Source organism: Lepisma saccharinum, chromosome 28 (assembly GCF_977018435.1).
Source record: "Lepisma saccharinum chromosome 28, izLepSacc3.1, whole genome shotgun sequence".
NCBI lineage: Eukaryota > Metazoa > Arthropoda > Insecta > Zygentoma > Lepismatidae > Lepisma > Lepisma saccharinum.
The window spans coordinates 43,625,019-44,778,451 of NC_139256.1; the positions used below are offsets into that span (position 1 = coordinate 43,625,019).

The window sequence follows — 1,153,433 nt, forward strand, 5'->3', positions numbered from 1 at the left end:
GCATAATAATTGTTTTGATTTTGTGATTATATTAAGACTCACGTTATATTAAATAACATGTTTTATTCTGCAGTACTTACGTACAGCTACGAGCTAAATAAGTAAATAGGTTAGGCAGGTTTTCTTTATTTCTGTACTTGGTTAGGTTAGGCAGGTCAGGTTTGGTGCTTTTAGCAATTATCTCCAGGTTGCTACAGCTGTCCCTAGCCGCTTGTGATTCAGAATATACGTAGAATTATGAACATTTGTGTCGAGCATTCTCTTCACTGCAAAATCATTTTTTTCCATTATGTTAATTGGAGTAGGTGGATAATAATTTGAAAAGTTCGAAAGAACAATTCCCTACTACTTTGAAAGATTGCGGCTACATTGTGTAATGTCACAGATTTATTTTACATTATATGAGAGTACAGGACGTGTATTGCCTATTTCTAGGACAGTTGCTTAATTTTAATTTTATCTCTTCTGACATTTTTCGGTTTAAAAAACAACATCAAATTGGAATGGTAGTTATAAGCAGACATAAGCATAAACACAACAAACCACGACTTTATCCACTTTCTATGTGATCCACTGGAAAACGGCGTGGACGACGACACCGAATATTTGGGTGAATAACTTTACCATATACAAATTGAAATATGTAAATGGAGGTTAAATTATGTTAAAAAGTCATGCGATATTTTGTGTTTATTGTTACAGTTACATGCGTTTTAAAAATATCAAGTTCGTATAATTAACTATAAGCATAAAGCATATATTTTTGGCTCGACAGGCAAAATTAATAAAATTTGAATAATGTGTGATGATCACGATGCCATTATTGACAAAACTTTAAAAAGTACATTGATACAATATTTCTCATTTAACTTACATGTGATTTCTGATGATAAATTCAGCCGTCCTCCATGCACAGCACGCTACGACGCCAGGGGTTCCGGGTTCGAATCCAGGCCTGGGCAAGAGTGTTCTTTGTAAGTTTTCCTTCAACTCATCTTCAACGTCACGATTAGACAAGAGTCAGAGAAAAGTGATGGAAAATAATTTATTTCAGTCAGTCTATGAAATATCTTCACTTTTAAATTAAAATCCTTGTACACCTAATGTGTAGAACATATTTACATTTCTGTTAACATAATAAGGAACTGCGTGAATTTCATGTACATGCACGAGACAAAGGATAACTTACTAGATAATGTTCCTGGGAAGGAAAAACATACTTGAGTACAAAAAAGTGTTCCAAATTAATTAGCGAAGCATACTAGAGTATCAACCATCCTTTGTTTAACCAATTATTTCACATAAAAAAATTAAGTATTATATTTTGTACTGAACTTTTAATCATCATAGCTAACATTTTTATGTACATGGTACAAAAATGTCATGGCAAAAATATCATTATTTTCCATATTTTATTTACACTTACAAGTCATTGTGAAGCACACTCAGGACGAAATAACAGAAGACTAAGCACAGAACAGTTATTTGCGATGCCCAGAACTGATAACAGACAGTATTATATAGGCTACAGTTGGTTACAAGATGTATTCAAATACAGATCAACATGTTATTAAAAAAATGAGCTTTCACTTTTCCCTTATTCCAAGATTATTCATACAATGGAATTTTCGCATCTAATATTTCCTGTAACATTACTGAAAACAATTTTTAAATACTTTTTTAAAATATGATCAAAAATTTTCGAAATAAATTTGATTTTTACATCTCTGTATACACACATAAAAAAATATAAACCATCTGATTTTATACACTTCTCTTTCTGTTAAGGCAATTTAGATATTAGTAGCCATAGTTCGACCTATGGTGCTGTACAATTATTTTACTTCGAATAAGTACATACAGAATATACACAAAACTATTATTTGTTCAGTTACTTCAGTGTCCAACCAACTGTAAATAAATACAACATAACAATTGATTTTTTATATAAAGTACGAAGTGTGTGGTGCATGACTCAAAAATAACAGTAAGGTGGTAATAAAGATTGGGTATACTTTTGTTTAAGCGTACGTACATACACTAACAAAAATATTATGTCGGTTATATTAAAGAATATATTTTATTTTGCTGTCTTCTCTTCTTTTGATGAAATATTGCGTAACTTAATACCATATTTTCATGACATTTTAATCTTAACTTTATAAATTCAATCAAACTGTAATTGGATATCTTTGCAGCACTTTCATAAAACATGTGTGCTTATATACAAGGGTTTAACAGTTGATTGACAAATGCATATAATACATAAATTTACAGTTTTCAAGAAAAAATGAATACAATTAAACATAAAAGAAAAATACACCTGTCTTAAAACAGTACTTATTTCATTAACTCACTCCTCGTCTATTTTACAACTATTGTTTTGCAATATGTTTGATGGACTTCAAAAAAATTACCTGGAACTTCTCACGTTTATAGCGTGTATATTTTCTTTACAACATTTACTGATATTATCTGAAATTTCAACCTGTCTAATTGCTATAGTAAGAAATGTCAAATCCTAACTACTTCACACTAATTTACGAACGTTCATTACTTGTGACAATGGTTAAGTGTCTATCACAGACTCATGATATGTTCTTAAGTTCCAATTTCTATAACTGTACACAGTACGATATGTCAATGACTGTAAGTTCTTGTCCTCTACAACCATTGTTGCAGATATTTAGAAAATGTATAATCATCTTTGCAAACAAAGTGAGAGTAGAATGATCACTGATCCCTACCGAGCTTCGTTTTATTATAATTTTCAATGCGTTCAGCAATATCCAAGTGGTTATTGTATTTTGCTAAATCTAATGCTGTTTTATTTTCACCATTTTTGATGTCAGTAACTGCATTATTTCCTAGCAAGGCTTCAACAGCTTTCAAGTGACCACTCTCTGCAGCTAAGTGAAGTGGTGTGTTACCTTTCGAAGTTTGAGTGTTAGTGTTAGTAGGCCGTAACAGTGTTAGAACTACTTTTTCGTGGCCAGTTTGTGCTGCTAAGTGCAGTGGAGTAAAGTGACCATTATCCACAGCTTGAATATCTGCATTTTTCTCCAGTAGACATTTCACAGTCTGCAAATGACCTTCCTTTGATGCTAAGTGAAGAGGTGTGAACATGAACTCCGTCGTATCATCAACAAGAATTCCGTCAGTTTTCAAAAGGAGATCTACAACTTCCAAGTGTCCATTCTGAGCAGCTAAATGCAACGGTGTAAATCCATGTGCAGTTCTAACATTCACGTCGACATTTCTCTTCAACAGTTCTTTGACGACATCAGAATGTCCATTCTGAGCCGCAAAGTGCAATGCTGTAAATTTATATTCGGAACTTGTTACGGCATTGATATCGATTTTATTGGTCTTAAGCAAATCTTCAACAATTTCTAAATAACCATATTTTGCAGCTGTATGTAAAGGTGTGTTGTAAATTCCGTCACGTACATTTACATTGACTTTTTCTTTTAGTAGCAATTTCGCTGTTTCTTCTTTACGTCCTTGAAGTGCATAACACAAAGGCGTTTTTTTATCATTCCCTCTGTTGATTACCTTATGGCGGATTTTCTTATCATCTAACTTACGCAATATGGCTTCAACTATTTCAGAGTCGCAGCTCCTACAAATCAAGGGAAAATATCTCCATTTAGCATCAATATTCTCAACAATGAACTCCCTAACTAATTCACCATACTTGCTTGCACTATTCCAAACTGACACAATGTGAGGCGCGTAATATTCTGCACTATTTCTATCTACAAGTTGCATCTTCAAGATTTGAAGAGCTTCTCTTAAAACCTGTTCTTCCTTCGCTTCCTGCGCTTGGAGTTTAATCTTTATAACTTGTTGCATTAGTCCGTGAATACTTTTGGTACCATCATGATCATCCTTGATTATAGAATATGCTTTGAGTAATCGCATGACGGATCCAAGCAGGCTTTTATTTCCACCAACAAGATTTAGAAACATTTTTGGAGGTATTCGATTAGTAGCCAAAAAGGTCATTATGTTTAAAATTTCCACTGCTTTTGATCCACATTGTTCATTGCTTACTATTTTGCCTAGTGTCATGAGAAAAGTTGTGAAAGTAGTTTTCTGATCGTTATTCTGAATGTTGTACTTCAATAGTTCCTCACTTTTGTTCTCATAATCAGTTATGTAATCAGCAACCGTATATTGGTATTGGGGGTCTGCATTATGTACGTTCTCATGCTCCTCCACTATGTATGCAGTAGCCTGCTGCAATGCAAGTGGAAATCTGTGAAGTATCCTTACCAATTCTGATATGTCTTTATCTTGGGAGTTATCGCTCTTCTCTATGGAAATGGATACTTTTACAAATTCTTTTGCTTCATCTTCTTTAAAGTTTCCTAAATGCTGTACGTTTATCCATTTCTTATTCCAATCACACTCAGAGGTGATTAAGATATGAGGCTTCTTAACCCCTGGAGGCATGCTAAATGGCAACAATCCTTTCACAGCCTCATACTTTTCTACATTGTCGAGTATGAAGAGGCTTTTCCAGTTAGAAAAATGTCTGTAAACGTCGTTTACTATATACACTATGTCCCTATCCTCTCCGTACATATCTTTGACTTTTATACCCTTTTCTTTGGCTAATCTGTAGAAAGAATTTCTTCCCTGTTCCTCATCACTGAAGTCAATGCACATTACATGATCATATCCTTTGTTTTCATATTGATCGCACCCGTACTTCAGAGCTAATTCGCTTTTACCAACACCTGATAAACCTGTGATAAGATGTATTCCTTTCGCAATACCCGTAGCAATGTCATCCAAATGTTTTCGTCTTCCAGTAAAATGACTTCTTTCTCTGACCCCAAACCAAGTTCGCTCCTCTTCTTTTTCGTTGCCCTGCCCTGTCGTTACGAGATTTTGAATGTCTTCCAATTTCTGCTTGATTTCTTCATTACTTTGTTGAGTTGCCTCCATCATTTCAACAAACAATTCTCTAACTTCAGCCTGATTCTCTTTTATACAGTCCATCAGTTCATCAAAATTATCCTGTATGAACATTTCTAAGTTCTCAAAAGCTGCCCGTGCCTCTTCTTTTATTTGCATAATTTCATCGTGAAAGACTTTTTGTAACACCTCCATTTTACTCTCTGATTGGTTTTCAATAACATCTAATAAATATGACTTTAACTGCTGTTGTGTTTTTTCGTCTCCTTTCAACGTGTATGTATACTTTCTCTCGGGAGGGTTGTCCTGTCGGTACTCGGTTTTTAGTGAAACTTCATCTTCAAACTCGAACATTCGACGATAACCATATTTACCAGTTCTACTACCTCTACATTTTATTTTCTTGTAGTACAATTCTGGACTTCCATCCTCATTTACCGTAACAATTCCTACTTTCTCGAACATGCTTGCAGTGTTCCATGAAACAGAATTCTGACCTAGTAATGAATGTCCAGTTTTAATATGGGGAAAGCCAAAGGATGCGTGTGTGTATCTCTTTGACTTTCCGAAGAGAACACCCTTGATGTTTAACGAAGTTGAAAATTCTTCCTCGTTGTTTTCTCTGAGATAACCAATCACTCTGTTCACAGCGTCGTGAGCCAGCTTGAACATCGCCCGCTCCCAGCTGCCATCTGCAGTCACACGAACAAACTGATCCTCAAAAGATGTGAAAATGTCTACAGCTGCTTTCCCTAGCACTTCTACCATTCCATCTTGATCCTTTTTAAACTGATACAAGAACTTAATCAGTTTCTTGAGTTTGATTCTATTATGTTTATTGCCTGCACCTGACACAACATTCTGAAGAACGGAGAAAGAAACTTTGACAGGTATGAGTGAATCGCCTGAAGCGGCTTTTCCCGTCTTCAAAATTTCATTAACTAGATTTGCAAAATTTCCAGATTTCTTGGTTTGGTTTTGTAGCCTATCGTAATAATCTGAGAAGAACATCCCAAAGAGGGAGACATAATTTAATACAAAATCTATTAGTCTCTTTCCCACTTCTCCTTCCAAAGAAAACGTGTTATCTCCTGTGTACTTTGTATTATCATTTGGCATCATATCAACCCCCTTTGGCTGCTGGTGAGTTCCACAATCCTTCTCCATCTTATACGTTTGAATGAGTCTTCTTTCAGAAGTTTCAATGTTTAGTTTTATCAATTAACTGAATAACAATTGAAGCTGATTCTTCTGAACTCTGAAATGATAAGGAAAAATTGTTACTGCAGTAAATATTCAAACAAATTGCATTGCTCCAGTCATTACAATAAAATATTAATCAAGAAATTATATTCATCCATTCAAAACAGAAAAACAGACATAGGCGTAACTTCCCTCCAAAATTTTCAGGTTTGTTAAAATTTACAAGTTAAGGAAACTTTTGTTAACATCGTAAGACCTAAGGAGCTAAGTAAAAAATAATAATATTTCTGATTTCACAAATGTAACAGTTATTTATCAAATAATCCTCGACCCAATTTTTATGGAATTAAAAACTTTTCGACTCTGCCCCCCAAAAGTTAAGCCTGAATTTCCTACCTACCCCCCCGCCCCCCCCCCCCAAGTTAAGTCCAAAGTTCCGCCCATACACACAGACACACACAAATTGCTTCTGGCTTATCCTGGACTTCCTCATCGTATCATGAGGGTCCCCGTTTCAAAACAGCAAAATTATTTAAAACGTTACCACTGTTATCCTTTATAGTGGTATGTTCTAGTATCGTGATATATTAGGTTAAAATAATTTTATTTTGAACACCAATACTACAACGTGGAAAGATGGCTGAAACCATAGGTGGATCTGGACTTTTTATGGAGGGGGCAAGATAAACTTCTAATTGCGAACAGTCCTAATTGCGAACAGTCCAAATTGCGAACACTTGCTGCTTCAACAGGAATACACTCGAAGAAATATGTCCTAATCGCGAACACATTTATCTGCCTTGGGACCTACAACTTTCTCTCACACTTCCCGAGTCCCGGGTTCGATACCCGGTGGAGGCACATCGTGGTTCGGATCCCACTTTAAACTGTAGGTCCAGTCCCGATTAGCATTGCTGGGCATCAAGTGGACATAAAACATCAACTCAAACCAAACTTTCCGAGTCTATTTAACGATTTTTTTCTAAAAGGGACTCAGTTCCAGACTTGAGACTAGTCAGTGTTTTGTTGGATCATAGAAAATTCTACATGATTAAAGTTGTAGCGAAAGTTAATATAATTTAACAGTAAAAGTGTGTCCTATTTTTATAGGAATACGTACTGCACACTTCTTAACTGAAAAGAGCTTCGTCATTTAATACTGTAATACAATTATTAAATTTATCTTAATTTCAAATTCAAATTTCAAAACATATGACACTGTTCTTAAAAATTTAGGAAAGTCACAAATCTTCATATACTTCCTAGTTCTCCTCGCCAAAAACAAATAACATTTTTTCTTCCCTTTTACATCTTCTAGGCTCATTTCTATCGCAAGAATCATGCCGTTAGACTTTTCTACCTCAGCCTTTAAGCTAATCCCTCCACTACATTTTTTGTCCGGTGCTTTCTGTTGAAGTAGTTTTACATCACTTAAGGCACCAAGGAGTTTTCCAGTCATTAACACACGAATTAAAGTCAGATTACGTTGACAGACTGAAAGGGTGAAATGACCTTGGAAAGATTTACAATAGCAGAAGACCATGATAAGTCAATCAGGTAATAGCAGAAGACCATGATAAGTCAATCAGGTAATAGCAGAAGACCACGATAAGTCAATCAGGTTGGTTATCGTTGTTACTCAAACCAGCTGAGTAGAGTAAATATGTACTTCTGACCACAACTTTGATTTCTTGACCAAACGACTACAAAAAGTTGAAAAACTCACTTTCTCTCCCCGTTCCGCGCCTCATTTAGTGCGCTGACGATGTTTCACGGGCGCAAAAAGGCAGTGATGAGTGAAAGATGAGCTCTCATTCTCTCATCCTTCTCATCTTTCTCATTGTTCTCTCATTCTCTTTTTATTCTCCTCTCATCCTCTCATCTTTTTTTTATTCTCTCATTTTTTTATTCTCTTATTTTCTTATTTTTTGAAAGATGAGTGCACCTTATCGTAATTTTCCAAGTCTGGGACCAAATGTTTATATATCGTGACCTACGTAAACCTCTCCTCTCATTCTCTCATTCTCTCATTCTCTTATTTTTTGAAAGATGAGTGTACTTTATCGTAATTTTCCAAATTTGGGACCAAATGTTTATATATTGTGACCTACGTAAACCTCTTCTCTTATCCTCTTATTCTCTCAATCTCTCAATCTCTCAATCTCTCAATCTCTCATTCTTTTTTTACCTTTAGAATATTGTCGTCAACATTAGAGATGAAGTTGGAGTGCTGGAATCAACGGGGCCAAATGTTTATATATATCGTGATCTTCGTAAACCTCTCCTCCCATCTTCTCATCCTCTTATTCTATCATTTTCTAATCTTTTGAAAGATGAGTGCATCTTATCGTAATTTTCCAAGTCCGGGACCCAAATGTTTATATATATCGTGACCTTCGTAAACCTCTTCTCTCGGGGAGGGAACGATGTACCATACACACACACACACACACACACACACACACACACACACACACACACACACACACACACACACACACACACACACACACACACACACACACACGCGCGCGCGCGCGTATGTATTGTGACGCAAACAAACAAACAAACAAAATAATAATTGCTGTTTTTTAGAATACCTGGCCCCTAACCCGCCAGGGTGCGTGGTGCCCAACCCAAAAAGGTTCTAACGGCGAAATCATCACGAGTTTAGATTTGTACTGCGAATGTTGTCAAAAATTTAATCAATGTTGTTTATTCTCGATGCTAGAATCTTACATAGATTATTCTCTAAAACAAAATCGATAATCCTATGCCAAGCCCCCAAGCTATTCAGGCAATTTCTAATGTTCGCGTGGATAGCGACGCTCGGTAGAATTTTTCCTGTCCCTGTGGAGAAATTGTGTTTCATCGCTCAATATAACATTTTCATCACGGACCAAACTATCCACAACAACCCCTCCCCGAACCCATTCACCTTACATCCTTTTTCGCCCGAAGAGATTCTATTTTTTTTCAGCTTTCCCACGGTTCTGAATAAAGAATCTATTACACCCCCGATAACAATAGAATCAGAAGCGAATGCGGCGGAAGCAAACACAGCAGCATCTTCCGCTTTTTGAGTTTTGTGCTGGGAATCGTTTGTTTCACACACCACACCCTGACGGGGCGTGGAATAGAGGCCGAGGGGGGGGGGAAATAAACGACAATACATGCATGGGTGGAACTGTCAACGCCCCGTTTATTGTTATTTGTCCCTACAGAATATTGTGCACATCACAAAAATCTTTTGTTGAAAAAAATATGGCATGAATGAATTAGTTAACAAGGGTTTTATTTGCTAGGATATTGACCATAGCCCTTATTGTGTTTTCACCAAAGAGAGTCGCGTGGAGTAGGGAGGAGAGAAGGAGAAAAAAAGAGGAGTTCCTATATAACGTAGTAGTTTCTTCTTTGTACATCATTATCATAGTGAACGTCAATCGTGGCAGTTCAGTATTTTTTAATTTGTTTATCTGGCAGTATACATATATATCATCGTGGAAGTTTTAGTGAGCTACAAGTTTTATTTTGAAGTTTTTCTATCTCTCTTGAAGGGTGAACGTCAATCGTGGGAGTTCAGTATTCTTAATTGTTTGTCTGGCAGTATACATATATATCATCGTGGAAGTTTTAGTGAGCTACAAGTTTTTATTTTGAAGTTTCTCTCCATCTCTGTTGAAAGGTAAGTTTTTATTTTCATGATATATTAATATTTTTGTTTTGCGTCTGACACACACATATTCAGAGGAGCCATAAAAAATTGACACACACTTACATGTCCCATATTTTTTAACCTCCTACAACAGTGCACACACACACACACACATACATACATACATACAAACATACATACATACATACATACATACATACTGTTTGCGTCTAATATATATGTGGAAGGAAAAAATATCTAGCATTTTTTAACTTTTTTTTCCTTCTGTTTCAGTGCACTTTCCACTACCATCACCACAACCCCCCCCAAAAATTTCTCTGTGTATATATATAAATAACAGAAGGAAAAAATGGAACCGCAACCAGGTCCCTCCGGTCTTGTGGCATGTCGCAACTGTCGAAAGTTGATTTCTAAACCTAATATTGCTAGGCATTTTAAAAAATGTCGTCTACCAGATCATGATGTCGTAGCCCCGCCGGCAAAGAAATCTCGCACTGATGGGGATGAGGAGGGTGCTTTGAATAAAAGTGCACGCATCATGACTTATAAATCTGGAAGCGATGAAAAGTGTGACTCGAGCATCTTCCTCAACAATGTGAAATCTCTGGTAGTCGATAAATTACGTGATTGCCTCGTCAATGTTGCAATTAAAATTCATCTCGTCTTGACCCTGCTGTATGAGAAAGTTGTCTCGTCCGAGTCAAGCACTTTCAGCTTTTACGTAGGGTGTGAAAGCTTACACGATGACAATAACTAGAATCTTGACGAGATAGTGACACGGCTATTTGAGCACTTGACACAAAAACAAGAAGAGTTTGAAGGTAGAGGAAGTGGATGGAGTCTTTGCGGTCACAACCACATGTTAGAACTTCGAGTCTGCAATTTCAAACCATTACGCAGCACTCAAAAAAAAACAAAAAAACAAAAAAAGCAAAATGCAGTGTTGAACATACAAAGTAATGATCAGAAGAGTTTCCTATGGTCTGTCATCGCCGCATTACACCCGGCTAATAATAATAACCCCCAACGTCTGTCCAATTACAGAGGATACGAGGGAAGATACGAGAATATGATGAGAGGAATTTCCTATCCTGTGCCCCTGAATAAGATCAATCAATTTGAAAAAAACTATAGAGAGGAAAAAGGAGAATATATCGATATTTCTGTGTTTGGGGTTGACGATTGCGACAACATTCGTGTGTTAAGACCTGCGAGAAGCCAGAATAATGTAATTCGACTCTTGCTTGTAGATGGTCGTTATAGTTTGATACGAAATTTCTCAGGATTAGTAGGAAGACAGATCAGCAGGCATCACGATAAGATCGAAATTTGCGATCGGTGTTTGAGAATTTTTCGCGGAGGTAAGAAGATGAGAGAACAGCACAAGTGTTTTGGCTCCGTGAATGCAGAACCCGAAGATGTCATGCCGGAACCCGGAACCAAGATGAAATTTCAGAAACACCAGGCTCTTCTCCGCCATCCCGTCGTCCTTTATGCCGACTTTGAAAGCTTCCAAGTTCCCATGACGTCTTGCGACCCTGATCCCTCTACCTCAAGCACGACCCAAATTTTTCACCACGAGCCTTGCAGTTTCTCCATCTACGGAGAAAAATTGAATGATGTCATCTTGTATTGCGGACCTGATGCGGCAAAACATTTTGTTGAGAAGATAGCGGAATGCGCGAGAGAACTTGCACCCAGCCTGAAAGGCTCTTACGTTTCTCCACCTGCTCTCACAACAGAACAACAACAGAGACATGACGCGGCGACAAGATGCGAGGAGTGTAACCAGGCTTTCATCGCCGAAAATTACAAGGTCGTCCACCATAACCACCAGAATGGATTATTTCTAAGCACCATCTGTAATTCGTGCAATCTTAAAATTAAGGAGTCGCATTTTGTTGCCGTGTTTCTGCACTACACGGAGAAGTACGACACACATCTCTTCGTCAAAGAACTCCACAACATAACTTCTCGAATCAGCATCATCCCGAGAACGAGCGAGAAATATATTGTGGTGAGAGTGTGGATCCCTCTCCAAGAAGGAGGAAGCGTGGAAGTGCGAATCCTGGACTCTTACAATTTCCTGTCCTCCAGCCTCGCAAGCCTTGCATCTCAACTTGGCGACGAAGATCTTGTGGCCACCAAGCAAAAATGTTTTTCGGGGAGAGATGAGAATTTGAATCTGTTGCGTCGCAAGGGTGTCTACCCCTACGAGTACGTCAACAATTTCGACAAATTTGACGAGACGGAACTTCCACCCCGGGAGGTATTTTATTCTTCTCTCACGGAGGACGTCTGTTCCGAAGAGGACTACGAACACGCTCGTAGTGTGTGGACGGCATTCAATTGCCAAACTTTTCGCGATTATCACGATCTCTATCTGAAATTGGACGTGACACTTCTGATGGATATTTTCGAATCGTTTCGTAAGAGATGCATCGCGATATACAAGTTGGATCCTGCGTATTTCTTCACCACGCCGGGATTGACTTGGGAATCGATGATGAAATACACCAACGTGGAACTGGGCCTCATCGCAGAGAAGGAACAGTATGCTTTCATGGAGAGTGCGATACGGGGTGGCATCGTCCAATGTCCCCGACGCCATGCTCAAGCAAACAATCCTCATACGCCTGGTTACGATGCATCGAAGCCCAACACCTATATTGTCTACTGGGATGTCAACAACCTGTACGGCCACTCCATGTCCCAGTGTCTTCCCATCAGCGACTACGGGTGGATGACCGAAGAGGAACTCTCCTGCGAAGATTTTCTTAACTGGAGCGAAGATAATGAATGGGGCTGTTTCTTGGAAGTGGATCTCGATTATCCCGAAACGCTTCACAAGAAACATCACGGATTGGCCCTGGCCCCCACCAAGGAGAAGCCACCTGGAGGATCGGAGCCAAAACTCATACTAAGCATGGAGAACAAGCGGAATTACGTTCTGCACTACCGACTCCTCCAATTTTACATAAGTCACGGCTTGCAGTTGAAGAAAGTTCATAGAGGATTGAAGTTCCGACAGAGCAAATGGCTCGAACCGTACATAGCCGAGAACACGCGCCGCAGAGCACAATCGACATCGCCTGCAGACAAGGATCTGTACAAACTGTTCAATAACGCCATCTACGGCAAGACGATGGAGAACGTGCGTAATTACATCGACGCAACGTTGGTCACGGACGAAAAGAAATTTGAGAAGATCGTCGCGTCACCCTACTTCAAAAACTTCACTATTTTCGACGAGAATCTAGTATTTGTTGAGAGGAACAAGAAGCAAGTGATGCTCAACAAGCCGATTGCCATAGGTGCCACTGTTCTTGAACTATCAAAATTGTACATGTACCAATCGTACTACGATCAGTTTCAACCTTTTTATGGAGATAACATCCAAATATGTTACATTGACACGGATAGCTTCATTTTTCTAATCCAAACACCAAGCCTCGAACATGATCTGACTAAGATGAAGCATCTGTTTGATTTTAGCAACTTACCATCAGGCCATCACTTACATTCGGCAGAAAACAAAATGACGATTGGAAAGTTCAAAGATGAAGCGGCTGGTAATTACAGCAGGGAATTTGCGGGGCTTCGTGCCAAAATGTACTGTGTAAAGATTACAGAAGAAAAAGAGATCAAGAAGGCGAAGGGGGTAGGAAAAATAAGTACCAGCAAATTTAGCATGCAAGACTACAAAGAATGCCTTTTTCATGGTAAAAGGCAACTTAGCACCGATCATCGCATTGCAAGTAAATTGCATGATTTGTACACGACGCGCGTAACCAAGGTCGCATTGGATGGCAGAGACAACAAGTTACGCGTTCTCGATTGTCAAATCCACACGCGAGAGTGGGGGCACTACAATAAAAGCGATAAATGTGACGTGTGTTAACCGTAACCCCATAGTCATGAAGTTCGCTGTGTTTTTGAAGAAGAATGGCAGACGGAGGAAAAGAATGAAAGAGGGAGCCCTCGGGCGATGAAAAATAAGAGTTGAATTTAATGAGCCTCGATTTGGAGCGGGCTTAACAACATAATAACAGGTTGCAACTTTTCATCGCCCGAGGGCTCTCCCTTTCATTCTTTTCCTTTGTATGTTTTGAAGAATAGCAAAAAGCACGATGTGTTAAATAACTAACAAGAACAATGAATCTCTTTGGTTTTCGCAAACAAAGCAACATGGACACTGCATCACCAAATTTCAATAACCTCTTACCTTCCGTGTTATCTAAACTCAACGGTTTGTTAATCATTCACCTCAACAGCATTTGGACGGAAATAAATAACGATGTGGGCAAGATGTTTTATGTTTTTAATAACAATTTACATTTCTATGAAATTCCGATCGACGGGAAACTTCAAATCACCGTAAATCCGGAGAACGCAGGCGAAATCAAAATTTCTGCCGGCAAGAACATTTTTCGAATCAAGCACGACAAGATACTTTCTAACATGTCGTACGATGTGTCTGCAGGAGATTATCTTTACGTGGAACTCCTCGGAGACTACGACAAACTTATTCCTCTCTTCGTAGAATTACGAATCGTCTATCCTATTATAAATAACCGTTAACCAAAAATGCCTAACGATATTTTCGGCAACACCAAGCGTGTAGACCATGCAGAAGAGATTCTCATGTTGGACGTTCGTGTTAAGAAGTTGAGGACTGATTTGATCGCTTTGCAGGAGACCTTAAACAAAAGTTTAGAGTCTGAGATCGCTACGCTCCAAACGCAATGTCTCGATCCCATTCTGAAAATCGATTCCGAACTGAAAACACTGATAAAAAATTATGTCGAGGTACCTTCTTACGACAACATTCAAAATATACAGTTGAGCATGGATTCGCTTCAAAATGATTTGGCCAAATTACAGCAATTTCAATCGAAAAATGAAGATTTGGAAAAATTGAAACTCGAAATCGAAGAGCGAACTTCCGCAATAGAAAAGAATTTCTCTGAACTTCAAACTGTCGTGAATGATATTGATATAGAACGATTGCAGGTTGTTGTTTCTAAATTACAAGAAGAATTCACCGGTACGTTGGAAGAAATCAAATCCAAGTTGCAGACTTTGGAAGATACAATGACGAACCTACCATCGTCGGACGAACTGCAGGTCATCGGTAAAAGCGTCGCGAACATAAAAATTCAACTGGAGGCCTATCAAGATTTCGAACACATTCAAACCACCATCGCTACGCTTCAGGCGTCCTTGGAATTGATCAACGAAGAAATTAAAAATATTCACGCTGAAGCGAGAGCGTTGACGAGCATTCAAGACACGTTGAGCACGGTTCAGCAGAAGATCGAATATTTAGAAAATTTGAACGTCGAAACGAATCTCGCTCATTTTCATCACGTACTGGACAACATACAGGGTGACTTGGAATCGTTACGAACGAGCGTGCCTTCAAGTGAAGATTTGGAAAAATTGAAAACGGCGGTGACGGCACTATCCGATTCGAGTGACATCAAAAGTTCATTGAGCGATCTCGAGAGTAAAGTGGCCAATCTCCCCACCTCCAAAGAATTACACGCCTTGAAAAGGAACATATCACGTATGCTGAAACGACTGGAAACGGAAACAGCGAACGTGGAACAGATTCGAGACGAACTTGCTTCGCTGGTGTCGACGCTGCCCACTTCGCAGAGCGTCGCCGACCTTCACACGCAGTTTACAGAGATGCGAATCATCGTGAACGATCTTACCGAGAAGAGCTCGAAATTGAATCAAATCGAGAACCTTCAGAACATTGTCGTCAACATCAGAGATCAAGTTGGAGTGCTGGAATCCACGCAGGAATCGACGCTGGCTTCTTTCGGTGCCAAGTTGCAAGAACTCAACGAAAGCTACAAGCAGTTGAACGTGGAAGTGAAAATCAAACCGTCATTTTCTACCGTAACGGATACCATAGTCGAGCATTTGGTGCCCGTACAAAACACACTGGGTTAGCTTCACAGCAACCTCGTTAGCATCGATACTAAATTCGCTAAACTGCATTCTCTGCAAGCCATCGAAATCAACAGCGTTCCCAATCAACAGAGAATCTCCACCTTCGTCGAAGGTAACAAACTGTACATGCTACATCCTTATCATCCGTACTACAAGTTTCTCCTCGATGGCACGATTCAGATAAACGAATTTTCGTACTGGTCTCACGGCAGAAAAGCTAGCGTTCCCACCATGACTTTGATATCGAATCGTGGTGTCCAGAAAGCAGGAAATATTCCTCTGGCACGTTGGAACGAAACGCGCAACATATATGAAATACACAAAGACGAAGATCTCACCGTTTTCGACGTGAGTGCCGGCGATAAGCTGATCATTCAAAACACGAGTGAAGTGCCACCCTCTTTGAATCCCATCACGCTTGTGCTTCTCTTGAAACGTAATCTCTAAAAATAATAAAAAATGTCTAGGCAAGCCATCGTCCAAGAATTGCATAGACCTGCACGCCGCAACTACGAACGTTTGGCTGTGGTAACCAAGGGAATCGACGACCTCTGGGAAAGCGACCTCGTCGAAATGAGTAGCGGCAAGTTAAAAAACGTGCATAAATTGAACAAGGGCAACAAGTACCTCCTCACCGTCATAGACACATTTTCAAAATTCGCATGGGATCTACCTTTGAAGGCGAAAACAGGGACGTGCGTCACGGAAGCATTCAAGACAATTTTTCGCGAAAGCGGCGGCAGACGACCTCGGTTTCTGCACACGGACAAAGGGAAGGAATTTTACAATGCCGTATTCCAAAAGTTTATTCGGAAACACAACGTTCATCATTACTCGACCTTCAGTGACGTCAAGGCCAGCATTGTGGAAAGATTCAATCGTACTCTGAAATCGCGCATGTGGTCACGCTTCACGCTTCAGGGAAGCTACAAGTGGGTCACTATTCTCCCGGAACTTGTTAACGACTATAATCACACACGGCACGCAACGATAGGCATGAAGCCAGCTGACGTTACCAGGTCTGACGAGCAACGTTTAATTTCTAGCGTTTACTGTCCAAAGTACATGCCCACGACAAAAAAAGCTAAATACAAAATTGGAGAACAGGTGAGGGTTAGTAAATTGAAGCGAACGTTTGACAGGGGTTTCACACGAAACTGGAGCACTGAACTTTTTACCGTGGTTCGAGTTCTACCCGGGAACCGTCACACGTATATAATAAAAGACAGTGGCGGTGAAATTTTATTGGGGCGCTTCTACGAGGAGGAACTCTCTAAAACTAAATACCCCGACACGTACCTTATCGAAAAAGTTTTGCGCAAGAGAGGCAACAAACTTTTGGTGAAATGGCTGGGACTTCCGGAAACAAGTTGGATCGATTCAAACGAAGTGATTCTATGAGTACGTGGAACGTGGTAAAGCGTCTACCTGATTCGGAAAGTGGAAGGAAGAAAAAAAACGGTGAATTGCTCCCCGACAGCATCCGCTGTCTGATCGTAGGACCTTCGGGGTGTGGAAAAACGACACTGCTCGTGGACAATTTTCTCCTCGCACCAAATTGGTTAGATTGGAAGAACAGGCACCTGTACGTGTTCTCGAAAAGTTTAGAGCAATCCAAATACCAGCAACTGATGAAACTGTACGATGGTCTGGACATTGCAACGTTCGCCTCGGAAATAAAACCACTCGACGATTGTCGTGAAAATTCAGTTGTTGTGTTCGACGATGCCATCCTGGAAAATCAAAATGAAATTCGCAACTTTTTCACGCAAGGTCGTCACAAAGGAATGGATTGCTTCTACCTAGCTCAAACGTTTTCCAAAATTCCAAAACAGTTAGTACGCGACAACGCTAATTTCATATGTTTGTTTCGTCAAGATCACACCAACCTCAAGCATGCGTACGATGACTACGTAGGCGGAGACATGAACTACAATCAATTTTCGGAAGGCTGCTGCTCTACTTGCTGGAACGGTGACGATTTCGGATTCGCTACGATCGACATGACGAGGAAACCCAACGACGGAAAATACAGAAACAAAATCAACGACTTTCTAAACGTTGCAACGTTGTGAGAAACGACGTATATAAATAACGTCATGACGAAACGAAAAATCGAAGACGAAAATCTTAAGCTTCGCGATTACCTCGCAAAACGCTTCAAAGGTTGGAAATCCGAAAATCGCGGATTCTACGAAGAGAAGAAACGTCAGGATCAACCTGTGATCGATGCCATCAGCGGTCTAGGTAAAGAAATTAAAAGTGTTACGGAACAAAATAAAAATTTGATTAACGAACTCGTACCGCTCGCAGCTAAAAGTTACGCTGTACCCACGCCTATTTCAAGCATTCCTTCGACGCCGTTCGAACTGAAGGATGCACCGGCACGACGTCGAGCTATTGGTAGCACGTCCTCGTCTTCGGATAAAATTGAGTTGGGGCCTTTGGCACGAGACTACCTGAGTACGGGGAAATTCGACAAGGATGAAGTGTTCGGATTGTATCCCAGTATGGAAACCAGCGAAGGCGGCGGTGTGGTGTGGAAGATTGGGAAATCGAAGGTGACCTTCGAAGGCAACGACATTAAAGTCAATTTAGGCGACAAGGATAGTTGGAACAGGTATCCGGGTACGGTGGGACTGTGGGAACTCGTTGCCAAAAAGCAGCCGAAAGATTACACCGACGAAGATTACCAGAGTTACAAGGAAATTCTAATCATGACGGATGCCTTGTACCAAAACAACGACGCCTCGCAGAATAGGGTGAAATCGAGCAGCGGCGAGAAGTACAGGAATCTCATCAAACCGATTTGGAACCAGGTCAAAACAGGCAGCGGGGTCAAACGCTACAACACGTTACCCAAAGAATTCGTTTGGGTGGACGACGTGAGGAAACTCGTGGACCGATTGTTGGTGATAGCCGGCGAAGAGAATGCAGGCAACCGTAATTTCTACAACGAGAAGGTTGGCATCGTGGACATGATCAGCACGAAACTTTCCAACTTCATCGTGAACGACGACAAGGGCATAGGTTACCTCATCAAAATCATCAACACGCTGCCTCCGAAATTCTGGAACGTGGCCGAAGGAAGGGGACTCGTAAACGACATCATCAACAAGTTACCTTTCGAGATGCATCTACCCGGCTACCAGTACTGCGGACCGGGTACCAAACTCGAGAAAAGATTGGAGAGAGGAGACAAGGGTGTGAATCCGTTGGACGCGGCATGCAAAGATCACGACATCGCCTACAACACCACGCAGACGGATCTGGATGCACGTCACGAAGCAGACAGAAAGTTAGAGCACGCAGCTTTCGAAAGATTCGTGAGTAGAGACGCATCGTTGGGTGAACGGGTCGCCGCACTAGGCACCACCATCGCCATGAACACGAAACAAAAATTGGGGTGGGGTATATAAATAACATACAGTAAAAAAACAACATGGCTTGCATAACTAATTTGCCACCCGAGCTACTATCTAAAATATTCAAAAAGATAGTTAACGGAGATGTTAATAAACTTGTAAACATAGCAAGAACAATGCCGGAATTTCGCATCCCTTGTGAAATGGTTCTCAAGGACCATCTTCGGGAGATCAGCGGCCTGAGGTGCAGTGATCTCAACATTCTGCTTTTGGCTGCAGGGCAAAAATTGGACGATAGGTCGGACGAACTGTACGAGGCGATGCAGGGAAGAAGACAGTATACTGATGATTGGTACAAGTCTATGCAGGAGAGGAAAGATATCACTACGCACATCATCGCGTTTTCCGAAGCACGAACTTTCTTCCTCTGTTAAAAAATAATAATATATATACGTGTCCAAAAAAAACTTGATATATAAATAACACACATCGTGAAAAATATAATCTTCGGTATATATAAATAACACACATGGTGAAAAAAAAACAATTAAATTTCTCTAACACGCACACTGAAAATTTCTCTTCTTCGATATGACAACTGAAAAAATAAGTGAGCTCCAAGCATTAAAACAAATGCTAAATTTGTCATTTGAGTATGTAAAAATTCGGGAATTGGAAGTCGACAAATCTTACACGATAACTTCCGGTTCAATCGTTTCTACCCAGTATGGTCCCAAGGTACGCCTGTTGCTCAACGCACAATACAGTTTATTTTTACCAGATCGATACGCTAACATGTTATCGGACGAGAAGCTATCTATTTTAATCGAGAACAAAACAAAAATCGTGTACAAGGGGACAAAAGAACTTCTTGGCAAGAAAACAAAGCACGTAATAGAATTTGTGTAGCGACTGCGAGGCCTTGAAAATATATAAATAACATACCGTAAAAAACTACACAAGAAAAAATCTCAGAATATATATAAATAACATACTGCGAAAATAACGCATAGAGCATCAACATGAAGCCCAAGGGTGTCGTGTACCAGATACCATACTCCAATCTTAAAAATCTAGGTGCCCTCGATGGGTTACTCACCAAGAAACAACGCGAGAAGAAACGTTCTTGCTTGTCGAAAGGACATGGAATGAAATTGCTGCTCAGCACACCTCAATTGAAAAGATTGCAGCGTTCGCGTAAACAGCAAAAGATCGGAGGTTTCATATTCAGCATCCCGGCCATCCTAGCAGCATTGGGGGCCGTTGGAAGTTTGGCTGGCGGAAGTGCCGCCATCGCGAAAACCGTCATCGACTCGAAGAAGAACAAAGCCGAGTTGGAAGAACAGAAACGTCACAACCTGGCCATGGAGAAGAAGGGGAAGGGCGTGATGAAGAAGTTTAAAAAAAAGAAACAGAAGCACTCACCAACCGAGACATTGAATCTCTGATCGAACCGTTACGAATCAAATACTTCAGAGGAGTTTTCATGTCCGACTCGTTACCTTCAAGCGTTAAAAGAAGAGAATGCGGAGTAGTCAACTTGGACGGTCAAGAAAATCCAGGCACGCATTGGATATGTTACCACAAAAACGACAATGATAAAGCATTCGTTTTCGATTCTTTCGGAGGTGTTCCACCTACAAATTTAGTTCATTATCTGAAAACAAACAAAACCTCTATATACTACAACGACGAACGCATTCAAGATTTCGGAGACGTGAACTGCGGTCATCTCTGCCTCTCCGTGCTCGCGTTTCTCTCTAAAATAAATAACCCTACGATCGAGGATTTCCAGAAAGCATTGTGGAACCTCAAACAGCATCACTAGGATGGGCGTGTTCCATCTCACGAGTGAATCTTCAATCTTGAAACTCACGCTGCACGACGACATTGTCTATCCTAAATCCGTGGCTCTGCGTGCATTCTACAGCATGTACCTCATACCTAATGTTACGCAGCACAACAACAAAATTAGCGTCGGAAGCGAACACATCGTCGTCACGCCAGGACAATACAATCTTTCCACTTTGCAAGCTCAATTACCCAAAGGCACGTACCTTTCTCAAAATTCGGTCACGCACAGAGTGGAAATCCTATCCGCGACGGAGACCGTGGACCTGGGCACCATAGGAGAACTTTTAGGTTTCGAGAACAACACAAAACTCGAAGCTGGCATCAAGCACGTGGCAACAAACATTCCTAAATTTTTGGCCATAGAGACTCTGAACGTACACTGCAACGTGGCGGAAGGTATGATCACGAAATCTTCGGACGGATTGTTAGGAAGTCACAAGCAGACGGGAATCATAGCCACTTTCAAACCAAGTTCCGAGTTCATGGAACCGATCATCTACACGCCCTCTTCGCCGATCTATTTTCCAGTATGTCGCAACCGCATAGACGACATAGAGTTGGTGGTGACGAACGAGAAAGGAGACGTGGTGGATTTCGCAGGTGCAACAACTACTGCCATCGTGGAGATCAACGTATAATAAATAACCATACATATAAAATGGAGCAAATCGAAAGTTACGAATTGCAATCTTTCCCTCCCAACCGTCGCACGTTTGCCAATCTCAACGAGGCAAACAGGGAGGTCGAATACGACGTTGACGTAGGCGACGGGTTCGTTCATCCTCACAGAGCAGACCTCTACCTTCAATTCGACGTGGTGAAGAAAGAAAGCGGAGACACGTTTCCCGCAGCAGCAAACTTGATACTCGTAGACAACTTCGTGCCTCACCTGTTCTCGCAGGTGGAGGTGAGGAAACACAACACCGTCATTGACAGAATAGATTATCCAGGCATCACGTCGACGGCAGTGGGAACGTTGAAATTATCCAAAACGGACGCAGCATACTATCAGGCGGGAGGATTCGAAGCGGGGACCAAAATATCGACAACAAGTCACACGGTGCTCTTTCCCATGCGTCTGCTGCCTGGTTTCTTCTCCGATTACAAGGAGATCATGTGGAAGGGAGGACTGAGAGTCACGTTTCGAAGAGCGGCCAACGATAACAACGCAATAATGCGATACACCAACTTGAATGCCGACGGCACACCAATAGCCAACACTTTACCCGAAGCAGCCAAGTGCATCATCCGGAGCATGGAATTGAGAATGCCGGTGGTGGAATACGAGACAAACTATGCCCTCAAGTACAAAGCGGAGATCTTGAAAAGTCCGCAGGTACCGATTCACTTTCACGGTTACCAGTGCGTGCAGAAGATGGCGACGGGAAGTCACATGGAATTCGACGTGACGACGCAGTTCAACAACATACAGTTCGACATGCCAGATTTCGTCGTAGTGCTTTTTCAGACCGGGAGGGACAAGAATCAGGAAAAAGATTCCAGCAAATTCGACGACTGCAAGATCAAGAACGTTTATCTCAAAAATGGACGCAACGAAGTGTTCCCGCGCGAGAATTACAACCTCGACATGACCAAAAACGATTATCTCAAACTTTACGAAGCGTTTTCGGCTTACAAACGCGTGACCGAGGGAAGTGTGGACATGTACTACACGCCCAGCGAGTTCAAAACACGGAGACCCATGACCGTCATCAACACATCTAAGAGAAAGAAGGTTGTGGTCAACGATCGAACCAACATCAAGGTCGTCTGCGAGTTCCACGATGCCTTGCCCGAGGATACCCTATGCAGTGTCATCCTGATTGCAGAGAAGTCCTTCGCCTACGACGTGAAGAATGAGAGGGTCACAGAGCAGTTTTAACAAGTTTTTATCATCTATTTTCTTGCACAATAAGAAATTTTTAGTGCTAGCACAATCAGTTACAATGGCACAATACGAATTTCACTAGTTCAGATCAGTTACAAATGTCAATTTCACTAGTTATAAGTTACAATATCTTTTTTGCACTATAGCACGAGAGACAATCAGAAAATTTGCACAAAAAAATTTGTTGTTGTTTTTACACGTGAAAATTAACAATAAAATTTCTTTTTTATCGTTTCAGATGCTGTCGAAACATCAAAAACACATACACACACACTAGAAAAAAAAAAAGCATGCAACTTTATTTGTAACACGCACATATTCTCCATCTTCATCAAGAAAATATTATAATAAACATAATTATTTTTATCTATCTCACAATAAAACTCTATATCCAAAAATATCACAACATCAAATAACACTAGAGTCGTTAGTACACGTTGCATGCATTACGGAGGTCCTCTGTAGGGTTTCATGGAAGTTTGGGGGAAAAAAAAAAACACGTGAAACCCTACAGAGGTACGGTTATCTAGAGCCGTAGCCGTTAGAACCTTTTTGGGTTGGGCACCACGCACCCTGGCGGGTTAGGGGCCAGGTATTCTAAAAAACAGCAATTATTATTTTGTTTGTTTGTTTGTTTGCGTCACAATACATACGCGCGCGCGCGCGTGTGTGTGTGTGTGTGTGTGTGTGTGTGTGTGTGTGTGTGTGTGTGTGTGTGTGTGTGTGTGTGTGTGTGTGTGTGTGTGTGTGTGTGTGTGTGTGTGTGTGTGTGTGTGTGTGTGTGTGTATGGTACATCGTTCCCTCCCCGAGAGAAGAGGTTTACGAAGGTCACGATATATATAAACATTTGGGTCCCGGACTTGGAAAATTACGATAAGATGCACTCATCTTTCAAAAGATTAGAAAATGATAGAATAAGAGGATGAGAAGATGGGAGGAGAGGTTTACGAAGATCACGATATATATAAACATTTGGCCCCGTTGATTCCAGCACTCCAACTTCATCTCTAATGTTGACGACAATATTCTAAAGGTAAAAAAAGAATGAGAGATTGAGAGATTGAGAGATTGAGAGATTGAGAGAATAAGAGGATAAGAGAAGAGGTTTACGTAGGTCACAATATATAAACATTTGGTCCCAAATTTGGAAAATTACGATAAAGTACACTCATCTTTCAAAAAATAAGAGAATGAGAGAATGAGAGAATGAGAGGAGAGGTTTACGTAGGTCACGATATATAAACATTTGGTCCCAGACTTGGAAAATTACGATAAGGTGCACTCATCTTTCAAAAAATAAGAAAATAAGAGAATAAAAAAATGAGAGAATAAAAAAAAGATGAGAGGATGAGAGGAGAATAAAAAGAGAATGAGAGAACAATGAGAAAGATGAGAAGGATGAGAGAATGAGAGCTCATCTTTCACTCATCACTGCCTTTTTGCGCCCGTGAAACATCGTCAGCGCACTAAATGAGGCGCGGAACGGGGAGAGAAAGTGAGTTTTTCAACTTTTTGTAGTCGTTTGGTCAAGAAATCAAAGTTGTGGTCAGAAGTACATATTTACTCTACTCAGCTGTCTCTCTGCGTCGCTACCTTATCTGGTTTTGAAAACAGGTTCTTCATTTTCATATGTTAGCAATTAGGACTCGAAATAATTTCTCACTTTTGTGCTCGCAATTAGGACTATTTAGGCATTGTTCGCAATTGGGACACAACCGTTACCGCCAGTACATCATCTAAAACTTTCGCAATAGGCAGGGTCTATCAACTTTTCCTAATAACGTTTGGCTCTTTTTGATGATGTGAATCCTCGAAGAATTTCATTTTGCTATGTGTGTGCAACCACGAGGTACAAACATTTATTATTCCTGTCGGAAAGTGACCAAATGTATAATACGATACGGACGAAAAAGGCAAGGCTCATCTCTGGAATGTGAATATCACAAAAACTTACGCATTTTTCTTTCGTTCAAAAGCATTAAATTCGTTAAGCAACATGACTGTATACAGGGATAAATAGACAATTTGAAGGAAAATTGTAAGATCAGTGACTTCACCCTGACAACGTCTCTACTGGCATTTTATTGTTTCCACAGCATTTCATGGCTTTTAGAAGCTTATCGGACAAGAAAAATAAAACGTCAGTGGCGACTAACTACATGGGGTTACATACATACATAGAATCCTGAAACGTCGTTTTTCGACGACTTTGTGCGCCAAAACGGGCAAACCGTTACTAAGAAAAATTGTTCACCTTGATGTCCTCTACTTGCTGTGAAAGTTGTCACTGTCGTACGGACATTTGAATTTAAAATCTCCCAACGTCTCTACAATAATTGAGCGAGTTGGTATACTTATCAATCTTCCATTACTTTATGATAATTTCATTTTCAGTCGTTAACTAGCAACTTCAATTCGAATATAGTAACTCATTCTCGATGAGGCGGTTCATGAACGAAAGGGAATGACAATTGCCCACACAATATAATCACACACTCACAGTGACGTGCACTGAGGAGTAGCTAGTCTAGCAGAGATAGATCAATCAATCTCACACGCTAATTATTTTCAAATGACAATATTTATTGTCTTGTTAAAGCCACAGTTCATATGCAACACTTCTTTTTCACGCGCTTCTTCTCCCTCGGTGCGATCCGCGCGGGCAAAGCTGGCCCAGCTCGCTCTTTCTCCGCCTCACCAGTTCCAGGTAGAAACGACAGCGTGAAGGGAAAGGTAAGATTTCTGCCTCTACATCCCTTGCCCCCCACTGCAATGGTTGAAAGCCCGTGCTTTCATGTCCCCTAGTCTATCTCCTACAGGTCAGATAGGGGATTGATTGGTTTCCCTTCGATTTCTTTGTAAATCAAAGAACTCAGGGGGAAATTATCTGCAGTACTTATGTTCTCTGTATTTGCACCACAACTCTTTACACGTTTTATACAATATATAATATGGGATGTAGTTTTATCATTTATGAGATGGAAACGTATTATGTGCAGACAATAATGTTATGCTTTTTTTTCCAAATATGGAATATATAATGATTAAATAACAAATACTTGCTCAGGTTCCCTCTCGCAATGTATCCCAGAACTAAAAAAACCCAAATGAATATTATTGAAGAAACTACAAAAAGTGTGTTTTGTTACCGTTGCCACTTCTCATCACTTTTTCTAGCTGTATAGATTTAATCGCAATAAGTAGCTAATGAGCTTAAGGAAGTCATGAGGGGCAATCGTAAACAGAGAACTCTAGACTCCTGATTTCACAGTGTCCTGCAGATGCACTTGGAGGGATTTTTTTTTTTTAAAAAAAAAAACCGCGTTGCTCTTCCATCACTGCCGTGACGATGAACGTTGATTACATTAAACAGGTGAAGGGTGGATACAAAGAAACACTCATGCAGAGGCCTGGGTTTGAGCCCGGATCCTTCAGTAGCGAGATCGTGGGACGGAGAAATTAGTGAAATCGAGCAATGCAAAATATTTGGAAAAAAAACAAAACGTTAATCATATACAAAGATGATGTTTCAAAAATCCAATTGAAAATTACCACTGAGGTGAAATGCAGTTTGTTTTACCGATACCTACGTATTTCCACTCATCTTTGTAGTCGGTCGACCTAGTGGGTGAGTGCAAGTGGTCCCGGATCAATATCCGGTGGAGGCACATATTGGTTTGGATCCCACTTTAAACTGTATGTTCAGTTCCGATTAGCCTTTCTGTGCATAAAATAGACTTAAAACACCAAATCGACAAACAAATCAACCAACCGTGGGGGAGTGTTTATCACAGCGCGCTACGACACCAGTAGTTCCGGGTTCGAACCCCGACCTGAGCATATATTATATTTGTGTTTGTCCCTTCATTAATTTTATCGTATCATCTTCGCAATTAACGAAATGTGAGAAAAAAGCGACGGTAAGTAACAAAAATCATATCAAATCATTGATTGATTGCTTGATTAGGTTTATTTTACTCCGCTTTTCCGCCACTTTTGGATATTCGCGAATATGATATGATAAAATTGATGAAGGGACACACACACACAAACACAAAGAACACCTATGGCTAAGTCGAGATTCGAACCCGGGATCTCTGGCTTAGTAGTCACATCAAATCATTATTCCTTTTCGAAACGGGGTGGGAGTTTGTGTAATTTTTTTAGTACTCATTAATCATTTTGCAATCTTTTCCTGTTTTTGACGTTCTTTTTTTTCTTTTTAGGAATACCGGACCCTAAAGGGGGAGGGGTATGACCTACACCAACCTTCCTGGGCACGACACTGATTGCTACCCCAAGTGTGGACGTCACCTCATGTCACTGCACACCCCCCACCCCACACACATACATATATATATATATATATATATATATATATATATATATATACATACATACATACATACATACATACACACACATATATATATATATACAGAGTAAGTAAGGCATTCAATGTCAAAATGCCCCTGAATCTCAATTTTAAAAATTAAATGCAATGTTGTGACTTTATCCTACCTTGTGAGTGAACAATCTAAAATTGTAATTTGGATAAAAATTCAAGAATTATACTTAATAAGTTATAAGGTGGAAAGAAGGTATTTTACATATTGCATATTTATATTTTTTATTTCCTTTTGCTTCATATTGTGTTCCACTCGTGAAATAAAAAAAAACAATTAATTTGTCCTTTAACTGTTATATTTCCCCCCAAACTTTACTACAATATTCAAAGGTCAATTACCTTCTCTCTTTGTTTTAAATAATTTACTTTTCATCATTTGACAGTTCATAGAAATTAAAATAAATTTCTTATTAAGAGACGTCTGTACCACCTGTCACGTGCCAGTTTCGATGACACAATGAAGGTTGCAAGGAGGAATGGTTCTCGGAATCGACGAGAGATGGCAGCACGCTATATAAAGAGGAGAAAAGGAAATTATAAAAAACTAAGAGCGGAGAAGAGCTATTATATATATTATAGTAAATTGAGAAATATATAAAAGAAGAGTTCAAATACTATAAAAGAAATAAACAGAATGTTGTATATAGCAAATTAAAATAATTAAGAATATGGCCGCATATGAAACGTTTAGGAAAGTTATTAAGTAAGCGAACGAATTCAGAAATCTACTCTCTTTTTGATTCTATGGCGAGGAGAACGTCGCTATGTTTTGGTTGTTTGTCCCCGGTGGCGCTGTTGTCAAATTAGACGCCCCGAAGCACTTTACGGTTGCGCTCCTTTTTTAGTCGCACTGGGCCATCGGCAGCGCTTGTTATTAGCGATCCTGGTTATCTCCCTTGGTTGTTGTTTTAGGAGGAGGCGCTATTGTCAGATTAGATGCTCCTAAAAATCCTCTATAGCTTTGGTTCAATTCTCTACAAGGAATGCAGCATAATGATTTGTCTATATATTATTAAGAAGAGATATGGTAAAGAGAAATATTTGCGATAAATGAGAGAAATAAGACTTTTCCCAGTGGCAAAGAAGAATAGAAAAATAAGAATTTGCTTTGGAAAGAATAAATAGAAGAATTTATCGAGAATATAAGAATATCTCGGCAGAATATAGAAGATAATAAGAATTGCTGCTGAAAGAAGAAATAAGAATTGATATGAATAGAGGAAATAAGAACAGGGATGAATAAAAGGGGATGACTATCTTTTGTGAATAGAAGAAAGAGATTGCCATAAAGGGTAGAAGAAAGAAAAATAAGATTATCCTTTTACCAAAGAAATGAAGTGGAAATTGAAGAAAGAAGAAGCCTATTCTATAATCAAAGAAGAAAAGAAGAAGAAGCCTTTTCCAGAATCAAAGAAGAAAAAGCCTATTCTATAATCAAAGAATAAAAGAAGAAGAAGCCTTTTCCATATTAAAAGAAGAAGAAGCCTTTTTGATAATAAAAGAAGAAGAAGCCTTTTCCATATTAAAAGAAGAAGCCTTTTTGATAATAAAAGAAGAAGAAGTATTACGATAATCAAAGAAGAAGAAGCCTTGTTGATAGTCAAAGAAGAAGAAGCCTTTTTGATAACCAAAGGAGAAGAAGCCTTTTCGTTAAGATATCTGTAGCCGTGGTAAATAACATCTGAGTACATACCCACAGGGGCGTAGCACACCCGTGACACAAAATTGTTCACTTATAGCTGTACATCTGGGAAAGTGTTTAAAGGGTAGTTATGTTTAACCAACAGTGTTAAGTTTCATATTTCATTGCACACATTGTAAGGAAAATGTTGCTTAACTGTTAGTAGAATACATACTTTAATACAAAAACTTAGTCCCCGTGACCCGCCCACGCATATATATATATATATATATATATATATATATATATATATATATATATTAATTGTTATATGCAAATTACAGTACATACAATCTCACGCAAATCCAATGTGTGAACATGGAAAAGTAAAACTGTTATATGTCTTCTTACTGCAATTTCTTGACACTTTGCTTCCAAATGGAAGGTGGAACAGTTTCAAAGCGAGAGAGTTAACATCTGAGCATCTGATGCAACTAAAGACTGAGCTGTACATTGGCAGACACATATCGACCATTTTACGACAAATGCATTATTATATGTATAAATAATAGTGCATATAATAGTGCGGTCGCTTTAGACGATTTTTTCGACATAAAAAAACTAATTCATAACAAGCTGAAATTTGGTAGGTATCATCTTTAGAGCATTAATAACAACATACCATGTTGGTCATCGACGTCTTCACCATTGTCTTCTCTGGAAACACTGAAAACAAGAATGGACCTCGTACAGGAAACACCTTGACAAGGGAGGGACATCTGAAGCCTGCTTGCATTTAGGCCGTCAGTGTCGCCAGGGGATAGCTTTACAGGGACGCTTGCCTTCACTAACTCTGAAGAAAGGTGAATAATAAATATGGATTTGTTTCTATTATTTCTTAGAAATGGCATTTGACTGGCGAGAAAATCTAACCTTTGATACCACTTGTTTCAAACGATATACTGAATTTAATTTCATGAGGATCTACCAAAAACTGTGATGGAGAATGTAGTTGCATGCAAGCAGGCTTCAGATGTCCCTTGGAAAGGTGTTTCCTGTACGAGGTCCATTCTTGTTTTCAGTGTTTCCAGAGAAGACAATGATGAAGACGTCGATGACCAACATGACAACGATGAAAGCAACGAACTCTCTGAATCAGATATGTCTTTGTGGTGTGCATTACCTACAGGTGTGCATTATGATAGTGACAATCTGATCTAGTTTGTGGAGACACGTGAAAACAATAGCCCGCCTGATGAGACGGCAAATATTACAGAATGTTGTCGTACCTTACATACCAAACACATTTGCAAAATCACATTCTGTTACAAGTCAATTCCATTCTCATGCAAAATATTGAAATTATCCGCCGTGGTTCCAATATGGCGCCGTTACCTACCGTATCAATGATCTGCAGAAAACTTAACATGTTGTAATTGATGTTACTAGTGTTATAAGAAAGATATGTATCAATCAGCAAGTTATTGTCAATTAGTTTCTTTATTTACTGAAAACTTGAATTTATCCGCCATTTTTCAATATGGCGGACTTAGCGGCAGGGTGATCACCTGGGACTTTTGATATGTTATTACTAATGTTATAAGGAAGCTATGCTCCAAATTTCAGCTTGTTATGAATTATAGTTCTCTTATTTCGTGAAAAGTTTTATTGTCCGCCATTTTGAAAAATGGCGGACTTAGCGTACGGGTGATCGTCGGCGACTTTTGGTATGTTGTTGTTAAAGCTATAAAGACGCTATATACCAAATTTCAGCTTGTTTTGAATTAGTTCCTTTATTTTTCCTATTTTGACTGCACTAATAACAGATAAAATACATAGCCTACAGTATATTTGAGGAACAATGTTTGAAAGTGTATGAAACGGATATGGGGAAGGCAGGGAGAGAGGGCTTTAGAGTACTGTTATTGTTTTCCAAACATTTTATTTCCTCTTATTCTTTTCTTAAAAAAATAACTTGTGTCCATATTGTCCTCTGGTTGAAGATGAATCAATTACGAATAATAACTTAGAAGGGAGAAATCTTTGCCTGGAAGCATGTAATTGATCTAATTTTGATTTGGTTGTTTGGGGTTAAACCCTTCTGACAGCCCAGTGTGTTTCAAGGCTAGAAAGAGTCGGTAAGAAAGAGCTGAAATGAAATTAAGCTGAGGGAGTCCCCAACCTCGTCCTATCCAATGCTGGTGATATATTTATTATAGAAATGGCATGTCGGAAATTTTATGGTAGAATTGCAGTGAAATTTCTGAACTAAAGTCGTGTGATGTCAAAAATTGGCTGATATACAGTTTCCCTTTTTATGGATCTCTCTGCGAATTATCTTACCATTCCCGGAAACTGAAAGTGATTTCAGTGTAAGCAAGCAAGAAAAAAAGAAATGCTCGATTTTACTTATCATATTTGATTATTTTGTAAAGTTTAACCCACACTTTAACTTGAATGTGATTGATAAATTTGTAATAAAAAAGAAACTCCACTTACATTCTTAGTACCCACTGGATTTCTTCCTTATACCCCTGGTTGTGGTGGATCTTTGTTTCACTCCGTCATTACTAGCACATCTGGAAGGAAGAACATATTTGTTATTGCTTTTACTATCAAGGGTGTGTCTGGCATCTCACCTTGTCACAGATTATTTAAAAGAACAGAAAAGAGGGTAAGACACGGATTTGAGGGCTTGTTCAGGAACGGGGGTTTTTGGGAGTTATTTCGTCTCCTATTCTTAACACATGGTCTGCAGACCTGCAGCGGCTCCAAAAAGCCTTGAAGAAATGCAACGAGCTTTTATATTTGTCCTGAAATTTCGAGAAAAACAGGCTGCCAATTGTTATATGAAGAAGAGATTATAAAATTAAATATACTCCACAGTTTCATAGAGGTAAATGTTGATACGCACCCATTTAATGTATCAAATTCAGTGTTTAATATGTTAAATGTCTATGACGTCATCATTGGTTTTGTTCAATTTGGTAATCTGTTACAATGGTTATGGACTAACTTAAGACATTTGAGTGTGGGTTGCTAGGTGAGATATATTATGAATGTAAAAGGTTGATGTAAGTGATTTTGAAAAGTAAACATGTTAATTTGTGTACTCGAAGAACAATTTTGATCCTAATACAGTTTTCTTTGTAACAAGAGGTTTAATTTCGAATTCAAGTGTGGGATATTAACATCAAATGACATTTACAGGTATTTTAGTGTGTGAGAGTTAGAAAATTTTACGTAAACATACCCGTACTTGTTTCCCTCATCCTGATGGCTTCATAGTAGGCTGATTAGTCTCATGTTCGCCGTAGTGGATTAATAGTAAGTAGATCCACTGAGTATAAAAAGGGAACGTAACAATGTGGAACAATATATACAGGATTTTCATTAAGTCCTGGTACCATTACAAATGTAAGGTACATTGTAATGGTACGGGGACTTTATGAACACCCTGTATATTTAAAATTTTTAGTAACATTTAGAGATTTTTTTATATATAAAACCTCGTAATACTAAACCCACTATTATAAGATGGTGAAATATGGCCGGCCTCGTTAAGTGGGAACCTCGCCGCAAGGTAACACATTGACACACATATTTTGACTCCAATAACACATTAAGTGCATAAACTGCAAATGATGCACTTTTTGGTGTGTCAAAATACACACAGAAATGTATAATAGGGTAGGCTACTTTTATCAGCTGGTCTTCAGTGTGATGCACAGAAATGCACAATAGGGTACTTTTATCAGCTGGTGTTCGGTGTGATGCACTAAAAAGATCAGATAAGATCATTTCAAAGATTTAAAAAAATCACTTTTAATGCATCAATTGACTCAGGTTTGCCCCCCTTCTCTGCAGCTATGCGCGGCCTTGCTGCACATATTCCGGGGACAAGAGTGTAGTTCGCACTGTGAACAGACATGTGTCACCCTTCGTGTACTCAGTCTACTATCTGATTCCCAGACAGAAGTTTTTTCATCATTTGGAAAACCCCGACCACGACTAGTTAGAATCAGTCAAATGTGTGGACTATAAACGTCTCAAAATGTGCGTGCTTACTACAAGGGATGACCGGAAAAGAAGATACAAAGCCTGTAAATACCAGTAGGTATTAATTAGAAAATATACAAGCGGGCTCTAGCCTGCCACCATGGCGGAGTGGTTAGCCCATCGCGCTACGACGCCTGTGGTCCCGCGTTCGAATCCCGGCCTGAGCATGGATGTTTGTGTCATCAATTTCAACGTATCATCACTCATTCCCATCTTCGCAATTAGCCAAAAGTGGTGCAAAAGCTAAGTAAAATAAAGCAAAAAGTCAAATCAAATACAAACGGACTCATGTGAAAGGATGCTTCACACACTACTTCTCAACACAGTCTCCTCTCCGGTTCAGGTGTTTATCCCACGGTGTACGAAGTTCATAATGTCTGGCTTAGTACGTTCCACGTTAAGCGCCATGTGCATATATGTGATACACAAATTAAGTTTACCACCAGGCCGCGTGCATCAAAATGATACACGGTGTAAGTCCGTTTTCCAGGCCCTGTGTATCACTTATATGCACAAATAATAGGGATATGAATGCAGATTTAATTTCATCTGGCCCTGCAGAAAGGATATACAACAATGGTCCGGTGATTTTCTATACAGGTGGCAGAAGTGCATGCTGGGAATCTCAGCATTTTGTTTATTTGTTTAGCATTGTGTAGCTGGTCGTGACGTTTTGCCTTTGCTGTTTTGTAGCTAGAAGTTTGTTTTTTGAAGAAAAATGGCAAATTCCGATGACATACGACGATGGATCGAGACTGAAGAAAACTCAAGCAGTGAGCCTAGTGTTCTGGGTGCTCTTAGTGAAAAAGACACAAATATGGCCTCAAGTCATTCAAACTTTGTGTAAAGGATGGTTACACGTGGCACGTCAAAGTATATAGTGGGAAACAAACAGACCCTAAATATGAAGAGATGTCTGCAAGAGTAGTTATGGAGATAATGGCTCCATTATTGTATAGTGGTAGAACATTGTATACTGACAATTTTTATACTAGTGTTTCGCAAAGAGAAACGTATCTTGTTGAAACATTGAAAAAGTCCAGAAAAAGAAATTCGAAGCAGTTGTGCAAGCAGAATTGAGAAAGGGTTAAATGACAGCTTTGTAAAGCAACACACAAATTGTTGTTGGGAAATGGAGAGACAAAACATACGTGTTTTCCCTTACAAATAAAGATGTTCCAAAAATGATGGAGGTGGCCAAACAAACGAGGAATAACCAGAAAACCATCAACAATTTTGGAATATAATGCAGCAAAATCGTTTATTGATGTATCACATCAGATGGCATCTTAAGCAACAACAATAAGAAAGGGTGTGAAGTGGTATAGGAAAGTTGTATTTGAACTACTAACCAACACAGCGGTTGTAAATGTACACATCATTTTCAAGAAGATAACAGGAAGTGTTGAACAAATAATAGACTTCGGTGAAAATTTGGCACTTTCGTTGATTTATGGAGTCCCACAAAACCAAAACAATGATCTGAGAAGTTCTCCTGGACGTACACGTGCATTGAAGGAAGCTGGAAGTAAAATAGGACGCTGTTCTGCATGCTACAAGATGTTTGCTGAAAGTAATGGACGAGCATATGCAGCACTTACAAATAAAATCAAACAAACAATTAAACAATCCAATGTATAACTAAACAAATCCTGCTATAGAATGTGTAACTACAGAGCAGTTGACACCGCGCGTGATTGTTACAGTTTTTACCGTCGACGACTGATTCAGCGAAGGATCCATCACACTCCATCCACCCCTTCCATCACACGTGTAAGCTGAAGAATGCGATGGATTTTAGGAACTGTGAGCAATTGTAGTCTGCTACAATGGCATCTAACATCAGAATGATCTAGGTTGTGCGATTTTGTGACCTTTTGCATGGAGGATATGAATGTTCTATCATGTGTCAGGATGGTCGAAACACACCCGTTGGAGACGGATGGTCGACATTTCCACAATCAGCGTGCGGCAGCAATGAATGCATCATTTCCTGAAAACTACACATGGTATTTCAGTTCTCCTTTTTTATCTTTAGTATGCATGTGAAGGTATGACATACTCGAATTACAAAACAATACATCGATTTTTACTATTATTAACAAGCGCCGTTTGAAAAATCCCTTGTTTCTCTTTCGTTACTATGGGAAAAATTGAAGATAAAAGGCTGGTTATTCTCAACCACTGCAACTTTTTGAACAATTTGAATTCTACATGTAAGAATTAGTAAAAAATAACATTTTAAGTAACATCCGACAATTAAGGGTGAAGGGGAATAGAGGGCCAAGGCCGAAAGTTTGAAATTTTCCGTAATTATGCAAAAATTTCCGAACGCCGTATAATGTTATTACTTTTTATTCTCAAGAAGTATCGGTCTGATTTCAACCAAACTTTGCACAGTTGTAGGAATGTACTATGGATACATACTACATTTTTTTCTTTCACTTCGCTGCATTGAGGAGGGCACAGGGGCGTGCTTTACGTAGTTTTTTTTTTTAATTCAACTTACATTATTGGGAGGAACAATGTATATATTTTTCCTTCGCTAAAAGCTCTCTCTTTAAGAAAGACAATAATTATTCATTTCTCTACGACAATTAGTTCTCGAGTTACGATTTGTTTTACACTTGGTGTCAAGTTTCAAAAGTGCGCTCTTGAAAAGGCGCCGGGTGAAGTTGGAATACACGCGCGCGAGGGGGTCGCCTGAACAACTGCGAAAGGGATTAAGCGCGAAAGTGAAATGTTTGCGCTTAATCAGTTTCACGGTTGTTCCTTTCGCGCTTATTCAGTTCGCGTTTAATTCGTTTCGCGCTTTATCATTTCGCTCTTATTCCTTCGCTCCTATTCCGTTCGCGCTTAGTTCGTTTCGCTCTAATTCGTTTCGCTGTAATTACTTTCGCGCTTAACCCGTATCGCGGTTGTTTCTCTCGCGCTTATTCCGGTGTTCAATTTTGGTTTCGCGATTAATCCCTTTCGCAGCTGTTCCTATCGCGATTATTCCGGTGTTCAGTTTTGGTTTCGCGATTAATCCGTTCCGCGCAGGCCCGTACCCAAGATTTTTTTGAAAGGGGGGGGGGGCAAGCCCGAAACCTTGTTTATATATATATATAATTGTCATGAAATATATGCCAATTATTAAATTAATTAATATCATTAATTAATCTATTTATCTATATATATTTATAAACATATAACAGGTGGTTATAATTAAAGTGACGGTGTTCAGAGTGGTACAGCACGGGCTGTAATGAGAGTAGCAGTCTGAAACTTCGTAGATATGCTAATGAAGCAATGCGCTCGCGAATTATGAAAAAAAAAAAAAAAGAAGTTCCAATTCTCGCCACCAGGGTAAAAAATGGCGCTGTAAGCAGTCAAAACTTGGTATAGTTACAGGAAAAACACTATAAATCGCAGAAAACAATACTCTTTGTAATAAAATATCGCTACAATTTCACTATTCGAATTACATGAACATTACTAAAGGAAAAAAGCAACAAGCGTCACCAACAACAACCAGGGAGTTCACACAATGGTTAGGCAATGTCACCGACTTTGACGTCAGAGTTACGAAAAATTCCACGTTTTGACTGCTTACAGCGCCATTTTTTACCCTGGTGGCGAGAATTGGAACTTCTTTTTTTTTCACAATTTGCGAGCGCATTGCTTCATTAGCATATCTACGAAGTTTCAGACTGCTACTCTCATTACAGCCCGTGCTGTACCACTCTGAACACCGTCACTTTAATTATAACCACCTGGTATAAACAAATTAATTTGTTGCATTTATAAACTAGCAAATTAATTCCTTTAACGACTGGTTCAAAATGTCAAGAAATTAGAAGATATGTGAAATGTTTTTAATAAGTGTTAGATATTGTTTAATTATTGCTTTTTATTAAAAATTATAATTAAATTTTCATACTTTTATTGTGTTATGTTTTTTAATGGTGTAAATACAGGGTGACTGGTATTTAGATGTATTCCCTGAAAGGGGTTAAAGTAGAGACAATTTGCAATAAATTTGACCATATGATACCCCGTCCGAAAATTAGTAGTTTTCGAGATAATCGAATTTCAATTGTTTTTTTAAAAATATGACAATTTTCCACATAAAAAGATGAATTGAGAAAAAACTGCTCATTGTATGGAACTTATTTCAGCGTTTTCTGATAGCTAACGAATAAGTGGTTCGTTGAAAAAAATGTTTTTCCCAAATAACAATCACATGTAAGTACCGGGTGGGTCTAAACTTACAAGTGATGATAAAAAAATGCACTCTTAGTTTACTTGGCAACGTATTAATAACAAAAATGGTATGACACGAAGCGTACAAATTACTTAAATTACTTCCTTGTGTCATCTGCTATCCAACAAGGTACAAATGTTGCTAACATTCACATTTGTGTACAAGAAATAATACTTCATTCATCTTCATGTGAATGGAATCAATGAACAATACAATTAAAGAACATTACACGTCTTGCTCAAAGTAGGCACCTCCGTTACGAATGCAGGCACGCAGGTTTTTACGGACATTTGGTCTCTTAACTCGTGATGTGATGGTGTCCTTGATGTGTTGACCAGCTGTTAAGATCCTCTCCCTGAGCTCTTCTTGTTGACTGGCTTGTGAGGCTGACATCATTCTTTGTTATTCCTTCTTTCTATGTGTTTATGGTGTTATTCTTAGTAAAGTATGTTTGAAGTCCAAACTAAAGCCCCTATCACACGGAACTGGATTTCTAATAGGAATGCCCTAGTTGGCGCTGAACTAACTTTCTAGGTAGCAATCATGGCCGCCTAGCTGACTGCTTGACTGGTTTGGAGGAATAGGACATGTTCTAATTGCTACTTGCTTTCCTCGACTGGATTCTGTGGTACAGCCAATCAGAGCAAAGTTTCGCCATGTGAAGATAATCTGTGAGTGTGCAAAGGAGCGTTTTTGTCTGTGGTTTCCGAGTGTTACTCCAGCAATGTATAACGTATACAGCATGAAAGGCGCGTTGAGTTACACCATCTATGCTGAGTGCACGGTGTTTACATTTGAAACAACTAAAATATTCTTGCATATATTCTTGGTGTACAGTAAACGTAAAGTATGTATTTAAACAGCGCCATTGTTTAGTACCAAATACCGTTTTATATGAAACGTTATTCCTCTCGGTTGAATAGTTATCGGCTTTTAAAAATGTGAAGTGATACATTGTTTACATCTCACGCGGCCGCCATTACAACTTCTCTCGTATGGGAACAAAAGTCTATCGACAAGTACGCTGATAAGTTTCGTGTGAGGCGAAAACTAGCAAATTGGTAGCCAGTCCAGCACCAACTAGGGCATACCTACTGGAAATCCAGTTCCGTGTGATGCGGGCTTTAAACAATATTTGATGGTATAAGACAAACTCTTACCCTCGAAAAATTTTAATGGGGAAAAAAATTAATATGCGAACAAGATCGTTGGTGGGAAGGTGGGAGATCCCCCTTCCGCCATGGAAATTCGTACACTCAATGTGACCACCAACGCTATGGAATTATCCTTATAATGAAGAACATGTCTGAATGTGAATTAATCACAAGAAGAGGTGGTAAACTGTCCCGAGCTGCCTCTCTCCAGAGACAAGCCATTTATTTATACAAGAAGAAAATTTAAATTCTTGCAAAATCTTACAAATTATCTGTTATTTTTGTAGGTTTGCATCAAAACATTTCATGGCTCGAGGGGGGGGGGGGCATGGCCCCCTGGGTACCGGCCTGTTCCGCGGTTGTTCATTTCGCTCTTATTACATTTCGCAATTAACCTTTTCGCGCTTATTCCTTCGTGTATATTCCGTTTCGCGGTTAAAATTTTCGCGCTTGTTTCTTCGCGTGTATTCCGTTTCTTATTCTTTTCGCGTCTAATCCTGTGTTACGTTTCGCGGTTGTGCTCTTTCGCGCTTAGGCCGTTCGCAGTTATTCCACCGCTCCGCGCCAGGCTCCGAAGACTACTGTCATCTTTAATGTTGCGATTGGCTTTTTATAAATGTAAAAGAGCAGTGGCACTAACAACACGTTAGGTTTTTTTTTTGTGATCAATCTATTATGCACTTCTTCAGTTTCCATCTATTTCTGTTACCAAAGTTAACAATAATTTGAGGATGAGACAGAAAAGCAATGGAAAAATGTGATATAAATATTACTTCCGAAGAGTAGTCATTCCCTCTGAAGGCGATAAAACTCCTAATCTTTTGCTTGTGTTTACGTAACCTGTCGCTCGAGGCACGTAGCAGAAGCTATGAGCAACGCTTCCTGCGGCACGGGAAAGCACACTCTTTGACTTTCGCTTCCATTTTGAAACGAGACATCGATTAAAAAACATCCGGCAATGATGCGACACGCGATGACGTCAAAGTGATGCTTTCATCACCGAAATGCGACGAAATTACTAATGCTTGTCGTGGTAGTAGGATACTATTAATAGGATAGAATCGTGGAGGCCGGTGTGAAGTCAGCTGTTGAGCAAGAGATGATTTCATCATTTATCAGAATATCAGTGTCTTTGAGTAATCTGTGAACAAGATGGCGGCACCGAGTGGACCAGATTTCTGAAAACAATGACTAGGCGCTTATCATTGAGAACAAAGCAAAACGTTTCTCACCATAAGTGACTCAAAATTTATTTTTCACGCATTTGCACAACTTTCCAAAACTAAGGTGTACATTTGGAATAAACAACACTTTCATTACAATAACAAAAAGCAAAAAATGTTATTAGCTTACGTTACTTGAATTTTCTCTTTAATTACGTCGTCAATTACAAATACTTCTTCATTAGCCGCCATCTTTATAATTTTTTGCTCGTGTTACACTTTGCCTCACTAGATCGACAAACCTAGGATGACCAGATATTTGTTGACCAAAAATAGTATAGTCTATAGGTTGAAGGTGCGCATGCACAAAACATAAAAAGAAAACCAAAATAAGTGTGGCTATTTGTTATTGCTTCTATTATAGCCCCTATAATATAGGCCTACACTCTACAGATTCAAATTACTTATGGGTCTAATGTAATTAGCTAATTATAAATACTTACTCACCAATGGGCACCATTATTTATACTTCTGGGATGATTTTGCTTTCTTGAGTATGTTTAAGTCGTCCTTTATTGCCAGTCCAAACTCTTCACAGGTCATTGAATTTCACTTTCATTACTTGTTCGAGTGTTGACACCAGGAGTGTACTTTTTATCTCTCGCCAATAAGTTTTAATAACACAAAATCAACATTTGTACCAGGCAAAGTAAACAAAAGTTTTATAAGAGGCACAATTACTTTTAAAATTGACCCAGCCTGTACTAAATCTTTGTACACTGACCTCCACTTACCCATCATTGTTTCTTTTCTTTCTATGGATTTTAACGCATTTTTACGCGTAAAATAATGAATGAAATTAAATTGCAAGGAAAAAAGTATATTTGGGGATTTTTGCAAATTGAAAAGAGTATAGAGTATATGAACCTCTAAAAGAGTATGTCTGGTCACCCTACTCAAACTTGTGGCGAGCAACGCTCAAGTTCGCTCAGCGAGCAAGTGAGCAGCGCTGATTTGGCCGTCAAGTAGCTGTGCGATCAAGTTGCTTGCTGGGGGAGTGGAGACATGGGTGGGATACGACTTCGTGACGCCTGACGCGATCCCGTGGGGATCTCGATGCCATTTCCTAGTATCTTAACGAAGCTTTCATGAACAGTAAATACATTAAAACTCATTACAATTTGAAAATTTGCATGTAATTTTTCGCTCCAGTATTTACACCAGAAAAAAAAAACAGCAGTATTTCCTTGGCGCAATTTAAAAAAGATGTTGCCAGCTCAAAACACCAGATCTGATGTAAACAGCACCAAATGGACATTTCCACTGCAAGTTCTCGCGTTTCTCTGCGTTCAGTTTAAGGCAAAAACAAGACTTCCAAAGTTGCGAGGTAAGCATTGGGCTCAAAACACGCCCCGCCATGTTAATACGTCATTTTTTAGAGCTCGTTTGTCGTCTGCTCTTCGGGAGTTCAATGTACTGGTGTAGCCCGCGGAGAGCCAACGTGTGCAGCAGTCTTACAAATCTGTACAGCTTTAAATGATGGAAAAAGGAGCGATAGTGGAAGGGAAAATTATGGTTTGTAATTATAATTCTTCTATTAAATATCCCTGCTGCCCACGTGTAAGATATATGAAAGGGTTCCGCTGCGTGCGTGTTCTCAGGTCATGCGAAAAATATTGCGTGTAAAATTGATTACTGACCAAATTTGCAAAAATATATTTTAAACTTATATTTATCGAAATTGTCCATAACCTATGTAGTGAAAAATACCTGGTTGAGAGCACACTCGACGCGCCCCATGCGTTCACGCAAACACAGCTTTCGGGAGGTTCTAGAGCTTCAAGTGTGTTTGAGAATGAAGGAGTTTACACTGGGTATAAAAAGCAAATATAAAAGCACTAAACACGCATTGTTCACAGGTTCCTTATCTGTCCTCTGTAAGAACAAAGTCAATGTAAAGAAAAACACGTGACTTCTGAGAAATTCTATTGGTTGTTCGAATGGAAGCTGTGCAGAAATCTTGCGCGTAGGAAGCCATACGACTCAATGTAGCTACGCTGGAAGTTAATATACTGGTCGCATTTCCAGCTGGCGGCTGGGAAACAACGAATCAGCTATGAGCTGACTTCTCTTCGACTGACATCAGGCATTTTCGTATCACAAGGGACCGAAAGTTGCTGGCCGGACGAAACAAACGGGCGTCGGATACACAGCATGATGCCAAACGTACTGTAAACGAAAGAGAGAGAGAGAGAGAGAGAGAGAGATTTGATCAGCGCCGTTACTGGATAAAAGTTGTACAAAAGTTGCACGGAAAATTACTATATACACAACACCAAAACACTGTACAAATAAGCTCATAAACACAACTGACAAACACAGAAGTGCACTTGGCAACATGGCTCCGGGAGAGCGATGTTACCCCTACAGCCTTTAATTTGCAACCGAGTTGTTGACAAAATCAAAATTCTTGCAAACTCTCAAAAATCGTCAATGATATTTTCGTAGGTTTTCGTAGGTTCACGTTTTCATTCTCTTCACCAGCGGAAATTTCATTCGCCACTTCGAAGTCCTATAAAGCTTTGACGCCCACTGAGACGCGGAGAAACGCGGTAACAGAACGCAACAGATCTGTTTCCGACGTCTCATTAGGCGATAACCTAGACTTCTGGCACGAAAATTCCGCACTTCAGTTCCACGCGTTTTCCTGTAGTGGGCGTTACACCATTTGATTTCAATACAAGCAGACAACAGGAGATCTGTTGCTTCGTTTCTCCGCGTCTTTAGTCATATCTGTTGCTTTTTCTTAGATTACATTCTGCTTCTTCTATCTTAGCCTGCGGGGAACACGCCAACAGGAAAACACAAATACGGGACTTTCCCTTCTCGATACATTGACTCAGCTGGTCTCAAGGTCAGGAACAAGCTTCCGACACAACACAGCCACAATTTCGCAATCAAAACTTCAGTTGCTATGCTGAGGGAGCACTAAGAACATGCAAGTTTATCTTTCAGGGTGCCAAAACACGCCGACGCCAAGGAAAGTGTTCGCACTGACCAGAAGTTCGCCAAAACGTGGCAAGACAGTCAATTCCTTCTCCTTGCTTGTCAGTGGCGTCAACTTGTATGGGCTCGAGGACACCAAATAATTTGTAATTTTATTTATTTTACTTCGCTTTTGTTCCCACTTTTGGCTAATCGCGAGGATGATGATCACAAACGCCCAGACCTGGTATCGAACCCGGGACCTCCAACGTCGTAGCGCGCTATGCTAACCCCTCCGACACGGAGGCCGGCACCCAATAATTTGCCTTCTTTTTATTTTACATAAAACTAAAGCCCTTACAAAAAGAAATATTTCTTCATTATACACTCAAAGAATTCTCCATGAATTTTGAACATTTTTTTGTTATTGCTGATTGCGGGGACGTACTGGATACCCGGCGCCAACGCCCCATTGCTCCCCCTCTGGTATCGTCATTGATCCCTCAGAGTAAACAATTGATTTCGCACGATACAAGTTTATACATATTTTTATTGTATTTGTGAATCACACCCATTAACCCTACGCAGGCCCGTACCCAGGGGGGAGGGCCAAGGGAGCCATGACCCCCCCCCCTCGAGCTACGAAAAATTTTGATGAAAACCTACAAAAATAACATGGATAATTTTTAAGATTTTGCAAGAATTTAGATTTTCTTCTTGTATAAATACATGGGTTGTCTCTGGAGAGAGGGAGACTCCCGAAGTCTGCAGTCTACTATATTTAGTAATTTTAGTTTTATAACCATGTATGCGAAGCTAATAAATGTTCCAATTTGGTCGGGACAGTTCACCATATTAAATCGCTGTTTTGACTTTTTTCGAACTGCAGTCTTGATGAGAAAATATCCTCTTTTTGTGGTTAATTCACATTCAGACATGTTCGTCATTATAAGGATAATTCCATAGCGTTGGTGGTCACACTCAGGGTACGAATTCTCATGGCGGAAGGGGAACTCCCAGCTTCCCACCAACGATCTTGTTCTATTAAAATTTTTACCCCATTAAAATTTTCCGAGGGTAAGAGTTTGTGTTATAACAACGAACATAAGCAACTCGTTTGGACTTCGAACATACTTTACTATGATGGGGCAAAAACGTACTTCTACAGACATAGATAAGATTTTAAAATTATATCAAATTGAGCTAGTAAGAAATGGACCCGTAGATGCGAAGGTCTCTGCAACATAGAAATTAGACCAACCTGTTATTTCTCCTCCATTTCTCACCTCCTCTCGTCAGGAATAAAACATAGCACTTACGTGTTAATTTAATAGGAAACTAATGTCTTCTTAAAGTTTCTCATTTCTTGTCCCTCCACCTAGTTATCTTTAATTTGCAATCGATTTTCCAGATGTGAACAATAACACACACTGCTTAATTGTGTGGGATGCACAACGGACTGTCCTTTTAATACTTTTATTAGCCACATTTCTTGAACGCTAAGTTTTCCTTTCATCGGATTCAACGGAAAAGAGTAAGTATACATAAAATTTCTACAATGTCTAAGTATGTCAGCTACATCTAGGTAAGGAGGGTGCATATTCGGTGCAGGAGGTGCGAAAATCATACTCGTCCTGGGTAATGAAATCTCTAATAGCTACAACTCTGATGAGGAAATATTTCCTTTCGAGAGACCATTAACAGATTTACACCATTAAAAAACATAACACAATAAAAGTATGAAAATTTAATTATAATTTTTAATAAAAAGCAATAATTAAATAATATCTAACATTTATTAAAAGCATTTCACATATCTTCTAATTTCTTGACATTTTGAACCAGTCGTTAGAGGAATTAGTTTGCTAGTTTATAAATGTAGCAAATTAATTTGTTTATAAATGTTTATAAATATAGGTATAAATAAATAAATTGATTAATTAATTAATTAATGATATTAATTGATTATTTTGATTATTTAATAATTGACATATATTTCATGAAATTATATATATATATATCCAATGTTTCGGGCTAGGCCTCCCCTAAAAAAAAAATCCTGTGCATGGGCCTGACGCTAGGTACCCCCAGGAGAAATTAAAAAAAAAAGCGTGATTGATGGGGATTATGTTTTCCATTCTTTTTAGCTAGCGGAAATGTACTATAGTGGAGTAATGAAAGTTTTTTGGTTGTACCAGTGGCGGTGATTAGGGGTGGGGCAGTTACCCCCGCACTATGCTAAACTTTATTTACCAAAGGAAATTCACCCCCCCCCATCCCCGTTTTGGAACCAAATCGCCGCCACTGGGTGGTACTATTGACCACGCCAGTTTCATTATCGCCATCTCCCTGTGGTATGAACTAAATCTATGGAATTATGTTTGTGTGTGTTTTTACATGAAGGTATTGGGTTTGAAAGTCATGACTTGGATGGCGTATATTGTTTGTTTCAGTTAGTGTTTTAAGTCCACTTTATGCACAGTAAGGCTAATCGGGACTGGACTTACAGTTTAAAGTGGGATCGAACCCGGGACCCCTTGATTACAAGGCGACGATGCTATCAACTCGCCATAGGGGAGTTGAATGGCATATAGATGTGAACATAATTTGTCATATTGTTACGTTTTGTTTGCAGTTTGTATTTTGAAGCGGCAATAGATATATCGCCGATGAAGGTTGGCAACCCTGGTGTTACGTCAGAGGGGGTGATAGATTTACTGCAGACCGATATTTCGGTGCTGTTACGGGTAGATTCATCGCACCACAGTTAAACACCTTTTTGCCAAGCGCCGTATTTCATCTTTTGACCTAAGCACGTAGTTAGGTCCGTAGTCAGAATTCTATTTCCGGTGGGGGGGGGGGGGGCATCCGTTTTCAGCAGCCACCGCCTTTCAAGGGCGGAAAAGTGGGGGAATAAAAGCCCTGAAAATGAATTTCTCAGTCAGTATATTACAACTTATTATTATACAAGATGTTTAATCCTGCTAAGGAAGTACAAGTATATACTATTTAAAAATTAGATATTTGTAGGATTTAAAAGGGGGCTTAACCCCCAGAGCCCTCCTCCTGGCTACGTACATACGCAGAATGCTTTCTTAGTTAGGTTAGCCTTGTTTAGGTTTAAATCCCTCAGCATAAATACACCAAATCTAGCCGAATAATAACGAAAGCATTTAGCCTGACGTCAGAAGACAAACTACTACCTAAGCTTGCTTGACCTTGATCATGAAGATATTCGAGTTTGGTGCGATACGTGAGATACTCGAGGGCGGTAGCCAGGCAGGAGCCAGGGGGCTCAGCTCCCTTGGCATTGCTGTCAGCCCCTCTGAAGATTGGTAAAACTACTTTGCAAAATTTGTTTGCAGTGACGAGTGAAACGGTAGACAGCATAGTCTATATTATTTTGCTCAAAAATCGATAAAGGTTAATTTCACAGAATACAAAGAACAGATATAACATCCGTTCATCTGATTTACAAGGCGAAGTCAAAGAAGAAGGATGTAATTAAAATATATTATCTTGGCGTCAGCTATGAGTAGGAAGAAGAGTGTGTGTGCAAGGTATTCAAAATAAACTGTGTATTTGAACGATATTTCTGGATTTTATGTGTCCTATATTACCTTTAAGAAACCCACCCCAACAGACATGATTTACCTTCATATAATTAAACTTTTGAAAATGGTTTATATAGCCTGACAACCCATGAGCCTCTCCCGGAGATCAATTCTGGCTACGAGCCTGAGATACTTATGCCACATGGAACTTCATTTTTGTTTGGAAGATGAGCGTGCGTCTGTAGTAAGTGTGCTTGTGGACCAAAGTGAATATTAAGCAGTGTGCCGATATATTCAGCATTATCGCATTTTTCGGCCGGGAGCCTGAAATTTATTTCCGTAAGTTCCAGGAGAAGGGTTTTTTACATCGAGAGCAAGAAATGTGTCAAGTGTAGCAGGCAATATCGAAGGAATGTATGAATGAAGTTGGAAACACGGCAGGAGCAGAGAGTGGATTGGTGGAATTCTTATTTAGTTGTTCCAAATGTAAGTTGGATTGCCCCGCTCTCAGAGGAACATTTCTTGAAAAAGGGGGGGAGGGGGGATTCTCTAGTTTTACGGAATATCCCTTTGTCCCGTCTCCGGTAAGAACTTTCAAAAATTATATATTTTTGTTCATTCTGGAAATAGCTTTTAGGTTATGAGAGTTAAGTTTGGTGGCGATAGTAATTCGACGTAAGAATGTTACTTTGGCTGCATTTCCCATTACGGGAAAAAAGAAGTCAAAATGGAAAATAGGAGTTTGACGTACGCGTGCGATACTCTGCGATGAAATATCTCCGTTATTTGTGTTTTCCACACTCTGGAACCACTCTTATATTACGTCACAGGTAAAACATTGAAATCTATCGATTAAGAAAATCGACCTAATTCTCTAGGGAGGTACAGTGGGCCAACGGCTCCAGCGTCGCTTTTCGATCTTTTGTGAGCCTGACAAAGAACTCCCATGCCAGGATGTGAACCCAGGACCTATAGCGTCTTAGTGCGCTGTGCTAACCACTCTGCCACGGAGGCTGGTCGTACACTATAGCTAGGCACCAAAAGAAATAGAAAATGTCCTTACCTTATCTATGCAACAAGTGAAGAGGCGCTGACCAGCAGGATCCGTTGTTCTGTCACTACATTTCCTTTCATTTAGTCACTGTTCCTCTTGGTTTCGCACATTGGGATGTTTCTTGTCCACTTTTACGCTCTCTGACGTTCGTAAAACACAACGAGACGACAGAAGATATTGTCACTGGACTTGACACACTCACTTTCCTTGATCTCAGCTGAGAAAGTAACGTACTCGTGGTGAAGTCCGGAGTGGAATTGGCGAGCAAAAACTCGTGCCTAAGGCACGGAAGACGAAACTTTTACGTCAGCATCCTGGCGCTGAGGGTGAGATCATGTTGTGCAATTTGGTCATATCATAGTTGCCAACTCCATAGACTAATTCTCCCTACAGCAACAACATATTTGGACAGTGCTTGTAATAAAAACATTTTTGAGTCCACTTTATGGACAGGCTAATCGGCACAGTATTATCTACGTACTTGTAACATCCCATTACAACCCTGGATATTAACACTCAGATTGTTTTCTAACTCCAAAACTTTTAATTCTATATAATATTCTTCGAACTTTTTATGTCGCATTAGATATTAAACGTAAGAGCAACTACTATGAAGATTTATTCAATATAAAAAAAAGGGTGTTAGATCCAACTGACGAAAAGTCAAGTACCTGATTAATATTTTATGCATAAGTAGTATAGCGTGCATACATTTTTGGTACTCTCCTAAGCACTATAACCCCAATATAATTCATGCCTTCCAATAAATTCGGTGGAAATATACAACAAATGCTAAATAAGTATATTTAAATTATATAATTTCAGTACTTGGTAAGTCTTTCGGGGATAGAGGCGTAACTAGGTTGGGACAGCCTGGGCGGTGTTTCTGGGCCCCAGAAGTAAAGGGGCCCCGAAAGACCGGAATACTGTAATGGATTTTCCTGACTTATGTAAGGAGTTACGTGTACTTTGTTCAGCATTCAGCCCTCATTTTGCAATCTTTTCCTGCATTTGACATTCTTTTTGTAAGGAATACTTGGCCAGGGGAGGGGGCTTATGACCCCCACCAACACCCTCCACACTGTAACATTCTATTTGTCGAGATCTATAGACAATAAACCTGACAAAACACAGAGAGGCAATTATTGCCCCTTCGATTTCAAATTTTATGCAATGAAAAATACGTTCCGTAATTATTTTTTTATTATTATTTTTTTTTTTTTTTGCTCTCTTCGCTCGCATTCTCTGCTTTTCTTAGTCTCGTCAAGTTCAGAGCCTTAGCTAGGGGGCGGCAGAAGTCGGACCTGGGCACCGCACGATCTAAATGAAAAACTTTGTAAAGGAGAGAGTGCCATGGTGCCCCATGAAATTGTTTGCTCCCTATTAATTCAATATTGTTTTAAGTTTTCAAAAATTTAATATGAAAATTTTCTTGCTCGCTTCGCTCACAATGTCATTATTTTCTGTAATGTAAATTACTAGAGACAGAAGTAACACGAAATATGTACTTCAGACAAGGGGCGCCGACTTGTCAAAATTATTGGGGAGGCTCTGATCACTGAAAAAATTAATGAATGACTCACTCTCTCCCTTTTTTAAGTTTTGGTCTCAGTGTTCGGAATCTCATAAAAGCCCACGAATTCCTCTAAAACATCAAAATTTTTATTCACAATTCGAATGCAGAATATTTATTAATTGTCCACGGATGGATATGTCACAAGTTTCGTCAACCATAATAGCAAAATATTCCCAACTTTTAATATCTGCTACCATGGAGCGCAACACAGATCTCCCTAATATATCAATGATCTCGTTCTGAATGTCATGTGAGAGGCATTTGTAGCCCGAACGTCCCATCCACTACCCTAGTTCATGTACATCGTCTTTTGAAACTCTTTTTTAGTAAAAATTTTAACAATACTCATAATTACATACTTAGTATAGTAATAAATTACGTGTGTTGCTGTCTCTGGTCATAACCCTCCCAAAGTTGATGGTTTAGCGGTCTCAGCCCCCCAAAGTTGATGGTCTATAACATTTCAAATGTGTATTTAAAGTTAAGTTCATGTGGCACAATTCAGAGTAAACTTTACAAGAGAAGCAAAATAATACATTTGATCGTCTTAAGCAAAATTATTTTACGGCTCTGCCCCCACACCGTTAACATTGGGTGGGCTCGAGTCCCCCAAGCCCCATGGAATCGGCGCCTATGCTTCAGACTGTTGTTGCTAAACAGTTTGGTTTTAAATGTATGAACAATCGTTTTGAGGAAAAGGAGCACACACATGTGAGAGACAGTTTATATCATTTTTGCTGTTGGTTTGTTATGAGGTGGTTGAATTGATTATGTAATGTATATCAATAATATACTTATGTGTATTAAAGAAACATTGAATACGTGCACAATTTTGTGTTAAAATGTTTCATATGTATTTTCTTATTTTACGTCGCTCCGTTGCATATATGTAAAACATATGTTATACATGAAAGTTACAAAAGGAATTATATTCGTCATTTTTTCTTTCAAAAATACAGTTTGTGTGCTTGTTTTCCATTCTTAGCTAATGTGAAATTTAACGTGCTGAAAAAATACCAACAACAATAATAATAAATATTACTAAAAATAATAATACTATTATTATTATTATTATTGGCACGTTTAACCATGCTCAAGGTCCCGGGTTCGACCCCCGGCCGGTTCAAATCCGGGAACTTTTCTAACGGTGAAAGCGGCCCCGGCGCCCACCCAGCGTCGAATAACATGGGTACCTGGGGGAAACCCTGGGGGGTAAAGGCGGTCAGGGGCGTGATGCTGATCACATCACCCCCACTCACGACCGGATCAAGAAAGTGTGGGGCGTTACCCTCACACCCCCTATACGCCTTCATTGCGTGGTGCTATGCACAGGGGAACACTTTACTTTACTTTTTTACGTTTATCCTCCTGGTACGTGCCCCCAGCCCCAGACAAAAATTCGTGGTTGAGCCTCTGTCGTCGTCGCCTTGTAATCAAGGGGTTCTGGGTTGATACCCGGTGGAGGTACATAGTAATTCAGATCCTACTTTAAACTGTAGGTCCAGTCCCCATTAGTCTTAGTGCGCATCATAAAGTAGACTTAAAACACTACTCAATCAATCAAAATCAATTAATCAATGAATCATGTGAAAGAACTTGATCATCTCCTTGTGATATAACATAGTTCATTAACTTCCAGTTATCCTGATGTGCGCACGGCTTGTGTCACGTACACTCACCGGCAATAAATAGGCCACTTAGATCTCGAAATACTCGAGTCCCAGTAATGTGTTATGCGTGTTTCCCATTTCTATGGCGATCAGCCGACTTCAATAGCAACTTTTTTAATAACGTTTGAAAACACTGAAAGCACTATGACGAGTCATCAAGGAACAGAAACGTTGACCGTGTGCGCCAGTCTGTTAGTGAGGAGAGTGATCGAAAACTTTAGTTCAAGAATAATTGAATGTGAAAACATGAACGGTCACCATGTGTCCAATACTCTTTTCCACAAATAAAAATTTAATGTTTAAGCTTTCTTTGGGTAATACATTTACCTTGATACAAAAATTTAAGTATTTATTTTAATAGTTTTAAAAACGAAAATATTTCTGAGACACCCCTTATTTCACACATATACTTTCATTTCAGCCACAAGAATATGTCTTAATTTTTGCATGAACATGATAAATTCAAATTGAAGCAATGTTTTTGAGGGGACAACACTATTATGGGAGGAAATGTGTCTTGTTTGCCCCTTTTGAAAAAAAAAAATACCTTGCTTACAAAAGTCCTGCGGACGCCCATAGAGTTGGTATGTTTAAAACAAAAGTGTTTCAAACAACTTGTTTAAAACACATGGCTTTGTTTTTTCACATGTTTTTTTTTTTAAGACTTGTTTAAAACACATTTTGATACTTGATGTTTGATAGTTTGTGGTTATTTTTGAGTCTTGCAACTATGCCTTTTCATTCAATGCATGCCATTCTGTTTATTGTGCATAGAAATCTGTTCAGTGGCTGAAAATGTAGAATTAACAAGGAAACATATCGTGATGAATACACGTGGGTCACGTTTAAAACACCTGGCTATGTTTTTTTATAGGTGTTAAAATATTTTTTTAATTGAATACTACATGGATGAAGCCGTTTCCTCACTTAACAGACTGCAAAATGTGCACATTGATATTAATGTCAATATTTAGTTACATTCGCGACAAAATTAGTATTAAAAAAAAGAGAGTGTAGCTACCACGTGGACTGAATGGGACCTGGGAACTGTGCATTAGTTGAAGCTTCTCGAACAGCCTACATGCAACATATAAACAACAAAAATATGTAACTTTTAGAAGTTAGTCAAGCGTGTACAATAGGAACACAGTCAATCCTGGGATGATTAATAGTTTGCTTATTAATAATTATTCTTAGAAAATAATAAGTCTTCTTGGCATTATGATTTAAACGTTTTATTTGTTTAAAATATGTTTTTATCGGTTCTTGTTTAAACACGGTTTAAAACATGCGTAAAGAAAGAAAACTGTTTGTTTTGGCAACCCAGCTAGAGTAGTCTTCCCCGGGGCATCCACGAGTCTCATTACGCCCCTGTTCTGGGTGAAGGGGTCCATACCTGACCACCCCTAAATATGTCCTTGCGTGTGCCCTATTAATCTGAATCACTGTAAGTACACTAAATTGTTACTACTATTCGTTTTACACCCTCAACGTTTCCACTCTATCCTGCTCTCGTCTTCTCCTCCCCTTGCGTCGTATTACAGAGTTGCCTTTGAAAGTGTATGGACAGAAACGTCCATCAGCTTCACACACTCACAGGTAGGATACGCAGAGTGGATGATCTAACGTCAGAATTTTTCCGCCCTTATCCCTGCATAAGGCAGCTCTGGGGTTCACCCAGCCCGGGGGTGAAGGCGACTGGAGCGTGGCAGTGTTGCCACAATCTGAGGGCACTATTTCCCTTTCCAAGGGCAAAATTTCCCATTTTGGACCATTTTTTCCCTTCACCTGAACAAATATAATAATTATTATTATTATTAGCAGTGGTAGTAGTAGTAGCAGCAGCAGTAGTAGTAGTAACATTTCCGTTGGTCCATGATCGTGTGAATAAAAAATATTGCACAATTTTTTAACATAGAAGTAAGCTTAATCGCTTTCTGTCAGATGTCCCAGGTTTAAATCATGCTCAGGAATCCATTAAATCGTTACAATTAACCGAAGATACAGAAAACCGACGTACAATAATCTTAAGAGAAATACTATAATTAGATACAGGCTTATATTCAAGGGAGCAGAAATAAGAAGGATCAGAAAATAATAAAAATGTGAATATGAAACTGGAACGTAACATAAACTTAATAATGCAGAGTCAGAAGTCATAAAAGTTCCCTGAAATTGTGACAATTATCATCGAAATTCCCTTTTCCCTTTTGGCTAATATTTCGGTCCGAATATCCCTGCAAAAGGGAAATTTCCCTTCATGTGGCAACACTGGAGCGGGGTGTTAATCATATCATCTACAAATAATGGCCGAGATCGAGAATGTGTCGCCATGTACCTTCATGGCACGGTTCATTGTGCACGGATAACTTTACCTTACCGGTCCTAATGAGCCGGGTTAAATGAAGTGGACACAGACGAATAGACACAGGCATATAGTACTTCAGACCCCACTGTAAATTGTAGGTCCACTCCCGATTAGCCTTGCTGTGCATAAAGTGAACATAAAACAAGAACTAAAAAAAAAACTCATTTTATTTAATGTTGAAATCAAAATAAATAAATTTCATTATTGAGTTTGGGAGTAACTTCCATGATGTTTGTTTCCCTATGATTTCTTTGTGTTCTAAAGAAATATGTATTTTCTTAGTTCAAATTACGAGACATTTAAATTTATGATTTGTTTTTCAAATTCATTCCCCACAAAGAAGATAAGGTTAAAATGTAGGGCATGTCCGAAAAGAAGAGGACGTCTGGCAATCCTATTTCCCCTCCCTTCTATCTGCAGAAGAAACGGGAGAGACTTGTTCAACATTCGCTGACAGTGTTGCCACAATCTTCGAGCAAAATTTTCCTTTGCTAGGAGCAAAATTTCCCTTCTCTCTCCAATTTTCCCTTCATCTAACAATTAATAATAATAATAATAGGTAGATTTAGTAGCAGCAGCAGTGGTAGTATTAACGCTGGCGCATATTCGAATACATGAAAAATGTTTAACACATTAATCAAATGTGATTATAGTCTTCTAGCTACCGAGACAGAAGTTCCATGTTCGAACCCTGGTCAGACATGAACGTACTCATTTCGTAAGTTCATCATTCATCCTCATTGGCGTTTTTAACCGAAGATTTATATAGAAAGGCAAGGTAAGATAAAAAAGTAAAGTGATCCCCTGTGCTTTGCACCACGCCATGAAGGCGTATAGGGGCTCCACACTTTCTTGATCACGGCAGAAGGTAAGGGTGATGTGATCAGCACCACGCCCCTGGCCATCTTCCCCCCCCTAGAGTTTCCCACTATACGACGTTGGGTGGGCGCCGGAGCAGTTCGAATAGGTGGAGAAAATCTCGGTCCCCCCCCCCCCCCGCCGTCGGGGATCGAACCCGGGTCTCTCGCATGGTGGTCAGACGACGTACGATAAACAAAATGGAAATATAAACAGACATTAGGCTTATACCCAAAAGAAGTAGAAATAAGTAACAGCAAATAATTATGGACATGAAATAAACACGTAACATAATATTTAATACCATCTGTACTGATATTAGTTTGATGCCTTCAAATTTCCCTTAAACCCTAGCATTTTCATCAAGTTTCCATTTTTCCTTAAAATTAGGTCCAAATTTTCCCTCAAAAAGGGAAATTTCCCTTCGTGTGGCAACACTGCTAGCGCAGAGCGTTTATGAGTTCTTCGACACTTGGAACTCCGTGCATGGACGGAGGATGACGTCACAAGGAAGTCTGATCTAAAATCTCCTGATGCTGCTGACGCATGTGCGACTGTCTCATGTGGAGCAAACTGCTACATAAACAGTTGGTCAAGGCCAGACAGCGACGTCTCTTCTGAAAGTTGATTCACGCAAGTGTGTCCAACTGCAAAGACACAACCCTACGAATAGTGATTTTTTTTTAAAAAATAAAATTTGCCAATCTATAGGGACGGGGCCGCCGATAGCCTGGGCGGTGGCGGCAGATACCGTTCCCTTTCGAACGCCCCCCCCCCCTTTCCGCAATTACACAGCAACGGGAAATTGAAAATCAATATATTCCTAAGTAAAACATCAAACTATAAAATAAATTATGAGACATGTTACGCTATTGCAATACTATTAAACACAAAATGATATCTCTCTCGACCACAGTTAAACTTTATAAAAAATGCGACACTAATTTTATATTATTATTATATTTTGTGAAAACTATCTCTCTCTCTCTCTCTTAAACGTATCTTTATTGTAACAAGTATTAGCAAAGAAATGAAGGCTTGACTTCATATGTTTACCGTTGTAGGTCTGTGATATATGATTGGATTTTTAAATTGTAATATTCCCGGATCTCCCGCGTTGCTGGTCTAAGTTCGGAATTCTTTCCTGATTTCTTCCCGCATAAACCGGCTCTAAGGTTCACCCAGCCTCAAATTAATGGGTACCTGGGGTCAACCGTGGGAGGTAAAGGCGGCCAGAGAGTGGTGCTGATAACCTCACCTCCAAAATGGCCGAGATCGAGAATGTGTGTAGCCCTAACCCCCACATCCCCTATTAGTAGAGAAAATATACGGTTTCACCCGGAAATAATTGCAACATAAATGTTTTTATGCGGAATGGTATAGTGATTAATATATTAAAAATCCGCCACCCAAATGTTTGAGGAACATCCGCCATCTTGGAAATTGGCGCCAAAAATTCAACTTACAAATTAACAAAAATTAATATCTCGAAAACGGTGCATTGTACACAATAAGTGAAGATAACCAAAATGAAAGAACAGAAAATTTGCTAAATTATGGTTTTTGTTTGATAGTGCTACCATAAATCTTAATTGAATTAGAAAGATTCAAATTTCTCCTTAATTTTTAGAATTAGCGTAAAAGATTATTTCTGACACAAAAAACAGCAAATATGTAAGAAACTATGTAATTTACGTCCTAAAGTTACTGATCCAAATTCATAGCTTATGATTTTCTCTAGAGATTGGTTTTTGTATACTGCCCTTAGAGTCAGGGGTTGAGGAGATAGGTAGTTTAATGCAGAGTCATGTGTTTCCCTACATTCACGTGTTCCATTCAGAGGGCTGCATATCGGTCAGATTCGCTTACTAGGCCCGCCTGGCTGGTCGGGCGGGCGAGTAAAACTATATACCTGAGTTTTGACCCGTCAAGCATCGAAAGCCCACGAACTGGAAGGCCTTGCAAAACGAAGCTCGCTTATCTTCAGCGTATGCTCATTCCGGTTTTGCTCCGTCTCCAGATACATGAGTCACGCAGTCACCGTTGCCAACTTTTAGATTCTAAACTGTTCTAGGAGCACTTAAAATGTTCATCACTTTTATCAATTTGAAATTGCAGACATTTATTCCTTGCTAGAAAACATTTGTATCACTCACACCCAGTGGCGGCGATTGGGTTCCAAAACTAAGGGGTCAAGGTGAAAAAGTGGGGGGGGGGGGCAAGGACAGTTTAATTTCCCTTGGTACATGAGGTTAGCGTGGTGCAATAGTTTCAAAAAGTCGGGGGGGGGGGGCAACTACACTCTCTCGGCCCCGCCCCTAATTGCCGCCACTGCTGACACCTGTAAAGGAGTACGAACCAAGTTTTGTAAAAAGTGCCATCGTAAATATTTTGGACTTTGTGTTACTGGTGGTTATTCTACATTATACTTTTGCGGGGGGTGGTGCTCCCCTATAGCGCAGTGGTAGTGTCGTCGCCTTGTAATCAAGGGGTACCGGGTTCGATACCCGGTGGAGGCACATGGTGGTTCGGATCCCACTTTAAACTGTAGGTCCAGTCCCGATTAGCCTTACTGTGCATAAATTGACCAAATCAATCAATCAATCTATCAATCAAACAGATTTTCTCTCTGTTGTAATTTTGGCAATTCTGATATCTACAAATTTCTTGTGTACATTATTCTGTAATTTTATTTAAAGTGATTTCAATAAGTGATTTTTTTAAAAATTGAATTCCCCAATTTAAATTTTGATTTAAATCAAACCACCTTGCTTAACAGAAAGCTGGCTTCTGGGCAGCGAATGATACTTTTACATTAGATCTTGCCCTTTCTCGTTCAAAATTGAGATTACTGAGTCCGGTAAATTTGGGCTGAATCATGCCATTCGAAACTACAAGCTTCCAGAAGTTTTTCCTAAGTTTCAATTTTGAGAAATATAGTTATTTTTTCGTGTTTGTTAGTAGGAAGAGTAGGAAACAAAGGCGGTACAGGATACAGAGAACACTGGAAGCTAGTGAAGAGCTATCAAGGAGTAGAAACTTTGCCAAAGCACTTGATTTCAGATTTAAGCACATTCCTGAAACGTAAAACTTTATCAGGATATTCTGAAGATGAATCATCTTCGTGCCCGTTACAGAGGGCAATAGCTGCATCTGAAGTTGTAGGAACGAAGGAAGAACTGCTAATATTATCCATACCCTTCAGTTTAAAACACCGGAAGCATTTAAATGCCCCATACTTTGCTCCGTGGCAGTTTGAGGTGCTTTATCATTAACATATTAAAATCGTGTAGGCTATGCAAGGTCACGAGACAGAAGAAAAGCCAAGACAAAGCGCTTTCTACTCAAGAAAATAATAATTGGATAAAATTGTCCAAGCAATTTTTGCGTTAATGTTTCACATGAGAAATGAGAATTGTTTTGACTTGTTTGGGACCCCTTAGGCTTAGAGCTCCCGCCCGCCTCTGTTTTGACGTATTCATTCAAATTATAACGTTAAACTAGAATATAAGATGGTGGTGAGGGGATTGAAAACAGTCATTACGAAGGAACGGACATAAAATTACCAATCTTAGCAATTTGAACTCATTAAACGCTCTCCTTCGTTACAGTACTGCACTACATCACTACTTAACATAATTGTATATCTTTTTTTAGTATATCGAAATCAAATAATCAATATTTTAGGTGTCAGTGAAGAACAAACAATACATAACTTAAATAACATAACATTTTGCATCCTGAATACATATATGTGATTTGTGAATTAATCATGATGTGTGTGTTAACACAACATATGAACAATAACTAAAAATAAACGTTTTAGCTTTAAATCCTGGAAATCTCCAACTTCTAAGGGGAAATATGCGCAGAAGGGACGTCCCTCAAGTGTGCATCGGATTCATTTTTTAAATATTCTAATATCAACGGTATCTGTTCAGCAAACAAAAAAAAAAAAAAAAGAGGAGAGGGTGGGATTTGAACCCGCGACCTTTCACGCCTGATGAAAAATAAGGATAGCAGCGCCTAACCAACTGCTCTACGTTAACTTAATGACGTTATACCCTTAAAAACATGTTGACGTTTATGAAGACTTCCACCTTCCTGTGTTTCAAGCACATTTTCTCGACAAGTCGTGTAAAATGTTTTAATTTTATTGCCCAAAAAAATTAGCCTTTTCTATCTTTCTCACTTCTATTTATTACGTTTTTCGTATCAACCTCATAGGACGCGAGGCCCCTATATGCGCGAGGCCCAGGGTGGTCGCCCACTTCGCTCACCCCTTGCTACGCCAATAGTTATATTACAACCTCAAGGCACCTGCGCCTAGCAGAAATTCAAATATTTCCATGCGTAGTGAAATATAATGGCCGTTGGCAACACTGACAGCAGTGCTCGCGTCTACTTGCAAGAACTACATCGAGTCTCACGGGTCTTCTTAAGACCCGGGTAATAGAAAAGCCTGCCAGGCATCGATGCCTGTGCACAACTGTGACGTGAAGCTCGCTTGCGCGATTTCCAACACCTGGGCTTGACTTGCGTGTTGCATATTATTGTAGGCGCGCCTCCTCGCAGACGGGTTTTTTCCGGGTCTTGTGCAGGTCTCTAGTTCCATTTCCTATGATATTGGTTGATTATTGATTGATTAGCTTTAATTTACTTCACTTTTGTGCCACTTTTGGCTAATTTGCGAAGATGGGAATGAGTGATGATGATATGATGAAATTGATGAATGAACACTCACAAACATCCATGCCCAGGCCGGGATTCGAATCAGAGACGACTGGCGTCGTAGCGTGATTATGATATTGATGAGAACGTAATGCGCGTACATTGTTTTATACAGTGTTTCGTTCACGAGGCCTTTGTTACGAGTACTTACATGTTGTTTTTGTTGTGTAAGAATGTATGCAGACAGTGGTGGCGATTAGGTGTCTTAGGTGAGCAGGGGAGTAGTGTAAAAGTACCTATAACCAGGACGAGAAATGATGAACCCCCCTCAGGCAGATTTGGCTACACTTAAAACTGGCTCAACATGCCCATATGAGCTTTTTGCTCAAGTGTGGTACTCCGTCTAATCCAAGATTTTTGTAAAAATGCCCTCGGGAAGTTCCTGTGAAATGATGAGCCCCCGAGATTGATTTGTCCACACTTGCAAAAGCCACATCTGTGAGATTGTTGTCCATAAGCTTGTCAAAAATATGCCCTTCTTGATATTTTTTTGCCCACACCTAAAACTAAGCCACACACACCCACACCCACACCCACACCCACACCCACCCACACCCACACACACACACACACCCACATACACACACACCCACATACACACACACCCACACCCACCCACATTGACCTTGACCTTGAACTTGCCCTTGACCTTGACCTTGACCTTGAGATGACCTTGACCTTGACCACACCCACCTGCATACACACCCACACCCACCCACATACACACCCACACACACCCACCCACACATATTTACTTCCGGTCCACTTGTGGCCTATTTCTGGTTTATTTATATTGCATCATGTTTTGCAACAAATTATTACCCAATATTATGCAATAAATTATTAGACATGTGTTGTTTTCTGATTGGTTGGTTATGACATAATGTGATGATGTGTTATATTCTGATTGGCTTATTGTTTCAGATGTTTTCAATGCGGTCTGTATATAAAGAGATTTTGCATTGCATATCAGCCAGTATTGTGAGAGTTGTTGAAGAGTAAGGGTGTGTTGTTGCAGTGCTGCTCATATTTTTAAACACAAAAATATTGCAGATTTGTATAAATTGAATTACAAATCTATTTGATTTAATATACAGAATTTTTGACAACCTGTCATAGGTTTATTAAGTATAGAGTTTTGATTTGAACCCCAAGAAATTTTATATAAATACCAAAGCCAAAAATATTAACACACACACACACACACACACACACACACACACACACACACACACACACACACACACACACACACACACACACACACACACACACACACACACACAAATCACACTACTGAACCCAACTGATATTTTTTATTAAGTATAAAGTTTTGATTTGAACCCCAGGAAATCTTATATAATAAACAACAACAAAAATGCCAAATCAAAAATATTGTAATCAATGCAATAAGAATATAACCAGCCCCAATTGGGCCAGGCACCAAAAGAATTGTAATCCAGACAAATGCAGAACTCCCACAAAAATATGCCCTAAATGCCATAGAAAATATAATCTGGAATATTTCACATATAAACATAAAGGTACTTGTTCTGCACAGTCATCAACATTGCCCCCACAACCATCTACATCTGGTCTGAAAAGGAAGCATGAAACACCTGTTAATGCTGGACCAGCAAAGCAGCCACGCTATGAACTCATCCATAGCAGTTTTAATGGCCAACTTAGGGATCACCGGTTTGTATCAGAGCCAAAATGTGACATTAAGAATTTTTTGAACAGTATAAAACCAGATGTGCAGGCAATTCTAAATGCACAAAATGGCTCTTATAAGCTATCCCTCAAATTGTTTACACAATATAAGAAGCCAAATGGCACAAAATTTACACAGCCCCACATAACAGAAACTGTACCGGTATATTCAAATGCAAATTCAGACAAAATAATAAGCAGTTTGATAGATCAATTGAATATTAAACACTCTGAATTTCCTGGAAAAGAGTCTGGATGGAGCCTATGCGGATCTCCACACAAGCTCTATGTTAATGTTTCTGAATTCAGCCCATTACAAGGTTCCACTTATGTGCCATTAGCTGCCAATATTAAAAACAAAACAGCCGTGGTTAATATAAAAAATAATGATGAGAAATGCTTTTTGTGGTGTATTTTAGCTGCTTTGTATCCAGTTTCAAGGCATCCTGAGCGAATAAGTTATTATAAACAACATGAAAATGATTTTGATGAAGCAATGGAGGGTTTAGAATATCCAATGTCTGTTCAGAATATTGATAAATTTGAAAAAAAGGCCAGGAATATCAATGGTAAACAATTATCTATTAATGTATTTATTTGTTCTACTGGCCGTGGCAATTGCTTGATAGAACCTCTCAGAATCAGTACATTTGATGATGATTCTGCTGTTCCGATTGATCTGCTCTTAATTGAAGGGGATGATACACACCATTATACTCTGATACATAATCTTGAAGCTTTAGTGAGAACACAACTAGACAAATCCAATACAATATTCAAGTTGTGTAGAAGATGTTTAATTGTATTTGATGGTAAAAAAATAATAAATGGGGTTCGTGAAAAAAATGCAGAAATTGCTAAAAACAAGTTAATTGAGCATCTGAAATACTGTGGCAACCATAAACCTGTTCATATGGTGATGCCTAATCCAAGTGAAAATGCCAAATTCAAAAAATTTGAAGCCTTGTTGGAACACCCAGCATATATAGTCTGTGATTTTGAATCAAACCTCAAACCCCTTGCATTCTGCAGTCCAGATCCTGAGGAATCTTCAATTACACCATACCAGCTACATGAACCTTCTAGTTTTTATTATGTGGTTGTACAGGATGGGGTTGTTAGTAAAGAAGATTTATACATGGGACCAGATGCCATCAAAAAATTTGCAGATAGAATAGAAAATGAGTGCCATGACATAGCATCTAATGTCTTATTAAAATCAAAACCTATGTTGCCTTTAACAGAGAAACAGATTGAAGATTTCAACAATGCAGAAAAATGCCCGGTATGTGATTCTGAATTTTCAGATACAAATATCAAGGTTCATCACCATTCTCATACAGATGGTAAATTCTTAATGGCCCTGTGTAATAGCTGTAATATTAAGATCCAGAGACCAAAATTTGTCCCTATATTTTGCCATGGTGCATCCAATTATGATTTTCATCATTTGATCAGGTACGAGGGGTTTGACAAGCAGAATTTAAATATTTTAGCTGAAAATAATGAGAAATATATTGCCATTAGCAAAATAATTAAAGTTAATGGTGTTCCTATTCACTTAAGATTTCTTGATTCATACAGAATTCTGTCTGCTAGCCTGGCTACACTGGCCACTCAATTATCTGATGATCAATTCAAAATCACATGTGCTTTGTTTCCAAATCAGGACCTGAAATTAATTAGGCGGAAGGGTGTATATCCATATGATTATGTTACAGATTTTTCTAAATTTGATGAGTGTTCTCTGTCACCACAACAAGAGTTTTACAGCAAAATCAGAGGATCTGGAATCACTGATGAAGATTATCACCATGCCCAATTGATGTGGAACAATTTATAATGCCAGACATTTGGTGATTATCACAAGGCTTATTTAAAACTTGATGTGACCCTCTTAGCTGATATACTGCAGGCATTCAGAAAATCTTCCATGGAAAATTATAAGCTGGATCCAATGTATTTTTACAGTGCTCCGGGCCTAGCATGGTCTGCAATGTTTTTAAACACTAAAATGCAATTGGATCTGATCCAGGATCAAGATATGTATCTGTTTATGGAACAATGTATAAGAGAAGGCATGGTGCAATGTTCTCAGAGATATGCCAGAGCAAATAACAAATATATTCCTGATTATGATCCAGCACTGCCATCAAATTATATACTGTATGTAGATGCAAACAGCCTCTATGGTTATGCTATGATGAAAAAACTGCCATATGCAGGGCTTGAGTGGGTTGAAGATTTCAATATTGAAGATCTTAAGGATTTTGATGACAGTAACTATGGCCTGTTCTTAGAGGTTGATCTGACAATTCCTGATAATTTACACAACACATTTTCTGATCTGCCCCCAATTCCTGAGGTTAAGTGTTCACCTGGCTCTAAACAGAAGAAATTGATGATGACTCTAGAGCCGAAACAGAATTATGTCTTATATTACAAAAACCTCCAGTTCCTGATGCATCATGGTGTCCAAGTGACCAAAGTTGGAAAAGTTTTGAGGTTCAGACACTCAAGATGGTTGAAGCCATATATTGATACAAACACAGAGCTTCGAACATCTGCAATGAGCCAATTTGATAAGACCTTGTTTAAATTGATGGTCAATTCTGTGTATGGCAAAACAATAGAAAATGTCAGAAAACATATTGATGTTAAAATAATTACTGACCCCAGCCGGAGCAAAAAAATTGATAGCAAAGCCCAACTTCAATTACAGAAGAATTTATGATGAGAATATGGCACTTTTCAACATGAAAAAAACAAAGATTAAGTTTGATAAGCCTATTTATGTAGGGGCTGTGATATTGGAATTGGCCAAATTACACATGTTAAAATTGTTTTATAATGTGTTGAAGCCTTTTTATAAGGATCGTGTAAAACTGATGTACATGGACACAGATAGTTTTGTTATTGATATTCAAACAGAAGATGTTTATCAAGATATAGCACAGCCTGAATTGTTTAAATATTTTGATACCACTGAACATTCAAAAATTAAACACCACAACAAAAAGGTGACTGGCAAGTTAAAAGATGAGACACTTGGTGATGTTATTGTGGCATTTGCTGGGTTAAGGGCCAAGATGTACAGTTTTGAAACATGTAGTGGCGCTGTTGCCAAAAAGGCCAAGGGCATTGGCAGAGTGACTGTAGACAAAGAGCTTGAATTTGAAGATTACAAAAATTGCCTCAAATTATGTAGCACAATCAGAACATCAGAATCCAGAATTCAGAGTGTGGATCACTTGTTGACTACAAATATTGTAAGAAAAGTGGCTCTGGACCCACATGATGATAAGAGATGCATTTTATCATGTGGCATACATACTCTACCATGGGGTCATTGTGATTTGAAAAGTGGTAATCAATGCCCAATTACAGAGCATGATTTGAAATAAATAAACATGCCTATGAACTTATTTGGGTTCAAAAAACAGGCTATTATGGACCTGCCAACACCACAACCCTCTTCTGATATAATATCTAAACTAAGTGCTTTGTTAATTATTCATCTGAACAGCATTCTTACAGACGTTGATGATGAAACAGGTAAAACATTGTACGTATTTAACAATAATTTAAATCATTACCAATTACCTGTAGGTGGTCAATTGCAATTTATTACAACCCCTGAGGGTAATGTCAAGATTTCAGTAGGGAGAAATATTTATAGAATTAAGCACTCAAACATGATTTCTGGCACTGTATATACTGTTTCTGCTGGTGACTGCTTATATATTGAGGTCCCTGGATCCTATGACAAGCTTATACCTTTTTTTTATAGAATTAAGAATTAGATATTCAATAATAAATAACCACTAAAACAAAAATGCCTAATGATATATTTGGCCATACAAGGCATGAAGATCACAGTGATGAGATTCTGATGCTTGATGTCAGAGTCAAGAAATTAAGAAGTGATTTGCAAGCTCTACAAACCACACTGAATGCCAGTCTTCAACTAGAAATTACAAATTTGCAATCACAATGCATGGATCCTCTTCTTAAAATTGACTCAGAACTCAAATTATTGCTTCAGAAATATACTGATTTGGCCACATTGGATAATTTTCAAAGTTTAGAAGAGGCTGTACCAGCTCTTCAAGCCAAATTTAAGACCCAGGCTACCAACTCTGAGCAATTGAAACAGCAATTGGAAGAGCAGATAAATAATGTCCAGACACAGCTCCAAACAATTGTCAAAAGCATAAAATCACAAGAAGATTTTGATCTAGTGATTTCCACTCTAAAGGAACAGATTCAATCACTCCAGATACCTAATCTGGACACCTTGAACAATGCCATAGCCGAGGTTAAAGAAAAAATTGAGACACTTGAAAATTTTATGAACAACTTGCCATCTTCTGATGCTTTGAGTGCAATAACTCGGAGTGTTGCCAACATTAAGCTGCAACTTGAAACATATGAAGATTTTGGAAAAATTCAAAGTACCATAACCCATCTTGAAGGTACAATAGCAGCAGTGCAAAGTGATTTGACAAATGTACAAGAATCTCTAGAATCCCGCCTGCCTGGTATTGTAGACACACTTGTCAGTGTCCAGCAACAGATCACAAAGCTTGAAAACCTCAACACTGAATCTGAGCTATCTCATTTTCATCACTTGATCGATGATATCCAAACAAAACTTGAAATTTTACAACAATCAACACTCACTCAGGCAGATATAGCCCTGCTCCAAAATGCTATGAAAAATGTGGCTGATGCATCTGAATTAAATAATGTGAAATTGGCACTTGAATCTTTGCAAAATACTGTAACAAATCTGCCTACATCACAGGAACTTAAAAATATTAAGAGAGCAGTGAATCGCATATTGAAATCAGAAGATATCAAGAATATCCAGACAGAGATCAAACAACTTACTCAGACAGTGGCCACTCTACCAACTAATCAACATATTAATGAACTGCATGCCCTGTTTGAGGATATCAGAAGACAGGTCCATGATCTTACTGCTCAAAATTCAAAATTGGCAGTTATTGAAAATTTGCAACAAATTGTAGCTAATATCAAGCAACAGCTAGGGACCATGGAATCCAATCAAGCAAATGCTCTGTCTGTTTTTGCCACCCAGCTTCAAGAGATTGTGCAACAATACAAGAAACTTGTTGTGGACATAAAAATCAAGCCAGGCCATGATGATGTTGTTAGGACTATCAATGAGCACCTTGAATCTGTAACAAGTAGATTGCTTACAGTAGAAAAAGAAATAACCGGCATAATTGAGAATCCAAAACATACAGTAATTCTTGAATTGTACAGCATCCCCAACCAAGAATATGATTCACCATTTACACCAGGTGGTAAAATATATATGCTGTCCCCAGCACAATTTTATTACCAGTTTTTTGTTGGGGGCACACTGAGACCAATCAAGATCAAATATTGGCTACAACCACAGGCACACCACTACCCTACCTTATCAATAACAAATGCTGACAACAAACCAAAAATCACCAGTGTAGAGTTAGAGGATTTTACAGATCCCAATACATTAGAAACATCTTATGCTGAAGATGATGGCTCTCTGGAATTTCATATACAAATAGGAGACAAATTATATTTAGAAAATCCTGTAGTATCAGCTGCTGAACACCCCATAGTTGCAATATTCTTGTTTTCATATTATGTCTAGACAAATTATTGTTGATGAATTACACAGACAAGCCAGACATAATTATAAGACACTGCCAGTAGTCACAAAAGGCATAGATGATTTATGGCAGAGCGACTTGATTGAGATGGCAAGTGGACAGCTGAAAAACTTAGACAAAATCAACAAGGACTACAACAAGCTAATCTTTATTACAATAATGCCCGTGTTCAAAATTTCAAAGATGTTAATTGTGGACATTTGTGTTTATCTGTTCTTAGATATATATCTCAAATAAATAAACCATCAATTGAAAATTTTCAAAAGGCCCTGTGGTATTTAAAACATCATGGGGGTATTCCATCTCACCAGCCAAAATTCAATATTGAAACCCAAATTACATGATGATATAGTGTATCCCAAAACAATAGCTCTCAGAGCATTTTATGGCATGTACTTGATCCCTAATATTACACACCACAACAACAAAATTGCAGTCGGGGATCAAAAAATTGTCATCACTCCAGGGCAATATAATCTGTCCACTCTAAATGCTCAATTACCCAGATGTATAGTATTAACTCAAAATTCTGTCACTCACAGAGTAGAGATTGTATCTGCTACAGAAACAGTGGATCTGGGTACTATAGGAGAGCTGTTAGGCTTTGAGAACAACACAAAACTTGAACCGGCCATCAAACACACTGCTATTAATATACCTAAATTCTTAGCCATAGAGACTCTGAATATTCACTGTAATGTGGCCGTGGGTATGATCACCAAATCAAATGGCATAGGCACTCACAAACAAACTGGCATCATTGCAACATTTAAACCTAATTCTGAATTTATGGAGCCAAACATCTACACTCCATCCCCAACATTATATTTTCCTGTGTGCCATAATAGAATAGATTATATTGAGTTGATGGTCACTAATGAAAAATGAAGAATTAGTTGATTTTGCTGGAGCCACAACAACTGCTATCATAGAAATTAATATTTAAATAAAAATACATACAAAAAAATGGAAAATATTGAGAGTTATGAGCTACAATCATTCCCCCCAAACAGGAGGACATTTGCAAATTTAAATCAACCCAACACAGAAATTGAGGTTGATCTTGATGTAGGGGATGGCTTTATACACCCCCACAGAGCAGATCTATACATCAAATTTGATGTTGTAAAGCTCGATGGAACAGATTATCCGGCAAATTCAAATATAAGATTGGTAGACAATTTTGTGCCGCATCTGTTCTCTGAAATTGAGATCAGAAAACATGGTGTTGTTATAAACAGAGTAGATTATCCCGGCATTACCTCCACAGCTTTGGCCACACTAAAATTATCCAAAACCGAGGCTTCTTACTACAAAATAGGTGGATTTGAGGCTGGTGATAAAATTATATCTAAGAGCCACACAGTGCTGTTCCCTATGCGCCTGTTGCCAGGATTCTTCTCAGATTACAAAGATATTATGTGGAAGGGTGGTTTAAGAATCACATTTAGAAGAGCTGCCAATGATAATAATGCTTTGATGAGGTACAGTGCAATAAACTCTACAGGGGAAGCTCTGCTTAATACCCTACCTGATGAGGGCAAGTGCATTATTCAGACTATGGAGCTAAGAATCCCGGTTGTTGAATATGAAGCCAGTTATGCTCTTAAATACAAAGCAGATATAATAAAAAATCCACAGATTCCTTTACAATTTTATACATATCAATGTGTGCAGAAGCCTGCCGCTGGTACTTATTATGAGTTTGATGCTACAAATTCATTCTACAGTATACAATATGACATGCCGGATTTTGTGGTGGTACTGTTTCAGACTGGAAGACACAATAATCAGGAAAAAAATTCAAGTAAATTTGATAACTGCAACATCAAGAACATATATCTTAAAAATGGCAGAAATGAGGTGTTCCCCAGAGAAAATTATAATTTAGACATGTCCAAGGATGATTTCCTTAAATTATATGAAGCATTTACAGCATACAAAAGGGTCACTACTGGCAATACTGACATGTATTACACACCAGATGAATTCAAAACACAGAGACCCATGTTTGTCATCAACACTTCAAAAAGGAAACAAGTTATGATAAATGACAGGACAAACATTAAAATTATCTGTGAATTCCACGATACACTCCCTGATGACACCATATGTAGTGTTATTCTTATAGGGGAAAAATCATATATTTATGATGTAAGAAATGAGAGAGTCACAGAGCAATTCTAGAAAGTCTCTGCATATTGCACAAGTTGGGCCTGGCGTCCAATTAAACTTAAACCGGAAGTAAATATGAGTGGGTGTGGGTGGGTGTGGGTGTATGTGGGTATAGATGTAGCTAATAAGATTACATTTTACAGGGTATTACACTAAAAGCAATAAGCTCATATGAGCATCTTGGCTTAGTTTTAGGTGAGGGCAAAAAAAATATCAAGAAGGGCATATTTTTGACAAGCTTATGGACAACAATCTCACAGATGTGGCTTTTGCAAGTGTGGACAAATCAATCTCGGGGGGCTCATCATTTCACAGGAACTTCCCGAGGGCACTTTTACAAAAATCTTGGATTAGACGGAGTACCACACTTGAGCAAAAAGCTCATATGGGCATGTTGAGCCAGTTTTAAGTGTAGCCAAATCTGCCTGAGGGGGGTTCATCATTTCTCGTCCTGGTTATAGGTACTTTTACACTACTCAGGGGGGAGGGGGCAAGAATAGTTTACTTTCTACTGACTGCAATTAGAGAGAAGCGTATTGAAAATGGAATTCGGGCAGATGATTTTGGGTCAAATCTACTGGTAGACAAGGCTTACCATTAAGAGACCATAGTGCGGGGACAAAAGGTGTGTGTATATAGGGGGGAGACTGCTCCCCATGCCCCCAACATCCCTAATCGCCGCCACTGCCAATACGTTGTAAGTCCACTTTATGCACAGTAAGGTTAATCGGGATTGGACCTACAGTTTAAAGTGGGATCCGAACCACTGTGCAATGTGCCTCCACCATAGGTATAGAACCCGGGATCCCATGATTATAAGGCCACAACACTACCACCGCGTCAATCACGAAGATAAGGATGAATGAATGAATGGACAATCACAAACATATATGGACGACACAACACGAGTCCTTCTGTAGCAGGTCCTGCGGCAGTAAACGAAAAAGGTGATCATCCAGGGAAACCAGAGATTTCTTTATTTCCAGATATGCATTCAATCCACATTGCACCGTATTTGTGGGCAATCAAAGAGGTAAATCACACAAACAGCATCACATTTGATCAACCAGTATTTCTGAAAGCACTCTATATCGTAGCCAAGGAGAACTCGGATAGTCCTCTGAAGTAACCCGTACTAAGGCTGGGTGGTCTTCATGTCAAGATGAGTTTCCTGAGATGTGGTGTTTATCTATTGGCAGATTCAGGTCTTCAACAACTCATTGAAATCATTTACGGACGTAATACTGTTAAACCTATGATCACAGGAAAAGCGCCTCACTTCCAAGCAGTACACCTTAGACTGCATTTTGAAGACTAGCGAGACTCCGAGGTCTGGATTCACAGTCAGTATAATCCTCTGTGGGGCTCGTGGTGTCGTCCATATAGTCCCTTCATCCATATCACCAAATTATCATCAGTCCTCGTCTTCGCAATCAGCCAGAAGTGGCAGAAAAGAGACGTAATATAAACTAAAACGAATCAAATTAATCCGAAAAAGCCATAGCCAGAGGCACAAGGGGTTATTTCATAGTTTATGCAGCACTCTTCACGCTACTTAAAGAAGCAAAGTGCATTGCAAATGAGTATATTTAAGAGATACGTTCAATAAATCGTTGGTCTGTTCAATTCAGAAGTAGACTCTAATGTAAGTTCAAGCTCTGAGGTGCTGAAAAATCTTTATCTACTCGTACATTTGGTTCAACTCTGAAATATAACAAGACACTGCTGCTCTGTGACTGCTATGCATTACTATATTCGTCGGAATTTAATTAAAGACTAAGGTATTGGAAAGTGGGGTTTAAATCTTCAATCATTTACGCAAATGTTCTCCGTGACACGCACCTTCTGCCTTTAGGGCTTTATGTTAGACGGTTACAACCCTTTTATCGGACTTCTCAAGGGCTTCTAAGGGTTAGTAGGACCAAGCCCTTGCGAGGTCTGTGGTGCAGGATTTATTTTTCATTATTACCTATATAGGTTTGAAATAAAAGAACATTAAGATCTTTTACTCGAAGATTTATTTGAACATGATATACAAACACTTTTCAAACAGACAATTCACCCGATGCAACTTGTAGGCCTAAACCTATTAGTTGTACCGAAGTTTGTAACCCTGGTCTTTTTGATGATGCAGGTGAACGCCTTATTCAGAGTTGGGTTTGTGGAATATCTGCCAAATGGAGTAAAAGTACACCAGCCAATCCGAATATTGAAGCAAGATATTACCCAACGTCCCCTGAACCATCAGCCTTTCGGCAACCAGGAGAATGTCCCCTAGACTTACAAAAGTCTAGCTCTTTTATATCATAATTGTGTTTACAATTTACCATGGTTACTACATAGTTGTTTTATATTTCCATAGTTTCAGCATTTTTTCCTGATTTAAGTTAAACAATTCATTATCTATTGTAACATTACCAATAACACATTTTTAAAGAAAAGATTCCAACATAGATTAATACAATACAGATTGAATAGTTTTGTGCTTGAAAAGGCACGTGTTGACAGGGGCGACACACCCCTATTTGCATCAGGGGCAACACCCGTGCTACAAATGCACGTCTGTATGTAGAGGAAATGATGAAATTTAACATGTTAGTACCAGGTATTTACGAAAAATTCTGCAATGGACTCTAAGGCAAATTGACCGGTTTAGATCAGTATTTTACCATATCATATTAGTTCAACGTATTGACAGTGACGGGAATTAGGGATATGGGGGGGCATGTGGAGCAGTCTCCCCCCTATATACACACACCTTTTGTCCCCGCACTATGGTCTCTTAATGGTAAGCCTTGTCTACCAGTAGATTTGACCCAAAATCATCTGCCCGAATTCCATTTTCAATACGCTTCTCTCTAATTGCAGTCAGTAGAAAGTAAACTATTCTTGCCCCCTCCCCCCTGCTCACTTAAAACATCTAATCGCCGCCACTGTGTGCATACATTCTTAATAAACCAAAACAACATGTAAGTACTCGTAACAAGGGCCTCGTGAAAGAAACACTGCATAAAACAATGTACGCGCATTACGTTCTCACCAATATCATAATCGCGCTACGACGCCAGGGGCCTCTGATTCGAATCTCGGCCTGGGCATGGATGTTTGTGAGTGTCCATTCATCAATTTCATCATATCATCATCACTCATTCCCATCTTCGCAAATTAGCCAAAAGTGGCACAAAAGTGAATTAAAGCTAATGAATCAATAATCAACCAATATCATAGGAAATGGAACACGTGAATGTAGGGAAACACATGACTCTACATTAAACTACCTATCTCCTCAACCCCTGATTCTAAGGGCACGAAACAAAGACCAATCTCTAGAGGAAATCATAAGCTTTGAATTTGGTTCAGTAACTTTAGTCCGTAAATTACATAGTTTCTTACATATTTGTCAGAAATCAACTTTTACGCTTATTCTAAAAATTAAGGAAAACATTTGAATCTTTCTAATTCAATTAAGATTTATGGTAGCTCTATCAAACAAAAACCATAATTTTATCAAATTTTTTGTTCTTTCATTTTGGTTATCTTCACTTTTTGTGTACAATGCACCGTTTTCAATATATTATTTTTTTTAATTTGTAAGTTGAATTTTTGGCGCCATTTTTCAAAATGGCGGATTTTCCCCAAGCCCTTTTTTTTCGTTCGTTTTTTCTGCTATAAATGTGCCTTCATGACATGGTGCTATATATGCACAGGGAACTTTACCTTTGCACGTAATATTATTTTTCGTATTATGCTATCTTGCATAAATTAGAAACAAGGGTGTTTCAGACATGATTAACCGAAGATAGTATTTTTATTTACCTTAATTTCCAAAAAAAAAAAATAATAATAATAATTGTTCGCCACTTGCCATGGTTACCGACAAAGTTAATAAATTCGAAGTTGTACGTTCACATTAGGTGCAAAATCTTGACCCTTTATCTGTTTAACTTTTCCTTTCGTGTAATTATTTTATTATAGCTGAAAGCAAATTTAGTTCATCTTTTAATTCAGTAGCCTTAATGTGTTAACATTCCGGCAAGCTTTCTACACTTTTCAGACAAAAGATCAGATGGCATGTCTTTATGCTTACTAATATCATAAAAGAAATTGAAAGATTCACTATGATGTTTAAGCTGCTCAAATCTTTCTTTTACAGCTAAAATAATTGTCTAGAACCTGGTAATGAAAATCAACTTTGCACCGTTTTTGTGGATCTTGAAGAGTTTCATCATACTTAAACTGCTTCATCTTTAGATTTCGGCCCTGTACAGGGTTGCCTATCTTTGGATCATCTATATCTAAATTCGATGCCAATTCTTTCTCATCAACCGGAACTCACAGGTAGCCGCCCCCCGACGCCTCCACGAATGGAGGAAGGGGGGCTGCCAGGCTGCCAGGCTGCCAAGTGGCGTCTAAGAAAGTTTGAAATGTTTCATCACTCCTGCTTTTTTCGAAGCGCTGATATGTTTGCAAGAAATCATCTAGCAGCATCTAACAAATCGTAGATTAATGTTTTGAAGAAATTTGCTCATTACATTACGTGGAGTAAAAAGTCATAGCAGATAACGTAACATCCAATTATACAATTCAATACATTCAATAAAGATACACAACACAATATAATATAAAATAATGAACATATAAAAATGAAAGAAGTGCATGGATATAAATTGATTATTATATATATTATTATATATTATTATTATAACAAACAATTTCTCAACATATTACGTCTACTGACTTAAATCATGAAATGTATTGAGTATGTTTAATCGGAATTCCTTTAGGTGCATAGAAAATATTGATTTTTTTGTTCCTAGCTACTAAACTGTCATATTGCTCAAATGTAGGATATACTTTCTCTATTTTGAATTTTATGTACTGAAGAACTTAGCTCGCTATTTTATTGTTTTCTCTAATGCATTGTAAATTACACATAAATTGTGCGTTTTTTTCTTTTTTTTTCTTTTTTTTCTTTTGTAGTGGTTGTTATATGTTTGTGTGTCTTGTGCAGCAGTTGTGCTGTGTAGTGTGAGAGTTTGTCTTGTGTAGTAGCTGTGATGTCTAGTGTGTTTGTGTTTGTCTTGTGTAGTAGTTGTGGTGTGCTTGTAACAGTTATGTTGGTTTGTCTTGTGTAGTAGGTGTGCTGTCTAGTGTGGTTGGGATTGTCTTGTGTAGTAGTTGTGCTGTCTAGTGTGGTTGGGATTGTCTTGTGTAGTAGTTGTGCTGTCTAGTGTGTTTGTGTTTATCTTATGTAGTAGTTATGTTGTCTAATGTATTTCTGTTTGTCTTGTGTAGTATCGGTGATATGTATGTATATGTCTTGTGTTGTAGTTGTGCTGTCTAGTATGTTTGTGTAGTAGTTGTACTGTCTAGTATGTTTGTTTAGTCTTGCGTAGTAGTTGTGCTGTCTAATTTGTTTGTGTTTGTCTTGTGTAGTAGTTGTGGTGTGTAGTTTGTTTATGTTTATATTGTGTAGTAGTTGTGTTGTGTTTGTGTTTATATATTGTGTTATAGTTCTGATGTGTTTGTGTGTGTCTTGTGTAGTAGTTGTGCTGTCTAATGTGTTTGTGTTCATCCTGTGTAGTAATTGTGCTGTCTAATGTGTTTGTCTTGTGTAGTAGTTCCTCCATTCATATTGGGGGTTAGGCGTAGAGCTGACAACTCTGCACTGTAAAAAAAAATGTCAAGAAACAGCAATATAAGGCCATGGATGTTCCCAAGGTAAAATATTCCGGAGGTAAAATAGTCCCCCGTTCGGATCTCCGGGTGGGGACTACTTTGGGAGGTCCCTGGACTAAGGATAAGATCTACATTAGGAATAAGGATATTAAATTAGGCACCTGGAATGTTCTGAGCCTTTACCGGCCTGGGGCATTTCAGTGTACAGTTAATGAGATAGTGAAGTATAAATTAGATGTAGTAGCTGTCCAGGAAGTTAGGTGGCCAGGAGAAGGGAATTGTAAAACTAAAAATTATACTTTTTTCTATGGTGGTACTGAAAATCATAATTTTGGAACAGGCTTTTTCATAAATAATAGAATTATCTCGGCTCTTAAAACAGTAGAATTTATTAATGATAGGATATCATATGCAGTTTTACAGGGTAGGTGGTGTAAAATTATTTTAATAAACATACATGCACCAACGGAAGATAAAGATGATAATACAAAAGATGATTTTTATACAGAGTTAGAACAGATCTTTGATACATTTTCTCAGTATGATATGAAAATTCTGTTAGGTGATTGTAATGCACAGATTGGCAAAGAAGAGACATTTAAACCCACGATTGGTAAAGAAAGTCTTCATGAATTAAGTAATGATAATGGTATAAGATTGATTACTTTTGCAACCTCAAAGAATTTAATTGTGAAAAGTACCACTTTTAAACATAAAGATATCCATAAATATACCTGGTCTTCTCCAGATGGTAAAACTCATAATCAGATAGATCATATTCTCATTGATAAGAGAAGGCATACTAGTATAATTGACGTTCGTACACATAGAGGTGCTGACTGTGCCAGTGACCATTATTTAGTAATTGCTAAATTAAGAGAAAGACTCTCAGTGATAAATCATAAGCAACAAAATCTAAAAGTTATAAAATTTGATACAGGAAAGTTTACTGATGAAAGAATTAAGAAAGATTACCAAATTAAACTGTCAAATAGATTTGATGTTTTGCAGGATTTAAATGATGATAAAAATATAAATGAAACAGACGTAAATAAGAATTGGGAGCACATACGTAATGCAATAGAATCAGCAGCTAAAGAAAGTATAGGATACCATAAACCAAGAAAAAGTAAGCCATGGTTTGATAATGAATGTCATAATCTAATAGAAATAAGAAATCAGGCTAGACTTAGGTGGTTAAATAACTCTGATGATAAAAATCTAAACAATTATAATAGAATAAAGCGAGAAGTTAACCGCACGTTTAGAAGTAAAAAAAGAGATTACTTGAAAAGCAAAATTAACGAAATTGAAACCAACAGCAAAAATAAAAATATCAGAGATTTATATAAAGGTGTAAATGAGTTTAGAAAGGGGTGGCAACCTAAAGTAAACTTGATAAAAGATAAAGACGGTGATTTTCTAGCTGACCCAAACGATATTCTAAATAGATGGAAGAACTACTTTAATGACCTTTTAAATGTCCATATAGGAGATAAATCAGAAGTAAATGAAGTCCACACAGCAGAACCTTTAGTTCCAGAACCTAACTTGATTGAAGTTAAGGATGCTATTAAAAGGCTAAAGAATAACAAAGCACCTGGCATTGATTTAATACCAGCTGAGTTAATTAAATATGATGGAAATTCATTAATATGTCAAATTCATAAATTAATTTGTTTAATATGGAATAAAGAAGAAATCCCTCAACAGTGGAAAGAATCCATAATTGTTCCTGTGTTTAAATAAGGTGATAAAATGAACTGCAATAATTACCGTGGAATTTCTCTACTCTCAACAACATATAAAATATTATCTAACATTCTTTTAACAAGACTAACCCCATATGCTAATGAAATTATAGGTGATTATCAATGTGGATTTAAACGTAACAGATCAACTACAGATCAATTTTTTCACATCAGACAGACACTTGAAAAAAAGTGGGAATATAATCAAAATGTCCATCAGCTATTCATTGATTTCAAAAAAGCATATGATTCGGTCAAAAGAGAGAAATTATATAATATATTAGTAGAGTTTGGAATACCTAAGAAGCTTGTTAGTATGATAAAAATATGCACCAGTGAAACAGAAAGTAAAATTCGTGTGGGTATTAATATGTCTGACAAATTTACAATTCATGATGGGTTAAAACAAGGAGATGCATTATCTCCTTTGCTATTTAATTTTGCCTTAGAATATGCTGTTAGGAAGGTAAAAGAAACTAAAGAAGGACTGAAATTAAATGGTGACTCAGTTGTTAGCATATGCAGATGATGTCGACTTACTGGGGGATGATGTGAATACAATTAAGAATAATGCTAAAATATTTTTCAAAACTGCTAAAGAGATAAGTTTGGAAGTTAACAAAGAGAAAACTAAATATATGCTTACAGGCCGAAACCAAGTGTTAGGTAATAATCAAAATCTAATTATTGATAACAACTTGTTTGAACCAGTTTCCAAATTCAAATACTTAGCAGTAATATTAACAAATGAAAATTATATTAAAGAGGAAATAAAAAGTAGGCTTAATTCAGGAAATGCATGTTACTTCTCTCTTCATAAACTTTTGTCTTCTCGTTTAATATCTAAGAAACTAAAAGTTAAAATATACAAAACAGTAATTTTGCCTGTAGTATTATATGGATGTGAAACTTGGTCCCTTACATTGAAAGAGGAACATAAATTGAGAGTATTTGAAAATAAGATCCTTAGGAAAATATTTGGACCTAAAAGGGATGAGGAGACAGGTGAGTGGAGAAGGTTACATAATTTAGAACTACATAATTTGTATTGATGTCCAGATATTATTAGAATAATTAAATCAAGAAGACTTAGGTGGGGTGGGCAGGCCATGTGGCACGAATGGGAGAGGAAAGAGGAGTTTACAGGATTCTTGTTGGGAAACCTGATGGTAAGAGACCTGTAGGAAGACCAAGACGAAGATGGAGGGACAACATTGAGGTATACCTAAAGGAAATCGGTAGGGATGGAAAAGAGTATATAGAACTTGCTCAAGATAGGGAAAGATGGAAGGCCTGTGTTGCTGCAGCCATGAACCTTCGGGTTTAAGAAGGCTAGGGAGTTAGTTAGTTAGATAACTAGTGACCAAAGGAATGTAAACCACACAACTGGTTTCCAATACACTGAGCCTCATGTGCGACCATTTGGACAGAATTTTTTGTCGCCAATTATTTGAAGGAGCGCAGCAAAGACCATTCCCACTTGATATCTCCCACCTTGTGGCACTCAATGGTTTTAAAGTGAGACTACTGATATGTTCCTTCAAAACGGTGGGTTATCATATATTAACTTCCATGTTATATAATATAATATAATATAATATAATATAATATAATATAATATAATATAATATAATATAACTTTCAAGTTTTCTATAGGCTTATTTGTTTCTTCTCTTCAAATTTTGACGCCCTGAAAATTTGCCGCTCTAGGCGGTGGCACGGTTCGCCCCCCCCCTTTCCGCCGGCCCTGATAGGGACAATCTGTTTCTGTAAAAGTCAAAACGGAAACAGTTTTATAATATCAAGAAAATACTCGTCCAATTCATAGCTACAAATTTTATCCGTTGAGATTTTCAGGGGAAAGCGATTAAAACTTGAGCCTAAAGAACGATCAAATGAATCACGAACAAGTCATTGAATTGAACGGAATTGAAAGTCGTTGAACAGTGTTCCTATTGGAAATCTTGAATGGTCTGAAATTGCACATGTACACGATTAAAGAAAATTGGACAAGTTCACATTTGACCGAAACGTGGCATTGTGTACGGCATGAAAATAACTAAATAGTCTAGCGATTAGCCGTAACAAGGATAATTATTTTATTTCCAAAGGAGAAAGCAGGGCATATTAGAAAGTGATGCATTTTCTAGATATTAATAGTCTAAATGTAATCCGAGATACCAAAAAAACAATGTTAATACAACAACACAATTCTATAAAAAATCAACAAACACGTGTTTACACTTTGATGCTTTCTCTTCACCACAAAATAGAAATAAATAACATTCTGCACCTCCAAGCTTCTTTTCGAGAATCGATTTCAATAGCATGTGCTCGAAAATCAGGCTTTGATGGCGTTATTTAGAACCGTTCCTAATTAGAAATTCTTTGTCCTGACCTTGCATCCAATGAGAAAAATGACGTGGTCTCTGACGTCATTTCCGTTTAAGCGTTCAATTCAACGACTTGTTCGTGATTCATTTGATCGTGTACAAGGCGCTTAAGGAAGTTGAAGCTTGGGTAAAGAATGGATGGTTTCACTGCTGACACATATGAGTCAGCTAGAGTACAACCACGGGCAACTTTTATTGTGAACTAGTCTTCGGAATGTTCGTGTTGCTACATTACATATACACACATTTTTTGTTTCTATTATGGGAAGAGTGCCTCCTCGATGGCGCAGTGGTTGTGTCGTCGCCTTGTAATCAAGAGGTTCCGGGTCCGATTCCCAGTGGGAGCATATAGTTGTTCGGATCCTACTTTAAACTGTAGGTCCAGTCCCGATTAGCCTTACTATGCATAAAGTGGACTTAAAACACCAACTGGAAGAGTTAGAGTTTCACACCGGTTGTGCATTTATTTTAATATCGACTGAATGGGCACTGCTACTTTTTCTTTTAAAGGCGTACGGCAGTGTTTGAATTTCTCTCCATGTCGCAAGTGGAAGTGTTTCTTTTTATGTTGATTATTAAGTTAGACACGATGTTTCAAAAATATGATGAATAAGAATTTTCAGAACCCCATGTATTCATTATGGGGAATCAACTTCAAGTTACGGCTAATCAAATGTAAGTTTTGACTTTTCCACCTGTCGACCTGTCAATTAGAGTATATCTTCAATCTGTCCTCCTTCCGTTGATATATTTTTCTATGGAACCACCAAGAGGCTCTCATCTCATTTGGGGGCATGGAGGAGAGAGGTAGAGCGGAGCACGTGGAACTCCACTCAGCCATGAAAAGTCTTGTTTGAATTGTGAAATTGTGAAATTATTTCAAACGCTACTCAAATGTGCTAATAATATTGATTGATTGATTGATTGAGTTGGTGTTTTAAGTCCACTTTGTGCACAGTAAGGCTAATCGGGACTGGACCTACAGTTTAAAGTGGGATCCGAACCACTATGTGCCTCCACCGGGTATCGAAACCAGGACACCTTGATTATAAGGCGACGACGCTACCACTGCGCCATCGGGGAGGCCCAATAATAATAATAATAATAATAATAATAATAATTATTATTATTATTATTTAATTACTATTATTATATTATAAATATTAGATTACATTACATTTCTATTATTACATCTATATTTCTATTTTGGTTATTTTACATCTCTTTGTGCCTCTACGATAAGGATGAATGAGGAACTGATGAAATGACTTATGAGATGGCACAAACACAATGTCACGTTCATACGTCCTTCATCCGCTACTATCAGATCATTCGTTCTTTAGCCGATCTTCTGGTTTCCCAAGGAACAAAGCAACAATCTCCCGATTTTTCAAGTCTGACCTAGAAACACTGCAACGAAGCCCCGAGAATGGTAGGGAAGATACGCGAACGTTCACAGTCTGGCTCGAGCAGTGGTTTGAGACGGTTGTGTTTGCGCGTCTCTCTAATAGCTCGAAGTCACGTAGCGCGTATTACTCGCGAGTCCGGTTGAAGTGAACCACGGCGACGCTGCCAACATGGTAATCAACAGATTGAATACACTAAAACTGAACTTCAGTCAAGTGCGAAGGAAACCAACTTCGACGGAAATACACAATTGGATCAGCAAGACCATGAAATTGAAACCGGAACAAGTCGTAAGTATTGAAGTAGACAATTATAGACGTTGTATCTTTCTGAAACTACTATCGAAAGTAGTGTGTGAACAGTTGTTGCTGCAGTCGAACGGAGAATATAAATATAGTGACGAAGACGGGGATTGTCCAGTGCTTGTTACGTGGGCGGATGCAAATTACGTGATAGTTAGAGTGCACGTTGTACCGAGTGAACTGTCCGATGCTGAGTACGTACGGGCAGATAATATCCCTGGACGATGAACGGTATTCCAGTGATCACATTTATCCGGTAAGAACTGGCCGTAAAATCGCCAAAATGAATCTAACTCGTGCGATTCCATCGTACGTCACAATCAGTGGCGGACGATACTGGGTGACATATAGCGGGCAAGACCGTACTTGCAGTTACTGTGACCTTAGTGACCACTTTTACGTTACCTGTCCGTCCCGACGTCGTCAAATGGAGAAATCCGAAGATACGTCCTATGCCGGGGCGGCGCGTCCTGTCCCGAGGAATGTGCCGGCTGCTGAGAAAATGATGACCCCGACACCCACTATACTACCTGTGCATCTGAAACGCTCCGGAGACCAGGAAAATGAGGACAACGTACAAGCTTCACTACAGGGTGTACCTAAAAATACCGTACCAGATTCCACTTTACCACCCAGTGTAGAAAACAAGACAACAGCAGACGTTCCTAACCCCGTCAGTGTGGACCAAGTTAATGTCAACCAAGCAGCCCACGTAGCAGAGAAGAATGGGGAAGAAACAATGGACGTTACCCTCGAGGTGCCCAATAGTCCGATGCAGCAGGCAGATGATGACCATGCAGGTGAAGGTGGGAACTCCGACACGGCGTCCTCCGCATCAGGCACTCTTCCGAAAACAACGAAGGAACCAAAAAAGAAGAAGAAACGCAGTCTCCCTACGAACGATACGGCGTCGACACGGCGGCAAGATGGCCCTCATCGTTCGGTGTCTCCAGTGTCTCGGCGACTGCGTAGAACGATGAGTGCGACAAGAGAACAAAGTGCGAAATCTAGTGGCGGCTCTGATTGGTCGCTTGACGTCAATGTGTGATATATGTCTACCATATCCTAGTTATGAAGTATGTTGTCCGCGTTATAATGGTATTAGGGTTATGTTTGTCGCATGTCGTAGTGAACTTGAAAAAGGTAAATAGTTTGACGTCAGTAAATGCACATAACATTCCCACCGGGTACACTAGTACAGAATCCCACATGACGACCCCCATATATCATTTTGCAACAATAAACATTAACAAGATGAAATCTAGTGTCAAGCATCATGCATTCTTAGATTATATTAAGCAAAGTCACCTGGATGTAATTTTCCTGCAAGAAGTCGGGACCGATGATTTCTGTCTGGGCAGTGAATATACCGTGTATAACAATTTTACTCACAATTCTCTAGGAACCGCCATAGTTGTGAAATCGGGCCTCCATATAACGGAAGTTTACCATCACCCGTCTGGTCGTATCACATGTATCCAAATAGGAAACATATGGTTTTGTAATGTTTATGCACCATCAGGTACCAACGCTAGAAATACTCGGAACATATTTTACGCTACAGACGTGGCGAAGGCATTAGGTGGCTCCCGTCAAAACATTGTGCTGGTGGGTGATTTTAATTGTACTCTAAGAAGACAGGACCAATATCCAGGATTCCATACATCACCTAGCTTGCAGGCGCTGGTTGAAGGGTTTAAACTGCACGATGTTTGGGTGGCTAAAGGTCCGAATATAGACGGCTACACATACATACGTGCCGACACAGCGAGTCGGCTTGATCGTTTTTACGTTAGTGCACACATGATTAGCAAAGTATCTGCGATTCGAATTTTCCCAACCTGCTTTAGTGATCATTTAAGTGTCCAACTCGACATGAGTTTGGATGTACCTTCAGTTGGACGAGGGCAGGGATTTTGGAAGTTCAATGTACGGTTATTGGAAGATGAACAATTTCGTACCGAATTTAAACAAAAATGGAAGAAGTGGGAAGAAATGAGCGTACGTCAAACTGACATTATTATGTGGTGGGACACTTTTCTAAAACCCTCCATTAAATATTTCTGTTTAGCATATAGTCGTGACAAATACTCAGATTTCAATAAGAAATATAACTTTTACTACAGAGTGCTTCACGAACTAACAACACAGCTAATACAAGGGAAGCCAGTGCGTCAAGAAGTGAAACGAGTGCAAGCAGTGCTGCTGAGCATGCACAGAGAGCGTATGCAAGGTTACAATGTTAGGAGTCGTCTTCCTATGTTTGATGCACAAGAAGAAGCCTCGTTGGTGCAGGTGTTAGCAGAGAGACGCAGTGCACAGCGAAAGAGAATCACGTGTCTCGATACAGCCACGGGGAGACTAACCGAACCCAAGTTAATACGAAAGTACTTACGGGACTTTTATGCAGATCAGTTTAAAGAGAAGGAAGATCGAAGCTCCCGTCGCACTCCACTGCAAGGGATGGACCTTCCCATGTTAACGGAAGATGACCGTCGCTATTTAGAACAGCCATTCTCAAAGAAAGAAGTGTACGAGTCTGTTCACAGTGGAAAAAGAGGTAAAGCTCCGGGAATCGATGGTGTCCCGATAGAATTGTTCCAAACCTTTTGGACAACGGTGGCTCCACTGTTCACACGCTGGCTCAATGCGGTATTTACGAAGAAACGCCTTGGACGAACGAGTCTTACGGGTGTTATGGTTTTGATTCCCAAAATATCTCAGCCCAGAAAGCCAGAAGACTTCCGGCCAATCACATTACTATGTGCTGATTATAAAATCTTTGCACGTTTGATCACCCGAAGGTTGCAACGATTTGCGGATACTTTATTAGGGCCGTATCAATATGTATATGGTACAAGTGGTAAAATATTTCACATTCTAACTAGTGTACGTGACATCGTCACTTCTATGCAAGATATTGAAGGTTCTCAAGCTGCTTTAGTGGCGTTAGATTTCAAAAGTGCCTTTGACTCCCTCAGACATGACTACCTTTTCCAATACTTTGGTAAAGTGGGATGTGGTGATTTCTTTGTACAATCTATACAGAGCTTATACAGAGAAGCTCGAGTTCAGTTATCTGTCGATGGTTTTCTGTTGCAAGCCTTTTCTATTCAGCGCTCTGTTCGTCAAGGATGTCCATTTTCCTTATTTGCATTCTGCGCAGCTCTGGCTCCATTTTTACGACTGATGCATGAAAAACTTCAGGGACTCCGGCTTCTTGGGAGAGACCACAAAATATGTGCGTACGCAGATGATGTGACCGTAATCGTGAAAGATCGGCTAGACTTGACTCGTATGGAGGCCGTACTTGAAACGTTACGAAAGCAGACGGGACTTAGTTTGAACCAGAAGAAATCTAAAATCCTACCCCTAGGGTGTAACCCCACTCTGTGGACTGAATCTGTATCTATACCCATTGTTGATAAAGTGACAATTTTGGGAATAAACTTCACTACGACCATCACAGAGACTGCCTCCAGAACCTTTACAACTATTCTCCCAAAAATCCAGGCAGTGTTGAACATGAATCGTTACAGACAATTATCCTTACGCTCTAGAATACAGTATGTGAACATGTTTGCATTATCGAAGTTGTGGTATGCTGCGCAAGTTTTGCCTGTTACTGCGAAAGACGCGGCGCAAGTACGAAAGATGATAACGCGCTTCATATGGCATGCACATTTGTTTCATGTCGCACATGAAACGTTATGCCTCCCAGCAAGTAAAGGAGGACTGAACTTGCGCCAAGTGGAGAGACAAGCCTCAGCCTTGTTTCTACAACGGAACATTGAGTTGCTTCTGCAATACCCTGATAGTTTAACAGCAAGATTACTACATACTCTGATAGATGAAGTGGAACTGCGAACACCCATTTATCCAGGGAAGATCCCTTCCCACTACAACTATTTGAGGACAACTCTTGTCGAGTTTTGCTATCTCCTAATCGGTTCACCTCACATGGATGTCGATGGCATGACAGTGAAATTTTTCTATAACCAATTGACTTGCAGGTTACACCACCAGCCATGAATTATGCTTCTCCGAACTAATGTAGTGTGGTCAAACGTATGGAGAAATATATCTGCCTCTCATCTTTCTAACCGCGTTCGATCTTTGTGGTACCTAGTAGTTCACGATGCCATTGCGACTGGTGCTCGAAAGTGGCGATACCAAATGACTGAGAGTGCTGTATGTTCCAATTGTCATCAAGCTGAAGACACTTTACGACATCGCCTCGTAACATGTCCCGCAACGGTAGATCAATGGAAGTATTTGTGTAAATGCCTTGGTACTATATGTAGAACATCGCCCGATACATTTACTGTAGATCATTTACTGTTCCCAGACTTTGTGTTCTTCCCTCTTACTAAAGTAAGAGCGGTCCAGTTTTTAGTAGCTCAATATATTTATTATATTTTAGGACATAATTCAGTGTCAATGCAAATTTCGCTGCAATATCACTACAGTGAGCATTATTACCAGATGGACCAAGCCAACCGCAAAACACTCTATGCAAATTTTTTGCAGGCCCTTTTCTTGTAAATACACCTAATTATGTAAGATAGATCTGATATATGTGTAATGTTATCATAGGATCATGTAAGTAGTCCCTACTGCACAAAATAAAGAATAGTAAAAAAGAAAAAAAAACGCTTTGGACCGAAGGTTCTTTTCCTTTATTCGACTCGATTTGGTTTATAACAAAACTACACATTTAGCTGCTTCAATTTATGCATTAAAAGTGAAATTTTGTTATCTTTGAAATTATCATATCTGATCTTCCCAATTGATGCATTTTTCATGCATCACAAGGAACATCAGCTGATAGAAGTACCCATTCTATGCATTTACGTGAGTATTTTGACACCAAAAAGTGCATCATTTGCAGTTTGTGAACGTTAATGTATTATTGGAGTCAACATATATGCGTCAATGGATGATATTCAATGTGACGTCAGCGGCGCAGAGCATGATGGGAAAATGTTTATTTACTCTTTATTTATTTATTTACTCAGAGTTTCAGATACAGTCTTATTTGGCCATTTTACACTGAAACAACATAAAGTAGAAACAAATAATAACAAAAGATAAAAAACAATAACAAGATGGGATAGATTTACATGTTCTTCGTCAGTAATATACAAAAGTTACGTTCTGGAAGGAATATATCTACATTCAGGGGAAGTTTGTTGTAGATTTCTGGGAGCCTGTAAAACAAGGAGCGTTGTAGAAGGGATAGCCTAGTGGTTGGGTTGTGGAAGAGTTGCAGGTTGCGCGTTAGCTTTTGGGGTACCCTAAGTGAGAATTCACTGATTAGGAGATCTGTTCTGATTTTGCCATTTATTATTTTGTATAAAAATTTCATGTCAGCTAGATCACGACGAAAGGATGGAGTGTGAATATTCAGAGCAGCCATGGTGTCTGATTTGGATACATGTCGAAAGGAAGGTATTCTATGGCGAACAATTGCAAGAAAGAAACTGAGAACAGAATCTATTCTGGTGAGATTGGTTTTTGAGGCCATTGCCCAAATTGGGGAACAGTATTCAAGGATGGGCGAGATGAAAGATTTAAAGAATAAAGCAAGAGATGATGGGTTTTGAATTTCGCTAAATCTGTATAGAAGACCGAGAAGGCGCATGGCTTTTTTAGTGGTAGCAATAATATGATAATTAAAAGTGAGTTTTTCATCCATGATAATACCTAGGTCCTTTTGGGTGGAAACGTTTTGGATTGGTTTGTTTTCAATAGTATAAGTAGACACCACTTTGTTCTTTTTTAGGGAATAAGTAAGGAAAGAGCATTTCTGAGGGTTTTGTTCTAAATTCCACTGACGACACCACTTAACAAGTTCTGTGAGAGCATTTTGAAGAATCATCATGTCATGATGCGATGAGATCTCCTTAAAGAGTTTACAATCATCCGCAAACAAAAGTATATTGATAGGGAGGGAGGACAGTTTTTCAGGGAGGTCATCCATGTACAGAAGGAATAGGAGCGGCCCTAAGACACTCCCCTGGGGAACTCCAGACAAAACGGGAAGAAAGTTAGAAGAGGTACCTGAAAGAACAACACGTTGTTCACGCTCATGGAGGTAGTCCTGGAGTAAAGAGAGAAATTTGCCATGGATGTTAAATCTGGATGATAATTTATGAAGGAGAAATTTATGATTAATTTTGTCAAAGGCTTTCGAAATGTCCAAATATATAGTGTCAAGTTGGGAGTTATTATCAATAGCTCTGGCAGCATGCGAAAGTAAGACGGAAAGATTTGTTAGGCAAGAGCTGCCTGGAAGAAAACCATGTTGTGCTGTGTTGATATATGGTGACGTAAACTGAAGTAACCTGTTTTTGATGATTTTTTCACAAATAATTGATAGTGGCGATAGAAGCGAGATTGGTCTATAGGATTTTACACATTTTTTATCTCCAGTTTTGTGAATGGGCACAATGTTGGCCCGTTTGAAGTTTTTAGGAAACACACCCTTAGAGAAACATTTGTTGAGTAAGGCAGACAGAGGAAGAGCCAAGGAGTTGGCAGTTTTACGTAGGAATATTGTGGGGATTTCATCTGGACCTAGGGACCGGTGGAGGGGCAATGAAGCGAGAAGGTATTTTACTTCCTCGGGGGATGTTTTGATTGAAGATAGTGTGTGAGGACAGACAGCATTTAAGTGGGGGAGAGGGTCGGAAAGTGAGGGAGGTGAGAAGTTCTGATGAAAAAAAACATTAAAAAGTTCGGCTCTTTCTTCTCCACTAGCAATATCAGTATTATGAACAATTTCTTTAGGTATAACTGGGCTTTGTTTTCTTGAATTTAGTAAAGTGAAGAATCTCTTAGGGTTTGTAGTACATTCGGTTGTTATGTTATTTATATGTTCACTATATTTTTTTCTGAGTAGGTATTTTGAATGACGTCTGATGTCACAATAGGTACCGTGAGTGTGAACATTAGGGTGCTGCTTCCATAGGTACCAAGCCTGTTTTTTATTTTTTAACACAAAGAGAACTTCTCTGTCGAACCAGACGGGGTATTTGGTAGATCTCGGTCTCGCAGTGTGCACGAAGTCCTTTATCGTGGCATGCAGAATTTCGACAAAGTTCTCAACGGCTTCGTTCACTTCTTCTTCCATCAGCAAAAACCAAGGGTAGACATTGAGCGCCCGCTGGATGGCATTCCATGGAGCTTTTCGCCATAGGTGGTGGGGGCGTTGGTTCTGCTTGACGGATTCCTTGTCTTTCTTCGTGGTAGGCAGGTGAATTGTGGCCAAATCCGCACGTGGTGCGGCATGAGTCCGGCAAAACATAGCAAACTTCTTAACGACAAATTGGATTCTTCCTCTCTGCTTTCAAAAATAGCTTTCTATGTCCCCCATCCAAAGTTGCGATCAAGAAAGCAACTCTTTGCAATTTCCCGCACCCGTACAAAATCCGCAGAAATTGCTCCCCTGCGAAGAATGTGTAGCTTGTATAATGAATGGTTAGAGAGGGGCATACACTTGGACATATTTGCCAAATTTTCTAAGTATAACAGCTATTTAATGGACAACATTCTTACTTAATTTTCTATTATTTTTTTATTATTATTATTACTATTATTATTATTTTTACCTTCTTTATGTGGGTATATATATATATATATATATATATATATATATATATATATATATATATAATGAATGTAATTGTGTAAGGTTTGATTCATTTCTTATCCACGGTAATGTTTAAGGACGATATATATAACCTCTATATGTATTTCTTTTTATATCTGAAATGTGTATAAATATTATTTTGATGTGTATAAATCCTATGTAAGACATTTACTGTGCACTGTAAAAGGGCAGATGCCTGTTGTGCGCAGGATAATAAATAAATAAATAAATAAATAAAAGGGTGAAGCGAAGCATATGCTGCGTGCATGAAAATGACCCGATGTTTAACATTTTTAATTGTATTATTGTAGATTTTCAAATGAAGTTTCCTCTTGGTGAATTAATGCTTTGTGTATGTGTGTGTGCCATTGTTTATGTATTAATTGTGAGAGAACATCAAACATTCAGACAGTTTCGTCGGTGGTTAAGAAGGCCTGATTTTTCCAATCCGGGTGAAATATGAATCATATTTGAAAGGCAAGTACCGTGTTTATGGCTAGCGTTATATGCCTTTTATGCTACTCTTTACATCCGTATGCTTTGCAACGCGTGTGGTTGTTGTACGATCTATAATAAGGTTCACAAAAATATAATAATAAAAAACAAACGAAATGCTGCTTATTATTCAGCGGATGCGTAAATTTGTATATACCTTTCAACATATCTTCTATACCTGTCTCAATATAGATATGAAAAGTAACAATGATATGAGGCGTTGCGGATACGAAAGGCGAACTCAACAAACGTGCATTGTGAGGGAAATTCGTTTCAAGTAGTCAGGCACAGTGCGAACTCCACAAAAAAACTTTGGAAATCACGCATGAAACATTCCGATCTACTGTTACCACGTTTTTGTGGAGTTCGCACTGTGTCTGACCACTTGAAACGCATTTCCTTCACAATGTTCGTTTGTTGAGTTCGCCCTTCGTATCCGCAACGCCTCATATGTTACGGCCTTAAAAAATATAGTACGCAAATTTTGTACCACGGAAGATTTATGTAAATTATCATTTTCACGAGACAAAGTTTGTCTCTAATTCACGCTTTTTTTTAATCCCATCCACCGGGAATCTAATTTTCGATCCTTCGATTACTAGGGGATAGCATTAGCCACTGAACTATCTGATAGGCCCGATTGATTCCATGAGAAACAGGCTCCATAGTCCTGTATTTTTTCGCATGTTACGTAGCTTCATTCAATGTTGTTTTGTGGCAAATAGCATTTGATACTCTGGTCATTGTTACGAGTCTTAGCAAAATGTGAAAGACTACATTTGTCATATAATCGTTATATTTGTACCTTGAATCACTGCTACAAAAGCTGTGATCGCAATACTTATGAAACGGGTTACCAACACGCCCCGAAACATTTACCGGAATCATGGCAGCTGGCGCATTACCTTCTCTATCTGAAAGCCTGATGGCTTGCTCCATGCACGTGACTAAGCGTCATCAACTGGAGGCGAGATAGCCGCCATGTTTGATTTCCTTCTTCGGAATCAATGTTGGACCTTTTTAGTGAATATGGAATTGTAATGCAAATTTAAGAACTGTAATCGAGTTTACATGACGTATAAATATGCTTAAATGTGCAAGACGTATGGTGTATAAGTCTTGTGTGCTCAATTGCAGAGGCAATTATGATGAAAAAGGTAAGAGTAACGTTCACATTTCTTCAAGATGTTGCTGAAAATGAGAAATGTTTAGGGCAAGTCCATGTGATTTGGTTCCTACGAAAAGATACAAGTTAAGTAACAAAGGTTTTATACTCATAAATAAATAAGAGTAATAGTTCATGATGTAAACATTTCATGTGTCCGGAATGGGCATCTAATATACCTACTCTTAAATGTAGTCATGTTTTTTCTCTTGTCAACAATTTTTTTTAGAAATATCAAATAATTTACCCTGAATTACAAACATTGGTTAACGTTAAGATTATTGCTTATGCTTGCAAATTAATTTGTTTCAAGATTTAGTCAACGTTTAAAATATTAGCTACGTTCGTGTCTACCAAAGCAGTTTGTTGCTGCACATTTTATGCAAGCAATCGATAAAATATACATATTAATTACACAAATTTTCAGTTTCAAAATATGCTTAATGAAAGAAAGCTATACAACGGGGCAAAGTTGATACATGTGTACATTTACATTCTTATTTTATCCCGCTTTATGCTTCTTTATGCTAATCGGAGGCTAATTGAAGATATGTTGTGCATTCAAATACAAGGATGCGACGTGTAACAAGAACTTCGATCAAATATTCGTGTGTAAAACTATCCACGAACATATTACTTATGTTTCAAATACAAATATTTTCACACAGAAAGCATTTTGTTACCTGGCTATGTTAATATGAACTACAAATGTATTAAATTTTATAAAACTGTTTCATATGAACTGCTTTTTATTTTTTGTGTTTGTGAAGCTTCAATGTTCGTAACTTTGATTATTAAATCAGTGATAATGTTTATTGTTTCATAATTTATTAACGTTCTTCACGATTTTATTAACAGTGTAAAAACAGTGTAAAGAAATATTCCAAATGTTTATTTTCCAAGTGAACCCTAAGATCGAAATATTAATCTGCTTTTTTTTTAATGAAAATGTTGAAACTCATAAGTTATTGTCACAGATCTTACTATCAACAATAAAAAGATTGAATTTGTTTATTATCTTCGTTTAATAAAGTCAATAGGATCGAAATTACAACGTGACAAATGATTTAGGTTTAGTCTTTATTCACAGATATGTAACATTGCCCTTGTACCAATTTTTTTCACTTTTGCTGAAAGGTTATAGAAATTAAGTTTTTGTATTGAGATTGTATAGCTACGCAGAATATCTGCATATCTGGTTGATTAATTTTGGGTAAAGTTAAAGACAATTTAATTGATTAGGTAACTTGGAAAGTTTACGGTCAACCTAACATGGGGGGTTCTAATTTAATCAATTGATTTTACATACAAAAGTTCATACAAAAGCGGTTACGAGTTTTACTGTAGCTGACAAATATTCCCGATAATATTTTTCAAAGATATACAATGTTTAATTTTTTCCGCCAGGAAGTTTCTAACTGTTTTCAACTCTTTCTTTGTGCTATGGTAGGAATTTTTGTGGTGACCATAGTTACTTCCTGAATGAAAATTGTGGTGTAAATATTCAATATTATACTTTTTTCTTCTAACTATATTTGTCTGGAGGGTAAATGCCAAAATTGAACTTCATAAAAGAAATAAATATAACTTAATTCTCTACGGTAAAATTACGACAAGGGGTTTACAGCGTTAAGACGATCGCCTCCAGATGATGGATGACGTCTTGACTGAGCGCTGTGGTCTGAACCTCAAGATGGTCTTGGCTGGCGTCCTTTCGCGCAATGAATTGTGGGGGAAGGTGTTCGCTGAATATCATCCATTAATACATTTTGCATTCTGTGTGTAGTATATTATTTGTGTTCGATTTTAATTTTCAATGTTTGCTTCCTTTAGGAATTAGAAAATTTGTTTCTTTTATTTAATTGTAATTTGCCGTGACTGATCCAATTTATTCTCTGTTTCTCCTTAGTATGGCAATTACAAAATAAATAAACTTGCCGTATAAAATAAAATGCTTTCGTTCTTCTCAGAAATCAGTATGTTCGTTTAATGAATTTGCCCCTCTAAAGATGGCAACATAGTTAGTTTGTTTTACATACGAAAACATTCCCAACCAATATACGTAGCTATTTTGTGCACCAATGAACGATGTTTTACTATTCCAATATAGGCTATAACAATTTTATAATTCGTACTTATTACTAATAATAGCATAACAGATATGCGTCTGAATAAATGTAAAAATTGTGCGAACATGTTTACCTGTGTTTACCTTGTTCCTCTGTTCTTCCTAATTCTGTTGAATCCTTAAGCTGTTCCCAGAGGTATGGCTTCTTATTTATTTTTTACACACACATCTAATGTATAGAAATTACACACTACAATTATTAATTGCGCAGATTATAATGAAACATGACACACTCAAACCGCAACTTCCACCGGAATTTCGCTTTTACTAGAGACAAGATAATACATATAATACGTACCTTGTCTGTGCTTTCACTTCACCTCCTGCCCCTTCCGTTGCCTAGCAAACAAGATTAGGATCCCTCAATGACCTTCTATGTTCTCCCATTATCTGTCTCCCTTCTATACGTCGATTTATTTCTTCTGTACTCTCTCCTTCGGTTGTATTACTTTCTTTGCCTGTATTCTCTATTTCTCTCTTAATTTCGCTTCTTTTCTTTATCTCCTCTCTAGTTCTTTGATCAGGGTTGTTAAAAAGTCCAGGAATTTGAAATAAACTCAATTCCGGTCGAGGAGAGAAAATAAGCATTTGTTAATGCGTTAATACTTTCTTTTTGTTTAAAAGTATTTAAATTCGGTCCAGGAACCTTTAATGCGGATGAATTTAAATACGAACCAGGAACCTTTTTTTGTGATCAACTTAAATACAGTTTAGGAAACTTTTTTCAATGAAACAAAACGTAACTTGGATCGTATTCAAATTGTGCGAGAAAAGAAGTATCCGGCCCTGTTGCGGAACCCGATAGAGCCCATTAGAATTTTGGGTTTCTGACCTTTAACAACTCTGTCTTTGATTTCTTCTTTGCCCTTGTATCTGACTTATTTTTCTTCCGTACTCTCATTCTCTTCAGCTCCTTTCATACATCTTTTCTCCTCTCTCCCTTAAAACATTTCTTTCTTTTGTTGCCATTCAAACATTTGATTCGTCACTGTATACTACTTAAACTTAACTTTCCGATTTCGAAACCCACTCCCCTTCAAAAGTTTCGGGGTGCGCTCATGGGCAATTTAACTTTTTTCTTTGTTTGACTGCGCGAAGGGGGGATGTAGCTAACCATTTTACATCCGCTCAGCTCTTTGACATCACCAATGCTTAATTATGACACCATTAAGCCTTGTTTCCATGATTATGAAAAACTAAGTATGCTGACCAAGGCAGTAATTTATTTTATTATAAACATAAACTAAACGTAACGTTTCAACCTTCTAGCAAGGTCTTCATCAGACTCTGTATCAAGTACAAAAGTAACAAGAAAGAAAAAGAGGGGAGAAGGTTTGGAATAAGGAGTATGGGGAAGACCACAGAAAAGATATGCAAAGTGCTTAGGAAAGCGGGAATTAAAACTTACAGGAAGGGAGGGAGAAGCATCTTAGGAATAGCGAAGAATGCAAGCAAGAAAAAGAAAAACAGAGAAGAGGAAGGGATTATCTACGAAGTGAAATGTAAAGAATGTCAGAGTGTGTACAAAGGAGAAACGAAAAAGAGGCTGAAAGACAGGTTGAAACAACATAGGGATGATGTACGACTTAAGAGAGAGAGAAATGCAATATTTAAACACACGAGAGAAACAGGACATGACATAGAGCTAAGCAAATAGGAAGAGAGAAGAGAATACTAGTGAGAAAATGGAAGGAGGCCAAGGAAATAGAGAAGAAAGGTGAAGAAGACACAATGAACTGGAATGGGGGACTGAAGTTAAACAAAGAATGGAAGAAGGTGTTAGAAAGAGTGGAAAGGACAGGAGAGAAAGAGGAGAGGAGAAGGGAGAAAAATGAAGGAAAAAGAGCGTGAAATAAAAAGTCTAACCACATTCTATATGAAAGTAATTATGTTTAGATTTTTAGGTGAAAGTACAGTTGGCAAGTGAAAGCCACCTGCTAGAAAGTTCCTTACAACTTTCTAATAGTCTGGAGGGAGCAATGTTTGTGTGTATATAATGCCCTTTTTGTGTATCTTGTTACTTTTGTACTTGATACAGAGTCTGATGAAGACCTTGCTACCGAAACGTTACGTTTAGTTTATGTTTTTAATAAAATAAATTACTGCCTTGGTCAGCATACTTAGTTTTTCACCAATGCTTGTATTGAGTTGTGCTATTCTGATTTTTCCCACTAAGGGCCTCGCATATTTTAACTGCAGGGAGGCCACACAACACTGTGCTACGCCACTGACGTAAAAGTCGTGTTTTATGTCGTCTCCGTAGGTGACATCAGGGACGCCGAAACTGGGGGAGGTGTGAAAGTTCATTTGGACCCCCCCTCCTTATGAGGGGACCAATATATAACTTTCATTACTCTCAAATAATTGCATGTGTGACGAAAATTTCATAAATTAATTAAGGATTTTGTGTAAGAAAATTTTAGATCCTTATCTCCTCACATTTCTAATTCGATTTTTTTCTTTTATTTGAAATCATAAAAACTTTTGCACACAGGAATTTTGCATACGAAGATACGTTAAATTACGCAGGATTCTCTTCTGAAATGGACGGACATATCAACTCAATGTGGAGGATATTACCACAGATAAAGATATAAGAATAAGGATATCTTTATTTGGGATATTACCCAGTTGAGGCAGGCGGTCCGGATATGGATACCGGCCTGTGCATGAGTGTGCCTTCATCAATTTCATCATTTAGTCACTCATCCTCATCGTCGCGATTAATCAAAAGCGCAGCAAAGCAACTCTAAATAACCAATATTAAATCAAAATCAAAAAAGCATATGATTCGGTCAAAAGAGATAAATTATATAATATATTAGTAGAGTTTGGAATACCTAAGAAGCTTGTTAGTATGATAAAAATATGCACCAGTGAAACAGAAAGTAAAATTCGTGTGGGTATTAATATGTCTGACAAATTTACAATTCATGATGGGTTAAAACAAGGAGATGCATTATCTCCATTGCTCTTTAATTTTGCCTTAGAATATGCTGTAAGGAAGGTAAAAGAAACTAAAGAAGGACTAAAATTAAATGGTGTGACTCAGTTGTTAGCATATGCAGATGATGTAGACTTACTGGGGGATGATGTGAATACAATTAAGAATAATGCTAAAATATTTTTCAAAACTGCTAAAGAGATAGGTTTGGAAGTTAACAAAGATAAAACTAAATATATGCTTACAGGCCGAAACTAAGTGTTAGGTAGTAATCAAAATCTAATTATTGATAACAACTCGTTTGAACCAGTTTTCAAATTCAAATACTTAGGAGTAATATTAATAAAAGTAGGTTTAATTCAGGAAATGCATGTTACTTCTCTCTTCATAAACTTTTGTCTTCTCGTTTAATATCTAAGAAACTAAAAGTTAAAATATACAAAACAGTAATTTTGCCTGTAGTATTATATGGATGTGAAACTTGGTCCCTTACATTGAAAGAGGAACATAAATTGAGATAATTTGAAAATAAGATCCTTAGGAAAATCTTTGGACCTAAAAGGGATGAGGAGACAGGTGAGTGGAGAAGGTTACATAATTTAGAACTACATAATTTGTATTCATGTCCAGATATTATTAGAATAATTAAATCAAGAAGACTTAGGTGGGTGGGCAGGCCATGTGGCACGAATGGGAGAGGAAAGAGGAGTTTACAGGATTCTTGTTGGGAAACCTGATGGTAAGAGACCTGTAGGAAGGCCAAGACGAAGATGGAGGGACAACGTTGAGATGGACCTAAGGGAAATCGGTAGGGATGGAAAAGAGTATATGGAACTTGCTCAAGATAGGGAAAGATGGAAGGTCTGTGTTGCTGCAGCCATGAACCTTCGGGTTTAAGAAGGCTAGGGAGTTAGTTAGTTAGTTAGTAAATCAAAATCACAATAAATTCCAATAAAGGATATTTGTGAGTAAGTGTTATAAACAGAACGTGATAATCAAATTCTCAATGAAAATTTACATGTAAAGTATTATGTTGTATAATTATATAATCAAGACATAGTGATTTTTTTAGCTAATAATGTTCGATGTACCCTGATTTATATGTGTTTTCAGAGCTAACTAATTGTAATTACAAGTTTTCAAATGTTTTTCACAAGTGTTTTCCCTTTGATCCGCATTACCAGACCCGCCCCCACAAACGGAAAGAAGTCGGTATATGCTTTGCTTCGATTTGCCCCCCCCCCGAAAAAAAATGTCGGAAGAAATCGGCGCCTACGGGTGACATGACAGTGAAATGAAATGGATCATGTTTTTAACTGCATGTCAGTTCCGATTAGTCGATCAGCAGCAAGTCATCATTATTCATGCAATAAAATCAGCACATCACAGATCTTCATTCGCTTTGTTCTCAAGTAGCGTCTGTTATTTTTGTTCATTGTTAAAACTAGACATTCCTCTGCCTCTTGATGGTTGTGTTGTGTCGATTGCGAACATTCAAGGTCTTGTTTGCATCCTGTCCAAGTGATAAGCAAGTGGCAGATGCTGGCTGCGAGGCCTCGGAAATGGTTTCTCACTAGCCAGGACTGCATTGCGCGGCACGTCACGGCACGGCAGCTTCTGAGAAGACTTATACAGATTTATACAGGGTTGGCAGTGTTCTCTATGTGCTCCTGAAATTTTATAAAATCCCATGAAGTCAACAGATAGTGTCGCTCATAAAAAGTTTAAAAAATAGATTTACGAAACAGATGTGGGTCACCAATGTTATAATTTGAACTCAGGATTCCTTCAGATGAGTCTGAATATAGAGTTTCCATCTTTTTTTTTCTTTCTTGTCGTAAATGCGTATCAATAGAGTTATCTGTATTGTACGAGTCAACGGACACCACTAATAACTTAACTACTTAGTGTTTTATTCATGGGCGTAGTTGGGTAGGTCCTAGCGGGGCTAAGCCCTCCCAGAACCAGACATTAGCCACCCTAACACATGCGACATATGCACAATATTATTTTGGAGAGAGAGGGTGCAATTTGTAGGGGCGATGTCCCTCCTCTGCCTTGAAACCATCCCACCACAGTGGTTTTGAATGACACACATCCCTAATCCTTGTCGGCGAATTTTCACTGGTGGCTTGACAAGAGTTGTCCGTTACCAGAAATACAACTTTGTTATTATGCAATTTTTCTTTTCACAATAATTATGTTTTCCTTCCTTCTATTCGAGTGCAATCGCGTTTGCACAAAATATGAGCAAATAACTAATTTGGAAGCGCGAGGGCCTGTGCAGTGGCACGCATGGCACACCCCTAACGGCGGCCTTGCAATAAGACATAGGCTGTTTGAGAAACTGAGTCATAACTGTACTGCACTACACTACGATTACGACAAACTGCGTAGCTATAAAGATATGAGGTGAAAGAATGTTTCTATCGATTACAATCTATGAGCAAGTAAGTTAATTCTGCACTTCGGAGGTGACCCATATGTCAAGTTGTCCGGGCCCCCTGGCTGAATCAATACGCCACTGCTTATTATCGCATACGTCGTCACATTATGTATGTTACTGGGACTGTTTTGTAAATCCACTTTTAAAAATAATCGACACTATCTGTTGAATTTCTTGGATTACATAAAATTTCAGAAGTACAGAGAGAGAACATGTGGGCCCCTACACCTCGGGGACCCCCGCATTGCGGGGGTTGCGGGGGCGGCCACTACGTCACTGGTAAGCAACGATAACAGTGAAGATTGATTTTGTTTTCCCCATAATTCAAATGAATGATGTTAAATATCCAGTTATAATATTGTGAGTTTTCAACTGGAAAGTGTTCAGTGAACAATGTATATAATTAGTGTTTTTTATATTCTTTGAACAATGTATATAATTAGTGTTTTTTTTTAATATTCTTTCTCTTTGTGTACATTCATCAAATGTAAGTGATTTTATATTATGGGTAAAATCAGACATATGTGAAGTGTGTGGGAACCTCATGCAGCCGCAGACTTTGAGAACGGGATCTTATACACACAAGTGAAATTCGGGAATGTCCCGAGAGCTGAGTCAGCAGGCTCTTTGCTTGGGAATTCCCAACAGTGTTGCCAGGTGTACTGATTTCGCAGGAGATTTCCTGATTTTCAGCACGATCTACTGATCTCCTGACAAGTTTCAGGAAAATGTGGAAATCTCCTAATTTTTTGCTTCCTTAAATATTTATACGAGGGTCACTATTTATATTTTGAGCCTAACAATGAAAAAACAGGAATTTGGCATTGAAAACTGCTTTATTGTTTTTCGAAGTATTCTCCTTTATGGTCAATACACTTTTGCATTCGTTCGAACCATTTGTCAAAGCAGTTTTTCCAATCTTCTTGAGACACCTCCATAATATGGTTTTTGAACGCATCAACTGCGTCTTCCGCCGACGAAAATCGTTGTCCACGCAATTTAATCTTGACATTCGGGAACAAGAAGAAGTCATTGGGTGCCAAATCAGGACTGTACGGCGGATGACCCATCAATTCGATTTTTTGACTGTTCATAAAGTCGGTTGTTAGGCGAGATGTGTGACAACTGTCATTGTCTTGATGAAGAATGATCCGACGGCGTTTGTTTGTTTTCCGTATTTCAACGAAGACCTCTGGCAAACAAATTGTTGTGTACCATTCAGAGTTGACCGTTCTACGTTCCTCTAAAGGCACAGTTGCCACATGACCAGTTTTCCTGAAAAAACAGGCAACCATTTGTTTCGATGTGCTTCGAGCGCGAACAACTTTTGTTGGATTGGGTTCATCTTGAAACACCCATACAGTCGACTGCTGTTTACGTTCCGGCATATATCATGATTCGTCACCTGTTACAATCTTATATACGTCTTTTGAAGCACCACGATCGTATTTATTGAGCATTTGTTTGCACCAATTGACGCGAGCGTCTTTTTGAGTTTTTGTCAAATTGTGTGGGATCCAACGAGAACATACCTCTCTCACAGCTAAATGATCATGTAATATTTTATATATGCTGGTGGAACTAATGCCTATGGTTGCCTCAATCTCACAGTATGTCACATGACGATCTTGCAGTATTAGGTTTTGCACAGCGTCAATGTTTTCTTGAACAACAACTGATTTTGGACGACCTTCGCGAATCTCGTCGGTGAGCGAATGGCGGCCACGATGAAATTCGTTATACCAGCGTTTCACAGTGGCAAAGGATGGGGCTTCATCGCCAAATGTGGAAGTAAGTTGATCGATGCACTCTTGTCTTAATAATCCACGTCGAAAATCGTAAAAAATCATCGCACGAAAATGTTCACGAGTTAATTCCATTTTATTGTTGTCGCGCAATCTCCAAGGCAACATAAACAACACAAATGAAGCTATTGACAAAACATTTGAAGTACGTTATGGTCAATAATGCCAGACGATTCCGTGCAAACGTCAAATCGCGCCTAACTTCAATCAGTGTTGCCAAGGCTCAAAATATAAATAGTGACCCTCGTAATGAACAATTATTTAAGAAATCGAAAGTTGATTTAAACTTTACATATTTAGCTGGTGGAATGCAAACACCCACAAATATTCCGCTTCCGCAGAGAGAGAGAGAGAGAGAGAGAGAGAGAGAGAGAGGAGGAGGAGGATCATAATAGGCTTCATAACATTGGGAAAGACGCGCGGCTTTTTGAGACCTTTGTGCATTGGGAAGAGGAACTCCAAGAAGGGTGTCCTAGCTTTGGTGCGGTTTTGGTCAATAGAGAGGCAACTGGAAACTGGTTACAATAACAATGTTGCCACTCACACATAGGAACAAGTATTCAGTTTTATGGTAGTGTATTTTGCAAATGCTAGATACAGGTTCAGGCTTTTAACTCTGATAAAAAAGGGAGTCCACATTACGAATGCAGGCAAAGGTTATGGTTACCCAAGCTCTTACTAACAAGGGAGGTTATCTAAGTGTCCCTCTCCGATTTCCATGAAACTTGTGCAGGTGTATAGAGGGGCCCAAAGGAAGAAATACCTGTTTTTTTTTGTTTTTTTTTGCTAAAAACCGGTTTTAGGGAGCAAAACCTACCCTCTAATGTCAAGATGAGGACAAATTGAAGTGGGGACCTGACCCCTGTGTCCCCTCCGATTTCCATGAAACTTGGAAGGTGTATAGAAGGGGCCCAAAGGAAGAATACATATTTTTTTGTTTCGGCTAAAAAATGTTTTAGGGGGCAAAACCTCCCTTCAAATGTCAAGATGAGGACAAATTGAAGTGGGGATCTGACCCCTGTGTCCCCCTCCGATTTCCATGAAACTTGGCAGATGTATAGAGGGTCTCAAAGGAAGAAATACGTGTTTTTTGTTTCGGCTAAAAACTATTTTAGGGGGCAAAACCCCCCTCAAATGTCAAGATGAGGACAGATTGAAGTGGGGATTTGCCCACCAAAAACAGTTTTTTAGCCGAAACAAAAAAACACGTATTTCTTCCTTTGGACCCTTCTATACACCTGCCATGTTTAATTGAAATCGGAGGGGACACAGGGGTCTGATCCCAACTTCAATTTGTCCTCATCTTGACATAAGAGGGCGGGTTTTGCCTCCTAAAACCGTTTTCTAGCCGAAACAAAAAGAAAACACAGATTTCTTCCTCTGGGCCCCTCTATACACCTGCTAAGTTTCATGGAAATCGGAGTTGGAAACCAGGGGCAGATCCCCACTTCATTTTGACATTTGAGGGAGGGTTTTGCCCCCTAAAACCGTTTTTTGGCCGAAACAAAAAAACACATATTTCTTCCTTTGGACCCCTCTATACACCTTCCAAGTTTTATGGAAATCGGAGGGGGACACAAGGGTCAGATCCCCACTTCAATTTGTCCTCATCTTGACATTAGAGGGGAGGTTTTGCCCCCTAAAACAGTTTTTTAGCCGAAACAAAAAACACATATTTCTTCCTTTGGGCCCCTCTATATACCTGCCAAGTTTCATGGAAATCGGAGGGGGGCACTTAGATAACCTCCCTTGTAAGTGTTGATTGATTGATTTCAATGGCGTAGCGGCAACCCCCGCAATGCATGGGGGACCCCGAGGTGTAGGGGCCCCGCATTGTTCTCTGTGCTCCTGAAATTGTACATAATCGCAAGAATTCAACAGATAGTGTCGCTTATTTTAAAAAATGGATTTGCGATTCAGAAATCTGGTTCCCAGTAACATATCATATGCTGACGTCTGCGATAATAAGCAGTGGCGTATTGCCTCAGCCAGAGGGGCCCGGGCAAATTGACTTAATTATGGGTCTCCTCCGAAATGCAGAATTAACGTACTTGCTCACAGATGGCAATCGATAGTACAGTTATGAATCCAGTAGTGAGATTCAGTTGCTCAACCAGTCGATGCCTTATTGCTACACAATACCTAAACAACCAAACTTGATAATTCATGACCTTTTTTTACCAGTAATATTAGTGTTACACATGAAATTTAAAATGTAACTTCCCAGAAAATATTTTCAGGCCTCAGTATGAAATTGAAATAATATCTGATATAAATTTCCCACATTGTCCACGCCTGTTACGATTTACTTTAAAGGGGCCCAAAACCCAGGAGGTGGAGCCCAGGGACAAATATCCCTTTGCCTTTAAGGTTCAGTAGGCCCCTATTCAGGGTATACAGCGTATACAGTGCTCGAAGTAAAAATTCCTAGCTGCAAATTTCCTTGTTCGAGTTTGGGGATAGAAGGAATGGTACTTATATGGATCAATGTGAAGACAATGCAGTAGGTGGAGGAGCATGATTATGCAAATTATCCTAGATAGGGGGATGCTTCATTATTTTTTTTTAGCTGGGCGGATAGCATCCCCCGTGTCCCATACACTCCCCCGCCCCCTCACACACACTCTTCGAGGACTGATGATCTATTAACAAAATGGTTCTTGTTTAATTAAAAAGTCTTTTAAGAAATATCAGTGGTCTATCGAAAAGAAATGGCATGGTTAAAATTATGAATTATAATATTGAGGTCCACTAACACCAAAATGTCCTCCTCCGTGACCGTGCGGTCTAAGGCACCTTACTTTGGACGGCGACTGCGGGACGGCATGGGTTTGATCCCGGGTTCAGTCTCGGGAAATTTCAACCTGTGTATAGGTCCGGTGGCAACCCACCATCGTGAGGAAATTGGGGAGCTTCGAATGAGTAAGCGTAATCCGGTCGCGAAAAGCTACTATATCGGCTGGGGATACGTTGGGCTGACCACCCGACTATTCCAATACTGGTTGAAGATCTCCACGCTTAGAGGTGACGAGAGAAAGCGTGGGAGGGAGACCGGTAGTCGGTAGGTAAGCCAAGGCCCTTCATGGGCTGTAGCGCAAAGGATTATTTTATTTTTACTAACACCAAAATTAAATAGTGCCCGTGCGACAACTTTTTTTTTGGGGGGGGGGAGGAAAGGGGGTTCAGTCTCTCCAATCAGAATTTCAATGGGTGACACATTTTCAGTGAATAAAGTCCCGTCGCCGCTTTATTATCTTCTCTCAAGACCGGAGTCCGCTGCTATTTCTTTGTAGCACATTGAAATTTACCTCTTGATAAGTCACTCTCCATCGACAATCTACAGGTCCAGTTTAATCACCATGACTGAAATGCTAAGTTTCTTTCAGCTCGTATAACTCACTATTAGTATTAGAAGGCTAATGTGAGTTGCTCTTACAATGAATCTTGGCCTGGCGTAGCATAGCAAGGGATGGCTTTTGAGGCTGAAGGCGCATACACCAAAAGAGGAGTGTTTAGTATCCTTTAAACAATTTCCCCAAACAGCATTTTTTTTAATGTATGTATTAGGTAACCTAATTTTTAAAAATGTTTCGAACAAAGAATACAAAGGATCACGACAAAATATTTGGCTGTGTGAAGCCTCTCCCCTCCTCAAAAAAAAAAAAGAGAAGAATCCTAGCTATGCCACTGCGTTGAAGTAAGAAAAAATATTTTTAATTTCTTCCTCCAGTTATTTATCAGAGATTCAGATCATCCTGATTTAGTTTGGAGAAACTACGACACTGATATATCGTAAGTCGATGACAAAAAATGGGAAGGCAGAGTATTGCGGTAAAAGTTAATTTATTTTACATCTGAGGAGAGGGGGGGTAGCTAACTATTGTGGTCCGTTCCACTCTGGCATCTTCTCGACATTTTTTTTTCACTAAGGGGGTCCCCAATATTTTACTTGCAGGGGGGCCCAGAGAACTGCGCTACGCCACTGATTGATTTGTTTTATTTTATTTCGCATTTCTGCCACTTTTGGCTAATCGCGAAGACGAGGATGAGTGATGGTATGATGAAATTGATGAAGCGACAACCATAACCATGCCCAGACCGGGATTCGAACCCGAGACGCGATCCCTGGTGTCATAGCGCTCTGCTAACCACTCAGCCACGGAGACCTGTTAGAAAACTGTTGTTGCAGGCTTATACATCGCAGTTTTATTTTTTCCTACTCATCTCTTAATTTAGAAAGAATTGTTCATGTTTTTATAGCGTTCTTTTCTTTTTCATTTAGCAATTTCTGAGTGTAACTGCTTCTACAATTGGTCTTATCTCCCATTACACAATCAATATTGTGTATAAATTTCCCGATGTTATATCAGGTAATCGTCGAATGCAAAAAGCTGATTTAATTAACATTTACTTTGTGTGGAGTACTGAGGAAAAAATGAAGAAAAAAACCCTGCAACCTGTCTGTTACTAGGCCCCAGGTTCGAATCTCGGACTGTGTATGGGTGCTCTTTGTGACTGTCCCTTCATCAATTTCATATCTTCATCATATCTTCACGATTAGCCAAAAGTGGCAGAACCGAAGTAAATTAATTAAATGAATCAATCTCTCTGTCTAATACTGCTTGGTTACCTTCCGTTATCGAAAAAGAAAAGTCTTAGTTCAAGGATATTTTGGGTGGTCCAGGCATAATAGCCCTTCTTCATTACCATTAAAGCAAATATGTTTTAAATGTGTTGTCAAAAAAAAAAAGAAAGAAAGATGTGGGCTTTCTTTCATCCCGTAAACTTTGGCAATATTTAAAAAAAAAGCAAGATAAGGTGTAATCAGGTAGAGTATCCCGAATGCGTAGGGGCTGAAGCTCCAGTCTCAGTTTAACACAAAAATCACGAACCCTTTGAAGTGCAAATTCATAATAAAATTTTTATTAACATAAGAGTATAAATTAATTTTATATTTTGACATCTAAAATTAATAATTAATGTTGAATAAAGATAGTGGAAAGTTTTTCCCACTCTACCCCTCTCAGAACGTTGTTAATCCGCTATAAATATTTCTGTTTTTTTAAGCAGATCTCCTTGCTTTTCAGGGAACGATCACCCGATTTTTAAAAAATCTGACCTGGCAACACTGCCTCAGAGTGACAAGTTGAAGGGAAGTGTGTTTTGTCGATGGTTGAAGGTTGAAGCTCACCATACCAGAACAGCTTTGTTGAGTGTATCCTGGCGCTGGCGTGCCGTGTTCGACAGTAGACATAGAGACCGGCGTTCCAAGGTAAGTTTTCACTATTTTAACACGTTTTTCTGTATATGTGTTCAGATTGTCGTGTCCGAAAGACGAGTATACCAAAAAATAATGACAGTGGGGTGGCTGCTTATATATATTAGTATAGCAGTATGACCGCGTTGAAAATCCCAGATTCTCTGTAGCTTAGCCGTGACGAAAGTCCTCATGCGAAGATTGCGCTCTTTTATGGCGTCTATAACGTAATTCTCCTGCTCGTTTGGTTTGGAACAACGTCGATTTGCTCGCAAGGTTCCTAAAGTAGGCTCTAAAAATTCTTAAATTAGGCTCAAAATTCATGAAAAATACTGATTAGGTTAAATTTCTTGTATCGGACAAACGGATTTCTTCAAATTTACAGAAGAAATTACTTACCGAACGCAGTTTCTTTATACTTGTGGAAGTGTTTTCTCGCATTGTTCATTGAATTTTGCCGGTAAATCATCTATTTTTCGATATAAATGTGTGACCGATGCACAAAAGCTCTTGCATCCAATTAGTTCCAGGTGGATGTAGCCTGTGTGTGATTACGTAATCCCGGTCAGTGTTTCCAAACACGTGTTTTTGTAACTGAAGAAGGTAAGTTTCCGCAAATGGTTCGTGGGGCTGTGTGTCAATGGTTCATGGGGCTGTGTGTCAATGGTTCATGGGGCTATGCGAGAATGGTGTGTGGGGCTACGCATATTTTTTTCGAAACCAATTTTTAACTATTGTAACCTATACGTGACCCTACCTAACCTAACCTTACCGGAAATGGTTCGTGGGGCTACGTAGGTATTTTTGGGTGCAGTGGGGTGGAAACACTGCATGCCGAGTACGGTAGTGAAACTGTGACCGCCAATTTGCGTGTTACCGAAGGCAATAAGAAATGAAGAAAACCTACTCGTTATGTCGCAAATAGAGCTTATTTCCTTGAAAAAAGTGAAATGCCACCTTCAGCAATGTTTCTCCATGCAGAATACGTAAGTACAAATATTCAAATTAAATTAACTAGCAAATTTCAGCCGTTTGTCCGATACGAGAAATTTACCCTGTTGTGTGTGTGTGTGTGTGTGTGTGTGTGTGTGGTGAGAGGCGGTAGGTAATACGTAAGGTTGAAATAGAGAAAATATCTGCCTGTACCATTGCATTTTTGAAAATATCTCCTTGAAAACCAGGAATTAAAGTTTAATTTTATCATGGTTCTAGTGTGACCACCCTGAACACTTAACAATTTTTTCATGTTATCCACAGTCAAACTCCGCGTTTTGTCTGTGAGGATCACTCTACGTATTTAACATGATATTTCAACAAAAAGTCGGTGTTGAGTGTTTCAAATTTGAATGTCGAAACGTTATTTTGCAAGACATGAATGCCTCAAAAGCACTGAACGATCGTGCAGGTAACAGTTGTGCCAGACATTTTGCTTTGTTTAGAGCAGGGGTTGATTCCCAAACTTTTTGTTTCACGGCGCACTTAGTGTTTCAAAATCTTTCCGTGGCGCCCAAGTCAGAATATTGCTTGTCTTAACACTTTCAGCGACCAGTTTGTGTAGTTAGGTTGCTAGCCTTAAGTTAAAAATTAAACACATACTTCAAATGCAGATATATTTTATTTGTGAAGGTATATATACACACACACACATAACGAATAAATAAATGAATTGTCTCTGACATGTGGCACGCTCCTCCAAACAATCATGTTCATACATTTAAGACAAAACTGTTTAAGCAGCAAGAGTAGTAGTAGTTATAACTTCTCTATGTGGTAATTTACAATTCATTACAGAAAATAATAAAATTGGGGCCGAAGCGAGCAAGAACATTTTTAGATCCAAATTTTTGCAAAATCTGAAAACAATATTGATTTAATATGGCACAACAAATATCATGGGGCGCCATGGAATTCTCTTGACATTTTTTTTTTCCGTTTAGATAGTTCGGCGTTCAGGGCCAACTCCCATCGCCCCCTAGCTCTGAACTACTGCTCTGAACTTGACAAGACTGTAAGAAATGCATATATTGCGAGCAAAAAAATTTGTATAAAATTTTATATCTAGGGGGCAATTGCCCCTCTGTGACCCCCTGCAGGTGCTCTTGGCCGTCTGGAAGAAATAATGCAAGAAAGTCGTGAAAACAAATTCCATCTTTAGTATCCTTTTGTCCTGCTGCTCTTAGATTCTACTAGTCTTGCTTTCTTTTACCTCAATGTTTGCCCCCTTGCGTTCCTAGAATTGATTTCCGTCCAAGGTTGGTTAAGGGCCATGCCCATTGCCCCCCCCCCTACACTCCCTTCCCCCGTTGATTTTAACTTTAATCGCCTTGAAAACACTTTTCTTTAAGAGTATAATATCGTTTAATACGGCGATAAGATTCCTCTACACTAAATTTCTAGGTGAAAGTATAATAATAATGTAGAAGTGAGTGAGTTGGTGTTTTAAGTCCACTTTATGCACAGTAGGGCTAATCGGGACTGGACCTACAGTTTAAAGTGGGATCCGAACCACTATGTGCCTCCACCGGGAATCGAACCCGGTACCTCTTGATGACAAGTCGACGACACTACCACGGCGCCATCGCAGTAGGCACATGGACCTCTGGATGGGGGGGGGGGCAAGGATGGCCATACCTCCCCCCTTAGAAATCGAATGTCACCCTAAATAGTATATATTTCACACGTATAATTTGATTGTAGACCTCTTTGTAAAGTGAAAAAGAAGTTGTCAGTTGTGAGAAATAAATGAACGCAAATGAGTGAAGTAATAATATTATTTACCATTCTCATGATTCCAGGTTGACAGAATTAACTGTTACGAAAACTACAAATCCTGTACAAATTGCTTCCCCCGGTTTCGTATGCAAGCACGCAGCCTGCGGCCTACTTCAGATACAGTCACTCGGGTTGACACTCTGTCTCTTATGTATTGGGCGCCTGCCACAATTTTCTCTCTCTTAGCTCTTCTTGGGAGTATGTGCACTGATGTACTGTAGACTAACTCTCTCATGTGACCCCAAATGTAAAAGTCGCATGGCGTCAAATCCGTATTCCTTGCCGGCCAGGGGGTCTGGCCGCCTCGACCAATCCATCTCATGGGATAATTGTCATCCAGCCACTGTCGCACACCCCCGAAATAGTGAGCTGGGCAGCCATCATGTTGGTAAATCACAGTCCTTCTTGTGGCGAGCGGCACATCCTCCAACAGCGTCGTCAATTCTTCCCTTAGTTTTCGTAGGTAATGCCGTTTAGGTTTTGTGGCAGATAGAATGGCCCGATCACATGATTGTGGATGATTCCCATTTAGCGAGAATTTTCTCTGGTGAGCCATTTTGTTTAGATTTTCTGCGGTTATGACGCTTAGGGGACCAAAAATGAGAATTATGAAAATTCGTAATACCATCGCGGTCGAATTTGGATTCGTTACAGTTGACAACATTTGTATCATTTTGGAGAGCTTATGAAACGAGGAAGTTTTTTCCGTAATTTCTACGCTAAGTGTGTTACCATTTTTTGAGTAATCCTCTTCGATTTAAACGATAATTTCCAAATTTCTTCATGACGTGTGCTCCAATGACTGTTTCTTTCTGTGGGTATGGGAATTTTGGGCATGATTTTTTTTCCCAGTAGTCACTTATTCGTCAGCTGTTAGCAACATGTCGATTAAGTGCCCAGGGTGTAGTAGTTTTTTGACAATTAGTAGTTTTTTGGTCGCTAGTCGGAATATGTCACGAGAATCTACAAACTCCAATAACTCGAAACCCATTGATTTCCGACCCCCTGTGCATAGGGCTAAATTTGTTGCAAATGTGCTCTAGTATTACCCTGTATGTATTAAATACACTGTGAATACGTACACAAATTAGTGTTATCATATTGCATATGTATTTTCTTATTTTTTTACGTTTGTTCAACACAGATGCTTTAGCACCGACTTCTCCCTTTTTTGCGTGATTTACGAGGATAATACGTCTTTAATACTATTACTACTGTTCTACTGTTACTGTTATTATTATTATTGGCACGTTTATCCTAGTACTTGCCCCCCTCCAGACAAAAATTCGTGGTTGCGCCTCTGCTAAAACATACATATTTAATGCTTTCTTTATTATCAACATCGAACCCCCTAAATTTTATTCCGCACCCCCAGATGATTAATCATGGCGCCGCCACTGGGATACAGAGGGTCAAGGGTACCATTCATTCATGAACTTTTACCGCTTTACTACTTATTTTATGTGTGGTATTTAAAATGTTACTTCTCACGAAATATATTCAACGGGACCCGAAGACATATTCAAATAAGACCCAAGATAAATTTTCCATTATGTTATTCCATTACACGTTACAGACTTTTAGCTGTACTGCGAGAAGGTAATCAATTTTTCATGTTAAACACCTTAAAAGGGCCCAAAACACTTATGGGGCCCATTGCACTAAGGGCCAATACCCTGTGAAAATAAGTATTGTATTTTATGTCCCTCTTCCGTGTCACAGGGTACCGTAACGCAACTCCCATGCTGCGTTTGGGATCGAACCTAGAACCTCTAGATCTAATTGGGTGATGTAGTTATTTGTTATTCATCTCTCAGATGGTTTCACTCGCTTGGCCTAAATGTGACAAATGCAAGAGGTTACCTTTTAAAGGAATGGCGATAGAAATTAACTTAGATTAGATATGGGTTTTATACTCTCCGTGACTGAACCGATATGGATTGGTTAAGGAAAGGATATTACTTGCCTTACAAATATATGGAGATTGTTCCTAGCTTGTCCTCTCAACTATCACTTGTCTCTTGTCACACACCATCGTCCAATAGTCGTTCCCCACTTTGCTCCTCTCTCACAATCCGTAGTCCTTACTCTCTCTCCTATTTTCGCCAACTGATCACACTTCCTGACAATCCCAACACTCACCTCACGTTTGCCTAATTGCTTATTCTGCATTCCTTTCTCTGCTTCCTGCTATCCTAAGACTTTATACTTCTTACCCAATACCTTGGGTACGATACGCTCCTCTACCCCCTAATGAAAATCTTTTGATTTTCACCTAAAGATGAAAAATTTAAAGTTGTAATCCATATCGATCCTTTCTATGGAGAGATTTTTTTTATTACAAAATATTGTCCCAAAATTATTGAATTAACATACCATAACCGAAAATATGAAATTTGAATAATATTGTTCTTGAAAAAGGAAAAGGAATGGAGAAAAATAAACAATAAATAAACAAAATAAATAAACAATACTTGTCAGCGTTTAAAAGGTGAACACTGACATGTGAGTTTGTTATGCTGACTCATGTATGCAATGATTGAGAGTTTTACGTCACACACGTTGACGTTATGATTGTCTATGCATAAAATATGTAAACACACAACACGTAACACAATTATAAGGTTATTGTTCCATCCGTATTGACCTAGTTAAAAGGTGTGTGGCACAGTAACACACTAATGAGGTAATATGTCATCAATCCTGTAAACACTGACACTGCACAACACTATTAAATATTTTGAAGTTAATTATTTACAAAATCGGCAAAGTTTGTGATACTCATCCGAGTTACACTTGCACACATATGTCATATTATCGATGTAAATTTCACCGTCTCTTACTTTAGTGTATCATGTAAATATCGCTGTCGTTTTTATTTATAATATATGTCAATTATCACAGTAAATATTTAATTAAAAAAATTTGAAGTTAATCAAAATATATACACTGTATCAGTAACTGTCCTTGAGTAATAATATATGTACATGAATTTATGTATTTGAAGATAAGAATATAATAGTGTTCGATAGATAAAATCACAGCACTAACATTTGTCCATAAAATAATCCTTGAGTTATCCTGATTCTCACAAAGAGTTCAATTAAAATACCATAATTTTACTCTTGTTATCATCACTTAATAGTCTCTGCGTATAGCAATGAAGTTTCTTCTTGAACCAAACCATGTATATATATGTATATAGTCAATTCCTTGTGGCCGTGAAAAATGTTTTTCACTGTGATGCATTAACTTTGCAGCTACAAATATTGTCATTGAAGAAAAACGTACAGTAGAGAACTGCATATCGTCGAATTCTGAATGTGAAGTATTTAGTTGTATGTAAATATTCCTTCAAATCGATGTATGTATTATCAGCGTTGAAGATTAGCTTATCAACTGATTTCGATGAACTGCGTAATTAAAATTGATGAAAGGTCTAATTGTAATTCCTGTTTCCACGTGTCGAAAAAATAAAAGAAAAATCTCAGAAATAAAAATCTTGAGAAATTCTCAAAAAAAATCGTAGGACAAATAATTCCTCTGCGTCTTTCAGGTGTAAATCGTGTTGATTTCTTATTTCTCCAAGGTTTTAGCTGGTGACCATCTCTAGACGTTGACATCTGTGAAAAAGTTGAACTGAGGACTGTTAATATGGTTTCATAATATTGTTAAAATGTTCATTTCACCGTTAAAATTTGAATTATCTGTGAGGCAATTCAGGTAGGTTTTGGAAAGGAAATTTGCTTCATATACCGAACAGGCATTTCCTCCTGATCGTTAGTGTAATGTTGTTTGTGAGAGAACTTAATATGTCGGTATGTGTAGAGGTTTTGTTGAGACAAGGGCGCCTCTAAGTCACCCTTATTTAAAAAAATAGTGCTTGTAAATATTACAAGTATGAAAAATCTTGTACTTGAGGGTTGTTATATTTGAGGAAATGGAATTTGAAAAGGAGTACCGATTCAGTCATAACATTTACTCTTACTATAAATTACCCAAATTCTGATTAATGCCATCCTTTACACACCAAATATAATTACAATCTGGAGAAGAGAAAATAAATAAATATAACTACTAATAATTACTAAAAGCAAATTGAACTTTACATATGAATGGAATGTAATGCTGTAAATACTCTTGAAGATTTTATGAGTGTATAGTGTATACTATAGCAAAATTTTAAATTATAATTGATTTCTGAAAATATATGAATGCTTAAATTGACTGAAAATATTTATAAATAACAATTGAATTGAATGAAATACGTTAAATATTACTAAAAAATAATGTGTCGAACGATCGCCCTTCTATTAGTATAATTGTTAAAAATAACGTCATTAATAAAGATTAATTGTAAAATACACAACTTGCTAATATTGTCCACATAAATTGAAATACATCAGATAATATTCTAAGAATCCGAAATTTCGTTGTCCATTATAGACTCTTTCTCTCCTAATGATATTGCAATCAGCCTAAAAATACAAAAAAAATATGGAGAGAAAAAAAATGAAAGTTGACAATTGGTAGTGTGTAACTATATGCATATGCATCTAACATTAAATAACATAAAAATAAAACTTAATTGCAATTTATATTCCAAATGTTGCCAGATGAAGAAATATCGTTCTGAACAGACATACAATTCCATGTTCCCTTGTATCTTTCGATCTGATAACCTGAGTTGAAAGAATGCTCTGTCGGCAGTTTATTCAGTTCCCCGGCTAATGTGAAATGTAAGATATCTGCTGTTTAATTTGCAACGTGTTGGTTACTTCATGTTAAGAGAGAATTTTGCTCCTGTCGATGTAAATAGATATCGTTGCCGGAAGGAACGAATAGAATGCCTCACTTGCATATTTCTTCAGTTGTTCTGTCTTCCTGAATGTCACTCCAGTTTCCCCATTGCTTAAAGAGGAAGGAATTTTCCCGGTGCATCCGAGTTGAACTTTATCCTTTTGCTGACGAAACACATTTTACCATGAAGGCAGTTGAAATTGACTTTGGATATCGCTTCGAGAAGTATGAAATACATGTGAGGGAAATTTTAAGTGGGAATTTTACAAGATGGGAAATTTCTACCATGCGGAAAAAAATTAGAAAGTACTCTAAGTAACTTGATTATAACATTCAATAAACTAATTGAGTCGTATTTGGAATTAGGTATCCCAAATTAGATTGATCAATGTAATGTCTACATGTTTAATGAAATATATTTTACTTCTTCAAAACTGTCGTAATTCATCTCATGACTGTGCCGTTAAATTGTTAATAAAATGTGACAAGTGGCTGCTGATAACTCATGATCGTAACTGTATGTGTAAAATACTACTTATTTCTTCTATGCTCTTAATTGACTTATTACTCTTCATATTAGATTTCAAATCTAGCTTTTATGTAAAGTTATGTAAGAAAAATATACAAAATAATTAAATCTCAAATGTAAAATGCGTATAATTATAAAGGTAATCTTAATATTTATATTATTTCCATGTGATACATTTTATTTAAGCTTTATAAATATCAAAGAACTCAATATGTTTACTATTCTCTTCGTTATTATTATTATCTATATTATAATTCTTATTATCGCAATTCTTATTTAGTTATTATTGATCTGTAGCTCGTTTAATTGAATAATTTACTGGCTGTATGCCTAGTCAGCTCTTATTATAACTGTTCTCTTTATTTAACGTTATTTAAAACTTATAAAACTGATAATCTCATATTTCTGTCATTTATTTAGTTATTAAAATTATAAATGTAATTAACTTAAATTTAACAATTGAAATATTAAAATGTGTACTTGTTTAAACCCTATTTTGACTAACCACGCTAAATCATAGAGAATTTTAATTCTCATTTTTCCTTACCGAATGTGTTTAACACATTTTATTCATAAAAAAATACTAAAGTCTATTATCGACTTACACTATTTATCTTTTGTAGTTCACAAAAGATTATTTCCATCAGTTCTCTGCAGGCCTACAGAAATCTGAGGAAAATTCCTTGCGCGCAATTTATATTCATCAACATTCCCTTTGTTCACTATCCGTGAATACAATAATATTAATTATTATTATTATTGCTCGTTACTGTACTTGTTGTTCATTATTATGAAACCTCGATGTCTACGTGTTATAACTAATGATTTTAGTGTGGTAATAACTAGTTTTACACTTCCGTGCAATTATTAAGGGCTAAACAATAATATTTCACATAATTTTAGTGTTTGTTAGTTTAAAAAAAAATATTTGCAAGACGTAAAATTTATTTAGTGCATAAGAGTACTGAAAAGGAAGTTACGTACAGGGTAAAAGGTATGTTCTCACTCATTCACTCCTGACTGTTCCTGTTCTTCAGTCTCATCATCACCATTTACATTGTCATCGCCGCTACCGTATTCCGAAGCATAGTATTTCTTCAATCTCTGGACCGAAATTGAGTCCACGACTGTCTGTCCTCGTTTTTTCTTATATTCCACTTTGTAAACATTGGTTTGTAAACTTTTGCTATAATTTTACAAGGTCCTTTATATACTCCCGAAAAGCATTTAGCGGTGTGTACACGATGACTGCCATGGTATACTAGAACCAATTCTCCTGGTGTAAATTCAATGGACTGATGACGTTTATCGTAGTACTTCTTTGCTTGTCGGTGGCGTTTCTGTAGACTCTCATAAGCTGCTTCTCGTGCTTTTTCGAGAATCTTGAATCTCATCTCGTTGTTTACATTCACACTGGGCGTTAAATGTAGTCCGCTCTCCCAGACTAATCTAGGCGTAAATCCATGAAGAAGAAAAAATGGACTGTTCTTCAAATTCTCCTGGTAATTAACATTGTACGACCACACTGCCGATTGCAAGTATAAAAGCCAGTCTGTGTGTTTTGAGTTCACGAAGTTTTTCATAAGTCCCTGTAAAATAGCATGTGATCGTTCCAATAATCCAATTAAATTGTGATTAGCTGCTGGAGCGAATTTCAGATGGATTCCACATTTCTCCGATAGTTCTTTAAATAAACTAGCTGTGAATGAAGTACCTCTGTCCGTATCTATACGAGAAGGACATCCAAAGCGTAGAATTACATTTTCAAAAAGGAAGTTAGCTGCTGTCTCACTTGAAGTATCTGCTACTGATTGAGCAATTAAAAATCGAGTACCATGATCGATTGCACTTAGTATATATTTATGGCGGAGCAAACCACTTGGTGGATACGGTCCGCTAAAATCTAAAGCGATTCTATCGAATGGTTTCTGTGAGTTGAACGTTAATAGTTCTCCATATGGTGCTCCTTTTATGCGCTTATTCTGCTGACAAATTACACACTCCTTGACCATTTTCTGAATATGGTTCTTCATAAATGGAAAGTAAATCCTATCTAGTGCATTTTTGTATGTTTTAGTGAAGCCATAATGTGCTCCTCCAGCTGGTAAACTATGCAATGTCTCAATGACAGTGTTGCGAAGTGACTTCGGTATGCATAATAATTTCTTAGTCGTAGCCCCCAGTTTATGTTGTCTATAAAGAAGTCCATTTTCCATAACATAATAGCAAGCTTGCCTCTGCAGGGAGGGGTTGGGTGGGTTGTTGCCCCCCTCGTCTTCTTTTCCTTCCAAAATATTGACGATATGTCCAAAAAAAGAATCCTCTCGTTGGTGTATAGCAACATCAATTGTCTCATCTAACAATAACAATGTACGTGGCTCTGGAAGCTCCTCATCTTCATCCTTTGGATCATGTTCTGTTTCTCTGCTGATAGCATCCGCCATATTTTGTGTAGTTTTGCAGTGAATTGGCGTAAAATCGAACTCGGCCATCAACGTGTACCATCTAAATAATTTGTTTGAAAGTTGCGTTGAGGAGCGAATGAATGTGATTGCTTGGTTGTCGGTAAATAATTCGAAATGTCTCCCAAGTAAAAAGAATCTGAATGACTTAAATGCGTATATGATTGCCAACAATTCTTGCTCGATGGTTGAAAGTCGAGTTTCATGGTCTTTTAAAACTCTACTGCAGTAGGAAATAGGCTGAAAATCACCGTTCGCATTCGGTTGTAAAATCACCGCGCCAATAGCCTTACTGCTTGCATCCGTATATACCCTTACTTCTTTGGATGGATCATATGCCATTAATACAGGAGCTGTAAGTAAAGCCTCTTTTAACCTCTCAAACGCAGTTTGCTGTTCTTCCCCCCAGAGAAATTTCTTCTTTTTTCCTATCAATTTTTGCAAGGGAAGTGCCATCTCGGAATATGATTTTAAAAACTTCCTGACATAAGATGTTAATCCGAGAAATGTGCGAACTTGTTTCACAGTTGTCGGTGTCTTATATTTCTTGATAGAATCAATGATTTTGTCATTGATCCGATAGCCAAATTTTGAAATTTTATGTCCTAAAGCAATGATCTCAGTGTATCCGAAGTGACATTTTTCTATTGCAAGTTTCAATCCCGCGGCCTGTAAACATTGTAACATTTTTTCCAGAGTTACGAGCATTTCTTCAAAGGTATTTCCAAAGCAAAACAAATCGTCCACATAATGGGCAAAGTGATTGGGATCCAAATTTGAGCAAGCAAGGTGAATGCAACGAGTCATCGCACTTGATGAACTGACGTGGCCCTGTGGCACGACGTTCATTTGATACTGTGACATTCCTGGTATTGTAAATGCTGTATATTTCTTACTGTCCTCGGTGAGAGGAATATTAAAGAATCCGCTCTTCAAGTCTGCCGTACAGTAGTATTTCTTGCCCCCCATATTGTATAATATTTCATTGATGTTATTCACACCCAGAGCGTCAAATACAGACGAAACATTCAATCTGCGATAATCCTGGCATAATCTATAACCCCCCTTTGCCTTCTTTACAAGGATAACTGGAGAGTTAAAGGGTGATTTTGTAGGAGAAATAACACCTTGCTTTAATAAAGTCTCAATCTGATCTTTAATTTCATCACGAAGGTGGACTGGAATCGGGTAGGATTTTAAGTGAAATTCTGTGTCATCTTTTAGTTGAATTCTATGTTTATAATTCGTGGCTTTACCTATATCATCCTTTGACCACGCAAAAACATGTGGATATTTCATTAAAACAGCCAAAAGTTGCTCCTTTTGCTGGGGTTCTAAATTCGGATTCACATCAAACCGACTAGGGTCCGCCCGTGCGTCACTGACGTTCCCTGACTCTTCCGTCGCGAAAACCTGTGCCTGTTCACCAATTTCATCCTTATTCTCATCATTAGTGTTACTCATGATTGGCCTATCCCATGTTTCAGCTTTCCCGATAATAGTGCCTTTCTTAATTGTAACATTATAATTTAAAGGATTTGTGATCCAAATGAGATTCGAATCCGGATTAATAATTGCTCTGGCAACCATCAATCCCGTTTTCTCTTGAAACTGTAGGTCCGGTTCCAAGAGTGTCCTATCTTTGTCATATGAATTAGCCAATTTCAGTGGAATGCACAAATGTGTCCTGGGTTTCACTTTTATCTTTTTAGCAGCTACAAATTCTGGTTGCAAAACATGATGTAACAAATGGGAAACTTTGATTGACACGTCAAAAGCTTTCTTATTCTCATTTTTAATTTGGTTTCTTGGAGGTGTGCCGAATCTATGCAATGTAAGCTTATTCTCCTCAAAATCTAACTTAGCCTTTTGTCCCTTCAAGAAATCATTTCCTAATATGGTAACTTGATTAAAATCCTTAACGATTCTAAATGGATGAACAAATGTTTGGTTATGTATAGAAAATGGTAGTAACACAATTTCCTTAACCGTCAGTTGACTATTGGTGACCCCTCTAATCGCAGTATTTATATTAAATCGCTTGGCATTGACTGGTATGTTCTTATCTCCCGTTACCGAAATTTGACTTCCACTATCCAGGATAAACTGTCGAATTTCCCCATCTACTTTCACATTGATGTAAATCAGATCTTCAGAAGGAAAAGTAGAGACCGTTAGAGTTTTTCCCGAAGGTCCTACACCTAGGTCCCCGTCATATGCAGGTCTTACTCTTTTAAAATTGCTTCTGTTCTGACGAAAAGTAGAATGATTTGTATGTACAACCTGATTAGTATGATTATTTGGATCTTCGCGTCCCTGTTGTTGCTCCAAAAATGTTCGCGGCGATGAAGATGAAAAATGCGAACGCTGAAATCGAGGGTTACCGCCATTGCGGCATCGCCCCCTATGCGATCTTTGCGACTGTGTGTCGAGATTATCATTGTGGTTATTATGCCATGTATTTCTATTCTGCGCTCTATGATTACTATTATGATAATAGGTTCTCCTATTGTTTCTATCTCTATGTTCATTTTCTCTAACTGTATATGAGAATGATGACTCAGTGAATGAATGTTTTTTCCGATGTTCTGCAAGTGCATTTACTTTAGCCTCAAGATTCTGAAATTGCAAAACTAAATCTGACTCATGAGACTGGAGTCCCGCGTTCGACTGTAATTGATCAAGGTCTTGTTGTAGTGCATTTAATCTTTCCTCGATCTCCCGATTAGCCTGAGAATAACTTATGTCAACATGATCATTGACCGTGCGCTGCAACGTGATAGCTTGCTGAGTCGGCATGTATGCTCGACTCGATTCAGAAAATGAGAGAGCTTTCATTGTCTCACATTCAGTTTCTAGAATTTTACGTCTTTTCACAAGATATTTGAATTGTTCAACATGTTTCAGGTCTCGTAACATTTCATGCACTGAATCATATTCCCTGTTATAAACTTCTTTCATAAAGTTAGGTTGTAAACCCCCGCTTATTTGCTTAATTTGCTCACAAATGTCCATGGCAGGATCTAATTTTAATAACAATAACTGTTTTTCTCTCACATATTTTGAAACAGGTTCATTTTCCTGATGGAAGCGTAATCTGATTTGTTCTTCTAATTGAAAAGTGTCCCCCGGTTCCGTAAATTCTTCCACAATTTTAGTTTTTAAAGTTACAAAATCTATATCCTGTGCTTCCTGAGTTCGACTCCAAGTATTGAACCATTCCAATGCTGAATCAGCCAAAAATGCCGGTAGCATTTGCCTTTTCTTTGAGTCATTCCACTCATTAAGAATAGCTAAACTTTCAAATTTGTCAATGAATTTTAATACATCCTCGTGAATGTTACCTTGAAACTGGATAGTTTCGAGAATGTCGGGGTGGATAAATCTAGATTGCGCCATGATTCTATGATTAGCCTATGCGCAGGAAAAATGCTTGATTAGCTTAAAATTAGCACTAAGTTGCTTGTTTACATTTCTCATCCCCCCGTGGCTTTGACAGGACATTATCAGCAATCCAATTGTTTACTCTCCCGGAAATTTGATAAGTTAGTTCAACAATCGCGTAACAGAGTGACGACAGTACCGAACACATCTTTAAAATATTTAACCAACCTTTATGCAACATCCTAGTGTTAATTCTCATCTTTTCACAAGCCAATAGCCGAATAACCTAGTTACAACTCTACTCTTATTTATTTGTGCCTTACCGCGTAGCATATTGCTAGGCCTATCTTTTGCTTTCTTTTCTTGATCTTTGGTACCAATTGATAATTAACAAAACGTGAAGCGCTAACAAGTGAAAATTCCGGCGCCATATCTCACGTAAGTAATTTGAAAAGCTAGAAGGCTCTATTATTTTCATCATATTTCGGGATGAAATAGATGAAAATCGCAGTATTTCACGTACTGCAGTGTTTTCTCATCACATTTGCAAAAATGGATGAGAAGCCCTAAGCAGACTCCACCACGTAACGCAACTCCCATGCTGCGTTTGGGATCGAACCTAGAACCTCTAGATCTAATTGGGTGATGTAGTTATTTGTTATTCATCTCTCAGATGGTTTCACTCGCTTGGCCTAAATGTGACAAATGCAAGAGGTTACCTTTTAAAGGAATGGCGATAGAAATTAACTTAGATTAGATATGGGTTTTATACTCTCCGTGACTGAACCGATATGGATTGGTTAAGGAAAGGATATTACTTGCCTTACAAATATATGGAGATTGTTCCTAGCTTGTCCTCTCAACTATCACTTGTCTCTTGTCACACACCATCGTCCAATAGTCGTTCCCCACTTTGCTCCTCTCTCACAATCCGTAGTCCTTACTCTCTCTCCTATTTTCGCCAACTGATCACACTTCCTGACAATCCCAACACTCACCTCACGTTTGCCTAATTGCTTATTCTGCATTCCTTTCTCTGCTTCCTGCTATCCTAAGACTTTATACTTCTTACCCAATACCTTGGGTACGATACGGTACCGTGTACGTGTTAAATCCCGTCAATATTTTGAGGGTTTTGTGAAGTTCATCCTCCGTAATGACGTGTTATGGACATTTTTGTCGAACGAGTTCCGAGTGTTTTGATTTTATATATAATATTTGAAAGTCTTGTTTCATGAAAAAAAATTTAAAAATGTATATTCTGTGGTAAAAGGGGAGAAATCGCAGCGTTTGAATTTGTATTGCACTTTCCATAAAGACAACACTGCGACCGGTAGCCAGGAAATTTGGGTTGGACAAAACGTTTTCAGGATGGCCCTACTGCAGCGGCGGCTGGTGGTTCTGAATTGGGGGAAGGACTATTAGGGAAAATAGAGAAAATTTGATAACAGACTAATAAAACACACATTAAATTTTGTGTGTCTTTTGTTATGAACCCCATTTCATAATGCGAATGTGTAACTATTGATCTAATTTTCTCTATTACCCAATTTTTCCTAATAGCTCTTTTCCCAATTCAGAGCCACCAGCTGCTGCAGTTATCATGACTACTTTTTCTCCACCTTTCGTTGTTGTTGTTTTTGTTGATTTACTGGATGCGTCAGTACTTAGGATATTTGCAGTACTTAGGATATTTGCACCAGTCACATTACACAAGAACCAGTCCCTTATCTTTACTAAGATCATTCAACAGTCTCCGAAGATTAAAATCTCGTTGCCCTAGTTAAAAACTGATATTGTAAAGGACACTCTGCACATACAAGGACTAAACACAGCACAGAGGATTATACTGGCTGTAGATCAGGATGCCGGAGCCTCATTGGCCTGCAACTTTGCAGATACCGGGGTGTAATACGTGGATGTGAGGTGCGTTCTCAAAAGTTCTCCCCTTACACCAGGGTAGCCAGGGGGTGGGCTCTGGGGGCTGAAACCCAACCGAAATCCCACAAATGTTTAGTTTGAAATAGTCTGTAGTGGTAATTTAATTTACTTCATTAGCAGGATTGTAATGTACTCGGAAAGTCGTCTTCACGGCTTCTACGGTCTACTTTTTCGCCTTTCAATGGCGGTTGCTGATAAGGGATGACCCCTAACCTCGAAATAAAATTCTGGCTAAGGGCCTGCATTACATCCCTGCCTGTTCCTCTTCTTCAATCTCTATTCTCTTTTCGTTTCTATTCTTCCTCTTCCTTTGATCGATTTCCTTTCTTCTACGTTTCTTCACATTTTCCTTTCACTTTTTTTCCCCTTCTGCATCTCTCTCACTTAGGAGACCGTTCTGACTTCGACTGACGCGTTTGTTTATTTTCATGTTTCTAAAGTTGAAAAGTAATTGGTTGTACTCAATCCACATTTTTTTATAATTATTGAGGGAACACACCCGAGTAAATCTGTGATAGATTTTTAAGTAACCAAAATAAAGCAGTGGGATATTGAGAGTGGTAAAGTTAATTTGTATTGGAAATCTTAAACAAAAATGTTTTAGCGTAGCTTTTGTAAGAGATCATAAAATATATTTACCTGCTGTTGCTTAAACGCATTTGTTCAATTATAGTCTACTGGGTGTAAATCATGATTTTTCGAAGGAGAAAAGGCACTTTGTGGACAAGGGCAATGACCTCAGCCAGTGTTTCATGTAATTACAAGTGCTTCACAATAGCTCAAATTACTGTGCCTGAAATGAAACTGAAGTGCATGAAATATGTAATATTACTTTGACATTCTTTTTGGGGGGCAACGGTCCCCTACGTCCCTCCAGACGCTTATGTTCGTGAGGTTTTCTATGCTGTGCGTCCAGAGTATTTTATAATCTTCTGTTTTGGTGGATTCTAAACATGAAGAATTTAAGTTCAGAAAAATCGTAAAATTTTGAGAATCAGTTGGAAATATACGTACTTTGTGGTATTTCCATTTCATATTTGTTCAAATAAATAGGGTTATATAACACAAAACTGTACGCATTATTTTAATTTTTGCAATTCCTTTTCAGGAAACTGCTTGGCATGGATGGCCGTGAATGTGGAAAACGCCCAGATACATTGCTTAAGTTCCAGCCCCTTTGAGCATTTCGCCACCCTTCGTTGGGAGGAGTTTCTGGAGGATCCTGAGTGAGGCTTTCTACAGATATACAGTGTAAGTAGAGTAGCACATATCTAATTCAGTTAATTTTTTTTTGTTATTTAACTTCGCTTTTCTGCCAATTTTGGCTAATCGCGACTGTTAGTGTGAGTGATGATGAGACTGAAGAAGGGACACTCACCATGACCAGAACTGTATTCGAACCCGGGACCACTGACGTTTTGTTCACTTTATCTATGGATTTTATGAAGTTTAAGCTGTATAAACTTGAAATGGCAGAATTATCTCGGTGAAGTATGCTTATTTCTTGGGATCGGAGATGGGAGGACCACTCCATATTCTCAAGGGTGGGTATTGGACTTTAAAAGTGCAATGGATACATGCATATTTACATACAACTTGAAATATAAAGGGGCGGGTGATTGTTTTATAGCTTCCGCCACCCCAATTTAGAAGGGAGTGTTTGCCACTGGGGAGGACAGTACTAATAGCTACGTGTAATAAGTGGGTTGGAGATGTAATAGTGGCACGTGTAATACGTGGGTTGGAGATGTAATAGTGGCACATATTTATTTACAAATGATACAAAAGAGATACCTCTGTGAAAACGTTTACAGTCCTTTGATGTAGTCACTAGCATCTAGTCGCTCGCATCGTGTTGGACAAAAATGCCCCGGAACAAGACCCATAATTGTGAAGTTCACGAGCTACAGATCACGGTCGGCAGTCTTCAGGCAGAAAAGCAAACTGAAGAACTCCGGCATTGCAATCAGGCAGGACCTATGAATGGCTTGACTGCAACTACTACGTCGAGCCATCCAAAAGTTCGATACTAAGAATGTGTACACCCAAGATTGAAAAATTGTGATCGTCGTGAATGGCAAGAAGAACTATATCACGAGGCACAGCTTCGGGGATTCTACAATAGGAATGAGCATTCAAAACCCAGTGCATAAGTTGTCCTCCCCCGAACTACAGTGTGTTGTTAGAAATATAGGACCAGACATAGACTAGGACGCGATATGCATTATTGATACTTAACCTGGGACACAAGTATCCTCATTTTATTTAATATATTTAATTTCATTCTTTTTTAAGTTTTTTTATATTATTTTTTTTACTATTATTTTTCTTTATTTTTTAATCTTTATGAAATGCATATCACAGTTGATATTTTTCTGTTAAATGCAATCAACTTTATAGATTTTGTGGAAAATATGTGCACAGGTAAAGATTTTATTTTGCTTCTGGTCGTCAGAATTCACAGGGTATATTAATATGTTTAACTTTCAAATGTTGCCACTCCTGGGTAAACCTCCTCTAACGCTTCAGTGCATTCCATCGCCCTCAACCCCTATTGCAGTGGCAAACTGCAAGAAAATCGCCGTTGGCCAACGCTACCACTGCTGCCTCCCCCCCCCCCCGCCCTCCTCTTTCACTATCCAACATGTAAACAGCAGTGTTGCCAGGTCTACTGATTTTGCAGGAGATTTCCTGATTTTCAGCTCTATCTACTGATCTCCTTACAAGTTTCGGGAAAATGTGGAAATTTCCTGATTTTTTGCTTCCTTAAATATTTATAATGAACAATTATTTATTTATTCAGCTGGTGGGATGCAAAGATCCACGAATATTCCGGAGAGAGAGAGAGAGAGAGAGAGAGAGAGAGAGAGAGAGAGAGAGAGAGAGAGAGAGAGATAGAGATAGAGATAGAGATAGATAGAGAGTGAGAGTGTGTTGGGGGGGGGGGAGGGCAACCACTGTTGCCACCCACACATACGAAAAAGTATTCAGTTTTATGGTAGTGTTTATTGCAAATGCTAGATACAGGTTCAGGTTTTTAACTCTGATGAAAAAGGGAGTCCACATTACGAATGTACACAAGCTCTTCGTAAGTGTTGATTGACTGATTTATTCTATTTTACTTCGCATTTCTGCCACTTTTGGCTGATCGCGAAGACAAGGATGAGTGATGGGATGATGAAATTGATAAAGGGACAAGACAAGCATGCCCAGACCGGGATTCGAACCCTGGTGTCAATGCGCTCTGATAACCACTCAGCCACGGAGGCGAAAGCGTAACAACTTTTCTCCTGAGATTTAGGCCTGCGTGTGGGACCTGTTGACACCTGTCGTGGTGAGGAAACTGGGCAGCTACGAGGGAGTAGCGTAACCCGGTTACGGAAACTTCCGATGAAAAGGGGTTCGTCGTGATGGCCACGCGTAACCCCATAACTGTTTGGATGATCTCCGACCTCAGCAGGTGGTGGTACTATGGCCGGCAGTCGGTACGTAGGCCTTGATTCTCACGTCCTGTTGCGCCACGAGTTATTACATTGAATTGAAATGTTGGTTTTAAGTCTACTTTATGCACAAAAAGGCAAATTGGGATCCGAATCACTATGTGCCTCCGCCTGGTATCGAAACCGGGACCTCTTGATTACAAGGCTACGAAGCTACTGATGCGCCATCTGGGAGGCACGAGTTATTAAATTTATTATTATTATATCTCGCAGCAACAACGAATCTTCATGTAGTGGGGAAACTTATATGAATGCTGTAATATGTAGTAGTATTGAGAGTGGCCTGGAGTTTCGCATGAAAATAGATTCTTGGCTTGATGCGATACCAGAGACCCCTAGCGATACATCAGTAAACTAGGAATTCTTAGTTGTCCTAAACCAGAGGCCAGAGGGTCTTACTCCCTTCACCACCCCATCCCCTCTACCGTGACTCCCGCAGTGAGGTTTCCATCCAGGAAAAGGGCACCCACCTATTTCTTTTCGTTCTGGTATGGTAAAAAGATTTCTCCAGTGGCAAAGCAATTCACTGCTTGCTGGCTGGCCCTTGCATGGAGGGAGAAGAGTGGCCACGGTGGCAGGTTCCCCCCGAGACAGAACCTTCATCACTAAAGTTTTGATTGAATAAATTTGGGTGTTTACAGTGGCTACTATAACTATGTTGAATTTTCTTGTTGAGGTTGGAATTATCAATTTACAGTAAAGAAGGAGGTAGAACTTATCAGTTGAAAGTAACAAGGAGGAAGTAGGGATAAATAATAGAAAGTACACTGTGGCTGGATAGTTTTCCTGAATGAAAACTATAGCACAGTGGTCAGAGGGAAGGAGGGATTTGCCATTCCTAGCGGCCGCAAGTTTAGGGCGGGGAGGGACACTGAAGGGGCAGAAGTGACAAGGACCATCGATTAAAAATCCTTAATGATTGATTGATTGAGTTGGTGTCTTAAGTCCACTTTATGCACAGTAAGGCCAATCGGGACTGGACCTACAATTTAATGTGGGATCCGAATCACTATGTGTCTCCATCGGGTATCGAAACCGGGACCCCTTGATTACAAGGCGACGACGCTGCCATTGCGCCATAGGGGTAAAAATCCTTAATATTGTGATGATAATAAAAATAATAATAATAACAGCAGCAACATGAACAACAACCTGTGGCGTAACAGCCCGGGAGTACTTACCGACTGCCATCCTCACTCAGACGCCTCAGCAGAGGTGGGCGATCATCCAACCAGTTACAGGGTGACGTGTGGTCAGCATGACGAACCCCCAGTCGTTGTTGTAGGTTTCCATGAACGGACGCTCCTCATTCGTTGTTCCCCAACGGTGGGTGGCCACCGTTCCCATACACAGGCCTAAATCTCAGGAGAAAGGTTACGCTTCCCCCAGGAGACTTGAATCTACGCGAGTCACGCAGACCGCACGGCACAGTCCGGGACAATGATAATCGTGGTAATAGCAAACTAAAATAACGTGTAATGTCCTTTTACTAGCTTACTTCAAGAAATAAGATAGAATGGAGTTTCTGGTGTTTAAATCACTTCTTATATCAAATCCCAATTTTCACTACTGGGTCTTGACCGGAGTGCAAGTCTGAAGCTGCGCGAGATCAAGTAGCTAATAGTGCTCGAATATAAACAACTGTTCCTCGAAGACACGAATGTAAACATTTTGAATGCTAACTATTGAAAGTCAAGTGGAGGGATATTGACTGTTGAAATCAACGTCCTTGTTTGTAAGTTCGCGGCCAGTGCGGCTACCGCTATGTAGTGTAGGTAGTGCAATTTCAAGAATTTTTAAAGGATTTTCACTTGACAGAAATAAAGTATGAAATTAATTCGGCTGGTAACTATTTAAAACGTATTCGCGAGAAACATTTAATTGAGCTTTTCCCAAATCTTGACATTCCTCTCAGAAATTTTGTATTTTACAATTAAATGCCAGTGGAGAGCGGTCGATCAAAAGCAGACTTTCTAGCATCATTCACAGCGAATGCTGATGTCCTGCAAGAAATTGACCTTGAGTCTCTCATTAATCAGTTTAATCATAAAAGTCAGGAGGAAACCGTTTTAGGTGAGTGTTCTCTTGTTAAATCAAAATGTATTGTTTTATCGAAGTTGAATGGATAACTTTTAATCAGATGTGTCTATACTTAAAAATTTACAAGTATTGTTAGTACAGAGCATGACATTGGTAGAAGTGAATTACCATAACAAAACTGTTAATAATAATAATAATGATAATTGTAATAATAAATGTTGGCAGGACCCAAAACAAAATTTAGCCTAGGGGGCCAAATTTGATAAATCCAGCGGTAACTAGGCAGAGGCATGTGCGTCGCCACTTTTTTTGAAGAGTGTGTTTCTTATACAAAATCGATATATAATAATAATAATAAGGCAACAATTAGTAACAATTATTATTTCAACTATTAAGAAATAGAGTATCGATAATAATTAAAGAGGGACGGGAGCGAGACTACCTGTAATTAAAAAGGAGACTCGGACATGGGTAAATAACATATGGAAAAACTGAAAAGGAGAAAGACGGACAAAACAAGGTAACAAAATGTACAGTTGTAACAATGATGTCAGGAAACAAATTGTTTAATATTGAACTTACACTTTGATGGAGTAGTTTTCTTTGCTATGATCTCTAAGTCCCTTTGCACAGTTCTCATCGTTGGAGTTCACAGCAGCTTTGATTGATTGATTTTGTTGATTTTACTTGACTTTTCTGCCACTCTTGGCTAATGATGATATTATGAAAACGATGAAGAGACGCTAAGAAAGGACAGGTATGCCCAGACCGGGATTCGAACCCGGGACCGCTGGCGTCGTATCGCGATGAGATAACCAGTCTGCCACGGAGGCCGGCAAATCGGCCAAGGGTGGGGACAAACTCTCAGTGGTGATGTGAATCCCCTGTGGAAACATATGACCAGTTGAATTTAACAAGTTCCTGCATCACATTAGTTGCTCTCTTCTATTGTGATTTTTCCCAATCTTCATTGATTGCTTCCCGAGTGAAATTTCAGTCCAAATAATGATAGTATGATCTTCAAGATCAGCACTATACATGTTACAAAGTACTCTTAAAAAATCCCAGTGAATTGGCCAAAATGAAGTGACAGAATTTCGAGGAGAGGCCTTGGACCCACAGATGGCTACGCCAATATATGAAAGTAAATCAGTGGGGCTACAGTCCGTGAGGGCCAAGGCCTGCCTACCGACTGCTGGCCTCACTTCTACTCTAACTAGTTATGTGTGGTCAGCACGACGAACCCCAAACCTACCAGGTGTATAAGCTTAAATCTGCTGTTTTGTAGTCAGAAAAACACATGGTTTGTTCATAGAAAGCAACAAGAAATTTATTCAAAGTACTTGCCCTCGCGAGCTACACATTTTGCCCACCTCTCGGGCAATTTGTGGATACCACGCCAAAAACAGTCCTCCTCTTTCGAGGCAAACCACTCATCAAGCCATGTTCGGACGTCTGCATACGAATCGAAGTGCTGCTCAGCGAGGGCGTGGCCCATCGACGAAAACAGATGGTAGTCGGAAGGGGCCAGGTCTGGTGAATAGGCGGGATGGGGTAGCACCTCCCAGTTGCGTGTCCCCAAACAGTTTTGGACCAGTCTTGACGTGTGCGATGTCTTCCCTGGTTTCGCAAACCCTGCATCTTACGTTCTACATTCCATTGAAAATTTCTTCTTAGTTTCAGATATATTTTGCCTCCTCTATAGTGTAATGTAATGGTAAAGGTGACCCTCGTAATGTCAAAATGTCCCGAGTTTGGTACCCGGTAGACGCCCAATACTTCAATCCCACTATAAATGTAGATCCAGTCCCGATTAGTCTATCTGTATATAAAGTAGACTTAAAACAGAAACTCAAACGACCAACATAGGGTTGGCGGCGGCTGGTGCAGTGAGAGAGCACCAGTTTACCAACTTTGACAACTTTTCTCTTCTTTAAAAACTACACAAGGAAAGAAGTTGAAAACGTGAATTCGACAACGTTCCTTCACTACAACTGATTTTTAAAAGACCATGTCTTAGAGATTCTCTGAAGGGAATTCGATTCTTAAAACGCCAAACAGAATAAGGGATCAGCACTTATGTATATTTTGTCCCGCAGGCACGTAGCCGAGGGGGCCGGGAGGCTGAAGACCATTCCGAAATCCTACAAATATGTAATTAAAATAGGGTACGGCGGTGATTTATTTTACTTACATTAAACATCTTGTACAATAACTTGTAATATACTGAGAAATTCATATTCAGGGGTTCTATTCCCCATTTTTTGCCCTTAGATGGCAGCTGCTGATAAGGGATGAGCCTTCCCCGCCGAAATAAAATTCTGGCTACAGGCCTGCTGTCCTGCTTCGTGACTCTACAGTGTAAGGCAGAGATTTCCAAACTCACCGAGCCATTGAGCTACTTCCCACATTTGAAAATTCATAACGAGCTACTAAGTGTCGATGCAATTTTTTACGATCCTTTGTTGGTTCGTAAAAAACTTTAAGATACGTAATATTTTCTTACAGCACTAAGACGCCAGGGGCTTCGGGTTCGAATTCCGGCATAAGCATATGTTTTCTTTTCGAGTGTCCTTTAATCAATTTCATCATCACTCATCCTCATCCCTATTAGCCAAAAGTTGCAGAAAAGGGACGCTAAATAAGAAATGTCCAATCAAACCACATCACATTATTTTTCTTTTAATTTCTATGCGACATACTGAAGTTGTCATTTCATGAAGAGAGATACTTTTCTTACAAACACAATAAAATTGTAAAAACTTGCTCCGTAATCATTATCATACTGCTTCTTACAATGTTAATAAGGATGATATTTATTTTCATCCCCGATATTTGTTAGGTTGGGTAATAGATTGTCACAAATATTGAAATCAATTGTCCAGATGTTCATCTGCCGGCAAAAGTAGATCTTTCTGCCACTCAAATATTGACGGTCTTATATACAGTCTATTCTAGCTAAACCCTCTTACAAGCTACTGGAAATGAAGCCGCGAGCTACGTAACTCGCGATCGACAATTTGGCGACCCCTGGTCTAAGGCGTCATCATTCTTTGGGCTCGTCTACATGTTTGAGTCTCTTGGGGGAAACGTAACAACTTTTCTCCCGAGATTTCAGCCTGTGTATAGAGCCGGTTGCCACTCACCATGGTGAGGAGATTGGGAAGCTACGAATGAGTAGCGTAACCCGGTCACGGAAACCTAAAACATACCAGGTGTATAAGCTTAAATCTGCTGTTTGCTCATAGATGGCGTTAGTGAGCGTATGAAGCTACCATGGGCACACCATACCTGGTGTTTGTATGAGTTGGACATCTGTCAACACGAATCAGTGCACATCGTCAGCACGTGCAGACAACAACAGACAGTGTTCCTGTGGTAAGCATGTCTAGTTTTGTGCCAGAAAAAGAGCATATGCGGGAAGCTCTGCTTTTCTGCTTCCATTTGAAGAAATCGGCTGCCGAATCGCATCGAATGCTTGTGGAGGCCTACGGTGACAGTGCTGTATCGGAAACAACGTGCAGCGATTGGTTTCGTCGGTTCAAAGACGGCAATTTTGACCTGAGCGACAAGAAGCGTGAAAATCGGCCCAGGAAGGTTGAGGACAATCAATTGCAGGCTCTTTTGGACGAGGACGATACCCAAACGCAAAAGATGCTTGCCGAGCAATTGGGTGTTACCCAAGCAGCTATTTCCATGCATCTACGTGCCATGGGAAAGGTTCAAAAGATCGAAAAATGGGTGCCGCATGAATTGACCGATCGGCAGCTGGAGAGACGCCAAAACACATGCGAAATCTTGCTTGCCAGACAAAAAAGAAAGTCTTTCCTGCATCGGATTGTGACTGGCGATGAAAAGTGGATATATTTCGAGAATCCTAAACGCAAGAAATCGTGGGTTGATACCGGCCAACCATCAACATCTTCCTCGAGACCAAATTGCTTCGGCTGGAAGACGATGCTGTGTGTTTGGTGGGATCAACAGGGTATCGTCTACTTTGAGCTGTTGTAACCTGGTGAAACTGTCACTGCCCACAGCTACCACCAACAACTGATCAAATTGCACCTTGCTCTGTGTGACAAAAGGCCGGATTATCAACAAAGACATGAAAACGTTATATTCCACAAAAAGTAAAAAGGCCATGTTAAATTTAAGTGCTTTTCACGGCGACCTTCGCCAAACTCCAGCGCCCTCTTAACAATTACTTTACACTGAAGTATCTTAAAAAAAAGAAAACGGAACAGTTCTTGGCATTTCTGATGAGACTGAGCAGGAAAGTTGCGGTCCATTTCGAGCACTCAATATTGTACATACTTCACAGGAATATGTTAATCAAATTTACAGTGAAATATTTCTTACAGATTGCAGTACTATTGTTAATACAATTATGTCTCCATAGAGGTGCTATTTTATTCGTAATCATTCTTATTGCTTTGAATGACTCTCAAAACATAGTTTCTATTTCTTTCATTTCAGATCAACGGCTTCCGGCTTCTTTACATTTCTCATCTCAGGATTGTAGAACGTGTTAAAGAAGACCTACCAATAGTTAGAAAAAGTAAACATTAGAAAAGAGTTATCTCCAGTCAGAAGCCATACTGTGAAGATCGTATTGAGATAATTTCTCAGGAGCTCCATTTCATGCATACAAGGTTTTGCGTCAGGCCGTGACTATAGCTAGGGAGAATGCCAACAGCAGCCTACAAGACCTGTTCCTTTTGTGGGAAAGAAGTGGAGGAGGAAGAATTAGAAAGTCATCAGTTAATCTGCAGAATTGAAGAAGTTGAATGTGGGAATGAGTGTGGGTTTAAACTTCCACGTCAAATGCTGCTCCAACATGTGAAGGAGAGCTGCAGAAAACGAAAAGTCGTGTGTGATCTGTGTAGGGAGATATTTTTACAAGAGGAAATAGAAGAGCACAAGGGTCAGTGTTCACAACAGGTTGCGGCATGCATACTGGAGAGTGGTGAACAAATCGATAACTCTAGTTTGTCCAAACACATGGACCAAGATGGTTCCAAAGCATCATCAACGTACAACAAACATGAGATGAAATCTGAAATGTTCGTCCATTCCTGCGACATGTCTCTGAAGGAAGTGAAACCAGAGAACATAGATATTTGCCTGAAAGAGGAATGCAATATGTCTGAAGTGGAGTGCGTGTTTTGCGATTCGTTCGTGCCGAAGGATTCGTTTGTTAATCACTACGGCACCTGCGAATCAGCACTTGTACGGTGTGGAAATGAATGTGGAGAAAAGAAGGCGAGGAAGGAACTTAGTGAACACTATCGAAACGAGTGCCCCAAAGCACTGGTACCTTGTGAGCATTGTGATAAGAAAGTCGAGAGACAGTTATTGGAGGATCACCACAAGGAATGTGTAAAGTTCCCGATTCCTTGTCCTCAAAGTTGTGGTGTTGAAATTGCAAGAGATGACGTGGAACGACATTTGGGTGAAGAATGTCAGAAGCTCTTTCTTGCGTGTGCTTACAACAAAATGCAGTGCAGCTATGAAGGTTTTCCTGCAGGAATAATGCAACATGTAAAGGTAGAGATGCCGTTTCACATGAGCCTAATTAAAATGACAGTCGAAAATCTTCAAATGGAATTAGCGAGTGAGAGGAAAAGAAACGAAGAAATTAAAGGGCGAGTTGGAAATCTTGAAAAGAAATTAGAGAGCGAAAGGAAAAGAGACGAAGAAATTAAAGAGAGAGTTGGAAATCTTGAAAAGAAATTAGAGAGCGAGATGAAAAGAAACGAAGAATTTCAGAGGGAGATAAAGGAACTAAGAAAGTTCAGTTTCTTGTGGAAAGTGGAAGCCATAGCTGATAAGATGGAAGAAGCTAAGAACGATAGCAATCTCAGGATTTATAGTCAGACCTTTTACAGCAGTAAGCACGGGTACAAATTAAGAATGATGATGTTCCCTGATGGTGATGGTTCTAACAACAAGGGCCATTTAGGAGTTTACATTGTGATAATGCCAGGACACTATGATTCTCTTTTGAAATGGCCCTTCACGAAACTTGTAAAGTTTAGACTAGTTGACCAAAAAACGAAAGGTGAGGATATTGTTCAGAGTTCTCGCGAATTTTATAGTGAGAACTTGATAAAACCCAAGGATGGGAAATGTAATGAGAAGGGATGTGGTGTTGCTAAATTTGTATCTCACAAAGTACTCAAGAGCAGAAGTTACATTGTGAACAATGCGATTTTTCTTGAAGTATCTGTAGAAGAATTATATTAATGCTGAAAAATATAATGTAATGAGCACCACGAGTTATGCAGTTTGTCCCCCTAGCTTTTAAGGGAAAAGAACTAACACCTTGCTTGAAGAAAATTCCTGCTTTGTAACACTCAAGAAAGTTGAGAAATAAATTGAATTAAGAGTAATGGGAAATTTTGAAGAACAAGGAATTTAATACATATAAAAACACTGCAATCAATCACTGTTTAATGGGTTTCTTCTTTTTGTACAATACTGAAAATTGTTCATACACTAAGGAATGCAAATTTTGTTTCCCATTTCTTAGGCTGTTTCATGTCTAGACAAGATGGTACACTAACCTCTATGGGTGTAAGTTAAGGTAACGAAGATACAACAGTTGCTACAATCAATCTATCCAGGACGGCCTAAGGGTAAGACGGCTGGGATTGCGCCACATCGGGAGGTCCCTCTTGATTAATGCCAAAACTTTACATCTGATTACGTAATCGTGCCTCTTTGTTTAAGTCCACCTTATGCACAGAAAGGCTAATCGGGACTACAGTTTAAAGTGGGACGAACCACTGTGTGCCTTCACTGGGTTCGTGGCTGTTTGTTTTAAAAAAAGAGGTGGATTTATCGTTGACTTGAATTAATTGAAAGTTACTGCTGTATAGCAAGTATATTGCAAAATCATGTAGCACTTTAAGCTATTACTGTCATGATATCATTATGTAGATATTGAGTATACACATAGCCTACCTACCACTGTGCGAATTAAACTTTTTGCTTTGGGGAATTTTTTTAGGAGGGGCAGGGATAGTAAGATTTCACATTTGACTAGTGTTATTGTTGTTTTTGTTTTTATTATTGCTATATTATAATTATAATTATCATTTTCAACATGGCGCCTGCCTCTGATCACTGTGCAATTTGCTCCAAAGGAATTTATGGAAAGCTACATGCTGTCTGTGTAATACAAGGTTTCATGTTAAACCATGTTTGAAACTTTCTAAATATGAAGTTGAATTTTTTATGGTGAACATGTGACTGTTTTCAAATTGTAAAATGTATAATCACTTCTTGTGTAAAAGAAAAATAAAGAAATGTTATAGCATACTGTTTTGTTGCATAGCAACCAGTTGAAAAAAACAAGTGAAAGGAGATAACAAGAACGTTTTGCATATAGTTCGAATCATAGTAATTGGTGCATAATTTAATGTATTTATTCAGAGAACAGTGTTTTGATTTTGAATATATACATTATTGTTATTTCATAATTTGCTATGAAGTAGAACAGTGATTTACTGAGTTAATGTAAAATGCTCAAGCCTCTACGACACTAGCAAAAAGTGGCGACCTTGACAAAACTCTGAAGTAGTTTTTCGGATAAATGATGTGAAATATAATCTCAGTAGGTCTGGTATTGAAGCGAATTCTAGCTGCATTTGATTGATGTTCAAGTATTTAAGTGTGTGTAAGTTTTTTTGTTTTTTTTTTGCGTTAATGAAAAATGTCTTCCAGAGATTCATCTAAATCTCGTAGCAGAATGAAGACTGCTATGCAATAGGAGGGCACATCTAGCAACGTTTTCAAACATTCAAGGTCAAGAAGTTAATTCTGACGATAAGACTGATACCAGTACTCGCAAGGTGGAATGTTGTGGTGATACGAAAGCTGATATCAGATTTGTTCAGTGCTATAAATGTCTTTCATGGTTTCACTTTTCTTGTCTTACGTTGTCAGTTGTTCATTGGTCTATTTATTCTACTACGGTAGAGAATTACTTTTGTAAATCTTGTGAACCTAGTTATAACCCATGTGAATTGTCATCTTACAAAGAGAGTATTAGTCTTAATTTTAACGGTCTGCTAGAAACAATCAAGAGCATTCAGTTCGTGGTAGTTAATTCTAGTAAAGAATTAAAATCTCATCTTGAAGATTCCAACAAAGAATTAAAATCTCAGCTTGAAGATTCCAACAAAGAATTAAAATTTCAGCTTGAAGATTCTAACATAGAATTAAAATCTCAGGTTGAAGCTTCCAATAGAGAATTGAAATCTTCCAGCGAGGAATTAAAATCTCAGCTTGAAGCTTCCAACGAAGAGTTAAAATCCAAAATTGAAGCTTCCAATGTCGAATTACAGTCTAAAATTGAATCTATGAATTTTGATTTTAAGCAGGTTAATAACCATATAGACTTGTTGGCTTCTGATGTAGTAATAAGAATCGAATCTTTAGCAGAAACGTGTGTAAGTTCAAATGAAGAATTAAACCAGAAGTTACAAGAAAGCATTCGAAATTATGACTGTAAAATATCAGACATTCTTAGTACACAAGATCTTCGTGAGAAACAAATAAATGAAATTGAAGGTTCTTTGCGAGGTGCAAAAGACAATATAGGTAAACTCAAATGTGGACTTGATGATTGTTGTTCGCAAGTTGAAACATTCAATTGTAAGGTTTCACAGTGTTTTGAAATTGTTAATCAGTACGATAATAATTTAAACAGCTTGCATTGCGTGTTGATGTCATTGAAAATAATATGCAGAAACCAGTTAATGTAAATTATGGTGGTGCTGATTGTACTGTTACAGGTACTTCTCATAACAAATATTCTAATACGAACACTCAAGTTCATGGTATTGATAATGTTGCAAATCGCCAATCGAGAAGATTAAATGTAAGGCGTGATTCTGGAACTGGTCATAATCATGATTCTGGTTTGAGTGATTCAGATGGAAGTTCTAATAACTCTACGGATACTACTAAAGTAAAGACGTTTTATGTAAGGGAACCGCATCTTAAACATGTAAGTTGGAAGCAAAATCGCAAACAATCTAGTTTAGATAATGCTAGAAAGACTCAAGAAAATTCTAATTGCTCTTGTATGAATAGATCTAGTTGTATTTTAAACGAACACAGAGTACAAACTGAGAATAACATTGATGTTTCCTCGAATAACGCATTTCCTGAAACAACATCAAATATGTTAGGTAGGCCAGAGGACTTCCGCAGTTATGGAGGATATTGTAATTTGAATTACACAAACTATCCTTGCACTTGGTGTTCCGGTTCTACTAATTATACTCAAATTCATCCGGACAGGTCTGGTAACACAGCTTTAAGAATGAATAATACACAGAGAGCATTTAATTCTCATAATGATAACGATGAGTCTAGAATGAAACTGTTTAATCGTTCTTACCCTTGCACATATTTTGCTGGTAATCAACAGTCACCAAACAGTCATGATAGTGCATTTGTGAATGGAATAGAAAATTGTAATGATACACATAATTTTCAAGAAGATTGTAATGCAAGCCCGAATTCTGATTCTTTGCCCTTGTACATGAGGTAAGATAGACATTTGAAGTTAAATGAATTGTCTTTATTACCAAAATTCTCAGTTCGAGTTGAAACGCAATCTGCAAGAGAATACTTGGAACAATTAAACTCAACGTTAGATCTGATAGGAGTGCCTGCTGATAAACGATTGCAGAGCATTCAGAATTGTTTTACAAATCGAGCAGCTTATTGGTTTAGAACACACAAAAGATATTTCTGTTCTTATACTGATTTCGAAAGTAAGTTTATTCAACAGTTTGCTTTGCCTGAAATGTTACAGTCACAGTTAGCTGTTTTAATGAATCAAAAATACGACCAAATGCACATGGAAGTTTAGAAACCTTTGCACTAAAAACACATTCCACATATTGTAATTTAGTGAACAATCCAAATGATGTTGATGTTATACAATTGATAATGAGCCAGTTGCCTGATAATGTTGCTAACAATATCGCTTGTCATAGTGTTCAGACGATGGATCAGCTTACAAATATGCTTCGTAAATTAGATGTTATTAAAACTAGTAGGAAAGGACTTATGTATTTACCTAAAGATTTAGATTGCGAAAAGGCTAACAAAGGTCTTAAGAAGAATGAACATCAAAGATTAAATGTACGACAAGTAAATATTCGACAAACAAGAAGTACTAGTTCTTTTTCTACTCAAACTCTGCCTTCTGATAATTTGGGTGCTTCTGTTGGAAATAGTTCAGACAATGTAAATCAATCTATGAGTTCAAGATATAATGCAAGTAATGCCACTAATTTTGGAAATTTCCGACGAAATAGAAATCAGATGTTTCCTAGGAATTTTTACAATACTGGCAGGTTTTACCGTAATAATAATAATAATAGAAATATCCCGAATGAGAATTCCATACAAGATAATGGTCTTAATTTTAGGCAGCCTAATTACAGATTTTCTAGGAATGGTTACTTTAATAGTAACAGATCTTTGTTTCCCTCTGTTTACGAAAACTGTCCACCACAAAATCGAGATGTGCCAGTGGTGAGTGATACAATGAGGAATCAGCTCAGCAATATGCAAAGTAATATAATGACGAGTACATCTAATACTGGTGTAAATCCTAATTTGACTCAAAAGCCAACTTCTGGTGTTCAGTCTGTACAATTTAATGATGCTAGGCAACAACAGTTGGAAAGGCAGTCTACTTTAAATTAAAGTGGCAGTCGGAAGAGCCTCTTTCCCTCGGCACTACCTACAAGAGGCACAAGGAAAAGTCAAATGATTTAATGTTTGTGATGCTATGCAATTTTTGAATGAAAATGCATTAAGTACCTTGCAAATTAATTTTTTGTTAGAATGGTTTGAGGATGAACTCGACTGGGTTATTAACGATGAAGATATTCCTGTACCTTTAAAAGAAGTTCCAATTGTACATGGAATTATATGTCAATTGCCTATCATTTGTATAATAGATTGTGGTAGCCAAGCAAATGTTATGAATTATGAGGTTTGGTGTAAGATATCATCATGTATTTGTAATCTTACTTTGGGCAAGGTGGATGACATAGATTATCTGGATTTGTTGGAAATAAAAAGTGCAAAATTGTCGGTTGTAAGACTATAAATATTCAGATTGACTGCGAATACTTTCCAATGGAATTTTTCATTTTAAAAGAACTTAATGCAGACATTATTTTAGGTGTTCCTTTCTTACGAAAGTACAAAGCAATTGTGGATTTTAGGAATCAGAATGCAAGTTTAATAACTTCATCAGGAAAGCAAGTGTGTACATTAGATAACAAGGATTCTAGTAGGATAAGTGTTGAATCTGACAAGCTTGTATCTGATGTGAAGCATGATACTAATATAACTGAGAATTAATTCCAGTCATGTAGGATGTTAAAATATGTACATATGTTAGATATTGAAACAAATTATATGCCTTCCCAGAGGGATATTCACGAGAAAGTATTTGCAATTGAAGATATCGGTGATTCACAGAAACGTGATTTATTTTCACTTATGGAATTATCACGAACAATTTTCTGACAAACCAAGACATGCCAAGGTAGAACCATATAAGATACAGTTAGACAGTGACGTACCTATTGCCACGGCACCTTATCGTGTACCAGGAGAAATAATTTAGAAGAAGAACTCGCCAAATGGGAAAGTTGGGGTATCATATATCAAGAATCTTCCCCATATTTAAATCCTCTACACATTGTGACAAAACAAGGTGGTTTATGGAGACCAGTAGTGTATTTTAGAAATTTGAATAAGCATGTCATCAGTCCTCAAGTTAGAGTTGAACCAATTCATGAAATGTTACAACGATTTTTGGGATCAAAATATTTCTCTTCTATTGATTTATCGTGTGGCTATTTCCAGATCCCATTAACTCCAGAATCACATCTTTATGCTGCTTTCTCATATTGTGGTAGACAGTATTTATTTCGATATCTTCCCTACGGCATACGATCTGCTGTGTCCATTTTTCAAGACAGGATGAACAAAATTTTCACGAGAAAATTCAACAAGTTTGTTGTTTGCTATTTAGACGATCTCTTGATCTTTAGTAAAACTTGGCAGGAGCATTTAACACACTGGAAGCTGTTCTGCAAAAACTGAAAGATGTTAATATGTCCATCAGGTTTTCAAAGTGCAAATTTGCTTCTAGAGAAATTGCTTTTCTTGGACATATTGTTTCTGGAAATGAAATTAAGGTAGATAGTAACAAGAATTCTGCTATAATAAATTTTCCAACATCAAATAACAAAAGGTTACTTCGAAAATTCTTGGGTTAAGTTAACTGGAGAAGAAAATTCGTGAATAAATTTGCAGAAGTTGCCCATCCACTTTATGAACGTCTAAAGTCGAATATTCTCTGGACGTGGAAGGAAGTGCATGTAGAAGCTTTTGAAATGTTACATGATTTGGTTATATCTCCAGTAGCTTTAGCACAGCCGAATTTTTCTAAACCTTTTAATATAAATGTAGATGGTTCAAAGAAAGGTATTGGAGGTGTTTTATGGCAAAATGGAGAGACACCAGAAGATAATGTTTTATGGCAAAATGGAGAGACACCAGAAGATAATCCCAGGATTATTCAATGTGTAAGTAGAGTTCTTCGTGGTAATGAGTTATCTTACAGTACACATAAAATCGAATGTTTAGCAATTATTTTTGCTTTTGAGAAATTTTATATTTATGTAGCCGGAACTAAAATTAATTTGTTCACAGATCACAAATCTCTTTCTTGGCTGGAGTCAGCAAGAACTTTAAATCCACGTTTAAATAGATGGTGTTTAAAACTGTAACGTTTCGATTATGATATCCACCATGTTTCGGGAGTAAACAATCAAGCGGCTGACACATTAAGTCGATATCCCGATACTACTACAGGAAATATTTCTTTATCCGAGTTGTTTATTAATAACTTAAAATTGGATATTATTGAACAAGATACTTTGGAATTCTGGAAGGAGTATCAACATCGTGACACATATTGTAGTGCTTTAATTCAGAAGATTGAGAACGGAAATCTTTCCAAGTCTTGTAAGACTCAGTATGCTTTCCAAGATAGCATTTTATGTTTAAAATGTGTTTCTGAAGATAATTGGAGATTAGTTGTGCCAGTTTCATTAATACCGAAAATCTTATATAAACTGCATGATTTGCAAGAACATTTTGGATATAGAAAGGTTTTCAGTAAATTTAAGAAATTATATTATTGGCCAAAGATGAACTTCAGTATTAAACAGTATTTGAATAATTGTTTAACTTGTACCAGAACTAAACAAGCTATTTTGAAAAATGAAAAGGATGATTTACACGTTTATTCTACCAGTCCACATTATTTGATTTCAGTTGATTTGATAGGACCACTTCTGAAATCTCAAGGTTACACATTTATATTGACTGTAATAGATGTAATGTCTAAGTTTCTTATGGCTTATCCTTTAAGGAAAGCAACATCTAGAGAAGTAATTAATAAATTTAAACTGCAATATTTTTATCATTATCCTGTATGTCATAGTCTACTGTCTGTTAATGGTTCGCAATTCAAGTCACAAGAATGGAAAACTTTTGTGGAATATTTTAAAATGAGGCATATCACAACTTCAGTTTATTCTCCGTTTGCCAATCCTATTGAACGATACAACAAGGAGTTAATTAGATTATTAAGACCGTACATAAGCAAAAATCATGAAAATTGGTCAAAATATTTAAGTTTTGTTTTAGGACTATTAAATAACTCCGTATCTGAAGTAACGGGATACACACCAAATGAATTATTTTTACATTATGAAATAAGAGATCCTGTTTTAAACCAAATTACTTTGGCCTGAGACATTGAAACCAGTTCCTTGGAAATATAAATGTTTATTTGCCAAATCTCGTTTGAAGGAAAAATATAAAATCAAACCTAAGGAAACAGTGATAGATACACAAGGATAGAGACAAACGATATAGTATTAGTCAAAAACCATGGACAAAGCAATGCTGAGTGTAAACGAATACACAAATTTATGGACTTGTGGCTTGGTCCATATTTAGTTAAAGAAGCCAATGGTAACTTGTGAACTGTTATCGTTGGATGGAAAGGGAACTGTACAAACACAATGTATCCAATTTAAAGAAATTCAACTGTAGTCAGGAAAGAAAGGACAAATTATGCAAACTCAAGTAATTTCAAAAGATTTTAACAGCCTTTTATTAAGAAATGTTAATATGTTGCAAACAATTATATGTTTTAAATATTTTCTGTGTTAATTAATGACAATATGTATGTCATGAGAAAGTTTGTTTTCTTGGTAATTTTTCATGTTAGAAAAACAAGAGGAGGTTAACTAAAAATTTTAATACTATTGTTCTAAATTTTTTCTCCGAAGGAGGGAGAATGTTGTGACTGTTTTCAAATTGTAAAATGTATAATCACTTCTTGTGTAAAAGAAAGAAATGTTACAGCATATTGTTTTGTTGCGTAGCAACCAGTTGTGAGAAACAAGTGAAAGGAGATAACAAGAACGTTTTGCATATAGTTCGAATCATAGTAAGTGGTGCATAATTTAATGTATTTATTCAGTGCAAACAATAAGTATACTCATCAGAGAACAGTGTTGTGATTTGAACTATATACATTATTGTTATTTCATAATTTGCTGTGAAGTAGAACAGTGATTTACTGAGTTAATATAAAATGCTCAAGCCTCTACGACGCTAGCAAACGACATATCTACCTATAAATGTACGAAATGTTTACAACAGCGTAGCGATGGAACTCCAGTGAGGCCACGCCCCGTTCCGGTGAATCGTGTAGCTGCGCGCGAAAGTTCCAATGAAAACATGAACATAAATATTGAAAATAATGAAGAAATGGCAATTCATAGTGATAATAGTGATGAAGATGATATTGATCAAGAACATCAACTTGGAGGACAAAAGCCAGGTAATGTAAACTGTTTCACTTGCTGCCATGTTAAAGACACTATGTCAACATTTATCTCGACAGTGCAGAATTTAAGTGATCAGATTCAATCTCTTAAAGCCGAAGTCATTGTATTGAAAGAACAGAATGAAGAACTAATGAAAACCAAAGAAAAAAGGATTCTACAAAACAATCATGCACACGTAATTCAAATGAATCTTCCAAAAGAATAACAAAACACAATCGGAATGCCCTGCAGTACTCTGTGTTTACCTTTATCTACAGTAGCTGACAAAACTCGCACAGATAAGGGATCTGATAAGTTTCTAGGTCAATCAGTGCAGTCGATAGAAAACAACCAAGTTTGAAATACACCTGGTTCCAAAAACACTCGTCAAGCAAGCTTCGACTTTGAAAAATGTAAACAAACAGGTGAACGTGAAAAAATCAGTGCAAGGTCAGAATCCATCTACTAGGTTAGCAGTGCAATGCAATCCTTTTCCTCTATTTGTGACTCGACTTCATCCTGAAGTTTCAAATACTGACCTTCAGCAATACATTGCTGAAACTTCTTCCGTAAAGAAAATGGTATGTACAAGGCTGAAAACTATATATGTAGCTGTTTCCCAGGATGACTATGATGTACTATTCGATGAAAATACCTGGCCTAAAGGGGTATTAGTAACAAGGTTTTATGGCGAATTGAAAAGTGACAATATAGTTGCCAACAATGACAAAAGTGTATCTGATACAAATAGTAACAGTAAGTCTGGAGAAAATTTCAACATCAAAAAACTAAGTGGTTCTTCCGTTAGTAATAATATGATTAAATGTTTTTTATCAGAATGTTAGAGGAATGAACACCAAATTTGAAACATTAGTAAACAATATAAATATTGAAAATTATATAATTTTTTTACAGAAAGTTGTTGTAAACAAGATAGAGATTATTTTTATAGATTTAGATCCAATGTACAGGGTGCTAAGAAAATATAGAAATCTGGATTTAAACAAACAGAAATCTGGTGGTGGTGGTTGTCTTTTATTTATTAAAAACAAGGTTCAGTTTATGATTTTGGAATCACCTTTTACAGAATTGGATGTAATTTGGGTAAAATTATTGTCGTCTAATAATTCTGATCCAACCATAATAGGATTGCATTACTTGCCACCTGATTTAAACTGTGTCTTGTTTGCAAACTACTTTGATTGGGTAGTTCAAGAGATGTTAATGACACACAATAAAATAATTTTAGTTGGAGATTTTAATGCTGGTGGAATTGACGGAGCTACTGGAAATTTGTATTGCTCTAATTATTATGTTAAAAGGAAGGCTGAAAAAATTGTTGAAATCGCAACACTTTCAAATCTAATTCAGCACAATGTATCGTATGACCATTCACTGCCTTTTAATGTTTCAGATCTTCTACTCACTAACATTTCCACTTGTAACATTACTTTTAATGAACATCCTTTATCTAAAATTGACAAGTTTCATCCACCGTTCTCATTTTATTTTGAATTGGATAGGTCTAAAACGACAAAACAGATACAAGGGAAAATAATATTTATAGATGTCATAATTTCGCCAGAGGTGATTATGTGAATGTTTATAATGAATTGTTACATTTATATCTAATGATGTACAGCAATATGTTATGGAACTGACTAGAAATGTGTATGCAATATTAAAGAACAATATTCCTTCAAAAGTTAAAAGAACAAACAATCAACTGCCTTGGATGACAAGGAAACTGAAGAGAACGATCAATAAAAAGAGAAGGTATCATGATAGATTTAAACTTACAAAAAAGTGTGAATATTACAGTACTTATTCCCTCCTCCTTAGAAAACAATGTTAATGTTCACAAGAATGCTTTTTGGTTTCACTTTAATAGAAAGGAGAAAATACTATCACTGAAATTATTTATGATAATGATGTACTGTTCAATGAATATGATATTGCTAATGCTTTTAGTGAGCTTTTTCACAAGTCTTTCTCAAAAAGAAGTCATGTAAATTTTAAAAATATTAATCTTCATTGATACACCAACTTAATTGATGTGTCTGTTATCTTGGAAAAGGATGTAAATGATACAATTAACAAACTAAAAGGCAGGTCTTCAATAGGTCCTGATGGCATACCTAATTTTATTTTGAAAGCAAACAAAGTTGTTTTTGTACCATTGTTAACTAAAATTTACATGTCTCTTACTTCTGGAATATTTCCAGATATCTGGAAAAAAATGTTTATTGTACCTGTAACTAAAAACAAAGATGGAAAAGCCAATGATGTTAATAATTATAGACCAATTACTATATTAAATTCCAAGGCAAAGGTTTTCAACACATAATTTCTGACTATTTGTCTTTTTCTTTTAAACAATATATGGATAGAAATCAGCATGTTCTTTTTAGAAAAAAGTCTACTATCACAAATTTATTGGTTTTAATAGACACTCTTAAATCTAACATTATGAAGCAATCCCAGACCGATATTTTATTTATTGACTTGGCTAAAGCCTTTGATAGTGTCAGCCGTCAGCTATTAATTTACAAACTCGACCAAATGGGATTATCAGTACGATTTCTGAAATGGTTTTCCAACTTTTTAGTAAATAGAAGTTTCTCTGTTAAGATTGGTGAAACAACTTCTAAAAAAGAAATGCTTTGTGGAGTACCTGAAGGGTCGCCACTTGGCCCAATTCTGTTCACTGCTTTTATCAATGATTTTACATTATGTTTTAAATCTAGCACATGTTTACTATATGCAGATGATATAATCATTTTTAAGAGTATTTTAACAAATAATGATGTCGCTCAACTTCAGGTTGATCTCGATAGAATGACATATTAGTCAAGATTAATGAAATTGAAATTAACTTGAAAAAGTGTAAAGTTTTAAGATCTACTAAGAAAGTTCATTATATAGTCTCCAACTATTTTATTTATCAAAAGAAAATCCAAGTGTGCGACAGTAAAAAGGACTTAGGAATATTAATAGACTCCTTTCTCATATTCGCTGAGCACATTTCAGAAATTTGCAAAAGAGCAAAGAGAATGCTTGGTTATATATTTTTCTCATGGAAAGTTTTTTTTAAAAAAGATACCTTTTTATTTCTGTATAAAACGATAGTTCGTCCTATTCCTGAATATGCAAATGAATTATGGTTTCTGACTGCAACCAGTCACCTTCAAAAAGTTGAATCAGTTCAAAAACTTTTTATCAGGTTATTATGCACAGTGTTTAAAAAAAAATACTTTGACCAATTCTTACCTTAGAAGAAAGAAGAAAAATGAAAAGGATAAATTTTGTAGAGAAGATATTAACTTTCCAAGTTGATAGTGAATACTTTTTGAATAATATAGCTTATAAAATTCCCAGATATTCCCATAGTATATCTCAATTCTCACATGTCTAAACAAGGCCGGGGGTTAGGAGCTGATCTTGTTGAAACCTACAATTTGAATTTATGTTGATGTATAAGATTGTACGATACACTGTTTTTATTATATAATTATGTATTCAATGTTTTAATTTTGTGTAACCAATTTTGACATAGTGATATACCTGGTTGTTTAATAGTTATCATCACTTAAATAAATATTATTATTATTATAACAATATACGGTTAATTGCACAATATCATATAACAATAAACAATTATTAGTATCAGAGATATATATAATAGATTTCGTTGAAAACTGTAACTTGAAGTGTAAATATGCTAACTTGTTATGTTATTCTACAGCTTATGTATTTTATTCGTGTAACTTGGCACTTTTGTATTGGACTTAGTGCTGTATTTGGTTTCATACTGTGCTCAACACTTAAAATAAACGATTATTATTATTATTGGTACGTGTATCCTGGTATTTGCCCGCCCAGACAAAAGCTCTCTGTTATTGCGAGTAAAAGCGAGCCTAACAACGAAAGTATTTTGCCTGATGTGAGAAGGTAAAGAGCCGTTATTGATCGAACAAAATGGTGTTTCAGACGTGTGCGATAAGTCTGTCGAGAAACCGTGGCTCGTGAATGGTTAGCTACACGCTGAAGGTGCTGATTTCAACACCCACGGTAGGCGACGGACACCTCAGTCAGTATTTCGAGCAGTGGCGCAACCACAAGGGGGCAGGGGGCCATTGCTCCCCAACCTTTGACGGGAGTCAATTCTAGGGAGGGCAAACATTGACGGCCAAGGGCACCTGCAGGGGGGTCACAGAGGAGCAATTACCCCTTCTCGATTTGAAATTTTATGCAAATAAAAATACATTTCGTAAAATTTTCTTGCTCTCTTCGCTCGCAATGCCTTCTTTTATCAGTTCCGTCAAGTTCAGAGCCTTAGCTAGGGAGCGTCGGGAGTCGGCCATAGATACCGAGCGATCTAAATGAAAATAAAGTTGTAAAAGATAGAATGCCATGGAGTCCAATGAAATTATTTGCGCCCTATTAAATCAGTATTGTATTCAATTGCTTAAAATAGATCTAAAAATTTTCTATTTTTTCTTATTTTCTAGTCGCGACTCCGAAACACCAAAAACTTGCCTCCTTAACCTACCCAAATACATTTTAAGCACTTTATTGTCCTCTACTTTTAGGTGTTATTGTTAAAACGGAAACTCACGTTATTTGTGATGTGAATGTGAATATGGCAGTTTGTAAAATTCCAATATATACAAATTCGGAAGAAAAGTTTTTAGAGCCTTTTTTCTTTTTTTGTTTTCTGTCCAAGCCAACTTCCATACCTAGCACTTAACATCGCAAAAAAAATCTTAATTTTTAGGTTTGTTTCTAGTTTTTTAACCCTTTCGAGGCGGATGACGAAATATTCGTGATCCATGGAAATTCCCCAAGGACCGGGCTCATTTTAAGCAAAATGTAACATATTGGAAAATGTTTTTTTTTTAAAAACAATTGTAATAAAACGATAAATGCCAATGAGGGCTCGTTTTATTCAGAATTTCCAAGGCTTTCGTTCGGTAAGGCAAACATGTCGATGTGTACCCATTTTTGGAAGCAACAGACAGAGGAATTTCATTTTTTCTTTCTTCTTCTTCAAAGTTTGGCTAGCTCCCATCCGGTTCCACTCATCGATCTGGGCAAACCACTACTTGTTGCTGATTGCCTCAAGTTATATAAAGACGAATACGACAGCACAACAATCAGCCTGGCGACGTGAGAATGACGTCAGAGTCTACTCGGCAATGACGGCAGATGTGAGGTGAAAGCTTGGAGATTACACCCAAAAATATTCCGTGTGTTTTTTTAATTCGGTTTCCTGTTTATTAAATTTTTATTGCCAAAATATTTGTTTGACGAAATATTCGTCATCCGTCCTTGAGTTACTTCTGACATCTATAAGCCCCACCCCGAAAGGGTTAACGTACTTTACGTTCTATACACATTTCACGCGTCGTGTAGAAAACAATTTTTTACGAGTAATTGCACAACCCTGCCCCTGGTATAGTTTTCGTACTGAATAATATTTTGTAAGTAAGGAGAAGTAACTTCAGAAGCACAAAACTTTTTTTACAATCTATGCGAACGTTATTTCCTCTGGAAAGTAACTTGAAAGAGGCAATGTAACCCATGTCGATTTTGTTTAGATGAAATCTGAATGTATTATCAGAACTAAATAACCAGTGTACAATTCATTATCGCCGTGAAATATTTTGCAATCAAGAAGTAGTACTTTTGCATGCAAATTCATTACAAATATACGGGAGATTTCACATCGAAGTGACAAGCGACATGTGACATTCGATACGCTGTAAGAGACACGTGTTGCTTGGAAGCGAATGCAAGGTAATCAATTGAACCTTTCGAACCGAAGCAACACGACAAACTGCACGTACCGCTTGTCGCTTGAGTGTCACTCGGACTGAGCCGTTTTCTCAATACCGTGCACCGTGACGCGTCAGTTAGCTGTTCGCAGTACGGGGCGGGGTGGGGGGGGGGGGGGCTTACAGCATATTTAAACCTATAATTTGTTGATATAATAAAGTATCGATGTGTACAATGTTTTAAGATTTAAACACAACGCTCTTTCGGCTTTATCGAGTTTGTTGTTGAGGCAGTTATTCAGTTATTGCCTTCAGCATCGTGAAAAGAGCCCGTGTTTTGGCCATTTAACACTTTTGTGTGAAACAGCAAACGCATGGAGACACGATACTCCAAAATAGATCAGTCAACCTTGCTATTTACTCTAGGTGTAATGTTTCTCAACCGCTGGGCCACGGCCCGGAAGCGGGCCCTCGTATCAACTGTACTGAGCTGCGATAGGTTATACTGGAAGTGGTTAACAAATAGCAAAATCCTAATTTCATAGTTGAGCTGTGAGTTTTTGTTTTTAAGTCCATTTTACGCACAAATAGAGTAATCAAGGCTGGACCTACATTTTAAAGTGGGATCCGCACTACTATTCATATGTGCTTCCACCGGATATCGTTTTATTACATGGAGACGATGTTACCGCTTCGTAATTTTCTTATTGCAATTTTTGGTTGCGTTTGTAAATATTAGGATTACATATATATGTTGCTAAATTTTTACTCTATTTTTTGTAATATGTATGAATTGTTTTTATTCCTTTATGAAAAATAATATTTGTTAACCATTAGTCAATATATGGCAAGTATTTCGTAAATGCTCACCCCTGATACTCCTACCAGACAGCGAATCTCTGTTCAGTTTCTCTTCTCATTATCATTTTTAACATGTGAAGTGAATATTCTACAAACGTCGTTAAGTAGAATTCTAAGTGTGATGATTGGCTAAAATATAGTGACGACCTTATATGAATATTTAAATACAATAATTATCCTAATGACTTGGTCTGGAAAATTTTGCTTCTTGGTTTGAAAAACCTGGAAAAGTCAGGGAATTTTGTTTGCTTGAAATGGTAGACACTCTGACATATATAAAGCTCCATGTATCAACCTACTTATCAACATTCATTTGTTCCTTTTGACATATTCAAAATTATCTTGTAAAACGTAGTTCTACATTAGCAGTAATGAACTAATAATTATACATCCCGTTAATCCATATTCGTAAAAGAAAGCCAATTAAAATTAATAACAAGGAAAGTTATTTCAACCATGCTCACCTACACTTTCATGCCCTTCCTTCGGAAGAGAAAAAATTACTGCCCGTGTGATCCGGGTCTCATCGATGTACTTAGTTTGCGAACTTGCATGTGACACAAAAGTAAACAGTAAGTAACAAATCAAACAATTAAATATCTTTGGCTCAGTCGCACCACCTGACCTGTACATGAGCATATCGCCATAACATAAGTGTGACTTTGTTCAACTGATACAGGGTATTTATAATTTGCAAGTAAATAGGTAACATTAAAAACCAAGGCAAAAAATGTCAAGTACATATTCTTAACTTATGTTAAACTCAGATTTCAAAGTAATATATTCGAAGTGGAATTTGAACGAATGATAAAGAAAGTATACATTTTCATTATTCTCTTCTACTGTACAGATTATGTGGGTGCATTATGTAGGTCCAGACCCTCCGAAATAAAAATAGAGTTAGATTTCAAATTACGATCTCCTACAATTAAAATCTTCTCTGTTAGGAATTTACAACTGAGTTAATGACAAGCCAATGCAAAAAGGATGCAGTGTCAATTTTTATTTACTCAGCTACCGGGTTAACAATGGCTAGAAAACAACTTGCAAACAGAACAAATATGTCAATCAAAATTTCATCAAAAGATGTCTGTAATGTGTGAATGCAGTTGGATACAACTTTGAACAACTCTTATAACACAGGTTAGAACTCGTAATGAAATGTAAATATAACTGTCACATTCAACTTCTTCTTCTCTGCAGATTAACTGATGGTTTCCTAATCCTTCCTCCTCCACCTCTTTGCACAAAAGGAAAAGGTCTTGTATATTATATCTGTGATATTACTGTGGATATTCTCTTTGCCTATTCTCACAGACCAAACACAGAAACGTATAATTTGACAATGGTGTCAAAGGAAAAGGTCTTGTATATTATATCTGTGATATTACTGTGGATATTCTCTTTGCCTATTCTCACAGACCAAACAGAAACTTATAATTTGACAATGGTGTCAAAAGGAAAAGGTCTTGTATATTATATCTGTGATATTACTGTGGATATTCTCTTTACCTATTCTCACAGACGAAACACAGAAACGTATAATTTGACAATGGTGTCAAAGGAAAAGGTCTTGTATATTATATCTGTGATATTACTGTGGATATTCTCTTTGCCTATTCTCACAGACCAAACACAGAAACTTATAATTTGACAATGGTGTCAAAGGAAAAGGTCTTGTATATTATATCTGTGATATTACTGTGGATATTCTCTTTGCCTATTCTCACAGACCAAACACAGAAACTTATAATTTGACAATGGTGTTAGTTCTGGTCATCTGAAAAACTCTCGCTACTATAAGATCTTCATGTTGTAACTTCTTCTGACTTGTCTAGTGGAGAAATAAGACAAATTATGTGAGATATCAACCAATATCTGGTCTCGAGGGCCAGAAGGAGAGAGGACCGTGAAGTGGTTAACTGTTTACCGGGCTTTTTGAAATATGCTCTAAAATGAAAATTAGATCATGAACTAAGGTTAGTAGAGGGAGACGTGTGACGAGTTTCAAGATGGCTTAAATTTCGTACACTGACTCCGAACAGTTCGAATTCTGATTAAACAAAGTTTGTTGCCTTACGTAATTGAAAATATAATCTTTCTATTTTTTTAATACCTATAGAAATTAAAACTAAATACCGCCCCTCTCCTCAAATATCGTGGAGGTCTACTTATCCTGTGCGATAAAAATATCACTGGAAATAAAGTTGATGTCTTACAAGTACGTATTTCCGTTATATAAGCTGATGAAAAACTTACGTAAACGCGCCTTATCTTCAGCGATAACGATAAAATATGGATGGCGTAACATTTTCAAGTGTGCATAGAAAAATCGATTTCTGATTAGATAATACAAACGATGTAGCACCATTACTAAATATCATGTCCCCCGAAGTTCAGTCTTGAGAGAGTGATTGCTTAGTGCAGTAACTGGCGACTGTATTTACTAATAATGCCAACCACAACGTTCAAAACATGTTCCTATTGCTTGAAGGAAGTGGACGAGGAGAAACTGGATGAACACCGTTCAAGCTGCGGAGTTGAAGAAGTCGAGTGTGGAAATGGCTGCGATCAGAAGATGCCTCGCTACATGCACCAACTGCATAAGGAAGAGAGCTGCAAGAAACGGAAGGTTCAGTGCCATTACTGTTCAGCCATGATTTTGCTAATCGAAACAGAAGATCACAAACAGCAGTGTTCCATGGAAATTATCGAGTGTCACTTAATGTGTGGTTTTCAGGGTGAGCGTTTCACTGTACCTAATCACATGTCAGAAAATTGCCCCAGATCCCTGGAAGCGTGCCCTTATTGTACCCAGGCAGTAAGGAAGTCTGATATGGATGAACACGTTGCAAAATGCAAAGAGGCAATGTTCTGCTGTGATGAGTGTGGAAAGAATGTTGCGAGAGAGAACATGGACGTTCACTTGAAGGAATATTGCTCAAAGCGTGATAAAGAGTGCACATTTTGCGGAACATCGATTGTGGCGAACACAATGCATGAGCACTACAAGGATTGTGAATTGCTCGAGACTCACCAAATACAGTGTTCCAAAGTTATGATTTCCAGCAGTGATAAATCTCTCGCAGAGAAGTGCGAGATACGTGAGGTTCAGTGCGTGTTCTGTGACTCGTTTGTACGGGAGGCCTTGTTGGCCAAACATTACGACACCTGCGAGACAGCACTTGTACGCTGTAGCAATCAATGTGGTATTAAAATATCGAGGAAAGATATTAGTGAACACTATCGAAACGAGTGCCCGAAAGTACTGGTACCGTGTGAGCATTGTGAGAAGAAAGTCGAGAGACAGTTATTGGAGGATCACCAAGCAGAATGTGTGAAGTACCCGATTCCTTGTCCTGAGAGTTGTGGCGTCGAAGTTGCAAGAGAAGACATGGAACGACATTTGGGTGAAGAATGCCAGAAGCTCTTTGCTGCGTGTGCTTACAAGGAGATGCAGTGCAGCTATGAAGGTTTTCCTGCAGGGATTACGCAACACATGAAGAAAGAGATGCAGCATCACTTGGAACTAACGAAAAGTGCCTTCGATAAGCTCTGTTGCAAAGTTGAAAATTTGGAAATGAAATTGGAGAGTGAGAAGAAGAGAAATGAAGAAGCAAAAGACATAGTGGAAAATATTCAAATGAAATTAGAGAGCGAGAGGAAAAGAAACGAAGAATTGCAGACGAAGATAATGGTACTAAGACATGGGAGTTTCTTGTGGAAAGTGGAAAACATAGCTGAGGAGATAGAAAAAGCTAAGAAAGGAAAAGGTCTGGGAATATCCAGTCCCCCTTTCTACAGCGGTAAACACGAGTACAAACTGAGAGTGATCTTCTATCCTGATGGTTCTTTTGATAAAAACAAAGGCTATTTTTCACTTTACATTCAACCATTGCCAGGAGAATATGATTCTCTTTTGAAATGGCCTTTCACAAAACTTGTAAAGATTCGATTAGCTGAACAAAGAACGCAAGGCGAGGACATTGTTGATAGTAATCGCGGATGTGATAATTCCTTGACTAAACCACAGGAAAATACATTTTATACTTCCCACAGGTTTCCTGAATTTGTCTCTCACGAAGTACTCAATAGCAAAAGTTACATTGTAGACAATGCGATTTTTCTGGAAGTATCTGTGGAATAGTGTTATTAAGACCGAAAAACATGTTGTAATAAGCATGGTGCTGCAGATTGTAGAGCTCCATATAGTTTTCTGTGTAGGAAATGTATAGTGTTTCAGAGGCTGGACAACACTAACGTTGATTGCTTATAACACGTAAAGAAGATATATTATTCACACCAGGTTTTCTGCATTCTGGAGCCTCATAAAGTGAAATATATTTTAGTACTTTTGATTGCCAATTCATTCAATATAGGAAATTCTAGAAATGCATTAATAGCTCAATTCGGAGTGATTTCTTCCAGATTGTAATTTCGGAAGACTATGACTATATCATAGGCCATAAGTCACTTTCTAGTGAGTGGTGATGCTAATTTGTGGTTTGTGTCGAGTGGAGTTCATGTAGTACATCATTTGATGGGTTTGGAAATATTGCGTTTGTGGTCCAAGTCGAAAAGTAAGAATTTTACATTCGATTGCACTGTAAACACTAAGTACATATTGGAATCTGCTAACAAAACTCGCTCAACTAAGATAGCGTTCCAACATTTTCAGGTGCCTGAAGAATGGCTTGCAAATAGACAGCTCTAAATTTATGGGATATAACGCGGCAAGAAATACCATGTTTTCCCCCACTCCTCCTAATGTTTCAAAGAGTTTAATGTAACTGTATTTTCCATAAGACTACTGTGAGTTGCATTTCATAAACTCAAAAAAGGACACTATAATAGGCACTATAATAAGAAAAAACATATCATAAGGGACATACTTCCAACAGTAAAAATGAAATTTTTTAAATTTAATTAATTTGATGTACTTTATGTTTTAAACACGCGCAGACACATGCATACTGTATATACACACACATTGGTTATGAAAACAGAGGGAAAAAGTTCTAACAAATCTTTGTTATAATCTTTAGTGTTGCACAGTTTTGACCATGAATACATTATTTTGCTTCCTCTCAACCTGAGTGTCCGTTTAGGCGGCACTGACGAGGGGACATTAATTATTATTTATTATTTGAGCAACATTAAAAGTTAAAATTTTACCGCAAATATGGATAATATGTGTATATGTGTATTGACACCAGACGCACAACCACGAAATTTTGTCTAGGTGGGGGGGGGGGGCAAGTACCAGGATAAACGTGTGAATTATAATCATATTAATAATAATAATAGTAGTAGTAGTAGTAGTAGTAGTAGTATCAAATACGTTATTATCCACGTAAATCATGCAAAAAGTGGGTAGAAGTCGTTGATAAAGCATTTGAGTAGTGTAATTGGGCCGTTTCAACGCAGTACTTTGTAGGTATATCTTTTTTTTATCAATTGAATATCAGTTTTTGACATATTTTGACAATTTTTTGTCGATGTTTTAGCGTTCAGCGATGTTTTAGTACAAATTTTCACTGCACTATTTTATTCCCACTCGTACTTGGTAGGTATATCACGATCTTACGTGATATAACTTAACCTATCTTTTTTTCCTTACGATTTTTTAATTTTTTTTTACGATCCTAAGTGATATAACTTAACCTATCATTTTTTTTATTTACGATCTTTTACGCACCGAACTAACCTACAAGGGACTCTGTTTGTTTTAATATTTCAGTATTTTAAGGTTTTCACAAATTTTGTATAACCTAAAATGTGTTGGATGTTGATTTTTTTTTTTTAGTATGTGGCAATTTTTTTATGAATTTTAAAACTGCTCCGTGATCCTCTCGTTCTTCACGTCGTACGCGAAGGACTTCTCTGCAATCAGGATGACGCTGCACACGGTATCCTCGGGCAATGGATTGTGGAACTTACAAACGATCTTGATGTTAGTTCGATCGTTGACCACGACCTGCTTCCTCTTTGTTGTATTGATGACGAACATGGGTCTGTGGGTTTTGAATTCGCTGGGTGTGTAGTACATGTCCACGTTTCCCTCTGTTACTCTCTTGTAAGCGGTTGTACGCTTCGTAAAGTTTGAGATAATCATCTTTGGTCATGTCGAGGTTGTAATTCTCGCGCGGGAACACTTCGTTGCGTCCATTCTTGAGATAAACATTTTTGATCTTGGAGTCGTCGAATTTAATGGAATCTTTTTCCTGATTGTTATCGCGTCCGGTCTGAAAGAGCACTACGACGAAATCTGGCATGTCGAACTGTATGTTGTTGAACTGCGTCGTCACGTCGAATTCAATGTGACTTCCGGACGCTATCTTCTGCACGCACTGGTAACCGTGAAAGTGAATCGGTACCTGCGGACTTTTAAAGATCTCCGCTTTGTACTTGAGGGCGTAGTTCGTTTCGTATTCCACGATCGGCATTCTCAACTCCATGCTCCGGATGACACACTTGGCTGCTTCGGGTAAAGTGTTGGCTATCGGGGTGCCGTCGGAGTTCAAGTTGGTGTATCGCATCAGTGCGTCGTTGTCGTTGGCCGCTCTTCGAAATGTGACTCTCACTCCTCCCTTCCACATGATCTCCTTGTAGTCCGTGAAGAATCCCGGAAGCAGACGCATGGGAAAGAGCACCGTGTGACTTCTCGTCGATATTTTCGTTCCCGATTCTAATCCTCCCGCTTGATAGTATGCTGCGTCCGTTTTGGTAATTTCAATGTTCCCACTGCCGTCGACGTGATGCCTGGATAATCGATTCTGTCGATGACGGTGTTGTGTTTCCTCACCTCCACCTGCGAGAACAGGTGAGGCACGAAGTTGTCCACGAGTTTCAAATTGGCATTGGGCGGAAACGCTTCTCCGCTTTCCTTCTTCACCACGTCGAATTGAAGGTAAAGGTCCGCTCTGTGAGGATGAACGAACCCATCGCCTACGTCCACGTCATATTCGATCTCCCGGTTCGCTTCGTTGAGATTGGCGAACGTGCGACGGTTGGGAGGGAAAGATTGCAATTCGTAATTTTCGATTTGCTCCATTTCCACTATGTGTGTTATTTATTATACGTTGATCTCCACGACGGCATTGGTCGTTGCACCTGCGAAATCCACCACCTCTCCTTGTCGTTCGTCACCACCAACTCTATGTCGTCTATGCGGTTGCGACATACTGGAAAATAGATCGGCGAAGAGGGTGTGTAGATGATCGGTTCCATGAACTCGGAACTTGGTTTGAAAGTGGCGATGATTCCCGTCTGCTTGTGACTTCCCAGCAACCCCCCGTCGGATTTCGTGATCATGCCTTCCGCCACGTTACAGTGAATGTTCAGAGTCTCTATGGCTAAGAATTTAGGAATGTTTGCTCCCGTGTGTTTGATGCCAGCTTCGAGTTTGGTGTTCTCGAAACCTAGAAGTTCTCTCATGGTGCCCAGGTCCACGGTCTCCGTCGCCGATACGATTTCCAATCTGTGCGTGACCGAATTTTGAGAAAGGTACGTGCCTTTAGGTAACTGAGCTTGCAAAGTAGAAAGATTGTATTGACCTGGCGTGACGACGATATGTTCGCTTCCGACGCTAATTTTGTTGTTGTGCTGCGTGACGTTAGGTATGAGGTACATGCTGTAGAATGCACGCAGAACTACGGATTTAGGATAGACGATGTCGTCGTGCAGCGTGAGTTTCAAGATCGAAGATTCGCTCGTGAGATGGAACACGCCCATCGTGATGCTGTTTGAGGTTCCACAATGCTTTCTGGAAATCTTCCACCTGCGGCTTATTTATTTTGGAGAGAAACGCGAGCACGGAGAGGCAGAGATGACCGCAGTTCACGTCTCCGAAATTTTGAATGCGTTCGTCGTTGTAGTATATAGGATTGTTCGTTTTCAGATAATGAACTAAATTTGTAGGTGGAACACCTCCGAAAGAATCGAAAATGAATGCTTTGTCATTTTTGTGGTAACATATGCAATGCGTGCCTGGATTTTCTTGACGGTCCAAGTTGACTACTCCGCATTCTCTTTTTTTAACGGTTGAAGGTAACGAGTCGGACATGAAAACTCCTCTGAAGTGTGTGATTTGTAATGGTTTGATCAGAGATTCAATGTCTCGGTTGGTGAGTGCTGTTTCTTTTTTTTAAACTTCCTCATCACGCCCTTCCCCCCTTTCTTCTCCATGGCCAGGTTGTGACGTTTCTGTTCTTCCAATTCCGCCTTTTTCTTCTTCGAGTCGATGACGGTTTTCGCGATGGCGGCGCTACCCCCAGCCAAACTTCCAAGGCCCCCAATGCTGCCAGGATGGCCGGAATGCTGAATATGAAACCTCCGATCTTTTGCTGTTTCCGCGAACGCTGCAACCGTCTCAATTGTGGAGTGCTGAGCAGCAATTTCATTCCGTGTCCTTTCGTCAAGCAAGAACATTTCTTCTCGCGTTGTTTCTTGGTGAGTAACCCATCCAGGGCACCTAGATTTTTTAGATTGGAGTATGGTATTTGGTACACGACACCCTTGGGCTTCATGTTGATGCTCTATATGTTATTTTCACGGTATGTTATTTACATATATGTTCTGAGATTTTTTTTGTTTCGTGTAATTTTTTTTTCAAGGTATGTTATTTTATATACTCCGCGCAGCCCGTTACACAAATTCTATTACGTGCTTTGTTTTCTTACCAAGAAGTTCCTTTGTTCCCTTGTACACGATTCGAGTTTTGTTCTCGATTAAAATAGCTAGCTTTTCGTCGGATAACATGATAGCGTATCGATCTGGTAAAAATAGACTGTATTGTCCGTTGAGCAACAGACGCACCTTGGGACCATACTGGGTAGAAACAATTGAACCGGAAGTTATCGTGTAAGGTTTGTCGACTTCCAGTTCCTGAATTTTTACATACTCGACTGAGAAATTTAGCATTTGTTTTAATGCTTGGAGGTCAGTCATTTTTTCAGTCATATCGAAGAAATTCAGGGTGTGTTAGAGAAATTTAATTTTTCACAATGTGTTATTTATATACCGAAGAATTTTTTTTGATCTCGTAGATTTTTCCATGATGTGTGTTATTTATATATCAAGTTTTTTTGTTTTTTTTGACTTGTACATTTTTTTTGGCACGAACATTTTTTTGTCTTGTACAATTTTTTTGACACGTATATTTTTTTGACACGTATATATTTTTTGACACGTACATTTTTTGTCTCGTATATTTTTTTTGACACGTACGTTTTTTTTGTGGCGTATATTTTTTTAACGTACATTTTTTTGACATACATTTATTGTCATATTTTTTTTGGACAGGTACATTTTTTTTGACATGTACTCTTTTTGTTGTTGCACATTTTTTGACAACTTTTTTATTGACGAGACAATTTTTTTGACGGTAGAATTTTTTTATGATAAGGCAACTTTTTTTCTGACGATGATAATTTTTCCACGTCAACTTTTTTTTGACGAGACAATTTTTTTTGACGATAAAAATTTTTTACGATAAGGCAACTTTTTTTCTGACGATAATTTTTCCACGTCAACTTTTTTTTTGACGAGACAAATTTATTTTTGACGATAACAATTTTTTACGATAAGGCAACTTTTTTCTGACGATGATAATTTTTCCACGTCAACTTTTTTTTTGACGAGACATTTTTTTGACGATAAAAAATTTTTACGATAAGGCAACTTTTTTTTCTGACGAAAATTTTTCCGTCAACTTTTTTTTTCACGACAAATTTTTTTGACGATAAAAATTTTTTACGATAAGGCAACTTTTTTTTCTGACGATGCCACGTCAACTTTTTTTTTGTCGAGACAATTTTTTTTCTGACGATGCCACGTCAACTTTTTTTTACGAGAAATTTTTTTACGATAAGGCAACTTTTTTCTGACGATGTCCATGGCAACTTTTTTTGACATGTACATTTTTTTGACATTACATTTTTTTTGTCATTTTTTTGACACGTATATTATTATTTTTTTCACAGTGTGTGTTAGAGGAAGAAAGCTCGTGCTTCGGAAAACGCGATGATGTGCGTTATAATATCTTCCGTCTTCTGTTTAGACTTGCACCAATCATCCGTGTATCGTCTTCTCCCCTGCCTCTCCTCGTGAAGTTCGTCCATCCTATCGTTTAATTTTTCCCCTGCGGCCGAAAGAAGAATGTCGAGATCACCGCACCTCAGGCCGCTGATCTCCCGAAGATGGTCCTTGACAACCATTTCACAAGGGATACGAAATTCCGGAGTTGTTTTTGCTATGATTACAAGTTTCCCTACATCCTCACAATCTCCGTTTACTGCGTGTTTTAATATTTTACATAGCAGTTCGTGCGGTAAGTCGGTTATACAAGAAATGTTTTTTTTTACTGTATGTTATTTATTTATACACCCCACCCAAATTTTTGTTTCGTGTTCATGGCGATGGTGGTGCCTAGTGCTGCAACTCTTTCACCCAGCGATGCGTCTCTGCTGACGAATCTTTCGAAAGCGGCATGCTCCAATTTCTTGTCTGCTTCGTGACGTGCATCCAGATCGGTGCGAGTGTTGTTGTAAGCGATGTCGTGATCTTTGCATGCAGCGTCCAACGGATTCACACCCTTGTCTCCTCTCTCCAATCTTTTCTCGAGTTTGGTACCCGGTCCGCAGTACTGGTAGCCAGGTAAATGCATCTCGAAAGGTAACTTGTTGATGATGTCGTTCACGAGTCCCTTTCCTTCGGCCACGTTCCAGAATCTCGGAGGCAGCGTGTTGATGATTTTGATCAGGTAACCGATGCCCTTGTCGTCGTTCACGATGAAGTTGGAAAGTTTCGTGCTGATCATGTCCACGATGCCAACCTTCTCGTTGTAGAAATTACGATTGCCTGCATTCTCTTCGCCGGCTATCACTAACAATCGGTCGATGAGTTTCCTCACGTCGTCCACCCAAACGAATTCTTTGGGTAACGTGTTGTAGCGTTTGATGCCGCTTCCACTCTTCACCTCGTTCCATATCGGTTTGATCAGATTCCTGTACTTCTCGCCGCTGCTCGATTTCACCCTATTCTGCGAGGCGTCGTTGTTCTGGTACATGGCATGCGTCATGATTAGAATTTCCCTGTAACTCTGGTAATCTTCGTCGGTGTAATCTTTCGGCTGCTTTTTGGCAACGAGTTCCCACAGTCCCACCGTACCCGGATACCTGATCCAACTATTCTTATCGCCTAAATTAACTTTAATGTCGTTGCCTTCGAAGGTGACTTTCGATTTCCCAATCTTCCAAATCACACCCTCGTTGGTTTCCATGCTCGGATACAATCCGAACACTTCATCCTTGTCGAACTTCCCCGTGCTCAGGTAGTCTCGTGCCAACGGTCCCAACTCGATTTTATCCGAAGGCGTGCTGCTCGACGTCGTGGTACGTCCTTCAGTTCGAACGGCGTCGAAGGAATGCTCGAAATGGGCGTGGGTACAATGTAACTTTTAGCTGCAAGTGGTACGAGTTCGTTGATCAAATTTTTATTTTGTTCCGTGACACCTTTAATTTCTTTACCTAGATCGCTGATGGCATCGATCACAGGTTGATCTTGACGTTTCTTCTCTTCGTAGGATCCGCGATTCTCGGATTTCCAACCTTTGAAGCGTTTCGCGAGGTAATCGAGAAGCTTAAGATTTTCGTCTTCGATTTTTCGTTTCGTCATAACGTTATTTATACACGTCGTTTCTCACAACGTTCTCACAACGTTTAGAAAGTCGTTGATTTTGTTTCTGTATTTTTCGTCGTTGGGTTTCCTCGTCATGTCGATCGTCGCGAATCCGAAATCGTCACTGTTCCAGCAAGAAGAGCAGCGAAGAGCAGCGAAAATTGATTGTAGTTCATGTCTCCGCCTACGTAGTCATCGTACGCGTGCTTGAGGTTGGTGTGATCTTGACGAAACAAACAATCCATTCCTTTGTGACGACCTTGCGCGAAAAAGTTGCGAATTTCATTTTGATTTTCCAGGATGACATCGTCGAACACAACGACTGAATTTTCACGACAATCGTCGAGTGATTTTATTTCCGAAGCGAACGTTGCAATGTCCAGACCATCGTACAGTTTCATCAGTTGCTGGTATTTGGATTGCTCCAAACTTTTCGAGAACACGTACAGGTGCCTGTTCTTCCAATCTAACCAATTCGGTGCGAGGAGAAAATTGTCCACGAGCAGTGTCGTTTTCCCACAGCCTGAAGGACCTACGATTAGACAGCGGATGCTGTCGGGAAGCAACTCGCCGTTCTTTTTTTTTTTCCGTTTGACTTTCCGAATCCGGTAGACGCTTCACCACGTTCCACGTACTCACAAGATCACTTCGTTTGCGTCGATCCAACTCTTTTCCGGAAGTCCCAGCCATTTGACAAACAGTTTGTCACGTTTCCTACGCAATACTTTCTCGATGAGGTACGTGTCGGGGTGTTTCGTTTTAGAGAGTTCCTCTTCGTAAAATCTGCCTTTCAAAATCTCGCCGCTACTATCTTTTATTATATACGTGTGTCGGTTTCCGGGTAAACTCGAACCACCGTAAAAAGTTCCGTGCTCCAATTTTTTGTGAATCCCTTCTCGAAGGTGCGTTTGAATTTGCTGATTCTCACCTGGTCTCCAATTTTGAATTTTGATTTCTTGGTAGTCGGAGTGTACTTTGGACAGTAAACTGTAGAAATTAAACGCTGCTCGTCAGATTTCGTAACGTCAGCTGGCTTCATGCCTATCGTTCTGTGTACCGTATCATTATAGGTGTCGACGAGTTCCGGCAGGATGTCGACCCATTTGTAATTTCCCCGAAGCGTGAATCGTTTCCACATGTGCGTTTTCAAGGTTCGATTAAATCTTTCCACGATGCTGGCTTTGATGTGACTGAAGGTCGAATAATGTCGAATGTCATGTTTTTGAATAAACTTTTGGAATACGGCGTTGTAAAATTCTTTACCGTTGTCCGTGTGCAGAAACCGAGGTCGTCTGTTGCTTTCGCGAAAAATTAATTTGAATGCTTCCGTGACGCATGTTCCTGTTTTCGTCTTCAAAGGTAGAGCCCATGCGAATTTCGAAAATGTGTCAGTAGGTGAAACCCAACGTTCTGGAGCGGTCTTTTGACCTACTTTTCGCCTTACGACATTTTACTATAAGGCTGTCTCCCCTTACGATATTTTTCTGTAAGGCTAGACCGGTCCTTTGACCTACTTTTCGCCTTACGACATTTTACTATAAGGCTGTCTCCCCTTACGATATTTTTCTGTAAGCTCAGTTCTAGAGCGGTTCTTTGACCTACTTTTCGTGTAGACCCAAATGGAGAATTCAACGCCCGAAAATGGAGCTCGGTGGAGCTCGCCTTAATGGTTTGCTCTTGTAAGGCATGAGCTCCATTTTCTCGCAGTGTTACCAACTCCTCACTCGAAAAAATCACCAGGGTTTTTGTTTTTGGGTATAACCTAACCTAAAGCAAGGAGGTGGCAACCTTGCTTGAGGTATTTTCTCGCAGTGTTGCCAACTCCTCACTCGAAAAAAATCACCAAGGTTTTTTTTCTTGGTCTAACGTAACCTAAAGCAAGGAGGTGGCAATTTTGCTTGAGGCTTGCCTTACAGTGCATAAAGCAAGGTTGCCAACCCACTGGTACTTTTGCCATAGCCTTTTACAAGAAAAAAAAAGAGAAAGGGAAGAGTTAAACAACCGACAGCTTACCCACAGCCTTTTTTGCTCTAACCTAACCTAAAGCAAGGAGCTGGCAACTTTGCTTGTCCAATCAACCCGGTCGACCGCCCTCAAGTGGAGATAAGCGTTGCCAACTCCTCACTCGAAAAAAAAAATCACCAAGGTTTTTTTGGTCTAACCTAACCTAAAGCAAGGAGGTGGCAATTTTGCTTGTGCAATCAACCCGGTTGACCGCCCTCAAGTAAAGATCAGCGTTGCCAACCTACATATACTAAACAAGGAGAGCCGGCACTGCCGTAAAAGAGAGAGAGAGATGGGTGGATGGTAATATAGTATGTGTGTGCGTGTGTGCGTATAATATGTAGCATTATTAACTAGAGTGTGTTGGCAATTTACTTGCAACTAAAAAAATAGAGATGCCAACGTTGGTGTAAGATGAAGAGAGAGAGAGAGAGAGAGAGAGAGAGATTTATGGCTGGCAACAGTAACGAGCGAATGCGCCATATCGTAATTTTCCAACTCCGTATATCGTGATTTTTGTAAACCTCTCTCTCGGGGGAAACACGATGTGTTATACACACGCGCGCGCGCGCCTGTATTGTGACGCAAACAAACAAACAAAATAATAAATGTTGTCTTTTAGGATACCTGGCCCCCCTATAACCTCGCGAGGGTGCGTGGTGCCCAACGCAGTTCTAATGGCCGCGGCTAACAAAGCCATGCCTTTGTAGAGTTTCATGGGTTCTTTTTTAACCCCCCCCCATAACTCCCTACAGAGGACCTCCGTGTGTAATGTGTGTGTTTTATGATTGAAGAGAAGAAAAATATTTTGGTTAAGAATAGAAAGTGTAAGAAGTAAAAAAGTTTCCGTAGGGTGCTGCATCTGAAAGAAAAAAAAATATCCTCAAAATAGTGTACATAATATGATAGAAAAATATAAAAAAAATGTAAATGCAAAAATTAGTGTGAATGATTGTTTTTTTTAAAAAAAAAACGATAGAAAAATATAAAAAAAAGTGTGAATGATTATTTTTCTTTAAAAAAAATGATAGAAAAATATAAAAAAAAGTGTGAATGCAAAAATTAGTCTGAATGATTGTTTTTTTTTAAAAAAAGTGGTGCAAGAAATAATACGTACTTTTTTGATGCAGAAGTCTAATGGTGCGAGCAGGTTTCTTCCTCGTCATGACATCCCCATTCTCGGGTGTGGATGTTGCAGTCGAGTAGTATCAATTTGGTGTCGTGGGGATCAAGCGCCACTTTGTTGATCGTGGATGTATGCAACTGGTCGATGGTGCTCGTGATCCGATGTTCGGTCATGCGTTTGATTTTTTTGTCGAACAAGCACGACTTGTAATCTTCTACGGTCAGTTTGTTTGTGCTCGAACGCCCCACCCCTTTTGCTTTTTTTATTTCGGTCTCGTCCTGGATTTTCACGGCATACATTTTCGCTCGAAGACCCGCAAACTCTGTGATGATGCGGCCGTTGACTTCATCCTTCATCTTCCCGATCGTCATTTTCTGGCTGTCGTCGAAGAGCGCGTGATCTTTTGGATAGTTCGAGAAGTCGAAATGGTGGCTTATGCTTTTTAGATCTTCGTATAGATCATTGGTGTGGATGTTGTACACGAAGCTGTCCGTGTCGGTGTACGCCACCTCGATTGCCTCTCCATAGCGCGGTTTCATGATGTCGTAGTGAAACTTGTACATGGCCAGCTTTGACAACTCGAGGATTGCGACTCCCACGGCGATTGGTTTGTCGAATGTTATGTGGCGGAGAGCACGTTCGATCAATACCAACGTGTCGCTCAGTATCGTGAAGTTCTTGTACGTGGGCTGAGCGACGAGCTTGTTTATTTTCTTCGGGTCGGAGACCAAGTTGATATTTCTTCTTTTCCTCGCATCTTCCATGCTCTTGCCGTAGATGCTGTTATTCATCAACTTGTATAGGTCTTTGTCTGCGGAAGAAGAAGCTGATGCTCGACGTTGAGTGTTGCCGTCGATATAGGGTGCTAGCCACCTGGTCTGTCTAAACTTCAATCCCGAGTGCACGCGCTTCAAAACCAATCCATGCTGGAGGTAGAATTGTAGGAGGCGATAATGCACCACGTAATTCTCTTTGCTCTTGAAGGTGAGCATCAGCTTCTTCTCCGGAGTCGATTCCATCACAGGTGCCATCGCAAATCCATGGTGTTCTCGATGAAGCGATGCAGGATATTCCAAATCTACTTTCAGGAAACATCCATTTTTATGATCTTCACTCCATTCCAAACAATCTTGAAGTTCCTGCTCGCTCATCCATTCGTATTCTCCGATAGGCAGAGTCTCGGACATGGCATAACCATACAGATTGTTCATGTCCCAGTATGCCAAGAAGTTTGTCGGTTTCCCTGCATCGAAATCGGCAACATATGGATTGTTGGCCTTGACGTATCGAAGGGGACACTGGACGATTCCACCACGTTTTGCCTCTTCGACAAACAAAAGTTGATTGACGTTTTTGATGAGTTCTATCTTCACCTTCGTGGATTTTAACATCGCCTGCCAAGAATAACCCGGTGTGGTGTAGCTGAAAGCGGGGTCCAAACCATATGCTGCCATTCCTCTCGAGCGATGGAGATGAAAACGGTCGCTCAATAGCGTAACATCCAGCTTCAGATACAGATCGTGATAGTCACCCATGGTTTGACAAGAGAATGTAGACCACACGAGGTGAGCATGATGGTAGTCCTCTTCGCTGCAACAGGTGTCGCTAAGACGACTGTAGAATGCTTCTCTTGGTGGTAATGATGTTTCTGAGAATTTGGAAGCATCCGTCATGTATTCGTACGGGTAAACACCCTTGCGTCTCAACAGTGCTAAATGTTGGTCGCCGAAACATTTCCTGGTGGCGATCAAATCATCGTCGGTGAGTTGAGACGCGAGTGTCGCCAAACTCGAAGACAGAAAGTTGTAGGAGTCCAAGAAGCGAATTTCTACGCGATTGCCATTTCCAACGTCCACCTTCTTGCTGAATGAAATGAATTTCTCGTTGGTGCGAGCTATGACGCTAATGGGTTGAGCGTCGCATCCCATCTCCTTTATGAAGATTTTGGCGTCGTAGCCCTCCAAATTGTGAATGAATACTGGAATAAAATTCGGTTTTTTGATTTGTAGATTACAGTTGTTACACAGGGGGGCCACATATTTTCCCGTGTGATGATTGTGGTGGCGAACTTTGACATTTTCGAGGGTGAAGTTACTTTCGCACACATCACACTGAGAGGCAAGGTCGTATGCTTTCTTCTCTTCCTGGGTAAGAGGCTCCATTGCTTTGTCTTCTCTTAGTGGAGGAGCGAATTGTATGGCCATCTGCTTCAAGGTTTGAAGGAATATTTGTGGAGCATCATTGCCACGATGTAAAATAACATCGCCTGTGTTGTTGACCATCAATCCAAAAGCGCAGGCTTCGTGATGTAGAATTTCGGTGGTGCTCGATACGCTGGGATTCGGTTCGCATGTGGCGAGTGGAAGTTGGAAACTTTCAAAGTCGGCGCATATCACCACGGGATGCCAGAGTAATGCGGTGTAGTTGGAAAATGTCATGTCTCGAGAAGGCATTTTGATAGTCGTAGCCGAATGTTTACTACACATTTCATGATGATCTTTGAGTTCTTCATCAGCATTCTTTTTTCCTTGACCGTAGAATATACTCAGGCATCTGTCGCATACTCCAATTTTATGGTGATCTGTGGTAATTTGACTTCTTGTTAATTTTGGAAGATTCTGAATTAGACAGTAATGATAATTATCATCATCTTCGATCAGGAGTAATCTGATGACACGATTACTTTTAATGTTGCTGTGTCTGAGAACGTAGATGGTGTTGTTTTTGTCTAATCCGAAGATGTGTACTGCTATATTTTCGTTTTTATCTGTCTTGTACTGTGCCTCAAATTTACTAATGTCTCGTAGATTTACGGGGTAATTAATGCCAGCCATAGGTTTTTCAAATTCTGAGAGATATTCCGGCTTGTTGTAGTGGTATAAACAATGTTTGTCATCATTGGCTGGGTGATGATCGGCAATGATGCACCACAAAAAGCATCTGTTATCCTCATTTTGAATGTTGATGATGGCTTTCTTACTGGCTATTTCCGGGGGCAAATTGATGTAGCTGGATGCTCCCATCGGGTTGTATCGTGCCACCTTCAAAGTTAAAGTGTGAGACGAACCGCAAAGTGTCCAACCCGATCCACGTTTTTGGAAAGTCTCGTGCTTGTTCAACAAAGCGTCAATCATCTGGTTGCAAATGGCATCCACCTCATCGACGTCGGCGGCGTGGAGGCTCTTTACACCAGTGTAATGATGGAAAGTTTCTCGCTCTTTTTTTACGTTTTCGTAAATGGCGGAAACGATGAGGTGGATTTTCAACGAGCATTGCAACAAAGCTTCGGTGATAGACGAAATTAACTTGCTTTTGACCGAGCGAAAAAAGTTGTTTAGATCAGATGTTTCTTCAGATCGGAAAGTCTCCTCGGTTAAAATATTTCGAATACTTTCGCCGGCACTCTTCTGCTTCTTTCGTGGCGCTTGATCGTCAACATCGAGCTCTCTCTTACTTGATTCTTTGCCATGCACATCCTTCCGATGTCTTCTCAAGTTAGAAATGGATATATATTTCCCACATTGGTCGCATGCACGTTTTGCTTCCTTCTTCTCCATTCTTTTGCTAAGAAAAAAAGATGGTTACTAAATTGCACACATTTTTTTTTGTGGTGTTATTTATATTAGATACGTTCTCAATTTTTTCTTAAATAACCAACATGAATCTCTTTGGTTTCCGAAAGCAAACAATGGAGACTGTACACCGCACGACGACAGATCATGAATTTCTACCTTCCGTATTAACTAAACTCAACGGTCTGTTGATCATTCACCTCAACAGCATTTGGACGAAATTGGATGAGGACGTGGGCAAGATGTTTTATGTTTTTAATAACAATTTACATTTCTACGAAATTCCGATCGACGGGAAACTTCATATCACCGTGAATCCGGAAAACGCAGGCGAAATCAAAATTTCTACCGGCAAGAACATTTTTCGAATCAAGCACGACAAGATGCTTTCTAACATTACGTACGATGTGTCTGCAGGAGATTATCTTTACGTTCAACTCCTCGGAGATTACGATAAACTTATTCCTCTCTTCGTAGAATTACGAATCGTCTATCCTATTATAAATAACCGTTAACCAAAAATGCCTAACGACATTTTCGGCAACACCAAGCGTGTAGACCACGCAGAAGAGATTCTTATGTTGGACATTCGAGTTAAGAAGTTGAGGACCGATTTGATTGCTTTGCAGGAAACCTTAAACAAAAGTTTAGAGTCGGAAATCGCTACGCTCCAAACGCAATGTCTCGACCCCATTCTGAAAATCGATTCCGAACTGAAAACGCTGATAAAAAATTATGTCGACGTACCTTCTTACGACAACGTTCAAAATATACAGTTGAGCGTGGATTCGCTTCAAAATGATTTGGCCAAATTACAGCAATTTCAAGCGAAAAATGAAGATTTGGAAAAATTGAAACTCGAAATCGAAGAACGAACTTCCGCAATAGAAAAGAATTTCTCTGAACTTCAAACCGTCGTGAACGATATTGATGTAGAACGCTTGCACGTCGTCGTTTCCAAATTACAAGAAGAATTCACCAGCACGTTGGAAGAAATTAAATCCAAGTTGCAGACTTTGGAAGATACAATGACGAACCTACCATCGTCGGACGAACTGCAGGTCATCGGTAAAAGCGTCGCGAACATAAAAATTCAATTGGAGGCCTATCAAGATTTCGAACACATTCAAACCACCATCGCCACGCTTCAGGCGTCCTTGGAATTGATCAACGAAGAAATTAAAAATATTCACGCTGAAGCGAGAGCGTTGACGAGCATTCAAGACACGTTAAGCACGGTTCAGCAGAAGATCGAATATTTAGAAAATTTAAACGTCGAAACGAATCTCGCTCATTTTCATCACGTACTGGACAACATACAGGGTGACTTGGAATCGTTACGAACGAGCGTGCCTTCGAGCGAAGATTTGGAAAAATTGAAAACGGCGGTGACGGCACTATCAGATTCGAGTGACATCAAAAGTTTGTTGAGCGATCTCGAGAGTAAAGTGGGCAATCTCCCTACCTCCAAAGAATTACACGCTTTGAAAAGGAACATATCACGCATGCTGAAACGACTGGAAACGGAAACGGCGAACGTGGAACAGATTCGAGACGAACTTGCCTCGCTGGTGTCGACGCTGCCCACTTCGCAGAGCGTCGCCGACCTTCACATGCAGTTTACAGACATGCGAATCATCGTGAACGATCTTACCGAGAAGAGCTCGAAATTGAATCAAATCGAGAACCTTCAGAACATTGTCGTCAACATCAGAGATCAAGTTGGAGTGCTGGAATCAACACAGGAATCGACGCTGGCCTCTTTCGGTGCCAAGTTGCAAGAACTCAACGAAAGCTACAAGCAGTTGAACGTGGAAGTGAAAATCAAACCGTCGTTTTCTACCGTAACGGATACCATAGTCGAACATTTGTTGCCCATACAAAACACACTGGGTCAGCTTCACAGCAACCTCGTTAGCGTCGACACTAAATTCGCTAAACTGCATTCTCTGCAAGCCATCGAAATCAACAGCGTACCCAATCAACAGAGAATCTCCACCTTCGTCGAAGGTAACAAACTGTACATGCTACATCCTTATCATCCGTACTACAAGTTTCTCCTCGATGGCACGATTCAGATAAACGAATTTTCGTACTGGTCTCACGGCAGAAAAGCTAGCGTTCCCACCATGACTTTGATATCGAATCGTGGTGTCCAGAAAGCAGGAAATATTCCTCTGGCGCGTTGGAACGAAACGCGCAACATATATGAAATACACGAAGACGAAGATCTTACTGTTTTCGACGTGAGTGCCGGCGATAAGCTGATCGTTCAAAACACGAGCGAAGTGCCACCCTCTTTGAATCCCATCACGCTTGTGCTTATCTTGAAACGTAATCTCTAAGAAAAAATGTCAAGGCAAGCCATCGTCCAAGAATTGCATAAACCTGCACGCCGTAACTACGAACGTTTGGCCGTGGTAACCAAGGGCATCGACGACCTCTGGCAAAGTGACCTCGTGGAGATGAGTAGCGGCAATTTGAAAAACGTGCATAAATTGAACAAGGGCAACAAGTACCTCCTCACCGTCATAGACACGTTTTCGAAATTCGCATGGGCTCTACCTTTGAAGGCAAAAACAGGAACGTGCGTCACGGAAGCATTCAAGACAATTTTTCGCGAAAGCGGCGGCAGACGACCACGGTTTCTGCAAACGGACAACGGTAAAGAATTTTACAACGCCGTATTCCAAAAGTTTATTCAAAAACACAAGATTCGACATTATTCGAGCTTCAGTCACATCAAAGCCAGCATCGTGGAAAGATTCAATCGAACCTTGAAAACACACATGTGGAAACGATTCACGCTTCGGGGAAATTACAAATGGGTCGACATCCTGCCGGAACTCGTCGACACCTATAATGATACGGTACACAGAACGATAGGCATGAAGCCAGCCGACGTTACCAAGTCCGACGAGCAGCGTTTAATTTCTACCGTTTACTGTCCAAAGTACACACCCACTACAAAAAAAGCTAAATACAAAATTGGAGACCAGGTGAGGATCAGCAAATTCAAACGCACCTTCGAGAAGGGATTCACAAAAAATTGGAGCACGGAACTTTTTACGGTGGTTCGAGTTCTACCCGGAAACCGACACACGTATATAATAAAAGATAGTAGCGGCGAGATTTTGAAAGGAAGATTTTACGAAGAGGAACTCTCTAAAACGAAACACCCCGACACGTACCTCATCGAGAAAGTATTGCGTAGGAAAAGTGACAAACTGTTTGTCAAATGGCTGGGACTTCCAGAAAAGAGTTGGATCGACGCGAACGAAGTGATCTTGTGAGTACGTGGAACGTGGTGAAGCGTCTACCGGATCCGGAAAGTCAAACGAAGAAAAAGAACGGCAAGTTGCTTCCCGACAGCATCCGCTGTCTGATCGTAGGTCCTTCGGGGTGTGGGAAAACGACACTGCTCGTGGACAATTTTCTCCTCGCACCGAATTGGTTAGATTGGAAGAACAGGCACCTGTACGTGTTCTCGAAAAGTTTGGAGCAATCCAAATACCAGCAACTGATGAAACTGTACGATGGTCTGGACATTGCAACGTTCGCCTCGGAAATAAAACCACTCGACGATTGTCGTGAAAATTCAGTCGTCGTGTTCGACGACGCCATCCTGGAAAATCAAAATGAAATTCGCAACTTTTTCACGCAAGGTCGTCACAAAGGAATGGATTGCTTCTACCTAGCTCAAACGTTTTCCAAAATTCCAAAACAGTTAGTGCGCGACAACGCTAATTTCATATGTTTGTTTCGTCAAGATCACACCAACCTCAAGCATGCGTACGATGACTACGTAGGCGGAGACATGAACTACAATCAATTTTCGGAAGGCTGCTGCTCTACTTGCTGGAACGGTGACGATTTCGGATTCGCGACGATCGACATGACGAGGAAACCCAACGATGGAAAATACAGAAACAAAATCAACAACTTTCTAAACGTTGCAAAGTTGTGAGAAACGACGTATATAAATAACGTCATGACGAAACGAAAAATCGAAGACGAAAATCTCAAAATTCGCGATTACCTCGCGAAACGCTTCAAAGGTTGGAAATCCGAGAATCGCGGATTCTACGAAGAGAAGAAACGTCAGGATCAACCCGTGATCGATGCCATCAGCGGTCTAGGTAAAGAAATTAAAAGTGTCACGGAACAAAATAAAAATTTGATTAATGAACTCGTACCGCTCGCAGCTAAAAGTTACACCGTACCCACGCCCATTTCGAGCATTCCTTCGACGCCGTTCGAACTGAAGGATGCACCTGCACGACGTCGAGCCATAGGCAGCACGTCGTCGTCTTCGGATAAGATCGAGTTGGGACCTTTGGCACGAGACTACCTGAGCACGGGGAAATTCGACAAGGATGAAGTGTTCGGATTGTATCCCAGCATGGAAACCAGCGAAGGCGGCGGTGTGGTGTGGAAGATTGGGAAATCGAAGGTGACCTTCGAAGGCAACGACATTAAAGTCAATTTAGGCGACAAGGATAGTTGGAACAGGTATCCGGGTACGGTTGGACTGTGGGAACTCGTCGCCAAAAAGCAGCCGAAAGATTACACCGACGAAGATTACCAGAGTTACAAGGAAATTCTGATCATGACGGATGCCTTGTACCGGAACAACGACGCCTCGCAGAATAGGGTGAAATCGAGCAGCGGCGAGAAGTACAGGAATCTCATCAAACCGATTTGGAACCAGGTCAAAACAGGCAGCGGCGTCAAACGCTACAACACGTTACCCAAAGAATTCGTTTGGGTGGACGACGTTAGGAAACTCGTGGACCGATTGTTGGTGATAGCCGGCGAAGAGAATGCAGGCAACCGTAATTTCTACAACGAGAAGGTTGGCATCGTGGACATGATCAGCACGAAACTTTCCAACTTCATCGTGAACGACGACAAGGGCATAGGTTACCTGATCAAAATCATCAACACGCTGCCTCCGAAATTCTGGAACGTTGCCGAAGGAAAGGGACTCGTGAACGACATCATCAACAAGTTACCTTTCGAGATGCATTTACCTGGCTACCAGTACTGCGGACCGGGTACCAAACTCGAGAAAAGATTGGAGAGAGGAGACAAGGGTGTGAATCCGTTGGACGCCGCATGCAAAGATCACGACATCGCCTACAACACCACGCAGACGGATCTGGATGCACGTCACGAAGCAGACAGAAAGTTAGAGCACGCAGCTTTCGAAAGATTCGTGAGTAGAGACGCATCGTTGGGTGAACGGGTCGCCGCACTAGGCACCACCATCGCCATGAACACGAAACAAAAATTGGGGTGGGGTATATAAATAACATACAGTAAAAAAACAACATGGATTGCATAACTAATTTGCCACCCGAGCTACTATCTAAAATATTCAAAAAGGTAGTTAACGGAGATGTTAATAAACTTGTAAACATAGCAAGAACAATGCCGGAATTTCGCATCCCTTGTGAAATGGTTCTCAAGGACCTTCTTCGGGAGATCAGCGGCCTGAGGTGCGGTGATCTCAACATTCTGCTTTTGGCTGCAGGGCAAAAATTGGACGATAGGTCGGACGAACTGTACGAGGCAAGGCAGGGAAGAAGACAGTATACTGATGATTGGTACAAGTCTATGCAGGAGACGGAAGATATCACTACGCACATCCTCGCGTTTTCCGAAGCACGAACTTTCTTCCTCTGTTAAAAAATAATAATATATATACGTGTCAAAAAAAAACTTGATATATAAATAACACACATCGTGAAAAAAAAATAATCTTCGGTATATATAAATAACACACATCGTGAAAAACAATTAAATTTCTCTCTAACACTTTGAAATTTTTCTTTGATATGACGACCGAAAAAATAAGTGATCTCCAAGCATTAAAACAAATGCTAAATTTGTCAGTCGAGTATGTAAAAATTCAGGAATTGGAAGTCGACAAACCTTACACGATAACTTCCGGTTCAATTGTTTCTACCCAGTATGGTCCCAAGGTACGCCTGTTGCTCAACGCACAATACAGTCTATTTTTACCAGATCGATACGCTAACATGTTATCCGACGAGAAGCTATCTATTTTAATCGAGAACAAAACTCGAATCGTGTACAAGGGGACAAAGGAACTTCTTGGCAAGAAAACGAAGCACGTAATAGAATTTGTGTAACGACAGCGAGGCCTTGAAAATATATAAATAACATACCGTAAAAAACTACACAAGAAAAAATCTCAGAATATATATATAAATAACATACCGTGAAAATAACACATAGAGCATCAACATGAAGCCCAAGGGTGTCGTGTACCAGATACCATACTCCAATCTAAAAAATCTAGGTGCTCTCGATGGGTTACTCACCAAGAAACAACGCGAGAAGAAACGTTCTTGCTTGTCAAAAGGACACGGAATGAAATTGCTGCTCAGCACACCTCAATTGAAAAGATTGCAACGTTCGCGGAAACAGCAAAAGATCGGAGGTTTCATATTCAGCATCCCGGCCATCCTGGCAGCATTGGGGGCCGTGGGAAGTTTGGCCGGCGGAAGTGCCGCCATCGCGAAAACCGTCATCGACTCGAAGAAGAACAAGGCGGAATTGGAAGAACAGAAACGTCACAACCTGGCCATGGAGAAGAAGGGGAAGGGCGTGATGAAAAAGTTTAAAAAAAAGAAACAGAAGCACTCACCAACCGAGACATTGAATCTCTGATCGAACCGTTACAAATCAAACACTTCAGAGGAGTTTTCATGTCCGACTCGTTACCTTCAACCGTCAAAAGAAGAGAATGCGGAGTAGTCAACTTGGACGGTCAAGAAAATCCAGGCACGCATTGGATATGTTACCACAAAAATGATGATAAAGCATTCGTTTTCGATTCTTTCGGAGGTGTTCCACCTACAAATTTAATTCATTATCTGAAAACGAACAAAACCTCCATATACTACAACGACGAACGCATTCAAAATTTCGGAGACGTGAACTGCGGTCATCTCTGCCTCTCCGTGCTCGCGTTTCTCTCTAAAATAAATAACCCTACGATCGAGGATTTCCAGAAAGCATTGTGGAACCTCAAACAGCATCACTAGGATGGGTGTGTTCCATCTCACGAGCGAATCTTCAATCTTGAAACTCACGCTGCACGACGACATCGTCTATCCTAAATCCGTGGCTCTGCGTGCATTCTACAGCATGTACCTCATACCTAACGTCACCCAGCACAACAACAAAATTAGCGTCGGAAGCGAACACATCGTCGTCACGCCAGGCCAATACAATCTTTCCACTTTGCAAGCTCAATTACCCAAAGGCACATACCTTTCTCAAAATTCGGTCACGCACAGAGTGGAAATCCTATCCGCGACGGAGACCGTGGACCTGGGCACCATGGGAGAACTTTTAGGTTTCGAGAACGACACCAAACTCGAAGCTGGTATCAAGCACGTAGCAACCAACATTCCTAAATTCTTGGCCATAGAGACTCTGAACGTACACTCTAACGTGGCCGAAGGTATGATCACGAAATCTTCGGACGGATTGTTAGGAAGTCACAAGCAGACGGGAATCATAGCCACTTTCAAACCAAGTTCCGAGTTCATGGAACCGATCATCTACACGCCCTCTTCGCCGATCTATTTTCCGGTATGTCGCAACCGCATAGACGACATAGAGTTGGTGGTGACGAACGAGAAAGGAGACGTGGTGGATTTCGCAGGTGCCACTACGACTGCCATCGTGGAGATCAACGTATAATAAATAACCATACATGTAAAATGGAGCAAATCGAAAGTTACGAATTGCAATCTTTCCCTCCCAACCGTCGCACGTTTGCCAATCTGAACGAGGCGAACAGGGAGATCGAATACGACGTGGACGTAGGCGACGGGTTCATTCATCCTCACAGAGCGGACCTCTACCTTCAATTCGACGTGGTGAAGAAAGAAAGCGGAGACGCGTTTCCTGCAGCAGCAAACTTGATACTCGTGGACAACTTCGTGCCTCACCTGTTCTCGCAGGTGGAGGTGAGGAAACACAACACCGTCATCGACAGAATAGACTATCCAGGCATCACGTCGACGGCAGTGGGAACGTTGAAATTATCCAAAACGGACGCAGCGTACTATCAAGCGGGAGGATTCGAAGCCGGGACCAAAATATCGACGAAAAGTCACACGGTGCTCTTTCCCATGCGTCTGCTGCCTGGTTTCTTCTCCGATTACAAGGAGATCATGTGGAAGGGAGGACTGCGCGTTACGTTTCGAAGAGCGGCCAACGACAACGACGCACTAATGCGATACGCTACTTTGGGTCCGGACGGCACCACGCCGATAGCCAACACTCTACCCGAAGCAGCGAAATGCGTCATCCGGAGCATGGAATTGAGAATGCCGGTGGTGGAATACGAAACAAACTACGCCCTCAAGTACAAAGCGGAGATCTTGAAAAGTCCGCAGGTGGCGATTCACTTTCACAGTTACCAGTGCGTACAGAAGGTGGCATCGGGAAGTCACATGGAATTCGACGTGACGACGCAGTTCAACAACATACAGTTCGACATTCCAGATTTCGTCGTAGTGCTCTTTCAGACCGGGCGCAATAACAATCAGGAAAAAGATTCCAGTAAATTCGACGACTGCAAGATCAAGAATGTTTATCTCAAAAATGGACGCAACGAAGTGTTCCCGCGCGAGAATTACAACCTCGACGTGACCAAAAACGATTACCTCAAACTTTACGAAGCGTTTTCGGCTTACAAACGCGTGACCGAGGGGAGCGTGGACATGTACTACACGCCCAGCGAGTTCAAAGCACGGAGACCCATGACCGTCATCAACACATCTAAGAGAAAGAAGGTTGTGGTCAACGATCGAACCAACATCAAGGTCGTCTGCGAGTTCCACGATGCCTTGCCCGAGGATACCCTATGCAGTGTCATCCTGATTGCAGAAGTCCTTCGCCTACGATGTGAAAAACGAGAGGGTCACAGAGCAGTTTTAAAAAATATCGCCAAAAGCAAGAATAGCTTTTCTACATTCCCCAATTACAAAATTTTTAATCTAAAAACACATCCAAAGCACTCCAATAGGATGCAGAGTGTTTTTTAGGATCAAATCGAATTTCTTAAACAAATTGAGGGGGTGGGAGGAAAAAAAAAAGAACCCATGAAACTCTACAAAGGCATGGCTTTGTTAGCCGCGGCCATTAGAACTGCGTTGGGCACCACGCACCCTCGCGAGGTTATAGGGGGCCAGGTATCCTAAAAGACAACATTTATTATTTTGTTTGTTTGTTTGCGTCACAATACAGGCGCGCGCGCGCGTGTGTATAACACATCGTGTTTCCCCCGAGAGAGAGGTTTACAAAAATCACGATATACGGAGTTGGAAAATTACGATATGGCGCATTCGCTCGTTACTGTTGCCAGCCATAAATCTCTCTCTCTCTCTCTCTCTCTCTTCATCTTACACCAACGTTGGCATCTCTATTTTTTTAGTTGCAAGTAAATTGCCAACACACTCTAGTTAATAATGCTACATATTATACGCACACACGCACACACATACTATATTACCATCCACCCATCTCTCTCTCTCTTTTACGGCAGTGCCGGCTCTCCTTGTTTAGTATATGTAGGTTGGCAACGCTGATCTTTACTTGAGGGCGGTCAACCGGGTTGATTGCACAAGCAAAATTGCCACCTCCTTGCTTTAGGTTAGGTTAGACCAAAAAAACCTTGGTGATTTTTTTTTTCGAGTGAGGAGTTGGCAACGCTTATCTCCACTTGAGGGCGGTCGACCGGGTTGATTGCACAAGCAAAGTTGCCAGCTCCTTGCTTTAGGTTAGGTTAGAGCAAAAAAGGCTGTGGGTAAGCTGTCGGTTGTTTAACTCTTCCCTTTCTCTTTTTTTTTCTTGTAAAAGGCTATGGCAAAAGTACCAGTGGGTTGGCAACCTTGCTTTATGCACTGTAAGGCAAGCCTCAAGCAAAATTGCCACCTCCTTGCTTTAGGTTACGTTAGACCAAGAAAAAAAACCTTGGTGATTTTTTTCGAGTGAGGAGTTGGCAACACTGCGAGAAAATACCTCAAGCAAGGTTGCCACCTCCTTGCTTTAGGTTAGGTTATACCCAAAAACAAAAACCCTGGTGATTTTTTCGAGTGAGGAGTTGGTAACACTGCGAGAAAATGGAGCTCATGCCTTACAAGAGCAAACCATTAAGGCGAGCTCCACCGAGCTCCATTTTCGGGCGTTGAATTCTCCATTTGGGTCTACACGAAAAGTAGGTCAAAGAACCGCTCTAGAACTGAGCTTACAGAAAAATATCGTAAGGGGAGACAGCCTTATAGTAAAATGTCGTAAGGCGAAAAGTAGGTCAAAGGACCGGTCTAGCCTTACAGAAAAATATCGTAAGGGGAGACAGCCTTATAGTAAAATGTCGTAAGGCAAAAAGTAGGTCAAAAGACCGCTCCAGAACGTTGGGTTTCACCTACTTGTGTCTATGACGGTGAGGAGGGACTTGTTGCCCTTGTTCAATTTATGTACATTTTTTAACTTGCCGCTGCTCATCTCCACGAGGTCACTTTGCCAGAGGTCATCGATTCCCTTTGTTACCACCGCTAAACGTTCGTAGTTGCGGCGTGCAGGTTTATGCAATTCTTCGACGATGGCTTGCCTAGACATTTTTTTTTAGAGATTACGTTTGAAGAGAAGCACCAGCGTGATGGGATTCAAAGAGGGTGGCACCTCGCTCGTGTTTTGAATGATCAGCTTATCGCCGGCACTCACGTCGAAAACGGTAAGATCTTCGTCTTCGTGTATTTCATATATGTTGCGCGTTTCGTTCCAACGTGCCAGAGGAATGTTTCCTGCTTTCTGGACACCACGATTCGATATCAAGGTAATGGTGGGAACGCTAGCTTTTCTACCGTGAGACCAGTACGAAAATTCGTTTATCTGAATCGTACCATCGAGGAGAAACTTGTAATACGGATGATAAGGATTTAACATGTACAGTTTGTTACCTTCGACGAACGTGGAGATTCTCTGTTGATTGGGTACGCTGTTGATTTCGATGGCATCCAGAGAATGCAATTTGGCGATTTTAGTATCGACGCTGAGCAAATTACTGTGAAGCTGACCCAGTGTGTTTTCTAAAGGTATGAGTTGTTCTGCAACGTGATCCGTTATGGCAGAAAATGACGGTTTGATTTTCACTTCCACGTTCAACTGCTTGTAGTTTTCGTTCAGTTCTTGCAACTTGGCACCGAAAGAGGCCAGCGTCGATTCCTGCGTGGATTCCAGCACTCCAACTTGATCTCTGATGTTGACGACAATGTTCTGAAGGTTCTCAACTTGATTCAATTTCGAGCTTTTCTCGGTAAGATCGTTCACGATGCTTCGCATCTCTGTGAACTGCGTGTGAAGATCCGTGACGCTCTGCGAAGTGGGCAGCGTCAACACCAGCGAACTAATTTCATCTCGAATCTGTTCGACGTTTGCCGTTTCCGTTTCCAGTCGTTTCAGCATTCGAGATATGTTCCTTTTCAAAGCGTGTAATTCTTTGGAGGTGGGGAGATTGACCACCGAACTTTGGAGATCGCTCAATGAATTTTTGATGTCGCTCGATTCGGATAATGCCGTCACCGCCGTTTTCAATTTTTCCAAATCTTCTTTCGAAGGCACGCTCGTCCGTAACGATTCCAAGTCACCCTGTATGTTGTCCAGTACGTGATGAAAATGAGCAAGGTTCGATTCGACGTTCAAATTTTCTAAATATTCGATCTTTTGCTGAACTGTGCTTAACGTGTCTTGAATGCTCGTCAACGCGTTCGCTTGAACGAGAATATTTTTAATTTCTTCGTTGATCAACTCCAAAGATGCCTGAAGCGTAGCGATGGTGGTTTGAATGTGTTCGAAATCTTGATAAGCCTCCAATTGAATTTTTATGTTCGCAACGCTTTTACCGATGACCTGCAGTTCGTCTGACGATGGTAGGTTTGTCATTGTATCTTCCAAAGTCTGTAACTTGGATTTAATTTCTTCCAACGTGCTGGTGAATTCTTCTTGTAATTTGGAAACGACGACATGCAAGCGTTCTACGTCGATATCATTCACGACGGTTTGAAGTTCAGAGAAATTCTTTCCAATTGCGGAAGTTCGTTCTTCGATTTCGAGTTTCAATTTCTCCAAATCTTTCGATTGAAATTGCTGTAATTTGGCCAAATCATTTTGAAGCGAATCCACGCTCAACTGTATATTTTGAACGTTGTCGTAAGAAGGTACGTCAACATAATTTTTTATGAGCATTTTCAGTTCGGAATCGATTTTCAGAATAGGATCGAGACATTGCGTTTGGAGCTTAGCGATTTCCGACTCTAAACTTTTGTTTAAGGTCTCCTGCAAAGCGATCAAATCGCTCCTCAACTTCTTAACACGAATATCCAGCATGAGAATCTCTTCTGCGTGGTCTACACGCTTGGTGTGGCCGAAAATGTCGTTAGGCATTTTTGTTAACGGTTATTTATAATAGGATAGACGATTCGTAATTCTACGAAGAGAGGAATGAGTTTGTCGTAATCTCCGAGGAGTTGAACGTAAACATAATCTCCTGCGGAAACATCGTACGTAATGTTAGAAAGCATCTTGTCGTGCTTGATTCGAAAAATGTTCTCGCCGGTAGATATTTTGATTTCGCCTACATTTTCCGGATTCACGGTGATTTGAAGTTTCCCACCGATCGGAATTTCGTAAAAATGTAAATTGTTGTTGAAGATGTAAAATGTTTTGCCGACGTCTTCATCCAATTTCGTCCAAATGCTGTTGAGGTGAATGATCAACAGACCGTTGAGTTTAGGTAACACGGAAGGTAAGACTTCATGATCTGGTATGGACGGTGCAGTTTCCATGATGATCTGTTTTTGAAACCGAACAAGTTCATAGGCATGCTGGATATTTAAGGATACGGTCAAAGTTTTATTTTGTAATGACAGTCAAAGTGTTTTTTTTTACTGAGTAACAAAATGTTTTTTTTGAGTTAGTGAAAATTGTTGTGTGTGGTGGTGAGTGCTAATTATTTGCACTGTGCGCAATTCTTATTTATTTCTAAACGACGATGTCCCCAAGGCAATGTGTGAATACCACACTCGAGAACGCACCTCTTATCGTCATCGGGATCCAGCGCAATTTTTCTAACTTTGTTTGTGGTGATGATATGGTCGACGCTCTGGATTCTTTGTTCTATACTTAGTATCGTCGATTGTGAGTAAAGGCAATCGATGTAATCGTGGAAGGTGAGTTTGTTCTCCACCGTATTTTTGCCCACACCTTTTGCTTTCTTCGTGACGCTACTCTCTGTTCTCATGGCATACATCTTCGAAAGCAAACCCGCGAACTCGACAATAATATCACCGTTACATTCATCTTTCAGTTTACCTAGGACTTTTTTGTTACGAGATGGAATTCCAAATCTGTTGGGTTGAGGATACGCAGAAGTATCGAAATACTCAAGCATGGAAGGATTTTTTATGTCTTCGTATAGGTTAGGTGTTTATATGCTGTAAATAAAGCTGTCGGTGTCCGTGTTCAATAGTGATATTTTATCATTGTAGAAGGGTTTCATCACGTCATAATGAAATTGGAACATGTAAAGTTTCGACAAGTCGAGAACCATTGCGCCAACGTAAATTGGTTTTCTGAATTTCATCAATTTTATATCTAGATTGAAAAGTGCCAAATTCTCGTTGTAAATTTTTCTCGACTTGAATCTAGGATCGGCTATCCACTTCCGACATTTATTCTTATCGGAAATTAATTTCACGTCTACGTGGTTTCTAACATTCTCCATGGTCTTTCCGTACACCGCATTGTTCATTAATTTAAAAAAGTCCTTGTCTAAATCGGAAGTGGTAGCTGTTTTATGTTGTGTGTTAGTTTCTATGTAAGGTCTTAACCACGTGGAATGTTTAAACTTTAGTATTCTTCTAACATTTACTATCTGAACACCCTTCCCAATCAAAAACCGGAGATTCTTGTAGTGGACGACGTATCTCTGTTTAGGGTCCAATGTTAACAAAAGCTTGTCTTGAACCGAGTCGGGTGGACATTTGATTTCGGGAGTCGGAGGCAAATCCGAAAACGTGTCGTGCAGGTGGTCGGAGAATTGGAGATCTACCTCTGCGAAGAAACCACACTCGCTATCGTCGAAATGAATAATGTCTATCGAAGTGGGATCTAACCATTCGAATCCCCCGTAAGGAAGTTTCTGAACCATGGCATGTCCGTAGAGATTATGAACGTCGGCGTAGAAGATGTAATTCGATGCTCGATTTGAATCGTAATCTTCTTTCATGTGTACGTTATTAGCTTTTGCATGTCTCTGTACGCATTGCACCATTCCACCTCGTATCCCTCTTTCGATAAATAGCAACATGTCAACGTCCGATATCAGTTCCAGCTTGACCTTTGTCTGGAATAACATTGCCGACCACGCTAATCCCGGTAGACTGTACAAATACGCTGGATCTAATTTATAAATATTCGTTGTCGTTTTCCTGAACGCTTGAAAAACATCCGCGAGTATCGTCACGTCTAATTTTAAGTATGCGTCGTGGTAGTCTCCGAGTGTCCTACATTCTAATTTCTCCCACATGAGTTGGTATTCTTCGTCCGTGATTCCTTTCTCTCTGAGTCTGCTATAAAATTCTCTTGGAAGTGGAAGAGCGTCGTCGTTAAATTTAGAACCATCACTAACATATTCGTAAGGATAAACCCCTTTACGTCTAACGAGTTCTATGTCTACGTTGGGAAAACTAGCTCTAGTTATTTTAAATTGATCGTCGGTGAGTTTGTTCGCTAAAGCATCCAGACTTGCAGAGAGAAATCTATACGAATCCAGGAAGCGCATCTCGATTGTATTTTTCGTTCCCGGAATCGACACTTGTTGCTGAGACTAATGTAGCGTTCTTCATTCTCGGCCAAGACACCTATACGTTTCGGATCGTAGCCAAGATGTCTCACCAGGTGGTGAAAATCATATCCGCTTCCGTTGTGAAAGAATATGGGGATGAATTTAGGTTTCTGGATTTTAAGATTGCACGTGTTGCAAATTCCACCTATGTAGTTTCCGCTGAAATGATCGTGGTGGAATATTTTTTTTGTTCTCATCAGTGAAACTTTGATCACATACCGGACACACCTCAGTGGAATTGTAATTTTGAAGTTCATTTTCAGTTAAAGGTGCTATCGGTTTTGATGTAAGCAGTACGCTACCAATTACCACAACCTCCTCCACCATTTTTTCCAGGAAGTGTTCGATTACATTTGGCCCGCGGTATATATATGCTTCATTTATTTTATCACGTCGCACAACAACATAGCCGAAACTATTAGGTTGATGAAGCTGGTACGGCGTTGTGGAGGAAATTTCAGGATCCGGTTCGCAGTAGGAGAGTGGTTTCAGGAAAGACTCGAAATCTGCGACGATGATTGCGGGATGTTCCAACAATGCCTTGTGCATTTTGAATTCTTCGACTTCGTTCGTTTCGGGCATCAACATTCTAGCCGGTCTGTTGTCACCGCAATAAATTTTATGTTCGGCAAGTTTCTCGATAGCAATTTGACGAGTATGAAGATTTTGATGATCACATCTGTCACGATCGTCGAACGTGGTTAGGCATCTCGGGCAAACTTCGATGCAATGTTCATGCTTGGTTGTTTGGCTTCCTAGTAATCGAGACATTGAACGAATTAGCGTGTAATGATAGACATCCTCGTTGGAAATGAGAAGGAGATTTATTACACAAGCATCGTCATCGTCGATATCGCTTATCCTGACGGGATGCACGAGATATTTATCTGACGTGAAGGAATATACATTAATAGCGATGCGTTTTCCTGCACGATTTTAGAACTTTGTTATATCCGACAATGTCACCGGGTATTCAATGTCAGACATTACACTTTGAAAGTCGGTCTCGTATTGTTTGTAATTAGAAACCTGTTCTGGATGATTTGACCAATGAACAGGATGCAGTGCAGCCAATATACACCAAAGGAAACACTTTTTATCGCTGTTCTGTATATTTAACACAGCGCTCTTGTGTTGAATGTTCGGTGGAATAGCTGGAAGCGCGAAGAGGCGAGAATTGGTTCACGTAAACAGTTAACGTGTGAGGACTTCCATATAGGGACCATCCCGACCCTTTAGCCTCGAAATCGTCATGTTTCTTAACCAGCTCGTTGGAAACTTTATTATAGATGTTGTCCAAATTTTCGACGTCAGCAAAAAAAGTGTCTGGTTTTTTGTACGAAGATAAAAAATACTCGTTGTGCCATCAACTTTCTCGTATTCAGAAAACAGAACAACGTATACTTTTATAGAGTTGTTTTCAAGTTTATCTTTCAAAATATTTAGTACAGATGTTTTTGTTTCGTCCAAGAAACTTAGAATGTCACGGCCTGGTTCTGACTTAAATGATAAATCCTGGAGTTGGTCGTTGAATGCAGATCTAATTGGTTTGCGTTCATTAGATAATTTAATTTGCTTGGAAGTGGAAGCTTCCGTTTCTGAATCGTCGATTTTCCTTTCCGATGCTTGTCCGGTCGATGGTTTGCAAATTTTGAGGTGTTTACTTAAATTTGTAATTCTAATCATCTTTCCGCATCGAGCACAAGACTTAGAAGGTAACGAACGATTAATTCTCGAACCTGTTTCGTTACATCTTGCCCTGTGTACCGATAAATTCTTCCTTGAGATTAGTTTCCCACAAGTAACACATTCAGTTTTATCATTTTTACGATTGAAACTGGTGGTGGATGCCATTATGCTTTCTCCAAAATCACAGAATTCAAAAAGTCTAGTATATAGCGATACAATTTTCAGGTATGTTATTTTATATAGAATTTCTTGGGTGCGAATACAAAACTCAAGAATTCAATCTACTGTGAATACAATTTTCAGGTATGTTATATTATATAGAATTTCTTGGGGTGATTACAAAAATCAAAATTCAATCTACTGTGAATATAATTTCCAGGTATGTTATTTTATATAGAATTTCTCGGGGTGATTACAAAAATCAAAATTCAACTTAACGTGAATATAATTTTCAGGTATGTTATTTTATATAGAATTTCTCGGGGTGATTACAAAAATCAAAATTCAACTTAACGTGAATATAATTTTCAGGTATGTTATTTTATATAGAATTTCTCTGGGTGATTACAAAAATCAAAATTCAACTTAACGTGAATATAATTTTCAGGTATGTTGTTTTATATAGAATTTTCTCGGGGCGAATACAAAACTCAAAATCCGAGACAGTTCACTTTTAACGTGTTCATATTTGAAAAATAAAAATAAAAAAAATGCAAAATACCCCGACAACGTTTCAGCTACTAGGACCTTATTACCATGAGCCTAATCCTAGTAAGCCACATACACACCTGTTCTTCGTATCGCATATGCTAGTAAGTCAGATGACATACTGGGAGAATCACATTTCCCCCAATGATCCCACCACAACAAACGTCGCACATGCTAGAAGAAACAGGATCAGGATATTTTATGCTAAATTTACGGCTGCCTGTATGCAGTTATAGGCAAATCATTAAAAGAGCGCTCTAATATACAATGATTTCTCCTACCATGTACCCTAACATACAATTTAACATAACAAGTAAAATTTCGATTCGTCTATATATACCCAACAAAACTCAGAAATTGTCATACGCGAGAGCTAATAATTTGCAACAACTATAATTACCCAACACTAGCAACAAGAACAAAAAATTATATCAATTATCTGTATAATATTAATTAGTAACTTTAGATAATATTAATTATTAGTTTTCAGTTGTAATTAATTTTAAAAAACAATTAATAACATGTTAGGTGATGATAACCAAGTGTAAAAAGCATTGCATTTTTTTTACACACAAACAAAGCACCACTTAGTTCATCGAGTCTCGGTGTCCTCTCTCCTCCCATACCAGGTCGTCATGGAACCAATTTTTTTTTTCATCAATCGAAAATTTTCTAAGTTCACAGCGTTAAAAAAAATCTTAAATTGCAAATATCTCGAAAATGGTAAGAGTTATCGAAAAAATATATCGAAAAACACCCCCATACGGTATCGTTAGATACCCCCTGTCGATTTTGGAGGTGTAGAATACGTGTACCAAGTTTTGGTGGTCCTGGGGTCAAGGAGTAAGAAGTTAGCCCACCCCCTCCCAAAAACTTTGTTCACTCGTAACTTTTGAACGAATAGTCGTAGAGAGGTCGGGTTTAGTGCGTCGGTCGAGTCTCGGTGTCCTCTGTCCACCCACACCAAAATAAACATAGGTCGTCATGGAACAATTTTTTTTCATCAATCGAAAATTTTTTCGAAGTCCTGCGTTAAAAAAAAAATCATAGGACAAAAAAAACAACCTACAAAGACAGAGACATGGACATTACATATAGACATAGACATTACACATAGACATAGACATCTTAACCTAACTTAACCTAACTTACCCGGGAACACGAGCCCGGGGACAGGGATAGGACCCCGGGGACAGGGGTCCAGGGACAGGGGGGGACCCCCGGGGACAGGGGTAGTCACTCCTCCGCAGCAGTGGTTGAACGCAGCTAATGATCGAATATTGTTTCCAATGTGCTTCGGATACATACATGAACACTATATATATATATATATATATATATATATATATATATATCAAGAACAACATATACATTATACCAGCCCGTTCAGAATCCGTAGACTCAACACAGACAAGTAAATATACACACTGTTCAAGACTCCTAGACACACTGAAAAACTTTCGACCACGACCGGGTTCGAACCTATAGGCCACACGTAGAACGAACAATGACAAGAACGAGTGAACACCTTGACACGCACGGCTACGGAGGAGAACCGAAAAAGGTTGTGTATAATTGTTCTTTTATGGATCCACGCAGTGTTGCCACATGAAGGGAAATTCGGACCGAGATTTTTAGCCAAAAGGGAAAAAGGAAATTTCGATTAAAAATACCACAATACAGCAACTGCACCACCGCTAATAATGCTGCTTTTACTACCACAACTAATTATTATTCTATTATGTCATTTGCTTAGGTGAAGGGAAAAAATGGTCCAAAAAGGGAAATTTTGCCCCTTGGGAAGGGAAATTGTGCCGTCATAGTGTGACAACACTGCGTCCACATCGCCGGTGGCGACATCTAGTAGCAAACACTAGAACTATTTCCTCAGGTATCGTCTTCATGTTCTCTATTTTTCTCGACTGAAATATTAAAACAAACAGACTCCCTTGTAGGTTAGTTCGGTGCGTAAAAGATCGTAAATAAAAAAAAAATGATAGGTTAAGTTATATCACTTAGGATCGTAAAAAAAATAAAAAATCGTAAGAAAAAAAGATAGGTTAAGTTATATCACGTAAGATCGTGATATACCTACCAAGTACGAGTGGGAAAAAAATAGTGCAGTGAAAATTTGTACTAAAACATCGCTGAACGCTAAAACATCGACAAAAAATTGTCAAAATATGTCAAAAACTGATATTCAATTGATAAAAAAAGAGATACCTACAAAGTACTGCGTTGAAACGGCCCAATTACACTACTCATTTGTGTTGGAATAAACGATTTCAAATATTTTTCCAACACGTTCAATTTCACATAACCTAATGATGGAAAGAAGCATACAAATTGTATTTTTGAAAGACAGAAAATCCGTGACGAATACAATTCTTTTGTACATATGACATGTATAACTTTCGTGTAAGGCATAATATGCTTTACACATATGCAACATGGAGCGACGTAAAATAAGAAAATATGCAAGATGTTAACACTAAATCGTGTACGTATTCAAAGTTTCTTTAATACACACAGACGCGCGCACGCACCCACACACATATGTGTGTGTGTGTGTGTGTGTATATATATATATATATATATATATATATATATATATATATATATATATGTGTGTGTGTGTGTGTGTGTGTGTGTGTATTTAACATATTATTTAAATATATTACTTGATCAATTTATCCGCCTCATAACAAACCAACAGCAAAAATGGTACAATTTGTGTGTGAAATGCGCGCGCTTAATTTCCTTAAAACATTTGTTAATTCGTTTATGACAAAACTATTTAGCAACAACAGTGTGATATAGTTGGTCCTATTCTCTCAGGTAATTTACAGTGCATTACAATGCATTGCGAGCGAAGCGATCAAGAAAATTTTTAGATCCAGATTTTTGCTAACTGAAAACAATATTGATTTATTATTGCGCGATGGCATTCTCTTTTATTTTTCTTTCACTTAGATCCTTCGGCTCCCAGGGCCAACTACCGCCGCCCCTAGCTACGGCTCTGAACTTGACGAAACTCTAACATAAGCAGATATTGCGAGCGAGACGAGCAGGAATATTTTACAAAATGTAATTTTATTTTATAAAATTTGAAATCGACCCTTTCTGTGCCGCCTTGCAAATCTGGTATTCGTTAAACAATCGGTAAGTGACAATTAAAAAGTAATATGTATAAATTCTGCTGTAGTCTGCTGTGGAGCTACAAAATTGTTACTATCTATGTTTTCTCAAACCGGAAAGAATGAGTTTAACAGGTCGCAAACACTTCCAAAATATTATTAACTTTTAACATTGTGCCAATACTAGTAACTCTAACAAACCTAAAAACGTACGAGCGTACCGAGAAAAAACAAATGATAAAATTTTAGGTATAAATTGATCATTTAGACCGACTTATTAATGTAAATTTTGAATTCGACGTGGGAGGGGGGGATTTACCATTCTTTGCCCTCCCTGTGAATGCCCTTGGGGGAATGAGTTAGTGTCTGTAGGTGCGGATAAAAACCAGTAAGCATACATGCACAATTCTATTTATAGGAAAGAAATGTAATGAAAAATCAAGAATTGCCTACCAGAAAACAAAATAAGTAAATTTGAAGTCTTTGTATGGAAGTACAATCATGTACAGTCTCAGACACTTCTGCGTTGTAGCTATTCCATTGAAAGTAAATTAGGCCATTACAGCCCAGATGTTTCCGTGACTGTACTACGACACAGTGGCGGCTCGTCGTCTGGCTCTATGGTTGTGAACTTCAGTGTATCGTCCAGAAGTGTTATACCACCCCTGTGAAATACTCACATCCGTTTTTGCGTACGTAATGAAGCTTAATATGTTGGCAACCCAAGTTTTGATCACCTTTCACTGAAAATGGGATTATGACTGAGTTATACGTATTTCATGATTCTTTTTCACACGTATTTTTTTACAAATTTCAAATATTTCGGAAATTATCCAGCCAAACACGAGAAGAGCGATGATATTGTGCAGTATGTAATTCAGGATTCGATAACCTGACAAAATCACTCAAAGCATAGAAATACCGATCTACAATATCAATACTGTCGTCGATTTGCAAAATATTTCGTAAGAACTTTCTTCCCCGCTCTGCTGATATTAATGAACAAGGAGAATAATAACAATGGCGTACACCAAAGAAGTCGATCCAACTGCCACATGGAGGAAATCAGTTGTAATCAAGATAATAATAAATGTTAAAGCAAATAATAGTACTCACTAAGTTCACACTACCCTGCTTCATAATCGTACTTCAGAATTTTCCTTCTCTTCCGCCGTATCCATATATTACTGCAGTTGCCACAGGCTTTGTAGTTAACTTCCCTCCAAAAATTCAATAACGTAAAGTCTGCTATCGCTATGTACAGTTTCCCATGAAATCAAACACTTTGCACTGAAACAGGAACGACCTTTCGACAGCGTTAAATAATTTTGTAACGCACTAACAGCCACACAATACAAAACAGGTGACTATTTGATGCACGCTCCCTCCCCGCGGGTTGGCTACTGCGCCACAGAAACCGTTTATTTTGAAGGTGCTTAAAACACCCGTTTTGGTTTCAGTTGCCCTCTCCTCCTTTTCTTCCCCTGTTATGCTCGGGACAATATACCATCGAAATTTCCCTTTCATAAAAAAAAAAAAAAAAATCCCTCAATTTGCGATGATGTATGGGTTGCATCGACTCCGTCACACGATCTCCAATGAAATGGGTTTGCAACACTACATTTGCTAACACACCGATCGCTGTGTTCCCGGCCTTCCTAAATGATGCAACCTCCCCTCACACGGCGCTCAAGCCAAAACACCCAATCAGCGTCCTCTACGCTACTGCTGCAACAGCGTCATAGCGAGCGAAACTACCATTGTGTTCCAGCCCCGATTGCGGCCTGGTCTACGCGGGTTGATATCACGGATCGCAGACTTCTCCACCATCTCTCATGGTGGAGCGGCGTGGGAACACTTGATGTTTCGAAGGAGATGGAGTTCAATAAATAAGTATAATGATAATGATTTACATTACAGATTTATTTGGGTGTGCACGTGCGAATAGGCAGAAGCCGCTGCTGCTACCACACACTTAGAAATTACATATGAAATAGTAGATATCACATATACTTAAAAGCGATGAAGAGGAAGAAAAAATGTTTTGTAAAAAATTGGAAGTTTGTTCATGCATGAGTTTGTCTTCCGTCAGTGACTCTTACAAATCACGTAGCAATGTAGTCGCATGAAAGAGACAGTCGATTCTGCGTCACTTTTCCCTAAAACTATTTATATCTTGAATATCGTCTTTCGTCAGACTACTCTTAGATTTTGTTATTCCTACTACTTACTTTAATGTTTGCCCCCCTCTTGCCTGTTTTCCCTGTAATTTATTTCCGTCTAAGGGGGCAATACCCCCTTACCGCACCATGGTTGCGTCACTACAGTGAACCATACTTTGCAATAAGCTGTATATTTTAGTCCGCCGAATGTCATATTTTTGTTCATATTATTATTTGTATTTCACTAAAGAATCATTTGTAGGAAATTCGTAGGACGGCATTTACAAATGCAATGCATTCAAGAATATTGTTCATCAAGGTCACGATATCTGCGCACATTTTGAAAAGCATATCAAGCAACTCATTCAAAGAAAAAGGTCACATTTTTTTAAAAAATATCACAACGCCAAGTGTTACCACTATGCTTTAACATTACGGGCAACTGGGACCAACGCGCCAGGAAGTTGGCCGCCGCTGCAGATCTAGGGTTGCCAGACATTCCTCTTTTATCTTCAACTTCGCTCCTTCTAATTGAAGTAATATTCAGCATTAAACCATCTCGTTTGTGAACTTAATAAGTAGTTAGTTTACACATTTAAACTGAAATCCGTTTTGTTATACCTCCCGTGAAGCATTGTTGAAACAACACGGGAGTCGATTCTCTTGGGCCGGACTCTGTGGCCGAGTGGTTAGCACATCGCGCTGCGACTCCAAGGTTCCCGGGTTCGAATCCCGCTCGGGCTTGTTTGTTTGTGAATGTCCATTCATCAATTTCATCACTCATCCCCATCTTCGCAAATTAGCCAAGAGGCACAAAACGCGAAGTAAAATAAACTAAATCAATCAATCAATCGATTCTCTTGGTTCTCTTCTGACTGCGGTAAACATAAGAGTCAGACGCAGTGGCAACCATGCCAGCGTAAGTTTCGGCCGGCTGGGGACAGAAATTTTCCCAAACTGGCTCTCTGTATGCGCTCCGTGGTTTAGTTAGGCGTCGGGAGAGCTTACGAAGCGACACAACTGTCTGAAACTCACATTTCAGGCGCAATTGTTGTTGCTCGCTTATTATGTTCGTCTGAGGGTCCAATGTAATTTCTCTCTGTTTTTTAGGGTCCACTACAAATAATAAATTGCCTTTAAAACAAAGTATATGAAAATCCCCGCACTGTAGATGAACTGAAAGACAATATAAGAACAGAACGTACAAGAATTACAGAAGAGGAACTTAGCGTGTTAATCAAAATGTCATCAAAAGATTCCGGGAATGAGTGAATGCAGTTGGCCACCACTTTGAACAACTCTTATAACACAGTTAGTACTCGTTATGCAATATAAATAGCTATAATAATTGTCTTCGTGCTAAGGATATGTGCGTAAAAATAAGAGGGGCGTTACGGGAAGAAAATGTCGGCATCTGCGTCATGCATCGCCGTCCTGCAATCACGCGCTATCTCGGCCTAGAGCCAAACTGAACGCACTGTTGAGACAGTTTCGCCTAAGCTTGAATTCTCAAGCTCATTACTATATCTAATTGAAGACTAAAATTGGTAAACGCTGTGAGTGCCACAATAATTCAAACACCGTTTTCCACGTTAAACTGTGAAATGTGCCATGCTTGATAATGTGGTAAACGTGAAAAGTGACTGATAGCTCTCTAATTAGTTCAAAGGGCTTGAAAGGGGTCACTAGCGTGAACGTTCTTACGTGCTGATGTGCGGAACGATGCGATTTCCCAACACTTTCGCTTTTGGCACTTACAACGTTTACCACTTTTAGTCCTCAATTACTGTTAAGAGAAAGAAACAACGTACTGGTGGAGGTACATTGCACAGTGATTCGGATTCCATATTGAGGGTACAGTTCCGATTAGTTTGTGACCACAAATTGGTGCTAAAATAGAACCCTTGTAATTGTCTCGGCGTGAATCCACTTTATGCACAGACTAGGCTAATCGCGATTGAACCTGCAGTTTAAAATGGGAACCCAACCACTATGTGCCTCCACTAGGTATCGAACGAATGACTCTTGAAGAGAAGGTGACGGCGTTTCCGTTATGCCGTCGTGGAGGCGATGTGTATTGTTGGTTGTTTTTGACATCTAGAAAAGTCTTCACATTACATTTCCAATGTTACATTTTACATGCTTGGAGTATATTGTGTCCCCCTCACAGAAAAAAATATAGATCCGGCTTTGGGATTCACAATGGTTAGGCTAATACCCTTTCGCTAAGCATTCAAGAGAGTTAGAGGGGGGAAAAACATGACAATAGAAATTATATTTTATATTTTCATCCTGTCATCTGAGGCGATGTACATTGTCTGGATAAACGGCCAAATTAAATAAAGAATATATTGGCACGTATAGTTAGGTACAGGACTCCCACGTAAGCAAATAGTTAGCGCTCTCATCTTTGAACATCTCACACTCTCAAAAATGTCGGTGTTGAACCAGCATCGCATCGTGATGACAATTGGGATGTTGCTATTTGAAGAGAAGATGCAGCGGGCTCCGTCTCGAAAGCCATAAAACAGCGGCGATGGGACTCGTTGCAGTGACCAAGCGTCAATCAAAGTACAGCCACTCTCCAGGCCTTGGCTCTCAAAGGCTGACAGGGATCGCCAAACCGTGGATCGCTACCTGTCATTTCAGTTAGCTCGCAAGTTTAGATTCAAATCGCGATTGCAGTTATCTGATGTTACATGCGACGAGAAATTTTGGAACTAGTTTGCTTTGCCATGTGGACGCAAATGGGGAAAAAAGTATAGAGCACATTGATTGTTGAGCAAGTGATTTTGTCCAGAGATATCTAAAACTAACGACAACGACACAAAGCCTTCCCTTCACATTTCTGTGATTCGTATGTTGTCCTCATAGGAATTATTTTTAAAAGCTTTATACTTTGCAATTAACTTTTCTCGATTTTAATCTTTGAGATAGTCTTTTTTGATTACATTGTAATCAAGAGGTCCCTATTTCGATACCATGTGGAGTCACGTAGATGTTCTGGTCCCACTTGAAATACTGTAGTAGGCATGGTCTCGATTAGCCTATCTGTGCATAAAGTGTACTTCAAACAAAAAGTAAGAAAATAATCTTAATTAATTGCAATGTTGGAAGCACTACGACACAGAACACTCCACAAAATGCATCTTTCTCAAACCGGTTATTATTTGTAAAGCAGTTGCACACAATGTAGTTTACAGAACTTCAAACGGTATCCGTCATCAGGAGGAGCAATAATTTCTCAGCTCTTACCAGCTTACATAAGTAAGAACGGCATGTTTCATGCTTCTAGTTATGATTAGGGATCATGAAGGACTCGTAGCAACAAACATAAAAGCTTTCCCCAATTTGCATTAATCACCACCAAGTACGCATGAAAAGTTGTGGTGAAAATTGCGAACATAGTGAGGACACGTGCTTTACTAACACGTTTGTTCCAAGTGCTGACTGTGTTTTGTCAATACGGTGACCTACTCCTTCAAAATAGGATACATACATTTCCTTCAACACCAAAGGTCAAATTGCACTTGCACTTGAGGCGAGAAATTTCAATAACAAATCTCTTTGAAAAGTTATGAGCTCCATTTTCACTGCAGAATCTTCTTCAATATTACAGAAGTTGAAAATTCCACGGTATCTGTAAAATCTCAACGAAAAGTTGTTTGCCTTGATTTCTTCTACAGCCCATAAAAGTCTGTCGGGTTTGTATGCAGGACACGCTACACACACACACACAGAGAGAGAGAGAGAGAGAGAGAGAGAGAGAAGGGGACACACACACATCTTTCAAATATCTTTACACTGCAATCACATTCAATACCACTACCATTCCGTAGCTTAAACTAACAACTGGCTCAATATTTATTTCATAATATCTCAATGTTGTATTCTGTAATCATTTTGGTGTAGTTTCTGTTTTGCACGCCTCTAGAATTATCCTCCCAACTCTCAAATTGAGAAATCATTAAAAACAATCGACTTAGTCAAGCAATAGACATTCTGGCATGACCATGCTGTGGCATATCAATATTCGAGTAACTACTACGTCATGAAATAAACACCATTTGTCTGCTACCGTGGCAACATAACAAGTAACGATGGATAATGTCTATGTCTGCAGAATGATCAATAACAACATGCTATATTCAGGGTACTCAAAACCAAATCTGAAGGATGGCGTTATGGGAAATATCGACCACTGATATCACTATAACTATTATAGAGAGAAAATGAAATTTTGTAGAAAGGTGGACCTACCAAACATCACATTATTCATGGTCCGGCAATATATATATCTACGTACCTACCACTTTTAAAGGTTGTTTTTCCATACGGCCCCGCAGTAGGGATGAAACAGAGCGTTTTCTTTTATAGGTAAGAGCACGAGGGAAGCCATTTCTGTTACTCTCTGTAGCAATGCAGCGTTGGACCGCTGAACACCTTGCTTTTGTGGAAGAGGCGTATCTTATTGTATGGTAGCTGAGGGCGTAAATTTCGACGCCAATTTAACATTGGGACCAGAACGACACGCATTACGGAGGTGGGTAGTTGATGTGATTTTCAGAAAATAAGACTAGTTAACAGTATTGTGTTATTAGGTTACAAAGGCATTATGTTGTCTATCAATTACCACAATCTTGCTTTACATTAGATATATTTTGTTACTATTGTAAATATATTAAAATGGTAAATGTACAGTCGGACCCTATATATATATATATATATATATATATATAAACACACACACACACACATACACCATTTTGCGAATTTTCCATTTCCTAAGTATATGTACAGTCATTTATCATTTTTACCATTTACCATTACCACATATACTTTCAATAGGATCATTTAATTAAAATCCAAGTCCAAAGTGCGCATGACTGTACTGTACGTTAGACAAAATCAAAATCTATATTAATGAAATCTGCATTTAAATTATATATTTTGCAATTGTATTATTTCTATTTTATGAAAGTTTCCCACTTCTATAGACGATTTGCGGCTACATGAACCTTATAAAGTTATTTCCACAAAGAAACACCCATGACAGGACTCGAACCCTCAACACGCTGGGACACCGATTCGGCAAGAAAATATTTTAAATAATAATGCTATAATATTTATGACGTTTAGTGAAAGCAGCTGCATGTATTATAATTAGCCTTATAAATTGGCAGACTATATACGCGCATCTTTGTGCACCGATGGCGTAGTGGTAATATCGTCGCTTTATAACCAAGGGGTTTCGGGTTCTATACTCGGTGGAGGCTAGTGTTGTCCACGGGACGAGACGGGACAGGCTTTTAAAAATTCGAGACGAGACGAGATTGATCATTGTCGAGATGAGACAGCATTTCCACGTGACAAGACAGGCCAAAGTCTCGTCTCGTCGGCAACACTAGTGAAGGCACACAATGGTTCGGATCCCACTTTAAACTTTAGGTCCAGTCCCGACTAGCCTTTCTGTACATAAAAAGGACGACTTAAAACAAAAGCTCAGACTAAAAACTCAAACTATTTATTTGCACAGTAGACAAAAAAATATATAACATTTTGTTGAACACGTTTAAGTTAATAAATGTGTCTTTTTATAACTTTCAGATGTCATTTTCCAAATGTGCATTTGGAATTATTTTATATTATTTAGTCATTTATAATATATTATGATTTAGTATACAATTTTTCGTATACAGGCAGTTGATAACACAGCACTTAATAACTGATTTTAAATTATAATGATTGATGTGATTCTTAAATAAATAGTTGCACTATATGTGGAGCGACCAATAACATTTTTATAAGCACAGTGCCAATACTTTCATTAGAGAGAGGGGGTGGGGCTCTTAGTGGAGGAAACGAACGGGGGAAAAATGGCCAAACATGGAAATAATCTGCAACACAAATGGTTTTTGTACTAGATTTTGCGGAATGGTATGGTATTAAAAATCCGCCATCCAAATGTTTGGGGAAAATTCGCCTTCTTGGAAAATGGTGGCAAAGGTAAAATTTTTCATTAATTATTGGAAACGGTCTACATGACCCAAAAATGAAAGCGTATGGTTTTTTGCGCTAGATTGTATGAAATGTTTATTTCTTTTGCTGCTCTATTCTTGATATTGTATTTATCTAATGCGCAGTGGAGTCGCCGCATCAATCGGTGTCCATTCACAGCGTAGAACGGTTATTTTGACAAAATCCTGTTTCCCTGCTGGCTGCTTCGGGGAGGAGCCCAAGCGGTAGGACTACACTCTGTCCCTATAATCTCTGGAGCAGGCGACCGAAAGCAAGTGTCTGCGCAAGTAGACGGCTCCACCAACGGACCCGTGAGAGGAACGGGATTGCGTGGAAGGGGAGGAGCGACTGCAGTTACCAGCCTTCGAGCAGCGTTTAAAGCTTTTGCCCTGGCCACTAGATCCCCCCCCCCCGCTTTTCGTTTGACGCTAGGCGCGGTCTGGCTCCAGAGATAGATGGGACAGGGTATAATTGGTTGCTTGCTTGACTGCGAGTTCCTTCGTAGGTAAACACGGCAACAGAGGGTCTCTGCCATAGGGACGGTCCCCGCTCAGGCTGAAACGGCGGCTTCACTATACACACACTATTTATGGAACTGATCCTTTGAATATAGCCCAAAAATTTTGTGGGTACGTCCCTGTTCCATAGTCATCACTTCGACTTTCGCCCTGGTAATGACGTCACTTGGCTTGTAGCTTGCGTGGTTTGTTGTTATTGATCAGAAGAACTTTAATGTTGCCTTACAAAGGTCAAGGCCACATGACGTTTGCTGCTCGATCAATCTTGAAACGAGGCAACAAATTACATGAAGTAATATTTAAACTAACATGACACCGGTTATAACACACACACTCTGGCGTACGCAGTAGGGAGCTGATGGAGCTAGAGCCCCTTCCGAAATTTTGAGAGAATGAACATTTTCAAATGAACTCGGGAAAACCAATGATGTAAATGCAGACCCGCTGTAAAATGAACCCAATGGATGATATTCAGCAAGCAACTTCCCCCACAATTCATTGTGCGAAAACACACCCGCCGCCATGATTCCGGCAAACGTTTCGGAGCGTGTTGGAAACACGTTTGATAAATATTGAGCTCACAGCTTTTGGTTTTGAGGCAGTGATTCAAGGTACAAATATAACGATTATATGCCAAATGTAGTCTTTCACATTTTGCTAAGACTCGTAACAATGACCAGAGTATCTAAAAAGATGCTATTTGCCACAAACAACGTTGATTGATAAGCAGTATTTCAGATTTTCTGTGAACATTACTAGAGATCGTACAATAACCACACGCGTTGCAAAGCATGCGGATGTAAAGAGTAACATAAAAGTCATATAACGCAAGCCGTAAACACGGCACTTGCCTTTCAAATACGATTCATATTTCACCCCGCATTGGAAAAATCACGCCATCCACCGAAGAACTGTATGAAGGTGTGATGTTCTCACAATTAATACATAAAGAATGGCACACGCACACGTACACCCCCCCCACACACACACCCATACGCAACGCATTAGCACCAAACGGAAACTTCATTTGAATATATATAATAATACAACTAAGAATGTTATAAATCGGGTCATTTTCATGCACGCAGCATTTGCCTCGCTTCACGCTTGCTATGGTTTACCGGACTGAGTGCCGGACCATGCTGTTTTGGCAGATTTCCCATTATGCTCTGCGTAGCTGACGTCACAAGGAATATCATCCATTACCATGTCTGTCTTTGAAAAACTTTTTAAACTAATGTTAAAACTGGTATTTAGTTACGATATATTTTATAGTGTGCAACGTCCATTCCCCAAATCGCAGCTATGTAAACTACCTACATTTACAATTGCAGACCGTCAGAAAAATCTTGCATACGCTAGTGCGGACGCAGCCCCACCCTTTCGCACACACCAACCATCACCCACATATGCACGCAGGGTGTCGCCGTTCATCAACAATCTAGCAGAGCTTGTAGAGTACATCAAAACGTCACGACTTTTCGTGGTAACATTTTGCTCGTTGAAGCGTCGTTTGGACGCTGCGAGTCCTCGAAAACCAACATTTCCTATCGTGTATGTACGCACCCGTGCGGTACAGGTATACATGAATCATGAGTCTGAACTTGTATACAACGTCAAAGCATTTTTAATCCAAATTGAATTTTATGATTTGTAAAGTATTATTATTAGTAGTAAAATTAGAGTGCGGATTTTTGCCTATTGGCCATTTTTAGTCCTTTGTAGTAAAACGTAGGCTTTAATGTTTAGAATTCGTTTCATTTTGTTTCTAGACCGAAAACGTATTTTTATAGTGCCAATAAATGCCTATTTTGAGTAATTGTGCCTAAAATACCTATTCTGCCATTTTTTGTTACTTCAAATTTGTTAACTCGCCTTTGGCTTTCCCTACATTCAAGAATGTAAGCCTTTGTTGATGTTGAACTGACTGAAATCTGGTTTTCGCGAGATTTGAGGGTCTCAAGGAAGTACCAAATTTCCCTTAATCAGAGCAAGCAAACTGTGGGTGACTCACACTTGGATAAAAGACGCCAACCCACCCCTTCCTTTTCTACATGAAAGCTTGAAGGAGTCAATCAGTTCTCATTTGCTTTGTTGTGTGTGTGAAAGGAAGTAGGTGTTTTCCGCGAAGATATGGTATTCATTTGTTTAAAATAGCCAAAGCAGAAGGCTGCCACTGACGGGAAATTTGATTTTTGTTATTTAGCGTCGCTTTTCTCTTCTTTTGGCTAATCGCAACGATGAGAATGAGTGATGATGAAATTGATGAAGGTACACTCACAAAGAACACCCATGCCTATTCAAACCCTGAATCCTCCTTGGCGGAGTGGTTAGCATATCGTGCTACGACGCCAGGGGTACCGGGTTCGAATCCCGGCCTGAGCATGGATGTTTGTGAGTGTCCATTCATCAATTTCATTACATCATCACCCATCCTCATCTTTGGAAATGAGCCAAAAGTGGCACAAGAAGTGAAATAAAATAAATCAAATCATTAATTCAAAGCCTGGATCCCAGATTACAGTGGCGGAGATTAGGGGGCGTTGGGGCAGTTGTCTCCGCCCCCTTCTTGCCACTTTTGCCACCGCACTATAGTCTCTTAATGCTAAGCTTTGTCTATCGCTGCTGTAGTGGTCGTCCGCTTTGGAACCTCACTTTACTTCAAAGAAAGTTCTGAATGATCAGTTTTCCCTCTAAGAAACACGTGTCAAGTCCACGTGAGTCCATTCCTACCAATAGTGTCCGTTCAAGAAATGATAGTACTTGTCAATTTTACGTGATCTGAATGAGATGTTGCTAATTCAGTTCCTTTAGAGATTTCTGAACGTGAGGTTGCGGTTGGTCATCTTTTCTAGGTTGTGTCATTGGGTTGTGCTATTTTCTTATACAATATAAAGACCTTGGTAGTACGACGTTGCAATGCCTAAACACTGCAGGTACAATTTAGACAAGAGCTCTTCTCAGAAAAACAGGTGCTGGCTCGATACCAGATACGCGTCTGGTCGGCTTCCTCTGGGGTTGTGTCAAAGAAACCGAACTGGCGCTGCGTACAAGACTTGAGTTGTGCTGTACTAACCACTCTGCCACGGAGGTTGGCCGCACTGACAGTGACAGAACAGTAATTGTTTTACTGTTAAATTCCTCCATTGTTAAATTGCTTCACAAATATATATTCCTTTCCCACATGGAGAATACTACAATGTAACATGTATAGTTCTATATAATGGCCTTGTTCAAAACTATCAGCTGCTGACGTAATTTCCGATTCGTTCGATATCCAGTGGACGGACATAGTGGTTTAGTCCCGATTGCTCTTTCTGTGCATAAAGTGGACCTAGAGTAATTTCCATCTCCTCTGATAATGTTTTTGTACCTCTAGCGTTATTCGAAACAACGGTAAATAGTGAACAATGCGATGCGCACTCTGTCGAGCCATGATCTTACATTACCTCAGTTCTGAACAATATAATGCTAACTTATGTGGCCACTATGCTCAACCTTATGTCCCAAGGAAAAGTAAATTGTCCTTGTCCCCAAGTCTTGGAAACCAATCGCCGCCACCTGCAGCCCTCATCAATGGTGATGTAACTAAAATAACCAAATATTGCAGAGTTCTGGAGTCTACCACTCTTCACAAATAACCAATTAATTTATGGAAGGAGAAAAAAATCTTCCAAATCTTACAAATCGTCAGTTATTTTCGTAGGTTCTTATAGGTTCATGTTAAAAATATTTAGTTCAAGGAGGGAATGGCATTGCCCCCCCCCTTCCCTTTTAGGTACGGGCCTGATTATATCACAGAACATATAAAATTTCATGCATTGAAAGAAGTATGAAATGTTAGTACAAAAAGATATTTAAACTTGTCTGCCAGTGAGATAGAAAAAAATAGCTAACAATCGCATTATATCTGCCAATTCTTATCAAAGAAACAATTACAAGACCCTGGATTCAATTAGTTAAAACACTATTTAAGTTATTTATTGTATTTAAATTTAGGATTATATGTCCTTTGTAACATTATATTAGACGCTTATTTACAATTATCTAGAGTACTTAAAATAAGTTATGTAAAAGTTATAATACCTTCTAGAAAACGTTACGTTGAAAATATGGACAGTTGAAGTATGTGACACTTTTTCTGAACACGAGTGTACAAATACAGGGGCATCATTGATTTTATGGAAGTTACTATTACCCATACCCTCGTCAGGACTCTAATCTGGACCCCAAATAGCAACAGCATTACACAACAGTTCATCACCAAGTCCGTGCGGTTTTCCTTTGAAGCACTTTTTATTTCAAAATCCATCAGGAAGAGTCTATTATTTTTGGTGATGTTAGAATATAAATTATATATTGTGGAGTTCTTTATCCAAATCTGGATATTGAGGAAGGTACTGTAAATGCAAAGACAAGATTTTGAATAATGGAAAAATACTAATCAATTACTCTAATTTATTATGATACAAACTTCATTACAGATTATTTCAACGAACTGCTAATAAAGACTAACCTTGAGATATGCCAGTGTTTTTATTCATTGTACGTATCTCAATTACACAGTGAACTCAGCTCGAACGAACGCTATTATGCTTTATATGTTTATATTATACATATTTATTTATGAATATATATTTATATTCATATGTTGGGGAGGTTAAGCATGGGACCTGAAATTATTGCCCCTCTTATAGGGCTGTTTCTGTAACAGAATTTAAGTATTACAGTATATCACAATATTATTATGAAAGGGAGGGGTTATGTATATTGTTTTTATTAGTGAGTCCTCATTTTGCCACCTTTTCCTGTCTTTAATGTTCTATTTTTATGAATACTGGGCCAGAGGGGGTGTTATGATCCCCACCAACCCATCCTGGGCACGCCACTGTGACCTTTCGTGGCTACCAATGGAATGGCATGCCTGGAACAAGCCTCAGGCAGTAGATGGGTCAAGTTGGAGGTCGCTTCGCCATCCCAGAACAGCTTTGTCGCCAGAGTAGGGAAGTACTCAAGTCGATTGTCGAATGCGAAATTCTTTGGCCTGTACCAAAATGTGTTTTAGATTTGGCAATAATGAAAGTGCATGGGGAGGGGTTGCTGTTTATATTATAATATCAGTATGACGGCGTTGAAAGTCCCAGATTCTCTGTGGCTTAGCCGTTGCGAAAGTGATTTTCTTATGGTGTCGCTAAAATTATTATCTTGCCGTTTGGACCAACGTCGATTTACTCGCAAAAGAGAGTAAACTAGAAACAAGTCTGGTGCGGACAGTGGCGAACCCAGAATTTTCCAAAGGGAGAAGTTACGTCAGCCCTCATTTTGCCATCTTTTCCTACCATTGATGGTCTTCTTTTTAGGAAAAGGGAGTATTGGGCGGGGGGAGAGTTCGGACTCCGCCAGGAAGGTTTACCAAGCACTATAATTAAATGTTGAAAATATTATTTCTTAACATTTGTTGTTTAGTCGATTTGCTATTTCCGGCGAACCTATTGGAAAGCAAGGATTATAATTTTGAATGACAGAACCAAAGAAGATTTATGCACCCTACTATGTCAACTGGATCTAACATTCTTTTTATTATTCAATAAATATTCAATTCTTTATGTATTTTACATCAATTTCCTTAATTTTGGCTATCTAAACTCCTCCTCCGTAGCCGGCGTTCACTCGTCTTAAGATCGTTCGCTGCGGGATACGGCTGGGGATACGTCGGGCTGACCCCCCGACTATTCCAATACTGGTTGAAGATCTCCACGCTTAGAGGTGACGATAGAAAGTGTGGGAGGGAGACCGGCAGTCGGTAGGTATGCCTAGGCCCTTCATGGGCTGTTGCGCAACGGATTATTATTATTATTATTATAAACTACATGTAAGCTAGATAATGAAAAAGTGCTGATTTATTTTTATACCGTCTTTTTACCTACACATGTAATAAAATACAATATTAATTAATAAGCATATTTAATTAATTTAATATAATTAAATTAATTTACACAAATATTATGATTATGAAACACTTGGTTCAGACAGACCCCCCCGAAATATGTTTCTAGATACGTGCCTGCATGTGTATTATTACTGTCGGATTAAAAATTATAGATCCTTAATTTTGAACTCCATTTGAAAATTAACCAGTACGCCTACGTAAAAATGGGTTACATCAAATTTTAGCTTTTTCAATTCTGCGTTAATCTATGCTTGCTAATCAATTTTTTTTCGAGTATGACTTCTATTTGTTATTGTCGTGAGAACAAAAAAAAGTGCGGGTTCTTTTAGTTTTGCAAACGATCGTTCTCTTTGAAATTCTATAAATAAAAGAACGGGTGGTCCGATAGTAGTAAAATTTTAAAATGGTGCAGGCAGAAAGGTTTTAAATACAATTAATTTTTAGATTTTCAAAATTGGTAAAAAACCGCTCTGATCAATTATATGAATCAACTTTTTGTTTGGATTGAACAGTTCTACAAATACGATCTTGGTATTGTTTTGAAGCTCTTTGCATCTGTTTTTAAAATCCATTATCAGTGTTAATTCACATGGAATGTGGCAACATCGCACACAATGATATTGCTCGCTGAGCCTTCAGATACTTGACGCGCCCTTGAATAAGAAATCGAATAAAGAAAAAGTTTCACATATGTTGGCAATGCTGCGCACAGAGAGGCGTTCCTGAAGTGATAGGACCCTTGAAGAGCCTCCAGCAAACTTTCCTGAATAGCACAACTTTAGAACCGAAGGTCTGACTACACGTCCATTGGCAACTTTCGCTAGCAAGTTGTCTGTTTGAATATGAATCAAGTGTTCACATTTTTTTTTTCAAAAATATTTCTGATAGTGCCGTAATCTTGTAATTATTTGTATTTCTTCTTATTTTGCTTTGCACTTATGTCACTTTTGTAATTAATCGCAACTATGAGGATGGATGATGATGACAACACGAACATACCAGGACTCGGAACCTAAAGTGGAGAAGTTTAGATAGACCGACCGTAACGGTCTGTGCCATAACTCTCAGTACTCAGTACACTTACTTTCTGAGTGACATTAGATTTAAAATTCATTCTGCGTGGACTTGGTTGATGATCCCTGTTTCTTTGTGGGAAGGGGGACTTATTGTTCACATCTCAGAAACAATCATGGCCCATACTTGAAGTGCGACGTTCTAAACACTACATACGGTGATCATCTGAACAAGATCTGTGAAGACCAGTGGCGTGCCGTGACTTTTTCAAAAGTGTTACCGGCTATCAGTACGACAATTATGCCTGCTAGACTTTATCACCCCCCCCCCCCCGATAAAAGAAAAAATGTCTTCGAGCTAGATATTTGTTCATTTCGTTCTTATTTTGCAATCAGCACAGTGATTTAGCCACAAACACTCCTACAAAGAACTAGCACTCATGAGACAGTTACCACGAAAATCTAATGAATAGTGGTAGACCCTTGTCAATTCTTCATCTGTCTCTGTTTCTTTGCAATGAGCTGCGAAGGGGAAGAAAAAGAAACACACTTTTCTCGGGTGAGTTTGACGTTTGTGTGGTGAGCACCGAGCAGACGACAAAACTCCGCTCCTTTGTGGAAGGGCAGCCCAGTTGTACGTACTACTGTTGCCAACTTAGTATTTTGGAGCAAGGTTTGTCCAAATCACGAATCACACCAAGGAACGATATTTTCGTCTATTACCTAACTGGTCTCAGTTGTAGTTCAATCCAGCCTTGGCTCTGCAGTCTACCTCTAGTTGTTTCACAGAAATGTTATTCCTATTTTAGGTAGGATTTAGCTCTTTTCTGTCAATCCGATGTGACAACACTGGCTGATCCGGTAGTCTGAACGGCAACAGGGCCAAAATCCTTCCCCGCTCTTTCCTTGCATTGGCGCCCTCTTCTCCCTTGCTGCCTCCTCAGGTTAGCGGAACGGCCTCCCTCTTCGCTTCTGTCGGCTGCAGAATGTGTATGTGTATGTACATATCCATTATCTATTCTTTACACTTCTTAAAAAGAAACAGAAATCTACTTCGAAATATATCATTAATCTTGCAATTCCTTCTCGGTGCCATAATGAACTAAGCTTGTATCTCACAATATAGAAACTTTGTTTGAGAACTGCGGACTGGACAGTGCAGGCACCCAAGCACTGACTGTTTACAGTAAACAGATTACTATGCAATGGAGGAGATTTGGAACTGAAATTCAGTGCTGCTAGCAGACTGCGGCACTATCGTGAAGTCAAATGTCTTTGCAGCATCTTCTTGTAATATAATTAAGCCTTGTATCCATATTCGTCTTCCTCAGACGAAGAACTAAACTAAAAAGATGAAATACACACCCAGAAAGATTACATACACATAGCAGGATGAGTAGCCACACAACGACAAATCATGTTGACAGTCCTTATCTTGGACTTCGTCTGAGGAAGACCCTGATACAGGGTTCAAACGTTACTTGTTAAGTGTTTTTATATCTTAATAAACTGCCTTGGTCACCAACTTAGTGCTTTTAGCATCTTCTTGTAACTCGATAACTCTTGTATTATCAAGAGGGAGCGGTCCAATGTACAGTTAGATTGTTTAGTAAAATGAGTATTTTAGTATTATGCATTTAAATATAAATAATGTTGTGGAAAGTATAGTGCTAATCATTTCATCTTTCCCACCCGATTCCAGGACATTTGTGCATACCAAAGAAACTATTCGGGACACCAGGCTAAATTATATCATTCCGGGATTGTCCCGGAAAATCTGGGACGTATAGCAGGCCTAGGTATTATCAGGATATCAACATCCAATCTATCAACCAGGCCATCCAACATTTTGACACACTGTTCCAGTGAATGAGAGATAGCCATTTCATATTTTTGGAATATGTTGCAATTTATTTATTTATTGTATTTATTTAATAGAAGATTCCAAATACAGCGTTAGCCATTTTACATTGGAACGAATTTATAGAACAAAAGGACAGAAATAATAACATATAACAACAAAAATAATAACATAGATAAATTACATGAGGTTAAGAGACTTACATACTTTTAGTTAACTTTCTTCTAAAACGGTCCAGATTTTCAAAATTGTCTATTTGGTTTCCAAGATTATTATATTCGCTGGGCAGTGTATGGAACAGAGAGCGCTGGATGAGGCACAATCTCGGCTTCTGAGAAGCAAAAAGTTGAGTGCTTCTTGTTGAGCGGGCAGGCACACGAAAGTGAATGTCCTGAAGATGGCGGTCACTTCTGATGTTGTCATTCAAAATTTTATGTAGAAATATATGGCCAGCCAGTCTATGCCTCTCTTGAGGAGTTTGGATATTTAACATTTGCAGGAGGATGGACTTTTGCAAGTGCTTTGTAAACGGAATTCGGTGTCGAACAATAGCCAGGAAGAAATTTAGGACGGAATTTAGTCTATCTGAATTTGAGGGGTATGCCATAGACCAGATCGGAGAACTGTATTCAATTTTAGGTGACACAAAAGATTTGTAAAAGGTGCTGAGGGCAGTCAAGTTGTTTATTTCGGTGAAACGATAGAGAAGACCCAGCATACGCATTGAACCCTTTGTGACTGCAGAGATGTGCTCAGAAAAGGAAAGTTTCTCGTCAAATATGACGCCCAGGTCCTTTTGTGCGGCAACTCTTTGAACACAATTATTTTTTATGAAATATTTAGTATTAAATGTGTTTTTCTTTAACGAGAAGGTCATCATGATAAATTTTTGAGGGTTGAGTTTTAAGTTCCATAATTCACACCACTTTATTAGAGAATCTAAATTCTTTTGCAAAAGTGTCATGTCACTGAAATTTCATACCGTTAGTGGTCATATTCAGGGATCTCGCACCTTCCCACCAACGATCTTGTTTTATTAAAAATTTTCCCTCAGTAAAATTTTTCGAGGGTAAGAGTTTGTGTTATAACAACAAAGATAAGCAATTAGTTTGGACTTCAAACATACTTTACTAAGAAGAATAACATCATAAACACAAAGAAGGAATAACAAATAATGATGTCAGCCTGTGTGTGAATGTTGCATACATCTCTCTCTCTCTCTCTCTCTCTATGGCTGGTAACAGCATGGGGTAGTAAAAACATACTTCTACAGGCATAGATAAGATTTTAAAATTATATCAAATTGGGCTATAAAGAAATGGAACCGTAGCTGCGAAGGTGGTTGTCTGACCCGGCATTTCCCGTGAAGATCTGTTGCCAAATCTCACTGGGAAACTTTACCTTAGTCCAGAGACCGAAGTCCCCTTTCTAGATGCCAAGCTAACGGTTCGATTCCAGGGTACATGTGACCGGATCGGACCCTCATCCGGTATGTAACATGTTCCTCCACTAATTGGCCTCCCAAGTGGAACTTCCCGTCACCAACTGCACAAAAGTCGCTCAAACAGTGAAAGATTTATCACAGCACATTGTTAGTTCCCAGCTCCTCTGACCGAATGGGGGAAAAATCGACAAAAGCAGAGAAACACAAAAGGTTCAGAAACGTGGTGTTTTTCTACCCAAGCTTCAAGAGGATACGAAGTTACAGAAAAATATAAAATAATGAAAACCTAGGATATAGAATAATAAAAAAGTAGGTGACAAAACTAATTGTCATAGTTGTCATTGTCACCCTAAGCCCCTGGAACATAGAAATTAGACCGACCTGTTATTTCTCCTCCCATTTCCCACCTCCTTTTGCTGGGAATGAAATATAGCACTTACATGTTAATTTAATAGGAAACTAATGTCTTCTTAAAGTTTCTCATTTCTTGTCCCTCCACCTAGTTATCTTTAATTTGCAATCGATTTTGCAGATGTGAACAAAAACACACACACAATGTGGGATGCACAACAGACTGTCCTTTTATAATTTTTATTAGCCACATTTCTTGAATACTAAGTTTTCTTTTCATCGGATTCAATGTAAAAGAGTAAGTACATACAATTTCTACAATGTCTAAGTATGCCAGCTACATCTAGGTAGGGTGGTGCAAATTCGGTGCAGGGGGTGCGAAAGTAATTCTCATCCTGGGCGCTGAAATCTCTAGCTACAACTCTGATAAGAAAATATTTCCTTTCTAGAGCCCATTAATAAATGTACACCATTATAAAAACATAATACAATACAATTATGAAAATGCAATTATCATTTTTAATAAAAAGCAATAATTAAAAAATATCTAAAACTTATTAAAAACATTTCACCTATCTTCAAATTTCTTGATATTTTGAACCAGCCGTTAAAGGAATTAATTTGCTACTTTATAAATGTAGCAAATTAATTTGTTTATATATGTTTATAAATATATATAAATAAATAAATGAATGAATTTTAATTAATTATTTAATAATTGACATATATTTCATGACATTTTATATATATATATATATATATATATATATATATATATATATATATATATATGGGCTTGGCCCCCCTCAAAAAAATCCTGGATACGGGCCTGTCTTGTAATATTATTTTGCGGTCTCAGCTGGTTCATTATTCCCTCAGATTTGACATCTTGACATCAATTGAACAGTTTTGGAGCATACTAATTTTTTTGATAAGCTCAGAATGCATTGCATTCTGTTATTCTCTCTATGTTTTCTAATTATAATTCATTCTTAAAATCATTAACATAAACAGGTAAAGAAAGAAACTTAGATGAAAACATCGCAAGACAATGGTATTCCTGTTCGTAGTAAATACACTACTGTTTGTGAAAATTCCAACACCAGGAAGGAATTATGCTAAACGCTTAAAACGTACAGGAAATGAAAACCCGGGTAATGCATGCAAATGATTAGAATTACATAGTGATTGCGCATGTGTGAGCACAGTAGTACCTTCTTAACTGTCACTCTAGGCCCATGAAGAGAAGGCTGTTGAGGAGCCAGACCAAGGGCCAGACAAGTAGTGTATCGTGGTGAAACTTTCCTCCACGAGTCACTATATCTCGTCAACGTCAAACGATGCAATACCAACGGCAGCGTTCGAATGGGGACGAATGGTAGACCTGGGAGAAGGTGATTTGTGCATCACGGCATTGTTCCTCGTACGAGGTTTAAAGCTACGATAGCGATTTGTGTTTGAAAGTAGTGGACTGAAGAGAAAATCTGGCAGTGGACCACAATAAGTATTAGAACAACAGTGGTGGAGCACTGCAACTGGTTTAACATGATCTGCTTCCACAATTTGGTTTTGTTGCTTCCCAAGTTCGTCGGCGTCTACTTCGCAAATGACCGACTTCACGCATTCCTTCGCGGCGGGTTGCCTTGAACAATTGACGTCTCAGGCTACAATAGTATTTTTGCATATGTTTTTTTTTAAATTTATTTTACTTCGTTTTTCTGCCACTACGGCTAATCGCAAAGATGATGAGGAGTGATGATTGAAATCGATGAAGGGAAACTCAAAAGGAACACCCATGCACAGGCCGGGATTCAAAACTGTGACCTCTGGCGTCGTAGCGCGCAATGCTAACAGGCAACAATGGGTTCGTGAATGAAGACGATGACGTGCGAATTGGCAACTGTTTTCGGACTAGTCCCGTTTTAATTGGACTACAATGATGGCAGCATATGCAGTATATGATATCGTGGTGAGTGTATCTTCCAGTATGCATTGTCCAGCGTTATACCAACCTAACAACAGGTGTGATGATATGGGGTGTCATTGGGTATATTCGTGATTTCGCCTGGTAAGAATTGAGGGTACTCTCAACAGCAACCGCTACATCGGGCAAGTAGTAGAGACAGAAGTCATACCTCTCCTTCAGCGCCCTCGTGGCGCTATATTCCAGCATGACAATGCCCGTCCACATGTTGCCTCAGCGTTCACACCTTAACATCACGACAGATACAGCTTCTTCCCTGGTCTGCAAGGTCGCCAGATGAGGAAGCTTTTGAACATGTTTGGGATGTACGCACTAGGTAACTAGTCCGTCAAAGCCCTCCATCTGCCAATATCGACGAACTTTGGACTCACAATCAAGCAGCCTCTCAGGCAAGTCACCAGGAAAATATCCAAAACCTGTTGGATTCGATGCCACGCAGCTTGCGGAGGCTTTACAATCTACGTAGTACTATTATATTTTTTTAATGTAATATTGTTGTATTGGTTCGATACTTCGATCATTTATACATGCCATTATTAGAAATATATGGAATAAATTTAATTCCATTGACATGATTCCTTCATGGTGTTGCAATTTCCACAAACAGTAGTGTACATTCAGCAAATAAATGTATGCATTTAGAATTTTTTTATTTACTTTACATGTTTATTTTAATGAAGCGGTGTTACTATTATATTTATGATATGCAGAAGCATTTGGGTTGTTGTTCTTGTTGAGTTGCTCCACAGATAAGGGTACATTTATGTGTGGTTGCTGTTCCACGTCCACTTTATGCACAGATAAGCTAAGTGGGACTGGTGTGAACTTCGGTCAAATACAGAGCATAATAACTTTATATATCAAATATGTGAAGCATAATTCTTAATACGCCTATCCGAACTCTGGGCTAATTTAATCGACAAACAGAACATTTACTGTTTTCATATATTGTACTTCATCGGAATATATTAACAAATTTAAGGTTAAAGTATTTATTACAAGGGCCTCTCCGATGGCGCAGTTGTAGTGTCGTCGTCTTGAAATCAAGGGGTCCAGGGTTAGACACCCGGTGGAAGCTCATAGTGGTTCGGATGCACTTTAAACTGTAGATCCAGTCCCAATTAGCCTTACTGTGCATAAAGTGGACTTAAAACACCAACTCAATCAATCAATCAATCAATCAATCAATATTTCTTACAAATTACAGTACTACTGTGTGTACATTTTTGTCACTGTAGTGGTATTACGTATTTTATTGTCGTTCTGAGGGCTTTGAAAGAGCTTCGAAATATATTTTCTATTTCTTTCATTTCAGATCAACTACTTCTTTACATATCTTGCCCAGGGTTATACCACGAGTCATCCCAAGAGATTAGACAAAGTGAACGTTAGATAGACTTATTTCCAGCTAGCAGTCATACTGTGAAGATCGTACATAGGGATTTTCTCAGTACTTCTTTACAAGCAAATAAGGCTTTGCGTCGGGCTGTTAGTGTAGCTAATAAAAATGCCAACAGCAGTCTACAAGACCTGTTCCTTTTGTGGTAAAGAGGTGGAGGAAGAAGAATTAGAAAATCATCAGTTAATCTGCAGAGTTGAAGAAGTTGAATGTGAAAATGGATGTGGGTTTGAACTTCAACGTGAAATGATGAGTCAACACGTGAAGGAGAGCTGCAGGAAACGAAAAGTCCTATGTGATCTGTGTAAGGAGACATTTTCACAAGAAGACGTCGAGGATCACAAGGTTCAGTGTTCACAACAGGTTGTGGAATGTGAACTGAAGTGCGGTGTACAAACGGAGCGCTCTAATTTGTCCAAACACATGGCCGAGAACTGTTCCAAATCACTAATAACCTGCTACTACTGTGGCCAGGAGGTGAAGAAAAGCAACATCAATGATCATGCCAAGAAGTGTGACGGGTCTAAGTGCTTGTGCGATAAGTGTGGAAAGATGGTCCACGAAGAGTACATGGAATTTCATTTGAAGGAAAGGTGCGCGAAACGCATAATCCAGTGCGTGTTTTGCGACGCTAGTTCAATGGCAGACCTTTTACCGGAACATTTCGAAACCTGTGAAGATGTCCCTGTCCCTTGTGAGAGAAGCTGCGGAATCAAGTTACCCAGGAAGAAGATTGGTGACCACTTACAAGAATGCCCGAAGAGAATGGTAGAATGTGGTTATTGTGAGAAAGAAGTCGAGGCACAGTTTTCAGAGGATCACCACGCAGAATGCCAGAAGTTCCCAATTCCTTGTCCTGAGAGTTGTGGTGCTGAAGTAGCAAGAGAATACGTGGAAAGACATTTGGATGAAGAATGCCAGGAGCTCTTTGCTGTCTGTGCTTACAAGGAGATGCAGTGCAGCTATGAAGGTTTTCCTGCACGGATGATGCAACACATGAAGCAAGAGGTGCAGCATCACGTGAACTTATTAAAAGACAAAGTCGAAAATCTTGAATTGAAATTGGAGGGTGAGAAGAAAAGAAATGAAGAAATGCAGAGGGAGATATATAGATTAAGACATGGGAGCTTCTTGTGGAAAGTGGAAGACATAGGTGAGAAGATAGAAGAAGCTCAGAATGATGGAATTACCAGGATTTATAGTCCATCCTTTTACAGCAGTAAGCACGGGTACAAATTAAGAATGATGTTGTTCCCTGATGGTGATGGTTCTAATAACAAGGGCCATTTAGGAGTTTACATTCAAGTAATGGCAGGAGAGTATGATTCTATTTTAGAATGGCCTTTCACGAAACTTGTAAAGTTTAGATTAGTTGACGAAGAAGCGAAAGGTAAGGACATTGTTAAAAGTTTTCGCGGATTTGATGCTAAGACCTTTATTAAACCCAAGGACAAAAAATGTAATGTGGGGGGATGGGGTATTCCTAATTTTGTCTCTCACGAAAAACTCAATAGCGGAAGTTACATTGTAGACAATGCCATTTTTCTGGAAATATCTGTGGAAGAATGATATTAATGCTGAAAAATATGAAGTATGAGCAGGACGATACTGTAGTTTGTGATTCTAGATATAGTTCTCTGTGTTAGGAAATATTTTTGTATGATTTAACACATAATTTAAAGAAAAATTCATGTTGGTTTCTAATATACAAGAAAGTTGAGCAAATTCAGTTCATTAATATTCATGGGAAATTTTGAGCTATTTGAAGTACAAGAGATTTAATACAATTAAATAAATGCTACAACCAAACCATGCTTTTGTATTTCTGAAAATTGTTTATACATGAAGGAATGCAAATTTATTTCTCATTTGTTACACTCAGTTTGATATCTACATTAACCTGTTACATCAACTCCTATAGGCTCTAACGTACACAGGATTTATTTTCGAAGGCGGCTGGAATTGTAAAGGATGATGTTACATAGCTACATTCTGAGGAAAGGAGGGGAGATACAGAACAAAATATTTCGTAATGGTCGTTTCTAACCTTTGTTTTAAAAGTTGTTCAAAGACAAGAATGGTAAAGGGTGGTCAGTTAACAGCAGTTTGCATTTACCACTTTAGGTTTTCCCAAGGTATTTACTGCTGTTATTTGAAAATTTTGGATTTCTCAAAATTTCAGGAAGAGCTGTAGCCCCGAGAGACATCCTTCGTACGCCAGTGACCATAGGAGTAAGACATGGTAACGAAGATAGGATTTTAGATTGTAGTCGCCATAGTCAATACATGAAAGCATATATTATGTTTTATCTATTATGACGACAGTGGTCGCGGTTTCGAATCCCGGACTGAGCATGGGTATTCTTTGTGAATGTCCCTTTTGTCTCGAACAAAATTTGCATTTGGAGGGGGGTAAAGCAAAGTGTGGGTGCAAATGGGAAAAAAGCAAAGTGTGGATGCAAATGGGATAAAAGCGAAGTTTGGGATCCGAGCGATATTTTCCGGCCGTGCCTGCCACACGCCTTTTTATTTTCTCCATAAGAATAACACGCCTGGAATGTAAGCATACCTGCCGAACGTACGTTATGGCCTTCAAAGAGTCTGATGACTATTATATATATATATATATATATATATATATATATATATATATATATATATATATATATATATATATATATATATTTGGGCTCAAAGGTATGCAGAAGATCATGAGCACTGAATACAAATTCATTTCAGACGTAGATTTGAAAGCAGTGGTTAAGTTGATTGAAATCTAGCATTTCTTCAGGGAGCAGGCTTAATTTGTCTCCTACACTGACTTCCTGCGTAATTTTCTTTAGAATGACGTTACTCGTCACCATAGGCGTAACTTGACGGGGACAATATTTGGCAATTGACCCCCCTCCAAACAAAATCATGTTTATGAAAATTTATCAGTTAATGTTACATTTGTTAACTTCCTGCAGCTCGAGGAGCAAAGTAATGTGTAATTTGATGATTTCACAAATGAAACGAGTAGTATAAATTTGTGCATCTGAGACCAACTCTGATTTTTTGACCAAACGACCACAAAAAGTTGAAAAACTCACTTTCTCTCCCTGTTCCGTGCCTCATTTATTACGCTGACGACGTTTCACGGGCGCAAAAAGGCAGTGATGAGTGAAAGATGAGCTCTCATCTCCTCATCCTTCTCATCTTTCTCATTCTCTTTTTATTCTCTCATCTTCCTCTCATCCTCCTCTCATCCTCCCATCTTTCTCTTATCCTCTCATTTTTTTATTTTCTTATTTTCTTATTTTTTGAAAGATGAGTGCATCTTATCGTAATTTTCCAAGTCTGGGACCAAATGTTTATATATCACGACCTACGTAAACCTTTTTTCTCATTCTCTCATTCTCTCATTCTCTTATTTTTTGAAGGATGAGTGCACTTTATCGTAATTTTCCAAGTTTGGGACCAAATGTTTATATATCGTGATCTTCGTAAACCTCTCTTCTCATCCTCTTATTCTCTCATCCTCTCATTCTCTCATTCTCTCATTCTCTCTACCTTTAGAATATTGTCGTCAACATTAGAGATGAAGTTGGAGTGCTGGAATCAACGGGGGCCAAATGTTTATATATAGTGACCTTCGTAAACCTCTCTCTCGGGGGGAACGATGTGGCATATACACACGCGCGCGCTCTCATCTTCTCATTTTCTTATTCTCTTATTCTCTTATTTTTGAAAGATGAGTGTATTTTATCGTAATTTTCCAAGTCCGGGACCAAATGTTTATATATTGCGACCTACGTAAACCTCTCCTCTCATCTTCTCATCTTCTCATTTTTGAAAAATGAGTGCACCTTATCGTAATTTTCCAAGTCCGGAGCCAAATGTTTATATATATCGTGACCTTCGTAAACCTCTCCTCTCATCCTCTTATTTTTGAAAGATGAGTGTATTTTATCGTAATTTTCCAAGTCCGGGACCAAATGTTTATATATTGCGACCTACGTAAACCTCTCTCTCGGGGAGGGAACGATGTGCCACACACATACGTGCGCGCGTTTATGTATTGTAACACAAACAAACAAACAAATAATAATTGTTGTTTTTTAGGATGCCTGGCCCCTATAACCTCGCCAGGGTGCGTGGTGCCCAACCAAAAATGTAAAAGTTTTCTAATGGCTGCGGTTATAGATTACCGCACCTCTGTAGAGTTTCACGTGTTTTTTTTTTCCCCCAAACTTCCATGAAACCCTACAGAGGACCTCCGTAATGCATGCAACGTGTACTAACGACTCTAGTGTTATTTGATGTTGTGATATTTTTTGGATATAGAGTTTTATTATGAGATAGATAAAAATAATTATGTTTATTATAATATTTTCTTGATGAAGATGGAGAATGTATGTGTGTGTTACAAATAAAGTTGCATGCTTTTTTTCTAGTGTGTGTGTATGTGTTTTTGATGTTTCGACAGCATCTGAAACGATAAAAAAGAAATTTTATTGTTAATTTTCACGTGTAAAAAACAACAACAAATTTTTTTTGTGCAAATTCTGATTGTCTCGTGCTATAGTGCAAAAAAGATATTGTAAGTGATAACTAATGAAATTGACATTTGTAACTGATCTGAACTAGTGAAATTCGTATTGTGCCATTGTAACTGATTGTGCTAGTCCAAAAAATTACTTATTGTGCAAGAAAAGATGTTAAAAACTTGTTAAAACTGCTCTGTGACCCTCTCGTTCTTCACGTCGTAGGCGAAGGACTTCTCTGCAATCAGGATGACACTGCATAGGGTATCCTCGGGCAAGGCATCGTGGAACTCGCAGACGACCTTGATGTTGGTTCGATCGTTGACCACCACCTGCTTTCTCTTAGATGTGTTGATGACGGTCATGGGTCTCCGTGCTTTGAATTCGCTGGGCGTGTAGTACATGTCCACACTTCCCTCGGTCACGCGTTTGTAAGCCGAAAACGCTTCGTAAAGTTTGAGGTAATCGTTTTTGGTCACGTCAAGATTGTAATTCTCGCGCGGGAACACTTCATTGCGTCCATTCTTCAGATAAACGTTCTTGATCTTGCAGTCGTCGAATTTGCTGGAATCTTTTTCCTGATTCTTGTCCCTCCCGGTCTGAAAGAGCACTACGACGAAATCTGGCATGTCGAACTGTATGTTGTTGAACTGCGTCGTCACGTCGAATTCCATGTGACTTCCCGACGCCATCTTCTGCACGCACTGGTAACCGTGAAAGTGAATCGGCACCTGCGGACTTTTCAAGATCTCCGCTTTGTACTTGAGGGCGTAGTTTGTTTCGTATTCCACCACCGGCATTCTCAATTCCATGCTTTGGATGACGCATTTCGCTGCTTCGGGTAAAGTGTTGGCTATCGGCGTGGTGCCGTCCGGGCCCAAAGTAGCGTATCGCATCAGTGCGTCGTTGTCGTTGGCCGCTCTTCGAAACGTGACTCTCAGTCCTCCCTTCCACATGATCTCCTTGTAATCGGAGAAGAATCCTGGAAGCAGACGCATGGGAAAGAGCACCGTGTGACTTCTCGTCGATATTTTGGTCCCGGCTTCGAATCCTCCCGCTTGATAGTACGCTGCGTCCGTTTTGGATAATTTCAACGTTCCCACTGCCGTCGACGTGATGCCTGGATAATCTATTCTGTCGATGACGGTGTTGTGTTTCCTCACCTCCACCTGTGAGAACAGGTGAGGCACGAAGTTGTCCACGAGTATCAAGTTTGCTGCTGCGGGAAACGCGTCTCCGCTTTCTTTCTTCACCACGTCGAATTGAAGGTAGAGGTCTGCTCTGTGAGGATGAATGAACCCATCGCCTACGTCCACGTCGTATTCGATCTCCCTGTTCGCTTCGTTCAGATTGGCGAACGTGCGACGGTTGGGAGGGAAAGATTGCAATTCGTAACTTTCGATTTGCTCCATTTTACATGTATGGTTATTTATTATACGTTGATCTCCACGATGGCCGTCGTAGTGGCACCTGCGAAATCCACCACGTCTCCTTTCTCGTTCGTCACCACCAACTCTATGTCGTCTATGCGGTTGCGACATACTGGAAAATAGATCGGCGAAGAAGGCGTGTAGATGATCGGTTCCATGAACTCGGAACTTGGTTTGAAAGTGGCTATGATTCCCGTCTGCTTGTGACTTCCTAATAATCCGTCCGAGGATTTCGTGATCATTCCTTCCGCCACGTTACAGTGTACGTTCAAAGTCTCTATGGCCAAGAATTTAGGAATGTTGGTTGCTACGTGCTTGATGCCAGCTTCGAGTTTGGTGTCGTTCTCGAAACCTAAAAGTTCTCCTATGGTGCCCAGGTCCACGGTCTCCGTCGCGGATAGGATTTCCACTCTGTGCGTGACCGAATTTTGAGAAAGATATGTCCCTTTGGGTAATTGAGCTTGCAAAGTGGAAAGATTGTATTGTCCTGGTGTGACGACGATGTGTTCGCTTCCGACGCTAATTTTGTTGTTGTGCTGCGTAACATTGGGTATGAGGTACATGCTGTAGAATGCACGCAGAGCCACGGATTTAGGATAGACGATGTCGTCGTGCAGCGTGAGTTTCAAAATTGAAGATTCGCTCGTGAGATGGAACACACCCATCCTAGTGATGCTGTTTGAGGTTCCACAATGCTTTCTGGAAATCCTCGATCGTAGGGTTATTTATTTTAGAGAGAAACGCGAGCACGGAGAGGCAGAGATGACCGCAGTTCACGTCTCCGAAATCTTGAATGCGTTCGTCGTTGTAGTATATGGAGGTTTTGCTTGTTTTCAGATAATGAACTAAATTTGTAGGTGGAATACCTCCGAAAGAATCGAAAACGAATGCTTTATCATTATCGTTTTTGTGGTAACATATCCAATGCGTGCCTGGATTTTCTTGGCCGTCCAAGTTGACTACTCCGCATTCTCTTCTTTTGACGCTTGAAGGTAACGAGTCGGACATGAAAACTCCTCTGAAGTGTTTGATTTGTAACGGTTCGATCAGAGATTCAATGTCTCGGTTGGTGAGTGCTTCTGTTTCTTTTTTTTATATTTCTTCAAAGCATCGAGGTTGCTTTTTTGTTTTTTGGTTATACCTTTCCCCTTCTTCTCCATGGCCAGGTTGTGACGTTTCTGTTCTTCCAATTCCGCCTTGTTCTTCTTCGAGTCGATGACGGTTTTCGCAATGGCGGCACTTCCGCCGGCCAAACTTCCAACGGCCCCCAATGCTGCCAGGATGGCCGGGATGCTAAATATGAAACCTCCGATCTTTTGCTGTTTCCGCGAACGCTGCAACCTTTTCAATTGAGGTGTGCTGAGCAGCAATTTCATTCCATGTCCTTTCGACAAGCAAGAACGTTTCTTCTCGCGTTGTTTCTTGGTGAGTAACCCATCGAGGGTACCTAGATTTTTTAGATTCGAATATGGTATCTGGTACACGACACCCTTGGGCTTCATGTTGATGCTCTATGTGTTATTTTCACGGTATGTTATTTATATATATTCTGAGATTTTTTCTTGTGTAGTTTTTACGGTATGTTATTTATATATAAATATTCTGAGATTTTTTTTCACGGCCCCGCAGTCGCTACACAAATTCTATTACGTGCTTTGTTTTCTTGCCAAGAAGTTCCTTTGTCCCCTTGTACACGATTCGAGTTTTGTTCTCGATTAAAATAGATAGCTTCTCATCCGATAACATGTTAGCGTATCGATCTGGTAAAAATAGACTGTATTGTGCGTTGAGCAACAGACGTACCTTGGGACCATACTGGGTAGAAACGATTGAACCGGAAGTTATCGTGTAAGATTTGTCGACTTCCAATTCCCGAATTTTTACATACTCAAATGACAAATTTAGCATTTGTTTTAATGCTTGGAGCTCACTTATTTTTTCAGTCGTCATATCAAAAAAATTTCAGAGTGTTAGAGAGAAATTTAATTGTTTTTTTCACGATGTGTGTTATTTATATATACCGAAGATTATTTTTTTTCACGATGTGTGTTATTTATATATCAAGTTTTTTTGACACGTATATATATATTATTATTTTTTAACAGAGGAAGAAAGTCCGTGCTTCGGAAAACGCGATGATGTGCGTAATGATATCTTCCGTCTCCTGCATAGACTTGTACCAATCTACTGTGTACCATCTTCTTCCCTGCCTTGCCTCGTCCAGTTCGTCCGACCTTTCGTTCAATTTTTCCCCTGCAGCCGAAAGCAGAATGTTGAGATCACTGCACCTCAGGCCGCTGATCTCCCGAAGATGGTCCTTGAGAACCATTTCACAAGGGATGCGAAATTCCGGCGTTGTTCTTGCTATGATTAGAAGTTTATTAACATCTCCGTTTACTATCTTTTTGAATATTTTAGATAGTAGCTCGGGTGGCAAATCAGTTATACGAGACATGTTTATTTTTTACGGTATGTTATTTATATACCCCACCCCAATTTTTGTTTCGTGTTCATGGCGATGGTGGTGCCTAGTGCGGCGACCCGTTCACCCAGCGATGCGTCTCTGCTCACGAACCTTTCGAAAGCTACATGTTCCAATTTTCTGTCTGCTTCGTGACGTGCATCCAGATCCGTCTGCGTGGTGTTGTAGGCGATGTCGTGATCTTTGCATGCCGCGTCCAACGGATTCACACCCTTGTCTCCTCTCTCCAATCTTTTCTCGAGTTTGGTACCCGGCCCGCAGTACTGGTAGCCAGGTAAATGCATCTCGAAAGGTAACTTGTTGATGATGTCGTTCACGAGTCCCTTTCCTTCGGCCACGTTCCAAAATTTCGGAGGCAGCGTGTTGATGATTTTGATCAGGTAACCTATGCCCTTGTCATCGTTCACGATGAAGTTGGAAAGTTTCGTGCTGATCATGTCTACGATGCCAACCTTCTCGTTGTAGAAATTACGGTTGCCTGCATTCTCTTCGCCGGCTATCACCAACAATCGGTCCACGAGTTTCCTAACGTCGTCCACCCAAACGAATTCTTTGGGTAACGTGTTGTAGCGTTTGACGCCGCTGCCTGTTTTGACCTGGTTCCAAATCGGTTTGATGAGATTCCTGTACTTCTCGCCGCTGCTTGATTTCACCCTATTCTGCGAGGCGTCGTTGTTCTGGTACAAGGCATCCGTCATGATCAGAATTTCCTTGTAACTTTGGTAATCTTCGTCGGTGTAATCTTTCGGCTGCTTTTTGGCGACGAGTTCCCACAGTCCCACCGTACCCGGATACCTGTTCCAACTATCCTTGTCGCCTAAATTGACTTTAATGTCGTTGCCTTCGAAGGTCACCTTCGATTTCCCAATCTTCCACACCACACCGCCGCCTTCGCTGGTTTCCATGCTGGGATACAATCCGAACACTTCATCCTTGTCGAATTTCCCCGTGCTCAGGTAGTCTCGTGCCAAAGGTCCCAACTCGATTTTATCCGAAGACGACGACGTGCTACCAATGGCTCGACGTCGTACCGGTGCATCCTTCAGTTCGAACGGTGTCGAAGGAATGCTCGAAATGGGCGTGGGTACAGCATAACTTTTAGCTGCGAGCGGTACGAGTTCATTGATCAAATTTTTATTTTGTTCCGTGACACTTTTAATTTCTTTACCTAGACCGCTGATGGCATCGATCACAGGTTGATCCTGACGTTTCTTCTCTTCGTAGAATCCGCGATTCTCGGATTTCCAACCTTTGAAGCGTTTCGCGAGGTAATCGCGAAGCTTGAGATTTTCGTCTTCAATTTTTCGTTTCCTCATGACGTTATTTATATACGTCGTTTCTCACAACGTTGCAACGTTTAGAAAGTCGTTGATTTTGTTTCTGTATTTTCCGTCGTTGGGTTTCCTCGTCATGTCGATCGTCACGAATCCGAAATCGTCAGCGTTCCAGCAAGAAGAGCAGCCTTCCGAAAATTGATTGTAGTTCATGTCTCCGCCTACGTAGTCATCGTACGCATGCTTGAGGTTGGTGTGATCTTGACGAAACAAACATATGAAATTGGCGTTGTCGCGTACTAACTGTTTTGGAATTTTGGAAAACGTTTGAGCCAGGTAAAAACAATCCATTCCTTTGTGACGACCTTGCGTGAAAAAGTTGCGAATTTCATTTTGATTTTCCAGGATGGCGTCGTCGAACACAACAACTGAATTTTCACGACAATCGTCGAGTGGTTTTATTTCCGAGGCGAACGTTGCAATGTCCAGACCATCGTACAGTTTCATCAGTTGCTGGTATTTGGATTGCTCTAAACTTTTCGAGAACACGTACAGGTGCCTGTTCTTCCAATCTAACCAATTCGGTGCGAGGAGAAAATTGTCCACAAGCAGTGTCGTTTTTCCACACCCCGAAGGTCCTACGATCAGACAGCGGATGCTGTCGGGGAGCAATTCACCGTTTTTTTTCTTCGTTTGACTTTCCGAATTAGGTAAACGTTTCACAACATTCCACGTACTCATAGAATCACTTCGTTTGAATCGATCCAACTTGTTTCCGGAAGTCCCAGCCATTTGACAAACAGTTTGTCACCTTTCCTACGCAATACTTTCTCGATGAGGTACGTGTCGGGGTGTTTTGTTTTAGAGAGTTCCTCTTCGTAAAATCTTCCTTTCAAAATCTCGCCGCTACTATCTTTTATTATATACGTGTGTCGGTTTCCGGGTAGAACTCGAACCACGGTAAAAAGTTCTGTGCTCCAATTTTTTGTGAATCCCTTCTCGAAGGTGCGTTTGAATTTGCTGATCCTCACCTGGTCTCCAATTTTGTATTTAGCTTTTTTTGTCGTGGGTGTGTACTTTGGACAGTAAACTGTAGAAATTAAACGCTGCTCGTCGGACTTGGTAACGTCGGCTGGCTTCATGCCTATCGTTCTGTGTACCGTATCATTATAGGTGTCGACGAGTTCCGGCAGGATGTCGACCCATTTGTAATTTCCCCGAAGCGTGAATCGTTTCCACATGTGTGTTTTCAAGGTTCGATTGAATCTTTCCACGATGCTGGCTTTGATGTGACTGAAGCTCGAATAATGTCGAATCTTGTGTTTTTGAATAAATTTTTGGAATACGGCGTTGTAAAATTCTTTACCGTTGTCCGTTTGCAGAAACCGTGGTCGTCTGCCGCCGCTTTCGCGAAAAATTAATTTGAATGCTTCCGTGACGCACGTTCCCGTTTTCGCCTTCAAAGGTAGAGCCCATGCGAATTTCGAAAATGTGTCTATGACGGTGAGGAGGTACTTGTTGCCCTTGTTCAATTTATGTACGTTTTTCAAATTGCCGCTACTCATCTCCACGAGGTCGCTTTGCCAGAGGTCGTCGATGCCCTTGGTTACCACAGCCAAACGTTCGTAGTTGCGGCGTGCAGGTTTATGCAATTCTTCGACGATGGCTTGCCTAGACATTTTTTAGAGATTACGTTTCAAGAGAAGCACAAGCGTGATGGGATTCAAAGAGGGTGGCACTTCGCTCGTGTTTTGAATGATCAGCTTATCGCCGGCACTCACGTCGAAAACGGTGAGATCTTCGTCTTCGTGTATTTCATATATGTTGCGCGTTTCGTTCCAACGTGCCAGAGGAATGTTTCCTGCTTTCTGGACACCACGATTCGATATCAAAGTCATGGTGGGAACGCTAGCTTTTCTACCGTGAGACCAGTACGAAAATTCGTTTATCTGAATCGTACCATCGAGGAGAAACTTGTAGTACGGATGATAAGGATGTAGCATGTACAGTTTGTTACCTTCGACGAATGTGGAGATTCTCTGTTGATTGGGTACGCTGTTGATTTCGATGGCTTGCAGAGAATGCAGTTTAGCGAATTTAGTGTCGACGCTAACGAGGTTGCTGTGAAGCTGACCCAGCGTGTTTTGTACGGGCAACAAATGTTCGACTATGGTATCCGTTACGGTAGAAAATGACGGTTTGATTTTCACTTCCACATTCAACTGCTTGTAGCTTTCGTTGAGTTCTTGCAACTTAGCACCGAAAGAGGTCAGCGTTGATTCCTGCGTTGATTCCAGCACTCCAACTTGATCTCTGATGTTGACGACGATGTTCTGAAGGTTCTCGACTTGATTCAATTTCGAGCTTTTCTCGGTAAGATCGTTCACGATGATTCGCATCTCTGTAAACTGCGTGTGAAGGTCGGCGACGCTCTGCGAAGTGGGCAGCATCGACACCAGCGAAGCAAGTTCGTCTCGAATCTGTTCCACGTTCGCCGTTTCCGTTTCCAGTCGTTTCAGCATACGTGATATGTTCCTTTTCAAAGCGTGTAATTCTTTGGAGGTGGGGAGATTGGCCACTTTACTCTCGAGATCGCTCAACGAACTTTTGATGTCACTCGAATCGGATAGTGCCGTCACCGCCGTTTTCAATTTTTCCAAATCTTCGCTCGAAGGCACGCTCGTTCGTAACGATTCCAAGTCACCCTGTATGTTGTCCAGTACGTGATGAAAATGAGTAAGATTGGATTCGACGTTCAAGTTTTCCAAATATTGGATCTTCTGCTGAACCGTGCTTAACGTGTCCTGAATACTCGTCAACACACTTGCTTCAGCATGAATATTTTTAATTTCTTCGTTGATCAATTCCAAGGACGCCTGAAGCGTAGCGATGGTGGTTTGAATGTGTTCGAAATCTTGATAAGCCTCCAGTTGAATTTTTATGTTCGCGACGCTTTTACCGATGACCTGCAGTTCGTCCGACGATGGTAGGTTCGTCATTGTATCTTCCAAAGTCTGCAACTTGGATTTGATTTCTTCCAACGTGCCGGTGAATTCTTCTTGTAATTTAGAAACAACAACCTGCAAGCGTTCTACATCAATATTGTTCACCACGGTTTGAAGTTCGGAGAAATTCTTTTCTATTGCGGAAGTTCGTTCTTCGATTTCGAGTTTCAATTTTTCCAAATCTTCATTTTTCGCTTGAAATTGCTGTAATTTGGCCAAATCATTTTGAAGCGAATCCACGCTCAACTGTATATTTTGAACGTTGTCGTAAGAAGGTACGTCGACATAATTTTTTATGAGCGTTTTCAGTTCGGAATCGATTTTCAGAATAGGGTCGAGACATTGCGTTTGGAGCGTAGCGATCTCCGACTCTAAACTTTTGTTTAAGGTCTCCTGCAAAGCGATCAAATCGGTCCTCAACTTCTTAACTCGAATGTCCAACATGAGAATCTCTTCTGCGTGGTCTACACGCTTCGTGTTGCCGAAAATGTCGTTAGGCATTTTTGGTTAACGGTTATTTATAATAGGATAGACGATTCGTAATTCTACGAAGAGAGGAATAAGTTTGTCGTAGTCTCCGAGGAGTTCCACGTACAGGTAATCTCCTGCAGACACATCGTACGTAATGTTAGAAAGTATCTTGTCGTGCTTCATTCGAAAAATGTTCTTGCCGCTAGAAATTTTGATTTCGCCTGCGTTATCCGGATTCACGGTGATTTGAAGTTTCCCGTCGATCGGAATTTCATAGAAATGTAAATTGTTATTAAAAACATAAAACATCTTGCCCACATCGTTATTTATTTCCGTCCATATACTATTAAGATGTACAATTAGTAGACCATTGAGTTTAGATAACACGGAAGGTAAGAGGTTATTGGAATTCGGTGATGCAGTGTCCATGTTGCGTTGTTTGCGAAAACCAAAGAGATTCATTGTCCTTGTTAGTTATTTAACACATTGTGCTTTTTGCTATTCTTCAAAAGCAGACGGAGGAAAAGAATGAAAGAGGGAGCCCTCGGGCGATGAAAAGTTGCAACCTGTTATTATGTTGTTAAGCCCGCTCCAAACCGAGGCTCATTAAATTCAACTCTTATTTTTCATCGCCCGAGGGCTCCCTCTTTCATTCTTTTCCTCCGTCTGCTTTTGAAGAGGAAAAGACACAGCGGACTTCATGGCTATGAGGTTACGGTTAACACACGTCACATTTATCGCTTTTATTGTAGTGCCCCCACTCTCGCGTGTGGATTTGGCAATCGAGAACACGTAACTTGTTGTCCGTTGCATCCAATGCTACTTTGGTTACGCACGTCGTGTACAAATCATGCAATTTACTTGCAATGCGATGATCGGTGCTGAGTTGCCTTTTACCATGAAAAAGGCATTCTTTGTAGTCTTGCATGCTAAATTTGCTGGTACTTATTTTTCCCACCCCCTTCGCCTTCTTGATCTCTTTTTCTTCTGTAATCTTTACACAGTACATTTTGGCACGAAGCCCCGCAAATTCCCTGCTGTAATTACCAGCCGCTTCATCTTTGAACTTTCCAATCGTCATTTTGTTTTCTGTCGAATGCAAGTGATGGCCTGATGGTAAGTTGCTAAAATCAAACAGATGCTTCATCTTAGTCAGATCATGTTCGAGGCTTGGTGTTTGGATTAGAAAAATGAAGCTATCCGTATCAATGTAGCATATTTGGATGTTATCTCCATAAAAGGGTTGAAACTGATCGTAGTACGATTGGTACATGTGCAATTTTGATAGTTCAAGAACGGTGGCACCTATGGCAATCGGCTTGTTGAGCATCACCTTCTTCTTGTTCCTCTCAACGAATACTAGATTCTCGTCGAAAATGGTGAAGTTTTTGAAGTAGGGTGACGCGACGATCTTCTCAAATTTCTTTTCGTCCGTGACCAACATTGCATCGATGTAATTACGCACGTTCTCCATCGTCTTGCCGTAGATGGCGTTATTGAACAGTTTGTACAGATCCTTGTCTGCAGGCGATGTCGATTGCGCTCTGCGTCGCGTGTTCTCGGCTATGTACGGTTCGAGCCACTTGCTCTGTCGGAACTTCAATCCTCTATGAACTTTCTTCAACTGCAAGCCATGACTTATGTAAAATTGGAGGAGTCGGTAGTGCAGAACGTAATTCCGCTTGTTCTCCATGCTTAGTATTAGTTTTGGCTCCGATCCTCCAGGTGGCTTCTCCTTGGTGGGGGCCAGGGCCAATCCGTGATGTTTCTCGTGAAGCGTTTCGGGATAATCGAGATCCACTTCCAAGAAACAACCCCATTCATTATCTTCCCTCCAGTTGAGAAAATCTTCGCAGGAGAGTTCCTCTTCGGTCATCCACCCGTAGTCGCTAATGGGAAGACACTGGGACATGGAGTGGCCGTACAGGTTGTTGACATCCCAGTAGACGATGTAGGTGTTGGGCTTCGATGCGTCGTAACCAGGCGTATGAGGATTGTTTGCCTGAGCATAGCGTCGGGGACATTGGACGATGCCACCGCGTATCGCACTCTCCATGAAAGCATACTGTTTCTTCTCTGCAATAAGTCCCAGTTCCACGTTGGTGTATTTCATCATCGATTCCCAAGTCAATCCCGGCGTGGTGAAGAAATACGCAGGATCCAACTTGTATATCGCGATGCATCTCTTACGAAACGATTCGAAAATGTCCATGAGGAGAGTCACGTCCAATTTGAGATAGAGATCGTGATAATCCCGAAAAGTTTGGCAATTGAATGCCGTCCATACACTACGAGCGTGTTCGTAGTCCTCTTCGGAACAGACGTCCTCTGTGAGATGAGAATAAAATGCCTTCCGGGGTGGAAGTTCCGTCTCATCAAATTTCTCGAAATCGTTGACGTACTCGTAGGGGTAGACGCCCTTGCGACGCAACAGATTCAAATTCTCATCTCTCCCCGAAAAACATTTTTGCTTGGTGGCCACAAGATCTTCGTCGTCAAGTTGAGATGCAAGGCTTGCGAGGCTGGAGGACAGGAAATTGTACGAGTCCAGGATTCGCACTTCCACACTTCCTCCTTCTTGGAGAGGGATCCACACTCTCACCGCGATGTACTTCTCGCTCGTTCTCGGAATGATGCTGATTCGAGAAGTTATGTTGTGGAGCTCTTTGACGAAGAGATGTGTGTCGTACTTCTCCGTGTAGTGCAGAAACACGGCAACAAAATGCGACTCCTTAATTTTAAGATTGCACGAATTACAGATGGTGCTTAGAAATAATCCATTCTGGTGGTTATGGTGGACGACCTTGTAATTTTCGGGGGTGAAAGCCTGGTTACACTCCTCGCATCTTGTCGCCGCGTCATGTCTCTGTTGTTGTTCTGTTGTGAGAGCAGGTGGAGAAACGTAAGAGCCTTTCAGGCTGGGTGCAAGTTCTCTCGCGCATTCCGCTATCTTCTCAACAAAATGTTTTGCCGCATCGGGTCCGCAATACAAGATGACATCATTCAATTTTTCTCCGTAGATGGAGAAACTGCAAGGCTCGTGGTGAAAAATTTGGGTCGTGCTTGAGGTAGAGGGATCAGGGTTGCAAGACGTCATGGGAACTTGGAAGCTTTCAAAGTCGGCATAAAGGACGACGGGATGGTGGAGAAGAGCCTGGTGTTTCTGAAATTTCATCTTGGTTCCGGGTTCCGGCATGACATCTTCGGGTTCTGCATTCACAGAGCCAAAACACTTGTGCTGTTCTTTCATCTTCTTACCCCCGCGAAAAATTCTCAAACACCGATCGCAAATTTCGATCTTATCGTGATTCTTGCTGATCTGTCTTCCTACTAATCCTGAGAAATTCCGTATCAAACTGTAACGGCCATCTACAAGCAAGAGTCGAATTACATTATTCTGGCTTCTAGCAGGTCTTAACACACGAATATTGCCGGAATCGTCAACCCCAAACACAGAAATATCGATATCTTCTCCTTTTTCCTCTCTATAGTTTTTTAAAAATTGATTGATCTTATTCAGGGGCACAGGATAGGAAATTCCTCTCATCATATTCTCGTATCTCCCCTCATATCCTCTGTAATTGGACAGACGTTCGGGGTTAACATTATTAGCTGGGTGTAATGCGGCGATGACAGACCATAGGAAACTCTTCTGATCATTACTTTGTATGTTCAACACTGCATTTTGCTTTTTTTGTTTTTTTGTTTTTTTTTGAGCGCTGCGTAATGGTTTGAAATTGCAGACTCGAAGTTCTAACATGTGGCTGCGACCGCAAAGACTCCATCCACTTCCTCTACCTTCAAACTCTTCTTGTTTTTGTGTCAAGTGCTCAAATAGCCGTGTCACTATCTCGTCAAGATCCTCGTTATTGTCATCGTGTAAGCCTTCACACCCTACGTAAAAGCTAAAAGTGCTTGACTCGGACGAGACAACTTTCTCATACAGCAGGGTCAAGACAAGATGAATTTTAATTGCAACATTGACGAGGCAATCACGTAATTTATCGACTACCAGAGATTTCACATTGTCGAGGAAGATGCTCGAGTCACATTTTTCGTCGCTTCCAGATTTATACGTCATGATGCGTGCACTTTTATTCAAAGCACCGTCTTCATGCACATCAATGCGAGATTTTTTTGCCGGCGGGGCTACAACATCATGATCCGGTCGACGACATTTTTTCAAATGCCTAGCAATATTAGGTTTAGAAATTAATATTCCGCAGTTGCGACATGCCACTTTCCCGCAAAGACCGGAGGGACCTGGTTGCGATTCCATTTTTTTCTCTGTTATTTATATATATATATATACAGAGAAATTTTTTGGGGGGGTTGTGGTGATGGTGGTGGTGGTAGGGGAAAGCGCACTGAAACAGAAGAAAAAAAATTGAAAAAATGTCTAGCATTTTTTCCTTCCACATATATATATTAGACGCGAACAGTATGTATGTATGTATGTGTGTGTGCACTGTTGTAGGAGGTTAAAAATATGCGACATGTAAGTGTGTGTCAATTTTTATGACTCCTCTGAATATGTGTGTGTCAGAGGCAAAACAAAAATATTAATATATCATGAAAATAAAAACTTACCTTTCAAGAGAGATAGAGAGAGACTCCAAAATAAAAAACTTGTAGCTCACTAAAACTTCCACGATGATATATATGTATACTGTCAGACAAACAATTAAGAATACTAAACTGCCACAATTGACGTTCACCTTTCAAGAGAGATAGAGAGACTTCAAAATAAAACTTGTAGCTCACTAAAACTTCCGCGATGATATATATGTATACTGCCAGACAAACAAATAAGAATACTAAACTGGCACGATTGACGTTCACTATGATAATGATGTACAAAAAAGAAACTGGTACGTTATATAGGAACTCCTCTCCTTTTTCTCCTTCCCTCCTTCCTACTCCACACGACTCTCTTTGGTGAAAACACAATGAGCGCTATAGTCAATGTCCTAGCAAATAAAACCCTTGTTGACTATAGCGCTCATGCTATATTTTTTTTCAACAAAAACTTTGTGATGTGCACAATATCCTGTGGGGGACAAATAACAATAAACGGGACGTTGACAGTTCCATATTGTATGCATGTATTGTCGATCATTTCCTCTCGGCCTCTATTCCACGCCCCCGTCAGGGTGTGGTGTGTGAAACGGACGATCCCCCCAGCACAAAACTCAAAAGCGGAAGATGCTGCTGTGTTTGCTTTCGCCGCATCCGCTTCTGATTCTATTGTTATCAGGGATGTGATGGGTTTTTATTCAGGACCGTGGGAAAGCTAAAAAAAAAAAAAATAGAATCTTTTCAGGCGAAAGAGGATGCAAGGTGAATGGGTTCGGGGAGGGGTTGCTGTGGATAGTTTGGTCCATGATGAAAATGTTACATTGAGCGACGAAACACAATTTCTCCACAGGAACAGGAAAAATTCTACCGAGCGTGGCTATCCACGCGAACATTAGAAATTGCCTGAATGCCTTGGGGGCTTGGCATAGGATTATCGATTTTCGTTTTTAGAGAATAATTTATGTAAGATTCTAGCGTCGAGAATAAACAATATTGATTAAATTTTTGACAACATTCACAGTACAAATCTAAACTCGTGATGATTTCGTCGCCACCATGCACCCCCGGCGAGGTTATATAGGGGCCAGGGATCCTAAAAAAACAACAATTATTATTTTGTTTGCTTGCGTCACAATACGGAAAATAATAAGAGGCATACGCACGCGCGCACGTATGTGTGTGGCACATCGTTCCCTCCCCGAGAGAGAGGTTTACGTAGGTCGCAATATATAAACATTTGGTCCCGGACTTGGAAAATTACGATAAAATACACTCATCTTTCAAAAATAAGAGGATGAGAGAAGAGGTTTACGAAGGTCACGATATATATAAACATTTGGCTCCGGACTTGGAAAATTACGATAAGGTGCACTCATTTTTCAAAAATGAGAAGATGAGAAGATGAGAGGAGAGGTTTACGTAGGTCGCAATATATAAACATTTGGTCCCGGACTTGGAAAATTACGATAAAATACACTCATCTTTCAAAAATAAGAGAATAAGAGAATAAGAAAATGAGAGAATGAGAGCGCGCGCGTGTGTATATGCCACATCGTTCCCCCGAGAGAGAGGTTTACGAAGGTCACTATATATAAACATTTGGCCCCGTTGATTCCAGCACTCCAACTTCATCTCTAATGTTGACGACAATGTTCTAAAGGTAGAGAGGATGAGAGAATGAGAGAATGAGAGGATGAGAGAATAAGAGGATGAGAAGATGAGAGGATGAGAAGATGAGAGGTTTACAAAGGTCACGATCTACAAACATTTGGTCCTTGAAGAATAAGAAGATGAGAGGATGAGAAAATAAGAGGATGAGAGGATGAGAAGATGAGAAGATGAGAGGTTTACAAAAATCACAATCTACAAACATTTGGTCCTTGAAGGATGAGAAGATGAGAGGATGAGAAAATGAGAGAATGAGAGGATGAGAAGATGAGAAGATGAGAAGATGAGAGGATGAGAGAATGAGAGGATGAGAGAAGAATGAGAGGGATGAGAGGGATGAGGAGATGAGAGCTCATCTTTCACTCATCACTGCCTTTTTGCGCCCGTGAAACATCGTCAGCGTAATAAATGAGGCACGGAACAGGGAGAGAAAGTGAGTTTTTCAACTTTTTGTGGTCGTTTGGTCAAGAAATCAGAGTTGCAGTCAGATGCACAAATTTATACTACTGAAACGGCAAAATAGTCTCGATTCTGCCTCCCCCAAAAAATTTAAGCCCCAAGTTCCACTCTTTCCCCCAAAGTTAGGTCCCAAGTTTCGTCCATGCTTGTCACTATTGCTTCTCTTCTTTTCTCGTCCTGCCATCCAAAGAAAATACTGCTAGTTTTCTGATATATATAGAAGCATATGGCAGAGACAACAGCAAGGAGTGAACAACGTTTCCCGTTTTAGTGAATTTCAGTGCCAATTTTCATTATGATTCTAAATCGTCGTTTACCACATAATGTTTCTTTAATGAATATGTATTCAGTAACTCTTTCATGACCTTCTCATTCTTTGAGCTAAATTTTTTCTAAAAAATAAAGTGATCAGACCCTTTAAGGGTCATAGATAACTTTCTGCGGAGATGCATACATTCTAGGCGTGTTATCCTTGTGGGAAAAATAACGCGTGGGGCAAGACCGGAAAACGTCGCTTGGGTCCCAAACTTCGCGTTGGGTGTTTTTAGGACCATTGGGCGCCTCCAGGATCACTCAACATGGTAGCAAATGTTGACCTGCTACGTCACACAGTTTTATGGCCTTTCCTGGATGCAGAGTTGAAAGTAGCGACGTTCCAGCCGATAACAATCGAAAATCGCATTGCGTTGCCTTGTGGCGTCTGCAGCGAAAATGGCAGGACGTATTGAATGGATGATGACATATATATCGGATGCTATTTTCCAAATGAACGTGTGTGGTTAATCTCGAAGTAAAACATGAGTACATCTAGATCTGTGACTAGAGATACAATTGGGGGGAAATTTGATATTCCTGATTTGAGAACTTTGGTTAACTACAACAGATTCTCTGTGGTTACAATTTTCTTTCTCCGACCAAAATAATACGTAATGGCCATGGAGGAGTGACGTTGAGTGTAGAAAGATTGTGGCCAATTTTATTTAAGGATATATAAGTATGTTTAAATTAAAGATTTATTTTCGCATAGGAGCGCAAGTTCGACACAATACTCTGCTTTTTTTGTGTGCGTGTGACCTTATTGGTTGTAAACCTTTGTTAAAACACCTTATAACATACGCTACACTATAAGTGAAAGAAAGATTAATTTCGAGAATGTGCTTTTAAATGAGATCATTATTCCTTAAATAGCTTCATACCATTGCTAATAGGCCCCCGTGGTGGGCATGAATGTTTGTGAGTGTCCTTTCATCAATTTCATCATATCATCATCACTCATTCCCATCTTTGCAAATTAACCAAAACTGGCACGAAAGCGAAGTAAAATAAAACATATCAATCAATCTGCCATTGTTAATAGGACAATAATAAATATGATTTAAGAACAGTAGTTTTGTTTTTTATCGTCGCTTTTCTGTCACTTTTGGCTAATCGCGAAGAGAGGACGAGTGATGATATGATGAAATTGATGAAAGGACACTCACAAAGAACGCCCAGGCTGGGATTCAAACCTGTGACCCTGGCGTGGTAGCCACGGAGGTAGGCTTACGAACAGAAATGTTAAACAGTGAGTATAAGTTGCAAAATGTGTGCAAAATTGTATAACGATGTTGTGTCCATAAGGAATCACGTTGTTTTCACGCAATAATGTTTGATATAGTTTAAATTATGAATTACTGATTATGCTTTCGTAGCTGCAAAAGAAAATGTAAATTAAAGCAATATAAATAAACAGGTACGAACTGGCGTTTATACATGAATATGCCACAATATGTTTAGTTGTAATGGTGATTAACTTTACATGATCATCGTTTAAGTCATTGTAATGCCACCGCGGTGGCTCAGTCGGTAACGCGTCTGACTACCATGCTAAAGGTCCCGGGTTCGATCCCCGGCCGGTTCAAATCCGGGAACTTTTCTAACGTTGGAAGCGGCCCCGGCGCCCATCCAGCGTCCAATAACATGGGTACCTGGGGGAAACCCTGGGGGGTAAAGGCGGTCAGGTGCGTGATGCTCATCACATCACCCCAACCACGACCGGATCAAGAAAGTGTGGGGCGTCACCCCCACACCCCCTATACGCCTTCATGGCTTGGTGCTATGCACAGGGGAGCACTTTACTTTTTTTTCACTTTTAACACCACCCTCCTTCCAATGGATTTTCAAATATCACACTTCCTAAACGATGCATTTCTTGATATCACGCTTCCTTAAAAAGTATATATGTTTCACGTAGGAAATAGCCTCGGTACTTGTTGCCAATTTTTCTTGCAAAAAGAAGCTGGACACGTACTCGACATTCACAAATAACATCCCGGAGTGATTAACACATCGCGCTACGACGCCAGGGGTCCGATTCGAATCCCGGCCTGGGCATGCTGTTCCTTGTGAGTGTTCCTTCGCCATACCATCACTCATCCTCATCTTCGCGATTAGCCAAAAGTGGCAAAAATGCAAAGCAAAATGAATTAAATCAATCAAATAACATCCATGTTTATACCGGAACTCGAATCCTGAACTTAGGTAGCGATATAAAAGGTGCTCTCGACTACAAGCTGGACACGTGTTTGCAAGAGCATGCTCATCCGTTTTGCCAAAAAAACTTAATGTTCATTACTTGGGTTCATTACTTTTTTTTAACTGCGTTATTCGGTTGGAATTTTTAAATATACCTCAGGTGAAGCCAGTGCATAATTATCCGTTGACAGATGACTCATTCTCCGAGAATATAGTGGCGAAATAGTTATTACTATTTAAATCTATCGGATGCGCGATCTAGAGGTGCACTTGGGTTACATAATCAAACTTGCAAGTATATACTTTTCACTCCACGCATCTGAGTTCCACCGAGCCATGTTGCAAAGCAGACTACCACAGACTTGCAGACGACAGTTCACCGCAGGCAGCGAGAGAATTTTATGTTGAGTGAAGCCGCGGTCGCTCCTTCTCAACAACCAGGTAGCAAGCGCCTCCAGGGTTCTTGCTACTCAACAATGTTGGGTTGCTGAGTGATCCTGGAGGCGCCCATTGACTCCCAACTAGGGGGTGACATAATTCTCGCCTTCTTGGAATTTTGGACCCGTGACGTGTCCTGTTATCAATTTCATCACATCATATATCATCCTCAACTTCGCTATTAGCCAAAAGTGGCAGAAAAGGAAAGCAAAATAAATCAACTCAATCTATCGTTTTCTAAGATGATTGACTTTTGAGTGTCCTTTGAAACGTTAAACTCCACTTGCTTTTTTAACGATTGTATTATGCCACGTTTTCATTGTCCGATTTCTTTCATTACAATATATTCATTATAACTCCTATACATACCATGGGAGAATTATAAAAATGTATTGGATGTGCAGTGTTAAGTTTAAACGGTATTATAATCACTAGGGCTCGGAAGTTTATGACCCAAACAATGACCTTAAAATTACACTGGTCAACAAATTTTAACCTTTTTTTTGCGACATGGATGAAAATTCACTTTTCTTTATCAATCCATTATGCTGAACACGAAACTGACAATGAAAATGCCACTCGACTTCCGGTTTAAGAATTATACGAGGTATTGTCGAAAAGTCGGGTTTCCCAATGTTCTAACGTGGTGGAATGACGTATGCTTGGTGTTCATGTGACTTTACGCTTGAACTGTATTATGCGAACCGTACAAAACGTGGGTACATTTCCATCTGCCTTTCCAAGTAAATTCATGAATCATAGTTTTTACATTAATCAGAAAATAAATATTTTCTGCTATACTACTGTATGGTGTGTTCTTTACTACTTACGTGGGATTAAATCCGCTTCCTCTTTGCTTCCCTCTTGTAGTGAAGTTCAGGATCATCCCTGGTTACTGTCCTGCAATAGTCGGCAAGCATTCCTCTACTCCATTTCCCTTGGTATCTTTTCTCCATTACAGATATTTGTTGGTGGAAATGCTCACTGTGTTCATCACTTACCTCCCCACAACTTTTCGGGAAGAAATTGAGATGAGAGTAGAAAATGCAATTTAAGGAACATATTGCAACCCATTTTTTGATACGATGAAACCAAATTATTTACAAGTTTTTCATAGTCTTCAGCACGTTTGTTTCCCAAAAAATTGTTGGAGACTTCTCCGAAAGAACTCCATGTACGTTTCTCAACATCACTTAGCAGGTGTTCGAAGATCTCGTCGTGGTGAAGTTGACGAATTTGAGGGCCCACAAAAATTCCTTCCTTGATCTTCTGTTCACTGATTTTTGGAAATTTGTTAAGTAGATATTTGAATACCAAAGAGTATCGATCCAACTTTTTGACAAAGTTTTTGATGAGTCCAAGCTTTATATGAAGTGCAGGAAGTATAATATTTTCAGATCCAACGAGAGGTTCATTATGTATATTCATATTTCCAGTTTCCATACTTTGACGTAATGGCCAATCCTTTTTAATAAAATGAGAAGCTCTGTCTCTGCTATTCCATTCGCAGAGGAAACAGCAATATTTGGTATAGCCTTGTTGGAGTTCAGTTAAAATAGCAATGACTTTCAAATCTGCGCATATTTTCCATAGGTATGTACCTAGTTATTGTATTTAATTGATTGAAGGAGGAATTTTAGGCTATCATACGATTCTTTCTTTTACACAGAATAACCAATAAGGATTGACGTCAATTGATTGCTGTTATGAAGCAGTACAGCTTTTAGACTTTATACCGATGCATCTATGAACAACCGCCACTCTTCGCAGATGTGCTTAATGCCCATAGCCCCCAATAAACCATTAATATCACTGCAGTATATCAGATCTCCTTCGGTAGAAAAGTATTCTTCCAACATTTTTTGACCGTCACGATAAAATGACACCTTCACATTACTAGCCAGAAAATTCCATTGTTGAACTCTGGAGGCTAATAGCTCTGCCTTGGCTAATCTTGTGCTGTTCTGTAAGTTTAACATCACCTGCAAAGTGCGGATCTGTAGATGTGGAAGGTTGTGGATCGTATAGTTCGTCTTGTGAGTCTACGGAATAAGATTCAGGGGGTGTTGGAACAGGTAGTTCATTACTATGCGCCACAGGACGAGAAGCAGAACGAATATTTGGAAATACAATTGTCTTCTTTTTATGTAGTATTGGACATACGTTGTATTAATGGGACCATACAAAAAATAAACAATCGTCTGTATGATTAGTGGGCTCCAGCCGAATCATGGGAATAGCAAATGACATCAATGGTCTTCTGTGATTCATCCAGTCCAGCAGATTCGTGTAGCAGATCTTAGAACGGAAATGTTGAGCCCAAGTCTTATCTTCATCTCCCAATTTGCAGTATTTACCGAAATATAGATCGTAGGCTGTTCTTACAGCAGGGGTAATATTTCTCCGCTGTCCAGAAAACACAATTTGACCACAAACATAACAGACATTGTTAGCATTGATAATGCATTTACGTGGCATTTTTTAACACCACTCAGCAATTTAATTAAATGTCAACCTTACCAGAAACAGACCACGTAATGCGCAAACATGATCTTCGATAAATGCACACACTCTACCTAGTTTTATAAAGCCACAATCACGTCTGCACAAATTAACACCTCACAAAACAATGAATAAAGAGGTTTTGTGGCTGATCTTGAACAGTTTCCCCTTTCCTTACAACAAATAAAAAAATAAGAAAATAAAAACTCAACATTTACTTCTTACAGCTATGCAATACCACATATATATATAGGGAACTTCTCCAAATCAAAAATGCCCTGTAACTCAATTATAATTAGTCAATTGCGATTTTTAACTACAGTTTCGTATTTAGGAGACCAATATTGACTAGAAATTGTATATATCACTCATGTCGCATTTTGGCTGTTGACCAGTGTTATTAAAGAAATACCTAAAATTTCAAAAATGATCTAAAAATAATTTCCACCCTTAAAATGAAAGCTTGATTTTTTTTATACATAAATTACAAGAGACTAGTTGAATAATTTCATAAAATCTGTTGTTTGGTGGTTTAAACTTTTTAAGCAAATGGGAGAGAGCAATTTAGTGCTAATGTAGTTTTCTATATTTTTACTTCAAAGTCACATAAAGTACTCCGCAAGGTTTTTCTGTACAACTCATTCACCTCCTTTCAGAGAGGGCTCAGCACAATACAGTAGTCGGTCAGCATCTGAAAATACAGTTTTGTTTCGTTTTCATCAGATTATATATTTTTTAATGTTGTGTCATAAGTTTACTTTAAAATCAAAGATTAATGCGATAATAGTGGCCAGCGAGGGGAACTCAAAGTCGGCTTCACTCAAAGTACAGATTGTATTTTCAGTTTGCTGGAATGAAAAGTATATTTACCACAGTTTATTCAAAGAAATCCAGTGCCAAGATTTGAGTTTAAAAATTATATTGTCCTTTTGCATTGACCATATTTACAATTAATGGCGTACTTGCTAAAATGACAATCTAAGGGAATTTAAATATGTAAGTTATGCTAGCATAGTAATTTAAAATATTCTAAAAGTGAAAAAGGCCGGAAAATGAAAAGAAAAGGCAAGATATAAACAATGTTTTCTGCTTCTAACTGAAGTGAAACAGACTGCTATGAGATTTAGCATTGTCTTCAAAGCCCAGAGGAGAAGATGATTAGTCATCAACTTCCTGGCCCAAATAATAACAGTGTAGACTAAAATTGATGCAGGAAAATTAAAAACGAAATAACCATAGTCATTATAAAAACATTTTTACCGCGATTCAACCGCTTCAAATGTATTTTTCATAGTTTTTGTGTCTGAAGTCCGCCAATTTGGTAACATTTGACAGATGTCACTAAAATGGAAGACTAGATGAGACATTGGGCGTATTGAGTTGCTGTGTTATGTCGTTTATATTGCTTATTTTGAACCCACTCTCCTTATAAACAATTGGGAATAAATACATTTTTAAAGAAAAACCTATAGCTTGAGCTGTGCGTTAAGAAAAAGTTTATGCTTCTGAATCTCAAACCATGTGATGTCGACAGCAATTTGAAAACATCAGAATCGGTTTTCTGTGGCGGAGTTATCAGTGTCACGAGCTGCGAAGGCAAAGAAAAGGCCAAGAGATGTTATGCTACGCACCACGTGAAAGCAAGGTTGACTTGGCCTGCAATTAACGCCACGGACTCAAACCCCTCGGACAGCCATTCTGACTTCGATTTGCCTCGGTAACTCTAGGCAAATACTGTACAGAGTGATCACAAAGTCCCATTACCCCCTATCGCGTGTCCACATCGTCATAGATGGTCGCATTGTATTAATGTTAGATCATGGGAGAATACAACTCGGAGGTAGTGTGACTATTCGTTATGATTTAGTCCAGAGTGTCTGTGTGTACACCATCGTTTTCATAACAGAGTAGGATTCTCCGCCATGTACGATGGGAAATTCTCCTCAACATTTCTGGCGTGATGGCAGTAAATGCACGTCGGACAGCATCCTTAAGTTCGTCAACTGTCTCGTAACGTGTGGCAGTAACCTTCTGTTTAATGAACCTCCATAATGCATTGTCGCAAGATGACAGATGAGGACTTCGGGGTGGCCATCCCAAAGGCGCAGGCAAATGGACAGAACCACGTCCAATGCTTGTATCAGGAAATACCTCATTCAGATATTCCCTCACGGTAATAACATAATGGGCTGGTGCTCCATCTTGCTGGAACCATACACGACCGAGCAGTCCCTGTTCTTGCAGATGTGGAATAAACCAATCACGTAACATGGTGAGATACGACATTTGATTCACAGCACCGTCAAAGAAATATGGACCCACCAAGTGGGTTGCAGACATTTGTGGCCGTACAGGCTAGCTCTTTCCCCCCTGCGCCGCTTTGGTTGAAGCCGAACAATAGGTGGTTGGGGACCAAGCCGTCCAGGGTTCGATGCCCGGCTGTACCTGCGCGGTGCACATAAACAAATAGAAAATATTATTGAGATGGGAGAAAAGGATTGGGGTTGCATATGAAATTATAGCGATTTGATTGATGGACTGTGATATGTGAATATGTATTATGTTAAGAATCTCTACATGATATGAGAATTGAGAGATATGAGATATGAGAAGTCCACATCTTAATTTCAATTCCGGTCACACTTCCAGTGATGTCCTGGCGCTGTGTATTGATGTCTCCATTGTCTGTCGTTAGGGAACCTGGTTGTCCCAACAGTCCGTGGTGTCAATCACACTGCCCTCCGGTGACGATTCCTACATATATATCAGGCCGCTGAAGCACAAGTCACAGTTCACATCTGTGTTCTGTACACTGACCAGTTACATATATACTTTTATATGCAAAAGTTATATGTCTCTTTCGTAGCGAAAACTGTCCCGTTCATCGTAGAGCAAGTGTTAAAAGCTATGCTCTGAGCATTGACGGACACTGACTTCTAGACACAAAATATTCAGTATAACCCTTGTAACACCGACTCTCGGCGCAACCTCTTGACAAAGACTTTCGGTACAACTTCTAGACACACACTTCTCACCTAAATTCTCAACACAGACTTCCAGTGCAACCTCTCAATGACGGACTTTTCGGTACAACCTTTAGACACATACGTGTCACTTGAATTCTCAACACCGACTCGTCACTTGAATTCTCAACATCGACTCTTCTGTCTAGCTTATAGACGCACACTGAGCCGCCAAAATTCACCGTTGGGTTAGGGTTTTTTGTCCATGTCCAGTTTCTATTGGCTGACGTGGAGGAGGGGGTTGGTTGCAGGGAAGAATGGAAATATTTCACGTTGGGGAGACAAAGGGGCTTCTGGGAGAGAAAGCGTAAATATAACCGTCGCCTTTTGTGGGCAAGGCAAATGACCTTTGCTTGGCTTCTCTGAAACTGACGGGGATTTGGAGACGTGCTGAATGTTCGATAATAATAAATGTAGAAGAAAAATGATATATGTATATATTGATAATAGTGTGCAAGTATGGAAATACGGGTACACATTGCAGCCTAGATCATGGCATGTGGTGGGTTGTGTTCAAGTTCTTCATAAAAATGTGAGTTTTCTTTACTCCAGAAATAAATGTTTCTCGCTTTTGCACTGCGATATATCGCACACTCGTCCGAGAAAAACACTTTACCCCTTGAAGGAAGGGTTGTAAAGACATCGAGCATTCGCCCACAAGCCTGATGACGTTTTTGCATGTCATTATCACTCAATTCGTTTACAAACGAAGGTTTAGATGCCTTTAACTTCAAATCCTTCTTCATATGTTTTTGTAATGTCGAGTATGGAACTCCCAATTCCTGTGACCGCTTACGAATGGACTTTTTTTGGCGAACGTTCGACAGACGCTGCAGCCTCCACACACGTTTCCAGTCGTGTTGATGGTCGTTCTGGGAGGGGCTTATCTTTTATGCAACCAGTTGCAAAGAGCTTTTTCTCCCACCGTAAAATTGTTGGTTTTTGTGGGGAAGGTTTCTGAAACCTTACAGTGAAATCATGCTGAATATATCTAATTGATTTTCCTGTATGGGGTCGTTCTTGAGCCCACGTGCTCATGACGATCCGTTCCTCCATGGTGTAAGTGGACTCATCCGCCATGATTTAGATGTAGATCCTGCAACAATAAGAAACAACAATTCATTAACATCTATGTAATACACAGGGGGTAATGGGACTTTGTGATCACTCTGTACTTCCAGATTTAGTACTTTCCTGATGTTAATCGTCGCTTTTCTGCAAATTGTGGTTAATCGTGATGCTATCTGGGAACGACGTTTGAATGGAATTGATGAAGGGACTCTCACAAGGCCGCCTCAAGGGGTGGGGGAGTGGCTTTTGCCACACCTGAGATTTCTGGAAAGCGTTAATGCAATTCGAATGGTGAAATTGTAGCGATATTTTGTAACAAAAACATTGCTTTCTGTGACTTGCAACTATTATTATTATCATTGTTATTATTTTACAGTACCCTTCGGCAAGTAAAAATCATTGATATGTGTACCATGAAGGACAGTAGATAAAGTGGTCTCTGGCTCTGATTAATATCTGTGACATTGTGAAACAGTAGAAAAAGGCAAAAACTGTTCTTCAATCAAGTGATAGATGTTTATTGAAAGGCAGCAAGGCGAATTCAGTTTCTCTCTAGATAGTAGAATCGAGTCTGAAGTTGTATTTTCAATTCAATTTAAACTTTATGATTTGTAAAGTAGTAGTAAGTTCTTAGTAATAATAATAATAGCAATAATTACAGTAATAATTGCAACAACAACAATAATAATATAAGTTTCTATGGTTCTGCCCCTTGAGAAAATATCCTGTGGCGCCCTTCGACACTCACACTGAGGTCGGTGGTGATATGAGTCATTTTTTTTCTATTCGTAATTTGTTTACATCGCCCGTTTGCTAATTCTGTATAATCACAAAGACAACTCATTCTTGCCTTACTCAGAGCAGGAGCGTGCCAAGGGAGGAGAATTTTGGGTACGAATACCCTCCAGAAATATTTTTCGTAATGGTGGTACTAAAATTAGTCCATAAAGCGTGTAAATTTATCTTCAATTGTTCACTCCTTTTATATCGCAATGTTATCAATTCCTAGCAGCACCGTCGTCGTTTTGTGATCAAGTGGTTTCGGGTTCGATATGCGGTGAAGGGACATAGTGCTACGGATCCCACTTTAAACTGTAGGTTCAGTCCCTATTAACCTATCTGGTCAAAAAGTGGAATTAAAACAAGGATTCAATATTATTCTTCACACAGATGGAGTTGGACTCTTATGAAAACAATTGACTGTACCAGATTTCACGCACGTAGAAATTGTCACAATAAAATTCAAGGGAATGAGGTATCCGAAAATTCTTCTGTGTGATCGAAAAAAAAAAATTCCTGTCCTTATCCACATTTCGGTAAATCATTTCATGATTTTTCGGGATGCCAAACATGGTCTTCTGGAATAGTAGGTAAGTGTAGGAAATTACTTGGTTACAGAAATAAAGAAAATAATAAGTTCAGGGAGCGCTAGTGCTTAGAATTATAACATATACCATGTGTAATACATATCCAAGATACAGGATATACTCTTCATCTTTTGAATACAACATCCCGCAGATGGTCACCACCTGGAGGAGAACATTCTTGGGCTCTCGAAGTCATATATTTGGCGTAGCAAATCAGCCAGAGTGGCCTCTATATTTCCCTTGAGTTTAGCAGTTCTTTGGGTCTCTTGTGGGGTACACCTTTTCCTTCGGTAACCCAATAGAAAGTAGTCCTGTGGGGCTACATCTGGTGACCTGGATGGCCAATTAATATCACCGAATCTGGAAATGAGGTGACCAGGGAAATGGTCTCGAAGGGTTCTCATTGGTATTAATCCTAAATGACTGGCGACACCTTCTTGTCGCATTTGTGTAAGACCGAACCGCCTCATTTAGAGAACGAAAAAACGTTTAACATGTCGTTGTAGCGCTCAGCAGTGACTGTTACGGTTGGGATTTTGCTGAACTGTATTCTTGAGGCGTAAAATGATCTCTACACTAGGAGACGTTCGAGGTCGACCAGGTGAAGGTTTCTTGTCGGAATTAGCTGTCTCACGTATGTTTTCACAGCACGAAGAATTATCTTCCGAGATGGTGATTTACACTTCTTGAAATGTTTTCTGAATCGCTTTTTTATGCAATGATAAAGCTTCCACTAGTGAGGAACGCTTCCACATAAGAAATTTCAATCTGAGTTCACAGCACCATAATTTATCAGAACAACAAAAATAAGACTAAATTAATATAAACTCTCAAGCTCAGGTTTCCGAGGACCATGCATTTGAAAAATGTTAGAATATTCCTACTGTCCGAAAATACAAAATGAAATGTGTACCATCAATATGGACTACCCTGTATATTTTCGTTATTTTACAATGTGTTTTCACCACTTTGGTTAATTAGGTTATGCCGATGAGTGAAGATTTAAAATGAAGTGGAAAACACCCATGCTCACATCGAGACCTGGAACTTGTGGGGCGAGTAAAGAAAGTAGACCAGTTAACGCGTTCAGCCACCGAGGCGGCATATCTATCTTATCAATTGTAATGTAACATTTATGAAAATTATGACCTCGTCAATACCGAAACTGTTCTGGGAAATCCCCTGCTCCATAACCATCAGTCCTACGATCGTCCCCCTTTCAACGTTCTTTTGCCTGTAGCTTTTTGGTTCAAAATTATTGATCTTGCTGCTTTTAGGGGTGGACATTATCGAAAATAATGTTTTTTGGATTTCGAAAGTGACATTTTTCGTTTTTCGAAGAAAAAAAATCGATTTTTGAATTTTTCGAAATCAAAATGGCCATCTCTAGTTTATTTTGAAAGGCCAATGCCACATGCTCTACTTGCTACTCGAACGAAGCATCATATTGCATGAAGGAAGGTTTAAACAAACATGACATCGGTTGACTTAAAAGAAGACACACAGACTGGCGTACGCAGGGAGAGCTGATTGGGCTACAGTCTGCTCAGAAATTTTGAATTAATTTTCAAATCGAAGCAGTAAAAAACTTTGTAAGAACCAAAGTGGTGAATGCAAATACACCTTAAAATGACCCCGATAACCATTTTAGTCTTTGAATAACTTTTAAAAGCAAGGTTAAAAATATTGATTGAATATTTTATAGTGTGCAACGTGTGTTACAATTCCAAATTCCTCCGAGAAATCCACCGTACACTAGTGCACACACACACACACACCACTTTCAAATTTCTTTTCACTGCAACCACTACCACTCTGTAACCTAAACTAACAACTGGCTGTACTTTTTTTCGTAATAGCTCAATTTTGTAATCATTTTGGTGTAGTTTTTCTTCTGCACGTCTCTAGAAATATCCTCCCAACTCTCAAATTGAAAAATCATCAAGACAATCGACCTTGAGTTAAGCAACAGACATTCTGTGGCATATCAATATTCGAGTAACTATTACGTCAAGAAATAAACACCATTTGTCGGTTACCGTGGCAACATAACAAGTAACGATGGATCAATGTCTATGTCTGCAGAATGATCAATAACAACATGCTGTAGTCACCAGTGATCGAATTGAGACGGTATAGCATACCGGTAAGTAGTAAATTGAGATGGAGAAGAGAATACTGGCAGTAATTTTATTAAAAATTGGCACTTACTTATTGGAGTTGATTGCACAAGTAACTACACAATGGCCAACAATGTACTCGCTCATCTCTCTCTGTCTCTCTCTTGCACGTTTAAGTTGTACCGTACAGCACTCTGCACTCTTCCCCCACGCCGCCGACCACAGTCGAGCGCTTCTTGTCGATCATACGTCGTGAGAAACGCAACAATAGCACCGAGAAAATGCTAAAAGATTTAAATTGAGCCAAAAAGGGGAATCAATTAACATACTCAATCAACCATTTGCGTGTTCAGAATTGCATATGATATTGGTAAGAAAGGATGGATTTACCACATGCCATAACTTACAATAAATTAAACAATGTATCAGTTGACAGGATAAATCACAGTGATCATGCATGTTCATTTTGTGGCTGATTTTCTTGGTCTTAGGAACTTCTGCAGAAGTGAGTGGTTTAATGTCTAATACATTATTAGTTATTACAATTCATGCATGGCACAAATAAAAAATGGAGAGAATGAGCATCGATGTATTATTTAAGAAATCACACACACAGACACATAAAGAATTGTATAAAAAGACAGGTATGTGCATACGAACATAGCGGCATTCCAATTATGCCACTGATAGTAACGTTACTGAAAAGCAAATCTGAAGGATAGCGTTATGGGCAATATAAACTACTGATATCCCCACAAATGTCTAAAATATATCTATTGGATATCCCTTGGATATTCGGGTCGGAAGTTCTGGATATCCAATAGATATACTAGAATATCTAATAGACATCCATTCGATGTCCGCCGGATATCAATTTGTCCGCATACGTGATATCTAGGAGATATCCTGAAATGGATATATTATACGTGTACCAGGTTTGGTTGAAATTGCTCCAGGCGTTCGAGCGTTATGTCGGAACAAACACACACATATATACAAATACATACATTTATATATATATAGAGAGATTTGAATGGCAACTAAAATTTATGTAGTAGAAGAAGTAGAAGACAAGAATCGGTTAAAACCCTCTATTTCCTTTGTATGCCGTCGTATCCTCTCTTTGATGGAATCAGCAGTAGCCACTCATCATGTTGTTCCATCTGCAGAAGGTATTGATGAAATGGTTCTCCTTGTTCATCACTCGCCTCACTCAGGTTTCCAGGGAAAAAATGGGAATGCCAGAAGTGAATTTTGAGACACATCCTGCATCCCAAATTCTTGTAATTTTGAAGAAGGTTACGTACTAGTTCCAGGCCCGTAGCCAGGAATTCTTAGTGGGGGGGGGGGCGAAGTTAATTCTAGAGGGGGCAATTTTTAATGTATTGTATTGCAGGGTACAAAGGGGCACTTGCCCCCTCCCCCTAAAGTGTTAAGTAAGAGGAAAGGGATGATATCTTGAAACTCGAATGAACAAAAGAAGTTCGAGAAACATCAAATAACAATATTTCGATAATGACCTTTCGAACTACCAAAGAATAAAAAAGGTAAAGTATAACGCAAATAGGCTAATCGAGGCTGTATCTATCTACTCTATATTTACAGGTCAATAATGTTAATATAGGAATAATATGTACCAACAGCTTTGGGCTTCTCTGCAGAGCTGATTAACGGAGTCCTTTATAAACGATGCTTCATAATGTTTCCCTCTAGTTTCCAGTATGCAAGATTTGTACGCACAAAGGAATCTAACGAGAATCCAACACCATTGTGTTTAGTGTTGCCCACGAGACGAGACTTTGGCCTGTCTCGTCTCGTAGAAATGCTGTGAAATGCTGTCTCGTCTCGAAAATATTAGTTTGTCAAAGGGACACATGATCAATCTCGTCTCGTCTCGAATTTTTAAAAGCCTGTCCCGTCTTGTCCCGTGGGCAACACTAATTGTGTTGTGTTATGCAAGAAAAATCGAATTAATTAAATAATAATGGTTACATATTATCTACACTTTGATGGATTGTGTAAAAATTTTAATACATTTCTTGTACTTCCTTAAACATTAAAACATGGGTCCCTTAGTCCACCACGGATTCTATTTGCTTCGAATGGGAAGATCCTTGCATCACTACAGACAATGTTTGCCTACTGGTTACATTAACCATTTTTGCAAAATATTGTGTGAATTGTATTATTCTATTGTTGAAACACATGTGTTTGACACCCAACAATCAAATAGGCATCCCTTGATTTATCGATGACTTCTTTGATTACAGTGTCATCTTTAATATTTCATATTAAGTTTCAAAGAGGGAAATTTTGAATCATCTTTACATTTGAAAAATACCTTCCTTAATGACTATGGTACGAAACCAAATGATATAAGGGGCCTCCTTCGCCATACCCCATCCCCGCGGCACGAGGTCTCTGGGCCGCTTATCGGCACCACTTTTGAGCAGAAGCGTATAACCCCCAAATATCAGTCTTTTTTATGCTGATACGGATTTCTGCCAATCACAGAATGGCTTAAGATTTAGGAGAATCCACTCCATAGCAGAAGAGTTGACATAATTATTTACCAAAAAATTAGTTTGTTCCTGAGGTACTTTAACAGACAACGTCTGCTACATACACAATGTAATATTATAAATATAAGAAAATAAATAGAATATAATTGAGAGATTTTCAATCGTATTTATTTCACTGTAGCCTTTTTCTACTTGTCATTTTCTTGAACCTATATTCATAGGGTGTCACCACCGACAACTTTCACAGTGTGTACAGGACATCAAGGCAAGCAACTTTTCTCAGTCACTATTTGCTTGTCTAATTCTTCTTTCGCTGTTACAAGCAATCGAAATATAGCATTTTCTGCCCTTAATGTATGCAATCCCATTGTAAGCTCCGCAGTTGCAAATGTCATTTATTTTTACTGCCGTTTAAAATTGTGAGAGCAATTATAACATGCTATGGAAACTATATAATGCAAGCAGAGTTAAAACTTAACTTTTCCTTTATAAAATGGATATCATCTATGTTGCTTATCATATTTGATGAGTTTGCATAGAGAAATTATTCATAAGATTTGAAATTGATACCTAGGTATCAACCCGTAGTGTAACCCGTATCAAACTACAAATTTTATCGCTTTCCAACCGAAATAATAAATGTGAAACACTATCACATTTTCATCGTGTTTGATAATTATTTGAGCCAGTAAGCTGTCCTACATCTTTCACAAACCGACCCCCATGGTGGAATGGTTACATAACACAATACGAAGCCAGGGGTTCCAGGTTCGAGCCTGGGCATGAGTGTTCTTTGTGAGCAGAGGCGAAACAACAAATTTTTATCTGGAGAGGGGGGGTCAAGTACCAGGACAAAGGTGCCAATAATAATAATAGTAATATAGTGGTGGTAGTGGTATAGTAATAATAGTAGCATTAAAATACGTTATTATCGTCGTAAATCATGCAAAAGGGGGTAGAAGTTGGTGCTAAAGCATTTGTGTTTGAACAAATGATTTGAAATATTTTTTCAACACGTTCAATTTCATAGTAGCTAATAATGTAAACAAGCAAACAAACTGTATTTTTGAAAGACAGAATATGCATGACGAACATTATTCTTTTTGTACATATGACATGTATAACTTTCATGTACAACATATATTTTACACATATGCAACATCGAGCGACGTAAAATAAGAAAATGCATATGCAACATATTAAATGGGGCCTCCCCCATGGCGCAGTGGTAGCGTCATTGCCTTGTATTCAAGGGGTCCCGGGTTCGATACCCGGTGGAGATACAAGTGGTTCGGATCCCACTTTAAACTGTAGGTCCAGTCCCGATTAGCCTTACTGTGCACAAAGTGGACTTAAAAAACAGCAGCAACTCAAACAGCAACATATTAAAGATAAATTGTGTACATATTCAAAGTTTCTTTAATATATATATATATATATATATATATATACTATATATAAAATTTAAATACATTACATGATCAATTCATCCGCCAAATTGTCTCTCAAATGTGCGCGCTCCTATTCCTGCATTTAAGCAGCAACAATCTGAAGTATATATCTAGCCTTACTTATCTCTCAGGCAATTTTGAATGCATTACAGAAAAGAATCATATTGGGATGGAAGCGAGCAGGAAGATCTTTAGATCAAAATATTTGGAAACTGAAAACAATATCGATTTAATAGGGCGCAAATAATTTCATGGGGCGCCATGGCATTCTGTTTAACATTTATTTTTATTTAGATTGTTTTGGCTCGCAGGGCTGACTCCCACCGCCTCTTAGCTATGGCTCTGAACTTGGACTATAAGAATAGCAGATATTTTACGAAATATACTTTTTTTTGCATAAAGTTTTAAATCGAGAGGGCAGTTGCCCCTGTGCCCTTTGCAAGTGCCCTAAGCCGCCTGGGAGTAAAATAAAAGAAACACTTGAAAACTATTCCATCCTGAGTATCCATTTGTCCTACTATTCTTAGATTCTGCTACAGTAGTCATATTTCTTTACTTCAATGTTTGCCTCCCCTAGATTGGACTTCCGTCCAAGATTAGGGGGACAATGCCCCTGCACCCCTGTGGTTGCAGCACTGTTTGTGTGTGCCTCTTCATCAATTTCACGTCATCACTCATTGTCACGATTAGCTAGATGTGGCAGAAAAGCAACGCTAAGTAACAAAAATGAAATATCCACTCCCTGTCTCTATCACATGAATTGCTATTACCAAAAGGTAGATTTGGGAAACAAAAAATTATGCAGTTCAAACTTCATAGGAACACATTAGGCACCTTTAATACAAGACTACTCAAAATGCCACAACTATTCTAGATACTGAAAATTGCGAAATCATTTCCCGAAGTCTGAATTTCGAAGGAAAATTTTCTCCCCAATCCTGATAAGACATTATAAGGAATGTCACACACCTTCATAAGTCACAAAATCAATAAGTATCTTTGTTATGTTGCTAGAGTAATACAGGATATAATTGTAAAGATTAATGAGAATTCCAGGTAGGAATGTGTTCTGTATTTTTCACAGGGGGGGGGGGGCAAAGCAGGCTCTCAGGGGGTCAGTTGCCCTCCCTGCCCCCCTCTATCTACGGGCCTGACTAGTTCTGCACTATTTTCTTCATTCTTATAACAAAGGAATCCATTCACAACAAGCTCGTTTGGAGTTAATGTTTATATAAAAAACACTGGTCATTCATCACTTTTCTTATCTGAGGTTCAATGAATATTTCTTCTTTTAGTTTAGCATCATTCAAACCAGGGAAAATTGTTCGTAGATATTTGAAACCCTCACCCGATTTGTCCATACCTTTCACAAAGTTCTTCATAAGTCACAATTCAATGTACATAGGAGAAACAAATACATTTCGAGAAACATTATATTGCCCTGGAGTGAATTACTTTCTTCCCGGCCATTCTGCCACTTTGTAATGTTGTTGAGTATCACGGCTGACCAATAGGCACAGAAACAACGATATTTAGTGAATCCACTCTGCATACTAAGTAAGAGACCAATTACTTTAAGGTCTCCACAAATATGCCAACTACAGTTTTCATATCTACAGAATGTGCTACAGGTATAGAGGGAAATTCATTGCCATTGTGTAACAAAACAGTCTTTAAACTCATTTTAGAAGCATCAATAAATAATCGCCACTCTTCAGTATTATGTGTGATACCTAATTTTGACATCAGCCCATTTACATCATTGCATGCACAAACACTAGAATCTGTGACTGAAATATGGCAACAAAACATTATTTCTGTTTCTAAACACTGAAACCTTTGTAGCTTGATTCAACAACTTCCATTAATAAACAAATTAGATAAGACAAGTGAGGAGCCAGTATGTGTAATGCATGTAAACCTAAGAAGTATTGACTGTAGTCAATCTATATGAATAGCTTTTAATAAAATATAAGAACATTAAAGTACTCAGAAAACAGACGTGTTGGACAAAATCTGATTGCATATTCGTAAGCAGCGTAAAAATCGTGGTAATAATCATCATTCTGTTTGTCTGTACACAAAACTGTGTTGATATGTGTTATATATCATAATATATAAAAAAATGGTAAAGTGCTCCCCTGTGCTTAGCACCACGCCATGAACGCGTATAGGGGGTGTGGGGGTAACGCCCCACACTTTCTTGATCCGGTCGTGAGTGGGGGTGATGTGATCAGCATCACGCCCCTGACCGTCTTTACCCCCCAGGGTTTCCCCTTTGGTACCCTTGTCATTCGATGCTGGGTGGGGCCGCTTCCAACGTTAGAAAAGTTCCCGGATTTGAACCGGCCGGGGATCGAACCCGGGACCTTTAGCATGGTAGTCAGAAGCGTTACCGACTGAGCCACCGCGGCCATATCATAATATGTATAATATATTACATGATAGTCATAATTCGCATGTTAATGATTGGCGCCATGATAAACTGTGGTTGGTCACTAATGGAGCGCATGTGCGGCATTTGATGGGTTTATATAGGATCGGGACACTGAGGGACGAGGTCCTCCAGTCTCCTCTCGCCACTCACACTACGCAACCCTCTCTCTTGGTATACTTTTGCGTAGATTGATTATCATAGCTGTTATTTCGCCAAGAGCGGTAGTGTCCCGTTTAGGATTGGAATATGGAAGAGGATTCGAGTATTTGTAGGGAGAGGTTTCTGACCTTGGTGCCTATTAATAAAACCAAGGTGTGTGTATATATGTTTGTGTTTTCTAAGATTATTGTACTTTTGTACTTGAGGAATAAATATAATAAAAGGTAAGTATATACAGAATAAATATAAAATATAACAAACAAAATCATATATATGTTTGACCAGTGTTCCCAAAATTTCTAAATTGACTTGTATATGTTAAGGATTTGTTTGGTGCTGATATTCAGCTTGAAAATCTTACGGAAATTTATAATGATAAATATAATGAAATACTAACTTGGAATATATGATATTATCTAGTAAATTTATTGAGTAATATAGGTCCTTAGATCTTAAGCCTCCCAAAGGAACAGGTGTTACAAGTGTAGAAGTAGGACGTTCCAAAGGCTTCTTATTTTGCTCTCAAGAAATTTAGGCTATCTTCTTCACTAAGAGTAAATAATGAATAAGTAATGAAAGAGAAATTTTATATATATTGAATAATTAGAACATACCAAATTATAAGTCCTTAGACCTTGAGCCTCATAAAAGAATCAAATGAAATGGACTTCCAGAAGAGAAGGAAGTTCCAAGGGCTTCTTCTTCATTCCATAAGGTTGTGGTCATCTTCTTCATTCTTCTTAATGATTCTCATCATATCAAAGTTCACACTATACCAGTAACTACCGATTTTTGTGGTAGAAGTGGAGAAGTGACATTTCAGTGGCTTAAAGTCTTAATAGCAATAAGAGCCCAGAAAACTTGTCAGCAGATGCAGTCAACATGTTCCTACGCACTGTTCATACAGTCTCATGAAAATCATAATTATAATTTTAACATGAAGCTGTAATTTGGAAGGATTCTTGGTGACACTTCGCTTCTCTCTCTCGTGACTTTCCAATTCTCCATACCAGCTGTACTGGCCAATCACGTTGCTCACATATGGCTCGGCCATATAATGTAAATAATATTGCCAGGCATCGCACGATTCACTGTCAAGATAAAATTTTACAAGAAAATTGTACCCTGTAAACACTTCGGAACATATTTGCATCTGTTAACAAAATTAGCTCAACTACAGATAAGGCACAAGTGAGGTAACATAGGGAACAAGAGATACTATACATTTGTCAGTTGACCATCCATTAAAGGTTACCAAATTATCAAATTTTAATAAGAAATTGCGAACGCTTTCATTGCGTCTTGCGTCGAATGACGGGGAAATGAAAGAGCTGGAGGTGGTCGCCATATTTTCTTAGTTTTGCGGATGTGCTTAAATTATGATGGTTGGAAGGTGGATTCTTATCACATATGTTTCGCTCTGAAGCTTGTAGGTAATTATTACACCTCTGTGCACTTGTTAAGACTCTGTTTGAAATAACAGTCGAGGCAATGGCCAAGGTTTCCAAGTAGTGTAAAATACAATAATATAAACCCGAGAAAGTATGAGCCCCCCTCAGGCAGATTTGGCTACACTTAAACCTAGCTCAAGATGTGCATATGAGCTTATTGGTCAAGTGTGGTACTCTGTCTAACCCAAGATTTTTGTAAAAATGCCCTCGGGAATTTCCCGGGAAAGTATGAGCCCCCTCAGATTGATTTGCCTACACTTACAAAAGTTACATCTGTGAGATTGTTGTCCATAAGCTTGTTAAAAATATGGCTCTTTTTGATATTGTTTTTGCTACACTTAAAACTAAGCCAAAAAGCTACCCACATACACCCACACCCACACATATTTACTTCTGGTTTAAGTTCAATTGAACACCAGCCTCAACTTGCATATCTAGTACTAAGACAATGTAATATGCAGAGGCCTTCTAGAATTGCTCTGTGACTCTCTCATTTCTTACATCATAAATATATGATTTTTCACCTATAAGAATAACACTACATATGGTGTCATCAGGGAGTGCATCATGGAATTCACAAATAATTTTAATGTTTGTCCTGTCATTAACCACAACTTGTTTCCTTTTTGAGGTGTTAATGACAAACATGGGTCTCTGTGCTTTGAATTCATCTGGTGTGTAATACATGTCAGTATTGCCAGTAGTGACCCTTTTGTATGCTGTAAATGCCTCATATAATTTAAGGAAATCATCCTTGGACATGTCTAAATTATAATTTTCTCTAGGAAACACCTCATTTCTGCCATTTTTAAGATATATGTTCTTGATGTTGCAGCTATCAAATTTACTTGAATTTTTTTCCTGATTATTGTGTCTTCCAGTCTGAAACAGTACCACCACAAAATCTGGCATGTCATATTGTATACTGGAGAATGAATTTGTAGCATCAAACTCATAATAGGTACCAGTGGCAGGTTTCTGTACACATTGATATGTATGAAATTGTAAAGGTACCTGTGGATTTTTTATTATATCTGCTTTGTATTTAAGAGCATAACTGGCTTCATATTCAACTACTGGAATTCTTAGCTCCATAGTCTGAATAATGCATTTGCCCTCATCAGGTAGGGTATTAGGCAGAGCTTCCCCTGTCTAGTTTAATGTACTGTACCTCATCAAAGCATTATTATCATTGGCAGCTCTTCTAGATGTGATTCTTAAACCACCCTTCCACATAATATCTTTGTAATCTGAAAATAATCCTGGCAACAGGCGCATGGAGAACAATACTGTGTGGCTCTTGGATAATATTTTATCACCAGCCTCAAATCCACCTATTTTGTAGTAAGAAGCCTCGGTTTTGGATAATTTTAGTGTGGCCAAAGCTGTAGAGGTAATGCCAGGGTAATCTACTCTGTTTATAACAACACCATGTTTTCTGATATCAATTTCAGAGAACAGATGTGGCACAAAATTGTCTATCAATCTTATATTTGAATTTGCAGGATAATCTGTACCAACGAGCTTTACAACATCAAACTTGATGTATAGATCTGCTCTGTGGGGGTGTATAAAGCCATCCCCACATCAAGATCAACCTCAATCTCTGTGTTGGGTTGATTTAAATTTGCAAAGGTCCTCCTGTTTGGGGGGAATGATTGTAGCTCATAACTCTCAATATTTTCCATTTTTTTTGTATGTATTTTTATTTAAATATTAATTTCTATGATTGCAGTTGTTGTGGCTCCAGCAAAATCAACTAATTCTTCTTTTTCATTAGTGACCATCAACTCAATGTAATCTATTCTGTTATGGCACACAGGAAAATATAATGTTGGTGATGGAGTGTAGATGATGGGCTCCATAAATTCAGAGTTAGGTTTGAATGTTGCAATGATGCCAGTTTGTTTGTGAGTGCCTATGCCATTTGATTTGGTGATCATACCCTCGGCCACATTACAATGAATATTCAGAGTCTCTATGGCTAAGAATTTAGGTATATTAATAGCAGTGTGTTTAATGGCTGGTTCAATTTTTGTGTTGTTCTCAAAGCCTAACAGCTCTCCTATAGTACCCAGATCCACTGTTTCTGTAGCAGACACAATCTCTACTCTGTGAGTGACAGAATTTTGAGTTAACACTATACCTCTGGGTAACTGAGCATTTAGAGTAGATAGATTATATTGCCCTGGAGTGATGACAATTTTTTGACCACCAACTGCAATTGTGTTGTTGTGGTGTGTAATATTAGGGATCAAGTACATGCCATAAAATGCTCTGAGAGCTATTGTTTTGGGATACACTATATCATCATGTAATCTAAGTTTCAATATTGAATTTTGGCTGGTGAGATGGAATACCCCCATGATGTTTTAAATACCACAAGGCTTTTTGAAAATCTTCAATTGATGGTTTATTTATTTGAGACAGATATCTAAGAACAGATAAACACAGATGTCCACAATTAACATCTTTGAAATTTTGAACACGGGCATTATTGTAATAAAGATTAGTTGATTTTAGATATTTTACTAAATTTTCAGGTGGAACACCTCCAAATGAATCAAACACAAATGCCTCATTGTTTAAATATTTAAGATAACAAATCCAGTGAGTGCCCTGATTTTTGTACTTATCCAAATTAACAATGCCACACTCTTTGTTGAGTGGTTGTTCTGGTAAAGAATCAGACATGTACACACCTCTAAAATTTTTGATGCCCAGTGGCTTGATTAAAGCTTCAATATCTTGGTTTGTAAGCGGCTCTTGTTTTTTTAAACTTATTCATGGCTCTCTCAACACATTTGCCTTGTTTCTCCATAGCCAGATTATGGCGCTTCAATTCATCTAATTCTGCCTTATTCTTCTTGGCATCTATTACTGTTTTTGCTATAGGAGCTGATCCCCCAGCCAAGCTCCCAACAGCCCCCAAAGCTGCTAAGATGGCCGGGATAGTAAATATGAAGCCACCTGTATGCAATTTTTTCCTGGATTGCTGTAATTTTTTTAATTGAGGGGTGCTAAGCAACAATTTCATACCATGGCCCTTGGCAAGACAAGAATTTTTTTTCTTGCGCTGCTTTTTGGTTAAAAGACTATCAATAGTTTTAAGAGATTTAAGACCTGCATAAGGTATCTGATACATAACACCCTTGGCCTTCATCCTAGGTTTATTATATACATATTCACAACCCCCACCCCAGTTTTTGTTTGGTGTTCATAGCTATGGTGGTCCCCAATGCTGCTATTTTTTTCACTTAAAGAAGCATCTTTGCTTACAAATCTACCAAATGCAGCCTCTTCTAATTTTTTGTCTGCAACATGTCTCTTCTCAAGATCAGAATGTGTGTTGTATGCTATGTCATGGTCTCTACAAGGAGCATCTAGGGGATTAACACCAGGATCACCTCTGTTTAATCTATGATCTAGTTTTGTGCCTGGACCACAATATTGATAGCCTGGAATGTGTAGTTCAAATGGCAGCTTGTTTATGATGCCATTAACCAGCCCCCGACCCTCAGAGATATTCCAAAATTTAGGTGGTAGAGTATTAATAATTTTTATAAGATATCCAATCCCCTTAGTGTCAATCACTATAAAATTAGACAATTTGGTGCTTATCATGTCCATAATTCCAACCTTTTCATTGTAAAAATTGTGGTTGCCAGCATTTTCCTCCCCAGCTATCACCAGCAACCTATCTACAAGTTTCCTGACATCATCAACCCACACAAATTCTTTAGGAAGGGTATTGTATTGTTTAATCCCACTACCTGTCTTGATCTGTGTCCATATGGGTTTGATTAAGTTGTTGTATTTTGCTCCACTGCTAGACTTGACTCTTTTTTGTGTGGGATCATTGTTCTGGTATAGAGCATCTGATTTTATTAATATTTCTTTGTAATGCTCATAGTCTTGATCTGTATAGTTGCCAGGCCTCTTCCTAGTCATCAGTTCCCACAATCCAGGTGTGCCAGGATACTTAACAAAAGCACCTCTTTCTCCAAGATGATATTCTGAATATACAATTAGATCATCTCCCATAAATGTTACTCTGAAATTGCCAATTCTATGTATGATGCTACCATCACGATCTGTGTCAGCATATAAGCCACAGACCTCATCTTTGTTGTCTTTAGGTGTGCTTAAATATTTTTGAGCAAGAAGACCCAATTCAATAGGATCCTGAGTAGATTCAATTCTTCGAGGAGCAACAGGACTAGGTGTATGAATACTAGAAAGTGGGGTGATTGGATAATCTAATATGTTCCTAACAGCTACAGGTACAAGCTCTGTGATCAAATTTTGATTTTGCTCTGTAACAGTTTTGATATTTTTACCTAATTCACTAATAGCTTCAATAATAGGTTCCTCTGTTTGCTTGTGTTGTTCATAGATTCCTCGGTTCTCTGATTTCCATCCCTTAAATCTTTTTACAAGATAATCTCTTAATTTAAGATCATCAATAATTGGCCTTTTCATGGTTATTTATATATGTTTCAATGTCTAGAAAATTGTTGATTTTATTTCTGTATTTGCCACTATTGGGTTTCCTTGTCATATCAATTGTGACAAGACCCATAACTGTCTTGATTCCAGCACCTACTGCAAAACTTGGAAAAATCATTGTAGCTCAAGTCCCCACCTACATATTCATCATGTATGTGTTTGAGGTTGGTATGATCTTGATGAAACACACATATAAAATTGCTGTTGTCTCGGATCAGCTGCTTCGGTATTTTAGAAAAAGTCTGTGCCAGGTAGAAGCAATCAATGTTTTTGTGTCGGCCCTGTGTAAAAAAATTTCTAACCTTGTTTTGATTATCCAGTATAATATCATCAAACACAACAACAGAATTATCGAGACATTCATGGAGTGGCTTAACATCTGGTTCAAAAGTGGCTATATCCAGTCCATCATATAGCTTCATCAGCTGCTGATATTTTAATTGTTCCAAGCTCTTAGAAAAGACATACAAATGCCTATTTTTCCAGTCTAACCAGTTGGGTGCCAATAAAAAATTATCAATCATTAGTGTAGTTTTACCGCAAGCCGATGGCCCAACAATAAGACATCTAATAATATTAGGCAGCAGCTTTACATTTCTCTTAATCTGCTGTTCAGGCTCTGGCAGTCTCTTTATAACATCCCAGGTGTTCATAGTATCACTTTGTCTGCCTCGATCCAGCTGTGTTCTGGAAGTCCTAGCCATTTGACAAGTATCTTGTTGCCTTTTCTGCGGGTGATTTTTTCTATGAGATATGTGTCAGGCTGCTTAGTTTTGCTGAGTTCTTCTTCATAGAACCTGCCTTTGAGAATTTCTCCTCGGTGATCTTTTATTATATATGTGTTAAGTGTCCCAGGTTTAACTTGAACCACTGTAAATAATTCAGTGCTCCAGTTTCTTGTAAAGCCTCTTTTGAATAAGTGCTTATATTTGCTGATTCTTACTTGATCACCCACCTTGTATTTGGCTTTTCTTGTTGTTGGCTGGTATCTAGGATAATAAACAGTGCTGATCAATTTTTGCTCATCAGATGAAGTTACCTCAGAGGGTTTCATGTTGATTGTGGAATGGACCGAGTTGTTATTTTTATGTAAAAGTTCTGGTAGGATTGTAAGCCATTTATAATTACCCTGCAGGGTAAATTGTTTATACATATGATTTTTTTAGGGTTTTGTTGAATCTTTCAACAATAGAGGCCTTGAGATCACTGTAACTCGAGTAATGTTGTATTGACTGGCTTTTAATAAATTGTTGGAACACAGAATTATAGAATTCTTTGCCATTATCTGTTTGCAAATAGCGCGGTGATCTTCCACTCTGATTGATGATTGTCCTGAAGGCTTCTGTAACACATTTTCCAGTCTTGGATTTGAGTGGCACAGCCCAGGCAAGTTTTGAAAATGTATCTATGACAGTGAGTAGATACTTGTAGCCCTTGTTGATGTTGTCTAAGTTTTTCAGCTGTCCACTTGCCATCTCAACCAAGTCACACTGCCATAAATCATCTATGCCTTCTGTAACCACTGGCAGTCTCTTATAATTATGTCTGGCTTGTCTGTGTAATTCATCAACAATAATTTGTCTAGACATAGTATGTAAACAAGAATATTGCAACTATAGGGTGTTCAGCAGCTGATACTACAGGATTTTCTAAATACAGTTTGTCTCCTATTTGTATATTAAATTCCAGAGAACCATCATCTTCAGCATAAGATGTTTCTAATGTATTGGGATCTGTAAAATCCTCTAACTCTACACTGGTGATTTTTGCTTTGTTATCAGCATTTGTTATTGATAAGGTAGGGTAGTGGTGTGCCTGTGGTTGAAGCCAATATTTGATGTTGATTGGTCTAAGTGTGCCCCCAACAAAAAACTGGTAATAAAATTGTGCAGGGGACAGCATATATATTTTGCCACCTGGTGTAAATGGTGAATCATATTCTTTGTTGGGGATACTGTACAATTCAAGAATTACTGTATGTTTAGGATTCTCGATTATGCCAGTTATTTCTTTTTCTGCTGTAAGCAATCTACTTGTTACAGATTCAAGGTGCTCATTGATAGTCCTAACAACATCATCATGGCCTAGCTTGATTTTTATGTCCACAACAAGTTTTTTGTATTGTTGCACAATCTCTTGTAGCTGGGTGGCAAAAACAGACAGAGCATTTTCTTGGTTGGATTCCATGGTCCCTAGCTGTTGCTTGATATTAGCTACAATTTGCTGTAAATTTTCAACAACTGCCAATTTTGAATTTTGAGCAGTAAGATCATGGACTTGTCTTCTGATATCCTCAAACAGGGCATGCAGTTCATTAATATGTTGATTAGTTGGTAGAGTGGCCACTGTCTGAGTAAGTTGTTTGATCTCTCTGGATATTCTTGATATCTTCTGATTTCAATATGCGATTCACTGCTCTCTTTATATTTTTAAGTTCCTGTGATGTAGGCACATTTGATACAGTATTCTGCAAAGATTCAAGTGCCAATTTCACATCATTTAATTCAGAAGCATCAACCACACCACGCATAGCATCTTGGAGCAGGGTTATGTCTGCCTGAGTGGGTGTTGATTGTTGTAAAATTTCAAGCTTTGTTTGGATATCATCGATCAAGTGATGAAAATGAGATAGCTCAGATTCAGTGTTGAGGTTTTCAAGTTTTGTGATCTGTTGCTGGACACTGACAAGGGTGTCTATAATACCAAGCAATCGGGATTCTAGAGATTCTTGTACATTTGTCAAATCACTTTGCACTGCTGCTATTGTACCCTCAAGATGGGTTATGGTACTTTGAATTTTTCCAAAATCTTCATATGTTTCAAGTTGCAGCTTAATGTTGGCAACACTCCGAGTTATTGCACTCAAAGCATCAGAAGATGGCAAGTTGTTCATAAAATTTTCAAGTGTCTCAATTTTTTCTTTAACCTCGTCTATGGCATTGTTTAGGGGGCCCAGATTAGGAATCTCCAGTGATTGAATTTGTTCTTTTAGAGTGGAAATCACTAGATCAAAATCTTCTTGTGATTTTATGCTTTTGACAATTGTTTGGAGCTGTGTCTGGACATTATTTATCTGCTCTTCCAATTGTTGTTTCAATTGCTCAGAGTTGGTGGCCTGGGTCTTAAATTTGGCTTGAAGAGCTGCTACAGCCTCCTCTAAACTTTGAAAATTATCCAATGTAGCCAAATCAGTATATTTCTGAAGCAGCACTTTGAGTTCAGAATCAATTTTAAGAAGAGGGTCCATGCATTGTGATTGTATATTTGTAATTTCTAGTTGAAGACTGGCATTGAGTGTGGTTTGTAAAGCTTGTAAATCACTTCTTAATTTTTTGACTCTGACATCAAGCATCAGAATCTCATCACTGTGATCTTCATGTCTTGTATGGCCAAATATATCATTAGGCATTTTGATTTAGTGGTTATTTATTATTGAATATCTAATTCTTAATTCTATAAAAAAAGGTATAAGCTTGTCATAGGATCCCGGGACCTCAATATATAAGCAATCACCAGCAGAAACAGTATATACAGTGCCAGAAACCATGTTTGAGTGCTTAATTCTATAAATATTTCTCCCTATTGAAATCTTGACATTACCCTCGGGAGTTGTAATAAATTGTAATTGACCACCTACAGGTAATTGGTAATGATTTAAATTATTGTTAAATATGTACAATATTTTACCTGTTTCATCATCAACATCTGTAAGTATGCTGTTCAGATGAATAATTAACAAAGCACTTAGTTTAGATATTATATCAGAAGAGGGTGCTGGTGTTGGCAGGTCCATAATAGCCTGTTTTTTGAACCCAAATAAGTTCATAGGCATGTTTATTTATTTCAAATCATGCTCTGTAATTGGGCATTGATTACCACTTTTCAAATCACAATGCCCCCATGGTAGAGTATGTATGCCACATGATAAAATGCATCTCTTATCATCATGTGGGTCCAGAGCCACTTTCCTTACAACATTTGTAGTCAACAAGTGATCCTCACTCTGAATTCTGCATTCTGATGTTCTGATTGTGTTACATGATTTGAGACAATTTTTGTAATCTTTAAATTGGAACTCTTTGTCTACAGTTACTCTGCCAATGCCCTTGGCTTTTTTTGCAACAGCACCACTACATGTTTCAAAGCTGTACATCTTGGCCCTTAACCCAGCAAATGCCACAATAACATCACCAAGTGTCTCATCTTTTAACTTGCCAGGCACCTTTTTGTTGTGGGGTTGAATCTTTGTATGTTCACTGGTATCAAAATATTCAAGCAATTCAGGCTGTGATATATCTTGATAAACATCTTCTGTCTGAATATCAAGAATAAAACTATCTCTGTCCATGTACATCAGTTTTACACAATCACCATAAATAGGCTTCAACACATTATAATACAATTTTAACATGTGTAATTTGGCAAATTCCAATATCACAGCCCCTACATAAATAGGCTTATCAAACTTAATCTTTGTTTTTTTCATATTAAAAAGTGCCATATGTTCATCATAAATTCTTCTGTAGTTGAAATTAGGCTTTGCTATCAATTTTTTGCTCAGGCTGGGGTCAGTAATTAATTTAACATCAGTATGTTTTCTGACATTTTCTATGGTTTTGCCATACACTGAATTTACCATCAATTTAAACAAAGTCTTATCAAATTGGCTCATTGCAGAATTTCGAAGCTCTGTGTTTGTATCAATATATGGCTTCAACCATCTTGAGTAACTGAACCTCAAAACTTTGCCAACTTTGGTCACTTGAACACCATGATTCATTAGGAACTGGAGGTTTTTGTAATATATGAAATAACCCTGTTTTGGCTCTAGAGTCATCATTAGCTTCTTCTGTTTAGAGCCAGGTGAACACTTAACCTCAGGAATTGGGGGCAGATCAGAAAATGTGTTGTGTAAATCATCAGGAATTGTCAGATCAACTTCTAAGAACAGGCCATAGTCACTGTCATCAAAATCCTGAAGATCTTCAATATTGAAATCTTCAACCCACTCAAGCCCTGCATATGGCAATTTATCCATCATAGCATAACCATACAGGCTGTTGGCATCTACATACAGTATATAATTTGATGGCAGTGCTGGATCATAATCAGGAATATACTTGTTATTAGCTCTGGCATATCTCTGAGAATATTGCACCATGCCTCCTCTTATACATTTATCCATAAACAGATACATATCTTGATCTTGGAACAGATCCAATTGCATTTTAGTGTTTAAAAACATTGCAGACCATGCTAGGCCTGGAGCACTGTAGAAATACATTGGATCCAGTTTATAATTTTCCATGGAAGATTTTCTAAATGCCTGAAGTATATCAGCTAAGAGAGTGACATCAAGTTTTAAATATGCCTTGTGATAATCACCAAATGTCTGGCATTTTAAATTGTTCCACATCAACTGGGCATGGTGATAATCTTCATCAGTGATTCCAGATGCTCTGATTTTGCTGTAGAACTCTTGTTGTGGTGGCAGAGAACACTCATCAAATTTAGAAAAACCTGTAACATAATCATATGGATATACACCCTTCCGCCTAATTAATTTCAGGTCCTGATTTGGAAACATAGCACATGTGATTTTGAATTGATCATCAGATAATTGCTTGGCCAGTCTAGCCAGGCTATCAGACAGAATTCTGTAGGAATCAAGAAATCTTAAGTGAATGGGAACACCATTAACTTTAATTATTTTGCTAATAGCTATATATTTCTCATTATTTTCTGCTAAAATATTTAAATTCTGCTTGTCAAACCCCTCGTACCTGATCAGATGATGAAAATCATAATTGGATGCACCATGGCAAAATATAGGGACAAATTTTGGTCTCTGGATCTTAATATTACAGTTATTACACAGTGCCATTAAAAATTTACCATTTGTATGGGAATGGTGTTTCACCTTGATATTTGTATCTGAAAATTCACAATCACATACCGGGCATTTTTCTGCATTGTTGAAATCTTCAATCTGATCCTCTGTTAAAGGAAACATAGGTTTTGATATTAATAAGATATTAGATGCTATATTATGGCACTCATTTTCTATTCTATGTGCAAATTCTTTGATGGCATCTGGTCCCATGTATAAATATTCTTCACTAACAACACCATCCTGTACAACAACATAATAAAAACTAGAAGCTTCATGTAACTGGTATGATGTAATTGAAGATTCATCAGGATCTGGGCTGCAGAATGCAAGGGGTTTGAGGTTTGATTCAAAATCACAGACTATATATGCTGGGTGTTCCAACAAGGCTTCAAATTTTTTGAATTTGGCATTTTCACTTGGGTTAGGCATCACCATATGAACAGGTTTATGGTTGCCACAGTATTTTAAATGTTCAATTAACTTGTTTTTAGCAATTTCTGTATTCACTTCACGAACCACATTTATTATTTTTGACCATCAAATACAGTTAAACATCTTCTACACAACTTGAATATTGTCTTAGATTTGTCTAGTTGTGTTCTAACTAAAGCTTCAAGGTTATGTGTCAGAGTGTAATAGTGTGTGTCATCCTCTTCAATTAAGAGCAGATCGATCGGAACAGCAGAATCATCATCAAGTGTACTGATTCTGAGAGGTGCTATCAAGCAATTGCCACGGCCAGTGGAACAAATAAATACATTAATAGATAATTGTTTACCATTGATATCCCTGGCCTTTTTTTCAAATTTATCAATATTCTGAACAGACATTGGATATTCTAAGCCCTCCATTGCATCATCAAAATCATGTTCATGTTGTTTATATTAAGTTATTCTCTCAGGATGCCTTAAAACTGGAAACAAAGCAGCTAAAATACACCACAAAAAGCATTTCTCATCATTATTTTCTATGTTAACCACGGCTCTTTTGTTTTTAATATTGGCTGGTAATGGCAGATATGTAGATCCTTGTAATGGGCTGAATTCAGAAATATTAACATAGAGCTTGTGTGGAGATCCACATAGGCTCCATCCTGACTCTTTTGCTGCAAATTCAGAGTGTTTAATATTCAATTGATCTATCAAACTGCTTATTATTTTGTCTGAATTTGCATTTGAATATACAGGTACAGTTTCTGTTATGTGGGGCTGTGTAAATTTTGTGCCATTTGGCTTCTTATATTGTGTATACAATTTGAGGGACAGCTTATAAGAGCCATTTTGTGCATTTAGAATTGCCTGCACATCAGGATTTTTACTGTTCAAAAAATTCTTAATGTCACATCTTGGCTCTGATACAAAACGGTAATCCCTAAGTTGGCCAGCAAAACTGCTATGGATGGGTTCATAGCGTGGCTGCTTTGCTGCTCTAGCATTAACAGGTGCTTCATGCTTCTTTTTCAGACCAGATGTAGATGGTTGTGGGGGCAATGTTGATGACTGCGCAGAACAAGTATCTATATGTTTATATGTGAAATATTCCATGCTATATTTTCTATGGCATTTAGGACATATTTTAGTGGGAGTTCTGCATTTGTCTGGATTACAATTCTTTTGATGCTTAGCCCAATTGGGGCTGGATATATTCTTATTGCATTGATTACAATGTTTTTGATTTGGCATTTTTATTATTGGTTTATTATATAAAATTTCTTGGGGTTCAAATCAAAATGTTATACTTAATAAAAAATATCAGTTGGGTTCAGCAGTGTGCTTTGTATATTTAGTGTGTGTGTGTGTATGTGTGTTAATATTTTTGGCTTTGGTATTTATATAAAATTTCTTGGGGTTCAAATCAAAACTCTATACTTAATAAACCTATGACAGGTTGTATAAAGCTGATAGCCTACATGCACAAAGGTAGAATAAGTACAGAAGCACTGCCCTAGCAAAATGCATGTTTACACAGGCATGTCCTAGAAAAACAATAACCTAATACCATGTGTCATGTATAACAAACTGGGGCAGATATAAAACCTTTGTTCAATATATTACAAATATGTTTGATATGAATAATAAAAAATTCTGTATATTAAATCAAATAGATTTGTAATTCAATTTATATAAATTTGCAATATTTTTGTGTTTTTAAAAAAATATGAGGAGCACTGCAACAACATACCCTTACTCTTCAACAACTCTCACAATACTGGCTGATATGCAATGCAAAATCTCTTTATATAGCCTAAGCACGGACCGCATTGAAAACATCTGAAACAATAAGCCAATCAGAATATAACACATCATCACATTATGTCATAACCAACCAATCAGAAAACAACACATGCCTAATAATTTATTGCATAATATTGGGTAATAATTTGTTGCAAAACATGATGCAATAGAAATAAACCAGAAATAGGCCACAACTGGGCCACAAGTGGGCCACAAGTGGACCGGAAGTGGGTAAACCGGAAGTGGACCGGAAGTGGACCGGAAGTAAATATGTGTGGGTGTAGGTGTATGTGGGTAGCTCTTATGAGCATTTTTGGCTTAGTTTTAAGTGTAGCAAAAACAATATCAAGAAGAGCCATATTTTTAACAAGCTTATGGACAACAATCTCACAGATGTAGCTTTTGTAAGTGTAGGCAAATCAATCTGAGGGGGCTCATACTTTCCCGGGAAATTCCCGAGGGCATTTTTACAAAAATCTTGGGTTAGACAGAGTACCACACTTGACCAATAAGCTCATATGCACATCTTGAGCTAGGTTTAAGTGTAGCCAAATCTGCCTGAGGGGGGCTCATACTTTCTCGGGTTTATGTTATTGTATTTTACACTACTTTTCCAGTTCTTCCAAGGTATTTTGCAATTCATCGGCGAGTGTTCGAGTTATCGGCATTTATTGACAAAATATAAAAAAATTAAAACATTGTGGGAGGGGTTGATCGATTACGCCTCCACCATGCACAGAGCCTCTTGGGGCGGTCTAAAAGAGAAATACCGTGATGTTCGGGAACCATCCCCGAGCGACTCTGTGTCAAATTATGCAATTAATGGTAAAGTGAAGGTGAAAGATAGAGAATGACACTGCATTGATGCTCTATTTAATAGTGAAATTGGACCCCTGCCGCTAATGGTGCAAGGTCGCCTCCACGGTAGCTCGCACTCATTTGGGATGGCGGGTTGAAGTGATGTAACTGTCATTAAAAATATATACCTCATAAATAAAACATGGAAATGTACACTGTCAGTAAGGAAAGGATTTCAAGGATTTCATTCTTATTTGCATAAATAAGAGGCCCATATTGTGAAATATTACGTAGGCCTATATACGAGACTAAAAATAAAATTTCAACCTACCTATTTGCATGATTTTAAGTTCGGGTACTCCTTGTTGGCGCAGTGGTAACGTCGTTGCCTCGAAACTAAGGGATCCTGGGTTTGATACATGGTAGTTTAGATACCACTTTAACTGTAGGTCCGATCCCCATTAGCTTATCTGTTGTGGACATACAAGTATAATCCACAACGATTTGGAGCTTATCGTCATTCGTAAGCCGAATAGACAGCATGTTAATTGTGTCCCTCATTTCAGTTCACTACACAACACATCACATATCATTGACGAAAATACAATACACACTACTGTATTCACACGCTGCCTCTAAATAAATTCGACGCGATCTAGACTAGAACTGGTCCTTGTCATTTCGGTAATTTTTAGATGCACTCATAAATCATTCACGCTCAGCCAACAATTTTCTACTGCCCACTGTATCTCTAGTTGTTTGAAGGTCAACGACATGTTTTTCAACTCCTCTGCAAGCGTTCAATGATGTTCTTGTCCCTGCCAGATGACACACTTCCCCCTTGCATGAGATAATTTGGCTCCACAATTCCCCAATCCTGGGGAAATTAAATTCTGGGAAAAGTTGGTTTGCAACATTGATCGGGGCCCTGTCAAGCTCGCCCGTCACCCCCGTGGAGTTGCCCGCCGGTGCTTGGCCAGCCGTCTCGCGAATTAAAAGAAAGCGGGCAATGTTTCGAACTCCTCTAAGAAATCAGGTTCATCTTCTTACTGAAATGAACAATTTTATGCACATTTTCTGATAGATATTTTTTCCTGTATTTTATTCACTGAGTCTGGGCTTCGCAGATAGCCTAGATAGCCCCGAATATACGCCTCTGTGGAAGGCAATCATTAGGATTGAGATCATACGGCTTTGAAAGACATAAAGGATTTATTTAGGGCGTCTGGACCCCCTTCCCCAAACGAAAATATTACCAAGTAATAAAATAATAACAATACTCGTTTAGCATTTGTGAACTTATTGGAAGGCAAGGATTATATTGGGATCGTACGGCTTTTAATGATATTACAAAGAAGGTTTATGCATACTACAACTCATAACAATATGTATACAATATTAATCAGAAACTTCACTGTATCTAACATTTATTTCGTTATGCAATAGTATTCAATTCTTCTTCTATTTGTCATTAATTTAATTGCCAGGCACTTGTTCTTATGTAAACCTTTCTACTTTTAACTACACGTAAGCTACATAATGAATATACACTGTTTGCCTCTTTACATAGTCACGTAATAGTAATATATTAATTTATATATTGAAATTAGTATTACTTTAATTCAATTAAAAATCATTAAAATTATTATTATTATTATTACTATTATTATTATTCGTATGACATTTCGTTCAAATCACCCCAGAAACATTTCTGGATACGCCACTGATTGTGCAGAATTTTCTTTGTTCCACTTCGAAACGGTTTATTACTAGGTGTAAGTGCTATCACAAATTACGAACACAACACAGCGAGCGAAAATAAAACCACACAAGCAAATGCACACAGATGAAAATATCACAGCATTGTTTACAGCGTGTTTCTACCTGCTTCCCTTCTCGCGTTTGGAATAGTCCTTCCAGATGGTTTTGTCTCCCGTTGCCAGACTGTAACTGCTACTGAAGTGTCGTGTGCGTTTTACCTTTTAGTGGAGTTTGCAACATGAAGCCGAATATAATTGTGGAGGGCGTTAAACGAAGTTTGGAGTTGTACTGTGTGAAGTTTGCTACTCTTGTGGCTGATGGGGATTCCAGCGTGTATGCAAAAATTCCAGAAGTCAGACCTTACACCGATGTCACAGTGGAAAAAATAGAGTGTACTAATCACTTACTGCGGAACTATTGTAAGAAACTGAGACTCATAAGCACTAATAGTAAACTGAAGTATGTTCACCTGAGAAAACGAATCGGATCCAGCATTCTGAGATTAGGAGGAGGAGTGACAAAGGCCGTGAAACATCGTATTAGTCAGGATGGTTTGACACCTGCTTGTCGACATACAGATTTGTATAAAGATATTATCAACGGGCCAAGCCATGTGTTCGGTGAACATTTGCATTGCGTTGAGCGTGGCTACTTCTGCTCTGGAAAATCTGCAGAAGACATTAATATTGTTCCCGACCTTCAGGCAGACAGTCTGTACCCGCTCATCATGAAAGCACTGGGTCAACTTGCAATTCACTGCAGAAGTCTCCTCAAGAACTTAGACAACAACCCTGTGGAACAGTTCAACTCCATAATAGCAAAGTTTCTTGGTGGAAAACGAGTGAACTATGGGTTGAAGAGGTCTTACGGGGCTAGATGCTCTGCTGCTCCGGTTTCTCATAACACACACACTCCATTGTACAGCCTACACAAAGAAATGTGCGCCGAGAACAGCCCAGTATTTTTCATGAAGTTGCTAGAGTCAAGGCGAAAGCGTCGACTGAGCCTCTCCAAGAACCGGCAGCATACCAGAAGCAGAAAGAGGTTGCGACTTGAGCCTACGTCTGTTTGTAATACGCATAACAAGGATTACGGTTCAAATGCCCAAAAACCAGACCTTTCGCCTGATATGCTACAACAAAGATGTCAAAAGTTTCTGCAGTCGTTATCACGCACAGAACAGGAACGCCAAGAGCTCGAAAGGAGTACTGTAATGCAGAGGAACTGCGGGCTTTGGAAGCAAGAGAGGCGTAAGTTACTCACAGCATCCCATTTCGGGGTAGTGTGCAAGAGAAAGCCCTACACTGGCTGCGAGAAACTAGTAAAAACTCTACTCTACAGTGACTGGGACTGTGAAGCAATGCGGTACGGTAGGGAAAAAGAACTCACTGTAATTGAACATGTGGAAAAGAGGTAAACGTGACGGTAACACCATGCGGCCTGTTTGTTGACCCCACCATTCCCTATTTAGGAGCGTCCCCGGACGGCCTGGTAGGTGGGGATGGCATTATCGAAATTAAGTGTCCCTTTTCTGTCAAACATGTAACATCTGCACATACCATCAAGACGAAGAAAGTAGCTTTTTGGAAATTTGACGAAGAGTTTAACGCCAGTATCGTGAACACCACACATAATTACTATTACCAAGTGTAGGGGGCAACTCCACATTACACGGAGAAGGTACTGTATCTTTGGTCTGTGGATACAGAAAGGTGTTAAAATAGAATACATCCAGAGAGATGATCAATTATGGAAGAAGAATATGGAAACGTAGCTACAACAATTCTATGTTGAGTGTCTGCTACCAGAACTTGTCTATCCACGGCACACACGCTCAATGCAGATCCGAAATCCCACGAGAATAATCCAAGCCCAAAACAGAAGGAAGGTGAAGACGTCAGATGGGAAGCAAAAAATTCACCATTCACCGGCAAACTGATCAAGAAGGAGAATCTTTCTAAACGAGGTAACCTTTGTACAACCTTGGTGACAATGAAGTTCGACCAGAAAGGAATACGTGATTAAATGCACAGAGGCACAGGCGGTGGAATGGGTGTCCCGCAGAAGTGACGCATGTGTGTAAGAGGAGGCGTATGAGCAGGCAAGAATCGTGATCCCAGCATGTTGCACCCAAGGTCACGTAAAGAACGAAAACGGGGAAATATACGCGTGACATTGAACTTCGACCAGGCACCAGACCCATACGGAAAAATTCCAGATAGTGGCGCATTCGACGGAAGCATGACGTCACGGACACGATAAGGGAGTCCGCCGTATATAAGCGCGTGCTGTGCACCGAGGAACTACAGTGCATCATCACCATGGCCAGGGGCAAACCTATTGACAACACCGTGAGGAGAAAAGTGGTGGAGTTGCAACGGGATGGACTCAGTGAACGGGAAATAGGGCGCCAACTGAACTTACCCAAGTCAACCGTCCACTGCATCATCAAACACCATCAAAATACGGGTACTAGAGAGCCAGGTAAGGCCCCCGGTCGAAAACGCCTGCTGAGCGTGCGTGACCTACGGATATTTAGGCGCTATATCCAGACCAACAATCATGTTTATGTGGCCGAATTACGACTGTGGACTCGAGAACGCTTTCACATTGAAGTGTCAACCAGAACCATTCGCCGTTACCTACAGCGATGCGGTTACCGAGTGTACAAGGCGAAACGTAAACCCTTCCTTTCCATGTTGAAGAAAGGCAATCGACTACGGTGGGCACGAATGTACCAGGGATGGACATTTCGGCAGTGGAACAGGGTTTTGTGGACGGACGAATCCATTTTCAATGTTGTGTACGGGAAATACGGAAAACAGTCATTTGTCGGAAGGAGGAACAGAATGAAGCAAAATGTTATGCACGTCGGGTACAGAAACCTGCGTCAGTGATTGTATGGGGATGCATGACGGCATCTGGGGTTGGCCCACTACACGTCTGTGAGAGCATTGTGAATGCACACGCCTATACACGCATACTGGAGCGGCATCTTCCCACAGTGCGAAGGCACCTGTTCCACAGGCGGCGTCTCATCTTTCAACACGACAATGCCAGGCCTCATACAGCGCGGCGACAAGAGAATGGTTGACTCGCCATCACCTGCGAACTCTGCCATGGCCACCATCGAGTCCCGACCTCTCGCCCATTGAGAATGTGTGGCGTGTTCTTAAGCAACGTGTGCAACAGAGGGGACCCACGACAGTGGCTGCTCTTATCGCCTGCCTGCAGGAGGAATGGCACCGCATCGATGTGGAATACCTTGAACGACTCGTCCGCAGCATGCCCCGACGCATTGCCACAGTTATTCGCCGACGGGGCGGCGTCACACCATGGTAAACAGGATCCCCTCTAACAGTGGTCGAACTTCAATGTCACGTGTAGATGGACGAAAATGTTTTATTTTGTGTGGACACCATACATTGCTGCGTTGCAGCGGAAATTTATGTTTTCCTTTGTTCCATGTAGCCTGCTGAATAAAATATGTTCAGCATATGCATGTGTTCTCCTTCTTTCACAACGCACTCCTATATTTGTGACTGGTCGAACTTCATTGTCACTAAGGTTGTATGTATCATATGAACTGTTTGTGGCATAGTTGGAAGTGGTTATTTCTGGGAGGCCTTCGCATAACGTACAGCAAAAAAAATTACTTTTGTAAGTATTTAGAGGCTAATTTCTTCATGAATTTGATCTTATTTATGTATTGCAGTGCACAGGAGGCGTTTTGTATAGCAACAGAGAATATGTTTACCTTTGAGACTGATTTTGTCATATAAATTATTCGTAAAGTATTATTAGCTTATGTAACGTAATATACAGAAACACAGGGCGCTTTCCAGTTATTGTGAGAGTTTCGTTGTCATGTATTTGTTCTTATCGTATTACATAGTGTATCTACGTGCACTACTGTTCATGAATTTTTAAGAAGCTAATTGTTTGTGTCCGTGTATTATTTTTTTGTAGCCCAGTAATTTTTTACCTGTTTGTCAGAATTTTTTTCTTTTCTTCTTATTTGTACTTCAAATAAGCAAAAATTGGAATAGTATACAGGGTGGGCCAGACTCAATTGGGCAGTTTTCGAACATTAGTAACCAATAAATCCAACAGCACACGGAAAAATTGGAAAGTACATTTTGTTGTCGATAGATGGCTGTATCATACGGTATGCTGTGAACGAGGTTGATCGCTGGATTGGCCGTCGAGGGCCTGTGGAGTGGCCATCCCGATCACCCGACATCAACCCATCAGACTTTTTCCTTTGGGGTTCCCATTGACAGTGAGCAACATATGCGTGAGGTGATTGTTCAGGAGTAAGGCGTGTGAAAATGTTGCTTTGCGTCTACAAGCCTGTGTTGACTTAGATGGTGCCCAGGTCGACCACTATCTTGAAAGTCAATGCCTTATGTGTGTGTGATTACATTTTTGTAACCATTTTGTAGCCATTAGAATTGTTAACATTTGTCAATAAAAATAAAATAAATAAAAAATAAAAATAACATCTAATCAAAAGCTGCCTAATTTAGTCTGGCCCACCCGGTATCTCTACATAAGAAACTGTTACTTAAGCAAGAAAAATAAATGTACCTCAAGAAAAACCAGTCTACTCCGTTCCCTGCGGTGTAGATGGCAGTGTCTGTTCTCATCATCCCATTCATTACTCTTCACGAAAATAATACAGAAAGACTACTAATTCAGTAACGCACAACTTTACTCTTCCAGTGTGAGCGTTGTCCGTTGTAAAAGCAAAGTTGTAAAACTACAATTTTAGCATACGTGTAGTTAATTGTGCATGATCAGAATGATATGTGTATATCTTATGGAACACTGTTCATTCAATGAACCTGTTGTGATCACTGATTAGTGTCACATCCAGCGAAAAAATAAACAGTTCATATTATTAGATTACTATTGTTAATAAATGTTGTAATAAAAACAATGTATTGTTATTATTACTATAAATACTAAAATCTAAACAAACTTGAAACACCTCGCGACAAAATTCTGCGTAATCCAATTATAGTTACAAAAATTGTAATTTCTATGTAGGATCTGTAAGTACAAAATAGGAACAGTTTTCGGTTTTCCCTTCATTGCTCTTTATGGAAGATTAAAAAGAGAGAGAGAGAGAGAAAGTGCCTTTTCCTCTCCTCTCCTCTCCCACATAATGATATATCCAAGATTCAAGACATGAAAGCGCGGCTGTGTTTACTATCTTCCATTTCATAAATGTTTGAGAATATTTTGTCATCAAATTACGGTTTTACTATCCATGAAAAATTCGTTACGTGTTAAGGCGAGGAGGGACAATTACGCACCAGGCATACATTTATTCCAATATCGTCGGAATGAGCAATGCTACTAAAAAGATCCCAGACAGAATTCAAGAGTATGAATTTCTCCCCATGTGGGAAGTGGAAGCGGTTTCCTAAGTTGATTATTAAGCCTTATACGATGTTTAAAAAATATGATGAATTAGTATTTACAGAATCCCATGTATTCCTTATGGAGGATCAACTTTAAATTCAAGTTACGGCTAAACCAAAGGGAATTTTTACTTTTCCTAGGACAAATGTCATCTTTGATGGATCCTCTACCCCATCATATGTTTGTTCCGCAGTCGGAAGTTTGATATTCCTAAGAGAACGAATAAAGTATTTCTCCCATATGCGTAATGTAAAATTTCTGCCTGTTTCCTACAGTCATCCCTACACAGGCTTCAACCCTCAGCAGCTCGCCGCGGAGGGTAGTGGGGGAGGGGTGAGAAGAGGTCTATCTACAGTTGGGAGCTGAGAAGACTGCCAGCGCGGGGTGAGGTTCGGGGGTGAACGGGGAGGAAGTGTGGGGAGGGAAGCTTCGACTTGGTGTTCAATTTTTCAGTGTTGCCAGACATGCAGAAGTCCCTGTAGGAAAGGGTGAGAATCTGATAATGGAATCTGGACTTACAGTGTGAGGTGCAGTCTGGCGTTCGGAAAAGTAAATATACCAAAATGTAAATATAAACGAGGGAGAAAATGTACTACCCTGCATAAGTTAAAATTAATTGATCCATGTCCAGGAAAGAAGCATTAACAAGACGCTAGGAAATACACAAAAAGCACGCACACACCCTTACTTTCTTAGTCACGTTGGAAACAGATTGCTTTGATTTGTGAAGTTTTATTCCATTATTAGTATTGCTTTCATTTGTTACTATGTAATATGTTCCATTCATTTGCAATGCGTTTTCGTACCATGCCTTTTTTTATTTATGCCGCTGCCACCCTGAAAGGAAGACGAGCTGGCTGCACACGGCGACAACAGGCAGGTCAGTTTCGCATTCCTCAGGCTCGCAGTCTTCTCAGCTCCGAACTGTACTGGTCACCGAACGAGAAACACATGTTCGTTTTAGAGGGAAAATATTTCTGGAGTGTCCTCCAGAGTAAACAAGCTTGCAGGATGGGATTCGCGAGCCAAGGTATGTTAGTCAAGAAGGTCCTGGAAGCTCTGGAAAGCTCTGGGAATAGATTTCAGGTAGAAAAGCAGTAAACATAATATACAGTTTCTTGTAATATGCAGTAACGTACTTGAACAGGCCTGGAAAATTACGGGCAGAATGCAGGAGAGGCATAATTAAGTAATTCGTCATGGATTTGGTCTCAATGTATATGTAACCGAACAAATACATATTTACTAGGGCTGAGCCGATACGGATGCCTATGTATCGGTAGATACCACTGGTATCGGTTTCGGAAAGTATCGGTTGGAATTTATTAACCGATACCGGCCGATACTCTTGCGGGATTTAGTCTTCCACGGGCTCCGCAGAAGTGTTGAGACACACTTTCGCGGACTCGAAATATCCTGTAAATTATGCCAAATTTGAATTTTCCTTGTGTTTTCTGTGAAATATAACTGAATTTTGGATAACGTAACCAACGACGTATTTAGGGGGGTCCGGAATCCCCCCGAAAGTTTTATCAAGTAGGTACTACAATTAAATAATGAAAAATATATTCGTTAAACCATTGTTGTATAATTTCCTCGGAACTTATTGGAAGACAAGGATTGTATTAGGATCATACGGCTTTGAATGACATTACGAAGAAGATTTATGTACACTACTACTCAAAATACCATATGCATAAAATTTCAGAAACTTACTTTTCTCCAACTACATGTAACATAATTTTTGTTATTCGATAAATATTTAATTATTCACCTATTTGACATTAATTTCATTCCTAGGGCACTTGTTTTTATATAATTATTCCGATCTTAACTACAGGTAAGCTAGGCAATGAATATGCGCTGTTATCTCTTTATCTATTCGTGTAATAATAATATAATACTAATTTATGTATTGTAATTTGTATTAATTTGATTTAATATAATTATTTTAATTTAAACATTATTATTATTCCTGAGACACTTGGTTCGGACCCCCCCAAAAAATATTTTTTAGATACTTGTCTGAACATAAAGTGGAATTTAATAATGTCGTGGTAACGTCGTCGCCTTGTAATCAAGAAGTCCCTGGTTGAATACCTGTGCAGGCATATTTCACTGTGGTTCGGATCCCACTTTAAACTGTAGGTCCAGTCCCGATTAGCAAGGCAATAATTTAGTTCAAACAATCAATATTCACAATTAATTCTTGAATATTTTAAAGCAAAAATTTTGGTAAATTAAAGCTCATAATTAAAGTGGAATACTTACACATTAATATTACTCAATATTTTGAACAACTTTTAATTATTACAATTTTCAAGCATCGGTGTCGGCATCGGTATCGGTTGAAAGTGGTATCGGCTCAACCCTAATATTTACGTTATATCCATATTAATTTGGTTTACCATTGTTTAACTATTATGTTTTACTGTAACTTGTATTTCTCCTCATTGCAATTTTTAGTTTCCGTACAATATATATATATATTAAACTTTGGGACATCTCTGCTTCCAGAACGATGATTTATTAGTGTTAGGACGTGTTATTTTGTTGACAGGGCTTTTTTAAAACTGCCTGAACAAATTGTTCGGATAATTTTGGGATGCTCTCTGATTTCGGACGATATATAGACAGGTTTTTGTCTATTGAATGTTTATTTTGCTATTACTGAATGTGAATTTCACACTGAATATATGTTTAAAACGTAAAAAAAAGAAAAAATTACATTTTCTATTTATACCGCTATTTCGCAGAATTTACTTTCCATCATTGAAATACCTTGCAAATTATCAGAATACCATCGAATACTATGTTTATTTTTTCTCCGTACCAGGGAACAATTTCACACTCAGATTGATACAGCGACCCACAAATATATACATTTTGTCCGAATTTTTCGCGTATTTTACATGGTTCGATTTCTTCTGGAGGCACATGACACAGTGCTTTCGATCCTTTTTCAAGCTATAGTTCTAGTCCCAATTTGCGAACCTGAGCATAAAGTAGATTTAAATTGCACTTTGAAAAACATTCCTTCGCAGTTCATTTTTTATGCATGTATGTATGCATGTATGTGCGTGTGTTCACACCAATCCTCTTTTTTAAAATATCCTGTTTCATTGCGTCATTTCGTCAATAACTCGTCATCTGCGAATAATGGGTAAATTATCCAGGCATTCTCTAGATCCAGACATCCATCTTTACACTGATGGATGATACATATCATTATTTTGTTTCCTAATTTCGGTCACTGTAACAAAAGATAACCTTCAGCGATCAGTTTTCAATTTCCCATGTGTTTCTTTAAAAATAATTACTTAATTAATCCCAAATCTGTAAGCGGCCGTGCGGTCTAAGGCAGGGTTGTTAAACGTCCAGGAATTTTTAATAAATTAAATTCCTGTCCAGGAGAGACAACAGCAAGCGTAAATGGGTTCTGGACCGTAAAAAACCTTTGAATCTGTATAGTATTTCAATTCGGTACAGATCAGTTTCAACTCTGTGGAGGAACCTCTTTCCGGCTCAATTTCAATACGGTCCAGGAACCTTTTTTCAATGAGACAAAACGCAACTTGGATGGAATTTAAATTGTGAGAGAAAACAGGTCCCCTTCCTACAACGGAACCCAATAAAACACATTAGAATTTATGTGTTCCTAAACCTTTAACAACCCTGGTCTAACGCGCAAAGCTTTGGACTCCGACTGTGGGACGGAGGTTCGAGTCCGTCTAGGTTCAGTCTCTGTGTAGTATAGGACCGGTGGCAACCCACCATCGTGAGCTACAAGTGAGCTACGAGTAATTCGGTAGTTATGAAACGATAGCTTACAGGTTGAGTGAAGCATAGGCGTGCGCAGACCCTCTGATTAGGGGGTGGGGCAAAAGCCTTGTTGAAAGTTCAATCGAAAAAAAAAAAGAAAAACCTCATTCCGTCTCACTGTTTTATTGTACTGATGTATACTGAACAGGGGCGCACATAGACTGTGTCCGAACTGGCTGAAAATAACTCTATTACGTAGAACTCCAACTTCCGTGCCACCAATTTTCCTTGTTCCCCCCTTCATTTCCTCCTCTATGTGGTTCATAAACTAATTTTACATGTAAACATGGTTTCGTACAGCATATTCAAAACAACTACACATAATTTGTTCATTTCCAACAGTGACGGTCATTAGTGGGGGCGTGGGGAGCAGATGTCCCCCACTTTTTGTCACTTGCTTCTAAATGCTAAGCCCCTACTTTTTTCACCCAATCGCTGCTACTGGTTTCCAATGTGTAGACAACACATAGATTTAACACAACCAACGAATCAGTGGCGGATCTATGAGCTGCAAAACCCCGCAGTGAGGGGGAGAGGGGGCGGATACAAGTAAGCCTTTAAGGAGTTCTCAGCCAATGACATAGTAGAGGGTTCCCATATGCGTATGTAAAAAATAAACTTAGTTACTCACGGGTACAGAAGCGAATACAATATATACAGATAAAGGTAAAGCTAAAGCTCCCTGTGCATATATGACCGTGCCATGAAGGCACATTTAGGATATGTGGGAGTAGGGTCCCACATATTTTCGATGTCCACCATCTTGGAAGTAATGTTATCAGCACAAGCTGCGGACGCCTTAGCCCCCCATCCCATGAGTACCACTTTATTTGAGGCTGTGTGGTCCCTATAGCAGGTGACAAAACCGGAAAAATTCCAACCTTAGTTCACCCACCCCGGGTTTCGCGCATGGCAGTCAGACTAGAATTTCACGAGAAATGCAGTGGTGACGGTTTCTTCAACCTATTTTTAATCAGGAAAAGTTATGACTGCATGATTGTAACAAATGTATCATTTTCTAGGTGTAAGAAAACAGTGTCATATATATATATAACATCACCCCCTTCCAATTTAAAATTTTTGAGTTGAATTCAATATGGCGGGCACTAACATGGCGGACGTCCGCTTGAAACACATCAATGTAGTTCCCCCTAAGCCTAACCTGTTTCTATCATGATCAATTGTACACAGCCTAACTTCTTTACTTCTTAAAGGGGGTGTTAAGGGACTTTTGAATCACCCGTTAGGCCCTTATATGTGACTTTGTCAACATGAGATCATGAGGGTTCCGGATTCGATTCCTTGTGGAAGCACATAGTGGTTCGGATCCCACTTTAAACTGTAGGTCCAGTTCCGATTAGCCCTATCTGTGCATAAAGTGGACTTAAAACAACAAATCAATCAATGAGATCATGAGTTACACACATACAAAAGTAGGTAGTTAGAGGGAGGCCTTTGGTTATATTTTGAGGGGGGCCTTTGGTTACATGTTGAGGGGGCAAGATTTGTAGATCCGGCACAGCAACGAATAAAGTGTGTGAAAGTGTTAATAACAAGAAATTTGCTAGAGAACGAAGTTGGATAGTTCAATTTTATTGGAAATAATGCTCCTTCTTCCTCCTTCGAAGTTACTTGGAACTTACGTCAGCTTCAAAATACTTTTTTTAAGAGCATAATATTGTCTAATAACGGTCATAAGATTCCTCTACAGTGAATTTCCTATTGAGAATATTAGGAGAGGCAACTGCACCTCCTTGCCCCCCGTGCGCACGCCTATGGACTGAAGAACAGGTTTTGGAGACTAGGCGATCAAGACTGAGATGGTTGTTTGAAAATCGATACCAAATATTTAAGACTAGTCTGTGGTTTAGTCTAAGTTCCTCGGTGGACGCCGTTCGTGTTGGACGTGCTGATATCGTTCTCTGGTAGTGCGTCAACTACGTCTGAAAAATTGGACTTGTAAAATAAGAGACAAATCGATAAAGCAGTAAGTACTATAGTGGCAAGTAAGAATAACGAAATGAATAGGTAAAATACGATAAAGATGAGCTTTCCAGTGAATGCTCCTAAACCGAGGGCAACGGATATACATGAATTTATTCACGGACAATTCCGTCTGCATGTTGACGAATTGATGGGAATACAACTCCCGACAATTTTGCGTTGTGTGTATATTAAATTTGTGAGAGAAGCGACAATGAGAAAACTATTAGAACAACATGGGCCTGACATGGAGTTTCGTTACGCTGATGGCAATAGTGTGAAAGTGTCATTAGAAGATGCGGGAAGGGAAGTGAAATTTGTGCGTGTCTTTAATCTCCCATTGGAAATGGACGATGATAGCGTGAAAGAGAAACTGCGAAAATTTGGAACTGTCGATAGTGTAGACAAAGAACAATGGTCGGGGAACTTTCGATACCCCGTGTATAATGGAGTGCGAGTGGCAAGAATGGAAGTCAGAAAACCAATACCTTCGTTTCTAGTAATCCGCTCGTTTCAGTGTCACGTTAACTATGATGGACAGCAACGGACGTGCCAGATTTGTCACCGGCCTGGTCACGAACGTAGGATGTGCGACCTTCGTCAACCCACTGTCCTGAGAGTTCCGCTCAGACAAGGACGAAACTACAGTCAAGTGGCGCAACAACGAGAAGGTGTCGTAGGAACCTCGGTACCATATCACGAAGTTCCATGCAGTGAAACACCTTCTACTAGCCTTGAGAACCAGCTGGAATCAACTGAAATACCTACAGAAAGTCACCCTCACCCCCAGAAGGACGGAACTCTTACCAACCCCGTAGAAGACACGACGAAGGAAGCAGAATTGGCAGTTGCGGTTTCGAAGACCCCAGAGGAAGATGGTACACAATCTTTGGTAATTGAGGAAGAAAACTCCAACCCGGAATCAGTGAGAGAAGTGATCACAGAGGATGGCGTGGTATGCACCAATGCCATTAAGGATCAGAAGACAGCGGAAAGACAGGAAGAACAACAAGACGCAACGGGGGAAGACATGGATAGTGAGTTGATTACCGATGAAGATAGTGAGAGTAGTAGTGTAAATATGAAACTTGTAGTGGAAAATGTAACTGAAACAAAAAAAGGACTAAAAATGCGGGGACAGTGAGCGACATGAACTTACCGAAAAGAAGATCTAGGCACAGGGTAGGTGAGTTAAGTAAATCAAAACAATTGATTTAACAAATAGTTTGGCCTTGATAATCGGTGTGAAATATTGCATACATAGCCAGAGTATAACATATAGCTATTTTTTTCCTTTTAAGAATCCTTGTGTGTAAGGTAGACCAAAAACAGTAAAACAATGTATATATTTAACAGTATTGTAAAAGCAAGTGTTTACATATCCATAGTGATGCTTACCACCATTAGACTTGCTAGTATAAACATAAACAAAAAAAGGTAAAGTGTTCCCCTGTGCATAGCACCACGCCATGAAGGCATATAGGGGGTGTGGGGGTAACGCCCCACACTTTCTTGATCCGGTCGTGAGTGGGGCTGGTGTGATCAGCATCACGCCCCTGACCGCCTTTACCCCCCAGGGTTTCCCCCAAGTACCCATGTTATTCGACGCTGGGTGGGCGCCGGGGCCGCTTCCATCGTTAGAAAAGTTCCCGGATTTGAACCGGCCGGGGATCGAACCCGGGACCTTTAGCATGGTAGTCAGACGCGTTACCGACTGAGCCACCGCGGCCACCCAGTATAAACATAAACAAACTACAAAACAAAACAAAACAAAGTTCATTGGGGGACTTTCTAATTCAGTCAGCTATAGATTTTGCTCTCATTCAAGAAGTAGCAATTACTTATTATGAGTTACCCTCTAGTTATATTGTCTATAATAATTCCACATATTCAGCGCAAGGAACAGCTGTATTAGTTCGAGACAATATACCTGTATCAAATGTAGAATACCATCCGAGTGGTAGAATTACAACTGTACAAGTGGAAAACCTGTGGATATGTAATCTGTATGCGCCTTCTGGTAGTAATCAAAGGCAGCAACGTAATGAATTTTTCGCACCTGAAGTAGCGACGGAACTTCAAAGTAATAAGCAACATATTATTTGTGGAGGCGATTTTAATTGTGTTTTGTTGCCAAAAGATCAGCGCCCTGGATTTAATACAGCCAATGCGCTGCAACAGTTGGTAACTGGGTTTCAATGGAAAGAAGCATGGGACACTTTGCACCCAACAAGTGCAGGCTTCACATATGTAAAGGATGGGGGTTCTTCACGGTTAGATAGATTTTATGTTTCACAATAAATTATCCCTAATATCACTAATGGTAATATGGTGCCAACTTGCTTCTCAGATCATAGTGCAATTATAATGGCGGTAAAAAATGCAACTGCCAAATATACAATATGGGTATGGATATTGGAAAATGAATATATATTTGATGATCCACTTTTTGCTGACAAATTACAAGAGAAATGGAAGTATTGGGAACGATTAAGGGCGAAACAAATAAACATAATTAAGTGGTGGGATGAATATCTAAAGCCAGCTATCACACGATTTTGTAGACAATATAGTAGGGAACGGAACCAGGATTGGAATAATAAATACAATTTTTACTATAAAGTGTTGCGAGAGCTAACTGATGAAGGGGTAAGAGGGGGGAAAGTGCAACAGAACATTAAACAAGTACAGGAAATATTGTTGCAATTACACGCGCAAAAAAGAAGTGGGTGCAAAATACGTAGTAAACTTTTACCTTTTGAACCTCTTGAAATTTCCAACATTAGTCATGTTCTACATGAACGTAATCGTGGAAAACGCCAAACGATTCATAAGATAATAGACGAAGATAATTCTGAACATAGTAATGCGACTGAAATAAAGGAAATATTTTACCGCTCTTATTACTCTAGATTTCAAGGAACAAGTTATGATCCAGCTCAGGTACAAATAGTTTTACAAGTTCCGGAATTTTTTTCTGTTAATGATAACTTGCGTATTGAAAAGACCTTTATAGCTGCTGAGGTGTACGAAGCGGTTCTAGGAATGAAGAATAACTCATCGCCAGGAATAGATGGTATTCCCATAGAATTTTATAAAAGATTTTGGTCACTTGTAGGTAATATTGTGACAGACTGGATAATTGCAGTATATAATCAACACTGCTTTGGAAGGACGAGCAATACAGGTGTAATCGTCGTGGTTCCCAAAGTTCCTAACCCTACGCTAGTAAAACACTATAGACCTATATCCTTGTTGTGCACGGATTATAAAATTTTTGCACGATGTTTACTTCTTCGTCTTTTGCCTTATATGGAAATAATGATAGGTGTCCATCAATACTGTTATGGTAATAATAATCGATCTTTACTGTTTTACAAACAATTCGTGATGTCATAACTAGTTATAGACATACGACCATACAAGGTCACCATGGTATAGTGGCGTTGGATTTTCAAAATGCTTTTGATACCTTACAGCACGAATTTTTATATGCTGTATTCCTAAGGATGTGTTGTAGTCCAAAATTGGTAAATGCGATTAAGAGTTTATATACTGATGCCAAATTATGTGTAAAAATCAATGGTTTTTTAATAAGACGTTTCCTATACAAAGGGGTGTAAGACAAGGTGATCCCATGTCTATGATAAGTTTTTGTGTAGCGTTAATGTCATTTTTAAATGTACTAGCAATGCAATTGCAGGGGTTAAATATTCACTCAACAACGATAAAATTATTAGGTTATGCTGATGATGTCACTGTGTTGGTGAAATTGCCGACAGATATGAAAATACTTGAAAATGTGATAGAAAAATACAGCTCATTGGATGCACTTAGATGCTACAAACCACTCGTATCAAAACGATAAAATTCAAAAAGTAAATGCACTGAAAATACTTGGAATAATTTTTACCCACTCTTTACAAGAAATGATTGCTCAAAATTATTCAACATGTATTGCTAGCCTGAAAAGTGTGCTTAAACAAAACAAACTTCGTGCCCTTAGCTTGGTTGCCAGGGTATCATTTGTAAATATTTATGCGAGTTCAAAGCTCTGGTTTGTGGCACGAGTGCTTGCGATGAGGAAGCTGCGTGTGAGTCGCGAGAATGTGTGTCTACCGGTACGGTGCGGAGGACTTGGCCTGACTTACGTGGAGTTATAGAGCCAAGCTCTCCGCGTAAAAGCAGATATGTCAATGTTAGTAAACTTCTCGGAAGCGGCTGTGATACTTAAGCAGATTTTGGACACCATACCACTGCAGTCTCTGATCGCTATAGCCACGGTGCCACCGCATTACAAATATTTACAAGAATCAGTGCTAAAAATTTGTCATATACTACGTGCAGCGAAAACTCTTGAAATACCAAAAGTATCGCAATTATACAAGTTACGTTGTTTGGCAACACTGCCTAGCTGCAAGATAATGATTAAACAACCAACCCATCCCTGGCATAAGATATGGAACAATGTTCAAGCACCACATTTATCGCCCTTGGTAAAATCTGCGTGGTACTGTGTGGTACAGGATATAGTGGTGACGGAAGAGAAATTACATAAATTAAAACTGTTACAAGACCCACTATGTGGTAGGTGTAAACAAAATGGTTCAATTTCACACTGGCTAAGTGAATGCATACGGACGCGTGAAACATGGAAATATCTATGTGTGTTATTAGGAAAAATTTGTCGCACCCATCCCAATGAGTTTTCTGTGCATAACATAATGTTACCTACGTTTTCGTATGTTCCTTGTACCAAATTGCGTAGTGTGCAATGGCTGGTTGGTCAATATATATTGTTTGTCTGCATATATAAAGGTATAGATTTTCATGATCAATTTTTAATACATGTTAAACAGGAATATCATAAAGCGTCTCAAGGTAAAAGAAAAATATTATTCGCACATTTCTTAAAGGTGCTGATTGAATGATAAAGTAGAAAGAACTATTGATATCCAAAAACTGTAAAATTTCTGTATGAAATAAAAATTGTAACAAAAATAAAAGTCGGTATGGTATCTGACTGCCACTTGGGATACCCGGGTTCGATTCCCGGGGTGGGTGATCTAAGGTCGGATTTTTTTCGGCCTTGTTCCCAATTAAAACGGCTCCGGTTTTCACCCAGCCTCAAATCATTGTTTACCTGGAGGAAACTGTGGGAGGTGAAAGCGGGCGGGGCGTGGTGCTGATAACATCACCTCCAAAGTGGCCTAGATCGACAATATGTGGGGCCTTACCCCCCCATCCCCTAAATGTGCCTTCATGGCGCGGTGCTACATGCACGGGAACTTTACTTTTGTCTTGACTTTCAAGACGAGACCAAGGAAGAGAGGAGACATGCTTCTCTAAAGACTGAAAACACCGAGACTTACTGTTCGACACTCTCGTCTGGTTGGATAGTTGGTCAATCAGAATGTGTGGCCTTTGAAAAATTAACCTAAACCAAAATCGCACGAGACCTGAGAACTCGATGGGATTGGTACAAGTTTGTCACATCTCAAAATTCAAAATTAGAACGAGAAAACTCGTGGAAGACAGCCGAGAACAAGACAAACTTTGCAAAGTCGAGACGAGACAGAGACTTACTGTTCGAGAATGTTGCCCCGTTGGAGACTTTGGTAAACTGTAATGTAGGACATGGTGTTTGAAAAATACCCAAAACCATAAATACATCATTATTTGATTTATCACATAAAAATGGGAGTAAAGTTAATTCATTTCATTCCTGTGACATCCTAGGGCGGCCGAAGGATTTTTCTCCACAGGAAGGAGAGGCAGAGTAAGATTCCATGTCTTGATATTCAGTCATTAGGAAAATATATAAAGTATTACCTATATTAATATCTATTTATTTATTTATTTATTAACCAGTCAGCTTAACAGAGCGCATGCTCCAATTACAATAGGCATTACAATTTGCTATATACAATATAATTTACATAAATATATAATACATGATACAAACACGTAGTAATTATTACACAAAACCTTAGATAAATACGAATACAAAAAGTTATACAAATACAAAAGTTACACAAATACAAAAAAATACAAACATATATTACAAATTTTGAACAGAGGAGAAAACTAAAGGACAGAAGAAACAAAACATAAACAAGTAACAAACTATAAAAGCTTGAGAATAATAAAGAAATTATACGAATACCACTATTTAAATAAGAAACAGGAATATCAATACAAAGCAAAAGTTCAAATTTGAATTCGTTTATATGTATACAAAATTTAAAAAGCTATAAATTGTATGTGAGCCTATAAATATATCACTCAAGAATTGGATTTGTTTTATTTGTATATTATATCTAATATGCTATTTAAACTATATAGAAAGTTTTTAATATTAAAAGCAAAATTCAAATCAATTCCATTCGAGACAATATTATCATGTTTACTTAATAATCTAATGATTGGAGAATTCTGATGGAATTTTGTGTTTGATTTATTGCAGTAAAATGGTTGTCTTACTCTTAATACCTTATAATTGACGTTAAAGTTTATCAACTGTAAAAGATTTTCACACTCAAGTATACCATTGATAAGTTTGTATAGGAATATATGGTCAGCCGTTTCGCGTCTTCGTTGAAGTGTATCACATGAAAATTCATTTAGTAATTTAACATAAAAGATGCGATTTGCATATGAAGATCTCTTGTACTTTTTGTAGTAAATATGTCGTAAAAATTTATTCTGAACTTTTTCAATTTTATTGATATGGCACGAGATGTATGGGTTCCATACCGTACTCCCGTATTCTAATCTTGCTCGTACAAGATTATTAAATTGATATAATATAGAGTTGTAAGAGTTTCTTAAAACAAAGCCAAGTATTTTATAAGAGTCGTTAGCTACTTTTTCATTATGAGTATCAGAGGTGAGTTTGTTGTTTAACCATATTTCTAAATCCTTGGTAATGATTTTTCTACTTAAAGAATTACTGTTAATTATATATTTGTGAGTATATCTTATATGTTGTCGAGCAAAAGAAAGTACAAAGCATTTATTGACATTAAAAGAAAGCTTATTTGTTTGTGACCAAACGTAACAATTATTTAAATCGGATTGGAGAGCTACTCAGTCAGTCTCATGATTTACTCTCTTGTATATTTTTACATCGTCGGCAAACAATAAGCACTTGGAGTATTCAATTGTTCGTGGTAAGTCATTAATATATAATAGAAAAAATAAAGGGCCCGAATTTGAACCCTGTGGTACGCCTGACTGCACAATAAACGGAAAAGAGGTTACCTGACCTTATATGTTACAAATTGGGTTCGATTACTTAAATAGGAAGCTACTAGTTTTAATAAACTTATGGAAAAGCCAAAGTTTGATAATTTCTGAAGCAAAATTAAGTGGTCTAATTTGTCGAAAGCTTTGGCAAAATCAATATATATTACATCTACTGGGGATCCCTCATTAAATGAGTCAAAAACAAATCGGGTTAATGTGATCAAGTTAGTTGTAGTACTTCTGTTCGGGTAAAACCCATGTTGCTTTGTAGTTACAAATGGTTTGACATGGTTAAATATTTTTTTATAAATAATTTGTTCAAATATCTTAGACGGAACGGAAATGAGAGATATAGGTCGATAGTTTTTTACATCACAAGCATTACCAGATTTAAAAATGGGGACTACTTTACTAATTTTCCAAATATCGGGAAATATTTGGGTTTTTAATATCTGATTAAATATATGACAAAGTGGTATGCGTAATACGTCAGTGCAAGCTTTAAATATATAAGTAGGAATTTGATCCACACCACTAGATTTACTCGATTTTAATTCTTTTACAGATTCGTTATAATCATCATTAGTTACTGAGTGAATGTTAAGACAATGAGTTGCCTCAGTACAGGAAGGTTCAGGAATTAAATATGATGACGGAGAAGAGGAATACACACTGTTAAAATACTTAGCATAGGAATCGGCAATTTCCTTGCTGGACTCAAGATTTTGGGCTTCATAAGTCATTTCTTTCTGTTTACTTAAATTTCTCTTTTTGTTTTTAATGAAATTCCAGAACATCTTTGAGTTATCAGTGATATTTTCTTCAACATTTCTCAAATAAGACTTGTGTGCTTTACTTATCATACTCTTTAAATTCCTACGTGTCTCTATAAACATAATGTTGTTATAATAGGATAAGTTCTTCCTTTTCCTATAATATTCTTTGTTCTTTAAAGTTCTTATTATTTCATGTATGAACCAGCTTGGATATCATATTTTATATATTTTCCTTTTAGGGACATACCTACTTATAACTGCGTCTAGTAATGACTAGAATTGTGATAATGCAATATTTGGATTATGGTGTTTAATTATTTGATCCCAATTTACTTTCTCCAGGTCCTTATATAGGCCAAGAAAATTCGCTTTTGAATAATTATAAGTGGGTACGCCACTGATCTTTTCTATGAATTTTATAAAAGAATTTAGAATTTCGACAATCAATGCAGGGTGATGGTAATCTTCAAGTACAATCGTATCAGTAGATCTAATGACATTAATATTAGTTAAATTAGTTAACACTAAATCTAAAGTTCTTCCATTGCCATTCCTAATACTATTGAAAGAATAGAGATTAAAAATAGAAAGAAAATTTGCTAATGCTAAACTAATACGATTACCTTCCAATAGATCATAATCTGGACCAGTTGCAAGAGGTAGATTAAAATCACCAATAAGTATAATATTATAAAGGTTGAAATTAATGACATCTTCAAATTTTACAAAGAAATCATGATATGTTTCAAGTTTTGAATTTGGTGGAAAATATACTGAGACAATAATGTAAACATTTCCGTCTATTACAACCTTAATACAAACCACTTGTACATTGTCAATGTTAAATTCAATTTGTTGAGCACGGAAGCAATTTAAGATGGCTATTAATGAACCACCCCCATTTTTATAATTTCTGTCTTGACGAAAGACAGGGCATCTATCATCTATAAATTCGCTGTCAAAAATACTATTATTTAACCAAGTTTCAGTTAACAATATAAAGTCTTAATTGGCGACTAATATACTCCTGTATACTTCATCTAATTTAGTTCTAATTCCTCTTAAATTTTGATAATATATTGAAAAATAGTTGTCGGTTTGGGTCATATTTTTACTTCAAGTTGAGAACATCATTTATTGAGTTTAATATATAAACCACCGAATCATTTGTTTTCTTTCTTAACTTAACATTACCAGACCAATCAATCCACAGATTCATAACCTTTTTCCCTTTTAACTTTCCGTGCTTCACTGAAGGCGATTTTCCTTTGCATTGTGAGAGTTTGATTTACATAAATAGGCCCACCTATGGTGAGACCAATGTCTTTACAGTTTAGATTACGTTTAACCTTTCTCCTTTGAACAAATTTATCTTTATCAGTTCTCCTTACAAATTTAACAACAATATTGGACGCACTTTGACCTGGATGTTTTTTGAGCCTGTGACAGGTATCGATCATACCGTCATTAATTTCGATGTCGAGAGCACGACCTACATTTTTAACTGTTGCAAAAATATTTTCATTTGGAACCTCTGGTAAACTTCGAGCGTATTCCTCCTGCTGTATTGATCAAGTTCATCAACCTGAGTATGAAGTTTGTCAATTTGCTTTTGTAATCTCGCGTTATCACTTTTGAAGTTCTCAATTGTGGTCATACAAGTTTTTAACAACTCACTTTGATTTTTCAGGACGTTAGAATTTTCGTCCAATTTCTCGTGAGATAAATTTATTGATTTACCTAGCTCATCCTGGGTTTGTTTATTAGACTTTTTCAAGTTATACAAATCATCTTTAACACTTAACAACAACTGATAAACTTCGAGTAGTGTAGGACATTGAGTTTGAACTTCCAAAGGTGTATCGCTGGTTATACTACAGCGACGCTCTTGGTTACAGTCGTTACAATTGCCGATTCCTATGCTAAGTATTTTAACAGTGTGTATTCCTCTTCTCCCTCATCATATTCAATTCCTGAACCTTCCTATACTGAGGTAACTCATTGTCTTAACATTCACTCAGTAACTAATGATGATTATAACGAATCTGTAAAAGAATTAAAATCGAGTAAATCTTGTGGTGTGGATCAAATTCCTACTTATATATTTAAAGCTTGCACTGACGTATTACGCATACCACTTTGTCATATATTTAATCAGATATTAAAAACCCAAATATTTCCCGATATTTGGAAAATTAGTAAAGTAGTCCCCATTTTTAAATCTGGTAATGCTTGTGATGTAAAAAACCATCGACCTATATCTCTCATTTCCATTCCGTCTAAGATATTTGAACAAATTATTTATAAAAAGATATTTAACCACGTCAAACCATTTATAACTACAGAGCAACATGGGTTTTACCCGAACAGATGTACTACAACTAACTTGATCACATTAACCCGATTTATTTTTGATTCATTTAATGAGGGATCCCCAGTAGATGTAATATATATTGATTTTGCCAAAGCTTTTGACACTCAATTTTGCTTCAGAAATGATCAAACTTTGGCTTTTCCATAAGTTTATTAAAACTAGTAGCTTCCTATTTAAGTAATCGAACCCAATTTGTAACATATAAGGTCAGGTAACCTCTTTTCCGTTTATTGTGCACTCAGGCGTACCACAGGGTTCAACTTCGGGTCCTTTATTTTTGTATTATATATTAATGACTTACCACGAACAATTAAATACTCCAAGTGCTTATTGTTTGCCGATGATGTAAAAATATACAAGAGAGTAAATCATGAGACTGACTGTCTAGCTCTCCAATCCAATTTAAATAATTGTTACGTTTGGTCACAAACAAATAAGCTTTCTTTTAATGTCAATAAATGCTTTGTACTTTCTTTTGCTCGACAACATATAAGATACACTCACAAATATATAATTAACAGTAATTATTTAAGTAGAAAAAGCATTACCAAGGATTTAGGAATATGGTTAAACAACAAACTCACATTTGATACTCATATTGAAAAAGTAGTTAACGACTCTTATAAAATACTTGGCTTTGTTTTAAGAAACTCCAAAGATTTATTTAATATCAACTCTTTAGTATATTTAATAATCTTGTACGAGCAAAATTAGAATACGGGACTACTGTATGGAACATAGACACCTTACATACACGCTCAATAGTGCTCAATATGCATACACTTCACATGCAATCCCATGAAAAAGGCATATAGCAGACTCTCAGCTCAGTTCTCATCTGAACTTCGACACCAAAAAAACAGCACTTTGGGATTACTAATACTCATAAATACTACATTGCCTGCCCTTGTTTGAATAGCGACGGTGCAAACTTCATAGTAAAATATTGAAAAACGTCAGATGTATGTTCGTATAAGTGTGTAAGTGTGTGTGTGTGTGTGTGTGTGTGTGTATAAAAGAGAGTATGTTTGTATTTACCAGAGTGTGCTCTTACATAAATTGATAAAAACAGCTATATTGAACCTGATAGAATAGGAAATAGTAAAAAATAAAGTTTTTAACATGTCAAAGTAATTAGTTTAGTTTGTTAATTATAAGAAACATAAGTTAATTACAAGAAATATAAATTAAATGCCCTAATTAAGTACAATTGTTTGGTTTGAAGGTAGTGAATATATAGAAAATTGTGAAAAAATTTGCATTATAAGCAGTAAATTAATCAAAGTTTGCCTTAGAATAGACAAAATAGCATACTTATTAGATTAATAACAAACTTTCTAATGCAGTAAAGTATTGACTAGGGCTGAATGATTCAATTACTGTAAAATATTAGTCTCTGATTGAAGTAAATAAAGTGTAAACAATACCTTTTGTTTGGAAAGTATGGTTGTTAATTTCTCTGATAGCAGAAATATCAACTTTATACTTCTTCGTACATTTTAAATAGCCTAACTTGGACACATAATTTAGTATTAAGTCTTAAAAATTAAGTTAAACTGTAAAAGAAATTACCTTGGTTCTTCAAAATAAGCATAAAATAATAAAAAATAATGAAAGATTTTTCCTTTATTCGTTATCAAAAGGATGCTAGATAGTGTAAATCAGTTGTTTTATTACTAATTTAATTAATTGTTAATCATGTATAGAGCTTAAAAAGTGACTAAATAACATAAAAAACATGACATTTAAAGGAAGTAACAAGATATATTTTTTAAAAAAATACTGTTTTTACCTAACTTTGTTGATTAATTCCTAGTACCTTTGTCAAGTTATAAATAAAATATACTTATTTCTTTGGTACTTTTGCTATAGTCAAATAAAATGTTATTAAAATTAGCTAGTAGTTGGAGCGTACACAGTAAATTTGAGAGTTTTAGCAATATTTGTCCTGAAATGGATATAAGTGTAACTTGTTAAGCGTGCCAAACACAAAATATTTAAGAAACAGTACAGTATAATCTCAATTTTGAAAGCTAACAGTACTCTAGTGTTTATACATAGGCGTCAGTAGTGCTAAAATACATCCAGTCCTTAAGATATTTGTCCTTCCATTCATCCTCAGCGTCGCGATTAGTCACAAAAGCAAAAAGCAAAATCTTGTGATTGTTATAATTTCTACTTTTCATGCAATCACCTACACTATAGTACTATGTTTAGTGAATTTTGCAGTCTTCCTGATTGGTCTGTTGAAGTTAGTAATCAATAAAAATATACTTACATAGAAAAATCCTGATATAGTTGGATTCTCAAAAGTATGTACAATCAGTGTTCTTGCTACATTTAGCACCTAATATAGTATACATTGAAGTCTAGTTAGTGTTGGGCTGTAAAATGTTCTGGTACATGTAGTTACTTGAAATAGCAAATATTGGCTGTGTAACTGGCAACCTTATAGTAAAGCTCTCAAAAAATGAACTTCGTTTCCTCGTATTACTCCCTGAAAGTGCTTCTTGCACGCTAATAAGGCTCTGGCGTGTGTTCCTATGCCTCCTACAAGCCTCTGTAAAGTTCATATTGACCTGTGATTAAAAATTCAACATGCTATAGAGCCTAAGCTTTAAGCTTCAGTCAGTGGAACTTAGTCCTGATTGTAGTAAAAATAAGACTCGAATGATATAACAGATACAAATAACCCCTGATATTAAGTCTATTACTAAAAAAAATCAGTAATACTTGAATATTACCCACAATAAAAGGCTATAAGGGTAAATATTTCTTCTAGCATGGTAAAAAAAAAGTTTGGCAGATGGACTTAAAAGTCACGTAGTCATATGCTAACATCGTCTTGTCCTGTGATTTGTCATTATTTTGTTATACTTAAAGGGAAAAATAAACAATATTAATAAACATCCAGTTATAATCCTCTTGGTAAATGGATATCAGTCCTCATAGACACATAATAATTTTAGTTACAGTAAAAGTTTGGCCTCGTATAAGTGCAAAGTGTACAAATATTAAACAATTCGTATAGATTATCTAGTAAGCAATTGCTAAAAACACAACAATAGCGTAACATACTTAAAAATTAAGCAAGCAGTGATATTCCTGTGGCACATAATAAGTCTAAAATATACTCGAAAATACTCTGACATATGGTTGAGGGTTATCTGACATCAATTTTTCAGCTCGTGCATAAAGTGGCTCTAGAAATCACTAAGCCTCAATAAAATGGAAACATGCAGTAAAGGCACTTGGAGAGTTGTGCTGATCACATCATATGAAAAACATGCAAGAACAAGAATATATGGAACCCTACTCATATATTTAGGAAACTTTACCTACCCTAACAGTAAAAAAATACCGAGGAAACTCTGAAATAAACAAACTTTCCTACGAAGCAAACTAAAAATAGCTTAGTGGAAGTAAATAAACCCTAACAACAACAACAACATTCAACAACTACATAAAAAAATATAATAATAATAATAATAATAGTAATAATAAAGTTTGTGGCTAAAGTTTTAGTTAAAAGTACTTCTTCCTTAGTGAATAGAGAAATTATTTAAATAAAACTCAGTTAAAAATTAATAAATATAAGATACAAAAGGCAATAAATAGAAAAATTAATAAAAGAAGTTGAAAAAATATCTTTGCGAGTCTAAACTGCAATACAAATGTAGCCTGAATAAATGAAATTGCGTTATTAGAGTAAAACATAAGCCTAAACTTGTAAATAATAAGTTAAGAATTGAAAAAAATCTCTTTGTAAGTGCAAAATGTAATAAACACTCCTGCCTGAATAGCTTAAATTGTGTTATTTGAGTAAAACATGGAAATAAACTTTTAAAATAATAAGTTAAAAGTTGAAAAAATGTCTATGTGAGTCCAAAATTTAATAAAAAATGTTGCCTGAATAGTATAAATAGCGTTATTTTGGTAAAAATAAACCTAAACTTCAGCTAAAGTTGAAGAAACACGGTTTGTGTGTCTAAATTGCAATACAAACTCTTGCTTGAATCGTTCAAATAGCGTTTTCTGAGTAAAAATACGCGAAAATGGCCCTAAAAGTCAAAATCTGGCCAATCTTACGTAACAAATAGACATTAACAAACATCACGTAGCTTATAAAACAATAATCAAAGTGTCCGTGGTTCGAAACCTAGAAGTAAGGGCAAATAGTGGATCGCATCTACTATAATCTGTAGATACTGGACCTGATTGTTCTTAGTTCAGCCAAATTCCTTACGCTCTAGGTCAAATAGTATTTACAATGTTACGATAGGAGGAAGAATACCCGCCTAAATTACTTCCACAAAACAAAATTGGAACCTCAAAAAAATCAATACATACGTGTTAAAATATTTGGCGGCACATGACTTCCATTACAAATTATTATCCCATGCAGTTTTGCTAGGGGGACCGCGGGAACTGACAATGGAGACCCTTTCTCCCACTTCGACCGGAGGCGACCCCTCGCGGTTTGGGGTGCCGATGGGGAAAATATTCTTCTTTTCTGGTGCGAATTTCGTCCGCAACCTTGTAGAGGGTTCTTGCGGTCAACGTATTCTTCCCTTTTTTAAGAGCAATTATTATTAATAACATGCATTCTGCCCGTATACTTCGTTTTCAAATAGACTACATCGTTCAATTTATTCGCCTTTAAAGCGAACATAGGCTAACGCCGTATATTGTGTTATAATATCTTCTACCACAGATCCCTTCGGGGCCGGTTGAATCCGGATAAATCCAGATCCTTAATTATACCTAATATGATCCAGTACCGATGTCAAAATGGCCACTCATGACGTCATCGACGCCTGCAAACCTCGACTGACACCATCAATTGGCTTAGAATAGGCTGTAACCGTCTCCTCGTTAGTGAATAAAACGCATTAATTCCAAGTTCCCCGACTGCATGAATCAGCCTTGGCTCATATCCGGGCGTATAAGAAAAGCATAAACTGCGTTAGAATAGGCCGGAACTGGGTTCCTTGGGTTAGAATAGGCCGGCACCGGATTCCATAATAGTATCTATTATGCACCAAAGGAATGCCCTTAAAACCAAGCTCCACGTCTGTATAAATCATCCGTGACTCTTATCCGGCTGAAACACATATAAGAAAAGCATAAATGGGAGATGCAAAAGGCGAAAACGGGATACATAATAGTATCTTTTGTGCACTAATAGAAAACCATTAATTCTAAGTTCCCTCGTCGGCATATCCGGCTGTAATGCGTAAATAAAGTACAACAATAGTGTTAGGTTAGGGTAAAAACTGACTCCATAATAGTATCTTTGTACATTAATGGAAAACCATTAATTCCAAACTCCCACGTGTGCATGAGGCACCCATGACTCATATCCGGCTGTAACGCATATATAAAGAACAACAATAGGGTTAGGTTAGGGTAAAAACGGGATACATAATAGTATTTTTGTGCACTAATAGAAAACCATTAATTCCAAACTCACACGTGCACATGAGTCATCGATGACTTATCTCCTCCCCCACCCCTATACTCTCCGCTTAATTAATTAACAATAGCGTCACCCCTCGATACTGAATAAAAAAGCCATTAATATAAATTAAAAATGATAGAATAACAATAGCCGGGCGTCGTTATGAATAAATTAATGTCCACTATCTCGGATTTCTCCTACTATGGGTGAAACGTTTTCAGGTTGACCCTGCTGCAGCGGCGGGTGTTGGCTGTGAATTGGGGGAAGGGCTATTAGGGAAAATGAGGCAATAGAGAAAATTAGATCAACAGTTACACATACTTATTAGAAAATGGGGTTTCTAATAAAACACACATTACATTTTAGTGTGTGCTTTGTTATGAACCCCATTTTATAATGCGTATGTGTAACTATTGATCTAATTTTCTGTATCACCCCATTTCTCCTAATAGTCCTCCCCCCAATTCAGAGTCACCAGCTTCAAGTTATGGCTACTTTTGTCCTGCTTTCTTTCTATCTTTTGTGGTTGTTGATTTACTGGGTACGTCAGTACTTACGATATTAGCACCAGTAAAATTAAACAGGAACTAAGTAGTTCCTTATCGCAACTAAAATCAACAGTCTCCGAAGATTAAAATCTCTTTGCCCTGTTTAAAAGCCGAGGCTGTAAATGGGCACTGGGCACACACAAGGACTAAATACAGCACAGAGGATTATACTGGCTGTAGGTCAGGAAGCCAGACCTTCGTTGGCCTGCAACATTTCAGTTACCGGAGTGTAATACGTTGAATATTGGGTGCGTTCTCACAAATATACCCCTTATACCAGGCACGTAGCCAGGGTGTGGGCTCTGGTGGTTGGAGCCCCATTCAAAATCCCACAAATGTTTCGTTGGAAATAGTCCATAGTGGTAATTAATTTTACTTTCTTAGCAAGATTTAATATCTTGTGTAATAAATTGAAATGTACGCGGAAATGCATCTTCACGCTTCTATCGCCTACTTTTTCGCCTTCAGATGGCGGCTGCTGATAAGGAATGAGGCCCCCAGAAATAAAATTTTGGCTACGGGCCTGCCTTACACCCCTATCTGTTTCTCTTCTTCAATCTCTCTTCTACTTTAGTTTATATTCTTCTCTCATTTTTCTCTAGTTCCATCCTTCTATGTTTCCTTCCCACATTCTTTTCACTTTTCTTTCCTCTGCTTCTCTTTCTCTGCCTCTCACTTTTACTTTAGGAGGATGTTACTCAGTGGCGTGTTTATGATTTCATTTGTGAAGGTAGATTTTTTGGGGGTATGCAAATTTGTATATGTTACCAGCCAGTAAAATAAACTAAGGGGTGATGAAAATATACCTGGTAGGGGTAAAAAATGCTTTAATTTGCCAGGGATAAAATTCTTTGTGGACGGAAACCGCACCCCTCCCCACCCCCTTAGTTCGCACACTGATGTCACTTACGAGACGCTTTTGAGTGCTACTGAAGATTTCGTTGGTGTTCGGTGTTCCTAAAGTCGAACACAATCCATAACCCATGGCTCGATCGCCATCGCGAAAAAAAAATGTTTAATATTTCCCATTAAAATTAACGTTACCTCCCTCAATATCTCGATGCTTTATTTTTGTTGTATTACTTAAAAATCTATCACAGATCTGCTCGGGTGTGTACCCTCAGTCAATAGTGCAAGAAAAGACAGATTGTGGATTCTGTTCAGTCCTCCTCCGTGGCCGTGCGTTCTAAGGCGCTGTGCTTTGGGCTCAGACTGTTCAGTCTCTGGATTCTCGGCCTGTGTATAGGGCCGGTGAGGAAATTTGGGAGGTACGAGTGAGTAGCATAACCCGGTTACGGATATCTCCTATAACGGCCGGGGGATTCGACGTGGTGACCCCACGTCACCCCATTACCGGTTGAAGAATTCCACACCTCTAGGTAGGAGCTTTTGTAAGAGTTCATGAAGTATATTTATCAGCTGTTGCTTAAACGCATTTGTTGAATCATGGGATATTGGGTGTCAATCATATTTTTTCTAAAGGGGAGAAGGCAATTTGTGGACAAGGACAATGAACTGAGCCAGTGTTTCATGTAAATACCAGACCTTTATAATAATTAACGCATATAACAGTGTCTGAATTTAAACTGAAGTGTAAAAAATATATTATATTATGTTGACATTCATTTGCTAGGGGCAACTGTCCCCCTCCTTTCCTCAAGACGCTAATGTTAGATTTTCTATACTGTGCGTCCAGGGTATCTTATAATCTCCTTTTTTTTGGAGATTTTTAACCTGAAAAATTTAAGTTCAGAAAATCGAATAATTTCGAGAATCAGCTTGAAATGTACTTGGTAGTATTTTCCTCCCTGTACACATAAATAGTGTTGTACAAGACAAAACTGTACGCAATATTTTTAATATTATCAATTTCTTTTCAGGAAACTGCTGAGCATAGATGGCAGTGAATGTGCAAAATGCCTACACACACATTTGCCTAATCCAGAGACTTTGAACATTTTGCCACTCTTCGTTGGGAGGAGTTTCTCAAGGATCCTGCGTGAGGCTTTCTACAGATATACAGTGTAAGTAGAGTAGTACATATCTAATTTCATTTTTGTTATTTAGTGTCGTTTTCTGCCACTTGTGGCTAATCGCGACTGTTAGGATGAATGATCATATGATGAAACTGGACACTCACAAAGTGAAACCTTTACCAGGCCGATATTCGAACCCGGGACACCTGAGGTTTAGTACATTATATGTATGGAATTTTCTACGTTTTAATCTGTATCAATTCGAAATGACAGAGACTCTCTGTGAAGTATGTATATTTGTTGAAATCGGAGGACCGGTGAGGAACACTCCATATACCTACGGGCACGTATTGGACATTAAAGTGTTATGCATACATGCAGTGTGCCAATTAACTGTAGGGAGGCGGGGATACCAGGTATTTCATTTAAAATGTTGTTGTGCTGCCTTTAGAAGTATCCTTCTTAAATTGATATCGCATGCTAATTGTTCAATATGCTATTGAATGTTAAAATATTACCAGGCAAGTTGTCCATCATTTTCATTAACTTTCTCCTTATGTTCTATACCCTGTACCAGCTAACTGTAGAGCAGACAAACGAGAACAAGTCTCTTTAGCCAAGTTTCCATTACCACAAATTTGCCGCGCAACATGACGCGGTATGTGCCAAGCATTTGTTGAAATGGAAACTGTCTGCAACATGCCGCGGCGCAAGTGCCGGGGACAAAATTTTGCCCCAAACGATTTTGACGCACATCATGCGCCGCGGACAATGGAAACAGCCTGCAGCAAGTTCCTGGGGCACGGTTGAGAAGCCAACTTAGTATTATCCCTTCTCTGTGGGAGGAATGATTTGGGAACGCAGTGCACCCACCAATGATGGGATCTACAATGTGCAGCTTGTTCGCTGTTGGCCCCATCCTGCCAAATTGGCCTCCCCAATGATGCAGTGGTAGCGTCGTCGCCTTTTAATCAATGGGTCCCGGGTTCGATCCCCGGTGGAGGCACATAGAGGTTCGAATCCCACTTTAAACTGTAGGTCCAATCCCGATTAATCTTACTGTGCATAAAGTGACTTAGAACACCAACTCAATCAATCAACCCATCCTGCCAAACCTCAGGGAGGAAATAACGGACCACATTCTGAAGGTCCTTGGCCTACATAAGGTCTATATAAGGTGGAAAGGACTTCGGAAGACTTTGGCTGCAGCTTCTTCGTTACCTTTAAAGCCCAACCACACTTACAGAGAAGAACGCTCACCATCGAAAAATTAACTGACCTCTAGGGTGTCCGGAAGCGAGTGGTTCCAGACTCTATAGCACACTCAAGGAATCAGAATAAATGGGAACTCTCTGCAAAGTGTGAACTTGACCAAAGTTCGGCTCCTTTAGTATTGCATAAAGTTCTGCCGTGCAGATGGAACAAGGAGAAAGTCAAGAAAAGCTATAACTGTCCGAGTTGACAAAAGGCACAACCCATTGATTCAATCGATATGGACCCATCCATATAAAACCAATAATAATAAACATAGGTGTGTCTGTCTTTGGGAGAGAAGTTAGAGACGGGTTAATGGGCCATGCAGGTAATTCCTTGTGGCACGAGGATGAAGACGATACACAGTCAACCTTCTCTCGTCAGAGACTGTGGTGAGACAGATGGAATGGTATCGAGTGCAAGTGAATAATAAGTTGCCTTTGTAGAGATGATGAGGACCCAATACCTCCATAAACAAGTAGACACAGACGAATACCAGCACGATGAACAAGGTTGATGATGCGAAGTTGAGAAGGGCGTGAAGACGAATGCATAATACATCCACAATCGAATTTCGACCTAACGAGAGAACAAAGTCGAAAGAGAACAATGCGGTCATCATCCCAAGATGTGTGACTTAACACGTAGAGGAGGTTGACAACTCTTAGACAAAATTACTTCAGCTGGCAGAGATGAGATTGCCAGGGAACGTAATACACTTGTTTGCATAACAATATTGGAGAAGTACTAACCACGATGAAGTGTTTTCGAATACATTGAGAAGTTCAAAAAAACGGTAGGACAAGTGTCAAGTTCGAAGGAGCAGCAGAATGCTCATTCACATCCACTACTCTCATGGTCTTGATTAATTGATTGATTTGGTGTTTCATTCCACTTTATGCACACTAAGGCTAATCGGGACTGGACTTGCAGTTTGAAGTGAGATCCAAACCACTATCTGCCTCCTGGGGTATCGAACCCAGTACTCCTTGATTATAAGGTAACGACGCTACCACTGCGCCATCGAGGAGGCCTTCACTACTCACACGGAACAGGTCCATACCATGATTCTAACTAACGATGAACTGGCAAACCATCTACACATTAATCCTCTATATTGTGATCCAAGCTTTTGGTAGATTTGAAATATTCTTGATACACCTTCAGACCACAAAGAGATATTACTGATTGCTGTTCTTCTTTAGTTCAAATTGAGGGTGCGGCCCATTTTTACCCTGTAAAACAGCAAGAAAAGAAAAAAATGGTTGTGAAGGTCAAATATACACTAAACACATTTCGAATACACACTCCATTGACATGACCGCGCAGAAAGCAGTGTGGTCAACCCAAAGAAAATTACAGCAAAGATCTTATTGACCGACCCTCGTATGTAGAATGATTTTCCCAAGCTTCCATCTTTTGGCATTTTGGATTTGACTTATGCTAACATTAGGGAACGTTCCCATCAAAAATCTTCTGTAGTATTTAATTCCGGTTTGAGCAAAATTTTCGCTAATTCCACCAATTTTTGACTGATCCTCGTATTTTTTTTAATAAGTTGTAACAGAGGGGTTTTAATTGATTTTAATAGTATGGAAATTTTACGTAGTGATTTTAAAAAAAGAACAGGTCAGTTGTGATGGAATCCCAATATTTTATCCTATCCATGTAAACCTAATCCTTGCCATCGACGAAGCTTCGTGGGCAACCGTGAAGCCGAGAAACCGACCTGAAGAAGGGGACAGTGGTCCTTGAAACGTTGTCAATTACTCAACGCATACTCACTGAACGTAAGTAAAAATAAGTTATATTTTATTATATTTATACTACATAAAGTGAGTAAGTCGCACGGAACCTGAAGAATGAATAACATTGGGGAACATTCCTGTAAAAAATCTTCTTTATGGTATTTAATTCCGGTTTGAGCAAAATTTTCGCTAATTCCACCAATTTTTGACTGATCCTCGTATAAAATTATTTGCCCAAGCTTCTTTTATCATTTTGGATATCAGTTGTCTTAACATTGTGGAACATTCCTGGAAGAAGTATTTTGTTTAGTATTTAATTACGGGTTGGAGCAAAATTTTAGCTAATTTCACCCTACTATCTTCGAGACGGCTCCACCAATGAACCACATTGTCAGCATTTTGTTTCAATCCTTGAACCTTGCAACAAAGTGAATGAGGTGCAAGTTTTCCTGGTAATAAAAAAAAAAAGACAAAGATCTGTGGTAATATTGAAAGGGATTCTACTTTATGCACACACCTTTCTAATTCATAATATGATTGTTACACTATTTATTTCATGGATGATCAGTGACAAAGTAAGAGCATTCTATGCACATAGACGTGGATGGGGAAGGTGGAAATGGGACACTTCACACTTGACCCCAGACATCTGAATCCCCAGCCTTTCAGCAGTTTAGTTGAGTTGAGTTAGTGTTTTAAGTCCACTTTATGCACAGAAAGGCTAATCGGGACTGGGCCTACATTTTAAAGTGGGATCCGAACCACCATGTGATTCAACTTGGTATAACCTGGTACACCTGGATTACATGGCGATGACGATACCACCACGCTAATGGGCAAGCCCAGAAGCATTTGAATGAAGGAAAAGATTTACAGGGTGTCTACATGAAACCTCCCTGACTTCAAAATACAATTGTGAGGAAACTGTTCGACATAGGGCCTTGAGGGTAGCGGCATCATGTAAAGCAACTCAAGAAGTTTTTCTTTTAGGTGCTGAGCAATTAGCAACGATGATGACAGAACAAGAGAGGGCGTGGTGTGGTATGCGGAAAAGAAATCGCCAATTTCAGTCCAAAGACATTTCAGACGTGCGTTTCAACGAGAGCCATCAGACGTAAAGACAATTAACGCTTGATGTTAAAAATTCCTAGTCATTGGGAGTGTTAACCGGCAGTCAGGTTGACATGTTGACAGTGGGTTGAAATCTAGTATCGGCTAGACATTTTGAGGGTTACAAAAGAAGCCCTCGTAGAAGTGTACTAAATTAAAATTTAAAAAAACAAACAACTTTTTTGAGTTGCTTTTAGTGTTGCCCACGACACGAGACGAGACTTTGGTCTGTCTCGTCCCGTTTCGTGAAAATGCTGTCTCGTCTCGAAAATATTCGTTTGTCCCGTCTCGTGTCCCGTCTCGAGGGGTTCTGTCCCGTCTCGTTTTGTCTCGTCTCGTCTCGTAAAAGTGATGCGGGATATCATGCCAACAAAAGTCAAAAGTAGCAGAAACACAATATTTTTCCGGAAAGTGGGATAAAGCTCCAAATATTTTACCCATTGCGTGGTGAGAATAAATAAGGTTTGTTAATCATGAGGACATTAAGATTAAAAATGCAGTTTCTTGGTTACTGATTGCTAGGTATCTTATGAAATCTACGTTGTGTTTTTTCTCGCTTTCATACAACTGTCTATCCTTTTGAAATGTTTTCCCCTAGACCATCTTTCTATCTGAATGTCGAACTTTCGTGCACTATGAAAATTTACCTTTTTTCTTTAAATTCTAAAATATTATTATTATTATTACATGGAAATAGTATAAGGAATAAGTAACCCTCGATTATGCTAAACAAATATATTTTTTGTTAAGCTAGAGCAAGACCCCAGGCGGATGCAAGAAGCCGTTCCTGCAAAAGTGTCTGTTTCACGAAGCGAAGAAACGTGACAAAATCACCACGTATGGAAGGCAAACCTGCATTTATTTTATATCGCACATTTTCAGATCCGTGCCTCCTGAAGTTATAAAAATCCAAACTTCAATGACTTTTTAGACATGCTATAGTTGAAAAAAATATGTTTAGATGCACCAAAAGTGCATAATTATCAGATTATGCATAAAACTTGTTATTGGAATCAAGCTATTTGTGTAAATTAGATGCCTCTCCGATGGCGTAGTAATAACGCCGAGGTCTTGTAATTAAGGGTCCTCGCGTTCGATACCCAATGGAGGCACAAAGTGGACCGGATGGCACTTTAAACTGAAGGTCGGTTCGCAATATAGCCTATTTGTAAATCAAGTGGACTTAAAAAAAAAATTACAATATCAACGTTAAGAATATTAGAAACCACTAATTCACCCGCAGGTAAGTCAAATTTTACATATCCCTCTTCATCCTTGTTCATAGACTTCCTGCAATACTCTTGTGCATGTGTGTTGCATCCCACCAGGTGCGAGAAATGTGAAGAGTTTTTCTTTCCCTGTACAGCGTTATTTCTTTTCATAAGAGTAAGGCTAAATTCTAGTTTTATCTGAACTTTTAAAAAACGTGCAAAATTCAACTACACTTTCTCATGTATGTGTAAAATAATCCCACTCTGTCTCAGAAAACCTCTTCCTACGATCAAATGTCGGAAACAACTCTCAAGTCTCAACAATTATAAATTTATGCTTAAATTTCCTATCATTTATACAAACAGTAGAACATATCATGTCCTTTGGTGCAACACTGTCAACAGCTAATGTTACTTTACTCGTCCTAATGAATTTACTTCCAACCAGTGACGGCGCCAGGGAAATGTGACGGAGGGGGGGGGGTGCGGAAGGGGGCAACAAAATATTGTTGGGGGCAGTCACAACGCCCGTAAACACTACATATATAACATATACGTATATACATATATAATAATAGTTATAATAATAATTATTATTATTATATGCATGTATGATGTTTTGTGTTTGTCCCTTGTTTAGAGTGGACGTTTACTGCCTAAATTTTCTTGATTACGAGTTTCCATAAGATTCTATTTAATAAAGGCATTAATTCTTTTTTATTCGTAAGTTGCGTTGTCTCGAGTGGCCTATTTCAGTATTGGAAGACATTCATAAATTTATAATTCATCGTCTTTCATGAGATGAAACTACTGATATAAATATTCAAGTTATAAGATAATAATATGAATGACGAAAAAATGTGCTTCGAAGAGTTTAATTTTCTTGAAAATGATGTTGGAAGAAATTAATCTTAAGTATTAGAAACAATGAAAGTCACTTAGTAAAGTGGAATTCTCCTGTAGGAGAATCCTGCTCTATGTGCTTTGGAGAACACATTGCCCACCTTTGGAACGTCCAGGACTTGACATTTCTTCTCAATATCAAGGACAGTCATATGAGGCAGTTTGCATCCAGCATCCTGTTTCGAGCAAGCCTTTTCAAAGATTTTAAGGACGAAACGGTTCTTTCACATTCACACGCTGCATTGTAAACTGGGATTGTTACAGAGAATACGAACCTTGTGAAATGCCAATTTATATTTTCCTAGGATTTCAAAGAAATCCATTAAGTGGAGTATTTCAGTTACATCTTCCTAACGCAGAAGAGTTTTGGCCAAAATTTGTGTTTCACCTTTCAGGGAAATGTTATCACAGGATAAAAAACCTGAAAAAGAAATATTCTGACCCTGGCATTACTTACTCTTACTCTACCACTCCAACGTATGTCGGTGCTACACAATTACAGGCACCTATGGAGTTCGTGGGAAGACGTTTTTCGACTTTGATATGTACGGGAAAGAGCGAACTTGCTCGCGACGTGTTTTGAATCGAATTTCAAGTGTAATTTGCATTTTAAGGTTCAAGTTCAATACATTTCCGAATAATATCTCCTCATTTTGAAATTAACTGCAAGAGTATCGAAGAAATTCCCTTTGTTCAGGTTTGCCTCAGGCTCGTCATCTCGAAATTCAAGTCGGGGTGTAAGGGGTGACCTTCCATGTAGTACACCCAAATGTCAACCTCACTTCCACGTTAGTACATCCTGGACTGAAGACTAACGAGGCTCTGGCGACTGGCCCCATGGCCAGTATAATTTTGTTTGTATTGTCCTGTTATTTTGTCCTTATGTGTGCTGAGTGCCCGTTTCCAGCCTCAGCTTTTAACGAAAGTCAGAACATTTTAAGATTTTTAATTATGCAACGTTAGAGTTGTTCTTTGTAATGATAAGGGGCTGGCCCCCGTATAATGAGACGGGAGCAAAATAGCCTAAGTGCTGACGCTCCCACAATTTTAAAATCAAATTCAAAAATTCAAATTCGAAATTCAAGTCCCTGAATAGTAAGAAACCGCGATGAATCCACAACAACTGACATGTAGTGTCGGTTTTTCTCCGATCACCTTTGGTCCCGGGTTCGATACCCAGTGGAGGCACTTTAAACTGTAGGTCCACTCCCGATTAGCCATACTGTGCATAAAGTGGACTTAAAATACCAAATCAACCAACCAGCCAAATCTTGAATCAACTTTGAATGTATTTTACTAATTAGCTTTGTCACTAACGACCCACGATTAGAATAATCTGCCCGTACTACAGATGATGTTTTGTGGTCCTCAAAATATCCGTGATGTTTTAAAACCATCCACATTCAACGCTTTCTCCCAGTTCTTAAAACTGGTTAAAACTTAGGTTAATCGCGACGATTAAAGGACGTAAATGAATGAGAAATCACCTATGCCCAGGTCAGCGCTGGAATATTGAACGAAAGTCGCACACACACATTCGAATATATACTAAAACAAATTTAGTCAAGTTTGTATTATAAGCAGGAAAGTGATATCATGCAGAATACACCACTTTGAAAAGGTGAAAATCGTCATGCTCTTATAAATGAACTCTCTTATTATTCGATATTTAATTATCTTCAGTTGGGGGGCACGGGGGGCGAAATGTCTGACTTGGTGCAATGTCTGTTTCCTCCTACGACAATTATACAGAACTTAGTTATCTTCCTTCACTTGAAATCTATTCTATTGTATTTCAGCTTCAGTATTTCGTTATTACAATCCAAGGAATAGTATTTTCCTTAAATAAAAATAAAAGCATTGGAAATAATATTTAAACGGACGTAAAATAATCGAATCGAACCACCTGTGGAATGCTTGAGGGAAACAACAAGAATTTTCTCAACAAAGACATTTCCGAAATTTACATAACATTCTAATAATTTCGCAACCCGTGGAAATAATCATGTGTTAAAATCTTGTCATGGTTCCCTGTAAACACTAAAATCACCAAATTAGTTCTTGCCAAATTTCCTGTATTTTCTCCTCCTCTTTAGCTCTCAGCTGCTCGGAGTGGGATAATGCAAGGTTATTTGTCCCTAATTATCTTCTTCTCTTGGTCTTGCCAATATCTTGGACTCCCTAATAACTTTCCCAACAACTCCTCATCAATTTGTACTGTCATGTTTGCTACAATACTCGAAGGTATAATTCTGTGTACGGTGTCAAGTGGATACCGTGACAGAGAAACGAAAATCGGAAGCGGAGGTAAAGCAAGGATGTGTTCTGTCACCCCTGCTCTTCACTCTATATATATATTATATAGTGGCGTATATAGAGAGTGAACAAGCAGACACCCCCAAGGTGGGGACGACAAGGGTACCGGCGCTCCTGTTCGCAGATGATATGGTTCTGATCTCGGAGACAAATGCCGGCCTACAAAGGGCTCTGGACGGGTTGGAAAAATACAGCAGAGAATCCAAACTGCAAGTAAATCTCACAAAAACAAAAATTATGGTGTTCAAAAACGGATATGTATATGGAAAAGACGAAAGGTGGACTTTCAGAGGGCAAGAATTAGAAAGGGTAAAAATAATAAAATACTTGGGACTAGTTCTCATTATGGCAGGGACATGGAAAAGACATGCAAACGTTACAAGGAAAGACTGGTGCAATAACAAATAAAATAATGCGGACAGTATGGAAATTGGAGAAATACGATATACATTTTGTAGAAAAACTGTATCGTACATTATTAATAGGGTCAATAGGGTACGGGAGGGAGATATGGGGAGCAAAGGGGGGCCATGTACTAAACAGAATCCAATGCACATTTTACAAGAGGGCTTTGCATATCAGCATGGGCACTGCAAACTGCGGCGTACTACGGAAACTTGGACCGGTCAGGGAGCATACGTGGGGTATGTTGAGAAGGGTTAAATACTGGGCGACATTAATATCGAGAAGGGAGAACTCGGTAAAATGGCAAGCGCTGATGCAACGGTACAAGGGGAGGAAATGGGAACATGGGCGAAAGAGATCAGAGGCAAACTATACGATATTGGACTGGGATGGATATGGGTGGGGGGACACGTCGACCAGGGGACATTGCAATTAGCAAACAAAGATTAGAGGATATAGATAGGCAGGAAATAATAGCGGAATGTGAAACTAAGAGATCGCTCGAACTCCAAAGAAGGGGAGTTCCGGGAATGGGGACAAGTATACAAGTAGCGTACATCAAGAAGGTGAGCATGGTGGCAAGAAAGTGGTAGACATGGATGAGGCTGGGGGAATGGAGACACAAGATAGTAAGAAACGAGGATGGGAGATATAAATGCGTATTACGCAATGGTTATGATAGGCCAGAACATTTATTCTTATGTCAGGACGCGCGTTCTGCAGGAGGAGAAGCTACACAACATAAGCTTGGAGAGAGTGTTCGAATCAATTGTAGTGCAAAGGAGCATGGAACTATTGGAAAAAGTGGGGGTGTATTTACAAACATTTAGGGGGAAAAGAAGTGCTGTAAAGAGACGGGATAAGGAAGAGGAATAAGTGTTAATTTACCAGAACTGCTATGTTAACATCTATACGGAATGTAACGGATAGTGTAGTCTGTAGGGAATCATAGTTATGTAATAAGAATAGATGTAGTGTGCACAGCCTATGGCTCGCACACGAGATGAACAATAAATACTTATACAATGTTTTCCTACTTCCTAAAAACATTCAGTTCTGTACAACCTTTGATGTAAAAATTAAATAGTAATAATAATAATAAACCCTATCCTTCGGTCCGTTTATCTTTCCAACTTACAGAGCTGAGACTATGTTTACAAGATAAATCTCGGACTCAGATACTCCACGATGTTCTGGCCCCTCTTTCCACCTTCTCTACCTGCCCTTTTACTTGATGTTATTCAGAATTGTATTAGTATCTGGAGTACTATCGTAACATAAAATTATTAATCTGGAATAAATTTAAAAAAAATTGGTAGTATTGCTGTGTTTCGAAAGAGTATTGAAAATAAGTTTAGGTCTTCAATTCATTCATTACTCTCTCTAGAATAGTTTTCTTTTGACTTAATATACGCTTATTAACGTTTCAAATTTAAATACTTTATTCCAAGCAAACAAGTATTTGCAACTGATTAAATATTTTGCTTTTATTTTTTCGAGACATTCGAGACGAGACGAGACTTTTCAAAAGCCGTCCCGTCTCGTGTCTCGTCTCGAAAACGAGACGAGACAGGCATTCTGTCTCGTTTCGTCTCGAATTTGAAAAGGTTTGTCCCGTCTCGTGAGCAACACTAGTTGCTTTACATGATGCCGCAAGCCGAAAGGCTCTGTCGAATAATTTCCTCACAATTGTAACTTGAAATCAGGGAGGTTTAATGTAGACACCCTGTTGAATAAGAAGGTACTTGAACTTGAAATGACCACTGTAGCAAATAAATCACACACATAGAGACAAAAATCAGTAAGAGAAAAGAAATATTTTTTCTGTTTATTTTGTTAGTAGGATGCCCGGAGCATTTATTGTTATCGTATACCGTACCTCATCGGAATATACGTATTAACATAACTTTCGGGAAAATATTTCTTGCAAATTTGTTCTATCGTGGGTATATTTTTGTCGCTGTAGAGGTGCTACTTTATTAGTATTAATTCTTAAGGTTTTGAAACTGTCTCAGTACATTTTTTCTTTCTTCTGTTTCAGATCAACGGTTTCTTTACACATCTCATCTCAAGATTATACCACGTGTTCAAGAAGACTTCATTTCAAGAGATTAGTGAAAGTAAATGTTAGATAGACTTATCTCCAGTCAGCATTGATACTGTGAAGATCAGTAGAACCATTACCTACAAATAAGGTTGTGTGTCGGGCTGAGAAGAAGAATGCCAACAGCAGGCTACAAGACTTGTTCCTTTTGCTTGAAAGAGGTGGAGAAGGAAGAATTAGAATATCATCAGTTAATCTGTAGAGTTGAAGTTGAATGTGGTAATGAGTGTGGGCTTAAACTTTCACGTCAAATGCTGCTCCCAACACGTGGAGGAGAGCTGCAGGAAAGAAAAGTAGTTTGTGATCTGTGTAAGGAGACATTTTCACAAGAAGATATAGAAGACCACAAGGTTCAGTGTTTACAGCAGTCTATGCAATGCATGCTGGAGTGTGGTGTACAAATCGATGACTCTAGTTTGTCCGATCACTTACACGAAGACGGTTCCAAATCATTAACATCTTACAACAAACATGACAAGGAAGTTAAAATGTGCGTCCATTCCTGTGACATGTGTCTGAAGGAAGTGAAACCAAAAAATATGGACATTCTAAGAGAGGATTGCGTGATGTCTGAGGTGGAGTGCGTGTTTTGCGATTCGTTCGTGCCGGAGGATTCGTTTGTGAAACATTACGGCACCTGCGAATCTGCACTTGTACGCTGTGGCAATAAATGTGGAGAAAAGAAGGTGAGGAACGATCTTAGTAAACACTATCGAAACGAGTGCCCTAAAGCACTGGTACCGTGTGAGCATTGTGAGAAGAAAGTCGAGAGACAGTTGTTGGAGGATCACCACGCAGAATGTGTGAAGTTCCAAATTCCTTGTCCTGAGAGTTGTGGTGTTGAAGTTGCAAGAGAAGACGTGGAACGACATTTGGATGGAGAATGTCAGAAGCTCTTTGCTGCGTGTGCATACAAGGATATGCAGTGCAGCTATGAAGGTTTTCCTGCAGGGATGATGCAACACATGAAGGGAGAGATGCAGCAACACATGGACCTATTAAAAAGCATTGCAGCAAATCTTCATTTTAAATTAGAGAATGAGAAACAAATAAATCAAGATGTGAAAGGCAAGATGGAAAATCTCCAATTAGAATTAGAGAGTGAGAAGAAAAGAAATCAAGAGGTAGAAGTCATAGTTCTAAATCTTAAATTACTATTCGAGAGTGAGAAGAAAGTAAATGAAAAAGTGAAAGGCATGGTCGAAAATCTTCGACTAAAATTAGCGAGCGAGATAAAAAGGAACGAAGAATTGAAGATGGAGATAAATACACTAAGACATGAGAGTTTCTTGTGGAAAGTAAAAGACGTAGCTGCGGAGATAGAAAAAGGTAAGAGGGATGGAGATATTTGGATTACAAGTCCCCCCTTTTACAGCAGTAAGCACGGGTACAAATTAAATGTGTCGATAATCCCATATGATAATACTTCTGAGTACAAGGGTTATTTAGGAGTTTACATTCAACTAATGCCAGGAGAGTATGATTCCATTTTGAAATGGCCCTTCACAAAAGTTGTAAAGTTTAGATTAGTTGACCAAGCAACGGATGGCGAGGATATTGTTAGTTGTTTTAGAGGATTTGATGATGAGTCCTTTATTAAACCCATGGACGGTCAATGCAATGTCGCACAAGGGTTTCCTTCTTTTGTTTCTCACAAAGCACTCGGTAGCAGAAGTTACATTGTAGACAATGCAATGTTTCTGGAAGTATCTGTGGAACAATGATATTAATGGTGAAAGATGTGAAGTAATGAGCATCACGATACTGTGCTGTAGTTTGTGATACTTGATAGAGTTCTTTGTGAGGAAATATTTTTTTTATGATTTAACACGTAGTTTAAAGAAAAATGCATCTTTGTCTCTAAGATACATGAAAGTTGATTAAATCCAGTTTGTCAAAATTAATTAGACATATTGTGGTGTTTGAAGAACACGATGCATATAAATAAATAATCAATAGTTAATGTATTTCTGAAAAATTCTCATACAAGTTTATTTCCCAATTTTTATACTCAGTTTGCTATCTACAGCAGTGTGTTCCAGCAACTCCTGTAGGCACTAGTGTACGTAGGATTTATTTTCGAAGGAGGCTGGATTTTTGAAGATGGGTATTAACAGAGATTCGTTGTAATGGGGCACTGGGCGGAGAACGCCATAAAATGTTTCGTAATTGTTGTTTTTAACCTTAGTTTTGAAAGTTGTTCAAAGACAAAAATTGTAATGGCTTGTCATATTAAGGGCGGTTTTTATTTACCACTTTGGCTTTCCCAAGTTAATTACTTCTGTCATTGGAAAATTTTGGATTTCACAAAATTTCGGGAGGGGCTGTTGTCCAAACAGACAGTTCTCTTATACGCCAGTGTCTATAGGAGTAATATATGGTAACGAAGAAGGAAGTTTACTGAACATTTTAGATTGTAGTCGCCATAGTCAATATATCATAGCATATATTATGTGTTCTTTATGATGCCGCCAGGAATTGAGGTTTCGAGGCATTTTTCTGAGTGTTTCGTTGTCTGGTCCAAAATTTACAAAATTTTCAGTTTTTTAGGATAAATGCACCGTTGCGTGAAAATGGGAAAAAATACGACGTTTGGAACCCGAGCGCTTTTTTTCTTAAGAATAATACTCCTAGAATGTAGGTATCTACGCCGAAGGTGCATTATTCCCCTCAGAGTGATTACTTTAATATTTCTTTTTAATTTAAGCTGAAAGCTATGCAGATGATCATGAAAGAGCCACCGATTACACATTCATTTCAGAAACAGATTTGAAAGTAGCTTCTAAGTCCATCGAAATCTTGCTTTTCTTCGGTGTAGGCCTGCTTATTTGTCTCCTACGCTGACTGACTGCATCATTGTTTTAGAATGACGTTGCTCGTCACTGTAGGCGTAACGTGGTGGGTGCAAGAAGGGGCAATTGACCTCCCCCCAAAGATTGAAGTTTATTAAAATTTATTAGTTAAGGTTCATTTGTTTACCTCCTGGGACCAGCAGAGAAAAGTAATGAGTAATTTTTATGATTTCACAAACGCAACAGAAAAAATAGTATTGTCTGGAATATGAAAAAGGTTTCGATTCTTCCCCCCAAAAAATTTAAGTCCAATGTTCGACTCTCCCCTTCAAAGATAGGTCCTAAGATACCCCTATACTCCTCATTGTTGCTTCTCTTCCCTCCTCTTGTCATCCGAAGAAAATACCGCTAGCATTCTGATACAGATACATGATACACATGACAGACACAACAGAACGTGTGAACATCGTTTCCCTTCTTGGTGAATTTCAGTGCAAATCTTCAGTACGATGATAAATCGTAGTTTCCCATCTAATGTATCTTCAGCGAACATGTATTTAATAAGTCTTTCATGAACTTCTCATACCTCTGAGCTAAAGTTTTTAAAACAGTATAAGTTATCAAACTCTTTGAGGATCATAGAAAAGGTTCTGCGGAGATGCATACATTCTAGGGAAAAATAACGCGTGGAGCAAGACTGGAAAATGTCTCTTGAGTCCAAAATTTCGCGTAAGGTGTTTTCTATTTCTTTTCAGATTCATTGGCACCCAACTGGGAGTGACATAATTCTCACCTTTTGGGAATTTTTGACCCGCGATGTGTCCTGTTATCAATTTCATCACATCATACCTCATCTTCGCTATCAGCCATACGTGGCAGAAAAGGGGAGCAAAATAAATCAATCAATCAATTGTTTTCTAAGGTGATCGAGGATGTTAAAAGATTAACATTGGAGCGTCCCTTGAAAACTTGAACTCCACTTACATGCTTAACGAATGTTTTATTCCACATTTTCATTGCCCTATTTCTTTTATCACAATATATTCATTATCAGTCAGACACATATGATGAGAGAATTTTAAAAATGTACTGGATGTGTATTGTTAAATTGAAACTGAATTATTAATCAGTAGAAAAATAATAATCACAATCCTTAAAAAATGACGTAGAGAATAACCTTAAAATTATTTAAAAATAACCTAAAATTTCATAAATTATGAGAGACTTGTTGAATGATTTGATAAAATCTGTTTGTTGGTTTAAACTATCGAAGCAAAGGGACAAAGTAATTAAGTGCTAATGTAATTTTCTATATTTTTACTTTAAGGTTACATATAATACTCCGCAAGGTTTTTCTTTAAGTCTTTCTCCTCCATTTAGAGTGAGCCTTGCACGATACAGTAGACGTTCTGCATCTGAAAATACAGTTTTGTTTCGTGTGCATCAGATTATATATATTTTAATGTTGTGACTAATTTTACTTTAAAATCGCTGATAAAAGCGACAATAGTGGCCAACGAGGGAAACTAAAGTAGGCTTCATCCAAAATATATTAAGTTTGCTGGAAGGAAAAGTAAATTTACCACAATTAATTACAAAAAATCCAATGCCGAAGACTTGAGTTAATAAATAATATTGTGCATTTGCATTGACCATATTTAAGATTAATGGTGTACTTGCTAAGAAGATCATGTTAGGCAATTTAAATATGTAGGAAAATCCTTTAAAATTAATGAGTCAACTGGGAAGGAGAAAAATAAAAACTTAAAATTGATAATAAATGCAATAAAGACGGCATAAAATACTGTAAAATGACCTATAGGCCGGAAAAATGCCCCAAAAAAGCCAAATAAAAACAAAGCTTTCTGCTTCTAACTGAAGTGAAACGAACTACTATGAGGTTTAGCATTGTCTTCAATGTCCAGAAAAGAAGAGGATTTGTCGTCAACTTCCTAGCCCAAATAAACACAGTGTAGATGGAAATTGATGCAGTAGAAATAACAACATAATAAATATCATCATTATAAAAATGAAAACATCTTTACTGTGAACCAACCGCATCAAATGTATTTTTCATAGCTTTCTAGGTCTGAAGTCCGTCAATTCGATAACATTTGACAGATGTCGCTAAAATGCAAGACGAGATGAGAAATAGGGCGTATCGAGATGCTGTGTTATTTGGATTATTTTGAACCCACTCCTTTTATAAACAAAGGAGAATAAATATATTTTTGAAGAAAAGCTTATGGCTTGGGGAATTCCGTGAAAGAAAAGCTTGTATTCTGAATCTCAAACCATATGATCTCGACAGCGATTTGAAAGCAGCATAAGAGGGTTCCTGTGACGGATTTATCAAGTCATTGTCATTATCATATCATCCATGTGAAAGCTAAGTTGACGTGGCCTGCAAATAACGCCACCGACTCAAGCTCCTCGGACAGCCATTCTGACTTCGATTTGCCTCGGTAACTCCAGGCAAATACTGTAATTCCAGATTTCGTACTTGCCTGATGTTAATCGTCCCTTTTCTTCAAATTGTGGTTAATCGTGACGATGCCTGGGAACGATGTTTGGATGGAATTGATGAAGGAACTCTCACAAGGGCGCCGCAAGGGGGCGGGGGTGACTTTTGCCACCCCTGAGATTTCTGAAAAGAGTTCATGCAATTCGAATGGTGAAATTGTAGTGATAATTTATAACAAAAAACATTGTTTTCTGTGACTTACAGAGCTATGTGACTTGCAACTATTATTATTATTAATATTTTTACAGTACCTTTCGGCATGTTAAAAACATGAATCAGAGATACCATGAAGGACAGTCGATTGAGCGGTCTCTGACTCTTGATTGATATCTGTGCATTGTGAAAAAGTACAAAAAGACAAAGAACTGTTCATCAACAAAGTGATAGATGTTTATTGAAAGGAAGCAAGGCGCATTCAGTTTCTATCTAAATAGTAGACTCGAGTCTGACGTTGTATACAACGCCAAAGTATTTTCTGTTCAATTTTAATTTTATGATTTGTAAAGTAGTAGTAATAATAATAATGGTATAATAATAATAACAACAAAAATAATAACAGTAATCATTGAAATAATATTATACAAATGTTTTTATGATTCTGCGCCCTCTGAGAAAAATCCTGCGGTGCCCTTGGACACCCAGACCACTCCTGTCGGTGGTCATGAGTCAACCTTCTTTCCTCTCATCGCCCATTCTGTAATTTTGTATAATCACAAAGTTAACTTATTATTGCCTTACTCCCTAGCAGGAGCGTGCCAAGCGAGGAGAATTTTGGGTACAAACCTCTGCAGAAATATCTTCATAATGCGTGTTCTAAAATCTGCGCCAAAGCATGTAAAATTAGCTTCCATTGTCCATTCCTTTTATATCTCAATTTTATCAATTGTTGCCTTTTGATCAAGAGGTCTCGGGTTCGATATCCGGTGAAGAAACAGTGGTTCGGATTCCACTTTAAACTCTAGGTCCAGTCCCAATTAGCCTATCTGTGGATAAAGTGGACTAAAAACAACAATTTTATTCAATTCTTGCCACAGATGGACAAAAATTCTTATCAAAACAATTGACTAAACTTTAAAGTTACTCCAGAAATAAGACTATCTCGACAACTCTACAAGTACGTGGAGCCACGTAGAAACTGCCACAACACATTCCAGGTTCTTGCGTATATCTTAGGGACGTAAGGGATATAGAAAATTCTGTTCCGGGATGGCAAAACATTTCCTATCGAGATTTAGAGAAGTGATTTCATGATGTTTCGGGATGGCAAATATTCTGGACATTTCAAACGGTAGGCAGGTGTAGGACTGGACCTATAGTTTAAAGTAAGATCCGCATAAAATTTGTCATTTTATTATCAAAATGTTTGTGGCTTGAATATTAAACTAACGGATATGTATCTGAGTGTGTTAGCGAACAATTATGACATAATTGCCATAACTGAAACTTGGCTTATGGCTAATGTAACGGACTCTGAATTTAGCGATAATAGGTATGCAATTTTTCGTCAGAATAGAATGGATAAAAGGGGTGGAGGTGCTTTAATAGCTGTAAAAAGTAATTATTATGTAAGAAACATAGATGTTAATATTGAAAATATTGAGATTGTATGTATTAAGATTGGGTTTGAAATTTACTCTTTAATTGTAATTTGTGTATACTTCCCGCCAAGGTCAAATGTTATAGCTTATCAAACATTTTATGCATTTGTAGAAGATTTGTTTAATATACGCAGCTGTAAAATTATAATAATTGGAGACTTTAATATTCCGTCTATTATTGAGTCGACTCATGATTTGACACAGCGGAATCAAATTGAAGTGGAATTGTATAATTTTGTGTCTCTGACTGGTCTTGTTAGCATAAATAATATTAAAAATATCAATAATAGAACGCTTGATCTATTATTAACGAACGTAGATAATTTGCCGGAAGTTCGAATGTGTACGGATCCTCTCGTGAAGATTGATAGACATCATCCACCGTTAGAATTACATGTCAACACTGGTAATGCAAAAAGTAATATTAAAAACTTTTATAATATGTATAAAGACATTAAGGAAGTGAACTGGGATGCATTAGGTAACTTTGATGATCCAGATAAAGCTGTATCGTATTTTTACAAAATATTAAATGAAGTCATCACGAGACGAGTACCTAAAAAGAAACATAAGAAACGGTCTTATCCATGCTGGTTCACTCAAGAAATTATAAATGTGTTAAAGTCAAAGGAAAATTATAGGAAGAGAAAAAAACATTCAGCTAATAATCTATCAAGATTTAAGGAGCTTCGTAAAGAATCAAAGAAGCTGCATATAGAGCATATATTAGTAACTCCGAAGAAGCTATTAAAACTAATCCGAAGTGCTTTTGGGATTTTATTAACAATGAGAAGAAAGGGAATACTCGAGTGAATACAATGACATATAAAGGTACGGTTCTTGATTCTTATCAGTCCATCGCAGACTCGTTTGCTGAATATTTTAGTAGTGTCTATGAAATAGAGGATACAGAGCTGTTGGATATTGTTAATTTAACCATAGATGTGAGTCACTGTCTAGTTGTAATGGAGATCAAGGAGGATGAATGTAAACAACTATTCGGAAATTAAAATCAAGTAAATCTTGTGGGCCAGATGGAATACCCTCGTATATATTTAAAGATTGTGGTGAGTGGTTATGTTATCCTTTATGTAAAATTTATAATCTGATTTTAAAATCTGGTAAGTTTCCTACTTTATGGCAGATAAGTAAAGTTTGTCCCATGTTAAAATCTTGTAACCCTAGTGACATCACAAATTATAGACCGATTTCATTAATATCTGTACCTGCTAAAATATTCGAACAAATACTCTACAATAAAATATTTTTGCATGTTAAACCCTATTTATCTTCTTGTCAACATGGATTTATACCGAGAAGATCTACAGTAACTAATCTCGTTACCTTTACGCAATATATCGCTGAGGCAGTTAATCAAAATCAAGCAGTAGACGTAATTTACACTGACTTTGCAAAAGCGTTTGATAAGCTAAATCACCACATCCTTTTACAAAAATTGGTACAGTTCGGTTTCTCGGATGATTTAGTTGCAGTAGATAGAAAGGGGGCATTTAAAAACAAACCGGTTATAACCGGTTATACAAGTGTCATGTGCCATCGGGCACTTAACAAGTGCAATCAGGTGACCCTGTGTCGGGATGTGTCATGTGCCCCTTGGAACATGCATGTTAGAACATGTTATTTCCCAGTAGGGAACAGTGCATCTTGGGCTAAACTGGTTATAACTGGTTATACAAGTGTAACTTGTCATCGGGCACTTAAGAAGTGCAACTTAAGGCTATGCCTACCCCTCTGCAAGAGGCTACCCCTCTGCAAGAGGCCACCCACATCCACTTCCGGTCCACTTCCGGTCCACTTCCGGTCCACTTCCGGTCTACTTCCGGTCCACTTCCGGTTTACTTCCGGTCCACTTCCGGTCCACTTCCGGTTATACAGTGTAACTTGCCCCTATCGGGCACTTAACATCAAGTGCAATCATGCGACTCTGTGTCAAGGGTGTGTTGCATGATCCCTCTTGCATCTTGGTTCAAGTTCACCCACACCCATTTTTGCATCTTGGGCATAAAGTTCTGATACTTATTTCATGATAATAAATAACCCAATGAAAAATAATGCCAATGAACCTGTTTGGATTTAAGAAACATATTAAACCTGTAGAGAAAACAGCTGTAAACATGGATGTAATTAAAGAAATTCATCGCCAATTAAAAGGAATAATTATCATCCATCTGAATAGTATCTGGTATCAGGTTGATGAGGATACAGGGAAACAAATGCTTGTGTTCAATAATAATCTTGCATCTTACAGAATTCCTGTCACAGGTAAAATTCAAATATCTGTTTCTTCTAGCACGGGGGAAGGGAGGCCCCCTACGGGGGTAAATATACATATAGGTAGAAATCTGTATAGAATTAAACACAATAATATGAACCCCGACAGCACATACGATGTAGAGAAAGATGATTATCTCTATGCAGAAATTATTGGCGAGTATGATAAGCTAATCCCCTTCTTCATGGAAATTAAATTAATTTATTCTCTCATGAATATATAAAAATACCGTGAACAAAAAATAAAATTAAATAACACATATTCGAAAATTAATATACATAATGGATATATTTGGAAACAGAAGAAGACAAGAAATACCAGATAATTCAAGTGACATTGCCAGACTAGATGAAAGATTAAAAAAACTTAAAGCTGACTTGTTAATCTTACAGAATTCACTAAGTTTAAATATACAAACAGAGATTACTAATCTCCAAACTCAATTGATTAACCCCATAGTGAAAATTGATAGTGAACTCAAATCCCTACTTGAAAAATATACAAATTTAGCATCCATAGACAACCTTCAAAGCTTGGGGGAGAGTGTAGGCAAATTGAAAATTGAACTTGAGAAATTTAGACAAATACAAACAACTGCTACAGAGCAATTAAAACAAGAATTAAACAATCAAGCGAATACTCTTCGCACAGAACTGCTTTCTATTATTCAAAATATCAAAACTCAGGGGGAATATGAACAGCTCAATGCCAGTATTGCAGAATTACAAGAGCAGTTTCAATCTTTTGAGACCCCTTCACTGGAAAATATTAAAACTGAACTCCAAACAGATCAGTTGCATACAGCTATAGCAGAAGTTCAAGCTAAACTACAAACATTAGAAAATTTTATCGATAATCTTCCTTCATCTTCAGAATTAAATGCTATCGCACGCAGCGTTGCCAATATCAAGCTACAGTTAGAAACTTATGAAGATTTTGGTAAGATACAGGGTACCATAGCTCACATTGAGGATACTTTGACTACTATGAGAAATGAATTAACAAATGTACAAGAAACTCTAGAATTCAAGTTGCCAAGTATAACCGAAACTTTAAACATTATTCAAGAACAAATCACCAAATTGGAAAATCTGAATACCGAAACTGAATTATCGCATTTTCACCATCTCATAGATAACATTCAGAACAAATTGCAAATATTACAGCAATCTACACCAACCCAAGATGACTTAAAGCACCTTCAGGATGCCTTGAGCAGTGTTGCAGATGCCAGCGAGTTAAATATTGTGAAAGAAGCCTTGACCACACTTCAAAACACTGTAGCTAATTTGCCCACTTCCCAAGAGTTAAGATCTGTAAAAAGAGCAGTGAATAGAATTCTCAAGTCAGAGGACATCAAAAACATACAGGAAGAGATTGGTGTAATTCAAAATACTATTAATACTTTACCTACCAACCAGATAATCAATGAACTTCATGCATTATTTGCGGAAATCAAAAATCAAGTGCACGATCTTGCAAGCCAGAGTACCAAATTGAAACTTGTAGAGAGTTTACAAGAGATTATATCAAACATCAAGCTACAGCTTGCTACTCTGGAATCTACTCAAGAATCAGCATTATCTAATTTCACCACACAACTCCACAACCTCAAGGAAGAGTTCAAACGATTGTATGTTGATGTGAGAATCAAACCTAGCTACAGTGAAGTAGTACAAATCATAGAGGAACACCTGGAACAAATATTAAGCAGGTTGGAGGAACAAGAATTAAAACATTTTTTTACTGTTGATATTGTTAGACTACAGAGTATTCCAAATACTAGAGGTCGCTGGACATATGTCAATGCAGGCAATGTTTACAAATTGTACCCTTACAATCAGTCTCATGAATTTTTCCTCGATGGTAATATTAAATTTCTCAAATTTGGTTACTTGAAGAGTGGTAAGCATTTTGAAGTACCACAGTTCACCATACAAAGAAAAGATGGTGTTCATAGAGCACTTCAGATACCTGTTGCATACTGGGATGAATCTGCAAAAAGATATAAAGTACATGAGGATGAACAATTATCTGTTTTTAATGTAGAAGCAGGTGATCAATTATTATTTGAAGTGAAACAATTATACCCAGAGGATAATCCATTTTATGTCATATTCTCTTATACTATTAGATGTCAAGACAAGATATAGTTTATGAATTACATAAGCCAGCTCGTCGCAACTACAAGCGATTGAGTGTGGTGACAAAGGGTATAGATGATCTGTTTCAAGCAGATCTGATAGAAATGTCAACAGGAACTTTGAAAAATTTACATAAGATAAATCATAATTACAAGTACTTGCTTACAGTTATCGATACATTTAGTAAGTATGCATGGGCAATTCCCCTAAAATCCAAAACAGGTGCTTGTGTTGTTGAAGCTTTTAAATTGATATTTAGCAAAGGCAGGATACCAAAATATCTACAGACAGATAGAGGAAAAGAATTTTATAATTCTACATTTAGCAAGTTAATGGAACAGTATAATATTAAACATTATTCTACATATAGTGATCTCAAAGCAAGTATAGTGGAAAGGTTCAATAGAACATTAAAACATCAAATGTGGAGGCAATTTACTCTACAGGGTAATTACAAGTGGATAGATATTTTACCTAGCCTAGTTCATAATTATAATAACTCAGTACACAGTACTATTCACATGAAACCAGCTGAGGTAACCAAAGCTGATGAGGCAAGATTGATTTCTACTGTTTACTGTAATAAATATAAACATACAATTAAGAAACCAAAATTCAGAATAGGAGAACAAGTAAGAATTAGTAAATTTAAACATTTATTCGAGAAGGGATTTACTAAGAATTGGTCTACAGAGTTATTCACTATAGTTCAAGTTTTGCCAGGGAATAGAAATACCTATATGATAAAAGATAGTAGCAATAAAATACTAAAAGGGAGATTTTATGAAGAGGAGCTCAGTAAAACAAAATATCCAGACACATATCTAATTGAAAAAGTATTACTTAAAAAGAATAATAAACTTTATGTTAAATGGCTTGGATTAGCAGAGAAAAGTTGGATAGATGCAGACAAAGTTATTCTTTGACACCAACATGGAATGTTGTACAGCGATTGCCAGATATAGCAAAAACCGCTAAGAGAAATGGTGAGTTGCTGCCTGATCACATAAGATGCCTCATAGTAGGGCCTTCAGGTTGTGGGAAGACTACCTTGCTTGTAGATAATTTTTTGCTGGCCCCTAACTGGTTACACTGGAAAAATAGACACTTGTATGTATTTTCAAGAAGTTTAGAACAACCAAAATACAAGCAACTCATGAAGGTGTATGAGGGACTTAACATATCTACATTTGATTCAAAAGTAAAACCTCTCGATCACTGTTTGAAGAATTCTGTTGTTGTTTTTGATGATGTGATTCTAGAAAATCAGAATGAGATAAGAAATTTCTTTACACAGGGTAGACATAGGGAAATAGATTGCTTTTACTTAGCTCAAACTTACTCCAAGATTCCCAAGCAGTTATTAAGAGATAATACAAATTTAATTTGTTTATTTCGCCAAGATCATACTAATCTGAAACATGTTTACGATGACTATGTTGGGGGAGATTTAAATTATAATCAATTTTCAAAATTCTGCTCTTCATGTTGGAACACCGATGATTTTGGATTTGCTACGATCGACATGACAAGAAAACCTAGCAATGGGAAATTTAGAAATAAAATCAACGACTTTTTGAACGTCGAAACATTATAAATAACCATCAATCAAAAAATATAAATATGTCAAAACATAAAATTGAAGATAATTTAAAATTACATGAGTATCTTGCTAAACGCTTCAAGGGGTGGAAGGATGAGAACAGAGGCTTTTATGAGCAGCGCAAGCATCAAGATCAGCCTATTATAGATGCTATCAGTGGTCTTGGTAAGGAAATTAAAAGCATCACAGAGCAAAATAAAGATCTCATCAATGATTTGGTGCCTCTCACTGCTAAAAACTATGCAGACTTCCCTCCTACCCCCTTATCTAGCATTCACACACCTTTAGCACTTAAAGAACCTCCTAGACCAGCTATACAACAAGAATCAGAGAAGAAAATTGAGTTGGGGCCCTTGGCAAGAGATTATTTGAGTACAGGCAAGTTTGAGAAAGATGAGGTCTTTGGACTGTACCCTACTATGAAACCTAATGAAGGAGCAGTTTGGAAAATAGGGAAGTCTAGAGTGACATTCGAGGGGGACAACATAAAAGTCAATTTGGGTGATGAAAACAGTTGGTCAAGGTACCCTGGTACCCCTGGTCTATGGGAGCTCTTAACCAAGAAGCAACCAAAACATTTTACTGAAGAAGACTATCAAAGTTATTCAGATATTCTTATACTATCTGATGCCTTGTATCAAAACAACGATGCTAGTCAGAACAGAGTTAAATCAAGTAGTGGAGACAAGTACAAGAATCTTATCAAACCCATCTGGAACCAACTCAAGACTGGAAGTGGTATCAAGCAATACAATACTTTAGCTAAAGAGTTTGTGTGGATTAATGATGTAAGAAAACTTATAGACAGGCTGTTGGTGATAGCAGGGGAAGAGAATGCTGGAAACAACAATTTTTACAATGAGAAGATGGGTATTGTAGATATGATTAGTAACAAGCTAGCTACTTTTATTGCAAATGATCCTAAAGGCATAGGATACTTGATTAAAATTATCAATACTCTACCACCTAAATTCTGGAACATGGCAGAGGGTAAAGGCTTAGTTAATGATATTATTAATAAACTGCCATTTGAGGTACATGTTCCTGGCTATCAGTACTGTGGTCCAGGTACCAAACTTGACAAGCGATTGAAGAGGGGAGACAAGGGAGTTAATCCTCTCGATGCAGCCTGCAAGGAACATGACATTGCTTACAATAGACATGCAGATCTTGATACTCGACATGTGGCTGATCAAAAATTAGAAGAAGCAGCATTTGGAAGATTAACCAGCAGAGATGCTTCGTTGGGTGAAAAAATAACTGCATTGGGTACAACAATTGCTATGAATACAAAACAAAAATTAGGGTGGGGTTTGTAATATAAATACCCTTAAATAATAATAATAAACAACATGAAACCTAAAGGTGTTGTCTACCAGATTCCATATCATAATCTTAAAAATTTAAAAATTAATCCAATTTTAACTAAAAAACAACAAGAGAAGAAGAGACAATGTATAGCCAAAGGGAATGGAATGAAATTATTACTTAGCTCATCACAATTAAAAAGGTTGCAAAATAGAAGAAAAAAATCACATAGTGGTGGGTTCATATTTAGCATCCCTGCCATCTTAGCTGCTCTAGGGGCTATCGGGAGCTTGGCTGGCGGGAGTGCTGCTATTGCCAAAACTGTAATAGATTCAAAAAAGAATAAAGCAGAACTAGAAGAACAGAAAAGACATAATCTAGCTATGGAGAGCCCCCTACGAGGGGGTAGTGGTGTAAAGTCTAGGGTACTCAGTGGTATGAAATCCAAAGCTCTCAGAAAATTAAAAAAAAAGAAGAAGCACTCACCAACCAAGATATTGAATCTTTAGTTAAAATATTTAAAATTAAGTATTTCAGAGGTGTTTTCATGAGTGACGCTCTCCCTAAAAATAGTTCCCACCCCCCCTCTTGGGGGGCTCGAGAATGTGGTGTGGTTAACTTGGATATGTCCAAAAATATTGGTACACACTGGATATGCTATTATAAACAGAATAACAATGCTTACATATTTGACTCCTTTGGTGGGGTGCCCCCTACAGAATTAATTAATTATTTAAAAAAAGTAAACATTTATTACAATGATGAGCGTATACAAAATTTCAATCAAATTATATGTGGTCATGTTTGTATTACCATGCTCAGAATTTTGAATAAAATACATAACATCAAATTAGAAGATTTTCAAAAAGCTGTGTGGTACATTAAGCATGGGAATTTTTCATCTTTCTAGTGAGACATCGATCTTGAAACTACATCTCCATGATGATATCATATATCCAAAATTCATAGCTCTCAGAGCTTTCTACAGCATGTATCTTATTCCAAATGTAACAAATTATAATAATTCTATAGTTGTGGGCAATGAGAAAATTGTTATTCCCCCTGGACAGTATAATTTATCTACTTTACAATCAGAACTTGGCAACAGTATACTCCTATCTCAGAATTCTGTAACACACAGAGTGGAGATTGTGTCTGCGCAAGAAACGGTAGACCTGTCTAGCATGGGTGAGATTTTAGGATTTCCCAACAACACCAAACTAGAACCAGGTATTAGACACATAGGTAAATTCATACCAAAATTCTTGGCTATAGAGACATTGAACATTCACTGCAACATTGCTAAAGGGATGATTATCAAAGCTGAAGAAAATTCAGTTGGTAGACACAAGGAAACAGGTATCATAGCTACATTCAAACCAAATTCTGAATTCATGGAGCCAATTTTCTATTCCCCCATCCCACCAATCTATTTTCCAGTTTCACATGACAAAGTTAATTACATAGAGATAACAATTACAAATGAGAAGAATGAGATAGTTGATTTTGCTGGTGCCAATACCACTGCAGTAATTGAAATAAATATTTAATAAATAAATATATAAATAAATACCCAAAATGGAAAATATTGAAAGTTATGAATTACAGTCCTTCCCTCCAAACAGGAGGACCTTTGCAAACCTCAATGAACCCAACAAAGAGATCGAGTTTGAAATCACAGCAGGGGATGGGTTTATTCATCCACACAGATCAGATTTGTATATAAAATTTGATATTGTTAAGAAGAGCACTGGTGAAGAATTTCCTCCTACTGCTAATGTGAAACTTATAAATAACTTTGTACCCTTCTTGTTCTCACAAGTTGAAGTCAAGAAGCATGGCACAGTCATAGACAGAATTGATTACCCTGGTATTACATCCACTACAATAGGAACTTTGAAACTATCTAAAGCAGAAAGTGCTTACTACAAAGCTGCTGGATTCGAAGCAGGTACAAAAATTCTAACAAAATCTCACACAGTGTTGTTCCCTATGAGATTGCTATTTGGATTCTTTAGTGATTACAAAGAGATCATGTGGAAAGGAGGTCTTAGCATCATATTTCGTAGAGCACCCAATGATAACAATGCCATCATGAGGTACAAAACTTTAAATGCAGATGGTACAGCAAATGATGCTAGCTTGCCAGAGGCTGCAAAATGTGTTATACAGTCCATGGAACTAAGAATGCCAATTGTTGAATATGAAGCAAATTATTCTCTCAAGTATAAATCCAACATCTTGAAGAATCCAAAAATTCCTTTAGTTTTTTATACTTACCAGTGCATATCTAAAGCTGTAGAAGGCAAGTTTTTTGAATATGATATTACAACACAGTTTCAATCTTTAAGATATGACATGCCAGAGTTTGTAGCTGTACTGTTCCAAACAGCAAGAGATGACAATCAAGAAAAAGACAGCAGCCAGTTTGATGACTGTAAAATTAAAAACATATATTTAAAGAATGGTAGAAATGAAGTGTTTCCCCGTGAAAATTACAATTTGAACATAGCAAATCGAGATTATTTAAAATTGTATGAAGGATACTCTGCTTTTAAGAGAGTTACTGAAGGAAATATGAATATGTATTATGATCCAGATGAATTCATAGCTCATAGGCCAATGTTTCTAATAAATGCTTCAAAAAGAAAATTAGTAGTTATAAATGATAGAACTAATATTAAAATAGTATGTGAATTTCATGATGCACTACCAGAGAACACTACATGCAGTGCAATTTTAATTGTAGAGAAGTCATACATATATGATGTGAAGAATGAAAGAATAATAGAACAATTTTAATTTCTATATGTTTAACAAGTTATCAACCATCCTCCTAGCTCAATTAGGGATGGAGATATAACAATTTTTAAGTTACATCTATCTATGATGAACATTTGTTGCAAGATTTGCTTGTATTATAGTGTCCATACTCTCTTGTATGAACATTGCAATCTAATATTTGCAATTTATTATCATTGCCATTGAGTGCTATTTTGTTTTTTATAGTGGTATGGACACCATCTAATCTACTAGTAAGATGACGAGCTGACATTAATAAGGTTTCATTTTTCAATAGGCACTGTTTGAAATCTTCTATTGTGAGTTTAGCAGTACAGCTTAGACTCACACCCTTGGCCTTTTTTATTTCATTTTTGCCATCTATCTTTAAGAAGTACATTTTTGGCCTGAGGCCAGCAAATTCTGATATTATAAACCCTTCCACCTCATCTTTCATTTTTCCTGGGATCATCTGATTTTCAACACTGTACAGTGGATGATCTTTTGGATAGTTACTAAAATCAAAATGTTCTCTCATAGAAAACAGATCACTGTATAAATCATCTGTTTTTATTACATATACAAAAGCATCAGTATCCATGTAGGCTATCTGAATATTATTTTTGGGCCTCATAACATCATAATGGAACTTATACATCTCCAATTTAGCTAATTCTAGAACTGCAACACCCACAGCTATTGGTGCATCACATATTACACTGACAGGGTTCCTCTCAATAAGAGTTAGATCATCAGTGATGCTGTTAAAGCTCTTGTATGTGGGGTCATTAATAAGCTTCTGGATTTTTTTAGGATCAGACACCAAAGAGCATCTCACCCTATTTCTTTTATCCTCTAGACATTTCCCATAAATAGAGTTGTTTATTAATTTATACAAATTTTTCTCAACCTTGGAATTTGTCTGTATGCGACGATTTGTATTTTCTTGAATATAAGGGGCTAACCATTTTTGTTGCTCAAATTTCAATCCCTTGTGGATTTTGGTGAGTTTCAAACCATGCTTGACATAATATTGTAACAGTCGATAATGAAGCACATAATTATATTTGTTTTCAAAAGATAACACCAATTTTGTTTCCCCTGTACCCGGAATCTTCTGAGAAACTGGAACCATAGCAAATCCATGGTGTTCATCATGAAGATCAGATGGATATTCTAAATCAACTTCTAATAGACAACCCACTGGATGATCTTCACCCCAATTTAGAAAATCCTGGTTTTCAAGTTCTGCATTAGTCATCCATTGATAGTTCCCAATTGGGAGTGATTGGGTCATGACATAACCATATAAATTGTTCATGTCAATGTATAGTATGTATGTAGAAGATTTGCCAGGATTGTAATCAGCTAGATATTTATTGTTGGCTTTTGCATACCTCAAAGGACACTGTACTATACCACCACGTTTGCCAGACTCAATAAACATGAACTGTTCAATATTGTCAACAAGACCAATTTCAACTCCTGTATACTTAAACATAGCCTGCCAGGATAGACCAGGTGTTGTGTAATAATATACAGGATCTAGTTGATATATGTGGAAACACCTACTTCTAAAAGCCTCGAACACATCAGATAATAGGAGGGTATCCAGAATCAAATATATGTCATGATAATCTCCCATTGTTCTACAATCTAGTGTATTCCAAATTTTCTGGGCATATTGATAATCTTCCTCACTACACTCCTCATCTTGAAGATGATTATAAAATTGTTCTCGTGGTGGTAACTGTGTCTCATTAAATTTATCAAAATTATCCATGTATTGATAAGGGTAGACACCCTTTCTTCTCAGCAATTTCATGTTATCATCACCAAAATATTTCTTCGTGTGAACAAATTCACTATCGGTTAATTGTTTCACCAGAGTTGCCAAGCTACTAGATAGAAATTGGTATGAATCAAGAAACCTGAGAGAAACAATTTTTCCATTTTTTAATCTAATAGTTTTCTCTATGGTGATATATTTGTCTTTACTGCGTGGTATAATATTAATATCCTCTGCATCATATCCCAATTCTGAGATAAACAAGTGTGCATCAAAATTTTGCAAATTGTGAATAAATACTGGAATAAATTTGTATCTCTGTATTTTCAAGTTACATGGATTGCAAATACTGGCAATAAAATCCCCACTATAGTGATTGTGATGTTGAATTTTTGGGCAATGGGAATCAAACTTATTGTTACAGTATGCACACTGTGTTGCATTATTATGTTGGTCTTGTTGCTCTGGTGTAAGATCATTCATCGGTTCTGTGTTATGTAAAATTGGAGCAAGTGTTTGCACCCACTCTCGAAGAGTTTGGATAAATTTTTGGGCTGCATTTTCACCTCGATAAATATAAGGGGGTGGACTGTTTGTGTGATATGTGTTTACCAATTTCAGAGTAAAACCACAAGCGACATGTTTAGCAATATGTGTTGTGTATGATGAATTTGAATCTGGGAGGCATACTGCCATTGGTTTCTGTATTGTCTCAAAATCAGCATAGATCACAAATGGATGCTGCACTAGTGATTTAAAATTTTTGAATTTTATAGTTTTGAGTGGAAACTTATAAGTCACACAGGGGTAGAGGTAACATTTTTCAATATGTTCCTTTAATTGTTCTTCTCTTGTTTTCATACTTCTGCCATGAAATATTGATAGGCAACAATCACATATGGTAATTCTATTATGATGTAATGTTATTTGGTTTCTCACTAATTTTGGGAGATCCTGTATCAAACAATAATGCTTTTGATTTCCCTCAGAAACATACAGCAATCTAATAATATGTGCATCATTAGCTGGTGGATGGTGTCTAAGTACATTAATGTGAAATTTTTCATCATAGCCATAAACAAACACAGCTAATGGTTGATTGTGGTACTGTTCATATTGTTTTTCAAATTGCTGGATAGCTGAAATACCTACTGGATATTGGATACCAAACATTATTTGTTCAAACTCATCAAAATATTTCATATAGTGAGAGACACGATGTTTATTATTTGGTACTGGATAAAAATGTGCTATAATACACCAAAGAAAACACATATCATCTTCATTTTGAATATTTAACACAGCATGTTTGTTTCTAATCTTTTTGGGCAGCTCAATATAACTAGACCCACCACCAAGGGGAGTATATCGAGCTAATTTCATTTCAAGTTTATGATCAGTATTACACAATCGCCATCCTGAACCTCTGCCTTCAAATTCTTGTTGTTTTAGTTTAAGTTGTTCACACATTTTATCATAAATATCATTCAAACAAGTGATATCATCACGGTGTAAAATTGACACACGGGTACAATGAGAATATTGTTCTTGTTCACCACGAGGATTTATATACAGTGAGGATAGAGTGAAGTATATTTTGAGGGAACATTTCAAAAGCATGCTTTGAATTGCATCTATAATTTTTTGCTTCAGTTTAGCCAGAAAATTTGGAATATCTGAGAGATCATCATCTATGTCTGTTGTAGTATATTCATTTCTATACAAGATTTCTTGTTTTTGGTTTGATCTAATTATTTTGTTACTCATTTTTTTACCTATTGTTTATTTATATACAATTAGAAAAATTTGTTGGAATAACTCACACTTAACTAAAATTGTTATAATTTTATGTTAATAGAAAAAACAACAAATATCATGAAATAGAGTTTATACTGGGGTATATGTTTATTTTTATAGGTTTCTTTTTCAAATTGTATAATTTCAGGCAATAAATTATTAATATACAATGTTTAAGAACAGAGCTTTATATTCATACACCTTTAGCACTTAAAAAACCTCCTAGACCAGCTATAGAACAACAAGAATCAGAGAAGAAAATTGAGTTGGGGCTCTCGACTATAGTCTACAATGATAGAGCACTTGAGTACCAGGCAGACAAAAAAAACTGCATAGCTCTATGTCAATTAGTTCTTGAGATTTTGTATTTAGGAACCACTTTGGCCCCCCTGCCAAATTGTATCAGTGTATATTGTTTCTATGACCTTACTTGGGTTATTCCGCCAAATTATATGCTTCAAGTCTCCTATACTTTGGTGGAGCCTGTTCAGGTTCTGCCCCCCACTTGTGGGTTCCACTACCGATCCAGCAATGGTGAAGAATCTGCACTGCACCCTGGCTTATATAGATTTACAGAGCCAATAGGAGCCCTGCTTATTTAAACGTAACACATAATCACATTATGTCATAAGCAACCAATCAGAAAACACCACATCATCACATTATGTCATAACCATTTAATCAATTAATATTGCACAACATGATGCAATAGAACTGGACCGGGAAGTAAATATGTATGGATGTGGGTGGGTGGGTGTGTTGGGGTGGGTGGGGGTGTGCATTCAGAAACATGAGCTCTTCTCTAATATTTTGATGAAGTACTTTCTTCTGAGCGTACATCCCGTTTCTCTGCTGAGCGTACATGCAATTCCCTACCGTGGCGCCTCCCCGCTGAGGCGAGCGGTGAGGTCTGGAACTACTCCGATCATTCAATAGAACTGCCGGAGTTTTTGCTAATAAGACTCAATGCAGGCAATAGGACTCCCGTGCCAAGTATCGATCCCACCGCTTTGGGGCCGTCATGCGCACATATTGTTCAAGTATTGATCCGTACATACCTGCGGTGCTGCCAGCGGCCTTCAGAGGCACTGACCCTCCGCAAATACCTGCGCGGACATGCATGTCTAGAATGGCAATAACCTTGTTATGTATTAATTTTTGTATAACAGGCTGGGACAGATATAAGCCTCACCCTAAATAAGAATAGATTACAACAAACAAGCTGGATGTAACAAATATCAGATTTTATATAAGAAAATGCAAAATATCCCAGTTTCAATTCAATCCATTTATCTGAATTGAAGAAACCGACAATTCACATATCCCCATATCATTGTATGCTTGCCTATTAGCCTCTTTTGCTGTTGTGCTCAATTAATTTTCACTAATTGGCAATTTTCTTGAAGAGGCCTAATAGAACAAGATACGGCGGTATGAGAAATATGTGAATTAAAGATATTTTAGCAATATACGACGTCTTAAGAAAGGCATATTCAGCTCCAAAGTACTTTGTTTAACACTTACTACCAATCCCTATTACTGGCAAAGAGAGTATAAAATGATGTAGTATTGAAAAAAATTGACTTGTTCACCGAGTTTAGACATTTGCACATAGATGGCCCTTGTTGTTGTTGCTGCTTATCTCTGCTGGCCTCTTGCAGAGGGGTAGGCATAGCCTTAAGTTGCACTTCTTAAGTGCCCGATGACAAGTTACACTTGTATAACCAGTTATAACCAGTTTAGCCCAAGATGCACTGTTCCCTACTGGGAAATAACATGTTCTAACATGCATGTTCCAAGGGGCACATGACACATCCCGACACAGGGTCACCTGATTGCACTTGTTAAGTGCCCGATGGCACATGACACTTGTATAACCGGTTATAACCGGTTTGTTTTTAAATGCCCGTTACACTTGATGCACTGTTCCCTACTGGGAAATAACATGTTCTAACACGCATGTTCCAAGGGGCACATGACACATCCCGACACAGGGTCACATGATTGCACTTGTTAAGTGCCCGATGGGACATGACACTTGATGTTTTTAAATGCCCCCTTTCTATCTACTAGTTGCTTTATTTCAGTCTTACATATTGAATAGAGAGCAGTATGTTCTTTATAATGCTTGTTCATCGAGTACATATATTAGTCATTCGGGTGTTCCACAGGGATCCAATCTTGGTCCCTTATTGTTCTTATTATATATTAATGACTTACCTTCTGTTATTTATTACTCAAAGTGTCTCTTATACGCAGATGATTTAAAACTCTACAAGAATATTGTAAAATTTAAGGATCTTACAGAATTACAGTCCGATTTGAGTGAATACCATCAATGGTGTATAAGAAATAAGCTCTATTTTAATGTTGCTAAATGCTTTTCCATGACATTTACAAGAATTTCATCTCCATTTTTATTTAATTATACTATTGGTAACGTGGGTCTTCAGAGAATCAATATAATAAAAGATTTAGGAATAATTCTGGGTTCTAAACTCACAAGAACCACGTTGATAAACTAGTAGTTAATGGTTTCAAAACTCTGGGATTTATATTTAGAAACACAAAGGAAATGCAGTGTAGTAAAGTCTTAACAGTTGTGTATAATACTCTGGTGAGGAGTAAATTGGAATACTCTAATGTAATCTGGAGTCCTTACTTCCAATTATATATTGATAAACTCGAACGAATCCAGAATACATTTTTAAGATATCTGTTCTTTAAAAAATATAAAAAATCATCTTATGTGTTAAGAATACCTTATAATATGCTACTAACTGAGTTTGAATTTTCCTCTTTGAAAACTAGATCTGATATTGCAAAGCATATTTTATTATATAAAGTTGTTAATGGTCTAACCGAAACAGAAGAAGTTTTGCAAAGATTAAACTTCTGTACTAAACCTCAATCATTAAGATTGAGTCAACCGTTTACATACACTTTTTCCAAAAATTTGGTCCATCAGAATTCTGTGGTCATTAGTATGTGTAGACTACATAATAGTATTATTAAGGATAAAATTGATGTAGATTTTGCATTCCCTTACGCAAAGTACATATCAGTAATAAAAGGCTACTATTCAAGACAAAGTTAAGATGTAACAATAAATGGTATTTAATTTTCTTATTTTTATGTCGTGTATTGTATGTATTGAATTGCACTTAACGTTATGGATTTGTATATTATCTTTTATATTTATATGTTCGATAATCTGAAAAATATTAGAATGAGAGTTGGGTGTTTATCTTTATGTTTTATGATTGTTTAGTGAGGGTTTTAATATGGAGTTTCGTTATACTGTTTGAAGTCTGAAGCTTTAGCTTCATGTATATTGGTACTATAGTATTATTCTAGTTTTATAATTTTTCTTTTGTTGTATTATGTTTGTCGGTGGGTATATTGTATTGTATTTTTTATCTTTTTTTGTGTTGCATAATATGAGTATTGGGTTTCTGATATCCCATATCCCATTGTAATTGGAGCATTGCTCTGTTATGGGATTGCTTATAAATAAATAAACTATGTGCCTCCGCCGGGTAACGAACCTTGGAACCCTTGATTTCAAGGCGACGATGGTACCACTGCGCCATCGGGGAGCTCTCAGGGGAGAAATACACAAACAATAATTTCAGGGAGCGCTAGCGTGGAGAATTGATGACTTTCATATCCTATACGTTTTGTGTTACGAACTCCTTGTGCTCAATGATAATATTCACATATAATATTCGTTATTTTTCTTCGCCTAATGCCACCTTGATTAATTCGGCGATGAGGATGAGTGATGATTTAAAATAAGATCGATATAGTGACAATGACAGTAATACCCAAGCCCACACCGGGACTCGAACCTGGAACTTATACTATATATATATATCGGGTGTCCCAGAAGTCATTCCCTGATTACAAACTTTATTCATATCTGCTATATGCAATGTAGAGATGTGAAAGTGGTGCCAAAATGTTGGAAAACTAACCAAGTTTTTTTTGTTGCAGGTTTGAGTAACGTGGCTGTAGTGTACCAGTGTCAGTGTCCAGAAAACCTGAAATGTTCACAAATCAGGAAAGAGCTCAGCATGTCCTCTGGTATCACGAGACACGGTCACCAATAACAGTGCAGAGGAACTTTCAAATGTACAGCATTCCTTCGTCTAGAATATCTGCCATCAATAAGTTGGTATTTAACTTCATTCCCAAATCCTATCAAGTCCTAGAAACATTGTATGGAATGATGCCACCCGATGTCAAGAGCATTAATTCCGGATTCCTTGGCACTGACACTGCTACACTACAGGCACATTACTGAAACCTGCAACATATAAACTTGTTTAGTTTTCAAACATTTTGGCACCACTTTCATATCTCTACATTGCATATGGCGGATATGAATAAAGTTTGTAATCAGGGAAAGACTTCTGGGACACCCGGTGTGTATATATATATATATATATATATATATATATATATATATATATATATATTGGATATAAATACGCTGATTGAATTTCCCGGTTGATCTGAATAACAGAATCTGTTAAAAAGATTTTAAGGGTAAGTGTGACAGTTCATACACTCGATTAGTTATCAGTCAGTGTCCATTGACAGCTTTATAAGATCTAGTCATTCAAGAATGAAGAGGACTAATGACACAAAATTTCCTGTAAAGTGCCGAAGCCTACTTCTAGTTCGGCTCCAAAGCTGAAGACATTGACGACAGTGGAACTCCCGATGCCTTGGTGTAGTGCTACGAGTAGTTTCGGTCAGTTGCCGAAGAGATCTGTGTTGCTAAATGTTGTGTCCGAGGTGGGGTATGCAGCGATGAGTTGAATTTTTTCCCGTTATTTTGGACCGTAAATATTGCAACTCCACAATTGTAATCTCTACCTGTAATGTTATCACATCGTTGATGGTCATATCTAATACTCCAACTGCATTTCTCCGACCACCGTGAAAAATCGTTGAAGTATTTTCTCAGCTTTTTATAAGTTCACATTTAAATATTTCATAGTTCGAGGGAAAGGCATGGCCCCCTTAGACCCTCCCCTGGGTATGGGCTGTCGCGAAGATTAGGATGAGTGATGGCATGATATACGTAATTGATGAAAGCACACTTACAAAGAACACCCATGCGAAGGCCGAGATTCGAACCCGGGACCCCTGGCGCCTAGCGCGCTTTGCAAACCAATCGGCCACGGAGGCCAGTGAAGTAGTTATGCTTCTAGTACAAAAGGAAGTGATGTTTTTTTATGAAGCTTTTTGCAAAGTTACTACGTTTTGCTTGCGAAACGTTTCCGGGCAACAATCAGTTGCGTGCTGGTTGTTCATATCGAAAATTGCATTCATAAACAAAATCGACATGAGTTACATTCTCCCTTTCAAGTTACCCTTTGGAGTAAATGACAGGCAGGGGTACAAAGGAGGCACATTTCCCTCCAACTGCTGTCCCTTCAAAAACACTACTTTAGTTTGAAGTTATCCTTCGTCTACACCGTCCTCGCAATAATTAACATATATTACTGAGACTGAAATGAAATTATGTGTGTGAAATATATAATGTTTGGTTGACTTCCATTTTCCAGATTGGGGTGGCTGCCCCCCCACCCCCTCACTGGTCCTTTCCGGACGTCCAAGATCATATTGTTTGCCAAATACGTTCAATGGTCGACTCGCTATTACGCCACAAAAGTTCCGCGCTTCGATGCCATTGGTCCCGGTTTCGAATCCCGATCTGAGAAAGGTGTTCTTTGTGAGTGTCCGTTCATCAAATTTCATTATATCATCACTCATTCTCATCTTCGCGATAAACAAAAAGTGACCGAAAAGTGAAGTAAAATGAAAGAAGTCAATCAAAAGCTACCAAAGTTCCCTGATTCGAATCCCGTCATAGGTGTTTCTCTGTGCGTGCTCCTTCATCAATTTCGCATATTCATCATATTTCCTGATGTCGCGATTAGTCTTAATGGACAACATAGTGAAGTAAAATCAGAAAATACAAATATAAATGCATCACATTGGTATTTTATGCGTATGTGTGAACGAATTGTAGGCATTTCCCCCTATTTGTGCAAGGATAATAAGGAGCAAGGAAACTTTCCACACTGCAGCTCTCAGACTCTCACTCATGCAATGTTCCTTATTCCATAGGCTACAGAATCAGTTTAACATCTCAAGCAATTATTCATAATTGAATGGGTGAGTGAAAGAAGGTATAGATTCCACTTTTTGGTAATATTGAACTGAGATAGCCATTTTATTACTTTAGCTAAGCTGCATGAACTGACACAGAGAAAGCAAACATTCTCCCTCTCAGCACGTAGTAGTAGTCAGGAAATATCATTGAGGGCAATAAGGAAAACATTCCTGGAATGTTTGCCTTCTAGCTCTCAGCATCGACAGTGTCTTCCAACATTTGAAGTAATAAGTGTTGAAAATCAACACATGATCAACTTTAAGCAATGGTGGCCTATGTGTTTAAGAAGAATACTAAATGTTTGCAAGGAAGAGAAGTGTTTTAAATTAGCAAGTAAAGGCATGTCACATACGTACAAAGAAGAAGAAACAGGATATGTGACAGCACATGAGTTTATAGGCTGCATTAGGACTGAAGTGTTCCAACTCTACAAAGATGGTGATTTGTGCTTCCTACTACTAATGTTTATGGTGGGAAAGTTCCAATAAACAGTAAAAAAATTGAGGTCGTGGCTAAAATTGTGCATTATGTACTAGACGACTGTAAAGAGTATAGTGTGACTGCATTTTATCATGGCCTACGTCCATGCAGTCTACATGTGATGAACATTCTGATAGTGACTAGCAGTGCTGTACAGAGAATACTGTTCAAAGTAATGTTCATGTTGTAAGTTCACCCCTATTTGAAGAAAATGTTGTGTTACTTAATATTTGTTATCGAGAATTGTTAATTTAAACATTTTTTTGGCCAGAACACTTATCTTGCATTCACAGCAATGTTATGTCAACTAAGAATTGGGCTGTAATTAAGAACTGCATTTATTCCTTCTTACGTACAGTCACCTCAATTAGTACTTCGGCAGTTTTTTTCTTTATACATCATATTTGCACACGATAGAATTCAACATACAGGTGTTTCAATATACGCTGTATGAAACACAACTCATTACTAACTTCGTTGACTCTGCATAACTGATAACCAAGAGGAAAACATTCCACGATGTTTTTATAACTGTGTCTATTTACGTATTAACAATTTACAAAAAGTATTGCTTTAGAATTATTGTCACAGCGTTTTTAATTACAATTTCACAATAGAAGGTTTCTTTACTTAATAAAGTATTTTGAGCCTCAGATCTATTTCATCAATTTCCCAAAAATTACACTCTACGGAATCTTTTCCTTCTTTTTCTCACCCATTCAATACATCACCAACCTAGAAAAAAATCTGCAGAAGTGATGCTGTGGGGAACTGATGTATGTTTAATCTTGATACAATTTTTTTTTCTTTTGTTTAACACTAGTTTGTTGTTTCAGTATGGTTTCTTTTCACTTTCAAATGGCTTCTGCTGTACTGGAAATTTCCTTAAATAAATAAATGAAAATTATGCAGCTTTTCAAATATATTTTCACATTGTAGTGATTTGGGAAAACACATTTGTCTGCACTTGAAGATATTCCTGCCCTATCCGGGATGCTCATGTGCCCGAACGACAAGCAACTTTACGGGTGATGGTTTGTGTTCATATATTGTAATAGCATTGTTCATATACGCATGATTAGTGTTTCCATTTTAGCGCAATATGAAAAAGTTAAGTAATTTGTTGTTATGGCAACTGAATACATGGACACACAAATAGTTATGCATTTCATACTATTTATATTAAGACCACACGTAACAGTGGTGATCTTCGTTGTTTTCGCACCTCTTCAATTCACCTGCACAATTTTGGAGCACTACTTCGAACAAGTCCTGAGAGCATGTTCCTTTCTGCCTGTTCTACCTACAATTTATCATTTGCTTTGGCTTTCTCTTCGTCGTGATCTTTACATTCACAATTTTTCCCGTTTGCCATTTTCACCTTAGTCATTTTTTCCGTTGGCCATTTTTACTTTTACATTATTTTCCGTTCTCTATTTTTACTTTGCCATTCTTGCCTTTCCCATTTGCCCGGAGACCACCTACAATGTATGTTGCCTAATTATTATTCTTAGTCATTTCTCATCTGAACAGATAGAAAAGATACTTTAAGTAAATACAACAGTTAAGTACTGCATGTAGTAGACACACCCATCCATAAATAGAATGAGCCGACCTACTTGGCGGAGTGATTAGCACAGCGCACTACGATGCCAGGTGTTCCGGTTTCGAATTCCGGTGTTCTTTGTGAGTGCCCCATCATGAATTTCACCATGTCATCATTGTTCCTTACTTTCGCGATTATTCAAAAGTAGCAAAAATACGAGGTAAAATAAATCAATCAGGGTGATGCAATTACAATGTTAATTATCTACATTAGGGTAGACTTGGATAAATCGGGTCACGGGGTAATTCGGGACGTTTTGAATTTACGCGATTATAACTGGCAGACAAAGCGGAAAGAAATCATTCTAGTTACATCGGTAACTGTATGTACTGAGTGCATTTGTTGAACAATGTAATTTGGGGCAATTCGGGTCTCTTAAAGCGGGGTAAAATGTGTCATTATTTTTTTAACTTCAGAATTAATTTCTTCATTATTCTTGTCCTACATTTATTAGTACATAACACTTACCGAAGAGAACTGTATAATTTTGAAAACTGAAGGTGGGGGTGAGCAATAATCGTTAACACATCAATTTTAAGCATGGGCTAACTTACACAAAATACGGAACATTTACTGTCATCGTATCCATTACTTCATCGGAATACAGTAAGTTAGAAAAAAATATTGTGATTTTTTCTTAGAAATGACTATGTTATTATGTATACCGTAATGTACATACAATCAAATCCTTAAGACACAGGAAATAATAATAATTAACAAATAAAAAGTAAAAATGAAAAGAAAAAAGAGAACCACAAGGCAAAAAAGATGAAGATAACATCGTCACCATCCACTGCTAAGTCTTTTCGCATCGCCAACACAAGTTCGCGTAGAAGGGAAACTTATATAAATGCTATAATATGCACCATTAAGGAGTATTACCAAATTACTTCACTCTGAAAAGTAAAATGTAGTGAAATACATTAAAGAATTAAAGGAACCGGAAAGTACGTTGCCATTTCTGACGAGACGGAACGGGAAGGTTCCAGATATTCACCTGGTCCATTTCGAGCCCTGCTAGGGTTTTGCAAATGATTTAAGAGATACTACTAAATTCGATTCTGAACAAGAGTTTCTCTACATATCTTATCTCTTCTTCAAAAGTCTCAGATGTACTCTAAGTACATAAGAATTTGTAATAAATTTTTATCAGAGGAAATGGTTTTATCTAGAGATTAGAAAGAGATATTTCCACTAGCCAAGTCAGCAGAAGTTACAACATGAAGATCTTATAGTAGAGAGAATTTTTCAGATGACCAGAACTATAGCACCATAATATAAGTTTCTGTGTTTGGTCTGTGTGAATAGGCAAAGAGAATATTCACAGTAATACACAACACCTGTCCCTCAGAGGTGGAGCAGGAAGAATTAGGAAACCATCAGTTAATCTTCAGAGTTGAAGAAGTAGAATGTAACAATCATATTTATATTGCATAAAGAGTACTAACTTTGTTATAAGAGTTGTTCGAAGTGGTGGCGAACTGCATTCACACATTCCCGGCATCTTTTGATAACGTTTTGATTGACATATTTGTTCTGTTTACAAGTTGTTTTCTCGCCACTGTTAACTTGAGTAAATAAAAATAGACAATGAATTGTTTTTACATTGGCTTGTTATTTAACTTCCTAACAGTCTTAATTGTAAGAGATAGTAATTTGAAATCTAACTATATTTTTATTTCGGAGGGTCTGGATCTACATAATGCACCCACATAAACATAATCTGTACAGTAGAAGAGAATAATAAAATATATACTTTCTTTATCATTGTTATTACATTCGTTGAAATTCCACTTTGAATATATTACTTTGAAATCTGAGTTTAACATAAGTTAAGAATATGTACTTGCAGGCCCGTAGCCAGGCAGGGGCCAGGGGGGGGCTCAGCCCCCCCTGGAACTACCATCAGCCCCCCTTTACATTAGGTAAACTATTTTGCATTTTTTTTTTTGCAGTGAAGAGTGATAATGTAGACAACTCACAACTTTAAGGATAAATCCACAGAATATGAACAGTATTACATTCGCTCATTTTGTTTATGAGCAGAAGTAGCTGCAAGTATTTAGAATATTCTCTAGTCTTCAGAAAGTTCTTTCGTAGGGGAGCTTCTTTATCTGTACCTTCACTGTTCCTGTTGCAACCTCCCGTTTAGACAGAAATCTGCGACTTTGATGTCATCATGCAAGTTCCCTCCGCATCTGCGTCAAAGGTCAACAACAGCTCCCAAGTTTTGGGAAGGAAGAGGAGTTTAATGGCTTCGGAGAGGGGTGGAATATACTGTAGGCACTGTGATTAAATATTGTGCGTTTTTTGTGTGTCATATACATATCTGTACCATCTAAAATAGTATGGGGTGTGTAAGGGATAATTTCAGTATCAGTCAATTAACACGTCAACAGATGTTTTAAAAGATGTAGAAAAATGTAGTATTTGTGTGGTATATGATATTTATAAATGAATGAGCGCCACCCCGCCCCCACACACACACATAATTTACCTTCATTTAATCTATTTTTTAAAAAAATGATCTGGTTTACAAAGCCCCCCGATACTGTGTACTTGACATTTTCCCCCTTGTTTTTATTGTTACTTATTTACTTGCAAATTATAAGTACCCTCTATCAGTTGAACAAAGTCCCACTTATGCTGATATGCTCATGTACAGTTCAGGAGGTGTGACTGACCCAAAGATATTTAATTGTTTAATTTGCTTCTTAGTGTTTACTTCTTGTGTCACATGCAAGTTCGGAAAACAAAGTACATCGATGAGATCCGCATCACACGGGCAGTATTTTTTTTCCTCCCGAAGGAAGGGCATGAAAATGAAGGTAAGCAAGGTTATAATATATTTCGTTCTTATTACTTTTAATTTGTTTTGTTTTACGAATATATTTTGCTGGATTAATGTGATGTATTCCATTACTACTAATGTAGAACTACGTTTTACAAGATAATTTTGAATATGTCAAAAGGAACAAATGGTTGATACATGGCGCTTTATATATGTCAGGATGTCTACCATTTCAAGTAAACAAAATTCCCTAACTTTTCCAGGTTTTTCAAACCAAGCAGCAAAATTTTCCAGACCAAGTCATTAGGATAATTATTGTATTTAAATATGCATATATTTTAGTCAATCATCACACTTACAATTCTACGTAACCAGGTTTTGAGAATATTCACTTCACATCTTAAGAATGGTAATGAGAAGAGAAACTGAACAGAGATTCGCTGTCTGGTAGGAGTATCAGGGGTGAGCATTTTCTAAATACTTGCCACATATTGACTAATGGTTAACAAAGATTATTTTTCATAAAGGAATGAAAACAATTCATACATACTACAAAAAATAGAGTAAAATTGCAAAATATTTCACGGCGATAATAAATTGTACACTGGTTACTTAGTTCTAATAATACGAGATTCAGTTTTTCATCTAAACAAAATCGACATGGTTTACATTGCCTCTTTGAAGTTACTTTCCAGAGGAAGTAACGTTCGCATAGATTGTAAAAACGTTTTGTGCTTCTGAAGTTACTTCTCCTTACTTACAAAATATTATTCAGTACGAAAACTATACCAGCGGCAGGGTTCTGCAATTACTCGTAAAAAATAGTTTTCTGCTTGACACGTACATTACGCGTACAAAAGTGTAAAATGCATATAAAACGTAAAGTTCTTTAAAAAACTAGAAACAAACCTAAAAATTAAAAGAGATTTTTTTTTGCGATGGTTATTGTTACAATATTGTAAGACCTAATGCCTCATTTCTGCCAGGAAAACGAAATGTATATTACAAGACGTTCCAGGCGCTTATTGCTCGGCTAAACTGGAAAGAAACCAGGCTCCGTGAATAGCCCACGAGATGAGGTCAGTGGAGACCTCTCTCCTCCCTTTAGCTTCAGGGACAGTTATTTCCGTCAGGCACCCTCACCCACTCCTCCCCTACTCAGCTATTGTCAATCGCCGCTCCCCAAACAGAAGCTAAGCAATGGCCTCGAGTCATTCACCAAAGAACTGAAAGTGTGTCACTTCAACACGGAAGGTCAGCTAAATTCATTATGAAGAATTTAAATACATAATAAACAAATTAAATTTTCAGATCATAGGAATTACCGAAACGTAGTTAAACCACATATTTCGAATAACACCAAAGCATTAGATAATTATGATATTATCCGTAATGACAGGCGTTTGTTTATATATACGCAAATCATTACAATGGAAAGCACTCGAATTGCCTATTCAAAACTATAATGACATCGAAGCCTTAGCTGTCGAGGTAACCGTACAGAAAATGAAGGTCGGGATATTAGTCGCATACAAACCTCCTAAAGTTAAGTATACACATCTAAGCGATATTGGGGGATTTCGTGCAATATTTTCATTTGAATTATGCTTATTACATTGCGATTAGTGATCTCAACGTAAATATGTTGAAACAAAATGAACCCAACACGCGATTCTTAAACGACATCATTGCCGAGGCTCACGGTAAGCAAATCATCACAAAGCCCACGAGGGTAACGCCAACGTCAAGAACTTTAATCGACGTTATCATCTGCTCTGATAACCTGAAGGTGACCCACGTCGATCAGAATATAATGTCCGGTATATCAGACCATCACCTAACATACGCCGTGTTCGGAATCAACTGCACCAAAAATTATAACAAATTGGTTCAAGTCAGAAGCTTTAAGAACTTTAACGAAAGTGAGTTTAACAAAGACGCGGGAAATATTAATTGGGACTTAATATGCAGCAAACACGACGTAAACGAATCCGTTTTTCTCTTGAACAGCAACATTATTGCGTTGGCTGACAAATATTTTCCAGTAAAAACTTTTCGAGTAACTAGACCACCCGCCCCTTGGATATCTGAAAAAGTAAAATAATTTTGGAAAATACGCGATTACTTTCACCTGAAGTATGTTGACACCGGAGATCAAGACGCGCTTCTCTCTTATAAATATTTTAAAAATCGTGCGAAAAAAGCCGTGAGAAACGCAAAATTCCACCATTATGACCGGGTTCTCAATGAAAAAGTTAAAAACGCTAGAGCATTTTGGCAGACGTTAAAACGAGAGGGAGTTGTTACTAATAAGTTTAACCAAAAATTACCCTCAAGTGTACTCAATGCGGATGCAATAAATGACTTTTTTGTAAATTCTGCTTGTCAGCAAACAAACACGACCGAGGTTGAGAAATTAATCGAGTCATATAAAACACGGCAGACAAGCGGAACCTTCAAACTGAAGAAGGTTAATGAGGCTACCGTGTTGAAAGAGGTCAAAAAACTACATTCCAATGCCAAGGGTCATGATGGCATCAGTCTAAAAATGTTTAGACTCTGCATCCCTCATTGCCTAAAGAGCCTAACTCACATCTTAAACTGCTCTCTTTCTCAAGGGGTATTTCCCGAAGATTGGAAAAAAGCCGAAGTGACGCCCGTACCGAAAACCACTGTTTCCCTTGATGTTAAAGATCTAAGACCAATAAGCGTACTACCAATTATGTCTAAAGTCATAGAACGCATAGTAAAAGAACAATTAGTAGACCATCTGATGTTGCATGACCACTATTCTCCACGTCAATCAGGATTCAGAAAACAGCACAGCACGGTAACTACTTTAGTTAGCGTTGTTGATGACATAGCCAAGGGGATGGATAATGGCAAAATTTCGTTTCTGGTACTCCTTGGTTACACCAAGGCATTTGAGTCCATAAACCACAACCTTTTGGCAGAGAAATTGAAATCTATCGGCATAAGAAATAAGGAATTGTTATGGTTTCGTTCTTATCTAACGAACAGGCAACAATGTGTAAAATTAGTACATGAGAATAAATCGTGCATGTCTAAATGGCTTGATATCAAACAAGGAGTACCACAAGGAAGTATTCTAGGACCTATCCTATTTTCGCTATACATCAAAGTTTTTAATGATTCACTAAAACACTGCAAATACCACCAGTATGCGGATGACACACAAATATATATACAAACACCATTAAGAAACAGTGCAATGGCCCTAGAAGCATTGCAACAGGACCTAAATTCAATATCTAAATGGTCTGAATGTAATGCACTCAAATTGAATTCATCCAAGAGTAGACACAATAAGAGAGTTCTGAAACCTCATTTGGGGCTCGAATCATCATGTGGGGCTAGTCGTAGCCTTTTATGATGTATATTTTGAGGGCAGAGTTGGCAACACTGTGGGCTCTTACTGTAGCTTTTTATGAGGGGGGGTCTATTGCCCTCTGTTTACATCTGGCAATATTGCCGTAGATTGACAGTGTTGTTAACCTACTGGGTTTTTCACTGTAAACTTTTATCAAAGGACCTGAGGGGCCCATGTATCTTTTATGTCTGGCAACACTGTTGGGGGCACAGAGTTGGCAACACTGTGGGCTCTTACTGTAGCTTTTTATGAGGGGGACCTATTGTCCTCTTTTTATATTTGGCAACTCTATTGGATGTTTTTTTTTGAGGCTTGGGTTTTGCCAACCCATCCGAAGAAAATTCCACTATATGATCTTTCACTGGCTAAGCTAACCTACAAATAGGAATTGGCAACACTGACGAGCATTAAATGATGATTTCGAGCCTCAAATGATGATTCGAGCCTCGTCGGTGTTGCCAACCCACTCTACAAAAATTCCACTATATGATATTTTGAAACTTTTGAATGCAACTTATCGTAATTTTCCAACTGTGGGACCAAATGTTTATATATCGTGACCTTTGTAAACCTCTTTCGGGAACAATGTGTCGCACACACACACGCGCGCGCGCGTGGCTGTATTGTGACGCAAGCAAACAAAAAAAAAAACTTTGCGTGTCATTACAAAAAAAAAACTTTGACCGTATTCTTAAGTAACTAACAAGGACAATGAATCTTTTTGGCTTCCGCAAACAGATCAACATGGAGACTGCACCGCCAAATTTCAATAACCTCTTACCTTCCGTGTTATCTAAACTCAATGGTTTACTGATTGTTCATCTCAACAGCATTTGGACGAAACTGAATGACGATGTGGGCAAGATGTTTTATGTTTTTAATAACAATTTACATTTCTACGAAATTCTGATCGACGGGAAACTTCAAATCACCGTGAATCCGGAAAACGCGGGCGAAATCAAAATTTCTACCGGCAAGAATATTTTTCGAATCAAGCACGACAAGATGCTTTCTAACATTACGTACGATGTTTCTGCAGGAGATTATCTTTACATGGAACTTCTCGGAGATTACGACAAACTCATTCCTCTTTTTGTAGAATTACGAATCGTCTATCCTATTATAAATAACCGTTAACCAAAAATGCCTAACGACATTTTCGGCAACACCAAGCGTGTAGACCACGCAGAAGAGATTCTCATGTTGGACATTCGAGTTAAGAAGTTGAGGACCGATTTGATTGCTTTGCAGGAGACCTTAAACAAAAGTTTAGAGTCGGAAATCGCTACGCTCCAAACGCAATGTCTCGACCCCATTCTGAAAATCGATTCCGAACTGAAGACGCTGATAAAAAATTATGTCGACGTACCTTCTTACGACAACGTTCAAAATATACAGTTGAGCGTGGATTCGCTTCAAAATGATTTGGCCAAATTACAGCAATTTCAATCGAAAAATGAAGATTTGGAAAAATTGAAACTCGAAATCGAAGAACGAACTTCCGCAATAGAAAAGAATTTCTCTGAACTTCAAACCGTCGTGAACGATATAGATGCAGAACGCTTACATGTCGTCGTTTCCAAATTACAAGAAGAATTCACCAGCACGTTGGAAGAAATTAAATCCAAGTTGCAGACTTTGGAAGATACAATGACGAACCTACCATCGTCGGACGAACTGCAGGTCATCGGTAAAAGCGTCGCGAACATAAAAATTCAATTGGAGGCGTATCGAGATTTCGAACACATTCAAACCACCATCGCTACGCTTCAGGCGTCCTTGGAATTGATCAACGAAGAAATTAAAAATATTCACGCTGAAGCAAGAGCGTTGACGAGCATTCAAGACACGTTAAGCACGGTTCAGCAGAAGATCGAATATTTAGAAAATTTGAACGTCGAAACGAATCTCGCTCATTTTCATCACGTACTCGACAACATACAGGGTGACTTGGAATCGTTACGGACGAGCGTGCCTTCGAGCGAAGATTTGGAAAAATTGAAAACGGCGGTGACGGCACTATCCGATTCGAACGACATCAAAAGTTCATTGAGCGATCTCGAGAGTAGGGTGGCCAATCTCCCCACCTCCAAAGAATTGCACGCTTTGAAAAGAAACATATCTCGAATGCTGAAACGACTAGAAACGGAAACTTCGAACGTGGAACAGATTCGAGACGAAATTAGTTCGCTGGTGTCGACGCTGCTCACTTCGCAGAGCGTCGCCGACCTTCACACGCAGTTTACAGAGATGCGAAGGATCGTGAACGATCTTACCGAGAAGAGCTCGAAATTGAATCAAGTCGAGAACCTTCAGAACATTGTCGTCAACATCAGAGATCAAGTTGGAGTGCTGGAATCCACGCAGGAATCGACGCTGGCCTCTTTCGGTGCCAAGTTGCAAGAACTCAACGAAAACTACAAGCAGTTGAACGTGGAAGTGAAAATCAAACCGTCGTTGTCTGCCGTAACGGATACCATAGTCGAGCATTTGCTGCCCATCGAAAATAAACTCGGACACGTTCACAGCAATCTGCTCGGCGTCGACACTAAATTCGCTAAACTGCATTCTCTGCAAGCCATCGAAATCAACAGCGTACCCAATCAACAAAGAATCTCCACGTTCGTCGAAGGTAACAAACTGTACATGTTACATCCTTATCATCCGTACTACAAGTTTCTCCTCGATGGCACGATTCAGATAAACGAATTTTCGTACTGGTCTCACGGTAGAAAAGCTAGCGTTCCCACCATGACTTTGATATCGAATCGTGGTGTCCAGAAAGCAGGAAACATTCCTCTGGCACGTTGGAACGAAACGCGCAACATATATGAAATACACGAAGACGAAGATCTTACCGTTTTCGACGTGAGTGCCGGCGATAAGCTGATCATTCAAAACACGAGCGAAGTGCCACCCTCTTTGAATCCCATCACGCTTGTGCTTCTCTTAAAACGTAATCTCTAAAAAAAATGTCTAGGCAAGCCATCGTCGAAGAATTGCATAAACCTGCACGCCGTAACTACGAACGTTTGGCTGTGGTAACCAAGGGCATCGACGACCTCTGGCAAAATGACCTCGTGGAGATGAGTAGCGGCAATTTGAAAAACGTACATAAATTGAACAAGAGCAACAAGTACCTCCCAACCGTCATAGACACATTTTCGAAATTCGCATGGGCTCTACCTTTGAAGGCGAAAACGGGAACATGCGTCACGGAAGCATTCAAATTAATTTTTCGCGAAAGCGGCAGACGACCTCGGTTTCTGCACACGGACAACGGGAAGGAATTTTACAACGCCGTATTCCAAAAGTTTATTCAAAAACACAAGATTCAACATTATTCGACCTTCAGTCACATCAAAGCCAGCATCGTGGAAAGATTCAATCGAACCTTGAAAACACACATGTGGAAACGATTCACGCTTCGGGGAAATTACAAATGGGTCGACATCCTGCCGGAACTCGTCGACACCTATAATGATACGGTACACAGAACGATAGGCATGAAGCCAGTTGACGTTACCAAGTCTGACGAGCAGCGTTTAATTTCTACAGTTTACTGTCCAAAGTACACACCCACAACAAAAAAAGCTAAATACAAAATTGGAGACCGGGTGAGGATCAGCAAATTCAAACGCACCTTCGAGAAGGGATTCACAAAAAATTGGAGCACGGAACTTTTTACGGTGGTTCTAGTTTTACCCGGAAACCGACACACGTATATAACAAAAGATAGTAGCGGCGAGATTTTGAAAGGAAGATTTTACGAAGAGGAACTCTCTAAAACGAAACACCCCGACACGTACCTCATCGAGAAAGTATTGCGTAGGAAAGATGACAAACTGTTTGTCAAATGGCTGGGACTTCCGGAAAAGAGTTGGATCGACGCGAACGAAGTGATCTTGTGAGTACGTGGAACGTGGTGAAGCGTCTACCGGATCCGGAAAGTCAAACGAGAAAAAAAAAGAACGGTGAGTTGCTTCCCGACAGCATCCGCTGTCTGATCGTAGGTCCTTCGGGGTGTGGGAAAACGACACTGCTCGTGGACAATTTTCTCCTCGCACCGAATTGGTTAGATTGGAAGAACAGGCACCTGTACGTGTTCTCGAAAAGTTTGGAGCAATCCAAATACCAGCAACTGATGAAACTGTACGATGGTCTGGACATTGCAACGTTCGTTTCGGAAATAAAACCACTCGACGATTGTCATGAAAATTCAGTCGTCGTGTTCGACGACGCCATCCTGGAAAATCAAAATGAAATTCGCAACTTTTTTACGCAAGGTCGTCACAAAAAAATGGATTGCTTTTACCTAGCTCAAACGTTTTCCAAAATTCCAAAACAGTTACTACGCGACAACGCTAATTTCATATGTTTGTTTCGTCAAGATCACACCAACCTCAAGCATGCGTACGATGACTACGTAGGCGGAGACATGAACTACAATCAATTTTCGGAAGGCTGCTCTTCTTGCTGGAACGGTGACGATTTCGGATTCGCGACGATCGACATGACGAGGAAACCCAACGACGGAAAATACAGAAACAAAATCAACGACTTTCTAAACGTTGCAACGTTGTGAGAAACGACGTGTATAAATAACGTCATGACGAAACGAAAAATCGAAGACGAAAATCTCAAGCTTCGCGATTACCTCGCGAAACGCTTCAAAGGTTGGAAATCCGAGAATCGCGGATTCTACGAAGAGAAGAAACGTCAGGATCAACCTGTGATCGATGCCATCAGCGGTCTAGGTAAAGAAATTAAAAGTGTCACGGAACAAAATAAAAATTTGATCAACGAACTCGTACCGCTCGCAGCTAAAAGTTATGCCGTACCCACGCCCATTTCGAGCATTCCTTCGACGCCGTTCGAACTGAAGGATGCACCGGCACGACGTCGAGCCATAGGCAGCACGTCTTCGGATAAAATCGAGTTGGGGCCTTTGGCACGAGACTACCTGAGTACGGGGAAATTCGACAAGGATGAAGTGTTCGGATTGTATCCTAGCATGGAAACCAACGAAGGCGGTGGTGTGGTGTGGAGGATTGGGAAATCGAAGGTGACCTTCGAAGGCAACGACATTAAAGTCAATTTAGGCGACAAGGATAGTTGGACCAGGTATCCCGGTACGGTGGGACTGTGGGAACTCGTCGCCAAAAAGCAGCCGAAAGATTACACCGACGAAGATTACCAAAGTTACAAGGAAATTCTGATCATGACGGATGCCTTGTACCAGAACAACGACGCCTCGCAGAATAGGGTGAAATCGAGCAGCGGCGAGAAGTACAGGAATCTCATCAAACCGATTTGGAACCAGGTCAAAACAGGCAGCGGCGTCAAACGCTACAACACGTTACCCAAAGAATTCGTTTGGGTGGACGACGTTAGGAAGCTCGTGGACCGATTGTTGGTGATAGCCGGCGAAGAGAATGCAGGCAATCGTAATTTCTACAACGAGAAGGTTGGCATCGTGGACATGATCAGCACGAAACTTTCCAACTTCATCGTGAACGACGACAAGGGCATAGGTTACCTGATCAAAATCATCATCACGCTGCCTCCGAAATTTTGGAACGTGGCCGAAGGAAAAGGACTCGTGAACGACATCATCAACAAGTTACCTTTCGAGATGCATTTACCTGGCTACCAGTACTGCGGACCGGGTACCAAACTCGAGAAAAGATTGGAGAGAGGAGACAAGGGTGTGAATCCGTTGGACGCGGCATGCAAAGATCACGACATCGCCTACAACACCACGCAGACGGATCTGGATGCACGTCACGAAGCAGACAGAAAGTTAGAGCACGCAGCTTTCGAAAGGTTCGTGAGCAGAGACGCATCGTTGGGTGAACGGGTCGCCGCACTGGGTACCACCATCGCCATGAACACAAAACAAAAATTGGGGTGGGGTATATAAATAACATACAGTAAAAAAACAACATGGCTTGCATAACTGATTTGCCGCACGAACTACTATCTAAAATATTCAAAAAGGTAGTTAACGGAGATGTTAATAAACTTGTGATCATAGCTAAAACGACGCCGGCATTTCGCATCCCTTGTGAAATAGTTCTCAAGGACCGTCTTCGGGAGATCAGTGGAATGAGGTGCGGTGATCTCGACACTCTTCTGTCGGCCGCGGGGAAGAAATTGAACGAGAGGTTGGACGAACTGCACGAGGCGAGGCAGGGAAGAAGACGGTACACAGTAGATTGGCGCAAGTCTAAGCAGGAGACGGAAGATATCATTACGCACATCATCGCGTTTTCCGAAGCACGGACTTTCTTCCTCTGTTAAAAAAAATAATAATATATATACGTGTCAAAAAAAAACTTGAAGTTGGTAATAGTAATATTTTTTCCATACTTAGAGTACAGTTTGGTTGTACATATTCGCTTTCCCGGCACACAAGTACGACAGTGTCTTTGAAAATGTTTACTTGACATAGTAATTTGGCACGTAGGGCAATTTTTTTCAGAACGCATAATGCAGAGATTTTTTGGGGTATGTTATTTAATACCTAATGCTGTGCAATGCAAAATATAATTGTTCACTTTTTTTTTAACTATTTTCTATGACCTTACTTGGTTTTTTTTTTTCGCCAAATTATATGCTTCTAGTCTCCTATACAATACAATATACGTGCAATATTGTCAACAGTATTATATTTGAGCAGGTCGCTTGTCACCTAAACACTACAGCTCACAGGTTGGGAAAATCTGACATGAAAGCAGATAATACGCTTATGCCTTATTTATATATAATTTTCACGGGGCGTTCAATATTGTCAACAGTATTATATTTGAGCGGGTCGCTTGTCACCTAAACACTACAGCTCACAGGTTGGTAAAATCTGACATGAAAGCAGATAATACGCTTATGCCTTATTTATATATAATTTTCACGGGGCGTTCAATATTGTCAACAGTATTATATTTGAGCGGGTCGCTTGTCACCTAAACACTACAGCTCACAGGTTGGTAAAATCTGACATGAAAGCAGATAATACGCTTATGCCTTATTTATATATAATTTTCACGGGGCGTTCAATATTGTCAACAGTATTATATTTGAGCGGGTCGCTTGTCACCTAAACACTACAGCTCACAGGTTGGTAAAATCTGACATGAAAGCAGATAATACGCTTATGCCTTATTTATATATAATTTTCACGGGGCGTTCAATATTGTCAACAGTATTATATTTGAGCGGGTCGCTTGTCACCTAAACACTACAGCTCACAGGTTGGTAAAATCTGACATGAAAGCAGATAATACGCTTATGCCTTATTTATATATAATTTTCACGGGGCGTTCAATATTGTCAACAGTATTATATTTGAGCGGGTCGCTTGTCACCTAAACACTACAGCTCACAGGTTGGTAAAATCTGACATGAAAGCAGATAATACGCTTATGCCTTATTTATATATAATTTTCACGGGGCGTTCAATATTGTCAACAGTATTATATTTGAGCGGGTCGCTTGTCACCTAAACACTACAGCTCACAGGTTGGTAAAATCTGACATGAAAGCAGATAATACGCTTATGCCTTATTTATATATAATTTTCACGGGGCGTTCAATATTGTCAACAGTATTATATTTGAGCGGGTCGCTTGTCACCTAAACACTACAGCTCACAGGTTGGTAAAATCTGACATGAAAGCAGATAATACGCTTATGCCTTATTTATATATAATTTTCACGGGGCGTTCAATATTGTCAACAGTATTATATTTGAGCGGGTCGCTTGTCACCTAAACACTACAGCTCACAGGTTGGTAAAATCTGACATGAAAGCAGATAATACGCTTATGCCTTATTTATATATAATTTTCACGGGGCGTTCAATATTGTCAACAGTATTATATTTGAGCGGGTCGCTTGTCACCTAAACACTACAGCTCATAGGTTGGGAAAATCTGACATGAAAGCAGATAATACGCTTATGCCTTATTTATATATAATTTTCACGGGGCGTTCAATATTGTCAACAGTATTATATTTGAGCGGGTCGCTTGTCACCTAAACACTACAGCTCATAGGTTGGGAAAATCTGACATGAAAGCAGATAATACGCTTATGCCTTATTTATATATAATTTTCACGGGGCGTTCAATATTGTCAACAGTATTATATTTGAGCGGGTCGCTTGTCACCTAAACACTACAGCTCACAGGTTGGTAAAATCTGACATGAAAGCAGATAATACGCTTATGCCTTATTTATATATAATTTTCACGGGGCGTTCAATATTGTCAACAGTATTATATTTGAGCGGGTCGCTTGTCACCTAAACACTACAGCTCATAGGTTGGGAAAATCTGACATGAAAGCAGATAATACGCTTATGCCTTATTTATATATAATTTTCACGGGGCGTTCAATATTGTCAACAGTATTATATTTGAGCGGGTCGCTTGTCACCTAAACACTACAGTTCACAGGTTGGTAAAATCTGACATGAAAGCAGATAATACGCTTATGCCTTATTTATATATAATTTTCACGGGGCGTTCAATATTGTCAACAGTATTATATTTGAGCGGGTCGCTTGTCACCTAAACACTACAGCTCATAGGTTGGGAAAATCTGACATGAAAGCAGATAATACGCTTATGCCTTATTTATATATAATTTGCACGGGGCGTTCAATATTGTCAACAGTATTATATTTGAGCGGGTCGCTTGTCACCTAAACACTACAGTTCACAGGTTGGTAAAATCTGACATGAAAGCAGATAATACGCTTATGCCTTATTTATATATAATTTTCACGGGGCGTTCAATATTGTCAACAGTATTATATTTGAGCGGGTCGCTTGTCACCTAAACACTACAGCTCATAGGTTGGTAAAATCTGACATGAAAGCAGATAATACGCTTATGCCTTATTTATATATAATTTTCACGGGGCGTTCAATATTGTCAACAGTATTATATATGAGCGGGTCGCTTGTCACCTAAACACTACAGCTCACAGGTTGGGAAAATCTGACATGAAAGCAGATAATACGCTTATGCCTTATTTATATATAATTTTCACGGGGCTTTCAATATTGTCAACAGTATTATATTTGAGCGGGTCGCTTGTCACCTAAACACTACAGCTCACAGGTTGGTAAAATCTGACATGAAAGCAGATAATACGCTTATGCCTTATTTATATATAATTTTCACGGGGCGTTCAATATTGTCAACAGTATTATATTTGAGCGGGTCGCTTGTCACCTAAACACTACAGCTCATAGGTTGGGAAAATCTGACATGAAAGCAGATAATACGCTTATGCCTTATTTATATATAATTTTCACGGGGCGTTCAATATTGTCAACAGTATTATATTTGAGCGGGTCGCTTGTCACCTAAACACTACAGCTCACAGGTTGGTAAAATCTGACATGAAAGCAGATAATACGCTTATGCCTTATTTATATATAATTTTCACGGGGCGTTCAATATTGTCAACAGTATTATATTTGAGCGGGTCGCTTGTCACCTAAACACTACAGCTCACAGGTTGGTAAAATCTGACATGAAAGCAGATAATACGCTTATGCCTTATTTATATATAATTTTCACGGGGCGTTCAATATTGTTAAGAGCGTTAGTTTTTGTAGAGCTCTCTTTTTCCATCTTTCCTCTATACAGTGAAGCTGTAGAAGACACAATTAGCTAACCTAGCATACAACATACCTTCCTAATTAATATGGATATTGTCACACATTCCTCTTATTTTATACTGTTGTAAATAGAAAAAATTATGTACGGTAAATGTTTTGTACATTATAGGAAAAAAATGCAAAATATCCCCCAATTTTAATTCGATCCACCTCTGAATCGAATTTTTTACATATTTCACGCCGTCATATGTTGTTCTATTTGCTTCTTTTACTTGCCTTGCTTAATTAACTCTCGCTAATTAGCATTTTTTTGGAAGAAGTCAACTAGAACAACATATGGCGGTATGAGAAATATGCAAATCAAAGAACATTTTAGCAATATAGGGGCCCTAGCAATTAGCTTTCTCGACAAAGAGTACTCCTTTAAACGTCTTCTGCTGATCGTATTACTAAACGAGGACGTTTAAAATGTTTGGGTGTTGAAAAAGTTTGACCCTACTTTTTATTTCTATTGTTTGCTAATAGATGGCGCTAATAGTACCCCCTCCCCTCCCCTCACCCCTCTTCTCCTCTGCTGTATGACAAATAGCACAAACAAAAGCTCTGTTGGTTGTCACTGTCAAGCTTCCAGTATTCGTACAGCGTAAAAAGCTATAACCCCCCTCTCAAAATATATACATTGTATACGCCAAGATGCTCAATAGCCTAGCAACACATCATGAAAAAACATGCCAAGAGGACCCAGTGGGTTTATAAGTCAGTGTTGCCAACTCCTATTTGTAGGTTAGCTTAGCCAGTGAAAGATCATATAGTGGAATTTTCTTCGGATGGGTTGGCAAAACCCAAGCCTCAAAAAAGGAACATCCAATAGAGTTGCCAAATATAAAAAAAGGCAATAGACCCCCCTCATAAAAAACTACAGTGCCCCCACAGTGTCGCCAACACTAGGCCCCCCAACAGTATTGCCAGACATAAAAAAATACATAGGCCCCTCAGGTCCTTTGATAAAAATTTACAGTGAAAAAACCCAGTAGGTTAACAACACTGTCAATCTACGGTAGTGTTGCCAGATGTAAACAGAGGGCAATAAACCCCCCCTCATAAAAGGCTACAGTGCCCCCACAGTGTTGCCAACTCTGCCCTCAAAATATACATCATAAAAGGCTACGACGAGCGCCACAACCTTGGTGATTTTTTTCGGGTAAGAGTTGGCAACACTGCGCCTTACGAGACAAATCCATTAAGGCGATCGAGCCCCACGAGCCCCAAAAGATGATTCAGTACTCTCTATTTGCCCCTACTATTGTGGAACCTCAAACAGCATCACTAGGATGGGCGTGTTCCATCTCACGAGCGAATCTTCATTCTTGAAACTCACGCTGCACGACGACATCGTCTATCCTAAATCCGTGGCTCTGCGTGCATTCTACAGCATGTACCTCATACCTAACGTCACGCAGCACAACAACAAAATTAGCGTCGGAAGCGAACACATCGTCGTCACGCCAGGACAATACAATCTTTCCACTTTGCAAGCTCAATTACCCAAAGGCACATACCTTTCTCAAAATTCGGTCACGCACAGAGTGGAAATCCTATCCGCGACGGAGACCGTGGACCTGGGCACCATGGGAGAACTTTTAGGTTTCGAGAACAACCACCCAAAACTCGAAGCTGGCATGAAGCACGTAGCAACCAACATTCCTAAATTCTTGGCCATAGAGACTCTGAACGTACACTGCAACGTGGCGGAAGGCATGATCACGAAATCTTCGGACGGATTATTAGGAAGTCACAAGCAGACGGGAATCATAGCCACTTTCAAACCAAGTTCCGAGTTCATGGAACCGATCATCTACACGCCCTCTTCGCCGATCTATTTTCCAGTATGTCGCAACCGCATAGACGACATAGAGTTGGTGGTGACGAACGAGAAAGGAGACGTGGTGGATTTCGCAGGTGCCACTACGACGGCCATCGTGGAGATCAACGTATAATAAATAACCATACATGTAAAATGGAGCAAATCGAAAGTTACGAATTGCAGTCTTTCCCTCCCAACCGTCGCACGTTCGCCAATCTGAACGAAGCGAACAGGGAGATCGAATACGACGTGGACGTAGGCGACGGGTTCATTCATCCTCACAGAGCGGACCTTTATCTTCAATTCGACGTGGTGAAGAAGGAAAGCGGAGACGCGTTTCCTGCAGCAGCAAACTTGATACTCGTGGACAACTTCGTGCCTCACCTGTTCTCGCAGGTGGAGGTGAGGAAACACAACACCGTCATCGACAGAATAGATTATCCAGGCATCACGTCGACGGCAGTGGGAACGTTGAAATTATCCAAAACGGACGCAGCGTACTACCAGGCCGGGGGATTCGAAGCCGGGACCAAAATATCGACGAGAAGTCACACGGTGCTCTTTCCCATGCGTCTGCTGCCTGGTTTCTTCTCGGACTACAAGGAGATCATGTGGAAGGGAGGACTGAGGATCACGTTTCGAAGAGCGGCCAACGACAACGACGCACTAATGCGATACGCTACTTTGGGTCCGGACGGCACCACGCCGATAGCCAACACTTTACCCGAAGCAGCGAAATGCGTCATCCGGAGCATGGAATTGAGAATGCCGGTGGTGGAATACGAAACGAACTACGCCCTCAAGTACAAAGCGGAGATCTTGAAAAGTCCGCAGGTGCCGATTCACTTTCACGGTTACCAGTGCGTGCAGAAGATGGCGTCGGGAAGTCACATGGAATTCGACGTGACGACACAGTTCAACAACATACAGTTCGACATGCCAGATTTCGTCGTAGTGCTTTTTCAGACCGGACGCGATAACGATCAGGAAAAAGATTCCAGCAAGTTCGACGACTGCAAGATCAAGAACGTTTATCTGAAGAACGGTAGGAACGAAGTGTTCCCGCGCGAGAATTACAACCTCGACATGACCAAAGATGATTACCTCAAACTTTACGAAGCTTACACGGCTTACAAACGCGTGACCGAAGGAAGCGTGGACATGTACTACGCGCCCAGCGAATTCAAAGCACGGAGACCCATGACCGTCATCAACACCACGAAAAGAAAGCAAGTGGTGGTCAACGATCGTACCAACATCAAGATTGTATGCGAGTTCCACGATGCCTTGCCTGCAGATACTCTGTGCAGTGTCATTCTTATTGCAGAGAAAACATTTGTGTATGACGTCAAGAATGAAAGAGTGACTGAACAGTTTTAAATAAATAAAAAAAAAATAGCACACAATAAGAAATGTGGAATTTTATATATATAAGTACAAATTGCAATTAGCAGTTTCCAGAAGTTTAATTTTGCTGTGCCATGCATGCATGTAATCGAGGAAGTGGAAGTAAATTAAAATTGTTTTTTTTTTCGCATTGCCTATTACTTTTTGTTGCACTCTGGGCAGGCCTTACTAGTTTGGAGGCGATAGTGGCCCCACGGAAGTGTATGGACCCCACATTCAAGAATACACCTCTTGTCGTCGTGTGCATCCAGAGCAACTTTCCTGACAATATTAGTTGTAAGCACATGATCGACGCTTTGGATACGATGCTCTTTTTGTAGAATGGGCGATTTTGTTCTGAGGCACTCGAGGTAATCCTCAAACTTGAGGTGCTCCCGAACCACTTGCCTGCTTACACCCTTTGCCTTTTTTGTTACAGAACCCTCAGCCCGGATCGCATAGGCTTTGGCACGAAGTCCAGCAAACTCCACAATCACATCCCCGTCTTTCTCGTCCTTGAGTTTGCCGGGTATTTTTTTGTTCCGGGGCAGAATTCCATACCGGTTTAGCTGGGGATAGCCCGATGTGTCGAAGAGCTTGACAAGAGCTGGAACTTTGGCTATATCACCATACGCATCGGCCGTGCGAACATGGTACACCAAGCTGTCTGTGTCTGTGTAGAGGAGCGAGATATTGTGGTTGTAGTGTGCACGTAGTATGCCGTAATATGTCTCGAACATGCACAACTTGCTCAGATCCAAAACTGCAGCTCCCACATAGATGAGCTTGTAGAGTAGCACCTCGCCCCGGTTCATGTGAACCAGAGACATCTGTTCGTTGTAAATTGTTCGAGACCTGAACAGCGGGCTTGCAACAAGTCGACGACACTGTGTTTTCTTCGTCACCAACCTCACATCAACGCGATTTCGCACATTCTCCATGGTCTTCCCAAATACCGCATTGTTCATTAATTTGAAAAAATCGCGATCAAGTTCCGAAGTGGCATCAGTGCGATGTTTGGTGTTCAGTTCGATGTACGGCTTCAACCATGGAGACTGCCTGAACAAGAGCACGCGGTAAACTGCTTTGACCGAGACCCCTTGCTGCATTAACCACTGGAGGTTCCGGTAGTGTAGCACATAACGCTTTTTGGGCTCCAAGTCCATGACGAGCTTCGGTTGATCCGAGCCAGGTGGACACTTGAATTCCGGAGCTGGCGAAAGGTCACAGAATGTATCCTGCAGCTTCTCGGGGAAGTCAAGGTCCACCTCGGCAAAAAACCCAAACTCGTCGCACTCTTTTTCGATGTCGTGGTATAAAGGATCAACCCACTCAAACTGTCCTGTTGGGAGTGGCTGCATCATGGAGTGCCCGTAAAGATTATTCACATCAGTGTACATGATGTAGCTTGATGGTTGGGAGGGGTCGTAACCAGTGGCCATGTGGTGATTGTTGGCGTGTGCGAAGCGTTGCGACACTTGGACCATGCCGCCCCGGATAGCTGTCTCGATGAAAAGCATGATATCAACATCGGAGATAAGTGAAAGTTTAACTTTAGTCAGCAGGAGCATGGCCGACCATGCCAGTCCAGGAAGGCTGTAAAAATATACAGGGTCCAGGTTGTAAATTTTTATCGCAGTCGCCCGAAACGCCTGGAACACATCGGCAAGAAGTGTCACATCAAGCTTCAGGTATGTATCGTGGTAATCACCGAAAGTTCGGCAACCCAACTCGACCCACATAGACTGAGCATGCTTGTACTCCTCGTCGGTAATACCTGAACCTCTCAGTTGGCTGTAGAACTTATCCTGGGGAGGCAGCAACTCTTCTTCGAACTTGGAAGGGCCTGTGACGTATTCGTAGGGGTAGACCAATTTACGTCTGATGAGTGCGACATCTAAGTTCGGGAAACTTGATGTGGTAATGGCTAGTTGGTCGTCTCTGAGCTTCCCAGCAAGAGCATCCAGGCTTGCCTGGAGGAACCTCAGAGAGTCGAGGAACCGAAGCTCGATGCTCCTGCTTTTTGAGTCGGGGATCGGCACCCACTTGCTGATGCTAATATAACGCTCCTCGTTCTGTGCCAGGACATTGATTCTCGCATTGTCGTACCCTAGATGTGTGACCAAGTGATGGAAATCATATCCCGAGCTATTGTGAAAAAAGACCGGTATGAAGCGCGGGTCCCTGGCTCTCAAGTTACACCTGTTGCACCACGGGCCAATGTAGCTTCCGGTCCCATAATGGTCATGGTGGTGGACCTTTTTGTTATCGTCATTGAAGACTTAGTTGCAAACAGGACAATTTAGAGCCATTTCGTGCTGATGCTTGTCTTCCGGAGACAGAGGCAGCATGGGCTTGGGGGCCAACAGCACCTTCCCTATCTTGATGCCTTCCTGTTGTATTCTCACCAGGAAGTGTTTGACCGGGTCGGGACCGCGATACACATAGGGCTCGGAGGCAATATGTTGGTCTCGCCACACCACAACATAGGAGTAACTCGAGGCCTCGTGGATTTGGAAAGGAATAGTAGAGGATGTTTCGGGGTTGGGATGGCAGTTAGACAGAGGTTGAAGAAAGGCCTCAAAGTCTGCTACAATATAGGCAGGATGCTTCACCATAGCACTGTGCATGCGAAAGCACTCTACTGCACCAGGTTCGGGCAGGATAGTTCGTGCAGGCTTGTTGGTACCACAGTAGAACATGTGGCGAGCTAGCTTCTCAGCAGCAATGTTGGGTCCTCGAGAGTGTTTGAATTTATAATGGTTTTGGTTGTCGAAAGTGGACAGGCACCTGCGACACACCACGATGTGACCATTATGTCTATTTTTCTGATTTGAAACAAGTCTGGAAAGAGAGCGAATAAGGGTGTAATGGTGATGGGTTTCGTCCTTGATGAGCAGGAGGTTGATTTCTCGTACCTCGTTGTTGTTGCTCACGTTGCTCACCCGGATGGGGTGGACCTCATGTTTGTTCTCGGTGAGACCGTAAACATTGATGGCTAATTGCAGGCCCAACAAGTCACGAGCACGAACCTCAAACTTGCGAATATGCGAGACTTCTACAGGGTAGGCAATCCCGGCTATTGCATCCTCCAGTTCCGACTCATACTGCTTGTAGTGTGCAACACGGCGTGGACCGTTTTCCCTAGGTATAGGGTGCAATGCTGCCAGCACCGACCAGAGGAAGCATTTGGTGTCTTTGTTCTGAATATTGAGAACAGCTTTCCTTGCTTCAACCTCGGGTGGCAGGGCAATATAGTTAGACCCTGCCAGTGGCAGGAATTTGTTAAGTTTCAGACCAAGTTCGTGGGGGTCGCCACACAGCGAACCGCCCGAGCCTTCAGCCTGATGCTCCTCGTGCTTTGCCACAAGCTCCTCGACAAACTTGTCGTAGATGCTGTCGAGGTCAGTGACATCTGCCTGATGCAGTGTTTTTGCTTTTGTGGCATGGAAGAATTTATATATTTCATCAGACGGTTTCTTATACTTGCAGCATAGCACAGCATAGAATTTAGTGGAGTGTGTGGCCAATGCATCGTTGAGGATGGATATTATCTTAGCTCGCTCGCTCTCCAGAAAACTACGCACATCGCAGAAGCTGTCTGATGTTATGTTAAAGTCTTCTAATAAATGCTCAAACGCAAATCGGTCTGCTTTCTTCGCCAGCTTGACGCGTTTGGCAGGTGGCGATGCATCGAGGGAGGTTACTTCTACCTTTCGCTTGGAAGGTTGCGGTAGAGATGTTCCAGTGCTCTTGCAAGTAAGCTGGTGTCGCTTGAAGTTGGCAATAGAAATATTTTTTCCACACTTAGAGCACAGTTTGGTCGCACATATTTGTTTTCCCGGCACACAAGTACGACAGTGCCTTTGAAAATGTTTACTTGACACAGCAATTTGGCACGTAGGGCAATTTTTTACAGAACGCATAATGCAGAGATTTTTTGGGGGTATGTTATTTAATATCCAATGCTGTGCAATGCAAAATATAATTGTTCACTTTTTTTTTAACTATTTTCTATGACCTTATTTGGGGTTTTTTTTTCGTCAAATTATATGCTTCTAGTCTCCTATACAATACAATATACGTACAATATTGTCAACAGTATCATATTTGAGCAGGTCGCTTGTCACCTAAACACTACAGCTCACAGGTTGGTAAAATTTCACATGAAAGCAGATAATACGCTTAAGTCTTATTTATATATAATTTTCACGGACGTACAATATTGTCAACAGTATCATATTTGAGCAGGTCGCTTGTCACCTAAACACTACAGCTCACAGGTTGGTAAAATTTCACATGAAAGCAGATAATACGCTTAAGTCTTATTTATATATAATTTTCACGGGCGTACAATATTGTCAACAGTATCATATTTGAGCAGGTCGTTTGTCACCTAAACACTACAGCTCACAGGTTGGCAAAATCTGACATGAAAGCAGATAATACGCTTAAGTCTTATTTATATATAATTTTCGCGGGCGTACAATATTGTCAACAGTATCATATTTGAGCAGGTCGTTTGTCACCTAAACACTACAGCTCACAGGTTGGTAAAATTTCACATGAAAGCAGATAATACGCTTAAGTCTTATTTATATATAATTTTCACGGACGTACAATATTGTCAACAGTATCATATTTGAGCAGGTCGCTTGTCACCTAAACACTACAGCTCACAGGTTGGTAAAATTTCACATGAAAGCAGATAATACGCTTAAGTCTTATTTATATATAATTTTCACGGGCGTACAATATTGTCAACAGTATCATATTTGAGCAGGTCGCTTGTCACCTAAACACTACAGCTCACAGGTTGGTAAAATTTCACATGAAAGCAGATAATACGCTTAAGTCTTATTTATATATAATTTTCACGGACGTACAATATTGTCAACAGTATCATATTTGAGCAGGTCGCTTGTCACCTAAACACTACAGCTTACAGGTTGGTAAAATTTCACATGAAAGCAGATAATACGCTTAAGTCTTATTTATATATAATTTTCACGGACGTACAATATTGTCAACAGTATCATATTTGAGCAGGTCGCTTGTCACCTAAACACTACAGCTCACAGGTTGGTAAAATTTCACATGAAAGCAGATGATACGCTTAAGTCTTATTTATATATAATTTTCACGGACGTACAATATTGTTAAGAGCACCAGTTTTTGTAGAGCTCTCTTTTTCCATCTTTCCTCTATACAGTGAAGCTGTAGAAGACACAATTAGCTAACCTAGCATACAACATACCTTCCTAATTAATATGGATATTGTCACACATTCCTCTTATTTTATACTGTTGTAAATGGAAAGGATTATGTACGGTAAATGTTTTGTACATTATAGGGAAAAAATGCAAAATATCCCCCAATTTTAATTCGATCCACCTCTGAATCGAATTTTTACATATTTTCACGCCGGCACATATGTTGTTCTATTTTGCTTCTTTTACTTGCCTTGCTTAATTAACTCTCGCTAATTAGCATTTTTTTGGAAGAAGTCAACTAGAACAACATATGGCGGTATGAGAAATATGCAAATTAAAGAATATTTTAGTAATATAAGGGCCCTAGCAATTAGCTTCGTCGACTAAGAGTACTCTTTTAAACGTCTTCAGCTAGATCGTATTACTAAGCGAGGACGTTTAAAATGTTTGGGTGTTGAAAAAGTTTGACCTACTTTTTTATTTCTATTGCTAATAGATGACGCTGATAGTACCTCCTCTCTCTCTCTCCCCTCTTCTCCTCTGCTGTATGACAAATAGCACAAACATAAAATCAAGATTTTGGAGAGCAAAACATAAAATTTGCATGCATCTGATGTCGAACTAGGAACTTTATCTTTCGGGGAGTCAACATTATTTTTTTACTCAGTCGTCATATAACATGAACACACGCAAACATTCACATGTGCTTTTATTATTTTGTGTTCGGTAAGTACAAGTATATTCTTACATAAATTATTGTTTAATTTAATAAATTGTAAACTCGAAGCCTGCTATACTAACACTCCTTCTGTGTTTCATTATACTATTGAAAGCGAATGTTGCGTGCATACGGAAATAACACAGAAAAAAAAAGCGGATGGAAGCAATTTAAAATCAGTGGAGCAAGGTTAGTATTACGAGAACGTAAAAACATGTGCTTTCATTCAACTTCGAAAAATAAGAATAAATATGTGCATACAGAACACATATGCTTTCTTTTCACAGTTGTAAAATCATATAAATTGTACATGAAGTAAGTTACGGGAAGGCTCTTTCTTTTATGTCTGTGTATATGTTGTACAATTAGGTACAAGTATTGTACAATTAGGTACAAATTGTTGTACAATTATTTTCCCCAGTTGTCCAGTTGGAGTTGGGGGCATAACACTGGTACTATTTGTAATCACAGTGCTTACTCATGTATTTTGTTTAATATTTTATTTCAAATTCACTGTCAGAAACTAGTGTTGCCAGTTCCTGGATGTAGGTTTACCTACTCTGTTGGTTGTCACTGTCAAGCTTCCAGTATTCGTACAGCATAAAAAGCCATAACCCCCCTCTCAAAATATATACATTGTATACGCCAAGATGCTCAATAGCCTAGCAACACATCATGAAAAAACATGCCAAGAGGACCCAATGGGTTTATAAGTCAGTGCTGCCAACTCCTATTTGTAGGTTAGCTTAGCCTGTGAAAGATCATATAGTAGAATTTTTGTAGAGTGGGTAGGCAACACCGACGAGGCTCGAATCATCATTTGAGGATCGAAATCATCATTTAATGCTCGTCAGTGTTGCCAATTCCTATTTGTAGGTTAGCTTAGCCAGTGAAAGATCATATAGTGGAATTTTCTTCGGATGGGTTGGCAAAACCCAAGCCTCAAAAAAAAACATCCAATAGAGTTGCCAAATATAAAAAGAGGACAATAGGTCCCCCTCATAAAAAGCTACAGTAAGAGCCCACAGTGTTGCCAACTCTGTGCCCCCAACAGTGTTGCCAGACATAAAAGATACATGGGCCCCTCAGGTCCTTTGATAAAAGTTTACAGTGAAAAACCCAGTAGGTTAACAACACTGTCAATCTACGGCAGTATTGCCAGATGTAAACAGAGGGCAATAGACCCCCCTCATAAAAGGCTACAGTAAGAGCCCACAGTGTTGCCAACTCTGCCCTCAAAATATACATCATAAAAGGCTACGACTAGCCCCACATGATGATTCGAGCCCCAAATGAGGTTTCAGAACTCTCTTATTGTGTCTACTTCCAAGTCTTACATTTTAACTTTAGGTACAACGAGTAACCTCAAAAAGTTAGAACAATTTCAACTCCCCCTCCCTACACTGAATAATTCCAAAATACAGAAAGTAGAAACAGCACGCAACCTTGGCATAATATTGGACGAGAATCTACAATGGGGTTCTCATGTCACACATATAATTAAAACTCGATAGCCAAACTGAAATCACTTTTTCCATTAAAACATATGCTAAGCAAAGAAACGAAATCTCACCTAGTCAACACACTTGTAATGCCAAAAATTGATTATGCTTCCCCCGTATTTATAAACATCCACAGTGCTCTAAATTAGTGTTGCCCACGAGACGAGACTTTGGCCTGTCTCGTCTCGTGGAGTCTTGTGGAAATGCTGTCTCGTCTCGAAAATATTCGTTTGTCTTATGACACATGGTCAATCTCGTCTCGTCTCGAATTTTTAAAAGCCTGTCCCGTCTCGTTCCGTGGGCAACACTACTCTAAATTACAAGATACAAAAACTTCAAAACAGTTGCATAAGATTTATACTGAATGTCAAAAGAAGAGAACATATATCCCCGTACTTACAGGAACTTAATTGGTTAAACGTTAAGAATAGGAGAACATTTTTGGCATTGTCTTTATTGTACAGGATCCTGAACAATAAGGAACCAAGATATTTATATGATCAAATTGCTCCGTACAGGTAGAAAGGAAAACAAATTAACCTTCGTCAAAAAATACACTTCACGATTCCTGTACACAGAACAACATTCTATGGGAATTCTTTCATAGTCAACGCAATAAAAGAATGGAATGACCTCCCCCCACCACTGACCTCAGGGGAGCTCCACCCTGCAACATACAAAATAAATCTAAAGAAGCATCTAGTGTCCAAACAATAGTGCCTGGCTTTATCTTTTCTGTAATGCATTGGAATGAGGTATTGGTTTTAGTTTTAGCTGTAATAATTGTATTCTAATTGTGGCTTTAGATTTAACTCTGTACCTTCAGTACATTAATTGTTTACATTATAATTAGGAATGTTTTTTTAAATTTCTTTTTTATTTTATTTTTTTAAATTTTTTTTGTATTTTTATTCTTTCTACTGCAACAAAGATTTTCAAGAAGTGGAAAGTGTCAATTGTAATATGTTTTTTTAAAGGGTTTGTTGTAAGAACGGCCCGCGAGGCCGAAACACGCCCTCTCAATAAAGACGATATTATTATTATTATTATTGGTAGGTATGGCAGTTGGCTTTGACAGAAAACAAAAAGCTCTTAAAAATTTTTCTTCCGAATTTGTATGTATTGGAATTTTACGAACTGCCATATTCACATTTACATCACAAATAGCTAGGGACGTGAAGTTTTCGCTTTAACAATAACACCTAAAAGTTGAGGAAAGCACAAAAAAGTGTTTAAAATATATTTGGGTAGGTTAAGGAGGCACGTTTTTTGTGTTTCGCCGTTCGCGAAATAACACGAATTATGCAATGTTTCAAAATAACACAGAATTGTTCACTTTAAAGCGAAAAGCCCCGCGAATTATACAATACAAACTGGGGATTACACTTCCTCTCTTCAAAGAAAGTTATTTCTAGCCCAGCTGTTCGATTCAAAAGACATTGTCACGCTTCATTCATTGCAGTTTGGCGGTTTAGTGTTTATTATATGTTTAGTGGCCGATGAGATGAAATAGTTTTCGAAATGCAAGAAATTTTTTGTCATTAAAACTAAACTTTGTCTCAAGGAACAGTAAAAATGCATGTAAAAATAACATCAATTTTGAAAAAGTAATAACGCCGAATTTTGCCCTAAACCTCGAAAAGTAACACCGAATTGAAATAAAAAATTAACAGCGAAAAAAACTTTACGACCCTACAAATAGCCTCTGCAAGTGTCGCGATTCACATGCGTGCAAGTTTTAATCCTAGCCTTGTCCATAATATCACAACAAACTGGCTCCGCTTCGAACGTTATAAGAATCTGCTGCAAATATATTACGCACTGAAGTTACAAAGCCATACCAGTGATCAACATTAGTGAGATTAAGGGCGTGTGAGAATGAGAATTATTATAAACATTTAAAGTGATAACAATTTTTTAAGTTTAAATTTACTGACTCATGTAAAAACCTTCTGTTGTTCGCCAATGATTGCAAAATATACCCTATAATATCAAATTTAAATGACATGGCACTTTTGCAAAATAACTTAAATTTCCTAATAAAGTGGAGTGAAATATGGAAAAATGAAACTTCATCCTCAGAAATATACCACCATGACCTTCTCCTTAAAGAAAAATACATTTAGTACGAAACATTTCATAGAAAATAATTGCGTTCAAAGGGTTGCCGCACAGAAGGGCTTAGGCGTCATATTTAAATAAAGCACAGGGGAAAATTTAGAGCAAATGTTCAGGCTTACGAAGTTCAAGTGCCCAATGGTTTAGTTCTATCGTCCAGAGTTCCATATGGGTGTACAAATAGTTAAAACTGTTTTGGTCGTATTCCTGGACAAAATGCAACACCGAGACCACAGTGATTTAATAAGCAGCCTCTTGCTCCAAAAGCTATGAGGTAAACTTATTATATTCTAAGAAGTATGGAGCCGTTTCTCTTGCAAGGACAGGCACACAACATCTAGATACAGAAATCTAATATGTTACTCCAAGAGGATTGATTGAATAAAATGTTGTATTTCATTTATTTTCTATCATTGGATGGCTGAGTACAGCTAAGAGAGTTTTCAAACCGAAGCGACATATGCCCCTTGGAAGCGAACCTCAGTACAATGAAATCTTTAGAACGGAAGCGACATGACAAGCCACAACGTTCTCGCTTGCGAGTCGCTCAGACTGGGCTGTTTTCTCAATGCCGTGCGTTGTGTCGACTCAGACTATTGATTGATTAATTGATTTCATTTATTTTACTTCGTTTTTCTGCCACTTTTGGCAAATCGCGAAGATAGTGATAATAGTAGATAATAGATAATGACGATGTGATTAAATAGATGAAGCTATCTCACAAAGAACACCCATGGCCAGCCCGGAATTCGAACCCGCTACCTCTGGCCTCGTAGAGTCCTGAGCTAACCACTCAGCAACGCACATACTTATTGAGAACTGGGAAAATATGTAAATAATAAAGGTGCGCTTTAACGTAGGGGAAGTGGTTTTAAGTACACATATAGGTTTGAGCAACTGAACCAACACTTTTGAGTGGAATCTGAACTACTCCATCAGATGTGCCTCCATCAGATAAGAATATTAACAGCAACACTACATAATATTTGCTGTTTTATTACTAATTTGGAGAAAACATGCAAACGTCAGTGCATATGATAGGAAGTTATGAAATAAGACAAAATGTGTGAGATGTCAACCAATATCTGGTCTTAAGGGTCAGAAGGAGAGATGACCGTGAAGTGGTTAACTGTTTACCGGCTTTTTCAAATATGCTCTAAAATGAAAATTTAGATCATGAACTAAAATTAGTGGAGGGAGACGTGTAATGGGTTCAAGATGACTTAAATTTCGTACACTGAATCCGAACAGTTCGAATTCTGTTTAAAAAAAGTTTGTTGCCTTACGTAATTGAAAGTGTAAACCTTCTATTTTTTAATACCTATAGAAATGAAAACTAAAGACCACCCCCTCCTCAAATATCGTTGAGATCTACTTATGCAAGATCCCTTGCCCTGTGCCGATATGAGTATCACTGTAAATAAAGTTGATGTTTTACAAGTATTTACTTTATATAAGCTGGTGCAAAACTTACATAAACACGCCTTATCATCAGCGATAACGGTAAAATATGGATGGCGTGACATTTTCAAGTGTGCGTAGAAGAAAATATTTCTGATTAGATAATACAAACGATGTAGCACCATTACTAAATAACACGTCTCCGCTTTTCACTCTTGAGTGAGTGATTGCTTAGTGCAGTAACTGGCGACTGTACTCGCTAACAATGCCAACCACTACTTTCAAAACATGTTCCTATTGCTTGAAGGAGGTGGACGAGGAGGAACTGGATGAACACCGTTCAAGCTGCGGAGTGGAAGAAGTCGAGTGTGGAAATGGCTGCGGTCAGATGATGCCTCGCTACATGCACCAACAGCATATGGAAGAGAGCTGCAAGAAACGGAAGGTTCAGTGCCATTACTGTTCAGCCTCGATTTTGCTAATCGAAACAGAAGATCACAAACAGCAGTGTTCCATGGAAATTGCTGAGTGTCAGTTGATGTGTGGTTTTCAGAGCGAACGTTTCACTGTACCTAATCACATGTCAGAAAGTTGCCCAAGGTCTCTAGAAGCATGCCCTCATTGTACCCAGGCAGTAAGGAAGTCTGATATGGATGAACACGTTGCAAAATGCATAGATGAAATGTCCTCCTGTGATGAGTGTGGAAAGAACGTTCCGAGGGAGAACATGGACGTTCACTTTAAGGAGTATTGCTCAAAGCGTGATAAAGAGTGCACATTTTGCGGAACATCGATTGTGGCGAACACAATGCACGAGCACTACAAGGTTTGTGAATTACTCGAGACTCACCAACCACAGTGTTCCAGTAGTGATATATCTCTCGCAGAGAAGTACGTGATACGTGAGGTTCAGTGCGTGTTCTGTGTACAGGAGACCTCTTTAGCAAAACATTACGACATCTGCGAAACAGCACTTGTACGCTGCGGCAATAAGTGTGGTGTTAAAATATCGAGGAAAGATCTTAGTGAACATTATCGAAACGAGTGCCCTAAAGCACTGGTACCGTGTGAGCATTGTGAGAAGAAAGTCGAGAGACAGTTGTTGGAGGATCACCACGCAGAATGCGTGAAGTTCCCAATTCCTTGTCCTGAAAGTTGTGGTGTTGAAGTTACAAGAGAAGACGTGGAACGACATTTGGATGAAGAATGTCAGAAGCGCTTTGCTGCGTGTGCTTACAAGGATATGCAGTGCAGCTATGAAGGTTTTCCTGCAGGGATGATGCAACACATGAAGGGAGAGATGCAGCAACACATGAACCTATTAAAAGGCATTGCAACAAACCTTCATTTTAAATTAGAGAATGAGAAACAAATAAATCAAGATGTGAAAGGCAAGATGGAAAATCTTCAATTGGAATTAGAGAGTGAGAAGAAAAAAAATCAAGAGGTAGAGGTCATAGTTCTAAATCTTAAATTACAATTCGAGAGTGAGAAGAAAGGAAATGAAGAAGTGAAAAGCATGGTCGAAAATCTTCGACTAAAATTAGAGAGCGAGAGGAAAAGGAACGAAGAATTGAAAATGGAGATAAATACACTAAGGCATGACAGTTTCTTGTGGAAAGTAAAAGACGTAGCTGCGGAGATAGAAAAAGGTAAGAGGGATGGAGATTTTGTGATTACAAGTCCCCCCTTTTACAGCAGTAAGAACGGGTACAAATTAAATGTGTCTATAACCCCATATGAGAATCGTTCTGAGTACAAGGGTCATTTAGGAGTTTACATTCAACTAATGCCAGGAGAGTATGATTCCATTTTGAAATGGCCCTTCACAAAACTTGTAAAGTTTAGATTGGTTGACCAAGCAACGGATGGCGAGGATATTGTTAAATGTTTACGTGGAGAGGATGTTCAGAATTTTCTTAAACCTAAAGACGGTCGATGTAATACCGGACGCGGGTTTCCTTCTTTTGTTTCTCACAAAGTACTCAGTACCAGAAGTTACATTGTAGACAATGCAATGTTCCTGGAAGTATCTGTGAAAGAATGATATTAATGGTGAAGTCTGTGAAGTAATGAGCATCACGATACTGTACTGTAGTTTGTGATACTTAATAGAGTTCTTTGTGAGGGAAATATTTTCTCTATGATTTAACACGTAGTTTAAAGAAAAAATCATGTTTGTCTCTAAGATACAAGAAAGTTGAGTAAATCCAATTCCTTAAAATTAATTAGAAATATTGAGGTCTTTGAAGAACAGGAAATTTAATACATGTAAATAAATATTGTCATTAGTCAATAGTTAACGTATTTCTGAAAAATGTTCATACAAATTTCTTTCCCATTTGTTATACTCAGTTTGCTATCTACAGCAACTTGGCACTAAGGTACGCAGGATTCATTTTCGAAGGAGGCTGGATTTTTTATTGGTAAGATGGGTATTAACAGAGCTTCGTTGTAATGGGACACTGTGAGGGGCACGCGATAAAATATTTCGTAATTGTCGTTTTTATCCTTAGTTTTGTAAGTTGTTTGAAGACAAATATTGTAATGGGTAGCCATACTAAGGGCGGTTTGTATATGTTTACCACTTTGGTTTTCCAAAGTTATTTACGGTTGTCGTTTGAATATTTTGTAGATCATAAAATTTCGGGAGGGCCTGTTGTCGTACGCCAGTGCCTATAAAAGCAATATATGGTAACGAAGAAAGAAATTTACTGAACGTTTTAGATTGTGGTCTCCATACTCAATATGTGATAGCATATATTATCTGTTTTTTATGATGCCGCCAGGGATTGAGGTTTGGAATCCTGGCCTGGGCATTTTTCGAGTGTCTCGTTTGTCTGGTCCAAGTTTTGAGGATGAATGGACAGTTGGGTGCAAATGGAAAAATTCCAAGTTTGGATCCCGATCGTTTTTTTTTCTTAAGATAGACGCGCCTAGAATGTAGGCATCTCCGCCGAACGTGCATTATTCCCCTCAAAGAGTGATTACTTTAATCTCTTATTTTTTCTTCCTAATTTGAGCTCAAAGCTATGCAGAGAGAGCCACTGAATACACATTCATTTCAGAAGCAGATTTACAAATAACTTCTTAGTCGGTTGAAATCTTGCATTTCTTTGGTGTAGGCTGGCTCATTCGTCTCCTACGCTGACTGAGTGACCATTGTTTTAGAATGACGTTGCTCGTCACTGTAGACGTAACTTGGTGGGTGCAAGAAGGGGCAATTGACTCCCCCCCAAAAATGAAGTTTATTAAAACTTTAGTTAATGGTGCATTTGTTAACCTCCTGGGACCAGCAGAGAAAAGGAATTAGTAATTTTTATGTATTTCACAAACGCAACAGCAAAATAGTCTTGCCAGGAATTTATAAAAGTTTCGGTTTTTCCCCCTCCCCCAAATTTAAGTCCAAACTTCTATTCTTCATCCCAAAATTAGGCCCTAAGTTGCTCGTCACTGTTGCTTCTATTCCCTCCTCTTGCCATCCGAAGAAAATACCGCTAGCATTCTGATACAGATACATGACACACATGACAGACACAACAGAACTTGTGAACAACGTTGCGATTTTTGGTGAATTTCATTGCCAATCTCCATTACGATGCTAAATCGTAGTTTCGCATATAATGTACCTTCAGTGAACATGTATTTTGTAACTCTTGAACTTATCATACCTCTGAGCTAAGGTTTTTAAAACAGTATAAGTTATCAGACCCTTTGAGGATCATAGAAAACGTTCTGCGGAGATGCGTACATTCTAGGCCTGTTATCCTTATGGGGAAAATATCGCGTGGAGCAAGACCGGAAAATTTATCTTTAGTCCAAAATTTCGCGTGAGGATTTTTTTTTCATTTTAGATTCATTTGCACCCAACTGGGGGTGACATAATTTTCACTTTTTGGGACGTTTGGACCCGTGAAGTGTCGTGTCCTCAATTTCATCACATCATACCTCATCCTCATCTTCGCTATTAGCCAAAAGTGGAAGAAAAGAGGATCAAAATAAATAAATCAATCAGTCGTTTTCTTAGGTGGTCATGGATGTTAAAAGATTAACATTTGAGCGTCACTTGAAAACTTGAACTCCACTTACAATGTACATTTTCATTGCCCTATTTCTTTTTTCACAATAGATTCATTATCACTCGGATACATATGATGGGAAAATTATGAAAATATACTGGATGTGTAGTGTTAAATTGAAACTGAATTATAATCAATAGAGCTCGGAAGTTGATGACCTGAAGAAATCCTTAAAAAATGACCTAGAGCACAACCTTAAAATTATTAAAAATAACCTAAAAGTTAAAAAATTACTTAAAAATAATTTCCGCCCTTAAAATGAAAGCTCGATTTTTCATAAATTACAAGAAACTAGTTGAATAAGTTGATGAAATCTGTTTGGGGGTTTAAACTATCGAAGCAAAGGGACGAAAGCAATTAAGTGCTAATGCAGTTTTTTATATTTTGACTTGAAGGTTACATACTATACTCCGCAAGGTTTTTCTGTGCAAACCATTCACCTCCTTTCAGAGTGGACCTTTTCATGGTCAAAATCTGAAAAAAGACTAATTTTACTTTAAAATCACAGATTAAAGCGACAATAGAGGCCAACGAGGGAAACTAAAAGTAGGCTTCACCCAAAGTATTTTCAGATTGCTGGAAAGAAAAGTAAATTAACACGATTAATTTTTAAAAAATCCGGTGCCTAAAATTTGAGATAAAAAATAATATTGTACTTTTGCATTGTGCATATTTACAATTAATGGCGTACTTACTAAATCGTTCATCTTAGGGAATTTAAATGTGTAAGTTATGCTAACAAATGCATTTAAAACTAATGAGTCAACTGGAAAGGAGAAAAATAAACCTAAAAAATTATAATAAATACAATAAAAACAGCAAAAATACTGTAAAATGACCTGAAAGGCCGGAAGAAAAGGCAAGATAAAAACAATGTTTTCTGCTTCTAACTGAAGTGGAACGGACTACTCTCAGGTTTAGCATTGTCTTCAAGGCCCAGAATATAAGATGATTTGTCATCAACTTCCTAGACCAAATAAACACAGTGTAGACGGAAATTGATGCAGTAGAAATAACAACACAATAAATATCATCATTATAAAAATGGAAACATCTTTACTGTGAACCAACCGCATCAAATGTATTTTTCATAGCTTTCTAGGTCTGAAGTCCGTCAATTTGATAAGCTTTGAAAGAGTTACTGAAATGGAAGACAAGATGAGACACTCCGCGTATGGAGTTGCTGTGTCACTTTGCTTATTTTGAACCCACTCCTCTTCCAAACAAAGGAGAAGAAATACATTTTTAAAGAAAAACTTATAGCTTCTGTTATTACTTAAGAAAAAACAGTCTGTATTTCTGAATCTCAAACCATGATTTAAAAACATCAGAATCGGGTGTGACGGAGTTATCAGTTGCACAAGCTGAGAGGGCAAAGGTCAAGCTGTTATCATATCATCCATGTGAAAGCTAAGTTGACTTGGCCTGCAGTTAACGCCTCCGACTCAAGCCCCTCGGACAGCCATTCTGACTTCGATTTGCTTCCGTAACTCCAGGCAAATACACTCTCACAAGGGCGGCTGCAGGGGGGGGGCACTTGACACTCCTAATATTTCTGGAAACAGTTAATGTAATTCAAATGGTGAAATTGTAGAAATATTTTATAACAAAAATTATTCTTTTCTGTATAATCACAAACTTAACTCATTATTGCTTTACTCAAGCGAGGAGAGTTTTGGGTACCAACTCCCTCCAGAAATATATTCGTAATTGTGGTTCTACAACTAGTGCATAAAGTATGAAAATTTATCTTCCACTGTCCATTCATTTTACATCGCAATGTTAACAACTTCTAGCAACACCATCGTTTCCTTGTGATCAAGAGGTCTCTGGTTCGATATGCGGTGAAGGCAAACAGTGGTTCGGATCCCACTTTTAACTCTAGGTGCAGTCCCTGGACATAAAGTGGAATTAAACAAGAATTCAATTCTTGGCACACATGGAGTTGAAATCTCATAAATGACTGCACCATTTTGAAATGAAGACTTTCATAATCTTTAATGTTACTCAAGAAATAGGACTAGATCCACAACTCTGGCAGCTTTCATGTAATGTACGTAAAGAAAGTGTCACAATACATTTCAGGTTCTTGCATATCTCTAGGGAGTGAGGGAACCCGAAAATTCTGCTCCGGGATCGAGAAAATGTTCCTGTCTCTATCCACACTTCGTGAAACCATTTCATGATTTTCCGGGATGTCAATCACTCGGGATTTTTCTAATGGTAGGCAAGTGTAGGCAATTTGTTGGTTCCAGAAATCCGAAAACAAGAAGATCAGGGAGCGGTAGTGTTTAGAATTAACGATTATCATAGAATATATATAGAGTAGAGAAGGGTAAGACTGCGCGTCGGGTAATACTGCGAACCGAATGTTTTAGGTGAAAGTCATACACGGTTGGCACCACTTCCCCACCATCAATTCGCCAGAGATAGAAGCTAGCCATGGATGTTAGTTAAGACATGTTGCTAGTTTGTTCTGCTGAGAGAGGAAAGCGAGAAAATTTTTAATGTGTTTACTATTTATTTTGATACTAAATTTTATTAGAATTTCTTCACTGTAAATGTAGAGAATATTACTATGTTGATTCACAAAGGCAGCTGCGTTAATGTCGAGTCCATCTGCGTATTCGATTTCATTGCATTGTGCAATGGCTCGACATCATCACGTGCTTTGTTCCCTATTGCAGCGCGGGGCAAGAATGCGCAATAAATTCCAGGTGAGCAGATATTTTACAAATCTGCAGTAATTATTGGATGCCGTGTATTTAATATGTATGAATCTGGTGTCAGCGCAGTTCTTTCCTAAACCTCCAAAGGTGATAATGTGAAGGGGAAAGGATCGGTTAAAATAAGTTGTTAGTGGAGAACGTGAACAAACCATCACTGATGTGTGTCGTATGAGCGTGTCAGGAAGTTTCATTCCTCCTGCATTCACCTTTCCACGGAAGAGAATGAAAGCAGAACTACTTGATGAAGTACCGCCATCTGCTATTGGTATGATGATGAAAAGATCATCCTTGCTGAAGAAGACGTCAAAAGAAAGAGTATAGTTGCCCTGGTTGGGATGAGAAGTACAGCGAACTCCCGGTCAAGGATTGGATTCAGTGTGCCACATGCGACGAATGGTGGCACGAAAACTGCACCTCCTATAAAACGGGGACCTTCATTTGTAATTTGTGTTAGCGATGTTCCAGGCGAGGACTTGTTCCACTGTGCCACATGTTTAGATGGCACGAAAAATGCTTCTCATATGAAAGAAGAACTTTCTTTAGTGATTTGTGTTCCTTTCTGTAGAACCTTCATACGAATGTGACTCTGTTTAGAAAGTATTAGTACGATGCGCATTCTTACCCGAACGTAATCGCAGTCTTACCCCGCGCTCCGGGTAAGACTGCGCGTTTGCATGGTGATGCTTTTCGTTTTTTTTCTCCTGAAATGTTGTTTACTGAGCTTTTGGAAATTTACTGTATGTTGGCAAAGGATAGTGCAATCTGTGTTACTTTTTCCGTATGTTACTATAGATTCATAACTTCAACAAAACACGATGAACAAAAACTGCGCAGTCTTGCTCCATCTTACTCGACGTATTATGTTGGAATTGCCTATGCTGAATTATAACATTAGTGAGTAGTGGACTTTAGAGAGTTCACAAACCTTAATTGAGGATCACCAAAACCTCAAAAACTCACTTTCTCTCCACGTTCCGTGCCTCATTTATTGCGCTGACGATGTTTCACAGCGTAGAAAACAGCACCAAAACCTCGAAAACTCACTCAAGTGAGCCACAGTGTTACTAACCTACGAAAATTTCACCAAAACCTCAAAAACTCACTTTCTCTCCACGTTCCGCGCCTGACGATGTTTCACAGCGCAGAAAAGCCGGTACGAGTAAATACACTTTCTCATCCTTGAAGTACGAATGCACCTTATCGTAATTTTTTCCAAGTCCGGGACACCATGTTCATATATCGTGACCTTTGTAAACCTCTCGGGAACGATGTACCACACACACACACACCTGCGTGCGCCTCTCATTATTTCTGTATTGTGACGCAAGCAAACAAACAAATAATAATTGTTTTTTTGTTTTTTTTTAGGATTCCTGGCCCCTATAACCCCGCCAGGAGTGCGTGGTGCCCAACCCAAAAAAGGTTCTCTAACGGCTGCGGTTAGATAACCACACCTCTGTAGAGTTTCACGTTTTTTTTTTGTTTTTTTTTTGTTTTTGTTTTTTTTCTCTCAAACTTCGAGACAGAAAAGTGACAAGAGACGCACAAGCGGGGTTCTTAGAAACGAACGAGCCCCCAACGTTTTCCCGTACGGCCTTCGAACGTAAGGTTGGTTCACGTGAGATCGAATTTCTTCGGGAATGTCTTTCAGTTCGTACATCTGACCGTACATGCTGTTCATCATCAATTTCGCCGTATTCTGTTTCGCGTCCATTTCGAGCAATTTACCCGGCGGCAAGGTCTTCTTGCAATTCTTGACTTCCTTGATTTTTTTACGCAAGGCCATGATCTTGCGGATGCACATGGCGTTGAGCGTGTCGGGCGAGAAATACACGTGGAGATCCGCTTCCGTGCAGCCGGTGGGATTCGTATTGCCGCGATAAACATCGACTTCCGTGCCTGGTTGAACGAACGTTCCGGTGTGGAATTCGCGCCACTCCAAGTTCACGTTGAAGGGGGAGAGTCCCGCTGCCACCATAACGCTCGGGTAGAGTGACGTGAAATCCAGCACCAAAATAATCTCGTTCTCCGTTCTGTTCTTGAGCGCCACGTTCATGTGGGGGTTGCGGTGTACGTACCCCCCGACCAACTTGTGGTGGTATTCGAGATGCTGCCGTGGGAAACACAAACATCGCCTGTTCTGCAACGCTTCGTTGAAATAATAATGCGAGAGATGCAAATTTAGTTGGTGCCCACGAACCTGGTCCGCACGCAACACGCTCTGGCAGCACGTGGAGACGATCGTTTGCACGAGTCCGTTTTTCAGAAACACGCGTCCCGCACCAGCATGGAATCTTGGACGTTGTATTGCAGCAGCTCGTCTATCTTGTTTTTCTCGTAGAGCGTCTGCACGGTTTCGCCCTCGGGCATCATCTTCTCTCCAAGGTTGAAATACAACGAAACGTACTTCAGCGTGTACGAGGAGAGGTTACCGAAAAGGTAACGCACCACTTCGATGCCGTCCAGTTCGAGTTGATGCTGGGCGGCGACGGTGTTCGGCTGCACCCCAACCGCTCGCACAATTCGGGTCGCCCTAAACTCAGAGGCCTAGTGAGTTGGCAATACTGACACGACCTAGTTTTGCTTATATTGTCATCGCAATCGGATGTGACGACGGGTGGGGGAGAGATGACTTTCGTTCTGTGGTGTCGATGTAGGTCAGATCAAACACAGTAATGTGAAAGTTTCTGTACAGAAGAGTGACGTTTTTGCAACTGTACGCGATTATACAGCCGTTTTGTGTGTGTTAAATTGCTAGCAGCCTTTTGTAGGTAAGTTTTGTTTCTTGTTATTTCTCTTGCATGTGTGTGTGTTAATAATAATAATTGCGAGTGGCGTTAGTGAACAGGAAGTGTTGTTTTGATTAAACATCGAAATTACGCTAAACAAAAATATGAGCATACATAACGTGCGCTTGAAAAAACTATTCTTTATCGCGAATAACATAAAAGCGAGGTAACAATCGGAGGGAGGGGAGGGACGATGATTATGATCATGTTAGTTTACTCATGGTGGATGGTATTGACGCGTGTACTCTGGGTTGGATTTGTTTTGTTTTAAGTCTACTTTATGCATAGTAAGGCTAATCGAAACTGGACCTACAGTGGGATCCGAACCACCTCCGCCGGGTATAGAACTTGGTGTTTTTAAATTATACAAGTGCACAGTGGGAAACTTTATCTTTTTGTATTTTTTGATACTCTGGGTTGGATTTGTTGTTTTAAGTCTACTTTATGCACTGGACTGGACCTACAGTGGGATCCGAACTACCTCCGCCGGGTATCGAACTTGGTGTTGTAAATTATACAAGTGCACAGTGGGAAACTTTATCTTTTTTGTATTTTTTGATACTCTGGGTTGGATTTGTTGTTTTAAGTCTACTTTATGCACTGGACTGGACCTACAGTGGGATCCGAATTATACATGTGCACAGGGGGAAACTTTATCTTTTTGAATTTGTTGATACTCTGGGTTGGATTTGTTGTTATACTTCATACGCCAAGAGGATTGAGGGTTAGAAAGAGATTGTTTGGTAGAACAACTTAAATAGAATTATGTACACATAATATTTTTTGTGTTTTCTATCCACAAACATATTTTTTTTTCAATTTTTTACAGGATTGATTACGGAGCAACAATATCAGCACCTTTGTGAATTAGCCTTCCAAGGTTTTTTTTATTATTATTGCACAGCATTTATTCTGTGGCACTCTACTATATATATAAAATAACATACCCCACAAATATTTCATTATCGTGAATTAGCCTTCCAAGGTTTTTTTTATTATTATTGCACAGCATTTATTTTGTGGCACTCTACTATATATATAAAATAACATACCCCACAAATATTTTATTATAGCGAAGTAGCCTTCCAAGATGTTTTTAAATTGCAAAAGCATTTATTTTGTGACACTCCACTAAACATACCCCAGAAATATTTTCACCAAGATGCAATCTGTGAAAATTTGCCCTACGTGTGAAACTGGTGTTTCAAGGAAAAATTTCCAAAGGCACTGTCGTACCTGCGTACCTGGTAAGCTTGTGACCGCTACAAAACCATGTCCCAGGTGCGGTAAACATATTACTATTAATAATTTGAAAAAGCATATAACATCATGCAAAGTCGTCGGAGCACCTGTTCTACAACCGTCGACCAGCTCGACCAAGAGGAAAGCGGAAGCCGACTCGCCACCATCCGCCAAACGTGTCAAGCCTGTGGCGAAAGCGAACCAGTCTGCTTTCCAGCGTTTGTTAGAGGACTTTGTCCTTACTTCGGAGGGCTCATGTGACGTGCGTAGTTTTTTGGAGAACGTGCAAGCCAAAATTATTTCCATCCTCAGCGATGCGCTTGCAACGCACTCCACCAAATTCTACGCATCGCTACGTTGCCAGTACAAGAAGCCGTCTGATGAAATTTACAGCTTCTGCCACAACACCAAGGCGAAGACGCTGCATCTGGCGAATGTCGACAACCTCGAGGTCATCTACAACAAGTTTGCCGAGAAGCTGCTGGTTAAACAAGAAGAACATCAAGCTAAGGGCTCGGGGGGTTCGCTGTGTGGTGAGCCTCACGAACTGTGCGTCAAACTTTACAAGTTTTTGCCTCTCTCCGCGTCCAGCTACGTCCCCTTACCACCTACCATTGCGGCAAAGAAGGCCGTCCTGAACATTCAGAACAGTGACGCCAAGTGCTTTCTCTGGTCGGTGCTTGCAGCGTTGCACCCCGTCGACTGGAAAAAACAACCACGCCGAGTTAACCACTACCTACCCTACGAGCCAGAGCTGGAAGATGCGATGGCTGGGATCGCCTATCCCGTGGAGGTCCCGGACATTCGAAAGTTTGAGGCTCGTGCGCGGTTGGCCATCAACGTTTACGGTCTCACCGAGAACAAAAATGTGGTGTACCCTATCCGGGTGAGCGATGTAGACGACGATGGTGTGCAGGAAATTCACCTTCTGCTCATCAAGGACGAGACCCATCACCATTATACTCTCATTCGCTCGCTCTCCCGGTTGGTGTCGAGTCAAAAAAGCAAGCATAATGGTAGCATAGAAGTTTGTCGCAGGTGCTTGTCCACTTTTGATAATCAAGAACAGCAGGATTACCAGCGCATCAGAGGTCCCAACATCGCTGTCGAGAAGCTCGCTTGCCACAAACATTATTGCAATGCCAACGAGCCGGCTGTGGCAGTCTTACCCAAACCTGGCACCGTGGAGCGTTTCCACATGCACGGTGCCATGGTGGAGCACCCCGCTATCATCATCGCGGATTTTGAGGCTTTCCTCAAGCCCCTGCCCACTTGCTATCCCGATCCCGAAGTTTCTTCCACCACCCCTTACCAACTCCACGAGGCCTCGAGTTTCGCCTACGTTGTGGTGCGGCGAGACCGACGTGTTGCCCCCGAGCCCTACGTGTACCGTGGTCCCAACGCAGCCAAACACTTCCTCGAGAGGATGGTTGTCGAGGCCATCGAGATAGGGAAGGTACTGTTGGCCCCCAAGTCTATGCTCCCACTGTCCCCCGACGATCAACGTAGACACGACGAGGCCATCGCTTGCCCTGTCTGCGTCAAGGAGTACACCGCCAACAATCGTAAAGTCCAACACCATGATCACTTTAACGGTAGGTACGTTGGTCCTTGGTGCAACGGATGCAACCTCATGGCCCGGGACCCGCGATTTATCCCGATCTTCTTCCACAACGGCTCGGGGTACGACTTTCACCACCTGATCAAGCATCTTGGGTACGACAACGAGGGAATCAACGTTCTCGCCCAGAACGAGGAGCGTTATATCAGTGTGAGCAAACGAGTGTCAATCCCGGGATCACGCTCTACCGTCGAGCTTCGCTTCCTCAACTCCCTGAGGTTCCTCCCGGCAAGCCTCGATGCTCTCGCGGGGAAGCTTAGAGACGAGCAAATACTCATCACCTCTGCAAACTTTCCGAACTTGGACGCCGGTCTCTTCAGGCGTAAGGGGGTCTACCCTTACGAATACGTCACAGACCCTACCAAGTTTGCGGAGACGTCGCTACCTCCCCAGCCGAAGTTCTACAGTCAACTACGAGGCTCGAACATCACCGACGAAGAATATCACCATGCCCAGTCCATGTGGCGCGAGCTGGGTTGTCGAACTCTCGGGGACTACCACGACGCCTACCTCAAACTTGATGTGACGCTCCTCGCCGACGTGTTCCAGACGTTCCGTGCGACCGCAATGAAGATCTACCAGCTGGACCCCGCATACTTCTATAGTCTCCCCGGACTGGCGTGGTCAGCCATGTTTCTGGTGACGAAAATCGAGCTGGAGCTTCTTTCCGATTATGACATGGTGCTGTTTATGGAACGCGCTATCCGGGGTGGCATGGTCCAGGTGTCGCAACGGCACGCGCGCGCCAACAACCATCACATGGCTACTGGCTACGACTCCTCCCAACCGTCGAGCTACATCATGCACACGGACGTGAATAACTTGTACGGGCACTCCATGATGCAGCGACTTCCCTACGGAAGCTTCGAGTTTACTGATCCTTCCAACTTCGACATCGAAAGCTTCGACGATTCGGAACATGGGTTCTTCGCCGAGGTTGATCTGCAATTCTCCGAGAAGCTACATCATGTATTTTGCGATCTTCCCCCTGCACATGAGTTCAAGTGTCCACCCGATTCGAACCAGACGAAGCTCGTCATGGATTTCGAACCCAAGAAGAATTACGTCCTGCACTACCAGAATCTCCGGTGGTTGATGCAGCGGGGGTCACGGTCCACACAGTTCACCGCATCCTCAAGTTCAACCATTCTCCATGGTTGCGTCCATATATTGAAGTCAACACTAAACACCGCACCGCAGCCACGTCCGAGCTTGATAAGGATTTCTTCAAGCTCATGAATAATGCGGTGTTTGGCAAGACCATGGAGAATGTGCGGAATCGTGTGGACATAAAATTGGTGACGAGGAAAGAGCGATGTCGTCAGCTTGTCGCGAGTCCATTGTTCAAGTCTCGAACAATCTACAACGAGCAGCTGGCTCTGATTCACATGAAGCAAGGTGAGGTGAGGCTCACCAAGCCCATCTACGTTGGAGCCACGGTTCTGGATCTGAGCAAGCTACACATGTTCGAGACGTACTACGACATATTACGTCCACACTACGGCCACAACATCTCGCTTCTCTACACGGACACGGACAGCTTGGTGTACCACGTTCGCACGGACGACGCATACAGGGATATAGCCACAGTTCCATCTTTGGTTAACCTCTTCGACACCTCGGGCTATCCCCAGCAAAACAAGTACGGAATCCTGGCCCGCAACAAGAAGGTGCCTGGCAAACTCAAAGATGAGAAGGACGGAGACGTGATTCTTGAGTTTGCAGGTCTTCGCGCCAAGGCTTATGCCATCAAAGCCGAGGGCAGCGTTACCAAGAAGGCCAAGGGTGTCGGCAGACAGGTGGTTCAGGAGCATCTCACATTCGAGGACTTCGTCGATTGCCTCAAGACCAGGTCGTCGGTTCTAAGAGCAGAACAGCGCATCCAGAGCGTCGACCATGTGTTGACCACCAACGAGGTGAGGAAGATTGCCCTGGATCCCAACGACGACAAGAGGTGCGTTCTCCAATGTGGAATCCACACACTCCCATGGGGACACAACCGTTTGAGAGATGGAAAAAAATGTTACAAATGTCCATAAAAAAAAGTGAACCTAACATCAAACTAAAAAATAAATAAATTGAAAATGACAAAAAATAAACCTAACATCAAACCAAAAATTTGAAAAAAAAGTATTCCTAACATCAAACCAAAAATTTGAAAATGACAAAAAATCTTGCACGTACAAAAAATAAATAACCAGCATGCCTATGAACTTGTTCGGATACAGAAAGCAGACCATCATGGAAACTGCACCACCAAATTCCAATAACCTCTTACCTTCCGTGTTATCCAAACTCAACGGTCTACTGATCGTTCATCTCAACAGCATATGGACGAAATTGGATGATGAAGTCGGCAAGATGTTTTACGTCTTCAATAACAATTTACATTTTCACGAAATTCCGATCGACGGGAAACTTCGCATCACCGTGAATCCGGAGAACGCAGGCGAAATCAAAATTTCTACCGGCAAGAACATTTTTCGAATGAAGCACGACAAGGTGCTTTCTAACATGGCGTACGATGTGTCTGCAGGAGATTATCTTTACGTTCAACTCCTCGGTGATTACGACAAACTCATTCCTCTCTTCGTAGAATTACGAATCGTCTATCCTATTATAAATAACCATAATGCCTAACGACATTTTCGGCCACACCAAGCGTGTAGACCACGCAGAAGGGATTCTCATGCTCGACGTTCGAATTAAAAAGTTGAGGAGCGATTTGATCGCTTTGCAGGAGACCTTAAACAAAAGTTTAGAGTCGGAGATCGCTACGCTCTAAACGCAATGTCTCGATCCTATTCTGAAAATCGATTCCAAACTGAAGATGCTCATAAAAAATTATGTTGACGTACCTTCTTACGACAACGTTCAAAATATACAGTTGAGCGCGGATTCGTTTCAAAATGATTTGACCAAATTACAGCAATTTCAATCGAAAAATGAAGATTTGGAAAAATTGAAACTCGAAATCGAAGAACGAACTTCCGCAATTGAAAAGAATTTCTCTGAACTTCAAACCGTCGTGAATGATATCGATGTAGAACGCTTGCATGTCGTCGTTTCCAAATTACAATAAGAATTCACCAGCACGTTGGAAGAATTTAAATCCAAGTTACAGACTTTGGAAGATACAATGACGAACCTACCATCGTCAGACGAACTGCAGGTCGTCGGTAAAAGCGTTGCGAACATAAAAATTCAATTGGAGGCCTATCAAGATTTCGAACACATTCAAACCACCATCGCTACGCTTCAGGCGTCTTTGGAGTTGATCAACGAAGAAATTAAAAATATTCACGTTCAAGCAAGCGCGTTGACGAGCATTCAAGACACGTTAAGCACGGTTCAGCAGAAGATCGAATATTTAGAAAATTTGAACGTGGAATCGAACCTTGCTGATTTTCATCACGTACTCGACAACATACAGGGTGACTTGGAATCGTTACGGACGAGCGTACCTTCGAAGGAAGATTTGGAAAAATTGAAAACGGCGGTGACGGCACTATCCGATTCGTGCGACATCAAAAGTTCATTGAGCGATCTCGAAAGTACGGTGGCCAATCTCCCCACCTCCAAAGAATTACACGCTTTGAAAAGGAACATATCTCGAATTCTGAAACGACTGGAAACGGAAACGGCAAACGTGGAACAGATTCGAGATGAAATTAATTCGCTGGTGTCGACGCTGCCCACTTCGCAGAGCGTCACGGATCTTCACACGCAGTTTACCGAGATGCGAAGCATCGTGAACGATCTTACCGAGAAAAGCTCGAAATTGAATCAAGTTGAGAACATTCAGAACATTGTCGTCAACATCAGAGATCAAGTTGGAGTGCTGGAATCCACGCAGGAATCGACGCTGGCCTCTTTCGGTGCCAAGTTGCAAGAACTGAACGAAAACTACAAGCAGTTGAACGTGGAAGTGAAAATCAAACCGTCATTTTCTGCCGTAACGGATACCATAGTCGAGCATTTGTTGCCTATTGAAAATAAACTTGGACACGTTCACAGTAATCTGCTCAGCGTCGACACTAAAATCGCCAAATTGTTCACCTTGCGAGCCATCGAAATCAACAGCGTACCCAATCAACAGAGAATCTCCACGTTCGTCGAAGGTAACAAACTGTACATGTTACATTCTTATCATCCGTATTACAAATTTCTCCTCGATGGCACGATTCAGATAAACGAATTTTCGTACTGGTCTCACGGCAGAAAAGCTAGCGTTCCCACCATGACCTTGATATCGAATCGTGGTGTCCCGAAAGCAGGAAACATTCCTCTGGCACGTTGGAACGAAACGCACACCATATATGAAATACACGAAGACGAAGATCTTACCGTTTTCGACGTGAGTGCCGGCGATAAGCTGATCATTCAAAACACGAGCGAGGTGCCACCCTCTTTGAATCCCATCACGCTCGTGCTTCTCTTCAAACGTAATCTCTAAAAAAAAATGTCTAGGCAAGCCATCGTCCAAGAATTGCATAAACCTGCACGCCGCAACTACGAACGTTTGGCGGTGGTAACCAAGGGCATCGATGACCTCTGGGAAAGTGACCTCGTGGAGATGAGCAGCGGCAAGTTGAAAAACGTACATAAATTGAACAAGGGCAACAAGTACCTCCTCACCGTCATATACACATTTTCGAAACTCGCATAGGCTCTACCTTTGAAAGCGAAAACGGGAACATGCGTCACGGAAGCATTCAAGTTAATTTTTCGCGAAAGCGGCAGACGACCTCGGTTTCTGCACACGGACAACGGGAAGGAATTCTACAATGCCGTATTCCAAAAGTTTATTCAAAAACATGACATTCGAAATTATTCGACTTTCAGTCACATCAAAGCCAGCATCGTGGAAAGACTTAATCGAACCTTGAAAACACACATGTGGAAACGATTCACGCTTAGGGGAAATTACAAATGGGTCGACATCCTGCCGGAACTCGTCGACACCTATAATGATACGGTACACAGAACGATAGGCATGAAGCCAGCTGACGTTACGAAATCTGACGAGCAGCGTTTAATTTCTACAGTTTACTGTCCAAAGTACACTCCCACGACTACCAAGAAATCAAAATTCAAAATTGGAGACCAGGTGAGAATCAGAAAACTCAAACGCACCTTCGAGAAGGGATTCACAAAAAATTGGAGCACGGAACTTTTTACGGTGGTTCGAGTTTTACCCGGAAACCGACACACGTATATAATAAAAGATAGTAGCGGCGAGATTTTGAAAGGAAGATTTTACGAAGAGGAACTCTCTAAAACGAAACACCCCGACACGTACCTCATCGAGAAAGTATTGCGTAGGAAACGTTGCAAACTGTTTGTCAAATAGCTGGGACTTCCAGAAAAGAGTTGGATCGACGCGAACGAAGTGATCTTGTGAGTACGTGGAACGTTGTGAAACGTCTACCGGATCCGGAAAGTCAAACGAAAAAAAAAGAACGGCGAGTTGCTTCCCGACAGCATCCGCTGTCTAATCGTAGGTCCTTCGGGGTGTGGGAAAACGACACTGCTCGTGGACAATTTTCTCCTCGCACCGAATTGGTTAGATTGGAAGAACAGGCACCTGTACGTGTTCTCGAAAAGTTTGGAGCAATCCAAATACCAGCAACTGACGAAAGTGTACGATGGTCTGGACATTGCAACGTTCGCTTCGGAAATAAAACCACTCGACGATTGTCGTGAAAATTCAGTCGTTGTGTTCGACGACGTCATCCTGGAAAATCAAAATGAAATTCGCAACTTTTTCACGCAAGGTCGTCACAAAGGAATGGATTGCTTTTACCTAGCTCAAACGTTTTCCAAAATTCCAAAACAGTTACTACGCGACAACGCTAATTTCATATGTTTGTTTCGTCAAGATCACACCAACCTCAAGCACGCGTACGATGACTACGTAGGCGGAGACATGAACTACAATGAATTTTCGGAACGCTGCTCTTCTTGCTGGAACAGTGACGATTTCGGATTCGCGACGATCGACATGACGAGGAAACCCAACGACGGAAAATACAGAAACAAAATCAACGACTTTCTAAACGTTGTGAGAACGTTGTGAGAAACGACGTGTATAAAGAACGTTATGACGAAACGAAAAATCGAAGACGAAAATCTTAAGCTTCGCGATTACCTCGCGAAGCGCTTCAAAGGTTGGAAATCCGAGAATCGCGGATTCTACGAAGAGAAGAAACGTCAAGATCAACCTGTGATCGATGCCATCACCGATCTAGGTAAAGAAATTAAAGGTGTCACGGAACAAAATAAAAATTTGATCAACGAACTCGTACCACTCGCAGCTAAAAGTTACACCGTACCCACGCCCATTTCGAGCATTCCTTCAACACCGTTCGAACTGAAGGACGTACCACGACGTCGAGCCATAGGTAGCACGTCTTCGGATAAGATCGAGTTGGGACCTTTGGCACGAGACTACCTGAGCACGGGGAAATTCGACAAGGATGAAGTGTTCGGATTGTATCCGAGCATGGAAACCAACGAGGGTGTCGTGTGGAAGATTGGGAAATCGAAAGTCACCTTCGAAGGCAACGACATTAAAGTTAATTTAGGCGATAAGAACAGTTGGACCAGGTGTCCGGGTACGGTGGGACTGTGGGAACTCGTTGCCAAAAAGCAGCCGAAAGATTACACCGACGAAGATTACCAGAGTTACAGGGAAATTTTAATCATGACGGATGCCATGTACCAGAACAACGATGCCTCGCAGAATAGGGTGAAATCGAGTAGCGGCGAGAAGTACAGGAATCTCATCAAACCGATTTGGAACGAGGTGAAGAGTGGAAGCGGCGTCAAACGCTACAACACGTTACCCAAAGAATTCGTTTGGGTGGACGACGTGAGGAAGCTCGTGGACCGATTGTTGGTGATAGCCGGCGAAGAGAATGCAGGCAATCGTAATTTCTACAACGAGAAGGTTGGCATCATGGACATGATCAGCACGAAACTTTCCAATTTCATCGTGAACGACGACAAGGGCATAGGTTACCTGATCAAAATCATCAACACGCTGCCACCGAGATTCTGGAACGTGGCCGAAGGAAAGGTACTCGTGAACGACATCATCAACAAGTTACCTTTCGAGATGCATTTTCCTGGCTACCAGTACTGCGGACCGGGTACCAAACTCAAGAAAAGATTGGAGAGAGGAGGGAAGGGTGTGAATCCGTTGGACGCGGCATGCAAAGATCACGACATCGCCTACAACAACACTCGCACCGATCTGGATGCACGTCACGAAGCAGACAAGAAATTGGAACGTGCCGCTTTCGAAAGATTCGTCAGCAGAGACGCTTCGCTGGGTGAACGGGTCGCCGCACTGGGCACCACCATCGCCATGAACACGAAACAAAAATTTGGGTGGGGTATATAAGTAACATACAGTAAAAAAAATAATAACAACATGTCTCGTATAACTGATTTGCCGCCCGAGCTACTATGTAAAATATTCAAACACGCAGTAAACGGAGATTGTGAGGATGTAGGGAAACTTGTAATCATAGCAAATACAACTCCGGAATTTCGTATCCCCTGTGAAATGGTTGTCAAGGACCATCTTCGGGAGATCAGCGGCCTGAGGTGCGGTGATCTCGACACTCTTCTTTCGGCCGCAGGGGAAAAATAAAACGACAGGATGGACACGGATGATTGGTGCAAGTCTGAACAGAAGACGGCAGATATTATAACGCACATCATCGCGTTTTCCGAAGCAGGAGCTTTCTTCCTCTAACACACACTGTGAAAAAAAATAATATGTGTCAAAAAAAAAATGAGACAAAAAAAATGTACATGTCAAAAAAAAAGTTGCCATGGACATCGTCAGAAAAAAGTTGCCTTATCGTAAAAAAATTTTATCGTTAAAAAAAAAGTTGACGTGGCATCGTCAGAAAAAAATTTGTCTCGACAAAAAAAAAGTTGACGTGGCATCGTCAGAAAAAAAAGTTGCCTTATCGTAAAAAAATTTTATCGTAAAAAAAGTTGACGTGGCATCGTCAGAAAAAAAATTGTCTCGACAAAAAAAAGTTGACGTGGCATCGTCAGAAAAAAAGTTGCCTTATCGTAAAAAATTTCTATCGTCAAAAAAAATTGTCTCCTCAAAAAAAAACGTTGACGTGGACATCGTCAGAAAAAAGTTGCCTTGCCTTATCGTAAAAAAATTTTATCGTCAAAAAAAATTTGTTGTCAAAAAAAAGTTGACGTGGAAAAATTATCATCGTCAGAAAAAAAGTTGCCTATCGTAAAAATTTTTTTTCGGCAAAAAAATTGTCTCGTCAAAAAAAAAGTTGTCAAAAAAGTGCAACAAGAAAAAAGTACATGTCAAAAAAAAGTGCAAAAAAAAAGTACGTCAAAAAAATATGACAAAAAAAATGTATCAAAAAAATGTACGTTAAAAAAATATACGCCACAAAAAAACAAATAAACGTACGTGTCAAAAAAATATACGAGACAAAAAAATGTACGTGTCAAAAAAAATATACATGTCAAAAAATATACATGTCAAAAAAAAATGTACAAGACAAAAGAAATGTGCGTGCCAAAAAAAATTGATATATAAATAACACACATCGTGAAAAAAAATCTACGAGATCAGTAGTGTAATTGGCCCTATTATAAACCCGAGAAAGTATGAGCCCCCCTCTGGCAGATTTGCCTACACTTAAAACTAGCTCAACATGCCCATATGAGCTTTTTTCTCAAGTGTGGAACCCTGTCTAATCCAAGATTTTTGTAAAAATGCCCTCGGGAATTTCCTGAGAAAGTATGACCCCCCTCAGATTGATTTGTCTACACTTGCAAAAGGCACTTCAGTGAGATTGTTGTCCATAAACCTGTCAAAAATATGCCCCTCTTGATATTTTTTTGCCCACACATAAAACTACGCAAAACGTATTAACACACACACACTGATCTTGACCTTGACCATTTTTTCGATTATTTTTCGATTATTTTTTCGATTATTTTTTCGATTATTTTTTCGATTACTTTTTGGATTATTTTTTCGATTATTTTTTCGATTATTTTGACCTTGGCCTTGACCTTGACCTTGAGATGACCTTGACCTTGAGATGACCTTGACCTTGACCACACCCACCCACATACACACCCACACCCACCCACATACACACCCACCCACACCCAGCCACATACACACACACACACACACACACACACACACACACACACACAAAGCACATTGTTGAACCCAACTGATATTTTTTATTAAGTATAGAGTTTTGATTTGAACCACAAGAAATTTTATATAAATACCAAAGCCAAAAATATTCACACACATACACACACACACACACTAAATATACAAAACACACTGCTGAACCCAACTGATATTTTTTTATTAAGCATAGAATTTTGATTTGAACCCCAAGAAATTTTATATAATAAACATAACAAAATTCTAATATTTATTTTTGTTTAACAGGTACAACAAGTTTTGAGCACATAAGCAGTTTCTGAGGAATACAAGGCAGCAGCAGCAGCAAGCAAATAACTTATAGAAGGCAGTGTGTATCATATCTAATTGCATGGATAATCTTGACACAGGATTTTTTGAGAGAAGATGTATTTCAAAATACATAAAATCTAAGTCACTTGTTGATGATTTAAAGCTTAGATTCTTTGGCCTGTCCGAGTATGACCCGTTTGCTGTGCAGAATGAAACTGAAATGCAGTGGGTGCTTGCCAGTGACAGGCCATTCCAATGCCTGTATCTCAATTTTATCAGTGAGTTTGAGAGGCTTGTATACAACAAGAACAAGAGAATTGTTGGATTGTTTGTTAATTTTTATACAGACAGGTGCCATTATAATTTAAGGTTGAAATTGTTTGACAATTATTGGTTCAACAATTGCTATGAGCATTGTTTTGAGTATAGGATGCCCATGATTGCATCTCAGAGTTTAAATTGGAGACATTATAAATATTCAAATAAAATTATTAACAAGATATCTAAATATAAGAAGATTGAATTTGTTACAACTGATAATGGGAATTTGTACAGTGGTGAAGATTTCAATCCAGAGTTTGTATCAAATTCCAACTATATATATTTGAATGAGCTTGTCATGTATTTTATAAGGCAAAAATTTAGAGATTGCACTTATGATTGTATTGTTGAGGCACTGGGGCAGAATAATTTGCATTGCATATGCAACTGTGGGAGAGTTTTGTCCAGCCTCTCAGTGTGATTTCAGGCACAGGAATCTGGCAGTTGGGCATCAACCCGCAGCACGCAGCCCTGATTATTTCAGCAGAGACAGCAATCAAGGTAAATAAATATTTGCTACAAGTGTAATTTAATTCTCTTCTCATCAGTGTAACACATTTCCTGTCTTATGCAGTTCCAAATCCCTGCCCCATCAGTGCTCAGCCAGGCTCGGGTCTGTATGCAGGAAGAGGCAAGACATTTGTTTGAAATCTGTTTTGAAGCCTGTACCTAATCACAGCACAGCTCTGTCAGAGAAAGGGACAATGAGTAATATCTGTAATTAATAATTCAGTAATCATTTCTAACAAGTTTAATTTTCAATAGGCTCTTCTCATCAGTGTAACACATTTCCTGTCTTATGCAGTTCCAAATCCCTGCATAGCAGTGCTGTAGCCAGGCTCGGGTCTGTATGTAGGAAGAGGCATAGTTGAAATCTGCTTGGGTATAATTTTTTGAAGCCTGTACCTCATCACAGCATAGCTCTGTCAGAGGATAGGGACATTGAGTATAAAATCTGTAATCAATAAGTCAGTAATCAATTCTAACAAGTTTAATTTTTAATAGGATCTTCTCATCAGTGTAACAAATTTCCTGTCTTGTTTCACATGCAGTTCCAAATCCCTGCCCCATCAGTGCTGTAGAAATATGAGCCAGGCTCGGGTCTGTATGTAGGAAGAGGCAAGACATTTGTTTGAAATCTGCTTGGGTATAATTTTCTGAAGCCTGTACCTAATCACAGCACAGCTCTGTCAGAGATAGGGACATTGAGTATAAAATCTGTAATCAATGTTGTCAGTAATGAATTCTAACAAGTTTAATTCTCTTCTCATCAGTGTAACAAATTTCCTGTCTTGTTTCACATGCAAATCCCTGCTCATCAGTGCTGCAGCCAGGCTTGGGTCTGTATGAAATCTGCTTGGGTATAATTTTCTGAAGCCTGTACCCATCACAGCATAGCTCTGTCAGAGATAGGGACATTGAGTAATAATTAATAATTATTCTTGTCAGTAATCAATTCTAACAAGTTTAATTTTTAATAGGTTCTTCTCATCAGTGTAACAAATTTCCTGTCTCATGCAGTTCCAAATCCCTACCCATCGTGCTGTAGAAATATCAGCCAGGATCGGGTCTGTATGCGGGAAGAGGCAAGACATTTGTTTGAAATCTGCTTGGGTATAATTTTCTGAAGCCTGTACCTAATCACAGCACAGCTCTGTCAGAGTGTAACAAATTTCCTGTCTTGTTTCACATGCAGTTCCAAATCCCTGCCCAGCAGTGCTGCAGCCAGGCTCGGGTCTCTATGCAGGAACAGGCATGATATTTGTGAAATCTGCTTGGGTATAATTTTCTGAAGCCTGTACCCATCACAGCACAGCTCTGTCAGAGATAGGGACATTGAGTAATATCTGTAATCAATAATTAATAATTATTCTTGTCAGTAATCAATTCTAACAAGTTTAATTTTCAATAGGCTCTTCTCCTGTCTTTTTTCACATGCAGTTCCAAATCCCTGCCCATCAGTGCTGTAGAAATATCTTCCAGGCTCGGGTCTGTGTGTAGGAACAGGCAAGATATCTGCTTGGGCATAATTTTTTGAAGCCTGTACCCATCACAGGATAGCTCTGTCAGAGATAGGGACATTGAGTATGTATTATTACTGCACCTGCCCCATCTAACATGTTGCTGTGTTTCTTCAATACATTAGTCATAATCAATAAAATATTCAGAACAAACCTCTATAAGATATGACAACCTGCAACAATCTGGATGTATGAGATGTTTTATTTTTTGTATTTTTCAGGCTCTCTTGTTACAATCTTGTTTCACTCTCCAATATTGCCATCACTATAATTCCACATGTTCTATGCTAACAACTTCAAACCTGAAAACATATCTGTAATCAATAATTAATAATTATTCTTGTCAGTAATCAATTCTAATATTTAATTTTTAATAGGTTCTTCTCATCAGTGTCCTGTCTTGTTTCACATGCAGTTCCAAATCCCTGCCCATCTGTGCTGCAGCCAGGCTCTGGGTCTGTGTGCAGGAAGTTTGTAGTTGAAATCTGCTTGGGTATAATTTTTTGAAGCCTGTACCTCATCACAGCATAGCTCTGTCAGAGATAGGGACATTGAGTATAAAATTATTACTGCACTATATTTTAAAACCTGCCCCATCTAACATTGCTGTGTTTCTTTATAATCAATAAAATATCCAGAACAAACCTCTATAAGATATGACAACCTGCAACAATCTGGATGTATGAGATGTTTTATTTTCTGTATTTTTCAGGCTCTCTTGTTACAATCTTGTTTCTCTCTTCAACATTGCCAACTCTATAATAATATCTGCCACATGTTCTATGTTAACAACTTCATAATCGATGCAAAAAAAATAAACCTGAAAACATATCTGTAATCTAATCAATTCTAACATTTAATTTTCAATAGGCTCTTCTCCTGTCTTGTTTTACATACAGTTCCATCCCTGCTCATCAGTGCTGTAGAAATATCAACCAGGCTCGGGGGTCTGTGTGTAGGAACAGGCAAGATATTTGTTTGAAATCTGCTTGGGTATAATTTTCTGAAGCCTGTACCTAATAACAGAATCACAGCATAGCTCTGTCAGAGATAAGAACATTGAGTAATATCTGTAATCAACAATTAATAATTATTCTTGTCAGTAATCAATTCTAACAAGTTTAATTTTTAATAGGCTCTTCCTGTCTTGTTTTACATACAGTTCCAAATGCCCATCAGTGCTGTAGAAATATCAGCCAGGCTCGGGTCTGTGTGCAGGAAGAGGCAAGATATTTGTTTGAAATCAGCTTGGGTATAATTTTTTGAAGCCTGTACCTCATCACAGCATTGCTCTGTCAGAGGATAGGGATATTGTATTATTACTGCAAAACCTGCCCCATCTAACATGTTGCTGTGCTTCTTCATAAATCAATAAAATATTCAGAATAAACCTCTATAAGATATGACAACCTGCAACAATCTGGATGTATGAGATGTTTTATTGAATTTTATGTTTCTGTATTTTTCAATTCTAATTGATGAGGAAATGTGAAACAAGACAGGAAATTTGTTACACTGATGAGTTAGAATTAATTACTGACAAGATTATTATTGATTACAGATATGTTTTCAGGTTTATTTTTTTGCATCGATTATGAAGTTGTTAGATAGAACATGTGGCAGATATTATTATAGTGATGGCAATGTTGCAGATAGAAACAAGTTTGTAACAAGAGAGCCTGAAAAATACAGAAACAAAACATCTCATACATCCAGATTGTTGCAGGTTGTCATATCTTATAGAGGTTTGTTCTGAATATAATATAAATTTATACTCAATGTCCCTATCTCTGACAGAGCTGTGCTGTGATGAGGTACAGGCTTCAGAGCAGATTTCAAACAAATATCTTGCCTCTTCCTGCATACAGACCCGAGCCTGGCTGAGCACTGATGTGAAGGGATTTGGAACTGCATGTAAAACAAGAAGAAAATTTGTTACACTGATGAAAAGAAAATTAAACTTGTTAGAATTGATTATTGAGAATTATTGATTATAGATATATGTCCCTATCTCTGACAGAGCTGTGCTGTGATGAGGTACAGGCTTCAGAGCAGATTTCAAACAAATATCTTGCCTCTTCCTGCATACAGACCCGAGCCTGGCTGAGCACTGATGTGAAGGGATTTGGAAATGTGAAACAAGACAGGAAATTTATTACACTGATGAGAAGAAAATTAAACTTGTTAGAATTGATTACTGACTTATTGATTACAGATATGTTTTCAATTAAATTTATACTCAATATCCCTATCTCTGACAGAGTTATGCTGTGATGCTGTTATTAGGTACAGGCTTCAGAGCCGATTTCAAACAAATATCTTGCCTCTTCCTACATACAGACCCGAGCCTGGCTGAGCACTGATGGGTAGGGATTTGGAACTGCATGCAAAACAAGACAGGAAATTTGTTACACTGATGAGAAGAGCTACTGACAAGAAAAATTAATATTGATTACAGATAAGTTGTTAGAGCATATAATCATAGAACATGTGGCAGGGCAATGAGATTGTAACAAGAGAGAACCTGAAAAATACAGAAACATAAAAACAATAAAACATCTCATACATCCAGATTGTTGCAGGTTGTCATATCTTATAGAGGTTTATACTCAATGTCCCTGTCTCTGACAGAGCTGTGCTGTGATGTTATTATTAGGTGCAGGCTTCAGAAAATTATACCCAAGCAGATTGCAACTATGCCTGTTCCTGCATACAGACCCCCCGAGCCTGGCTGATATTTCTACAGCACTGATGGGCAGGGATGGAACTGCATGTGAAACAATACAGAGAAGAGCCTATTAAGAATTAAACTTGTAAGTGACTTATTGATTACAGATATGTTTTCACAATAAAGTTTATACTCAATGTCCTTGTCTCTGACAGAGCTGTGCTGTGATGTTATTATTAGGTACAGGCTTCAGAAAATTATACCCAAGCAGATTTCAACTATGCCTGTTCCTGCATACAGACCCCCCGAGCCTGGCTGATATTTCTACAGCACTGATGGGCAGGGATGGAACTGCATGTGAAACAATACAGAGAAGAGCCTATTAAGAATTAAACTTGTTAGTGACTTATTGATTACAGATATGTGTTCAATTAAGTTTATACTCAATGTCCCTATCTCTGACAGAGCTGTGCTGTGATGAGGTACAGGCTTCAGAAAATTATACCCAAGCAGATTTCAAAATTTTATGTACCACTGCAGGTATCATGCCTCTTCCTGCACACAGACCCGAGCCTGGCTGATATTTCTACAGCACTGATGGGCATTTGGAACTGTATGTAAAACAAGACAGGAAGAGCCTATTAAAAATTAAACTTGTTAGAATTGATTACTGACAAGAATAATTATTAATTGTTGATTACAGATATTACTCAATGTTCTTATCTCTGACAGAGCTATGCTGTGATTCTGTTATTAGGTACAGGCTTCAGAAAATTATACCCAAGCAGATTTCAAACAAATATCTTGCCTGTTCCTACACACAGACCCCCGAGCCTGGCTGATATTTCTACAGCACTGATGAGCAGGGATGGAACTGTATGTAAAACAAGACAGGAGAAGAGCCTATTGAAAATTAAATGTTAGAATTGATTAGATTACAGATGTTTTCAGGTTTATTTTTTTTGCATCGATTATGAAGTTGTTAACATAGAACATGTGGCAGATATTATTATAGAGTTGGCAATGTTGAAGAGAGAAACAAGATTGTAACAAGAGAGCCTGAAAAATACAGAAAATGAAACATCTCATACATCCAGATTGTTGCAGGTTGTCATATCTTATAGAGGTTTGTTCTGGATATTTTATTGATTATAAAGAAACACAGCAATGTTAGATGGGGCAGGTTTTAAAATATAGTGCAGTAATAATTTTATACTCAATGTCCCTATCTCTGACAGAGCTATGCTGTGATGAGGTACAGGCTTCAAAAAATTATACCCAAGCAGATTTCAACTACAAACTTCCTGCACACAGACCCAGAGCCTGGCTGCAGCACTGATGGGCAGGGATTTGGAACTGCATGTGAAACAAGACAGGACACTGATGAGAAGAACCTATTAAAAATTAAATATTAGAATTGATTACTGACAAGAATAATTATTAATTATTGATTACAGATATGTTTTCAAGTTTGAAGTTGTTAGCATAGAACATGTGGAATTATAGTGATGGCAATATTGGAGAGTGAAACAAGATTGTAACAAGAGAGCCTGAAAAATACAAAAAATAAAACATCTCATACATCCAGATTGTTGCAGGTTGTCATATCTTATAGAGGTTTGTTCTGGATATTTTATTGATTATAAAGAAACACAGCAATGTTAGATGGGGCAGGTTTTAAAATATAGTGCAGTAATAATTTTATACTCAATGTCCCTATCTCTGACAGAGCTATGCTGTGATGAGGTACAGGCTTCAAAAAATTATACCCAAGCAGATTTCAACTACAAACTTCCTGCACACAGACCCAGAGCCTGGCTGCAGCACTGATGGGCAGGGATTTGGAACTGCATGTGAAACAAGACAGGACACTGATGAGAAGAACCTATTAAAAATTAAATATTAGAATTGATTACTGACAAGAATAATTATTAATTATTGATTACAGATATGTTTTCAAGTTTGAAGTTGTTAGCATAGAACATGTGGAATTATAGTGATGGCAATATTGGAGAGTGAAACAAGATTGTAACAAGAGAGCCTGAAAAATACAAAAAATAAAACATCTCATACATCCAGATTGTTGCAGGTTGTCATATCTTATAGAGGTTTGTTCTGGATATTTTATTGATTATAAAGAAACACAGCAATGTTAGATGGGGCAGGTTTTAAAATATAGTGCAGTAATAATTTTATACTCAATGTCCCTATCTCTGACAGAGCTATGCTGTGATGAGGTACAGGCTTCAAAAAATTATACCCAAGCAGATTTCAACTACAAACTTCCTGCACACAGACCCAGAGCCTGGCTGCAGCACTGATGGGCAGGGATTTGGAACTGCATGTGAAACAAGACAGGACACTGATGAGAAGAACATGTTAGATGGGGCAGGTGCAGTAATAATACATACTCAATGTCCCTATCTCTGACAGAGCTATGCTGTGATGGGTACAGGCTTCAAAAAATTATGCCCAAGCAGATATCTTGCCTGTTCCTACACACAGATCCGAGGCTGTGAAGATATTTCTACAGCACTGATGGGCAGGGATTTGGAACTGCATGTGAAAAAAGACAGGAGAAGAGCCTATTGAAAATTAAACTTGTTAGAATTGATTACTGACAAGAATAATTATTAATTATTGATTACAGATATTACTCAATGTCCCTATCTCTGACAGAGCTGTGCTGTGATGGGTACAGGCTTCAGAAAATTATACCCAAGCAGATTTCCAAAATATCATGCCTGTTCCTGCATACAGACCCGAGCCTGGCTGCAGCACTGCTGGGCAGGGATTTGGAACTGCACGTGAAACAAGACAGGAAATTTGTTACACTCTGACAGAGCTGTGCTGAGATTAGGTACAGGCTTCAGAAAATTATACCCAAGCAGATTTCAAACAAATGTCTTGCCTCTTCCCGCATACAGACCCGAGCCTGGCTGATATTTCTACAGCACGATGGGTAGGGATTTGGAACTGCATGAGACAGGAAATTTGTTACACTGATGAGAAGAACCTATTAAAAATTAAACTTGTTAGAATTGATTACTGACAAGAATAATTATTAATTATTACTCAATGTCCCTATCTCTGACAGAGCTATGCTGTGATGGGTACAGGCTTCAGAAAATTATACCCAAGCAGATTTCATACAGACCCAAGCCTGGCTGCAGCACTGATGAGCAGGGATTTGCATGTGAAACAAGACAGGAAATTTGTTACACTGATGAGAAGAGAATTAAACATGTTAGAATTCATTACTGACAATATTGATTACAGATTTTATACTCAATGTCCCTATCTCTGACAGAGCTGTGCTGTGATTAGGTACAGGCTTCAGAAAATTATACCCAAGCAGATTTCAAACAAATGTCTTGCCTCTTCCTACATATAGACCCGAGCCTGGCTCATATTTCTACAGCACTGATGGGGCAGGGATTTGGAACTGCATGTGAAACAAGACAGGAAATTTGTTACACTGATGAGAAGATCCTATTAAAAATTAAACTTGTTAGAATTGATTACTGACTTATTGATTACAGATTTTATACTCAATGTCCCTATCCTCTGACAGAGCTATGCTGTGATGAGGTACAGGCTTCAAAAAATTATACCCAAGCAGATTTCAACTATGCCTCTTCCTACATACAGACCCGAGCCTGGCTACAGCACTGCTATGCAGGGATTTGGAACTGCATAAGACAGGAAATGTGTTACACTGATGAGAAGAGCCTATTGAAAATTAAACTTGTTAGAAATGATTACTGAATTATTAATTACAGATATTACTCATTGTCCCTTTCTCTGACAGAGCTGTGCTGTGATTAGGTACAGGCTTCAAAACAGATTTCAAACAAATGTCTTGCCTCTTCCTGCATACAGACCCGAGCCTGGCTGAGCACTGATGGGGCAGGGATTTGGAACTGCATAAGACAGGAAATGTGTTACACTGATGAGAAGAGAATTAAATTACACTTGTAGCAAATATTTATTTACCTTGATTGCTGTCTCTGCTGAAATAATCAGGGCTGCGTGCTGCGGGTTGATGCCCAACTACCAGATTCCTGTGCCTGAAATCACACTGAGAGGCTGGACAAAACTCTCCCACAGTTGCATATGCAATGCAAATTATTCTGCCCCAGTGCCTCAACAATACAATCATAAGTGCAATCTCTAAATTTTTGCCTTATAAAATACATGACAAGCTCATTCAAATATATATAGTTGGAATTTGATACAAACTCTGGATTGAAATCTTCACCACTGTACAAATTCCCATTATCAGTTGTAACAAATTCAATCTTCTTATATTTAGATATCTTGTTAATAATTTTATTTGAATATTTATAATGTCTCCAATTTAAACTCTGAGATGCAATCATGGGCATCCTATACTCAAAACAATGCTCATAGCAATTGTTGAACCAATAATTGTCAAACAATTTCAACCTTAAATTATAATGGCACCTGTCTGTATAAAAATTAACAAACAATCCAACAATTCTCTTGTTCTTGTTGTATACAAGCCTCTCAAACTCACTGATAAAATTGAGATACAGGCATTGGAATGGCCTGTCACTGGCAAGCACCCACTGCATTTCAGTTTCATTCTGCACAGCAAACGGGTCATACTCGGACAGGCCAAAGAATCTAAGCTTTAAATCATCAACAAGTGACTTAGATTTTATGTATTTTGAAATACATCTTCTCTCAAAAAATCCTGTGTCAAGATTATCCATGCAATTAGATATGATACACACTGCCTTCTATAAGTTATTTGCTTGCTGCTGCTGCTGCCTTGTATTCCTCAGAAACTGCTTATGTGCTCAAAACTTGTTGTACCTGTTAAACAAAAATAAATATTAGAATTTTGTTATGTTTATTATATAAAATTTCTTGGGGTTCAAATCAAAATTCTATGCTTAATAAAAAAATATCAGTTGGGTTCAGCAGTGTGTTTTGTATATTTAGTGTGTGTGTGTGTGTATGTGTGTGAATATTTTTGGCTTTGGTATTTATATAAAATTTCTTGTGGTTCAAATCAAAACTCTATACTTAATAAAAAATATCAGTTGGGTTCAACAATGTGCTTTGTGTGTGTGTGTGTGTATGTGTGTGTGTGTGTGTGTGGGTGTGTATGTGGGTGGGTGTGGGTGTGTATGTGGGTGGGTGTGGTCAAGGTCAAGGTCATCTCAAGGTCAAGGTCAAGGCCAAGGTCAAATAATCGAAAAAATAATCGAAAAAATAATCGAAACAATAATCGAAAAAATAATCGAAAAAATAATCGAAAAATAATCGAAAAAATAATCGAAAAAATAATCGAAAAAATGGTCAAGGTCAAGATCATCTCAAGATCAAGGTCAAGATCAGTGTGTGTGTGTTAATACGTTTGGCGTAGTTTTAGGTGTGGGCAAAAAAAATATCAGGAGGGGCATATTTTTGACAGGTTTATGGACAACAATCTCACAGAAGTGCCTTTTGTAAGTGTAGACAAATCAATCTGAGGGGGGTCATACTTTCTCAGGAAATTCCCGAGGGCATTTTTACAAAAATCTTGGATTAGACAGGGTTCCACACTTGAGCAAAAAGCTCATATGGGCATGTTGAGCTAGTTTTAAGTGTAGGCAAATCTGCCAGAGGGGGGCTCATACTTTCTCGGGTTTATAATAGGGCCAATTACACTACTGAGATCAAAAAAATTCTTCGGTATATAAATAACACACATTGTGAAAAATTAAAATTCTCTAACACACCCTGAGATATGACTGAAAAAATGAGTGACCTCCAAGCATTAAAACAAATGCTAAATTTGTCAGTCGAGTATTTAAATTTCAGGAATTGGAAGTCGACAAACCTTACACGATAACTTCCGGTTCAATTGTTTCTACCCAGTATGGTCCCAAGGTGCGTCTGTTGCTCAACGGACAATACAGTCTATTTTTACCAGATCGATACGCTATCATGTTATCCGACGAGAAGCTAGCTATTTTAATCGAGAACAAAACTCTAATCGTGTACAAGGGGACAAAGGAACTTCTTGGTAAGAAAACGAAGCACGTAATAGAATTTGTTTAATCACAGACACCCACCCCCGGAATATATATATAAATAACATACCATGAAAAAATGACAACTTGTATAACTCAACTTCCTCCCGAAGTGTTGCACAAAATATTTACGTTCACGTTCGACGGGGATGTAACTAAACTCATAGACTTGTGTAAAGTAACGCCAGAATTTCGTTCACCGTGCAAAATGATTTTCATGGATCACCTCCGAGAAATAAGCGGAATGAAAAAAATGTTCCGATCCCCAGAGACTCTCTTTCGAGCCGCAAACAAAAAAATTGACGATAGGTTAGACGAGCTGCACGAGTGGAGGCAGGGGAGAAGAAGATTTACCGAAGACTGGTACGCGTCGAACATTGAAACTGTCGATCTTGTAAACCACATGATAGCATTAGGCGAAGCAAAAACTTTTTTTCTTCCCCAGAATACATATATATAAATAACACATCGCCACCTATTCTGAGTGAGACGATATAAATAACACACATCGTAAACCTAACGGAAAAAAGTTGTTCTCTTTCCCAGATAACATATAGCATCAAAAAAAATGAAGGCCAAGGGTGTCGTGTACCAGATACCATATTCGAATCTAAAAAATCTAGGTGCCCTCGATGGGTTACTCACCAAGAAACAGCGCGAGAAGAAACGTTCTTGCTTGACGAAAGGACACGGAATGAAATTACTTCTCAGCACACCTCAATTGAGAAGATTGCAGCGTTCGCGGAAACAGCAAAAGATCGGAGGTTTCATATTCAGCATCCCGGCCATCCTGGCAGCATTGGGGGCCGTTGGAAGTTTGGCTGGGGGTAGCGCCGCCATCGCGAAAACCGTCATCGACTCGAAGAAGAACAAGGCTGAATTGGAAGAACAGAAACGTCACAACCTGGCCATGGAGAAGAAGGGGAAGGGCGTCATGAGGAAGTTTAAAAAAAAGAAACAGCACTCACCAACCGAGACATTGAATCTCTGATCGAACCATTACAAATCAAACACTTCAGAGGAGTTTTCATGTCCGACTCGTTACCTTCAACCGTTAAAATCAGAGAATGTGTAGTAGTCAACTTGGACAGTCAAGAAAATCCAGGCACGCATTGGATATGTTACCAGAAAAATGACAACAAAGCATTCGTTTTCGATTCTTTCGGAGGTGTTCCACCTACAAATTTAGTTCATTATCTGAAAACAAACAAAACCTATATATACTACAACGACGAACGCATTCAAAATTTCGGAGACGTGAACTGCGGTCATCTCTGTCTCTCCGTGCTCGCGTTTCTCTCTAAAATAAATAAGCCGCAGGTGGAAGGTTTACAGAAAGCATTGTGGAACCTGAAACAGCATCACGATGGGCGTGTTCCATCTCACGAGCGAATCTTCGATCTTGAAACTCACGCTGCACGACGACATCGTCTATCCTAAATCCATAGCTCTGCGTGCATTCTACAGCATGTACCTCATACCTAACGTCACGCAGCACAACAACAAAATTAGCGTCGGAAACGAACATATCGTCGTCAGGCCAGGTCAATACAATCTTTCTACTTTGCAAGCTCAATTACCCAAAGGCACATACCTTTCTCAAAATTCGGTCACGCACAGAGTGGAAATCGTATCGGCGACGGAGACCGTGGACCTGGGCACCATAGGAGAACTTTTAGGTTTCGAGAACAATCACCCAAAACTCGAAGCTGGCATCAAGCACGTAGCAACCAACATTCCTAAATTCTTGGCCATCGAAACTTTGAATGTTCACTGTAACGTAGCGGAAGGCATGATCACGAAATCCTCGGACGGGTTTATGGGAAGTCACAAGCAGACGGGAATCATAGCCACGGGAACCGATCATCTACACACCCTCTTCGCCGATCTATTTTCCAGTATGTCGCAACCGCATAGACGACATAGAGTTGGTGGTGACGAACGAGAAAGGAGACGTGGTGGATTTCGCAGGTGCCACGACCACGGCCGTCGTGGAGATCAACGTATAATAAATAACACACATAGTGAAAAAAAAATGGAGCAAATCGAAAGTTACGAATTGCAATCTTTCCCTCCCAACCGTCGCACGTTCGCCAATCTGAACGAAGCGAACCGGGAGATCGAATACGACGTGGACGTAGGCGACGGGTTCGTTCATCCTCACAGAGCGGACGTCTACCTTCAATTCGACGTGGTGAAAAAGGCAAGCGGAGAAGCGTTCCCCGCAGCAGCAAATTTGATACTCGTGGACAACTTCGTGCCTCACCTGTTCTCGCAGGTGGAGGTGAGGAAACACAACACCGTCATCAACAGAATCGATTATCCAGGCATCACGTCCACATGATCTCCTTGTAGTCCAGCAAGTTCGACGACTGCAAGATCAAGAACGTTTATCTCAAGAACGGCAGGAACGAAGTGTTCCCGCGCGAGAATTACAACCTCGACATGACCAAAGATGATTACCTCAAACTTTACGAAGCGTTCTCTGCTTACAAGAGGGTCACGGAGGGAAACGTGGACATGTACTACACGCCCAGCGAATTCAAAACCCACAGACCGATGTTCGTCATCAACACGACGAAGCGGAAGCAGGTGGTGGTCAACGATCGCACCAACATCAAGGTCGTCTGCGAGTTCCACGATGCCTTGCCCGAGGACACCGTGTGCAGCGTCATCCTGGTCGCAGAGAAGTCCTTCATCCACGACGTGAAGAACGAGAGGGTCACGGAGCAGTTTTAACAGGTTTAACATTTTTTCTTGCACAATCAGTTACAATAAGAATTTTGTGCTAGCACAATGATAATACGAATTTCACTAGTTCAGATCAGTTACAATGTCAATTTCACCAGTTATCAGTTACAATGTCTTTTTTTTTCATCAGTTTGCACTATAGCACTAGACAATGAATATTTTTTTTTCATTTCAGGTGCTGCAGAACAACGAGCACACACACACACACACTAGAAAAAAAGCATGCAACTTTATTTGTAGCACACACACATATTCTCCATCTTCACCAAGAAAATATTATAATCAACATAATTTTTATCTATCTCACAAATAAAACTCTATATAAAAAACAAATACAACATCAAATTTCACTAGAGTCGTTAGTACACGTTGCCTGCATTTACGGAGGTCCTCTGTAGAGTTTCATGGAAGTTTGACAAAAAAAAACCACGTGAAACTCTACAGAGGTGTGGTTATCTAACCGCAGCCGTTAGAGAACCTTTTTTGGGTTGGGCACCACGCACTCCTGGCGGGGTTATAGGGGCCAGGAATCCTAAAAAAAAAACAATTATTATTTGTTTGTTTGCTTGCGTCACAATACAGAAATAATGAGAGGCGCACGCAGGTGTGTGTGTGTGGCACATCGTTCCCGAGAGGTTTACAAAGGTCACGATATATAAACATGGTGTCCCGGACTTGGAAAAAATTACGATAAGGTGCATTCGTACTTCAAGGATGAGAAAGTGTATTTACTCGTATCGGCTTTTCTGCGCTCTGAAACATCGTCAGGCGCGGAACGTGGAGAGAAAGTGAGTTTTTGAGGTTTTGGTGAAATTTTCATAGGTTAGCAACACTGTGGCTCACTTGAGTGAGTTTTTGAGGTTTTGGTGCTGTTTTCTACGCTGTGAAACATCGTCAGCGCAATAAATGAGGCACGGAACGTGGAGAGAAAGTGAGTTTTTGAGGTTTTGGTGATCCTCAATTAAGGTTTGTGAACTCTCTAAAGTCCACTACTTTAGTGTATATTAGTGTATATATTTTCGATACTTTAGGTCGTCTTTCTGCCACTTTGGTTAATTGGGTTATGGCGTCATGACGATGAGTGATGATATAATGAAATCGATTAAGTGACAATGACAAGAACACCCATGCCCACACCGGGACTCGAACCTGGAACTTCGGGGTGAGATCGAAAATAGGCCACTTAACGCGCATAGGCACCGAGCCGGCATATTTATGTATCTAATATATATATAAACAGACACACACACACACATTGGTAAAATCAGGAGGGAGCTGACGGGGTTACAGCCCCTCCAAAAATTTTGAGAGAACAAAAATTCTTAAATGAGAGCAGTAAACAACTCTAGAAAAAACCCGTGTGGTAAGTGAAGATTCATCTTAAAATTACCCTTATTGACATGTCTGTCTTTGAATAACTTTTTAAACGAAGGGTAAAACTGGCATTTAGTTACGATATGTAAACTATCTACATTTACAATTCCAGACCCCTCAGAAAAATCTTGCTTACGCTAGAGCGCGAGCAGCCCTACCCAATCCTCCTGACACACGCACCAATCATCACCCACATATGCACGCAGGGTGTCGCCGTACATGAAGAAACTTGCAGAGCTTGTATAGTACATCAAAACGGCACAACTTTTCGTGGTAACATTTTGCTCGTTGAAGCGTCGTTTGGACAACCTTTCAACCAACATTTCCTAACACGTATGTACGCACCCGTGGTGTACAGGTATACATGAATCATGGGTCTGAACTTGTATACAACGTTAAAGTTCTTTCAATTCAATTTGAATTTGATTTGTAAAGTATTATTATTAGTAGTAATAATATAAGTTTATATGACTGAAGGGCTCTGACCCCCGTGAGAGAAAATCGTTCGGGCGCCCCTCGTGTACGTACAGTACATGCGTAATATGTATAAACTGGATTAGGTGGGAGAACAGCCAAAGGTTGAATATACCCTCGCCTATTAACAAAGGAGATTTTAAATTTAATTTGAATAACCGAAAGTAACGGGAAAACTTCAACTCGTCGATAAAACACAGACAAAGATATACATCCTTTATCTGTGGATAGACCGTCTCCCCTGACCAAACAAACAATCGCCGGCCCCCGTGGCGGAGTAGTTAGCACATCGCGCTACGATGTCAGAGGTCCCAGGTTCGCCTCCCGGCATGGACATGGATGTTTATGAGTGTCCATTCATCAATTTCATCATATTATCATTCATACTTAGCTTCACAATTAGCCACAAAAACGAAGTAAAATAAAGCAAACCAAACCAAACAAACAATCAGGAAACACAGCCCTTACAAACAACTGCTGTTGTCACATAGCGTCACTGGTGTACGCGGAGGTGGGAAGCTGATGAGGCTATAGCCCGTCCCAAAATTTTGAGAAAAATAAAATTTCAAATGGAAACAGTATAGAACTTGGGAAAACCGCAAACTCCTCTTAAACTCCCCTGCTTACCATTTTTGGCTCTGAACAACGTTTGAATTGAAAGTTGAAAATCGTAATCGCGAAATATTTTAGTGTATTCCTCCAATATGCATTACAATAGAAAGAAACACCTTAGAAATTATATTATGGTCTATATTTGCATCATGACCTTAAGGATACTCTTGTGGCATGCCACATTTCACATGATTCCAAATATTGAAGGAATTCTTGTCTAAAGGCTCGTTTTTCTTGTGTGGCTGGGTAATATAATTTCTCAACATAGATAGGGGATAGCTAACTACTGATTACCAGTTGTTGGGCTTATTTGAAGTTTTTTCTCAAATAGCAGAACCATTATGCACTAGAGCTATGAACTGCTCAACATCAGTGACTAAAGTTGCTGCAAACAAATTGTAAAATAAATTGATAGAAATGTCCAGGCTGCCACGACGACCTGTTTTACACTCTAAAAAAATGTTGAACTGTGCAAGATAAATTCCTGTAAACAACCTCACACAGTCCTGCACACTTTTCACACCATGGCACAGGATTTTCAAAGTCCTGAAATTTTGGCAAAAACACAAAAACAGTTTTCTTGAAAAATATTATAATTTAATTGGGATACAGGCAGGCGCGGTTGGCCCTATAACGCACAGGAACAGTGTACCCCCCAGTAATGTACGGTCTTCACTTCAAGAATGGACAATAAACAATATCTTCACCTTTTCGCAAAAATTGCTACATAATAAGTAATGTCTTCGAGGCTGCATCACGACGAATTATTTTGCTGCGAAAGAGAAACAGCGAGCCAGCCGCACTGGTGCAGTTCTCATTTGATCCCCCGCAGGACAACTCCAAGGAATATGGCAAACTCCTGCCATGGTGAAAGCACCGTGCGGCAGGCAGAAGCTCGAGGTGGGAATTATAGTGCAAAATACATGGAAAAGGATACTGCCGAACCTTCGCCTCAGGAAAACGGACATGCGCAGTTTGTGCTGTCACAGAACGCACCGTCCTCGCGGCCAAAGAGCTGCTTTCTCCCTTGAAGAGTTGAAGTGTTGCCTTGTGGCCTTCAAGTTTGCTTTGTATCACTCTTGTGCCAAATATCTTACACTACTGCAAGCTTGTGACAGAGATGGATTAGTAGCAATGAATGAAAGCTGGAATTACAGAAGATGAATTAATATAAGAGCAAAATAATTCGTGCAAGCATTCAACCGTTTTCTCTTAAAGGTGGAAACACTTCCGGTACGCGAAAGTAACAGGATGGTGCGATTGAATTTATTTATTTATTTATTATAATTTTTGAAGTGTTTGGATAGTCGTTAAAAAATATTAAATAAAGCTTTGAGTGAAGCCGGGTGGACTGTTCTTAGGTAGCGTCGTTTGATGGAGTGTAGGTGTTGCTGTCTGCAATGACCTCTGGAAATGGATATATTAACCAAAACAAACATCCTCGTGCGTTGAAAGGAAATTATAGGTAAAGCATATGCATGTCGACCCAACCCAAATTTGAAAAAGGCTGTCGCGTTTAAAATCTAGGGGCTTCAGGTTTTATTTCTAGTGCGTATCATGTGCAATTCCTCTTTAAGAACACTAAGACCACTTATGATTGGTGTTTTCTCCCTAAAATTGTAGTTACAGAATATTATTAATTATAATTTGGACTATATGAAATAATTTAGGCCAGTGATTCATAAACACATCCCCAACATCTTCGTAACAATTTCTCATTCTTTTCCCAAGCAACCAAAAATCGCACATAAAGGTGCGTTTCAGCACTTAATTTATTCGTATATCTTAATACTCTCACATTAGAACATTCTGGACAAGCCCCCATCCTACTTGTTTGGCGGAGAAAGTCTTATTTGCGGAAACTGAATATATTTCATACATTGGCGCGCCCAAGGAGGAGTCATAACCTCGCCCTTTGGCCTAGCATTTCTAAAAAAAAAGGAACGTCAGAGATAGGAAAATACCTGGCTAGTAAAAAATGTATATGTACCCCGGCACCTTTTCGAAAATAGAGGGCAGGCCACTAGTTTCATATTACACCGATGAACCCCCAGTAAAACAACCCGTGAGCCGGGCCTGGATACAGCTACAAAAATGATGATCATTAAATAATTCATAATACACTCACTCCCTCCACGTCCACCCTGGACACCATCGTGGACAAATAGTTGAGGTCTGATTCCGTTTCTTTAAAATGTGCCAGAAACACAAAGAGGGAACTAACTCCCTCTCTGACAGAAAGTACTCCGAAATGTAGGAAAGAGAACTACATTGGTTAAATGTCCAATTTATAAAGTAGGTGTAGTCCGGGTTTTCAAGGCTTTGGAAATACTGTGTGGCCGTCGCTTACTTCGTTCCTGCTCAAGTGCTGCAACGCGCACAGTGGATGGCAAAAAGTCAATGAATCTGAAAGTTTCATACTGTGTCTACGCATAAATTATCTTGTTGAGTTTAAGTCCACTTTGAGCACAGAGAGGCTAATTGGGACTGGATCAAGTTTAAAGTGGGATCAGAATCACTATGGGCCTCCACCTTGAATCGAACCTGGGACCCCTTGATTATAGTTTTAAGAATAATAACAACAATAGTATGTGTACATTTCCACGTGAGTAACCAGATAAAGTAAAAAAGTAAAAGTAAAGTTACCCCTGTGCTTTGCACCACGCCATGAAGGCCTATAGGGGGTGTGGGGGTAGGGCCCCACACTTTCTTGATCACGGCCGAAGGTGGAGGTATTGTAATCAGCACCACACCCCTGGTTGCTTTTACCCCCCTCCCCCAGAGTTTCCTCCAGGTACCCACTTTGTACGAGGCTGGTTGGGCGCCGGAGCCTCTTGAACAGGTGGAAAAAAATCTGTTTCCCCCGCCGAGGATCGAACCCGCGTTTCTCGCATGATAGTCAGACGACCTAACAACTTTTTTTTATAAGAGAAAAGCCCCTATGCGGAAGCTTCCCCCATCACACTTCATTCACTCATATCATTTCATTCATATTTCAATTTCAGGACAGACAATCACAAACATCCAGTCCGAGCCAGTATTCGAACCCGAAATCCCTGGCGTCGTAGCGCTATGTGCTAACCACTCAGCCACAGAGACCGACTTACTAAGCTACTGCGGATTATACTTTAAGTACCTAAAATATTAAATTGAAGTTTACTGTGTGTTTAAAATTTATATTCGGCTTGTTATTTTCCAATAAATAATCATGTTTTTAAAAGTTTAATTAAAAATGTTTTTTTTATAATCTTAAAAATTTAGCATTTATTCAGCAAAATTGTCCTGAACGCTATTTTCAATGGGATGGAATTTTTTCGGTCCTGCCCCCCCCCCCAAAGGTAGATCCAAAGTTACGCCCATGTTGAGGGGTGTTAAGCGTGAAACCTGAAGCAACTGGCCCTATTGCCCCTCTTACAGGTTGTTTCTGTATCAAAATTAAATTTTAACATTATATTACAATATTACATATTAGTAGACCTAGTGGCCCGGTACTGAACCCTCATTTGAGGCTCGAATCATCATTTGAGGCTCGATCGCCTTAATGGATTTCTCTCGTAAGGCATGATCTCCACTTGATGGCCGCTCGATCGCCTTAATGGATTTCTCTCGTAAGGCATGATCTCCACTTGATGGCCGCCCGATCGCCTTAATGGATTTCTCTCGTAAGGCATGATCTGCACTTGATGGCCGCTCGATCGCCTTAATGGATTTCTCTCGTAAGGCATGATCTCCACTTGATGGCCGCCCGATCGCCTTAATGGATTTCTCTCGTAAGGCATGATCTCCACTTGATGGCCGCCCGATCGCCTTAATGGATTTCTCTCGTAAGGCATGATCTCCACTTGATGGCCGCTCGATCGCCTTAATGGATTTCTCTCGTAAGGCATGATCTCCACTTGATGGCCGCTCGATCGCCTTAATGGATTTCTCTCGTAAGGCATGATCTCCACTTGATGGCCGCCCGATCGCCTTAATGGATTTCTCTCGTAAGGCATGATCTGCACTTGATGGCGCTCGAATCATCATGTGGCGCTCGATCGCCTTAATGGATTTCTCTCGTAAGGCATGATCTCCACTTGATGGCCGCCCGATCGCCTTAATAGATTTCTCTCGTAAGGCATGATCTCCACTTGATGGCGCAGTGTTGTCAACTTCTTACCCGAAAAAAATCACCAAGGTTGTGGCGCTTGTTGTAGTTTTTTATGATGTATATTTTGAGGGCAGAGTTGGCAACACTGTGGGCTCACTGTAGCCTTTTATGAGGGGGGGGGGTTTATTGCCCTCTGTTTACATCTGGCAACACTACCGTAATTGACAGTGTTGTTAACCTACTGGGTTTTTTCACTGTAAATTTTCATCAAAGGACCTGAGGGGTCCATGTACTCTTTATGTCTGGCAATACTGTTGGGGGGCCTAGTGTTGGCAACACTGTGGGTTTTTACTGTAGCCTTTTATGAGGGGGGTCTATTGCCCCCTTTTTATATTTGGCAACTCTATTGGATGTTCCTTTTTTTGAGGCTTGGGTTTTGCCAACCCATCCGAAGAAAATTCCACTATATGATCTTTCACTGGCTAAGCTAACCTACAAATAGGAGTTGGCAGCACTGACTTATAAACCCACTGGGTCCTCTTGGCATGTTTTTTCATGATGTGTTGCTAGGCTATTCAGCATCTTGGCGTATACAATGTATATATTTTGAGAGGGGGGTTATAGCTTTTTATGCTGTACGAATACTGGAAGCTTGACAGTGACAACCAACAGAGTAGGTAAACCTACATCCAGGAATTGGCAACACTAGTTTCTGACAGTGAATTTGAAATAAAATATTAAACAAAATACATGAGTAAGCACTGTGATTACAAATAGTACCAGTGTTATGCCCCCAACTCCAACTGGACAACTGGGGAAAATAATTGTACAACAATTTGTACCTAATTGTACAATACTTGTACCTAATTGTACAACATATACACAGACATAAAAGAAAGAGTCTTCCCGTAACTTACTTCATGTACAATTTATATGATTTTACAACTGTGAAAAGAAAGCATATGTGTTCATAAAGCACATATTCATTCTTATTTTTCGAAGTTGAATGAAAGCACATGTTTTTACGTTCTCGTAATACTAACCTTGCTCCACTGATTTTAAATTGCTTCCATCCGTTTTTTTTCTGTGTTATTTCCGTATGCACGCAACATTCGCTTTCAATAGACAGAAGGAGTGTTAGTATAGCAGGCTCCGAGTTTACAATTTATTAAATTAAACAATAATTTATGTAAGAATATACTTGTACTTACCGAACACAAAATAATAAAAAGCACATGTGAATATTTGCGTGTGTTCATGTTATATGACGACTGAGTAAAAAAAATAATGTTGACTCCCCGAAAGATAAAAGTTCCCAGTTCGACATCAGATGCATGCAAATTTTATGTTTTGCTCTCCAAAATCTTGATTTTATGTTTGTCCTATTTGTCATACAGCAGAGGAGAAGAGGGGAGAGGGAGGGGAGGGGGTACTATTAGCGCCATCTATTAGCAAACAATAGAAATAAAAAGTAGGGTCAAACTTTTTCAACACCCAAACATTTTAAACGCCCTCGCGTAGTAATACGATCTAGCTGAAGATGTTTAAAAGAGTACTCTTAGTCGACGAAGCTAATTGCTAGGGCCCTTATATTACTAAAATATTCTTTAATTTGCATATTTCTCATACCGCCATATGTTGTTCTATTTGACTTCTTCCAAAAAAATGCTAATTAGCGAGAGTTAATTAAGCAAGGCAAGTAAAAGAAGCAAAATAGAACAACATGGCGGCGTGAAAATATGTAAAAAATTCGATTCAGAGGTGGATCGAATTAAAGTTGGGGGATATTTTGCATTTTTTCCCTATAATGTACAAAACATTTACCGTACATAATCTTTTCCATTTACAACAGTATAAAATAAGAGGAATGTGTGACAATATCCATATTAATTAGGAAGGTATGTTGTATGCTAGGTTAGCTAATTGTGTCTTCTACAGCTTCACTGTATAGAGGGAAGATGGAAAAAGAGAGCTCTACGGAAACTGACGCTCTTAACAATATTGTACGCCCGTGAAAATTATATATAAATAAGGCATAAGCGTATTATCTGCTTTCATGTCAGATTTTACCAACCTGTGAGCTGTAGTGTTTAGGTGACAAGCGACCTGCTCAAATATGACGCTCTTAACAATATTGTACGCCCGTGAAAATTATATATAAATAAGGCATAAGCGTATTATCTGCTTTCATGTCAGATTTTACCAACCTGTGAGCTGTAGTGTTTAGGTGACAAGCGACCTGCTCAAATATGACGCTCTTAACAATATTGTACGCCCGTGAAAATTATATATAAATAAGGCATAAGCGTATTATCTGCTTTCATGTCAGATTTTACCAACCTGTGAGCTGTAGTGTTTAGGTGACAAGCGACCTGCTCAAATATGACGCTCTTAACAATATTGTACGCCCGTGAAAATTATATATAAATAAGGCATAAGCGTATTATCTGCTTTCATGTCAGATTTTACCAACCTGTGAGCTGTAGTGTTTAGGTGACAAGCGACCTGCTCAAATATGATACTGTTGACAAATATTGTACGTATATTGTATTGTATAGGAGACTAGAAGCATATAATTTGGCGAAAAAAAAAAACCCGGGTAAGGTCATAGAAAATAGTTTAAAAAAAAGTGAGCAATTATATTTTGCATTGCACAGCATTAGGTATTAAATAACATACCCCCAAAAAATCTCTGCATTATGCGTTCTGTAAAAAATTGCCCTACGTGCCAAATTGGTGTGTCAAGTAGAAATTTTCAAAGACACTGTCGTACTTGTGTGCCGGGAAAGCGAATATGTGCAACCAAATTGTGCTCTAAGTGTGGAAAAAATTTTTCTATTGCCAACTTCAAGCGACACCAGCTTACTTGCAAGAGCACTGGAACATCTCTACCGCAACCTTCCAAGCGAAAGGTAGAAGTAACCTCCCTCGATGCATCGCCACCTGCCAAACGCGTCAAGCTGGCGAAGAAAGCAGACCGATTTGCGTTTGAGCATTTATTAGAAGACTTTAACATAACATCAGACAGCTTCTGCGACGTGCGTAGCTTTCTGGAGAGCGAGCGAGCTAAGATAATATCCATCCTCAACGATGCATTGGCTACATACTCCACTAAATTCTATGCTGTGCTATGCTGCAAGTATAAGAAACCGTCTGATGAAATATATAAATTCTTCCATGCCACAAAAGCAAAAACACTGCATCAGGCAGATGTCACTGACCTCGACAGCATCTACGACAAGTTTGTCGAGGAGTTTGTGGCAAAGCACGAGGAGCATCAGGCTAAAGGCTCGGGCGGTTCGCTGTGTGGCGACCCCCACGAACTTTGTCTGACACTTAGCAAGTTCCTGCCACTGGCAGGGTCTAGCTATATTGCCCTGCCACCCGAGGTTGAAGCAAGGAAAGCTGTTCTCAATATTCAGAACAAAGACACCAAATGCTTCCTCTGGTCGGTGCTGGCAGCATTGCACCCTATACCTAGGGAAAACAATCCACGCCGTGTTAACCACTACACGCAGTATGAGTCGGAACTGGAGGATGCAATGGCCGGGATTGCCTACCCTGTAGAAGTCTCGCATATTCACAAGTTTGAGGTTCGTGCTCGTGACTTGTTGGGCCTGCAATTAGCCATCAATGTTTACGGTCTCACCGAGAACGAAAATGAGGTCCACCCCATCCGGGTGAGCAAGGTGAGCAACAACAACGAGGTACGAGAAATCAACCTCCTGCTCATCAAGGACGAAACCCATCACCATTACACCCTTATCCGTTCCCTCTCTCGGCTTGTTTCGACCCAACGGAGCAGTGATAGTCGCCACGTCGAGGTGTGTCGCAGGTGCTTGGCTATATTTCATAATCGAGAACAGCAAAATTACCGGCGCATCAGAGGACCCAATATTGCTGCTGAGAAGCTAGCTCGCCACATGCTCTACTGTAGTACCAAGAAGCCTGCACGAATTATCCTGCCCGAACCTGGTGCAGTAGAGTGCTTTCGCATGCACAGTGCTATGGTGAAGCATCCTGCCTATATTGTAGCAGACTTCGAGGCCTTTCTTCAACCTCTGTCTAACTGCGAGCCCAACCCCGAAACATCCTCTACCATTCCTTTCCAAATCCACGAGGCCTCGAGTTACTCCTATGTTGTGGTGTGGCGAGACCAACATATTGCCTCCGAGCCCTATGTGTATCGCGGTCCCGACCCGGCCAAACACTTCCTGGAGAGAATGCAACAGGAAGCCATCAAGATAGGGAAGGTGCTGTTGGCCCCCAAGCCCATGCTGCCTCTGTCTCCCAAAAACAAGCATCAGCACGAAATGGCTCTAAATTGTCCTGTTTGCAACTCGGTCTTCACTGACGATAACAAAAAGGTCCACCACCATGACCATTATGGGACCGGAAGCTACATTGGCCCGTGGTGCAACAGATGTAACTTGAGAGCCAGGGACCCGCGCTTCATACCGGTCTTTTTTCACAATGGCTCGGGATATGATTTCCATCACTTGGTCACACATCTAGGGTACGACAATGCGAGAATCAATGTCCTGGCACAGAACGAGGAGCGTTATATTAGCATCAGCAAGTGGGTGCCGATCCCCAACTCAAGCAGCAGCATCGAGCTTCGGTTCCTCGACTCTCTGAGGTTCCTCCAGGCAAGCCTCGATGCTCTTGCTGGGAAGCTCAGAGACGACCAACTAGCCATTACCACATCAAGTTTCCCGAACTTAGATGTCGCACTCATCAGACGTAAAGGGGTCTACCCCTACGAATACGTCACAGGCCCTTCCAAGTTCGAAGAAGAGTTGCTGCCTCCCCAGGATAAGTTCTACAGCCAGCTGAGAGGTTCTGGTATTACCGACGAGGAGTACAAGCATGCTCAGTCTATGTGGGTCGAGTTGGGTTGCCGAACTTTCGGTGATTACCACGATGCATACCTGAAGCTTGATGTGACGCTTCTTGCCGATGTGTTCCAGGCGTTTCGGGCAACTGCGATAAACATTTACAACCTGGACCCTGTATATTTTTACAGCCTTCCTGGACTGGCATGGTCGGCCATGCTCCTGCTGACTAAAGTTAAACTTTCACTTATCTCCGATAATGATATCATGCTTTTCATCGAGAAAGCTATCCGGGGCGGCATGGTCCAAGTGTCGCAACGCTTCGCACACGCCAACAATCACCACATGGCCACTGGTTACGACCCCTCCCAACCATCAAGCTACATCATGTACACTGATGTGAATAATCTTTACGGGCACTCCATGATGCAGCCACTCCCAACAGGACAGTTTGAGTGGGCTGATCCTTTATACCACGACATCGAAAAAGAGTGCGACGAGTTTGGGTTTTTTGCCGAGGTGGACCTTGACTTCCCCGAGAAGCTGCAGGATACATTCTGTGACCTTTCGCCTGCTCCGGAATTGAAGTGTCCACCTGGTTCGGATCAACCGAAGCTAGTCATGGACTTGGAGCCCAAAAAGCATTATGTTCTACACTACCGGAACCTCCAGTGGTTAATGCAGCAAGGGGTCTCGGTCAAAGCAGTTTACCACGTGCTCTTGTTCAGGCAGTCTCCATGGTTGAAGCCGTACATCGAACTGAACACCAACCATCGCACTGCTGCCACTTCGGAACTTGATCGCGATTTTTTCAAATTAATGAACAATGCGGTATTTGGGAAGACCATGGAGAATGTGCGAAATCGCGTTGATGTGAGGTTGGTGACGAAGAAAACACAGTGTCGCCGACTTGTTGCAAGCCCGCTGTTCGGGTCTCGAACAATTTACAACGAACAGATGTCTCTGATTCACATGAACCGGGGCAAGGTGCTACTCAACAAGCCCATCTATGTGGGAGCTGCAGTTTTGGATCTGAGCAAGTTGTGCATGTTCGAGACATATTACGGCATACTACGTGCACACTACAACCACAGTATCTCGCTCCTCTACACAGACACAGACAGCTTGGTGTACCATGTTCGCACGGCCGATGCGTATGGTGATATAGCCAAAGTTCCAGCTCTTGTCAAGCTCTTCGACACATCGGGCTATCCCCAGCTAAACCGGTATGGAATTCTGCCCCGGAACAAAAAAATACCCGGCAAACTCAAGGACGAGAAAGACGGGGATGTGATTGTGGAGTTTGCTGGACTTCGTGCCAAAGCCTATGCGATCCGGGCTGAGGGTTCTGTAACAAAAAAGGCAAAGGGTGTAAGCAGGCAAGTGGTTCGGGAGCACCTCAAGTTTGAGGATTACCTCGAGTGCCTCAGAACAAAATCGCCCATTCTACAAAAAGAGCATCGTATCCAAAGCGTCGATCATGTGCTTACAACTAATATTGTTAGGAAAGTTGCTCTGGATGCACACGACGACAAGAGGTGTATTCTTGAATGTGGGGTCCATACACTTCCGTGGGGCCACTATCGCCTCCAAACTAGTAAGGCCTGCCCAGAGTGTAACAAAAAGTAATAGGCAATGCGAAAAAAACAATTTTAATTTACTTCCACTTCCTCGATTACATGCATGCATGGCACAGCAAAATTAAACTTCTGGAAACTGCTAATTGCAATTTGTACTTATATATATAAAATTCCACATTTCTTATTGTGTGCTATTTTTTTTTATTTATTTAAAACTGTTCAGTCACTCTTTCATTCTTGACGTCATACACAAATGTTTTCTCTGCAATAAGAATGACACTGCACAGAGTATCTGCAGGCAAGGCATCGTGGAACTCGCATACAATCTTGATGTTGGTACGATCGTTGACCACCACTTGCTTCCTCTTAGATGTGTTGATGACGGTCATGGGTCTCCGTGCTTTGAATTCGCTGGGCGCGTAGTACATGTCCACGCTTCCCTCGGTCACGCGTTTGTAAGCCGTGTAAGCTTCGTAAAGTTTGAGGTAATCGTCTTTGGTCATGTCGAGGTTGTAATTCTCGCGCGGGAACACTTCGTTTCTACCGTTCTTCAGATAAACGTTCTTGATCTTGCAGTCGTCGAACTTGCTGGAATCTTTTTCCTGATCGTTATCGCGTCCGGTCTGAAAGAGCACTACGATGAAATCTGGCATGTCGAACTGTATGTTGTTGAACTGTGTCGTCACGTCGAATTCCATGTGACTTCCCGACGCCATCTTCTGCACGCACTGGTAACCGTGAAAGTGAATCGGCACCTGCGGACTTTTCAAGATCTCCGCTTTGTACTTGAGGGCGTAGTTCGTTTCGTATTCCACCACCGGCATTCTCAATTCCATGCTCCGGATGACGCATTTCGCTGCTTCGGGTAAAGTGTTGGCTATCGGCGTGGTGCCGTCCGGACCCAAAGTAGCGTATCGCATTAGTGCGTCGTTGTCGTTGGCCGCTCTTCGAAACGTGATCCTCAGTCCTCCCTTCCACATGATCTCCTTGTAGTCCGAGAAGAAACCAGGCAGCAGACGCATGGGAAAGAGCACCGTGTGACTTTTCGTCGATATTTTGGTCCCGACTTCGAATCCCCCGGCCTGGTAGTACGCTGCGTCCGTTTTGGATAATTTCAACGTTCCCACCGCCGTCGACGTGATGCCTGGCTAATCTATTCTGTCGATGACGGTGTTGTGTTTCCTCACCTCCACCTGCGAGAACAGGTGAGGCACGAAGTTGTCCACGAGTATCAAGTTTGCTGCTGCGGGAAACGCGTCTCCGTTTTCCTTCTTCACCACGTCGAATTGAAGGTAGAGGTCCGCTCTGTGAGGATGAATGAACCCGTCGCCTACGTCCACGTCGTATTCGATCTCCCTGTTCGCTTCGTTCAGATTGGCGAACGTGCGACGGTTGGGAGGGAAAGATTGCAATTCGTAACTTTCGATTTGCTCCATTTTACATGTATGGTTATTTATTATACGTTGATCTCCACGATGGCCGTCGTAGTGGCACCTGCGAAATCCACCACGTCTCCTTTCTCGTTCGTCACCACCAACTCTATGTCGTCTATGCGGTTGCGACATACTGGAAAATAGATCGGCGAAGAGGGCGTGTAGATGATCGGTTCCATGAACTCGGAACTTGGTTTGAAAGTGGCTATAATTCCCGTCTGCTTGTGACTTCCTAATAATCCGTCCGAAGATTTCGTGATCATACCTTCCGCCACGTTGCAGTGTACGTTCAGAGTCTCTATGGCCAAGAATTTAGGAATGTTGGTTGCCACGTGCTTGATGCCAGCTTCGAGTTTTGGGTGGTTGTTCTCGAAACCTAAAAGCTCTCCCATGGTGCCCAGGTCCACGGTCTCCGTCGCGGATAGGATTTCCACTCTGTGCGTGACCGAATTTTGAGAAAGGTATGTGCCTTTGGGTAATTGAGCTTGCAAAGTGGAAAGATTGTATTGTCCTGGCGTGACGACGATGTGTTCGCTTCCGACGCTAATTTTGTTGTTGTGCTGCGTGACGTTAGGTATGAGGTACATGCTGTAGAATGCACGCAGAGCCACGGATTTAGGATAGACGATGTCGTCGTGCAGCGTGAGTTTCAAGATTGAAGATTCGCTCGTGAGATGGAACACGCCCATCCTAGTGATGCTGTTTGAGGTTCCACAATGCTTTCTGGAAATCCTCGATCGTAGGGTTATTTATTTTAGAGAGAAACGCGAGCACGGAGAGGCAGAGATGACCGCAGTTCACGTCTCCGAAATTTTGAATGCGTTCGTCGTTGTAGTATATAGAGGTTTTGTTCGTTTTCAGATAATGAATTAAATTTGTAGGTGGAACACCTCCGAAAGAATCGAAAACGAATGCTTTATCATCATTTTTGTGGTAACATATCCAATGCGTGCCTGGATTTTCTTGTCCGTCCAAGTTGACTACTCCGCATTCTCTTCTTTTAACGCTTGAAGGTAACGAGTCGGACATGAAAACTCCTCTGAAGTGTTTGATTTGTAACGGTCCGATCAGAGATTCAATGTCTCGGTTGGTAAGTGCCGTTGTTTCTTTTTTTTAAACTTCTTCATCACGCCCTTCCCCCCTTTCTTCTCCATGGCCAGGTTGTGACGTTTCTGTTCTTCCAACTCGGCCTTGTTCTTCTTCGAGTCGATGACGGTTTTCGCGATGGCGGCACTTCCGCCGGCCAAACTTCCAACGGCCCCCAATGCTGCCAGGATGGCCGGGATGCTGAATATGAAACCTCCGATCTTTTGCTGTTTCCGCGAACGCTGCAATCTTTTCAATTGAGGTGTGCTGAGCAGTAATTTCATTCCGTGTCCTTTCGACAAGCAAGAACGTTTCTTCCGAAGCACGAGCTTTCTTCCTCTAACACACACTGTGAAAAAAATAATATACGTGTCAAAAAAAAAATGAGACAAAAAAAATGTACATGTCAAAAAAAAAGTTGCCATGGACATCGTCAGAAAAAAGTTGCCTTATCGTAAAAAAATTTTATCGTTAAAAAAAAAGTTGACGTGGCATCGTCAGAAAAAAATTTGTCTCGACAAAAAAAAAGTTGACGTGGCATCGTCAGAAAAAAAAGTTGCCTTATCGTAAAAAAATTTTATCGTAAAAAAAGTTGACGTGGCATCGTCAGAAAAAAAATTGTCTCCTCAAAAAAAAACGTTGACGTGGACATCGTCAGAAAAAAGTTGCCTTGCCTTATCGTAAAAAAATTTTATCGTCAAAAAAATTTGTTGTCAAAAAAAAGTTGACGTGGAAAAATTATCATCGTCAGAAAAAAAGTTGCCTATCGTAAAAATTTTTTTTCGGCAAAAAAATTGTCTCGTCAAAAAAAAAGTCAAAAAAGTGCAACAAGAAAAAAGTACATGTCAAAAAAAAGTGCAAAAAAAAGTACGTCAAAAAAATATGACAAAAAAAATGTATCAAAAAAATGTACGTTAAAAAAATATACGCCACAAAAAAACAAATAAACGTACGTGTCAAAAAAATATACGAGACAAAAAAATGTACGTGTCAAAAAAAATATACATGTCAAAAAATATACATGTCAAAAAAAAATGTACAAGACAAAAGAAATGTGCGTGCCAAAAAAAATTGATATATAAATAACACACATCGTGAAAAAAAATCTACGAGATCAGTAGTGTAATTGGCCCTATTATAAACCCGAGAAAGTATGAGCCCCCCTCTGGCAGATTTGCCTACACTTAAAACTAGCTCAACATGCCCATATGAGCTTTTTTCTCAAGTGTGGAACCCTGTCTAATCCAAGATTTTTGTAAAAATGCCCTCGGGAATTTCCTGAGAAAGTATGACCCCCCTCAGATTGATTTGTCTACACTTGCAAAAGGCACTTCTGTGAGATTGTTGTCCATAAACCTGTCAAAAATATGCCCCTCTTGATATTTTTTTGCCCACACATAAAACTACGCCAAACGTATTAACACACACACACTGATCTTGACCTTGACCATTTTTTCGATTATTTTTCGATTATTTTTTCGATTATTTTTTCGATTATTTTTTCGATTACTTTTTGGATTATTTTTTCGATTATTTTTTCGATTATTTTGACCTTGGCCTTGACCTTGACCTTGAGATGACCTTGACCTTGAGATGACCTTGACCTTGACCACACCCACCCACATACACACCCACACCCACCCACATACACACCCACCCACACCCAGCCACATACACACACACACACACACACACACACACACACACACACACACACACACACAAAGCACATTGTTGAACCCAACTGATATTTTTTATTAAGTATAGAGTTTTGATTTGAACCACAAGAAATTTTATATAAATACCAAAGCCAAAAATATTCACACACATACACACACACACACACTAAATATACAAAACACACTGCTGAACCCAACTGATATTTTTTTATTAAGCATAGAATTTTGATTTGAACCCCAAGAAATTTTATATAATAAACAACAAAATTCTAATATTTATTTTTGTTTAACAGGTACAACAAGTTTTGAGCACATAAGCAGTTTCTGAGGAATACAAGGCAGCAGCAGCAGCAAGCAAATAACTTATAGAAGGCAGTGTGTATCATATCTAATTGCATGGATAATCTTGACACAGGATTTTTTGAGAGAAGATGTATTTCAAAATACATAAAATCTAAGTCACTTGTTGATGATTTAAAGCTTAGATTCTTTGGCCTGTCCGAGTATGACCCGTTTGCTGTGCAGAATGAAACTGAAATGCAGTGGGTGCTTGCCAGTGACAGGCCATTCCAATGCCTGTATCTCAATTTTATCAGTGAGTTTGAGAGGCTTGTATACAACAAGAACAAGAGAATTGTTGGATTGTTTGTTAATTTTTATACAGACAGGTGCCATTATAATTTAAGGTTGAAATTGTTTGACAATTATTGGTTCAACAATTGCTATGAGCATTGTTTTGAGTATAGGATGCCCATGATTGCATCTCAGAGTTTAAATTGGAGACATTATAAATATTCAAATAAAATTATTAACAAGATATCTAAATATAAGAAGATTGAATTTGTTACAACTGATAATGGGAATTTGTACAGTGGTGAAGATTTCAATCCAGAGTTTGTATCAAATTCCAACTATATATATTTGAATGAGCTTGTCATGTATTTTATAAGGCAAAAATTTAGAGATTGCACTTATGATTGTATTGTTGAGGCACTGGGGCAGAATAATTTGCATTGCATATGCAACTGTGGGAGAGTTTTGTCCAGCCTCTCAGTGTGATTTCAGGCACAGGAATCTGGCAGTTGGGCATCAACCCGCAGCACGCAGCCCTGATTATTTCAGCAGAGACAGCAATCAAGGTAAATAAATATTTGCTACAAGTGTAATTTAATTCTCTTCTCATCAGTGTAACACATTTCCTGTCTTATGCAGTTCCAAATCCCTGCCCCATCAGTGCTCAGCCAGGCTCGGGTCTGTATGCAGGAAGAGGCAAGACATTTGTTTGAAATCTGTTTTGAAGCCTGTACCTAATCACAGCACAGCTCTGTCAGAGAAAGGGACAATGAGTAATATCTGTAATTAATAATTCAGTAATCATTTCTAACAAGTTTAATTTTCAATAGGCTCTTCTCATCAGTGTAACACATTTCCTGTCTTATGCAGTTCCAAATCCCTGCATAGCAGTGCTGTAGCCAGGCTCGGGTCTGTATGTAGGAAGAGGCATAGTTGAAATCTGCTTGGGTATAATTTTTTGAAGCCTGTACCTCATCACAGCATAGCTCTGTCAGAGGATAGGGACATTGAGTATAAAATCTGTAATCAATAAGTCAGTAATCAATTCTAACAAGTTTAATTTTTAATAGGATCTTCTCATCAGTGTAACAAATTTCCTGTCTTGTTTCACATGCAGTTCCAAATCCCTGCCCCATCAGTGCTGTAGAAATATGAGCCAGGCTCGGGTCTGTATGTAGGAAGAGGCAAGACATTTGTTTGAAATCTGCTTGGGTATAATTTTCTGAAGCCTGTACCTAATCACAGCACAGCTCTGTCAGAGATAGGGACATTGAGTATAAAATCTGTAATCAATATTGTCAGTAATGAATTCTAACAAGTTTAATTCTCTTCTCATCAGTGTAACAAATTTCCTGTCTTGTTTCACATGCAAATCCCTGCTCATCAGTGCTGCAGCCAGGCTTGGGTCTGTATGAAATCTGCTTGGGTATAATTTTCTGAAGCCTGTACCCATCACAGCATAGCTCTGTCAGAGATAGGGACATTGAGTAATAATTAATAATTATTCTTGTCAGTAATCAATTCTAACAAGTTTAATTTTTAATAGGTTCTTCTCATCAGTGTAACAAATTTCCTGTCTCATGCAGTTCCAAATCCCTACCCATCGTGCTGTAGAAATATCAGCCAGGCTCGGGTCTGTATGCGGGAAGAGGCAAGACATTTGTTTGAAATCTGCTTGGGTATAATTTTCTGAAGCCTGTACCTAATCACAGCACAGCTCTGTCAGAGTGTAACAAATTTCCTGTCTTGTTTCACATGCAGTTCCAAATCCCTGCCCAGCAGTGCTGCAGCCAGGCTCGGGTCTCTATGCAGGAACAGGCATGATATTTGTGAAATCTGCTTGGGTATAATTTTCTGAAGCCTGTACCCATCACAGCACAGCTCTGTCAGAGATAGGGACATTGAGTAATATCTGTAATCAATAATTAATAATTATTCTTGTCAGTAATCAATTCTAACAAGTTTAATTTTCAATAGGCTCTTCTCCTGTCTTTTTTCACATGCAGTTCCAAATCCCTGCCCATCAGTGCTGTAGAAATATCTTCCAGGCTCGGGTCTGTGTGTAGGAACAGGCAAGATATCTGCTTGGGCATAATTTTTTGAAGCCTGTACCCATCACAGGATAGCTCTGTCAGAGATAGGGACATTGAGTATGTATTATTACTGCACCTGCCCCATCTAACATGTTGCTGTGTTTCTTCAATACATTAGTCATAATCAATAAAATATTCAGAACAAACCTCTATAAGATATGACAACCTGCAACAATCTGGATGTATGAGATGTTTTATTTTTTGTATTTTTCAGGCTCTCTTGTTACAATCTTGTTTCACTCTCCAATATTGCCATCACTATAATTCCACATGTTCTATGCTAACAACTTCAAACCTGAAAACATATCTGTAATCAATAATTAATAATTATTCTTGTCAGTAATCAATTCTAATATTTAATTTTTAATAGGTTCTTCTCATCAGTGTCCTGTCTTGTTTCACATGCAGTTCCAAATCCCTGCCCATCTGTGCTGCAGCCAGGCTCTGGGTCTGTGTGCAGGAAGTTTGTAGTTGAAATCTGCTTGGGTATAATTTTTTGAAGCCTGTACCTCATCACAGCATAGCTCTGTCAGAGATAGGGACATTGAGTATAAAATTATTACTGCACTATATTTTAAAACCTGCCCCATCTAACATTGCTGTGTTTCTTTATAATCAATAAAATATCCAGAACAAACCTCTATAAGATATGACAACCTGCAACAATCTGGATGTATGAGATGTTTTATTTTCTGTATTTTTCAGGCTCTCTTGTTACAATCTTGTTTCTCTCTTCAACATTGCCAACTCTATAATAATATCTGCCACATGTTCTATGTTAACAACTTCATAATCGATGCAAAAAAAATAAACCTGAAAACATATCTGTAATCTAATCAATTCTAACATTTAATTTTCAATAGGCTCTTCTCCTGTCTTGTTTTACATACAGTTCCATCCCTGCTCATCAGTGCTGTAGAAATATCAACCAGGCTCGGGGGTCTGTGTGTAGGAACAGGCAAGATATTTGTTTGAAATCTGCTTGGGTATAATTTTCTGAAGCCTGTACCTAATAACAGAATCACAGCATAGCTCTGTCAGAGATAAGAACATTGAGTAATATCTGTAATCAACAATTAATAATTATTCTTGTCAGTAATCAATTCTAACAAGTTTAATTTTTAATAGGCTCTTCCTGTCTTGTTTTACATACAGTTCCAAATGCCCATCAGTGCTGTAGAAATATCAGCCAGGCTCGGGTCTGTGTGCAGGAAGAGGCAAGATATTTGTTTGAAATCAGCTTGGGTATAATTTTTTGAAGCCTGTACCTCATCACAGCATTGCTCTGTCAGAGGATAGGGATATTGTATTATTACTGCAAAACCTGCCCCATCTAACATGTTGCTGTGCTTCTTCATAAATCAATAAAATATTCAGAATAAACCTCTATAAGATATGACAACCTGCAACAATCTGGATGTATGAGATGTTTTATTGAATTTTATGTTTCTGTATTTTTCAATTCTAATTGATGAGGAAATGTGAAACAAGACAGGAAATTTGTTACACTGATGAGTTAGAATTAATTACTGACAAGATTATTATTGATTACAGATATGTTTTCAGGTTTATTTTTTTGCATCGATTATGAAGTTGTTAGATAGAACATGTGGCAGATATTATTATAGTGATGGCAATGTTGCAGATAGAAACAAGTTTGTAACAAGAGAGCCTGAAAAATACAGAAACAAAACATCTCATACATCCAGATTGTTGCAGGTTGTCATATCTTATAGAGGTTTGTTCTGAATATAATATAAATTTATACTCAATGTCCTTATCTCTGACAGAGCTGTGCTGTGATGAGGTACAGGCTTCAGAGCAGATTTCAAACAAATATCTTGCCTCTTCCTGCATACAGACCCGAGCCTGGCTGAGCACTGATGTGAAGGGATTTGGAACTGCATGTAAAACAAGAAGAAAATTTGTTACACTGATGAAAAGAAAATTAAACTTGTTAGAATTGATTATTGAGAATTATTGATTATAGATATATGTCCCTATCTCTGACAGAGCTGTGCTGTGATGAGGTACAGGCTTCAGAGCAGATTTCAAACAAATATCTTGCCTCTTCCTGCATACAGACCCGAGCCTGGCTGAGCACTGATGTGAAGGGATTTAGAAATGTGAAACAAGACAGGAAATTTATTACACTGATGAGAAGAAAATTAAACTTGTTAGAATTGATTACTGACTTATTGATTACAGATATGTTTTCAATTAAATTTATACTCAATATCCCTATCTCTGACAGAGTTATGCTGTGATGCTGTTATTAGGTACAGGCTTCAGAGCCGATTTCAAACAAATATCTTGCCTCTTCCTACATACAGACCCGAGCCTGGCTGAGCACTGATGGGTAGGGATTTGGAACTGCATGCAAAACAAGACAGGAAATTTGTTACACTGATGAGAAGAGCTACTGACAAGAAAAATTAATATTGATTACAGATAAGTTGTTAGAGCATATAATCATAGAACATGTGGCAGGGCAATGAGATTGTAACAAGAGAGAACCTGAAAAATACAGAAACATAAAAACAATAAAACATCTCATACATCCAGATTGTTGCAGGTTGTCATATCTTATAGAGGTTTATACTCAATGTCCCTGTCTCTGACAGAGCTGTGCTGTGATGTTATTATTAGGTGCAGGCTTCAGAAAATTATACCCAAGCAGATTTCAACTATGCCTGTTCCTGCATACAGACCCCCCGAGCCTGGCTGATATTTCTACAGCACTGATGGGCAGGGATGGAACTGCATGTGAAACAATACAGAGAAGAGCCTATTAAGAATTAAACTTGTAAGTGACTTATTGATTACAGATATGTTTTCACAATAAAGTTTATACTCAATGTCCTTGTCTCTGACAGAGCTGTGCTGTGATGTTATTATTAGGTACAGGCTTCAGAAAATTATACCCAAGCAGATTTCAACTATGCCTGTTCCTGCATACAGACCCCCCGAGCCTGGCTGATATTTCTACAGCACTGATGGGCAGGGATGGAACTGCATGTGAAACAATACAGAGAAGAGCCTATTAAGAATTAAACTTGTTAGTGACTTATTGATTACAGATATGTGTTCAATTAAGTTTATACTCAATGTCCCTATCTCTGACAGAGCTGTGCTGTGATGAGGTACAGGCTTCAGAAAATTATACCCAAGCAGATTTCAAAATTTTATGTACCACTGCAGGTATCATGCCTCTTCCTGCACACAGACCCGAGCCTGGCTGATATTTCTACAGCACTGATGGGCATTTGGAACTGTATGTAAAACAAGACAGGAAGAGCCTATTAAAAATTAAACTTGTTAGAATTGAATACTGACAAGAATAATTATTAATTGTTGATTACAGATATTACTCAATGTTCTTATCTCTGACAGAGCTATGCTGTGATTCTGTTATTAGGTACAGGCTTCAGAAAATTATACCCAAGCAGATTTCAAACAAATATCTTGCCTGTTCCTACACACAGACCCCCGAGCCTGGCTGATATTTCTACAGCACTGATGAGCAGGGATGGAACTGTATGTAAAACAAGACAGGAGAAGAGCCTATTGAAAATTAAATGTTAGAATTGATTAGATTACAGATGTTTTCAGGTTTATTTTTTTTGCATCGATTATGAAGTTGTTAACATAGAACATGTGGCAGATATTATTATAGAGTTGGCAATGTTGAAGAGAGAAACAAGATTGTAACAAGAGAGCCTGAAAAATACAGAAAATGAAACATCTCATACATCCAGATTGTTGCAGGTTGTCATATCTTATAGAGGTTTGTTCTGGATATTTTATTGATTATAAAGAAACACAGCAATGTTAGATGGGGCAGGTTTTAAAATATAGTGCAGTAATAATTTTATACTCAATGTCCCTATCTCTGACAGAGCTATGCTGTGATGAGGTACAGGCTTCAAAAAATTATACCCAAGCAGATTTCAACTACAAACTTCCTGCACACAGACCCAGAGCCTGGCTGCAGCACTGATGGGCAGGGATTTGGAACTGCATGTGAAACAAGACAGGACACTGATGAGAAGAACATGTTAGATGGGGCAGGTGCAGTAATAATACATACTCAATGTCCCTATCTCTGACAGAGCTATGCTGTGATGGGTACAGGCTTCAAAAAATTATGCCCAAGCAGATATCTTGCCTGTTCCTACACACAGACCCGAGGCTGTGAAGATATTTCTACAGCACTGATGGGCAGGGATTTGGAACTGCATGTGAAAAAAGACAGGAGAAGAGCCTATTGAAAATTAAACTTGTTAGAATTGATTACTGACAAGAATAATTATTAATTATTGATTACAGATATTACTCAATGTCCCTATCTCTGACAGAGCTGTGCTGTGATGGGTACAGGCTTCAGAAAATTATACCCAAGCAGATTTCACAAATATCATGCCTGTTCCTGCATAGAGACCCGAGCCTGGCTGCAGCACTGCTGGGCAGGGATTTGGAACTGCACGTGAAACAAGACAGGAAATTTGTTACACTCTAACAGAGCTGTGCTGAGATTAGGTACAGGCTTCAGAAAATTATACCCAAGCAGATTTCAAACAAATGTCTTGCCTCTTCCCGCATACAGACCCGAGCCTGGCTGATATTTCTACAGCACGATGGGTAGGGATTTGGAACTGCATGAGACAGGAAATTTGTTACACTGATGAGAAGAACCTATTAAAAATTAAACTTGTTAGAATTGATTACTGACAAGAATAATTATTAATTATTACTCAATGTCCCTATCTCTGACAGAGCTATGCTGTGATGGGTACAGGCTTCAGAAAATTATACCCAAGCAGATTTCATACAGACCCAAGCCTGGCTGCAGCACTGATGAGCAGGGATTTGCATGTGAAACAAGACAGGAAATTTGTTACACTGATGAGAAGAGAATTAAACATGTTAGAATTCATTACTGACAATATTGATTACAGATTTTATACTCAATGTCCCTATCTCTGACAGAGCTGTGCTGTGATTAGGTACAGGCTTCAGAAAATTATACCCAAGCAGATTTCAAACAAATGTCTTGCCTCTTCCTATATATAGACCCGAGCCTGGCTCATATTTCTACAGCACTGATGGGGCAGGGATTTGGAACTGCATGTGAAACAAGACAGGAAATTTGTTACACTGATGAGAAGATCATATTAAAAATTAAACTTGTTAGAATTGATTACTGACTTATTGATTACAGATTTTATACTCAATGTCCCTATCCTCTGACAGAGCTATGCTGTGGTGAGGTACAGGCTTCAAAAAATTATACCCAAGCAGATTTCAACTATGCCTCTTCCTACATACAGACCCGAGCCTGGCTACAGCACTGCTATGCAGGGATTTGGAACTGCATAAGACAGGAAATGTGTTACACTGATGAGAAGAGCCTATTGAAAATTAAACTTGTTAGAAATGATTACTGAATTATTAATTACAGATATTACTCATTGTCCCTTTCTCTGACAGAGCTGTGCTGTGATTAGGTACAGGCTTCAAAACAGATTTCAAACAAATGTCTTGCCTCTTCCTGCATACAGACCCGAGCCTGGCTGAGCACTGATGGGGCAGGGATTTGGAACTGCATAAGACAGGAAATGTGTTACACTGATGAGAAGAGAATTAAATTACACTTGTAGCAAATATTTATTTACCTTGATTGCTGTCTCTGCTGAAATAATCAGGGCTGCGTGCTGCGGGTTGATGCCCAACTACCAGATTCCTGTGCCTGAAATCACACTGAGAGGCTGGACAAAACTCTCCCACAGTTGCATATGCAATGCAAATTATTCTGCCCCAGTGCCTCAACAATACAATCATAAGTGCAATCTCTAAATTTTTGCCTTATAAAATACATGACAAGCTCATTCAAATATATATAGTTGGAATTTGATACAAACTCTGGATTGAAATCTTCACCACTGTACAAATTCCCATTATCAGTTGTAACAAATTCAATCTTCTTATATTTAGATATCTTGTTAATAATTTTATTTGAATATTTATAATGTCTCCAATTTAAACTCTGAGATGCAATCATGGGCATCCTATACTCAAAACAATGCTCATAGCAATTGTTGAACCAATAATTGTCAAACAATTTCAACCTTAAATTATAATGGCACCTGTCTGTATAAAAATTAACAAACAATCCAACAATTCTCTTGTTCTTGTTGTATACAAGCCTCTCAAACTCACTGATAAAATTGAGATACAGGCATTGGAATGGCCTGTCACTGGCAAGCACCCACTGCATTTCAGTTTCATTCTGCACAGCAAACGGGTCATACTCGGACAGGCCAAAGAATCTAAGCTTTAAATCATCAACAAGTGACTTAGATTTTATGTATTTTGAAATACATCTTCTCTCAAAAAATCCTGTGTCAAGATTATCCATGCAATTAGATATGATACACACTGCCTTCTATAAGTTATTTGCTTGCTGCTGCTGCTGCCTTGTATTCCTCAGAAACTGCTTATGTGCTCAAAACTTGTTGTACCTGTTAAACAAAAATAAATATTAGAATTTTGTTATGTTTATTATATAAAATTTCTTGGGGTTCAAATCAAAATTCTATGCTTAATAAAAAAATATCAGTTGGGTTCAGCAGTGTGTTTTGTATATTTAGTGTGTGTGTGTGTGTATGTGTGTGAATATTTTTGGCTTTGGTATTTATATAAAATTTCTTGTGGTTCAAATCAAAACTCTATACTTAATAAAAAATATCAGTTGGGTTCAACAATGTGCTTTGTGTGTGTGTGTGTGTATGTGTGTGTGTGTGTGTGTGGGTGTGTATGTGGGTGGGTGTGGGTGTGTATGTGGGTGGGTGTGGTCAAGGTCAAGGTCATCTCAAGGTCAAGGTCAAGGCCAAGGTCAAATAATCGAAAAAATAATCGAAAAAATAATCGAAACAATAATCGAAAAAATAATCGAAAAAATAATCGAAAAATAATCGAAAAAATAATCGAAAAAATAATCGAAAAAATGGTCAAGGTCAAGATCATCTCAAGATCAAGGTCAAGATCAGTGTGTGTGTGTTAATACGTTTGGCGTAGTTTTAGGTGTGGGCAAAAAAAATATCAGGAGGGGCATATTTTTGACAGGTTTATGGACAACAATCTCACAGAAGTGCCTTTTGTAAGTGTAGACAAATCAATCTGAGGGGGGTCATACTTTCTCAGGAAATTCCCGAGGGCATTTTTACAAAAATCTTGGATTAGACATTGTTCCACACTTGAGCAAAAAGCTCATATGGGCATGTTGAGCTAGTTTTAAGTGTAGGCAAATCTGCCAGAGGGGGGCTCATACTTTCTCGGGTTTATAATAGGGCCAATTACACTACTGAGATCAAAAAAATTCTTCGGTATATAAATAACACACATTGTGAAAAATTAAAATTCTCTAACACACCCTGAGATATGACTGAAAAAATGAGTGACCTCCAAGCATTAAAACAAATGCTAAATTTGTCAGTCGAGTATTTAAATTTCAGGAATTGGAAGTCGACAAACCTTACACGATAACTTCCGGTTCAATTGTTTCTACCCAGTATGGTCCCAAGGTGCGTCTGTTGCTCAACGGACAATACAGTCTATTTTTACCAGATCGATACGCTATCATGTTATCCGACGAGAAGCTAGCTATTTTAATCGAGAACAAAACTCTAATCGTGTACAAGGGGACAAAGGAACTTCTTGGTAAGAAAACGAAGCACGTAATAGAATTTGTTTAATCACAGACACCCACCCCCGGAATATATATATAAATAACATACCATGAAAAAATGACAACTTGTATAACTCAACTTCCTCCCGAAGTGTTGCACAAAATATTTACGTTCACGTTCGACGGGGATGTAACTAAACTCATAGACTTGTGTAAAGTAACGCCAGAATTTCGTTCACCGTGCAAAATGATTTTCATGGATCACCTCCGAGAAATAAGCGGAATGAAAAAAATGTTCCGATCCCCAGAGACTCTCTTTCGAGCCGCAAACAAAAAAATTGACGATAGGTTAGACGAGCTGCACGAGTGGAGGCAGGGGAGAAGAAGATTTACCGAAGACTGGTACGCGTCGAACATTGAAACTGTCGATCTTGTAAACCACATGATAGCATTAGGCGAAGCAAAAACTTTTTTTCTTCCCCAGAATACATATATATAAATAACACATCGCCACCTATTCTGAGTGAGACGATATAAATAACACACATCGTAAACCTAACGGAAAAAAGTTGTTCTCTTTCCCAGATAACATATAGCATCAAAAAAAATGAAGGCCAAGGGTGTCGTGTACCAGATACCATATTCGAATCTAAAAAATCTAGGTGCCCTCGATGGGTTACTCACCAAGAAACAGCGCGAGAAGAAACGTTCTTGCTTGACGAAAGGACACGGAATGAAATTACTTCTCAGCACACCTCAATTGAGAAGATTGCAGCGTTCGCGGAAACAGCAAAAGATCGGAGGTTTCATATTCAGCATCCCGGCCATCCTGGCAGCATTGGGGGCCGTTGGAAGTTTGGCTGGGGGTAGCGCCGCCATCGCGAAAACCGTCATCGACTCGAAGAAGAACAAGGCTGAATTGGAAGAACAGAAACGTCACAACCTGGCCATGGAGAAGAAGGGGAAGGGCGTCATGAGGAAGTTTAAAAAAAAGAAACAGCACTCACCAACCGAGACATTGAATCTCTGATCGAACCATTACAAATCAAACACTTCAGAGGAGTTTTCATGTCCGACTCGTTACCTTCAACCGTTAAAATCAGAGAATGTGTAGTAGTCAACTTGGACAGTCAAGAAAATCCAGGCACGCATTGGATATGTTACCAGAAAAATGACAACAAAGCATTCGTTTTCGATTCTTTCGGAGGTGTTCCACCTACAAATTTAGTTCATTATCTGAAAACAAACAAAACCTATATATACTACAACGACGAACGCATTCAAAATTTCGGAGACGTGAACTGCGGTCATCTCTGTCTCTCCGTGCTCGCGTTTCTCTCTAAAATAAATAAGCCGCAGGTGGAAGGTTTACAGAAAGCATTGTGGAACCTGAAACAGCATCACGATGGGCGTGTTCCATCTCACGAGCGAATCTTCGATCTTGAAACTCACGCTGCACGACGACATCGTCTATCCTAAATCCATAGCTCTGCGTGCATTCTACAGCATGTACCTCATACCTAACGTCACGCAGCACAACAACAAAATTAGCGTCGGAAACGAACATATCGTCGTCAGGCCAGGTCAATACAATCTTTCTACTTTGCAAGCTCAATTACCCAAAGGCACGTACCTTTCTCAAAATTCGGTCACGCACAGAGTGGAAATCGTATCGGCGACGGAGACCGTGGACCTGGGCACCATAGGAGAACTTTTAGGTTTCGAGAACAATCACCCAAAACTCGAAGCTGGCATCAAGCACGTAGCAACCAACATTCCTAAATTCTTGGCCATCGAAACTTTGAATGTTCACTGTAACGTAGCGGAAGGCATGATCACGAAATCCTCGGACGGGTTTATGGGAAGTCACAAGCAGACGGGAATCATAGCCACGGGACCCGATCATCTACACACCCTCTTCGCCGATCTATTTTCCAGTATGTCGCAACCGCATAGACGACATAGAGTTGGTGGTGACGAACGAGAAAGGAGACGTGGTGGATTTCGCAGGTGCCACGACCACGGCCGTCGTGGAGATCAACGTATAATAAATAACACACATAGTGAAAAAAAAATGGAGCAAATCGAAAGTTACGAATTGCAATCTTTCCCTCCCAACCGTCGCACGTTCGCCAATCTCAACGAAGCGAACCGGGAGATCGAATACGACGTGGACGTAGGCGACGGGTTCGTTCATCCTCACAGAGCGGACGTCTACCTTCAATTCGACGTGGTGAAAAAGGCAAGCGGAGAAGCGTTCCCCGCAGCAGCAAATTTGATACTCGTGGACAACTTCGTGCCTCACCTGTTCTCGCAGGTGGAGGTGAGGAAACACAACACCGTCATCAACAGAATCGATTATCCAGGCATCACGTCCACATGATCTCCTTGTAGTCCAGCAAGTTCGACGACTGCAAGATCAAGAACGTTTATCTCAAGAACGGCAGGAACGAAGTGTTCCCGCGCGAGAATTACAACCTCGACATGACCAAAGATGATTACCTCAAACTTTACGAAGCGTTCTCTGCTTACAAGAGGGTCACGGAGGGAAACGTGGACATGTACTACACGCCCAGCGAATTCAAAACCCACAGACCGATGTTCGTCATCAACACGACGAAGCGGAAGCAGGTGGTGGTCAACGATCGCACCAACATCAAGGTCGTCTGCGAGTTCCACGATGCCTTGCCCGAGGACACCGTGTGCAGCGTCATCCTGGTCGCAGAGAAGTCCTTCATCCACGACGTGAAGAACGAGAGGGTCACGGAGCAGTTTTAACAGGTTTAACATTTTTTCTTGCACAATCAGTTACAATAAGAATTTTGTGCTAGCACAATGATAATACGAATTTCACTAGTTCAGATCAGTTACAATGTCAATTTCACCAGTTATCAGTTACAATGTCTTTTTTTTTCATCAGTTTGCACTATAGCACTAGACAATGAATATTTTTTTTTCATTTCAGGTGCTGCAGAACAACGAGCACACACACACACACACTAGAAAAAAAAGCATGCAACTTTATTTGTAGCACACACACATATTCTCCATCTTCACCAAGAAAATATTATAATCAACATAATTTTTATCTATCTCACAAATAAAACTCTATATAAAAAACAAATACAACATCAAATTTCACTAGAGTCGTTAGTACACGTTGCCTGCATTTACGGAGGTCCTCTGTAGAGTTTCATGGAAGTTTGACAAAAAAAAACCACGTGAAACTCTACAGAGGTGTGGTTATCTAACCGCAGCCGTTAGAGAACCTTTTTTGGGTTGGGCACCACGCACTCCTGGCGGGGTTATAGGGGCCAGGAATCCTAAAAAAAAAACAATTATTATTTGTTTGTTTGCTTGCGTCACAATACAGAAATAATGAGAGGCGCACGCAGGTGTGTGTGTGTGTGGCACATCGTTCCCGAGAGGTTTACAAAGGTCACGATATATAAACATGGTGTCCCGGACTTGGAAAAAATTACGATAAGGTGCATTCGTACTTCAAGGATGAGAAAGTGTATTTACTCGTATCGGCTTTTCTGCGCTCTGAAACATCGTCAGGCGCGGAACGTGGAGAGAAAGTGAGTTTTTGAGGTTTTGGTGAAATTTTCATAGGTTAGCAACACTGTGGCTCACTTGAGTGAGTTTTTGAGGTTTTGGTGCTGTTTTCTACGCTGTGAAACATCGTCAGCGCAATAAATGAGGCACGGAACGTGGAGAGAAAGTGAGTTTTTGAGGTTTTGGTGATCCTCAATTAAGGTTTGTGAACTCTCTAAAGTCCACTACTTTAGTGTATATTAGTGTATATATTTTCGATACTTTAGGTCGTCTTTCTGCCACTTTGGTTAATTGGGTTATGGCGTCATGACGATGAGTGATGATATAATGAAATCGATTAAGTGACAATGACAAGAACACCCATGCCCACACCGGGACTCGAACCTGGAACTTCGGGGTGAGATCGAAAATAGGCCACTTAACGCGCATAGGCACCGAGCCGGCATATTTATGTATCTAATATATATATAAACAGACACACACACACACATTGGTAAAATCAGGAGGGAGCTGACGGGGTTACAGCCCCTCCAAAAATTTTGAGAGAACAAAAATTCTTAAATGAGAGCAGTAAACAACTCTAGAAAAAACCCGTGTGGTAAGTGAAGATTCATCTTAAAATTACCCTTATTGACATGTCTGTCTTTGAATAACTTTTTAAACGAAGGGTAAAACTGGCATTTAGTTACGATATGTAAACTATCTACATTTACAATTCCAGACCCCTCAGAAAAATCTTGCTTACGCTAGAGCGCGAGCAGCCCTACCCAATCCTCCTGACACACGCACCAATCATCACCCACATATGCACGCAGGGTGTCGCCGTACATGAAGAAACTTGCAGAGCTTGTATAGTACATCAAAACGGCACAACTTTTCGTGGTAACATTTTGCTCGTTGAAGCGTCGTTTGGACAACCTTTCAACCAACATTTCCTAACACGTATGTACGCACCCGTGGTGTACAGGTATACATGAATCATGGGTCTGAACTTGTATACAACGTTAAAGTTCTTTCAATTCAATTTGAATTTGATTTGTAAAGTATTATTATTAGTAGTAATAATATAAGTTTATATGACTGAAGGGCTCTGACCCCCGTGAGAGAAAATCGTTCGGGCGCCCCTCGTGTACGTACAGTACATGCGTAATATGTATAAACTGGATTAGGTGGGAGAACAGCCAAAGGTTGAATATACCCTCGCCTATTAACAAAGGAGATTTTAAATTTAATTTGAATAACCGAAAGTAACGGGAAAACTTCAACTCGTCGATAAAACACAGACAAAGATATACATCCTTTATCTGTGGATAGACCGTCTCCCCTGACCAAACAAACAATCGCCGGCCCCCGTGGCGGAGTAGTTAGCACATCGCGCTACGATGTCAGAGGTCCCAGGTTCGCCTCCCGGCATGGACATGGATGTTTATGAGTGTCCATTCATCAATTTCATCATATTATCATTCATACTTAGCTTCACAATTAGCCACAAAAACGAAGTAAAATAAAGCAAACCAAACCAAACAAACAATCAGGAAACACAGCCCTTACAAACAACTGCTGTTGTCACATAGCGTCACTGGTGTACGCGGAGGTGGGAAGCTGATGAGGCTATAGCCCGTCCCAAAATTTTGAGAAAAATAAAATTTCAAATGGAAACAGTATAGAACTTGGGAAAACCGCAAACTCCTCTTAAACTCCCCTGCTTACCATTTTTGGCTCTGAACAACGTTTGAATTGAAAGTTGAAAATCGTAATCGCGAAATATTTTAGTGTATTCCTCCAATATGCATTACAATAGAAAGAAACACCTTAGAAATTATATTATGGTCTATATTTGCATCATGACCTTAAGGATACTCTTGTGGCATGCCACATTTCACATGATTCCAAATATTGAAGGAATTCTTGTCTAAAGGCTCGTTTTTCTTGTGTGGCTGGGTAATATAATTTCTCAACATAGATAGGGGATAGCTAACTACTGATTACCAGTTGTTGGGCTTATTTGAAGTTTTTTCTCAAATAGCAGAACCATTATGCACTAGAGCTATGAACTGCTCAACATCAGTGACTAAAGTTGCTGCAAACAAATTGTAAAATAAATTGATAGAAATGTCCAGGCTGCCACGACGACCTGTTTTACACTCTAAAAAAATGTTGAACTGTGCAAGATAAATTCCTGTAAACAACCTCACACAGTCCTGCACACTTTTCACACCATGGCACAGGATTTTCAAAGTCCTGAAATTTTGGCAAAAACACAAAAACAGTTTTCTTGAAAAATATTATAATTTAATTGGGATACAGGCAGGCGCGGTTGGCCCTATAACGCACAGGAACAGTGTACCCCCCAGTAATGTACGGTCTTCACTTCAAGAATGGACAATAAACAATATCTTCACCTTTTCGCAAAAATTGCTACATAATAAGTAATGTCTTCGAGGCTGCATCACGACGAATTATTTTGCTGCGAAAGAGAAACAGCGAGCCAGCCGCACTGGTGCAGTTCTCATTTGATCCCCCGCAGGACAACTCCAAGGAATATGGCAAACTCCTGCCATGGTGAAAGCACCGTGCGGCAGGCAGAAGCTCGAGGTGGGAATTATAGTGCAAAATACATGGAAAAGGATACTGCCGAACCTTCGCCTCAGGAAAACGGACATGCGCAGTTTGTGCTGTCACAGAACGCACCGTCCTCGCGGCCAAAGAGCTGCTTTCTCCCTTGAAGAGTTGAAGTGTTGCCTTGTGGCCTTCAAGTTTGCTTTGTATCACTCTTGTGCCAAATATCTTACACTACTGCAAGCTTGTGACAGAGATGGATTAGTAGCAATGAATGAAAGCTGGAATTACAGAAGATGAATTAATATAAGAGCAAAATAATTCGTGCAAGCATTCAACCGTTTTCTCTTAAAGGTGGAAACACTTCCGGTACGCGAAAGTAACAGGATGGTGCGATTGAATTTATTTATTTATTTATTATAATTTTTGAAGTGTTTGGATAGTCGTTAAAAAATATTAAATAAAGCTTTGAGTGAAGCCGGGTGGACTGTTCTTAGGTAGCGTCGTTTGATGGAGTGTAGGTGTTGCTGTCTGCAATGACCTCTGGAAATGGATATATTAACCAAAACAAACATCCTCGTGCGTTGAAAGGAAATTATAGGTAAAGCATATGCATGTCGACCCAACCCAAATTTGAAAAAGGCTGTCGCGTTTAAAATCTAGGGGCTTCAGGTTTTATTTCTAGTGCGTATCATGTGCAATTCCTCTTTAAGAACACTAAGACCACTTATGATTGGTGTTTTCTCCCTAAAATTGTAGTTACAGAATATTATTAATTATAATTTGGACTATATGAAATAATTTAGGCCAGTGATTCATAAACACATCCCCAACATCTTCGTAACAATTTCTCATTCTTTTCCCAAGCAACCAAAAATCGCACATAAAGGTGCGTTTCAGCACTTAATTTATTCGTATATCTTAATACTCTCACATTAGAACATTCTGGACAAGCCCCCATCCTACTTGTTTGGCGGAGAAAGTCTTATTTGCGGAAACTGAATATATTTCATACATTGGCGCGCCCAAGGAGGAGTCATAACCTCGCCCTTTGGCCTAGCATTTCTAAAAAAAAAGGAACGTCAGAGATAGGAAAATACCTGGCTAGTAAAAAATGTATATGTACCCCGGCACCTTTTCGAAAATAGAGGGCAGGCCACTAGTTTCATATTACACCGATGAACCCCCAGTAAAACAACCCGTGAGCCGGGCCTGGATACAGCTACAAAAATGATGATCATTAAATAATTCATAATACACTCACTCCCTCCACGTCCACCCTGGACACCATCGTGGACAAATAGTTGAGGTCTGATTCCGTTTCTTTAAAATGTGCCAGAAACACAAAGAGGGAACTAACTCCCTCTCTGACAGAAAGTACTCCGAAATGTAGGAAAGAGAACTACATTGGTTAAATGTCCAATTTATAAAGTAGGTGTAGTCCGGGTTTTCAAGGCTTTGGAAATACTGTGTGGCCGTCGCTTACTTCGTTCCTGCTCAAGTGCTGCAACGCGCACAGTGGATGGCAAAAAGTCAATGAATCTGAAAGTTTCATACTGTGTCTACGCATAAATTATCTTGTTGAGTTTAAGTCCACTTTGAGCACAGAGAGGCTAATTGGGACTGGATCAAGTTTAAAGTGGGATCAGAATCACTATGGGCCTCCACCTTGAATCGAACCTGGGACCCCTTGATTATAGTTTTAAGAATAATAACAACAATAGTATGTGTACATTTCCACGTGAGTAACCAGATAAAGTAAAAAAGTAAAAGTAAAGTTACCCCTGTGCTTTGCACCACGCCATGAAGGCCTATAGGGGGTGTGGGGGTAGGGCCCCACACTTTCTTGATCACGGCCGAAGGTGGAGGTATTGTAATCAGCACCACACCCCTGGTTGCTTTTACCCCCCTCCCCCAGAGTTTCCTCCAGGTACCCACTTTGTACGAGGCTGGTTGGGCGCCGGAGCCTCTTGAACAGGTGGAAAAAAATCTGTTTCCCCCGCCGAGGATCGAACCCGCGTTTCTCGCATGATAGTCAGACGACCTAACAACTTTTTTTTATAAGAGAAAAGCCCCTATGCGGAAGCTTCCCCCATCACACTTCATTCACTCATATCATTTCATTCATATTTCAATTTCAGGACAGACAATCACAAACATCCAGTCCGAGCCAGTATTCGAACCCGAAATCCCTGGCGTCGTAGCGCTATGTGCTAACCACTCAGCCACAGAGACCGACTTACTAAGCTACTGCGGATTATACTTTAAGTACCTAAAATATTAAATTGAAGTTTACTGTGTGTTTAAAATTTATATTCGGCTTGTTATTTTCCAATAAATAATCATGTTTTTAAAAGTTTAATTAAAAATGTTTTTTTTATAATCTTAAAAATTTAGCATTTATTCAGCAAAATTGTCCTGAACGCTATTTTCAATGGGATGGAATTTTTTCGGTCCTGCCCCCCCCCCAAAGGTAGATCCAAAGTTACGCCCATGTTGAGGGGTGTTAAGCGTGAAACCTGAAGCAACTGGCCCTATTGCCCCTCTTACAGGTTGTTTCTGTATCAAAATTAAATTTTAACATTATATTACAATATTACATATTAGTAGACCTAGTGGCCCGGTACTGAACCCTCATTTGAGGCTCGAATCATCATTTGAGGCTCGATCGCCTTAATGGATTTCTCTCGTAAGGCATGATCTCCACTTGATGGCCGCTCGATCGCCTTAATGGATTTCTCTCGTAAGGCATGATCTCCACTTGATGGCCGCCCGATCGCCTTAATGGATTTCTCTCGTAAGGCATGATCTGCACTTGATGGCCGCTCGATCGCCTTAATGGATTTCTCTCGTAAGGCATGATCTCCACTTGATGGCCGCCCGATCGCCTTAATGGATTTCTCTCGTAAGGCATGATCTCCACTTGATGGCCGCCCGATCGCCTTAATGGATTTCTCTCGTAAGGCATGATCTCCACTTGATGGCCGCTCGATCGCCTTAATGGATTTCTCTCGTAAGGCATGATCTCCACTTGATGGCCGCTCGATCGCCTTAATGGATTTCTCTCGTAAGGCATGATCTCCACTTGATGGCCGCCCGATCGCCTTAATGGATTTCTCTCGTAAGGCATGATCTGCACTTGATGGCGCTCGAATCATCATGTGGCGCTCGATCGCCTTAATGGATTTCTCTCGTAAGGCATGATCTCCACTTGATGGCCGCCCGATCGCCTTAATAGATTTCTCTCGTAAGGCATGATCTCCACTTGATGGCGCAGTGTTGTCAACTTCTTACCCGAAAAAAATCACCAAGGTTGTGGCGCTTGTTGTAGTTTTTTATGATGTATATTTTGAGGGCAGAGTTGGCAACACTGTGGGCTCACTGTAGCCTTTTATGAGGGGGGGGGTTTATTGCCCTCTGTTTACATCTGGCAACACTACCGTAGATTGACAGTGTTGTTAACCTACTGGGATTTTTCACTGTAAATTTTCATCAAAGGACCTGAGGGGTCCATGTACTCTTTATGTCTGGCAATACTGTTGGGGGGCCTAGTGTTGGCAACACTGTGGGTTTTTACTGTAGCCTTTTATGAGGGGGGTCTATTGCCCCCTTTTTATATTTGGCAACTCTATTGGATGTTCCTTTTTTTGAGGCTTGGGTTTTGCCAACCCATCCGAAGAAAATTCCACTATATGATCTTTCACTGGCTAAGCTAACCTACAAATAGGAGTTGGCAGCACTGACTTATAAACCCACTGGGTCCTCTTGGCATGTTTTTTCATGATGTGTTGCTAGGCTATTGAGCATCTTGGCGTATACAATGTATATATTTTGAGAGGGGGGTTATAGCTTTTTATGCTGTACGAATACTGGAAGCTTGACAGTGACAACCAACAGAGTAGGTAAACCTACATCCAGGAATTGGCAACACTAGTTTCTGACAGTGAATTTGAAATAAAATATTAAACAAAATACATGAGTAAGCACTGTGATTACAAATAGTACCAGTGTTATGCCCCCAACTCCAACTGGACAACTGGGGAAAATAATTGTACAACAATTTGTACCTAATTGTACAATACTTGTACCTAATTGTACAACATATACACGGACATAAAAGAAAGAGTCTTCCCGTAACTTACTTCATGTACAATTTATATGATTTTACAACTGTGAAAAGAAAGCATATGTGTTCATAAAGCACATATTCATTCTTATTTTTCGAAGTTGAATGAAAGCACATGTTTTTACGTTCTCGTAATACTAACCTTGCTCCACTGATTTTAAATTGATTCCATCCGTTTTTTTTCTGTGTTATTTCCGTATGCACGCAACATTCGCTTTCAATAGACAGAAGGAGTGTTAGTATAGCAGGCTCCGAGTTTACAATTTATTAAATTAAACAATAATTTATGTAAGAATATACTTGTACTTACCGAACACAAAATAATAAAAAGCACATGTGAATATTTGCGTGTGTTCATGTTATATGACGACTGAGTAAAAAAAATAATGTTGACTCCCCGAAAGATAAAAGTTCCCAGTTCGACATCAGATGCATGCAAATTTTATGTTTTGCTCTCCAAAATCTTGATTTTATGTTTGTCCTATTTGTCATACAGCAGAGGAGAAGAGGGGAGAGGGAGGGGAGGGGGTACTATTAGCGCCATCTATTAGCAAACAATAGAAATAAAAAGTAGGGCCAAACTTTTTCAACACCCAAACATTTTAAACGCCCTCGCGTAGTAATACGATCTAGCTGAAGATGTTTAAAAGAGTACTCTTAGTCGACGAAGCTAATTGCTAGGGCCCTTATATTACTAAAATATTCTTTAATTTGCATATTTCTCATACCGCTATATGTTGTTCTATTTGACTTCTTCCAAAAAAATGCTAATTAGCGAGAGTTAATTAAGCAAGGCAAGTAAAAGAAGCAAAATAGAACAACATGGCGGCGTGAAAATATGTAAAAAATTCGATTCAGAGGTGGATCGAATTAAAGTTGGGGGATATTTTGCATTTTTTCCCTATAATGTACAAAACATTTACCGTACATAATCTTTTCCATTTACAACAGTATAAAATAAGAGGAATGTGTGACAATAGCCATATTAATTAGGAAGGTATGTTGTATGCTAGGTTAGCTAATTGTGTCTTCTACAGCTTCACTGTATAGAGGGAAGATGGAAAAAGAGAGCTCTACGGAAACTGACGCTCTTAACAATATTGTACGCCCGTGAAAATTATATATAAATAAGGCATAAGCGTATTATCTGCTTTCATGTCAGATTTTACCAACCTGTGAGCTGTAGTGTTTAGGTGACAAGCGACCTGCTCAAATATGACGCTCTTAACAATATTGTACGCCCGTGAAAATTATATATAAATAAGGCATAAGCGTATTATCTGCTTTCATGTCAGATTTTACCAACCTGTGAGCTGTAGTGTTTAGGTGACAAGCGACCTGCTCAAATATGACGCTCTTAACAATATTGTACGCCCGTGAAAATTATATATAAATAAGGCATAAGCGTATTATCTGCTTTCATGTCAGATTTTACCAACCTGTGAGCTGTAGTGTTTAGGTGACAAGCGACCTGCTCAAATATGACGCTCTTAACAATATTGTACGCCCGTGAAAATTATATATAAATAAGGCATAAGCGTATTATCTGCTTTCATGTCAGATTTTACCAACCTGTGAGCTGTAGTGTTTAGGTGACAAGCGACCTGCTCAAATATGACGCTCTTAACAATATTGTACGCCCGTGAAAATTATATATAAATAAGGCATAAGCGTATTATCTGCTTTCATGTCAGATTTTACCAACCTGTGAGCTGTAGTGTTTAGGTGACAAGCGACCTGCTCAAATATGACGCTCTTAACAATATTGTACGCCCGTGAAAATTATATATAAATAAGGCATAAGCGTATTATCTGCTTTCATGTCAGATTTTACCAACCTGTGAGCTGTAGTGTTTAGGTGACAAGCGACCTGCTCAAATATGACGCTCTTAACAATATTGTACGCCCGTGAAAATTATATATAAATAAGGCATAAGCGTATTATCTGCTTTCATGTCAGATTTTACCAACCTGTGAGCTGTAGTGTTTAGGTGACAAGCGACCTGCTCAAATATGACGCTCTTAACAATATTGTACGCCCGTGAAAATTATATATAAATAAGGCATAAGCGTATTATCTGCTTTCATGTCAGATTTTACCAACCTGTGAGCTGTAGTGTTTAGGTGACAAGCGACCTGCTCAAATATGATACTGTTGACAAATATTGTACGTATATTGTATTGTATAGGAGACTAGAAGCATATAATTTGGCGAAAAAAAAAACCCGGGTAAGGTCATAGAAAATAGTTAAAAAAAAAGTGAGCAATTATATTTTGCATTGCACAGCATTAGGTATTAAATAACATACCCCCAAAAAATCTCTGCATTATGCGTTCTGTAAAAAATTGCCCTACGTGCCAAATTGGTGTGTCAAGTAGAAATTTTCAAAGACACTGTCGTACTTGTGTGCCGGGAAAGCGAATATGTGCAACCAAATTGTGCTCTAAGTGTGGAAAAAAATTTTCTATTGCCAACTTCAAGCGACACCAGCTTACTTGCAAGAGCACTGGAACATCTCTACCGCAACCTTCCAAGCGAAAGGTAGAAGTAACCTCCCTCGATGCATCGCCACCTGCCAAACGCGTCAAGCTGGCGAAGAAAGCAGACCGATTTGCGTTTGAGCATTTATTAGAAGACTTTAACATAACATCAGACAGCTTCTGCGACGTGCGTAGCTTTCTGGAGAGCGAGCGAGCTAAGATAACATCCATCCTCAACGATGCATTGGCTACATACTCCACTAAATTCTATGCTGTGCTATGCTGCAAGTATAAGAAACCGTCTGATGAAATATATAAATTCTTCCATGCCACAAAAGCAAAAACACTGCATCAGGCAGATGTCACTGACCTCGACAGCATCTACGACAAGTTTGTCGAGGAGTTTGTGGCAAAGCACGAGGAGCATCAGGCTAAAGGCTCGGGCGGTTCGCTGTGTGGCGACCCCCACGAACTTTGTCTGACACTTAGCAAGTTCCTGCCACTGGCAGGGTCTAGCTATATTGCCCTGCCACCCGAGGTTGAAGCAAGGAAAGCTGTTCTCAATATTCAGAACAAAGACACCAAATGCTTCCTCTGGTCGGTGCTGGCAGCATTGCACCCTATACCTAGGGAAAACAATCCACGCCGTGTTAACCACTACACGCAGTATGAGTCGGAACTGGAGGATGCAATGGCCGGGATTGCCTACCCTGTAGAAGTCTCGCATATTCACAAGTTTGAGGTTCGTGCTCGTGACTTGTTGGGCCTGCAATTAGCCATCAATGTTTACGGTCTCACCGAGAACGAAAATGAGGTCCACCCCATCCGGGTGAGCAAGGTGAGCAACAACAACGAGGTACGAGAAATCAACCTCCTGCTCATCAAGGACGAAACCCATCACCATTACACCCTTATCCGTTCCCTCTCTCGGCTTGTTTCGACCCAACGGAGCAGTGATAGTCGCCACGTCGAGGTGTGTCGCAGGTGCTTGGCTATATTTCATAATCGAGAACAGCAAAATTACCGGCGCATCAGAGGACCCAATATTGCTGCTGAGAAGCTAGCTCGCCACATGCTCTACTGTAGTACCAAGAAGCCTGCACGAATTATCCTGCCCGAACCTGGTGCAGTAGAGTGCTTTCGCATGCACAGTGCTATGGTGAAGCATCCTGCCTATATTGTAGCAGACTTCGAGGCCTTTCTTCAACCTCTGTCTAACTGCGAGCCCAACCCCGAAACATCCTCTACCATTCCTTTCCAAATCCACGAGGCCTCGAGTTACTCCTATGTTGTGGTGTGGCGAGACCAACATATTGCCTCCGAGCCCTATGTGTATCGCGGTCCCGACCCGGCCAAACACTTCCTGGAGAGAATGCAACAGGAAGCCATCAAGATAGGGAAGGTGCTGTTGGCCCCCAAGCCCATGCTGCCCCATGGGAAGACCATGGAGAATGTGCGAAATCGCGTTGATGTGAGGTTGGTGACGAAGAAAACACAGTGTCGCCGACTTGTTGCAAGCCCGCTGTTCGGGTCTCGAACAATTTACAACGAACAGATGTCTCTGATTCACATGAACCGGGGCAAGGTGCTACTCAACAAGCCCATCTATGTGGGAGCTGCAGTTTTGGATCTGAGCAAGTTGTGCATGTTCGAGACATATTACGGCATACTACGTGCACACTACAACCACAGTATCTCGCTCCTCTACACAGACACAGACAGCTTGGTGTACCATGTTCGCACGGCCGATGCGTATGGTGATATAGCCAAAGTTCCAGCTCTTGTCAAGCTCTTCGACACATCGGGCTATCCCCAGCTAAACCGGTATGGAATTCTGCCCCGGAACAAAAAAATACCCGGCAAACTCAAGGACGAGAAAGACGGGGATGTGATTGTGGAGTTTGCTGGACTTCGTGCCAAAGCCTATGCGATCCGGGCTGAGGGTTCTGTAACAAAAAAGGCAAAGGGTGTAAGCAGGCAAGTGGTTCGGGAGCACCTCAAGTTTGAGGATTACCTCGAGTGCCTCAGAACAAAATCGCCCATTCTACAAAAAGAGCATCGTATCCAAAGCGTCGATCATGTGCTTACAACTAATATTGTTAGGAAAGTTGCTCTGGATGCACACGACGACAAGAGGTGTATTCTTGAATGTGGGGTCCATACACTTCCGTGGGGCCACTATCGCCTCCAAACTAGTAAGGCCTGCCCAGAGTGTAACAAAAAGTAATAGGCAATGCGAAAAAAACAATTTTAATTTACTTCCACTTCCTCGATTACATGCATGCATGGCACAGCAAAATTAAACTTCTGGAAACTGCTAATTGCAATTTGTACTTATATATATAAAATTCCACATTTCTTATTGTGTGCTATTTTTTTTTATTTATTTAAAACTGTTCAGTCACTCTTTCATTCTTGACGTCATACACAAATGTTTTCTCTGCAATAAGAATGACACTGCACAGAGTATCTGCAGGCAAGGCATCGTGGAACTCGCATACAATCTTGATGTTGGTACGATCGTTGACCACCACTTGCTTCCTCTTAGATGTGTTGATGACGGTCATGGGTCTCCGTGCTTTGAATTCGCTGGGCGCGTAGTACATGTCCACGCTTCCCTCGGTCACGCGTTTGTAAGCCGTGTAAGCTTCGTAAAGTTTGAGGTAATCGTCTTTGGTCATGTCGAGGTTGTAATTCTCGCGCGGGAACACTTCGTTTCTACCGTTCTTCAGATAAACGTTCTTGATCTTGCAGTCGTCGAACTTGCTGGAATCTTTTTCCTGATCGTTATCGCGTCCGGTCTGAAAGAGCACTACGATGAAATCTGGCATGTCGAACTGTATGTTGTTGAACTGTGTCGTCACGTCGAATTCCATGTGACTTCCCGACGCCATCTTCTGCACGCACTGGTAACCGTGAAAGTGAATCGGCACCTGCGGACTTTTCAAGATCTCCGCTTTGTACTTGAGGGCGTAGTTCGTTTCGTATTCCACCACCGGCATTCTCAATTCCATGCTCCGGATGACGCATTTCGCTGCTTCGGGTAAAGTGTTGGCTATCGGCGTGGTGCCGTCCGGACCCAAAGTAGCGTATCGCATTAGTGCGTCGTTGTCGTTGGCCGCTCTTCGAAACGTGATCCTCAGTCCTCCCTTCCACATGATCTCCTTGTAGTCCGAGAAGAAACCAGGCAGCAGACGCATGGGAAAGAGCACCGTGTGACTTTTCGTCGATATTTTGGTCCCGGCTTCGAATCCCCCGGCCTGGTAGTACGCTGCGTCCGTTTTGGATAATTTCAACGTTCCCACCGCCGTCGACGTGATGCCTGGCTAATCTATTCTGTCGATGACGGTGTTGTGTTTCCTCACCTCCACCTGCGAGAACAGGTGAGGCACGAAGTTGTCCACGAGTATCAAGTTTGCTGCTGCGGGAAACGCGTCTCCGTTTTCCTTCTTCACCACGTCGAATTGAAGGTAGAGGTCCGCTCTGTGAGGATGAATGAACCCGTCGCCTACGTCCACGTCGTATTCGATCTCCCTGTTCGCTTCGTTCAGATTGGCGAACGTGCGACGGTTGGGAGGGAAAGATTGCAATTCGTAACTTTCGATTTGCTCCATTTTACATGTATGGTTATTTATTATACGTTGATCTCCACGATGGCCGTCGTAGTGGCACCTGCGAAATCCACCACGTCTCCTTTCTCGTTCGTCACCACCAACTCTATGTCGTCTATGCGGTTGCGACATACTGGAAAATAGATCGGCGAAGAGGGCGTGTAGATGATCGGTTCCATGAACTCGGAACTTGGTTTGAAAGTGGCTATAATTCCCGTCTGCTTGTGACTTCCTAATAATCCGTCCGAAGATTTCGTGATCATACCTTCCGCCACGTTGCAGTGTACGTTCAGAGTCTCTATGGCCAAGAATTTAGGAATGTTGGTTGCCACGTGCTTGATGCCAGCTTCGAGTTTTGGGTGGTTGTTCTCGAAACCTAAAAGCTCTCCCATGGTGCCCAGGTCCACGGTCTCCGTCGCGGATAGGATTTCCACTCTGTGCGTGACCGAATTTTGAGAAAGGTATGTGCCTTTGGGTAATTGAGCTTGCAAAGTGGAAAGATTGTATTGTCCTGGCGTGACGACGATGTGTTCGCTTCCGACGCTAATTTTGTTGTTGTGCTGCGTGACGTTAGGTATGAGGTACATGCTGTAGAATGCACGCAGAGCCACGGATTTAGGATAGACGATGTCGTCGTGCAGCGTGAGTTTCAAGATTGAAGATTCGCTCGTGAGATGGAACACGCCCATCCTAGTGATGCTGTTTGAGGTTCCACAATGCTTTCTGGAAATCCTCGATCGTAGGGTTATTTATTTTAGAGAGAAACGCGAACACGGAGAGGCAGAGATGACCGCAGTTCACGTCTCCGAAATTTTGAATGCGTTCGTCGTTGTAGTATATAGAGGTTTTGTTCGTTTTCAGATAATGAATTAAATTTGTAGGTGGAACACCTCCGAAAGAATCGAAAACGAATGCTTTATCATCATTTTTGTGGTAACATATCCAATGCGTGCCTGGATTTTCTTGTCCGTCCAAGTTGACTACTCCGCATTCTCTTCTTTTAACGCTTGAAGGTAACGAGTCGGACATGAAAACTCCTCTGAAGTGTTTGATTTGTAACGGTCCGATCAGAGATTCAATGTCTCGGTTGGTAAGTGCCGTTGTTTCTTTTTTTTAAACTTCTTCATCACGCCCTTCCCCCCTTTCTTCTCCATGGCCAGGTTGTGACGTTTCTGTTCTTCCAACTCGGCCTTGTTCTTCTTCGAGTCGATGACGGTTTTCGCGATGGCGGCACTTCCGCCGGCCAAACTTCCAACGGCCCCCAATGCTGCCAGGATGGCCGGGATGCTGAATATGAAACCTCCGATCTTTTGCTGTTTCCGCGAACGCTGCAATCTTTTCAATTGAGGTGTGCTGAGCAGTAATTTCATTCCGTGTCCTTTTGACAAGCAAGAACGTTTCTTCTCGCGTTGTTTCTTGGTGAGTAACCCATCGAGGGCACCTAGATTTTTAAGATTGGAGTATGGTATCTGGTACACGACACCCTTGGGCTTCATGTTGATGCTCTATGTGTTATTTTCACGGTATGTTATTTATATATATATTCTGAGATTTTTTCTTGTGTAGTTTTTTTACGGTATGTTATTTATATACCCCACCCCAATTTTTGTTTTGTGTTCATGGCGATGGTGGTACCCAGTGCGGCGACCCGTTCACCCAGCGATGCGTCTCTGCTCACAAACCTTTCGAAAGCTGCATGTTCCAATTTTTTGTCTGCTTCGTGACGTGCGTCCAGATCCGTCTGCGTGGTGTTGTAAGCGATGTCGTGATCTTTGCATGCCGCGTCCAACGGATTCACACCCTTGTCTCCTCTCTCCAATCTTTTCTCGAGTTTGGTACCCGGTCCGCAGTACTGGTAGCCAGGTAGATGCATCTCGAAAGGTAACTTGTTGATGATGTCGTTCACGAGTCCCTTTCCTTCGGCCACGTTCCAGAATTTCGGAGGCAGCGTGTTGATGATTTTGATCAGGTAACCTATGCCCTTGTCGTCGTTCACGATGAAGTTGGAAAGTTTCGTGCTGATCATGTCCACGATGCCAACCTTCTCGTTGTAGAAATTGCGGTTGCCTGCATTCTCTTCGCCGGCTATCACCAACAATCGGTCCACGAGTTTCCTAACGTCGTCCACCCAAACGAATTCTTTGGGTAACGTGTTGTAGCGTTTGACGCCGCTGCCTGTTTTGACCTGGTTCCAAATCGGTTTGATGAGATTCCTGTACTTCTCGCCGCTGCTCGATTTCACCCTATTCTGCGAGGCGTCGTTGTTCTGGTACAAGGCATCCGTCATGATGAGAATTTCCTTGTAACTTTGGTAATCTTCGTCGGTGTAATCTTTCGGCTGCTTTTTGGCGACGAGTTCCCACAGTCCCACCGTACCCGGATACCTGTTCCAACTATCCTTGTCGCCTAAATTGACTTTAATGTCGTTGCCTTCGAAGGTCACCTTCGATTTCCCAATCTTCCACACCACACCACCGCCTTCGCTGGTTTCCATGCTGGGATACAATCCGAACACTTCATCCTTGTCGAATTTCCCCGTGCTCAGGTAGTCTCGTGCCAAAGGTCCCAACTCGATTTTATCCGAAGACGTGCTGCCTATGGCTCGACGTCGTGCCGGTGAATCCTTCAGTTCGAACGGCGTCGAAGGAATGCTCGAAATGGGTGTGGGTACGGCGTAACTTTTAGCTGCGAGCGGTACGAGTTCGTTGATCAAATTTTTATTTTGTTCCGTAACACTTTTAATTTCTTTACCTAGACTGCTGATGGCATCGATCACGGGTTGATCCTGACGTTTCTTCTCTTCGTAGAATCCGCGATTCTCGGATTTCCAACCTTTGAAGCTTTTCGCGAGGTAATCGCGAAGCTTGAGATTTTCGTCTTCAATTTGTCGTTTCGTCATGACGTTATTTATACACGTCGTTTCTCACAACGTTGCAACGTTTAGAAAGTCGTTGATTTTGTTTCTGTATTTTCCGTCGTTGGGTTTCCTCGTCATGTCGATCGTCGCGAATCCGAAATCGTCACCGTTCCAGCAAGTAGAGCAGCAGCCTTCCGAAAATTGATTGTAGTTCATGTCTCCGCCTACGTAGTCATCGTACGCGTGCTTGAGGTTGGTGTGATCTTGACGAAACAAACATATGAAATTAGCGTTGTCGCGTACTAACTGTTTTGGAATTTTGGAAAACGTTTGAGCTAGGTAAAAGCAATCCATTTCTTTGTGACGACCTTGCGTGAAAAAGTTGCGAATTTCATTTTGATTTTCCAGGATGGCGTCGTCGAACACAACGACTGAATTTTCACGACAATCGTCGAGTGGTTTTATTTCCGAGGCGAACGTTGCAATGTCCAGACCATCGTACAGTTTCATCAGTTGCTGGTATTTGGATTGCTCCAAACTTTTCGAGAACACGTACAGGTGCCTGTTCTTCCAATCTAACCAATTCGGTGCGAGGAGAAAATTGTCCACGAGCAGTGTCGTTTTCCCACACCCCGAAGGACCTACGATCAGACAGCGGATGCTGTCGGGAAGCAACTTACCGTTCTTTTTTTTTCTCGTTTGACTTTCCGGATCCGGTAGACGCTTCACCACGTTCCACGTACTCACAAGATCACTTCTTTCGCGTCGATCCAACTCTTTTCCGGAAGTCGCAGCCATTTGAGAAACAGTTTGTCACCTTTCCTACGCAATACTTTCTCGATGAGGTACGTGTCGGGGTGTTTCGTTTTAGAGAGTTCCTCTTCGTAAAATCTTCCTTTCAAAATCTCGCCGCTACTATCTTTTATTATATACGTGTGTCGGTTTCCGGGTAGAACTCGAACCACCGTAAAGAGTTCCGTGCTCCAATTTTTTGTGAATCCCTTCTCGAAGGTGCGTTTGAATTTGCTGATCCTCACCTGGTCTCCAATTTTGTATTTAGCTTTTTTTGTCGTGGGTGTGTACTTTGGACAGTAAACTGTAGAAATTAAACGCTGCTCGTCGGATTTCGTAACGTCAACTGGCTTCATGCCTATCGTTCTGTGTACCGTATCATTATAGGTGTCGACGAGTTCCGGCAGGATGTCGACCCACTTGTAATTTCCCCGAAGCGTGAATCGTTTCCACATGTGTGTTTTCAAGGTTCGATTGAATCTTTCCACGATGCTGGCTTTGATGTGACTGAAGGTCGAATAATGTCGAATCTTGTGTTTTTGAATAAACTTTTGGAATACAGCGTTGTAAAATTCCTTCCCCTTGTCTGTTTGCAGAAACCGTGGTCGTCTGCCGCCGCTTTCGCGAAAAATTGTCTTGAATGCTTCCGTGACGCATGTTCCCGTTTTCGCCTTCAAAGGTAGAGCCCATGCGAATTTCGAAAACGTGTCTATGACGGTGAGAAGGTACTTGTTGCCCTTGTTCAATTTATGCACGTTTTTCAAATTGCCGCTACTCATCTCCACGAGGTCACTTTGCCAGAGGTCGTCGATGCCCTTGGTTACCACAGCCAAACGTTCGTAGTTACGGCGTGCAGGTTTATGCAATTCTTCGACGATGGCTTGCCTAGACATTTTTTTAGAGATTGCGTTTCAAGAGAAGCACAAGCGTGATGGGATTCAAAGAGGGTGGCACTTCGCTCGTGTTTTGAATGATCAGCTTATCGCCGGCACTCACGTCGAAAACGGTGAGATCTTCGTCTTCGTGTATTTCATATATGTTGCGCGTTTCGTTCCAACGTGCCAGAGGAATGTTTCCTGCTTTCTGGACACCACGATTCGATATCAAAGTCATGGTGGGAACGCTAGCTTTTCTGCCGTGAGACCAGTACGAAAATTCGTTTATCTGAATCGTGCCATTGAGGAGAAACTTGTAGTACGGATGATAAGGATGTAACATGTACAGTTTGTTACCTTCGACGAACGTGGAGATTCTCTGTTGATTGGGAACGCTGTTGATTTCGAGGGCTTGCAAGGTGAACAATTTGGCGAATTTAGTGTCGACGCCGAGCAGATTACTGTGAACTTGTCCGAGTTTATTTTCGATGGGCAGCAAATGCTCGATTATGGTATCCGTTACGGTAGAAAACGACGGTTTGATTTTCACTTCCACGTTCAACTGCTTGTAGTTTTCGTTAAGTTCTTGCAACTTGGCACCGAAAGAGGCCAGCGTCGATTCCTGCGTGGATTCCAGCACTCCGACTTGATCTCTGATGTTGACGACGATGTTCTGAAGGTTCTCGACTTGATTCAATTTCGAGCTCTTCTCGGTAAGATCGTTCACGATGCTTCGCATCTCTGTAAACTGCGTGTGAAGGTCGGCGACGCTCTGCGAAGTGGGCAGCGTCGACACCAGCGAACTAATTTCGTCTCGAATCTGTTCCACGTTCGCCGTTTCCGTTTCTAGTCGTTTCAGCATTCGAGATATGTTTCTTTTCAAAGCGTGCAATTCTTTGGAGGTGGGGAGATTGGCCACCCTACTCTCGAGATCGCTCAATGAACTTTTGATGTCGCTCGATTCGGATAGTGCCGTCACCGCCGTTTTCAATTTTTCCAAATCTTCGCTCGAAGGTACGCTTGTCCGTAACGATTCCAAGTCACCCTGTATGTTGTCCAGTACGTGATGAAAATGAGCGAGATTCGTTTCGACGTTCAAATTTTCTAAATATTCGATCTTCTGCTGAACCGTGCTCAACGTGTCTTGAATGCTCGTCAACGCTCTCGCTTCAGCGTGAATATTTTTAATTTCTTCGTTGATCAATTCCAGAGACGCCTGAAGCGTAGCGATGGTGGTTTGAATGTGTTCGAAATCTCGATACGCCTCCAATTGAATTTTTATGTTCGCGACGCTTTTACCGATGACCTGCAGTTCGTCCGACGATGGTAGGTTCGTCATGGTATCTTCCAAAGTCTGCAACTTGGATTTAATTTCTTCCAACGTGCCGGTGAATTCTTCTTGTAATTTGGAAACGACGACATGTAAGCGTTCTGCATCAATATCGTTCACGACGGTTTGAAGTTCAGAGAAATTCTTTTCGATTGCGGAAGTTCGTTCTTCGATTTCGAGTTTCAGTTTTTCCAAATCTTCATTTTTCGATTGAAATTGCTGTAATTTGGCCAAATCATTTTGAAGCGAATCCACGCTCAACTGTATATTTTGAACGCTGTCGTAAGAAGGTTCGTCGACATAATTTTTTATGAGCGTTTTCAGTTCGGAATCGATTTTCAGAATGGGGTTCGAGACATTGCGTTTGGAGCGTAGCGATTTCCGACTCTAAACTTTTGTTTAAGGTCTCCTGCAAAGCGATCAAATCGGTCCTCAACTTCTTAACACGAATGTCCAACATGAGAATCTCTTCTGCGTGGTCTACACGCTTGGTGTTGCCGAAAATGTCGTTAGGCATTTTTGGTTAACGGTTATTTATAATAGGATAGACGATTCGTAATTCTACAAAGAGAGGAATAAGTTTGTCGTAATCTCCGAGAAGTTCCACGTACAGGTAATCTCCTGCAGACACATCGTACGTAATGTTAGAAAGCATCTTGTCGTGCTTGATTCGAAAAATATTCTTGCCGGTAGAAATTTTGATTTCGCCTGCGTTTTCCGGATTCACGGTGATTTGAAGTTTCCCGTCGATCGGAATTTCGTAGAAATGTAAATTGTTATTAAAAACATAAAACATCTTGCCCACATCGTCATTCAGTTTCGTCCAAATGCTGTTGAGATGAACAATCAGTAAACCATTGAGTTTAGATAACACGGAAGGTAAGAGGTTATTGAAATTTGGCGGTGCAGTCTCCATGTTGATCTGTTTGCGGAAGCCAAAAAGATTCATTGTCCTTGTTAGTTATTTAAGAATACGGTCAAAGTTTTTTTTGTAATGACACGCAAAGTTTTTTTTGTTTGCTTGCGTCACAATACAGGCACGCGCGCGCGCGTGTGTGTGTGCGACACATTGTTCCCGAAAAAGGTTTACAAAGGTCACGATATATAAACATTTGGTCCCACAGTTGGAAAATTACGATAAGTTGCATTCAAAAGTTTCAAAATATCATATAGTGGAATTTTTTGTAGAGTGGGTTGCCAACTCCTATTTGTAGGTTAGCTTAGCCAGTGAAAGATCATATAGTGGAATTTTCTTCGGATGGGTTGGCAAAACCCAAGCCTCAAAAAAAGGAACATCCAATAGAGTTGCCAAATATAAAAAGGGGGCAATAGACCCCCCTCATAAAAGGCTACAGTAAAAACCCACAGTGTTGCCAACACTAGGCCCCCCAACAGTATTGCCAGACATAAAGAGTACATGGACCCCTCAGGTCCTTTGATGAAAATTTACAGTGAAAAAACCCAGTAGGTTAACAACACTGTCAATCTACGGTAGTGTTGCCAGATGTAAACAGAGGGCAATAAACCCCCCCCTCATAAAAGGCTACAGTGAGCCCACAGTGTTGCCAACTCTGCCCTCAAAATATACATCATAAAAAACTACAACAAGCGCCACAACCTTGGTGATTTTTTTCGGGTAAGAAGTTGACAACACTGCGCCATCAAGTGGAGATCATGCCTTACGAGAGAAATCTATTAAGGCGATCGGGCGGCCATCAAGTGGAGATCATGCCTTACGAGAGAAATCCATTAAGGCGATCGAGCGCCACATGATGATTCGAGCGCCATCAAGTGCAGATCATGCCTTACGAGAGAAATCCATTAAGGCGATCGGGCGGCCATCAAGTGGAGATCATGCCTTACGAGAGAAATCCATTAAGGCGATCGAGCGGCCATCAAGTGGAGATCATGCCTTACGAGAGAAATCCATTAAGGCGATCGAGCGGCCATCAAGTGGAGATCATGCCTTACGAGAGAAATCCATTAAGGCGATCGAGCGGCCATCAAGTGGAGATCATGCCTTACGAGAGAAATCCATTAAGGCGATCGAGCCTCAAATGATGATTCGAGCCTCAAATGAGGGTTCAGTACCGGGCCACTAGGTCTACTCATATTATGAAGTACTTGACTTGACTTTGTGGGGGAAACAAATTTTGTACTTCATTTCTTCAGGACGTTCGTATCCTCCAAAAAATTCCAAGTTACCGCAAACACGACAAAACGTAATGGTTTGCTAACAGTCACCCACCCCACCAAGATCCTTCCTTTACAGGCTTTGTTTGTATAGCTTTCCTTCTTCCTTGTTTGAGCTTGAGTCACGGGTCACGTGTCGCAAACCGCGCGCCCTAGTGGCTAGCGAAAGTGACATGCCTGGAACAAGCTGCAGACAGTAGATGGCGTAATCTGTGGTACTGGTAGATGGCTCAAGTTGAAGGTCGCCTCACCATCCCAGAATAGCTTTGTCGCCAGAATAGTCCAGTACTCGAGTTTATAGTGAAGATAGAAACCGGCGTTCGAAGGTAAGTTAACTATTGTTACACGTTTAAGTTTCCTGTATGTTCTGATTGTCGAATGCGAAATACTTAGGCCTACACCAAAATGTGTTTAAGATTTGTCTATAATGACAGCTCATGGGGAGAGGTTGCTGTTAGTGTTTATAGCAGTATAGAAGTATAATCGCGTTGAAAGTTCTGGATTCTCTATGGCTTAGCCGTTGCGAAAGTGATATTTTATGGCGTTGCTAAAGTTATTCTCCTCCCTTTTTTACCAACGTTGATTTGCTCGCAACCAATAGTAAACTAGCTCCAAGTTCACCCACGAATTGGTTGAATATCTGTTGCATCAACAGGAATGGGTCTGGTGCGGTCAGTGACGTGCCCAGCATTTGCAAAAGGGTGGGGTTGCGTTCACTCTTTTTTTTAGTAGTCAGCCCTCGTTTTGCGGTCTATTGGGATCATAACTTTGAATGACAGTAACAGATAAGATTTATGAACACTACTACTTATAATAATATGCGTAAAATATTAATCATGAACTTTACTTTTCGTTAACTGGATCTAACATTTTTCTTTCGTTATTGAATACCTAAATATTCAATTTAAAAAAAAAATCCTTCATTTTGGCAATCTAAACTACGTATATGTAAGCTAGATAATGAATACGTGCTGTTATATTTAATCTTATACAGTATTTTTACTCATGTAATAAAATATGTGTACAATATCAATTCATTATACATATTTAATTAATTTAACATAATTATTTTAATTATTTTTATTATTATCGGTGGCGACAAATGGGTTCCAAAACTAGGGAGCAAGTTGCCAAAACTGGGGGGGGGGGGGAGCAAGGACAGTTTACTATCCCTTCGTAGATAGCTAAGGTTAAGCATAGTGACGGGTGGCAAAAAGGGAGGGGGGCAACTACCCCCACTCCCCTCCTAATTACCGACACTGATTATTATGAGACAATTGGTTAGGAACCTCCCGAGATATATTTATAAATTTGTGCCTGCTGACCGCATGTGCATTATTAACCTACTGTCGGATTGAAAGTTTCATGAAATGCAACTTTCATGCTTTCCTACTATCCGAAATGGTTATTTACATCTGGTCCGGGAAGGACTGGTTTCCGCGTACTCGCGGACTGCAACCCTGCCGTAAGGGGCGTGGCTTGTATTTGTGGATGGAGAAAATGTGGGGTTTTTCACATACGTTGAAAGTTATAGGTACTCGAGTTTGAACTCTATTAAAAAATTAACCAGTAAGGCTACGTAAAAACAAGTTTCATCAATATTAGGCTTATTGAATTCTGCGTTAATCTATGCTAACCAGCTATTTTTTTTCCCTATATGATTTCTATTTATTATCGTCGTGAGAACAAAAAAGTTACGGGTTTTTGAGTTTTGTAAACGATCGCTCTCTTTGAAATCCTACAAATAAAGAACTGCTTGATTGATTGTGATGAAATTTTCGTACAGTGCAGACAGGAAGGTTCTAAACACAATTCTTAATCTTCAGATTTTTAAAATTTGTCAAAACACCGTTCTTCTCAATTTTGTGAAACAACTCTTTCTTAGGATTTGACATTTCCACAAATACAATCTTGGTCTTGCATTGAAGCTCTTCGCATCTGTTTTTAAAACCCAGTACACTGTCAATTCACATTGTGAAACAGATTTTATATAGATTTTAATTCAACGTAGTACATGGAACGTATGGACCAAGGTAACTTAATATACTATAAGGTAGCGCCATCCGAAAATTGCCGATCATGCACGAGCGGATGACGTCATGTGGGAGGATCGGTTATGCTCGGTGCCCCTTCGGTTATGTTCGTTCGGGGCTTGGCCGAAGCATTTCTATGCGAGAGGGTAAGTGTTTCATTACTTTGAGGGGTAAATATTAATTATCATACTTCGGGGTGGTATTGAGGTATTCCTATCATTTCTATGCGAGTTTCAGAGATGGAAAGTGTTTCATTACTTTGAGGGGTAAATATTAATTATCATACTTCGGGGTGGTATTGAGGTATTCCTTTAATGATTAGTAACATAATTAAAACATGCTACTTTTAAAAGAGGGAAAATTGCACATGCGAACGTATTGTAAAAATTCATGTTTCTGAAACCTGATCGATATATTACAAAGAAGGTTGTCCGTGTTCTCATTAGAATTTCAGATTTCATCATTTTATAAATCGCATTATGATTTTAATAAGAAACGTTGCATGCTAAAGAAGAATTGCATAGTGAAAGAGTTACAAAGAAAGAATTGATTGACAGATTTGGTTTATTTTTGCTTTTCTGTCTTTTTTAAATATGAAAGTAAAACCCATAAGAGGATCTCTTTCTTTGTTTCCACAAGCCGGCCTCCTTGGCGTATTGGTTAGCACATCAAACTTCAACGCCAGAGGTTTGGGTTCGAATCCTGGCTTGAGCATGAATGTTTGTGAGTGTTCATTCATCATTTCATCACTCATCCCTATCTTCGCAAATTAGCCAAAAGTGGCACAAGAAGCGAAGTAAATTAAGCAAATCAATCAATAAATATTTGTTTTCACATATACTATCACATTTACTAAATTCTCAATTTTCTCATTAAGGACAAACCAATGTCTGACCCGATTGGATTCGAATCAGGGACCCCTGGCGTCGAAGCGCGATGTGCTAACCACTACGCCAAGGAGATCGACAGAGGCCTCCGAGGTACTACGGGCCTCACAGAACGTCACAGGAGTACTATCGGATTATGAATTATGGATATTAGAGTTTGGATAATAAATAAATAAACTATATAATATATAATCTATATATAAAAAAACACCCGTTCTTTATTTATAGAATCTCAAAGAGAGCGATAGTTTGCCAAACTAAAAAATAATCCTATTTTGTTCTCACGATGATAAAAATAGAAGGCATAATCAACAATAAACTGGTAACTATAGATTAACACAGAATTGAATAAGCTGAATTTTGATGTAACTCGTTTTTATGTGGTTCTACTGATTAACTTTTAATTGAGTCCAAACTTGAATATCCCTAATTTTTAATCCGATAGTAGTACGGTATAATATATTTACAACATTTAACACAACGCACTACAAAAGCCTAATATTTAGTTTTCTGACTGATTAGTTCCTTCTTATTCATTCAGAACGTTGCAATCATTTCCAGGAACATTTCAAATTTTACATAACATCAGAAAGTATTAAAATTATACTGATATACTTAAAATACAATCTTTACCATTCTCCATAATGTAACTTTATATTTGAAATTATCAAGTGAAAGAAGCAATATACAATCTAGATAAAATTTTACTCTGCATTTGAAACTTACTCTAAATTCGAAAGAATTCCCAACCTTCTTCATATATTTATTTACTGTACGTACGGATCAAAGTTCCACATGCAAAATTTTTTTGGAAAGTTTTATGTAGAGGAAGAATGATGAAATAGTTTGTAAGATAGTAGTTTCAGACTTTGAAAACGCAATTCCAGTTTGTAATTTGCAGATATTTTAAATTTCTCTGGTTCAAATTTGGCTGCAAGTTATCGTTGTCATAGTTCTGAAAAGTATTTTTTCGTATTAAGAACTTTACATACAAACGCGTGCAGAAGACGAGACAAAGTGTACAAGTACTAATTTAACTAAGTTAACCTATTCGAAATACTTGATGAGTACTAGGAACATCAAACTTAAATGTCTTAACCTACTAATTCAAGCCTATAGAAATAGATTCATGATAACACGGTAAATGAAACTCTTTGAGAATATCGATGAAAATATCTTAGTTCTTTGTTTAATTAAACAATAAAGGAGAAAAGTTACATGAACTCACAATGATTGATCGTGCAAGTGTACAAATGATTAATCGTTAAAGAACTTTGTCCGCAGATTTTCCGTTTACATTTACATTTGTGTCTGAGTTGTATAACCGGAAATATACTCCAAGGCTGATATGCGACACACATTTGTACAATAACGAAGTAACTTGCATTACATTAATCATAGATCTTGCTCTTTTTTACAGAAATGTACTACAAAGAAATAATGTAACATCCATTGGTTTATATTGAGTACAAGGCTACAAAATTATCCACAATGTATTTGTAAATTACCAATATTGAACAAAGTTGCAAAAATTTCAATAATGGGAGTAGTGCTAATTGATCGTTTCAACGCAATACTTAGTAGGTATCGTCTTTTAGCCTCTTTTTTTATCAATTGAATATCAGTTTTTGACATATTTTGACAATTTTTTTGTCGATGTTTTAGCGTTTAGCGATGTTTTAGTAAAATTTCCCTTTTTTCCCACTCGTACTTGGTAGGTATATCACGATCTTAAGTGATATAACTTAACCTATCTTTTTTTTCTTACGATTTTTTAATTTCTTTTACGATCCTAAGTGATATAACTTAACCTATCATTTTTTTTTATTTACGCACCGAACTAACCTAACCTACCCCTTGTCCCTGGACCTCTGTCCCCGGGGTCCTATCCCTGTCCCCGGGCTCGTGTTCCCGGTTAAGTTAGGTTAAGTTGTCTAATGTCTATGTCTGTGTGTAATGTCTATGTCTATATGTAATGTCTATGTCCATCTCTCTGTCTTTGTAGGTTTTTTTTTGTCCTAAGATTTTTTTTTGACGCTGGACTTAGAAAATTTTCGATCGATGAAAAAAATTGCTTCCATGACGACCTATGTTTATTTTGGTATGGGTTGACAGAGGGCACCGAGACTCGACCGACGCACTAAACCCGACCTCTCCACGACTATTCGTTCGGAAGTTACGAGTGATCAAAGTTTTGGCGGGTGGGCTAACTTCTTACCCCTTGGCCCCAGGACCACCAAAACTTGGTACATGTATTCTACACCTCCAAAATCGACAGGGGGGGTAGCTTCGCTACCGGGATGGGGGTGTTTTTCGATATATTTTTTTCGATAACTCTTACCATTTTCGAGATATTTGCAAATTTAAGATTTTTTAACACAGGACTTGGAAAATTTTCGATTGATGAAAAAATTGGTTCCATGACAACCTACGCCAATTTTGTTATGAGAGGACAGAGGACACCGAGACGATGCTAACGCAAGAAATCCCAGCTCTCTATGATTATTTTTTCGAAAGTTACGAGTGATCAAAAACATTTTTGGCAATTGGCCCACCCTTGACCTCCAAGAACCTCCGAAAACTTGGTACACGTACTCTGCATCACCAAAACTCGACAAGAGGGTCAACGGGAAGGATATTCGCGCTATCTCTTACGGTTTTCGAGACATTTTGCAATTTAACGCTGGACTTGGAAAATTTTCGACAGATGGGGGTCAAATTTGGTTCCATGACGACCTATGTTCATTTTGGTATGGGTGGACAGAGGACACCGAGACTCGACCAACGCACTAAACCCGACCTCTCCACGACTCTTTGTTCGGAAGTTACGAGTGATCAAAGTTTTGGCGGGTGGGCTAACTTCTTACCCCTTGACCCCAGGACCACCAAAACTTGGTATACGTATTCTACACTTCCAAAATCGACAGGGGGCATCTAACGATGCCGTATGGGGGTGTTTTTCGATATATTTTTTCGATAACTCTTACTATTTTCGAGATATTTGCAATTTAAGATTTTTTTAACGCTGGACTTAGAAAATTTTCGGAATATTTTTTTTTTGTTCCATGACGACCTACGTTTATTTTGGTATGGGAGGACAGAGGACACCTTGACGATGCTAACGCAAGAAATCCCAGCTCTCTATGATCATCCTTTCGAAAGTTACGAGCGATGAAAAAAATATTTTGGCAATTGGCCCACTCTTGACCCAGGACCTCTAAAAACTTTGTACACGTATTTTGCATCACCAATATCGACAAAAGGGTCAACGGGGAGGATTTTTGCGCTATCTTTCTCTCTCACTGTTTTTTTTCGAGATATTTGCAATTTAACGCTGTGGACTTGGAAAATTTTTCGACAGAGGGGTCAAATTTGGTTCCATGACAACCTATGTTTTTTTTGTTAGAAGATCAAAAAAGGACACCGAGACTCGACCGACGCACTAAACCCGACCTTTCTACGACTATTTGTTCAAAAGTTACGAGTGATCAAAGTTTTTGGGAGGTGGGCTAACTTCTTACCCCTTGACCTCAGGACCACCAAAACTTGGTACACGTATTCTACACCTCCAAAATCGACAGGGGGGGTATCTAAAGATACCAGGATGGGGGTGTTTTTCAATATATTTTTTCGATAACTCCTACCATTTTCGAGATATTTGCAATTTAACGCTGGACTTGGAAAATTTTCGATTGATGAAAAATTGGTTCCATGACGACCTATGTTTATTTTGGTATGGGAGGACAGAGGACACCGAGACTCGACCGACACACTAAACCCGACAGGTGGGATGCTTCGTTTTTGGCGCAGCCCTTTGACCTACTTTTGAAATGACCTATAAGGTCATTTTCCTATAAGGCTGTCTCCCCTTACGATGTTTTCCTCTAAGGCAGAGATCGTCTGTCAATGGGCCCTCAGTGTAATCTACTACGACCTAATACTAACTTTCTCTTTATGTTTCGCGGCTGTTTTATTGCAGTGACGAACTAAAAGAGCGGAAAAAAAGGCTCTGAAAGGTGAGTGTCAAAAAAACGTACTTTCAAGTATGCATGCTCCAGTAATGTAATTTTCTAAAAACATGTGCCGTCCATGTTTCTATATCGTGAGGCGTTTCTGCGATGATGGCTTTTATATGCGGCTGTGAATAAAGTTCTACTTTTAGAAGCAATAATGCTGTAACGAGGAAGAAAGGATATAGGATTCTTGCAGTGATATGGCTGCATCAAAACAACTGCTTTTTTTATTCACCAGTTTCATCTGTTTCTGCGGTGATGTGATTGTTAAGTCATCCAACAACAGCTCTTAATAATGGTCGCGGATTGCTGTATCCAGATTGTCGTTGCATCTGCGGAAATATATAGATACTCAATCTCTCGTAAACATTCTGTACAACTAAAATTATGTTCAATTCGTCCTCTTTATTTCTCAAAATTTAAATTTCTGTATGCATCTCGTAAGGAAATGTGAGTCCATATAAAATGTTCAATTTGATGCATCCATCTAATTGGTAAATAACCTCTGGATATTTATTCTTCTTCTATTCCTTGGAGAATGGATTCCCAGGACCAAGTTTCAAAACGACGTGCTACATGCTCAAAGTATTGTAAAATCTGATGACAGCAAACTGTCTAGAATCTTTCTTGAATACACAATTCATTTCAAATCGTTCGTCAGTTTTTTCAAACGTCTAATAGATTCGTAGCATTCGCAACCAGCATCATCTTTCGAAGGCACCGATAATTTTGGTCTGATGCTTTTATTGTCCATGATTCAACACCGTGCATGAGAGGGCATCCCCGATTGCTTGTAATCAAGGGGTCCTGGGTTCGATACCCGGTGGAGGTACTTAGTTGTTCGGATCCTACTTTAAATTGTAGTCCCGATTAGCCTTTCTGTACCAGTCGACCTCGTGACGTAGTGGTTAGCACCAATTAATTGATTTCGTTTATTTTATTTTTTTTCCGCCACTTTTGGCTAAACGCGAAGATGAGTATGTGATGATGATGAAATTAATGAAGGGACACCACAAATAACACCCATGCCCAGGCCAGGATTTGAACCTGGGACCCCTGGCTCAACGCTGTTGATTTCCGGTTCAGTGGTTAGCACGTGATAACTTATTTGAACCAGTTTAAAAATTCAAATACTTAGGAGTAATATTAACAAATGAAAATTATATTAAAGAGGATATAAAATAAAAATGTAGGCTTAAAATTTAGGAAATGTATGTTACTTCTCTCTAAGAAACTTATAGTTAAAATATACAAAACAGTAATTTTTTGCCTGTTGTATTATATGGATGTGAAACTTGGTCTGTCATATTGAAAGAGGAACATAAATTGAGAGTATTTGAAAATAAGATCGTTAGGAAAATATTTGGATCTAAAAGGGGTGAGAAGATAGGTGAGTGGAGAAGGTTACATAATTTAGAACTACATAAATTTATATTCATGTCCAGATATTATTAGATTAATTAAATCAAGAAGACTTAGGTGGACAGGCCATGTGGCATGAATGGGAGAGGAAAAAGGAGTTTACAGGATTCTTGTTGGGAGACCTGATGGTAAGAGACCTGTAGGAAAACTAAGACGAAGATGGAAGGACAATTATTTGGGATGGACCTAACGGAAATTTTGGTAGAGATGGAAAAAAGAGTATATAGATTTTTCTCAAGTTAGGGGCAGATGGAAGGCCTGTGTTGATGCAGCCATGAACCTTTGGGTTTGAGAAGGCTAGAGAGTTAGTTAGTTAGTTAGTTATGAAAGCACATGCCACTATAAAAAAAAATACAATCCCTGACAAAAAAAAATGAATTAAAAAAAAATGAAATTTATTTCCATATAATGAACTTCAACCTATACAATTGAACATTTTTTTTTTAATTTTGCAGGATTTAAATGAAACAGACGTAAATAGGAATAGGGAACACGTACGTAATGCAATAGAATCAGCAGTTAAATAAAGTATAAATCAAGAAAAAGTAAGCCATGGTTCGCATAACCTAATAGAAATAGATTGATTGATGCACAGTAAGGCTAATCGGGCCTGGACCTGTAGTTTAAAGTGGGATCCCACTTCATGTTATCATGTCATGGAAATTCTTCTCCTTTTTTGCATTGCATAACTGAAGATTTGTAATAACACAGGATGATGAAAATGCTATTGGCAAACTTACGAAGAGAATGAATTTGTAAGAATTCCCTTGTCAATATGAATACCTTATTACTAACTTTGTTTTTGTTTAATACGTGAAACCATATTACATTGAATATTAACTAATTAATTAATTCTCTACCCTTCTTGAACCCGAAAGTTCGATTTGTCCTTATCCTGAGCAAGATCTATATATATATATATATATATATATATATATATATATATATATATATATATATATATATATATATATATATATATATATATATATATATATATTTATATATATATATATTTAATTTTTTAGTTCCTTAGATATGAAACGAGGAGACAAAAGTTTTATGAAGAGAAAAGTAACATGAATTAAGCCTTCTTTTCATTTCCTCTTTAATATCATTTTCATTTGTTAGTATTACTCCTAAGTATTTGGATTTGGAAAACTGGTTCAAACAAGTTGTTATCACTTGGTTTCGGTCTGTAAGCACATATCTTTAGATTTCACATTGCTAACTTCTAAAACCTATCTCTTTAGCTGCTTTTGAAAAATAATTTTAGCATTATTCTTAATTTGTATTTACATCATTCCCCAGTAAGTCTACATCATCTGCATATGCTAACACTACTTCGTTAGTTTCTTTTAGCTTCCTAAAAGCATATTGTAAGGTAAAATTAAAAAGAGCATCTTTTTTTTTTTTTTTTAATGCATCATGAATTGTACATTTGTCAGACATATTAACAAGTTTCTTCTCGACTAATGTATCTCTTATCTCAATCAAGTTAAGTTCTGCTGTGCGTACTTAATTTATTTCTGATTTATCTCCTACATGAACATTTAAAACATCATTAAAGTAGTTCTTCCATCTATTTAAAATAGTCAGCCATTTTTTTTATCAAGTTTACTTTAGGTTACCACCCCTTTCTCAATTCATTTGCACATCTGATACTTTTATTTCAATTTCGTTAATTTTACTTTTCAAGTAATCTTCTAAAACTTGCTGTTCTTTAACCGCCTAAGTCTATTTCTATTAGTGCCTCCCCGATGGCGCAGTGGTAGCGTCGTCGCCTTGTAATCAAGGTATCCCCGGGTTCGATCCCTGGTGGAGGCATGTAGTGGTTGGGATCCCACTTTAAACTACAGGTCCAGGCCCGATTAGCCTTACTGTGCATCAATCAATCTATTTCTATTAGGTTATGCGAACCATGGCTTACTTTTTCTTGATTTATACTTTATTTAACTGCTGATTCTATTGCATTACGTACGTGTTCCCTATTCCTATTTACGTCTGTTTCATTTAAATCCTGCAAAATTAAAAAAAAATGTTCAATTGTATAGGTTGAAGTTCATTATATGGAAATAAATTTCATTTTTTTTTAATTCATTTTTTTTTGTCAGGGATTGTATTTTTTTTGATAGTGGCATGTGCTTTCATAACTAACTAACTAACTAACTCTCTAGCCTTCTCAAACCCAAAGGTTCATGGCTGCATCAACACAGGCCTTCCATCTGCCCCTAACTTGAGAAAAATCTATATACTCTTTTTTCCATCTCTACCAAAATTTCCGTTAGGTCCATCCCAAATAATTGTCCTTCCATCTTCGTCTTAGTTTTCCTACAGGTCTCTTACCATCAGGTCTCCCAACAAGAATCCTGTAAACTCCTTTTTCCTCTCCCATTCATGCCACATGGCCTGTCCACCTAAGTCTTCTTGATTTAATTAATCTAATAATATCTGGACATGAATATAAATTTATGTAGTTCTAAATTATGTAACCTTCTCCACTCACCTATCTTCTCACCCCTTTTAGATCCAAATATTTTCCTAACGATCTTATTTTCAAATACTCTCAATTTATGTTCCTCTTTCAATATGACAGACCAAGTTTCACATCCATATAATACAACAGGCAAAAAATTACTGTTTTGTATATTTTAACTATAAGTTTCTTAGAGAGAAGTAACATACATTTCCTAAATTTTAAGCCTACATTTTTAATTTTATATCCTCTTTAATATAATTTTCATTTGTTAATATTACTCCTAAGTATTTGAATTTTTAAACTGGTTCAAATAAGTTATCATGTGCTAACCACTGAACCGGAAATCAACAGCGTTGAGGCAGGGGTCCCAGGTTCAAATCCTGGCCTGGGCATGGGTGTTATTTGTGGTGTCCCTTCATTAATTTCATCATCATCACATACTCATCTTCGCGTTTAGCCAAAAGTGGCGGAAAAAAAATAAAATAAACGAAATCAATTAATTGGTGCTAACCACTACGTCACGAGGTCGACTGGTACAGAAAGGCTAATCGGGACTACAATTTAAAGTAGGATCCGAACAACTAAGTACCTCCACCGGGTATCGAACCCAGGACCCCTTGATTACAAGCAATCGGGGATGCCCTCTCATGCACGGTGTTGAATCATGGACAATAAAAGCATCAGACCAAAATTATCGGTGCCTTCGAAAGATGATGCTGGTTGCGAATGCTACGAATCTATTAGACGTTTGAAAAAACTGACGAACGATTTGAAATGAATTGTGTATTCAAGAAAGATTCTAGACAGTTTGCTGTCATCAGATTTTACAATACTTTGAGCATGTAGCACGTCGTTTTGAAACTTGGTCCTGGGAATCCATTCTCCAAGGAATAGAAGAAGAATAAATATCCAGAGGTTATTTACCAATTAGATGGATGCATCAAATTGAACATTTTATATGGACTCACATTTCCTTACGAGATGCATACAGAAATTTAAATTTTGAGAAATAAAGAGGACGAATTGAACATAATTTTAGTTGTACAGAATGTTTACGAGAGATTGAGTATCTATATATTTCCGCAGATGCAACGACAATCTGGTTACAGCAATCCGCGACCATTATTAAGAGCTGTTGTTGGATGACTTAACAATCACATCACCGCAGAAACAGATGAAACTGGTGAATAAAAAAAAGCAGTTGTTTTGATGCAGCCATATCACTGCAAGAATCCTATATCCTTTCTTCCTCGTTACAGCATTATTGCTTCTAAAAGTAGAACTTTATTCACAGCCGCATATAAAAGCCATCATCGCAGAAACGCCTCACGATATAGAAACATGGACGGCACATGTTTTTAGAAAATTACATTACTGGAGCATGCATACTTGAAAGTACGTTTTTTTGACACTCACCTTTCAGAGCCTTTTTTTCCCGCTCTTTTAGTTCGTCACTGCAATAAAACAGCCGCGAAACATAAAAAGAAAGTTAGTATTAGGTCGTAGTAGATTACACTGAGGGCCCATTGACAGACGATCTCTGCCTTAGAGGAAAACATCGTAAGGGGAGACAGCCTTATAGGAAAATGACCTTATAGGTCATTTCAAAAGTAGGTCAAAGGGCTGCGCCAAAAACGAAGCATCCCACCTGTCGGGTTTAGTGTGTCGGTCGAGTCTCGGTGTCCTCTGTCCTCCCATACCAAAATAAACATAGGTCGTCATGGAACCAATTTTTCATCAATCGAAAATTTTCCAAGTCCAGCGTTAAATTGCAAATATCTCGAAAATGGTAGGAGTTATCGAAAAAATATATTGAAAAACACCCCCATCCTGGTATCTTTAGATACCCCCCCTGTCGATTTTGGAGGTGTAGAATACGTGTACCAAGTTTTGGTGGTCCTGAGGTCAAGGGGTAAGAAGTTAGCCCACCTCCCAAAAACTTTGATCACTCGTAACTTTTGAACAAATAGTCGTAGAAAGGTCGGGTTCAGTGCGTCGGTCGAGTCTCGGTGTCCTTTTTTGATCTTCTAACAAAAAAAACATAGGTTGTCATGGAACCAAATTTGACCCCTCTGTCGAAAAATTTTCCAAGTCCACAGCGTTAAATTGCAAATATCTCGAAAAAAACAGTGAGAGAGAAAGATAGCGCAAAAATCCTCCCCGTTGACCCTTTTGTCGATATTGGTGATGCAAAATCTGTGTACAAAGTTTTTAGAGGTCCTGGGTCAAGAGTGGGCCAATTGCCAAAATATTTTTTTCATCGCTCGTAACTTTCGAAAGGATGATCATAGAGAGCTGGGATTTCTTGCGTTAGCATCGTCTAGGTGTCCTCTGTCCTCCCATACCAAAATAACCGTAGGTCGTCATGGAACAAAAAAAAATATTCCGAAAATGTTCTAAGTCCAGCGTTAAAAAAATCTTAAATTGCAAATATCTCGAAAATAGTAAGAGTTATCGAAAAACACCCCCATACGGCATCGTTAGATACCCCCCCTGTCGATTTTGGAGGTGTAGAATACGTGTACCAAGTTTTGGTGGTCCTGGGGCCAAGGGGTAAGAAGTTAGCCCACCCGCCAAAACTTTGATCACTCGTAACTTCCGAACAAATAGTCGTGGAGAGGTCGGGTTTAGTGCGTTGGTCGAGTCTCGGTGTCCTCTGTCCACCCATACCAAAATGAACATAGGTCGTCATGGAACCAAATTTGACCCCCATCTGTCGAAAATTTTCCAAGTCCAGCGTTAAATTGCAAAATGTCTCGAAAACCGTAAGAGATAGCGCGAATATCCTTCCCGTTGACCCTCTTGTCGAGTTTTGGTGATGCAGAGTACGTGTACCAAGTTTTCGGAGGTTCTTGGAGGTCAAGGGTGAGCCAATTGCCAAAAATGTTTTTGATCACTCGTAACTTTCGAGAAAATAATCATAGAGAGCTGGGATTTCTTGCGTTAGCATCGTCTCGGTGTCCTCTGTCCTCTCATAACATAAGATATTGATGGCTTTTCTTGTAGTACTGTCGGTTAGGTTACGTTGTAGATTTTGAACTTCTTTATTTAGTTAAAACAGGTTGAAAGGGGTTGTTTGTAATCTTTAATTTATTTGCTTCATTATGCAGACGTGTGTTTCTCCTTTGTAAACGATCGAATATGTTTTCCAACAACGAAACATTGCTTGCAGATTGTCTATATATTTTTCTCTTTTTGGGCAGCATAGTCTTTAGCCTGTTTAGGGCACGTCTCTTTATTGCATGTCTTTCGTAGCGTACATCTCTGCAAACCTTATCAACACGTCCTACAAGCGAATCATATTGTGAAGTGTTTAGGAGAACCACCATTTCCTCGATTTTTGGTACTAAAGTAATTGGGTGTAAGTTTAGCGATGACACTGCAGTTGGCTTCAGCACGTTCTTTGGCGGAAAATACAGAAATTCTGCTTTTAGATCTCGCACATAGTCTTCACAATAATTGGCACGGCACACTTGCGTTTTTTACATTTCGTCTACAAGCATGAATCCACTGTTTACTTACGCAATTATCGACTGGAAATCTATGATATTTTATGTCAGTTCCTTTAGTTTTCTGGTTATAGTTTTCATAGGTTGCTACAGCACAATTAGACATGATTGCAGTCTACAAGTACAAAAATACAATAAAAATAAATCGAACGCTACAAAATCAACAACCTGCTTGTTCCGATTTTTGCGACGTGTTAGTAGCTAAATGTACCCAGCACCAAACTTACTGCACATAGCAACGAGCACCGTCCAAGACCATCTTGAGGTTCAGGCCACAGCGCTCAGTCAAGACGTCATCATCTGGAGGCGATCGTGTTAATGCTGTAAACTCCTTGACGTAATTTTACCGTAGATAATTAAGGTATATTTATTTCTCTTATGAAGTTAAATTTTGACATTTACCCTCCCGACGAATATAGTTAGAAGAAAAATGTATAATATTGAATATTTACACCAAAATTTTCTTTCAGGAAGTCACTATGGCCACCACAAAAATTCCTAAGATAGCACAAAGAAAGAGTTGAAAACCGTTAGAAACTTCCTGTCGGAAATATTTAAACATTGTATATCTTTGAAAAATATTATCAGGAATATTGGTCAGCTACAGTAAAACTCGTAACCGCTTTTGTATGAACATTTGTATGTAAAATCAATTGATTAAATAAAAAAACATGTTAGGTTGATCGTAAACTTTCCAAGTTACCTAATCAATTAAATTGTCTTTAAGTTTACCCAAAATTAATCAACCAGATAATGCAGATATTCTGTGTAGCTATACAATCTCAATACAAAACCTTAATTTCTATATTCTTGCAGCAAAAGCGAAAGAAATTGGTACAAGGGCAATGTTACATTTCTGTTTGTAAAGACTAAACGTAAATAATTTGTCACATTGTAATTTCGATCCTATTGACTTTATTGAACGAAAGATAATAAACAAATTGAATCTTTTCATTGTCGTTAGTAAGATTTGTGACAATAACTTAAGAGTTTCATTGAGAAAGAAAAACAGATTAATATTTCCATTTTAACGTTCACTTGGGAAATAAACATTTGGAATATTTCCTTACACTGTTTTTTACATTCCGTTAGAAAAATCGTGAAAAATGTTAATAAATTATGAAACAATAAACATTATCACTGATTTAATAATCAAAGTTACGAACATTGAAGCTTCACAAAGACAAAAAATTAAAAGCAGTTCATATGAAACAGTTTTAAAAATTTAATACATTTGTAGTTCATATTAACATAGCTAGGTAACAAAATGCTTTCTGTGTGAAAACATTTGTATTTGAAAGATAAGTAATATATATATTCTTGGATAGTTTTACACACGAATATTTCATCGACGTTCTTGTTACACATCGCACCTTTGTATTTAAATGTACAATATATCTTCCATTAGCCTCCGATTAGCATAAAGAAGCATAAAGCGGGATAAAATAAGAATAAATGTACACATGCATCAACTTTGCCCCGTTGTATAGCTTTCTTTCATTAAGCACATTTTGAAACTGAAAATTTGTGTAAATAATATGAATAATTTATCGAATGCTTGCATAAAATTTACACTAACAAATTGCTTTGGTAGACGTAATATTAACCAACGTTTGTAATTCAGGGTAAATTATTTGATAATTCTAAAAAAAATGTCGACATGTTGTCCACATTTACGAGTATATTTGATGCCTATTTCGGACACATGAAATGTTTACATCATGAACTATTACTATTATTTATTTTTTAGTATAATACATTTGTTACTTGTATATTTTCGTAGTGACTGAATCACATGGAATTGCCCTAAAAATTTCTCATTTTTAACAACATCTTGAAGAAATGTGAATATTACTCTTACCTTTTTCATTGTAATTGCCTCTGCAATTGAGTACACAAGACTTATACACCATACCTCTTCCACATTTAAGCATATTTGCACGTCATGTAAACTCGATTACAGTTCTTAAATTTGCATTACAATTCCATATTCACTAAAAAGGTCCAACATTGATTCCGAAGAAGCAAATCAAACATGGCAGCTATTTCGCCTCCAGTTGATGACGTTTAGTCACGTGACCGGATCAAGCCATCAGGCTTTCATATTGAGAAGGTAATGGTCAAACCCCATCCTCCCAGATGACGTAATGCATACGTACTTCACATAGCAACGAGCACCCCCTGCGTATGGACATCGCTGTGTGCAGTAGCAGCAGGGTGCGAAATCCTGGGGGTATTCAAACCCACCTACAATCTTGGCCTCAAAAATCCCCCAAACCAAAAATTTCTGGGGGGGGGGAAGTTTTTGTTATAACAAACAAAAGATAAGCAATTACTGTTAATTTCAAATATATTTTACAAAGAATAATATCGAAAACACACACAAATTAATGTAGTTGTGAGAATTGAATGCTTTCTCAAGAGATCATTAACAAATCTACATCAATATACACAACAAAAGTGAAACAAGAATGCAAGACAATAATAACTATGAAATCTAATTTTCGTATTAACATAATGCACGAAGTAAACAAAAACTTACACAAAATAAAACAACTTTAACTATTTCATAATTTATTAACATCTTTAACCGGTTAGTAAAGGAATTAGTTAGCTGCTTTGCAATATTTGATATGTATAAAAGTAACAAATTAATTTCCTTTATGTAATTAATAACCATCATAATAATATATTTTTCATTGAGTAATTTATTATTACTTTTAATACCATTACAAATACGTATATCATATAATTTACACATGTTTGTAGGAGAGGGAGTTTGTAGATTAAGAACTTTCTCTTCCCCACTAGTTTTCAATGATTTCGCACCCTGAGTAGCAGCATTGCCACGTTCCACGTAAACCTTTGCTTTGCTTCTTTTCTCTTCTTCTGGACAGTAACCTGCTTTGGCTCTACCAGTTACATGTTCCGATACAGCCACAGGCGAATAAGATGCAAAAACATAAAAAAACTAACAATACGGTTCATTCGAAAAACACATTTTAGAATAACTACCATACGATTTCTTATTACTGTACTAGGTATGGCCAGATCCGGATCCTGGCGGATCCGAAATCCGGATCCGTTTGGCCATCCCACATGAGCGCTTCTTTGGAAAGTAATAATGTGTATATTGTTACCTGCTATACCTGCCGCAAAATTAGTTTGGTATTGACGCTTGGGAAGCATATGTTGAAATCGGGTCTACGGCACTCCGGGAGGGTGGGTTGCGGGCATGCGAGCCAATCAAAATGTTCCCAGTGCTTCACCCAACCCCTGGTTACCTAGCAACAGAAAACGTTTATCTCGGTGTTGCCGCTTATCGGGCGATTCTTCCTGCGATCAGATTTCATGTTGTTGGGAGAGGACGTGTTGTTTGTTGTGTTGCTGTGATATTTTAACCGGTCCGTTGTTTAGTGTTTATTGAATTTAGAGTATTCTTTGTTGTATATAGCGTGTTGTTTTAGTTGTTATTTTCTGTACATAATTTTCTGTGTTCTTGAGTGTGTCGTGAGCTTGTGTGAAGAATGTCAAGCACAGGAGGCAATACTCGAGATGACAATGTACCAAAGAGGCCATGCACTAAAAGAAAAAGGAATTCTTCTCAAAGGACAAACGCGGGAGATGGTTTGTTCTGAGCGCAAATAATTTGAGCAAGAGAAAAACAATGGGGTTCCAATCATTTCTGTAAATAAAGTTCTGGACAGGACTGCTGCTGCTTTCGGCGTGTCTAAGAACACTATTGTTACCATAGGTAAAGAAAAATATAATGTGGTAGAAATAAATAAATAAATGCGAGGCTTCAAAATTGGAAACCCCAGGAAAGAAGAGGAATATCAATAAACGCGTGACAAATTTAGATACCTTTCAGCAAGATGCTATTCGTCGCCATATTTACTCTTATTATAGGAGGAAAGATTATCCCACTGTTGGGAAACTGCGAGTTTCGTTGAAAGATTCGGCATTTTTTCAAGGTGGGGAAACATCTTTAAGGACAGTCATAAAATATCTGGGATTCTCATACAAAAAAAAATAATGGACGCAAAATAAAGTAAAGTATGTAGGCATATGGGGATGTGGAGGTAAAGCTCCACACATTCTCGATCTCGACCTAGGCCATATTATGGAGGTGATGTGGTTCACCAACCGCCTTTACCGCAGGTTTGCCCCAGGTACTCACTTGGGCCGCTCGGGATATTTGAAAAAGTTCCACAAACCAACGCGGGTCTCATACATGAAAGTCAGACACCCCACCAACTCAGTTGCGGTATAATTGAAAGACGGGCAGACTTTAACGGGGACTCACCAAAAAAAATCTCACTAAATGGGAATCATTCACAATCACGTGATCGGGCCAATGTTTCTGATACAAAACCTAAACGGCATTACCTACGAAAACTTCCTAAGGGAAGAATTGACGACGCTGCTGGGATGTGCCTCTCGCCACAAGATGGGGTATCTTTACCAACATGATGGCTGCCCATCCCACTATTTCCGGGGTGTGCGACAGTAGCTTAACGACAATTATCCCATGCAATGGATTGGTCGAGGCGGCCCGAAACCGAGGAGTCCGGATTTTACGTAATGCGACTTTTGCATTTGGGGTCACATGTAAGAGTCAGTCTACAGTACACCAGTGGATTCCCATGAAGAGTTGAGAGAGAGGGAGAATTGAGACATAAGAGACAGAGTGTCAACGCGAGTGACTGTGTCTGAAGTACGCCGCAGGCTGCGTGCTTGCATACGTAGCCGGGGTAGACAATTTCAACAGGGTTTGTAGTTTTTGTAACAGTTGAATTCTGACAACCTGGAATCATGAGAATGGTAAATAACATTATTATTTCACTCATTTTCGTCCCTTTATTTATCACAACCGACAACTTCTTCTCACTTTACAAAGAGGTCTAAAACGCGCCTTCTCCGCTTTTTATTCAGATTTTTCCCCCAACCCGTGTGCCAGTTGACAATATTTGTATATTTTTGGAGAGCTTATGAAACGAGGAAGTTTATTCCGTAATTTTTACGCTAAGTGTGTTACCATTTTTTGGAGTAATCCTCTTCGATTTAAACGATAATTTCCAAATTTCTTCGTGACGTGTGCACCAATGACTGTTTCTTTCTGTGAGTATGGGAATTATGGGTATGAATTTTTTCCCCAGTAGTCACTCATTCGTCACCTGTTAGCAACATGTCGATTAAGTGTCCAGGGTGTAGTAGTTTTTTCACAATTATTAGTTTTTTGGTCGCAAGTCGGAATATTTCACGAAAATCTACAAACTGCAATAACTCGAAACCCATTGATTTTCGACCCCCGGTGTATAGGGTCAAATTTGTTGCAAATGTGCTCTATGGATTGGATTGATTTGGTGTTTTAAGTCCACTTTATGCACAGTAAGGCTAATCGGGACTGGACCTACAGTTTAAAGTGGAATCCGAACCACTATGTGCCTCCACCGGGTATCGAACCCGGGACCCCTTGATTACAAGGCGACGACGCTACCACTGCGCCATCGGGGAAGCCTACAAATGTGCTCTAGTATTACCCCTTTCCAGGAATAGGTCGAATTACCAATCACCCTGTATATATTAAAAATATTGAATTTCAACTATTCTTGTATATACCGGGTGATTTTTTTTAACCTGAATCATTTGAATATCTTGAAAAAAAATCATTCTACAAAAAAATGTTCCAAATAAAATGTTGATAGTTTGGAGGGGGAAGTTTAGTGGTGCAACAAAAGAACACCCCCTCCCCTTCTTGTAGGTGGAGCGGGGGGTAACTTTGAAATTTCAAATAGAAACCCCTATTTTTTATTACAGATTCGGATTTCACGTAAAAAAATACATAAGTTTTGTCTGAAACATTTTTTTCGATTCGTGATAGATGGCGCTATAATCGACAAATTTTCATTCCTTGAATGTTTACACTTTAAAACCAATGTATTTCATTTCGCAATTCATTTAAATTCAAAAAATAAAAATTTTTGTTCCAGGACTTGAAATTGTTGTAAAACAAATAAATTTATTTTGAAAATACAAAATTACTCGACAATTCTTAGCTCTAGATATCTCGATGGCTAGTAAACTACATTCACTTCTCAATTACATTAAGTTTCAAAATGGTTCCGTGGTTTGTAAAAGATGAATCATCAGGGAACAATACCAGACGAAAGAAATTTGTATTTGTTCACGTGCCCAATGACAAAATGTCACTCGATTTTGAAAATCATTTCCATGAATTTCTTGATGCAATGACACATGATATGGATGATATTTATGACGCTGTAAAATCTTCAAAACACTGCTCTGGGACAATCCGGAATTTCGAGCTACTTCTCGCCAGCTGACATGAGGATCATGGGCCACAGCAGCTAACACATTAATTTCATTTTTTTCTCCAGTAACTGTTCTTCGACGGGTCCTTTGTTTAGGTTTAACACTTCCTTCAGTAGTAAATTGATTGACTGTACGTTGAAACGAAGCGAAAGAACGCACCGTGTCTGGAAAACGCTGAGCATAAACAACGACAGCTTGACGGAGATTCCTGCCAGATTCTCCATACACGAGAACCATTTCAATTTTCTCTTCTACAGTTAATACATCCACTGATATTAAATAGAATCAACAGCTTAGTCAAATTAATTGCTCGGAGCATTATTGTGATCTAAAAAACAGTGAAAAACAATGATTTAACAGGAAAAGTCTAAAAAGGAATTGTTTCTTGACATTGTTTTATTTTTATTTTATTTTATTTTTCTGTTGCAGCTTTGTTAAGCATCTTTGACACAACAATAAAAAAATTAAACAAATATCGAATCTAACTTTTAAATGTTGTAAATAGGCGAATTACCAGCTTAATGAAATCTCAAAAGATTTGTCAAGAATTAGTACAAAGTTCATGCACGAGAATGTTTTATTTTTTGAATTTAAATTAATTGCGAAATGAAATACATTGGTTTTAAAGTGTAAACATTCAAAAAATAAAAATTTGTTGATTATAGCGCCATCTAACACGAATCGAAAAAAATGTTTCAGAGAAAACTTATGTATTTTTTTCCGTAAAATCCGAATCTGTAATAAAAAATAGGGGTTTCTATTTGAAATTTCAAAGTTGCCCCCCACCCCACCTACAAGAAGGGGAGGGGGTGTTCTTTTGTTGCACCACTAAACTTCCCCCTCCAAACTATCAACTTTTTATTTGGAACATTTTTTTGTAGGATGATTTTTTTCAAGATATTCAAATGATTCAGGTTAAAAAAATCACCCGGTATATATATTAAAAATATCGCATTTGCCTGGCACTCCTAGGGATGGGAGGGAGGGGGTGACATCCAAAAATAATCGAAAACGACCGATATTATTGTCGAATTCATAGTTTTCGGGGTCGCTAAGATGAGTAGTGACTCTCCAAATGCCATTCAACTCCAAGACAGCCCTAGGTGTGGAAGTGGTTAGGGGATGTAATGTAAAAATAATCGAAAATGACCGATATGAGTGTGGGATCCATAATTGTCGGGGTTGATAAGATGAATAGGGACACCTCAAATGCCGTTCAACTTCAAGATACCCCTGGTACCCCTAGGTTTGGGGTGGGAAGGGGTGACTTATAAAACTACCGACATTAGTGTGGAATCCATAGTTTCCGGGGTTGCTAAGATGAATAGCGACACTCCCAATGACATTTAACTCCAATACACCCTGGATCACCTAGGGGTTAGGGGTGGGAAGTTGGTGACATGTAAAAATAATCGAAAACGACCGACATGAGTGTGGAATCCATAGTTTTCGGGGTCGCTAAGACGAATAGTTACACTCCCAATGCTGTTCAACTCTAAGACACCCCTGGCATCCCTAAGGGTGGGGGTGGGAATGAGGTTACATGTAAACGAACGATATTAGTGTGGAGTTCATAGTTTTCGGGGTCGCTAAGATGAATAGTGACACTCCCAATGCCGTTCAACTCCAAGACACCACTGGCACCCCTAGGCAAGGGTGGGAAGGGGGTGACATATATAACGACCGATATTAGAGTGGAATCGATAGTTTTCGGGGTCACTAGGATGAATAGTGACTCTCCCAATGAAGTTCAACTGCAAGACACCTCTTACCCCCCTAGGGCAATCCAATCCAACGTGCTAGAAATGTCCTGTCCAGGACATCTCTCACGTCTCAAACCAATTCTGGTGGTGCATAATCTTATTCAATACCTGAATTGGATCAGCTACAGCCTAATTATTAGTTTTATATAATCATTTTATTCTCAATCCTCCCCGATGGCGCAATGGTAGCGTCATGGCCTTATAATCGATACCCGGTGGATGCACAAAGTGCTTCGGATCCCACTTTAAACTGTAGGTCCAGTCCCTATTAGCCTTACTGTGCATAAAGTGCACTTAAAACAACCCTGTTAACTACTCCGCCGTTGAGAATTGCGTCGTTAGCTTTACTCCTATGAGTCTATATGCAATATAATTAAATCCAAATTTCCGTATTTGTAATTTATTTTACGTAGCTTTTCGTCTTGTTTAGGTTAATCGCAACGATGAGAATGAATAATGAGTTGTAACGTAATGAGTTGGTGTTTTAAGTCCACTTTATGCACAGTAAGGCTAATCGGTACTGGACGTACCACTATGTGCCTCCACCGGGTATCGAATCCGAGACCTCTTGATTATAAGTCGACAACGCTACCATTGCGCCATCGGGGAGGACTGAGAATGAATAATGATTACATAAAACTGATAATGAGGCACAAAGGAGGGGAACACCCAGGCTCAGGCAAAGACTCTGAACAGGGACACACAAATGGCCTGGGCCACAACGCGGCAATTCCACACTTTTGGATTTCTCTGCCCATTAAAAAAGACTCAACTAGTGGATAGTTGTGCAAAGTTTGTCACTACGTCACACTCAAGTCTTTGTGTGAAGGCACCACTAACAAGGTACTGAAAGCTGGACGGAGATCCACTGGACGCTAACGCTCAACGAAGTCAAAGTTTGTGAGAGTTCGCCTTCCCGATCAGTCCATCTGTTCATACGTGTTGTGCCTTTCCTAACCTTCAATCAAGAGGTTCCGGGTTCGATACCCGGTGGAGACACATCGCACAATTCAAAATATAGGTCCAGAGGTAATGGTTCCGAATGCGAAATGATTTTTCTCAAGTTTTCTAGGAGTATTGGAAAGTGCTTTGGAATACTGGAAACTATTGTGGGAGTAAGTTCAACGCTAGAAGAATCTGATTAGCACAGCATGCAAGGGCTCCAGGGTTCAAATCCCGGCGTGGGCATTGTTGTTCTTTGTGAATCTCTTCATCACTTTCATTACATCCTCCTCTTCGCGATTAGTCAGAAGAAAAGCAAAGCAAAGCAAACCATGTAAATCAGATTTTTATTGGTTATGGAAGCAATACCATTGTTACGTAACTTTCAATGAACGACGTCACACCTCATCCCCTTACTATGAATGGTAACCAATAAACCGATCTAAGTAAATCGAATATAGGGCTTAACTTTGGGGAGGGGACAGAGTCGAATTTTTCCCATCCCACTAGAATAAAGCACAGGACCAGTTTGCTACTTAAATGCTACATTCGAGGAAACATAAAACATCTGTATTATTTGTTCCTCAGGTCCCAGGAGGTCCTGGGCCCTGATCTTTCTTTAACTTGTAAATGTTAATAAACCTGAAACATTTTGGGGAGGGCAAGTACCGCCCCTTGCCCCCGCCTAGTTACGCCTATGGTTGAAATAAGCACAGGTTTTGCCAGAAATTGGAATGCAGATCTCAGGATTTGAAAAGTAAAATAATGCGTTAGATGTTAATAGGGGATTGGAGGTTCTTTGCGTATTCTTGTTTTTCGCATTCATTGTCTTTGTGAAGAATGATACTCTTGTGTTATAGATAAGAATATTTCCTTTAGTCCTTAATCAGTTACATCTGTATAGATTAAGATAAGGTGATTTTAGACATGCACCGTGTCCCAAAAGGTATTCTACAACTTCGATGGCATACAGAACAACTTGTAATTGACATAGAGGAATATAATTTGTTATAGCTGATCCACCAACGCCTAAAGTTTTCTCTTTCAGGTATTAAATAAGATTGTGCACCACCACACTTGGCCTTAGACGTGAGAGATGTCCTGGACAGGACATGGGGCTATGGTAGAAACAAAGTGCACAGCTCTCCTGCCATTGATGTTGATGATTGAAGGCAAGAATAAGAGCTGCCATTGCCACAGTTGACAGGGATATGCTAGAGAGGATATGGACAGAGTTGGAATTTGGTTTAGATGTTGTACCTGTCACCAGAAGTGCACATATTGAAGTAGATTAACAATAAACTGCATGCGTTGGTAAATAAAATTGGACATGGTATACTTCTTTATGTTCAATACACGTTGTGCTATGTGACATAAAAAGTTGTAAAGTGCCTTTAGAGACACCCTCTATTTTGCACACTAAATAGAATACATTGTCAATACAGATTGGAAGTTACTTTTAGAGAAAATCGAAAATACGTTTGTGTTGCTATTTCTTATAAAATAAGAGACATTTCGTTTCATTGTCACAATCAATTGTCGCTATTATTTAAAGAAAATCATAATCCTTCAAACTCAGAAGCCGAAGGTTCTATTTTTGTTATTTCATGTCACTGTTCTACCACTCTCGGTTAATCGCGATGGTAAGGATAAAATATATGATAGACACATTCATATTTTCTAGACAAAGTCTCAACCCCATATATTCTATTTACAAGCACGTTACGCTTGAATCCCAGGCTAGGCATGGAAATTCTTTGGAGATGTGTCCCTTCATCAATTTCATCATATGATCACTCATCCTCATCTTCGCGATTAGGCAATAGTGGCAGAAAAGCGAAGAAAAATAAATCAATCAATCAATCGTCATTCAAGCCCAGGGTTAGCAAAATCACGTAAAATAACGAAAATGAAAACAATTCCACATCACCCAACAATTTTATACTGACTAAATCGACACACCGACCTTTTTGGCTTTCGTTGCGCAGAATGGCCTTGGGGACAAAAGATAGCCCATTTCCTGGCTAAACTCCAGACATTTTAGATGTCTTATCAAAAATACTCGAGGCCCTTCAAGCCTCTTTTCAAAAATGCCATTTTGCGCTTCCGGTGCACATGAACGATTTGATCTTTGCGCCAAGCTGTACTGAATCTATGGAACTTTGTTCTCTTTAATTTTGCTTTGAACAAGTGCTTTTCTTTCTTTTATCTAAGCTTGTGCTGTCCGTCACAAAGTTATGTGGTGCACCCCTGCCTCCTTGAGGACTTTCTAAAGACACTTTGGCTGACATAAGTGCTGGAAACTCATGTATATTACTGGATTCTATTTTCCCTTCTTTTTCTTTTACTTTTATATTGTGTGATATACACTGCTACACAATTTCATTTGCTGCTCTTAACTATGGCTTTTCTTCCTGAGATCTTTTTCTGGTAACCTTCATTTATACGACCATGAGAACTGTTCCCTCAAAAATCTTGTAAATTCCTTTCAACTGTCCTCCCTAGTTGTTGTAAAACATAAGTAATTATTTTTCTAGCCTCTTGGGTTTTCTTCTTACAATTGTTACTTCTAGCACATATTTATTATGAAGTATTTTCTCTGTAGGTTTTCAAATCTTTTTTCATCTTGTAGTCACTTGGAAAACCGAATTTTCTTTAGTTCTTGTATTTCACATGATGCCAAAATACCACTTGTCGTTTTGACAAACCTCACATCAGGGAGTCGTAACGTAACGAAATGAAGCGGTATTTTCAATTACGGTTTCCGTTACGTTACAACCTGAAACAGAATAACTTTTTTCGTGAACAGAAACGTTACCTCAGGAATATAAACATTACGTTACAGGTGTGCATAACGGTACCAAACCATAACTGATTTGTAAAGCAGTAGGTCGTTAGGTGACGCTTTAACGTTACATCCATTGCCGGGAACCAGTAACGTTACAGGGTAAGAAAGAGGTTCGTCACGTTGACTAGTAACTTTAGTGTATGTGGAAAGTGATAGTAACGTTACAATTAACCAGTAACTTAATTGAGGTCACGACTGTAAAAACATTACACTCCTTTTTTCAAAGCAACAACGTTATTTATAGCTGGTATCATACAGACGTTCCGATGTGCAATACCGTGTCCGATGCCGTGTTCCGGAGAGAATAACATAGGTCTCTCGTATAATTGTGCTCGTTACTTTTGTAACGTTACAGTTCTTTTCCTCCACAAAAGTCTGTTTCGAAAAAGTTATACACATATCCGTTACGAATAGGAAATACCGTTATCGAAGGAGTTTTCGAAGAAGCCTCATAATTATGATCGGCAGCATACTAAAATTACAGAACTTTGACCCCTTGAAAGTCACTAAGTTATAATACGTATTTTCGTTTTGGATGTCAGTGAAAAAATTAAATTGTAAAACAAAACGTTTGAAAACATCCGTAAACAAGATTCGGCATGACATAAGTTCTGGTTATTGGAATTTACTTATTAACTATGTATTTATCACAAATATATTTCTTTTCTGCATACTTAATCGCTTTATGTGAATTTGTTCTAATTTGATTATTTATGCAAGATGAATTTTAACATGTACGTTCACTTTATACGATAGCAAAGCAAACGTTTGTTGAGGGAAAACGTTTATATCTATCCATCTATCTATATATATATATAATCTGTTTACATGTGTTACATCATTTATTTTTTAAAAAATACAGTTGTTTGGCGATGAGAATGATTCGTGCTTAAATTAAGTTGCTGACGGACGAAACATAAAGGACCAACCATGGTCGAGCCAAAAAATCAACCGTGCCATCCGTTCGTCCACCTAAGCGAGAGGCAAGCTTTCTCCTCTAAAACGAAAAATAATTGCTTGTTGCGCGACCTTGAGAAGGCGAACCGAACTGATAGCAGCAGCACCACGCAAAATCGGAAAATCTGAATCCTGAAACTTTGTACACGTGACCTTCGATCACGAAGCATCCGAGTAGACAACGCCTTGGGGCGATACGAAAGGCACTTTTGGCAAGTAGAAAATATGTAGAAACGAAATGTTAGATGGAATCGTTGTACGAAACAAACGAAACCGCGTTTGTGCAACTGGTCTGTAGCTAGACAGGGCCATTGGACTCTTAAGAAGGCAAGAATTGTATGGAAAGTGATTCTCAAAACTAAGCGAATAAAAGGACAGTATATTTTATCATTTACAAGGGCCCTCATCCACTTACAATTTTGAAAATTACTTTCAGTAATTCTTGTCTTCTTGGACAGGAGGTGCATTAAACTTTTTGGTGTAGAAACAGACAGAACGCCCGCCTACCTACCACGTTTGAAAGAAGGGCATAGACAGACAAGAAAGTAATTTTCAAGTACGCAAGAACGGCAGTCGACATGGACATTGAGCAACGTGTGACTGAGAAATACAATCGGAACAAAGGACAAGATTATTCAAGAAACAGTAATTTTATAAAACTTCCTATCATTAACTCAAACTCAGTTCATCGTTTTATCCTCTTTTGTTTGTTATACTTTTGTATTATTCATGTTTTATATCGCTTTTCTGCGACTTGTAGATAATCGCGACGATGAAGATGAATGATATCATATGAAATCTATGAAGGGATGCTTACAAAAAAAAACCACAAAAAAACAGCCATGCCCAGATGTCTACTCGAACTTGAAATGTTTGGTACCGAGTGTATCAGTGGATCACTAAACGACTTCGGCCTTCGAGGCTACTGTTTCAGTTGCAACATGCAGTATAATTACGTTTCTACTACTCTGAATTGACCAAAGCATGTGGTATGTATCCTTCATTTTACTTAAAAAAACTCCCTTGATACATGAGATACTACAAATAATTTCAGGCATACCCTCGAATTCTGATTGCCTGGCACTTTTTTTTTAACTAAGTAATGAAGTGACGTTTATATTCATATTAGGCCTACGACTAGCTCGAACTAAAAACTCTTGTGAAATACTGTGTATATGTTATCCTTGTGAAGTGAGGAACTTCATATTTTGCTAACAAAATATGTATGAAAAATTAAATTTGTAGCTACTACTTGAAGAATTCAAATTATTATTATGATGGAATTTCAACTTAGGTACACTCTGCATATAATGTGTTATCGGAGAGGAGTTTTTGTCTCGCAGTCAATATATTTTTAGTTGAGGAACTCGAGAGTAAGTTGGAAATATATAATGACCCACGTTGTGGTGTGCTGTTCGATTAATCAGAATTGGAGTGAGAGAAATCTGTAGTTAAGTTCATTCAACACGTCAATTTGTAACTGTGAAGGCAAGTTTTATTTGATTTAGCAGGAAATCAGTCTTCTTTTGTTGTAAGTAATAAATGGAAATATATATATTTTTGCTCGAGTAGGAATCCGCAGCCGTTATCCAATCAATCAGTTTCTGTGTGTGAAACTTCTGTCTAGGAAAGCTACATACAATTTGCTTGTAATAACAGCAGCTTCAAAATAGCCTATCCATTCTTGTCATGCCAAGTAATGTTTGATTTTGATTTGTTATATTTAACTTTGGTTTTATGCCACTTTTGGATAATCGCGAAGACGAGGATGGGTGATGAAATGACAAAATTGATGAAAGGACATCACAAAGAAAATAATGCACAGGCTGGGATCCGAACTCGGGACCTGTGGCGTCGTATTGCACTGTGCTAACCACTCCGCCACGGAGCTCTGCAATGTAATGTTTGACCATACATCGTTCATGAAATAAAAACATAACATACACAGTGGCTCACAATAATAATCAAATACGTAGCATTTTGCTGCATTTCTTCACAATATTTGAAAATTAACAACATGTAGATAAATATAAACGATGGTGAAATATTTATGCGCATTTCTTAAAGTTATATGTAACTTTTTTAAAAAAATTTGGGTGCGTCAGCACTTAGGCTATTTTGCACCCGCCACGTTATACGGGGTGCAGCCCCTTACCATAACAAATAACATAACTGTAATGTCGCATAAATGAAATATTAAAATATTCTGACTTAGGTTAAAAGCTGAGGCTGTAAAGAGGCACTCAGCAGTAGTGTAATTTGGCCGGTTCTACGCCGTACTTGGTAGGTATGCATTTGTAGCCTCTTTTTTTATCAATTGAATATCAGTTTTTGACATATTTTGACAATTTTTTGTCGATGTTTTAGCGTTTAGCGATGTTTTAGTAAAATTTCCCTTTTTCCCACCTCGTACTTGGTAGGTATATCACGATCTTACGTGATACAACTTAACCTATCCTTTTTTCTTACGATTTTTTAAATTTTTTTTACGATCCTAAGTGATATAACTTAACCTATCATTTTTTTTTATTTACGATCTTTTACGCACCGAACTAACCTACAAGGGACTCTGTTTTGTTTTAATATTTCAGTATTTTAAGGTTTTTTCACATATTTTTTATATAACCTAAAATGTGTTGGATGTTGATTTTTTTTTTAGTATGTGGCAATTTTTTTTATGAATTTTAAAACTGTTCCGTCACCCTCTCGTTCTTCACGTCGTACGCGAAGGACTTCTCTGCAATCAGGATGACGCTGCACACGGTATCATCGGGCAGCGCGTCGTGGAACTCGCACACGACCTTGATGTTGGTGCGATCGTTGACCACCACCTGCTTCCGCTTCGCCGTGTTGATGACGAACATGAGTCTGCGTGCTTTGAATTCGCTGGGTGCGTAGTACATGTCCACGCTTCCCTCGGTCACGCGCTTGTAAGAGGTGTAAGCTTCGTAAAGTTTGAGGTAATCATCTTTGGTCATGTCGAGGTTGTAATTCTCGCGCGGGAACACTTCGTTGCGTCCATTCTTCAGATAAACGTTCTTGATCTTGCAGTCGTCGAATTCGCAAACAGATTTTTCCTAAGTCTTACCGTTTCCAAGATAACCCCACTTCTGGTCGCCATTTTCGATTTCCGAACATAGGTTCTATTTATACTTTTACTCACGTATAGGTGTACATGATGGATCCGCAAACAGATTTTTCCCAAGTCTTACTTACCGTTTCAAAGATAACCCCACTTCCGGTCGCCATTTTGGATTTCCGAGCATAGGTTCTATTCATACTTTTTCTCACGTATAGGTGTACGTGATGAATCCGCAAACAGATTTTTCCTAAGTCTTACCGTTTCCAAGATAACCCCACTTCCGGTCGCCATTTTGGATTTCCGATCATAGGTTCTATTCATACTTTTTCTTTCTCACATATAGGTGTACATGATGAATCACCAAACAGATTTTTCCTAAGTCTTACCGTTTCCAAGATAACCCCACTTCCGGTCGCCATTTTGGATTTCCGAGCATAGGTTCTATTCATACTTTTTCTCACATATAGGCGTACGTGATGAATCCGCAAACAGATTTTTCCTAAGTCTTACCGTTTCCAAGATAACCCCACTTCCGGTCGCCATTTTGGATTTCCGATCATAGGTTCTATTCATACTTTTTCTCACGTATAGGTGTACATGATGAATCACCAAACAGATTTTTCCTAAGTCATGAATTGGAGGGTTCTATGACAACCTATATTAATTCTCGTAAGAGAACAGAAAACACAAAAAAAAAAAACAATACTGTGGTCACTACAAAAATAGTCTTCTTCAACCCCAATCCAACAAACCAAAAAAATCATCATCCTAACTAGAACCATGTAACTATCTGCCATCTGTTAGAGGTTTTGTGAACTAAGAGGTGCTTTGTTTGTGTGTAAAAAAAAAGAAAATTGCAATGCTTTTTGCACTTGGTTATCATCACCTAACATGTTATTAATTGTTTTTTAAAATTAATTACAACTGAAAACTAATAATTAATATCTAAAGTTACTAATTAATATTATACAAGTAATTGATACATTTTTTTTGTTCTTGTTGCTAGTGTTGGGTAATTATAGTTGTTGGAAAATATAGCTCTCGCGTATGACGGTTTCTGAGTTTTGTTAGGTATATAAGAACAATTATACACAACCTTTTTCGGTTCTCCTCCGTAGCCGTGCGTGTTAAGGCGTTCACTCGTTCTTGTCATTGTTCGTTCTACTTGTGGCCTATAGGTTCGAACCCGGTCGTGGTCGAAAGTTTTTCAGCGTGTCTAGGAGTCTTTAACAGTGTGTATATTTACTTCTCTGTGTTGAGTCTACGGATTCTGAACGGGGTTGTTTAATGTATATGTTGTTCTTGAGATATATATATATATATATGGTGTTCATGTATGTATCCAAAGCACATTGGAAACAATATTCGATCATTAGCTGCGTTCAACCACTGCTGCGGTGGAGTGACCACCCCCTGTCCCCGGAGGTCCCCCCCTGTCCCTGGACCCCTCTCCCCGGGGTCCTATTCCTGTTCCTGGGCTCGTGTTCCCGGGAGTCCCTTTCCCCTTGTCCTTGGACCCCTGTCCCCGGGGTCCTATCCCTGTTCCCGGTTAAGTTAGGTTAAGTTGTCTAATGTCTATGTCTATGTCTATATGTAATGTCTATGTCCATGTCTCTGTCTTTGTAGGTTTTTTTTTTGTCCTAAGATTTTTTTTAACGCAGGACTTGGAAAAAATTTTCGATTGATGAAAAAAAAATGGTTCCATGACGACCTATGTTTATTTTGGTATGGGTGGACAGAGGACACCGAGACTCGACCGACGCACTAAACCCGACCTCTCTACGACTATTCGTTCAAAAGTTACGAGTGATCAAAGTTTTTGGGAGGGGGTGGGCTAACTTCTTACCCCTTGACCCCAGGACCACTAAAACTTGGTATACGTATTCTACACCTCCAAAATCGACACGGGGCATCTAACGATTCCGTATGGGGGTGTTTTTCGATATATTTTTTCGATAACTCTTACCATTTTCGAGATATTTGCAATTTAAGATTTTTTTAACGCTGGACTTAGAAAATTTTCGGTACATTTTTTTTTGTTCCATGACGACCTATGTCTATTTTGGTATGGGAGGACAGAGGACACCGAGACTCGACCGACACACTAAACCCAACCTCTCTACGCGTTCTCTACGTCACCAAAAAAGGTTAAAGGTTCCAAATAACAATAGTTAGAGTTTCCCCAATCTAGTAAAGTGGATTGGTTGAAATCTCCAAGGCGTATTTTGCATTTTTTTTTTTCAAATATGAACACGTTAAAACTGAACTGTCTCGGATTTTTGAGTTTTGTATTCGCCCTGAGAAAATTCTATATAAAATAACATACCTGAAAATTATATTCACAGTAGATTGATTTTTTTGAGTTTTGTAATCACCTCAAGAAATTCTATATAAAATAACATACCTGAAAATTATATTCACAGTAGATTGAATTCTTGAGTTTTTGTATTCGCACACAAGAAATTCTATATAAATAACATACCTGAAATTCTATTTACAGTAGATTGAATTTTTGAGTTTTGTAATCACTCCAAGAAATTCTATATAAAATAACATACCTGAAAATTGTATCGCTATATACTAGACTTTTTGATTTCTGTGATTTTGGAGAAAGCAATGGCATCCACCACCAGTTTCAATCGTAAAAATGATAAAACTGAATGTGTTACTTGTGGGAAGCTAATCACAAGGAACAATTTATCGGTACACAGGGCAAGATGTAGCGAAACAGGTTCGAGAATTAATCGTTCGTCACCTTCTAAGTCTTGTGCTCGATGCGGAAAGATGATTAGCATTACAAATTTAAGTAAACACCTGAAAATTTGCAAACCATCGACCGAACAAGGAACATTGAAAAGAAAAATCGATGATCCAGGAACCGAAGCTTCCACTTCCAAGCAAATTAAATTATGTAATGAACGAAAACCAATTAGATCTGCATTTAACCGTCATATTCAGGATTTCTCTTTTACTTCGGAACCAGGCCGGGACATTCTTAGTTTCTTGCGTGAAACGAAAACATCCGTGATAAATATTCTAAAAAATAAATTGGAAAATAATTCCATAAAAGTATAAGTTGATCTATTTTCCGAATACGAAAAAGTCGATGGTACAACAAGTATTTTTTATCATCGTACAAAAAACCAGGCTCTTCATTTGGCGGACGTCGATAATTTGGACGAATTTTATTCTGATCTTTCAAATGAACTGGTTAAGAAACACGACGATTTCGAGGCTAAAGGGTCGGGATGGTGTCTGTGTGGAAGTCCTCACACGTTAATCGTTAACGTGAACCAATTCTCGCCTCTTCGCGCTTCCAGCTACGATCCTCTTCCACCGAACATTCAACACAAGAGGGCTGTGTTAAATATACAGAACAGCGATAAAAAGTGTTTCCTTTGGTGTATATTGGCTGCACTGCATCCTGTTCATTGGTCAAATCATCCAGAACGGGTTTATCATTACAAGCAATACGAGTCCGAGTTTGAAAGTGTAATGTCTGGCATCGAATACCCGGTGACATTGTCGGATATAACAAAGTTCGAAAATCGTGCAGGAAAACGCATCGCTATTAATGTATATTCCTTCACGTCAGGTAAATATCTCGTGCATCCCGTCAGGATAAGCGATATCGACGATGACGATGCTTGTGTAATAAATCTCCTTCTGATTTCCAACGAGGATGTCTATCATTACACGCTAATTCGTTCAATGTCTCGATTACTAGGAAGCCAAACAACCAAGCATGAACATTGCATCGAAGTTTGCCCGAGATGCCTAACCACGTTCGACGATCGAAAACAACTCGATTATCAAAATTACACCGGACGTCAAATTGCTATCGAGAAACTTGCCGAACATAAAATTTATTGCGGTGACAACAGACCGGCTAGAATGTTGATGCCCGAAACGAACGAAGTCGAAGAATTCAAAATGCACAAGGCATTGTTGGAACATCCCGCAATCATCGTCGCAGATTTCGAGTCTTTCCTGAAACCACTCTCCTACTGCGAACCGGATCCTGAAATTTCCTCCACAACGCCGTACCAGCTTCATCAACCTAATAGTTTCGGCTATGTTGTTGTGCGACGTGATAAAATAAATGAAGCATATATATACCGCGGGCCAAATGTAATCGAACACTTCCTGGAAAAAATGGTGGAGGAGGTTGAGGTAATTGGTAGCGTACTGCTTACATCAAAACCGATGGCACCTTTAACTGAAAATAAACTTCAAAATTACAATTCCACTGAGGTGTGTCCGGTATGTGATCAAAGTTTCACTGATGAGAACAAAAAAATATTCCACCACGATCATTTCAGCGGAAACTACATAGGTGGAATTTGCAACACGTGCAATCTTAAAATCCAGAAACCTAAATTCATCCCCATATTCTTTCACAACGGAAGCGGATATGATTTTCACCACCTGGTGAGACATCTTGGCTACGATCCGAAACGTATAGGTGTCTTGGCCGAGAATGAAGAACGCTACATTAGTCTCAGCAAGCAAGTGTCGATTCTGGGAACGAAAAATACAATCGAGATGCGCTTCCTGGATTCGTATAGATTTCTCTCTGCAAGTCTGGATGCTTTAGCGAACAAACTCACCGACGATCAATTCAAAATAACTAGAGCTAGTTTTCCCAACGTAGACATAGAACTCGTTAGACGTAAAGGGATTTATCCTTACGAATATGTTAGTGATGGTTCTAAATTTAACGACGACGCTCTTCCACTTCCAAGAGAATTTTACAGCAGACTCAGAGAGAAAGGAATTACGGACGAAGAATACCAACACGCGCAACTCATGTGGGAGAAATTAGAATGTAGGACACTCGGAGACTACCACGACGCATACTTAAAATTAGACGTGACGATACTCGCGGATGTTTTTCAAGCGTTCAGGAAAACGGCAACGAATATTTATAAATTAGATCCAGCGTATTTCTACAGTCTACCGGGATTAGCGTGGTCGGCAATGTTATTCCAGACAAAGGTCAAGCTGGAACTGATATCGGACGTTGACATGTTGCTATTTATCGAAAGAGGGATACGAGGTGGAATGGTGCAATGCGTACAGAGACATGCAAAAGCTAATAACGTACACATGAAAGAAGATTACGATTCAAATCGAGCATCGAATTACATCTTCTACGCCGACGTTAATAATCCCTACGGACATGCCATGGTTCAGAAACTTCCTTACGGGGGATTCGAATGGTTAGATCCCACTTCGATAGACATTATTCATTTCGACGATAGCGAGTGTGGTTTCTTCGCAGAGGTAGATCTCCAATTCTCCGACCACCTGCACGACACGTTTTCGGATTTACCTCCGACTCCCGAAATCAAATGTCCACCCGACTCGGTTCAAGACAAGCTTTTGTTAACATTGGACCCTAAACAGAGATACGTCGTCCACTACAAGAATCTCCGGTTTTTGATTGGGAAGGGTGTTCAGATAGTAAATGTTAGAAGAATACTAAAGTTTAAACATTCCACGTGGTTAAGACCTTACATAGAAACTAACACACAACATAGAACAGCTGCCACTTCCGATTTAGACAAGGGCTTCTTTAAATTAATGAACAATGCGGTGTACGGAAAGACCATGGAGAATGTTAGAAAGCACGTAGGTGTGAAATTAATTTCCGATAAGAATAAATGTCGGAAGTGGATAGCCGATCCTAGATTCAAGTCGAGAAAAATTTACAACGAGAATTTGGCACTTTTCAATCTAGATATAAAATTGATGAAATTCAGAAAACCAATTTACGTTGGCGCAACGGTTCTCGACTTGTCGAAACTTTACATGTTCGAATTTCATTATGACGTGATGAAACCCTTCTACAATGATAAAATATCACTTTTGTACACGGACACCGACAGCTTTATTTACAGCATACAAACACCTAACCTATACGAAGACATAAAAAATCCTTCCATGCTTGAGTATTTCGATACTTCTGCGTATCCTCAACCCAACAGATTTGGAATTCCATCTCGTAACAAAAAAGTCCTAGGTAAACTGAAAGATGAATGTAACGGTGATATTATTGTCGAGTTCGCGGGTTTGCGTTCGAAGATGTATGCCATGAGAACAGAGAGTAGCGTCACGAAGAAAGCAAAAGGTGTGGGCAAAAATTCGGTGGAGAACAAACTCACCTTCCACGATTACACCGATTGCCTTTACTCACAATCGACGATACTAAGTATAGAACAAAGAATCCAAAGCGTAGACCACGTGATTACAACAAACAAAGTTAGGAAAGTAGCATTAGATCCGCATGACGATAAAAGATGTATTTTGTCTTGTGGAATCCACACGTTGCCTTGGGGACACTATCGTTTAGAAATTAGTAAAAATTGTAGGCAATGCAAATGAAAAAAATAAACTTAAATAACTATAACTAAAATAAAAAAATCTTTAACTGTCTCAAATTATCACATACACAATAAATAACTAGCAAGGACAATGAATCTCTTTGGTTTCCGAAAGCAAACAATGGAGACTGTACACCGCACGGCAGATCATGAATTTCTACCTTCCATGTTATCTAAACTCAACGGCCTGTTGATCAATCAATTTTCGGAACGCTGCTCTTCTTGCTGGAACAGTGACGATTTCGGATTCGCGACGATCGACATGACGAGGAAACCCAACGACGGAAAATACAGAAACAAAATCAACGACTTTCTAAACGTTGCAACGTTGCGACTTAGGAAAAATCTGTTTGGGGATTCATCATGTACACCTATACGTGAGAAAAAGTATGAATAGAACCTATGTTCGGAAATCCAAAATGGCGACCGGAAGTGGGGTTATCTTGGAAACGGTAAGACTTAGGAAAAATCTGTTTGCGGATTCATCACGTACACCTATACGTGAGAAAAAGTATGAATAGAACCTATGCTCGGAAATCCAAAATGGCGACCGGAAGTGGGGTTATCTTTGAAACGGTAAGTAAGACTTGGGAAAAATCTGTTTGCGGATCCATCATGTACACCTATACGTGAGTAAAAGTATAAATAGAACCTATGTTCGGAAATCGAAAATGGCGACCGGAAGTGGGGTTATCTTGGAAACGGTAAGACTTAGGAAAAATCTGTTTGCGAATTCGACGACTGCAAGATCAAGAACGTTTATCTGAAGAATGGACGCAACGAAGTGTTCCCGCGCGAGAATTACAACCTCGACATGACCAAAGATGATTACCTCAAACTTTACGAAGCTTACACCTCTTACAAGCGCGTGACCGAGGGAAGCGTGGACATGTACTACGCACCCAGCGAATTCAAAGCACGCAGACTCATGTTCGTCATCAACACGACGAAGCGGAAGCAGGTGGTGGTCAACGATCGCACCAACATCAAGGTCGTGTGCGAGTTCCACGACGCGCTGCCCGATGATACCGTGTGCAGCGTCATCCTGATTGCAGAGAAGTCCTTCGCGTACGACGTGAAGAACGAGAGGGTGACGGAACAGTTTTAAAATTCATAAAAAAGATTGCCACATACTAAAAAAAAAATCAACATCCAACACATTTTAGGTTATATAAAAAATATGTGAAAAAAACCTTAAAATACTGAAATATTAAAACATAACAGAGTCCCTTGTAGGTTAGTTCGGTGCGTAAAAGATCGTAAATAAAAAAAATGATAGGTTAAGTTATATCACTTAGGATCGTAAAAAAAATTTAAAAAATCGTAAGAAAAAAGGATAGGTTAAGTTGTATCACGTAAGATCGTGATATACCTACCAAGTACGAGGTGGGAAAAAGGTAAATTTTACTAAAACATCAATAAACGCTAAAACATCGACAAAAAATTGTCAAAATATGTCAAAAACTGATATTCAATTGATAAAAAAAGAGGCTACAAATGCATACCTACCAAGTACGGCGTAGAACCGGCCAAATTACACTACTCTCAGCACATATGACAGAAAGCAGGAGAACACACAGATTTATACTGGCCATAGGGCCAGTCGCCAGACTCTCGTTAGTCTGCAAAGAGCAGTCCAGGGTGTACTACGTGGAATGAAGTTGAGGATTGGATGTAATACGTGGAAGGTCACCCCTTACACCCTTGTTAAGTTTTCAAATCTGAGAATAGTTATTTATGTTTGGGTGTGAAAAAGAGATCACTTTAATAATATTGAGACAAATCGTGAAAGCCTTCTGTTAAGCTACGTTTCCATTCTGACAAGTTCCAGACCCATGACGCGCAACATGTGCCGGCGCATGTTGCGCGTCATTTAGTGCACTGTTTCCAATTCAAAACTACTTCTGCAAAATACGCCCGCAACAACACTGGAGTGCAGGACTTGAGTGTAGCGTTTTTCCATTGTGCTTTAGAGTAGTCAGTGTTTCTTCTTTTGTATTGTAATAATTTGGTAGTGATTTAACTTGTGTAAAGATGAACAATACAACTATGGCGGGTTTTGTGATTATGGCAGGTGCGTACCATGAACTTGTAAAAAAAGAGGCGAAAACGACCTAGATGGTGGATTAGAAGTTTTCTAGCGAAAAGAAATTCGGAAGGAGCGTATAACTCGTTGATGAGAGACTTACGTCTTCAAAGTGGATACGAAAACTTTGTAAGAATGATTGTAAGTGATTTTGCATTGTCATTAAATCTTGTTGGACCACAGATTGTAGTCGCGTCGTCTGTTTATACTCTAGTGCGCATGCCCCAGGAACTTGCTGCAGGCTGTTTCCATTGTCCGCGGCGCATGATGTGCGTCTTAATCGTTTGGGGCAATTTTGTCTCCGGCACTTGCGCCGCGGCATGTTGCAGACAGTTTCCATTTCAACAAATGCTTGGCTCATGCCGCGTCGGCAAATTTGTGGTAATAGAAACGAGGCTTTACATAGTTTTTTTTTTTTTTTTACTGGTGAACTGCAGTGCGGGGAAGGAACAATTGATGCTACTTCCTGACTACATTTGTTACCAGTAGCTGCATTGCTCCCTGACTGAAGTACGAGAAAAATGGGTAACAAAAACAAAAATACAACATTTGACGAACGGCAGCTATTTATTTTTACCGTACCTAACCAAAGGGTACAGGGAAATTGAAAATGTTAAGTACATGTACGTACCGTGGGTGACGCAATAAAACGTAATGAAAAGCAAAATGAGGTAGATTCCGTATCTCAGAAAATTCAACCAAGAGAAATAGGAGAACGAAATGAACGAGCTTCAGTATAAAAAAATAAAATACTGTGCATAAAGTGGACTCAAAACACCAAATCAATCAATCATATACTTGAAATGTGACGTGCTAAACACTACTTTCGGAGATCAGATGGACTTGGCAATTTTGATATACAAGTTGCACTTTTTCTACTTAGATTATTTATGTCCAAATTTTATCCTAATAGATAATCTCGCAACAACGCAAAATGTTTAAATTGACTCGAATTCACAATGACTCATATACAGTGTGTTTATAAATGAACGGTGCGGCTTCAAAAATTAATAATAAATCTGTTTATTACCTTACACGGGCAAAACTTACACCGTAATCAGCAGCAACTGTCCAAGTTTATATAACTTTATTTAAATTGGTATAAAGATAGAAATCGAGAGGGGCAATTGCCCCTCTGTGCCCCCTTGCAGGTGCTCTTGGCCGTCTGTAAGAAATAGTGCACGAAAGACGTGAAAACTATATCCATCTTGAGTATCCTTTCGTCTTGCTACTCACAGGCCGCGTCCGAATCGGCAGTAGATGTCACCTAGAGCACCGTTCCATCCGGGGACTCATCCAACCTCCGTTGTCCGAATTCGCGGCAGACGTGGAGTCGGAGGGGAAAGCAGAGAGGAGCGACAGATGCACGCTTGAACTCGCTGTGACCCTGCGCTTGGCAGCCATATTCTAACTTTCACATTGTACAGACAACATTAACTGATTAGAGGATGTAAAACTCAGTTATACTTTAACATTTTATCGATAATACTGAATGTAGAAAAATTGTAAATGATGAAATAGCGTGCTACATTTTTAATATGAGTAGTAAATAGGTGGAAATCATTGTCATGTTTGTTTGGCGTCTGCCTTCTGCTTCCGTGCAATGCGCCTGCGCCCCAGAGCGCGGTGGGTGAAGTTCGGGCTCACACCTGGCGGGAAAAGTGACAACCGTACTACAAGGGGACATGTAGATTCGGACGACTTGGACGTGACTTCGACGGCACGCGAGAGCAACGGGAGAGAACGGGACGGAGCGCTTGCCAATCCGGACACGGCCTTAGATTCTGTAACCTTTCTTTCTATAGTCCAATGTTTGCCTTCCTTACCTCCTAGAATTGATTTCTGTACAAGTTTGAGGGCTAATCTCCCCTGCCCCCTGTGGTTGTGCCACTGCACCTTCTTCCGCCGTTGTTCCTTTGTGAACTTTCATCGGCTCAAAATACTTCATTTTCTTCAAGAGCATAATATCGTTTAATAACCGGCGATATGATTCCTGTACCCTAAAGTTCTGGATTAAAGTATAATAATTAGAGCCCGGAAGTTTGGCAAAATGCCTCTTTTTATCTACACGATATATTGATAAAATTTTTCCGGATATACGTTTTTTATGTTGTTTCGAATGTTTTAGAAGCCTTTTCATTTTGCCTATTTGGGACCCCACTGCTATTTTTAATTATAATGCCTTTTTTTTGCCTTTTTCAATTAAATTTGACCATTTTTTTAAAAAAATGTGTATATAAATTATTTTTCTCCCAAAAAACGTTGTTGGCATTTATTTTTCTTCCGTTTATTATGTGAATAATTTTCGCCTTATTTAAGTAATATTGAACTCACGCATGTTTCAACATTGCTGAAGGAGAAAAGTGTGAGAGAAAAGTATTTCATGCTGAGTTAAGATATTGCCTTTCGGTTAACATTTCCTTGTGCATGATTGACTGCTGAAAACCTGTTGCAGAACATCTGCACAATTACGTCATCACGTCCAGCGTCCGTGTCAGGACGTTATTGACAAGAAACAGCACTAATGCCAAAGGGCCTTTGCATGCATTCCAAAATCAAGTTCTCTATCTTTAGTTTAGTTCTGCACTTTGGAGGGAAACGATCGTGTATTTGTCATTATGCCGAAATTTAGTGTGCCATTAAGTGGTAAGTTACATGGTTACGTGCGTGAATTTGGTGAAAATTGAAATGCTCTTCCCAATGTAGATTTTAACATTTTGCCAGAAATTATAGATAAAAGTAAGCGACTTCCAAATGTGCCTTTTTGTTTATTTTGCCTTTTTTTCATTTTTAGTGCCTATTCTCCACATTATAAATGCCTTTTTGCCTGCCTATTTTAACGAAAATAAATGCCTGAACTTTCGGGCTCTAATAATAATATAGGGGCATGGAAATCTGGAAGGGGGCGAGGATGGCCACCTCTCCCCTTTAGAAAACGAATGTCAGCTAAAAGTATATATTTCACACGTATAATTTGATTTGTCACAGTGATTTACATTAATTATTATAATAGGGATGCAGGAATGCGATAATTTCGAATTCAAGTGGTGTTTCTTGAGGGGGCAACACTATTATCGGGTTCATATGTATATGGCATATTTCCCTGCGTCTAAAATATCGACAGATGTCCATGATTAGGGGGCATTTGCCCCCCCCTTCCCTTACACCCCGTGCGCACGCCTATTGCTACTCATTTCTACACTAGTTGGAAGCTTTATTCAATTTCAAGCCAAAAATGTAATTTAATATCAAATCAGGGTTGTTAAACGTCCACGAACCCATAAATTCTAGTGGGTTCTATTGGGTTTCCCAACAAGACTGGAAACTTTTTTATCGCACAGTTTAAATTCGGTCCCAAGTTGCGTATTCTTTCATTTCAATATGGAACTTATACCGTCTTTAAATTGATCCGGAAAGAAGGTCCCTGTGCCGTATTTCAACTGATCAGGAGAAAATGTCCCTGGAACGAATTGAAATACATAAAGAGGCTCTTTACAGTCCAGATCCATTTATGCTTGCTAATATTCCCTGCTGAACCGGAATTGAATTGATTTAAAATTCCTGACCCTTTAACAACCCTGGTTGAAATTCATTTTTTTACAAACAACCATATTTTTAACGGCTATTTCACATTAATCCCAATGTTCCAATGAAAGGTAAGAGATTTTGGCTATTCCTTTTTCTTCCTTCGTCACGCGCCTATAACGTTACTAGCTAACATTTCTGAATTGTTCTTTCCTTGTAACGTTAACATCTACCATACTGAATTTATTTACGTTCCTCATGCAGATGGTATGAACCCAACTGCATTCTGTTCCGTTCCGCTACAGTGGTTTACATTTTGCTACATTCCTATGCAACGTTAATTAACCACATTGCCTTTCACTTCATTCCGTTACGGAGGATTGCATTCATTACGTTCCTATGTACCGTTATTTACTACCATGTTGCATTTCGTTACGTTCTTGTAACGCTAGTATATACCATATTGCATTTCGTTACTACGTTCCTTTTAACGGTAGTATATACCATATTGCATATTACGTTATGTTCCAATGTGCTCATTTCGTTCCGTTCCTTTACAACGTTAATATCTACCATAATACATTTTGTTACGTTCCTTGTAACGTCAATCTATAAGATATTGCATTTCGTTACGTTACATGGATAGCAGCAGTTGAAACATACTCTTCCTCCTACAAAATGGAACGTACCGTGTAACGCAAATTGGGTACGTTACGACTCCCTGCCTCACATTCCACTTCTCCAAATTTCTTAGTAACGAACTCTGAGTATCTTGAGTTTATAAAATATAACACTAGCTATTTATTTATACTTGCGCCTCTTTCCTTATATTGAGATAGATTTGAAGTGCCATTTAGAGGTGCCCATCTTATTCACTGTGCAATCACTTTTACAGCTGCTATAATGTAAATGCATTGAGAATGTTTTCTGAATGTTTTTGTAGATATGATTAGTGTTTCCACTTTAGTACAAAATAGAAAAGTTATAAGGTTCGTAATTTGTAGTGATGGCAACCGAAGACAAGTACACATAAATAATCACACTCCGGACCTCGTGGCGGAGTGGTAACCGAATCGCGATAAGATGCCAGGGGTCCCGGGTTCGAATCCCGACCTGGGCATGGATGTTTGTTCATTGTCCATTCCTCAATTTCATCATATCATCACTCATCCCCATCTTCGCAAATTAGCCAAAATGGCAGAAAAGCTAAGTAAAATAAACCAAATCAATGAATCAAGATAAGTAATCACCATTTTATATTATGACCATATGTAACAGCGATGCTCGAGAATGAGACAATCTCAGATTTTCACAGACCTCTTGACTACACATGGACGATTTTGTAGTAAATGCTCTGGACAAGCCCAGAATGCATTGCGTTCTTTTTATTCTATGTTTACTAAATATCACTCATCCTTACAGTAACTCTCACGAAAACAGGTAAAGGAGAGAATTTGGATAAAAACATCGCCAGTCAATAGTATTACTATTGATAATACTTACGTGCAACTAATAAAATTATGCATTCATATTGATTGACTTGGTGTTTAAAGTCCACTTTATGCACAGAAAGGCTAACCGGGACTGGACCTACAGTTTAAAGTGGGATCCGAACCTCTATGTGCCTCCACCGGTTATCGAACCTGGGTTCCCTTGATTACACGGCAACAACGCTACCACTGCACCATCGGGGAGGCCTAGAAACCATTTTAGAAATGAAAAGATTTAAAATAAGAAAAAGTCACAGGAACTCGAAATGAACACTTTATTAAAAAAAAACAAATGGAGACAGAAACCAGTGCAGGATTTTGTTTGCCTATTTTCGTAATGAAGAGGTAAATATGTGATCTAAAGTGAAACAAAATTGATTAAGATATAGTAAGTGCTATGTGATCTTCGGTGAAAGATCGTTAATGCTATCTTTGGAAATTGTTGTGTATATATGTTAATGGTTAACACACCTATCGGAAGCGTGGGCTAACTCAAACGAAACACTGACCATTTATTGTTATCGAATATTGTCACGCAGCCCCGTTAACAGTTTTTTTTTAGGGGGAGCCAAGCCCGAAACCTTCGTTATACTGTCCATATATATATATAATTGTCATCAAATAGATGTCAATTATTAATTAATTAATTAATATCATTAATTAATTTATTTATATATATATTTATATTTATAAATTAGCAAATTAATTCCTTTAACGACTGGTTCAAAATGTCAAGAAATTAGAAGATAGGTAAAATGTTTATAATAAGTGTTCGATATTATTTAATTATTACTTTTTATTAAAAATGATAAATAAATTTTCATACTTTTATTGTGTCTTTATAATGGTGTAAATCTGTTAATGGTCTCTCGAAAGGAAATATTTCCGTTGTAGCTAGAGATTTCAGCGCCCAGGACGAGAATGATTCTCGCACCCCTGCACCGAATTTGCATCCCCCTACCTAGATGTAGCTGGCATAGTTAGACATTGTAGAAATTGTATGTATTGTACTTAGCCTACTCTCTTCCGATGAATACGATGAAAGGAAAACTTAGCATTCAAGAAATGTGGCTAATAAAAGGTCATCCCACACCATCTTCATTGAAGCAGTGTGTGTTATTGTTCACATCTGTAAAATCGATTGCAAATTAAAGAACTAGGTGGAGGAACAAAAAATTAGAAACTTTAAGAAGACATTAGTTTCCTATTAAATTAGCAGGTACATTATTTTTTCCCGACGAAAGGAGATGAGAAATGGAGGAGAAATAACAGGTTGGTCTAATTTCTATGTCCCCAGGGGTCTAGGGTGACAATTACAACCACCTTCGCAGCTATGGCTCCATTTCTTACTAGTCCAATTGGATATAATTTTAAAATCTTATCTATGACTGAAGAAGTACGTTCTTACCCCATGCTGATACCAGCCCTAAAGAGAGAGAGAGAGAGAGAGAGGGGGGGGAGGGGGAGGGAGGGAGACAGAGACAACAAGAGATGTTTGCAACATTCACACACAAGCTGACATCATTCTTTATTATTCCTTCTTTGTATGTGTTTATGATGTTATTCTTAGTAAAGTATGTTTGAAGTCCAAATTAATTGCTTATCTTGATCCCCCTTCCGCCATGGGAATTCGTACCCCGAACGTGACCACCAACGCTCTGGAATTATCCTTATAATAAAGAACATGTCTGAATGTGAATTAACCACAAAAAGAGGACATTTTCCCATGAAGACTGCACATCGAAAAAAGTCAAAGCAGGGAGTTAAATATGGTGAACTGTCCCGACCAAATTTAAATATTTAGTAGTTTCTCATAAATTGTTATAAAACTAAAATTACTAAATATAGTAGCCTGCAGACATCTGGAGTCTGCCTCTTTCCAGAAACAACCCATTCATTTATACAAGAAGAAAATCTAAATTCTTGCAAAATCTTCAAAAAATTATTATTTTTGTAGGTTTGCATTAAAATATTTCATGGCTCCTTTTGGGGGGGGGGCACGTCCCCTTTGCTGAACACATTACTGTCGTTTACAAGGCTTTTTTTAAAGGAGGGGCGGGTCTGGTTACTAGAACGACTAGAAAAGTGAAAGTAACCACTAGTGAAATGACGTAGCAGGTTACAAAAATAATAATTACTAAAATATTTACACAAACATCAGAAAATATAATATACAGTACATTCGACACAAGTCTTCTGGAAATTTTTATCATTTTTAAAAATTAAACAGACTCAAATCGTGGATGTAAGTCAGCTCGCCTGGGGATTAAGAAATATAAACGTACATATCTTCAAAACTCTGTCTAAATAATACTTAGTAGAAAAATCAAATTTGTGCAAGTGAATTTTTTTTTTTTTTTTTTTTGCGAGTGATCATTGAAGGGTTTTACTGTTTGTGTTATTTGCAATTTTACTTTCGGGTTAATCTGTCAGAACAACCGAATCCAAAAAACCAGACAAAGTTAATAATTAGCAAATAAAGAAAGTAAAAACGAAGATCACAAGCTACAAGAAGGTGTAGGCATCATATTCTGCTAAGCTTCCTCGTGGCAACTCCCGCACCATGGCCGTTGGTGTAAGAAGTCATATTTGGGGCTGGAGGAAGCGTGACAACTTTTCACCTGAGATTTCGGCCTGTGCATGGGACCGGTGGCCATCCAGCATCGTGAGGAAATTTGGGAACTACGAATGAGTAACGTCAGCCCGTTACAGAAACATACAATGAAGGGTGTAGGGTTCGTCGTGCTGGTCACACGCCAGCTAATAATTGGTTGGCTGATCTTCCACCTCGGCAGGTGGATGTAAGGCCTGCAGTCGGTAGGTAGACCCTGATTCTCCCGCCTGTTGCGCCACAACATTGAATTGTTGTTTTAAGTCTACTTTTGGAACAAGGGTTAATCGGGATTGGACCTACCGTTTGAAGTGCGATCCGAACCACTATGTGCTTCCACCGGATATTGAAACCGGAGCCCCTTGATTACAAGGCGACGACGCTACCACTGCGCCATCTGGGAGGCACAAAATATCACATTTATTATTATCATCATTTCTCGCGGCAACAACGAATCTTCATGTAGTGAGGAAACCTCAATATGTAGTATTAAATTGTATCTAAACAAATTAATAAACCGGAACGGTTCTTGGCATTTCTGACGAGACTGAACGGTCCTTTTCGAGCACTCAATATTGTTCTTCACAGGAATATGTTAACATAATTTGCAGTGAAATGTTCTTATAGATTGTAGTACTATTGTTAATACATTTATGTCTCCATAGTTCTTAATGATTTGAATAAATCTCAAAACATACTTTCTATTTCTCTCATTTCAGATCAACGGCCTCTTTTCATTTCTCATCTCAGTATTGAAGAAGACGTACTGCCAAGAGACTAGAAAACGTAAACTTTAGAAGAGACTTTTCTCCAGTCATCAGCCATACTGTGAAGATTGAGATTCTCAGGAGCTCCATTACATGCATACAAGGTTTTGCGTCAGGCCGTGACTGTAGCTAGGGAGAATGCCAACAGCAGCCTATAACACCTGTTTGTTCCCTTTGTGGGAAAGAAGTGGAGGAGGAAGAATTAGAAAATCATCAGTTGATCTGCAGAGTTGACGAAGTTGAATGTGAGAATGAGTGTGGGCTTAATCTTCCACGTCAAATGCTTCTCCAACACGTGAAGGAGAGCTGCAGAAAACTAAAAGTCCTGTGTGATCTGTGTAGGGAGACATTTCCAAAGGAAGAAATAGAAGAGCACAAGGGTCAGTGTTCACAACCGGTCGTGGAATGCATACTGGAGAGTGGTGAACAGCTCGATAACTCTAGTTTGCCCGAACACTTGGAAGAAGATGGTTCCAAAGCATCATCAACGTACAACAATCGTGATGAGAAATCTGAAATGTGCGTCCATTCCTGCGACATGTTTCTGAAGGAAGTGAAACCAGAGGATATGGATATTTGTCTGAAAGAGGAGTGCAACATGTCTGAGGTGGAGTGCGTGTTTTGCGATTCGTTCGTACCAGAGGATTCGTTTGTTAAACACTATGGCACTTGTGAATCAGCACTTGTACGCTGTGCCAATAAATGTGGAGAAAAGAAAGTGAGGAAAGATCTTAGTGAACACTATCAAAACGAGTGCCCGAAAGCACTGGTACCTTGTGAGCATTGCAAGGAGATAGTCGAGAGACAGTTATTGGAGGATCACAAGTCAGAATGTGTGAAGTACCCGATTCCTTGTCCTGAGAGTTGTGGCGTTCAAGTTGCAAGAAAGGACGTGGAACGACATTTGGGTGAAGAATGCCAGAAGCTCTTTGCTGTGTGTGCTTACAAGGAGATGCAGTGCAGCTATGAAGGTTTTCCTGCAGGGATTACGCAACACATAAAGGAAGATATGCAGCATCACTTGGAACTAACGAGAGGTGCCATCGTTAAGCTCTGTTGCAAAGTTGAAAATTTGGAAAATAAATTAGAGAGTGAGAGGAAAAGAAATGAAGAAGAAAAAGGCATATTAGAAAATATTCAAATGAAATTAGAGAGCGAGAGGAAAAGAAACGAAGAATTGCAGACTAAGATAATGGGACTAAGACTTGGGAGTTTCTTGTGGAAAGTGGAAAACATAGCTGAGGAGATAGAAAAAGCTAAGAAAGATAGAGCTCTGGGAATATTCAGTCCCCCTTTCTACAGCGGTAAACACGAGTACAAATTGAGTGATCTTGTATCCTGATGGTTCTTTTGATAAAAACAAAGGCTATTTTTCACTTTGCATTGAACCATTGCCAGGAGAATATGATTCTCTTTTGAAGTGGCCTTTCACAAAACTGGTAAAGATTCGATTAGCTGAACAAAGAACACAAGGCGAGGACATTCTTGATAGTAATCGGGGATGTGATCATCCCTTGACTAAACCACAGGAAAATACATTTTATACTTCCCACAGGTTTCCTCAATTTGTCTCTCACGAAGTACTCAATAGCAAAAGTTACATTGTAGACAATGCGATTTTTCTGGAAGTATGTGTGGAATAGTGTTATTAAAGCCGAAAAATATGGTGTAACAAGCATGGTGCTGCAGATTGTAGAGCTTGATATAGTTTTCTGTGTAGGAAATGTATAGTGTTTCAAAAGCTGGACAACACTAACGTTGATTCCTTATAACACGTAATGTAGATATATTCACACCAGGTTTTCTGCATTCTGGAGACTCACAAAGTGAAATATATATATTTTAGTATTTTTGATTACCAATTCATTCAATATAGGAAATTCTAGAAATTCATTAATAGCTCAATTCGGAGTGATTTCTTCCAGATTGTAATTTAAGAAGAGACTATGACTATGACGAAATATCATAAGTCACTTTTTAGTGAGTGGTGATGTTAATTTGTGGTTTGTGTCCAGTGGAGTTCATGTAGTACATCATTTGATGTGTTTGGAAATATTGCGTTTGTGGTCCAAGTCGAAAAGTAAGAATTTTACATTCAATTGCACTGTAAACACTGAATACATATTGGAATCTGCTAACAAAACTCGCTCAACTAAGATAGCGTTCCAACATTTTCAGGTGCCTGAAGAATGGCTTGCAATTAGACAGCTCTAAATTTATGGGATATAACGCGCAAGAAATACCTTGTTTTCCCCTACTCCTCCTAATGTTTTAAAGAGTTTAGTGTAACAGTATTTTCCATAAGACTACTGTGAGTTGCATTTCATAAACTGATAAAAGACACTATAATAGGCACTATAATAAGAAAACACATAACATAAGGGACATACTTTCAACAGTGAAAATGAACATTTTTAAATTTAATTCATTTGATGTACTTTAAGTTTTAAACACGCGCAGACACATACATACTGTATATACACACACATTGGTTATGAAAACAGAGAAATAAAGTTCTAACAAATCTTTGTTCTAATCTTTTTTAGTGTGGCTCAGTTTTGACCATGAATACATTATTTTTCTTCCTATCAACTTGAGAGTGGGCACTAAGAAATTTGAGAGTTTAATCACCCCAAACTTCTTTCCAATTTCCAATATTAACAAAAACCATGGAAATTTAGCTGCTTATGCACACTAATGCTGTTATTTTAATTAACTATAGATGAGGTGGCCTATGTATTATGAAACTTACCGCTTGCACTATGTTGTAATGTCAGATGCAATTATCTTTAAATCCGATCAAGTAGAAATTCACCAGTTCATACACCCTGCGTGGTTGCAGTAACTGCAAGCAAACAGTGAGACAGAAATATCGGATAGATTTGGTTCATTTGATTAGACAGTCCGAACCATGGGCGTAACTTGGGACCTAACTTTGAGGGGGGAGAATTAAACTGGGCTTAATTTTGAGGGTAAAAAGGTACAGTGCTTCCCTGTGCTTAGCACCACGCCATGAAGGCGTATAGGGGGTGTGGGAGGTAACGCCCCACAATTTCTTGATCCGGTCGTGAGTGGGGTTGATGTGATCAGCATCACGCTCCTGACCGCGTTTACATCCCCAGTGTTTCTCCCAGGTACCCATGTCATTCGACGCTGGGTGGGCGCCGGGGCCACTTCCAACGTTAGAAAAGTTCCCGGATTTGAACCGGCCGGGGATCGAACCCGGGACCTTTAGCATGGTAGTCAGACGCGTTACCGACTTTTTTTTTTAACAAACTTTTATTTTATCAGCATATATAGAAAATAGAACTGCTTTCTTACATAAATTCTGTTAAAAGTATTGTATAGAATTTAACATAGTAAGTAATATAGTAAGAGTCCCATTTTCGCTATCTGATACAAGATTTTTGGCGTAAACATGCAGTTGTACCTGTAATACAAATATACGTTTCTTCATATATTAAATACCTGTTTACACTTTCACACCACAAGTATACAATTATTGTCTAAACAACACTAAGGTAGTTTCCAAAATACTCATACATTTTTGGATATTGTAGCATTTTCCATCTGGTTCTTTTTAAATACTGTGAGAAAAAAATGCTATTGCTCTCATACGTTTTACAAAATACATAATATATTGTATTAGCTATTAACCAAATTACTGCATTGTTTTTCTTTTCTGGAAAATATTTGAAATCTGGTCTTGTACACATCGACAAGTTTGAAAGTACTGGGGTGCTGTTCGACATATTTGTCCTAGATATGTCGTTAGGCATTTCCAAATTCCCTGTACTCCATTACATGTTACTATTCTATGTTCGGTGGTGTCTATCTCTCCACATATGTTGCATTTATTAGTTGTTAGTCTATTGATATTATGTAAGCGTTCATTAGTTGGTATAATATCATGTATTACATTGTACCAAACACTATACACAGCTGTATCCAGAAATTTATTAGTTGTTAGTCTATTGATATTATGTAAGCGTTCATTAGTTGGTATAATATCATGTATTACATTGTACCAAACACTATACACAGCTGTATCCAGAAATTTCTTATTTAAATTTTTCCAAATATATTACCATCTGTTATTGGGAAAATGTTTTTCAATGCGGTGAGTCGGTATCTGCAACTGTTTGTGAAACAGTGTATATAAGTATTGAGAGAGTTTTACATCTTCACCTTTTGGCGGTAGCACCACATAACTGAATTCTTGCATCAAACTTCGGGGATATAACGGTCCTTTTTTCAATCTGCGTAGATCTGGCGGATTTTGGGATGGAAATTCCTCCGTCCATAACTGTATCCATAATGATGTAATGGAGTCTTCAATGCCATAGAGCGTATAGGATCTTGCCAGGAATAGGGATTTGCATTTGATCTCAATATTTGTGAGCTCCAATCCTCCTTTTAGTTTCAATTGCCATAGATTGGATAATGGTATTCGAAAAAAATGTCCATACCACATAAACCAACCAATTGCTGAATTCATTATTCTGAGGTATTTTTGATTGATTGGGATCACTTGGGCCGTATAGTTTAATTTACTAAACATATATGTTTGCAAAAACCACACCCGTTGTATCATGTTCAACTGTCTGCTGCGCATTTGATAACATTGTATGCGAATGTCTCTCGCTATCTTTTGCCAATTGGATTCTAACATTTGTTCCTCGTCCTTGTGAAAAATTATTCCTAATATTTTAATTTCCTGTACATATGGTATCCCTATATCTGGATATTTTTTCCGACTGAGCCACCGCGACCTAATTTCGAGGGGGCAGAATTAAACTTGGCCTATTTTTTGTGGGGCAGAATTAAACTAGACCTACTTTCGAGGGCGCAGAATTAAACTGAGCCTAATTTCAAGATGGTAGAATTAAATTGGGCCTAATTTGGAGGGGCAGAATTAAACTGGGCCTAATTTCGATGGGGTAGAATTAAACTGGTCCTACTTTTGAACGGCAGAATCAGACTTGGGGCCAAATTTTGAGGGAAGAGTCTCGAAATGTTTTCCATTCCATAGAAACAGCGTCCAGGATTATTTGCTAAATAACTGTGAGCCGTGGCGTTTGCGAAATTACAAATATTGATTACGTACGTTGCTCCTCAGGGGCCCTAAGTTGTAAATAATAATATACCCGAAAATTTTGGGGGATGGTGCCCCCATTGCCCCGCCAAGTTACGCCTATGGTGCGAGCTATCATATTTTGATATTTTTAAACAGGCAGTTAAATAAAATTAACTCATTTTTAACTGAATAGGCAACATTATATCATTACCTTAATTAAGTTCGACTACGTTCTAGTTGTGTCGCTCAATAATATTGCTGAACTCTAATGTTACTCTACTATTCGACCATTCTTCAAGAAGACATCCAGCTGTGTGAACGAAAGTTTGAATAAACATGAAAGAGAGACAAATTATCTATCATGGAAGGATGGTGTTGTGTAGAGTGCAGCAAGGAAGAGCACTGCATCGTGCCATGAAGGAATGTGGCGGGGATGGCCGTAGGGCACCACACATTCCCGTTCTCGCCCATGCTGTAGGTGGCTTCATTATCTGATCCCCTTCGTAGAATACTAAGTAAATTAAGAGTAGACACGCTAGTTCATTTCATGTGCTTGGAATTTAACTTATGTTAGTTGGAAATTCAAAGCCGAGAAAATTTTAATTGTACTTGATATCCCACATTATTTTTAAAGATCCAGTATTGTAACACAAATTTTATTTTTCTAAGGATCTGAACCTGGATATGTATTACATATTATTAATATAAAAATATAAAGGAGAGAATAGTAAAATATATACTCATTGTTTTATTACATTCATTGTAATTTCACTTTGAAAATACTATCGTGAATTCAACTTTTAGGATAACTTAAGAAAATGTCCTTGAATTTTTTTTCCTTATTTAATTGTTACGTGCTTACTTGCAAATTATATATGTTCATTACTATTATTATTAAATACTCCATATTAGTGGTTCTCAACCTCCCGATCCCAACAATTTTACTTTCAATTTTTGCTAATTTGTCCCAAATGCATATATTAATTAATTAATAAGTCTGCGCCTTTGAAATTGAAGTTTAATACATACGTATATCATGGCATAAGTATACAGAGAATTTGTTCCATTATGTTTAAGCATTGTGACAAATATCAAATTAGAGTTAAAATACTCGTCATCTACAGAATGATTAAATTAATAAATTCAATTTGGAAGTCCAATTTTTTGTTCTGATGTTGCATTTTGAACACAAAAAATTCCTGTTACTCATAATACTTTCAATACAAAATATATTTCCTTCAAAATTCCTGCACATACTAAACAGACAAATTTTAGGAACCCCTCTCGCGGCCCTGTATAATTGAGTACAGGGTCCGATACGGGAACGCGGTTGAGAAACACCACTCAGTTCAAGTGGATCAAATATTCCTGCACGGGTCAAGTGTTGTGACTGACCCCTTCACTTCTAATTTTTTCTGTAAGGTTACTCCACTTAAAGACCGCAAAACTTTCATTTGTGAACAATTTGTTCAAGTTTTATCGTGTAGACGAAGACTGGATGGTTAATTTGCTTTATTTCACTTCTCTTTTTATGCCACTTCTAGCTAATTTGCGAAGATGGGGATGAGTGATGATATGATGAAATTGATGAATCGACGCTCATAAACACCCTTGCCAAGGCCAGGATTGGAACCGGGGATACCTGGCTAACCACTCCGCCACGGGGGCCGGCATGCGTAGACGAAGAGTCCATCATTCGCTACCAAATAGAAAGTAAGCGATACGTGTTATGGTCTTGCTTGCAGAGCTGCTGCTTTTTACTTGCAAAATGTTTCAGGCCAATAATGAATTGTACAATGCCTTCTCAGTTATAAAAATATATTCATTGTTCCACCTTATACAAGATGCGGCAGAATTCATTAGACAGTTTGAAATTCCAAAATTTTGTATTGTAATATAAACTGATGATCGACCACTTACATTGCTGCAAGGTACATACAAAAGCATTTCATTTGGTCTTTACGATTTGAAAATAATGTCAGTGAGATGAGCTCCATTGTTCTGCAAAGATATCTCTGCACGCTACATAACAGATTCCATCGTCTTGCGCAGCAACTCCAGCGGATTGTTCTGAATTTCAGCTCTTCGGTAGTGTGGAGTCGATTTACGTACACCATTTGATTTAAATATCTCCACAAGAGAAAATCACATGGAGCATAAAGGCCATGTGCAGTCACCATTACGTGACATATCTCAGTAACTGAGTCATTGTTCTTGAAAAACCGTTCCACAGCATACGCGCGGTGCTCACTTGACCAGACCTCCATGTCTTTTGAAGGCTTTGAGCTGCTTCACTAAATAACGAGTGAAACAGCACGCTATCCATGGCAGACGTGAATAGCGCTAATTTCAAACTGTCTAATGAATTCTGCCACTCCTTATACAAGCAATAGCAGGGTTCACACTGCAGTGACAGGGGTCTCTTCATTTTGTAAGAAAGCTTTCACCGCGGATGCACTACTAACAGACCGAGGCGACACGATGCAAGACACTGAGAAAACCACCCAGTCCAAACGACGCGTCGGGCTGGTCTTCTCAATTCTGTTCGAAATGTTGCATTGGTTACTGATGGTCGGTTTCCAAGAGACACGTGTCGACTGTCGCCTCGATCTGAAATCTCCCTTAAGCAAGCCATCCATTGACAAAGAAAACGAGAGGGAAATGCTCCCAGCCCATTGGTGAGACCCTGCGACCGACAAAAACTGGAGTCAGATAATGGTACTAAGACATGGGAGTTTCTTGTGGAAAGTGGAAAACATAGCTGAGGAGATAGAAAAATCTAAGAAAGATAGAGCTCTGGGAATATTCAGTCCCCCTTTCTACAGCGGTAAACACGAGTACAAATTGAGAGTGATCTTGTATCCTGATGGTTCTTTTGATAAAAACAAAGGCTATTTTTCACTTTGCATTGAACCATTGCCAGGAGAATATGATTCTCTTTTGAAGTGGCCTTTCACAAAACTGGTAAAGATTCGATTAGCTGAACAAAGAACACAAGGCGAGGACATTGTTGATAGTAATCGGGGATGTGATCATCCCTTGACTAAACCACAGGAAAATACATTTTATACTTCCCTCAGGTTTCCTCAATTTGTCTCTCACGAAGTACTCAATAGCAAAAGTTACATTGTAGACAATGCGATTTTTCTGGAAGTATGTGTGGAATAGTGTTATTAAAGCCGAAAAATATGGTGTAACAAGCATGGTGCTGCAGATTGTAGAGCTTGATATAGTTTTCTGTGTAGGAAATGTATAGTGTTTCAAAAGCTGGACAACACTAACGTTGATTCCTTATAACACGTAATGTAGATATATTCACACCAGGTTTTCTGCATTCTGGAGACTCACAAAGTGAAATATATATATTTTAGTATTTTTGATTACCAATTCATTCAATATAGGAAATTCTAGAAATTCATTAATAGCTCAATTCGGAGTGATTTCTTCCAGATTGTAATTTAAGAAGAGACTATGACTATGACGAAATATCATAAGTCACTTTTTAGTGAGTGGTGATGTTAATTTGTGGTTTGTGTCCAGTGGAGTTCATGTAGTACATCATTTGATGTGTTTGGAAATATTGCGTTTGTGGTCCAAGTCGAAAAGTAAGAATTTTACATTCAATTGCACTGTAAACACTGAGAACATATTGGAATCTGCTAACAAAACTAACTGCTACTTTCAACAGTAAAAATGAAAATTTTTAAATTTAATTCATTTGATGTACTTTAAGTTTTAAACACGCGCAGACACATACATACTGTATATACACGCACATTGGTTATGAAAACAGAGAAAAAAAGTTGTAACAAATCTTTGTTCTAATCTTTAGTGTTGCACAGTTTTGACCATGAATACATTATTTTTCGTCCTGTCAACCTGAGTGTCCGTTTAGGCGGCACTGACGAGGGGACATTAATTATTATTTATTATTTGAGCAACATTAAAAGTTAAAATTTTACCGCAAATATGGATAATATGTGTATTGACACCAGACGCACAACCACGTAATTTTGTCTAGTTGGGGGTGGGGGGTAAGTACCAGGATAAACGTGTGAATAATAATAATAATAGTAGTAGTAGTAGTAGTGTCAAATACATTATTATCCTCGTAAATCACGCAAAAAAGTGGGTAGAAATCGTTGATAAAGCATTTGTGTTGGAATAAACAATTTCAAATATTTTTCAAACACGTTCAATTTCACATAACCTAATGATGGAAAACAAGCACACAAATTGTATTTTTGAAAGACAGAAAATCCGTGACGAATACAATTCTTTTGTACATATGACATGTATAACTTTCATGTAAGGCATAATATGCTTTACACATATGCAACATGGAGCGACGTAAAATAAGAAAATATGCAAGATGTTAACACTAAATTGTGTACGTATTCAAAGTTTCTTTAATACACACCGGCGCGCGCGCACGCACCCACGGACGCGCCCATACACACATATATATATACATATTATTTAAATATATTACATGATCAATTTATCCGCCTCATAACAAACCAACAACAAAAATGGTACAATTTGTGTGTGAAATGCGCGCGCTTAATTTCCTTAAAACAATTGTTAATTCGTTTGACAAAACTATTTAGCAACAACAGTGTGATATAGTTGGTCCTATTCTCTCAGGTAATTTACAGTGCATTACAATGCATTGCGAGCGAAGCGATCAAGAAAATTTTTAGATCCAGATTTTTGCTAACTGAAAACAATATTGATGTATTATTGCGCGATGGCATTCTCTTATATATTTCTTTCACTTAGATCCTTCGGCTCCCAGGGCCGACTACCGCCGCCCCTAGCTACGGCTCTGAACTTGACGAAACTCTAAGATAAGCAGATATTGCGAGCGAGACGAGCAGGAATATTTTACAAAATGTAATTTTATTTTATAAAATTTGAAATCGAAGGTAGCGGGCAATTGCCCTTTCTGTGCCGCCTTGCAAATCTGGTATTCGTTAAACAATCGGTAAGTGACAATTAATAATAAGTAATATGTATAAATTCTGCTGTAGTCAAAATGAGCTACAAAATTGTTACTATCTATGTTTTCTCAAACCGGAAACAATGAGTTTAACAAGTCGCAAACACTTCCAAAATATTATTAACTTTTAACATTTTGCCAATACTAGTAACTCTAACAAACCTAAAAACGTACGAGCGTACCGAGGAAAAACAAATGATAAAATTTTAGATATAAATTGATCATTTAGACCGACTTATTAGTGTGAATTTTGAATTCGACGTTGGGGGGGGGGGGATTTACCATTCTTTGCCCTCCCTGCGAATGCCCTTGGGGAATGAGTGAGTGTCTGTAGTGGCGGATAAAAATCAGTAAGCATACATGCACAATTCTATTTATAGGAAAGAAATGTAATGAAAAATCAAGAATTGCCTACCAGAAAACATAATAAGTAAATTTGAAGTCTTTGTATGGAAGTACAATCATGTACAGTCTCGGACACTTCTGCGTTGTAGCTATTCCATTGAAAGTAAATTAGGCCATTACAGCCCAGATGTTTCCCTGACTGTACTACGACACAGTGGCGGCTCGTCGTCTGGCTCTATGGGTGTGCACTTCAGTGTATCGTCCAGAAGTGTTATACCACCCCTGTGAAATACTCACATCCGTTTTTGCGTACGTAATGAAGCTTAATATATTGGCAACCCAAGTTTTGATCACCTTTCACTGAAAATGGGATTATGACAGAGTTATACGTATTTCATGATTCTTTTTCACACGTATTTTTTTACAAATTTCAAATATTTCGGAAATTATCCAGCCAATCACGAGAAGAGCGATGTTATTGTGCAGTATGTAATTCAGCATTCGATAACCTGACAAAATCACTCAAAGCATAGAAATACTGATCTAGAATATCAATACTATCGTCGAATTGCAAAATATTTCGTAAGAACTTTCTTCCCCGCTCTGCTGATATTAATGAACAAGGAGAATAATAACATTGGCGTACACCAAAGAAGCCGATCCAATTACCACGTGGAGGAAATCAGCTGTAATCTATCTAGCTGTTAATCAAGATAATAATAAATGTTAAAGCAAATAATAGTACTCACTAAGTTCACACTACCCTGCTTCATAATCGTACTTCAGAATTTTCCTTCTCTTCCGCCGTATCCATATATACTGCAGTTGCCACAGGCTTTGTAGTTAACTTCCCTCCAAAAATTCAATAACGTAAAGTCTGCTATCGCTATGTACAGTTTCCCATGAAATCAAACACTTTGCACTGAAACAGGAACGACCTTTCGACAGCGTTAAATAATTTTGTAAGGCAGTAACAGCCACACAATACAAAACAGGTGACTATTTGATGCACGCTCCCTCCCCGCGGGTTGGCTACTGAGCCACAGAAACCGTTTATTTTTAAGGTGCTCAAAACACCCGTTTTGGTTTCAGTTGCCCTCTCCTCCTTTTCTTCCCCTGTTATGCTCGGGACAATATACCATCGAAATTTCCCTTTCATAAAAATAAAAGAATCCCTCAATTTGCGATGATGTATGGGTTGCATCGACTCCGTCACACGATCTCCAATGAAATGGGTTTGCAACACTACATTTGCTAACACACCGATCGCTGTGTTCCCGGCCTTCCTAAATGATGCAACCTCCCCTCACACGGCGCTCAAGCCAAAACACCCAATCAGCGTCCTCTACGCGACTGCTGCAACAGCGTCATAACGAGCGAAACTACCATTGTGTTCCAGCCCCGATTGCGGCCTGGTCTACGAGGGTTGATATCACGGATCGCAGACTTCTCCACCATCTCTCTTGGTGGAGCGGCGTGGGAACACTTGATGTTTCGAAGGAGATAGAGTTCAATAAATAAGTATAATGATAATGATTTACATTACAGATTTATTTGGGTGTGCACGTGCGAATGTGCGAATAGGCAGAAGCCGCTGCTGCTACCACACACTTAGAAATTACATATGAAATAGTAGATATCACATATACTTAAAAGCGATGAAGAGGAAGAAAAAATGTTTTGTAACAAATTGGAAGTTTGTTCCTGCATGAGTTTGTCTTCCCTCAGTGACTCTTACAAATCACGTAGCAATGTAGTCGCATGAAAGAGACAGTCGATTCGGCGTCACTTTTCCCTAAAACTATTTCTATCTTGAATATCGTCTTTCGTCGGACTACTCTTAGATTTTGTTATTCCTACTACTTACTTTAATGTTTGCCCCCTCTTGCATGTTTTCCCTGTAATTTATTTCCGTCTAAGGGGGCAATGCCCCCTGATCGCACCGTGGTTACGTCACTACAGTCAACCATACTTTGCAATAAGCTGTATATTTTAGTCGAATGTCATATTTTTGTTCATATTATTATTTTTATTTCACTAAAGAATCATTTGTAGGAAATTCGTAGGACGCCATTTACAAATGCAAATGCATTCAAGAATATTGTTCATCAAGGTCACGATATCTGCGCACATTTTGAAAAGCATATCAAGCAATTCATTCAAAGGAAAAGGTCACATTTTTTTAAAAAAAAATCACAACGCCAAGTATTACGCGTATGATTTAACATTACGGGCAATTGGGACCAACGCGCCAGGAAGTTGGCCGCCGCTGCAGATCTAGGGTTGCCAGACATTCCTCTTTTATCTTCAACTTTGCTCCTTCTAATTGAAGTAATATTCAGCATTAAACCATCTCGTTTGTGAACTTAATAAGTAGTTAGTTTACACATTTAAACTGAAATCCGTTTCGTTATACCTCCCGTGAAGCATTGTTGAAACAACACGGGAGTCGATTCTCTTGGTTCTCTTCCGACTGCGGCAAACATAAGAGTCAGACGCAGTGGCAATCATGCCAGCGTAAGCTTCGGCCGGCTGGGGACAGAAATTTTATCGAACTGGCTCTCTGTATGCGCTCCGTGGTTTGGTTAGGCGTCGGGAGAGCTTACGAAGCGACACAACTGTCTGAAACTCACATTGCAGGCGCAATTGTTGTTGCTCGCTTATTATGTTCGTCTGAGGGTGCAATGTAATTTCTCTCTGTTTTAAAGGCAATTTATTATTTGTAGTGGACCCTGAAAAACAAAGTATATGGAAACAATCCCCGCACTGTAGATGAACTGAAAGACAATATAAGAACAGAACGTACAAGAATTACAGAAGAGGAACTTAGCGTGTTAATCAAAATGTCATCAAAAGATGCCGGGAATGAGTAAATGCAGTTGGCCACCACTCTGAACAACTCTTATAACACAGTTAGTACGCGTTATGTAATAATTGTCTTCGTGCTAAGGATATGTGCGTAAAAATAAGAGGGGCGTTACGGGAAGAAAATGTCGGCATCTGCGTCATGCCTCGCCGTCCTGCAATCACGCGCTATCTCGGCCTAGAGCCAAACTGAACGCACTGTTGAGACAGTTTCGCCTAAGCTTGAATTCTCAAGCTCATTACTTTATCTAATTGAAGACTAAAATTGGTAAACGCTGTATGTACCACAATAATTCAAACACCGTTTTCCACGTTAAACTGTGAAATGTGCCATGCTTGGTAATGTGATAAACGTGAAAAGTGACTGGCAGCTCTCTAATTAGTTCAAAGGGCGTGTAAAGAGGTCACTAGTGTGAACGTTCTTACGGGCTGATGTGCGGAACGATGCGATTTCCCAACACTTTCGCTTTTGGCACTTACAACGTTTACCACTTTTAGTCCTCAATTACTGTTAAGAGAAAGAAACAACGTACTGGTGGAGGTACTCTTCGCAACATCTTAATTGACCGCCCTGAAAGAAATCAAAGTCCTGAATTCGTAAATTTGGCAACACAGCGCTTCAGAGTCCACAAATAGTATCCAACTTAGCAACAGTTTTTCTTTCTAAACGAAAACGCTTTTGTGAATTTCTTCATTCTTTAACATTCCATGAAGTTAGAAACCCTAAACCAGTAATATAATACGCAATTGAACAAAAATCGTAAATTGGAAGTAGAAATGTTGATTTTTTTTTAAAGATTATTCGTTCTGAAATAGAAAATAGGGGAATTTATGTGCAGTTGGAAACACTGAACTCGTTCTCCACCACCTCGAGAGAATTGAAAAAAAATATTAATGCAATGAAGCAGATTTCTCTCGATTTTAGGCAAAATTACAGTAAAGATAAATTGCACAATACCGGACAATTCTACAAAGTGCGTCTTTTCCCTGATCTGTGGCGAAACATGGTTCGGAACTCCGGCAAAATATTATTTCAACTTAGATCAACTTGTTTTACAGGCTTTCACGTTAGCAATCCCCTGGAGCAGTTGGTTAAGCGGTCGTCTCGTTTTGCTTTTTCGTCAAGAACGAAACATCGTAGGTTCAAATCTCACCCACTCCTGATTCTTTTCTTTTATTTATTATTGTTATTTACATAGTACGAAGTGTTGTAATAATGTAATATAAGATTACATTAAATCACTGTAAATATTTATGCGATGCATACCTCGGAAATGTTTCTATTCATCTTCATTTTTCAGTGATTGGCAGGATTTGTGGCAAGACCTTTCTTTTCATTTAGCTGTCACACAGATTAAAGCGATAATAGTGCCCAGAAAAAGAACCTCAAAGTAGTCTTCACACAAAGTATTTTAATCCATTGCCAAACATTTCAGTTAGGAATGATATTATGCTTTTCCATTGATCGTACTTTCGATTCATAGTGAATTTGCTAAAGGACCATGTCAAGAAATCTAAATATGTAAGTTTTACTAGTAAATGCATTTAAAATGCACGAAACAACAGGGGAGGAGAAAAATAAACCTCAAAAATAAGTAAAAAATGCAAAAAAAACCTGTTAAGAATACTGAGAAATAAACTAAAAGCCAAAAAAGGCTGAAAAATGCAAAATAAATGTAAAATAGGAAGTGTTTTCAGGCTCTAACTGAAGGGAAACGGACATGATATCAGTTTTGGCATTGTTTTTAAGGGTGAGAAAAGAAGTTTATTTTTTCTCAACTTCCGGACCCTAATTACTAATTATGACCATTGAAAAAGGCGGAGGGAAGGAGTCGGCTTACTTAAATTTTTCTTGCTGAAGGATTGTATCGTCCCATATCTCCACTTTCTAATACAGAAAAAAATCAAGTTCATATTTCGAAAATGACTTGCATTTTTCCACCACGAAAATATGTTTTCATAGTTTGAAGTTCGTTAGTATTATCTTGCAGGGTTTCCATTGTTTTATTTTCACACATATTTTATATTTCATACAATGAATATCCCATTCCTCTCTCTTTTCATACAGTCTTTGGAAAAAAGCTGAAGTTTCTTGGCAACCGCTTCTGGTTCAAATTACTCCTTTTCACTCTCCTGTTCCTACCTTAAACAAATAACAAAAGACTTCGTAACTAAACTATTGCTTGTTCAAAACACGGAATTTTTACACAATTTACAAAATATGACAAAACAGTAATAGACATGTTCATCATCTTTCCCTTTCATCGTTTCTAGATTTTTTCTGAATTCCTTTCCTCATGAAAATTGCCATGAATTGTGAATTGGTTTCTTGAAACTGGTAGCTAATCATAACATGACCTACCTGGAGGAAAGGTAGCGTGCTTGATTCTCACGAGGGAGGTCGTAGGTTCGATTCTCCACCTAGGCAGGATTTTTATCAGGAGTTTATCGTTGGATGTAAAGTTTATCCACCATGCTAAGAAGTTAACATTGGTCTCTGTATTTCACGAGGTGAAAGGAAATAGTAAGATAAAGTTGTTTCGATGATAGCAGGAAGTCATATGCCACGTGGAATGCCCAGAATCAAGTTACGTAGAGCTAAGTCTGCAATTGTGGTATCGAATATTGCAAAGTTAGTGGGGAAAGTTTGTTATATCTGATACTTGTACTTTCTGTTCAAAGAAGACATACATTTTAGATAAAAAGGCAGTGACGAATTAACGATCATTATGAGGTTTTGAATTTTTTTTTTTGTTACTCACTATATAAATACTTATTAGTAGTTTCTTATCGAATCGGCCTCCGTCACAATAACCATTTACTTATGTTAATTAACGATTTACTATTAGTTTTAGACGCATGGTAACATGGCGGTGAGGGGATTGACAACATTCATTACGAAGGAACGGACATAAAATTACCAATCTTAGCAATTTGAACTCATTAAACGCTCTCCATCGTTACAGTAATGCACTACATCACTACTTAACATAAATGTATATGTTTGTTTTAGTATATCGAAATCAAATAATCAATATCTTAGGTGTCAGTAAAGAACAAACAATACATAACTTAAATAACATTACATTTTGCATCCTGAATACATTATGTGATTTGTGAATTAATCATGATGTGTGTGTTAACACAACATATGAACAATAACTAAAATAAAGTTTTAACTTTAAAAACTATCTGCAACATCTAAGGGGAAGTATGCGCAGAAGGGACGTCCCTCAAGTGTGCATCGGATTCATTTTTTAAATATTCTAATATCAACGGTCTCTGTTCAGCAAAAATATATATATATATATATATATATATATATATATATATATATATATATATATATATAAGGAGAGGGTGGGATTTGAACCCGCGACCTTTCACGCTTGACGAAAAATAAGGAAAACAGGATTTTACCAACTTTTTTTTTTCTTTTTTCTTTTTATTACTATTATTACAAATTACATTTTATATGAACATGGTTAAAAATAAGATACCTTCTTTTTATTCATATACAACCTTTAGGAAATTTGCATAATTCTTTCTATTATAAACAATAGTGTTTTGCATTAATTCTTGTTGTAAGAAATCTTTAAAATTACATGCGTACTTAATATTTGTGCAGTTTAAAATATAGTAAATAGAATTGCTAATAAGCCATTGTACTGCATTCCATTTGGTTTTAGGATAATACTTAAAATCTGGTATTATTACAGTCTGTGTCGTATAATTAGCTGTTGATGTACGACATATTCTACTTAACATGTTTCGTAATTGTTGCCACATGGTACTTGCGTGACTACATTTAGATATTCTGTGTTCTATTGTATCTTCCTCATTGCACACATTACATAATGACGTGTCACTGAATTGAAGTCGATGTCTTTTACTTTTGGTATCATATTTATCATGTACTAATATGTACCATAAGGATTGAACCTTGTTAGTTAAATGTTTCGCCCAAACATTCGTCCACACTAGGTTCCATTCCTTATTGGGAGTTTGTTGCTCTACTTTCGTTGACTGCGTATTTAGGTCAAGTTCCTGGCGATACAAGTCATTGACTTGTAGGTTCGCTATCGTACTTCCTGCTCCCAGTCTGTACACACATTCTGCAATAGAAGGTAACAGATAAGCAAAGTTTTTCGGGATAGCTGCTGTGTGCATTGGCAAGGTCAAGGGGATTTTATCGAGGATCGATCGTAGCACTATCGCTGTGTAGCTATCTGGTTGTTGTATAAGCATCTGTAGATTACGCGTGTTGAACAATGCCGCTTCTTTCCATTCCACGTGCATTAGTCCCAATCCACCTGCCGTTCGTTGTTGCACTACAGTGTTATAAGCCACTCTGAAAACCTGACCTTGCCACAAGAAATACGTAGCTAGCGATCGTAAACGTGTTGCAAAAATTCTTGACAAAGGGAAGAGTGCTGCAACAAACCAAACTTTTGCGAATATGTATCTGTTTAAATAATGCACTCGTGATATAAGCGATAAATTTCTTAACACATTGGTTTTAATCAAACCTTGTATGTTATTTATTATTGTTTCAAAATTTATATTGATCGTCGATTGTAATTTATTCTGAAAAACTATCCCCAATATTCTTACTTTATCTTTAGTTACAATTTCACGTCCATATGTTAAGTTTGTTTGCTTTCCCAGTGGCAACAAATACGATTTTTTATAATTAATTTTTGCACCTGATATTTGCATGTATTCATTTAGACAGACTATAACTTCCTCATAATCAGTCTTCGAGTTAATGAAGGCTGTTACATCGTCCATATACCCATATACATGTAAATTATTTTCGCAATATCTCAGAGATGACAATTTTGTTTGAATTATGTTCAGAAAAGGTGATAACGATAACATGAATAGATATGAACTTAACGGGGATCCTTGTAAGACTCCTCTTTTCACCTGTATTGTCGATGTTAGGAACCCATTAACAAGTACCTTAATATATATATTTCTAGTTAATAGTTGTACCCAACTAATAAATTTGTCACCAAATCCAAGTTTTTGTAAAACTAATTTTAAGTATTTATGGCTAACACAATCATATGCAGATGCAAAGTCAAGCGCGAAAATCGCTGCTTCAGTGTCATTCTTCTCTTCATATGTTGCTATTATATCTCTAGTTATCATTAATGCTTGGTGTATGGTGCCAACACTTGGCATTCCATATTGTGTGTTACCTACTAACAATGACATATATGGTTCTAACCTATTTGATATTATTTTTGTTAAGATTTTATACTCAACATTCATTAGATTAATTGGTCTGTATTCATTAATTGTTATCGGTCTCTTTACCTTAGGTATTAAAACAGTCACTCCAGTACTACAATTTTTTCCTATCTTAATTTTGTGAAATACCTCTTGAACCCACTTGGTTACTGTGGGTCCTATAGTAGGCCATATCTTTTTGTAACCTTCACTTGTAATACCATCGATACCTGGTGATACATTTCCACGTAAACTGAACACCGCTTTAGTTATTTCATCCTGAGTAAACTCTTTTTCTAATATATTTCTATCTTCATCCTGAAGTATTGTGGGTATATTATTTATTATTATGTTTCCCTCTATTATGTCGATCGTTTCTGTTTCAAATTTTTGTTGAAAATGTTCCTTTATTACTTGTTGTATTTCAGATTGCATTATAATTTCTTTCCCATGTTTGTTTTTAATTTTGTTTATAATTTTTCTCTGACCTCTATTTCGTTCTTGTTTTATATGATATAATGTGGTTGTTTCTCCGTGATCAAAGGGCTGTACCTTACTTCTTACTTGAATACCTTTTATTTTATTTCTATGGAATCCTAATAATATCGCCTGAACATGCTTAATTTTATCTTGTACTGAATTACCTTTCAATACTTGATATTTTAATTCATGCAAAACACTATAGTAAAAATTGTACATACTATTTCTGTCTTGATATTTTTGTTTTCCATAGTTTTTACAAAGTTTTTGGAATTCTACTTTAAAGCAACTCTCCCACCACTCCACAAGATTTGTCTTATAAGTAGTTTTTGTTGACCACGTCTTCCATTTTTCTTGAAAAAATACTATGAATTCCTTGTCTTGAATCAATGCATTATTTAAATGCCAGAAACCTGGTCCTCTACAAATATTATCTGAATCTATTTTGATCCTAACTATATATGCAAAATGGTCTGTAAAGCAAATTGGGAAAGTTTGCACATTAGAAACATGGTGCTTAATATTATTAGATACATAAATTCTATCAATACGCGAGGCATGATTTGGTTTGATGTACGTATAACCTTCTTCATTTCCTTTAAGATATTCCCATGTATCAACTAATTGTAATCCATCTATTAATGCCTTTAAAGTTGGGGAGTAGTTGTAACCTGGTTTTTGATCAGTGGTTCTTAGAACTGAATTAAAATCACCTCCTAAGATGATAGATTTAATATTACCACTTAATTCCGCCGCCACGTCTTCTAAAAAGAAGTGGTTCCGCTGTGTTCTGTTTTGTGAACCAGAAGGTGCGTAAAGATTACAAAGTTTTATTCCATTTAATATTGCTGTTATTATTCTTCCTGAATAGTAACATTGTACCTGTTGTATCGGTATTCCTTTACGAATATAGAGAGCTGTACCATGATTTTGTGGAGTAAAATTATTATACACATCATATATGTTACCGTCTTCTAAATATGGAGTTCCAATTTCTTGCAAAAAGGCTATATCCACATATGCTTTTTTAAGGAAGTCTAGTAAAGCTTCTTGCTTAATTTTACTACACGACTTATTATAATTAATAGTAGCTACTGTATAGGTCAACATATTATGAATGTATAATGAAAAACTAAGGATTACATGTATATATATATAAATATATATAGAGTTATAAGAAAATACTCTTTTCCCGTTCATTTTAACTTAATCTTATTCTGGCTATATATGCAATATTTCACACCAATTATCAAGGCCAAACTATCTGTTAAATTATTGTTTTGATTTACTTAAATCACCTACCCTGCGCCTAGATCTTCTTTTCGCTAAGTTCATGTCGCTCACTTTCGCCGCACTTTTAGTCCGTTTTTTTGTACCAGTTACATTTTCCACTACCATTTTCATATTTACACTACTACTCTCACTATCTTCATCAGTAATCAACTCACTATCCACATCGTCTCCCATTGCGTTTTGTTGTTCTTCCTGTCTTTCTGCTGTCGTCTGATCCTTAATGTCATTGGTGCGTACCACGCCATCCTCTACGACTACTTCTCTCACTGATTCCGGGTTGGAGTTTTCTTCCTTAGTTACCAAGCATGGTGTACCATCTTCCTCTGAGATCTTCGAAGCCGCCACTGCCACTTCTGCTTCTTTCGTGGTGTCTTCTACGGGGTTGGTAGGTGTTCCGTCCTTCTGGGGGTTAGGGTGTCTTTCTGTGTGTATTTCAGTTGATTCCAGCCGATTCTCAAGGCTAGTAGAAGGTGTTTCACTGGATGGAACTTCTTGGTATGGTCCTTCTCGTTGTTGCACCACTTGACTGTAGTTTCGTCCTTGCCTGAGCGGAACTCTCAGGACAGTGGGCTGACGAAGGTCGCACATCCTACGTTCGTGACCAGGCTGGTGACAAATCTGGCACGTCCGTTGCTGTCCATCATAGATAACGTGACACTGAAACGAGCGTATTACTAGAAACGAAGGGATTGGTTTTGTGACTTCCATTTTAGCCACTCGCACTCCATTATACACTGGGTATCGAAAGTTGCCCGACCATTGTTCTTTGTCTACACTATCGACAGTTCCAAATTCTCGCAGTTTTTCTTTCACGCTATCATCGTCCATTTCCAATGGGAGATTAAAGGCACGCACAAATTTCACTTCCCTTCCCGCATCTTCTAATGACACTTTCACACTATTGCCATCAGCGTAACGAAACTCCATGTCAGGCCCATATTGTTCTAATAGTTTTCTCATTGTCGCTTCTCTCACAAATTTAATATACACACAACGCAAAATTGTCGGGAGTTGTATTCCCATCAATTCGTCAACATGCAGACGGAATTGTCCGTGAATAAATTCATGTATATCCGTTGCCCTCGGTTTAGGAGCATTCACTGGAAAGCTTATCTTTATCGTATTGAACCTATTCATTTCGTTATTCTTATTTGCCACTATAGTACTTACAAGTTTATCGATTTGTCTTCTATTTTACAAGTCCAATTTTTCAGACGTAGTTAACTCACTAGCTGCACTCGGGGAAACGCACTACCAGAGAACGATATCCGCACGTCCAACACCCACGGCATCTACCGAGGAACTCACCAACTGCTCTACGTTAGCTTCATGATGTAATACTCTTAAAAACATGTTGACGTTTATGAAGACTCCCACCTTCCTGTGTTCCAAGCACATTTTCTCGACAAGTCGTGAAAAATATTATTTTTTGAGAACTGTTCGATATTATGCAAGCTATTGTATATAAAATGTCGCATAAACTCCTCACAAATTTGCTTCTTTCTGCACAAACTTGATGGCGATATCCTCCAGGTGGAGATAAACTGTATTCAGTGTTTCAAACCCCTCAAATTTCAAGTCGAGCCAGCAGAATCGTGAATATTCCTCAACATTCTTTTTCCAATTTATTATTTCGGTTTGATTGTGTATTATAATAGCGGTTTATAGTTTCTAAGTTCATGGAAAGTGCGAAATTTAAAACTTCTCAACGCAGCGTTTTTCGTCTAGTAGAAGGACAACTCAAAGTTGGCTACTCTCACTTGGAGCCGAAGTGCAATGTTGCTAAGTTTACGAATTCGGGAGGGGCGGTCAAATAAGATGTTGCGAAGTGTACATTGCACAGTGATTCGCATTCCACATTGAGGGTCCAGTTCCGATTAGTTTGTGACCACAAATTGGTCCTAAAATGGAACCCTTGTAATTGTCTCGGCGTGAATCCACTTTATGCACAGACTAGGCTAATCGCGATTGAACCTGCAGTTTAAAATGGGAACCCAACCACTATGTGCCTCCACTAGGTATCGAACCAATGACTCTTGAAGAGAAGGTGACGGCGTTTCCGTTATGCCGTCGTGGAGGCGATGTGTATTGTTGGTTGTTTTTGACATCTAGAAAAGTCTTCACATTACATTTCCAATGTTACATTTTACATGCTTGGAGTATATTGTGTCCCCCTCACAGAAAAAAAATATACATCCGGCTTTGGGATTCACAATGGTTAGGCTAATACCCTTTCGCTAAGCATTCAAGAGAGTTAGAGGGGGAAAAAACATGACAATAGAAATTATATTTTATATTTTCATCCTGTCATCTGAGGCGATGTACATTATCTGGATAAACGGCTAAATTAAATAAAGAATATATTGTGACACGTATAGTTAGGTACAGGACTCCCACGTAAGCAAATAGTTAGCGCTATCACCTTTCAACATCTCACACTCTCAAAAATGTCGGTCTTGAACCAGCATCGCATCGTGATGACAATTGGGATGTTGCTATTTGAAGAGAAGATGCAGCGGGCTCCGTCTCGAAAGCCAGAAAACAGCGGCGATGGGACTGGTTGCAGTGACCAAGCGTCAATGAAAGTACAGCCACTTGCCAGGCCTTGGTTCTCAAAGGCTGACAGGGATCGCCAAACCGTCGATCGCTACCTGTCATTTCAGTTAGCTCGCAAGTTTAGATTCAAATCGCGATTGCAGTTATCTGATGTTACATGCGACGAGAAATTTTGGAACTAATTTGCTTTGAAATGTGGACGCAAATGGAGGAAAAAGTATAGATCACATTGATTGTTGAGCAAGTGATTTTGTCCAGAGATATCTAAAACTAACGACAACGACACAAAGCCTTCCCTTCACATTTCTGTGATTCGTATGTTGTCCTCATAGGAATTATTTTTAAAAGCTTTATACTTTGCAATTAACTTTTCTCGATTTTAATCTTTGAGATAGTCTTTTTTGATTACATTGTAATCAAGAGGTCCCGAGTTCGATACCATGTGGAATCACGTAGATGTTCTGGTCCTACTTGAAATACTGTAGTATGCCTATTCTCGATTAGCCCATCTGTGCATAAAGTGTACTTAAAACAAAAACTAAGAAAATAATCTTAATTAATTGCAATGTTGGAAGCACTACGACACAGAACACTCCACAAAATGCATCTTTCTCAAACCGATTATTATTTGTAAAGCAGTTGCACACAATGTAGTTTACAGAACTTCAAACGGTATCCGTCATCAGGAGGAGCAATAATTTCTCAGCTCTTACCAGCTTACGTAAGTAAGAACGGTATGTTTCATGCTTCTAGTTATGATTAGGGATCATGAAGGACTCGTAGCAACAAACATAAAAGCTTTCCCCAATTTGCATTAATCACCACCAAGTACGCATGAAAAGTTGTGGTGAAAATTGCGAACATAGTGAGGACACGTGCTTTACAAACACTTTTGTTCCAAGTGCTGACTGTGGATTGTCAATATGGTGACCTACTGCTTCAAAATAAGATACATACATTTCCTTCAACACAAAAGCCCAAATTGCACTTGCATTTGAGGCGAGAAATTTCAATAACAAATCGCTTTGAAAAGTTATGAGCTCCATTTTCACTGCAGAATCTTCTTCAATATTACAGAAGTTGAAAATTCCGAGAGAGAGAGACAGAGAGAGAGAGAGAGAGAGAGAGAGAGAGAGAAGAAGAGAAGAGGACACACACACACACATCTTTCAAATATCTTTACACTGCAATCACATTCACTACCACTACCACTACGTAGCTTAAACTAACAACTGGCTCAATATTTATTTCATAATATCTCAATTTTGTATTCTGTAATCATTTTCGTGTAGTTTTTGCTTTGCACGCCTCTAGAATTGTCCTCCCAACTCTCAAATTGAGAAATCATTAAAAACAATCGACTTAGTCAAGCAATAGACATTCTGGCATGACCATGCTGTGGCATATCAATATTCGAGTAACTACTACGTCATGAAATAAACACCATTTGTCTGCTACCGTGGCAACATAACAAGTAACGATGGTTCAATGTCTATGTCTGCAGAATGATCAATAACAACATGCTATATTCAGGGTACTCAAAACCAAATCTAAAGGATGGCGTTATGGGAAATATCGACCACTGATATCACTATAACTATTATAGAGAGAAAATTAAATTTTGTAGAAAGGTGGACCTACCAAACACCACATTATTCATGGTCCGGCAATATATATATCTACGTACCTACCACTTTTAAAGGTTGTTATTCCATACGGCCTCGCAGTAGGGATGAAACCGAGCGTTTTTTTTATATGTAAGAGCACGAGGGAAGCCATTTCTGTTACTCTCTGTACCAATGGAGCGTTGGACAGCTGAACACCCTGCTTTTGTGGAAGAGGCGTATCTTATTGTATGGTAGCTGAGGGCGTAAATTTCGACGGCAATTTAACATTGGGACCAGAACGACACGCATTACGGAGGTGGGTAGTTGATGTTATTTTCAGAAAATAAGACTAAGTTAACAGTATTGTGTTATTAGGTTACAATGGCATTATGTTGTCTGTCAATTACCACAATCTTGCTTTACATTAGATATATTTTGTTACTATGGTAAATATATTAAAATGGTAAATGTACAGTCGGACCCTATATATATATATAAATATATAAACATACACCTTTTTTCGAATTTTCCATTTCCTAAGTATATATACAGTCACGGACACTTATGGCCTATTTACCATTACCACATATACTTTCAATAGGATCATTTAATTAAAATCCAAGTCCAAAGTGCGCATGACTGTACTATGTACATTAGACAAAATCAAAATCTATATTAATGAAATCTGCATTTAAATTATATATTTTGCAATTGTATTATTTCCATTTTATGAAAGTTTTCCACTTCTATAGACCATTTGCGGCTACATAAACCTTATGAAGTTATTTCCACAAAGAAACACCCATGACAGAACTCGAACCCTCAACACGCTGGGACACCGATTCGGCAAGAAAATATTTTAAATAATAATGCTATAATATTTATGACGTTTAGTGAAAGCAGCTGCATATATTATAATTAGCCTTATAAATTGGCAGACTATATACGCTCATCTTTGTGCACCGATGGCGTACTGGTAATATCGTCGCTTTCTAACCAAGGGGTTTCGGGTTCTATACTCGGTGGAGGCACACAATGGTTCGGATCCCACTTTAAACCTTAGGTCCAGTCCCGACTAGCCTTTCTGTACATAAAAAGGACGACTTAAAACAAAAGCTCAGACTAAAAACTCAAACTATTTATTTGCACAGTAGACAAAAAAATATATAACATTTTGTTGAACACGTTTAAGTTAATAAATGTGTCTTTTTATAACTTTGAGATGTTATTTTTCAAATGTGCATTTGGAATTATTTTATATTATTTAGTCATTTATAATATATTATGATTTAGTATACAATTTTTCGTATACAGGCAGTTGATAACACAGCACTTAATAACTGATTTTAAATTATAATGATTACAGATTTGATGTGATTCTTAAATAAATAATTGCACTATATGTGGAGCGACCAATAACATTTTTATAAGCACAGTGCCAATACTTTCATTAGAGAGAGGGGGTGGGGCTCTTAGTGGAGGAAACGAACGGGGGAAAAATGGCCAAACATGGAAATAATCTGCAACACAAATGGTTTTTGTACTAGATTTTGCGGAATGGTATGGTATTAAAAATCCGCCATCCAAATGTTTGGGTAAAATTCGCCTTCTTGGAAAATGGTGGCAAAGGTAAAATTTTTCATTAATTATTGGAAACGGTCTACATGACCCAAAAATGAAAGCATATGGTTTTTTGCGCTAGATTGTATGAAATGTTTATTTCTTTTGCTGCTCTATTCTTGATATTGTATTTATCTAATGCGCAGTGGAGTCGCCGTATCAACCCGTGTCTATTCACAGCGCAGAACGGTTGTTTTGACAAAATCCTGTTTCCCTACTGGCTGCTTCGGGGAGGAGCCTAAGCGGTATACACTCTATCCCTATTATCTCTGGAGCAGGCGACCGAAAGCAAGTGCCTGCGCAAGTAGACGGCTCCACCAACGGACCCGTGAGAAGAACGGGATTGCGAGGAAAGAAGGAGAGCGATTGAAGTTACCAGCCTTCGAGCAGCGTTTAAAGCTTTTGCTCTGGCCACTAGATTCCCCCCCCCCCCCCGCTTTTCTGACGCTATGCGCGGTCTGGCTCCAGAGATAGTTGGGACAGGGCATAATTGGTTGCTTGCTTGACTGCGAGTTCCTTCGTAGGTAAACACGGCAACAGAGGGTCTCTGCCATAGGGACGGTCCCCGCTCAGGCTGAAACGGCGGCTTCACTATACACACACTATTTATGGAACTGATCCTTTGAACATAGCCCAAAAATTTTGTGGGTACGTCCCTGTTCCATAGTCATCACTTCCACTTTCGCCCTGGTAATGACGTCACTTGGCTTGTAGCTTGCGTGGTTTGTTATTATTGATCAGAAGAACTTTAATGTTGCCTTACAAAGGTCAAGGCCACATGACGTTTGCTGCTCGATCAATCTTGAAACGAGGCAAAAAATTACATGAAGTAATATTTAAACTAACATGACACCGATTATAACACACACACTCTGGCGTACGCAGTAGGGAGCTGATGGAGCTAGAGCCCCTTCCGAAATTTTGAGAGAATGAACATTTTCAAATGAACTCGGGAAAACCAATGATGTAAATGCAGACCCGCTGTAAAATGAACCCAATGGATGATATTCAGCAAGCAACTTCCCCCACAATTCATTGTGCGAAAACACACCCGCCGCCATGATTCCGGCAAACGTTTCGGAGCGTGTTGGAAACACGTTTGATAAATATTGAGCTCACAGCTTTTGGTTTTGAGGCAGTGATTCAAGGTACAAATATAACGATTATATGCCAAATGTAGTCTTTCACATTTTGCTAAGACTCGTAACAATGACCAGAGTATCTAAAAAGATGCTATTTGCCACAAACAACGTTGATTGATAAGCAGTATTTCAGATTTTCTGTGAACATTACTAGAGATCGTACAACAACCACACGCGTTGCAAAGAATGCGGATGTAAAGAGTAACATAAAAGTCATATAACGCAAGCCGTAAACACGGCACTTGCCTTTCAAATACGATTCATATTTCACCCCGCTTTGGAAAAATCACGCCATCCACCGAAGAACTGTATGAAGGTGTGATGTTCTCACAATTAATACATAAAGAATGGCACACACACACGTACACCCCCCCCCCCCACACACCCATACGCAACGCATTAGCACCAAACGGAAACTTCATTTGAATATATATAACAATACAACTAAGAATGTTATAAATCGGGTCATTTTCATGCACGCAGCATTTGCCTCGCTTCACGCTTGCTATGGCTTGCCGGACTGAGTGCCGGACCATGCTGTTTTGGCAGATTTCCCACCATGCTCTGCGCAGCTGACGTCACAAGGAATATCATCCATTACCATGTCTGTCTTTGAATAACTTTTTAAACTAATGTTAATACTGGTATTTAGTTACGATATATTTTATAGTGTGTAACGTCCATTCCACAAATCGCAGCTATGTAAACTACCTACATTAAAAATGCAGACCCCTCAGAAAAATCTTGCGTACGCTAGTGCGGGCGCAGCCCCACCTTTCTCCACACACCAACCATCGCCCACATATGCACGCAGGGTGTTGCCGTTCATCAACAATCTAGCAGAGCTTGTAGAGTACTTCAAAACGTCACAACTTTTCGTGGTAACATTTTGCTCGTTGAAGCGTCGTTTGGACGCTGCGATTCCTCGAAAACCAACATTTCCTATCGTGTATGTACGCACCCGTGTGGTACTGGTATACATGAATCATGGGTCTGAACTTGTATACAACGCCAAAGCATTTTTAATCCAAATTGAATTTTATGATTTGTAAAGTATTATTATTAGTAGTAAAATTAGAGTGCGGATTTTTGCCTATTGGCCATTTTTAGTCCTTTGTAGTAAAACGTAGGCTTTAATGTTTAGAATTCGTTTCATTTTTTTTCTAGACCGAAAACGTATTTTTATAGTGCCAATAAATGCCTATTTTGAGTAATTGTGCCTAAAATACCTATTCTGCCATTTTTTGTTACTTCAAATTTGTTAACTCGCCTTTGGCTTTCCCTACATTCAAGAATGTAAGCCTTTGTTGATGTTGAACTGACTGAAATCTGGTTTTCGCGAGATTTGAGGGTCTCAAGGAAGATCTTTTGGAAGTACCAAATTTCCCTTAATCAGGGCAAGCAAACTGTTGGTGACTCACACTTGGATAAAAGACGCCAACCCACCCCTTCCTTTTCTACATGAAAGCTTGAAGGAGTCAATCAGTTCTCATTTGCTTTGTTGTGTGTGTGAAAGGAAGTAGGTGTTTTCCGCGAAGATATGGTATTCATTTGTTTAAAATAGCCAAAGCAGAAGGCTGCCACTGACGGGAAATTTGATTTTTGTTATTTAGCGTCGCTTTTCTCTTCTTTTGGCTAATCGCAACGATGAGAATGAGTGATGATGAAATTGATGAAGGTACACTCACAAAGAACACCCATGCCTATTCAAACTCTGAATCCTCCTTGGCGGAGTGGTTAGCATATCGTGCTACGACGCCAGGGGTACCGGGTTCGAATCCCGGCCTGAGCATGGATGGTTGTGAGTGTCCATTCATCAATTTCATTACATCATCACTCATCATCATCTTTGGAAATTATGAAGTGAAGTAAAATAAATGAAATCAATCAATCAATCAAAGCCTGGGTCCCAGGTATCAGTGGCGGCGATTAGGGGTCGTGGGGGAAGTTTCCCCCCGCCCCCTTCTTGCCACTTTTGCCACCGCACTATTGTCTCTTAATGCTAAGCTTTGTCTATCGCTGCTATAGTGGTCGTCCGCTTTGAAACTTCACTTTACTTCAAAGAAAGTTCCGATGATCCGATTTCCCTCTAACAAACATGTCTCAAGTTCACGTGAGTCCAGTAAATCGTCCTCTCAAAGTGTCCGTCCAAGAAATGCTTTTCAATTTCACGTGGACTGAATTAGATGTTGCCAATTCAGTTTCTTTCGAGATTTCTGAACGTGAGGTTGCGGTTGCGTCATCTTTTGTAGCTTGTGTTATTCTGTTGTGCTACTTTTTTTGTACAATATAAAGACCTTGGTAGTACAACGTTGTAGTGAATGAATGGATGTCTAAACACTGCAGGTAAAGTGAGACAAGAGCTCTTCTCAGGAAAACAGGTGCTGACTCGATTCCAGATACGCATCCGGTCGGCTTCCTCTGGGGTTGTGTCAAAGAAACCGGTTGTGTCAAAGAAACCGAACTGGCGCTGCGTAGAAGACTTGAACTGTGCTGTACTAACCACTCTGCCACGGAGGTTGGCCGCACTGACAGTGACAGAACAGTAATTGTTTAACTGTTAAATTCCTCCATTGTTAAATTGTTTCACAAATATATATTCCTTTCCCACATGGAGAATACTACAATGTAACATTTATAGTTCTATATAATGGCCTTGTTCAAAACTATCAGCTGCTGACGTAATTTCCGATTCGTTCGATACCCAGTGGAGGGACACAGTGGTTCGGATCCCACTTTAAACTGTAGGTCTAGTCCCGATTGCTCTTTCTGTGCATAAAGTGGACCTAGAGTAATTTCCATCTCCTCTGATAATGTTTTTGTACCTCTAGCGTTATTCGAAACAACGATAAATAGTGAACAATGCGATGCGCACTCTGTCGAGCCATGATCTTACATTACCTCAGTTCTGAATAATATAATGCTAACTTATGTGGCCACTATGCTCAACCGTATGTACCAATGAAAAGTAAATTGTCCTTGCCCCCAAGTCTTGGAAACCAATCGCCGCCACCTGCAGCCCTCATCAATGGTGATGTAACTAAAATAACCAAATATTGCAGAGTTTTGGAGTCTACCACTCTTCACAAATAACCAATTAATTTATGGAAGGAGAAAAAATCTTACAAATCTTACAAATCGTCAGTTAATTTCGTAGGTTCTTATAGGTTCATGTTAAAAATATTTAGTTCAAGGAGGGAATGGCATTGCCCCCCCCCCCTTTAGGTACGGGCTTGATTACATCACAGAACATATAAAATTTCATGCATTGAAAGAAGTATAAAATGTTAGTACAAAAAGATATTTAAACCTGTCTGCCAGTGAGAGAGAAAAAAATAAGTAACAATCGCATTATATCTGCCAATTCTTATCAAAGAAAGAATTACAAGACCCTGGATTCAATTAGTTAAAACACTATTTAAGTTATTTATTGTATTTAAATTTAGGATTAGCCTATATGTCCTTTGTAACATTATATTAGACGCTTATTTACAATTATCTAGAATACTTGAAATAAGTTATGTAAAAGTTCTAATACCTTCTAGAAAACGTTACGTTGAAAATATGTTGGACAGTTGAAGTATGTGACACTTTTTCTGAACACGAGTGTAAAAATGCAGGGGAATCATTGATTTTATGGAAGTTACTATTACCCATACCCTGGTCAGGATTCTAATCTGGACCCCAAATAGCGACAGAATTAAACAACAGTTCAGCACCAAGTCCGTGCGGTTTTCCTTTGAAGCACTTTTTCTTTCAAAATCCGCCAGGAAGAGTCTATTTATTATCTTTGGTGACGCACGTTAGAATATAAATTATATGTTGTGGAGTTCTTTATCCAAATCTGGATATTGAGGAAGGTACTGTAAATGCAAAGACAAGATTTTCAATAATGGAAAAATACTAATCAATTACTAATTTATTATGATACAAACGAACTGCTAATAAAGACTAACCTTGAGATATGCCAGTGTTTTTATTCATTGTACGTATCTCAATTCCACAGTGAACTCAGCTCGAACGAACGCTATTATGCTTTGTATGTTTATATTATACATATTTTATTTATGAATATATATTTATATTCATATGTTGGAGAGGTTAAGCATGGTACCTGAAACTATTTCCCCTATTGCGCTTCTTATAGGGCTGTTTCTGTAACATAATTTAAGTATTACAGTATATCACAATATTATTATGAAAGGGAAGGGTTATATTGTTATATTGTTTTTATTAGTGAGTCCTCATTTTGCCACCTTTTCCTGTCTTTAATGTTCTTTTTATATGAATACTGGGCCAAAGGGGGTGTTATGACTCCCACCAACCCACCCTGGGCACGCCACTGTCTCAAATCCCGATCTGAAGCAAAAGTTACAATGCTGGTTACAGCAGACGAGTTGTCTCCAACGGACCGACATTCCAAGCAACGACTTCTCCTCCTTTCACGCAGACGTCTCTGGCAGTTAATTTCCGATGCGGCCTTTTTTTTTTTTCTCTCTCGGCCTTCAAAATTCATTTTCGATATTTTTTCAAACAAGGTTGTAAGTCAGAATGTGTAGGTCCAACTAACATACAGATTTGCAGATAGCCTTCGGGCTTTACCTACCTGCCCTAAAATTCCCGACTCCATCCTCCCCAGTAAGGATAGGAACCCATAGGGTGTGTGTTTTTTGCCCCACCTTCAACGTGTTTTTTTTTTTCACACACCAGAATCTAGATAAAGCTTGTATTCCAAGACATCCGAGGTTTTGTCTGCTTGCAGAATTTTTCCTCGGGAGCTTCCCTTCCATTTCTCTCTCTTTTTTTTTTGTCTCTTGTAGTTTTTTCTGTCTGTCTAATTTTCGCCGTCTGGTAAAAAATCCTCTTTCCATAGTGTTGAAACCAGATTTAGTTAATATCCGATGTCCCACGTAGGTAGATTTGCATACTAGTGCATGACTGCATGGAATGGAGGTTTCCCCAAGGGAGAAATCCGGCTTGACTGGATCTATTCTGAGGGGAAGATTGTACCTAGGCAAAATACCAAACATGAGGCTATAATGTGCTTGGAGAGTGCATTAGTGTCTCATGCGAGGTCTGCGCCTTTCGGTGCGGTTGCCGGTTGACTTGACCTAGGTCGGGCGTCACTCATCCCCGCTAGCTCCTTCGGGGGCGTTTTTTTTTTTTTTGGGGGGCATGCCTGGAACTAGGCTTAGGCAGTAGATGGGTCAAGTTGAAGGTCGTCTCGCCATCCAAGAATAGCTTTGTCACACGTATGTCAAGTGGAAATCGCCACATATTAATAAATTACGACACTTTATCTCGGACGTATGCACATCGTTAGCACATGAAAGTACACGATTTATTTTAATAAGCACACAAATATTAATCAAGATATTAATGAGTTCATTGTGGCGATTCTGGCTTGATATCAAGATAAAATCGCCACAAATAAAAAAAAAAATCTTGAGCAACTAAATTGTAATATTACCGTGCGTCCATTTCGATCTGCAGCCGAGAGATCGGGAGAAGCGTGGCGGGCGGCGCTGGCGGAGATGCCGACATTTGCGGCCTGTAATGCTCGCTTATTTTTACGGACATATCCAGACATTTATATAAATATTGCAAAACGAGCACTAACCTGGGTTATAATTCATCATCTGTAATTCATCCAAGTTCTGCAATTATATACACAAAAAATACGCTTTAGAAGTGACGATAAGAGTCACAGATAATAAAACATTTTAATCATAGTTTTGACCAGCAACGTCCTGCTTAAGTTTATATCCTTGGAAGAGTTTTGTGTCGATGGGGATCGTTTGGAGGTTTCGAATGTGCAACACTGTATCAAGATTACGCTGCCGACGAAACCATTAAAAGTCAATGGTATTCGTGAGCTTCCTCGATGAACTCGATGAAATTGGGGCAGCGTTAGAAAGTTATCCAAACAAACCTCTACGCCGTGTTTCACAGGAGATGGGAGTGTCAAAATCATCAGCACATACAGCCACTAAGCTACTAAAATTAAAACCATACTCTTATAACACAGGTTAGTGCTCGTTTTGCAATATTTATATAAATGTCTGCATATGTCCATAAAAATAAGCGGGCATTTCAGGCCGCAAATGTCGGCATCTCCGCCAGCGCCGCCCGCCACGCTTCTCCCGATCTCTCGGCTGCAGATCGAAATGGACGCACGGTATTTAGGTATTCGTTAGCACACGAAAGCACACTATTTATTTTAATAAGCACACAAATGTTAATTTAATAAAGATATTTATGAGTTTATTGTGGCGATTCTGGCTTGATATCAAGATAAAATCGCCACAAATCAAAAAAATATTTTTGAGCAACTAAATTGTACTTTCTTTTAGGCATTTTCTTCGTAGGAAGTGTAGGTACGAATTATGTGTCTTTGATAATATATATATACTTTAATTGTTTCCCACTGCGTTATATTTTGACCAATTTGTCCCATGAATGACTATAGCTCTTGTCCAGTCTTACGACGGGCATCTCTACATACTGGCAAAGGAAGTGGGGATCGGGGAAGCGACCAATCCAGCGCGATAAGAAACTAAGCAGCCTGTAGAACGAGGTGCGCGTAGTAGTTCCTCCCACCAGGCCGTAATTCTCGGTGCCACCGCTGTTGTCTGGTTGGTTTGCTGCGAATTCCCCACTCCCCGCTTCGCGCTTCCCTTGCCAGCATGTAGAGCACCCGCCGTAAGAGTAGACACGAACTCTAGCTTCTCAAGCAGCAAACAACTATTAGTTTTTCTTTCACTCCTCGGTGGAAAATGGGCACATAGTTCACTCCGCTTTATTCGCTTTTATTTCTTTCTTCTCTCATTCCTGAACCATGTCAACGCCCCCCCCCCCTTTTCCTTGTTCCCTACCAAATTGTTGAAACTCTCCTTACCCCATTTCCTTGCTATTCCATTGTGCGACAGTTGATATCATTTCTTCTCTATATCCATTTTGTGTCACTATTTGATTTTCTACTGATGTGTCCATCCTTCTTCCCGAATCTCACACCCACCCCACTAGATATATTTTTTTCTATTTTTTTAATCTCCAAATGTGTACGGCTTCCTCCTTTGTTTGCAGCACTTGCTTCTTAACGCAGTGATAGCTTACCGTGTCGCTGTAGCTCACTTTTGCTTGCACTGTGTGTTTGTGTGTAAAGCCAGCTTTTTGAATGTACGGTTTCTATCCGATAAAAATCCGTCTTGAAATTTTGGATTTTTACCAATTGTGGCTAACTCATTTCACTTGCAGTATTAGAAGAGTTTAGAGGTTCGTAATGTCATATTTTGCAATTATCTTAATAATTTAACAAGGTGTAGCAACCAAGAAACACATAATGGCCATTTCTTCTACAGGGTGTCCAAAAAGTCAAGCAACCAAGACTGAATGTACGTTACTTTTGTGCAAATAGTTATAGAGACATGAATCTTCTACTAGGTATTAACTTTGTCCATGTGGATATTTCTTAAACATTAAACTAGAAAATTGTGCTGTTCATGAACATTCAGTATGGGGAAAAAGTTACTAAGGTTTAAAAAAAAAAATGTACGAAGTGAAAACGAGCATGGATTAATTACAGCTATGGAGTCGCTTGCAAAAAGTTTTCAATATGTACCATTGGTCTCTGGAGATATTTACCGAATTGATAAAAGAATGTAAAAAGGAAAGAAATATTTGAAATTTTTTGTATGAAAAACTAACCTACCTATCTTTTGTACAATATATTTCAAATATTTTCTTTCATCTGGACACTGACTATCATAACCAGATGCCAGGCACACCTACCTGATACTGCCCTCTGACCCAATCAATATTGCTAGTACACCTCGTAATTTTCTAAAAATGCTTCTTCGTGAATAAGCCATAATTAACCTCTAAATCGTCTGTAATGCATAAAAATTTATTGTTCTTTGATGAATTCGGTAAACTACCCACAGAGACCATCGATACACGTTGAAAAGTTTTTCAAGCGTCTATACAGCTGTCTCTTATCCATGCAAATTTGATTTGCAACAAATTTACCTTGATATCAAGCCAAAATCATGAAGATTCAGGTATTAATGTCAAAGATGTTGAATACTATTTGTGTTCTAATTTAAATGAATAGTGTGCTTTCGTGTGCTAACGAATGTCTAAAATAAAGTACAATTTCTTGCTCAAAAGTAATTTTTTGACTTGTAGCGATTTTATCTTGATATCATGCCGTTTTTATTAAAATAAATAGTGTGCCTTCATTTGCTAACGAATGCCTAAGAGATAATACAATTTAATTGCTCAAAGGTATTTTTTTTTACTTATAGCGATTTCATTTTCATATAATGGCGGAGTTAATTAATATCTTGGTTAATATTTGCGTTTTAATTAAAATAAATAGTGTGCTTTCGTGTACTGACAAATGCCTAAAAGATAATGCAATTTAGTTTCTCAAAAATATTTCTTTTTATTTGTGGCGATTTTGTCTTGATATCAAGCCAGAGTCGCCAGGATTAGTTCATTAATATCTTGGATAATATTTGCGTTTCAATTAAAATAAATAGTGTGCTAACGAAGGCCTAATAGAAAGTACAATTTTGTTGCTCAAAAATATTTTTTTCTTATTTTAACGACTTTATCTTGATATCATACCAGAGTTCATTAATATCTTAGTTAATATTTGCGTTTTAATTAAAATTAATAGTGTGCTTTCCTGTGCTAACGAATGCCTAAGCTCTAATACAATTTATTTGCTCAAAAATATTTTTTGATTTGTGGAGATTCTATCTTGATATCAAGCCAGAATCGTCACAATAAAGTCATTAATATCTTGATTAATATTTGTGTGCTTATTAAAATAAATAGTGTGCTTTCATGTGCTAACGATGTCCAAACGTCTGAGATATAATTTCATAATTTATTAATATGTGGCGATTTCCACTTGACATACGTCTTTGACGCCAGAGTAGGGAAGTACTCGAGTTTATAGTTTATAGGTAAGTTCATTACTGTTGTCACTATTTTTACACGTTTAAGTTTCTTGTATGTTCCGATTGTAGAATGCGAAATTCTTTGACCTGTACCAAAATGTGTTTTAGAATAATAAATGATGATGTGCATGGGGAGGTGTTGCTGTTGATATTAGTATAATATCAGTATGACCGCATTGGAAGTCCCAGATTCTCTGTGGCTTAGCTGTTGTGAAAGTGATTTCTTATGGTGTCGCTAAAATTATTCTCCTGCCGTTTGGACCAACGTCGATTTACTCGCAAAAAAGAGTAAACTAGCTCCAAGTTCACCCACGAGTGGACATTTCCACTCAATTTTTTTAAAAGCAATTTAAAAAACTACACCGTGAGAAAATGACCCCTGCAATTTTTTGCGTTTCTCTGCGTTCAATTTCAGGCAAAAACGAGAGTTGCGAGGCTAGTGTTGCGCTGAAAAACACGCCCCGCCATGTTCATGCGTCTGCTTCGAGCGTCCAGTTTACTCTTAGCCCACGGAGAGCCAACGTGTACAGTGGTGGAAAAAAGTTCTTCCCCATAAGACTTTAATGGCAGTAAATAATGCCGGAAGGGTAGGCAACACACATTGCACCATTAGGTGATCGGGTGATTCTGTCTGTTTCAAGAGCAACTCGTCTTTCACGCAAAAGCCAACAGTCACAGGAAATGTAGGAAAGTCACGTGACTTGTCAGGTGGAATGTTGTTCGTCAGAAAATCTCCTTTTCTCAACCCAGGTCGCAGAACCGACAAGAGCTATCCGTTATATCTCCGAAAATGATTCCCCTAAAAACGTTGAACGAAACGCTAAAACAATTCTTGCCTTAATTACTGTATGTGCCGCAGTAGCGCAGTCGTTAGGGCGTTTTATTACCATGCGAGAGATCTGGGTTCGATCCTCGACGGGGGATAATCGGGATTTTGTCCACCTGTTCAAGCTGCTTCGGTGCCCACCCAGCGTCGTATAAATCGGTACGTGGAGGAAACTCTGGGGAAGGGGGGGTATGGCGGCCAGGGGCGTGGTGCTGATCACATCATTCCCACCTTCCGCCTGATGAAGGAAGCGTGGGGCCCTAACTCCACTAACTCCACACCCCCTATACGCCTTCATGGCTTGGTGCAAAGCACAAGGTAGGACTTTGCATTTTAATTTACTATACATCCCAATTTTGTCGTAACAAAACTTCCCAATCTCTATGTGGGCTTTCTTCCAAGTTCCGTAGGGATGTGAATAGGCTCCAATATTTCTTGAGACAATTCATACATGTTATATTTCCTTATACGAACAACAGCCGATATATATTTTGTGTCTTTTTTTTTTGGCGGGGAGGTATAATCCAAACATGTGAGGTGATCCTTTTCCCACTACTCACTCCATTCTCAGAAATAAATCACAATTCCAAACACTGAAAATACAGCACTTTCTACATCTTAGCATGCAAATATCTACATAGTAGCAAAGTAATGTGTGGAAAGAGAAAAATTAACGATTTGTAACGGCACTCTGGAACTCTTTTACAAGTAGTTTATTTTTTTCAATTTGAACTGACATTCACAACATTCATTAACGATTCCAATATTGACAAAATAATAGCTTAGGCGTTCTGCTACTTTCAATTCTTGATTATCGTAGTCACCGTAACTCTCTCTCTCTCTCTCTCTCTCTCTCTCTCTCTCTCTCTCATCCTTCCCGATGGCGCTGTAGTAGAGTAGTCGCATTGTAATCAAGGAGTCCCCTGTTCGATACCCGGTGGAGACACAGTGGTTAGGATCCCACTTTAAACTGTAGATGCAGTCTCGATTAGCCTTTGTGTGCATAAAGTGGACTTAAAATACCAAATGAAAATAAAAATCAAAATCACCGTAACTCTCTACAAAGCCAGAGGATCCAGGTTCGAAACCTGTTGAGGCTTAGATGTAGCATTGCATTCGTATCATTACCCATCATCTTCGTCGTCGCGATTATCGCAAGAGGTAAAAATGCGACACAAAATAACCCAAACAGAAGCTTGGAATCAATCTGAATATTGGTTACGTTGAATACGTGGTAGAATTGTTTTAAATATCACTTCCTGTGATGTAATAGGGTTTTTGATTAAGGACCATTTGTATAATGCATATCGTTGATGCGAACAATAAGTAGTTTCACGTTCACCACACTCTTCGGTTGTTTAGAAATCGTAAGGAAGAAGGATCTCTAAATTTCCGCTTTCGCATGTCAATGAAACTTTAAAATAAGTTCAGTGTAGGTCAAAAAAGAGATTTACATATTGTTATGATATATTTTAAACACCACGAAATCTAATTCCAATAGAATACGATACTACTCCTTACGTTCCTGTAAATGTTCACCATTAGTCTGGTGAAAGAAAGTAACTAAGATTTCAGGATTTCCTTGAGGAAAGATAAGGCGCCTGCTTGTAGCGAGCAAGCACCAACTGCTTCGATCAGTGACCTTCACTGCCAGAGTGACTCACAGCAGGCCTGCTCTCGTTCCAGTGTGCGTATAAAACAGGTATTTTATTTCGTTCGTTCCAATCCACAGTTATATCAAGCTAACATTCTAATATTTTCGTAAAATATGTAGTAAACAAGTTGTATACATTATGGTCTTCCAGAGTGTTGTTGCCTGCTATTTACACGCGGGAGATGGGGGTGTTGTTAACATTTCTGAACCCAAAGGTCGAGCACGAAGGAAAAGTTGTGTAAGCATTGGAGGTAATAACAAGGTAATAGAAGTTGAAGGAAATGCTGGAATAAATTATATCAGAAATTGAGTAAAAACAGTTCTCATCAGATCAGGGCTATCAGATCACTCGTCAGCGAAAAGTAGGACAAATTGTCTCAAAATGTTGAACACGATCGTATTTGCAGTAACTATAATAGGTTACTAGGACATCTTATCATATAACGAGAATATGACACATCTTCAGCTGAAAAATTAATGTTGAAATGAACGGTTGAGTTCAAAATTCCTCAACTGCTAATTAATAGCACGGCTGTATGTGATTTCAACTTGTGTATGTAAGACAGAACGTTGTTCGTCGATGTGAGGCCAGGAAGAGAAAACAATCCATGAATTCGGGAAGGAAAAAATTCACAATTTCGTAAACAAAGTCTGGAAGTTCTTGTTTATTAATATGTAAAAAAAACTACTATACACTGGGAAAAAAAAACAGAATTGTGTGCCTTATTTATCCAATAAGGAGAAAAATTACTTGTTACTTCGAACAAATTACCGACACTTATATCGATAAAACTTCACAAAGGAAGCATTTTTATACATATATCCGGACTTTTTCGGATCTAGAAAATCGTGAAGTAATTTCTGAGCTGGGATTGTAATTGTTTTTCCGAACATCCAGTAGCAACCATGCATACTCTTTGATTTAAGCATACTTCTCCCAGGAACCACGTTATCTTAGACTTCCCTCAGTTTTTCTGTTTCTCCATCTAATTTGAAGTTACGTGATGCTCAAAATACGTATAAGACATTTGAGATTTCTTTCAAATTCCTTCCGGAGGCCAGACACAACTATAAAATGTAGGACACGTCCGGAAATAAGATTGATTCTTATAAGTCTTTTTATTTTCTTATTTAGCGTCGTTTTTCTTTCACCTCTTGCTAATCGCGACGACGAGGATGAGTGATATGATGAAATTGATGAAGGGGCACTCACAAAGAACATCCATACGCACGACGGGATTCGAACCCAGGACATCAGACATCGTAGCGCACTGTGCTAACCACTCCGTCACGGACGGAATTCTTATAGCCCTAATCGTTCCTCAAGCATATTTCCTATCTTTAACTACACACGAAACATAATGAACAATCTAAATAAACAGGCGCCAGTTCACACTCTAACCGTAAAAAAACATCTGCATGTGAAAATGCAAAATAATATTTATTTTTAGATATTTGTGACTAATTATTGTATATTAAAGAAATATATTAGTGATAAAATGACGGAAGTAGAGGAAGATCTCCAATGAAACACTCATGCCTTATGGATATTTTTATTTCTTGCCGAACAAGGTTCCGAGTTCGAGTTCCGACCAAAATGGATTCATTGTGTATGTTCATTCATGTCTTTAATGTAATCATAAATCGTCGTCATGAATAATTTAACTTCAGAGGAAGAAAACTGAGGTAATTACTAATAAAAACAATAACAAAACAAATTTGATCTTAAAGCCCTGGATTTGCGCTACATATTCCATCACGGGATCATAGGCGTGCGCCCATGGGGCCAGGGGGAGGGCAAATGCACCCCTAATCATGGACGTCTGCAGATTTTTTCCACGAAGAGACAAGCAAGGTATTTTTCCATGGGGCATATTACCCCGATAATAGCGTTGCATTATCGCATTCCTGCAACACTCACGACCGGATCAAGAAAGTGTGGGGCGTTACCCCCACACCCCCTATACGCCTTCATGGCGTGGTGCTATGCACAGGGGAACACTTTACCTTTTTTTTTTTGCAACCTCATTATAATAATTAATGTAAATTATTATGACTGAAATCAAATTATACATGTGAAAACGTACTTTTTGGTTGACATTCGTTTTCTAAGGGGAAGATGTGGCAAACCTTGCCTCCCTTTCAGACATCTATGCCCCTATATTATTATATTTTCACCTAGAAATTTAGGATAGATGAATCCTATCGCCGTTATTAAACTATATTATACTCTTAAAGAAAATTAAGTATTTTCAAGCCGATGAAATTTCAAGGCAACTAGCGTTGCCCACGGGACGAGACAGGACAGGCTTTTAAAAATTCGAGACGAGACGAGATTGATCATGTGTCCCGAGACAAACGAATATTTTCGAGACAGCATTTCACAGCATTTCCACGAGACGAGACAGGCCAAAGTCTCGTCTCGTGGGCAACACTAAAGGCAACTACGGGGGAAGGGGGTGCAGTGGCAAAACCACAGCCCCCCACAACCTTGAACGGAAATCAATTTTAGGGGGCAAACATGGAAGTAAAGGAAAGCAAGAGTAGCAGAATCTAAGAGTAGCAGGACAAAAGGATACTCAAGATGGATTTTGTTTTCACGTCTTTCTTGCATTATTTCTTCCTGACTGCCAAGAGCACCTGCCGGGGGGGGGGGGGGACAGAGCTGCAATTGCCCCCTTGATTTCAAATTTTATACAAATATAAATACCTTTTGTAAAATGTTCTTGCTCGCTTCGCTCGCAATGTGTGCTTTTCTTGCAGTCTAGTCAAGTTCAGAGCCGTAGCTAGGGGTCGGCGGGAGTTAACCCTGGACGCCAAACGATCTAAATGAACAAAAATGTAAAAGAGAATAATATGGCGCTCCATGATTTTTTTTCCCATATTAAATCGACATTGTTTTCATTTTGCAAAAATTTGGATCTGAAAATTTATTGGTCGCTTTGCTCGCAAATTGTTTTCTGTAATGCATTTTATATTACCGAGGAGAGAAGTGCTGCTTCTAAAAGGTTTTCTCTTAAGTGCATGAACAATTGTTTGGAGGAAAAGGAACGCGCACATTTGAGAGACAATTTATATGATTTGTACTGTTGGTATATATATATATATATATATATATATATATATATATATGTATATATATATATATATATATATATATGTGTGTGTGTGTGTGTGTGTGTGTGTGTGTGTGTGTGTTGTATATATATATATATATGTATGTATTTATATGTGTGTGTGGGGCGGGGGAAGGGGTGTATATATAAACACACCCATCAATGCAATAAAATTTAAACAAGTGAGATGAAATTACGTTATTCTTCTCCGGCCTGAAATATAATCAAGGCTATCCTTCCTCTAATCAGAGCGTCTGCGCACGCCTATGACGGGGACTGACACTTTACGTAGGTGTAGACACGCTTCGTACAATTTGATGATATCGCGATTACGTAATGGATGTGCAGCCACTTAACTGAAGCCCCCCAAATTCACATTTTATTACTAAATTGTAAATTAGCATAATATCACATAGTTTACCTATTCATAATATGCGCCGCTTTTGTGCACTTTGTGGATTGTGCATTAATCAACATCAGGTTAATCGCGGCAGGAAAAGTTGAGGGAAAATTACAATGAAGCACAACGAGGGGGCCCTTGGATCCCGATTAATGAAACTTTGTCTACATGCAACTGAGTCGCTGCGTGAAATCGCTGAAAATGTCATTTATTAATTTCTTAATTTTGCTTATTTTATATTGCTTTTCTAACACTTGGCGTCAACAAAGGCGATGAGGATGATTAATGAAGTTATGAAATGGATGATAGGACATGATGATCCATGTCTTACACAAAATTCTAAGTTGGGACTAATGAATATTGATTCGTCTTATCATTTGTCAAGTAGTTGTTTTTAACTCCAATCTTTTTCAAGGACTTCTGGGTTGACAGCATGTGTGTTGCGCGATGATGATTCGACGAAAACCACAATTTCAGGAATCTTTCTTGACAATGACTCTAATATCAGTAAAGAGAACATTTTCTTACGAATAGCTGTTGTTAAGAAACCAATTCCTGAAACTTTTTCTGGTGGTCTCACGGCACCCAGCTGTTATTTGTTATGGCTGGGCCTGGGGGTATGACTCACGCTGCTGTCAATACTCAATCATTCCCGAGAATCCAGGTCCGCCAGGCAAACCCAAGCGACAATTTTGTTATTTGGGTTGCATAGACAACAGGCTTTAAGATGTTACGATATCGTAGGTCTCGTGGCCCAAGAACTATTTTCCATGACTGTACAGCAGTTTGCAAATCTGTGTAGAGACAAATAATGGAAGAAGGAACGATAATGGAAGGGAAAGCTATGCTTTATAATGGCCATTCTTCTATTAAATATCACTGCTGCTCACGTGAAAGATAAACGAAAGAGTTATGCTGCGTGCGTGTTTTCATCAAGTCACGAGAAAACTATTGCTTGTAAAATTGGTTACTGACCAGACATTCAAAAATATATTTTAAACTTATTCGAAATTTACCATAAACCATGTAGTGCAAAATAATAATTTCCACATTCTTCACTTTACTTATAACGCCTATTCTTACTTTCTTTTCCATAAAGCAATTTCAGTCTGTGTTTCATTTCTGTTACGCAAATTATGATAAAATATTTTTGTGCAGATAAGAGAAAATACACTGAGAAGATTACATCAGTTGCACAGTACATTTCAAAGCTAAGTTTATGAGTAATTATTACAAGGAAATAATGTAGGGGTCTATATAACATTATATCACATACTGAAATATATTTTGAATTTTGTACTGCTTGAAAAGCTGCCTCATCTCTTACCCCGAACGCGTTAATTAATTGGGTCACAACCTCATCACTAGGGATCCTATCGAGACGAGACATGGCAGTCTTGGTTTCGTTCTCGTTGAGAGTTGTAAATGTCTGTCTCGTGTTTATTTGTAAATGCCTCGTTGACAGTCTCGTCTCGGTTTTTCGAAGGGCAATTCTCGTTCTTGTCTCAATTCTCGAAAAAGATAGAATAGACAACTTATGCAAAGGCTTAACGTACAAACTTTCACAGTGCATAGTGATCATAAAGACAAAACAACTTTTCTTATTTTTTTTTTGTTTTTTTTTGTTTGACTCCTCGTTTCAACGCTACGAGCCTTCTAAAACTGGAAATTATCCTGCTTATACGTGTATATGCAAACCAAACTGACGATTCAGAATTACCACGAATGAACTGGCGTTGTAATTATTATACACAAAATTCATAATTTAACTGAGGAACTCACATGTTCCAGGTTTGATTTTCGAGCTGGGTATGACTGTTCCTTTGTGAATGTCCTTTCATTGAAGTGGAAGTTGTTTGGTGAAGGGGGGCTGGGGTTGCTCGAGCCTTTGGGGATAGTAGTAGCCCTAAGGGGATACTTCTATTGTTAACGTTAATGTTGCTCACGAGACGAGACATTTCCCGTCTCATCTCATAAAAGGAGACTAGAAAAGAGAATGTTTCGAAATGAGACGGGACAGACCAAAGTTTCGTCTCGTTCTCGTTTTGTGGGCAGGTTGGGTGATATTTTGCTGGTCTGGTTGGTGTTTGTGGCAGTGGGGGTGGGGGTGGGGGAGTTTCTCCTGCACCCCGACTTCGAATACTGCTCGTAGTCATTGTCGCGATTACCCAAAAGTGGGAAGAAATGTGACATTAGAGAAGATACATACTAACCATTAAACAATATGACGGAAAAGCGACATAAAAGTAGGATAAATACATAAATTTGCCATATGCCTATATATTAACTGAAGAAAACGGTCGTTTACTGCAGGAAATTTAAAAACTCCGCGTACCTTTTTTTTTTTTCTACCACCTCTTATATTGAAGAAATTGGCGTGGAAGCCCGAGTGTTCTACACGCAGGGGGCGAAATCCAGGCGGAAATTCCCCCCCACCAATGATCTTGTCCTGAAATTTCCCCCCACCAATCTCTTCCGGGGATTAGAGTTTTTGTTTTAACAAGAAACATAAACAATTAATTTGGGATTCGAATATATTTGACTGGAATAATATCGAAAACGTACAAAAGGAACTGACATCAAAGAGCCTCATCTCTAAGGACACTGAACACAGCTATCCCCAGAACACAGAAATAAGACCGACTTGTTATTTCTTCTCCATTTCTCATCGGCTCTTGTTAGCAACCGCGAAGTATATAAATATATTAATAAAACACGTATTAGCATTTATATGTGGATTTTATACAGGAAACTATTATCTTCTCTTAATGTCTCTTAATTTTTGTCCCCCCCTTTCTTAGGCAAATCATTCATAGTAGCTACATTAAAATCTTCAATTTGCAATTACATTTTGAATGAAGGACTGTCGATATAATATATTGTATAATTTAATGTCATTATTTAATTATTGACACTTATTTAATGACATTATATATACGTGTGTGTATGTGTGTGTGTACAGTCTTAGAAAAAAAATACCTGGGCCACGGGACGTAGAATTTCGTAACGTCTTAAAGCCTGTTGTTTATGCAACCCAAATAACAAAATATTCGCTTAAGTTTGCCTGGTGATTCTGAGTTCTCGGGAAGGATTGAGCTTTGATAGCATGAGTCACATGACTCGTGCCTCAGCCACAACAAACAGCTGGGTGCTACGATGCCTCCAGAAGAATATTTCAGGAACTGGTTTCTTGACAAGAGCTACTCGTAAAGAAATACTATTCTTTCAAGTGATATTAGAGTCATTGTCAAGAATTTCGCTGAAATGATGGTTCTCATCACAGACCACATGCCACACGTTAATTGTTTAAGTCCAGTTCATGCACTGGACCTACAGATTAAAATGGGATCCGAACCAAATGCCTCTCTATTTGGTATTGAATTCGGAAGCCTTTCATTACATGGCGAAGACGTTACCACTACGACATCAGAGAGGCAATGGAACCCCTTGAGAAAGAGATAAGCGAAAATTGCTACGTGACAAACCATATTTGCCCGTAAATTTTAAAAATAAGACAATATTTTGTACTGACAGTTTCAAACCGTGGGAGAGGCATATATTTTTTTGCACCATCGTCCATTTCACGAGTTTATAATTCTTCCTCACCGACACAAGTAACGCGAGTGGTAGAAGAAAAGCGAAGTAAAATAACTGAAACAGAAATAAAAGGAAAAAGCGAAATACATTTTATTCATAATATTCTGCAGTCACTTGAGTTGTATTCACGGGATGCTATCTTTAAAGAAAGCCGTGGTCTCTTCCTTGTCTTTTTCGCTTTCTTTGTGCTCTTGCTTCCCCCGTCACGATTGGTCTAAAACTAATTAATGCGACGTTAATTAAACAATCCAAACAACGAAACAATGCACAATCAACTCCACAAAACAACATTCCAAATGTTTTCGAATCGGAAAACAATTGAGATGCTGTAAAATGACTTAAGATGCAGTAATAAAGTGGGAATTCGGTACCGTATAGAATTAAATCGGTAGAGATGTTCGATTTGATTGGATGTTTGTTATTTAGATTTACTATTCTTTCACTTTTGGCAAATAGCGACGATGAAGATGAGTGATGCTATGATGAAATTGATGAAGGGACACTTACCAAGGACAACCACGCCAAAGTCGAGATTCTAACCAAGGACCCATGGCATCGTAGCGCGCTGTGCTAACCACTCCTCCATGGAGTGGACATTATAGCATATTTTGTGTGCTCAATTGGGATCAATCAATGGAATGATTAGGCATATTATATGATTAATAAATTCATATCATAATACCACGTCATATTATTCGGCACGAAGTAACATCAGAGACATTCAATCTTGCATTTTTGCCTTTCAACTAATTCTTTGAATTCAGGTTAATCACAACAATAAGATAAATTATGAAGCAAATGATAGTGAATGTGGGATATTATTACGAATTACCTGACAGAAACAACATTAAGCAGGCTCGGTGGTAAGCTCATTAAGTGATTGACATTCGATATCGTCGCCAAAGTTCCCGGGTTTGAGTACCGTCCTTGTCGGGGGTGTTTGACTATTTCGTCATCAATTTCATGTAATGGTCACTCGTCCTTATCGTCGCGATCATCGAACAGGGAATAAAAATTATAAAAATAAATACGATGGAAGAGTACTTATTTCATCTCTCACGAAATCTCCTACAAAACCGGAATATATAAAATACATGTATATTCATTCACATACATTTTCGATTTCTATATTTAACTAATCGAGACCGAGAACGGGAGAGCAATTTTCAATTCGACAAACCGAGAGACGGAGAAACTGTCAAGTCTCGTTTCTTCTTGGCACCTCCGTAATCAAGTTGTTCTGTTTGTCATTGGCTTTGTATTGGCAATTATTGTCATTATTCTTCCCCTGCAGGTAAACCATAACGATGAATTATGATGAAATGAAGCAGATAAAAGGGCAAGAACAAGAAAGTCATGCCTGTTCGGGACTCCAACCCAGAACCTTATGTAACGAGATTTGAAATTCTGGAGAAGGCGTCCGTGTTTAGCTTGGTTTTCTCTTTCCTCTACTTCTCTTATATTATCATACATGTATAATCAAAATGGATCTGATACGATATGTTGCGATTCATAATTGTGCTGGTTAGATGCTACAGATGTGAACTCCAAACTGCTATATATTATTCCCTTGTGTTTCGTATGTGGTTGAACATGAAATTTTCTTACACTGTGACAATTTCTTTCTTAGTTTTGGTTTGGTGCACAGATATGCTAATCTGGACTCGACCTTCAGTTTAAAGTGGGATACTAACCACTATGTGCATCCACCGTGTATCAAACCCGGGATCCACTGATTACAAGGCGACGACGTTATCACTACGCCATCGAGGAGGCCCCATGACAAAATGTTATTCACTCGATCTCTACCATAATTTATTTCAGCATTTACATTTTCGATTTCTTCTTCTTTTTTCCTTTTGTTAACTACTCTTAATCAACTCTTTTTGCGTCTTCGAATTTCTTCTTGTTTCAGGAAAAAATAATACATGCAGGCTGTATAAAAATCCCCCGTTCAAATAGATAAAACGTTCACTCTCGAGAACTAATTTACATGTTTATCACTAACGTAACCATTAGGAAGGAAACTATTGAAATGTTAACTGATATAACTGCAGATGAAACAATACTTACAGCCACTAACGAAATATTTATTCTTGGGTAGCCTCACAGACAACACGTATATAGTGAGTCATTCACTCTTGCTGACTACGGGCGAAGGTCACTGAACTAAAGGGTGGTGGCAAGCAAGCAGGCTTCTGCTCTACCAAAGATGAGGTCACGTGTTCCAGTTATCAATGGCGTACGAAATAAGGAGGAACACAGCTATCTGCCGTATGTTTTGGTCCCGTCATTGCACGTAGAACACTTTATCGTCGTGGCCTTGAAGTTCCCTCAGGGCACTCCTACGTAAAGGCTTCTCAGCTAGAAGGATATCTTCCCCATTGAGTGGAGGAAAAGTGGGTGCGTATAGAGGTCCTTCAACTTTCGTATTCTTTTTCATTTCAGAACCCGTGCTGTATCGTTGACTTAATCCAATCTATCCGATGTAGGTTTTAGGTTCTGTTTCTGTTCGATTATTTCACGTTGTCTTCCTGCTTATGTTATTCGCGACGAAGGTTCTGGATTCGATAATCTGGACAATAACGGGATTGTGTTAGTTGCTTGATTTGGTGTCTTAAGTCCACTTTATGTCCTGTTAGGCTAATCGTGAATGGACATATAGTTTAAAGGGGGATCCGAACCACTATGTTCCTCCACCGAGTATCGAACCCGGGATCCCTTAATTACAAGGCGCCCACGATCCCACTGCGCCATCGGGGATTGTGTTCGAAACGAATGAATCAAATTTGAGTGATATGATATGCAACCATTGGAAGACTATTGAAAGGAAAGCTATGGGAACCTGCCAGTTTTTCTACTGCAGACAGGAAACCATAAACATGGAAGAGAAGCTTATATTCTATGAAACCTGACGCTATGTGCTCGAATACTGGCTAAATATAATCCATAGAGGCATAGCAACGTTAAACAACCTCTTATATGATACATATAGGTTTAAAAAGGTCGAAATACAAAGATTGTGTGCGCCTCACTGATGGCGTAGTGGTAAGGCCTTGTAATCAAGGGGTCTGGGGTACGATACCAGGTGATCGCACATAGTGGTTCGGATCCCACTTTAAACTGTATGCACTTCAGATTAGTCTATCTGTGCCGGTGACTCAGTCGGTAACGCGTCTGACTACAATGCTATAGGTCCCGGGTTCGATTCCCGGCCGGTTCAAGCCCGGGAACTTTTCTAACGTTGGAAGCGGCCCCAGCGCCCACCCAGCGTCGAATGACATGGGTACCTGGGGGAAACCCTGGTGGTAAAGGCGGTCAGGGGCGTGATGCTGATCACATCACCCCCACTCACGAACGAATCAAGAAAGTGTGGGGCGTTACCCCTGTCACGGGCTTTTGCTAATTTAATAAATAAACTAATTAACTCAATTGACTCAACTGAACTGAGCTTAGCAACGCGACATCGAAGAATCTCTCGCCTCACCTACTGGGCGAATTAAACATTACATGAAATATAATACGGTCAGGATAAGTGCCTAACAGTCGGTGTTACCGAGAATAAACCTAGGAGGATTTGATTTTAAATACCTGAAATGACGTTACATAATACTACGGTGTTTCTGAATATACACATATATTAAAGCACAGATAAATACACATTACATCTTGCCCTCTTTCACTCGATCTCACATTCATACTCTCATTCCATGGCATATGGCGACAATATGACAATTACAAAGGTTAGATTAATTACTATTTTGACCATACTCTTGCTATGTCTTGGCTACATTGCCTTTTACAATTTATCGTTTAGGATTTTAAGTATAACGTGAATAATTGTTCCTTGTGCGAACCCCTTCTATCTTTTCTGAAGGTATAAATGTATTTCAATGAACTATTGTTTGCCGTTAACATTAACTCTGATCTTTAACATCTTTTCCGCCGGAAAACAGATGTCTAGGGATGCCATAGCGCTGATTTAAATTATGCAATGATTTGATTCACGCCGATTCGCGGTAGATAGTCGTCATCTTTCTCACACACGCACATGGTTGGATCTTACCTTAGCTGCATTCCCTCTGACCTGGGTTGGGTGAAAGTGGTCCTACAGTTCTGGAAGGCCTCCACGCTCCATCGTTGCACCTCGCGGTTATCCTGGTTGGCGAAAGTGGATCGGTCGGCAGCTCCATCTGGCCTCATCGAATCCTGGCTTCAATCGTTCACTGTCGACTCCATACGACAACTTGCGCAATAATAGGTCAGTTCTTCGCGGTCACTCGTAAGTACAGATACGTGACTTGGGCGATGAGACGAATAAACGCGATGAGCCATTCGCGGTTTCACATGGATATCAAATGTTATTAACTTTCACTACTTTGGACGTTGTTTCGGACGATTGACACGGGTGGATGTGTCTGGCGTTGTTCTCACATAACCACACGTATGTGCACGGATGCGTTGACGGTGAAGGGGGAAGGATCCCCTGGTTCTATTCTGCTCTACTCCATGGCTCTGAAACACTCACTCGAGGAAAACAAATCCAGACCTCGCAGCTAGGTCGTGCGTAGCTCACACTCCGGTGGCGATTGTAGGCAAACTGTGTCAAACTGTTCCAAATCATCCCTTTTATTCCAGATTTGAACGTAGTGACGCCGTACCCTCTATGATCAGGTGCTTGTTTATTGTTTCTGGTGCTTTGACCGTTGTCCTCCTATCCTGGTCAATGCTCACTCAGGTCCTTAACCCCTGGCAGCAGCTCCTCGCGCAGAGATTAGGCTAACTCTTCCCCTTTTGTATTCAGTCACGAAAAGCAGGAACAACTCGGTAGGGTAGCGTCTCCCTTTCAATTCGGCGATGAATCTTTAATAAATCATAACTCCCGTATTTCTGTTCTGATTAGGCTCAAATCTTGGAATCAGTACTTTCATGATGTGGTCTTCCGCTGGTGAAAATCTCATCCAATTCGGTCCATTGGTTTAGAAGTTGCATTTTTCTTGTTATTCCCATAAGAATGCATGTAAATCCGAATTCGGGCGAAAAACGGTGGTTGAGCAAGCTAGTGCTGGCTAAGACAGTTCGCTAGACACCTGTATTCGCGACGGATATTAATATTACCAATTGCAATTAATTCCTACTAACGGGCAATTAGATTAATTACTTGTCACTCAATATTTGACCGTTATAACATTCCCCTCCTTTTAATTATGAATTTTTTTCAGAGCGAACTTGCGAGTGACAGGAAAAAATTCATACCACATATTAATGATATTTGTTAATGATCGCACACTTAGGCGTCTGAATAGGGACTCGAACCCTGGACTGTATAACTTTTAACTCAACATTAGAATGAAGTTATACTTTCTGCAATTGTACTATAATTATGAAAATATAAACGAATATGATAACGTATACAAGAATACGATATAAAGTACATTTTAACATCAAAATATCAACGTATATTACCACATACATACTAACTTTGGGTACACCCTGTAGTTTTATACATAATAATGTGAATACTGAATAATAAGCTAGATAAGATATAAGTAAATATTTGATTTGCAATTTGTTCCCGCTCACACATATGTTTGCATACTTCTTGCATTAATTATAAGAAATGTCTACATTTTTGCCCTTTAATATAAAAAAAATAATCTCTAATTTTCCTATTGTTTACTTTACAATCGGGGTGGCTCTAGTGCAATATTTTCTTTAGTGTCTCCTTTGACATGAGCCGGACTGGCAAAGGAGTCTTCTAGTCTTCCGTCGGGCCTTGAATATCGGTTGTCTGCTCCAGACATCGCTGTTCTTGCCTCAGTCCACCTCGTCTAGGTTGGTAATCTGGGGAGAGTGAGTCCAAGTCACGGCTAGTAGACGGTCTATTCCAATCGAGTAAATTAGCACCAGTCTGTGGGGACACGACGGTTCTAACCGCATTCACAGCACGATTCCTCTCATCTTGACTCGGGTTGTTTTGACCCCTGCAGTGTTGCCATCTCGCGTTTTCTCCATCCCTATCGTCTCGGAAGTGTTGTTGTTGTGGGCGGTGATTGCTGTACTGGCCTCGCTGGGGATAAGCTTCTCTATTGTTCCTCCCAGAGTTCTGTCTCCGACTATTGTTTGTCGCCAAGTTTACTTTTGGGAATCCCCCTTGCCTTCCTTCATCAAAATCTCCAAACTTTCTTCTCTGATTCTTGTTTTCCCAGGATGCTCGTTTCTCTTGCTCCAGCGCGTCCAAATCGCAAAGAATCATCGACATCGTGTCCAGGTTGGAAAGTGCGTCTCCGGTTAGCTGACGTTGCACATAATGCGGAAACATTGCGCGTATTGCGGCTAACATTTCAACTGGCTCAATTCCGGGCTTCAGGGCGTGGAAATCACTCACTCGCTGCCAAAAGAATTGTTTATAGGTGATTTTCTGGCTCTCATCAAACCTGCGATTTCTAAGCAAAGTGATTTTGCGTTCTACTAGCTGGCGACCTTGAAATTGTTGCAGAAATGCTTGTTCAAACTCTTCAAAGCTATTAAATAGTGGATTCCGCTGCTCGAGCCAGATCCTTGCACTCCCTTTGAGTAATTTTCGCATTAGCCTCAAGCAGTCTGGGCTATCGACATCGTACAACAAACAATCTCTCTTGAAGTCCCCTATGAAGATTGACGGTAAAATCTCGTCGTGATCGGGGTTGTACGTTTGAAAATGATCTATGCTGAACTTTGAGAATATTCCTCGAGTATTCGACTCCAGGTTGGACACACTGCGTGTCTCCTGCTGGGCGAAAGCGTTCAAGCTCGGCGAGCTGCCGCTCCGGCCGATGACGTCACGCGCTGCTTGGCGATCTAAGGAAGTTGGTGCTGATTGACAGGTCAGCTGGTTGGTCACGTCTGCTGCGACGAGCAAAGGAGTTGGGTTCGCATCCCTGGACGTTGCCTCCAATCGGCGAATCTCTTCGTCCTCATTTCTTCTCCGTTGCGTGATTTGGAAATCCTTCAATTCACGTGTCTCCGCTTCCAGTCGTTCTAATCGGCTGGTTATGCCCGTCTGATTCTCGGTCGTTCTTGCGTCCAGCGTTCCAATAGTTTCTTGAACCTGACGTAACTCTACACGCAGATCTTTCTCCATTGTGACTACATTAATGTTTGTCTCTTCATGTCTCCTTTCGCATTCCTTCTCTGACTGAAGTACTTTCTCCTTCATTCGGTCCTTTTCGGATAGCAGTACTTGGAAACGGCGGTCCCATCTTTCTTCCCACTCTTTTCTTCTTCTTTCTTCCATTTCTTCCTTCTGTTTTCGGCGTTCTTCCTTCCTTTCTTCCTGCTCTCTCCTTTCGGCAGCCTCTATCTTCCGCCTTTCTTCTTCTTCTCTCTTCCTCTTCTGTTCTCTTTCTTCATCTCTGGCTTGGATATAGCTGATTAGCTGAGAGAACATGGTCTGCACGTCCATCTTCTCTGGAACTGGCAACCCTGTTACCGACTGATCTTTCCCTAGATCCTTATCGACGTTATCGGTTGAGGAAGCGCCTGCGTCTGTGGAATGCTCAACACCTGGGCGGTCCATCGTATTGTCGGCTAATCTCTTGCGGTGACGAGTGGTTCTTTGCATGCCAATCTTCTTCTTCTTCTTCTCGTGGCTGGCTATCGCCGAAGGAAAAAGATATCAAAATTCTTTTCCTGGTTTCTGGTTTCAGATCCCGGGGATCGCACCCTTCACCTGCTTCCGTGTCATAACGCGTGTCCTTTTGTCCATTATCGTCCGAAGTTAATAACGCCCATTGTTAATAAAATAATAAGATTCTCTAATAATTCTGCTATGGAAAAATGCTATAGTCGCGACAAAGTATTTCACAATTACACCATAAAAAACACAAAATGGTTCTAGCTACACATCGATTGCATATTCAGTTAATTAAAATCACCGTACAAATTACACATTAATACTTTAAATGAACACGTCTTTATAGATTCTTATCAGGATTTTCAGTTACAGGTTGCAATTATTTAATTTTCAACAAAAAAATCTTAGTTCCCCCTTAGCGTTAAATTCTGGTACCCTGTCGTAGACATTCGTAGGCTGAAAACTCTCTTTAACAACAAGTATTAAATCCCCTTGGGTAATAGACATAACTGATTGTTAACCATTACAATCAAACTTCATAAAAATTCACATTGAGTAGATAAGCAACTAATTAGAATACTCGTGACCTCCAGGTTCCTTACTAGCCTGCCTGTAACATCGTTCTACGAGCCTAATTCCTATTTGCTTCCTATTTGCCTACTCTTCTATTTGCCTATTCGTCGATTATTCGGGCCTACTTTTTACACCCCTACTTGTCTATTCACATACTCGTCGATTATTCGGCGTACTTTTTTACTTGCCTACTTATTTTATTTGCCTACTCGTCGCTTGTTCGGGCAACTTTTTATATGCCTACATATCTATTTGCCTACTCGTCGAATGTTCGGGCGCCATATTTTGTCACGGGCTTTTGCTAATTTAATAAATAAACTAATTAACTCAATTGACTCAACTGAACTGAGCTTAGCAACGCGACATCGAAGAATCTCTCGCCTCACCTACTGGGCGAATTAAACATTACATGAAATATAATACGGTCAGGATAAGTGCCTAACAGTCGGTGTTACCGAGAATAAACCTAGGAGGATTTGATTTTAAATACCTGAAATGACGTTACATAATACTACGGTGTTTCTGAATATACACATATATTAAAGCACAGATAAATACACATTACATCTTGCCCTCTTTCACTCGATCTCACATTCATACTCTCATTCCATGGCATATGGCGACAATATGACAATTACAAAGGTTAGATTAATTACTATTTTGACCATACTCTTGCTATGTCTTGGCTACATTGCCTTTTACAATTTATCGTTTAGGATTTTAAGTATAACGTGAATAATTGTTCCTTGTGCGAACCCCTTCTATCTTTTCTGAAGGTATAAATGTATTTCAATGAACTATTGTTTGCCGTTAACATTAACTCTGATCTTTAACATCTTTTCCGCCGGAAAACAGATGTCTAGGGATGCCATAGCGCTGATTTAAATTATGCAATGATTTGATTCACGCCGATTCGCGGTAGATAGTCGTCATCTTTCTCACACACGCACATGGTTGGATCTTACCTTAGCTGCATTCCCTCTGACCTGGGTTGGGTGAAAGTGGTCCTACAGTTCTGGAAGGCCTCCACGCTCCATCGTTGCACCTCGCGGTTATCCTGGTTGGCGAAAGTGGATCGGTCGGCAGCTCCATCTGGCCTCATCGAATCCTGGCTTCAATCGTTCACTGTCGACTCCATACGACAACTTGCGCAATAATAGGTCAGTTCTTCGCGGTCACTCGTAAGTACAGATACGTGACTTGGGCGATGAGACGAATAAACGCGATGAGCCATTCGCGGTTTCACATGGATATCAAATGTTATTAACTTTCACTACTTTGGACGTTGTTTCGGACGATTGACACGGGTGGATGTGTCTGGCGTTGTTCTCACATAACCACACGTATGTGCACGGATGCGTTGACGGTGAAGGGGGAAGGATCCCCTGGTTCTATTCTGCTCTACTCCATGGCTCTGAAACACTCACTCGAGGAAAACAAATCCAGACCTCGCAGCTAGGTCGTGCGTAGCTCACACTCCGGTGGCGATTGTAGGCAAACTGTGTCAAACTGTTCCAAATCATCCCTTTTATTCCAGATTTGAACGTAGTGACGCCGTACCCTCTATGATCAGGTGCTTGTTTATTGTTTCTGGTGCTTTGACCGTTGTCCTCCTATCCTGGTCAATGCTCACTCAGGTCCTTAACCCCTGGCAGCAGCTCCTCGCGCAGAGATTAGGCTAACTCTTCCCCTTTTGTATTCAGTCACGAAAAGCAGGAACAACTCGGTAGGGTAGCGTCTCCCTTTCAATTCGGCGATGAATCTTTAATAAATCATAACTCCCGTATTTCTGTTCTGATTAGGCTCAAATCTTGGAATCAGTACTTTCATGATGTGGTCTTCCGCTGGTGAAAATCTCATCCAATTCGGTCCATTGGTTTAGAAGTTGCATTTTTCTTGTTATTCCCATAAGAATGCATGTAAATCCGAATTCGGGCGAAAAACGGTGGTTGAGCAAGCTAGTGCTGGCTAAGACAGTTCGCTAGACACCTGTATTCGCGACGGATATTAATATTACCAATTGCAATTAATTCCTACTAACGGGCAATTAGATTAATTACTTGTCACTCAATATTTGACCGTTATACCCCCACACCCCCTATACGCCTTCATGCCGTAGCGCCAAGCACAGGTGAGAACTTTACCTTTTTCTTTGCATAAAGTGGACTTACAACAAAATTTCAACTTGCGATAAAGATTATGATAAGGTATTAAAGAATTGGGTCTAACACATTTTTTTATTGTTTACCAATGACATTATTAACTAATATTCTTAATTTCAGTTTCAAGATGAAATCGGCTACGAAATAAAAGGAGTGGGTTCATATTTCTGTTACGAAATTCCACTTTTGTAGTAGACCTGTGCCACACTAAGTTGTGACAATAAACAAATCTGAGACACTTTCAAAGTATTAAATTGCTATCTACGTATTTGGGAAAAATCTTTCAATATAATACTATTTTTGGACGCGTCAAATCATAGTATTTAATTCCTATTTTAGCAGCTTTAAGAAACCTAATTTTTTTTTTGGGGGGGGTTACAAATGCCCTTTCTGCTCCCGTCAAGTTACGCCTATGACAAACAGGAATTCAAAGTAAAAGACTGTCCCGACTAAATCGGGAGACACGTCTGATAGATTTACAATTGGGAAAATCATAATTAAGCGTGTAGTTGAAAACAACCTATTTTCATATATTGCATGCACCTCTACTTTTTCTGCAATGTGGATCAAGAACTGGGGACGTGGAGAAGCACAACACTCCACGTAACCAATAGTCACGTGACCCTCTTTGCTTTCCTGTCATGTTGACCTTCGCGTGGAACACATTTCTGGGTGTTAAGACAGGCAAAATCACCCGATCATCGAAGGGTGCAATATGTGTTGCCTACCCTCCTGCATTAGTTGCTCCTATTAAAGCCTTATGGGGAAGAACTTTTTTCCATGACTGTACCTAGGTATATAGTGTGTGTGTGTGACTGTCTGCTGCTTCCCCCCACCAATCTGCAGTGATTTCGCACCCTGTCTAAACGTATTGTTCTTTTAAAAATTGCGAAGAAAATATGACTAAAATAATTGTAATTCCAGAAAAGACATTTTTGTAACAATAATTTCTTGCCAGTCAGAACCTATGCATTGGCAATGAACAAGTCTGTTCACGTGTTCAGCCATTGACTGTTACCTTACCAGTATTGCTTTGTCAGCCTAATGAAAACCCTCTACCGAGTGGCTGAATTATAGTAAATACTGCTATATTGTTAGGGTATAATTCATATCTAACAAATTGAGAACACATTATTTTTGCACTGGAAGTTATAACAAGATACTTGTTTTACGCAGTAAGAAATGACTGTCGCTTGCACGGCCCATGCTAGTTTACGGGACGAGCAGAAGCCCTGCCTTCACGCGTTTCTAAAGGATGACGTCAGGCCTGTCTGTGCAGAGGACGTTTTCAAATCTGTGACGTAGGAGGTAAATTTCAGCAGTGTTTGAAAGCGTGTATCTCGAGAACCAAAACAAATATCGGCGAGATATTTTGCACATTTCAGTTTGGTGTCATTATCAGTAAAATGAATAGATTTAAAACGTTTTTCATGTCATAGTGGAAATGACCATTGCTTGAATATCTGTTGCACCAACAGAAACAAGTCTGGTGCGAGCAGTGGCGTACCCAGGATTTTCCAAAGGGAGAAGTTACGTCAGCCCTCATTTTGCCATCTTTTCCTACCGATGACGGTCTTCTTTTTAGAAAAAAGGCGTATTTGGGGCGGGGGAGGGTTCGGACTCCGCCAGAAAGGTTTACCAAGCATTATAATTAAATAATGAAAATATTCTTTCTTAACATTTGTTGTTTGGTCGATTTGCTTTTCCACCGAACTTATTGGAAAGCAAGGATTATAATTTTGAATGACAGAACCAAAGAAGATTTAAGCACCCTACTACTGTAATAATATGCATAAAATCTTAATCATGAACGTTACTTTTAGTCAACTGGATCTAACATTATTTTTCTTATTGAATAAATATTCAATTCATTATGTATTTTACATGAATTTCCTTAATTTTGGCGATCTAAACTACATGTAAGCTAGATAATGAATAAGAGCTGATTTATTCTTATACCGTCTTTTTACCTACACATGTGAAAAAAATGCAATATCAATTAATAAGCATATTTAATTAATTTAATATAATTATTTTAATTTACACAATTATTATGATTATGAAACACTTGGTTTAGACCCCCCTCGAAATATGTTTCTAGATACGTGCCTGCTGACTACATGTGTATTATTACTGTCGGGTTAAAAATTATAGATCCTCGATTTTGAACGCTATTTGAAAATTAACCAGTAGGCCTACGTAAAAATGAGTTACATCAAATTTTAGCTTTTTCAATTCTGCGTTAATCTATGCTTGCTAACCAATATATTTTTTTTCGAGTATGACTTATATTTGTTATCGTCGTGATAACAAAAAAAGTGCCGGGTTCTTTTAGTTTTGCAAACGATCGTTCTCTTTGAAATTCTATAAATAAATAACGGGTTGTCCGATTGTGTTGAAATTTTAGTACAGTGCAGACAAAAAGGTTTTAAAGGGGCGAGATGTATAGAGACCTGGCAATGTTCCTTATGTGCTCCTGAAATTATTGTATAAAGTTCCCCGTGCCATGAAGGCACATTTAGGGAATTTTGGGGTAGGGCCCCACATATTCTCATTTTCGGAAATTTTGTATGTGCTCAGCACCACGCTCCGGCCGCCTTTAGTCCCCAGGTGCCCATTGATTTGATGCTGGGTTTGTCCCAGAGTACCTTTATGCGGGTACAAGGCCGGAAAATTCCGACCTTACATCACCCACCTACCCCGGGAATCTGACCCGGGTCTCCTGCATGGCAGTCAGGAGTCATGGCTACCTTTTTTTTCAACGGATTACCCTACGCAAAGAGTATCCTCTCTTTTTAATTTTTCCTAAATTTTCTCTACATTTTTTGTATGTTCATTGGGACAAACACAAACGTCCATGTCCGAATCGGGATTCGAACCCGGGACTCCTGGCATTGTAGCGCGTGTTTGAATATGAATCAAGTGTTCACATTTTTTTTAAAAAAAATAATATTTCTGATAGTGCCGTAATCTTGTAATTATTTGTATTTCTTCTTATATTGCTTTGCACTTATGTCACTTTTGTAATTAATCGCAACTATGAGGATGGATGATGATGAAGGGATACTGACAACACGAACATACCAGGACTCTGAACCTAAAGTGGAGAAGTTTGGATAAACCGACCGTAACGGTCTGTGCCATAACTCTCAGTACTCAGTACACTTACTTTCTGAGTGACATTAGATTTAAAATTCATTCTGCGTGGACTTGGTTGATGATCCCTGTTTCTTTGGGGGAAGGGGGACTTATTGTTCACATCTCAGAAACAAGAGCAGTGGCGTGCCGTGACTTATTCAAAAGTGTTACCGGCTATCAGTACGACAATTATGCCTGCTAGACTTTATCACCCCCCCCCCCCGATAAAAGAAAAAATGTCTTCGGACTAGATATTTATTCATTTTGTTCTTATTTTGCAATCAGCACAGTGATTTAGCCACAAACACTCCTACAAAGAACTAGCACTCATGAGACAGTTACCACGAAAATCTAATGAATAGTGGTAGACCCTTGTCAATTCTTCATCTGTCTCTGTTTCTTTGCAATGAGGTGCGAAGGGGAAGAAAAAGAACCACACTTTTCTCGGGTGAGTTTGACGTTTGTGTGGTGAGCACCGAGCAGACGACAGAACTCCGCTCCTTTGTGGAAGGGCAGCCCAGTTGTACGTACTACTGTTGCCAACTTAGTATTTTGGAGCAAGGTTTGTCCAAATCACGAATCGCACCAAGGAACGATATTTTCGTCTATTACCTAACTGGTCTCAGTTGTAGTTCAATCCAGCCTTGGCTCTGCAGTCTACCTCTAGTTGTTTCACAGAAATGGTATTCCTATTTTAGGTAGGATTTAGCTCTTTTCTGTCAATCCGATGTGACAACACTGGCTGATCCGGTAGTCTGAACGGCAACAGGGCCAAAATCCTTCCCCGCTCTTTCCTTGCATTGGCGCCCTCTTCACTCTTGCTGCCTCCTCAGGTTAGCGGAACGGCCTCCCTCTTCGCTTGTGTCGGCTGCAGAAAAAATGTCCTAGGCCATATCTACTCGACGGCAACGGTGTTCATTAACGTATTTAACAATGTTTTCATTTTATTGAAACAACTTTTTAATTCTTTACATTTTGCTGTTACCTGCGGTAACACCGGCTACATGGTGAAGACAGCCCCACCCATAACGACACAAATTATAAGTCATATTCTAAAAATTAGTGCCGAATTAGTGCTATCAAAATATGCAATCCAAGAAATTAGCGCTACTTTAATATACCAGCAAAATGAAAATGATTCTGGGTGAGGCTAACTTCACGGTGGCCCCACCCAACAACAGCACAAATTATCAAACATGTGCTACGATTTAGTACTACAATAACAAACGTAACACGGATCCTAACCGTATCAATGCTTGACCCCGACTGTCTTCTCCGCAACGCACATCAACCGTTCTCCAGAAAAGACGTTAACTTCTCTTGCCGCCCTTTTTTTCCAGCGATGGCGGGTCAACTTTTATAAGGGGTGCGTCAAGATCGGTTACAACAGCCCCCTCCTCCAAAAAGTTATTAGATGGACATTTATGAGAGATAATAACTTGATAACTATTACAATTCTAACGACACCTTCATTTATTAGATGAGCCTCGTACATACAAATTTTATCTTTTTGCAAAGTACAAACCATATTTACTTTTATATAACATCTTTAGAGATTAAATTGTTTCTCTTGTTTCTTTACTTATCCAATACGCAAGTTGGCATTCTGGCGCCAATCTAGATAACAGCGAAACTTACAAATCAAATATTTTCCACTCCCAACTTAAACATCTTGCATATTAATCCAATTACACTTATCAACATGAAATTTGTTACAAGGAATGTGAATGGTGTTCTAAGGTAAGTCGATGATGCTGAATTCGAAAATGAAATCAGTTTTTTCCTATTGGGCTCAGTTTTCTTGTTACACACTAACCTGTACCTAATGCAATTCATGAAAATTCTGCCTATTGAGCTGTGGCTTAACCTATATTTACTCTACAGATATTGTTGAATAACAGTCATTATATGACCATAGAATGACCAGCACGTTCCTAAGGCCAGGAACCTACCTCCAATTGCAACAAACCAAATCGTGAATAAGAGAGAGGCATGGCAACACTGTCGATGAGTCATGCCCGAACACGTAGAATCGCAGTGTTGTTGTTGTCACGTGATTCTCAGTATTGTGAGTTCTGACTGAGTGGGAAGTGACTGCCTTTGATGAGGTTGTGATTCGAAGTTTCAGAAGTAGTGTGTATTGTTAGTGCATAAAAAAATGCCTCGTACCTGCGTAAATAGCCCCAATTCGTTTTGTTATATATGTGGAGAGTTGACATTTAAGTCACAAAAGCGACGAATTACCCCTCTTATAAAGAAGTGCTACGAACTTTATTTTGGGTGGAAAGTTGGGGACCAGGACAAAACATTGTCCCCCCCCCCACATATGCTGTTTGACCTGTGTTACACTTCTGACAAGCTGGTTAAAAGGATCACGTCACATGTCGTTTGCTGTTCCCATGGTTTGGAGGGAACCAGCAGATCACACAACACTGTTATTTCTTCCTTACCAAAATAGCTGGAATCTCGTCGAAAACAAAAAACACTGTGCAGTACCCAAATTTACTATCAGCCATGAGACCTGTATGTCACAATGAAGAATTGCCGGTACCAAAGCCTCCTGAGAATGTGACTGTGAGTGAAGATGATTGTCGTGACCAACACGGGGAAGAAAGTGCAAGAGGTGAAGAAACTGCCGACCCAACATTTAAAGTTTCCGGTTCATCAATGGAGCCACACTTATTGTCACAAGGGGATCTGAACGATCTTATGCAGTATTTAAATTTGTCTAAGCAACAGTCTGAACTTTTAGCTTCGCGACTGAAAGGTTGGAATCTCCTCGCTTGCGATACGAAAGTGTGCTTTTTTCGTGACCGCCATACTATTTTCTCAGAATATTTCTCCCACGAAGGAGACATGGTTTTTTGTAATGACATCTCATCCGTTATGGATTGTCTTGGCCATGAATACAGTTCACACGATTGGCATCTTTTCATCGATTCCAGCGAAGTTAGTATGAAAGGTATACTTCTCCATAATGGAAACAAATTCCTATCAGTACCAATTGCTCATGCTGTTAACATGAAGGAGACGTATGATAACTTGAAACAGCTTCTGACAAATATCCAATATGAGAAATACAAATGGAATTTAACCGGAGATCTGAAATTAATTGCAATTCTGCTTGGCATGCAGCTTGGGTACACAAAGCATTGCTGCTTCTTAGGCGAGTGGGACAGCAGAGACAGAAAAAATCACTATTGTGGGAAAAAATGGCATCTTCATAGGGAATTAGTGCCTGGACAGAAGAATGTGGCGAACACTCCTCTTGTTGACCTCACAATTGTGTATGTCCCTCCTCTGCACATAACATTGGGACTAATTAAAAACTTTGTGAAAGCCATGGACAGAACTTCACGTGGATTCATGTACTTGCAACAGAAATTCCCAAGAATCAGCGATGCCAAAATTAAAGAAGGAATGTTCATTTATAGGGCCTTAAATAAGAGAATTGATGAATGACGAGAATTTCATTCAACAATTAACAGATGTTGAAAAAATGGTATGGTTCTCTTTTACAAGTGTATTGCGATATTGTACATGGACTAATTAGATCATACCAACGTATGGGATGCGACATGTCTCTAAAATTACATTTCTTGAATGATCACCTGGACTTCTTCCCAACTAACCTTGGTGCCGTTAGTGACAAACACGTTAAACGGTTTCACCAAGACATTGCTCTAATGGAAAAGCTGTATCAAGGCAAATGGAGTGCCGCAATGCTGTCCTACTACTGCTGGACCTTACGAAGAGATGTTCCTGAGGCAAAGTTTCGTAGGAAATCGGGAAGGAAACATTTTTAGGTATGTTTATACTATTTCATGTTACTCATTTACTTCATTCCTTTGTATACTGACACAGATTTATTACCTTTTACGTTTGTAGCACTTTTGTGAAAGCGAGTCATTTCGACCAATACATATAGAACATAGGCTGAGGTAGGAAAATACAAAAAACATTTTTACAGGAAATCTGAGCCCGATGGAGAAATTCTGAAATCAGATCTGTATTCAGGGGCTCAGCAACTTCTAGAAACAGCTTGTTTTGTTCTTGTAACATTCACAAATATTTTTTTTGTAGACCAGTGTTATTCAATCAATTACAGATCATATATACTCCACATACAATATAATTACATAGACACTAGTATGCTTACACAAATTTAGAAAACATTCTCAAACAATATTTATCAAAAGCAGCTTTTCTTTAGTATCAAGATAATACTTAATGAAGTATTGCTGTAGATTGCTATTCGTAAAATCAATAATTTTGAGTGTTATTTTTAACTTAAATATATCACCTTTGTTTGAACCAGTTTGCTTTCATAAATTATTCAAATAATATTTTCCTTTTAATATATTTAACATTCTAGTATTTTCTTTTGTTTCATTTTACATAAACCTTTCAACAATTTTCAGACTGTTCTTCAACCCTTCATCGGTTGTTCTATTTATTTTACATATAACTATTTTTCAATTCTATTTTAATTTTAGAGCATCATCTTCATAACCCTTACTTTATCACATTAACATCCTCTTTTACTTCTTGTAACTTTGCTAAATATACCAACTTTTTTTTTTCTAACACTCATAACTTGAAATAAACACTTGAGCGAGCTTCGATAGAATTGTTCCAAAAATAACTTTATTGCTTTTTTCTTTGAAAAATATCACCCTACTTGATCAAAATAATCTTAACAGTAAACCTTCTTGCTTTTGCCATAACCTCTACTTTCCTTTCTCTTATACAAAGTATCATCAAGCCCAGATCACTAATTTTGGTAAATTTCCAATTTCTTTACGATTCACCGCTTTATAGCATATATCTTCTATGACTAGTAACAGAATCTTGAACATTCATATTTACTTCACATCAGCATCTACTTTAATACATAACTGTAATAATTTCTGGTCCATCTTCGACCTTATTTTAAACAACTTCGACCTTATTTTCAACTTTTGTGCATCTCTCGCAGTTTCGTTTTCTCTTAATTCACACTGACTTTTATCATCTGTATGTCGAAGAACTCTCCTTACTTCTTTCTTCTATTAATGCTATTTATCATTTCATTAACACTATATCATCTTTCATTCTGGATAACTTCCCAAGTGTATCTCCTTTGAGCGTAAATGTTCGATCTTCTATCTCATTCGTTCTTCACTCTATCTGTGCATTATCATAGATAACTTGGAGGTTTACTTACATTTTTAAATCTTACTCTTCGCATTTTTTTTACATTTTTAAATCTTACTCTTTTCATTTTTTTTAATGAATATTAAATCTCAAAACTACTTTAACAATTTCATAATATACCCACTCGTTCAAATGTCTATTGAGATTAATAGCAACCAGTGCTTCTACCAAAAGTATGAGAAACAGAACAGTTTCCCATTGTACCATAACTAGTTCAAATAACTATCAAAGAATATATATATATATATATATATATATATATATATATATATATATATATATAGTTTACATTATACTTGACTTTTGATAACATTTATACATTTTTAGTAGCTTATTTCCATTAACAGCTTTTCATACACATAATATAACATAATCACAAATTTATGTTAGAAATTTAGAGCTTGTTGTTCTTTCAACTTATTCAAATAAAATTCCTCTGTCCTTTCTTTTTCTAAGCCAACCTTTTTATTCTTCCTCTTCTTCCAACTTTCTTCAAGTAGAGAAACTAATTTCTTCTTTCTCTTCCTCCAGTCTAGCTTCTGTCGGGGCTTCGCATCATGGTCAACATCTTCATACAATACATACACTCCTTGCTTTTTCTGTTTCACCTTCTTCTTACTTTTCTCCGGAAACGCAGTGTCTGAATCTGATTCATCTGTGTTGGCATTCTTAGACCTTTCGCGAACTTTCTCCGACTTTTCTTCAGTTTTATCTAAATTCTTCGCCCTCTTCAATTTCTTTCGATTCAGTTTTTTCAGTTTTTCTACAAAACCATATCTAAGTCTTGCTCCATTATTCTTCCTCTTATTGATCATAATCATTTCTGTCTGAAGTTACACATCCTTTCAAGTTGGAGAACAGATCATCATTTTTCGCATTCGGTTCTCTAGGAATACCTTCATTTCCATTTTTTATCAGCTCATTATTTCGCTGCATCTCATTGGGTAATATATCCTCAACTTTATTCAGTATTGTTTCTAATATACTCATTTGTTCGTGTTGAGTCTTCACTGGACTTTCAAAAACCTCCTCTTTGAATTCTGAACTCGTCTTTGGTTCTTCATGCATAATCTGACAAGAATGCTTATGACCATTTAAACTGCATAACTCTTCCAATTTAGATACTTTCATTTCTAACTCATCCAATCTATCTTCCAGCCGGACGCTCATTTCTTGCATGGTTCGTTTACTTTCCTCCACATTCTGGTACAACATGTCAAATTTATTATTCTGCTCTTGGCTATCCTCTTCTCTAAATTTAAGTCGCTCTTGCCTATTCTGTTCTCTAAATTTAAGTTGCTCTTGTTTATTCTTCTCCATAGTATGACACAAGATATCCAATTTCCTATCCTGTTCTTGCCTACTCTGCTTCATAAATAAAAAAAAAGTGTCGTGAGGTTAACATTCTTTTCATTTTCGTCAGTTAATTTTTGAACACCCTGTGCAGTTTCTTCTGCTTTTACTTCAACTGAAGTTTCATTGCCAGCGCGACTCTTACATTGTTCACAGCAAAAATCAGCCTGATCATCTTTAAATCCACATTTCTTGATTTCCACACAATCTCTGTGGAACATTTGTTTACAGACTGAACAAACAATTCCGCCGTTTGAAATCCTCAACTTGCCGCAACAGGGACCTTTCCATATCGTTCGAACCATGTTCCCATCACTGACTTACTTATCGCTAGCTCTTATCCCTTAATCCCTTACAGCTGCAGCGAGAGGGAGAGAAGAAAAAGAAATCTGCTCTTCCGATCAAACAGTACAGCTTTTTCTTCCATTTTCTTATGTAGAACACCAATATTTTACACACAAATAATCCAATATCAAGATGATTTCTTAAATTTAACATAGTATCTCAACAAATAAACGGAAGGATTTCCCGGGTTTCGGCACCATATATCGTTTATTTCTTTGGTTTTACTAGTGCAATTTTTATTCTGCCGTCGAACAACGTCAATAACACAAAGGAGATCAGTAGTGAATTTTTATATTTAGGTATCTAAGTATTTATACACAAAAATACTATATTAATATTTATTAAAGGCCCAGGCACCTGACTCCTGCGGTTTACAAACGATTCCGGAATACACAGATTAGTCAGCTTCCGGTGTGAATTTGTTGAGATATTAGAATACTTCTTAGAGGTTATTTCACAGAGTACTTACGTCTTCGATGTAACTACTTAGGTATTTACTTCACTTGGCGATAAACACACTAACGGTGAACACTTAGGGGGAGTTGGGGGGAAAGCACAAAACTTGCTGATAACGTGTTGGACGTCTTCAATCTTCTAATCCTCCTGTCGTTGGTTCATAATAAACATGTAGCCTCTCTTCTTTAGTAACCTTTTCTCAGGTTCTGGTAGAGATACTGCACAGACCGATAGTTCACTCACAGTTTATTTTATAGACACCATTTCCCTTTCCGGCTGAGATCATGACCATTAGTTCACACAGTTTTTCAGGGCTCGAGAAAACAATAACAAACGTAACACGGATCCTAACCGTATCAATGCTTAGTTCACGTAAGGAAGGGGGGGGGGGGTCAACTTTTGGTATGATCAGGGTTGCTATATTTCATAAGTAAAAATCTGGAACACTGCTCACCCGAAACTTGTTGGGGAGCGGAGGGAGGGGGTGCTGGACCCAACAAAGGTCTGTGTATGTACATATCCATTATCTATTCTTTACACTTCTTAAAAAGAAACAGAAATCTACTTCGAAATATATCATTAATCTTGCAATTCCTTCTCGGTGCCATAATGAACTAAGCTTCTATCTCACAATATAGAAACTTTGTTTGAGAACTGCGGACTGGACAGTGCAGGCACCCAAGCACTGACTGTTTACAGTAAACAGATTACTATGCAATGGAGGAGATTTGGAACTGAAATTCAGTGCTGCTAGCAGACTGCGGCACTATCGTGAAGTCAAATGTCTTTGCAGCATCTTCTTGTAATATAATTAAGCCTTGTATCCATATTCGTCTTCCTCAGACGAAGAACTAAACTAAAAAGATGAAATACACACACAGAAAGATTACATACACATAGCAGGATGAGTAGCCACACAACGACAAATCATGTTGACAGTCCTTATCTTGGACTTCGTCTGAGGAAGACCCTGATACAGGGTTCAAACGTTACTTGTTAAGTGTTTTTATATCTTAATAAACTGCCTTGGTCAGCAACTTAGTGCTTTTAGCATCTTCTTGTAACTCGATAACTCTTGTATTATCAAGAGGGAGCGGTCCAATGTACAGTTAGATTGTTTAGTAAAATGAGTATTTTAGTATTATGCATTTAAATATAAATAATGTTGTGGAAAGTATAGTGCTAATCATTTCATCTTTCCCACCAGATTCCAAGACATTTGTGCATACCAAAGAAACTATTCGGGACACCAGGCTAAATTATATCATTCCGGGATTGTCCCGGAAAATCTGGGACGTATAGCAGGCCTAGGTATTATCAGGATATCAAAATCCAATCTATCAACCAGGCCATCCAACATTTTGACACACTGTTCCAGTGAATGAGGGATAGCCATTTCATATTTTTGGAATATGTTGCAATTTATTTATTTATTGTATTTATTTAATAGAAGATTCCAAATACAGCGTTAGCCATTTTACATTGGAACGAATTCATAGAACAAAAGGACAGAAATAATAACATATAACAACAAAAATAATAACATAGATAAATTACATGAGGTTAAGAGACTTACATACTTTTAGTTAACTTTCTTCTAAAACGGTCCAGATTTTCAAAAATGTCTATTTGGCTTCCAAGATTATTATATTCGCTGGGCAGTGTATGGAACAGAGAGCGCTGGATGAGGCACAATCTCGGCTTCTGAGAAGCAAAAAGTTGAGTGCTTCTTGTTGAGCGGGCAGGCACACGAAAGTGAATATCCTGAAGTTGGCGGTCACTTCTGATGTTGCCATTCAAAATGTTATGTAGAAATATATGGCCAGCCAGTCTATGTCTCTCTTGAAGAGTTTGGATATTTAACATTTGCAGGAGGATGGACTTTTGCCAGTGCTTTGTAAACGGAATTCGGTGTCGAACAATGGCCAGGAAGAAATTTAGGACGGAATTGAGGGGTATGCCATAGACCAGATCGGAGAACAGTATTCAATTTTAGGTGACACAAAAGATTTGTAAAAGGTGCTGAGGGCAGTCAAGTTGTTTATTTCCGTGAAACGATAGAGAAGACCCAACATACGCATTGAACCCCTTGTGACTGTAGAGATGTGCTCAGAAAAGGAAAGTTTCTCGTCAAATATGACGCCCAGGTCCTTTTGTGCGGCAACTCTTTGAACACAATTAGTTCTTATGAAATATTTAGTATTAAATGTGTTTTTCTTTAAGGAGAAAGTCACCATGATACAGTTTTGAGGGTTGAGTTTTAAGTTCCATAATTCACACCACTTTATTAGAGAATCTAAATTATTTTGCAGAAGTGTCATGTCACTAACATTTCATACCGTTGGTGGTCATATTTAGGGATCTCCCACCTTCCCACCAACGATCTTGTTCTATTAGAAATTTTCCCTCAGTAAAATTTTTCGAGGGTAAAAGTTTGTGTTATAACAACAAAGATAAGCAATTAGTTTGAACTTCAAACATACTTTACTAAGAAGAATAACATCATAAACACATACAAAGAAGGAATAATAAATAATGATGTCAGCCTGTGTGTGAATGTTGCATACATCTCTCTCTCTCTCTCTCTCTCTCTCTCTCTCTCTCTCTCTCTCTCTCTCTCTCTCTCTCTCTCTCTCTCTCTCTCTCTCTGGCTGGTAACAGCATGGGGTAGTAAAAACATACTTCTACAGGCATAGATAAGATTTTAAAATTATATCAAATTGGGATAGCAAGAAATGGAACCGTAGCTGCGAAGGTGGTTGTCTGACCCGGCATTTTCCGTGAAGATCTGATGCCAAATCTCACTGGGAAACTTTACCTTAGTCCAGAGACCGAAGTCTCCTTTCTAGGTGCCAAGCTAACGGTTCGATTCCAGGGTACATGTGACCGGATCGGTTTTCACTCCCGGCGCATAGCCGACTCGTGCATAAAGTAATGTTGAATAATAATAATAATAATAATAATAATAATAATAATAATAACGATAATAATAATAATTGATGTTAGCCCTAAAGTCCAGCGGGAATGCTTTGCTGACTTAACGCTGAACAAAATATTAATACCAATAGTTATGAGGATATATATCTTATACGTATAAACACAAATCATAGATAACAATAATGTATATTATGTAACACACAAAAATAGACACATTACACAACCCCTCACTATCATTCAAGCATTCACACTCTCTCTCATACTGCAGGGGAAAAATTACATTAAGATAAATACATTGGCCATTATTTAGATGCCAAGCAATATTTAGTTTTCTTATGAGCCGGGATGAATCTTAATCTGCGCCTGCAGACGTTAATTTGTTTAGAATCCAAGATACTTAGCTTTCATCTGCGCACCCCCCTCCATGTAGGACTGCCTTGACGGGGCGAGGGGGCTTAGTTTGGAGGCCATTTTCATCTCATCATTTCACCCATTCTTCACATCCATATCTCACGTTTTTCACCATTCCATCATGTCATTCATCTCCATATCTTTGACCTCCCTCTAAGAAGCTAAGGTAGGGAGGTCATTTTCATCTCATCATTTCACTCATTCTTCACATCCATATCTCACGTTTTCACCATTCCATCACGTCATTCATCTCCATATCTTTGACCTCCCTATAACTAAGGGTCCTGCTAGAGGAGACAACCTCGATAAAAAAAACCCTATCCCAAGGTGTGAGTTGCACGTGCCGATGGGACAGTGTTGGCTGCAGGGGTAGGTGCAGTAGCGAACGTGGCCTCGGGGATTTCGGTTTGGTCCTGGAGTAGCCTCCATTTTTGGGGGTAGGCCTTCCTCGGCATAGAGGGCATGTCGAGGCGACAATTTATGGACCCTCCACTTAAAATAATTTTTGTATATGGGTACAAAAAACAACTCAAACGGGGGGAAACCCCCAAAACGAGCGCGGCCTTCGAGCCCGCTCCAATTAGTGGAAAAGACAAGTAACGTGCCACGTTACCTTGTTATCAGTATTGTTGAGAAGACCGATAGTAACGATGTTTCTGCAACAACAAAGAAACACGGAGCTGCTACATTGAAGGACTTGTCACCTTTCCTTATCAAGAAACAGCTAGACTACGCCGCTGGTTCCGATGTTCCAGAAATAAAGAAGCTGAGAAACGGGAGTCTACTTATCCAGACTAGCACAGATCGCCAGACCAACAACCTTTTAAAGTTACGATCTTTGGGCGACTTCACTGTTAATGTTGAACCCCATCGTTAACTTAACAGTAGTAAAGGTGTGATTCGCCACTGGGATCTGCTAAATGCTGAGGAGGAAGAGATCCTTGAAGCACTCTCAGACCAACATGTCACAGCAGTGCAGCGAATCAAGACGCGAAAATCCGGAGAACTTGTGCCAACTGCTTCGATTATACTAACGTTCCAAACGACCACTCTCCCAGATATTGTACGGGCTGGATATTTGAGACTAAAAGTCCGGCCATACATCCCTAACCCGATGCGATGTTTCAAATGCCAGCACTTTGGGCACACTCAGCCTTCCTGCAAGGCCACTACCGCCCTTTGTGGTAAGTGTAGTCTGCCTGATCATGGGACCGAACCTTGTTCTTCTGGTCCAAAATGCATTAATTGCCAAGGCGAGCACCCAGTCTGGCATCGTGACTGCCTCTCTTTCCAACAAGAGAAGAAAATCAGAGTGTTGGTCGTCACAGAGAAAATCTCTGCTGGCGAAGCAAAACAACGTCTCCGGGAAAGTATACGCACCACTTTACCTGTGCAATTCGCTACAGTTGCTGCAGCTGCTCTTACCCGTCGCAGTGTAGGGGTACAAACCAGCGACGTGTCAACTCAAACACCAACGATTCCCGTAGTAGCCCGCCTTGCTTCGAGGAAACCAGCAACCACTGCTCGCTCCACAGAGAGGAAGATCAAGCAGGTGCATACAAAGGAATATTTTCTGAAGTCTACCAGCTCTCCAGTCAGGGTGGCAGCCACCACCCTGAAACTTAAGGCGCAGCTGAAAGCTGCCCGGCGGGCGCTGAAAGCACCCGCCCCCACTCCCCCTTCTTCATCCCCTTCGCCCTCTGTGTCCTTACACGAGAACATGATACAGGACGAAGCCGCGGATGAAGAATTTATCAAGGTGACAGGGCCTAAAAATAGAGTACGCCTTAAAAGGTAACAATCTTACCTACAGATATGGCTTATTGTCTCCAATGGAACCTTAACGGTTTCCGAACGCATCTCGAGGAACTGCAAATTCTTATATCTGAATTTGACCCTGCCATCATATGTCTCCAAGAGACACATTTTTGTCCAAATGAATCCGTGATTTTGAACGGATACACGCTTTACCGCACCGACAAGCTTCCTGAGGATCGTCGTGCACACGGTGGTGTTGCAATCGGTGTTCGAGATAACATCCACTCAACGCCAATCTTTCTCACCACCCCCCTCCAAGCTGTCGCCGTGCGGGTCCATCTACCACAGCCAATATCCGTTTGCAGTGTCTACATCACAAGGGAGGAACGATTCTCTCGAGGCCCTCCTTTCTATATTCGAACAACTTCCGTCTCCTGTAGTTCTTTTGGGCGATTTTAATTCCTACCATCGTTTGTGGGGCTCCGTTCGTACAGAGCCCCGGGGTCAAATTGTAGATCAATTCCGTGAGGCATCAGGTTTAACGTTGCTGAATGATGGAACTCCCACATATTTCAGTCCTTCCTCAGGCACACACTCTGCGTTGGACTTGTCCTTCTGCAGTCCCAGCCTTGCTCCTACCACATCTTGGAGCGTTCACCCTGATCTCTGTGGGAGTGATCACTTCCCACTCTTTCTTACTCTGGAACATCTTCAGCACTCACGTGAACAACACCCTCACTGGCATCTCAGTCGGGCCGACTGGGTTGCATTCGAGCGTGCAGTGGACCTTGAAGTCGATCTAGCGTCTACTTTACCACCAATCGACGCCTTAGATATATTTGTGTCACGAGTGCATGATGCTGCACGCACCTCCATTCCACATCCCAGTGGACCTGTGAGGCGACGCCCAGTCCCATGGTGGACTGCGGAGATCAGTGCAACCATTAAGGACCGCAACCATGCCCTAGATCGATTTAATAGGAACCACACTGCCGCAAACCTCGAGCAGTTCCGCATTAAACGTGCCCGTGCCCGTCGGGTCATTCGAGCCAGTAAGAAGGCGTGCTGGGTCCAATACGTGTCTTCTCTGACGAAGCAGGCTTCGTCGAAAGCCGTTTGGACCAAAGTACGTCGCATCCAGGGGGGTGCATCTACTCCTCTGAGCGCTCTGGAGCACGACGGGACGTTGTACACAGATTCCGGAGACATAGCTAATATCTTGGCCACACAGTTTTCTGATGCGTCTAGCTCGGAAAATTATGCACCACGTTTCCTTCATGAGAAGGAACGTCAGGAACGACGCCCTCGTTTTTCGAAGTCATAACACCGAGCCATACAACTCTCCATTCACTGAACGGGAGTTCGATCAGGCGCTTCGAGATTCTAAGAATACAGCTCCTGGAGTGGACAAGATCCACTATGAGATGCTTCGTCATCTGCCCATTGGAGCAAGAAATTTCCTTCTGGCGGTATTCAACAGGCTTTGGTTGGAGGACTCTTTCCCCACTTCCTGGAAAGAAGCTATTATTGTTCCCATCCTGAAACCAGGTAAACAACGCACCACAGCCTCGAGTTATAGGCCTATTGCCTTAACTAGCTGTGTGTGCAAGTTGATGGAACGCATGATCAACAAGCGTCTCACCTGGTTTTTGGAGGAAAACTGCTTGATAAGTAATTTTCAATGTGGTTTTCGCTCCAACCGTTCCACACTGGACCATCTGGTTCAGCTGGAAACACATATTCAGGATGAATTCCTCAACAAGGAACATTTAGTTGCAGTTTTCTTTGACCTCCAAAAAGCATATGACACAACGTGGCGCTTTGGCATCCTAAAGCAGCTCCATTCTTGGGGCGTGCGTGGCCATATGGCGTACTTTATTGAACATTTTTTATCAGATCGCTTTTTCCGCGTACGTGTTGGGAACTCCTTTTCGGATCTTCACGAACAAGAGAACGGTGTCCCACAGGGCAGCGTTTTAAGTGTGACTCTGTTTGCCATAGCAGTGAACAGTGTTATGGCAAACATTCTTTCCCCTGCACATGGCCTCCTCTATGTAGACGATCTCACGATCTTTTGTCGCTCACGGAATCTCGCGTCAGCTTCTCGTCAACTCCAACTGACGATAAACCGTTTGGTTGAGTGGTCCTCCCAAACAGGTTTCACCTTCTCATCCGAGAAATCCGTGTGCGTTCACTTTTGTCGTCAGCGTACATGTCATTTAGATCCTGACCTGTACATGGGGAAGTCTCCCCTGTGCTTCGTGAATGAGGTCCGCTTCCTGGGCCTCATTTTCGATAAGAAATTAACATAGCTACCTCACCTTCGCCAGTTAAAGTTCTCTTGTCTTCGATTTCTCAACCTTTTACGTGTTTTATCCCATACTTCCTGGGGTGTTGATAGGACGGTACTGCTTCGCTTGTATCGTGCACTCATCAGGTCGAAGCTTGATTATGGATGTGTTGTGTATTCTTCTGCCCGCCCATCTAGACTTCGCATCCTAGACACCGTCCACCATGCTAGTATACGTGTGTGCTCTGGTGCTTTTCGGACCAGCCCTATCGCCAGTTTGTACGTAGAGGCATCTGAGCCGTCGCTGTCTCTGCGAAGACAGCGGCTGGTAGTGAACTACTTCCTCCATCTTCGCTCGATGCCTTCACATCCCTCATTTCACACCATCTCAGACGAGAATAGACTGGCAAGGTATCGGCTCCGCCATAGTGCCACTAGACCATTTGGTGTTCATGCAGACGAGATCCTGTCAGCACTTGGTGTTGACAGTGATCTTCCTGGCGTCTCTCCACTCATTCCGCCTCTCCCTACCTGGGAGTTTCCTGCACCTTCTATCGATTTTTCTCTGACTGCCCTTCCAAAGTCAGAGACACCAATGGTTGTGTACCAACAAAGGTTTTTAGAACTTCGTGCGAAGCACCCCAATTTTAATGTATTTTACACGGATGGGTCCAAGACAGTCGAATCAGTTGGTTGTGCCTTCGTCCTAGACTCTCAAAGCTCCAGTTACTCACTACATCCTGCCTGTTCCATCTATACGGCAGAGTTGTACGCCATTCTAAAGGCACTGGATTTTGCAGATGTCAACGGTCTGAAGAAAGTCCTTGTGTGCTGTGATTCGACCAGCGTGTTGCAGTCTCTGGATTCGCCGTATTCCCGGCATCCAGTAGCGCAACGCATATTCAGACGGCTTGTGTCCTTATGTGCCAGCACGGATGTACACTTCTGTTGGGTCCCTAGCCACGTGGGCATCCAGGGGAACGAAGCAGCTGATGCTGCCGCCAAGTCTGCTGATGCAGATGGCGACGTTCTCGTCCACCTTTTGCCAGCTAGCGACCTGCAGAATGTGTTCCGTTCTCGCCTTCTTGACACTTGGCAGACCGAGTGGGATGTGGAAACGGGGAACAAGCTTCACGCTGTTAAGCCCACCATAGGAGTTTGGCGTTCCTCGTCTCGTCCCTCTCGGCGAGAAGACGTTATTCATACCCGCCTACGTATAGGACACAGCCGTCTCACGCATGGTCACCTACTGCAAGGGCTGGACCCTCCGTTGTGTCGTACTTCTAATGTTATTTTAAGCATCCGACACATTCTCGTTGAATGTGTCGATCTTGCTTACCTCCGGCAGACTTTTAACCTTTCCGGCTGTTTGTCATCCCTCTTGGGTGATGACAGCAGTATTTTATCAAATGTTTTTAGTTTTTTACGAAGAGCTGGACTCTTCCACCGTCTGTAAGGAGGTTTTTAGTTTATTCTGACTTTTTAATGTGTTGCGTTTGTCTCGTGCAGGTCTTTTTAAAACCTTGCACTTTTAGTTTTTCCCAAGGGGCTCTTTACACCCCTTTTTTAAGTTCTCAGTCAGAATTTTAGATAAGGGATATTTTCCCGTATACATAGAAGGGTGCGAAATGGCCTTAAGTGCCGACGCACCCAGAAATTTTAACTTAACTAACAAACTAACTAACTTCATCTGCGCACGCTCATTAAATTCTGCCAATGAGCATAACACGAAATCTTTTATATTTCGCAATTTATTAAAACATTAAATAATCATTGTAGAATTTTCACAAATGCGCCTTGGAAGTTCAATAACATTAGGCAGGGCACGCAACTCGTGCAACTTAGATATCCAATTTAAGGTACATACGTGTTTACAGAATGAAAAATGAAGACACTGATGTATGAATATATTAAAAATAGCACGAAGCTAATTTACTTCCTTATTTACTCTGCAAGAGATACAGGATTTATGCAGTTTAATCAAATGTTTAAGAGTAAAGACCTAATATGACAAAGATAATTATTCATACGGCTCGGCGCAGAGCATGGGAAAAACAACAGCATGCCGTGAATCGATCTTCCGAACAAGAAATAGTCGTGAAATTTAGATTATGTTGGGCAAAAATTCAATCAATACCTTTGCGACTTTTAATTTAAAGACTGGTATCTTTTCGTTCGACGGCCGATCTTTGAAGTCTTGGGTCGATGATTACTCACACATATAGAAAATTAACAGTTTTATACTGTACAATCTCGGCGTTCTAGACGTTCCAGCAATTTTACCGTAGTCCTTTAGACGGCGGCGTGACGTAAATCCGCAGTCCTCCTTGCGACACTAACACTTCCCCACGTTACTTCTTTGTAGCGGCGCTTCGCAAACTTCTTGAACACACCTTCCTTCTACGCTTCGACATCACGGCGAATACGATGAGGGTAAACTGCCTCTCTGCCATCTGGTCTGCCTTGTGGTGGAGCGATTAATTTCTTCGCATCGTCTCTCTCTCTACTCGGGGGACGGCGAAAATGGACGAAGTTGCTATACCGGGGGTATTCATGGATTCTCACTGCTAATCTTACGCAGGACGTCGGCGTCGTCTCAAGACGCAGTAGGTGTCGCTTCATCTCTCAGTCTCTTCTAGACGGTATGTATAAGTGAGCGTCCCTTGTTTGCTTGGTCCTGCTTCTTCAGGCACACGTGTTGCGTTAGAATGGGGTGAAAAGAATAGTTCTATCGCCAGGACCCTCATCCGGTACGTAACATGTTCCTCCACTAATTGGCCTCCCATGTGGAACTTCCCGTCGCCAAATGCACAAAAGTCGCTCAAACAGTGAAAGATTTATCACAGCACATTGTTAGTTCCCAGCTCCTCTGACCGAATGGGGGAAAAATCGACAAAAGCAGAGAAACACAAAAGGTTCAGAAATGTGGTGTGTTTCTACCCATGCTTCAAGAGGATACAAAGTTACAGAAAAATATAAAATAATTTAAACCTAGGATATAGAATAATAAAAAAGTAGGTGACAAAAACTGATTGTCATAGTTGTCATTGTCACCCTAAGCCCCTGGAACATAGAAATTAGACCGACCTGTCATTTCTCCTCCCATTTCCCACCTCCTTTTGCTGGCAATGAAATATAGCACTTACATGTTAATTTAATAGGAAACTAATGTCTTCTTAAAGTTTCTCATTTCTTGTCCCTCCACCTAGTTATCTTTAATTTGCAATCGATTTTGCAGATGTGAACAAAAACACACACTGCTTCAATGAAGATGGTGTGGGATGCACAACCGACTGTCCTTTTATAATTTTTATTACCCACATTTCTTGAATACTAAGTTTTCTTTTCATCGGATTCAATGTAAAAGAGTAAGTACATACAATTTCTACAATGTCTAAGTACATCTATGTAGGGTGGTGCAAATTCGGTGCAGGGGGTGCGAAAGTCATTCTCATCCTGGGCGCTGAAATCTCTAGCTACAACTCTGATAAGGAAATATTTCCTTTCTAGAGACCATTAATAATTTTACACAATTATAAAAAACATAATACAATACAAGTATGAAAATGCAATTATCATTTTTAATAAAAAGTAATAATTAAAAAATATCTAAAACTTATTAAAAACATTTCACCTATCTTCAAATTTCTTGATATTTTGAACCAGTCGTTAAAGGAATGAATTTGCTACTTTATAAATGTAGCAAACTAATTTGTTTATATATGTTTATAAATATATATATATAAATAAATGAATTAATTAATGATATTAATTAATTATTTAATAATTGACATATATTTCATGACAATTTATATATATATATAACCAAGGTTATGGGCTTGGCCCCCCTCAAAAAAATCCTGGGTACGGTCCTGTCTTGTAATATAAATTTGCGGTCTCAGCTGGTGCATTATTCCCTCAGATTTGAAGGCAGGGTGTTCTAGGTCTCTTTGTTTCTTTATCATAGTCTCTAAGTAGATTCTCGCTTTGGATTAAATTTTATTAAGTTCTCAGAACTCTCCCTTAGTTGTTTTTTTAATATCTCTATTAGAATACTGTCATGTTGACAGTACTGAACAGTCCACCTTTTGAGGTGCCGACTTAATCTTGCACTGCATGAAAACAATTTGGTTAAAGCAAGTGGAGATGTTTCGAACTCCCCGCAGGTTACACAGTGAAGAAACTGAAGAGCTTGCTGAAATATTTCTCTTCTAAAGGTCTTTTCTACTGTTACGGTGGCCGATCCTAATGCTGGTAAGGAAAGTGGGGAGCGGCAAAGCGACTAAATTAGCACGATAAGAAACGCAGCAGCCAGTAGAATGAAGTTCACGTAGTACTTCTTCCCGCCGCGTCATGTGTATCAACGCCACTGCTGTTGTTTGTTTGGTCTGCGGCGTAATCCCCGCTCTTCATTTCCCTTGCCAGAACTAGGACCGGCCGCCCTAGGAGTAGAAAAGACCTATAGTAAATGTTAAAGTCTGTAAATTTTCTACAATTAGTGAATACATTTCCACAAGTCACGCTACTTAGTATTGATACTTTTCTGTTAATTTGTGTCAAATAACTTGAGAATGTTGCGGTGTTTCCCTGGTTTTCTTGCACTGTGCCTTTAAAAACCAAATTCCTTTAAGAAGACTCGAGGGGGGAAAATATAACTGATTTGACAGTCCCAATGCAGTTTCTTATCGCAGAAATTCAGAAGCTATCACATAATTGAAGACATTTGGTCTGCAGTCCCATCTGGTGTGTCGAATTACGTAATTTCCTTCCCGTCCGTGTCTCGTCCTATACGTCTGGAATTTAGGAAAATATTAGAAGTGCGAAGACATTTTTATGAACAAGCGGATAGACCAGGCAAGCTGGTAATTTTACTGAACTATAAGTGGGGGTTGGACCCGTTGAACCCTCCCTTAAATACCCCCATGACCTCATCCCCTTACCAAGAACCATTTACACTCGCAGCTAAGTCAATCAGCGAGAAATTGTCACGACATTACGATCGAACAATTCAAAATCGGAATTTTCCAAATTTTCTGCAAGTTCCAGCGCTTGACTTTAGGGGGAGGGGACAGAACTAGTTTGCTACATAACTGCTACATTTGAGAAATTATACAAATTCTCTATTTTTCCCTTCAGATTTCAGGAGGTTAACAAAATTACCTTAAAATTTGTAAATATCAGTGAACCAGAGACTTTTGGGGAGAGCTTGTAACCCCATCCCCCTGGCACCAAGTTGCACCGACCACCTTCCAGAAGCTCCAAGTCCTGCAGAACCGAGCGGGCAGGATCATCAGCGGGCACAGCAGATACACCAGGATAACGCAGCTTCATGAAGACTTGAACCTCCAGACGGTAAGACAACAAGCAAACCGACTCGCACGGACGTTCTGGACGGACATCCACTTCTATGACAACCCCGCTGTACGCAGCATTGGACAACTTCCCATCTTAAGATGGACACACCGCACCCCGAGACCCGACGACCCTAAAAACCCGCTACCCGACAACCCATAAACCCGACGATGTGACGAAATACCCCTTCCAAACCTCAGCTACTCTCCCTCAACCACCTATTCTACCTTATATTTTCATTATGCTTTAATCATGTCCTACCTTATTTACCTTGTTTTAAACCTTGTTTATTTCCCTTGTTATTTTCCTTGTTTTTGCCTTGTAATTGTGTAATATATTTCCCATTATACAATATTTTTACCCTGTGTATCCATGTTTATCAATGTAACACCCTACAACCAAACAACCAACTTTTCCCCATTGCCGAGCAATCCTTCAAGTTCTAACCACTACACCACCCCAAAGGCCGAGGGAGCAACCCACAATATCATAACAATCGCCCCAAGTATCCTCCAAGGAGGAAGCAGCAGCAGAAGGAAAGAAAATTCCAACAAACCAGCCCCAGCCATGGAAAAGGGGCAAAACCTACCACCTTTCCTTATATACTTCTCCTGTTGCAGTTGCAGGAAGAAAACTAAAACCACCAGAAACCCAGAAACAACTTTTACCTTTACCAACATTCCTCATCAAAAGAAAAGTCAGGTCCTACGGGACGAAACTTCAACCCTTTAAACCCATAAGACTTGCCATGCCATGCCATGCCTCTCCCTTACCTCGCCAAGTTACACCTAGGGTGGAGAGATCCAAACACACCGCTTTTGCCAGAAATTTTAATTCACCCTTCAGGATTTGAACCATAAGAATAATGTGTTGAATATCAGTTAAGGGTTGGAGGTTTTTTGCGTATTCTTGATTTTAGCAATAATTTTCACTAAAGAAAATGTAACCTTTCTGGTCTACAGAGAATATTTCGATAAGTCTTCCATCACTTACAGTTGTATACTGATTTTAAACATATTTCGGAAACTAAATAGAATTCAGTGTCTCCACAGACTGGAAATTAGTTTTAGAGAAAATCGAAAATACGACGATAGGCTATGTAAATATGTATACGTTACCAGTCAGTAAACTAAGCTATTGCCTTGCTTATTTTTACCTAAAACCTTGGTTCTTAAATGTCATACTAACATTTACACGTAAATAAGAAACAGTTTATTTACATTCTAAGAAAACCTAAATTCATACACAGAAAGAGCTATGGAAGGAATAAGACCGAAAACTTCACCAAATTTCTATTCCCAAGTTCAAACTTAACGTCCATTTAAACTACCTGCACGTTTCTTGTGAACACTTTAATACATGTAAAATATCAGCACTATGCCATGAAAACATAAATGGGAAACAGCCTGCCGTTGGCTCGGTGCGTTTGGTCAGCTGTAGAATGGTGCTCTTTTTTGATCCACAAGGCTGCGCATTTTTCGATTTTTACTAGACCGTTAATGGACACGAACGATTTTTCAATTTTTTTCTGTTTCATAGTTAATAAATGGTATACTATACCGTGTCCCGATTATCTCTGGAGCAAGGACGCTCATAGCGGCAGAGAAGAGGGTGAATCGTGTGAGCAGAGCTAAGCAGCAGTGCACTCAATGCCGTTCCCTCTCGCCTGTTCGTTGGAAGCGCCATCTCGCGTCACTACTTGAGCAAAGACTTGTTTTCGTTGCTTGCTCCAGAGAAAGTTAGAACAGGGTATTACTTTCAATTCCATATTCTTTGTAGGGGCAAGTGGTCGAAACATCCCTAGTAAGGATTGAAATACTAATTGTCTTTTGGAGGTATTTTTTTTATGTGTGTAGGGTGTGTCCCGGCATCCATCTTGTTAATTTGCACAATGCATCAAACTCAAAACCCGACACCAAAGGTTCTATTTTGAGTATTTTACCACACGTGAGGTAAAAACAATCGCGCATCCATATTTTCAAGACAATGTTAGAATCCCAGATATTCGATTTCGAAGCGCGTTACGCTAACCAATTTACCACTTGGATCGGCTTTTTCGTCTTGTCTGCTCGTGAAAATAATCTATTGGCCATTCAAACTGCTGACCTCCGTAATGGAGTGGTTAGCATAGGTTGGGCATGTGTCCCTTCATCTATAATACTTGGTACGAGTGCTTTTTTATCCTCGTTTTTTATCAATTGAATATCAGTTTTTGACATATTTTGACAATTTTTTGTCGATGTTTTTAGCGTTTAGCGATGTTTTAGTAAAATTTCCCTTTTTTCCCACTCATACTTGGTACGAGTCCTTTTTTATCCTCTTTTTTTATCAATTGAATATCAGTTTTTGACATATTTTGACAATTTTTTTCGATGTTTTAGCGTTTAGCGATGTTTTAGTAAAATTTCCCTTTTTTCCCACTCATACTTGGTACGAATGCCACGATCTTACGTGATATAACTTAACTTATTCATTTTTTTTGTGCTAAACTACACGAGAGCCTCTACGTGCTTTGACCTACTTTACTAGTAGTGGAAGAAACCCGGTTCTGCAACCGAAAATGAGGCTCGAAGTGAGGCTCGGTGAGGCTCGCCTTAATGGTTTTCTCTTGTAAGGCATAAGCCTCATTTTCTCGCAGTGTTGCCAACACCTACCTACACCCCTTCTTCTTCTTACTTGGCAAGGGCTACTACCTTTTTTTTTTTCTTTTTTTTTTGAGGCTTAGCCGTAGTAGTATGAATGCTTCGTTCTGGCGCAGTCCTTTGAACTACTTTTTTTATTTTACGACGTTTTACGTACTAAACTAACCTACAATGAGAGAAAAGTGGACAGAAGAAAAGCTCTGGCATCACTTTTTTAAGCTATTTTTTACCTCCTGCTGTTATGCTAACCTCGCCCTTTGACCTACTCTTGAAATGACTTACCTATAAGTCTGCCGTCTCCTCTTACTGTAAGGTTCCTCAGTGTAATCTACTACGACCTTGCTCTCAGCGTAATCTGCCACGATGTGTGATCTTCTACAATGTGTGCCCCCCCCCCCCCCTGCTACGACCTAACGGGACCTCTCTCCTACGATGGTTTTGGGCCCCCACTGCTACGATGTTTTTTTCCTCATGATGCAAAAAAACAAAATGGTATTGTAGCTGTATTTGAAATCGAGTGTGCTGTGTGAAGGGCATGTTCAGTGAACAATAGGAGAGCTGGAAGAGTACTTCCTGGCTTTTCATCGAAAAAAAAACGGGGGGGGCGATGCATCGTGGTCCTTTACCAGCGCGTACAAACGTTTCTCACAACGTTGCAACGTTTAGAAAGTCGTTGATTTTGTTTCTCTATTTTCCGTCGTTGGGTTTCCTCGTCATGTCGATCGTCGCGAATCCGAAATCGTCACTGTTCCAGCAAGAAGAGCAGCGTTCCGAAAATTGATTGATCAACAGGTCGTTGAGTTTAGATAACATGGAAGGTAGAAATTCATGATCTGCCGTGCGGTGTACAGTCTCCATTGTTTGCTTTCGGAAACCAAAGAGATGCATTGTCCTTGCTAGTTATTTATTGTGTATGTGATAATTTGAGACAGTTAAAGTTTTTTTTATTTTAGTTATAGTTATTTAAGTTGTTTTTTTCATTTGCATTGCCTACAATTTTTACTAATTTCTAAACGATAGTGTCCCCAAGGCAACGTGTGGATTCCACAAGACAAAATACATCTTTTATCGTCATGCGGATCTAATGCTACTTTCCTAACTTTGTTTGTTGTAATCACGTGGTCTACACTTTGAATTCTTTGTTCTATACTTAGTATCGTCGATTTTGAGTAAAGGCAATCGATGTAATCGTGGAAGGTGAGTTTGTTCTCCACCGTATTCTTGCACACACCTTTTGCTTTCTTCGTGACGCTACTTTCTGTTCTCATGGCATACATTTTCGAACGCAAACCCGCGAACTCGACAATAATATCACCGTTACATTCATCTTTCAGTTTACCTAGGACTTTTTTGTTGAGGGAAGGAATCCCAAATCTGTTGGGTTGAGGATATGCAGAAGTATCGAAATACTCAAGCATGGAAGGATTTTTTGTCTTCAAGTAGTATAAAAGTATATAGGATAAACCCAGGAAAGTATGAACCCCCCTCATGCAGATTTGCCTACACTTAAAACTAGCTCAACATGCCTACATGAGCTTTTTGCTCAAGTGTGGAACCCTGCCTAATCAAAGATTTTTGTAAAAATGCCCTCGGGAATTTCTCGGAAAGTATGAACCCCCTCAGATTGATTTGTCTACACTTACAAAAGGCACTTCTGTGAGATTGTTGTCCATAAACCTGTCAAAAATATGCCCCTCTTGATATTGTATGATATCTTAAGTATAGTAACTGTTATAGTGCCCTAGCATGTATAGATTTCAAAATATTAACAATTTTGTTAATATTGCACTTTTCAGAAAATTCTATTTATAAAAATTGGACATTTACAGCTGAAGTATTGCATATATTAGGAAAATTATAGAGACATAAAATGTAGAGAATCATGCCTAGAATATGCCTACAAAATTTCAAGTCTCCAGTACTGATAGTTTTTGAAAAATCTCAAATCCAAAAAATTATCGATTTTTTAACAAAACTTCTAAATCTCATCCAGAATTGAAATAAACAACTCCCATGCCTCTATCTTGAAAAATAGGTAAGTTATTCAAGATCTAAAGAACAACAAAATATTTTGAAAAATTTATAGAGACCAAAAAGTTGCATCTTGCCATGCTGAGTCCAAAGCAACAAACCCCATGTCTCTAGGATTCATGGTACTCAAGATATAAGAGAAATAAAATTATCCCAAAATCCCAGAGCTCATATTCCTACAAGGTACCCCCGTTGAGAACTGCCTGCCCGCCGGGGGAATCAATATCCTATGACCCAAGTTCTCAACAGCTCCTAGGAAATCAATATATTGATTCTCAACTCCCACCTTGCTGGGGGAAAACAAACAGTTTTATTACTTTCAGCAATCCTTATTAGCAACTCCGGCATTCTTATTAGCAGTTTTATTGCCGGATCAATACTTGTTGGAGCAGTTCCTCAGATTCCCGCGGCGCGGTGCTGGCAGCACCGAGGTGGGATTAATACTTGAGCAAGTTCCTCAGATTCCCGCAGCGCGGCGCTGTAGGATGGGGCGGTGGGATCAATACTTGAAGCAGTTCTATTGCCTTCAGCAATTCTTATTAGCAAAGCTCCTGCAGTTTTATTAGCAGTCTTATTGACTGATCGATTAGTTCCAGAGAGTCCCGGGGCATGGCGCTGCAGTATGGATTGCATGTACGCTCAGCAGAAATACGGGATGTACGCCCAGAAGAAAATACTTCAGCAAAAAATATTAGAGAAGAGCTCATGTTTCTGAATGCACCCCCAACCCACCCCCACCCACCCCCAACACACCCCCACCCACCCCTACCCACCCCTACCCACCCACACCCACCCCCAACCCACCCCCACACCCACCCACCCACATCCATACATATTTACTTCCCGGTCCACTTCTATTGCATCATGTTGTGCAATATTAATTGATTAAATGGTTATGACATAATGTGATGATGTGGTGTTTTCTGATTGGTTTAAATAAGCAGTGTTTCTATTGGCTCTGTAAATCTATATAAGCCAGGGCACAGTGCAGATTCTTCACCATTGCTGGATCGGCAGTGGAACCCACAAGTGGGGGGCAGAACCTGAACAGGCTCCACCAAAGTATAGGAGACTTGAAGCATATAATTTGGCGGAATAACCCAAGTAAGGTCATAGAGACAATATACACTGATGCAATAAAAGCCAATTTTTGGCAGGGGGGCCAAAGTGGTTCCTAAATACAAAATCTCAAGAACTAATTGACATAGAGCTATGCAGTTTTTTTGTCTGCACTGGAATAACCCAAGTAAGGTCATAGAGACAATATACACTGATGCAGTAAAAGCCAATTTTTGGCAGGGGGGCCAAAGTGGTTCCTAAATACAAAATCTCAAGAACTAATTGACATAGAGCTATGCAGTTTTTTTTGTCTGCACTGAACCCAACTGATATTTTTTATTAAGCATAGAATTTTGATTTGATTCCCAAGAAATTTTATATAAATACCAAAGCCAAAAATATTCACACACATACACACATACACACACACACACTTATATACATACACACACACAAAGCACAGTGCTGAACCCAACTGATATTTTTATCCAGCATAGAATTTTGATTTGAATCCCAGGAAATTGTATATAATAAACAACAACAAAAATGCCAAGTCAAAAATATTGTAATCAATGCAATAAGAATATATCCAGCCCCAATTGGGCCAAGCACCAAAAGATTTGTAACCCGGACAAATACAGAACTCCCACAAAAATATGCCCTAAATGCCATAGAAAATACAGCATGCAATACTTCACATATACACATAAAGATACTTGCTCTGTACAGTCATCAACACAACCATCTACATCTGGTCTGAAAAGGAAGCATGAAACACCTGTTAATGCTTCACTGGCAAAGCAGCCATGCTATGCACCCATCCATAGCAGTTTTAATGGCCAATTAAGAGATCACCGGTTTGTATCAGAGCCAAGATGTGGTATTAAGAATTTTTTTAACAGTATAAATCCTGATGTGCAGGCAATTCTAAATGCACAAAATGGCTCTTATAAGCTGTCCCTCAAATTGTTTGCACAATATAAGAAGCCAAATGGCACAAAATTTACACAGCCCCTCATAACAGAAACTGTACCTGTATATTCAAATACAAATTCAGACAAAATAATAAGCAGTTTGATAGATCAATTGAATATTAAACACTCTGAATTTGCAGCAAAAGAATCAGGATGGAGCCTATGCGGTTCATCACACAAGTTATATGTTAATATTTCTGAATTCAGCTCATTACAAGGATCTACATATGTGCCATTACCTGCAAATATTAAAAACAAAAGAGCCGTTGTTAATATAGAAAATACCGACCAGAAATGCTTTTTGTGGTGTATATTAGCTGCTTTGTATCCAGTTTCAAGGCATCCTGAGAGAATAACTTATTACAAACAACATGAACACAATTTTGATGAGGCAATGGAGGGTTTAGAATATCCAATGTCTGTTCAGAATATTGATAAATTTGAAAAAAGGGCCAAGCATATCAATGGCAAACAATTATCTATTAATGTATTTATTTGTTCCACTGGCAATTGCTTGATAGAACCTCTCAGAATTAGTATAATTGATGATGATTCTGCTGTTCCGATTGATCTGCTCTTAATTGAAGGGGATGGTACATATCATTACACTCTGATACACAGTCTTGAAGCTTTGGTGAGAACACAACTAGACAAATCCAATACAATATTTAAGTTGTGCAGAAGATGTTTAAGTGTATTTGATGGTAAAAAAATAATAAAAGGGGTTTGTAAAGTGAATGCAGAAATTGCCAAAAACAAGTTAATTGAGCATCTGAAATACTGTGGCAACCATAAACCTGTTCATATGGTGATGCCCAATCCAAGTGAAAATTGCAAATTCAAAAAGTTTGAAGCCTTGTTGGAACACCCAGCATATATTGTCTGTGATTTTGAATCAAACCTCAAACCTCTTGCATTCTGCAATCCAGATCCTGAAGAATCTTCAATTACACCATACCAGCTACATGAACCTTCCAGCTTTTGTTATATAGTTATACGGGATGGTGTAGCTAGTGAGCCACACTTATACATGGGACCAAATGCCATCAAAAAATTTGCAGATAAAATAGAAAATGAGTGCCGTGACATAGCATCTAATATCTTATTAAAATCAAAACCCATGTTGCCTTTAACAGAGGAACAGATTGAAGATTTCAACAATGCAGAAAAATGCCCGGTATGTGATTCTGAATTTTCAGATATAAATATCAAGGTTCATCACCATTCTCATACAGATGGTAAATACAAAATGGCCCTGTGTAATAGCTGTAATATTAAGATCAAGAGACCAAGATTTGTCCCCATATTTTGCCATGGAGCATCCAATTATGATTTCCATCATCTGATCAGGTACGAGGGGTTTGACAAGCAGAATTTAAATATTTTAGCTGAAAATGATGAGAAATATATATCTATTAGCAAAATAATTAAAGTTAATGGTGTTCCTATTCACATAAGATTTCTTGATTCTTACAGAATTTTATCTGCTAGCCTGGCTACACTGGCAAATCAATTATCTGATGATCAATTCAAAATCACAAGTGCCTTGTTTCCAAATCAGGACCTGAAATTAATTAGGCGGAAGGGTGTATATCCATATGACTATGTTACAGATTTTTCTAAATTTGATGAGTGTTCTCTGCCACCACAAGAAGAGTTTTACAGCAAAATCAGAGGATCTGGAATCACTGATGAAGATTATCACCATGCCCAATTGATGTGGAACAATTTAAATTGCCAGACATTTGGTGATTATCACATGGCATATTTAAAACTTGATGTCACCCTCTTAGCTGATATATTGCAGGCATTCAGAAAATCTTCTATGCAAAATTATAAACTGGATCCAATATATTTTTTCAGTGCCCCGGGCCTAGCATGGGCCGCAATGTTTTTCAACACCAAAAAGCCATTGGATCTGATCCAAGATCAAGATACGTATCTGTTTATGGAGAAATGTATAAGAGGAGGGATGGTGCAATGTTCCCAGAGATATGCCAGAGCAAATAACAAGCATATTCCCAATTATGATCCAGCACGGCCATCAAATTATATAGTGTATGTAGATGCAAACAGCCTCTATGGTCATGCCATGATGCAAAAACTGCCATATGCAGGGCTTGAATGGGTTGAAGATTTCAATATTGAAGATCTTCAGGACTTTGATGACAGTGACTGTGGCCTGTTCTTAGAGGTTGATCTGACAATTCCTGATGATTTGCACAATAAATTTTCTGATCTGCCCCCAATTCCCGAGGTTCAGTGCTCACCTGGCTCTAAACAGAAGAAGCTCATGATGACACTGGAGCCAAAACAGGGTTATGTCATATATTACAAAAACCTCCAGTTCCTGATGAAACATGGTATTCAAGTGACCAAACTTGGCAAAGTTTTGAGGTTCAGGCACTCAGAATGGTTGAAACCATACATTGATACAAACACAGAGCTTCGAACATCTGCAAAGAGCCAATTTGATAAGGGCTTGTTTAAATTGATGGTCAATTCAGTGTATGGCAAAACTATTGAAAATGTCAGAAAACATACCGATGTTAAAATAATTACTGACCCCAGCCTGAGCAAAAAATTGGTTGCAAAGCCTAATTTCAATTACAGAAGAATTTATGATGAAAATATGGCACTTTTCAACATGAAAAAAACAAAGATCAAATTTGATAAACCTATTTATGTAGGGGCTGTGATATTGGAATTGGCCAAATTACATATGTTAACATTGTATTATGATGTGTTGAAACCTTTTTATGGTGATAATATAAAATTGATGTACATGGACACGGATAGTTTTATTCTTGATATTAAAACAGAAGATGTTTATCAAGATATAGCACAGCCTGAATTGTTTAAATATTTTGATACCAGTGAACATACAATAATTCAACCCCACAACAAAAAGGTGCCTGGCAAGTTAAAAGATGAGACACTTGGTGATGTTATTGTGGAATTTGCTGGGTTAAGTGCCAAGATGTATAGTTTTAAAACATGTAGTGGCGCTGTTGCCAAAAAGGCCAAGGGCATTGGCAGAGTGACTGTAGACAAAGAGCTTGAATTTGAAGATTATAAAAATTGCCTCAAATCCCAGAATTTAATCAAAACATCAGAATCCAGAATTCAGAGTGTGGATCACTTATTGACTAGCAATATTGTAAGAAAAGTGGCTCTGGATCCACATGATGATAAGAGATGCATTTTATCATGTGGCATACATACTCTACCATGGGGGCATTGTGATTTGAAAAATGGAAATCAATGCCCAATTACAGAGCATGATTTGAAATAAATAAACATGCCTATGAACTTATTTGGGTTCAAAAAACAGGCTATTATGGAGCTGCCAACACCACAACCCTCTTCTGATATGCTGTCTAAACTGAGTGGCTTGTTAATTATTCATCTGAACAGCATACTTACAGATATTGATGATGAAACAGGCAAAACATTGTACATATTTAACAATAATTTAAATTATTACCAATTACCTGTAGGTGGGCAATTGCAATTTATTACAACCCCTGAGTGCTTAATTCTATAAATATTTCTCCCTATTGAAATCTTGACATTGCCCTCAGGGGTTGTAATAAATTGCAATTGCCCACCTACAGGTAATTGGTAATAATTTAAATTATTGTTAAATATGTACAATGTTTTGCCTGTTTCATCATCAATATCTGTAAGTATGCTGTTCAGATGAATAATTAACAAGCCACTCAGTTTAGACAGCATATCAGAAGAGGGTTGTGGTGTTGGCAGCTCCATAATAGCCTGTTTTTTGAACCCAAATAAGTTCATAGGCATGTTTATTTATTTCAAATCATGCTCTGTAATTGGGCATTGATTTCCATTTTTCAAATCACAATGCCCCCATGGTAGAGTATGTATGCCACATGATAAAATGCATCTCTTATCATCATGTGGATCCAGAGCCACTTTTCTTACAATATTGCTAGTCAATAAGTGATCCACACTCTGAATTCTGGATTCTGATGTTTTGATTAAATTCTGGGATTTGAGGCAATTTTTATAATCTTCAAATTCAAGCTCTTTGTCTACAGTCACTCTGCCAATGCCCTTGGCCTTTTTGGCAACAGCGCCACTACATGTTTTAAAACTATACATCTTGGCACTTAACCCAGCAAATTCCACAATAACATCACCAAGTGTCTCATCTTTTAACTTGCCAGGCACCTTTTTGTTGTGGGGTTGAATTATTGTATGTTCACTGGTATCAAAATATTTAAACAATTCAGGCTGTGCTATATCTTGATAAACATCTTCTGTTTTAATATCAAGAATAAAACTATCCGTGTCCATGTACATCAATTTTATATTATCACCATAAAAAGGTTTCAACACATCATAATACAATGTTAACATATGTAATTTGGCCAATTCCAATATCACAGCCCCTACATAAATAGGTTTATCAAATTTGATCTTTGTTTTTTTCATGTTGAAAAGTGCCATATTTTCATCATAAATTCTTCTGTAATTGAAATTAGGCTTTGCAACCAATTTTTTGCTCAGGCTGGGGTCAGTAATTATTTTAACATCGGTATGTTTTCTGACATTTTCAATAGTTTTGCCATACACTGAATTGACCATCAATTTAAACAAGCCCTTATCAAATTGGCTCTTTGCAGATGTTCGAAGCTCTGTGTTTGTATCAATGTATGGTTTCAACCATTCTGAGTGCCTGAACCTCAAAACTTTGCCAAGTTTGGTCACTTGAATACCATGTTTCATCAGGAACTGGAGGTTTTTGTAATATATGACATAACCCTGTTTTGGCTCCAGTGTCATCATGAGCTTCTTCTGTTTAGAGCCAGGTGAGCACTGAACCTCGGGAATTGGGGGCAGATCAGAAAATTTATTGTGCAAATCATCAGGAATTGTCAGATCAACCTCTAAGAACAGGCCACAGTCACTGTCATCAAAGTCCTGAAGATCTTCAATATTGAAATCTTCAACCCATTCAAGCCCTGCATATGGCAGTTTTTGCATCATGGCATGACCATAGAGGCTGTTTGCATCTACATACACTATATAATTTGATGGCCGTGCTGGATCATAATTGGGAATATGCTTGTTATTTGCTCTGGCATATCTCTGGGAACATTGCACCATCCCTCCTCTTATACATTTCTCCATAAACAGATACGTATCTTGATCTTGGATCAGATCCAATGGCTTTTTGGTGTTGAAAAACATTGCGGCCCATGCTAGGCCCGGGGCACTGAAAAAATATATTGGATCCAGTTTATAATTTTGCATAGAAGATTTTCTGAATGCCTGCAATATATCAGCTAAGAGGGTGACATCAAGTTTTAAATATGCCATGTGATAATCACCAAATGTCTGGCAATTTAAATTGTTCCACATCAATTGGGCATGGTGATAATCTTCATCAGTGATTCCAGATCCTCTGATTTTGCTGTAAAACTCTTCTTGTGGTGGCAGAGAACACTCATCAAATTTAGAAAAATCTGTAACATAGTCATATGGATATACACCCTTCCGCCTAATTAATTTCAGGTCCTGATTTGGAAACAAGGCACTTGTGATTTTGAATTGATCATCAGATAATTGATTTGCCAGTGTAGCCAGGCTAGCAGATAAAATTCTGTAAGAATCAAGAAATCTTATGTGAATAGGAACACCATTAACTTTAATTATTTTGCTAATAGATATATATTTCTCATCATTTTCAGCTAAAATATTTAAATTCTGCTTGTCAAACCCCTCGTACCTGATCAGATGATGGAAATCATAATTGGATGCTCCATGGCAAAATATGGGGACAAATCTTGGTCTCTTGATCTTAATATTACAGCTATTACACAGGGCCATTTTGTATTTACCATCTGTATGAGAATGGTGATGAACCTTGATATTTATATCTGAAAATTCAGAATCACATACCGGGCATTTTTCTGCATTGTTGAAATCTTCAATCTGTTCCTCTGTTAAAGGCAACATGGGTTTTGATTTTAATAAGATATTAGATGCTATGTCACGGCACTCATTTTCTATTTTATCTGCAAATTTTTTGATGGCATTTGGTCCCATGTATAAGTGTGGCTCACTAGCTACACCATCCCGTATAACTATATAACAAAAGCTGGAAGGTTCATGTAGCTGGTATGGTGTAATTGAAGATTCTTCAGGATCTGGATTGCAGAATGCAAGAGGTTTGAGGTTTGATTCAAAATCACAGACAATATATGCTGGGTGTTCCAACAAGGCTTCAAACTTTTTGAATTTGCAATTTTCACTTGGATTGGGCATCACCATATGAACAGGTTTATGGTTGCCACAGTATTTCAGATGCTCAATTAACTTGTTTTTGGCAATTTCTGCATTCACTTTACAAACCCCTTTTATTATTTTTTTACCATCAAATACACTTAAACATCTTCTGCACAACTTAAATATTGTATTGGATTTGTCTAGTTGTGTTCTCACCAAAGCTTCAAGACTGTGTATCAGAGTGTAATGATATGTACCATCCCCTTCAATTAAGAGCAGATCAATCGGAACAGCAGAATCATCATCAATTATACTAATTCTGAGAGGTTCTATCAAGCAATTGCCAGTGGAACAAATAAATACATTAATAGATAATTGTTTGCCATTGATATGCTTGGCCCTTTTTTCAAATTTATCAATATTCTGAACAGACATTGGATATTCTAAACCCTCCATTGCCTCATCAAAATTGTGTTCATGTTGTTTGTAATAAGTTATTCTCTCAGGATGCCTTGAAACTGGATACAAAGCAGCTAATATACACCACAAAAAGCATTTCTGGTCGGTATTTTCTATATTAACAACGGCTCTTTTGTTTTTAATATTTGCAGGTAATGGCACATATGTAGATCCTTGTAATGAGCTGAATTCAGAAATATTAACATATAACTTGTGTGATGAACCGCATAGGCTCCATCCTGATTCTTTTGCTGCAAATTCAGAGTGTTTAATATTCAATTGATCTATCAAACTGCTTATTATTTTGTCTGAATTTGTATTTGAATATACAGGTACAGTTTCTGTTATGAGGGGCTGTGTAAATTTTGTGCCATTTGGGTTCTTATATTGTGCAAACAATTTGAGGGACAGCTTATAAGAGCCATTTTGTGCATTTAGAATTGCCTGCACATCAGGATTTATACTGTTAAAAAAATTCTTAATACCACATCTTGGCTCTGATACAAACCGGTGATCTCTTAATTGGCCATTAAAACTGCTATGGATGGGTGCATAGCATGGCTGCTTTGCCAGTGAAGCATTAACAGGTGTTTCATGCTTCCTTTTCAGACCAGATGTAGATGGTTGTGTTGATGACTGTACAGAGCAAGTATCTTTATGTGTATATGTGAAGTATTGCATGCTGTATTTTCTATGGCATTTAGGGCATATTTTTGTGGGAGTTCTGTATTTGTCCGGGTTACAAATCTTTTGGTGCTTGGCCCAATTGGGGCTGGATATATTCTTATTGCATTGATTACAATATTTTTGACTTGGCATTTTTGTTGTTGTTTATTATATACAATTTCCTGGGATTCAAATCAAAATTCTATGCTGGATAAAAATATCAGTTGGGTTCAGCACTGTGCTTTGTGTGTGTGTATGTATATGTGTGTGTGTGTGTGTATGTGTGTATGTGTGTGAATATTTTTGGCTTTGGTATTTATATAAAATTTCTTGGGAATCAAATCAAAATTCTATGCTTAATAAAAAATATCAGTTGGGTTCAGTGCAGACAAAAAAAAACTGCATAGCTCTATGTCAATTAGTTCTTGAGATTTTGTATTTAGGAACCACTTTGGCCCCCCTGCCAAAAATTGGCTTTTACTGCATCAGTGTATATTGTCTCTATGACCTTACTTGGGTTATTCCAGTGCAGACAAAAAAAACTGCATAGCTCTATGTCAATTAGTTCTTGAGATTTTGTATTTAGGAACCACTTTGGCCCCCCTGCCAAAAATTGGCTTTTATTGCATCAGTGTATATTGTCTCTATGACCTTACTTGGGTTATTCCGCCAAATTATATGCTTCAAGTCTCCTATACTTTGGTGGAGCCTGTTCAGGTTCTGCCCCCCACTTGTGGGTTCCACTGCCGATCCAGCAATGGTGAAGAATCTGCACTGTGCCCTGGCTTATATAGATTTACAGAGCCAATAGAAACACTGCTTATTTAAACCAATCAGAAAACACCACATCATCACATTATGTCATAACCATTTAATCAATTAATATTGCACAACATGATGCAATAGAAGTGGACCGGGAAGTAAATATGTATGGATGTGGGTGGGTGGGTGTGGGGGTGGGTTGGGGGTGGGGGTGGGTGGGTAGGGGTGGGTAGGGGTGGGTGGGGGTGTGTTGGGGGTGGGTGGGGGTGGGTTGGGGGTGCATTCAGAAACATGAGCTCTTCTCTAATATTTTTTGCTGAAGTATTTTCTTCTGGGCGTACATCCCGTATTTCTGCTGAGCGTACATGCAATCCATACTGCAGCGCCATGCCCCGGGACTCTCTGGAACTAATAGATCAGTCAATAAGACTGCTAATAAAACTGCAGGAGCTTTGCTAATAAGAATTGCTGAAGGCAATAGAACTGCTTCAAGTATTGATCCCACCGCCCCATCCTACAGCGCCGCGCTGCGGGAATCTGAGGAACTTGCTCAAGTATTAATCCCACCTCGGTGCTGCCAGCGCCGCGCCGCGGGAATCTGAGGAACTGCTCCAACAAGTATTGATCCGGCAATAAAACTGCTAATAAGAATGCCGGAGTTGCTAATAAGAATTGCTGAAGGTAATAAAACTGTTTGTTTTCCCCCAGCAAGGTGGGAGTTGAGAATCAATATATTGATTTCCTAGGAGCTGTTGAGAACTTGGGTCATTGGATATTGATTCCCCCGGCGGGCAGGCAGTTCTCAACGGGGGTACCTTGTAGGAATATGAGCTCTGGGATTTTGGGATAATTTTATTTCTCTTATATCTTGAGAACCATGAATCCTAGAGACATGGGGTTTGTTGCTTTGGACTCAGCATGGCAAGATGCAACTTTTTGGTCTCTATAAATTTTTCAAAATATTTTGTTGTTTTCTAGATCTTGAATAACTTACCTATTTTTCAAGATAGAGGCATGGGAGTTGTTTATTTCAATTCTGGATGAGATTTAGAAGTTTTGTTAAAAAATCGATAATTTTTTGGATTTGAGATTTTTCAAAAACTATCAGTACTGGAGACTTGAAATTTTGTAGGCATATTCTAGGCATGATTCTCTACATTTTATGTCTATAATTTTCCTAATATATGCAATACTTAAGCTGTAAATGTCCAATTTTTATAAATAGAATTTTCTGAAAAGTGCAATATTAACAAAATTGTTAATATTTTGAAATCTATACATGCTAGGGCACTATAACAGTTACTATACTTAAGATATCATACAATATCAAGAGGGGCATATTTTTGACAGGTTTATGGACAACAATCTCACAGAAGTGCCTTTTGTAAGTGTAAACAAATCAATCTGAGGGGGTTCATACTTTCCGAGAAATTCCCGAGGGCATTTTTACAAAAATCTTGGATTAGACAGGGTTCCACACTTGAGCAAAAAGCTCATGTAGGCATGTTGAGCTAGTTTTAAGTGTAGGCAAATCTGCATGAGGGGGGTTCATACTTTCCTGGGTTTATCCTATATACTTTTATACTACTTCTTCATAAAGGTTAGGTGTTTGTATGCTGTAAATGAAGCTGTCGGTGTCCGTGTACAAAAGTGACATCTTATCATTGAAGAAGGGTTTCATCACGTCGTAATGAAATTCGAACATGTAAAGTTTCGACAAGTCGAGAACCGTTGCGCCAACGTAAATTGGTTTTCTGAATTTCATCAATTTTATATCTAGATTGAAAAGTGCCAAATTCTCATTGTAAATTTTTCTCGACTTGAATCTAGGATCGGCCACCCACTTCATGCATTTATTTTTATCTGAAACCAATTTCACGTCTACATGATTCCGCACGTTTTCCATCGTCTTGCCATACACCGCGTTATTCATCAATTTAAAAAAATCTTTGTCTAAATCGGAAGTGGCAACTGTCCTATGTTGCGTGTTTGTTTCAATGTACGGTTTGAGCCACTCGGAATGTTTAAACCTGAGGACTCTTCTAATATTCGCTACCTTAGCACCCTTCCCGATCAAGAATCGGAGATTCGAGTAATGAACAACGTATCTCTTTTTCCCCTCTAGAGTCAATAAAAGCTTGCATTGATTAGAATGAGGTGAGGATTTGAACTCGGATGCCGGTGGTAAATCGCTGAACAGATCGTGTAAATGGTCGGGGAATTCGATATCCACCTCTGCGAAGAAGCCATGCTCACTATCATCGAAATTTTCTATATCTATTGATGCCCATTCGAATCCCCCGTAAGGAAGTTTCTGTACCATGGCATGTCCGTAGAGATTATTAACGTCGGCGTAGAAGATGTAATTCGATGCTCGATTTGAATCATAATCTTCTTTCATGTGCACGTTGTTGGCTTTTGCATATCTCTGTACACATTGTACCATCCCGCCCCGAATCCCCCTCTCGATGAAAAGTAACATGTCCACGTCCGATATCAGTTCCAGCTTGACCTTTGTCTGGAATAACATTGCCGACCACGCTAATCCCGGTAGGCTGTAGAAATACGCTGGATCTAATTTATAAATATTCGTTGCCGTTTTCCTGAACGCTTGAAAAACATCCGCGAGTATCGTTACGTCTAATTTTAAGTAGGCATCGTGGTAGTCTCCGAGTGTCCTACATTCTAATTTCTCCCACATGAGTTGCGCGTGTTGGTATTCTTCGTCCGTAATTCCTTTCTCTCTGAGTCTGCTGTAAAATTCTCTTGGAAGTGGGAAAACTAGCTTTTGTAATTTTGAATTGTTCGTCTAAAAGTTTGCTGGCAAGAGCGTCCAGGCTGGCAGAGAGAAATCTGTATGAATCCAGAAACCTCATCTCGATGGTATTTTTAGTCTCAGGAATCATAACTTTCTTACTTATAGAGATGTATCATTCTTCGTTTTGAGCAAGAATATCTATTTTTTGAGTGTCGTATCCGAGTTTCCTAATTAAGGGATGAAAGTCGTAATTAGAACCATTGTGAAAGAATATGGGGACGAATTTTGGTTTTTGGATTTTGAGGTTGCATGCATTACAGATTCCGCTTATGAAGCGACCGTCCGTATGCGAATGGTGAAACACTTTACGATTGTCGTCTGTGAAGTGGTTATCACACACAGGACACTTGACAGTGTCATAGTAATTTTGAAGTTCGATAGCAGATAACGGAAGCATCGGTTTCGATGTTTGCAGCATGCATCCAATTTTCCCAACCTCCTCGATCATCTTTTCGAAGAAGCGTTCGATTGCATCGGGTCGTCGGTATACGTACGGTTCATCTATTTTATCCTGTCGCACGACAACGTAACCGAAACTGTTTGGTTCGTGAAGCTGGTAAGGTGTGGTGGAAGAAACTTCGGGATCCGGATCGCAGTATGAGAGTGGTTTGAGGAACGCCTCGAAATCAGCAACGATGATGGCCGGATGTTCCAACAATGCCTTGTGCATTTTGAATTCTTCCACTTCGTTCTTTTCGGGCATCAACATTCGAACCGGTCTGTTGTTGCCGCAATATATTTTATGTTGAACAAGTTTATCGATAGCAATCTGACGTCCGGTGTATTTTCGATAATCGACTTGTTTTTGATCGTCGAACGTGGTTAGGCATCTCGGGCAAACTTCGATGTTGTTTGCATGCTTGGTTGATTGACTTCTGACCAAACGTGATAGAGAACGAATTAGCGTGTAGTGATGAACATCCTCGTTGGAAATAAGAAGAAGATTTATTACACAAGCATCGTCATCGTCGACATCGCTTATCCTGACGGGATGCACGAGATATTTATCTGACGTGAAGGAATATACATTAATAGCGATGCGTTTTCCTGCACGATTTTCAAACTTTGTTATATCCGACAATGTCACCGGGTATTCGATGCCAGACATTACACTTTCAAACTAGGACTCGTATTGTTTGTAATGTCCAACCCACTGTGGATTATTTTTGCAATAAACAGGATGCAGTGCAGCCAATATACACCAAAGGAAACACTTGTTATCGCTGTTCTGTATATTTAACACAGCCCTCTTGTGTTGAATGTTCGGTGGAAGAGGAACGTAGCTGGAAGCGCGAAGAGGCGAGAATTGGTTCACGTAAACAGTTAACGTGTGAGGACTTCCACACAGACACCATCCCGACCCTTTAGCCTCGAAATCGTCATGTTTCTTAACCAGCTCATTGCTAACTTTATAATAGAAGTTGTCTAAATTTTCGACGTCAGCAAAATAAAGAGTCTGGTTTTTTGTACGATGATAAAAAATACTCGTTGTACCATCGACTTTTTCGTATTCGGAAAACAGAACAACATATACTTTTATAGAGTTGTTTTCAAGTTTATCTTTTAAAATATTTAGTACAGATGTTTTCGTTTCATCCAAGAAACTAAGGATGTCACGGCCTGGTTCTGACTTAATTGAAAAATCCTGGAGTTGGTCGTTGAATGCAGATCTAATTGGTTTGCGTTCATTAGATAATTTAATTTGCTTGGAAGTGGAAGCTTCCGTTTCTGGATCATCGATTTTCCTTTTCGATGCTTGTCCGGTCGATGGTTTGCAAATTTTGAGGTGTTTACTTAAATTTGCAATGCTGATCATTTTTCTACATCGAGCACAAGGCTTAGAAGGTAACAAACGATTTAAACTCGAAGCTGTTTCGTTACATCTTGCCCTGTGCTTGCTAATATTAGTTTTAGATATTAATTTTTCGCAAGTAACACATTCGATCAAACTGGTGGATTCCATTATGCTTTCTCAGATCACACAAACCAAAAAATCTAGTATATTAGCGATACATTTTTCAGGTATGTTATTTTATATAGAATTTCTTGGAGTGAATACAAAAACGCACGATCAACCCAAAATTCAATTAGATTCTATTTACTAGGAAAAATACGTCCTCAACTCGATACTCGAAGCTTCCGTGCAACAAAAATACATATCGATCTGCATGGGTGCGGCTGTTTCCAACCTTCTACGCTTTTGGATAGCAGGTACGAAGGCAATCCGCCCGTCATCGAATTGGTGAATTCGATTTTTGGCTCCTCTCACGGACGAGAAGAACATGCTTCACATGTTCATCGCGTTGTTGGAGATTGTACTCGAATGTTTCGTTTTTTTCGATCTTGTACGGGCTTCACCATCTTGCGCTCTCTGCCAGCATCAACTTCGATCGTCCCCAGGGTTGGGGGACCATCTTCTCCTGCACTTGCGAGGCGCTGAAATCATCCTCCGTCGCTCTCGGGTACGTCAACCATTTGGACGTGGGAGCCCTCCTCGAATTGTACGAAAAGAACATAGCTTTACGTTTCGAATCGCGAACACATAAAGCAACTCGTGCAGAAATTGACCGACACGTTCTTGATAGCCAACGAGAAGACGCGGACGGCCAGGTTGCAGAAGATCATGGCCGAAACCGTAACCAAAGAACTTTTTATCATTTCGATGGGTTGGGCCGGAATGTGTACCCCATCTTTCTAAAATTAAATGCAGATCTGCTCCTGATGTACGTGTTCAGGTTTCAAGATAAGAGAACGTGGAAAAATTATCCTTGGATAGAAGATACACCGTTTTCAAAAATTCTGCAACTTCGAACCTGAAATCGTTCAAACGGTTGTTCCTGGGTCAACTCTCCGAACGGTACAATAAGAAGGGTAGGAAAGACAGAGGAAACAACGACGAACCAATTTTAACTTTGCTCAGAGAACGCGTTACGACTTTTTCCGAGGCGTGCCTGAAAAAGGCCAAGATCGAAATTCCGAAAAAGCCCGCGGAGGATGTGAAAAATCGAGACACGACCACGACTCTGTTGACTTTCGCGATCACGTTCATAAAATCTATCCGGGATCAGACGTACGCGCTGGTAAAGGACCACGATCCATCGCCCCCCCGTTTTTTTTCCTTTCCGATGAAAAGCCAGGAAGTACTCTTCCAGCTCTCCTATTGTTCACTGAACATGCCCTTCACACAGCACACTCGATTTCAAATACAGCTACAATACCATTTTTTTTTGCATCATGAGGTGAAAAACATCGTAGCAGTGGGGGCCCAAAACCATCGTAGGAGAGAGGTCCCGTTAGGTCGTAGCAGGGGGGGGGGCACACATTGTAGAAGATCACACATGAGTTTTAAAAAAAACATCGTGGCAGATTACGCTGAGAGCAAGGTCGTAGTAGATTACACTGAGGAACCTTACAGTAAGAGGAGACAGCAGACTTATAGGTAAGTCAATTCAAGAGTAGGTCAAAGGGCGAGGTTAGCATAAAAGCAGGAGGTAAAAAATAGCTTAAAAAAGTGATGCCAGAGCTTTTCTTCTGTCCACTTTTCTCTCATTGTAGGTTAGTGTAGTCCGTAAAACGTCGTAAAATAAAAAAAAAGTAGTTCAAAGGACTGCGCCAGAACGAAGCATTCATACTACTACGGCTAAGCCTCAAAAAAAAAAAGAAAAAAAAAAGGTAGTAGCCCTTGCCAAGTAAGAAGAAGAAGGGGTGTAGGTAGGTGTTGGCAACACTGCGAGAAAATGAGGCTTATGCCTTACAAGAGAAAACCATTAAGGCGAGCCTCACCGAGCCTCACTTCGAGCCTCATTTTCGGTTGCAGAACCGGGTTTCTTCCACTACTAGTAAAGTAGGTCAAAGCACGTAAAAGCTCTCGTGTAGTTTAGCACAAAAAAAATGAATAGGTTAAGTTATATCACGTAAGATCGTGGCATTCGTACCAAGTATGAGTGGGAAAAAAGGGAAATTTTACTAAAACATCGCTAAACGCTAAAACATCGACAAAAAATTGTCAAAATATGTCAAAAACTGATATTCAATTGATAAAAAAGAGGATAAAAAAGGACTCGTACCAAGTATGAGTGGGAAAAAAGGGAAATTTTACTAAAACATCGCTAAACGCTAAAAACATCGACAAAAAATTGTCAAAATATGTCAAAAACTGATATTCAATTGATAAAAAAAGAGGATAAAAAAGCACTCGTACCAAGTATTATTTTGAAACAACTAATATATACTACTACCATATGATCACTCATCCTCATCTTCACGGTTAGCCGATAGTGGCAGAAAAGCGAAGGAAAATAAACCAAATCAGTCAGTCAATCCTCATTCATCCTCCAGAGGTAGCAAAGCAGTTAAAATGACGAAACTTATGTCTTTGACTAAATCCACACACAAACGTATCTTGGATTTCATTTGCAGAATGGCCTTGGGGACTACAGATAGCTCCTTTCCTGGTTCCATTCGACACAATTCAGATGCTTTATGAAAACTGCTCGAGGCTCTTGACCGTCTTATCAAAAGTGCCTGGGTGTCCATCCCCTTTATATGAATGATTCGAACTTTGCAGCACCAAAGCAGTACTGACGTCACGTGACGTTCAGCTTCGAGTTTCTGTTCTGGCACCTGTCGGCCAAACATTGGAAATCGATATCCAATTTGAACAGGTGATAGGCTTGTTCTGCTGGTGACAAAGCTGTGTACACACCCGTGAAATTCTTCTGAAGACACATTGGGTGACGTAAATGATGAACAATAGTGCTGAAGACTAATGTACATTACTACACTTTATTTTATTTTAAATTTATATGACTGTGTAATATACAGTTACAAACTTGGAGAATATAACAGTTAGTACCATTTTTATTTTCAATTATAATTATGATAATATGTATTTACGAAAAATGAAATTCTTCTAATCCAATCTTTTATTTCATGGGAAAGAAACTCTCACTACAGGTGGTTCAGTTGCATATAAACGTACATATTACGCTCAATGGGGTAAATGTATAACTAATTCTACACTATAATTAATCTACCCTGAGACTTACTTTCTCAAACATTACTTGGTTTAATAATGACTTCTCTTCCAGGGGCCTTTTCTTGATAGCCCTTCCTTTTATACGACCATGGAAATCAGCTCCTTTCAAAAATCTTCTCCTAATCTTTGTCTCGGGAATTTCTGGAGCAAGTGAACGAAAACAAGTCTCTGCACAAGTTGTGACTGTAGAGGGTTCGGCCAATGAACACTTGAGATTGCGTGGAGGTGGAAAAGCACAGCTGCTGGCAGCAGAGTGTATACTGCTTCGCTCCGTCAGCTCAATTTCTCCCCTCCTCTACCGATATGCGCGACATTGCTCTAGAGATTCCCGGGATACAGTATAGATTTCTTTCAAGTTTTCTCCCTAGTTTTTTGTCAAACATTGGAAGTAAATATTATTCTACCGTCTCGTGTTTTCTTCTTACTATTGTATATTATAGCATATTTTATTTATTTTGAAGTATTTTCCCAGAATATACACGATGAAGAAAATACCACTTGTCGCTGTGACAATACCTCACTTGCCACTTCTCTGATTTTTTTACTAAGACACTGCCAGTATCTTGACTTTATAACATGTCACAGAAGCTACTTATACTTGCACCTCTTTCTTTATATTGAGGTAGATACCACCCTACAGGGATGTCCATCTTATTCACTGCACAAGCACCTTTGGAGCTGCTGATTTATATCCATGTGTTGCAATCGTATTGATAAAGATTGCCCCATGTTTACATACATATGATTAGTGTTCCACTTTGGTACAAAATGGTGCAGCAAGAAGTACGAATTTTGTAGTGATGGCAAATGAAAATATGTATAAAAAATTAATCATCCATTTTATATATTATGACCATATGTGACACCGCTGCTCGAGAATGAGATACTAAGGTGTCCGATTTTCCCAGACCTCTTGACATCATTTGAACAGTTTTGGAGCATACTAATTCTTTGGATAAGCTCAGAATGCATTGCATTCTCTTATTCAATCTATGTTTTCTAATTATCATTCATTCTTAAAATCATTAACATAAACAGGTAAAGAAAGAGACTTAGATGAAAACATCGCAAGACAATGCTATTCCTGTTCGTAGTAAATACACTACTGTTTGTGAAAATTCCAACACCATGAAGGAATTATGCTAAACGCGTGAAACGTACAGGAAATGAAAACCCGGGTAATGGATACAAATGATTAGAATTACATAGTGATTGCGCGTGTGTGAGCACAGTAGTACCTTCTTAACTGTCACTCTAGGCCCATGAAGTAAAGGCTGTTGAGGAGCCAGACCATGGGCCAGACAAGTAGTGTATCGTGGTGAGTGTGTTGTAAACTATCCTCCACGAGTCAATATATCTCGTCAACGTCAAACGGCAGCGTTCGACTGGGGACGAATGATAGACCTGGGAGAAGGTGATTTGTGCATCACGGTATTGTTCCTCGTACGGGGTTTAAAGCTACGATAGCGATGCGTGTTTGAAAGTAGTGGACCGAAGAGAAAATCTGGCAGTGGACCACAATAAGTATTAGAACAACAGTGGTGGAGCACTGCAACTGGTTTAACATGATCTGCTTCCACAATTTGGTGGTGTTGCTTCCCAAGTTCGTCGGCGTCTACTTCGCAGAGGACCGACTTCACGCATTCCTTCGCGGCGGATTGCCTTGAACAATTCACGCCTCAGGCTAGAATAGTATTTTATGCATATATTTTTAATTTTTCTTTATTTCACTTCGTCTTTCTGCCACTATGGCTAATCGCAAAGATGAGGATGATACAATGAAATTGATGAAGAGAAATTCAAAGATAACACCCATGCACAGGCCGGGATTCAAAACTGGGACCTCTGGCGTCGAGGCGCGCAATGCTAACAGGCAACAATGGGTTCGTGAATGCAGACGATGACATGCGAATTGGCAACATATTGTGTTTTCGGACTAGTCCCGTTTTAACTTGGACTACAATGATGGCAGTATATGATATCGTGGTGAGTGCTATCTTCCAGTATGCATTGTCCAGCGTTATACCGGCCTAACAACAGGTGTGATGATGTGGGGTGTCATTGGGTATATCGTGATCTCGCCTTGTAAGAATTGAGGGTACTTTCAACAGAAACCGCTACATCTGGCAAGTAGTAGAAACAGAAGTCATACCTCTCCTTCAGCGCCCTCGTGGCGCTATATTTGACCATGACTATGCCCGTCACACATGTTGCTGGAGCGTTCACCCCTCACATCACGACAGATACAGCTTCTTCCTTAATCTGCAAGGTCGCCAGATGTGTAACCTTTTGAACATGTTTGGGATGTACGCACTAGGTAACTAGTCCGTCAAAGCCCTCCATCTGCCAATATCGACGAACTTTGGACTCACAATCAAGCAGCCTCTCAGGCAAGTCACCAGGAAAATATCCAAAACCTGTTGGATTCGATGCCACGCAGCTTGCGGAGGCTTCACAAGCTACGTAGTACTATTATATTTTTTTAATGTAATATTGTTGTATTGGTTCGATACTTCGATCATTTATACATGCCATTATTAGAAATATATGGAATAAATTTAATTCCATTGACATGATTCCTTCATGGTGTTGCAATTTCCACAAACAGTAGTGTACATTCAGCAAATAAATGTATGCATTTAGAATTTTTTATTTACTTTGCATGTTTATTTTAATGAAGCGGTGTTACTATTATATTTATGATATGCAGAAGCATTTGGGTTGTTGTTCTTGTTGAGTTGCTCCACAGATAAGGGTGCCCTCATCTGTGGTTTCTTTTCCACGTCCACTTTATGCACAAATAAGCTAAGTGGGACTGGAGTGAACTTCCGTCAAATATCGAGCATGAAAACTTTAGATATCAAATATGTGAAGTATAATTCTTAATAAGCCTATCCGAACTCTGGGCTAACTTAATCGACACATGGAACATTCACTGATATCATATATTGTACTTCATCGGAATATATCAACAAATTTAAGGTTAAAGTATTTCTTACAAATTACAGTACTACTGTGTGTACATTTTTGTCACTGTAGAGGCACTACGTACTTTATTGGCATTCATTCTCAGGTGTTTGAAAGAGCTTCGAAATATATTTTCTATTTTTTTTTTTTCGTTTCAGATCAACTGCTTCTTTACATATCTTATCCAAGGATTATACCACGTGTCATCCCAAGAGATTAGACAAAGTAAACGTTACATAGACTTATTTGCAGTTAGAAGTCATACTGTGAAGATCGTACATAGGGATTTTCTCGGTACTTCTTTACAAGCAAATAAGGTTTTAGTGTGTTAGTGTAGCTAATAAAAATGCCAACAGCAGTCTACAAGACCTGTTCCTTTTGTGGTAAAGAGGTGGAGGAGGAAGAATTGGAAAGTCATCAGTTAATCTGCAGAGTTGAAGAAGTTGAATGTGAAAATGGATGTGGGTTTGAACTTCAACGTGAAATGATGAGTGAACACGTGAAGGAGAGCTGCAGGAAACGAAAAGTCCTATGTGATCTGTGTAAGGAGACATTTTCACAAGAAGACCTCGAAGATCACAAGGTTCAGTGTTCACAACAGGTTGTGGAATGTGAACTGAAGTGCGGCGTACAAACGGAGCGCTCTAATTTGTCCAAACACATGGCCGAGAACTGTTCCAAATCACTAATAACCTGCTACTACTGTGGCCAGGAGGTGAAGAAAAGCAACATCAATGATCATGCCAAGAAGTGTGACGGGTCTAAGTGCTTGTGCGATAAGTGTGGAAAGAAGGTCCATGAAGAGTACATGGACTTTCATCTGAAGGAAAGGTGCGCGAAACGCATAATCCAGTGCGTGTTTTGCGACGCTAGTTCAATTGCAGACCTTTTACCGGAACATTTCGAAACCTGTGAAGATGTCCCTGTCCCTTGTGAGAGAAGCTGTGGAATCAAGTTACCCAGGAAGAAAATTGGTAACCACTTACAAGAATGCCCGAAGAGAATGGTAGAATGTGATTATTGTGAGAAAGAAGTCGAGACACAGTTGTTGGAAGATCACCACGAAGAATGTGTGAAGTTCCCAATTCCTTGTCCTGAGAGTTGTGGTGTTGAAGTAGCAAGAGAAGACGTGGAAAGACATTTGGATGAAGAATGCCAGAAGCGCTTTGCTGTGTGTGCTTACAAGGAGATGCAGTGCAGCTATGAAGGTTTTCCTGCAGGGATGATGCAACACATGAAGGAAGAGGTTCAGCATCACGTGAACTTATTAAAAGACAAAGTCGAAAATCTTGAATTGAAATTGGAGGGTGAGAAGAATAGAAATAAAGAACTACAGAGGGAGATATATAGACTAAGACATGGGAGCTTATTGTGGAAAGTGGAAGACATAACTGAGAAGATAGAAAAAGCTAAGAATGATGGAGTTACCAGTATTTACAGTCCGCCCTTTTACAGTAGTAAGCACGGGTACAAATTAAGAGGTATGTTACAAGCAGATGATAATCGTTCTGAGAACAAAGGCCATTTAGGAGTATTCATTCAAGTGATGCCAGGAGAGTATGATTCTGTTTTGAAATGGCCCTTCACGAAACTTGTAAAGTTTAGATTAGTTGACCATACAATTCAAGGCAAGGACATTGTTCAAAGTTTTCGTGGAGAAAATAATGAGACCTTTAATAAACCCAAGGACGGTAAATGTAATATTGAACGCGGTTATCCAAAATTTGTCTCTCACGAAGAACTCAATAACGGAAGTTACATTGTAGACAATGCAATTTTTCTTGAAGTATCTGTGGAAGAATGATATTAATGCTGAAAGATATGAAGTAATGAGCAACATGATACTGTAGTTTGTGATACTTGATAGAGTTCTTTGTACGTATAAGGAAATATATTCTGTATGATTTAGCACATAGTTTAAAGAAATCATGTTTATCTCTAAGATACAAAAAAGTTGAGTATATCCAGTTCCTTAATATTTATGAGAAATTTTGAACTATTTGAAATACAAGAAATTTAATACAATTTAATAAATGCTGCAATCAATGAATGCTTTTGTATTTCTGAAAATTGTTTATACATGAAAGAATGCAAATTTGTTTCTCATTTGTTACACTCAGTTTGCTCCCTACATTAACTTGTTACATCAACTTCTACAGGCTCTAACGTACACAGGATTTATTTTCGAAGGCGGCTGGAATTGTAATGGGTGATGTTACATAGCTACATTCTGAGGAAAGGAGGGGAGATACAGAACAAAATATTTCGTAATGGTCGTTTCTAACCTTTGTTTTAAAAGTTGTTCAAATACAAGAATGGTAAAGGGTGGTCAGTTAACAGCAGTTTGCATTTACCACTTTAGGTTTTCCCAAGGTATTTACTGCTGTTATTTGAAAATTTTGGATTTCTCAAAATTTCAGGAAGGGCTGTAGCTCCAAGAGACATTCTTCGTACGACAGTGCCCATAGGAGTTAAAATATGATAACGAAGAAAGAATTTTACTGAAAGTTTTAGATTGTAGTCGCCATAGTCAATACATGATAGCGTATACTGTGTGTATTCTATTTTTACGACAGGGGTTGCGGCTTATCCCTGCATGAGCATTGGAGGGGGGGGGGGATGGAACCAGATCAACATTATCCGGCCGTGCCACACGCGTTTTTATTTTCTCCATAAGAATAACGCGCCTAGAATGTAGGCATACCCGTCGATCTTGCGTTATGCACCTCAGAGAGTCTGATTACATCCACTTGTTTTTTTTCCTCCTCAAAGGTATGCAGAAGATCATGAAAGAGTCTCTGAATACATATTCATTTCAGAAACAGATTAGAAAGCAGTTGCTAAGTCGGTCGAAATGTTGCATTTCTTCGGTGCAGGCTCAGTTTGTCTCCTACACTGACTGCCTGCATCACTGTCTTAGAATGACCTTACTTGTCACCATAGGCGTAACTTGGCGGATAAAACAGTGAGCAATTTACACCCCTCAAGAAAATAATGTTGACTAAAAATCATAGATAATTTTGCATTTGTTAATCTCAAAGAAGGAAGTAATGAGTAATATTATGACTTCACAAATGCAACAGCAAAATAATCTGGGATGGAATATACAAAGGTTCGATTCTGCCTCGCCAAATTTAAGCCTAAATTCGACTCCCCTTCCCCCTCAAAGTTAGGTCCCAAGTTACGCCTATGCTCGTCAATGTGTTAGAGATACTCTTGTCATCCACAGACAATACTGCTAGCATTCTGATTCAGATAGGAGCAAATGGCAAACACAAGAGCAACGTGTGAACAACGTTGCGATTTTTGGCCAATTTCAGTGCGAATCTACATTTCGATGCTAAATCGTCGTTTCCCACATAATGTTTCTTCAATGAATATGTATTCTGTGACCCTTTCATGACCTCCTCATAACTTGGAGCTAAAGTTAATAAAACATAAAAGTGATCAGACCATTTGATTTGATTTGATTTGTTGTTTTAAGTCCACTTTATGCACAGTAAGGCTAATCTGGACTGGACCTACAGTTTAAAGTGGGTTCCGAACCACTTGTGCCTCCACAGTTTATCGAACCCGGGACCTCTTGATTACAAAGCGACGACGTCAGGCCCTTTGAGGATCATAGAAAACGTTAAGCGGAGATGCATACATTCTAGGCGTGTTATTCTTATGGTAAAAATAACGCGTGGGGCAGAAAACGGAAATTCTCGCTTGTGTCCCAAATTTCGTGTTGGGTGCTTTTATTATACTTCTGTTCAAAGAAAGTGGCTCGTTTGAATTAAAGATGAGCTTCGGAGCCGATCGAGTGTGGCAGTACAGCCGAAGTAAAAGTTAGGGAAAACAGCACTCTACAGTGTTGCTTACCACTAAAGTTTATCACCGGATGCAGGGAATTGTCTGACTTGCTGAGCGAAAAGAAACGGTCACAAGGAAGCTTTTTTTCATTTTAATTATTAATGCAATCCAGTGCCCAATTTTACAAGAGACTGTGCCGGGGAAAAATTCGGGAAAATGTGTTAGAGATACTCAGAATTCCATAACTAATCTAAAAAAACAAAAAACTACCTAAATCCCTTCGCTTTGGGAATAGCTCATATTCATTTGAAAACAGAGGGGAGTGGATGTTGGTTCCATTACTTCTTTCCCTAGCTTAACATAGCAGCAACGTCGACGTTCACCAAGAGGACGCGGGATCGAATTCCGGCCTGATGGGGGGGTGTTGTTTGCGAGTCTCCCTTCATCACTTTTCCCATATCATTATTTATCTTCTTTGTCGCGATTAACTAAAAGTCGAAGAAATAAGACCCTAACAAAATTAAATCAAATTGACATCCAAGATGCGGACGTAGTAAACTATCCTAGGCAATAATAATATCGATCACGGCCCGAATATAGTGACTTCACGATCACTTTCGTTATTTTCTCTTACGCATGCAAACTACATTTTAGACTTGTAATTAGAAAACGAAAGTAGTATAATACAGCTTCCAAAATCAGTACAAGCTAGATGAATGTCTTCATATTTTCCTGAAAAAAATCACTCTTCTTCGTCAGTTAGTTAGTTTGAAAATCTACTTATGTATGTGCCATTGACTTGGAAGATTCGTGGCCACATATCAGAATCTGCTATGTTGACAGAACCTAGAGCACGAAGATTATTAGGGGTTGGAAACACTAACCTTGTACAAAACCACGTCTTCGATCGTCTTCATTAATATAGACACTCAACATTAACTTATGGTCTAAGAGCAATGTGTGCATAGCATAGAGACACTATACCATGAAGCGTATTGCTTTCAAATTAATGTAATTAGAGAAAAGGGTTAGAACCGGACAGTTAAAGTGCAATCTTCAGGAGAAATCATCCTAATAGCATGCTTTCTCGCAACACTGCTTGTGTCAATGTCGGTAAAACGCCAGCTTCGTAAGCTGAAATCCTAGGTCAGTTTCCGAGCGTTGTCATTTGATTTTTCTCTTTCTGCCAAACGGGTGTCACGAAAAGTACGTATTTCACCGAGTTGCAGCTTTATCCTTATTGAAAGGACTGCGTGTGTCATAATTTCGAGCTTGGAACGTATTTTTCTTTATTGCGTTCTTACGTCACCAGAAGATCAAACGTCATTCTTTTGTGAAAGAAAAATCGCAGAATGTAAGTTCGAAACTTTGGGTTTCATCGAAAAGTGAATATTAATGTCTTCCGTCATTCATTTGCTACTTCCCTCGTTTCACTCCCCCCCCCCCTTTTCACACACAAAACACTGACAGACTGGTTGCACGCTCGATTCTATATCAGTAATTCCTGAATGAGAGGAGGAATTTACTGTTAAAATTGTTAAGTTAAGACATTCCTTTCTGCCTGATTGAAGGTGTTTTTATTAGAAACAAATACAAATAATCTTCAACTACTATTATTGGACGAAAATCATTGATGTTATATTTTAAAACACAAACTTAAATTCAATTTGTTGATAATTAGATATTTAAATTATTTTCAGCATATAAATAATTATTTGTCATATTTTTCATGATGCATTTTCTCATCCCTCTTACCTTTGGTAGCCGCTCCTTCCTCCAAAAACAATGAATTTACAATTTTTCTAATCTTCTCCATTTTTTTAATTTCCAATCCATTTTTCCTTGCGTCCTATATTTTATGTTGACATATAAGGGGAGGCACGCCACCCTAGCTCCCCTTCCGGACTAATATGTGTATGCTGTTCATTTGTGTTTGTGATTGGATCATTATCGCCATTCATCCTAATCTTCGCGATTAGCCAAAAAGTAACAGAAAATTGAAGTAAAATAAACGAAAGTAAATCAGCCAACAAATTATCTAATTGAAACTTTCTCTTCTGGCACTGTGGCCACAGCACTAGACAAAGATACGGAATCACTTGTTTCCGTCGCACCTGGCTTGTCACCAGGAAGCAAGAGCGAGGATTCTTTCAGAACCCTTCGCACACAATGAGTGCATACAGCGCATGCATCGTGAGGCTAACACGTCTCGTTATATTATTTAAATTAGAAGTCTGAACCTTCGTGACATGAGTTCGAACCCTGGTGAGATCAATATATATATATATATACCGGGTGGTCCATTTATAATGATAGTATGGAATGTCGCGTGCAGAATGCATCCAATCGAAAAATTGCACAGAATAAAAGTTTGATACTATTGAGGGTGTAAGTCAATGCCGCAAAAATTTCGTCGCCTCCACCCACCCCTTAGGGGGGGTAAATTTGAAATTTCAAATGGAACACCCCCATTCGTTTTACATATTTGGATTCCGTGTTGAAAAAGAAGTATTTTTTGTTTGAAAAATTTTGTAAAAAAATTGCAAACTTCGAACATTTATATACATTTGGTAGTTTCAGATTCATTTTGTTCCCTTTATGTAATAACAGTTTTGGTTTCCGTTGAAAACATTGCATAAACGAATTTTGTTCAAAAAAATGTGTGCAAAGAATTCGGAAAAAGAAAATTGTTTGCAATTTATGTTTTTGTGCAACAATAAATAATATTAATTTGTTTCAACTCTTTGGTTTCAAGGAACAATTTCATATGAACAACACTACTCACATTCAGGCTCGAGCCATTTTGGACACAAAGTTTCCTAGTCGATGGATAGGACGTGGAGGACCCGTTTCTTGCCCAGCTCGTTCACCCGATCTCACTTCGCCTGATTTCTGCCTTTGGGGACTACTTAAAGGAAAGTACTACCATGAAGTTCCAATAACGCCAGAGAACATGCGGCAACGAATTATTGATTCTTGTGCCTCTATCACTCCTGACATTTTGGGACGAACAGTGTGGAGCTTTAGACACCGTGTTTTGAACTGCATTAAAGAGAACTGTCATCATTTTGAACATTTGCTCATTTAAACATTTATTTGTGTACCTCAAATGATAACAGTAGTTATGGTACCGCGTTGAGGTCGATAAATCAATTGATTGGAAAAGATCGATCAAAGATCAATTGATGATGTAGTTGTGTGGGCAAGCAAGGGGTATTGTTGTGCGCGATGACGTCATAAAATGGGCGGGGCTTAATTTTGTGAGGAGCGTTTTGATTGGTTGTTGGAGGAAAAGTATTTGGGTTTTTCTCGGTTGGTCGGAGTTTCCGGCGTCTGAAAACAGATGGCGTTGATGAGGCTTTTAAGTGGTGCGTTGAATGTTAAGTGCCTTTTCTTGGAAAATGGGGTTTGTTGAGTGTTGTTTCGAGGAAATTTTGTGAGAATTAATGGATGTGGTTTGGGTAATGGGTTTGGAATGGTAATTGCTTTTCCCGGTCGGCCGGCGTCTGAAAACAGATGGCATTGATGATTCTGAAATTCTCGGAATGTGGGTTGGGGACGAGGAAAAGTATCGACGATTATCCGGTGACGGTTGGTTTTCTCGGAATTTCCGGCGTCTGAAAACAGATGGCGTTGATGAGGCTTTTAAGGCGTGCGGTGAAGGTTAAGTGCCTGTTTTTGGAAAATGTGGTTTGTTGAGTGTTGGTTCGAGGAAATGTTGTGAGAATTAATGGATGTGGTTTGTGTAATGGGTCTGGAATGGTAATTGCTTTTGCGTGTTTGAGTCAAGTGTTTTAAGGTCTGTTTTTCAAGGAATTTTGTCGGGAGATTATTTCAGGGTCTGGTGAATGTTCGAGCAGATGACGTTGAAGTGTTGAGGGTTCGAGTTCTAGAAATTGTGTGGGATGAGAGTAGGGTTTCGGGGAATGAGTAATGTTTGATGTCTGGTGTTAATTGGTTTGGTGTTGCGAGAAAGATTATCGTTAAGTGGTTCCAGGAATTGGTGAGCGATGTGTGTGGACGGTTGAGAGTGATATGCATGGACCGGATGAATGATGTGCGGAATGGTTGATATGAGCAGGATGAATGCGGTGGTCTGCAAATGTCGAGATATGGGTTTCCGGAATGAGTGAGACAGAAGAATGGTGTGTTGTATTCTTAGAAGTCTGTTGAATGTTGTGCTGGAAGGAGGGTTCCCTGCATAGCATATGGGATAGCACGTGATGGAGAAAGAGCATAAGGAGAAAAAGTGCCGGAGAAGACGGATGTAGATAAATTATACAGAGTAAAAAAAAAAAAACTATTCTCGGAAGAGTTGAGTGTGTACAGTGTACCAGGACAGGAAGAAGATAGGAGAGGCACGTGGGCGTTGGATGCTCTGCGCGAGAGATTACGTATCGAATATGACTGACTTGATCGTCGGGAGGAAGGTATATAAAAAGGAACGAACCAGATATGCATCATAAGAGGTACAACTGTCTGCCGGATAACTGTCCACAGCTCAGCCAGCACAATCGCCTGTCAGGTTTCAGATACTATAGTGAGAAAAGTGATCAGTTTCAACGGATCAATCCTACCTGGTATATATATATATATATATATATATATATATATATATATATATATATAGTGGATTATCTTGAGGTGAGTAGAAGTGTAAAATGGGTATAGGGGGCTGGATATTGCAATTTGTCGGCAGTGTAATGGGGATGAAACCTGCTGCTCCAGATTTGTTGCCAGCGACAACGGTATCACAAAGTAGTCGTCCACTGCCGTCTCCTCCACGGACACCACGGTCGTCGGTACAGCCTGAAATGTTTAAGGATGACAGCCCGTACGTGAGTGTTCCTAAGTATTTTACGGAACAGCAATTTCGTAGATCGTGGGAAGTGAAGAATGCTGCACAACACAAATATGAGAAGTTGAGACGCTGTATGAAGAACAGTAGTGATGGCCGGGGTGAAACGTTGAGGAAAAGAAAACATGATGTTGATAAAAATATGCAGTATAATCCTTTGTACGGTTATATAGAGAAGGCAATGTGTTTTGCATACCCTGTAACAGTCTCCAATTCGAAAAGACTGCATGGTGTTAAATCAAAAATATTTGAGAGTAATAGTCCCAAAGTGTTGGTTTTTGATAGTCCGGTAAGGTACAGGGAATCTCTTTTAATAACATTTTACAATAGAGATCTAGTGAATGAGAATTTTATGGAACTTGAAAGTAATGGTTTTCCGATCAGCATGCAGTACATCAAGAGTCGTAGAACAGGATTATGTGAGACACATTACCTTTTCGAGAGAGCACCTGTATACGGTCATTTGCCGTACCATGTGTGGAGCAATCGTGTAGCCGGTGAGATAGCATCTCACGGATATAATGCAGGACCTTTTACTGTAGTATCGGGAATTTCCTCAAAAGATTGCATCTGTATGGAGACAGAATCGGAACTAAATTCGGAGCATGTAGATATATCCGATCTGCATGTTCCTCCACGTTGTCTGGTTACAAAATATATCATGATGACGGATGAGAGTTTAAATTGGGGGCGTGCCGCTGTCGAATTGACACGGTACGAAAATTTGGAACATTTACTGAATGAGGAGATTCCCCTGCTGTACCGAGTAGGGTGTCTCAAAAAATACATGATAGTGGATTATAGTGATGTTGCAACCCTGATGCAGATATTTAGAAAACAATATTCGGGAGTCTATGTTATCACTGGGTGAAATATTTCAGTGGTTTAACAGTAGTGTACCCCTACAGGAGTCGGTAAGCGATACATTAGAAGTAAAAGGTACTGCATTAGATTTAGAAGAGTTAGCCGACTATTGTTACAACCCGTTACGGCGTAGCGATCTAAGATCAAAATATGCTTTTATTTCCAGTGTCAAAGTTGAAGAGCAGTTTTCGAGAGGCATAGGCCCCCATCGTGAGTTCCCCGAAATAATAGACTGACACGTCGGAAGCAGAAAACTATAGTGCTTGAAAGGTGAGAAAATAAAAAAATATTACCTGTGGCAGCAGAGGTTTATTTTGGAAATGTACAGCCTATGGTGGGGGGGTTTGCTGTTCCCGGTCCTCTGGTGGAGGTAATCGAGGCGTAAGATGTCCCTCCTCCTCCTCCTCCTCCCGCTGCACCAAATTAATGAGGGGCGGATCTTCCTCCTCTTCCAGAGCAGGAGAAGGAGGACGAACATAGCCTCTGAGGACCGCAGGAGGTAGCAGTAGGAGCAGGTTGTCGGTCCTACGAACATTGCGTCGATCCATTCTGAAGAACAATATATAAGAATTAAAAAAAATATATTCGGTTCCATGTAGATATTGATTGGCTATAAAAGAAAAAGTGGTATGTGAGATATATAATCGGGAAAAATGGTGAACATGCATGTGAAACCAATTTAACTAACCGGGGCTTATTTGCAGTAAGTTTTAATGAGGCCTAACAGGACCGCGCGAAAATTTCAAATCGATATATCTGTCGCTAATTGAGCTACAAGGATAGTCGATAGGTTGTCGGACCATGCCAAAATATACAATGTTATAAGAAATAAATTAAAATAAGTACCTTTGGCAATAATGACGGAAAGTGTCCTCCATTCTTTGACGATTGAGGTGACGCCTAACCGCAAATAGGGCCAACATCTGTTCGTATTGCCGATTGATTTCTGCCTGCTCCTCCAGACACCTCCTAACATACCTGGTGAGCTCTGCGAAGTGCTCTTCTTCTTCTGCTCCTATCTGGTATTCGTGAAAAGCATTTCGCAGAGCCTCCCCTTGCTGTATGTTACGTTCCTGAAAATATGTGTGAATTAATATATAACAGTGATTACAGGTTGTGTAAAATATGTATAACTAATATATTTTCTGTCTATTTTCAGATGACTACACTTCCACTAGGGTTCAGTCTACTGTATGGTGACGTAAAAGAGGAGACGGGGACTACAACAGAAGAGAGAAGAAATTTGTGGAGCAAAGTTCACGCACGACAAGTAGAAAAGCATGTAGGCAGCTACGTCAATTTCTGCAAAGAAAACGGGTTGGCCGAAGATTTATTGCGCCGACTAGAAGACACGTGTAAAGATTTTGAAGTGAAGGTGGACACATTGGTGAAAATATTCAGCTTCATTATTGAAAAAAAAAGAAACGCGGCAGTGTTTGGTGATTTTGTAGAAAACATACAGAGAGCCCAATATGTACCCTCGCATTTATCGTTAAGAATCTGTTTCGAGTTAATGGAACTATTTAAAAGTGTGAGGAATGAAAGAGCAGAAAATAAAAAAACAGGGGGAACAGGAAAAGAACTAGAGGAGCGGATGGTGGAGATGTTAAAAAAGAGAAAACTGAACGAATAAACATTACTAATATTACTAATAAACTAACACGTTTCGTTCAGTTGTGGGATAATAAAACAATCTGGCTGATTTTAAATTTACTTTATGCACAGAACCATAGGTTGCCATCGGGAATCGAACCCGAGATTGTACATATAACGTCTACATTGAGAGGTATTGCATTTAATGGGTATAATAAAATATGTATAATAGTTTCTTGTAATAAAAATATATGGTGTATACAGAAAATATGTTATTGTTAATATGAATATGAAATAGGTACTTACCAAATTTCCATCAGCCATCGCACGTTCTGCTTGACCCAACACGAAGTAACAGAATGAGTGGAGGAAAATCTGTTTCAGAAAGTCTGCAGACTTCTTTACACGCTTAAGTCATTAGCAAGCGTGTTACACGGAAATCTGTAGAAGAGATTAAATTGCGGTGACAGAAGTTCTTTATTACATCATGACAGATTTACAAGGAGGAAATTGCGGGACTGAGGCCTGCAGTTCTGAGATGAGTTTCACAGTAGTTCCTTGTTGCATCCGGTCGACTCTGATAACGTTATGTACATAGTACTTCCTTGTTTCATCCAGACAGATAATAAAAGTATGGAGATATATTTGCAAAACCAACTTCCTTGTTAGGTCCTCACAGAAAATCTGAGAAAGAACATCGTGAAATAGATGATGTTGAAAATGTAGCGTTATTGTAATTGCGTTTGTTTCTTAAATAAACAGAATCAGAGTCGACCTACACATATGGCAAATCCGTTTTTACAGGGTTTGAGTGGACTCGTTGCAAAATACAAAATTAAAGCAATCAGTGTTTTTTTGTTTTTAGGATACACACGGGCGAGTCGAACCCTTTGAAAATGCAAAGTTATTTCTATTATTTCTTCCCGTGGCCAAACCGAGTCGGAGTCGCCCTTTGAAAATGCACAGATATGGCAAATCAATTTTATGTTAAATCACATAGGGCCGGACAATAGCACCGCCATATTGACGGCAATGTAGGGTTTCTGTATTTCAGATCGTAGACCCCTCCCATATACTTTTGACGTACAGATTCCGAATCTACAATTGCCTTAACTTTACTTCAATTAGGGCCGGCTGGACGACCCTTCGAAATTTTCCGGACAGGTTTTTCGAGTTTTTCAATTTACCTACAACAGATAGGTGCCAGTAAACATCGCCGACGGTTACTACGTAATTTTATACAATTAATTGTCATCTCAGCTCGTCATGACAATGGAGGCCGCCATCTTGGCCGCCATCTTGGTTTTTGTTATTTTTACCGTAGACCTCCGTCCATATACTCTATTTAAAGGTGTTGACGTACAGATTCCGAATCTACAATTGCCTTTACTCTAGTCCAGTTAGGGGTCGGCTGAACGGCCCTTCGAAATTTTCCGGACATGTTTTTCGAGTTTTTCAATTTACCTACAACAGATAGGTTCCAGTAAACATCGCGACGGTTACTACGTAATATTATACAATTAATTGTCATCTCAGCTCGTTATGACAATGGGGGCCGCCTTCTTGGTTCTTGTTATTTTAACCGTAGGTTTCCAACTTTTAAATGTTTATATTGTGTAAGGAATGTGCTATCAGATAAAAATGTGATGGTACGTGCCAGCACTTTGCAAGATATTCAGCTTCATTATTGAAAGGAAAAGAAATGCGTCAGTATTCGGTGATTGTGTAGAAAACATAAAGAGAGCGCAATATGTACCTTCGCATTTGTCGTTAAGAATTTGGTTCGTCTACCCACTTTCTGTCATTTGTGGCCTCGCAGTATGCTAAAACTCACCTGCGAGGGAAAAGTAAACTGTCCCTGCCCTAGTTTGGATGCCCCTCCAGTTGTGCCACTTTGCCCTCCTAGTTTAGGAACCCAATCTTCGCCACTGCGAAAAACCTATACTAAAGGACCCGTATGTTAACAAAGAATGTGTAAAGAAATATCTAAATCAAGGCAGGGGTAGGAAACGTCCGAGGTAAAAGATATCTCGAGTAAACACCGTAGAAAGTGTTCTTGGCGGAACAGTTTCGAGATAGAATCTCCCTGATCTGCGACGTGTTCATGCTGCCTATGTTTTCGAAAACGTAAAATAAGAGTGGACCCTCCTGTACATGGTGTGTTTAAAATGAAAAGAACTATTGGTAGTATGAATTGTAAATAAAGTAAAATGTGTAAAATGTTCTGAATTTTGAAGCTTTTATTTCGTTAAATAAAATACAGTATAATACTTATGGAGCCGGCTGTACATGGTGTTCTTAAAATAAAAACAAATATTAGTATGTATTGTAAATTGAGTAAAATGTGTAAGTTTTTCTGAATTTTGAAACTCTTACTTCGTCGAATAAAATACAGCATAAAACGTATGGAGCGCACTGTACATGGTGTTTTTAAAATGAAATCAAATATGGGTAGTATGTATTGTAAATTAAGTAAAATGTGTAAGTTTTGCTGAATTTTGAAGTTCTTATTTCGTCGAAGAAAATACAGCAAAATTCTTACGAAGCCCACTGTACATGGTGTTCTTAAAATAAAAACAAATATCGGTAGTATGTCCCCAGGACAGGAAAAAGATAGGAGAGGCACGTGGGCGTTGGATGCTCTGCGCAAAACAATGCGTGCCGAATATAATTCGAAAATACGTCACGGAGACAGTACTATATAAAAAGGAAAAATTGTGTACGCAGTTGAGCGAAGTCTACCGACCGGAGATCATAACCGTGACTGACACATCTGTTGCGAGAGTGAAGACAATTGAAAAGGTAAGAGACAAATATTTAGTTTTAATGTTCTACCTAGTTCAATGCAAATCGCTGGTCGAAGACCATCATCACCTTCACACAGTGGGAATCGTAAACATAAATACATCTTTCTTTTGAAGCAGACAGCTTGAAAGGTGAGAAAATAAAAACGGTACCTGTGTCATCAACAGTTTAATGCAGAAGAGGATGACGTTTAACAGTGATCGATGGGGGGGGGGTCGGCTCCCGGTCCTCTTCTGCTGGGGGCGGGAGAGGGGGCGTATAGCGTCCATCCTCCTCTTCTTCAACCACATCGGTGACGTCGTCCTCTTCTTCCTGCTCTGACAAAACAGGAGAAACAGTAGGAGAAATAGAAGGAGAAACAGGAGGCATCAGTTGGCGCTGCCGATTGGCTCTAGCGTAATTTCGGTTACGCATTCTGAAAAACAAAATGTAAGAATTAAAATATATTCCGTTCCATGTAGATATCGGCTAGAAAGAAAAGTTATCAGATATGTAGCATATATAATCGGAAAAACAGCATGCTAGAATAAACGATGTTATCAGAAATAAACTGAAAAAATAATTACCTGGCTCTATAACGACGGAGATTGGCGTGGAGCCTTTCCCTGTTCCGGGTACGTCGAGCCCGGAAAACAGCGGAGGCACGCTGTTGGACCTCCTCAATTCTATTTTCTTCCTCCAGGTACCGCTCAATGTACCTCGTAGCCTCTGCGAAATGCGCAGCGCCTTCAGTGCCTGCCTGATGTTGATAATATGCATTTCGCAGAACCTCCCCGTGATTGATTATGTGTTCCTGAAAATATGTGTGAATTAATATATGAAAGTGATTAATTTGTGTAAAACATAATTAACATATTTTCTGTCTAATTTCAGATGTCGACACTCCCTCTTGGATTCAATTTGATGTATGGTGATATTAAGGAGACATCAGCAGGTCCGTCAGAACGATGACACTTATGGAGTAAAACACATGGAGACAGGTTGAAAAACACATCGGCAATTATGTGAATTGCTGTGAAGAAAATGGACTGGCGGAAGAGTTATTGGCAAAATGAGAAGAGAGATGTAAAGATATCGAGGTATCGGTGGACTGTTTGGTCAAAATATTTACTTACATTGTTGACAAGAAACGAGAGGCGCCAGTGTTTGGCGATTTTATAGAAAATGTACAGAAAGTGCAATATATTTTGAATTAATGGAGGTGTTTAAAGGTGTGAGAAATGAGAAGGGCGAAAATAAGAAGATGGGAGAAACAGGGGAAGATATGCATGAAAGAATGATGGAAATGTTGAAGAAAAGGAAACTTAACGAGTAACTAACACATACTAATACACTAATATCTAACACTGACTAATATGTTATATATCTATAGAAATTTATGTAGGACATATTGCGGACATTTATGTAAAAGCATCTCGTAACAAATGATTGCTTAGGTGTGTCAAGTCCACTTTATGCACAGTAAGGCTGATCGGGACTGAACCTACAGTTTAAAGTAGGATCCGAACCATTTGTGTCTCCATCAGGTATCGAACCCTGAACCTTACATATTGTAATAATTCTACAGAGGTTCACTGTGTTGATAAACAAACATCTGTATGTAACCGCTGGTGTAAAATAAAACCTGCGATGTTTCTGTAGAGGGTATAAATCATGAAGTAGAAAACTTGTAATGTTTCTATAGAATTTCAGTGTGTTAATAAAAGATGTTGTATAGAACGATATTGTTTTGTATATAAATAGTATTGTATACGAATACCAAAGAGACAGGATACAAATCCTAAAATTTAATGAAAAAGTACCGGATTCGAAACCCACCCGGGTGTGGTTGTTACCCTGATTCGAATCACGGAATTGGCTATGTCTGCATACAAAACCCGTCTGATCCTGCCCACCCCTACAAATACCGGCCTGACTTTATGCACAGTAAGGCTAATCGGGACTAGACCTACATTTTTAAAGTTATGCACTGTGGTAGTTACGAAATTGCCTGTGGGGGAAATGCCCCATCCCCTACAAATACCGGCCTGACTTTATGCACAGTAAGGCTAATCGGGACTAGACCTACACTTTTAAAATAGGATTGGAATCAATTATATCTCCGGGTATCGAACCCGGGACCCTTGATTACAAGACGTCTACACTACCACTACGCCATCGGAGAGTTTTGGTTCTGAATGTCTGATTAGCACTTATTCCATCTTTGCAAATCGAGCAAAGGACATAGAATACAGAGTAAAATGCAAAAGGGTACTTACAATACGGAAGAGTTCTCGAGCGTTATCCATGTTGATGTACAGATGAAAAGGAAATGAACTGAATTAATGTTATTGTGTAGAACTATACTTACAACATTCTCTCCGTCCATCGTTGTACTATAACTGCTGTACCGTTAAAGATGTTGAGGAAGAATGAAAATTTGCAGTGATGGTCACAACATATTCAAATATATCACTTCTGTGTAGGATAACGGAACGGATGCAACTTGCTTGTAGCATTCCTGAGATAACCACAACATCCTCTTTGAGGCTGCATGAAAGAGATAACTTGATTCACACAACTTCCGTGTTACACTGTGCCCAGAATATCCAGCACGAATACAGCCTTCTAAATGAATACAATGCTAAACTGCACTTATTTCATTGTAAAAACATAAGGGAAACGGGAATTGTTTATAAACATACGAGGGTATAATAGAAAAGGTGGTACCTTCTCGGGGTCTGATCGATTGATCAAGTGACGGATTGAACCGATATTGCAAATCCGTTTTATGCACTACGGCTAATCGAAACATAAATATATGAGGGCGTGGTAGAAAATGTGGTATTTTCTTGAAGGTCCGATCGAATGACAGATTGAACTGATGTTTCAAATTTGTGTTATGCACAGAGACTAATTTGAACGGAAATATAGGAGGGCATTGTAAAAATGTGTTATTTTTTGAGGGGCCGTTTTATTTTCTCACCTTTCAAGCTGTCTGCTTCAAAAGAAAGATGTATTTATGTTTACGATTCCCACTGTGTGAAGGTGATGATGGTCTCTGACCAGCGATTTGCATTGTTCTAGGTAGAACATTAAAACTAAATATTTGTCTCTTACCTTTTCAATTGTCTTCACTCTCCCAACAGATGTGTCAGTCACGGTTATGATCTCCGGTCGGTAGACTTCGCTCAACTGCGTACACAATTTTTCCTTTTATATAGTACTGTCTCCGTGACGTATTTTCGAATTATATTCGGCACGCATTGTTTTGCACAGAGCATCCAACGCCCATGTGCCTCTCCTATCTTTTTCCTGTCCTGGGGACATACTACCGATATTTGTTTTTATTTTAAGAACACCATGTACAGTGGGCTCCATAAGTATTTTGCTGTATTTTATTCGACGAAATAAGAACTTCAAAATTCTGAAAAACTTACACATTTTGCTCAATTTACAATACATACTACCCATATTTTATTTCATTTTAAAAACACCATGTACAGTGCGCTCCATAAGTTTTATGCTGTATTTTATTCCATGAAGTAAGCGTTTCAAATTCAGAAAAACTTACACGCTTTACTCAATTTACAATACATACTACCAATATTTGTTTTTATTTTAAGAACACCATGTACAGTGGGCTTCATAAATATTTCGCTGTATTTTATTAGACGAAATAAGAACTTCAAAATTCAGCAAAACTTACACATTTTGCTCAATTTACAATACATCCTACCCATATTTGATTTCAATTTTAAAAACACCATGTACAGTGCGTTCCATAAGTTTTATGCTGTATTTTATTCGACCAAGTAAGAGTTTCAAAATTCAGAAAAACTTACACATTTTACTCAATTTACAATACATACTACCATTATTTGTTTTTCTTTTAAGAACACCATGTACAGTGGGCTTCATAAGTATTTTGCTGTATTTTCTTCGACGAAATAAGAACTTCAAAATTCAGCAAAACGTAAACATTTTACTTAATTTACAATACATACTACCCATATTTGATTTCATTTTTAAAAACACCATGTACAGTGCGCTCCATAAGTTTTATGCTGTATTTGATTCGACGAAGTATGAGTTTCAAAATTCAGAAAAACTTACACATTTTACTCAATTTACAATACATACTACCAATATTTGTTTTTATTTTAAGAACACCATATACAGCCGGCTCCATAAGTATTATACTGTATTTTATTTAACGAAATAAAAGCTTCAAAATTCAGAACATTTTACACATTTTACTTTATTTACAATTCATACTACCAATAGTTCTTTTCATTTTAAAAACACCATGTACAGGAGGGTCCATTCTTATTTTACTTTTTCGAAAACATAGGCAGCAGGAACACGTCGCTGATCAGGGAGATTCTATCTCGAAACTGTTCCGCCATTAAAAACACCATGTACAGTGCGCTCCATAAGTTTTATGCTGTATTTTATTCGACGAAGTAAGAGTTTCAAAATTCAGAAAAACTTACACACTTTACTCATTTTACAATACATACTACCAATATTTGTTTTTCTTTTAAGAACACCATGTACAGTGGGCTTCATAAGTATTTTGCTGTATTTTCTTCGACGAAATAAGAACTTCAAAATTCAGCAAAACGTACACATTTTACTTAATTTACAATACATACTACCCATATTTGATTTCATTTTAAAAACACCATGTACAGTGCGCTCCATAAGTTTTATGTTGTATTTTATTCGACGAAGTAAGAGTTTCAAAATTCAGAAAAATTTACACATTTTACTTAATTTACAATACATACTACCAATATTTGTTTTTATTTTAAGAACACCATGTACAGCCGGCTCCATAAGTATTATACTTTATTTTATTTAACGAAATAAAAGCTTCAAAATTCAGAACATTTTACACATTGTACTTTATTTACAATTCATACTACCAATAGTTCTTTTCATTTTAAAAACACCATGTACAGGAGGGTCCACTCTTATTTTACGTTTTCGAAAACATAGGCAGCATGAACACGTCGCAGATCAGGGAGATTCTATCTCGAAACTTTTCCGCCAAGAACATTTTCTACGGTGTTTACTCGAGATATCTTTTACCTCGGACGTTTCCTACCCCTGCCTTGATTTAGATATTTCTTTACACATTCTTTGTTAACATACGGGTCCTTTAGTATAGGTTTTTCGCAGTGGCGACGATTGGGTTCCAAAACTAGGAGGGCAAAGTGGCACAACTGGAGGGGCATCCAAACTATGGGAGCAAAGTGCCAAACTAGGGCAGGGACAGTTTACTTTTCCCTCACAGGGGCCACAAATGACAAAAAGTGGGTAGACGAACCAATTCTTAACGACAAATGCGAAGGTACATATTGCGCTCTCTGTATGTTTTCTACACAATCACCGAATACTGACGCATTTCTTTTCCTTTCAATAATGAAGCTGAATATCTTGACCAATGTGTCCACCTTCACTTCATGCATATTTAGGGTGATTGAGACCGGGGTCTGTTTTTGGCTCGAATGCTGCTTAATTTCAGTTTATGCACACATAGGGTAATTGGGACAGAACCCAGGGGATATCCAGAATTGGATGTGTTATGGGCAATTCGAGATCATATTTGGAATGTTTTGTACACCAAGTGGACGTTATTTAGACAATATACTTTCGTTAGACATTTTTGTACGTACTTTGGATATTGTGTGGATACAGAAAGTACATTTTAGACTACATTTGAATCTTATCTGGACACGATTTAGATATGAATAAAACTTGTTCTTTTTTAACATTTTCTGGGTGTTATTGGAATGTACAAAAGATGTTTTCTGTTTGGAACATATTATGGAAATTTTCGTAGCATTGTATGGATATAACAGGGACTCTTTAAACATTTATTATAACCCTATTAGGACACCTTTTATATATCAAATAGCTGTATCCTTAACTGAATTGCATAATTCTTACGAAATCGTGTGTACACAAGAAATTACTCTCCATTTGTAAGAAACATATATGGAAATACGGGAATATCATCTGGATTATATTTAGAAGAATTTTGAAAACATCAAATTCAAACTTGGTGGTGTTTAATATCCATACACCTCTCAATATCACATAACATTTTCAAAACTCTCCGCCGCCACACATTATTTTAAATCCAACCAATAACACCCTTACCCTTTTCCAATATTTTTGGTATACCCCTGAACTTTAACTCCTTTCCGAAAATGTAGTATGTCCCTTAATAATTACTTCCACTACTATATAATAATATTGACAGAAATTTCCCCATTTGTGAACACCCCTCATATATTTTTTTCTTGTCGCACCCTCATTTATTCATCTTATCTTTTATCCCAAAATTTATATAATCGTCATGGTAAATATTCCACCAATTCTTTCTATCCTGAGTGTTACATAACCCATTCGAGATTCCTTCAAATAATTCATATTTTTGAATATATTATTTTCCTCTTTTATCGAACACCATCTTCACCTATTCCTCTTTTATCCTCCTTACTTTCAACAGACACCACATTTCTTACCTACAACAAACGAACAAACATTTCCCCAACACAAGAAACGTTACCAGATCCTATTATATCTTATCCTTTCTATTTGTACCTTCTATTTTCCAACATCACGTTTTCCGTTAAAAATATTTCAAACAGGCACAATTCCTAGAAGATTATAATCGTCATGGTAAATATTCCACCAATTATTTTTATCCAGAGTGTTACATAACCCATTCGAGATTCCTCCAAATAATTCATATTTTTGAATATATTATTTTCCTCTTTTATCGAACCCCATCTTCACCTATTCCTCTTTTTATCCTCCTTATTTTCAACAGACACCACATTTCTTACCTACAACAAACGAACAAACATTTCCCCACACAAGAAACGTTACCAGATCCTATTATCTTTTATCCCTTCTATTTGTACCTTCTATTTTCCAACATCACGTTTTCCGTTAAAAAATATTTCAAACAGGCACAATTCCTAGAAGATTACGCCCAAACGTTTCCCTTCTCTTCTTCAACCGTCACAGACCCATTAACAGCCGGAAACCCATATCTCCAGCCCGACAAACACGCCACACATATCACTCAACCGTTCCAAGAATTCCATATCTCTCAGCCAAGCAGGAAAGATCCCTATTTTGAGCAAAACAGTTACCTCCTCCCCAGAATGACTCATCAACGCCATCTCTCCCAGACTTTCAAACTCATAAACGCCATCTTTCCTCAGACACCGGAAACACGTACTTCAATTCCGAAATATTCACCGCACGCCTTAAAAGCCTCCTCAGCGCCATCTGTTTTCAGACGCCGGAACTTCCGAGAAACCGTCACATTCCCAGAATTTCTGGCTCATCAACGCCATCTGTTTTCAAACACCGGAAACACGTACTCCAGTTTATATATGACGTCACACACCACAATAACATAACAAAAACAAAATGGCGTCCCAGAAATTAAAACAATTCATAATAATAATAATAATCTTTAAATTAATAATACTTTAATAATATAATCTGGTCACGTGACTTCCATTTTGTGACGTCACAAACAGTCACGTGACTCCCATAAAAAAAACAATAGCGCTACGTCCTCAAATTCCCAGAATTTCTGGCTCATCAACGCCATCTGTTTTCAGACACAGTAAAATTCCAATTCCGACCAACCGTCACCGGGAAAACCCCGAATACTTTTCCTCCTCCCCAACAACCAATCAGAATCCTCCTTACGAAATAAGCCTCGCCCATTTTATGACGTCACACCAATCAGAATAAAAAAAAGATGACGTCATCGCGCACAACAATACCCCTTGCTTGCCCACACAACTACATCATCAATTGATCTTTGATCGATCTTTTCCAATCAATTGATTTATCGACCTCAACGCGGTACCATAACTACTATAACTAATTTGTAGTAACACACTTAATTGTGTTCTTTATATGAAATTGTTCCTTGAAACCAAAGAGTTGGAACAAATTAATATTAATTATTGTTACACAAAAACATAAAGTGCAAACAATTTTCTTTTGCCGAATTCTTTGCACACATTTTTTTGAATAAAATTCGTTTATGCAATGTTCTCAACGGAAACCAAACTGTTAATACATAAAGGGAACAAAATGAATCTGAAACTACCGAATGTTTATAAATGTTCGAAGTTTGCAAATTTTTTTACAAAATTTTTCAAACAAAAAATACTTCTTTTTCAACACGGAATCCAAATATGTAAAACTAATGGGGGTGTTCCATTTGAAATTTCAAATTTACACCCCACCCCCTAAGAGGTGGGTGGCGGCGACGAAATTTTTGCAGCATTGACTTACCCCCTCAATAGTATCAAACTTTTATTCTGTGCAATTTTTCGATTGGATGCATTCTGTATGCGATATTCCATACTATCATTATAAATGGACTACCCGGTATGTATATATATATACCTTTACTTTTTATTTTTTTATTGACTTTTGATTTAAGCCCGCACATACAAGGACAGTCTAATCGGGACTAGGCCTACAGTTTGAGGTGAATCCGAACCACTGCATACCTTCACTGGGTATCGAACCCGGACCAACCGATTGCAAGGTGACGACTTTATCACTATGCATCGGGGAGACCTTTGCTTCTATAATGTTTGTAGGTACGATTAAGCTAGGGAAGTATGAAATTGATTCTCTAAATAAGTTCATGAAACATAAAAACAGTTCAATAATGAAAAAGTGAAATAGCCCATGTAGCTGCATAGAAAGGAGGCAAGACGGAATGCCAATTTATATCATGGTTTTAATGGTCTGAATGAAATGATCCTCAAATATGGCAAACTTGATGAGTTTAGATAGCCGCCAAACTCAAAATTGCAGTCGCATTTTGAAGTTAGCGACACTAAATTGCGACTGCATCATGAAGATTTTTTTTTATTTAAGCGTTTCCATCATTGTGTAGAAAATTAAGTTTCCTGATTGGGTAGTCACAAGTCTCTTTCCCTTATATTATTTTAAAATGAATTAAGAAATAAAGTTTATCCAATGTGCTTATCTATGTGCCAGACAACAGCACACCCATACGTTTTTTTTAAAGTATACACATTTGAGATGAGATCCAATTTTGTAGCAATAAATGCATAATTTTCAACACTGATAGGTTGGTGTAATTCCCTCAATATAGGCGAAACCTCCAATTACAGTCTTGTGCACGTGTACGAAATTTTCTATTGCGAGCATTTAGCTACTATATATGTTGCAGATTCTGCCACATCTTATGAATAAGACTTGCTTTCTTGTCTCATAATACTAAAAGTAGTAAACAAAATCTCATCAGAAAATAAAAACAAAGTAACACTGTAAAACTCACAATTCTATCATATTTAAAATGTAATTATCGATTTCTCAAACAATAAGTCATTTTAACGTGTTCTTCAAGCAAACGCAAAGTGACTATAATTTCGGTCTATTTAAAGTAAAATTCGAATATTTATATTAATAAAACCTTCAACCAAACATACAAAAATGTCTTGATTTTACAATTTTACCAACATATTTCTCCTCACATCCAGAAATTACTGATATAAAATCGAGCGTGCAACCAGTATGTGAGTGTGAGGTGGGTGGGGGTGAATGACTGAAAACATTAATATTCACATACCGATGTAACCCAAAGTTTTGAACATAAATTCTGTGATTTTTTGTCACACAGGTTAACGATTGATATTCTTGTGGGATTTGTTACCAGAAGAAAACATCAGATGTGGTTGTTTTATGCAAGGAGTTTCAGTAACAACAGAATAAAGAAAAATACGTCCCAAACTCAAAATTATGCCACGCGCATAGTCCTTTCAATCATTATTTTCTCCTTGCCACACGAACAACAACAATGGATAAAGCTGTGACTGTGAAATACTTTTCGTGGCACCCGTTCGGCAGAAAAATACAAAAAAAAAATGACCAAGCTGAGAATCGAATCTAGGATTTCAGCTTACGAAGCTGGAGTTTTACCAACATTGACACAAGCAGTGTAGCGAGAAAGCATGCTATTAGGGGTATTTCTCCTGAAGATTGCACTTTAACCGTCCGGTTCCAAACTTTCAATGTCTCTTCTCTCTAATTACATTAATTTGAAAGCAATACGCTTCATGGTATAGTGTCTCTATGCTGTGCACACATTGCTCTTAGATTATAAGCTAATGTTGTGTGTGTATATTAATGAAAACGATCGAAGACGTGCTTTTGTGCAAGGTTAGTGTTTCCAACCCCTTGCTCTAGCTTCTATCAACATAGCAGATTCTGATATGTTGCGACGAATCTTACAAGTCAATGGAACATACATAGGTATATTTTTAAAGCAACTATTTGACGAAGAAGAGTGATTTTTTTTAGGAAAATATGAAGACATTCATCCAGCCTGTACTGATTTTGGGAGCCCTATTATACTACTTTCGATTTCTAATTACAAGTCTAAAGAGCATTTTGCATACGTAAGAGAAAGTAACGAAAGTGATCCTGAAGTCACGTCATTGGAACCGTGATAAATATTATTATTGCCTTGGATAATTTATTTTACCCCGTCCGCATCTTGAATGTCAATTTGATTTATTTTTTGTTAGCGTCGTATTTCTTCCACGTTTAGTTAATCGCGACAAATAAGATAAATGATGATATGGAAAAAGTGATGAAGGGACACTCGCAAAGAACACCCACGCTCAGGTCGGAATTCGAACCCGCATCCTCTTGATTGATTGCTTTGCTGCTTTAAGTCCACTTTATGCACAGAAAGGGTAATCGGGACTGGACCTACAGTTTAAAGTGGAATGCGAACCACTATGTGCCTCCACGGTGTATCAATCCCGGGACCCCTTGATTACAAGGCGACGACGTTACCACTACGCCATCGGGGAGGCCCCGCGTCCTCTTGGTGAACGTTGACGTTGCTGCTACGTTAAGCTAGGGAAAGAGGTAATGGAATCATCATCCACTCCCGTCTGCTTTCATAAATATGAGCTTTTCCCCAAACGAAGGGATTGAGGTAGTTTTTTCATTTTATTTTATTTTAAATTAATTATGGAATACTGAGTACCTCGAACATATTTTCTACATTTCGTTCCGCTATTCTCTTGTAAAATTTGGCACTGGATTGCATTAATAATTAAAATGGAAGGCTTTCCTGCGGCTGTTTCTTTTCACTCGGCAAGTCAGAAAATTCCCTGCATCCGGTGAAAACTTTAGTGGTAAGCAACACTACTGAGTGATGTTTTCCCGAACCTTTACTTCGACTGTATTGCCACACTCGATCGGCTCCAAAGTTGATCTTTAACTCAAACAAGTGTGACACTTTCTGTGAACAGAAAAGTACTATTGGCAACCAACTATATGGTGACATAATTCTCACATTTGAGAAGTTTGGACTCGTGACGTGTCCTGTCCTCAATTCATCACATCATACTTTATCCTCATCTTCAATATTAGCCAAAAGGGGCGGAGTAAAGAAACCAACAGACATATTTAGATTGTTCAATCACAAGATATGATAAAGTTACGGCACTGCATTTAATTATAACAATTGAGGTTCAGAGCACTTTCACGAAGAATGCCCCATGAAGTTTCAATCTTAATATATTAACCGAACCATGCAAACTGTGAAAGAGAACATTTCAAAGACATAAAAAGCATGATAAATGCATTCAAAATGTAATTCTTATTTTAGCATTTACAACATATGTTGGACACAAATTCAACATGGAGCGACGTGAAATGAATAAATGCAAATGCAACATGACAACACTAAATTGTGTACGTATTGAAAGTTTCTTTAATACATAAGTATACAACAAATATTATTTTAAATTCATTACATAATGAATTCATCCACCTAATAATAAACAAACAGCAAAAATTATATGATATGTATATCAAATGTGGACCCTCTTTTTCCTCCAAATAATTGTTCACGCATTTAAGACAAAATCAAATAAAATAAGTCTTACTTCTCTCTTTGGTAATTTACCACGCATTACAGAAAATGAATATATACTGCGAGCGAAGAGCTCAAGAAAATCCTTAGATCTAATTTCTTGCGAATTGGAAACAATATTTGTTTAATAGAGTGCAAATAATTTCACGGGGAACCATACCATTCTCTCTTTTAAACCTTTTATCATATAGATCGTTCGGCGGCCACGGTCGACTCCCGCCGCCCCTAGCTACGGCTCTGAACTGAGCTAAGGAGAAACGAGCAAGAAAATTTTACGAAATGTATTTTTGTCTGCAGAAAATTTGGAATCTAGTATGGGAATTGCCCCTTTGTGACCCCCTGCAGGTGCTCTTGGCCGTGAATGGCCCCCTGGAATAAACTTTCGTCCAAGGTTGAGGGGTGGGGGCAGTATCCCCTGTGGTTGCGCCACTGCTTTCAGCACAAAAAATCTTAGGATATAATAACAATTTGATGTTCTAAATAGTTATACACACACTCATGTGTGTGGGAAAGACTTACATGTATGTGTAATAGAACCATGTTGTTTCATAGAGTGTAGTAAGGGTGTTGCATCGAGCCATGAAGACATGTGTGGACGGGTGAACGTAGACGCCCACACATTCTCGATGCGTCCATTCTGCAGGTGAAGTGACCCGCAGAACTTCCCCTTAGCCTGTCCCCAACGTACAGTATTAAGCAAATATAAAATAGACACTTCAAATTTTTTTCATTGACTTGTAATTTAAATCAGTTGAAAATTCCAAAGGAGAACGTAATTTGAAATCCAACTTTTAAGAATTATATTCAGCAGTGTTCGCAGAATTTTATTTTGGAAGGGTCTGAAACTAGATAATCTGTACAGTATATAGGAGAATAAAAAAGTTAAAACTTTCTTTATCATTGTAAAAATAGTTGAAAGTAAACTAACTCCCTAGCCTTCTTAAACCCGAAGGTTCATGGCTGCAGCAACATAGGCCTTCCATCTGTCCCTATCTTGAGCAAGTTCTATATACTCTTTTCCATCCCTACCGATTTTCTTTAAGTCCATCTCAACGTTGTCCCTCCATCTTCGTCTTGGTCTTCCTACTGGTCTCTTACCATCAGGTTTCCCTACAAGAATCCTGTAAACTCCTCTTTCCTCTCCCACTCGTGCCACATGGCCTGCCCACCTAAGTCTTCTTGATTTAATCATTCTAATAATATCTGGACATGAATACAAATTATGTACTTCTAAATTATGTAACCTTCTCCACTTACCTGTCTCCTCGTCCCTTTTAGGTCCAAAGATTTTCCAAAGGATCTTATTTTCAAATACTCTCAAATTATGTTCCACTTTCAATGTAAGGGATAGTTGAAAGTTCTCTTTGATATTACTTTGAAATCAGTGTTTAACATAACTTAAAAATTTGATTTTTTTGCTTGTTTTTATTGTTACTTGCTTACTTGCAAATTATAAAGGTTCAATATTATTTTTAATATATTCCCTATATCAGTTGAACAAAGTCACACTTATGATTATATGCTCATGTACAGGTCAGCTGGTGTGACTGACCCAAAAACATTCAATTGTTTAATTTGCTACTTACTGCTTACTTCTTGTGTCACATGCAAGTTCGGAAAACAAAGTAGACCCATGAGATCCGCATCACAGGAGCAGTAATTTATTCCCTTCCGAACGAAGGGCATGAAAATGAAGGTAAGCATGGTTTTAATATATTTCCGATGTTTAATTATCTCGGCTCTTAAAACAGTAGAATTTTTGAATGATAGGATATCATATGCAGTTTTACAGGGTAGGTGGTGTAAAATTATTTTAATAAACATACATGCACCAACGGAAGATAAAGATGATAATACTAAAGATGATTTTTATAGAGAGTTAGAACAGGTATTTGATAAATTTTCTCAGTATGATATGAAAATTCTGTTAGGTGACTGTAATGCACAGATTGGCAAAAAAGAGACATTTAAACCCACGATTGGTAAAGAAAGTCTTCATGAATTAAGTAATGATAATGGTATAAGATTGATTACTTTTGCAACCTCAAAGAATTTAATTGTGAAAAGTACCACTTTTAAACATAAAGATATCCATAAATATACCTGGTCTTCTCCAGATGGTAAAACTCATAATCAGATAGATCATATTCTCATTGATAAAAGAAGACATACTAGTACAATTGACGTTCGTACACATAGAGGTGCTGACTGTGCCAGTGACAATTATTTAGTAATTGCTAAATTAAGCGAAAGACTCTCAGTGATAAATCATAAGCAACAAAATCTAAAAGTTCTAAAATTTAATACAGGAAAATTTGCTGATGAAAGAATTAAGAAAGATTACCAAATTAAACTGTCAAATAGATTTGATGTTTTGGAGGATTTAAATGATGATGAAAATATAAATGAAACAGACATAAATAAGAATTGGGAGCACATACGTAATGCAATACAATCAGCAGCTAAGGAAAGTATAGGATACCATAAACCAAGAAAAAGTAAGCCATGGTTTGATAATGAATGTCATAATCTAATAGAAATATGAAATCAGGCTAGACTGATGTTACAAATCTAAGCAATTATAATAGAATAAAGCGAAAAGTTAACCGCACGTTTAGAAGTAAAAAAAGAGATTACTTGAAAAGCAAAATTAACGAAATTGTAACAAACAGCAAAAATAAAAATATCAGAGATTTACATAAAGGTATAAATGAGTTTAGAAAGGGGTGGCAACCTAAAGTAAACTTGATAAAAGATAAAGACGGTGATTTTCTAGCTGACCCAAGCGATATTCTAAGTAGATGGAAGAACTACTTTAAAGACCTTTTAAATGTCCATGTAGGAGATAAATCAGAAGTAAATGAAGTACGCACAGTAAAACCTTTAGTTCCAGAACCTAACTTGACTGAAGTTAAAGATGCTATTAAAAGGCTAAAGAATAACAAAGCAACTGGCATTGATTTAATACCAGCTGAGTTAATTAAATATGGTGGAAATTCATTAATATGTCAAATTCATAAATTAATTTGTTTAATATGGAATAAAGAAGAAATTCCTCAACAGTTGAAAGAATTCATAATTGTTCCTGTGTTTAAAAAAGGTGATAAAATGAACTGCAATAATTACCGTGGAATTTCTCTACTCTCAACAACATATAAAATATTGTCTAACATTCTTTTAACAAGACTAACCCCATATGCTAATGAAATTATAGGTGATTATCAATGTGGATTTAAACGTAACAGATCAACTACAGATCAAATTTTTCACATAAGACAGACACTTGAAAAAAAGTGAGAATATAATCAAAATGTCCATCAGCTATTCATTGATTTAAAAAGAGCATATGATTCGGTTAAAAGAGATAAATTATATAATATTTTAGTCGAGTTTGGAATACGTAAGAAGCTTGTTAGCATGAAAAAAGTATGCACCAGTGAAGCAGAAAGTAAAATTCGTGTGGGTATTAATGTGTCTGACAAATTTACTATTCTTGATGGGTTAAAACAAGGAGATGCATTATCTCCATTGGTCTTTAATTTTGCCTTAGAATATGTTGTTAGGAAGGTAAAAGAAACTAACGAAGGACTAAAATTAAACGGTATGACTCAGTTGTTAGCATATGCAGATGATGTAGACTTATTAGGGGATGATACAAATACAATTAAGAATAATGCTCAAATATTTTTCAAAACTGCTAAGGAGATAGGTTTGGAAGTTAACAAAGAGAAAACTAAATATATGCTTACAGGCCGAAACCAAGTGTTAGGTAATAACCAAAATCTAATTATTGATAACAACTCGTTTGAACCAGTTTCCAAATTCAAATACTTAGGAGTAATATTAACAAATGAAAATGATATTAAAGAGGAAATAAAAAGTAGGCTTAATTCAGGAAATGCATGTTACTTCTCTCTTCATAAACTTTTGTCTTCTTGTTTAATATCAAAGAAACTAAAAGTTAAAATATACGAAACAGTAATTTTGCCTGTAGTATTATATGGATGTGAAACTTGGTCCCTTACATTGAAAGAGGAACATAAATTGAGAGTATTTGAAAATAAGATCCCTAGGAAAATATTTGGACCTAAAAGGGATGAGGAGACAGGTGAGTGTTATTATGGTTACATAATTTAGAACTACATAATTTGTATTCATGTCCAGATATTATTAGAATTATTAAATCAAGAAGACTTAGGTGGGAAAGGCCATGTGACACGAATGGGAGAGGAAAGAGGAGTTTACAGGATTCTTGTTGGGAAACCTGATGGTAAGAGACCTGTAGAAAGACAAAGTCGAAGATGGAGGGACAACGTTGAGATGGATTTAAAGGAAATCGGTAGGTATGGAAAAGAGTATATAGATCTTGCTCAAGATAGGGACAGATGGAAGGCCTGTGTTGCTGCAGCCATGAACCTTCGGGTTTAAGAAGGCTACAGAGTTAGTTAGTTAGTTAGTTCTTATTAATTTTAATTTGTTTTATTTTACGAATATAAGTTGTGGGAATAATGTGAGGTATAATTATCATTCTATTACCACAGTAACGAAGGAGGCAAGCGATTATAGACATATATATATATATATATATATATATATATATATATATATATATATATATATATATAAAGTAGTTATAGAGGGGGCACGAGCGGCCACCCCCCAAAATCTAACAATTTCATAGTGAGCTCTCTTAGTGTAATTTAACTGAAAATCGTGATTGTAGCTGATTTTCCAAGTGTAAAAACCTGAAAATTTGTTTTACGCAAGAGCTTAAATTTCAATTTTATTGTATAAAAATTCTAAGATTTAGATAATTTCCCCTATGACATCCAATTTTTTAAAATTTCACTTTTTTTAAATAACTAAAGCGAAATCTATTACTTTTTAAGTCTAAAAAATAATTGACTCTCATGAGTCAATTTTAAAAATTTTTGCAAAATACCCCAGTATACATTCGGTCTATTTATATCTGAACCGAAGATACCGTACTTGCATATTCTCATATCTTCCAAGTGTTATGACATTGTTATTCACACTGTTTGTGCTTATAACTAATCAGTAACATCATGGCGGTATAAGAAATATACAAGTTTAAGATATTCTAGTATTGGGGGGGGGGCACAAACTTAGCTACGTCAACTTAAGAGCGCTCTATTATGGTCTTCAGCTAAATTCCGTTACTGCTTGATCATGTTATAAAACATTAGTCAATGAATCTTGTGTCTGAGAAGTACCTTTTTTGCAACTAGATGACGAGCACTTACACATACATACTTCTATTTGTTAGTAACCCCCTCCCTCTCCCTCTTCTAGAAGAGTGTAATATGCAAGTGTATGTACAAACATTCAGGCATTGCTAAATGTTACTAGCTCGGAGAAAGTTACGCATGCTCAGTTATGAAAGCTATGTAGTACCCTCTATTGCAACTAGATGGCGAGCACTTACATATATATATATATACACACGCACACGCACACGCATGCTTCTATTCTGTTTTCATTTTTCTCCAAGTACAATTATTTGCTACTAGATGGCAATACTGTGTAAAAAATAACATTTTTCTCTTCGGAGGTTCAGTAATATGCAGGTATATGTAGGAACAACAAGGCAATGCTCTGTTAGAAATATTATTGATTTGCAAAACAGTGTTGTTCGGAAAATCCAAAGGTTCCCCGAGGGAAGCATGTTTTTTTTGTTTGTGCAGGTTGCTTAAGGTTACATGATTTATTGCAAGGCTAAGATATTGGCTAGCTAGGGAAAGTTATGTTAATAAATATTGTCTTGGGGGGAATGTTAACCCCTTCCTCTCCCCCTCTTTTCTTCTCCTTCTAAAAAATAAGAGACATAAAACCGAATGAAATGCATGAATGGCGAAGTCATGTTGAGCGAAGAGAAATCAATATTAGCGTGTAACACTGACATATGTGGCGTGCGAAGAGGGGATCCATGACAGTTCGTGACATGACACGCTAAACAGATTCAACTTGGAATCAAGATTGTTATTTGTTTCTTTGCGTGTAATAAAGAAAGACTATAAGTAATAGATTATGTCTTATAGTTTTCTTGACCTAGTGTTCACTTGCAAATTATTAAAATACTCATATCTCGAAAACTATACAACGTAGAATGGTGCGGTTTTTTTATTCGCTTCGTCTCAACGTACTCTTTAAAATGAGACAAAAGTCGACATAGCTTATCATAAAAAAATATTTCATATTTTAAGAATTTTTAAAAAATATAATAGTATATTAAAATGACAAAAATATCCCAAAAGAAAAAAAATGCCAATCAATGTAATTGGCTATAAAAAGCAACATATTCCCTAAATAGAGAGAAGTTCAGACAGCAGCATGCAAGTGATTTTCGATATTCATCGTAAATTGAGAGGGTTGGTTATTATTCAACTTAATAGTATATGGTACGAAGTTGATGAGAATACCGGAAAGCAACTATATGTTTTTAACAACAACTATCCATCATATGAAATCCCTGTGACAGGAAAGATCCAAATAAGTATCTCTCCATCCAATTCAGCAGTTGTACACATAGGTCGAAATTTGTACAGAATTAAACACAATAATATGATTCCCAACGCAATATATGATGTGGAAGCAGGTGATTTCCTCTATGCTGAAATAATTGGCGATTATGATAAACTAATTCCCCTTTTTATCGAAATAAGAATAATCTATCTTCATATGAATATATAAATACCGAAAAAAAATAATAAAAAAAATAAAAAATGAATCATAAACAAATAAACAAAACAAAATGGACATATTTGGAAACAGAAGAAGGCAGGAAATACCAGATAATTCCAGTGACATTGTCAGATTAGACGTACGTCTTAAGAAATTTAAATCTGATTTATTAATATTACAAAATTCTTTGAATGTAAGCCTACACGCTGAAATTAGCAATCTACAGTTTGAATTAATTAATCCCATAGTAAAAATTGATGGGGAACTCAAGTCTTTACTTCAAAAATATACTAATTTACCGTCTCTCGATAATGTTGAAAATTTAAAAGAGAATTTAGCTAAATTAAAAAAATGATCTTGAGAAATTCCGTCAAATTCACACAACTACTTCGGAACATCTAAAGCAAGAACTAAATAACCAAGCGAATACTATTCGTCCCGAACTACTTTCCATAATTGAAACTATCAAGACTCAAGAGCAATATGAACTGCTTAATGCAAGTATTCTTGAATTAAGGGAGCAATTTTTATCTTTTGAAATTCCCTCACTGGAATATATTAAATCCGAACTGCAAACAGACCAATTACATGCAGCCATAACAGCAGTTCAATCCAAACTACAAATATTAGAAGACTTTATCAATAATTTACCTTCATCTTCCGAATTAAATGCCATCGCTCGCAGTGTTGCAAGCATCAAATTGCAATTACAAACTTACGAAGATTTTGGAAAGATACCGGGTACCATAGCTCATATTGAAGATACTTTCACAACCATGAGAAACGAATTGACTAATGTACAGGAAACTCTGGAATTTAAGTTGCGAAGCATAACCGAATCTTTAAATGTAATTCAACGACAGATCACAAATTAGAGAATCTCAACACTGAATCTGAACTATCTCATTTTCACCATCTCATAGACGACATACAGAACAAATTGCATATACTGCAACAGTCTACCTCTACGCAAGATGTCATACAGCAACTTAAAAATGCCTTAACCAGTGTAGCATCTGCTACAGAATTAGATGTAGTTAAGCAAGCTTTAACCTCACTTCAAAACACAGTATCCAATTTACCCACTTCCCAGGAGATGAGATGTGTAAAAAGAGCAGTAAATAGAATATTGAAGTCGGAGGACATTAAGAATATTCAAGCGGAAATTGCCATAATTCAAGATACTATTGCTACTTTGCCTACCAATTAGATTGTGAATGAATTACATGCATTGTTTGTAGAAATCAGAAGGCAGGTATTAGATCTTACAAACCAGAGCACTAAATTGAAACTTGTAGAAATTTTACTAGAGATTACTTCCAACATTAGAGAACAAATTGCTACCCTCGAAACAAGTCAGGAATCTGCTTTATCAGGTTTTACATCAGAACTTCACGATCTCAAAGAACAATTTAAACAATTGTATGTCGATGTGAAAATCAAACCCAGCTACGATGAAGTGGTACGCACCATAAACGAATATCAAGAAACGGTATTAAGCAGATTAGACGATCTCGAATTACGTCAATTTTTCACTGTTGAGATAGTTAGGCTTGAGAGTGTACGAAAAGTACGAGGGCACTGGACTTATGTTAATGCAGGAAATGTTTACAAAATGTACCCTTACAGTCAGTCTCATGAATTTTTCCTTGATGGCGAAATTGAATTTTTAAAATTTGGCTATGTGAAGAAGGGAAAGCATGTGGAAGTACCAAATTTCACCATACAGAGGAAAGATGGCGTCTACAGAGCACTACAGATACCTGTTGCATATTGGGACGAATCTGGAAATAAATATAAAATAGATGAGGATCAAGAATTATCTGTTTTTCTTGTGCAAGCTAATGACAAATTATTATTTGAGGTGAAACAATTATACCCCGAGGATAATCCATTTTTTGTCATATTTTCTTATAGAATCCGATGTCAAGACAAGATATAGTTAATGATTTACACAGACCAGCTCGTAGTAACTACAAACGACTGAGTGTGGTAACGAAAGGTGGGAATGATTTGTTTCAGGCTGATCTGATTGAGATGGCTACAGGGACTTTAAAAAATTTGGATAAGATAAATCATGGTTACAAATATATGCTTACAGTTATTTATACCTTTAGCAAATATGCATGGGCTGTTCCCCTAAAATCCAAGACTGGTACTTGTATTACCGAGGCTTTTAAGTCGATATTTAGTGAGGGAAGGATACCAAAATATTTACAGACAGACAGAGGGAAAGAATTTTACAATTCTACATTTGCTAAGTTAATGCAACAACATAATATTAAACATTATTCTACATACAGTGATATAAAAGCTAGTATAGTGGAACGATTCAACAGAACATTAAAAAATCGCATGTGGAAACAATTTACTCTAAGGGTAATTATAAGTGGGTGGAAATTTTACCCGAGCTAGTTCATAATTACAACAATACAGTACACAGTACTATTCACATGAAACCTGCTGAGGTAACCAAGTCTGATGAGCAACGATTGATTTCTACTGTTTATTGTCAAAAATGTACATACACTACCAAGAAGCCAAAGTCTAAAATAGGTGATCAGGTAAGAGTCAGTAAATTTAAACAGTTATTCGAAAAGGGATTCACCAAAAATTGGAGTACGGAGTTATCCACTGTAGTTCAAGTTTTACCAGGGAATAGAAATACATATATCATAAAAGATAATCATAACAGAATATTGAAAGGGAGATTCTATGAAGAGGAACTCAGTAAAACAAAGTATCGAGATACATATGTAATCCAAAAAATATTGAAGGCGAAAAATAATAAATTGTATGTGAAATGGTTAGGTCTGCTAGACAAAAGTTGGATAGAAGCTAACCAGGTGATTCTTTGACACCAACATGGAATGTGGTACAGGGTTTACCAGATGTAGTGGAAACTAATAAATAAAATGGAGAGTTGTTACCTGATAACATAAGATAAAAAAAACCACTTTGCTGGTTGATAATTTCTTGCTTGCCCCCAATTGGCCAGATTGGAAAAATAGACACTTGTATGTATTTTCGAAAAGTTTAGAACAACCGAAATACCAACAACTCATGAAGCTGTACGAGGGACTGGGCATAGCTACATTTGCATCAACAATAAAACCTCTCGACCAATGTTTGAAAAATTCTGTTGTGGTGTTTGATGATGTTATTCTGGAAAATCAGAATGAAATTAGAATTTTTTTTTACACAGGGTCGTCACAAAGAAATAGACTGCTCTTATTTAGGTCAAACGTATTCCAAAATTACCAAACAATTACTACGAGATAATACAAACTTAATCTGTTTGTTTCGTCAATATCATACTAATTTGAAACATGTATACGATGATTATGTGGGAGGAGACTTAAATTACAACCAATTTTCAAAATTCTGTTCATCCTGTTGGAACAGCGACGATTTTGGATTTGTCACTATCGACATGTCTCGGAAACCTAACAATGGTAAGTTTAGAAATAAAATCAACGACTAAAATGGCGCCGAAGCCTGATGCACGCGCATTTAGTGCTCCGAAATTTCAGCTGTTTTCCGGTTGCTTGGGTGCTGTTGTGCTTGTCTTACTTGTGATGTGGACTCGGAAGTATTGCAAGAGAAGAAATGCTGGACAACTGCAAGTGTGTGGAGGATTGGTCGCTTAGTTACAGGCGAGTTTCTTTCTCGGCCATGAACTCGGATCGAAGTCTCGTGTGGACAGCTTCTGGAAGCCGCAAGAACAACGCTTCCCGTTCCCGCCAGCCGCGTGGCTCGACAAAGCACTGCCTCTTGGTTGCGGCATTCTCCCCCCTGCTGGCAGGCGACATTCATGTCAACCCTGGTTCCCAGGTGGTTTCCCGTGAAGAATATGGTTTCCGTATATACCACCAAAATGTGCAAAGTCTAACCAAAAAGTTATCGACTCTGGAAATGTTCTGTAGTGAATTTCACGAATACGACGTGATTGGTTTTAGTGAAGTGTGGTTTAATTAAACGATCGGCGATAGTGAAGTACCCCTGAAGGAGTTTCAGGTATTCCGCAACGATAGAGGTTCACGTGGAGGAGGAGTAATGTTACTGCTAAAGAACAAGTGGCCCTGCATCAGACGTCTGGATCTGGAAACGTCATGTGAATTAATATGGACTCAGGTAAATATAGGCTCACAAAAACTTTTAATCGGCTGTTTTTATAAACCCCCAAAATCTGGCACTGCAACCTTGTCAGCATTATTAGATTATGTACTGAATGCTATGAAGGAAACTGACATCATTCTTATGGTCGATTTCAACCTTCACATAAAATGGTCATCGTCGAACTCTGGCGTCTGCACAGACAATGATGACAGGTGGTTTTTTGATCATTATATCAAAGCGATTGGACTTCATCAGTTTGCAGACTTCCCCACAAGACGTACAGAAACTCTGGACCTGTTGCTGTCTTCGTACACAAAGGTCAAGGCCAAGCCTGGTGAGCAATTCATCGCCTCGGACCACACCCCCATCCATGCCGAAATCCGAGTCCCTAGAAAAGCCCCCAGGTCCTCCCCCTCCTCCAGACCAGTCTACAACTGGAAAAGAGTCAACTGGGAGCAGATTTCTCTTGTCACCTGCCTTGTACCGTGGACAATGATGGACCCCCTCCCAGCGGAAGAAGCAGTGGATTTCCTCGTGGACTGTGTGCAAGCCATAATTAAAGATCACGTGCCCCTAAGGAAAACAAAAACATCCCGATTCCCATCGTGGTATAGTGAAAAGACGAAACTTACGCTGAAGAACAAAAAGAATGCTTGGATTCTGTGGAAACAAGTCCCAAACGTTCATACACGGAACACTTTTACTCAATTAAGAAAACATAGCAAAAACTTAATGCAAAAAGAGTATAATAATTACATTCAAACTGTGTCGGAAAGTGCTGCTAAAAAAACCCCAAAATGTTCTGGACGCTAATTAACTCACGCCGACAACACGACCGTATTCCCGTTCAAGTCTCCTGGAACGGTAAGTCTGCTACAAAGAAGGAGCGGACATCACTTTTTAACTTGTATTTTCACAGGAACTTAGCCCATCACTCCATACCCACTCTCTCAAATCTCAACTAACTGCAATGAAGTCCACGAATTATTAAAATCTCTTTCATGTTCTAAAGCTAACGCTCCTAATGATATCCCTGGCATATTTCTACAACGATTAGCCCATATTCTATCCAAACCAATCAGCATAATCTTTAACAAATGTTTTTTCCGAGGGTGTATTTCCTCTTGCATGGAAGCAAGCAAATATAGTTCCTATACTCAAACACGGAAAAAAAAACTCACGTTACTTCTTATCGTCTGATTTCCTTACTTCCTGCACTTGCACTACTAGCCGAAAAAATAATTTCCAATCGTATCCTTGCGCATGCTACTCCGTTCCTCTCTCCCACTCAACACGGGTTTCTTCCTCATGCTTCATGTGACACAAACCTTGCTTGTTTGCTCACCAACGCGGTTAACTGCCTGAGTGCCAAGCAAGACATGGATGTCGTTTACTTAGATTTTTCTAAAGCCTTTGACTCTGTCCCTCATGCACAACTCATCTATAAACTTTCAAACAGATTCAACATTCACGGACCTCTTCTTAAATTACTCTCATCTTACTTGCACAATAGAGAGCAAAAGGTTATCATATCTGGTTGCTCTTCGTCATGACTCCCTGTAGTTTCCGGTGTGCCTCAAGGAAGTTCTCTAGGGCCCCTGTGTTTCACTCTTTTCATGGACGATATTCATGAATATATTTCTCCAGAATGCTCAATTTTGTTGTATGCTGATGACTGTAAGTTAATTAGAAACATCGCTTCCGTTGAAGACACTTGTTCCATGCAAGACAATCTCACACACATTGAACGCTGGTGCCAAGACTGGAATCTGAAAATAAATCCCGAGAAATCTGTTTTCATGAGGTTTACCCTCAAATCCAATTTTACAGCACCATCCTATAGATTATGCAACAAAATCATCCCGTTCGTACAACTGCACAAAGATCTTGGAGTCATTTTCGACAGCAAACTCACTTTCAGCTACCACATAGATTACGTAACTTCGAGAGCCATGAAAACCCTTGGGCTAATTTACAGATTTACAGATATCACACATGTTTCTGCCCACAAAACCTACTTTACATCGTGCGTCGTACCTATTCTTGAATATGGTTCCTGTATTTGGTCAATGGCCTGTGATAGCAATATAAAGAGAACAAACAAAGTGGTAAATTTCTTTATCAGGATAGTCAAACATAGAGCTCCAGCACTTACAAACTTTTCCAAACATGAAATTCTAACCACTCTTCAAATTCACGATCCTTCCCTTCGCCGTCAAGTTTCAGATCTAACATTTCTTTTCAAAATCATGAATGGACAACTTTTCACTAACGAACTCTTGCCACATCTTCACATCCGGATCCCACGTACCAACAGCAAATGCAACAACTTCTTTTATACAAAAACCTCAAGGCTATCCCTCGAACAAAGGTCATTTCTCTATAGGCTACAAACAAGGTACAATACACTAATTGATCCTCCAGGCTTCCATCTATCTAAGCAGGCTTTTAGAAATGCGTGCATCAAGCAGCTGAAGAGAAATTAATATTTGTTATACCCTTGTTATTGTTTTATTATTGTTTATTGCCTATTTTTTATTATTATTATTCTTGTTATAAATGTGTGCGTCCTTCTCATTTGTTAATTTCTATTTTTCTCGCTGTTGATATCCTGATATATAATGGATTCTCTCTGTATTCAGGATTTCTCAAATAAATAAATAAATAAACGTTGAAACGATATAAAATAACCATTAATCAAAAAATAAATATGACGAAACACAAAATAGAAGATAATTCGAAATTACGAGAGTACTTGTCCAAACGTTTCAAAGGTTGGAAATCAGATAATCGAGGTTTTTACGAACAACACAAACGTCAAGACCAACCAATTATCGATACGATCAGTGGTCTTGGTAAAGAGATTAAGGGTGTGACAGAACAAAATAAAAACCTCATCAATGACTTGGTACCTCTTACTGCTAAAAATTATGCAGATTTTCCTCTTACGCCATTATCTAGTATCCACACACCCCTGGTACTTAAGGAACCACCTGCTAAAGCAGCTAAAGAAGAATCAGGGAAAATTGAGTTAGGTCCCCTGGCAAGGGATTACCTGAGTACTGGAAAATTCGAAAAAGATGAGGTATTTGGTTTGTATCCAACTATAGAGGCTAATGAAGGCGTAGTATGGAAAATTGGCAAATCTAAAGTTACATTCGAAGGGGACGACATAAAAATTAATGTGAGTAGGAGAAACAGCTGATCCAGATATCCTGGTACCGTAGGGCTATGGGAGCTTATTACCAAAAAACAACCAAAAAATTTTACAGAAGATGATTATGAAAGTTACTCTGAAATTTTGACACTCTCTCTGATGCGTTGTACCAAAATAACGATGCCAGTCAAAAGCGTGTAAAATCGAGCAGCGGGGATAAATACAAAAATCTGATTAAACCTATCTGGAATCAACTAAAAACCGGTAGTGTAGTATAAAACAATACAATACTTACCTAAGGAATTTGTATGGGTAAACGATGTGAGAAAACTTATAGATAGGTTGCTGGTTATAGCAGGGGAGGAAAATGCTGGGAACAATAATTTCCATAATGAGAAAATGGGTATTGTAAACATGATTAGTGACAAATTAGCTAATTTTATTGTTAAGATCCTAAAGGTATAGGATACTTAATTAAAATTATCAATACTTTACCTCCTAAATTCTGGAATATATCAGAGGGTCAAGGTTTAGTAAATGATATTATTAATAAACTTCCGTTCGAGTTACACGTACCTGGTTACCAATATTGTGGAGCTGGTACAAAACTTGAGAAACGAATAGAAAGAGGGGACAGGGGTATTAAACCTTTGGATGCAGCTTGTAAAGAACATGATATTGTATACAACACACACAAATATCTGAATGATCGTCATGTGGCTGATCAAAAACTGGAAGAGGAAGCTTTTGGAAGATTAACAAGCAGAGATGCATCATTGGGTGAAAAAATAACAGCGTTGGGTACAACTATTGCTATGAATACAAAACAAAAATTATGGTGGGGTTTGTAATATAAATACCCTGAATAATAATAATAATAAAACAACATGAAACCAAAAGGAGTTGTATACCAAATACCATATCATGATCTTAAAAATTTAAAACTTAATTAAAAAAAAAAAACAAGAAAAAAAGAGGCAATGTATAGCTAAAGGGAACGGAATGAAATTATTACTCAGTATGCCACAATTAAAACGATTGCAAAATGCAAGAAAAGAAACACAGTGGAGGATTTATATTCAGCATTCCAGCTATCCTGGCTGCATTGGGGGCAGTTGGGATCTTAGCTGGGGGTAGTGCTGCTATTGCCAAAACTGTGATTGTTTCGAAAAAAATAAGGCAGAACTAGAAGAGCAAAAGCGTCATAATCTTGCCATGGAGAAAAAAATAGGCAAAGGTGTGAAGTCTAGAGCACTGAGAAAATTAACAAAAAAGAAGAAGCTCTTACCAACCAAGACATTGAATCTGCTACGTTCCGCGTAGCGGTGCACTTCACAAGTACACTTACCTTATAAACTCAGCAGAGCATGCTGGATAATCCCAGGGTTCGGGCTAAGTTACTGCGTTCCTTCCCCTTGGATCCACAGGTGAAGTCCAATGACAACCCACGAGGTTGTCCTCCTGATGCAGGTATCCACAAGTATGAAATACACTTTCGAAATAAAGAAAAACCGCAATATGTTCAACTTTACGTTTATTATAGACACGCACGTATATCATGTAAGACTAAAATTACAATTCAAATACTTTCGAACGGTACAGCACGAGATGCGTAAGCCTATCTTTTCCGTAACGCGAAGCACCTCTTGCTACTTCAAATCTCTCCGCGCAACTCCTAACAGTTTTTCTGGAAGGCGAAAACACCTCCTCAGTTACACAGTGTTACCAGACACAATAACCTTTTAATACTAGGAAGTTGATAAAAGCAAACAGTAATATATTAGAAATGTACAGTAATCAGGCACAGTGAATTTAGGTATGTGGTGGCAACAATGCAATGAAAAGAGCGTGATCTTCTCACACCACAAGAGTTTAAATAAATTAACAATGGCTTTCAAACTATAAGAGAAACGAACGGCGTTTGCCAGAAACATGAAACAACAAATAGATATAAAGAATTTAACTCAGAAATAATTAACTTAGGCTTCACTAACGTTAACGTTAAAATGAAACTTTCAACAATCTTTAGAACATTTAAAGGCAAATCAAACGATTAATGTTGAAACTATGTAAATTGCTTAAATTTGCCGCTATTCATACTTGTAGATATCAGTGTATAATTTTGATTATAAAGGCGGCCATATTGGAAAATTGGCTGAAGGCATTAATATATTTATGAGTATATATATGAATTATTAACTGTATAATACGTTCAACTATAATAAGCATGAAATAATAATATAAGATATAATAATATAATAATAATAATAATATAAAACCACGAAGTAATGGCAAACTCGGGGTCATTACAAATCTTTAATTAAAATATTTAAAATTAAACACTTCAGGGGGGTTTTCATGTCTGATTCTCTCCCTAAAGGTAGTCCTCACTCTCGAGAATGTGGCGTGGTGAATTTGGACAAGTAATAAAACATTGGTACTCACTGGATATGCTATTATAAACAAAATGACAATGCTTTTATTTTCGATTCTTTCGGAGGGGTACCCCCTACAGAATTAGTTCGTTACTTGAAACATGTTAAAATTTATTACAACGACGATCGTATTCAAGACTTAGATCAAATTATATGTGGCCATGTTTGCATTACGATGCTCAGAATTTTAAATAAAATACCAAACATGAAATTAAAAGATTTTCAAAAAGCTGTATTATATATTAAATATGGGAATTTTTCATCTCTCCAGCGAGACTTCGGTTTTGAAACTACATCTTCACGATGATATTATCTATCCAAAATCCATAGCTCTAAGAGCATTCTGCAGTATGTATCTGATTCCGAATGTAACTACCTACAACAATACTATATTAGTAGGTAATGAAAAAATAATTATTTCTCCTGGACAGTATAACTTATCTACTTTACAATCTGAACTTCCAAACACTGTATTACTGTCTCAAAATTATGTAACACACAGAGTGGAGATTGTGTCTACCAATGAAACAGTGGACTTATCTACCATGGGGGAACTTCTAGGATTCGAGAACAATAGCAAATTAGAACCAGGTGTTAGGCACGTAGGTAAATTTATACCAAAATTCTTAGCTATAGAGACATTAAATATTCCCTGCAACATTGCCAAAGGTATGATTATCAAAGCTGAGGAAAATTCGATTGGTAGTCACAAGGAAACAGGTATCATTGCTACATTTAAACGAAATTCGGAATTTATGGAACCCATCTTCTATTCCCCAATCCCACCAGTCTATTTTCCTGTTTCTATTGATAAAGTTAATTACATAGAGATAACAATTACGAATGAGAAAAATGAGATCATCGATTTTGCCGATGCTCATAGCACTGTAATAATAGAAATTAATATTTAAAATATATAAATAAATACCAAATGGAAAATATCGAGAGTTATGAATTACATTCCTTCCCACCAAACAGGAAGACATTTGCAAATTTGAATCAGCCCAATAAAGAGATACAGTATGACATTACGGTGGGGGACGGATTCATTCATCCACATAGATCTGATCTGTATATAAAATTTGAAATTGTAAAACAAAGTAATGGTGAAGAATATTCCCTCCCCGGGGCTAATATAAAACTTATAGCTAAGTTTGTTCCATTCTTATTCTCTCAAATTGAAGTCAGGAAGCATGGTACAGTCATAGATAGGATTGATTGACCTGGAATTACATCTACTACAGTGGGGACATTGAAACTGTCCAAATCAGAGAGTGCATATTATAAAGTTGGTGGGTTCGAAGCTGGAACAAAAATTCAAGCAAAAAGTCACACAGTACTGTTCCTCATGAGATTGCTATTTGGATTTTTCTCTGCTTATAAATAAATTATGTGGAAAGCTTGTTTGAGTGTCATATTTCGCAGAACACCCAATGATCATAATGCTATCATGAGATACAAAACTTTAAATGCAGATGGAACAGCTAATGAGGGTAGTTTACCCGAAGCTGCGAATCGTGTGATCCAGTCTATGGAGTTACGAATGCCTATAGTTGAAAATGAATCGAATTATGCTCTCAAATACAAAACCAACATTTTGAAAAATCCTCAAATTCCGATTCAATTTTATACTTATCAATGCATTCAGAAGCCTGTGGAAGGTAATTTTTTTTGAATTTGACATTACTAATCAGTTCCAATCTCTACAATACGATATGCCAGAGTTCGTAGCTGTCTTGTTTCAGACAGGGAGAGATGACAATCAGGAAAAAGATAGCATCCAGTTTGATAATTGTAAAATTAAAAATGTGTATCTGAAGAATGGCAGAAATGAGGTGTTCCCTCGTGAAAATTATAATTTAAACATTGCAGAACAAGATTATTTGAAGTTATATGAAGCATTTAGTCCTTTTAAACGAGTAACTGAATGTAACATACACATGTATTATAATCCAGATGAGTTCATAATTCACAGACCAATGTTTTTAATAAATGCGTCAAAAAGAAAATTGGTAGTTATTAATGATCGAACAAATATTAAATTAATATGTGAGTTCCATGAAACTTTACCCGAAAATACTACATGTAGTGCTATATTAATAGTAGAAAAGTCATATGTATATGATGTAAAGAATGAGAGAGTGATAGAACAATTTTAAATAGAATAGGATAGAATATACAACTTTATTATTTCATTATTTACTTCAGAGCCTTAGGCTCGATAAAAATATATGAATAATTACATATAAGATTAAAAATTAAATATAAATATTTTTATCAACTTTTTAATTTACTTTTATTACAATGTTTTGTGTCATCATTTTATAGTGTCAATATTCTCTAGTATGGATGTTACAATCTAATATTTCTAATTTATTGTCATGACCATCGAGGGCTATTTTATTTTTATTGTAGTATAAAAATCATGATTTTTGTTGGTAAGGTAATGTGCAGACATTATTTTTTTTTATATTTATTTTCAAATAAACAGTTTTTAAAATCATCCATTGTCAGTCTTTCTATATTTGGTCGTTTCAAACCCTTAGTTTTTTAATTTCTTCTTCTTTTTCATCTATTTTGAGACAATACATTTTTGCTCTGAGTCCAGCAAATTCTGATATTATAGATCCTGCTGCTTCATCTTTCATTTTCCCAGGAATCATCTTGTTATCAACATGTATAATAAATTATATAATGGACAATCTTTTGGATAGTTACTAAAATCAAAATGTTCTTTTATATCTAGTAAATCTTCGTACAAATCCTCTGTTTCTATTTCTTATATAAAACTATCAGTATCCATGTATGCTACTTTTATATTTTCATATTTAGCTTGCATCACATCATAATGAAATTTATACATTTCTAATTTAGATAATTCAAGAATTGTAACACCCACAGCTATTGGCACATCACACACTACATCGGTGTTACTTCTTTCAATAAGAGTCATATTTTCAGTAATTTCTCTAAAACTTTTGTATGTAGGATCAGCAATAAGTTTCAAAAGTTTTTTCCAATTGGTCACCTAACTACACCTCAATCGATTTTTTTTGTTCTCTAAAAAATTTCCATATATGGCATTAATTATTAATTTAAAAAGATCTTTCAAAACTTTAGAATTTGTTTGTATTCGATTGTTTGTATTTTCACAATATATTGAGCTAACCATTTTGTTTGATCAAATTTTAAACCCCTATGGATTTTTGTAAATATTATACCTTGCTTTTCGTAATATTGTAACATTCGATAATGAAGTACATAATTATTTTTGTTTTCGAATGTTAACATTAATTTTGTTTCTTCTGTACCTGGAACTTTTTGAGACACTGGTGCCATAGCTAATCCGTGGTGTTTGTCATGACACCATGGTGGGTATAGCATATCAACTTCCAATAGACAACCTTTTGGATGATCTTCAGGGCATTTAAAAAAAAATTCATGTCTTCAAGTTCGTCGTGGGTCATCCATTCGTAATTACCAATTGGGAGTGATTGAGTCATAACATACCCATATAAATTGTTCATATCAATATAGTGAATATATTTAGATTTTTTTATTAGCATCATAATCAGATAAATATTTATTGTTTGCTTTTATATATCTTAAAGGATACTGTACTATACCACCACGTATAACGGTTTCAACAAATGTAAACTGTTCACTATCTTCGAGAAGACCAATTTCAACTCCAGTATTTAAAAGCATAGCTTGCCAAGATAAACCAGGTGTTTGTACACATAAAAACAGGATCCAAATTATATTTTTCAAAACAAATTTTTCGAAAAGTGTCGAACACATCAGCCAACAAGAGAACATCTAATTTCAAATAATAATCATGATAATCTCCCATTGTTTCACAACCTAGCATGTCCCAAATTTTGTCTGCAAGTTGATAATCTTCCTCTTTATCTTGAAGATGGTTATAAAATGCTTCTCTCGGTGGTAACTGTGTCTCTTCAAATTTTTCAAAATCATCCATGTATTGATGGGGGTAGACTCCTTTTCTCATTAGCAAATTTATATCATATTGCCCAAATTCTTTTTTGTATAAATAAATTTGTCTTTGGTTAATTGTTTAACCAGAGTAGCTAAACTGCTGGAAAGAAACTGATATGAATCCAAAAATTTAAGAACAACTGTTCTTTTATTTTCTAATCTGATAGTTTTCTCTACAATAATATTTTTTTCTTTAGTCTGTGATATAATATTAATATTCTCTGCATCATAATCTAATTCTTTAATAAATAAATGTGTATCAACATTTTGTGAATTGTGAATAATTACTGGAATAAAAAATGGTTTTTGTATTTTCAAGTTACATGAATTACAAATCGTATGGATATATTTTCCATTAAAATGGTTATGGTGTAGAATTTTTCGATTATCAAAATCAAAATTACTTTTACGGTATTTACAACGTATAGCATTATTATATTCCTGTTGTTGTTCTGGTGTAAGTTTCTTCATTGATTTTTCTGTATGTAAGAATGGAGCAAGAATTTTTACCCACTCTCGAAGTGTTTCAATAAATTTTTTGGCTGCATCTTCACCTCGATATATAAACGGTTCTTTTAAGTTATCTGGTATCTGGATTCAATAAGTATTTATTAATTTTAGTCAAAACTAAAAGATTCATGCTTAGCTATATATCTTGTATATGATGTACTTGAATCTTGGTTAATGTTGTTTGGTATTAACTTTTGTATTTTTTCCAAATCAGCAGAGATTATAAATGGATGTTTTAGCAGTGCTCTAAACATACAAAATTTTATACTTTTCTTTGGAAATTTGTAAGTTACATGAGAATGAGTATTACAATTTCTAATATGTTGCTCTAATTGTTGTTCGCTTGATATTTTACCCCTTCCATAAAATGTTTTCAGACATCTATCGCATATAGTAATTTTACCATGATGTGGTGTTACTTGACTTTTTGTCAATTTTTGGAGATCCTGTATGAGACAGTAGTGTTTTTTGTTATTTTTTTAACATATGTATAATAAATTTATAGTGTGTATATCAGGTGGTGATGAATGATTCTGTTTGAGTACATAAATATCATCATTTTTTTCATTATAACCATAAACATGAACAGCTATCGGTCGATTTTTGTGTTCTTTGTATTGTTTTTCAAATTGGTCGATAGCTAAGATGTGTACTGGATATTTTCCTCCTTTCATAGCTTTTTAAAATTCTATTTCATATTTTTTATATTGGGAAACACGATATTTATGATCTTTAGCTGGATGAAAATATGCTATGATGCACCATAGAAAACATTTATTGTCGTCATTTTGAATATTCAATACACCTTTTTTGTTTCTGATCTGTTCTGGTAATCTAAAATAACTAGATCCACTTCCTGAGCCGCTCATGCTCAAGGTCCCGGGTTCGATCTCCGGCCGGTTCAAATCCGGGAACCTTTCTAGCGGCCCCGGCGCCCACCCAGCGTCGAATAACATGGGTACCTGGGGGAAACCCTGGGGGGGGTAAAGGCGGTCAGGAGCGGGATGCTGATCACATCACCCCTACTCACGACCGGATCAAGAAAGTGTGGGGCGTTACCCCCACACCCCCTATACACCTTCATGACGTGGTGCTAAGCACAGGGCAGCACTTTACTTTTACTTTACTTCCCCCTCCAAGAGGGTGATATTTTGCTATTTTCAATTCAAGTTTATGGTCTGTATCACAAAGTGACCATCCTGAATTTCTTTTATCAAAATTTTCATGTTTTAACTTAAGTTCTTCACAAAAGCTATCATAAATATCATCTAATTGATGTTTGTTACTATATTGTAGAATTTTTGTAAGAGTATAATGATAAAAATATCTTCTTGATTATTAGAAGAATTTCTATAGTTTGATGATAAATAAAATTTATTTTGAGAGAACATATTGTAAGTTGACTATTTATTTTATTTATAATTTGGGGTTTAAGTTTAGTTTGAAAATGGGGAATATCAAATGCTTTATTATTTATATCAGTTGTATCACATATAATATGATCTAAAAATGTTGATTATTCATTTTTATAATTAAGTTTTGGAATTAGTTTTAAATATACAATTTCTTTTCTTTTGGTTTCTTAAATTAATTTTAAAAATTTATAAAATTTGAGATTGGTTTTATATATACAAAAAACATTTTTTTAAGATGACATATTTTTAATTAAAATAATTAAAAATATATGTTATTTAAAAAACAAAAAAATATAAAAATATATTATATACTGTAATAAATATTTGTTTTTTATATGTTAGTATACAAAACTATATATTTTTTGGTAATTAACAAACCTGTTCTCTGTTTACTTTGATCAAAAATCTGTTTTTAAAATTTTAACACTTGGAGTAGAGAGAGATATGAGAATATGCAAGTACGGTATCTTCGGTTCAGATATAAATGGACCGAATGTATACTGGGGTATTTCGTATCAATCCCTAAGATTATATGTTTATTTTATTAAGTCTCTCTGAATGCTTCATGTTGACCAGGGCATTCACTTGATTTTCTCAGTTGTCTCAGCCTCTGAGGCATGTAAACAATGCACAATATTGTGCTATGCAAACCTCCTGAGCTATCCAGGAAACAGGTAGTTTCTTTCCTATGGAGTCGGCGGTTTGCATAGTGGCAATTAAAAACACGATTCGGCATGGAGGAAGAGCTCCATGGCCTAGTGATATAGAGGTGAGACAAGCTGAGAGGGGACTGACTTTTGGATTGGATTTGAGAAGGGAGAAGTGGTTAGGAGAGCAGTAGGGCAGAAGTGAGACGACGCTCTGGTCAACAAATTGAGAAGCCAACAGAGGACTTCGTATATTCTATTCAGCCTAATTCATCAGATAGACAGGTAATTATCCTAACACCCAGCCATGATTCAGGTTCAAAGGTTCACAAAACCCAACGAGTGACCATTGTCTTTTCTGCAGTTTAGTTCCTTAATTTTATTTGTACCTTTCGCATTGCCAAGCGTTAACTCGTCATGCCAATGACGAGTCCTCTCATGAGGATGAATGATGAGTAACTTACATCACCCAGCAATTAATTGCACTATGACAGGTTCAGATCCCATCATTCTTTAGAATGATACGATTTTGCAAAAATTTTTAAAATTGACTCATGAGAGTCAATTATTTTTTACAGTTAAAAAGTAATAGATTTCGCTTTAGTTATTTGAAAAAAAGTGAAATTTTTAAAAATTGGATGTCATAGGGAAAATTATCTAAATCTTAGAATTTTTATACAATAAAATTGAAATTTAAGCTCTTGCGTAAAACAAATTTTCAGTTTTTACACTTGGAAAATCAGCTAAAATCATGATTTTCAGTTAAATTACACTAAGAGAGCTCACTATGAAATTGTTAGATTTTGGGGGGGGGGTCGCTCGTGTCCCCTCTATAACTACTTATATATATAATGTATATATACACTGTATATATAATTGTTCATTAAAATTTGCCTCTACTCCAATTCATAATAAGTTGGCGGTTCTGACACAGAGGACATAAACATTAAAATATCCATCAAAGCAGAAAAACACATGCATGGACGATGTACTCACCACAATAAATTCCAAACCCTCCACGAGATAACTCAGGTAAATTGGATGTTGGTCGCCTCGATTCCACGATTTTCATTTTCACACTTTTCTCTCTCGAGTTAAACGAAGCAGATTTAAATTGCTAAATAATACATACACTCCTAAGGCTTCCCCGATGGCGTAGTGGTAACGTCGCCTTGTAGTCAACGGGTCCCGGGTTCAATACCCGGTTCTACGGTTGTTCGGATCCCACATTAAACTGTAGGTCCAGTCCTGATTACCCTATCTGCGCAGAAAGTGAACTTAAAATCCCAACTCAAACCAACAGTAAGGAACTTCGCCGTATCAACCGTTCCCAAATTCATGTTCGTATCGATCAGTTCAAAGCATCCAAATAAGATTATTTTGAAACGCTCTGAAACAACAGAAAGTGATACCAACCCATGTCCATAATTTTATCACTCACGGGAGAGAAGATATATCAGTTTGGAGATAGAAATTACGTTGTGGAATCAGAATCATTATAACAGAAAGAGTATGTTTACATTATTAAACTGCCACAATAATACAAAACGTGCTTTTGCACTCAATGTGTACAACGTATACCTACGATTTAGATTGTCCTGTTTACAAATATCAGACGCAGTGGCGTACCCAGGATGTTTGAAAGGGAGGGGTTATGTACAGTTTTTCTGGTAGTCATCCCTCATTTTGATATCTTTTCCTACCTTTGACGTTGTTCTTTTTAGGAATAGTGGGCCAAGGGGGGGGGGTTATAACCCCTCCCCCTTGGGCACGCCTCTGATCAGATGATAGTTCCTTTTTTTAGATACTTTTTTCCACCCCAAGTCTATTCAAAAGCCATCAATGTATTGAATTTACTGGTAGAATTTGTTAAACATTTTACTTGAATTACCGTGTAAATAATTTGACAGTTGCCAACACTGTAGCTGTCAACACTGGTGACGTAATTCGAGCTGGACGAGGGTGCAGACTGTAGACATTTCTCTTCCCGGAAACACAACCGCTCGCTCTTTCTATATACCTTTGCCCCAACTCCTAATGTCAAATTTTGAAGCGTTTTAATATTCGCGAAATAGAAAATAATCTGTAATTAAAGTGACCTACATGGAATTTAGAGCAACAATAATAGCTTCTTTCAGTTATTTTATGTTTAATAATTATCAGAATCCTTGTGATCTACTTTATGTGCTCATGAAGACACACATTGTTTATTGGTCTGCTAGGAATGTTTCCTTCTGTTTTCGGTTGCTTTTCGAGAAGCACTAAGATTCTCAGCTTTTCCGTAAGGGTTGAGGCCCGTTTCTCCAACAAAATTTCACGCGTCGCCATGTGATCCTTTGGGTGCATTGGTTCCCAATGTTGGCGGCCGCAAGCAGAGAGTCTGCTGCTTGCAACGGACTGCTCAAAGAGTTTTGAGGCCGTAAAATTTTGTGAAATCGATTGCGATGGGAACTCGTAAATAAGGCTTAAACATTAAGTACACTAAATAATATTCTAATAGCGCAAGCAGTGCTTGCATTGCTTGTACTATATCTTCGCCACTTGTTATACAATGTAATTTTGCATATGTCAAAAGGAACAAATGTATATTGATAAGTAAGTATATTAATACATGGAGCTTTATACATGTAGTATTGTCATCTGAGTTTTCAGTCGACACTAGCAAAATGTAAGAAACCATTTGTTAGAAGCAGAGATTAGATGATCTGTTGGGGCATAGCACAAGAGCTTGCTCAGTGTTCTCATATAGATAATTTAGTAAAGTTTATTTAGACCAAAAATATTTTTTGAAAAATATTTAGGTACTTGAACTCCTATAAATTACATAAAACTTAACTGATATTCCTCATTTGCACTTCGGGAGAGGGAGCTACAGACCCCACAGCCCTCCCCTTCGGTACTCCTTTGATTCTATTACTTTACGTTATGTCAAGTGAAGATAATGGATGTTTAGAAATGTACCAAAGTGACTCATTCGTTCAAATTAAAATAAAATTCATCTTCATCTTCATTGAAGAGTGAGTTTGAATGTTTGGCTGTTCTACCACCTGAAGTTTATCTGAAGGAATTTAGGTCAGTAGTATTTATTTTCAAAAGAAGCATTTATGTTTGTAGCACAAAGAGGGAAGTGATACTTGTAATGAATTTGCTTCCAAATTTTTCACGGCGATAATAAATTGTGCACGGGTTACTAAGTTCTAATAATACATTCAGTTTTTCATCTAAACGAAATCAACATGCGTTAGATTGACTCTTTCAAGTAACTTTTAAGAGCAAATAATGTTCCCATAGGTTGTAATAAAGTCTTGTTCTTCTAAACATACATCTCCTTACTTCCAAATTATTATTCAGTACGAAAACTATAGGCTACCAGTGGCAAGGTTGTGCAATTACGCGTAAAAAGGTTTTCTACATGACACGCAATTTAGCTGAATAACGTGTAAAATACGTATATAACGTAAAGTACGTAACAATGTAGAATGAGACCTAAAATTTAAGAGAAAACATGGTTTTTGTCATTCTTATTGCAGTTGGCACTGGCAGAAAACAAATTTAAAAAAAGTATTTGGAAAAAAATTCCTTCCGAATGTGTATTGGAATTTTACAAACTAACATTTTACAAACTAATATGTCAAATTCATAAATTAATTTGTTTAATATGGAATAAAGAAGAAATTCCTCAACAGTGGAAAGAATCCATAATTGTTCCTGTGTTTAAAAAAGGTGATAAAATGAACTGCAATAATTGCCGTGGAATTTCTCTACTCTCAACAACATATAAAATATTATCTAAAATTCTTCTGACAAGACTAACTCCACATGCTAATGGAATTATAGGTGATTATCAATGTGGATTTAAAAGTAACAGATCAATTACAGATCAAATTTTTCACATCAGACAGACACTTGAAAAAAAGTGGGAATATAATCAAAATGTCCATCAGCTATTCATTGATTTAAAAAAAGCATATGATTCGGTCAAAAGAGATAAATTATATAATATATTAGTCGAGTTTTGAATACCTAAGAAGCTTGTTAGTATGATAAAAGTATGCACCAGTGAAACAGAAAGTAAAATTCGTGTGGGTATTGATGTGTCTGACAAATTTACAATTCATGATGGGTTAAAGCAAGGAGATGCGTTATCTCCATTACTCTTTAATTTTGCCTTAGAATATGCTGTTAGGAAGGTAAAAGAAACTAAAGAAGGACTAAAATTAAATGGTGTGACTCAGTTGTTAGCATATGCAGATGATGTAGACTTATTAGGGGATGATATAAATACAATTAAGAATAATGCTAAAATATTTTTCAAAGCAGCTAAAGAGATAGGTTTGGAAGTTAACAAAGAGAAAACTAAATATATGCTTACAGGCCGAAACCAAGTGTTAGGTAATAACCAAAATCTGATTATTGATAACAACTCGTTTGAACCAGTTTCCAAATTCAAATACTTAGGAGTAATATTAACAAATGAAAATGATATTAAAGAGGAAATAAAAAGTAGGCTTAATTCAGGAAATGCATGTTACTTCTCTCTTCATAAACTTTTGTCTTCTCGTTTAATATCTAAGAAACTAAAAGTTAAAATATACAAAACAGTAATTTTGCCTGTAGTATTATATGGATGTGAAACTTGGTCCCTTACATTGAGAGAGGAACAAAAATTGAGGATGTTTGAAAATAAGATCCTTAGGAAAATATTTGGACCTAAAAGGGATGAGCAGACAGGTGAGTGGAGAAGGTTACATAATTTAGAACTACATAATTTGTATTCATGACCAGATATTATTAAAATGATTAAATTAAGAAAACTTAGGTGGGCAGGCCATGTGGCACGAATGGGAGAGGAAAGAGGAGTTTACAGGATTCTTGTTGGGAAACCTGATGGTAAGAGCCCTGTAGGAAGGCCAAGACGAAGATGGAGGTACAACGTTGAGATGGACCTAAAGGAAATCGGTAGGGATGGAAAAGAGTATATAGATCTTGCTCAAGATAGGGACAGATGGAAGGCCTGTATTGCTGCAGCCATGAACCTTCGGGTTTACGAAGGCTAGAGAGTTAGTTAGTTAGTCATATTCACATTCACATTATAAATAGCCTACGCAAGTGTCGCCATTAACATGTGTGTACGTTGTTTTACTCCTAGCTTTGTCCATAATATCACAAGAAACCAGCTCAGCTACGAATGTTCCAAGCAACTGCTTCACATATATTACACACTGAAGTTACAAGACGACACCAGTGATGAATTCTTGGCTGGATTTACACATGGATCTTATCATAAGACAATAAATTAACCCTGAAGCAAAGTGACCAACTCGAACCCGGAACATTTCAGAAAGTTTGCAATACTGACTCCTAAGGTTTCTTAGAACATAATCAACTAAAGTGAATGTCAATGTCGTTGGACATCGAATTACTTATTCATTATTTGTGCAAAAATTAATGGAAGGGGATAGGGGGAACATGATTTTAGGTAAAGAGACCAGACTGTAGATTCTCGTGAACGAAGGAATTTGTCTCGTCTCGTGTTGCCAAAGCCTCTTTTGTTCTCGCTGTATAACTTCAAACTCGTCGGAAGAAAAGTCTCTCGGTCTCGTTTCGATTCTCACAATTATAGGTAACAGAAATATTAAAAAAATAATCATTAATTCAACTTAAAAAACACGTTTCGAAGATTAAACAATACCCATTTTGAAGTGAAAACTCAACCATCCCTATGGTATATCAGAATAAGTTGCATACTAAAGATTATGATGAAATTTTAATATACTTTACGCTACAATTTTAAATGTATGTATTCACCCATGCTACAAGTTTCTTTGTATCTATATTGTATTCAGTTTTATTCACGGTTGAAATATGTCAGACCTTTTGTAGACACTAGAGTGCGAAGTCATTGAAAATGGTGGGGGATCTTAAACATGGGTAAGCAAATATATATATCATCTAATATAATTATTATATGATATACAAATTATTAATTTTATTAAATCTAAAATAATTATTAAATATTAAAAAAATCATTATTATTGAATATATATAAGGGAATTAATTTGTGACTTTTATATCCGATATTTGTAAAGAGGCAAACTAATTCCTTTACTAATCGGTTAAATATGTTAAAAATTTACAAAATAGTTGAAACGATTTTATTGTGTAATAGTTGAAATGAAATAGTTTTGCTTTCTATTAATATTAACCAATTACATTTCTTATATATGTTTTGCAATATTATTATTATTGGTGTAAGTTGTTAATGATCACTTAAAAGAGAGAATGTGTGTTTTCGATATTATATTTTGTTAAGTAGATTTGAATTCATAACTAATTGCTTACTTTTTGTTGTTATAACAAAAACTCCCCCCCTGAAATTTTTTGGGGATTTTTGAATTTGAATTTTGAATCTGATTTTAAAATTTTGGGTTCGTCAGCATTCAGGCTATTTTGCACCCGTCACATTATACGGGGTCCAGCAACTTACCGTTACAAATAACAACTCTAACATTGCATAACTAAAATCTTAAAATATTCTGACTTCCGTGAAAAGCTGAGGCTGTAAAGGAGCGCTCAGCACACACAAAGACAAAAAAAAAAAAGGACAACACACACAAAATTGAGGACTAAAAGTGGTAAACGTTGTAAGTGCCAAAAGCGAAAGTGTTGGGAAATCTCATCGTTCCGCACATCAGAACACTAGTGATCTTTTCACACGCCCTTTGAACTACTTAGAGGGCTACCAGCCACATTTCACGTTTACCACATTATAAAGCATGGCACATTTCACAGTTTAACGTGGAAAACGGTGTTTGAATTATTGTGGCACTTACAGCGTTTACCAATTTTAGTCTTTCATTATAAAGTCCATAGTGCCAGTCGCCAGAGCCTCGTTGGTCTGCAAAATGGAGTCCAGGGTGTACTACGTGGAAGTGAGGTTGACATTTGGGTGTGCTACGTGAAAGGTCACCCCTTACACTGCGGGGATTTTTGAGGACAAGAATGTTGGTGGGGAAAATCCCCCGTGTCCTCCGCAGGATTTCGCCCCCTCGTAGATGCCCTGTACTTTACACTACAATTTACTAATGTTGAACAAGACAAGGCCTCCTTTCCATTGCACAGACCTGTCTTGTTGTCGGTGTCGAGTCGACAAGTATCGACAGATACCCTCTTGTTCTTGTTTCCATTTATAATTGTTCTTGTTTCCATTTATAATTGTGGTCTCCGTACAATGAAATAACCGTAAAAATACTGAAACAGATTCTTCAATTTTCACTGTGTTGCTTGGCGAAAGTGAAACTAATATCTCTTTACCTAACTAACTAGCAAATTAGCCTTCTTAAACTCGAATGTTTATGGCTCCTTTAAACTCTACATTACTCTTCCACGTTGCTATGAACACTTTAGAAACTTCCCTGGACTACATTATGAAGACTAACGAGGCTCTGGTGTCTTGGCCCATGGTCAATACAATCATCTACGGGACTTGTGTAGTTCTCTATGTTTGTAATTGTCCTCTCATCTATTTCATCTCTTCACCAGTCATCCACATCTTCGCAATTAACCAAAATTAGCAGAAAAGCGATGTAAATAAATTATTCCATAAATGAATCAATCAACCAACTTGCGAAACTAACAGAGCTACAAAGGAAATTATGGCGAACCGTTAGACTAACTAACTAACTAACTAACTCTCTAGCCTTCTTAAACCCGAAGGTTCATGGCTGCAGCAATACAGGCCTTCCATCTGTTCCTATCTTGAGCAAGATCTATATACTTTTTTCCATCTCTACCGATTTCCTTTAGGTCTATCTCAACGTTATCCCTCCATCTTCGTCTTGGCCTTCCTACAGGTCTCTTACCATCAGGTTTCCCAACAAGAATCCTTTAAACTCTTAATTCCTCTCCCATTCGTGCCACATGGCCTGCCCACCTAAGTCTTCTTCATTTAATCATTCCAATATTATCTGGACATGAATACGAATTATGGAGTTGTAAATTATGTAACCTTCGCCACTCACCTGTCTCCTCATCCCTTTTAGGTCCAAATATTTATCTAAGGATCTTATTTTCAAATACTCTCAATTTATGTTCCTCTTCCAATGTAAGTAGCAAGTTTCGCATCCATATTATAATACAGGTAAAATTACTGTTTCGTATATTTTAACTTTTTTTAAATCAATGAATAGCTGATGGACACTTTGATTATATTAGAACCGTCAGACATTCCAAGTAATAGATGTTTATAAGATAAATTCCCTCGTTCTAACTGTCTGACAGTGACATGCAACAGTCGATCTTTAGTGGGATACCGTATCACAGAATCTGATAAGTTATAGTGATATAAAGTTAGTTAATTTTATGACTAGAAAATACAGTTTAACGCAACATAAATTACCATGATTGATCTTCCAATATATCTATGGGAAATAAAAAGTCAAAAAATTAATAATGGATTAGGTTTTAACCTTGTGATATAATAACCAAACCAGTTCAAAGTGTGAGTGAGATATTTGGTGAGCTGAATGCATTTTTAAATGTTTCTATTGTCCCCTTGGGCTTGGGGGGAGGGATCGAACCGGTCGGTTGACTCTCTTAAGTTAAATTACTAAACAGCAATAACAGGAGTAAAGTTTTGTTAATTGCCATTCTAGCAGATTGATTAATTTGGTTTATTTTACTTCACTTTTCTGTCACTTTTCGTTAATTGCGAATATGAGGATGAGTGATGACATGATGAAATTCCCATGCCGAGACCCCTGGCGTAGTAGCGCTGTGCTACCCACTCCGCCACTCAGATAGGCACTTAGTGTTTATTATTATTTACATTTAATGCTCATAATATTTGAAAGTTCTATATTCTACAATTTCATAATATTTTCAAATTTCTATTTAATTTTCCTTTTGACGAGTCATGGCAGTTCTATGTTTAGAATGTGACATATGTATAGAGTAATTTATGCGTTCTAATTATGATTGTTACAACGAAGAACATGTCTCAATAGTTATAAAACTAAATTATCAAATATTACAAGTAATTTGTGCAAGGATAAAATCGAAAATATTGCAAAACATGAAAAATTGTTAATGTTGTTTTCGTGCTTTTTCATAAGTTCACATTTAAAAAAATCATAGTTCGAGAGGACATGGCAAACTTGCCCTCCCTTGGGTAAGGGCCTGATTACATCACGCAAATATAAAATTTCATGCAATGAAAAAGGAAGCATGAGAAGATATTTAATTTCTCGAACGACCTGTGTGTCTGCTAGAGAGAGAGAGAGAGAGAGAGAGAGAGCTAGAGAGAGAGAGAGAGAGAGCTAGAGAGAGAGAGAGAGAGAGAGAGAGAGAGAGAGAACCAACAATCTGCCTATTCCTATCAAAGAAACAATTATAAATTACTACTAAAAGTCCCTGGATTCCATAATTAGTTGAAACATATTTCAAGTTACTTATTGCATTTAGGATTATATGTCCTTAATTTTATATTAAAGCTTATTTTCACTCTCTGGCACTGGCGGTTTCAGGATTCGTGAACAAGATGAACGATAAGCAAAACAGCGCCCCCTATACTTATACAGAATGAAAATCGATTACACAGTTTCACACCTTCTTTTATACAGGGAGTCCATAAAGTCAATGGACCACATCATTCGAGGAAGACACGGTAAATGGGAACAACTATCTGAACATGCTACAGACATTCCTTGTGCCAGAACTTAATAGGTTAGGCATCATCAATGACGTCCCCATGCAACAAGATGGGGCTCCGCCGCATTTTGCCCTTCAAGTTCGACAGTTTCTTTACGAACAATTTCACGGTAGATGGATTGGCCGAAAAGGGCCCACACCTTGGCCTGCATGATTACCAGACTTGACACTTTGCGATTATTGGTTGTGGGGACATGTAAAGACCGAGGTGTATTCACAGAAACCAGCTAATCTGGATGACCTAAAATAAAAAAATAAGAGATGTGATTCTGAATAACCTTGGAGAGCACCGTCAGCACGCAATTCTCGGTTTCACAAAAAGACTGCAACAGTGTTTGGACGTGAATGGTGCACAATTGGAGGTTTGGCGATGAATCTAACAAGCAGGAAATAAACTTGTAACCTTGCTGTAAGTACACACAAAATATTTTGTTAATAAACTTAATAGTTTTCAAGTTATAGAGTTTTAGTTTTTTGCAGGACTTTATGGACTCCCTGTATATTACAATACCTTTACCAATTGACGTGACTAATGTACAATTTACTGCAAAAGCGAAGCAAGTACAAAAGCAAACTATTTTTGCATAAGTGCGTAACCTATTTTTGTTCACATTGAATTTCAATAAATTTAAAATTTCCTGCTTTTCCGTTGTTCCATTGATAATTTGGTACAATAAAATTTGCTCGTGGATTTATCTTCTACTAGAATGTATTATACTATTTTTTTTTCTACCAATTTTATATGTAGTATCTGTATGACGATTTTTTTTCAGTTTAATAATACAGTATAATTAACGTAATAACTTTTTGATAAACTAGTAAAAAGGATCCCATATTATATAGGCATATTTCTAACGAAACTATTAACATTTAATTATTAATATTTAATAATTAAATAATATAATTAATGCCTCTATATTGTTAATGTGTTTTGTATTTGTTATAATAAAACCTAGTACATGATACGAGGTATTACATAAAATATTTTTTCAATATGTGTTCCGAAAGACGAAAGTTGACTTATGATCGATCATTGATTTCTGTCCTCGTTTCCAAAATATTACCATCCACCTTACACTTAAAGCAGACCAAATCTACCTTTCTCTTGTTGCGCCAGTGCAGTAAGGTTTATTTAATTTTCCTCTCTTCTTCTTCTTCTTTTCTGGCACTACAGCCCATCACAGGCCTTGGCCTCCTTCAAAATCTTCCGCCATCCATCTCTATCCAGCGCCTTCCTTCTCCAACTCCTAACTCCCAGCATACTTAGGTCCTCTTCTACCGAATCAACCCACCTTAAAGGTGGTCTTCCTACTTTTCTCCTGCCCTCCATATGCATAAACGTTATCTTTTTGCACATCGAGTTATCTGGCATTCGGTATATATGTCCTAGCCACCTTAACCTTATTAGTTTAATTTCCTTCACAATATCTATATCTTGGTAGAGTTGATATAGTTCATTATTGTATCTTCTTCTCCAAAATCCGTTTTCACATATAGGACCATAGATCCTGCGCAGGATCTTCCTTTCAAAACTTCCGATCATTGTCTCAGCATTCTTAGTTATAATCCATGATTCACATCCATACATTAAAATAGGTCTTATTAACGTTTTGTATAGCTTAACTTTTGTTTTCCTTCTGATATACCGGGACTTCATATGTTTTCCAAGTACAAAGTAACTTCTATTTGCCATACTTATTCTGTGTTGAATCTCTGTCAGAGAATCTCCTTTTTCTGTTATATACACACCAAGATATTTAAATTCCTGTACTCTCTCAAAGGAGAGCCCGTTAACTTCAAAATGTGTGGTACTAGTATGCACCTTGGTTATTTCCATATATTTTGTTTTAGCAGCATTTACTGCAAGCCCCATTTTTTGTGCTGCTGTAAGGAGATTAGCTACAGCTTCACGCAATGCTCTTGTTGTTCTAGCTATTATAACCACATCATCTGCATATGCCATCATTTGCACTGACTTGTTTATTATAGTTCCTCTAATGTCTATGCCTGATTCTCTGACAGCCTTTTCTAGTGCAATATTGAATAGCATACATGACAGGGCATCTCCTTGACGCAATCCTTGTTTTGTTTCGAATTCTTGAGATAGCTGATTTCTTATTTGTACTCTACATCGCACTTTTTTTAGAGTCTCTTCTACTAGATTTACTAATTTCTGTGGGATGTTGAATTCCCTCATAGCTTCAATCAGCTCGTTCCTTCGTATGGTATCATATGCAGATTTAAAATCTATATAGAGGTGATATGTATTTATTCCAAATTCTTTTGTCTTTGCGCATATCTGTCTAATTGTATGTATGTGGTCTGAGGTCGATTTTCCCTCTCTAAAGCCACATTGGTAGTCACCTATTATTTTGTTTACATACGGGGAGAGCCTTCGGAAAAGTATATTGGAGAGAATTTTGTATCCGGTGTTAAGTTTGCTGATGCCTCTATAGTTTTCTGTTTGTAGGCGATCCCCCTTCTTATATATGGGGTATATTATACCTTCTTCCCATTGTGATGGGATTTCTTCATCCTTCCATATTTTATCTAGTAGATTTTGAATGTTTCTCAAGAAATCCCTTCCGTGAAGTTTCATCATCTCTGCTGTTATTTTGTCAGATCCTGGCGCTCTATTGTTTTTCAGCTTCTCGATGGCACTCTTAACTTCTTCAAGGCTAGGTCCCTGCTTTTCCTGTTCATTAAGCTGGGGATTTGTTACATTCTGATCTTCTTCCGTATGCTGATTCTGTTCTTGCTCCATTCCACTTCCATTCTGGTTTTGTTCATTCAAAAGTTCATTAAAATGTTCCTGCCATCTAATTAAAATATCCTGGTCATTACTTAACAGTCGTCCGTCTTTATCCTTACATATATATGCTCCAGTTTGGAATCCTCGCATTTCATTGACAGTTCTATAGAATCTTCTACTCTCTCGTTTTCCATTAAATGATTCCACTTGTCTCATTTTACTTTCCACACTCTCTTTTTTCTTTCTCTTATGTATTTTCTTTTCCTTCCTTCTCAGTTCTCTATATACTTCTAGCTTTGCTCTTGTAAAATAACTTTGCATCATATTTCTGTATCCTTCATTTTTCTGCTTGGTTATCTCCTTACACTCCTCGTCAAACCATTCATTACGATTTTGTTTCTTCATTTCCCCTATTTCCTCATCTGCTACTTTTATTATTACATCTCGTATTTTACACCACTCTTCATTGGGATTGGTGTTGTTCACGCCATCTTCCAGGTTTTTCAGTCTGTCAGTAATCTTTTGCTGATATGTTTTCTTTCTGTCTCTTTCCTTCAATTTATATATATCATATTTTGTGATTTTACTTTCTTGCCTTTTATGTATAGATGATATTCTGTTCTTGATCTTAGCAGTCACCAGGTAGTGATCTGTGTCCACATTTGCTCCCCTAAAACTACGTACATCTAAAATGCTTGATTTGTGTTTACTATCTAAAATTACATGGTCTATCTGGTTACTTGATCTCCCATCTGGAGTTCTCCATGTTGCTTTATGTATATCTTTGTGAGGATAAAAGGTGCCTGCTATGATCATTTGATGCCTATTTGCAAAATCAATCAGTTTTATTCCATTATTGTTACTCTCATGGTGCAGGCTATGAGATCCTATCACAGGTTTAGCCCAGATTTCCCTGCCTACCTTTGCATTAAAATCTCCAAGAATTATTTTGATATCATATTGGGGGCATGAATCGTAAACCCTCTCCAATTTATCATAGAAAGCATCCTTTTCTTCCTCAGATTTATCCTCTGTTGGTGCGTGGGTTGTTATCAAGCTGTAGTTATGGAACTTTCCACTAACTCTTAAAATGCAGGTTCTATCATCTATTGCCTTAAAATCCATTACAAGATTTTTCATCTTCTTCTTTATTAAAAAACCTGTTCCAAACTCATGTTTTTCTCCACAACTATAATATATTACTGTGTCTTTCTGCTCCAACACATCCTTCCCAGTCCACCTAATTTCCTGTAATGCAAGAATATCAAGCTTGTATTTATTAAACTCTTCGGTAAGGTTTCTTAGGGCTCCAGTTCTGTATAGAGATAATACGTTCCATGTTCCTACTCTCATATCCTTATTCTTGCCAGTTCGTCTTACATATTCCAGTCCGGCTAGATCCGTGAAGACAGCCCCACCCATAACGGCACAAATTATAAGACATATCCTAAAAATTAGTGCCGAATTAGTGCTACCAAAGTATGCAATCCAAAAAATTAGTGCTACCTTAATATACCAGAAAAATGAAAATCATTCTGGGTGAGGCTATCTTCACGGTGGCCCCACCCACAACAGCACAAATTACGAAACATGTGCAAAGATTTAGTGCTAAATTAGTGCTGATCATCCCGCATGAAAGAAAATTTAGTGCTATTAATACAAGCAAGTTATTAGAGATTAATTGATTCCTTTGATCTCTGCCGCCTGTGAAGCTAGCCCCACCCACAACACCCAAAATGTTTAAATCCCACGCCAAAATATAGTGCTAAATTAGTGCTGATCATCCCGCATGAAAGTAAAATTAGTGATATTAATACAAGCAAGTTATTAGAGATTAATTGATTTCTTTCATCTCTGCGCCTGTGAAGCTAGCCCCACCCACAACATCCAAAATGTTTAAATCCCACGCCAAGATTTAGTGCTCAATTAGTGCTGATCATCCCGCATGAAAGTAAAATTAGTGCTATTAATACAAGCAAGTTATTAGAGATTTATTGATTCCTTTGATCTCTGCCGCCTGCCAAGCTAGCCCCACCAACAACATCCAAAATGTTTAAATCCCACTACAAGATTTAGTGCTCAATTAGTGATGATCATCCCGCATGAAAGTAAAATTAGTGCTATTAATAGAAGCAAGTTATTAGAGATTAATTGATTTCTTTCATCTCTGCCGCCTGTGAAGCTAGCCCCACCTACAACACCCAAAACGTGTAAATCCCAAGCCAAGATTTAGTGCTAAATTAGTGCTGATCATCCCGCATGAAAGTAAAATTAGTGCTATTAATACAAGCAAGTTATTAGAGATTTATTGATTCCTTTGATCTGTGCCGCCTGTGAAGCTAGCCCCACCCACAACAACCAAACTGTTTAAATCCAACGCCAAGATTTAGTGCTAAATTAGTGCTGGTGAACGCGCATGAAAGAAAATTTAGTTCTATTAATACAAGCAAGTTATTAGAGATTTATAGATTCCTTCGATCTCTGCCACCTGTGAAGCTAGCCCCACCCACAACAACCAAAATGTATAAATCCCACGCCAAAATTTAGTGTTCAATTAGTACTGATAAACCCCCATGAAAGAAAAATTAGTGCTATTAATACAAGCAAGTTATTAGAGATTTATAGATTCCTTCGATCTCTGCCACCTGTGAAGCTAGCCCCACCCACAACACCCAAAACGTGTAAATCCCACGCCAAGATTTAGTGCTCAATTAGTGCTGATCATCCCGCATGAAAGTAAAATTAGTGATATTAATACAAGCAAGTTATTAGAGATTTATAGATTCCTTCGATCTCTGCCACCTGTGAAGCTAGCCCCACCCACAACACCCAAAACGTGTAAATCCCACGCCAAGATTTAGTGCTCAATTAGTGCTGATCATCCCGCATGAAAGTAAAATTAGTGCTATTAATACAAACAAGTTATTAGAGATTTATTGATTCCTTTGATCTCTGCCGCCTGTGAAGCTAGCCCCACCCACAACACCCAAACTGTTTAAATCCAACGCCAAGATTTAGTGCTAAATTAGTGCTGATCAACGCGCATGAATGAAAAATTAGTTCTATTAATACAAGCAAGTTATTAGAGATTTATAGATTTCTTCGGTCGCTGCCTGTGAAGCTAGCCCCACCCATAACATCCAAGACGTTTAAATCACACGCCAAGATTTAGTGCTCAATTAGTGCTGATCATCCCGCATGAAAGTAAAATTAGTGATATTAATACAAGCAAGTTATTAGAGATTTATAGATTCCTTTGATCTCTGCCGCCTGTGAAGCTAGCCCCACCCACAACACCCAAAATGTTTAAATCGTACGCCAAAATTTAGTGCTCAATTAGTGCTGATCATCCCGCATGAAAGTAAAATTAGTGTTATTAATACAAGCAAGTTATTAGAGATTTATTGATTATTTTGATCTCTGCCGCCTGTGAAGCCAGCCCCACCCACAACAACCAAAATGTTTAAATCTCACGCCAAGATTTAGTGCTCAATTAGTGCTGATCATCCCGCATGAAAGAAAAATTAGTGCTATTAATACAAGCAAGTTATTAGAGATTTAAAGATTCCTTTGATCTCTGCCGCCTGTGAAGCTAGCCCCACCCACAACACCCAAAATGTTTAAATCGTACGCCAAAATTTAGTGCTCAATTAGTGCTGATCATCCCGCATGAAAGTAAAATTAGTGTTATTAATACAAGCAAATTATTAGAGATTTATTGATTATTTTGATCTCTGCCGCCTGTGAAGCCAGCCCCACCCACAACACCCAAACTGTTTAAATCTCACGCCAAGATTTAGTGCTCAATTAGTGCTGATCATCCGACCCGCATGAAAGTAAAATTAGTGATATTAATACAAGCAAGTTATTAGAGATTTATAGATTCCTTTGATCTCTGCCGCCTGTGAAGCTAGCCCCACCCACAACACCCAAAATGTATAAATCCCACGCCAAAATTTAGTGTTCAATTAGTGCTGATAAACCCCCATGAAAGAAAAATTAGTGCTATTAATACAAGCAAGTTATTAGAGATTTATAGATTCCTTCGATCTCTGCCACCTGTGAAGCTAGCCCCACCCACAACACCCAAAACGTGTAAATCCCACGCCAAGATTTAGTGCTCAATTAGTGCTGATCATCCCGCATGAAAGTAAAATTAGTGATATTAATACAAGCAAGTTATTAGAGATTTATAGATTCCTTTGATCTCTGCCGCCTGTGAAGCTAGTCTCACCCACAACACCCAAAATGTATAAATCCCACGCCAAAATTTAGTGTTCAATTAGTGCTGATAAACCCCCATGAAAGAAAAATTAGTGCTATTAATACAAGCAAGTTATTAGAGATTTACAGATTCCTTCGATCTCTGCCACCTGTGAAGCTAGCCCCACCCACAACACCCAAAACGTGTAAATCCCACGCCAAGATTTAGTGCTCAATTAGTGCTGATCGTCCCGCATGAAAGTAAAATTAGTGATATTAATACAAGCAAGTTATTAGAGATTTATAGATTCCTTTGATCTCTGCCGCCTGTGAAGCTAGCCCCACACACAACACCCAAAATGTATAAATCCCACGCCAAAATTTAGTGTTCAATTAGTGCTGATAAACCCCCATGAAAGAAAAATTAGTGCTATTAATACAAGCAAGTTATTAGAGATTTATAGATTCCTTCGATCTGTGCCGCCTGTGAAGCTAGCCCCACCCACAACAACCAAACTGCTTAAATCCAACGCCAAGATTTAGTGCTAAATTAGTGCTGTTGAACGCGCATGAAAGAAAATTTAGTTCCATTAATACAAGCAAGTTATTAGAGATTTATAGATTCCTTCGATCTCTGCACCTGTGAAGCTAGCCCCACCCACAACAACCAAAATGTATAAATCCCACGCCAAAATTTAGTGTTCAATTAGTGCTGATAAACCCCCATGAAAGAAAAATTAGTGCTATTAATACAAGCAAGTTATTAGAGATTTATAGATTCCTTCGATCTCTGCCACCTGTGAAGCTAGCCCCACCCACAACACCCAAAACGTGTAAATCCCACGCCAAGATTTAGTGCTCAATTAGTGCTGATCATCCCGCATGAAAGTAAAATTAGTGATATTAATACAAGCAAGTTATTAGAGATTTATAGATTCCTTTGATCTCTGCCGCCTGTGAAGCTAGCCCCACCCACAACACCAAAATGTATAAATCCCACGCCAAAATTTAGTGTTCAATTAGTGCTGATAAACCCCCATGAAAGAAAAATTAGTGCTATTAATACAAGCAAGTTATTAGAGATTTATAGATTCCTTCGATCTCTGCCACCTATGAAGCTAGCCCCACCCACAACACCCAAAACGTGTAAATCCGATGCCAAGATTTAGTGCTCAATTAGTGCTGATCGTCCCGCATGAAAGTAAAATTAGTGATATTAATACAAGCAAGTTATTAGAGATTTATAGATTCCTTTGATCTCTGCCGCCTGTGAAGCTAGCCCCACCCACAACACTCAAAATGTATAAATCCCACGCCAAAATTTAGTGTTCAATTAGTGCTGATAAACCCCCATGAAAGAAAAATTAGTGCTATTAATACAAGCAAGTTATTAGAGATTTATAGATTCCTTCGATCTCTGCCACCTGTGAAGCTAGCCCCACCCACAACACCCAAAACGTGTAAATCCCACGCCAAGATTTAGTGCTCAATTAGTGCTGATCATCCCGCATGAAAGTAAAATTAGTGATATTAATACAAGCAAGTTATTAGAGATTTATAGATTCCTTTGATCTCTGCCGCCTGTGAAGCTAGGCCCACCCACAACACTCAAAATGTATAAATCCCACGCCAAAATTTAGTGTTCAATTAGTGCTGATAAACCCCCATGAAAGAAAAATTAGTGCTATTAATACAAGCAAGTTATTAGAGATTTATAGATTCCTTCGATCTCTGCCACCTGTGAAGCTAGCCCCACCCACAACACCCAAAACGTGTAAATCCCACGCCAAGATTTAGTGCTCAATTAGTGCTGATCATCCCGCATGAAAGTAAAATTAGTGACATTAATACAAGCAATTTTTTAGAGATTTATAGATTCCTTTGATCTCTGCCGCCTGTGAAGCTAGCCCCACCCACAACACCCAAAATGTATAAATCGTACGCCAAAATTTAGTGTTCAATCAGTGCTGATAAACCCCCATGAAAGAAAAATTAATGCTATTAATACAAGCAAGTTATTAGAGATTTATAGATTCCTTGGATCTCTGCCACCTGTGAAGCTAGCCCCACCCACAACACCCAAAACGTGTAAATCCCACGCCAAGATTTAGTGCTCAATTAGTGCTGATCATCCCGCATGAAAGTAAAATTAGTGATATTAATACAAGCAAGTTATTAGAGATTTATAGATTCCTTCGATCTCTGCCACCTGTGAAGCTAGCCCCACCCACAACACCCAAAACGTGTAAATCCCACGCCAAGATTTAGTGCTCAATTAGTGCTGATCATCCCGCATGAAAGTAAAATTAGTGCTATTAATACAAACAAGTTATTAGAGATTTATTGATTCCTTTGATCTCTGCCGCCTGTGAAGCTAGCCCCACCCACAACACCCAAACTGTTTAAATCCAACGCCAAGATTTAGTGCTAAATTAGTGCTGATCAACGCGCATGAAAGAAAAATTAGTTCTATTAATACAAGCAAGTTATTAGAGATTTATAGATTTCTTCGGTCGCTGCCTGTGAAGCTAGCCCCACCCATAACATCCAGGACGTTTAAATCCCACGCCAAGATTTAGTGCTCAATTAGTGCTGATCATCCCGCATGAAAGTAAAATTAGTGATATTAATACAAGCAAGTTATTAGAGATTTATAGATTCCTTTGATCTCTGCCGCCTGAGAAGCTAGGCCCACCCACAACACTCAAAATGTATAAATCCCACGCCAAAATTTAGTGTTCAATTAGTGCTGATAAACCCCCATGAAAGAAAAATTAGTGCTATTAATACAAGCAAGTTATTAGAGATTTATAGATTCCTTCGATCTCTGCCACCTGTGAAGCTAGCCCCACCCACAACACCCAAAACGTGTAAATCCCACGCCAAGATTTAGTGCTCAATTAGTGCTGATCATCCCGCATGAAAGTAAAATTAGTGATATTAATACAAGCAAGTTATTAGAGATTTATAGATTCCTTTGATCTCTGCCGCCTGTGAAGCTAGCCCCACCCACAACACCCAAAATGTATAAATCGTACGCCAAAATTTAGTGTTCAATCAGTGCTGATAAACCCCCATGATAGAAAAATTAATGCTATTAATACAAGCAAGTTATTAGAGATTTATAGATTCCTTGGATCTCTGCCACCTGTGAAGCTAGCCCCACCCACAACACCCAAAACGTGTAAATCCCACGCCAAGATTTAGTGCTCAATTAGTGCTGATCATCCCGCATGAAAGTAAAATTAGTGATATTAATACAAGCAAGTTATTAGAGATTTATAGATTCCTTCGATCTCTGCCACCTGTGAAGCTAGCCCCACCCACAACACCCAAAACGTGTAAATCCCACGCCAAGATTTAGTGCTCAATTAGTGCTGATCATCCCGCATGAAAGTAAAATTAGTGCTATTAATACAAACAAGTTATTAGAGATTTATTGATTCCTTTGATCTCTGCCGCCTGTGAAGCTAGCCCCACCCACAACACCCAAACTGTTTAAATCCAACGCCAAGATTTAGTGCTAAATTAGTGCTGATCAACGCGCATGAAAGAAAAATTAGTTCTATTAATACAAGCAAGTTATTAGAGATTTATAGATTTCTTCGGTCGCTGCCTGTGAAGCTAGCCCCACCCATAACATCCAAGACGTTTAAATCACACGCCAAGATTTAGTGCTCAATTAGTGCTGATCATCCCGCATGAAAGTAAAATTAGTGATATTAATACAAGCAAGTTATTAGAGATTTATAGATTCCTTTGATCTCTGCCGCCTGTGAAGCTAGCCCCACCCACAACACCCAAAATGTTTAAATCGTACGCCAAAATTTAGTGCTCAATTAGTGCTGATCATCCCGCATGAAAGTAAAATTAGTGTTATTAATACAAGCAAGTTATTAGAGATTTATTGATTATTTTGATCTCTGCCGCCTGTGAAGCCAGCCCCACCCACAACAACCAAAATGTTTAAATCTCACGCCAAGATTTAGTGCTCAATTAGTGCTGATCATCCCGCATGAAAGAAAAATTAGTGCTATTAATACAAGCAAGTTATTAGAGATTTATAGATTCCTTTGATCTCTGCCGCCTGTGAAGCTAGCCCCACCCACAACACCCAAAATGTTTAAATCGTACGCCAAAATTTAGTGCTCAATTAGTGCTGATCATCCCGCATGAAAGTAAAATTAGTGTTATTAATACAAGCAAATTATTAGAGATTTATTGATTATTTTGATCTCTGCCGCCTGTGAAGCCAGCCCCACCCACAACACCCAAACTGTTTAAATCTCACGCCAAGATTTAGTGCTCAATTAGTGCTGATCATCCGACCCGCATGAAAGTAAAATTAGTGATATTAATACAAGCAAGTTATTAGAGATTTATAGATTCCTTTGATCTCTGCCGCCTGTGAAGCTAGCCCCACCCACAACACCCAAAATGTATAAATCCCACGCCAAAATGTAGTGTTCAATTAGTGCTGATAAACCCCCATGAAAGAAAAATTAGTGCTATTAATACAAGCAAGTTATTAGAGATTTATAGATTCCTTCGATCTCTGCCACCTGTGAAGCTAGCCCCACCCACAACACCCAAAACGTGTAAATCCCACGCCAAGATTTAGTGCTCAATTAGTGCTGATCGTCCCGCATGAAAGTAAAATTAGTGATATTAATACAAGCAAGTTATTAGAGATTTATAGATTCCTTTGATCTCTGGCGCCTGTGAATCTAGCCCCACCCACAACACCCAAAATGTATAAATCCCACGCCAAAATTTAGTGTTCAATTAGTGCTGATAAACCCCCATGAAAGAAAAATTAGTGCTTTAATACAAGCAAGTTATTAGAGATTTATAGATTCCTTCGATCTCTGCCACCTGTGAAGCTAGCCCCACCCACAACACCCAAAACGTGTAAATCCCACGCCAAGATTTAGTGCTCAATTAGTGCTGATCATCCCGCATGAAAGTAAAATTAGTGATATTAATACAAGCAAGTTATTAGAGATTTATAGATTCCTTTGATCTCTGCCGCCTGTGAAGCTAGTCTCACCCACAACACCCAAAATGTATAAATCCCACGCCAAAATTTAGTGTTCAATTAGTGCTGATAAACCCCCATGAAAGAAAAATTAGTGCTATTATTACAAGCAAGTTATTAGAGATTTATAGATTCCTTCGATCTCTGCCACCTGTGAAGCTAGCCCCACCCACAACACCCAAAACGTGTAAATCCCACGCCAAGATTTAGTGATCAATTAGTGCTGATCGTCCCGCATGAAAGTAAAATTAGTGATATTAATACAAGCAAGTTATTAGAGATTTATAGATTCCTTTGATCTCTGCCGCCTGTGAAGCTAGCCCCACCCACAACACCCAAAATGTATAAATCCCACGCCAAAATTTAGTGTTCAATTAGTGCTGATAAACCCCCATGAAAGAAAAATTAGTGCTATTAATACAAGCAAGTTATTAGAGATTTATAGATTCCTTCGAACTGTGCCGCCTGTGAAGCTAGCCCCACCCACAACAACCAAACTGTTTAAATCCAACGCCAAGATTTAGTGCTAAATTAGTGCTGTTGAACGCGCATGAAAGAAAATTTAGTTCCATTAATACAAGCAAGTTATTAGAGATTTATAGATTCCTTCGATCTCTGCACCTGTGAAGCTAGCCCCACCCACAACAACCAAAATGTATAAATCCCACGCCAAAATTTAGTGTTCAATTAGTGCTGATAAACCCCCATGAAAGAAAAATTAGTGCTATTAATACAAGCAAGTTATTAGAGATTTATAGATTCCTTCGATCTCTGCCACCTGTGAAGCTAGCCCCACCCACAACACCCAAAACGTGTAAATCCCACGCCAAGATTTAGTGCTCAATTAGTGCTGATCATCCCGCATGAAAGTAAAATTAGTGATATTAATACAAGCAAGTTATTAGAGATTTATAGATTCCTTTGATCTCTGCCGCCTGTGAAGCTAGCCCCACCCACAACACCCAAAATGTATAAATCCCACGCCAAAATTTAGTGTTCAATTAGTGCTGATAAACCCCCATGAAAGAAAAATTAGTGCTATTAATACAAGCAAGTTATTAGAGATTTATAGATTCCTTCGATCTCTGCCACCTGTGAAGCTAGCCCCACCCACAACACCCAAAACGTGTAAATCCGATGCCAAGATTTAGTGCTCAATTAGTGCTGATCGTCCCGCATGAAAGTAAAATTAGTGATATTAATACAAGCAAGTTATTAGAGATTTATAGATTCCTTTGATCTCTGCCGCCTGTGAAGCTAGCCCCACCCACAACACTCAAAATGTATAAATCCCACGCCAAAATTTAGTGTTCAATTAGTGCTGATAAACCCCCATGAAAGAAAAATTAGTGCTATTAATACAAGCAAGTTATTAGAGATTTATAGATTCCTTCGATCTCTGCCACCTGTGAAGCTAGCCCCACCCACAACACCCAAAACGTGTAAATCCCACACCAAGATTTAGTGCTCAATTAGTGCTGATCATCCCGCATGAAAGTAAAATTAGTGATATTAATACAAGCAAGTTATTAGAGATTTATAGATTCCTTTGATCTCTGCCGCCTGTGAAGCTAAGCCCACCCACAACACTCATAATGTATAAATCCCACGCCACAATTTAGTGTTCAATTAGTGCTGATAAACCCCCATGAAAGAAAAATTAGTGCTATTAATACAAGCAAGTTATTAGAGATTTATAGATTCCTTCGATCTCTGCCACCTGTGAAGCTAGCCCCACCCACAACACCCAAAACGTGTAAATCCCACGCCAAGATTTAGTGCTCAATTAGTGCTGATCATCCCGCATGAAAGTAAAATTAGTGATATTAATACAAGCAAGTTATTAGAGATTTATAGATTCCTTTGATCTCTGCCGCCTGTGAAGCCAGCCCCACCCACAACACCCAAAATGTATAAATCGTACGCCAAAATTTAGTGCTCAATTAGTGCTGATCATCCCGCATGAAAGTAAAATTAGTGTTATTAATACAAGCAAATTATTAGAGATTTATTGATTATTTTGATCTCTGCCGCCTGTGAAGCCAGCCCCACCCACAACACCCAAACTGTTTAAATCTCACGCCAAGATTTAGTGCTCAATTAGTGCTGATCATCCGACCCGCATGAAAGTAAAATTAGTGATATTAATACAAGCAAGTTATTAGAGATTTATAGATTCCTTTGATCTCTGCCGCCTGTGAAGCTAGCCCCACCCACAACACCCAAAATGTATAAATCCCACGCCAAAATGTAGTGTTCAATTAGTGCTGATAAACCCCCATGAAAGAAAAATTAGTGCTATTAATACAAGCAAGTTATTAGAGATTTATAGATTCCTTCGATCTCTGCCACCTGTGAAGCTAGCCCCACCCACAACACCCAAAACGTGTAAATCCCACGCCAAGATTTAGTGCTCAATTAGTGCTGATCGTCCCGCATGAAAGTAAAATTAGTGATATTAATACAAGCAAGTTATTAGAGATTTATAGATTCCTTTGATCTCTGGCGCCTGTGAATCTAGCCCCACCCACAACACCCAAAATGTATAAATCCCACGCCAAAATTTAGTGTTCAATTAGTGCTGATAAACCCCCATGAAAGAAAAATTAGTGCTTTAATACAAGCAAGTTATTAGAGATTTATAGATTCCTTCGATCTCTGCCACCTGTGAAGCTAGCCCCACCCACAACACCCAAAACGTGTAAATCCCACGCCAAGATTTAGTGCTCAATTAGTGCTGATCATCCCGCATGAAAGTAAAATTAGTGATATTAATACAAGCAAGTTATTAGAGATTTATAGATTCCTTTGATCTCTGCCGCCTGTGAAGCTAGTCTCACCCACAACACCCAAAATGTATAAATCCCACGCCAAAATTTAGTGTTCAATTAGTGCTGATAAACCCCCATGAAAGAAAAATTAGTGCTATTAATACAAGCAAGTTATTAGAGATTTATAGATTCCTTCGATCTCTGCCACCTGTGAAGCTAGCCCCACCCACAACACCCAAAACGTGTAAATCCCACGCCAAGATTTAGTGATCAATTAGTGCTGATCGTCCCGCATGAAAGTAAAATTAGTGATATTAATACAAGCAAGTTATTAGAGATTTATAGATTCCTTTGATCTCTGCCGCCTGTGAAGCTAGCCCCACCCACAACACCCAAAATGTATAAATCCCACGCCAAAATTTAGTGTTCAATTAGTGCTGATAAACCCCCATGAAAGAAAAATTAGTGCTATTAATACAAGCAAGTTATTAGAGATTTATAGATTCCTTCGAACTGTGCCGCCTGTGAAGCTAGCCCCACCCACAACAACCAAACTGTTTAAATCCAACGCCAAGATTTAGTGCTAAATTAGTGCTGTTGAACGCGCATGAAAGAAAATTTAGTTCCATTAATACAAGCAAGTTATTAGAGATTTATAGATTCCTTCGATCTCTGCACCTGTGAAGCTAGCCCCACCCACAACAACCAAAATGTATAAATCCCACGCCAAAATTTAGTGTTCAATTAGTGCTGATAAACCCCCATGAAAGAAAAATTAGTGCTATTAATACAAGCAAGTTATTAGAGATTTATAGATTCCTTCGATCTCTGCCACCTGTGAAGCTAGCCCCACCCACAACACCCAAAACGTGTAAATCCCACGCCAAGATTTAGTGCTCAATTAGTGCTGATCATCCCGCATGAAAGTAAAATTAGTGATATTAATACAAGCAAGTTATTAGAGATTTATAGATTCCTTTGATCTCTGCCGCCTGTGAAGCTAGCCCCACCCACAACACCCAAAATGTATAAATCCCACGCCAAAATTTAGTGTTCAATTAGTGCTGATAAACCCCCATGAAAGAAAAATTAGTGCTATTAATACAAGCAAGTTATTAGAGATTTATAGATTCCTTCGATCTCTGCCACCTGTGAAGCTAGCCCCACCCACAACACCCAAAACGTGTAAATCCGATGCCAAGATTTAGTGCTCAATTAGTGCTGATCGTCCCGCATGAAAGTAAAATTAGTGATATTAATACAAGCAAGTTATTAGAGATTTATAGATTCCTTTGATCTCTGCCGCCTGTGAAGCTAGCCCCACCCACAACACTCAAAATGTATAAATCCCACGCCAAAATTTAGTGTTCAATTAGTGCTGATAAACCCCCATGAAAGAAAAATTAGTGCTATTAATACAAGCAAGTTATTAGAGATTTATAGATTCCTTCGATCTCTGCCACCTGTGAAGCTAGCCCCACCCACAACACCCAAAACGTGTAAATCCCACACCAAGATTTAGTGCTCAATTAGTGCTGATCATCCCGCATGAAAGTAAAATTAGTGATATTAATACAAGCAAGTTATTAGAGATTTATAGATTCCTTTGATCTCTGCCGCCTGTGAAGCTAGGCCCACCCACAACACTCATAATGTATAAATCCCACGCCACAATTTAGTGTTCAATTAGTGCTGATAAACCCCCATGAAAGAAAAATTAGTGCTATTAATACAAGCAAGTTATTAGAGATTTATAGATTCCTTCGATCTCTGCCACCTGTGAAGCTAGCCCCACCCACAACACCCAAAACGTGTAAATCCCACGCCAAGATTTAGTGCTCAATTAGTGCTGATCATCCCGCATGAAAGTAAAATTAGTGATATTAATACAAGCAAGTTATTAGAGATTTATAGATTCCTTTGATCTCTGCCGCCTGTGAAGCCAGCCCCACCCACAACACCCAAAATGTATAAATCGTACGCCAAAATTTAGTGTTCAATTAGTGCTGATAAACCCCCATGAAAGAAAAATTAATGCTATTAATACAAGCAAGTTATTAGAGATTTATAGATTCCTTCGATCTCTGCCACCTGTGAAGCTAGCCCCACCCACAACACCCAAAACGTGTAAATCCCACGCCAAGATTTAGTGCTCAATTAGTGCTGATCATCCCGCATGAAAGTAAAATTAGTGATATTAATACAAGCAAGTTATTAGAGATTTATAGATTCCTTTGATCTCTGCCGCCTGTGAAGCTAGCCCCACCCACAACACCCAAAATGTTTAAATCGTACGCCAAAATTTAGTGCTCAATTAGTGCTGATCATCCCGCATGAAAGTAAAATTAGTGTTATTAATACAAGCAAGTTATTAGAGATTTATTGATTATTTTGATCTCTGCCGCCTGTGAAGCCAGCCCCACCCACAACAACCAAAATGTTTAAATCTCACGCCAAGATTTAGTGCTCAATTAGTGCTGATCATCCCGCATGAAAGAAAAATTAGTGCTATTAATACAAGCAAGTTATTAGAGATTTATAGATTCCTTTGATCTCTGCCGCCTGTGAAGCTAGCCCCACCCACAACACCCAAAATGTTTAAATCGTACGCCAAAATTTAGTGCTCAATTAGTGCTGATCATCCCGCATGAAAGTAAAATTAGTGTTATTAATACAAGCAAATTATTAGAGATTTATTGATTATTTTGATCTCTGCCGCCTGTGAAGCCAGCCCCACCCACAACACCCAAACTGTTTAAATCTCACGCCAAGATTTAGTGCTCAATTAGTGCTGATCATCCGACCCGCATGAAAGTAAAATTAGTGATATTAATACAAGCAAGTTATTAGAGATTTATAGATTCCTTTGATCTCTGCCGCCTGTGAAGCTAGCCCCACCCACAACACCCAAAATGTATAAATCCCACGCCAAAATGTAGTGTTCAATTAGTGCTGATAAACCCCCATGAAAGAAAAATTAGTGCTATTAATACAAGCAAGTTATTAGAGATTTATAGATTCCTTCGATCTCTGCCACCTGTGAAGCTAGCCCCACCCACAACACCCAAAACGTGTAAATCCCACGCCAAGATTTAGTGCTCAATTAGTGCTGATCGTCCCGCATGAAAGTAAAATTAGTGATATTAATACAAGCAAGTTATTAGAGATTTATAGATTCCTTTGATCTCTGGCGCCTGTGAATCTAGCCCCACCCACAACACCCAAAATGTATAAATCCCACGCCAAAATTTAGTGTTCAATTAGTGCTGATAAACCCCCATGAAAGAAAAATTAGTGCTTTAATACAAGCAAGTTATTAGAGATTTATAGATTCCTTCGATCTCTGCCACCTGTGAAGCTAGCCCCACCCACAACACCCAAAACGTGTAAATCCCACGCCAAGATTTAGTGCTCAATTAGTGCTGATCATCCCGCATGAAAGTAAAATTAGTGATATTAATACAAGCAAGTTATTAGAGATTTATAGATTCCTTTGATCTCTGCCGCCTGTGAAGCTAGTCTCACCCACAACACCCAAAATGTATAAATCCCACGCCAAAATTTAGTGTTCAATTAGTGCTGATAAACCCCCATGAAAGAAAAATTAGTGCTATTAATACAAGCAAGTTATTAGAGATTTATAGATTCCTTCGATCTCTGCCACCTGTGAAGCTAGCCCCACCCACAACACCCAAAACGTGTAAATCCCACGCCAAGATTTAGTGATCAATTAGTGCTGATCGTCCCGCATGAAAGTAAAATTAGTGATATTAATACAAGCAAGTTATTAGAGATTTATAGATTCCTTTGATCTCTGCCGCCTGTGAAGCTAGCCCCACCCACAACACCCAAAATGTATAAATCCCACGCCACAATTTAGTGTTCAATTAGTGCTGATAAACCCCCATGAAAGAAAAATTAGTGCTATTAATACAAGCAAGTTATTAGAGATTTATAGATTCCTTCGAACTGTGCCGCCTGTGAAGCTAGCCCCACCCACAACAACCAAACTGTTTAAATCCAACGCCAAGATTTAGTGCTAAATTAGTGCTGTTGAACGCGCATGAAAGAAAATTTAGTTCCATTAATACAAGCAAGTTATTAGAGATTTATAGATTCCTTCGATCTCTGCACCTGTGAAGCTAGCCCCACCCACAACAACCAAAATGTATAAATCCCACGCCAAAATTTAGTGTTCAATTAGTGCTGATAAACCCCCATGAAAGAAAAATTAGTGCTATTAATACAAGCAAGTTATTAGAGATTTATAGATTCCTTCGATCTCTGCCACCTGTGAAGCTAGCCCCACCCACAACACCCAAAACGTGTAAATCCCACGCCAAGATTTAGTGCTCAATTAGTGCTGATCATCCCGCATGAAAGTAAAATTAGTGATATTAATACAAGCAAGTTATTAGAGATTTATAGATTCCTTTGATCTCTGCCGCCTGTGAAGCTAGCCCCACCCACAACACCCAAAATGTATAAATCCCACGCCAAAATTTAGTGTTCAATTAGTGCTGATAAACCCCCATGAAAGAAAAATTAGTGCTATTAATACAAGCAAGTTATTAGAGATTTATAGATTCCTTCGATCTCTGCCACCTGTGAAGCTAGCCCCACCCACAACACCCAAAACGTGTAAATCCGATGCCAAGATTTAGTGCTCAATTAGTGCTGATCGTCCCGCATGAAAGTAAAATTAGTGATATTAATACAAGCAAGTTATTAGAGATTTATAGATTCCTTTGATCTCTGCCGCCTGTGAAGCTAGCCCCACCCACAACACTCAAAATGTATAAATCCCACGCCAAAATTTAGTGTTCAATTAGTGCTGATAAACCCCCATGAAAGAAAAATTAGTGCTATTAATACAAGCAAGTTATTAGAGATTTATAGATTCCTTCGATCTCTGCCACCTGTGAAGCTAGCCCCACCCACAACACCCAAAACGTGTAAATCCCACACCAAGATTTAGTGCTCAATTAGTGCTGATCATCCCGCATGAAAGTAAAATTAGTGATATTAATACAAGCAAGTTATTAGAGATTTATAGATTCCTTTGATCTCTGCCGCCTGTGAAGCTAGGCCCACCCACAACACTCATAATGTATAAATCCCACGCCACAATTTAGTGTTCAATTAGTGCTGATAAACCCCCATGAAAGAAAAATTAGTGCTATTAATACAAGCAAGTTATTAGAGATTTATAGATTCCTTCGATCTCTGCCACCTGTGAAGCTAGCCCCACCCACAACACCCAAAACGTGTAAATCCCACGCCAAGATTTAGTGCTCAATTAGTGCTGATCATCCCGCATGAAAGTAAAATTAGTGATATTAATACAAGCAAGTTATTAGAGATTTATAGATTCCTTTGATCTCTGCCGCCTGTGAAGCCAGCCCCACCCACAACACCCAAAATGTATAAATCGTACGCCAAAATTTAGTGCTCAATTAGTGCTGATCATCCCGCATGAAAGTAAAATTAGTGTTATTAATACAAGCAAATTATTAGAGATTTATTGATTATTTTGATCTCTGCCGCCTGTGAAGCCAGCCCCACCCACAACACCCAAAACGTGTAAATCCGATGCCAAGATTTAGTGCTCAATTAGTGCTGATCGTCCCGCATGAAAGTAAAATTAGTGATATTAATACAAGCAAGTTATTAGAGATTTATAGATTCCTTTGATCTCTGCCGCCTGTGAAGCTAGCCCCACCCACAACACTCAAAATGTATAAATCCCACGCCAAAATTTAGTGTTCAATTAGTGCTGATAAACCCCCATGAAAGAAAAATTAGTGCTATTAATACAAGCAAGTTATTAGAGATTTATAGATTCCTTCGATCTCTGCCACCTGTGAAGCTAGCCCCACCCACAACACCCAAAACGTGTAAATCCCACACCAAGATTTAGTGCTCAATTAGTGCTGATCATCCCGCATGAAAGTAAAATTAGTGATATTAATACAAGCAAGTTATTAGAGATTTATAGATTCCTTTGATCTCTGCCGCCTGTGAAGCTAGGCCCACCCACAACACTCATAATGTATAAATCCCACGCCACAATTTAGTGTTCAATTAGTGCTGATAAACCCCCATGAAAGAAAAATTAGTGCTATTAATACAAGCAAGTTATTAGAGATTTATAGATTCCTTCGATCTCTGCCACCTGTGAAGCTAGCCCCACCCACAACACCCAAAACGTGTAAATCCCACGCCAAGATTTAGTGCTCAATTAGTGCTGATCATCCCGCATGAAAGTAAAATTAGTGATATTAATACAAGCAAGTTATTAGAGATTTATAGATTCCTTTGATCTCTGCCGCCTGTGAAGCCAGCCCCACCCACAACACCCAAAATGTATAAATCGTACGCCAAAATTTAGTGTTCAATTAGTGCTGATAAACCCCCATGAAAGAAAAATTAATGCTATTAATACAAGCAAGTTATTAGAGATTTATAGATTCCTTCGATCTCTGCCACCTGTGAAGCTAGCCCCACCCACAACACCCAAAACGTGTAAATCCCACGCCAAGATTTAGTGCTCAATTAGTGCTGATCATCCCGCATGAAAGTAAAATTAGTGATATTAATACAAGCAAGTTATTAGAGATTTATAGATTCCTTTGATCTCTGCCGCCTGTGAAGCTAGCCCCACCCACAACACCCAAAATGTTTAAATCGTACGCCAAAATTTAGTGCTCAATTAGTGCTGATCATCCCGCATGAAAGTAAAATTAGTGTTATTAATACAAGCAAGTTATTAGAGATTTATTGATTATTTTGATCTCTGCCGCCTGTGAAGCCAGCCCCACCCACAACAACCAAAATGTTTAAATCTCACGCCAAGATTTAGTGCTCAATTAGTGCTGATCATCCCGCATGAAAGAAAAATTAGTGCTATTAATACAAGCAAGTTATTAGAGATTTATAGATTCCTTTGATCTCTGCCGCCTGTGAAGCTAGCCCCACCCACAACACCCAAAATGTTTAAATCGTACGCCAAAATTTAGTGCTCAATTAGTGCTGATCATCCCGCATGAAAGTAAAATTAGTGTTATTAATACAAGCAAATTATTAGAGATTTATTGATTATTTTGATCTCTGCCGCCTGTGAAGCCAGCCCCACCCACAACACCCAAACTGTTTAAATCTCACGCCAAGATTTAGTGCTCAATTAGTGCTGATCATCCGACCCGCATGAAAGTAAAATTAGTGATATTAATACAAGCAAGTTATTAGAGATTTATAGATTCCTTTGATCTCTGCCGCCTGTGAAGCTAGCCCCACCCACAACACCCAAAATGTATAAATCCCACGCCAAAATGTAGTGTTCAATTAGTGCTGATAAACCCCCATGAAAGAAAAATTAGTGCTATTAATACAAGCAAGTTATTAGAGATTTATAGATTCCTTCGATCTCTGCCACCTGTGAAGCTAGCCCCACCCACAACACCCAAAACGTGTAAATCCCACGCCAAGATTTAGTGCTCAATTAGTGCTGATCGTCCCGCATGAAAGTAAAATTAGTGATATTAATACAAGCAAGTTATTAGAGATTTATAGATTCCTTTGATCTCTGGCGCCTGTGAATCTAGCCCCACCCACAACACCCAAAATGTATAAATCCCACGCCAAAATTTAGTGTTCAATTAGTGCTGATAAACCCCCATGAAAGAAAAATTAGTGCTTTAATACAAGCAAGTTATTAGAGATTTATAGATTCCTTCGATCTCTGCCACCTGTGAAGCTAGCCCCACCCACAACACCCAAAACGTGTAAATCCCACGCCAAGATTTAGTGCTCAATTAGTGCTGATCATCCCGCATGAAAGTAAAATTAGTGATATTAATACAAGCAAGTTATTAGAGATTTATAGATTCCTTTGATCTCTGCCGCCTGTGAAGCTAGTCTCACCCACAACACCCAAAATGTATAAATCCCACGCCAAAATTTAGTGTTCAATTAGTGCTGATAAACCCCCATGAAAGAAAAATTAGTGCTATTAATACAAGCAAGTTATTAGAGATTTATAGATTCCTTCGATCTCTGCCACCTGTGAAGCTAGCCCCACCCACAACACCCAAAACGTGTAAATCCCACGCCAAGATTTAGTGATCAATTAGTGCTGATCGTCCCGCATGAAAGTAAAATTAGTGATATTAATACAAGCAAGTTATTAGAGATTTATAGATTCCTTTGATCTCTGCCGCCTGTGAAGCTAGCCCCACCCACAACACCCAAAATGTATAAATCCCACGCCACAATTTAGTGTTCAATTAGTGCTGATAAACCCCCATGAAAGAAAAATTAGTGCTATTAATACAAGCAAGTTATTAGAGATTTATAGATTCCTTCGAACTGTGCCGCCTGTGAAGCTAGCCCCACCCACAACAACCAAACTGTTTAAATCCAACGCCAAGATTTAGTGCTAAATTAGTGCTGTTGAACGCGCATGAAAGAAAATTTAGTTCCATTAATACAAGCAAGTTATTAGAGATTTATAGATTCCTTCGATCTCTGCACCTGTGAAGCTAGCCCCACCCACAACAACCAAAATGTATAAATCCCACGCCAAAATTTAGTGTTCAATTAGTGCTGATAAACCCCCATGAAAGAAAAATTAGTGCTATTAATACAAGCAAGTTATTAGAGATTTATAGATTCCTTCGATCTCTGCCACCTGTGAAGCTAGCCCCACCCACAACACCCAAAACGTGTAAATCCCACGCCAAGATTTAGTGCTCAATTAGTGCTGATCATCCCGCATGAAAGTAAAATTAGTGATATTAATACAAGCAAGTTATTAGAGATTTATAGATTCCTTTGATCTCTGCCGCCTGTGAAGCTAGCCCCACCCACAACACCCAAAATGTATAAATCCCACGCCAAAATTTAGTGTTCAATTAGTGCTGATAAACCCCCATGAAAGAAAAATTAGTGCTATTAATACAAGCAAGTTATTAGAGATTTATAGATTCCTTCGATCTCTGCCACCTGTGAAGCTAGCCCCACCCACAACACCCAAAACGTGTAAATCCGATGCCAAGATTTAGTGCTCAATTAGTGCTGATCGTCCCGCATGAAAGTAAAATTAGTGATATTAATACAAGCAAGTTATTAGAGATTTATAGATTCCTTTGATCTCTGCCGCCTGTGAAGCTAGCCCCACCCACAACACTCAAAATGTATAAATCCCACGCCAAAATTTAGTGTTCAATTAGTGCTGATAAACCCCCATGAAAGAAAAATTAGTGCTATTAATACAAGCAAGTTATTAGAGATTTATAGATTCCTTCGATCTCTGCCACCTGTGAAGCTAGCCCCACCCACAACACCCAAAACGTGTAAATCCCACACCAAGATTTAGTGCTCAATTAGTGCTGATCATCCCGCATGAAAGTAAAATTAGTGATATTAATACAAGCAAGTTATTAGAGATTTATAGATTCCTTTGATCTCTGCCGCCTGTGAAGCTAGGCCCACCCACAACACTCATAATGTATAAATCCCACGCCACAATTTAGTGTTCAATTAGTGCTGATAAACCCCCATGAAAGAAAAATTAGTGCTATTAATACAAGCAAGTTATTAGAGATTTATAGATTCCTTCGATCTCTGCCACCTGTGAAGCTAGCCCCACCCACAACACCCAAAACGTGTAAATCCCACGCCAAGATTTAGTGCTCAATTAGTGCTGATCATCCCGCATGAAAGTAAAATTAGTGATATTAATACAAGCAAGTTATTAGAGATTTATAGATTCCTTTGATCTCTGCCGCCTGTGAAGCCAGCCCCACCCACAACACCCAAAATGTATAAATCGTACGCCAAAATTTAGTGCTCAATTAGTGCTGATCATCCCGCATGAAAGTAAAATTAGTGTTATTAATACAAGCAAATTATTAGAGATTTATTGATTATTTTGATCTCTGCCGCCTGTGAAGCCAGCCCCACCCACAACACCCAAACTGTTTAAATCTCACGCCAAGATTTAGTGCTCAATTAGTGCTGATCATCCGACCCGCATGAAAGTAAAATTAGTGATATTAATACAAGCAAGTTATTAGAGATTTATAGATTCCTTTGATCTCTGCCGCCTGTGAAGCTAGCCCCACCCACAACACCCAAAATGTATAAATCCCACGCCAAAATGTAGTGTTCAATTAGTGCTGATAAACCCCCATGAAAGAAAAATTAGTGCTATTAATACAAGCAAGTTATTAGAGATTTATAGATTCCTTCGATCTCTGCCACCTGTGAAGCTAGCCCCACCCACAACACCCAAAACGTGTAAATCCCACGCCAAGATTTAGTGCTCAATTAGTGCTGATCGTCCCGCATGAAAGTAAAATTAGTGATATTAATACAAGCAAGTTATTAGAGATTTATAGATTCCTTTGATCTCTGGCGCCTGTGAATCTAGCCCCACCCACAACACCCAAAATGTATAAATCCCACGCCAAAATTTAGTGTTCAATTAGTGCTGATAAACCCCCATGAAAGAAAAATTAGTGCTTTAATACAAGCAAGTTATTAGAGATTTATAGATTCCTTCGATCTCTGCCACCTGTGAAGCTAGCCCCACCCACAACACCCAAAACGTGTAAATCCCACGCCAAGATTTAGTGCTCAATTAGTGCTGATCATCCCGCATGAAAGTAAAATTAGTGATATTAATACAAGCAAGTTATTAGAGATTTATAGATTCCTTTGATCTCTGCCGCCTGTGAAGCTAGTCTCACCCACAACACCCAAAATGTATAAATCCCACGCCAAAATTTAGTGTTCAATTAGTGCTGATAAACCCCCATGAAAGAAAAATTAGTGCTATTAATACAAGCAAGTTATTAGAGATTTATAGATTCCTTCGATCTCTGCCACCTGTGAAGCTAGCCCCACCCACAACACCCAAAACGTGTAAATCCCACGCCAAGATTTAGTGATCAATTAGTGCTGATCTTCCCGCATGAAAGTAAAATTAGTGATATTAATACAAGCAAGTTATTAGAGATTTATAGATTCCTTTGATCTCTGCCGCCTGTGAAGCTAGCCCCACCCACAACACCCAAAATGTATAAATCCCACGCCAAAATTTAGTGTTCAATTAGTGCTGATAAACCCCCATGAAAGAAAAATTAGTGCTATTAATACAAGCAAGTTATTAGAGATTTATAGATTCCTTCGAACTGTGCCGCCTGTGAAGCTAGCCCCACCCACAACAACCAAACTGTTTAAATCCAACGCCAAGATTTAGTGCTAAATTAGTGCTGTTGAACGCGCATGAAAGAAAATTTAGTTCCATTAATACAAGCAAGTTATTAGAGATTTATAGATTCCTTCGATCTCTGCACCTGTGAAGCTAGCCCCACCCACAACAACCAAAATGTATAAATCCCACGCCAAAATTTAGTGTTCAATTAGTGCTGATAAACCCCCATGAAAGAAAAATTAGTGCTATTAATACAAGCAAGTTATTAGAGATTTATAGATTCCTTCGATCTCTGCCACCTGTGAAGCTAGCCCCACCCACAACACCCAAAACGTGTAAATCCCACGCCAAGATTTAGTGCTCAATTAGTGCTGATCATCCCGCATGAAAGTAAAATTAGTGATATTAATACAAGCAAGTTATTAGAGATTTATAGATTCCTTTGATCTCTGCCGCCTGTGAAGCTAGCCCCACCCACAACACCCAAAATGTATAAATCCCACGCCAAAATTTAGTGTTCAATTAGTGCTGATAAACCCCCATGAAAGAAAAATTAGTGCTATTAATACAAGCAAGTTATTAGAGATTTATAGATTCCTTCGATCTCTGCCACCTGTGAAGCTAGCCCCACCCACAACACCCAAAACGTGTAAATCCGATGCCAAGATTTAGTGCTCAATTAGTGCTGATCGTCCCGCATGAAAGTAAAATTAGTGATATTAATACAAGCAAGTTATTAGAGATTTATAGATTCCTTTGATCTCTGCCGCCTGTGAAGCTAGCCCCACCCACAACACTCAAAATGTATAAATCCCACGCCAAAATTTAGTGTTCAATTAGTGCTGATAAACCCCCATGAAAGAAAAATTAGTGCTATTAATACAAGCAAGTTATTAGAGATTTATAGATTCCTTCGATCTCTGCCACCTGTGAAGCTAGCCCCACCCACAACACCCAAAACGTGTAAATCCCACACCAAGATTTAGTGCTCAATTAGTGCTGATCATCCCGCATGAAAGTAAAATTAGTGATATTAATACAAGCAAGTTATTAGAGATTTATAGATTCCTTTGATCTCTGCCGCCTGTGAAGCTAGGCCCACCCACAACACTCATAATGTATAAATCCCACGCCACAATTTAGTGTTCAATTAGTGCTGATAAACCCCCATGAAAGAAAAATTAGTGCTATTAATACAAGCAAGTTATTAGAGATTTATAGATTCCTTCGATCTCTGCCACCTGTGAAGCTAGCCCCACCCACAACACCCAAAACGTGTAAATCCCACGCCAAGATTTAGTGTTCAATTAGTGCTGATAAACCCCCATGAAAGAAAAATTAATGCTATTAATACAAGCAAGTTATTAGAGATTTATAGATTCCTTCGATCTCTGCCACCTGTGAAGCTAGCCCCACCCACAACACCCAAAACGTGTAAATCCCACGCCAAGATTTAGTGCTCAATTAGTGCTGTTCATCCCGCATGAAAGTAAAATTAGTGATATTAATACAAGCAAGTTATTAGAGATTTATAGATTCCTTTGATCTCTGCCGCCTGTGAAGCTAGCCCCACCCACAACACCCAAAATGTATAAATCCCACGCCAAAATTTAGTGTTCAATTAGTGCTGATAAACCCCCATGAAAGAAAAATTAGTGCTATTAATACAAGCAAGTTATTAGAGATTTATAGATTCCTTCGATCTCTGCCACCTGTGAAGCTAGCCCCACCCACAACACCCAAAACGTATAAATCCCACGCCAAGATTTAGTGCTCAATTAGTGCTGATCATCCCGCATGAAAGTAAAATTAGTGACATTAATACAAGCAAGTTATTAGAGATTTATAGATTCCTTTGATCTCTGCCGCCTGTGAAGCTAGCCCCACCCACAACACCCAAAATGTATAAATCCCACGCCAAAATTTAGTGTTCAATTAGTACTGATAAACCCCCATGAAAGAAAAATTAGTGCTATTAATACAAGCAAGTTATTAGAGATTTATAGATTCCTTCGATCTCTGCCACCTGTGAAGCTAGCCCCACCCACAACACCCAAAACGTGTAAATCCCACGCCAAGATTTAGTGCTCAATTAGTGCTGATCATCCCGCATGAAAGTAAAATTAGTGATATTAATACAAGCAAGTTATTAGAGATTTATAGATTCCTTTGATCTCTGCCGCCTGTGAAGCTAGCCCCACCCACAACACCCAAAATGTATAAATCGTACGCCAAAATTTAGTGTTCAATTAGTGCTGATAAACCCCCATGAAAGAAAAATTAATGCTATTAATACAAGCAAGTTATTAGAGATTTATAGATTCCTTGGATCTCTGCCACCTGTGAAGCTAGCCCCACCCACAACACCCAAAACGTGTAAATCCCACGCCAAGATTTAGTGCTCAATTAGTGCTGATCATCCCGCATGAAAGTAAAATTAGTGATATTAATACAAGCAAGTTATTAGAGATTTATAGATTCCTTCGATCTCTGCCACCTGTGAAGCTAGCCCCACCCACAACACCCAAAACGTGTAAATCCCACGCCAAGATTTAGTGCTCAATTAGTGCTGATCATCCCGCATGAAAGTAAAATTAGTGCTATTAATACAAACAAGTTATTAGAGATTTATTGATTCCTTTGATCTCTGCCGCCTGTGAAGCTAGCCCCACCCACAACACCCAAACTGTTTAAATCCAACGCCAAGATTTAGTGCTAAATTAGTGCTGATCAACGCGCATGAAAGAAAAATTAGTTCTATTAATACAAGCAAGTTATTAGAGATTTATAGATTTCTTCGGTCGCTGCCTGTGAAGCTAGCCCCACCCACAACATCCAAGACGTTTAAATAACACGCCAAGATTTAGTGCTCAATTAGTGCTGATCATCCCGCATGAAAGTAAAATTAGTGATATTAATACAAGCAAGTTATTAGAGATTTATAGATTCCTTTGATCTCTGCCGCCTGTGAAGCTAGCCCCACCCACAACACCCAAAATGTTTAAATCGTACGCCAAAATTTAGTGCTCAATTAGTGCTGATCATCCCGCATGAAAGTAAAATTAGTGTTATTAATACAAGCAAGTTATTAGAGATTTATTGATTATTTTGATCTCTGCCGCCTGTGAAGCCAGCCCCACCCACAACACCCAAACTGTTTAAATCTCACGCCAAGATTTAGTGCTCAATTAGTGCTGATCATCCCGCATGAAAGAAAAATTAGTGCTATTAATACAAGCAAGTTATTAGTGATTAATTGATTTCTTTGATCTATGCCGCCTGTGAAACTAGCCCCACCCACAACACCCAAAATGCTTAAATCCCACGCCCAGATTTAGTGCTCAATTAGTGCTGATCATCCCGCATGAAAGAAAAATTAGCGCTATTAATACAAGCAAGTTATTAGTGATTAATTGATTTCTTTGATCTATGCCGCCTGTGAAACTAGCCCCACCCACAACACCCAAAATGCTTAAATCCCACGCCAAGATTTAGTGCTCAATTAGTGCTGATCATCCCGCATGAAAGAAAAATTAGTGCTATTAATACAAGCTAGTTATTAGAGATTTATTGATTCCTTTGATCTCTGCCGCCTGTGAAGCTAGCCCCACCCACAACACCCAAAACGTGTAAATCCCAAGCCAAGATTTAGTGCTCAATTAGTGCTGATCATCCCGCATGAAAGTAAAATTAGTGCTATTAATACATGCAAGTTATTAGATAGTTATTGATTCCTTCGATCTCTGCTGCCTGTGAAGCTAGCCCCACCCACAACATCCAAAATGTTTAAATCCCACGTCAAGATTTAATGCTAGATTATCGCTGATTAACCTCTATGAATAAAAAAAATTTGTGCTATCAATGCAAGCAAGTTATTATTGATTAATTGATTTCTTTGATCTATGCCGCCTGTTAAGCTAGCCTCACCCACAACACCCAAAATGTTTAAATCTTACGCCCAGATTTAGTGCTCAATTAGTGCTGATCTACCTGCATGAGGGTGAAATTGGTGCTCTTATTACAAGTAAGGTTTTAGAGAAAAGTTGATTATTTTGGTGTTGTCTGACTCTTTGCTCTTATATTTGAGCCCACCCCGCCTCTACAAAACATATTTTCAAGGTTGTTGTAATTAATGTTATATCAAGTGATTTCTGCTAAATTTTATGTTTGGTGCATTGGAGAATTAAACTTGTGACACCGTCTTCTATAAATAACGATTAATTTTACTTGTGTCTAATTGATTGAGTTGTTATTTCAAGTCCAATTTATGCACAACAGGAGTAGTCGGGAGGGACTGCACCTACAGTTTGAAGTTGGTTCCGAACCATAATGTGCATCCACCTTCCATCGAACTCGGGACCCCTTGATTACAAGGCGACTAGGCTACCAGTTTGCCACGATGGAGGCATTTTCTCGTGTGTAAAACTATAAAAATACTCTAAGGTATTTAGGCTGAGTTGAAAATTCGGGTCCAAGTAATAAAAATTTCAAATTGACACCATTTTCGGACTGGTCACATACGCTCCACATTCACTACATATTATAATACATTTAAAGTTTTATTTAGTTTTGGGCTTACGCGATAGCGTAATGGTAAGGTCATCGCCTTGAAATCGAAACTGGTTGTGAAACTCAATGTGTTTTTTTTAAAATTTGTGAATTATGATGTAACATTAATTAGTCTAGGTATACTTGCTTTGGACCTCGAAAATGTATTCCAGACATAATTTTGAAATATATCCTGTTAATTGCTGTGTAAAATAATTTTCTTGTACATCATTTTGAAAAGCATCTTCCAATTTTGCTCGATGATAATAAATTCTAGGAGTTTGCAATATCTAGTTGCTGCAGAAAAATTTCAGTTAATTAATCTAATATTGTGGTTCTTTGCGTCTTATCGTCTCAAATGTACCATTCTTAAAACATTTTATATTCAAATTTGAGAGAAAATAAAGCTGTAACAATCCTACCATCCTCGCTCTGTACATTCGAAAAATGTAGACAGTTCTGAATTGTGAAAATCTTACCACTGACGAAATTTTAGAACACCATGTGTAGTAGCATTACGCTTTGAAACCTCTGAAAATAAGCGAACTACAATGCCAATGCCAATGCTTTATTGGCAGGTTCTCTTTTGTAGTATCGGGACCATTGGGCCCTTGATTTACTTTCATGTTCCTTCAAAGTAATGTATGTACAACATTGTTCTTGCTATAACTCGGGTCGATGGCGGCCGGGATTTGGACAATAGTATTTGTATTATTTCACTAATTTGAAATAGTTGAGTTCCTTGCTATCATTTTGCATTGACAGAGGAGGAAAATAATCACTATTATTTTTCAAAGCATATAATAGTTCGGTGCACTGATGAAAAGTTCTAATCACAAACTACATTTTTTCACATCACTTTAAAGACAAATTATTAACAAATTCTGAAGAAATAATGAAAAGATGGAAAAACTATTTCCAAAAATTATTTGATTTGATTTGGTGTTTTAAGTCCACTTTGTGCACAGTAAGGCTAATCGGGACTGGACCTACAGTTTAAAGTGGGATCCGAACCACTTGTGCCTCCATCGGGTATCGAACCCGGAACCCCTTGATTACAAGGCGACGACGCTACCACTGCGCCATCGGGGAGGCCCGAGCCCAAAAATTATTAAGTGAAAACGAAAGAAACGTACCAAATGAAGAGGAGGAGGAGGAGGAGAGAAGGCCTGAAGAATCAGATATGCTAGATGTAGAAGAAGAAGTAATTACATGGGAAGAGTTAATGAAAGCTATTAGTAGAATGAAACTAGGAAAGGTAGCTGGTCATGATGGCATTGCACCAGAAATGATCAAGTATATGGGAAAGGAAGGAGAAGATCTGTTGCTCAGAATAATAAATGTGGCATGGAAGGAAAAGAAGATAGTGAAGGATTGGGAAATATCAATACTAATACCAATATATATAAGAAAGGAGATAACAAGGAATGCGGAAATCACAGAGGTATTTCACTACTCAGTGTGCCCGGCAAAGTATATTCAAGAATTTTGGAAAACTAGATTAAGACAAGAAATCGAGGATAAATTAGGGGAGACACAAAGTGGATTTAAACCAGGTAGAAGTGTCCAAAATCACATGTTTACAATAAGGCAAATAATAGAGGAAGTTATAGAATACAATAGAGAATTTTACCTATGCTTTATAGATTTGGAAAATGCTTTCGATAGGATGCCATGGCAAGAGCTATGGAAAAATCCTAAAGAAAAACAATGTAAACAAACAATTAGTAGAAGCAATACAAAGTTTCTACAGAACAAATAGATGCTATGTCAGAACTGGCAATAACAGATGAGAGGAATTCAAAACATCAACAGGAGTAAGACAAGGTGATATTTTATCCCCATACTTGTTTATCATTCTAATGGATGATGTTCTGAAAGAAATAAAACCAAAGATGAGAAAATTCAAAGTAGGAAATTGGAAACTGAAAACTGTAACTGTATCTGAACTTTTATATGCAGATGATATTGTATTGTTTGCAAATTCACAAGCAAACCTACAAAGAAATTTAGAAATAATAAATGGTAATATGTCAAAGAAATATATGAAAATAAACAAAGATAAAACAACTGTGTTAAGTATAGGGAGAATAGAAAAACCCTGCATAATAAGCCTTGAAGATTCAGAGCTAAAACAAGTACAAAGTTTTAAGTATCTAGGTGTTCCAATCAATAGTAATGGAAAAAGAGATGAAGAATGAAACACTCGAATAAAGAATACAAACAGATTATATTATGCCATAAACAATGGATTTTTAGGGAAAAGGGAAATAAGCCAAAAAACAAAAATGATTGTGTACAAATCAACTTATGTACCAACATTGATATATGGAAGTGAATCCTGGATAATTAATGAAAAACAAAAACAAAACTTACAAACAGTAGAAATGAAATATTTGAGGAAAACAGTGGAAAAGACCAGAAGGGATAAAATCAGAAATCAAACAATCAGAATAACATTAAACACAAAACCAATATATCAGGATGTGGAGCAAGCACAACTCAGGTGGTTTGGACACCTCAGCAGAATGCCTGAACATCGAATACCTAAACAGGTATGGGAAGCAAGAATGGGAGGATTGGGTGCAAAGAGACCGAAAGAAAGACCACGTAGGACATGGAATGAGGGAATGAAGGATATCCTGAGCAGGAGGAACATCTCGTGGAGTGAAGGAAGGAAGTTGGCAGAAGATCGTGACAGATGGCGAGCTCTCTACAAAACCTCGACACCAATTGGTAGAAGAGGATCGGAATAAGTAAGTAAGTAAGTAAGTTTAAAGGCACGTTAAACATAAAGTAACCACATAGAATAATAATGATGATGACAATATATAAAGTAACAACAAAATCACAATCTGTGCTTTTATAGCTGCACTATCAAGGAACACTTATCTGTCCCATTCAAAACAGTACTTTGGAAGTACCCATGAACGGTAGCATATGTTACACAACATAATAATACAATAACATTTTTTTAATTTATATGAGTTCAAAATTTCTGGGAATGGAGTGGGACATCCGGACCTGTGGTCAAATTGCAATGCCCGGATCTGCTGGATTTGGATGATGTATCTGTACCCAGAAGTTGTAACACATGGCATATATAGCAGATTGAACCAAATCCAGTTCAAGGTCCTCATGGATTTGTGAGATACGAGTATCTCGGCCATGTCCAGTAATAAGTCGAGCGACATTATTCTGTGTAATCTGCAATTTACGTATGACCGAAGGTCGGAGATGACCCCAACCTGGTGCCGCATACAAGAGTGTGGGACGTACCTTCATGTTATACACATGCAAGAGAGTCTTTAGTCCCAAGGTAGGATTTCGGAAAACTGGGTACAAATGTTCAACCCGAGTTTGTGCTTTTGCTGTGATTCCTCACACGAAAACAAGCAAAAAGTGTGAGTTCAATTTTTACGACTGAGGCTTCCTTTCCGAAATAGGAGCCTCGCAAAAGGTGACAAAGTGAACGTCACACCTAACTGGGACGAATACTATCACAGATAGAGAGGCGGTTCCAAGGGAATCATCAAGGAATCGTATGTGCTCAGTCCGGACGTTACTATGAAAAGTTCACTGCACGCATGCGCAATGGAGTCCTCAAAGGAATTGGAGATTTCCAGCAAAAACAATGCATGGAAAGGGTATGTAACGCAGCAAGAAGGACCGTGACAATGAGAAATGCGTTTTAAAGACAACACATCCCGACCTCAAACATCAAAACATGATCACGGAACACAAAATCTGAAAAGTTGAGCACGATTGCATACCCCAGTTACACGAGGAATGATCGAATCATGTCATGTGACATACGGGAGACACATTACTCCACCAGGGGGAGGGAAAGAAAAACACAATATCAGATGATGGCGACAACGTGTATTTTTACACGCGACAACTACGTAATATCCCCCTCCCCCCACACACACAACAAACAAAAAAAAATGCTACAATGTCTTACGCACAGACAGTGCGTGTCACTGTACACCAACTGAATATGTCACTTTCACCACACAAAGGGGGTGGGGAGCAATACCAAGAGTGTTCTCACTGGGATTTGCCGAGGGCGATAATCACAGACGGTTTTCAAAATGACTGCCGTTCACTTCTGCGCAGAGATGACAGCGACGAATCAAGGATTGTCGAGTACGAGCACACAAGCCAGGTGTATCTGCTACCGTCGCTGCGGCGACGTTGATGCGAGCAAAGAGGTCCTCAGCTGATGCGACAGGTTTGTCGTATACGAGGGTTTTCATTTCTCCCTAGAAGAAAAATCGAGAGGGTTGAGATCTGGCGACCTCGGTGGCCAAGGCAAGGCTCATCCCTACCAATGAACCTATTGCGAAACAAGTCATGCAGGAAATTTCGTACATTACGATCGAAATGAGCTGGTGCCCCATCGTGTTGGTACCACATTTCTTGCCGCAGTGCCAAAGGTACGGACGGTCTCCAACAGTTCAGGCAGAACCTCACCAAGAAATGCATGATACGTGCGACCATTCAGGCGAACAGGGAGAATGTATGGTCCAATTAAATGATCATGTACTATCCCGCATCCACACATTCACTGAAAACCTGTGCTGGTGATGGGCCACAAAAAGTGCATGTGGGTTGTCAAAGTCGCAGACATGACTGTTTCTACTATTGAAGACATCCATCCTGGTGAAAATGGCTTCATCAGTCCACAATACCTTTGCCCCGAAGTGAGGGTTTGTGTCCAGCTGATACAACAACCATTGGCAAAACTCCATACGAGGGCGAAAGTCACGACGTAACAGTTCTTGTACTTTCTGCAGTTTAAAAGGGTGCATTCCTTCCTCTGACAACACTCGCCAAACATTCACATGAGACGTGTTTCGTGCCCGAGCAAGCACACGCGTACTGGTGCCAGGATGTTCTGCGACCGCTGTTAACAAATCTTCTGCAAACTGACGTGTGCGTACACTTCGGGGTCTCCCAACTTTTTGACGAGGTGGTAACACTGACCCTGTTTCACGCAGTCGACTGTTCACTACCTGAAAGAAAGCGTGAGAAGGTAAACGTCTATGTGGAAAGCGTTCTCCATAAAGACGCCTTGCCTCACGGCTATTACCACTTGCCTCCATACATTAGATGCATGGCTGCTAGCTGCTAGGTCGCATACGCAGCCATCTGTGTAATAGGAAGCTGGAACTGCAAAGTATCGTTTTTGTTTATCATTGGCACACTGCACAAATTGGCCGTGTCACAGTACGAACACCACAGACCAATTATTGCGATACTTGACTTGCCCACTTCTTTCAATACAACATACTAGTACTCTTCAATGCGTATGACAACCTAGAACGAACTGCTGATCATATCCCAGCACCTGCAACACGACTAGGACGACTGCCGGAGAGAACCAACCCTTCGAGCTCCTCTCGCGGGTACAGCAGTCATGAAGGTCAAACGTAGACTACGAGAGCCAGACTTGCCTGCGCAGCGCTTTCAAAACTGGTCTCTTTTACGTCACAGTGATCGCGTGCGAACACTCATGGTATTGCTCCCCACCCCCTTTGTGTGGTGAAAGTGACATCTTCAGTTGGTGTACAGTGACACGCACTGTGTGTGCGTAAGACATTGTAGCATTTGTTGTTTGTTGCGTGTGTGGGGGGGCGGATATTACGTAGTTGTCAAGAGATTTCAAGAGCTTCGGGAAATTTCGACATTTGCCGTCCCGAAAATTTCCCGACCTTGTCGGGAAATTGAGAATTTTTCTCGCCCCGAATGTCGGGACTTAAAAAGATTCCCGTCCCGACCCAAAACACTCTCTCCCGCAACCCCTAGTATTTACAAAATAGACAATTTCAGGTGTAATTTTTAGGAATTCGATCCACCGTTAAGGTAAGTGCTGGTGTTCCCCAGGGAGCTGTTCTATCTCCACTTATATTCGCTTTATATACCAGTAATATTCCTGTCACTGATAAATGCATATGCAGATGATGTTGCCAACATTACAAATAGCCCTTTACAAGAACTATGCTACAGCAGGATGAGACAACAACTATTAGAGTTGGAAGATTGGTCTACTCGCTGGCGCATGAAGTGTAATTCACTGAAGAGTGTGGCGGTTTTATTTACACGTCAACACAGACAACTACCAAAGATTTTAAGACTCCAGGGATCTTCTATACCGAGTAGTGTATATTGGAGGCTTCAAAGTACTCCTTTGTAGGTATCCCCTATTTCTATGGATTTAGCCTCAGTTGTATCATATTATGACGATTTTTTTTGTGGATTTTATGGTGTTCGACGACGTTCCAGTACAATTTTCTCTCAACTCGGTTTTTCCACTGAATCCTTTGTAGATATGCTACGATCTTACGTGCCTATTCACTTTTTTACGATCTTTTACGGGCTAAGTTAACCTACAAAGGCTGTTTATGTCTTATTCTGGTTATATTCTTTTTTTCTTACGATCTTATGTGATATAACTTAACCTTTTCACTTTTTCTTTACGATCTTTCACGAGTTAGGTAGTTCTTTTTCACTCCAGTAACCTGTCACGAGCACACATCTTTTTTGGTTTTAAGATGTTTTAAGGACTAAACTAAGCTACAATGGGGACATCTCACCTATATGTATGCATGTCCAAGAAAAAAACAGATTATGACCAAGTGTAACAGTTTTCGAGATACATCCACTTCCGGTCGCCATTTTGAATTTCTTCCAGTCAGGGAAGACACCGAGACAATGTTAATGCACCAAACCTGAGCTCTCTGCGACCATCTGTTCGGAAGTTGCGAGCAATGGGAAAAAAATGTCAATTGGTGTTTAGACCAAACCTGCCTTCCCCTTGAACTTAGGACCACCAAACTTGGTATACAGTCTACATCACCAAAATCGACAAGGGGTACCTAACGGTTATGACCTAACGGTACCCATTGGGGAGATTGTTCGATTTTTTTGCCCTATCTCCCACTGTTTTCGATATATTCGCAATTTTATGTTTTTTATCACTGGACTTGGAAAATTTTCAGAGGGGGTTAATTTGGTTCCATGACGACCTATACCAATTTTGGTAAGGAGGACAGAGGCCATCGAGACGATGCTAACGCAAAATAATCCATGTTCCTACGATCATTCTTTCAAAAGTTATGACTTATATATAAAAAAAATATTTTTGCAGTTGGCCCACCGCTTGACCTCAGGACCCCCAAATTTTGCACGCGTACTCTACATCATCAAAATCCACAACTAGATCAACGGAGGAGATTTTCCGAGTTATTTTCGCGATATCTCTTACCGTTTTTGAGATACATCCACTTCCGGTCGCCATTTTTTATAATTTCGGAAATTTTTTCGGTAGGGTCGCGGAATTTTGATAGGCGACGATAGAGCAAACCTCGGTTGTTGGATTTTCTTTTCAGTACGTCAACATATTTTTTTAGTATTTCTGAATTTGGCAATTTTGTGCGAATTTCTAAAATGGTGATACTTGATATTAATTTCTAAACTTCTTGACGTTAAAACTGTTCCGAGACCGTCTCATTTTTTACATCTTGGATGAATGACTTCTCTGGCATCCGGATTGCGCTGCACACCGTGTCGTCAGGGGGTGTATTGTGAAATTCACACACTATTTTGATGTTGGTGCGATCATTGACCACCACCTGTTTTCTCTTCGACGTGTTCATTACGAACATGGGTCTCTGTGCTTTGAATTTGCTTGCAGTGTAGTACATGTCCATGTTACCCGTGGTTACCCTTTTGAACGCTGTGTACGCTTCGTAAAGCTTGAGATAATCGTTGGTGTTAATATCTAGGTTGTAATTCTCGAACGTGAAAACTTTGTTTCTTCCGTTCTTGAGGTATTCGTTCCTGATTTTACAGTTGTCAAATTTGCTGGAATCTTTTTCCTGGTTGTTATCGCGTCCGTTCTGAAAAAGCACAACAACGAAATCTGGCATGTCGAGCTGTATGTTGTTGAACTGCGTCGTGGCGTCACATTCGTAATCGTTGCCCGAAGTGGGTTTCTGCACGCACTGGTAACTGTAATACTGAATGTGTACATGTGTTTTTTTCAAGATTTCCGCTTTGTACTTGAGGGCGTTGTTGATTTCGTATTATACCACTGGAATTCTCAACTCCATGCTCTGAATGACGCATTTGGCTGCCTCGGGTGGGGTGTTGGGTACCTCCAACCTGGTAGTAAGCGGCATCTGTTTTCGATAGTTTCAATGTACCTACTACTGTGAAAGTGATGCCTGGATGATCAACTCTATCGATGATCGTTCCGTGTTTTCTAACTTCAACTTGCGAGAACAGGTTAGGCACAAAGTTGTCTACGAGTTTCAAATTTGTGTTGGTCGGAAATGATTCTCAGTTTTCCTTCTTCACCACGTTGAATTTAACGTAAAGGTCTGCTCTGTGAGGATGAACGAATCTGTCTCCAACGTCGATGTCCACCTCTATTTCTCGATTCGGTTTCGTTGAGATTGGCGAACGTGCGACGGTTGGGAGGGAAAGATTGGAATTCGTAACTTTCGATTTGTTCTATTGTAGTTATTTATATGTTGATCTCAACTATAGACGTTGACGTGGCTCCTGCGAAAATCCACAATTTCTCCTTTTTCGTTGGTCACCACCAATTCCATATGGTCGATTCTGTTGCTACACACCGGAAAGTATATTGGTGACGAGGGCGTGAAGATGATCGGTTCCATGAATTCTGAATTTGGTTTGAACGTCGCAATGATTCCCGTTTTTTTTGTGACTGCCTATATTGTCTGCTTTTGTGATCATGCCTTCTGCCACGTGGCAGTGCACGTTCAAAGTCTCGATGATCAGGAATTTTGGAATGTTGGCGCCGAAGTGTTAAATGCCAGGATCGAGTTTGGTGTTGTTCTCGAAACTCAAAAGCTCTCCGATCGTACCCAGGTCAACGGTTTCTGTTGCAGATACCAACTCAACTCTGTGGGTCACGGAATTTTGAGAGAGAAATACTCCTTTTGGTAATTCGGCTTGCAAGGTGGACAAATTGTACTGTCCCGGCATGATGCTGATTTTTTCGTTTCCGATCTTGATAGTGTTGCTGTGTTCGGTCACATTTCGAATCAGGAACATGCTGTAGAATGAAAGAAATGAAATGAAAGAAACAAAAACAAAAGCGGTATTTGAATGTTTGAGACAATATATCCAATGCATGCCTGGATTTTCGTAATTGTCCAAGTTGACGACTCCACACTCTTTTTTCCTTATGGAGGAAGGTAAAGAATCTAACATGAAAACTCCTCTGAAGTGTTTGATTCCCAACGGTTTCAACAGAGATTCAATGTTGCGGATACTGAGTGGTTCTTCTTTTTTAAAAACTTGCTCAAAGCGTCGATTTATTTCTCTTGAGGCCTTTACCTTTTTTCCCATTTCCAGGTTGTGACGTTTCTGTTCTTCCAATTTCGCCTTGTTCTTTTCGCGTCGATTACGGTTTTTGCTATGGCGGCGCTACCACCCAAAGCCGCTAGAATTGCTGGAATGCTGAAACCTTCCGTGTGAGATTTTTTCCTCGAACGCTGCAATCTTTTCAATTGAGGAGTGCTGGGCAACAATTTCTTATCCTGACCTTTGGACAAGCAAGTAAGATTATTTTCGCGTTGCTTTTTGGTGAGTAACCCATCGAGAGCACCCATAGTTTTAAGATTCCAGTATGGTATTTGGTACACGACACTCTTGGGCTTCATGGTCATGCTATGTTATACAGGATTTGATTCTCGTTGGCGGTAATAAGTGAGTTGGACGTGTTGCGTTGAGATTTCTATTTTTCGCTAATGCGGTAAGAAGAATCAAGTTCTAGTGTTATCCGGATAATTTCTAGCGTTTCGGAAGTTGTCAGACGCCCGATGTAAGTAACTCGGTTAGGTGGTTGTGAATAATTGTACAAAAATAGCTGAAAACTGTGCTTAGGGAAGTACACAGACGGTGCTTTGTTCTCATTCAAAATAATTTTTATTTTGAATCAGTGAACTCAGATAGCAATATATACACCGTTAGCCACATTTGTGGTTCTTCAGCCTTCCATTAGTGATCGAAGTGCCTAAAACCTAACTAAAATCTCACATCGGACTGTACTTTGGGAAAGGGAACTAGTATATTCGTGTAATTGTGTAATTCGGCAAAAAATCACAGGTTCGTGAGTGTGGGGAAATCGTGCCGTATAAAAGACAACGTACAACTCATTTGCTTCATTCCTTCCGGACACAATAGGAACGATACAATCATGGTGTACACTTTGACAGGCGATGTGTGCACCGATAATATTTTCGAAAACGCAATTGGAAGGGGGGGGTTCACCAACTTACGAGTCTTCATAATTCGCTTCCCGTTTCCTCAAGCTCCGACAATGAAAAAACAGGACTTTGAAACACCGAAATCCCCTCCACTCAGGACTACTCGATACAGATGACGTGGTTTTCAGCATTCATCATCTGATACGGATCTGAGAGAACTACATGGACCACTCAAATTACAAGGATCGACTGTTCCAGACTTTCGCTTCAGAGAATCACTTCATAATTTCACGAATTCGCTCCCGGATGCTATTACGGACCCTAAACTACAGAAGACCGAATCTACATCTAGTGTTTCTAACAAGAGGGCCCGTGATAGTGGCCACTCATCTGGTGAGGATTCCCGAGTAGCTGCTGATGGCTTTCAGCTCACCAAGAAGACGGCAAGGAAATTACCGATATATCAGCAAATATCCATCCCACTGAATAATCAATTTAGTGCTCTTCAGGAACATGAAACTGAGGATGCTCCTGGTGATAAAAGGGATGATACAACCACACGAAATTCTATTCAAGACACCCGTCGAATAGAACCACCACCTATATAAGTGTTTCACCTTAACAATTTCTATGCCCTCTCCCAACACTTCAAAGCACTTAAAATTAATCCTAGAATATACCACACTTCTATCTTGAATATGCAACCGGGACCCAAACAGGGGTTCCGGTGCTTCTAGTTGTACTGCGAGAACTTCCAAAGGATACAAATATCACGGATATCGGCAAATTTTATCAACAACTAGGTTATGATGTGCTCAAGGTACCTCAGTTGAAACAAAAGGATCAAAATACCCATAAACTCATGCCATTAGCTCTTTTTCTGCTGACCATTAAAAAGACTGAATTTGCTAAATGAATATATAAAGAACTATATTTTGAACAACACCGTGTGGTGATAGAGGAGTACCACCCACGGAAATTTATACAGTGTTTCAAATGTCAGAGACTGGGACATGCCCAACAGAACTGCAATGCCATAGCTCGCTGTATCAAATGTGCTCAATTACATGATACACGGAAATGCCCTAAAAAAGACCGTACATCACGTGCTAAATGTGTAAACTGTCAAGGTGACCATCCTGCTAACTCTCGCGGTTGTCCAATTTTCCAACGTGTATAACGAGCGCAAGAACTACCAACCACTAGGAGTTATGGTACTGCTGCAAATACAAAAACGAATACAAGAGGCCAGGAATTTAAGGACATTTGGCCTAGTATTAAATAAATATTCGATTTCAAGGGTTTTCTACAAAAAATTATATTTGGTCTACAACGAATTAGTCATGCCAAGACAATCGTACATAAGTTCAGTGTTACCATGGATGTTTTGGAAAACCTTTTCAGAAATCGCCCAAAAAAAGGTACTCCGATAAGTAGAACATTGACGTGTGTTCAGTGGAATGCTGATGGAGTTCGTACTCAATTCCTGACCTTCAAACAATGTGTCCGTGAATCTAATGTTGATATAGCCCTGGTGAATGAAACGCACTTGAAACCCCATAATAAAATAAAAATTGCAATTATACATCTATAGAAACGATCGGTTCCCGGGACGGAAAGGAGATACGGTTGTAGTTGTGAAATCTTTGCTATTTGCACGTCAACTTCGAAATCCAGCTCTAAAAGCTTTAGAAATCACAATAATTGAACTATTAACTACCACCGACCCACTAATTTTGATAGCAGGATATAACGTTTCAGAACTGCTTATTCCTATACAAGAATTAGAGACTGTTTATCGATTGGGCCGCAAAGTGATTTTCGCTGGGGATCTAAATTGTAAAAACCCTGCATGGAATTCGCAAGAAGTGAACCGTGGAGGTGTCTCTCTTCTCCAAAGTGTCCAACAATTGAACTTACCTATTCTTGCCCCAAGAGAACCGACTCATTATCCACGAGGACGTGAACTTCCAGATGTGTTGGATGTCTTGATATATCAAGGTGTAAATATTATGACTGGTCCCTGTATTATTCATGATCTAGACTAGGGCCATAAACAAACTCTCTTTGAAATTGTTCATCATAATTTATTGAAGCCTCCTCCTCCAAAATATCACGTTACAAAAGCCTGCGATGCTTACACTCGACAATTAGTGTCTATCATTGACTTGCATTTAGCTTTAAAAACCCCAGCCGAAATTGATTCGGCTTTACAAAACCTTACAGCAGGCATACAAACTTCTTATCTTCACTCCACCATCAGAACGCCTAAGTTATACAATATCCACGGTTGTGTATCCCGTGAGGGTATGATCCTCCCGAACTGTAAAAAATATTTCCGACGGAAATGGCAACAAACTTATAACTATCGCTACAAACAGTTTTAAATCAATTTCATGATCGATTTCGCCGATATCTCATTCGACAGCAACAGGCAGATTGGGAAACCGAATTCTCCGGGATATCAATGCAGGATAGTAGATTCTGGCAATTATTAAGAAATTATCTGCGAAAGAATCCACAATCTGCTGATTACCCTCTTCAGGGTCCAAATGGCATGGTGTACACACCAGAGGAGAAGGGTAAAGTGTTCTCCACACACCAGATCAGCCGCATAATGGCAATTATATCCAGAATATTCAACATCGACTGGAACAATTACGTCATGAACCACTCACAGCATATCCACTTCTCACAACCCCTCAGGACTTCAAAGGTGTTATAAATCTTCTTCGACCTGGTAAGGCACCTGGCTTTGATACTATTACTACATTACAACTGAAGAACAGCCCCAGAAAATTGCTAGTTTTTCTAGCAAAACTTCAATGCTACATTCCTTACCGGCTATTATCCATCAAGTTGGAAACTAGCAAAAATAATCCTCTTGTCAAAACCAGGAAAGTCTTCTGAGCCATGTTAGCAAAATCTTTGAACGTATACTACTCAGACGATTACAAGCTGTGGTGGATGAAAAAGGCTTGTTACCGTATCATTAGACGTAGAAATTAAACGCCGCTCCTCACATTTAGTAACGTCAGCTGCTTTCATGCGTGTTGTGCTGTGAACAGTATGATTGTAATGGTTTACGAGTTCCGGTAGAATGTCGACCCATGTGTAATTACCCTGAAGCGTGAACCGTTTCCACATGTGAGTTTTCAAGGTTCGGTTGAAACGTTCCACTATGCTGGCTTTTATGTGACTGAAGGTCGAATAATGAAGAATATCATACTTTTGAATGAAGTGTTTAAATACGGAGTTGTAGAATTCTTTTCCGTTGTCTGTTTGAAGGAATCGAGGTCGTCCGCCACATTCGTGGAAAATTGTTTTGAATGCTTCCACTACACATGTTCCCGTTTTGACCTTGAGGGTTAAAGCCCATGCAAATTTTGAAAATGTATCTATGGCGGTGAGGAGGTACTTGTTGGCTTGTACATTGGTTTCGATTAATGCAACACACTGCCAATTTTCTCAACCTCCTCGACCATTTTTTCCAGGAAACATTCGGCAGCATCGGGCCCACGGTATATGTATGGTTCATCTATTCTATCCTGCCACACGACAACGTAACCAAAACTATTTGGTTCATGAAGCTGATACGGCGTGGTGGAGGAAATTTCAGGATCCGGCTCGCATTGCTTCGAAATATGCAATGATTATGGCAGAGTGTTCCAACAAGGCCCTGTGCATTTTTAATTCTTCGACCTCTTTCGATTTCGGCATCAAAATGCTAACTGGTCTGTTGACTCCACAATAGATTTTATGTTCTGCAAGTTTCTCTGACGCAATTTGTCGTCCGTAGTAATTGACGAAGTTGCGTTGAACACGATCGTGGTTAAGCACCTTGGACAAACTTCGACTTTGATGTGGTTTTTACGCTTGGTTTTTTGACTTCTGACCAATCGGGAGATTGAACGAATAAGACAGTAGTGATGAACATCCTCGTTGGAAATTAGAAGGAGATTTATTACACGAGCATTGTCGTCATCAATATTGCTTATTCTGACGGGATGCACGACATGCTTGTCCGATGTGTAGCCATACACATTTATGGCTAAGCGTTTTCTTTCTGCATCTTGTGTACGCGACTCTAATGTTGATATATTTTTAACAGCAACTGGATACTCGATACCCGACATAGCATATTCAATCTCATCAACATATTGCGTATAATGAGAAACCTGCTCTGGATTATTTGATTGATCAGCCGGGTACAGAACCGCCAAGATGCACCAAAGAAAGCACTTGTTATCGATGTTTGGATTGTTCAGCACAGCCCTCTTATGTCGAATGTCCGGTGGAAGAGACACGTAGCTGGAAGCCGAAAGAGGTGAGAATTGGTTTACATAAACGATTAATTTGTGAGGACTCCCACATAATGACCATCCTGATCCCTTAGCCTCGAAATCATCGTGTTGCTTAACAAGTTCGTTGGAAAAATTAGAATAGAATACGTCCAGATTACCGATGTTTGCCAAGTGAAGAACCTGGTTTTTCGTTCTGTGATAATAAATATTCGTTGTGCATTCGTGTGTCTCGTTTTCAGAAAATATTAGATCAACTTATACTTTAATGGAATTGTTTTCCAGTTCATTTTTCAGAATATTTATTATAGATGGTTTTTTTTCACTCAAGAAACTAGGAATGTCACGGCCTGGTTCCGACGTAAAAGGGAAATTCTTGAGCCGGTCGTTAAATGCAGACCTCACTGGTTTATGTTCATTTGTTAACTTAATTTGTTTACAAGTAGAAGCTTCAGTTCCTGGATTTTTTTTTCAGTACTTGTTCGGTCGATAGTTTGCAAATTTTCAGATGCCTATTTATTATTCTAAACATCTTTCCGCATTGAGGACAGGGTTTAGAAGGTAACAAACGATTTATTCTTGAACCTGTTTCGCTACATCTTGCCCTATGTACTTATAAATTGTTTCTTGAGATTAGCTTCCCACAAGTATCGCATTTGGTTTTATCATATTTAAGAGTGAAACTGGTGGATGCCATTTTTTTTAAACGCTTTCACACAAATCAAAGAGAATAGAAAAGCCAAGTAAAAGACAATAGAATTTTTAGGTATGTTATTTATAGAGAATTTCTTGGGGACAAGTAAAATCCGATCATGTAAAAAATTCAATGTGGTCGAAATCACTAGGAAACACCTTCTAAAAAGACTCTTTAAACTTCAAATAATTTGTCGAATATAGCTTTAAATCAAGCTAAAGGACTATGGTCTCAAATACGATAGAATTTTCAGGTATGTTATTTATATAGAATTTCTTGGGGACAACACGTCTGGTGGAGACAATTCAATTTCTAACATGTTTATATTTTTTTTAAAAATTAAAATAAATTGCAACCAACCTATCTAACTAGATAGGGGAAACCCCTAACTATTGTCATTTCCGAGCTTTTAATTGCCATCTCCATTGTTATTTTTGACCCAATTTTCAAATTGGCCATAACCAAATTTAGCACAAGGAGATGGCGGATTCTAAATGACAATAGTTAAAGACATATTTTAGTTAAATACGCCGGCATAACCTAAGTTCGTGTTGATAGAAGGCCTTCGTCGTTGCAAGTCACCTAACCCACCTAACCCATTCACTAAGAAAAGAAAAAAATACCGACGTACTGAAAAAGTTGACAGAAAATTCCAACAACCGAGAGTTTCAACGTTTTGCTTATAGATGACTCTGTCGTCGCGTATCAAAATTTCAAAATTCGAGTCTTGCTTTGTCGTCGCGTACCAAAATTCCTCTACCCTTCCGAAAAAAATTTCCGAAATTATAAAAAATGGCGACCGGAAGTAGACGTATCTCGAAAACGGTAAGAGATATCTCGAAAATAACTCGAAAAATCTTCCCCGCTGACTTCCTCGTCGATTTTGGGGATGTAGAGTACGCGTGCAAAATTTGGGTGTGAGGTCAAGGGGGAGAGGGGTTTGATCTAAACACCAATTGACATTTTTTTTCCATTGCTCGTAACTTGCGAACAGATGGTCGCAGAGAGCTCAGGTTTGATGCGTTAACATCGTCTCGGTGTCCTCCCTGACTGGAATAAATTCAAAATGGCGACCGGAAGTGGATGTATCTCGAAAACTGTTACACTTGGTCATAATCTGTTGTTTTTTTCTTGGACATGCATTCATATAGGTGAGATGTCCCCATTGTAGCTTAGGTTAGTCCGTAAAAGATCTTAAAACCAAACAAAGATGTGTGCTCGTGACAGGTTACAACTGGAGTGAAAAAGAACTACCTAACTCGTGAAAGATCGTAAAGAAAAAGTGAATAGGTTAAGTTATATCACATAAGATCGTAAGAAAAAAGAATATAACCAGAATAAGACAAAAACAGCCTTTGTAGGTTCATAATATGATACAACTGAGGCTAAATCCATAGAAATAGGGGATACCTACAAAGGAGTACTTTGAAGCCTCCAATATACACTACTCGGTATAGAAGATCCCTAGAGTCTTAAAATCTTTGGTAGTTGTCTGTGTTGACGTGTAAATATAACCGCCGCACTCTTCAGTGAATTACACTTCATGCGCCAGCGAGTAGACCAATCTTCCAACTCTAATAGTTGTTGTCTCATCCTGCTGTAGCATAGTTCTTGTAAAGGGCTATTTGCAATGTTGGCAACATCATCTGCATATGCATTTATCAGTGACAGGAATATTACTGGTATATAAAGCGAATATAAGTGGAGCTAGAACAGCTCCCTGGGGAACACCAGCACTTACCTTAACGGTGGATCGAATTCCTAAAAATTACACCTGAAATTGTCTATTTTGTAAATACTAGGGGTTGCGGGAGAGAATTTTTTGGGTCGGGACGGGAATTTTTTGAAGTCCCGACATTCGGGGCGGGAAAAATTCTCAATTTCCCGACAAGGTCGGAAAATTTTCGGGACGGCAAATGTCGAAATTTCCCGAAGCTCTTGAAATCTCGAATTCTGCACGTCATTTTCACCTTAAGTAATTGTTTTTGCATTTCTGGTACAAAAACTAATAATTTCCGGTAAGATCCAGACATTTACAATGCAAAAAAATTCGAGAATTAACGACTTTTTAAAATGACCATTCGGTATTTCCCGACTGCTCGGTATCCTGAAAAGTCGGGATCGGGACGGGAAATTCAGCTAGTTTCACAAGTAATCCAGAATGCCAAATTGGACGGGAGACTTTGTCGGAGTCGAGAAGTACTCCTAGAGAATGTCAACTGAGATGTGTTCTGTAACATATTCCACTACTCGGTGCAGTTGCGTTGTAGCACTGTGCTGTTTACGAAATCCGAATTGATGATACGGTAGCAAGCCTTTTTTTCCACCACAGCTTGTAATCGTCTGAGTAGTATATGTTCAAAGATTTTGCTAACATGGTCCATAATTCTGTGGCAGAAGAATGTTCTTTCCTGGTTTTGGCAAGAGGATTATTTTTACCAGTTTCCAACTTGATGGAGCCAGTAAGGAAAATAGCATTGGAGAAAATATATAACACCTTTTGTACTCCTAGGGGATTCTGAGAAGTGGCTAAGCTGTGAGTGGTTCATTACGTAGTTGTTCCAGTCGATGTTGAATATTCTGGATATAAGTGTCGTTATGCGGTTGATCTGGTGTGTTGGAATTGGTTCTCTAGATGTGTGGAGAACACTTTAGCCTTCTCCTCTTGTGTGTAGACCATGCCATTTTGACAGTGAAGAGGGTAATCAGCAGATTGTGGATTCTTTTGTAGATAGTTTCTTAATAATTGCCAGAATCTACTATCCTGCACTGATATCCCGGAGAATTCGGTTTCCCAATCTGCCTGTCGCTGTCGAATGAGATATCGGCGAAATCGATCATAAAATTTATTATACAACTGTTTGTAGCGATAGTTATAAGTTTGTTGCCATTTCCGCGGGTAATATTTTTTACAGTTCAGAAGAATCATGCCCTCAAGGAATAGACCACTGTGGTTATTGTATAACTGTGGGCTTCTGATAGTGGAGTGAAGATAAGAAGTTTGTATGCCTGCTTAATTTTGGCTGGGGTTTTTAAAGCTAGATGCAAGTCAATGATAGACACTAATTGTCGAGTGTAAGCATCGCAGTCCGTTTCAACGTGATATTTTGGAGGAGGGCGCTTCAATAAATTATGATAAACAATTTCAAAGAGTATTGAGTGATGGTCCGAGTTTAGATGATGAATAATATAGGGACCAGTCATAATATTTACACCTTGATATATAAAGACATCCAAAACATCTGGAATGTGCTGTTCCGGAACGTTATATCCTGCTATCAAAATTAGTGGGTCGGTGGTAGTTAATAGTTCAATTATTGTGATTTCTAAAGCTTCTAGAGCTGGATTTGGTAGTTGACGTGCAAATAGCAAAGATTTCACAACTACAACAGTATCTCCTTTCCGTCCCGGGAACCGATCGTTTCTATAGATGGTATAATTTGCAATTTTTCATTTATTACGGGGTTTCAAGTGCGTTTCATTCACCAGGGCTATATCAACATCGTATTCACGCACAAATTGTTTGAATTTCAGGAATTGAGTACGAACTCCATCAGCATTGCACTGAACCCACGTAAATGTTCTATTTTCGGAGTACCTTTATGGGACATTCTCGAAAAGTGTATTCAAATCATCCATAGTAACACTGAATTTATCTACGATTGTCTTGGCACGACTAATTCGATGTAGACCAGATTTAATCTTTTGAAGAAAGTCACTGAAATCGAAAATTTATTTTATGCTAGTCCAAATGTCCTTAAATTCCTGGCTTTTTGTATTATTTTTTTTTTGTATTTGCAACAATAACCTAACTGCTAGTGGTTGGTAGTTCAGGGAAAACTGTCTGGTCTTGTAAGGAAGGAGGTCATTGTTTAGGAATCGTAGAAGAAAACTGGACACCACTTTTTCAGAGTACTTGAACTCTTTGCACGCGTTTGAAAATTGGACATCCGCGATAGTTAGCAGGATGGTCACCGTCGCAGTTTACACATTGAGGTCCGGGTTGTCAGTATCTGGTCAACATTTTGATCAGCCAACCACCAGTTGAAGTTCACCTTCACTCGTAACCAACATCGGTTTTTCCAATGCGAAAATAACCAGAAGTTCGCTAACCTTAGGTTGAGCGCGGATCAATTGTATGTTGTAATGTTGATGCGAGGAATTCGATCCCCCTGCCATCTATATTTCTAAATTCAAATCAAATTTCGCTTGGTGAGAAAATGTGGATCTACAATAGGGCACTTGCGGTTGTTGAAATTCATTGTTTACGTTTCAAATACAGAACCTAACGTGCACGTATTGCACTGCTACAAAAAAAATACGTATAAGGGAAAACAATTACTCCACATTTGGCTTTTGCCCTAAAACAGATGGACTTCATACAATAGTAAAATGTAGTACAAATAAAGTATTCTTTCATATAGGACAAAAGAGATATCAGATGCAAATAATTCATATCTAGCCCATGTAATTAGGAAAATGTGTTGAGATTTTGCACGTATATTTTGACTAGAAGTTAATACCCCGTTTTGTACACTTTTTTTCCGGGAAAAGTAACATCACAGAGAAATTAAATATTTTTATTGAACATTCATATCTACTTTATAGGCAACTTTTACACCATAGCTCTACCCGACGACATAATAACAATTTTTAATTCATATTTTTGAATCGCACAAAATTAAACATGGAATCATGTTACGTTACGTTTAGGTTATGTTTCAAAATAAAATAAAATTCTACCTTGGTCAGCATATTGAGTTTTCATGGAATCAATGTCAAAATCGTGGTAAATGAACGACAAAAATAAAGTCGGCAGCAGGACTCGAACTCACGACATAAAACTGAACACGCACTCCAAGCTACAGTTCTTATCCACTACACCAACTTGTCACCTCCCGATTTTCTTCCTTTCCCTCGTCATACGTCAGAGATGTCTACAGTACGTGGACACAAATAAAAGTTTGGCGACTATTTGTTTAGTTTTACCTGTTACTGCACACCTCATTTGAACTCTGCCAAGCGCAACAAGTTTATTTTTACACCAATGTAGCTTTTTATTGAATTATTTCTCGTTCAATGTGCCTGAGAAATTGTCTGGTTAAGATCTACCTTCCAATGAGGCAGCCATGTTTGTTCGGAAACTACCAGTCATCTCGCTGACCACCAGATGAAGCACGGATCAAGTTCAGTGCCACTTAACCTCCAGTTGAGCATTGGACCGATGATAAAAAACCCAAAATTGCAGTAACCACTAGTTCTTTGCCCAAACTGAACTTTAATCTCGCATTGAAAAACCGGCCCTTAGTAGGTGATGTACGTTCTTTTCTAGGACATTTCCGTGTATCATGTAATTGAGCACATTTGACACAGGCATTGCAGTTCTGTTGGACATGTCTCAGTCTCTGACATTTGAAACACTGTATAAATTGCCGTTGGTGATACTCCTTTATCACTACACGGTGATATTCAAAATACAGGGTGACAAGAAATAACCCGTACTAATGTTTGTGATCATAAATTTATTAAACCGAAACAATTGAGCAAAACAACACTGAAGAACAATGACATGGGACCTTAGGAACAAGATGTTCAGCCGGTTTCGAAGTGGCCTCCCTGGGCGGCGATACAGAGGTCCAAACGGGCTTTGAAATTTTGGACGATGGGCCGCAGGTCCTCGGGCGACAATCTGTTCCACTAATGACGCAGCGATTGCTTCAGCGACTCCAAACTGTGGTGGTGTTTAGCACATACCCTGTCCTCCAAAATCGACCAGACACTGTAGTCCATTGGGTTGAGATCCTGTGAGTAGAGCGGCCAATCCGTCGATGCGATGAAGTCCGGAAAATGGGTTCTGCTCCACGCTTGTGTCATTTTCGCCCTGTGGGCCGGAGCGGAGTCTTGCTAGAATGTCCATTGCGTATCGCCGACGTGCTGCTGGGCCCATGGAAGGACGACGTTCTTGAGAATGTCGCGGCGGTACACTTCTTGGTTGATTTTGACCCCTTGATCCACGAAAACCAGGGGCATATTGCCGCTTGCGCAAATTCTGCCCCACACCATGACCGACTGCGGATTTTGGCGGTGTTCGACGATGGCTGAGGTACCGGGAGCCTCTGCAGACCAGGTCCTGTCGTTTGGTGGTTGTGCGCCTGCTCCACGGTGAACAGCTTCTCGTCTGTGAAGAGAATGCGCTCCCATCGCTGACCTGCGGCCCGGCGCTTCAGAGGGCGGCATCTTTTGACTCGCAGGCACTTGTTTTCGTCCGTGAGAAGCTGAACTTTTTGGAGCTTGTACGCCTTGAGGTTGAGGTTCTTTTTCGCCATTTGCCGCACCGATTCGCTGTTGATCCCGATCTCACGGGCGACTTTTCTCATGGAGACCCTCGGATTTCGCTGAACTCGCTTTTTGGTGATCTTGCGGTTCTGGGACATGTTGACGGTAGGCTTTCTTCCTCTTACGGGACGGTCGCCTTCATGGCCGAGCTCCTTGAATCGCAGAACTGCGTCTGAGACTGTCATTTTTGGAACACCCAGCAAACGAACAATTTCACATTGACGCTTTCCTTGACGCCACAGTTCCAAAATTGCACTGCGTTTGGTTGACATTCTCAAACACAAAGAATGTAATCGTTATGAAGCCGAAACAACAGGTATAGTTACAAAAGACTATGGAGAATCCAATAACACAACAATTATTTGGCTACGGTACACTACATTCTTGGCAAGCTACGGCAAACTTTGTACGGGTTATTTCTTGTCACCCTGTACAGTTCTTTATATAGATTCCTTTAGAAAATTCCGTCTTTTTAATGGCCAGCAGAAAAAGAGGCATTGGTTTAATTTTTTGGTTATTTTGTTCCTTCTGTTTCAGCTGAGATACGTACATTAAGCACATCATAACCTAGTTCTTGATAAAATGTGTCTATACTCGATATTTGTATCCCTTGGAAGTTTTCGCACTACAACTCGAAGTACAGGAACCCCTGTTTGGGTCCCGGTTGTATGCAAGATTATGACTTTTGAGATGATCAATAGCAACATTATACTCCTCCATATTGGCAAAGTGAATTTTTTATCCAGTAGAATTATGGTATATTATAGGATTAATTTTAAGTGCTTTGAAGTGTTGTGAGAGGCCATAGAAATTGTTATGGTTCAACACATATATAAGTGGTGGTTTCATTAGACGGGTATCTTGAATAGAATTTCGTGTGGTTGTATCATCCCTCTTATCAGCAGGAGCATTCTCAGTTCCAGGTTCCTGAAGAGGACTAAATTGATTATTCAGTGAGATGGATATTGGCTGATACATCGGTAATCTCCTTGCCGTCTTCTTAATGAGCCAAAAGCCCTCGGCATGTACTCGGGAATCTTCACCAGATCACGAGGCCTCTTGTTAGGAACACTAGATGTAGATTCAGTCTTCTGGAGTTTAGAGTCCTTTCATCTATTTCATCTTATAATTCATTTTCATCTTTGAAATTAGCCAAAAGTAGCAGAATCGAGAAGTAAAATACATCATTTCATCCTTTCATTTTGTCACCTTGTTCATTGAAACCAGGAGAACCAAGATTTGCAAGACATTCAAGCACATCATCTTCTGCGCCATCAAATACGTTTAACATCAACTTTTTTGCCTTCTTTGCAAGTACAAACACAAACTGGGATACCATTAATTCGTAGATAGTGTGAACGCTGCCACCAAAGTGACTCTCAAACCTTTCACCAGGAGGAGTTACTTCCAAGTATTGGAGTGAAATAAGAGCAGAAAAGAAACATCCAAATTCACCCAGCCCAATAGGCTGTTGAATGGAGAAAGAAGAAAATGAGGATGACAAAAAGATCATTCTTGTCATATTCACACTACCTAGAACTTCAGAGAATATTACAGTTGACATGTGGTTTTGCGGAAAGAAGAAATGTTCGTGCATATGCCGGGATCAGTCCCTGCGACGTACTGAACTGTGTCTTTGTAGTGCAGATGAAGAAGAGTGTGAAAACATTGACTTACAGGACAGAGACTCAGATCAGAGTGACGAGGAATTTGAATAAAGTGACTGTATTGATGGCATGATATTTCCCAAATGATTTCTCAATCTTGATAACAGGTGAGCTGCGAAATTGACAGGTGATGTTATTACTCTTCTACTGTAATATGTATAATAATAGTAATGATAATGATAATAATAGTAATTAATATTTTTCACTTGTTACTTAATAACAGAAAATGCCTCTGGAAAAATCTGATAAACGAACTCTAAATCAGGTTATGGGCAGTATTTCATGTGCAGAACCTCCAAGGCGGCCATCTTGGTTTTAGGAAGTCATGTATGGTCTCCGACACATTATCCAGAAAAACACCTGTAGTAATACATGATTGCATGCCTCCAAATGAAAGCATCCTCCATACACATGTCTTCCCTTCGTGCAAAAACCCAAAAAACTTACAAATGGTCAAAATTACTCCTAAAGGAGTTAAGGAGATAAGGTTGTTTTTGTTTGCTAATGTATGCAGAGGCAGCCATCTTGGATGTATGATGTCACATAGGCAATACGCCACAATAGTAGGGATCAACAAAATATCACAGGTAGTAATTTTCCCCCTTTACATGCCAGAATGTCAAGTAAAGTGTAAAATAAGCATAGAATTGTTGCAGAAAAGGGCACGAAATAGTTTCACTAGATATATCTCCATAACAGTGCGAGATATGAAAAGAAACCTGTAAGAATAAATTTTAATCACTATTAAAGTAATTATGATGGATTTTCTTAGTTGGTTTCTTGATGCGGTAGCCATCTTGGATTTATGACGTAACACAGGTCTTCTGCCACAATTGCGGGTAGTAGTACATGATTGTGTACCACACTAGCAACGTATTACCAAATAATCAATAATAATAATCCAATAGCGCTATAGCTTACCTACCGCCTGCTGACCTCCTCCTCACGCGGGCCACCGGGATGGGGCTCAGATCTGTAGCCAGACTAGGGGGTCGGACCAACCCCCAGCCGTTGCAGGACTTCGCGACCTCACGATGGTGGGTTTCCACGGGCCTTATACACAGACCGAAAATTCCCGGAGTCTAAACCCGGGATCGAACCTATTCCGTCCCGCAGCCGCTGTCTCTAAACCCGGGATCGAACTTATGCCGTCCCGCAGCCGCTGTCCAGAGCAAGGTGCCTTAGACCGCACGGCTACGGAGGAGGACGTATTACCGGTAGTCATATATTCCCTTCATTTAAAAACCCACGGGATTACAAATGCCCCTGGACTATAATGGAACAACACCATTTAAATAATGAACCTGCTTTAAAGTAAGTTTATACCAACACTATTAGTAGTGTAATCTTTCACATACACCGAATGAAAGGCGAGACACATATTGCTTAACGAGCCAAGCGAGCAAGATTATTTTTAGATCTATTTCTTTTCAAACTAGCCTGATCTGATAAGCAGCAAGAATGATCAAAACCCCTATTAAGTCTCCATCGATATAACATCTCTACAGGCTCACAGCAAAAGCAATCAATATGAGTTGAGCAGGCGGGTCAATCTGGTGAGCAGGACTATTTATATTTCAGTTAAAAAACACACGTGTCTCCCTTTCGTAAATCCAACGCCTGATTAATGGCTATTTTGGGGAAGGGTATTTTTAAATCTGTTTCCAAACCACATTGGTTTCTCAATAATAATTATTATAGGTTACTATTTTTTATGTAACTTGTGAGTCTCTCATATTAAATATAACATACATAAAATACTAACTCTTAACTCGACTGACAATTTCTATTGAATTAAAGTATTTTTTAAACATAAGTGGCTAAGCATCCCAACCTCCTTCCTTTACTTGCCTTGCGAAAATTATGTTTTCATTAAACATTAAAAAAAGCACTACCAAAAGTAGAAACACTCGTCAATTTTACTGTCCGATTCGAGGTACATCCTTGTTCGTAAGATTAGAAGAAATTGTAAGTTTCGTGAGACTGAATACCATCGAACAAATAAATGGCATCCAAAAAACCGACGAAAGGGAAAGTTTTCAAATTGCTATATTCCTGAAAGTCTCATGAACTACATGATGTACAGTGGGATTCACGAATATTAGTGGGCCATGACTAATTTCATTAATTTTACTCTTGCATCCTACGTGTTTTCAAGGAACAGATTTTTATGTGTGCCGGTGCAGAAGTTGTCAAGTGATTATTTGGAGTTTTCTTTGAGCTTCGTAAGTTCCCTTTCGGTAAGAAAGAGAGAGAGAGACAGGGAGAGAAAAAAACATGTGCTGGCAATACCTACACATCCTATTCTAAGTTATTTCAACCAGTTGTAAACTTGAAAAATGACTTTGCAATTTGGGCTGTGTTATCATGATGCCATAGAAAAGTGTTGCTCCCTGACCGAACGTTAAGTTGTAGATGATACTGTCTCCACTGAGATGTACGCACTGCTGCAGGCCCGTAGCCAGGAATTCTTAGTAGGGAGGAGGGCAAAGTTAATCCTAGAGAGGGCAAATTTTTAATATGTGGCGTTGAATTGGTGGATTTTGTGGAGGGTACGTGGATACGTGCCTGTATAGTCCCAAAATTTTCCGACGGTATACGCTAAGTTTCGCGAAACGCCAAGGCAAGAAAAAATGCTGTTGATGATGGAATACTAATGATCATATGCCATTAATTGACATAAATGAGGAATATTACAAAAGATAAACCATTTTAAAAATACAAAATGCGTATTTCAATTATTGCATTTGAACGTAAGCACTGGAATACGCAGATTTTTTATTTTTTTTTGCGGAGAGATCTGCGTTCTAGGGGGACGGAATACAAAATGAAATATACCGTAATTAACATTTTTAACCTTCGGTTTGAAAGTTGTTCAATGACAGAAATGACAATCTGTTTGCATTTACCACTTCGGTTTTCCCCGAGTTCTATACTGCTTTCATTTGGAAATGTCGATCTCTCAATATTTCGGAGGGGTATTTTCGCCAGTGAACGTAAGGGATGCAGGGCAGCATGTTATTTTATTTTATTTTCTTGTTCATATTGCTTTCTTGAACTGTCAGTTATATACTGTTAATAACATTAATAATACTTCTAACAACACTAAAAAGCCAGGGGTCCCAGATTCGAATCCCGGCCTGGGAATGATTTTCCATTCATTAATTTCATCATATCGTCACTCATCCCCATCTTCGCAATTAGCGCAAAGTGGCACAAAAGCGACGTAAATTAAAGCAAATCAATCAATAAAAACACTAAAAATGAAAAATTGAAAACAAAATTATATGAAGACCGCATTAGCTACATTACGCAACAAAGTGTTCTTCTAGAGCTGTTTCTACCTCAAAAATATATCTTTTGATACATCACAACATTTGTTACCAACGTCTTGCACAAACTCTTGAATTGAATTAGTCATATCTTCATTTATTTCTGAATTTTAGATAAGGCTAGTTTCACAGTGGGCACAGATCAAAGGTATCAATAAATCTCTAATAACTTGCTTATAAGGGTGTCCCAAAAGTAACGCAGGATTTAAATTGCGCGCCATTTTTTTTCCATTGGGTTGGCAACGCTCTCTGAAGCACATGTTGTAGTAAGCACATTCCGGTTAGTAGTGAGTTAGTCGTGATGGAGAAATACACGATGCAGGAGTGCATAACTATCGTAAAAACATATTACAAATACGAAGAGTGTTGTGCTGAAACGGTGCAAATTACGTGGTATGTTTGGGCGGGAAAACGCGCCAAACGGAACGACTGTGAAAAAAGTGGTTCAAAAGTTTGAACAAACAGGTTCGGTGATGGACGACACAAGAAGCGGTCGTCCTCATACCGGACGCTAGGCTGATACCATTGCCGCTGTGGGCGCTACTGTCGCTGAGTGTTCGAGAACGTCAGTTCGACGCAGGTCTCTTGAGTTAGACATTTCGAGGAGCACCATGCACGATTATGGCGAAAGATCTGCGTATGCACCCATACAAGATCTAGATGACTCAACAGCTTAAGCCGCAACACCACGTGCAGCGACGGGCATTCGTCGATTGGGTCCTGGACAATCTCCAAGTGGATGGTGATTTTGCTAAGAAAATCATCGTCAGTAACGAGGTGCATTTTCATCTGGACGGGTATGTAAACAAGCAGAACTGTCGTCGTATTTGGGGCACGGAAAACCTTCGTGTTATTGAAGAAAAACCGATTTATTCCCAACGAGTGTCTGTGTGGTGTACACTTTGGTGTGGTGGAATTATTGGGCGGCACTTCTTCGAAAACGAGTCCGGAAGTGCAGTAACTGTCAATGGTGTACATTATCGCAAGATGATATCAGCATTTTTGTGGCCTCAGGTGGAAGCCATGGACTTTGGCTTTGATGTTGATGAGATGTTCTTCTCGCAGAATGGCGCCACGTGTCATGCGGCACACGAAGCCATTGAGTTGTTAAAACAAAAATTTCATGGGCGGTTGATTTCGCGCAATAGTAATCACAATTGGCCACAATGGTCATGCAATCTTACTCCGGAAGAGATGAAAGAAATCAATTAATCACTAATAACTTCCTTGTATTAATAGCACTAATTTTTCTTTCATGCGCGTTGATCAGCACTAATTTAGCACTAAATCTTGGCGTGGGATTTAAACGTCTTGGGTGTTGTGGGTGGGGCTAGCTTCACAGGCGGCAGAGATCAAAGGAATCAATTAATCTCTAATAACTTGCTTGTATTAATAGCACTAATATTACTTTCATGTGGGATGATCAGCACTAATTGAGCACTAAATCCTGGCTTGGGATTTAAACGTTTTAGGTGTTGTGAGTGGGGCTAGCTTCACAGGCGGCAGAGATCGAAGGAATCTATAAATCTCTAATAACTTGCTTGTATTAATAGCACTAATTTTTCTTTCATGCGCGTTGATCAGCACTAATTTAGCACTAAATCTGGGCGTGGGATTTAAACATTTTGGATGTTGTGGGTAGGGCTAGCTTCACAGGCGGCAGAGATCAAAGGAATCAATAAATCTCTAATAACTTGCTTGTATTAAGAGCACAAATTTTAATTTCATACGTGATGATCAGCACTAATTGAGCACTAAATCTTGGCGTAAGATTTAAACATTTTGGGTGTTGTGGGTGGGGCTAGCTTCCAAGGCGGCAGAGATGAAAGAAATCAATTAATCTCCAATAAGTTGCTTATAGTAATAGCACTAATTTTACTTTCATGCGGGATGATCAGCACTAATTGAGCACTAAATCTTGGAGTGGGATGTAAACATTTTGGATGTTGTGGGTGGGGCTAGATTCACAGGCGGCAGAGATCAAAAGAATCAATAAATCTCTAATAACTTGCTTCTATTAATAGCACTAATTTTACTTTCATGCGGGACGATCAGCACTAATTTAGCACTAAATCTTGGCGTGGGATTTAAACATTTTGGGTGTTGTGGGTGGGGCTAGCTTCACAGGCGGCAGAGATCAAAGGAATCAATAAATCTCTAATAACTTGCTTGTATTAATAGCACTAAGTTTTCTTTCATGCGGGATGATCAGCACTAATTTAGCACTAAATCTTTGCACATGTTTCGTAATTTGTGCTGTTGTGGGTGGGGCCACCGTGAAGTTAGCCTCACCCAGAATGATTTTCATTTTTCTGGTATATTAAGGTAGCACTAATTTTTTGGATTGCATACTTTGGTAGCACTAATTCGGCACTAATTTTTAGGATATGTCTTATAATTTGTGCCGTTATGGGTGGGGCTGTCTTCACGGATCTAGTCCAGCTCTCTGATTTGAAGGCTTCTCAACAATAGGTGCTTTTACTGGGTAGAATGGTCAGTCCCACGACAAACCCCCAAGCTTGGGGGACCAGGATTTTTATTTGGGGTTTACTCCCCTAGGGAGGCTGGCTTCACCATGCCTAAAGAGTCCTCCCTACCCTTGGTTTTCTGTTAGGGTTTCCTTCCCTTAGCCTTTAGGGATCCCTCCCCTCCCTGCAAGGCAGCAGGGGCAGTGCTTATTTAATGGCGGCACTTTCTCGCCATGACACAGTGCTATCAAAGGGGCTTTTCTGGGTTTTTATTGAGGATGGTCCTGCCAAAAACCAACCTCTCCCAGACCCTGATAGCACTGCCGCCTCGGTCCGGGACTGCTTATTCGGCACTGCCTTATTCGCAGCTAACCATCATATCTGATGGCCGTTCGCTATCCGCCACCTGCGACCCGCCCAGTTGCTGAGGCTCGCCTCGGAAAAGAACTCATCTGAGCTCCTAACGCTGTGTTTATTATTATTTACATTTAATGCTCATAATATTTGAAAGTTCTATATTCTACAATTTCATAATATTTTCAAATTTCTATTTAATTTTCCTTTTGACGAGTCATGGCAGTTCTATGTTTAGAATGTGACATATGTATAGAGTAATTTATGCGTTCTAATTATGATTGTTACAACGAAGAACATGTCTCAATAGTTATAAAACTAAATTATCAAATATTACAAGTAATTTGTGCAAGGATAAAATCGAAAATATTGCAAAACATGAAAAATTGTTAATGTTGTTTTCGTGCTTTTTCATAAGTTCACATTTAAAAAAATCATAGTTCGAGAGGACATGGCAAACTTGCCCTCCCTTGGGTAAGGGCCTGATTACATCACGCAAATATAAAATTTCATGCAATGAAAAAGGAAGCATGAGAAGATATTTAATTTCTCGAACGACCTGTGTGTCTCCTAGAGAGAGAGAGAGAGAGAGAGAGAGAGCTAGAGAGAGAGAGAGAGAGAGCTAGAGAGAGAGAGAGAGAGAGAGAGAGAGAGTGAGAGAGAGAGAGAGAACCAACAATCTGCCTATTCCTATCAAAGAAACAATTATAAATTACTACTAAAAGTCCCTGGATTCCATAATTAGTTGAAACATATTTCAAGTTACTTATTGCATTTAGGATTATATGTCCTTAATTTTATATTAACGCTTATTTTCACTCTCTGGCACTGGCGGTTTCAGGATTCGTGAACAAGATGAACGATAAGCAAAACAGCGCCCCCTATACTTATACAGAATGAAAATCGATTACACAGTTTCACACCTTCTTTTATACAGGGAGTCCATAAAGTCAATGGACCACATCATTCGAGGAAGACACGGTAAATGGGAACAACTATCTGAACATGCTACAGACATTCCTTGTGCCAGAACTTAATAGGTTAGGCATCATCAATGACGTCCCCATGCAACAAGATGGGGCTCCGCCGCATTTTGCCCTTCAAGTTCGACAGTTTCTTTACGAACAATTTCACGGTAGATGGATTGGCCGAAAAGGGCCCACACCTTGGCCTGCATGATTACCAGACTTGACACTTTGCGATTATTGGTTGTGGGGACATGTAAAGACCGAGGTGTATTCACAGAAACCAGCTAATCTGGATGACCTAAAATAAAAAAATAAGAGATGTGATTCTGAATAACCTTGGAGAGCACCGTCAGCACGCAATTCTCGGTTTCACAAAAAGACTGCAACAGTGTTTGGACGTGAATGGTGCACAATTGGAGGTTTGGCGATGAATCTAACAAGCAGGAAATAAACTTGTAACCTTGCTGTAAGTACACACAAAATATTTTGTTAATAAACTTAATAGTTTTCAAGTTATAGAGTTTTAGTTTTTTGCAGGACTTTATGGACTCCCTGTATATTACAATACCTTTACCAATTGACGTGACTAATGTACAATTTACTGCAAAAGCGAAGCAAGTACAAAAGCAAACTATTTTTGCATAAGTGCGTAACCTATTTTTGTTCACATTGAATTTCAATAAATTTAAAATTTCCTGCTTTTCCGTTGTTCCATTGATAATTTGGTACAATAAAATTTGCTCGTGGATTTATCTTCTACTAGAATGTATTATACTATTTTTTTTTCTACCAATTTTATATGTAGTATCTGTATGACGATTTTTTTTCAGTTTAATAATACAGTATAATTAACGTAATAACTTTTTGATAAACTAGTAAAAAGGATCCCATATTATATAGGCATATTTCTAACGAAACTATTAACATTTAATTATTAATATTTAATAATTAAATAATATAATTAATGCCTCTATATTGTTAATGTGTTTTGTATTTGTTATAATAAAACCTAGTACATGATACGAGGTATTACATAAAATATTTTTTCAATATGTGTTCCGAAAGACGAAAGTTGACTTATGATCGATCATTGATTTCTGTCCTCGTTTCCAAAATATTACCATCCACCTTACACTTAAAGCAGACCAAATCTACCTTTCTCTTGTTGCGCCAGTGCAGTAAGGTTTATTTAATTTTCCTCTCTTTGTACTCAAATGTTTGTGCATGTTAAAAACACCAAGGTTAACATTTGAGTTTACAAATGAAGCCTACGAGGGCCGTACGATCTTAATCTATCAATGCAATGCGAAATATTAACATTTCTGCACAAGCGTTGTTCAACAAACATCATCAATAATTCCTCGAGTCGATCTTGTGTCATCGTGGTTCTTAGTTTTGATTTCACCAGTCAACATCGAGAAACTTCTCTCTACGCTGGCTGTCGAAATTGGTATGCACAAAGAAGAAAAGTTAAAGAAATGCATATTAATTTTTGAAAACATCTTCCCCATTAGCTACCGTGTTAACCATAAGAATTAAGCTTTTTGTCCTAAGTATACATACCAACATAAAAAAAAAATAGAAGCCACAAAGAAGAAATCGGGAACTTCAGAGTTTCGAACAGTATAAATACATGTCTAATCCTAATATTTGATTTTCTTTGGGAGACGATAAAATAGAATTTGTTTCTTGCTTTTAGAATCATTACGACCTACCGGAAGTATCAGAAATGGGTGAAACTATAGAATTTGGTACGACTACTTCACTCGAAAACTCCCCAAAACGTATGATTTGGTTAACTTTTGTTTTCTTAGGGGCGAAATGTTACGTGTTCTCATTGTCTCTCAATAACTTAACTTCACGGACGAAAGGTTAATTAAATAACTCACGTTTCGTTTTGTTGTTGTTAGCCGTACCTAATACTATACGTAGTTTTACCAAGAAATGTCCAATTCTTGCAGCAATATGTTATTGTGATTTCAAAAGAAAGAGCCAGTAGGGAAGCAAAGACAAAAACAACACTAAACCTGACATAACTAATGTTATCCAAAATTCAAGTGTCAATATTTCTAGTGTCCAAACTCGAATCGCAAAAATTTTTTCGCTATGATACTGTTCGGGAAAGGTGTACAAAAATGATTCGCTAGAAGTAGGCTGTTTTTCAATGATTTAATAACTCGCCTGATTTCGAACGTTTCAGAAAATTATTCATGAAAGTAGACTGACGCGAGGTAGCCTTTTCCCGTTCTCTCTGCCTTTTTATATTTTCTACCCCTGACAGTTTTTCCTTGGATGCGAAAACGGAAAACCTGTTAAGAGCATACTCTTCTAATGCATAAGATTCACTCACTACCAGACCAGCTGAGTATCCGAAGGGAAGCAATACTACAAACTATTTAAAAAAATGTTTATCATGTCGCTTATTATTAAGGATTATTGAAATGTTCAAAAACGTCCAGTAGCCCTTTCGAACAGCCGCCTGTTCCGTTCTGAAGCAGTAAACGGAAAAAGAAACACCGACAACTTAATTCGTAAAAGTGAGAATGGATCTTATAAGGGATTGTTGACATTAGAGGAGAGGTACCGCGCGATTATTGACAGTTCATTGAAGCAGCAAACAAAAGGAACGATGTTTTGGCATTTTTTCCTTTTACATATCTCCAAAGTGTTTCAGTCGGAACATTGCAACGTGGAAGTTGCACAGCAACAGGTATGCGCAAGAACAAGAATAAGTTTACCCCAAATGATGCATTCAGTAAATACAATCCGGCTACGTTCTGCCTTCATGTCGCCCGCCCCGGCTTCCTTGAAACAACAGGGGGTACGGCCGTACCATCGTACCCCCCCCCCCCTGGACCCCCCGGTGCTCTCTGGAATACTTAAACAAGTTCTTACATAAAAGTCCGAATACATTTCAGACGAAATTACGTTCGAAATATATACAAATACAGAGAATCATTAATCTTATGGAAATGACTATTTGGATACTCGCTTACCAATACCACAGCCAGGACTCGAACCTGGATCCCAAGTAGCGAGAGTGTCACACTACAGCTTAGCACCAAGTCCGTGCAAGTTTCCTTTGAAACACTTATTGCTTATTAATCCAGGAAGAGCCTATTAGCTACCTTTGGTGATGAATGTCACATTATATTTTGGGGGGTAGGTGGTAGAACAGCCGCAGACTGAACCTCGCCCTTTAATAAAGGAAAAATTGAAATTGAAAATAACCGTTATATTTATGAAGCTACAGTAAATGAAGTCCTCCTCCGTGGCCGTGCGGTCTAAGGCATCATGCTTTGGGCGGCGGTTGCGGGACGGTCGATCCCGCGTTCAGTCTCCGGGAATTTTCGGCCTGTGTATAGAGCCGGTGGCAACCCACCATCGTGAGGAATTTGGGGAGCTCCGAGTGAGTGAGCGTAATCCGGTCGCGAAGTCCTACAACGGCTGGGGGTCGGTCGGGCTGACCACCCGTCCCGCTAGTCTGGCTGCAGATCTCCACGCCCCCTGGTGGCCCGCGTGGGAGGTAAGCCTTGGCCCAATATTGGGCTGTTACAGTAAATGAAAGACAAGATTTTCAATATTGAAGAATGGGACACGAAGAAACAGCCCTTCTCGCCGCTCTATAGGACTGATTCTGTAGGAGAATTAAAGTATTATATTATACAACAGTATTTGTGAAGTACTTGACATTATCAAGAAAATAAATGTTGTGCTTAGTTTTACAGGTCGTTCGTATCCTCAGAGCACTTCCATGTTAACATGCTAAGCTCTACACCACCCAAGATCGTTGCTTTGATTGGAGGAATTTCCCTTTTCGTAGTAGCTTTCCTTGTTTGAGCTCCAGTCACGTGTCGTAAAAAACGCGCACTTTTCGTGGGTACCTCTGAAATGGCATGCTTGGAACACGCCTCAGACAGCACATGGGGCTAGTTGAAGGCAAGAGTGTCTATCGAAGGTTGAAGTCGCCATCCCAGAACAGCCTTGCCAGCTGAGTTGAGTTGTACTGGCGTGTTGGACAGTGGAGATAGAGACCGGCGTTCGAAGGTAAGTCTTCACTATTTTTACATGTTTAAGTTATATATATATATATATATGATGATCAGATTGTCGTACCTGAAATAGTTACACCAACGGGGCATTCCATTGTCAAGGGTGGGATACACGGACTACATTTTTTATATTAAATTAATTATTGTACTGATAGTTAAGCAACATTTTTCTTAAAGTTTATGTGCAATAAAATATTATACTTAACACTTGATTAAGCACAACTTAAAATGCTTCCCCTTATTTGTAGCTATAAGTGAATAATCTTGTATCACAAGTGGATCAGACGAAACACTGCCTGTTCACTTAATAAAAAAATTCTAATTTCTGTTAATTGTCAAATGATGAAAAATATATTGTTTAAGACAGAGAAAGAAGGTAAATGGCCTTTGAATATTTTTGTGGAGTTGAGGGGAAAATGTAACAGTTGAAGCAGAAATTATTTGTTTTTTGGTGTCACGGGTGGGACACAACAGAAAACACAAGTAAATCAAAACATTACAATAAACGAACAATATGTAAAATACGTTTTACCCTCTAACTTAATTCTATATAATAATTGAAGTTTGATGCAAATGACAATTTTAGATCGTTCACTTACAAGATAGGATAAAGTTACAGCCATGTATTTAATTGTAAACATTGAGGTTCAGGGGCACTTTCGCATGGAATACCCCCAAAATGTGTTTCAGATTTAGAAATAATGACAGTTCATGAGGATGGGTGGTCGCGTTGAAAGTCTCAGATTCTCTGTAGCTTAGCAGTTGCGAAAGTGATTTTTTATGGCGTTGCTGAAATTATTCTCCTGCCCGTTTTGACCAACGTTGATGTGATGTGAAAGAGTAATCTCAAAGTTAACCCACGAATCTACTGAAAGCCTGTTGCACCGGCAGAAACAGTGAATAACCTCGAAGCAGTGGCTTAGCGGCCGCCTCCGCAATGCGGGATAAACGGACGAGGTGTAGGGGCCAGGCCAAGTTCTCGATAGGCTCTTGACATTTTTGCGTAATCCCAGAATTTCAATAGATTGTGTCGCTTATATCCAAAAATGATGTTGAAGAAAGATATGTTGTGGGTTAACAATGACTCAATTCGATCTGGAAATTCTTTGACGCGAGCGTTGTATGGAAAGAGCTGTCTTTTCGTTTATTGTCAATGAACTTAGACGTATGAACAATCTGAGTTAGCTCAACTGGACGAATCAACGTGCACCACAAACAATTATACCCGACTAGGAGTTAATTTTTAATTAATATGTAGGAAGTGGTCCACGTGCCGAATTACTAACTCGCAGTCAAATTCTCCCTTAAGCCTGGTCCACACGTAATGTTTTGTCAGTCTTGCATGATGAGGTAAATTTAACAGATATGAATGACGCAATACACGCGGATACAGTATTTATGCTTTCTCTATCTTTTCTACAGTCTTTCCAAAAACATAGATGAATAATTTATTAACAAGTATATTTCAGTGTGTACGGTAAGAATGATAAATAAAAATTTGCATCTTCCACTGTGGTCACGAGAGTGGTTACTTAAGGGAGGAAAATTCTCACATTTCAATTTGCTCCGTGAATTAAAGCAGGAACATGAAGATAGGCATAATTAATTAAATTACGTATGGATGTTACGATTTGGAAACCTACTGCAAAATAATAGCGAAAGTAACACCAGAAATTAAAAACAGGACATTGCTCATCCAACATGAACTAGACCCGGCGCAAAATTATACCAAGTGTCACAGTTTTGTTTGAAAACAAAGCTCAAGCTCATCAGTTTTTCAATTGGTCTTCAAACCTCACTCTGTTCATGCAAGACGTCCAACTTGCCGCCCACACGTAATGTTTTGTTTGATCCGTCTGCCATGATCATGCAAGACTGACAATAATACATTACGTGTGGACCAGGCTTCATTTTCAGAGAAGAAAATAACTTTGTAATTCATAAAGCTTACTTAAAATTTTCTTGCTGAGGGATCGTATCGTCCCATACGTTCACTTCATAATAAAGAAAAACATCAAGTTCATATTTCGAAAATGACTTGGAGTTTTCAACCACGAAAATATGTTTTTCATAGTTTGAAGTTCGTTAGTATTATCTTTCAAGGTTTCCATTGTTTTAATTTCACACAAGTTTTTCATAGTTTGAAGTTCGTTAGTATTATCTTTCAAGGTTTCCATTGTTTTAATTTCACACATGTTTTATATTTCATACGTTCCTCTCTCTTTTCATACAGTCTTTGGAAAAAAGCTGAAGTTTCTTGTCAAACATGGTCTGGTTCAAATGACTCCTTTTCGCTCTCCTGTTCCTACTTTAAACAAACAACAAAATGCTTCGTAACTAAACGATTTCTTGTTCAAAACACGGAATTTTTACACAATTTACAAAATATAACAAAACGCCAATAGACATGTTCATCATTTTTCCCTTTCAGCTTTTCTCCATTTATCTGAATTAGTTTCCTCAAGAAAATTGCCATGAGGAAATTATAGATATGACATTATGTGTGAATTGGTTTCTTCAAACTGGTAGCAAAATTTTAACATGAGCTACCTGGAGAAGAGGTAGCGTGCTTGATTCTTACGAGGGAGATCGTAGGTTCGATTCTCCACATAGGCAGGATTTTTTTCAGGAGTATATCGTTGGGTGTAAAGTTTATCCACCGTGAAGTTAACATTGATCTCTGTATTTCACGAGAGGAAAGGAAATAGTAAGAGAAAGTTATTTCGATGATAGGAGGAAGTCACATACCGCGTGGAATGCGCAGAATCAAGTTACATAGAGCTAAGTCTGTAATGGTGGTTTCGAATATTGCAAAGTTAGTGCGGAAAGTTTGTTATATCTGATACTCGTACTTTCTGTTCAAAGAAGACAAACATTTTAGATACAAAGCAGTGAGGAATTAACGATCATTATGAGGTTTTGAATTTTTTGTTTGTTACTCACTATATAAATACTTATTAGTAGTTTCTTATCGAATCGGCCTCCGTCGCAATAACAATTTACTTATGTTAATTAGCGATTTACTATTACATAAAATTACCAATCTCAGCAATTTGAACTCATTAAACGCTCTCCTTCGTTACAGTACTGCATTACATCACTACTTAACATAACTGTATATCTTTTTTTAGTATATCGAAATCAAATAATCAATATTTTAGGTGTCAGTGAAGAACAAACAATACATAACTTAAATAACATTACATTTTGCATCCTGAATACATATATGTGATTTGTGAATTGATCATGATGAGTGTGTTAACACAACATATGAACAATAACTAAAAAGAAAAGTTTTAACTTTAAATCCTCGAAAACTCCAACTTCTGAGGGAAAATATGCGCAGAAGGGACGTCCCTCAAGTGTGCATCGGATTCATTTTTTAAATACTCTAATATCAACGGTATCTGTTCGGCAAACAAAAAAAAAGAAAGAGGAGAGGGTGGGATTTGAACCCGTGACCTTTCACGCTTGATAAAAAATAAGGATAGCAGCGCCTAGCCAGCTGCTCTATGTTAACTTAATGACCTAACATGTTGACGTTTATGAAGACTCCCACCTTCCTGTGTTTCAAGCACATTTTCTCGACAAGTCGTGCAAAATATATGTTTTTGAGAACTGTTCGATATTATGCAAGGTATTGTAAATAAAATGTAGCATAAACTCCTCAAAAATTTGCTTCTTTCTGCACAAACTTGATGGCAATTTCCTCCAGGTGGAGAAAAACTCTATTCAGTGTTTCAAACTCCCCAAATTTCAAGTCGAGCAAGCAGAATCGTAAATATCCTTCAAGGTTCTTTTTCCAATTTATTATTTCTGTATGATTGTGTGTTATAATAGCTGTTTATAGATTCTAAGTTCATGGAAAGTGTTTAATTGAAAACCTATCACCGCAGCGTTTTTCGTCTAGTGGAAGGACCTACTCAAAGTTGGCTACTCTCACCTGGAGTTGAAGTGCAATGTTGCTAAGTTTACGATTTCGGGACTTAGAATTCTTTCGGGGCGGTCAAATAAGATGTTGCGAAGTGTACCTCCACCGGGTAACGAACCCTGGACCCCTTGATTACATCTCGAATTAGGAAGAGGACTATTAGGAAAAACGAGGTAATAGCTATAGAAAATTAAATCAAAACTTACACATACTAATTAGATTGGGGTTTCTAATAAAATACATATTAAATTTTAGTGTGTTAGGAACTCCATTTTTTAATTTGTATCTGTTGATCTAATTTTCTCTATTACCCCATTTTTCCTAATAGCCGTTCTCCCAATTCAGACACACCAGCTGCTGCAGTTATGGCTCCAAATCTCCCAATTTCTTTCATTGTTGTTGATTTACTGGGTGCGTCAATACTTAGGCTATTTGCACCCGCCACATTACACAGGGACCACTCCCTTATCGTAACTAAAATCAACTGTCTCCGAGGAATAAAATCTCCTTTCCCTTGGTTGAAAGCAGAGATTATAAAAGGGCACTCGACACATACAAGGACTAAACGCAGCACAGAGGATTTTACTGGCGATAGGTCCTCGTTGGCCTGCAAAATTGCAGTTACCGGAGTGTACTACGTGGAAGTAAAGTTGAATTTTGAGTCCTTCTCAAAAGGTCACCTTTACACCAGGCACGTAGCCGGGGGGTGGGCTCTGGGGTTAAAGCCCCATCCGAAATCCCATAAATGTTTCGTTTGAAGTAGTCTATAGTGGTAATTAATCTTACTTGAGTACTAGTTTACTATCCTCCGGACAGATTTCTTCATTTCTACAGAAGAAACTACTTACCGTAATAAGTTCCTGTAGTATTGTCTAACATCGGGAAGGTGTTTTGTGTGAAATTCAGGTAAGTTTTCCGTATCCTGGAATACGGATTTCTTCAAATTTAAAAGTTTGGGGCTCATTTGGGGGCAGGTGACTCTGGCCAAATTCTAACATGCCTTTAACAGGGAGTCTATAGAAATAGCCGGAGCTGAGCGGAGGCGGGGCCGCGTTAGCGGTTGGGGGCAGTAGGTCAATTACACCAGGGGCGGAGCCCGGAATCGGTGGGAAATTTGAGTCAAAAATTTGAAACTAAAATAATTTTTTGGTTTAAATTTCGCACCGATTCCGGGATGGATAGCCCCAAAAACCATTCACGGAATGTTCCGCGAAGCAGATAGGTAAGTACGAACGTCAAAAATTGACGAAACTCAGAAGTTATAGGTGTCCGAAGGATAGTAAACATTTACCTTTACTTCATTAGCAGTATTAAACATCTTGTATAATAAGTTAAAATGTACTCTGAAATTCGCCTTCACGACTTATACGGTCCACTTTTTCGCCTTGAAATGGCGGCTGCTGATAAGTGATGAGCCCCACCCTCGAAATAAAATTCTGGCTACGGGCCTGCATTACATCCCTACCTGTTCCTCTTTATCAATCTCTATTCTCTTTTCCTTCCTTTTCTTCTCTTCTTTCCTCGAATTCCTTTCTTCTATTTTTCTTCATTTTCCTTTCACTTTTTCCCTTCTGCTTCTCTATCTCTCACTTACGAGACCCTTCTGACTTCGACTGACGCTTTGTTGGTGTTCGTGTTCCTAAAGTCGAAAAGTAATTGGTTGTACTCAATCCACATTTTCTTTTCCATTTGTTATTGACTGAGGGAACACACCCGAGCAAATAATCAGTGATAGATTTTTAAGTAATAAAACCAAAATAAAGCAGTGGGGTATTAAGAGAGGTATAGTTAATTTGTATGGGAAATATTAAACATAAATGTTTTCGCAAAGTTTTGTAAGAGTTCATAAAATATATTTATCAGCTGTTGCTTAAACGCATTTGTTGAAGTATGGGCTATTGGGTGAAAATCATTTTTTTAAAAAAGGGGAAAAGGCAATTTGTGGACAAGGGCAATGAAGTGAACCAGTGTTTCATGTAATTACAAGTCCTTCACAGTAGCTCAAATTTCTGTCTCTGAAATGAAACTGAAGTGAGAAAAATATGTAATATTACTTTGACATTCCTTTCGGGGGGGGGGGTAGGGGGCAACGGAGCGGAGGGTGATACAGCAGTACTCCGCTCCGGAGCGGAGTGGTTCAGAATTTTTAGACGCACTCTCCGATCCGGAGCGGAGCGTGAGACAACAGCACTCCGCTCCGGAGCGTGGTGCTTTTGACAGCACGCTCCGATCCGGTTTAAGAGGTTTTTTTTTACACGAAAGCTTGAGAATCAAAATTTTCTTCGAAAAGCAGCATTTCTATCCTTTATGTATGTAGTCATGCTGCACATGAATCCTGGCATCCTTCATGCCTTTTCCGAGATTCGAGAAACTAAGGTCATGGTCTTCGTGGAGCAATGTGGTAACCACTTCGACATAGGTGCCATGTACTCCTTTAATCCCTTAATTATTTCAGGAGAAAAAAATGTATGTAGTCATACGGACGTTGGAGGATTTATCAGGATCACTGATTGATTGACTTAGGTACTATGTATTATTAGTGGTATTATAAATAACATTATACGAGCAAAAAATGCTAGAGCCATCATTTTCCAGTCAGTAAAAGAATAACACAAAGTCTAGCACACACACATTAATTTGGATTAGACAAGACACTTAAATAAGTCGACACTGGGAAACGAATTCGGAATTTGTTTATTACAAGGCAACAACGTTAACTGATGACACAAAGCGAGAGCATTCTAGTTCAGATATGTCCAATGTCTGAGACACTTTGATTCCGTTTTGAGGTCCAGTCCTGATTGGTTTGTGACTTAGATTCCACTTTAAAGGTCCAGTCCTGATTAGTTTTAGACCAGTAAACGAAGGATTTTTGTCAGAAATAATTAAGGGAAAGTTGAATTTTGGTGTATTCTTAGACCCCCCCCCCCGTTGCTTCCCCCCTTCGCACCTTAAACATTCAATATGCAGTGTAGGCTCTGGCGACTGGCCTTATGGCCAGTATGATTCTCAGTTTTCCTGTTTTTTGTCCTTGTGTGTGCTGAGTGCCCCTTTAGAGCCTATGCTTTTAACCGGTCAGAATATTTTAAGGTTTTGGTTATGCGACGTTACAATTATGTTATTCGTTATGGTAAGGGGCTGGACCCCGTATTACTTGACGGGTGCAAAATAGCCTAAGTGCTGACGCACCCAAAATATTAAATTCAAATTCAAATTAAAAATATGCAGTGTGTTTGGAAAACGTCCATATCGCTGAAACTGGTTGACATATCGGGACGTTCTTTTTTTAATTCCAGTGCTAACATTACTTTATATAAATTTGGTCCTCTTCATGTTTTAAATATTCCAAATGGTTTTTCAGTAATTTTAAGACAATCTGAAGATAATGTAAATGTTTATACTTACTTTTTTCTTGTTGACACTCTATTTACGTTACGAATGATAATATTGGAAAAATATCCGATCATATCTTGTAGAGTATAAAATTATCTTTAATTTGATACCAATAATCACAAGCTTTCTACTAAAATTTGCCCTGTAGCGAGTAAAGTTTGAACGCGCGCGCGCGCGCGCTTTCACTCGCTATGTGCGCTCCTCTACTCACGCTTCGTTCGGCAAAAAATGTACACATTTTAATGTTTCTTTGTTCATATGTGCCCGTAGAGGAGTGGTTAGAACATCGCGCTACGACTCTAGGGGTCCCGGGTTCTAATCCCGGCCTTTGTATGGATGTTTGTGAGTGTCCATTCATGAATTTAATCATATCCGCACTCATCCCTATCTTCGCAATTAGCCAAAAAAGTGACACAAAAAGTGAAGAAAAAATAATCAATCAATTCCTACTATTTTGTAACTCTTTAAAGTAGTCTATGTGCTGTAGATGGATAGAATATACAATTTCAATTGTCTTATTTCGAAGCTATTAAAATGACCTGCATGCAAATATTTTCATTATTTACCTCAGAGAAGTATCATCATTCTCATATTTTTGAACTCTACACATGATTGTTCCAAGTATTTTTTGTAGTTTATTTACTATCTGTACCGGTAATCTGAGGAGCAGGGCCGCGCACAGCGGTAGAGAAGGGGAGAAAGCGAGTGGACAAAAAGCAGTGCACGTTGCTGGAAATAGCTGGAGGCTGAGACCGTGTTTTCCCTCCATGCACTCATGCACTCATTAATCGAACACTTCGAGTTCTACTTGCGCAAGGGACTTGTTATTGTTTTTCTTGCTCCAGAGTTTCCCGGGATATATTGTAACATATCTAGTCCTCTTTGAAAATATTCTTCATTTTATGTACACATACGTACGCTATATACGGTCTATGATATTCTATAACTAATTTTAAAAAGTAGTTAATTTTCTTGAGCAAACACTAGAGAATTGTATCAGGGAAGTCTGTTAGGTGCTCGCACATAGCAGTGCAGCTATATCATGATCTCCGCCAACCACGGAAGTCTCCACAAACTGTCCTGCAGCCACATGGTATTAGACGAAGAACGTCGTCAGCAGCAACAGATTGGGTGGTTGTCATTGGTTTCAAACCTTGGCCAAGTTTTTCTTTCCATCCAGTCAATATGTTTTAGTTTGTTTCCAAACCATGCTTGGATTTGTAAGTGAGCCCTGTAAATATGTTGACCTGCTGGTGAGGCAGTTGGAGGGAGCCTAGCCAAATCAGAATGACCTTTTTAATACGATTTGCTTGTTTGAATTATGAAGCTAAAGTTACGAGCTTCATCTAGATGTGTGTATTTACTCAATCCAAACAAGACAAGAATAAACTTTTTTTTCCCCTCTTGTAATGAATTATTCTTGGTAGCATCCTCGTTGGCTGAAGATGGCTGCCTCATCTTTTGCATCAGATGATAAGTTCTACTGCTTTGTCTTCCGCAACGCCACTCCCCCTGAAAAAAAGAAGCCGTTTATTGGCCATGAGGAAACATATCTATGATCATCTCGGTGAATGAGTTTTTGGATAGTGTGAAAGACAAGGAACTTCGGGGTCAGTGCAACTGCAGTACCAGCAAATCTACATCTGATCCAACTATTATAACTTTTGACTAATCATCAATTTTTGTATACCGACCTAAATTATGTCAACATCAGCAACCGCTTCTTCAAGAACTACCCCTAAAACAAATTTCTGAGCAACAGCATTAGCTAGTCTCCTTTTGTTGGATGCATTAGCCTGGGTGTTCTTTCAAATCTCTTATGCATAAAAAAAATAGTGACGACACAATTGATGTTGTTTAAATCATAGAACCCCCATCCCGCAGCTAACCCCATGGCTCGTAGAAAAATCCCTCAGACAACATTTATCACTGCTCTGAAGATCTCTATAGTCCTTGATTCGTTCACTTTTAAGTCCTGTTTTCTTTGTTTCTTTTTGACAACTAGAACATGACAGAACATCAATAAGGTGCTTAGTGCGTTTGAGTTTTGTTGTAAGGCCACTTTATACACAGCTAGGCTACTCGGGACTGAACATACACTTTAAAGTATGATCCGAACCATTATGTGCCTCCACCATGTACCAAACCCTAGACCTCTTGGTAACAAGTCTACAACGTTACCACTACGCCATCCAACCATCCAGACAGCCAATGAAACGGTAATTGCAGTGAAATTTCAGTTGGTGATTGAAATGACCATTGCCTGACAGCTGATATTATCGCATTAACTATTGCTATTGATCTAAGTAGAGTCATCACTAGGGTGTGGATTTTTATCTAATTGCCTTTTATATTCCTTTGTAGTAAAACATAGGCTTTAATGTTTTAAGTTCGTTTCATGGTGTTTCTAGTTCAAAGACGTAATTTTATAGTGCCAAAATTCGATTCAAAACAAATTAATCACACTTATTCTATGAAAAATAAGAGACAAAAGTATTCCCACTGATGCCAGATGAAACAAAAGACAATAGCCCCGTTCGGTGGGCCAGGCAACTTCAAGTCGACTTGAAGATCTTACACGTTTAGCGTTCGGCGGGCAGAAGTTGGCGTCACGTCTAAAGAGTGAAAGCGTCCGGCCATTCAGTCGGCTTACATCCATCTTGCAGCCGGAGGAAGTCAAGGAAAATTTGACTCGTTTCGTCTGCACAAGACCTTGCAAGATGGCGGCAGCTGTGGAGATATATGCGATTTGGGATAATGTTATTGCGGAGATGGATATAGTTATACTTGGCGATATCTGACAACATTTTTTGTACTGAAGATAAATAAATGATACTTGAAAATGTTGAAATATTGGTTTGAAGTGAGAGAAGTCCATTGTTTTATATGAAGACCTCGTTCACTGAATATCTCGCTGCTTCAAAGAACGAAGGGCGATACTTCGACACAAGATTTGAACAATACAATTTACTTTAAATAATGCTAAGTATATATCCACAATGAGACCTAACGTGATAACATGTTTTTCTAATTAGAACAAATTTTTTGATTGAACACGGAATATTATGAAGCTGAATATGAAAATGAACTCAACATTGATTTTAATTACTTAAATACAACTTAAATACAATTAATCGTATGACCAAAGATGATATACCATATTACCCCCTTTCCGAGAATAGTAGCTACTTTTTACATTCTTTCCTAAATATATTTATTCTCGTAATTTTCCCCTTTGCAGCTTGTATGCTAGTTGTTGCATTGAGTAGTTTCATTCACAGACCAGACCGCTTGTGACCTTTTTTGTCGTCCGGCGATTCAGCTAAGATGATCTTAAGCCGGAAGTTGGTAGTCACGTGTTTCCTCTGAGATGCACCTTGCAGTTGTCTGGCTCGCCGAATGGGGCTATTGCGAGGAAGGTACAGGACAGATATTTGTGTCGCGGACAGGTAAAAGAATGATTTTTTTTCGGATTTGCCGCCTTTCAATCATTAGATGCAAGTTCGCTCTTTGCACACATCAAAATCAAATACTTAATTTTCAAGAATTCCATAGATGCCTGTAATTGTGTAGCACAAAAATACTTTGGAGTGGTCGAGTGAGAGGTGCAGCACGGTAAAAATATTTATTCAATTATGAGATAACTGTAACTTTTTCAGATTTTTATTCCTGTAATATGATATCCTTGAAAAGTGATACGGAGATTTGGCCCAAAACTCTTCAGCGTTATGAAGATGGAACGAAAGTAATCCTAATGGATTTCTTCGATATCCTAGGAAAATATCTAGTTGTATTCTCTGTAACAATTCCAGTTTTCGATGCAGCATGTGAAAGGACCTCTTCATGTTTGAAAACTTCGAAAAGTCTTACTCGAAACAGGATACTGGATTCCAGCTGCCTCATTTGGCTGTCCTTGCTAATTTAACAGAATTCTCCTATAGGGGAATTGCGTTTCACTGAGTGACTTTCGTTGTTTTTAATACTTAAGAAAATTAATTTCTTCCAACGTCATATTTATTTGCAAGAAAATTAAACTAAACTCTTCGAAACCTTTTTTTCGTCATTTATATTATTCTCTTATAACTTGAGTTTTAATATCAGTAGTTTCATCTCAAGAAAGACGTTATAAATGGGGAAACTATTTATATCATTTTCTATCTGTGTTTCAAAACTAAAATAGGCCACTTACGGTAGTCCCCACGAATAAGAAGAGAATTAATGCCTTTATTACAACGAATCATATGGGGATAAACTCGTAATCAAGAACTAAATTTAGGCAGTAATCGTTCACTCTGAAAAAAGGACAAACACAAAATACCATATATGAATATAATAATAATAATAATAACAACAATAACAATAAGTATTTATATATTGATGCTTGTAACAGAAAGAATGAACAAAAGAAAAAACAGAAACAATGCAATGTTCAGAATAAACTTTAAATAAAATGTACAAGGTTTGCTGCGCGGGCATTACTTTCTTCTCCCACGTAGCAAAATTTGGCAAATAACTTCTTATAGCTGATGAATAATAGATTAACATGATATTAGTTTAATTACGGTCCACCAATGGACACGGCAGGTATAACGTGGGAAAGACAGCCTAACCTTTCGTCATTTCCTTCAAATCGCCGCACTTTCGCAATACCGTGGCTGCTTGATCGTACCGGCAACTTTCAACGCATTGTTGCGACCTAACTTCCAGCTCAGCTTGCTGGCACAAAGAACAAATTGTCTAAATTCTTAACCTACGCCAGGGTTTATATTTTATATATGTATAAATGAGGTGTGTTCCACACTACCACACAACTATTAACATATTCGTAAGTATATATACATATATTAAAATAAAACACTGAGTTTATATACATTTGGTACGTGAGCAGGACCTCACGTTACAAGTGAAGTAAAATAAACTAAATCCATAAGTAAATGAATCAATCAACTTGAGAAACTAACAGAGCTACAAAGCAAAATATGGTGAACCGTTAGACTCTCCAAGTAATAGAAGTGTGTAACATAAATTACCTCGATCTAACTGTCTGAGAGTGACATGCAACAGTCGATCTCAAGTGGGATATCGTATCTCAGAAGCTGTTAAGTCATAATCATAGTGATAACAATTTAGTGAATTTTATGACCTAGAAAATACAGTTTAACGCAACATTAATTATCGAGATTGATCTTCCAATACAACTATGGAAACTAAATAATGGATGGACATTCCATTTCCACGGGTGGGACACGGGGACTATATTTTTTATATGTATTAAAGTAACTATTCTACTGATAGTTAAGCAACATTTATCTTGCAGTTTCTGGGCAATGAAATATGAAACTTAACACTGTTGATTAAACATAACTACCCTCAAAATTCTTTCCCAAATTTGTAGCTAAAAGTGAACAATTATGTGTCACACGTGGGGCAGACGAAACACAACCTCTTCACTTAATTAGAAGTTTATTTTATTGATTGATTGATTTCGTGTTGTAAGTCCACTTTATGCACAAAAATGCTAATGAGGACTGAACCTACAGTTTAAAATAGGATCCGAACCTCTATGTGCCTCCATCGGTTATCGAACCCAGGGCTCCTTGATTACAAGGCAAAAGGTAAAAATAGGTAAAGTGCTCCCCTGTGCTTAGCACAACGCCATGAAGGCGTATAGGGGGTGTGGGTGTAACGCCCCACACTTTCTTGATCCGGTCATGAGTTGGGGTGATGTGATCAGCATCACGCCCCTGACCGCCTTTACCCCCCAGGGTTTCCCCCAGGTACCCATGTCATTCGACGCTGGGTGGGCGCCGGGGCCGCTTCCAACGTTAGAAAAGTTCCCGGATTTGAACCGGCCGGGATCGAACACGGGACCTTGAGCATGTTAGTCAGACGCGTTACCGACTGAGCCACCGCGGCCATCTGATTATCTTGTGATTACAAGGCAATGAAGTTTATTTTAATTTCAGTTACTTCTAAAATCATGAAAAATAAATTATTTAAGAAAAACATTCACCTTTAAATATTCTAGTGGAATTGAGGGGGAAATGTAACAGTTAAGAGCCCGTATCAGCGTCGCTCGAAAAAAGCAGCGGACAGATGTCATTTACTTTTTCTAGTCTTACCAACAGGGACGTAGCTAGGTTGATCAGTTCGGGGGGGCCAAATCTAAAATTTGTTCCTATGCAAATATTACCAGACAGTAAAGTTAAACAACTCTGTGTGATGCGCGCGCGCACACACACACACACACACACACACACACACACACACACACACACACACACACACATATATATATATAATGTTTTATATGTACATTATATTACATTATAATATTGCTACATATATAGTGCATTGGTATATAAAACTACTACGAAGTGTATATAATATATATGTGAATACTGGAGGTCAAATAAACATTAGAGTTCAAGAATTTTCAGGAAGCAAATCAATTTATGAAAGTACTACTATTAAACTATTACTTTACAGTTTTCTTAATGTATTTTACTTTCTGCCTGTCTCAATGACAACTTCTTATTTTTATCGAAACTACTGTGGAAGTGGTAAGCTGATTTCTTGACATCTGATAAATTATTTTGTGCAGGATTTTTCCTATTTAGCTATTCTGGAGAATCCTCCTGTGGATTGCGTTATTGTCTGTCAAGATATTTGATATTAAGTTTCCGGAAAGACAAAACTACTACATTTATTTTCAACACAGCTACAAATGCAACCATCATGAGGATTCTTCCAAACCTACAGGTGAAAGGGCCTCGCCGATGGTGTAGTGGTAAGGTCGTCGCCTTGTAATCAAGGGGTCCCGGGTTCGATATCCGGTGGAGATAATGGCACAGTGGTTCGGATCCCACTTTAAACTGTAGGTCCAGTCCTGATTAGCCTTTCTGTGCATAAAGTGAAGACAACAAATCAAACAAACAAACCTACAGATGAAATCTTGCACATATTCATTTTTCAGAATTTACGAAATCTGCTTAGCACTTTCAGAGGAGAGATGTTTTTGAAAATTCCTCTCTGCTGAGACATGCAAAAATCAGTACAACGATTCATTCTTTCAAGCAAGCAATAACAATTTTACTTTCACGAGTCATCATGTAAGTAAACTGCTACATTTTCTTCGTCCTCTTTCATCTGCCCCGCCTCCCTCCCCCAAAGCACTCCTGCCTCCTCACTCAAGTTATCCCTTGCTCGAGGGCACCGATGTCATTGGACCGTTCTGGTACTTGGCACCCTGGATAGAAGCAAAATCTAGCAGAATGAACAAAATGAATCGGAAACAAAGATTTACTGGGGACGGGAAAATTTAACCATATTTGCGTATTGCCTTTCAGAAAGTGTGCTCTCAAACATCAGGGGTACGTACAACCCAGGGATAAGTCTTCTCTACCATTTGATTGTCATTTCCTTCCCTTTATCTTCTCCATCTTTCCCTTGTTCCCTTAAAGCAAGAAAGACCGCTCCTTGCAATTTGTCAGGTTCGACAGGTGACGACTGTCCTCTCGCAGGAATATTTTATGACAGGCAGTTCAGAGAGTATTTGGGACGCAGTGCCGCCTTTGGTTGTCCGCAACCTTCGCGCCAACATTTGTTGAACAAGCTTGTTGTATTGTCTCCATTCAAGCTTTGTGCTGGTCTTAGGACCGCCTTGTGCCTTGTCAAGACGTTGCTTTTCTGAAGATAGAAGATCGCGTTTTATTCGTATTTCTGGGCCTCCTCGATGGCGCAGTGGTAGCGTCGTTGCCTTGTAATTAAGGGGTCCCGGGTTCGATACCCGGTGGAGGCACATAGTGGTTCGGACCCACTTTAAACTGTAGGTCCAGTCCCCATTAGCCTTACTGTGCATAAAGTGGACTTAAAACAATAACTCAATCAATCAATCGTATTTCTGGCTGCGAATTTAGGCAGGGATGTAATGATAACAATAATAGGACGTTACAAAATCATATTAATAATAGTAAAGATGATGACGCCTTTAACATTGAAATTATTTTCAAATTTAAATTCTAGCAGTATTCCAGCACAAGCAGCACTTTACATTACGCGAGTGATTTGTAACTCTCCTCCAGACACAAACGTACGCAGGATTTTCTTTCGGAGGGGAGGTGGAGAGAGACAATATAAAATATTTGGTAATTACCACTTTTGGGATTCCTTTTTAAAGTTGTTCAAAGAGAGAAATGGTATCTAGGGTCATTTTAGGGGGTGTGAGGGTTGTACTTACCAATTTGTTTTTTTCCCCGAGTTCTTTACAGATTTCATTTCAAAATTTTGTTTTTCTCAAAGTTTCGGGAGAGTTGTAGCCTCATCAGCTGCCCCATGTGTACACCAATGCCTCGACATGTAATAGGAAAAATAGGACGCGTGCCACTTTTCTTTCGAAAATTGTGCACCTCTAAACTTGCACCCTGCATTATCGCAAAACGACGTTGGTGGTTTGTACAAGTGTCATGAAGACACTGACTTAGGTATTTTCACACTTTGTTTATTTCTGTCTCAGTTCGTGTTATCAGTAGCGAGCGAGTTTATAATAGCCACTAACCATGCTAAATAGACAGGTAAATTGGCGCCAAAAATGACAACTTCAAAAAGCCCAAAAGTAGGTAGTAAATATCAACTTGTTATTACCTTTCTTTTCAGTTCATTTGTGAGTTTTCCTTCATTAATTGCCATTTACTTTTATTCTATGTATATTTTATTTTTCAAATTTTGTACCGCTTTTTTGTTACTTTTAGTTAATCGCAATGTTGACGATTATGAATGGCAATTAATGAAGGAAAACTCGCAAACGGCCATCACAATTATATGTAATATGCAGAATATTATTAGCGACTCAAATATTCTGGTTTTTCTTGTTGTTTTTTAACATTCTCAAGAATAAATTCACATTTTTGCTTTATATTGCATATTTCTTATAACGACACGTTCACCACGGCGGGCCTCCCAGGTGTGGTTTACCACGTTCCCTTATAACCAAAGAGTGCCAGGTTCAAGTCCCGATGGAGGCACATTACACAATGGGTCGGAGTCCAATTGACATTATAAATCCAGTTCCAATTAATATATTTGAGCATAAAATGGACTTTAAACTATTTTTGATTACGATGACAAGTTATTGTAATAATGAGAGAAAATAATATCTCCTTCAGGATTCAAACCTTGGACTCAGTTTTACAGAAATTGTAATCTCTAGACCAGTGGTTCCCAAAGTGTGCGCCGTGGCGCCCTGGTAGGCTTACGGGGCCGCCGCGTGATGTTCCAATATTTTCAATCAAATTCAGTCATCTATATGATTGTTCCAAATATATGTTCTTATTTTGTACTTGTTACATAAAAAATGTTTCTGAAATTTAAATATGTTTATTTTTTAACTTAAGGCAAGCAACGTAAGCACACTAACAGCGCGTTACAAGTGTTAGATAGGGCCTCCCCGGTGGCGTAGTGTTAGAGTTCGCCACCTTGTAATTAAGGGGTCCCGGGTTCGTTACCCGGTGGAGTCACATAGTGGTTCGGATCCCACTTTAAACTGTAGGTCCAGTCCCAATTAGCCTTACTATGCATGGACTTAAAACATCAATTCAGTCAATCAAGGCAAGTACTAGATAGGCCTACATTCATGACGTAGGCGCTGTGGAAAAATCTTGAAACACGAAGGGCGCCGTGAAACGAAAATGTTTGGGAACCCCTGCTCTAGACAGTGGAGATTAGCTTTGTTCCTTCGTTCGTCAGTGCTGTATATATTTTTTAAAACAATGCAAATATAGGTAAAAATTATTTCTCCGTATCGGTAGACCGTTAACATCTGCTAGCAATGCCAACAATGCATTAGTGTACATGTTATTATCTCGGCTTCCACACTCTCCGACATTCATTCTAAACCATGGCATTACTTATTTAATTTATTCCAGTGTTCGTGGCGGAGTGGTAAGCGTAAAGGGCTACGAAATCAGAGATCCCATGTTCAAACGTCCACCAGCCATTGGTGACTCATTCTGTTTGTCTATGCTCCCATCACTTTTCCATCCGTCCATCATTCATCAATCCACATCGACTTGTCGTAAAAATTAACCTACCAGGTAGGAAAAAAGGTAAAATAGCCAAAATGGAAACCTATTGAATTTTAGCCGCCTCAGTGGCTGAGCACGTTAGCTCCCGAATTACGATTTTGTCCCCAAATGTTCTATGTCCTCTTCATGCACAAATAGGAGGCCAATCGGGACTGGACGTACAGTTTAAAGTTTGATCCGAACCACTATGTGCGTCCACTAGATATCGAACCAAGGATATATATGGAATTATATGGTGACGACATTACCACTACGCGATGTCCTCCCCTGGACAGGCAGGCGTGTCTTTTGTTACTGCCAATTCATTAATTTCTTGTATCACCGTTACATATCTTTGACGAAAATCAAAGTACATCCAGTGTTCGAATTAAAATGGGGGGGGGAGTTTTTAATTTAACTCCTGACCGTGTAAAGAATTTACCCTCAAAAGTATATTCTAGATCATATTTTGCCATTCCTCAGAATTTGACGCAATCATTTCTTTCAATTTCAAGTAAATGTTACATTAATATCATCATATATATTGTCAGTTTCTGAACTAAATTTTACATTAAAATTAATACTGTTGTTGGTTTGCAAATTACAATATATATTTAATGAGAAAATATTTCCTGATTAATTTGCCTTCCTCTAAGAAAAATAATTCTGATATTAAATAAAAGTCCACTGAGACGAGATCAGTGATTACTGAAACCTTGTACACTAATTGGAAAATTTGTGTTATTTACTTTGAACCCAAGAAATTTATATAAATCAGTCCGTATGTTTTAGATACGGGATTCTTGAAACCCCTCCCCTAGAGAAATTTCTGCCCAACGCAGTTGGCTTTCTATCAGGTACAATTCTCAAAATTAGAATAGGGAAGCTGTGAAATTTTTCCCTCAGCATTTTTTCAATTTGAACACTGGATACAGACATACACATATTTCATTTTTTAAATTTAATCTACGAACATACACACACACATATATATAATTGTTTTACAAAACTAATTGGTACTCACTTTGTAATTCGCCCACAGTTCCATGTATTTTAGATGGTATGACGTTCCTTTGTGTTACTTGATTTTTTCACATGCTTTCTTCCAGTTGCGCATCCCTAATTTCCTGAAATTTGGTTCTGCATATCCTGAATCTGTGCCAAATTTACGGCATGGAAAACAAAAGCATGCGTCAAGTTCCACACTATATTCTAGCCACGGCGCAGATGCAAACCAGTGTTTTTGAAATGACCGCTTTCGTTTTCCGAACGTAGTATTTGGATAGTTTTGCAAAAGTGGTTGCCTAGGATTATCTACCCCAAGATCAGTAATTGTTTTCACATTAGTACATTCACTTGTTTTGTCTAACTTTGGAACGTCAGAACTTTGGAACTCTTCATTGCCGTCATCTTCCACATGTTTTGAGATAGTTTTAAAATATCCGGTTTTGTTAAATTAACCATTCAAGATGGAAATGCACAACAACGCTAGAACTCTTCCCACACACGAACAAATACACAGTGACCGTAGGAACCCGATAGCAGACCTTCCTCGCAAGCAAGAACACAAAGCTAATCTGTGGCTCTGAAGCTGAAGCATAGAGCAATTTTAAATCTCAGAACAATGTCAGTACTGGAGAACTCTCTCCATAGCCTATGTCGCTCGACCACCTACTGTTGACCGCTTGGCCACGGCGGAGTCTTTGATTCCATCTGTATTGGAAGGGTCATTTGCAACAAAAGGGTCGGATCTCTGGTTTCCAGGAACTTAGGGCAAGGGTAATAACCTCTAAGCAGGCAGATTTTATGACCTTGGTTATAATCTGGTAAGCAAGGAAAGGGTGGAATTTTGCTGTCCTACATTTGCTTCCGAAGATTTTCTTCGGAAGAGTGTTTCCAACTCTGCTACAAATTTACCAGAAAATAATATGTAGTATTAATTTAGGATAATTTTTAATCGATCAAAATTTTGTTTGCGGGGGCCAGAGTTACAACTGCCGGGGCCAAAGCCCCCCCAGGTCCCCCCCTAACGACGTCCCTGCTTACCAATATTGATTCCATTTCCCCCTTCGAAGGCAAATCCATTGAATGGGAGACCTTTGCTGGAGGGAGGGGTTGGGCGAAGCAGACCACAAGGTTCCCTGTCCGCTACTCTCCCCCCACTCAAGAGTCTGACCATAACAGGTTTCCTGTTACAAGAAAACTTTTTCCGAGTGTCTGAAAGAAGAAAAACCATAGACGAGAAAAACACACATTGACGAACATCGCAATACAACTGAGAGCCAAGGACTATTTAGGGGAGGCGGGGTGTCCAGGGAGTCCGAATCTTCAACGGGAGACTTACGAAGTACTAAAATTAAATAATGTAAATATGCTTGTTTTGTTTAGCATCTGTCGTATAATCGAGAGACGCGTATTTCCGTCAAACATATTCTAAGGGAAGGATTACATTGGGGTCAAACAACTTTGGATGACTGTATCAAATAAGATTTATGCCCACTACTACTTAAGTAATATGATTAAATATTAAATTAAGAGCTTTTCATTTCGTCAAATGGATCTAACATCCTTTTTCGTTATTCAAACATTATTCAATTCCTTATCTGTTTCACAATCACCTTGCCAGGGCAGTTGTTTTTATACAAATTGAAGCGATCTAAACTATTCATGAGCTAGATAATGAATATGTGCGGTTATATTCCTATTCATATGCCGTCTTTTTCCCATTCATGTAATAACAATATTAATTAATATTTTAATTATTAATTTAATATTACAGTTATTTTAATTTGTTTTTATTATTAGAAGAAGGTACCAACATCATAGGCGTGCGCAGACTCTCTAATAAGGGGGGGGGGGCAAAAGCCTTGATAATTCAGTCAGATCGGGAAAGAAAACCTCATTTTATCTCACTGTTTTAGTTTTTTGCATTGATGTGATATATATATATATATATATATATATATATATATATATATATATATATATATATATATATATATATATATATGTGTGTGTGTGTGTGTGTGTTCGCGCGCGCGCGTGTGTATATTATATATATATATATATATATATATATATATATATATACCTAGGTATTAACATATTATTTAAATACATTACGTAATCTATTCATCCGCCCCTTAACAAACCAACAGCAAAAATTATATAGATTGTCTCTAAAATGTGAGCGCTCGTTTTCCTCCAAACCAAACTGTTATAGCAGCAATCGTCTGCATTACTTATTTGTTCTTACTTTCTCTCTGGTAATTTACAATGTATTGGAGAAAAGAAACTGCGAGCAAGAAAATTTTTCGATCCAAATTTTTGAAAGTTGAAAACAGGATTGATTTAATAGGGCGCAAAAAATTTCATGGGACGGCATGGCATTCTCTTTTACAATTTTTCTCAATCAGATTGTTCGGCGCCCAGGGCCAACTCCCGCTACTTCCTAGCTACGGCTCGGAAGTTGACAAGACTGTAAGAAAAGCAGGTACCGCGAGCGAAGCGAGAAAGAAAATTTTACGAAATGTATTTTTATTTGTATAAAATTTAAAGTCGAGGGGACAATTGTCCCTCTGTAACCCCCTGCAAGTGATCCTGACCGTCTGGAAGAAATAATGCAAGATGGACGTGAAAACTAATTCCGTCTTGAGTATCCTTTTGTCCTGCTACTAGTATAGATTCTGCTAGTCTTGCTTTTTTTACTTCAATGTATGCCCCCCCCCTATAATTGATTTCCGTCCAAGGTTGGAAAAAGGCAAAAGGCAATGCCCCCCTGTTCCCTTGTGGTATCGCCATTTCCTTTTAGAGTATAATATTGTTTAATAACAGCGACAATATTGCTCTCCACAAAATTTCTAGGTGAAAGTATAATAATATAGGGGCATGGTACGTCTGGGAGGGGGGCAAGGATGAGCACACCTCGAAAACGAAGGTGAACCTAAAAGTATATATTTCACAACTATAATTATATTTCAGTCATAGTAATTTACATTAATTATTATGTAATGGGGACACAGGAATGCGATAATTTCAAATTCAAGTGGTGTTTTTAGAGGGGACAGCACTAGTATCGGGGTAATATGCCCCATGAAAAAAAAATACCTTTCTTGTCCCTTTGTGGAAAAATCTGCGAACGTCCGTGATTAGGGGGCAATTCCCCCCCCCCCCCTCCCGTGCGCACGCCTATGACCAACATATATGGAATAGTTTATAATATCGAGTAGCAGGATATCTCTCCTGTATGGTGCTGTAAACTAGGGAAATAATGACGATGTTTTGCAGTAGTGCATAGCTATTCAGCCTGTTGCGACACATGTGCAGAACAGGCGGAAGACATTCTTTTGTGTTTTCTGCAGTTGGTGGATTATCCTAGGTGAGATGATTTTGATGTTCTTTCTTTTCTTAACGTAATAAAAACGTGTCTTGCAACCTAAGGCGTCGTGCTTTGTGCTCCGCCTGAGGATGAATTATATGATGAAACTGATGAACGGACACTCACAAAGAGCATCCATGCCAGGATTCGAACTCCCGGATGTGCTAACCACTCCATCACGGAGGCCAGTGCTAATGCACATGAATATCACTCCAAGTTAGTCATTTGGAATCATTGGGAAAGTCGTGTAGTTAGTAAAATGTGTACTTTTAGCATTTTTGATACAATTAAAACTATTTACAGCCAATGCATATTACTCATATTGAACCGGAACGACGAATTTGTGAATTTACTACAGGACTTTTCAAACATCCGCAGATAAGGCTAATACAGTTTCTTGTTCATATCTATCATAGTTATCCTGAAATACACGTATGTCAGTTTTTACGTAGCTTACTAGTTTCCAGATATGCTTGATTCTGTTAACTGTTCACTCCTATTATTCATAGTTGCGAACTATCTCTCCGGATCCGAGCATGCATGTGAAAAAGAACTGAATCACTCCGCTCCGGAGGGCTCCTTTAGTACCACCGCGACCTAGCTCCGAAACCCTGCCTGCTGGCAATCGTATAATTGTCAGCGATGTTCTCTCCATCCTTTCATCCCTGGGTTCGAGTCCTCGTTGAGCCTGCATTTTTCACTGAAAATTCTACGTAAGTTATGGTTGTAGCGAAATCCGGATTGTCTCCGAAATGGGGAGATTACCTCCGAAATCCGGATTCTCTCATTTTTCCATCGGATTCCCGAATAGTAAAAAAAAAATCTGGATTTGGCCATCTCTACTTCACACGTCTTGCGCGAACACTGACCTGCTGATGTGTAAGTGGAATTATCAGTGTGATAATTCCTAGTAATTCAGACTTCATAACATTCTGGTAGAAAAATGTGCAGAACAAATTCTCGAGTTAGTAACCTCAAAGTTGTCTTTTCGACAGCATTTGCTCTTTTTTTTAACTTCGGACGGAAATGCATGGTAAAAAAATCATAATTTTCAGTTTTCATGAGATAATTTGGAAATGTGTTTACAGGACAATAATACATCATCATCACTGGCACTGAGATATGGATCTCATACAAAAATAATTTAAATACACGAATACAAGAACAGGGGAAGAACACAGAAACGAGCACTGCCGGATCTACAAGCCGCAAGACCCCGCAGTGCGGGGGTGGGGGCAGAGACAAGTAAGTCTCTAGAAGGCCCTCAGTGATTGACATAGTATAGGGTTCGTATATGCGTATTTAAAAACTAAACTTAATTACTCAGGGGTTCAGTAACGAATACAAGATATACAGGTAACGGCAGTAGCGGCGAGGGGGACAGTCGGCCCCCACTTTTCGCCACTTTTGTCCCCCCACTATCCTAAACCGTACAGTATCTACAATGGGAAATATACTGTCACCCCCCCCCTCGGTTTTGGAACCCAATCGCCGCCACTGGGTAAAGGTAAAGTTAAAGTTCCCTGTGCATATAGCACCGTGCCATGACGTCCACTTGGAACACACCAATGTGTTTATATATGAGTTGTTGAGGGACTTTTGAATCACACTCTAGGCTCTTAGATGTGACTTTGTCAACATGAGATCAAGAACTTCACACACACACATGCATTATAATATACATACAGACACACACACACACACACACATATTATATACAGGGTGTTTCTAAAGGTCGTTTACAACGCTTGGGAGGTGATTCCTCACACGAAAACAAGCAAAAAGTCTAAGTTCCATTTTTACGACTGAGGCTTCGTTTCCGAGATAGGAGCCTCGCAAAAGGTGACAAAGTAAACGTCACACCTGACTGGGACGAATACTGTAACAGATAGAGAGGCGGTTCCAAGGGAATCATAAAGGAATCGTATGTGCTCAGTCCGGAAGTCACTATGAAAAGTTCACTGCACGCATGCGCAATGGAGTCCTCAAAGGAATTGGAGATTTCCAGCAAGAACAATACATGGAAAAGGTATGTAACGCAGCAAGAAGGACCGTGACAATGAGAAATGCGTTAAAGACAACACATCCCGACCTCAAACATCAAAACATGAGCACCGAACACAAAATCCGAAAAGTTGAGCACGGTTGCATACCCCAGTTACACGCGAGGAATGAACGAATCATGTCATGTGGCATACGAGAGACACATTACTCCACCAGGAGGAGGGAAAGAAAAACACAATATCAGATGATTGCGACAACGTGTATTTTTACACGCGACAACTACGTAATATCCCCCCCCCACACACACACACAACAAACAACAAATGCTACAATATCTTACGCACAGACAGTCCGTGTCACTGTACACCAACTGAAGATGTCACTTTCACCACACAAAGGGGGTGGGGAGCAATACCAAGAGTGTTCTCACTGGTATTTGCCGAGGGCAATAATCACAGACGGTTTTCAAAATGTCTGCCGTTTACTTCTACGCAGATATGGCAGCGACGAATCAAGGATTGTCGAGTACGAGCAAACAAGCCAGGTGTATCAGCTACCGTCGCGGCGGCGACGTTGATGCGAGCAACGAGGTCCTCAGCTGATGTGACAGGTGTGTCGTATACGAGGGTTTTCATTTCTCCCCAGAAGAAAAAATCGAGAGGGTTGAGATCTGGCGACCTCGGTGGCCAAGGCACAGGCTCATCCCTACCAATGAACCTATTGCGAAACACGTCATGCAGGAAATGTCGTACATTACAATCGAAATGAGCTGGTGCACCATCGTGTTGGTACCACATTTCTTGCCGCAGTGCCAAAGGTACGGTCTCCAACAGTTCAGGCAGAACCTCACTAAGAAATGCATGATACGTGAGACCATTCAGGCGAACAGGGAGAATGTATGGTCCAATTAAATGATCATGTACTATGCCGCACCACACATTCACTGAAAACCTGTGCTGGTGATGGGCCACAAAAAGTGCATGTGGGTTGTCAAAGTCCCATACATGACTGTTTCTACTATTGAAGACATCCATCCTGGTGAAAATGGCTTCATCTGTCCACAATACGTTTGCCCCGAAGTGAGGGTTTGTGTCCAGCTGATGCAACAACCATTGGCAAAACTCCATACGAGGGCGAAAGTCACGAGGTAACAGTTCTTGTACTTTCTGCAGTTTAAAAGGGTGCATTCCTTCCTCTGACAACACTCGCCAAACATACACATGAGACGTGTTTCGTGCCCGAGCGAGCACTCGCGTACTGGTGCCAGGATGTTCTGCGACCGCTGTTAACACATCTTCTGCAAACTGATGTGTGCGTACACTTCGGGGTCTTCCAACTTCTTGCCGCGGTGGTAACACTGACCCTGTTTCACGCAGTCGACTGCCCACTACCTGAAAGAAGGTGTGAGACGGTAAACGTCTATGTGGAAAGCGTTCTCCATAAAGACGCCTTGCCTCACGGCTATTACCACGTGCCTCCCCATACATGAGATGCATGTCTGCTAGCTGCTGGGTCGTATACGCAGCCATCTGTGTAATAGGGAGCTGGAACTGCAAAGTATTGTTTTTGTTTAACACTGGCACACTGCACAAATTGGCCGTATCACCGTACGAACACCACAGACCAATTGTGAACCAACCCTTCGAGCTCCTCTCGCGGGAACAGCAGTCATGTAGGTCAAACGTAGACTACGAGAGCCAGACTTGCCTGTGCAGCGCTTCCAAAACTGGTCTCTTTTACGTCACAATGATCGCGTGCGAACACTTTTGGTATTGCTCCCACCCCCTTTGTGTGGTGAAAGTGACATCTTCAGTTGGTGTACAGTGACACGGACTGTCTGTGCGTAAGATATTGTAGCATTTGTTGTTTGTTGTGTGTGTGTGTGGGGGGGGATATTACGTAGTTGTCGCGTGTAAAAATACACGTTGTCGCAATCATCTGATATTGTGTTTTTCTTTCCCTCCTCCTGGTGGAGTAATGTGTCTCTCGTATGCCACATGACATGATTCGTTCATTCCTCGCGTGTAACTGGGGTATGCAACCGTGCTCAACTTTTCGGATTTTGTGTTCGGTGCTCATGTTTTGATGTTTGAGGTCGGGATGTGTTGTCTTTAACGCATTTCTCATTGTCACGGTCCTTCTTGCTGCGTTACATACCTTTTCCATGCATTGTTCTTGCTGGAAATCCCCAATTCCTTTGAGGACTCCATTGCGCATGCGTGCAGTGAACTTTTCATAGTGACTTCCGGACTGAGCACATACGATTCCTTTATGATTCCCTTGGAACCGCCTCTCTATCTGTTACAGTATTCGTCCCAGTCAGGTGTGACGTTCACTTTGTCACCTTTTGCGAGGCTCCTATCTCGGAAACGAAGCCTCAGTCGTAAAAATGGAACTTAGACTTTTTGCTTGTTTTCGTGTGAGGAATCACCTCCCAAGCGTTGTAAACGACCTTTAGAAACACCCTGTATATATAGAGCGTAGAGGGTATGTTTGTGTGTGGTAGGTTGGTAGAGGGGAGCCTTTGGTTCGTTGTTGATCCATGCAGATCTGCAGCTGCCACCTCCAACCACGATTTTACGTACAACACGTTGTAATAATCTTGCGATCTTATAAAAGCAGGAAATGTACTTGAACATTGCAATGGCCTTGCCCTAAGGAAAGTTTTATAATGTAAAATATTACGTAAGATATCTTCTACTTCTTTAATTTTCGATCGCAAGGTTTCTACCGTACTATAAAAATCTGGGGGCTACAGGGAGCTTAGATCTGTTGTTGGGGTTTCATCCCCCCTAACCTCCTTGTAGCGCCGTCCCTGGCTGTATGTATTTCGTCCAATGATTACAAGCTAGCAAAACTTTGAATTTCAACAAGTTTGTAGATAATTCTGCAGCTGTTCATAAAAACAGACGTACGCGTATTTTATTAGTTTCTTGCTGTGGTTCATTTTCTCATTTCAGCAAAAAAGTATTCACACTCTTTGCATACGGTGAGTAAATGTGGGGGAAGGAAGAAGTTCCCCCTTAATAGTCTCACTTAGAAATTTAGTGCAGAGGAATCTAATAACCGTTCTTAAACAACATTACGCTTTTATAGAAATAAAAGTATATACTATTTTCAAACCTACGAAAGTTCCAAGTAACTACGTAAGGAAAGGGTAGTGAATTACTTCCTATGTAATTGGACTCTCCCACTAGCAAATTTCTTATTAACACCTCCACATATTTCATTATTTAGTTGTATTATCTGTATGTGTCTGCAGAATAAATTGCCCATATATTGCACATGAATAAATTATGTGTAGTTGTTTTGAATTTGCGGTACTAAACCACGTTTATACGTAAATTAGTATTTGAACGACAGAGATGGAAAATAAAGTGCCAGCAGAGAACAATGGTGCCACTGAAGTTGAAATTCATCTAATAAAGTGATTTTAGGTGGGTCGGGACACACACGACCCTGTTTTGTTCCCACCAATGTAATAAAAACAGAGATGGAATGAGGGCTTTATTTCGTCAGCTGAACTCTTATCAAGGCCCTTGCTCCCCATAATCGGAGGATCTGAGACAGAAATAGTGTTATTTGTCGTATATCCAGAAAGTTGATTGATTTGCTTTATTTTACTTCGCTTTTTGTGCCACTTTTGGCCAATTTGCGAAGATGGGGATGAGTGATGATATGATGAAATTGATGAATGGACACTCACAAACATCCGTGGCCAAGCCGAAATTCGAACCCGGGACCCCTGGCGTCGTAGCGCCATGTGCTAACCACTCCCCCACGGTGGCCGGCCCCAGAAAGTTGAAAGTGAATGAAATTTTTATGGTGTGTTTTGTATGGTCATTATCAATAGTAAGTCTGTCATATTATTCCACTAAATAATGTCTTTGGAAAAGAAAAAACAACAAATAATTAATGTATTTTATTTTACATAAGACCTATGCCTAAAAGTATTTTTGTATATGATGACACAGAACTATCTTATGTTGTGATTTCTGACTGTAATATATATATGTAATTGGTGATAAAATAACGCAGTAAAGTATTAAGTAAATATATTGTATCCCCCTACTTACAAATCATGAAAGGAGTCAAATTCGAAATTAAATTGAACGGACGTTCAAAATTTTTAAAAATAGCACTATTTCCATAACAGATCATCAAGTATTTTTTACCATTGACCCTCAGGAATATCTCAAACTTAGAATGAACGTTCATTGAACTTATTTATGATCGACAGCTAAAAAGTCATTCATTTGCATGACTGGATGATAATCCACCACCAGATAGAATTTACACAATATTTACCTAAAAACTTTGGGTAAAGTCACCTTTACCCTAAAAAAAAATCCCTTGGTAATGGACTTTCGTGTTCTCACAAAAAAAAAAGTTATAATTTGGCACAATTTTTCTTTCGCGGGCAAACCTTTTGTAAAGGTGTACTTCAGTCTGTGCAATCAGCCCTTCCCATTTGTGAACAATATACTGGGGAAATCCACCGTTCTTCACTGTTCTCATTGCACTACAACCCCATCGTGATTTAGTATGAGGATATCGCGTAGTGAAGAACTGTTTACAAGCATCGCCCAAACCGTTGATTCTCCCCCCAAAACCTTTCCCTGCCTTCTTTTTTCTTTTCCTAGCTCTCAGCATGCGGTTTTCTTGCCACTTGAGGAAGACTGGCCGATTGTGAAAGAAAAAAGGAACGGGAGAGGAGGGGGGTTCATGAGGGGCGCGAGCGGTACAGAGGGGGAAACGGCTAGCGCGACCAGCTTAGAAAAGTCGAAGCTAAAATTTACATACATAGCTCTCTACGTCGACAAACTACAGACATTCTAAAGAAAATTATGTAAGATCAGTTTCATTTCTTTGCTGTAGAAGAACAGTAGAAGCTTTCTTGTTCTTTAAAATGTTGATTTAAGTTATTACATATAATTGGCGAGCAAGTGAATTTTACGAAATTGAGATAAGGAAAACTACGTAATAAATAGTGTATTTAAAAAAAGGCTTAACGACATAACAAATTTCATATTTGATCTTTAACTCAGTAAAATTTAAATGCCACACACTTGACTGTTCGAGCACAGAAGGTCGACGCAAGAACCTATTTTTTAGGTATCGTCACCAGCGGTGATACGGGCTCTTAAGGCGAAATGTGTTGTTTTTTGCTGTTATGGGTGGGACACAATAAAAAAACAACATGTAAATCAAAAATAAACTAATAATATGTCAAATACCCTGAACTTTCCAACTTAATTATGGGTAACACTTGAATTTTTATCCAACAGGCAAATTAGATTATTCAATAACAAGATATGATAAAGTTAAAGTATTTAATTTAATTATAAAAATTGAGGTTCAGGGCACTTTCATAGGGAATGCCCGATGAGGTTCTAATCTTGTGATATAATAACCGAACCAGTTCAAACTGTGAAAGAGAAAATTGGCGAGCTGAATGAATTTCTAATATTTTCTAGTGTCTCCTTAGGATGTTTGTCAGTGTCCATTCAACATTTTCATCATATCAACACTCATGCCCATCTTCGCAAATTAGCGAAAAGTGGCACAAAAAGCGAAGTAAAATAAAGCAAATCAATCAATCAATCAAGCCAGACAGAGAGAGAGAGAGAGAGAGAGGGTGAGAGAGAGAAGAGAGAGAAAGAGAGAGAAAACCAACAATCGGTATTATATATCTGTCTGTTCCTATCAAAAGAACAAGTATAAATTATTAAAATTCCTTGGATTCCATAATTAGTTAGAACACATTTTGAGTTACTTATTATATTTAGGATTATACGCGTATGTCCTTAATTTTATACAAACGCTTATTTTTAACTCTCTGGAATACTTTAAAAAGTTCTTACATAAACGTTCTAATACATTTTAGAAGAAATTACGTTGGAAATATATACAAATATAGAGAAATCATAAATCTTACGGAAATTACTATTTGGGTACTCACTTACCAATACCCCAGCCAGGACTCCAACCTGGATCCCAAGTAACGAGAGCGTCACGCAACAGCTTAGCACCAAGTCCGTGCGGGTTTTCTTTGAAGTACGCATTGCTTACAAATGTGGAAGGAAGAACCTATAATTTATTTATTTATTTCGTCTTCTTTTACATGGCGAAGTTAAGGCTGTGGAGCCTTTTCTTTCATTTGACCATTATTTTTGGTGATGAATGTCACATTATATTTTGTAAAGTTCTTTATCCCAGTCGTGATATTTATGAAGCAACAGTAAATGAAAATACAAGATTTCTAGTAATCAAGCATGAGACACGAAGCAACTGCCCCTATCGCTCATCAACTATAGGGTTCATTCTGAAGGTGAATTAAAGTATTATATTACACTATAATATCATTACGAAGTACTTTATCGAGATAAAAATTGTTCTTTTTTTCACGATGTTCGTATCCTCAGAGAACTTCCACTCAATGTTACCACGAACACAACAAAACCTAAAAACTTGCTGAGTCATACACCACCCAAGATCGTTGCTCTGATTGGAGTAAATTCACTCTTCATAGTCGCTTTCCTTCTTCTTTGAGCTGAGTCACGTGTCGTAAAAGAGCGCACTTTTCGTGGATACCAATGGAATGACACGCCTGGAACAAGCCCCAGACTCAACTTGAAGGGAGCAGTGGTTTTATCGATGGTTGAAGGTCGCCTTATCTGAACAGCTTTTCCATAATAGTTGAGTTTATACTGGCGTGTTGGACAGTGGATATAGAGATGGGAGTTCGAAGGTAAGTTTTCACTATTTTTACACGTTTAAGTTTTCTGTTCAGATTCTCGTATCCGAATACGAGTATATCAAAATGTGTTTTAAGATATAGGTATAATGCATGGGGTGGGGTGGCTACTTATATATTAGCATAGCAGTATCACCGCGTTGAAAGTCCCAGATTCTCTTTGGCTTAGCCGTTGCGAAAGTCCACAGGCGAAGATTGTGATTTTTATGGTGTCCATAAAGTAATTCCCCGCTCGTTTGGACCAACGTCGATTTGATCACGAGAAAGAGTAAACTCAAAAGTTAACTCACGAATCGGCTGAATACCTGTTGCTGTTGCACCATGAGAAACAGCGGGTAAGCGTAGCGGGGAGGAGGAACGAGGTGCAGGGGCCCCGCAATGTTCTCTACAGGCTCCTAAAATATTTGTGTAATACCAAAATTTCAACAGATTGTGTTGCTTATATCGAAGATAGATGTTGAAGAAATATATGTTGTGGGTCAACAACGTCGCAATTTGATCTGGAAATTCTTTGACGCAAGCATTGTATAGAAAGAGCTGCCCTTTCGTTTATTGTAGATGAACTTAGACGTATGAACAATCTGAGTTAGCTCAACTGGACGAATCAACGTGCACTGCAAGCAACTATACCCAACTAGAAGTTCATTTTTATTTAATATGTAGTAAGTGGTCAATCTACCGAATTACTCACTCTCAACCAATCTCTTCCTTATTGTGAGAGAAGAAAAAAGATGGTAATTCATTCACGAACTTTTACCGCTTTAATACTTACATGTGGTATTTAAAATGTTACTTCCCACGAAATATATTCAGCGGGACTCAAAGACATATTCAAATAAGACCAAAGATAAATATTCCATTATGTTATTCCGTTACACGTTAGACTTTCAGCTGTATTGCAAAAAGGAAATTGATTTTTCATTTAACTGTTAAAACACCTCAAAAGGGCCCAAAACACTCAGGAGGTGGGGCTGATTGTCCTAAGGGGAAATACAATGAGATAAAAAGTATTGTATTTTACGTCCCTCTTCCGTCTCGGAGGGTACCGTATACGTGTTAAATGCCATCATTATTTTGAGGGATTTTGATGTTCCATCTTCCATAATGACGTTTTATGGACATTTCTGTCGACCCAGTTTTGAGTGTTTTGATATATAATATTTGAAAAGTCTTGCTTCATGAAAAATTCGAAAAAATGTACATTGGGTGGTAAAAGAGAAGAAATCGCAGCTTTTAAGTTTTGTATTGCACTTTCTATAAAGAAAACACTGCGACTGGTGAGTTGCCAGGAAATTTGGGTTGGACGAAACGTTTTCAGGATGGCCTTACTGCAGCTGCGTCTGGTGGCTCTGAATTGGGGGAAGGGCTATTAGGGAAAATGGGGCAATAGAGAAAATTAGATCAATAGTTACAGATTCTTATTAGAAAATGGGGTTTCTAATAAAGCACACATTAAATATTAGTGCGTGTTTTGTTATGAACCTCATTTCATAATGTGTATGTGTAACTATTTATATAATTCTCTCTATTACCTCATTTTTCCTAGTAGCCCTTCTCCCAATTCAGAGCCACCAGCTGCTGCAGTTATCATGACTACTCTTTCTCCACCTTTCTTTGTTGTTGTTGATTTACTGGATGCGTCAGTACTTAGGATATTTGCACCAGTCACATTACACAGGAACCAATCCCTTATTGTTACTAAAATCATTCAACAGTCTCAGAGGAATAAAATATCCTTGCTCTGGTTAAAAGCCGAGGCTGAAAAAGAGCACTCTTACATCCTTACACCAGGATAGCCAGGGGGTGGGCTCTGGGGGCTGAAACCCCATCCGAAGTTCCACAAATGTTTTGTTTGAAATACTCTATAGTGGTAATTAGCTTTACTTTATTAGCAGGATTCAACATCTTGTATAATAAATTGTAATGTACTCGGAAATTCGTCTTCACGGCTTCTACGGTCTACTTTTTCGCCCCATAAATGGCGGCTGCTGATAAGGGATGACCCTCTCCCTCGAAATAAAATTCTTGCTACGGGCCTGTATTACATCCCTGCCTGTTCCTCTTCTTCAATTTCTATTCTTCTCTTCCATTTCTCGATTTCCTTTCTTCTACGTTTCTTCACATATTCCTTTCACTTTTTTCCTTCTGCTCCTCTACCTCTCACTTACGAGACCCTTCTGACTTAGACTGACGCTTTGTTGGTGTTCGTGTTCCTAAAGTCGAAAAGTAATTGGTTGTACTCAATCCACAATTTTATTTCTATTGTTATTGACTGGGGGAACATAGCCGAGCAGATCTGTGAAAATTTTAAAGTAAAAAACAAAACAAAAATAAAGCAGTGGGATATTGAGAGTGGTAAAGTTAACTTGTATGGGAAATCTTAAACAAAAATGTTTTCGCGAAGTTTTTGTAAGAGTTCATAAAATATGTTTATCAGCTGTTGCTTAAACGCATTTTTGAAGTATGGGCTATTGGGTGTAAATCATATTTTTTTAAGGGGGGAAAGGCAATTTGTGGACAAGGGCAATGAAGTGAACCAATGTTTCATGTAATTACCAGTCCTTCACAATAGTTCAAATTACTGTGTCTGAAATGAAAATGAAGTGCGAGAAATATGTAATATTACTTTGACATTCCTTTGGGGGAAGCAACTGTCCACTACTTCCCTCCAGACGCTTATGTTCGTGAAGTTCTCTATACTGTGCATCCAGAACATTTTGTAACCTTCTGTTTCTAGGGATTCTATACATGAACAATTTAAGTTCAGAAAAATCGTATAATTTCGAGAATCAGTTGGAAATGTACGTACTTTGTAGTATTTTCATTCACTCCATGTACAAATAGAAAGGGTTATATAACACAAAACTGTGCGCAATATTTTAATTTTTTTCAATTCCTTTTCAGGAAACTGCTTGGAATGGATGACAGTGAATGTGGAAAAATGCCCATGAACACATTTGCCTAAGCTCCACAGCCCCTTTGAACATTTTGTCACCCTTCTTTGGGAGGAGTCTCTCGAGGATCCTGAGTGAGGCTTTCTACAGATATACAGTGTAAGTAGAGCAACACATATCTAATACAGTTAATTTTATTTTTATTTAACGTCGCTTTTCTGCCAATTTTGGCTAATCGAGAGTGTTAGGATGAGTGATGATGAGACTGATGAAGGGACACTCACAAAGAGGAACCAGAACTGTATTCGAACCCGGGATCCCTGACGTTTTGTTCGTTTTATCTACGGGTTTTATGAAGTTTTAAGCTGTATAAACTTGAAATGGCAGAAGTATCCCGGTGAAGTATGCTTATTTCTCGGAGAAGGGAGAACAACTCCATATTCTCAAGGGTGGGTATTGGACTTTAAAAGTGTCATGGATACATACATACATACATACATACTTGAAATATGAAGTAGGGGGTGATTGTTTTATAGCTTACGCTATCCCTGTTTAGAAGGGAGTGTTTGCCACTGGGGAGGACAGTACTAATAGTGACGTGTAATACGTGGGTTGGATATTTAACACTAGAAGGACCTGCGTAACCTCCCTACCTATGAGGAGCAACGGGCCATTTTGACCCATACGTATATTTCAAAGGAAATAAATTGCTACACACATACTTACATCACTCTTGAACTGAAATATCAGAGTAATTTAATATCTTTCATTTTTATGTATTTATTATTTATTTATTTGTCTCATAATTATACATGTATTAATATTTATTTGTCACTTTATTATATTTATATTTATTACAAATGTTATCTGTTATACATTTTTACTGCTTCTGAAAAAATCAAAAATTGAGTAAATATTTGCAGTCTAGATATATAACGGCTGGGGGTTCAACGTGCTGACCCCAAGTCACCCCACTTCTGGTTAAAGATCTCCACACCTGTAGGTAGGATCGTGGGAGGGGGACTGGCAGTCGGGAGATAGCCCCATACAATCTCGATGGCTGTCGAACAATGGTTTAATATTATCAACATTAAACTACAGGGTGGCTCAAAAAGTCACTTAACACCCTCGGTACAAGGCCACTGCAGCGCGCAACGTGGAAATGGTGATGACCAATCGTTATCAGGCCAAGCGGGAACCACATTGACGCCACCCGCACGGTCGGCGGCCATCTTGATGTCCGCCATCTTGAATTCAACTTCTGAATTTTAAATGGGAAGGGGGTGATATGATATATCAAATCAGGCTAGAATTTCACGAGAAATGCAATGGTGAAGGTTTTTTCGACGTATCTTTAACCAGTAAAAAGTTATGACTGAATTCTTGTACCAATTTGCTCTTTTTCGAGGTGTTAGAAAAATGCCTTAAAATTTGTGTAGAATTGACGGAATTTGTAATTCAATACGAAATTAATGCATTATTTATTCAAAGGGATATCTGTAAATATTAGCTAAACTTGAAGTGAGGGGGTAGTAGAGAGAGTGGTAGGAAGAACAGTATGTAAAAATGGGGTGGAGGGACATGTAAAGATGTGTAAGTTTCTATGTGAAAACTGCCTACCTCCGTGGCAGAGTGGTTAGTACAGCGCGCAACGACTCTGGTTTAAATTCCAACCTGGGCATTGACGTTATTTAAGAGTGTATCTTCATTGCTTTCGTCTTATTACCCTCGTCTTCTCAATTAATAAAAAGTGGCAGAAAAGCAAAATGAAATAATCCATAGCAATGAAATCAACATTTTTTAAAAGAAATATCGTTGATATGCGAGGAAAAAGACCAATCAGAGTGATGGTCACGACATTGCGATCCAAGAATTCAAAATCTGGATTTGCCAAGTTTTGCTAAAGTTATGCTGAACTAGTGTTACTCAATTTCTACTCAATAAATTTTATTTTTGATTCTTGTCATGTGAGGGCGAAATGTGTATTTGTTTCGGAAACTCAGAGTTGTAAATTATCTTCCCTATAATTACAAGCTAGGCACGATAGTTGTCACTATTATTCGTTATGTAACAAATACTATACTTAAATTTCAATCAACGATGTAACACTTTATCCCCTTACCAAGAATAATTAACACTCGCAGCTAAGTCAATCAGAGAGAAATGGTCACGACATTACGATCCAACAATTCAAAATCGGAATTTCCCAAATTTTACCAAACTTCCACCGCTTGACTTTAGGAGGAGGAGGCAACACTAGTTGGCTACATAACTGCTTCATTTGAGAAATCATACAAATTCTCTATTTTTACTCAGATTTCAGGAGGTTAATAAAATTACCTTTAATTTGTAAATATAAAAAAATCTGAAACTTTTGGGGAGAGCACGTACCCCCTGCCCCCTCTCAATTGCCCCGGCAACTTACACCAATGGTTGAGATATTCTAACACACCGATTTTCCAGAAATTGGAATGCAGGTCTCAGGATTTAAACAATATGAATATGTGTTGAATATCAGTAAGTGGGTGGAGGTGTTTTGTGCATTCTTGTTTTTTGCAATCATTTTCACTGCAGAGAATGTAATTTTAATGATCTAGAGAGAATATATCGATAAATCTTCAATCACTTACTGCTGTATACTTGATTTTAAACATATTTCTGAAACTAAATAGAATTCAGTGTCACCACAGACTGGAAATTAGTTTTAGAGAAAATCGAAAATACGCTATATACGTACGTACATTTGTATACGTTACACGTGAGTAACCAACTATCGCCTTGCTTATTTTTTCCTAAAACATTGGATCTAACGTTGGTCATTAAATCTTACGATAACATTTACACGTAATTAAGAAACAGTGTATTTACATTCTAAGAACACCTAAACTCATACACGGAAAGAACTTTGAACTAGCAACACCAAAAACTTGACCAAATTTCTATTGCCAAGTTAGGACGTCTATCTTTCCTACCTACACGTTTCTTGTGAACACTTTAATACATGTAAATATCAGAACTGTGTCACGAAAACATAAGTGGCGTTGTCTCGGTGAGGTTGATCAGCTGTAGAATGGTGTCCCCTTTTTAATCCACTTTTCGATTTTTACTACACCGTTAATGGACACAAACTATTTTTCAATTTTTTTTCTGTTTCATAGATAACAAATGGTATATATACTATACTACCATGTCCCGCCTATCTCTGGAGCGAGGTCCGCATAGCGGCAGAGAGTAGGGGGAAATCGAGTGGGTAGAGCGAAGCAGTAGTGCACGCTGCTCGAATGCAGTCGCTACCACCACACAATGGACTTTCTTGGCGAACGTTCGACAGACGCTGCAGCCTCCACACACGTTCCCAGTCGTGTTGATGGTCGTCCTGGGCGGGGCTTATCTTTTATGCACCCAGTTGCAAGGAGCTTTTTCTCCCACCGTAAAATTGTTGGTTTTGGTGGGGAAGGTTTCTGAAACCTTACAATGAAATTATGCTGAATATATCTCATTGATTTTCCTGTATGGTGTCGTTCTTGAGCCCACGTCCTCATGACGATCCGTTCCTCCATGGTGTAAGTGGACTCATCGGCCATGATTTAGATGTAGATCCTGCAACAATAAGAAACAACAATTCATTAACATCTATGTAATACATAGGGGGTAATGGGACTTTGTGCTCACTAATATCTATGTAATACACAGGGAGTAATGGGACTTTACAATCACTCTGTACTTCCAGATTTAGTACTTGCCTGATGTTAATCGTCGCTTTTCTGCAATTTTGTGGTTAATCGTGATGCTATCTGGAAACGACGTTTGAATGGAATTGATGAAGGGACTCTCACAAGGGCGCCGCAAGGGGGGGGGGAGGCTTTTGTCACACCTGAGATTTCTGGAAAGAGTTAATGCATTTCGAATGGTGAAATTGTACCGATATTTTATAACAAAAAACATTGTTTTCTGTGACTTGCAACTATTATTATTATCATTGTTCTTATTTTACAGTACCCTTCGGCAAGTAAAAAACCTTGATCATGGGTACCATGAAGAACAGTAGATTAAGTGGTCTCTGGCTCTGATTAATATCTGTGCCATTGTAAAAAAGTAGAAAAAGGCAAAAACTGTTCTTCAATCAAGTCATAGATGTTTATTGAAAGGCAGCAAGACGAATTCATTTTCTCTCCAGATAGTAGAATCGAGTCTGAAGTTGTATTTTCAATTCAATTTAAACTTTATGCTTTGTAAAGAAGTAGTAAGTTCTTAGTAATAATAATAATAGCAATAATTACAGTAATAATTGCAACAACAACAATAATAATAATAATAATATATTATATGATTCTGCCCCTTGAGAATATATCCTGTGGAGCCCTTCGACACTCACACTGAGGTCGGTGGTGATATGAGTAATTTGTTCCTATTCGTAATTTGTTTACATCGCCCGTTTGCTAATTCTGTATAATCACAAAGACAACTCATTCTTGCCTTACTCAGAGCAGGAGCGTGCCAAGGGAGGAGAATTTTAGGTACGAATACCCTCCAGAAATATTTTTCGTAATGGTGATACTAAAATTAGTCCATAAAGCATGTAAATTTATCTTCAATTGTTCACTCCTTTTATTTCGCAATGTTATCAACTCCTAGCAGCACCGTCGTCGTTTTGTGATCAAGTGGTTTCGGGTTCGATATGCGGTGAAGGCACATAGTGCTAACTTAGAAGGATCCCACTTTAAACTGTAGGTTCAGTCCCTATTAACCTATCTGGGCAAAAAGTGGAATTAAAACGAGGATTCAATTCTTGACACAGATGGAGTTGAACTCTTATAAAAACAATTGACTGTACCAGATTTCACGCACGTAGAAAGTGTCACAATAAAATTCAAGTTCTTGCATATCTCTAGGGAATGAGGTATCCGAAAATTCTTCTCCGTGATCGAGAAAAATTTTCCTGTCCCTATCCACATTTCGGTAAATCATTTCATGATTTTTCGGGATGCCAAACATGGTCTTCTCGAATGGTACGGAAGTGTAGGAAATGACTTGGTTACAGAAATAAAGAAAATAATAAGTTCAGGGAGAGATTTTTTAAAAGATGTAGAAAATGTAGTATTTGTGTAGTATATGATATTATGTAAGGAATTGCCTATGCTCAATGATAATATTAGTACATATACAGGGTGGTCCATATTGATGGGTAAAAAAAGGTAAATTGCTCCCCTGTGCATAGCACCACGCCATGAAGGCGTATAGGGGGTGTGGGGGTAACCGCCCCACACTTTCTTGATCCGGTCGTGAGTGGGGGTGATGTGATCAGCAGCACGCCCCTGACCGCCTTTACCCCTCAGGTTTCCATGTTATTCGACGCTGGGTGGGCGCCGGGCCGCTTCCATCGTTAGAAAAGTTCCCGGATTTGAACCGGCCGGGGATCGAACCCGGAACCTTTAGCATGGTAGTCAGACGCGTTACCGACTTTTTTTTATTACAAATTACATTTTATATGAACATGGTTAAAAATAAGATACCTTCTTTTTATTCATATACAACCTTTAGGAAATTTGCATAATTCTTTCTGTTATAAACAATAGTGTTTTGCATTAATTCTTGTTGTAAGAAATCTTTAAAATTACATGCGTACTTAATATTTTTGCAGTTTAAAGTATAGTAAATAGTATTGCTAATAAGCCATTGTACTGCATTCCATTTGGTTTTAGGATAATACTTAAAATCTGGTATTATTACAGTCTGTGTCGTATAATTAGCTGTTGATGTACGACATATTCTACTTAACATGTTACGTAATTGTTGCCACATGGTACTTGCGTGACGACATTTAGATATTCTGTGTTCTATTGTATCTTCCTCATTGCACACATTACATGATGACGTGTCACTGAATTGAAGTCGATGTCTTTTACTTTTGATATCATATTTATCGTGTACTAATATGTACCATAAGGATTGAACCTTGTTAGTTAAATGTTTCGCCCAAACATTCGTCCATACTAGGTTCCGTTCCTTGTTGGGAGTTTGTTGCTTTACTTTCGTTGATTGCGTAGTTAGGTCAAGTTCCTGGCGATACAAGTCATTGACTTGTAGGTTCCCTATCGTACTTCCTGCTCCAATAGAAGGTAAAAGATAAGTAAAGTTTTTCGGGATAGCTGCTGTGTGCATTGCCAAGGTCAAGGGAATTTCATCGAGGATCGATCATAGCACTATCGCTGTGTAGCTATCTGGTTGTTGTATGAGCATCTGTAGATTACGCGTGTTGAACAATGCCGCTGCTTTCCATTCCACGTGCATTAGTCCCAATCCACCTGTTGCACTGCAGTGTTATAAGCCACTCTGAAAACCTGACCTTGCCACAAGAAATACGTAGCTAGCGATCGTAAACGTGTTGCAAAAATTCTTGACAAAGGGAAGAGTGCTGCAACAAACCAAACTTTTGCGAATATGTATCTGTTTAAATAATGCATTCGTGATATAAGCGATAATTTTCTTAACACATTGGTTTTAATCAAACCTTGTATGTTATTTATTATTGTTTCAAAATTTATATTGATCGTCGATTGTAATTTATTCTGAAAAACTATCTCCAATATTCTTACGTTATCTTTAGTTACAATTTCACGTCCATATGTTAAGTTTGTTTGCTTTCCCAGTGGCAACAAATACGATTTTTTATAATTAATTTTTGCGCCTGATATTTGCATGTATTCATTTAGACAGACTATAACTTCCTCATAATCAGTCTTCGAGTTAATGAAGGCTGTTACATCGTCCATATACCCACATACATGTAAGTTATTTTCACAATATCTCAGAGATGACAATTTTGTTTGAATACTTATAACATGAACAGATATGAACTTAACGGGGATCCTTGTAAGACTCTTTTTTTCACCTGTATTGTCGATGTTAGGAACTCATTGACAAGTACCTTAATATATATATTTCTAGTTAATAGTTGTACCCAACTAATAAATTTGTCGCCAAACCCAAGTTTTTTAAAACTAATTTTAAGTATTTATGGCTAACATAATCATATGCAGATTCAAAGTCAAGCGTGAAAATAGCTGCGTCAGTGTCATTCTTCTCTTCATATGTTGCTATTATATCTCTAGTTATCATTAATGCTTGGTGTATGGTTCCAACACTTGGCATTCCATATTGTGTGTTACGCGTACCTACTAACAATGACATATATGGTTTTAACCTATTTGATATTATTTTTGTTAAGATTTTATACTCAACATTCATTAGATTGACTGGTCTGTATTCATTAATTGTTATCGGTTTCTTCACCTTATGTGTTAAAACAGTCACTCCAGTACTACAATTTTTTCCTATCTTAATTTTGTGAAATACCTCTTGAACTCACTTAGTTACTGTGGGTCCTATAGTAGGCCACATCGTTTTATAACCTTCGCTTGTAATACCATCGATACCTGGTGATACATTTCCACGTAAACTGTAAACCGCTTTAGTTATTTCATCCTGAGTAAACTCTTTTTCTAATATATTTCTATCTTCATCCTGAAGTATTGTGGGTATATTATTTATTATTATGTTGCCCTCTATTATGTCGATCGTTTCTGTTTCGAATTTTTGTTGAAAATGTTCCTTTATTACTTGTTGAATTTCAGATTGCATTATAATTTCTTTCTCATGTTTGTTTTTAATTTTGTTTATATTTTTTCTCTGACCTCTATTTCGTTCTTGTTTTATATGATATAATGTGGTTGTTTCTCCGTGATCAAAGGGCTGTACCTTACTTCTTACTTATTTTATTTCTATGGAATCCTAATAATATCGCCTGAACATGCTTAATTTTATCTTGTACTGACTTACCTTGCAATACTTGATATTTTAATTCATGCAAAACACTATAGTAAAAATTGTACATACTATTTCTGTCTTGATATTTTTGTTTTCCATAGTTTTTACAAAGTGTTTGGAATTCTACTTTAAAGCAACTATCCCACCACTCCACAAGATTTGTCTTATAAGTAGTTTTTGTTGAGCACGTCTTCCATTTTTCTTGAAAACGTACTATGAATTCCTTGTCTCGAATCAATGCATTATTTAAATGCCAGAAACCTGGTCCTCTACAAATATTATCCGAATCTATTTTGATCCTAACGATATATGTAAAATGGTCTGTAAAGCAAATTGGAAAAGTTTGCACATTAAAAACATGGTGCTTAATATTATTAGATACATAAATTCTATCAATGCGCGAGGCATGATTTGGTTTGATGTACGTGCAACCTTCTTCATTTCCTTTAACATATTCCCATGTATCAAGTAATTGTAATCCATCTATTAATGCTTTTAAAGTTGGGGAGTAGTTGTAACCTGGTTTTTGATCAATGGTTCTTAGAACTGAATTAAATCGTAAGATGATAGATGTAATATTACCACTTAATTCCGCCGCGTGGGGTGTAAGGGGTACCTTCCACGTAGGCGCCCAAAAGTCAACCTCACTTCCACGTAGTGCACCCTGGACTAAAGACTAACGAGGCTCTGGCGACTGGCACTATGGCCAGTATTTTTTTTGTGTGTGTGTTGTCCTGTTCTGTTTCTTGTCCTTGTGTGTGCTGAGTGTTCGTTTACAGCCTCAGCTTTTAACAGAAGTCAGAAAATTTTAAGATTTTTAGTTATGCAACGTTAGAGTTGTTATTTGTAATGGTAAGGGGCTGGCCCCCGTATAATGTGACGGGAGCAAAATAGCCTAAGTGCTGACGCTCCCAAAATTTTAAATTCAAATTCAAAATTAAGTCTTCTAGAAAGAAGTGGTTCCGCTGTGTTCTGTTTTGTGGACCGGAATGTGCGTAAATATTACAAAGTTTTATTCCATTTAATATTGCTGTTATTATTCTTCCTGAATAGTAACAGTGTACCTGTTGTATCGGTATTCCTTTACGAATATAAAGAGCTGTGCCATGATTTTGTGGAGTAAAATTATTATACACATCATATATGTTACCGTCTTCTAAATATGGAGTTCCAATTTCTTGCAAAAAGGCTATATCCACATATGCTTTTTTAAGGAAGTCTAGTAAAGCTTCCTGTTTAATATTACTACACGACTTATTATAATTAATAGTAGCTACTGTATAGGTCAACATATTATGAATGTATAATGAAAAACTAAGGATTACATATAGGTATATATAAATATATATAGAATTATAAGAAAATAGTATTTTCCAGTTCATTTTACCTTAATCTTATTCTGGCTATATATGCAATATTTCACACCAATTATCAAGGCCAAAATATTTGTTAAATTATTGTTTTGATTTACTTAAATCACCTACCCTGAGCCTAGATCTTCTTTTCGCTAAGTTCATGTCGCTCACTTTCGCCGCACTTTTAGTCCGTTTTTTTGTACCAGTTACATTTTCCACTACCATTTTCATATTTACACTACTACTCTCACTATCTTCATCAGTAATCAACTCACTATCCATATCGTCTCCCATTGCGTTTTGTTGTTCTGCCTGTCTTTCTGCTGTCTTCTGATCCTTAATGTCATTGGTGCGTACCACGCCATCCTCTACGACTACTTCTCTCACTGATTCCGATTTGGAGTTTTCTTCCTTAGTTACCAAACATGGTGTACCATCTTCCTCTGGGATCTTCGAAGCCGCAACTGCCACTTCTGCTTCCTTCGTGGTGTCTTCTACGGGGTTGATATGTGTTCAGTCCTTCTGGGGGTCTTTCTCTATGTATTTCAGTTGATTCCAGCTGATTCTCAAGGCTAGTAGAAGGTGTTTCACTGGATGGAACTTCTTGGTATGGTCCTTCTCGTTGTTGCGCCAATTGACTAGTTTCGTCCGTGCCTGAGCGGAACTCTCAGGACAGTGGGTTGACGAAGGTCGCACATCCTACGTTCGTGACCAGGCTGGTGACAAATCTGGCACGTCCGTTGCTGTCCATCATAGATAACGTGACACTGAAACGAGCGTATTACTATAAACGAAGGTATTGGTTTTGTGTCTTCAATTTTTGCCACTCGCACTCCATTATACACTGGGTATCGAAAGTTCCCCGACCATTGTTCTTTGTCTACATTATCGACAGTTCGAAATTCTCGCAGCTTTTCTTTCACGCTATCATCGTCCATTTCCAATGGGAGATTAAAGACACTCACAAATTTCACTTCCCTTCCCGCATCTTCTAATGTCACTTTCACAGTATTGCCATCAGCGTAACGAAACTCCATGTCAGGCCCATGTTGTTCTAATAGTTTTCTCATTGTCGCTTCTCTCACAAATTTAATATAGACACAACGCAAAATTGTCGGGAGTTGTATTCCCATCAATTCGTCAACATGCAGACGGAATTGTCCGTGAATAAATTCATGTATATCCGTTGCCCTCGGTTTAGGAGGATTCACTGGAAAGCATATCTTTATCGTATTTTACCTATTCATTTCGTTATTCTTACTTGCAACTATAGTACTTACTGGTTTATCGATTTGTCTCTTATTTTACAAGTCCAATTTTTAGACGCAGTTGACTCACTAGCTGCACACGGGGAACGCACTACCAGAGAACGATATCAGCACGTCCAACACCAACGGCGTCTACCGAGGAACTTGACCGACTGAGCCACCGCGGCCCATATTGATGGGCCACAATCCAAATTTCTAAGAATGTAACAAGCCAATTCATTATGCACCATGTGTAATACATATCCAAGATACAGGATATACTCTTCATCTTTTGAATACAACATCCCGCAGATGGTCACCACCTGGAGGAGAACATTCTTGGGCTTTCGAAGTCATATTGTGGCGTAGCAAATCAGCCAGAGTGGCCTCTATCTCTCTCCAGATATTTCCCTTGAGTGTAGCAGTTCTTTGGGTCTCTTGTGGGGTACACCTTTTCCTTCGGTAACCCAATAGAAAGTAGTCCTGTGGGGCTACATCTGGTGACCTGGATGGCCAATTAATATCGCCGAATCTGGAAATGAGGTGACCAGGGAAATGGTTTCTAAGGGTTCTCATTGGTATTAATCCTAAATGACTGGCGACACCTTCGTGTTACATCCACATTTGTGTAAGACCGAGCCGCCTCATTTAGAGAACGAAAAACGTGATTAACATGTCGTTGTAGCTCTCAGCAGTGACTGTTACGGTTGGGATTTTGCTGAACTGTATTCTTGAGGCGTAAAATGATCTCTACACTAGGATACGTTCGAGGTCCACCAGGTGAAGGTTTCTTGCCAGAATTAGCAGTCTCACGTATGTTTTCACAGCACGCAGAATTATCTTCTGAGATGGTACTTTACACTTCTTGAAATGTTTTCTGAATCGTCTTTTTATGCAATGATAAAGCTTCCACTAGTGAGGAACGCTTCCACATAAGAAATTTCAACCGGAGTGCACAGCACCATAATTTAATAGAACAATAAAAATAAGACTGAATTAATATAAACTCTCAAGATGAATACAAAGCTGTATCAAAAGGTTGTTTCTCATTCATGAATTGTAGCAGTAGCTGGAATGTGTTACATTTCAATGTATGAACGTATAATAGTGTAAAGTGCTCAGGCGGTAACGCGTCTGACTACCCTGCTAAAGGTCCCGGGTTCGATTCCCGGCCGGTTCAAATCCGGGAACTTTTCTAACGTTGGAAGCGGCCCCGGCGCCCACCCAGCGTCGAATGACATGGCTACCTGGTAAAAACCCTGGGGGGTTAAGGCGGTCAGGGGCATGATGCTGATCACATCACCCCCACTCATGACGGGATCAAGAAAATGTGGGGCGTTACCCCAGCACCCCCTATACGCCTTCATGGCGTAGTGCTAAGCACAGGGGAGCACTTTACTTTTTTTTACCGAATCGTAGAATTTTTTTGAATTTCAATTTAAAATTTTGGGTGCGTCAGTACTTAGGCTATTTTGCACCCGTCACATTATACGGGGTTCAGCCCCTTACCATAACTAAAATAGCATAATTGTAATGTTGTGTTACTACAATATTAAAATATTCTGACTTTCGTAAAAAGCTGAGGCTGTAAAGAGGCCTTCTGCACACCGACAAGAAACAGGACAACAAACACAAAATTATACTGGCCATAGTGCCAGTCGCCAGAGCCTCGTTCATCTGCAAAATGCAGTCCAGTGTGTACTACGTGGAAGATTGCCCCTTACACCCCGAATTGTAGAAGTACAGGGTGGAACATAAGTCAATTTACCCATGGAACTATACCCCATGAGGCCTTAAAAAGATCGCTTCGCGGGCTTGCAGCAGACGACAATATGGGTGTGTGTCTGCAAGAACCAATCAAGTCCGTGAATGAACGAGCCCGGTTGCCTCAGCTAGCTCGCTGCACCCTTCTGGAAGGGTGAGTAACCTCTGCCTCTTGCTACCTCGGCCTGTTTGTTTGGCTGAGGAGCAGACGACACGAGAGTATCGGCAATAATGTGCGAGCGACGTCTGCTGTTAGCCCGCGAAACGCTCTTTCTAAGGCCTCCTGCAGTATAATGACGGAATGAGGAAATAATGATCGGAATAGACCACAGATAGTGATATTTCGTGATCATTGATATGTTGTGGTTGCCTTGCAATTTCACTTTGTGAGGAATGGTGCACAACTGACAAACGTAGCGTAATTGTGACTATTTTAGAGAACTGAATTTTGTGCCACTTTGTATTAAAGTGAGAACATGTAATTGAAATTTATGTACTGGCACGTTGTAACACGAATTCTTTGAAATGTTTTAGGTCTATGTTAAAATTGAATTTGCATGAGCATAGGCCTAACGTGGCGGGCGAATGTTCAGGTTTATGAAAATTTGCACGTTTGTTAACCTCCTGAAACCCGAGAGAGTAAAGTAACAAAATTGTTATTATTTTGCAAATGTAAACTTTATTTGACAAAATAATCCTGGATGATATTTTTATGGGCTTGAAAACTTTTTAATACTGCCTCACCCCCTCCCCCAAGTTAGATTTTGCTTCCCAAAGTTAGGTTCCAAGCTAAACCTATGTCTATGAAAGTTACATAGAAAAAAAAGGCATGACAATATTGTGATATAAAAGATAAGAAGGCATTAAAATATTAACTAGAATCAGTGCAAAAGTTCCTTGCTTCTCAAAAATCTAAAATAGTTGGTTAAACATTGTTTTCTCCTCACAACATGGACGATAAGGTGTCGGGAAGAGGAAAAATTTGAGGACAATAAAAACGGTGCATTCCATAAGAATGTGCCGAACATTTAAAATAACATTAAATACACTGCAGAGTGGAGGGTCCAACTTGTACAGATCAGAACTATGGGTGAGACGGCCATGCCCATTGAGAAGCCGACTTAGTATTATCCCTTCTCTGTGGGAAGAACGGTGTGAGAACGCCATGCACCCACCAATGATGGGATCGACAGTGTGGAGCTTGTTCGCTGTTGGCCCCATCCTGCCAAATGGGCCTCCAGTAGTGTAATTTATGCTATAGCTGGGACAACAAATGATGAGCCCCCCTCAAGCAGATTTGGCTACACTTAAACCTAGCTCAACATGCCCATATGAGTTTTTTGCTCAAGTGTAGCACCCCGTCTAACCCAAGACTTTGTAAAAATGCCCTCGGGAATTTCCCGAAACTACAGTGTACAAATGATGAGCCCCCTCAGATTGATTTGCCCACACTTACAAAAGGCACTTCTGGCAGATTGTTGTCCATAAGCTTGTTAAAAATATGCCCCTCTTGATATTGTTTTGGATACACTTGAAATTAAGCTAAGATCCTCATAAAACCTACACCTATCTTCACATATTTACTTCCGGTTTAAGTTCAATTGGATACCAGGTTCAATTTGTTTATCTAATATTAAAACAATGTAATATGCAGAGATTTCCTAGAATTGCTCTGTGACTCTCTCATTTCTTACATCATAAACATATGATTTTTCACCTATAAGAATAACACTACATATGGTGTCATCAGGAAGTGTATCGTGAAATTCACAGATAATTTTAATGTTTGTCCTGTCATTAACCACAACTTGTTTCCTTTTTGAAGTGTTGATGACAAACATGGGTCTCTGTGCTTTGAATTCATCTGGTGTGTAATACGTGTCAGTATTGCCAGTAGTGACCCTTTTATATGCTGTAAATGCTTCATATAATTTAAGGAAATCATTCTTGGACATGTCTAAATTATAATTTTCTCTAGGGAATACCTCATTTCTGCCATTTTTAAGATATATGTTCTTGATGTTGCAGTTATCAAATTTACTTGAATTTTTTTCCAGATTATTGTTTCTTCCAGTCTGAAACAGTACCACCACAAAATCCGGCATGTCATATTGTATACTGGAGAATGAATTTGTAGCATCAAACTCATAATAAGTACCAGCGGCAGGCTTCTGCACACATTGATATGTATAAAATTGTAAAGGAATTTGTGGATTTTTCATTATATCAGCTTTGTATTTAAGAGCATAACTGGCCTCATATTCAACAACCGGGATTCTTAGCTCCATAGTCTGAATAATGCACTTGCCCTCATCAGGTAGGGTATTAGGCAGAGCTGCCCCGGTAGATTTTATTGCACTATACCTCATCAAAGCATTATTATCATTTGCAGCTCTTCTAAATGTAATTCTTAAACCACCCTTCCACATAATATCTTTGTAATCTGAGAAGAATCCTAGCAACAGGCGCATGGGGAGCAGCACTGTCTGGCTCTTGGATATAATTTTTTCACCAGCCTCAAATCCACCTATTTTGTAGTAAGAAGCCTCGGTTTTGGATAATTTTAGTGTGGCCAAAGCTGTGGAGGTAATGCCGGGATAATCTACTCTGTTTATAACAACGCCATGTTTTCTGATCTCAATTTCAGAGAACAGATGCGGCACAAAATTGTCCACCAATCTTATATTTGAATTTGCCGGATAATCTGTACCATCGAGCTTTACAACATCAAATTTGATGTATAGATCTGCTCTGTGGGGGTGTATAAAGCCATCCCCTACATCAAGATCAACCTCAATCTCTGTGTTGGGTTGATTTAAATTTGCAAATGTCCTCCTGTTTGGAGGGAATGATTGTAGCTCATAACTCTCAATATTTTCCATTTTTTTTGTATGTATTTTTATTTAAATATTAATTTCTATGATTGCAGTTGTTGTGGCTCCAGCAAAATCAACTAATTCTTCTTTTTCATTAGTGACCATCAATTCAATGTTATCTATTCTATTATGGCACACAGGAAAATATAATGTTGGGGATGGAGTGTAGATGATTGGCTCCATAAATTCAGAATTAGTTTTAAATGTTGCAATGATGCCAGTTTGTTTGTGAGTGCCTATGCCATTTGATTTGGTGATCATACCCTCGGCCACATTACAGTGAATATTCAGTCTCTCTATGGCTAAGAATTTAGGTATATTAAAAGCAGTGTGTTTGATGGCTGGTTCAAGTTTTGTGTTGTTCTCAAAGCCTAACAGCTCTCCTATAGTACCCAGATCCACTGTTTCTGTAGCAGATACAATCTCTACTCTGTGAGTGACAGAATTTTGTGTTAACACTATACCTCTGGGTAACTGAGCATTTAGAGTGGACAGATTATATTGCCCTGGAGTGATGACAATTTTTTGATCCCCAACTGCAATTGTGTTGCTGTGGTGTGTAATATTAGGGATTAAGTACATGCCATAAAATGCTCTGAGAGCTATTGTTTTGGGATACACTATATCATCATGTAATCTAAGTTTCAATATTGAATTTTGGCTGGTGAGGTGGAATACCCCCATGATGTTTCAGATACCACAGGGCTTTTTGAAAATTTTCAATTGATGGTTTATTTATTTGAGACATATCTAAGAACAGATAAACACAAATGTCCACAATTAACATCTTTGAAGTTTTGAACACGGGCATTATTGTAATAAAGATTAGCTGATTTTAGATATTTTACTAAATTTTCAGGTGGAACACCTCCAAATGAATCAAACACAAATGCCTCATCTTTTAAATATTTAAGATAACAGATCCAGTGAGTGCCCTGATTTTTGTACTTATCCAAATTAACAATGCCACACTCTTTGTTGAGTGGTTGTTCTGGTAAAGAATCAGACATGTACACACCTCTAAAATTTTTGATGCCCAGTGGCTTGATTAAAGCTTCAATATCTTGGTTTGTAAGCGGCTCTTGTTTTTTTTAAACTTATTTATGGCTCTCTTAACACCTTTGCCTTGTTTCTCCATGGCCAGGTTATGGCGCTTCAATTCATCTAATTCTGCCCTATTTTTCTTGGCATCTATTACTGTTTTTGCTATAGCAGCTGATCCCCCAGCCAAGCTCCCAACAGCCCCAAGTGCTGCTAAGATGGCCGGGATAGTAAATATGAAACCCCCCACATGTGATTTTTTCCTATATTGCTGTAATTTTTTTAATTGTGGGGTACTAAGTAATAATTTCATACCATGGCCCTTGGCAAGACAAGAACTTTTCTTCTTGCGCTGCTTTTTGGTTAAAAGACTATCAATAGTTTTAAGAGATTTAAGACCTGCATAAGGTATCTGATACATAACACCCTTGGCCTTCATTGTAGGTTTATTATATACATATTCACAGCCCCCACCCCAGTTTTTGTTTGGTGTTCATAGCTATGGTGGTTCCCAATGCTGCTATTTTTTCACTTAAAGAAGCATCTTTGCTTACAAATCTACCAAATGCAGCCTCTTCTAATTTCTTGTCTGCAACATGTCTATTGTCAAGATCAGAATGTGTGTTGTATGCTATGTCATGGTCTCTACAAGGAGCATCTAGGGGATTAACACCAGGATCCCCTCTGTTTAATCTATGGTCCAATTTTGTGCCGGGACCACAATACTGATAGCCTGGAATGTGTAGTTCAAATGGCAGCTTGTTTATAATGTCATTAACCAACCCCCGACCCTCAGATATATTCCAAAATTTAGGTGGTAGAGTATTAATAATTTTTATAAGATATCCAATCCCCTTAGTGTCATTCACTATAAAATTAGACAATTTGGTGCTTATCATGTCCATAATTCCAACCTTTTCATTGTAAAAATTGTGGTTGCCAGCATTTTCCTCCCCAGCTATCACCAATAACCTATCTACAAGTTTCCTGACATCATCAACCCACACAAATTCTTTAGGCAGGGTGTTGTATTGTTTGATTCCATTGCCTGTCTTGATCTGTGACCATATGGGCTTGATTAAATTGTTGTATTTTGCCCCACTGCTAGACTTGACTCTTTTTTGTGTGGGATCATTGTTCTGGTATAGAGCATCTGATTTTATTAATATTTCTTTGTAGTGCTCATAATCTTGATCTGTATAGCTGCCAGGCCTTTTCCTAGTCATCAGTTCCCACAATCCAAGTGTTCTAGGGTATTTAACAAAAGCACCTCTTTCTCCAAGATGAGATTCTGAATATACAATCAGATCATCTCCCATAAATGTTACTCTGAAATTGCCAATTTTATGTATGATGCTACCATCAGGCTCTGTATCAGCATATAAGCCAAAAACCTCATCTTTGTTGTCTTTAGGTGTGCTTAAATATTTTTGAGCAAGAAGACCCAATTCAATAGGATCCTGAGTAGCTTCAATTCTTCGAGGAGCAACAGGACTAGGTGTATGAATACTAGAAAGTGGGGTGAATGGATAATCTAATATGTTCCTAGCAGCTACAGGTACAAGCTCTGTGATCAAATTTTGATTTTGCTCTGTAACAGTTTTGATATTTTTACCTAATTCACTAATAGCATCAATAATAGGCTGTTCTGTTTGTTTGTGTTGTTCATAAATTCCTCGGTTCTCTGATTTCCATCCCTTAAATCTTTTTACAAGATAGTCTCTTAATTTAAGATCATCAATAATTGGCCTTTTCATGGTTATTTATATATGTTTCAATGTCTAGAAAATTGTTGATTTTATTTTCTGTATTTGCCACTATTGGGTTTTCTTGCCATATCAATTGTGACAAACCCATAACTGTCTTGATTCCAGCACCTACTGCAAAACTTGGAAAAATCATTGTAGCTCAAGTCCCCACCTACATATTCATCATGTATGTGTTTGAGGTTGGTATGATCTTGATGAAACACACATATAAAATTGCTGTTGTCTCGGATCAGCTGCTTCGGAATTTTAGAAAAAGTCTGTGCCAGGTAGAAGCAATCAATGTTTTTGTGTCGGCCCTGTGTAAAGAAATTTCTAACCTTGTTTTGATTATCCAGTTTAATGCCATCAAACACAACAACATAATTATCGAGACATTCATGGAGTGGCTTAACATCTGGTTCAAAAGTGGCTATATCCAATCCATCATATAGCTTCATCAGCTGCTGATATTTTAATTGTTCCAAGCTCTTAGAGAAGACATACAAGTGCCTGTTTTTCCAGTCTAACCAGTTGGGTGCTAATAAAAAATTATCAATCATTAGTGTAGTTTTACCACAAGCTGATGGCCCAACAATAAGACATCTAATATTTTCAGGCAGCAACTTGCCATTTCTCTTAATCTGCTGTTCAGGTTCTGGCAGCCTTTTTATAACATCCCAGGTGCTCATATTATTATTTTGTCTGCATCGATCCAGCTGTGTTCTGGAAGTCCTAGCCATTTGACAAATAACTTGTTGCCTTTTCTGCGGTTGATTTTTTCTATGAGATATGTGTCAGGCTGTTTAGTTTTGTTGAGTTCTTCATAGAACCGGCCTTTGAGAATTTCTCCTCGGTGGTCTTTTATTATATATGTGTTAAGGGTCCCAGGTTTAACTTGAACCACTGTAAATAATTCAGTGCTCCAGTTTCTTGTAAAGCCTCTTTTGAATAAGTACTTATATTTGCTGATTCTTACTTGATCACCGACCTTGTATTTGGCTTTTCTTGTTGTTGGCTGATATCTAGGATAATAAACAGTCCTGATCAATTTTTGCTCATCAGATGAAGTTACTTCAGAGGGTTTCATGTTGATTGTGGAATGGACCGAGTTGTTATATTTATGTAGAAGTTCTGGAAGAATATTAAGCCATTTATAATTACCTTGAAATGTAAATTGTTTATACATAAGATTTTTTAGGGTTTTGTTGAATCTCTCTACAATTGAGGCCTTGAGATCACTGTAACTCGAATAATGTTGTATTGACTGGCTTTTAATAAATTGTTGGAACACAGAATTATAAAATTCTTTGCCATTATCTGTTTGCAAATAGCGCGGTGATCTTCCACTCTGATTGATGATTGTCCTGATGGCTTCTGTAACACATTTTCCAGTCTTGGATTTGAGTGGCACAGCCCAGGCAAATTTTGAAAATGTGTCTATGACAGTGAGTAGGTACTTGTAGCCCTTGTTGATTTTGTCTAAGTTTTTCAGCTGCCCACTTGCCATCTCAATCAAGTCGTTCTGCCATAAATCATCTATGCCTTTTGTGACTACGGGGAGTCTCTTAAAATTATGTCTGGCTTGTCTGTGTAATTCATCAACAATAATTTGTCTAGACATAATATGTAAACAAGAATATTGCAACTATGGGGTGTTCAGCAGCTGATACTACAGGATTTTCTAAATACAGTTTGTCTCCTATTTGTATATGAAATTCCAGAGAGCCTTCATCTTCAGCATAAGATGTTTCTAATGTATCGGGGTCTGTAAAATCTTCTAACTCTACACTGGTGATTTTTGGTTTGTTGTCAGCATTTGTTATTGATAAGGTAGGGTAGTGGTGTGCCTGTGGTTGTAGCCAATATTTGATCTTGATTGGTCTAAGTGTGCCCCAACAAAAAACTGATAATAAAATTGTGCAGGGGACAGCATATATATTTTGCCTCCTGGTGTAAATGGTGAATCATATTCTTTGTTGGGGATGCTGTACAATTCAAGAATTACTGTATGTTTTGGATTCTGAATTATGCCTGTTATTTCTTTTTCTGCTGTAAGCAATCTGGTTGTTACAGATTTAAGGTGCTCATTGATGGTCCTAACAACATCATCATGGCCTGGCTTGATCTTTATGTCCACAACAAGTTTCTTGTATTGTTGCACAATTTCTTTTAGCTGGGTGGCAAAAACAGACAGAGCATTTGCTTGATTGGATTCCATGGTCCCTAGCTGTTGCTTGATATTAGCTACAATTTGTTGCAAATTTTCAACAACTGCCAATTTTGAATTTTGAGCAGTAAGATCATGGACTTGTCTTCTGATATCCTCAAATAGGGCATGCAGTTCATTAATATGTTGATTCGTTGGTAGAGTGGCCACTGTCTGAGTGAGTTGTTTGATCTCTGTCTGGATATTCTTGATATCTTCTGATTTCAATATGCGATTCACTGCTCTCTTAATATTTTTAAGTTCCTGTGATGTAGGCAGATTTGATACAGTATTTTGCAAAGATTCAAGTGCCAATTTCATATTATTTAATTCAGAAGCATCAGCCACATTTTGCATAGCATCTTGGAGCAGGGCTATATCTGCCTGAGTGGGTGTTGATTGTTGTAAAATTTCAAGCTTTGTTTGAATATCATCGATCAAGTGATGAAAATGAGATAGTTCAGATTCAGTGTTGAGGTTTTCAAGCTTTGTGATCTGTTGCTGGACACTGACAAGTGTGTCTACAATACCAGGCAGGTGAGATTCTAGAGATTCTTGTACATTTGTCAAATCACTTTGCACTGCTGCTATTGTACCCTCAAGATGGGTTATGGTACTTTGAATTTTTCCAAAATCTTCATATGTTTCAAGTTGCAGCTTAATATTGGCAACACTCCGAGTTATTGCACTCAAAGCATCAGAAGATGGCAAGTTGTTCATAAAATTTTCAAGTGTTTCAATTTTTTCTTTAACCTCGGCTATGGCATTGTTCAAGGGGTCCAGATTAGGTATCTGGAGTGATTGAATCTGTTCTTTTAGAGTGGAAATCACTAGATCAAAATCTTCTTGTGATTTTATGCTTTTGACAATTGTTTGGAGCTGTGTCTGGACATTATTTATTTGCTCTTCCAATTGCTGTTTCAATTGCTCAGAGTTGGTGGCCTGGGTCTTAAATTTGGCTTGAAGAGCTGCAACAGCTTCTTCTAAACTTTGAAAATTATCCAATGTGGCCAAGTCAGTATATTTCTGAAGCAATAATTTGAGTTCAGAATCAATTTTAAGAAGAGGGTCCATGCATTGTGATTGTAAATTTGTAATTTCTAGTTGAAGACTGGCATTCAGTGTGGTTTGTAAAGCTTGTAAATCACTTCTTAATTTCTTGGCTCTGACATCAAGCATCAGAATCTCATCACTGTGATCTTCATGTCTTGTATGGCCAAATATATCATTAGGCATTTTCTGTTTTAATGGTTATTTATTATTGAATATCTAATTCTTAATTCTATAAAAAAAGGTATAAGCTTGTCATATGATCCAGGGACCTCAATATATAAGCAGTCACCAGCAGAAACAGTATAAACACTGCCAGAAACCATGTTTGAGTGCTTAATTCTATAAATATTTCTCCCTATTGAAATCTTGACATCACCCTCAGGGGTTGTAATAAATTGCAATTGACCACCTACAGGTAATTGGTAATGATTTAAATTATTGTTAAATATGTACAATATTTTACCTGTTTCATCATCAACATCTGTAAATATGCTGTTCAGATGAATAATTAACAAAGCACTTACTTTAGATATCATATCAGAAGAGGCTTGTGGTGTTGGCAGGTCCATAATAGCTTGTTTTTTGAACCCAAATAAGTTCATAGGCATGTTTATTTATTTCAAATCATGCTCTGTAATTGAGCATTGAATGCCATTTTTCAAATAACAATGACCCCATGGTAGAGTATGTATGCTACATGATAAAATGCATCTCTTATCATCATGTGGGTCCAGAGCCACTTTTCTTACAATATTTGTAGTCAACAAGTGATCCACACTCTGAATTCTGGATTCTGATGTTCTGATTGTGCTACGTGATTTGAGGCAATTTTTGTAATCTTCAAATTGGAGCTCTTTTTCCACAGTTACTCTGCCAATGCCCTTGGCCTTTTTGGCAACAACACCACTACATGTTTCAAAACTGTACATCTTGGCCCTTAACCCAGCAAATGCCACAATAACATCACCAAGTGTCTCATCTTTTAACTTGCCAGGCACCTTTTTGTTGTGGTGTTGAATCTCTGTATGTTCTCTGGTATCAAAGTATTGAAACAATTCAGGCTGGGACATATCTTGATAAACATCTTCTGTCTGAATATCAAGAACAAAACTATCTGTGTCCATGTACATCAGTTTTACACAATCACCATAAAGAGGCTTCAACACATCATAAAACAATTTTAACATGTGTAATTTGGCCAATTCCAATATCACAGCCCCTACATAAATAGGTTTATCAAACTTAATCTTTGTTTTTTTCATGTTGAAAAGTGCCATATTTTCATCATAAATTCTTCTGTAATTGAAGTTGGGCTTTGCTATCAATTTTTTGCTCCGGCTGGGGTCAGTAATTATTTTAACATCAATATGTTTTCTGACATTTTCAATTGTTTTGCCATACACTGAATTGACCATCAATTTAAACAAGGTCTTATCAAATTGGCTCATTGCTGATGTTCGAAGCTCTGTGTTTGTATCAATATATGGTTTCAACCATCTTGAGTGCCTGAACCTCAAAACTTTTCCAACTTTGGTCACTTGAACACCATGATTCATCAGGAACTGGAGGTTTTTGTAATATATGACATAACCCTGTTTTGGCTCCAGAGTCATCATCAATTTCTTCTGTTTAGAGCCAGGTGAACACTTAACCTCAGGAATTGGGGGCAGATCAGAAAATGTCTTGTGTAAATCATCTGGAATTGTCAGATCAACCTCTAAGAACAGGCCATAGTTACTGTCATCAAAATCCTTAAGATCTTCAATATTGAAATCTTAAACCCACTCAAGCCCTGCATATGGCAGTTTATCCATCATAGCATAACCATAGAGGCTGTTGGCATCTACATACAGTATATAATTTGATGGCAGTGCTGGATCATAATCGAGAATATATTTGTTATTTGCTCTGGCATATCTCTGAGAACATTGCACCATGCCTCCTCTTATACATTGCTCCATAAAAAGATACATATCTTGATCTTGGATCAGATCCAATTGCATTTTAGTGTTTAAAAACATTGCAGACCATGCTAGACCTGGGGCACTGTAAAAATACATTGGATCCAGTTTATAATTTTGCATGGAAGATTTTCTGAATGTCTGAAGTATATCAGCTAAGAGGGTCACATCAAGTTTTAAATATGCCTTGTGATAATCACCAAATGTCTGGCATTTTAAATTGTTCCACATCAACTGGGCATGGTGATAATCATCATCAGTGATTCCAGATGCTCTGATTTTGCTGTAAAACTCTTCTTGTGGTGGCAGAGAACACTCATCAAATTTAGAAAAATCTGTAACATAATCATATGGATATACACCCTTCCGCCTAATTAATTTCAGGTCCTGATTTGGAAACAAAGCACATGTGATTTTGAATTGATCATCAGATAATTGAGTGGCCAGTGTAGCCAGGCTAGCTGATAAAATTCTGTAGGAATCAAGAAATCTTAAGTGAATAGGAACACCATTAACTTTAATTATTTTGCTAATGGCAATATATTTCTCATTATTTTCAGTTAAATATATATAAATTCTGCTTGTCAAACCCCTCGTACCTGATCAAATGATGAAAATCATAATTGGATGCACCATGACAAAATATGGGGACAAATTTTGGTCTCTGGATCTTAATATTACAGCTATTACACAGGGCCATTAAGAATTTACCATCTGTATGAGAATGGTGATGTACCTTGATATTTGCATCTGAAAATTCAGAATCACATACCGGGCATTTTTCTGCATTGTTGAAATCTTCAATCTGTTCCTCTGTTAAAGGCAACATGGGTTTTGATTTTAATAAGACATTAGATGCTATGTCATGGCACTCATTTTCTATTCTATGTGCAAATTTTTTGATGGCATCTGGTCCCATGTATAAGTGCGGTTCACTAGCTACACCATCCCGTATAATTATATAACAAAAGCTGGAAGGTTCATGTAACTGGTATGATGTAATTGAAGATTCATCAGGGTCTGGGCTACAGAATGCAAGAGGTTTGAGATTTGATTCAAAATCACACACTATATATGCTGGGTGTTCCAACAAGGCTTCAAATTTTTTTAATTTGGCATTTTCACTTGGGTTAGGCATAAGCATATGAACAGGTTTATGGTTGCCACAGTATTTCATATGCTCAATTAACTTGTTTTTAGCAATTTCTGCATTCTTTTTACAAACACCATTCACCATTTTTTGACCATCAAATACAGTTAAACATCTTCTGCACAACTTAAATATTCTATTAGATTTGTCTAGTTGTGTTCTGACAAAAGCTTCAAGACTGTGTATCAGAGTGTAATGATATGTGCCATCCTCTTCAATTAAGAGCAGATCAATCGGAACAGCAGAATCATCAACAAATGTACTGATTCTGAGAGGTGCTATCAAGCAATTGCCACGGCCAGTAGAAAAAATAAATACATTAATAGATAATTGTTTTCCATTGATATTCCTGGCCTTTTTTTTCAAATTTATCAATATTCTGAACAGACATTGGATACTCTAAGCCCTTCATTGCTTCGTCAAAATCATTTTCATGTTGTTTATAATAACTTATTCTCTCAGGATGATCTAAAACTGGATACAAAGCAGCTAAAATACACCACAAAAAGCATTTCTGGTCGGTATTTTATATGTTAACCACGGCTCTTTTGTGTTTAATATTGGCAGGTAATGGCAGATATGTAGATCCTTGTAATGGGCTGAATTCAGAAATATTAACATAGAGCTTGTGTGAAGATCCGCATAGGCTCCATCCAGACTCTTTTGTTGCAAATTCAGAGTGTTTAATATTCAATTGATCTATCAAACTGCTGATTATTTTGTCTGAATTTGCATTTGAATATAACGGTACAGTTTCTGTTATGTGGGGCTGTGTAAATTTTGTGCCATTTGGTTTCTTATATTGTGCAAACAATTTGAGGGACAGCTTATAAGAGCCATTTTGTGCATTTAGAATTGCCTGCACATCAGGATTTACACTGTTCAAAAAATTCTTAATGTCACATTTTGGCTCTGATACAAACCGGTAATCCCTAAGTTGGCCATTAAAACTGCTATGGATAGGTGGTGCATAGCGTGGCTGCTTTGCCGGTCTAGCATTAACAGGTGTTTCATGCTTCCTTTTCAGACCAGATGTAGATGGTTGTGGGGGCAATGTTGATGACAGTGCAGAGCAAGAGCCTACATGTCTATTGAAATATGCCTTGCTAAATATTTTATGGCATTTGGGGCATATTTTTGTGGGAGTTCTGCATTTGTCTGGGTTACAATTCTTTTGATGCCTGGCCCAATTGGGGCTGGATATATTCTTATTACACTGATTGCAATATTTTTGATTTGGCATTTTTGTTGTTTATTATATAAAATTTCTTGGGGTTCAATTCAAAATTTTGTACTTAATATATATATATATATGTAAGTTTTGTTCAGCTGTGTGCTTTGTATATTTCTTGTGTATATTTAATATGCTAATATTATTAATTTTTATCCTCGGTTTATTATATAAATTTTTTTGGGTTTTAAATCAAAACTCTATGCTTATTATGACAGGTTGTAAAGCTAATAGCCTACAAGTGGAAAAAGAGAACAAATATTGATCTACACTGACCTAGCACAAATACCTGCACAGACATGCATGTCCTTGAAAGGCAATGACCTAGCACTGTGTGTTATGTATTGATTTTTGTATAACAGGCTGGGACAGATATAAGCCTGACTCTAAATATGAGTGGATTACAACAAACAAGCTGGATGTAACAAATATCAGACTTTTTTATACAAAATATAAGCCCTTTTGTTCAATATACCAGAAATATATTTAATATGAATAATAAGAAATGTTATATATTAAACCAAACAGGCCTGTGGTATGAAAAGCACTGTAACAACACATCTGTACTCCTCAGCCACTCTCACAATACTGGCTGATATGTAATGCAAAATCTCTTTATATACTCTAAGCCAGTCCGAGAAGAAAAAAACCGGAAGTAAATATGTGTGTGTGTGTGTGTGTGTGTGTGTGTCTGTGTGTATGTGCTTAGTTTTAAGTGTATCCAAAAAAAATATCAAGAGGGGCATATTTTTAACAAGCTTATGGACAACAATCTGACAGAAGTGCCTTTTGTAAGTGTGGGCAAATCAATCTGAGGGGGCTCATCATTTGTACACTGTAGTTTCGGGAAATTCCCGAGGGCATTTTTACAAAAGTCTTGGGTTAGACGGGGTGCTACACTTGAGCAAAAAACTCATATAGGCATGTTGAGCTAGGTTTAAGTGTAGCCAAATCTGCTTGAGGGGGGCTCATCATTTGTTGTCCCAGCTATAGCATAAATCATACTACTGCCTCCCCAATGATGGAGTGGTAGCGTCGTCGCCTTTTAATCAAGGGGTCCCGGGTTCGATCCCCTGTGGAGGCACATAGAGGTTCGAATCCCACTTTAAACTGTAGGTCAAATCCCGATTAATCTTACTGTGCATAAAGTGACTTAGAACACCAACTCAATCAATCAACCCATCCTGCCAAATCTCGGGGAGGAAATAACGGACCACATTCTGAAGGTCCTTGGCCTACATAAGGTCTATATAAGGTGGAAAGGACTTCGGAAGACTTTGGCTGCAGCTGCTTCGTTGCCTTTAAAGCCCAGCCACACTTACAGAGACGACCGCTCACCATCGAAAAATTAACTGACCTCTAGGGTGTCCGGAAGCGAGTGGTTCCAGACTCTGGAGCACACTGAAGGAATCAGAATAAATGGGAACTCTCTGCAAAGTGTGAACTTGACCAAAGTTCGGCGCCTTTAGTATAGCATAAAGTTCTGCCGTTCAGATGGAACAAGGAGAAAGTAAAGTAAAGCTATAACTGTGCGAGTTGACAAAAGGCACAACCCATTGATTCAATCGATATGGACCCATCCATATAAAACCAATAATAATAAACATAGGTGTGTCTGCCTTTGGGAGAGAAGTTAGAGACGGGTTAATGGGTCATGCAGGTAATTAATTCCTTGTGGCACGAGGATGAAGACGATACACAGTCAACCTTCTCTCGTCAGAGACTGTGGTGAGACAGATGGAATGGTATCTAGTGCAAGTGAATAATAAGTTGTCTTTGTAGAGATGATGAGGACACAATACCTCCATAAACAAGTAGACACAGACGAATACCAGCACGATGAACAAGGTTCATGATGTGAAGTTGAGAAGGGCGTGAAGATGAATGCATAACACATCCACAATCGAATTTCGACCAAATGGGAGAACAATAAAGTCGAAATAGTCATCATCCCAACATGTGTGACTTAACACGTAGAGGAGGTTGACAACTCTTAGACAAAATTACTTCAGCTGGCAAGTTTTCCTGGTAATATCAGAAACAAAGGTCTGTGGTAATATTGAAAGGGTCAGTTTACTTTATGCACACACCTTTCTAATTCATATGATTGTTACACTATTTATTTCATGGATGATCAGTGACAGAGTAAGAGCATTCTCTGCACATAGACGTGGATGGGGAAGGTGGAAATGGGACACTTCACACTTGAACCCCAGACATCTGAATCAACAGCCTTTCATCTGTTGAGTTGAGTTAGTGTTTTAAGTCCACTTTATGCACAGTAAGGCTAATCGGGACTGGGCCTACAGTTTAAAGTGGGATCCGAGCCACCATGCGATTCAGCTTGGTATAACCTGGTACACCTGGATTACATGGCGATGACGATACCACCACGCTAACGGGTAAGCCCAGAAGCATTTGAATGAAGGAAAAGATTTACAGCATGTCTACATGAAACCTCCCGGACTTCAAAATACAATTGTGAGGAAACTGTTCGACATAGGGCCTTGAGGGTAGCGGCATCATGTAAAGCAACTCAATAAGTTTTTCTTTTAGGTGCTGAGCAATTAGCAACGATGATGACAGCACAAGAATATAGTATAGTATAGCACAAGTGGTGTAGTATGCGGAAAAGAAATCGCCAATTTCAGTCCATAGACATTTTAGACGTGCGTTTGAACGAGAGCCATCAGACGTAAAGACAATTAACGCTTGATGTTAAAAATTCCTAGTCATTGGGAGTGTTAACCGGCAGTCAGGTTGACATGTTGACAGTGGGTTGAAATCTAGTATCGGCTAGACATTTTGAGGGTTACAAAAGAAGCCCTCGTAGAACTGTACTAAATTAAAATTTAAAAAAAGAAACTTTTTTGAGGTGCTTTACATGATGCCGAAAGCCGAAAGGCTCTATCGAATAGTTTCCTCACAATTGTAACTTGAAATCAGGGAGGTTTAATGTGGACACCCTGTTGAATAAGAAGGCACATGAACTTGAAATGACCACTGTAGCAAATAAATCACACACATAGAGACAAAAATCATGAAGAGAATATAAATATTTTTTCTGTTTGATTTGTTAGTAGGATGCCCGGAGCATTTATTGTTATCGTATACCGTACCTCATCGGAATATAGGTATTAACATAACTTTCGGGAAAATATTTCTTGCAAATTTGTTCTATCGTGGGTACATTTTTGTCGCTGTAGAAGTGCTACTTTATTAGTATTAATTCTTGAGGTTTTGAAACTGTCTCAGTACATTTTTTCTTTCTTCTGTTTCAGATCAACCGTTTCTTTACACATCTCATCTCAAGATTATACCACGTGTTCAAGAAGACTTCATTTCAAGAGATTAGTGAAATTAAATGTTAGATAGACTTATCTCCAGTCAGCATTGATACTGTGAAGATCAGTAGAACAATTACCTACAAAAAGGTTGTGTGTCGGGCTGAGAAGAAGAATGCCAACAGCAGGCTACAAGACTTGTTCCTTTTGCTTGAAAGAGGTGGAGAAGGAAGAATTAGAAAATCATCAGTTAATCTGCAGAGTTGAAGTTGAATGTGGTAATGAGTGTGGGCTTAAACTTTCACGTCAAATGCTGCTCCCAACACGTGGAGGAGAGCTGCAGGAAAGAAAAGTAGTTTGTGATCTGTGTAAGGAGACATTTTCACAAGAAGATATAGAAGACCACATGGTTCAGTGTTTCCAGCAGTATATGCAATGCATGCTGGAGTGTGGTGTACAAGTCGATGACTCTAGTTTGTCCGATCACTTAGACGAAGACGGTTCCAAATCATTAACATCTTACAACAAACATCATGACAAGGAAGTTAAAATGTGCGTCCATTCCTGTGCCATGTGTCTGAAGGAAGTGAAACCAGAAAATATGGACATTCTAAGAAAGGATTGCGTGATGTCTGAGGTGGAGTGTGTGTTTTGCGATTCGTTCGTGCCAGAGGATTCGTTTGTTAAACACTATGGCACCTGTGAATCAGCACTTGTACGCTGTGGCAATAAATGTGGAGAAAAGAAGGTGAGGAAAGATCTTAGTGAACACTATGAAAATGAGTGCCCGAAAGCACTGGTATCGTGTGAGCATTGTGAGAAGAAAGTCAAGAGACAGTTGTTGAAGGATCACCACGCAGAATGTGTCAAGTTCCCAATTCCTTGTCCTGAGAGTTGTGGCGTCGAAGTTGGAAGAGAAGACATGAAACGACATTTATATGAAGAATGCCAGAAGCGCTTTGCCGCGTGTGCTTACAAGGATATGCAGTGCAGCTATGAAGGTTTTCCTGCAGGGATAATGCAGCACATGAAGGAAGAGATGCAGCAACACATGGACCTATTAAAAGGCATTGCAACAAACCTTCATTTTAAATTAGAGAATGAGAAACAAATAAATAAAGATGTGAAAGGCAAGATGGAAAATCTCCAATTGGAATTAGAGAGTGAGAAGAAAAGAAATCAAGAGGTAGAGGTCATAGTTCTAAATCTTAAATTACAATTCGAGAGTGAGAAGAAAGGAAATGAAGAAGTGAAAGGCATGGTCGAAAATCTTCGACTAAAATTAGAGAGCGAGATGAAAAGAAACGAAGAATTGAAGATGGAGATAAATACACTAAGGCATGAGAGTTTCTTGTGGAAAGTAAAAGACGTAGCTGCGGAGATAGAAAAATGTAAGTGGAAGTGGGATGGAGATTTTGGGATTACAAGTCCCCCCTTTTACAGCAGTAAGCACGGGTACAAATTAAATGTGTCGATAACCCCATATGAGAAAAATTCTGAGTACAAGGGTCATTTAGGAGTTTACATTCAACTAATGCCAGGAGAGTATGATTCCATTTTGAAATGGCCCTTCACAAAACTTGTAAAGTTTAGATTGGTTGACCAAGCAACTCAAGACAAGGACATTGTTAGGTGTTTTCGAGGATTTGATGCTGAGTCCTTTATTAAACCCAAGGACGGCAAATGCAATGCCGCATATGGGTATCCTACTTTTGTTTCTCACAAAGTACTCAGTAGTAGAAGTTACATTGTAGACAATGCAATGTTCCTGGAAGTATCTGTGGAAGAATGATATTAATGGTGAAAGATGTGAAGTAATGAGCATCACGATACTGTAGTTTGTGATACTTGATAGAGTTCTTTGTTAGGAAATATTTATTTATGATTTAACACGTAGTTTAAAGAAGAATGCATGTTTGTCTCTAAAATACAAGAAAGTTGAGTAAATCCAGTTTCTCAAAATTAATTAGACGTATTGTGGTGTTTGAAGAACACGAAATTTAATGCATATAAATAGATAATCAATAGTTGATGTATTTCTGAAAAATTGTCATACAAATTTATTTTCCAATTTTTATACCCAGTTTGCTTTCTACAGCAGTGTGTTCCAGCGACTCCTGTAGGCACTAGTGTACGTAGGATTTATTTTCGAAGGAGGCTGGATTTTTGAAGATTGGTATTAACAGAGATTCGTTGTAATGGGGCACTGGGCGGGGAACGCCATAAAAGGTTTCGTAATTGTTGTTTTTAACCTTCGTTTTGAAAGTTGTTCAATGACAAAAATTGTAATGGCTTGTCATATTAAGGGCGGTTTTTATTTACCATTTTGGTTTTCCCAAGTTAATTACTTCTGTCATTGGAAAATTTTGGATTTCACAATTTCGGGAGGGGCTGTTGTCCAAACAGACAGTTCTCTTATACGCCAGTGTATATAGGAGTAATATATGGTAACGAAGAAGGAAGTTTACTGAACATTTTAGATTGTAGTCGCCATAGTCAATATATCATAGCATATATTATGTGTTCTTTATGATGCCGCCAGGGATTGAGGTTTCGAGGTATTTTTCTGAGTTTCGTTGTCTGGTCCAAAATTTACAAAATTTTTCGTTTTTTAGGATAAATGCACCGTTGCGTGAAAATGGGAAAAAATACGACGTTTGGAACCCGAGCGCTTTTTTTCTTAAGAATAATACTCCTAGAAAGTAGGTATCTACGCCGAAGGTGCATTATTCCCCTCAGAGTGATTACTTTAATATTTCTTTTTAATTTAAGCTGAAAGCTATGCAGATGATCATGAAAGAGCCACCGATTACACATTCGTTTAAGAAACAGATTTGAAAGTAGCTTCTTAATCCATCGAAATCTTGCATTCCTTCGGTGTAGGCCTACTTATTTGTCTCCTACGCTGACTGACTGCATCATTCTTTTAGAATGACGTTGCTCGTCACTGTAGGCGTAACGTGGTGGGTGCAAGAAGGGGCAATTGACCCCCCCCAAAGATTGAAGTTTATTAAAATTTATTAGTTAAGGTTCATTTGTTTACCTCCTGGGACCAGCAGAGAAAAGTAATGAGTAATTTTTATGATTTCACAAACGCAACAGAAAAAATAGTATTGTCTGGAATATGAAAAAGGTTTCGATTCTTCCCCCAAAAAAATTTAAGTCCAATGTTCGACTCTCCCCTTCAAAGATAGGTCCTAAGATACCCCTATACTCCTCATTGTTGCTTCTCTTCCCTCCTCTTGCCATCCGAAGAAAATACCGCTAGCATTCTGATACAGATACATGATACACATGACAGACACAACAGAACGTGTGAACATCGTTTCCCTTCTTGGTGAATTTCAGTGCAAATCTTCAGTACGATGATAAATCGTAGTTTCCCATCTAATGTATCTTCAGCGAACATGTATTTAATAAGTCTTTCATGAACTTCTCATACCTCTGAGCTAAAGTTTTTAAAACAGTATAAGTTATCAAACTCTTTGAGGATCATAGAAAAGGTTCTGCGGAGATGCATACATTCTAGGGAAAAATAACGCGTGGAGCAAGACTGGAAAATATCTCTTGAGTCCAAAATTTCGCGTAAGGTGTTTTCTATTTCTTTTCAGATTCATTGGCACCCAACTGGGAGTGACATAATTCTCACCTTTTGGGAATTTTTGACCCGCGATGTGTCCTGTTATCAATTTCATCACATCATACCTCATCTTCGCTATCAGCCAAACGTGGCAGAAAAGGGGAGCAAAATAAATAAATCAATCAATTGTTTTCTAAGGTGATCAAGGATGTTAAAAGATTAACATTGGAGCGTCCCTTGAAAACTTGAACTCCACTTACATGCTTAACGAATGTTTTATTCCACATTTTCATTGCCCTATTTCTTTTATCACAATATATTCATTATCAGTCAGACACATATGATGAGAGAATTTTAAAAATGTACTGGATGTGTATTGTTAAATTGAAACTGAATTATTAATCAGTAGAAAAATAATAATCACAATAATTAAAAAATGACGTAGAGAATAACCTTAAAATTATTAAAAAATAACCTAAAATTTCATAAATTATGAGAGACTTGTTGAATGATTTGATAAAATCTGTTTGTTGGTTTAAACTATCGAAGCAAAGGGACAAAGTAATTAAGTGCTAATAGTAGACCTAGTGGCCGGGTACTGAACCCTCATTTGGGGCTCGAATCATCATGTGGGGCTCGATCGCCTTAATGGATTTCTCTCGTAAGGCATGATCTTCACTTGATGGCGCAGTGTTGTCAACTCCTTACCCGAAAAAAATCACCAAAGTTCTTGGTCTAACCTAACCTAAAAGCAAGGAGCTGGCAATCTTGCTTGAGAGTTTACAAAACTGAAAATGAGGCTCGGTGAGACTCGCAGTGTTGCCAACTTCTTACTCGAAAAAAATCACCAAAGTTCTTGGTCTAACCTAACCTAAAAGCAAGGAGCTGGCAACTTTGCTTGAGGCTTGTTTTACAGTGCATAAAGCAAGGTTGGTAACCTACTGGTACTTTTACCATAGCCTTTTACAAAAGAGAGGAGAGAGAGGGGGAGAGTTAAACAGCCGACAGCCTACCTACAGCCTTTTTTTTACTTAGCAAAAGCTACTATTTTTTTGAGGTTTAGCCAATTTATATACTGGCGTAACATACACACACTAAACAAGGAGAGCCGGCAACAAATATATACTGCCGTAAAGGAGAGAGAGAGATTTATGGCTGGCAACAGTAATGAGCGAATGCGCCATATCGTAATTTTCCAACTCCGTATATCGTGACCTTTGTAAACCTCTCTCGGGGGCGATGTGCCACACACACACACACATGCACGCACACTATTGTAAGAGAGATGGATGACTGGCAACAGTGGTGAGCGAATGCGCAAGGGTTAAACAACCGACAGCCTACCTACAGCTTTTTTTTTTGGTCTAACCTAACCTAAAGCAAGGAGCTGGCAATCTTGCTTGAGGCTTGCCTTACAGTGCATAAAGCAAGGTTGCCAACCTACTGGTATTTTTGCCATAGCCTTTTACAAAAGAGAGAGGAGAGAGAGGGGGAAGAGTTAAACAACCGACAACCTACCTACAGCTTTTTTTTGGTCTAAGGCCGCGTCCGAATTGGCAGCAGATGTCACCTAGAGCACCGTTCCATCGGGGGATCCAGCCAACCTCTGTTGTCCGAATTTGCGGCAGACGTGGAGTCTGAGGGAAGAGCAGAGAGGTGCGACAGATGCATGCTTGAACTTGCTGTGATGCTGCGCTTGGCAGCCATTTTCTAACCTTTATTTTGTCCAGACAATATTTACTGATTAGACGATGTAAAACTCAGTTATACTTTAATATTTTATCAATAATACTGAATATAGAAAAATTGTAAATAATGAAATAGCATGTTATATTTTTAACTAGGTGGAAATTATTGTCATGTTTGTTTGGCGTCTGCCTTCTGCTTCCGTGAGATGTGCCTGCGCCCCAGAGCGCGGTTGGTGAAGTTCGGGCTGACATCTGGCGGGAAAAGTGACAACCGTACTACAAGGGGACATGTAGATTCGGACGACTTGGACGCGACTTCTACGGCACTCAAGAGCAACGGTAGAGAACGGGACGGAGTGCTTGCCAATCTGGACACGGCCTAACCTAACCTAAAGCAAGGAGCTGGCAACTTTGCTTGAGGCTTGCCTTACAGTGCATAAAGCAATTTTTGTCAACCTACACACACTGGACAAGGAGAGCCGGCAACAAATATGTACTGCCGTAAAAGAGAGATGGGTGGATGGCAACACAGTATGCTCCGTATGGAACGATGTGCCACACACACACGCACGCGCGTGCTTCTTATTATTTCCGTATTGTAACACAAACAAACAAATAATAATTGTTGTTTTTTAAGATACCTGGCCCCTATAACCCTGCCAGGGTGCGTGGTGCCCAACCAAAAAAGTAAAGGTTTTCCCGTACGGTTTTTGAACGTAAAATTGATTGACGTGGGGGCGAATCTCTTCGGGGGTGTTCTGTTTGGTGTCTATTTTGAGCAGTTTGCCCGGCGGCAAAGTTTTATTGTTCTTAAATTTTTTGATTTTTTTACGCAAGGCCATAATTTTACGTATGCACGTGACATTAAACGTGTCCTATGAGAAATACATGTGAAGATCAGCTTCCGTGCAGCCGGTGTGGGATTCGTGACGCCGCGATAAACATCAACTTCCGTGCCGGGTGGGAAACACAAACATCGCTTGTTCTGCAACGCTTTGCTGACATTAAATGTCAGTTAAATGCAAGTTGAGTTTGTGCCCTCGAACCTGGTCCGCGCGCAACACGCTCTGGCAGCACGTTGAGACGATTGTTTGCACGAGTCTGTTTTTCAGAAACACACGTCTCTCACAAGCATCGAATCCTGGACGTTGTACTGCAACAGATCGTCTATCTTGTTTTTCTCGTAGAGCGTCTGCACGGTTTCGCCCTCGGGCATTATCTTCTCTCCCAGGTTGAAGTAGACCCAAATAGAGAGTTCACAAACCGAAAGTGGGGCTTGCCTTAATGGTTTGTTTTTGTAAGGCATAAGCCCTATTTTCTTGCAGTGTTGCCAACTCTTATTATTTCTGTATTGTGATGCAAACAAACAAATAATAATTGTTGTTTTTTAGGATACCTGGCCTCTATAACCTTGCCAGGAGTGCGTGGTGGGGTGGGTGAAGTCAGATTCAAAGAGAATGCCACGTGATCATTTTGATTCAATAGCTCCGTCTAGTTCGCTGCACTTTTTGACTGCACTCACGCGTCTAGTTGGTTACACGGTGCAACCTACCTTGTTGATTTGGTGTCATGTAGTGTATTTGGTGTCTGCACCACGTCTTGGAGAGGTGTAATATGTGGTGTGGTGTATGACCACGTGGTGAGTGGTTAACTAATCAAATGAACGTTTAAAGCAGCAGACAGATATTTGTTGAATCTTCTGAATTTGAACACTGCTATTCGTCTACTTGGTTGAACGTTATTTTCTTACACCAGCCTGACACCGGGATACACCTGCACTGCATCTAATGTCAAAGAAGTGCAGCGTACTAGACGAGGATATTAAATTGCTCTGTTGTAAATGAGATGCACGATGTTCTCTCGTAAGTTGTTAATATGAATTGATGTTACTGTGAAGAAACTGAAGGCAGAATAACGCCAACGCTATCTGGACTCGCTTAGTTAATTCAAGATAGTCGCGACAAACGTAAACGGGCTGTGCAGGACTTGGAAAATTTTTCGATTGATGAAAATTTGGTTCTATGATGATGACCTATACTAAATTTTTGGTATGGGAGGACAGAGGATACTGAGACTCGACCAACACACTAAACCCCAGACCTCTTTATGGCTACATGTTCGTAAGTTACGAGTGATTAAAAGTTTTGGGAGGGTGTGTGCAAAGATCCCTTACCCTTGAACTCAGGACCACCAAATTTTGGCATACATACGCTATACCCCCAAAATCGACAAGGGGTGGTGTTTGGGGGGATTTTTCGATTTATTTTCGCGCAATATCTCACTGTTTTTGAGTTATTTGCAATTTTTAATGCTGGACTTGGAAAGTAAATAATTATCTACCTCATCAATAAATTGAAATATAAAGGAATAATCATACTACATCTACGAAATGTCAATATCATGCTGCTGCTTCAGACAGAGGGGGGGGGGTTCAACCATGATAACCTATGTTTATTTTGTTAGGAGCCAATGCTAGCGCATGTTTCTACGATGATCCTATCGAAAAGAAATTGACAATTGGCCCACCCTTGACCTCCAAATTTCGTACATGTACTCTACATCACCAAAATCGACAAGGGGGTCGACCCTATCTTCTGCACAACTCTGACGTGTACGTCCTGTTTCGCGAAGAGTCGACAACCTTCCACAGCTGTTTGTATTATATTACATCAGATATTATATTGCATGAGTGAGTTGGCTGTGTGTATAAAGACTAGTTTCAGACATGGACGCGAATATAATGCCATGATAATTAGCTGCTGTCCAAAGTTATTGCATAACTTAAAATATTTATATATAAAAAAGGATATTTATTGTACTGTGCTTTCTAGCGAAGATATTATTGTAAACGATATTGTTTGTAAATTTGGAAAGTTAGAAGCTCAGTCCCCGGCCTATCAATGATAAAAAATTTCATCACGGACAACAACCAAAAAAAAGGGTGTGCACGTTACAAAAGCATTGTCATATGGACTGACGATTATTATTTTTTTAAAAAAAAAACAGACCTAGTTACGATGGGTTATAACCTGTGCTGTCTTGCAATTGTTTTTGCTTATTTCAATGTCAGCGAGCGTGATATGAAACATGCATGCGAAGAAGGGAGGGAGATTATAACAAAATAATTCACACTTCGATTTCATTACTTTTGCTAGTCTTGTTTCACCTCCTATCTAGAAGGATACTGGACGCTATTTTTTGAAGATGGCTAAAAGCGAGGGAAGGAGAGAAATGTTATTTTTTATCTTTTTGCCTGTGTGTGACGAAAATAATTTTACATGCATACGGCTGTATCGTGATCTGCTTGAATCATCATCACGTCTGTGAGTTTTCAGTATTGCTGAATATATTTACATATCAACCAACGGTTATGAATTGCGTAGAAATTGGCTTTTGTTAACGGTCCAGTGGCGAAGTTGGAAACAGAGAGCGGTCACATCAGACAGGTGCTCCTGGTATCTAAAGAAATGCCCCCTCTTACAGAAAAAATGGAGTGTTAGAAAGGAAAGATGTTATACCCGAATGAACGGGGAGTCTCGAGCATCTTCCAATCCTCATCTTCGCGTTCAGCTAACGAGGAAAAAAAAGAAACTTTACATATGGGGGACTCAACAGCTGCTGTACGGTATTGTCCATGGATGTTAAAACTTTTGTTTTTTCTGAATAGACGGACATATCAGTGTTGCAATCTCCAGATGAGACCGGAGCTTATTATTATTATTATTATTATTATTTTGGACAAGAGGGATCAGATCAATGTATGGACTAAAACTTTTTTTTACATCAAAATAAAACAGAGGATTTTTTACTCCACTGCTTACTTATTATTGTAAAGAATGAGGTGCTGCGTCTTATTGTATAGTCTTCCAACAGCACACCTCGGGGCGTAAATTTCTGCTTCTTCATGTATGCAAAATGCACTTAACTTCTGTTGTGAAGCGAATGGAGAGTTTGTTTTGCTGCTGTGATTAAATACTAAACCAAAATCTTATTACATAACTTTGAAGTATATTTGTTAATACGATCTATATTATATTATTGCTATAGGTGGTCCATATTATGCGCAGGAGAATTTTTAAAAAATGTCTTGTTTCTCGAACCTGTGACCTGCAGATTTGCTTTTGCTGGCAATAGAAACAGAAAATGGCACTATGTTATTCTATACTGATACAGGTGTACTGTAATCATAACAATTTTCTAGTAACAAAACAACAACTATGTCGGAAAGAAATGGTGGGAGGCTTGTCTGTGTGGGGTCTTATTAACTACTTCACATCTGTACCCGCACAACTCATCGACTACAAAGCAACAATGTTAGGAAGTGTGTGCATGATCCCAAAAATACAAATTTAAAATCACTAATGAGACATGAACTCCCTTCACTGGTGTGTATTTGAATATGCGAAAATGAGGTATTTTGAATAACCACAAAAAAGCTTGCAACGGTATAGAGAAGGGTCACAACTTCAAACTTTAGACGATTTTTTGTTAATCTGCAAAGGGCCAGGGCGTACGGTAAATTGATTTTATTGAAAAATATGCAGAAGCAGTGTTGGAAGCAGTTTGAAGACTGAAACGGCTATGGAAGGACACTTATTATAATGTTAATATTTCAGTATAATGTTTTCAGAATTGCTTTTCGATAATGTTCGGTACTTAATTTAATCAATTGTTAGACAAAACACACATTCGAATTCAAGGACGGAAAATATGAACAGCGAATAAATGCTTTAGAGTAGATGTGATATTTAAAGGAGGTGATTATTTTTTTATTTTCTCAATTCAAAACAAAAATTCATGAATATTATTATCATTGAATGGTTGGTTAGGTGCTCGGTTTACCTTGTCCCTCCGAACGAAAGATGGAATATATACAAACCTGTGCCTCCTAAGTTTATCGTGGCTATGAGGATGAATCGCGAAATAAAACAAACTGGAAATTTTCAATATATATATATTTTTTATAACATGCTTCTATAAGGAGGTCAAATGACAAGTTGGATTGCTATCTTTTTATAATTTGTTAAATTTTATTACGAACGAGGAAAAAATGCATGGCACTTAATGCTGTAATGTTATTGATTAGATCATCGTTTATCTTGTCCGCATCGATTAATCTCCTTATGTTCTTTTTTTTTCGTCTTCTCGTTGCGTTCATCTCTTCTGTTATCACAATCGAGACTTCTAGATTATCATTTCTTCTCCCTGCAATTTTAGAAATGTAATTTTTCATGATCATCCAGCGAATGCCTGAGACATTTCAGCAAAATGTCGATTATTCAATAGATGTTGTAAGGTTCCATGTTTTTTTTTTTCACTATCTCTTGTTTGGTCGATTTTGAATTTGGGAGTTATTTTTTTTATTTTGTCTTTCGCGACATGTTCGACTAATCGTGACAATACGTTTTAACCTTTCTGCATAAACGTTGAAACGTTTCAACGAACCGTTTCTCACAACGTTGCAACGTTTAGAAAATCGTTGATTTTGTTTCTGTATTTTCCGTCGTTGGGTTTCCTCGTCATGTCGATCGTCGCGAATCCGAAATCGTCACTGTTCCAGCAAGAAGAGCAGCGTTCCGAAAATTGATTGATCAACAGGCCGTTGAGTTTAGTTCGAGAAAAACAAGGTTTTCGAATTGTACCCAACCATGGAACTCAACGAGGGGGTGGTTTGGAAGAGAGCACCTGTCTGATGTGACCGCTCTCTGTTTCCAACTTCGCCACTGGACCGTTAACAAAAGCCAATTTCTACGCAATTCATAACCGTTGGTTGATATGTAAATATATTCAGCAATACTGAAAACTCACAGACGTGATGATGATTCAAGCAGATCACGATACAGCCGTATGCATGTAAAATTATTTTCGTCACACACAGGCAAAAAGATAAAAAATAACATTTCTCTCCTTCCCTCGCTTTTAGCCATCTTCAAAAAATAGCTTCCAGTATCCTTCTAGATAGGAGGTGAAACATGACTAGCAAAAGTAATGAAATCGAAGTGTGAATTATTTTGTTATGATCTCCCTCCTTTCTTCGCATGCATGTTTCATATCACGCTCGCTGACATTGAAATAAGCAAAAACAATTGCAAGACAGCACAGGTTATAACCCATCGTAACTAGGTCTGTTTTTCTTAAAAAAATAATAATCGTCAGTCCATATGACAATGCTTTTGTGACGTGCACACCCTTTTTTTTGGTTGTTGTCCGTGATGAAATTTTTTATCATTGATAGGCCGGGGACTGAGCTTCTAACTTTCCACATTTACAAACAATATCGTTTACAATAATACCTTCGCTAGAAAGCACAGTACAATAAATATCCTTTTTTATATATAAATATTTTAAGTTATGCAATAATTTTGGACAGCAGCTAATTATCATGGCATTATATTCGCGTCCATGTCTGAAACTAGTCTTTATACACAGCCAACTCACTCATGCAATATAATATCTGATGTAATATAATACAAACAGCTGTGGAAGGTTGTCGACTCTTCGCGAAACAGGACGTACACGTCAGAGTTGTGCAGAAGATAGGGTCGACCCCCTTGTCGATTTTGGTGATGTAGAGTACGTGTACGAAATTTGGAGGTCAAGGGTGGGCCAATTGTCAATTTCTTTTCGATAGGATCATCGTAGAAACATGCGCTAGCATTGGCTCCTAACAAAATAAACATAGGTTATCATGGTTGAACCCCCCCCACTCTGTCTGAAGCAGCAGCATGATATTGACATTTCGTAGATGTAGTATGATTATTCCTTTATATTTCAATTTATTGATGAGGTAGATAATTATTTACTTTCCAAGTCCAGCATTAAAAATTGCAAATAACTCAAAAACAGTGAGATATTGCGCGAAAATAAATCGAAAAATCCCCCCAAACACCACCCCTTGTCGATTTTGGGGATGTAGCGTATGTATGCCAAAATTTGGTGGTCCTGAGTTCAAGGGTAAGGGAAGTTTGCACACACCCTCCCAAAACTTTTAATCACTCGTAACTTCCGAACATGTAGCCATAGAGAGGTCTGGGGTTTAGTGTGTTGGTCGAGTCTCGGTATCCTCTGTCCTCCCATACCAAAAATTTAGTATAGGTCATCATCATAGAACCAAATTTTCATCAATCGAAAAATTTTCCAAGTCCTGCACAGCCCGTTTACGTTTGTCGCGACTATCTTGAATTAACTAAGCGAGTCCAGATAGCGTTGGTGTTATTCTGCCTTCAGTTTCTTCACAGTAACATCAATTCATATTAACAACTTACGAGAGAACATCGTGCATCTCATTTACAACAGAGCAATTTAATATCCTCGTCTAGTACGCTGCACTTCTTTGACATTAGATGCAGTGCAGGTGTATCCCGGTGTCAGGCTGGTGTAAGAAAATAACGTTCAACCAAGTAGACGAATAGCAGTGTTCAAATTCAGAAGATTCAACAAATATCTGTCTGCTGCTTTAAACGTTCATTTGATTAGTTAACCACTCACCACGTGGTCATACACCACACCACATATTACACCTCTCCAAGACGTGGTGCAGACACCAAATACACTACATGACACCAAATCAACAAGGTAGGTTGCACCGTGTAACCAACTAGACGCGTGAGTGCAGTCAAAAAGTGCAGCGAACTAGACGGAGCTATTGAATCAAAATGATCACGTGGCATTCTCTTTGAATCTGACTTCACCCACCCCACCACGCACTCCTGGCAAGGTTATAGAGGCCAGGTATCCTAAAAAACAACAATTATTATTTGTTTGTTTGCATCACAATACAGAAATAATAAGAGTTGGCAACACTGCAAGAAAATAGGGCTTATGCCTTACAAAAACAAACCATTAAGGCAAGCCCCACTTTCGGTTTGTGAACTCTCTATTTGGGTCTACTTCAACCTGGGAGAGAAGATAATGCCCGAGGGCGAAACCGTGCAGACGCTCTACGAGAAAAACAAGATAGACGATCTGTTGCAGTACAACGTCCAGGATTCGATGCTTGTGAGAGACGTGTGTTTCTGAAAAACAGACTCGTGCAAACAATCGTCTCAACGTGCTGCCAGAGCGTGTTGCGCGCGGACCAGGTTCGAGGGCACAAACTCAACTTGCATTTAACTGACATTTAATGTCAGCAAAGCGTTGCAGAACAAGCGATGTTTGTGTTTCCCACCCGGCACGGAAGTTGATGTTTATCGCGGCGTCACGAATCCCACACCGGCTGCACGGAAGCTGATCTTCACATGTATTTCTCATAGGACACGTTTAATGTCACGTGCATACGTAAAATTATGGCCTTGCGTAAAAAAATCAAAAAATTTAAGAACAATAAAACTTTGCCGCCGGGCAAACTGCTCAAAATAGACACCAAACAGAACACCCCCGAAGAGATTCGCCCCCACGTCAATCAATTTTACGTTCAAAAACCGTACGGGAAAACCTTTACTTTTTTGGTTGGGCACCACGCACCCTGGCAGGGTTATAGGGGCCAGGTATCTTAAAAAACAACAATTATTATTTGTTTGTTTGTGTTACAATACGGAAATAATAAGAAGCACGCGCGTGCGTGTGTGTGTGGCACATCGTTCCATACGGAGCATACTGTGTTGCCATCCACCCATCTCTCTTTTACGGCAGTACATATTTGTTGCCGGCTCTCCTTGTCCAGTGTGTGTAGGTTGACAAAAATTGCTTTATGCACTGTAAGGCAAGCCTCAAGCAAAGTTGCCAGCTCCTTGCTTTAGGTTAGGTTAGGCCGTGTCCAGATTGGCAAGCACTCCGTCCCGTTCTCTACCGTTGCTCTTGAGTGCCGTAGAAGTCGCGTCCAAGTCGTCCGAATCTACATGTCCCCTTGTAGTACGGTTGTCACTTTTCCCGCCAGGTGTCAGCCCGAACTTCACCAACCGCGCTCTGGGGCGCAGGCACATCTCACGGAAGCAGAAGGCAGACGCCAAACAAACATGACAATAATTTCCACCTAGTTAAAAATATAACATGCTATTTCATTATTTACAATTTTTCTATATTCAGTATTATTGATAAAATATTAAAGTATAACTGAGTTTTACATCGTCTAATCAGTAAATATTGTCTGGACAAAATAAAGGTTAGAAAATGGCTGCCAAGCGCAGCATCACAGCAAGTTCAAGCATGCATCTGTCGCACCTCTCTGCTCTTCCCTCAGACTCCACGTCTGCCGCAAATTCGGACAACAGAGGTTGGCTGGATCCCCCGATGGAACGGTGCTCTAGGTGACATCTGCTGCCAATTCGGACGCGGCCTTAGACCAAAAAAAAGCTGTAGGTAGGCTGTCGGTTGTTTAACTCTTCCCCCTCTCTCTCCTCTCTCTTTTGTAAAAGGCTATGGCAAAAATACCAGTAGGTTGGCAACCTTGCTTTATGCACTGTAAGGCAAGCCTCAAGCAAGATTGCCAGCTCCTTGCTTTAGGTTAGGTTAGACCAAAAAAAAACTGTAGGTAGGCTGTCGGTTGTTTAACCCTTGCGCATTCGCTCACCACTGTTGCCAGTCATCCATCTCTCTTACAATAGTGTGCGTGCATGTGTGTGTGTGTGTGTGTGTGTGGCACATCGCCCCCGAGAGAGGTTTACAAAGGTCACGATATACGGAGTTGGAAAATTACGATATGGCGCATTCGCTCATTACTGTTGCCAGCCATAAATCTCTCTCTCTCTTTTACGGCAGTATATATTTGTTGCCGGCTCTCCTTGTTTAGTGTGTGTATGTTACGCCAGTATATAAATTGGCTAAACCTCAAAAAAATAGTAGCTTTTGCTAAGTAAAAAAAAGGCTGTAGGTAGGCTGTCGGCTGTTTAACTCTCCCCCTCTCTCTCCTCTCTTTTGTAAAAGGCTATGGTAAAAGTACCAGTAGGTTACCAACCTTGCTTTATGCACTGTAAGGCAAGCCTCAAGCAAAGTTGCCAGCTCCTTGCTTTTAGGTTAGGTTAGACCAAGAACTTTGGTGATTTTTTCGAGTAAGAAGTTGGCAACACTGCGAGTCTCACCGAGCCTCATTTTCAGTTTTGTAAACTCTCAAGCAAGATTGCCAGCTCCTTGCTTTTAGGTTAGGTTAGACCAAGAACTTTGGTGATTTTTTTCGGGTAAGGAGTTGACAACACTGCGCCATCAAGTGGAGATCATGCCTTACGAGAGAAATCCATTAAGGCGATCGAGCCCCACATGATGATTCGAGCCCCAAATGAGGGTTCAGTACCCGGCCACTAGGTCTACTGCTAATGTAATTTTCTATATTTTTACTTTAAGGTTACATATAATACTCCGCAAGGTTTTTCTTTAAGTCTTTCTCCTCCATTTAGAGTGAGCCTTGCACGATACAGTAGACGGTCTGCATCTGAAAATACAGTTTTGTTTCGTGTGCATCAGATTATATATATTTTAATGTTGTGACTAATTTTACTTTAAAATCGCTGATAAAAGCGACAATAGTGGCCAACGAGGGAAACTAAAGTAGGCTTCATCCAAAATATATTAAGTTTGCTGGAAGGAAAAGTAAATTTATCACAATTAATTACAAAAAATCCAATGCCGAAGACTTGAGTTAATAAATAATATTGTGCATTTGCATTGACCATATTTACGATTAATGGTGTACTTGCTAAGAAGATCATGTTAGGCAATTTAAATATGTAGGAAAATCATTTAAAATTAATGAGTCAACTGGGTAGGAGAAAAATAAAAACTTAAAATTGATAATAAATGCAATAAAGACGGCAAAAAAATACTGTAAAATGACCTATAAGGCCGGAAAATGCCCCAAAAAAGCCAAATAAAAACAAAGCTTTCTGCTTCTAACTGAAGTGAAACGAACTACTATGAGGTTTAGCATTGTCTTCAATGTCCAGAAAAGAAGAGGATTTGTCGTCAACTTCCTAGCCCAAATAAACACAGTGTAGATGGAAATTGATGCAGTAGAAATAACAACATAATAAATATCATCATTATAAAAATGAAAACATCTTTACTGTGAACCAACCGCATCAAATGTATTTTTCATAGCTTTCTAGGTCTGAAGTCCGTCAATTCGATAACATTTGACAGATGTCGCTAAAATGCAAGACGAGATGAGAAATAGGGCGTATCGAGATGCTGTGTTATTTGGATTATTTTGAACCCACTCCTTTTATAAACAAAGGAGAATAAATACATTTTTGAACAAAAGCTTATGGCTTGGGGTATTCCGTGAAAGAAAAGCTTGTATTCTGAATCTCAAACCATATGATCTCGACAGCGATTTGAAAGCAGCATAAGAGGGTTCCTGTGGCGGATTTATCAAGTCATTGTCATTATCATATCATCCATGTGAAAGCTAAGTTGACGTGGCCTGCAAATAACGCCACCGACTCAAAGCTCCTCGGACAGCCATTCTGACTTCGATTTGCCTCGGTAACTCCAGGCAAATACTGTAATTCCAGATTTCGTACTTGCCTGATGTTAATCGTCCCTTTTCTGCAAATTGTGGTTAATCGTGACGATGCCTGGGAACGATGTTTGGATGGAATTGATGAAGGAACTCTCACAAGGGGGCGGGGGTTACTTTTGCCACCCCTGAGATTTCTGAAAAGAGTTCATGCAATTCGAATGGTGAAATTGTAGTGATATTTTATAACAAAAAACATTGTTTTCTGTGACTTACAGAGCTATGTGACTTGCAACTATTATTATTATTAATATTTTTACAGTACCTTTCGGCATGTTAAAAACATGAATCAGAGATACCATGAAGGACAGTCGATTGAGCGGTCTCTGACTCTTGATTGATATCTGTGCATTGTGAAAAAGTACAAAAAGACAAAGAACTCTTTATCAACAAAGTGATAGATGTTTATTGAAAGGAAGCAAGGCGCATTCAGTTTCTATCTAAATAGTAGACTCGAGTCTGACGTTGTATACAACGCCAAAGTATTTTCTGTTCAATTTTAATTTTATGATTTGTAAAGTAGTAGTAATAATAATAATGGTATAATAATAATAATAACAACAAAAAAATAACAGTAATCATTGAAATAATATTATACAAATGTTTTTATGATTCTGCGCCCTCTGAGAAAAATCCTGCGGTGCCCTTGGACACCCAGACCACTCCTGTCGGTGGTCATGAGTCAACCTTCTTTCCTCTCATCAGTTCTTGCCATCGCCCATTCTGTAATTTTGTATAATCACAAAGTTAAGTTATTATTGCCTTACTCCCTAGCAGGAGCGTGCCAAGCGAGGAGAATTTTGGGTACAAACCTCTGCAGAAATATCTTCATAATGCGTGTTCTAAAATCTGCGCCAAAGCATGTAAAATTAGCTTCCATTGTCCATTCCTTTTATATCTCAATTTTATCAATTGTTGCCTTTTGATCAAGAGGTCTCGGGTTCGATATCCGGTGAAGAAACAGTGGTTCGGATTCCACTTTAAACTCTAGGTCCAGTCCCAATTAGCCTATCTGTGCATAAAGTGGACTAAAAACAACAATTTTATTCAATTCTTGCCACAGGTGGACAAAAATTCTTATCAAAACAATTGACTAAACTTTAAAGTTACTCCAGAAATAAGACTATCTCGACAACTCTACAAGTACGTGGAGCCACGTAGAAACTGCCACAACACATTCCAGGTTCTTGCGTATATCTTAGGGACGTAAGGGATATAGAAAATTCTGTTCCGGGATGGCAACACATTTCCTATCGAGATTTAGAGAAGTGATTTCATGATGTTTCGGGATGGCAAATATTCTGGACATTTCAAACGGTAGGCAGGTGTAGGACTGGACCTATAGTTTAAAGTAAGATCCGCATAACATTTGTCATTTTATTATCAAAATGTTTGTGGCTTGAATATTAAACTAACGGATATGTATCTGAGTGTGTTAGCGAACAATTATGACATAATTGCCATAACTGAAACTTGGCTTACGGCTAATGTAACGGACTCTGAATTTAGCGATAATAGGTATGCAATTTTTCGTCAGAATAGAATGGATAAAAGGGGTGGAGGTGCTTTAATAGCTGTAAAAAGTAATTATTATGTAAGAAACATAGATGTTAATATTGAAAATATTGAGATTGTATGCATTAAGATTGGGTTTGAAATTTACTCTTTAATTGTAATTTGTGTATACTTCCCGCCAAGATCAAATGTTATAGCTTATCAAACATTTTATGCATTTTTAGAAGATTTCTTTAATATATGCAGCTGTAAAATTATAATAATTGGAGACTTTAATATTCCGTCTATTATTGAGTCGACTCATGATTTGACACAGCGGAATCAAATTGAAGTGGAATTGCATAATTTTGTGTCTCTGACTGGTCTTGTTAGCATAAATAATATTAAAAATATCAATAATAGAACGCTTGATCTAGTATTAACGAACGTAGATAATTTGCCGGAAGTTCGAATGTGTACGGATCCTCTTGTGAAGATTGATAGACATCATCCACCGTTAGAATTACATGTCAACACTGGTAATGCAAAAAGTAATATTAAAAACTTTTATAATATGTATAAAGACATTAAGGAAGTGAACTGGGATGCATTAGGTAACTTTGATGATCCAGATAAAGCTGTATCTTATTTTTACAAAATATTAAATGAAGTCATCACGAGACGAGTACCTAAAAAGAAACATAAGAAACGGTCTTATCCATGCTGGTTCACTCAAGAAATTATAAATGTGTTAAAGTCAAAGGAAAATTGTAGGAAGAGAAAAAAACATTCAGCTAATAATCTATTAAGATTTAAGGAGCTTCGTAAAGAATCAAAGAAGCTGATTAATGCTGCATATAGAGCATATATTAGTAACTCCGAAGAAGCTATTAAAACTAATCCGAAGTGCTTTTGGGATTTTATTAACAATGAGAAGAAAGGGAATACTCGAGTGAATACAATGACATATAAAGGTACGGTTCTTGATTCTTATCAGTCCATCGCAGACTCGTTTGCTGAATATTTTAGTAGTGTCTATGAAATAGAGGATACAGAGCTGTTGGATATTGTTAATTTAACCATAGATGTGAGTCACTGTCTAGTTGTAATGGAGATCAAGGAGGATGAATGTAAACAGTCTATTCGGAAATTAAAATCAAGTAAATCTTGTGGGCCAGATAGAATACCGTCGTATGTATTTAAAGGTTGTGGTGAGTGGTTATGTTATCCTTTATGTAAAATTTATAATCTGATTTTAAAATCTGGTAAGTTTCCTACTGTATGGCAGATAAGTAAAGTTTGTCCCATATTAAAATCTTGTAACCCTAGTGACATCACAAATTATAGACCGATTTCATTAATATCTGTACCTGCTAAAATATTCGAACAAATACTCTACAATAAAATATTTTTGCATGTTAAACCCTATTTATCTTCTTGTCAACATGGATTTATACCGAGAAGATCTACAGTAACTAATCTCGTTACCTTTACTCAATATATCGCTGAGGCAGTTAATCAAAATCAAGCAGTAGACGTAATTTACACTGACTTTGCAAAAGCGTTTGATAAGCTAAATCACCACATCCTTTTACAAAAATTGGTACAGTTCGGTTTCTCGGATGATTTAGTTGCTTTATTTCAGTCTTACATATTGAATAGAGAGCAGTATGTTCTTTATAATGCTTGTTCATCGAGTACATATATTAGTCATTCGGGTGTTCCACAGGGATCCAATCTTGGTCCCTTATTTTTCTTATTATATATTAATGACTTACCTTCTGTTATTTATTACTCAAATATACGCAGATGATTTAAAACTCTACAAGAATATTGTAAAATTTAAGGATCTTACAGAATTACAGTCCGATTTGAGTGAATGCCATCAATGGTGTATAAGAAATAAGCTCTATTTTAATGTTGCTAAATGCTTTTCCATGACATTTACAAGAATTTCATCTCCATTTTTATTTAATTATACTATTGGTAACGTGGGTCTTCAGAGAGTCAATATAATAAAAGATTTAGGAATAATTCTGGATTCTAAACTCACTTACAAGAACCATGTTGATAAACTAGTAGTTAATGGTTTCAAAACTCTGGGATTTATATTTAGAAACACAAAGGAAATGCAGTGTAGTAAAGCCTTAACAGTTGTGTATAATGCTCTGGTGAGGAGTAAATTGGAATACTCTAATGTAATCTGGAGTCCTTACTTCCAATTATATATTGATAAACTCGAACGAATCCAGAATACATTTTTAAGATATCTGTTCTTTAAAAAATATAAAAAATCATCTTACGTGTTAAGAATACCTTATAATATGCTACTAACTGAGTTTGAATTTTCCTCTTTGAAAACTAGATCTGATATTGCAAAGCATATTTTATTATATAAAGTTGTTAATGGTCTAACCGAAACAGAAGAAGTTTTGCAAAGATTAAACTTCTGTACTAAACCTCAATCATTAAGATTGAGTCAACCGTTTACATACACTTTTTCCAAAAATTTGGTCCATCAGAATTCTGTGGTCATTAGTATGTGTAGACTACATAATAGTATTGTTAAGGATAAAATTGATGTAGATTTTGCATTCCCTTACGCAAAGTACATATCAGTAATAAAAGGCTACTATTCAAGACAAAGTTAAGATGTAACAATAAATGGTATTTAATTTTCTTATTTTTATGTCGTGTATTGTATGTATTGAATTGCACTTAACGTTATGGATTTGTATATTATCTTTTATATTTATATGTTCGATAATCTGAAAAATATTAGAATGAGAGTTGGGTGTTTATCTTTATGTTTTATGATTGTTTAGTGCGGGTTTTAATATGGAGTTTCGTTATACTGTTTGAAGTCTGAAGCTTTAGCTTCATGTATATTGGTACTATAGTATTATTCTAGTTTTATAATTTTTCTTTTGTTGTATTATGTTTGTCGGTGGGTATATTGTATTGTATTTTTTATCTTTTTTTGTGTTGCATAATGTGAGTATTGGGTTTCTGATATCCCATATCCCATTGTAATTGGAGCATTGCTCTGTTATGGGATTGCTTATAAATAAATAAACTATGTGCCTCCGCCGGGTAACGAACCTTGGAACCCTTGATTTCAAGGCGACGATGGTACCACTGCGCCATCGGGGAGCTCTCAGGGGAGAAATACACAAACAATAATTTCAGGGAGCGCTAGCGTGGAGAATTGATGAGTTTCATATCCTATACGTTTTGTGTTACGAACTCCTTGTGCTCAATGATAATATTCACATGTAATATTCGTTATTATTCTTCGCCTAATGCCACCTTGATTAATTCGGCGATGAGGATGAGTGATGATTTAAAATAAGATCGATATAGTGACAATGACAGTAATACCCAAGCCCACACCGGGACTCGAACCTGGAACTTATACTATATATATATATCGGGTGTCCCAGAAGTCATTCCCTGATTACAAACTTTATTCATATCTGCTATATGCAATGTAGAGATGTGAAAGTGGTGCCAAAATGTTGGAAAACTAACCAAGTTTTTTTTGTTGCAGGTTTGAGTAACGTGGCTGTAGTGTACCAGTGTCAGTGTCCAGAAAACCTGAAATGTTCACAAATCAGGAAAGAGCTCAGCATGTCCTCTGGTATCACGAGACACGGTCACCAATAACAGTGCAGAGGAACTTTCAAATGTACAGCATTCCTTCGTCTAGAATATCTGCCATCAATAAGTTGGTATTTATCTTCATTCCCAAATCCTATCAAGTCCTAGAAACATTGTATGGAATGATGCCACCCGATGTCAAGAGCATTAATTCCGGATTCCTTGGCACTGACACTGCTACACTACAGGCACATTACTGAAACCTGCAACATATAAACTTGGTTAGTTTTCAAACATTTTGGCACCACTTTCATATCTCTACATTGCATATGGCGGATATGAATAAAGTTTGTAATCAGGGAAAGACTTCTGGGACACCCGATATATATATATATATATATATATATATATATATATATATATATATATTGGATATAAATACGCTGATTGAATTTCCCGGTTGATCTGAATAACAGAATCTGTTAAAAAGATTTTAAGGGTAAGTGTGACAGTTCATACACTCGATTAGTTATCAGTCAGTGTCCATTGACAGCTTTATAAGATCTAGTCATTCAAGAATGAAGAGGACTAATGACACAAAATTTCCTGTAAAGTGCCGAAGTCTACTTCTAGTTCGGCTCCAAAGCTGAAGACATTGACGACAGTGGAACTCCCGATGCCTCGGTGTAGTGCTACGAGTAGTTTCGGTCAGTTGCCGAAGAGATCTGTGTTGCTGAATGTTGTGTCCGAGGTAGGGTATGCAGCGATGAGTTGAATTTTTTCCCGTTATTTTGGACCGTAAATATTGCAACTCCACAATTGTAATCTCTACCTGTAATGTTATCACATCGTTGATGGTCATATCTAATACTCCAACTGCATTTCTCCGACCACCGTGAAAAATCGTTGAAGTATTTTCTCAGCTTTTTATAAGTTCACATTTAAATATTTCATAGTTCGAGGGAAAGGCATGGCCCCCTTAGACCCTCCCCTGGGTATGGGCTGTCGCGAAGATTAGGATGAGTGATGGCATGATATACGTAATTGATGAAAGCACACTTACAAAGAACACCCATGCGAAGGCCGAGATTCGAACCCGGGACCCCTGGCGCCTAGCGCGCTTTGCAAACCAATCGGCCACGGAGGCCAGTGAAGTAGTTATGCTTCTAGTACAAAAGGAAGTGATGTTTTTTATGAAGCTTTTTGCAAAGTTACTACGTTTTGCTTGCGAAACGTTTCCGGGCAACAATCAGTTGCGTGCTGGTTGTTCATATCGAAAATTGCATTCATAAACAAAATCGACATGAGTTACATTCTCCCTTTCAAGTTACCCTTTGGAGTAAATGACAGGCAGGGGTACAAAGGAGGCACATTTCCCTCCAACTGCTGTCCCTTCAAAAACACTACTTTAGTTTGAAGTTATCCTTCGTCTACACCGTCCTCGCAATAATTAACATATATTACTGAGACTGAAATGAAATTATGTGTGTGAAATATATAATGTTTGGTTGACTTCCATTTTCCAGATTGGGGTGGCTGCCCCCCCCCCCCCCTCACTGGTCCTTTCCGGACGTCCAAGATCATATTGTTTGCCAAATACGTTCAATGGTCGACTCGCTATTACGCCACAAAAGTTCCGCGCTTCGATGCCATTGGTCCCGGTTTCGAATCCCGATCTGAGAAAGGTGTTCTTTGTGAGTGTCCGTTCATCAAATTTCATTATATCATCACTCATTCTCATCTTCGCGATAAACAAAAAGTGACCGAAAAGTGAAGTAAAATGAAAGAAGTCAATCAAAAGCTACCAAAGTTCCCTGATTCGAATCCCGTCATAGGTGTTTCTCTGTGCGTGCTCCTTCATCAATTTCGCATATTCATCATATTTCCTGATGTCGCGATTAGTCTTAATGGACAACATAGTGAAGTAAAATCAGAAAATACAAATATAAATGCATCACATTGGTATTTTATGCGTATGTGTGAACGAATTGTAGGCATTTCCCCCTATTTGTGCAAGGATAATAAGGAGCAAGGAAACTTTCCACACTGCAGCTCTCAGACTCTCACTCATGCAATGTTCCTTATTCCATAGGCTACAGAATCAGTTTAACATCTCAAGCAATTATTCATAATTGAATGGGTGAGTGAAAGAAGGTATAGATTCCACTTTTTGGTAATATTGAACTGAGATAGCCATTTTATTACTTTAGCTAAGCTGCATGAACTGACACAGAGAAAGCAAACATTCTCCCTCTCAGCACGTAGTAGTAGTCAGGAAATATCATTGAGGGCAATAAGGAAAACATTCCTGGAATGTTTGCCTTCTAGCTCTCAGCATCGATAATGTCTTCCAACATTTGAAGTAATAAGTGTTGAAAATCAACAAATGATCAACTTTAAGCAATGGTGGCCTATGGGTTTAAGAAGAATACTAAATGTTTGCAAGGAAGAGAAGTGTTTTAAATTAGCAAGTAAAGGCATGTCACATACGTACAAAGAAGAAGAAACAGGATATGTGACAGCACATGAGTTTGTAGGCTGCATTAGGACTGAAGTGTTCCAACTCTACAAAGATGGTGATTTGTGCTTCCTACTACTAATGTTTATGGTGGGAAAGTTCCAATTTCGTGGCTAAAATTGTGCATTATGTACTAGACGACTGTAAAGAGTATAGTGTGACTGCATTTTATCATGGCCTACGTCCATGCAGTCTACATGTGATGAACATTCTGATAGTGACTAGCAGTGCTGTACAGAGAATACTGTTCAAAGTAATGTTCATGTTGTAAGTTCACCCCTATTTGAAGAAAATGTTGTGTTACTTAATATTTGTTATCGAGAATTGTTAATTTAAACATTTTTTTGGCCAGAACACTTATCTTGCATTCACAGCAATGTTATGTCAACTAAGAATTGGGCTGTAATTAAGAACTGCATTTATTCCTTCTTACGTACAGTCACCTCAATTAGTACTTCGGCAGTTTTTTTCTTTATACATCATATTTGCACACGATAGAATTCAACATACAGGTGTTTCAATATACGCTGTATAAAACACAACTCATTACTAACTTCGTTGACTCTGCATAACTGATAACCAAGAGGAAAACATTCCACGATGTTTTTATAACTGTGTCTATTTACGTATTAACAATTTACAAAAAGTATTGCTTTAGAATTATTGTCACAGCGTTTTTAATTACAATTTCACAATAGAAGGTTTCTTTACTTAATAAAGTATTTTGAGCCTCAGATCTATTTCATCAATTTCCCAAAAATTACACTCTACGGAATCTTTTCCTTCTTTTTCTCACCCATTCAATACATCACCAACCTAGAAAAAAATCTGCAGAAGTGATGCTGTGGGGAACTGATGTATGTTTAATCTTGATACAATTTTTTTTCTTTTGTTTAACACTAGTTTGTTGTTTCAGTATGGTTTCTTTTCACTTTCAAATGGCTTCTGCTGTACTGGAAATTTCCTTAAATAAATAAATGAAAATTATGCAGCTTTTCAAATATATTTTCACATTGTAGTGATTTGGGAAAACAGATTTGTCTGCACTTGAAGATATTCCTGCCCTATCCGGAATGCTCATGTGCCCGAACGAGAAGCAACTTTACGGGTGATGGTTTGTGTTCATATATTGTAATAGCATTGTTCATATACGCATGATTAGTGTTTCCATTTTAGCGCAATATGAAAAAGTTAAGTAATTTGTTGTTATGGCAACTGAATACATGGACACACAAATAGTTATGCATTTCATACTATTTATATTAAGACCACATGTAACAGTGGTGATCTTCGTTGTTTTCGCACCTCTTCAATTCACCTGCACAATTTTGGAGCACTACTTCGAACAAGTCCTGAGAGCATGTTCCTTTCTGCCTGTTCTACCTACAATTTATCATTTGCTTTGGCTTTCTCTTCGTCGTGATCTTTACATTCACAATTTTTCCCGTTTGCCATTTTCACCTTAGTCATTTTTTCCGTTGGCCATTTTTACTTTTACATTATTTTCCGTTCTCTATTTTTACTTTGCCATTCTTGCCTTTCCCATTTGCCCGGAGACCACCTACAATGTATGTTGCCTAATTATTATTCTTAGTCATTTCTCATCTGAACAGATAGAAAAGATACTTTAAGTAAATACAACAGTTAAGTACTGCATGTAGTAGACACATCCATCCATCCATAAATAGAATGAGCCGACCTACTTGGCGGAGTGATTAGCACAGCGCACTACGATGCCAGGTGTTCCGGTTTCGAATTCCGGTGTTCTTTGTGAGTGCCCCATCATGAATTTCACCATGTCATCATTGTTCCTTATTTTCGCGATTATTCAAAAGTAGCAAAAATACGAGGTAAAATAAATCAATCAGGGTGATCCAATTACAATGTTAATTATCTACATTAGGGTAGACTTGGATAAATCGGGTCACGGGGTAATTCGGGACGTTTTGAATTTACGCGATTATAACTGGCAGACAAAGCGGAAAGAAATCATTCTAGTTACATCGGTAACTGTATGTACTGAGTGCATTTGTTGACAATGTAATTTGGGGCAATTCGGGTCTCTTAAAGCGGGGTAAAATGTGTCATTATTTTTTTAACTTCAGAATTAATTTCTTCATTATTCTTGTCCTACATTTATTAGTACATAACACTTACCGAAGAGAACTGTATAATTTTGAAAACTGAAGGTGGGGGTGAGCAATAATCTTTAACACATCAATTTTAAGCATGGGCTAACTTACACAAAATACGGAACATTTACTGTCATCGTATCCATTACTTCATCGGAATACAGTAAGTTAGAAAAAAATATTGTGATTTTTTCTTAGAAATGACTATGTTATTATGTATACCGTAATGTACATACAATCAAATCCACAAGACACAGGAAATAATAATAATTAACAAATAAAAAGTAAAAATGGAAAGAAAAAAGAGAACCACAAGGCAAAAAAGATGAAGATAACATCGTCACCATCCACTGCTAAGTCTTTTCGCAGCGCCAACACAAGTTCGCGTAGAAGGGAAACTTATATAAATGCTATAATATGCACCATTAAGGAGTATTACCAAATTACTTCACTCTGAAAAGTAAAATGTAGTGAAATACATTAAAGAATTAAAGGAACCGGAAAGTACGTTGCCATTTCTGACGAGACGGAACGGGAAGGTTCCAGATATTCACCTGGTCCATTTCGAGCCCTGCTAGGGTTTTGCAAATGATTTAAGAGATACTACTAAATTCGATTCTGAACAAGAGTTTCTCTACATATCTTATCTCTTCTTCAAAAGTCTCAGATGTACTCTAAGTACATAAGAATTTGTAATAAATTTTTATCAGAGGAAATGGTTTTATCTAGAGATTAGAAAGAGATATTTCCACTAGCCAAGTCAGCAGAAGTTACAACATGAAGATCTTATAGTAGAGAGAATTTTTCAGATGACCAGAACTATAGCACCATAATATAAGTTTCTGTGTTTGGTCTGTGTGAATAGGCAAAGAGAATATTCACAGTAATACACAACACCTGTCCCTCAGAGGTGGAGCAGGAAGAATTAGGAAACCATCAGTTAATCTTCAGAGTTGAAGTAGAATGTAACAATCATATTTATATTGCATAAAGAGTAATAACTTTGTTATAAGAGTTGTTCGAAGTGGTGGCGAACTGCATTCACACATTCCCGGCATCTTTTGATAACGTTTTGATTGACATATTTGTTCTGTTTGCAAGTTGTTTTCTCGCCACTGTTAACTTGAGTAAATAGAAATAGACAATGAATTGTTTTTACATTGGCTTGTTATTTAACTTCCTAACAGTTTTAATTGTAAGAGATAGTAATTTGAAATCTAACTATATTTTTATTTCGGAGGGTCTGGATCTACATAATGCACCCACATAAACATAATCTGTACAGTAGAAGAGAATAATAAAATATATACTTTCTTTATCATTGTTATTACATTCGTTGAAATTCCACTTTGAATATATTACTTTGAAATCTGAGTTTAACATAAGTTAAGAATATGTACTTGCAGGCCCGTAGCCAGGCAGGGGCCAGGGGGGGCTCAGCCCCCCCCTGGAACTACCATCAGCCCCCCTTTACATTAGGTAAACTATTTTGCATTTTTTTTTTTGCAGTGAAGAGTGATAATGTAGACAACTCACAACTTTAAGGATAAATCCACAGAATATGAACAGTATCTATTACATTCGCTCATTTTGTTTATGAGCAGAAGTAGCTGCAAGTATTTAGAATATTCTCTAGTCTTCAGAAAGTTATTTCATAGGGGAGCTTCTTTATCTGTACCTTCACTGTCCCTGTTGCAACCTTCCGTTTAGACAGAAATCTGCGACTTTGATGTCATCATGCAAGTTCCCTCCGCATCTGCGTCAAAGGTCAACAACAGCCAAGTTTTGGGAAGGAAGGGGAGTTTAATTGCTTCGGCCGGGGGTGGAATATACTGTAGGCACTGTGATTAAATATTGTGCGTTTTTTGTGTGTGATATACATATCTGTACCATCTAAAATAGTATGGGGTGTGTAAGGGATAATTTCAGTATCAGTCAATTAACACTTCAACAGATGATTTAAAAGATGTAGAAAAATGTAGTATTTGTGTGGTATATGATATTTATAAATGAATGAGCGCCACCCCGCCCCCACACACACACATAATTTACCTTCATTTAATCTATTTTTTAAAAAAATGATCTGGTTTACAAAGCCCCCCGATACTGTGTACTTGACATTTTGCCCCTTGTTTTTATTGTTACTTATTTACTTGCAAATTATAAGTACCCTCTATCAGTTGAACAAAGTCCCACTTATGCTGATATGCTCATGTACAGTTCAGGAGGTGTGACTGACCCAAAGATATTTAATTGTTTAATTTGCTTCTTAGTGTTTACTTCTTGTGTCACATGCAAGTTCGGAAAACAAAGTACATCGATGAGATCCGCATGACACGGGCAGTATTTTTTTTCCTCCCGAAGGAAGGGCATGAAAATGAAGGTAAGCAAGGTTATAATATATTTCGTTCTTATTACTTTTAATTTGTTTTGTTTTACGAATACATTTTGCTGGATTAATGTGATGTATTCCATTACTGCTAATATAGAACTACGTTTTACAAGATAATTTTGAATATGTCAAAAAGAACAAATGAATGTTGATAAGTATGTTGATACATGACGCTTTATATATGTCAGAATGTCAACCATTTCAGGTAAACAAAATTCCCTAACTTTTCCAGGTTTTTCAAACCAAGCAGCAAAATTTTCCAGACCAAGTCATTAGGATGATTATTGTATTTAAATATGCATATATTTTAGTCAATCATCACACTTACAATTCTACGTAACCAGGTTTTGAGAATATTAGTAGTGTAAAATACAATACTACTGGGGCGAGAAAGTATGAACCCCCCTCAAGCAGATTTGGCTACACTTAAAACTAGCCCAACATGCCCATATCAGCTTTTTGCTCAAGTGTGGAACTCTGTCTAATCCAAGATTTTTGTAAAAATGCCCTCGGGAATTTCCCGGGAAAGTATGACCCCTCTCAGATTGATTTGCCTACACTTACAAAAGCTACATCTGCCAGATTTTTGTCCATAAGCTTGTCAAAAATATGCCTTTTTGATATTGTTTTGACTACACTTAAAAGTAGATGGAAAATAGCGGAGCTGGATCGCCCGGGCGAGTCTTAGCCTTTTATGCTCTATATTTTAAGGTACCTTCACGATAAAGAGATTTTGCATTACATATCAGCTAGTATTGTGTGTGTGTGTGTGGGGGGGGGGGTATGTTGTTGCAGTGCTCCTCAAATCACACTGCTGAACCCAACTGATATTTTTTATTAAGCATAGAATTTTGATTTGGACCCCAGGAAATCTTATATAATAAACAACAACAAAAATGCCAAATCAAAAATATTGTAATCAATGCAAAAAGAATATATCCAGCCCCAATTGGGCTAAGCATCAAAAGAATTGTAATCCAGACAAATGCAGAACTCCCACAAAAATATGCCCAAAATGCCATAGAAAATATAGTCTGGAATATTTCACATATAAACATAAAGGTACTTGTTCTGCACAGTCATCAACATTGCCCCCACAACCATCTACATCTGGTCTGAAAAGGAAGTTTGAAACACCTGTTAATGCTGGACCGGCAAAGCAGCCACGCTATGAACCCATCCACAGCAGTTTTAACGGCCAACTTAGGGATTACCGGTTTGTATCAGAGCAAAAATGTGGTATTAAGAATTTTTTGAACAGTATAAATCCTGATGTGCAGGCAATTCTAAATGCTCAAAATGGCTCTTATAAGCTGTCCCTCAAATTGTTTACACAATATAAGAAATCAAATGGCACAAAATTTACACAGCCCCACATAAGAGAAACTGTACCTGTATATTCAAATGCAAATTTAGACAAAATAATAAGCAGTTTGATAGATCAATTAAATATTAAACACTCTGAATTTGCAGCAAAAGAGTCTGGATGGAGCCTATGCGGTTCTCCACACAAGTTATATGTTAATATTTCTGAATTCAGCCCATTACAAGGTTCCACTTATGTGCCTTTACCTGCCAATATTAAAAACAAAAAAGCCGTGGTTAACATAGAAAATAATGATGAGAAATGCTTTTTGTGGTGTATTTTAGCTGCTTTGTATCCAGTTTCAAGGAATCCTGAGAGAATAAGTTATTATAAACAACATGAAAATGATTTTGATGAGGCAATGGAGGGTTTAGAATATCCAATGTCTGTTCAGAATATTGATAAATTTGAAAAAAAGGCCCGGGATATCAATGGCAAACAATTATCTATTAATGTATTTATTTGTTCTACTGGCCGTGGCAATTGCTTGATAGCACCTCGCAGAATCAGTACATTTGATGATGATTCTGCTGTTCCCATTGATCTGCTCTTAATTGAAGGGGATGGCACATTATTACACTCTGATACACAGTCTTGAAGCTTTAGTCAGAAAACAATTAGACAAATCTAAGACAATATTCAAGTTGTGCCGAAGATGTTTAACTGTATTTGATGGTCAAAAAATAATAAATGGGGTTCGGGAAGTGAATGCAGAAATTGCTAAAAACAAGTTAATTGAACATTTAAAATACTGTGGCAACCATAAACCTGTTCATATGGTGATGCCAGTGCCAAGTGAAAATGCAAAATTCAAAAAGTTTGAAGCCTTGTTGGAACACCCAGCATATATAGTCTGTGATTTTGAATCAAACCTCAAACCCCTTGCATTCTGCAGCCCAGATCCTGAGGAATATTCAAGTACATCATACCAGCTACATGAACCTTCTAGTTTTTATTATGTGGTTGTACAGGATGGTGTTGTTAGTAAAGAAGATTTATACATGGGACCAGATGCCATCAAAGAATTTGCACATAGAATAGAAAATGAGTGCCATGACATAGCATCTAATATCTTATTAAAATCAAAACCCATGTTCCCTTTAACAGAGGAACAGATTGAAGATTTCAACAATGCAGAAAAATGCCCGGTATGTGATTCTGAATTTTCAGATACAAATATCAAGGTTCATCACCATTCCCATACAGATGGTAAATTCTTAATGGCCCTGTGTAATAGCTGTAATATTAAGATCCAGAGACCAAAATTTGTCCCTATATTTTGCCATGGTGCATCCAATTATGATTTTCATCATTTGATCAGGTACGAGGGGTTTGACAAGCAGAATTTAAATATTTTAGCTGAAAATAATGAGAAATATATTGCCATTAGCAAAATAATTAAAGTTAATGGTGTTCCTATTCACTTAAGATTTCTTTATTCATACAGAATTCTGTCTGCTAGCCTGGCTACACTGGCCACTCAATTATCTGATGATCAATTCAAAATCACATGTGCTTTGTTTCCAAATCAGGACCTGAAATTAATTAGGCGGAAGGGTGTATATGCATATGATTATGTTACAGATTTTTCTAAATTTGATGAGTGTTCTCTGCCACCACAACAAGAGTTTTACAGCAAAATCAGAGCATCTGGAATCACTGATGATGATTATCACCATGCCCAGTTGATGTGGAACAATTTAAAATGCCAGACATTTGGTGATTATCACAAGGCATATTTAAAACTTGATGTGACCCTCTTAGCTGATATACTGCAGGCACTCAGAAAATCTTCCATGCAAAATTATAAGCTAGATCCAATGTATTTTTACAGTGCTCCGGGCCTAGCATGGTCTGCAATGTTTTTAAACACTAAAATGCAATTGGATCTGATCCAGGATCAAGATATGTATCTGTTTATAGAACAATGTATAAGAGGAGGCATGGTGCAATGTTCTCAGAGATATGCCAGAGCAAATAACAAGTATATTCCTGATTATGATCCAGCACTGCCATCAAATTATATACTGTATGTAGATGCCAACAGCCTCTATGGTTATGCTATGATGAAAAAACTGCCATATGCAGGGCTTGAGTGGGTTTAAGATTTCAATATTGAAGATCTTAAGGATTTTGATGACAGTAACTATGGCCTGTTCTTAGAGGTTGATCTGATAATTCCTGATGATTTACACAACACATTTTCTGATCTGCCCCCAATTCCTGAGGTTGAGTGCTCACCTGGCTCTAAACAGAAGAAATTGATGATGACTCTAGAACCGAAAGAGGATTATGTCATATATTACAAAAACCTCCAGTTCCTGATGAATCATGGTGTTCAAGTGACCAAAGTTGGAAAAGTTTTGAGGTTCAGGCACTCAAGATGGTTGAAACCATATATTGATACAAACACAGAGCTTCGAACATCTGCAATGAGCCAATTTGATAAGACCTTGTTTAAATTGATGGTCAATTCAGTGTATGGCAAAACAATTGAAAATGTCAGAAAACATATTGATGTTAAAATAATTACTGACCCCAGCCGGAGCAAAAAATTGATTGCAAAGCCTAATTTCAATTACAGAAGAATTTATGATGAGAATATGGCACTTTTCAACATGAAAAAAACAAAAATTAAGTTTGATAAGCCTATTTATGTAGGGGCTGTGATATTGGAATTGGCCAAATTACACATGTTAAAATTGTTTTATGATGTGTTGAAGCCTTTTTATGGTGATTGTGTAAAATTGATGTACATGGACACAGATAGTTTTGTTCTTGATATTCAAACAGAAGATGTTTATCAAGATATTGCACAGCCTGAATTGTTTAAATATTTTGATACCACTGAACATTCCAAAATTAAACACCACAACAAAAAGGTGCCTGGCAAGTTAAAAGATGAGACACTTGGTGATGTTATTGTGGCATTTGCTGGGTTAAGGGCCAAGATGTACAGTTTTGAAACATGTAGTGGTGTTGTTGCCAAAAAGGCCAAGGGCATTGGCAGAGTGACTGTGGACAAAGAGCTTGAATTTGAAGATTACAAAAATTGCCTCAAATTATGTAGCACAATCAGAACATCAGAATCCAGAATTCAGAGTGTGGATCACTTGTTGACTAGCAATATTGTAAGAAAAGTGGCTCTGGATCCACATGATGATAAGAGATGCATTTTGTCATGTGGCATACATACTCTACCATGGGGTCATTGTTATTTGAAAAGTGGCAAACAATGCCCAATTACAGAGCATGATTTAAAATAAATAAACATGCCTATGAACTTATTTGGGTTCAAAAAACAGGCTATTATGGACCTGCCAACACCACAACCCTCTTCTGATCTGATATCTAAACTAAGTGCTTTGTTAATTATTCATCTGAACAGCATACTTACAGATGTTGATGATAAAACAGGTAAAACATTGTACATATTTAACAATAATTTAAATTATTACCAATTACCTGTAGGTGGTCAATTGCAATTTATTACAACCCCTGAGGGTAATGTCAAGATTTCAATAGGGAGAAATATTTATAGAATTAAGCACTCAAACATGATTTCTGGCACTGTATATACTGTTTCTGCTGGTGACTGCTTATATATTGAGGTCCCTGGATCCTATGACAAGCTTATACCTTTTTTATAGAATTAAGAATTAGATATTCAATAATAAATAACCACTAAATCAAAATGCCTAATGATATATTTGGCCATACAAGACATGAAGATCACAGTGATGAGATTCTGATGCTTGATGTCAGAGTCAAGAAATTAAGAAGTGATTTACAAGCTTTACAAACCACACTCAATGCCAGTCTTCAACTAGAAATTACAAATTTGCAAACACAATGCATGGACCCTCTTCTTAAAATTGATTCAGAACTCAAATTGCTGCTTCAGAAATATACTGGTTTGGCTACATTGGATAATTTTCAAAGTTTAGAAGAAGCTGTTGCAGCTCTTCAAGCCAAATTTAAGACCCAGGACACCAACTCTGAGCAATTGAAACAGCAATTGGAAGAGCAGATAAATAATGTCCAGACACAGCTCCAAACAATTGTCAAAAGCATAAAATCACAAAAATATTTTGATCTAGTGATTTCCACTCTAAAGGAACAGATTCAATCACTCCAAATACCTAATCTGGATCCCTTGAACAATGCCATAGCCGAGGTTAAAGAAAAAATTGAGATACTTGAAAATTTTATGAACAACTTGCCATCTTCTGATGCTTTGAGTGCAATAACTCGGAGTGTTGCCAACATTAAGCTGCAACTTGAGACATATGAAGATTTTGGAAAAATTCAAAGTACCATAACCCATCTTGAGGGTACAATAGCAGCAGTGCAAAGTGATTTGACAAATGTACAAGAATCTCTAGAATCTCACCTGCCTGGTATTGTAGACACACTTGTCAGTGTCCAGCAACAGATCACAAAGCTTGAAAACCTCAACACTGAATCTGAGCTATCTCATTTTCATCACTTGATCGATGATATCCAAACAAAACTTGAAATTTTACAGCAATCAACACCCACTCAGGCAGATATAGCCCTGCTCCAAAATGCTATGCAAAATGTGGCTGATGCTTCTGAATTAAATAATGTGAAATTGGCACTTGAATCTTTGCAAAATACTGTAACAAATCTGCCTACATCACAGGAACTTAAAAATATTAAGAGAGCTGTGAATCGCATATTGAAATCAGAAGATATCAAGAATATCCAGACAGAGATCAAACAACTCACTCAGACAGTGGCCACTCTACCAACTAATCAACATATTAATGAACTGCATACCCTGTTTCAGGATATCAGAAGACAAGTCCATGATCTTACTGCTCAAAATTCAAAATTGGCAGTTGTTGAAAATTTACAGCAAATTGTAGCTAATATCAAGCAACAGCTAGGGACCATGGAATCCAATCAAGCAAATGCTCTGTCTGTTTTTGCCACCCAGCTTCAAGAGATTGTGCAACAATACAAGAAACTTGTTGTGGACATAGAAATCAAGCCAGGCCATGATGATGTTGTTAGGACCATCAATGAGCACCTTGAATCTGTAACAAGCAGATTGCTTACAGCAGAAAAATAAATAACAGGCATAATTGAGAATCCAAAACATACAGTAATTCTTGAATTGTACAGCATCCCCAACAAAGAATATGATTCACCATTTACACCAGGTGCCAAAATATATATGCTGTCCCCTGCACAATTTTATTACCAGTTTTTTGTTGGGGGCATACTGAGACCAATCAAGATCAAATATTGGCTTCAACCACAGGCACACCACTACCCCACCTTATCAATAACAAATGCTGACAACAAACCAAAAATCACCAGTGTAGAGTTAGAGGATTTTACAGATCCCAATACATTAGAAACAGCCTATGCTGAAGATGATGGCTCTCTGGAATTTAAAATACAAATAGGGGACAAATTATATTTAGAAAATCCTGTAGTATCAGCTGCTGAACACCCCATAGTTGCAATATTCTTGTTTTCATATTATGTCTAGCCCTCGGATGCATGTCACTTTTTTTTTACAACTTTACATATGTGGGGTCAATTTGACCCCAATGCAATTATGCATTGAAATAAGTACGACAGAGTAAATAGTTCAGCTAATATGGTTTATTGATCAATAATTTATTTGAATATAACATAGGAAACACTTACCCTTTTATTATTATTATTATTATTATTTAAGCCCCCCAAAAAAATAACAATGTATTGACAATTCACTATTCTACATATTAATGGTAGTTACACTTCGGTCGCAATTATCAGAACTTCAGTTGACCTGAGAAACAATATTTTAGAGAACACAATACAGTACTAAATATTATTTTATCTTGAACAAATAAATTTAAAAAAAAAATAAAAAAGAATGCGCCGGCCTCTCATGGCAATTAAATACACCTCACTCGCATTCTGAGCACACCACAGTCACACTGCTGTGGACCTGCACACAGGTTTCCCACATCTTCGGCAACGTTCCGTCGTCTTCCTGTCCTCTTTTCTTATGCAGACCTGGCATCTTACTCTTTTCTTTGAAGATCTTTCCTCCAGTCTCTGTGCCTGCCTTACTACGCCGCAAAGTTTTATTGCCTCGGTTACTGGTTTCTGCAGGTACAAGCTTTGGCACCTCACCCGCATGTGAGGAAAAATCAATTCATTCGCCAACTCGATAAGCAACATACGGCGTCTGTGACTGACGCCTGATTGGTAATCAGAATGCTGTGACAAGTAGCCTGTGTATGCATTGAGAACGCCTACTTTGATTACATTATAGACGCGGGCCATTGGCCATCGAAGTGTCTTGTGTTCTGCAGGTGTACGTTTGAACCAGTTTGTCCATGGCGCCCACTCCACTCTTCGTTTGGTTGTAAAACTTTATGATTTCTGGCTTCTTCTTAGAATCATCATCATCAATGTGTATGTCATGATGCATGGTGCTGAGTAGAATGACATTCATGTTTTTCTTCGGCACGTAGCTTACCAGGATCTCATTTTCATGGAAGCCGAATTGCGATGTGCAAGGCTGTCTTGTCTTTATATGGGATACTGCAGGTGGGATTTCAAGCTTGTTTTTCTTTACTGTTCCGACAATGGTTACATTTTGTAACAGGAGATCGTTAGCCAAGTCATGACATGTGAAGAATTGGTCAGTTGTGATATTTCTTCCAGAGTTCCGCAGTGTGTAGCACAGTTTCTTCACGACGTTGCTGACGAGGTTCTTTGAACTGGCTCTCTTGGCTGTCGTCCCAAGTAGATTGGACCGTCTTTGGCGTAAAAGTTATGAGCATCGCACAACCAGAAGATCTTGATGCCGTATTTGGCCGGTTTACTTGGTATGTATTGCACGAACTTGCATCTCCCACGGAAAGGCACTAACTGTTCATTAATCGTAAGAAAGGCGCCGGGTACCATGATTCTGCGACAGTTTTTGATAAAAAGTGTCCAGATATATCGAAATGCAGCCATGTGATCAGTCTCCAGATGTGCAGCGCCAGTATGTGTCATCAGATCAGAGCAGTCTTCTGATGTCATCGAAACGATTTACTCAAAAGGTTGCTTTGTACTTCTGGTTGGAGAATTTGTTGAGAAAAAGCTCACGAACAGGAACATCCCAACTTCTCTCAGTTGGCCCCGATCCGTGCCAAATAAATCTGCGCATGCGCACTTTGCAGTGAGTCATGGCAGGGTGGGTGGTTGACCTTGAGATGATTTAGTTAGTTTTGGCCATAATTGATCATAATATGTAGGATCAATTTCCCTTTATGAATGTTTTGCTGCTGTTTCAGGCTGGGGTCAAAATGACCCCACACATGTTAAAAAAACGTTAAAAATATAATTTAAAATAAATTGTAAGAAATGTATTTATACATGTTCCTATAGCTGATGCAGCATGGTAAGATGTCACAAAAAATCAGAATTATTTATTTAGATTTTATTATAATACCAGGAAATAAACAGACAGTGGGGTCAAAATGACCCCCACACATGCATCCGAGGGCTAGACAAATTATTGTTGATGAATTACACAGACAAGCCAGACATAATTATAAGAGACTGCCAGTAGTCACAAAAGGCATAGATGATTTATGGCAGAGCGACTTGATTGAGATGGCAAGTGGACAGCTGAAAAACTTAGACAAAATCAACAAGGGCTACAAGTATCTACTCACTGTAATAGACACATTTTCAAAATTTGCCTGGGCTGTGCCACTCAAATCCAAGACTGGAAAATGTGTTACAGAAGCCATCAGGACAATCATCAATCAGAGTGGAAGATCACCGCGCTATTTGCAAACAGATAATGGCAAAGAATTTTATAATTCTGTGTTCCAACAATTTATTAAAAGCCAGTCAATACAACATTATTCGAGTTACAGTGATCTCAAGGCCTCAATTGTAGAGAGATTCAACAAAACCCTAAAAAATCTTATGTATAAACAATTTACATTTCAAGGTAATTATAAATGGCTTAATATTCTTCCAGAACTTCTACATAAATATAACAACTCGGTCCATTCCACAATCAACATGAAACCCTCTGAAGTAACTTCATCTGATGAGCAAAAATTGATCAGGACTGTTTATTATCCTAGATACCAGCCAACAACAAGAAAGGCCAAATACAAAGTGGGTGATCAAGTAAGAATCAGCAAGTATAAGCACTTTTTCAAAAGAGGCTTTACAAGAAACTGGAGCACTGAATTATTTACAGTGGTTCAAATTAAACCTGGGACCCTTAACACATATATAATAAAAGACCACCGAGGAGAAATTCTCAAAGGCCGGTTCTATGAAGAAGAACTCAACAAAACTAAACAGCCTGACACATATCTCATAGAAAAAATCATCCGCAGAAAAGGCAACAAGTTATTTGTCAAATGGCTAGGACTTCCAGAATACAGCTGGATCGATGCAGACAAAGTGATAATATGAGCACCTGGGATGTTATAAAAAGGCTGCCAGAACCTGAACAGCAGATTAAGAGAAATGGCAAGTTGCTGCCTGAAAATATTAGATGTCTTATAGTTGGGCCATCAGTTTGTGGTAAAACTACACTAATGATTGATAATTTTTTATTGGCACCCAACTGGTTAGACTGGAAAAACAGGCACTTGTATGTCTTCTCTAAGAGCTTGGAACAATTAAAATATCAGCAGCTGATGAAGCTATATGTGGATTGGATATAGTCACTTTTGAACCAGATGTTAAGCCACTTCATGAATGTCTCGATAATTCTGTTGTTGTGTTTGATGACATTATACTGGATAATCAAAACAAGGTTAGAAATTTCTTTACACAGGGCCGACACAAAAACATTGATTGCTTCTACCTGGCACAGACTTTTTCTAAAATACCGAAGCAGCTGATCCGAGACAACAGCAATTTTATATGTGTGTTTCATCAAGATCATACCAACCTCAAACACATACATGATGAATATGTAGGTGGGGACTTGAGCTACAATAATTTTTCCAAGTTTTGCAGTAGGTGCTGGAACCAGGACAGTTATGGGTTTGTCACAATTGATATGACAAGAAAACCCAATAGTGGCAAATACAGAAATAAAATCAACAATTTTCTAGACATTGAAACATATATAAATAACCGTGAAAATGCCAACCATTGATGATCTTAAATTAAGAGATTATCTTGTAAAAAGATTTAAGGGATGGAAATCACAGAACCGAGGAATTTATGAACAACACAAACAAACAGAACAGCCTATTATTGATGCTATTAGTGAATTAGGTAAAAATATCAAAACTGTTACAGAGCAAAATCAAAATTTGATCACAGAGCTTGTACCTGTAGCTGCTAGGAACATATTAGATTATCCAATCACCCCACTTTCCAGTATTCATACACCTAGTCCTGTTGCTCCTCGAAGAATTGAAGCTACTCAGGATCCTATTGAATTGGGTCTTCTTGCTCAAAAATATTTAAGCACACCTAAAGACAACAAAGATGAGGTATTTGGCTTATATGCCGACACAGAGAGTGATGGTAGCATCATACATAGAATTGGCAATTTCAGAGTATCATTTATGGGAGATGATATGATTGTATATTCAGAATCTCATCTTGGAGAAAGAGGTGCTTTTGTTAAATACCCTAGAACACCTGGATTGTGGGAACTGATGACTAGGAAAAGGCCTGGCAGCTATACAGATCAAGATTATGAGCACTACAAAGAAATATTAATAAAATCAGATGCTCTATACCAGAACAATGATCCCACACAAAAAAGAGTCAAGTCTAGCAGTGGGGCAAAATACAACAATTTAATCAAGCCCATATGGTCACAGATCAAGACAGGCAGTGGAATCAAACAATACAACACCCTGCCTAAAGAATTTGTCTGGGTTGATGATGTCAGGAAACTTGTAGATAGGTTATTGGTGATAGCTGGGGAGGAAAATGCTGGCAACCACAATTTTTACAATGAAAAGGTTGGAATTATGGACATGATAAGCACCAAATTGTCTAATTTTATAGTGAATGACACTAAGGGCATTGGATACCTTATAAAAATTATTAATACTCTACCACCTAAATTTTGGAATATATCTGAGGGTCGGGGGTTGGTTAATGACATTATAAACAACCTGCCATTTGAACTACACATTCCAGGCTATCAGTATTGTGGTCCAGGCACAAAATTGGAGCATAGATTAAACAGAGGTGATCCTGGTGTTAATCCCCTAGATGCTGCTTGCAGATACCATGACATAGCATACAACACACATTCTGATCTTGACAAGAGACATGTTGCAGACAAGAAATTAGAAGAGGCTGCATTTGGTAGATTTGTAAGCAAAGATGCTTCTTTAAGTGAGAGAATAGCAGCATTGGGGACCACCATAGCTATGAACACCAAACAAAAACTGGGGTGGGGGCTGTGAATATGTATATAATAAACCTACAATGAAGGCCAAGGGTGTTATGTATCAAATACCTTATGCAGGTCTTAAATCTCTTAAAACTATTGATAGTCTTTTAACCAAAAAGCAGCGGAAGAAAAGAAAATCTTGTATTGCAAAGGGCCATGGTATGAAATTGTTGCTTAGTACCCCCCAATTAAAAAAATTACAACAATCTAGAAAAAAATCACATGTGGGGGGTTTCATATTTACTATCCCGGCCATCTTAGCAGCACTTGCGGCTGTGGGGAGCTTGGCTGGGGGATCAGCTGCCATAGCAAAAACAGTAATAGATGCCAAGAGAAATAAGGCAGAATTAGATGAATTAAAGCGCCATAACCTGGCCATAGAGAAACAAGGCAAAGGTGTTAAGAGAGCCATGAATAAGTTTAAAAAAACCAGAGCCGCTTACAAACCAAGATATTGAAGCTTTAATCAAGCCACTGGGCATCAAAAATTTTAGAGGTGTGTACATGTCTGATTCTTTACCAGAACAACCACTCAACAAAGAGTGTGGCATTGTTAATTTGGATAAGTACAAAAATCAGGGCACTCACTGGATTTGTTATCTTAAATATTTAAACAATAAGGCATTTGTGTTTGATTCATTTGGAGGTGTTCCACCTGAAAATTTAGTAAAAAATTTAAAATCAGTTAATCTTTATTACAATAATGCCCGTGTTCAAAACTTCAAAGATGTTAATTGTGGACATTTGTGTTTATCTGTTCTTAGATATATGTCTCAAATAAATAAACCATCAATTGAAAATTTTCAAAAAGCCTTGTGGTATTTAAAACATCATGGGGGTATTCCATCTCACCAGCCAAAATTCAATATTGAAACTTAGATTACATGATGATATAGTGTATCCCAAAACAATAGCACTCAGAGCATTAATGGCATGTACTTAATCCCTAATATTACACACCACAACAACAAAATTGCAGTAGGGGATCAAAAAATTGTCATCACTCCAGGGCAGTATAATCTGTCCACTTTAAATGCTCAATTACCCAGAGGTATAGTATTAACTCAAAATTCTGTCACTCACAGAGTAGAGATTGTATCTGCTACAGAAACAGTGGATCTGGGTACTATAGGAGAGCTGTTAGGCTTTGAGAACAACACAAAACTTGAACCAGCCATCAAACACACTGCTATTAATATACCTAAATTCTTAGCCATAGAGACTCTGAATATTCACTGTAATGTTGCTGAGGGTATGATCACCAAATCAAATGGCATAGGCACTCACAAACAAACTGGCATCATTGCAACATTTAAACCTAATTCTGAATTTATGGAGCCAATCATCTACACTCCATCCCCAACATTATATTTTCCTGTGTGCCATAATAGAACAGATAACATTGAGTTGATGGTCACTAATGAAAAAGAAGAATTAGTTGATTTTGCTGGAGCCACAACAACTGCAATCATAGAAATTAATATTTAAATAAAAATACATACAAGAAAAAAATGGAAAATATTGAGAGTTATGAGCTACAATCATTCCCCCCAAACAGGAGGACATTTGCAAATTTAAATCAACCCAACACAGAAATTGAGGTTGATCTTGATGTAGGGGATGGCTTTATACACCCCCACAGAGCAGATCTATACATCAAATTTGATGTTGTAAAGCTCGATGGTACAGATTATCCGGCAAATTCAAATATAAGATTGGTAGACAATTTTGTGCCTCATCTGTTCTCTGAAATTGAGATCAGAAAACATGGTGTTGTTATAAACAGAGTGGATTATCCCGGCATTACCTCCACAGCTTTGGCCACACTAAAATTATCCAAACCCGAGGCTTCTTACTACAAAATAGGTGGATTTGAGGCTGGTGATAAAATTATATCTAAGAGCCACACAGTGCTGTTCCCTATGCGCCTGTTGCCAGGATTCTTCTCAGATTACAAAGATATTATGTGGAAGGGTGGTTTAAGAATCACATTTAGAAGAGCTGCCAATGATAATAATGCTTTGATGAGGTACAGTACATTAAACTCTACAGGGGAAGCTCTGCCTAATACCCTACCTGATGAGGGCAAGTGCATTATTCAGACTATGGAGCTAAGAATCCCGGTTGTTGAATATGAAGCCAGTTATGCTCTTAAATACAAAGCAGATATAATAAAAAATCCACAGATTCCTTTACAATTTTATACATATCAATGTGTACAGAAGCCTGCCGCTGGTACTTATTATGAGTTTGATGCTACAAATTCATTCTCCAGTATACAATATGACATGCCGGATTTTGTGGTGGTACTGTTTCAGACTGGAAGACACAATAATCAGGAAAAAAATTCAAGTAAATTTGATAACTGCAACATCAAGAACATATATCTTAAAAATGGCAGAAATGAGGTGTTCCCCAGAGAAAATTATAATTTAGACATGTCCAAGGATGATTTCCTTAAATTATATGAAGCATTTACAGCATACAAAAGGGTCACTACTGGCAATACTGACATGTATTACACACCAGATGAATTCAAAGCACAGAGACCCATGTTTGTCATCAACACTTCAAAAAGGAAACAAGTTGTGGTTAATGACAGGACAAACATTAAAATTATCTGTGAATTCCACAATACACTCCCTGATGACACTATATGTAGTGTTATTCTTATAGGGGAAAAATCATATGTTTATGATGTAAGAAATGAGAGAGACACAGCAATTCTAAAAGTCCTCTGCACAATGCATTGTCTTAGTACTAGTTTGATATGAATAATAAAAAATTCTGTATATTAAATCAAACAAACCTATAATTCAATTTATACAAATCTGCTATATTTTTGTATTTTTTAAAAAAATATGAGGAGCACTGCAACAACGTACCCACACACACACACGCACACACAATACTAGCTGATATGTAATGCAAAATCTCTTTATCGTGAAGGTACCTTAAAATATAGAGCATAAAAGGCTAAGACTCGCCCGGGCGATCCAGCTCCGCTATTTTGCATCTACTTTTAAGTGTAGTCAAAACAATATCAAAAAGGCATATTTTTGACAAGCTTATGGACAAAAATCTGGCAGATGTAGCTTTTGTAAGTGTAGGCAAATCAATCTGAGGGGGGTCATACTTTCCCGGGAAATTCCCGAGGGCATTTTTACAAAAATCTTGGATTAGACAGAGTTCCACACTTGAGCAAAAAGCTGATATGGGCATGTTGGGCTAGTTTTAAGTGTAGCCAAATCTGCTTGAGGGGGGTTCATACTTTCTCGCCCCAGTAGTATTGTATTTTACACTACTAATATTCACTTCACATCTTAAGAATGGTAATGAGAAGAGAAACTGAACAGAGATTCGCTGTCTGGTAGGAGTATCAGGGGTGAGCATTTTCTAAATACTTGGCACATATTGACTAATGGTTAACAAAGATTATTTTTCATAAAGGAATGAAAACAATTCATACATACTACAAAAAATAGAGTAAAAATTGCAAAATATTTCACGGCGATAATAAATTGTACACTGTTTACTTAGTTCTAATAATACGAGATTCAGTTTTTCATCTAAACAAAATCGACATGGTTCACATTGCCTCTTTGAAGTTACTTTCCAGAGGAAGTAACGTTCGCATAGATTGTAAAAACGTTTTGTGCTTCTGAAGTTATTTCTCCTTACTTACAAAATATTATTCAGTACGAAAACTATACCAGCGGCAGGGTTCTGCAATTACTCGTAAAAAATAGTTTTCTGCTTGACACGTACATTACGCGTACAAAAGTGTAAAATGCATATAAAACGTAAAGTTCTTTAAAAAACTAGAAACAAACCTAAAAATTAAAAGATAATTTTTTTGCGATGGTTATTGTTACAATATTGTAAGACCCAATGCCTCATTTCTGCCAGGAAAACGAAATGTATATTACAAGACGTTCCAGGCGCTTATTGCTCGGCTAAACTGGAAAGAAACCAGGCTCCGTGAATAGCCCACGAGATGAGGTCAGTGGAGACCTCTCTCCTCCCTTTAGCTTCAGGGACAGTTATTTCCGTCAGGCACCCTCACCCCCTCCTCCCCTACTCAGCTATTGTCAATCGCCGCTCCCCAAACAGAAGCTAAGCAATGGCCTCGAGTCATTCACCAAAAAACTGAAAGTGTGTCACTTCAACACGGAAGGTCAGCTAAATTCATTATGAAGAATTTAAATACATAATAAACAAATTAAATTTTCAGATCATAGGAATTACCGAAACGTAGTTAAACCACATATTTCGAATAACACCAAAGCATTAGATAATTATGATATTATCCGTAACGACAGGCGTTTGTTTATATATACACAAATCATTACAATGGAAAGCACTCGAATTGCCTATTCAAAACTATAATGACATCGAAGCCTTAGCTGTCGAGGTAACCGTACAGAAGATGAAGGTCGGGATATTAGTCGCATACAAACCTCCTAAAGTTAAGTATACACATCTAAGCGATATTGGGGGATATCGTGCAATATTTTCATTTGAATTATGCTTATTACATTGCGATTGGTGATCTCAACATAAATATGTTGAAACAAAATGAACCCAACACGCGATTCTTAAACGACATCATTGCCGAGGCTCACGGTAAGAAAATCATCACAAAGCCCACGAGGGTAACGCCAACGTCAAGAACTTTAATCGACGTTATCATCTGCTCTGATAACCTGAAGGTGACCCACATCGATCAGAATATAATGTCCGGTATATCAGACCATCACCTAACATACGCCGTGTTCGGAATCAACTGCACCAAAAATTATAACAAATTGGTTCAAGTCAGAAGCTTTAAGAACTTTAACGAAAGTGAGTTTAACAAAGACGCGGGAAATATTAATTGGGACTTAATATGCAGCAAACACGACGTAAACGAATCCGTTTTTCTCTTGAACAGCAACATTATTGCGTTGGCTGACAAATATTTTCCAGTAAAAACTTTTCGAGTAACTAGACCACCCGCCCCTTGGATATCTGAAAAAGTAAAAGAATTTTGGAAAATACGCGATTACTTTCACCTGAAGTATGTTGACACCGGAGATCAAGACGCGCTTCTCTCTTATAAATATTTTAAAAATCGTGCGAAAAAAGCCGTGAGAAACGCAAAATTCCACCATTATGACCGGGTTCTCAATGAAAAAGTTAAAAACGCTAGAGCATTTTGGCAGACGTTAAAACGAGAGGGAGTTGTTACTAATAAATTTAACCAAAAATTACCCTCAAGTGTACTCAATGCGGATGCAATAAATGACTTTTTTGTAAATTCTGCTTGTCAGCAAACAAACACGACCGAGGTTGAGAAATTAATCGAGTCATATAAAACACGGCAGACAAGCGGAACCTTCAAACTGAAGAAGGTTAATGAGGCTACCGTGTTGAAAGAGGTCAAAAAACTACATTCCAATGCCAAGGGTCATGATGGCATCAGTCTAAAAATGTTTAGACTCTGCATCCCTCATTGCCTAAAGAGCCTAACTCACATCTTAAACTGCTCTCTTTCTCAAGGGGTATTTCCCGAAGATTGGAAAAAAGCCGTTGTGACGCCCGTACCGAAAACCACTGTTTCCCTTGATGTTAAAGATCTAAGACCAATAAGCGTACTACCAATTATGTCTAAAGTCATAGAACGCATAGTAAAAGAACAATTAGTAGACCATCTGATGTTGCATGACCACTATTCTCCACGTCAATCAGGATTCAGAAAACAGCACAGCACGGTAACTACTTTAGTTAGCGTTGTTGATGACATAGCCAAGGGGATGGATAATGGTAAAATTTCGTTTCTGGTACTCCTTGGTTACACCAAGGCATTTGAGTCCATAAACCACAACCTTTTGGCAGAGAAATTGAAATCTATCGGCATAAGAAATAAGGAATTGTTATGGTTTCGTTCTTATCTAACGAACAGGCAACAATGTGTAAAATTAGTACATGAGAATAAATCGTGCATGTCTAAATGGCTTGATATCAAACAAGGAGTACCACAAGGAAGTATTCTAGGACCTATCCTATTTTCGCTATACATCAAAGTTTTTAATGATTCACTAAAACACTGCAAATACCACCAGTATGCGGATGACACACAAATATATATACAAACACCATTAAGAAACAGTGCAATGGCCCTAGAAGCATTGCAACAGGACCTAAATTCAATATCTAAATGGTCTGAATGTAATGCACTCAAATTGAATTCATCCAAGTCTTACATTTTAACTTTAGGTACAACGAGTAACCTCAAAAAGTTAGAACAATTTCAACTCCTCCTCCCTACACTGAATAATTCCAAAATACAGAAAGTAGAAACAGCACGCAACCTTGGCATAATATTGGACGAGAATCTACAATGGGGTTCTCATGTCACACATATAATTAAAACTCGATAGCCAAACTGAAATCACTTTTTCCATTAAAACATATGCTAAGCAAAGAAACGAAATCTCACCTAGTCAACACACTTGTAATGCCAAAAATTGATTATGCTTCCCCTGTATTTATAAACATCCACAGTGCTCTAAATTAGTGTTGCCCACGAGACGAGACTTTGGCCTGTATCGTCTCGTGGAGTCTTGTGGAAATGCTGTCTCGTCTCGAAAATATTCGTTTGTCTTATGACACATGGTCAATCTCGTCTCGTCTCGAATTTTTAAAAGCCTGTCCCGTCTCGTCCCGTGGGCAACACTACTCTAAATTACAAGATACAAAAACTTCAAAACAGTTGCATAAGATTTATACTGAATGTCAAAAGAAGAGAACATATATCCCCGTACTTACAGGAACTTAATTGGTTAAACGTTAAGAATAGGAGAACATTTTTGGCATTGTCTTTATTGTACAGGATCCTGAACAATAAGGAACCAAGATATTTATATGATCAAATTGCTCCGTACAGGTAGAAAGGAAAACAAATTAACCTTCGTCAAAAAACACACTTCACGATTCCTGTACACAGAACAACATTCTATGGGAATTCTTTCATAGTCAACGCAATAAAAGAACGGAATGACCTCCCCCCACCACTGACCTCAGGGGAGCTCCACCCTGCAACATACAAAATAAATCTAAAGAAGCATCTAGTGTCCAAACAATAGTGCCTGGCTTTATATTTTCTGTAATGCATTGGAATGAGGTATTGGTTTTAGTTTTAGCTGTAATAATTGTATTCTAATTGTGGCTTTAGTTTTAACTCTGTACCTTCAGTACATTAATTGTTTACATGATAATTAGGAATGTTTTTTTAATTTATTTTTATTTTATTTTTTTAAAATTTTTTTTTTGTATTTTTATTCTTTCTACTGCAACAAAGATTTTCAAGAAGTGGAAAGTGTCAATTGTAATATGTTTTTTTAAAGGGTTTGTTGTAAGAACGGCCCGCGAGGCCGAAACACGCCCTCTCAATAAAGACGATATTATTATTATTATTATTGGTAGGTATGGCAGTTGGCTTTGACAGAAAACAAAAAGCTCTCAAAAAATTTTCTTCCGAATTTGTATGTATTGAAATTTTACGAACTGCCATATTCACATTTACATCACAAATAGCTAGGGACGTGAAGTTTTCGCTTTAACAATAACACCTAAAAGTTGAGGAAAGCACAAAAAAGTGTTTAAAATATATTTGGGTAGGTTAAGGAGGCACGTTTTTTGTGTTTCGCCGTTCGCGAAATAACACGAATTATGCAATGTTTCAAAATAACACCGAATTGTTCACTTTAAAGCGAAAAGCCCCGCGAATTATACAATACAAACTGGGGATTACACTTCCTCTCTTCAAAGAAAGTTATTTCTAGCCCAGCTGTTCGGTTCAAAATACATTGTCACGCTTCATTCATTGCAGTTTGGCGGTTTAGTGTTTATTATATGTTTAGTGGCCGATGAGATGAAATAGTTTTCGAAATGCAAGAAATTTTTTGTCATTAAAACTAAACTTTGTCTCAAGGAACAGTAAAAATGCATGTAAAAATAACATCAATTTTGAAAAAGTAATAACGCCGAATTTTGCCCTAAACCTCGAAAAGTAACACCGAATTGAAATAAAAAATTAACAGCGAAAAAAACTTCACGACCCTACAAATAGCCTCTGCAAGTGTCGCGATTCACATGCGCGCAAGTTTTAATCCTAGCCTTGTCCATAATATCACAACAAACTGGCTCCGCTTCGAACGTTATAAGAATCTGCTGCAAATATATTACGCACTGAAGTTACAAAGCCATACCAGTGATCAACATTAGTGAGATTAAGGGCGTGTGAGAATGAGAATTATTATAAACATTTAAAGTGATAACAATTTTTTAAGTTTAAATTTACTGACTCATGTAAAAACCTTCTGTTGTTCGCCAATGATTTAAAAATATACCCTATAATATCAAATTTAAATGACATGGCACTTTTGCAAAATAACTTAAATTTCCTAATAAAGTGGAGTGAAATATGGAAAAATGAAACTTCATCCTCAGAAATATACCACCATGACCTTCTCCTTAAAGAAAAATACATTTAGTACGAAACATTTCATAGAAAATAATTGCGTTCAAAGGGTTGCCGCACAGAAGGGCTTAGGCGTCATATTTAAATAAAGCACAGGGGAAAATTTAGAGCAAATGTTCAGGCTTACGAAGTTCAAGTGCCCAATGGTTTAGTTCTATCGTCCAGAGTTCCATATGGGTGTACAAATAGCCTAAAACTGTTTTGGTCGTATTCCTGGACAAAATGCAACACCGAGACCACAGTGATTTAATAAGCAGCCTCTTGCTCCAAAAGCTATGAGGTAAACTTATTATATTCTAAGAAGTATGGAGCCGTCTCTCTTGCAAGGACAGGCACACAACATCTAGATACAGAAATCTAATATGTTACTCCAAGAGGATTGATTGAATAAAATGTTGTATTTCATTTATTTTCTATCATTGGATGGCTGAGTACAGCTAAGAGAGTTTTCAAACCGAAGCGACATATGCCCCTTGGAAGCGAACCTCAGTACAATGAAATCTTTAGAACGGAAGCGACATGACAAGCCACAACGTTCTCGCTTGCGAGTCGCTCAGACTGGGCTGTTTTCTCAATGCCGTGCGTTGTGTCGACTCAGACTATTGATTGATTAATTGATTTCATTTATTTTACTTCGTTTTTCTGCCACTTTTGGCAAATCGCGAAGATAGTGATAATAGTAGATAATAGATAATGACGATGTGATTAAATAGATGAAGCTATCTCACAAGGAACACCCATGGCCAGCCCGGAATTCGAACCCGCTACCTCTGGCCTCGTAGAGTCCTGAGCTAACCACTCAGCAACGCACATGCTTATTGAGAACTGGGAAAATATGTAAATAATAAAGGTGCGCTTCAACGTAGGGGAAGTGGTTTTAAGTACACATATAGGTTTGAGCAACTGAACCAACACTTTTGAGTGGAATCTGAACTACTCCATCAGATGTGCCTCCATCAGATAAGAATATTAACAGCAACACTACATAATATTTGCTGTTTTATTACTAATTTGGAGAAAACATACAAACGTCAGTGCATATGATAGGAAGTTATGAAATAAGACAAAATGTGTGTGAGATGTCAACCAATATCTGGTCTTAAGGGTCAGAAGGAGAGAGGACCGTGAAGTGGTTAACTGTTTACCGGCTTTTTCAAATATGCTCTAAAATGAAAATTTAGATCATGAACTAAAATTAGTGGAGGGAGACGTGTAATGGGTTCAAGATGACTTAAATTTCGTACACTGAATCCGAACAGTTCGAATTCTGTTTAAAAAAAGTTTGTTGCCTTACGTAATTGAAAGTGTAAACCTTCTATTTTTTAATACCTATAGAAATGAAAACTAAAGACCACACCCTCCTCAAATATCGTTGAGATCTACTTATGCAAGATCCCTCGCCCTGTGCCGATATGAGTATCACTGTAAATAAAGTTGATGTTTTACAAGTATTTACTTTATATAAGCTGGTGCAAAACTTACATAAACACGCCTTATCATCAGCGATAACGGTAAAATATGGATGGCGTGACATTTTCAAGTGTGCGTAGAAGAAAATATTTCTGATTAGATAATACAAACGATGTAGCACCATTACTAAATAACACGTCTCCGCTTTTCACTCTTGAGTGAGTGATTGCTTAGTGCAGTAACTGGCGACTGTACTCGCTAACAATGCCAACCACTACTTTCAAAACATGTTCCTATTGCTTGAAGGAGGTGGACGAGGAGGAACTGGATGAACACCGTTCAAGCTGCGGAGTGGAAGAAGTCGAGTGTGGAAATGGCTGCGGTCAGATGATGCCTCGCTACATGCACCAACAGCATATGGAAGAGAGCTGCAAGAAACGGAAGGTTCAGTGCCATTACTGTTCAGCCTCGATTTTGCTAATCGAAACAGAAGATCACAAACAGCAGTGTTCCATGGAAATTGCTGAGTGTCAGTTGATGTGTGGTTTTCAGAGCGAGAGTTTCACTGTACCTAATCACATGTCAGAAAGTTGCCCAAGGTCTCTAGAAGCATGCCCTCATTGTACCCAGGCAGTAAGGAAGTCTGATATGGATGAACACGTTGCAAAATGCATAGAGGAAATGTCCTCCTGTGATGAGTGTGGAAAGAACGTTCCGAGGGAGAACATGGACGTTCACTTTAAGGAGTATTGCTCAAAGCGTGATAAAGAGTGCACATTTTGCGGAACATCGATTGTGGCGAACACAATGCATGAGCACTACAAGGTTTGTGAATTACTCGAGACTCACCAACCACAGTGTTCCAGTAGTGATATATCTCTCGCAGAGAAGTACGTGATACGTGAGGTTCAGTGCGTGTTCTGTGACTCGTTTGTACAGGAGACCTCATTAGCAAAACATTACGACATCTGCGAAACAGCACTTGTACGCTGCGGCAATAAGTGTGGTGTTAAAATATCGAGGAAAGATCTTAGTGAACATTATCGAAACGAGTGCCCTAAAGCACTGGTACCGTGTGAGCATTGTGAGAAGAAAGTCGAGAGACAGTTGTTGGAGGATCACCACGCAGAATGCGTGAAGTTCCCAATTCCTTGTCCTGAAAGTTGTGGTGTTGAAGTTACAAGAGAAGACGTGGAACGACATTTGGATGAAGAATGTCAGAAGCGCTTTGCTGCGTGTGCTTACAAGGATATGCAGTGCAGCTATGAAGGTTTTCCTGCAGGGATGATGCAACACATGAAGGGAGAGATGCAGCAACACATGAACCTATTAAAAGGCATTGCAACAAACCTTCATTTTAAATTAGAGAATGAGAAACAAATAAATAAAGATGTGAAAGGCAAGATGGAAAATCTCCAATTGGAATTAGAGAGTGAGAAGAAAAGAAATCAAGAGGTAGAGGTCATAGTTCTAAATCTTAAATTACAATTCGAGAGTGAGAAGAAAGGAAATGAAGAAGTGAAAGGCATGGTCGAAAATCTTCGACTAAAATTAGAGAGCGAGAGGAAAAGGAACGAAGAATTGAAGATGGAGATAAATACACTAAGACATGAGAGTTTCTTGTGGAAAGTAAAAGACGTAGCTGCGGAGATAGAAAAAGGTAAGAGGGATGGAGATATTGGGATTACAAGTCCCCCCTTTTACAGCAGTAAGCACGGGTACAAATTAAATGTGTCGATAACCCCATATGAGAATCGTTCTGAGTACAAGGGTCATTTAGGAGTTTACATTCAACTAATGCCAGGAGAGTATGATTCCATTTTGAAATGGCCCTTCACAAAAGTTGTAAAGTTTAGATTGGTTGACCAAGCAACGGATGGCGAGGATATTGTTAAATGTTTACGTGGAGAAGATGTTGAGAATTTTCTTAAACCCAAGGACGGTCGATGTAATACCGGACGCGGGTTTCCTACTTTTGTTTCTCACAAAGTACTCAGTAGTAGAAGCTACATTGTAGACAATGCAATGTTCCTGGAAGTATCTGTGAAAGAATGATATTAATGGTGAAGGATGTGAAGTAATGAGCATCACGATACTGTACTGTAGTTTGTGATACTTGATAGAGTTCTTTGGGAGGGAAATACTTTTTTCTATGATTTAACACGTAGTTTAAAGAAAAAAATCATGTTTGTCTCTAAGATACAAGAAATTTGAGTAAATCCAATTCCTTAAAATTAATTAGAAATATTGAGGTCTTTGAAGAACAGGAAATTTAATACATATAAATAAATACTGTCATTAGTCAATAGTTAATGTATTTCTGAAAAATGTTCATACAAATTTCTTTCCCATTTGTTATATTCAGTTTGCTATCTACAGCAATTTGGCTATAAGGTACGCAGGATTCATTTTCAAATGAGGCTGGATTTTTGAAGATGGGTATTAACAGAGCTTCGTTGTAATGGGGCACTGGGCGGGGAACGCCATAAAATGTTTCGTAATTGTCGTTTTTAACCTTAGTTTTGAAAGTTGTTCGAAGACAAACATTGTAATGGGTTGTCATATTAAGGGCGGTTTGTATATATTTACCACTTTGGTTTTCCCAAGTTATTTACGGCTGTCGTTTGAATATTTTGTATTTCATAAAATTTCGGGAGGGACTGTTGTCGTACGCCAGTGTCTATAGGAGCCATATATGGTAACGAAGAAAGAAATTTACTGAACGTTTTAGATTGTGGTCTCCATACTCAATATGTCATAGCATATATTATGTGTTTTTTTATGATGGCGCCAGGGATTGAGGTTTGGAATCCAAGCCTGGGTATTTTTCGAGTGTCTCGTTTGTCTGATCCACGTTTTTAGGATGAATGGACAGTTGGGTGCAAATGGAAAATTTCCAAGTTTGGAACCCGATCGTGTTTATTTTCTTAAGATAGGCGCGCCTAGAATGTAGGCATCTCCCCCGAACGTACATTATTCCCCCCAAAGAGTGAATACTTTAATCTCCTTTTTTTTCTAATTTGAGCTCAAAGCTATGTAGATAGAGCCACTGAATACACATTCATTTCAGAAGCAGATTTGAAAGTAGCTTCTTAGTCGGTCTAAATCTTGCATTTCTTCGGTGTAGGCTCGCTCATTTGTCTCCTACGCTGACTGATTGACCATTGGTTTAGAATGACGTTGCTCGTCACTGTAGACGTAACTTGGTGGTTGCAAGAAGGGGCAATTGACTCCCCCCCACATTGAAGTTTATTAAAGTTTTAGTTGATGGTGCATTTGTTAACCTCCTGGGACCAGCAGAGAAAAGTAATGAGTAATTGTTATGTATTTCATAAACGCAACAGAAAAATAGTCTTGCGTGGAATTTAAAAACGTTTCGGTTGTTCCCCCTCCCCCAAATTTAAGTCCAAACTTCTATTCTTGCCCCCAAAGTTAGGCCCTAAGTTACCCCTATGCTCGTCACTGTTGCTTCTCTTCCCTCCTCTTGCCATCCGAAGAAAATACCGCTAGCATTCTGATACACATGACAGACACAACAGAACTTGTGAACAACGTTTCGATTTTTGGTGAATTTCAGTGCCAATCTCCATTACGATGCTAAATCGTAGTTTCCCATATAATGTACCTTCAGTGAACGTGTATTTTGTAACTCTTTCATGAACTCCTCATACCTCTGAGCTAAGGTTTTTAAAACAGTATAAGTTATCAGACCCTTTGAGGATCATAGAAAACGTTCTGCGGAGATGCGTACATTCTAGGCCTTATGGGGAAAATATCGCGTGGAGCAAGACCGGAAAATTTCTCTTTAGTCCAAAATTTCGGGTGAGGTTTTTTTTCAATTTAGATTCATTTGCACCCAACTGGGGGTGACATAATTTTCACCTTTTGGGACGTTTGGACCCGTGAAGTGTCCTGTCCTCAATTTCATCACATCATACCTCATCCTCATCCTCATCTTCGCTATTAGCCAAAAGTGGAAGAAAAGAGGATCAAAATAAATCAATCAATCAGTCGTTTTCTAAGGTGGTCATGGATGTTAAAAGATTAACATTTGAGCGTCCCTTGAAAACTTGAACTCCACTTACAATGTACATTTTCATTGCCCTATTTCTTTTATCACAATATATTCATTATCACTCGGATACATATGATGGGAGAATTATAAAAATATACTGGATGTGTAGTGTTAAATTGAAACTGAATTATAATCAACAGGGCTCGGAAGTTGATAACCTGAAGAAATCCTTAAAAAATGACCTAGAGAATAACCTTAAAACTATTAAAAAATAACCTAAAATTTAAAAAATTACCTAGAAAGAATTTCCGCTCTTAAAATGAAAGCTCGATTTTTTCATAAATTACAAGAAACTAGTTGAATAAGTTGATGAAATCTGTTTGGGGGTTTAAACTATCGAAGCAAAGGGACGAAAGCAATTAAGTGCTAATGCAGTTTTTTATATTTTGACTTGAAGGTTACATAATATACTCCTCAAGGTTTTTCTGTATAAGCCATTCACCTCCTTTCAGAGTGGACCTTTTCATGGTCAAAATCTGAAAAAATGACAACAAAAAACAGTTTTATTTCGTATGCATCAGTTTATGTATTTTTTAATCTTGTGACTAATTTTACTTTAAAATCACAGATTAAAGCGACAATAGAGGCCAACGAGGGAAACTAAAAGTAGGCTTCACCCAAAGTATTTTCAGATTGCTGGAAAAGAAAAGTAAATTAACACGATTAATTTTTTAAAAAAATCCGGTGCCTAAAATTTGAGATAAAAAATAATATTGTACTTTTGCATTGTGCATATTTACAATTAATGGCGTACTTACTAAAAAGTTCTTGACAGGAAATTTAAATGTGTAATTTATGCTAACAAATGCATTTAAAACTAATGAGTCAACTAGGAAGGAGAAAAATTAAACCTCAAAAATTATAATAAATACAATAAAAACAGCAAAAAAATACTGTAAAATGACCTGAAAGGCCGGAAGAAAAGGCAAGATAAAAACAATGTTTTCTGCTTCTAACTGAAGTGGAACGAACTACTCTCAGGTTTAGCATTGTCTTCAAGGCCCAGAATATAAGATGATTTGTCATCAACTTCCTAGCCCATATAAACACAGTGTAGACGGAAATTGATGCAGTAGAAATAACAACACAAAAAATATCATCATTATAAAAATGAAACATCCTTACTGTGAACCAACCGCATCAAATGTGTTTTTCATAGCTTTCTAGGTCTGAAGTCCGTCAATTTGATAAGCTTTGAAAGACTTACTGAAATGAGATGAGACACTCCGCGTATGGAGTTGCTGTGTCACTTTGCTTATTTTGAACCCACTCCTCTTCCAAACAAAGAAGAAGAAATACATTTTTTAAAAAAAACTTATAGCTTTGGTTATTCCTTAAAATAAAACAGTCTGTATTTCTGAATTTCAAACCATGTTATCACGACAGCGATTTAAAAACATCAGAATCGGGTGTGACGGAGTTATCAGTTGCACGAGCTGAGAGGTCAAGCTGTTATCATATCATCCATATGAAAGCTAAGTTGACTTGGCCTGCAGTTAACGTCAGCGACTCAAGCCCCTCGGACAGCCATTCTGACTTCGATTTGCCTCGGTAACTCCAGGCAAATACACTCTCACAAAGGCGGCTGCTGCAGGGGGGAGGGGCACTTGACACTCCTAAGATTTCTGGAAACAGTTAGTGTAATTCGAATGGTGAAATTGTAGAAATATTTTATAACAAAAATTATTCTTTTCTGTTACTCACAGAACTATGTGGCTTTAAACTACGTGTATTATTACTATTATTATAATTGTTATTATTTTACAGTACCCTTCGGCAAGTAAAAAAATATGGACCAGAGGTTCCACAAAGGACTCTGATTGATATCTGTGCATTGTGAAAAAGTACAAAAGAGACAAGAAAACTGTCCTTCAATAAAGTGACAGATGTTTATTGAAAGGCAGCAAAGCGAATCCAGTTTCTCTCTAAATAGTAGACTGAATAGTCTGAAGTTGTAAACAACGCCAAAGTATTTTCAATTCAATTTAAACTTTATGATTAGTAAAGCAGTAGTAGTAGTAATAATTTTAATATTAACAGAAATAATTGCAATAATAATAATAAGTTTCTCCCTCAGAAAAAGTCCTGCGGCGCCCTTGGACATGCACTCAAATTCAGGTTGGTGGTGATATGAGTCAACCTTTTATTCGCCATTTCTTTACATCGCCGTTCGTTAATTCTGTATAATCACTAAGTTAACTCATTATTGCTTTACTCAAGGGAGGAGAGTTTTGGGTACCAACTCCCTCCAGAAATATCTTCGTAATGGTGGTACTACAACGAGTGCATAAAGTATGAAAATTTATCTTCCATTGTCCATTCATTTTACATCGCAATGTTATCAACTTCTAGCAACAGCATCGTTTCCTTGTGATCAAGAGGTCTCGGGTTCGATATGCGGTGAAGGCAAACAGTGGTTCGGATCCCACATTTAACTCTAGGTCCAGTCCCTCTTAACCTATGTGGACATAAAGTGGAATTAAAACAAGAATTCAATTCTTGACACACATGGAGTTGAAATCTCATAAATGACTGCACCATGTTGAAATGAAGACTTTCATAATCTTTAATGTTACTCAAGAAATAGGACTAGCTCCACAACTCCGGCAGCTTTCATGTAATGTACGTAAAGAAAGTGTCACAATACATTTCAGGTTCTTGCATATCTCTAGGGAGTGAGGGAACCCGAAAATTCTGCTCCGGGATCCAGAAAATGTTCCTGTCTCTATCCACACTTCGTGAAACATGATTTTCCGGGATGTCAATCACTCGGGAGTTTTCTAATGGTAGGCAAGTGTAGGCAATTTGTTGGTTCCAGAAATACGAAAACAAGAAGATCAGGGAGCAGTAGTGTTTAGAATTAACGATTGTCATAGAATATATAGAATACAGAAGGGTAAGACTGCGCGTGGTAATACTGCGAACCGTATGTTTCAGGTGAAAATCATACGCGGTTGGCACCACTTCCCCACCATCAATTCGCCAGAGATAGAAGCTAGCCATGGATGTTAGTTAACACATGTTGCTAGTTTGTTGTGCTGAGAGAGGAAAGAGAGAAACATTTTAAGGTGTTTACTATTTATTTTGATGCTAAGTTTTATTAGAATTTCTTCACTGTAAATGTAGAGAATATTACTATGTTGATTCACAGAGGCAGCTGCGTTAATGTCGAGTACATCTGTGTATTCGTTTTCATTGCATTGTGCAATGGCTCGACACCATCACGTGCTTTGTTCCCGATTGCAGCGCGGGGCAAAAATGCGCAATAAATTCCAGGTGAGCAGATATTTTACAAATCTGCAGTAATTATTGGATGCCGTGTATTTAATATGTATGAATCTGGTGTCAGCGCAGTTCTTTCCGAAACCTCCAAAGGTGATGATGTGAAGTGGAAAGGATCGGTTAAAAAAAAGTTGTTAGTGGAGAACGTGAATAAATAATCACTGATGTGTGTCGTATGAGCGCGTCAGAAAGTTTCATTCCTCCTGCATTCACCTTTCCACGGAAGAGAATGAAAGCAGAACTACTTGATGGAGTACCGCCATCTGCTATTGGTATGATGATGAAAAGATCATCCTTGCTGAAGAAGACGTCAAAAGAAAGAGTATAGTTGCCCTGGTTGTGATGAGAAATACAGCTAACTCCCAGTCAAGGATTGGATTCAGTGTGCCACATGTGACGAATGGTGGCACGAAAGCTGCACCTCGTATGAAACGGGGACCTTCATTTGTGATTTGTGTTAGCGATGTCCCAGCCGAGGACTTGTTCCACTGTGCCACATGTTTGGATGGCTTGAAAAATGCTTCTCATATGAAAGAGGGACTTTCTTTAGTAATTTGTGTTCCTTTCTGTAGAACCCTCATACGAATGTTACTCTGTTTAGAAAGTATTAGTACGATGCGCATTCTCACCCGAACGTAATCGCAGTCTTACCCCGCGCTCCGGGTAAGACTGCGCGTTTGCATGGTCATGCTTTTCGTTTGTTTTCTCCTGAAATATTGTTTACTGAGTTTTCGGAAATTTACTGTATGTTGGCAAAGGATAGTGCAATCTGTGTTACTTTTTTCCGTATGTTACTATAGATTCATAACTTCAATAAAACACGATGAACAAAAACTGCGCAGTCTTGCTCCATCTTACTCTACGTATTATGTTGGAATTGCCTATGCTGAATTATAACATTAGTGTATATTAGTGTATATATTTTCGATATTTTAGGTCGTCTTTCTGCCACTTTGGTTAATTGGGTTATGACGTCATGACGATGAGTGATGATATAATTAAATCGATTAAGTGAGAATGACAAGAATACCCATGCCCACACCGGGACTCGAACCTGGAACTTCGGGGCGAGATCGAAAGTAGACTCCTTAACGCACGTAGCCACCGAGCCGGCATATTTATGTATCTAATATGTATATATAAACAAACACACACACACATTGGTAAAAGCAGGAGGAAGCTGACGGGATTACAGGCCCTCCAAAAATTTTGAGAGAACAAAAATTTTTAAATGAGAGCAGTAAAGAACTCGCGAAAAACCCGTGTGGTAAGTGAAAATTCATCTTAAAATTACCCTTTGATTAACTTTTGAAACGAAGGGTAAAACTGGCATTTAGTTACGGTATGTAAACTATCTACATTTACAATTCCAGACCCCTCAGAAAAATCTTGCTTACGCTAGAGCGCGAGCAGCTCCACCTCAATCCTCCTAACACACGCACCAATCATCACCCACATATCGTCGATGTTTTCACGAACTGGCGAATATGGGAGAATTCACACCGAAGAAACACGCGACACGCAACACGCGACACGCAACACGCGACATGCAACACGAAACACGTGTCGCTTGGAAGCCAACACTCAGTGATCAATGCAACCTTTCGAACCGAAGAGACACGGCAAGATGCAATTGTCGCGTGTCCCTTACGTGCCTTTCGGACTGTGCCGTTTTCTCAATACCGTGCATCGTGTTGCTTCAGTTTGTTGTTCGCGCATGCGCAGCGAATGTTTCATTCTAACGAGCTCTATTTAGACTCTAGAAGAGAGCCCAACCGGCATTATGTTTGATCCTCTAATTTGTTGATATAATAAAGTACGATCCCTATGTCAACTCCCCTGCATCACGAACCGGCGAATGTGCAACATTTGACATTTTGAGTTTTTGACGTTGTATATGTTGAAACAACTTTTACTTTGCTCTCACAAAGTTTCGAGTTTCTATTAAATATTGCTTAGGAGATAAAGATGGACAACGTTTTGACGAATATGAAAACTAGTATTGTGATAATTTCACGAACCGACGAATATGGAATTCCCCGCTTTGTGGAGAAAAACATGATGTCATTTTACAATCCATTCAGGATGTGTCAGTTCGACTACATTTTGCCTAACAGATGCCGCTGTAATATATTTCATTTTTTTCATAAGAAATATAACCCATTTGTAAGATATCAGGAAACATAAGGCACAGTTGTTTGTGTTTCTATTGGAACAATGCACAGTCTATATTTTGAGACTTTCAATGAAATTGGCAATCATCTGATTTACTTCCCGCAACTAAATTATTTCGAATGGTTTATAAAAGAAATGCCAAATTTATTTGATATTATTTTGAAAAATAGCCTTCTAGTGGTGTCGCTCGTTGTGTAATTATTCAGAAGATATGAATAAGGACGTGCTTGTGAAGTGGACTGATGGCAGTACTAACATCGTCAGAAGCCAAGAACTTACACTCCCCCATGGAATGAAGAAGTTGCAATATGAAGTGAAAGTAAAAATGTGGTGGGATCCTGAGAAAATTTATTATGAAAGTGTTGTGATCGGATGGAAGAAGATTCTGAAAGTGGTGATACAGGTGATGAACTTCCTCTGCCAGTGCCAAAGAAGATCTCAGGTGGTGTGATCAATGACTCGAGTGCAGTAGTTAGTGACGTTGACAGATTTTCAGAAATGTTAGCGGATGATGAGGACAAGGATCCTGATTTTCTTATATCTTCCAGTGATAATGAATCGTCCGTACATTCTTTACCGAGGAATGTTCACGCTGTATGTAGTTCCTTGCATTGTGAAGAAGAAATATTTGCTGCATGCAAATACGTGTCAGTATTTGGTTTGTTACAATCACTTCATATTGGATTGCGCCGAGCACAACAGACGTGTTAGTGTGCATGAGAAAAACAACCCTCCGGGATCAAGCCACACAGATTTTAAAGTAGATGGTTCTCAAAAGGAGGATGTTACTCCAGTAGAGCGAAGGGTTTCCTAAAAGGAAAAAGTAAGAAAAATGTAAAAGCCTGTCGTTCTTTGGGTTATGAGTATGTAAGTGAAAAGAGTCATCAAGTTATTCCTTCTCGCAGATTGCTTCGTCCACGTTGTCAGTCACGGACATGCCAAAGAAGAGGATTGAAGTGCAACGATTTTGCGTATTATAATTTAGGAAATGTTTCCCGACAACGAGAATGGTTGAGTAAGTTCATCGCTTCCAATGCTCCTGTAAGGTCAACGAAGTCAGAAGACAAAAAGAGGAAGGAAAGAACGATTTTTTACCAGATGACCATAACGTAAGACAAAGAGTATGTCGTAAAATGTTTCTTAACACTCTTGCAATTGCTAAGAGACAAGTAAGGACAATGCTAATGAAGCTAAAGAACCAGTGCATGGTAGAAGAAGAAAAGAGAGGTGGACGTCAGACAACGTTAAAAGAAAGAGACAAAAAAATGCGTACAGATATCAAAAATCACATAAATATGGTCCCTAGGATGTAATCTCATTTTCGCCGCAGAAGTTCTAGCCAACAGTACTTGTCGTTCAACTTAAGTATTGCAAAGATGTATGAACTATTCAAAAAAGAATTTCAAAACAGCTCGGTATGTTATTCCTTATGCAGATCAGTTTTTAAATGTATGATGTTAAAATTTCGTTCTCCAAAAAAAGATCTTTGTGGTTTGTGTGAGACGTACGTACAACTCATTGAAATCAGCTAATTGTTTATCTAATCATTCTGACTTGATTGAAAAATATATCACGCACATACAGGAAAAACAGAAGGTTAGGTGCGATGAAAAATACAGCTGTACAAAATCCACAGGAGTTCGTGGCTGCTTGCTTTGACATGGAGCAAATGAACTGAACTGCATTACAAAAGAAAATTGTCAGCCTACAATTTTACAATTTATGAATTGGCTAGTAAAAGCGGTCATTGCTACGTTTGGCACGAAGGATTAGCGAAAAGAGGTCCGAATGAAGTTGCAACAAACTTAAGGAAGTTTCTGCTGATGAAAGATAAACAAGGTGTAAAACAGGTAGCTTTCTTCGCCGATGGATGTGCATCTTAGAACAAAAACAGTATCCTGCCTTCTATGTTCGTTTATTTTTTAAACAATAAAGCACAAAACATCAACACTATACATGTTTCTTCTTCGAAACGAGTCACGGACAAAGTGAAGGTGATGCTATTCACAGTACAATTGAAAACGCACTTCGACGGAGTGAAGATATCTTCATCCCTGCCCAACTCATCCCGGTAATCAGGATGGCTAGAAAGAAACAACCATATGCCGTTCATGAGTTGCATGCTAACGACATCTTAGATTGGAAACAATATATGCAGTACCTGCGTATCCTAAAAGTTAGAACAACAAATGAGGGTCAACCCGTGGACTGGACAAAGGTCACGTAAATTCAAGTGCGGAAGGGTTTGTCCCAATATATTTATAAAAACATCGCATAACCTAAACACACACTCAAGTATATCACTTCCTAATCCACCCAGTGCTAAAGAGGACAATTTACCACCAAGGGCTTTTCCTTCAAAGCCAAAACTGCCTATGAAAAAATACCAGGACTTGCTGTCATTATGTCAAGGAGTAATACCAGTAATTTCTCATCCTGATTATAAAGACTTCTATGTCAGATTACCTCACTAATTGTACAACCATTTTGCGTCTATTAACTTTGTATTTGATATCAGACTAGTGTTGGTCAATGTATTACTGTTTTGTTCCTTACACTTTATTTCCTGAATTGTATTTTTCTTGAAATTTATTTGCGGGTACGTCTAGTGTTTTGTGAATTTCTCTGTTTCTCACTGTTACGTATTAAACTGTTATGGTGTATGTTATGATTAGTGTATTAAGGATTGGCCTAATATTTAACTCTGTATAAATATCCAATAAATAAGTTGAAAGTTTTAGCCTTGAACTGTAGAATTCGCAGTTTTAGTGAAAATTACAATGACGAATCAAGCTAAAAATATTCCATTTTTTTTTTCACGAACTGACGAATAGTTTCAATGAAATCCTTTGTTCATTTATTGTTCATTAAAATTATTTTTACGGTGTTCTTTCTCATGTGAACTACCTTCTCACACAGCATTTATTGTTATCTCAAAATATAGTTTAGCTCGAATATTTTTTTCAATGATTCGCAAGTGACGCAAAATTGGCTAATTTCAACTTCGTTTTTCTCAAAATCAATATTTTGCACATTCGCCGGTTCGTGATGCAGGGGAGTTGACACATTCGCCAGGTCGTGAAAACATCGACGATATACACTCTGGGTGTCGCCTTACATCAACAAACTTGCAGAGCTTGTATAGTACATCAAAACGTCACAACTTTTCGTGGTAACATTTTGCTCGTTGAAGCGTCGTTTGGACAACCTCGACAACCAACATTTCCTAACACGTATGTACGCACCCGTGCTGTACAGGTATACATGAATCATGGGTCTGAACTTGTATACAACGCTAAAGTACTTTCAATTCAATTTAAATTTGATTTGTAAAGTATTATTATTAGTAGTAATAATATAAGTTTATATGACTGAAGGGCTCTGTCCCCCCCCCGAGAGAAAATCCTTCAGGCGGCCCTTGTATACAGTACAGAATAATATGTATAAACTGGGTTAGGTGGGAGAACAGCCAAAGGTTGAATAAACCCTCGCCTATTAATAAAGATCATTTTAAATTCAATTTGAATAACCGAAAGTAACGGGAAAACTTCAACTCGCCGATAAACCACAGAGAAAGATATATATCTTTTATCTGTGGATAGACCGTCTCCCTGACCAAACAAACAATCGCCGGCCACAGTGGCGGAGTAGTTAGCACATCGCGCTACGATGTCAGGGGCCCCAGGTTCGCTTCCCCGCATGGACATGGATGTTTATGAGTCTCCATTCATCAATTTCATCATATTATCACTCATACTTAGCTTCACAATTAGCCACAAAAGCAAAGTAAAATAAAGCAAACCAAACAAACAATCAGGAAACACAGCCGCTTACAAACAACTACTGTCGTCACATAGCGTCACTGGTGTACGCGGAGGTGGGAAGCTGATGAGGCTATAGCCCGTCTCAAAATTTTGAGAAAAATAAAATTTTCAAATGGAAGCAGTATAGAACTTGGGAAAACCGCAAACTCCTCTTAAACTCCCCTGCTTACCATTTTTGGCTCTGAACAACGTTTGAATTGAAAGTTCAAAATCGTAATCACGAAATATTTTAGTATATTCCTCCAATATGCATTAAAATTGAAAGAAACACCTTCGAAATTGTATTATGGTCTATCTTCGCTTCATGACCTCAAGGATTAGTGTTGCCCACGAGACGAGACGAGACGAGACGAGACTTTGGTCTGTCTCGTCCCGTCTCGTGAAAGTGCTGTCTCGTCTCGTGTTCCGTCTCGAAAATATTCGTTTGTCCCGTCTCGTGTCCCGTCTCGAAGGGTTCTGTCCCGTCTCGTTTTGTCTCGTCTCGTCTCGTAAAAGTGATCCGGGTTATCATGCCAACAAAAGTCAAAAGTAGCAGAAACACAATATTTTTCCGGAAAGTGGGATAAAGCTCCAAATATTTTACCCATTGCGTGGTGAGAATAAATAAGGTTCGTTAATCATGAGGACATTAATGTTAAAAATGCAGTTTCTTGGTTACTGATTGCTAGGTATCTTATGAAATCTACCTTGTGGTTTTTCTCGCTTCCATACAACCGTCTATCCTTTTGTAATGTTTTCCACTGGACCTTTTTTCTTTCTGAATGTCGAACTTCCGTGCACTGAAAATTTACATTGTTTCTTTAAATTGTAAGCTTGGCGCTGGGAGCAACAAAAAAGATTTTAAATGTGTAGTACGAACACAAAAGACTATTCAAAATTGCAATAAGTTACTTAGTATATTTCAAATAGAAAGTACCGGGTGTCCGAGAAGTCTTTGTATGAAAACAAAAATTAACTGTATCCATTATATGCAACATAGACATGAAAAAATGGTACCAAAATGTTCGGAAACTATTCAAGTTTTATTGGCAATAGGAAAGAAATCAATAAATCTCCACGTGAGCACCCTTGGTAGAACGGAGTACATCTAGTCGAAATTCAACTTCTCGCCATGCATTAGCCAACATCACAGGTGGTATTGATGTGATGACTTGGGTTATCCGTTGTCGCAGAGTTGCAAGATCGGTTACAGGAGTTCTGTAGACATTGTCTTTAACATAACCCCATAGAAAAAATCTAAAGGGGTTATGTCTGGAGATCGTGCAGGCCACGCTGTCGGTCCATCTCGACCAATCCATTTTCCAGGAAATGTCTGATCAAGGTAGGAACGAACGTCCAGACTTCAATGTGGCGGTGAACCGTCTTGTTGAAAGATAACATCTGGGTGATATTCTAGCAATTGAGGAACAGCAAACAATTGCAACATATCGAGATACACTCCAGATGTTACGGTGTCCTCACAGAAAAAGAATGGTCCGATTATTCTGTCATGCAGCAGCGCGCACCAAACGTTCACCTTCGGGCTGCCCATGGTCGACTCCCTCACCTCATGAGGGGGCTCTTTGCCCCAGATACGCACGTTGTGTCTATTTACTAAACCACTGACATGAAAGACCGCCTCGTCTGAAAAAGCAACATGTTCCAGATAGCCATTATCAGCGTCAATGCGTGATAACATTTTCACCGCAAAGTTATACCGACGTTTGCCGTCATTGGGCAACAAAGCCTGCAGGATTTGCACTTTGTACGCACGAAACAGTAAACGTTTGTGTCACACATCATGAACAGAACTTTTTGGCATCTGTAATTCATGTGAGGCCGTACGCACGGATTTCTTCGGACTGCGCACAAAAGCCACTCTGACATCTTCCACCCTTTCGTCTGAGGTTGATGGTCGGCCACTTCTCGGTCCGTCAGCAACAGATCCTGTGGTCTTGAATTTTTCATACCACGACTTAATGCTCCTACCATCGGGCGGCACCTTTCCGTACGATGTTTGAAACTGTCTCTGCACTGTTTTTTGTGACCTGCTCTCGTGAAACCACAGGACACACTCAGCTTTTTCCTGATTTGTGTACATTTCCGGTTTGCTGGACAATGGCACTGCAACACTACCGCAACGTTACAGAAACCTGAAACAAAAAAACTTGAATAGTTTCCGAACATTTTGGTACCTTTTTTTCATGTCTATGTTGCATATAGCGGATACAGTTAATTTTTGTTTTCATACAAAGACTTCTCGGACACCCGGTATTTATTGTTCTTAATATTGTTAACATGTCCTTCTATGACATAAGTTTCATTAAGTGTTTATTTGTAATATTGTGCTCTTATTTCCAGCTTACGACGCATATACTTGTTTGTTTTTCCTTTAGCCTCTAAGCCCGATACCACCACCGCTTGATAAAGTGTATCCTTCGGCAGGCACACATCTAGAAATATATGTCGGGGGAGGGTGTCCGAGCCAAGTGTTTCAGAAAAAATGATAATAACATTAACATCAACAATCGAGAAAATGTTTAAATTAATACATTAATATAATTCATAAGTAGTAGTGGTGGTGGGGGAGTTCAACGTCAGAAAATGGGGCTCGGTGGGGCTCGGTGGAGCTCGCCAAACCTCAAAAACTCACTTTCTCTCCACGTTCCGCGCCTCATTTATTGCGCTGACGATGTTTCACAGCGTAGAAAACAGCACCAAAACATCAAAAACTCACTTTGATTATTTGGAGCTCACCAAAACCTCAAAAACTTATTTTTATTAATTGAGGTTCACCAAACCTCAAAAACTCTTATTTTCTCTCCATGTTCAGCGCCTTTATTCGTTGCGCTGACACAACGTGATGAGTAAATAATACAGTCTCTCATCCTTGAAGGATGAATGCACCTTATCGTAATTTTCCAAGTCCCGGTCAAATGTTTGTATATCGTGACCTTTGTAAACCTACCTCTTTCGGGAACGATGTGTCAAAACCTCAAAAACTCACTTTCTCTTCACGTTCCACGCCTCATTTATTGCGCTGACGATGTTTCACAGCGAAGAAAACAGCACCAAAACATCAAAAACTTATTTTGACCATTTGGAGCTCACCAAAACCTCATAAAAACTTATTTTTATTAATTGAGGTTCACCAAACCTCAAAAACTCTTATTTTCTCTCCATGTTCAGCGCCTTTATTCGTTGCGCTGACACAACGTGATGAGTAAATAATACAGTCTCTCATCCTTGAAGGATGAATGCACCTTATCGTAATTTTCCAAGTCCCGGTCAAATGTTTGTATATCGTGACCTTTGTAAACCTACCTCTTTCGGGAACGATGTGTCAAAACCTCAAAAACTCACTTTCTCTTCACGTTCCACGCCTCATTTATTGCGCTGACGATGTTTCACAGCGAAGAAAACAGCACCAAAACATCAAAAACTTATTTTGACCATTTGGAGCTCACCAAAACCTCATAAAAACTCATTTTTATTAATTGCGGTTCACCAAACCTCAAAAAAAAAAAACTCACTTTCTCTCCACGTTCCGCGCCTTCATTCGTTGCGCTGACACAGCGTGATGAGTAAATAATGCACTCTCTCATCCTTGAAGGATGAATGCATCTTATTGTAATTTTCCAAGTCCTGGTCAAATGTTTTTATATCGTGACCTTTGTAAACCTACCTCTCTCGGGAACGATGTGCCACACACACACACACACACACACACACACACACACATACACGCGCGCGCGCGGGGCCAAAATTTTTGAATTTACGGCTGGAAAAATGTTTTTCTATGACATGTTTTCGTTCGAGGCAAATTTGTAGGTAGATATTGTTAAATAAATATTAATATTGTAAATATATATATACTTATTGTATTTAGTTTTTCGGTATCGAAAAGCGACTGTCATATTGTATTTGAAAAAAATATTACGCTTTTGCCTGTGGATATCTAGAAAAACGACAATTTCGTTCCCTCTCTCTGCATATGCTATCAACGTTGACACAATAACACAAATTCAACAAATACGTAGTCAATATGCTTGGTGGCAGAGAAAAAATACAATGAATTTTCCGGTTATTTATTTCATAGCCCTGATAGTCATCGCGTGCGTCACAGATTGCCATCTGCCGTAGGTTTTGGGACGACGGAAGTTATACTTCCTGTTTTTTTAGTGACGCCAGTTAACAGCATAGGTAACAATGATGCGATGCGATGCATTAACTTGTGAATTTTCAAACACACAAAATGATGTGGCTGAAATGTAGGGTTCTAGAGAATTTGGTTCTTGGATTTCTATTGGTCTATGTTGCGTTGGCTAACATATCATTTTTGACGTCATTAGAAAACCGTATAAAACTTAAAGCGCTGGTGTAGAAAGTTCTGTTTCATTTTCAACGTCAGTGAAGAGCATTTCCACAGAATTTCTAAAAGTAAGTAACTTTGTTTCTTAGCTTGCATGAGTTGGCTTTGATTTATAAGTATGGCATTGCTTTTGTGGAAGAAAATATACCCACAAAACATGCAAAAAGAGAGAGAATATAGAAGGTGTTTCATGTCTCTCTCAGCTTTTATATATTTGAAGCATGCATCTTGGTAGCTAGAATATTTTTTTTCTTCTGTGTGCCGTTGTTGGTAGGTAGGAAATATGTGTGCGGGGCATATTTCAAAAAAAATAAATGTGTTAAATTGTTAGAGGAAGGCAAGAAAAAATGGAGGAGAGTTGCGTGTTTTTGATATCTAGTGGAAGTAGACCCAAATGGAGAGTTCTGCGACCGAAAGTGAGGCTCGGTGAGGCTCGCCTTAATGGTTTGTTCTTGTAAGGCATAAGCCGCATTTTCTCGCAGTGTTGCCAACACCTTACTCGAAAAAATCACCAAGGTTTCTCTCCACGTTCCACTGCATAGGGTATCCTCGGGCAAGGCATCGTGGAACTCACAGACGATCTTGATGTTGGTTCGATCGTTGACCACAACCTTCTTCCTCTTAGATGTATTGATGACGAACATCGGCCTGCGGATTTTGAATTCGCTGGGCGTGTAGTACATGTCCACGCTTCCCTCGGTCACGCGTTTGTAAGCCGAGAACGCTTCGTAAAGTTTGAGGTAATCGTCTTTGGTCATGTCGAGGTTGTAATTTTCGCGCGGGAACACTTCGTTGCGTCCATTTTTGAGATAAACGTTCTTGATCTTGCAGTCGTCGAACTTGCTGGAATCTTTTCCTGATTCTTATCGCGCCCGGTCTGAAAGAGCACTACGACGAAATCTGGCATGTCGAACTGTATGTTGTTGAACTGCGTCGTCACGTCGAATTCCATGTGACTTCCCGTCGCCATCTTCTGCACGCACTGGTAACTGTGAAAGTGAATCGGCACCTGCGGACTCTTCAAGATCTCCGCTTTGTACTTGAGGGCGTAGTTCGTTTCGTATTCCACCACCGGCATTCTCAATTCCATGCTTCGGATGACGCATTTCGCCGCTTCGGGTAAAGTGTTGGCTATCGGCGTGGTGCCGTCCGGACCCAAAGTAGCGTATCGCATCAGTGCGTCGTTGTCGTTGGCCGCTCTTCGAAACGTGATCCTCAGTCCTCCCTTCCACATGATCTCCTTGTAGTCCGAGAAGAAACCAGGCAGCAGACGCATGGGAAAGAGCACCGTGTGACTTCTCGTCGATATTTTGGTCCCGGCTTCGAATCCCCCGGCCTGGTAGTACGCTGCGTCTGTTTTGGATAATTTCAACGTTCCCACTGCCGTCGACGTGATGCCTGGATAATCTATTCTGTCGATGACGGTGTTGTGTTTCCTCACCTCCACCTGCGAGAACAGGTGAGGCACGAAGTTGTCCACGAGTATCAAGTTTGCTGCTGCGGGAAACGCGTCTCCGTTTTCCTTCTTCACCACGTCGAATTGAAGGTAGAGGTCCGCTCTGTGAGGATGAACGAACCCGTCGCCTACGTCCACGTCGTATTCGATCCCCCTGTTCGCTTTGTTCAAATTTCCGAGCATAGGTTCTATTCATACTTTTACTCACGTATAGGTGTACATGATGAATCAGCAAACAGATTTTTCCTAAGTCTTACCGTTTCCAAGATAACCCCACTTCCGGTCGCCATTTTGGATTTCCGCACAAAGGTTTTATTCATATTTTACTTACGTATAGGTGTACATGATGAATCAGCAAACAGATTTTTCCTTAGTTTTACCGTTTCCAAGATAACCCCACTTCCGGTCGCCATTTTGGATTTCCGATCATAGGTTCTATTTACACTTTTTCTCACATATAGGTGTACGTGATGAATCCGCAAACAGATTTCTCCTAAGTCTTACCGTTTCCAAGATAACCCCACTTCAGGTCGCCATTTTGGAGCATAGGTTCTATTCATACTTTTTCTCACATATAGGTGTACGTGATGAATCTGCAAACAGATTTCTCCTAAGTCTTACCGTTTCCAAGATAACCCTACTTCCGGTCGCCATTTTGGATTTCTGATAATAGGTTCTATTCATACTTTTTCTCACGTATAGGTGTACATGACGAATCCGCAAACAGATTTTTAACAAGTCTTACCGTTTCCAAGATAACCCTACTTCCGGTCGCCATTTTGGATTTCTGATAATAGATTCTATTCATACTTTTTCTCACGTATAGGTGTACATGACGAATCCGCAAACAGATTTTTTGCTAAGTCATGAATTGGAGGGTTCTATGACAACCTATATTAATTCTCGTAAGAGAACAGAACGTGTCCTACGGGGGCAAGTTAAGTTAAGGGCCATGTGCATGGCCAAAGGGGAAGTTTTTTGCACGCTCAAGCATGATTTAATTTTATTATATTTTCAGATTGATCACAAAACAAGGTGTTGACAGGCAGTGTGTATATATATATTGTAAGAAGATGTTTGTTTTATTATCAACCTCCACTTTTTGCAGTACATCCTGGACACAGCGTTGCAGGTTAACAAAGGACTTTTGGTCAGTATTTTTTTTTTCTTCTTAAAACTGTTCGGTTACTCGCTCGTTCCTGACATCATACACAAAAGTTTTCTCCGCGATGAGGATGACGCTACACAGAGTGTCGGCAGGCAAGGCATCGTGGAACTCGCACACAATCTTGATGTTGGTGCGATCGTTAACAACCACCTGCTTTCTTTTAGATGTGTTGATGACGAACATGGGTCTGCGAGCTATGAACTCGTTTGGATTGTAGTACACGTCCACGTTACCCGAAGTCACTCGTTTGTAAGCTGTGTACGCCTCGTACAGTTTCAGGTAGTCCTCTTCTGCGATGTTTAGGTTGTAGTTCTCACGTGGGAAAACTTCGTTCCTGCCATTTTTTAGGTAAATGTTCTTAATCTTGCAGTTGTCGAACTGGCTGGAATCTTTCTCCTGATTGTTACCCCTTCCTGTCTGGAAGAGTACGGCTGCAAACTCGGGCATGTCGTACCGAATGTTGTTGAATTGCGTGGTTACGTCAGTAGACCTAGTGGCCCGGTACTGAACCCTCATTTGGCGCTCGAGTCATCATGTGGCGCTCGATCGCCTTAATGGATTTCTCTCGTAAGGCATGATCTCCACTTGATGGCCGCTCGATCGCCTTAATGGATTTCTCTCGTAAGGCATGATCTCCACTTGATGGCCGCTCGATCGCCTTAATGGATTTCTCTCGTAAGGCATGATCTCCACTTGATGGCGCTCGATCGCCTTAATGGATTTCTCTCGTAAGGCATGATCTCCACTTGATGGCGCTCGATCGCCTTAATGGATTTCTCTCGTAAGGCATGATCTCCACTTGATGACCGCTCGATCGCCTTAATGGATTTCTCTCGTAAGGCATGATCTCCACTTGATGACCGCTCGATCGCCTTAATGGATTTCTCTCGTAAGGCATGATCTCCACTTGATGGCCGCTCGATCGCCTTAATGGATTTCTCTCGTAAGGCATGATCTCCACTTGATGGCCGCTCGATCGCCTTAATAGATTTCTCTCGTAAGGCATGATCTCCACTTGATGGCCTCTCGATCGCCTTAATGGATTTCTCTCGTAAGGCATGATCTCCACTTGATGGCGCTCGAATCATCATGTGGCGCTCGATCGCCTTAATGGATTTCTCTCGTAAGGCATGATCTCCACTTGATGGCCGCTCGATCGCCTTAATGGATTTCTCTCGTAAGGCATGATCTGCACTTGATGGCGCTCGAATCATCATGTGGCGCTCGATCGCCTTAATGGATTTCTCTCGTAAGGTATGATCTACACTTGATGGCCGCTCGATCGCCTTAATGGATTTCTCTCGTAAGGCATGATCTCCACTTGATGGCGCAGTGTTGTCAACTCCTTACCCGAAAAAAATCACCAAGGTTGTGGCGCTCGTTGTAGTTTTTTATGATGTACATTTTGAGGGGCAGAGTTGGCAACACTGTGGGCTTACTGTAGCCTTTTATGAGGGGGGGGGGTTATTGCCCTCTGTTTACATCTGGCAACACTACCGTAGATTGACAGTGTTGTTAACCTACTGGGTTTTTTCACTGTAAATTTTCATCAAAGGACCTGAGGGGTCCATGTACTCTTTATGTCTGGCAATACTGTTGGGGGGCCTAGTGTTGGCAACACTGTGGGTTTTTACTGTAGCTTTTTATGAGGGGGGTCTATTGCCCCCTTTTTATATTTGGCAACTCTATTGGATGTTCCTTTTTTTGAGGCTCGAAATTATTATTTGAGGCTTGAAATCATCGTCGGTGTTACCAACCCACTCTACAAAAATTCTACTGTATAATTTTTCACAGGTTAAGCTAACCTACAAATAGGAGTTGGCAGCACTGACTTATAAACCCACTGGGTCCTCTTGGCATGTTTTTTCATGATGTGTTGCTAGGCTATTGAGCATCTTGGCGTATACAATGTATATATTTTGAGAGGGGGGTTATAGCTTTTTATGCTGTACGAATACTGGAAGCTTGACAGTGACAACCAACAGAGTAGGTAAACCTACATCCAGGAACTGGCAACACTAGTTTCTGACAGTGAATTTGAAATAAAATATTAAACAAAATACATGAGTAAGCACTGTGATTCAAATCCAACTAGACAACTGGGGAAAATAATTGTACAACAATTTGTACCTAATTGTACAATACTTGTACCTAATTGTACAACATATACACAGACATAAAAGAAAGAGTCTTCCCGTAACTTACTTCATGTACAATTTATATGATTTTACAACTGTGAAAAGAAAGCATATGTGTTCTGTATGCACATATTCATTCTTATTTTTCGAAGTTGAATGAAAGCACATGTTTTTACGTTCTCGTAATACTAACCTTGCTCCACTGATTTTAAATTGCTTCCATCCGTTTTTTTTCTGTGTTATTTCCGTATGCACGCAACATTCGCTTTCAATAGACAGAAGGAGTGTTAGTATAGCAGGCTCCGAGTTTACAATTTATTAAATTAAACAATAATTTATGTAAGAATATACTTGTACTTACCGAACACAAAATAATAAAAAGCACATGTGAATATTTGCGTGTGTTCATGTTATATGACGACTGAGTAAAAAAATAATGTTGACTCCCCGAAAGATAAAAGTTCCCAGTTCGACATCAGATGCATGCAAATTTTATGTTTTGCTCTCCAAAATCTTGATTTTATGTTTGTCCTATTTGTCATACAGCAGAGGAGAAGAGGGGAGAGGGAGGGGAGGGGGTACTATTAGCGCCATCTATTAGCAAACAATAGAAATAAAAAGTAGGGTCAAACTTTTTCAACACCCAAACATTTTAAACGCCCTCGCGTAGTAATACGATCTAGCTGAAGATGTTTAAAAGAGTACTCTTAGTCGACGAAGCTAATTGCTAGGGCCCTTATATTACTAAAATATTCTTTAATTTGCATATTTCTCATACCGCCATATGTTGTTCTATTTGACTTCTTCCAAAAAAAATGCTAATTAGCGAGAGTTAATTAAGCAAGGCAAGTAAAAGAAGCAAAATAGAACAACATGGCGGCGTGAAAATATGTAAAAAATTCGATTCAGAGGTGGATCGAATTAAAGTTGGGGGATATTTTGCATTTTTTCCCTATAATGTACAAAACATTTACCGTACATAATCTTTTCCATTTACAACAGTATAAAATAAGAGGAATGTGTGACAATATCCATATTAATTAGGAAGGTATGTTGTATGCTAGGTTAGCTAATTGTGTCTTCTACAGCTTCACTGTATAGAGGGAAGATGGAAAAAGAGAGCTCTACGGAAACTGACGCTCTTAACAATATTGTACGCCCGTGAAAATTATATATAAATAAGGCATAAGCGTATTATCTGCTTTCATGTCAGATTTTACCAACCTGTGAGCTGTAGTGTTTAGGTGACAAGCGACCTGCTCAAATATGACGCTCTTAACAATATTGTACGCCCGTGAAAATTATATATAAATAAGGCATAAGCGTATTATCTGCTTTCATGTCAGATTTTACCAACCTGTGAGCTGTAGTGTTTAGGTGACAAGCGACCTGCTCAAATATGACGCTCTTAACAATATTGTACGCCCGTGAAAATTATATATAAATAAGGCATAAGCGTATTATCTGCTTTCATGTCAGATTTTACCAACCTGTGAGCTGTAGTGTTTAGGTGACAAGCGACCTGCTCAAATATGACGCTCTTAACAATATTGTACGCCCGTGAAAATTATATATAAATAAGGCATAAGCGTATTATCTGCTTTCATGTCAGATTTTACCAACCTGTGAGCTGTAGTGTTTAGGTGACAAGCGACCTGCTCAAATATGACGCTCTTAACAATATTGTACGCCCGTGAAAATTATATATAAATAAGGCATAAGCGTATTATCTGCTTTCATGTCAGATTTTACCAACCTGTGAGCTGTAGTGTTTAGGTGACAAGCGACCTGCTCAAATATGATACTGTTGACAATATTGTACGCCCGTGAAAATTATATATAAATAAGGCATAAGCGTATTATCTGCTTTCATGTCAGATTTTACCAACCTGTGAGCTGTAGTGTTTAGGTGACAAGCGACCTGCTCAAATATGACACTCTTAACAATATTGTACGCCCGTGAAAATTATATATAAATAAGACATAAGCGTATTATCTGCTTTCATGTCAGATTTTACCAACCTGTGAGCTGTAGTGTTTAGGTGACAAGCGACCTGCTCAAATATGACGCTCTTAACAATATTGTACGCCCGTGAAAATTATATATAAATAAGGCATAAGCGTATTATCTGCTTTCATGTCAGATTTTACCAACCTGTGAGCTGTAGTGTTTAGGTGACAAGCGACCTGCTCAAATATGATACTGTTGACAATATTGTACGTATATTGTATTGTATAGGAGACTAGAAGCATATAATTTGGCGAAAAAAAAACCCCGGGTAAGGTCATAGAAAATAGTTAAAAAAAAAGTGAGCAATTATATTTTGCATTGCACAGCATTAGGTATTAAATAACATACCCCCAAAAAATCTCTGCATTATGCGTTCTGTAAAAAATTGCCCTACGTGCCAAATTGCTATGTCAAGTGAACATTTTCAAAGGCACTGTCGTACTTGTGTGCCGGGAAAGCGAATATGTGCGACCAAACTGTGCTCTAAGTGTGGAAAAAATATTACTATTGCCAACTTCAAGCGACACCAGCTTATTTGCAAGAGCACTGGAACATCTCTACCGCAACCTTCCAAGCGAAAGGTAGAAGTAACCTCCCTCGATGCATCGCCACCTGCCAAACGCGTCAAGCTGGCGAAGAAAGCAGACCGATTTGCGTTTGAGCATTTATTAGAAGACTTTAACATAACATCAGACAGCTCATGCGACGTACGTAGCTTTCTGGAGAGCGAGCGAGCTAAGATAATATCCATCCTCAACGATGCATTGGCTACATACTCCACTAAATTCTATGCTGTGCTATGCTGCAAGTATAAGAAACCGTCTGATGAAATATATAAATTCTTCCATGCCACAAAAGCAAAAACACTGCATCAGGCAGATGTCACTGACCTCGACAGCATCTACGACAAGTTTGTCGAGGAGTTTGTGGCAAAGCACGAGGAGCATCAGGCTAAAGGCTCGGGTGGTTCGCTGTGTGGCGACTCCCACGAACTTTGTCTGACACTTAGCAAGTTCCTGCCACTGGCAGGGTCTAGCTATATTGCCCTGCCACCCGAGGTTGAAGCAAGGAAAGCTGTTCTCAATATTCAGAACAAAGACACCAAATGCTTCCTCTGGTCGGTGCTGGCAGCATTGCACCCTATACCTAGGGAAAACAATCCACGCCGTGTTAACCACTACACGCAGTATGAGTCGGAACTGGAGGATGCAATGGCCGGGATTGCCTACCCTGTAGAAGTCTCGCATATTCACAAGTTTGAGGTTCGTGCTCGTGACTTGTTGGGCCTGCAATTAGCCATCAATGTTTACGGTCTCACCGAGAACGAAAATGAGGTCCACCCCATCCGGGTGAGCAAGGTGAGCAACAACAACGAGGTACGAGAAATCAACCTCCTGCTCATCAAGGACGAAACCCATCACCATTACACCCTTATCCGTTCCCTCTCTCGGCTTGTTTCGACCCAACGGAGCAGTGATAGTCGCCACGTCGAGGTGTGTCGCAGGTGCTTGGCTATATTTCATAATCGAGAACAGCAAAATTACCGGCGCATCAGAGGACCCAATATTGCTGCTGAGAAGCTAGCTCGCCACATGCTCTACTGTAGTACCAAGAAGCCTGCACGAATTATCCTGCCCGAACCTGGTGCAGTAGAGTGCTTTCGCATGCACAGTGCTATGGTGAAGCATCCTGCCTATATTGTAGCAGACTTCGAGGCCTTTCTTCAACCTCTGTCTAACTGCGAGCCCAACCCCGAAACATCCTCTACCATTCCTTTCCAAATCCACGAGGCCTCGAGTTACTCCTATGTTGTGGTGTGGCGAGACCAACATATTGCCTCCGAGCCCTATGTGTATCGCGGTCCCGACCCGGCCAAACACTTCCTGGAGAGAATGCAACAGGAAGCCATCAAGATAGGGAAGGTGCTGTTGGCCCCCAAGCCCATGCTGCCTCTGTCTCCCAAAAACAAGCATCAGCACGAAATGGCTCTAAATTGTCCTGTTTGCAACTCGGTCTTCACTGACGATAACAAAAAGGTCCACCACCATGACCATTATGGGACCGGAAGCTACATTGGCCCGTGGTTCAACAGATGTAACTTGAGAGCCAGGGACCCGCGCTTCATACCGGTCTTTTTTCACAACGGCTCGGGATATGATTTCCATCACTTGGTCACACATCTAGGGTACGACAATGCGAGAATCAATTTCCTGGCACAGAACGAGGAGCGTTATATTAGCATCAGCAAGTGGGTGCCGATCCCCAACTCAAGCAGCAGCATCGAGCTTCGGTTCCTCGACTCTCTGAGGTTCCTCCAGGCAAGCCTCGATGCTCTTGCTGGGAAGCTCAGAGACGACCAACTAGCCATTACCACATCAAGTTTCCCGAACTTAGATGTCGCACTCATCAGACGTAAAGGGGTCTACCCCTACGAATACGTCACAGGCCCTTCCAAGTTCGAAGAAGAGTTGCTGCCTCCCCAGGATAAGTTCTACAGCCAGCTGAGAGGTTCTGGTATTACCGACGAGGAGTACAAGCATGCTCAGTCTATGTGGGTCGAGTTGGGTTTCCGAACTTTCGGTGATTACCACGATGCATACCTGAAGCTTGATGTGACGCTTCTTGCCGATGTGTTCCAGGCGTTTCGGGCAACTGCGATAAACATTTACAACCTGGACCCTGTATATTTTTACAGCCTTCCTGGACTGGCATGGTCGGCCATGCTCCTGCTGACTAAAGTTAAACTTTCACTTATCTCCGATAATGATATCATGCTTTTCATCGAGAAAGCTATCCGGGGCGGCATGGTCCAAGTGTCGCAACGCTTCGCACACGCCAACAATCACCACATGGCCACTGGTTACGACCCCTCCTAACCATCAAGCTACATCATGTACACTGACGTGAATAATCTTTACGGGCACTCCATGATGCAGCCACTCCCAACAGGACAGTTTGAGTGGGCTGATCCTTTATACCACGACATCAAAAAAGAGTGCGACGAGTTTGGGTTTTTTGCCGAGGTGGACCTTGACTTCCCCGAGAAGCTGCAGGATACATTCTGTGACCTTTCGCCTGCTCCGGAATTGAAGTGTCCACCTGGCTCGGATCAACCGAAGCTCGTCATGGACTTGGAGCCCAAAAAGCGTTATGTGCTACACTACCGGAACCTCCAGTGGTTAATGCAGCAAGGGGTCTCGGTCAAAGCAGTTTACGACGTGCTCTTGTTCAGGCAGTCTCCATGGTTGAAGCCGTACATCGAACTGAACACCAACCATCGCACTGCTGCCACTTCGGAACTTGATCGCGATTTTTTCAAATTAATGAACAATGCGGTATTTGGGAAGACCATGGAGAATGTGCGAAATCGCGTTGATGTGAGGTTGGTGACGAAGAAAACACAGTGTCGTCGACTTGTTGCAAGCCCGCTGTTCAGGTCTCGAACAATTTACAACGAACAGATGTCTCTGATTCACATGAACCGGGGCAAGGTGCTACTCAACAAGCCCATCTATGTGGGAGCTGCAGTTTTGGATCTGAGCAAGTTGTGCATGTTCGAGACATATTACGGCATACTACGTGCACACTACAACCACAATATCTCGCTCCTCTACACAGACACAGACAGCTTGGTGTACCATGTTCGCACGGCCGATGCGTATGGTGATATAGCCAAAGTTCCAGCTCTTGTCAAGCTCTTCGACACATCGGGCTATCCCCAGCTAAACCGGTATGGAATTCTGCCCCGGAACAAAAAAATACCCGGCAAACTCAAGGACGAGAAAGACGGGGATGTGATTGTGGAGTTTGCTGGACTTCGTGCCAAAGCCTATGCGATCCGGGCTGAGGGTTCTGTAACAAAAAAGGCAAAGGGTGTAAGCAGGCAAGTGGTTCGGGAGCACCTCAAGTTTGAGGATTACCTCGAGTGCCTCAGAACAAAATCGCCCATTCTACAAAAAGAGCATCGTATCCAAAGCGTCGATCATGTGCTTACAACTAATATTGTCAGGAAAGTTGCTCTGGATGCACACGACGACAAGAGGTGTATTCTTGAATGTGGGGTCCATACACTTCCGTGGGGCCAGTATCGCCTCCAAACTAGTAAGGCCTGCCCAGAGTGCAACAAAAAGTAATAGGCAATGCGAAAAAAACAATTTTAATTTACTTCCACTTCCTCGATTACATGCATGCATGGCACAGCAAAATTAAACTTCTGGAAACTGCTAATTGCAATTTGTACTTATATATATAAAATTCCATATTTCTTATTGTGTGCTATTTTTTTTATTTATTTAAAACTGTTCAGTCACTCTTTCATTCTTGACGTCATACACAAATGTTTTCTCTGCAATAAGAATGACACTGCACAGAGTATCTGCAGGCAAGGCATCGTGGAACTCGCATACAATCTTGATGTTGGTACGATCGTTGACCACCACTTGCTTTCTTTTCGTGGTGTTGATGACGGTCATGGGTCTCCGTGCTTTGAATTCGCTGGGCGCGTAGTACATGTCCACGCTTCCCTCGGTCACGCGTTTGTAAGCCGTGTAAGCTTCGTAAAGTTTGAGGTAATCGTCTTTGGTCATGTCGAGGTTGTAATTCTCGCGCGGGAACACTTCGTTCCTACCGTTCTTCAGATAAACGTTCTTGATCTTGCAGTCGTCGAACTTGCTGGAATCTTTTTCCTGATCGTTATCGCGTCCGGTCTGAAAAAGCACTACGACGAAATCTGGCATGTCGAACTGTATGTTGTTGAACTGTGTCGTCACGTCGAATTCCATGTGACTTCCCGACGCCATCTTCTGCACGCACTGGTAACCGTGAAAGTGAATCGGCACCTGCGGACTTTTCAAGATCTCCGCTTTGTACTTGAGGGCGTAGTTCGTTTCGTATTCCACGATCGGCATTCTCAATTCCATGCTCCGGATGACGCACTTCGCTGCTTCGGGTAAAGTGTTGGCTATCGGCGTGGTGCCGTCCGGACCCAAAGTAGCGTATCGCATCAGTGCGTCGTTGTCGTTGGCCGCTCTTCGAAACGTAACGCGCAGTCCTCCCTTCCACATGATCTCCTTGTAGTCCGAGAAGAAACCAGGCAGCAGACGCATGGGAAAGAGCACCGTGTGACTTTTCGTCGATATTTTGGTCCCGGCTTCGAATCCCCCGGCCTGGTAGTACGCTGCGTCCGTTTTGGATAATTTCAACGTTCCCACCGCCGTCGACGTGATGCCTGGATAATCTATTCTGTCGATGACGGTGTTGTGTTTCCTCACCTCCACCTGCGAGAACAGGTGAGGCACGAAGTTGTCCACGAGTATCAAGTTTGCTGCTGCGGGAAACGCGTCTCCGCTTTCCTTCTTCACCACGTCGAATTGAAGGTAGAGGTCCGCTCTGTGAGGATGAATGAACCCGTCGCCTACGTCCACGTCGTATTCGATCTCCCTGTTCGCTTCGTTCAGATTGGCGAACGTGCGACGGTTGGGAGGGAAAGACTGCAATTCGTAACTTTCGATTTGCTCCATTTTACATGTATGGTTATTTATTATACGTTGATCTCCACGATGGCCGTCGTAGTGGCACCTGCGAAATCCACCACGTCTCCTTTCTCGTTCGTCACCACCAACTCTATGTCGTCTATGCGGTTGCGACATACTGGAAAATAGATCGGCGAAGAGGGCGTGTTGATGATCGGTTCCATGAACTCGGAACTTGGTTTGAAAGTGGCTATGATTCCCGTCTGCTTGTGACTTCCTAATAATCCGTCCGAAGATTTCGTGATCATACCTTCCGCCACGTTGCAGTGTACGTTCAGAGTCTCTATGGCCAAGAATTTAGGAATGTTGGTTGCTACGTGCTTGATGCCAGCTTCGAGTTTTGGGTGGTTGTTCTCGAAACCTAAAAGCTCTCCCATGGTGCCCAGGTCCACGGTCTCCGTCGCGGATAGGATTTCCACTCTGTGTGTGACCGAATTTTGAGAAAGGTATGTGCCTTTGGGTAATTGAGCTTGCAAAGTGGAAAGATTGTATTGTCCTGGCGTGACGACGATGTGTTCGCTTCCGACGCTAATTTTGTTGTTGTGCTGCGTGACGTTAGGTATGAGGTACATGCTGTAGAATGCACGCAGAGCCACGGATTTAGGATAGACGATGTCGTCGTGCAGCGTGAGTTTCAAGATTGAAGATTCGCTCGTGAGATGGAACACGCCCATTTTAGTGATGCTGTTTGAGGTTCCACAATGCTTTCTGGAAATCCTCGATCGTAGGGTTATTTATTTTAGAGAGAAACGCGAGCACGGAGAGGCAGAGATGACCGCAGTTCACGTCTCCGAAATTTTGAATGCGTTCGTCGTTGTAGTATATAGAGGTTTTGTTTGTTTTCAGATAATGAATTAAATTTGTAGGTGGAACACCTCCGAAAGAATCGAAAACGAATGTTTTATCATCATTTTTGTGGTAACATATCCAATGCGTGCCTGGATTTTCTTGACCGTCCAAGTTGACTACTCCGCATTCTCTTCTTTTAACCCTTGAAGGTAACGAGTCGGACATGAAAACTCCTCTGAAGTGTTTGATTTGTAACGGTCCGATCAGAGATTCAATGTCTCGGTTGGTAAGTGCCGTTGTTTCTTTTTTTTAAACTTCTTCATCACGCCCTTCCCCCCTTTCTTCTCCATGGCCAGGTTGTGACGTTTCTGTTCTTCCAACTCGGCCTTGTTCTTCTTCGAGTCGATGACGGTTTTCGCGATGGCGGCACTTCCGCCGGCCAAACTTCCAACGGCCCCCAATGCTGCCAGGATGGCCGGGATGCTGAATATGAAACCTCCGATCTTTTGCTGTTTCCGCGAACGCTGCAATCTTTTCAATTGAGGTGTGCTGAGCAGTAATTTCATTCCGTGTCCTTTCGACAAGCAAGAACGTTTCTTCTCGCGTTGTTTCTTGGTGAGTAACCCATCGAGGGCACCTAGATTTTTAAGATTGGAGTATGGTATCTGGTACACGACACCCTTGGGCTTCATGTTGATGCTCTGTGTGTTATTTTCACGGTATGTTATTTATATATATATTCTGAGATTTTTTCTTGTGTAGTTTTTTTACGGTATGTTATTTATATACCCCACCCCAATTTTTGTTTTGTGTTCATGGCGATGGTGGTACCCAGTGCGGCGACCCGTTCACCCAGCGATGCGTCTCTGCTCACGAACCTTTCGAAAGCTGCATGTTCCAATTTTTTGTCTGCTTCGTGACGTGCGTCCAGATCCGTCTGCGTGGTGTTGTAAGCGATGTCGTGATCTTTGCATGCCGCGTCCAACGGATTCACACCCTTGTCTCCTCTCTCCAATCTTTTCTCGAGTTTGGTACCCGGTCCGCAGTACTGGTAGCCAGGTAGATGCATCTCGAAAGGTAACTTGTTGATGATGTCGTTCACGAGTCCCTTTCCTTCGGCCACGTTCCAGAATTTCGGAGGCAGCGTGTTGATGATTTTGATCAGGTAACCTATGCCCTTGTCGTCGTTCACGATGAAGTTGGAAAGTTTCGTGCTGATCATGTTCACGATGCCAACCTTCTCGTTGTAGAAATTGCGGTTGCCTGCATTCTCTTCGCCGGCTATCACCAACAATCGGTCCACGAGTTTCCTAACGTCGTCCACCCAAACGAATTCTTTGGGTAACGTGTTGTAGCGTTTGACGCCGCTGCCTGTTTTGACCTGGTTCCAAATCGGTTTGATGAGATTCCTGTACTTCTCGCCGCTGCTCGATTTCACCCTATTCTGCGAGGCGTCGTTGTTCTGGTACAAGGCATCCGTCATGATGAGAATTTCCTTGTAACTTTGGTAATCTTCGTCGGTGTAATCTTTCGGCTGCTTTTTGGCGACGAGTTCCCACAGTCCCACCGTACCCGGATACCTGTTCCAACTATCCTTGTCGCCTAAATTGACTTTAATGTCGTTGCCTTCGAAGGTCACCTTCGATTTCCCAATCTTCCACACCACACCACCGCCTTCGCTGGTTTCCATGCTGGGATACAATCCGAACACTTCATCCTTGTCGAATTTCCCCGTGCTCAGGTAGTCTCGTGCCAAAGGTCCCAACTCGATTTTATCCGAAGACGTGCTGCCTATGGCTCGACGTCGTGCCGGTGCATCCTTCAGTTCGAACGGCGTCGAAGGAATGCTCGAAATGGGTGTGGGTACGGCGTAACTTTTAGCTGCGAGCGGTACGAGTTCGTTGATCAAATTTTTATTTTGTTCCGTAACACTTTTAATTTCTTTACCTAGACTGCTGATGGCATCGATCACGGGTTGATCCTGACGTTTCTTCTCTTCGTAGAATCCGCGATTCTCGGATTTCCAACCTTTGAAGCGTTTCGCGAGGTAATCGCGAAGCTTGAGATTTTCGTCTTCAATTTGTCGTTTCGTCATGACGTTATTTATACACGTCGTTTCTCACAACGTTGCAACGTTTAGAAAGTCGTTGATTTTGTTTCTGTATTTTCCGTCGTTGGGTTTCCTCGTCATGTCGATCGTCACGAATCCGAAATCGTCACCGTTCCAGCAAGTAGAGCAGAAGCCTTCCGAAAATTGATTGTAGTTCATGTCTCCGCCTACGTAGTCATCGTACGCGTGCTTGAGGTTGGTGTGATCTTGACGAAACAAACATATGAAATTAGCGTTGTCGCGTACTAACTGTTTTGGAATTTTGGAAAACGTTTGAGCTAGGTAAAAGCAATCCATTTCTTTGTGACGACCTTGCGTGAAAAAGTTGCGAATTTCATTTTGATTTTCCAGGATGGCGTCGTCGAACACAACGACTGAATTTTCACGACAATCGTCGAGTGGTTTTATTTCCGAGGCGAACGTTGCAATGTCCAGACCATCGTACAGTTTCATCAGTTGCTGGTATTTGGATTGCTCCAAACTTTTCGAGAACACGTACAGGTGCCTGTTCTTCCAATCTAACCAATTCGGTGCGAGGAGAAAATTGTCCACGAGCAGTGTCGTTTTCCCACACCCCGAAGGACTACGATCAGACAGCGGATGCTGTCGGGAAGCAACTTACCGTTCTTTTTTTTTCTCGTTTGACTTTCCGGATCCGGTAGACGCTTCACCACGTTCCACGTACTCACAAGATCACTTCGTTCGCGTCGATCCAACTCTTTTCCGGAAGTCCCAGCCATTTGACAAACAGTTTGTCACCTTTCCTACGCAATACTTTCTCGATGAGGTACGTGTCGGGGTGTTTCGTTTTAGAGAGTTCCTCTTCGTAAAATCTTCCTTTCAAAATCTCGCCGCTACTATCTTTTATTATATACGTGTGTCGGTTTCCGGGTAGAACTCGAACCACCGTAAAGAGTTCCGTGCTCCAATTTTTTGTGAATCCCTTCTCGAAGGTGCGTTTGAATTTGCTGATCCTCACCTGGTCTCCAATTTTGTATTTAGCTTTTTTTGTCGTGGGTGTGTACTTTGGACAGTAAACTGTAGAAATTAAACGCTGCTCGTCGGATTTCGTAACGTCGGCTGGCTTCATGCCTATCGTTCTGTGTACCGTATCATTATAGGTGTCGACGAGTTCCGGCAGGATGTCGACCCATTTGTAATTTCCCCGAAGCGTGAATCGTTTCCACATGTGTGTTTTCAAGGTTCGATTGAATCTTTCCACGATGCTGGCTTTGATGTGACTGAAGGTCGAATAATGTCGAATCTTGTGTTTTTGAATAAACTTTTGGAATACGGAGTTGTAAAATTCTTTACCGTTGTCCGTTTGCAGAAACCGAGGTCGTCTGCCGCCGCTTTCGCGAAAAATTAATTTGAATGCTTCCGTGACGCACGTTCCCGTTTTCGCCTTCAAAGGTAGAGCCCATGCGAATTTCGAAAACGTGTCTATGACGGTGAGGAGGTACTTGTTGCCCTTGTTCAATTTATGCACGTTTTTCAAATTGCCGCTACTCATCTCCACGAGGTCACTTTGCCAGAGGTCGTCGATGCCCTTGGTTACCACAGCCAAACGTTCGTAGTTACGGCGTGCAGGTTTATGCAATTCTTCGACGATGGCTTGCCTAGACATTTTTTTAGAGATTACGTTTCAAAAGAAGCACCAGCGTGATGGGATTCAAAGAGGGTGGCACTTCGCTCGTGTTTTGAATGATCAGCTTATCGCCGGCACTCACGTCGAAAACAGTAAGATCTTCGTCTTCGTGTATTTCATATATGTTGCGCGTTTCGTTCCAACGTGCCAGAGGAATGTTTTCTGCTTTCTGGACACCACGATTCGATATCAAGGTCATGGTGGGAACGCTAGCTTTTCTACCGTGAGACCAGTACGAAAATTCGTTTATCTGAATAGTGCCATCGAGGAGAAACTTGTAGTACGGATGATAAGGATGCAACATGTACAGTTTGTTACCTTCGACGAACGTGGAGATTCTCTGTTGATTGGGTACGCTGTTGATTTCGATGGCTTGCAAGGTGAACAATTTGGCGAATTTAGTGTCGACGCCGAGCAGATTACTGTGAACTTGTCCGAGTTTATTTTCGATGGGCAGCAAATGCTCGATTATGGTATCCGTTACGGTAGAAAACGACGGTTTGATTTTCACTTCCACGTTCAACTGCTTGTAGTTTTCGTTGAGTTCTTGCAACTTGGCACCGAAAGAGGCCAGCGTCGATTCCTGCGTGGATTCCAGCACTCCGACTTGATCTCTGATGTTGACGACGATGTTCTGAAGGTTCTCGACTTGATTCAATTTCGAGCTCTTCTCGGTAAGATCGTTCACGATGCTTCGCATCTCTGTAAACTGCGTGTGAAGGTCGGCGACGCTCTGCGAAGTGGGCAGCGTCGACACCAGCGAACTGATTTCGTCTCGAATCTGTTCCACGTTCGCCGTTTCCGTTTCTAGTCGTTTCAGCATTCGAGATATGTTTCTTTTCAAAGCGTGCAATTCTTTGGAGGTGGGGAGATTGGCCACCCTACTCTCGAGATCGCTCAATGAACTTTTGATGTCGCTCGATTCGGATAGTGCCGTCACCGCCGTTTTCAATTTTTCCAAATCTTCGCTCGAAGGTACGCTTGTCCGTAACGATTCCAAGTCACCCTGTATGTTGTCCAGTACGTGATGAAAATGAGCGAGATTCGTTTCGACGTTCAAATTTTCTAAATATTCGATCTTCTGCTGAACCGTGCTCAACGTGTCTTGAATGCTCGTCAACGCTCTCGCTTCAGCGTGAATATTTTTAATTTCTTCGTTGATCAATTCCAGAGACGCCTGAAGCGTAGCGATGGTGGTTTGAATGTGTTCGAAATCTCGATACGCCTCCAATTGAATTTTTATGTTCGCGACGCTTTTACCGATGACCTGCAGTTCGTCCGACGATGGTAGGTTCGTCATGGTATCTTCCAAAGTCTGCAACTTGGATTTAATTTCTTCCAACGTGCCGGTGAATTCTTCTTGTAATTTGGAAACGACGACATGTAAGCGTTCTGCATCAATATCGTTCACGACGGTTTGAAGTTCAGAGAAATTCTTTTCGATTGCGGAAGTTCGTTCTTCGATTTCGAGTTTCATTTTTTCCAAATCTTCATTTTTCGATTGAAATTGCTGTAATTTGGCCAAATCATTTTGAAGCGAATCCACGCACAACTGTATATTTTGAACGCTGTCGTAAGAAGGTACGTCGACATAATTTTTTATGAGCGTTTTCAGTTCGGAATCGATTTTCAGAATGGGGTCGAGACATTGCGTTTGGAGCGTAGCGATTTCCGACTCTAAACTTTTGTTTAAGGTCTCCTGCAAAGCGATCAAATCGGTCCTCAACTTCTTAACTCGAATGTCCAACATGAGAATCTCTTCTGCGTGGTCTACACGCTTGGTGTTGCCGAAAATGTCGTTAGGCATTTTTGGTTAACGGTTATTTATAATAGGATAGACGATTCGTAATTCTACAAAAAGAGGAATGAGTTTGTCGTAATCTCCGAGGAGTTCCATGTAAAGATAATCTCCTGCAGAAACATCGTACGTAATGTTAGAAAGCATCTTGTCGTGCTTGATTCGAAAAATAATCTTGCCGGTAGAAATTTTGATTTCGCCTGCGTTTTCCGGATTCACGGTGATTTGAAGTTTCCCGTCGATCGGAATTTCGTAGAAATGTAAATTGTTGTTGAAGACGTAAAACATCTTGCCCACATCGTCATTCAGTTTCGTCCAAATGCTGTTGAGATGAACAATCAGTAAACCATTGAGTTTAGATAACACGGAAGGTAAGAGGTTATTGAAATTTGGCGGTGCAGTCTCCATGTTGATCAGTTTGCGGAAGCCAAAAAGATTCATTGTCCTTGTTAGTTATTTAAGAATACGGTCAAAGTTTTTTTTGTAATGACACGCAAAGTTTTTTTTGTTTGCTTGCGTCACAATACAGGCACGCGCGCGCGCGTGTGTGTGTGCGACACATTGTTCCCGAAAAAGGTTTACAAAAGTCACGATATATAAACATTTGGTCCCACAGTTGGAAAATTACGATAAGTTGCATTCAAAAGTTTCAAAATATCATATAGTGGAATTTTTTGTAGAGTGGGTTGCCAACTCCTATTTGTAGGTTAGCTTAGCCAGTGAAAGATCATATAGTGGAATTTTCTTCGGATGGCTTGGCAAAACCCAAGCCTCAAAAAAAGGAACATCCAATAGAGTTGCCAAATATAAAAAGGGGGCAATAGACCCCCCTCATAAAAAGCTACAGTAAAAACCCACAGTGTTGCCAACACTAGGCCCCCCAACAGTATTGCCAGACATAAAGAGTACATGGACCCCTCAGGTCCTTTGATGAAAATTTACAGTGAAAAAACCCAGTAGGTTAACAACACTGTCAATCTACGGTAGTGTTGCCAGATGTAAACAGAGGGCAATAAACCCCCCCCTCATAAAAGGCTACAGTGAGCCCACAGTGTTGCCAACTCTGCCCTCAAAATGTACATCATAAAAAACTACTACAAGCGCCACAACCTTGGTGATTTTTTTCGGGTAAGGAGTTGACAACACTGCGCCATCAAGTGGAGATCATGCCTTACGAGAGAAATCCATTAAGGCGATCGAGCGGCCATCAAGTGGAGATCATGCCTTACGAGAGAAATCCATTAAGGCGATCGAGCGCCACATGATGATTCGAGCGCCATCAAGTGCAGATCATGCCTTACGAGAGAAATCCATTAAGGCGATCGAGCGGCCATCAAGTGGAGATCATGCCTTACGAGAGAAATCCATTAAGGCGATCGAGCGCCACATGATGATTCGAGCGCCATCAAGTGGAGATCATGCCTTACGAGAGAAATCCATTAAGGCGATCGAGCGCCATCAAGTGGAGATCATGCCTTACGAGAGAAATCTATTAAGGCGATCGAGCGGCCATCAAGTGGAGATCATGCCTTACGAGAGAAATCCATTAAGGCGATCGAGCGGCCATCAAGTGGAGATCATGCCTTACGAGAGAAATCCATTAAGGCGATCGAGCGGTCATCAAGTGGAGATCATGCCTTACGAGAGAAATCCATTAAGGCGATCGAGCGGTCATCAAGTGGAGATCATGCCTTACGAGAGAAATCCATTAAGGCGATCGAGCGCCATCAAGTGGAGATCATGCCTTACGAGAGAAATCCATTAAGGCGATCGAGCGCCATCAAGTGGAGATCATGCCTTACGAGAGAAATCCATTAAGGCGATCGAGCGGCCATCAAGTGGAGATCATGCCTTACGAGAAAAATCCATTAAGGCGATCGAGCGCCATCAAGTGGAGATCATGCCTTACGAGAGAAATCCATTAAGGCGATCGAGCGCCAAATGATGATTCGAGCGCCAAATGATGATTCGAGCGCCAAATGAGGGTTCAGTACCGGGCCACTAGGTCTACTTACGTCAAATTCGAAATGATTGCCGGAAGCAGGTTTTTGCACACACTGGTAGCCATAAAATTGAATGGACACTTGAGGATTCTTCAGGATGTCGGCTTTGTACTTGAGAGCATAGTTTGATTCGTATTCTACCACTGGCACGCGCAGCTCCATGGACCTTACAAGACACTTGGCAGCGTCGGGTAGTGTGTTGGGAAGCAAGGTAGTCCCGTCCGGGCCCAAAGTAGCGTATCGCATCAGTGCGTCGTTGTCGTTGGCAGCTCTGCGAAAAGTGACGCGCAAACCACCCTTCCACATGATCTCCTTGTAGTCCGAGAAGAAACCGGGCAGCAGACGCATGGGAAACAGTACTGTGTGACTTTGAGTTTTGATTTTTGTACCTGCTTCGAATCCCCCTGCCTGGTAGTATGCTGCATCGGTCTTGGAGAGTTTCAGTGTTCCCACGGCAGTCGAGGTAATCCCGGGGTAGTCAACCCTATCGATGACGGTGCCGTGCTTTCTAACTCCCACCTGCGAGAATAAGTACGGCACAAAATTATCTACGAGTCTTAGGTTTGCGTTGGCAAGAAATGCTTCGCCGTTGTCTCTCTTCACTACATCAAACTTGACGTACAAATCAGCTCTGTGAGGGTGAATGAATCCATCCCCGACGTCCACATCGTATTCTATCTCTCTATTCGCTTCGTTAAGGTTGGCAAACGTGCGACGATTGGGAGGGAAGGACTGCAACTCGTAACTTTCGATTTGTTCCATGATGGTTATTTATTATATGTTAATCTCCACGACGGCAGTGGTCGCGGCTCCTGCAAAATCAACCACCTCCCCCTTCTCGTTTGTCACTGCTAATTCTATGTTGTCTATGCGATTACGAGATACAGGAAAGTATATCGGTGGGGAGGGTGTGTAGATAATTGGCTCCATGAACTCAGAGTTTGGTTTGAACGTAGCGATAATACCTGTCTGCTTGTGACTCCCTGGGATGCCGTCCGAGGATTTGGTGATCATACCTTGATCATTTTTTACAGAGTAGTTGGGGTAGGTTGTTATTTATATACCCCACCCAAATTTTTTTGTTTTGTGTTCATGGCGATGATCGTACCTAATGCGGCGACCCGTTCACCCAGCGAGGCATCTCTGCTGACGAGTCTCCCGAAAGCTGCATGCTCCAACTTCCTGTCGGCATCATGACGTACGTCGAGATCTGTGTGAGTATTGTAGGCAATGTCGTGATCCTTGCATGCAGCGTCCAGGGAATTCACACCAGTAGTGTCAATATGTACTTCTGAAAACAACTCTGATTTCTTGACTAAACGACCACAAAAAGTTGAAAAACTCACTTTCTCTCCCCGTTCCGCGCCTCATTTATTACGCTGACGACGTTTCACGGGCGCAAAAAGGCAGTGATGAGTGAAAGATGAGCTCTCATCCCCTCATCCTCCTCATCTTTCTCATTCTCTTTTTATTCTCTCATCTTCCTCTCATCCTCCTCTCATCCTCCCATCATTCTCTTATTCTCTCATTTTTTTATTTTCTTATTTTCTTATTTTTTGAAAGATGAGTGCATCTTATCGTAATTTTCCAAGTCTGGGACCAAATGTTTATATATCATGACCTACGTAAACCTTTTTTCTCATTCTCTCATTCTCTCATTCTCTTATTTTTTGAAGGATGAGTGCATCTTATCGTAATTTTCCAAGTTTGGGACCAAATGTTTATATATCGTGATCTTCGTAAACCTCTCTTCTCATTCTCTTATTCTCTCATCCTCTCATTCTCTCTACCTTTAGAATATTGTCGTCAACATTAGAGATGAAGTTGGAGTGCTGGAATCAACGGGGCCAAATGTTTATATATGGTGATCTTCGTAAACCTCTCTCTCGGGGGGAAGGATGTGGCATATACACACGCGCGCGCTCTCATCTTCTCATTTTCTTATTCTCTTATTCTCTTATTTTTGAAAGATGAGTGTATTTTATCGTAATTTTCCAAGTCCGGGACCAAATGTTTATATATTGCGACCTACGTAAACCTCTCCTCTCATCTTCTCATCTTCTCATTTTGAAAAATGAGTGCACCTTATCGTAATTTTCCAAGTCCGGAGCCAAATGTTTATATATATCGTGACCTTCGTAAACCTCTCCTCTCATCCTCTTATTTTTGAAAGATGAGTGTATTTTATCGTAATTTTCCAAGTCCGGGACCAAATGTTTATATATTGCGACCTACGTAAACCTCTCTCTCGGGGAGGGGAACGATGTGCCACACACATACGTGCGCGCGTGCGTATGCCTCTTATTATTTTCCGTATTGTGACGCAAGCAAACAAAATAATAATTGTTGTTTTTTTAGGATCCCTGGCCCTTATAACCTCGCCAGGGTGCGTGGTGCCCAACCAAAAATGTAAAAGTTTTCTAATGGCTGCGGTTATAGATTACCGCACCTCTGTAGAGTTTCACGTGTTTTTTTTTTTTCCCCCAAACTTCCATGAAACCCTACAGAGGACCTCCGTAATGCATGCAACGTGTACTAACGACTCTAGTGTTATTTGATGTTGTGATATTTTTTTGGATATAGAGTTTTATTATGAGATAGATAAAAATGATTATGTTTATTATAATATTTTCTTGATGAAGATGGAGAATGTATGTGTGTGTGTTACAAATAAAGTTGCATGCTTATTTTCTAGTGTGTGTGTATATGTTTTTGATGTTTCGACAGCATCTGAAACGATAAAAAAGAAATTTTATTGTTAATTTTCACGTGTAAAAACAACAACAAATTTTTTTGTTCAAATTTTCTGATTGTCTCGTGCTATAGTGCAAAAAGATATTGTAGCTGATAGCTAATGAAATTGAGATTTGTAACTGATCTGAACTAGTGAAATTCGTATTGTGCTATTGTAACTGATTGTGCTAGTCCAAAAAATTTCTTATTGTGCAAGAAAAGATGTTAAAAAAACTTGTTAAAACTGCTCTGTGACCCTCTCGTTCTTCACGTCGTAGGCGAAGGACTTCTCTGCAATCAGGATGACACTGCATAGGGTATCCTCGGGCAAGGCATCGTGGAACTCGCAGACGACCTTGATGTTGGTTCGATCGTTGACCACCACCTTCTTCCTCTTAGATGTGTTGATGACGGTCATGGGTCTCCGTGCTTTGAATTCGCTGGGCGTGTAGTACATGTCCATGCTTCCCTCGGTCACGCGTTTGTAAGCCGAAAACGCTTCGTAAAGTTTGAGGTAATCGTTTTTGGTTACGTCAAGATTGTAATTCTCGCGCGGGAACACTTCATTGCGTCCATTCTTGAGATAAACGTTCTTGATCTTGCAGTCGTCGAATTTGCTGGAATCTTTTTCCTGATTTTTGTCCCTCCCGGTCTGAAAGAGCACTACGACGAAATCTGGCATGTCGAACTGTATGTTGTTGAACTGCGTCGTCACGTCGAATTCCATGTGACTTCCGGACGCTATCTTTTGCACGCACTGGTAACCGTGAAAGTGAATTGACACCTGCGGACTTTTCAAGATCTCCGCTTTGTACTTGAGGGCGTAGTTCGTTTCGTATTCCACCACCGGCATTCTCAATTCCATGCTTCGGATGACGCATTTCGCTGCTTCGGGTAAAGTGTTGGCTATCGGCGTGGTGCCGTCCGGACCCAAAGTAGCGTATCGCATCAGTGCGTCGTTGTCGTTGGCCGCTCTTCGAAACGTTACTCTCAGTCCTCCCTTCCACATGATCTCCTTGTAATCGGAGAAGAATCCCGGAAGCAGACGCATGGGAAAGAGCACCGTGTGACTTCTCGTCGATATTTTGGTCCCGGCTTCGAATCCTCCTGCTTGATAGTATGCTGCGTCTGTTTTGGATAATTTCAACGTTCCCACTGCCGTCGACGTGATGCCTGGATAATCTATTCTGTCGATGACGGTGTTGTGTTTCCTCACCTCCACCTGCGAGAACAGGTGAGGCACGAAGTTGTCCACGAGTATCAAGTTTGCTGCTGCAGGAAACGCGTCTCCGCTTTCTTTCTTCACCACGTCGAATTGAAGGTAGAGGTCTGCTCTGTGAGGATGAATGAACCCATCGCCTACGTCAACGTCGTATTCGATCTCCCTGTTCGCCTCGTTGAGATTGGCGAACGTGCGACGGTTGGGAGGGAAAGATTGCAATTCGTAACTTTCGATTTGCTCCATTTTACATGTATGGTTATTTATTATACGTTGATCTCCACGATGGCAGTAGTTGTTGCACCTGCGAAATCTACCACGTCTCCTTTCTCGTTCGTCACCACCAACTCTATGTTGTCTATGCGGTTGCGACATACTGGAAAATAGATCGGCGAAGAGGGCGTGTAGATGATCGGTTCCATGAACTCGGAACTTGGTTTGAAAGTGGCTATGATTCCCGTCTGCTTGTGACTTCCTAACAATTCGTCCGAGGATTTCGTGATCATACCTTCTGCCACGTTGCAGTGTACGTTCAGAGTCTCTATGGCCAAAAATTTAGGAATGTTTGTTGCTACGTGCTTGATGCCAGCTTCGAGTTTTGTGTTGTTCTCGAAACCTAAAAGTTCTCCTATGGTGCCCAGGTCCACGGTCTCCGTCGCCGACAGGATTTCCACTCTGTGCGTAACCGAATTTTGAGAAAGGTACGTGCCTTTGGGTAACTGAGCTTGCAAAGTGGAAAGATTGTATTGTCCTGGCGTGACGACGATGTGTTCGCTTCCGACGCTAATTTTGTTGTTGTGCTGCGTAACATTAGGTATGAGGTACATGCTGTAGAATGCACGCAGAGCCACGGATTTAGGATAGACAATGTCGTCGTGCAGCGTGAGTTTCAAGATTGAAGATTCGCTCGTGAGATGGAACACGCCCATCCTAGTGATGCTGTTTCAGGTTCCACAGTACTTTCTGGAAATCTTCGACCGTAGGGTTATTTATTTTAGAGAGAAACGCGAGCACGGAGAGGCAGAGATGACCGCAGTTCACGTCTCCGAAATCTTGAATGCGTTCGTCGTTGTAGTATATGGAGGTTTTGTTCGTTTTCAGATAATGAATTAAATTTGTAGGTGGAACACCTCCGAAAGAATCGAAAACGAATGCTTTATCATCATTTTTGTGGTAACATATCCAATGCGTGCCTGGATTTTCTTGACCGTCCAAGTTGACTACTCCACATTCTCTTCTTTTCTTGCTTGAAGGTAACGAGTCGGACATAAAAACTCCTCTGAAGTGTTTGATTTGTAACGGTTCGATCAGAGATTCAATGTCTCGGTTGGTGAGTGCTTCTGTTTCTTTTTTTTATATTTCTTCAAAGCATCGAGGTTGCTTTTTTGTTTTTTGGTTATACCTTTCCCCTTCTTCTCCATGGCCAGGTTGTGACGTTTCTGTTCTTCCAATTCCGCCTTGTTCTTCTTCGAGTCGATGACGGTTTTCGCAATGGCGGCACTTCCGCCGGCCAAACTTCCAACGGCCCCCAATGCTGCCAGGATGGCCGGGATGCTGAATATGAAACCTCCAATCTTTTGCTGTTTCCGCGAACGCTGCAACCTTTTCAATTGAGGTGTGCTGAGCAGCAATTTCATTCCATGTCCTTTCGACAAGCAAGAACGTTTCTTCTCGCGTTGTTTCTTGGTGAGTTACCCATCGAGGGTACCTAGATTTTTTAGATTCGAATACGGTATCTGGTACACGACACCCTTGGGCTTCATGTTGATGCTCTATGTGTTATTTTCGCGGTATGTTATTTATATATATTCTGAGATTTTTCTTGTGTAGTTTTTTACGGTATGTTATTTATATATAAATATTCTGAGATTTTTTTTTCACGGCCCCGCAGTCGCTACACAAATTCTATTACGTGCTTTGTTTTCTTGCCAAGAAGTTCCTTTGTCCCCTTGTACACGATTCGAGTTTTGTTCTCGATTAAAATAGATAGCTTCTCGTCCGATAACATGTTAGCGTATCGATCTGGTAAAAATAGACTGTATTGTGCGTTGAGCAACAGGCGTACCTTGGGGCCATACTGGGTAGAAACGATTGAACCGGAAGTTATCGTGTAAGATTTGTCGACTTCCAATTCCCGAATTTTTACATACTCAAATGACAAATTTAGCATTTGTTTTAATGCTTGGAGCTCACTTATTTTTTCAGTCGTCATATCAAAAAATTTCAGAGTGTTAGAGAGAAATTTAATTGTTTTTCACGATGTGTGTTATTTATATATACCGAAGATTATTTTTTTTCACGATGTGTGTTATTTATATATCAAGTTTTTTTGACACGTATATATATATTATTATTTTTTAACAGAGGAAGAAAGTCCGTGCTTCGGAAAATGCGATGATGTGCGTAATGATATCTTCCGTCTCCTGCATAGACTTGTACCAATCTACTGTGTACCATCTTCTTCCCTGCCTTGCCTCGTCCAGTTCGTCCGACCTCTCGTTCAATTTTTCCCCTGCAGCCGAAAGCAGAATGTTGAGATCACTGCACCTCAGGCCGCTGATCTCCCGAAGATGGTCCTTGAGAACCATTTCACAAGGGATGCGAAATTCCGGCGTTGTTCTTGCTATGATTAGAAGTTTATTAACATCTCCGTTTACTATCTTTTTGAATATTTTAGATAGTAGCTCGGGTGGCAAATCAGTTATACGAGACATGTTTATTTTTTACGGTATGTTATTTATATACCCCACCCCAATTTTTGTTTCGTGTTCATGGCGATGGTGGTACCCAGTGCGGCGACCCGTTCACCCAGCGATGCGTCTCTGCTCACGAACCTTTCAAAAGCTGCATGCTCTAACTTTCTGTCTGCTTCGTGACGTGCATCCAGATCCGTCTGTGTGGTGTTGTAAGCGATGTCGTGATCTTTGCATGCGGCGTCCAACGGATTCACACCCTTGTCTCCTCTCTCCAATCTTTTCTCGAGTTTGGTACCCGGTCCGCAGTACTGGTAGCCTGGTAAATGCATCTCGAAAGGTAACTTGTTGATGATGTCGTTCACAAGCCCCTTTCCTTCGGCCACGTTCCAAAATTTCGGAGGCAGCGTGTTGATGATTTTGATGAGGTAACCTATGCCCTTGTCATCGTTCACGATGAAGTTGGAAAGTTTCGTGCTGATCATGTCCACGATGCCAACCTTCTCGTTGTAGAAATTACGGTTGCCTGCATTCTCTTCGCCGGCTATCACCAACAATCGGTCCACGAGTTTCCTAACGTCGTCCACCCAAACGAATTCTTTGGGTAACGTGTTGTAGCGTTTGACGCCGCTGCCTGTTTTGACCTGGTTCCAAATCGGTTTGATGAGATTCCTGTACTTCTCGCCGCTGCTCGATTTCACCCTATTCTGCGAGGCGTCGTTGTTCTGGTACAAGGCATCCGCCATGATGAGAATTTCCTTGTAACTTTGGTAATCTTCGTCGGTGTAATCTTTCGGCTGCTTTTTGGCGACGAGTTCCCACAGTCCCACCGTACCCGGATACCTGTTCCAACTATCCTTGTCGCCTAAATTGACTTTAATGTCGTTGCCTTCGAAGGTCACCTTCGATTTCCCAATCTTCCACACCACACCACCGCCTTCGCTGGTTTCCATGCTGGGATACAATCCGAACACTTCATCCTTGTCGAATTTCCCCGTGCTCAGGTAGTCTCGTGCCAAAGGTGCCAAAGGTGCCAAACTCGATTTTATCCGAAGACGACGACGTGCTACCAATGGCTCGACGTCGTGCCGGTGCATCCTTCAGTTCGAACGGTGTCGAAGGAATGCTTGAAATAGGTGTGGGTACGGCGTAACTTTTAGCTGCGAGCGGTACGAGTTCATTAATCAAATTTTTATTTTGTTCCGTGACACTTTTAATTTCTTTACCTAGACCGCTGATGGCATCGATCACAGGTTGATCCTGACGTTTCTTCTCTTCGTAGAATCCGCGATTCTCGGATTTCCAACCTTTGAAGCGTTTCGCGAGGTAATCGCGAAGCTTGAGATTTTCGTCTTCGATTTTTCGTTTTGTCATGACGTTATTTATACACGTCGTTTCTCACAACGTTGCAACGTTTAGAAAGTCGTTGATTTTGTTTCTGTATTTTCCGTCGTTGGGTTTTCTCGTCATGTCGATCGTCACGAATCCGAAATCGTCACCGTTCCAGCAAGAAGAGCAGCCTTCCGAAAATTGATTGTAGTTCATGTCTCCGCCTACGTAGTCATCGTACGCGTGCTTGAGGTTGGTGTGATCTTGACGAAACAAACATATGAAATTAGCATTGTCGCGTACTAACTGTTTTGGAATTTTGGAAAACGTTTGAGCTAGGTAAAAACAATCCATTCCTTTGTGACGACCTTGCGTGAAAAAGTTGCGAATTTCATTTTGATTTTCCAGGATGGCGTCGTCGAACACAACAACTGAATTTTCACGACAATCGTCAAGTGGTTTTATTTCCGAGGCGAACGTTGCAATGTCCAGACCATCGTACAGTTTCATCAGTTGCTGGTATTTGGATTGCTCCAAACTTTTCGAGAACACGTACAGGTGCCTGTTCTTCCAATCTAACCAATTCGGTGCGAGGAGAAAATTGTCCACAAGCAGTGTCGTTTTTCCACACCCCGAAGGTCCTACGATCAGACAGCGGATGCTGTCGGGAAGCAATTCGCCGTTCTTTTTCTTCCTTCCACTTTCCGAATTAGGTAAACGTTTCACAACATTCCACGTACTCATAGAATCACTTCGTTCGAATCGATCCAACTTGTTTCCGGAAGTCCCAGCCATTTCACCAAAAGTTTGTTGCCTCTCTTGCGCAATACTTTCTCGATGAGGTACGTGTCGGGGTATTTAGTTTTAGAGAGTTCCTCTTCATAGAAGCGCCCCAATAAAATTTCACCGCCACTGTCCTTTATTATATACGTGTGACGGTTCCCAGGTAGAACTCGAACCACGGTAAAAAGTTCGGTGCTCCAGTTTCGTGTGAAACCCCTGTCGAACGTTCGCTTCAATTTACTGACCCTCACCTGTTCTCCAATTTTGTATTTAGCCTTTTTTGTCGTGGGCGTGTATTTTGGACAGTAAACGCTAGAAATTAAGCGTTGCTCGTCAGACTTGGTAACGTCAGCTGGCTTCATGCCTATCGTTGCGTGCCGTGTGTGATTATAGTCGTTAACAAGTTCCGGAAGAATAGTGACCCACTTGTAGCTTCCCTGAAGCGTGAAGCGTGACCACATGCGCGATTTCAGAGTGCGATTGAATCTTTCCACGATGCTGGCCTTGACGTCACTGAAGGTCGAGTAATGTTGAACGTTGTGTTTCCGAATAAACTTTTGGAATACGGCATTGTAAAATTCCTTCCCTTTGTCCGTGTGCAGAAACCGAGGTCGTCTACCGCCGCTTTCGCGAAAAATTGTCTTGAATGCTTCCGTGACGCACGTCCCCGTTTTCGCCTTCAAAGGTAGAGCCCATGCGAATTTCGAAAATGTGTCTATGACGGTGAGGAGGTACTTGTTGACCTTGTTCAATTTATGTACGTTTTTTAACTTGCCGCTACTCATCTCCACGAGGTCACTTTCCCAGAGGTCGTCGATTCCCTTGGTTACCACAGCCAAACGTTTGTAGTTGCGGCGTGCAGGTTTATGCAATTCTTGGACGATAGCTTGCCTAGACATTTTTATTATTTTTAGAGATTACGTTTGAAGAGAAGCACAAGCGTGATGGGATTCAAAGAGGGTGGTACTTCGCTCGTGTTTTGAATGATCAGCTTATCGCCGGCACTCACGTCGAAAACGGTGAGATCTTCGTCTTCGTGTATTTCATATATGTTGCGCGTTTCGTTCCAACGTGCCAGAGGAATGTTTCCTGCTTTCTGGACACCACGATTCGATATCAAAGTCATGGTGGGAACGTTTACTTTTCTACCGTGAGACCAGTACGAAAATTCGTTTATCTGAATCGTACCATCGAGGAGAAACTTGTAGTACGGATGATAAGGATGCAACATGTACAGTTTGTTACCTTCGACGAACGTGGAGATTCTCTGTTGATTGGGTACGCTGTTGATTTCGATGGCTTGCAGAGAATGCAGTTTAGCGAATTTAGTATCGACGCTAACGAGGTTGCTGTGAAGCTGACCCAGCGTGTTTTGTACGGGCAACAAATGCTCGACTATGGTATCCGTTACGGTAGAAAATGACGGTTTGATTTTCACTTCCACGTTCAACTGCTTGTAGCTTTCGTTGAGTTCTTGCAACTTGGCACCGAAAGAGGCCAGCGTTGATTCCTGCGTTGATTCCAGCACTCCAACTTGATCTCTGATGTTGACCACAATGTTTTGAAGGTTCTCGACTTGATTCAATTTCGAGCTCTTCTCGGTAAGATCGTTCACGATGCTTCGCATCTCTGTAAACTGCGTGTGAAGGTCGGCGACGCTCTGCGAAGTGGGTAGCGTCGACACCAGCGAAGCAAGTTCGTCTCGAATCTGTTCCACGTTCGTCGTTTCCGTTTCCAGTCGTTTCAGCATACGTGATATGTTCCTTTTCAAAGCGTGTAATTCTTTGGAGGTAGGGAGATTGGCCACTTTACTCTCGAGATCGCTCAACGAACTTTTGATGTCACTCGAATCGGATAGTGCCGTCACCGCCGTTTTCAATTTTTCCAAATCTTCGCTCGAAGGCACGCTTGTTCGTAACGATTCCAAGTCACCCTGTATGTTGTCCAGTACGTGATGAAAATGAGGAAGATTGGATTCGACGTTCAAATTTTCCAAATATTGGATCTTCTGCTGAACTGTGCTTAACGTGTCCTGAATACTCGTCAACACACTTGCTTCAGCGTGAATATTTTTAATTTCTTCGTTGATCAACTCCAGAGACGCCTGAAGCGTAGCGATGGTGGTTTGAATGTGTTCGAAATCTTGATAAGCCTCCAGTTGAATTTTTATGTTCGCAACGCTTTTACCGATGACCTGCAGTTCGTCCGACGATGGTAGGTTCGTCATTGTATCTTCCAAAGTCTGCAACTTGGATTTAATTTCTTCCAACGTGCTGGTGAATTCTTCTTGTAATTTGGAAACGACGACATGCAAGCGTTCTGCGTCTATATCGTTCACCACAGTTTGAAGTTCAGAGAAATTCTTTTCTATTGCGGAAGTTCGTTCTTCGATTTCGAGTTTCAATTTTTCCAAATCTTCATTTTTCGATTGAAATTGTTGTAATTTGGCCAAATCATTTTGAAGCGAATCCACGTTCAACTGTATATTTTGAACGCTGTCGTAAGAAGGTACGTCGACATAATTTTTTATGAGCGTTTTCAGTTCGGAATCGATTTTCAGAATAGGGTCGAGACATTGCGTTTGGAGCGTAGCGATCTCCGACTCTAAACTTTTGTTTAAGGTCTCCTGCAAAGCGATCAAATCGGTCCTCAACTTCTTAACTCGAATGTCCAACATGAGAATCTCTTCTGCGTGGTCCACACGCTTCGTGTTGCCGAAAATGTCGTTAGGCATTTTTGGTTAACGGTTATTTATAATAGGATAGGTGATTCGTAATTCTACGAAGAGAGGAATAAGTTTGTCGTAGTCTCCGAGGAGTTCCACGTACAGGTAATCTCCTGCAGACACATCGTACGTAATGTTAGAAAGCATCTTGTCGTGCTTCATTCGAAAAATGTTCTTGCCGCTAGAAATTTTGATTTCGCCTGTGTTCTCCGGATTCACGGTGATTTGAAGTTTCCCGTCGATCGGAATTTCATAGAAATGTAAATTGTTATTAAAAACATAAAACATCTTGCCCACATCGTTATTTATTTCCGTCCATATACTATTAAGATGTACAATTAGTAGACCATTGAGTTTAGATAACACGGAAGGTAAGAGGTTATTAGAATTTGGTGAAGGAGTGTCCATCTTGCTTTCTTTGCGAAAACCAAAGAGATTCATTGTCCTTGTTAGTTATTTAACACATTAAGTGTTAATGAAGTCCGCTGTGTTTTTGAAGAAGAATAGCATACGGAGGAAAAGAATGAAAGAGGGAGCCCTCGGGCGATGAAAAGTTGCAACCTGTTATTATGTTGTTAAGCCCGCTCCAAACCGAGGCTCATTAAATTCAACTCTTATTTTTCATCGCCCGAGGGCTCCCTCTTTCATTCTTTTCCTCCGCATGCTATTCTTCTTCAAAAACACAGCGGACTTCATGGCTATGGGGTTATGGTTAACACACGTCACATTTATCGCTTTTATTGTAGTGCCCCCACTCTCGCGTGTGGATTTGACAATCGAGAACACGTAACTTGTTGTCCGTTGCATCCAATGCTACTTTGGTTACGCGCGTCGTGTACAAATCATGAAATTTACTTGCAATGCGATGATCGGTGCTGAGTTGCCTTTTACCATGAAAAAGGAATTCTTTGTAGTCTTGCATGCTAAATTTGCTGGTACTTATTTTTCCCACCCCCTTCGCCTTCTTGATCTCTTTTTCTTCTGTAATCTTTACACAGTACATTTTGGCACGAAGCCCCGCAAATTCGCTGATGTACTCCCCGCCAACTTCATCTTTGTATTTTCCAATCGTCATTTTGTTTTCTGCCGAATGTAAGTGATGGCCTGATGGTAAGTTGCTAAAATCAAACAGATGCTTCATCTTAGTCAGATCATGTTCGAGGCTTGGTGTTTGGATTAGAAAAATGAAGCTATCCGTGTCAATGTAACATATTTGGATGTTATCTCCATAAAAAGGTTGAAACTGATCGTAGTACGATTGGTACATGTGCAATTTTGATAGTTCAAGGACAGTGGCACCTATGGCAATCGGCTTGTTGAGCATCACTTGCTTCTTGTTCCTCTCGACGAATACTAGATTCTCGTCGAAAATGGTGAAGTTTTTGAAGTAGGGGGACGCGACGATCTTTTCAAATTTCTTTTCGTCCGTGACCAACGTTGCGTCGATGTAATTACGCACGTTCTCCATCGTCTTGCCGTAGATGGCGTTATTGAACAGTTTGTACAGATCCTTGTCTGCAGGCGATGTCGATTGCGCTCTGCGTCGCGTGTTCTCGGTTATGTAGGGTTCCAGCCACTTGCTCTGTCGGAACTTCAATCCTCTATGAACTTTCTTCAACTGCAAGCCGTGACTTATGTAAAATTGGAGGAGTCGGTAGTGCAGAACGTAATTCCGCTTGTTCTCCATGCTTAGTATGAGTTTTGGCTCCGATCCTCCAGGTGGCTTCTTTTTGGAGGGGGCCAGGGCCAATCCATGATGTTTCTCGTGAAGTGTTTCGGGATAATCGAGATCCACTTCCAAGAAACAGCCCCATTCGTTATCTTCGCTCCAGTTGAGAAAATCCTCGCAGGAGAGTTCCTCTTCGGTCATCCACGCGTAGTCGGTGATGGGAAGACACTGGGACATGGAGTGGCCGTACAGGTTGTTGACATCCCAGTAGACAATATAGGTGTTGGGCTTCGATGCATCGTAACCAGGCATATGAGGATTGTTTGCCTGAGCATGGCGTCGGGGACATTGGACGATGCCACCGCGTATCGCACTCTCCATGAAAGCATACTGTTCCTTCTCTGCGATGAGGCCCAGTTCCACGTTGGTGAATTTCATCATCGATTCCCAAGTCAATCCCGGCGTGGTGAAGAAATACGCAGGATCCAACTTGTATATCGTGATGCATCTCTTACGAAACGATTCGAAAATATCCATCAGAAGTGTCACGTCCAATTTCAGATAAAGATCGTGATAATCGCGAAAAGTTTGGCAATTGAATGCCGTCCACACACTACGAGCGTGTTCGTAGTCCTCTTCGGAACAGACGTCCTCCGTGAGAGAAGAATAAAATACCTCCCGGGGTGGAAGTTCCGTCTCGTCAAATTTGTCGAAATTGTTGACGTACTCGTAGGGGTAGACGCCCTTGCGACGCAACAGATTCAAATTCTCATCTCTCCCCGAAAAACATTTTTGCTTGGTGGCCACAAGATCTTCGTCGCCAAGTTGAGATGCAAGGCTTGCGAGGCTGGAGGACAGGAAATTGTAAGAGTCCAGGATTCGCACTTCCACACTTTTTTCTTCTTCGAGAGGGATCCACACTCTCACTGTAATATACTTCTCGCTCGTTCTCGGAATGATGCTGATTCGAGAAGTTATGTTGTGGAGCTCTTTGACGAAGAGATGCGTGTCGTACTTCTCCGTGTAGTGCAGAAACACGACAACAAAATGCGACTCCTTAATCTTGAGATTGCACGAATTACAGATGGTGCTTAGAAATAATCCATTCTGGTGGTTATGGTGGACGACCTTGTAATTTTCGGCGGTGAAAGTCTGGTTACACTCCTCGCATCTTGTCGCCGTGTCATGTCTCTGTTGTTGTTCTGTTGTGAGGGCAGGTGGAGAAACATAAGAGCCTTTCAGGCTGGGTGCAAGTTCTCTCGCGCATTCCGCTATCTTCTCAACAAAATGTTTTGCCGCATCGGGTCCGCAATACAAGATGACATCATTCAATTTTTCTCCGTAGATGGAGAAACTGCAAGGCTCGTGGTGAAAAATTTGGGTCGTGCTTGAGGTAGAGGGATCAGGGTCGCAAGACGTCATGGGAACTTGGAAGCTTTCAAAGTCGGCATAAAGGACAGCGGGATGGTGGAGAAGAGCCTGGTGTTTCTGAAATTTCATCTTGGTTCCGGGTTCCGGCATGACATCTTCGGGTTCTGCATTCACGGAGCCAAAACACTTGTGCTGTTCTTTCATCTTCTTTCCCACACGAAAAATTCTCAAACACCGATCGCAAATTTCGATCTTATCGTGATGCTTGGTGATCTGTCTTCCTACTAATCCTGAGAAATTCCGAATTAAACTGTAACGCCCATCTACAAGCAAGAGTCGAATTACATTATTCTGGGTTCTAGCAGGTCTTAAGACACGAATATTGCCGGAATCGTCAACCCCAAACACAGAAATATCGATATCTTCTCCTTTTTCCTCTCTATAGTTTTTTAAAATTTGATTGATCTTATTCAGGGGCACAGGATAGGAAATTCCTCTCATCATATTCTCGTATCTTCCCTCGTATCCTCTGTAATTGGACAGACGTTGGGGGTTATTATTTGCTGGGTGTAATGCAGCGATGACAGACCATAGGAAACTCTTCTGATCATTACTTTGTATGTTCAACACTGCATTTTGTTTTTTTTGTTTTTTTGTTTTTTTTTGAGCGCTGCGTAATGGTTTGAAATTGCAGACTCGAAGTTCTAACATGTGGTTGTGACCGCAAAGACTCCACCCACTTCCTCTACCTTCAAACTCTTCTTGTTTTTGTGTCAGGTGCTCAAATAGCCGTGTCACTATCTCGTCAAGATTCTCGTTATTGTCATCGTGTAAGCTTTCACACCCTACGTAAAAGCTAAAAGTGCTTGACTCGGACGAGACAACTTTCTCATACAACAGGGTCAAGACGAGATGAATTTTAATTGCAACATTGACGAGGCAATCACGTAATTTATCGACTACCAGAGATTTCACATTGTCAAGGAAGATGCTCGAGTCACATTTTTCGTCGCTTCCAGATTTATACGTCATGATGCGTGCACTTTTATTCAAAGCACCGCATTCATGCCCATCAGTGCGAGATTTTTTTGCCGGCGGGGCTACAACATCATGATCCGGTCGACGACATTTTTTCAAATGCCTAGCAATATTAGGTTTAGAATATAATATTCCGCAGTTGCGACATGCCACTTTCCCGCAAAGACCGGAGGGACCTGGTTGCGATTCCATTTTTTCTCTCTGTTATTTATATATATATATACAGAGAAATTTTTTGGGGGGGTTGTGGTGATGGTAGTGGAAAGCACACTGAAACAGAAGGAAAAAAAAGTTGAAAAATGCTAGATATTTTTTCCTTCCACATATATATTAGACGCGAACAGTATGTATGTATGTATGTATGTGTGTGTGCACTGTTGTAGGGGGTTAAAAATATACGACGTGTAAGTGTGTGTCAATTTTTTATGACTCCTTTTGAATATGTGTGTGTCAGACGCAAAACAAAAAAATATTAATATATCATGAAAAAATAAAAACTTACCTTTCAACAGAGATAGAGAGAGAGACTTCAAAATAAAAACTTGTAGCTCACTAAAACTTCCACGATGATATATATATGTATACTGCTAGATAAACAATTAAGAATACTGAACTGCCACGATTGACGTTCACCTTTCAAGAGAGATAGAGAGACTTCAAAATAAAACTTGTAGCTCACTAAAACTTCCGCGATGATATATATGTATACTGCCAGACAAACAAATAAGAATACTAAACTGGCACGATTGACGTTCACTATGATAATGATGTACAAAAAAGAAACTGGTACGTTATATAGGAACTCCTCTCCTTTTTCTCCTTCCCTCCTTCCTACTCCACACGACTCTCTTTGGTGAAAACACAATGAGCGCTATAGTCAATGTCCTAGCAAATAAAACCCTTGTTGACTATAGCGCTCATGCTATATTTTTTTTCAACAAAAACTTTGTGATGCGCACAATATCCTGTGGGGGACAAATAACAATAAACGGGACGTTGACAGTTCCATATTGTATGCATGTATTGTCGATCATTTCCCCTCGGCCTCTATTCCACGCCCCCGTCAGGGTGTGGTGTGTGAAACGGACGATCCCCCCAGCACAAAACTCAAAAGCGGAAGATGCTGCTGTGTTTGCTTTCGCCGCATCCGCTTCTGATTCTATTGTTATCAGGGATGTGATGGGTTTTTATTCAGGACCGTGGGAAAGCTAAAAAAAAAAAATAGAATCTCTTCAGGCGAAAAAGGATGCAAGGTGAATAGGTTCGGGGAGGGGTTGCTGTGGATAGTTTGGTCCATGATGAAAATGTTACATTGAGCGAGGGAAACACAATTTCTCCACAGGAACAGGAAAAATTCTACCGAGCGTGGCTATCCACGCGAACATTAGAAATTGCCTGAATGCCTTGGGGGCTTGGCATAGGATTATCGATTTTCGTTTTTAGAGAATAATTTATGTAAGATTCTAGCATCGAGAATAAACAATATTGATTAAATTTTTGACAACATTCACAGTACAAATCTAAACTCGTGATGATTTCGTCGCCACCATGCACCCCCCTGGCGAGGTTATAGGGGCCAGGGATCCTAAAAAAACAACAATTATTATTTTGTTTGCTTGCGTCACAATACGGAAAATAATAAGAGGCATACGCACGCGCGCACGTATGTGTGTGGCACATCGTTCCCCTCCCCGAGAGAGAGGTTTACGTAGGTCGCAATATATAAACATTTGGTCCCGGACTTGGAAAATTACGATAAAATACACTCATCTTTCAAAAATAAGAGGATGAGAGGAGAGGTTTACGAAGGTCACGATATATATAAACATTTGGCTCCGGACTTGGAAAATTACGATAAGGTGCACTCATTTTTCAAAATGAGAAGATGAGAAGATGAGAGGAGAGGTTTACGTAGGTCGCAATATATAAACATTTGGTCCCGGACTTGGAAAATTACGATAAAATACACTCATCTTTCAAAAATAAGAGAATAAGAGAATAAGAAAATGAGAAGATGAGAGCGCGCGCGTGTGTATATGCCACATCCTTCCCCCCGAGAGAGAGGTTTACGAAGATCACCATATATAAACATTTGGCCCCGTTGATTCCAGCACTCCAACTTCATCTCTAATGTTGACGACAATATTCTAAAGGTAGAGAGAATGAGAGAATGAGAGGATGAGAGAATAAGAGAATGAGAAGAGAGGTTTACGAAGATCACGATATATAAACATTTGGTCCCAAACTTGGAAAATTACGATAAGATGCACTCATCCTTCAAAAAATAAGAGAATGAGAGAATGAGAGAATGAGAAAAAAGGTTTACGTAGGTCATGATATATAAACATTTGGTCCCAGACTTGGAAAATTACGATAAGATGTACTCATCTTTCAAAAAATAAGAAAATAAGAAAATAAAAAAATGAGAGAATAAGAGAATGATGGGAGGATGAGAGGAGGATGAGAGGAAGATGAGAGAATAAAAAGAGAATGAGAAAGATGAGGAGGATGAGGGGATAAGAGCTCATCTTTCACTCATCACTGCCTTTTTGCGCCCGTGAAACGTCGTCAGCGTAATAAATGAGGCGCGGAACGGGGAGAGAAAGTGAGTTTTTCAACTTTTTGTGGTCGTTTAGTCAAGAAATCAGAGTTGTTTTCAGAAGTACATATTGACACTACTGGTGTGAATTCCCTGGACGCTGCATGCAAGGATCACGACATTGCCTACAATACTCACACAGATCTCGACGTACGTCATGATGCCGACAGGAAGTTGGAGCATGCAGCTTTCGGGAGACTCGTCAGCAGAGATGCCTCGCTGGGTGAACGGGTCGCCGCATTAGGTACGATCATCGCCATGAACACAAAACAAAAAAATTTGGGTGGGGTATATAAATAACAACCTACCCCAACTACTCTGTAAAAAATGATCAAGGTATGATCACCAAATCCTCGGACGGCATCCCAGGGAGTCACAAGCAGACAGGTATTATCGCTACGTTCAAACCAAACTCTGAGTTCATGGAGCCAATTATCTACACACCCTCCCCACCGATATACTTTCCTGTATCTCGTAATCGCATAGACAACATAGAATTAGCAGTGACAAACGAGAAGGGGGAGGTGGTTGATTTTGCAGGAGCCGCGACCACTGCCGTCGTGGAGATTAACATATAATAAATAACCATCATGGAACAAATCGAAAGTTACGAGTTGCAGTCCTTCCCTCCCAATCGTCGCACGTTTGCCAACCTTAACGAAGCGAATAGAGAGATAGAATACGATGTGGACGTCGGGGATGGATTCATTCACCCTCACAGAGCTGATTTGTACGTCAAGTTTGATGTAGTGAAGAGAGACAACGGCGAAGCATTTCTTGCCAACGCAAACCTAAGACTCGTAGATAATTTTGTGCCGTACTTATTCTCGCAGGTGGGAGTTAGAAAGCACGGCACCGTCATCGATAGGGTTGACTACCCCGGGATTACCTCGACTGCCGTGGGAACACTGAAACTCTCCAAGACCGATGCAGCATACTACCAGGCAGGGGGATTCGAAGCAGGTACAAAAATCAAAACTCAAAGTCACACAGTACTGTTTCCCATGCGTCTGCTGCCCGGTTTCTTCTCGGACTACAAGGAGATCATGTGGAAGGGTGGTTTGCGCGTCACTTTTCGCAGAGCTGCCAACGACAACGACGCACTGATGCGATACGCTACTTTGGGCCCGGACGGGACTACCTTGCTTCCCAACACACTACCCGACGCTGCCAAGTGTCTTGTAAGGTCCATGGAGCTGCGCGTGCCAGTGGTAGAATACGAATCAAACTATGCTCTCAAGTACAAAGCCGACATCCTGAAGAATCCTCAAGTGTCCATTCAATTTTATGGCTACCAGTGTGTGCAAAAACCTGCTTCCGGCAATCATTTCGAATTTGACGTACCCACGCAATTCAACAACATTCGGTACGACATGCCCGAGTTTGCAGCCGTACTCTTCCAGACAGGAAGGGGTAACAATCAGGAGAAAGATTCCAGCCAGTTCGACAACTGCAAGATTAAGAACATTTACCTAAAAAATGGCAGGAACGAAGTTTTCCCACGTGAGAACTACAACCTAAACATCGCAGAAGAGGACTACCTGAAACTGTACGAGGCGTACACAGCTTACAAACGAGTGACTTCGGGTAACGTGGACGTGTACTACAATCCAAACGAGTTCATAGCTCGCAGACCCATGTTCGTCATCAACACATCTAAAAGAAAGCAGGTGGTTGTTAACGATCGCACCAACATCAAGATTGTGTGCGAGTTCCACGATGCCTTGCCTGCCGACACTCTGTGTAGCGTCATCCTCATCGCGGAGAAAACTTTTGTGTATGATGTCAGGAACGAGCGAGTAACCGAACAGTTTTAAGAAGAAAAAAAAAATACTGACCAAAAGTCCTTTGTTAACCTGCAACGCTGTGTCCAGGATGTACTGCAAAAAGTGGAGGTTGATAATAAAACAAACATCTTCTTACAATATATATACACACTGCCTGTCAACACCTTGTTTTGTCATCAATCTGAAAATATAATAAAATTAAATCATGCATGAGCGTGCAAAAAACTTCCCCTTTGGCCATGCACATGGCCCTTAACTTAACTTGCCCCCGTAGGACACGTTCTGTTCTCTTACGAGAATTAATATAGGTTGTCATAGAACCCTCCAATTCATGACTTAGCAAAAAATCTGTTTGCGGATTCGTCATCTACACCTATACGTGAGAAAAAGTATGAATAGAATCTATTATCAGAAATCCAAAATGGCGACCGGAAGTAGGGTTATCTTGGAAACGGTAAGACTTGTTAAAAATCTGTTTGCGGATTCGTCATGTACACCTATACGTGAGAAAAAGTATGAATAGAACCTATTATCAGAAATCCAAAATGGCGACCGGAAGTAGGGTTATCTTGGAAACGGTAAGACTTAGGAGAAATCTGTTTGCAGATTCATCACGTACACCTATATGTGAGAAAAAGTATGAATAGAACCTATGCTCCAAAATGGCGACCGGAAGTGGGGTTATCTTGGAAACGGTAAGACTTAGGAGAAATCTGTTTGCGGATTCATCACGTACACCTATATGTGAGAAAAAGTGTAAATAAAACCTATGATCGGAAATCCAAAATGGCGACCGGAAGTGGGGTTATCTTGGAAACGGTAAAACTTAGGAAAAATCTGTTTGCTGATTCATCATGTACACCTATACGTAAGTAAAATATGAATAAAACCTTTGTGCGGAAATCCAAAATGGCAACCGGAAGTGGGGTTATCTTGGAAACGGTAAGACTTAGAAAAAATCTGTTTGCTGATTCATCACGTACACCTATACGTAAGTAAAATATGAATAAAACCTATGTTCGGAAATCGAAAATAGCGACCGGAAGTGGGATTATCTTGGAAACGGTAAGACTTGGGAAAAATCTGTTTACGGATTCATCATGTACACCTATACGTGAGTAAAAGTATGAATAGAACCTATGCTCGGAAATTTGAACAAAGCGAACAGGGAGATCGAATACGACGTGGACGTAGGCGACGGGTTCGTTCATCCTCACAGAGCGGACCTCTACCTTCAATTCGACGTGGTGAAGAAGGAAAACGGAGACGCGTTTCCCGCAGCAGCAAACTTGATACTCGTGGACAACTTCGTGTCTCACCTGTTCTCGCAGGTGGAGGTGAGGAAACACAACACCGTCATCGACAGAATAGATTATCCAGGCATCACGTCGACGGCAGTGGGAACGTTGAAATTATCCAAAACAGACGCAGCGTACTACCAGGCCGGGGGATTCGAAGCCGGGACCAAAATATCGACGAGAAGTCACACGGTGCTCTTTCCCATGCGTCTGCTGCCTGGTTTCTTCTCGGACTACAAGGAGATCATGTGGAAGGGAGGACTGAGGATCACGTTTCGAAGAGCGGCCAACGACAACGACGCACTGATGCGATACGCTACTTTGGGTCCGGACGGCACCACGCCGATAGCCAACACTTTACCCGAAGCGGCGAAATGCGTCATCCGATGCATGGAATTGAGAATGCCGGTGGTGGAATACGAAACGAACTACGCCCTCAAGTACAAAGCGGAGATCTTGAAGAGTCCGCAGGTGCCGATTCACTTTCACAGTTACCAGTGCGTGCAGAAGATGGCGACGGGAAGTCACATGGAATTCGACGTGACGACGCAGTTCAACAACATACAGTTCGACATGCCAGATTTCGTCGTAGTGCTCTTTCAGACCGGGCGCGATAAGAATCAGGAAAAGATTCCAGCAAGTTCGACGACTGCAAGATCAAGAACGTTTATCTCAAAAATGGACGCAACGAAGTGTTCCCGCGCGAAAATTACAACCTCGACATGACCAAAGACGATTACCTCAAACTTTACGAAGCGTTCTCGGCTTACAAACGCGTGACCGAGGGAAGCGTGGACATGTACTACACGCCCAGCGAATTCAAAATCCGCAGGCCGATGTTCGTCATCAATACATCTAAGAGGAAGAAGGTTGTGGTCAACGATCGAACCAACATCAAGATCGTCTGTGAGTTCCACGATGCCTTGCCCGAGGATACCCTATGCAGTGGAACGTGGAGAGAAACCTTGGTGATTTTTTCGAGTAAGGTGTTGGCAACACTGCGAGAAAATGCGGCTTATGCCTTACAAGAACAAACCATTAAGGCGAGCCTCACCGAGCCTCACTTTCGGTCGCAGAACTCTCCATTTGGGTCTACTTCCACTAGATATCAAAAACACGCAACTCTCCTCCATTTTTTCTTGCCTTCCTCTAACAATTTAACACATTTATTTTTTTTGAAATATGCCCCGCACACATATTTCCTACCTACCAACAACGGCACACAGAAGAAAAAAAATATTCTAGCTACCAAGATGCATGCTTCAAATATATAAAAGCTGAGAGAGACATGAAACACCTTCTATATTCTCTCTCTTTTTGCATGTTTTGTGGGTATATTTTCTTCCACAAAAGCAATGCCATACTTATAAATCAAAGCCAACTCATGCAAGCTAAGAAACAAAGTTACTTACTTTTAGAAATTCTGTGGAAATGCTCTTCACTGACGTTGAAAATGAAACAGAACTTTCTACACCAGCGCTTTAAGTTTTATACGGTTTTCTAATGACGTCAAAAATGATATGTTAGCCAACGCAACATAGACCAATAGAAATCCAAGAACCAAATTCTCTAGAACCCTACATTTCAGCCACATCATTTTGTGTGTTTGAAAATTCACAAGTTAATGCATCGCATCGCATCATTGTTACCTATGCTGTTAACTGGCGTCACTAAAAAAACAGGAAGTATAACTTCCGTCGTCCCAAAACCTACGGCAGATGGCAATCTGTGACGCACGCGATGACTATCAGGGCTATGAAATAAATAACCGGAAAATTCATTGTATTTTTTCTCTGCCACCAAGCATATTGACTACGTATTTGTTGAATTTGTGTTATTGTGTCAACGTTGATAGCATATGCAGAGAGAGGGAACGAAATTGTCGTTTTTCTAGATATCCACAGGCAAAAGCGTAATATTTTTTTCAAATACAATATGACAGTCGCTTTTCGATACCGAAAAACTAAATACAATAAGTATATATATATTTACAATATTAATATTTATTTAACAATATCTACCTACAAATTTGCCTCGAACGAAAACATGTCATAGAAAAACATTTTTCCAGCCGTAAATTCAAAAATTTTGGCCCCGCGCGCGCGCGTGTATGTGTGTGTGTGTGTGTGTGTGTGTGTGTGGCACATCGTTCCCGAGAGAGGTAGGTTTACAAAGGTCACGATATAAAAACATTTGACCAGGACTTGGAAAATTACAATAAGATGCATTCATCCTTCAAGGATGAGAGAGTGCATTATTTACTCATCACGCTGTGTCAGCGCAACGAATGAAGGCGCGGAACGTGGAGAGAAAGTGAGTTTTTTTTTTTTGAGGTTTGGTGAACCGCAATTAATAAAAATGAGTTTTTATGAGGTTTTGGTGAGCTCCAAATGGTCAAAATAAGTTTTTGATGTTTTGGTGCTGTTTTCTTCGCTGTGAAACATCGTCAGCGCAATAAATGAGACGTGGAACGTGAAGAGAAAGTGAGTTTTTGAGGTTTTGACACATCGTTCCCGAAAGAGGTAGGTTTACAAAGGTCACGATATACAAACATTTGACCGGGACTTGGAAAATTACGATAAGGTGCATTCATCCTTCAAGGATGAGAGACTGTATTATTTACTCATCACGTTGTGTCAGCGCAACGAATAAAGGCGCTGAACATGGAGAGAAAATAAGAGTTTTTGAGGTTTGGTGAACCTCAATTAATAAAAATAAGTTTTTATGAGGTTTTGGTGAGCTCCAAATGGTCAAAATAAGTTTTTGATGTTTTGGTGCTGTTTTCTTCGCTGTGAAACATCGTCAGCGCAATAAATGAGGCGTGGAACGTGAAGAGAAAGTGAGTTTTTGAGGTTTTGACACATCGTTCCCGAAAGAGGTAGGTTTACAAAGGTCACGATATACAAACATTTGAACGGGACTTGGAAAATTACGATAAGGTGCATTCATCCTTCAAGGATGAGAGACTGTATTATTTACTCATCACGTTGTGTCAGCGCAACGAATAAAGGCGCTGAACATGGAGAGAAAATAAGAGTTTTTGAGGTTTGGTGAACCTCAATTAATAAAAATAAGTTTTTGAGGTTTTGGTGAGCTCCAAATAATCAAAGTGAGTTTTTGATGTTTTGGTGCTGTTTTCTACGCTGTGAAACATCGTCAGCGCAATAAATGAGACGCGGAACGTGGAGAGAAAGTGAGTTTTTGAGGTTTGGCGGGCTCCACCGAGCCCCACCGAGCCCCATTTTCTGACGTTGAACTCCCCCACCACCACTACTATAAGTCTATTCACTTGAATATGCAAATTAATTAATTCTATTGTCATTATTATTATTATTACATGAAATGTTACAAAGACGGTACAAGAATAGTAATATAACAGAACGAATATTAGCTAATATCTAGCTTATGTGTAGTTAAGTACGCCAAAATTTGCATAAAAACAGCTGTCCTGGCAAGGAAATTAATGACAAAAAAGGTGATGAATTGAATATTTGCTGAATAACAAAAAAGGATGTTAAATCCAGTTGACGAAAATAAAAGTTCCTAATTAATATTTCTGTACATAAATCTTCATTGATACTGTCATGCAAAGCCGTATGGTCGCAATACAATCCTTGTTCGGCAGGAATAAGTAACCCTCGATTATGCTAAGCAAATATTTTTTTGTTTAGCTAGAGTCGTTTTCACGTTCAGAAGACACAATGGGCTCTTATGTGCAATGCTTTTCTTATGGGAAATACGAGCGCGCTGTTGTCAAATTTCTGGATTTACAAATTTAGCTTAAGTAAAATCGGTACCTGCAGTTTTGCAGGAAATTTTGTAGAGAATACGATGGTGAACACAAAAAACTGGTAACTTGCTTACATAATTTTAGATAAATTAAAAACGCAAATTTTCTGTGAAAACACAATTTTTACATTGTTTTCATTCCTAACGTAGAAACATGCCGTAAAATTGAAGCTTTCATTATGAAAAAAATTGACACTGTTTTTTAATTGTCATAGGTGACGGTGGTACTCAGAATTTATCAATACTTTAAAGCATATTTGCATTAAAAAATATTCAAATAAAGTATGTGGAGATTTTTTATATTCGTGCAGTAGAAAATGTCGTCGCTGGCCATTTTTTGTTCTGTAATTCCAAGTAAAACTTCCAGCGACAAAGTTGTGGAGAAAATAATGAAATTATTTTTTATAACCACTCAAAGGTTCCCAGAAATATTACTTCCATGCATTTGGAGTTTCTTTTTAACCCGAACCGCGCGCGAAGTAAGGAGACGTTGTCTGGCCATCTTGAGCTGACTCACCGCAGCATTCCGGCTAATCACCATCAAGTTTTGCAGTTGTTATTTTATTTCCATTCAGTAAAAATATTAACTTCATGCAGTTTGTTATAATAGAATTGAAATTACTTAAATTTAATAATAGACAATTATTTCCAATGCTGCTGTTGTGAGCAACATTAGTGCTGTCGCAAATACACGTTGTTTTCGTTTACATTACTGTCGACATTAATACTGAAATGAAGATCACCTTTCAGTTTCCAACGTACACATAAATTCATAGACACCATATTAACCTTTGAAAGGCTTTCCAACACGTGACAAAATATGGGGCTTCAAGATAGAAATATGACATGCCTTGCTTGAGTCATTCACGTCTTATCAGTTCACGTGGGCCATAACTCATTTGTTTTGGGTTGCAACTTGAATCTAACCCATGTGCCAGGGTCCCCTTACTTGAGTGAGAGATCTGCTTTGGTCTGTTTAGACTTTTTCCCTCTCCCGAAAAAGTGTTTTCAGTGATTTTTATTTTTTTAAGTGATTTCTGAAGTGTCATATTCGTGCATTACACTCGCGTGTGTAGTGATCGCAATGGATCATAGTAAAAAGGGTAACTGTAACGTTCACAGTATAATATTATTGTTAATAATTACATATAATTATCATTATATATACAAAATATGTAACACCTTCATTGTGAAGGAAGGTCATCATTTCCCGGCGACATGAGCTAGCGCTGTATTGGCAACACTGTGCGGTTTCTCCATAAGCGCCGTTGTCTCTTCTGAACGTGAAAACGACTCTAGAGCAAGACCCCAGGCGGATGGATGAAAGAAGCCGTTCCTGCAAAAGGTCTGTTTCACGAAGCGAAGAAACTTGACAAAATCACCACGCATGGAAGGCAAACCGGCATTTATATTATATCCCACATTTTCAGACCCGTGTCTCCTGAAGTTATAAAAATTCAAACTTCAATGATTCTTTTAGATATGCTATAGTTGAAAAAATATGTTTAGATGCACCAAAAGTGCATCATTATCAGATTATGCATATAACGTGTTATTGGAATCAACCTATTTGCGTAAATTGGATGCCTCCCCGATGGCGTAGTAATAACGCCGAGGTCTTTTAATTAAAGGTCCTCGCGTTCGATACCCAATGGAGGCTCAAATTGAACCGGATCGCACTTTAAACGGAAGGTCGGTTCGCAATTTAGCCTATTTGTAAATCAAGTGGGCCAAAAAAAAAAAATACAATATCAACGTTAAGAATATTAGAATCCACTAACTCACCCGCAGGTAAGTCAAATTTCACATATCCCTTTTCATCCTCGTTCATAGACTTCCTGCAATACTCTTGTGCATGTGTGTTGCATCCCATCAGGTGCGAGAAATGTGAAGAGATATTCTTTCCCTGTACTGCGTTATCTCTTTTTATATCAGTAAGGCTAAATTCTCGTTTTATCTGAACTTTTAAAAAACGTGCAAAATACTTCTATATCTTTAAACAACCACCCTTTCTCACGTACGTGTAAAATAATCCCATTATCTCTCAGAAAACCTCTTCCTACAATCAAATGGCGGAAACAACTCTCAAGTCTCAACAATTATAAATTTATGCTTAAATTTCCTATCATTTATATAAACAGTAGCACATATCACGTCCTTTGGTGCAACACTGTCAACAGCTAATGTTACTTTCCTCGTCCTAAGAAATTTACTTCCAACCAGTGACGGCGCCAGGGAAATGTGACGGGGGGGAAGGTGGCAACACTACATATATATACATATATACCAGGTGTATAAGCTTAAATCTGCTGTTTGCTCATAGATTGTGTTAGTGACCGTATGAAGCTACCATGGGCGCGCCATACCTGGTGTTTGTATGAGTTGGATATCTGCCAACACGAATCAGTGCACATCGTCAGCACGTGCAGACAACAACAGACAGTGTTCCTGTGGTAAGCATGTCTAGTTTTGTGCCAGAAAAAGAGCATATGCGGGAAGCTCTGCTTTTCTGCTTCCATTTGAAGAAATCGGCTGCCGAATCGCATCGAATGCTTCTGGAGGCCTATGGTGACAGTGCTGTACCGGAAACAACGAGCAGGGATTGGTTTCGTCGGTTCAAAGACTGCAATTTTGACCTGAGCGACAAGAAGCGTGAAAATCGGCCCAGGAAGGTTGAGGACCATCAATTGCACGCTCTTTTGGACGAGGACAATACCCAAACGCAAAAGATGCTTGCCGAGCAATTGGATGTTACTCAGGCAGCCATTTCCATGCGTCTACGTGCCATGGGAAAGATTCAAAAGATCGGAAAATGGGTGCCGCATGAATTGACCGATCGGCAGCTGGAGAGACGCCAAAACACATGCGAAATCTTGCTTGCCAGACAAAAAAGAAAGTCTTTCCTGCATCGGATTGTGACTGGCGATGAAAAGTGGATATATTTCGAAAATCCTAAACGCAAGCAATCGTGGGTTGAACCCGGCCAACCATCAACATCTTCCTCGAGACCAAATCGCTTCGGCCGGAAGACGATGCTGTGTGTTTGGTGGGATCAACAGGGTATCGTCTACTTTGAGCTGTTGAAACCTGGTGAAACTGTCACTGCCCACCGCTACCACCAACAACTGATCAAATTGCACCGTGCTCTGTGTGACAAAAGGCCGGATTATCAACAAAGACATGACAAGCTGATTTTCCTCCACGACAACACCCCATCGCACACGTCAAGACTGGTCCAAAACTACTTGGAGACACGAAACTGGGAGGTGCTACCCCATCCCGCCTATTCACCAGACCTGGCCCCTTCCGACTACCATCTGTTTTCGTCGATGGGCCATAGTCTCTATGAGCAGCACTTCGATTCGTATGCAGACGTCCGAAAATGGCTTGATGAGTGGTTTGCCTCGAAAGAGAAGGACTTTTTTCGGCGTGGTATCCATAAATTGCCCGAGAGGTGGGCAAAATGTGTAGCTCGCGAGGGCAAGTACTTTGAATAAATTTCTTGTTGCTTTCTATGAACAAACCATGTGTTTTTCTGACTACAAAACAGCAGATTTAAGCTTATACACCTGGTAATAATAGTTATAATACTAATTATTATTGTTATATTCATGTTTGCTGTTTTGTGTTTGTCCCTTGTTTAGAGTGGACGTTTACTGCCTAAATTTACTTCTTGATTACGAGTTTATCTCCATATGATTCTATTTAATAAAGGCATTAATTCTTTTTTATTCGTAATTTGCGTTGTCTAGTGGCCTATTTCAGTATTGGTAGACATTCATAATTTTATAATTCATCGTCTTTCATGAGATGAAACTACTGATATAAATATTTAAGTTATAAGATAATAATATAAATGACGAAAAAATGTTTCGAAGAGTTTAATTTTCTTGCAAAATGAACGTGACGTTGGAAGAAATTAATCTTCTTAATTATTAGAAACAATGAAAGTCACTTAGTGAAGTGCAATTCTCCTATAGGAGAATTCTGCTCTATGTGTTTTGGAGAACACATTGCCCACCTTTGGTACGTCCAGGACTTGACATTTCTTCTCAATATCAAGGACAGCCAAATGAGGCAGTTTGCATCCAGCATCCTGTTTCGAGCAAGCCTTTTCAAAGATTGTAAGGACGAAAAGGTTCTTTCACATTCACACGCTGCATTGGAAACTGGAATTGTTACAGAGAATACAACTAGAGTGTGAACCTTGTGAAATGCCAATTTATATTTTCCTAGGATTTCAAAGAAATCCATTAAGTGGAGTATTTCAGTGCCATCTTCGTAACGCAAAAGAGTTTTGGGCAAAATTTGTGTTTCGCATTTCAGGGAAATGTTATCACAGGATAACAAACCTGAAAAAGGTTACAGTTATCTCATAATTCAAGAAATATTCTGACCCTGGCATTACTTACTCTTACTCTACCACTCCAACGTATGTCTGTGCTACACAATTCCAGGCACCTATGGAGTTCGTGGGAAGAAGTTCTTCGACTTTGATATGTACGAGAAAGAGCGAACCTGCCCACGATGTGTTTTGAATCGAATTTTAAGTATAATTTGCATTTAAAGGTTCAATTCCAATACATTTCCGAATAATATCCCCTCATTTTGAAATTAACTTCAAGAGTATCGAAGAAATTCCCTTTGCTAAGCTTTGCCTCAGGCTCATCATCTCGAAATTCAAGTCCCTGAATAGTAAGAAACCGCAATGAATCCACAACAAGTGACATGTAGTGTCGGTTTTTCTCCGAATACCTTTGTTCCCGGGTTCGATACCCAGTGGAGGCACTTCAAACTGTAGGTCCACTCCCGATTAGCCATACTGTGCATAAAGTGGACTTAAAACACCAAATCAATCAACCAACCAAATCTTGAATCAACTTTGAATGTCTTTTACTAATTAGCGTTGTCACTAACGACCCACGATTACAATAATTTGCCCGTACTACAGATGATGTTTTGTGGTCCTCAAAATATGTTTTAAAACCATCCACATTCAACGCTTTTTCCCAGTCCTTAAAACTGGTTAAAACTTAAATTAATCTCGACGATTACAGGACATACATGAATGAGAAATAACCTATGCCCAGGTCAGTGCTGGAATCTTCAACGAAAGTCACACACACACATTCGTATATATACTAAAACAAATTTAGTCAAGTTGATATTATAAGCAGGAAAGTGATATCATGCAGAATACACCACTTTGAAAAGGTGAAAATCGTCATACTCTTATAAATGAACTCTGTTATTATTCGATATTTAATTGACTTCAGTTGGGGGGCACAGGGGGGGAAGTGCCTGACTTGTGGCGCCCCCCTGCCACCCCCTCTTGGCGTCGTCACTGCTTCCAACCCTCTAATAACTTCGCTGTTGATAGCCTCAGCTTTGAAATGGAAGCTTGCGTGTCGGCGAATAATACAAAGGACTTGTTTATCTTTCAAGGAGTTCACTGTCCTTCTTTCATTCAAAGTCTGCCGTTTTCAATTTCTCTCAGCTTTTCCTAGCAGCTGAAAAGGATCCTAAGTGTCCCTCGTATTATTGTTCCTGCAAAACTTCCTGTCGGCAAGCAAAGCAAATTACAGAATTTTTATTGCCCCTCCCTTGCATCAACCTTCATTGCTAGGTCTGGATTTATGGCACTTACCCGCTACTGCAGGTCAACCTCGCCCCTGAAGCAACGGTGTCCATTGTTCAAAGCGAAACCTCTGTCAGTGGTGAGCGGCAAGAAATAGTCTCGGAATACACCCTGGCCGCAACCAGGCAGGGGGTGCGCTGAGCTCCCGCCCCCCTGGCATTGCTGTCAGCTTCCTCTGAAGTTTGATAAAAACTACTTTGTAAAATTTGTTTGGTAACGAGTGAAAATGTAGACAATAGATACTACATGTATTTTGCTCAAAAACTAGGCTAAATTCACAGAATAAAAAGAACAGATACAACATTCGTTCATCTGATTTACGGAAAGGCTAATCGGGACTGGACCCACAGTTTAAAGTGGGATCCAAATCATTATACCACCTTCACCATGTATCATACCCGGGACCCCTTGATTACAAGGCGACGACGCTATCACTTTACCATCGGTGAGTCCCCTCACAGAACAAAGTTTCCTCCTAAGACAATTATACAGAACTTAATTATCTTCCTTCACTTGAAATCTATTCTATTTCAGCCTCAGTATTTCCATATTACAATCCAAGGAATAGTATTCTCCTTAAATAAAAATTAAAGCATTGGAAATAATCTTCAAACGGACGTAAAAAAATCGAATCGAACCACCTGTGGAATGCTTGAGGGAAAAAAACAAGAATTTTCTCAACAAAGACATTTCCGAAATTTCCATAACATTCTAATAATTTTCCAACCCGCGCAAATAATCATCTGTAAAAATCTTGTCATGGTTCCCTGTAAACACTAAAATCACCAAATTAGTTCTTTCCATATTTCCCGTATTTTCTCCTTCTCTTTAGCTCTCAGCTGCTTGGAGTGGGATAATGCAAGATTATTTGTCCCTAATTATCCCCTTCTCTTAGTCTTGCTAATATCTTGTACTCCCTAATAACTTTCCCAACTCCTCATCAATTTGTACTGACATGTTTCCTACACTACTCGAAGGTAGAATTCTGTGTACGGTGTCAAGTGGCAGAGAAACGAAAATCGGAAGCGAAGGTAAAGCAAGAATGTGTTCTGTCACCCCTGCTCTTCACTCTCTATATATATTATATAGTGGCGTATATAGTGTGTGAACTAGCCGACATCCCCAAGGTGGGGATGACAAGGGTACCGGCGCTCCTGTTCGCAGATGATATGGTTCTGATCTCGGAGACAAATGCCGGCCTACAAAGGGCTCTGGACGGGTTGATAAAATACAACAGAGAATCCAAGCTGCAAGTAAATCTCACAAAAACAAAAATTATGGTGTTCAAAAACGGATATGTATATGGGAAAAGACGAAAGGTGGACTTTCAGTGGGCAAGAATTGGAGAGGGTAAAAATAATAAAATACTTGGGATTAGTTCTCACTATGGCAGGGACGTGGACAAGACATATGCAAACGGTACAAGGAAAGGCTGGGGCAATAACAAATGAAATAATGCGGACAGTATGGAAATTGGAGAAATACGATGTACATTTTGTGGAAAAACTGTATCGTACATTATTAATAGGGTCAATAGGGTACGGGAGGGAGATATGGGGAGCAAAGGGGGGCGATGTACTAAACAGAATCCAATGCACATTTTACAAGAGAGCTTTGCATATCAGCATGGACACTGCAAACTGCGACATACTACGGGAACTTGGACTGGTCAAGAGTATACGTGGGATATGTTGAGAAGTGTTAAATACTGGGCGACATTAATATCGAGAAAGGAGAACTCGGTAAAAGGGCAAGCGCTGATGCAACGGGTACAAGGGGAGGAAATGGGAACATGGGCGAAAGAGATCAGATGCAAACTATACGAAATTGGACTGGGATGGATATGGGAGAGGGACACGTCGACCAGGGGACACGTCGACCAGGGGAAATTGCAATTAGTAAAACAAAGATTAGAGGATATAGATAGGTAGGAAATAATAGCGGAATGTGAAATTAAGAGATCGCTCGAACTCCAAAGAAGGGAACCGCGGGAATGGGGACAAGTAGCGTACATCAAGAAGGTGAGCATAATGGCAAGAAAGGGGCTGGAATGGATGATGCTGGGGGTTGGAGACACAATACAGTAAAAAATGAGGAAGGGAGATATAAATGCGTATAAGCAATGGTGATGATGGGACAAAACATTTATTCTTATGTCAGGACACGCGCGTTCTGCAGGAGGAGAAGCTACACAACATAAGCTTGGAAAGAGTGTTCGAATCAATTGTAGTGCAAAGGAGTATGGAACTATTGGAACTATTGGAAAAAGTGGGGGTGTATTTACAAACATTTAGGGGGGAAAGAAGTGCTGTAAAGAAACGGGATAAGGAAGAGGAAAAAGTGCTAATTTACTAGAACTGCTATGTGAACATCTATACGGAATGTAACGAATAGTGTAGTCTGTAGGGAATCATAGTTATGTAATAAGAATATATGTAGTGCGCACAGCCGATGGCTCGCACACGAGATGAGTAATAAATACTTATACAATGTTTTTCCTACTTCCTAATAACATTCACTTCTGTACACCCTTTGATGTAAAAATTAAATAATAATAATAAACCCTATCCGTCGGTCCGTTTATCTTTCCAACGTATAGAGCTGAGACTATGTTTACAAGATAAATCTCGGACTCAGATACTCCACGATGTTTTGGCCCTTCCTTCCACATTCTCTACCTGCCCTTTAACATGATGTTATTTAGAATTGTTTTAGTACCTGGAGTGCCATTGTAACATAACATTATTAACCTGGACTAAATTTAAAAAAAAAGGGTATTAACGCTGTGTTTCGAAAGAGTATTGAAAATAAGTTTAGGTATTCAATGCATTCATTACTCTCTCTAGAATAGTCTTCTTTTGACTTAATACACGCTTATCAACGTTTCTAATTGAAATACTTTATTACAAGCAAACAAGTATTTGGAACTGATTAAATATTTTGCTTTTATTTTTTTCGAGACATTCGAGACGAGACGAGACTTTTCAACGTCTCGTGTCTCGTCTCGAAAACGAGACGAGACAGGCATTCCGTCTCGTCCCGTCTCGAATTTCAAAAGGTTTGTCCCGTCCCGTGAGCAACACTATCAAGGATACTCTTGGGGCATGCCACATTTCACATGATTCCAAATATTGAAGGAATTCTTGTCTAAAGGCTCATTTTTCTTGTGTGGCTGGGTAATATAATTTCTCAACATAGATAGGGGATATAGCTAACTACTGATTACCAGTTGTTGGGCTTATTTGAAGTTTTCTTAATAAATAAATAAATAAATAAATTATGCACTAGAGCTATTAACTGCTCAACATCAGTGACAAAAGTTGCTGCAAACAAAATGTAAAATAAATTAATAGAAATGTCACAGGCTGCCACGACGACCTGTTTTACACGCTAAACAAATGTTGAACTGTGCAAGATGAATTCATGGAAACAACCTCACACACTCCTGCACACTTTGCACACCATGGCACAGGATTTTCAAAGACCTGAAATTCTGGCAAAAACACAAAAACAGTTTTCTTGAAAAATAAATTTAATTAGGATACAGGCAAGCGCGGTTGGCCCTATAACGCACAGGAGCAGTGAAGCCCCAGTAACGTACGGTCTTCACTTCAAGAATGGACAATAAACAATATCTTCACCTTTACGCAGAAATTCCTACATAATAAGTAATGTCTTCGAGGCTGCATCACGACGAATTATTTTGCTGCGAAAGAGAAACCGCGAGCCAGCCGCACTGGTGCAGTTCTCATTTGATTCCCCGCAGGACAACTCCAAGGAATATGTCAAACTCCTGCCATGGTGAAAGCACAGCGCGGCAGGCAGAAGCTCGAGGTGAAATTATAGGACAAAATACATGGAAACGGATACTGCCGAACCTTCGCCTCAGGAAAACGGACATGCGCAGTTTGTGCTGTCGCAGAACGCACCGTCCTCGCGGCCAAAAAATTGCCTTCTCCCTTGAAGTGTTGCCTTGTGGCCTTCAAGTTTGGAGCCGATACGTGACATATTCAATCTTATCTTTGCTTTCAATCACTTTTGTGCCAAATATCTTACACTAACTGCAAGCTTGTGACAGAGATGGATTAGTAGCAATGAATGAAAGCTGGAATTACAGAAGATGAATTAATATAAAAGCAAAATATTTCGTGCAAGCATTCAGACGTTTTGTCTTAAAGGTGGAAACACTTCAGGTATGCGAAAGTAACGGGATGGTGCGATTGATTTTTTAAATATATTTTTTAGTGTTTGGATAGTCGTTAAAAATATTAAATAAAGCTTTGAGTGAAGCCGGGTGGACTGTTCATAGGTAGCGTCGTTTGATGGAGTGTAGGTGTTGCTGTCTGCAATGACCGCTGGAAGTGGATATATTAACCAAAACAAACATCCTCGTGCGTTGAAAGAAAATTATAGGTAAAGCATGTGCTTGTCGATCCACCCTGAATTTGAAAAAGGCTTTCGCGTTTAAAATCTAAGGGTTTCAGGTTTGATTTCTAGTGTATATCATGTGCAATTCCTCTTTAAGAACACTAAATGATTGGTCGTTTTTTCCCTAAAACAGAATATTAGTTACAGAATATTATTCATTATAATTTGGGCTATATGAAATAATTTAGGCCAGTGATTCATAAACACATCCCCAACACCTTCGTAACAGTTTCTCATTCTTTTCCCAACCATCACGAAATCGCACATAAAGGCGCAATTTATTGTCGTTTCAGCACTTAATTTATTCGTATATCTTAATACTCTCACATTAAAACATTCTGGACAAGCCCCCATCCTACTTGTTTGGCGGAGAAAGTCTTATTTGCGTAAACTGAATATGTTTCATACATTGGCGCGCCCAAGAAGGAGTCATAACCTCCCCCTTTGGCCTAGCATTTCTAGAAAAAAAGGAACGTCAGAGATAGGAAAATATGTCAAAATGATGGCTGGCTAGTAAAAAATGTATATGTACCCTGGCCCCTTTTCGAAAATAGAGGGCAGGCCACTAGTTTCATATTACAACGGTGAACCCGCAGTAAAACATCCCGTGAGCTGTGCCTGGATACAGGGACAAAATTGATAATTAAATAATTCATAATACACTCCCTCCCTCCACGTCCACCTTGGACATCATCGTGGACAAATAGTTGAGGTCTGATTCCGTTTCTTTAAAATGTGCCAGAAACACAAAGAGGGAACTAACTCCCTCTCTGACAGAAAGTACTCCGAAATGTAGGAAAGAGAACTACATTGGTTAAATGTCCAATTTATAAAGTAGGTGTAGTCCGGGTTTTCAAGGCTTTGGAAATAGTGTGTGGCCGTCGCTTAGTTCGTTCCTGCTCAAGTGCTGCAACGCGCACAGTGGATGGCAAAAAGTCAATGTATCTGAAAAGTTTCATACTGTGTCACGCATAAATTATCTTGTTGAGTTGTTGTTTTAAGTCCACTTTGAGCACAGAGAGGCTAATTGGAACTGGATCTAGTTTAAAGTGGGATCAGAATCACTATGGGCCTCCACCTGGTATCGAACCTGGGACTCCTTGATTATAGTTTTAAGAATAGAAACACTAATAGTATGTGTAAATTTCCACGTGAGTAACTAGATAAAGTAAAAAAGTAAAAGTAAAGTTAGCCCTGTGCTTTGCACCACGCCATGAAGACCTATAGGGGTTGTGGGGGTAGTCCCCTACACTTTCTGGATCACAGCCGAAGGTGGGGGTATTGTAATCAGCACCACACCCCTGGTTGCTTTTACCCCCCCCCCCCCCAGAGTTTCCTCCAGGTACCCACTTTGTACGAGGCTGGTTGGGCGCCGGAGCCTCTTGAACAGGTGGAAAAAAATGTGTTTCCCCCGACGGGGATCGAACCCGCGTTTCTCGCATGATAGTCAGACGAACTAACAACTTTTTTTTTTCTTTTTATAAGAGAAAAGCCCCTATGCGGAAGCTTCCCCCATCACACTTCATTCACTCATACCATTGGTGTTGCCCACGAGACGAGACTTTGGCCTTTCTCGTCTCGTGGAAATGCTGTGAAATGCTGTCTCATCTCGAAAATATTCGTTTGTCTCGGGACACATGCAGAGGCCTGCACAAGACCTGGAGCAGACCCGTTCGCGAGACATCGCTCCTGAAATGCCATGCAACCTGCGCAACATCCTCGCTTGAGCAGCTTGTATGCCCACCTGCCGAGATCGTTCCTGGCAGGCATTGTAGACCCGCCGGGTACCCGCAGTCTTACGATACCTAGTAGGTCTCAGTTCGTTCTTTCCATCAACTGCAGGCCCCTCCCTCTGCATGACGTAGTTGCTTCGAGTAGAAACTGCACCGGGCCCACACCGTTCTGCAGTGTTGCCAACTGCAATAGATTTTCACTACTTAAAAAAGGGAACTCGAAGCTTCGTAAGCCACATCACCAATGAAATGAGATTTACGAATGTTGCTACCCCCCCCCCACACACACACACATTGAAATAGATTTTCCGTGGCACAGGATCCATAAGTATATGTCGTAAATAACCAATATACGTATATATAGTGATATAGGGCAGGACTGAAACATGTCACGTTCGACGCTGAGGTCGCGAGTCAAACAACACACTGTTCTACTGCGAACACCAGGGCCGTAGCCAGCCAGGGGCATTGCCGTTACCCTCGTTTTGGGGGGGGGCAAGTACTTGGATAAACGTAACAACAACAATAATCCCAATAATAGTAATAAAGTAGCATGAAAGGCATTATTATCCTCATAAATCACGCAAAAAGGGGGTAGAAGTCGGTTCTCACGCATTTGTGTTGAAACAGAGGATTAGAAATATTTTTTTCAACACGTCAATTTCACATTAGCTAATAATGGAAAACAAGCACACAAACTATTTTTGAAAGAAAGAAAGAAAGTGCATGATAAATGCATTCCGAATGTACATACATATGGCATGTAAAATTTCCATCTATAATATTTTCTTTTCACATGGAGCGACGTATTACATAATTAATTCATCCAACTCGTAACAAACCAACATTAATAGCAAATAATATCACGGGCCGCCATAGCATTCTCTGTTTTAAAACTTTTCTCACTTAGATCGTTCGGCGCTCAGGCCAACTCCCGCTACCCCTTTGCTACGGCATTGAACTTGATGAGACTTGTACTTTAATGTTTGACCCCCACCCTGACCCCTCCGCTAGACAATTTCCGTCCAAGGTTGTGAGCAATGCACCCTGCCCCCTCTGGTTGCGCCACTGCGTGCCTGGTTAAGGCACCATGCAATGAAAAACAATTAGTTTTCAGTGAGGGGATTTTTGTTTGCTCGATCATTCATTTAGATAAATGAAACTGTAATATTGCGTGCATTTCCTGGCAATAAGATAAAAACTGCTTACGCTGAACTGAAATCGCTGAGTATATAAATTCTCCTTGGAGAAGAAGCTCCTCCTAGGACTTCGTAGGATTTAGTACCTACGTAAGTAGGCAACACTGGCTGCAGCCGTCCACGTGGTGATGAAACACCTGGAGCGACACGCTGCCGGAGGGCTGTTTCCTTCCAGCAGGTTTTGCAGGCGCCCGGGTCTTGTTGAAAGCCCAGGTACCTTGTAAGCGCAGAGCGCCTTGAAGACCAAGAACCCGGGTAAAGACGCAGGTCGACTCGTTGCCGTGGGCAGGCGAGCAGGTAAACCTGTTATCGCGTGCAAGCGGGCAGTGGGTAGGTAAAAGGCAGACTATGCTGGCCTCTAGACACATGATCAATCTCGTCTCGTCTCGAATTTTTAAAAGCCTGTCCCGTCTCGTCCCGTGGGCAATACTACATATCATTTCATTCATATTTCAATTTCAGGACAGACAATCACAAACATCCAGTCCGAGCCAGGATTCGAACCCGGAACCCCTAGCGTCATAGCGCGATGTGCTAACCACTCCGCCACAGGGACCTTCTTACTAAGCTACTGTGGATTATACTTTAAGTACCTAAAATATTAAATTGAAGTTTACTATGTGTTTAAAAGTTATATTCGGCTTGTTATTTTCCAATAAATAATTATGTTTTTAAAAGTTTAATTACAAATGTTTTTTTATAATCTTGCAAATTTAGCATTTATTCAGCAAAATTGTCCTGAACGCTATTTTCAATGGGATGGAATTTTTTCGGTCCTCCCCCCCCCCCAAAGGTAGATCCAAAGTTACGCCCATGTTAAGGGGTGTTAAGCATGGAACCTGAAGCAACTGGCCCTATTGCCCCTCTTACAGGTTGTTTCTGTATCAAAATTAAAGTATTACATTATATTACAATATTACATATTATGAAGTACTTGACTTTGTTGGGGAAACAAATTTTGTCCTTCATTTTTTCAGGACGTTCGTATCCTCCAAACAATTCCAAGCTACCGCAAACACGACAAAGCGTTATGGTTTGCTAACAGTCACCCACCCCACCAAGATCCTTGCTTTACAGGCTTTGCTTGTATAGCTTTCCTTCTTCCTTGTTTGAGCTCGAGTCACGGGTTACGTGTCGCAAACCGCGCGCCCTAGTGGCTAGCCAAAGGTGGCTAGCAATGGAATGACATGCCTGGAACAAGCTGCAGACAGTAGATGGCCTAATCTGTGGTACTGGTAGATGGCTCAAGTTGAAGGTCGCCTCACCTTCCCAGAATAGCATTGTCGCCAGAATAGTCCAGTACTCGAGTTTATAGGGAAGATAGAAACAGGCGTTCGAAGGTAAGTTCACTATTTTTACACGTTTAAGTTTCCTGTATGTTCTGATTGTCGAATGCGAAATACTTAGGCCTACACCAAAATGTGTTTAAGATTTGGCTATAATAACAGCGCATAGGAGAGGTTGCTGTTAGTGTTTATAGCAGTATAGAAGTATAATCGCGTTGAAAGTTCTGGATTCTCTATGGCTTAGCCGTTGCGAAAGTGATTTTTTATGGCGTCGCTAAAGTTATTCTCTCGCTTTTTTCTACCAACGTTGATTTGCTCGCAAACAATAGTAAACTAGCTCCAAGTTCACCCACGAATTGGTTGAATATCTGTTGCATCAACAGAAATGGGTCTGTTGCGGTCAGTGACGTACCCAGCATTTGCAAAAGGGAGGGGTTACGTTCACTTTTTTTAGTAGTCAGCTCTCGTTTTGCGGTCTATTGGGATCATGACTTTGAATGACAGTAACAGAGAAGATTTATGAACACTACTACTTATAATTATATGCGTAAAATATTAATCATGAACTTTACTTTTCGTTAATTGGATCTAACATTTTTCTTTCGTTATTGAATACCTAAATATTCAATTAAAAAACAACAACTTGATTTTGTAAACTACGTATATGTAACCTAGATAATGAATACGTACTGTTATATTTAATCTTATACAGTATTTTTACCTACTCATGTAATAAAAAATATGTACAATATCAATTCATTATACATATTTAATTAATTTAACATAATTATTTTAATTTTAACGATTTTTATTATTATCGGTGGCGGCGAATGGGTTCCAAAATTAGGGAGCAAGTTTCCAAAACTGGGGGGGGGGGAGCAAGGACAGTTTACTATCCCTTCGTAGATAGCTAAGGTTAAGCATAGTGAGGGGTGGAAAAAAGTGAGGGGGGCAACTGCCCCCCACTCCCTTCCTAATTACCGACACTGATTATTATGAGACAATTGGTTAGGAACCTCCCGAGATATATTTATAAATTTGTGCCTGCTGACCGCATGTGCATTATTAACCTACTGTCGGATTGAAAGTTTCATGAAATGCAACTTTCATGCTTTCCTACTATCCGAAATGGTTATTTACATCTGGTCCGGGAAGGACTGGTTTCCGCGTACTCGCGGACTGCAACCCTGCCGTAAGGGGCGTGGCTTGTATTTGTGGCTGGAGAAAATGTGGCGTTTTTCACATACGTTGAAAGTTATAGGTAGCCTACTCGAGTTTGAACTCTATTAAAAAATTTACCAGTAGGGCTACGTAAAAACAAGTTTCATCAATATTAGGCTTATTGAATTCTGCGTTAATCTATGATAACCAGATATTTGTTTTTAGAGTATGATTTCTATTTATTATCGTCGTGAGAACAAAAAAAGTTACGGGTTTTTGAGTTTTGTAAACGATCGCTATCTTTGAAATCCTACAAATAAAGAACTGCTTGATTGATTGTGATGAAATTTTCGTACAGTGCAGACAGAAAGGTTCTAAATACAATTCTTAATCTTCAGAGTTTTAAAATTTGTCAAAAAACCGTTCTTCTCAATTTTGTGAAACAACTCTTTCTTAGGATTTGACATTTCCACAAATACAATCTTGGTCTTGCATTGAAGCTCTTTGCATCTGTTTAAAAACCCAGTACACTGTCAATTCACATTGTGAAACCGATTTTATATAGATTTTAATTCAACGTAGTACATGGAACGTATGGACGTCGCTGTGTGCAGTAGGGGGATTCAAACCCACCTACAATCTTGGCCTCAAAAATCCCCCAAACCAAAAATTTCTGGGGGGGAAGTTTTTGTTATAACAAACAAAAGATAAGCAATTACTGTTAATTTCAAATATACTTTACAAAGAATAATATCGAAAATATACACAAATTAATGTAGTTGTGAGAATTGAATGCTTTCTCAAGAGATCATTAACAAATATACATCAATATACACAACAAAAGTGAAACAAGAATGCAAGACAATAATAACTATGAAATCTAATTTTCGTATTAACATAATGCACAAAGTAAACAATAAATTACACAAAATAAAACAACTGCAACTATTTCATAATTTATTAACATCTTAACCGGTTAGTAAAGGAATTAGCTGCTTCGCAATATCTGATATGTATAAAAGTAACAAATTAATTTCCTTTATGTAATTAATAACCATCATAATAGTATATTTTTAATTCAGTAATTTATTTTTACTTTTAATACCATTACAAATACGTATATCGTATAATTTACACATGTTTGTGGGACCAGTTTTCAATGATTTCGCAACCTGAGTATCAGCATTGCCACTTTCCACGTAAACCTTTCTCTTCTTCTGGACAGTATCCACGGTTCAACGGACATCGCTGTGCGGTGTTGCCACATTCATATGCATCTTTGTTCCGTTGAAAAAATCTGTATATAATCTGTTTCGCAATGTGAACTGACGTTGATAACGGATTTTAAATTCAGATGCAAAGAGCTTCAAAACAAGACCAATGTCGTATTTGTAGAACTGCTCAATCCTAAGAAAAAGTTGTCTTACAAAATTAATCAGAACGTTTTCTCTTTTAACGATTTCAAAAATCTAAAAATTAATAGTTGTGTTTAAAACCTTTCCGTCTTTTATTTGTAGAATCTCAAAGAGAGCGATCGTTTGCAAAACTAAAAAACGGCACTTTTTTTGTTCGCACGACGTTTCGGATTCTTTTGGTCATCCCTACTATGGAACAGTTATGCCCCGCCCAGCCAAAAACATCAAAAGTAGTTTGTACATAGATAATGTTGCTATGGAACTGATATTAAGAGTGCCAAATCAAGTTAAGAAACTGACAAACTTTGGGTGCGTATCCACTGTGAGACATTTCTCCTCTCCTTTAGAAAAGCTACCTCCACAAAACCATGCTTATACATAAAATGCCTTGCATGATTCTTGAGACACAAAGAACAAATTAGGTTAAATCCAGGTACAGGAAAATTGCCAGTGGCGAGGGCCAACTCCTCCGAACCAACAACGAAATCACTTGATTTCTTGTCAGAATGATGTCGAATGCGTTTCTGCAATAATCCATTATATTTCCAGATTTTTCGCGTCCCCCTCGCCCCCCCCCCCCGCAAATTAAAGGATAAGTGCAGGACGATTTGTGGAGAAGCTCTCTGCGATATAACAAGTGAGAATACATGATCCTGCCTATGTGATTAGTTATTGTTAGAGATTGGGTCATCTAATTTGAAACGAAATTCCTTACTTTTCTAACCACGGATATTATTTGCATTATTTTTTATATTAGCTAAACCTTCAATTTTTTAAGAACAGACACCCCTCTTGCGCGCACCTATGACAACATGTTCCTTCAACGGAACAGCGACACTGCCTATTGGAATTCTCAGGGTTTACTTGTTGACTTCCGTGGTGGAGAGGTTAGCACAGCGAGCTACCTTGCCACAGGTCCCAGGTTCGAATCCCGATTCGGACATGGATGATTGCATTTGTCTGAATGAGAATACAGAGAATATATAGAAAAAGTGAAAATCTGTGGATACTACCGCTTAGGGTAGTCCAAAGAAAAAATTAGTTGGTAGGGTGTCTGACTGCCATGCAGGAATGGGTGGGTGGTTGATGTAACGTGGGAATTTTTCTGGCTTTGTCCCCGCATAAAGGGGCACTGGGGCAAACCGCCCTGTCCCCGCATAAAGGAACTCTGGGACAGATCCAGCATCAAATCAACCCTGGAAACCCTGGGGGCTGAAGGCGGCCGGAGCGTGTTGCTGATCACATCACATTCAAAATAGTGAGAATGAGATTGTGTGGGCCCTCCCTCACCCTATATGTACCTTCATGGCACAAGGGTACATGCCCAGGAGGAAAAAACTTTCAGGAGCACATAGGAAACATTGCAGGGCCTCTACATCTCGCCTCCCCCCTCTCAGCATTGCGGCGTAACAGCTACGCCACACCACTTCGAGTTTACCGCAGTTCACCTGGCCTCCTAAAGTGGACTTAAAACAACCCTGTTAACTACTCCGCCGTTGAGAATTGCGTCGTTAGATTTACTCCTATGAGTCTATATGCAATATAATTCAATCCAAATATCCGTATTTGTAATTTATTTTACGTAGCTTTTCGTCTTGTTTAGGTTAATCGCAACGATGAGAATGAATAATGAGTTGTAACGTAATGAGTTGGTGTTTAAAGTCCACTTTATGCACAGTAAGGCTAATAGGGACTGGACCTACAGTTTAAAGTGTGATCGAACCACTTTGTGCATCCACCGGGTATCAATTATAAGGCCACGACGCTACCATTGCGCCATCGGGGAGGACTGAGAATGAATAATGATTACATAAAACTAATAATGAGGCACGAGGGAGGGGAACACCCAAGCTCAGGCAAAGACTCTGAACAAGGACACACAAATGGCCTGGGCCACAACGCGGCAATTCCCTACTTTTGGATTTCTCTGCCCATTAAAAAAGACTCAACTAGTGGATAGTTATGCAAAGTTTGCCACTTCGTCACACTCAAGTCTTTGTGTGAAGGCCCCACTAACAAGGTACTGAAAGCTGGACGGAGATCCACTGGACGCTAACGCTCAACGAAGTCAAAGTTTGCGACAGTTCGCCTTCTCGATTAGTCCATCTGTTCACACGTGTTGTGCCTTGCCTAACCTTCATATCAAGAGGTTCCGGGTTCGATACCCGGTGGAGGCACATTGCACAATTGAAAATGTAGGTCCAGAAGTAATGGTTCTGAATGCGAAATGATTTTTCTCAAGTTTTCTAGGAGTATTGGAAAGTGCTTTGGAATACTGGAAACTATTGTGGGAGTAAGTTCAACGCTAGAAGAATCTGATTAGCACAGCATGCAAGGGCTCCAGGGTTCAAATCCCGGCGTGGGCATTGTTGTTCTTTGTGAATCTCTTCATCACTCTCATTACATCCTCCTCTTCGCGATTAGTCGGAAGAAAAGCAAAGCAAAGCAAACCATGTAAATCAGATTTTTATTGGTTATGTAAGCAATACCATTGTTACGTAAGTTTCAATGAACGACGTCACACCTCATCCCCTTCCTAAGAATGGTAACCAATAAACCGATCTAAGTAAATCGAATATAGGGCTTAACTTTGGGGAGGGGACAGAGTCGATTTTTTCCTATCCCACTAGAATAAAGCGCAGGACCAGTTTGCTACTTAAATGCTACATTCGAGGAAACAGAAAACATCTGTATTATTTGTTCCTCAGGTCCCAGGAGGTCCTGGGACCTGATATATCTTTAACTTGTAAATGTTAATAAACCTGAAACTTTTTGGGGAGGGCAAGTACCGCCCCTTGCCCCCGCCAAGCTACGCCTATGGTTGAGATAGGCACAGGTTTTACCAGAAATTGTAATGCAGATCTCAGCATTTGAAAAGTAAAATAATGCGTTAGATGTTAATAGGGGATTGGAAGTTCTTATAGATTAAGATAAGGTGATTTTAGACGTGCACCGTGTCCCAAAAGGTATTCTACAACTTCGATGGCATACAGAACAACTTGTAATTGACATAGAGGAATATAACTTGTTGTAGCTGATCCACCAACGCCTAAAGTTTTCTCTTTCAGGTATTGAATAAGATTGTGCACCACCACACTTGGCCTTAAACGTGAGAGATGTCTTGAAGAGGACATTTCCAGCACGTTGGATTGGAAGAGATGATCCAATTGCCTGGCCTCCTATATCTCCTGACATTGAAGGCCAGAATAAGAGCTACCATTGCCACAGTTGACAGGGATATGCAACAGAGGGGATGGACAGAGTTGGAATTTGGATTTAGATGTTGTACCTGTCTCCGGAAGTGCGCATATTGAAGTCGATTAATACACAATAAACTTCATGCGTTGGTAAATAAAATTGAACATGGTATATTTCTTTATGTTCAATACACGTTGTGCTATGTGACATAAAAAGTTGTAGAGTGCCTTTAGAGACACCCTGTATTTTGCACACTAAATAGAATACATTGTCAATACAGATTGGACAGATTACTTTTAGAGAAAATCGAAAATACGTTTGTGTTGCTATTTCTTATAAAATAAGAGACATTTCGTTTCATTGTCACAATCAATTGTCGCTATTATTTAAAGAAAATCATAATCCTTCAAACTCAGAAGCCGAAGGTTCTATTTTTGTTATTTCACGTCACTGTTCTACCACTCTCGGTTAATCGCGATGGTAGGGATAAAATATATGATAGACACATTCATATTTTCTAGACAAGGTCTCAACCCCAGATATTCTACTTACAAGCACGTTACGCTAACCAATTTATCACGGAGGATTGCTTTTCGTGATTGTATATTCAAACTAATCTATTGGATAATCAACTTTCCCACCTCCGTGACGGAGTGGTTAGCATTGCGCGCTACGATGTCAGGTGTAAAGATTTGAATCCCGGGCTGGCCATGGAAATTCTTTAGAGGTGTATCCCTTCATCAATTTCATCATTTGATCACTTATCCTCTTCTTCGCGATTAGGCAATAGTGGCAGAAAAGAGAAGAAAAATAAACCAAATCAATCAATCAATCATCATTCAAGCCCAGGGTTAGCAAAACCACGTAAAATAACGAAAGTTAAAACAATTCCACATCAACTTGATGCCTTATACAATTATCACCACCCAGCAATTTCATACTGACTAAATCGACACACCGACCTTTTTGGCATTCGTTGCGCAGAATGGCTTTGGGGACTAAAGATAGCCCATTTCCTGGTTAAACTCCAGACATTTCAGATGTCTTATCAAAAATACTCGAGGCCCTTCAAGCCTCTTTTCAAAAATATCACTTTGCGCTTCAGGTGCACATGAACGATTTCACCTTTGCGCCAAGCTGTACTGAATCTATGGAACTTTGTTCTCCATTAATTTTGCTTTCAACAAGTGCTTTTCTTTCTTTTATCTAAGCTTGTGCTGTCCGTCACAAAGCTATGTGGTGCACCCCTGCCTCCCTGAGGACTTTCTAAAGACACATTGGCTGACATAAGTGCTGAAGACTCATGTATATTACTGGATTCTATTTTCCCTTCTTTTTCTTTTACTGTTATATTGTGTAATATACACTGTTACACAATTTCATTTGCTGGGATTTACTATTGCTTCTCTTCCTGAGATCTTTTTCTGATATCCCTTCATTTATACGACAATGAGAACTGTTCCCTCAAAAACCCTGTAACTTCCTTTCAACTGTCCTCCCTAGTTGTTGTAAAACATAAGTAATTATTTTTCCAACCTCTTGCGTTTTCTTCTTACAATTGTACATTCTAGCACATATTTATTATGAAGTATTTTCTCGGTAGGTATTCAAATCTATTTTCATCTTGTGGTCGCTTGTAAAACAGATTTTTCTTTAGTTCATGTATTTCACATGATGCCAAAATACCACTTGTCGTTTTGACAAACCTCACATTCCACTTCTCCAAATTTCTTAGTAACGAACTCTGAGTATATTGAGTTTATAAAATATAACACTAGCTATCCATTTATCCTTGCGCCTCTTTGTTTATATTGAGCTAAATTTGAAGTGCCATTTAGAGGTGCTTATTCACTGTGCAATCACTTTTACAGCTGCTGTAATGTAAATGCATTGAGAATGTTTTCTGAATGTTTTTGTAGATATGATTAGTGTTTCCACTTTAGTACAAAATAGAAAAGTTATAAGGTTCGTAACTTGTAGTGATAGCAACCGAAGACAAGTACACATAAATAATCACACTCCGGTGGTAACCGATTCGTTATAAGATGCCAGTTGTCCCGGCTTCGAATCCCGGCCTGAGCCTGGATGTTTGTTCATTGTCTATTCATCAATTTCATCATATAATCACTCATCCCCATCTTCGCAAATTAGCCAAAATGGCACAAAAGGGAAGTAAAATAAACCAAATCAATCAGTCAACGTAAATAATCACCATTTTATATTATGACCATATGTGACAGCGGTGCTGGAGAATGGGACAATCTCCGATTTTCCCAGACCTCTTGAATACACATGGACAATTTTGTAGCAACTGCTCTGAACATGCCCAGAATGCATTGCGTTCTGTTTATTCTATCTGTTTACTAATCTCACTCATCCTTAGAGTAACTCTCACGAAAACAGGTAAGAGAGAGAATTTAGATAAACACATTGCCAGTATTGATTATACTTAATTCCAACTAATACAGTGAAATTATGCATTCATATTGATTGACTTTGTGTTTTAAGTCCACTTTATGCACAGTAAGGCTAACAGGGCCTGGGCCTACAGTTTGAAGTGGAATCCGAACCAGTATGTGCCTCTACCGGGTATCGAGCCCTGGACCCCTTGATTACAAGGCGACAACGCTACCACTGCGCCATCAGGGAGGCCTAGAAACCATTTTAGAAATGAAAAGATTAAGGGAGAATTCACACCGAAGAAACACGCAACACGCGACATGCAACACGAAACACGTGTCGCTTGGAAGCCAACACTCAGTAATCAATGCAACCTTTCGAACCGAAGAGACACGGCAAGATGCACGTGTCGCGTGTCGCTTACGTGCCTCTCGGACTGTGCCGTTTTCTCAATCCGTGCATCGTGTTGCTTCAGTTTGTTGTTCGCGCATGCGCAGCGAATGCTTCATTCCAACGAGCTGTATTTAGACTCTAGAAGAGAGCCCAACTGGCATTATGTTTGAACCTCTAATTTGTTGATATAATAAAGTATAGATATGTACAATGTTTTAACAATGTTTTAAGATTTAAACACAACTTTCATTTCGCTTTATCAAGTTTTTTGATGCAGTTATCTATCGGCTGTAATTTGCCTTCAACATCGTGAAAAGAGGCCGTGTTTTGGAAATTTACCCGACTGCTTTTATATGAAAAAGTCAGCTTATGGAGGCACTTTAGTCCAAACTATATTAGTTAACATGCTAAAGTAGTCTATGGCATTGTTTTTCAACCATCGGGCCGCGACCTGATACCGTGCCCTCGTATCAACAATGCTGAGCAGCGAAAGGTTCTGCTGAAACTGGTTGACAACTATCATAATCCCAATATCATGCTTGAGTTGTGTGTTTTCGTTTTTTTAAGTCCATTTTATGCACAAATAGACTAATCAGAACTGGATCTTCCCGGTGCCTCCCCGGTTATCGATCACTTAATTACAAGGAGACGACGTTACCACTTTGTCTCCCATATTTTTATATTTGTCAACAATCCTACACACGTAATCAAACTATTATTACTCTTATGATTATGCTAGAATTTATTTATCAATATTTAATTTCATAGGCACATGTTAATTCGTGCATAAAATCTTCAATACTGTAAAGATTTACGAGGAAAATTTTTCGGCTAAGGACATTGACTTATAAAAAATACCGTGACATAGTTTCACGAAGGTTGAGAACCATTTCTCTAGTGTTTAGGTATTCGCTTTATTCAGGCTGAAAAGTCTTGCGTATTCAGTTTGAGGTCAGTGCATATTATTTCTCAGTTTTCTCGTGCACAACATGCCTCTCCCAAGTTTCAATAACTTGCACAAATTTTACAACGCAATTTACATGTAACAATGTCTCTTGTTACGTTATTTTCGGGTGACTAATAAACTGATTAATGAAATTATATAGGTACCATCATGCAAACTGAGCAAGGAAACCAGTGTCTGGTAAATATGTGATCTAAAGTGAAACAAAACTGATTAAGATATAGTAAGTGCTATGTGATCTTCGGTGAAAGATCGTTAATGCTATTTTTGGAAATTGATGTGAAGTATAATGGTTAACACACCTATCCGAAGCGTGGGCTAACTCAAACGAAACACTGACCATTTATTGTTATCGAATATTGTCACGCAGCCCCGTACCCAGTTTTTTTTAGAGGGGAGTCAAGCCCGAAACCTTGGTTATACTGTCCATATATAATATATATATATATATATATATATATATATATATATAAATTGTCATGAAATAGATGTCAATTATTAATTAATTAATTTATTTATATATATTTATATTTATAAACTAGCAAATTAATTCTTCTAACGACTGGTTCAAAATGTCAAGAAATTAGAAGATAGGTAAAATGTTTTTAATAAGTGTTCGATATTATTTAATTATTACTTTTTATTAAAAATGATAAATGTTCATACTTTTATTGTGTCTTTATAATGGTGTAAATCTATTAATGGTCTCTCGAAAGGAAATATTTCCTTATCAGAGTTGTAGCTAGAGATTTCTCTCCCAGGACGAGAATGATTCTCGCACCCCTGCACCGAATTTGCATCCCCCTACCTAAATGTAGCTGGCATACTTAGACATTGTAGAAATTGTATGTATTGTACTTAGCCTACTCTTTTCCGCTGAATACGATGAAAGGAAAACTTAGTATTCAAGAAATGTGGCTAATAAAAGGACATCCCACACCTTCTTCGTTGAAGCAGTGTGTGTTATTGTTCACATCTGCAAAATCGATTGCAAATTAAAGAACTAGGTGGAGGGACAAAAAATTAGAAACTTTAAGACGACATTAGTTTCTTATTAAATTAGCATGTACATTATTTATTTCCCGACGAAAGGAGATGAGAAATGGAGGAGAAATAACAGGTTGGTCTAATTTCTATGTCCCCAGGGGCCTAGGATGACAATTACAACCACCTTCGCAGCTATGGCTCCATTTCTCACTAGTCCAATTTGATATAATTTTAAAATATTATCTATGACTGAAGAAGTACGTTCATACCCCATGCTGATACCAGCCCTAAAGAGAGAGAGAGAGAGAGAGAGAGAGAGAGAGAGAGAGAGAGAGAGAGAGAGAGAGGGAGGGAGAGAGAACAAGAGATGTTTGCAACATTCACACACAGGCTGACATCATTCTTTGTTATTCCTTCTTTGTATGTGTTTATGATGTTATTCTTAGTAAAGTATGTTTGAAGTCCAAATTAATTGCTTATCTTTCTTCTTATAACACAAACTTTTACCCTCGGAATTTTTTTAAAAAGAACAAGATTGTTGGTGGGAAGGTGGGAGATCCCCCTTCCGCCATGGGAATTCGTACACTGAACGTGACCAACAACGCTATGGAATTATCCTTATAATGAAGAACATGTCTGAATGTGAATTAACCACAAAAAGAGGACATTTTCCCATGAAGACTGCAGATCGAAAAAAGTCAAAGCAGGGAGTAAATATGGTGGACTGTCCCGACCAAATTTAAATATTTAGTAGTTTCTCATAAATTGTTATAAAACTAAAATTACTAAATATAGTAGACTGCAGACTTCTGGAGGAGTCTGCCTCTCTCCAGAAACAACCCATTCATTTATACAAGAAGAAAATCTAAATTCTTGCAAAATCTTCAAAAAATTATTCATATTATTTTTGTAGGTTTGCATTAAAATATTTCATGGCTCCTTGGGGGGGGGGAGCACGCCCCCCTTACTGAACGCGTTACTTTCGTCTACAAGGCTTTTTTTTTAAGGAGGGGCGGATCTGGTTACTAGAACGACTAGAAAAGTGAAAGTAACCACTAGTGAAATGACGTAGCAGGTTACAAAAATAATCATTACTAAAATATTTACACAAACATCAGAAAATATAATATACAGTACATTCGAAACAAGTCTTCTGGAAATTTTTATCATTTTTAAAAATTAAACAGACTCAAATCGTGGATGTAAGTCAGCTCGCCTGGGGATTAAGGAATATAAACGTTCATATCTTCAAAACTCTGTCTAAATAATACTTAGTAGAAAAATCAAATTTGTGCAAGTGAAAGATATTTCATTTTTTTTCTTTTCTTTTTGCGAGTGATCATTCAAGGGTTTTACTGTTTGTGTTATTTGCAATTTTACTTTCGGGTTAATCTGTCAGAACAACCGAATCCGAAAAACACGACAAAGTTAATAATTAGCAAATAAAGAAAGTAAAAACGAAGATCACAAGCTACAAGAAGGTGTAGGCATCATATTCTGCTAAGCTTCCTCGTGGCAACTCCCGCACCATGGCCGTTGGTGTAAGAAGTCATATTTGGGGCTGGAGGAAGCGTGACAACTTTTCACCTGAGATTTCGGCCTGTGCATGGGACCGGTGGCCATCCAGCATCGTGAGGAAATTTGGGAGCTACGAATGAGTAGCGTCAACCGGTTACAAAAACATACAATGAAGGGTGTATGGCTCGTCGTGCTGACCACACGCCACCTAGTAACTGGTTGGCTGATCTTCCACCTCGGCAGGTGGATGTAAGGCCTGCAGTCGGTAGGTAGGCCCTGATCCTCACGGCCTGTTGCGCGACCAGTTATTACATTGAATTGTTGTTTTAAGTCTACATTTGAAACAAGGGTTAATCGGGATTGGACCTACAGTTTGAAGTGGGATCCGAACCACTATGTATCGAAAACGGGACCCCTTGATTACAAGGCGACGACGCTACAACTGCGCCATCTGGGAGGCACAAAATATCACATTTATTATTATTATCATTATTCCTCGCGGCAACAACAAATCTTCATGTAGTGAGGAAACTTCAATATGTAGTATTAAATTGTATTAACAATTTAGTTCGCACTGAAGTATCTAAAGAAATTAATAAACGGTACGGTTCTTGGCATTTCTGACGAGACTGAACGGTCCATTGCGAGCACTCAATATTGTACTACACAGGAATATGTTAATAAAATTTACAGTGAAATATTTCTTACAGATTGTAGTAATATTGTTAATACAATTATATCTCCATAGAGGTGCTATATTATTCGTATTCATTCTTAATGATGTGAATAAATCTTGAAACATAGTTTCTATTTCTCTCGTTTCAGATCAACGGCTTCTCTTCATTTCTCATCTCAGGATTGTAGAACGTGTTGAAGAAGACGTACTACCAAGAGATTAGAAAAAGTAAACGTTAGAAGAGACTTATCTCCAGTCAGAAGCCATACTGTGAAGATCGTATTGAGATAATTTCTCAGGAGCTCCATTTCATGCATACAAAGTTTTGGCGTCAGGCCGTGACTATAGCTAGGGAGAATGCCAACAGCAGCCTACAAGACATGTTTCTTTTGTGGGGAAGAAGTGGAGGAGGAAGAATTAGAAAATCATCAGTTGATCTGCAGAGTTGAAGAAGTTGAATGTGCGAATGGGTGTGGGTTTAAACTTCCACGTCAAGTGCTGATCCAACACGTGAATGAGAGTTGCAGAAAAAGAAAAGTCGTGTGTGATCTGTGTAGGGAGATATTTTTACAAGAGGAAATAGAAGAGCACAAGGGTCAGTGTTCACAACAGGTTGCGGCATGCATACTGGAGAGTGGTGAACAAATCGATAACTCTAGTTTGTCCGAACACATGGACCAAGATGGTTCCAAAGCATCATCAACGTACAACAAACATGAGATGAAATCTGAAATGTGCGTCCATTCCTGCGACATGTGTCTGAAGGAAGTGAAACCAGAGGATATGTATATTTGTCTGAAAGAGGGGTGCAACATGTCTGAAGTGGAGTGCGTGTTTTGCGATTCGTTCGTGCCGGAGGATTCGTTTGTTAAACACTATGGCACCTGCGAATCAGCACTTGTACGCTGTGCCAATAAATGTGGAGAAAAGAGGGTGAGGAAAGATCTTAGTGAACACTATCAAAACGAGTGCCCGAAAGCACTGGTACCGTGTGAGCATTGTGAGAAGAAAGTCGAGAGACAGTTGTTGGAGGATCACCACGCAGAATGCGTGAAGTTCCCAATTCCTTGTCCTCAAAGTTGTGGTGTTGAAGTTGCAAGAGAAGACGTTGAACGACATTTGGATGAAGAATGCCAGAAGCTCTTTGCTGTGTGTGCTTACAAGGATATGCAGTGCAGCTATGAAGGTTTTCCTGCAGGGATTACGCAACACATGAAGAAAGAGATGCAGCATCACTTGGAACTAACGAAAAGTGCCTTCGATAAGCTCTGTTGCAAAGTTGAAAATTTGGAAATGAAATTGGAGAGTGAGAAGAAGAAAAGTGAAGAAACAAAAGACATAGTGGAAAATATTCAAATGAAATTAGGGAGCGAGAGGAAAAGAAACGAAGAATTGCAGATGGAGGTAAAGGTATTAAGACATGAGAGTTTCTTGTGGAAAGTGAAAAACATAGCTGAGGAGATAGAAAAAGCTAAGACAGGAAGAGCTCTGAGAATATTCAGTCCCCCTTTTTACAGCGGTAAACACGAGTACAAACTGAGAGTGATTTTATACCCTGATGGTTTTCTTCCTCAAAACAAAGGCTATTTTTCACTTTACATTCAAGCATTGCCAGGAGACTGTGATTCTCTCTTGGAATGGCCCTTCACAAAACTTGTAAAGATTCGATTAGCTCAACAAAGAATGCGAGACGGGGACATTGTTGATAGTATTGGTGGATTTAATGCTTCCTTGATTAAACCACAGGAGAATACATTTTATATTTCACACAGTTTTCCTCAATTTGTCTCTCACGAAGTAGTCAACAGCAAGAGTTACATTGTAGACAATGCGATTTTTCTGGAAGTATATGTGGAATAGTGTTATTAAAGCAAAAAAGCATGGTGTAATAAGCATCGCGCTGCAGATTGTAGAGCTCGATATGGTTTTCTGTGTAGGAAATGTATAGTGTTTCAAAAGCTGGACAACACTAACGTTGATTGCTTATAACACGTAAAGTAGATACAAGTATATTTACACCAGGTTTTCTGCATTATGAAGGCACATAAAGTGAAAAATATTTTCGTACTTTTGATTGCCAATTCATTCAATATAGGAAATTCTAGAAATGCATTAATAGCTCAATTCGGAGTGATTTCTTCCAGATTGTAATTTCGGAAGAGACTATGACTATATCATAGGCCATAAGTCACTTTCTAGTAAGTGGTGATGCTAATTTGTGGTTTGTGTCCAGTGGAGCTCATGTACATCATTTGATGGGTTTGGAAATATTGCGTTAAGTGGAAAAGTTACAATTTTACATGCGATTGCACTGTAAGCACTGAGTACATATTTGAATCTGCTAACAAAACTCGCTCAACTACTATAGCGTTCCAACATTTTCAGGTGCCTGAAGAATGGCTTGCAAATAAACAGCTCTAGATTTATGTAATTTAACGCGGCAAGAAAAAAAATATTTTCCCCCACCCCTCCTAATGTTTCAAAGAGTTTAATGCCACTGTATTTTCCATAAGACTTGTGTGAGTTACGTTTCAGAAACTCGAAAAAGGACACTATAACAGGCACTATAATAAGAAAAACCATAACCTAAGGGACATACTTTCAAGAGTGAAAATGAAAATTTTTAAATTTAATTCATTTGATGTACTTAATGTTTCAAACACGCGCAGACACATATATACTGTATATACACACACATTGGTTTTGAAAACAGAAAGAAAAAGTTCTAACAATTCTATGTTCTAATCTTTAGTGGCTCAGTTTTGACCATGAATAAATACATTTATCATCCGCTCAACCTGAGGGTGGCTCTAAGAAGTTTGAGAGTTCAATCACCCCAAACTTCTTTCAAATTCCCAAAATAAACAATAAACCATGGAAATTCAGATGCTTATGCACACTAATGTTGTCATTTTAATTAACTATAGATGAGGTGGCCTATGTGTTATGAAATTTACCGATTGCACATTCTTGTAATGTCAGATGTATTTATCCTTAAATCCGATCAAGTAGAAATTCACCAGAGTATACACCCTGTGTGGTTGCACAAAATTAGGTCTTCGCCACTTACTTGATCTAACTAGAGAACTACCATGACTTAGGTTTTTCTCAGTAACTGCATGCAAAAAGTGAGACAAAAATTATCGATTAGAATTAGTTCATTTGATTAGATAGTCCGAGCTATCATATTTCGTTGTTTTTAAACGGGCAGTTAAATAAAATTAATTCATTCTTAACTGAATAGGCAACATTATATCATTCCCTTAATTAAGTCCGCCTACTTTCTAGTTGTGTCGCTCAATAATATTGCTGAATTCCATTGTTACTTTACTATTCGGCCATTCTTCAAGAAGATATCAAGCTGTGTGTACGAAAGTTTGAATAAACATGAAAGACTTACACAAATTATCTATCATAGAAGGATGGTGTTGCGTAGAGTGCAGTAAGGAAGAGCACTGCATCGTGCCATGAAGGAATTTGGCGGGGATGGGCGTATTGCACCACACATTCCCGATCTCTGCCATACTGTACGTAGCTTGAATATCTGATCCCCTTCGTAGAGTATTAAGTAAATTGAGAGTAGACACGCTAGCTCATTTCATTTGCTTGTAATTTAATTAAGTTCGAAGTTCCAAGTCGAGAAGATTTTAATTGTACTTGATATCCCACTTTATTTTTAAAGATCAAGTATTGTACCATAAATTTTGTTTTCTAAGGGTCTGAACCTGGATTTGTATTACATCCATTATTAATATAAAAATATAAAGGGAAGAATAGAAAATTTATACTTTATCATGGTTTTATTACATTCCTTGTAATTTCACTTTGAATATATTATCGTGAAATTAGCTTTTAGATAACTTAAGAATATGTACTTTATTTTTTTTTGCTTATTTGTATTGTTACGTGCTTACTTGCAAATTATATATGTTCATTACTATTATTATTATTATAATTTACTCCATATCAGTGGTTCTCAACCTACGTGAGATCGCAGCAGGATATATTTTTTTAAAAAGTAGATGCTCGATTCCAACAATTTTACTTTCAATTTTTTTCTAATTTGTCCCAAATATATATTTTAATTAATTAATAAGTCTGCACCCTTGAAATTGAAGATTAATGTATACATTATGGCATAATTATACATAGTATTAGTTCCACTATGCTTAAGCATGTTGACAAATATCAACTTTGAGTTAAATTACTTGTCAACTACTGGATGATCAAATGATTAAATTTAATTTGAAAGTCCAAGTTTTTGTTCTTATGTTGCATTTTGAACACCAAAAAATTCCTATTACTCATAATATTTCCAATGCAAGATATATTATCCTCAAAATCCCTGCACATACTAAACAGACACATTTTAGGAACACCTCTCGGTGCCCTGTATAATTGAATACAGGGTGCGATACCGGAACGCAGTTGAGAAACACTACTCAGTTCAAGTGGATCAAAGTCACACTTACAGCGATATGTTCCTTGACGGGTCAAGTGTTGTGAATGACCTCTTTACTTCTAATTTTGTTGTAAGGTTACTCCACTTAAAGACCGCAAAACTCTCATTTGTGAACAATTTGTTCTAGTTTTATCGTGTAGAGGAAGACTGGATGATTAATTTGCTTTATTTCACTTCTCTTTTTATGCCATCGCAGGGTCTTGCCAATGGGCTGGGAGCATTTACATCTAGTTTTCTTTGTAAATGGATGGCCCACTTAAGGAAGTTTTCAGATCGAAGCGACAGGTGACGCGTGTCTCTTGGAAACCGAACCTTGAACCTTGCGAAGATGGGGATGAGTGATGATATGATGAAATTGATGAATGGACACTCACAAACATCCTTGCCCAGGCCAGGATTGGAACCGAGGATCCCTGACTAACCACTCCGCCATGGGTGCCGGCATGCATAGACGAAGAGTCCAACATTCGTTACCAAATAGAAAGTAAGCGATGCGTGCCATGGTCTTGCTTGCAGAGCTGCTGCTAAAATGTTTCAGGCCAGTAATGAATTGTACAATGCCTTCTCAGTTCGAAAAATATATTCATTGTTTCACCTTATACAAGCAATAGCAGGATTCACACTGCAGTCACAGGGGTCTCTTCATATTGTAAGAAAGCTTTCACAGCGGATGCACTACTAACAGACCGAGGCGACACGATGCAACACACTTAGAAAGCCACCCAGTCCAAAAGACACGTCCGGCTGGTCTTTTCAGTTCGGTTCGAAATGTTGCATTGATTACTGATGGTTGGTTTCCAAGAGACATGCGTCGCCTGTCGTTTCGATCTGAAATCTTCCTTAAGCGGGCCATCCATTTACAAAGAAAACTAGATGCAAATGCTCCAAGCCCATTGGCGAGACCCTGCGACCGCCAAAAACTGGAGTCAAATATTTGCACACTTGCAGCTGAAAATCAAATCCGCTTGTTTTTCGTTGCGATTTCTTGGCTTTGCTCATCCATTGCATTCTGTCAATTTCTCGCGGTAAGACCTCTCGCTCCTGTCCATTCAAAACATAGAGCTGCTTGTTTCGATGTTAGCAAGTGCCCTTTTTAAGAAAACAAAAAATGGTATAGATTCTGTTGTTGTTTTTTTTCTAATGAGAATTTTACGTACGAATTTCTTGATTGCTTTAAAACTGAACGACATAGAAAATTATAGAAAAGTGTTTACACATGGAGGAAGATTAATATTTCTGCGAGAGGGGTTCGAACCAAGTGTCTCAGAATAATAATAACAACAATATATAATACGTGGAAATAATATAATAATTAAATTAAACGTGCGTCATTGCACCATAAACAATTGGACGAACAATCTCGGAAACATGCCATGCAATCTATTCTGTTCTGAGGAAGGATGTATTTAGGGAGGGCGTCCGGACCTTCTCCCCCCCGAAAGTCTTACGAAGTACATAAATTAAATAATGAAAATTGACTTGTTTAGTATTTATTGTATAATTAATGTTATTTATTTCCCCTGAACGTATTTGGAAATAAAAATTATATTCATCATACGGCTTTGAAGGACAGTACCAAAGAAGAATTGTGCACATTAATAGTTATGAAAATATGCATAAAATAATAATCTGGAACTTTATTTCTTGTCAACTGGATGTAACATTCGTTTTCGTTAATCAATAAATATAAATTCTTTATCTTTTTGTTTTTGACATTATTTTTTCCATAACAGTTGTTTCATATAAATTTTGGTAATGTTGAGTACACGTAAGCTAGATAATGAATACATGCTGTTATATCTCTCTTCTTATACCGTCTTCTTACCTATTCATATAATAATAATAATAATAATAATAATAATAATAATAATACCATATTAATTAATTTACATATTTATTTATTTTAATTTAATATAGTTATTATTTAATTTTATTATTATTGTTATTACTACTACTACTACTACTACTACTACTGAGACACTTGGTTCGAACCCCCCCTCCACCCCGCCGAAATAAATTTCTAGATACGTGCATGGTTCTGGGAATAGAGTATTTGAAAGTGTATTCATTACTTTCGCATTCACGTAATTTTCTAGGCCTGTTGTAGTCATGTTACAAATAAGCACTCCGCACGAGCTAACTAGTGTCTTGCGATATTGCTAGTACTGGGTTCGAATCCCGCATGAAGTATGGATATTTGCGTGGTGCAGCAGAGTATGTGAGGAGCTTCATGACTCCATATATAATTTTTTGCAATCTGAAATCCTGGGTTCAAATATCGGATGAAGTGCATGCTGATTATTATTTTTTACTCATCCAGTTCATCAAATCAACAAAAATTCCCCTCTAGGTTCCGGCACCAGCGTTACTTGGGGCCTACTTTGGGAAGGAAGGGGGTCGTTGGGTAGAACATGAACATTCTTTTGCAAAAGTTTTTTTTTTTTTTAAAAAAAAAAATCTTCTACAATTGTACATTTTAATAAACATGAAAATTTGTGTGTGGGGGTTTCTTCTCTTGCGCATTGCCCTCAACAACTCCAGCGCACTTTGTTTTTTAAGATTACTTTTTATATTAGATTAAATTTTAAAAAATACTTTTTATGTTAGATTAAATAGAAAATAAATCACCTCTAAGCAAAATGAAATATTATGAGAATAATCTCACGCAAAATAAACGCAAAAATCCCCCCCTCCTCAATTAAACAGTCACAAAAATAAAACGCTATTACACAATGTAAGTAAAATTAGATGTGGTACACATCTAGCATAAATTGTTTAAGGATATTTTTATACGGTGTTATGGAACTTTAAAATTAAAATGAACTGAACTGAAGCGGAACTTTATAAGTATGATATGTTCAAAAGTATGGTTTCTATGTCCACTGGGTGGGATATGATTATTCCTGGTTGGGGTGGCTCAAGATAGAGGGAAAATCCTCCTCACCCCCTTTAATCTTACCCTGCATTAAAATGAATAGATACATTTTTGTTTGCAATTTTCACATTTCGAACTCCTGATTTTCCGTTCCGTTAAATTCAAAATGAACCCAGAACAAGGCACAGAGCTTTCGGAATTGTTATCTGGATTTAAAATGTGGTTTTGAAATAACCAGAAATTCTAATAAAAACAAAGAAATAAAAACTATTTATGCAAATTTTATATTAAAAAACAGGAAATCCTTGTGCTGTTCTAAACAAATGGAATATTTCCCATGCCCTCGCATTTTACCTAGATATATATATGAGAAACGTTCTTGCGCCACTGTACGCTTGTACAAGGACAAAAGGAACAAGTGAATGTAGATAATTTAATAAATATGTTTATACATGGAGCTTTGTGATATAAATATTCGAGTTTTCATGCAACTGCAGACAAATGAAAGAAACATTTGTTGTAAAGAGATAATAATGATGTGCTTGGGTTAGAAAAACGAGGTTGCTCACTGCGCTGATAAAAATTAATTAGTAAAAATTCGATTCTTACAATAATGTGTATGGAATGAATCAGAACAAAATATTTGTTTTAGAAGAAAATATTCTGATTTTTCAAGATGTGCATACTCCTACATATTACATAAAGTTAATTAATGTTTCTCATTTATATTCAATCATGCACTTATAGGAAGGAAGAGCTCCAGCTACAGTAACCCCTGTTTCCTACTACATTGGTTCTATCCATGGGCGTATATATAGTTCACGTAAGGGGGGAGGTCAACTTTTGGTATGATTAGGGTTGCTATATTTCATAAGTGAAAATCCGGGATACTGCTGTCCGGAAGCCTGTTGGGGAGCCGGGGATGGGGGGGTCTGGAGGTGGTGGTGTTGGACCCGACAAAGTTGTGTGTATGTACATATCCATTATCATATTATTTACACTTCTTAAAAAGAAACAGAAATCTACTTCGAAGTATATCATTAATCTTGCAATTCTTTTTCGGTACCATAATGAACTATCTCACAATGTCGAAACTTTATTTGAGAACTGCGGACTGACCAGTGCGGGCACCCAATAACTGGCTGTTTACAGTAAACACCTTACTATGCAACGGAAGAGATTTGCAACTGAAATTCAGGCTGTGTCCGAAAGGTACAAAGTACAGACTTGAAGTATGGTCTTCACGGAAGTGACGTCACCTAGTGCGGTTCGAAAGCGACAAGTACACAAGCTTCGAAACCATAGCTCAGAATACGGATCGTTGCAGACTTGGGTCACGTGATTTCCGCACTCGTTGTTCATTTGTTTGAAAACAAGGAGGTAGAAAGCCAGCATCACAGGTTTAGGCCAGCAAGTTGATGGGTAAAGTTCTTCTAATGTGTGGAAATGTATGTATAAGAACATTTGAAGATGTTATCTGATTTCTATGGTGAGAAACAAGTGTTTAAAAAGCGGGGGAAACAACGAGTCCTCAGTTTTATCTACTGATCGTATTTGGCGCTGCAGTCGAAGTTCAATTCGAAAGGATTTCACTTCCAGTCCACGACTTGAAGACCGCATTGCAAGACCATGCTCGTAGGATGCTTGCTTCAAGTACGGTCTAGCACCTTTCGAACACGGCCTATGTGCTGCTACAGACGGCGGCGCTATCGTGAAGTCAGAAATTTTTGCAGCATCTTCTTTAACTCGGATTGATTGATTCATTTATCGATTTGGTGTTTCAAGTCCACTTTATGCACAGTAAGGCTAATCGGGACTGGACTTACAGTGGGATCCGAACCACTTGTGCCTCCACCAGGTATCGATCCCGGGACCGCTTGATTACAAGGCGACGACGCTACCACTGTGCCATCGGGGAGGGCTCTCTTTTAACTCGATAACTCTTGTATTATCTAGAGGGAGATGTTCAATGTACAGTTATATTGTTTACTAAAATGAGCATTTTAATATTACAAATTTAAATATAAATAAAGTTGACGAAAGTATAGTCTTAATCATTTCTTCTTTCTCACCCGATTTCAGGACATTTGTGCATCCCGAAGAAACTATTCAGGACACCAGGACAAATTATATCATTCCGGGTCTAGGTATGATCAGGCTATCAAAATCCAATCTATCGACCAGGTTACACAGTGAAGAAACAAGAGCTTGCTGAAATATTGTAAAATCTGTAAAATTTCTACAATTGGTGAATACATTTTCACAAGTCACGCTACTTAGTATTGATACTTTTCTGTTCATCTTGTGTCAAACAATTTGAGAATGTTACGGTGTTTCCCTGGTTTTCTTTCACTGCTTTTTTAAAAACAAAATTCCTTTAAGAAGATTCGAGGGAAAAAAATTATAACTGACTTGACAGTCCTAATGCAGTTTCTTATCACAGAAATCCCGAGACAATCAGGAAATTGCAGAAATTTGGTCTGCAGTGTCATCTGGTGTGTGGAATTACGTAATTTCCTTCCCATCCGTATCCAGTCCTATACGTCTCGAATTTAGGAGAATAAAAAAAGTACGAAGAAATTTTTATGAACAAGCGAATAGAACAGGAAAGTAATCTGGTAATTTTACTGAACTATAAGGAGGGTGAGTTGGACCCGTTGAACCCTCCCTTAAATACGCCCATGTTTCTATCCCTTTAGATGCGAAGTAAAGGTGCATAGAAATGTAACAAAGTGGCTTACCAGTTGGTCCAAACTCAAATGCAATTCAGATTCATTTTTGTTGAAGAGTTGGCTGTTTTACCACATGAAACTTACCTGAAGAAAGTCAATAGTGTTTATTTTCAAAATAAGTATATATGTTTGTAGTGGAAAGAAGTAAAAGATACTTGTACTGACTTTGCTTGCTAAGGTACTACTTTTTGAGTGCAAAATATTTCACGGCGATAATGAAATGTACACTGGTAAAGAAATCTAAAGTTCCAATTTAAACAAAACCGATATTCTTCACGTTGCCGCTGTCAAGTAATTTTTAAGGAGAAATAACGTTCATATGGAATGTAATTCAGTTGTGATTCAGAAGTTACACCTCTTTACTTCTAAAATGTTACTTAGTTCGAAACTATACCAAGGACCACTAAGTGAGGCGGCGAGACTGAAGTGCACTGTTACCACATATGAGAAAAACAAAGCGGCCGACGGCCAAGAATTACTGCGGGAAGCAGTACTACCAAGTCACGCTGTGGTAACGTTTATAGTGAATGTTGCCTGGTCTGAAGTCAGCCTTCTCTAAGAAAGGAAACAAGACCAATTGCGTTTCACCGAGTGTATATTGGCTGTGATCTCCTAGACAATATTCGGGACTCCTGGCGCGCTACGACGCCAGGGCATATCGGGTTCGAATCCCGGCTTGGGCATGGGTGTTCTTTGTGCATTTTCGTTCAACAATTCTATCATACCATCAGTCATCCTCATTGAAGCGATTATCAAAAGTGGCAAAAAAGCGACGCTAAATAACAAGAATGAAGTGATATACTAGACAACACCCTCGGTGGGAGACTCACGATTATAGCACAGATGTTACCGAATTCGAATCCCGCCTCAGGTGTTCCTGTGTGCGTGTCCCCTTACTAATTTAACCTATTCTTATTCCCCTGTTGTCTCGATTTAATCTAAAGTAGCAAAACGCGACGTAAAATAGATACAATGCAAATCCTCCTGCATTAAATCAAATGCATTGTCCTTTTTGGATACATGTGAAGGAATATATGTTTCTAAGTAAGATGGTAGGAATTTTCTCCCGTATCTCTACGCGGGCAAGTAGTCATAGTGTGAGTATTATCATGTTCTCGTCCAAGTTCAAGGACGATTGATCGGACGTCGGTTTTTATCTGCACGAAACAAAACAGACCGTCACGGCAGCTGCAGACATATGGATTTCTCCCAATGCAGACATTGGCCACTTGGTATTGCATTATAGCGCTCACTACTTGCTCACAGTAAAGAAAATACCGGCATCTGCTTGTGTAGAATGTTTGTTTGTCGAGAAACACATGAAAATAGAAAGGGCTCACGAGTCATTGCCTAAACTGCAACCTCGCTTCCCCGTATTACACTCCGGTAACTGCTTCTTGAAGGCCGACGAGGCTCTGGCGCCTGAACCCACGGTCAGAGCAATCCTCTGTAGGATTGTGTTGTTTCGTGTTTGTCCTTAAATGTGCTGAGTGTTCTTATATACTCTCAGCTTACAAATAGGGCATGGAGATTTTTCCTCAGAGACAGTATAGTTCAATTTCTTGTTATTGAGTGACGAAGTTTGTAATAGACTTAGTTTCTTCTCTTGCTGAGGTCCTGTCCTCAATTATGTTTTAAACTCTGCTCCAGGTATCTCTGGAGCAAGTGAACGGAAACAATTCTCTGCGTAAGTATTGACGCGATACTGCCCCACCATTGAACACGTGAGAGGAAATGGGATTGCGTGGAGGGGGAAGTGACTGCAGTTAATATCCATAGCAGCAGCGTGTATTGCTTCGCTCTTCCCACTCGATTCCCCCTCCCCTTCTCTGCCGCTGCATATGTAAGTATAAAAGGGGCTTATCACCGTATTGTGTGCGCGGCAAATCATAAAATAGAATCAATAATCAATCAATCATCCTAAACTGAGAGAAAGAAAAGGTTGCATGTGTCGGTGGTTGTGGTACATTCACAAAAAATGAAAGGTCACCCTGGTTACTCTAGAACCCTAAATTTAAGACCACGTAGTACCAGAGGTGTTCACCCTCCGGAGGGCGACCCTCGTGAGGGCAGACCTCACCCTCACCCTCCTAAATACTTATGAGGGTGAGGGCGGTGGAGGGTGAGGGCAACTGCGATCTCGGAGGGTGAGGGCGGTAGAGGGCGAGGGCGAGAGCTATGTCGGAGGGTGAGAGCGGTGGAGGGCGAGGGCGAGAGCGATGTCGGAGGGTGAGGGCGGTGGAGGGCGAGGGCGAGAGCGATCTCGGAGAGTGAGGGCGGTAGAGGGCGAGAGCGATGTCGGAGGGTGAGGGCGGTGGAGGGCGAAGGCGAGAGCGATGTCGGAGGGTGAGGGCGGTGGAGGGCGAGGGCGAGAGCGATCTCGGAGGGTGAGGGCGGTAGAGGGCGAAGGCGAGAGCGATGTCGGAGGGTGAGGGCGGTGGAGGGCGACTGCAGTCTCAGAGGGTGAGGGCGTGCGGAGTGAGGGCAAGTGGAGGGTGTTGGAGGGTGAGGGTGGTGGAGGGCGATGTAGAGTGAGGGTTATGGCGGGGCCAGATCGAGACACGAGGAGATAGGATTAAATTTAATTTATTTTTGTTTTATAAATTTCCTTCATCCAATAAGCCGCGGTGGCTCAGTCGGTTCGTCGACCTCCTTGGCGGAGTGGTTAGCACAGCGCGCTACGACGCCAGGGGTTCCGGGTTCGAGTCCCGGGTAAGGCATGGGTATTTGTGTTTGTCCAAATGAGAAAAACTGAAAATTGAGAATAACCGAGAAATGAAAATCTTGAGAATATAATGAAAAAAGGGGATACTTCCGGTTAGGGGTATTCTATAAAAAAAAAAAAGTCGGTAACGCGTCTGACTACCATGTTAAAGGTCCCGGGTTCGATCCCCGGCCGGTTCAAATCAGGGAACTTTTCTAACGTTGTAAGCGGCCCCGGCGCCCACCCAGCGTCGAATAACATGGGTACATGGGGGGAAACCCTGGGGGGGGAGTATAGGCGGTCAGGGGCGTGATGCTGATCACATCCCACTCACGACCGGATCATGGCGTGGTGCTAAGCACAGGGGAACACTTTACTTTTTTTTTTACTTTACTTCACCCAATATAATGTATCAATTTTTCGATAATATTTTGTTCCCGTTGTAACTTACATCGAATACTATTTGACCTGCCATCGAATGGAATTGAAGCTCAAAAAGAGATATTACGATTTATTCGTGATGATCTCATACAAATTTCTATGAGCGTCAAATGTCTATTTCTGAGGCATAAAGGTATGAATGAAATTGAAGCCTAATTCTAAGAATTACCTGCACATTCCACCCTGCTGGTAGACATTGTGCGTGCCTATGGAACCATGAAGAATGCGCAGGATGATTCATAGAAAGCGTCCGCGGGAAGGGAAGACTGCTGGTACTTTATTTAATGGCAGATATTTTCACTTGACTAGAAGAGCTTTACTTAGACACAGAAAGAACAATCCAATACGTTCAACGCCCTTAATAGATAAGGACCTTATAAGGGTAGTAATATTCGGAGATATTTGAATCCATATGTAAAGTAAAACCACACACAGGTACCAACTAACTTTTAGCCATGATGTTTGAAACAAAAATAATCAATGTTGAAAAAACACATGCCTTCGTTTGTTTTTGTTTTTTTTCAAATTTGTTTCATGTTTTAAAATCCGTGTTTTAAATTTGCTTTAGTGCTTAGAAATCTGTGTCCCTTCTGAGTATATTTGAAAGGTTTATGGGTCATTCCATGTCAATTCAACCAGACCATGCTACCCATGATCTCAAAGTTTGATGAAATTTGACAAATTTAATCCTTTCATGGTGCTGAGAAACGACCTTTTCTTTTGTGTCTTACTTGCCTGGTTTCATATTTATAGCCCCTCTAACTTTCAGTGATTCATCCTTTCTTCCGTTCACATAGCCTCCAAGTATGAACTGCACTGTCTTGGAGAATTAATCCTATCCCTCTTAAAAATTATTCAATCTTTTTTAAACTTTACGACAATGTTAACCAAACAATAAGGATTCGAGAAAAATATATTTCAACAGTTCACATTTATATTTTAGTACACTAATGAATTAATAAAATAGTATTTTCTATTTTTCTTTGGACCGAAAACATGATTTACTCAAATTTCAATTATCGTTGAGAGGGAAAGGTGCAACAACATCAACACAAGTATTTTTATAATGAACTTATATGATCTAACTTGTCCTCCTCCGTAGCCGAGCGGGTTAAGGCGTTCACTCATCTTGAGATCGTTCGCTGCGGGACGACGTAGGTTCGAATCCGGCTCTAGTCGGAATTTATTCGGCCTACGTATAGGGCCGGTGGCAACCCACCATCGTGAGGAAATTGGGAAGCTCCGAGTGAGTGAGCGTCCTACAACGGCTGGGGGTCGGTCTGACCACCCGTCCCCCTAGTCTGGCTGCAGATCTCCACGCCCCCTGGGTGGACCAGCAGTCGGTAGGTAAGCCTTGGCCCGATATTGGGCTGTTGCGCTATAGGATTCTTATTATTATTATTATATCTAACTTACCCAGAAATAAAATTGATAACTTTTTCATTCCTTCTGAAAATTTGACAACTTATTTCTGATTTTTTTTTAAATGGCTACCGGAGTATACAGGGTGATTCTAAAGGTATAGTACAAACGAAAACCACAGATACCTCCCATGAAATAGAGACGAAAGTTCCCCTTCCACTTTGCCGAGAGATGCCTCCGTGAGGAGCTAGACAACGCCGAAAACGTGTGAAAATGAACTTCACACCTCTGTAAAGCCAGTACCAGTGAAGATAGAAAGGCGGAACAAACGAAGTCAAAAGGAACACCAAAGTCGCCCATCCGAAAAACACTAGGCGGCAGCTGCGCAACGCATGCGCATGGGGTTCCACAAAGGAAATAGGAGTGTCCCGCAAGACAAGTGAAGGGAAAGGGTAGCGATCGACAAAGGTAGGGAGAAAAGAAGCTATGAAGCATGAAGTAACAATTGCACAGCGGGAAACAAACACATGCAGCGCGTGGGGAGTCCCCAAACACAGTGGGGAGACACTGCAGCAAGAACAAAGCACGGTTCAACAAAAGAGAAAGAGGACCGGACGGGGAATGGTACCTGTCAAGGAGACAACAAATGCGGGACGAGGGATTCCCCGTAGCAGCACCGAGGGGATGTCACACAGAGGTCGTGAGCCAGCAGGACAAACACAGCAACTACGGGCACAGGAGGTTTATTGCCACGCAAAGGTGCACTTACAGATAGGAATAGTACGTAGTACGTAGTCGTACCCCGGACTGACGTTGTTACAAAAGTTGCTCAAATTGACGACCACCACATTCAATGCAGGCATTGCAGCGTCGCAGGAAATTCTGGCGAACCCTATCAAAAATCCCTGGCATGGTACACACTTCGGCCGATGCTGCAAGTATCCGCGCTACCAATGTTTCCTTGTCAGGCACCGGGGTCTCGTAGACGAGTGTTTTCACATGGCCCCACAAGAAGAAATCCATTGGTGTGAGGTCAGGCGAACGGGCGGGCCAGGGGACGGGGCCCTCTCTGCCGAACCAGCGCTGTGGGTAGGTACGGTGCAAAAGGGTTCGCACTGTGCCATCAAAATGTGCAGGCGCTCCATCCAATTGAAACCACATACGATGTCGCACGTTGAGGGGTACATCTTCTAGCAGCTCTGGAAGGACTGATGCAAGAAAGGTGCGATAGAGGCGGCCATTTAAACGTGGTGGCAGCAGGTATGGACCGATAATCTGTTCATCGATGATACCTGCCCAGATATTCACTGCAAACTGGGTCTGATGGTGCACCTCGACTGCTGCATGTGGATTTTCATAATCCCACACATGGCTGTTTCGGCAATTGAAGATGCCCTCATGGGTGAATGTTGCCTCGTCCGTGAAAAGCACATGGCGCAAAAAACGGGGATCGTCGGTACAAAACTGCAACAGTCGTTGACAGAATTCCACACGTCGTGGGTAATCCCCAGCCTGCAACGCGTGGACTCGCTGTGGATGATAGGGATACAGCAGATCATCATGAAGGACACGCCACACTGTCGACTGTGATACTCCCACTGCACGTGCAATGCTACGGGTGCTAGTGGACGGTGTGTCGTCCACGCGAGCAAGTACGTCCTTATCGACCGCCGGGGTGCGCACATGTCTTGGGTGACCGACATGATGGCCTGCACGTAACACACCCGATTCACCAAGGGTACGGTGCACGTTCGAAAACAACCTGCTGTCGGGTTGTCGCCTCTCCGGATACCGTCCGCGATAAAGGCGTGCAGCTGCTCGGCCATTGCCATCTGCAAGGCCGTAGACAAAATGCATGTCCCTCAGTTCTACAAATGTGTAGCGTTCCATGGTACGGTGAGGATAGTGCCAATTATGGAATACTGTACTGCAGTGCACAGGTGGCACACACACACACACTGGTCACAACGGCTTCGAAACAACGTACTCAATTGTCGTACGTCAAGCACACCACCACCGCACCGGCTCTTTCACTGACACGCTCCCTGACGCTGCACTTCCAATCAGCCCACACGTCCACACGGCGCTGTGGTACAATCAGCTGACGTTCCTGAGCCACCAGTGCCTGTGCTCTTCAATACCTGACCACTGCCGTCAGGTGGGGCCATGTACTCTGGGGCCTTGTCATCGTGGAACACATGTAGCGTCCTTCATTCTTGCCCCATTCACCCACAACACGTACTCCGTCCGTCTTGCTCGAGCCGACGGGGAGCACTACGTACGATCGTGTGGTGTTTGTGTACACCAATGTGGGGTAACCCAGCAGTTGAACAGACGTACATACCCCCACGTAGCTTCATTACACGATTGTCCCACGCAGTTTATCTGTCCAGCCTTGCTCGGCCCGGTCTCACACCCACGCGGCAGTGTGCGGCTGCGGTGGTGTGAAGCCACGCTCGGTTTCGGAGCGGAAGGCTGCGGCGGAGGAGGGACTCGAGTTGTTCGGCTGGGGTTGCGCTCGGAAGCAAGCAGCCGCGTCAAGTCTGGGAACGGTGGACCTGGTGATCGGGATGGAAACATTCCGACCTCGTCCATTAGTGTCGTCCACCGTACGGAGTGGTGGGGTCCGTACGACACTCCAGCAGCCTTTCGCCCGCTCCCACCCAGCGATGTGCCTCCGGCTTCATTTCTAAGAGGCTGATTGGGCCCCATCACGACGTTTGTTACAACGTCAGTACGGGGTACGTGGTCCTATCTGTACGTGCACCTTTCATTAGCAATAACCTCCTGCCCGACCCTGTGGCCGAGTGGTTAGCACATCGCGCTGCGACGCCAAGGTCCCGGGTTCGAATCCCGGTCGGGTTTGGTTGTTTGTGAATGTCCATTCATCATTTTCATCATTTCATCACTCATCCCCATCTTCGCAAATTAGCCAAGAGGCACAAAACGCGAAGTAAAATAAACTAAATCAAATCAAATCAAAAAGCAATAACCTCCTGTGCCCGTAGTTGCTGTGTTTGTCCTGCTGGCGCACGACCTCTGTGTGACATCCCCTCGGTGCTGCTACGGGGAATCCCTCGTCCCGCATTTGTTGTCTCCTTGGCAGGTACCATTCCCCGTCCGGCCCTCTTTCTCTTTTGTTGCACCGTGCTTTGTTCTTGCTGCGGTGTCTCCCCACTGTGTTTTGGGGACTCCCCTTGCGCTGCACCGCCAGCGCCGCCATTTCTGGCCCGAACCATGTACGCGTCTGTTGCCTGTCGAGTGTCACGGACCACTTTGTTGCATTCTCGGTGTGTTTTTACATCCTACGTCGTCCTCCTGTGGTTCTGCAACCCCGCACTACTTTTCTCGACTGCACTGCTTCAGTCATGGTGTTTGTTTCCCGCTGTGCAATTGTTACTTCATGCTTCATAGCTTCTTTTCTCCCTACCTTTGTCGATCGCTACCCTTTCCCTTCACTTGTCTTGCGGGACACTCCTATTTCCTTTGTGGAACCCCATGCGCATGCGTTGCGCAGCTGCCGCCTAGTGTTTTTCGGATGGGCGACTTTTGTGTTCCTTTTGACTTCGTTTGTTCCGCCTTTCTATCTTCACTGGTACTGGCTGTACAGAGGTGTGAAGTTCATTTTCACACGTTTTCGGCGTTGTCTAGCTCCTCACGGAGGCATCTCTCGGCAAAGTGGAAGGGGAACTTTCGTCTCTATTTCATGGGAGGTATCTGTGGTTTTCGTTTGTACTATACCTTTAGAATCACCCTGTATATTATTCAAATTAACTTAAAATCTAAGATTTTAGCTTCAAAATATCATTGAAGAAATTTTTTAGAGTATAAAATTGTAAATAATTCCCAGAAGGCGGGGCACAGGAAGGAGTGCCCCTTCCTTGGAAAATGAAGGTCAACCTAAAAATATATATTTCACATATATAATTTTATTTGACACAGTCATTTGCGTTTATTATTAAATAGATATCGCAGGGACATATGCAGGGTTCGTAAAGTGACTTTTTTAAAACAGTTACAGTTAAAAAGTAACTGAGTTACTTGTTTTAAAAATCATTAATTGGAATAAACTAATATGTGAAAACTTACATGCATTTTATTTATGCTTCTGGCTGGTTCGAAAGTTTTAATAAGTTTTAATTGTATAAGTCTTCATATATTTATATTATTCATTAGAGGCGGAAAGTATTCCTGTAGGGAGGGGACAAATTATCAATTATTTCTAGTGGAGAGGGGGGATTGAGTTTCAAATAAGAAAACCTCTTTTCGAACAATAAATAACATGTCATAATAATTTTCTTCAATATACTACAAACTCATTGTAAATTCTAAATTGGAATTAGGAATCTTATAAGCTGGTATCGAGATGAGACAAGACTTAGCATAATCTCGGCTCTAGTTGTAAGCACCAATCTCGATCTCGAGGGGAAAAATTTCGGTCTCGTCTCAAGTCTGTAGCATAAGAAACATACACAGTATGTCGATGCACAAACTTTCACAGCGTATAGAGGACGAGACAAACAAATTTTCTTAACATTTTTGTACATTTCGACACAACTAATCCTCGGAAAAGGATAATTTTATCCTGAATTTATAAAACTGAGCTGCACAAGGCCATGGCTGCCACTGACGGATTAACTTTGCAATTGATTAAAATAAATAAAATATATACATGATTTATAGTGTTGCTCCCGAAATGAGACACGATACGGGACAAGCTTTTTGAAATTCGAAATGAAACTGAATGAATGTCACGTCTCACTGTTGCGATGAGACACGAGACAATACAAGACGGCTCGTGAAAAGTCTCGTCCCGTCTAGAAACTCTAGAAGAATTACAAACAAAAAAACATTAAACATTTGCAAACATTTATTTACTTGGAAAAACCTAGTTTCCTGGGAAACCCAGACCAGCGTTCATTACGTCTAAAAAAGGATAACGTACAAAGAGTAATGAACGAATATCTCAACTTTCTTTAATACTTTTTAATAATTGAAAGTAACTAGTTGCTTCCAATCAATGCTTCATATCGACGGAGTGTTTCTTTCAGGGTGCGGCACTATTATGGGGAATATTCCTCGATTACAACCCTTCCACGAAAAAATGAAATCTGCGTATGCCCATGATTATTGATTATTTGACTGAAAGCATACCCTTAGAATTACTTCTATTAGAGTGGGTGGTTTAGGAGTGGTTATGTCCAGGACCCTTGACCGACAATACCCTTCGAGAATGATTTATGTCAAATTTTTAATCAATAGATTTAGATTGAATGATTTGATTTATTTATTTGGTGTTTTAAGTTCACTTTATGCACAGTAGCTAATCGGAACTGGACGTACAGTTTAAAGTGGGATCCGAACCACTATATGTGCCTCCATCGAGTTTATAACTCGAGACTCCTTGATTACAAGGCGATGACACTACCACTGCGCCATCGGGAAGGCACTCAAAAGATTTAGACTATGCTGTAATACGTATAAAATGTGCTTTCGAGTGCAGAAATCACGAATAACAGGAGATATTGGATTCCAAAGTATGGACCGTGTAAGTTAAAATAAAACCTACCTCATAGTACTTTCACTGCACAGAACCAGACAGTGTCGGCGATTAGGGGGCAAGGGGGGCAGTTAACCCCCTCCCCCATTTTTGACACTTTTGCCCCCGCACAATGCTAAACGTTCTCTACCAAGAGATAGTAAACTGTCCTTGCCCCCTCAGTATTGGCACCTTGCCATCCCCAGTTTTGGAACCCAATCGCCGCCACTGGAACCAGCAAAGCCATTCAATAGAGGAGAAATTGGGTTGAAGAATGCCACAAAATGAAAATATTTGTAATGTGCTCGAAACATATTGACTATCCGAAACATCATTTTTAAAATGCTTCTACTGAAATTGTATGTAAGGGTGCCCTTACAATGTTGTTAACCCCCTCTCTATATCTCCGTGTGTATGAGGGTGGGGTTGTGGGTGGGGAGCTAGTTCTTGCCCTTCATCTATCAACTAGCATGGGTTAAAAATCGGTGCAATTGAACGAATTACATTAACAATATGCATAAATCACGTAATACGAGGGCCATTATTTATATTTTGAGCCTTGGCAACACTGACTGAAGTTAGGCGCGATTTGACGTTTGCACGGAATCTTCTGGCATTATTGACCATAACGTACTTAAAATGTTTTGTCAATAGCTTGATTTGTGTTGTTTATGTTGCCTTGGAGTTTGCGCGACAACAATAAAATGGAATTAACTCGTGAACATTTTCGTGCGATGATTTTTTACGATTTTCGACGTGGATTATCAAGACAAGAGTGCATCGATCAACTTACTTCCACATTTGGCGATGAAGCTCCATCCTTTGCCACTGTGAAACGCTGGTATAACGAATTTAATCGTGGCGCCATTCGCTCACCGACGAGATTCGCGAAGGTCGTCCAAAATCAGTTGTTGTTCAAGAAAACATTGATGCTGTGCAAAATCTAATACTGCAAGATCGTCATGTGACATGCTGTGAGATTGAGGCAACCATAGGCATTAGTTCCACCAGCATATATAAAATATTACATGATCATTTAGCTGTGAGAAAGGTATGTTCTCGTTGGATCCCGCACAATTTGACAAAAACTCAAAAAGACGCTCGCGTCAATTGGTGCAAACAAATGCTCAATAAATACAATCGTGGTGCTTCAAAAGACGTATATAAGATTGTAACAGGTGACGAATCATGGATATATGCATATGAGCCGGAACGTAAACAGCAGTCGACTGTATGGGTGTTTCAAGATGAACCCAATCCAACAAAAGTTTTCGCGCTCGAAGCACATCGAAACAAATGGTCGCCTGTAGTAGTAATGCACCGGCGTTGAAGTCGATAAATCAATTGATTGGAAAAGATCGATCAAAGATCAATTGATGATGTAGTTGTGTGGGCAAGCAAGGGTTATTGTTGTTCGCGATGACGTCATAAAATGGGCGTGGCTTAATTTTGCGAGGAGCGTTTTGATTGGTTGGAAAAGTATTCGGGTTTTTCCCGCGGCGTCTGAAAACAGATGGCGTTGATGATTCTGAAATTCTGGGAATTTGGGTTGGGGAGATTCCCGGAATTTCCGGTGTCTGAAAACAGATGGCGTTGATGAGGCTTTTAAGTGGTGCGGTGAATGTTAAGTGCCTTTTCTTGGAAAATGGGGTTTGTCGAGTGTTGTTTCGAGGAAATGTTGTGAGAATTAATGGATGTGGTTTGGGTAATGGGTTTGGAATGGTAATGCGTTTGCATTCCAGAAATTCTGAGAATTTGGGTAAGTGTTTTTGTTGTCTGAAGACAGATGGCGTTGATGATTCTGAAATTCTGGGAAATTGGGCACGTGTTTTTTTGTTTGAAGAGAGATGGCGTTGATGAGTCATTCTGGGGAAGGTGGTGTTTTTCTCCGGGGGCCGTTGATGAGTTTGAAATTCCTGGAATTGGGTGTGGTCTGAAAATCATGTCCTAGCATGTTTTAGGTTTAACCTTCCAGGGCGACTGTTTGAAGTATGTTTAACGGAAATCGTGACGTAGAAAAAGAAGGTATAAATAGAAGGGATACAGGATAATAGTATCATGTGAGGATGGATGTGTGCGGTACAAGACTGTCTGATAATGGCGTGAATTTCTACGAGGTTAGCTACGAGGAGTTCTGGGAACTTGTTCGATCTTGCGGCGACCTGGACAACGATCCAACGGCCCTGCATCGGGTGCTGAGTTATTTCCCGTTTATGTATGTAGCGATACCTGAATCTCCCTGGTGAGGATGTTACCTGTTCAACGGATTAGGAAAAGGAGTCCACCATCACTGCGAGACGTTGAAGGAGATAGAAGAGAGGAAAAGAAGAGCGGACGAGAGAACAGGATTTCCAGGTCACGGGTGTACGTGCGAACTACGTCGCAGGAAGGAAGAGGACAAGATCGGTGAAGCTTTGAAGCAGAGAGTGAAAGAGTGGCTTTCATTGCTGGCAGACAGAAATTCCTTGTGGTGTTCTGGCTGTGATCGTCCTTTGTTACGTAAATTAGAAGGACATCCCTGTTTCCCTGTGGTCCCTGCAGAAGGTTTCGGCGTCCGCAGACGTCTGTTCCCCGACGATCTTCAGGTTGTTCCTTTATCACCGATACATGGGACGCCGTCACCTACAGTATCCGATTACTTTACCTTTTATGACGTATGAGAGTGTTTACTCACCACGTCTGCTGGACTCACGCCGAGCCGTATGTTATCAATTACGTATCAGTGAATTCGAGATACAGAACATACAGAAAGTGGCCTATAGGATTACGTCAGACTCCGGAAGAATTAGTGACTGCAGGATTTTACTATTCAGGCTTTAGCGACAGAGTATTATGTTTTCATTGTTCGTACGGACTTTGCGATTGGACATCCAAAGATTGCCCGATTCTAGGACATTACATGTTGGTACCCCAGTGTCCTTTTATACAGAGTGTTGCGGCGTTACATCGTAACTCCAAGAGCTGCAAGTATTGCGACAGTATAGAGACTCCTGAGAAACCGTCCGATAAACCTAGTGTGGATTCTGTGTGCAAAATATGTTTTCAGAATCCTAGCAGTGTTGTAATTCTCCCGTGTCGACATTTTGTTTCCTGCGGATCCTGTGCTTCCCAATTGGACAAGTGCGCCGTATGCCGGGGTAGCATTGAAGATACGTTGACAGTTTTCACCTGATGCCCAAAATGGATGTCTGTTTTTTGGACGTTCAAGGTCTTCGAGGAGAAGGAGGAGAATTTGTGTGGAAAGAAGTCGGAATTTTAAAATTTCCTTTTGACAATGCATTTTACTGTGTAGTGAAATCTCCATATGGTTTACGCTTTTTGAGTGAAAAGTATCGCCGAGTGAATTACTGGCTCCGTGCCAACAAACACGGCCTCAACTGGGGAGATGGATGGCTACCGTATGAGAAATTAGGAGATTTGTTATGTGTTGTGCTTGTGAATCAAACAGTGTACGTCAAAGGTACGGAGAAAGTGAAATGGTTTGAAAAATTACTTGGAGAAAAAGGTATGGGTAAAATATCCGTACGTAACATCGAAGAACTTGAATGTCCAAAATTGAATAGTGTGAAAAACAACACTTCAGGAAGATGCAAAGAACATAGCAAATGTAAAAATGTAGAAAAAACCTGTGCAGTTGAAAATGTCTGGAAGATGTACAGTTTCTATTGTAATAAGTACAAGAAATAAAAGAGTTTTTTAAAATAAACAAATGTTTTATTTACAATCGATAATATGGATATAGGTTTACAATACATAGAATAACACAAATGTTGTATTTACAATTGAATATAAAAGGTTTACAATACCTGAAGGGTTATATTACAATACATAAAATAACAATACACAGAAAGAACAATGGTTCATTTACAACATCGGATACATGAAAGTAACAGAACTTATTTACAATGTCAATGTCTGTCCATGATTGTTCTCAAGATATATTTCAATCATCAGTTCGTTGTACCAAAGAATATAAAAATAGTTCACTAAATTGGGCACTTCTTTTTTTTCTGAAACCATATTGTTCTTTATACAATATACAAAAGCCTCCATTTCGGGTTGCAATTTATGATAACGTTCGTTCTTTAATTTCTGCAGAGGCCAAAAAAGGTTACACAAAAATAAGTGTAGTTCAGAGGCTGTGAAAATAAAAGCATCGGATGAATGATGCTGATACATCGAGATACAACGTTTCCCGAAAAAATTTACACCACTGACGGTGATATTTCCCGTAACCAAGTAATTGAATCGACGACCTGTTTCGACGTAATTCAGTAAGTCAGATTTCAAAGCCCACAGTTCTCTAATCTGCTTAGAATCGATGCGTACGGGTGATCTCCCCTGTTGCGAAAACTCCCACACCAAATTGAAAGGGGATCGCTTTTCGAATCCTATTGCTACGAACTTGTTTTTTTCCTTGTTCAGAAAATATGTGTTAGCAAGATAGAGATCTAAACATGCCTCTACGTTGTGTAGTCCAGGACATTCGATTGTATCTGGGGAAAGGCCGATCTCCCTACGCCGTTTCATGAAATCACAGTCTGTAGTCACATCTATTCCCTCGTCCATCGGTTCGTTCTTGATAGGGACAGTTTCGATTTTGAGGGGTTGCACACGTTTGCGAGTTTTACGTTTGGAAGCACCATCCTGATGGGTCATGCGTTTCACTAGTTTGTCGTGTTTTTCCATTGTCGAATCCCTAGCAGGCTCCATGATGTTTTCACTGGAGCTGTCTCGACGGCACTGAGAGAAAGATGCAGCAGCACACATTTATATAGCTTTTTGCATAACACGACACCGGATCGCGTGGATAGAGCAACACGATTGATCCCCTCTCGGGCACTTGCAATGGGGTAAACATTTGAAGATCTGTCGAAAACGGTGTAGGATATATCCATCTTTACTGACACCGGGCGGAAATGCTTGAATGAAATCCTTGGTCGTAACATGGCGTGCTTTGTAATAAGCATACACGCAACAGTAATGTCCGCACGTCGTGGCCAACACCCCCTGTAAGGGAATGTTGTTGTAAGTCCAGACCGAGGAATGACGGTTCAGGAAAGTTACGAATTCTGGATAGAATGGATGAAATCCGTATGAATCGAAATATTCAGCCATATTGTTTTTGCCAAAATAGAAGGCCACCCAGTGTGTACCCTGGAAGTTGGAAGTGTCGGTGTTTGCGATTATCAAGGCAGGGGTAGGAAACGTCCGAGGTAAAAGATCTCTCGAGTAAACACCGTAGAAAATGTTCTTGGTGGAACAGTTTCGAGATAGAATCTCCCTGATCTGCGACGTGTTCATGCTGCCTATGTTTCCGAAAACGGAAAATGAGAGTACAGCGTTCTGTTATTTCTATACTCTCAAGATGATATTCTTCTAATATTTGGGGGGACGGTTGCGTGTCAACAGGTTTGGCAGACAGTACTTCCAAAGAATCACTATTATAAATATCATCACAGGTTATCAGTTCGAGGAGTTTTCCCATCTCACGTTACATATGTTCTCATATGTTTATAATAATATTCCTGTCTTTGGGCATTTCTATGCTCCCAGGGCTGCTGTCAAGTAGTTCGGGAAACAGTCGTATGTTCACAGGTTTTGAAGTTGTCACTTTCGAAGAAACGCTACTATGCTTAATAGTACGGGTTATCACTTTGGTAGGTTTTTCCATCACAGGTAGTATAATGTCTACATCAGAACTGTCTCGATAACACTGCGAGCCAGAAACACGAGCACACATATTTATAGACAAGTCGGTCTCACTGATGGAGGATAACACTTCTGTCTTTTGTTATATCTACTGCACATTCGAATTCAGCATACAGAAGGCATGTTATATTTTCCGACAGCTGGGGAGAAAATTGCATCTCGGCTCCGATGATACCTTGTTCCTGGAGACTGGTGTGCGTGTCGTTTCCTGAAGAGTCAGGCGTTATGTCGAAAATCAGGAAAAAGGATCCGTTCTCGAACATTTTCCTTGTGATCTGGTGTCCGTAATTGGCGTGGTGAATGCCTGTACCAGAAAATAGAGTTTGATAGGCACGTGTTATCAATCCGCCGTTCCCTCCTGTGGTGACCCGCAAGGGTTCGTAAGGCACGAGTTCTCCATTTTTCACAAGATGGAAAGAAGATAGATTGAAACTTCTAAAGTCGAACGGATTTTTCTTAGAGTCTCCGAGAAAGCTGGCGGTGGATACCATAGCAAAAAGAACAACATTCGGAAAAGCACCTTGAAAAGCATTATCTATCGAAATCTGCTGCGTTCCGGCAACGTAAGAATAAGCTTTGATAACGCTTCTGGTGAACGGATAATGGGCTGGAGCGTAAGAGAGTGCTCTGTCTATGGCCAAACTGGTGGTAGGAGTAGGAATGATGTGATTTATTTCGAGAACAGCCTTTAAAATTTTTATTCTGGTGGTTGGTGAAGTCTGATCTCCCCAGATGTAAAAAGCATCACGTGACCTGGCTAGATCGATACGTACTTCAACGCCGTTGACCAGGTATTTAGGTTGGTGGAAAAAATCTATGTGCAGTTTTCCCATAAGTTCGACTACGGCAGACACTTCCGTAGGATTTCCGGTTGTCGGAACGTGCTGGAAAAAGTCTTTTCTGGCGGTAAAACCTTTGTTGTCGGCAGTGATTTGATCTTGATGTCCAGGTGTGTCCAAGTACCACAAGGCATTTGTGAGATGCGTGTTCGCAGCATCGCTGCCGTAATTGATTTCTGCTTCGAAGATTGATTTATATGCGTAATTGTTATCGGCAACTGTTACAGCGATACCGTTGAGAGCCACTGTAACTTGTGAAAAAAGTGAATGGAGAGGATAATTTACGACCCCGCAGTTTTTTGTGAGGGCGTTGGAAGGTTCGGAAGCACTCATGGGAGACCCATCTTGATTGACCATCTGCGTCAACAGACGAAGATAGGCAGATGAAAGATCTAGAAAATCTGTTCCTGCCGGCGGAACGGCAAACTGAAGTATGTTCTGATTATCTATGGAAGCGATAGGCTTGTAGGCGACTGTGTAAGTTTTTTCGACATTTTGCTGAATAGGTTTTTTACTGAAAAGATCGAACTGCGAGATCATGCAAGTGTTATTCTCCATCATTAGCCAAAAATATCTTTTCCTGCCGCCTTCTGTTTAATTTTCCTTTTGCGTGTCGTCCTAGATTTTGTGGATGTTTTTCTCCGCTTTTTGGATGCGCTTTTTTTACGGATCGTAGATGTTCTAATACGGGTGGCTGAACGTTTTAACATCGACTGAGCAATTTTTGTTGCAGGTTTTGTTCTTATACCGGAACCTACCAGAGAGTCGATTTTGCGTTGTGCTTTACTTTGAAGATTTTGACCCGCTTCACGTACACGTTGACGAACGATAGTTCTCGGAGTTTGCTGGCTTGTTGCAATGTCGGTGATAATGTTAGCGCCTGTTTTCAAAGCTTCTTTTCCGATCGCTTTTGCACCACTCCAGAGTAGAGGTTTCACCATTCTAAAAAGTCCTGCAAAGAGAGACCCCAATCCTCTCCCTTTTTGAATTCTAGTTGAACGATAGATGGGTCCAATTCCCCCACGGATCTGATTACTGTAATATTCGGTCTGCGAATTCATGGTGATTCATCAGCTTTTCGACATAGACTGAGCAAAATGATTCCTTACTGTTTTTTAAAAGGACTTTGCTTTCCTACGAAAATGTAAAACAGCTATTGTAGGTACGGAGCCGTTTCTCAAAGGCAGGAAATATCCTTGTCTATCATACATCGCAATTTCTATTGTTTCGAAAGAACCTTTATCCAGAGAAACGTAATGAATCGGATTAAATGTATGATGGGCTACGGGTACTGTGCAAGATGATTCTGTTTCCGAATACTGTTTTCGGGTAAGACGTAAAAGACGTAGCATTTCTCCTCCGACCAATTGCTGTTTCACGAGATCGGAATAAATGAATATGTAGGGGTTGTTATCCACGACGTTATTGGACACTGCGTGCGTAGAATAAATAGATTTCAATACGTCATATCGAAATTTGGCGTAGTCATCAGTTTCGTCTATGGGTGTAACAGTATTTGTTGGAACACCTTCCGATTCAGGATCGGGAACCCCTATCACGGACAGATGTTTGTTCACAGCCTCTTTAAAGAAAAATCTGAGATGAGTAGGAACAACGGCATTAGCAGGGTTTGTTTTCAGGAACTGAATGAACTCCTCTATTGTATATGTTGCTGCAGGAAAATAAAATGGCTGCTCGTTAATATAGAGTGTATTATCCGTAGAAACAGAAGATCCCGACGCGTCCCATTGCGGTTCCAACAGAAAATGCCAGAATTGCTTAAGAACGTTTCTCCGTATTTCCAGGTCGTTGGGGAGGGATTCTTCGATGGTAGAGATCAGATCCTCAGCACTTGCATACGTCCGAACAGGAAAGGTTACCGTTCCGTAATCTGTTTCCAAAACATTGTCGTATAGAGTTGAATAATGCAGTTCTGCTAATCCGACTTCCCACAATTCTGGAGACAGATCGATCCGTTTTGCAAGTTTTACGTTGAAATGGGTCAGCGTGTTGTTCGGAAAATACTTCTCCGATGCAGATGACGGTAGGTAAATATAGAAATTATCGTCCATTCTCGCCGAACACAAAGAATTCACTGGATCGTGGTGACGATATATTTTGATATAAATATGTTTTGGAAATTATTTTTCTGATAACTGTTTTACGGAAGACGCCTTGATCCACGAATCGAAACTAGGTGGATATCCGAGCCAGCGAACCAGGTATTCCAAACTTTTACCTTTTCCCCGGCTGTTCAAAATCTTATCAATTTTATACTCTTCGTCAGGATCCGAATAAACTTTTTGCAGTTCATGTTTGTAAAATGTGCCTTTTACAGGTTCTTCGTTTAAATCGTCTAATATGTATACAGGTACAGGGGATCGCTGAACAAGGGAGTGGATTTTGAAAAGTTCTCGTGACCACGATTGTTCGTATCCCTTCTCAAAATGTCCTTTGACGACAGAGATTCGTACGAAATCACCAACATTCAGATCTGAAGACGGTTGTGAAATATGTCTGTCAGGTTTGTTGAGACGTTTCCACACGATGTAAACGTTAGACTCGTTCACATCTCGAGGTGCCATCCCTATGGAACTGTGGATAGTTGTATTGTAACCTTCGAGAAGTTGCGGTAAAATGTCTACGTAACGTCTTGTTTGTTTCGATGTGAAATATTTCCACATTCGTTCTTTCAATGTTCTGTTGAAACGTTCCACTACACTTGCTTTCACAGGATAATTTGAAGCGATCGAGAAATTTACATTCTCATTTTTTAAAAACTTCTGGAATGTAGAATTTGTGAATTCCGTTCCTTGGTCTGTCTGCAGTGTGACAGGTTTTCGTCTGCTTTGTCCGAAAATAATTTTGAAAGCTTCGGTTACCGAGTTGCTGGTTTTATTTCTTAGTGTTAATGCAAAGGCATATTTTGAGAAAACATCGATCACTGTCAGAAGATATCTGTATCCATCGTTATGTTTTTGTATCGATGTCATGTCGTTGAGATCAGCTTCCCAAAGCATGTCTATGTTCCACACATTGTAATGATTTCGGGGGAACCTTTTCCTTGCAGGTTTGTGGAGTGTGTACGTTTCCTGGTGCATCAACCATTTTTTCACTGTGTTGCGGGATATATTTTTATCCCGCACCGCATTCCATAAACGATCTACAGATGAGAATGAAGCACGGTGTCGGGGATCGTAATATATTTTGGTGAGGATTTTATCGTGTTTTAACTTAGGGACTCCCATGACTGATCTCTCTGTCTACGGCTTTTTCTCAGAGGAACCAGCTTGTATGCGTCAGGTGTTCTCAGAAACGGTGTAGTTTTTCTGGAAACACGGACAGCCGCTTTCTTCTTCTTTTTCTGTTTCTGTCGATGAGACGGTCCAGGGCTTTCCGTTGACGATGCTGAGAAGTTCAACGTCTTCGGATCAGGAAGTGTTTTTTCCTGACGTTCGTCTATCAAATGTTGAGCCGTAGATTGGTACTCGTCGATGATATTTTGTAACTGATGACGTGTATTACGGGGTAACGTCTCTGCTAGGTTCGGAGGAAAATACGTCGATCCTGGCGAAATAGTAGAAGAACCGTCGTTATCTTGAACAATAGGAATTTGTAATGGTTCTTTGGATTTTCGACTCAGCCATAAATACTCGTCCAGTTCCTTTCTGTAAAGACGCCATTTCTGATCGTCTGATATATTTTTCATTTTCAGAATATCATTCATTTTTTTATCCAGAACGGATAATTTCTGAGTTACAGACGAGTCGGACCCACGAATACGTGCTAGCTGTTCCGGTGAAAGGACGATCATCTTTTTGTAGGAAGATGTCATTTCTCAATGAGGAATGAGAGTACCGAGAAGACCCGATAACAAAGAACCTAGAAGTAAGGGTAGAAATCCACCTTTTTGCACAAGTAGTTTTCTTCGTTTTTCGATGTTCACTTTCGGTTTCACGAGATTGCGTAAGACCGACTTGTAAGGTGTGAGACGACGTTTTGTGGACGGTTTAATTTTCACGTTTCCTTTTAAAACGTTCAGGCAGCATTCGCTGATGAAACGAATTGTCTTTTTCGGAGCACTTTTCAATAATGATTTACGGATTTTGGTCGGCGAATTTTTCAACACGTGCAAGAAAGGTGAATGTTTCTTGAAAGAAGACGAATGTCTATTCCTGTTAGAACGTGATTTGGTACGTGTCTTCCTCGTTCTCCTCATCTCGATGTTTTAAACATTCCTGAGGAAGATATGCAGTTGAGTAATTCTGGTTAAAAATGTCTGTCTGATAACGTAAAGGATCCGGTGTTGACTGTGAAAGATCAATATACAAATAACTGAAAGGTTGAGTGGTAGCATCTATATATACTTTTTCGAGTTCTTTCATGCGGTGAGGATGAAGTTGTCGTGCAAACACAGTGAATTGGTTCATATCTCGAGGATTTTTAAAAATAACGAAATGCTTCACGTTCAGCGAAATGTCTCTGCAATTTTTCCCTTGATGAAAAAGATTCTGTGTTATGAACACCACCGAAATGTTTTTGTGATGACTGCCTTTTGTGAAAAGGTCGGCGACTTTTTCTCCTTGAGCAACCATCATAAGATCATCCAGGATTATGAGAGTAGGGGTTTTTCCGTTCCACGACTGCCAATCGACGATCCCTTTATGATATTGCACATCTCGAAGATTTTGCGGAATACTGTTTTCCTGATCGTAACACCATACGATTTTCTTGACGGGTCCTTCGACAAGATGAACGATGGAGTCAACCATATTTGTCACAAAAGTAGTTTTTCCACTTCCTGATGCTCCGCAGACCATCATGGTGAAAGGATGGGTAAGTTTAGGAAACATGTTTTATACTGGAGATTTGAAGAAAAATGAAGATCTGGTACATTGTAAACACATTTTATACACAGGCTGTCCGAAGAAGGGCTCAAACTCTGGACCGCTACAGACATATTTTAGTCTGCACAGTATCCGAAGGGATACGATAAATGTTCATCGTCGAAACGTCGTTTCAACAGTACCGGCTGAAACAGCTTTTTTTCATATGTACTGATTACTTGGAACTGTTTTGTTCTTCTGATTCTGAAAATATTTTCGACCATAACTTCAGGTTGCTCACTGTTTATCATGTCGCACATGGTATCAAAATTGACCAATTCCGATGTGGAGGTATTCAATGTGATTCCTTTCACTTTACAGATATACTGCGGTTCGGAGAACGGTTTTGTTATTTTCAAGCTGTAACTTTTCGGTCCCGTTGAAACAAACTGTTCACAAACTGCACCGGGTCCGAAATCTGCCAATTCATCGGTGAGTTCTCCTAGTGCGTCACCTGTCTGGGGATGATGTTCCATTTCAGGACTATCTACGTAAATTACAGAATCTGTATCACAATAACATATCCTGTCACCCAATTTTTCGAGAAGTTCGTACAGTTTCAGACGAGCATGGCATGTTGTGAAGGCTCCGATAGGAACATTTACTTTCCTGTTCAGACTGACAGTCTCTTCAACATATTTCCAGTTCACTAAAACGGTGTCCTGATTGATGAATACGACTCCTCCAATCATTATATTCGGATCAGTCATTTTATCGAGAAAATCTTTCGATTCCTTGATGATGGTCGTCTGGGAAAGGTTGTCCCGTTGACAGAACTTGCCCCATAAAGAATTAAGGCAAAGTTTAGCCAGAGTACGTTTACCAGGATTGACTTCGATACTGTTTTCTTCCAATAGAATACCCTCCTTATCGAAATATTTCTGTATGTACTTCTTCTTATCCTCGTCGTTCTGACACCATGAAGGCCAGCCGCTCGCTTCCTGTTTTATTTTCAAGAAGGTGTTGACATAACCAGCAAAAAGTCCTCCAGTTTTTGTGACAGGGTCGTACATCGATGTTTCATACTTCCACACTTCCGACACTGACAGTACTCTGTAGCCTAAACTGTAAGCTTTACGCACCTCGGCGATGACCCAAGTCCCCGAAAGTGCGCGTTGTTCATCGGAATGACAGCATGTACCTTCACATTTTAATCTGATAGCACATTCGTTACACAAGACAAACATCAGTTTTCCATGCATTTTTGTAGGTAGAACAGGATGTAAAAGGGCTTTTGGTGGCAGAACAGTACATTTTATGAGCCCCTCCATGTTCAAAACCTCATTTACCGAAGGAATAGAAGTTCCCAGAAATATGGCAGGATGTCCGACAGGATAGGCACAGTATTTGTTCACATAAGGGTACAAACTTGTAAAATCATAGTACTGTAATTTTTCATTTTCCTTGATTTTGTAATACGTCCTGACTGTTTCAACTCTTCCTCCATATAAGGCGTCTCGTGGATTTAAAGGAATGCAGCAAACGATAGGATGTGTCGATAGATGTCTATCGAGTTCAGGATCTGCTCGCAATATTTTTTTGAAATCGCATTCCCACATTGTGACAACATGGTATCCTTCAGAACGTAGAGCCGCAAGTTTACGACACGTTGTCTCGTATCTGAAGGCCGCAGTGTTCAACAAGTCACTATGTTTATCACTGTTACTATCCTGATCGGTTTCATCTTCTTCGTCACCTTTCGGATACATATCCCTGTTAATTGATATGCAGCGTTGACAACCATGCCAGTAGCACCCCAGCGCCTCGTACACCGTCTGCGTCTCCTCGTGATAACCGTCCACTCTGTACCGCCCTCCTATGACATATTTTTCACGAGTACGTCCACCGTGAAGAAGTATTACATCATTTTGTTCTTCCACGTAGGTTAACCATTTCAATGCGAACTTGGACATCTGATCTGCATGATGGTAACCTCCTTTAGGTATTATTCCTATAGTGTTAGCCGGCATAAATTTCTGCCTGTAAATTAGTGAACAGACAGATGCTATTGTGATGCAGTCCCTGAAAATGTCTATTTTGCATATGTCTAGAAAATTCTGTCTCAACTTTAGACATCCTTGTCTCAACAGGGTCACATCCTTGATGCAATATTGGAGAAGTTCGTTTTTGTTGTTAAAAGGTATATTATTTTCACATTCATTGTTGTACCAGGACATAAAACGGTGTTGATCTTCAACTGTTTTCATATATTCATATCCATATGCAGAAGGAGGAGGTGGCGGTCCTATGTAATTTCTATTCTTGTAAGTGTTCCACAAATGCGGATAATATCCTTTCTGCACAGGTAAACCAAACAGTTTTGAAAATCCTGCAAGATTTGACTGAACATAGTTGAGACTGTCCACAAAATGGAGATTTTGGTATGTCATGCTGACAATTTTGGTACCATCTAAGATAACACGAGGTTTCATTTCTCTTTCCAGCATTCTCCGTAATAGAAATGTACAATCGTAACCTCGTGCATTGTGTGCACAGATGGTTATATTGGTAAACTTATGTTGCAATTCGAGATACGACAGAAATGTATCTACAGGGTCATCCCAGAATATAAACTGTCTTGTTCCACAAACAGAACACGAAGCTGTTAAATCCTCTCTTTTGTGACATGCGTGACAGGCTGTCTGCACCACGATAAGATTCGGAACATGAAGAAAAGTTTTTTCTTTGTCAGAATAAGGAATATCAGTGTAGCATTCGAAATCGTAAAACACAAATAGAAATTTTGAGTACTGTTTAGGTTTCGGTATAGGCATGTAGCAGAAATGATTTACAGGTTTCACACAATTACACACAGTACAATATTTCATGTTGCATCTATGCACTTTTTCATATCTATTGTTTGTGAGAATAATTCTGAAACATCGGGGACACTGTTGGATTTCACTACAGACAGTACCGTTTCGGAATGGTGTAGAAACATGATTTGTGAAACACTGTTCATTTCTGAAATTTCGGTGACATGTCTGACATGTTCTACGGACACCCGGTTCAGGTACACATGGTGGAGTTGCACGGCACATAGAACATAATTGCTTACACATGTGACTATGAGGTTTACCAAATATGAGCTGGTTACACCCATGACATTCTTGGCTTGCTGCAAATGCTCCAACACGGTTCACTATCACATCATAATGTTGTCTGGCATTATCATACAGAAGGTATATAAATTTTGAAACATGTTCAACCTGCCCTTCAAACAGAACATCTTTAACATCACGAAGATTGTTGTATACAATAATTTTATGATCTGTGAGAACTTGCTGAAATTTTCTCAGTTCAGGAATTCCGCTTCCGGCACACGCATTGTCTGTCAGATCTACATCTGCTTTCCGCATAAGTTCGAAAACAGGTTTAAGAAGATTTCTATTTCTTCGATACTGTGAATAGGACGGATCATTATCAGCATAGGCTTTTCCAATTACCAAAGCTTCAGCTAAACAGAGTGGTTTTTTCCTATTCGGCACACCGACGATACTTCTTTTTTGTGTGCTTAACATGTAATTAGGTAAACAATATGTTCGTTTACCTCCACCACCACCGACAGGTATATTGACATGGTCGGCTCGCAAAATTAACCGATCTGTAGCCGTAAATGTTTTCGCACTCTGCAATATTTTATACATGATGTTCCACACCATATCACTGTGTAACTGGTCGCTTCTGTGCCACCCGACATAAATATCTTTCACGGTTGGGTCAGATATGTTAGAGAGAGTTAAACCTATCTTGTCTTCATCCTTGGTGTCTTTCTTAACATAGGTGAGAAGATTTTCAACACCTTCACGGATCCATGTGTGAGGATCGACATTTTCTGGAGGGTGCGAGAAACTGAATTCTACACGACGTCCTTTGGAACGGAATTTGGGATATTCACGTTCTTGAATGTTTTGTAATATTATGTTCCCTATTTGTTCACGAGGCACTGTATCACGTTTTCTTTTCTTACCTCTTCTATCTGATACTGAAACACTCTGGGATGACGGTTCTGCTGGCTGTAAAGGATCCGGTCTCCATGACGGTCCTGGCACAGGTTCCAAACCTGATCCAGGTGCGACGTTCCTTGAAGGTCCTGGTGATGTAACAGGGTCAAATGCGGTTGTCTGGTTTTCCTCGGTACCTGGGGATACAGGATCGGGTGTTGATGAAGGGCCTGGTGATTCTTCGGAAATACCTGCTCCATAAAGATCGGGTACGGATGTTGTCACTGTCCGTAGTAAGCGGTCATACTCCTCGAGCAAGGAGATTCTTTCTCCTGCGATGATTTTTTGCGCAATTTGCACCAACACTTCCCGTAACTGTCTAGGTGTTGTGTAATATCCACCACGATATAGCAATAACAGATCGTCAGCGGATAACTGTACGTCCATGATCGTACGATGTCTGTGTCACGAAGACTGCCATATGGAGAGAACACCGTACTTTATATACGTAAGCATACCAAACCAGTTATTTCCGTTCCTAACGGTTTTGCTGTCTGATCTGCAAACTCTCCGGAAATCTGTAACAGTCCTCTGCTAACCGTCTTCGCCCTTTCTGGCTGATATGAATGCTGATGTAAAATTCTCGGAAAAGCTAACTGTCTTCACCAGATGTTTTCCTGTCTGATATCAAACCCTTGTACAATTCTCGGAAATAGCGAACGGTCCACACCAGATGTTTTCCTGACAGCTATGAAACCATCTAAAATTCTCGGAACTACTTAACACTCTTTTCCAACCAAGCCTCATTGGACTAGAGTGAAGGCAATTGTAGATTCGGCATCTGTACGTCAACACCTTTAAATAGAGTATATGGACGGGGGTCTACGGTCAAAATAACAAAAACCAAGATGGCGGCCAAGATGGCGACCCCCATTGTCATGACGAGCTGTGATGACAATTAATTGTATAATATTACGTAGTAACCGTCGGTGATGTTTACTGGCTCCTATCTGTTGTAGGTAAATTGAAAAACTCGAAAAACATGTCCGGAAAGTTTCGAAGGGTCGTCCAGCCGTCCCTAATTGGACTAGAGTGAAACCAATTGCAGCTTCGGAATCTGTACGTCAACACCTTTAAATAGAGTATATGGACGGGGGTCTACGGTCAAAATAACAAAAACCAAGATGGCGGCCAAGATGGCGACCCCCATTGTCATGACGAGGTGATATGACAATTAATTGTATAATATTACGTAGTAACCGTCGGTGAAGTTTACTGGCACCTATCTGTTGTAGGTAAATTGAAAAACTCGAAAAACATGTCCGGAAAGTTTCGAAGGGCCGTCCAGTCGTCCCTAATTGGACTAGAGTGAAAGCACTTGTAGATTCGGAATCTGTACGTCAACACCTTTAAATAGAGTATATGGACGGAGGTCTACGGTCAAAATAACAAAAACCAAGATGGCGGCCAAGATGGCGGCCCCCATTGTCATGACGAGCTGAGATGACAATTAATTGTATAATATTACGTAGTAACCGTCGGTGATGTTTACTGGCACCTATCTGTTGTAGGTAAATTGAAAAACTCGACAAACATGTCCGGAAAGTTTCGAAGGACCGTCCAGCCGTCCCTAATTGGACTAGAGTGATAGCAATTGTAGATTCGGAATCTGTACGTCAACACCTTTAAATAGAGTATATGGACGGGGGTCTACGGTCAAAATAACAAAAACCAAGATGGCGGCCAAGATGGCGGCCCCCATTGTCATGACGAGCTGAGATGACAATTAATTGTATAATATTACGTAGTAACCGTCGGCGATGTTTACTGACACCTATCTGTTGTAGGTAAATTGAAAAACTCAAACTCGAAAAACATGTCCGGAAAATTTCGAAGGGCCGTTCAGCAGGCCCCTAACTGGACTAGAGTGAAGGCAATTGTAGATTCGGAATCTGTATGTCAAAAGTATATGGAAGGGGTCTACGATCTGAAATACAGAAACCCTACATTGCCGTCAACATGGGGGACCCTATTGTCCGGCCCTGTGTGATTTAACATAAAATTGATTTGCCATATCTGTGCATTTTCAAAGGGCGATTCCGACTCGGTTTGGCCCCGGGAAGAAATAATAGAAATAACTTTGCATTTTCAAGGGGTTCGACTCCCCTCCTGTGTGTTCTAAAAACAAAAAAACAAACTGATTGCTTTAATTTTGTATTTTGCAACGAGTCCACTCAAACCCTGTAAAAACGAATTTTCCATATGTGTAGGTCGACTCTGATTCTGTTTATTTAAGAAACAAACACAATTACAATAACGCTACATTTTCAACATCATCTATTTCACGATGTTCTTTCTCAGACGTTCTGCGAGGACGTAACAAGGAAGTTGGTTTTGTAATTATATCTCCATACTTTTTTATCTGTCTGGATGAAACAAGGAAGTACTATGTACATAACGTTATCAGAGTCGACCGGATGCAACAAGGAACTGCTGTGAAACTCATCTCAGAACTGCAGGCCTCAGTCCCGCAATTTCCTCCTTGTAAATCTGTCATGATGTGATAAAGAACTCCAGTCACCGCAGTTTAATCTCTTCTACAGATTTCCGCGTAACACACTTGCTAATGACTTAAGCATGTAAGGAAGTCTGCAGAACTTCTGAAACAGATTTTCCTCCACTCATTCTGTTACTCCGTGTTGGGTCAAGCAGAACCTGCGATGGCTGATGGAAATTTCGTAAGTACCTATTTCATATTCATATTAAAAATAACATATTTTCTGTATACACCATATATTTTATTACAAGAAACTGTTATACATATGTTATTATACCCATTAAATGAAATACCTCTCAATGTAGACGTTATATGTACAATCTCGGGTTCGATTCCCGATGGAAACCTATGGTTCTGTGCATAAAGTAAATTTAACATCAGCTAGATTGTTTAATTATCCCACAACTGAACGAAACGTGTTAGTGTATTAGTAAGATTAGTAATGTTTATTCGTTCAGTTTTCTCTTTTTTAACATCTCCACCATCCGTTCCTCTAGCTCTTTCCCCGTTCCCCCTGTTTTCTTATTTTCTGCTCTTTCATTCCTTACACTTTTAAATAGTTCCATTAACTCGAAACAGATTCTTAACGATAAATGCGAGGGTACATATTGGACTCGCTGTATGTTTTCTACAAAATCACCAAACACTGCCGCGTTTCTTTTTTTTTCAATAATGAAGCTGAATATTTTCACCAATGTGTCCACCTTCACTTCAAAATCTTTACACGTTTCTTCTAGTCGGTGCAATAAATCTTCGGCCAATCCGTTTTCTTCGCAGAAATTGACGTAGCTGCCTACATGCTTTTCTACTTGTCGTGCGTGAACTTTGCTCCACAAATTTCTTCTCTCTTCTGTTGTAGTCCCCGTCTCCTCTTTTACGTCTCCATACAACAGACTGAACCCTAGCGGAAGTGTAGTCATCTGAAATAGACAGAAAATATATTAGTTATATATATATATATATTATATATATATATTATATATATATATATATATATATTTCGGCCTCCCCGATGGCGCAGTGGTAGCGTCGTCGCCTTGTAATCAAGGGGTCCCGGGTTCGATACCCTGTGGAGGCACAAGTGGTTCGGATCCTACTTTAAACTGTAGGTCCAGTCCCAATTAGCCTTACCGTGCATAAAGTGGACTTCAAACAACTAATCAATCAATCAATATATATTTTTTTTACACAAACTGTAATCACTGTTATATATTAATTCACACATATTTTCAGGAACGTAACATGCAGCAGGGGGAGGCTCTGCGGAATGCTTTTGATCAATATCAAATAGGAGTAGAAGAGCAAGAGCACTTCGCAGAGCTCACAAGGGATGTTAGGAGGTGCCTGGAGGAGCAGGCTGACATCGAACGGGACTACGAGCAGACGTTGGCAGTAACAGCACTTCGGCGTCGACTCAATCGGGAAAGAATGGCCGACACTTTCCGTCATTATCGTCAAAGGTAATTATTTTAATTTATTTCTTATAACATTGTATATTTTGACATGGTCCGACAACCTATCGACTATCCTTGTAGCTCAATTATGGACAGACGGAAATTTAAATCTGAAAAATAAAATCGAAAATTTAAAATCGAAAAATCGTAAAAGTTTAAAATGTTTTAAACAAGTTTAAAACGTTTTTGAACAAAATTGAAATAAAAGACCCTCAGTCACGGTCCTGTTTCTCCCAGACCTCACGTTTCAAAATGTCCTCTGTTGTGGCCTGGTTTCACATGCATGTTCACCATTTTCTGATTATATATGTCACATACCACTTTTTCTTTTATAGCCAATATCTACATGGAACTGAATATATTTCTTTAATTATTATATATTGTTTTTCAGAATGGGTCGACGCAATGCTCGTAGAGCCGATAACCTGCTTCAACGGATACCTCCTGCGGTCCTCAGAGGCTACGTTCGTCCTCCTTCTCCTGCTCCGGAAGAGGAGGACGATCCACCCCTCATTGATTTGGTGCAGCGGGAGGAGGAGGACGGACATCGTACGCCTCCAATACCACCACCAGAGGACCGGGAACAGCTAACCCCCCCACCATAGGCTGTATGTACATTCTCCAAAATAAACCTCTGCTACCACAGGTAATGATTTTTATTTTCTCACCTTTCAAGCTGTATCGTTTTCTGCTTCCGACGTGTCAGTCTCCTCTATTATTTCGGGGAACTCACGATGGGGGCCTGTACCTCTCGAAAACTGCTCTTCAACTTTATGGACACTGGAAATAAAAGCATATTTTGATCTTAGATCGTTACGCCGTAACGGGTTGTAACAATAGTCGGCTAACTCTTCTAAATCTAATGCAGTACCTTTTACTCCTAATGTATCGCTTACCGACTCCTGTAGGGGTACACTACTGTTAAACCACTGAAATATTTCACCCAGTGATAACATAGACTCCCGATATTGTTTTCTAAATATCTGCATCAGAGTTGCAACATCACTATACTCCACTATCATGTATTTTTTGTGACACCCCACTCGGTACAGCAGGGGAATCTCCTCATTCAGTAAATGTTCCAAATTTTCGTACCGTGTCAATTCGACAGCGGCACGCCCACAATTTAAACTCTCATCCGTCATCATGATATATTTTGTAACCAGACAACGTGGAGGAACATGCAGATCGGATATATCTACATGTTCCGAATTTAGTTCCGATTCTGTCTCCATACAGATGCAATCTTTTGAGGAAATTCCCGATACTACAGTAAAAGGTCCTGCATTATATCCGTGAGATGCTATCTCACCGGCTACACGATCGCTCCACACATGGTACGGCAAATGACCGTATACAGGTGCTCTCTCGAAAAGGTAATGTGTCTCGCATAATCCTGTTCTACGACTCTTGATGTACTGCATGCTGATCGGAAAACCATTACTTTCAAGTTCCATAAAATTCTCATTCACTAGATCTCTATTGTAAAATGTTATTAAAAGAGATTCCCTGTACCTTACCGGACTATCAAAAACCAACACTTTGGGACTATTACTCTCAAATATTTTCGATTTAACACCATGCAGTCTTTTCGAATCGGAGACTGTTACAGGGTATGCAAAACACATTGCCTTCCTCGGAGAACGCTCTATGTAACCGTACAAAGGATTATACTGCATATTTTTATCAGCATCATGTTTTCTTTTCCTCAACGTTTCACCCCTACCACCACTACTTTTCTTTCCACAGCGTCTCAACTTCTCATATTTGTGTTGTGCAGCATTCTTTGCTTCCCACGATCTACGAAATTGCTGTTCCGTAAAATACTTAGGAACGCTCACGTACGGGCTGTCATCCTTAAACATTTCAGGCTGTACCGACGACCGTGGTGTCCGTGGAGGAGACGGCAGTGGACGGCTACTTCGTGATGTCGTCGTCGCTGGCAACAAATCTGGAGCAGCAGGTTTCATCCCCATTACACTGCCGACAAATTGCAATATCCAGCCCCCTATACCCATTTTACGCTTCTACTTACCTCAAGATAACCCACTATATATATATATATATATATATATACCAGGTAGGATTGATCCGTTGAAACTGATCACTTTCCTCACTATAGTATCTGCAACCTGACAGACGATTGTGCTGGCTGAGCTGTGGACAGTTATCCGGCGGACAGTTGTACCTCTTATGATGCATATCTGGCTCGTTCCATTTTATATACCTTCCTCCCGACGATCAACACAGTCATATTCGATACGTAATCTCTCGCGCAGAGCATCCAACGCCCACGTGCCTCTCCTATCTTCTTCCTGTCCTGGTACACTGTACACACTCAACTCTTCCGAGAATTGTACTTTTTTTACTCTGTAAAATTTATCTACATCCGTCTTCTCCGCCACTTTTTTCTCCTTATGCTCTTTCTCCATCACGTGCTATCCCACATGCTTTGCAGAGAGCCCTCCTTCCAGCACAGCATTCAACCATTCCGCACATCACTCATCCGGTCCATGCATATCACTCTCAACCGTCCACACACACACACATATCGCTCATCAATTCCTGGAACCACTTAACGATAATCTTTCTTGCAACACCAAGCCAATTAACACCAGACATCAAACATTACTCATTCCCCGAAACCCTACTCTCATCCCACACAATTCCTAGAACTCGAACACTCAACACTTCAGCACCATCTGCTCGAACATTCACCAGACCCTGAAATAATCTCCCGACAAAATTCCTTGAAAAACAGACCTTAAAACACTTGACTCAAAACTGCAAAAGCAATTACCATTCCAGACCCATTACACAAACCACATCCATTAATTCTCACAACATTTCCTCGAACCAACACTCAACAAGCCACATTTTCCAAGAACAGACACTTAACCTCCACCGCACGCCTTAAAAGCCTCATCAACGCCATCTGTTTTCAGATACCGGAAATTCCGAGAAAACCAACCGTCACCGGATAATCGTCGATACTTTTCCTCCTCCCCAACCCACATTCCCAGAATTTCAGAATCATCCAACGCCATCTGTTTTCAGACGCCGCGGGAAAAACCCGAATACTTTTCCTCCTACCCAACAACCAATCAAAACACTCCTCACAAAATTAAGCCCCGCCCATTTTAAAACAGCCCACCAATCAGAATCATCCTCACAATTAAGCCACGCCCATTTTATGACGTCATCGCGAACAACAATAACCCTTGCTTGCCCACACAACTACATCATCAATTGATCTTTGATCGATCTTTTCCAATCAATTGATTTATCGACTTCAACGCCGGTGCATTACTACTCCTGTTTTTTCGGGACAACTGGTCACGTGGCAACTGTGCCTTTAGAGGAACGTAGAACGGTCAACTCTGAATGGTACACAACAATTTGTTTGCCAGAGGTCTTCGGTCAAATACGGAAAACAAACAAACGCCGTCGGATCATTCTTCATCAAGACAATGCCAGCTGTCACACATCTCGTCTAACAACCGACTTTATGAACAGTCAAAAAATCGAATTGATGGGTCATCCGCCGTACAGTCCTGATTTGGCACCCAATGACTTCTTCTTGTTCCCGAATGTCAAGAATAAATTGCGTGGACAACGATTTTCGTCGGCGGAAGACGCCGTTGATGCGTTCAAAAACCATATTATGGAGGTGTCTCAAGAAGATTGGAAAAACTACTTTGACAAATGGTTCGAACGAATGCAAAAGTGTATTGACCATAAAGGAGAATACTTCGAAAAACAATAAATCAGTTTTCAATGCCAAATTCCTGTTTTTTCATTGTTAGGTTCAAAATATAAATAGTGACCCTCGTAAGCAACATTAAAATATGCTGCAATTTAACCAAATATATGACTACAAACATAAGAGAATAAAAAGCATCACACGAGCCTCCCGAATGTCGTAGTAGTATCATTATTCCTATTATCCCATCTGAGCATACAGCAACAAACAATAGTCATCCCATAATATTCGCAAACTGTTACGGAATAGATTTTTGGATTATTCCTATACAAAGAAATGAATGTGAATGGCCAAGGGAACTAAGTATTTTTGTCATCAAAGTCACCAAAGCTATTTAATCTACAACTTATAATGCAAAGTATATTTCTCATTAATTTCATTCCGTGTATTAAAAGTTAGAATATCAACTACTTTTTAAAATGTGCCTTTTCCTAATAAATGTAAAAAAAACAATATAAGATATTATAAGGGCATGCTTTCAATCTAATAATTAATAAGAACAATTCATGGACATCAGCAGGACTTTTATTTTGGTGGGGGAGAGGGGTGTAAATGAGGCATATTCCTCCACAAAAGTGTTGCCCCCTGAAAGAAACACTCTGTAGATATGAAGTTATCATGTCCCTGCAATACCCTTTTAATAATATACACAGACGACTGTGACTGAAAGAAAAAGATGCGTGTGAAGTGATTTGATTGATTTGGTGTCTCAAGTCCACTTTATTCACAGTAAGGCTAATCGGAACTAGACCTACAGTTTAAAGTGGGATCCGAACCACTATATGTACCTCCACCGGGTATCGAACCAGGGACCCCTTGATTAGAAGGCAACGACGCTACCACTGCGCCATCGGAGAGGTCTGAATGTGTGTAAAATACGTACTTTTTGGTTGACCTTCATTTTCCAGGGATGGTGGCACGGCCCCCCCCTCCCTCCCCCGTGCCCAGCCCTTTGTGCATCCAGGAAAACATTATTTAAAATTGTATGCTCTAAACATTTGCTTCAATGATATTATGAATTAGAATCTTAGACTTTAAATTAATTTGAAAAATATAAAATCCGGTAGCCGTTTTTAAAAATTTTCAGAAGGAATGAAAAACCTTTCAATTTTATCTCTGGGTAAGTTAGATCTTATAAGTTCATTATAAAAATACTTGTGTTGGTGTTGCACCTTTCTCTCTCGATGATAATTGAAATTTTAGTAAACCAAGTTTTCGGTCCCAAAAAATTAGATAATAATACTATTTTATTAATTTAATTGTCTACTAACGGCTGGGGGTTCGTCGGGCTGATCACCCGTCACCCCAACACTGGCCTGAGACCTCCACGCTATAACAAGTGACGGCGGAACAGTGTGGGAGGGAGACCAGCAGTCGATAGGTAAGCCAAGGCCCTTCGAGGGCTGTAGCGCTGTGGGTTATGTTAATTGTCTACTAAAATATAAGTGTGATATGTTGAAATATTTTTTTCTGGAAGTCTTATTACTTGGTTATCATTGTTGTGAAATTTCAAAAAGATTGAATATTTGTAAGGGAGATAGAATTATTTTTCGAAGACAGTGCAGCTCACTTGGAGGCTTTGGGAATAGAGGAAAGGATGAATCACTGAAAGTTTGAGAAACTGTAGAAATGAAACCAGACAAGTTAGAGGGAAAAAAATATGTAGTTTCTCACCAGCATTAAAGGATTAAATGTGCCAAGTTTCATCAAAATCTGAGAGCATAGGTTCCAAAACCTCTTTTTTTTTCCTTGGTTGAACTGACATGGAATGACATGACTTATATATATTATCGTAGGGCAAATATGTTAACTTTTTAGTGCCTCGTTCTACCCAATGAGTACAGGGAAAGGATTGTAACTTTCTTTCATCTCCAATAAGCTCATGTTTATATCCGTATAGGAACTGTAAATCTGGAGACATGTATAATTAATGGAAGGAACTAAATACCAAATTTCCAAGTGTCTACATAATTTTTTTTTTTTTTTTTTTTGGTCAATGGGGGTAAAACCTACCACTAGAGCATGGTTTATCAAAATATGGTATGCAGTACTGGTACACGTGCTATGTGTTCAGAAAGTAAATACTCGGTCGATGATGGCGTTGAGAGCGAAAATTAAAATATGAAATCAATTAAGACCAAATCATATAACACCTTGACAGGAGTTCAAACCTAGGACCTCCAGCTTCGTAGCGCGTTACGTTCACCACCCTCCACCCAGCGGCCTATGTAGTGTATACATGCAGTCCTATAAAACACGTACTTAGTGCATAGCGACTGTCGTCTGTCGACTGTTTGGTAAGTACAAGAACAATTATGAGCATCGGGAGGAGAGGATCGAACCGAGATGATCCATGGACCCCCTGGAATTTGCATAGTTTATTTCAAGATACAAAACATTTTTACTATTAATAAGAGAAATAACAAAACAGTTTTATTATTAATAAGAGAAATAACGTTCAGTTAGTATTCGAACAGAATAACAAAAATAAAAGTTTCATTAGATCGAAAAAAATAGTGTACATTAAAGAAACCATTTTATATATATATCATAATCTACCATTTAATCGAAATAATAAATGGTTCCACAGTTTTGAAAATTCCAATTTATTTTTTAAATAAAATGTTCAGCTGTCTCACTTTGAAAGCTTTTATTGAACAACGAATATAAAAGATATTAACAAAAAACAATAACTACACAGGTAGTGGACTCTAACTGTATTAAATGTAAAATATACAATGTAAAACAGCTGTGCTGTTCATCTGGTGGATCGAGAACGAAAGTCTCCTCACGGATATAATAACAGCAATAATAATAATAATGATTTTAATAATAATGAAAATTATGATAATAATAATAATGGAATTAAATTTTATAAGTTTTATGGTATTTTGATTAACATTGTATAATAATATTTATTATTATTGTTATTATTTATATTATTGAAATTTGATCAATGGTCTGATCCCTCCCAAAATTTTTTGTTTAACCCAACCCATGTCTACGGGCATACCATAGAAGGAATTAAATTCCGCCACCAAACTGATTTGCCGGAACAGAGTTCCGTTGTATTCCGGGTCTGCTGCATATCTACTTATTTAATGAACTATTCACATTTCCATAAAGTGTAAATATTTATTCAATTTGTTCAGGTTTTCAAACGGGTGGCGACCTTGGCATGTATATTTATTTATGTATGTGTGTGTGTGGGGGGGAAGGGGTCACCCCCCAAAGAATGAACATTTGCAAGCTGAAAGAGAAATTCCCCTTTTAACCTTCCCCCAAACAGGTATCACTCAGGCACGGACAGACGCACAGATTTACAAAGATAATCACCAAATAATGAACAAATAATGCATCCCTGCTACTATTTCTGGCACCTAGAAATGTGACTCATTCTTTTAGATGTCCCTGGTTGATGTGATGTGGGAGGAGTTTTTCTTGATCTTACCATAAACAGTAGTTTCCAATAACTGGATGTTCTTGACCCATCCAACTAGAGCCCACAGGCCATATAGAACAGATTAGACACACACACACACACACACACTCTCTCACAAAAATATGCAAAGTTGAAATGAACGATTGCATGGAAATTACTGCCAATACGTATATGCAATAATAAGCACATTAAGCTCAAATATACACTAACACCTGTAATAGAACTCTAAAATGTTGCCAGAGTATCCCAAATCAAGATATATATATGGGTATAAACAGTGAATGAATTCTGCAAGGATTTTAAGCAATATTTTACATTTTACTTGATATTTCGGTATATAAAGGGCACAAATTATGCCTGTAAAACTTTGTTGATGCCTACTATTGTGGCACATGGCCTATGTGACGTTATACATCAGAGATGGCTGTCTCTGAAGACATTAACAAAGAAAATCTCCTTCAGGAGTCATTTTGACCATTTGTAGGTTAGTTGGGTTTTTGCATGAAGGGAAGACCTGTGTATGGAGGATGCCTTCATTTTGAGGCATGCAATCATAAGTATATTACTAGGTGTTTTGCTGGACAATGTGTCAAGAGAAGGTTCATGTCGTCGGGAATCCAAGATGGCAGCCATGGAGGTTCTGAGCATAAAATACTGTCCATATCCTGATTTAAAGTTGGTTTATCAAATTTTTCAGAGAATTCTTTCACTGGATATATATATCCATGACAGTGCAAGCTATGAAAAAACTGTAAGAATATCTTTTGTTCCGTTTTCAATTCTGAACAAAATATGTCTCTATGAAAAATTGTCTAAAACCAATTTTAAAGGAATTATGATGGATTTCTTTTGTTGGTGCGTGAAGCGGCGGCCATCTTGAATTTATGGACCGCTAGAAAACAAACTTTGGCCCGGTATACCAGACAGGGACGTCGTTAGGGAGGGGCACGGGGGGGCACTGGCCCCCCGAAACGTTCACGTGGCCCCGGCAAACTGTTCTACATTTGCTGAAAATTTTACATTCATGTCAAATATTGCGACTTTTTGTGATTTTTCTTCATTTAGCCTCCACCAGGGTTGTCAAGGGTTCAGGAACCCATAAATTCTAATGGGTTTCAATGGGTTCCGTTGCAGGACCGGAACCCTTTTTAACGCACAATTTAAATTCGGTCCAAGTAGTGCATTGTTCCATTAAAAAAGGTTCCTGGACCGTATTTAAATTCAGTCGCAAACAATCTTCCTGCACAGTATTTAAAATCAACCGAAAAAGAATTCCTTCACAGGATTTAAATTCATACCAAAAAAAGGTTCCTGGACCGAATTCAGGAACTCATTTACACTTGCCGATTTTCTCTCCTGGATGGGAAATGAATTTATTTACAATTCCTGGAACTCTAACAACCCTGGGATTGTTAAAGATCAAGCAATGCATACATTCTAATTTGTTCTATACGGTTGGTTGGTTGGTTGATTGGGGGGTTTTAAGTCCACTTTATGCACAGTAAGGCTAATCGGGACTGGGTCTACAGTTTAAAGTGGGATCCAAACCACTATGTGCCTCCACCGGGTATCGAACCCGGGACCCCTTGAGTACAAGGCAACGACGTCTACGGGGAGGCCCTGTTCTATAGGATTCCGTAATAGGACCGGAATCTATTCTCTCGCACAATCCAAATTCGTACCAAGTTGCGAATTGTTTCATTTCAATACGGAACTTCGACCCTATTTAAACTGATCCGGAAAAAAATGTTCGTTGACCGTATTTAAATTCATCAGGAAGTAAAGGTCCTGGACCGAATTTAAATTCACCTGGAAAAAATATTCCTGGACCGAATTGAAAACTTTACAGATGAAAAAGTTCCTTACGGTCCAGAACCCATTTACGCTTGCTGATTTTCTCTCCTGAACGGGAATTGAATTTATTTAAAATTCCTGGATCTTTAACAACCCTGGCCCAACAAATGCAAACGCTGTGGCTGCTGCTTAGGCGGGAAAGTCGACTACACATACACATAGAATTAATCCGAAGTTACAAGGGTCGTTCAAGGTTGACCAAGACTTTTATTTATAGACAGGAAATATACATACAAATGCATAGAAGCACCAAACTATGTCAGTTTTTCAAAGTGTTCCCCCTGAACATCCTGACACCGTTGCCCTCGTCGTGGAAGTTCCTTGATGCCTCTGGCGTAGAAAGAAGTAGGTTGGTGTCGTAACCACTGCAGGACAGAGTTCTTGAGTTCCTCATCTGTCTGGAAGCGCGTCCCGCCCAAATGCTCTTTAAGAGCCCCAAACAAGTGGAAATCACTGGCGGCTACATCTGGGCTGTAAGGACTGTGGGGTAAAACCTCCCAGTGCAACTTGGCCAGTGTTTGAGTCAAATGGGCCGTGTGTGCCCTGGCATTGTCATGGAGAAGAATGACATGTTTCGACAACATTCCAGGTCTTTTCTTCCGAACGGCTCCACGTACAGCACCGTGAAGCAGTGTTGAGTAATACTGGGCATTAATTGTGGCACCCTTCTCCAAAAAATCCACATGGATAACTTGCTCAACACCGATATTCACCGGAGTGACTGCAGTTGGGCGAACGTGTCCGTGCCGTTCATTTGCTACCAACTCCCGCCCTTCACTGAACTGTTGACACCATTCGTACACTCTTGCCCGTGACAGTGTTTGTTCACCATACTGTGCTTGCAGTCTACGCCAAATTTCAGCAGGTTTCACCTTCTACTTCACGAGAAATTTCATTATACACCGCCGTTCCACAGCAACAGATACACTACATGCCCCCATCTTTGTTTACACTACTGCGCATGCGCCAAATGCGTCCCAAGGGATCATGGTTACTCGTAAGGAATCATGGTCTGTCCTGCCGAAGTAACGCAGCGCTACATTGATTAATTAATATTTTACGCACGAAAGTCTTGGCCAACCTTTAACGACCCTTGTATATAACGAATAATAGTTACATACATAATAATATCATGAAATATGGAGAGCCAAATTACTTATCAAGCATTTTCTGTTATTTGCCTATCCTAGTGGGAGCGAAAATCTTTTGCCCTTGGAGGTGAACTCTGTACCTGCAAATTCAAGACGGCATTTTCTAATTTTCATTTCAATTTGGGCTGACAACTCCGTGGTGGAGTGGTTAGCAGGTTACGCTACGAAGCAGAGTGTCGAATCCCGGCCTGGGCATGTGTCTTCTTTGTAATGGTCCTTTCATCAATTTAATCTTAACTCATTCTCATCTTCACGATTAGCCAAAAAGTTTCAGAAAAGTGATGTAAAATGAACCATTCTTGAAGGTAATTATACACTCACCGACATCACTCTAACAAAAGAAGCACAACACCGAGATCTAGGTATCCTCATAGATTCTAAATTAACTTTCGATAATCACATATCAACCATCACAAAAAAGGCAAGGCGTATGCTAGGCTTACTTTACAGATTTACCGAAATCCATAACCCGAAAGCACTTTCCATTTACTTCAAAACTTTTGTGTCCCCCATTCTAGAATATTGTTCACCCATCTGGAACATGGCTGCCCCTTTACATACCTCCAAGATCGAGAGTGTTCTCAGCTTTTTCCTCTCCATCGTTCGATATAGAGTGCCGGCCCTGAGACACCTATCTAAGAGAGATCTGCTTGTAAACTTAAACATAAATACTCCAGAATCACGTAGATACGTTGCAGATATGAAATTACTACATAAGATAATTAATGGAAACCTAAGATGCAGCATCCCACTCCACGAACTCTCCCTCAGAGTGCCTAGACACAAAACACGGAGCAAGGAAACTTTCCACACTGCAGCTCCAAGACTCTCACTCATTCAACGTTCACTATTTCATAGGCTACCAAATCAGTTCAATGTCATATCAAACCAAACCGATATATTCAGTTCATATCCTTCTTTTATCACCAACATAGAAAAAATTGTATGTAAGTAGAGCCCGGAAGTTTGGCAAAATGCCTCTTTTTATCTACTGCATATATTGATAAAATGTTTCCGGATATATGTTTTTTATGTTGTTTCGAATGTTTTAGAAGCCTTTTCATTTTGCCTATTTTGCCTATTTGGGACCCCACTGCCTATTTTTAAATATAATGCCTTTTTTTGCCTTTTTCAATGAAATTTGACCTTTTTTAAAAAAAATGTGTATATAAATATTTTTCTCCCAAAAAACGTTGTTGGCATTTATTTTTCTTCCGTTTATTATGTGAATAATTTTCGCCTTATTTAAGTAATATTGAACTCATGCATGTTTCAACATTGCTGAAGGAGAAAAGTGTGAGAAAAATGTATTTCATGCTCAGTTAGGATATTGCCTTTCGGTTAACATTTCCTTGTGCATGATTGACTGCTGAAGTGGATAGGTTGATTTCGAACACAAAGAAGATATTTCTGAAATCTCCCTCTCGAACTCGAAAATTTAAGGAAGTTGCATCTGAGCTTAGTTTACCTCCGCAACCAGTCTTGACCAGATGGGGAACCTGGATATCAGCAACTATATATTATGCTAACAACCTTCAAAAAATCAGTGAGGTGATAGATGCTCTTCCAGAAAATGAAGCGGCTTCAATTCGTGAAGTGAAAAAACCCCTGTTCTATTCAAGTTTATTTTTGCACATTATGGTGCATTGCCAGAGACAATTACAATTATAGCATCCATGAAAATCTACGAGGAATCTATGCAGCAGATGATGGAAGTGCCAGGAGAAAAGGAGTCAGCTGTTGCGGAAAAGTGCAAACGGGTAGTGAGTCAGGGACGGCGCCAGGGGTGGGCACGGGTGGGCAAGCGCCCACCCAAAAATTCCTGTGCCCACCTGATTGCCCACCCAATCAAATTCAATAAGTACATATACTTGGAGATATATGAATAATTCGATAAATAAGTGTATCCTGGTGTTCATAACATGTATATTTTACTTGTGAATATTATCTATTCTAGAAATATTCACATATTATCAACCCATAAAAAGCCAATTTTGTCATTAGAAAGTGAAAGTAAATACTAGAGCTATTGAAACAAAAACTGTGATCAAATGAATACTTCCATGATTAAAAGCAGTTAGTAGGCTTAGGAGGCTCAAAATTATGCAGGGTATTATCAAGATTAGATCAGAATTTAGGTTGAAGTTGAGGAATGCAGCTCCTGGCCTCCACATACGTATATAAATCCCGGCCTGGGTATGGTTAAAATAATCTCTAAATAAACAAATAAAATCATCATCTTAGCGTTACTTCCTCCGGCAACACAATACATTATTTTTACTTTTTAATTATTATTATTATTAGAATAATTTAATCAAGAAGACTTAGATGGGCAGGCCATGTGACACGAATGGCAGAGGAAAAAATAGTTTACAGGATTCTTGTTGGGAAACCTGATGGTAAGTAACCAGTAGGAAAGCCAAGACGAGGATGAAGGGATAACGTTGAGATGGACCTAAAAGAAATCGGCAAGGATCGAAATGATTGGATTGATCTTGCCCCGAATAGGGACAGATGGAAGGCTTCTGTTGCTGAAGCCATAAACCTTCGGGTTTAATTATCCTAGAGATTATAATATACTTTTAATTAGCTCTGCAATAAAATTCCAGAAGTGTCCCTTTTTTTATTTCATTATAATTTTTATATACTTGTTATCTTCAAATATCAATATGGTATGCGAAATATCAACTTTATATACATTTTACTAATAAGAAGGAATCACAATAATCACTACAATACTGCAGTGAATACATTTTAATAAACCAGTTATGTATGGAAAAAGCTACAGAATTATTCAATTGCTAATGAGTGGCTTATCCTATTTAGAAATCCTCGTTCCATATATAAATTTTGCCACATGAATGCCGAAAATGTCAACAAAATCTGTAGATGCTGCTGAAGTAAAGAAAAAAGTTATGTCACGAAGTATCCAGAAGACGATTTTATTAGTTTGTTTTTAAATCCACTTTTATGCTCAGATACGCTAATCGGGACTAAACCTACAGTTTAACATGGAACCAGTGTGCATTGTGCTTCCACCAGAGGAGGGGGGAGTCGAACACAGGACGTCTTCATTATAATGCGACAGTGTTATGTCTTTGGGGAAAAATATACAGAAAAAACTCGCACCAAACGTGGCATTTTATCACCACAGAAGATGCGTCCATTTTAGGAGGGTTATTGCCTGAGACGAATATTTGAGACTTTCGAAAAACAACATCATTGTTCACGGAATTAGCTGCCTTGACTTGATCCATTAATGAAACGCTGTGCAATTGAAACTACCATCTCAACTTTCTAAGAGGTATGAACTAATGTAACTCCATTTTTGGAAGAGTAAGTTGTGGTTGATTTGTTATATTTAACCTTTAAACAGCCGAGCCGGTTTTCGAAAGTAACCCCTCTCTCGCGGCGGTCTTTGCGCGCAATTTTTAAATTTTTGCACTTATTTCAGAAAAACGTTATATCTCCGAGACTATTTGAGCAATCTACTTCGGATAAATTTTGTTTGAAAACAAAAACATCGGAGCACGCGACCGTGTACAATTTAGAAAACCCAAATGAGAAAAACGCGGTTGGGAGGTGCCAAGTCCCCAAATTTCAATGAAAAACAAATCTGGCGTTCGCCCCCTCTTCCCCCCTTATTTTGGAAAAAGGGCGCAAAATTTTGCATTGTTTTCAAAGAATAGACCTTTTCCAACAAAGTGAAACTTCTTTCAAGTTCTAGTTCTCATACAAGCTGAAATATGACGCAATATGTACAATTTGCATTTTGGCTAAAAATAGCTAATTTGCATATTAGAGAAAGGGGGAGGGGTGTTCTTCCAGATGACATTTCAAAGTCTTATCTCAACGTCTGTCAGCGTTTACAACCTCACATACAAGTATGAAGGTCCTAAAAGCACGTGAATGTTGTAATCGGCACCATGGGTCATATATGACCCATTGGCTGTTTAAAGGTTAAAGTCATTTTTTCTGCTAATTTTGATAATGATGATGATAAGGTTCAATGGTGATTAGATTAAAGTTAGGAAGGGGCGAAAACAAACACAAGCTGACACTCAAAATACAAACCCTCATAAATTATTACTTTGACAGTGGTTCCAAGCACCAGGGACTCGTTGCCCTGAAAGAATAAAGTTTCCAGGGTATGCTGCACAGGATAGAGGTTGACATTCTAGTGTGTTCGAAATGGTCACGCCATGCAACCCAAGTCATTATGAAAAATATATGAATTATTACTGGCACGGTGATCAACTTTGATGAATTCCTTTTGTCCTAAATCATTTTGTTACCTCAAAAAATATGTTTATGTAACCATACGTGTATTGCTTCTCCCGCATTAGTAACATGACTTAGTTCAGAAAACGAATATCAACTTAGCTAATAATCTCTTCAATTCTGAACAGATTTTTTGATCTTACTTGTTTTTGAGTGATATTCTGTCAAAATAGCCTTTCATTAGCCTAGGAATACTTCATGGACAATGAACAAAGAATTTGATTTCCGTGTGTGTTTTAAATCATTCCTAATAAGACGTTCATTTTAATCCAAACATTCAGTGGCAGCGATTAGGAGGAGCGGGAAGTGGGGAATGCAGTTCCCCAGCCACATTTTGCCACTTTTTGCCCCCGCACTATGGTCTCTTTATGCTAAACCTTTCCTACAAAGAAAAGTATATTGTCCTTGCCCCTCAAATCTTGGCACCCAATCGCCGCTACTACAAACATTCAGATAGATTTCTCAGTTGTACAAACCTTGTAAGCTAAGAAAAGTTACCCCCAAGGAGTAAGAAAACTCTTTCAGTCAAAAACTCATACCATGAAAATACTATGCTCAGGAACATGCATTTAAATTACGAGAAACTTCGCGATTGTCTACCATCGCACTATCTATCGTTGTCGCCGAATACATCAAATCAAGTATGTGTCTTGTATTTGCAACACAAGCTTAAACCTAATTCACATTTATTTCACTGTATTAACATGCATGAAAGAATGTGATTAGAATGTATGGCTGGGGTATGGCTGCGCATGTGTAAACACTTCCTTGAAATAATTGTGTCCATCAGAGACAAAGCGAAAGGAAATGGAACAAGATGCAACAATAGATTAGAAAAGAATAAGAAAGAAAACAAGAAAAGGGAAGGGAAAAGAAGTAAGAGGAAAAAGGGGAGTGTAAGAGAGAGGGGGATACATACATCTTACGTACACATACATGTCTTACATTACAACCGCCTTTCGGGGCTGAACTCCTACCAGAACTGGGCCCATAAGAGGTCCCCAATACTCGGTCGAACAGTAACCAGATTTGCAGTAGTCAAAATTTGAGTAACACACAATTCAAGATAACTACACATTTATTCAAATTAATCGGTGGCTTAGTTACATATTGTTGGTTTAGTTACTGAATATACTATGTCACATGGTCACACATTCAGTGGGAGCGTGCATGAGAGAGAGACAGTAGTTCCTTTCTTCAAAATGGTAATATGAAAGTTAAATCAAATTAAACTTCTTTTGGAATGATCACTTAATCAGTTAGTTACCAATTTATACACTTATGCACGCACAAGGAAATAAAGATCAAACCAATAATACTTAACTGAAAACTAGACTGGGGATTGAAGTGAAGACAAGGCGACTCTCTCTCTCCCATGGCTGCCGATAGACAAGAGCCGTTATCGTCCTGCACGTACTCCTCCACTCTTCCACCAATCAGCGCCCTTCAATGACATCACTGTTGACGTACATTCACTGTTGCCAAGCCTTTTCTTCATAATCGCACACTTACACAAATCAAAAAAACAAGAATATGTGATCGAGGGGTTATAACATTTATACTGCCCACCCTAATATATTAATAAGGAGCTTCTGCCCACCCGGTCGAAAATTTCTGGCGCCGCCCCTGTAGTGAGTGCAAATGAGGACTTGAAACAATTGAAAACAATTTGTGATATTCTAAAAGGTGAAAATGCTGTTACCAAAATGAGTACAGCTACATTAGCTTGTTTTATGTATGCTCCAATAACTTCTGTCGAAGTAGAAAGATCATTTTCTATTATGAAAAACATTCTCTCTGACAGACTACTATCAATGAATGTTGAGAACTTTAAAAAACACCTTGTAGTTATGTGCGATCAAGACGGAGAAAATTGAAATGCTCTTCCCAATGTAGATTTTAACATTTTGCCAGAAATTATAGATAAAAGTAAGCGACTTCCAAATGTGCCTTTTTTCGGTTTATTTTGCCTTTTTTTTCATTTTTAGTGCATATTTTCCACATTATAAATGCCTTTTAGCCTGCCTATTTTAACGAAAATAAATGCCTGAACTTCCGGGCTCTATATATAAGTAATGCTTTTGTGAAACACATCTGTTTACCTTGGAACTGTCTCGACTTGTTTATGTTTATATTTTGTTTATTTTATTTAATTTTATCTTGTTTCGTGTGTTCATTTTAACACTAGTGTACTGTTTTACTGTTGTTTCTTTCCGGTTTAAAATGGCTTCTGCTGTACTGGAAATTTCAATAAATAAATATTTAGTTATTTTACGCCGCTTTTCTACCTCTTGGGTTAAATGCGACGATGAGACTGAATGATGAACCGAAGGAATAGGGATGCGAGAGACATGATGCAACCACACCTGTTAGAGGTCCGAACCTGGGACCTCTGGTTTCGTAGCGCGTTATGCTCATGCTTCGGGAGTGGAATCCTTTGAATAAATAAATAAATATTGTATAACTATAAAAGTATGGTGATAGAAAGCAACATTGTACTGTGCAGGAAAGCAATGTTTAGTTCCTCTAAAGAAAACTACAATTATTCAGTAAAATTAATTTTGAAGGACAAAACCTGCGAAGTGTTTTTCCATTCGATGACGCGAGGTCATCACATCGAGTCCCATGTAGTTTTGAGAGTGGCATTCGCTTACATATTGATTTCAAGTAGCTTCCCAATTGTCCTCACGATGTTGGGCCATCACAGAAAGTTTGGAGTTTCTTCCAGGGATCAAACCTTGAACCTGTCGTACCAAAGACGAGAGCGCCATAGTTTTAGCGCGCAGGAATTTTGTTATTTCTATTGCCATCATATAGTCAGTTTCGCACGCACAAAGAAGATTACTTTTAAGAAATTAGATGTGTGCATAAAATTTCATATATATCGTCATCATTCTCCAATGTGTACAGTACGACGCCACAAAAGACTCGGGCATGTCTCATGGGATAGTGATTAACGGTGTCGCCTTGCACTAAAGGGCGCCGGATTCGATTCTGATATAAACAATATACATGGTATGCCTATCTTGAACTCATTACACAAACATTTCGTTTTCGCACCATTGGCATACTTGTACACCTGATTTCAACATCCTTTTATATGTAAATCCACGGAAGAGGGTTTTCTCTACTTCTCAATTTTCTTCCAGCAAATTTACAAATCTAAGGAGTAACGACTAATGACATTTTTCTTGGTATCTGAAATCTGACATAAGAGAAAATACATGGATTTTTAAAGACTGCTGTCTAGATGCCATTAAGTTAATGCGTTCATTGTGCATTTAGATTTAGATTCCCGAATAATGGCCGTGGATTTCGCGAGTCTATATTCGGGGGCTATAGGAGAATATAATGTTCTCTTCCAACAAGATATATATATATATATATATATATATATATATATATATATATATATATATATATATATATATAAAGCACACACACATACTGTATATACGCGTATATGTAGGCCTATATGGTATATTAATAGTGTGTTAGTTTTTAATGGTTTGATAGAAAAAAATCTTAAGTTTTGGGCCCCCCCAAACTGATCAACCTAGCTACGTCCCTGATACCAGATGTCTACCGAAGATTTTTTCTTACTTTAGGCATGCCCTAACAGGATCATAAGATAAAACTCGTCCACCTCAAAATTTCTGCGGGACTTATGGCCAGGGACAGGACTACATACTGCAATTACAGCGTTGTTAAGAATTTATTTGCGGCCTTTGCGTAGCAAAAACCCTCCAAAATTACAACAGAAATTATTATAAGGTACTTGTTTAAGAAAACTTAAACCTAGAAATTGGCATTTTAACAAGCACCAAAATATTTTGGAAATAATTTTATACTACTGTTGTAGTGAATACAAGTTATACGTAATTTAACAGTTAAAAGTATAAGTTTCCTGCTACAACTTACAGTTTTTAGAGAGGTTATTAATAGTACTGAAAGTTGACTGCAGATACTTAAATTTTACTGAAACTTATACTCTTAAAAGTTATTTTAGTAAATAGTAATCAGCACTGCCATCTGTTGTCGTATTTTTAAAACTGATTTCTGTTTAAATGAATGCAGACTAGCTAGTGGAGTTATTTTTTTGTATTTTTTTTTATTAAGTTATATTTAAAGTGTATTGTAAAAAGTTTTCTGTAGAATTGACGGTATTAGACAGATAATTTCCGCTACACTCCAACTACCGTTTTTTTTTGTGTCAACGGCTATTACAAATATGAAGTTAACCAGAATTACGTAATTTTAATTATTCAATTCTTAAAAATATATTATGGTGCACAAAACCGTATTTGCAATCATTTCCTGTTCAAGATAAAATATTCATAATTTTTTTAAAAAATATTTAAATATGCTTCAATGCTGGATTATGGCTTATATACAATGGTGTCTTTGTAATTCGAACTCCAAGGGGACACGAAAATATTCGAATTAACAAAAACATACAAAGAATTAAAAAAAACTACTGCACTACAGTAGAAAAATAAAATAATGAACATTCAGTTGACCTTACCGTAAGAATTTCCGTATTTTGTGCACGGTCCTAGAGTGCAGGCAAAATAAAAAAATCCTCTTACAGTAGTAATTAAGCTATCAGTAAATAAAAACCACGTTTGATCAAGTGCACTGTATTAACACACACACACACACACACACACCTACACACACACACACACAAAATAAAAACACATACATGTGTAACAACATTAGCTACCTTATTTCGTGATTTTTGTTTGCTTTTGACAGCGTGAAACAAGTCATCAACCAGCAATGCCCCAACATTACTCGTAAATAGCTTTGTGATATTTTTTTTTAAATATATACGTTAATTAGTATTGATATGATCCATATTTTGTGTGACGTCACAAAACACATACAAAATATATTTATTTTGAGCAAAAAAGCGTAATTTCCGTGTTATTATATCTAATATTGCACCTTGTTTATAATGTATATCTTTTGTTTAATGTTTTTTGTATTTTATGCTCTATTATGAGTAGTTTAATGTATCTTCATGTTTGCGAGAGTGCACTATGTGAATTTGTATTTCTAAACATGTGTAGATGTCAGCTTTGTTGATTGTGTCCTTTTGTAGATAGTGAGTGATTCATCTGTACTTGAATCTGTGTTCTCGAAAATAGTATAAAAGCGAGAATATCGCGTAAGAAATATCACACTTTCGCCACGGATCGACGAAGCTTTTCAACTTAAAAAGAACTCCTCGGTGTTGTGCATACATCTTGGTATGGTAGTTCGGGGCGCAAACTAAGCCTATGTGATCATATATATGCCGATGGCTATGCATTGATGCTATGCACAATACTGCAACCATTATTAGTTAAGAAATAAAGCTAGCGTAACAATTAATTTGGAATAAAAGGCTAAAGAGCAAATATTGGCTTAGTTATTATTGCATCTCTCTTGGTGTGGTAGTTCGGGGCGCAAGCTAGGTCTATGATGATAGGCATGCCGATAGCCACGCATTGAGTTTATGCGTTTTTAGTTGAGTCGATTCATCGACAAAGCGAAATCCTTGTATTCGTCTCAAGTATATTCGCATTATAATTGCCATAAATAAAGAATAAAACATTTTAGTTTATCTACTGCAGCCATATGGTTTTATTTCTCTGTGCTGTGAATATTGTCTTTGCCTAACACTATCCCTGTACCTGAGAGGAGTCTGTGTACTTCACAGAGTCTCATCGTTCACCGCTGAGTATTATTAACTTATTATTAATAAATATAATAATAATACGTTTAATAGTATAATAATACAGGCTATGAACGTATCAGTAAGTACCTTTGAAATGTAATATCAGTAATATAAATATATATATATAAGGCTTCACACAACAATAGTGGGGAGAGGACGTCTGGTCTGGCGAATCTGCATTCACAATATTCCAGTCCTCCAGCGTGTTTGGGTGTGAAGAGTGCCTGCAGAAGCCATTCATGTTGCGTTCACTGCTTCCTTTCTACTGTTAAGCATGGATGGTGGTATGAGGTTAGGTATCTTCGTGTGGTCTTTGACCACTTGTAGTCCACCATGAGCGGATCACAGCAGAGGAATATCATTCTTGACGAATAGCATTCTTGACGAACATCTTCATCCTATGATTCAGACTTTGTTCCCTGGCGAACTATCTGTGTTCCAAGACGACAATGTTCCATTTACACTGTTCGGTGCATCAATGCATGGCGTTGTTGCCTTGTAATCAAGGAGTCCCGGGTTCGATACCCGGTGGAGGCACATAGTGGTTCGGATCCAACTTTAAACTGTAGGTCCAGTCCCAATTAGCCTTACTGTGCATAAAGTGGACTTAAAAAACCAAATCAATCCAATCCAATCAATGCATGGTTCACGGATCACAAGATGAAGTTGAACATCTCGTTTGGCTCCCTTAGTCTCCTGATCTAAACATGATTGTACATTTGTGGAGTATTTTCAAGGCCAAAGTGCACGGTACGTTTCCACATCCAGCCGCATGTTGTGAACTAGAGACTACTGTGCACAAAGAATGGGTGTGTATTCCCTTTAGCATTGTGCACAATCTTCATTTGTCCACTCCACGTCGGATACAGGCTGAAATTCAGGCCAAGGGTTGGCACACTTCCTTACGAATGAAGATTTTTGTGTCGTTTCATGGTGTTCATATTTTTTTGTCTACCATCTCTCTGTGTGTGTGTGTGTGTTCTAAAATTGTTTATTACTTACTACATTATCAAATTGTGCCCGTCTCCCACAAAATTCTATGACTTAGAGCATTTTTCTCAAACTATGGGGCGCTACCCACTGCTGGGTCCTGAGGGGGCGTTTGGTGGGTCGCAAAGTCGGGCTCGAAAATTTATCTACTGGGTCATAAAAACCTATTGCATTTAAATTACTAAATTACTAAGTGTTTTCAATTACATATTTACTTTTCTAGAATGAAGTATGCGTCATTTGTTTAAGCAAACGTAAAAAAGGGGCTTCTTAAAGTACTCGATGTTAGCAAAGATATGATTATAAACTGAGTGCACACCCTTACAAGTAATTTTGCCGGCGGAAGTGTAACATCCTTCAACGTGGGCCCCGGACTGAAAAGATTGAGAACCACTGACTTAGAGTCTTCCAGGAGTGACCCCTCCTTCGCCCCTGATGACAACTGATGGGGAGAAAAGTGCGAGACATAAAGATCAAATGGTTGACCGTGCCTATCGTGTGACTGTGGAAGTCCAGAAAACCGCCGTTTCCGATCAGGGTTCTTGTCATGGAATTTCCGGACAGTTGGTCAAGTGCAGTGTAATGAATAGTCACTGAATATCCAGGATGTCCTACGAGAGAATATTGGAAGCCTGAGAACAGCGAAGGGTTAAAAGCAACAAGACTAACTGATTCGATTCCCAGACGACGGATTTGAATGCAGGGGAATCTAAAACCTTGTTCTTCTGAACAAAGTGTGTTCCAAAAGAATGATGAGTATGTTGAGAAGAGATGCACAGCATGAGTATGTACAGTACAATTATTATATTATGTCTTCGAGGAAAAATAATTGACATTACTTTTGAAATGCCTCTCGCACGTAACCTGGAAATAAGAAACTGAATCCACACGAATAAGTTCCAGCATAGTCCACATGCGTTATATACAAATATAATCAAGGACGCTCAAATAGCAAAGGAGGAGAATTTTTTTAAACTCATTTACAACTAAACACGGCCATAAAGTACAGAGGGATAAAGAAAGAGGGAGAATAACAGAAAAAATAAGAGACACGTAAAAAAGTGGCAGATATCGAGAAACAAGAAGAATTCAATTAGAGAAGAAATAGAGAACAGACGAAGAAAGAAAGAGGACGAAATAAACAGAAAGGGATATAGAAGAAAAAAAGAAAGATTCAATAAAAAGAAGGGAGATAAAATAAAGTGAAAGAAAGAGAAACACGAAGAAAGAAGACAATAGAACAAGGAGGAAGAAAGATAGAGAAAAAGTTAGAAGGAGATAAAGAAGCAAGGGAAGATATAATGTGAGAGAAAACAGAGGAACAAATAGCATCATGTTAGCTAGAACCACTGAAGAAGAGTCACCTGGAAATATTTCTCCCTCCCTGTATCCCACTCGAGCGAACAATATCTCCAACAGAACAGATGGGATATTGTTTGATATTATTCTCCACAATTAAATATAAGGTGGTTGGTCCTAACCTCGCCAAGTGAGGGTCTCCCCGATGGCGCAGTGGTATCATCGCCGCCTTGGAATCAAGGGGTCCCGGGTTCGATACCCGGTGGAGGAACATGGTGGTTCGGATCCCACTTTAAACTGTAGGTCCAGTCCCGATTAGCCTTATTGTGCATAAAGTGGACATAAAACACCAATTCAATCAATCAATCAAACCTCGCCAAGTGAGTGTTGAAACGAACATGCCGCATTGAATTCGCATTATGAAGATATTGTTTATCTTGGTAGTTTAATCTGATAGAACCATGAGAGTTTTTGACTTAGCGGAGACTACCATTTATAACTTTTAGTATTATTTTTTTTTTTGTGCACCTCAGCACAATTCCTTTCTTATTTCGTAACTCACCAATCAAAAATGCAATATTGGTTAGTCATTCGTGCACCAGAACATTTATTGATGGCTTACGACAATACAACAGTACAACACTGCCTACGTGATAATTGTTTCCGTAGAGCTTATCTGCAAAAATTGCAAAGAGAAAGTTGCTGTGTTTAAGTATTGATCTTGAATACTTGCAGAATTGTTTGGCTTTTTACAATTCTCAAAACCAAAATTTAATCAAGAACAAAACGAAAGTAAGTATTGCTCGTATTGTAATTAAATGTGTACTGTACTCTTATTCAAACAAATTATCAGTAAACACAAGAAATACTAAAATTCGCATAGTATATGTTATCATTAGAAATATGCATGTGTGTTCGTGAAAAAATAACACTAGCTAAGACATTTTAACTTTTGTTCTGTAGAAGTTACGGTGATAGGTATTGCAAACAACTGAATCCAAAAATCAGGTTAAAAAATTTGTGTCACGCCACACTTACATAGGAAAAATAGCAATTTAAATTCAATCCATATCTTTGAAAACTTCGCAAGCCACCTGGATATGTCCTGTACACAACAGTTCAATTATACATGGTGACCTGTAATTAGATGTATTCCCTGAAAGGGGTTAAAGTAGAAGCAATTTGCAATAAGTTTCACCATATGATACCCCGTCCGAAAATTAGTAGTTTTCGAGACAATCGAATTTCTACTGTTTTTTTTTAAAATGACAATTTTCCACATAAAAATACGAATTGAGAAAAAAAGCTCATTGTATGGCACATATTTCAGCGTTTTCTGATAACTAACAAATAAGTGGTTCGTTGAAAAAAGTTTGTCCCAAATAACAATCACATGTAAGTAACGGGTGATGATAAAAAAATGCTATATTAGTTTACTTGGAAACATATTAATAACAAAAATGGTATGACACGAAGCGTACAAATTACTTAGGTTACTTCAGCTATCCAACAAGGTACAAATGTTGCTAACATTCACATTTGTGTACAAGAAATAATATTTCATTCATCTTCATGTGAATGGAATCAATGAACAATACAATTAAAGAACATTACACGCCTTGCTCAAAGTAGGCACCTCCGTTACGAATGCAGGCACGCAGGATTTTACGTTTTTTCTCTTAACTCGTGATGTGATGGTGTCCTTTAGTGTTGACCAGCTGTTAAAATCCTCTCCCTGAGCTCTTCTTGCGAGTTTACCGGTGTCTTGTAAACTAAGTCTTTCAGGTAGCTCCAAATGTAGAAGTCGCAAAGCGTCAAATCGGGGGATCGAGCCGACCAGGGAATCGGGCCGCCTCGGCTAATCCATTTCTTTGGGTAATTTTCATCAAGCCACTGTCGCACGCCCAGGCAGAAGTATGGATGGACGTCATCAACAATCATTTGATCGACCCATTTTTCCTGCCCCAAAATCTTAAATGGCATCACTTATGAACATTTTTTGAGGAACGGGATGGCAGTGTTGTTGGAGGATGTGCCTCTAGCTACAAGACGTGACATGATTTACCAGCATGATGGCTGCCCAGCTCGATCCCCCGATCGATTTGACGCTTTGCGACTTTTACATTTGGAGCCACATGAAAGACTTAGTTTACAAGACACCGGTAAACTCGCAAGAAGAGCTCAGGGAGAGGATCTTAACAGCTGCTCAACACATCAAGAACACCATCACATCACGAGTTAAGAGAACAAATGTCCGTAAAAACCTGCGTGCCTGCATTCGTAACGGAGGTGCCCACTTTGAGCAAGACGTGTAATGTTCTTTAATTGTATTGTTCATTGATTCCATTCACATGAAAATGAATGAAGTATTATTTCTTGTACACAAATGTGAATGTTAGCAACATTTGTACCTTGTTGGATAGCAGATGACAGAAGGAAGTAATTTAATTAATTTTTACGCTTCGTGTCATACCATTTTTGTTATTAATACGTTGCCAAGTAATTTGAGAGTGCATTTTTTTTATTATCACTTGTAAGTTTAGACCCACCCGTTACTTACATGTGATTGTTATTTGGGACAAACTTTCTTCCAACCAACCCTTTAATTGTTAGTTATCGGAAAACGCTGAAATATGTGCCATACAATGAGCTTTTTTTTCTCAATTCGCATTTTTATGTGGAAAATTGTCATTTAAAAAAAACAATAGAAATTCGATTATCTGAAAAACTACTAATTTTCGGAAGGGGTATCATATAGTCAAATTTATTGCAAATTGCCTCTTCTTTAACCCCTTTCAGGGAATACATCTAATTACAGGTCACCCTGTATATTTGCACAATTTCTTTAGTATTATTATGTAATAAATTGTGAAATGAACTGAATAGTAAAAAGGAATACATTTTTGTTTCCAAGAAGATGCCTGAAAACTTGCGGTTTGAGGGCTTCGACAAGTTGAAAGGGCCGAAGTTCTACTTCCAACTGTGACTTCTTCACCAGTTTGTTGTCTTCTGAGAAGCCATTGAAGAAAGAGCATCTGGCAAGAGGAGTAGGTGAGAATTGTTGATTTTGAGTGTGTAATCAAATGGCAATGCAAGACAATGTTTAAAACACCAGTTTCGCTTTCAGTTGTCTCCCCCCATGCGCGCCGACTACGTGGGTGCTCTGGGGCTCGAGCTCCCACATAAATAATCTTGTGGGTGCGCTGCACCCACAAGATTTTTAGTTTGATAAAAACAAAATAAAATAAATATTTCTCACTTGCCATTATCAAAAAATAATAAGCAATTAAAACATTGAGATGGAAGTTAAAATTTCTAACCTCTAAAACATAATTGTTTCAAATGTGTTTGTGCAAAGGCAACCAAGCAACACATTCCCCCCCTTCCTTGCTTATCTCTGGCAGTCCCCACAATAACGATGGAAGTATATTGTATTGTGAATAGAATCTCGTCTTTTCGGCTTGCTTTGATGTTTCCTTACAAGTGACACACTACAATACGCCCACTCCATTCGTCAAGAATTCTTTTAAAATAACTACTTGCCGATATTGAGCACTAATAAAGAATAAACCAAAACACAAGGAAGCCGATTGTGACCGACTACCTAAATAGTTGATTTTTCTTCTTTTGTTTGTTTCAATCAGATAAGAGCGGTTCAGTGAAGTTGTTTTCATGTAATCTGGATTCTTATCGTTTTGTTTGTTCTCCGAGAGACGCGGGAGCTTAGATTGTAGACTGGGAAGTTCTCATTTTCAGAAAAAAGGGGTGTTACCGTGTTAATAGTTAGTACAAAGAAGAGGGTCTACTGACCGGATGCGTGGAGCAAAAGCTCTTCGCCGGGCAAACATTTTCGCAATTTTCAAGCGTGGCACGGGACGCGTGTGGAAAGCTGAAACACAATATTGAGTATTGGTTCTTCACATATTTTGGAATACGTTTGTCGTCGTCATCACAGGTGGATATTACTGACACTGAACATAGTGAAAAGCATGTTCATCTCTTATCTCAACACATAAATTAGGAGATATGAAAAATGCACGCAAGGCGATTTTAAAGATAATAACGTCCCTCCAATTTTTAAGTCAGCAAGGAATAAGCAATTCGGGGTCACACCGATGAAGCATCAAATATTCATCAGTTGCTGCTGCTTAGAGCAGACGATGATCCTGAGTTGAAATCTTAGCTGCAGCGAACTACATATAAGTGGGTTTATCACGATATATTGAATGAAATTATCTCTTTATTATCCAGCGATGTACAGCAAAATATTGTGAAATCTATTAAGGCGGCACAATATTTTTCTCTTATTGTAGATGAGACTTCCGACATATCAGTGAAGGAACAAATATCCATATGCTTCAGATTTGTCGATGAAAATCTGCAAGTTGAAGAAGTGTTTATGGGCTTCTATGAAGTAGCTTCAACAAGTTCTAGGACATTGTTTGAAGTCGTCCAGGATGTCATAAGACGTTTATCTCTCGACATAAAATACTGTCGTGGTCAATATTATGATGGCGCGAGTAATGTCAGTGGACATTTAACAGGTTTACAAAGTAGGATTACTCAGTTGGAGCCGAGAGTTATATTTGTTCATTGTTCGGCGCAGTAGCGTACGCAGGATTTCATCAAGGGGGGTGTTATTTCGAAAACTTTCTACAAATTCACATTACCATTGTTTTATTATACTTTATTTAATTAATTAATAATAATAATTAATTAATTAATTATTATTATAATTAATTTAATTACTACTAATAATTATTATTAATGCAGCTGCTATTTATAACAGAAATAGAACAAAATTACATTTCTTTTGTTTCTTTGTTACAAAATAATTGTCTAGTCAACGGTTATTTGTATATGATAAGTGAGACATTTTAAGTGTGAAGAAAATCCATAAAAACAAGCAAATATATTAAATTTATTGAAATAATCGAAATATGAAACTCATTCAAGGAGACGCGCTGGTCTAGTCTGACAACTTCGTGGGATATCCGGGTTCGATTCCCGGAACTGGTTGGAATTTATCCAGCCTTGTCTCCGCACCCAGCCTCATAGCAATGGGTACCTGAGAGCAACCCTGGTGGATGAAGGCTGCCGGAGCATGGTGCTGATCACATCACCTGCAAAATAGTTCGAGATCAAGAATCTTTGGGGCCCACCACACCACTACGTGTGCCTTCATGGCACGGTGCTATATGCACGGGGGAATTTACATTACCTTTACCTATGGAACTCGCCCAGGATGATGATGAAGCGCGAGAATACATGTTGCTAAATTCCACTGAGTCTATGTGTTCGTTGAAAAGTAAGTTTATAGACATTCCAACACATTTATCACTTCTAGGTGATTCACAAAGCACTTCTTCAACATTATTTAATGATGTGGATGTAGACTCAGCATCACTTGAGAGTTCACAAGGGGATGCGAAATCAGTACAGAGAAGAACGTTTGCAATAAGGTCGGCACACAGCGACGAAGCAAGGAATTTTCACAATTCTCGCGAGAGTCACTGCGCGTCATTTTGCAAAAAAAAATTGCAAAATTGAAATTTGCTGCCGCTTAGATTGTGTTTGGAATGTTGTTTTTTTCTTCATGCTGCATGGGAATAATAATTCAAATTATAATTATTATTATTATTATTACTGTCGCAGATCTTTGACTGTGATAAATTAGCCATTTTTTTCTACAGCATATTCCATAATATTTCAAAAGCTCAAGGGGGGGGTTTAAACCCGGTAACCCCCCCCTTGCGTACGCCACTGGTTCGGCGCATAATTTGAATTTGGTAGTGCAAGATGCGATGCAAGGTATCAGTTATGTGCGAGACTTTACAGATCTAACCGCCATTGATATGCACCCACAGAAATTTTGGAAAGTCGGCGCCCTTGTCTCCCCCCCCCCCCCCAGCCTTCTTTCTCGCCTCTTTCATGCTTGGAACAGGGTGAGAAGAGCAAGATAACATTGAAAGTTTCCTTTTCTATAAAAAACCCCTCTATTTGCACTGATGTGTGGATTGCGTCGACACTGTTGCAAGGTCTCGAATGGAACTAGATTGCAAAGTAAATTCCAGCGCATGGCAGGTGGTGGTATAAACAAAAATAGTACGCGCGTTGGTTGTGCGAATGAAGTCCATAGTAACACAAGCCAGAAAAGCGTGTTGCGAACGGCGGCAGAGGTAACAAACATATTTCGAAAAGTGTTAATGATCGCAGAAGCGAAGCAAATTGCAGGTGAAGCGGCGCGGGAACATTTGATGTTTTCATGGAGATGGTGTTCAGTGAAAAAGCATAATATAAAATAACTGCATTACAGATTTATTTGGGTGTGCCCGTCATGGCCGTATTTAGAGTTTTGTTTAGGGTTCAAACTCCTCCCGAAATTTTCGGCATGTTGGATTAATGGAATTTCAGAAAGCAAAATTTGTAACACATTTTCAAAAATGTATTCGAAACGTCACAAAAATACAACAGATAGACAATGCTAGGATGATGGAGCTAGAATTGTCCGACATTTATGGACCACTGCTCTCCCAGGAAATGGCATCGTTTAGTGCAAGTTACAAAATAGCAGATCGTTTGTTATTTTTTATTGTTAATAACAGAAATGAAGTTCATCTAGTTAGTATTTAAACAGAATAATCAAATAAAAACTGCAAGATCGTAAAATTGAGGTTATAGTACAAGAACCAGGTTATGCTTTTTTCTTTTTTAATATTCTACCATTTAATCTAAAGAATAACTTGTTCTATATTTTTCAAAAATTCAAAAAAATAAATTTTATGTGACAGGTAAAACAACATAAGCTTATGACTGAAATCTCTATTTAACTTTTAAAACTTTTTCTTGAACGTATCTAAAATTTAATGACAAAATATAATAACCATGCATTTCAGTACACACTGCATGAAACAAAGAAAAAAACAATAAAAACACAGATGTGCTGCATATTCACATATTTGATGGATCGAGTAGAAAAGTCTTCTTAAGAATATAATAACTGCAATAATAATAATAATACATTTTGGAATAAATTGTTTTATCACGAAATTTTAATTATTATTATTACTGTTATTACTTCCATTAATCAAATTTCTGGACACTCCAATGGGACCAATTATAAGTAACCCCCCGCCCCGAAAATTTTTCCTGGCTACGGCCATGGTGTCCGTGCGAATGTGTGAAGAGCCAGAAGGCGCTACTGACCAGAACGAGACCAGGCTATGGGCATAGAATAAGCTATTCTATGCTATGGGCACCCAAGTAAAGTTCCCAAATTTTGTCCCTAACCGGGGTAAGAAAAGATATGAAAAGTATAGAAATTGAGAGGAAGCAAAATGGTAGAGAAATGTAGAAGCCAGGCAGAGAAGAAGAGACAAGAGGAAAAATATAAAAGCAAAAGATACAAAAGGAAAAGAGAGAATACAGAGATCAGAGATACAGAAATACAGAGACAGAGAGAGAGAGAGAGAGAGAAAGAAGGACCGACAGGGAGAGAAAGCAAGACAGAGAGAGAGAGAGAGAAATCGGAAGAGAAATTCAGAAGATAAACCTAAAGGGAGTGAGGGAAGAGAAATAAAGGAGCGATGAGAGAGAAAAAGAAAGGAAAGTGTGTCAGAGATAAACAGAGAGAGCGAGAGAGAGAGAGAGAGAGAGAGAGAGAGAGAGAGAGAGAGAGAGAGATAGTAAAGATGGACGGACAGGGAGAGAAAACAAGACAGTGAGAGAGAGAAGACGGAAGAGAAATTCAGGAGATAAACATAAAGGGAGTGAGGGAAGAGACATAAAGTTGAGATTGGGAGAGAGAGAGAGAGAGAGAAAGTGTGTGTGTGTGTGTGTGTGTGTGAGAGAGAGAGAGAGAGAGAAAATGTGTGTGTATGTGTGAGAGAGAGAGAGAGAGAGAGAGAAAGTGTGTGTGTGTGTGTGTGAGAGAGAGAGAGAGAGAGAGAAAGTGTGTGTGGGAGAGAGAGAGAGAGAGAGAGAGAGAAAGAGATAAATTAATATACCGTATTATTGAATATAAATAATTTCTATACCCTTACTTCCCCACAACCTAGTAGAGTCGAATTACTTTCGGAATATCTCCAGCGGACTGAGCGAGTCTGTGTAGCGAGCCTACTGGGCGTGTAGAGCCTGAGCAAGGGGCTTAGCGATATACTCTGGGTTGAGATGACGTCAGCGGCTTGCTTAGTTGATTGGCTGCTTCGGGAGTTGTGACTCGTTTCGAAGCTTCAAATGCATAACAGCCAAAGATGTTATGGAAATAATCTCCCTCTACATACCAACTCCAGCTTCAGATGGGAAATTCTGGATAAAGCCCTGAACGCATCTACGCAGAAAAATGCTCAGGCCCTCCCAGTGTCCATCTAAGCTAATTGCAAAGTGTTTGTGGATTGTGATCGTGATGTACGATGATTCTAGGGCAAATTTACTATCTGTGGTTATAGTTAAGAAATTGTGTGTAACGTATTAGAAAAATACGTTGCGGTTTTACACGTGAAATCTGATCCTTTGAGAAAATAAACTCAGAAGGACTTCACGTACGAGCTGGGGTGCCTCAGGGCTCGATCCTTGGTCCGCTGCTATTCACGCTCTCGGCCGCTGATTTAGTCAAGTCTGTGAAAATATGCAACGTTCACTGTTATGCTGACGACACTCAATTGTATATATCCACACGCATATCAAAATTGCAGGACGCGGTCGCACATTTAAACCAAGATTTGAAGAACATAAGCGATTGGTGCGCTTCAAATGAGTTAGTAAAAATTCAAACAAATCAATATTTACAATTATCGGAACAGGCAGTCTCTTGAAACATGTTAACATCAATGAATGCGAAATAATTCTTCACACACAGCGTATTAAATTTTCTGAAACAGTAAAAAACCTACAACTGATCATGAACCAGCGGCTCGATTGGTCTGAGCAGGTGATACAACAATGTGGCAAGGCGTATTTGATATTAAAAAGCCTCTATCTTCTGGTAGACTTTCTCTCTCGTAAGATAAAATTAAACCTAGTGCAGTCTCTTATCTTCCCCCTGTTTGACTATTGCGATGTCGTTTACGGGCTAAGAATAACAAAAAAGCTTGCAATAAAAATACAGAAAGTTCAAAACGCATGCATTAGATATGTATATAGAACAAAAAGGTGTGAACATATTCTCCCTGTGCTTAATGAGCACGGAATCCCTTCCATGGCACGACGGAGAAAACTGCACTTGTTTTGTACACTGCACAACATAATTAATAGCAAGAGCCCAAACTACCTCTTTTCGAAATTAAACTTCAGAAGCAAAATTCACTCGCATTCAACCAGAAACGCTGCCAGTTTCAGCTTACCTCGTTGCAGAACTTCAGCTTATCAGGCCTCTTTCAGCTACGCAGCACCCAAAGCCTGGAATGCACTACCAAATCTAACCAAAAATCAAAACTTCAGACGTTTTCGCGATATGCTCCGTGAATCACTGATCAACGATCAGAAGCAGGGTAAATCAACTTATGAATAATGATAAATACTGTGAGTTGCCAGAATTTATTTCTTTCTTACTATCAACTTTCTCGACTTCAGTTACTTTATTATCTAATTCACTGCCAATATTGTTCCAATGTATATGATTTTATTCCTATTGTATTTTATTGTACTTTCTTGATCAATTTCTTTGTAATCTGAATTTCATTTTAATTTTTAGTTTTTATCTGTTCTATTGTATGAGATTTTATTCCATTTGTATTTTATTGTACTGACTTGTTCATTTTATTTGTAATCTTGAATTTTATTTTATTTTAATTTTAATATGTACTTTTTGGGGTTAGGTGGTAGACCAGCAACAGCTGAACCTCGCCCAGCAATAAAGTCAATTCAATTCAATTCAATTCAATTCAAATTATGGGAAGATAAAGTTGAAACAGCGCATGTTACAGTAATTAATGAAAATCACAAAAATAATCTTCACAAGAACCTTCAGGAATTCACCAAGTTCCTTCTCTCGAAAACAGTGAATCTTCTGATGAACCTTGTGAGAAAATTTCAACATTGGGAAGTAAATGTGGTGAAGTCTGTAGAAATATTAACTTCTCGCCATGTGATTCCAAAATTTGCTAATAGCTCCCAGGAATTAAAGATTAAAGTGCCAAATAAGATGGAATACAAATACTTAAGCAGAAGAAAAAGTGCTTGAGAATGTGAGAGAAGTATACGAACCTTTCAAGAAATATTGCACGGTTGGGTTTTCGGAATTCGCTGAGTCGAGCCCAATAAAATATATTTTATCAAATCAACTAGCACAAACATATTGTATCTGTGTGCCTCATACACCAAAATGTGAAACAAATGTTCAATGGTGCAAAACTAGATCAATTAAAACCACAAAATATAAATCATTTTTTAGTTCCTACCGTGATTATCTGTATGTAAACCACAGCATGAGTGTTACCGGTGCTTTGCTTTGTAAAAAGAGTGTTTTGGAACAGAAGTACTTCATAGTAATTTAGAAAACATTTTCACTAGCAATTTAATGGAGGAAGTTGCTCATAAACCATTGAACCGTTATTTACTCGATGACATGAACAAAAAATTTTATGGATAAGTTTACAGAACACGTTAAGAAAATGTGCACTACATTATTTTATAACAAAGTGTACCTTGAGAAGTTGCCACATTACGATCGTTACGAGGTGTAAACTACCATTTTGTCTTGCAAGATGAAGTTCAAGGTGTGCATTGGACCAATAAACAAGCGACTGCTTGTCATTGGAAGGCAACTGAAATTGAAGTGCACCTGAAGCAAATTGGTAAGTGATCAAGATTGAATTGATCTCGCCCAGAGTAGGGTCAGATGGAAACGTCCAGCGGCCGTCTCCGCAATGCCCACCCGGAGGGCCCTGCAATGCTCTCTTTGCTTCTGAAATTTTATACGTATAATTGAGGACTAAACGTTGTAAGTGCCAAAAGCGAAAGTGTTTGGAAATCGCATCGTTCCGCACACCAGCCCGTAAGAACGTGCACACTAGTGACCTCTTTACATGCCCTTTGAACTACTTAGAGGGCTACCAGTCACATTTCACGTTTACCACATTATAAAGCATGGCACATTTCACAGTTTAACGTGGATTTGAATTTGAATTTGAATTTAAAATTGTGGGTGCGTCAGCACTAAGGCTATTTTCCACCCGTCACATTATACGGGGTCCAGCCCCTTATCGTGACAAATAGCAACTCTATCGTTGCAGAACTAAAATCATAACATATTAAAATGTTCTGACTTTCATTAAAAGCTGAGGCTGTAAAGTGGCACTCAGCACACATAAGGACAAACGAACAGGACAATACAAACAAAATTATACTGGCCATGGGGCCAGTCGCCAGAGCCTCGTTAGTCTTCAGTCCAGGGTGCACTAACTTGGAAGTGAGGTTGACATTTGGGTGCACTACGTGGAAGGAGCACCCCTTACACCCCAGTTTAACGTGGAAAACGGTGTATGAATTATTGTGACACTTGCAGCTTTTACCAATTTTAGTCTTCAATTCCAGAAATTCAACAGATACTGTTATATAATACAACTTATTTGCTTATAAAAATATTCGATTTACTATGTAGGACAACAAAACGCAATTCAAACTAGAAATTCTTTTAGGTGAGAATTAAATTGAAAGAGCTGATCTTTCTTTTTTCTTGTCGGTGAACTTAGATAATAATAGAGTTAGCCGCATTGTACGAGTCAATGGGTACGAAGAATAACTTCACGACTAATTAATTGTTCTTGTAATGTTGGGAGGTGGTCGAGTGGGTTCCCAGTAACATCATAAGACAATTCTGCGATAATGAGCAGGGTCGTACTGACTCAGGCACAGGAACCCGGTCAACTTGACAAGTGGCTTCCCTCCGAAACGCCATATTAATTTATTTGTTCGAAGATGGCCATCAATAGGAAAAAATCCTTGACTGTGAATCCTGCCCGGTAGGACCAAAATGACCGTGGAACCTGACCCGTAGAGGACCAAAAATGAATGATGATCCGGGCCGGTAGGATTTAAATGTAAGCGTATTTGTAGGTTACAACTTACATCCCTCTGTAATGGATTATATAACTATAGGGCTAAGTTCACCACAATCTTCTTGGGAGTTGCAAAGAAAATACAGGCACACACACTGATAACTATAACCATGTATTATAATGTATATACACATAACACTTAATTGCACTTCCCTGCACTCCTGCCTAAGGAAACTGTTTACATGAGGTTTGCAGCTGGTGTTACAATAACACGCCACTAATGAAACGTAGCCACGTTAGGCTTACGGTATCCATAATTGTCAGCGACGGCTTCCGGCTGTTGCCCAAGTGGCTTCTACACGAACACTGAAACTCCAGAGTGCAAAGGTATGGCGGTAACAAGACACCGGCCTCAGAATGAATTAACCAATGGGAGTGCAGGTTTCTTAAGGCATTTGATATACACAAATAAACAATTGAAGCTATATGCAAATAAAGATATATATATATATATATATATATATATATATATATATATATATATATATATATATATATAAAGAAAGAATAAACGTGGTTAGTTTTAAAGATAAATCTCCAACATTCCTCATATCTTACCTTTATAGCTATACCTTTTGTCGTAAACTTATAGAGTGTAAATTATCTACAGTTAGTAGTCCTAGTAGGAAGGTTCAGTTGCTCAGCCAGTGTGTTCTTTATTGCTTCACAATAAACAATCAAACTTGGAAATTTATGAACTTTTACCACTAATATTTGTTTTACGTGTTGTATTTAAAATGTAACTTCTTACCAACTATTTCCAAGGAGGTCTCAAGCATCTTCATATTCAAATAAGAGCTAAGATAAATTTTCCACACCTGTTACGTGCTACAGGGTAACTTTGATTTTTAGCTTTACTGTGGCATGGTAGCGCATTTTTCTTTTAATTGTTAAACACATCAAAAGGGCCAAAAACTTAGCAGGAAGTGATGCCCAGGGGGCAATTATCTCCTTGCCACAAGGGCCACCTCAGGGTATACAGTGTATGAGTTGTCACCATAATTTGGATATATAACAATATACAAGGTGGGCACAAAGTCGCTTTCCCCAAAATAAATATTTCTTCATTTATTGGGGAAAGCGACTTTGTGCCCACCCTGTATTTAAAAACATGTTAGGACAATTTGTCATAGGTACAGGTAAAATCAAACATTATTTTGAAATAATCAGTTAATTTTTATTAAGGAATTTGATGCCTCCTTCTATGCCATTTAATTGAACAGATAATAAAATAACCAATGCATCTGGCTTCAATTTTAACCAGTTTTCACCTTAATCTTATCACGAAATTTTGCCAGTTACGTAATACAAAATTTCACACATATCTCATTGAAAGTAACATGAATTCAAAATGGATGTAAAGGAAGTGGATTTTAGGATGGAAAATTTTCATAACATGGTAGCATCTCCATCCCAAGATATCATTGTAACTACATGATTATTATCCAAAAACTGTAAACAAAAATTCTTAAAACTATTTAATATACTTCCCTAGTTGCATGCCAATTAAGAATACAAATATTTTTAGCTGCCCCTTGATGCCTTAAAGTACATATTACATATTCTTCATGGAAAATACACACATATATGTCCAATTGGAATTGACGCATGGAGAAGCGTTGCTTCCAAAAGCCTTAGAGGAGGCAATGGACATTCTCTACTCGTCAAGCCTCTAATTCCGAGAGCTTCTGTGTTCGCCCATGCTACAAAGTTGAAGAAGGATGTAAACATTTTATCTCTACACTAGTCGATTGAGATACGTTCTCATCAAATACATTCTATCTTCGTAATTGTGAATCTATAATCTCAGTTAACGGGCAATTTCATGTGTGGTCAGTGGACCCTTTCCAAATCATGGACACTGCAAAGGGCATTGAGTGCTCTTCGCACTAATCTAATCTCTTTGATTGCTGGCATAAATGTTGCAAACAAGTGCAGTGCGTAAGTTAATATTGGACCTTGATTTTAGAACAAAATAGGAAAGCTAGTTGTTATTTTTAATGAATGGTATTTTATGCTGTTTCTTGTGAAGGAAATGACACTTCCTCACATGTGCAGTACTGACGACACAACACACGATCTCCCTGCTTTCTTCTCCATTCAGACAAATATTAGACCTACACAAACTGCCATTTCCCCACACTACATCCACATTTAAGAACACTGAAAATTGCACAGGAGTCTATATTTTCAGAATACAATGATTACCAAACAACAATTGTTGTTGAACCTATGAGGATACCTGAAAATACGACAATCATTAGGCGGATGCGGAAGTTGTCACACCACATTTTCGTCAAGAAAGTGACTAGCGCCATCAAACGGGTAGGACACGAAACTAACAGCCCCAAATCACTAGCGGCTGGCAACAGCTTTAGCAACTTGTGAAATATACAGTCAATAGTGATGTTATGACCTCATGTATTTATTGTCTGCTCAGAAAACTACGCTAACAACACTAAACCACACCTACCTAACTACATGCTTATTTCTGCTATTAGATAAGCTTACATGCGTAAGTAGGTTAGGCATGTCAGATTTGCTTCGGTTATACGACGCACGGTTTTAGAAGCGATATCGGGCGGAGTTACGGAGAGCGTGTCCTTGGCGACCAGCCAATAGCAGGAGTGCAACGTTGTACAGTTAGGAAACTGCGGCGAGCAAGTTAAGCGCAGTGTTCTGTATTTTTTTTTTTTTTTTTTTTTTTTTTTCGCAAGAAGTTCTTTATAAAACTCGCCACTTTGAGGTTCATCATTGCATGGGACACGACATTATGAACCTGACTGTCCAAGTCCCATGTTTTTCCGTCGCCTACAGCCGGAGATATCGTTTCTCGAAGAAACAAGGGAAACAACGCATCTCTACACACACACACACACAAACACACAATGACCCACCCTTCGTTTCTCTTCAGTGTTCCGTCTGTTTTTTTTTTATTATTTGCCACCTTGTTAACCCCGCTGAGCTGTGTCTTGGTAAAGCTATGGGTGTCAAATTCGGGTGAATATGAACAATGGCACTTCATTGTCGTGGGCGTTTACGAACATTGCGAGTCTGAGTCACATTCAGTTCAGCGTTTTCGTAACAAGGGCGGTGTAAGATAATTGTACTCGTATGCCACGAAGAACAGTTGTGAGACTATTCAATATGGCCCTTATTGATTGATTAAATGTTGGTTTATTTTACTTCGTTTTTCTGCTGCCTTTGGCTAATCGCAAAGATGAGGATGTATGATGATATGATGAAATTGATGAAGGGACACTTACAAACACCTATGCCCGGGCCGGGATTCGAACCCGGGACCCCTGACGTCGTAGCGCGCTGTGAAGTCCAGCCCTTATGTTCGATAGTTATGCAATAGTGTGTGTTCCGCGAGTGTTACTTAATAATTTCGCCCCGGCCCCCAAGGTGGAGTGGTTAGCATATCGCGCTACGACGACAGGGATCCCGGGTTCAAATCCCGGCCTGGACATGGATTTTGTGAATGCCCATCCATCAATTAAATCATATCATCGCTCTTTACCATCTTCGCAATTAGTCAAAAGTGACAGAAAAGTTAAATAAAATAAAGTAAATCAAATCAAATTAATAATGTCGCTCTCGAAATCTATTACAAGTATTACAGGCACCAAGGTTAAAATATTACGTTCACAAGACAGAAATCTAGTGTATTCTTGCATCAAGGAATTGGCGTCGGAAGAAGTGCGTGCTGAAACAGTGTTTTCTCCGAGTCGAGAACTTACGGCTAATGCGTGTGGTGTCTGTGTGCATACTGTGTTGCGTATTATAAAACAGGGTAACGTATCTACCACAGAAATCGGTGAACCCCTATTCAAATCTTCTGGGAAACATGCCAGAAAACAGAAACGAGAGTGATGATGATGACCTTGCAGTTCCTCTATAATAAAGACCTTCAAACTTCTTTCAGGTACGAGTTTCTCTTATAAGATATGCTGCAGTGATATGATATAATCCTGTGTAGAATTCTTTACTATTAGGTGCATTCAAATGAAAAGGTACATTTACTTGCAGAAACTTTATTACAGTAGTTGGCTACACATATTCACCGCATGAGGTACGACACTGGTCCCACTTTGAAACATGGTTATGAATTCCTTGGTAGAAGAAGTCCTTGTGCTGGGAATGAAACCAATCCCTGACAGCTTCCTGCAGCTCAGGACTCGAGACAAAGCGTCGTCCTCTGAGGTGTTTCTTCATAGGTCCGAAAATGTGATAATCACATGGACTCAAGTCAGGACTGAATGCAAGGTGGTCTAGCACTTCCAAATGAAATTATTGCAACAGAGCCTGTGTCTGTCTGGCTCTATGGGGACGAGCATTGTCCTGGAGTAAAACGATGCCTTTGCTGATTTTTCCTCGACGCTTATTCTTGATTGGTGTCCGTAGACGATGCAGTGGTTCACAGTACGTGTTTGCGTTAATTGTGTGTCCCTCCGGAAGGAACTCCACTAGCAGTGGCCCTTGGTCAGAAAAATACGGTCATCATAAGTTTGCCGACTTTAGGTTGTGACTTGCTTTTCTTTGGTTTTGGTGATCCTGTATTCTTCCATTCCATACTGTCCCTCCTTGATTCTGGCTGGTAATAAGGGCAGATGGATTCATCTCCAGCAATGACTTTGCTGATAAAGTCCTCACCTTCATTCCTGTACATTCCTTCATTCCCATTCTGCACATTTGTTGTTCCTCTGACAAACACTTTGGCACCCATTGTGCGCACACTTTCCTGTAACACAGTCTGTGCCTCACAATGGCATGCACACTACCCAATGACACGTTCACTTGTTCGCTAATCGCTGCCAGGGATATTCGTCTGTCTTCTTGAATAAGGTTGTCAATAGCAGCCACTGTCCAATCAGGGATGCGATTTTTCAACTGTCCCGGTCGAGCATCGTCCTTCAATGTGTTTCGTCCACCACGAAAACACCTACACCATTTTCTCGCTGTTTTTGTCCGATACACATTTTTCATACACAACTTTCATTCTCCTATGAATGTCCGCTGGATGTACTCCTTCGGCATGAAGAAACCGAATGACACCCCGCTCTTCTTCCTTGGACACGTCCCTTAATGGCAGCTCCATTGTTCAGCACAGCGTTCCACCTGGGGGGAAGAAAGTGAAGGTGATTAGATAACGGACACGTGCTACCTGGACACACTTGCGCATGCGCAGATGCCTCATTACTAAAACGTCGCATATACCTGTGGGTATACAAAACACATGAAATTACTGTCTCGTATAAAACGCTTTTTCAGAAAAAATAAAATGGACCTTTTCATTTGAATGAACTAAGTATATATTTCATTGTACTCAAATATCAAGTGCATGCATTATATATATAAAAAGCTGAATATTGGACACGGCGAAATCTCTGCGTTTCCTTTCCGCTAGCAGTTGGTTTGGCAGCAGCGCGACAGCTCTGGCTGCGTATTGGCTGAACGCCGATCCAACTTGCTGTAGCTGTATCCGCTCGTCCCAAAATCATAGACAATTGATAGGATCTGCCCTGCTAATGTGGGCGAGCCCATGAACCTAACTCATACAGCGATCCTGTAAATTATTATATTTGTATTACATTTTCTGCAGTACCTTGTTACGTGCTGCATATTCAAACATTTAAAGTTCAAACTGTTGTAACTGAGATTTCCTGAGATTTAACGTCATGCAGATTGTGACGCACTACTCGTAGTTGGTTAACTTGTGGTAACGCACGGGCTACCAAGAACATTAATTTTTTGTTCTTAGCAAGATTATTAGAATTACATAAGATTGAGTTGTCTGGGTGTATACTCAAAATGCATACCATCTGATGACGTCAATTGGGATCGGGTGAACCTAACCCTCAAAAATTCACAAGGAGGTGTTGTTCAAAATCACTAAAACGCGACCACTTTCGCGGTCCTACCGTTGCAACCAAAAAACGTTTGCATAAAAGGTGTTTCAAGGCTATTAAATCAAGACGTTTGGTAATCTTATAATTGGATTGTTGTTACGACAATGTACAAGTGAGTCCTCTTTTAAATATGTGAATTCTATTATTCTTGGAAGCCAACAATACTTGCATCCCATGGAAATGATCATACTAGAACGCCATTAAAAGCTGAGTCTATATTGAAATGCGGTTCAAAGAACAAAAGGTAATTAGAGCTTACATAATAATATAAATAGTAAATGTTTGTTTTTACTCGCTCCAGTGCTCGAAGTTGAAATTAATACTTGATGTTATGCTTGGTAGGAGAAGGGGAAGATGGTTGTATGAGCAACATGGGGACAATGCAGTAGATGGGGGATGCCCATGCATATTATCCATCTGGGGAATGCTTTACGAAAATATTCTTAACTGAGGGGATAGTATCCCCTACATGTCCCCCAACCAAAATGTTAAGATTTAAAAATTTAATTATCATCAGGAATGTTATTTTGTTATCATAAGGAGGTGAGTGGTAAATTCGTCTACAGAAACAGAATAATGAATGCCATTACTCATTACATAGGTTAGTGTGCATTAACCGAAATTACAACGGACAATCTTTACCAATTCTAAAATTTTCGTTTCTGCGAGAATTATGATTCTTGTAGTATAAGAAACTCCTTTTACACAGATTGACAAAAATCATTGCAGTATTTATTATTTGTCCTTCTCCATATTGCTTTAACTTTCAAGTCAGATTTTATATTACTGTACACACTACAGTATTTAAAACAATTGAGGATGGTATTGAATTTAATATTACTATTATAAAGTTGTTGACATATTTGCCAAACAGAAATTTCTTACAAATGATTGTCTGTTAGTACGTATAAACTGAATTCTGTAATAACACTTCTTAACATGTATTGTTGCAAAATCTTTCATGGCCTCCTTTTTTATAATTCTCAGTCACGCATATTTAAAATGACATTTTTTGGTCTATGTGTAAATATTTCAAATACAACAATAAGATATAACGCAATAGTAAAACATGTCACTTTGTAATCAAGGAATCCCGGATTCGATTCCTGGTAAAGACACAGTGAAAGGGTTAGATTTCTAATTTGCAGTTCCAACTAACCTTTTTTGAGCATAAAGAAATAAATTTTTGATAATTTTACACTCGAAATATTAAGAATGAACACTGCGGTGACTCTAGAGATCCATGACAAAGATGGATAATTGGTGTATGTCAGAAACAAACACAGAAAACGGGATCTGAACCTATTTCACCATGCCCTAACCACTATAACACTGGCATTTTTATTTCATACTAGCTGATTACCCGGCGTTGCCCGGGTATTTATTTATCCCAAATCTTGTATTAGACAGGAAAATAATGAATTCTAACTATAGTGTAAAATGTAACTAATTTTAAATGTGATCGTGAATGTCACCAATTATCTTAGCCACTCCGAAAACTATGGATTCGACACTAATCTAGGTCATTTGTGGCATTTTATTTTTCACCCCCTCTCACACCCCTTGCCGATAGGTGATGAACTTGGAGTTGAACCGTATTGGGAGTGTCACGAAAGTATGGATTCCATTCGCAACACAGCCTGAATGTTAGACAACCCGAGAAACACTATCGTTGTCCGGATTGCATAGTGTGGAATTTAATATCGGTGGTTCTCGATTATTTTTACATGCCAGGGGTGTCTTACCCCCACAGTATTTCTTTCAAGGTTGCAAGTGATACGCGTACCAAGTTTGGTTGAAATCGCTCCAGGCGTTCGAGAGTTATGCCGGAACAAACAAATATACACACCCACACACACACATACATCCATTTTTATATATATAGAGAAGAGATAATGCGTGCAAACTGATAAATCTGGATCGAGAAAACAAATGTTACTTGATTAAAATAGTAGTCCAAGTATACAAAGTGTACATAAGAAAATGTTATTTTTCGATTTGACTTGCTTGATTGATTTGGTTTATTTTACTTTGCTTCTCTGCCACTTTTGGCTAATCGCGAAGATGAGGATGAGTGATGTTACAATGAAATTGATGAAGGTATACTCTCAAGGAACACCCATGCTCAGGCCGGGATTCGAAACCGGGACCTCTGGCATCGTAGCATGCTGTGCTAACCACTCCGCCACGGAGGGCGCTACAAAACATACTTTCGAAAACTTGGAAATGACATTTAGATATCTCCTGCAGATGTCGGCAAACTAAAATTACGCATTTTGTACATTTTAGGTAGCTATTATTATTGCAAAGAAATAAAATGGTTTGATTTGTACAGAAACTTACATTTTTATTTCTCAGATTACGACACCTTCAACGAGCCATGTGTACTGGATGATGGAGCTAAGTTCAACTTCCTAGCCAGGCTATGACGTCAAAGAAGCCAACAACAGCATCTGCCAAGAGGAGTGCCTGTTAGTAGCAGGTAAGCTTTGATTGATTGGGTTTATTTTACTTCGCTTTTCTGCCACTTTTTGTTAATCGCGAAGATGAATCACGATATGATGATGATGATGCAGACACTCTCATAAAAAAGAGTGCTGGCTTACATAGGATGCAAGATGACCTCGACAGCAAAAATGGTTGTCTAGCAATTAAAATAAAGACCATATTATTTTTGGATGAGAGAGATCTAGGTATGGCAGCGAGGCGGGAACCAGACAAGTCAGACGTCTCTAAAATCAAGACTTACCATTAAGAGGCTCTCGATTCGCTCCAGACATCAGCAAAGGCATATTAATTTCAGACATAACAGGGGGGCGTGTGAGTATTACTCATGGATTGCTTGTGTACAAAAATATATATTTAGATTTTTTAGTCCGTTTTAGTAAGAGCGTGTGTGTGTTCTACCTAGTTCATGACAGTGTCTGAATACATAAGGCCGCTGGCTTAATTATTCCCGTCTATTCGCTGCACTTTTTTGACTCTGTTTGCACTCACGCGTCTAGGTGATTACAAAGGGCAACATCGAGTCAATTACTTCGTGTTGATTTTGTGTCACGTAGTGTACTTAGTGTCTCCACCGTTTGCACTACGTTCTGGAGCGGTGTACAGTGTGGTGTATAGTCGAATGAATGTTGAAAGCAGCAGACAGGCATTTGTTGATTCTACTGAACTTGAACACAGCTTATCGTCTTTTTGCACTACCCTTGGGATACACTTGCACTACACCTTGTGTCAAAAAGTGTAGCGAACCAGACGGGCTATTGACTGGTAGCATTTAGGTTCAGCTGAGAATAAATAGCATTACAGCACTTGGTTGATTTGCGTCTTACTTTGTCCTTTTCAGAGGCAACACAGTGACACAGGGACGACAACGACAGTCAGACTACAAGTGCTGCCTCCTGGCAGCAGAAAACTTACACAGGGCCGGTGAGTACCACTTATTCCATGTTCTGTCTGTTGCTCTTTGATAACATCACAGATGCTATTAAGCACACCACAGGAAGGACTCGTTTCGCTTCAAAATCGTTCCCGCATTAGTTTTCAGCTTGCCACTGCTTTAGTCTCATTGTTGTAATTACTAAAATTGTTCATTTTACACCATGGTTAGTATGAACATGTTCAATATCTTTGTGTAAACATCATAGGCTTGCGCAGTTATTTCAGGGTGCCTTAAGGGGTGTTTCAATTGTGTTTCAATTGCCTATCTGGACAATGTAAGACCCATTGTCGAAATTTTATGTTCCTTTTTCACAGAAACTGTTAGGTATATGAAGATGAAATTTTAACATTATAGTTTGAGTATTCGTTACTGTTTCAGCACAGGTTTTCCTTTGTGATGATATTTATATTATTTAAATAATGAAAGTAAACAATTGAAAGAAAATATTCGTGTAGAATAACCAACTCTAACAAATGTAATACAATACAAGTCTATATCTCCACAGATAATATCAGCTGAATCACTCTCTTTAGATAAATCTGTAGGTTAAGATCTTTCACGTTTTTTAAAACACGTTACATCATAAAATATAATATTGTGCCTGGTGGCTTGATAGTTAATAGAGTTCCAGCTTACAGATCTCTCAAATCAAAATCTGAAAATTCATATTTTCTATATATTTTAGTCATTCGAACTCCATTAAGGGAGTAAAATAAATGTTTTTTTTTTGTGATTTACAAGATTTACATTACACAACTTCATGCGACATAGTTTTTCATAAATGAGAAAATATTTAGCAATTTATAAGTGAAAAACTTCTTCTTTACTACGTCATTAGACGGTGTCGCAGGACCTGAGTTGCACCCCTAAAATACGTAATTTGAAAGACGCAAGGTGCTGCTACAAAAAGAACCTATTTGCTAATAACTCAACACAAAGTTATCTTGTTTACAAACATTATCTTCTTTCCAAAAGGATTGAAAACAGGGTTAACTAACCTATTTTACTACTACATATAAGTTTACTGATGTATATTGTGGTACTCTAAGTTAGTTCATCTGTGCTCTTGGATACCATTTTAAGGAGATGAAAACTGTTTAAAAAGTGCGTGAAACGATGGAAGCGGATACGGATAATGTTAAGTTTCAGGAAATCATGCTGCAGGCTAATGCTCCTTTTTGTAAGAGGTGAAGGGCGTACACTTTTCTAAAGTAAGTTAGTAGTCAATTTATTAATTTATTATAGTAAATAATGTCACATTGTTTTGGGGAGAAAGAGAAAAGAAAAAATACCTGTCAATGGCAAAAATATAGAATTTTTTCTGGTTATGTTCTTTACATGCATGCACGGGGGAAGAGGGACCCACCTGATCACCCCATAACTTGTCCTCAAAAACTAAAAAATGTAGAAACATCGGTTTAGAATTCCGTTCAGAGCATCTTAGTGTGGTTTGGTTGCGTTGTTGTCTAGATACGTGCGATAATATCGTGGCACAGTGAGTTTATTTTCTATCACTCACAGATATATGTATATACAGAAGGGATTAAGCTACACAAATATCAGCTTGAGTGCTGAGCGCTTTAGAAGGAATTCTGAACCATTGCATTTCTTCAAAATATAGAATACCATACCGCAGGTTACAGATCCAGGACGGTCTTAACGAAAAACATTAAGCGTCAACCATTTCACACTTTGCTAAATCAGATTATTGTTCGATTAATTTCAGTTTTTGTCTTAAGTCCACTTTATGCACAGATAGGCTAATCGAGACTCGACCTACAGTTTAAAGTGGGATCCGAATCACTATGTGTTTCAAGCCGGTATCGTACCCGGGACCCCTTAATTACAAGGCGACGACGTTACCACTACGCCATCGAGGAAGTCACATTAGATTATTATTTTCAGAGGAGTGGCCATGGGGAGGGAGGCGGGGTTGATGGTGGTTATAATCTCTCTTTGATCCAAATTTAATACAACAAGTAGGTAATGAAATGTTGTAAAATAGAGTAGTGGCTGCTAAATGAAGCAGATCTCCCAAATGCTCCGGCAAACCCTGGGCACGCCACTGACCGTCTCATTCCAATGCTTTAACTGAGGCTTGAGCAACTCGCTTGTTCTTGCGGAGACAAATGAGCGCTCCATGCAGCGTGAGCTTAACTCCTGCACCTCGAGGCCAGCAAACGGTAGAGCAGAAGTGGGGAAGCACCTTTCGTTGAGAGAGTCAAAAATAGTGCGGAAGAAACAGCACGAAACCACCTCCTGTTTTTCTACCATAAAGTAGAATGCCAAGGTGTACTGTTACCAACGAATAAAACAACGAAGGGTTTCCTACTGCACGGACGCGACCGACGGAGTCTCTTGCCTAGTTCATCCCATTCTCTTCGTTCCTCTTACAACGCTACACTACCGCCGCTCGCTCCGCTCTTCCACACATACGGCGGGTTGCCCAGCTTTGCTTTAGCTAGTACAGGATGTCCCACATAAAACCGGTACGCCTGTACTGTACGATACATCCGGTGCGTAAAGGTTTTTTGTCGAACACACTGTATATGAGCAGAAGTGCTGCCTGTACGTTGGGAAAGATACATCATGGAACGTGAGATGAATATTGGGGAACATCTTGATTTGATTTGCATTTTTGCTAATTAGTGTCGCATTTCTGCCACTTTTGGCTAATCGCTGCGATGAGGACGAGTGATGATTAGATTAAACTGGTGAAGAATATCACCCATTCCATTACCCGGACTCGAACCCGGGAACTTGGGTGGTGTGATGTAAAGCCGTAAAGCTCTCTCCACCTAGTCGACAGAAACTTCTTCCTGTATAAAAATGTAAGTCAATATCTCGTTCTAGTTATGAACAGAAAATTTTTAAACATAGTTTGCGTATGAGTGAGGATTTTCATAAAATTTTAATAATTTATTTATGAAAGTTCAGTTTTTAAAGGCAGATTAAATACATTCATTTCTGCTGTAGTTTGCTGGCAATTTTTTCTAGTGACGAATTAACAGAGGACACAAGGTAAGACATGTTTATCGGAAATGTTACTTGATAACTCTTTACATCGGGAGGTCAGTAGCATACGTGCGTGTCAATGACGACTGCAGCTCCAACATTCCTCAACAGGAAGACGGACAACGCAATCAATGTATATTCTGTACTGTACGGATACGCAAGCCACGAGCTATAGCTCTTGAAGTGATTATTATTAACAAAATAAAGAACTAGCTAATTTACATTGTTTTTCAATCTCAATAGATGTTATTATTTGTTCCAGGTTCCACAAAAAAAAATGTTCGTTGCCTAAGAAACCCCTCCCTCGATAAAAGGCCAGTTTCAGGGCCAGATGAAACACTGGGGTTCATTTCTTAAGGGTTGACTCACGGGTAGGGGAAGGGAGAAGGGTTTCAGAGGGGGAGAACTAACACTGCGGAGGGGTGAATGGTCCGTGGGGGATGTAACCCAGGTCAGGAGGGACGTAGGCACCAGCGGGTTGCTGAAAAAGCAGTCGTTGGTGAAAACTCCATACTTCCACCCTTTGCCGAGCCCCGTCTGAATGGGCTCCTTGGGGCTCCTGGTCTCGGTATCGGGGTGGTGTGATGGCGTACAGGAGGCGTGGGTGAATACTCGCCTCTGTCGGTGTTTGTGAGAGGCGGGGAGGCCGTCCCTTTTCCCTCCTTAGTCGTGTAGGGGAAGGTTTGCAGGGGATGTAGTGGTTGCATGGAAACTCGCACGACTCGCTCCTTTACACTCCACACTGCTCGGTCCTCTGTCGCCTGGAAGCAGTTCGATCTCCTTTCCATTTTTTCCAGATTTTTCCAGTATTCTTCCAGTGACTCATGTTCCACAAGCAGAGCAGCCAGCTAAAGTAGGCAGCATTTTTGGCTACATTGCATTTTGGATATTTAGCATCCTCTTATTACTTCCTGGGGCTAATCGCAACATCAAAAAAGAATGATAATATAGAGGGAACAAACAGGATGATGCATTCATGCCTTATTCAGAATTCGAACCTAGGATCTCTAACTTCAAAATGCTTTAAGCTAACCACTCCATCATCACAGTCACTGATACACAGAACACAAACATGTCAGTACACGAAATCACTTAATCCTTCACACGTTATATCTGCCATGTATACAGGGTGTCTCAATAAAATATATACTCACCTTTGATGCAAGCCTTTTACTTGAACTTCAACGAAGCATCCTAGTATTCACTTTTCGAAATTGCAATTAGGATTTTGACAAATTCAATGAAACTCGGACGTCACTATTTTAAAATGTCCATATATTTTAGCACTTATTGATCAACTGTGTTTTGTTTCTTTATCGTTGCTATGGTCAAAAATGTATATATAAATGTATACATCGTAATTTTACATTATCAAGAATGTGATAATAATTAATTATACATCATATTAATGCAACAACGTTTTCCAAAATATAACAAAAGAGAAATTGATAACATAGATATATCATCGTGCGTATTAAGCACAAAATTAAACAAAACATAATAAATGAAATAAACGAACATCTTTGGGTCAGTCACAATACGCACCCCTTCCGGGTGAAAATTTTCGATTTATATCAGTTCTGTGAATATCGAAAATTTTACCACATTTAGTTCCAAACTTATGAACATTTTTAAATTCCAACATAACTTACTTCTTTTTTCAAATAATATTAATTCAGTTCACTATAAACTCCGTGAATCAAACTTGACTGACATATTCTTCATTTTGTTTTAGTTGCATGAATTCAGTACATTAAATGAATAAACAATATTATTGACTATGCAAATATCCAACATTTTTCATTGTAGAAGTGTCCGTAGTTACCTTAACCTAACTACATTCAAGAATTATTTAAGCAAATTTAAGCAACTCTGTTTTCCTGTCGGCTGAACAATTAAACTTCTTTACATTAGACAAATTTTGCTTATTTACAGATTTCTTCCCATCTAGAGACATAAGTTCCACATAATTGTTCTTAACATTTTTAACTAAATAAGGACCTAACCATAAATCCAGAAATTTGTGAATTTTCTTATTAAGAAAGCTGCTCTTCTCGTGGTTTTTAACAAGAACAATATCGTTGACTGCGATTGTGATACTCCTTCCATCTCCTTTCTTCGTTTTGGTTATAGCCCTTTTCTTCATTCTTGTTTTTGCCATTAGACATTTATTCTGCCATGTCACGTTCTCCAGTTCAGATGGCCAATTAATTTGATGAAATACTGTATTCTTGACATTATCATGAAGAAACAATTCATTCGGCGTAAATCCTGTAACCTCAGATACCGAACTGTTTAAAAGTCCAATAATTACACTTAAATGTTTAAACCACTGCTGATGATTATCCTTTGTGTATAGTCTTAGTAGCCTGATTATTTCCTTATTGTATCGCTCAATTGGGTTGGCAAAAGGTGAATACACTGATGTTGTAACATGTTTTATTCCATTCGATTCTACAAAACTCTTCCACTCAGATGATCGAAATTGAGATCCATTGTCAGACAAAATTACTTTAGAAAGTGGATAGTGATAAAAATATTGCAGTTGGAACTTATTTATAATTTCCTTGGTTGTAGCTTTTCTCAAAGGGTAGGCCATTATAAATTTTGACATAACGTCCACTATTGTTATAATAAAGCTATAACCTTGTGATTTCTGTAGAGGTCCAATAAGGTCTATAGAAAGCATACTATGAGGGGTTGTAGTATGTACATGCAAAATTTCTTTATCAATTTTTAAGACTGCCTGCTTAGTCCTTGCACATGTTAAGCAGTTTCGGAGATATTTCTTAATAGTATCTTTCATTTTTGGCCAATAAAAACAATCTTTGCATTTATTATGAACCTTAAAATATCCAAAATGTCCTTGCTTATCGTGAAGTCGATGTAGAATTTTAGGTACCAACTCCCTTGGAACTACCAGTTTCCACTTATCGTCTGGAAAGTGCTTCAGAAACAGAAGACCGTCATGAAATGTGTAAATCTCTTTGGATCCTTTCGGGGTACTGCCTTCCTTTAAATGCCATATAATTTCAGAACAGCATTGATCCAGTCTTTGACTCTCCTTCCAAAAGTCAACTGTGTCTTCATCAACAATATCTACATTCAAATAATTAATGTATAATTCATTGATGAGAGGAACGCCTGTAGATAAATCAGGATACCTACTAAGAGTATCGGCAGCTTGGTTAGAAGTTCCAGGTATATGATGAACGGAATAATCAAATCCTTGTAGTTTTAACGACCATCTGTTTAGTCTCTGATTTAATGACTTCGCAGACTCCAGCCATGATAATGATTTGTGATCAGTATACAAATGAACTTTTGTTCCTGCGACATATATATAAAATTTTTCAAAAGCAAAAAGAATTGCCAAACATTCGATCTCGTGCGTACTGTAAGTCACCTCATTACCACGAAGAACTCTACTTGCATATTGTATAATCTTGAGATCCTCTCCTGAAGTGTCGCCATTTTGCCATAAAACCGCACCGATCCCCTTCTTAGAGCCATCTACATTTATGTTGAAAGGTTTTGAAAAATCAGGTTGTGCTAAACCCTCGGGAGATATAACTAACTCACGTAACTTCTCAAATGCCTGTGAATGCAATTCCTTCCACATCCAAGGAACATCAGATTTCAGAAGTTCATAAAGTGGTTGAGCTGTTTCTGCAAATTTATTTATAAATTTTCGTCTCCAGTTGACCAAGCCAAGGAATTTACGAAGAGCTCTTTTGTTATTAGGTGTCGGAAAATTTATTATTGCAGAATTCTTGCTTGAATCAACTTTAATTTGGCTTCCAGAAACTATATGGCCAAGAAAGGAAATTTCCTTACATGAAAATTTGCACTTCGAAAACTTAATTGACATATTAGCCTCCTTGAGTTTCTGAATAACAGCTTCTATATGCCGTAAATGTTCCTGCCAAGTTTTACTGAAGATCAAGAGGTCATCCAAGTAGCAAACAACATAATCATTGAATTCCCTTGTGAATATCTTATTCATTCTGTCTTGGAAAACAGAAACTGCAGACTTTATACCAAAAGGAAGATATCGAAAAATATACTGTCTTCCACGATATGAGAAAGCAGTATAAATATATGAATCCGCACTTAACGGGATCTGAAAATATCCACAAGATAAGTCAATAGAAGAAAAATACTGCGCTCCTAAAAAGCGTTGCAACATTTCATTGATTGGCTCCACTCTAACTTGCGGACTAATAACATGCTTATTTAAATTCCTAAAATCCACAACTGGCCTCCACAGACCCCCTTGTTTCGGGACTATGTGCAAAGGATTTAAATATGGCGAAGATTCCTGGTAAATTATGCCCCAACTTTCCCATTTGGCGAGTTCTTCTTCCAAAGGTTTTCTTCTAGCAATCGGTATGGGATATGGTGCAGTAGATACAGGAATTTCAGTATCCAACTGTATTTTATATGCCTCTACATTTGCATGTCTTGGTCTATCGGAAAATTGGTTATGGTACATCCATAAAAGTGAAAGTAAATCTTGTTTTTGAACTTCAATTATGTCGTTTATTTCAAAAACTTTCTTGTGAATTTCACTCTTAGAAGGCATGTATTTAGATTCGATATCTGATACAGGCACATAATTTAACAATCCACAAGATTTCAATTTATTTTCTTTGGATTGAGGTTCATTCTTAATCATAGACGTACATTGTTCGTCACATTTAGAGTGTAACAAATTAGAATCTTCATTGTTTAATGTCGCACAAATTTCCTTACCTGAAGAGCATACTAAACTTATGTGCTGTGTCCTGAGATCTACTATAGCCTTATACTTTCGTAAAAATGGAACTCCCAAAATAACATCAGCGTTAAGTTCCTTTAGAATAAAGAATTCCATAGGAAAATATTCATCATCAATTTGAAGGCTTATCGTTTTGCAACCAGCAATCTTGCACCTTTTACTTCCAACAAATCCAGACAATCTAATATCTTCAACCTTGTCTAATCTAAGATTACCAATCAATGATGTTATTTTGCACCAAACTTCGTAATTTAAAACATTTGCTTGACTTCCAGAGTCTATTATACAAGTAATAGGTACTTTACATATGAGTCCATGTATGATTGGAACTTCCGTTACAGGAATAGGAACACCATCCTCATTAAAAGTCCAGTCGGGTTCATCGTCGAACCATTCTAACAGAAAGTTTATTTCAAACGTTTTGAAGGATGAACTCGCATTATTTACAACATTATTATGACCTTCTTCACTAACACTATCATCAATTGAACGTTGCCTCTTAACAGGACAGCAGAGGGACTGAGGCACTTCCTTCTTCGCAACTAATTTAAAGATGCAGAGTTAGGAATTTGTTGCTGTATCGATCCTTGTACTTGATCTATTCGCGAAGAATTTTGTTCACGATTTGCCATTCTTGTAGAATCAGAATTAGTTTGTGATACCAAACCTGCTGATTCAGGTCGAGAATTTAATGAATTTGAATTCGCAGGAAAACACTGATAGGGCATTGTATTATTACCAGCACTGCGATTTTCATTCCTGTAATAGAATCGCGATTGATTGAGCAAATTTTCATCACTAAATTGTCCTGTAGGTGAACGATAATTATTTTGCCTGTAATTATTTCGGAATTGTCCTCCGTTTCTAGATCTTAAACCATTATAATTGTTTCGAGCAATAAAATTTCCATGATATCCATAATTATTAGAGGTTCGCCTAAAATTGTTGAAAGATCGGCCTTGAAGATTGTTTCCCTGCCGATTTTCGTAACCTTGAATGATAACAGCATTGGCATCTACCTCACTACTAGTTGGAGTCTGAGTACAAACACTAGTGGTCTTCGAACGTCGAACATTAACTTGCCGCACATTTAACTTGCCTCTATTTTGTTCCGAATTCTTAAAAACCTTTGGAATATTTTCACGTTCGTTGTCTTCATTAGGAAGAACAACAAGCCCCTTTCTACTAAATTTTATTACATCTATTCTTCTTAACATGCTAGTTAGTTGATCTACTGAACGAATTTCGTGACAAGTAATGTGATTGGCAATATTATCAGGTAATTGGCTAAGTATTAACTGCACAACATCTATATCTTGAGGATTTTCAACCAAATTGCAATAACTAGAATGAGTTTTTAAAGCAAAAGTCTCTAAACTGCCATGTACACTGGGATCGTATTTGCGATTCCTCAATACGGAGAGTTGTGATTGGATAACTTCCGAAGAAGCAAACTGGTTAATGAATTCTTGTACAAACTGATCATAAGAATTAAAGTAATATTTATGAGTCCGAAACCAATAACCAGCTCTCCCAATGAAGCATTGTTGAATACTTTGCAGTTTCATTTCTGTTGGCACTCCTACAACATTTAATATGTTATCCAGCTGTTCAATATATTCTCTCGCTGATTGTTGCTCTATCTTTCCCGAGAACTTAGGCAATTGACATAGTTCACTTAATTTTAAACGTCCACTTCTTGCATTTCCTTCTCCACTACATGTATTTCTAGTTATAGGATGATCACTTGTTCCTCTCGAACTATACGGTTGATTATAGCAAATATGATTTGCTCCGTTTAACCCTGTATTACTACAGTTATGCAATCTCGAACCATTTACAGAAGAATGAAGATCATCGTGATTGTTCGAAACTGAACATGGTACACTTGCATCACGATATATATTACTAACACAATCATTTTGTGGGTTAGGTTCTGATATTTGTGGGTTAAAATCACACCACATACAAGGAGAATTAACGCTTTGATCCAAATGACAATGTGGATTATTATGTACATTACTAACATTGTCATTATTCTTAGTAAACACAGAACTAGAAGTAGGATGTGTATTTGTACCAAAAAGTTGATAGCAAGCATCAGTGTAGTTATATTTCTCAGCACCTAAATCTCGTTTTGGGAATGGACCTTCTGCATTGTTACTTCGGAATTTCTTTACGGAAGTTTCGTCAGAGCTAGATCTTACAGATTTATTATTCTTGTGCTTCCAACGGACATGTTTACGAGTACAAGTATTAGTAACATTCTTGTTACCGGAAACTTTCTTAGAAGAATCATCTGATACATCACTAGACGAAGTACTGAGTCCAATATCACACTGGGTTCTTCCATTCCGACATGTATTAGATTCTGTATTATCTACAACATTTGATTTTGTTCTACTATTACTATTTGTAACAACAGAATTACGAGCAGAGGAATTAACTTTGGCTGTTAAATATTTCCCATCAGATTGCAGGTTTTTGCTACCTTGTTCCATACATTCAATTCGGGAATTAAACTGTTGGAACTTTTCTATACAATCAGAAATATGCTTATGTACACCATCATTAACATTGCTTTTACTTTCTAAAATAGTGACTCTAGACATAAGATCAACAATGTTAGAATTATAATTTGATTTGATATTATCTAAACTTTGATCATAATCATTAAACTTGTTATTAACATCCTTTAGACGTTCGTCACAATCAACAACGTGTTCTTTCAATAATCCTGGTACATTTTCAAGTTCAGATAGTTTGTCATCAACATTACTACATTTATTATCTAATACAGATTCAAGACGTGTAGTTGATTGTAAACACGCCATACTTACCGCATCTATTTTGTCCTTAAATTCAGACATTAAAATATTGAGCCGATTGTTAACATGACTAATATCATGATTAACAGCTTCAAATTTAACATCAAGCTGTGAAGATAACTGTGTATGTGCACTAGATAATTCAGCTTGTTTTAAAGATATAACGTTGAGTTTAACCTGAATATTTTCATTCGACAGGTTTAATTCTGATCTAAGTTCTTGGTTAGACTGTTCAAACTGAGTCCTAAGTTCTTGATTAGACTGCTTAAGTTCTTGGTTATACTGTTCAAACTGAGTCCTAAGTTCTTGATTTGATTGCTTAAGTTCTTGGTTAGACTGTTCAAACTGAGTCCTAAGTTCTTGATTAGACTGCTTAAGTTCTTGGTTAGACTGCTCAAACTGAGTCCTAAGTTCTTGATTAGACTGCTCAAACTGAGTCCTAAGTTCTTGGTTAGACTGCTCAAACTGAGTCCTAAGTTCTTGATTAGACTGCTTAAGCTCTTGGTTAGACTGCTCAAACTGAGTCCTAAGTTCTTGATTAGACTGCTTAAGCTCTTGGTTAGAATTTACAACAGCTAATTGTATGCTTCTAATGCTGTTTAGTATATCATTTAAATTAGGATTTATGCTTTCCAAATAAGCTGGCAATTGATAAGGATCGTAACTGGGATCACATTTTTTGCAACAGTATCTTTCCTTCGTGGTAGAATAAATTGTCCAATGTGTAACGGAAAGCTTCAAACAAGATACATGATACCACGAATGACAATCAAAACATTGCACATGCCTCAGGTCATTATCGATTTTATCACAACAAGCCACTCCTTCAATCTTACCTGACTGTACATCACAAATGTCACCATCGTGAGAATTACTACTATTTAAGTAGGTTCCTTCATATGCAACATTAGACTTTAGCCTACGTGAATGTCTAGACTTAGTTTCTTTAGTTTTATCTGTCATGACTGCACAGGACAATAATAAACATAAATAAAATATTTAGGGTCGCCAATTTTGCCATCGCAAGATGCTAAACAAATTGCATCTCGAAGACAAAATAAAATTTTAAAAGTCTATAACTACCATTGCGCAAACTTCTCACCACGCATCAGAAGATTGTCCGTTTTTTTCAATCCTGGCTGTAGGCGCCAAATTATTGAAGCAAGCCTTTTACTTGAACTTCAACGAAGCATCCTAGTATTCACTTTTCGAAATTGCAATTAGGATTTTGACAAATTCAATGAAACTCGAACGTCACTATTTTAAAATGTCCATATATTTTAGCACTTATTGATCAACTGTGTTTTGTTTCTTTATCGTTGCTATGGTCAAAAATGTATATATAAATGTATACATCGTAATTTTACATTATCAAGAATGTGATAATAATTAATTATACATCATATTAATGCAACAACGTTTTCCAAAATATAACAAAAGAGAAATTGATAACATAGATATATCATCGTGCGTATTAAGCACAAAATTAAACAAAACATAATAAATGAAATAAACGAACATCTTTGGGTCAGTCACAATAATAGAGGGAACAAACAGGATGATGCATTCATGCCTTATTCAGAATTCGAACCTAGGATCTCTAACTTCAAAATGCTTTAAGCTAACCACTCCATCATCACAGTCACTGATACACAGAACACAAACATGTCAGTACACGAAATCACTTAATCCTTCACACGTTATATCTGCCATGTATACAGGGTGTCTCAATAAAATATATACTCACCTTGAATGTTTACAACGTCAGTGTTTATTAAGGTAAAGTTTATTTTCAAAATTTAAGAGAATCTACAGACATGAATGATTTTTCCTTTTCAATGCCTGTTATCAAACTGATGACCGTTCTGGTCCAGGCACTGCTGGAACCATGCAAAGTAATGGAATCTCGAACATCAAGAATCACTCCTCTCGGTATTTGGGAGAATTCTCGTTCAATCGCTGCCTTCAGTTCGTCGACTCTTTGCGATTTTGTACCGTAAACTTGATCTTTTATACTTATATCTCCAAACAAAAAGTCTAGTGATGTGAGTTCTGGTGAACGCAGAGGGTATTCTTCTCAACCTCTTCCTCCAATCCCATTTTCCCAAGTACCACTCACAAAAGTGCAATCTCTGGTCTGGATCATCTACATTGAGGACATGGACTCTTCTTGGAATGTAACTCTTCCAATACCAGTGCTATAAAGACCTATATGGCGCACACGTATTCTTTAACTCTGGCGATTCGTTACCATCAAGCTTTCATACGTTATGAGGCTCGTCGATGTCCGCGGTTTTCCAGAACTTTCCTTTTTGACATTCTGATCATTTTCTTCTTCTTCAATTCAAGTGATGTAAGTCACGTAGGTTGGTCTGCTTGAAATTCTCTCCTAAAGTGTCTATACACTTCAACTGCATTTTCAAACTTCCTGTCGCAGTTTAGGATAAATTTCTTTTGTTCAACGCTCAGTCTGGCTATTTATTTCAAATTAGATTCAAGTAAATTGATTAAACCTGAAAAGGTCCGAAAATTATGTGAGTTATCAGCTGTTAAAACGTGTGTACATTTTATGGGATACCCTATAGCATTCACGTGCGTTTTCTCTCACACAGAATTCATAAAAGCTATATTTACACTTTCATATCACAGTTTAGATATCAAAATCTTCTAGAAAGCACAGGCAAACACAAACTCTATAAATATTTACTCAAGATACAAATATTCAAAACCTCATGTAACACTGTATATTCTCTATTATTTCAGAACATCTCAACTAACTATAAACCTCGCAGCTAGTAATAACACACAACTAACCTTAATAGTAAAGATTTATCTCACCACACTAAGTTACAATAATTTATTGTACTGTCACCATAATCTGGGAATATGCTCGTAGGCACAGCTTCTCTTCATGTTTTGTTCCTCTTTCTTATGATTAGGAAAATATGGCATGCTGGCCCAAAATGTAGGACTTTTAAGTAAAAATGTACGACACAAATCATTCTAACTTAATAATACATTTCTAGAACATGTTAGCAAGTAATGTAATTACTATTAACTTTCCATGTGCCAACTTTTCACATTAGTTGCTGCTAACGTTCTAAAGGCATGAAAAATATCTAAAGGGGCATCCGTTGTCACGAGTGGGACACAAGACTATACTTTTCATATTAAAGTAACTATTCTTCTGATAGTTAAGCAACATTGTTCTTTCAGTTTCTGTTCAAAGAAATATGAAACTAAAACTGTTCAATAAACATAACTACCCTTAAAATACTTAAAATTCCCAGATTTACAACTATAAGATCAATTTTGTGTCACGGGTGGGACAGACGAAACATTGCCTCTTCACTTAATAATAAATTTAATTTAATTCCTGTGAATTTTCAAATCATCAAAAATAAATTATTTAAGGCAAAGAAGGTAATTGACCTTTTAGTATTCTAGTGGAGTTGAGGGGGAAATGTAACAGTTATAGGAGAAATTAATTCTTTTTTTCGTGTCACGTTGGGACACAATGGAAAACACAAGTGAATAGAATATTTAAAATAAACGAACAACGTATAAAATACCTTCTGTCTTCTAACTTAATAATAATCATAATAATAATACTTGAACTTTTATGCAAATTACAATTTTACATTGTTCAATCACAAGTTACATCATTGCATTTAAAAATTGAGGTTCAGAAGCACTTTCACATAGAGCCAATGTCCCCTAAAGAAATAAACTAAGCTTTTCAGTAAACCCCGTGTAAAAGGCATTGAGCAAATTGATGCAAAAAAATAAGCCTCAAAATTCATTTTAAGCCGCTACTAAGGTCCATAGATTCCCACACAATGTGTTCTAATCTTCTTCTCAGCAACATTAGAAAAACACAGATTTAGGGTCAGATTACACGGTTAGGTAAGGGGAATAATGACATATATAATGAAGGCTACTTCCTAATAAGGATAAGGATTATCATTCATACAAACAGAAATAATTGTATGTAGAACAAACGACATATTATAATTTTTCGTCGCCTTTTTCTTATCTAAGGTAATCGCGACAATGAGGATGAATTTATGAAATAGATAGGGACACAAACTCAACATTGCCTTATTCGGGATTCACGCCTAGAGCAGACAAATGGCGTAGGAATCCAAAAGCCATTTGATACTGAACGTGAACATGAGTCACTGGACCACGAACACTAATGTGACTTTTATATCTGTCTCAGTTCTGTTTTAGAATTCTAAGGTTTTTTTTCGTGTTTGTACCTGTGTTCCCTTAACCATATTTTATTGGTAAATTTGTCCAATAGTTTTTCTTTAGCTTTATACTTTAGCATATTATTTCTTACATCCGTTGTCCTCTTGCCCATAGTTCTTGTTTGTTATCTTACCAGTAGCGGCGATTCGGAGCCAAAACTTGGGGACAAGGATAGTTTACTATTTCTTGGTTAGCATTAAGTATTAGGCTTAGCATTAAGTGACCATAAGAGAGAGGTGGAAGTAAAGGGAACTGCCCCGTACCCCCTCCGATCGCCGCCACTGTATCTTACCCTCGTTTATTTTATTTTCTACCATCCTGGTGTTTTCCTGTCATCATAGGCCCCCACATGCTACCGTTTTTTTATTTATATTTCGATTAATTTCCGTTGCTTATGATCTTCTAATCGCAACGAATAGGATGGATCATGAATAGGGACCTTCATTTTTGGCTTTTAAAATATGGAAAAACCGGTGTTGTTTTTATTGCTTTTCATGCCATTTTTCTCAGAATTCGCGTTTTCAACAATCAAGCTGCACTCAGTATTAAAATGACAAATAAAACGTTAAACGTTATTAATGCTTAATCTTACCCCAAAATTAATCGAATATGAACTAATTTTGATACTAAACAAATTTCTTTCAACGAAGAAGATTGTCAAAAGAGCACCTGTTCTACTGAAGTACAGTTGTATATTACTTATGTACTTATGTAAAGAGAAACGTGACATTTCTTTCGTCCACTCATGTCTATGCATCTTTTACATAAGATTTACAATAACCTTTTCCCTTTTCTTTCAAATGTGAACCAGAGATCCCGTGTAGGCACAAGGTCAGCACTTGTGATTTCGCCACGGGGCATCATGGGATTTCCTAAATGTTGCTCTTCACCCAGCATCATAAAGATAATACGTAGGGACCTCGAAGTTTCAGTCTTATATTTTTCCAAAATTGGTGATTTTTGATTTTACTTTTTTGCCCTCCATTTTTCAAAATTCGCGTTTTTATTTTATTTAGCTTTAATTAAGTACATTAATTTGTAGGTCACATGGTCTATGCTGTTCATGAAAGTTTCGTCTTTGGAAACAGTTTTTGAGGCATTTTTCCCGCGTTATTTTTCGTGCAACAAATACCAATGTAACGGCTCCGAATGACCGTGGGTGCACACTCGATCTCCGTCAGAACAGCGCCATTGTGGTCGGTAAAGCAAAAAGTTTCTCACGCGACAAATACCGATGTTACGGCCCCAGTGCTCACTCGATGTCAGCCAAAATCACGAATCTTCGCTCGGTAAAGCAAAAGGTTTCACGAGTGACAAATATCTGCGTAACTGCTCCCAAGTGACGTTGATCTTCCATTCGAACCCAGCGACTTTGCTCGGTGATTCCCAACGTTCGCACAAAAGGTGAAACATCATGGAAAACTTCCCCTTAAACATGGTTTCGCATAAATCTCGGAATTAATCCATGTACAACACGCACCATAGTTTGTTAGGAGTGTACTAAAAATTTGGAAAACATGCACGTTATACATTTATAATTATGGTACATTTTATTTTTCAAGCCTAAAACACAAAACTGTTGTATTTTCGCGATATTTTTCGTCTTTGATATTTGCGAAAAAGCCACAATTCGTATTTTGTCCCAAATTCGCGCTATTTCGCTCTATTGAATGTATGAAAAGTGTGTTTCGGACATGTAACTGTACATACACAAACACTTTTGGGCAACATTTAACATTTTTTGGTGATATCGCGTTTGCCAAAAATCAAGGTCCCTAATCATGAATTGATGAAACGTCCATGCTTTATGAAAGATTCGATCCTACGGCCTCTGGCTTCGCAGTGCTAACCACACTGCAAGGAGACAGGCGTTACCTCCAGTTTTAAACCCTTTCAAGAGGAGATTGGGCTGCTTCTACGTTTCTTCCTTGCTTTCTTTTGTCTTCTTCAATGTTATCCATCTTTGGGTCGTTGATGTTTCTTCTATTTTCTCTCAAGTCATGTTTAACTGTGGAAATATCTTTATCACTACTCCTATGCATCGTTCATTGATTATTTTTTGATTATTTTCCAATTTGACTCTTATCATATAATTGGCAGGCACCTTCAGTTACCTCTTCCAAGATGCCTTTAGGTGAACAACTTCATTCCTTGTGAACTCTCGATACGAAAATCTATATGAATTTATTAAGAATGTTAAGTTTAGAATTTAGATTTAGGTATTATAGGAAACGCAATAGTAAGACGGCCGTGGAATAGTATCGGAAATCTACATGAATTTATCGAGAATGTGAAGTTTGGAATTTAGATTTAGGTTTTATAGGAAACTCAATAGTGCGACGGCCGTCGAAAACGATGGGATATCTATATGGATATATTGAGAATGTTAGGTTTAGAATTTAGATTTAGGTTTTATAGGAAATTCAATAGTATCACGGCCGTCGAAAATGATGGGATATCTATATGGATAGGATATATTGAGAATGATAGGTTTAGAATTTAGATTTAGGTTTTAAAGCAAATTCAATAGTAACACGGCCGTCGAAAATTATCGGAAATCTACATGAATTTATTAAGAATGTGAAATTTGGAATTTAGATTTAGGTTTTATAGGAAACTCAGTAGTAAGACGGCCGTCGAAAATGATGGGATATCTATATGGATATATTGAGAATAATAGATTTAGAATTTAGATTTGGGTTTTATAGGAAATTCAATAGTATGACGGCCGTGGAAAATTATCGGAAATCTACATGAATTTATTAAGAATGTGAAGTTTGAAATTTAGATTTAAGTTTTATAGGAAACTCAATAGTAAGATGGCCGTGGAAAATATCGGAAATCTACATGACTTTATCGAGATTGTAAAGTTTAGAATTTAGATTCAGGTTTTATAGGAAACTCAATAGTGAGACGGCTGTGGAAAACGATGGGATATCTATATGGATATATTGGGAATGTTAGGTTTAGAATTTAGATTTAGGTTTTATAGGAAATTCAATAGTATGACGGCCGTCGAAAATTATCGGAAATCTATATGGATATATTGAGAATGATAGGTTTAGAATTTAGATTTAGGTTATATAGGAAATTCAATAGTAACACGGCCGTCGAAAATTATCGGAAATCTACATGAATTTATTATTAATGTTAGGTTTAGAATTTAGATTTAGGTTTTATAGTAAACTCAATAATAAGACGGCTGTGGAAAATTATCGGAAATCTACATAAATTTATCGATATTGTAAAGTTTAGAATTTAGATTTGGGTTTTATAGGAAACTCAATAGTAAGATGGCCGTGGAAAATTATCGGAAATCTACATGAAATTATCGAGATTGTAAAGGTTAGAATTTAGATTTAGGTTTTATAGGAAACTCAATAGTAAGATGACCGTCGAAAATGATAGGATATCTATATGGATATATTGAGAATTTTAGGTTTAGAATTTAGATTTAGGTTATATAGGAAACTCAATAATAAGACGGCCGTGGAAAATTATCGGAAATCTACATGAATTTATTGAGAATGTTAGGTTTAGAATTTATTTTCATATGTTCGAAAGCGAGGTTCCAGACTGGAAATCTAGAGTGAAATAAGGGGAAAAGTATAGTTAGGTTAAGCTTAGGTAAATTATAAGTTACTTTAGTTAAAGGTTTAAGATAAAAACAACGATAGATTAAAGTATTTGTGATATGACTGAAGTAGTTTGTAACATGACGTTCATTCTGTCGACACTACAATCACCCATCTTCACCTTTATCTGAGTTTCAAGAGGCAACAAGAGACAAGGGGGAACGGCGACGAGGCTGGGCCTAGACATGCTGTTACAGAAAAACTATCTCCGCATACAACAGGGTTTCTGTGTTACCACTATTTCCGAGGTAGTGTATGGGATTTTAAGGGTGGTCTCCGGCCGTTAGAGCGGCTAGAGACCACAATAGTGATTAAGAGTGATATCTGGCTGCTGTATGGCGGCCGGAGTCACAGTAGCTATTAGACTAGGGCCATTGTAGTTAATCCCCAATTCCATCTTTAGTTTAGCTCATAGCTTTTGGATTTCTTTTTTTGTGTGTGTCTGTGTGTGTATGTATGTGTGTGAGTGTGTGTGTGCATGTGTGCGTGCGTGGGCCTCTCTCGTCCCTTTCGGCACTTACTACGGAGGGTTGATCCCTAGATCTTCTTCTGCTGCACCATCACTACGGCGTCCGGGAACGCTGGGGGGCTCATTCCCACGGGGAGGGGGGTTTCGGTGGGAAGGGGGGTGGAAGGCATGGAGGTACCCCACGTCCCCCTCCGACCTGAGCTCCCCCATTGTCCAGGATCTCCTCAGCAGTGTTGGTTTTCCCTTAGGGGCTTAGGGGAGATTGGAGAGCTCAAAGGGCTCCCGGGGGTCCTCAAAGGGGCCCAGGGGAGCTTTGAAAGAGGCCAGGTGTCCTGAGGGCCGAATTGGATCTCAAAGGGTCCAAGAAGCCCTCAGAGCTCAGGGTGGGAGATGTGGTTAGTCTGCCTCTTAGAGAGTGGTACTCCAGTGTCCGCGGAAGCATAGTAAAAAAAAATATAAAAAAATAATAAAAAAAAATAATAATAATAATTAGGCAGCGATCTGCGTCAAATTTGGAGCCTGCGAAGATCAAAGGAAGCAGCATGAACAGGTAAGTCTTGTTGTTTTGTGGAATATTTATATCAAACGGGTATAAATTCAATAGAAGTAAAACAGCAGGTAGAAATAAAAGTACCTAGTCTCATTGGTATTAATGTTAGTTGAGTTTTCAATAACATTCGATTCATTTATATTTTAGAGTAACATTGGTATTCACTACAACAATCACACAAAATAATCCTACTATGTATCTCTTCTATTTACCGAGCTTGGCACAATTAGAATTATATTCGTATACATAAAACACTCATTCACAGAACTATGTGTATACATATTACTGTTAACACGAACCAAATATCACATGGTCACTTGGCTTGGTCCCAGCTGCAAAGGGTATACAGGCGATTGAAAGTAGGTATACAGTTACATTTCTTGAATTATCTCCATGAATAGAACATTCTGATATGAGCAGTTTGGCTAGATAGATACAGATTCTTGTAATATAGTTTTAAATTGGTCGTTCCTAGTGTTGTAAATAATCACTGGAAATTTCTTAGAAACGAAAGGCTTGGGGCAAGAGTGACAAGCCTCACTTCTGGCGAATTAATATGTCTTATTGCTTAATTCGTTCTTGATTTATCTAACACTATGATTGTTACAATAATTAAAATAATTTGTTGGGGGTATGAGAATTTGCAGGCTTTTTCAAAATCGATTTTCTCAAAGTGTGCATTTGCCACAAGCACATCATTAACCCTTTGTTTTTCAAGTTCAATGCAGGTGTACGAGCAGTACTTGCTGCTACCTTTTCCGTAATCGCGAAGTCTGGACATTGTTCACTCTATAACCATATTTCGTGATTAGAAGGTACTTCTTTAGGTTGCATTTCTCGTTACAGAACACGCTGAAAATAATTTAATGTGTATTCAATTGTTATTCTTTCAGTGTCAAGACAGAACACCCACAGCAAGAAATCGTCCCGAAACTCTGGACTTTCAGCTCATGAGGTGCGGAAGGCATACTCTTTGGAATAGCAATCAATAAATACTTTAGAGAATATCAAAGTGTCTATGCTTTAGTCTCCACATTTATCGCTTTAGACCACTGAACTCTATAACATGACAGCTCGGTTCGATCTTAATTGCCTTAAAAATATATCCCATGAGTTCTCTAGGATTTCCACAGAAAAAGTGAAAAGTGAAGATCCATGAGTGAAAAAAACTGCAGCTACTGTAGAACTTATACAGAAGTTTTCTCGCGTGCTTATTTGCTAAAAGGCATCAATAATTTTAATTTAGTCATTAAATGTAAGTGTGTATTGGTTACCAACGATTATATCTCAAGTAATATTTCCACAAATTAAATGTGTGAATACTCCAACTCGGCGTATGGGATTAAAATCGTCTAAATATCCAATTTTATCTGTAAGTATCCTCGTTTAATGAAGTATTTTTAACGGTTCCGTGTAAGCTTAAATTTCGTTACCTAAAATTTTATAATCGTGACATATCTTTCTGAAGAAAGTTCTTGCTCTTTGTTTCCAGCGCGTTGAAGACTCTTGATCACTTTTTCAAACGTTTCTCTTGTGTAACTAGCGATCGAATATTTGAATGCATAATTTATCTTTATAATACTAAAAGCAACATAACTAATGGAGGGTAATTACAAATCTCATAAGGAATAAAGAGTTCTCAAGCCACGACAGGTTATTGAAACTTCAAATTGAAGAAAAAATTAGAATAAAGCAATGATGTGCCGTGTACAATATTAATAATCATAAAATGTACAAGTAAAGGACATTGCTTTGCAAAATTGTAAATTGTTGACGTTGACGACATATGACGTTTGAAATCTTGTTAAATGTTAATCTTTGGAGTTACGTTACTTATAAGGGTTTACGAAAGTAAAATTTAAATTCATTTGATCAAATACTTGGAAGCCTATTATGTATGACAAAAATCTGGGTTAGTTTGTTTCTTTTCAGCCATTTCAATTGTCTTGACACGTTTAGTTTAAGTCTAGCGTATCTCGTTCCAGTAAGTCATGCAACTTCGAAATTGATTTGTGTCTAGAATATGGAGAAATTTTCAATAAAAATATCTTCCGCCAATGGAGGATGTAATTAAATATCGTAAATGAAACACATGTAATTTACAATTTCAAGATATGATCCAGAAAGGAAATTATGACACGAAAATAGTCCAAAATAATGAAAATAGGGGATAAAATTAACCAGATCGCCAATATTTGAAGTACTTTGTACAATTAAATCAACTTTGTCTCCCAGATGATTGAACCAGAACAAGAGAGTACAAATACCCAGTAGGTGTACAGTATTGTGAACAGAGTTGCCAAACCTTATCCGCATAAAAAATAACTAAGCTGAATCTTAAATGCAGCTTAAATGAATTTTAAGGAACCAGAGTTTGGAAAACCCGGTAATCTGCCTCTTAGGGTAATTTTAGGTATCAAGTAGGGGAAGGGGAAGTTTACTTTAAAGTGAAGACAATTTAATATTCATTTTCATCTAGATTGGCCGGTACATCGTCTCTCGATAATCCACTTATGGTCTCATGAAATCAGAAATAAAGGATTCCCGTGTATTATGTCATCTTCACATCATGCACGGCGCCATAAAAAGTGTCTGCTGAGGCAAGAAGAGAGGTGCTGGGCGACACTGACAATATGCCTCTAATATCATGTGTAAAACGCATTTTCACGGCAAAAGTTGGTCTATGTGGGCCGGAGCTAGTGGTAATGTCAGGGTAGGGCAGGTGGTCGGACATCCCCAGTTCACAGCTTAATGTTGAACACTTGCATTTGTTGATTGATTGGTTGATTGATTTGCTTTAGTTTGCTTCGATTTTCTGCTACTTTTGGATAATCGATGAGGATGAGTGATGATATGATGACATTGATGAAGGGACACTCACAAAGAACACCCATGCCCAAGCCAGGATTCGAATCCGACCCCTGACGTCGTAACGCGCTGTGGTTGATTGAATTGATTGATTGAATTGTTGTTTTAAGTCCACTTTATGCACAGAAAGGCTAGTTGGGACTGGACCCACTGTTTAAAGTGGGATCCGAACTACTGTACCATGTTCCTCCACCTGGTATCGAACCCGGTACCCTTTGATTACAAGCCGACGACGATACCACTCCGCCACGGAGGCTCTGTATTTAACATTTGTATCGATATGTTTTAAAACCAATAACAGGCATCGTAGTTTGTAAATAACATTAGGCATCTCGTCGCAATTTAAGTAATATGTTAAAGAAAAGGCAATGTCAAGTAACGAAAATGCCCCGATAATACGCAACAACTGAAGCATGCCCCTCCCCCTCTCCGACACATGATATGATCCTTACTTCGCAGAGAGGTTGGATATCACGAAAGTACACACCGTGGATATGAATTTATTTAATACTAAAAGAGCTGGATTTGGAGCGAAATTAACCCTCGTGGGTAAATGATGGCAACACCCTCCCCCCTTTCCTGGAGCATTTCCAAATTTTAGGAGTCAAACAAGTGTATGAAAAAGCTGGCTGGCTCCAAATGAGCTAAATTGGCAACAGTGGTTGTGAGTTTGTTTTTAAGTCAACTTTATGCACAAAAAGGCTAATCGGGCCTGGACCTACAGTTAAAAGTGGAATCCGGACCACTATGTGTGTCGAACGGATATCGAACCCAGGATCCCTTGATTGTAAGACGACAAGAGGTTCTGATGGAACTGAACCTCGACACCATGCACAAGCGAGAAAAGTAGCATTTTCAGAAAGACTTTGGGAGAAGTCACATGTTATTGACAAGAATAACATATTGGAAAAATACGAAATGAAAAACTAATACCCTTTTCTAGAACAAACTCGAATTATTCACGTAATACCTTACCAATGCAGGAAAAATGTATTTTTCACTATTTATGCAATTTCAGCCTACTTGGACTGTACTAACAGTCCTACTGCTCACAATACATATATGGACGTAAGTGTTAATCAAAGGGTTTCAATTTAGTCACATCTCTAGAAGAGGACAATGATGGCAACATTTTCAATCTCCCGCCATTAATCAATCATGTAATGATCTTCAATTAGGCAAAACGTTAACCAACAAAACAACATTTATTTAACTTATAACTTCATCTTATAAGAACTACATGAAAGACATTCAACAAAGACAAAAGACAATCTCTCTCCAACTAGACTTATTCACAGTATATCTTCTTAAATCCTTTATCTTTTTCTCAACTTCTATCAATTCTCCCCATCTAACAAAAAAAAATCATTCATAGGTCTTGTTACCAAAGGTAAGTTGTAGTCTATCCGGCTCCTTCTTAGATCTAGAAGATCTTCGAAATTCTCTGTTTTCTATGTTCCTCGCTTCTGTAGATACAGCTGCCTCTGGTTCCCCATATCCTGGTGCTGCCTCTGTATACCTTGGAAACGTCCAAAAATCATCCAACTCCTCTTCTTTCTTCTCAACCTTCAATCTCTGACCTTTATAGTTGTTCTTAAGCTTTCCCACTTGATGTTTGCGCACTCTTTTTGTCAATCCATTTCTAAGTTTCACTTCTAAAAGCCTTGCTCCTACTCTCTTAATCACCTGAGCTTTTATAAACTTAGGCACTAAGGATGGACATTTTTTTATCCAAACTATCTCTCCTGATCTTGGCATCCAAGATTCTGCCTCATATTTATTATTGTCTACCTTTTCATCTATTTGGCAATTTGGTAAGTTGAATATACTTCTCGGCTGATAACTCATAACTCTTTCTGCTGGAGACATTCCTAATCGTTGCCACTTCGAATATCTTAGATAGTATAAAATACTATCTATAATTTTTTTCCAGTCCCTCATTTCTGCTTTGAAAATATTTCTTTCTTAATAAGCCTTTAACAGTCTGCACCCACCTTTCCGCTAAACCATTACTTTCCGGATTCCAAGGCGGTGAATGTACCAATCTTATTCCATGCTTTTCACAAAATTTCTCAAATTGATTACTCCTAAAAGGCCGTCCATTATCTGACACAATAACAGAAGGATTACCAAATATCTGAAAATTTCTGTTTAAACATTCTATAGTTTCTTCTCCATTTGTCGATCGCACCTGCCATATTTCTGTTCATCTAGAAGAACTATCAATGAATAGTAAAAATTTCCTTCCTCCGTATTCAAAAAAATCAACATGTATTCTTTCAAAAGGAATCTCTGTTTGTTTCCATTCGACATATTTGTTTCTGGATGTACTTCTTTGAACACTATTGCATTCAACACATTGATTTCCCAATCTGTCAAGATCCTCGTCTATTAAAGGCCACAAGTAGAATTCTCTAGCCATCATCTTCATTTTAGGTGTACCTACATGTTCTGCATGTAACAGCTTCAACACTGTTTCCCTGCATTCTTTCGGAATTACTATACGTCTTTCCCACATAAGACATCCTTTATTCATTGTTATTTCATTCTTCCTTCTGTAATAATGTAAGACCACAGTATTTTGAAACTTTTTGGAAGTGAATTAGGCCACCCAATATCAACCCATTGTACAATTTTTTGTAAAATGTCATCTTCTTTTGTTTTATTTACTATGTTATCTAACAATAGAGGTTAAATTTCAAAGGTAAAGAAAAAAGTAAAGTGCTCCCCTGTGCTTAGCACCACGCCATGAAGGCGTATAGGGGGTGTGGGGGTAACGTCCCACACTTTCTTGATCCGGTCGTGAGTGGGGGTGATGTGATCAGCATCACGCCCCTGACCGCCTTTACCCCCCAGGGTTTCACCCAGGTACCCATGTCATTCGACGCTGGGTGGGCGCCGGGGCCGCTTCTAACGTTAGAAAAGTTCTCGGATTTGAAGCGGCTGGGGATCGAATTTCAAAGATGTCAATATAATTTAAAAATTCCTCAGCAACCCCTGTGTCTTCCTCTGTTGGCAATCTAGATAAAAAAATCTGCTACATCAACACGTTTTGTGTAAACAATTGTGTATGAGTATTGTGATAATAACAAGGCCCATCTCTGTAAACGTGAACATGCTAACGATGGAATTGCTGCTGTCTCGCCAAAAATATATTTTACAGGTAAAGAATCACTATAAACTATGAAATGTTTTCCATAAAGGTATTTATGAAATTTCTTTATGCCCGTCACTAAAGCTAACGCTTCCCTTTCAAATTGGCTGTAATTTCTCTCTGAAGGCGCTAGTGTCGCCGAAGTGCAGGCAACTGTTTTCAATTCACCCTCAATCTTATTACACAACTGAGCCCCAACTCCTACACCACTTCCATCTACAATCAATACAATATCTTGATCTGGATTGTATGGAGTTAATATCTCAGCTTTTCGCAATGCTTCTTTCGTTTCAAGAAATTCAGCTTTATGGCGATCTGTCCACGACCACACTGCTCCTTTCTTTAGCAATTCATAAAGATGTGTTATCTTCATAGCGAACTTCGGCATGCTTCTATGATAAAATGAAATCATTCCTAAATATGACTTCAATTCTTTAACGTTTGTTGGCTCTGGATAATTCAATATTGCCGTCTTATTCTTGATTAAAGGTTGAAAACCATTATTAGATATCCTGTAACCTAAATAGTCTACCTCTTTTTTGAAGAACTGACATTTATCGAGATTAACTTTTATATTGTAATATGTCAATCTATCCAAAACTAGTTTTGTGTTATTAAAACATTCTTCTTCTCCACGGCCTGTTATAATCAAATCATCCAGGTAGCATTTGGCAAATGTATAATCTAACAGAACTTGATCCATTGTTCTTTGGAAAATCTTAAACCCATTGGTAACCTGTTATAAGTGAACAATCCCCATTTAGTATTGAGAACCAATAACTTTTTAGCACTCTCGTTGAGTAATAGTTGAAGATGCTTTAGTCAGGTCCAACATTACAATGTGTCTGCATTCACTAAATAATTAAGTAAATCATTCACTCGTGGCAAAGGATAAGTTACTTTTTCTACCACTTTATTGACGGTTACCTTAAAATCAGAACACAGCCGTAGATCACCATTATTTTTCTTTACTACCACTAAAGGTGTACCCCAATCAGAATACTGAATAGGTGACAAAACTCCCAATTGAACTAAATTATCCAATTCAGCCTTTACTTTCGGTTGTAAACTGTATGGAACCTCGTATGCTTTCTTGAATATTGGAACTGCTCCCTCCTTGATTGGTATTGTAGCTTTAAATTGCTTAATAGGCTCACAAATATTACCAAGAAAAACTTCTTTGTACTTATTTATTAAGTATTCAACTTTCTGATTAGTAAAAGTTAGTTGCTTAGATACTGTTAACAAACAACTGTCCCTAGAAATCGTTAACTGAAACAAAGATTTCCAATCTGGCCATAATTCATCCAACCAGGTCCTTCCTAAAATAGGTGTTTTCAATTTATTTCGGGAAATGTACAAGGGCATTTTTAATCCTCTATTTTCTAATTGCTCATCCAGCATAACTCTCCCTACTATTGGTAATGGTCTTCCATCTGCATTCCTTAAAGTCTGAACACTCTTTATAACTGGAATGTAACTAAAATTCGTTGTATGGAATTCCTCATCCCAAACAGATACTGCTGCACCCGTATCCACTTCGAATTGGACCTCTTTGCCATTGCACAACAACCTAACCAAACAATTATCAGCTTCACTTCTAGAGCTACTCATTTCAATATCCGATTTTTGTACATATAATTGATTTTTATGTACCTTAATCCCATGTGAAGGTTTACTTGAATCTTGAATTATCATTAAGACTCATTAAGTCTAACCTACTTTTCTTATTACCATACACTGGTTGTTTAACTTCCACATGCACGCCGTTTAACAACAAATGCTTCATACATGTATCAACATCATGTCTCACCTTAGTTGAAGCTTCCTTCCTAATAATATTGCTATTTTTTATTCTTACAGCACTGCTGAAAATGACCCTTTAATCCACATTCAAAACAATGCACATTCCAATCTGGACATTTGTACTTTTCGTGTACATTATTACACCTTGAACATTTAAAAGCAGCTTTCTTACTTTGCTGACTAACTGTTCTATCTTTTATACATGATCTACATTACTGAATACCGTCTTATCTTTTTGATAAAACAACCTCACATCTTGCTCTACCATTTCCATGGTTGAAGATAAATATACTGCTTTTACAAAATCAAGGTCTGGTTCAGCTAATAATTTATTTCTTGTTACTTCACTACGTATGCCAAACTCTAATTGGTCTCTCATCATTTCATTAAGAAACGTACCAAATGAACAATTAGCTGCTTGATGCTTCAAACATATTACAAATTCAGATAACGTTTGCCCTTCCTCTTGTCTCAACAAATGAAACTTATACCTTTCAGCTATGACATTTCTTTTAGGTCTGAAATGGGTTGGCAATAAAGAACGTAAATCTTCATATGACTTTGGTGAAACTTTTGCTGGTGTTACTAAATCGCTTAGTATATCGTACACTCTTCCGCTAGCTACGGAAATTAATGTGCAAACTCTTTTATCTGCTGCAATATTATTTGCCAAACAGAATTGGTCAAACCTTTCAATGTATATTTGAATATTGCCACGTTCCACCTCGAACTGTTCTAAAAACTGTACATGATTACTAACCTCCATTATTCATAGTTTCTTATTCATAATAAGACTAATCTTCTTAAACACATTATTCTTGTTACCTTCGTTCCATCTTTATCCTCGTCGCCAATTGTAATGACCTTCAATGAGGCAAAACGTTAACCAAGAAAACAACATTTATTTAACTTATAACTTCATGTTATAAAAACTACATGAAAGACATTCAACAAAGACAAAAGACAATCTCTCTCCAACTAGACTTATTCACAGTATATCTTCTTAAATCCTTTATCTTTTTCTTAACTTCTATCAAATCATCAAGATAAAGCTTGATATATCAATGATGTTTTACTTCCAAATAAACATAGTATAATTATTTCGACCCCCACAAATTAGTTGTTGTTCTTATACGAACCACATTATGTATATGTTTGTGTGTGTGTGAAAATTGTTCCCCTGTGAAAATCACCACCCGATTCTTTTTCTTGGGGGAGAGGGCACCACCCCCTTCTCAGTATAGGGGGCTATATAGTTATTTTTACCTGGTGTTTTCTTTTCTTGTCGCTGATTAGAATCTGTCAAATGACACCCGTTAGCGACTTCCCATTGTAGCTGTGACGTAAGCCCGAAGTGTTCGGCAAGAAACTAAGCATGATTCGACACAATAGCAAGAGATAGAAGAGAAGAGTGGATAGAAGTCACATTGAAATGTGATTGGCAAGACTAATGGTAACGATGTTTCTGTAAAAAAATATTTGTTTTAGGGCATCGTTTCTCAACCTATGGACCCACTGCTGGGTTCCGAAGTCGGGCTCGAAAATATATTTACTGTGTCTTAGAAACCTATTACATGTAAATTGCTTAAATTTATTGTTTTAACAATATAAATTCAACTCTGCATTCGCTCTCTACCATTGCTTTCTACCTGCCTTTCTCTGGTGTTTACTTCAAGGGAGTAGTGCAGGTGGCCGGGTTCTGCAACATCTTGTGAGGAGCTGAAGTGAGGAGCTCGCCTTAATGGATTTTTCTCGTAAATCACCAAGGTTTTTGGGGTAACCTAACCTAAAAAAGCAAGGAGTTGGCAATTTTGCTTGAGAGTTCAGAAAACCGGAAGTGAGGCTCGGTGAGGCTCGCAGTGTTGCCAATTTTTTATTCGAAAAAAAATCACCAAGGTTTTTGGTGTAACCTAACCTAAAAAAGCAAGGAGTTGGCAACTTTGCTTGAGAGTTCTGCAACCGAAAGTAAAACTCGCAGTGTTGCCAACATCTTACTCGAAAAAATCACCAAGGTTCTTGGTCTAACCTAACCTAAAGCAAGGAGCTGGCAATTTTGCTTGAGGCTTGAGTTACTGTGCATAAAGCAAGGAGCTGGCAACCTTGCTTGAGGCTTGCCTTACAGTGCATAAAGCAAGGTTGCCAACCTACTGGTACTTTTACCATAGCTTTTTACAAAAGAGAGAGAGAGGGAAGAGTTAAACAACCGACAACCTACCTACAGCTTTTTTCTTCTTGGTCTAACCTAGTCTAAAGCAAGGAGCTGGCAACTTTGCTTGAGGCTTGCCTTACAGTGCATAAAGCAAGGTTGCCAACCTACTGGTACTTTTACCATAGTTTTTTTACAAAAGAGAGAGAGGAGAGAGAGGGAAGAGTTAAACAACCGACAACCTACCTACAGCCTTTTTCTTCTTGGTCTAACCTAGCCTAAAGCAAGGAGCTGGCAACTTTGCTTGAGGCTTGCCTTACAGTGCATAAAGCAAGGTTGCCAACCTACTGGTACTTTTACCATAGTTTTTTACAAAAGAGAGAGAAGAGAGAGGGAAGGGTTAAACAACCGACAGCCTACCTACAGCTTTTTTTTGTCTAACCTAGCCTAAAACAAGGAGCTGGCAACCTTGCTTTATGCACTGTAAGGCAAGCCTCAAGCAAGGTTGCCAACCTACTGGTATTTTTACCATGGCCTTTTACAAAAGAGAGAGGAGAGGAGGAAGAGTTAAACAACCGACAGTTTACCTACAGCTTTTTCTGCTCTAACCTAGCCTAAAGCAAGGAGCTGGCAATCTTGCTTGAGGCTTAGCCAATTTATATACTGGCGTAACATACACACACTAAACAAGCAGAGCCGGCAACAAATATATACTGCCGTAAAAGAGAGAGAGATTTATGGCTGGGAACAGTAACAAGCGAATGCGCCATATCGTAATTTCCCAACTCCGTATATCGTGACCTTTGTAAACCTCTCTCTCTCGGGGGAACGACGTGCCACACACACACACACACACACACACGCACACACACACACACACACGCGCGCGCATATGTATTGTAACACAAACAAACAAACAAAATAATAATTGTTGTTTTTAGGATGCCTGGCCCCTATAACCTCGCCAGGGTGCGTGGTGCCCAACCAAAAATGTAAAAGTTTTCTAATGGCTGCGGTTATAGATTACCGCACCTCTGTAGAGTTTCACGTGTTTTTTTTTTCCCCCAAACTTCCATGAAACCCTACAGAGGACCTCCGTAATGCATGCAACGTGTACTAACGACTCTAGTGTTATTTGATGTTGTGATATTTTTGGATATAGAGTTTTATTGTGAGATATAGATAAAAATAATTATGTTTATTATAATATTTTCTTGATGAAGATGGAGAATGTATGTGTGTGTTACAAATAAAGTTGCATGCTTTTTTTAGTGTGTGTGTATGTGTTTTTGATGTTTCGACAGCATCTGAAACGATAAGAAAGAAATTTTATTGTTAATTTTCACGTGTAAAAAACAACAACAAATTTTTTTTGTGCAAATTTTCTGATTGTCTCGTGCTATAGTGCAAAAAAGATATTGTGACTGATAACTAATGAAATTAACATTTGTAAGTGATCTGAACTAGTGAAATTCGTATTGTGCCATTGTAGCTGATTGTGCTAGTGCAGAAAATTTCTTATTTGTGCAAGAAAAGATGTTAAAAACTTGTTAAAACTGCTCTGTGACCCTCTCGTTCTTCACGTCGTAGGCGAAGGACTTCTCTGCAATCAGGATGACACTGCATAGGGTATCCTCGGGCAAGGCATCGTGGAACTCGCAGACGATCTTGATGTTGGTTCGATCGTTGACCACAACCTTCTTTCTCTTAGATGTGTTGATGACGAACATCGGCCTGCGGATTTTGAACTCGCTGGGCGTGTAGTACATGTCCACGCTTCCCTCGGTCACGCGTTTGTAAGAGGTGTAAGCTTCGTAAAGTTTGAGGTAATCGTTTTTGGTCACGTCGAGGTTGTAATTCTCGCGCGGGAACACTTCGTTGCGTCCATTCTTCAGATAAACGTTCTTGATCTTGCAGTCGTCGAACTTGCTGGAATCTTTTTCCTGATTCTTGTCCCTCCCGGTCTGAAAGAGCACTACGACGAAATCTGGCATGTCGAACTGTATGTTGTTGAACTGCGTTGTCACGTCGAATTCCATGTGACTTCCCGACGCCATCTTCTGCACGCACTGGTAACCGTGAAAGTGAATCGGCACCTGCGGACTTTTCAAGATCTCCGCTTTGTACTTGAGGGCGTAGTTTGTTTCGTATTCCACCACCGGCATTCTCAATTCCATGCTCCGGATGACGCACTTGGCTGCTTCGGGTAAAGTGTTGGCTATCGGCGTGGTGCCGTCCGGACCCAAAGTAGCGTATCGCATTAGTGCATCGTTGTCGTAGGCCGCTCTTCGAAACGTGACCCTCAGTCCCCCCTTCCACATGATCTCCTTGTAGTCCGAGAAGAAACCCGGCAGCAGACGCATGGGAAAGAGCACCGTGTGACTTCTCGTCGATATTTTGGTCCCGGCTTCGAATCCCCCGGCCTGGTAGTACGCTGCGTCCGTTTTGGATAATTTCAACGTTCCCACTGCCGTCGACGTGATGCCTGGATAATCTATTCTGTCGATGACGGTGTTGTGTTTCCTCACCTCCACCTGCGAGAACAGGTGAGGCACGAAGTTGTCCACGAGTATCAAGTTTGCTGCTGCGGGAAACGCGTCTCCGCTTTCCTTCTTCACCACGTCGAATTGAAGGTAGAGGTCCGCTCTGTGAGGATGAACGAACCCATCCCCTACGTCCACATCGTATTCGATCTCCCTGTTCCCTTCGTTCAGATTGGCGAACGTGCGACGGTTGGGAGGGAAAGATTGCAATTCGTAACTTTCGATTTGCTCCATTTTACATGTATGGTTATTTATTATACGTTGATCTCCACGATGGCCGTCGTAGTGGCACCTGCGAAATCCACCACCTCTCCTTTCTCGTTCGTCACCACCAACTCTATGTCGTCTATGCGGTTGCGACATACTGGAAAATAGATCGGCGAAGAGGGCGTGTAGATGATCGGTTCCATGAACTCGGAACTTGGTTTGAAAGTGGCTATGATTCCCGTCTGCTTGTGACTTCCTAACAATCCGTCCGAAGATTTCGTGATCATGCCCTCCGCCACGTTACAGTGCACGTTCAGAGTCTCTATGGCCAAGAATTTAGGAATGTTGGTTGCCACGTGCTTGATGCCAGCTTCGAGTTTGGTGTCGTTCTCGAAACCTAAAAGTTCTCCCATGGTGCCCAGGTCCACGGTCTCCGTCGCGGATAGGATTTCCACTCTGTGCGTGACCGAATTTTGAGAAAGGTATGTGCCTTTGGGTAACTGAGCTTGCAAAGTGGAAAGATTGTATTGTCCTGGCGTGACGACGATGTGTTCGATTCCGACGCTAATTTTGTTGTTGTGCTGCGTAACATTGGGTATGAGGTACATGCTGTAGAATGCACGCAGAGCCACGGATTTAGGATAGACGATGTCGTCGTGCAACGTGAGTTTCAAGATTGAAGATTCGCTCGTAAGATGGAACACGCCCATCCTAGTGATGCTGTTTGAGGTTCCACAATGCTTTCTGGAAATCCTCGATCGTAGGGTTATTTATTTTAGAGAGAAACGCGAGCATGGAGAGGCAGAGATGACCGCAGTTCACGTCTCCGAAATTTTGAATGCGTTCGTCGTTGTAGTATATAGAGGTTTTGTTCGTTTTCAGATAATAGACTAAATTTGTAGGTGGAACACCTCCGAAAGAATCGAAAACGAATGCTTTATCATCATTTTTGTGGTAACATATCCAATGCGTGCCTGGATTTTCTTGACCGTCCAAGTTGACTACGCCGCATTCTCTTCTTTTGACGGTTGAAGGTAACGAGTCGGACATGAAAACTCCTTTGAAGTGTTTGATTTGTAACGGTTCGATCAGAGATTCAATGTCTCGGTTGGTGAGTGCTTCTGTTTCTTTTTTTAAACTTTTTCATCACGCCCTTCCCCTTCTTCTCCATGGCCAGGTTGTGACGTTTCTGTTCTTCCAATTCCGCCTTGTTCTTCTTTGAGTCGATGACGGTTTTCGCGATGGCGGCACTTCCGCCGGCCAAACTTCGAACGGCCCCCAATGCCGCCAGGATGGCCGGGATGCTGAATATGAAACCTCCGATCTTTTGCTGTTTCCGCGAACGCTGCAATCTTTTCAATTGAGGTGTGCTGAGCAGCAATTTCATTCCGTGTCCTTTCGACAAGCAAGAACGTTTCTTCTCGCGTTGTTTCTTGGTGAGTAACCCATCGAGGGTACCTAGATTTTTTAGATTCGAATATGGTATCTGGTACACGACACCCTTGGGCTTCATGTTGATGCTCTATGTGTTATTTTCACGGTATGTTATTTATATATATATTCTGAGATTTTTCTTGTGTAGTTTTTTTACGGTATGTTATTTATATATTTTCAAGGCCTCGCAGTCGTTACACAAATTCTATTACGTGCTTTGTTTTCTTGCCAAGAAGTTCCTTTGTCCCCTTGTACACGATTCGAGTTTTGTTCTCGATTAAAATAGATAGCTTCTCGTCGGATAACATGTTAGCGTATCGATCTGGTAAAAATAGACTGTATTGTGCGTTGAGCAACAGGCGTACCTTGGGACCATACTGGGTAGAAACGATTGATCCGGAAGTTATCGTGTAAGGTTTGTCGACTTCCAATTCCTGAATTTTTACATACTCGACTGACAAATTTAGCATTTGTTTTAATGCTTGGAGATCACTTATTTTTTCGGTCGTCATATCAAAAAAATTTCAGAGTGTTAGAGAGAAATTTAATTGTTTTTTTTCACGATGTGTGTTATTTATATATCAAGTTTTTTTGACACGTATATATATTATTATTTTTTTAACAGAGGAAGAAAGTCCGTGCTTCGGAAAACGCGATGATGTGCGTAGTGATATCTTTCCTCTCCTGCTCAGACTTGTACCAATCTACTGTGTACCGTTTTCTTCCCTGCATCGCCTCGTTCAGTTCGTCCGACCTCTCGTTCAATTTTTCCCCTGCAGCCGAAAGCAGAATGTTGAGATCACCGCACCTCAGGCCACTGATCTCCCGAAGATGGTCCTTGAGAACCATTTCACAAGGGATGCGAAATTCCGGCGTCGTTCTTGCTACGATTACAAGTTTCCCTACATCCTCACAATCTCCGTTTACTACTTTTTTGAATATTTTACATAGTAGCTCGGGCGGCAAATCAGTTATACGAGGCATGTTGTTATTATTATTATTTTTTACGGTATGTTATTTATATACCCCACCCCAATTTTTGTTTCGTGTTCATGGCGATGGTGGTACCCAGTGCGGCGACCCGTTCACCCAGCGATGCGTCTCTGCTCACGAACCTTTCGAAAGCTACATGTTCCAATTTTTTGTCTGCTTCGTGACGTGCGTTCAGATCCGTCTGCGTGGTGTTGTAGGCGATGTCGTGATCTTTGCATGCCGCGTCCAACGGATTCACACCCTTGTCTCCTCTCTCCAATCTTTTCTCGAGTTTGGTACCCGGTCCGCAGTACTGGTAGCCAGGTAGATGCATCTCGAAAGGTAACTTGTTGATGATGTCGTTCACGAGTCCCTTTCCTTCGGCCACGTTCCAAAATTTCGGAGGCAGCGTGTTGATGATTTTGATGAGGTAACCTATGCCCTTGTCGTCGTTCACGATGAAGTTGGAAAGTTTCGTGCTGATCATGTCCACGATGCCAACCTTCTCGTTGTAGAAATTACGGTTGCCTGCATTCTCTTCGCCGGCTATCACCAACAATCGGTCCACGAGTTTCCTCACGTCGTCCACCCAAACGAATTCTTTGGGTAACGTGTTGTAGCGTTTGACGCCGCTGCCTGTTTTGACCTGGTTCCAAATCGGTTTGATGAGATTCCTGTACTTCTCGCCGCTGCTCGATTTCACCCTATTCTGCGAGGCGTCGTTGTTCTGGTACAAGGCATCCGTCATGATCAGAATTTCCTTGTAACTTTGGTAATCTTCGTCGGTGTAATCTTTCGGCTGCTTTTTGGCGACGAGTTCCCACAGTCCCACCGTACCCGGATACCTGTTCCAACTATCCTTGTCGCCTAAATTGACTTTAATGTCGTTGCCTTCGAAGGTCACCTTTGATTTCCCAATCTTCCACACCACACCGCCGCCTTCGCTGGTTTCCATGCTGGGATACAATCCGAACACTTCATCCTTGTCGAATTTCCCCGTACTCAGGTAGTCTCGTGCCAAAGGTCCTAACTCGATTTTATCCGAACACGACGTGCTACCTATGGCTCGACGTCGTGCAGGTGCATCCTTCAGTTCGAACGGTGTCGAAGGAATGCTTGAAATGGGCGTGGGTACGGCGTAACTTTTAGCTGCGAGCGGTACGAGTTCATTAATCAAATTTTTATTTTGTTCCGTGACACTTTTAATTTCTTTACCTAGACCGCTGATGGCATCGATCACAGGTTGATCCTGACGTTTCTTCTCTTCGTAGAATCCGCGATTCTCGGATTTCCAACCTTTGAAGCGTTTCGCGAGGTAATCGCGAAGCTTGAGATTTTCGTCTTCGATTTTTCGTTTCGTCATGACGTTATTTATATACGTCGTTTCTCACAACGTTGCAACGTTTAGAAAATCGTTGATTTTGTTTCTGTATTTTCCGTCGTTGGGTTTTCTCGTCATGTCGATCGTCACAAATCCGAAATCGTCACTGTTCCAACAGTGGGAGCAGCAGCCTTCCGAAAATTGATTGTAGTTCATGTCTCCGCCTACGTAGTCATCGTACGAGTGCTTGAGGTTGGTGTGATCTTGACGAAACAAACATATGAAATTGGCGTTGTCGCGCACTAACTGTTTTGGAATTTTGGAAAACGTTTGAGCTAGGTAAAAACAATCCATTCCTTTGTGACGACCTTGCGTGAAAAAGTTGCGAATTTCATTTTGATTTTCCAGGATGGCGTCGTCGAACACAACGACTGAATTTTCACGACAATCGTCGAGCGGTTTTATTTCCGAGGCGAACGTTGCAATGTCCAGACCATCGTACAGTTTCATCAGTTGCTGGTATTTGGATTGCTCCAAACTTTTCGAGAACACGTACAGGTGCCTGTTCTTCCAATTTAACCAATTCGGTGCGAGGAGAAAATTGTCCACGAGCAGTGTCGTTTTCCCACACCCCGAAGGACCTACGATCAGACAGCGGATGCTGTCGGGGAGCAACTCGCCGTTCTTTTTCTTCGTTTGACTTTCCGGATCCGGTAGACGCTTCACCACGTTCCACGTACTTACAAGATCACTTCGTTCGCGTCGATCCAACTCTTTTCTGGAAGTCCCAGCCATTTGACAAACAGTTTGTCACCTTTCCTACGCAATACTTTCTCGATGAGGTACGTGTCGGGGTGTTTCGTTTTAGAGATTTCCTCTTCGTAAAATCTTCCTTTCAAAATCTCGCCGCTACTATCTTTTATTATATACGTGTGTCGGTTTCCGGGTAAAACTCGAACCACGGTAAAAAGTTCCGTGCTCCAATTTTTTGTGAATCCCTTCTCGAAGGTGCGTTTGAATTTGCTGATCCTCACCTGGTCTCCAATTTTGTATTTAGCTTTTTTTGTCGTGGGTGTGTACTTTGGACAGTAAACTGTAGAAATTAAACGCTGCTCGTCGGACTTGGTAACGTCGGCTGGCTTCATGCCTATCGTTCTGTGTACCGTATCATTATAGGTGTCGACGAGTTCCGGCAGGATGTCGACCCATTTGTAATTTCCCCGAAGCGTGAATTGTTTCCACATGTGTGTTTTCAAGGTTCGATTGAATCTTTCCACGATGCTGGCTTTGATGTGACTGAAGGTCGAATAATGTCGAATCTTGTGTTTTTGAATAAACTTTTGGAATACAGCGTTGTAAAATTCTTTACCGTTGTCCGTTTGCAGAAACCGTGGTCGTCTGCCGCCGCTTTCGCGAAAAATTAATTTGAATGCTTCCGTGACGCACGTTCCCGTTTTCGCCTTCAAAGGTAGAGCCCATGCGAATTTCGAAAACGTGTCTATGACGGTGAGAAGGTACTTGTTGCCCTTGTTCAATTTATGCACGTTTTTCAAATTGCCGCTACTCATCTCCACGAGGTCACTTTGCCAGAGGTCGTCGATGCCCTTGGTTACCACAGCCAAACGTTCGTAGTTGCGGCGTGCAGGTTTATGCAATTCTTCGACGATGACTTGCCTAGACATTTTTTAGAGATTACGTTTCAAAAGAAGCACAAGCGTGATGGGATTCAAAGAGGGTGGCACTTCGCTCGTGTTTTGAATGATCAGCTTATCGCCGGCACTCACGTCGAAAACGGTGAGATCTTCGTCTTCGTGTATTTCATATATGTTGCGCGTTTCGTTCCAACGTGCCAGAGGAATGTTTCCTGCTTTCTGGACACCACGATTCGATATCAAAGTCATGGTGGGAACGCTAGCTTTTCTACCGTGAGACCAGTACGAAAATTCGTTTATCTGAATCGTGCCATCGAGGAGAAACTTGTAGTACGGATGATAAGGATGTAACATGTACAGTTTGTTACCTTCGACGAACGTGGAGATTCTCTGTTGATTGGGTACGCTGTTGATTTCGATGGCTTGCAGAAAATGCAGTTTAGCGAATTTAGTGTCGAAGGTGACGAGATTACTGTGAACTTGTCCGAGTTTATTTTCGATGGGGAGCAAATGCTCGACTATGGTATCCGTTACGGTAGAAAACGACGGTTTGATTTTCACTTCCACGTTCAACTGCTTGTAGTTTTCGTTGAGTTCTTGCAACTTGGCACCGAAAGAGGCCAGCGTCGATTCCTGTGTGGATTCCAGCACTCCAACTTGATCTCTGATGTTGACCACAATATTCTGAAGGTTCTCGACTTGATTCAATTTCGAGCTCTTCTCGGTAAGATCGTTCACGATGCTTCGCATCTCTGTAAACTGCGTGTGAAGGTCGGCGACGCTCTGCGAAGTGGGCAGCGTCGACACCAGGGAAGCAAGTTCGTCTCGAATCTGTTCCACGTTCGCCGTTTCCGTTTCTAGTCGTTTCAGCATTCGAGATATGTTTCTTTTCAAAGCGTGCAATTCTTTGGAGGTGGGGAGATTGGCCACTTTACTCTCGAGATCGCTCAATGAACTTTTGATGTCGTTCGAATCGGATAGTGCCGTCACCGCCGTTTTCAATTTTTCCAAATCTTCGCTCGAAGGCACGCTCGTCCGTAACGATTCCAAGTCACCCTGTATGTTGTCGAGTACGTGATGAAAATGAGCGAGATTCGTTTCGACGTTTAAATTTTCTAAATATTCGATCTTCTGCTGAACCGTGCTTAACGTGTCTTGAATGCTCGTCAACGCTCTCGCTTCAGCGTGAATATTTTTAATTTCTTCGTTGATCAATTCCAAGGACGTCTGAAGCGTGGCGATGGTGGTTTGAATGTGTTCGAAATCTTGATAGGCCTCCAATTGAATTTTTATGTTCGCGACGCTTTTACCGATGACCTGCAGTTCGTCTGACGATGGTAGGTTCGTCATGGTATCTTCCAAAGTCTGCAACTTGGATTTAATTTCTTCCAACGTGCCGGTGAATTCTTCTTGTAATTTGGAAACGACGACGTGCAAGCGTTCTGCATCTATATCGTTCACCACGGTTTGAAGTTCAGAGAAATTCTTTTCTATTGCGGAAGTTCGTTCTTCGATTTCGAGTTTCAGTTTTTCCAAATCTTCATTTTTCGATTGAAATTGCTGTAATTTGGCCAAATCATTTTGAAGCGAATCCACGCTCAACTGTATATTTTGAACGTTGTCGTAAGAAGGTACGTCGACATAATTTTTTATGAGCGTTTTCAGTTCGGAATCGATTTTCAGAATGGGGTCGAGACATTGCGTTTGGAGCGTAGCGATTTCCGACTCTAAACTTTTGTTTAAGGTTTCCTGCAAAGCGATCAAATCGGTCCTCAACTTCTTAACTCGAATGTCCAGCATGAGAATCTCTTCTGCGTGGTCCACACGCTTGGTGTTGCCGAAAATGTCGTTAGGCATTTTTGGTTAACGGTTATTTATAATAGGATAGACGATTCGTAATTCTACGAAGAGAGGAATAAGTTTGTCGTAATCTCCGAGGAGTTCCATGTAAAGATAATCTCCTGCGGACACATCGTACGTAATGTTAGAAAGCATCTTGTCGTGCTTGATTCGAAAAATGTTTTTGCCGGTAGAAATTTTGATTTCGCCTGCGTTCACCGGATTCACGGTGATTTGAAGTTTCCCGTCGATCGGAATTTCGTAGAAATGTAAATTGTTATTAAAAACATAAAACATCTTGCCCACATCGTCATTCAGTTTCGTCCAAATGCTGTTGAGGTGAATGATCAACAGACCGTTGAGTTTAGGTAACACGGAAGGTAAGACTTCATGATCTGGTATGGTTTCCATAATGATCTGTTTTTTGAAACCGAACAAATTCATAGGCATGCTGGTTATTTAAGAATACAGTCAAAGTTTTTTGTAATGACAGTCAAAGTGTTTTTTTTTGTTTTGTTTTGTTTTTATGAATCTTCTGTTGAAGATGGACATATGTTGCAGGTTTTGCTTTCTGCTAAGCGATAGTGCCCCCACGGCAATGTGTGAATACCACACTCGAGGACGCACCTCTTGTCGTCGTTGGGATCCAGGGCAATTTTTCTAACTTTGTTTGTGGTCAACACATGGTCGACGCTCTGGATGCGCTGTTCTTCTCTTAGAACCGACGACCTGGTCTTGAGGCAATCGACAAAGTCCTCGAATGCGAGATGCTCCCGAACCACCTGTCTGCCGACACCCTTGGCCTTCTTGGTAACGCTGCCCTCGGCTTTGATGGCATAGGCCTTGGCGCGAAGACCTGCAAACTCGAGAATCACATCACCGTCCTTCTCGTCTTTGAGTTTGCCAGGTACTTTTTTGTTGCGGGCCAGGATATCGTACCGGTTCGGCTGGGGATAGCCCGAGGTGTCGAAGAGGTTAACCAAAGATGGAACCGTGGCTATATCCCTGTATGCATCGGGTGAGTGGACGTGGTACACCAAGCTGTCCGTGTCCGTGTAGAGAAGCGAGATGTTGTGGCTATAATGTGGACGTAATATGTCGTAGTACGTCTCGAACATGTGCAGCTTGCTCAGGTCTAATACTGAGGCACCAACATAAATTGGCTTGTCGAGCCTCACCTCACTCTTCCTCATATGCACCAGAGCAAGCTGCTCGTTATAAATGGTCCTCGATTTAAATAATGGGTTTGCTACGAGCCTGCGACATTGTGCCTTGCTCGTTACCAATTTTATGTCCATGCGATTCCGTACATTCTCCATAGTTTTGCCAAACACCGCATTATTCATTAACTTGAAGAAATCGCGATCGAAATCAGAAGTGGCGACTGTGCGATGTTCGGTGTTGAGCTCGATGTATGGCTTCAACCATGGAGAATGCTCGAACTTGAGGATGTGGTGAACTGCGTGGACCGCGACCCCTCGCTGCATCAACCACCGGAGATTCTGGTAGTGTAGGACATAACGCTCTTTGGACTCGAAGTCCATGACGAGCTTCTTCTGGTTGGAATCGGGTGGACACTTGAACTCGGGTGCAGGGGGAAGATCACAGAACAAATCCTGCAGCTTCTCGGAGAACTCAAGGTCCACCTCGGCGAAGAACCCATGTTCCGAATCGTCGAAGTTTTCGATGTCGAAGTTGGAAGGGTCAGCCCACTCGAACCCTCTAAAGGGGAGTGGCTGCATCATGGAGTGTCCGTACAGGTTATTGACGTCCGTGTACATGATGTAGCTGGACGGTTGTGAGGGGTCGTAACCGGTGGACATGTGGTGATTGTTGGCGCGCGAGTGTCGCTGCGACACCTGGGCCATTCCACCCCGCACGGCACGTTCTACAAACAGCATCATGTCCACGTCCGAAAGAAGCTCCAGCTCGATCTTCGTCACTAGAAACATGGCCGACCACGCCAGTCCGGGGAGACTGTAGAAGTATGCAGGGTCCAGCTTGTAGATGGTCTTCGCAGTCGCACGGAACGTCTGGAACACGTCGGCGAGGAGTGTCACATCAAGTCTGAGGTAGGCGTCGTGGTAGTCCCCGAGAGTTTGACAGCCCAGCTCGCGCCACATGGACTGGGCGTGGTGATATTCTTCGTCGGTGATGTTCGAGCCTCGCAGCTGACTGTAGAAGTTTGCTCGAGGAGGTAGCGACGTCTCTGCGAACTTGGAAGGGTCTGTGACGTATTCGTAGGGATAGACCCCCTTACGCCTGAAGAGACCTGCGTCCAAGTTCGGAAAGTTTCCGGAGGTAATAAGCATTTGCTCGTCGCTAAGCTTCCCTGCGAGAGCATCGAGGCTGGCCGGGAGGAACCTCAGGGAGTCGAGGAAGCGAAGCTCGACGGTAGAGCATAATTCCGGGATTTGAACCCACTTGCTCAAGCTAATGTAACGCTCCTCGTTCTGCGCCAGGACGTTGATTCGCATGCCGTCGTACCCAAGATGCTTGACGAGGTGGTGGAAGTCGTATCCCGAGCCATTGTGAAAAAACACAGGAATAAATCGCGGGTCCCGGGCCATGAGGTTGCATCCGTTGCACCAAGGACCAACATACCTACCGTTAAAGTGATCGTGGTGTTGGACTTTACGGTTGTTGGCGGTGTACTCCTTGACGCAGACAGGGCAAGCGATGGCCTCGTCGTGTCTACGTTGATCGTCGGGGGACAGTGGGAGCATAGACTTGGGGGCCAACAGCACCTTCCCTATCTCGTTGGCCTCGACAACCATCCTCTCGAGGAAGTGTTTGGCGGCGTCGGGACCGCGATACACGTAGGGCTCGGGGGCGATATGCTGGTCACGTCGCACCACAACGTATGCGTAACTCGAGGCCTCGTGGAGTTGGTAAGGGGTGGTGGAAGAAACTTCGGGATCGCAAATAGACAAGGGTTTGAGGAAGGCCTCGAAATCCGCGATGATGATAGCAGGGTGCTCCACCATGGCACCATGCATGTGGAAACGCTCCACGGTGCCAGGTTCAGGCAAGACTGCCACACCCGGCTCGTTGGCATTGCAGTAGATCTTGTGGCGAGCGAGCTTCTCTGCAGCGATGTTGGGACCTCTGATGCGCTGGTAATCCTGCTGTTCTCGATTACGAAATATAGACAAGCACCTGCGACACACCTCGACGTGGGTTTTGTCTCTGCTCCGTTGGCTCGACACCAACCGGGAGAGCGAGCGAATGAGGGTGTAGTGGTGATGGGTCTCGTCCTTGATGAGCAGAAGGTGAATTTCCTGCACACCATCGTCCTCTACGTCGCTCACCCGGATGGGGTACACCACATTTTCGTCAGTGAGACCGTAAACGTTGATGGCCAACCGAGGGTTGTGTGTACGAACCTCAAACTTTCGAATGTCCGGGACCTCTACGGGATAGTCGATCCCAGCCATCGCAACTTCCAGCTCTGCCTCGTAGGGTCGGTAGTGGTTAACTCGGTGTGGATTGTTTTTCCGGTCGACAGGGTGTAATGCTGCAAGCACCGACCATACGAAGCACTTGTTATCTTCATTTTGGATGTTCAGGACGGCCTTCTTTGCCGCAATAGTAGGTGGTAAGGGGACGTAGCTGGAGGCGGAGAGAGGCACGAACTTACAAAGTTTGACGCACAGTTCGTGAGGCTCGCCACACAGCGAACCCCCCGAGCCTTTAGCTTGATGTTCTTCTTGTTTCGCCACCAGCTCATCGGTAAACTGGTTGTAGATGACCTCGAGGTTGTCGACATCCGCCAGATGCAGCGTCTTCGCCTTGGTGTTGTGGCAGAAGCTGTAAATTTCATCGGACGGCTTCTTGTACTGGCAACGTAGCGATGCGTAGAATTTGGTGGAGTACGTAGCCAGTGCATCGCCGAGGATGGAAATGATTTTGGCTTGCACGTTCTCCAAAAAGCTACGCACATCGCATGAGCCCTCCGAAGTGAGGACAAAATCCTCTAACAACTGCTGGAAAGCAGACTGGTTCGCTTTCACCACAGACTTGATGCGTTTCGTGGGTGGTGCATTGATGGAGGCTGCTTCTGCCTTCCTCTTGGTGGAGGTCGAAGGCTGAGCCCCAGATGTATTTTTGCTTAGACAATTAAGCTTATGCTGTTTATTGCATCCGGAACACAGTTCAGTGGCAGCCAAATGCTTGCCTGGCACGCAGGTGCGACAATGTCTTGCAAAATTTTTGCTTGATATGGTTATCTTGCACACAGGACAACTTTTCATGGAGCGCATTTTTTGGGGGGTATGTTTATTTATATGTAATCTGTTGGTGGTAGAGTGTTTACAAAAAAATGCCTTACGAGAAAAATTTTGTAGGCTAATTCTAATTAGTGTTAGTTTGAGGGTTTATATATATATGGGTGGCGTTGTTTTCCTCAAATATGTGCTTTAATCAACCCTATAAAAAAAATTAAAAAAAATATATAAGAAAAATATGATTGTAGATAGAAAAAAAACACGTGAAACTCTACAGAGGTGCGGTTATAGATTACCGCAGCCATTAGAAAACTTTTACATTTTTGGTTGGGCACCACGCACCCTGGCGAGGTTATAGGGGCCAGGCCTCCTAAAAACAACAATTATTATTTTGTTTGTTTGTTTGTGTTACAATACATATGCGCGCGCGTGTGTGTGTGTGTGCGTGTGTGTGTGAGTGCGCGGCACGTCGTTCCCCCGAGAGAGAGAGGTTTACAAAGGTCGCGATATACGGAGTTGGAAAATTACGATATGGCGCATTCGCTCGTTACTGTTCCCAGCTATATGTTTTTCTCTCTTTTACGGCAGTATATATTTGTTGCCGGCTCTCCTTGTTTAGTGTGTGTATGTTACGTCAGTATATAAATTGGCTAAGCCTCAAGCAAAGTTGCCAGCTCCTTGCTTTAGGCTAGGTTAGACCAGAAAAAGCTGTAGGTAGGTAGGTTGTCGGTTGTTTAACTCTTCCTCCTCTTTTTCACCTCTCTTTTGTAAAAGGCCATGGTAAAAGTACCAGTAAGTTAGCAACCTCGCTTGAGGCTTGCCTTACAGTGCATAAAACAGTGTTGCCGGCTCCTTGTTTTAGGCCAGGTTAGACCAAGAAAAAAGCTGTAGGTGGGTTGTCGGTTGTTTAACTCTTCCCTCTCTCTTCTCTCTCTTTTGTAAAAAACTATGGTAAAAGTACCAGTAGGTTGGCAACCTTGCTTTATGCACTGTAAGGCAAGCCTCAAGCGAGGTTGCCAGCTCCTTGCTTTAGGCTGGGTTAGACCAAAAAAGCTGTAGGTAGGCCGTCGGTTGTTTAACTCTTCCCTCTCTCTCTCTTTTGTAAAAAGCTATGGTAAAAGTACCAGTAGGTTGGCAACCTTGCTTTATGCACTGTAAGGCAAGCCTCAAGCAAGGTTGCCAGCTCCTTGCTTTATGCACTGTAACTCAAGCCTCAAGCAAAATTGCCAGCTCCTTGCTTTAGGTTAGGTTAGACCAAGAACCTTGGTGATTTTTTCGAGTAAGATGTTGGCAACACTGCGAGTTTTACTTTCGGTTGCAGAACTCTCAAGCAAAGTTGCCAACTCCTTGCTTTTTTAGGTTAGGTTACACCAAAAACCTTGGTGATTTTTTTTCGAATAAAAAATTGGCAACACTGCGAGCCTCACCGAGCCTCACTTCCGGTTTTCTGAACTCTCAAGCAAAATTGCCAACTCCTTGCTTTTTTAGGTTAGGTTACCCCAAAAACCTTGGTGATTTACGAGAAAAATCCATTAAGGCGAGCTCCTCACTTCAGCTCCTCACAAGATGTTGCAGAACCCGGCCACCTGCACTACTCAAGGGAATCGGATATCTGCCGTTTCCGTTTCGGCGTTCCAGAAATAAATCAGTTTGTGGTCAGAGTATGTAAAAAATGGTAATTTTTCTGCCTTACAGACCTTAGAATGTTTTGTGAGAATGACCTTTCCTTACCCAGTGAGTGTTACGAATCTCTATTATCTCACCTTTCTGCTCTCGGTAACGAGATTGAAAATTACTTTGCAGAAAGTTACAGAGAATTCAATTGGATTCGAGACCCATTCTCGTATTTTGAAAGTTCAAACATGTTGTCCGTAAAACTAAGAGAAGAACTGTGTGATATCAGCTGTGATATCTTTAAGTTTTCGATATCTTCAAGGGTGAGTATCCTGATCTTTCGGATAAAGTTGCTCATGCCGTTCTCCACCTCATATTTGTGTGAAAAGAGATTTTCACCTCGCTGATTCAAGTGAAAAGCAAGTACAGATATAGATTTGACACACCCTCAGATTTAAGACTTAAGTTAACCACCATTGAACCTAACATACCCCAGCTTGTGCGAAAAAGGCAGCCCCAACTGTCACATTAGTTCCGTGACTAAAGGAAAATTATTTTCAATTTCAGCATATGTGAATAGTTAGATGTTAGACTAAGTTAGTATTTTAAATTACATGTTTATTTTTCTAGAATGAAGTATGTGTAATTTGTTTAAACTGGGTACACATACCTACAAGTAATTCTGCCGGTGCCCATGCTTATGGGTCCCATGAAGTGTAATATCCTTCAAGGTGGGTCTCGGACTGACAAAGATTGAGAACCACTGTTTTAGGGCACCAAGAGGTTATGCACGTGCATTTTTTATTAAGGTGGGGTCAAAGTTCACATCAGCTGGCGAATTAAGCTTTTTTGCTGAGTCGACTTCGCATTTGTGATTTCATTTCCTGGAGTGTAGTTTTTTGTGTTTGTGTGCAAAGTTGTATACAAGTTACCAGTCAGTGAACTCTATTATTGTTTTACTAAGTACATAGGACATAAAATCTTATGATAACATTTACACGTAATTTACAAACAGTATTTTTACATTCTAACAGAACCCAAAACCATACACAAAAAGAGCTATTGAACTACGAATAGTAACATTGAGAAAACTTGACTAAGTATATATTGCGCGTTCAACTCAATGACGAGAAATGTGATAAACATCCAACAACGAATATCCAACAACGAATAAAGCTGACGAAATCAGCTCTTCTTGCCATAGCGCTAGACTTTCGTAGTATATTTGACAATAGACAGGGCAACGGTGTTACTCTGGGAGCTTTTTGTAAAACATATGCACCCGAAGACAATAAACAAGTAAATAATGAGCTTAAAAATAGAACTTCAGACGTGAAGTAGGATGCAATTGTCTTAAAGGTTAATTAACTGTTTTTCCGAATGATATTTCAGTAGTTTGTGTTCCATAGTTGAGGAATGGTATAATATAATTTCAAATCCAATTTTTGTGTTAGCTAAAACAATAATAATTTACTTGGCCATATTATAAGGGGTGGGTATGACGGGTTCAAACCCCGCCAATTGATTTAATAAGTGTTAATAAGTGAACATTAGCTCGTACAATTAAGCAACAAGAACCAAATAAAACCCTGTATTTTGCGAACACTTATCTGACACAGCAAATATTTCAAATTGTGTACATGTTATTTTAATCTCGATTTGGAAATTGCGTATGTACACGTGTTTGTATGTGCGTATGTATGTGTATGTGTGTGTGTATAAATGTATCTGTCATTGTATTCTCTTAAAATTTTATTATAATAATTATTATTATTTTCATTATGTCATTCATGTTACACATTTGATTTTAGAGTTAGGTAGTAGAGTAACCCAAGGCTGAACCTCGCTCTGCAGTAAATAAAAATACTTTTCTATTCTAAAAAAATACTTTTCTAAGTGGTTTGCAATAATTGAATAATTCTCATCAACTTTTGATCAATTTACTCTAATATTTAAAATAATTTAGAAATATAACTTGTACAGGCGGTTTCATATTCTTCACGTACAATAATTTAATTTTATTCATCTCTTGAAAGTAAATATACCAAAATTTGTAACGTTAAAAATATACTGCAAAATGATAATAACTCGCATCAATTTCCCCCAAAAAAGGACAGATATATTTTTATGTATGATTTAAGAAGAAAAGTCCAGATGTACATGATGAAAAATACTAGTGGTACTGCAATTGTTAATTTAATCAGTGTACGGTTATATCAGGCCCGTAGCTAGAACTGATCTCCGGGGGGGGGGGGGGGCTCACGGGTTATCGGAGGGGCTTTGTAAACCAAGTCCATTTTTCCCCCGGCCGAAGCAATAAATTCCCCTTTATTCACAAAACTTAAGACCTGTTGACTTGTGACGCAAGTGTGGAAGGAATGTGGATAATGGCGTCAAAGTCACAGATATCTGTCAAACGAGAGTCTGCAACAGGGGCAGGGAAGGCACAGATAAAGAAGGCCCCCTATGAAAGAACTTTCTAAAGTCTAGAGGATTTTCTAAACACTTGACGCTGCTTAGACTTCTGCTCATATACAAGATGGACGAACGAAGTTGGGAACAAAATAATACGTCGGTCCAATGACATAACGACATATCTCATTTTATCCAATTTTTCAGGAGTAGCAAAAAACGTTTTCGCACACACTTTCGTAGATGTTTGTGAGAAAACTATTTACCCCATAACAAATTTTGTTTTGTCATTAAATTGTATCATGTTTCTGCTGTAAAATAGTATGGTTGAATGTTACATGTGTTGCGTTACGTGTTTTAAATGACATGTCCTTCCCGGACGTATGAACAGTCTGCTGAAGTACATCATCCCGCCTGATAGATATGAATCTTGGAATAGAAGTTACGAGATTAATGGAAGTTGATGTAATAATTTTTGTGCTGCTGTTACTATGATTTTTAGTGCATTTCGTTATGATGTAAAATGTTGTTCTTAATTACATAATCAAGATAAATATATTCTGAACCTAGATGTTAACACGTAAGTCCTGAGTTTGTTAATTTACTGCAAATCTTAATGTTTTCCCGTGCCCTGGGAGGTATCACGTGTATACCGATATACAGTCTCATGTTACTCATTCTCAATTTGTATTGAGATAAATCTATTCTTATGGATATTAATATGCTATAGTTGAATCTGGCACGACCGTGTCAATAATTTGGCGCACAGAACGTGGGGCCACGAACACATTGTGCATTAGTTACGTTAATCTTTGGTAACGTGTTTTAGATTTGCAGTTGACTCAGAACTTTTGATGCGCAACAATGGAAAAGAAAATATTAAGAAGTGGAAGCAAAGCGTTAAATGTTGACGAAAGCACAGTTCATGTGTTTTGCTGTGAGACTACATCAAGGCTTGATGATACGTTTGTTTGCACTGAGTGTCACAATACTTTTCATTTAAATTGTGCAAAGCTAAAGTCACCAAAGGAAAGTAATTCTCCTTGTGAATTAACATGTCTCGCATGCAAAGAAAAACTTGCAGTTCCTGTTGTTCCTGTTACTACTGATTTGCTCGCGTCATTGCAGCGAATGCTGGAGGCAAATTCCAGCAATCTGGAAGCTAAAATGGCAGAAAATTCTAGTAATCTAGAACTTAGAATCCAGGAAAGGATTACTGAAAATACTAGTAATCTAGAACTTAGAATACAGGAAATAATTACTGAAAATTCTAGTAATCTAGAACTTAGAATCCAGGAAAGGATTACTGAAAATACTAGTAATCTAGAACTTAGAATACAGGAAAGGATTACTGAAAATTCTAGTAATCTAGAACTTAGAATCCAGGAAAGGATTACGGAAAATGCTAATAATCTAGAATCTAGAATGCGGGAATATTCTGATAGCTTGGAGGCTAAGTTACATGAGAACTCTAGGAGGTTAGAGAATAAACTTCAGGAAAATATGAATATCTTGGAGCACAGTTTACAACTAAGACTAGAAGAAAGTAGTAGAACTCTTGAGTGCCGGCTAGAAGCAAGGATGGAGGAGAAACTGGCCCATAGTTGTTCACAACTCGCTGCGTCCAATTCAGAGATGGGACGGAGGATCGAACAACTGACTCTGCAAATGTCTGAGGGACAGCAGAAATTGAAGGAAAGCCTTGAAATTGAGATGATGAGCTTACGTCAAGCATGTCAGTCAAATTCTCAGCAGCTGGAATCTAAACTCGATGAAACAGTTCTTCTGTTGAGGGAAGAAGCTGAGCAGACCAAGGAGGAGTTCCGAAAGGAAATCAGTGAAACGCAGAGCGGTTTCAGAGAAGAAATGTCCAGAGAGTTGGACAACCAGGTGACCAATATGGCATATCAGCTGAGAAAACCTGAATTTGCGAGTTGAAGAGACTGTGGCGGAAAAACTTAAAGACACAGAGGGTCCTAGAGAGAATGCTGAAGAGTGGAAAAATGATATGGAATCCAAACAAGGGAAGCTTTCTTCAGACATGCGTAATCTTTGTGACGAAGTGGCTCAAATTTCAACCACTTTAAGCAAGTTGCCACTCTCCGGTGAACCAGAGTTACCGCGGGTGGACCAGCTGGGCGCGCCTTTTCGAAGGTTACTGTCTCCTAGTCGTTCTGAGGTCTCTTCGGGGCAACGAAACCGTACACATTTAAAAAAAAGACGCCACAGAGAGATCGTTTCCAGTTCTTCAGGCAGCGAGTCGACTTTATCGGAAAAGAGAAAAGAAAGAAAATCTCGAACCAATGCTACGCGTGGTGGGATGACTCCCCGGATGGCTGACCTGAATTCCATGCGGAAATTCGACGGAAATATTATAGCCACTTCGGCTGAGATTTATCTCAAAGAATTATATACCAACCTTGAGATCCTTCAGATCCCGCATAGATACAGGCTGGAGATTATTCCTCGTTTGCTAACGGGCATGGCTTATCATTGGTTCTACTCTCATAAGAATGATTTCCACACATATTCAGATTTCCGTAGGGCGTTTAAGAGGCGTTTTGCGTCTTCAGAGGCAAAAGAAAGGGAGTTGGCATCTGTTAGGGCCAAACGGTACAATAAAAACAATGACAATAGTTTGGAAGAATATGTTTGGTCTGTGTACTCTGCTTACAGAAACCTGAGTAGCCACTACACAGAGCAGGAGGTGGTAAACCTCATAATCGGCCAATTGCCTTATAGAGTGAAGCAATTGTGTATGGCCCACGCTCCCGTAACTGTTGATTTGCTTGCAGATTTTGTTAAGAGATACGAGCAAGCGGAAGAGCAGGATGCTTGGCGAACTGCGTGGAGGAAGGAGAATCCTACTCACCAGAACAACCGAGATATTCCAGGCAACTCGGCAAACAGAAACCCGAGGGTTCGTATGGTCCAGAGGCAGAATAATTACCGTGAAAATCGCTCTGCAGGTCCATATAGAAACGGCAATCGTTATCGTCAACAAAGCCAAATAGGCAGAGACGTGAGTATGCTGCTGCCAGATACGAACCTTGTGAGAGACCACGAACTGAGAACCGTTTATCTTCACCGGAGCACAGTGAACCTTTGAGGGAAGGTCGTAGCTCTCCACGCTTGAAAGTGGCGAGCAGTGGCTTACAAACAGATGCTGCAGTGTCGTACCCTAGTAACGAGCAGCAACAGAGCTTCGAGCTGACCAGAAATTTTTGCTGGGAGAATGGAGCAAATCTCGACCAGGTGCGGGATTTTACCTCACGCCTGGCATAGAAACGTCCCCTTCTGATGTCGGGCGGTCTCGGATAGAACTGGGGCCTGCAGAAAATAATTCCCAGTCTGTAAGTAATGATCTGAAGCTGGTGTTTGTTATTAATCATGAAGAGAGTGAGTTTCTTTACAATTTGTGTCAGGCTAGTCAGTCTAAAAATTTTGGAAGAGCGCCTGAGTTCAAGGCACGTGTAGCAAATGTTGATATCACTTGTATAGTGGACACTGCAGCTGAAATATCTGTTCTGAGTCTCGAGATTTGGAAGAAAATAAAGCAAAATTTGCCAGGGGCCATGTTACAAGCTACTCCAGAGGTACGACTTATTGATTTCGCTGGAAAAAGTCGAACTCGAGTTGTGGGAAAGCGCAGAATCGTGCTGGAAATTGCTGAGAACACCATACCTTTAGAAATTTTTGTTGTGAAGGATTTGCCTTCAGACTTATTATTGGGTTATTCGTTCCTGCAGAAATATGAAGCAGAGATCAATCTCAAGCATAAGAAGTTGTATCTAATGGTGGATGGAGAGCCAATTGATCAAAAGCTAGATGATGATGATTCCGTTGATAAGCAAATGAGCGTCCGGAGGATTGAAGCTAGCTACGATAAATGGGCTACACCGCTAGAGGATATAAGGGAGAAGATTGACTCCAGTGAATTATTGGCTAAGGAACAAAGAGCCGAATTGTTCGAGATATTTATTGCACATAGTAAGGTGTTTTCAGAAAGGTCTGGCACGGAAAAGGGCTTAGTCTGTGATATTCATTTGTCCAGTACCGTTCCAGTGAGTCAAAAACCGTACCCGATTCCAGTGGCAAAAAGGGCAAAACTAGAGGCTGAGCTGCAAAAATGGAAAGATTGGGAAATAATTGTGCCTTGTAACTCTCCGTAGTAGTGTGTTTGGACCTACAACCAGGACCGGAAAGGAAGAGTTCACCTCCAGCAGCTTTGCTACACTTAAAACTTGCTCAACATGGCCATATGAGTTTTTTGCTCTAGTGTAAGCACCCTTCCTAATCCAAGGATTTTGTAAAAATGCCCTCAAGAATTTTTCAGAAAAGAAGAGCTCCCTCAGATTGATTTGTTATACTTACAACTATGACAACTTCTCTTATCATCTTATTGTTTATAGTGTGTTTTTGTCAAAATCTTGAATTGATATCTACTGGGTTCTGAGACCCAGTAGAGTGTCGTAAATTGCCTTGTAATCAGGAGGTTTTTGGGTTCGAGTCCTCATAAAATATGAAGCCTCCCCCGATGGCAAAATGATAATGTAAATAAGGGGCTCCGGGTTCGAGTCCTGATAGATTGAAATATGTGTGGCATTCCATACGTGAGATTTTGACAATAATTTTGTTTTGTTGATAGCCCCCAGATCTTAAACCTGGTAAAAAATGTTGTACAACAAAACAAAATTATTGTCTATTGGGAATCACCAGAGTTTTGTTATTGCTGTTGTCTGGGTATGAAAATATCAGCTCAGCAATATGGGCAAAACTCCCTGATCAATACATTAGATTGGAGGTCATGGAAACAATTATTTATGTTTCCATGTTCTTTCCAATCTTTTGATCAGTCCCATGTTTCAGCCAGTAATAAATTATTGCTTGTCCGGGAAAATTATATTTCTTTTACGCCAACAGATATAATCTACACTGCGTCTTTTTCAGAGAGTTATTCATCATCAAAGAGTAATTGCCTTCTTTATGTATGCCAGTAGATATAATCTACACTGCGTCTTTTCAGAGAGTTATTCATCATCAAAGAGTAATTGCCTTCTTTCTGTATGCCTCGGAGATTATATCTGTATTGTGTCTTTTCCGAGGGAAATTACATGTCATTTGTCATAGAACTCTTATCTATACTGTCCTCTTTTCAGAGACCATCCATCATATTGAGGAAATTCTGGCTTCTCGGATATTTGTCGTACAACGCAGAACTTATTTCTTGTATTTAAGCTTTTGGCAGATGTGCTGTTAAATTTGGGTAGGTAAAAGTTTTTCTGCCACGATCAGAGGTGTTATGGTAGGTAACTGACGGCAAAGTGTTGTTTTATAATCAAAGGGCTTCTGTGTTTGAATCGGGCTTCTAGAACTGCTCTGTGACCCTCTCATTTCTTACATCATAAACATACGATTTTTCCCCTATGAGAATAACACTACAAATGGTGTCATCTGGTAATGCCTCATGGAATTCACAGATAATTTTAATATTTGTTCTGTCATTCACCACAACTTGTTTTCTTTTTGAAGTGTTGATGACAAACATGGGTCTATGTGCTTTGAATTCATCTGGTGTGTAATACATGTCAGTATTGCCAGTAGTGACCCTCTTGAAAGCCGAAAATGCCTCATATAATTTGAGGAAATCATCCTTGGACATGTCTAAATTGTAATTTTCTCTAGGAAATACCTCATTTCTGCCATTTTTAAGATATATGTTCTTGATGTTGCAGCTATCAAATTTACTTGAATTTTTTTCCTGATTGTTGTGTCTTCCAGTCTGAAACAATACCACCACAAAATCAGGCATGTCATATTGTATACTGGAGAATGAATTTGTAGCATCAAACTCATAATAAGTACCAGTTGCGGGCTTCTGTACACATTGATATGTATAAAATTGCAGAGGAACCTGTGGATTTTTTATTATATCTGCTTTGTATTTAAGAGCATAACTGGCCTCATATTCAACAACCGGGATTCTTAACTCCATAGTCTGAATAATGCATTTGCCTGCATCTGGTAGGGTATTAGGCAGAGCTTCCCCTGTAGAGTTTAATGTGCTGTACCTCATCAAAGCATTATTATCGTTTGCAGCTCTTCTAAATGTAATTCTTAAACCACCCTTCCACATAATATCTTTATAATCCGAGAAGAATCCTGGCAACAGGCGCATCGGGAACAGCACTGTGTGGTTTTTAGATAATATCTTATCACCAGCTTCAAATCCACCGATTCTGTAGTACGAGGCCTCGGTTTTGGATAATTTTAGAGTGGCCAAAGCCGTGGAGGTAATGCCGGGATAATCTATTCTGTTTATAACAACCCCATGCTTTCTGATCTCAATTTCAGAGAATAGATGGGGCACAAAATTGTCTACAAGTCTTATATTTGTATTTGCCGGATAATCTGTTCCATCGAGCTTTACGACATCAAATTTGATGTATAGATCTGCTCTGTGGGGGTGTATAAAGCCGTCCCCTACATCAAGATCCACCTCTATTTCTGTGTTGGGTTGATTTAAATTTGCAAATGTCCTCCTGTTTGGGGGGAAAGATTGTAGCTCATAACTCTCAATATTTTCCATTGTATGTATTTTTATTTAAATGTTAATCTCTATGATTGCAGTTGTTGTGGCTCCAGCAAAATCAACTAATTCTTCTTTTTCATTAGTGACCATCAACTCAATGTTATCTATTCTATTATGACACACAGGAAAATATAATGTTGGGGATGGATTGTAGATGATGGGCTCCATAAATTCAGAATTAGGCTTGAATGTTGCAATGATGCCGGTTTGTTTGTGAGTGCCTATGCCATTTGATTTGGTGATCATACCCTCGGCCACATTACAGTGAATATTCAGAGTCTCTATGGCTAAGAATTTAGGTATATTCATAGCAGTGTGTTTGATGCCTGCTTCAAGTTTTGTGTTGTTCTCAAAGCCTAACAGCTCTCCTATAGTACCCAGATTCACTGTTTCTGTAGCAGATACAATTTCTTCTCTGTGAGTGACAGAATTTTGACTTAACACTACACCTCTAGGTAATTGAGCATTTAGAGTGGATAGATTATATTGCCCTGGAGTGATGACAATTTTTTGATCCCCTACTGCAATTGTGTTGTTGTGGCGTGTAATATTAGGGATCAGGTACATGCCGTAAAATGCTCTGAGAGCTATTGTTTTGGGATACACTATGTCATCATGTAATTTGAGTTTCAATATTGAATTTTGGCTGGTGAGATGGAATACCCCCATGATGTTTTAAATACCACAAGGCTTTTTGAAAATTTTCAATTGATGGTTTATTTATTTGAGACATATATCTGAGAACAGATAAACACAAATGTCCGCAATTAACATCTTTGAAGTTTTGAACACGGGCATTATTGTAATAAAGATTAGCTGATTTTAGATATTTTATTAAATTTTCAGGCGGAACACCTCCAAATGAATCAAACACAAATGCCTCATCTTTTAAATATTTAAGATAACAAATCCAGTGGGTGCCCTGATTTTTGTACTCATCCAAATTAACAATGCCACACTCTTTGTTGAGTGGTTGCTCCGGTAAAGAATCAGACATGTACACACCTCTAAAATTTTTGATGCCCAGTGGCTTGATTAAAGCTTCAATATCTTGGTTTGTAAGCGGCTCTTGTTTTTTTTAAACTTATTCATGGCTCTCTTAACACCTTTGCCTTTTTTCTCCATGGCAAGGTTATGGCGCCTCTGCTCATCTAATTCTGCCCTATTTTTCTTGGCATCTATTACTGTTTTTGCTATGGCAGCTGATCCGCCGGCCAAGCTCCCAACGGCCCCGAGAGCAGCTAAGATGGCAGGGATGGTAAATATGAATCCCCCCACATGTGATTCTTTCCTGGATTGTTGTAATTTTTTTAATTGTGGGGTACTAAGCAACAATTTCATACCATGGCCCTTGGCAATACAAGAGCTTTTTTTCTTGCGCTGCTTTTTGGTTAAAAGGCTATCAATAGTTTTAAGAGATTTAAGACCTGCATAAGGTATTTGATACATAACACCCTTGGCCTTCATTGTAGGTTTATTATATATATATTCACAACCCCCACCCCAGTTTTTGTTTGGTGCTCATAGCTATGGTGGTTCCCAATGCTGCTATTTTTTCACTTAAAGAAGCATCTTTGCTTACAAATCTGCCAAATGCAGCCTCTTCTAATTTCTTGTCTGCAACATGTCTCTTGTCAAGATCAGAATGTGTGTTGTATGCTATGTCATGGTCTCTACAAGCAGCATCTAGGGGATTAACACCAGGATCCCCTCTGTTTAATCTATGATCCAATTTTGTGCCTGGACCACAATACTGATAGCCTGGAAGATGTAGTTCAAATGGCAACTTGTTTATAATGTCATTAACAAGCCCCCGACCCTCAGAAATATTCCAAAATTTAGGTGGTAGAGTATTAATAATTTTTATGAGATACCCAATCCCCTTAGTGTCATTCACTATAAAGTTAGACAATTTTGTGCTTATCATGTCCATAATTCCAACCTTTTCATTGTAAAAATTGTTGTTGCCAGCATTTTCCTCCCCAGCTATCACCAATAACCTATCCACAAGTTTCCTGACATCATCAACCCACACAAATTCTTTAGGCAGGGTGTTATATTGTTTGATTCCACTACCTGTCTTAATTTGTGACCATATGGGCTTGATTAAATTATTGTATTTTGCCCCACTGCTAGACTTGACTCTTTTTTGTGTGGGATCATTGTTCTGGTATAGAGCATCTGATTTTATTAATATTTCTTTGTAATAATCATAATCTTGATCTGTGTAGCCGCCAGGCCTTTTCCTAGTCATCAGTTCCCACAATCCAGGTGTGCCGGGGTACTTAACAAAAGCACCTTTTTCTCCGAGACGAGATTCTGAATAAACAATCAGATCATCCCCCATAAATGTTACTCTGAAATTTCCAATTCTATGTATGATGCTCCCATCACTCTCCGTGTCGGCATATAAGCCAAAAACCTCATCTTTATTGTCTTTAGGTGTGGTTAAATATTTTTGAGCAAGAAGACCCAATTCAATAGGATCCTGAGTAGCTTCAATTCTTCTAGGAGCAATAGGACTAGGTGTATGAATACTGGAAAGTGGGGTGAATGGATAATCTAATATGTTCCTTGCAGCTACAGGTACAAGCTCCGTGATCAAATTTTGATTTTGCTCTGTAACAGTTTTGATATTCTTACCTAAATTATTAATAGCATCAATTACAGGCTGTTCTGTTTGTTTGTGTTTTTCATAAATTCCACGGTTCTCTGATTTCCATCCCTTAAATCTTTTTACAAGATAATCTCTTAATTTAAGATCATCAATAATTGGCCTTTTCATGGTTATTTATATATGTTTAGTGTCTAGAAAATTGTTGATTTTATTTCTGTATTTTCCAGTATTAGGTGTTCTTGTCATATCAATTGTGACAAACCCATAACTGTCCTGGCTCCAGCACCTACTGCAAAATTTAGAAAAATCATTGTAGCTCAAGTCCCCACCTACATATTCATCATGTATGTGTTTGAGGTTGGTATGATCTTGATGAAACACACATATAAAATTGCTGTTGTCTCGGATCAGCTGCTTCGGTATTTTTGAAAAAGTCTGTGCCAGGTAGAAGCAATCAATGTTTTTGTGCCGGCCCTGTGTAAAGAAATTTCTAACCTTGTTTTGATTATCCAGTATAATGTCATCAAACACAACAACAGAATTATCGAGACATTCATGAAGTGGCTTAACATCTGGTTCAAAAGTGGCAATATCCAATCCATCATATAGCTTCATCAGCTGCTGATATTTTAATTGTTCCAAGCTCTTAGAGAAGATATACAAGTGCCTGTTTTTCCAGTCTAACCAGTTGGGTGCCAATAAAAAATTATCAACCATTAGTGTAGTTTTACCACAAGCAGATGGCCCAACAATAAGACACCTAATATTATCAGGCAGCAAGTTGCCATTTCTCTTATTCTGCTGTTCAGGTTCTGGCAGCCTTTTTATAACATCCCAGGTGTTCATATTATTATTTTGTTTGCATCGATCCAGCTGGGTTCTGGGAGTCCTAGCCATTTGACAAATAACTTGTTGCCTCTTCTGCGGATGATTTTTTCTATGAGATATGTGTCAGGCTGTTTAGTTTTGCTGAGCTCTTGTTCATAGAACCTGCCTTTGAGAATTTCTCCTCGGTGATCTTTTATTATATATGTGTTAAGGGTCCCGGGTTTAATTTGAACCACTGTAAATAATTCAGAGCTCCAGTTTCTTGTAAAACCTCTTTTGAATAAGTGCTTATATTTGCTGATTCTTACTTGATCACCCACCCTGTATTTGGCTTTTCTTATTGTTGGCCGATATTTAGGATAATAAACAGTCCTGATCAATTTTTGCTCATCAGATGAAGTTACTTCAGAGGGTTTCATGTTGATTGTGGAATGGACCGAGTTGTTATATTTATGTAGAAGTTCTGGAAGAATATTAAGCCATTTATAATTACCTTGGAGGGTAAATTGTTTATACATAAGATTTTTTAAGGTTTTGTTGAATCTCTCTACAATTGAGGCCTTGAGATCACTGTAACTCGAATAATGTTGTATTGCCTGGCTTTTAATAAATTGTTGAAACACTGAATTATAAAATTCTTTGCCATTATCTGTTTGCAAATAGCGCGGGGATCTTCCACTCTGATTGATGATTGTCCTAAAAGCTTCTGTAACACATTTTCCAGTCTTGGATTTGAGTGGCACCGCCCAGGCAAATTTTGAAAATGTGTCTATGACAGTGAGTAGATACTTGTAGCCCTTGTTGATTTTGTCTAAGTTTTTCAACTGTCCACTTGACATTTCAATCAAGTCGCTCTGCCATAAATCATCTATGCCTTTTTGCGACTACTGGGAGTCTCTTAAAATTATGTCGGGCTTGTCTGTGTAATTCATCAACAACTTGACATAATATGTAAACAAGAATATTGCAACTATAGGGTGTTCAGCAGCTGATACTGCAGGATTTTCTAAATATAATTTGTCTCCAATATGTATTTTAAATTCCAGAGAGCCATCATCTTCAGTATAGGCTGTTTCTAATGTATTGGGGTCTGTAAAATCCTCTAACTCTACACTGGTGATTTTTACTTTGTTATCAGCATTTGTTATCGATAAGGTGGGGTAGTGGTGTGCCTGTGGTTGATGCCAATATTTGATCTTGATTGGTCTCAATGTGCCCCCAACAAAAAACTGGTAATAAAACTGTGCAGGGGATAGCATATATATTTTGCCACCTGGTGTAAATGGTGAATCATATTCTTTGTTGGGGATGCTGTACAATTCAAGAATTACTGTATGTTTAGGATTCTCGATTATGCCTGTTATTTCCTTTTCTGCTGTGAGCAATCTGCTTGTTACAGATTCAAGGTGCTCATTGATCGTTCTAACAACATCATCATGGCCTGGCTTGATCTTTATGTCCACAATAAGTTTCTTGTATTGTTGCACAATCTCTTGTAGCTGGGTTGCAAAAACAGACAGAGCATTTGCTTGATTGGATTCCATGGTCCCTAGCTGTTGCTTGATATTAGCTACAATTTGTTGCAAATTTTCAACAACTGCCAATTTTGAATTTTGAGCTGTAAGATCATGGACCTGTCTTCTGATATCCTCAAACAGGGCATGCAGTTCATTAATATGTTGATTTGTTGGTAGAGTGGCCACTGTCTGAGTGAGTTGTTTGATCTCTGCCTGGATATTCTTGATATCTTCTGATTTCAATATCCTATTCACTGCCCTCTTTATATTTTTAAGTTCCTGTGATGTAGGAAGATTTGATACTGTATTTTGCAAAAATTCAAGTGCCAATTTTACATTGTTTAATTCAGAAGCATCAGCCACATTTTGCATAGCATTTTGGAGCAGGGCTATATCTGCCTGAGTGGGTGTTGATTGTTGTAAAATTTCAAGTTTTGTTTGGATATCATCTATCAAGTGATGGAAATGAGATAGTTCAGATTCAGTGTTGAGGTTTTCAAGCTTTGTGATTTGTTGCTGGACACTGACAAGGGTGTCTACAATCCCAGGCAGGCGGGATTCTAGTACATTTGCCAAATCACTTTGCACTGCTGCTATTGTACCTTCAAGATGGGTTATGGAACTTTGAATTTTTCCAAAATCTTCGTATGTTTCAAGTTGCAGCTTAATATTTGCAACACTCCGAGTTATTGCATTCAAAGCATCAGAAGATGGCAAGTTGTTCATAAAATTTTCAAGTGTCTCAATTTTTTCTTTAACCTCGGCTATGGCATTGTTCAGAGGGTCCAGATTAGGTATCTGGAGTGACTGAATCTGTTCCTTTAGAGTGGAAATCACCAGATCAAAATCTTCTTGTGATTTTATGCTTTTGACAATTGTTTGGAGCTGTGTCTGGACATTATTTATCTGCTCTTCTAATTGTTGTTTCAATTGCTCAGAGTTGGTGGCCTGGGTCTTAAATTTGGCTTGAAGAGCTGCTACAGCTTCTTCTAAACTTTGAAAATTATCCAATGTGGCCAGGTCAGTATATTTTTGAAGCAGCACTTTGAGTTCTGAATCAATTTTAAGAAGAGGGTCCATGCATTGTGATTGCAAATTTGTAATTTCTAATTGAAGACTGGCATTGAGTGTGGTTTGTAAAGCTTGTAAATCACTTCTTAATTTCTTGACTCTGACATCAAGCATCAGAATCTCATCACTGTGATCTTCATGTCTTGTATGGCCAAAAATATCATTAGGCATTTTGTTTAGTGGTTATTTATTATTGAATATCTTATTCTTAATTCTATAAAAAAGGGTATAAGCTTGTCATAGGATCCCGGGACCTCAATATATAAGCAGTCACCAGCAGAAACAGTATATACAGTGCCAGAAACCATGTTTGAGTGCTTAATTCTATAAATATTTTTCCCTACTGAAATCTTGACATCACCCTCAGGAGTTGTAATAAATTGCAATTGCCCACCTACAGGTAATTGGTAATGATTTAAATTATTGTTAAATATGTACAATGTTTTGCCTGTTTCATCATCAATATCTGTAAGTATGCTGTTCAGATGAATAATTAACAAGCCACTCAGTTTAGACAGCATATCAGGAGAGGGTTGTGGTGTTGGCAGGTCCATAATAGCCTGTTTTTTGAACCCAAATAAGTTCATGGGCATGTTTATTTATTTCAAATCATGCTCTGTGCTTGTGCATTGATTACCATTTTTCAAATCACAATGCCCCCAAGGTAAAGTATGTATGCCACATGATAAAATGCATCTCTTATCATCATGTGGATCCAGAGCCACTTTTCTTACAATATTTGAAGTCAGCAAGTGATCCTCACTCTGAATTCTGCATTCTGATGTTTTGATTGAACTCTGTGATTTGATGCAATTTTCATAATCTTCAAGTTGGAGATCTTTTTCCACAGTTACTTTGCCAATGCCCTTGGCCTTTTTGGCAACAGCGCCACTACATGTTTCAAAAGTGTACATCTTGGCACTTAACCCAGCAAATTTCACAATAACATCACCAAGTGTCTCATCTTTTAACTTGCCGGGCACCTTTTTGTTGTGGTGGTGTTGAATCTTTGTATGTTCACTTGTATCAAAGTATTGAAACAATTCAGGCTGTAACATATCTTGATAAACATCTTCTGTTTTAATATCAAGAATAAAACTATCCGTATCCATGTACATCAATTTTATATTATCACCATAAAAAGGTTTCAACACATCATAATACAATGTTAACATATGTAATTTGGACAATTCCAATATCCCAGCCCCTACATAAATAGGTTTATCAAACTTAATTTTTGTTTTCTTCATGTTGAAAAGTGCCATGTGCTCATCATAAATTCTTCTATAATTGAAATTAGGCTTTGCAACCAATTTTTTGCTCAGGCTGGGGTCAGTAATTATTTTAACATCGGTATGTTTTCTGACATTTTCAATTGTTTTGCCATACACTGAATTCACCATCAATTTAAACAAGCCCTTATCAAATTGGCTTTTTGCAGATGTTCGAAGCTCTGTATTTGCATCAATATATGATTTCAACCATTCTGAGTGCCTGAACCTTAAGACTTTTCCAACTTTGGTCACTTGGACACCATGTTTCATCAGGAACTGGAGGTTTTTGTAATATATGACATAACCCTCTTTTGGCTCCAGAGTCATCATGAGCTTCTTCTGTTTAGAGCCAGGTGAGCACTGAACCTCGGGAATTGGGGGCAGATCAGAAAATGTGCTGTGCAAATCATCAGGAATTGTCAGATCAACCTCTAAGAAGAGGCCATAGTCACTGTCATCAAAGTCCTGAAGATCTTCAATATTGAAATCTTCAACCCATTCAAGCCCTGCATATGGCAGTTTTTGCATCATGGCATGACCATAGAGGCTGTTTGCATCTACATACAGTATATAATTTGATGGCCGTGTTGCATCATAATCAGGCATATATTTGTTATTTGCTCTGGCATATCTCTGGGAACATTGCACCATCCCTCCTCTTATACATTTCTCCATAAACAGATACGTATCTTGATCGTGGATCAGATCCAAATGCATGTTAGTGTTCAAAAACGTTGCGGCCCATGCTAGGCCCCGGGCACTGTAAAAATACACTGGGTCCAGTCCATAATTTTGCATGGAAGATTTTCTGAATGTCTGTATTATATCAGCTAAGAGGGTCCCATCAAGTTTCGAATATGCCTTGTGATAATCACGAAATGTCTTGCATTTTAAATCGTTCCACATCAATTGAGCATGGCGATAATCATCATCAGTGATTCCAGATCCTCTGATTTTGCTGTAAAACTCTTCTTGTGGTGGCAGGGAACACTCATCAAATTTAGAAAAATCTGTGACATAGTCATATGGATATACACCCTTTCGCCTAATTAATTTCAGGTCTTGATTTGGAAACATTGCACGTGTGATTTTGAATTGATCATCAGGTAATTGATTTGCCAGTGTAGGCAGGCTAGCTGATAAAAATCTGTGAGAATCAAGAAATCTTAATTGAATAGGAACACCATTAACTTTAATTATCTTGGTAATGGCAATATATTTTTCATCATTTTCAGCTAAAATATTTAAATTCTGCTTGTCAAACCCCTCGTACCTGATCAAATGATGGAAATCATAATTGGATGCTCCATGGCAAAATATGGGGACAAATCTTGGTCTCTTGATCTTAATATTACAGCTTTTACACAGGGCCATTAAGAATTTACCATCTGTATGAGAATGGTGATGTACCTTGATATTTGCATCTGAAAATTCAGAATCACATACCGGGCATTTTTCTGCATTGTTGAAATCTTCAATCTGATCCTCTGTTAAAGGCAACATAGGCTTTGATTTTAATAAGATGTTAGATGCTATGTCACGGCACTCATTTTCTATTCTTTGTGCAAATTCTTTGACGGCATTTGGTCCCATGTATAAATATTCTTTACTAACCACACCACCCTGTACAACCACATAATAAAAGCCGGAAGGTTCATGTAGCTGGTATGGTGTACTTGAAGATTCTTCAGGATCTGGATTGCAGAATGCAAGAGATTTGAGGTTCGATTCAAAATCATAGGCAATAAATACTGGGTGTTCCAACAAGGCTTCAAACTTTTTGAATTTTGCTTTTTCACTTGGATTGGGCATAAGCATATGAACAGGTTTATGGTTGCCACAGTATTTCAGATGCTCAATTAACTTGTTTTTAGCAATTTCTGCATTTTTTTCACGAACCCCATTTACCATTTTTCTACCATCAAATACAGTTAAACATCTTCTGCACAACTTGAATATTGTATGAGTTTTGTCTAGTTGTGTTCTCACTAAAGCTTGAAGATTATGTATCAGAGTGTAATGATGTGTGCCATCCCCCTCAATTAAGAGCAGATCAATCGGAATATCAGATTCATCATCAAATGTACTGATTCTGAGAGGTGCTATCGGGCAATTGCCAGTGGAACAAATAAATACATTAATAGATAATTGTTTGCCATTGATGTGCCTGGCCCTTTTTTCAAATTTGTCAATATTCTGAACAGACATTGGATATTCCAAACCCTCCATTGCCTCATCGAAATTGTGTTCATGTTGTTTGTAATAAGTTATTCTCTCAGGATGGCTTGAAACTGGATACAAAGCAGCTAAAATACACCACAAAAAGCATTTCTGGTCGGCATTTTTTATATTAATCACGGCTTGTTTGTTTTTGATATTGTCAGGTAATGGCAGATATGTAGATCCTTGTAATGGGCTGAATTCAGAAATATTAACATATAACTTGTGTGATGAACCGCATAGGCTCCATCCTGACTCTTTTGCTGCAAATTCAGAGTGTTTAATATTCAATTGATCTATCAACCTGCTTATTATTTTGTCTGAATTTGCATTTGAATAAACCGGTACAGTTTCTGTTATGTGGGGCTGTGTAAATTTTGTGCCATTTGGTTTCTTATATTGTACAAACAATTTGAGGGACAGCTTATAAGAGCCATTTTGTGCATTAAGAATTGCCTGGAGATCAGGATTTACACTGTTCAAAAAATTCTGAATGCCACATCTTGGCTCTGATACAAAGCGATAATCCCTAAGTTGGGCATTAAAACTGCTATGGATGGGTGCATAGCGTGGCTGCTTTGCTGGTCCAGCAGTAACAGGTGCTTCGTGCTTTCTTTTCAGACCAGATGTAGATGGTTGCGGGGGCAATGTTGATGACTGTGCAGAGCAAGTATCTTTATGTGTATATGTGAAGTATTGCATGCTATATTTTCTATTGCATTTGGGGCAAATTTTTGTGGGAGTTCTGTATTTGTCTGGGTTACAAATCTTTTGGTGTCTGGCCCAATTAGAGCTAAATATATTTTTATTGCACTGATTGCAATATTTTTGATTTGGCATTTTTGTTGTTGTTTATTATATACAATTTCCTGGGATTCAAATCAAAACTTTATACTGGATCAGTTGGGTTCAGCACTATGTTTTGTGTGTGTGTGTGTATGTATATGTGTATGTGTATGTGTGTATGTGTGTTAATATTTTTGGCTTTGGTATTTATATAAAATTTCCTGGGTTTTAAATCTAATCTATATGCTTATTATGACAGGTTGTAAAACCAATAGCCCACAACAAATATCAGATTTTATATTGTTCAATATGAATATTTAAACCAAACAGGCCTGTAAGTATGAGAGGCACTGTTTCAACACATCTATTCTCCTCAGTCACTCTCACAATACTGGCTGATGCAATACTCGGGAATTTCTGTAAGTACTGGCGCTGAGGAGAAACATGCAAAACAAAAATCAATACTACCGTCTCGGGAATTGCACACACTGACACAGAGGTGAAACATGCAAACATATAATATAAGAAATAAAAGTATCACGGAGCAATTCTAGAGAGTCTCTGCATATTGCATTGTTTTAATATTGGATATGCAAGTTGAGGCTGGGGTCCAATTGAACTTAAACTGGAAGTAAATATGTGTGTGTGGGTATGGGTTTTTGGCTTAATTTCAGGTGTAGCCAAAAAAATATCAATTTTTGACAAGTTTATAGACAAAAATCTGGCTGATGCAACTTTTGTAAGTATAACAAATCAATCTGAGGGAGCTCTTCTTTTCTGAAAAATTCTTGAGGGCATTTTTACAAAATCCTTGGATTAGGAAGGGTGCTTACACTAGAGCAAAAAACTCATATGGCCATGTTGAGCAAGTTTTAAGTGTAGCAAAGCTGCTGGAGGGGAACTCTTCCTTTCCGGTCCTGGTTGTAGGTCCAAACACACTACTCTCCGTACTTGAACCCGCTCATTGTTGTGGACAAACTGGATGGGTCTGTACGTCCGTATGTAGATTTTCGGTTGTTGAATAAGTTTGTTATTGTTCCTAGAAGTTCTGTTGAACCAATAGACGAAGCACTTCAGAAATTTAAAGGTGCCAAGTACTTCACTAGTTTTGATTTGGTATCCGGGTATCTGCAGATTCCTGTAAAGCAAGAATGCCAGTCATACACTGCATTTTCTTATAAAGGAAGACAGTGGATGTTTACAAAAATGCCTTTCGGAATAGCTAACGCAGTTTCAGTTTTTGTTTCGGCTATGCATTCTATATTTGGGCCCGAAACTGATTCATTTCTGACCCAGTATATCGACGATTTATTACTGTTCGATTGTGATTTGCACGAACATTTCCGGCACATTAATTATGTTTTGACCAGACTAGAAGAAGTTGGAATGACGGTGAAGTTGAAGAAATGTGACTTAGTTAAGTCGGAAATATTATATTTAGGACATATTGTGTCTGGGGATTCCATCCGAACTGATCCTAAGAAGAACGACGCCATTTTAAATTTTCCTAGGCCTAGAAATAGAAAAGACGTTCGGAAATTTTTGGGACTTGCCGGTTGGAGGAGAAAGTACATTGAAAATTTTGCAGTAAAAGTGCAACCACTTACTTATCTTTTGTCCAAAAATGTGAAGTTTCAATGGACAGAAGTAGAAAATGAAGCTTTCGAATTGACGAAACTTGATTTGGTTAGTGCACCTGCGCTATCTCAACCAGATTTTACTAAAGAATTTTGTCTACAGTCAGATGCATGTGGAAAAGGGCTTGGTTGCGTTTTGTTCCAGACAGATGGACATGATATTTTCGTTATCCAATATGCTAGCCGAAAGTTACGTAAAAATGAACTTCATTTTTCTGTTCATGAACTTGAGTGCCTTGCTATATTATTTGGAATAGAACGCTTTGCAGTCTATCTTAAGGGGCGAAAATTTAAAATTTATACTGATCATAAAGGACTACAGTGGCTGCAAAATAGCAAAAATTGGAATAGTCGATTGACCCGTTGGTCTTTGAAAATCCAATCATATCAGTTCGAAATAGTGTATGTTAGTGGAAAAGAAAACATTATTCCTGATACGCTATCTAGATATCCTGTGAAAGCAGATACTGAGAGCAAACTGGAGTCTGATTGTCTGCATTACCACATAAATTTTCTGTGGGAAGAAGATGAAGATGAAGAAGTGAGTGATTGGAAAGAAGCCCAGGCTAAAGATTCTTTTTGCAGTGAAATGATTGCTAAACTTCATCAGCCTACTGAAAACGAAGATGCAGGCATGACCAGGTTACGGAAGTCCTTTAAACTTCATCATGGATTGCTGTTTAGAAGTTACAGTGGGGAGGCTCCACAGTACAAGTTGTGTGTTCCGAATTCCAGACGTCCCGAGCTGCTGAAAAAAATTCATGATGACGGCGGTCATTTTGGTGTGGGAAAGTGTTATAGGCAATTGCAATCCCGATATTATTGGAAAAAAATGAAACCTGATATTTCTAACTATATCCGTGATTGCCTGATTTGTGCAAAAGTGAAGCCTGACAAGTTAGGTATCATGAAGGAAAAGCTGCACATTAGTGGAAAGGAACCTCATGAGATGCTTTCCATTGACCTTATTGGAAAGTTACCGCCTTCTTCAGGGTACTATTATATTCTCAGCCTTATAGATGTTTTCTCCAGGTTCGTCACAGTTTATCCTGTGCGGAAGGCTAGTACCGTTGAGATAATTCGATTAATGAAGGAGAGATATTTCGCCCATTATCCAGCTGTTAAACTAATTTTGTCGGATAGAGGATCCCAGTTCACTTCCAGGTCATGGCAGAGTTTCATCGAATCCATGGGAATGAAACATGCGTGTACGACGCCCTACCACCCTCAAGGAAACTTAGTAGAGAGAGCAAACCAAGAGATAACTCGTTTACTTAGGGTTTATTGCCAGCACGATCACCAGATTTGGTCCAAGCATCTTTATGAAGTTGCCTGGTTAATTAACAATTATCTTTCTGAAGTTACAGGATATTCACCCATTGAATTGTTTTTCCACCATTCAGTTCCACCACAAGTGCTAAGAGATTTTCCATGGCCTGTGTCAGAAGACGGTGAGAAAGACTGGCAGAGTAAGGTTGTTCAAGTGCAGTTAAGGGAACGATATTCTGTGCAGAGGCGGAAACTGAAGCAGAAGTGCCATGCTTTGCAGTTGAAGGAGGATGACCTGGTGCTGCTAAGAAGTCATCGTCCAAGTTCAGCTGTTAACCGAACCATTTCCAAGTTGTTTTATTTGTGGACAGGACCGTTCATAGCTACCCAAGTGAAATTCAACACGGCAGTGTTATTGAACACAAAAACTCGTAAGGAAGTGTGCAAGGTAAATTTCGACAATCTGAAGATTTTTAATTGTTCTCCAGACATGAGGAAAATACTTTTAGAAGGTTGAATCCAAAATCTCCTAGACTGTGAGTGCTTCCACGAGTCGTCGTCGATTTTGTTTCTCAATGGAGGGAGCGATTGACATGTCCTTCCCGGACGTATGAACAGTCTGCTGAAGTACATCATCCCGCCTGATAGATATGAATCTTGGAATAGAAGTTACGAGATTAATGGAAGTTGATGTGATAATTTTTGTGCTGCTGTTACTATGATTTTTAGTGCATTTCGTTATGATGTAAAATGTTGTTCTTAATTGCATAATCAAGATAAATATATTCTGAACCTAGATGTTAACACGTAAGTCCTGAGTTTGTTAATTTACTGCAAATCTTAATGTTTTCCCGTGCCCTGGGAGGTATCACGTGTATACCGATATACAGTCTCATGTTACTCATTCTCAATTTGTATTGAGATAAATCTATTCTTATGGATATTAATATGCTATAGTTGAATCTGGCACGACCGTGTCATAAATTTCATAATTTCTTGACATACGTCGGTATGTGAGATCAAAATAATTACTCTCACAGAAATATCTTTGAGATACGCCATGCAAATTAGTATCGAGTTACAACTTCATGATTTGAGAAATCTTTTTTAGTCAAAATGTGAGCTAAACTATATAATATTTATGATTTTATTGTTCATGACGCTTTCTTTTTCAAAGTGAATGGTTATTTTTATTTTAAAGTTCTTTAGATTGACATGCTTTAAGTACGTGTACAAATTACAAAACTCTTCACTACAAGTACAATTAAAAAGCTATACATGCAAAATTACTACATAACAAGAGTACAATATTAGGAGATAATTTGGCTACATTATATAAACATCAATAAAACATTTTTGTGGAATAGAGTGGAGAACAGATTCAGTGATTCAAATTTGCGTAAAAGTTTTTGCAGTCACTGCCTAGAACAACGGGAAAAGGACCTTCACACATTGACAATAAATCTGCATATTTCTCTTGCGCTATTTTCACAGATTCTTTGTTCAATGGAGGTGGCATTCTCGCAGCTATATCTTTAGTATTACATCTCTTTACTACGATTTTTGCGGGATTCTCTTGCAGTAAATTTTTTTTCTGTAGATACTATCTGGCTTCTTGCTCTGCAATCGTAGTTCACGAATATCTTTGCAACTGAACTTAATACCATCATCGGTCTTCTTAAGCTGGAAAAGCCTCAGATCTTCAGCAATTGCCTTAAAATTCAGAAAATCTTTCATCTGCATTGTGTGCACGATGTAAGGATGGTTTCTTCGGGTTAGTTTTATGATGGGTACAAGCTGAGAGGGGACAAATACCTCTTCAACTTTTCGTAACGATCTGGAGATTGCACTGTGCGCAGAGTCTCACTCGTTTTACCCATGATGAGGCTAAAAAAAATCTGAGCACAATTTATTTTATATTCTCTGCTTTTAGCATTACATGCATAAGCGCAGCCACCACAATCCTATTCTTGTTATGGCCAACACAACTGTCAGCATATAAGTGAACTGTATTCTTTTTCGTGGTCCACTTTCATTAGATACTGGTAAAGACATGTTGCTATTTCACATGATCCACGCTTGATGATTCCTTCATGACACAAGAAACAATGACAATTTTTCGTGTTCAGTTCATAGACAGTAAAGTTGTAGTTAGCCAGACGTCTGTTGTAGAACACGGATGAGTGGTTCGACACAGGCAAGTGAATAACTTGTTGCAGATCAAAAACAGCAGAACAGGTCGCTGTAGTCTTACTTATTGCTTTCAATTCTCTCACTTTACTTTTCTCTGCAACGTGCTGCTTAAATTTATCCTCTAGCTTCATTTTATCTTCATCAGATCCCGCATTGTACGTAATGCATAATCCACACTGATCTATTTGGGTTGATGAAATGCAAGATTCATACCCTTGAAAACATTTGTGTATGTTTACAAAGATGCCTGACATGTTGTGTCAATCTCTTCCTTGTACATCTCATACCTCTTCTTTACAGTTAAATCAGAATGCAGATATTTCTTTGTTGAATATTTTCTACAATAGTGAGACTCCATTCGTGGAAAGCGATTTATGTGATCTTCTACTATGCTCCGTTTCCTCTCGTCATTTTCTTTCAAATGATTGTATCTTCCACCTCGTTTTTCAGTTAGTAATATGCCTGTTTCTTCAATGTTGTTCACTGTCGTACGTATAAATCGTTCGCTAATTCCAAGAGTATTCAAAAACATCTTCTTGCAAACCTTCAGCCTTGTTCCATCCAGGGAAAGATAGTAAAATTGTGTTTTTGTACGTCTCGATGCTTGTTTTGTGGTTTTTTGTCTCATATCTTCTACATCAACGTGTCGTGCTACGTACTCCCTTTTACGTTGCAAGTTTCCAAGATCGAAAAATCCATTTAAAATAATTATTCGTGATTTCTCGTTGTTCTTCAGTACATACCATTTCCTTCCTTTGTGGGTGCAGCCTGTGCAGAGGGGTTTCAGCAATCTTCTTTTCTTAACAACCTTCCCTGTAGTTGAACTGAAGTATTCATAACCTTCATTACGTAACTTCTTACTCAGATTTTTCTTCCCTCCTTTTCTAGAAGCTGTAGTAGAGCCTTCTTTGGTGATCCGTCGACATCATAACTTTCAGGATTTGTTGCAATGTGGTCTCTAGTGATGGCATTGCTATCACATATTAAAGAATTGTTATCCTGAACTTTGTTTACCACACATTTTGAATTGTCAATAAGGCCCCGTTTCTTGTGTAATGTACAGTCATTATCTTTAACGAAATGATCCCAGCTAAGCAGGATGTGACATCTGGAACACGAGGAAAAGACCTCATCTTTGCATCCTCTTGCTTCACAATGTTGCGATTTTCCTGGCAAATAATCTGGATCATCCGGGTCACTGACATCTTCAAGAAATTCACTTTCGGCATCAAAGTCACTCTCGTTCTGTTCTTGTGTAGAGGATGATACATCGTCCTTCTTCTTCAGCAGATAAGACAGAGGTACATCTTCGTCAGATGATACGGTAGATTCTTCATTCAATATTTCTATGACAGTCCCTTTGTGCCACTTCCTTTCTGGAGGCCAGTAAAATTTTACAGATATCCCGGCCTTGATGTTATTTCTCCTCTTTCCGATCACGTGTAGTTCTCTTGATGGGACAATATTTCTTGAGCCATCTTCCCAGAGCACTAAGACGTCCATCTTATTCCTAAGGTTGCTGATTTCAAAATGATCGGGACAAGTTGAAAGCTTTGACAACGTTGCATATTGCCTAACAGAGCTTACAAACAATGCTTAATATACAGCTTTGATCCTTCTTCGAAAAACCGTGCCGCTAATGTTAAATTGTGCTATTTCCGACATCAACGAAAGGTATCTTTGTTAGACCGTTTCGCTATTGTTAAAATTGTGACCGCTGATTTGTAAACACTGAAATATACATTTCTGCATTGCTTTATTTTCCTCTTTGTGAGTGTATTGGCCCCGATTGTTGCATCTTTCTGCTGTAAACAAAAAGAGATACGCCAACTTGCGAAACAGTTTAGAATTTACTTTATCTGACATAACGACGGAAGTCAAGATACGCCGCTATGTCATACCAAATGTTTTAACAAATTGAGATACGCAAAATCAAAAAATATTCATAACTTCCTTATTAATTGGATTTGAGTTACGCCGATTTGCTAGGTGATGCAGGACACCGGTATGATCACAACGATGTTAACATTTTCACTCTTCACCTCGAACAAATTAGAATACAAAATAGTTTTACCTAATGTCAAGGGGCTGAACCCCCTGGCCTCTGCCTGGCTACGGGCCTGAGTGATATACTTATAAATATTAATTCGATTGATTGATTTGGTGTTTTAAGTCTACTTTATACACAGTAATGCTGATTGGGACTGGACCTACAGTTTAAAGTAGGATTCGAACCACTATGTGCCTCCACCGGTTATCGAACCCGGGACCTCTTAATTACAAGGTGACGACGACGAAGTGGACTTAAAACACCAACTCAATCAATAGTTATTATTAACTATTTCAATTTTACTATCCTTGGACCGTTGAAAGTTGAACCCTTCCTATTATTTATCTATATATACTGCCGTGATGATATGCATCCGTTCAAACACATTAGTTATAGCTATGGATGAATGAAAATTATTAACGTGTTAACCCCTCTCGATTTCGTACTTTGGGCACGTCACTGTTTGTCGCTGGAAAGAGCTTGTGCATGGAATACACTTTCTTCTGGAGTCAGTCGTCCGAAGGGCGCTTGGGAATTCGGTGACCTACTGAAACTTGCGGAGAAATGATCCCCTGAATGTGTTCCACTTTTCCGAGAAGAAGAAATGAACCTCTGCAATAAAAGGACAAAAAGACATCGCCGTATCCTGCAACTGGAGCGCTCTTTTTTCTGCTTCCCCTACAAGCTTAACAGTTCTGCTATTCCTTTCTCTCTCTCTCTCTCTCTCTCTCTCTCTAGAATCTGCGGTTTCGGAACGAATCGAGAATGAAAATAAAGTGGAACTTTATGCACAGCTGTGAGTCGTGAACACCCCACACAAGAGCAATGTTAACCATGAGTCATCAAGGAATTAGCACAGCGTTTCTTTCTGTGGTCATTCGGCCTCGGAAGAAATATTTGTTGTCCATTTTGAGCTCTTAAGAAATCAGGCTCCGAGCTGGCAATTTATTTCCTACATGAATGAAACTAGGTTGTTCATTTTTTCGTTTCTTTTCTCTCTTTTGTCATTAGCTCTAAAACAAAAAGAAAACGAGCAAAGAAGGTCTATCTTTCGGCACATGACAGGCATGTGGTAACTTTGCTATTTTTACGACCATATTATATCGCTCTTGTTTACTTTCAACGATAAGGACGAATGTTGGAGTGAAGAGAAGAAATGAACGAACACAATAAGCTCTTAAATATTACCCACGCTTCGAAAATAGATGCCGGCCCCAGTGGCAGAGTGGTTATCACATCGCGATACGACGCCAGGAGTCCCGCGTTCGAATCCTGGCCTGCGCATGGACTTGTGAGTATCCATTCATCAATTTCATCATATCGTCACTCATCCCCATATTTGATTGAGTTTGATTGATTGAGTTTGTGTTTGAAATCCACTTTATGCACAGTAAGGCTAATCGGGACTGGACCTACAGTTTAAAGTGGGATCCGAACCACTATGTGCCTCCACCGGGTATCGAACCCGGGAACCCTTGATCACAAGGCGACGATGCAACCACTGCGCCATCGGGGAGGCCTCCCCCATATTTGCAACTTAGCCAAAAGTGGCACAAGAAGCGAAGTAAAATAAAGCAAATCAATCAATCAATCAATCGAACATAGGGTCTCCAGTTTCATAGAGAAGTATGCAAAGCACTCGGTCATGAAGAACCTCAAAATTGAAATAATAAGTGGAACAAAAAACCTGATATTAGAGTTTTTTAAGAATTTAGGCAGATTGACAATTCACGTCAACCTACAACAATTTCACCTGTATTGTGTGATATATGGTTCTGCCCTAATATAATTGAACGTGCTCTTGCGATAATAGTTACACATTTTCGTCTTGCAACACACAACCTTGACTCGACACGATATGTGCCTTTCCTTGCCCCTTTTCTGTATTTTTTTCTATTTAGGATATATTACGTTGCTTTTTGCCTCTTGGTTAATCCGTGTCAATGAGAATGATGGGGCAAACATGCCTTAATCATGGTTCGAACTTAAGATCTCTGTCTTCAAAGCACGTTACAATCTGCCACGTGTGTCTTTTCATCTCCAGTCACCATTAATTTCAAGAGGTAGAAAACGACGTTACTCTAATAAATTGTATAAATAATTTCCATGACCATAAACATTTGTTGCACTTGTTGAGAGAAATCCATACCCTCGTAACGTTATAAGTCAACGTCGACCTAGTTGATGTCCCAGGAACCCTTCCTTGCACGAAAATCACACTGTGTCCACAGAATTTACGACTGAACGCTTACTAAAGTAATAGAAATGTGCATCCCCATTTCCATTAATCGTTCACTCTTCGTATATTTTGAGGTCAGCTAATTCGAACATACGTACGACCCTAAGACAGCTACACACTGCCAAAAAAAAACTGCAGTGTCAACAAAGTAATTTCTGTATATATATTTTATTTTTGGTAATGGAATATTTTTCCCTTCAGCTTCTTATTTATGTTCGATTTTCTGCCACTTTTGGCTAAACGCGACGATGAGGATGAGCGATGAAATGATGAAATTGATGAAGGGACACTCACAATGAACACCGAATGAACACAATGTCAAAGCGGCGTTTAAGCAAGATGTGTTAACCACTCTACCACGGAGGCCGGAATCCTTTTTAGTTAGGAGAAATCGTTCCTTGACAGCGAACTAAGAACAGTCTTATTATTGGATATTAAATCCTTGTTTGCATCACATAATAATGATAATATTAAAATATATTTTTATTTGATGCTCTGGCCCACTCACACTATAATCTCTGGCGCCATCGTCTCCTATCTCTTTGTCTTCTCAAAATTCCATCGCCTACCGTTTGAGGACTACAAGTACACTACAAGTATGAAACCATTAGCCGAAGTTACCTGATCACCCGTCGAGAAGTCACGATGGAGCCACAAGCGAAACGAGGCACATGCCGCTTGGAAACTAGCCAATCAGCAGCAACGTTTCACACCGGGATGACAGGCCATGCATGCTTGATTACGATTGGTGAAATCCTCAAGCGACACGTGTCGTCTGTCGCTTGTCGCTTTGGTGTGAATTGTTCCTAAAACCAACAATACATCCATTGCCAATTTGCAGAACAATAATGGTTGGTTGATTGAATGGATTGATTTATTTTTCTTCTCTTTTCTGCCACTTTTGGCTAATCGTGAATATGAGGATGAATGAAGTATGATAAAATGAGATGGCTGAATCACTGGCGTATGCAGAGGAGGGGCTACATTGAGAAAGTCAAATTTCTCAAATAAAAGTAGTGAAGAACTCGGGGAAGTCCGGATTTAGTTATATGGTGGTGCGGGGCTAACAATATCCTAAGCACCTCAAAACATCAGCTTAACTTCTTAGCCTTGTTATGGTTGGCTTTATATTTAATTCTTTAACCTCATTTCAAAGTTCATCCTTTCAGTTAACGGAACTGTTTAAACTAATTTTTCCCAAGTGAGTGTGTGTGTTGGGGCCGGGGGTGGGGAGGGGGAGGTAGTCTATCTGCCACTGGTAATACGGACGTCCTTGTACTTAAGAAAGGAAGAAACAGAAGGAAATAGGTTAATTTAAAATTATCGATAATATATTATAATGCTGGTGTTGTTACATAATTGTATATTACATTGCAATTCCCTACGCTCTGTAATGAAGGACCTCCCTGATGACGCTGGGTAGCGTCGTCGGCTTGTAATCAAGGAGTCCCGGGTTCGATACCCGATGGAGGCAAGTAGTGGTTCGAATCCCTCTTTAAGCTGTAGGTCCAGTCCCGATTAGCCTTACCGTGGACTTAAGACACCTACTCAATCAATCAATCAATCTCTGTAATGAAAAAGAAAAAAAACATTCTGCGTAGGAAAACGCCATTCTTCTTGCTTTTGACTTTTCACTGCAAGTAGTTTCAAATATATCCACCAGATGGCTCTACTATAAAGCACTTCAGCGACATCTAACAATGCTTTCTGGAACTAAATGCTAACGTGAAGTAAATATTTTGTACATTGATTGATGATTCGATTACTTTATTTTGGTTTATACAATGTAATTACAACAATTCATCGTCATCACATGAGTTAACATTGCAATATTTTATATTCTTATATATGAAAATTACATCTGTACAACAATCACTATTTGTTAATATAAAAGAACCAGAATTCCATTAGTGAAATCATTTGCAGCAACGTTGAACAAAATTATTATGAATTAGAATTGCTTGAAATATTAGTTTAGTGTTAGGAAAACAGTATATAGTTGTAGAACACATAGGAAGTATGCACAAACACAGTACGGCGCCCGCGAGTATCGCAAGGAACAGTCACGTAGCCAAAGGAGGGCTTGTGGTACAGCCCCCTTCTGAATTTGCTTTAGTCCCTTAAATGTTCTAAGCTAGTTTGAAATCTAGGACAAGTGGAGACTAGCTAACTCTCCCAGGTGTGTGATTTAACATTTATTTTGCGGAATTAAGTCGGGTTCAAAAATTTAGGTAGTCTTAAAATAGTGACACTAATATCACATCCCCGTCGGAGTTCCTGGTCTCCTACCGGGCGCCTCCTCAGGTGGCGGATAGAGGAAAGCTCACTAGATATGGTGGGTACTGGGCAATTAAAATACCCAGGGCGGACCAAAACCAGGACTACTGCCTTGTAGTTAGTAGAGGGATCTACAAAGGCTAGGGGAAGAAAACCCTGAAAACAAATTACCTAGCCCTCCAGGTTGGGGGTTGAGCGTAAGGCCGACACCCTTACCTTGTAAAAGAACAACCCGTTGAGAAGCCAATAGACGAGCCTCGGAAGGATGGATTTATAAGAAGACGACCAGGACAGACCAGGAATATGAGAACGGTCAATAAAGAAAGGACAATTAGTATCGCAACATGGAATGTACGCACCTTAAAGAAACCAGGGACTCTGAGAGTAGTTAAAGAAATTGCTGAGAAATATGGGATCAATATAATGGCAGTGCAAGAGACAAGGTGGAAAGGACAGTCCACGTTCAAGTCAGAAAACCACATAGTGTTCAACAGTGGTGGAAACGGAAAGAAATATGGAACAGGGTTTATCGTAGATAAGAAAACGAAGAATGCTATAATAGACTTCACACCAATAAACGAGAGAATATGCACCATGAGGGTCAAAGGGAGACTGTTTAACATCACAGCAATCTGTGTCTATGCACCAACTGAAGAGACTGATGACAAGACCAAAGATGAGTTTTATGACAAATTGGAGTACGTATACGATACAGCACCACAACATGATGTAAAATTAATAATTGGAGATGTAAATGCCAAAATAGGAAAAGAAGACATTTTTAGAAAAACAATTGGCAAAGAAAGTTTACATAGTGAAAGTAACGATAATGGACTACGTATAATAGACTTTGCCGTAAGTAAAAGAATGGTGGTTAAAAGTACTCAGCTACAAAGAAAAAACATAAGGAAGGAAACCTGGATTTCACCAGATGGGGAGACAAAAAACCAGATAGATCATGTGATAATAGATGACAGACACTCATCAGATATAACAGATATCAGTAGCTGCAGAGGAGCAGACTGTGGATCTGACCACTTTCTAGTCAGAATCAAATATAGACATAGAATTGCCTGTTATAGAAATAGTAAAGGAAAGAAACAAGAAAAATATGACACAACGAAGGTAATAAAAGATAAAAGATACAGTGTAAGATATAAAGAGACATTAAAGAAGAGATTGGAAGAGAAGGAAGAGGAATGGCAAGATTCTGATATAGAGGGAAAATGGAAAGCAATAAGAGACAGCATTCAACAAGCTGCAGAAAAGGTACTGGGTAAGAAGAAACCAACGAGAAGAAACGAATGGTGGGATGAGAAATGCGATAAAGCTATAAAAGAAAGAAACGACGCAAGGTTAAAGGCTATAAACAGAAATACAAAAGGAAATAGAGAAGTGTTTAAAGAGTAGAGAAGAGTGGCCGATAAATTGTGCAGAAGCAAGAAAAGAGAGTACGACAAGCAAAAATTAATAGAGATAGAAACGACATGGAAAGTTAAGGAAAAGAGAGATTACTTCTTGAAACTGAAAGAAGAGAAGAAAGGATTTCAACCTAGAGTTGCATTTTGCAAAGAAAAGGAGGGCAATCTGATAGGAGATAAGGAAGGTATTTTGAACAGATGGGTAGAGTACTTTAGTGAACTTTTGAATGGAGATAAGAATTAACAAGAGAAGGAGAATGAGGATATGGGAGATAGAGTGGAAAAAAGAACCTTGAGGATGGAAGAGGAAGATGAATCTGACATGGAAATGGAAGAGACTAACAAAGATTTGATTAAGCCCCCTTCAAGGCAAGAGGTTAAAGAAGCAATTAGAGAACTAGCAAACAATAAAGCCCCAGGTGACGATAATATAAATGCAGAATTATTGAAGGTAGGAGGGAACATTATAGTGGATAAATTAGAAGAACTATACAAACAAGTATGGGAAGAAGAAAGAATTCCACAACAATGGGAAGAGGAATTATATGTCCAATACATAAAAGTAAAGACAAAACAGTATGTGAAAACTTCAGAGGTATCACACTCCTCAATATCTCATATAAAGCATTTGCTAAGATACTAGTCAGGAGACTCACACCACTAGCTGAAAAGATGATTGGAGAATATCAATGTGGTTTTAGAAGAAATAGGTCAACTACAGATCAAATTTATTCAATTAGAATGATAATGGAAAAATGCTATGAATACAATATAGACCTGCATCATCTTTTCATAGATTTCAGACAGGCATATGACAGCGTCAAGAGAAACAGACTCCTAAAAATCATGAAAGAAATGAAAATACCAACGAAATTAGTTAAATTAACAGGAATGACATTAAGCAATACAACAAGTAAAGTAAAGATTGAAGGAGAACTTTCAAGAGAATTCCAAATAGAGAGAGGAATAAGACAAGGAGATGTCATGTCAACCCTGTTATTCAATATAGCATTGGAAAAGGCAATTAGACATTTAAGTATAAATCCAGGAGGTACAATCTTTAACAGGATGAGTCAGTGCCTAGCTTATGCAGATGATATTGATCTTATATCACGAAACAAAACAGAACTAAATAACGAATTTAAAAAACTAGAAGAGAATGCAGAGAATATAGGATTACAAATCAATGTACAAAAGACTAAATACATGCTTGCATCAAGAAAAGAGTCCACAGCTAATGAAAGAACGAAAAAGGTAGGAGACAAAGAATTTGAAAACTGTGATTACTTTAAGTACCTAGGATCGATAATAAACAAAACAAACAATGTATCTGAGGAAATTAAGGCAAGAATAGTTGCAGGAAATAGATGTTCACTGGGACTCAAGAAAGTCTTCTCCTCCAAAGACATAGGCAGAAAAAACAAGATTAATATATACAAAACAATTGTACGCCCAGTAGTGACATATGGGTCAGAAACTTGGACGTTAGTGGAAAAGGACGAAGAGTTACTAAGAAGATGGGAGCGGAAGATTTTGAGAAGAATTTTTGGGCCGGTGAGAGAGGAGGAGTTTTGGAGGATGAGAACAAACGTGGAAATACAAGAACTATATAATAATTCAGATATTGTAACAGAGCTCAAGTGTGGACGAATTAGATGGCTGGGACATGTATGGCGAATGGAAGATGGTAGAGTGCCAAAGAAGGTGTTAACAGGAGGACCAGGTGGAAGAAGAAGAAAAGGAAGACCTAGAAAAAGATGGCTTGATGATGTAGAGGGAGACCTGAGAAGACTGGGAGTCCGGAGATGGAGGAGGAAGGCGATGGATCGAGACGACTGGAGGCTCGTCGTGAAGGAGGCCAAGGCCCTGCAAGGGCTGTAGCGCCGAGGAGTAAGTAAGTAAGTAATATCACATCAGGAGAAAATTTATACTAAGTCAGCTTTAAATCTTATAAACAGTGTAATTGAACAAGTGAAAGAAGTTAGGTAAGATGGATGCTTAATGATATATTTGAAATGTCAAAAAATCGCATGACTCCATTGATATAGAAAGTAAAAGAAAAAAGTCTTCGAATGTATCCTAAAACTTTTTCTCTCAGCATTGTTGATGCTGATGGAGTGACCATGGAACAAAGTAGGGGACATTTTGAGTTCAAGAGACTTTATAACAATATCATATTGGCGAAATAGAAAACCGATTCAAGGAAACAGAAAATTCATTTTTGATAGTAGGTAATCAGTCTTGAAAATGCAGAGGCCTTAAATTCGCTATGTGATTTGGTTGAAACAACACCGAACTCCGCAAAAAAAAATCATCATTGGACCTCCAACGAGAAAAGGCATTTGGACGCCAATTTGAGCAAATACTCTGTCTGTGTTAAGACATTCTTCTTCGGGTGTGAACTAATTGCTACCGCCTAGATGTTACCCGTGTGGTCGGAGGGGACTCATAAATCTTATTGTGAGTGTAATCAAATGTTACGTAGATAATTTACATACGATGTATAGTTCAGGTAATATAGCAGTACGAACGAAATTGTTCAAATGTGAAGAAGATAATTTTGAGTTAAATTCATTTTTAATAAATAGTGATAACTAATGTAGTATTTTCGTGCATATATATTTATATATATATTCACGAAAATTATTTTAGCCTGATAAGAAAGAGCTCCTGCGTAGCCAAATGGTTAGCGCTAACGTCTTTGGTGCGAGCGGTCACCGGTTCATTACTCAGTGAGAGCCACCAAGATTTTGGCGTTGACTCAGGGTTCTGAGAACAATTAGAGAGCTACTTGGAAATAAGAAGTAGATGGCTCCGGTCTCGGTCTACGGTCTACGATGGCATTTCGTTGTTTAAAAAAACATATAAACACGTGTTTGTAAACTACAAAAAAGTTTTCAAATTACTACTTCCTCGTATTAATTCCTGGTTTTATAATAGGCTCTTGGAAATTAAATATTTGTAATTTTACTACATATTTATCATATGGTAGCTACATATTTAATGGATGAAACTTATATAAAAAATCATACTTTCCCTGAACCAAAAATGCAATATGCTAATGTTACTTTACGGTAAAGTCACTATTTTTAAGATATATAACTTAGATAAAATAATTTATTTTATCTAAGTTATATATCTTAAAAATAGTGACTTTACCAGACGTCCGGTTTTTCCCGGACATGTCCTACATTTTAGCATTATGTCCGGCGTCCGGGAGGAATTTGAAAAATATCATAAATGTCCTACATTTTGAGCGTCACATAATATTAATTAAGAAAATAGTAAACAGAAAGAAATCATGCAAGTTACAAGTCTATGGACTACGCTTCCAAACTTAATAGTAAAATTTATTTTGGTTCAGTCATTGAGTCATTGCCCAAAAATAAAAAAAGTTTGCCCTGCTATTAAACAAACAGGAAAACGGAAGCACTTAATGAACAAAGTTTTGGGACCACTTTCTGATAACGTCACTGTTCAATGCCTGAGCAGAATTTCTTGCCTTAGGGTTTATACTGATGGAACAAGGTGTTGCCCATTCTTATTTAATATTCAATATAATTTAATTGTAAAGCAGTGGTATAGAGAACAAAGTTATTCAGGGTGTCTGCCAGTCGAAAAAGTCATGGAAGTCAATAAAAAGTAAAGAAATCAATAAGTAGGTCAAGAAGTCAATAAAAAGGCAATACATTTTTCTTGTGGTCAAGAATTTTTGCTATTGATTGGTTGATTTAGTTTATTTTACTTCACTTTTTTCTGTCCCTTTGGCTAATCGCGAAGATGAGGATGAATGGTGGTAAGATAAGATGGATGAAGGGATAGTCACAAACATATAGCGACAACCGACACAAGCCCACATAAGATTATACTGGCTGCGAGTCCAGACGCCAAAGCCCGGTTGTCTGCCAAACACAGTTCAGGATGCATTTATACCAGAAAGCAGATCTAATTATCTTCTTAAATTCAGCTTCAGTTTTGATCTTAACTAGCTCTTTGGTAGGGTTTTTCATTAAATAAATATTTATTTTCTTAATTACTAATTTTCAATTTACCTAAGTAGGGGTCGAATAAATAGACATTAAGAAAAACGGAAAAAAGGTATAGAAAAAGTCAAGAATTCTGGATGTGTTATTTTGGTAGACACCCTGGACACTACTCAAGATGAAACTTCTGGAACCATTTTAAAACTGCTGAATATTTGTTTGCCATTACAGGTCATAATTCAAATGTTGAGTGAGTACTTTCATCAGCACAACAGACTCACGAGGGAAATTATTTTTTTTCATAAAATCTGTAAAATGTTTGGTACTGATCCCTATAATTTCAACGAGTTTGACTGCCCACTCTAACATAAATATAGTTTGGCTAAACCTGAAATTTTGATAAAAAATTGTCTCCTCTGAGAAGTACCGCTTAAATCATGTAGTGAGAGGTGCATTGATTAGTATGATTGCAAATTTTGAAATTTTGCATTTAAAAATTCATGAAGAATTCATTTTTTTAAAACTGAAAAGTGTCACTTTTCAACTACTTTCTAAAGTGTTCTATAGAAATATGTATTATTTATTGAGAATGTTTTGTGTCGTACATTTTGACTTAATGTCCTACATTTGGGGACAGCATGTCCTACATTTCCCTTACAGTGATCTGGTAACCCTACAAATGAAGTGCTGCAGCTTTGATATCTTTTTCAGGGTAAAATATGCCAGGAGAAAGAATACCATCGTAAATTAGCAACTACAAAAGGTATTATGTTTCTTTATTTTGATATTTCTGTATTCACTAATTATTATTGTATATTCAGTCATATATTCACATATTCACACATAACGTCTTGCACGAAAGCGAGTATTTTAGGATCCAGGTGTCTCATTTTTATTCCTGGTGACTGTAAGTATTGCTTGCAATGCAAATCCTTCTACTTCATGGTTGTTAACAAGCATTTAACACAGTGTTATCACTAGAGCTCGGAAGTTCAGGCATTTATTTTTCGTTAAATTAGGCAGGCAAAAAGGCATTTATAATGTGGTAAATAGGCACTAAAAATGAAAAAAAGGCAAAATAAACCGAAAAGAAGTCGCTTACTTTTATCTATAATTTCTGGCAAAATGTTAAAATCTAAATTGGGAAGAGCATTTCAATTTTCTCCGTCTTGATTGCACATAACTACAAGGTGCTTTTTAAGTTCTAAACATTCATTGATAGTCGTCTGTCAGAGAGAATGTTTTTCATAATAGAAAATTATCTTTCTACTTCGACAGAAGTTATTGGAGCATACATATAACAAGCTAATGTAGCTGGACTCATTTTGGTAACAGCATTTTCACCTTTTAGAATATCACAAATTGTTTTCAATTGTTTCAAGTCCTCATTTGCACTCACTACCCGTTAGCACTTTTCCGCAACAGCTCGCCCCTTTTCTCCTGGCACTTCCATCATCTGCTGCATAGATTCCTCGAAGATTTTCATGGATGCTATAATTGTAATTGTCTCTGGCAATGCACCATAATGTGCAAAAGTAAACTTGAATAGCACAGGAGTTTTTTCACTTCACGAATTGAAGCCGCTTCATTTTCTGGAAGAGCATCGATCACCTCACTGATTTTTTGAAGGTTGTTAGCATAATATATAGCTGCTGATATACAGGTTCCCTATCTCGTCAAGACTGGTTGCTGAGGTAAACTAAGCTCAATCGCAACTTCCTGAAATTTTCGGGTTCGAGAGGGAGATTTCAGAAATATTTTCTTTGTGTTCGAAATCAACCTCTCCACTTCAGCAGTCAATCATGCACAAGAAATGTTAACCGAAAGGCAATATCATGACTCAGCATGAAATACTTTTCTCTCACACTTTTCTCCTTCAGCAATGTTGTAACATGCGTGAAGTCAATATTACTTAAATAAGGCGAAAATTATTCACATAATAAACGGAAGAAAAATAAATGCCAACAACGTTTTTTTGGGAGAAAAATAATTTATATACACATTTTTTTTTAAAAAAATGTCAAATTTCATTGAAAAAGGCAAAAAAAGGCATTATAATTAAAAATAGGCAGTGGGGGCCCAAATAGACAAAATAGGCAAAATGAAAAGGCTTCCAAAACATTCGAAACAACATAAGAAACGTATATCCGGAAAAATTTTATCAATATATGCAGTAGATAAAAAGAGGTAAAGGTAAAGTGTTCCCCTGTGCATAGCACCACGCCATGAAGGCGTAACGCCCACACTTTCTTGATCCGGTCGTGAGTGGGGGTGATGTGATCAGCATCACGCCCCTGACCGCCTTTACCCCCCAGGGTTTCCCCCAGGTACCCATGTTATTCGACGCTGGGTAGGCGCCGGGGCCGCTTCCACCGTTAGAAAAGTTCCCGGATTTGAACCGGCCGGGGATCGAACCCGGGACCTTGAACATGGTAAAAAGAGGCATTTTGCCAAACTTCCGGGCTCTAGTTATCACAAACAAACTTGGTATCTTAACAGGCCCGTAGCCAGGTAGGGGCCAGGGGGGCTGAGCACCTCTGCAAATGCCTTCAGCCCCCCTGGCACTGCCGTCAGATCCCTTGACATTAGGTAACACTATTTTGTATAATTTGTTTGCAGTGAAGAGTGAACATGTAGACAGCACATATTATTTTGCTCACAACTTTGGTGAAGGATAAATTCACATAACATGAACAGCAGCCATTACATTCTTTATCTGTACCTTGGCTGCCCCCGTTGCGACGTCCCTTTAGAAAAAAATCTGTGACTTTGATGTCATTATGCAAATTCCCTCCGCATCTGCGTCAAAGGTTAACAGATCTCAAATTTCAGGAACGAACGGGAGTTTCATTGCTTCGGCAGGGGGTGGAATGTACTGTATGCACTTTGATTGAATATTGTGCATTTTTTCTTCTGTGATATAAATATTTGTATCATAAAAGGTACTATGTAGTGTGTAATAAAGGATGATTTCAGTAGCAGTCGCTAAGATGAATAGTGGCACTCCGAATGCCGTTCAGCTCCAAGTTCATCAGCTAATGGCATGGGCAGGGGGTGAGAGGGGGTGAAAAATAAAATGTAAAAAATGACCTACATTAGTGTCGAATCCATAGTTTTCGGAGTCGCTAAGCTAATTGGTGACGTTCAAGATGACATTTGAGAGAGAAGATCGCCGTGTTTCTCCCACGGACAACTTTAATAGAAGATTGGGATTAATAAATACCGGGCAACGCCGGGAAATCAGCTAGTTATGTTATAACTAGACCTCAGAATTTTATGCTCGAAAATAATAAGTTTTAAGTGTCTAAAATATGCTTTAAAAGTATGAAATGAGGCACTAAAAATAAATGTAAAATTAGGTCGTAAAGTAAACTCTCAAACTACATTTTACACAATGCTATTAAAAAGTTGTTATTATAAAAACCTACAGATTTAATGAAGGTTTATGCTTACACCAACGTTCATGAAGAAACACTGTTAAAAAAAAGTACATCACAGCAGATACACATTTAGCTAATCCGTTTATGCAACTTGGTGTTAATTAGCAGTGCAATAAATTAATTCCCTCCCCCCCCCCAATTTTCACACTGAAACTGCGCCTTTTGACCGTTAGAACCATTTTAAAGGCACAAAAAGATATCTCTACACAGACAAATGTTAAAGGTGCAAATTTAAAGTTATTTATAGTCATCATGTTCACTTTGTCTTCATTGTTGCTCATGAAAACTTATTTCACACGACTTTGAAAATTACATTTTGTTATTTTTGTTGGGGAAAAAAGGCAACCAGCCTACAGCATTGTTTGTTTAATCTTAGTTTGAGTGGCGAAATTGTTGCTGCATCCAAGGTAGCTGTCTGTCTCCACACTGTTGAGGGGAAAATTTGAATTAATGAACATTTACAATGAATAGTAACTTCAACTGCAATTCTACATTGTACCCGTGTGTGTTATCTAAAATATAGATTCAGACAAAGATGCAGATCGTAGCTATATCAAGGAAGATTTCACAGGTTGAATTTTTGACTGCTGCATTGTATATGGGAAAGGAGGAGACTAGATTTTTCTAGAAATTCTAGCTACGTGGAGAACAAGAGACCTTAAAAATGTTAAAATAACAACAGGGTCGTTATTTCTGCCTTTTTGGACTAAAACCAATTATTTTTCACCCAAATAGGCAATTACTTGACCAACAGTGAGAATTTTATTTTCTGTGTAATATTTAGAGCTCAATTGTAGGCCTCGGCCGGCCGGTCATCCATCAGGAGCGAGTTCGTGTGCAAATGTATCTATTGCAAACAAGACAACTTACTGATTTGCCCGAATAAGTGGCTAAAGAACACACACACATTCAATTTCTTTAGCCAGTTATCCGGGCAAATCAGTAAGTAGTCTTGTTTGCAATAGATACATTTAAAAAATATATAAATATATCTAAAAGAGAATTTTTATTCTTTTTTCATCGGACAGTTCTTGTAATTGATCAATTCACTCGAATACATGGACGGGTAAAGGACACATCCTGGGCGTTCGTTACCATTTGCACATATACAAGCGACTCGCTTCCAAAAGACTGCTTCTGGAACGATTCGTTTCGTGCAATGCATAAGATCAAGGATGGTAAATATGTCTCATTGATTGATTTGGTGTTTTAAGTCCTCTTTATGCACAGTAAGGCTAATCGGAACTGGACCTACAGTTTTAAGTGGGATCCGAATCACTATGTGCCTCCATCGGGTGTCGAACCCTGGACCCCTCGATTACAAGGCGACGACGGGTAAACATATTAATGACGACAATGAACAGATGTTACTATCCGTTTTAAATCAGTGGTTCCCAAAGTGTGTGCCGCGGCACCCTGAGGCACCGTGATTGACTTTCAGGGGCTCTGGTTGACTTACAGGGGCGCTTCGAAATGTTCCAATATTTTCACTGAATAGTTAGTCAATGCTATGAATGTTTCAAATATGTGCTTATTTAGTACATTTTTACATATGGATTGTTTCTGAATTTAAAATACGTGTTTAATTTTTAACGTATGGCATGCAATCTTACAAGTAACTGAGCGTTGTAAGTGTTAGATAGTCCTACATTCTGACTTGGGCGCCGCGGAAAAATCTTGAAACACTAAGGGCGCCGTGAAGCAAAGAAGTTTGGGAACCATTGCTTTAAATGGTCGAAAATCAATCTCTCTGAACCATGGCAAAATGATGCTAGGAGGAAAAATACGAAACACGAGGGAAGAAGGAATATGAGCAATGTTACATTGACTGACACTTCAATCAGAAGCATCACAACCTAGTTATTGTGGGCATTCTTTATAATACCCGAATATCTTAATATCAAGTACACAGAATACATCTTTCTGGACTGATTGATTTGTTTTATTGCACTTCACTTTTCTTCCACTTTTGCCTAATCGCGAAGATGAGGATGAATGGGGATCAGATGAAAGTGATCAAAGGACAATCACGCACACACATGGACAGGACACAATACAAAGCCTACAGATGATTACACCGATTATACTGGAAGACAGCTTGACATTTGAGAAATACTGCAATGTCAAAGAAGAAAGTTATGATGCTTCTCACCGTCTACATTTCTTCCATTTGAACGCTGCCTCTCCTAGGTTCATCCGAATGATGAGGCTGCAGGATGAACTGCATTGGCTAGCCACTAGATAACGGAAACCGGCACCAGAGCTGTGAATGAAGTTAGGCTTCTAGATTGAAGAATTCACCAGGAAAGTTACTATTTAAAAACTCACACTAAGTTACTTTAACAATTACTATATTTTAATTAAGATACATTACAAGAGTCATTCCATACGAAATCAACACAGCCCAAAACTTGACCATCTAAGATTTTCATGAAATTTTGGAAGTTGAAACTATTCATTGTACTTAGTAACGGAAAATTTTGAGTCTAGTGCGTCTTGGAATTGTAAAATTATTTAAGGTTAATTTCGCAGAAATTGTTCTTCCTATGCCCGTCTAGCAATACTAAATGTGCTGTAACTCTGACCCTATTCGACCTAGAAAGCTGAAATAAAGTTTATTGTATGTACAGGGAATTGAACAAGCTTAGTTTAAACCCCCCCCCCCAAATTTCTTGGAAATCTGAGGTGATCAGGTTGAAAATTGCACATATCTGAGCATGGGCGTCGCCAGAAATTTTTGTAGGGGCGGTCAAAACTTGATTAATAAAAATAATAATATTAATATTACTACTAATAATAATTTCGACGGTTTTGATTGTTATTTAACAATAATAACTATTACAAAATAATAAAATTCACCGATTATGTTCCAAATTTATCATTATTATTGTTATTATTATTATTATTATATAAATGGGAAGACATTACTACTCGGCCTCATGAATTTTCAGCACAACTATATTCCATTATTTTTTACGTTTCATACTGTTGCTGTAATGAAATTCATAGTTATTGTATTTTGTTATTAACTTTACACACCTTGTTAAAAATACACTTTGAAAGTTAAGGGAAATTTTATTCATAAAGTTTATGTTGTGTGATCTCTAACACAAAACTATACGTTTTGGAACTGTAGGAACTGAGGAACAATTTATTCTTTGGATTAAATGGAAGAAGATGAAAATCTACACTGGTTCCTGCGTTTTACATTATTTGTTTTCGATGTAATTCATTTTTAACTTTTGTTATTCTGCTCGAGTACTAATAATTAAAGGAACTTTATTTATGTTATGAACAATAAAAATCTCTAATATTTTTGTAACTTGAAATCAAAGATCCAAATTTTCAAGGGGGATCGATGAACCCATTCGACCTCCCCTCCCGACGCCCATGTATCTGTGTTGATTTGGCATGGAATGACTCATAACTGGTATAACATAATATGAATCATAAGCGAACTATGGTCTTTCACTGATGAACATAAAATTTAGTAAATATAGCAAATATAGATGTATTAGCATTAAAAGTAAATCCCTTTAGTTGTAAATGAAGAAAAGTTTATTTTTCTTGTCTTGCAATTTTTGTTAATTACTGTTGAACCAAGAAGCTATAGTGTATCTAGAATGATTGTCCAAGGCAAAGAAACCCGGGTTCGAATCCCGGCCTGGTTATGGATGATCTTCATGAGTGTCCGTCCCTTCACCAATTTAATCGCATGATTACTCGTCCTCATCTTCGCGATTAGCCAAAAGTGGCAGAAATGCGAGGCAAAATGTACCAAATCAATAAACAATCTCATATTTTAGGTTTTCTTATACGGGTAATAAATGTATACACACTTTGAATTGTAATAAAGACAATGGTCACAAAGATACATCTACGTTTGATGACCTAAATTAAAGAAAAACCGTGTAGAATTGTTAAAGTTATCCCACATGTTAAAGCTGATAACCATTCTGATCCAACCGCCGAGCAATGAAATTACATTGTTATTTGGGTTCAATATCTTTCAATGGTTGACTTCAGTTTAATGATTTTTGACAATATTGTGCCACAGACGACATCTTGGATATGTCGATGTAAATAGTTTCTTGAAGCGTCTGCTTTTATACCACATTTTGGACAAACATCACTTGAAGCTGGTAAATAAATGCATTTATGTGGCAAATAAAAGCAACGAAACGATTTTTACAAAACTTAGGAACGTGGTTAAAGAAATTTAGGCATGAATGAACAGTAAAGGATAGAAATATGACCACAAAATATCCAGGTCCTAAAATAATTATCATCAAGTTTCCCGGGTTCGATATCCGGTGGGCACATAGTGGTTCGAATCCCACTTTAAACTACAGGTTCGGTCTCGATTAGGTATTCTGTGCATAAAGTGAACTTAAAAATCAAATTGTTCTAATCATATAATTTAATAAATACGTATCAGAATGAATTTACATTATTGGCGTGCAACAATATCCTATCCAACAATGATCTGTGTTGCTATAGAACTTATATGAAAAACGCCTAAAGGAAATGCAAGACAAAATGTGATGTAATAAAAATCAATGAGACAATTGGCTTTCAAGCTTTGCAGCAAAGCCAACAATTAATCAACAAAACAGAATGGTAAGTAGGTCAATTATGTAATATATGAGTATAATATAGATATGCATTGTTCTGTCGTTCAAATCGTAGCAATTCTCAACTGCATGGGCATCACGTGATCAGTAGAATGAAATTTCTTGCTACAGGGAAGTGAGGCTGACTGTTTGGTGCCTTATCAGAAGGTCACCCCCTTATATCCCCCTACGTTGTTCGAGTTCGAAAACTTTCTGAAAATAAGGATTTGTATATTAACAGGAATTCGCCACCACATAAATAATCGTAGGCCCTTCTAAATCACAATACAGATTATTGCTTTAACTTTCATTTGCTGTGCTGGTATTTTTTCTAAGATACTTGTAAACAACTTGAGAAGGTGTTGTTCGTAATAATACTCGAAGTTTCTTCTCTGATGTAAATTTGAAGGAGTTTTTGTCTAAAGTCCACGTTATGCACAGAAAGCTAATCGGGACTAGACCTACAGTTTAAAGTGATATCCGAACTACTATGTGCGTAAACTTCAAAGGTCATGCAAAATAAATTCCTTATAAAAGAATATGTTAAATGTAATTATATGTAACCTTCACTTGAAACATTCACATTAAGAAGTTTACTCATGGAATGGTGTCTAAGTCATTATACACAATTCTTTAAGGAAAAATATACTGAGTTAATACTATTATACACATATAGCTATAAGGGAGCAAATGGTAAGAAAAGTAGCAAATTAAACGCCACGTTTATATTTCAAAATGTCGAAACCGCATGAGTAACATTTAAGCACGTCTCCCACCGAGCTAGAATTCTTACTAGAGAAAGGTCTTCCAGCCGAAGCGGTCAGAAAGGGTCTCTAGATGGAAGTCGAGCTCTGTGGGACAGGCTTTCAATCCGTAAATGCAGCAAAACATTATACAATCATGAATTTTGCACAATTCAGTGTTATTACAGGGAAAGTTGTAGTATGGATTGAATTGTATGTACGAGTACAAAATAATACATTTATCTTTCTCAGGAAAGTGTCTCAACATCCTTTGGGAAGTGGAAAGACGCCACCAAATCCTCATTGCCTGTTCAACCGACAGACTGAACACCAAGGCCTTCACGTTTTCTAAGGAGCCAGTGAGACAGGCAATAGCATCTAACAAGAGGAGTGCTGTAAAAGCAAGAGGTGAGGATTCAGTTTTATTATTTTACAAATATGTATACAATATCACTTATTATATCACGTACGCGTCCAATGGTATCATATCAAGCTGGACATAATTTCGTAGATTCAGAAAAATCTAGAGATAGTACCTGAACAAAGGCGACCTTTTTAAATATCCAATTATCTAGCAGACTTCCATGTGCAGGGGTTCGTTACTGCATGATTATCAGTTGTGACCTGCTCGTTACGAGAAATATAAAAATGTAAGGATCTGGTACTATCGTGTATTCGATTGTCCTTTGTTTTTGATCACGTGATGTTCTCTGCTCGGGGAGAGAAGGCTGAGCAGCCGCAGAGTACACATACACTAGGTTGGTTGGTCTATGTCATTAATCTTAGTTTGTACGATACAAGTAGTACTTGCAATGTTATTTTATTATACTTATAACTTAGTTATCCATTGTTAAATAATGCACATGTTTTGTAATTGCATTGTAATGAATATTATTGAGAATAGATTCAAGAATTTATTGAACATTTATGTAATATATAAGATTATTGGCAGTACTTCAAAACATGTTTCAATCATTGAGACAGCAAGACCTCAGATCAAATATGTTAATGGGTCTTCTGCTATACTTAGTGTAGTTACGATTTGTAGCGACCTTACACTTTAAAGGTTGTTACACAGTTTTGTAACGAAACGAATTGACAAAAGATATCCTTGAAAATTGTAGAAGGGTTTTGATGTAATCATTCCATTTCGCTGTTCTTGAAAGCTAGAAAAATTCCAAAAATGTTGTGATGGGGCACATGTAATTTCTTGAGCAACGCACCGTGGGCCGGTTCATGTTCTTGCCCTGCAGCGTGTAGATTGATATATTTTATTTCTGTGGCTGTCATATTTAAAATGTCTAATTCATATTTTAGACACGGTTCGTACTGGTTGCTTCTTTCTTGACAGTCTCATTGTTACTTTTCTCCTCTGGTGAAGGTTCCAGTTATATTATATTTAGTTGTTGTTAATGAATAACTTTACAGGATTGGGTATATTCGTGTTACCTTGGATCTTTCAGAGGCAACTCGATGGTCCAGGGACGAGACAGAGAGTGCTGCACGCTCCAAGGGGAACCATCCTAACGAATTGGTAAGTACAATTTCTATTCCCCTGATGACTAGGGAACGGATTTTAGGTGCAAAAAAAGAGGGATTTAGGATTTTATAAAATTCCATGTTCGAACTCTCAAGTGCTTGAAAGAAATTAATAGGTATAATTAATAGGTAATAATAATTTTATGAAATGTTCATGTTCCGGGTATCTTGAAGCAAGCGAACGGAGACAAGTCTCTGCGCAAGTAGTAACAAGCGACAATTCTACCAATGAACTCGTGAGAGGGAACGGGATTGCGTGGAGGGGGAGCTACTGCAGCTAACAGCCTTTGCAGCAACGTGTACTGCTTCGCTCTGCCCACTTCATTCCCCCTCCTCCCCTTCTCCGCCGCTATGCGGGGCCTTGCTCCAGAGATTCCGGGGACAGAGTGTAGAGGTTCGGATCCAACTTTAAACTGTAGGTCCAGTAGAAAGTGGACTCAACACAAGCAAGAAAACTCAAAACTCAAACAGAAGGCAGGTTCGCAGTGGTCTTCTCTCCTCGATGAGCATATACGAGGGTAGTTGTAGTTTTCGTCGTGAACCCTTCTCTTTCACCTAGGTTGTTGTGTCAATGGAAGAAATAGGTGACGTGATTGGTCACTTGTGGGGTTGCTTTTCCTATTCGTTACAGCAGGAGCTCGAAGCAGCCAATCAGACGACCGTATTCTTGGAATCATCCCTCGCTCTACTGTTCGAGGCCAGGAATAGCGCAGGCAGTGCTTTCAAAATAATATTTTTGTAGCTAGTTGTTGGTATGCAACACATATGGGCCTTTTAATCGCCTGGTACAGCGTTCAATAATGGAGAACGCCTCAACCAGTCAGTTCACTCCACATTTTTCCAATTTCGTGATGCAATGGCGGAAATTTGCACAGAGGAGACGCCGGCACCCCTTGCTATTGCATTACTTCTTTTGCCGCTCGGATTGGTTCATGGTCTAAAGGGCCTCAAACCTTTGTGGTGGAAATTAAGGGTCGTTCTTAGTAAAAATTATTTAAAAGTCGTTTTTCAGGTACAAACAGGGCGCTTAGGCATTCACAGGAATTTATGGTTCATTTAGGCGTTTTAGGTCCTATGGAATGTCACGGACACTTCTGGATTGTAATAACTCAATTTACCTTCAATTGGATTGATACAAGCCAGAACTGTCCGTGACTGTACATGGAACGCAAAGATCCCTAAATAGCATCCGTCTAGGATGAAGCAAAAAAGGAAAATGGTATGGAACTAGAAATCCGTTCCCTACTGATGACGCAAATAACGTTGAAAATTTCTCAGTATATCATTGCATTGTTTCGTTTTAAATTGATGATTGCATTTCATGTATTTTCGTAGCAGTTTTCAGTGCTTCCTAATATATATTGTATCGCCAAGTTCAAAATTAATTCCTTGATGCCTGTGCAGTAAATTTAAAATGTTCAATACCAGAGTATTAAGCTTTCAATGACTTAGCGAAATACAACATATCTACAGTTATGTGAGAACGTCAACAGGAAAGAAAAACTATTTCTCTTTTGTAGCTGCTATGTACGAGGTGTGATTGAAAAGTTCTTAGACAGGAGCCGCCACTGTTAACTGGTTGGGTTTTCTAGGGGTTCCGTGTGAGAGAAAGAAAGCTTGTTTTGTCCTTGAAGCATCCTGAAAAGGTCAGAGCTCAACCTATGTTTAGTTGCAAGCTGCAGCCTATACTGTTGTCGGCGGATTATAGTCTGTGCAGAACAGTGGATGAAAAAACGGAACAATGCGCGTGTGTAAAATTTTGCTTTAAAAACGAAAAATCAGCTTCGGAAACCAATGAACTGTTGAAAATAGCTTTCGCGGATGCGTGTGTATGTAGGGCAAGTGTTTTTTAATTGGTGCGTAAATTTAGAGATGGCCGATGGCAATGTAGGTCGCATGTGAAGACAACGTTAGTCGTTTTTTCAATAATACCGGTATTGTGCACCAGGAATATGCCCCTCTGGGGCAGACATTCACCAAGGAATACTACAAAAGTGTTCTTGAGCGGTTATGTGGAAAAGTGCGGAAGAAGAGACCAGCACTCTGGCGATACAAGAACGCACCTGCTCATCGTTCATTCCAAATCACTGAATTTCTGGCCAAATTACAAATTCCTGTACTTCTCCAACCCCCTATTCTCCAAATCTAGCCCCAGCAGACTTCTACCTATTTCAAAATTGAAATTGCTGCTCAAAGAGAAGCGGTTTGAGTCAATTGAAGAGATCCAAGGAAAAATGGCAAAGTGCCTTAACACCCTCAAGAAGAGGAACTTCCAGGATTGATTCCAAAAGTGAAAATACCATTGAAGTCGGTGTGATCAATCAGGAGGGGAGACCATTTTGAAAAGGATTCATCACAATAACCTGTAAGTACTGTCATTTGGAAATTACAAACCCAGTCTAAGAACTATTCAGTCACACCTCGTATAATGCTATTTTGTCAACAAAAGGTAATATTTTAATTCTGTGGTTATTTAAAATGTCAAATTCGTATTTGTTAGACACGGTGTTGTTATTAAAGAAAAAAATTCCACGTTTCATGAAGCACTTCGGATATACACTTGATTGTGTTTGTGTAATATTTTAGCTGATGTGTGAACATTATTTCCAGGAACATGTGATTGTAAAGATGTTGTAATGAGAAGTTACTTTGTAGATCTTACATGCAAATCGATAACTGTTCTAAGGAAATGTTCAATAAACATTGTAATACTTTCACGTTTGCATTGCTTTTTAGATCTCCGGTAACCAGTAGTAAAATAAATACCGTTTCTTTATTCTTACAGGTTCCAGTAAATTATTTGTAATTTGACGTGTCAAAAAAAAAAGGGATCTTTTTCCTGTATCCTTAAAATAATCTTCCTTCGCAAAAAGGTCTATTTGGGACCAGACGAAAACTGGAGTACATTTCTTAAAGGTTGACTCAAGGGAAGGGGAAGGGGGAGGATTTCAGAGGGGGGAGAAACAGCACTGCGGAGGGGTGAATGGTCCGTGGGGGATGTAACCCATGCCGGGAGGGACGTAGGCACCAGCGGGTTGCTGAAAAAGCAGTCGTTGGTGAAAACTCCATACTTCCACCCTTTGCCGAGCCCCGTCTGAATGGGCTCCTTGGGGCTCTTGGTCACGGTATCGGGGTGGTGCGATGGCGTACAGGAGGCGTGGGTGAATACTCGCCTCTGTCGGTGTTTGTGAGAGGCGGGGGAGGCCGTCCCTTTTCCCTCCTTAGTTGTGTAGGGGAAGGGTTGCAGGGGATGTAGTGGTTGCATGGAAACTCGCACGACTCACTCCTCTACACTCCACACCGCTCGGTCCTCTGTCGCCTGGAAGCAGTTCGATCTCCTTTCCATTTTTTCCAGATGTTATCCAGTATTCTTCCAGTGACTCATGGTGCCACAATCAGAATAGCTATTGAAAATTTGGAACATTTTCTGTTCACATTTTATTTTGGTTAGTTTGCATCATTCTGTACTTCTCTGGGTGCATCGTGACAACGGAAATGAATGATAAAGCAGACGATGAGACAAAGACATTAACGGTTCCATTCCTGTATCCAGGATTTGAGCTTAAAACCTGTGGCTTCACGGCGCGTTACACTCACACACAGAGCATACAGCACAATAATTCAACCGATATTTTCGAACTGTAAGCCGTAGCGCCATTGTCAGGGGTTTTAACATCATTTGGAGAATGTTGCATTAATGACTGACAGAACATATTTTACATTATAGTATCTATCTATGTTTAATTCGCAACACCAGATTATGTACACAAAAAGTCCACTCTTCTAATGCTCTCAACTGAGTTTAGATTCCAGAGTCGAATATTGTTAATTTTTTCTCTATAAACACCTAATGATTTTGAAGAGCTAAACTTTTCCTTAGTCTAACTTCCATAATTCCTTTAAACACACTCGTAGCTATAAGCATTGTACTTGCAGCCATTAATCTTACACATTGAAGATGTGTATAATAACTTTTAGTAATTTCTTTTATGTGCATTTCTTGAACATTACTATATTTCAATACTCCTAAATGTAATATCCCATATTTCATTTTTCCATCTTCCCAAATAAACTGATCTTAATATTCTAAAGGCTTTCTCACACACGAACGTGTTTGCAAAGCTTCTGAATTCATTTGAGGCTACCTTCAAGTTCCATCTATGCAGGAATGAATGAATTAAATGAAATTTTGTAGTGCATTGGTGCGTATGTCCATTTTGCACCCTTCTATGTGGAGGAAAACTCTTCCTATCTAAAACCCTTACTTTAAAGTTAAAAAAGGTGCCTAAAGAACTCCATCAGAAAGATTAATAGTACAATGTTGTAAAGGAACCTGCACAAAACTAACAATACATTAAAAGCTAAGGACACACTAAAAGGGAACTTTCTCAATGCGTGTGAAAGATGAATGCTCTTCTCAAGAAGTACGAACATTTGCTAAAACACTGTCATCATCTCCAAACATGAATGATAAATCTTTGGGAACGTTAAAAACTCTCTGAGGAATGTAAAATCGTTACATTCGAGAACAATACCCCAACCACTTAAAACAACATTGCATACACGACACATTGGAGGTGCAGCCCTTGCAGCAAATGACCATGGGTGAGAAGGCTGTGTCCAATTCTAAGACGGGTTAAAATTGCCTCTTTTCCTAGGGAGGTCCTACGAGGAACGTCATGCACCAATCATGAGCTTGATAATACGAAGCTTGTTCCCAGTTACGTCATCCCATTCTTGCTGTCAAGTGTCAAGAAGGTTTAGGAGTTTCATCCTAATAGTACTTGTGAAAAGGCAAATGACAGATTTGATTTGTATTTTTACGTCGCTTCTTCGTCTGTTAATCGTGACGACGAAGATGGATGAAGATTAGATGGAATTGAAGAAAGGATGAACTATACTCATGTATAGTTTCTACTCAAACCAGTAAAAATATCTACGTTTTTCACGTTAATCGCGACGATGGGAATGAATGGTAAAATAAATGGTGATGGAACAAAGTCAACATCTGTGCCTTAAACAGGAATCGAACCTAGAACTTAGGTATCTATTAGTTACTAACTAATGTATGTGACACACCATGAGTCACTGGACCACACACACCATTTTTTTCTATTTCGTTTCTTCCTGTTTTATAGAAGTGTTATGGTTGAATCATTATATAACGGTTCCTATTTCGTCAGAATTTTGAGCGAGTGCATATGTGTGTGTGTCCATTACACCACACACACTCCGGTCATTTTATTTGTTAATTTGCCCACCAGTAGGTCTCTAAGAATCATCAAACTTTTTTATTGGCTGTTGTACCCAACTGCCGTCATTCCTGTCTTACATTCTGTAGGTCCTTATCTCCTTCTAATTGGAGATTTTATTTCCATGTATTTCTGTTATTCTACTCATCCTCTTTGATCATTTATTGTCACTTCCTTGCGCTGTTTTTTGTGTTTGGATTTCGTTTAGATTCCAACGGTTTTCTTGCCCAATGCGATTCATCACAACAATGAGGATGAATAAGAACTGATGAATCACACGAAACGTCATGCCTTACTCTTTATACCTCTGTAGAATAATCACAAGGACTAGAATGGATGATGAATTTATAGGGGCCTTGATCTCTTGCGTTCAAAATATGCAAAAATTGGTAAATTTTCGCGTTTTCCCCTCTCAATATTCGCGTAGCCTAAATTAATATAGCTAGAATTGTTTACGATAAAAAAATCATTTTCGTGAAAAAAAGAAGAAGAAGGTCCAAAGTGCCTCTGTTGTACTGCAGACCTTATTTATATTACTTACGTAACGCCCAGCAAGAAACATGTGACATTTCGTTCCTTCACTCATGGCTATGCATCTTTTACATACGATTTACAGCTAGTTTTTATGTGATCGAGAGATCCCGCATAGCCATACGCGAGCACTCGTGATTTCGGTGCGAGGCATCATGCAAGTTCCAAAAGTTTACTGTTTACGGAGCATCGTGAAGACGAGGTAGGGACCTCGATTTTTCGGTGTTATATATTCCCAAAATTGTTTTTTTGACCCCTTTCCTTTCGGTATATTTCCCATCATTTGCGTTTTTATTTTAGCACAAATTACACCTTCATTCCTTCATTGTGTCTTTAAATCAATATATCAATTTGTAGGTCACGTGGCCTTCGTCTGTTCGTGACAGTTTCATATTTTGGAAACGATTTTTCAATAAGTTATTTTCCATTATTTATCGAGCGACAAATACCGATGTTACGACTCTCATGTAACTTTAGGTGAGGATTCAATCTCCGCCAACACAGCGCCACTTCGCTCAGTAACGCAGAAGGTTTCACAAGCGACAAATACCGATGTTATCCTTGTAACGATCCGTGCGCACCTGATCCCCACCCAAATGGACAAACTTTTTTCGGTAACACAAAACATTTCTCTCTCAATAAATAACTATATTGCGACTCCCGTGTGGCGGCAGGTGACCACTCGATCTCCCGCCAGAACCCAGCGACTTTGCTCGGTGATTTAAAACGTTCACACATAAGGAGAAATATCGTGGGAAACGTCCACTTATCCATGTATAAGCACGCACCATTAGCTATTTCGGAGTGTAAAAGTTTAGAAATCATGCACGTTATACGCCCATAATTATGGTGCATTTTATTTTTTAAGTCCAAACAAAAGAAGGCTGTATTTTCCCGGGATTTTCCATTTCATTTATGCGCTGTAAGTGTTGAAATTCGTGAAAAAGTTCACAATACGAATTGTATGCGAAAAACGCGTTATTTCGTGATTTCAAATGCATGAAAAATGTGTTCAGAACATGACACTGTAATGCATGAACACTTTTTGCAACAATTAACATTTTCCGGTGTTATCAGGTTACCAAAACATTAAGGTCCCTGTGAATTGATGAAATGTTCATGTTTCATCCAGAATTCGAACCTAGGACCACAAGGTGGGTGGCATGTTACCCTAACCACTATGCCAAGAAGGGTAAGGTTACATTTTTTTCAAACCCTTGAAAAGGAGATCGGACAGTCTCTATGTTCTTCCCTTGCCTCTTTCTGCTATGCTTAAGGTCTTCCTCTAGATTACGCTCTCTGTGAATTCTTCCATATACAATATTTCTTGTTCTCCTATTGAAGCATGCTTCATTGTGACACAACATTTTAAATATAAATTCAAATCATTTCCCAACAACTTTAAGCAATTCTTCCAAAATCAATAAGGCTATAATCAAACACTATTAGTACTTAGTTTAAGGAATGTAAAATTCGTATAATACAGGAACGAGAGAGATCTGTTATGGGTCTAAGAAAAACAGCATCTCTATAATTTAAGTCAATTCGTAAATATTGAACGCATAAATTAAGAAATGTAACATGCGAAATGAAGCATAGTATAATATAATGAACAGATAGGCTACGATGGATATACAACTAAGGTTAGAATAAGCAAAGCAAGCAGGAAACTTAGAGAAATAATATCCAGGAAAGATACATTGGAAATAAACAGTAGGGTACGATGGATATATAACTAAAGTTAGAATAAGCAAAGCAAGCAGGAAACTTAGATAAATAATATCCAGGAAAGATACATTGGAAATGTACAGATAGGATGCGATGGATATATAACTAAGGTTAGAATAAGCAAAGCAAAAATAACACTTGGAGAAAGAAGATTCAGGAAAATGAACAGATAGGGTACGATGGATATTTAACTAAAGTTAGAATAAGCAAAGCAAGCAGGAAACTGAGAAAGAATATCCAGGAAAGATACATTGGAAATGTACAGATAGGGTACGATGGATATATAACTAAGGTTAGAATAAGCAAAGCAAAAATAACACTTGGAGAAAGAAGATTCAGGAAAATGAACAGATAGGGTACGATGGATATATAACTAAAGTTAGAATAAGCAAAGCAAGCAGGAAACTCAGAAAGAATATCCAGGAAAGATACATTGGAAATGTACAGATAGGATACGATGGATATATAACTAAGGTTAGAATAAGCAAAGCAAAAATAACACTTGGAGAAAGAAGATTCAGGAAAATGAACAGATAGGGTACGATGGATATATAACTAAGGTTGGAATAAGCAAAGCAAGCAGGAAACGCAGAGAAATAATAGCCAGGAAAGATACATAGGAAATAAACAGATAGGGTGCGATGGATATATAACTAATGTTAGAATAAGCAAAGCAAGAAGGAAACTGAGAAAGAATATCCAGGAAAGATACATTGGAAATGTACAGATAGGGTACGATGGATATATAACTAAGGTTAGAATAAGCAGAGCAAAAATAACACTTGGAGAAAGAAGATTCAGGAAAATGAACAGATAGGGCACGATGGATATATAACTAAGGTTAGAATAAGCAAAGCAAGCAGGAAACTTATGGAAAGAAGACTCAGAAAAAATACATTGAAAGTGAACATATAGGGTACTATGGATATATAACTAAGGTTAGAATAAGCAAAGCAAGGACGATACTTCGAGAAAGGAGATTCAATAGAAGAGCAATGTACAAAAATGTCACAGAATGCATACCTCCTTTAGTGTTAGGGTAAGGATGGAGAGAAGTAATTGAGACTGAAAATATAGAAATTAATTAGTTTAACACAGTGAACTAAGACTGACTTCAAGTATAAGACAATATTAAATATAGGAATACATTGGTGTGGACATCGCATTGTGAGAAAATAAGTATGAATTAGTTGAGAATTACATATCTCACGTTAGGTCTAGAATACGCCTTGACAGCTGGGAAAGAAAAGGGTATATTAGCATAACTTACGTAAGTTATAGATTATGTTAGGAATATAATCATTCAAATAGGTTGTAAGATGATATCCATTCCGTTAGCACTTCTTGGCCCCCGTCATTACCAGGTTTTCAATTTCTCTTTTCTATTCTATGTCATCGTGAGGCTGTGGCATGGGCGTCTGCAGGGTTCCTGCTTCTCGGTTAAATGCTACAAGTGAAGAGGAAGGATGGATGATGAAAGGGAAAAATATTCAATCAAATGGTTTGAAAATACGCCGTTTCACAACACAGAGCATAAGCAAATACTTGCCAGAACAAGCAGGGTATGGCATCTGTGCCATTTAACTCAGTTGGATTGTCTTGAAAGATCTTTTAACATTTAGTTGTTCAAAAAATGCCACTGAGTCTTAAATTCTGAGCAACTATTAGTCTACCTTTACATACAAAGGCTAATCGTGAATTAAAGCATTGCTTGTAATCTGAACTATGAAGTCCGTGCCTTTCACTGATGAGAGAACTTGAAACCCATTAAATGTAGATGTGCTTGACTACTATGCTGTATGGGCCTCCCCCATGGCGCAGTGGTAGCGTCATTGCCTGCCTTGTAATCAAAGGGTCCCGGGTTCGATACCCGGTGGAGGCACAAGTGGTTCGGATCCCACTTTAAACTGTTGGTCCAGTCCCGATTAGCCTTACTGTGCATAAAGTGGACTTAAAACACCAACTCAAACCAAACCATAATATGCTGTATAATTAATTTAGTCCTTTTGTAATATTTCACAACCATTATCGTGCATAAATGGCGTCACGTCGTCGCCTTGTAATCAAGGGATCCGGGGTTCGATACCCAGTGGTTCGATTTGCACTTTAAACTTTAGGTTCAGTCCGGATTACCCTACCTGTGCATAAAGTGAACTTTAAACAAAAACTAAAACGAAAAAGCCTTCACAGTCATTAGGTCAATGCACATGACAGAAAGAGAGAGATGGATGGATGAATGGATGAATATCCACAGTTCTCTAATGTTTCAAGCCCATAATGTTTTACTTTGGAAGCAATATGAATGTATATCCAAATCTACTTAGGAATTCCCCTCCTGCAGGCGTCCATAGCCTCAGCTATCATACTCCTCAGTAGCTCACCTTGGTTAAGGATAAGCTCTGGCAGCAAGTGGCAAGTGGGAATGGCGAAGAGGCTGGGCATACACATGCTGTTGCAGTAAAACTATCACCACACTCAAAAGAGTTTCTGTGCTACCGCTATTTATGAGGTAGTATATGGGCAGAATATCTTGTCAGTAGGGTGGTCTCCGGCCGTTCGAGCGGCTAGAGACCACTTAGCGAGTAAGGGTGACATCCGGCCACTGTATTGTGGCTGGAGTCACCGAATAGCAAGTACGAGTGGTCTCCGGCCGTTCGAGCGGCTAGAGACCACTTAGTGAGTAAGGGTGACATCCGGCCACTGTATTGTGGCTGGAGTCACCGAATAGCAAGTAAGGGTTGTCTCCGGCTGTTCGAGCGGCTGGAGATACCATATTGAATAAGGGTGATCTCCGGCTGCTGTATGGCAGCTGGGATCACCGTAGTAACTAAGTGGTGGTCTCCGGCCGTTCGAGCGGCTGGAGACCACTTAGTAACTAAGGGTGATCTCCGACTGCTGTATGGCAGCTGGAGACACCGTAGCAAGTAGACTAGGTCCTTTGTAGTTAACCCCCAATTCCCTCTTTAGTTTAGCTCATAGATTTTGGGTTTCTTTTTTTGTGTGTGTCTGTGTTTGTATGTGTGTCAGTGTGTGTGTGTGCATGTGTGAGTGCGTGGGCCTCTCTCGTCCCTTTCAGCACTTACTACGGAGGGTTGATCCCTAGATCTTCTTCTGCTGCACCATCACTGCCGAGTCTGGGAACGCTGGGGGGCTCATTCCCACGGGGAGGGGGGATTCGGTGGGAAGGAGGGCGGAAGGCATGGAGGTACCCCACGTCCCCCTCCGACCTGGACTCCCCCATTGTCCAGGATCTCCTCTGAAGTGTTGGTTTTCCCCCTAGGGGAAAATTGGAGGGCTCAAGGGGATCCCGTGGGTCCTCAAAGGGACTCAGGGGAGTCCTGAAAGGGTCTAAGAGGGTACCAAAGAGCCAGGTTAGGCCTGAGAGGATCCAAGAAGCCTTCAGGGCCTAGAAGGAGCTCAAAGGAACCAGGGTGGGAGGTGGGGTTAGTCGACCTCTCAGAGTGGAACTCCAGTTCGAGGCATCATGGTAAAGGAAGAACTTACAGAAGAAAAGGATAGGACAAGGATCTGCGTCAAATTATTTTGAAGTCCATTTCAAGGAATGCAGCACATTCAAGTAAGTTTTTTTTGTATTAGAGCATAAAATGTGTAAACTTGATGAAAAAACATATCGAAATAGAAACAGTAGTCTGATGAAAACTTCACAATGCTAAGCTTTTCAACACACACGGTATACTGTACGACAGTCGCGTATTAAATAACTTTTTTTTGATTTTCCTGACTTTACAAGGGCCAGGTTGTAAAGAACTTTAACTATTGCACATTAACATTCTAGGTATACGAAATAAGGGGTTCGTATTCTTGAGAGGTTATATTATTGGCCTGTCCTGTTTCCCCATGCCTAAGTACTTTTTTTTTAAGTTTCTAAGTTCTGTGAACACTATGACGATTTTTTTGGTCATGTGTATAGTACACGCATACTTATTTTCGTCATAATTAGCTTCTTTTGTTAAAAAAGAAATTTCATTAGATATTATTGACGAAATAATTTTTGTACTGGCCAGAAATTTAATATACATGTTGTCATTCAGTGTAACTCCGACAACGAAGCCCAAATTAAGATATGACTATTTCATAAATTGCTCGTTAAAGGCATCAGCATTTCCCAATTTTTACCCAGAAAATATTAGCCTACGATTGTAATTATATTTTTTATTTTTATGAGGTTAACGACGCGTTGTGAGACATTTTATTGCAACACATAATAAATTGCTTAATAAAAAGTAGACTTTGTAGTTTTGCAATTTTTTAGATTTTTATTTAGAGGTTTTTTATCATAATCATTTGGTATGCTTTATCGTACTATACAGAGTGCGTCAGCAAAATCCGGACGAAACAATGTATTATAGGAAGTGCTTATTCGTCAAAAACGTACACTTGCCAACAAACTTTCTATATGTCATTGAAGGGATCCCCTCTGAGTCCTGTTATTCTGTGTAGCCTTCTCTTGCCTCGATCACTGCCTGAAGAACGAGCACTCCCTCTGTAACTGCTCTCGGTCCAAATCCTCGAATGCTGCCTCAATACGGCCTGGAGAGATGGCACGTTGGGGTGCCTGGACTTCTTAGTGACCCTTTCAATAACGCTCCACACGTAATAGTCCAGTGGGTTTAAATCTGGACTATTCGGAGACTCGAATTCCTTGGACCAAAACATGTCCACATTGTCGGAGAGCGAGTTATGCACTAAATGACTCGCGTGAGCCGGTGCGCCATCCTGCTAGAAGACGTACGGCATTTCGGATGCCACGGTTTCCATCCGCAGCTTTACTACCGTCCTAAGAATCCAAGGTGGTCGCCTGCCGGGGTCCTTGCCGTCTTCTCCCTCGGATGAATTTCTCTCGCCGGAATAGCATAACCCTCTTCGGACATCTTCGACGCCGCATATTGTGTGCCATGTCCTACACAGCCGATCTCAGGTACCCTAAGAACCTTATGGTTTCAGTTGGTGACCTTCCGGCGCGAAGACCTTCAATAATCGCAACTCTCCGATTGAATTCCGCACTCCACCTCACTAACTAGGCCACTTCAACAATCAGCATGTCTTACACGCACGTATGGTCTCTAGATGCATGAACAGCCAACTACTGCTGAAGTCATATTTAAAGGAAACTTCAATTTAAACTTTGGCCGGATCCTGCTGACGCACGGTGTACATGCATGCATGTCTCGCAAGGTTTAGGCCATAATAATTCCATTGATTGATTGATTTTGTTTATTTTACTTCGCTAATTCCTCACTAAATAGTGCCTTGAATATAATCTGACTGCTTTCCCTCTTTCAGAGTCAAGACAGAATCCCTGCAAACGTCACAGCTGAAGTACCAGCTCCAGAGACAACTCTTAGAGAGGATGAAGAAACACCATTTTCCTCGCCAGAGGGCTTGAAGCCTCAGTGAAGTCTGTTTGGAGCCTCTTACCTTAGATGCTGATGTACATCACAAAATTAAACATTGTAAATGTCTTTCATTTAACTTCAATGTTTAACTTCTAGGATAAGGAGTAATGTACACAGCTAGATCAATGATTTTCATCAAGTATACGGACAGGAAGGTAAGCATGACGTACCTTTCTGACACAAGATGAGAAATGTATTGGTTCACACAATTCAAGTTACAAGGTCGTTCAACGATGACCGAGACATTTGAGAATAAAAAGGTGGTAAATAGCTGGAGAACGATGAAACTGCCAGAGGATCTACCTTCATTCTTCGTGAGTATTGCACGTTCGCCACGATGTAGTTGTCGCATGCTCCGCATTGTTAGAAAAAATGGCGGCAAATAGTGTGTCTGTAACTGTGGAGCAGCGGTGTACGTTCAAATTCCTTGTGAAGGAGAACCTGAAGCCAGCTGAAATTTTGATTTCAAGCACAGTATGGGGAACAAACAATGTCACGAGCAAAAGTGTACAATGATGTCAACAGTTTTGCGATGAACGATAGTTGCTTACGAATGAGGGCCTCCCCGATGGCGCAGTGGTAGCTTCGTCGCCTTGTAATCAAGGGGTTCCGGGTTCGATACCCGGCGGAGGCACATAGTGGTTCGGATTCCACTTTAAACTGTAGGTCCAGTCCCGATTAGCTTTTCTGTGCACAAAGTGGACATAAAACACCATCTCAAACCAAACCAAGCTTACGAATGAACCGCATGACGCATTTGTCCGACTGGGACATGGAAGATGTTCTTTACGTGGATTCATTTTGGGGAAAAGTCATGATTAATGACCAGTATTCCTGCACATTGATGAAGGCTGGTGTACATAATGCCATTCGTAAGAAAAGACCGGGGATGTTGTCTGCAAATGTCATTCTTCTGCATGACAATGCACGGCCCAACATGGTCCATTTGAGGTTTTGCTTCATTTTCTTACATTCCGCCCTCAGTGATTCAGATTTGTTTGAGCCTCTTAAAGAGCATATGGGAGAGAAGAAATTGAAGACACATGAAGCACTGGCAAAGATGTCCTGCCGTGGTACGACACCAGTCAACTTCCTTCTACGCCAAAGGATTCAGAGAACTGACAGAATGAAGACAGAGGTGCCTGGATGCTCAAGGGGATTACTTTGAAAAACTTACATAAAAAAACTTACATAGTTGGGGACTTGCTAATTTCTTTCTAGAAGTAAAAGTCTCGGTAAACCACCTGGGTGGCCGCGGTGGCTCAGTCGGTAACGCGTCTGACTACCATGCTCAAGGTCCCGGGTTCGATCTCCGGCCGGTTCAAATCCGGGAACTTTTCTAACGATGGAAGCGGCCCCCGAGCCCACCCAGCGTCGAATAACATGGGTACCTTGGGGAGACCGTGTGGGTAAAGGCGGTCAGGGGCGTGATGCTGATCACATCACTCCCACTCACGACCGGATCAAGAAAGTGTGGGGCGTTACCCCTATACGCCTTCATGGCGTGGTGCTAAGCACAGGGGAACACTTTACTCTTTTTTTTACTTTTTAAACCTTGAACGACCCCTGCACAAAAATTGGCAGCTTAGCGGGAGAGGCACGTGGGCACATGCCCCTCCAAAAAAGAATGATTATCTATTATAAAAGGTATTGATAGCATTATACTACAACGAACAAAAGAAATGTTTGAGCAAACCTTTTCTAGATGTTAAAGAAAAATCTAAGTCTAGCACAAATGCATTAATCGGGACTAGATATACTAAACATTTAAATGAGTCGACACCGGAATTCGAATCCGGGGCCTGTTACTTACAAGGAAATAGTGTTAACTGGTTAACTTATTGGGCCAATATTTCCGAATTTTTAGATTCTTCTGAGAAAATGAAATGTGTAGCTCATATCTTTTTTGTTTTTTGGATCGAACTTAGGCTGCGCCAGCATAGAGCCACTCGCTTATGCGAGAGGCACCTTTATACATGTAAGGGGAAGCTCGCCCCAAGACTACTAGAAGGAAAGTCTGGGGTCAGACACGCCTCTTTTCGCGACTGGCGTGGGTGTGACGTCATCGGCGGAAGAAACCCAGATGAGCCTTTACCCCATACGGAAAGAAACGTGGAAAGGCTGATCTGTTTTGTTCTTTTCGCTCCTTTTTTTTTGTATTTCTGTATTGTTGGGTTGTTGCCGTTTATAATGCCTTCAGAGTGAGGCGTGACACATGTGATCTGAAACGAAAAAAAAGGAAACAGCGAGTGATAATATATAACTGAACCGAACGCACATAACGAGACTTGTTAGTGAATTGCGATACCAGTAGCCTCTTTCACACATCAGGCTCCATACACTTCAATTGTGTTATAATTATTAGAATGAAAAAATGAATATTATAATTTATAATAAAGATTCTCACGAGTATATACCGAGTTCAGTTTTGGTTGGGACGGTGGTCCGCAACAACAGAACATCTTAATAGTATCCGCGGTAAGATATTTAAAAGAGTACCCCTCGCACTTTTAGGAAAATAGCGAATCAGTATATAAATGTTATACGAAATCTCTAATTTTTCCCCCGCCCAAGTTGAATGTTCAACCCTGCTACATTACAGAAGTCAATTGACCATGTAAGATCAGAGCTGCATATCCCTCTCCCCCAATTTAATATCCAGTCCCCCACTAAAATTTCCATACCAATTTTAGGTTCACTGTTGGTATTGAAGAGTTGAATATCGACCTCGTCCAAATAATTTAATTCTCAATCTCCACACCAAACTAATAGTCATACTCAAAACTTGGATATCTCCTAACCTAGTGCTAAATTCCCTTACTAAAGTTGCGTCCGATACCTGGTGGAGAAACATAGTGGTTCGGATTCCACTTTAAACTATAGATCCAGTCCCGATTAGCCTTTCTGTGTAAAAAGTGGACTTACAACAATAATTCAGTCAATCAAACTTTACTAGAGTTGGAAACTTCCCCTACCAAGTGTAATCCCCAACTAGAATTTACGTGACAATTTAAAGTTTAATACTTAATAGCTGGACATTGTGCACCTCAAATAGTAGATAGTGTTGCCCAGAGACGATACTTTGGTCTGTCTCGTCTCGTAAACAACATAGTAACTGTTATAATTCCCTTGGGAATCCACAACTTGCTATTTATATAGTAGTGATGCTTAAATGACAACGTAGTCAACTTCTGTCCTCCATTGCTCTATTGTTTGTTCAGTCAAATTTTCATCACAACCCCCCCCCCCCCCCCGCAAAAGAAAGTTAGATGGACGCAACCAGCTTTCACAATCCCTCCTGGGGGCACCCGTATTTCACAACCTGCTGATTCATTTTTTACAGATGCAAAGAAAGTGACCCCCCCACTTTCTTCAGTATGTCTTTAAAAGTTTTCGTTCAAGTTCGAAAGTTTCTTTAAGTGTTTGTGAACTTCCTCACATCCCTCCTAGTGTAGTTCAAAGATTCATAAGATTCCGAACTGGAATCCTAATATGTAAAATTAGTGAAGATCTAAATACCATATAGGCTTATACTGTATATATATAGATATGTAAAATATAGTCTTGGAAAGGAACAAGCGTCTCCCCGATGGCGCATGGTAGCATCGTAGCCTTGTATTCAAGGGGTTCCGGGTTCGATACCCGGGGAATGCTCATAGTGAACCAGTCCCGATTAGCCTTACTGTGCATAAAGTGGACTTAAAACACCAACTCAAACAATCAATAAATTGGAAAGGAACATCATTTTCTTCTGTAGCCTCAAACAGTCTACGGATATAGACTCGCAAAATCCACAGCCATTCTTCTGGAAAGTAAATGCAGAATGAACTCATTAACTTAATGGCTGATACACCAAGAACAATGTTATTAGTCTTTAGATTTGTAAGTTTGCTCGAAAAAATTGAGAAGTAGATAAAACCATTTTAGGTATAAAGTGCTGGAACCAGGTTTACAAGTATTGACAATATGAAATGTGTGCGTAATGAGTTCAAGCTAGGCATATCATGTATACAGTTCATACCGGAATTGAATCCTGTATCTTAGTTCAAGGCGACCGCGTTAAGCACTATTCTATAGGGCGGACACAAGTCTTCTATGACATATGATTAGTGTTGCTCACGAGACGGGACAAGCCTTTTGAAATTCGAGACGGGACGAGACGGAATGCCTTTCTCGTCTCGTTTTCGAGACGAGACACGAGACGGGACGGGACGGCTTTTGAAAAGTCTCGTCTCGTCTCGAATGTCTCGAAAAAATAAAAGCAAAATATTTGATCAGTTGCAAATACTTGTTTGCTTGGAATAAAGTATTTCAATTAGAAACGTTGATAAGCGTGTTTTAAGTCAAAAGAAGACTATTCTAGAGAGAGTAACGAATGAATTGAATAGCTAAACTTATTTTCTATACTCTTTCGAATCACAACGTTACTCCCCATTTTTTTCAATTTATTCCAGGTTAATAACTTTATGTTACGATAGTACTCCAGATACTAATACAATTCTGAATAACATCAAGTAAAAGGGCAGGTAGAGAAGGTGGAAGGAGAGGCCAAAACATCGTGGAGTGTCTGAGTCCGAGATTTATCTTGTAAAAATAGTCTCAGCTTTATAGGTTGGAAAGATAAACGGACCGACGAATAGGGTTTATTATTATTATTATTATTTAATTTTTACATCAAAGGGTGTACAGAAGTGAATTTATTAGGATGTAGGAAAAATATTGTAGGAAACATGGCAGTACAAATTGATAAGTAGTTGTTAGGAAAGTTATTAGGGAGTCCAAGATACAACAAGACCAAGAGAAGGAGATAATTAGGGACAAATAATCTTGCATTATCCCACTCCGAGCAGCTGAGAGCTAAAGAGGAGGAGAAAATACGGGAAATATGAAAATAACTAATTTGGTGATTTTAGTGTTTACAGGGAACCATGACAAGATTTTACCACATGATTATTTGCACGGGTTGCGAAATTATTAGAATGTTATGGAAATTTCGGAAATGTCTTTGTTCAGAAAATTCTTGTTGTTTCCCTCAGGCAATCTACAGGTGGTTGGATTCGATTTCTTTACGTCCGTTTGAAGATTATTTCCAATGCTTTTTTTAAATTTATTTATTTCTTATTTAAGGAGAATACTATTCCTTGGATTGTAATAACGAAATACCGAGTCTGATATAGAATAGATTTCAAATGAAGAAGAGCACAGAGTTCTGTATAATCGCCGTAGAAGGAAAAGTTGTTCTACGAGGGGACTCCCCGATGGTGCAGTGTTAACGTCGTCGCCTTGTAATCAAGGGGTCCCGGGTGTGATACCCGGTGAAAGCACATAGTGATTTGAATCCCACTTTAAACTGTGGGTCCAGTCCCGATTAGCCTGTCTGTAAATCAGATGAAGGAATGTGTAGCTGTTGTTTTAATTCTGTGAATTTAGCCTTCTAAACAAATTTCACAAAGTAGTTTTATCAAATTTCAGAGGGAAGCTGACAGCAATGTCAGGGTGGCGGGAGCCTGTTTATGGCCAGGGTGTATTCCGAGACTATTTTTCGCCGTTCCCCACTGACAGAGGTTTCGCTTTGAACAACGGACACCGTTGCTTCAGGGGGCAAACACCAAACATAGGGGCGAGGTTGACCTGCAGGAGCGGGTAACTGCCATAAATCCAGGCCTGAAGTAGGAATGAAGGTTGATGCAAGGGAGGGGCAATAAAAATTCTGTAATTTGGTTTGCTTGCTGACGACGTTTTGCAGGAAAAACTGAAAAGGAAAACGGCAGACTTTGAATGAAAGAGGGACAGTGAACAAGCTTTGTATTATTCGCCGACACACAAGCTTCCATTTCCAAGGTGAGGCTAACAGCAGCGAAGTTATTAGAGGGTTGGAAGCAGTGACGACGCCAGAGGGGGCAGGGGGACGCCCCATGTCAGACACTTGGCCCCCCCGGCCCCCCAACTGAAGTTAATGAAATATCAAATAATAAGAGAGTTCATTTATAAGAGTATGACGATTTTCACCTTTTCAAAGTGGTGTATTCTGCATGATATCACTTTCCTGCTTATACAGATACCAACTTGATTAACAAATATTGATTTGTTTTAGTATATACGTATATAGCTATGTGTGTGTGACTTTCTTTCAAGATTCGAGCGTCGACCTGGGCATAGGTGATTTTTCATTCATTTATGTCCTGTAATAGCCGAGATTAACCTAAGTTTTAACCAGTCTTAAGAACTGGGAAAAGTGTTGAATGTGGATGGTTTTAAAACATCACGAATATTTTCAGGACCACAAGACATCATCTGTAGTACGGGCAAATTATTCTAATCGTGGTCGTTAGTGACAACGCTAATTATTAAAGACATTCAAACTTGATTCAAGATTTGGTTGGTTGGTTGATTTGGTGTTTGAAGTCCACTTTATGCACAGTAAGGCTAATCGGGACTGGACTTATAGTTTAAAGTGCCTCCACTGGGTATCGAACCCAGGATCAAAGGCGATCGAAGAAACCCGACACTCCATGTCAGTTGTTGTGGATTCATCGCGGTTTCTTACTATTCAGGGACTTGAATTTCGAGATGATGAGTATTTGGAAACCTTAACAAAGGGAATTTCTTCGATACTCTTGAAGTTAATGAGGGGATATTATTTGGAAATGTATTGAACGTGAACCTTAAAATGCAAATTACACTTAAAATTCGATTCAAAACATATCGCGGGCAGGTAAAAGAACGCATATTAGGATTTGCCACTCTTCAATCATTAGATGCAGGTTCGCTCTTTCTCGTACATATCAAAATCGAAGAACTTCTTCCCACGAACTCCATAAGTGCCTGTAATTGGATAGCACAGACATACGTTGGAATGGTAGAGTATGAGTAAGTAATGCCAGGGTCAGAATATTTCTTGAATTATGAGATAACTGAAACCTTTGTCTGATTTTTTATCCTGTGATAACATTTCCCTGAAAGGTGAAACACAAATTTTGCCCAAAACTCTTCAGCATTACGAAGATGGTTGTCCTTAAAATCTTTGAAAAGGCTTGCTCGAAACAGGATGCTGGATGCAAACTGCCTCATTTGGCTGTTTTTGCCATTAAGAAGAAATGTCAAGTCCTGGACGTACAATGTGTTCTCCAAAGCACACAGAGCAGAATTCTCCTACGGGAGAATTGCACTTCACTAAGTGCCTCACATTGTTTCTAATACTTAAGAAGATTAATTTCTTCCAACGTAACGTTTATTTTCCAAGAAAATTAAACTCTTCGAAGCATTTTTTCGTCATTTATATTATTATCTTATAACTTAAATATTTATATCAGTAGTTTCATCTCAAGAAAGACGATGAATTATAAAATTATGAATGTCTTCCAATACTGAAGTAGGCCACTAGAGACAACGCAACTTACCAATAAAAAATAATTAATGTCTTTATTAAAACGAATCATGTGGAGATAAACTCGTAATCAAGAAGTAAATTTAGGCAGTAAACGTCCACTCTAAATAAAAGACAAACACAAAACACCATACATGAATATACTAATGATTATAATAATAATAATTATTATTGTAAGTATTATTATATATGTATATATGTGTAGTGTTTTCGGGCGTTTTAATGTGACTGCCCCCTTACAATATTTTGTTGCCAGCCTTCCGCCCCCCGCCCCCCAGTCACATTTCCCTGGCGCCGTCACTGGTTGGAAGAAAATTGATTAGGACGAGGGAAGTAACATTAGCTGTTGACAGTGTTGCACCAAAGGACGTGATATGTGCTACTGTTTGTATAAATGATAGGAAATTTAAGCATAAATTTATAATTGTTGAGACTTGAGAGTTGTTTCCGCCATTTGATTGTAGGAAGAGGTTTTCTGAGACAGAGTGGGATTATTTTACACATACATGAGAAAGGGTGGTTGTTTAGAAATAGAGACGTATTTTGCACATTTTTTAAAAGTTCAGATAAAACGAGAATTTAGCCTTACTCTTATGAAAAGAAGTAACGCAGTACAGGGAAAGAATAGTTCTGCACATTTCTCGCACCTGGTGGGATATAACACACATTCACAAGGTATTGCAGGAAGTCTATGAACGAGGATGAAGAGGGATACGTGACATTTGACTTACCTGCGGGTGAATTAGTGGATTCGAATATTCTTAAGGTTGATATATTTTTTTTTAAGTCCACTTGATTCACAAATAGGCTAAATCGCGAACCGACCTACAGTTTAAAGTGCGATCCGATCCACTTTGTGACTCCATTGGGTATCGAACACGAGGACCGTTCATTACAAGACCTCGACGTTATTACTTCGCCATCGGGGAGGCACCCAATTTACACAAATATGTTGATTCCAATAACACGTTATATGCATAATCTGATAATGATGCACTTTTGGTGCATCTAAACATATTTTTTTCAACTATAGCATGTCTAAAAGAATCAATCAAGTTGGGATTTTTATAACTTCAGGAGGCACGGCTCTGTAAATATGCGATATAAACTAAATGCAGGTTTGCCTTCCATACGTGGTGGTTTTGTTACGTTTCTTCGCTTCTTAAAACATACACTTTTGCAGGAACGGCTTCTTGCATCCTCCTGGGGCCTTGCTCTAGCTAAACAAAAAATATACTATTTGTTTAGCATAATCGAGGGTTACTTATTCCTGCCGAACTTACTAGAAAACAAGGATTCTATTCGGATCATACGGCTTTGCATGACAGTATCAATGAAGATTTATGTACAGAAATATTAATTAGGAACTTTTTTTCGTAAACTGGATTTAACATCCTTTTTGTTATTCAGCAAATCTTCAATTCATCACCTTTTTTGACATTAATTTCCTAGCCAGGACAGCTGTTTTTATGCAAATTTTGGCGATCTTAACTACACGTAAGCTAGATATTAGCTAATATTCGTGCTGTTATATTACTATCCTTGTACCATCTTTGTAACATTGCATGTAATAACAATAATAGAATTAATTAATTTACATATTCAAATGAATAGACCTCTGAATTATATTAATGTAGTAATTTAAACATTTGCTTAATTGTTGTCGTTAATGTTATTATTATAATTTTTTCTGAAACACTTGGCTCGGACACCTTCCCCGACATGTGTTTCTAGATGCGTGCCTGCCGAAGGATAAATTAGATCAAGCGGTGGTGGTACCGGACTTAGAGGCTAAAGGGAAAACAAAGTATGTGCGTCATAAGCTGAGCGTAAGAAACAGCACAATATCACAAAGAAACACTTTTTGAAACTTATATCATAGAAGATATTTAACAATATTAAGAACAATAAATGCTTTCTGTTTGTAATATACTAAGTATTGAAATTTTAAATAGTCTTTTGTGTTCGTACTACACATTTAAAAACTTTTTTGTTGCTCCCAGCGCCAAGCTTAGAATTTAAAGAAAAAATGTACATTTTCACAGTGCACGGAAGTTCGACATTCAGAAAGAAAGAAGGTCTAGTGGAAAACACTTGAAGACTTCCAAAAGGTATAGCAGTAATGAAAAAGAGCCCTCACTTATGTACGATGCATAGACAGTTGTATGGAAGCGAGAAAAAACACAAGGTAGATTTCATAAGATACCTAGCAATCAGTAACCAACAAACTGCATTTTTAATATTAATGTCCTCGTGATTAACGAACCTTATTTATTCTCACCACGCAATGAGTAAACTATTTGGAGCTTTATCCCACTTTCCGGAAAAATATTGTTTCTGCTACTTTTGACTTTTGTTGGCATTATATCCCGGATCACTTTTACGAGACGAGACGAGACAAAACGAGACGGGACGAGACGAGACGAGACAGAACCCTTCGAGACGGGACACGAGACGGGACAAACGAATATTTTCGAGACGAGACACGAGACGAGACAGCATTTTCACGAGACGGGACGGGACAGAGCAAAGTCTCGTCTCGTCTCGTCTCGTGGGCAACACATGATATGATTGTTCACTTGGAGAATGATGACGATAAGAAATTTTATACAGACGTCTAATTTCTTGAAATTAATCTTATTTGTGTGTGAAAAACTGAATATAGGATGGCACTGGATAAAAAAAAAAGTTCCACACGCTCAAATGATTACGCTCTCGTCTTTGGTTCGACAGGTTCAACAAGGGATTCCGGGTTCGATTCCCGATGGAGGCACGTAGTGGTTCGGATCTCACTTTAAACTGTAGGTCCAGTCCTGATTAGCCTTTCTGTACATAAAGTGGACTTAAAACACCAGTTCAATCTATCAATCAATCGAAAGATTCAAGGTTTGATCCCTGGTGGTCAGGCCGGTAGCCAGAATTTGATTTCGGAAGGGGCTTATCCCTTATCGGCAGCCGCCATCTAAAGACGAAAAGGTTGGGGGGAGGGGTAAATGCGCTGAAAATGAAGTTCTTGGTATATTGCAACTAACCATATACAAGATGTCTAATCCTGTTAATGAAGTAAATTTAATTACTACTACACATTATTAAAATCAGATATTTGTTGGATTTCTGGAAAGGACTGTAGCCCCCAAGCCCCTTCCCTGGGCACGTGGCTGCTTGTATTAGTTCCAAAATTTCTGTGCTGTCCCAACATCGTGAGGGCAATTTGGGAAATACTTGAAAGCGATATGGAAGCAAATTCTGCTCTCGAAACTAGATGGGACTCGATGTGATGATCACGCGCAACCGAATGAAAGAACTCTTCGCATGCCATGTCCCTCAATAGGCTATTAATTTTACTGACTAATTGTAAGTTTTTCTGGGTCTCCTCGATGACGCAGCGGTAGCGTTGTCGCCTTGTAATCAAGAGGTCCCGGGTTCGATACCCGGTGGAGGCACATAATGGTTCGGATCCCACTTTAAACTGTAGGTCCATTCCCGATTAGCATTACTGTGCATAAAGTGGACTTAAAACACGAACTCGATAATTGTAAGGCTTTAGAAGACCCAAACATGGCTTTTTATGCATCATACAATTTTGCTTCTTTTCACCCTACTTTTAAAGTTTTTCTTACTAATAATTCCACTGAGTATAACACGCTACGAAACCAGGGGTCCAAGGTTCGGACCTTGGACAGGTATGGTTATGTCATGTCTATCCCATCGCCAGTCTTTCGGCTAATCATTCATCATTATCGTCGCATTTAACCCAAGAGGTAGAAAAGCGGCGTAATATAAAGATATATAAATGATTTATTTGGTTTGTTTTACTTCGCTTTTCTGACCCTTTTTGGCTAATCGTGAAGATGAAATGACAATGAGTAATGTGAAATTGATGAGAGGACCATCATAAAGGACACACACGCCCAGTCCGTGATTCGAACCCAGGACCGCTGGCATCGTAGTGAACCTTGTTAACTACTGCACAACAAATAGAAACAGAAAATGCTTGATAAGTTATTTGCTTCGCCATAACTCATGATTATATTATAAGTATTATTCGCTGTATGACTAGGGATTAATTATATTTGTATGTCTAGCCAACCTAGCCACCTAAGCAGCAGCAACAGCTTCCGCATTTGCAGGTGGAGGCTAAATGAAGAAAAATCACAGAAAGTCAGAAACTATACAAATTTTGAAACAAATTACTTAAGGAGCATGCAGACAGATGTAAAAAAAATTGCTACATACCTAGTTTTCTTCCTTAATTGAAACGTGGTTTATTCTTCATTATACATGAGATCAACCACCCTGGGAGTCGAACCCAGGATCTTGTGTGGTAGTCAGACTCTCTTTTAGAACGTCAATATATTGGACATTTTGTCGATCAGTCGATCCTGATCCATTGTTTCCACAGGAAGACAATCTGGCAGCTTCTCATTCGACCAAACCAAACTAAATTTTTGTGGTCTGTATAAACCTTAAACTTGGTTCCATGTAAATAAATTTTACAACGTTCAACCCCAAACAGTACTGCTAGACACTCTAATTCTTGAGTAGTATAATTTTTCTCGTTAGCTCTCAGTTTTCGACTAGCGTACTGAATTATGGCGATTTCCTCTAAATTTTCTTCAGAATAGATCCCAATCCTATCCCAGCAGTACAGCGCCTTGAATAACGTAGTGTGGAAAACGGCACAGTTCTGCGCGCTCTGGCTGGTTCCACTCGAAAATGATCCGCTAGAGGCGTTGGTGTTGAACCCGGTGCTAGGTATTCGTCTGCTTATAATGGAAGTAAATGGAGTTTTCGCTGCAACGTCTGATTCTTTTACACGAAGCATTTCTATGAATGTGATAATTGCTATGATATTTGGTACAGTGGTCGCGAAGATATTAACGAACATTCTAGACAGTCGACCACGTCCTGTTATCGTCATACTTTCGTTAATAATACGGGAGAAAAATTACGCGTGGAATGCTCTTGGCAACTAAATTTTTGTGTATGAATTAGGTTCATTATTATTATCATCATCATCATTTCTTTTAAAGATATACACAATGAAGCATTTGTATTTTTGATATTTACTGTCTCTTTTCTTCCGCTTTAAACTAATCGCGGCGATGATGATAATGATGATTCCATGAAACGACAAGGGGAACCACACAAAACTTTCTTAGTGCCATCGACATGAGTGTAAGGAAACTTTCAAACCAATGGGACAAGCGAGACGGGATGTTCACACTGTCACACTAGTGACACACACTTCCAGACTGTAAAATAGCATTCATTGCACATGAGGATCCAAACAGCAAACGACACGTTCATATGGCATATTCGCGTTCTACTTGTTACTTCGGTCTGAAAGCTCCTTAAAGGAAGGGTGCTCAGACCGAAGCGACGCGCTACAGGGGGAGTTCCCAACTAAGTGACAAGCGACATGGTGCCTTCAGTCTATTAGCAAGCGTTCGCTGCTAATTGTGCGAACAACTGACAGGCGACACGAAAAACCGCACATTACAACAACAGATCTAGGCGACACGATAAGTCACACGTGTCGTTTTGTCGCTTGTGCGTCGCTCAAACTGGGCCATTTCCTCAATAGCTTGCGACATGTTGCCGTGGTTTGTTGTTCGCGCATGCGCGATGCAATGAGTGTCTTGCTTTGTCTTTGTCTTGCTTTGCGCACCAAAGCGACAAGGGGTAAGCGACACTTGTCGCTTGAGGATTTCACCAACCGAACGCTGGCCCGTGCTTCCCGTCATGCCGTTACGATGTGAAATGTTGCTCTTGATTGGCTCGTTTCCAAGCAACATGTGTCGCTTCGGTGTGAAAGTTGCCTTGGACCGAAGGACCCGTGTCGCTTTGGTGTGAAATCCTCGTATCGTTTGTCGCGTGTCGCTTTGGTGTAAAATCTCCTTGAGGAAACGGTGCAGTCAGAGCTTGTGTCCCTACGGTTCGAAAGGCTGCATTGATTGATTACAGACTGCTCACTTTCAAGCGACACTTGTGGTTTGTCGCCTCGGTATGAAATATCTCTCAGGATACTATTTATATTCTAATAACATAGTCCGGAATCACTTTGCGATGTTTCTTCTTGTGTTACGCATGCTATTTATTTATTAATTTTATTTTACTTTTCTTTCCAAATTAATGTCATTTCGTGACTGCAAATCACTCTACAAATATAACTGTTTCCATCAATTCACGTACCGCCTTTCAAGACAAACAAATCTACATAATATATTCCAAAAACTAACAAAGCCGCATTACTTTCATAAGAAAATTAGCACCGACATTGATCGCACTGCCATCTATGTCTCTCATTCGTCTGGGGAACCAGTTTCTTGGGTCGTTTTCCACACTACGTTATTCAAGGCGCTGTACCAGAAGCGTCGCACATTAGATTAAAGGACTTATTAAAATCTGGTTGTGCCAAAGCAGGAACGGTAACTATTTCGTTTTTAAGATTTTGGAAAGCTTTCTCCTTTTTATTATCCCATTCCCACTTACGGTCCTTTTCTAAAAGTTCCTCCAGGACAGCGGTTTTTGCCGCCATATTTTTACAAACCTTCTTCGCCAGTTTATCAATTCTTAGAACTGTTGCAGGTCTTTCTTTTTCCTTGGCCTGGGAAATTTTAGAATAGCCTCATTCTTCCTTGGATCCACTCGGATATAATTTCCCGAAATGAGATGACCCAAATATTTTATCTCAGATTTTACTAATTCGCACTTTTTAATTTGACAGTAAGTCCCTCTTCCTTTAACCTTCCTAGTACATAATCTATATGTTTATAATGTTCCTCCAAGGTTTCATCAAAAATTAAAAGGTCAACAATATAGATGGTTAGAAATTCCTCAGTTCGCGTTTCGAATATCTTATGCATTGCATGCACGAAAATTGAAACGGCGTTAGAAAGTCCAAAAGGCTGGTTTCTTTGAATTAAGAATAATTTCACATGAGGCATGATTTGCGATTCCTGGCCTATCTGTGAATATGACACTGTATTTCTTTAGTAACAAAAACAGTATTTCCTTTTCTTCTATCTTCAAAAACTCGGGAGCGAACGTTTTCTTCTTAATATCTGCTTCTTTCGCAGCCTATGCATCTAGATCTGGAGTTTAATCTTCCGTAATAGAGTTTATAATTGAAGTCTTATCCCGCAGTGCTTCTTCCTCCTCTTCCTGGGTTTCGGAAATCAAATATTTCTCTACGACGGGGTCTTCAGCAGTCAGATATAATTTATTAGCATCAGCATCCAAATCAGCTTTGTATTTTTTAAAGAAAGGATATCCAAATAGTAAGTCTGCCTCCAAATTCTTCACAACATAAACTTGATCTTCAAAGACTCCTTCTCCAATCTCGAAATGTATATTCCTATATCCCACAATACGTGATATCTCGTGTCCTACGAAATCTCTTAATTTTACTCCAGGGCATTTTTGTAACTTTAACAAAGGCAACTTCTCGCGTAATTTCATCCAAATGTCATAACTCATTACGGAGCATTTACTTCCAGTATCTAAAGTGAACCGAATGGTTAAACCCAATACTTCTACCAAGATTTCGGGTTTGTTATTTGAATTTTCAGCTAATGCCCAAATGAGTTTTTTCTTTTGAAATTTATTAAAGGTTTCAAATCGAGAGATAATATTCCTAAATCTTCTTCTTTGTAGTAATTTGGCTGATTGCTCTCACAAATTAAATTGTGAAACGTTGTAGAGGTGAGAGCTTTCCCTACAACGAGCTCATGTTTAAACAGGCCTTGCTTGTTGAGGGTAAACCGCAAGAAACAGCTCCAGGATTTAGCGGACGAGTTTCTGGAACTTAATCAGTCTGGATTCCGCATTCCTTCATTTTGGCGGGATTTCCATATTTCTGATAGGGCACGTTTCTGTTTTTATTCCAGAATTGTTTTCCTCTTCCGTCACGGTTAAACTTTGGATTCCACTTCCTTCTTTCCTGAACTGCCGATGCTTTGTCAACTCTTCTATTTAGGTTTTTCGAGCTGTTAGCAATTCCTATATTGCGGATTCTATGTTGTGGTTGATTCCGCCTATCTTCTCCTTTTGGATAGTCATTCTTCCATCCATCTTGCTCCTCGGATGCCTCATATCGGCTTAGGAAATTGGTTAATTGATCTATGTTCATAGGGTTTCGAGTTAACACTAACTGTCGAACTCTGGATGGTAGTTGTCCCATAATGAGGTTCAGCACTTCTGATTGGTTTACTCGTTTGGTAAAATTGCAATAAGAAGCGTAAAGATCCCAACAATATTCCTCCAAGGAAAGTCCACCAGTCTTTATAACGCTTATTCCTTAGCGTGTTCAATTCCCTTTGTTTGGCTTCGCTCGATGCATATTGCTTTTTGAAGGAGCTACAGAAATGCTCGTACGTTTTCCATTTCTTCTGATTGGCTAGGAACCACGCTTTTGCTTTTCCTATCATTAAAGACGGGAGCATCTTTAGTCTGTAAAGCGTAGGCATTTTCATTAGGTCCATCAAAGCATTAACCTCTTCTAAGTATCGTTCCGCGGACACAGACTTTCCTGAATCTTTATTAGATACTGAATCAAATTGGTATCGGAAAATAGTATCACTCCTTCTGTATCTTTTGACCTTCCTTCTTCTATTGGTCTGATTAGAATCAGAATCGTATGGTGCTTCAGCACCGGATGTCTGGGAAAGAATTTCCTTAAGTCGGGTTTCTTCTCCACTGTCTCTGTCTTCTAGCATCTTGCCCTTGGAAAGGCACTTAGTCGGCTTGGAAAGGTCTGTCTTATTTCCTGGATAGCATCCTCAATCTTTCTCGTGAAATTCTAGCCTGATTTGATATATCACATCACCCCCTTTCCTTTTGAAATTTTTGCGTTGAATTCAATATGGCGGTCAACACTATGCCGGACCTGCGCTTGACACACACAGCTAGACATCTCCGTGTGCCTAACCTATTTCTTTCAGGACCAGGATAAGTCCTTTACACTTTGTAGAGGGTCTTAAAGGATATTTGACTCGGCATAGTGCATGTAATGAGGCTTTTATCAGTCACATAGTTACACATATTATTTTGTATCTTCTGATCCCATTGCAGTCCAAGAATGATTTTTTGATATGTTTTATAGTATGGCATGAGGGACCAAATATATTTTTTTCACGATTTTTGGTGATGACATGTTTTGAGATATTCAAGGTCAAATGTCAAGGTCACGTGACAAAATTATATTTTTATTCAAAGGTAGGCTTGTTATATATCGCTGAAAAGCTTGTTCAATTCCCTGTACAATAAGCTTTATTTGAGCTTCCTAGGCGAAATAATGGCGGAGTTACAGCACATTTAGTACAGCTAAGCGGGCTCAAAAAGGGCAATTTCTGCTAACTTTGACCTTGAATAATTTAACAATCGCAAGACAAACGAAGCAAAAAAAAAAAATCATAGTTACTAAGTTCCATGCATAGTTTGAACTCCCCAAATTTCATGCAAATCGGAGATTGTCAGGTTGGGGGCTGTGTTGATTTCGCATGGAATGACTCTGATGCTCTTTTGGAGTTCTGAGAGTAGGAAAAGCGTTTCTTCTTTCTGCTTATCATATTCTTCTTTTATATCCTTTTTAAATTCTAGAAGCAAACTCTTGGTCTCTTCTTTCTCTTTTAACCTTTCTTCTGACAGAAAAGACCGGAATTCATCTTTCTCTTTCTGCCTCTCCTTATTATATTTTTCTTTCTCATTCTGCTTCTGTTTTAGATATTCTTCTTTCTCATTCTTCCGCTTGTTATATTCTTCTTTGTCTTTTAATCTCTGCTTTTCACTTTCTGAGGTTTGTATGCTCAATTTTGCCATAAAATCTAGCATCATCTGCTTCAGGTTTCCCTCTGTGATGATTTCTGTACTTGGTTCGTCAATACATCGGTTGCATTTCGTAATCTCGGCATTTCGTAATTCATCTTTCCTCTCCTCTTGTGTACAGCAGGTCAGCTTCTCACTAGTTTTACGGGTCACTGGCTTCTGCCATCATGGCTTCTTCTTCTCTGGTTCTGGAACCGGAATCCACAGATCGTGTGCTTCTACTGGAACTCGAAGAATCCACAGGTGGGTAACTTCAGGTCCTTGTCACGGTCGCCAAAAATCACTGACACGCACCTTCTCGGTCTTCTAGGGTCTAGGTTAATTACGTACTATGTTACCCAGGATCGAACTTCTCAGATAGATGTTAGGGTAACTATCTTACAGACCCTAACCTGGTCACTGGTGTAGGATTTTAATACCTTTCCTTAGTTTTTAGCAATGTAAAGGTATGGAAATCTGCATCAGCTAACCTAAATCCAGGATTGCCTGGATTTAGGTTAACTGATGCAGATTTTATGACAAATCCGAAACGGGTAACCCTTCCAGGATTAATCACGATTGCTTTTCGGCATCGCAAGCAACTAGAGCCGAAGCAACAGGTTTGAGATACTAACCCAAGCAAATTGCAGCCTCCGAAGAGCGGGCAGTTCTCGCTATAAGGTAAACTCAAGGTTATTAGAAGTATAGGTTGGGCCAATCCGTTGTTTACTCGTAATGACGAAACGACGGTAAGAGGTGAATTTATCCATGAAATGAATTCCAAATCTATGCGCTAGTGTTGCACTATGCAGATGGGAAACCATGCCAGAAACTGAACACACGAAATCGAGTACACAAATGAGCATTTCCACCCATTTACATTTTGTGGCTTCAGACAAATTGAAAATAAATATAGATAGGTAGTTATTGTTATGCGGGACAGAATATTTTTGATCGGAACGGGATTTTTTTTAAATCCCGACATTCGGGACGGGAAATATTCGCAATTTCTCGACTAGTCGGGTAATCTCAAATTGTCATTTTCACCTTAAGTGATTTTCTTTGCATTTCTGGAATGAAAACATAGAAACATAGAAACATAGAACATGGCGGATAGTACTAGACGCGTGTAAAGTCGGCTCCGAAAATAACGTTCGCTTTTTATTAACATAGAGCATTATCACGCCAGCAAATGTTCTTATGGCACGTATAATTAGTCAACCCGTGGCTTGAAATACTATAGATTTCGCTCCATATCCCACAACGTACTAAAATTCCACTTTTTACAAAAAAGTTCTCAGTTCTCAATTCTCGTGCTTGTGAGTGATTAGCGACGCGGAGACAGTGCTACCACAAGAGCCATGGCGAACAAGAACCTCGGCCAACGATTCAGCGCGCTGGAGGCGAAACTCAAGACCGTGGAGGACAAGGTGGAAGCGGCTCTTTGCAGCGAGGCGCAGTTGGATCCCGGGGCAAGGGTGGCTGATGCCCCTTCTGGACTTGAGGAGTTACGGAGGGAATTGCAGGACATCAGAGGCGAGCTGGTCGTCTTCCGGGAAGACATGGAAACAATTCAATGTCTTCCGGGAAGACATGGAAACTATTCAATCCCAATTGACTTACCAGGAAGAGGAATTAGATAAGCTGCAACAATACAGCCGGAGGGAGTGCTTGCTGCTGCATGGAGTACCGGAAACGCCGGAGGAGGTCCCCACGGAAGTTGCTCTACAGATATTCTCCACAAAACTTGGCGTTGAAGTTTCTTCTGACTTCGTGAGCAGATGCCATCGCCTGGGAGCACCGAGGAAGAGAAGGTCGGCGGCCGACGTCGTCAGACAAGGTCATCGACCTTTGATTATAAAATTCATCTCGTATAAACATCGCGATGCTTTGTGGCGAGCGAAGAAGAACTTCAAGGGGAGCCAATACCTACTAACGGAGTCGCTGACTCCAAAGAGGCAAAGGCTTCTCCAAGACGCCAAGGCAACGTTCGGCAACAACAAGTGCTACACGATCGATGGAAAGATTGTGGTAGTTACGCCGGAAGGGAAACATTTTATAGAAACTGAGCGTGAATTGAAATCCCTCACGTGCAAGCGTTCGTAATGTGAGCGTCGCCGAAGACGAAACTATGAGTGTGTTTTTAGTGTTCTATGTGAAACTTTTTCATATCTTTTTAACCATGTTAAAGAAACAGCCATTGAAAATTAACCTTTTGTATTCGTGTATGTGCGTGTGTGTGTGTGTTGTGTGTAGTGTTCATCTTTCATTATATGTAATTATGCTCGAGCTGCTCAGTTGGACACCCACAAGGATTTCTCTCAACGTAAGTACGCTGTTTCTTATCATTAATATACGTATCTGCTCTGTTCCTTCACTCCCTAGTAAACAATGTCTCAAACTAAGCAGTTGGTAAACCTGCCCGCGCACGGCGCATCTGGAACTCGCCCCTTCCCTCGGACCCCTAGGAAAAGAGGTAACGGTTTCACAGGCTGCCCGTCGCCCCCGACACTTTCCAACCGGACCCCTCCCCTCCAGTGCCTCACAATCGCGTCAGTAAACATGAGGTCCATCTCGGGGAAAATAGACGAGTTCAGACACATTGTTCTCGAAAGCGAATATGATGTAGTAATCGTCACAGAAAGTTGGCTGAAGGACAAAGATGACGCTTCCAGTTTCCACGTCGAAGGCTACAGGGTACTTCGAAAGGATCGAGTCCACAAACGCGCCGGTGGCATTGTTGTTTACTGTCGTGCTGATATTCCTGCCCAGATGCTTGACTGCGAAAATGTTGCTCCCGGCGAGGACATAGAAATACTATGTGCGTCATTGAAAGTAAATAACAAATCACTTGGCATAATTGCCGCATATAGACCCCCAAATATCCCCTATACTAGGTTGTCAGTTCTTGAAGATTACATTGCGCACGTGTTTCCTACTGTGGATAATTTAATTGTAGCCGGTGACATGAATTGCGATTATTTATCACCTAATAAACCAGAAACAGTTTTCCTCAAATCAATAGTAGATACTTTCGGCATGACGCAAGTCATCCGTAAACCCACTAGAATCACAAGAACCTCTAAAACATTAGTGGACGTCATCATTGTAGATGATCCATCCATTGTACACTCCGCTGACGTAACGGTGCCGATCAGCAATTCAGACCATTGTTTGACTTACATCACGGTCCTTCTTGAGAAACCCGACAAACGTTTCAAAATAATTTCGTACAGAAACTACTCATCGTTCGATATGGAGAGTTTTGAAACGGACGCTAAACATTTTCACTGGGACAATATTAAGCACTTCGAGAGTATTGACAAAAAAGTAAACTTTCTTAATAATGGTATTAAGACTATTTTTGATAAGCATGCCCCTATACGTACTGCACGAATAGCCAAGAAAAAAGTATCGTGGGTAACCGACAATACCAAACTATTAATGAAACTTAGAGATAATGCTCTCAGAAAATATAAACTGACGAACAATCCGTCACATTGGGATTATTATAAAGAACTGCGGAATTTCACCACGTCGGTTATAAGACAAGAGAAGAAAGCCTACCTCTCGTTCCACATCAATAGAAACGTCCATGATTCGAAATTAATGTGGAAAGAGATAAAGAAATGTGGTATTTACGGAAAGGTGGAGCCGAGTGTCCCACACTTTTTAAATGATCCGCATCTGTTAAACACTCACTTTATTGACAGCGCCAGTCCCTCTAACCAAGAAACCGATCTCATCCTCGAAGAGTGCGAACGCTTCCTTACAACTACATTTACTGAAAACGGCGACACCTTCTTCTTTCGACCCGTCAAAGAAGTAGAAATTGCACAACTCGTGTCCAAAATCCGTTCCAATTCCTGTGGCACAGACGGCATAAACCTAAAAATGATAAAGCTAATTCTTCCACACATTCTTTCACCTCTTACTCACTTGATAAATTTCTCGTTACATGAGAACACCTTTCCCCTTGCATGGAAGGAGGCTAGAATCCTGCCCTTGCCGAAGAAACGACACGTGACCGACATGAACGACTTACGACCAATTAGTATATTACCTGTCTTATCAAAAGTTATCGAGAAAGCAGTGTACAAGCAGATAGAAAGTTTTGTTACCAAAAATCAAATATTGCCTGCAGTACAGTCTGGTTTCCGACCTTCCCACAGCACCGCAACGGCGCTCATGAAAGTAACAGACGACATTTTACAAACACTAAACGAAAGTAAGGCTGCAGTCTTGGTGTTGCTTGACTTGTCCAAGGCGTTTAATCTTGTATCTCATCAGCTACTCCTTTCGAAAATGAGTTACTACGGTTTTTCGCCGGGAGCAATAAAATGGTTCCGGTCTTACCTTACTGGGCGAGTGCAATCGGTGACGCTTCCCTCAGGAGCTACATCGACTCCCCTTACGATACCCTCAGGGGTTGCGCAAGGAAGTATTCTAGGCCCTTTTCTATATTCCCTCTTCACCGCCGACCTACCCCTAAATGTACGACACAGTGTACCTCATTGTTATGCAGATGACACGCAGCTGATGATGCCAGTAGACCCCAAAAATGCAAAACCAGCAATTGGTTTCCTGAACCGTGACCTTCATGCTATTTATAAATGGTGTAAACGTAATGGTCTTGTAATCAACCCCTCTAAATGCTGCTTTACATTAATTGGTTCTAGCGCTGCCTTAAATAAAATTCAAATAAATGGGTTATCAATTAATATTAATGATGAGAGGGTCCCACACTGCACAACTGTTAAGAACTTAGGTGTGATATTTAATGAGAAACTTGACTGGCAAAACCACGTAACGTCTCAGAGTTCAAAAGCTTATGGTATACTTAGATCACTCTATAAATCATCGCACTTACTTTCGACTGATGTTAAATTGCGCCTTATGCAAGCTCTAGTTCTTCCAATTTTCGATTACTGTGACGTTGTTTACGGTGTTAATTTAACAAAAAAGAATGCTAAAATTGCACAAAAAGTACAGAATTCTTGTATACGTTTTGCATTTAGCTTGAAACGAAGGGATCACATACTGCCTTACTTAAATGACGTTAATTGGCTGAATATGACACGACGCAGAAAACTTCATCTGGCCTGCACAATATTCAAAATTCTGCAAACAAAAACACCCACATACTTATACGACAGACTCCAATTTAGACACGACATACACAACTACACGACTCGACACTCTAAGAAACTTAATCTGGACAGATTCTCAAAATCCATATTCCTGTCATCCTTCAAAGCTGCTTCTGCATATTGTTGGAATGCGCTGCCACCAGATGTTACCTCGTGTGCGACATATAACAGCTTTAAAAGGGCAGTAACAAAAGTACTTCTACATGAGCAAGGACAAATCATCAGTACACATGACTAGATTCAGCATGCTTACGTTGAAATCAAATCAAAACAAAAAATGAGCAGATTTGAACCCAAGATGAACATTTTGATGTGTATGAATGAGAGAAATTGTTTTTTTTTTTTTAATCTTTTTAGTGTGTTAATTACTGAAATATTTAGAAGTGAAAATGTAATGGAATTCGTATGTTATAGTAGTAATTGTATTTTGTCTGTTTTATTGTAGTAGATTTTGCGGGTTAAGTGGTAGAGCAGCCACAGGCTGAACTTCGCCCATGAATAAAGAAATTCTAATTCTAATTCTAATTCTAATTCTAAAACTAACAATTTCCGATAAGTTCCAGACACTTGCAATGTAGAAAACGTCAAGAATTAATACCGTTTTAAAATGACCATTCGGTATTTCCCGAATGCTCGGGATCCAGAAATTTAGGGAAGTCATTTGCTGAAGTCGTGATAGAGACGGAATTTTTCTTTCCTATCCCGGTCCCGACTTTCCGAGATACCGCACACCACTTGTTATTATTATTTATTTTAGTTCAGCACAAGATACATCTTCCAAGTACGTTTAACATAATATATACGTTATATACATTTTTCAAAAGGATTCTTCGGTCACAGAGCTTTGGATTCGTGTGGAAACGCTAACGTGAATCATGCTAATGCTAGAATCTGCAGTGCGCATTTCTGCCCAGAAGATTATGTACGTAATCTGAAAAGTCAACTTTTAGGTTTACATCGAAGAAAGATCCTTAAGCAAGATACCTTCGACTCCTTATTATGAGCAGGAATGTAGGGAGTATAATCCTGGTAAATACTTCGCCTACCATTTCTTTGCCATTGGTGTACAATTCTCTCTCGCTTTTTCCCTACATATTCACATAAAGCAATAAAAATACAAACTGCTAACTTTTCATTCCATTTTGGTTATTTATTAAACGGTAGCTACATGTTTGTATTTATATTTGATAAATTTACTTTGCTCTTCCGGCCATTTAAGTCAATTGTGATTATGAAGAAGTGATAAAATAGATGAATGGCCAATCACAGTTCCCCTTATTTACAAGAGCGACCACAAGAAAAATAACCTTCCTCCTCTTCCGTTCAACTCGGACTATAAGAGAGCATGCTCCACTCCCCCCTCCCCTCCACACTGGAGTACGGTGCACAGGAGTCGCGAGTCTGCGCAGGTTTCTTTGCTTGTGGTTCCACTATAATAGTAATATAAAATTGTACACTCACCTCACTTAGTTCTCCGGCAGTTTGTTTCTATATACATCATATTTGGAGAAGATACAATTCAATCTATAGTTGTACGTACACTGTATATAATACACCTTATTACTGACTTCCTTGACCCTGGATGTACAGGGTCAAGGAAAACAAAGAAATGAGCATAATTTTCTCTTCGGTGAAGATGTTGTACCTAAACCAAAAAAAAACAACCCTCAAATAATGAATTCGACAATGTAAATTGATGAGATTTAGTAAATCATTTGATGAAGTGAACTAATTCTGAGTGGACTAATCCCAAAGGACATAATCAGCTCAGATCCTATTACTTCTTCATGGTATGTGACGCAAAGTTCCCGCCCAACCGTTTGACGGCGTTAGTGGTTATCGCATCTCCTTTTCCACAGCCTGTAGTACACATCCTCATCTAGACATTGTTCTTGTTCTGGTGTTTAATATCTGCATACTGCAACACTGTCGTTTTGTCATTTCACGTGACTTCACATTGAAGTGATGCATTCACTTGGCCGGTTGCACGTCATCGCACGCAAAAACTTCAACCGTTACCATGGTTTTGGGCCAGGGCTGGGTAAACTTGTGATACCGGCAATCGGGTAAGATAGCCGAAATATACAGAAAATCGGCTTCTTTTATACTACACGGTTATTTACAAAAAAAACAACGAAACTTGGTTGATATTTACAGGTTTCTATAGATTTACATAATTACGACATGCAAAATAGATGTTTATAATATTTACATAAAATAGTTAAAGTTGTAAATAACATACCTTTCTAATATATTTTCCCAAAGCCAAACCTGTTTATACAATTGTTCTTGAAAATTCTCAATCTTGTGAGAGTCATAGATAACGTATGCACACGCAGATGTTGCACTTTCTATTTTCAAATGGCAACATGATCGAATTCGACTGGGGCGACACACAGTTATGAGAAAACTGCCTTATAAATTCCAGTAGAAAACTTATCTTCTCTGACCTCGTATTTAGAACTTAGTGAACTCATTAACATTAATGCGTATTTGATTCCTTATTTGAATTCACGATTAAAACCTCGAATATAACTGCTCTGGAAGTACTAACTGAATTTTCTACATAAAACTAGCTGTTGCTTTTGTGTTAAGGCATCTTGTTTTGCTATTTGTGAAAACTCAAACATACTGATAAGCAGGGTAGTAGGCAGGATTAATTAGGGAGATGGAGAACGGACTAGTAGACTAGTAAAAGGCAACGATGGCTAGAAACTTCAAGAAGAAGTTGGTGTGAGACATGGGTGTTACTTTGGACCTAACTTTGAGCGGTCAGAATGAAACTGGTCCTAATTTTGAAGGGACAGAATGAAACTGGGCCTAATTTTAAAGGGGCTAAATCAAACGGTCTAATTTTGAGGGCGCAGAATTAAACTGGGCCTAATTTTCAAGGCGCAGAATTAGTGTTGCCCACGAGACGAGACGAGACGAGACTTTGGTCTGTCCCGTCCCGTCTCGTGAAAATGCTGTCTCGTCTCGTGTCTCGTCTCGAAAATATTCGTTTGTCCCGTCTCGTGTCCCGTCTCGAAGGGTTCTGTCTCGTCTCGTCTCGTCCCGTCTCGTTTTGTCCCGTCCCGTCTCGTTTTGTCCCGTCTCGTCTCGTAAAAGTGATCCGGGATATCATGCCAACAAAAGTTAAAAGTAGCAGAAACACGAAATATTTTTCCGGAAAGTGGGATAAAGCTCCAAATATTTTACCCATTGCGTGGTGAGAATAAATAAGGTTCGTTAATCATGAGGACATTAATATTAAAAATGCAGTTTATTGGTTACTGATTGCTAGGTACCTTATGAAATCTACCTTGTGGTTTTTCTCGCTTCATACAACTGTCTATCCATCGTACATTTATACCAAGTTTGTTAGAACCTGTGCCGTTTCCCGCGCTAGCGATCGCTCGAAAGTTTTGGTGCCAATGAGAAACAAGAAAAAAGTCGTCTGCTGGGCAGCGAGGAGCGAATGGAAGCCAGAAGAGAGGAGCTTACGTAGACGTTGTTGCCACGTTGCGTATTTTAATTTGCTGCCTGGCTTTGGCTTTCCCCACCACGGAGTTCAGGCGGTCTTCAGCAGCAACACCCCTTGGTTTATGCTAGAAAAGCCAGCGATCAGCTACCGCGGGAAGCCGGACAGGTTGTAACAAACACGGTATAAGTGAGTGCTCTTTTTCATTACTGCTATACCTTTTGGAAGCCTTGAAATGTTTTCCAATAGACCTTCTTTCTTTCTGAATGTCGAACTTCCGTGCACTATGAAAATGTACATTTTTTTCTTTAAATTCTAAGCTTGGCGCTGGGGAGCAACAAAAAAGTTTTTAAATGTGTAGTACGAACACAAAAGACTATTTAAAATTTCAATATTTAGTATATTACAAATAGAAAGCATTTATTGTTCTTAATATTGTTAAACATCTTCTATGACATAAGTTTCAAAAAGTGTTTCTTTGTGATATTGTGCTGTTTCTTATGCTCAGCTTATGACGCACATACTTCTTTGTTTTCCCTTTAGCCTCTAAGTCCGGTACCACCACCGCTTGATCTAATTTATCCTTCGGCAAGCACGCATCTAGAAATATATGTCGTTGGAGGGTGTCTGAGCCAAGTGTTTCAGAAAAAATGATAATAATAACATTAACGACAACAATTAAGCAAATGTTTAAATTAATGCATTAATATACTTCATAGGTCTATTTACTTGAATATGTAAATTAATCAATTCTATTATTGTTATTGCATGACATGTTACAAAGATGGTAGAAGAATAGTAATATAACAGCACAAATATTAGCTAATATCTAGCTTACGTGTAGTTAAGATCGTCAAAATCTGCATAAAAACAGCTGTCCTGGCAAGAAAATTAATGTCAAAAAAGGTGATGAATTGAATATTTGCTGAATAACAAAAAAAGATGTTACATGTAGTTGACGAAAAATAAAGTTCCTGATTAATATTTTATGCTCATTATTATAAGTAGTAGCGTACATAAAACTTCATTGATACTGTCATTCAAAGCAGTATGATCCCAATAGAATCCTTGTTTTCTAGTAAGTTCGGCAGGAATATGTAACCCTCGATTATGCTAAACAAATATATTTTTTGTTTAGCTAGAGCAAGGCCCCAGGAGGATGCAAGAAGCCTTTCCTGCAAAAGTGTATGTTTTACGAAGCGAAGAAACGTGACAAAACCACCACGTATGGAAGGCAAACCTGCATTAATTTTATATCGCACGTTTACAGAGCCGTGCCTCCTGAAGTTATAAAAATCCCAACTTCAATAATTCTTTTAGATATGCTATAGTTGAAAAAAATATGTTTTGATGCACCCAAAGTGCATCATTATTAGATTATGCATATAACGTGTTAGTGGAATCAACATATTTGTGTAAATTGGGTGCCTCCCCGATGGCGTAGTAATAACGTCGATGTCTTGTAATGAAGGGTCCTCGCGTCGATACTCAATGGAGGCACAAAGTGGATCGGATCGCACTTTAAACTGTAGGTCGGTTCGCGATTTAGCCTATTTGCGAATCAAGTGGATTTAAAAAAAACAAAAAGAAACAATATCAACCTTAAGAATATTAGAATAAACTAATTCACCCGCAGGTAAGTCAAATTTCACATATCCTTCTTCATCCTCGTTCATAGACTTCCTGCAATACTCTTGTGTTGCATCCCACCAGGTGCGAAAAATGTGAAGTTATTATTTCCCCGTACTGCGTTATTTCTTTTCATAACAGTAAGGCTAAATTCTCGTTTTATCTGAACTTTTAAAAAATGTGCAAAATACGTCTCTATCTTTACACAACCACCCTTTCCCATGTATGTGTAAAATAATCCCACTCTGTCTCAGAAAACCTCTTCCTACGATCAAATGAAGGAAACAACTCTCAAGTCTCAACAATTATAAATTTTTGCTTAAATTTCCTATCATTTATACAAACAGTAGCATATATCACGACCTTTGGTGCAAAACTGTCAACAGCTAATGTTACTTTCCTCGTCCTAATAAATTTACTTCCAACCAGTGATGGCGCCAACAAAATATTGTAAGGGGGCAGTCACATTAAAACGCCCGAAAACACTACACATATATATATGTTATACTTACATAATGTTTTGTGTGTCTTTTATTTAGAGTGGACGTTTACTGCCTAAATTTACTTCTTGATTACGAGTTTATCTCCACATGATTCGTTTTAATAAAGACATTAATTATTTTTTATTGGTAAGTTACGTTGTCTCTAGTGGCCTATTTCAGTATTGAAAGACATTCATAATTTTATAATTCGTCTTTCTTGAGATGAAACTACTGATATAAATATTTAAGTTATAAGATAATAATATAAATGATGAAAATAATGCTTCTAAGAGTTTAATTTTCTTGCAAAATAAACGTGACGTTGGAAGAAATGAATCTTCTTAAGTATTAGAAACAATGTGAGGCACTTAGTGAAGTGCAATTCTCCTGTAGGAGAATTCTGCTCTATGTGCTTTGGAGAACACATTGCGCACCTTTGGTACGTCCAGGACTTGACATTTCTTCTCAATGGCAAGAACAGATAAATGAGGCAGTTTGCATCCAGCATCCTGTTTCGAGCAAGCCTTTTCAAAGATTTTAAGGACAACCATCTTCGTAACGCTGAATAGTTTTATGCAAAATTTGTGTTTCACCTTTCAGGAAAACGTTATCGCAGGATAAAAAATCAGACAAAAGTTACAGTTATCTCATAATTCAAGAAATATTCTGACCCTGGCATTACTTACTCTTACTCTACCATTCCAACGTATGTCAGTGCTACACAATTACAGAAACCTATGGTGTTTGTGGGAAGAGGTTCTTCGATTTTGATATGTACGAGAAAGAGCGAACCTGCATCTAATGATTGAAGAGTGGCAAATCCTAATAAGCGTTCTTTTACCTGCCCGCGATATGTTTTGAATCGAATTTTAAGTGTAATTTGCATTTTAAGGTTCACGTTCAATTCATTTCCAAATAATGTCCCCTCATTAACTTCAAAAGTATCGAAGAAATTCCCTTTGTTAAGGTTTCCAAATACTCATCATCTCGAAATTCAAGTCCCTGAATAGTAAGAAACCGCGATGAATTCACAACAACTGACATGTAGTGTCGGGTTTTCTTCGATCACCTTTGGTCCTGGGTTCGATACCCAGTGGAGGCACTTTAAACTATCAGTCCAGTCCCGATTAGCCTTACTGTGCATAAAGTGGACTTAAAACATCATATCAACCAACCAACCAAATCTTGAATCAACTTTGAATGTATTTTAATAACACTGGTCAACATGAAATTTGTTACAAGGAATGTGAATGGTATTCTAAGGTAAGTCGATGGTACTGAATTCGAAAATGAAATCAGTTTTTTTTTTATCGGGCTTAATTTTCTTGTTACACACTAACCTGTACCTAATGCAATTCATGAAATTCTGCCTATTGGGCTGTGGTTTAACCTATATTTACTCTACGGATATTGTTGAATAACAGTCATTATATGACCATAGAAGGCCAGGGACCTTCCTCCAATTGAAACAAACCAAATCGTGAATAAGAGAGAGTCATGGCAACACTGTTGATGAGTCATGTCCGAACACGTAGAATCGTAGGGTTGCTTGTTGTCACGTGCATCTCAGCATTGTGAGTTCTGACATGTGTAGTGTTAGTGCTTAAGAAAATGCATTGTAAATGGCCACATTTCGTTTTGTTATATATGTGGAGAGTTTACATTTACGTCACAAAAGCGACGAATTACCCCTCTTATAAAGAAGTGCTACGAACTTTATTTTGGGTGTAAAGTTGGGGACCAAGACAAAACATGGGCCCCTACATATGCTGTTTGACCTGTGTTACACTTTTGACAAGTTGGTTAAAAGGATCACGTCACATGTCGTTTGCTGTTCCCATGCTTTGGAGGGAACCATCAGATCACACAACAGACTGTTATTTATGCCTGACCAAAATAGCTGAAATCACGTTGAAAACAAGGAACACTGTGCAGTACCCAAATTTACTATCAGCCACGAGACCTGTATGTCACAATGAAGAATTGCCGTTACCAAAGCCTCCTGAGAATGTGACTGAGTGAAGATGATTGTCGTGACCAACACGGGGAAGAAAGTGCAAGAGGTGAAGAAACTGCTGACCCAACATTGAAAGTGTCTGGTTCATCAATGGAGCCGCACTTATTGTCACAAGGGGATCTGAACGATCTTACGCAGGATTTAAATTTGTCTAAGCAACAGTCTGAACTTTAGCTTCGCGACTGAAAGGTTGGAATCTCCTCGCTTGCGATACGAAAGTGTTTTTTTTTTTCATGACTGCCATACTATTTTCTCAGAATATTTCTCCCACGAAGGAGACATGGTTTTTTGTAATGACATCTCATCCGTTATGGATTGTCTTGGCCATGAATACAGGTCACACGATTGGCGTCTTTTCGTCGATTCCAGCAAAGTTGGTATGAAAGCTGTACTTCTCCATAATGGAAACAAATTCCCATCAGTACCAATTGCTCATGCTGTTAACATGAAGAAGACGTATGAGAACTTGAAACAGCTTCTGACAAATATCCAATATGAGAAATACGTACAAATGGAATATATGCGGAGATCTGAAGGTAATTGCAATTCTGCTTGGCATGCAGCTTGGGTACACAAAGCATTGCTGCTTCTTATGCGAGTGGGACAGCAGAGACAGAAAAAAATCACTATTCTGGGAAAAATGGCCTCTTCGCAGTGAATTAGTGCCTGGACAGAAGAATGTGGCGAACACTCCTCTTGTTGACCCCAAAAATGTGTGTCTCCCTCCTCTGCACATAAAATTGGGACTAATTAAAAACTTTGTGAAAGCCATGGACAGAACTTCACGTGGATTCATATACTTGCAACAGAAATTCCCAAGAATTAGCGATGCCAAAATTAAAGAAGGAATATTTGTAGGGCCTGAAATAAGGGAATTGATGAATGACGAGAATTTCATTCAACAATTAACAGATGTTGAAAAATGGCATGGTTGTCTTTTACAAGGTAAAGGTAAAAAGGTAAGGTCTTCCCCTGTGCATAGCACCACGCCATGAAGGCGTATAGGGGGTGTGGGGGTAACGCCCCACACTTTCTTGATCCGGTAGTGAGTGGGGTGATGTGATCAGCATCACGCCCCTGACCGCCTTTACCCCCCAGGGTTTCCTCCAGGTACCCATGTTATTCGACGCTGGGTGGGCGCCGGGGCCGCTTCCACCGTTAGAAAAGTTCCCAGATTTGAACCGGCCGGGGATCGAACCCAGGACCTTGAGCATGGTAGTCAGACGCGTTACCGACTGATTTTACATACACTTGTCTTTTACAAGTGTATGTAAAAACTTTTTAGGCAACCATAAAGCAGAGAAGTATCGCGATATTGTACATGGACTAATTAGATCATACCAACGTATGGGATGCAACATGTCTCTAGAATTACATTTCTTGAATGATCACCTGGACTTCTTCCCAACTAACCTTGGTGCCGTTAGTGACGAACACGATGAATGGTTTCACCAAGACATTCCTCTAATGGAAAAGCGGTATCAAGGTAAATGGAGTGCCGCAATGCTGTCCGACTACTGCTGGACCTTTGTGAAGAGTTGTTCCTTAGGAAAAGTTTCGTAGGAAATTGGGAAAGAAACATTTTTAGATATGTTTATACACTTTCATGTTACTCATTTACTTCATTCCTTTGTATACTGACACAGATTTATTACCTTTTACGTTTTGTAGCACTTTTGTGAAAGCGAGTCCTTTCGACCAATATATATAGAACATAGGCTGAGGTAGGAAAATACAAAAAACATTTTTAAAGGAAATCTGAGCCCGATGGAGAAATTCTGAAATTAGATCTGCATTCAGGGGCTCAGCAACTTCTAGAAACAGCTTGTTTTGTTCTTGTAACATTCACAAATATTTTTTTTGTAGACCAGTGTAATTAGCGTTGTCACTAACGACCACGATTAGATTAATTTGCCCGTACTACTGATGATGTCTTGTGGTCCTGAAAATATTCGTGATGTTTTAAAATCATCCACATTCAACACTTTTTCCCAGTTCTTAAGACTGGTTAAAACTTAGGTTAATCTCGGCTATTACAGGACATAATTGAATGAGAAATCACCTATGCCCAAGTCGGGGCTCGAATCTTGGACGAAACAAATTAATATTTGTTAATCAAGTTGGTATTATAAGCAGGAAAGTGATATCATGCAGAATACACCACTTTGAAAAGGTGAAAATCGTCATAGCCTTATAAATGAACTCTCTTATTATTCGATATTTAATTAACTTCAGTTTGGGGGCCCGGGGGGGCGAAGTGTCTGACATGGGGCGTCCCCCTGCCTCCTCTGGCGTCGTCACTGCTTCCAACCCTCTAATAACTTCGCTGCTGATAACCTCACCTTCGAAATGGAATATTGTGTGTCGGCGAATAATACAAAGAACTTGTGTTCACTGTCCCTCTTTGATTCAAAGTCTGCCGTTTTCCTTTTCAGCTTTTCCTGCAAAACTTCCTGTCAGCAAGCAAACCAAATTACAGAATTTTTATTGCCCCTCCCTTGCATCAACTTTCATTCCTACTTTAGGCCTGGATTTATGGCACGTACCCGCTACTGCAGGTCAACCTCGCCCTATGTTTGGTGTTTGCCCCCTGAAGCAACGGTGTCCATTGTTCAAAGCGAAACCTCTGTCAGTGGGGAACGGCGAAAAATATTCTCGGAATACATCCTGGTCGTAAACAAGCTCCCGCCACCCTGACATTGCTGTCAGCTTCCCTCTGAAGTTCGATAAAACTACTTTGTGAAATGTGTTTAATAACGAGTGGAAATGTAGACAGTAGATACTACATGTATTTTGCTCATAAAGTTGAAGGCTAAATTTACAGAATAAAAAGAACAGCTACAACATTCCTTCATCTGATTTACAGAAAGGCTAATCGGGACTGGACCCACAGTTTAAAGTGGGGTTCAAATCACAATGTGCCTTCACCGGGTATCGAACCCGGGACCCCTTGATTACAAGGCGACGATGCTACCACTGTACCATCGGGGAGTCCCCTCATAGATCAAAGTTTAGTTTCGTCCACGATTATACAGAACTTAGTGCACTTCCTTCATTTGAAATCTATTTTATATCAGTCTCAGTATTTCGTTATTACAATCCAAGGAATAGTATTCTCCTTAAATAAGAAATAAAGAAATAAAGAAAACATTGGAAATAATCTTCAAACGGACGTAAAAAAATCGAATCCAACCACCTGCAGAATGCCTGAGGGAAACAACAAGAATTTTCTCAACAAAGACATATCCGAAATTTCCATAACATTCTAATAATTTCGCAACCCGTGCAAATAATCATGTGGTAAAATCTTGTCGTGGTTCCCTGTAAACACTAAAATCACCAAATTACTTCTTTCCATATTTCCCGTATTTTCTCCTCCTCTTTAGCTCTCAGCTGTTCGGAGTGGGATAATGCAAGATTATTTGTCCCTAATTATCTCCTTCTCTTAGTCTTGCTTATATCTTGGACTCCTTAATAACTTTCCCAACAACTCCTTATCAATTTGTACTGCCATGTTTCCTACAATGCTTTTCCTACTTCCTAATAACAATCACTTCTGTACACCCTTTGATGTAAAAATTAAATGATAAAAATAAACCATATCCGTCGGTCCGTTTATCTTTCCAACCTATAGAGCTGAGATTATTTTTACAAGATAAACCTCGGACGCAGACATTCCACGATCTTTTGGCCCCTCCTTCCACCTTCTCTATCTGCCCTTTTACTTGATGTTATTCAGAATTGTATTAGTATCTGGAGTACTATCGTAACAAAGTTATTAACCTGGAATATTTTTTTTAAAAAAATGGAGAGTAACGCTGTGTTTCGAAAGATTATAGGAAATAAGTTTAGGTATTCATTCATGCCTCTCTCTAGAATAGTCTTCTTATTTTGACTTAATACACGCTTATCAACGTTTCTAATTGAAATACTTTATTCCAAGCAAACAAGTATTTGCAACTGATTAAAAATTTTGCTTTTATTTTTTCGAGACATTCGAGACGAGACGAGACTTTTCAAAATCCGTCCCGTCCCGTCTCGTGTCTCGTCTCGAAAACGAGACGAGAAAGGCATTCCGTCTCGTCCCGTCTCGAATTTCAAAAGGCTTGTCCCGTCTCGTGTCTCGTCTCGAAAACGAGACGAGACACGAGACGAGACGGGACATGTTATAACGGTCAAATATTGAGTGACAAGTAATTAATCTAATTGCCCGTTAGTAGGAATTAATTGCAATTGGTAATATTAATATCCGTCGCGAATACAGGTGTCTAGCGAACTGTCTTAGCCAGCACTAGCTTGCTCAACCACCGTTTTTCGCCCGAATTCGGATTTACATGCATTCTTATGGGAATAACAAGAAAAATGCAACTTCTAAACCAATGGACCGAATTTGATGAGATTTCAACCAGCGGAAGACCACATCATGAAAGTACTGATTCCAAGATTTGAGCCTAATCAGAACAGAACTACGGGAGTTATGAATTATTAAAGATTCATCGCTGAATTGAAAGGGAGAAGCTACCCTACTGAGAGGTCCTTGCTTTTCGTGACTGAATACAATGGAGAAAGAGTTAGCCTAATCTCTGCGCGAGGGGCTGCTACCAAAGGTTAAGGACCGGAGTGAGCATTGACCAGGATAGGAGGACAACGGTCAAAGCACCAGAAACAATAAACAAGCACCTGATCATAGAGGGTAGCGCGTCACTACGTTCAAATCTGGAATAAAAGGGATGATTTGGAACAGTTTTACACAGTTTGCCTACAATCGCCACCGGAGTGTGAGCTACGCACGACCTAGCTGCGAGGTCTGGATTTGTTTTCCTCGAGTGAGTGTTTCAGAGCCATGGAGTAGAGCAGAATAGAACCAGGGGATCCTTCCCCCTTCACCGTCAACGCATCCGTGCACATACGTGTGGTTATGTGAGAACAACGCCAGACACATCCACCCGTGTCAATCGTCCGAAACAACGTCCAAAGTAGTGAAAGTTAATA

General features: G+C 39.1%; 8 protein-coding genes across 9 annotated transcripts; 7 read left to right on the plus strand and 1 right to left on the minus strand.

Annotated features, from left to right (window-relative positions):
* Positions 1-1,395: 1,395 nt before the first annotated feature.
* LOC145980557 (uncharacterized) lies at positions 1,396-47,387 on the minus strand. The gene is made up of 3 exons (XM_083113580.1): positions 47,131-47,387; positions 31,406-31,485; positions 1,396-6,184 (listed from the first exon to the last, which is right to left on the minus strand). Exon 3 carries the CDS (start codon positions 6,091-6,093, stop codon positions 2,734-2,736), a length of 3,360 nt encoding a protein of 1,119 aa, XP_082969706.1. The 5' UTR covers positions 6,094-6,184; positions 31,406-31,485; positions 47,131-47,387; the 3' UTR covers positions 1,396-2,733.
* A 55,844-nt stretch (positions 47,388-103,231) lies between these two features.
* LOC145981061 (TNF receptor-associated factor 4-like) lies at positions 103,232-306,604 on the plus strand. 2 transcript variants are annotated; one of them, XM_083114176.1, is made up of 4 exons: positions 103,232-103,337; positions 120,319-120,461; positions 293,576-293,719; positions 304,660-306,604. In XM_083114176.1, exon 4 carries the CDS (start codon positions 304,839-304,841, stop codon positions 306,444-306,446), a length of 1,608 nt encoding a protein of 535 aa, XP_082970302.1. In that variant the 5' UTR covers positions 103,232-103,337; positions 120,319-120,461; positions 293,576-293,719; positions 304,660-304,838; the 3' UTR covers positions 306,447-306,604. The 2 variants fall into 2 exon arrangements, with proteins under 2 accessions (XP_082970302.1, XP_082970303.1); XM_083114177.1 differs by lacking the exons at positions 293,576-293,719; positions 304,660-306,604 and adding an exon at positions 129,227-132,071.
* On the plus strand, positions 191,800-210,371 carry LOC145981062 (TNF receptor-associated factor 4-like). The gene is made up of 2 exons (XM_083114179.1): positions 191,800-191,915; positions 207,827-210,371. Exon 2 carries the CDS (start codon positions 208,019-208,021, stop codon positions 209,477-209,479), a length of 1,461 nt encoding a protein of 486 aa, XP_082970305.1. The 5' UTR covers positions 191,800-191,915; positions 207,827-208,018; the 3' UTR covers positions 209,480-210,371.
* A 57,304-nt stretch (positions 306,605-363,908) lies between the features above and the next one.
* On the plus strand, positions 363,909-365,690 carry LOC145980920 (TNF receptor-associated factor 4-like). The gene has a single exon (XM_083114005.1). The coding sequence runs from the start codon at positions 363,909-363,911 to the stop codon at positions 365,688-365,690; it is 1,782 nt and encodes a 593-aa protein (XP_082970131.1).
* An 85,855-nt stretch (positions 365,691-451,545) lies between these two features.
* LOC145980924 (TNF receptor-associated factor 4-like) lies at positions 451,546-931,985 on the plus strand. Its single transcript, XM_083114009.1, has 2 exons — positions 451,546-451,631; positions 930,275-931,985. The coding sequence occupies exon 2, from the start codon at positions 930,483-930,485 to the stop codon at positions 931,983-931,985; it is 1,503 nt and encodes a 500-aa protein (XP_082970135.1). The 5' UTR covers positions 451,546-451,631; positions 930,275-930,482.
* Positions 498,722-499,783, plus strand: LOC145980921 (TNF receptor-associated factor 4-like). Its single transcript, XM_083114006.1, has one exon. It carries the CDS (start codon positions 498,722-498,724, stop codon positions 499,781-499,783), a length of 1,062 nt encoding a protein of 353 aa, XP_082970132.1.
* On the plus strand, positions 603,838-605,295 carry LOC145980922 (TNF receptor-associated factor 4-like). Its single transcript, XM_083114007.1, has one exon. It carries the CDS (start codon positions 603,838-603,840, stop codon positions 605,293-605,295), a length of 1,458 nt encoding a protein of 485 aa, XP_082970133.1.
* On the plus strand, positions 789,343-790,959 carry LOC145980923 (TNF receptor-associated factor 4-like). The gene has a single exon (XM_083114008.1). It carries the CDS (start codon positions 789,343-789,345, stop codon positions 790,957-790,959), a length of 1,617 nt encoding a protein of 538 aa, XP_082970134.1.
* Positions 931,986-1,153,433: the final 221,448 nt, after the last annotated feature.

What these genes read in the sequence shown, in the direction of transcription:
- LOC145980920 (XM_083114005.1), top strand. Translation starts at nt 363,909, where the DNA reads ATGCCAACCACTACTTTCAAAACATGTTCCTATTGCTTGAAGGAGGTG.
- LOC145980557 (XM_083113580.1), bottom strand. Translation starts at nt 6,093, where the DNA reads ATGGAGAAGGATTGTGGAACTCACCAGCAGCCAAAGGGGGTTGATATG.
- LOC145981062 (XM_083114179.1), top strand. Translation starts at nt 208,019, where the DNA reads ATGCCAACAGCAGTCTACAAGACCTGTTCCTTTTGTGGTAAAGAGGTG.
- LOC145980922 (XM_083114007.1), top strand. Translation starts at nt 603,838, where the DNA reads ATGCCAACAGCAGTCTACAAGACCTGTTCCTTTTGTGGTAAAGAGGTG.
- LOC145980923 (XM_083114008.1), top strand. Translation starts at nt 789,343, where the DNA reads ATGCCAACAGCAGGCTACAAGACTTGTTCCTTTTGCTTGAAAGAGGTG.
- LOC145980921 (XM_083114006.1), top strand. Translation starts at nt 498,722, where the DNA reads ATGCTTCTCCAACACGTGAAGGAGAGCTGCAGAAAACTAAAAGTCCTG.
- LOC145980924 (XM_083114009.1), top strand. Translation starts at nt 930,483, where the DNA reads ATGCCAACAGCAGCCTACAAGACATGTTTCTTTTGTGGGGAAGAAGTG.
- LOC145981061 (XM_083114176.1), top strand. Translation starts at nt 304,839, where the DNA reads ATGCCAACAGCAGGCTACAAGACTTGTTCCTTTTGCTTGAAAGAGGTG.